The 1153433-nt window shown below is 43.7% G+C and overlaps 3 protein-coding genes across 4 annotated transcripts; 2 read left to right on the top strand and 1 right to left on the bottom strand.

Moving 5' to 3' along the window:
* The first annotated feature begins 25306 nt into the window (after positions 1-25306).
* EMB (embigin) lies at positions 25307-81996 on the top strand. 2 transcript variants are annotated; one of them, XM_040339212.1, is made up of 9 exons: positions 25307-25683; positions 54562-54645; positions 68335-68521; positions 72432-72520; positions 74775-74902; positions 77673-77955; positions 78925-78958; positions 79050-79115; positions 81032-81996. In XM_040339212.1, exons 1-8 carry the CDS (start codon positions 25596-25598, stop codon positions 79105-79107), a joined length of 951 nt encoding a protein of 316 aa, XP_040195146.1. In that variant the 5' UTR covers positions 25307-25595; the 3' UTR covers positions 79108-79115; positions 81032-81996. The 2 variants fall into 2 exon arrangements, with proteins under 2 accessions (XP_040195146.1, XP_040195137.1); XM_040339203.1 differs by having other exon boundaries at positions 25308-25683; positions 81040-81996.
* A 196175-nt stretch (positions 81997-278171) lies between these two features.
* Positions 278172-859644, top strand: HCN1 (hyperpolarization activated cyclic nucleotide gated potassium channel 1). Its single transcript, XM_040339190.1, has 8 exons — positions 278172-278687; positions 451672-452095; positions 625999-626160; positions 694132-694350; positions 775791-775937; positions 818120-818360; positions 821799-821963; positions 858543-859644. Exons 1-8 carry the CDS (start codon positions 278344-278346, stop codon positions 859388-859390), a joined length of 2550 nt encoding a protein of 849 aa, XP_040195124.1. The 5' UTR covers positions 278172-278343; the 3' UTR covers positions 859391-859644.
* Positions 859645-1069602: 209958 nt separating this feature from the next.
* On the bottom strand, positions 1069603-1085219 carry MRPS30 (mitochondrial ribosomal protein S30). The gene is made up of 5 exons (XM_040339179.1): positions 1084635-1085219; positions 1082160-1082305; positions 1076986-1077091; positions 1073858-1074034; positions 1069603-1069962 (listed from the first exon to the last, which is right to left on the bottom strand). The coding sequence occupies exons 1-5, from the start codon at positions 1085164-1085166 to the stop codon at positions 1069700-1069702; spliced, it is 1224 nt and encodes a 407-aa protein (XP_040195113.1). The 5' UTR covers positions 1085167-1085219; the 3' UTR covers positions 1069603-1069699.
* Positions 1085220-1153433: the final 68214 nt, after the last annotated feature.

Raw genomic sequence — 1153433 nt, 5'->3', positions numbered from 1 at the left:
GAGTAGTAGTTTTGCAACAGCTGGAGGTGGACTGGTCTTGAAACCCAGAGTTAAGTAACAAACACGTAGTGTTTTGCAACCATTCTGCCTCCAGCTGTTTTTTTCCTGTTGAAAAGCCTGTGGCGTGCAAAACACAACCCAAAAACTCCACCCGGATGCAGTGAAAAATGTGCACACACCTAAAGAGTGACATCACAAAAAACTGCGACTGGTACATACGTCAGTGGTCCTCCGAAAAAGGTCCCGTCTCTGACCCCCCGGGGCGTTAGGCTCCTGACAGGGAAAAGAGTTAGCAACGCATATCTCCCCTATACGTGTATCCTGTGTTGTTAATAATATATTCATAATTATGCAAATGATAATGGCTGCTATATTTATGCAAAAAAGGTGGCGACCGAAATGGCAGGATATAAAATCTTTCATGTTACCCCTGTCATTGATTAATAAGGCGAGAATGCTTCCAATTGTTGAATAGCATACATTTACGTCATATATCCATAAGGCTGTCAACAGAAGTATTACAATATACTTTGTTCTTCATCTTGCAGAAGTTCCTGGAAACAGGATACGATGAGCTGCGGCGGCAGCCACAGAAAAGGGCTGTGGTCAGCGCCCTAATCGCTGACTTTGGCGGCCAACATGACCACAAGGCCATTGTTAAGAAGTGGTCTGACCTGAAGAGGCGCCAAATGGGTAATGTCAGACGTCTTCGGGCTAAATATCATCCAGGTAAGTTATTGTTGACAGTTATGTTTTTTTTTAAAAAAGTGTATTTTGTGCGTGAACTCGAAAGAGAGAGGAGCCGGCCTGCAGGAGTTGGGAGGCCTCCCCCAGAGGCAATCTGCCACCTTTCTCCATGCCCCGGTTGGCAATGGCGGGTGTGAGGGGGTCCTCCCAACCCAACCTCGCATAGCACACCCACCAGTGGCGGGGCTGAGACCACCAAACTCAATTCACAGGTAGCCGAGAGCGGGATCCGAACCCCTAGCTGCAGAGGTGAATCAGTTGTCAGTGCAGTGGCAATCGCGTGGAGCCACCGCAGCTCCTTTGGTGACAGTTATGTAAGGTCATATGTAATTCATGTAAGGTCAGATGTTGTTAACCAAGATGCCATGTTGTGCTAACATATATCACCACCGGCCAAGGTATTCATAGTACTGTTGAAAAAAGACATGGGGCAGCAGACAGGAACACAGAAGTTATGTGGGAACATAATTTTCCCATTGCTTTGCATGGGACTTTAAAGAAAAACCCCGACCATGGCAAGTGGGGGTGGGTAAGGTTTAAACCACCTATCCTATGTTTGTGGCTGACATATAAGTAACCTGTGTGCCAAGTTTCATATAAATATCTTTAGCCGTTTGTACGTGATGCTGGAACATACATACATACATACATACATACATACATACATTTATGCACACACACACGTTGAGTTTTATATATATAGATTACCACTAAATTCCTGTGTTAGGAGTGGGGTTGTTATAGTAATCCCGTGTGCTCCATCAGGCCCTTTTTTTAACATGAGATGGTCTGAACAAAACAAAGGAGACAAAAACAGCTCATTTTAACATGGTTGCATCCCAGCTCACGCTCAGTCCCCTGTAGTGCCCACAAGACCCTTTAATATAACATTGTCCCATTGGTTAACTGTCTATATAAATCAATTTGTATTCATATACAATACAGCACAGTACACAGAATTTGCATACGTCATTAGAAAACATTTTTATAATATATGAACATTGTGTTATTATAGGAGCTCCAATGCCAGTTGTCCGCGCCAAGCGCAGAAGGCGCCAGGCCGATGAGGAGGAGGAGGAGGATGCGGCAGAGGAGGATGCGGCAGAGGAGGACATGGATGAGGAGGAGCAGCCAGGGCCCTCCCACTCCCCAACCCCAGCTCCTGTTGAGGAGCAAGCTGAGGAGCTTCCCCCCCCACCACCCCAACTTCTCAAGCAGAAGAGCAGGAGGAAGAGAGCGGTCCTGTGAGCCTCATTCAGGAAGGTAAATATGTGCACAATGATTAATAACATTTCAACAACAAAATGTAGATATAAAAATGGACAACATATAAAGCGCACCTGTCAGATTGTAGAACCATAATATGGTATTGATGCTAGAAGTATACAGGTAGTGCATAATTATTAGGCAAGTTGTATTTTTTGAGGATTCATTTTATTATTGAACAACAACCATGTTCTCAATGAACCCCAAAAACTCATTAATATCAAAGCTGAATTTTTTTGGAAGTAGTTTTTAGTTTGTTTTTAGTGTTAGTTATTTTCGGGGGATATCTGTGTGTGCAGGTGACTACTATTACTGTGCAGAATTATTAGGCAACTTAACCAAAAAATAAATAGATAGCCATTTCAATGATTTATTTTTAACAGTGAAACCAATATAACATCTCAACATTCACAAATACACATTTCTGACATTTAAAAACAAAACAAAAACAAATCAGTGACCAATATAGCCACCTTTCTTTGCAAGGACACTCAAAAGCCTGACATCCATGGATTCTGTCAGTGTTTTGATCTGTTCACCATCAACATTGCGTGCAGCAGCAACCACAGCCTGCCAGACACTGTTCAGAGAGGTGTACTGTTTTCCCTCCTTGTAAATCCCACATTTGATGATGGACCACAGGTTCTCAATGGGGTTCAGATCAGGTGAACAAGGAGGCCATGTCATTACTTTTTTTTATTTAATACCCTTTCTTGCCAGCCACGCTGTGGAGTACTTTGACACGTGTGATGGAGCATTGTCCTGCATGAAAATCATGTTTTTCTTGAAGGATGGTGACTTTTTCCTGTACCACTGCTTGAAGAAGGTCTCTTCCATAATCTGGCAGTAGGACTGGGAGTTGAGCTTGACTCCATCCTCAATCCGAAAAGGCCCCACAAGCTCATCTTTGATGATACCAGCCCAAACCAGTACTCCACCACCACCTTGCTGGCGTCTGAGTCGGACTGGAGCTCCCTGCCCTTTACCAATCCAGCCACGGGCTCTTCCATCTGGCCCATCAAGACTCACTCTCATTTCAGCAGTCCATAAAACCTTAGAAAAATCTTTCTTGAGATATTTATTGGCACAGTCTTGACGTTGCAGCTTGTGTGTCTTGTTCAGTGGTCATCGTCTTTCAGCCTTTCTTACCTTGGCCATGTCTCTGGGTATTGCACACCTTGTGCTTTTGGGCACCCCAGTGATGTTGCAGCTCTGAAATATGGCCAATCTTGTGGCAAGTGGCATCTTGGCAGCTGCACGCTTAACTTTTCTCAGTTCATGGGCAGTTATTTTGCACCTTTGTTTTTCCACACGCTTCTTTTGTTTGATGATCACGCTTCAGAAGCTTTGCAACTTTAAGAGTGCTGCATCCCTCTGCTAGATATCTCTCTATTTTGGACTTTTCAGAGTCTGTCAAATCCTTCTTTTGGCCAATTTTGCCAAAGAAAAGGAAATTGACTAATAATTATGCACACCTGATATAGAGTGTTGATGTCATTAGACCACACACCTTCTCATTACAGAGATGTACATTACCTAATATGCCTAATCTGTAGTAGGCTTTCGAGCCTATACAGCTTGGAGTAAGACAACATGCATAAAGAGGATGATGTGGTCCAAATACTCATTTGCCTAATAATTCTGCACTCCCGGGATGTGTTAGACACATAACAAGTGTATACACATGATAATGATTGATTAATAAGCAAAAAAAAATATTTATTTATTTGGTAACGTTATTTGAAATCCAAATGTTTTTTTATTATATCCTAAAAGCATCAAGAGATCTGAAGAGGCAAAATATACTCATTGAAAAGACGCACCAGAAGATCCTTCAGAACCAGCGTAAGATGAGCTACCTCAACCAACAAAATGCTCTGCTAGAGCAGCAGCTATCGGGTCAGATTGCGGAAATGCACCGCATTCAAAAACGGATTGAGAGCTATATTTAAATTTATTTTTGTATTAAAAAAACTTATTTTTTGGAAATGTTTCATTTCTTTTTGAGATAGAGTTGTAGGTTTTTCAACACATCTAACTTCACATCAAACAAATCAACATCAACACATTTAACTTCATAATAAGCAAAAACATTTTATACTATTATTTTATTTAACATTAACCTAGGACAAACTAAAGCACACGACACAGACACGACGAACACAAAATAAACTGTTGAAAAATGAACATAACAAAAGCAACAATATATATATATATATATACAAAGAGAGAGAGAGGGAGAGCAAGAAAGAGAGAGAATGCAGATGAGCTCTTGCAGTCAGCCCAATGGTTGCAGTATAAATGCCGCAAAACAGGGTTTAACATAAGGTTCATTGTTATAGTTACACTTGCTGTTTAGATCCGGTCTGGTAGTCCGGTCTGGTAGCTTTTAGCGGAGGCTGTTGGTGGATCCGCTGTGCCAGAAAGGTCATGAAGCTTTACTCAGCATGGAGGCAGCAGCAGGAGTATTAAAATATAATATAACTAGACAATGCATTTCCTGAGGAAAATGCGAGTGGGAATGCTGAATAGCTTAATTGGTGAGCCCCTTGCCAAAGACATTCACCATAACCACTACACTATCTTTAGGACACACAGCTTCTTTCTCTATCTGCAAAGTATAGAGTATGCTGACTTCCTGGTCGCCCCTCCCCCCTCAATAGGTTTCCCCTCCCCCCCAGGTCAGTGAGGAGGAATATTGCACTGAGGTCAGGAAAGTTATTTATGGAAAGAAATAACATTACAAACGCTTTTAATTCACAGATCTAATACATGATTTAAGCCTCCAAACAAAGCTTAATAAATCCTCAAACGTACATGCAATTGATACAACGACTACACCGTTTGAAATACACGGCCCTTGTAAACGCATCGATATGAAATTTATGTAGATAAACTTAAAAATGTGGCCATTTCTGCGATTTAGAAAAGAGCGTCTTTGTGAGTTCTGCAGCAACATTTTTTAGATAATTTCACATGAGAGTCTATGAGACATAATTTCTGGCTGTTGCTCCAATAATTAAAACTAAAATACGTATCGCAGAATTGGTCACATTGCCATAAACCAGACAAGCATAGCTACGTTTTGATCTAAAAATTGTGTATGAAAAGTAGATCTTGTGGGCGTGAGACCAATTTGTTTCCCCTTTTTGTAAAGATATTTTTAATTACAAAGATCTCCAATGTTAAGGTCACATGACAGACTCTAAATCCCCTCCATAGGATTACATTATAACCTATTGCATTTTTGTGAAAAATTCGCAAAACGTAAATTGCGTTTTCACCAAAAAATTGTAAACGATAACGATCTGAAAAGTCATAGCCGGATAGCTAAATATTTTGTGACCGCTTTAAAGTTTTTTCAGTGTCTGTAAGTGAAAGTATGAAGTAGCTGAAACTTTTGGCATGGCATGTGAATTCAAAGGGGAAAAGGATGTTCTCATTGACTTCAATGTTTAAAAAAAGGGTCTAAAAGCTTAAAATTTATAAAAGTGTAAAAAGTAGAAAAAAACTTGAAGAAGTCCCATCATTAGCTGAACGAGACGAACATTTTTACAGTTGAATGGTCTCAATAGCTGAAAGTATGCCGAAGTTACGCAGAACCAAAAAACTTAAGGAATAATAAGATTACTAAATTTACGGATATCAATACTGGAAATGTTTATTAAAGCATTCACACTAATTAAGATTAATACATTTACGGGTATCCATACTAGGAATGCTTATTAAAGCATTCCCACTAAGTATCACACAGGCATGATTTACAAGCAGTAGTGGTAATAGTAATACATAGCATAAAAACACTTGGGGAATACTTTACAGCATCAGTAGTGGTCATAGTAGTCAATAGTGTACCAAAAAATTGGGACACAGGTGTCTTGACTGAGCTGTAATAGTAGTAGTAGACATTGACAATACAGTGTCAAATCACTCGGGCAAGAGGTGCCATGATGAACAGCAGTCTTAATAAGAGTATATAGGGTGTGAAATAACTGCTGACATAGGTGTCTTGACTGGGCAGCAGAAGCAGCAGTAGTAGTATTAACAGTAGTAGTTGATACAGAGTCATATCACATGGGCAGGAGGTGCCATGATGAACAGCAGTAGGAATAGGAGTATATAGAGTGTCAAATAACTGCTGACATAGGTGTCTTGACTGGGCAGCAGCAGCAGAAGCAGCAGTAGTATTAACAGTAGTAGTTGATACAGAGTCATATCACATGGGCAGGAGGTGCCATCATGAACAGCAGTAGGAATAGGAGTATATAGAGTGTCAAATAACTGCTGACATAGGTGTCTTGACTGGGCAGCAGCAGCAGAAGCAGCAGTAGTATTAACAGTAGTAGTTGATACAGAGTCATATCACATGGGCAGGAGGTGCCATGATGAACAGCAGTAGGAATAGGAGTATATAGAGTGTCAAATAACTGCTGACATAGGTGTCTTGACTGGGCAGCAGCAGCAGAAGCAGCAGTAGTATTAACAGTAGTAGTTGATACAGAGTCATATCACATGGGCAGGAGGTGCCATCATGAACAGCAGTAGGAATAGGAGTATATAGAGTGTCAAATAACTGCTGACATAGGTGTCTTGACTGGGCAGCAGCAGCAGCAGAAGCAGCAGTAGTAGTATTAACAGTAGTAGTTGATACAGAGTCATATCACATGGGCAGGAGTTGCCATGATGTACAGCAGTCTTAATAAGAGTATATAGGGTGTGAAATAACTGCTGACATAATTGTCTTGACTGATCCAAAGGAGTCATGGGAGAAAATCATGTGGTCAGATGAGACTATAATATAATTTTTTGATCATAATTTCACTAACCGTGTTCGGAGGAAGAATAATGATGAGTACCATGCCAAGAACGCCATCCCTAATGTGAAGCATGGGGGTGGTAGCATCATGCTTTGGTGGTGTTTTTCTGCACATGGGACAGGGTGACTGCACTGTATTAAGGAGAGGATGACCGGGGCCATGTATTGCAAGATTTTGGGCAACAACCTCCTTCCCTGAGTTAGAGCTTTGAAGATGGGTCGAGGCTGGGTCTTCCAACATGAGAATGACCCAAAGCACACAGCCAGGATAACCAAGGATTGGCTCTGTAAGGAGCATATCAAGGTTCTGGCGTGGCCTAGCCAGTCTCCAGACCTAAACCCAATAGAGAATCTTTGGAGGGAGCTCAAACTCCGTGTTTCTCAGCGATAGCCCAGAAACATGACTGATGTAGAGAAGATCTGTGTGGAGGAGTGGGCCAAAATCCCTCCTCCAGTGTGTGCAAAGCTGGTGTAAAACTACAAGAAATGTTTGACCGCTGTAATTGCAAAGAAAGCCTACTGTACCAAATATTAACATTGATTTTCTCTGATGTTGAAATAGTTATATTCAGCACTGTAAATACATCAGGTCCGGGGCTTCATCAGGGAATGCATGGCAAGGGACCCTTCAGCGCCCTGAACCGACGACGGGTGCCAGAAAGTCACCGCCGATCCAGGACTCATTCATCTTTATGAATGTGAGTCTGTCCACGGACTCTGTGGACAGACGGGTCCTCTTGTCCGTGACCACCCCACCTGCCGCGCTGAATGTCCGCTCAGATAGTACGCTGGAGGGGGGGCAAGACAATAACTCCAGCGCATACTGAGCGAGCTCGCGGCAGGTGTCCAATCTGGCAACCCAGTACTCCATGGGGTCGTCGGTGCTCATACTGTCAGAAGCACCGACGGACGCCATGTAGTCTGCCACCATGTGGGCCAGCCGCTGGTGGTGACTGCTGCTGCTGCTGCTGGTGGTGGTACTGGGTCGCTCGGTTTGGAAGAACATCCTCATCTCTTCCATTAGGTCCCCTGCTCGGCTGCAGCTGGGTGCAGCCACCTGCTGGGTGAGATGAGGGGGGACAACTGGAGGCCGGGGAGTTGCCTGCTCCAACCGTCTGACAATGGCTGCCTGCAGTTCCTCCATCCGGTGCTGCCTCCGGCTGGCTGGGATGAACTGCTCCAGTTTCCCCTTGCACCTGGGATCCAAAAGGGTGGCCATCCAGAAATCATCCCTCGTCTTGATGGTCTTAACCCGGGGGTCCCTCCTGAGGCATCTGAGCATGTGGGCAGCCATGGGGAAGAGCACAGCCCGCTGTGACTCCTCAATGCTGGCCAGGTGAATGAGGTGCGACTCTTCTTCCCTGAGGCGCTGCTGGTCAAACTCAGACATGCCCAACCCCCGGACTATCGGTGCCCCCAACACCGGCTCTCCCTCCTGACCAGGCCCTGACTCCGGGACGACACCAGCAACCACCTCCTCCTCCTCTTCATCATCATCCTCCTCCTCCTCCTCCTCCTCCTGGTCCTGGCCCTGGTCTCGGTGGAGCATTGCTGACTCCTCCTGCTCCACCAAGGCACTCTCCCCAGCCTCGAGCAGGCGATCTAGTGTCCTCTCCAGCATGAACAGTATTGGCAGCACGCTATTGAGGCCAATTTGCTCACTGCTGACCATCTTGGTCGCCTGCTCGAAGGAGGACAACACTTGGCAGACCTGGTTTATCTGCCCCCACTGCGCACAGGCGATGAAAGGGAGTTGTGGTGAAGCCCTCTGAGTGCCTAGTTCCATCAGGTACTCCCTCACCGCCCTTTGCTGCTCCCACAACCTCTTCAGCATGTGGAGGGTGGAGTTCCACCGCGTCACACTGTCCACAATCAGCCTGTGAAGGGGCAGATTGTACTTCCGCTGCAATTTGGACAGGGACGCGGTAGCGGTTGGGGAGCGCCTGAAGTGGCTGGCAATCCTACGCGCCTTTGCCACAATGTCACTCAACCCTGGATAAGTGCGCAGGAACTTCTGCACCACCAGGTTGAGGACATGTGCCAGACAGGGCACGTGCGTCAGACTGCCAGCATGGAGGGCGGCGAGTAGGTTGCTGCCGTTATCGCAGACAACCATACCTGGCTGGAGCCTTCGGGGTGTCAGCCACTTCTGGACCTGAGCTTGAAGTGCTTTCAGCACTTCTTCTGCAGTGTGTCTCCGGTCCCCTAAACTAACAAGCTGGAGCACGGCCTGACAGCGCACGTGCCCCACACTTGAGTAGCTACGGGGGCGCTTGCTGGGAGGCTCAGCAGCTGCGGAGACAGTGGCTTGAGGGAGACCAGCAGTTCTCCCCTGGACACCCCGGGGCGGCACCACAAGATCGGTTGCCGACGATCCCTCACCGACGCCTCGGAGGGAAACCCAATGGGCCGTGAAGCTGATGTAGCGTCCCTGCCCATGCCTGCTGGTCCAGCCATCCATTGTCAGATGAACCCTGTCGCTGACAGCGTGATCCAGCGACAGGGTTACATTCTGCACAATGTGCTGGTGTAGGGCAGGGACACCAGTCCTGGCAAAGAAATGGCGGCTGGGGACACGCCATTGGGGTTGGGCCTGCTCCAACATCTGCCTGAAGGGGTTGCTGTCAACTATGTTGAAGGGCAGCAGATGTTGGGCAATAACCCTTGCCAGGAGCCCATTGAGGGAACGCACACGTCGGTCTCCAGGGGGGAAGGGAGTGGTGCGGTCAAAGGCGTCTGAAATCGACGCCTGGCGCCGGACGGCAGTGCGGGACACAGACGTGGAGGGTGCTGTGGAAGTAGAGGTCTGGCTGCCGGTACCAGTACCTCTACTAGAGGGAGCGGGGGGGCATGACCTGCTGGAAACAGATGAAGATGTGGCAGGGGCTGCTGTACCCTGCTCACTTGTGGTGGTGGCGCTGCTACCACCACCACGCTTCATCTCCTCATACAACGCCCAGTGGTTTATCCTCAGGTGCTGGTTCAGGGCTGTGGTACCCACCCGAGCCAAACACTTCCCTCTCTTCACCCTCACTTTACAAATCCGGCAGATGGCCACGGTAGGGTTGTCTGCCACCAGGGTAAAGAAATTCCAGACAGGTGACTTCAGCACCGCCCTCCTGTCAGATGGGGTGACGCTTACTTGCACCTGCTGGGATTCGGTGCGCACAGGTGGAGCTGCCTGCTGCTGCTGCTGCTGCTGCTGCTCCTCCTCCTGACACCTCCTGCTGCCATCACCAGTGGAGACCCTGACGATGGTCTCCCTGGTGGTGACCTGGCGCACCGTTTCACCAGGGTGCCTACCTTCCCCGTCGTCACTGACGTAGTGAGCCGACGCGTCAGATGGCAACCATGATGGGTCACCCTCTTCGCCCCCAGAGATGTCAGACCAAGGGCTGAGATGTGTTGGTCTGAGGGAACCACGTGACATGGAGCCTCTAGCCTGGCTCCGCTGTCCCCTCACCCACGCCTGGGTCTGACTAGGTGCTGCTGTTTCCTGCACCAAAACAGCAGCACCAGTTTGAAGGGATGTCTCTGGGATACTGCCAGCAGGTATCCCATCCTCCTCATCCATCCCTTCAAAAAGGTCCTGACCATCAGGACAGAGCTGGAGGTCTGCCTGATGCATGGCCTCCCCCAAGAGATCCCTATCACTGTCGCTGTCGAACAGTAAGATGCTGGACTCTTGGGGGCTGGGGGGGGGTAGTACAGGCAACGGTGTAATGGTGGTACTACTGTGAGTCGGGACCGACGACTCAGTGGCACTGCTGTGCCCCATGTAGTCCACCACTACTTGAGCCTGAGATGGCAATATCGGGCGGCTGCCCGATGGGAAGAACTCCCGGATCAGGCGTACTCCCCTTGCACCCGATCCTCTACCACTAGTAGGGGCACGAGAGGTACCCCGTGCTGGCAGCGATCCAGCACTGGGAGTAACTCCCCTACCCCTACTGCCACGGCCACGGATGCCGCTCATAATTGCTGATATGTGTGTGGGGGGGTTAAACTTTATTGGGGGGGAAAATGTGAACAAAATGTGTTTTTGTGTTTTTTTTACAAGACAGGCACGCAGACAAAGACGTACACAGACAGCTACTAAACTATAAGAAAAGTAGTACACCAGACAAGGACTACAAAATTAAAGAAAAAAAAAAAAAGCACTAAACAAACACTAACTTTTTTTTTTTTTTTTTTTTTTAAACACAAAACACAGACACTAAACACACACTAAGCTAAGCTAGATGAAATAAATGTACACTAACAGTGTGTACACTTACTACACAAAATTTAACTAAACTGAACACAAAACTTAGCTTTTATAAAAGCTCTTTAGGGAAAACTAAACAAAATTTGAACTGAGATGCCTATCAAATATCACTGAACAGCGAACCTGCAAGATCTGACAGTAACACAAGATGAACAAAACTTAGCTTTTAGAAAAGCTCTTTTATAAAGCTCAGCAAAACGTGTTCTGAAATCTCTTGCAAATATAACTGAACAGGGAGGATTGCAGGATCAAACAGTAACACAAATGAAAAAAACAGCACAAAACAGCACAAAACGTAGCTTTGAAAAAAGCTCTTGGGTCTATTGCTTTGAAAAAAGCAGTTGATATACTGGAAAAGATCCACTGGAATCACTAAATAGCAATGCTGGTGATGATCTAAATCAATCAAGAACAAAGACACAGGAAACCAGGAACACAGAAACAGCCTCCACACTCTATAGCCAGCTTCTGAATCTGCAATGAAATGGTGCTGGGAGTGAGCTTATATAATGTCCATGCAGGCAGGTTCCTATTGGTTGCTAACCTGTGACGAGTGTGGAAGGAGAACTCTGATTGGCTCTGATGCAAAAGGGCGGAGCAAATAATCGCGCAATATTCCTATTGCCGAATATTCGCATTGCGATTATTCGGCAATATAAAATGATCGCTTCAGCTACTCGGCCCAATGGCTCTAATCATACCAGCAATGCTTTCAGACGTCTATGGAGATCACTAGGATGTGATCTGTTTTAAAAATGAAACTGTAAAAATCGCTCTGATGCGGAAGATCGGGGCGAGGAAAATAATCGCGCGATATTGCGTTTGCCGAATAATCGCATTGCGATCTTTCTGGAAAATTCAATGAACGCTTCAGCTACTCGGCCCAGGGTCTCTAATGATACCAGCAATGCTTTTAGACGTCGATGGAGATATCTAGGATGTGATCTGATTCAAAAAAAAAATTGTAAAAAATCGAATATTCGGAATTGCGAATATTCACCGCGAATTTCGAAATATAGCGCGATTTCTCGAATATGCTATATTCGAGTCGAATATTCGCAATGCGAATATTCGTGAGCAACACTAATCGGGAGGCGCTTGCGGGTTTGCGGGAGCCGACTGCAGAAATGCGGGAGACTTGAGATGTCTGGTAAAGGTGAACTATACACTTTAAATATGCAAATTCAAAATTGTTTTTTCTGCTGCGATATGACTTTCCGCTAGAGGGTGGCTATGTTCATTCTCCATGGTCCCACTGTATATAGGAATGTAGTCATCCTTACTTGCTCACTCCTGAGATGGACTATGCACTATGGGATGTGTAATGTGCATAGAGCAGTGCTCATGACTGCAACTAACACACACTCCTCCTTCCAAACAAATGGAGATGAGAGGAGAAGTAGAAGTTCAGAGGCTCATGTATGTGACAGACCCAACGGGACAGGGGCTTCTGAAGGGGACTGCAAAAAACAAATGTAACAAATCATTTTTTTTTGTTTAATTCTCCTTTAAGGGGGCGTGGCAGGGGTGTGTCCTATGCCTTCATACTTTTGCTGATAGATGTCCCTTGTTCCCATCTCAAAAAGTTTGGAGGTATGATATACATAGTTACATTTATCAAAACTGGACCAGTGTAACAATGTGAAAATATCTATACCCTGACACAGATTAATGCTGTAGTGTATTTATTAATTCACCCTTAAATGTATTTTTTTTTTAAATGCAATCACCTAAATCCTTGTTGGTATCTGACTTGTACAACAAGGCTCAGATTGGGAGCAAGAGAATCAGCATAAGGAGCAAATCACTGAGACCTCATATAAACTTGGTGGTGTGCCGCTCCAAGCGCCAGGTGCCGTTGCTCAAACATTTCACTATTGAAACGGTCACTAGCCTGGCATGAATGTGTTCATCCAGAAAGCTCTGTAATCAAATAATAAATCAACATCAATCAGCTCCAATTATAAATATATATATATATATATATATATATATATATATATACCGTATTTATCGGCGTATACCGCTCACTTTTTTGCCCTGAAAAAGGGCAAAATCGTGGGTGCGCGGTATACGCCGATACCCGATTTCCCGCGCTGAGTTTTGAATACTGCGCCGACATATACCGAGCGCAGTACACTCGGGTACAGTCGGGCAGTCTCGGCACCTTCCGCGCTCACGTCCTGGACGTACAGGACGTCAGCGCGGGTAGCCAAGCATTGCCGACAATACACGAGTGTACTGCGCTCTGTATATGTTGGCGCAGTATTCAAACTCGGCGCGGGAAACGAGCAGGGAGGACGCCGGACCCGCCGAAGAGGACACCGGACCCGCCGCAGAAGGACACCCGAAGCCGCAGAAGGACACCCGAAGCCGCAGAAGGACGCCGGACCCGCCGAAGGACACCAAAACTGTAAGTACAAAAAAACTTTTTTTCCACAGGATTCGGGTCAACTTTGGGGGTGCGCGGTATACGCGGGAGCGCGTTATACCGCGATAAATACGGTATATATATATATATATATAAGGTAAAGACCTGCATTAGCCTCAGCAACTCCTGGTGACCACGCCCCCTGATGACCACGCCCCTGATGGCCACGCCCCTGATGCATTTTGCCCTGCCCACTGGGGCTTAGTCACTAAGCCCCCAGTGGATGGGGTGAAAGGCTATAAGAGGTGTGGCCATCGGGAGCAAATCAGTTGCACTGCTGTGCAATGGTGAGTATGCTGATAGGAGGAGAAAGCAAGGTGGCTGATAGGCTATTCAATGTGGAGCTTCTCCTGTCTCAGTCCAGTCATAGGCTGGGGGAGGGAGAAAACCTTTAAATGTAACTGAGATGCAGCAAAAGAAATATTTAGGTCTCCCATTTTGCCAGGCAGGGCTGTGCTGTGTGGCAGAACTGTGTAAATCTCAAAACTGGATGGACAGAAATACAATTTCTTTGGCAGGCCAAACAGCTCCCTTGTATGAATTTCAGTTGTGTATTTGTGTGTAGATTTTACATTGGGTTCAGGTTTAAAAAGAGGGAGAATAAGTAAAAACAAGGGAGTTTAGAAAAATGATATGGTTGTTTAGAGGTGTTTAAGCTCGGTGTGCCCAGTTGCGGTGGTTGGCTTTTCATCCTTTGTGTGAGGAGAAGGCTGATGGTGAATTATTTATTGCTTTCCATGAATAATTTCACAGGAAGACCAGTGAGGCAGGCAATATATTGTGCCTGTCTGAGACGTGACAATATGAGTACTAGCGTTCCTTGACGTTTAAATAAATGATATCAAGGTAACACATGGTTGGTTATTAACGACATACATGTTATAGGGATAGAAAAAATCGCTATGCGCTTTTTTCAGTGCACACTATTAATTTATTTTTCTGTTTTCCGCTGTACATTTTTTTTCCCCTGAACATATATTTTATTTACTGAGAAAGCAAATCTTGTCTTTAATTCATAAGGCTCCTTCATTATTGAAACCGTCACTTACAGCCAAAAGAATGGAAGTTTAACCCCTTCCTGTCTGTTGCCTGGGTCTTAAGACGGGGGGGGGGCTTCCTGATCATGTAACCACTGTGATTGGCTGTCACAGTGATCACATGATCCTGTGGCCTGTCCGGGGATGTCCAGAAGAGATGTGACCCTTTTCATCCTAATCAGAAACTTTCCGCTACCCCTAGTAGTGTCTCTAACATATAGGCATGTGCAAAAGGGAAAAATGTGTTTAGTTTCGTTTTAATTCGTTATTTAATTAATTTTGTTAAGTTAGATTCGTTACATGTGTTAAATTCGTTTTCGGAACTCTTTCGTTTTCGACCGAATTTCGAAAAAATCCGGACGGATTCGAAAATATTTCGACCGGATTCGATAATTCGTTCGTTTTCGGACGAATTTTGAAAAATCCGGTCGAATTCGAAAATATTTCGACCGGATTCGATAATATTTCAATCGGATTTGAAAACAAATTCGATTCGAAAAACAAATTCGAATGAAAATTGAAAGCAAATTTGAATCAAAATCTAAAAAATATAAATCGATTTCTAAAAAAGAATTCAATAAAATAGAATATAAAATAATAAAACAATAGAATGAAATCAAAGAATAGTAAAGAACAGAATGGAATTTAATAGAATGTAATCAAATACAATAGACCTGGCTTCTTCTATCTATCTTCTATCTACAGTATCTTCCATTTTCTGAAATTCGAAATTCATATAGAATGAACTCAAATTCGAATAGAAAAATATTAGAAGAGTAGAATAATAAATATATATATATATATATATATATATTTTATTCTACTGTATTCTAATATTTTTCTATTCGAATTTGAGTTCATTCTATATGAATTTCGAATTTCAGAAAATGGAAGATACTGTAGATAGAAGATAGATAGAAGAAGCCAGGTCTATTGTATTTGATTACATTCTATTAAATTCCATTCTGTTCTTTACTATTCTTTGATTTCATTCTATTGTTTTATTATTTTATATTCTATTTTATTGTATTCTTTTTTAGAAATCGATTTATATTTTTTAGATTTTGGTTCAAATTTGCTTTCAATTTTCATTCGAATTTGTTTTTTAATCGAATTGTTTTCAAATTCAATTCGAATAGAATTTTTTTTCGAATTTGATACGAATAGAAGTTGTTTTCGATGTTCGATCGAATTTCGTCCGCGGGTTTTCGATTCGAAAACGTTTGTTCGGATTCGGTAAATTCGTTAACTCGAAATGCACATGCCTACTAACAGATGGGGTACCTTTCCCTGCACTATATACACTTCCAATTCTCATACAATCTATCTCTCTCCCAATTGGATTTAGGTCTGGACTTTGATTGGACCATTCTAACAAATTAATATGCTTTAAACTAAACCATTCCATTGTAGCTCTGGCTGTATGTTGAGGGTTGTTGCCTGTTGGAAGGTGAAACTCCGCCCCAGTCTCGAGTCTTTTGCAGACTCTGATGCCGTGTACACACGACCGTTTTTCAGGATGTAAAAAATTATGTTTCTTTTTTATGTCATTTAAAACGATCGTAAAAAATAGAGCATTTTTCACGATGTAAAAAATGGGCATTAAAAATTTAGAACATGCTCTAAATTTTCATGTTGTTTTTAACGTTGTCGTTTTTAACGTTGTAAAAAATGGTCGTGTGTGGGCTTTAACGATGTGAAAAAAAACGTGCATGCTCAGAAGCCAGTTATGAGATGGAAGCGCTCGTTCTGGTAAAACCCTTCATCTTTCCATCAGAATACATGTGCTCCCACTGTGGAGACTCTCCAAATTTAGAGTTATGGTCTGCAGGATACAGGGTGCGTTGGCGGGGCCTGCAGCTTACGCATGTTTTTGCAAATGTGTGCAACTAAACCCCTGTTTTTAACACATAGTGTTAGACAGGTTTATTCGGTTGGTCGCAGGCTGGTTGGTAAATTGAGCTTGGAAATTCTTTGGTTTTATTTGTCTTATGAATATGTGACCAAGAATATTTCTTTCTCAGTAGAAATTCCAGAAAATATAAGACTACACTTTCAGGGGCAGATCCTCAAAGATCTGCACCGGCGCAGCGTATCTGAGATATGCTACGCTGCCGTAACTTACCTGGCTTTGGTTTGAATCCAGAAAGAATTTGCGCCGTAAGTTACGGCGGCGTAGTGTATTTCTCGTGGCGTAAGGGCGCGGAATTCAAATGCGGCGAGTAGGGGGCGTGTTTCATTTAAATTAAGCGCGTCCCCGCGCCGAACGAACTGCCCATGCCCCGTCCGCTCCCAGGGTGCATTGCTCCAAATGACGTCGCAAGGACGTCATTGTTTTCGTCCAGCCCCATTCACGGACGACTTACGCAAACGACGTAAAATTTTCAAAATTATACGCGGGAACGACGGCCATACATAACATTGAGTACGCCACCAGATAGCAGCTTTACCTATATGCCGGAAAAAGCCGAACGGAAACGACGTAAAAGAATGCGACGGCCACTCGTACGTTCGTGAATCGTCGGAAAATGCTAATTTGCATACTCGACGTGGATTATGACGTGAACGCCACCCAGCAGCCACCGGAAAATTGCATCTTAGAGCCGACGGCGTACTAAGGCGTATGCCTGTCGGATCTAACACAGATGCCGTCGTATTGGTGGATACCAAAACAAAGATACGACACGCAAAATTTGAAATTACGCGGCGTATCAACAGATACACCGGCGTAATTTCTTTGAGGATCTGCCCCTCAGAAGATATACGAGTATCCATGTTGTGGGAATTCAGGAATTGTAACCACAGCATCCACAAAGACCTGTATTCCATCCAAGAAGAGTTGGCTAGATATTTGGTAATATTTTCACAAACTAGCTCCCACAAATAAGATGGACAAGGGGTTCCAGCCGGATCCACTGTTGGTAGAAGGCAGGGATGGACTGGCCATTGGGACTACAGGGAGTTTCCCGGTGGGCCGATGGCTCAGTGGGCCGGCTTCAATGACAGCGGCCTGGGAGTTTCTCACTTCTGCCTAATCTTGTCCCATGAGGAGGGGGGAGCACCAAACTGATTCTTTGCCCCGGGAGAAATAATGTCTAGCTTCCCCACTGGTACTGCCTATAAGAGTACCAGTACCAGCCGTTCTACTCTAATAAAGTAAAATGGCTAGTGGCTAGTGAAGGGGGAGAGGTGGCTTGGGTGGCCGGGGGGGTGCGGGAGTTGTCCGGCCGCTGTGGGAGAGACCTGTCAAAGTGGGCCAGTCTGGATGAAGTCCAAGGCCAAATTTTTGTCCCAGTCCAGCCCTGGTAGAAGGGCAAAAAATCGCTCCATATGTAACCGAGAGAGAGCATCGGCCACTTAATTTACCTTGCCTGGAATATATTTTTCTTTAATCCAGAAGTTTAAGCAAAGGCATTTATATACTAAATAACAAAGAAATGACTGGCTGAGATCTGGATGAAAGACAATTTACAGCAAACAGGATGCCCATATTGTCCGTGCTGAAAAGAAGCCATCTGTTTACAAAAAACTCGCCCCAGATCTGTAGTGAAAAAGCAACTGGAAATAGCTCCAGTACACAATGTTCTTACAGAGACCTCTGCTTGTCCAGGAAGCCGGCCAGGAGTCAGCACACCAATGAGACTTCGAAACTGCTGCAAAACCTACTCAACCTGCCCTGTCTGTGAACAAGCAGAAGTCCCTATCCAAGAAAAATTTGTCCTGCCAAAAGGCTCTGCCATTGAAACGATCCCAAAAATTTACCCAGACCAGCATATCTTCTCTAATATCAGGGTACTTTAAGTCATATATGGCTAAATACAAAATACAGCCTCATAGAAAATATCCTACTTACAGAGAGAATTGTAGTTGAAAAAGCCAAAAGGCCAAGTAAGGACTGCATTTATTTAAGTACATTTTTTTCTACAAACTATAGACAAAAGATGCTTTATTTTGACTATTTTCTCAACCGGGAGTCTAAATTCTTTCTTAACGGTATCAATAGTTATACCTAAAAACGTGATGCAATTGGTGGGCCAAATAGTTTTTTCCTTTGCTAATGGAACCCCAAATTCTTGACAAATGTCAAAGAATATATTCAAAAGAGATATGCATTGATTGGAATCTGCAGAACCCATAAATAAAAAATCATTGAGGTAATGCACTAAAAAGGAAGAACCTGACTTAACGGACACTACTCACTCCAAAAAGGACAAAAACTTTTTAAAATAAAAACAGGAAAGGGAGCAACCCATAGGAAGGTATCTGTCAAAATAAAATAATTCTTGAAACTGAAAACCCAAAGAATTAAAACCAGTAGGGTGAATGGGGAGTAGCCTAAAAGCAGATTTAATGTCTACATTGGCCAGTAAAACATTATCCCCAAGCAGCCTAATCTTCTGAATATCATCTTTAAATGATGAGTATGAAACAGAAGACAGGTTCTCTTCAATTTGGTCATTAAGAGATTCCCCAGAGGGAAAGATACAGTAAGTGCTGAATTAACCTAAATGCCTCGTACACACGACCGGGTTTTTCTGATGGGAAAACTGCGATGAGAGCTTTTGGCCGGGAATCCCAGCTGTGTGTATGCTCCCTCACAGTTTTTCCGATGGGAAAACTGCCAAAAACTGCCTGCAAAAAAAAGAGAACCAGCTCTCTTTTTTCCTGTCGGGATTCCCGACTGACTTTTTCCCGTCGTAAATCCCGGCCGTGTGTACGAGGGCATTAGGCTCTTTTTTAGGAACTACACCTAAAGGGGATACATGAAAGGGGGGGGGTCAATCGGGCCAGAAATCCTGTCTTCTAATTTGGTACTAACTAACTCAGGAAAATCAGATATCAAATTCTTTACCACGTTCCAGCCTGTGCCAGTAAAAGGAGGGAGAAGAAAACCTGAAAAACTTCAAGTAGAAGAGTGGTTTTCACCGATGTGGCTTTTTTGAAAAAATTCCATAATGTGGCTGTTGTGGGTTTGATGCTGATAACTTACGGGAAAAAAAATGGAAACAGGAGGAGAGCGCCACTCGTGCCTATATTTGCACGTAGCCGGCCATCTGCCCTGAAGATCATTGAAAGCATAACAAATGCCTTTCTTATAGGCAACCCTGGCAGGATGATTTGGAACATTACCTGGTTGTCTCGCATAGGTAGACTGATGTGGAAGGAAGGGGTTAAGCCAAAGCCCAACATCTTTTGAACTCCACTTCAAACCTGGATGAACTGCAAATTTTTGACGAAAATACTCATCATACACAAACCAGGAAAAACCTCCAAAATGTGTGTATGCCTCTAATATGATATCTATATGTTGAAAGAGCCCCCGGACTTTTATCCGGATATCTTTCACATAAAACGCTTGAATAGATGCAGAAAGCCTGCAACCAAGATTTTGAGACCTATCCTCTTCAGCCTTATCATCTCTCTTCTCCGATTTGGAAAGAAACTCCTTAACTGATGGTAACAAAAGATAAAAGGTCTAAAAATTCACCTTTATAAATGTTTTCTTTTATGTTTGCAGGAAGATGATAGCCCAATGGAGACATAAAACATGGCAAGGCCTCCTTTAACCACTTAACGACCCGCCCATAGACAAAATACGTCTACAGGGCGGTTCGTTAACTCTGGGAGGGCGTACATTGACGTCTTCCCAGGGGCGCGCACACGGGAATGTCCATGACCGCCGGGTCCAGAGGACCCAGGACATCACGGATCGCGGTAAATTGCCACTGATAGCGGCCGTTTACCACGTGATCGCTACGTCCAATGACGGAGCGATCAAATGTAAACAAACCTCCCTCCTCTCTCTGTACCGATCGGTACAGTGTGAGAGGAGAGAGCGGGTGTCAGCAGCACTGTGGGCTGGATCTGTGACTATTGCAGTCACAAATCCAGCCATCCCTGCTCAGCCATCCCTGCAATACCCTGAGCAATACTCTGCAATACCCCTGCGCAATACTCTGCAATACCCCCTGCGCAATACTCTGCAATACCCCCTGCGCAATACACTGCAATACCCCCTGCGCAATACTCTGCAATACCCCCTGCGAAATACTCTGCAATACCCCTGCGCAATACTCTGCAATACCTGGAAAATACCCTTATTGACCCCTGTCTCACTGTAAAGAGGACCTGTCGTGCTATATTCCTATTACAAGGGATGTTTACATTCCTTGTAATAGGAATAAAAGTGATCAAAACATTTATTTTTGGGGAAAAACGTGTCAAACTAAAATAAAGTAAAATGAACAATAAAAAAATAAAAATAAATTAAAGCGTCCCTGTTTCCGTGTGCTCGTATACAGAAGCGAACGCACACGTAAGTCCCACCCACATATGAAAACGGTGTTCAAACCACACATGTGAGGTATCACTGCGAAACATTAGAGCGAGAGCAATCATTTTGGCCATAGACCTCTTCTCCAACTAAAAAGATGTAACCAGTAAAAATATTTAAAGCGTCACCTATGGGGATTTTTAAGTAGCAAAGTTTGACGCCATTCCACAAGCGTATCTTTAATATTATGCAAAAACATTGGGCTAATTTTAATGTTTTTTTTTTTTTAAAAGCACAAAACAGTTGTATTTCCTGTGCAAATACCGTGCATAGATTTATGATTTTTTTTTACTAGTAATGGCGGCGATCTGCGATTTTTGTTAGGCCTGCGATATTGCGGCGGACATATCGGACACTTTGACACTATTTTGGGACCATTCACATTTATACAGCGAACAGTGCTATAAATATGCACTGATTACTGTATGAATGTGACTGTCAGGGAAGGGGTTAACACTAGGGGGCGAGGAAGGGGTTAAATGTATTTCCTGGGAGTGATTCTTACTGTGGGGGGAGGGGGACTGACTGGGGGAGGTGACCGATCTGTGTCCCTATGTACAAGGGACACAGCATCGGTCTCCTCTCCCTGACAGGAGACACACACAGATCCACATCCTTGCTCTGTCACTACCGATCGTGGGTACCTGGCGGACATCTTGGCCGCCAGGCACGCGCATCGGCATCACGTGACACACCGGCACAGTTTTTCCCAGCGGCGCGCACGGGGAATGTAAATAGCAGGATGTCCAGGGACGTCCACCCGCCACTTGAGAGCCGCGCTGTGGACTTCTTTCGTCTACAGCGCGGGTCTCAAGTGGTAATGGAACCTAATGAATTATTAATAAATAATAATAACAAGTTTTTATTATTATTATTATAATTATTTGTTTGTTACGTTCCAAACGTTTAGATGCGGCATTTGTTATTTTAGATAATTCGTAAGTTCGGATAAATTTGTATTCGTTACATTCACTAACAGCCAAATTTGAAAGTAAATTCCAATAACTATAATTTAATAGTTAGTAATAGTTATTATCATTAGGTAGTTACAGTAGGTATTATTTTGGATTTTTGGGTCTTTTGGGTCTAAGTTTTTGTTCTTATTTTCGGATTTCGTTCTGTTGAATTTTTGGATTTTCACATTTTCGAATTTCAGGATTTTCGGGTTTTCAAATTTACGAATTTTCAAATTTACAATTTTTAAAAAAAATGTATTGAACGGGTTTCCGTTAATTTGAATATTTCCAAAATAACTATTTTGTCGTATTTCATCTAAAAATGTATTCAGAACAAAACAAATTGTACATGTCTAGTCACAAGACTCCTATAAATTGCTGATGACAAAAGATATTTAGCAGTTTATATTTACTAAAATGATTGCATTTCCATGTTCTGTGAACTGTGGGAGACCAGATATAATGAATGCAGGGTCCTTGGTTTAGTAACTTTTTACAACCAGTTTAACCGCTTGCCGATCGTATACTGTACATATACGGCAGCTCCCCTGTAAATGATCCTGCACTTTTGGGTCTGGGGCGCACACGCGCACCACCGGCAACCTGCTCCCGCTGTGCTCGAACACAGCGGGAGCCAATCAGCAGGTCCGGCAGACACAATGTCCACCGGGATCGGTCAATCGTTCGGGAGACAGGCACATGTAAACAAGGCAGATCCCCATTTTGGGACAGGGGGAGGCTGTGATCCTGTATTCCTTATAACCAGGAACACTGATCTCTGCCTTCCCACAGTACAAGCACCCCCCACACAGTTGGCAAGCACTCCCTAGGAACACATTTAACCCTTTGATCCCCCCTGATGTTAACTCCTTACCTGCTAGTGTCATTAGCATACCTCCCAACTTTTTTGGATGGGAATGAGGGACACCTATCAGCAAAAGTATGCAGGCATAGGACACACCGATTACCACGCTAATGGAGAATTGTACAAAAAAAAAAAACAAGATTGGTTAAACCCACTAGTGCTTTTTTTACCACTACTATTCCTTTATATTGGCTTTTGGAATTTACAAATGCAACAATTTAGAAATCAGATGAAAGGTTTAGGGCTGGAAAACACTTTTTGATAATTAAAAAGTGCATTTTAGATACAACTCCATAGATCAGACCAAAATGAGGGGCAAATGAGGAAAAAGAGGGACAGAGGGACATTGCTCGAAATCAGGGACAGTTGGGAGCTATGCATTAGTACAGTGACAGTGCATATTTTTAGCACTAATTACAGTATTGGTGTCACTGGTCCCCAAAAAAGTGTCACTAGGTGTCTGATTTGTCTGCCGCAATATCGCAATCCCACTATAAGTCGCTGATCACTGCCATTACTAGTAAATAAATAAAAAATCCATAAATGTATCCCATAGTTTGTAGGTGCTTTGACTTTTGCGCAAACCAAACAATATATGCTTATTGGAAGAAAAAAATTAACAAAAACATGTTGCAGAATACATATTGGCCTTAATTGATGAAGAAATTTCCATTTTTTTATTGGATGTGTTTTATAGCACAGTAAATATATAGATATTTTTTTTAAATTGTCTGTTTTTTATTTATTTATTTATATTAAAAAAAAAAAACACAGAAGTAATCAAATACCACTAAAAGAAAGCTCTATCTGTGGGAAAAAAAGGACATACGTTTTATTTGGGTACAGCATTGCAATTGCCAGGTAAAGTAGCACAGTGCACAAAAAATGGCCTGGTCATGAAGCAGGGGCGGATCCAGGGGGGGGGGGCAACGGGGAAATTGCCACCCCCGAGAAATTTGTTTTAGTTGGGGAACTTGCGGGCACCTGAGAGTCTGAGCGGGCAAAGTTGAGAATGACAGAGCGGGCGGCTCCACGGGCGGGTGACAGCGTGGGGTGCCGGGGGCCTTGGTGTGGGCGGGTGGCGAGTGAGAGTCAGAGAGGGGGCGGTAAGCTGGGTGGCTCTGTGGGTGAGCGGGCGGCTGGCCAATCAACAAGCTGGTGGCCGGGGGAGCAGAGAGATGACATCATCTCTTGCCGCCCCGCGCCCTGCATCCCTGCAGTAACTTCCACCCTCACTGTGCAGGCAGCAGAGAGATTACATCATCTCTCTGCTGCCTGACTCTGACAAGCAAAACACAACCTTAGCAAGTGACAATCCGCAAGGTGTGGCAGGTGAGATGGCAAGTGACAATCTGCATCTGGTGGCAGGCAAGTGACATTCCGCAACATGTGGCAAGTGACAATCCGCAACGTGTGGCAAGTGACAATCCGCAACATGTGGCAAGTGACAATCCGCAACGTCTGGCAAGTGACAATCCGCAACATGTGGCAGGTGACGTGGCAAGTGACAATCTGCATCTGGTGGCAGGCAAGTGACATTCCGCAACATGTGGCAAGTGACAATCCGCAACATGTGGCAAGTGACAATCCGCAACGTGTGGCAAGTGACAATCTGCAACATGTGGCAGGTGACGTGGCAAGTGACAATCTGCATCTGGTGGCAGGCAAGTGACATTCCGCAACATGTGGCAAGTGACAATCCGCAACATGTGGCAGGTGACGTGGCAAGTGACAATCTGCATCTGGTGCAGGCAAGTGACATTTTGCAACTTGTGGCGAGTGACAATCTGCATCTGGTGGCAGGTGATGTGGCAAATGACAATCTGCAATGTGTGGCAAGTGACAATCCGCAACATGTGCCAGGCGAAGTGGCAAGTGACAATCCGCAAAATGTGGCAGGTGACAAGGCAAGTGACAATCCGCTACGTGTGGCAAGAGACAATGCAACGTGTGGCAAGTGACAATGCAACGTGTGGCAAGAGACAATGCAACGTGTGGCAAGTGACAATGCAACGTGTGGCAAGAGACAATGCAACGTGTGGCAAGAGACAATGCAACGTGTGGCAAGTGACAATGCAACGTGTGGCAAGTGACAATGCAATGTGTGGCAGGCGACGTGGCAAGTGACAAGCTGCATCTGGTGGCAGGTGACGTGGCAAGTGACACACTCTGGGCTCCCACTGATTCTGCATTATGGCGAGTTGAACCATTTCATTTTATATAACAATGTAATAATATAAATAATGCGCTTCAATCATCCTGACACCCCTGTCATGAAGGGGGGTAGACCTTCCTGAGGGCAAGTGGTTAAATAACATGCAACTTATGCATGGGCATTAAAAAAAAAAAAAAAAACTCCATACGCTCCCAGCAACGTCGTTTTTTCTGCCCGTGTGCATGAGCCCCTAGATGTGGGTTTTTCCTGGATAGACATTTAACAGGTAAAACAGCTCCCATTTTATTATGGCATCTCAGCAATGAATTGTTTGTCTGCCTTGAATGCGAGATTTCTTCAGTACTGCGATAACTTCAGGAAGGATGTGAAGAAACCGTGTGCTGATTTACTAATGACTCTCTGGGAAGGTTCACATCACAGGCAGAGCTGGGGGCTGATCTGATGCAACGCACAGCCTTCTTGGTACATCCCTGTCCCAGCAGAGAGAGAGTCTTCATACGTCACAGGAGAGTCTGCATACATCACAAAAGAGTGTTCCTCTAACCAAAGAGAGTCTTCTACAACAAACAAGACTCTTCATATAATAGAGGCGATCCTTCATACAAGAGAAGAGTCTTCATACATCATTGGAGTCTTCATATATCAGAGAAGCCTGCACACTGCAGCATCTGTACCAAGCAGTCTACCCTGTACTGCCAGTATGGGCTTCTTTACCCTCCAACCCACCATGGTGTCCATCATCCTCTCCGGGCTCCTATCTGTGCCGTCCGTCACCCCACATACAGCAGGTAAGTGCCCTCCAGATCAACATCTTATCTTCCCTTAGGCTCAGTTGTCCTTGAAGGACAGAAGGTGACTGATGCTGGAAAGGACGTGAAGCGAGGTAACGTAAGCCTTTCAATTACCATAAACGACACAGGAATGTATATGCTGTGCGACCGGTTATGTCTCATGTATTACATTACATCTATTATACTAGAGGAAACGGGGGTCAATGATGACTTGTGCATAGGTGAATTCTAGATCTCTGTCTAATCTTCTATCTATCTATCTATCTATCTATCTATCTACCTACCTATCTATCCTTGTCTGTCTGTCTATCTATCTATCTATCTATCTACCTACCTATCCTTGTCTATCTATCTATCTATCTATCTATCTATCTATCTATCTATCTATCTATCTATCTATCTATCTATCTATCCTTGTCTGTCTGTCTATCTATCTATCTATCTATCTATCTATCTACCTATCTATCCTTGTCTGTCTGTCTATCTATCTATCTATCTACCTAACCTTGTCTGTCTATCTATCTACCTATCCTTGTCTGTCTATCTATCTATCTATCTACCTACCCTTGTCTGTCTACCTATCTATATACCTACCCTTGTCTATCTATCTATCTATCTACCTATCCTTGTCTGTCTGTCTATCTATCTATCTACCTATCCTCGTCTGTCTGTCTATCTATCTATCTACCTATCCTTGTCTGGCAATCTATCTATCTATCTATATATCTATCTATCTATCTATCTATCTACCTATCCTTGTCTGGCTATCTATCTATCTATCTATCTATCTATCTACCTATCCTTGTCTATCTATCTATCTATCTATCTATCTATCTATCTATCTATCTATCTATCTATCTATCTATCTATCTATCCTTGTCTGTCTATCTATCTATCTATCTATCTATCTATCTATCTATCTATCTATCTATCTATCTATCTACCTATCCTTGTCTGTCTACCTATCTATCTACCTATCCTTGTCTGTCTACCTATCTATATACCTACCCTTGTCTATCTATCTATCTACCTATCCTTGTCTGTCTGTCTATCTATCTATCTACCTATCCTTGTCTGGCAATCTATCTATCTATCTATCTATCTATCTATCTATCTATCTACCTATCCTTGTCTGGCAATCTATCTATCTATCTATCTATCTATCTATCTATCTATCTATCTATCTACCTATCCTTGTCTGGCTATCTATCTATCTATCTATCTATCTACCTACCTATCCTTGTCTATCTATCTATCTATCTATCTATCTATCTATCTATCTATCTACCTATCCTTGTCTGTCTACCTATCTATCTACCTATCCTTGTCTGGCTATCTATCTATCTACCTACCTATCCTTGTCTATCTATCTATCTATCTATCTATCTATCTATCTATCTATCTATCTATCTATCTATCTATCTACCTACCCTTGTCTATCTATCTATCTATCTACCTATCCTTGTCTGTCTATCTATCTATCTACCTATCATTGTCTGGCAATCTATCTATCTATCTATCTATCTATCTATCTACCTATCCTTGTCTGGCAATCTATCTATCTATATATCTACCTATCCTTGTCTGGCTATCTATCTATCTATCTACCTACCTATCCTTGTCTATCTATCTATCTATCTATCTATCTATCTATCTATCTATCTATCTACCTATCCTTGTCTGTCTACCTATCTATCTACCTATCCTTGGCTGGCTATCTATCTACCTACCTATCCTTGTCTATCTATCTATCTAACTATCTATCTATCTATCTATCTATCTATCTACCTATCCTTGTCTGTCTACCTATCTATCTACCTATCCTTGTCTGGCTATCTATCTATCTACCTATCCTTATCTATCTATCTATCTATCTATCTATCTATCTATCTATCTATCTATCTATCTATCTATCTATCTATCTATCTATCTATCCATCCATCTATCCTTGTCTGTCTATCGTTCCGTCACATTGCAGCTGCAGTGCTGTCTACCATTCAGAAGCATACGGCATGTATTCCCAAGGGAATGTAATTATAGATCTACCAGCAGAAGGTTGATTGTCCAGTACACTGGGGGGGGAAGGGAGGATGGCGGAGCGTGTTCTTTATAATAAAGGTACATTCAACCAGCAGACTTGTGTTTGTTCAGGCAGCAAATCAGGTCTAAATGTCAACCCCCACCCAGAATGATATTCTAGTTTTGGGTGGGCACTCGTGTGTTAAGTCACCCATCAGCTTCGTATTTCTTGGGGACCCCAGGGCTAAGATTCCCCTGTGTTAGTTTGTGCGTACTCCCCGACCCCCCCAAGGTCGTACAATGTCAGTCTTTTGCAGCTGTTGTTAGTCTGTTCTTCAAGTATGGGGAATGACCCAGGGAGAGTGACTTCATCATTTAGAGGTTTTCCTTTATTTTCACCTTGTGATCCTGCAGGTGACTCACTTCCTGTCCTAAGGTGACAACATTCGCTCATTGCACTGTATCTATATGATCATTGTCATCCTGGGCTGAATTCTTTATTTACAAACACTCTCACCATCTCCTTAAAGGAGTTGTAAAGGAGTTGTAAAGGCAGAAGTTTTTTTTTTTTTTATCTTAATGCATTCTATGCATTGAGAAAAAAAGCCTTCTGTGTGTAGCAGCCTCCCCAGCAACCCCTAATTACCTACCTGAGCCTCTCTCAAGCAATGTCCATGAGTCTCTAAGCTGTCCGGGACTCTCCTCCTGACTGACTGAGACACAGCAGCAGCACCATTGGCTCCCGCAGCTGTCAATCAAAGTCAAATCAGAGGGGAGAGTGGGCAGGGCCAGGTTGGGGCTCCATGTCTGAATGGATACGCGGAGCTCTGACTTGGCTTGGGTGCCCCCATTGAGAGCTGCTGGCTGAGGGGCACTCAATAGGATGGAGGGACTAGGAGCAGCAAAGAGGGAGGATCTGGGCTGCTCTGTGCAAAACCAACTGCTCAGAGGAGGTAAGTATGACATGTTTGTTTGTTATTTAAAAAAAAAAAAAAAACTTTACAATCACTTTAACCACTTCCCGCCCGGTCAATAGTGAATCGACGTCCGGGAAGTGGTTTCATTATCCTGACTGGACGTCTATTGACGTCCTGCAGGATAACAGCTGCCATGCGCCGGGGGGGCACACATCGCGACGATCGATGATGCGGTGTGTCAGTCTGACACATTGCTACACTGATCTCGGTAAAGAGCCTCCGACGGAGGCTCTTTCCCACGTGATCAGCCGAGTTCATTCATGTCACAATGTAAACAGAAAAAGCCGCTGATAGACGCAAGTAGGGGAGAGCCGATCGGCTGCTCTTCTGACAGGGGGGGTTTGTGCTGATAGTTTATCAGCGCAGCCCCCCCTTGGATCACTGCACAGGACCACCAGCATGCCGCCCAGGACCACCAGGGATGGGCATCCACACTGGACCACCAGGTATGCCCCCTAGACCACCAGGGAATGCCAATTAATGCCAAGGCAGCTGCCAATCAATACCCAGGCAGCGGCCAACCAGTGCCAATTCAAAATCCCTGCCAGTGCTACCAGGGATACCCATCAGTGCTGAATGTCAGTGCCCATTAGTGCCCATCAGTGCCATGTATTGATGCCCATCAGTGCCGCCCATCAGTGCCACCTGTCAGTGCCTATCAGTGCCCAACAGTGCCGCCTATCAATGGCACCCATAAGTACCCACCATTGCAGCCTTTCAGTGTCCATCAGTGTTGCCTATCAGTGCCAATCAGTGCCCACCAGTGCCACCCATGAGTGGCTATCAGTGCCGCCTATCAATGCCTGTCAGTGCTGCATATCAGTGCCACCCAACAGTGCCGCCTACCAGTGCCCATCAGTGTCTCATATCAGTGCCCATTGTCAGTGCCTGTCAGTGCCACCTCATTGGCGCTGCCTTATCAGTGCCGTCAGTGCCGCCTTATCAGTGCCCATCAGTGAAGGAGAAAATTTACTTATTTACAAAATTTTATAACAACAGAAAAAAAAGAAAAACTTGTTTTTTTTTCTAAATTTTTGGTCTTTTTTTATTTGTATAGCAAAAAATAAAAACCCCAGAGGCGATCAAATACCACCAAAAGAAAGCTCTATTTGTGGGAACAAAATGATAAAAATTCTGTTTGGGTACAGTGTAGCATGACCGCGCAATTGTCATTTAAACAGCGATAGCGCAGAAAGCTGAAAATTGGCTTGGGCAGGAAGGGGCGTAAGTGCCTGGTATTGAAGTGGTTAAAGTGGAACTTTAGTCAGAAAAAAGTCCTGCTACATCACGTCCTGCTGGCCCCTTTTGCAGGTATAGCATACAAAATAAGTGTCTATATCAGTGATGGCGAATCTTGGCACCCCAGAGGTTTTGGAACTACACTTCACTGTACAGAGTGCATGGGCATCATGGGAAGTGTAGTTACAAAACCTCTGGGGTGTCAACAGGGGCGGACTGACAACTCATGGGGCCCCCGGGCAATATAAGATTATGGGGCCCCTCTGGCTTACAGATGGCCACCACGCCAGGAGGCAGTGCAGAGGCAGGGCAGCTAAAATCTTGGGATTTTCACATTAAAAGCATGTCAGTTTCGGACATATCAGGGACAGATCTAAAAAAAACTGATTTTTACATACTGTCCCTGGTTTTACTGAGCCTGGCAACCCTGATGGGGCCCCCTAGTGGCATGGGGCCCTCGGGCAGTGCCCGAGTGACTCAATGGTCAGTCCGCCCCTGGGTGTCAAGGTTTCGCTATCACTTTAACTGTTTAAAATGTAGTAATACACTCTCAGGCCCCGTACACACGACCGAATTTCTCGGCAGAATTCAGCCAGAAACTCGATCAGAGCCGTATTCTGCCGAGAAACCCGGTCGTGTGTACACTTTTGGCCGAGGAAACCGACGAGGAACTCGTCGAGCCAAATAGAGAACATGTTCTCTATTTCCTCGTTGGTCAATGAGGAAACTTGGCTCGCCGAGATCCTCGGCAGGTTCACAAGGAACTCGACGAGCAAAACGATGTGTTTTGCTCGTCGAGTTTCTCGGATGTGTGTACAGGGCCTCAGCCTGTTTTGCACATGCTCAGTTGCTTTTCATTTTTGCTATTGTGCTAAACAATCAGAGCCACTAGAGGCCATTCTGCTGCTCAGGGACTCTGGGCTCCAGCAAAATGACAGCCCCCTCGCAATAAGAAACAGGAGCCATGATGGAGGCGATTTACTGCATATACTAATCTTGGTAGCATATTTATCAATCTAGAATGCATGTTCCGTGCTAAGCAACATTTACTTTTTAAGTTGTTATAGGTAAAGTTCCACTGTAAGGCCTTGTACTCACGAGCAGACATGTCCGATGAAACCGGTCCACGGACCGTTTTCATCGGACATGTCTGCCCGGGGACTTCTGTTCGATGGCTGTACACACCATCGAACAGAAGTCCGCGCGTCCCGGGGCGTGTCCGTGCCGATGACGCGGCGATGACGCGGCGACGTGGGCGGGCCTGCCTTTTAAATGCTTCCACGCATGCGTCAAAGTCATTCGACGCATGCGAGGGATGGCGGCTGGCCGGACATGTACGGTAGGTCTGTACAGACGACCGTACATGTCCGGGCGGACAGGTTTCCAGCGGACTGTTTTAAAGCAAGTCCAGGAAACAGTTGTCCGCTGGAAACCTGTCCGATCCGCCCGAAAATGGTCCGCTCGGGCCTACACACGGCCAAACATGTCTGCTGAAACTGGTCTGCGGACCAGTTTCAGCAGACATGTTTGCTCGTGTGTACGGGGCCTAAAGCGGAGTTCCACCCTAAAATGGAACTTGCTCCCACTTCTAGGCATAGATACTGGAGCCACCCACGGTTATCTATGCCCCTCCTAGCACCCCCCCCCCCCCCGTCCCCCGTCTTCTGGGAAACACACAAGATTCCCTTACCGAAGATGGCGGCGGCGTCATCTGACAGCCAGGTGCTGACATCACGGGCACCCAGCAGCTGCAGTATTTGTAGCTGCTGACTTAAAAAAAAAAAAAATCGGCGGGCCTCCGCTTTAACAAAGTGAGAGCTGTTACATAGGAGGTGAGGTTGAAAAAAGACACAAGTACATCAAGTCCAACCAATTTTATTTATACTGGATTTCTGGTAGTAGCAAAAAGTTTTTTTCTGTGGTTGCTGAAAATGTACTTACAAAAAAAAAAAAATACAAATAATAATAATAATAATATAATAATAAAAAAATAATAATAATAATAATTAAAGAATAAATATTATAATTATAAAATAATAATAAAAATAATAATAATAAAAAAAAAGAAGACTAATGTATCCACCGCATCTGAGGACTGGTAAGCTGCAATATTTTTACAATTTTGGGCTTAGATTCAGATATACATTAATGTTCTATTGCTTATATTTATTTTATGATAATCTACCGGTATGTTGGTTACTCCCAATGAGTCAGTGACCTAGGCAGAGATGGATTTGGAAAACAGGTTTGGTTGGATTTGTCAGGTTTGGTTGGAGTTAGGCAGTTCTCAGTTCAGGCACTCTCTCGTGGAATCACTACAGTTTGTCTGAAAAGTAAAACTCTCTACTTGTCATAGGTGTGCTGAGAGTTGGGAAGATTCCCCTGCTCTGGTCTAGGATAGCAGGTAAGACCCCCATGAGATTGAGACAGATCATGTAAGGGAGATGATACATTTAAGTGGTTGTAAAGACTTGCATATACCCAGTGACTTGACTGTCCTGGTGATACACCGAGATGAAACAAATCATCCTACATAAGTTGTACCTGTGTATCTACAGCACTCTATTCTCTACAGCCAGAGTCCAGAATTTATACAGCTTGTCTGAGCATGCAAAAAGAATGGAGTAGGGACCTAAAGTTACACTTTGCAGAGCTCAGTAAGAGCTGATTGGAGGGAAGGAACACCCAGGAACAGAGCTAAGGCTTTCATTCACAGGATGTGTGCTGGCGATCCATTCCCGTCACCCTTTTTCTCTTGGTGTCAAGAGAACTTGTCAGAAGTGTTTAATGCTGATAGCAGCAGACAGAAATTACACTCAGTGGTTTGGATTGAGACAAGTACACAGTATAGAGAGATATGCTTTGTTCATAGTTCATGCCAGAGATTTACAACTACTTTAAGAGTAGATGTCAACTACCCAAAGTTGGTGTACAAATGTATCTAATGCTGAAAATACAATGGTACATAAAGCAAACTATCATATACAGTCCTGAAAGTAATCCTTGGTATGCCAGCCCTCACAAATAGCCAAGCGTGTGTGGTAAATAGGTACCCGATAAAAAATCTGGGGTCAGAATCGAGGGAGCATTATAGTGTACCTGACGCATGGGGCTGAGCCTGGAGATGAACTTAAGAAAAACTTTGCTAAACAATGTTTGCATTCTTTGAAAATGGACATCTTTAGGCCCTTTTTACACAGACGGACCGTTCTGGTCTGCCTGTCAGTTTTTTCGGCGGACCTGAACGGGCGCTCCATGCAAGTCTATGGGGCGACGGATGTCAGCGGTGGGTGACCATGTCTGATGAAAATGGACATGCTGTCCGTTTTCGTCCGATCTCTCCATAGGAATCGGCGGCGCTCGACAAGCCCCGCCCCGCTCAGTGAGCAGAGAGGGACTTGTCATCCGCCGGCTCAGCGGAGATCAATGGAAAGATCTCCCAATGAGCTGGCGGACTCCGCTGCAACGGATCTGCCACGTGTGGAAGGGGCCTTACGCTAAATAGTGTTGTAGATTTACAAAACATTAAAAGTTCAGTTTGAATTTCTATTTCTTTGGCCTTTTCTTCCCCTCAGAATATTACAGGATTATAGAGCTAAACCAGGAAAAAAGTTCCATTGGCCTTAGTATAGAGGGGGGCTTACTTCGCTCCTACATGTACTGCGGTGTCAGTAAAATGTAGTGGAATATAGAGAGGCCCGGAGTTAAAAGAAGAAAGCATGCAAGAAGGGACAGCATTACAGGGCTAATAGGGGTTGGCATAGGAAAAGGACTTCTGGTCAGTGGGAAGCATTCTTTTAAAAGTACTCACGTGATTGGTGGTTGGGGGCTGGATAAGGTGGGGCTGCAGTAAGGGTATCTGTAGGAGGGTCTTGGAAGTCATCAGTTGGATTAGAGAGTGCTTGGGACAACGGCCAACTTTCTGCCCTAATTGAGTTCCATGGCGAGTTGTAAATTGTTGGGGATTACTTTTTTTTGGAGATTTTGTCATGGCAGCTGGCGGGGTACAAGGTCCTGTTATGGGGTTTTTTGAGTATAAGGAATATGTACATTGGTAGGGACCCGTCCTGGATACAGTTTCCATTATTAGGGTTGGTGGTACCTGTGTGTAGTTGTTTGTCTCCAAGTCAGTGTTTGTTGCGGCTGGAGGCCTAAGAATTTTCAGTGGTCACACGGGTACAACTTTTGGCAGAATGTACTGGATGTTCATATGTTTATATATTGATATGTTTATATATTGATATGTTTATAAGTTATTTATAATTTTTTAATAAAAGGCTGCTATGGCCATTGTACTCCATTCTGAGTCTCATGTGGTTATTCTTGGAAAAGGTTAGTGGAAGAGTGGTGGTCAAGCAGTTGGGAGAGGAAAGCATCTTTTATACCCTACTCATGGGATAAAGCAAATCATTTTACACATAGTGTAAAGCAAATAAGGTTATTCTGGTGGCCGCAGGACTGGGACAAGGGGTGGGCAGTAGGGCAAGCTTCCCAGGATGTGTAGCGGTAAAGGGGACACCCACCTCATGTTCTAGATAGGTGGCTGGCAACCAGTGGGCTGTCACAGCATGCACCAACATACCCACATTGTGCATTTGCAATTACCTTTTAGCTGCAAGAAAACAGGTAATTGGCCACACATGTGCAGCACGTGTTCAATACCACCCATAGGCAGCCAGAGCAAGAGGGCAGAGAATAGGTGTAGGGTGGTACATCCATTCTACATCATTCATTAGCCGTAGAGGAGGTGGCACCGTTCCACATTCTTGCCTTGGGTGCTGGACGAACTTGTCCCAGTACTGGGTGGTGGCATCCATGTGCTACATGTTTTTACTGCAGGACCTGTGTACTATTCGCTAACTCAGGGGTCATCAAACTATGGCCGGCGGGCCAGATATGGTTCGCCAGGGTGATTTACCTGACCCGTGGACTGCTCCTTTAAGATCGCAGCACTGACAGGTTCAGACAAAGGGTGGGAACTTTTGAGTTAAGAAGCGGGTGATTGGTTATTAGGCAGCAGGGCGGTCCCAGCAATCAATCACCTGCCTTTCACTTGCAAAGTCTCACCCTTTGTCTGGACCAGCCATGCTTTGCATCTTGTGTGATTAAGGTAGAAGAGGGGAGGGAGGGTGCTGTGATGTTATAGAAGAGGCATCGTAATACCGCTGGAGGGCTCTGTGATGGGGGATCTGTTATGTAGGAATCTGTGATGGGGGGATCTGTGATATAGGGGGATCTGTTATGGAGGGCTCTGTGTTGAGGGAGTCTGTAATGGGGGGATATGTGATGGGGTCTCTGTGTTGGGGAAGTCTGTGAAGGGGGGCTCTGTGATGGGGATCTGTTATGGAGGGCTCTGTGTTGGGGGAGTCTGTGATATGGAGCTCTGTGATGGGGGATCTATGTTGGGGGGATCTGTGATGGGGGAGTCTGGGGAGTCTGTGATGGGGGATCTGTTATTTGGGGCTCTGTGATGGGGGAATCTGTTATTTGGGGCTCTGTGTTGGGGATTCCGTGATGTGGGGATCTGTAATGGAGGGCTCTGTGTTGGGGGAGTCTGTGATGGGGGAATCTGTTATTTGGGACTCTGTGTTGGGGGAGTCTGTAATGGGGGATCTGTGATGGGGAAGTCTGTGATGGAGGGGGATCTATGATGGGGTGGATTTGTTATGGAGGGCTCTGTGATGGGGGGTCTGTTATGGGGGAGTCTGTGATGAGGGGAATATGTGATGGGGCATCGGTGATAGGGGGCTCTGTTATGGGGGGCTCTGTGGGGATCTGTGATGGGAGATCTGTGTTGGGGGATCTGTGATGGAGGGCTCTGTGTCGGGGGAGTCTGTAACGGGGGATCTGTTATGGAGGGTTCTGTGTTGGAGGAGTCTGTAATGGGGGGTTCTATGTTGGAGGAGTCTGTAATGGGGGATCTGTGATGGGGGTTGTGTGTTGGGGGAAGCCTGTTATGGAGAGGAGTCTGTGATGGGAAAGGGGGGTTCTGTGATGAGGTGATTCTGTGAAATACTAATAAGTTTATGTTGATTAAAATTGTTCTTTATTTTAAATATTGTATTGTTTTTTACCTTTTTTTTTTTTTTTTTGCACGACAAATAAGATGTGTGCATAGGAATTTGTTCATATTTTTCTTCAAACAATAGTCCGGCCCCCCAACAGTCTAAGGGACTGTGAACTGGCCCCCTGTTCAAAACGTTTAAGGACCCCTGCACTAACTGAACTGTCAAGTTAAAAAATAAACACTTGGAAAATGCATGGCAGCACGCATGCACCACCCATACCAGCAAGTGTGCATTATGCACACCTTACCATGTCCAATGGTGTGAATGGGCCCTCAAAGGAGCTGTAGCATTATGATTTGTTCTTGGTACCAGAAACCCCAAGCCTACTAGCGCTGGACTTCCATCATGAAGAACGCGTGTCAGGTCCTATTGTATTGATTGTCGTTTTTTCATTCCTTCCGTTTTCAAAGGAAAAAGGTAGGTGCTGTTGCATATAATTATCCAAGCCATTTGTGGCTTTGAATCATTTTAAAGGCTAAGTTAACTGCATGTAAGGGTAGGTAGACGACACGTCCGCCATGCTCCCCTCCTCATTGGGTGCCAAGTGTGGGTCACATAGGAGGCCTACTCTGGGATGGGTTCTTCTGGCCTACGCTAGTGACTTTGGTTAGAGTCACTGCTTCACACATGGGGTACCTTTACTTAACAAACAACAGAACTCTAATAAACTCTCTCAATGTATTATACACCACTACGATCACTTGAGCATTTAGGAGGGACACGCAGAGCCAATGCCTTCTCCATCTGTCTAGCGTATAACCGCACCCTCACTCCTAGTAATAGAATGGGGCCCCAGCCCCGCTATGCACATAACGCTGACTCCATGGGGTTTATTTACCTCTGCAAGGGCAGTTGCTCCAGAGCTTAGTAAATGAGGCAAGGCTTGAGTACCCAAACACGTGCAAGGAAAAAAATAATGAATTTTTGCTTGCACATGATTGGATGACGGAAGTCAGCTGAGTTTCTGCTCATTTACTAAGCTCTGGAACAACTGCACTTGCTGAGTGCATTTGCACTTTGCAAAGTGCGCAGTCTTTTTCCCTTTAGTAAATCAACCCCCATGTGTGCACTTCACTTAACGCTCCCTCTTCTGTACCTGTGTACAGGCTGAGGACCTCTGCGGTCCTGGCATGCTCCTGTTGCTCTGGAAGACAAACCTGCTCATGGAGAGAGTGCTGAGAACAACTCCTCCTGCTAGAAACTGTTCCACCTGTCACATGTACACACTAAGAGCCGGTTCACATAGGCGTGACTCGTCAGGCGACTTAGCCGCCTGACAAGTTGCGCTCCGTTCTGTACAATGGAACCGTTCTAATAGGAGCGACTCAAGTCGCTTTGACTTAGAAAAAGGTTCCTTTACTACTTTCGGAAGACTTCAGGGCGACTTTCATTGACTTCAATACAGAAGTCATTTTGCAAGTTACCTCTGAAGTCTTGGGCAGATGCCTTGCAGAGTCGCTCGGCAAGTCTTGCTGCCCCTGTGTGAACCGTGCTGCCCCAGTGTGAACCGTGCTGCCCCAGTGTGAACCGTGCTGCCCCAGTGTGAACAGTGCTGCCCCAGTGTGAAGAGGCTGCTAAAGAAACCTTTGTTACGCTTGGTAACCACTTGTATCTTCACACTGTATTACCTTTTGTACCATTATCTTCATACCCCAATGTGCTTAGTGACCCAAGCTGTGGACTACTGTATATGTGCCGGTTACTTGCTCAACACTGCTTGAATAACTTCAGACCAGGCAAGGACAAAGTTTCAAAGTGCATGATGACATACAAAGGTAACAGTCCAACATAAAGTGCAGTCTTTGCTTAACATCCCTAGTTCCTAACTTCAGTTTAGTGGCTGCCCTAGCATACCTGCATAGGATTATGCCCCGTACACACGATCGGAATTTCCGATGGAAAAAGTCTGACGGACTTTTTCCATCAGAAATTCTGACCGTGTGTATGCCCCATCATTCCGATGAATTCCATCAGAGTTTACATAGAGAACATGTTCTCTTTTCCTCCAATGAAATTCCATCGGAATTCCGATGTGAATTTGGTCAGACAAAGGTCCGATTGTGTGTACAGGGCTTAAAAATCCATACTTGGCAGAGTCTATAGGAGTTTTTTCAGGTAGGACTGTAAGTCCCACCAATCTCCCCATATAGCGGGCACTCTGATATTAGCATGACGCTGGTGGACTTTGGTGACAAACAATACATTTCCCTTGCCATGAGCCCCCTGGGTGCAAACCCTTGTTCCTTTTTTATCACACAGAACCAATGGGCTGGACCCAGCAAAGCCCACCAATACAAAAACCCAGGACATAACACTACCCTTCCCAAGATGGCCTGCCTACACATGCATGTGATTGTTTGGGATGAGGAACTGTGCCCACTCTCTGAAAACTGTGAATGAGCTTCTTGTTTTTGGGCAGGATGGGCTAACAACCACAGTATGGGCTAGATTCAGGTATGTCGGGGTAATTTTGAGGCAGCGTAACGTATCGCATATACGCTACGCCGTCGTAAGTCAGAGAGGCAAGTGCTGTATTCACAAAGCACTTGCCTCCTAAGTTACGGCGGTGTAGCGTAAATGGGCTGGCCTAAGCACGCCTAATTCAAATGTGGAACAGGGGGGCGTGTTTTATGTAAATGACTCGTGACCCGACGTGATTGACGTTTTTCACGAACGGCGCATGTGCCGTCCGTGGACATTTCCCAGTGTGCATTGCTCCAAAGTACGCCGCAAGGATGTATTGGTTTCGACGTGAACGTAAATTCCGTCCAGCCCCATTCACGGACGACTTACGCAAACGACGTAAAATTTTCAAATTTCGACGCGGGAACGACAGCCATACTTAACATTGGCTAGGCCAGCTATTTGTTCTAATAACTTTACGATGGAAAAAGACTTACGTGAACGACGTAAAAAAATGCGCCGGGCGCACATACGTTTCTGAATCAGCGTATCTAGCTCATTTGCATATTATACGCCAAACTCAATGGAAGCGCCACCTAGCGGCCTGCGTAAATATGCATCCTAAGATACGACGGCGTAGGAGACTTACGCCGCTCGTATCTTAGCCTAATTTAAGCTTATCTGGTTTCCAGAATACGCTTAAATTTACGACGGCGTAGATTCAGAGTTACGACGGCGTATCTACTGATACGCCGGCGTAACTGTACCTGAATCTAGCCCTATGAGTTTTTGGGATGTCCCTCATGGCCTAATGGTAAGATTTTTAAACTAAGGACAATAGCAATACTGCACAACATATTTTTTAGCACACTGGGGCCCCTGCACTGCACTGCGTAGTCTATTTATTTAAAAAGGTGAACTTGTCAAAAACGTCAATTCACAGAGATTTAAAACAGAACAACTCTGCTGACGTAAGAGGAACCACACGCCCTACATGCAGCGCGGTTCTCAGGAAACCTCAGACTTGCCGGGGCCCGCCACATATTTTGGAACAAAAGAATTAGTCAGGAAAGTGGCATGCAAAATTGGAGGTTTATTTGAAAATACACTCATACAGTGGGTATCAGATTAACACACTGAGGCCCAGATTCTCAAAGGGCTTACGACGGCGCAACGCCATGTACGCCGCGTCGTAAGTCCTAATCTGGGCCGTCGTATCTATGCGACTGATTCTTAGAATCAGTTACGCATAGATATCCATTAGATCCAACAGGCGTAAGGCTCTTACGCCGTCGGATCTTAGATGCAATTTTTTTTTGTCCGCTAGGTGTCGCCTCCGTCGTTTTTTCCGAGTATGCAAATTAGCTAGATACGCGAATTCCCAAACGTACGCGCGACGTTATTTGGAGCAATGCACCCTGGGATATTTTATGGACGGCGCATGCGCAGTACGTTCGACGCGGGAACACGCTTAATTTAAATGCTACACGCCCCATACCCGGCTAATTTGAATTAGGTGGGCTTGCGCCGGGTGATTTATGATACGCCGCCGCAACTTTACAGGCAAGTGCTTTGTGAATAAAGCACTTGCCTGAAAAACTTGCGGCGGCGTAACGTAAATGAGATACGTTACGCCCGCCCTAAGTTACGCCATTCTACTAGAATCTGGCCCTGAGACTTTTGAATTTATGTTTAAAGGGAATCTAAACTCAAGAACAAAAAGTGAATATGTATTGCAGCTTACTGGTCCTTATGTTGTGGCTGCATTCATTTTACTATTTTTGCCTTTGATTTCACCTGGTAATCCTGCCTGTAACATACTACCCTTGGATGACAACTCTCAATGTACTGTATCTGTGGAGGAGCAGCGTAGTCATCCTTGAACAGCGGCATCTTCAATTTGTGGGGAGGGTTGTGTTAGATCAGTGTTGCCAACCTACCAGATTGAAATTTACTGACACAGACAAGTTGTTACTGACTTTTCTAAACGTTACAAAATTACAGTTTTAAGTGCAAATTACAAATAACTGCAATATGCAAGGAGCAATGTGATTTAACCACTTCAGCTCCGGAAGGTTTACCCCCCTTTCATGACCAGGCCATTTTTTTGCGATACAGCACTGCGGTATTTTAACTGACAATTGCGTTGTCGTTAAAATAAAAACCGCAGAGGTGATCAAAAGAAAGCGCTATTTGTGGGAAAAAAAGGATGTCAAATTTGTTTTGGTGCAACGTCGCAAGACCGCGCAATTGTCAGTTAAAGCGCCGCAGTGCCGAATTGCAAAAAGTGCTCTGGTCAGGAAGTGGGTAAATTCTTCCGGGGCTGAAGTTTTTAAAGTCAGCAGCTACAAATACTGTAGCTTCTGACTTTTAATATTAGGTCACTTACCTGTCCAGGGATCCCATGATGTTGGCACCCCAGCTGATTTTCGGATTGGCTGTTGGGTGCTGACGCCATTCGTAGTAGGGGAAACTGGCAGTGAAGTGTAGGCTTCCCTACTGTACATAGGCAAAACGCGCTGCACTTTCTAAATGGCCCAGTGGTGGAGGAAGGAGGCCGAACAGCTGAGGGACGTCGCCGCGGTGCAGTCTCCTGAAAGCGAGGATGGCTACCCCCCTTAATCTCCTCTTCTCTTATCAGTTTGGTTGCCCTTCTCTGCACTTTCTCCAGTTCCCAGATATCCTTTTTGAGAACTGGAGCCCAAAACTGAACTGCGTATTCCAGATGAGGTCTTACTAATGATATCTCTCTCTCTGGAGTCCATACCTCTCTTAATACAAGAAAGGACTTTGCTCACTTTGGAAACCACAGCTTGGCATTGCATGCCATTATTGAGATTATGATCTACCAAAACCTTCTCCACTACAGATCCCCCCCAGTTGTACTCCCCCTAGTATGTATGACGCATGCATAGTCTTAGCCCCCAAGTGCATAACTTTACATTTATCAACATTAAATCTCATTTGCTGAAAATTGGCCTGGGCAGGAAGGGGGTAAAAGTGCCCTGTATTAAAGAGCTTAACCGCTTGCCAACCACCGCCTGTACTTATTCATCTGCAGAATGGCACGGCTGCGCAAAGCAACGTACCTGTACATGGCTTTAAAATTGCCGCAAGCGCTGTGACCGTGCCCGCGGGACCCGCGGACTTGATGTCCGCCGGTGTCCCGCAATCGTGTTACAGAGCGGCAGAACAGGGAGATGCCTTTGTAAACAAGGCATTTCCTTGTTCTGCCTAGTGACAGGACAGTGATAAAAATGCCATACAACTATCTCCTATTTTGTAGACGCTATAACTTTTGGGCGACACGCATTGCGCATGCACCGTTTTTCTTCCCCATAGGCGGCTTGACGCCAAACAGAGCTACTTTGTTTTATATTTCCTTGCAAGGATATTTTATTACCTCTCGCTGAACACGAGAGTTTGTATTTTATACCCACAATAAACCCTCTTGATTTTTAAATACCTGCACTATGAAACAATCGTTTTTCGGCATGAAAAAAAACGAAGTTTTTCAGCATGTCCAAAAAACGAAGTTTTTCCAACTTCATCATTAAAAACGATGTTGCCCACACACCATCGTTTTAGAAAAATTATGAACAAAGCGCGGTGACGTACAACACGTACGACGGCACTCTAAAGGGGAAGTTTTATTTGCCTTTGGGCTGCTTTTAGCTGATTCCTTGTTAATAAAAGACGATTCGCGCCTTTTTGTCTGTTACAGCGTGATGAATGTGCTTACTCCATTATGAATGGTAGTTTTACCAGAACGAGCGCTCACGTCTCATAACTTGCTTCTGGGCATGCGCGGGATTAAAACGTTGTTTTAGCCCACACACGATCATTTTTTACAACCCGAAAAACAATTTTTTTTAAAATGATGTTAAAAAATGCAGCATGTTCGAATTTCTTTTTTTACGTTTTTCAGAAGCCGAAAAACGATTAAAACCCACACACAATCATTTTAAATGATGTTTTTTTTTCATGCCGAAAAAACATTGTGTGTACGCGGCATTTTTCTGTTTCTTTTCCATTGCGGCACACCCACCCCCACTTTGAGTGTGTATTCAACACTATACACACACACCTGTGATACCCCTGGAATAGGGTGACCACATTTCCAAACTGCCATTCAGGGACATCCCCCCCCCCCCCCCCCACAAAAAGATGATTTTTGACATATTTTTTGCCGATTTTTGGGGCAGGGGCGTATGAAATCAGCGGGCCCATGTGCAATATTTTGGTGGGACCTTTCTGAGATACAAATGAAATCCTGTGTATCCAGACTACAGTGTAGGTCTGTTTATACTAGAATGCTGTGAGGGAATCCTGCGTTTTGTGTCCCATAGCGATCTGTAGTGGGTGTCAACTTCACACTTTGCCTCCTGGCACACACGATTCAAAAACTCCTGATCGATTGCAGCGATCGCAAGCTTTCACTTAGACGCCGGTAACTGTGAAGGGGGTGCTCAGGGCGTGCGCTCTCGGCACAGCGCTATTGATCGCAATTCATTTAAATATGTGACCTCTCTGTGCCAAGGCCCAGGCACAGAGAAGCCCCATATTTGTGTGTGGCGGGTGCCAAGGGGTTAATGACTACCCAAATGCAGGTAGCAAATGTAGTGTTTGTATGATCAGCAGTACCATGCGATCCAGTTGCTGTGCGTTTTGTAAAGTAGCGCAGGCACAGCTCTTGGTGCAGACCAATGGGTTTCAGCCCATTCAAATGAAAGGGCTGAAATCGCACAGAATCTGGAAGGCATGTGAATCGCAAAGGAACGCAGAGCGTGTTCCTATGTGATTTGTGGTGTGAACCAGTCCTGAGTCTTGGAGCCCATTGCTGAAAAAAGGTCAGGCACTTGGCTTCACTAACTTGCCTGACAGGGGGGCACTGGCACCTGGAGAAATTGCCCTGAATGTCTAGCAAAGTTTCCCCCCTCAATAGCAGACAGCTTGTCTTTGAAGATGGGGAAGGGGGCAAGTTGTCAAAGAAGAATACTGGCAGTGATTTTGGGGATAAGAGCTTGCTGTATGTGCTAGGGGGGCACACTTTGGGAGGGGAGAGAAATCGTGCTGGAAGGGGGGGGGGGGTGAATAAAAAACAATTTCTCTCCCCTCCTAAAGTGCCCCCCTATCACATACAGCATGCTCTTATCTCCCAAAATCACTGCAAGTATTCTTTTTTGACAACTTGCCCCCTGTCTCTGTGTCTCCTTCTCCTGCTAGTGCCAAGCATTAAGATTTTGTGTACTAACCTCAGATCAGCATGTCCCGTCCTGAGTGCTGTGTCTATTCTCCTATCCCTCCTTCCCTCCTGACCAGAGGCGTCTCTAGGGGGGGGCCAGAGGGGGCCCTGACCCCCCCAACATTATGCTGTGCCCCACCATGTCCCCCCCCAAAAAAAAAAATTTTTTTTTTTTTTTTGCTTTTTTTTTTTTTTTTTTTTTTTTTTCGGGCCGCCGCTGGAGTAACAGTCTCTCCTGAGAGGGAGAGTGTCCCCAGTCAGCTCTGCGGGGCATTCCTCCCCCCTCCCTCTGCTCGCTGACACTGCATAATGCGAGCGTTCACACAACCACAGCCGCCCGATCTGCTCCTTCCCCTGCATCCTCATTGGCACGGAGAAGAGCGAGTTGCAGAAAGGACTCCATGAGCACTGTGGGGGAGGGGGGCCCAAGCCTTCATCTCAGTTACTGAAAAAACAGACTGATTTCTCCCGTCCTTAGGACAGGAGAACCAGCCTGTAAATTCCGAGAGTGGTGACTGCAAGCTGAGCCAAGTGTCAGTCTATGACACTATTTTACAGCCCAGCGAGTCTAGCCACCCCCCCCACTCTCCTCACATATGAGCAGGGAGGAATAAAGCTCCTCCTCCTTCTCCTTTCAGTCCCGCCCACACTATCTCGGTGTGCTGTATCTGAAGAGAGGGGATGTGTGTTCAGGAAATATGAAAATCAGCAGCATGTGTGTGAATGATGCCTGAGATTCTAGCCTGGACCGTGGGTATGTGTGTGCACTGCAGACTGCAGTACACTGTAATCACTGAACTGCATTATCTCCATCCCTTCTCTCCCCCATCTGTCTCCCTCCCCCTCTCCTGTTCTTTCAAGACATTCACAATTTACTTTCTGTAACGGTCACCACCGTTTACGATATTCCAATCCATCGCCCCATGACAGGTTATCCGACAGTCCGACAGACATCAGACACGACCCATTTCATTTCCCAGAATAAACGAGACAAAACAAGCTCTGGTACTGGCTCCAAAATGAATGAATGAATCCTTTAATGGTAACTTAGCTTTGTTATATACAGTACAAGCATGTTACAGTTAATCACAGGGACAAAGACACACTCCACCCACACATCACACAATGGGGGGCTTCATACACATTATTTTAGATAATAACATTCCGATGAGTTAATTACTACTTATTACCCAGACGGTCTGGCTCTCCATTTAGAGGGGTTAATTACTACAGCTTGACACATTCACATTCCACATCTTAACAGTGTCATTAGCATACACAATGAACAGGTCTTAGGAGAAGACCTAATTAGCACAATGGACACAAAACAGTATTAGCGTCACACAAAGGAATGTCTAGGAGCAGACTCAATTAACACCTCAAAAGCATGTGTCCCCCCATTGAATGAAAACACTCTATTGACCTGTCGGAGTCAGACTTTAACAACTTTGAATTATCAGTAATGTCCCATCTCATGTAATTTATAATTATCATTTCTCAGTCACCCTATGCCCAAAAGGGCATAGTGACGCTGGCACAGGAGTAAACCCCATCCTTCAAAAGTCTCTGGGTGTCACGGGCCATTCTGTTACACTTTCACTTTCAGTTAGGCAGGTAATATACAATGCAATTTTTTTCCTACATCCACAGATTGCAGGAAAGACACTTGCATGATTCCCCCATCAACACAAACAGTGCTGACGGGAATATCCCTCCTGCCCAGCAATTGTATTCTATACAGCAACCACTGGTGATAATCATAAGAGAATCTGCTCATTAATGGTTCAAATCTCAGCCAGTTCCTGCTGAACCAGCTGAGATTTAAAATGTCTATGGCTGGTCTTAGCTCTTAGGCAGCCCATACATTGATCACTATTTTTCATTCAACTATTAGGTTGAATAATAAAAAAAAAGAAATGATCCAATTCCCCCATCTACACATTATAGGTGGATGGGGGAATCGTCCCAGTGTGGACCAGTGCTGGAACAACCAGAGTTACTGTCCTGTCCCGGCTATTCACAGCGCTGGTCTCTGTCTCCATGGCAGCGGCGGCAGGACATTGGAACCCAGAGCTGGTTACTTTATGGGGCTGATGTACAGGAGGGCCAGCACAATTTGTTGTTAGAGATGGGCTGGGCATGTTCAAAATTCCACATGCCAGAGCCTGCCAGGAAGCCCACACTGCACAGCGCTAATCACAGGCAGTGAGACATTTCTCGGTCCGCAGCTGCACAGATCAGGAAAGGTCTCACTGCCTGTGATTAGCGATGTGGAGTGTCGGCTTCCTGGCGGGATCGGGCATGTGGGATTTCAAACACACCCAAGCCCATCTCTATTGGTTGTAGACAGTTGAGCTCCCTGCAGGTTGCTTAGCAGCAGTGGACCCTTCTCTGACAAGCTGATTGGGATGCAATCCAGGTGATGCTCTTAGTCAAATCCTAGTGTTAAATATCAGAGATTTTATTGATCAAAGCCCACACTTTACAGGCATAGAGCCCACATGGCTGCTGAACATACGGGTGATTATATTTATGTGGTTGTACTCTTGATGCTAATAAATACTGTGTTTATTAGATCTGACTGGGAGCATCACCTGGATCACATGCCGATCAGCATGTCAACAGAGAAGGTTATACAGCATTACTGCTGCTAGGTGACCAGCTGGGGGCTCAGTTCTCTATAACCAATAGTGCCAGCCTTCCCCTGCATGCACCCATAATGTCACCAGCACTAGGACCTAATAGACTGCCGCCGCTGCCAAGGAGACAGACGCCAGACCAGCTCTGTAAATAGCAGGGACAGGACAGCTGGGGAACCCCACAGTGGCAGAACACCAGGGCCCGGTGGCAAGACAACCTTTGCAACCCTGAAAGTTCTCCCACTGCTTTGGACCCTTATATTTTCTTGGTGTGCTGGTGACATATATCTCTTGTTTTCTGCCACCCTGGGGGGGCCCCAGTATAGTAGGAAGGGAGCTCACGACAGAACATGTAAAAGGGCCCGTTGTGGGATCGTAGTAAAGGGCCCCAGGAGATTTTATATATATATACTGTATATATATAAAATTGCATTTTATAGTTGGCCCCCCTACTTTTTTCCCTGTCCCCCCATGTGCCCCCCCTAAATATGAAAGCTGGAGACGCCACTGCTCCTGACATCCGAGCCAAGGAGAAGGGGGGCTTCAGTCTGTGTGTTAGTGTGAGGAGGGCAGGGCAGGAGGGGGGAGGAAGTGAGAGGGAGAGATGTCTCACAGCTGTGGGAACAGAAACACCTCACAGAAGCAGCAAGCCAGTGACTGGAGCGGAGGTGACAGAACCAGCAGTGACTCCCCAGCAGCGCTAGCGCAGAGGAGGAGGAAGAAGTGAAATCCTCCTCTGCTTTCAACGTGGGCAGTGACGTCACTGGTTGCCAGACGCCAAGCGGCTATAGCAACCAGTGATCAGGAGGAAGCAGAGCCAGAGCCGGGACCAGGGACAAATATGTACATTACGGGACGATCCCGGGTAGACCGGGACACGTGGTCACTCTACCCTGGAAGGACCTGTGAGCCGTGGTTGGAGCCATAGAAGGTGTGAGAGATGGAGGATCTTCTCAGCTGCTCTGCAGGATAACTTCATCATATAAGCCTGTTTTGACCCCCCTGAGGCCGCGTACACACGGTCGTTCCAAACCGATGAGAATGGTCCGAAGGGCCATTTCCATCGGTTCACCGCTGAAGTGGCCTGATGGTCAGAACGCGGTGACGTCAAACACAAGACGTGGTGAATAAAACGAAGTTCAATGCTTCCAAGCATGCGTCGACTTGATTCTGAGCATGCGCAGGTTTTGAACCAATGCTTTCTGTACTAACCATCGGTTTGGACCGATAAGGCAGCGGCCCATCGGTTCGATTTTGAAGCATGTTTTTAAATTTTGGACCGAAGGAAAACAGACCGATGGGCTATACACACGGTCGGTTTGGACCGATGAAACTGAACCTCTGTCCATTCTCATCGGTTTTGTCCGACCGTGTGTACGGGGCCTGAGAAGGGCGGTCACAGGCTTTCTGGTAAGCCTTCTATTTTACTATCAGGTGATGGGCTGATTTCACGTTTATCTGGAACTACTCAATACACACTGGATGTTCATAGGTTCCTTTTGAATTTTGAACTTTCCTTTCTGGATTTCCATCTGCTGATTCATTGGACTCATTGGGGCAGATCCACAAAAGAATTACACCGGCGTATCTATTGATACGCCGCGTAATTTTAAAGTTCCTGCGTCGTATCTTTGTTTTGTATCTACAAAACAAGATACAACGGCATCTGGGATCGATCCGACAGGCGTACGTCTTAGTACGCCGTCGGATCTTAGGTGCATTTTTTCCGCCGGCCGCTAGGTGGCGTTTCCGTCGAATTCCGCGTCGAGTATGCAAATGAGCTAGTTACAGGGATCCACGAACGTACGTCTGGCCGGCGCATTTTTTTACGTCGTTTCCGTTATTATGAGGCGTACTCAATGTTAAGTATGGCCATCGTTCCCGCGTCGAATTGTGAATTTTTTACATTGTTTGCGTAAGTCGTTCGCGAATAGGGATTTGCGTAAAATTACGTCACCGTCGGAAGCATTGGCTTGTTCCGGTTTAATTTGGAGCATGAGCACTGGGATACCCCCACGAACGGCGCATGCGCCGTTCAAAAAAAATGTTGTTTACGTCGGGTCACAACGTATTTACATAAAACACACCCCATCACATCCATTTGAATTCCGCGCCCTTACGCCGCCAAAGATACACTACGCCGCCGTAACTTACAGCGCAAATTCTTTAAGGATTCGAAAAAATAAATATAAGTTACGGCGGCGTAGTGTATCTTAGATACGCTACGCCCGGCGGAGAGAAGCGCCGATCTACGTGGATCTGCCCCTTTGTTTTTACTGATCACTCACCATTTGAATATATTATATGTCAATTGCATATATCCTAAGATTTTCACTTCATTGTTTTTTTGAAGGTATTTGAATGTCACGTATTTTTCAATTTTTACGTTTATTGTTTTACTCATTTTGATTTAATTTCCAGCGCTACACCGTTTTTTACATATGTTTTTTTTTTACTTGTTATGAAGGTTTTAGTGTCTAGCTGCAGGATCCCTCAGGGATTATTAATATTACCCTCAGGGACTATTAATATATTTTTCACTTTATTTCACTTATTCTTTACCAAGCGCAAATTTTCCTCTTTCCCTTTTACACGCTATAACTTTTGCGCAAACCAAAAAGGGTATTTATTATAGCAAAAAGTAAAAAATAAAGCTTTTTTTTTTCAAATTGTCGCTCTATTTTTGTTTATAGTGCAAAAAATTAAAACCGCAGAGGTGATCAAATACCAACAAAGCTCTATTTGTGGGGAAAAAAGGACGTCAATTTTGCTTGGGTGCAACATTGCACGACTGCGCAATTGTCAGTTAAAGCGATGCAGTGCCGAATAATGCAAAAAATGACCTGGTCATTGGGCAGCCAAATCCTCTGTGGCAGAAGTGGTTAAAATAACTACAAGGGTATTTATTTCATATGTGTGACTGTAATTTTCAAATGCTGTTAGAGTCGAAAGTGTCACTTTAAAAAAAAAAGATATTTATCCTGGAGTGTTAGCTTTGTGAATTTAATTTAATGTCATGTTCCTTTCCCAGAGATCTCCTTGAATTTTTCTGCAGCTTCATTGTTTAATTCTTACAGCATATAATATGTGCACACACACCCAAACAAACACATCAGCAAGGGTGGCATGGGTGGCATGCTCCCACAATGTCAGCAATATCCTTTCATTTAAAGTAGTGTGGGGAAGCATATTTTGAGAACAGATTGTACCAGCTTCTAGCACAGGAGGTCAGGTTGCAGCAGAATGTTCTATATACCTGTCCATGGTGATTGCAATGTAGCAGACGGCTGCTGACCACCAAGAGTACTGCTGGACACAGATTGAGAATAATCACCAGTAAGCCAGGTACATTCCAGTAGTTATCATTTCTGGTGGTCATCATTATCAAATGTGTTTAAGTTGTTCTTCTCTCTGTAAAATAATAACTCTGTCATCTGTATAGTTTTATTAAAAAATGAGAATTAATTTGAATTTATCATAAGAAGAAAACACTTTTCAACCATTCAAGATGCTAAGCTAGAGCAAAATGAAACCTTATGCCGCAGACACACGATCATTTTTCGGCATGAAAAAAACGCTGTTTTTCAAAAACGTCATTTAAGCACTTCCAGACCTTAGGTGTTTTTCAGATTCGGTGTTTGCAAGACTAAAACAGTTTTTTCTGCTAGAAAATTACTTAAAACCCCCAAACATTATATATTTTTTTTCTAACACCCTAGAGAATAAAATAGTGGTCATTCCAATACTTTTTGTCACACCGTATTTGCGCAGCGGTCTTACAAGCGCACTTTTTTTGGAAAAAATTCACTTTTTTGAATTAAAAAAATAAGACAACAATAAATTTGGCCCAATTTTTTTATATATTGTGAAAGATAATGTTACGCCGAGTAAAATGATGCCCAACATGTCACGCTTAAAAATTGCGCCCGCTCGTGGCATGGCGTCAAACTTTTACCCTTAAAAATCTCGATAGGCGATGTTTAAAATTTTTTAGAGATTGCATTTTTTGAGCTACAGAGTAGCTCTAGGGCTATAATTATTGCTCTCGCTCTAACGATCGCGGCGATACCTCACTTGTGTGATTTGAACACCGTTTTCATATGCGGGCGCTACTCGCGTATGCGTTCGCTTCTGCGCGCGAGCTCGTCGGGACGAGGCGCTTTAAAAAAATTTTTTGGGGGTTTTCTTATTTATTTTTATTTTATTTTTTACACTGAAAAAAAAATAATAATTTGATCACTTTTATTCCTATTACAAGGAATGTAAACATCCCTTGTAATAGAAAAAAGCATGACATATGAGATCTGGGGTCAAAAAGACCTCAGATCTCATATTTGGGCTTAAATGCAAAAAAATAAAAAAAAAATAAAAAATGTAATTTTTTCAAATGACAAAAAAAAAAATTGTCTCTTTAAGAGGCTGGGCGGGACTGACGTTTTGACATCACTTCCGCCCAGCCGAGCTATGGGGACGGGCGAAGGAGATTTTTCCTTCAGTCTCGTCCCCGCTCACCAGCCGACAGCACCCGATCGCCTCCGCCGCTACCGACGGCTCCGGTAAGCGGCGGAGGGCGCGGGAGAGCGGCGGGAGGGGGGGGGCCCTCTCCCGCCACCGATAACGGCGATCTCGCGGTGAATCCGCCGCGGAGACCGCCATTATCGGATTCCAGAACGCGCACACTAAAGATTGATACCTCGATTGTGGCAGCAGCTGCTGCCGTTACCGAGATATCAGTCTTTAAAAATAGGACGTACATCGTCGTGCGCAGGTCTGGAAGTGGTTAAAATGATCGTGTGTGGGCTAAAAATCTTCGAACATGCTACATTTTTTAACGTTGTTTTAAACTATGTCGTTTTTCGGGTTGTAAAAAAATTATCGCGTGTGGGCTAAAACGACGTAAAAAAACAGCGCATGCTCAAAAGCAAGTTATGAGACGGGAGCGCTCGTTCTGGTAAAACTACCGTTCATAATGGAGTAAGCACATTCATCACGCTGTAACAGACAAAAAAGCGCAAATCGTCTTTTACTAACAGGGAATCAGCTAAAGCAGCTCAAAAGCGAATGGAACTTCCCCTTTAGAGTGCCGTCGTACGTGTTGTACGTCACCGCGCTTTGCTAGATCATTTTTTAAAAACGATGGTGTGTAGGCAACGTCGTTTTAATGATGAAGTTGGGAAAACATTGTTTTTTGCACATGCTGAAAAATGATCGTGTGTACGCGCCATTACACACGTTAACCCTGAAGGAGGGGGACCTTTGCAACCCCTGAAACATGTTGTATTCGCTTGGTAAAATGAAATAAATTTGTATGCTGGACTTGACACGTTTCCCCTACCTCGTCTACACGTCTTCAAGAGTCCTAGAAAAATAAAGATGCCAGTAAACTCCCATATAAAAACCATCACTGTATAGGACATATAGATTAAAATGATATTAACCACTTAAGCCCCGGACCATTATGCAGCTAAAGGACCTGGCCCCTTTTTGCGATTTGGCGCTGTGTCGCTTTAACTGACAATTTCGCGGTCATGCGACGTAGCTCCCAAACAAATAGAGCTTTCTTTTGGTGGTATGTGATCGCCTCTGCGGTTTTTATTTTTTGCGCTATAAACAAAAATAGAGCGACAATTTTGAAAAAAAAAATTCAATATTTTTTACTTTTTGCTATAATAAATATCCCCCAAAAAAGATAGATATATATATATATATATATATATATATATATATATATATATATATATATATATATAAAAAAAAAATTCCCTCAGTTTAGACTGATACGTATTCTTCTACATATTTTTGGTAAAAAAAAAATCGCAATAAGCGTTCATTTATTGGTTTGCGCAAAATGTATTTTGTCTACCAAATTGGGGATAGTTTTATTGCATTTTTATTAATAATTTTTTTTTCTAGTAATGGCGGCGATCAGCGATTTTTATCGTGGCTGCGACATTATGGCGGACACATCGGACACTTTTGACACTATTTTGGGACCATTGTCATTTTTACAAAGAACAGTGCTATGAAAATGCACTGGTTACTGTAAAAATGACAATGGCAGTGAAGGGGTTAAGTGAGTGATTCCCTATGATAGGGAACAGACGATCAGTGACAGGCTCACTAGGAAGCACGGGGAGAGGTTTGTTTACACTCGCGGGACACCGGTGGCGATCGGGTCCGCTGTTCCCGCGGGGACAGTCACGCAGAAGAGGACCAGGTCGCGATCACGAATTACCTTAAAGGGGGGCAGGCAACCTTTGAGGTGGAGATTTACCTGAACAACATCAGGGGGGTTCAGCGCCCCTTAAAAAAATAATTAAATGAACTAGCTAGGCCTAACTAAATAGTAAGGATGACACAAGGAAAATGTAGAAAAATATAATAAAACAAATGTCACTCTAAAAATATAAACGTAGCCTACCTTTCAGCAAGCAACTCATTCACAATTTTTTCACATTTGGAGAGTAATTGGTCACCCTCATAAGACTGCTGCAGAAGTCTATCATGAAGGCCTAATTGTAGGACAGTGTACAGAGGTCAGTAATAGGTAAGGAGGTGTATAGAGATCAGTAATAGGTGGGGCGGTGTGCAGGTTGGTGTATGGAGGTCTGTTATAGGTAGAGGGTGTGCGAGTTGTATAGAGGTCAATAATAGGTAAGGCGGTGTATAGAGGTCAGTAATGGGTAGGGCGGTGTATAGAGGTCAGTAATAGGTAGGGCGGTGTATAGAGGTCAGTAATAGGTAGGGCGGTGTATAGAGGTCAGTAATATGTAGGGTGGTGTGTAGAGATCAGTAATAGGTAGGGCGGTGTATAGAGGTCAGTAATATGTAGGACGGTGTATAGAGATCAGTAATAGGTAGGACGGTGTATAGAGGTCAGTAATAGGTAGGGCGGTGTATAGAGGTCAGTAATAGGTAGGACGGTGTATAGAGGTCAGTAATAGGTAGGGCGGTGTATAGAGGTCAGTAATATGTAGGGTGGTGTGTAGAGATCAGTAATAGGTAGGGCAAAGTACAGGAGTCAGCAGTTTATAGGATAGATTATGGGAGTCAGTATGGCAAAGGCAGGGTCAGTAGAACAGGATACAGGGGTCTGTAGAGAAGTGGATGGTGTCAGTAGGGCAGTTGTAAGTGTCAGTCGTTAGGGTGTATTGTCACATTCGGCTCCCCATCACAGATTGCTCTGGAAGTGACGTTCCGTTGCCGCCATCTTGCTACACCCCACACTCCTGCACAGTAATGATAGCGTGTGAAGGGGCAAGCGGACATCTTGTTACACCCACCGGAGTTTTAGATTTCACAGTTATTTTCAACACAAAACTGAGCTTATATGCTTAACCACTTGAGACCCGCGCTGTAGACGAAAGACGTCCACAGCGCGGCTCTCAAGTGTCGGGTGGACGTCCTGCTGTTTACATTCCCTGCTCGCTCCGCAGAGGGCGCGCAGCAAGGAAAAAACTGTGCCCGGCGTGTCACGTGATGCCGATACGCATGCCTGGCGGCCGCGATGTCCGCCAAGTACCCGCGATCGGCAGTGACAGAGCAAGGACGTGGAGCTCTGTGTTTAAACACAGAGCTCCACGTAGTGTCAGAGAGAGAGGAGACTGATGCTGTGTCCCTTGTACATAGGGACACAGATCGGTCACCTCCCCCAGTCAGTCCCCTCCCCCCACAGTAAGAATCACTCCCAGGGAATACATTTAACCCCTTCCTAGCCCCCTAGTGTTAACCCCTTCCCTGCCAGTCACATTTATACAGTAATCAGTGCATATTTATAGCTGTATAAATGTGAATGGTCCCAAAATAGTGTCAAAAGTGTCCGATATGTCCGCCGCAATATCGCAGGCCTGACACAAATTGCAGATCTGCACCATTACTAGTCAAATTTAGGGTAGGTACAGAAGTAGATAAGGAAGTAGGTAATGAGAACCAGAAGAGGGTTGTTTATACAAAGGTACACCAGTATTGTAAAATGTATCTAATCCCAAAAACAAAAATGTGATATATTGCAGGTTACCAGTTCTTAGAGGAAGTAGCTGTATTAGTTTTCTTTTTTCCCAAGCTATTTCCCCTTATTTTCACCATTAATAGTGTGAATAACACTTCCTGTCTCTCCATGTCTATACTCTTTCTACACCGTATCAGCAAAGAAAGTCATGATTGCTTCTCTAGCCACCACATCTAAGGACTGATAAATTACATTTTTGTTATGGGCACTATTATGCTTTGCCTTGGATAGGGGAAGCTCCAAGGTCCAACCTAATGCTGTCTGCTTCTCTCTCCAGGTTCAGATGGGATACCCCAAGCTTCTGTGAAAATTGAGGAAAGTGCTGACAACTCAGTAATATTACATAGCCTGACTATATCAGGTAAAATCTACATTTATGCTATACAGCTTTTAAAAAGTTGAGAGCTAATCCAAACATTAGTGATTTGTTTCTTCAATATACTTCTGAGGTATCAGTAGAAGGTTTGGTTTCCATTGTATGTTTGTTTTTGATGCTGGCATTCTGACGCAAAGCATGGTCAAAATAAGCACCCATGCCTCTCAGGTATACCCTATCCCTATTGCCACCTCTGTACCTCTTCTTCACCATAAAACTTTACCTATTTCCTAACACTGACCACTTTGTTTGCCCATTCTGGTGCCCAGGGCCGCTGATAGGCCAGTACAACTGGCCCTGTTGTACCGGGCCCGGGCAGCAGGGGGGCCCGGCAACCTGATCAGATAAAAAATTAAATCTAAAAAAAAAAGGGGCTGGGCCAGGGGTGGAGCTGAAGGGGGCCCCGTCAGGTAGGCTGTACGGGGCCCCATGAGTTCTATCAGCAGCCCTGCTGGGCCCTCCACCTCTTATCTCACCAGCACTTCCCTGACGCTTCATTCACTCCTCCCACACATGACTGTGTCTAAGATTGTTGACTGGCCCATCTTGCTCAGGCATTGGTCACATGCTCCGTCATACCTAGAAGTCCTGGGTATTTATTTGTGCCCCCACAAAGGAATGGGGCCCCGGAAAAGCTGAGCATCGGTGGTGGTGCTTGCGGTGGTGGTGGGGGGTGTGACAGACTTAGCCGGGACAGAGACTTCTGAATGCTAGCCTCTTGCCTTGCGATTATGGACCCTGGCATTTGGGGGAACGGTGCTCTTTGTGAGCTGTATGCCGGGGAACTCTTGAGGTGATGGTTAGGATGACTTCTTAGAAGTAGAGATTGTCCTTTAATGCCTTGTGTGGTTTAAGATTAGTCGTAATAACCTTTAAACAATCACCAGGACAGAGCGGTGAAGAAAAAACTACAATGCCACAAGGGCCGTACTGCGGGGTACAGAGACGGGAGGTGTCAGGGGGCGCACCTTGGGCATCTCAGCACAACAACAACAATCGCAACCTCCACCGAGTGCACTCCACTTCCGGGAACTGTGCGCCACAGGCGACTTCACCCGAACGTCAACTGTCGTTCTCTACTTCCAAGAAGTCATCCTAACCATTTAGGGTATCCCCACATGTGCATAAGACCATACTAAAGATAGGTGGTCCATATCCAGTGGTGAGGGTACATGTATGTGGGGCACCCAGTCCGAGCACCAATCTGTAGGAGACATCTTTTGAACACTGAGCACCATATGGGATTATCTGATGTCATTATTTTAATGATGCATTTTCATTAATATATTTTTTTGTTTGTCCAATGATTTATCTACTACTTATATCTAACTATTTCTAGCGCAATTTTTTGTTTTCTTATACATGTTATTGCTTTGGTAATACTCAGCAAGTTTATTTTTGCAGCTGAAATTCGTTATTATAGGTACATACTCATATCCATAGGCGCTGTCCAGTCCTTATATTCATCTCCAGCCACCTGTCTGTCTGTTGTCTGCTATAATGTAAATGAGTCTAGTGTGGCTTCTCTTTCACCCATTGTTGGTTGTGCTAATTAACCCTGCAATTGTATGAAGGAGTTCTGTGTTGATATGTATAATAATGTGTTTTGTATTTAGGGAGTCACTTCGGCTGCTGTAAGGGATTAGTTAATTAGCTCATGTTAATTTATGTTTCTGGTTACCTCTTGCCTCTAAACTACTTTAACTAGCAGATGTACATATACCTGTGAACAACACTATTCTTCCCTTTCTTATCTATAACACTCTGATGGACAGTAGACAGTGACAACATAACATATAACCACCAATCAATACAGTTTGATTAAGGGGAGTAAAATAGGTACCCTATTTTCACCTGCCAAAAGGCTTAAGTAAATGACGTAAAAAATGCGCCGGGCGCACGTACGTTTCTGAATCGGCGTATCTAGGTCATTTGCATATTCTACGCGGAAATCTACGGAAGCGCCTCTAGCGGCCAGCGTAAAATTGCACACAATTATACGCCGGCGTATGCAAGTTACGTCGGCGGAGGAAGCCTATTTTTTAAGCGTATCTGCCTTTGAGAATCGGCGTAAGGATACGACGGCGCAGTTTTTAAATTACGGCGGCGTATCTAGAGATAGGCCGCTGTAAATTGTATCTGAATCCGGGCCAATAACTTCTTCTTGTTTCCACTAATATGTCTTATCCTGCAGACCAACTTAATACATCCAAGTGAAAGATGTAACACTAAGGCCCCTTTCACATGTCCGTACCGCTCATCCGTTATTACAAGTCCGTTAACGGACTTGTAATACATCCCTATGGGATCGCGTCCGTTAGCGGATGGAGCATCCGCTAGCGTCCGCGTCCGTCGGGATCTGCTTTTCCGAACGGAAGAAATCCTATTTTTCTTCCGTTCGGCGGAGCAGAACTGATGCAGACGGACAGACGGTCCGTCTGCATCAGGTTCCCCATAGGGGACAGCGGAGCAGAGACAGGGCGGTCCCTGCACTGTGTGCGGGGACCGCCCTATCCGCCGACAGCTGAGCGGTGATCCCCGCTGAGCCGACGGAGACACACGGAGCGGACCCGGAAAAGGTCCGCTCCGTGTGAAAGAGCCCTTACATGTAAAAAAAATGAAAAATTCAAAAACAGAATCACTAATTGGAAAAAGTTCACCCTCCTCCTAAAAGCTCAATCAGGTGTAGCTAATCACCTTCTCAATGGCACACAAAGCCATATGACTTTTAACTTTTGGATTAGCTCTAGATCTCTGGGATAAAGTGGTGGACAGGCACGAGTCAGGAGATGGATACAAAAAAATTCCAAGGCTTTATCAATGACTAGAATCCCCGCTCAGCTGTCGGCGGATAGGGCGGTCCCCGCACACAGTGCAGGGACCGCCCTGTCTCTGCTCTGCTGTCCCCTATGGGGAACCTGATGCAGACGGACCGTCTGTCCGTCTGCATCAGTTCCGCTCCACCGAACGGAATAAAAATAGGGTTTCTTCCGTTCGGAAAAGCGGATCCCGACTGACGCGGACGCTAGCGGATGCTCCATCCGCTAACGGACGCGTTCCCATAGGGATTCATTACAAGTCCGTTAACAGACTTGTAATGAGCGGACGAACGGTCCGCTAGTGTGAAAGGACCCTACGAAGTGGAAAGTATTTGATACAACACAGACCCTCCCTGAATCAGGATGTCGCTCCAGACTGGATGAAAGAGTCAGGAGGAAACTGATCAGAGAGGCCTACAGCAACTCTGAAGTGGTTATTATGTGTACCTGACACCAATATCCACCTTTTCTCCACAAATGTGGCTTGTATGAGAGGGTTGCAAGAAAAAAGCCACTCCTCCAGAAAGGCCACATGCAATCACGACTGAGCTTTGCCAAAACGCACCTTGAAGGTTCTGAGACCACATGGAAAAGGGTGTTATGGTCAGATGATACTAAAGTTGAACTATTTAGCCTCCAAACGATATATCTGACAGAAATCCAATACAGCTACCTATCCAAATAACACTATTCCTACAGTAAAGCATGCAGGTGATAATGTCCTATTATGAGTTGTTTCTCTACAGCAGGGACTGGAGCACTTGTCAGGACTGAAAGGCAAAATACCATCAAATTCTTAAGGAAAATCTGCCCCCCTTCCCAGAAAGTTGTCAATGGGAAGGATTACTTTCCAACATGACAATGAACCAAAGCACACAGCAAAAACTACCACACAGTGGTCAAAGGAGAAAAAGGTGAATGCCCACGCATGGCCTACTCAGAGCCCAGACTTAAACCCCATTGAAAATCTGTGGAATGACTTGAAGACTGCAGTCAACAAACGGTCACCATGAAATTTAACTGAACTTGAGCAGTTCTGCAAAGAAGAGCGAGCAAATATTGCAAAGTCTAGGGGCCAGATTCACGTACGAGCGCGTAAATTTGTGCAGGCGTAGCGTATCCTATTTACCCTACGCCTCTGCAACTTGGACGGGCAAGTGCAGTATTCACAAAGCACTTGCTCCATAAGTTGTGTCGGCGTAGCGTAAATTGGCCGGCGTAAGCCCGCCTAATTCAAAATAGGCTGGTAGGGGGCGTGTTGTATGTAAATGAATCGTGACCCCACGTAAATGACGCGCCTAACGAATGGCGCATGCGCCGCATGCTCAGTATCACGTCGAATTTACTCCAAAAGAAACGCCAGGCCCAATGCCTGTGACATGAACGTAACCTACGCACAGCCCCATTCACGTACGACTTACGTAAACGACGTAAAAAGATACGCTTGCCGACGTCCATACTTTGCATTACCTACGCCTCATATAGCAGGGGTAACTTTACGCCGGACTTAAGCCTTACGTAAACGGCGTAGCGGCCGCAAGTACGTTCGTGAATCGGCGTATCTACATAAATTACATATTCAACGCATAAATCTACGGAAGCGCCCCTTGCGGCCAGCGTAAATATTGCACCCAAGATACGACGGCGTAGGAGACTTACGCCGCTCGTATCTTGGCCAAACCTATGCGTAACTGATTCTAAGAATCAAGCGCATAGATACGACGGCTCACATTCGGACTTACGACGGCGTACGTGGAGATACACCGTCGTAAGTCCACTGTGAATCTGGCCCTAGATGTGCAAAGTTAGTAATGATATATCCCAACAGACTAAAGACTGTTAAAACAAAACAAAACAAAAGTTCAACAAAATATTATTTTTTTTTCTTCCAGAATAGAAGTTTATTAAATCATAAAATATTACAGCAGTATAGTCAATACAACTAGTAAGCAGTTTGTAGTAATCACATAGTATAAACGGTACTACATACAAGTAATAGTGTGGAATATATATCCATGTGTACAGCTTATCATTAATTATGTTATTCAGTGGCATAAAAGAGGGTAATCAAGAATCCACATATGAGACAATATGGTAGCGATCATAGTAGAAGAGTCAGCTGTATCCTGACTGTTATGATAGAGGTCATCGGGACTAACCTATAAATCAACAGAAAGCAGTAACGCCTATAACAACCAGTAGGGTTAATCCCCCACTCAACCCACCCCTAACGGGGGCAAAACTGTGGGCAATGTGGGGGTAAACTTGAAAAGTACACATCAGAGGAAATTTGAGAAAGTTCCTGGTCTGTTTATGTAATAAAATCCAACAGTCTAATTTGTAACCTAAGGGACATATCTCCGTAGGTTGTTTTCAGAGTTATGTAGCGTTAGACCCGCGAGGGGTGGGAGGTAAGGGCAAGGCTTCTCTATGCTATTAAACTAGGGCTTCAATACATCCATTAGGACCTAACAAAAAAGCTCAGGGGCAGTTGGGAAGGGCAAGGGGAGGTAAAGGGGGAAGAAGAGGGGGACCAAAGAGCGACAATATAAAAGGTAAGGAAAGTAGTTACGTAGGGTCAGTCATGGTGGTCAGAGGAAGCTGTCAATAAGTCAGTAGGAAGGGATTCTCTGTAAAATGTCCAACAATTCCAAGTAAGCCCGAATGTCTCAGCTGCATCCCTTGCTTGGTGGATCAGTCTCTCCATCAGCTCAATTTTATTTACTCTGGTATGCCAATCCTGTATGGTTGGAGGGAGAGGGTCCTTCCATCGCAGTGGGACACACTGAGAGGCTGCATTGATCAGATGCATCATTAGAGACTTACGGTATGTCGACTGTGGCAAAGAGGTATGATGTAAAAGATATTGCTCGGGGGTAAAGTCAGGTGTGAGTGATGTTATGCGGGCAATGATTGAGTGGATGGATTTCCAGTACGGTTGGATCTTGTGACAGTTCCACCAGATGTGTAAAAGAGTACCTTCTGCCTCATTGCATCTCCAGCAGGTCACCGGGACATTAGGGTAAAATTTATGTAGTTTATTAGGGGTTCTGTACCAACGTGAGTATATCTTATATCTGTTCTCTTGTGCAGAAACGTTAATCGAACCCTTGTGAATATGTGTCCAAATGGAGTTCCAATCGTCATCAGAAAGGGAGATCTGTAAATCGGTTTCCCATTTGTCGTGAATAGAGACCATTGAGGTAGTTGTGGGTGTGAGCATGGAATATAGCACTGAGATTAAATGCCGTTGTGGAGCAGAGGAAACACATACATTTTCAAGGGGTGTGAGATCTCTGCTCCACAAGGCAGGTGTAGGAGAATTTTGTAGAAAATGCCTGATTTGGAAAAATTTGAAGCGTGGAATTTGAAAGGTAGGAAATTTCGATACCATAGCTGATTGGGATAAAAGTGTGCCTTCATTAAAAAATTGGTGAGCTCGTAGGGAGGGCTCGGTTTGAGTTGCCTGTGGGTCTACAGTATTGATACCCTCTGGGAAACCTGGGTTATGCGTAAGAGGGGTCATGGGACTAGGAAAAGGTGTCAAGCCTGGCTCTTTAAATATTGTCCTGAGACAGGAAAGGGTTGGACCAATCAGAGGGTGTGAAGTGCATTTCCTGGGGATGAGCGGTCGGTCTATCCAGGGAAGGTGAGATATTCGGAAGCCTACAAAGGCTTCTTCTAACTCAACCCAATCTTTATTCTTTCCATGGATGTGCCAATCGACTATGCGTGTGAGAAGACAGGCCCGATGATATCTGGAGAGATCAGGGATCCCAATGCCTCCCTTCGTTTTGGGCAAAGATAATCTGTCCCAACTCAATCTGGCTGGGCGCCCACCCCAGAGAAAGGTCCTACACATTGATTTAAAGGAATTCAGGAATGAGGCTGGGAGTCTAATTGGGATCGCTTGTAATAGGTATAACAGTCTTGGAAGGACGTTCATCTTCAAAACAGCTGCACGTCCAAACCAAGAAAACGTGCCTTTAGTCCAAGACTCTAAATCAGCCTTAATTGATTGTAGTGCAGGAGGGAAATTACGGGTAAAAAGATCAGAGAGTTTTGTAGGGAGCTTAATTCCTAGATATGTTATATCTTTAGAGTCCCATTTAAAAGGAAAAATTTTTTTGCACAGGTCTACAGTCTCCGCCGGCAGTGAAACATTCAAGGCTATTGACTTACCGAAGTTTATACGCAGATTGGAGAGTGTATGAAATAATTTAAAATCTTTAAGAAGGTTGGGCAAAGTGATTAGGGGATTTGTGAGAAACAACAGGACGTCATCCGCATATGCGGCTACTTTATATTGGCGATGCTTGATGTCAATGCCTCGTATATCTGGATTATCTCTTAGACAGTTCAATAGTGGTTCTAGAGTGAGGATGAAAATTAAAGGAGAAAGTGGGCAACCTTGCATGGTTCCATTGCGCACCGGGAAGGCGTCCGACAGTCGACCATTGACTTTAACACGTGCAGAAGGGACAGAATAGAGTGTTAAGACCATTTGCATAAAACGCGAAGGCAAACCTAGCTTGCGAAGAGCAGCTTCCATGTATTCCCAACCTGTCGAACGCCTTCTCGGCATCCAGGGAGAGCAAAAATCCCTTGGTCTTAGATTTTGACAACCAGTGGTGGATATTTATCGCCTTTATGGTGTTGTCCCTGGCCTCTCTGCCAGGGACAAAGCCCACCTGGTCCGTCGAAATTAGAGACGGAAGATGAGTAAGCAATCTATTGGCTAAAATCTTTGCGAATAGCTTTAAGTCAACATTGAGTAATGATATAGGCCTGTAGTTAGGGACTAATGTACTATCTTTCCCAGGTTTCGGCACTAAAGCAATATGAGCCTCCAGGAGGTCCGATCCAGTTGCGGGTAAAAATGGTACGTCATTAAATGCCCTAACAAAATGGGGGATCAATAGAGGGGCAAAGGATTTGTAATACCCCGAGCTTAAGCCATCAGGACCAGGGCTTTTACCTGATTTTGCTTGTTTTAGGGCAGCTAGAGCCTCTTCTATTGATATTGGTGAGTTTAGGTAATCCAAATTAGGCATTGGGGTGGGGGGTAAGCAGTATTTGGAGAGGAAATCGTCAATCAGTTGTTTTCTATGAGCTGGAGTCCCCGAACCTGGTGGTGTAGGTAAATTGTATAACGAAGAGAGGAAGGATGTAAATTGCTTGGCAATTAAATCCGATCTATGCAGGTTTTCACCTGTTGGGGTAGTTATAGAGTGTATTGTATTGAGTTCTTTCTTTTTCTGCAATGCGTGAGCTAGTAGTTTGCTGGATTTGTTGCCAAACTCATAATATAGCTTGTGAGTTAAGGCAAATCTATATTTTAAACGTGCGTGAAGCTCCGCTTGGAGATCCTTCCTAGCTTCTAATAAAGCTTCAAGAGACTGGGCAGCCAGGGAGCGTTTGTGGGCCCTTTCCAGGGTCCTGATTTTGGCAAGAAGTTCTTCAAGTCGAGCCCCACGCAGTTTGCGGCGTTTAGACATAATAGAGATAAGCTTCCCCCGGAGAACACATTTGTGAGCTGCCCATACAGAAGCGGGAGTTATCTCTGGAGATGAATTATCCGAAAAGTAGTGCGTTAGAGATTCTGATAATTCAGCTATGCAACTCTGATCCAAAAGGATAGAATCGTCCATCCGCCATACAGGTCGACCAGGGATCCGACCCCTCCAGGTGAGTGTAATAGCGATTGGGTGGTGATCTGATAACACCATGGGTTCAATGGATGCACTGGTGAGTCGAATAAGGTCCTCCTGGGTGATAAAAAAATAGTCGATACGTGAATACCTGGCGTGCAGGGGTGAAAAATAGGTGTAGTCTTTAGTTGTGGGGTAAAATGAATGCCAGGTATCATGCAGGGTAAGCAGATCTAATTGGGTTTTAACTGCTCGCAATGTACGATAGGTCAGGCAGGAGGAGCCATTCGAAGCATCAAGGAGGGGAGTCAGTGGCACATTAAAGTCCCCACCCATGATCAGCATTCCAGATCTAAAAACCGTGAGACGTTGGGCAATGTCTCGGAAGAAACTAACGTGTTGCGAATTAGGTGCATAGATATTAGCGATTGTGACTGGAGAGTTGAATATTTTGCCCTTAAGGAAGATGAATCTCCCATTAGGATCACTTTCAACATCTTCCACTTTAAGTGGGCAATGTTTGGATAATAGTATGGATACTCCTCTGGTTTTTGAAACATCATAAGTGGCATGAAATACAGTAGGGAAATGGCGACTTCGAAGGACGGGAATACTGTCCGACCTAAAGTGAGTTTCTTGAAGTAATACAATTTGGGGTTTCTCTTTATGTAAAGAAGAGAGCAATAAAGAGCGCTTTTCAGGTGTATTTAATCCTCTGATGTTAATGGAGTACAGCTTAAGATTTAAAAAAGGCACTTCCTGGTCAGCAGGTTGCAAGGATGGGGAAGGCAAGTCAGTCATGGTCATGGGGAAGGAGGGAAACGAAAGTTGAACAGGGATTCCGAGATAGGATAGGTATATGAGGTAGAAAGGAGAATCTAGTCTTGGATACGTAAAGAGGTCTATGAGCCCTCGAAAAGTTGAGAATTTGTAGAATGACGATGGGTATGATGACTACCCTAATAAATAAAAGGGAATGCCGTTAGGCGAGGGGTGCGGTGCACCTCAATTATAGATACCACGACCAGCGGGTATATAGGCTACCAGGCCCTACCGTATGGGGGTTGGTCTGTCCTAGAATGAAGAACAGCTAAGATATAGATGTAGCCGGTAACGTCTGCTCTAAATATTAACAAAAAGTGAAAACAGTGAAAGCATCACACGCCACCCCAGAACACCACACATTATAATGGGCTATTTGCCAGCTATATGTGGATGAACTAATAATGTACAGACATAGAATAAGAACCACTCCCTTGAACAGTTAAGGAGTTACCTATTGTCTGAAGAGACCTATCCTTATAACCCGGAATCTAGACTAAATCTGGAGTAACATTCATTAGCTAATTCCCCATGTTGTGGGGGAACCCTTTCAAACCGTATGGTCCGAGAATGCTAAGCTATCATAACCCTCCTCTAACCTGGGATCCAAAGTCAGCCCAGACCCCAGGGACAGATGAACAACTGGAAAGGGCCTATGTGTAATATCACCGAGAATATATATCACTATATCATAACTCTAAAACATTGTCAACAAATATATTAAGCGTCTGAGAGATAACAACATTCAAAATTAAAATGCTTTAAATTTAAATTTCACAGTGCCCATGTTCGGGTACTGGTGATTATTAACCTGTATGCTAAAGGCTGCAGAGCTGGGGCCATGCATTGTCTGTCGGTGTTTCTGTATTAGAGGTCAACGTTTGACAGATGTATATTGCAGTTTCTTCCTCGCAAAGCCACCAGCTAGAAAGTAGAAAGTTCAAAGCTCCCAATGTCTATAGTGATGAGTCGCAAAAGAGTACAGAAGGAGACTGTTGTCAAGCATTGCTCAGATGCGGTTGTGTGATAATATTTATACCACACATAACAAGGGGTGTGATAGTATCATATTAGAGAACTATCAAAAACATGGTGGAATAAAGGTTACAACATAACATCTCGGGTGTTAAGAAATCTCCATCACATTTGTCAAAGTGATCGAAGTTGGTAAATAGTAAATAAAACAGTTTGCAACATTGAAACAATGGGTATAAGTAGTCCCAAATAACCTGGTTGGGAAATTTCAACAGGGCTTCAGCTAATTGATTTCTCGAAATGCGACAGTGAAGAGGCTGATTTGTGGACATCAGTCGTTAGGTGTTCTTATCCAGTCTCTGTCTATATAGGTATTCAGTAAAGTGACCGGGGTTTTCAAGAAAAAGGGGACTGCTCTTTCTTAAACAAATTTTCCTTGATCTTAGCGGTCTCTCCGGGCTCTCCGGGCTGCTGGCAATAGAGGTTCCTGGTGATCCCCACCGGGGGTTTGCGAGTCTCGCATGTTCCTAGATTCTGATGGAGATCTTCGGCGACGGAAACTAGTGGTTTGTGTTTCCATGGGATCCGTGCGTGGAGATGGCCATCTGTTGACTGACTGGCGATAAATCGCATACCACTCTGGCACCGACACAATGGGGATCCCCAATGTGTCACAGAAGCGTGGCAGGTCTTCTAGGACCTTGAGTAGTGCAGTACGGCCTTGATGAGTAGCGGAAAGGCAAAAGGGGAACTTCCACTTATAGCCTATGTTTTTCCCCCTTAACACCTCCAGCAGGGGCCTGAGTTCACGTCGATGTTTAAGCGTAATACCGGATAGGTCCTGGTAAAGCTGTATCGGTGCACCATCGTGTGATAAACGTTTGCCCCTCGCCTTTCTCAGTATGTCTTCCTTTAATCTAAAATCCGCCAGACAGCATACAATGTCTCTAGGTGGGTCCGACTCTCTACCTTTGGGGCGTAGTGCACGATGAATCCTGACTATGTCAATTGCCGTTTCAGGGGGTCTTTCTAGGATGAAGTTGAAAATGGCCGTTACAGAGCTAGGAATAAGGTCCCCTTCAACTGATTCTGGCATACCTCTAATCTGTAGGTTCTGGCGTCTTCCACGGTTGTCAAGGTCCTCCATGTGGCGATTAATGTCCCTTAATTGGAGGGTGTGATCGTCAACTTTTATTGTTGAGCGTCTCAGAACCGTTTCTTGATCCTCCAGAGCGCTTTCGGTCTGTGCAACCCTGTTTGTGAGGGAGCGGAACTCCAGGCGTAGTTCTGAAATGGCTGCTGCCAAGGTTTCCTTAATATCTAAAGCAACACTTTTGAGGTCATCAATAGTGAGGGTCCGGTGTGAGCCTGCATCATGCGGTTCCGGTAAAGCCCGTCCTCGGGGAGCAGAGGGAGGTGACGGCTCCGGACTTAGTATAATCTCAGTCCCCTCTGAGTGTAAAGGTTGCATCATTTCTGAGGTGATTCTCTGGCGGGACGACGCCATGTTGTTTCTCGGCGCTCTGAATAGCTCCGGTGTGCTTTGTGACCCAGCGCCGGTATTTTCCCTTGGCGAACGGGACCGGGATGCAGAGTTATGTCTAGAGGCTGTACCCATTCCAAAAAGACAAGTGAAATTAGGCTGGGTGATCTGCAAATAGCTCGGGTTGCTCTGAGGTGGCAGGAGCTGAGAGCTTAAGCGTCCATTCTCCTCACGGTCCAGGCCACGCCCCCCTAGTTCAACAAAATATTGACACAAGGGGGTGATCCTTTTTCCAAATCAGTTACTCTGTTTTTGAATAAAAACAAAACAAAAAAAAAACTGACATGTTGGTGGTACATCTTTTAGTTAAATGTTATGTTAAGTTGCAAAACTAAAGAGTAAATACAGTTTGATAAAACAAAAGCTGTGTCTTCATTTAACCACTTCATTACTGGGCACTTAAACCCCCTTCGTGCCCAGACCAATTTTCAGCTTTCAGCGCTGACGCATTTTGAATGACAATTGCGCGGTCATACAACACTGTACCCAAATCATATTTTTATCATTTTTTTTCCCACAAATAGAGCTTTCTTTTGGTGGTATTTGATCATCTCTGCGATTTTTTTTTTTTGCGCTATTAAACATAAAAAGACAGAATTTTTTTAAAAAAGACGTCCACTTGGCACTTGAGAGCCGCGCTGTGGACGTCTTTCGTCCCAGGTGGTTAAGGCTGCAAAGCAACACAATGTGATTATTTTAAAAGGGGTAATTCTTTTCTATAACCACTGTAATGCAGCTATGTAGTCATTAGAACATAATTTGATAAGCTTTGTATTTTGAGCAGTGTAAGTCCCTGAATTTGACTCGACGTGAGCCTCTTGTATTCCCCTGTACAGCAGATCTCAAACAAGGATACAGAAAATGTCAGGAAAGGCTGGCTGGGAACAGTAGTCCCAGTAGTCAGTGCGCGCTTATAGGCTCTTACTTATATTCCATGTACCGTATATACTCGAGTATAAGCCGACCCGAATATAAGCTGAGGCACCTAAATTTACCACAAAAAACTGGGAAAACGTATTGACTCGAGTATAAGCCTAGGGTGTCCATCTGCATGCCTCACTGGGCCTCACATTGCCTCACTGTGCCCATGCCTCACTGTGTCCATGCCTCACTGTGTCCATGTGCATGCCTCACTGTGTCCATACCTCACTGTGCCCATATCTCACTGTGTCCATGCCTCACTGTGTCCATGCCTCACTGTGTCCATGCCTCACTGTGTCCATGCCTCACTGTGTCCATGTGCATGCCTCACTGTGCCCATATCTCACTGTGTCCATGCCTCACTGTGTCCATGCCTCACTGTGTCCATGCCTTACTGTGCCCATGCCTCACTGTGCCCATGCCTCACTGTGCCCATGCCTCACTGTGTCCATGCCTCACTGTGCCTATGCCTCACTATGCCCATGCCTCACTGTGTCCATGACTAGACTGACGTTTAACATGGGAGTCTATAGAAGGGATGCCCAGGTTTGAAAAATCAGGGTTACATGTGTGCCAAGTTTGGGGTCCAGAGGACCTACGGCCGGCCAGTACCGGGTCCCCAAAATCTGGAAGATCAGACGCAAAAAGATGATTTGAGTATAAGTCGAGGGGGGCATTTTCAGCACAAAAAAATGTGCTGAAAACCTTGGCTTATACTCAAGTATATACGGTATTCAGCTGTTTACCTGAAATTCAGCTTTATCAATGGCTACAAAAGGCAAACGATAGCAGCTCATTATATCGATAGTCAAATATATTGCTGTACAAACTTCCATAACGTGTCTGGCCTGGTGCCATTCTGATGTTTCAGCTACATTTCAGCTTCTAAATCATAATGTTTGTTCGATCGTTGTGTAAGCAATCTCTATTTATCTCTCTCCAGGCTTGTCATCCAAGGACACAGAAGAAAACATCATTCTGGACAGCCCTGTGCATCTGAAACTAGAATGTATTCTGAAAGCTGACTCCATGCCGATTTCCAATCTAACATGGATACATGGAGAGGAAGAAATCAACAAAGATCGTTATTCAGAAAATAATACAGCTGGTGAATGGCGCACCACACTGGAGTGAGTATTGTGTGTGTTCATAAGCCGACAAAAATGAACACGCTGACATTTGACAAAGTGTCTCTAGGTATTTAGATTATGTTTGGGTTAAATTTGTCAATCTGAATCGACAGTTAAAATTGCCCATTTGAATCAGCAAACTTTATTGTAACGCAAAATACTCACAGAGTGGTACTGTGTACAGAGGGGTCTGGGCTAATTTGGAGTTGACCTCCAGATAAACATTCAGCCTTTTATTAGGTTATCCTGTCATCAGAGTTGGATTTATGTGTCAAGAATCTGTTGGTGCAGTTACTCTGACACCTTGGGCCAGATTCATGTAGATCAGCGGATCTTTAGATCCGCTAGATCTACGTGTTTTACGATCCGCCGGTGCAATTTAACAAGGCTAGTGCATGATTCATAAAGCACTTACCTCGCAAATTGCACAGTCGGATCCTAACTCCCCCCGGCGGAATGCAAATTCCGCGGCTAGGGGGAGTATACAATTTAAATCAGGCGCGTTCGCATGCTCCAAATGACGTCGCTAGGACGTCATTGTTTTCGGCGGCTAGGTTACTTACGGCCATCCGTATTCCCAACGGACTTACACAAACGACGTAACAAATTTAAAACTCGGCTCGGGAACGTCAGCCATACTTAACATTAGCTACCCCTCATATAGCAGGGGTAGCTATCTGCCGGAAAAAGCCAAACGCAAACGACGTTGAAAAAGAGCGACGGGCGGGCGTACGAACGTGAATCGGCGGTTCTCCTCATTTGAATATGCGACGTGTAAAAAAAAGCGACGACACCTAGCGGCCGGCGGGAGATTACAGCCTAAGATTCGACTGGTGTAAGTCACTTACACCAGTCGGATCTAAGGGAGATCTATGCGGAACTGATTCTTATGAATCAGTCGCATAGCTCCGACCGTGGGATCTCACAGATCCGACCGTCGGCTCTCACAGATACGACGGCGGATCAGGAGATCCGCCGTCGTATCTCTTGATGAATCTGCCCCCTTATATTTAGCTCATACTTTTACCACTGGAAGATTTCACCTCCTTCCTGACCAGGGAATTTTTTGCGATACGACACTTTCTTTAACTGACAATTGCGCTGTACCCAAATAAAATGTATGTCCTTTTTTTCCCCACAAATAGAGCTTTCTTTTGGTGGTATTTGATCACCTCTGCGGTTTTTATTTTTTGCGCTATAAACAAAAAAAATGACAATTTAAAAAAATATATATATATATTTTTTTTTTACTTTCTGCTATAAAACATATCCAATAAACAAATGTAAAAGATCTAATTTCTTTATCAATTTAGGCCAATATATATTTTGCTACAAATTTTGGGTAAAAAAAATCCTGAAAAGCGTATATATTGATTGGTTTACGCAAAAGTAATAGCATCTACAAACTATAGGTTAGATTTATGGACTTTTTTTTGACTATCATCAATTTTTAGCGGGACTGCAACATTGCGGCAGACACATCTGACACTTTTTGAGGACCGGTGACACCAATACAGTGATCAGTGCTAAAACAAATGCGCTGTCACTGTATAAATGATACTGGCTGGACGTGGCGTAGGTCACCGCGATCACCACAGTGATCTTTGCCCAGATGTTTGATAAAATACCTGTATTACATAGGTATCTGCTCCCTCCTCCCCCCCCCCTGAAAGTTGCCAAATGTGACACTGGAGGGGGGAGGATTCCAAAAAGCCGAAGTTCCATTTATAGGCGGAACTCCGCTTAAAATCAGTTCTCGATTTCCCCCGTGTCTATTGCGGGGTACTGTATCAATGACCATAAATTTAAGTTCTGCTACTGTGTGACCCTTCTCTACAAAATGCCTAGTCAGAGCTAGTTTAACCGTACCTCCCAACAATGGGAATGAGGGACACCTACTATCAAACGTATGTAGGGATTGGACACCCCCCCTGCCACACCCCCTTAAAGGAGAATTAACAAAAAAATGGTTAATTAAATCCACAAGGGCTTTTTTTTACCTCTACTTTTCCTTTATATTGGCTTTTAAAATGTACAAAAAGCAAATTATAAATTGGATGAAAGGTTTAGCGCTGGGAAACACTTTTTGAAAGATAACAAGTCCATTTTATATACAACTATATGGATCAGACCAAAATGAGGGACACATGAGGGGGAAGAGGGACATTGCTCCAAATCAGGGACAATTGGGAGCTATGGTTTATCTAGTTTGGTCTCTAATCGAGTATTTTTCTAGCAATGCTGTAATTTATCCTCTGGGTAGTTCCTGGTATATAGTTTCTCTAGCCTGAAACTGTTGCTGACATTAATGTAACAAATTGCATTTCTTTCTTGATCTTCTTTGCATATTTTGCGTGTTTCTTTAATACATTGTGGGCCAGATTCACAAAGAGATACGACGGTGTATCTCCTGATACGCCGTCGTATCTCTGACTTACACTGGTCTTATCTATGCGCCTGATTCATAGAATCAGTTACGCATAGATATGGCTAAGATCCGACAGGTGTAACTGTGTTACACCGTCGGATCTTATTTGTAATTTAAAAATGGGGCAGGGGGCGTTCCTGCTGATTTACGTTGAATAATATGTAAATCAGCGAGATAGCAAATTCACGAACATACGCGGACCCGACGCAGTGTTGTTACGACGTTTCCGTAGTGGCTTTCCCGGTGTATACTTACCCCTGCTTCTATGAGGCGCAGGCAATGTTAAGTATAGCCGTCGTTCCCGCGTCGATTTTGAATTTTTTTACGCTTGCGTAAATCGTTCTGTAATACGGATGGACGTCGTTTACGTAAGCGTCGAAACCACTGACGTCCTAGTGACGTCAGTGGGAGAAATGCACGCCGGGAAAATTCACGGACTGCGCATGCTCATTTAAATTGGCGCGGGGACGCGCCTGATTTAAATAGTACACTCCCCCTAGCCGCGGAATTTGAATTCCGCCGGGGGATTTGCGATACGCCGCTGCAAGTTTGGAGGTAAGTGGTTTGTGAATTACCCACTTGCCTCTCAAACTTGCGGCAGGGTATCTTAAATCAGATAGATCACGCGGATCTAAAGATCCGCTGATCTACCTGAATCTGGCCCTTTAAGTGCAGCAATCCCAGACTTATTTTATGTGTGTGTGTATATATGTAAGTGAGGATTTCTCAGAAGAAATAAGGACATTTAAAAGCAAAATGGAAGGATGAAGTAAGTGAAGGAGGACTGCACTAAGGTAAATGAAGCTATTTAGGAAAAAAAAAATTGTACCTTTATACCACTTTTAAAAGCAAAAAAAAAGTAATTTTAAACTTAAAAAAGGGCCCTTTAAGGCTGTTGGGCGGAAGTGACATCAGACATCGCTCTGGTCCTCCAAGGGCATAGGGTCGAGTGGTGACCATCTTGCGCTCACTCGACTAACTGCCCATCGGTCCAGAAGGTCGGATCGTTTTCGCCGCTACCCACGTCTCCGGTAAGCTGGGAAAATGGCTGAGAAGCGATGGGAGGAGGGGGAGAGGGGCACCTCTCCTGCTGCCCATAAAAGTAATCTCGTGGCAAACTTGCCGCCCACTGTGTAAAACTATACCGGGGTTATGGCATCTAGCTGCTGCCGTAACCCCGGTATTTAACGTCAAAGTAATGACGCATGTATACAGTCGGCGGTCCGGAAGTGGTTAAAGTCTGACTCTTTTCATTACTTTTTTTTTCTTTTGGCTAGATCAGGGAAGGGTTAGAACCTCTGTCAGGGTGTAAGTGATGTCTATATCCCGATAGAAATCTCCCTAGACACTATTACCATTTTTCCTTTTACATTTATGAGTGCCCTTAGCCGTGGCTTCCATGTCAGCAGCTGTTAGATCTTATTCCTCCAAAAAAGTGTTGTTTATCATAAGATTTATTATATATTTTTTTTCTACATACAGAGTGTCTGTAGCAGACGTGAACAGTACAGGAAGTTATGCTTGCATTTTCAGTTCTACTACAGAAGCAAAAGCAACATTTTACATAAAAGGTAAGAAAGACCCCTGTGTGTGTGACACTCTTTATACATTTGTGATTGTTTTATGGTGATTCTAAAAGGCTGCAGTACTAGTTTGACCACTAGAGGGAGAACTGACAAAAAAAGATGTGAGCTGATACATTTAAATAAACCAATTACAGACAATAGCCTGATGAAGTGAGTTGCACAACACTGAATATTGGAAGCAAAAAAAGTAGACTGCCAAGCTATCACAAGATTATTAAAGGTTTACTAAATTCCAATTCATTCATCAAAGAGGGAAATCATTTAACTCTTATTAACTCCATGTTGTAAAACGCTGGGCAAACTGTTGGCGCTATATAAATCCCCGTATAATAATAATAATAATAATAATAATAATAATAATAATAATAATAATAACAACTCATGAAATTCTTCTCAGAATCTGGTTCCATTCACACCTATACAGTTGCGACAAGGGGCCAGATTCAGGTAGAATCGCCCTACGCTGCGGCGGCGTAACGTATTACATATTACATTACGTTACACCGCCGCAAGTTTTCAGCGTAAGTGCTTGATTCACAAAGCACTTGCCTGTAAACTTGCGGCGGCGTAGCGTAAATCCGCCCGGCGCAAGCCCGCCTAATTCAAATAGGGCGGGGACCATTTAAATTAGGCGCGTTCCCGCGCCGAACGTACTGCGCGTGCTCCGTCCCTAAAATTTCCCGACGTGCATTGCGCTAAATGACGTCGCAAGGACGTCATTGGTTTCAATGTTAACGTAAATGGCGCCATTCAGGGACGACTTACGCAAACGACGTGAAATTTAAAATTTCTAATTTCGATGCGGGAACGACGGCCATACTTAACATTGGCTAGATCACCTAGAGGGCAGGTTTAGTTTTACCGCGTATCTCTATGGAAACAACGTAAATTTACAGCGACGGGCAAATCGTACGTTCATGAATCGGCGTAACTAGTCATTTGCATATTCTATGCCGACCGCAATGGAATCGCCACCTAGCGGCCGGTCTAGAATTGCAGCCTAAGATCCGACGGTGTAAGTCACTTACACCTGTCGGATCTTAGGGATATCTATGTGTAACCTGATTCTATGAATCAGGCGCATAGATACGACAATCGTATCTCAGAGATACGACGGCGTATCAGGAGATACGCCATCGTATCTCTTTTATGAATCTGGCCCAAGGTGCCTATGGTTTTGCCTGTATAAGTGTATCACATTTAGGGCAGCCTGTTTATTTCAATGATAGTATATATTTTAACCAGCTGCGCTAGGAAATAAAATACAAACATTCAAAAATATTGAAAGGAATATTATAATAGCTGCTAACACAATATTGCTGGAAGAAAACAATGGCCCGGATTCACAAAGCACTTACGCCGATGTATCTCGATTTACGCCGCGTAAGTGTAACTATGCGCCGTCGTATCTGTGCGCCGTGCCCACAGAACTAGATACGCCTGAAAATAAGCTTCATCCAACCGACTTAACTTTCCTACGCCTTTCCGTCTTATCTTAGGGAGTAGTTTCGACGTGATTCTTGAGCATGCGCACTGGGATACGTCCACGGGACGGCGCTATTGCCGTTCGTTTTAAGTACTTCTATGACGCTTGGCCCATTATTTGCATGGGGTCACGCCTCATTAGCATGGCTCACGCCTACTACCACCTACGCTGGCTTACGCCGAGGAAACCCAGCGTATCTTTAACAGCGAGTGGGAGCGAGTGCTTTGTGAATACTGTGCTTGCCGCTCTGCGCCGGCGTAGCCTAAAAAAGATATGCTACGCCTGCATAAATATGCGCCAATGTATGTGAATCCGGGCCAATATATGTAAACACGTATACTAGAAGCGCAGTGCTAAAATATGGAGTAAATTGTAACCTCCAGTTCTCCACATAAGAGAGTCCAAAAAAGAAGTCCTATACATCAAAGTTGTTTCTAAAGGGCTCCAAAGATGTAATGAGCAAAGATTACAGACGGAGTGCTTTAGAGGAAAGACGCCCACATGACCATCAGGTGCAGACCCCCACAGAGGAAGGTCAAACACGCAATTTGGAACACAATCTAGAAAATAAATCCAATGAAGATGTTTCACCACTCTCCTCTTACCCCCCCCCCCCACTCTGCCGATGCTCTCCAGTAAGGTCTCCCACATGAAAATGCTAAAATTGTGAAGCACCTTTCCAAAATACAAAGTTGTTTTCTCAGTTACCCTCTCTAAAACTTTGTGAACTGATCTACATTTCTGCTGTTCCAGTGCCTGGTGTTCATAGTGGGGGCAAGACCTTAGTGACTTATAATGGAGATTCTACAGTCCTGAAATGCGACAGTTTCAAGTACAAACCTGTGGAGTGGCTCTGGTATAAAGTCAATGAAAATGAGCAGGTAAGTTGTAGTGTAGAATCATTAAGGCCTGTGTTGAAGGGCTTTGGGTTTGTGTCAATGGGCAAAAACAGAAGAAAATGTAGCTTGTATTTGTGTAGCAACATCCTAGATGGATGCTAGATTAGGTAAATTTAGTTGCTGACTCACTGTTGAGCTGCATGCGATTGCTTTGGTCTTTTCTGTGTTTCACTGGCTGCAGGGTTGACTGCTTTTCCTTGTCTGTCTACAAAGCTTCTGGAAGATAGTGGGCTGCGAGAGACAAATCAGCAGCTGAATTTGTATGCAGCCCTGGCTAATCCCTGGGGAGAGATGCCCAGATGATGGCTGGGAGGGAGCATAAATACTCTGAGACTTGGAGCAGAGGGGCACTTGTCCTAGAGGAGGCGATCCCAGCCTGGAGGGCTGCTGCCCACCGGGGCAGGCTTGTCATGGCTGTGGGGCAGGCTAGGCTGGCTGTGGGGCCTATTTTGCTAAACGTTGCTCGAGGGAACTGAGGGACTTTCATCTAAGGATCTAGTCTGGTTTCACTGGCAAGGTCCAATGTAAACAATGTCTTCTCTCTTTGGATCTCCTCGCAGCCAGCCAGTTCACATCACTTCTGTGAATATTTGTCACTTGAGAGGTGTCTGGAAGATATTGGAAGGAGGCGTCCAATTATCCAAGGACATTAGTGAGTAAAGACTGGAGTGAGAGCTCTCTGAGACTGTTTTCTGCTGCTATCCTTCGGATGCTCAAAGGGGCAACAAGTGTAAATTAGCCCCTACTGTCCTTGTTCTGGATTTATTGTCCTGCTGATTTGATAGTTTCTGTTTTGTATTTTGTTGCTTTTCTTTGGAAATATTAAAGCGGAGTTCCACCCAAAAGTGGAACTCCCACTATAAGGCCTCCTCCCTGGCTCCTGTTTGTGAGGAGGGGGGGGGGGTGATCCGGTACCCGCTACCACTTCTGTACCTGCCCTCCCTCCCTAAGTCTTCTGGGACACATGACAGGTCCTAGAACACTTTGGGGCCAGTCACAGACCGCAGCACCACTTGCGCATGTGCAGTGGGCTCCCCATCGTGAAGTCGCAAGCTGTCACAGCCCGGAGCCTATAGTAGAGATGCCGGCGCTGCCGAGGGAGGACACGGGTAGAACACGGCTGCGGTGACTACATTGCTGGACCATGGGACAGGTGAGTGGCTGTTTATTAAAAGTCAGCAGCTACACTTTTTGTAGCTGCTGACTTTTAATAAACAAACAAATGACTGGAACTCCGCTTTAATTATGATGTCATGGTATACAACCTTGCCCCTTTTTTCTGGAGCCTCTATATTCTACATGTTTGGTGCCCTGAGTGTTCACTTATTCCTATTCTCAGGCTGTGGCCGTTAAAATTTTTGTTTTCGGTTGGTTTACAAGATCAGTCTCAGGTTTTAAGGGTTTCTCTTATAAAATGTAAAACTGACCAATGTGGTCTACAGTATGTGGTCTTTTTAAGTTAAAGTATTAGTTATGGAATATATTAACTATTCTTTATAAAGTTCCCTTGCTCCTCCTCCTACTCAGTATAAAAAAGATCTGTGCACTTATTCTTCACCTATTTTTAATCCACCTTGGTCTGGTCACGTGATCCTGCAGCTCTGTGTCAGTGAGCAGCTGCTGCAGGCAAGAGGAGAGATGGGCCATGGGAGCCTATGGGTAGCGTCACAGCTCTGGGAATTCTCAGTCTTTGCCGAGCACTCCCTTCTATAGGGGAGCTAAAGCTGCTGAATCACATGACCAAACCGGATTAAAAAAAGTTACAATATTTTTTATACAAGGTATGCAGGAGATATAGAAAAGAAAATACTGCGCTAGGTAAAACACTAATATGAAGCTGCAACTAAAAAGTGATATACACACCAAACAGTCAATAGAAAAAATGTAGTTGCGCTATGATAAATAAAAAAATAAAAAAACTATATAAACTAGACAAGTGACAAAAAAAATTGAATAAAGCAATGACAGCTGTGTTAATCATGTGTTCAGTGAAGTCCAAAGATAAAACACAATTGAAGTAAATTCTTCAGTGGTTCAAATTATAATTCAGAATGTTAAAAAAATCCACCACCAAAAGTGAAGACACCACAAGAAATACAGGCTTACCAAATGGCAAGCAAATATGGCTTGCGGCTGTAAACCCCAGCCCGGGCCTTTAGTCATGGACTGCAGCACACACCAGTGGAAATGGGTCCTCAAGGCACAGATGTCACCAGATGCATGGGATACCCAAGAAATAATGGGACTCACAATAGTAAAATACCGTAGTATAAATTGTAAAAATTAATGAGATAAAACACTTACAAAAGACTGATCACATAGAAGCATAAAATAAAGCCGGCCGGCTTAAATGACCGCCTGTCCACTCGGACTGTCACGCAAAACGTCAGCACGTCTCCTCTCCTGACGCGCGTTTCGTCACACAAATGACGCCGTCTGGGGCACTGTCTGCAAGAGATAGGAGGAATAGGAAGGAAATGTTTTTAAGAATAGTTAGATGTAGCCTTTAGGAAAACTTTAAAGTGTATGTAAACGCTATAGGTGAGCTCCCTTGTGGTCAGTTAAAAAAAAATCATAGAAAGTGTATCTGTTCCATATGCAAAAATACATTTAGATTTTTCCTGAAATTCAGGCAGAATGATCAATGTTCCCTATAACATAATATACTTTAGCGAATCTTTGTTTTGTGAGTTTAGTTACACTTTAATATACAGTATATGTATTTTACTACATTTTGCACTTTTTTTTTTAGGTACTGTTAACTATCTCTTCAGAATCCTCAAGGTTCAAACAAGACAACAAAACAGCCAATGAGACAAAGCTGCACATATCCGGCCTGACTGAAGGCGATAGCGGCGCGTATGTGTGCAAGGCGGTTTATAAGACTGGAGAAAGTGAAGGACAAGTTGAAGTCAATGTGCTCAGTTTAATGGTGCCATTTAAGGTCTTTCTTGCTATTGTAGCGGAAGTTGCCGTTTTAGTAGGCATTATTTTAGGCTATGAACTGCTAAGCAAGAAGAAACACAGTGAAGAAGGTAAGACATTCTCAGCTTTGTGCTTTAAATGTTTACTTGATTATTATTATTTGATCACCTCTGCGGTCTTTATTTTTTGCGCTATAAACAAAAATAGAGCGACAATTTTGAAAAAAAATCAATATTTTTTACTTTTTGCTATAATAAATATCCCCCAAAAATACGGTATATAAATATATTTTTTCCTCAGTTTAGGCCGATATGTATTCTTCTACATATTTTCGGTAAAAAAAATCACAATAAGCGTTTATTGATTGATTTGCGCAAAAGTTATAGTGTCCTCAAAATAGGGGATAGTTTTATGGCATTTTTATTAATATTTCTTTTTTACTAGTAATGGCGGCGATCAGCGATTTTTATCGTGACTGCGTCATTATGGCGGACACATCGGACACTTTTTACACTATTTTGGGACCATTGTAATTTTTACAACAATCAGTGCTAAAAAAATGTACTGTTACTGTGAAAATTACACTGGCAGTGAAGGGGTTAACCTCTAAGGGGCACTGTAAGGGTTAAGTGTGCCCTAGTGTGTGATTCTTACTGTAGGGGGGCATGGCTGGGCGTGTGACACCACTTATCGTCGTTCCCTATGACAGGGAACAGACGATCAGTGACAGGCTGACTAGGAAGCACAGGGAGAGGTTTGTTTACACTTACCTCTCCCCGTTCTATAGCTCTGTGGCCCGATCGCGGGACACCAGCGGCAATCGGGTCCGCGGGCGCGGTTACGGAGCTCAGGACCGGGTCGCATTACGGTGAAAAAAACTTTTTCAACCCCTTTAAGTGACAATACAAATAAGCGAGGGTCACTTTGACAGACAAGCGTGGGGTGGTCTCTTTCGTACCTGTTTTGTGTTAAGAAAAACGTTGTGCATATTATGTTGCCCTTTATATTTGGGATTACAGTGATTTATAAATGTATTATGCATTCCATGTTTCTAATGATATTTTATTTCTCTTTCACAGAAGTTAAAAGCGAAGATGAACAAATGGCAAACCTGTAAGAACCTGCCCATGTTTCTTCATTACTTAATAGTCTTCTTGTGATTTGTATAATGCTTAATATTTGTACTTAATGTAATTTTTTTTAGGAAATCTGAAGAAAATGGCAAAAGTGAAGAAAGCACCACAAGGCAGAGGAAAGCCTAATATCTAAGGTGATAGAACGTCTTCTGGGGATCTTGTCTTGTTGTCGTTTCGGAATATAGTTTTGAAACATAGGGGTTGATTTACTAAAACTGGAGTGTGCACAATCTGGTTCAGTTCTGCATAGAAACCAATCAGCTTCCAGAAAAAGAGACCGCCGCTCCAGGCAAATGCAATAAACAATCAATGTCCTCCTCAAAGACCGTGGGTGCTGGCAATGCACAAGGCAAAAAATCAATCATCAATCAGCTTCCAGGTTATATTTCTTAAATCATAATTATCCACTTGAAGACCTAGCCCCCTTCTTGTTTTTTTTGGAAAAAAATACACTTTAACGTGGAACTAATGGTTCTTTTTTTTTTTTAAATAACAAACATATCATATTTACCTCCACTGTGCAGTTGGTTTTGCACAGAGTTGCCCCCGATCGTCCTCTTCTGGGGTCCCTCGGTGGCTCTCGCAGGTCCTCCCCGCAAGAGCTAACCCCCTCTGGGAATCTCTCTCCCTAGGGGGTTAGCTTGTGGCCGCGTTCCTGTGCCATACAATCGGCGTCCATAGCTGCCAATTGTATGACTCGGCCCTGCCCCCCGGTTGCAAATTCGGGGCTCAGGTAAGTAAAACGGGGGCTCGGGGGGGCTGGTGACTGCAAGGTGTTTTTTCACCTTAATGCATAGGATGCATTAAGGTGAAAAAACACGAAGGTTTACAACCACTAAAAACACAATATATAACCCAATTCTTAAGTAAAATATAAGGGCAAAATCGTGGGTGCGCGGTATACGCCGATACCCGCTTTCCCGCGCCGAGTTTTGAATACTGCGCCGACATATACCGAGCGCAGTACACTCGGGTATAGCCGGGCAGTCTCGGCTCCTTCCGCGCTCACGTCCTGGACGTACAGGACGTCAGCGCGAGAGTTGCCGAGCATTGCCGACAATACACGAGTGTACTGCGCTCTGTATATGTCGGCGCAGTATTCAAACTCAGCGCGGGAAACGAGCGGGGAGGACGCCGCAGAAGGACGCCGGACCCGACGGAGAGGACACCCGAAGCCGCAGACGGATGTCGGACCCAACGAAGAGGACACCCAAAGCCGCAGAAGGACGCCGGACCCGACGAAGAGGACACCCGAAGCCGCAGGAGGACGCCGGACCCGACGAGGCCGCCGATGGACGCCGCGCAAGACGCCAAAACTGTAAGTACAAAAAAAACTTTTTTTCCACAGGATTCGGGGCAACTTTAGGGGTGCGCGGTATACGCGGGAGCACGTTATACCGCTATAAATACGGTACTTACCTGCTTTGTGCAATATTATTAAAAATCCAAGAAAAGCTACTTATGCCTCGTACACACGACCAGTTTTCCCATCGGGAAAACTGCCATGATAGCTTTTGGCCGGGAAAACTGGCCGTGTGTATGCTCCATGGCAATTTTCCCGACAGAAAAACTGTCGGGAATCCCGATGGGAAAAATTAGAACCTTTTTTTTTTTTTTCCTGCCAGGATTCCCGGCGGTCTTTTTCCCAGCAGTTTTCCTATGGGGAACACTGCAGTGGAGCATACACATGGCCGGGATTCCTGACCAAAGCTCTCATGGCAGTTTTCCTGCCAGGAAAACCGTCCGTGTGTAGGGGAAAAAAGCTTCCAAGCAGGTTCTCTGCTTTCCCCTCGGTTTTCCCGGTGGACTTTTTACCGCCAGGAAAACCGATCGTGTGTACGGGGCAAGAGCTGTTAATAATTCTCTGTCCTGGTTCGTCATAATATCTCACAGAGGGAACCTGAGTAAAGGAACAAGCAAAGACAGTTGCCTGCCTATCTTGCTCCCCCACCATCTTCACTGGGATATGTAGGAATATACTGTAAATGAGGTTGGTGATGAAACGTATTGTCCAATTTGTATACTGATGTATCTTCTTTTCCCTTTGTAGAGATGCAGAACCTCTCCAGAGGACTATGCAGCCAACTTCAACCATCTTCAGTATCAACCAAAGTTGGACCTCAACTTCAACCTATCCCACATTCTTGAATGTTCGTGGCTTCCAAGCAATAATAATATACTGTATGCATACTTTAGTGCATATGCTGCTTACTGACTGAAAAATATATTACTTAATGTTGCCTAGAAAATAATTGCAGGTATGAGTGCTGTGTTAAAACTCAAATAGAGGTCAGAACATCTCCATAGGTTTTCTTACTTTCTGCAAACCTGATTGCGGAGATTTCGCTACACACTAATATTCACTCAATAAGCCCCATAGTTATTCTCCAGTGTTCACTTTGTCCTATTTGGAGTCACCAAGGGCTTCTGGGAACTGTAATATGTAAACTAATTCCAAAAAATGTAGGTGAAGAACGATCCTCGTATGTGTCACTGTTTGTTGTATGAGTTCATGTGAATGAGATGTACGCGTCTGTCTGCTAGTTCAGATAAAAGTTATTTATTAACGCATCAGAAACAACTGTATATACCATTTAACAATACAGATTTATATTTATAAAGTAAGATATATATGAACAGCTTGGAGTGACGCTTTAAGCTAAAGGAGAAAACTCATCCCTTGCTCCTAAGGAAATGGGGTGCCGGTGTCTAAATTTACTCATCCGAAAGTAACTGGTATGTGAATAAAAAGAATGGCCAGTCCATATAGTATAGAAATAAGAAACAGCTTCAGTCTATGCTTCTCCACAAACCATGGCTCCGACGCATTTCGCCCCAACCATCGGGGCTTAGTCATAGAGGTGGGAGCTTGAAGTAGGATGGAAATTCATATGCATCAATAAGATATATGTATTACGTTACCTAAGCCAATACTGTTGAAATGTCGTCTACTTCCAAAGTACCAAATTATTTTACTGTGGGATTTTGACCATTGAAAAAAACAAAGAAACAAAAGCATGTACAGAATCCTTTTGATATTCTTTCTGCTTTTCCTCCTGCGAATTGTCACTACATCATACTGCTTTTTCCTTATTACAGTGGAACCTTGGTTTAAGAGTAACTTGGTTTGAGAGCGTTTTGATTTGCGAGCAACTTTTTTTTTAAATTTCATTTGGTCTGAGGTACCAAATAATCTATATAAGCCGAGCAGAGCCGAAAATAGGCCTGCAGTACCTCATTTGGCCTGAGGTACGGGGGGCGCAGGAGCCGAGAAAAGCCGAACATTGGCATGCAATACCTAATTTGGCCTAAGGTACGGGGGCGCAGGAAACGTGCCGAAGTGTCCTCGGGCATTTTCGTCCGTTTTCGCAGCTCTCTGGCGCCCCCCACCTCTGGCCATATTCGGTATTGCATCCCATTGAAGTCAATGCGGAACAAATTATTTTTGTTTCCATTGACTTCAATAGGAAAACTCGCTTTGATATGCGAGTACTTTGGATTACGAGCATACTCCTGGAACGGAATATGCTCGTAATCCGAGGTTCAACTGTAGTTCTTTAACAAAGAAACAGGTGACAAGCCATACAATACTAGAGAAATAAAAACTGGAGTTATATAGATTATTCCTGAACTCCAGTTGTACAGGCTCATCTCCTGTGCTGAAAATGCTTACTCTGATCTCACTGCACACTGTGAGCTTCTCTTAATGTGCATTAAAATCTGCAGCAAGTTAGAGAAAGCCTGTCTCATTTAGTGGCTGAAGGACGCCCAGCATCACTTAGCTCTTGACTCTCCAGCCTGACTATCCCTGGCGGCTGGCTCACCCCCTTTCATTCATTGGATTTCAGGACTTTAATCATGGAGGCTCAGCTTCATATGTGGGCATCATCTGTATGCAAATATAGCTTTCTAGGATTGGCCACTCCTCCAGACTGACATCCACTCATCAAGGCATTTTGATATTTTTTATAACTCCTTCCAAGAGTTGGCTTGAGAAGCTATACTAAGGCAGGGGCTGTAATGCTTTCAGGAAGCCATGCCCATTAGCCGCGATCTCCTGGATTGCATAGAGAAACAAAGAGATTCATTGATGACATCATTGTGTCTAAAATAAGGTATGCAATGGGAAGGGAAAGGTTTAATTTAAAAATGTCATTAGCATGTTGATGAGGGGGAGGGAAAAACTTGAAAGGCAAATTATAGGCAGATTAAACTCCTGGCCTTAAAGTGATACTAAAAGGTATTGTTATTGTTTTTTAAATAACCAACATGTTATACTTACCTGCGCTGTGTAATGGTTTTGTACAGATAAGCTCTGATCCTCCTCTTCTCCCCCAGGACCCCTGGCCCCTCCTTTTCTATGAGCTGCTTGTGTAGCTGCTGACTTTTAATAAACATGATTGGTTAAATGGACAAGTACTTTTTTTTTTTACTCTAAAATTCCCTTTTATTGCGCTAAACCTCAATATACATAAATAAATTGTCAGTGAATAAACCTAACAGATGACACTGCAAGAAACCCACTGACGTTAGCACGCCGCTCGTTCCTCCCTACGCGTTTCGTGATAGGTCACGTGCCATGAGACGACGTGACCTATCATGAAACGCGTAGGGCGTCATCACCCTCCACTGCTCGATCTCCAAACGGACGGGTTTGCCTGTTTGCGGCCGGCCAGCGCAACAGGCTTAAGGCTCTCCTTTGTTCTACTAAATGTGAGTGTGTTTTTATGCTTTGTTTTGTTTAATAAAACACCAAAAGATTTTACACTATCGAGGCATCCCCCCTCTTTCTTTGCATGCCCATCAATAACTAATGCTGTGAAACGTGCTGACCGATGAGACGCTGAACACAAGGGCTGGTATTCTACTTTTGGGATTTACTACATGTACATGGTTCCTCCGTCATAGGGGACCAAGTTGTTCTGGTAAGCAGATCGACTTATCATATGGTGGTGGATTGCACTTCAGCTGTTATATCACTCAGCGGAGAAGCTGACTAATACTTGGATATCTTCACGGGTGTGGACTTAATGTTGCTACATATGCACCAATTTTGCAATTATGCAGTTTATGAACTTCCAAATTTACTATATGTGGTCACTTTATTAATGGAACACCATCTATGCACTTTATGATTCACCCATCTCTTATCAATATACACTGTTTATATATTATCACTGTTTTTCATATGATTTTTATATATCAATTCACGAGTTTGGATTGAGTTGCACCGGAATTGAAATTTTTTGGCAGTGTTATCTGTCAGGTTTATTCACTGTCAATTTATTTATGTATATTGAGGTTAAGCGCAATTATATTAATTTTTTATTGTTTATTCACTGATCCACGTTTTCAGGTTAGTTGCTGCTTATAACCAGAATTTCAGTCATTTTTTTTTTTTAAAGAATACCTATCCGCCAAATTTCCTAGCGCAGTTTCTTTTCTTTATTTCCTATTCCCTTATATTGGCATTTTAAAATTACAAATTTAGAAATTGGGTGAAATATTTAGCACTATAAAACACTTTTTGATAGAAAAGTATTGCATTTTATATACAACTATATAGATCAGACCCAGGGGCGTAACTAGAAATCACAGGGCCCCATAGCAAAATGTTGTATGGGGGCCCCCCCCCCTCCAAAAAAAAATCAACTAATGCCATTGAACAACACATTACTACACTCATGTGGCACAGTACCCAAGCAACAGCTTATATTAATTTTGAACAGCAAAACAAAAATTTAAATAACCTGTTGGTGTGCCTTGAGGACTGGAGTTGGGAAACACTGCTCTAGACCTCGCTGTTCATAATGTCCATGAGGCCCCATGCTTCCGATGTAGAGGTCCATGGTCTTTACACAATACATGATCCTGGAGGAGGAGGGAGAGGGGGGGGATAGTACAGAGGAAGGGGAGTAGAGGGGAAGGGGAAAGAGGACATAAGGAGGAGAGGGAGAGGTGAGAGAAAAGGAGGGGGCAAGAGGGCAGAAAGAGAACGGGGGAAACCGAGGGAAGGGAGGGAGAGAGGACAGAGAAAGGGATGGGGGAAGAGGACAGAGAGTAGACAGAGGGGGAGAGGAGAGAATGAGGGGGAGAAAAGACAGGGGGCAGAGAGGATATAGAGGGGGGAGGTGAGAGTAAATAGAGGGGGGAGAGGAGAGAGTAGACAGAGGGAGTTTAGTAGAGAGAGGGTGGGGGGATCAGAGCAGACAGAGAGATGTGGGAGAGGATAAAGAGAGGGGGAGAGGATAGAGAGAGGGTGAGGAGAGAGTGGGCAGGGGGAGAGGATAGAGAGGGAGGGAGTGGATAGGGGGAGTATAGCGTGGACAGAGGATAGAAGAGGGGGGAGAGGAGAGAATGGAAAGAGGGAGGGGAGAGAATAGAAAGAGGGGGGTGGAGAGGAGAGAGTGGAAAGAGGGAGGGGAGAGAGGATAGAGAGGGAGGGGAGAGAGGATAGAGAGGGAGGGGAGAGAGGATAGAGAGGGAGGGGGAGAGAATAGAGAGGGAGGGAGTGGATAGGGGGAGCTTAGCGTGGACAGAGGGAAGGGAAGAGGATAGAAGAGGGGGGAGAGGAGAGAGTGGAAAGAGGGAGGGGGAAAGAATAGAAAGAGGGAGGAGGAGAGGATAGAGAGAAGGAGGAGGAGAGGATACAGAGAGGGAGAAGGAGAGGCTAGAAAGAGTGGCTAGGGGAAGGATAGCGTGGACAGAGGGAGGGGGGAGAGAATAGAGAGGGGGCAGAGAATAGAGAGGGAGTGGATAGGGGGAGCATAGCGTGGACAGAGGGAGGGGAAGAGGATAGAAGAGGGGGGAGAGGAGAGAGTGGAAAGAGGGAGGGGGAAAGGATAGCTAGAGGATAGAGAGAGGGATGGGGAGAGGATAGAGAGAGGGAGGGGAGAGGATAGAGAGAGGGATGGGGAGAGGATAGAGAGAGGGATGGGGAGAGGATAGAGGCAGTGGATAGGGGGAGGATAGCTTGGACAGAGGGAGGGGGAGAGGATAGAGAGGGAGGGAGTGGATAGGGGGAGTATAGCGTGGACAGAGGATAGAAGAGGGGGGAGAGGAGAGAATGGAAAGAGGGAGGGGAGAAAATAGAAAGAGGGGGGTGGAGAGGAGAGAGTGGAAAGAGGGAGGGGAGAGAGGATAGAGAGGGAGGGGAGAGAGTGAGGGGAGAGGATACAGAGAGGGAGAAGGAGTGGATAGGGGAGGGATAGCTTGGACAGAGGGAGGGGGAGAGGATAGAGAGGGAGGGAGTGGATAGGGGGAGTATAGCGTGGACAGAGGATGGGAAGAGGATAGAAGAGGGGGGAGAGGAGAGAATGGAAAGAGGGAGGGGAGAGAATAGAAAGAGGGGGGTTGAGAGGAGAGAGTGGAAAGAGGGAGGGGGAAAGGATAGCTAGAGGGAGGGGGAGAGGATAGAGAGAGGGATGGGGGGAGGATAGCCTGGACAGCAGGAGGGGGAGAAGCAAGAGTGAACAGAGAGATGTAGGTAGAGAGGACAGAGGGGGGAAGAGGACAGAGGGAGAGAGGATGGAGCAAGTGAGGAGAGAAGAGAAAGGGGGTGAAGAAAATAATGGGGGAATGGAAGTGGGAGATAAGAGGCTTAGGGGGCAGAGGGAGGGGGGCTGCTGACATGTGGTAATTGGGATATGTGGATACAGTGTTCAGTGGGTATCAGGATGTTCAGGGCTCCTCCTCACACTGCAAAGACACGTTATACTGAGAGTGTTAGTTTGTTTTTCCTTGTTTCACATCATATCCTTCCAGCAGCAACTTCGGACTTTTGTATTCATGATTAATCCATTTTAATATACATTCATTTGGTTTTACATGTTTTTATGTGTTTATATCTCTGCACTTTGTAATTTTGGCGTTGTGTTTGTCATTATACTGAGAGTGAGAGACCCTGGACTGATACACTATACTTCCCCCTCCTGCCTCGCACTAAGTTAGTCCTCCACAGACATGCTGGACATTGTAGTCCCACTCCCACAGACTCCTCTACACAATGGGGCACACGGAGACCACCTTCTGCTCCTCACCTTGGTGACTTGGTCCTCCTCCTCCACGACTAAAGGCAGCAGGACTCTGAGGGAGAAGCAACTTCTATCTCTCCCGCGCTCTCTGCAGTGCAATCTGGGAGTTGTAGTCTCTCTGCAGAGCACAGGCACCAGACGGCCAAGTTGAAGTCTGTGTGCCTGTGCTCTGTGGGAGAACTACAACTCCCGCCATGCACTGGGGCTGCCAGGCAGCCTGCTATTGGACGCAGGCAGCCTGAGCCTGCCCACCATCCACCCCAGGAACGATCGTAGCAATGTCACTTGTTTGCTCTGCTCCTTCAGTCTGCGGCTATGTGCAGCACCCGCCGCCCGCGAGTCCCTGTCTGTCCCGCACAACACCTTGAAGGCAAATTAGGCAATCGCGAGATGGCGATCGCCTAATTAAAGAGCCGACTCTGCTCACCGGGCCCCACTCGGCTGCGGGCCCCATAGCGCCCGCGTGGGTCGCTATGGCGGTAGTTCCGCCACTGAATTCAGACCAAAATGAGGAGGAAGGAGGGACTTTGTCCCAAATGTGGGACAGTTCCTCGAAATCAGGGACAGTTGGGAGCTATATGAATATTGTCTTGGGAGGAATAGAATACATGACCAAACATTGAACGCAAAGGGGTTCTACTTACAGTAGCTGACCTTCTGTCAAAAATGTAAGATTTACAGAGTTTTGAATAGTGGCAGCTGACTTTTTTTTTACGAGGAACTGCAGTCTGCTCACATAATTTGTAATAAAAACATCTAAAGCTTCCCTCCAACCACTTTGCATATTATTTTATAAATTCTGTGATTCTGTACTTGCCAAATATGCTAAGGAAATCTCCTTTTACTGAGTCTAGCTGCAGCCATTTTAACTGCGGGCAGCTGAAGTTGCTGCCTGTTCACTTCCTGGATTTACACAGACACACCTCCAGCTCTGCAGCTCTCATTGGCCCCCTTATGACTCCCCCCCCCTGCATTCCTGGTGAGAGAGAGATGTGCATGACGTCATAAGCCTAGGCTAATGACCAGACAAGAAACAGGAAGTAGGCTGTATAAGATATTTACTGTCTTCAGAATATATTTTTTTACTGTCAAAAATATGTTTTATTTTTCAAAGTTAAAGGGGGAGTTCACCCTAAAAACGACTTTCTCTTATTACACTGGCCCCCCACATTACAATATGATTATGCCTATTAGTTTTTTTTTTTATGCTGTACATACCTTGGTACAGCTAATTCACCCGTGGCTTCCGGGTTGCGAGTCCCGCGGGAGTGGGCGTTCCTAACATGCTGGTGATTGACTTTTTGACAAAAAACTAGCTCTCCCCGTCACGTAAGCTGCGTGACGATTGGCGAAAGGAGCCGAACGGCGAGTCGGCGCTATACTGCGCCTGCGCATCGCCGTTCGGCTCCTTTCGGCAATCGTGACGCGGCTTATGCGACGGGGGGAGCTAGTTTTTTGTCAAAACGTCAATCACAGACATGTTAGGAACGCCCACTCCCGCGGGACTCGCAACCCGGAAGCCACGGGTGAATTAGCTGTACCAAGGTATGTACAGCATAAAAAAAAAAACTAATAGGCATAATCATATTGTAATGTGGGGGGCCAGTGTAATAAGAGAAAGTCGTTTTTAGGGTGAACCTCCCCTTTAAAACAACAAGGGCAGAAGATTTAATGGATGGAAAGTTGAAATAATGACTGAAGGTCCGATATAAGAACAGAAGGTGGCCTCACAATGACAGTCTGAAGCCTCGTACACACGACCGAGGTACTCGACGGGCGAAACACATTGTTTTCCTCGTCGAGTTCCTTGTTAGGCTGTCGAGGAACTCGACAAGGCAAGTTTTTCCATTCCCGTCGAGGAAATAGAGAACTTGCTCTCTTTTTGGCTCGTCGAGTTTCTCGACAGTTTCCTCGACGAAAATGTACACACGACCGGTTTCCTCTGCAAAAAAATATCTCCCAGCAAGTTTCTTGCTGGTTTTTGCCGAGAAACTCGGTTGTGTGTACGAGGCTTAAGACAGGGGTCTCCGAGCTGTGGCCCGAGGGCCGGATGTGGCCCTTTGCTAGCCTTTATCCGGCCCTTGGGGCAGTATTGCTCCCAATGATATGAGGCACTATTCCTCCCAATGATACCAACAATGGTGCTCTATTTCTTCCACTAATAGCAATGATGGAGCACTATTCCTCCTCCTACTGCCCACCAACACTGGGGACATGATGCTCGGCCCTGGGGCATTTTCTACCCCCATTGGTCAGAATCTGGCCCCCCTGAAGTCTCAAAGACAGTAAACTGGCCCTCTGCTTGAAAAGTATGGAGACCCCTGGTCTAAGAGATAAAAAAAAAGCTGAAAACATAAAGAAATAGGTTTGTAAAATGTATATATTACGTATTCTATAAATATTTCTAAAAATTCACTAAGGGGATAAATTCTACTTTAAAATAGGCTCTTCACTAGGTGACAGCCTGCGGGCAAAACCGATATTTCTGAAACTATAGTTATATCAATTCACTGCAAACGGGTGACTCAGCTTTGGCAATTCAGACTTCAGAATCCATAATCTTTTGTGATACGGGAGAAAACTGGGGCACGCTCAGTGAAGTAGTACAACAATCAGTGATGGTACAAAAGGCAATAACTCATAGCAACAAATGATGTTTCCCTTTACTGACACCGCAAGTGAAATACAATTTCTGCTTTGTTGCTGGGGCTTTTTGTAATGTACTCCTTGCTCTGTGCCTTACAGAATCAGCCTGCAGGAAATAATGCCTTCTTGGAAAATACATCCAACAGATCAGTACTGCCACCGAGCCACCATGTACCAGGCAGTACATAGATCCTGTCTTATAGAAGAATATAAATATTAATTACCCAAGAAGTGTTCCGTCAGCGTGTGACTCAAGGGGGCCACCTGCTGGTTTTCTTTATATTCTTGGTTTATATACACTGTGGGCCAGATCCACATAGCGAGAACGCCGGCGTATCTACTGATATCCCGGCTTACTTTCAAATTACCCGCGTCGTATCTTTAGTTTGAATCCTCAAACCAAGATACGACGGCATCTGGGTTCGATCCGACAGGCGTACGGCTTCGTACGCCTTTGGATCGTAGGTGCAATACTTCGGCGCCCGCTGGGTGGAGTTCGCGTCGTTTTCCCCATCGGGTATGCTAATTAGCTTTTTCCGTCGATCCACGAAGGTACGCGCGGCCGTCGTAATCTCTTACGTCGTTGCTAGTCGGCTTTTTCCGGCGTATAGTTAAAGCTGGTATTATCCGGTGTATAGATAGACTTGCCATGTTAAAGTATGGCCGTCGTTCCCGCGTCAAAATTAATTTTTTTTTTTTTTTGGCGTAAGTCGTCTGTGAATAGGGATGGACGTAAGTCACGTCTAAATTAAAAAAATGACGTCGTTGCGACGTCATTTCGCGCAAAGCACGGCGGTAAATTTCGAAACGGAGCATGCGCAGTTTAATCGGCGCGGGGACGCGCTTCATTTAAATGAATCACGCCCCCTACCCGCCGATTTGAATTCCGCCGCCAGAAATACACTACGCCGCCGTAACTTACGGCGCAAAATCTTTGAGGATTTGAAAGTACGCTAGGTAAGGTACGGCGGCGTAGCGTATCTCTGATACGCGGCGCAAGTGCAATTGTATGTGGATCTGGCCGTGTGCCTTTTATTTTAGAGCAAGCATTTCAAACTCAAATGAAACAGCCTGCATTGAGTCATATACATCCTCAAGGAGGCCACATTCTATCTATTGGGGACACATCTATTCATTTGAATAATAATATTATACTGTATCACTTTTCGTAATTCATTTTATAGTAACAACGGTACATTGCAACATTTCAAATTAGAAAGAGGGTTCATAAATCATTTGAAGTATTGAGCTGCAAAAATTCATACACAAATGGAGAAGAGCTGGGTCTTCTTTCAGTTTCATTGGGAGCCACAAAGAAGAAGCACGAGGGATGAATAAAAATACCAGTTTGACATGCCTGCCATAGAGGAAGATAAAGGCAAGAGAGGGGAGAGAAGCGCTAAGCGAGTCCCAGTAGAGCAATATACTGTAAATTTATTTAAGATAAAAATCAAAATAGGATTGCACTCACATAGTGCTCAGTGATTGTGGGCTTGCCAAGTCCAGGGAGAAAACGGAAACCTCCGGAGCTGATGAAGGGGGCGTGGCCGTGCTTCCGATCGGCTGATTCCAGTGGTAGGTGGCACCCAGGTTTACAGTTCTAGATCATCCTCATGCCGAGGCATCCATCCGGCGTCCACCCAAGGTCCCTTGAGGCTCCAGCTTCCCGCTGCCCACCGTTCTCGCAGCTCACCATCCAAGGGCCACACCGGAGGTTTCTGTTTTCTCCCTGGACTTAATAAGCCCGCAACCCCTGAGCACTATGTGAGTGCAATCCTATTTTGTCATTGGTGATTTTTGATTTTTATGTTAAATACATTTATATTGCTGTACTAGGACTCGCCTGGCGCTTCTCTCCTCTCTCTTGCTTTTATCTTCCACAGTTCCTGGGCCCCAAGTCCTTACCTGAAGCAGCCTCACCGCCCACAGCAACAATTATAAAATACTTTTTTTTTAAAAGGGGTTCACCCCTCATTACTTTTCATTGAAATACACACTTTGGGGGTTATTTACTAAGGACAAATCCACTTTGCACTAGAAGTGCAAAGTGCACTTGAAATTGCACATGATTGGATAATAAAAGCAGCAGAGCTTCCCCCTCATTTCAGATCTACCACTCAGATTTACAGCGATTGCTCTTCCAAGTGCACTTTAAGTGCAATTTCAAGTGCACTTTGCACTTGTAGCGCAAAGTGGATTTGCCTTTTGTAAATAACCCCCCAAGTTTCTCACACACTTTTATTTGCATCCTTTCGATGTCTCTCTTTTGTATTAGTATCAATATAAGATATATGAACATTTGCATACTATTGTTGTAACTTCTTGGTTCTTTTTAGCACTGAATTACACACAAGCTGTGTGCGTTTTTTATTTTTAAGTTACTGCCATATAGGAACATTGGGCCAGATTCACATAGAATTCCGGCGGCGTAACGTATTGCATTTACGTTACACCGCCGCAAGTTTTATGGGCAAGTGCTTGATTCACAAAGCACTTGCCTGTAAACTTGCGGTGGTGTAGCGTAAATCCGTCCGGCGCAAGCCCGCCTAATTTAAATGGGGCATGTATCATTTAAATTAGGCGCGTTCCCGCGCCGAACGTACTGCGCATGCTCCGTTTTGAAATTTCCCGCCGTGCTTTGCGCGAAATGAAGTCGCACCGACGTAATTTTTTGAGCGGCCACGTGCGTTATGTCCTTTCCTATTCACGGACGACTGACGCAAACATTTTTTTTTTAAATTCGATGCGGGAACGACGGCCATACTTTAACATGGCAAGTCTAAATATAAGCCAAGAAATAGCAGCCATAACTATACGCCGGGAAAAGCCGACTAGCGACGACGTAAGAGAATGCGACGAACGCGCGTACCTAATTAGCATACCCGACGCGGAAAACGACGCGAACTCCACCCAGCGGGCGCCAAAGTATTACACCTACGATCCGAAGGCGTACAAAGCCGTACGCCTGTCGGATCGAAGCCAGAAGCCATCGTATCTTGGTTTGAGGATTCAAACTAAAGATACGACGCGGCAAATTTGAAAATACGCCGGAGTATCAGTAGATACGCCGGCGTATTTCATCTGTGAATCTGGCCCATTGTGCTTTTTAGAGGTTACATTTAACATACTATACTGTTATACTGTGTGTGTGTATATAAATATATATATATATATATATATATATATATATATATATATATATATATATATATATATATATATATATATACATACACATACATACACTCATTCAAAATAAATATTAACTCGTTTGTTTTGTGATTTTTATTTCTGTGTGTACTGCAATATACATTGAGGTTGATTTACTAAAGGCGAATAGACTGTGCGATTAGCACTATTTTTCCTTAGTAAATGTAATTTGGTGAAGCTTTACTTTGTAAATAGACCCAATCAGAAATAAAAATAAAAAAGTATTTTACTTGCACATGGTTGGATGATGGAAATCAGCAGAGATTTATCACATTTACTAAGCTCTGGGGAAAATCAATGCAACTGCACTTGCAAAGTGCACAGTCTATTTGCCTTTAGTAAATCCACCCCAGTATATGTACAACAAAATCTGTACAGGTCTGTCCATGGAAAACAAATACTACAGTACATGTATTTTTTTTCTGTCTGCTATGGTGCTATGGCACTCTAAATCAAGGGTCTCAAAACTTTCTAAACAAAGGGCCAGTTTACTGTCCTTCAGACTTAAGGGGGGCTGGACTGTGGCCATTGGGAGTAGAAAAGGTCCCAATAATAATGGGGAATAAACAATGCCCCATCTTTGATGTCAGTAGGAGAAATAAAATGTCCTATCATTGTCATTGGGAGGAATTGTGCCCCATCATTGGTGTCTTTGGGCCCCATTGTTGGTGTCATTGGGAGGAATTGTGCCCGATCTTTGGTGTTATTTGAAGGCAGTGGCATCGCTAGGGGTTGGCTTTTGGGGCTACAGCCCCGAATCTGGGGACCATAGCCCATAGTGTGTTAGCGGGTGCAGCCTTTGAGTAAAAAGAAAGGCCACCTAGTAGCGGCGGCAGCCAAGGATGGAATTGTGCCTTTATGTGTGTCAGTCTGGGGAATTATGTCCCATTGTTGGTATAAGTAGATAAAAATAGTGCCCGAGGGCCTAATAAATGGAAGCAAAGGGCCACATCTGGCCCCTAGGCCTCAGTTTGGAGACCAGTGCTCTTAATAAATGGACTGCCGTAATGCTATGAACCAAAGTTGACAGGTGTGAATGTGCAGTAAAAGAGAGAGGCATAATCCTCCACATTGTGACAGTACTAGTATACACAGGCATTTGTGTTTTCTTTATCATACATAACGGGACACAGAGCAGGCTATATACTTAAAGCGGGAGTTCACCCATGTATTAAAAAAAAAAATTTCTCCCCTTAGATTCCTGCTCGTTCGGTCAAGGGGAATCGGCTATTTGTATTAAAATATGAGCAGTACTTACCCGTTTTCGAGCTGCATCTTCTTCCGTCGCTTCCGGGTATGGGTCTTCGGGAGCGGGTGTTCCTTCTTGATTGACAGTCTTCCGAGAGGCTTCCGACGGTCGCATCCATCGCGTCACTCGTAGCCGAAAAAGCCGAACGTCGGTGCGGCTCTATACTGCGCCTGCGCACCGACGTTCGGCTTCTTTCGGAAAATCGTGACGCGATGGATGCGACCGTCGGAAGCCTCTCGGAAGACTGTCAATCAAGAAGGAACGCCCATTCCCGCAGCCCATACCCTGAAGCGACGGAGAGGATGCATCTCGTAAACGGGTAAGTACTGCACATATTTTAAAACAAATAGCCGATTCCCCTAGAGAAAACGAGCAGGAATCTAAGGGGGAAAAAGTGCCCTCTAAGGGTGAACCCCCGCTTTAAAGCGGGGGTTCACCCTATATAAAAAAAAAAAAAAAAAATGTTTCCCTCTAGCATTAAATCCGGCATAGTAGTGCGAGCTACACTATGCCGGTCTTAATTTTTTTTCCCCCGTACTCACTGTTATAGCGTACATAGAAGATTCCGGGGAATGGGCGTTCCTATGGACAGGGAAGGTGATTGACGGCCGGGCGTGGCACGTCACGCTTCTCCGGAAATAGCCGAAATAGGCTCGGCTCTTCACGGCGCCTGCGCATAGCCTGAACGCGCAGGCGCCGTGAAGAGCCGAGACCTACTCCGGCTGTCTTCGGGGAGCGTGACGTGCCAGAGCCGGCCGTCGATCACCCTCCCTCTTGCTAGGAACGCCCATTCCCCGCGGCAGATGGAATCGTCTATGTACGATATAACCGTGAGTACGGGGATGAAAAAATTAAGACCGGCATAGTGTAGCTCGCGCTACTATGCCGGATTTTATGCTGCATTGTTGTTAAGGAGGGTGAACCACCGCTTTAAGTATCTGGGTTATGCGGCACCTATAGGTGAATAGACACTGGCTGACCAAGAAAACAGAGAGGAACTTCCCCTCTATATAACCTCTCCCATACAGGAAGTACCTAGTTTTTTCTCGTGTATCAAAGCTAATGGTCACGGTTGTTAAGCTGTGAGTTTTTTATGGTCCTGGTCCAGTTCTTTGTGAATCAAGGGACAGATTAATCGGATCCACTTTTAAAATGCTTAATGCTAAAATAAATAGTACCACAGCCTCACAAAAGAAGATGGAAGACTCTGTGAAGTTTTGCCTGTGATGCGACATTTTGTGGCGCTGGACCCTGCATTGTCGAATCCTGGGCACTACAGAACTAAGGCAATTCCAGCAGGGTGCTGTACAGGTTTACGGGAGTGGACCCAGAAAATAGAAAAGGTTACCCGGTCCTTAAGAGACAAGACCCACCATGATGGAAGGAGATTGGGCTCCTAATTGTCCAGGGTAAGCTCTGCCACAAGATTGGTATGTAAAGCCCCTTTATTTCCACATATGGGGTTGTAAGTTGACTCCCTTGTTTTCTTATTAAACTTTCAGCTGTTAGCCATAGTAATGGATAAACTGTTAGGCCTGTTGCTCTGTTTAACTACCAGGGGGTATTAGAGAAGAAGCTTTGCTCCATGGCTACAGTATGGCGCTGTGGGGACATAGGAACCTGTAGGCTCCTCCCAGTCTCTCTCTCTCTCCCTGGGTTGTATGCCAGTAAGCCTGGGCTTTCAGGCGGCAGGATCGTGCGTGGGCATGTGCGTCTAGCACGAACAATGCTGCGCATGTTCAATCGTACAATTTTTTCTGGGTGCCCATGTGGCTAGCATGCACCAGGCTTGGCGCATTTGCAGTAAGACCCATAAGCCAAGGGCGCCCATCTTATTTAACAACTTTTTTTAAAGTAGCAAAAAAAAAAAAAAAAATTTAAACCGCCCCCGTCCCCGCGAGCTCGAACAGTAAAGGAAATGCACACGTAAGTTGCGCCCGCATTTGTATTTGCGCCCGCATTTGTAAACGGTGTTTAAATCACACATGTGAGGTACTGTATCGCCGCAATCGTCAGAGCGAGAGAAATAATTCTAGCACTAGACCACCTCTGTAACTCTAACCTGGTAACCATGATTTTTTTTAAAGCGCCGCCTATGGAGATTTTTAGGTACCTTAGTTTGTTGCCATTCTACGAGTGTGCGCAATTTCAAAGCGTGACATGTTGGGTATCTTTTTACTTGGCATAACATCATCTTTCACATTATACAAAAAAATTGGGCTAACTTTACTGTTTGACTTTTTTATAATTCATGAAAGTGTATTTTTTCCTAAAAAATTGCATTTGAAAGACCGCTGCGAAAATACAGTGTGATATAAAATATTGCAACGATCGCCATTTTATTCTCTAGATTCTCTGCTAAAAAATATATATGTATATAATGTTTGGGGGTTCTAAGTAATTTTCTAGCAAAAAATACAGATTTTAACTTTAAAATGGCAGAAATAGGCTTAGTCATGAAAGGGTTAAAGCAGCAGTAAGCAGAAAAATAAAAAATAAACTGCACGCATACAGGCTGTTTATCCATTCTCGGTATACCCCAGTGGCAGAATGAATGAACCCCATGTGCATCAAAGGGGGTTATTCCTTCTAGCCTGACCAGTCAAGATGAATGAAGAACATGAGCCTGGAAAAAAACTGGGCAAACATATATGGGGAAACGTAACACATACGGGGGAGGAGCATACAGACGTTGCTCGCTGCCGTCCTTTTCAGAAACAAACCTGTCGTTTGTTTTATATGCTGCCGATCGTTTGGATTTTTGTGAGTAGTTTTATGCTTACCCAATAAATTTTAGTATTTTGAAACGGAGAGCACTTAGATCTGTTTTTCTTCCATATATGGTGCATTATCTGCTGCGGATTGCTGAGGGACCTGACTTGACATTTGCCATCAGGTGTATCTACATTTAAGATATCTGCTTACATGACTACCTGGTAACACAGGAGTCCATGCCTTAAGGTGAGAGTGGCCAATCCTGTAGTGGTGGAGGGACCAGCCATCACAAAGTCTGAAGGGTCCTTCTTGCATTTGGCAACAATTTCACTAAGGACAACACGCAGTTCAGAACTAAGGGACGATAGAGACAAGGGTTTTGATCCCCCACTTGAACTGGAAGCTGCTTGACTAGTGTATGTAGGACTCCCTCCTGATAGATCTGGATGTATGAAGAAAAGTTCAGTCTGATCAGAAGTTTTCACACTGAGACCCTTGAATTGGTCAGGGATCCCTTTTTTTCATTCACACAAGGCATAAGTGTGTGTTTGTCTTCACATCAATCACCCAGGGCTTTCTATCCGGGGACAGCGCAATCAGAACTGGAGTCAATTTGTCTTCTGTCCAAGCTTCCCCTTTTATCTCAATCACCAGGCAGGCATTAGGAGAGGCATTCTCTTTCTCTCACCACCTGGTGACGGCAGCAGAATCCATTATAATGTTGGCAATGTTGGCAAGGGTTTGTCTAGCGGGAGGTTAACCGCCAAAGCCGTAGAAATCCTGGACGAGCCCCCACGTGTAGCACTACCCCCGAAGGAGCTGCTGGTTTGTTTTGGGTCTACGCGCTGGTTGTCAAATCCTGAGGTTGGCGCAAAACCATTATATAAATTAATGGTTACCTTGAATTGAATGGATCCTGCGATATGACAGATAGACTGTACACAGATTTCAGCTTAACCAAAGTAATACTTTACTGGCAAAGCGAAGAAACAAGGGCAAAACAGTAATAAACTGCTTGCAGAGCCCTGCAGAGTCAGCAACAGTAACAACAACTACTGTAGTTGTAAGTTAAACTACAGTGTCTATAACATACCTGTGCAAGCACACAGCAAGGGGATTCCCTCAATAAGGCATTCGCATTGAAGCACACCCTTGCCAAGCCTCACCCAGCTCTCTCTCTATCAACAATACTGTACAGTACAATAAACCCAGTTACTCAATCAGAGAATATGAAAATGGATATCCGTAATCTACAATAACTAAATAGGCAGTCTTTAAGTGGTATACCTAACTAACGTGGCTTGGTTGATCAGACCAACCCCCGGTTCAAATTATTCCAAGAGTCTTTGCACTGATACATAGGCATGCGTTGGCGCGCAAGGGGTAATTTGTAATCCAATGTGGTAATAAATAAACTGGTAGGAGAGCCCCAAATAATGATATCATGCTGGCAAATGCGGACGATCCACCCTCCAACAACACAGTCTGTAGGTCTTGGGCAGATGCCTGTCTCACCCAACCAGTTCAGTGCTTGTCCTTCCGTGGCGCTCTGTGCGAGATCTCCGATCACAGTCTTGCTAGACGGCAGCCTCCGGTTCTCAGACAGGTCGCATGGATACTGGAAGTCCATCCGATTCTCCGTTAGAGGTTCTGTCTATCTTCCTTAATGGCACTCCGCCCGGGCGTAGGTAGGCCTCAATTCCGGCCTATTCCCGTGGAGGCCCTTCCAAAGGTGTCCTCCTGGGTTGAAGAGGCGGTCCAGAGAGAGCGCGCCAAGTACGTCCTCCCCCTTAAATTACCTCCCCCAGCAGGCTGCATGGAAGGCAAGGCATTCTGGGATTGTACAGTTGCTCTCTGGGTAATGTAGTTTATAACAGGCCAGGGCAAATGGAGTCTCTTTTCTCCCTGTACTCAAACTCCCAACACTCTCTGCGGTACCAGAACAAAAAGTAAACAACAGGTGGCTCTAACTCATCTCGGTCACAGGAGGGAACTGAGATCCTTCTTGATCAGCAGATGGTAGTCTTGTATATCACATGAAAAAGTTGATATCCCGCTACACAAGGAAATTCACAAAGCATCCTATTGTGTGAACCACTAGGAAATGATGCTCAAAATAACCAACAGATGGCACTACACGCCATATAGACTGGCCACATTTTTCCCAGATGCATCCCCCTTATGCTGGAGAAAGTGTGGACAAATTGGATGCCCGAGCATACAGTGGGTGACCGCGATATTGTGTCAATTTCGCTCCCTTTCTCGGCGAGATTGAGCACCTACGAGCCACATCGCTGGAGCCAGCGCCGAGCTGGCTTGCCGCGATGGAGATAAAGCTGTCATAGAAGCGACGGGAGATCCGACTTGGATTCTCGCCAATTCTAGGTGCGGCATTTGGTATGAATTCCTGAGGGAGAACTCAACACCAATTTTTAAATAAAAAACCGACATGGGTCCCCCCCCCAGGAGCATACCAGGCCCTTAGGTCTGGTATGGGTTGTAAGGAGACCCCCCTACGCCGAAAAACCGACGTAGGGGGTCCCCCTACAATCCATACCAGACCTGTATCCAAAGCACGCTACCCGGCCGGCCAGGAAGGGAGTGGGGACGAGCGAGCAGCCCCCCCCCCCCTCCTGAGCCATACCAGGCTGCATGCCTTCAACATGGGGGGTTGGGTGCTCTGGGGCAGGGGAACGCACTTCGGGGCCCCTCCACCCCAGAGCACCCTGTCCCCATGTTGATAAGGACAGGGCCTCTTCCCGACAACCCTGGCCGTTGGTTGGCGGGGGGCTTATCGGAATCTGGGAGCCCCCTCAAATAAGGGGGCCCCCAGATACCGGTCCCCCACCCTAAGTGAATGGATATGGGGTACATCGTACCCCTACCCATTCACCTGGAGGCAAAGTGTTAAAGTTAATAAACACACGACACAGGGTTTTTAAAATAATTTATTAGTCTGCTCCGGGGGCCCCCCTGTCTTCTTTAGCTCTTTTAGCAGGGGGGGCTTCTTCTTCCGCTCTCCGGGGGGGTCTTCTCCGCTCTGGGGGGTCTTCTTCTATCTTCGGCGCTCTTCGCTGTTGACTCGGCGCACCCCGGTTCTTCTTGCGCTGTCCGGTGCCTTCTCCTTCAGCGCTGGCCGCCGCTATCTTCATGTGTTAGCTCAGTTACAGTACTAGCAGGCGGCCAGCACGCTCTTCTGTGACGTCTCCTTCTTCTCTTCTCTTCTTCTCCCTTCTTCCGATGTTGACCCGACGGCTCTTCTCGCTGCAATGACAGGTGCGCGGCTTGCATCCGACTTATATAGGCCTCCCATCATGCTCCGGTACCTACCCACGTGGGTAGGTACCACGTGGGTAGGTACCGGAGCAATAATCTCTCCCTAAATAAAGTGTATCTGGTGGATACTGGAAGGAGGGATCCGGTGATCTTGTGACATTGTGAGCATTGACCTGAACTCAGTGTCCTATTGACTGTGTGCTGTTTTCTTTGGGTGGAAGAGTCAGTGATGGTCCTGACTAGGAGAACACCATTCTGCCATTTTCACTTGTTCCTGGATAGAGAGGGAGGCTTAGCAAAGTGGAGTGTCCTCTGCAAGTATTTAGTAAATCTGGAGTATCCTATTGTACCCTACACCCCAACCAAGTTCTTCAACAATAAAAATCCCAAAAGACATTCCCTAGACTAATTACTGAGCCAAAGTGAATGACTGTTGGTGGGTGCCTGGCTCACCTTAAGATTTAACAAAGTTTAAAATGCACATCTCTATTATACCACGGTCCAACAAGGTGCTTTAGTAATAGAGAAATGGCAACCCTCTAGTCTGCCTAAGCCAGCATGTATTACCATTAAAATACATTACCATGTATTTTACCATCAAGACTCCATTAGGCTCACAAGGAGCAGCTTTAGTAATTATCCACCAAAATTAACCATACAGGGAGATATTCCCAGTGGTATTGCTCAAAGAAACAAAACATTTACGCCGCGTACACACGATCATTTTTCAGCATGAAAGAAAATGTTGTTTTTCAGCATGTCCAAAAAACAAAGTTTTTCCAACTTCATCATTAAAAACGATACACCATCGTTTTTCAAAAATGATGAACAAAGCGCGGTGACGTACAACACGTACAACGGCACTCTCAAGCCTCGAGGATCTCGGCGAGCCAAATTTCTCCATTCCCATCGAGGAAAAAGAAGACATGCTCTCTTTTTGGCTCGACAAGTGTACACACGACCGGTTTCCTCGCCTTTGGGCTGCTTTAGCTGATTCCTTGTAAAAGACAATTTGCGCTTTTTTGTCTGTTACAGCGTGATGAATGTGCTTACTCCTTTATGAACGGTAGTTTTACCAGAACGAGTGCTCCCATCTCATAACTTAGCTTCTGAGCATGCGCAGGTTTAAAACGTCGTTTTAGCCCACACACGATCATTTTTTACAACCTGAAAAACTACATTTTTTAAAATGACCTTATAAAATGCAGCATGTTCGGAAAAAAACATTGACGTTTTTCAGAAACTGAAAAACAACGTTTTTTTCATGCTAAAAAATGATCGTGTGTACGCGGCATTAGAGCCGGTTCACACTGGGGTGACTCGTCAGGCGACTCAGCCGCCTGACAAGTCGCGTCCCATTCTATTCAATAGAACCGTTCTAATAGGAGCGACGCAAGTCGCTACGACTTAGAAAAAGGTTCTTGTACGACTTTGGGGGCGACTTGCATTGACTTCTATACAGAAGTCATTTTGCAAGTCGCCTCTGAAGACGTCTTCGGGACGCCTTGCCGAGTCACCCCCAAAGTGTGAACCGGCTCTTAGCATAATGTTTACTGTAAAACTATTTTATTACAAATTAAAAAAAGTGCACCCCCTTTTTAAAAAGGAGAGGGTGCTTTTGTGAATTACTGACATAAGGTAGAGGAACCTTTGCTGTCCAAGAGAGCCGAGTGCTGTAGTTCTTCCAGCTCACATTCCAGATCGCGGGTAGAATCACCACGATTCCCAAACTGCTGCAAAATGCAGGACGCGCTTGCGACCCTGTTACTTTAAATGGCACCCCAGACGCAGAGCGATTTTGGTGCAATTTTCACCTGACAAATCATTGCAAAATTGTGCAAAAAAAATTGCAGGACACCTGTCGCCCAAGTTCCACTTCTTTGGAGTGACAGGTGTCCTGCAATTTTGTGGAAAGCCTAGATGTGAACGGAGCCGGTGTGAACTGGCTGAATGTGAACTGGAAGGACTACAGCACTCTGCACTCTTGGACAGCAAAGGTCCCATGATTTAGTTTGCACAATTTTGCCATGATTTGTTGGGCAACAATCACAGCAAAATCATGGCGTCATTGAAAGTAATGGTATCGCAAATGTGTCCAACGTTTTTCGGCGATTCAGGAATTCACGGGCAGAATCGCAGCGATTCACCCGTGATCCTTAATGCATAGGTGTGAATGGAGCCTCCAAAATCACTAAACCCTGCAAGAAGGAGGTATCCCCCGTTCACATCAGAGCGATTTGACATGCGATTTGACATGTCAAATCGCAGCCTACTGCTGGCAACTGTACTGTCCCAATTGGTGCAACTTTGCGCCGCCGCACGGATTTCCAAAAGTAGTTCCTGCACTACTTTTGGCGAATTCAGGGGCGATTTCAATAAACATCTGTGCATGAACCCACACAGATGTCTTTCAAATAACCCCCGAACTTGCAATGAAATGCGGTTTGAAATTGTGTGGGTTCAGCTGAACTCGCACAAATTTAAACCCGCCTCCAATGTGAACGTACCCATAGGTCAACTTCATATTAATTCCTATGGTGTTGGAATGGGATTTCCAACATGCTAATATACTGTAGGTGTGGTGGTGAGGTTTCCACACATATTTGATTGTAGCGCTCACCCCCGAAGGAGCCGCTGATTCGTTTGGGATCGGCTTACTGAGTTACCTTCTTGACTTGGTCTAGGGTGATTTCTGTGAGTGTGAATAAAGAGCAGGGGCCTAATCCACAAAAACCCGGCGCAACGTATTTTTTCCCGTTAAAGTTACACCGCCGCAAAATCTCTACCTAAGTGCCCGATCCACAAAGCACTTACCTAGAAATTTTGAGCGGTGTAACTTAAATCCGTCCAGCGCAAGGCGTTCCTAATTTAATGGGGCGAGTCCCATTTAAATTAGGCGCGCTCCCGCGCCGTACTTACTGCGCATGCTCCCGACGTCATTTTCCCGACGTGCTTTGCGCGGTTTTACGTTGCGCCGTGTTTTGAGAATCGCGACGGGCGTAAAAAAAAAAAAACGAGTTGCGGCGGGGAATTTTTTTTTTTTTTTTTTAAATTACAGCGACGCGGGATAGAAGGGTCTACTTTTACAAGGTGTAAACAGTTTAGGCCTTGTAAAAACAGCCCTAATTTTGCGACGGCAAACTAATACTTATGGAGAAAAAACAAAGCGTAAAAGCTTCGTGGAACTCCGTAAGTGCTAATTTGCATACCCGAAGCGGCATTTCAACGAGAAATGCCCCCAGCGGTGGCTGCGGTACTGCATGCTAAGATCTTCTGCCTATCTGTGGTAAACTGATTCTGTGGATCAGTTCCATAGATAGAAACAGGGATACTACGGCGTATCAGTAGATACGCCGGCGTATCCCTTTTGTGGATCAGGCCCCAAGTGTCCAGACATCAATTCAGTTTTCAATGCTTTATTCCAAGGCCCAACACGGCCAACATCAACATGGCACACAACAGAGAAAGGTTGATGAGCGTAGAGAAAACTTTAGTATCAGGCCTTAGATATGAAGAGAGAGCAAGCCTGCTCTCAGCAGTGATATAGCTCAATTCGTCGCCACCCCAATCAGAGTGGGTAAAGTGCCCCCGGACAGGCAGTTATCTCAGGCCTGGCAGCCGGAGCGTCACTTGCGGATCACTGGGAGGAAACAGACCTCTGCCACAGGCCTGACTCAGGGCCTCTGCCACAGGCCGGACCACTTAGGATTTGTGAAATCAGTTGGAGCAAATCCTCCCAGTTAGTTCAATCAGTGTCACCCACTGACAGCTTGAGCATACCTGTCATATGGTGTGGTGACCGGAATCCCTGATGGTTCGTCTAGGCCTCCTGGACAACCTCTAGTTCTAGGTTCCCCCAAGCCGATCCCCCATCGCACAGCCTCCAGCTTAGGATCCTCTCAACAGAAGGTTGGGACCCAGCAAGTCGCTGGGGCCCCTCTCAATGTCAGGATGAGGCTCTGCATGGTGCACAACCTCAGCGAAGCAGGCCACGGTGGCGGGGCCCATGGATGTGCGTACCCTGAAGGTGGGTACCGCACCTGGAACTCGGGCCCCGCATAGAACAACCCGCCAAAAACGGCTGCCCCAGATATATCCCCGTCCCAGCATGCCCAACGAGGGAAGAACTCCTCTGATTGGCTTCTGGGAGAAGGTGGGTCTGTCAGAACCCCTCTAGCGCCAACTGCCGCCCAGGGGTGATAACGTACCCCTGGAGCGCAGACTGACTTACAGGACCGATTCTGAAGTGGGCAGCAGCCTGAGTTTCCATAAATCACGAATGTAAGTAAAACTAACCCTTCCATTCCCCACTAACTTTAGTGAAGCGCCCACACTGAAAGTAAGGGGGGCGCTACATGATCATTTAGTGTTGCATGTTACCTTACTACATTATTTGTACTGTAATTAACTTTTCTGAAATAGAACGACGGTGCATAGCATAGAGACTGTGTAACTACAAGGATCCAGCAGATGGTGCAAGAGTACGTGGAATAGTTTTTTTCACATGAGGAATTGCAGCAATCAGTAAAATGAACTCTGCAAGTGTACCAATTACATATCTATTTCTTTATATTTAAAGAAGAAATGTATCAGCTTTGTGAAAGAACGCTTTAAATGGGTGTGGCTACCCAAATCAAGATTCTGCTTAATCACTCTAACAAACCACATGAACTTTGTAAGCTTGTACTGACCTACAGTCAGGGGCGGACTGACAACTCATGGGGCCCCCAGGCAATAGGAGATTATGGGGCCTCCGGGCAATAGGAGATTATGGGGCCCCCGGGCAATAGGAGATTATGGGGCACCTGGGCAATAGGAGATTATGGGGCCCCCGGGCAATAGGAGATTATAGGGCCTCCGGGCAATAGGAGATTATGGGCCACCCGGGCAATAGGAGATTATGAGGCCCCCCGGGCAATAGGAGATTATGGGGCACCTGGGCAATAGGAGATTATGGGGCCCCCAGGCAATAGACTATGGGGCCACACAGTATACACATACACACACACACATACAGTATACATACACAGTATACACACACACAGACACACAATATACACACACAGTATACATAAACACAGAATACACATACACACACTGAAAAGGTACTGGAGAGGCGGGGCAGCAATAATCTTGGTATTTTTTTAAAAACACAGATTTTTACATACTGTCCCTGGTTTTACTGAGACTGGCAACCCTGATGGGGCCCCCTAGTGGCATGGGGCCCGAATGCCTGAATGGTCAGTCTGCCCCTGCCTACAGTAAATTGTGACTTAATACGAATGTACAGTATTTTTTTTACTTTGTAACATTCAATAATCATGATATGCAGAACCCTCATAGCTTGTAACTGGCTCAAACCATTTTGTCCATCTGTGGTGAAATTTGGGACATGAGCAAAATCCAATTCATGGAATGGATGATCCATGTCGAAGAGAAACCTCTGGAACAATCTCCAATGGTGTGAATGCAAGGGGAATACTTCCGTACCTCACCCATATTCTGATTTCTCATTCTCCTCTCCCACCCCCCTTTGTCTTTCTTTGTCCTGTAGAGTCCTGAGCAAAAGATCCGGTGCTAACCCCATAACCCTAGACTCCAACCCCTCCCAAGACCTCTCTATTTAACCCCCCAACAGTATATTAACACAAACTATGCTATTGCACTATAGTTAAAAAAACAACATTTATAAGGGAACGCCAATAGTAATATACGGTTTAGCCAGAGACAGGATATGTGGGTTAGCAGGTAAGTTTTTTATATAATTATGATATGCAATCCTTTCAGTACAAACTGGGTTCCACCCCACCCAGTATTCTTGCAGATGTCTTAAAGCGGAGTTCCACCCAGGAAAAAAAAAATTATACTCACCCGAAATACCTGTTGCTATGCGGAAGTCCGTAATCTGCCTCTTCGGCACCGCGGAATGTTTTCTTCTTCTTCTTCTCCTAGTGAATGGGGCGCGCTGCTTTCTGGGAACTGTGTGTGTTCTCAGAGAGCAGCCGCCCATTCACAAACCGGCACGAGACTCACACAGGCGTAGTAGGAAATGGGCAGTGAAGCCGTAAAGGCTTCACTGCCTGTTTCCCCTAGTGTGAATGGCGGCGCGGGACCTGCATCAGTCGTGCGATCGGCATCGGGGGGCCATCAGCGCGGGCACGTAGGACAAGGTAAGTGTCCTTATTAAATGTCAGCAGCTACACTGTTAGTAGCTGCTGACTTTAAAAAAAAAAAAACTGCGGGTGGAATCCCGCTTTAAATAATAAATAGTCTAGTCAATACTCCAATTGCACACGTTCCTGGACTCTCGAGACGGCTCATAGAAAAAAGGGGGTGCTGAAACGATCACCAGCTGGGCACTGGAACCATCAAACAAACGAACATACTCGCCAGCACACCATGGATCGTAGATAACGTCCAAAAATGTAATGCAAAAGTAGCATCACAGAAAGTGCAACGTTTCGAGGCCACGCAAGACCTCCTCGTCAGGCACTTGCCATTGACTGTGTCTACTGTCTGATGCAAATCAATTTGCACTAATCGGCCATAACATTTATTATCTCATTACAATGGCACCTGGAAGTGGGTGGGATATATTAGGCAGCTGCTGAACATGTTGCCCCTGAAGTTGATGTGCTTAAAGCAGAAAAATTGGGCAAGTGGAAGGATTTGACAGACTACGACGACAAGGGCCAAATTGTAATGGCTAGATTACATTGTCAGAGCAACTCCAAAACGACAGCTCTTGTGGGATGTTCCCAGTCTGCAGTGGGCGGGATCAACCAAAAGTGGTCCAAGGCGGGAATATCAGTGAACTGGTGACAGGGTCATGTGTGGCCGAAGCTCATTGATGTACATGCAGAGCAAAATCTGGTCTATGTAGTTTGATCCAATAGAAGAGCGACTGTAGCTCAAATTGCTGGAAAAGTTAATGCTGGTTCTTATAGAAAGGTTTCAGAACACACAGTGCATCGCAGTTTGTTGTGTAAGGGGCTGCATAGTCGCAGAAAGGTCAGGGTGCCCATGCTGACCTACAGCCAAAGTGCCCACAATTGGCACGTGAGCATCAGAACTGAACCACAGAGCAATGGAAGAAGGTGGTCTGGTCTAAAGAATTATGGGCCAGATTTACGAACAATTACGGCGGCATAACGTATCCCCTTTACGTTACTCCGCCGCAAGTTTTCATCGTAAGTGCTTGATTCACAAAGCACTTGCGTGCAAACTTGCGGCGGCGTAGCGTAAAGCCGCCCGGCGCAAGCCCGCCTAATTCAAATGGGGCGTGTACCATTTAAATTAGGCACGTTCCCGCGCCGAACGTTCTGCGCATGCTCCGTTAGGAAATTTCCCGCCGTGCTTTGCGCGAAATTACGGCGCCCCAACGTGTTTTTTGAACGGCGACGTGCGTTCCATCCTTTCGTATTCCCGGACGTCTTACGCAAATAAAAAAAAATTGAAATTCGCCGCGGGAACGACGGCCATACTTTAACATGGCTGGTCTAGATCTAAGCCATGAAATAGCAGGCGTAAGTTTGCAATGGGAAAAACCGACTAGCCACGACGTAAGAGAATGCGATGAACGCGCGTACCTTCGTGGATCGCCGTAAACAGCTAATTTGCATACCCAACGTGGAAAACGACGCGAACTTCACCCAGCGGTCGCCGAAGTATTGCATCCTAAGATCCGAAGGCGTACGAAGCCGTACGCCTGTCAGATCTTAGCCAAAAGCCGTCGTATCTTTGTTTGTGAATTACAAATTAAGATACGACACGGCAAATTTGAAAGTACGCCGGAGTATCAGCAGATACTCCGGCGTACTTTTTCTGTGAATCTGGCCCATAGTTTTCTTTTACATCATGTGGATGGCTGGATGCATGTGCGTCACTTGCAAATGATCCTAGAACAAGACAGTACCAGGGATGGTGCAAGGTTTTTTGACACCCTAGGCAAAACCTAATTTTGCCACCCCCCTTGGCTCCACCCCTGACTCCATCCCCCTTTTCCTACCCATGTAAATCACGCCTTTTTAATGAGGCGCCCATCAAATACAGTCTCACCAGTGCCCATCAAATGCAGCCTCACCAGCGCCCATAAAATGAAGCCTACCAGTGCCCATCAATGAATGTTTGCTTGCTTCTATTCATTCGGGAATCAGGACACAGACACAGTCCTCCGTCGCCGCTGCGCCTCTGACACTATGTGCGAATGGAGCGGCGGCTGTCTGATGCTGAGACTTAGTTGCTTGCTGCAGAGAGAAGAGAGTAGGAACATCAGTGGATAGGCGCCCTAGGCAGCAGGGCTGCCTAGTTTGCCTAGTGGTAGCATCGGCCCTGGACAGTACACATATGTGGGTGCAAGACTTGCTCTTTTCTTTATCATGCCTGGCCACCAAACCCACTGCTGGTACCACTTCTGATTCTTAAAAGGAAAAGTCTAGCATTTTCATCATTTTTTTTTTGTTATACAGGTAAAAGACATCATCTGAATTAAATATTTTCTGCAAGTGTTTATAAAAGTCAATGGGGTAGATTCAATAAGATTTGCGCAGTTTTTACGTAGGTGCAGGGCTCCGTTTTTGCCCTGCGCCCCCTCAAATTATCTGCGCTACCCTCGATTCACAGAGCAGTAGCTCCGTAAATTGCGTGGGCGCTCCAGCAAAATGCCCGGCGTAAGCGCGCGCAATTTAAATGATTCCGTAGGGGGCGGGAATCATTTAAATTAGGCGCGTTCCCGCGCCGAGCGTAGGGCGCATGCTCCGTCGGGAAACTTTCCTGACATGCATTGCGGCAAATGACGTCGCAAGGACGTCATTTGCTTCAAAGTGAACGTGAATGGCGTCTAGCGCCATTCACGATTCACTTACGCAAATGACGTAAAATTTAAACTTCGCGACGCGGGAACGACGGGTATACGTAACATTGGCTGCCCCTGCTATTAGAAGGGGCAGCCTTACGCGAAACCCGATGGACGGAAACGACGTAAACTGCGTACGCAGGGCTCGCGTAACGTTGTGAATCGGCGTTAGTATGCAATTTGCATACTATACGCTGACCACAATGGGAATGCCCCCTAGCGGCCAACGTAAGAATGCAGCCTACGATATGACTGGCATAAGAGCCTTATGCTAGTCATATCTTAGGCTGCCGTCGGCGTAACGAGGTTCCTGAATCAAGTAAGCAATTGCGCTGCGTAACTATGGTTACGCAGACGCAATTGCTTCTTGAATCTAGGCCAGTATGTGTTAATATAAAAATAAGGAAAACCTTAAATCGGAGTTCCACCCAAAAATGGAACTTCCGCTTTAAGGGAAGGTGACTCCCTGACATTCCACATTTGGCATGTCATTTTTTTGGGGGGGAGCGGAAACCCTCTTTTTAGAGGGTTCCAGCTCCCACTTCCTCCTGGGGCACCGCGGCGCCGGAAGAAAGTTCACATCTCCCCCCTCCCTCTCGGCAATCATCTGGGACATGTCACAGATCCCAGATGATTGCCCGGCCAATCACGGCACGCAGGGCGGCTCGCACATGCGCAGTGCCTGACTGAGTGTGAAGTCACAGCCGGGCGCCCACAGTCATGATGCCAGCGCCGCAGAGAGGAGGGAGAGATGAGCGGGGCTTCGAACCTGGGACAGGTGAGTGTCCAATTAATAAAAGTCAGCAGCTACACTTTTTGTAGCTGCTGATTTTTATATTGGTGGAACTCCGCTTTAAATATTTTTTATTTACTGTACACATAAAGGCTCTGCTTCATGCTTTGCAGTACTGCACCATAGCTGTGCTTTACTGCACCTTCTCACAATGAAAATCTATTAGTCAGCCAACTTATTGGAAACAGTGCACTGCCCTTGTGTCGGATATATTAACTCTATAGCTGTTAAAATGGTATTAAAGCTTTGTTTTTTTTGTTGTTTTTTTATTAAATAACAAACATGTTAGGCCCCATACTCACGACCAAACATGTCTGCTGAAACTGGTCCGCGGACCAGTTTCAGCGGACATGTTCGTTCGTGTGTAGGCAGTAACGGACAGGATTCCAGCAAACATTCGTCGGCCAGACCGTTTTCCAACGAACAACTGTTTCCTGGTCTTGCTTTAAAACAGTCTGCTGGAATCGTGTCCGTCAGACATGTTCGGTCGTCTGTACACAAAAGCAGCGTACAAAAACCCCGCGCATGCTCAGTCCAAATGAGGAGACGGGAGCGCTCGTTCAGGTAAAACTCGCGTTTGTTTGGGATATGGCACATTCGTCATTAGAAACCTTTTATTCTAGCAAGAGAACAATGTCTTAAAAAGGCGCACTAAACCACATTTTCTTGCCTCGTTTTATTAATTCTTCTCTTGCTAGAATAACCCCGTTCTCTTGCTGATGCAATTTCAATAGAGTTGTCCCATACTGAAATGTCACATTTCTTGCTTGTGATGTAATCCTTTAATAATGTTTTCTATGCCAGACGTGTGTTTTGGTTGGTGGTCCTCCATAATTTATAGTAGTCATTTTTGTAAAGGAATGTGCATCTTTTTTTGTTTTTTGTTGTTTCTAGTTATGTCACCATTTAGTTTATTTTTTTTTAACATGTTTTTTTCTTTTTTTTTTTTTTTTTTTTTTTTTTGTGTTTCATTTGAGAATATTAAACCATGTTGGCACACCAAATGTCCCCCCCCCCCCAAGGAGTGTGTCCTTTGTAAATGACCCATTGTATATTTATTCAAGGTTTGCTGCCTAATAATCCCCACAGTATAACAAACAATAGACATGTTTTCAAATGAAAGCAAAAAGCCTTTTATTCAGGCAAATGTCATCACAAAAAATAAACAGAACGGCAGCACTAGAATAGATAGCAAACTATATGCAAACTTGCATTTCCAACATGGTGAAGGATAAACTTCCAAGCCTCAGGAGCCAAACCCAAAAATATGAAGCAGCAGCACAGAAACAAAGGAACCCAAACTGTGGTAGTCCAAACAAGATGTCCTTTATGTGGAAGGAAATGGAAGGCAGAGAATCAACGTTTCCTCCTCTTTCCAGCCTTCCCTCCAGGCAGCCTTCCAGCGGATCTAACACGGGGTCTTGCAGGTGGGGTCGATGTGGCAGCAGGAGGATGGTGTTCCGCAAGCCGGGCCGGGTCACATAGCCCAGTGTCTGGGGTCAGCAGGCCCTTCTGCATCCACCAAAGGACCTGGTTCATCAGGGCCTTTGCCAGTCTTCTCTGGTCCTCCTCCCCTTCATTCAAATCGTGGGCCAATGAGGCACTGAAGGCCTCTGTGGGGTTGAGGGGGGCCCTCATGATGGCGCTTGCCTCCTGTATCATGCGGAGGCTTGCCTCCTCCACAGGCCTCAACTGCCTCCTTCGGCCTGATGGCCTCACCTGGGGGGGAGAAGACTGGCTGGTGGTGGTTCTCCTGGCCCGGGGGACCTGCTGCAGGCCACTGGGCCCAGCCTCCTCCTGGCTGCCACTGACCCCGGCCTCCTCCTGGCTGCCACTGACCCCGGCCTCCTCCTGGCTGACAGACACCTGAGGATCTGCCACCTCCTGGCTGATCTCTTCTTCCTGTGTGGAAAAAAAAGGACATTTTTTACAATTTCGCTAAATAAAACCACACTCATTTTCATGTTTTTCGTTTACTATTTTCTGTTCATTATTACTTGAATACACTCTACTTCTGACCCCTGCAGTTGTCATCCCTGACACCTATTTGTCTGTACACCTTTTTTTTTGCTTTTTCCCAGCTTGGCTTTGCTTTTACAATATCAAATCATTAATCCACCAAGAATTATTTACGCCAGAAATATAGAGGAAACTACTATACCTCCTCATCGAAGGGTGGCAGATCTGCATCTCTGTCAGCCAGGCCCTCTTCCTCCGACTCTGCAGGGCTGTGGTCATCTGGGTAAGGTCCGCTGGAAGGTAGCATGGAGGAAAGGTTGGAAGAAAGACTCGACATCGTTTTCCTGCCTTCCATTTCGTCCCGCAAAAAAGCCATCTGTTTATAATACCACAGTTTGGGTTCCTTTGCTTGTGTTGCTGCTGCTCCCGATTTTTTGCTTTTATTAGCTTTGTATGCTCTCCTGTATGTGCTTCTGAGGTTGGCAAGTTTATCCTTCACCATGTTGGCAGTGCATCCTGGCACCCATGTTTGCATATAGTTTGCTAGCTCTTCTAGTGCTGCCGCTCGTACATCTTTATTGCAATATAATGCGTGTTTTGAATTCCACAGGATGGGCGTGTCCTGATATTTTTGTAGTAAGGCCTCTATAGCTTCCTTGGTTTGTAGTTGGTCCATTTCACTTTTTGAAAAATGATATTTCTTTTGGAGTCTAGATTCGCAAAACATAAACCAAAGAAAAATAAATATTCAAAAGGATCAGCGTTGACCTTGATATAATATGTGTCTTCAAATTTATTACCTATATCTAATTACAAACACAGTCTCTCTTGTTTAAACAATGATTGGCAGCTCGGCCGCATTGGTTGTACCAAACATTGATTTGCTAGATGCAGAGCCATTGTTAACATTGCAGTAAATATTTTTAATATAGAAAAATAAACAATGCTTACAAATGACAGTATTCATCTAGGCACTCTTTCATGTGTAAATCTCATGCCCCTGACAATGGATGACATAAAAGACACTTCCTAATGACCTCTGTACAACCAACACTTGAACAATACTTTGCCTGATCTGAATACACCATTCAAAAACTTGTCAATGAGGTACAGCATTGTTCACATCTCTATTTTGTGAGGTGTCCAAAAGCATTTGGATACCAAAATAACATTGTGGTACCCCATAGACAGAATAGCTTAAAAAGGGTGCAACCAACAGCCCAAACCCCCATCCCATGTGTCTACATTTTCAAGGCCTCTGCTGATCACATTTTTAATTTCCTTACCTTCCTGTCTCTCGCTCCTCGTTTCTCACGCTCGCCTAATTACCGCGTAAGATGCGTAATCACGGCGTGCACCTTTTAAACACTCCGCGTATTTATTAAACCCCGCCCTCGTCACCTTTGCGAGGCCCCTAATCAATGAGTTTAGGAAATATGGCGTTAACTGTGTATGTTCTGGATGCGCTCGAAGATTCTCCGCGTAACCGACGTAAACACGTTGTTTGCATTCTCTACACTCCGCGTATGTATTAAACGCCGCCCTCTTCTCTGCCCATGGCGTAAGAATTCATCTTTTCCACGCCCATAATCTCTGTGGGAAAGGAAAGATGGCGATGTCACACGAGCGGGCACGATGCTCTCATGCCACAAGTGAAGGGACAGAGGCAGGGACGTCCCGATCAAGGCCAAGAAGATACAAAGCCACTAATATGCGGTTCCAGGAAATGGTGGAGTTAGTTTACATCATGCGAAAGAAGGACTATGATGGTGAATTAGGGCCATACAAGACCCCTAACCGCCGAAAGGCACATATTATGGACAAGGTGGCGAGGAGAATGCAGAGGATGTTTGGGATCACCAGGTCCAAGGAACAGCTGAGGAAACGATGGTCAGACTTAAAATTGAGGGAGCCACATCAGATGAAGAAAATACTTAAAATTCTGCGTAAAAGTAAGTAAATATATATTGGGGTTGGGGGGGGGGGTGGGTGATTGTCTGCAATAATGTGTTGCCATGTATATTTCACCATCTGCCTCCTTGGCCTGCTTGTAATTTTAAAGACATGTTGTCATTTATTTTTTATGACATAAATACCTACATATTTACAAATAGTGTTCTTAGTAAACCACGTAACATCACATAGTTTCTCAGAAAGGCTCGGTTATTCCAGGAACAACACACCTGGACATGGCTCACTGGCCAAAAACTTTGTTTGTAAACATTGTGTAAAAGCTAGTTCAAAAAAATAAAATTAGGAGAATGGGAAAGGCAAACAGGATTCATTCTAAAAACAGTGGTAATAAAGCAGATGTTTTCACATCTGCAATGCAGAGCACCTGTGTCTCCCCAAACCAAAAATGGGTTTTGGTAGGGTCTCCCAGAAATACTGTTTAGGGGGGACATCCATGTGTGTCACTTTGCTAAAAAGGGGCAGGATCAGAGCTTGCCATAGAAGTAATTGCAAAATGTAGGTTTGGTGAAAGATAAAAGTAACTAAATGAAAGCATCTTCTAAGCAATGTGTGCGATTTATGCTCTCCAATATCTGTGTGCTGATGAGTCTACATTTTTTTTTTGTTTATTTCAGGGGAAAGAAGTCGCCAGCATTTGGAGGAGGCAGAGAGGGCCAGACAAGGCCAAAATCTGCCATCTCAACATGTGGAGGAGGAGGAGGATGTGGAAGGAGAAGAGGATGTGGAAGGAGAAGAGGATGTGGAAGGAGAAGAGGATGTGGAAGGAGAGGAGGAAGGAAGAAAGGAGGAAGGAAGAGAGGAGGAAGAAGTAATTTTGGACTTAGAATTTATAGCAGATGAAGGGCAATGACAATTTGGCGAATTGAAAGAAGGTGGATTGATGGATGAAGGAGGAGTCCAAGATGATGGGGAAGTGGTGGAAGAAGGAGGAGTGATAGAAGATGATGGGGAGGTGGTGGAAGAAGGAGGAGTGATAGAAGATGTCGAAGAGGTGGAAAGGAGAAGCCCATCAGGTCAGTGTCACCCTAGCTTGATTAAAAAAAACATATGTAGATAGGCCTCATCGAAAAATAATTTTGTAAATGACCATTTTTTTTTTTTTTTTAGGGGAGGAGGATAGTGTGCCAATATTTTCACGTGCAAGTGCTGCTATAATTATTCAGCAGGTAATGGAGTGCAGCACTGAAATGCACAATATGCGTGAAAGGATGGTTGTCATGGAAGAGAATTTAACAAATGTCCTTTTGGAATGCTGCACGGAAATGGACAATATGCGGCAAAGAATGATGGTCATCGAATCTAATTTTAAAAATATTATTGACATGATGGGCCGTGTCAAAGACTGAAACACCCCCCGCCCATCCCCCGCCCCCACAAACATTTTTACTGTTTTAATAATGAATACGCCAAAATTTGAAGATACACACACAGTGTGCCAACATGTGCTATCTGCCATCACAGAATATCTAGTGTCTGTGCTTTGTGGGTCCAACCCCCTCCTCCATCCTCAAGTAGTTGAGAGGAAGGGTTTGCTCCCACAGAACACAGACATTGATCACCCATGATGTCAGATAGCACATGTGGCAATTTGTCTGTTGAACCAATGACATTTGGCGAGTTTGCACTGAATGTGTGTATCTTCAAATTTTGGCGTGTTCCAGTGTGAAAGCACACCATGACTGACTGCTGTTGTGAGTTTTTATATTTTTATAATTGTATTTTGTTACTTTTTGACCATGTTGAACATTTTTGGATACTATAAAGTTTAGACCATAAAGAATAAACACCGAAAAAAAATTAAAAAGATATATATATAGAATTATAAATCTCTCTAATCACTGAATTTAGTGAAGTCGAGATTTGACTCCTAAATCTCAACAACAAATTTTCTTATTGAAAAACACACCAAAAAAAAACAAAATTGTTAAAAAAATATTGGTTTTTGTGCATAAAAAATATGCAGAAAATAAAAAATACTAAGGCGGTAAACACCCCACCAAAAATATTCTATATATATATATATATGTAAACAATAAATCTAACTATATTTGATAAACAAAAATGTGAACTTGTTAAAAAATGTATAATCTGCATAATATTTTTGGTTGAATTACCTGAAAAAAAAAAAAATATAAAAAATTTTTTTGTAGACTCCTAAGTACAAAAGCAGGGAGTAATGAAAAAAATATAAAATAATTTTTGGGGTCATGAACAAGCAAAAATTAAAAAACTTGACCTCAAAATTTACAAATGGAGTTGCTTCTTATTTCTAGACTCAATACCCTGTTTGTAGATGAGTGAATACTGTGCAAAATGTGGTTATTTACTAAAAGTGGAGAAATCAATTATGCATTAAAATTGAAGAAGTTAGTTAGAGAACCAGGAAGACAGATAAAAAGAGAAAAAGCATTAATGACAAACAACTGTATAAAGTCCAATGGTCTAATTATTTATTATTTGAGAGAATATTCCTTTCTTTGGGGGCCGAATTAGAAAGAAATATGATCTGGCATAGCAATGGCCCCCCGACCCATGAAGTACTCAACATATTTGTCGCGTACCTCACGAGCTGATTGGGGGGCCAAGCCAGCGCGACCAGTGTCCAGCCCGGGAAGGGGATCTGAGGGTAGTCTTGCCTCAGAACCGATGTCGGGTAGGTACGTCTGGGAGTGCCTGCGTAAAAAGTTGTGCAAAATGCAGCAGGCAAATACAACGGTGTCCAATTTATATTCCGCCAGATGTATCGATGTCCTGAACAGGCGGAACCGGTTGGTGAGTATCCCAAAGGCATTCTCGACTACCCTCCGAGCCCTGGCCAACCGAAAATTAAACACACTCCTCTCTGAGGTGAGGGTCCTCTGGGGAAAAGGCCGCATGAGGTAAGGACCAAGCCCGAAAGCCTCGTCCGCTAGGAACACAAACGGAAGTCCTTCCACATTATCTTCATCTGGTGGCAATGCCAGACCACCAGCTTGGAGACGATCATAGAAATCAGTCCGTGCGAACACTCCCCCATCAGACATCCGGCCATTCTTCCCCACGTCCACATATAGAAACTCATACTGTGCCGACACCACCGCCATCAACACAATACTATGATAACCCTTGTAATTATAATAGTAGGACCCCGAGTGGGGTGGGGGCACAATGCGGACGTGTTTCCCATCTATTGCTCCACCGCAGTTAGGAAAATCCCACCGCTCGGCAAATTGGGAAGCCACAGACTGCCATTCCTGTGGTGTGGAGGGTAGCTGTGGGGACAAACAAAAAAAGAGATTTAGTACTTTGTAACAAAAACATCCTACAAGCATCCTTGTGACACTTCAAAGTATTAAAATTGCATTAGAAAAATGTGCATGGAGAATTTGGGAAATGAAATATATAGGGCCACTTCATTAAGAGACTCCACAGCCCTCTGATGTGGACAATAAAAGTTTGAAGGGGGGGGGGGGGGACACAAAAACCAAAAAGTCCTGTTTTAAAAAATGGCAAGGTGGGTTTGTCCCTAGGATAGCATGCTGGACAGGTTAATATTGGGTAAGGGACAAATATGCAGGTAGGCCAAGAAAAAAACATGTAAAGCTGATATCAACATGCATAGGGAGAAAAGGGAACGTTAGTTAAACACACAGCATATCTGGGAAATTAAAAATAAAGTTAGTTAGCAACATTATTACAGCCAGGAAACTTACCTTAATATACTCCTCATGCATAACTTTGATGATGGCAGCACACGTGTCCGGTATGATGACCCCAAGCGCCTGCGGAGAGATGCCTGTTGAGAACTTGAGGTCCTGCAGGCTCCTCCCAGTCGCCAGGTACCGCAACGTGGCAATAAGCCTCTGCTCGGCCGTGATGGCTTGGCGCATCACAGTGTCCTGCCTCGTGATATAGGGGGACAGAAGTTCCAGCAGACTGTTGAATACGGGGTCCGTCATGCGGAGAAAATTCCTAAAGTCATTAGGATTATTCTCCTGGAGTTCCCTAAGCAGAGGCATATGTGAGAACTGGTCACGCTGGCGCAACCAATTCTTGGTCCAGAAACGCCTCCGCCCCCTGTTTCTGGCCAAAGTACTGGAAAAATGAACATATCCAGCAGCCATCCCATAAACAGCACCAACTCGCGAAAATTGACGCTGCTGCTCCATCATGGCTTCAAACCGGCCGGCTGGTCAGTCAAGAACACACTCAAACAGAAAGCACTCGCAAATCCAGCACTACCTGCGACAAACGCGTGACAAACAGATACGAGCGCACAGGATGCAACTGCTAAAGCAGAAACAACCTGCTAGCCTATAGCCGAATGACAACTACGTTACCGCAAGCACACGCACTGAACCCGTGAATACACGCTGTCAAAGCCTGGAGACCGAGAAGCGCGAATCAGCTCTAACCAAACCTTCACTAACACGAGCAAACCCGTAACTAGCAAAAGAGGAACAGAGGGCGGCGCCATTAAGTTTGGTCTTCCCCTTTATAGTGACGTCGTACGTAGTTTACGTGCACGCGTTCCGGTACGACGGTAATTTGGTCCGCTGGTGTGTACAAGCCAGCGGAACCAAACAAAAATCAGCCTTGTACGCCGGAAACTGTCGGGCAGACAGTTTCCAGCGCACAGATCCGGTCGTGAGTACAAGGCCTTATACTTAACTGCTCTGTGCAGTGGTTTTACACAGAGCAGCTCCTCTTCTTATTGTATCCCCTGCTGGTGCTCCTGACTCCTCCCCCTTGTTAAGTGCCCCCAGAGAAAAAACGTTTGCCCTGGGTCACCAATGCGTGCTCGCTCTCGAGCCCCTGCCCTATGCATCCATAAGACACCATATGAAATATAGTTATCCATTGATAAAAACCTGTAGTTGTTAGTCATTTTTTTTCTCTGAATAGCGCAGAATGTGATTAATGCAGACTGGGGTACTTAGTTGTCCAGCACCTCCATCACACTAATTTTTTCTATGCATCATGGAGTATGAGAGGGAGGTTGCACAGCACATACTGTATTTATTGGCGCATAACACTCCCTTTTTTTATTACCCCGAAAATAAAGTGTAAACTGTGACTGCGCGTTATACGCAGGGGGTGTGGAAAGTTTTTTTCCTGAAACTTCCCTCTTCAAGCTAGGGTGCGTGTTATACGCCGAAAAATACCGGAATCATATGAAAAAGACCATAATCATATGGCCAACCAAAGGTGCCAGAATGCCACCTTGCTTGCCACTGTTATCAAGCTGGGTGCTTGTTGCTCCTGTCCCCATTTTTGTTGACTGAATAATGCACTTTGGGCCAGATTTACAAAAGAGATACGACGGCGTATCTCCTGATACGCCGTTGTATCTCTGTGATCCGCCCGTCGTAACTATGCGTCTGATTCATAGAAGCAGGTTACGCATAGATAGCCCTAAGATCCGACAGGTGTAATTGACTTACACCATAGGATCTTAGGCTGCAATTCTAGGCCTGCCGCTAGGTGGCGATTCCATTGCGGTCGGCGTAGAATATGCAAATGACTAGTTACGGCGATTCACGAACGTACGCTTTACCCGTCGCTCTAAATTTACGTTGTTTCCGTCGAGATACGCCGCGTAAAACTAAGGCTGCCCTCTAGGTGGTGTAACCCATGTTAAGTATGGCCGTCGTTTCCGCGTCGAAATTTTAAAATTCACGTAGTTTGCGTAAGTCGTCCGTGAATGGCGCTGGACGCCTTTTACGTTAACGTCGAAACCAATGACATCCTTGCAACGTCATTTAGCGCAATGCACGTCGGGTAATTTGACGGACGGAGCATGCGCAGTACGTTCGGCGCGGGAACGCGCCTAATTTAAATGGTGCCCGCCCCATTTGAATTAGGCGGGCTTGCACCGAGCGGATTTACGTTACACCGCCGCAAGTTTACAGGTAAGAGCTTTGTGAATCAGGCACTTACGCTGTAAACCTGCGGCGGTGTAACGTAAATGGGATACGTTACGGCGCCACAGCGTAACGTATTTGTACCTGAATCTGGTCCTTTGTGCTTAAGGTTCTCCTTCTTTGGGTCAGAGGACCAAGAACTAATGGGCTAAGTCTGTTTCAGCCTATCCACTTTCATAAGTCACTTGTGTGACTGCATTTTCTGATCTTGTTGGCGTGATATTAAGACTACCAAGTTTATAGGAGTAAAAGTGGTTGGGCACAAAATAGTTGTCCCAGGGGGCCAGAAGTAGAAATGTGGCTCTGAGAGTAAGGGACGGGAATTCTATGAGAAGACCTATCATTTTTCCTCCACAGCCTGAACAGTAGGTATTGACAGCTACATAGCTGTCAAGGTTGTTTTAAATAATTGCCGTGGACAACTTGTAGTCTCACCTTAACTATATACTTCCTGTATTGTGTGAAAGGGCCAGTAAGTACTACAATCCTGTCATGACATATTTACTAAATTCAATTATGAACTTCTTTTTTTTCTTCTTAAAGTGGTTGTAAACCCTTTACAACCACTTTTACCTACAGGTAAGCCTAGATTAAGGGTTACCTGTAGGTGCTCGAAATATCTCCTAAACCTCCACGGTTTAGGAGATATTTACAGAAATTACGCCTGCCGATGTCTACGGTGCATGAGCCGTAGACAACAGCGCAGGCACACTTTAGCAAAATTGATCGTGCCGTTCCTAAAGGATCCCATGCTGTGACTTGCGGCTCCCGCGCGCATGGAAGGTGAACCTCCGCCCCAGTCTCAAGTCTTTTGCAGTCTCCAGCAGGTTTTCTTCTAAGATTCCCCTGTGTTTGGCTCCATCCATCTTTCTATCAACTCTAACTTAGTTACATAGTTAGTTAGGTTGAAAAAAGAAACTTAAACTAGTTCAACCAATAAACCCTGACCAGCTTCCCTGTCCCTGATGAAGAAAAGCACAAGCATCCCCACAACATGATGCTGCCACCACCATGTTTCACAGTGGGTGTGTTCAGGGTGATGTGCAGGGTTATTTTTCCACCACACATAGGCCCAGATTCTCGTAGACGCGCCTATCTATAGGCGGGCGTAGTGTATCTCAGATACACTACGCCGCCGTAACTTAGTGAGGCAGGTCCCGTATTCACAAAGAACTTGCGCCCAAAGTTACGGCAGCGTAGTGCAACTGTGCCGGCGTAAGCCTGTGTAATTCAAAGTAGGCTGGTGTGGGCGTGTTTTATGGTAATGAATAGTGACCCGACGTGATTGACGCTTTTAACGAACGGCGCATGCGCCATCCGTGAACGTATCCCATTGCGCATGCTAAAAAATAACACTGCAAATAGTCAATGCTTTCGACGTGAACGTAACTTACGTCCAGCCCCATTCACTGACGACTTACGCAAACGACGTAAAATACGACGCTGTTCGTACGTTTCCGACGTCCATACCTAACATGACTTACCCCCGCTTTGTGAGGGGTAACTTTACGCCAGCGTATGTCTTACGTAAACGACGTATCTTTATATCTTCGTGAATCGGCGTATCTAGCTAATTTACGGAAGCGCCACCTAGCGGCCAGCGTAAATATGCAACTAAGATACGACGGCGTAAGAGACTTATGCCGCTCGTATCTAAGCCGAATTTATGCGTAACTGATTCTAAGAATCAGGCGCATAGATACGACGGCTCTCATTCGGACTTACGACGGCGTAAACTTCTCCACAATTGTATCCCTGACCTGTCTTGTGTGTTCCATGGCCTTCATGATGCTGTTTGTTCACTAAGGTTTTCTAACAAACCTCTGAGGGCTTCATAGAACAGCTGTATTTATACTGAGATTAAATTAAACACAGGTGGAGTTTACTAATTAGGTAAAAAATAAACAATTAAATAATTTTTTAATTTCCCTCCACTTCACAATTATGTACGACTTTGTGTTGGTCTATCACATAAAATCCCAATAAAATCCATTTACGTTTTTGGTTGTAACATGACAAAATTTGGAAAATTTCAAGGGGTATGAATACTTTTTCAAGGCACTGTTAGGTAGATTCACAAAGAGTTAGGCCGGCTTATCAGTAGATAAGCCGACCTAACTCTGAATCTACGCCGGCGTTTGTTTAAGTGTATTCATAAACAGAGATACACTTAAACAAAGCTAAGATAGGCTAGCTTGCGCCGTTCTATCTTAGCTTGCAATATTTCTGTTGTCCGCTAGATGGCGCTTCCATTGCGGCCGGCGTAGATTATGTAAATGAGGGGATACACCGATTCACGAACGTACGCCAGGCCTACACCGTCGCATTACGTCGTTTCCGTAAGGGATAGGCCGCCGAAAGTTATTCCACCTATGAGGTGGAATAACAATGTTAAGTATGGCCGCCGTTCCCGCCGCGAGGTTCGAATTTTTTACGTCGTTTGCGCAAGTTGTCCGCGAATCGGGATTTACGTCGTTTACGTACACGCCGAAATCAATAGGCCCGTACAGCCTACTTAGCCGCAATGCGCACTGGGAAATTTAGTCGCCCGGCGCATGCGCAGTGTCAAAAAACATCAAAAAACGTGAGGTCAAGCCTCATTTCCATACAACACGCCCCCCTCCAAGTCATTTGAATTAGGCGCCCTTACGCCCGCTCGTTTTAGGCTACACCGCCGTAGATTAGCAGGTAAGTGGTTTGTGAATCACTACTAGCCTAACTAATTTACGGCGGTGTAGCCTAAAAAGGCTAGGCTAGGCCGTCCTAAAGATAAGCCTCTCTACGTGAATCTACCTATGTATGTCTTCTACTGCAGTGTATACAAAACAAACGTGTTTCTCCAATGGAAATAATACATCTTCTATTGCCAATGCTCAGTTTGCCACTCTATGTTGAACACAAGTGCCTCTGTGATTCGAGCGCCGACACAACTATCAAGTATCGGACTCATTTGTAATTAACCCAGAAGATCTTTGAAATAGTAGGAAGAATATCAGGTGGCATGAACACACTCATTTGCATAACATAAGATATCCCATCAGGGTTTGAACTCAACGTGACTTGTACGTTATATTACTGTATCTTCTCCCTGCAAAACAACATGTGCTGGTCAGCTGACCACGCAGCCAAACACCCTCCCTGCGGCTATGAAATTGTTTCATGCAGCTGAAAATGCAAATGTACAGTGGATCATCTGAATACTGCACATCAATCCTGTTTATAGAGCAAACATGGCTGCACTGATTGGGCTAGATTTAGATAGATTAGCGGATCTTTAGATCCGTGTAATCTATCTGATTTACGATCCGCCAGCGCAAATTTGAGAGGCTAGTGCAGTATTCAGAAAGCACTTACCTCGAAACTTGCGCCGGCGGATCGTAATTCCCCCGGCGGAATTAAAATTCCGCGGCTAGGGGGAGTGTAGTATTTAAATCAGGCGCGTCCCCGCGCCGATTTAAATGTGCATGCGCCGTCCGCGAATTTTCCCAGCGTGCATTGCTCCCAATGACGTCGCTAGGACGTCATTGGTTTCGGCGTGAACGTAAATTACGTCCATCTGTATTCGCGACTGACTTACGCAAACAACGTAAAAATTCAAAACTCGGCGCGGGAACAACGGCCATACTTAACATAGGATACGCCGCACTTACCCCTGCTATAGCAGGGGTAGCTTTCCGCCGGAAAAAGCCGAACGCAAACGACGTAAAAAAAAAGCGACCGGGGGGCGTTCGTTTCTGAATCGGCGGATCTCCTCATTTGCATATTCGTCGCGTATACAAATGGAAGCGCCACCTAGCAGCCGGCGGGAGATTGCAGCCTAAGATCTGACGGTGTAAGTCACTTACACCTGTCGGATCTAAGGGAGATCTATGCGTAACTGATTCTTATGAATCAGTCGCATAGATCCGACCGTCGGATCTCAGAGATACGACGGCGTATCAGGAGATACGCCGTCGTATCTTGTTTCTGAATCCGGGCCACTGTGTCTTAGGCCTCGTACACACGACCGAGTTTCTCGGCAAAAACCAGCAAGAAATTTGCTGTTTTTTTTTTTGCAGAGGAAACCGGTCGTGTGTACATTTTTCGACGAGGAAACTGTCGAGGAACTCGATGAGCCAAAAAGAGATCATGTTCTCTTTTTCCTCGACGGGAATGGAGAAAATTGGCTAGTCGAGTTCCTCAACAGCCTAACAAGTAACTCGATGAGGAAAACGTCGAGTTCCTCGGTCGTGTGTACGAGGCCTGACAGGAGCTGGTATTGATATAAACAGCCAGTCGGAGAATCCAAATCTTTCCTTGTGCGCCAAACCACAGGCTCAAAGCAGCATAATGGGGCACAGATGTGAGCATTCATATCTACCGTATTTATCGGGGTATTGCACGCTCCATCGTATAGCGCGCACCCCTAATGTGGACCCGCAATTCCTGTAAAAAAAAAACATTTTAGTACTTACAGTTTTGGTGTCTTGCGCTGCGTCCATCAGGTTCGGTGGTGTCCTCCCAGCTTCTCCCGCGTCTCCCTGTCGAATCGCCGCTTCCCGCGCTCAGTTTGAATGCCTCCGCCGACGTATATGGAGTGCAGTACACTCGGCTACATTCGGCCAGGCTTGGCTTCGCTCGTGCTCACGCTCTGTGACGTTTATACATGAGCACGAGCGAAGCCGAGCCTGGCCGAATGTAGCCGAGTGTACTGCACTCGGTACACGTCGGAGCAGGCATTAAAACTGAGCGCGGGAAGCGGGTATCGGCGTATATAACGCACCCACGATTTTCCCCTTATTTTAAGGGGGAAAAAGTGCGCGGTATACTACGTCGATAAATACGGTATGTGCTATCAAAAGGCCAAGCATGGTTAAACACCTCCATTATAATATGAACAAAATACATTTTTTAGCATTTTTACTTTAAAAATTATAAAATAATGTATCAATTCAGCCAATGAAAGCTGAAATATATATCTTTACAATAATGTCCAATCAAGCTTGTGGTGGAGGTTCATATTTGTAAGCTGATAGGTGAAAATGGAAAGTACTTAGGTGGGCTTATAGAGGGGTATACGTCCCCTTCATAAAGTAGTTCTGACCATGGGTTTCTAGGGGGCTTCTTCTGTCCATTATCTTAATTGAATATATACACTATATTACCAAAAGTATTGGGACGCCTGCCTTTACACACACATGAACTTTAATGGCATCCAAACCTTAGTCCGTAGGGTTCAATATTGAGTTGGCCCTCCCTTTGCAGCTATAACAACTTCAACTCTTCTGGGAAGGCTGTCCACAAGGTTTAGGAGTGTCTATGAGAATGTTTGACCATTCTTCCAGAAGCGCATTTGTGAGGTAAGGCACTGATGTTGAACAAGAAGGTCTGGCTCGGAGTCTCCACTCTAATTCATCCCAAAGGTGTTCTCTGGCCTGCATAGAGTCCAGGCCTCAACACCAGTCAAGTTCCTCCACCCCAAACTCTCTCATCCATATATTTATGAGTCTTGCTTTGTGCACTGGTGAGCAGTCATGCTAGAACCAGAAGGGGTTATCCCTAAACTGTTCCCACAAAGTTGGGAGCATGAAATGGTCTAAAATGTCTTGATATGCTGATGCCTTAAGAGTTCCCTTTGCTGGAACTAAGGGGCCAAGCTCAACCACTGAATAATGAAGAGGAAAAAGAAAACAATTGGGACTTTAACAGCAACAACTAACAATGTAATTTTATTCACAAAATATACAAAATATACAACATTACAGTATTAAAAACATGAATGGTGCAATAGGTACGTGAATTCCCTAGAAAGGTCCAAGAAATCCCAACGCGTTTCGGCACACTGTCCGTTCCTTCGTCAGGGGCTAGTATCCGGATAGGATCACACTATACAATATGAATAAAAGCATTTTAGAAAATTATACATTTCAAAATTAATTGTCTGTACAAAAATGGGCAACAAGAACACAATAATCACACAGTGCAGGAATCATACCCAATCACATCATTGTAAAGGCTCATGGTTGGACGGGCGGGCCTCCAGGGGAGGCACCGATGTACCTTCTGCACTGTGTGATTCCTGCACTGTGTGATTATTGTGTTATTGTTGCCCATTTTTGTACAGACATTTAGGGGCAGATCCACGTACCTTTGCGCCGGGCGCAGCGTATCTAAGATACACTACGCCGCCGTAACTTATTTATTTTATTTTAAATCCTGAAAGAATTTGCGCCGTAAGTTACGGCGGTGTAGTGTATCTCTGGCGGCGTAAGGGCACGGAATTCAAATGGATGTAATGGGGGCGTGTTTTATGTAAATACGTAGTGACCCGACGTAAACAACGTTTTTTTTTAACTGCGCATGCGCCGTCCATGGGGGTATTCCAGTGCGCATGCTCAAAATTAAACCGGAACCAGCCAATGCTTACGACGGTGACGTCATTCTACGCAAATTCCTATTCGCGAACGACTTACGCAAACGACGTAAAAAAATCTAAATTGTACGCAGGAACGACGGCCATACTTAACATTGAGTACGCCTCATAAAAGCAGCTTTAACTATACGCCGGAAAAAGCCGAATGCAAACGACGTAAGAAAATGCGCCGGCCGGATGTACGTTCGTGGATCGCCGTAACTAGCTAATTTGCATACTCGACGCGGATTTCGACGTGAATGCCACCTGGTGGCCGCCGAAAAATTACAGCTTAGATCCGACGGCGTACTAAGACGTATGCCTGTCGGATCGAGCCCAGATGCCGTTGTATCTTGTTTTGTGGATACCAAAACAAAGATACGACGAGCAAAATTAGAAATTACGCGGCGTATCAAGAGATATGCCAGCGTAATTTCTTTGAGGATCTGCCCCTTAATGTTGAGATGTATAATTTTCTAAAATGCTTTTATATATACTTTTATATATATTGTATAGTTTGATCCCGTCCAGATACTAGCCCCCGACGAAGGAACGGACAGTGTCCCGAAAGGCTTTGGGTTTTCTTGAACTTTTCTTTTGAATTCACGTACCTATCGCACCATTCGTGTTTTTAATACTGTGATTTTAGATATTTTGTGAATAAAATTACTATTTTTATACATTATTAGTTGTTGCCTTTAAAGTCCCAATTGGGGGGGTTGTCCTCTTTGATTTACTCCAGGGATGTTGGCGGCACATATAGGTCCCATCTTGATGTTCTCTCTGTGAACCACTAAATAACAATCCCACACCATAATCCCCCCTCCACCAAATGATTTAGACCAGTGCACAAAGCAAGATCCATAAAGACATGGATGGGCACGTTTGTGGTGGAGAAACTTGACTGGCCTGCACAGAGTCCTGACCTCAACCCGAAAGAACACCTTTGGGATGAATTATAACAAAGACTGCGAGCCAGGCCTTCTCGCCCAACATCAGTGTCTGACCTCACAAATGAGCTTCTGGAAGAATGGTCAAACATTCCCATAGACACACTCCTAAACCTTGTGAACAGCCTTCCCAGAAGAATTGAAGCTCAATATTGAACCCTACGGACTAAGACTTGGTCGCCATTAAAGTTTATGTGTGTGTAAAGGCAGGCGTCTCAATACTCTTGGTAGAGTTCACATATACTTTAAGGGCCAGATTCAGAAAGATGCGCGCATCTTTCTGCTGGCGTAACGTATCTCCGATACGTTACACCGCTGTAACTTTGGGCGCAAGTTCTGTATTCAGAAAGAACTTGCGCCCTTATTTACGGCGGCGTAACGTATGTGTTGTGGCGTAAGGCCGCGTAATTCAAATGGGGATGTTGGGGGTGTGTTTTATTTATTTTTGGCTTGACCCCGCGTATTTTACGTTTTTTTTAACGCGCCATTCGTGAAAACATCCCAGTGCGCATGCTTGAAAATCCGCCGCAAAACGTCATTGCTTTCGACGTGAACGTAAATTACGTCCAGCCATATTCGCAAACTACTTATGTAAATGACGTAAAATTTTTAAAACTCGACGCAGGAACGACGGCCATACTTAACATAGGATACGCCGCACATACCCCTCATATAGCAGGGGTAACTTTACGCCGGAAAAAGCCGAACGCAAACGACGTAAAAAAAAAATGCCGGGCGGTCGTTCGTTTCTGAATCGACGTAAATAGTAATTTGCATATTCCTCGCGTAAACAAACGGAAGCGCCACCTAGCGGCCAGCCAGAAAATGCAGCCTAAGATACGAAGGTGTAAGACACTTACACCTGGCGGATCTTAGGGATATCTATGCGTAACTGATTCTATGAATCAGGCGCATAGATACGACCGACCCCACTCAGAGATACGACGGCGTATCAGGAGATACGCCGTCGTATCTCTTTTCTGAATCTGGCCCTAAGTATGTAACTTTGACAAACATTCAGCTCTGTTATACTCAAATCACGTTACAATACTCTGTTTTACTTAGTTTACTTTCCACAATCATAACTTTTTTGCAATTTTCCTGCCATTTGCAAGCAGTGGCACTATTGGCTGCTTTCCTATGACTTATGTTCCTTTTTTTCTTTACACCAATAAGTAAACAAGAATTTTTGTCTCACTCTCTGTTGTCAGCATCAAGCAGAAAGTTGGGAAAGGCAAAGTACTATACTGCAAGGGTTCTTTATTTCATCTTTTTGCTTCATTTTAGCACGGTTGTCACTTTCCCTGTGTGCATGCATAAAATAATACATTTCATGTTTCACAGACCACCTACACAGAAATCAGCTTGTATGCTGGATGAACGCAATCTGTCAGAATGTATTGTACTCTATAGGAAATGCTGATATTGAGAGCATTGCACTGGAAAATAACTAGCAGCTCTTTCATGGATTCCTCAAAACTGTATGTTGTATTTTTTAAAGCTGAACTCCAGACACACAGATGAATTGAATATAAAACAGCTGTTTTGCCTGTCAAAGGATTTAAATTCTGTCCATACAGTTCTGAGGCCCCATACACACGGGAGGATTTATCCGCGGATACGGTCCAGCGGACCGTTTCCACGGATAAATCCTCTCGAGGATTCCCGCGGATTTCCATCCGATGGAGTGTACTCACCATCGAATCGAAATCCGCGCCGAAATCCTCTGGCGATGACGTGTCGCGCCGTCGCCGCGATTATGACGCGGCGACGTGCGCGATGCTGTCATATAAGGAATTCCACGCATGCGTCGAATCATTACGACGCATGCGGGGGATCCCTTCGGACGGATGGATCCGGTGAGTCTGTACAGACCAGCGGATCCATCCGTTGGGATGGATTCCAGCGGATAGATTTGATAGCATGTCATCAAATATTTATCCGCTGGAAATCCATCCCAGGGGAGATATATCCGCGGAAACAGATCCCATTCGCTGGGATTTTTCAGCGGATGGATTCTATCGTGTGTATGGGGCCTGAGAGTTATACAGCTCTGTCTCACAGCAGAGCCCTGTCTGGCAGGGGAGGTGACCTGATTTTTCTCTTCTGCAGTTTCACCTTCACTTACAAGTTACCTCCCACCCCTTCCCTGAGACTGGACACAGGGACAAGAGAGACAACACACTGATAAGCACATTTGTTACCCTCTACTCCTATCAGCATGCTCCTTGCACTGCAACACACTTGTTCAGCTTCTTGTGCTGCCTTTTACTCTACCTCTCTGAGCTCTGCTGTACAGTAACAGGAGCCTAACTGGAAGTCAGATTTAGATACACTGGGCTAGATTCAGCATTGATTTACGCCGGCGTATCTATAGATACGCCGCGTAAATTCAAAGCTGCGCCGGCGTATCTTCTTTCTGTATTTAGAAAGCAAGATACGCCGACATTAGCCTAAGATACGACTGGCGTAAGTCTCTTACACTGTTGTATCTTAGGGTGCAGATTTACGCTGGCCGCTAGGTGGCGCTTCCGTCGTTTTTGGCGTAGAATATGCAAATGACCTAGATACGCCGATTCACAAATTTACGTATGCCGGCGCTATTTTTTTACATCGTTTACGTTAGGCTTTTTCGGCGTAAGGTTGCTCCTGCTATTATGAGGCGTACGCAATGTTAAGTATGGACGTCGTTCCCGCGACGAATTTTGAATTTTTTACGTCGTTTGCGTAAGTCGTTCGCGAATAGGGCTGGACGTAATTTACGTTCACATCGAAACCGAAGATGTCCTTGCGGCCTACTTTGGAGCAATGCACACTGGGAAATTCCACGGACGGCGCATGCGCCGTTCGGGAAAATCGTCAATGACGTCGGGTCTCGACCCATTTACATAAAACACGCCCCCCACATACTAATTTGAATTAGGCGCGCTTACGCCGGACCCATTTACGCTACACCGCCGCAACTTACGTAGCAAGTGCTTTGTGAATACTGCACTTGCCCGTGTAAGTTGAGGCGGCGTAGTGTAAATAACATACGCTACGCCCGCACAAACTTACGCCGGGCTACTTAAATCGAGCCCACTGTTTGCAAAAATATTTTTTTAAAGAGGAGTGTGGGATTTAAAAAAAATAAACATATGTAGCTAGGGGCTGGGCTACAGTAATATGGAGATGGAGACATTTCCCTTTATTCTTATCTCCCGCTAGTGAGATATAATGGCTACACTATAATGCAGGGGTGCTCAACCTATGGCCCGCAGGGCTTTCTGATGTGGCCTACAACCTCAAACCAGGGAAGCGCTTGTTCATGCTCTAGGATTGTGGGTCAGCATGCCCAGATCATGATGAACAGGTTGCTGACCTGCCATCCCAGAGCAACAGAGTGCATTGAGCAGCGAAGGAAGCAGGCGGCTGCGGGGAGGGGGGGGAGCAGGAGCGCCAATTCTTCCTCTGTAGCTCCAGCTTCTGTCCCAGAAGGTGATACTAAGTGCACTTCACCTGGGACCTTTCTAGCATCCTGGAGTTGGAGAGCCATGCCAGCCGAAGCTGGAAGAGGAAAAGAAGGTCAGTGTATTAAACATCACATAAACTGCACTTTTGCAATGGTCATATTAGCGCCTATAAAAAGGTTAACAACTATTAAGCTGCTTTCACACTAATCCTCTGGTGCAGCACAGTGCACCTGTGGCTTTTTCACAGATTAGCTGCACTGAGCCATAGACTTCTGTTATATCCTGCGGGTTAGCTGCACTTTGCCATTGACTTCTATTATATCTTACAGGTTTGGTGCACTTTTTAATAGGACACCCGCAAGATATAATAGAATGACAAGTGGAAAGTGCAGCTAGTTTGCAGGAAACCCGCAGATGCACTGAGCTGTACCTGTGGTGTGGGTAAACTGCAGCACATGAGTGTAAAAGCAGTCTTGGGGGGCTCAATACAGTAAGGGCTCATTTATATGAGCCCTTACTACACTACACTATACTTACTACACTATATTTGAGAAATGTTTTTACCACACCCTCAAATCACTGTTGTAGGGTCAGGGAATGCATTGGTGACCCGCCCCATGCTCCAGGGGGCCCATGCGGCCTCTCTGTCACATTCTGTTTTACACTTGGACAGGAGGGGTGGCAGGGGTGGCATATACAAGAACTGATCTTTTCCGTTTTCCTCCTGCAACCTCTGAATTAGACATGGAGTCCTTGTAACAAAGTCAGTGTTCACACCAGTGGCAGCTAGTGATTTTTTTTGGGAGAGGGGTACGGCAAACAACCACCACCATCCAGGTGGCCGGCACTAATCACTGCACCCCCTGGTCACTGTCTGCCGGTCAGTCCGGTACTTACCTCATCTAAGGGCTGCGAATCTGGTGTTCTCTCCATCTCCTCTCTGCTTCTGCGGCTTTGGTGTCCTCCAGCATGGTGGACTGTGGCGGGTGGCAGGCTGTGGCCCCTCTCCGTCTCCTCTCTCCTCCTGCAACTGGGTGGGATTGGGACACAGTGCTCTGTGCCCCAAGTCCACCCTTCTTGAAGCCTATTAGAGCCTCTGGATGAATATCTGGGGGCTGGACACATGGATTGGGGGGGGGGGGCGGCACCAGTGCACCCCTAATGGACGGGCTGCCACTGGTTCACACTAGTATCATCCTCTCTTATTGTGATTGTGATGGAACAGTGGGTAAATATTCAACAGGGATTGGTCCCACGGAAATTGATGATCCTGATTGTCATTTATCTTCATTTTGCTCTTCATTATGCTATTCAAAATAATAAAAAAAAAAAAATCAAAACTAGGGATGAGCCTGCGGTTTGAGTCAAACGGAAGTGTTCGTTTGTCCTAAAATGAACCGAACATATTGGGTATTTGCGGTGAATATTTAGTTGCAGTCAAGTGCTTTATTCACACTACACATATTTTACAGTGCATAGTCCCTAGTCCACCTTAGGAGTGAGAGGGTGGCTATGCTCCTACATACAGTGTGGTCATGGAGAATGAACTAGACACCCTTTTTTAGGAAGCACAGCAGCAGTAACAAAAAAAAAGAAGGAACTTGGAGATTCAGAGTAGGCTGAGTGCAATAGAAGGGACTGTTTTTGATTTAAGAATACTTGCTTAAATAGATTTTAAACCAGAGTTTAGTGCCATAGCATAAAATTCGGCATAGTAGCGCGAGCTACAGTATGCCTGTCTTAATTTTTTTATCCCCGTACTCACTGTGTAGTCGTACATAGACGATTCCGACTGCCCACGGGGAATGGGCGTTCCAATCCAGACGGAAGGTGATTGACGGCCGGCTCTGGTGCGTCACGCTTCTCCGGAAATAGCCGAAATAGGCTTGGCTCTTCACGGCGCCTGCGCATAGCCTGTGCGCAGGCGCCGTGAAGAGCCGAGACCTACTCCGGCTGTCTTCGGGGAGCGTGACGTGCCAGAGCCGGCCGTCAATCACCCTCCCTCTTGCTAGGAACGCCCATTCCCCGCGGCAGACGGAATCGTCTATGTACGATTACACTGTGAGTACGGGGATAAAAAAATTAAGACAGACATACTGTAGCTCGCGCTACTATGCCGAATTTTATGCTGAAATGTTGTTCTGCAGGGTGAACCACCGCTTTAAGTTTATTGGCGTTTGACCAAATCAGACTTCATTGGCACAAATATCAGGTTAAAATCTATGATTATTTTAACGTATTGCATCCACATTTCTTACATGGTTTGGGACACATGTATAGCCTTAAAGTAGAACTATAGGCAAAAAATTTTCTTTAAATTCGGATAGAGTGAGGCCCCGTACACACGACCGAGTTTCTCGGCAGAATTTAGCCAGAAACTCGATCGGAGCTGGATTCTGCCCAGAAACTCGGTCGTGTGTACAGTTTTCACAGAGGAAGCCGACGAGGCCCAAATAGAGAACATGTTCTCTATTTCCTCGTTGTTCAATGAGGAAAGTTGGCCCGCCGAGATCCTCGGCGGCTTCAACACAGAACTCGACGAGGAACTCGATGTGTTTGGCATGTCGAGTTCCTCGGACGTGTGTACGGGGCCTCAGGCCATCTGTGTCTAATTGGGGAGATTTACCTTCACTTCCTGTCCCATAGCCAAAACAGGAAGTGAGAGGAAATCCCTGCAAATTAAGGGAATTCCTTGGGTACCCCCAGGTCAACAGAACTTGTGTCCCCATTGGAAGGTTTCCCTTCTATTACTTTTCTGGGGACAACCCAAAATTTGGGATTTTCTTTTACTTTCAATTTCAATTATAAAAGTAAACAGATTGGGTAAATCTCCCTACTGGGGGCACAGACAGCAATAAAACCTGGCAAGTGTTCTAATCCTTTTCAACTCTAGTTATACTTTAAGGGGTAGATCCACAAAGAAATTGCGCCGGCGTATCTACTGATACGCCGGCGTAATTTCAAAATTCCCGCGTCGTATCTTTGTTTTGAATCCTCAAAACAAGATACAACGGCATCTCGGCTAGATCCGACAGGCGTACGTCTTCGTACGCCATCGGATCTAAGATGCAATTTTTCGGCGTCCGCTATGGGGCGTTCCCGTCGTAATCCGCGTCGAGTATGCAAATGAGCTATTTCCGACGATCCACGAACGTACAACCGGCCGTTGCATTTTTTTACGTAGTTTCCGTTCGGCTTTTTCCGGCGTATAGTTAAAGCTGCTATCTGGTGGCGTACTCAATGTTAAGTATGGCCGTCGTTCTCGCGTATAATTTTGAAAATTTTACGTTGTTTGCGTAAGTTGTCCGTGAATGGGGCTGGACGCCATTTACGTTCACGTCTAAACCAATGATGTCCTTGCGACGTCATTTGGAGCAATGAACCCTGGGAGTTTATACGGACGGCGCATGCGCAGTTCGTTCGGCGCGGGGACGCGCTTCATTTAAATGAAACACGCCCCCTACCCGCCGAATTTGAATTCCGCGCCCTTACGTCGCCGTAACATATGGCATGGATTTGTTGAGGATCCAAACCAACTCAAAGTAAGTTGCAGCGGCGTAGCGTATCTTAGATACGTTGCACCCAGCGCAGATGTATGTGGATCTACCCCTAAGTATTGTGTAATACAAATCCATATGTGTATCTGGAAAAGGCTGCAGTGCATTCAGAGTGGGACTTGAACAAGTGAACACGCCATCCTATGATTAAGATGAAAGTTCATTTAGAAGGCAACAGATTGGCAGCCATTAAAATAAAGTTGTTACAGTTGATGGCATATCTAATAGTAAAGTGAAAGACTACTGAATTCTTTTACTACGTATAACTAGTGCTTGTTTTGGCCCTCAGGGCAAATCTCATTCATAAATACAGATTATACAACTGATTAGCAAATCAGACTCATTGTCAAATAATACATTTTGTTGCTTCTTTTGAATATATGAATGTTAATTTGCACACTCTGCAGAGAATCGTGGATTTCATTAATCACAATTGCCCATATTCCTTCCTTACCTCAAAGACTCTCGTAGATGCACAATTTCAAACTATGAAGATCCTAATCTGAATGATCCTGATTTGATTAATACTAACTATTGAAGAGAATAGCGGTTTGGTGCCTACTTTTCTTATTAATTAAGGCCAGGACTGAAAAAAACTATTTTAGGTTGTATAAACATGAAAAATTGCATGTATTAGGCAGTCATCCCTATCGCCAGTAGATGGAACTCTTGTGCCCTTTAAACATTTTCAGCTTTATTTGCTGTCAGCAATGCTGGAAACACTGTTAACAGAACTCCAAGAAGTCATCACAGCACAGAGCACAGTACATATTTTAAATCAGACAAATGCAACTGGCAAGCAAGTTTGCTTTGCTGTTTCTTTAGCAAATCAATATTTATGTGGCTCAAAAATTATTTCTATTAGGGCTAGTTCACATTAGCTTTGTCCTCTGAAGAATGATCTATGTTTGGAATGCTCATCAGAGAAGCATTAGCCAAGCAGTGAGGAGGTGTTGTTTTGTCTCCTCACCATCTGCTTTAACCCCTTAAACCCCATATTAGCACACCACAGAGCAACTCATTCACCTTGGCAGAATGTTTATACTGAAATATTAAAACAGTATTGTATTTATGAAATTATGCAAATCTTGGTTTTGGGAGATCCACATTTTTCCATAAATATCTACAAGAAATTCAAGTTTGTTTATCTGTGCTATTTTGAAGACAAGTGATACAAATGATATGCTTAAAAATATATATTTATTAACTAAAAATACAGTGCAAATTAATATCAGGTATATTTTGTGATAACACAAAAAAAAAATGATATACTTCTACATACCAAAGATAAATGATGATTCAGATCATTCACATTTTCTATACAAGCTCTATAACAAATTACCACATTTCAATACTTGAATGATACTTGTGCATTTAAGACTTGGTAACTCTTAGCCCCCATTCACACCTAGGCGTTTTGTCACCTGTAGTGTGACGCCGCAGCAGCCCCGAGACGCTGGAGGGATGAAAACACATTGCCCTCTATGGAGATGGTTCACATCTCCACGCCGAACGCCGTACGCCTGCCGCCTGAAAAAAAGTCCCGGACCTTTTTTTCAGGCGGCTTTCGGCGTTCGGCATAGGAGATGTGAACCATCTCCATAGAGGGGGTGAGGCTGCATTCACAATCGCGGCGTTTTGTCGCCGCAAATCGTGGTACAAAACGCCGCAATTTGTCGCCGCAATTCGCGGGACAAAACGCAGCGATTTTGTACGCCTAGGTGTGAATGCAGCCTTAGTGAATAGTTTCCGTGGTTTCACGGACTTGTGTAAACAATTGTTGTTTACCTTAACACTGTGACGCTTTCTCAAAACAAACAGATCTTCTTCTAATGCCGCGTACACACGATCATTTTTCGGCATGAAAAAACGTTTTTAAAAAATGTCATTTAAAATTATCGTGTGTGGGCTTCACATAATTTTTCGGGTTCTGAAAAACAATTTTTTTTTTTTCGAACATTCTGCATTTTTTAACGACGTTTTAAACAATGGCGTTTTTCGGGTTGTAAAAAATGATCACGTGTGGGCTAAAACGGCGTTAAAAACCTGTGCATGTTCGGAAGCAAGTTATGAGAGGGGAGCACTCATTCTGGTAAAACTACCGTTCATAATGGAGTAAGCACATTCATCACGCTGTAACAGACAGAAAAGCGTGAATCGTCTTTTACTAAAACAAAATCAGCTAAAGCAGACCCAAGGGTGGCGTCATCCGCATCGAACTTCCCCTTTATAGTGCCATCGTACGTGTTGTACGTCACCGCGCTTTGCTAGAGCATTTTTTTAAAACGATGGTGTGTGTGGGCAACGTCGTTTTAATGATGAAGTTGGAAAAACATTGTTTTTTCTACATGCCGAAAAACTTTGTTTTTTTCTACATGCCGAAAAACATCGTTTTTTTTTCATGCCGAAAAATTATCGTGTGTATGCGGCATTACACTCTTAAATGCCCAAGCAAACATGTTATATTGTGCACAGCATGATAATACAATCAAGACTTATGTTAAATTTAGGATGAATCAATTTCTAAACATATATCATAATAAAACCATTGTACAAGCTTTAGATTTTTAAAGACAGACAAAACTGTGTATGTCTCTTAATATTTGGAATATAATTATTTCATACTGCAGTTAAAAATAATACAACTCCAATTTTCTTTGCCATATATATTTAAATGGTTTTAGTAATGTGTATGCAAAAACAATTAAATTACCAAAAAGGTATACAGTACATGAAAAGATTAATACTTTACCAGGACTTAAGTGTCTGTCTTTTTGAGAAGTTTCAGTTATGAGTCCCACCGGACTCCTTTCAACCTTCTACATTTCGGCTTTTCAAGATCTCCTCCTTCAGCCCAAGAGATAATGAGAGATCAAAAGATCTTTTTCCTTCAGTCTAGCATCTCTTTCTGCTCTGGGTAGCCTATCTGTAACACCTTTTTATCCCACCCCAAAAGTGGGTTTGTGTCTCATTATTATGTAATTCACAATGTCATATGACGATGGAGTTTATACGTTACCACAACAACCAAGTTTAGCGTCTATCTTGAATAATTACTATTTTAACCTCTAGGGGCAGTTTTGTATAAGAAATTATTTCTAATGTTATTTTTGTTTATGTCTAATACAATTTATGACACCTTTTGACCTTTGGCTTAGTGAAACACCATTAATTGTGTATGGGTTGACATCACGTGTCAACTTCCCCAAACAACCTGATGTCTAGCTTAGATATATGTATTTGAAAAGTTTATACCCCACATAATTAGCTAAGGGTTTGTAAATTCCTTGAAACGGTGACCACCGGAATTCAATTCTGTGCATCATTTCAACACAGCTAGGATCTCACATTTGCAACCCTTATTATGATAATGTATATGTAGTAAACAGGTTTATATAATGTTAACCAATACAAATACACTGTAAACATATTATGAAAGAAACATTATTATTTAACATACTGTACATCATTTAATATATATGACATTATTCGCTTAATTATGTATATAAGCATTTCAATATAATAATACTATATACCTTTGGTTAATATATTACTTGTACTTGAGTAACATTATAATACTTTTCATTTGGTTGTATTTGAATAAGCCCCTTTTTGTTTCGTTGTTTTAATCTGGAAATACTAATTAGGTTTGTAAGCTCACTTGAAATACGATTCTCTAAACAATACACCGTCTGTGAAATCTCCCCTTATCTATAAGTGTCAAAGACAAAAGATATATGAACTAGGATAATGGTACAGACAGACTCCTTGTGAGACAGAAAAACCTCTGGTAATAATGTCTATTCATGAGCTATGAACTTGGTTTCAACTTTAGAGGACAAATGGCTACCCTCATGTTCAATATTTATAAATATCAAAAATATACAATATACGGCTTTATATATATATTCTTTTAACCCCAAATGTTCTGACAACCTAAATGGGTCGCGCTTGGCGGGTAGTACTGGCAGCGCAGGGCATATTGCTGCTGCAGCTGTGACGTATAGCATCGCGGTCATGGCATGTGTACACCCTCGGCTGCCTCTGCAGTTAAAAGAAGCTAGCGGTTGGGGGCCAGTAGAAGGGAAGCTCAACCACCAGTTTTTACCACCCCGAATGAGCTCTGAAGCAAGTAGGTAGTTTTAAGTTCAAATGCAAAATGTTATTTTTTGACCGCAAGGAATCCTACCCCTTTGTAACAGAGCAGTTTTAAAATTGCATACGCATGAACAAAAGGCAGAGAGTTCATAGCAGGTTTGTGAAACAGGTGCACTTTGATAACTTCATATATCAGTTACTTCATTAGCTCATTATTGTTTGGTTCTCTGCTGTGCATGGCATATCGTCAAAGATAATTTTTTATCAAAAACTTCCTAATAAATCAATACCACCCTGGTGCTATCCTGTCACTTGCTGATCCCACCAGAGCCCAGAGAAGGAAAAACTAGAACGTTGACAACTTCCTTTAAAAAATTCCTCCAAATTGTTATCTGTAAGACATGTACACAACACTAATAAAACAGACTTGTGTCACCTTCGAGGGATCTCAAATGGCAGAAACCTTATAAGGGTTGTAAAGCTTCTCTGTGTTCTTCTGTCATCGAGCTACTTGTGTTAATTTACAACAACTCTGTGATTCACTGACACCCTATCAACCAGTGGTACTGTATGTGTAACCATTTGGCAAACTTCTGCCAGGGGCACAACTGGCTCTTAAAGGATGTGTGCAGCCAAAACTGATTTTCCACTTTTTGACAAGTATGGAGAGGAAAGGAAATGTGTATTGAGACAAATATGGCTGTTTTCTACTTATAACCTCCCCCAAACCAGCCACTTTCATTGCATGGCCAAGATGTTTCCCAGGGTAAGTAAAGCTTAATCATACATACAGGGCAGTCTTAATAGCATCATGGGCCCCTGGGCAAAGTAATGCTCTGGGGCCCCTACAATGATGACAGTGCAGGTAAACAGACATCAAGTAGGTAGGAGGCAGACTGCCTCCCCTGTGCATCTATCACTCTCAGTGCCATCATGGTGCCCCAAATGTCGGGCAGCGTGGGCTCAAGGACAAGCTGCTTTGGGGAAAGTGCAGGGCCCCCCCATGCAGCTGGGGCCCCTTGGCAGTGCCCAGGTGTGCCCTCTCATTAAGACAGCCCTGCATACATATACAAAGGACACACCTTTCCCATGCTGTGTTTTTGGTGTGAACCAGCCCTAAGACCGTATTGGTTTGAAATTGCAAACTTGAATTTATGGTTCATGTTAGCCACGTCCATTTTTTATTAAAAAGTGAAACCCCAATAAACAGCCATGGCCATTTGTTATCCACCTCAGTGATGCTTATTGTTTATTATGAGGTTATTTATTGTCGTTTACAAGTCCACCTTTCTGAAATCTTTCATAGTACATGCATATGAGATTGTAACTAGTGTTGCTCACGAATATTCGTATTGCGAATATTCGGCTCGAATATGGCACATTCGAGTATTCGCGAATATATCGAATTTCACGGCCAATATTCGCTATTCCGAATATTCGCATTTTTTCAATTTTATTTTTAAAACAGATCACATCCTAGAGATCTCCATCGACGTCTAAAAGCATTGCTGGTATGATTAGAGACACTGGGCCGAGTAGCTGAAGCGATCATTTTATATTGCCGAATATTCGCAATGCGAATATTCGGCAATAGGAATATTGCGCGATTATTTTCTCCTCCCTTCTTTTGCATCAGAGTTCTCCTACCACAGTTGTTAAAATTTCGCTATTATTTTCGCATCCGCATTAGCGCAATTTCGCAATATTGTTATTTGGATAAAATGTCACGAATATTCGATTTCAGAATATTAGCGAATACTTTCTCCGCCCTTCTTTTGCATCGGAGCCAATCAGAGTTCTCCTACCACAGTTGTCGAAATTCCGCAATCATTTTCGCATTCGCATTTGCGAAATTTCGATAATATATCACGAATATTCGATTTCAGCATGAGCCAATCAGAGTTCTCCTACCGCACTTGTCTAAATTTCGCAATTATTTTCGCATTCGCAATAGCGAAATTTCGCAAAAATTCCATTTAAATAAAATATCACGAATATTCGATTTTAGCGAATATTTCTCGAATATTCGGCTATATATTCGTGATATATCGCAAAATCGAATATGGCATATTCCGCTCAACACTAATTGTAACACGTGAAATATGGTCACAGTCTTCTGCCCCCACCCACAAACTGCCTTTTCTCCCCTCTTACTGAATCTGGGGTATCTTCTCCTTGCAGCTCCTGACACCACCACCTTCATCTTTACCTCAGATATTTTCCAGCACACAATGGAACGACGTGAATAGCATCCAAATGGATGATTTATTGCATGATCACAACACAAGGAGAGTGCAACGTTTCAGAATCACGCAGGACCCCTTCGGCAGGCATGACATACCGCTATTCACGTCGTCCCATGGTGTGCTGGCAAATATCTACATTGTGATTTGAACCAGTTTCCAGCTGGTTGTTGCTGCAGCACCCTAATTTGAGAGTTCTTCCAGGAATGTGTGCGATGGGAATATGAAGTATGTCCATCTTTACCTCCACACCTCTATACCTCCACCTGACAACATGGCAGAGGAACTCATAGATCCCAATAGAGCATATTTTATATCTCTATGGATGTGACTGCACTCATGGAATCTGAATATAGCATTTCATAGAACTCAATTGATGTCACCACACCTACTGAATATAAATGCAGCATCTCATAGATCTTAATGGGTGTTATCTTGAATAGAATCTAAATGGAGCATCTCAAAGATCTCAAAGGCTATCACCATACTTACTGAATATGGGGGTTCGAATGCCATGAATGATTCATAGATCCATTTACAGGGCCTGTAATTGAAATTCCAGCAGAGAGACTTGTAGGTCTTAATGGAACATCCTATAGATTTTCAATGAACTCACCACACTACTGAATCTGAATGGAGCATTACATAGATTTCAAAGGATGTCACCACACTTACTGAATCTGAATGGAATACCTTGTAGATCTCATTGGACACCATCTATTAAGGAATCTGAATAGAGTATCTCGTAGATCACAACAAATGTGGCCACACTTGCTGAATCTGAGGGTTCTTGCCCACATACTGTAGGTCCTTTCATTTTTTTTATTCAGCTTAATCCACATAGCCACCTTGGTCATTCACAGTTTCATTTAAAGTACCGTATTTTCCGGCGTATAAGACAACCTTTTGGGCTTAAAAACTTGCCTCAAAACTCGGGGGTCGTCTTATACGCCGGTACCAGACCTCGGGCATCCAATATTCAAAAGCTGCGCCTCCTCCTTGTGGTGTTCCATGATAGGCGGAACACTTGGTTTCCCAGCAGAGCCTCTGTTTGGTGTTCCGTCTATCACGGATGTCTTCTCATTCTCGAATTCGGATGAGAGGACCTCCGTGATAGGCGGAACACAGGCGCCTATCACGGAACAGCATGAGGAGGAGACGTGGCTTTTGAATAATGGTCGCCCGCAGTTCAGGACTAAAGGTATGGCACAGTGAGGCATTTTGACCGCACAGTGAGGCATGGGGTGGCACAGTGAGGCATGGGGTGGCGCAGTGAGGCATGGGATGGCACAGTGAGGCATGGGATGGCACAGTGAGGCATGTTGATGGCACAGTGAGGCATGTAATGGCACAGTGAGGCATGTAATGGGCACAGTGAGATTTGAAAAAGCTGAATAAAGCCTGTTCCTGTCAGCCTTTTTTCCTGTCAGCGGTTGTTCCGGCTGCCCCTCAGCTTCCAGACAGACTAGTAGGAAGAGGATCGTCTTATATGGCAAGTATATCTCAAAACCGAAATTTTAGTTGGAAAATTAGGGGGTCGACTTATACGCCCAGTCGTCTTATACACCGGCAAATACGGTACATGTAACCAGGTGCTGAACTACACAAACATGGAGAAGGAAACATTTTCCTCCTTTCAACAAGTTTACTTTCACTTTTTGCTGTTGTTTTGTACTATCCCTCCCTTCCAGTCAGCAGAGGGAGAACTATAGCCGTAAAAGCCTATGGACTTGCTGGGGATCATGGAATTTGTAGTCTGAAACAATATTTTACAAAATGGGACTCATGGAGCTTTACAATACAATGTCCATAGGACATTGAGGCGCAAGAGGAGTGATGGAATAACTTTTACCAGATTGCGCTTCAAAACCACTTCCACTTTGCAGTGAGGGACCCGAGGTGTGCACATTAGTCCTGGTGCACACAGATTATCCACAGGGAGAGGGACCAGGGACTGAGACCTTTGGGCGGAAATAGCCAGGGGAGCACAGCACAAGCCACAGTGATCACATCTGCACTGTTGCCTCAGTGAGAACAGAGCATCCTCTCACCCTCTACTTCCCACCGCTGATCATCAGAGGCATTCTGTGGAGAGACCAAGGGGGCCCTCTTACAGAGAGTGGTCACCACAGCATCCTAGATGCTGATAAAAGCGATAGTCACCCATTGTTGATATTGCTAGCAGGGACTGAGCCACTGAGCAGGACCCCAAGTATATCTAATCCATACTGAGCCTGCAGATGGGGTGCAGAGTGTGCGGTGGCAATAATTCACACAGTCGGGTGCAATGTAAAATTTGTATTGGTGTAATTTAGCAACAGATCACAAGAAACCCGGTGGAAAGAATACCCAGCTGGGTGCACTTAAGTTTCTAACAATGCAAAGGAGCAGATTTTAGCTGGATTGACAGCATCTGTTGAGAGGGGCAGAATGAGGCCTAGCTGTCTAATGCCCAATCAGGGAGGTGTCCAGAAGAGATGGGACCCTAAGCCTTCCCTCTTCATCAGGAACCTTTCCCTAGCACTAATACTGTCCCTCACAGGAGGGGTGCCTGTCCCTACTCTACCAACTCACCAAAAGCATGTTAAACCTGGGAGCCAGGGCCTTTCAAAAAGCTATGACTGACCCAAGATGGTCGCCAAAGTCATATGGGGTGGCAGCATCAAATCGGATCATTTCCCCAATGACCGAAGAAAACCATAGAGGAAGCATGTTTCTCCTGACTTCCTCTCCATCTGCAGTGCTGCTGCGGATAGTGCCACCTGCAGGGGAGAAAACAGACTGCACCAACCTACACACCTATACTGCACTCTATACCGAACTTATTCCAAACGTAGACTACACCTATACCAACCCTATACCACATTATACTGAACCTTTACAGCGCCTGAACCACATCTACCTTGCACCCATACTGAGACTATACTGTATCTCTAGTGTACCCTTAGTGCATGCAGGTTAATTGGGGCTGTTGTTAAGTGCACCAATGCTCTAAAAGAGCCCCAATGTTGGCTTGCAGAAGAACATCTCAAAGGAAAGCCCCTCTCGTATTAATTATTAGTATTCTGCAAACCCCTCTTGTTCCCTGCCCCCTCCTCTACCATTCCCCTTCTCTTTTGGACAGTGCATACCCAGTCATTCCAGGACTAGCATCAACGCCATAAATGTTCTCCGGCAGTATAGTTCAAGCACTCGGTAGAATACATTTTACTACTGCTCGCTGCTGCACTTGAGGTGGTCTTCCTATCATTTATGCTTATCTGGATGCCAAATGTCATATTATGCTTAGTACTTACTGTTAATCACTTTATATACTAAATCATGTTATTACAATTTTTAATCCATTTTATACTCACCTAGGCCCAGATTCACAAAGGACTTACGATGGCGCAGCGCCATGTACACCGTCGTAAGTCCTAATCTGGGCTGTCGTATCTATGCGACTGATTCTTAGAATCAGTTACGCATAGATATCCATTAGATCCGACAGGCGTAAGTCTCTTACGCGGTCGGATCTAAACTGCAATTTTTTTTTTGCCCGCTAGGTGGCGCTTCCGTCGATTTCCCAGTCGAGTATGCAAATTAGTTAGATACGCAAATTCCCAAACGTACGCGCGACCGACGCACTAAAGTTACAACGTTTACGTTAGGCTTTTCCCGGCGTAAAGTTGCCCCTGCTATATGAGGCGCAGCCAATGTTAAGTATGGCCATCGTTCCCGCGTCGAAATTTTAAAAAGTTACGTCGTTTGCGTAAGTCGTCCGTGAATGGGGCTGGACGTCATTTACGTTCACGTCAAAACCAATGACGTCCTTGCGACGTCATTTGGAGCAATGCACACTGGGATATTTTAGGGACGGCGCATGCGCAGTTCGTTCGGCGTGGGGACGCGCTTCATTTAAATGTTACACGCCCCCTACCCGCCGAATTTGAGTTCCGCCGGGTGATTTACGCTACGCCGCCGCAACTTTACAGGCAAGTGCTTTGTGAATAAAGCAATTGCCTGAAAAACTTGCGGCGGCATAACGTAAATCGGATACGTTACGCCGCCGCACGGATACGCCCGCTGTACCAGAATCTGGCTCCTAGTTACCAACCATATTGGGTGACAATATATTAAGTTTGCCTTTACTACCTGGTTTGGTGCCTCTTTTTTTTTTTATATATATATAGCACTACTACTGAGTACGAAGTATTACTTCCAGTGATTTCCTGTGCTATTTTTAGAGGGGCTGAAGTTCTTCAAAAAGTCAAAGCAAAGAACCGAGGATCCATTATAATCAGCGGCTCCTACGGGAGTAGTGCTACATATAGGATCTGTAAATGGAGTTCCATCTGCCACCACAGCAGAGGGACTTGTAGATCTGAATGGAGCATCTCAGTGGACATCACCAAACTTGTAGTCCATTGATTACCTCTTCCAGTCCTGTAACCAAAAGGGCATACATTTGGCTGGATCGCAGTTGAACTAATCTCAGTTGAAATGCTTTGCAGGCTCCAATGCCAAAACATATCAAATGCGTATTTATTTTATTTGTGGGTGGGTGCACTTATTATTTTTTGGCAAAAGGTAGAATTACGCCCCGTACACACGGTTGGACTTTTGACCAGCCAAAATCACATCGGAATTCCATCGGAGTAAAAGAGAACGGGGTAGATCCACAAAATGATTACGCCGGCGTATCTATTGATACGCCGGCGTAATTTTAAGATTGCCGCGTTGTATCTTTGTTTTGTATCTACAAAACAAGATACGACGGCATCTCGGAGGGATCCGACAGGCGTACGTCTTAGTATGCCGTCGGATCTTAAGGTACAATATTTCGGCGGCCACTAGGTGGCGTTCCCGTAGAATTACGCGTCGAGTATGCAAATTAGCTATTTACGGCGATCCACGAACGTACGTCCGGCCGGAGCATTTTTTTTACGTCGTTTTCGTTCGGCTTTTTCCGGCGTATTGTTAAAGCTGCTATATGGTGGCGCACTCAATGTTAAGTTTGGCCGTCCTTCCCGCGTAGAAATTTGAAATTTTTACGTTGTTTGCGTAAGTCGTTTTGCGAATAGGGATTTGCGTAGAATGACGTCACCGTCGGAAGCATTGGCTTGTTCTGGGTTAATTTCGAGCATGCGCACTGGGATACCCCCACGGACGGCGCATGCACAGTGCAAAAAAAACGTTGTTTACGTTGGGTCACGACGTATTAACATAAAACACGCCCCCATTACATCCATTTGAATTCCGCGCCCTTACGCCGCCAAAAATACACTACGCCACCGTAACTTACGGCGCAAATTCTTTGTGGATTCGAAAGAAATAAAATAAGTTGCGGCGGCGTAGTGTATCTTAGATACGCTGCGCCCGGCGGATTCTTACGCGCAGGTACGTGGATCCGCCCCAACATGTTCTCTATCTAAACTCCGACGGAATTTCCGATGTAAAAAGTCAGATGGGGCATACACACGGTCGGAATTTCCGATGGAAAAAGTTTGTCTGACTTTTTCCATCAGAAATTCCGATCATGTGTACGGGGCATAAGCCTTTAAGTGGATGAGTGCAATCCTATGGGGTAACAAAGAGACCTTCACTCCCAGAATAACTCATGAGCACATTCGCTATTGCCCATAAAGAGGTGCATGAATTAAAAGGTAGTTTTGACGTTAGCCTGAAGTTCTCTTTCAAACGTCTTTGCGTACAGCATTTATGTGAATTTACCTAAACCACCTTTCCAAATCAGATAACCACATACATTAACTAATAGCTCTTGGCATGGCTTCCTCCTGATTACATCTCCGCCATGTGAGTGAGAAACAGTTTTCAGTTCAGATTTTTTATACTAGGTCGTCCATTAGTAACTCGATTAGTGAAGTATAATCTCATCAGAGCCTGGCATTCTTTGACTATCTGATTGGAAGACTGCTGGAAAGTAATTACTCTCCCACCTTTTACCATGACAACATTTGTGTGGAGCAGAGGCTCATCTGCTATCTGGGCTATGGCAGGTTTCTTCAGTCTGCTGCCTTGCACTTTAATTAGCCATTGTTGCTTTTATTGAATTGTGCCCTAATGTAGTGATCACAGAAAACGAAGAATGCAGTAAAATCTGAATGAGTTATTTTGTATTAATATTTGAATAGTCAGACTTTTTCTGAAGCTCTTTGAAGTTGCTGACCTACTTTTGAAAATGCTACTTGCTAGGCTGTAATGCAGATCCAAAGGAATTAAAGGGTAAGTTCACCTCCTGAACCAAAGCTCTCAACTGTCCCTGATTTGGAGGGACTGTCCCTGATTTGGAGGGTCTGTCCCTGATTTGGAGGGACTGTCCCTGATTTGGAGGGACTGTCCCTGATTTGGAGCAATGTAACTCTGTCCCTCTTTCCTTCTCATGTGTCCCTCATTTTGGTCTGATCTATATTAGCTAGATTCAGGTAGCCCCGCGCAACTTTAAGGCGGCGTAGCGTATCGTATTTACGCTACACCACCTTAAGTCAGAGAGGCAAGTACTGTGGGCCTAATCCTCAAAAAACTGGCGCAACGTAACTTTTTCCATTTAAGTTACACCGCCGCAAAATCTCTAACTAAGCACTTACCTAGAAATTTTGAGCGGTGTAACTTAAATCGGGCCGGCGCAAGGCGTTCCTCTTCTCCAGGGGGCGATTACCATTTAAATGAGGCGCGCTCCCGCGCCGGCCGTACTGCGCATGCTCGTGACGTCATTTTCCCGACGTGCATAGCGCGAAATTACGTTACGTCGGGCTTTGTGGATTGCGAAGGGACAATAAAGTTGCGTCGGGTAAAAAAAAAGATACGGCGCCAAAAAAAAAATTTAAATTTAAAAAAAATCGCGCCGCGAGCAAGAAAGGTCTATTTTTACAAGGTGTAAACAGTTTACACCTTGTAAGAGCAGCCCTAATTTTGCGTTAGCAAAATAAAACTTACGGAGAAAAAACAAAGCTGAAAAGCTTCGTGGATCTCCGTAAGTCCTAATTTGCATACCCGAGGCGGCGTTTCGACGCGAAATGCCCCCAGCGGCGGATGCGGTACTGCATCCTAAGATCCGACAGTGTAATTCAATTACACATGTCGGATCTTCGTCCTAACTATGGGAAACTGATTCTGTGGATCAGTTCCATAGTTAGGACCAGGGATACGACGGAGTAACAGCAGTTACTCCGTCGTATCTCTTTTGAGGATTTGGCCCTGTATTCTCTAAGTATTAGCCTCCTAACTTACGGTGGCGTAGCGTAAATGCGACGGGCGCAAGCGTGCCTAATTCAAAATAGGCTAAGGGGGCGTGTTTTATGATAATATGCTTTGACCTGATGTGATTGACGTTTTTTTGGAACGGCGCATGCGCCGTCCGCCTACATATCCCAGTGTGCATTGCGGCTAAGTACGCCGCACGGTCCTATTGATTTCGACGTGGACGTAAATGTTGTAAATCCCTAATCACGGACGACTTACGCAAACGACGTAAAATTTTTGAATTTCGAAGCGGGAACGGCGGCCATACTTTAACATTGGCTACGCCACCTACTGTAGGGGGCATCTTTATCTTTAGGCGGCCTATCTCTTACGGAAACGGCGTATCTGTACTGCGTCGGCCGGGCGTACGTTCGTGAATAGGCGTATCTAGTGATTTACATATTCTACGCCGACCGCAATGGAAGCGCCACCTAGCGGCCAGCCTAAATATTGCACCCTAAGATAGGATGGCGCAAGCCGTCGTATCTTAGATAGGTTTAGGTGTATCTCTGTTTGAGAATACACTTAAACTTAGGTTTACCTAACTCTACCTGAATCTAGCTACATATGTATAGAAAATGCAATTTTTATTTTTCAAAAAGTGTTTTCCAAAGCTAAATCTTTCTTCTGATTTCTAAATTGCTGCATTTGTAAATTCCAAAAAACAGTATAAAGGAATAGTAATGGTAAAAAAGCACTTTAACCAATGGATTTAACCAATCTTGGTTTTTTTTTTGTACATTTCTCCTTTAAGGGGGTGTGGCAATGGGGTGTGTCCTATGCCTGCATACTTTTGCTGACAGGTGTCCCTCATTCCCATCTCAAAAAGTTGGGAGGTATGCCTGAACTAATTTGAAATATCTTGGTCACCCCTCTGGACCCCACTTGACATAGCAGCCGTGATACTCTGTGCTGCCGGAGTAGATGTACACCACAATACACAGCTCCAGAGTTAGTATCCATCATGATGCTTGCAAAGTGCTCATTGGTCACCACAGCCACCAGTCGCTGACCAATGGGAAGCACATTTTTTCTTCCAGTAAGGTGTCCCAGAATAAAGAAGTGCTTCTTATTGGTCACTGTGGTCATGTCTTCTCACTGACCAATGAGCACTTGCCATTGTTGGCATTAGGATGCATACTCACTCCAGCTAAACCAGCAGCACTGGGCATCATGGCCACTATGTGCAGCGGGGTCTGCAGAGAGCTAGGATCTTTGGAGTTAACTTTTAACGTTTTCGTGAACAGGGGAGCTTACTGAACTCCAGGCTAAAGGCAAAATACACTGTTGTAATACATACAGTATATGGGAGGGGTTTGTATTTCTGTCTGTCCAGTCCTGAGATATACCTAGATCTGCCATGCAGTACAGTCCTACCTGGAAATGGTGGGGACTTGACCTTTCTCTGCTGCACTTTGACATTACACTTTGACCTAGAGTACTCTTCTACAACCCCAGCCTGTGGCTGGACAATGAAAGAAGAAGAAACAGCGCACTCACCAGCTCATTGGTCTGTCACTCTGCTCTCTCCTTCTATAATGCTTCTACCAATTGATGTAATAATGCTTGCAGAGCTGCATTGTTATGTCTGCCTATTATGTCTGCCTGGAGTTCAGCTTTCATATTTGACCCCAAAACAAGTTTAGGAAGGTCAGAGTTCTTACTCATTCCAGGTCTGTAAACCTGAAAGGCCCCGTACACACGACCGAACATGTCTGCTGAAACTGGTCCACGGACCAGTTTCAGCAGACATGTTCGGTCGTGTATACGGCCGATCGGACAGGATTCCAGCGTACATTTGCCCGTCAGACCGTTTTCGAGCGGGCAAATGTTTCTAAACTTGCTTAGAAACAGCCCGCTGGAATCCTGTCCGTCGGACATGTTCGGTTGTCTGTACAGACTTACCGTACATGTCCGAGCGGCCGCCATCCCTCGCATGCGTCAAATTACTTTGACGCATGCGTGGAAGCATTGACCTTTCTGCGTCGCGCACGTCGCCGCGTCGACGGCGTGAACACGTCACCGCGCTGTCTGTCTGCGCGGATTGTCTCTCATTTCTGTATGATGGTGTGTACAGCCATCATACAGAAATCTCCGGGCGGGCATGTCCGCTGAAAACGGAGCTCACCATAAAATCAAGGTGACCCACTCCACTCATACTAATAATTATTCAGGGGTAAATTAATTGTAGATCTAAGCATATTATTGCTTGTTTAAAGTGAGGGTAATGTAGAAGCCAATTTCCTTCTTATGCCGCATACACGCGATGCTTTTCATCAGATATTCCGACCGTGTGTATGCCCCATAGGACTTTTTCCATTGGAATTTCCGACGGACTCAGCTAGAGAGCAAGTTCTCAATTTTTCCGACGGAAAAAAATCCTATTGGAAAATTTTTCGTCTGTATGAAATTCTGACTGGAAAAAAACATGCATGCTCGGAAACAATTTGACGCATGCTTGGAAGCATTGAACTTTCTCGGCTCGTTGTAGTGTTGTACGTCACAGTGTTCTTGACGGTCGGAATTTGGTGTGACCGTGTGTATGCAAGCCAAGCTTGAGCGTAATTTCGTCTGAAAAAACATCCAATTTTTTTTCCAACGGAAAATCCATTCGTGTGTGCGCGTCATTACCCCCTCTCTCTCTTTCTGTACGATTAAAAAAAAACATGTAAATTTACCTTTGAACAGGCAAGCAAGCAGGAAGGCAGGAGCCATTGTTTGAAAATTGGAGCTTGAGCTGCTGAGCTCTGTAAAAACAGGTTCTTTGCACAGAATAAGTAGTCATTCCTCCGGATTTAAAAAAAATAAATTAAAACATTTTGATATAGCAATTAAAAAACACATTTTACTTTGAACATGCAGGTTTTTTGTGGTGGCAAATCTCTTTAGCGTTTTATAGACTCTCTTTGAGCACATTTTAAGTAAGGGCAGTGGAGTCTCTCTCCCATTACTTCTCATATTTTACTCCTGCCCCCCACAATGACATGCAGGTAGATCCTGCTTCTGCACACTCAGTACTCTACCTAGAACTTTTTTATGTTTGAAAAGAAAAATGTAAATTATGGTACATAAAAAGCTCAAAGGTGACACTTTAATAGCCTCTATAGGTTGCCAGTTTAGAGTTATACAGAAGGTCTGGTGCTAAAATGATTGCCTTTGCTTTGACATTCGTGGAGATACTGCACATGTGTAGTGCAATCACTGTTTACATATGCATGCGGGACCTACGTTTGCATTCTCATGTGTGCGTGAGCACAGGGGCACTTTAAACATTATTTTTTTTATGTAGAGCTACCCCTGTGAGGGCCGCTTGCTGAATCTGTACCCCACTGGTTGCCCTGACCATGCAACACCTCAGACAACTCTGACACCCTGGGTTCGGACATTTTTCAATGAGAATCGCAGAGTTAAAGATACACACACAATTTAGGTGAAAAAGTTGAATAATGTTTACTGAAAAGCTTTGAGCATAAATCACTAGTGGTATAAACTTGACCCCTGAGGAAGTTTCACAGTACCAAGAAAAAAAATAGTAGCAATGATATAAAACAGTGACACAGAAGCAATAACTGATTGTAGAATCTGAAGATTTTTCAAGCAACACTCTATTCACCTAAAATTGATGTGAATAGGCAGGAGGAGGGCAGAGGGGTGACCGTTCTACGATTCACTGACTCTGAATCCTGTGAGCTCCTCAAGGCTTTGGCGGTGGTGTCTCCCTCGAGTGTCACCCACGCTTCCCTGCTGGGTCCCTAGCTTGGCACTCCAGATACCTTTCAAGCTTTACCCCTGTTAACTGGCTCTGTCCCTGGCTTGACACACAAGGCTGCTCTGCAAGTGTCACCTCCGCTGGTTGTGTCGCTGACTTGATCACCGCCTGAAGTTTCCCGATTCTCCACTGTGCCGTTCGGTGAGAATACTGCTCTGGTACTTGCTTTAGTTACTCACTGTGGTCCCTGGTAAAGGTAGTCGGTCCCTTAGTGGCAACAGCTTTCCCTCTACCTCCGACCACGACAGGTTCTTCGGCCAGCAAAACGGTCACTGTTGGTTGGACTGCAAGCCACAGTCCCAACCCTGCACTGCCCTCCTACTTCTGGATAGGCCCTCACACAGCCTGGCAGCCAAAAGTCCCCAGTATAGGCCCAATCTCCTGCCTAGCAGCCCAGGGCGTGCGACACACATCCACCCAGACTACGATATGGACCATAGATCACCTGACTACACCCGAATATATAGATCCTCCCAGCAGGCTAAGGGTTTCAAGAAAACCCCTCCCCATTGGCTGAGATATCCCATATATTCATAACTTGACCTTGAAATGTCCTTCCAACATCTAATGCCCAGCTATCTAGTGACAGAGGAGAAAAGTACAACAAGGCCAAACTTTGGAAGAAATCAATGGATCTCTAACAACTATCTACAGCAGCTACTCCTGGAAAGGAATTTGGTGAGGAGCTCCCTGACTAAACCCCAGGGTGCTACACACCTGAAAGGATAAACAAGGTTAAATGGTTATGCTGACACATTTCTAATGGGGAAACTTCTCCCAGCCTATGAACCTTTAACGCTAATGAGAGGTCAGACCTAATGGCAATGATATAAGGATCCTTGGAGAAATAATAATACATATACAAAGTGATCTTACGCAGTAATGTGTTATCACTAAAAACACTAAATGATCCAAATCCCAAAAACTTGAATAAAAATCCAAAAAGTGTTATGTAAAAAAAGAGGTCAAAATATATATAAGTCCAAAAAATGAATATATAAAGCTCTTCAAGAAAAAGTCAAGATCAAATGTTTGAAGATAAATAAAAATATAAGAAAACTAGAATATGATGGTATAAGTCCTTATAGTACGCCACAGAGCAACTGCGATATAAATTCCTTAATATCTAATAGAGATAGTCTCACAGAACTCTTATAAATAAAGCAACCGGCATCAATACTGTAAGTAAAGATAACCCCTCGACCTTCATATAGAGTCATTGCTCAGCATCCTATTGGAACCTCTCAGGCTCTAAAACGGCTGTTGTGGTATCCTGAACTGATCCTCAAACTTCATATTCCATCCACAAAATCACCCTGATACACTCCTGTACAATGTCAATGATGTTTAAGCATCATTTTGCCCGTGGCCCTGGCACAAAGGGCACCCAGTTTTTAGGAAGGTTTACCGTCCAACATTCAGGGTCTTCCAACTCCAAGAGAGGCTGAACATGGAGGGAAAACCTACCCATCAACTCTGACCAGCTATCCTGTCCCTGCTGAAGAAAAGCATCCCCACAACATGATGCAACCACCACCATGTTTCATGGTGGAGGCGGTATGTTCAGGGCGAAGTGTCGTGTAAGTTTTCTGCTACACATACTGTAGCGTTTTGCTTTTAGTACAAAAAAGTTCAAGTTTGGTCTCATCTGACCTCGTCTCACCCTTCTTCCACATGTTTGTTGTGTCCTCCACATGACTTCTTGCAAACTGCAAACGGGACTTCTTATGGCTTTCTTTAAACAGTGGCTTCTTGGCACTCTTCCATAAAGGCCAGATTTGTGGAGCGCACGACTAATAATTGTCCTGTGGACAGATTCCCCCACCTGAGCTGTGGATCTCTGTAGCTCCTCCAGAGTTACCATGGGCCTCTTGGCTGCTTCTCTAATTAATCCTCTCCTTGCCCGGCCTGTCAGTTTAGGTGGACGGCCATGTCTTGGTAGGTTTGCAGTTGTGCCATACTCATTTTCGGATGATGAATCGAACAGTACTCTGTAAGGCCCCGTACACACGGTCGGACAAAACCGATGAGAATGGTCCGACAGACCGTTTTCATCGGTTCACCGCTGAAGTGGCCTGATGGTCTGATGTGTGTACACACCATCAGTTCAAAAACCGATCGGGTCAGAACACGGTGACGTAAAACACACAACGTGCTGAAAAAAACGAAGTTCAATGCTTCCAAGCATGCGTCGACTTGATTCTGACCATGCGCGGGTTTTGAACCGATGCTTTTCTGTACTAACCAACAGGTTGGACCGATCGGGCAGCGGTCCATCGGTTCGGTTTTTAAGCATGTTTTCAAATTTTGGACCGAAGGAAAACAGACCGATGGGCTATACACACAGTCGGTTTGGACCGATGAAACTGAACCTCGGTCCATTCTCATCGGTTTTGTCCAACCGTGTGTACGGGGCCTGAGATGTTCAAAGCTTGGGATATTTGTTCTATAACCTAACCCTGCTTTACACTTCTCCACAACTTTATCCCTGAGCTGTCTGGTGTGTTCCTTGGCCTACCCAGCGGGTTGTACGGTAAAAAAATATAGTAGTGTGTGCAGTCAACCTAGGACAGGAAGCAAGTTGTAGCACACCTCCCTGTACCTTATTTTGTGCCGATTAAAAAAAAAAATGTTTTGGACTATACGTAGGCCAAAGGGGAGCAAATAAAATAAATGTATTGTTAGAGTTTACATACATTTTAACAGACGAAAAAGGAAGCAAACATAGAAGGTTCAATGTTAGGGTTTGCATGCCCTACTTTTTACAAACTCTACCTTTAAAATTTAAAGGTAAGCTAAAGACAATATTAAATCTCTAGGTATACTTGTTGGTAATCCAAGAACACCTGATAGCACATTCAATTAGGCAAAGACTGTTGACTGTCCTCCTTTTTCTATAATACAGAAGTGTTGTTTCATCAGTGAGTCTGACAGACTCAGTGGTGTGGTTAAGGACTGTAACCATAGACTCTCAATCCATTAATTAGTGATACAGTAAGATTGTATTTATAGTTCTGAAAAAGGACCCTAACATCTCTTTCACTGATACTCCTTTTGTATTTATACGTTAAGTATCTTAATTAATATTGTGCTTTTATACAAAAGGAACAGCATAGTGAAAGATCCGGTAACAAAGTGACTCTTTGTTCGTTATTGAGTAATGAAAGGTGGCCAAATCCGAGCACATACATTGATCTTCTCTTCATTTATATCTATATCCACACAAATAGGCTATCTGTGAATTATGGCACCTGGGCACTACCTGTACAGGCCGGGTCTTCTGTTTCCTGACGGGTCAGCTCTCTGCCATTACCAAGATAGATAGATTTCAGCTTGTGTGACTTTACGCATAGGTCACTAATGAACGTTGATACTCCACAATCATAAGACAGATCTCCCTGGATCAGACATAGGAAAAGGATCTCATTGCTGGAATAAGATTATTGTTTTTTCATGATAAAAAATGTTTTGTTTGTTTGTTTTTTTACCTACCATTACACCAATGTAAACTAAAAGGTCAGTCCACCTGAAAGTGGTAGTATAATTAAAAGTGGACTAAATGGTTTCCTATAAATCTTGTGTATTTTATTAATGAGACTCCCTGCCATTATTCCTTATGCCGCATACACACGATTATTTTTTAGCTTGAAAAAAAACGTTGTCTTTCAGCATGTCGAAAAAACGACGTTTTCCCAACTTCATCTTTAAAACGACGTTGCCTACACAACATTGTTTTTAAAAAATTATCGAGCAAAGCACGGTGACGTACAACACGTACGACGGCACTATAAAGGGGAAGTTCCATTTGCCTTTGGGCTGCTTTAGCTGATTCCGTGTTGGTAAAAGACGATTCGCGCTTTTTTGTCTGTTACAGCGTGATGAATGTGCTTACTCCATTATGAACGGTAGTTTTATCAGAACGAGCGCTCCCGTCTCATAACTTACTTCTGAGCATGCGCGGGTTTTTTACGTCGTTTTAGCCCACACACGATCATTTTTTACAACCCGAAAAACGACATTGTTTAAAACGACGTTAAAAAATGCAGCATGTTCGAATTTTTTTTTTTGTCGCTTTTCAGAACCTGAAAAATTATGTGAAGCCCACACACGATCATTTTAAAACGACGTTAAAAAATGCAGCATGTTCGAATTATTTTTTTTTTCGCTTTCAGAACCTGAAAAAGGATGTGAAGCCCACGCACGATCATTTTAAATTACATTTTTGAAAAACAACATTTTTTTCATGCCGAAAAATGATTGTGTGTACGCGGCATCAGTTTTTGTGACCCTGGGAATTCTGGGTAAACTATTTTGCTACCAGAGTCATTTTTGAATTGTTAAAAAAAAAACATTCAGGCCTGAAGGTTAGTTAAAACACCTAATGTTACAGTCTAGCCTGCAGTTTTCTGTTTGTGAAATTTTCACCTCCTTGCTGCAGTGGATCTTCTAGATCTGTAATTCCGTACACATGTGCTGCTGGCTTCTGTGTTCACTTATGGGCCTCACCTGGTATACTGTGAATTTTTTTATCCTTTTCCCTTCTATCACTTGGACCCAATTTGGACATTTTCACATAGAGGTGTACTCACTTTTTTTGCCAGCTGTTTATACATTAATGGCTGTGTGTTGAGTTATTTTGAGGGGACAGCAAATTTACACTGTTATACAAGCTGTACACTCACTACTTTACATTGTAGCAAAGTGTAATTTCGTCAGTGTAGTCACATGAAAAGATATAATAAAATATTTACAAAAATTTGAAAATGTGAGAGGTGTATTTACTTGACATACTGTATATAAACATGCTCAGTGCAGCTCAGATTGCCCGAGCAACTTCTTAGTTCCTGCTCCTGGTTTACTTCGTATTACTTGTATTCTGTGCCTGGCTACCCGCGTACCAACCCCGGCTTTATCTACCATTTTCACTTTGCCTCCTGCCCTTACTTCAGGTCATTCTCTGATCCTCTTTTAACTCCTGCCATGTGTACTTTGCACACATGAGTGGTGTCTGCATTGTCAGTTGGGTGTACCTGTTTGCTGCCATCCATCCAGTCCATCCCCACCATCAGAGCCCTGGTGAAAAAGCAGGCTAGGTCTTAGACTCTGTGCCCTCGAGTTGGCTTTCTACAAAGGCTCACTGCCACAGAAACCTGAAACCTAAAGGGTATATATTTTCTGAAAGCAGTGACCCTGGAGAATAAAATGATGGTACATCCAATTTTTCAAGTCACCTGATGCTAGTGCAAATTTTCAGTAAAAAATACACTAATGTTAGGCACGCAAATGCTATATTTTACCCCATTTTTTAGTAAAGTGTAAAAGATGAACTTACACTTACATAGTTACATAGTTAGTCAGGTTGAAAAAAGACACAAGTCCATCCAGTTCAACCACAAAAAATTAAAAAACAAAATAAAAAACACAGTAAAATCCTATACACCCAACTCCATACCCACAGTTGATCCAGAGCAAGGCAAAAAAAAAACCAGCAGAGCATGATCCAAGTTGCTACAGCAGGGGAAAAAATTCCTTCCTGATCCCCCGAGAGGCAATCGGATTTACCCTGGATCAACTTTACCTATAAATGTCAGTACTCAGTTATATTCTGTACATTTAGGAAAGTTTACACTGAGTAAATAGATACCCAAAAAGACAAGCCTTAAAATTGTGTGTGCCCATGAAACAAAGGCAAAGTTTATTACCCAATCTTCTCCAAAGGAAATGTTTTAAAAACTCTTACAGGTCACTCGTTTCAAGTTAAAGCCTAGGTTTAGGCAAAAAAGACCAAAAAACAGCACAAGGCCATAGATACAATACTACTGGAGAAAGTCCAGATTGGACGCAACGCGTCAGTTAGGCGGGGCCGTGATGTCACCACACTGGGCGTAAAACTTGAAGAAAAAGAACAGATGCCAGTGAGAAGCTAGAGAGATGTGAAGGTTTTTCATACCAGAACGTTATACTGTAAAGCCAATGCTTATCTGTTTTAATTTGAGTGTATTTTATTTGTGCTTCTAATAAATTGTGGAACATACTACACTATTAAATCACTATTCTCATTAAATCTTACTGGTGGACTGAAGGTGGAATATCGCTACTGTGGGGGGAAATTGAAACCTTTGTTTAAAACTATACTAGACCTCTTGTTAAATTTGGGGTCCATCCAAGAAGGCATAAAGCACATCATGGAGTGAAATGGAGTGGACACTGGGGAAAGTTATGATGAGTTCACTTAATGGGGAGCTTTGTCTGGAGATTCACATTGGTGGATGATAAATATTATACACAGAACTTTATCACATTTTAGGGAGCGCCCCTAATTTAAATGGGACTCGCCCCATTCGATTGGGCCCGCCTTGCGCCGGACGGATTTAAGTTACACCGCAGCAAATTTCCAGGTAAGTGCTTTGTGGATCGGGCACTTAGGCAGAAAATTTGCGGCGGTGTAACTTAAATCTGAAAAGTTAAGTTGCGCCCAGGCTACGTGAATCTGGCCCTGAATGTCGTTTTTGATGGTTATAGTACTTAATAAAGTGAGATTTTTGCTGAATTGTTTTTGCACTATATTTATGTTTTTTTTATCTTTACGATTATTTTAGCACGGTATTTTAAGAAAAGTGTTACACTATTGGATTTTTTAGCACAAGGAAAATTAGTTGCTATCAATCCAATGTGTCCTTTGTGTTGCTGGCTCCTCATTTATTCAAACTCCTCCTCCTATGATAACCCCCAACTACCCGGGCCACTGTAATCTTCTGGTGTGGCATGGTTAATAAAGCCAAGAACCTAAAATTTGTACTCCTCATGCATGCTGACTGTGCCTTCCCTGGGTGGATGTCAGTCTGGAGGGGTGGGAGTTCCAACAGATTGCATTCAGACCACCCTAAGATAACATGTGATGCTGAGAGCCCATGACTGAAAGAATCCTATTGGCCTAGGAGGAGGAGGGAGAAGATGCACTGACCAGAGCGGGGGAGAGTGCGGGTGACCCAATCGCTCCAACCGGGGGAGGGGGCTGTGTATTGTTTGCCGCCCCCTAGAAAATAGACCACCAGTCGCCACTGGTAACACTGGATTTCAGCTTTATAACAAACCTGTGTTTTGCCTATTTTAGGCCTTGTCTCCTTCAGTATACACTTACCTTTTCTTTCCTTTTAGCAAGAAAAGGAAATTTCCAGTACTACTTAGTATGAAAGAGTATTTGACCTGAGAAATGCCATGCAGTCATAATTCAAGTTCATGCATATAGACAGGAAGTAGAGGCTTCAGGTAATCAGCATCACTAAAGTGTAACAAAGGATGAAAAAAAGGTTAAAACTGTATTTTATTAAAGAAATGGTAATTGTTTATCTTCTTATTTGTTTAGGTATGGGTTGTGATAAGGATTAGCGACAAAAATCAAAAAGTCACCAACATCCCTGTATATAAAATAGGTGCAGGAAGGTTTTTTGGGGGGGATTTTAAAGGTATCAAAAACATAAAGAAATAAAGAATCTATAAAAATACATCTTTATTTTTACAAAGTTAAAAACGTTTCAAAAATATAAAGGTAGAAATGCAACTTGTCTTTTGGTTGTGTCACATAGAAGAGTTAATTTTTTTTGTTTCATAGAAATGGTGACAATGGAATATCTATTCCGACATGTTTTGCCACTAGGGGCTTCCTCAGGGGATTTTTTTGGGTAGTCACTCTTCAAAAGACAAATTATACAAGACAACAAAGAAATAAACAGTCAGAAACAAATAACAAATAATTGATGTTGTTTAGCCACTCAATGCTTACCCAGATACTGTCTCCCAAAGCCTCTAGATGGGGGCCCAAAAAGGGGTGCTGCATTTGACACAAGGGGCGCCGTGCGGCCACAGAGGATACACAAAGACCAAGCTATAATATATAGTTACGGTAGTTATAATTTACTCAATATCAATAAAATTGAATTAATGTACACCAAACAATGCTGGTGACACATCAAAAAAGTATAAACATTTTGTAAAGTATGTAAAAAAAAAACAAGGCCTAGATGCACGTCTCAGTGCCAAAGAACCAGGGTGTCTCAGAGCTGACTTGTTATCAGTAGAATGGATAAAAGGGCGGGACTATTAAGGCGATCAGGAAACCGGAAGTGACGAGTGCGCTTCACCGGTGGTTTACTCAGACCAGGAAGGAAGATTAGCGCTGTGGCAACAACACGCAAGCTTCTGGGGCCTCAGATAACATTCGGAAATCACTCTCACTGTATATGCTCATCACTTTTATACTGACGGTACGTGCATTTGGAGCGGGGTTTACCTACTGTTAAAGGGGTTCTCTTTTTACTATTAAAAGCAGGATTACACTATGTTGGTGCCTTCTTGTCTTTATATATGTATATGGAGTATTAACCCATGCTGACCCCGGCTGTGCTGACGGATGTTCCAGTGATTGTTACCTCTTAAGGCTCATGTTTATTGGCCTTCTGGTGAGTTTGCACCCTGAAGGGGAGTGTGCCTCACTTGTGGTGAAGATTGGGAGCAGGTGTAGGATCCATCACATACCTACCATTATAAGCACCCATCACTGTAGAAAATCTTTGTTGCATCGTCTTCACGCAAATGCCTTTTATGTAGTTGGGCATTTAACCTACTAAAATCAGCGCTGTTTTATCATTTGGACTTTTGGTTCTAGTTTGATACTTTTTTTTATATTTTTTAAAGTATACTCACAGCAAAAGTTACTGATGAAGAAATAACCAAGGGTGCCAGATTGCAATGCCAATTGTCATAAAACAGTCAAACAAGGGCTGAGAAAGGCTGAAAATATAATGATAAATAACATAAAGAATATATGGTATAAATAGGGCACAGGCGGTCCACAAGTTACAAACATTCGACTTAAAAATGATTCTTACTTAGAAACGGAGGGAGACAACAGGAAGTGAGAGGAAATCTACCCCTTGGAAGGGAAATTCCCTCCTGTAAGGGTTATTATGGGAAAAAGATACCTCCACTGAAGCTTTATCACCAATCCGTGTTTCCACAATAACCCAACATTTTTTAAATCCAATTGTCATTGGGACATAAAGTGAAATCTTCTGAACAGGGGCACAGACAGCAAAACAAACATTTCAGGGGTGTTAACCCTTCCCTATGCTATCCAAAAAAGCTTAAAAATAGTTTTTTGGGCTGGAGCTACCCTTACAAAATGTACCTGTTCTGACTTACAAACACATTAAACTTAAGAACAAACCTACAGACCCAGGGCTAGATTCAAGTAGCCCGCCGTAAGTTTGTGCGGGCGTAGCGTATGTTATTTACGCTACGCCGCCGCAACTTAGACGGGCAAGTGCAGTATTCACAAAGCACTTGCTCCGTAAGTTGCGGCGGCGTAGCGTAAATCAGGCGGCGTAAGCGCGCAAAATTCAAATTTGCAAGAGGTGGGCGTGTTTTATGTAAATAAAACATGACCCCACGTAAATGACGTCTTTAACGAACGGTGCATGCGCCGTTCGTGAAAGAATCCCGGTGCGCATGCTCGAAATTCCTCCGCAAATCGTCAATGCTTTCGATGTGGACGTAATTTACGCAAAGCCCTATTCGCGAACGACTTACGCAAACAACGTAAAATTTTCAAAATTCGACGCGGGAACGACGTCCATACTTAACATTGTGTACGCCTCATAGAAGCAGGAGCAACATTACGCCGGAAAAAGCCTTACGCAAACGACGTAAAAAATTCCGGGCGCACGTACATTTGTGAATCGGCGTATCTAGGTCATTTGCATATTCTACGCCGAAAACGACGGAAGCACCACCTAGCGGCCAGCGTAAATATGCACCCTAAGATACGACGGCGTAAGAGACTTACGCCAGTCGGATCTGAGCCTAGTTTTGGCATATCTTGCTTTCTGAATACAGAAAGAAGATACGCCGGTGCAGCTTTGAATTTACGCGGCGTATCTATAGATATGCCGGTGTAAATCATTGCTGAATCTAGCCCCCAATCTTTTTTGTAACCCGGGGACCGCCTGTATAGGACACACATATAAAACTATGCAAGCCTTCCAAAGATCATTTGTTTAGGGTTTACATCTACTTTGAGTATAGGTCTTCTTTATTCCTATAAATATAATTAAAGTGATTGTAAAGGAAAAAATTGTATTAGAAAAAAAAGAAAGAAACAAACATGCATAGCTCCCAACTGTCCCTGATTTTCAACAAAATCCATCTGTCTCTCATTCCTTCTCATTTGTCCCTTATTTTGGTCTAATCTATAAAGTATATAAAATGCACTATTTATCCTTTAAAAAGTGTTTCCCAGTGCTAAACCTTTCATCCAATTTCTAAACTGCTGCGTTCATTTATTTTTCAAAAGCCAATATAAAGGAATACTTGTGGTAATAAAAAAGGACTAATGATTTTTTTTTTTAGAATACTCCTTTAAGTGGGCGTGACAGGTCATGTGCCCTATGCCTACATACTTTTGCTAATAGGTGTCCCTCATTCCTATCTTAAAAAGTTGGGAGGTGTAAACATGTAATACTTACCTGCCCAGTGCAGTGGTTTTGCAGCAAGCAGAACCCCCGATCCTCCTCTTCTTGGGTCCCCTGATAGCGCTCTTGGCCCCTCCCCCTTGCTAAGTGCCCCTATAGCAAGCCGCTCGCTCCCGGCTGTGATTGACAGAAGTGGGAGTCAATAGCTCCTGCTGCTGCTGCATCTCAGCCAATTAGAAGGGAGAGACCCAGGCGAGCCCTGGAGAGATCTAGTGCACATCGCTGGACATAGGTGTGCGCAATCTATTGCATTAGGGTGTGCACCCCAAAGCTCCAACATATATGCGTTTGACATATTTACCGGCCTCTTCCCTGCTCTCCATCCTAAAACAATGGGAGAAAGGGGGAGCAAGGGAGCACACGGGGGACCAGGTCAACAGAAGGAAGAGGAACAGGGAAAGGAGGGGTGGCATATAATAGTACCGATCCCCTATATTTTCCTCCTGTGGCAGCTGAATGTTGACAAAAGGGAGAGGAGAAGCCTACTTTCAGCTGCTGCAGGAGGAAAATACAGATCGGTTCCACTAAATTCCACCCCCGTTGCCTCTCCTGTAGGTTCTGAAGACCGGCAAGAAAGGATTGTGGTTTACCTGTCACCTGCCCACCATTGACAGGTTGCCACCCCCAGGATTAGGGTGTGCCCAGGCACACCTGGCACACCCCTTGCGCACGCCTATGTCACTGGATGGAGACTGAGTTTAGGTAAGTATTAGGGTGGCTGAGAGGGAAGCTGCACACTGATGTTTTTTTTTACTGTACCTTCATTCATAGAATGTATGAAGTTAAAAAACCTTTAGCCTTCACAACCACTTTAATGTCATTTTGTAGAAAAAAAAATTACCTAAAAAAAGAAAAGATAGGTAAATTACAGGGACACAAATTCTACGAGGAGTAAAAACTATACTATATTTATTTAAACATATATTTGGCGACTACAAAAATAATGGATATTGAAGAACATACCTCTGCAGCATTTCATGTAATGCTGCGGATGTTTCACCAATACAGAGAGCTGGTAGAGGGACCACAGGCATTTATTCTGTGCCTAAGTCAAGTGAGGTAAAGCTCCGGGTATTAGGAGAGTATTTTTAGAGGTCTTTATAAAGGTCCTCCATTATGTTACATTCTGTGTACGAGGTCACACTGACTTGTATCTCCTGTTCTGTAAAGTATGTATACCAAAGTGCTTCCATTGTCTGAAAAAAAAACATGTTTTTATGCTGTAAAGGTCTTCTTTCAAACAGCTAGCAGCTAAACAAACAAAGAAAACTGAAACTGAAAAAGAAGAAGAAGAAAAAGAAGAAAAAAAAAAAACATTAGGAAGCTTTTTTACTTGTCCAAGGATTTGTACTTCTGTCCATCCAGTCCTAAGATTAACACAACTCTGCAACACAGCACAACCCTTTCTAGCAGAGCAGGAGACCTGGGGCCAAATCCTCAAAAGGGATACGCAGGCGGATCTGCTGTTCAGCCTGCGTATCCCTGTGCCTATCTTTGGAACTGATCCTCAGAATCAGGGGGGTAATCCACAAAGATCGTGCCTAACGTAATTTTTTCCATTTAAGTTACACTGCCTTAAAATTTCTACCTAAGTGCCCGATCCACAAAGCACTTACCTAGAAATTTTGGGCTGTGTAACTTAAATTCCGCCGGCGCAAGGCGTTCCTATTTTCATGGGGGCGATTCCCATTTAAATTAGGCGCGCTCCCGCGCCGGCCGTACTGCGCATGCTCGTGACTAGTGTTGAGCAGAATATGCCATATTCGATTTCGCGATATATCTCAAATATATATTCGAATATTCGAGATATATTCGCTAAATTCGAATATTCGTGATATTTTATCGAAATTAAATGATTGCGATTTTTCGCTATTGCGAATGCGAAAATAATTGCGATTTTTTGATAACTGCGGTAGGAGCACTCTGATTGGCTCAGAATATTCGTGATATTTTATCGAAATATCGCAACATGCGAATGCGATATTTATTGCGCAATTTCGAGAAATGCTGGAGGAGCGCTCTGATTGGCTCAGAATATTCGTGATATTTTATCGAAATATCGCAACATGCGAATGCGATATTTATTGCGCAATTTCGACAAATGCTGTAGGAGCACTCTGATTGGCTCAGAATATTCGTGATATTTTACAATACAAAATAATTGCGAATATTCGGCAAATGCGGAAGGAGCACTCTGATTGGCTCAGAATATTCTTGATATTTTACAATACAAAATAATTGCGAATATTCGGCAAATGCGGAAGGAGCACTCTGATTGGCTCAGAATATTCGTGATATTTTACAATAGAAAATAAAAAGTGTTTTGCATTGGTGGTGATTCTTTACTCTATCCATCTGTCACAGCCGTTTGTCAATCAAACACCTTAAAGATTGAACACGTTCATGCTGCATGCTTTGGACTTTTTTTCACTTCACATATCAAAGACATTTTTATGAAAGATTATTTTTCTATTATTGGGACTATATTTCTTTATATATTTGTTTCACTGTGTATTTTACAAGTTATTTGCGCTTGCTTATTTTATAATTTGCCCACATGTCTTGTCACTAGACATATTTTTTATTCTTGTAGAGCGACTCCATTTTCTGTCTTGTATTAATTTATGTTGTATAACATTTTTGAGTTGCTGCTGTATTCTCCCCTTTTTTTAAGGTAGGTATGCGCAATTTTTTCCTTCTTACAAAAAATAATAATATCAAACATACAAATATTCATAACAGAAACATACACAAAGCCCCCCCCTTTTGCATCAGAGGCAATCAGAGTTCTCCTACCACAGTTATCGAAAATTCGCAATCATTTTCGCATTCGCAATAGCGAAAAATCGCTATTTTTTTTTTTTCAATTTGGCAACATAAAAGGATCGCCTCAGCTTAGCTACTCGGCCCAGGGTCTCTAATCATACCAGCAATGCTTTTAGACGTCGATAGGATGTGATCTGTTTTAAAAATCAAATTGAAAAAATGCGAATATTCGGAATTGCGAATATTCACCGCGAAATTCGAAATATAGCGCGATTTCTCGAATATGCTATATTCGAGTCGAATATTCGCAATGCGAATATTCGTGAGCAACACTACTCGTGACGTCATTTTCCCGACGTGCATAGCGCGCGAAATTACGTTACGCCGAGCTTTGTGGATTGCGACGGGTCAATAAAGTTGCGTCGGGAAAAAAAAAAGATACTGCGCGTAAAAAAAAAATTTAAATTAAAAAAAAATTGCGTCGCTGGACAGAAAGGTCTGTTTTTACAAGGTGTAAACAGTTTACACTTTGTAAAAGCAGCCCTAATTTTGCGTATGCAAACTAAAACTTACGGAGAAAAAACGAAGCTGAAAAGCTTTTTGGATCTCCGTAAGTGCTAATTTGCATACCCGAGGCGGCATTTCGACGCAAAATGCCCCCAGCGGCGGATGCGGTACTGCATCCTAAGATCCGGCAGTGTAAGTCCCTTACACATGTCGGATCGTCTGCCTAACTATGGAAAACTGATTCTGTGGATCAGTTCCATAGTTAGGAACAGGGATACGACGGAGTAACAGCAGTTACGCCGTCGTATCCCTTTTGTGGATTTGGCCCAAAGATTCTCCAGTCCCTTTCTCGGCAGCTAGGCAGCAGGAGGCATCTGTGCAGTACAGGGTGATTAGGGTGTGCCTAGGCACACATGACACACCCTGTGTGCATACCTATTGTGGGATTCATTACTATCTTTTATTTTTGTGTGAAGTTTGGCTTTAATTCTAGTATAGAGGGCAGGTCTGTATTTAGACATTGTACTATCCTAGGGTCACCTGAATTATAATACCCTTCTGTACAAGATGTACAAAAGGGTATTTCAGTATTTGTAGATGACACCAAGCTAACCTGAGCAATAACTTCTTCGCAGGATGTGGAAACCTTGCAAGAAGATCTGAACAAATTAATAGGGAGGGCAACTGCATGACAAATGAGGTTTAATGTAGAAAAATGTAAAATAATGCATTTGGGTGACAAAAATGTGAATGAAATCTACTCACTGGGGGGAGGGGGGGGGGGGAGAACCTCTGGGGGAATCTAGGATGGAAAAGGACCTGGGAGTCCTAGTAGATGACAGGCTCAGCAATGACATGCAATGTCAGGCTGCTGTAAGCAAAGCAAACAGAATATCTGCATTAAAAAGGGATTAACTTCAGAGATAAAATGACAATTCTCCCGCTCTACAAGACTCTGGTCCGGCCGCTTCTCGAGTATGCTTTCCAGTTCTGGGCACCAGTCCTCAGGAAGGATGTACTGGAAATGGAGAGAGTCCAGAGAAGGGATACAAAGCTAATAAAGGGTCTGGAGGATATTAGTTATGAGGAAAGGTTGCGAGCACTGAACTTGTTCTCTCTGGAGAAGAGACGCTTGAGAGGGGATAAGATTTCAATGTACAAATACCGTACTGGTGACCCCACAATAAGGATAAGACTTTTCCGTGAAAGAGAATTTAATAAGACACGCGACCATTCACTAAAATTAGAAGAAAAGCGGGTTAACCTTAAACTGCGTAGAGGGTTCTTTACAGTAAGAGCGGTTAGGATGTGAAATTCCCTTCCACAGGCGGTGGTCTCAGTGGGGGGCATCGATAGTTTAAAAAAACTATTGGATAAGAACCTGAACTACCAGAACATACAGGGATATACAATGTAATACTGACATATAATCACACACATAGGTTGGACTTGATGGACTTGTGTCTTTTTTCAACCTCACCTATGTTATTATGCTACCTCTGAAGTTGTGTGATTAAAACTACTGCTAGAATGTAGTGAATGAGACATGCTGTTTGTGTTAAACTTACAGCTACTTTTTAACATGTCCATAAAAAGAAGATATAGCTTTATGTTTCCTGATCTACAGTGAGTGTCCTCCTCTCTACATCCCATACGTCCCTTTTAATTCACTTGCTGAATTTAGTCATGCAAGTCTAAAGGTGACAAGAAGAGGGCAAAAAAAATATCTTTAAAAAGTAATCAATGTTTAAGGTTGAATTTCAGATATGGATATTTTTACATAGTTACATAGTTACACTTTCCAGGGAAACTTCTTCTCTACAGACTTTGTACAGTCCTCAGCTTCCTCCAGCACAACACTTGCTTGAAGCGCTGCAACTCCCAGGACCAACTGGCACACTCTAAGGTGATCTGACAATAGGGCTCAGTCAGATTGGTAACAAATGCCCTTTACAGGCAGCAATCATGGGCCCCTCTGGTAGTGTGCCTAAGTCTTAATGCCCAGCTGTCCTCCTGTGGCTACTGCTCCCATTATCACTTCGTCAGGCACTGCCAGCCCACCTGGCTGCAGCTGTCCCTTTCACTAGCCCTCCTGGCTACTGCTCCACAGTCCTCCCAGACTGACTCTACATTCATACCAGACTGCTCTTACTAGACATGTGTACACTGAAATATTTCGTTTCGGAATTTCGTTTTCGTCCGTATTTTTTTTTTTATTTAGTTACTCCCGAAATTCGTTTTTATTTATTTTGTTTTCGTTAAAAATTGCATTTGTCCAAAAATCCGAATTAATTAAAGCAGTTCTCCACCCTAGAGTGAAGTTCCACTGATCGGAACCCTCCCCCCCTCCGGTGTCACATTTGACACCTTTCAGGGGGAGGGGGGTGCAGATACCTGTCTAAAGACAGGTATTTGCACCCACTTCCGGCCCAGCATTCACGGGCAAAAGACGGGCATTCCGTCACATCCCGTCGCCCCCCCCCCGTTGTGTGCTGGGAACACTCTGCTCCCAGCACACAGCGGGAGCCAATCGGCGGGCGCGGCGCGACTTGCGCATGCGCCGTAGGGAACCGGGCAGTGAAGCCGCAGCGCTTCACTTCCTGGTTCCCTCAGCGTGGATGGCGGGGGGAGCAGCAGAGTGACGAGCGATCGCTCGTGCTCTGCTGCGGACGGCGCTGGACTCCAGGACAGGTAAGTGTCCTTATATTAAAAGTCAGCAGCTGCAGTATTTGTAGCTGCTGGCTTTTAATATTTTTTTGGTGTGGAACATCCGCTTTAAGGTAGAATCTGTCACTGAAGGCTTATGGTGTCTGTCGAATGTTCAAAGAAGATTCGACGGAGCAGCTAAACTGTACGGCGCCGCAATCATACATTTCCCGTTGGATGTTCCGCCTACAAGCTATAGTATAATTCTAATGTTGTATGACACTAGTAATAATTATATTTATTAATTATTATTACTAGTCAACCAACATTAGAATTTTTCTATAGCCTATGGGCCGAACATTTGACCGGAAATGTACGATTGCAGCGTCATACAGTTTAGTTGCTCCGTCGAATCTTCTTAGAACTTTTGACAGACACCATAAGCCTTCAATGACATATTCAACGTTTGTGTGTTTTTCGCTGCTTTGTCGAATCTTCGTCGTTCATGTTGAATTGTCTACCCCAACAGTCAGCCGACTTTCACATTCGTTTCTCCAAGTGCAAACTTCTAGCCATTTTACTGCTCCTCCTCTTTGGTTACAATCAGCCAATAACATTCATCATCATTATTTTTATTTTACTTCCCCCACCCAATTCCAGCAGCGATCTTTTCTCTCTATAATGTTGAATCTTTTCTCTCTATAATGTTGAATCTCTTCTCTCTATAGTGTCGAATCTTTTCTCTCTATAATGTTGAATCTTTTCTCTCTATAATGTCAAATCTTTTCTCTCTATGTAGAATAATCTCAGACTAATAGAGTTAAGGTTAGGCACATTCGACCACAGGTTCGATAGATACAGATTGTTATTGGCGTCATTTCGAATCTCCTATCTATATCGAACTATTGTTGCAATGAAAACGAAGCATTTGTTTATGTCGGATCTTTCGGTTTTCGGATTCTGTGCTTTCGTTATCATTTGTTAAAAAAAAATACCTGAAATTCGGACGAAAATGCATTCGGACAAAAATGAATGCACATATCTAGCTCTTACCCAGTTCTCTCAGGTTGACTCTCAGTCCTCCCGACTGTAACACTCACCAGCCAGCCGTCTTCCTCCCCAGAGATTTGCCCAGAAGTGTTCTTCTCCCGCTGACCGCTGTCCTCACAACTGCTCCTGTGCCACTGGTCAGGACAGCTCTGTGTGTCATGAAGAGGGTCCCTTCCACACCTGAGCTCCCAGACCTGAATTCAACCCCCCCACCCACATACTAGGGGGCTACCCTCAAGGTTCTCCGACAGTCTCTAAGCATTCCATCTCCATCTTCCACCCGAACTCCACTGCCCAGCTGGATTGACCCTGAGTATTTGAGGGGGCCTGCCCCCTGCCAACCCATCTGTTAGGGATTGGTCAGGGGCCTCATGAATACTCCAGGCAGCTCCTCCTGACCTCCACTCCCATTCTTCTAGAATATTCCTCAATTTTCTAGCAGTAGGGGAAGGCATCAGAAGTGCTGCCTGTGAGTCATCCAGCCGTCCCTGAGTCTTTCCCCAGACAAAGAAAAACACAGGCTGAACATTTTACCTACACTAACAAAACCCCAACAATTCCTATTCTAGCACACTAGCGGGTGCTACACAGGGTTTTACATTCATACCTCTTGCAGCAGGTGATTCCACTAGGAGGAGGAAGAGGATAGGAGGGCAGTATTCTTGCGCTAATGACATCCACAACAGGCAGGCAGGACTATGCTGCTACTGCTTACATCATGCAGGCCTTTCAAACATGATGGAGGTAAGTGGGTCACAGGTGCAGGGGGACAGGCCAGGCTTTGTAACTGACAGCCTAATCAGCTGTCAACTACTGTCTATGGCACTGGAACTGTATTTTTAGGGAGCAGCAGGGCACCAGAGGATCACCCGTTCTCCCAACAGGAGAGTCCGATCCTGCACACATACCTTGTGATGAATTTCCAGGTGCCACTGAAAATAACATCACATGCCTGCCCTGGCACTCATGTCTTAGATTGCCTATCCCCATACTAACCCTTTACCACATTCTATAGAACAGGGGTGTCCAATTTTTTTTAAAGAGGGCCAGATTTGATGAAGTAAACATGCGTGAGGGCCGACCATTTTGCTTGACATTCTTTGAACTATCAAAATCCGGTCTAAGTGTGTTAGTCCTAGCACTAATGCACTGCCCAACAAGAATTCTCTTGCCTTTGTGGCTGTGTGTGATGAAGAGAAGAGCTCAGGCATATTATTTTGACATATATATATATATATCTTTTGTGGCCCCAACGAATCCCTGAGCGCCGCTCAGGACTAAGGATGAGCTCAGGCGTGTTATTTAGATATACCGCATTTATCGGCGTATAACACGCACCTTCACTTTAAGAGGAAAGTTTCAGGATTTTTTTATTTTAAATAAAGAACTGTGAAGCAAAATAAGGGTCAGTGCCCAGCAATGCAGCCTAATCATTACCCAGGAATCAAAATAGAGAAAGGGATTTCACCGCATTTCACACTAACAAACAGTGCTTAGTCATAGAGCTATGACTAAGCACTGTTTGTTAGTGTGAAATGAGTCAGCTCTTCTGTCCGTTCTGATCTGTTGCGGCATGTATTTTTTAATCTATTTTTTGAATAAAGGCAAAAACTTTTTGTGGAGTGCGGCTGTCCAGAATTTCTTCCCATTTGCACTAATCAGTACCCAGCTGCAGCTTCCCTATTGACTTGAATGCAACCTCACAAGTGCCATGAATGCAGCCTCACAAGTGCCATCAGTGCAGCCTGATCCGTGCCCATCTGCAGCCTCGGAGGGGACAGGGAGGGGGCGGGACGAGTGCCAACACATTACTTACAGGAGAATCTCCTGTTTACTCGGCGGCCTCTTTAATACAAAGTCCCGCCTCCTATGAAAGACAGAACAGTCGTCCAATGACAGCCCAAGAGACGGGAATTCCTATTACAGACGTTGCAGAGGAAACGGGAGATTCTCCTGTATGTAATCTGATGGTGCTCGTCCCGCCCCTTCCTTGTCCCCTCCAAGGCAGCGCCGAAAAATACGGTATATATCCAAATTACCAGGGGGGCATGGGCGTCCGCTGAAATTTTTTCAGAGGGGGGCGCTTCAGCAGTGGCGATACACAGTCGCATTTTACCCTTTCTTCGACTGCTAGCGGGGGTTAAAAGCGCAACCCCACGTTAAAATGTAAAAATACCCCACTGTGCCCCCTGCATCTTTCAATATCACTTTGTCACTACTGTGTACCCCCTCTCCACAACTGTACCTCTGGACCCCTTTACATTACACAGCACCTCACAGCTCTGGACCCCTTTACATTACACAGCACCCCACAGTTCTGGACCCCTTTACATTACACAACACCCTGCATCACTGGACCCCTTTAAATTACACAGCACCCTGCATCACTGGACCCCTTTACATTACACAGCACCCTGCACCACTGGACCCCTTTACATTACACAGCACCCCTTTCCCTTGACTGAAACACTACACTATATTGACAGTATATTTATTGCAGGTCTAAAAGAGGAACCTTTTGAAATGAGGGACAAATGGGTTTGATTTCAAAAGAGGGACAGGCACTCTAAAGGGACCACTAGAGGAGAGGGGAGCGCTGCAGTCACCGCTTAAATCTGCCTCAGGGCCAGTTCGGCCCTGCTCCTGGCTCCCCCTGGCGATTCCAGGGGGGGCAAAGAACCCCCCTTGCCCTATGGAGCGGACGCCCATGCAGGGGGGCTGCATTAAACTCGAAACGCGGGCCACAATTGTCCCCCGGGCCGGACTTTGGACATGCCTGCTATAGAACTATAAAATAAGTTTTGGCTGGAGTTTACTTTATTTGCCAGTGCACTTATCATCCTATTACGACTCCCCTCAGACATTGTAACAATAATGGAAAGTACAGCAGAAATATTCAAATATGACAATGCTTCTTTTTAGGCAAATTACACAAATGTGATGTCCATAACAGATGTGCATAGACAAGCCATGAAGTGAAATTCTATTACAATATTTCCCATTATAAAAGCTAACAAAGGGGGGATGTAAAACAATAACATTGATTTGAAATTCTTTTCTGTAGAGGGAGTAATAGTCTATTACATGAGCATAATTGCTTCTGAGTTTGCGAAGTGAATTGAAAAAATGCAAATGATAGAAATCGATGGAAGGCATGGATCTGGGTGCATGGCTTTCATCAACAGGGATGTTTTTTGCATTTCTCTAATTACCTGCTTATATCAGCCAAAAGGATGCTATCTATCTACCATTCAATCATATGTGCGTGTCAAAGGAAAATGTCTCAGTTCTGGGAAATACAATTGATCAAAAGGTATGGTGCATGAGACAAGATTTGTTCCCCTCCTGCAATCTCTTATTCTGGTTAGTGTACCCCCTGTGACGCCCTTTGTGTGGCTGCATGACTTCTGATGCCGCGTACACGCGATCATTTTTCGGCATAAAAAAAAACGAAGTTTTTAAAAAAATTTCATTTAAAATGATCGTGTGTGGGCTTCACATCATTTTTCGGGTTCTGAAAAACGTCAATTTTTTTTTCCGAACATGCTGCATTTTTTAACGACGTTTTAAACTATGTTGTTTTTCGGGTTGTAAAAAAATGATCGTGTGTGGGCTAAAACGACGTTAAAAACCTGCGCATGCTCAGAAGCAAGTTATGAGACGGAAGCGCTCGTTCTGGTAAAACTACCATTCATAATGGAGTAAGCACATTTATCACGCTGTAACAGACAGAAAAGCGCAAATCGTCTTTTACTAACACGGAATCAGCTAAAGCAGCCCCAAGGGTGGCGTCATCCGTATGGAACTTCCCCTTTATATCGCCGTCGTACGTGTTGTACGTCACCGCGCTTTGCTAGAGCATTTTTTTTAAACGATAGTGTGTGGGCAACGTCGTTTTAATGATGAAGTTGAAAAAAACAACGTTTTTTCTACATGCCGAAAAACGTCGTTTTTTTCATGCCGAAAAATGAACGTGTGTACGCGGCATGAGGCTATAAAAATCACTCCCAGCCAGTGCATTGATTGGGTATCATTCTGTGAAAGAGAACAATAAAATTGCAGGAAAAAAATTCAATATCTGTTTCCAGGTAATTGGCCAAGCTCTAATCAACTAACTAAAAATTAGGTGATGACCTAAGATTTTTCAGCGCACCTCTTTGTTAAAAAATTAACATAGCATATAAAATTGTTACACAATAAAATATAAATAAGTATTTAACACGTCAACATTTTTCTAGTTAAATATACTTCTAATGGTGCTATTGACATGAATTTGACACCGAGGGCCAGATTCACATACAAATATGTTACGCTGCGTCGGCGTAACGTATCCCATTTACATTACACCACCGCAAGTTTACAGCGTAAGTGCCTGATTCACAAAGCACTTACCTGTAAACTTGCGGCGGCGTAGCGTAAATCCGCTCGGCGCAAGCCCGTCTAATTCAAATGGGGCGGGCACCATTTAAATTAGGCGCGTTCCCGACGTGCATTGCGCTAAATTACGTCGCAAGGATGTCATTGGTTTCGACGTTAACGTAAATGGCATCCAGCGCCATTCACGGACGACTTCCGCAAACGACGTGAAATTTAAAATTTTGATGCGGGAATGACGGCCACACTTAACATTGGTTACACCACCTAGAGGGCATGCTTAGTTTTACGCAAAGCATCTCTACGGAAACAATGTAAATTTAGATCGACGGGCAAAGCGGACGTTCGTGAATCGGCGTAACTAGTCATTTGCATATTCTACGCCGACCGCAATAGAATCGCCACCTAGCGGCTGACCTAGAATTGCAGCCTAAGATCCGACGGTGTAACACAGTTACACCTGTCGGATCTTAGGGCTATCTTTGCGTAACCTGATTCTATGAATCAGGAGCATAGATCCGACAATCGTATCTTACAGATACGATGGCGTATCAGGAGATACGCCGTCGTATCTCTTTTGTGAATCTGGCCCCACATGTCGGTAACAACCCATGCAATCTATATATACAGAGGAACCAAAACAAATAAGTTCAGAAATTAAAGGGGTTGTAAAGGTACAATTTTTTTTCCCTAAATAGCTTCCTTTACCTTAGTGCAGTCCTCCTTCACTTACCTCATCCTTCCATTTTGCTTTTAAATGTCCTTATTTATTCTGAGAAATCCTCACTTCCTGTTCTTCTGTCTGTAACTCCACACAGTAATGTGGGGCTTTCTCCCTGGTGTGGAGTTTCGTGCCCGCCCCCTCCCTTGGACTACTGGAGAGTCAGGACGCCCACTAACACACAGCTCCTTTCTCTATCTGCACTGTAGAGAGCGTCCTGACTCTCCTGTAGTCCAAGGGAGGGGACGAGGACGACACTCCACACCAGGGAGAAAGCCTTGCATTACTGTGTGGAGTTACATACAGAAGAACAGGAAGTGAGGATTTCTCAGAAGAAATAAGGACATTTGAAAGCAAAATCGAAGGATGAGGTAAGTGAAGGAGGAATGCACTAAGGTAACGGAAGCTATTTAGGAAAAAAAATTGTACCTTTACAACCCCTTTAAGTTATGTGTAATTAAAATGGAATGACACAGGGAAAAAATATTGAACAAATGAAGAATAGGAGGTGCATGGAAAGCCAAGACACCAACTGAAATCAGTAATTAGAAAGCAATCATGCCCCTTGTCGGTGCAAATTGATATTTGCTTGTTTAGTCTGAACTGATAAAAAGGTGTGTCATTACGAAGGTGTCACACAAGAAACATTTCATGATGGGTAAAAGCAGAGAGCTCTCTCAAGACCTTTGCAATCTTATGCCTCGTACACACGATCGGTTTTCCCGACGGGAAAACTGCCATGTTTGCATTTGGTCAGGAAAACCGGCCGTGTGTATGCTCCATAGCAGTTTTCGCGACAGGTAAACTGCCAGCAAAAAAATTAGTTGTTCTTTTTTTTCCTGCCGCGATTCTCTGTGTTTTTTGCTCGGCAGTTTTCCTATGGGAAACACTGCGAGGGAGCATACACACGGCCGGTTTTCCCGACCAAAGCTGTCATGGCAGTTTTCATGTCAGGAAAACCGGCCGTGTATACACAGGGAAAATCAACCGAGCAGGTTCTCAGTTTTCCCGGCGGACTTTTGATCGCCGGGAAAACCGATCGTGTGTATGAGGCATTATTGTTGCAAAACATACCAATGGCATTGTGTCAGGTGTGTACTTACCGAGGCCGAGATGCCGAGAGCGGTTCACCCTTGTGACTTGACGCATTCCGCCCCCTGGAGGTGAGACAGGGAAAGGATGGTGCGAAGAGGCACTGGCTACCAGCAGGAAAGGTAGATCTTGCTAGATGATCTGGTAGAGCTGAACCGTTAGAGCAAGGCAGAAGGGAAGTCACCAAGAGCAGGCTGACGGTCAAACACCTGGCTGGTGCGACTCTTTGCGGGACCCCAGCTGAAGACACAAGTCCAGAGCACAGCAGGGGTTAGAGCAAGTAGGCAGCAGACTGAGTCCGGGTGCAGGCTGAGGGTTCGGTGCTGAAGGTGCAGGCTGAGGGTCTAGTACAAGGGACAAGTAACAAGTCCAAGAAGTACAGGCAGCAGGTCAGGGGCTGGAGACAAATAGCAGATCCAGGGTGCAGGCAGAAGGTCAAGGGCTGGAGACAGGTAGCAGATCAGAGTCACAGGCCGGGGGTCAAACACAGGTAGAGGGGCAGATCCGTAAAACAAGCCAAGGTTCAGGTCTAGGAGAGCAGAGTAGTCAAGCCGATCCGGGTCACAACAGAAGTTCAGATACAGGTAAACAGGAAAACAAGGTACAAAGAGGAAGCTGACAACAAACTAGCAACCTGTCAGGGTTCCTGGGCTGCCTTATATAGGCCCGCCAGAGCTCCGATTGGGGCACTAGTAAGGGGGCCCCCAGATCACGGCCCCCCACCCTAGGTGAATGAGTATGGACTACATCGTACCCCTACCCATCCACCTGGAGGAAAATAAATGTAAAAAAAACACACTACATAGGTTTTAAAAGTAATTTATTAGGCAGGGCGGTCTTTTTCCGACTTCGGGGGTCTCTTCTTCTGCTCTCAGGTGCCTTCTTCCTTCTACCGGGCTTCTCCGCTGTCTATTTGCAGCTCTTTTACCATCAGGGGGGGCCCGGTCTTCTGTCGTCTTCTCCCCTCTTCTCCTTCTTCCTTCTGCCAGGCTTCTCTGCTGTCTTCTTACAGCTCTTTTACCAGCGGGGGGGCCCGGTCTCCTGTGGTCTTTTATAGTCGTTTATAGGCAGTTGAGTTTAGAGGCATTTCAAGTGCCAAACGCTTCCAAACGCAGCTAAACTCGTGTTTCGTTTACAGACGTTTTGCATTTTTTGGCTATTTTGAAAAAAATGTAAACGCTTCTGTAGCGCCTGTGTACTTATGAGTAGAGGTGCTATGTTAAATTTAGTAGGATGAGAGACTTATTTGCTCTCGTCTGTGTTTGATTTATCTCATTTCGGCTGTCGCCAGCCCTGAACTGTTCTTGGGTCATTCTGTTCTCCAGAGATGCCGTTTTCATCTCTGGACGGTAGGTGGCGCCAGAGGAGTCCAGGCGGAGCCGCTTCTCCCCAGCAGCCAATTAGAGGAGTTTTCCCTCGCGGAGCATGTTGGGGAGGGGTATTTCTGTGGCGGAGGCCATTGCTCTGGGTTCTTCGCGGGTTCCCGGTTCCAGGTGCGGCACCCACCTTTAGGGTGTGCGCACATTACGGGCCCCGGCGATATGGCCTACCAGGCTGGGGCGCACGTGCTACGCGGAGTTCCTGACTCTGGGCCCTCATGGCCCGGAACATTTGATGCTGTACAGGGGCCCCAGTGACTTACTGGGTCCCCCATCTCTATTGAGAAGATCCCAAGCGAGTTGTGCTGTTCGGTGGGGAGTCGGTCTGAGGTGAACCCGGAGGCAGGTGATCCAACAGGGCTTGAACGAACCATCGGGGATCTGGGTACCGGACACTGACAGGTTGTATGCAGCAAGCTGTCAGTCGGTAGCCCCAAGTGATACACTGGGAGGATTCGCTCTATTATCCAAACTTTCAAGCACTAGGCCTGTGGCAGAGGTCTCATCCTAAAACCTTAATTCTATTAGAGCCAAGTCTGTGGCAGAGACTTGTTCCTTCCCAGAAGATTTAAGTGACACTCTGGCTGCCAGGCCTGTGAGAGAGGTCTGTCCAGGGGCACTTTACCCACTCCGGCTGGAGTGGTGACGAGGAAAGAGTTACTATAGAAAGCAGGACTGCTTTTGCTTATCCATCGCCTGTATCTGCAAAGTTTATTCTTTCGCCAATCTTTCCTATCTACCTTGAGTTGACTGATGGTCGTGTTGGACCAGAAATAAAGCATTGAAAAACGTCAACCAACTGTCTGGACATTCCGTCACTGCTCTCACGATCATCACCCCTAGACACATCAAAGAGATAACTTAAATACGCCAATCCCAAATCTGATCAGCGGCTCCTCCGGGGGTAACACTACACTTCTAAATGGCAAAAGGCAGCAATACGCCCCTAAATGCAGCATATAAATGCAGCAAAGGAGACATTTTAAAACGTGGGTTACTATCTGTCAAGTTAAATCGTTCAGGAGAGGTTGTAAAAACGTCCTGTGTACATGAAGAATTACTAATGCACGGTCTAAAAATATTTAATCAAAAGTGAAAAATTTGTTTAAGGGACTGCAAATAATTTTACATCAAGCTCTGTGCAAACTTCTGGGAAAACGCCAAACACATGAGAAGGAACATGAGCTATCTGAGAACATCTGCACATGGAGGCAAAGAAAATGTTATTTTGTAGTCAGTTTTAAGATCATAGTTGGCTTCAGATTTAAAAAAAATATTGCTATAAAATGTAAAGTTGCATATGTGACGTATGTATCCCAATAAAAGTGAGGTTTTCCATTTAACCACTTAAGCCCCTGACTATTTGGCTGGCCAAAGACCAGGTCACTTTTTGCGATTCGAGACTGCGTCGCTTTAACTGACAACTGCGCGGTCGTGCGATGTGGCTTCAAAACAAAATTGACGTCCTTCTTTTCCCACAAATAGAGCTTTCTTTTGGTGGTATTTGATCAACTCTGCGGTTTTTATTTTTTGTGCTATAAACAAAAATGGAGCGGCAATTTTGAAAAAAGCTATATTTTGTACTTTTTGCTATAATAAATATCCCATTTTCTTTTTAAAAAAAGCGATTTTTTTTCTCAATTTAGGCCGATACATATTCTTCTACATATTTTTGGTAAAAAAAAATCACAATAAGAATTTATTTGTTTAAAGTGAATCTCTCGCGCTACTGTGAGTATATAGATAAATGTGTAGAAGTACAATAAACAACTAAAGCTGCTGAATCTCGTGATGATCACCGAACATAAAATAGAAATGTGTAAATAAATGATTAGCGCTAAAGTACAAACATACATATAAATAATGCTGACACCATGTGTCGTATTGCTGATAGATCTAGCAGGCAATATAATACAAACGTGTAGAGTCAGATATAAATAAATAAATAAATATTAATATAAATAAATAAATATATATAAGTGACATATGTAAAAGTACTCCTGTGTCAAACAGTGACTTAAATCATAAATGTGAACTGTTGCTGAATGCAACGACTCTATAATAAAGTGCAAAACGTGAACTGTTGCTGAAAGCAACTAATCTATAATAAAGTGCAGTCCGTGCCTCCTTAACCATAAATGTCCGTGATGAAAATGGTTCAATAATGCAAAAAGTTAAAATATATACCGTATTTTTGGGGGTATAGCGCTCTCCCGCGTATAGCGCGCGCAAAAAAAGTTTTTTTGTACTTACAGTTTTGGTGTCTTGTCCGTCTGCGGCTTCGGGTGTCCTCTTCTTCGGGTCCGGCGTCCTTCTGCGGCGTCCTCGCGTCCTCCCCGCTCGTTTCCCGCGCCGAGTTTGAATACTGCGCCGACATATACAGAGCGCAGTATTCAAACTCAGCGCGGGAAAGCGGGTATCGGCGTATATCGCGCACCCACGATTTTGCCCTGATTTTCAGGGCAAAAAAGTGCGCGGTAAACGCCGATAAATACGGTAGATAATGCAATTATTCCCATGGATAAGAGGCTCAAAAACCTCCTGACAGTCCAAATTTCATATCCTCCCCTGGTTTAGTTGTAATATTGAACCATGCTGGTGCTCCTCCACCTGTCTCTCAAAACTCTCACCTCCCGGATCTTTTTGTTAGGCATATAGGTTTAATAACTGCCTCCTTGTATTTGTGGAGTGTCCAAACGAACGGTCCACTGTACTCCGTTTGGACACGCCACAGATACAAGGAGGCAGTTATTAAACCTATGTGCCTAACAAGTCACGTGAAGTGTGACTATGTCCCCTGAAGAAGTCACGTGGAGTGTGACGTAACGCCGTAGGGAAATCAAGGCCGACAGCGCAGACCAGGAGGTCACAGTAAGACAGTGTGAATACACTGCAATCATACCCTGCTGAGTACAGTGGACCGTTCGTTTGGACACTCCACAGATACATGGAGGCAGTTATTAAACCTATGTGCCTAACAAAAAGATGCAGGCATCGGCACGGATTTTGCGCGCGCATGGCGCGACATTTAAAGTACCGTAAATATACGTTACTTTGCACAGCCGTGCCATTCTGCTGACGTATATGAACATGGCGCGGTATTAAAGCGGTTAATATGCCATAATAAAATGAAAATTGGACAAGGACTACATACAGCAGAAGCAAAGTACAACTCCATAATAACAAAAATACACAATTGAAAATCAGAAATGTTTTTTTTTTTTAACTATAGTGTATTGTGCCGGAACTCAAGGAACATAAATGTCAAAGAGCAGAGCGCAGTATGAGTTTACCAGTTGGTCAATGCAATCATTCAATTTTTAAGAGTTAAATTGAGTTTGTTTTAATCTGACTCTCCTGCAGACTTCAATTTACTCTATGAAGAGAAGCTCACTTTTTCATGATTGTAAGGCAAGGACTGATGTAGCACAAGAAGATATCAAACTGTAGTTGTTTTATAGCAAATCCAATAAACCGGCCTCCTGTTGCTTTGTAACAAGCTTCTGTTCACATATCTATTTTATGATCAAGCACAGCATACAGCATGGAAGCAAATTAAATATCAATAACTGATAGATCAAGTACAGCTTTCTAGTGTCACATGATAGACAGTTTTGCAAGAACTAAAAGGCTCTACCAAGCATGTATTGGTAAGTCAAAAGCCACAACTGCGACCTTATGTAGCATTTTCTGTTGTTTATGGCTTTACTACCTTTATAGGAAAGATATTCCATTTTCCAAGTTTAGAAATCTCTGTTTGGGGTGGCTTTCCAGTCACATGGGAATCCCTGCTGATTGACAGATAGTGCAAGGAGCTCCTAAGGTGGAGCCGGAGTAGCAAATTGTGTAAGGCCCCGTACACACGACCGAGTTTCTCGGCAGAATTCAGCCAGAAACTCGATCGGAGCTGAATTCTGCAGAGAAACCCGGCGTGTGTACACTTTCGGCCGAGGAAGCCGACGAGTTCCTCGTCAAGCCAAATAGAGAACATGTTCTCTATTTCCTCGTTGTTCAATGAGGAAAGTTGGCTCGCCGAGATTCTCGGCGGCTTCACACAGAACTCGGCGAGCAAAACAATGAGTTTTGCCCGTCGAGTTCCTCGGACGTGTGTACGGGGCCTAAGAGTTGGGATGTGGTTTGTTGTGCTGGCTGTGATCAGTCCATATCAGGGAGGGGATCAGCCTTTGTAGACATACATCAGGGTTGGGTGCTCTATGCAAAGGTATTACTGGGGTCTCTTGAAGGTTTGTTAAGTCAAGTTTCGAAGGGTTGATCTTCCATTCCCCTACCACAACCCACCTTTCCACTCTCTTCCCTCCCCCCCCCCTTTTTCTTTTTTTTTCTCTTCTTTCTTTTTCCCCTCCTCCCCAACCCGGGGACCTCCTTTCACTCACAGATTGATCCCCATTGGGGTGGGTGAGACGGGGGGTGATCTTTTCAGGATCTTGACCTTATCAGCTCCTCGAAACTTCATTTGGGGCAGGGTTGTCTAGTCAGACTTTAAGGGCGTGCATGCCTCTCCCCTTCATTCGATGGCAGCTGTTATTTGTTTATTTGCGCTCGTGTTTTTAATGCACTAGGCTTTGTCTGACTCAGTTGACCCTTCTATGTACCTGCTCCAATGCTTGTCATTATAGCTTACTGGTTGCACCCAGTAATGATACTGTATTGCTATATTTGTATGACAAATTCTCTATAAAAAAAAAAAGTAGCTTACTTTGCTTACCCCTTGTTAATACCCAGCAAGCCTTTAGGGGACTCAAGATTCACCTTGCATTGGCCAGGCAGACATTGGCCCGGATTCACATACATCGGCACATATTTATGTCGCCGTATTGTATCTCTTTTACGCTACGCCGGCGCAGCGCACAGATGCAAGCACAGTATTCACAAGGCACTCGCCCCCAGTCGCTCTCAAATGTGGGTTTCCTCAGCGTAAGTCAGCATAGGTGGAAGTGGGCGTGAGCCATGCTAATGAGGCGTGACCCCATGTAAAAGAAGGACTGAGCGTCAAAAAGTTATGAATATCGTACGGCGCATGCGCCGTCCCGTGGACGCATCCCAGTGCGCATGCTCAGAATCACGTCAAAACAACTGCCTAAGATACGTCGAATCACTGCCTACGACGTGAACGTAACCTACGCCTAGCCCTATTCACGTACTACGTAAACGACGTAAAATACGACGGCTGTGTTCCCTTGTCCATACCTTTGCATGACTTGCGCCTCCTATATGGGGAATAATCCCGTAGGCAATCAAGGGCTGTTGAACCACCAAGGTGCTGGCAATGCTGATGATAGCAAATAGAAGAACGAAAACTGGATAGCCGCACTCCAAAATCACTTAAAAATAAGTTGTCTTTATTTTTCAACCGTACACACAGTCACTGCAACCAACAAAAAACAGTATGGGCGACGCGTTTCGCACTTACATTTAGTCATGACTAAGCACTAAATGTAAGTGCGAAACGCGTCGGTCATACTGTTTTTTGTTGGTTGCAGTGACTGTGTGTACGGTTGAAAAATAAAGACAACTTATTTTTAAGTGATTTTGAAGTGCGGCTATCCAGTTTTCGTTCTTCTATTTGCTATATGGGGAATAACTTTACGCCGGACGTACGACTTACGCAAACCGTGTATATTATGCGCCGGACGCAACTACATTTGTGAATCGGCGTATCTCCCTCATTTGCATATGTGCATAGAAAATCAATGCGCCCAGCGTAAATATGCGCCCACGATACGATGGCGTAGGCAAGTTACGTCGGTCGTAGGAAGCCTATTTTTAGGCGTATCTCAGATTGTGGGCACGGCGCACAGATACGACGGCGCATAGATAGACTTACGCGGCGTATCTTGAGATACGTCGGCGTAAGTGCTTTGTGAATCCGGGCCTTCATGTTTAAAGATAGGAGAAACATTGTAGCACTGGCAAGAGGTGCCTAAGTGCCCTTTCACACAGGCTTTCCAATCATATCTGCCTGCCAGTTTTTCAGGCGGACCTGATCGGACCCTCCATACTCTCCTATGGAGCAGCAGATGTCAGACAGATGGTGGTCCTATTTTCCATCCGTCTGGTGGATTGAATCGGATAAGATTGGATGAAAATGGACTAGCTGTCCGTTTCCGCCTGGTTTTCACATAGGGAAGCAGGACTGTGTCTGTGTCCGCACTGCATAGCGGGATTCAACGGAGCGATCTCCTGCTGGGTCCTAATACTTTGATAAGGGATTCAGGGGCTCTTTGTGTGCTCATGGCTCCTCCTCTGTTTACTATCATGGCACGCCTGTGGGCTCCCACTGCCTCAGCAAAGCCTGTGAGCGGAAAGTGAGTGGAGAGAGCTGCAGCAGATGGGCACATTGCTGGATCGAGTGAGGTAAGTTTTGGAGGGGTTGAGGGGGTGTTGCTTTTACCCAAACATTTTTAACTTCATTGCAAGGAAAACATTACAGTCAAAACATTTTGGGCCAGATTCACATAGATCAGCAGGTCTTTAGATCCTTGTAATCTATCTGATTTAAGATCCGCCACCGCAAGTTTTAGAGACAAGTGGGTAATTCACAAAACACTTACCTCCAAACTTGCGGCGACAGATCGTAATTCCTCCGGCGGAATTCAAATTCAGCGGCTAGGGGGAGTGTGCTATTCAAATCAGGCGCGTCCCCGCGCCGATCGAATAGCGCATGCGCCGTCTGAAATTTTTCCCAGCGTGCATTGCTCCAAATGACGTTGCAACAACGTCATTGGTTTTGACGCTTACGTAAATGACGTCCATCCGTATTCGCGAACGACTTACGCAAACAACGTAAAAAATTCAAATTTTTTTACGGGAACGACGGCCATACTTAACATTGGCTGCGCCTCATAGAAGCAGGGGGTAACTATGCGCCGGGCAAACCCTTACGTAAACGTCGTAAAAACACTGCGTCGGGCCCGCGTACGTTCGTGAATTGGCGTATCTCGCTGATTTATATACTCGCTGCGTAAATCAGCGAGAACGCCCCCAGCGGCCATTTTTAAATTGCAGTTAAGATCCGACGGTGTAACACAGTTACACCTGTCGGATCTTAGGCATATCTATGCGTAACTGATTCTATGAATCAGTCGCATAGATACGACCGGCCTAACTCTGAGATACGACGGTGTATCAGGAGATACACCGTCGTATCTCTCTCTGAATCTGGCCCTTTATGCTTTAGCACACTGATGCACAATTAAATTTCCAGTTGTCTTGATATGCCTTGAGTTGGGTCTGTCTTCTTCTGTGGCTGTGCTAAAGAGTGCCAGGTAATCATGTCAATGAAGCTGAATGCGTCTGTTTGCTGTGCATCCACACTTCAGTTTGTGCTTTGTGTCCTAGGGTGACAACACTGAGATTGCATAAAGGCAGAGTTACCGTAGTTATCACCCTTGGAGTGGAAGTTATTGGCTAATGCTGACCAGATCAATGGATCCCAAAAGATGAAAATAAAGCACATTGCGAATAAGACATATAAAATGGTAAGCTTGAAAATCTTGTACACATTTCAAATGTTGCCGATCTTTGTATCCCTGACATCCTTAAAGACATTAACCCTTTGGCTGTCAGGCCCTTTGCTTCATTTTAATGCTGCGTACACACGATCAGTTTGTCTGATGAAAACGGTCTGATGGACTGTTTTCATCAGACTAACCGATCGTGTGTGGGCCCCATCGGTTATTTATCCATCAGTTAAAAAATTAGGAACTTGTTTTAAAATTATCTGATGGTTAAATAACCGATAGAAAAAAACGATCTTCTGTGGGTACATCCATCGGTTAAAAATCCACGCATGCTCAGAATCAAGTCGACGCATGCTCGGAACCATTGAACTTCATTTTTCTCAGCACGTCGTTGTGTTTTATGTCACCGCGTTCTGAAACTATCGTTTTTTTAACCGATGATGTGTAGGCACGACTGATGAAAGTCAGCTTCATCGGATATCTGATGAAAAAATCCATCAGACAGTTTTCATCGGATGAACCGATCGTGCGTACAGGGCATTACACTCAGGTGGCCAGACCATTTTTGCAATTTTTCTTTTGCTGTTTTATTTTTCATTTATAAAATACCCCCCAAACCATATATTTTCTGAAAGAAAATGACCTCTAGAATAACGAGAAGGTGCAACTGATTTTTTAGACCCCGCGGTATTTGTGCAAATGTTTATCAAAATGATATATTCGTAAAAAATACACCAAAACCATTATTAGCAGATAAAAACACAGCTAATTTTACTAAATTTCTGCTAAATCCCTACTAAATATAAAAGCTTAACCTGTATAGATTTAATAAATAACTAAAAATGTAAATTTTTACATTGCTCCTTTGGTGAATATCGAATGTACGCAAAAATTTTAATATCCACATTTCTCTAAAAATCTGAAGGTTTACATTTTTCCCTTATAGCTTTCAGAATGTGTGAAAGACCCCCCAAACCATATATTTGCTGAAAGCATATGACCTCTAGAATAAAAATAAGGTGCTATTAATTTATTTATGTTTATCAAACCAATATATTTGCTAAAAATACACTGAAACCATTATTAGCAGATAAAAACACACAATTTTAATAAATTCCTGCTAAATATAAAAGCTTAGCCTGTGTTGAGTTACTAAATAACAAATATATGTACGTTTTAAATTGCACTCAAATTTCACATCATTTGTGAAATGATGAAAACTGAAGGTACGCAAAAAACTGTAAATATAAACAAAAAAATCCGGAGATTACCGTTTTTCATTTACAGTTTTCAGAATTTAAAAAGACCCCTTAAATCACATGACCTGTAGAATAGAAAAGGTGCTACTGATTTTTTGGACCCCGCAATAATTGCACAAATGTTCATTATATCTCTATTTTCACTAAAAGTACACTAAAGTCATATATATATATATTTTAAAAGCCCATGGTGTGTTAAACACATTCAAAAACTTCACCTGGTGCCAAAAAAAATGTGCACATACATAAAGTTTTTGGTTTTGGTCCATCTGGCTAAAACCAGATGGACCCCTTTTCGCTGGAGGGTCTGCTGGAACACAACCCTCCCAAGTACTTGGTGGGGCTCCCCTGAAGGGAGACCCATGAGAAAGGGGTGAACCAAGCCAGAAGGTCATGTCCACTCCCTCCCAAGGCTTTCGGGACAGGCTCAAGGACTTACACCCTACCAGTCACACGTGCAAAAAACGTGTACAAACATAAAAATACAAAAAGTGACAAACATAAGGGCTTAAATAAAAGAAAGTGGGGAGAAGGAAGTGGAGAGGAGAGTGAAAAGTGGTTATTCTGTGAAACAATGACCAGGCCATCTGGCCAGGAACTAAAATCATTAATAGTACACATAAACACAACATAACTTACAAAATTCCTGCAAAATCGCTACTAAAACATCATTCACATGTGGCATACTAAAGTGTACACCCATGGAGGGCCATGTTTACCCACACAGGGATGTACAGGTGTTGCATCACCATACAGGAAGTCCCATTTATGTCAATTCTGCGTCGGGACCCTTCGGGGTAAGACAGTGCTATATTAAGATACCTCTCAACTCAACTCAATTGGGATGCAACGGCTGTACAGGCATAGCTGCTGTTCCCAATCTGACATCCATGTGGATGTGGCTACATAGCACCGAACACAGACAAAGTAAGCTCAGGGACGTGCATGCAACCCTTCATGGATGTAAAATTGAGAGGAACGGCCCCTTTCACACAAGCACACTGATCGGGTCTGCCTGTCCTTTTTTCAGGCAGGCCCAATCAGACCACCAATTGTTCTCTATGGAGAGGCTGATGTAAATGGACATGTGTCCGTTTACACTCGCCTGCATCCAATCCAGTCCACTAAAAACAGATGTATGGGGATCCCACTCCCCAACCATCTAGCAGATCGGAATGGATGGTATCGGATGTAAATGGACAGGCAGTCTGTTTCCATCTGTCTGCCCTATAGAGAAAAACAGGCTGTGTCCGTGACCTGTCATCTGCCTGCTCAGTGGGGATCAGCAGACAGATCCTCCACTGAGCAGGCGGATCTGCTTGACAGAGTCCGCTCCATGTGAAAGGGGTCTTACCAGGAGCGGCAAGTCCATTAGGGATGCTGTGGCATCTGAAGCCGCAGTGTACTTCTTCCTGGATTTCGTGCATGCTGGCTACCCAGCATGCACCTGCCGATCTCACGCATGTGCAGTGCGGTGCAATCTTGGTCAGCTTGACATGGCATGGCTACAGTAACATTTAACATTGGTTTCTCTGGGAATCTTGGTCACCTTGACATGGATTTCCCATAGATGCCAATGTTAAAGGTTACTGGAGCTGTGCCTTGTCAAGCTGACCAAGATTTTCCATAGACGCCAATGTTAAATGTTACTGGAGCAGAAATCTTCCAGGAGCCAATGGAAATAACGTACGGCGCCGCGGCACCTAAGGGAGGAAGTGAAAATAGATACAGGCATAAATCAGGTACGTGAACAGAAAAAAATAAAATAAATTGCCAATTAATTTTAAGGATACACATTAGTGCTGCATGGTGAGGAGTGTAAAATGTGGGTGGAACTCCGCTTTAAGGTATAAATGTAAAGAAAGTAAATGCGTTTATCCAAAAAAACAGTGTTAAAACAGTTGCTAGGACAAGACCCAGCCTCGATCTCTGTAAAGAGCTGCGACCACGGCTCTTTAACCATGTGATCGGCTGTGTCCAATCACAGATAGTCAATGAAAAAACGGAGATGCCGGTAATCGGCGCTCCTCGCCTCACACTGACAAAGTGTGTGGTGAGTAGAGCCGATCAGAGGCATCTCCTCGCAGGGGGGCATCTACACATGTAATCAGAGCACTGATCATCAATATAGCGCCAGAAATGCCATCAAACAGTGCCCACCAGTACACCCAGTGCCAGCAATCAGTGCCCACCAGTGCCAGCAATCAGTGCCCACAAGTGCCACCAATCAGTACCCATTAGTGATGCCAGTCAGTGCTGGCTATTAGTGCCACCTATCAGTGCTTCCCATAAATGCCCATCAGTGACACCCATTAATGCCCATCAGTGTCCATCAGTGCCACCTAACAGCGCCCACCAGTGCCACCTATCAGTGCCACCTATCAGTGACCATAAGTGTGGCATCTTTGTGCCTTCTCATCAGTGCCACCAAATCAGTGCCCATAAGTGCCACCTCATTAGTGCCCATCAGTACAGCCTATCAGTGCCCATCAGTGTAGCCTACCAGTGTCCATCAGTGCCGCCTCATCAGCGAAGTAGAAAAAATACTTATTTACAAAATGTACTGACAGAAACGAAGAAAAACTTTTTTTTTCAAAGAAAAAAAAAAAACAGCTGTGATTAAAGAGGTTTTGGCTCTTACCAGATGGATTGACCTTTGCAGGTCTAACATAGCCTTCTTGCAGCTTTTTCAATACAAGCAAAGATCTATGGGGTGACACTTCCTTAGCAAATCCAGGCTGGTTGGAAAAACCAAATCTCATTAACATCAAGCTGTGCTAGTAATCCACACTTCAGCTTGTTGTGTCACACATGAAAAAGGAGGAAACAACTCATTGCGCAGACATTCTTATAAAAACAATTTATTGGTATATTGACAAAAAAGCGTGAACTACGTGCATCATCACAGGTTGATGCTGTGGATACACAAGTAACAGCGTGCCAATGTCCAGGTATTGTTTTGAAGAAATTAGAATAAAGATATGGACTTTGTAGGCACATGTATATATTTGGTAAAAAATTTTAGTTTTTAATTGGATAAAGTTAAAACCATTGTATACAAGCGCAATAAAAACCATAAAGTTAAGTGACCTCAAGGACTCTCATAACACCTCTTAATACATATACATATACCACATATAATGAGAGCAAAGATTTGAAGCATGTAAAATGATATAAATCCAATGGTTGTGTCAGGAAAGGTTCCATCCGCTGGTGATGTTTATTATTATTATTTTTTTAATCGCAGTACTATGTTTCACCAGCAGGTGTCTCCTGGCAGGTGTTATATCACCTTTGGGACGCAGTACTGGTCTCCACCAGCGGATGGATCCTGGTAGTGTGGAGCGTATGGCTCTGGGTGCGCTCAGGTGTGACTTGAACCTAATCACTGACACCTCTACTTATATCCTGCGAGTACAAGATCACCTCACCTTAGTATCTATCTATCTTCCTGACCCTGCAATCCTGACCCTGAGCCTGCTTCTGACCCAACTTGATCCGATCCTTATCCCTAGCCCTTCCTGGACCTGTCCCCTCTATTTCCTGGTTTCCTTTGGATCCCTGCCCGCAGCCTATCCATCCTTGCTCTCCCTGTCCGTCTGGCTCCTTGTCCCCCATCCTGCTGGTATCCCCTGGTGTATGACCTCGGCCTGGCTTGTTACATTTACGGTGTCTCCCCTGCATTTGTGTGTGTATATATATATATATATATATATATATATATATATATATATTTGTTGTGGGTTGTGCACTGGTTGTTTTCACTTGTTTGTCACCTTTTTAATAAATACCTTTTTCTTTCACTTATATGCGTTTCTGGTCTCCTCTATGCAGTCACACAGTCTGGTCTACTAGCTTCCCTGACAGGTTGTTTGGATATGTGGAGAGGTTGAGTCGTATTCGGAGGTTGCTCAGGGAAAATCACTCTACATGTTGCGCGTGTTGATGCGTTTCTTCAGGAGCTAAAACCGCTAACGCAGAAAAAACGCTAACAAACGCTAAAAAAATATATAAAAAAATGTTGAAAAAAAGTTGAAAAACTCACTGCAAAGCTACTGGCGTTTTTATAATGTTATTTTAATGTCCAGTGTGTATGAGGCCTTATAAGGCCTCATGCACACTGGACACTAAAATAACGTTATAACATGTAGATCGATTTTCCCTGAGCAACCTCCTGAATACGACTCAATCTCTCCACTTATCCAAACAACCATTGGATTTATATCATTTTACATGCTTCAAATCTTTGCTCTCATTATATGTGGTATTTCCCAGATACTTTCCTACATGTCTATTAGATACACAAGCTCCTGAAGAAGCGCATCAACACGCGCAACATGTAGAGAGAGAGAGAGACTTGTAAAGCGCAACACAAATGCGAACTGAATCGCCTCTGGGCGCTGTATCCATTTCATGGGTAAGGAACCCCTTGACCTCAGAAGAGATGGGTTTTAATCTTTCTCCTGAAGGCCAAGTGGTCCGACTCCAGTCGGATGGTGGTTGGTAGTGCATTCCACAGGCGGGGTCCTTGGACTGCAAATCTTCGATCCCCTTTGGACTTGTATCTGGCTTTGGGTATCTGGAGGAGGCTTTGATTGGTGGATCGCAGAATGCGATTTGGGTTATGGGCTTTTATTTTTTCGCATAGATATTGGGGGGCGTTGCCTTGAATACACTTATGTATTAGACAGAGTGCCTTGAAAGTGATTCTGTCTTTTACTGGCAACCAATGAAGGGATCTCAGTGAAGGTGAGATTGATTCCCATGGTTTTTTCCCAGTCACTAGTCGAGCGGCCATATTTTGAACGACTTGCAGACGAGTGATTTGGTATTTAGGGAGTCCTAGATAGAGGGCATTTGCGTAGTCGAGTCTGGAATTGATGATTGTTCCCACCACGACTGCAATGTCCTCTTTCGGGATAAAGGGTGTGAGTCTGTGTAGTAGGCGCAGCAGATGGTGGGATCCGCTGACTACTTGTCATGTAGGTATCGAAAATGACTCTGAGACTTTTGACTTTGGTGCTAGGGGTGATAGTTTTACCCAGAATGGGTGGGGGAGTCCATGTTGATGCAGGGTGATTTTTCCGGTTAGCGTGAAACAGGAGAAGTTCTGTTTTCGAACCATTGAGTTTAAGATAACTATTTGTCATCCAGTTATCTATTAGAGTAAGGCATTTCTCTAGTCCAAGAGAATGATCCTTTTTGTTGCAGATGCAGAAATACAGTTGTGTGTCGTCTGCATAGGAGTGGTAAAGTAACTTCTGGTTACTAATGATTTCAAAGAGAGGGCGAAGATAGATATTAAACAATAAGGGCGATAAGGGAGATCCCTGAGGGACTCCGCATGACACCGTACGTTTTCAGAAGTGAAAGACCCCAGTTTCACTATTTGTGATCGGTTTTCCAAGAAGGAGGAGAACCAGGGTAAAACACCTTCAGCGACTCCGGCTACTTCAGCTAGCCTAGCCAGTAGTAGTCAGTGGTCTACAGTGTCAAAAGCCGTGCTTAGGTCCAGCAGTATCAGGAGACAAGATTCTCCTTCGTCTGCGGCCTCTAGAGCGTCATCCCATATTTTGAGCAGCGCCATTTCTGTTCTGTGACCTGGACGGAAGCCTGATTGAAACGGATCGAGTAATTTATGGGTGTCTAAATGCAGTTGCAGCTGTTGTACAACTACTTTCTCCATTACCTTGGAGAAAACATTTAGACCTGTTATGGGCCTCCGGTTGTTTGGATCTTTGGGGTCGAGGGTAGTTTTTTTTAGAATTGGTTTTATTGTACCTTGTTTCAGCAAGGTGAGCACCATGCCCTCCTTGAATGATTGGTTTATGAGCTGCTTGATAGCTGGTGCCAGTATATCGGCACATTCTTTCAGCAGTTTAGTGGGGATGATATCATTGAGTGCTGTGCTATTTTGCAGAGTCCCGATGATATTTTTAGTGGCATCGATGGAAATGGGTTTTAGAGTGAATTTTGGTGATTGTGGCGGATTTATGTGGGTATTAGGTTTGTGATTTGGGGGGGAGTTGGTGACGGTTCCATTTTGCTGAATACTTTCACGGATTTTTTCAATTTTATTAATGAAATAATCTGATAATTCGTCGCAAAATTCTTGTGAATCAGAATTGGGGGCCTCTAAACAAGCAGTATTCATAGTCTGAGTGACCAGCTTGAAGAGTTCTCGGGGGCGGTTAAGGGCATTTGCGATGATGTTGGAGAAATTATTTTTTTGGGCCGTGAAGATTTCTTTGTGATATTTCTTTGTTATTATCTTGTAAATGGTGTGGTTTTTATCTGAAGAGCACCTTTTCCACGCAGCTTCTGCTGTAGATCGATTTTTCCCTGAGCGACCTCCGAATACGACTCAACCTCTTTACGCGCTTCAAATCTTTGTGCTTGTTACATGTATATGTATATGTATTAGAGATGTCATGAGAGTCCTTGAGGTCACTCAACTTTATGGTGTTTAATGTTTGTATACAATGGTTTTAACTTTATCCAATTAAAAACTAAAAATGTGTTACCAAATATATGTGCGTGCCTGCAAAGTCCATATCTTTATTCAAATTTCTTCTATTTATTGGTGTAGACATATACTTACAAGAAAAAATGGTTATTATAGGCAAATCGGTTATACACAGCGTCTGCCGTCCTTACAGATGCTAATACGTCACCACTACCACTAACGCCTGACATACGTTTTGTTCTAATGGACTTTGTCACTGGGGCAAAATGAAGGCATAAATGGGAGAATAAGAAACCGAGAATACAGTTCTCGGTATTGTGTAAAGATAAAACGCAAGGGGGTTTAGTTGTACCAATTTTTTTTAAATATTACAATGCTGTATTGTTAGCACGAATGATGGATGGACAAGAAAGACAAGTGAAAAAAGATAGGTGAAAGCTGAGAACACCATTAGTAATGCATCGCAGAAAAAAAGGAAAGATTTGCACATTTCAGAAATTGAGGCACAAGAGGGAATTAATGGTGATAGATGAATGGCGATATTTTCAGTTAAGGCATTTTGTTACAACACTGCCACAGCCAATAAGATCCTAGGACTTATTTCCATTTGAGCGTCTATGTAATTCACTGGCCAACTCAAAGCATGGTATTTCCCAGATCTACAAGATACTTACAATGATGGCTGAACCTAGAATACCGCCATACATGGGAAAAAGAATTAGGAGCAAATTTGAATGAACAGCAATTAGGACAAATTTTGATAATGCCACATAGCTCAACAGTAAATATAAATACTATAGAAATTAATTATAAATGTTGGCAAGATGGTACATAACACCAGATAAAGCACATAAATACCAATCAGGAAAATACTTTGTTGGCAAGGATGTCAATTGGTGGGAACTATGGCCCATTTATGGTGGGAATGACCAACAATAAAGGAATACTGGAGGGAGGTGTTGCAACAGATACAGAAGATTACAAATAGAGATATCCCTGAAGATCCATGGTTTTGTTTATTTCATGGTACAAAAAGTTAAATAAAACAATATAAGAATACAGTGATACCGCACTTGCAGTAAAAAGGTTGATACCACCACATTGGCAAGAACCAGAGAGCCCTACAATAAGGCATTGGGTTAACCACTTCAGCCCCGGGCCGGACCATTTGGCTGCCAAATGGCCAGGCCACTTTTTGCAATTCAGCCCTGCGTCGCTTTAACTGACATTTGGGTGGCCGTGCGACGTGGCTCCCAAACAAAATTGATGTCCTTTTTTCCCAAAAATAGAGCTTTCTTTTGGAGGTATTTGATCACCTCTGTGTTTTTTATTTTTTGCGCTTTAAACAAAAATAGAGCGTCAATTTTGGAAAAAAAAAGCAATATTTTTTTACTTTTTGCTATAATAAATATCCCCAATTTGTTTTCAAAAAAGCAAATTTTTCCTAAGTTTAGGCCGATATGTATTCTTCGACATATTTTTGGTAAAAAAAATCACAATAAGCGTATATTGATTGGTTTGCGCAAAAGTTATAGCGTCTACAAAATAGGGGATAGATTTATGGCATTTTTATTATAATAAAAATTTTTTACTTGTTATGGCGGCTATCTGCGATTTTTATCGTGACTGCGACATTATGGCGGACACATCGGACACTTTTGGCGCTGTTTTGGGACCATTCACATTCATACAGCGATCAGTGCTATAAAAATGCACTGATTACTGTGTAAATGTTACTGGCAGTGAAGGGGTTAACCAGTAGGGGTGTTGAAAGGGTTAAGTGTGTCCTAGGAAGTGCTTCTGTGACACATCACTAATCGCTGCTCCCGATGAGAGGGAGCAGATGATCAGTGCTGTGTCACTAGGCAGAATAGGGAGATGTCTTGTTTACAAAGACATCCCCCCATTCTGCCGTTCCGTGACCCGATCGCAGGACACTGGTGGAAATCAAGTCCGCGTGTCCCGCGGGAACGGTCACGGAGACCGCGGTAGGCGCGTGCACCCGCTAGGGGGCAGATTCAAAGCAACGGTTAAAAGAGTGGAAAATACATATAAAATGGAACACTTGCATTGTAGTGGGGAAGATGAGATCAAAAAATTTACTTACGCTTGGGAGAGTTTACGGATACAAGGAAATATGCTAAAAGGAAAGAAGGAAGGAAAGGGAACACAATTAAAGCGGAGTTCCGGCCACAATTTCACTTTTTAAATATAAATACCCCTGTAATACACAAGCTTAATGTATTCTAGTAAAGTTTGTCTGTAAACTAAGGTCCGTTTTGTAAGGTTGTTACAGCATTTAGACACTTTATAAAATATAAATTGACTGGGGCCATCTTAAGTGTGGGCATCATGAAGCCAGACTGTATGACTTCCTGGATTTCAGCCTTGCAGATCTCGCACATGCTCAGTGCTGCACAAGCAATGTAATAGTTTTCAGATCAGGTTTCAGCACCTGTACTGTCCAAGTCACATGATTCTTCGAGACTGGGGAGTGCACAGACTCCTGGAAAGTTACACCCACTACATTCCCAGGAGTCTGTGCGGTGAAGCTTAAGCACCTAGGTGCAGGAAGAGGGAAGGTTAACTATTCTGCCTAGCAACAACACTTTGAAGGCATCTAAAAAAAAAGATTTTTTTCTTAAAGGACTAATGACATTTTTTTAAAACTACTGATGTAATGTTATATTTATGGGTGGAACTCCACTTTAAGGAGAGGGAATTGTGAGACAAGTAATTGTAAACATGTTGGTAATATTTGATTTTATGTATTTCGTATACTGGAAAAATGTATAAAGATAATAAAAAAAAAAGAGTGTAAGCTACCATTTATCACTTTTTTTAAATGTAGATTCTACATGCATACATACGTTCCAATTTCATAACAATTTCCTAGTACTGTATGATACAGATTACACACAGTTCCCCAGAATAAGATATCAGGAATCTCTCTACAGCCAGGATGCAGGATGGTAACAAGCCCCTGATAAAAATATTCGTTTCTAACCAACATCTGCAAATGTACCTTGATGAGGGACATCAGTCTATAAATGGGGCACAGTGATGTTTTAGATGGGTTTTTGTTCTGCCGAGAGCAGACTTGCCGGAAACCCCTGCCAAGTCCCTGAGAAAACCTTCCTCCTGATAATTCCACATTCTTTCTCGTGTCTCAGAAATCAAGTGTGAAGCTGGTGGAGTAGGCAAAATGCTATGTAGGCCAATTTAATCTCTGGATCCTTTCCCAGACCCCATGTAGCCAGATGTTGCTGTCACTAGAAAAGCTTTGTGACTGCGCGGACCGCTTAGCAGCTGCATCTCTTAATAGATGTCCGCACTTTGGAAAATGGTCAATTATTCTGGTTTATATGAAGAAGAACAATCAGTTAGCAAACTGCTAAGAATTCTATAAAAACAAAATTTAAAGCATTAGATCTGCTATTCACTAAGCGTTGTACTTCGTCATTGTCACCTCTGTTATCTGTAGTGCTCTGATGATTGGTCCTTGAAGAGATTTGGTGGCAGCCGTCCAGGCTGGTGTGTACAGACCTCATTCTTGTTGCCTAAGTTAAATGTCAAAGGTCAGCAAAGTGATTAAGTGCTTCTCTTGTTTTCTTATCACACTTATCTCTGGCACAAGTGGCTGAGCTGCCATGTTGCTAATGAAGTCAGGGAGGAAGTTGAACCCTTGTTTACAAGCAACAGTAGTGCTAGTTACAAACAGTGTTGCAAATAGAGCTCATTACATTCAAGAGGCCATTATCAGGATGAAGGCGGAAAAGCTACTCGCATACTACCCACTGTTGATCGCTGGCAGTCCGCCTGCTTCAAAAGCCTACTGCTGTTATTAAAGGTTCATTCCAGGCAAATAAAATTGTATTTATTTCAGATACTTATATAGCACCATCAATTTACAGCGCGCGTAAAATATTTATTATATAGTACATTTACATCAGTCCCTGCCCTCAAGGAGCTTACAATCTAAGGTCCCTAACAAACAAATATAACTACACTTACTGGGGCCAATTAACCTACCAGCATGTCTTTGGAGAATGGGAGGAAACGCATGCAGGCACAGGGAGGACATAAAAACTCCTTGAAGGTAACTCAACTCCATAGTTGCGATTTAAACTGTGCTGGCCATAACCAGTTCCCGACCGGCTCACACAGATTTACTGTGGCAGACTGGCTCCCCTGGGCAAAATTCCATATAAGCATGTCCTTCCCTTTAGCGGCCACCAGAGGGCACGCACACGCCGGGGGATGCAATGCGCGTGGCCGACGGGCACGATTGCCGCCAGACACGTGCAATCGCGTGCACGAGTGTCAGCACGGGGATTTGTGTGTGTAAACACACAAATCTTGGTGCTGTCAGGGAAGAGGAGCCATATAGTTTGTTCCTGATAAGTAGGAAAAACAATGGCCCAGATTCACAGAGAGCATGGCGCACATTACGCTGCCGTAGAATAACCAATGTACGCTACGCCAACGCAGCGAGGCGAGGCAAGCATGGAATTCAGCAAGCCAGTGCTCCCAACGCTGTCCCAGTGTGGCGTGGGTTTCGAAGGCGTACTCCGGCGTAGGTGGAAGTGGGCGTGACCCATGCAAATGAGGCGTGACCCCATTCAAATGATGGGCCGAGTGCCAGACAGATACGTATCACGAACTGCGCATGCGCCATGACGTGGACGCATCCCCCTGCGCCTGCTCACAACCACGTCGGAACAACTGCCTAAACTACGCCGGATCACTGCGTACTGCATGAACGTAACCTACACCCAGCCAGACACACGTCCAACGTAAAATACGCCGGCTTGTGTTCCCTGGTGCAGACCTTTGCATGTCTGCTGCTGGGTTGCACCTCCTTTATGGGGAACAACTTTACGCCGGACGTACAACGTACGCGCACCTCGCGACGCCTGCGTCGGGCGCACGTACGTTCATGTTTGAATGGCTAATCAATGCACCATGCTCCCAGCCTAAATGTGCGCCCACTCTACGCTGGCGTAAGCAAGATACGTCTGCGGGGTGTAGCCTGTTTTTAGGCGCATCTTAGTTTGTGGGTCTGGCGCACAGATACGACGGCGTAACTTGTTATACGTCGGTGTAAGTGCTTTGTGAATCTGGGCCAGTATGTCTCCTCTCCTAGGTGTCAAAAGCGTTGTCTAGCTGTAGCTGCTCAGCAAGGTACCCGGAAGCAAATGGAGATCACTGTAGCAGCAGTGATTTCCAGGTTCTGGAGGGATCCCACAGGTATGGTATATGCACAATTACATTGAACCAATAGTTACATTGAACCAATGTAACTACGTACGTTTTAACCCCTTCCCACCTGTGCTATAGCCAAAAGATGCCTAGAGCGTGGTTCCCCAGTTCTGGGAGGGCATCCATGGATGTCCTCCCAGAACTGTGCCTCCCACAGGCCTACTGGGGTGCACATTAGGCACGCTCTGTGTGCTCTTTGGACAGTCTGGCAGGCACGTGTGGACCACAAAGTATATAATATGGACCACATAGCACATATTTACAATTTTTTTGTTAGGTAAGACAGTTAGTTACCTTTCCTTTATTTTATTTTATTTTGAATTCAGTTTTCTGCCTAGACATATGCTTTAAAAGCACTAATATGTATCTCTGAAGTTATTGCTAAGAGCTGTTTAAATTTCTTTGGAAAGTCTTAAAACCAATATAGGTTTGGTGGATTTCCAGGGCTGTGCTATGCCTGCATTACTCACCCATTAATAAAAAGCAATGACTATGTCTAACTCATCATATCCTCATAGTTATTCGCTCAAAGTGCTCAAGGTTGAAGCAGGACCTATTTCTAAAGTATTATTAATGACTGGCTGAAAAATGCACTCTGGGTGATTTCCTGGATTTCCTCAGTTGGCTGGAGTTGTCTAGAGCTTTCCAGGTACAATATGAGAATTTGACCAAGCTATGATCTTGTGAATCGAGGTACTTGAATAACTGTGACCAATAAAGCAAGAAACATGAATTAAATTAATTTTCCAATTTTATTAGGAAAAGGAGATACTGAACAGTCACTTAAATATTGGGTGCTGATGTGAAAAGGGTTCTTAGGAGGGGGAGGCATCAAATGCCTCCCAAATACTGACAGGTCATAAAGGCCACCTGACCACTAATGTAGTGAAGCCTTTTTCCACCAATGTATATGGGACTTTTTGTGGAGCGGGGCGGGGGAAATAAAAGGACACCTAATTTCTTGCAGGGTGGCCAATATGGATTGTATCCTGAGAGTTTTCTCTTGTGTGAGACATGAAGGAAATCATGGGTGTAGGGTCTCAATAGAGGTTGACTGGAAGGAGATTAGAACTACTGGCACATACGGTTCTGTGTGACCTGGGAAAAGTGTGGGCTGCTCAGGCTTGATGGTAAGGGGGTATGTAGACAGTGCATCCGCAGCTGCTGCTAGAGGGCTGTCAGGGGATGGAGCCCATTCTGGCTCCTACAAAGGTTCAAGGAAGGAAGGGTGAACCCATTGAAGTCACACATCTATGTTGTCCTGCTGCAGTGAATGGATGGAGTGGCAACCTCAGCCTGGACTCTGACCAGGCCCACGCCCCCATCACATTTCACTATATTGAGGTTGCCACTCCATCCATTAATCATATGTGCGACTTCTAGGGGTCTTCCTTCCTTCCTTGAACATGCAGTTGTGTACCTGTTTATGCTGCGATTCAGACTACTAAGACTTGTAGTTCCTTAAAGATGTGCGATGCTATCTGGACACCAACACTCCCTTCTTTTTTTTCTCTGTGGACTCTTTGCTGCCTATGCCAGTGTGGGCCCAAAGCTTCAGCCAGTTTGCTGCCTAACTTAAAGTGGAGTTCCACCCATTTTTTTTATGTTTGTCTGTGCTGCATGCTCTAATCTCATAGTGTTCAGAATGGACAATTTTTATTTAATTTGTTGCTTGTAAATACCTTTATTTTGTAGTCCTTCATTACTTCCTCCTCCTTATTTGCCTAGGCTATTTGCAAGGGTTTCTGGGATAGGCATCATGTTTCCCAGTAGTCCTTGCAACCCTAACTGAAACCTATTACATTGCTTGTGCACTGAGCATGTGCGAGATATGCAAAGCTGAAATCCAGGAAGTCATACAGTCTGGCTTCATGATGCCCACACTTAAGATGGCCACGGTCTATTTCTAGATTATAAACTATCTAAATGCTGTAACAACCTAACAAAACAGACCTTAGTTTACAGACTAACTTTACTAGAATACATTAAGCTTGTGTATTACAGGGGTATTTATATTTAAAAAGTGTAATTGTGGGTGGAACTCCCCTTTAACCTCAATCTCTGCATTCTTGCTGCTTGTTAGGCCTAAAGTGGTGACCAGGTCACCTTGGACCTCCATCTCTCCCAGGACCCATCCATCCCACTTTTCAAAGGACTCTGTGGATTATCCTACCTGCCTCTCCCTCTGCCAAGTCAACCCAGCCATCTGCCCAGGACTGTTGGATGCCTACAGTGTGAATTCTTTAATCCTTGTGTCGTGCCCCTTGATTATGCTATAGTGCTGTGCCATGATTCTGTTGCTTGTATTTTTCTGTGCCCGTGATTGATGCTATGTGATTTACTGCCCTAATATTTCTGCCCTGTGTCCTTGTGATCCTGGGCATAATATTTGCTAAACCATAGTGTTGCCTACCCATAGCCATGCTCTGGATTGCTGCCCCAGGACTCTCCTTTGCTGGGCCAGATCGATGCCTGTGACCATGCTGTCTGTCTCTTCCTGTACCCTGAATTGTTACCACTCGACTCACCCTTGTTCCTGCACCCTTTTTTCCTCTAACGCCTGTTGTGTCTTCCTGGCTGTACCATGAGATTATACTGCCCCCTCCTGAGTGCCCCAAATAAACACCCCACACATTGGGCCCTGCATTATTCACTGCTGTGTGCTCTGTCTATGCACTCCTACTTCATCACAGCCCATAAGCCCCAACTCACATGAACATCTGCTAATCAGCACCTTCCTACTTTTAAAAAAGCAAATCCAATGCTGCTGGAGCTCTAAGATCTGCTTGGCTGATTTTGGTGGAGCATCATTTTGGCTTTGAAAGTCCCTTAAAATAGGTACAGTTTTTCAGAGAGATTTCTTAACACACATTTTTAAGAAAAAAGGAATTTAAATAATGAAATCCGATAATGTACGTTTTGAGGACTTGTGTTGGTTAGTCTCTAATTTACACATCCACTTCCTCTATTCCAACAGCATGTTTATATCGTGGGAGAAATAATAGGCTGGGAATAAAAAACCTTTTTGAGAAAACACATAAACAAAGCAATTACAGCTAAGACTGAGTCAAGACATCACTGCAGGAACCCTGCTACTGACTGCTGGAATTGCGGTTATTCCAGGTAATATGGACAAAGACAACATTCTTTTTTAAATATTCAATTTAGTTTTAGTATATGAAATTATAGAACAGGTTAATAGGGAAAGAAAGAAAAAAAGATAGAAGAGAAGGAAACAAAAGGGGGTGAAATAAGTATGAAAAGGAAGGAAGGAAGGAAGGAAGGAATATGAGAGGGGAGGAAGGAAGAAATATGAGAGGGAAGGAATGAAGGAAGAAATATGGGAGGAAAGGAAGGAAGGAGGAAATAAATATGAGAAGGAAGGAAGGAAGGAATAAAGAAATATAGGTAGGAAGGAAGGAAGAAAGAAATATAGGAAAGAAGGAAAGAAATATGGGAAGGCTGGAAGAATGATAGGAAGGAAGGAAGATGGAAAGGAGGAAATAAATTAAAGAAAGAGAAAAGAAAGAAAGATGGGAAGGAGGGAAGAAAGAAAGAAATATGAGAAGGAAGGAAGGAAGAAATATGAGAAGGAAGGAAGAAATATGAGAAGGAAGGAAGATGTAAAGGATGGAAGAAGAATAGGAAGGAAGGAAGATGGGAAGGAAGAAAGAAAGGAAAGAAAGATGGGAAGGAGGGAAGGAAGATGGGAAGGAGGGAAGGAAGAAAGAAAGGAAAGAAAGAGAAAAGAAAGAAAGATGGGAAGGAGGGAAGGAAGGAAGAAACATGGGTAGGAAGGAAGGAAAAAAGAAAGAAATATAGGAAGAAAGGAAAGAAATATGGGAAGGAAGGAAGATGGAAAGGATGGAAGAAGAATAGGAAGGAAGGAAGATGGGAAGGAAGGAAGAAAGAAAGGAAAGAAAGAGAAAAGAAAGAAAGATGGGAAGGAGGGAAGGAAGGAAGAAACATGGGTAGGAAGGAATGCAAAAAGAAAGAAATATAGGAAGAAAGGAAAGGAATATGGGAAGGAAGGAAGATGGGAAGGATAGAAGAAGGATAGGAAGGAAGGAAGATGATAAGGAAGAAAGAAAGGAAATAAAGAGAAAACAAAGAAAGATGGGAAGGAAGAAAGAAAGGAACGAAAGAGAAAAGAAAGAAAGATGGGAAGGAGGGAAGGAAGAAAGAAAGGAAAGAAAGAGAAAAGAAAGAAAGATGGGTAGGAGGGAAGGAAGGAAGAAACATGGGTAGGAAGGAAGGAAAAGAGAAAGAAATATAGGAAGAAAGGAAAGAAATATGGGAAGGAAGGAAGATGGGAAGGATAGAAGAAGGATAGGAAGGAAGTAAGATGATAAGGAAGAAAGAAAGGAAATAAAGAGAAAACAAAGAAAGATGGGAAGGAAGAAAGAAAGGAAAGAAAGAGAAAAGAAAGAAAGATGGGAAGGAGGGAAGGAAGAAAGAAAGGAAAGAAAGAGAAAAGAAAGAAAGATGGGAAGGAGGGAAGGAAGGAAGGAAGAAACATGGGTAGGAAGGAAGGAAAAAAGAAAGAAATATAGGAAGAAAGGAAAGAAATATGGGAAGGAATGAAGATGGAAAGGATGGAAGAAGAATAGGAAGGAAGGAAGATGGGAAGGAAGGAAGAAAGAACGGAAAGAAAGAGAAAAGAAAGAAAGATGGGAAGGAGGGAAGGAAGGAAGAAACATGGGTAGGAAGGAAGGAAAAAAGAAAGAAATATAGGAAGAAAGGAAAGAAATATGGGAAAGAAGGAAGATGGGAAGGATAGAAGAAGGATAGGAAGGAAGGAAGATGATAAGGAAGAAAGAAAGGAAATAAAGAGAAAACAAAGAAAGATGGGAAGGAAGAAAGGAAAGAAAGATGGGAAGGAAGGAAAGAAAGATGGGAAGAAGGGAAGAAAGAAAAGAAAAGGGAGGGAGTTGGGAAGAAGGAAGGAAGGAAGAAAGGAAGGGAGGGAAAGAGGGCAGGAAATAAGGATGCAGGGAAAGAAGAAATAAGGAAAAAAATATGAAGGAAGAAGAGAAAGGAAGAAAAAAGAAAAGAAAAAAGGGAAGGAGGGAGCTAGTGAGAAAGAAGGAAGAAAGGAAGAGAAGAAAAGAGGAAAGGGAAGAAGGATGTAGGGAGGGAAGAAATAAGTGTAGGGAGGAAGAAAGGAAAAAGTAAAGAAGGAAAAAAAGAAGGAAGTAAGAAAAAGGGAAGGATGAAGGAAAGGAAGTAACAGATTACTAGAAGTTCAAGCAAATCGGAGCTCATGGTTTATTCGCTTTGGCTCAGGAGTGCAGGAATTTGGTTTTGGCAATATTGCTAAAACAGATATCCCCTGTAAGGAGCGTAAAAAAAATTAAATAAAAGGATTGATATATTGTTTTTGGCCAGAGCCTTTAAGAAATGGAGGAAGAAAGAAGAAATGGAAGGAGAGTGGAAGATGGAAATAGAAGAAACAAATAAAGAAAGCAAGAAAAAAAAGGAAGAAGGAAAGGGAGGAAGGGAAAGATAAATGAAACAAGGGAAGTAATGTAGGGAATGATAGAAAGAACGAGGGAGAATACATTCAAGTAGCATGGGCAGTTTTCGATATTACAGTTACCATTATTGCCTATTTAGAAAAATCCAACCTACATACAACAAAGGCGGTCGTCTATAGTGTGTCTAGGTATTAGCTTTACCTTATTAAATCAAAATACATGCTGAACATTTTTTCAGCAGGCTGCATATTTAGTGTCTCCTTGCCATGAAAGGTGACTTTCTTCCACACAGAGTCTAGACATGTGCTCATCATATCTTATTTTAGGATATTATGAACATTTGATATTTTCCTGAAAACAGATACCTTCCTAAAAATATTTTCAAGTATGCAAAAATAATCATATTATTTGGCTGTATATAATTTCGCTGACATATTTTGTTCCTCATTTCAAATTGAAACATCATTTTTTTTCAGTTTGCACAATAATCTTCAACATATTTTCATGAAGTCATAGCATAGAAAAGTGATTTGTTTTAAGTGGACCTGTATTTTAGAGCTGACATGAGGCATACAAGAGGAATTTGATTGTTTGTCAACCAAAGTGGATCCATACACAAGTAATAAGAGAGCTGAAACGCCTAATTCAGAAGAAGGAGCAACTCAGCTGGGTGACTGGGTCCATAGAAATTAAGTTCTGACAGTAAAATCACTTTTTTTGATGGACTAAGTTTGTGACTAAAAGTAAATCACACCTCTGACTCATTAGCTGCATGTGTATATTTCAGCTTGAGCTGTTGAGCTCTGTAAACAACACAATTTGCTTTTATTTATTTTAAAGTGATATTATTATTGTTTTTTGTTCATGGTGCAAACAATACTTACTGTACCTGCTCTGTGCAGTGATTATACACAGAGCAGCCCAGATCCTCCTCTTTTCGGGTCCCTTGCCAGCGCTCCTGGCCCCTCCCTCCTGCCAAGTGCCCCCACAGCAAGCAGCTTGTTATGGACACACCTGAGCCGAGCCGCTGTCCTGTGTGTCCATTCAGACACACATTTAAACCCTTGATCGCCCCTAGTGTTAACCCCTTCCCTGCCAATGACATTTATACAGTAATCAGTGGCTATTATTAGCTCTGATCGCTGTATAAATGTCAATGGTCCCAAAAAAGTGTCAAAGGTGTCCGATTTGTCCGCCGAAATGTCACAGTCCCTCTAAAAATCCCTGATCACCTAAAAAATAAATAAAAATAATAATACAAAGAAATGCCATAAATCTATCCCCTATTTTTGCAGACTCTTTATCTTTTGCACAAACCAATCAGTATACGCTTATTGCGATTTTTTTTTACCAAAAATATGTGGAAGAATACATATTGGCCTAAACTGAGGTAGAAATGTATTTTTTATTTAATTTGTTTGGGGGTTATTTACTATAGCAATACATTTTTTTCAAAATTGTCGCTCTTTTTTTGTTTAAAGCCACAAATACCACCAAAAGGAAGCTCTATTTGTGGGAAAAAAGGACATAGATTTTGTTTGGGTACAACGTCGCATGACCACACAATTGTTAAATTGATAAACTTGATAAAGCTTCACAGTGCCGTATCGCAAAAAATGGCCTGGTCATTAAGGGGGAAAATTCGTCCGATCCTTAAAGTGGAGGTTCACCCAAAAATCTTTATTTTTAACATTAGATTGAGGCTAGTTTTGTCAAGGGGAATCGGGTGTTTTTTTTACAATCGAAGCAGTACTTACCGTTTTAGAGATGCATCTTCTCCGCCGCTTCCGGGTATGGGCTGCGGGACTGGGCGTTCCTACTTGATTTACAGGCTTCCGACAGGCTTCCGACGGTCGCATACATCGCGTCACGATTTTCCGCAAGTAGCCGAACGTCGGTGCGCAGGCGCCGTATAGAGCCACACCGACGTTCGGCTTCTTTCGGCTACTCGTGACGCGATGTATGCGACCGTCGGAAGCCTGTCGCAAGCCTGTCAATCAAGAAGGAACGCCCAGTCCCGAAGACCATACCCAGAAGTGGCGGAGAAGATCGCTCTCTAAAACGGTAAGTACAGCTTCAATTTTAAAAAACTACCTGATTCCCCTTCACAAAATGAGCATCAATCTATTGTTAAAAAAATTTTTTCGAGTGAAATCCCGCTTTAAGGCCTCGTACAGACGAGCGGACAGTCCGATGAAAACGGTCCGGCGGACCGTTTTCATCGGACATGTCCGCTCGGAGATTTCGGTCTGATGGCTGTACACACCATCAAACCGAAATCCCCGCGGACAGACATCGCGGTGACATGGCGGTGACGTTGAGTTCGCCACGTCACCAAACCAGGAAGTAAAATACTTCCACGCATGCGTCGAATCCATTCGACGCATGCGGGAGATATCTGTCCGCTGGTTAGGTGTACTAACCAGCGGACATGTCCGGTCGTGTGTACGAGGCCTAAGTGGTTAAATGAAGCTTTAAAGTGGATGTAAACCCTCACATATACTCAGTGAAGTGAACAGCCTCAGATGATACACAGAGATGGAACAGATCTCCCTACATAAGTTTTACTTGGCATACAACCAAGACAGCTGATTGGAGGAAAAGCACACACCCCCTCTCCTCATAGGCAGAGACTTGCAGAGCTGTGCTGGGAATAGACCAGCTCTCTGCTAATATCTATGATGAATATTTTGAAGATATTTAAATGCCCAAAAAAATAAAAAATTCTCAGCCATTGTTAAAAAATAATTAATGGCGGACCATTCAGTTTATTCAGCGGACCTGAACGGTTCCGCCATGCATGTTCGCTGACATCTGATCCGCTAAAATCAGACGGATGGCGATACATCGCCATCCTGGTGTGCCTAATCCTTGGTGTCAGTGGGAGCAATAGTTCCCCATCGTTGGTGTCAGTGGGAGCAATTGTGCCCCATCGTTGGTGTCATTTGGAGGAATTGTGCCCCATCATTGGTATCAGTGGGAGGAATTGTGCCCCATCGTTGGTGTCAGTGGGAGGAATAGTGACCCATCGTTGGTGTCAGTGGGAGGAATTGTGCCCCATCGTTGGTGTCAGTGGGAGGAATTGTGCCCCATCGTTGGTGTCATTGGACCCAGTTGTTGGTGTCTTTCGGAGGAATTATACTCCCTAATTAGTGTAATTGGGAGGAAATGTGCCCCATCATTGATATCAGTGAGAAGAGTTGTGCCCCACCATTGGCATCATTAGGAGGAATTCTGCCCGCTTCACTGGTTTCAGTGGGGGGGTAATTCCCCGTTTTTGGTATCAGTGAAAGGAATAGTTTCCCTCAACTCTAGATAAAAGCAAGCACATTCAGCCCCTGGGCTGCAGTTTGGAGACCACTGGTCTAGAGAAATGCACATGGCCACAACTAACGTGCACTACTCGTTCCAAACAAAAGGAAGCAAGGGGGACAAGGAGAAGTTCAGGAGTTTATAGAGGATGTTACAATGAGACAGAAACCATAGATTATTTTTGTAGAATTAGGATATCATTTAGTGTTACTTTAAGTGCTATAAAACATATTTTTTTTTTTACTGGGAGATCATAGTTCTACTTCAAATATTTATTTTGTTATTTAAAGCTTGGCATATTTGAAAATCGCAGTGTAGGCTGAGAGACCCGATTACTACCTGGAAGCGTTGTACATGAACTCTTGTAAATTGCCACACAATGCCATATGATGAACTCCGCAATGCAGAGTGAGCTGAGGACTGGGCTTATTTCTAGAAATCTAGGGGCAGATCCACAAAAGGATTACGCCTGCGTATCTATTGATACGCCGGCGTAATTTTAAATTTCCTGCGTCGTATCTTTGTTTTGTATCCACAAAACAAGATACGGCAGCACCTGGGATCGGTCCGACAGGCGTACGTCTTAGTACGCCGTTGGATCTTAGATGCAATTTTTCGGCGGCCGCTAGGTGGTGTTTCCGTCGAAATCTGCGCCGAGTATGCAAATTAGCTATTAGCGGCGATCCACGAACGTACGTCCGGCCGGCGCATTTTTTTTACGTCGTTTTTTCGTTTGTCTTTTTCCGGCGTATAGTTAAAGCTGCTATATGGTGGCGTACTCAATGTTAAGTATTGCCGTCGTTCCCGCGTACAATTTTTAATTTTTTACGTCGTTTGCGTAAGTCGTTCGCGAATAGGGATTTGCGTAGAATGATGTCACCGTTGTAAGCATTGGCTGGTTCCGGTTTAATTTGGAGCATGCGCACTGGGATACCCCCACGTACGGCGCATTCGCAGTTAAAAAAAACATTGTTTACGTCGGGTCATGACGTATTAACATAAAACACGCACCCCATTACATCCATTTGAATTCCGCGCCCTTACGCCGCCAGAGATACACTACACCGCCGTAACTTACTGCGCAAATTCTTTGTGGATTCGAAAAAAATAAATAAGTTGCGGCGGCATAGTGTATCTTAGATACGCTGCGCCCGGCGGAGAGATGCGCCCAGGTACGTGGATCTACCCCCTAGATTTATGCGTGTCATCTCAACTGGAGGGATATTCTAGACTGGGCTTCCTGCTGCAAGCTGTGCTGTTTCCGTACAAGTAACTACAATTCTGACTAAATAAAGCTGCATTCCTGCTGTTAGAATTGCTGCACCTAGTGTTCTCTATTGTTCCAGACTTTTGATAAGGATAAACCAGCCTAGTATGTCTATAAATATATAGAGAGATATATTTAGAGAACTGAATCAATAGTATTAGGCCTGAGCAATTATTAAATGTGTTCTTGCTTTTATATTATTCTGCTTTCTTGTTTTAATATTTTTATTGAAAATGTAATATAACAAAATGTAATTACAGTATATGTAGTGCTACCCCCTCAGGGGCTGCTGAGTATTCTGGGTACCCTTTTCACTAAGCCATAAGTAGAGGGTTGCCCCATGCTGACACCACCAAAATACCTCAGCCAGGTGACTCCCTGGCTGTCACAGAAACAATAAACATGTACACACTTATGAGATAAATGTTCACCTTGTACTAGTGTCAGGCCCGTACACACGACCGAGTTTCTCGGCAGAATTCATCCAGAAACTCGATCGGAGCCGTATTCTGCCGAGAAACCCGGCCGTGTGTACACTTTCGGCCGAGGAAACCGACGAGGATCTCGACGGGCCAAATAGAGAACATGTTCTCTATTTCCTCGTTAGTCAGCGGGGAAACTTGGCTCGCCGAGATCCTCGGCGGCTTCACAAGGAACTCGACGAGCAAAACGATGTGTTTTGCTCGTCGAGTTTCTCGGCCGTGTGTACGGGGCCTCACAGAAATGGCAAAACAGGCAAAAGAAAACAATTATCTTCCAAATGGCAAAACACCAACAAGAAAAAGCAAAATAGCACAATACAGTACCACTTTAAGCCACTTGTCCTGCACGACTAAAGATTTAAATCTGAGCTCCGAAACAGGGAAATTTTACTCAAGTGAGCGAAAGAGATGATAAAGAAAGAACAAACACAGGACTATTTCACTTGTGGGCTGAGTCAGGCCTCGTACAAACGACCGAGTTAGGCTGTCGAGGAACTCGACAAGGCAAGTTTCTCCATACCCGTCCGGGAAATAGAGAACTTGCTCTCTTTTTGGCTCGTCGAGTTTCTCGACAGTTTCCTCAACGAAAATGTACACACGACCGGTTTCCTCTGCAAAAAAATATCTCCCAGCAAGTTTCTTGCTGGTTTTTGCCGAGGAAACCGGTCGTGTGTACATTTTAGTCGAGGAAACTGTCGAGAAACTCGACGAGCCAAAAAGAGAGCAAGTTCTCTATTTCCTCGACGGGAATGGAGAAAATTGGCTTGTCGAGCTCCTCGACAGCCTAACAAGGATTTTGACGAGGAAAACGATGTGTTTCGCCCGTCGAGTTCCTTGGTCGTGTGTACGAGGCTTCAGGGTATAATGCCACGTACACACGATCATTTTTCAGCATGAAAAAAACAGTTTTTCAGCATGTCGAAAAAACGAAGTTTTTGCAACTTCATCATTAAAACGACGTTGCCCACACACCATCGTTTTTAAAAAATGATCTAGCAAAGCGCGGTGACGTACAACACGTACAACGGCACTCTAAAGGGGAAGTTCTATTCGCCTTTGTGCTGCTTTAGCTGATTCCTTGTTAGTTAAAGACGATTTGCGTTTTTTTGTCTGTTACAGCGTGATGAATGTGCTTACTCCATTATGAACGGTAGTTTTACCAGAACGAGCGCTCCCATCTCATAACTCGCTTCTGAGCATGCGCAGGTTTTTTACGTCGTTTTAGCCCACACACGATCATTTTTTACAACCCGAAAAACTACATAGTTTAAAACGCTGTTAAAAAATGCAGCATGTTCAAATTTTTTGGGGTCGTTTTTCAGAACCTGAAAAATGATGTGAAGCCCACACACAATCATTTTAAATTAAGTTTTTGAAAAACAATTTTTTTTTCATGCCGAAAAATGATCGTGTGTACGCGGCATTACTCTCAGTAGTTTTGGCAAGTCAATTTTCAGCAGATACCCCAAGCACATGAAGAACTCAGGTAAGTAATTGGGGTGGGGGGGGGCTGGGGATGCTGCTACACACAGAAGGTTTTTTATCTTAATGCATAGAATGCATTACAACTCCTTTAACCCTCTTGGGCATGGAGTTCACCAGAGCTTCACAGGTTGCCACTGGGGTCCTCTTCCACTTCTCCATGACGACATCACAGAGGCAGTGGATGTTAGAGATCTTGTGCTCTTCCACCTTCCATTTGAGGATGCCCCACAGATGCTCAATAGGGTTTAGGTCTGGAGACATGCTTGGCGGGTCCATCACCTTCTTACCTTCTTTAGCAAGGCAGTGGTCATCTTGGAGGTGTGTTTGGGGTCGTTATCTTGTTGGAATACTGCCCTGAAGCCCAGTCTCCGAAGGAAGGGGATCATGTTCTGCTTCAGTATGTCACAGTACATGTTGGCATTCATGGTTCCCTCAATGAATTATAGCTCCCCAGTGCCGGAAGCACTCATGCAGCCTCAAGACACTCCCACCACCATGCTTGACTGTAGGTAAGACACACTTGTCTTTGTACTCCTCACCTGGTTGTCGCCACACATGCTTGAAACCATCTGAATATGTTTATCTTGGTCTCATCAGACCACAGGACATGGTTCCAGTAATCCATGTCCTTAGTCTGTTTGTCTTCAGCAAACTGTTTGCAAGCTTTCTTGTGCATCATCTTTAGAAGAGGCTTCCTTCTGGGACGACAGCCACGCAGACCAATTTGATGCAGTGTGCAGCGTATGGTCTGAGCACTGACAGGCTGACCCCCCCACCCCTTCAATCTCTGCAGCAATGCTGGCAGCACTCATGCGTCTATTTCGCAAAGATAACCTCTGGACAACCCCTGAGCATGTGCACTCAACTTCTTTGGTCGAGCATGGTGAAGTCTGTACTGAGTGGAACTTGTCCTGTTAAACCGCTGTATGGTCTTGACCACCATGCTGCAGCTCAGTTTGAGGGTCTTGGCAATCTTCTTATAGCCTAGGCCATCTTTATGTAGAGCAGCAATTCTTTTTTTCACATCCTCAGAGAGTTCTTTGCCATAAGGTGCCATGTTGAACTTTCAGTGACCAGTATGAGAGTGAGAGTGATAACACCAAATTCAACACACCTGCTCCCTATTCACACCTGAGACCTTGTAACACTAACAAGTCACCTGACACTGGGGAGGAAAAATGGCTAATTGAGCACTATTTGGACATTTTCACTCAGTACTCACTTTTGTTGGCAGCGGTTTAGACATTAATGGCTGTGTGTTGAGCTATTTTGAGGGGACAGCAAATTTACACTGTTATACAAGCTGTACACTCACTACTTTACATTGTAGCAAAGTGTAATTTCTTCAATGTTGTCATATGAAAAGTTATAACAAAATATGTACAAAAATGTGAGGGGTGTACTCACATTTGTGAGATACTGTAATGCCGCGTACACACCATCACTTTATGTGATGAAAAAAAATGACGTTTTTAAAAACGTCACTTTAATTGACTGTGTGTGGGGGAAAACGTCGTTTTATGTCTTGTAAAAAACGACCAAAAAAAATTGAAGCATGCTTCAATTTTATGTGTCGTTTTTCAAAAGTGCACTTTTTACTTCACAGAAATTGACCGTGTGTAGCAAAAAACGTCGTTTTCTAAGACGTTTTTTCATCCACGCATGCCCAGAAGCTACTTATGAAGCAAGCTTCAATGGTAAAACGTGGTGGAACGTAACCTCACTTTGCAAGATCATTGTGAGAAAACGATGGTGTGTAGGCAACTTCGTCTTTGAAAATTGAAGTTTCAAAAACGTCATTTTTTACTTCACAGAAAGTGTCGTTTTTTTTCATCACATAAAGTGATGGTGTGTACGCGGCATAAGGATGAGAAGATGACACAGCCACACATTCTGAGACTACTGCCTATCTACGGCCAACCTAAATTTTCAGGAAATGCTCAGACAGATTTAGGTCTCCTACATGTGACTACATTTACATTTTTGACAAGAAAGATAGGATTCCTTTGTGTTTTGTGAATTTTCTTTTTTTTTCTCTAGGTATTTCCTCCATATTAGGAAAGCCCTGGCATTTATCTCTAATCTAAAATGCATTCCCTGTCAGGTGTTCTTTAACAATTTAAATTTTTAATCTTGTTTATCTAAAGAAAAATTCAATGATCAAACAACAACTAAGAAGCTTCTTTTTCTAAATTCCTTTTGATGCTTAAAGTTTTCCTCAAAGATGTGACACATCTAAGAATAATGGAGATTTTCCTCCTCTTTTATGTGCTATTTTAAGGAGGCATTTTCTTCTTACTATGTATGTATCCATGTATTCTCTTACTGTAAGCATTTATAACCAGTGAGAGAAATATTTCATCTCAGCTTCTGAATACAAACAAAAGTATTGTCTCTAAGAATGAATGTTGGAACCATAAAGTAGAACAGTGACTAGAATATTGACATTTAAAGAGGGGGTTCACCCTATAACATTTTTTTTTTCTAGCATTAAATTAAGCATAGTAGCGCGAGCTACAGTATGCCTTTATTTATTTTTTTTGCCCCGTACTCACTGTTTAATCCTATAGTGAAGATTCCGACTCCCCGCCGGGAATGGGCGTTCCTATCCAGAGGGAAGATGATTGACGGCTGGCTCTGGCGGGTCACGCTTCTCTGGAAATAGCTGAAATAGGACTTCACGGCGCCTGCGCATAGTCTGTGCGCAGGCGCCGTATAGCGCTGTGAAGAGCCGAGACCTACTCCGGCTATCTTCGGGGAGCGTGACGTGCCATAGCCGGCCGTCAATCATTTTCCCTCTGGATAGGAACGCCCATTCCCTGCGGGGAGTCGGAATCTTCACTATAGGATTAAACAGTGAGTACGGGGCAAAATAAATAAATAAAGGCATACTGTAGCTCGCGCTACTATGCTGAATTTAATGCTATAATGTTGTTACTGAGGGTGAACCACCGCTTTAAATATTAATATATTCTTAACAAGCAGTAAATAAGCTTTAAAAAAACATCACTGACCTCTGTGGCTGCAGGCACTGTGGAGTAAGTCATTCTCAAATTTCACAAACAGTGACGTTGCTCAAGTCGGGTCTTGCTACTTCTAATCCTTGATCGATATCAAACCATCAAGACATTTTAAAAATTCCATAAATCCTCTTAAGAGCCATCAAGACATTTTACAAATTCCATAAATCCTCTTAAGAGCCATCAAGGCATTTTAACATTTTCATAAATCCTCTTAAGAGCCAGCTCTCTACTTGCATCAGGTACAGTACCTTGCTGGCCTCTACCACCAACTATAATCTGCTTGCATTACCTAGAGAAGGACAGGCATAATCTCTGGGTCTAAAATTAAGTATGCAATGAAAAAAAAACAATGCAAAATTCCCTTGCGAATTATTCCATTCATTCATTGCTTTAAGCCTTCCTGCACCACTATGCGATACGCACACTTCACATGAACTAAACATTTTAGCATTTTAGCCAGCGCTGTATTCCTCTGCACTATAATGCTTAATAACTATTATTTTCAAAATATCCCATTATAAAATGTATATAGTACATTTTACATAAAACATTAAGCGTAAAATAAAAAACATGGCATATATGCAAGAAAATACAATCCAAACTCTTCTATAAAATATAGTCCTATTAGTGTAACATATACTGTATAATAATAGATACATATATATATATATATATATATATATATATATATATATATATATATATATATATATATATATATATATATATATATATATCCTATATACTGTACGGATATTATTTATCCTATGCCTTGAAAAAGTATTCATACCCCTTGAAATTTTCCACATTTTGTCATGTTACAACCAAAAACATAAATGTACTTTAAGATATCTCCTAAACCTGCACAGTTTAGGGGATATTTACAATATACGCATGTGCCAACGTCATCGTCACATGCACACTTTAGAAAGGGCATGACCGTGACGTTTCTAAAGGGATCATGTCGGGACTGGTGCCTCCTGCGTGCATGAGTAACGTCACGTGACTCTGGGCAGTCACAGAGCCGGAGTCCGCAGCCCCCCAGAAGATGGACGCTTCCACCCAGCAGGGACTGTGATGACATTGCAGTCTTAGTTTTCAGGTAAGTGACGCAAAATGGGCTACTATGCGATGGAAAATGGAAAGTGTATGGCACAGCTGGAAACCTACCAAGACATGGCCGTCCACCTAAACTGACAGGCCGGACAAGGAGAGCATTAATCAGAAAAGCAGCCAAGAGGACCATGGCAACTCCGGAGGAGCTGCAGAGATTCACAGCTCAGGTGGGAGAATCTGTCCACAGGACAACTATTAGTCGTGCACTCCACAAATCTGGCCTTTATGGAAGAGTGGCAAGAAGAAAGCCATTGCTGAAAGGAAGCCATAAGAAGCCCCGTTTGCAGTTTGCGAGAAGCCATGTGGGGAAAACAGCAAACATGTGGAAGTGGGTGCTCTGGTCAGATGGGAGAAAAATTGAACTTTTTGGCCTCAAAGCAAAATGCTGTGTGTGGAAAACTAACACTGCAAATCACCCTGAACACATCATCCCCACCATGAAACATGGTGGTAGCATAATGTTGTGGGGATGCTTTTCTTCAGCAGGGAAGCTGGTCAGAGTTGATGGGAAGATGAATGGATTCAAATACAGGGCAATCATAGAAGAAAACCTCCTTGGGGCGGAGGTTCACCTTCCTGCATGCCAACAACTCTAAACATACAGCAAGAGCTACAATGGAATGGTTTGGATCAAAGCATATTCATGTGTTAGAATTACATAGTCAAAGTCCAGACCTAAGTCCAATTGTGCAGAGTTGTGCAGGCACCAGAGAAGAGAAGATGGGTGACAGTCAGAAAGCATAGAGGGGAAAGTTTCAGGGAGGCTGATCCTGAGCTGGAACATCCCAAATAATATACCCGTTGCGTGACATTGGTGAAACAAGTCAGGGACCAGCATTGCTGTAGCAGAATGACGGCCCAAGCTGCCAGGGAAAGAACTTCTCCAGTGAGAGTGGGGGAAAGCCAAGGTTAAGGAAAGGAAGATTTTGGTGGTAGGGGACTCAATTCTCAGAAGGACAGAGAGGACAATCTATCACAAGGTCCTGAAGCGCCGAAATGTATGTTGTCTTTTAGGAGCTCGGGTTCGGCACATCACGGATCTAGTGGACATATTAATGGGGGGGGGGACTAAGGAATACCCGGCTGTCACTGTGCACGTTGGCACCAATGACAAAGTCAGAGGAATATGGAGTGACGTAAAAAACAATTTTAGGGATTTAGGAGCAAAATTGAGGAATAGGACCTCCAAGGTAGTATTTTCAGAGATACTACCGGTACCTCAAGCCACACCAGAAAGGCAGCGGGAGATTAGGGCAGTAAACCAGTGGCTGAGGAGCTGGTGTAGAAAGGAGGGGTTTGGGTTCCTGGAGAACTGGGCAGACTTTTCAGTCGTTTACCAGCTCATAGAAGGGACGGACTGCTGAGAGTGAAAATAGACGAAAAGTTAGAGGGGCTTTTAAACTAGGTGACGAGGCAGAGGGTTCAGACATAGAGATAGCCAGTGTGGAACAGATTTTAGTGGGTAGTATTGGGGGCATTAGTGGTAGGTTGACACCTAAACCCATGGTAAGTATAGTAACAAGTCCTATTTGCCACTTCAGAACACACAATAAGGAGTAAGTATGCGACCGGACAAAACTACGAGGCATGTTCTTGTTCACTAATGCCAGGAGTCTGGCAGGCAAGATGGGAGAACTAGAGCTGCTACTGTATGAGGAGGAATTTGATTTTGTGGGAATTTCAGAGACCTGGTTCAATAGCTCTCATGATTGGCTGGCAACCATTCAAGGGTATTCCCTATATTGCAGGGACAGGGAGGGTAAAGAAGAGGGAAGGGGTATGCCTATATATCAAAAATGATATACAGGTGAATGTGAGGGGTGACTAAAGGAGCAAGGGAAAAGGTGGAATCCTTATGGGACCTCCACAGTTTGGAATGGTGGCAAGGATGGGAAGTGTCATTATAATGGGGGATTTTTCCAGACATAGACTGGATAGAAGGAACCGTGCATTCATCTAAGGCTCGCCATTTCCTAAATGTCTTACAGGACAATTTCATGGGTCAGATGGTAAATGCACCAACAAGAAACAATGCATTCCTAGACCTACTGATTACTAACAATACAGACTTGATCACGGATGTGGAAATAAGGGGCAACTTAGGAAACAGCGATCACATTAATTAATTTTCAATTAATTTTTGCATAAATCACACAAAAAGGAAACATAAGGGGAATACAAAGACACTGAATTTCAAGAGAGCCAACTTCCAGAAACGACGCTCCTTGCTAGAAGATATTAAATGGGATAAAATCTTAGGAACAAAGAACACGGAGGAAAAATGGGTGTGATTAATATATAAGGGTATTAGTCAGTGCATCCCAAAGGGTAATACATTTAAAAGAGCTAATAAAAGCTAATTTTACTCCAACGTAAAAATTCATATAAAAGCAAAGGAGAAGGCCTTCAAAAAATACAAGGCTGAGGGATCATCATCAGCATTCCAACTGTACAAAGAATGCAATAAGAAATGTAAGGGTGTAATCAGGGCCACAAAGATAGAAAACGAAAGGCACATAGCGAAGGAGAATAAGAAAAATCACAAGAAATTCTTTAAGTACATAAATAGTAAAAGAGGGAGGACAGATCACATTGGCCCCATAAAGAATGATGAAGGGATTCTTGTTACAAAGGATGGTGAGATGGCGAAGGTTTTGAATGTATTCTTCTTCTCAGGGCTTCAGTAACCAAAACTGTAATGTTTATCCTCATGACACGTCACAGGAAGCACCCCTGTGGTTAACAGAGGATAAAATCAGAAATTACTTTTATTTTTTTATGATGAATTTCCCCACAAATCACTATCGCACAATTCTGCAAGTGATTATAATTTATTATCGCTGTTTTCTAGCTGCTCTAAAACCATTTTTGACATAAAGGGACACTTTTGGTTGCTATGGACAATCTACAGTTTGCAGGCAGAAAAAACAGTTTTTATTATATAAAAGTACATGTAGGGCACTGGACAGACCACTAGGGACAAGGGGTGTGTGTATTTTTTACATACAGTACTGTAATCTATAAGATTACAGTATACTGTATGTATTGTGTTTGTTTACCTTTTTGAATTTGGCGCCGTTCTCAGCTCCCGTGCGTCGTAACGTCGCAGGGAACAGAGATCGGCGGCACACAGAGGCACTGTGTAAATCGAGCGAGGTCCCGCTCGCTCACACAGCGCGATGTCATCGCTGGATCCAGGGCGAGGCGAGTCCGAGTCTGACTCGGGGTTACCGATCCTGGTCACAAAATCTCACCCCGAGTCACGCTCGGGAACACCGCTCAGAGGGTTAAGGAACTCAGTCAAGTAATTGCCAGATCGTTGTTCCTAATTTTTACGAACAGTATACTGACTGGTATGGTACTAGCTGATTGAAGAAAAGCCAATATAGCACCAATCTTTTAAGAAGGACCAAGATATATCTCTGGAAACTACAGAGCAGTTAGCCCAACATCAATAGTATACAAGCCCTGCTGCTTCAACTCTGCCCTAAAATCAGCCTTCAGCCAGAGCCATTCACCCGACAGTGTGCTGCTGTGTCAGAGACATGTGTCAGGCAGAAGAGGGGAGAGGAGGGGGGGCATGGGGGACTGGTTCCGATCTAATACTTCTCTTATTCATTACTAAATCCCTGGGGGAGGACAGTGATATCTATCTATCTATCTATCTATCTATCTATCTATCTATATGTCTCTCTAGTTATCTATCTATCTATTTATCTATCTACACGTCTGTCTGTCTATTAAGGATGAGCTCCTGCGTGTTCGCATGGTACACGTGCAGAGCCCGCCAGGAAGTCTGCACGGCACTGCGCTAATCACAGCCAGGGAGACATTGTCCCGATGCTCGGCTGCAGAGATCGGAAATGTCTCCCTGGCTGTGATTAGCAAAGCGCCGTGCTGACTTCATGGCGGGCTCTGCACGTGTACCATACGAACACGCTGGAGCTCATCCTTACTGTCTGTCTATCTATCTATCTATCTATCTATCTATCTATCTATCTATCTATCTACATGTCTGTCTCTCTATCTATCTATTTTTCTATCTACATGTATTTATCTATCTATATGCATGTCTGTTTCTCGATCTACATGTCTGTCTATCCATCTGTCTGTTTATCTATCTATCTATCTGCATTTCTGTCTATCTATTTTTCTATCTACATGTCTGTCTTATCTATTTATATATGTGCATATCTATCTATCTATCTATCTATCTATCTATCTATCTATCTATCTATCTATCTATCTATCTATCTATCTATCTATCTATCTATCTATCTATCTTCATGTCTGTTTATCTATCTACATATCTATCTATCTGCCTGTCTGTCTGTAGGCCCTATTGCGGGCGAGTGATAAAAAATGGAGCACCAGCCGCCACTGTTTAGAAGGAAAATTGAAGGAAAAGGTAAGTGAACCAACAATACACTAGCTTAAAGGAACCTATTTAGAAAATAAAAACCTAACTTTTACAACCAGTTTTAATGAAGCCTTGTAATGTATGATACACATTGAATATATTTGCTGGGGTCGTACCACATGACCAGCATACAAGACAAGATACTGTATACCATAGAATAAATCTTTTAAACAGTCCAGGGATTGCCACTGCCAGTTACCTGGCTGTCATGATAACCCTCTGGCTTCAATACTGATCCATAAGTGAGGAAATTATTGGGTTCTGCATTGAGATGGTATTGGCATAGCTCCCAACTGTCAGGCATTTAACCACTTCCATACCAGGCACTTACGCACCTGTGTGTATGTGTTTTTAATACTTTTAATAAACGTTATCACGCTATTGGTCTTTCTGGCTTTCTTCTCTTGCATAAAATATCCCATGTGGAGCTCCTGGATCTGTCTATTGGTTGTCCATATCCTCATGTGCGCAGGCACAATCCTGCAAAAGCTGGTTTGACCACTTTTTCATTAAACTGGTCAACTAGCTCTGGTAAGAGCAATTTAATATCAAGCACCTTGGATGGAATTGAAGTTATTTAGAGCGGTGGTGGCACTTTCTCTCCTCTTAAGAAAATCACAACGAACAAAGTGGACTGCAACAATTTCCCTTTTTGTGTGGGATTTATATATTCACATTGATCACATTGGAATTTTCACGCTGTGTGTTTTCTGAATGTGCAGCGCTGTCTGCAATATATGGGACTTTATTTTATTTTATTTTATTTTATCATTTTTTATCTAATTATTCACTAGGGAGTGTTAATTAATTGCCAATCATAGTGGATTGGTTCACGGCACTATACATAGTATTTGTACGGGCTTAGCGCCCTCACTTTTCTATTTTCACTTACGCACCTTCCCGCCCAAGCCAATTTTCAGCTTTCAGCACTGTCGCACTTTGAATGACAATTGCGCGGTCATGCTACACTGTACCCAAACAAAATTGGTGTCCTTTTTTCCCCACAAATAGAGCTTTCTTTTGGTGGTATTTGATCACCTCTGCGATTTTTTTTTTGCGCAACAACTAAAAAAAGACTGAAAATTTTGAAAAAAAAATACGTTTTTATTTTTTTCTGTTAACTTTTTTGTAAATAAGTAAGTTTTCTCTTTCAATTAGGGCACTGATATGGCGGCACTGATGGGCACTGATGAGATGGCACTGATGGACATTGATGAGGTAGTACTGACAGGCACAGATGAGGTGGCACTGATTGGCGGCGCTGGTATGCAGCACTGATGGGCACTCATAGGCGGCACTGATGGGCACACATAGGCGGCACTGATGGGCACACATAGGCGGCACTAATGGGCACACATAGGCGGCACTGATGGGCACTCATGGGCGGAACTGATGGGCACTCATGGGCGGAACTGGGCACTCATAGGCGGCACAGATGGGCACTCATGGGCGGCACTTATGGGTGGCACTGATGGATACTTATGGGTGGCACAGATGGGCACTGATAGATGGGCACTGTGGGGTGGCACTGATGGACACTGTGGGGTGGCACTGATGGACACTGTGGAGCAGCACTGATTTACCAATTTTTCCAGTCAGTGCCCATTTGTGGGCACTGATTGGCATCTTTTTATGTTTTTTTTTTCAGACTTTTTATTTATTTATTTTTTGCCCCCTTTTTTTGTTGTTTGCCCTTCCCTGGTGGTCCAGGGTGGGCTTCCCTGGTGGTCCAGTGTGGCGATCCGAGGGGGGGCTGCGCTGATAAACAATCAGCGCGAACCCTCCCTGTCAGGAGAGCCGCTGATCGGCTCTCCTCTACTCGCGTCTGTCAGACGCGAGTGAAGAAGAGCCATCAACGGCTCTTCCTGTGTACATCGTGATCAGCCGTGGTTGAACACGGCTGATCACGTGGTAAAGAGTCTCCGCCAGAGGCTCTTTACCGAGATCGGAGATGCAGGGTGTCAGACTGACACCCCGCATCACCGATCGCCGGGCGCGCGCGGCATGAAAGCCTGCAGGACGTCCATGGACGTCCAGTCAGGATTTCAAAACCACTTCCCGGACGTAAATCGGCTATAGGCCGGGCGGGAAGTGGTTAAAGTAAGGTGACCAGATTTTTAAAATGAAATCAGGGGACATATTTTTTTTATACTAGTAATGGCGGCAATCACATCCTATCAAGTCTTACTCTCTGGGTGGGGCTAGAGGAAGGACACTCCGCCAGGGAAGGCAAGGAGATAAGCAGGCAAGCGGCTAGTCGGGACTTGAGCCAAGGCAGAAGAACATGTGAGCGGAGCTGAATGGGCATGCACCCGAAACTGAAGAAATGTTCCCTCCGCTCCAACCAGCACATGATCATCAGAAAGGGGCACAAACAATGGAAAAAAATACACCCCCCCTTAAGCTAGTAGGTGCGGCAGAGCGGAGGTGTTTAACTCATTCTTTTTTTTATTAATTCTGCACTTACTAGATTTGGAATTGCCCCGGCCCCTGTTTAAATCCAATCCGGGGACAAAACCAGGGACAGACTTGGTCTGGGGACAGTGTCCTCAATCCAGGGGACTGTCCCCTGAAACTGGGGATGTCTGGTCACCCTAATTTAAAGGGACTGTCCTTCTTTTGGGACTAAATCCCTCTGTCCTTTATACAGCCTCAGTTGGCCCTGTGTATAGTCTGATGAATATGTCTCTATCAGGGCCGTTTCTAAGGCAGAGCAAAAGGGGAAGCTGCCCTGGGCCCTGTCAATGGTGTGGGGCCCCAAGCAGCTGCCTCATACTTGCAAACTATCCCAGTTTAAATTCCCTCGTCCCTTGAGGTTTTAGTCCTGTGCTGTGTCCTGATATCCCAGTGTGAAGTTATGTTACTAATGCTGCCCAGCCCTATTGTTGTGTACAAATGACTCACCTACAGACCCTTTGTTTACAGGTAAATACTGGATACTATGTAAATAGCGGCAGACCGACATCAAGAACATTTTTGCCCAGGGTCCAATCAATTTTAACCACTTGGGACGTCCACAGCGTGGCTCTCAAGTGCCGAGTGGACGTCTTTGGACGTCCTGTTGTTGTCATTCCCTGTGTGCGCCGCTGGGGGCGCGCAGCGGGGAAACAACGTGCCCGGCGCATCACTGGGAAGCCGATGCGTGTGCCTGGCGGCCGCGATGTCCGTCAGGTACCCGCGATTGCCGGTGACAGCAGGGACGTGGAGCTCTGTGTGTAAACACAGAGCTCCACGTCCTGTCAGGGAGAGAGGAGACCGATCTGTGACCGATCTGTGTCCCTTCTACATAGGGACACAGCATCGGTCACCTCCCCCAGTCAGTCCCCTCCCCCCACACAGTTAGAACACACCCAGGATACACATTTAACCCCTTCCTCACCCCCTAGTGTTAACCCCTTCCCTGCCAGTCACATTTATACAGTAATCAATGCATTTTTATAGCACTGATCGCTCTATAAATGTGAATGGTCCCAAAATTGTGTCAAAAGTGTCCGATACATCCGTCGCAATATCGCAGGCCTGACAAAAAAAATCGCAGATCGCCGCCAACACTAGTAAAAAAGAAAAAAAATCATAAATCCCCTATTTTGTAGGCGCTATAACTTTTGCGCAAACCAATCAATATACGCTTATTGCGATTTGTTTTAACAAAAATATGTGGAAGAATACGTATCGCCCCAAAACCGAGGGAAATTTTTTATTTTTAAAAAAAAAAATTGGAATATTATTATAACAAAAAGTAAAAAATGTTGTGTTTTTTTTCAAAATTTTCTGTCTTTTTATGTTTATAGCGCAAAAAATAAAAATCGCAGAGATGATCAAATACCACCAAAAGAAAGCTCTATTTGTGGGAAAAAAATGATAAAAATATAATTTGGGTACGGTGTTGTATGACCGCACAATTGTCATTCAAAATGCGTCAGCGCTGAAAGCTGAAAATTGTTCTGGGCACGAAGGGGGTTTAAGTGCCCAGTAATGAAGTGGTTAAAGACGGCCCTGGTCTCTATGCAAAACAGCTACCAAAAGTGTAATACTGCACTGAACTTATCAAACCTCTATGGTACTGCATTTGGTGTTTTGTAAAACCAATATGAAGGAAAACTAGAGGTAAAAAGCACTGTGGTTTAGCCAATTATTTTCTGCATACTAGGTCCCTGTAACCCTTAACAGTGACATGGGCATGAAATTAACCACTTCAGCCCCGGCCAGAGCACTGTTTGTGATTCGGCACTGCGTCGCCCCAACAATCTATGCAAACACATTCCTGGACTATGCAAGAAAAGTCATTGGAAATAACTGTGAAAAGTGCTTTGTTGCTAATGATCTACTCAATCATAACTAAATATGTAAAAATGTATTCAACAAACCTTTATATCAAACCAACTGCTTAAATACATTTAGGGGTCGATTTTCTAAGGCAAATAGACTGAACTTTTGCAAGTGCAATTTCTCCAGAGCTTAGTAAATGAGGAAGAGCTTACTTTCATTATTCAATCCCGTGCAAGCAAAAACATGTTTTTTTTTTTTTTCTTGCATGTGATTGGTTATTCTTTGTAAAGTGAAGCCTAACATAATTTACTAAGCTCAGGAGCAACTGCACTTGCAAAAGTGCATAATCCATTTGCCTTTAGTAAATCAATCCCATAGTGCAACTGCCAAGCTTCAACAAAGTTTCAACAGAGCATCACAGAAGCTTCATCAAAGCATCAAAAACACATCATAAATGCATTTAACCACTTCCATACCAGGCACTTACGCACCTTCCTGCTCAAGCCAATTTTCAGCTTTCAGCGCTGTCGCAATTTGAATGACAATTGCGCGGTCATGCTACACTGTACCCAAATATTTTTTTATCATTTTGTTCCCACAAATAGAGCTTTCTTTTGGTGGTATTTGATCACCTCTGCGATTTTTATTTTTTGCGCAACAACTAAAAAAAGACCAACATTTTTGAAAAAAATTACGTTTTTATTTTTTTCTGTTAATTTTTTTTGTAAATAAGTTTTCTTCTTCAATTATGGGCACTGATATAGCGGCACTGATGGGCACCGATGAGGTGGCACTGATGGACACCGGTGAGGTGGCACTGATGGGCACCGATAGGCGGCACTGATGGGCACCGATAGGCGGCGCTGGTATGCTGCACTAATGGGCATTCATAGGCGGCACTAATAGGCAGCACTGATGGGCACTCATAGGTGGCACTGGGAACTCTTTGGTGGCACTGATGGGCACTCATGCGTGGCACTGATGGGTACTTATGGGTGGCACAGATGGGCACTGATAGGTAGGCACTGGGCATAGATGGGCACTAAGAGGTGGCACTGATGGACACTGGGTGGCACTGATGGTCACTGAGGGGTGGCACTGATGACATTGCTGGGCATCATTTCAGCCAGTGCCCATGTTGCCAGTCAGTGCCCATTTGTGGGCACTGATTGGCATCGAATGTGTTAATTTTTTTAATTGTTTTTTGCTCTATTGAGCACCGGGGTCCAGTGTGGGCATCCGAGGGGGGGGGCTGCGCTGATAAACAATCAGCGCGAACCCCCCCCTGTCAGGAGAGCCGCCGATCGGCTCTCCTCTACTCGCGTCTGTCAACGCGTCTGTCTACACGCGATCAACGCCTCTTCCTGTTTACATCGTGATCAGCCGTGGTTGGACACGGCTGATCACGCGGTAAAGAGCCTCCGCCGGAGGCTCTTTACCGAGATCGGAGATGCAGGGTGTCAGACTGACACCCCGCATCACCGATCAACGGGCTGCGCGCCCCCACGGGCGCGCGCCGGCATGTAATCCTGCAGGACGTCAATAGACGTCCAGTCAGGATTTCGCAACCACTTCCCGGACGTCAATTGACTATTGACCGGGCGGGAAGTGGTTAATGTGTGTTGAAGCCGAAGCAAGTGTAAATGAGCCCTTAGTGTATGATTTATCCGCCGCAATGTCACATCCCCGCTATAAGTCGCTGATCGCTGTCATTACTAGTAAAATAAGTAAATTAATACAAATTCTATAAATATATCCCCTAGTGAGTAGACGCTATAACTTTTGCACAAACCAATCAATATACACTTATTGAGCTTTTTTTAACCAAAAATATGTAGTAAACTATATATTGGCCTAAATTGATGAAGACATTTTTTTTTTACATTGCTTTCTTTTGATATGTTTTATAGCAGAATTTTTTTTTTTTTTTTCAAAATTGCCTCCCTAGGGCACACTTAACACCTACAGCGCCACCTAGTAGTTAACCCTTCACTGCCAGTATCATTTTCACAGTAATCAGTGCATTTTTATAGCACTGATCGCTGTAAAAATGACAATGGTCCCAAAAATGTGTCAAAAGTGTCCTATGTGTCCGCCATAATGTCGCAGTCACGATAAAAATCCCTGATCGCTACCATTACTAGTAAAAAAAAAATATTAATAATAATGCCGAAAACTACCCCCTATTTTGTAGATGCTATAACTTTTGCGCAAACCAATCAATAAACGCTTATTGCGATTTTTACCACCAAAAGAAAGCTCTATTTGTGGGAAAAAAAGGATGTCAATTTTGTTTGGAGCCACATCGCACAGCCACGCAATTGTCAGTTAAAGCCACGCAGTGCCGAATCGCAAAAAGGGGCCTGGTCCTTTAGCAACAAAATGGTCTGGGGCTGAAGTGGTTAAAGGAAATTGAATAGGAAAATTGTATAATGTATGGCCAGCTTAAATCTGCTCCACTGTGCCCTGTGCTTTTTTATCTATGCACACACACATTATTGGGGCTGCACAAAGTTGGTATTGGGATCTACACACCTCCCAACTTTCTGAAATGATAGCGGGACACCTTTTAGCACACGCGGCGTTGAGTTACTAAAGGCAAATAGGCTGTTCACTTTGCAAGGGAAGTTAAACTTTGCAAGAAAATTTTCCGCAGAACTTTGTGAATGTGGTGAAATCTAAGGGCTAGATTCAGGTAGGGTGGCGCATTTGTACGACGGCGTAGCGTATCGTATTTACGCTACGCCGTCGTAAATCAGAGAGGCAAGTGCTGTATTCACAAAGCACCTGCCTCCTAACTTACGGCGGCGTAGCGTAAATGGGGCCGGCGTAAGCGCGCCTAATTCAAATGAGTATGAGGGGAGCGTGTTTTATGTAAATGGGTGGTGATCCAACGTGATTGACGGTTTTTACGAACGGCGCATGCGCCGTCCGTGTACATATCCCAGTGTGCATTGCTCCAAAGTACGCCGCAAGGACGTATTGGTTTTGACGTGAACGTAAATTACGTCCAGCCCTATTCGCGAACGACTTAGGCAAACGACGTAAAAAATTCAAAATTCGACGCGGGAACGACGTCCATACTTAACATTGCGCACGCCTCATAGAAGCAGGAGCAACGTTACGCCGGAAAAACCTTACACAAACGACGTAAAAAATTCCGCCGGGCGCACGTACGTTTGTGAATGGGCGTATCTAGGTAATTTGCATATTCTACGCCAAACTACGGAAGCGCCACCAAGCGGCCAGCGTGAGATTGCACCCTAAGATACGACGGTATAAGAGACTTACGCCAGTCGGATCTTAGCCTAATTCCGGCGTATCTTAAGAAATGCCGGCGTATCTTAAGATACGCCGGCGCAGATTTGAATTTACGCGGCGTATCTATAGATACGCCAGCGTAAATCAATGCTGAATCTAGCCCTAACTTTGCAAATAGTACCCAATTCTGTGCAAGGAGCATTTTGATTGGATGATGGCAGTCAGCAGAGCTGCATCTCATTCACTAATCTCTGGATCAAATTCCCTTGCAAATTGCAACGTTGCAGTATGAACAGCTTATTAAATCAACACCAGTAAATGTAGACAAAGGACACGTTCCTGCCACCGCACCTGTTACACCGAGATCTAATAAGCAGATGATTGGCTATACTACAAAAGTGCATTTGTGATGGCTTTTCAAAATAATAAATGTAGTAATATTGAAGTTGGATAAAAAGGGACGGAAAAAAAAGTGTGACCTAGCACAGCCGCAATGACAAACCTCCATCCCCAATATGTATATGTAAAAAAGAAATAGTGGGACTTTAAATGAGGGATGTCACTGCAATCAGATAATAAATACTGTAGCGTATAAATATGTAATTTATTGGTCAAATACATTGGAACAATTCATAATAAGAGAATACATGATATGTTCTATAGTCATAATAAAACATTTATGCAAAAGATCTGACATACAGACATGTATAAATGTAAATATACACATAAATAACATGGTTCTTGATACATTTTAACCACTTAAGGACAGAAGGTGTTTTTCAGATTTGGTGTTTACAAGACTAAAACATTTTTTTTTGCTAGAAAATTACTTAAAACCCCCAAACATTATATATATTTTTCTTCTAACACCCTAGAGAATAAAATGGCGGTCATTTCAATACTTTTTGTCACACCGTATTTGCGCAGCGGTCTTACAAGCGCACTTTTTTTGGAAAAAATTCACTTTTTTGAATTAAAAAATAAGACAACAATAAATTTGGCCCAATTTTTTATATATTGTGAAAGATAATGTTACGCCGAGTAAAATGTTTTTGTTTTCTTATTTATTTTTATTTATTTTATAATTTTTTACACTGAAATAAAAAAAAATGTATCACTTTTATTCCTATTACAAGGAATGTAAACAAAGCATGACAGGTCCTCTTAAATATGAGATCTGGGGTCAAAAAGACCTCAGATCTCATATTTAGACTTAGATGCAAAAAAAAAAAAAAAAATGGAAATTGTAACGGCTACCCACTGGTGTGAGGGTCTCAGCCGTTGGAGACGTCCTTTTCCCTGGCAAGCTGCGATATGCAAGTACCGCCGGTATATCCCATCGAACACCCTTCCAAGAAACGAGACGTGCTGCGTTTGCAGAGTCAAGCAGACTCACTTTTAATGCCACATTTTTCCTCCTTATATCTGCTTACAACTGTACAGAAACAAATGACACTCCCCCCCCCCCAGGGGGGACCTCAATACACACACTTTGAAACAATGACACTCCCTTGAGCCAATCAGTCGCTAGCCGTTTTGGCTCCTTAACTTGATCAGACAATAGAATTCAATTAACCTTTAAAACAATTATCACTCACACATAATCCCCATCAGCATACACCTCACAGGAGGCTGTTTCCTCCACAAAAGAGATTTGAGGAAAGGACTAATAAGTTGGGCTTTAAGGGCACACAGTACCAATAGATGTAGAAAACTAGAAGTTTATTTAGTATGAAATATCATAAAAGTGGAATGACATAAAATCAAAAGAAAATAGGTCAGCAACTAATACCACAGCTGTGATTACAACACTATACAATCATATCGTATATAGGCTTCATTTAGAGAGCACAGTTACAGGTACAATGTTGAGTTGCATATCCAGTGTAGTATTCCAAAGATTTGGTGAAGAGCTTGCTCTACATGTTACGCGCATTAGCGCTTCCTCAGGAGCATAAGATATTGCATCTACTGAAACATATATACAAGAAAACAATGAGTTCACAAGTATACATATATAAAAAAAGAGGGTTTCTTATATACAGTAAACAATATATACATAATACAGTAAATAAAAGAAAACCAAAAACAGTTTATAAAACTAAAAAGATTATTTATGTCTATCAGTACGAGTGCGGTACAGCAGGGGGGGTAGTAGTGTGTCACCCAAAGCCCATGTAGATAAGAAAAAGAAAGGAGGAAAGGAAAGGAGGGGACAGCGTCATAGAGAGTTTATAAATGAATAAGGAGGGGAAGAGGAAAAAAGAAGAGATATAAATATATTGAATATGTAGCAACAAAACATAACTTACAAAAATAGGTCGCATTGGGGGTAGACAAGCGACAATAGCGTGTTAGCCCCACAGTGGCTGGGCGGACAGGCTATATCAAGCCAGCCAAACGTGGGGAAATAATCTGTAAATAATATAGAATTGGACTTTAAACATAAATAAGTGTATTGTTTATCTGGGACACAGTAGGGGGAGGGGGGGGGGGGGAGGGGGGCCAGAAAAAAGGGGGGGAGAGAAAGAAAAAATTGATAAAGAGCAGCCACCACCGGCATGGATAAACGCTTACTCACCAAAAACACTGATTTGTAAGCATACAAGTGTTCGGATAGTCAAGTGCTGGTGGGCACTAAAAATTCGGATCCAGGGATCTTTAACATGCGGTAATTCAAAATTTCACAGTGCTGGGCTGAACAGGATATATATTAGCATATAATAGGGCAATCCAAAAGATCCTGGGTATATAAACCCAAGGGTATTGTATAGGATTCCCAGAGCTAGTTCCTACAAAGAAACAAATAACACCAGGGTAAGTCCAAGCAAAGAGGAAAATACCATGGGTAAAAAGTAAGTAGTAATATTGCAGCCCTAATATTGAAGTCTGTAACGATTTAGTATACCTGCAGCCTGGTCAGCAAGGTGAATACCGCATGTGTCCCCAGGAAAGCGATGATGCCGATACATTTGTAAAGTGTGCTGTGTCAGTTTTATATCCCCCTACCTGGTTATTGATGAGTTGGATCAGCTGGATCGGCGTAGCCCGTCGCCCCCGTGATGACGTCATCATCGATCGCTCATCACATGACCAGCTCATAGCTTAGAGTGTCTTTCGAGTTGGTGAATGATGGGGGCGGGTGCAACAAGCATCACGCCCAATCAGAGGCCTGGAAAATCGAGTGGGAGGGCAAAGTACTGCCTCGAGATATGGAGATGGATGTGCAACACATGGTTGTCCCCACGTGGGTTACGATGGGGACGCCCAACATGTATATGTAAAAAAGAAATAGTGGGACTTTAAATGAGGGATGTCACTGCAATCAGATAATAAATACTGTAGCGTATAAATATGTAATTTATTGGTCAAATACATTGGAACAATTCATAATAAGAGAATACATGATATGTTCTATAGTCATAATAAAACATTTATGCAAAAGATCTGACATACAGACATGTATAAATGTAAATATACACATAAATAACATGGTTCTTGATACATTTTAACCACTTAAGGACAGAAGGTGTTTTTCAGATTTGGTGTTTACAAGACTAAAACATTTTTTTTTGCTAGAAAATTACTTAAAACCCCCAAACATTATATATATTTTTCTTCTAACACCCTAGAGAATAAAATGGCGGTCATTTCAATACTTTTTGTCACACCGTATTTGCGCAGCGGTCTTACAAGCGCACTTTTTTTGGAAAAAATTCACTTTTTTGAATTAAAAAATAAGACAACAATAAATTTGGCCCAATTTTTTATATATTGTGAAAGATAATGTTACGCCGAGTAAAATGTTTTTGTTTTCTTATTTATTTTTATTTATTTTATAATTTTTTACACTGAAATAAAAAAAAATGTATCACTTTTATTCCTATTACAAGGAATGTAAACAAAGCATGACAGGTCCTCTTAAATATGAGATCTGGGGTCAAAAAGACCTCAGATCTCATATTTAGACTTAGATGCAAAAAAAAAAAAAAAAATGGAAATTGTAACGGCTACCCACTGGTGTGAGGGTCTCAGCCGTTGGAGACGTCCTTTTCCCTGGCAAGCTGCGATATGCAAGTACCGCCGGTATATCCCATCGAACACCCTTCCAAGAAACGAGACGTGCTGCGTTTGCAGAGTCAAGCAGACTCACTTTTAATGCCACATTTTTCCTCCTTATATCTGCTTACAACTGTACAGAAACAAATGACACTCCCCCCCCCCAGGGGGGACCTCAATACACACACTTTGAAACAATGACACTCCCTTGAGCCAATCAGTCGCTAGCCGTTTTGGCTCCTTAACTTGATCAGACAATAGAATTCAATTAACCTTTAAAACAATTATCACTCACACATAATCCCCATCAGCATACACCTCACAGGAGGCTGTTTCCTCCACAAAAGAGATTTGAGGAAAGGACTAATAAGTTGGGCTTTAAGGGCACACAGTACCAATAGATGTAGAAAACTAGAAGTTTATTTAGTATGAAATATCATAAAAGTGGAATGACATAAAATCAAAAGAAAATAGGTCAGCAACTAATACCACAGCTGTGATTACAACACTATACAATCATATCGTATATAGGCTTCATTTAGAGAGCACAGTTACAGGTACAATGTTGAGTTGCATATCCAGTGTAGTATTCCAAAGATTTGGTGAAGAGCTTGCTCTACATGTTACGCGCATTAGCGCTTCCTCAGGAGCATAAGATATTGCATCTACTGAAACATATATACAAGAAAACAATGAGTTCACAAGTATACATATATAAAAAAAGAGGGTTTCTTATATACAGTAAACAATATATACATAATACAGTAAATAAAAGAAAACCAAAAACAGTTTATAAAACTAAAAAGATTATTTATGTCTATCAGTACGAGTGCGGTACAGCAGGGGGGGTAGTAGTGTGTCACCCAAAGCCCATGTAGATAAGAAAAAGAAAGGAGGAAAGGAAAGGAGGGGACAGCGTCATAGAGAGTTTATAAATGAATAAGGAGGGGAAGAGGAAAAAAGAAGAGATATAAATATATTGAATATGTAGCAACAAAACATAACTTACAAAAATAGGTCGCATTGGGGGTAGACAAGCGACAATAGCGTGTTAGCCCCACAGTGGCTGGGCGGACAGGCTATATCAAGCCAGCCAAACGTGGGGAAATAATCTGTAAATAATATAGAATTGGACTTTAAACATAAATAAGTGTATTGTTTATCTGGGACACAGTAGGGGGAGGGGAGGGGGGGAGGGGGGCCAGAAAAAAGGGGGGGAGAGAAAGAAAAAATTGATAAAGAGCAGCCACCACCGGCATGGATAAACGCTTACTCACCAAAAACACTGATTTGTAAGCATACAAGTGTTCGGATAGTCAAGTGCTGGTGGGCACTAAAAATTCGGATCCAGGGATCTTTAACATGCGGTAATTCAAAATTTCACAGTGCTGGGCTGAACAGGATATATATTAGCATATAATAGGGCAATCCAAAAGATCCTGGGTATATAAACCCAAGGGTATTGTATAGGATTCCCAGAGCTAGTTCCTACAAAGAAACAAATAACACCAGGGTAAGTCCAAGCAAAGAGGAAAATACCATGGGTAAAAAGTAAGTAGTAATATTGCAGCCCTAATATTGAAGTCTGTAACGATTTAGTATACCTGCAGCCTGGTCAGCAAGGTGAATACCGCATGTGTCCCCAGGAAAGCGATGATGCCGATACATTTGTAAAGTGTGCTGTGTCAGTTTTATATCCCCCTACCTGGTTATTGATGAGTTGGATCAGCTGGATCGGCGTAGCCCGTCGCCCCCGTGATGACGTCATCATCGATCGCTCATCACATGACCAGCTCATAGCTTAGAGTGTCTTTCGAGTTGGTGAATGATGGGGGCGGGTGCAACAAGCATCACGCCCAATCAGAGGCCTGGAAAATCGAGTGGGAGGGCAAAGTACTGCCTCGAGATATGGAGATGGATGTGCAACACATGGTTGTCCCCACGTGGGTTACGATGGGGACGCCCAACAGCGTCACACAGTACACATCGACGGACCAGCAAGGGATCCGCCCAATAGGGCGGACACGCCGCCAGAGCCCACCAATAAGCAATCCTGCAGAGGAAGAGAAGGGGAGGGGAACTCCATAGCCGACAGGGAACATGCACATGGAATACAGGCTTCCCTAGTCGGCTTAGTGGATCTTTATCTAAATTAGTATTGTGAATAGGAAATAAGGAGAGTTGGCAGAAGGTGACAGTTCAAGTGGGGAATTAGGAGACACAGGTTCAAAGAACCATAACGCAGCCCAATGCTGCACCGCACTGGCCTGGCAGACATTATTACTATGGATACACATAATGCATAATCCCTGATGTCAGGGACACTGCGCTGAATAAAGAATTAAAACATTCATCTCAATCATAAACAAAGAAGAATTAAAAAGTTTCTCATATTTCAAAGATAATAGCTAGAGAATATACATTTTTCAACTTATTTGACACCGGTCAGATATTCATTACACTAACATATCAGACAATTATGTATAAATATGCATACTCTTTTAGACCAATCACTGTTCATTAGTTTATTTTTAAGGGGTCATTCGTGTACACAGATTTATTGGTCGAAGACTCACAGTGTATATGTTTTTTTGGGGGGGGCTGCACAGGGGTGAATAAATGGGGAATAAGAAGGATTTATTGAGACAGATTGTTCATCTATAGTGTATTATGTTATTTGGGTCTAAGTACATACCGTATAGAGATAAGGTGATATTCAGGTGAGAAAAGGAAAATACATTTTGTGAATTAAATAATATAAGTGTAAAAATTGTGTGATAATAAAGGGTCAATATACCTCATAAGGGGTCAATTGTGTGAACATAACACATGGAATGCTTCGTGTGACTAGAAAAAAAAGGGGGGGGGAGGGGAAGGATGGTCACATCAACAGCAATTAATGAAAAATATAAGCAATAAAGAATTAATTTTAAAGTGAGTATATTATTAACAAGATTAGAGGATATTACCCATGTCATCTAGAACATAGGATATCCATAGATTTTTATTATGTTCTATATTAGAACCAGGTGATATCATAGGTGCAAACCAAAATATTAATCAGTGGTCAAAGTGCCCAAATAAAACTACAGGAAGGGTTTGTACGATTGCGTTTCATTTAGTCCAGGGGACTGGATGGCATTGAGCCTCTCGATCCAAATAGTCTCCCTTTGGAGAACGAATCTGTCCCATTCACCTCCTCTTGGGTTCTGGGGAATGACAGCCAGGGCAATGAAACTGATACAGGATGTATCAAAATGGTGGTACAAATCCAGATGTCTGCTAATGGGAGTTAGCATTTTGCCGTTCCCTGAACAGTATACATGATCATTGATTCTTTGACGGAATTGCCTGACTGTCTTCCCCACATAAAAGGCCCCACAATTACATGTCATCAGATATACTAAGCCCTGTGTACGGCAGTTGGCAGAGAATTTTGGTGTCAGAATTTCACCATTGGGGAGCTTAGCAGTTTTACACGGAGCTATCCATTTGCAAAAGGAGCAAGCACCACAGCGAGAAGTCCCCAAAGGAAGGGGAAGACGGTCTATAGTTGGTCTGGTATAATAACTTTTGACTAGTTTATCATGAATAGACGATGCTCGTCTGAATATTATCTGTGGGTGAATACCCACATATTTCATCAGAGTCACATCCTCTCGTAGTAAGTGCCAGTGGGTTTCCAGAATAGACTTGATACTGTCATGCTGGGAACAGAATTTGGTAATAAATTTGACTGTGGTATTTGGTGCTCTAATTTTGTTTGTAAATAGCAGGGCGTTTCTGGTTTGATTAAGTGGTTTGTTGTATGCCTGACATAGCAATTTTTTGCTATATCCCCGAGCCAGTAAGCGGGTCTGGAGCAATTTGGATTGGCTTTGAAAGTCCGATAATAGAGTGCAGTTACGTCTTAAGCGAATGTATTGTGCATAGGGTATGCTGCGTATTAAAGCTGGGGAATATGAGCTAGATGCATGTAACAAAGTGTTACCGGCAGTCTTCTTACGGTATAGGTCAGCTGCTAGGGAATCATCCCCACTACGAAACACGGTTATGTCAAGAAAGTTGGTTTTATTGGTGTTGCATTCAAAAGTAAATTTCAAGTTAAAGGTATTTAAGTTCAACTTCCGGACGAAGTCATCCAGCCTTTCCCTGGTATCTGTCCATACAAAAAAGACGTCATCAATATATCGCATCCAACAAGGGATGCGATCAGTATATTGTGACATGGTATCATCAGAGAAAAGCTCCCTCTCCCACCCCCCCAGATACAAGTTGGCGTAGGCCAGGGCACAGCAGGTGCCCATAGCCACGCCTTGTATCTGGAGGTAGTGGGAGAGGTTGAAGCTAAACCAGTTGTGAGTGAGGATGAATCCCAGCAGACGGATAATAAATTCATTATAGGGCCAATGGTGATGGTCTTCTTCCATCAGGAAGGTGCGTGCCATCCCAACTCCCCCCTCGTGAGGGATGCTAGAGTATAATGCCTCAACATCCAATGTCACGAGGAGGGCGTTGGGAGGGACCACCATACCATCGATTTGCCTGAGAAAGGCCAAAGTATCCTTGGTATAGGAGGGCAATGCTAAAACATGGGGCATTAGTACCGAATCAACCAGCCGGCTAGCATTTTCAGTGAGACATCCGATCCCTGACACAATCGGTCTCCCAGGGGGCAACACAGAATTCTTATGCACTTTGGGGAGTGCATAGAATGTTGCCACCCTGGGAGACCGAGTGTTCAGGTAATCGTAGAGTTCTTGATCAATGAGGCCTTTGGAATAGGCGTCATTAATGATGTCAAGAAACTCATTCTTAAATCTAGTATTCTGACTCGAGGAGATAGGGCGATACCAATCCTTGTTCTGGAGAATTTTGAGGCACATGTCCTCATAAAAGAGTTCATTAGCTATGCGAAGAGTACATTAGAGTACATTAGCATTCAGCAGTGAAAGAGACTCTTTGTCCAGTTAACCCTTTGAGCTCAGAATACAATGCGGTACATCCAATTGTGACAAGCCATGCAGTTCCTTGTAGTCCCCCTGCATGAAGATTATCGATGTCCCGGCAGCAGGTATATGTCCGTTACACTACTCCCCTTTTGTGGAACACTCCGGCAGACCCGGATTGATCCTTTTCGGATCAACTTTGGGATGTCCGGTCTGCTGTTAGGGTAAAAGTTCCGTTTGCCTGGACAGTCCGTCGGCCTTCCCATTGGCTTACCAGGTCGGTAGCTGATGGTGATGGTGAAGAATAGAATTCAATTCTGGAACAGTCACTTGCTTTGCTCTCTCAATGGCTCCCAAAACCTGTTGCTGATGCTCTTGGGACAGATACGGCACCACCTGGATGCAAATCCCATTTAATCTTTTGACAATTTCCGCCTGTTTGTGCATTTCAATGTTCAAGCCACGGGACATCTCATAATACATGACATAGTGTCGTTGCATCTCTGATTTCTCACTGGCCAACTTGTCACATTCCCATTTTAGACTGTGATATTGTGCCGGATCTACAGTACATGTCGGGGAAGGTAGTCTTACCCAGTTCTCAGCAGCAAGCGGGTTGATTCCAGCAACGCGGGTGGTCACGGGACAAGCAGCAGCAGGTGTAGGTAAATAAGCCGAAGTCAGAGGGCCAATATCGTTGCCCAGCACCACCTCGGCAGGTAGGTTGTCCATGATACCAACTGTGGTCTTTCCTGACCCGGCTCCCCAGTCTAAGTGCACCCGGGTGGTGGGTACGCGAAATACAGCACCCCCTGCGACCCGGACGGCAACTGTGCAAGTGGACACGTTCTCTGGCTTTACCAGATGTTTTTGAATCAGAGTGATAGTAGTCCCGGAATCTCTTAGGCCTTGTGCTACTTGTCCATTCACCCGTACCTCCTGACGGTGATGCTGACGGTTATCCGGAGAGGCCGCTTGTATTGGGTCTGCCTCATACCAAATTCCCAGACATTCCTCAGGGCCCCCCTCGGTCTCCAGGCAGTGGGCCGCAGAGGGACGTGATGGAGTGACCTCTGTGTTGGGTGTTGTGCATCTCCAATTGTTATTGGTAGCTCTCAAAGGGCAATAACGAGCAATATGTCCCGTGTCGCTGCAGTGATGGCACGTCACCCTAGGCGAATCCCGGGGGTAGTTGCTAGGCCCCTGAGGATGTGGTGGGACTGGAGCCCGAAACTCTGGGCGTGGGGTGACGGTTGGAGTACGCAGTTCTACCTTATGAGCCAGCCGTGTAGTACCCTGGCTTACTTTCCTTGTTTCCGCGTACTCATCTGCTAGCCGAGCCGCCTCGTTTAAGTTAGCGGGACGGCGATCTCGTACCCAGTCTTGTATGTCTGCGGCCAGGTCTTGGAAGAAATGTTCCATTAGGAACAGCTGCAATACTTCCTCCCCGGTGTTGGCCTTGCACCCTTGGACCCAAAGGGATGCCACCCTTTGTAACTGGTTGGCCCATTCCATGTGGGAGTCCACAGCCATCTTCTTGGACTCCCGGAAGCGCCGGCGGTAGGCTTCTGGCGTTACTGCATATCGGGTTTTAACTTGCTGATATTGTAAAAATCCTCTGGAGCGAGAGCCCGAAAGGCTTCATTGGCTTTGCCCGACAATTTCCCCGACAAAATAGTGACCCATTGGTCTGGTGGTACCTGGTGTAGTGAGCACTGCCTCTCAAAGTCCGCCAAATATCCATCGATTTCCTCCTCACTTTCTACAAAAGCTTTAAATGCAGTGAACGGTATTTTCTTTCCTGTAGCAGCAGGTGGGGGGGTAGGAACTGCAGGTGTAATGGGCTGTCTCGCTCTTACCAGTTCCAGTTCTTGTCCCCTCTTCGTTTGTATCTCTTCCCTTGCTTCCCGAAACAGCTGGTTGATTAGTTCCACGGACGTTTCTGGATACAAGGGTAATCTCCGCTGTACAATCCCAGTAATTACATCTTCTTTGCTGACCGGTGCAAGGGGCTCCGTTCCTTCCATGGATCCATCCATTTCGTCCAGCTCCAGCAGGTCAGCTATCAGCTCCCTCCATGGTCTGTTGCTGGCGCTCCTACCACAACTCTCTAATAAATCTTTCAGTGTGGATCTTTTCAGCCTGGCGTACTGCGACTCCATTCAGCACTTGCTCTTTGGATAAAAGGACCATCCCACCGCTGCCAACCAATGTAACGGCTACCCACTGGTGTGAGGGTCTCAGCTGTTGGAGACGTCCTTTTCCCTGGCAAGCTGCGATATGCAAGTACCGCCGGTATATCCCATCGAACGCCCTTCCAAGAAACGAGACGTGCTACGTTTGCAGAGTCAAGCAGACTCACTTTTAATGCCACATTTTTCCTCCTTATATCTGCTTACAACTGTACAGAAACAAATGACACTCCCCCCCCCAGGGGGGACTTCAATACACACACTTTGAAACAATGACACTCCCTTGAGCCAATCAGTCGCTAGCCGTTTTGGCTCCTTAACTTGATCAGACAATAGAATTCAATTAACCTTTAAAACAATTATCACTCACACATAATCCCCATCAGCATACACCTCACAGGAGGCTGTTTCCTCCACAAAAGAGTTCATTAGCTATGCGAAGATTACATTAGCATTCAGCAGTGAAAGAGACTCTTTGTCCAGTTAACCCTTTGAGCTCAGAATACAATGCGGTACATCCAATTGTGACAAGCCATGCAGTTCCTTGTAGTCCCCCTGCATGAAGATTATCGATGTCCCGGCAACAGGCATATGTCCGTTACAGAAATGTTGTCATTTTTTCAAATGACAACAAAAAAATGTCTCTTTAGGACGCATGGGCGGGACAGGTGGGGGCCATCTTGCCCTCACTTGCATCCCTACACAGCAGGCAGCAGGACCCGATCGCCTCCGCCGCTACGACGGCTCCGGTAAGCGGCGGAGTGCGCTGGAGAGCGGCGGGAGGGGGGGCCCTCTCCCACCACCGATAACGGCGATTTCACGGCGAATTGGCCGTGGAGACCGCCGTTATCATTGACAGGACCGCTCACTGAAAAGATGGATACCTCGGTTGTGGCAGCAGCTGCTGCCGTTACAGAGATATCCATCTTTAAAAACAGGACGTATATTTACAGTGGGCGGTCGTTAAGTGGTTAAATACATGTAAAAAAAATAAAGCATATATATATATATGAACATGGTTCAATTCATTTAGAAAAATAGATGGTCTGCCAGACTTGTCAAGGCACCCTGGGAAACTCTACGCATTTCATGGCTCTTGAACACTCATCAGGAGTTGGGTGCAAGCATAGGCGTGTGCACAGGGTGTGCCGGTTGTGCCTGGGCACACCCTAATCACCCGGTGTGGTGCATATTTCCTCTGTTTAGACCCCCAATATTTCACCAAATGAAAAGCATTTCTTATTTCTTCTCCTAAATAATTGTAAAATAATTATTAAAATACAATTGTAAGAAATAATAAAAAATAAAATAATAAAAATAAAAACTGACACTGTCCGCTGCTCTACTGACACCAATCTCTGCCCTTATGACACTATCCACTGCTCTACAGACACTGTTAGTATATATACACATGCACACACACATGCATATGTGTTTGAGCTTTGGGGTGCACCGTGCACACCCTAATACAATAGGCTGTACACCTATGGGTGCAAGGGTAAAGTATGGAAATAAATGCACAGAGAATGTCTGTTAGTGGAACATACTACCCTAAGAAAGGAGAAAAAGGCACTGAACAAGGGGTCTGTACTCACAAGTCAGCTGTAAACCTATGCCCAGCTGATATTAAGGGAGATGGAGCCTCAGATAATATTGTCCATTTATTGGATAAAAATATTATTGCTGCATAAATCTTTTAGTAGTAAATAAGTACATTTTGTATAGAGATGTACACAATAGACCAAAAAGAGGGACAACTGAGGCTGGGCCAGGGGCAGAGGGAAATTGTCTCAAAATGAGGGATAATTGGGAACTAAGCAGACACATTATTGGAAGCTGCACTGAGTTATTATTGGAAGTCTACACACACACATCATTGGGGGCTGCAATGAGTTGGTATTGGGTGTATACCAGGGATGGAATAAAAATTCGGGCACTCGGGGCAGTGCCTGAGGGCCCCATGCCACTAGGGGGCCCCATCAGGGTTGCCAGCCTCAGTAAAACCAGGGACAGTATGTAAAAATTTTTGTTTTTTTTACATCCTTCCCTGAAATGTCCCTTACCGACATGCTTTTGGTCTAAAAATCCCAAGATTATAGCTGCCCCGCCTCTCCAGTACCTTTTCCGTGTGTGTATGTGTATTCTGTGTTTATGTATACTGTGTATGTATACTGTATGGGCTAGATTCAGATACATTGGTGTATCTATCGGCGGGGCGTAACGTATCCCCGATACGTTACGCCGCCGTAAATTAGGGCGCAAGTTCCGTATTCAGAAAGAACTTGCACCTTAAGTTACGGCGGCGTAACGAATGTTGTCCGGCGTAAGCCCGCCTAATTCAAATGTGGATGATGTGGGCGTGTTTTATTCAAATTAATTGTGACCCCACGTATTTGACGTTTTTTAGGAACGGCGCATGCGCCGTTCGTGAAAGAATCCCCGTGTGCATGCTCGAAATTACGCCACAAATCGTCATTGCTTTCGACGTGAACGTAAATTACGTCCAGCCCTATTCGCGAACGACTTACGCAAACAACGTAATTTTTTTTAAATTCGAGGCGGAAACAACGTCCATACTTAACATATGGCCTCATATAGCAGGGGTAACTTTACGCCGGAAAAAGCCTAACGTAAACAACGTAAAAAATTTGCATATTCCTCGCGGAAATATACGGAAGCGCCACCTAGCGGCCAGCGTAAATATGCAGCCTAAGATACGACGGCGTAAGAGACTTACGCCGGTCGGATCTTAGGGAAACCTATGCGTAACTGATTCTATGAATCAGTTGCATAGATACGACTCTGCAACTCAGAGTTACGACGGCGTATCCGGACATACGCCGTCGTAACCCTGTTGTGAATCTAGCCCTATGTGTGTGTGTGTATACTGTGTGGCCCCATAATTTATTGCCTGAGGGCCCCATAATCTCCTATTGCCTGGGGGCCCCCTAATCTCCTAATAGCCGGGGGCCCCATAATCTCCTAATGCCCGGGGGCCCCATAATCTCCTATTGCCTGGGGGCCTCATGAGTTGTCAGTCCGCCCCTGGTATATACACAAACATTAATGGTGCTGCACTGAGTTGGTGTTTGGATCTACACAAACACATTATTATTGTCTTTACTGAGTTGGTGTCAGGGCCGGTGCTACCACTAGGCAAACTAAGCAGCCGCCTAGGGCGCCACTGGTGTTCCTATTCTCTTCTCTCTGAAAGGACTGAGGCCCCGTACACACGACCGAGTTTCTCGGCAGAATTCAGCCAGAAACTCGATCGGAGCTGGATTCTACCGAGAAACTCGGTCGTGTGTACACTTTTCAGCGAGGAAGCCGACGAGGAACTCGTCGGGCCAAATAGAGAACATGTTCTCTATTTTCTCGTTTGTCAATTGGAAAAGTCGGCCCGCCGAGATCCTCGGCGGCTTCAACACTGAACTTGACGAGGAACTCGATGTGTTTGGCACGTCGAGTTCCTCGGTCGTGTGTACGGGGCCTAAGTCTCAGCATCACCAGACAGAGGACCGTGTCTGTGTCCCGACTTCCGAATGGAAGCAAACATTCATTGGCGGGTACTGGTAGGCTGTATTGGTGGGCACTGGTAGGCTGCATTGGTGGGCACTGATAGGCTGCATTGATGGGCACTGGTAGGCTGCATTTGATGGGCGCTGGTGAGGCTGCATTTGATGGGTGCTGAAGAGGCTGCATTTGATGGGCGCTGGAGAGGCAGCATTTGATGGGCGCTGGAGTGGCAGCATTTGATGGACGCTTCATTAAAAAGGTGGCATGGGCAGGACAAAGAGGTGGAGTTAGGGGTGGAGCCAGGGGGGACAGCAAAATTAGGTTTCGCCTAGGGTGTCAAAAATCCTTGCACAAGCCCTGGTTGGTGTTGGGGGGGGATACAGACATACACAGGCACACGCACATTATTAAGTGCTGCACTGAGGTGTTGTTGGGGTCTGCACACACATTAATGGGTATTGGAATGAGTTTCTATTAGGAGTCTACACACATATTATTGGGTGTTGCACACAGTTGGTATTGGGGTATACACAAACATGTTATTGCATTGTCAGATCCATTTTAGATCCCACATTTCCACCTCAATCAAACATATATCACATCTATAGACTATATGTGCAGTCATGCTTGACAGTGTCTTCATTGGTTTTCTATAGCAAACAATGTATACAGTAATATCATCTGACACCCCAGGCAGATCTGTCGCACACATTTCATAATTTTGTCATAGGGTCAAATTGTCACGTGTCTGCCTATGGCGATTATTGATCGGTACTGAAAGTGAAAATTCAGCATTTTTTATAGAACGTGTCATAATTATAAAGATGCCACACATGACAACTGTCAGGGCCTATCAGCAGCTTTGGAAGGTGACCATCAAATATCTGACCTTATTAGGTCCTGCTGGAACCAAACTACCTAAAGTGCTAAGGACAATAGGTTCTAAATCCATATTTCCTTCTTTTATTCTATGTGATTGTAGGAATAAAAGCTTTGACCATATTTTCCGGCGTATAAGGCGACTAACCAATAAGACGACCCCCTAATTTTCCAGCTAAAATGTTGGTTTTGGGATATACTCGCTGTATAAGACGACCCTCTTCCTACTAGTCTGTCTGGAAGCTGAGGGGCAGCCGGAACAACCGCTGACAGGAATCTCACTGTGCCTCACTGTGCCATTGCATACCTCACTGTGCCATTGCATACCTCACTGTGCTATTACATACCTCACTGTGCCATTGCATACCTCACTGTGCTATTACATACCTCACTGTGCCATTGCATACCTCTCTGTGCCATTGCATACCTCACTGTGCTATTACATACCTCACTGTGCCATTGCATACCTCACTGTGCCATTGCATACCTCACTGTGCCATTGCATACCTCACTGTGCTCATTGCATGCATCACTGTGCCATTACATGCCTCACTGTGCCATTGCATACCTTACTGTGCCATTGCATACCTACCTCACTGTGCTCATTGCATGCATCACTGTGCCATTACATGCCTCACTGTGCCATTGCATACCTTACTGTGCTCATTGCATACCTCACTGTGCCATGGCATACCTCACTGTGCCATTGCATGCCTCACTGTGCTCATTGCATACCTCACTGTGCCATTGCATACCGTGCTGTGCTCATTGCATGCCTCACTGTGCCATTGCATACCTCACTGTGCCATTGCATACCTCACTGTGCTCATTGCATGCCTCACTGTGCCATTACATGCCTCACTGTGCCATTGCATACCTTACTGTGCCATTGCATACCTCACTGTGCCATTGAATACCTCACTGTGCTCATTGCATACCTCACTGTGCCATTGCATACCTCACTGTGCCATTGCATACCTCACTGTGCCATTGCATACCACACTGTGCTCATTACATGCCTCACTGTGCCATCACATGCCTCACTGTGCCATTGCATACCACACTGTGCTCATTGCATGCCTCACTGTGCCATTGCATACCTCACTGTGCTCATTGCATACCTCACTGTGCCATTGCATACCTCACTGTGCTCTGTGCATACCTCACTGTGCCATTGCATACCTCACTGTGCTCATTGCATACCTCACTGTGCTCATTGCATACCTCACTGTGCCATTGCATACCTCACTGTGCCATTGCATACCTCACTGTGCTCATTGCATACCTCACTGTGCCATTGCATACCTCACTGTGCCATTACATGACTGGCAGTGCCTGAAGAGGTGGTGCTGGGATTAGTAACCACAGGGATGTATGCTGGACCTTGAATTTTGCTACACACCTTAAGGGGCCCGGGATCCTGCCTATAACTGGCTCTTGCTTAAAATCTGTCTGCTGTGTCAGATCCAATTATCAGTGTGCCAGCTGGAGTTCTGTAAGAAAGTGTGCTGGAAGAAGTGAGGAGTATTTATAAATTGTATATAGGAGAAGTTGTCCCTGGAATGGTTTGAAGTCAAGTGGGCATCACACAAATTCCTTATCCCCATCCAAGTTCCAATCCATTAACCACTTCTGCCCCAGAAGATTTTCCCCCTTAATGACCAGGTCATTTTTTGCGATACGGCACTGGGTCGCTTTAACTAACAATTGCGTGGTCGTGCAAAGCTGTACCCAAATAAAATTGATGTCCCTTTTTCCAAACCTATAGAGTTTTTATTGGTGGTATTTAATCACCTCTGGTTTTAATTTTTTGCTAAAAAAAAGACTGTTAAAACATAATGTTTTACTTTTTGCTATAATAAATATCCCCCCAAATTTTTTTTAAATACAAATTTCTTCATCAGTTTAGGCCGATATATATTCTTCTACATATTTTTGGTAAAAAAAAAAAAAAAATCGCAATAAATGTATATTATTATTATTTTTTATTTACTAGTAATGGTGGCGATCGGTGATCTTTAGCGGGACTGCGACATTGCAGACAGAACGGACACTTTTGACACTTTTATGAGACCCTTGAAATTTATACAGCGATCAGTGCTAAAAATAGCCACTGATTACTGTATAAATGTCACTGGCAGGGAAGAGGTTAACACTAGGGGGCGATCAAGAGGTTAACTGTGTTCCCTCATGAGTGTTTCTAACTGTGGGGGGATGGGACTGACTGGGGGAGGAGACATATCGCTGTCCCTAATTACTAGGAACAGCAGATCCGTCTCTGCTACCCTGTTCGGGCTCTTGTGCCCATGATAGAGGGTGGCCGGTGGACATCACAGCCGCCGGCCACGCGCATCAGTCCCCCGCCATGCATCGGGTGCGCACCTGCTATGACTCTTAAAGGAGCCGACATACCCATAAGTCGATTTGCGGGAACGAGCCAACTTGCTGACGTAAATGTGCGTAAGCTGGTCAGCAAGTGGTTAATAAAATAATCAAAACAAAGCACTGGGTTGTTTTTTTGTTTAATATATTTTTTTTTATTGATAGAAATAGACAATACAATAAAAGTAAGTCAACTCTCCAAATAGGCATCAATACAGAGTAGTAAATTGGAAAGTATACCAAATGATGCATCATAGAGAACACAAGCATTTCAATTTGTCTATAAATGAAGAAAAAGAAAAAAGAAAAGAGGATAGGAAAAAGATGGAGAAAAAGAGATTAGAGGGATGTAGGATGGGTAAGCAGGGAAGGGTAGGGAAGGGCGGGGAGGGAGAGCTGGGTCACATGGCAATCGTATCAAGCATATCACTAATCGGACTCATTTAGTAAGATATCAAGAGTAATGGGAAACCATGTCAGGGAGTGGGATAAAGGGTCACAATTTGGTGAAAGACCGCCTCATGTGGCTTCAGACCCGTAAGGGGGCGAAGAAATAATATCTAAATAGCACTGTGTAGAGATGAATGAAGACCAGGACGCCCAGATTCGGGAGTGTTGTTCACTGGTGTCTCTTGCAATGTGAGTGAGTTCTTCCATGAGGCTAACCTCAGAAATCTTTTGTAACCATGTTTTAATGGAAGGAGTTTCAGGTTGACCCCAGAGACGAGGGATAATGGCTTTGGCTGTATTAAGAAGGTGTGGAGTGATTGAACGCTTGTATTTGCCAATGGGCCTAGAGGTGGCGTGGAAGAGAACCGTCCACGGTTCAAGGGGGATTTGTACCTCAGTGATCTGAGATATCAAGTTTAAGACTTCTGTCCAGTAAGGGCGAATGAGGGGACAAGACCACCAAATGTGGGCATGGGTGGCAATTTGACCGCAATTCCTCCAACAGAGTGGGGAATTACTAGGGAACATACGGTGAAGCTTGGCAGGAGTGAGGTGCCATCTAGTTAGGAGCTTGAAGTTAGATTCAGTCATGGAAGAAGCCAGGGAAGAGACATGTGTAAGCTTGAGTATCTTATCCTTTTTTTTATCAGTAATAGTAATCTCCAAATCCTTCTCCCATCGGGATATATATTCTGGATACAAAGGGCATTGTAAGTCCAGGAGGGCTTTGTAGAATTGGGAGATAGAACGTGTAGGAGGATCCCTAGGCAGAAGAATCTGTTCTATGCTGTTGAGATCTGAGATACCTCTTAAGGGACGTGGCAATGTATGGAAAAAACTACTCAATTGCTTGTATCTCCACTTGTCCAAGAATGAGGGTGAATTGTGACCCAGAATCTCAGACAAGGGTTTAAGACAATTGGAGGAGGCAACATGGTACAATAAGAGAGGGCCATCCGGTGACCATTTCTGAAAGCCCGAATCAAGGAGACCCGGGGCGAAGTATCTGTGAGACATCAAGGGAGTTAATGGGGAGTTATAAGACCACTTAAATTTCTTATGTAGATCATCCCAGATTTGTAGGGAAGATAAGGTGAGAGGTGAGGTAATAGGGGATAAATTTCTAAAAAAACGTGGGATCCAAGGGGTCACAGAGAGATCAGAGCCACATAAAGAATGTTCCAATTGAACCCATAATTTGGAGGTGGCAGCATATTTCCAATCCGCTATACGTGCTAATATAACTGCTTGATAGTAAGCTTTAAAATTAGGTAAAGCCAGTCCCCCTGAACATTTGGCTCTGTAAAGAGTCTCCCTAGAAACCCTGGGACGCCCATCCCTCCATATAAAGCGAGAGACCATGGTTTGTAAAAGGGTAAAAAAACCTATTGGGATCTTCAAGGGAATCATTTGTAACAAGAAAAGAATACGGGGGAGTATGTTCATCTTTATTATATTGACTTTACCTAGCCAAGAGTGAGAGAGGGAAGACCACTTCCGGAGATCATCCTTAATGGCATTTAGAAGAGGGATATAGTTATGTCTGAAGAGAGAATGGAGGTGGGGAGTCAAATAAATGCCAAGATATTTCATGCGCGATGGAACCCAGCGAAAGGGAAATAGGGGTCTCAGCTGATCAGCCATTCGTTGGGGAACTGTTATATTTAAAATTTCGGATTTTGAAAGATTAATCTTAAAGTTGGAGAGACCTTGGAATGAGGAGAATTCAGACATCAGAATCGGCAGTGAAATACGTGGATGTTGGATAAAGAATAAAACGTCATCCGCATAGGCTGCGTATTTATGTATTCTAGCGCCGACCTGGATACCATGAATTCCCCTGTTATTCCTAACAGAAGCCAAAAAGGGTTCAAGGGAAATAGCAAACAACAAGGGGGATAAAGGGCAACCCTGTCTGGTTCCGTTATGTAGCGTAAATGGATCACTTAAGGAACCATTGATACGTACTTGTGCGGTAGGGTTGGAGTAAAGGGAGAAGATACGAGAGAGCATCTTAGGACCAAGGCCAAAATGACAGAGAGTAGTTTTAAGGTATTCCCAGTCCACCCTATCAAATGCTTTTTCAGCATCGGTGGAGAGGAGAAGGGTGGGCTGGGAACACTTCCGCACATAATGGATCAGTGACAAAGTACGGAGAGAATTGTCTCTCGCCTCTCTATTTGGAATGAAACCGGTTTGACCAGCCGAGACCCACTTAGGTAGAAGGGGAAGCAATCTATTCGCTATTACCTTGGCAAAGAGTTTGGTGTCAACATTTAAAAGGGAGATGGGTCTATAACTGCTACATAGGGTAGGGTCCTTATCAGGTTTAGGGATAACCGTGATGTGGGCGGATAATGATTCAGGTCGAAGGGGGGAATCACGGGAAACAGAATTTGCGTAGGTTACAAGGTGGGGGAATAAGACATCTCTAAAGGTTTTGTAATATAGGAGGGTGAAGCCATCAGGGCCAGGGGCTTTACCGGAAGAGGAGGACTTGAGTGCTAAATTAAATTCTTCCACGGAGAAATCCGCTTCAAGAGCGCTAAGGGCGGACTTTGAAAGCTTAGGGAGATTGGCTTGTCTAAGAAAGGCGAGGATTCGTTTACGTTTTTCGGCAAGAGATAAAGAGGCCAAACCACCTTCCACGTTATATAAGTTAGCATAAAATTCCTTAAAGGCTCGTGATATTTGGGGGGTGGTGTGTACTAAATCTCCTGATGGCAGTTTCACTTTGGGTATAAATGATAACGTTTTCCTGGCTGTAAGTGACCTAGCCAATAATTTCCCCGGTTTGTTACCCCATTCATATACTTTCTGGGAAATGTAGTGAAATTTTCGTCTAGTTTCAAGGGCAAGGAGAGTTTTGAGTTCTTCTCTTTTAAGGGTAAGGGCTTTTAGGTGTGAAACGTGGAGAGAAAGTTTATGTTGTTTATCCAACTCAGCAATCTGATGCAAGACCTGTTTGAGCTGCTGACCATGTTCTCTTTTTTTCCTTGCACCCAATTCGATAAGATTTCCCCTTATTAGCGCCTTATGCGCCTCCCACAAAAGAGATGGAGAGGTGCCTGAGACAGAGTTTTCCTCAAAATATTGGGAAAGTGTTTTGGTTAAGGCGGATATCTCTATCGAATTCGTGATGAGGGAGTCGTTGAGTTTCCAGTTATTAGGGCGGTGAGGTAAATCTGGTATAGTCAGGCATATGGAAACAGGAGCATGATCAGAGAGAGAGGCAGTGCCTATACAGGCTGAGCGGAGGAAGGGAAGGTGGAAATGATCTAAGAAGATATTATCTATTCTAGAATAAGAGTTATGGGGTGCAGAAAAATGGGAATAATCTCTATCCGTAGGATGCATGAGACGCCAAGCATCTATAAGTTGGAGATCAAAGAGTTTTTTCTTTACTTGCGCTAGCCGCTTGAATGGAATACCTGACCGACCCAAGGAAGGATCCATCGTAGGATCTAGAGGCATATTTATGTCTCCTGCGAGAACGATCAAGCCTTCGGCGAATTGTGAGAGCTTTGTGAGAGTTTGTGTAAAAAAAAGGGTTTGATTATGATTAGGGCAATATATATTGGCCAGAGTACATCTAGTGTTACCTATGAATCCCTTGACAAAAAGATAACGACCGTGGTCGTCCATAAGCATGTCTGTAAAACGAAATGATGCATTCCTACTGAAACCAATGGCCACTCCTTTGGCTTTGTTAGTGTCAGATAGGCTATAGTACCAATGCGGGAAGTGTGGTGAATAGAGTTTCACAGATGTAGCGTGGGTCAAATAAGTTTCCTGAAGGAAAGCGATAGAGCAGGCCGAACTTCGTAATTCTCGGAGAACTTGATGTCTCTTGGCGGCCACACTTAGGCCTCGTACATTATAAGAGGAGATTTTTAAAGTAGCCATGGTTCCAGGAAGAAGCAAGTGAACATGTCATACAGCCATGCGGCCCAGCAAAAAAGAGAGGGGAGAGGAGAGGGAAGGGAGAGAGAGGGCAAAAAGAAAGGAGATAAGAGGGGGAATGAAAAAGAAAAGAGGAAAAGTACAAAAGTATCAGGACAACATTTTGTAGAACGATTGGGAGTAAGGTAACAATCACGCAGAAATCTGCGGTGGTCCCAGTGGGGATGAAGGGATCGGGCGGTCAGAAAGAATTTGAAGATAAAAAACATCAGGAGAATGATAAAGACCACCATTTCCCAGCAACCCCAGGAGGAGAAGGGGGAAAAGCAATGTCCCCGGCAAGTGTATCAACGTGGAGCCAGAGGCCCCGCCAGCTGCCGACCTGTAAATAAAGGTAATTATAACTGAAAGAAATTAGCAACGCATAAAACATAAACTTAGCATTCTCCAAACACTAGGTTAGCCTATCAGGTGATGTGATGTACATTCAGCAATGCTCAAAATAGGAAGCAACACGGTTTAAACAAGTCCCAATTTCAAAAATGAACCATCAAGTGTTCAAAGCGGCAAAGGAACTTAAAAAAAAACAATGAAAAAAAATAACAAACTTAAAAACACATCTTTGCCACCGTAAGGAGAATTGCTAATAGGAAAAATGACTGGGTGCCCAGGAGTACCTCACCCATTCTTCTTGGACGAGCTCGGAGTAGAAACCTTCCGTAGCTTAGCAGGGGTCTTCTGCCATTGGGAGGAGCGAAGAGCAGAAAAAGTGGGAATGGGGTTCTGCCAGCCTGGGAGCTCCATGTGTGGCAAATGGAGATCTTGTAGGAAGGTAGGAAGTTCCTCAGGAAAGCGCAGCGTGGTCGATCGACCATTCTTGGTCGCAATTAAGCTTGCTGGGAATCCCCATCTATAGGGTAGTTCCATCACTTCTCAGTCTCTCCAAAAGTGGTTTTTGGGCCCTGCGGCGATCTAGAGTTTCTTTAGATATGTCCGGAAAAATTTGAAGAATAGCTCCATCAAAGTCAATATTAGGGGTGTTCCGCAATTTGATCATGATAGCGTTCTTTTCTTCGAAGTAGTGGAGACGGCAAATCACATCTCTGGGCAGATCAGAAGAGAGGTTACGGGGTCGAAGAGCACGGTGGACTCTGTCAAACCGCAGGGGATCCGTAGGTGGTCTGCCTAAAATGGTGTTGAGGATGCCACGGAGCGAGGGTTCCAGATCATTATCTCCAGTTGCACTGGGCTGTTCTCTAAATTGGTGCGCATGTGAATATTTGGTGTGCCTGGCTGTGCAGGATGGGGGGATCCCAATCTACTTGTGGCTCCTTAGGGGGTGCGCTACATTTCTATTAGATCAGTCATAAATTCTCTCTTTACCACATAGCGACCGCCGCATGCAGATATACGTCTGCCTGTACGTCCCTTTAAATTTGCTGTCAGGCATTCGATAGAGTGGCCTGGGATTACATATCGGCAGTTTTATATAAAATGGGCATGCCACTTCGCCTTGTACGAATGATTCTAATGTTGTACTCGGATCCCACAGCTCGAGTTAGGGTTAATGGCCACCTGTCGAATGCCTTCCCCATAACCAATGGTACGCGTCAGGGTTGTCCCCTCTCCCCCCTTATTTTTATCCTTTCTATGGAACCCCTTCTCAGAAGGTTAAAAGAAAATTCTGCCATCAAAGGTGTCGAGGTCCGGGGAGAACAGTGTAAGATTGCCGCTTATGCGGATGACGTTTTGATGTTTCTTTCGGACCCAATCACCACAATCCCCAACCTTCTTAAAGATTTTAAACTATTTAATAATCTATCCAACCTTCAAAGAAATCAAGAAATCACTAGCATTGAACGTATCTCTCCCATCCAAGGTGGTCGAACTATGTAAACTAAATTTTCCCTTCAAATGGGAATCTGAACATATTACATATTTGGGTATTAAAATCCCGAAAGATCTGAAAAACTTATACACCCTGAATTTCCCTCCAGCCATTCAGGCTATCAAAGCAGATCTGGCTGACTGGAACAAGGGAAGATTTTCATGGTTCGGTAGGGCAGCGATCCTTAAAATGAGTATCCTCCCACGGATTTTATACCTCTTCCAAGCAGTGCCGATTTCCTTGCCACAATCCTTTTTCGCAACATTTAAGAAACATTGCAGGTTATTCCTCTGGGCGGGCCAAACACCTAGATTAAATTGGAACAAACTAGTCCAACCAAAATGTAAGGGAGGTTTGGGTATACCAGACATCGCCCTATACCATAAAGCCTGTCACCTTACGAGGCTTGTCGACTGGCATCTCCATGGTCAGAATAAGGATTGGATTAGAATAGAAAATGCATTCCTTAGCTATCCCTTATCCCACCTACCATGGCTGGAATACCACTCGATTCTTAAGGCTTGCCTAGAACATCCTTTAATTGGCCCCACACTTAAAACATTTAAAACCGCATGCAAAGCCCTCAAACTGGTCCCCTCCCCTGGACCTTTGACGCCTCTGTCCCAAAGTCCAGACTTTAAACCCGGTATCATTTTTAAATACGCGACGACGGACCCCGACCTCAAAACGCTCCGAGCTCATCAATTCTTTCGGAATGGTAATCTGCTTACGTACACAGACCTGAATTCAGTGCTCCCACACATTGATCTGACGGTCTTTAGATACCTACAACTTAAACATTTTTTTGGGTCTACCCTTATGCGACCACGGTGGTGTAGAGATCTTTCCCCTTTGGAAAAGATTTGTGTGACCAAAGAACCCCAAAGACACTTGATTTCCAAAATGTATTCCTTGCTGGTCCCGGATGCGGCCCTTAGCTCTAACATACGCACGGCTTGGGATACTGATCTATCTCTCGCCCTTTCTGACGGGGACTGGGACCGCATCTGGGACTACACTCACAAGGGCTCCATAAACGTCTCAGCACAGGAGAACAGATACAAACTTTGCACCAGATGGTACCGGACACCCGAAAAACTCCATAAAATTTACCCAGCGGTCTCTCCAGATTGCTGGAGATGTGACGGGAAGAAAGGCTCTTTATTACACATCTGGTGGGAATGTCCCTCGTTGGCTCAATTTTGGAAGGAGATACACGATAGTATAGTACAGATCACTACCATGCAGATCGCCTTCTCTCCAGCGCAATTCCTATTGCATCACACTCCTATACCAAAATCACAGTACCGGAATTCATTAACGCTTCATCTTGTGAATGCAGCAACCCAATGCATTCCCTTGCACTGGAAATCTAAAACCCCCCCAACTCTAGAAGAATGGCATTCACGGGTCAACAAAATAGAGGAGATGGAACGGCTAATACACCAAGCTAAGGACACACATGAGAAATATAGAATTACATGGGACAGTTGGCTACATTACAAAGAATCCCTGATGTCAGGTACTACACCTACTTAGCCACTCACCTACTCTTCATTATTCTATCCCTGGCCCTGCACTTCCTTTTCCTCTCCGACCCGTGCTTTACCCCCCTTTCACCGTTTAGGGTAAAAAGTTCCTAAAGATATAGGATGAGTATAGATTTCCCCGGGTTTTACAAGAGGATCCTTAGGGGGGGGGGTTGGATTGTATTGGTTTAAAACTCTGGATGATTACCCTGGGCCATGTTATAGACTCGACTTATTTTCTCCCTCCTATCGTCTCTCATAGAATGTTCCCTTTATGGGGCGTGTGGGGTGGAGTGTACCCTTTAGTATCTTCCCCTCCTCCCTTTTTTTTTTTTTTTTTTTTATATATATACACACTTGAATGTTTTCTCTAAAGAGCTGTATGGGTGCTCAATAAATTTAGCCTTAACTTTTTGTCTATGATAAGACTGTTTATGATTTGGCTGTTCATAACATAACATGGTCTATGTTGTTATTCACATAATCCTGATTTGCTTTTTCTTTATCGAAAATTTATTGCAATGTACTTGTATTACATTTCTGTATTGCCAAAATATTCAATAAAATACTTTGGAAAAAAAAAAAAAATTGCTGTCCAGTGGCCGCATGCCTCGTGCGGCACGCGATTGCGATTGGCAAAGGCAGAACAGGGGGATGCCTTTGTAAACAAGGCACTCCCTTGTTCTGCCTAGTGACATCTCACTGATCAAATGTTCCCTGTGATCAGGAACAGTGATCAGTGACGTGTCACTGGTAGCTCCTCCCCCTAACAGTTAGAATCACTCCCTAGGACACACTTAACCCCTTCAGCGCTAACTAGTGGTTAACCCCTTCCCTGTCAGTGTCATTTTTACAGTAATCAGTACATTTTTATGGCACTGCATATGCATTTTTATAGCACTGATCGCTGTAAAAATGACAATGTTCCCAAAAATGTGTCAAAAGTGTCCTCCATAAAGTCGCAGTCACGATAAAAAACACAGATCACCGCCATTACTAGTAAAAAAATAAATAATAAAACTATCCCCTATTTTGTAGATGCCATAACTTTTGTGTAAACCAATCAATATACGCTTATTGCGTATTTTTTTTTTTACCAAAAATATGTAGAAGAATACATATTGGTCTAAACTGAGTAAAATTGTGTTTTTTTTTTTTAAATTGGGGATATTTATTATAGCAAAAAGTACAAAATATTGCTTTTTTTTTTTTTTTTCAGTTAAAGCGCAGCAGTGCCGAATCGCAAAAAGTGGCACGGTCTTTGGCCAGCCAAATGGTCCGGGGGTTAAGTGGTTAACTACTGTTAGATATTTAAATTTAAATGACATGTAACATTTCCAAGAAATAATATAAAGGAGATGCGAGGGGATGAGTGTGAGATAATTATGACCCTACGCAGGTACCATCTCATATAGAACAAATATTATTCTAAAACAAGTTTGAGTGGGACTTTGCGTGTATCCTGTAGGGTTTAAAGAGGAAGTAAACCCTCTTTTAAAAGAAAAAAAAAACCCTGCAAGACAAAGGCATAATGAGCTAGTATGCATAGCATACTAGCTCATTATGAATTACTTACCTGAGAATGAAGCCCCCGCAGCGGTCTTCGGACACCTCCTCCATCGCCGCAATGATACCCAGAGCAACTTCCGGGTATCGCTGCTCTGGTGCTGTGACTGGCTGAAGCAGCGATGACATCACTCCCACGTATGCGAGCGGGAACAGCCACTAACTGCATGATGCCATTAGTAGCGACACGCTCAGTGCACCTGCGCGCCCTTGTCTACGGCACATGAGCCACAGACATTGGTGCCGTCTTTCTTGGAAATATCTCCTTAACCGTGTAGGTTTAGGAGATATTTCTTGCACCTACAGGTAATCTGGGCTTACCTGTAGGTCAAAGTGGTTTGTAAAGCCGTGTACACACGATCGGTTTGTCCAATGAAAACAGACCGATGGACTGTTTTCACAGACAAACCGATCGTGTGTGGGCCCCATCGGTCTTTTTTCCATCGGTGTAAAAAAATAGAACATGTTTTACATTTTTCCTATGGATAAAAAAACGATAGAAAAATCCGATCGTCTGTGTGAAACTCTATCAGAGAAAAATCCAAGCATGCTCAGAATCAAGTCGACGCATGCTCGGAAGCATTGAACTTCATTTTTTCGGCTCGTCGTATTGTTGTACGTCACCGCGTTTTGACATGGTCGGATTTTTGACTGATGGTGTGTAGGCACGACTGATGATAGTCAGCTTCATCAGATATTCGATAAAAAAAATCATCGGATTTGATTCCATCAGATATCCGATCGTGTGTACAGGGCTTTAGGGTTTTCAACCACTTTAACCCCTTTAACCAATTTAACCCCCTTTAATCAAATACCACCAAAAGAAAGCTCTATTTGTGGGAAAAAAAGGACGAGCGCGCAGTTGTCAGTTAAAGCGACGCAGTGCCGAATCGCAAAAAGTGCTCTGGTATTTGATCAGCAATATGGTCCAGGGATTACCCGGACCATATTGCTGATCAAAGACCAGAGCACTTTTTGCGATTCGGCACTGCGTCGCTTTAACTGACAACTGCGCGCTCGTCCTTTTTTTCCCACAAATGGAGCTTTCTTTTGGTGGTATTTGATCACCTCTGCGGTTTTTAGTTTTTGCGCTATAAACAAAAAGAGAGCGACAATTTTGAAAAAAATGAATATTTTTTACTTTTTACTATAATAAATATCTCCCAAAAATATTTTTTCCTCAGTTTAGGCCGATACGTATTCGTCTACATATTTTTCATAAAAAAAAAAAAAAAAGCAATAAGCGTTTATTGATTGGTTTGCGCAAAAGCTATAGCTTTTACAAAATAGGGGGTATCTTTATGGCATTTTTATTAATATTTTTTTTTTACTAGTAATGGCGGCGATCAGCGTTTTTTTTTTTCGGTACTGTGACATTATGGCGGACACTTCGGACACTTTTGACACATTTTTGGGACCATTGGCATTTTTATAGCGATTAGTGCTATAAAAATGCATTGGATTACTATAAAAATGCCACTGGCAGTGACGGTGTTAACACTAGGGGGTGGGGAAGGGGTTAAGTATGTCCCTGGGTGTGTTCTAACTGTAGGGGGGGTGGCCTCACTAGGGGAAATTACTGATCTTCTGTTCATACATTGTATGAACAGAAAATCAACATTTCCCTCCCAGACAGGACCGGGAGCTGTGTGTTTACACACACAGCTCCCGGTCCCGCTCTGTAACGAGTGATCGCATGTGCCTGGCGACGATCGTGCCTGCCGGGCACACGCACGGGAGTCGGGGGCTAGTGGCCAGCGCGAGAGCCGACATAGAGCTACGGGCTCTCGCACAGGGGAGCCAACCTTCCGCCGTAAAACGACGGTGGCAGGTCGGCAAACAGTTAATGAATACATAAACCATGGGAATGACAGAAAAAGGGGCAATTATAGCCCCCTTTTCCTCATGGGAGAGCGAAGGGGGATAGTATTTGGCTTCTGGGGGGGAGGGGGGGTTTTCTTGCTCCCCCTGTGAAGAAAGTAGATTAGTTAGCCTTTGGGTGACCTTTCCTGGGCCTGAATAGAATGCCCGGGAAAAGTCAGTTTAAACTTGCTCATTTGTCCCCCAGGTGACCTTTCTGGGGGAATTTTTGGCGGGCTCTTTGAACTTTGGGTGACCCTTCCTGGGCTTCTGGACAGAAAGCCCGGGAAGGGTCAGTTCAAACCAGTCAGAACCAGTTGTTTTTAGCCCCTTTTTTGGGCTATTTAAAGCGGGTTCCGTCCAGCCCAGGCTCATTCGCCTCAGAAGACATTGGAGCTGTGGTGTTCTTCCCCCCCCCCCCCCCCTCTTTTCAGAAAATATCTTGTCGCGGTTGTTTCTTATGTGGTAGTGTCACCTTTGCTTTATAAAAAAAAAAAGAGAGAGAAAGAAGAAGGTTTTTTAACAGCAAAGGGGGACTAGCTATGCTCATATTTATTTGATTATTTATTATGTTAAAAATATCTGTTGTGAAGTTGGGTACTAGTGTGCTAGCTGGGTAATTGTGTTGGCAGCCTGAGCCGTAGTGGCTAGGTTAGCTTTAATGCTTTACGTTTATGCTTATTTATTTATATTTTGTTGATAATATTTATTACAATATTTTGAAACCAATATTAAATAACCGCGGCCTTTAACCAGTTCCCGGCCTCCTCATGTACATTTACGTCGGCAGAATGGCACGGACAGGCCCATCCACGTACCTGTACGTCCTCTGCTAGACGTGGGTGGGGGGTTAAATCGGGACCCCCCCCCGGTACATGCGGAGGTCGGATCCGCTCGGGGAGCGATCCGGGACGACGGCGCGGCTATTTGTTTTTAGCCGCTCCGTCGCGATCGCTCCCCGGAGCTGAAGAACGGGGAGAGCCGTGTGTAAACAAGGCTTCCCCGTGCTTCACTGTGGCGGCGCATCGATCGAGTGATCCCTTTTATAGGGAAGACTCGATCGATGGTGTCAGTCCTACAGCCACACCCCCCTACACTAGTAAACACACACTAGGTGATCCCTTAATGTTACAGCGCCCCCTGTGTTTAACTCCCAAACTGCAACTGTCATTTTCACAATAAAGAATGCAATTTAAATGCATTTTTTGCTGTGAAAATGACAATGGTCCCAAAAATGTGTCAAAATTGTCCGAAGTGTCCGCCATAATGTCGCAGTCACGAAAAAAATCACTGATCGCCGCCATTACTAGTAAAAAAAATAAAAATGCAAAAAAACTATCCCCTATTTTGTAAACACTATAAATTTTGCGCAAACCAACCGATAAACGATTATTGTGATTTTTTTTACCAAAAATAGGTAGAAGAATACGTATCGGCCTAAACTGAGGAAACATTTTTTTTTTATATATGTTTTTGGGGGATATTTATTACAGCAAAAAGTAAAAAATATTGCATTTTTTTTTAAATTGTCGCTCTATTTTTGTTTATAGCGCAAAAAATTAAAACTGCAGAGGTGATCAAATACCACCAAAAGAAAGCTCTATTTGTGGGGAAAAAAGGACGCCAATTTTGTTTGGGAGCCACGTCGCACAACCGCGCAATTGTCTGTTAAAGCGACGCAGTCCCGAACTGTAAAAACCCCTTGGGTCTTTAGCCAGCATATTGGTCCGGGGCTTAAGTGGTTAACATCCAACAGTGGTCTGTTGTCTTTTATTTATTTATTTATTTATTAAAGTGTTAAGGGTAATTCCCGTCTGCTATCCCATTAAAAAAATGAGCAAACCTTTATTCTACATACAAAATTTGATTAAAAGAAGTTGAAAATACAACCAGTTCAAATCACATTTCCAGTTAAATTGTCCAGGATGTGCTGGTCCATCCAAAAAAAGAGTGGCCAAGAAAGAGTCTTTTATGAGCTTCCTGAGCTCTGATTGGCCAGCCTGACCCAGCTAGACAGACAAAGATATAAGATGAGAAGTATTTTCTTCTACACTCCTCATGAGATGCAGAGTCAGCCCGCCGAACAGCCGGCAGGGAAGCTCCAGCGTGTTTGTGATCAGGGGGCAGCAGCTGCATGGAAAGGATTTTTCCTCCTCCGAAGCGTGGAGCTGTGTAAAACCCCTTAATCCATTTTTTTCTGTGGCACAGTATTTAAGAGCACCAGCTAATAAACGCGCAGCCAATAGCAATCTGTGTCACAGTGACAGCTGCCCGTCTTAGCATTCGCCCGTCGCGTCCTGTTGCTACAGTACATCAAGGCAAAGACGAGTGAGGACGGCGGTGGCGAGGACACCCTTTGGTCGCCTTGTACCTGCTATGATCTGAGCTTACATTGCATGTTCTGCTTGATCTAGCTGACGTAAAGCCATGTATTAGACAGCAGGGCCCACACCCTGCATACGTTTCCTTATAATTCAGGCAGCGGCTCCCGTTCATTTATTAGTCACACGTCCTGACCTTGCTGCCTAGACCTTTACAAACCTCCAACTCGTCTTGTAAAGCGAGGAAAATGAAGGAAATTGCTGTGTTAATTGAAGCTCTGAGCTGTGCAAGAGACTGGCCCAGTACTATGCCACTGATAGATTCTGCTGTCATACAGTTGGGGGAGGGGAAACACAGGAACCTAAAATGACTCAGACATTCCTCTTATGTGTTGGAGATGACAGGCTGGCTGCATTTGACACCAGCGGCATCTGCATTGCGCCTTGTGGACCTTCTGTGTGAAATCCAGCAAGCCGGTCCAAACAGGCGCGTTTTATAATGTCTGCAGCATTTATATTGTCATTAACTCTTTTCATCATGCCAACAAGCAGCTGAAAGCATGAATCAAGCTTGGCACCATGCAGGGCAATACTAGAAAGACACTAGTTATCCTCCATAGGCCAAGGACACGCTGATGTAGAGCTGGAGAATCAGATGATTTAACCACTTCAGCCCCGACAGAATTTACCCTTTTCCTGACCAGAGCACTTTTTGTGTCGATTTAACTGACAATTGCGCGGTCGTGTGATGTTGCACCCAAACAAAATTTATGTCCCCATAAATAGAGCTTTATTTTGGTGGTATTTGATCACCTCTGCGGTTTTTATTTTTTGAGCTATAAACAAAAAAAGAGCAACAATTAAAAAAAAAAAAAAGCAATATTTGTACTTTTTGCTATAATAAATATCCCCAAAAAAATATATAAAAAAAAAAAGAATTTCTTTCTCAGTCTCAGGCTGATATGTATTCTTCTACATATTTTTGGAGAAAAAAATATCGCAAGAAGCGTATATTGATTGCTTTTCACAAAAGTTATAGGGCAAGATTCACATACCTTTAGGCGGGCGTAGCGTATCTCCTTTGAGAGGCGAGTATGGTATTCTCAAAGATTTTGACGCCGAAGTTACGGCGGCGTAGCGTATTAGGGCCGGCGTAAGCCCGCCTAATTCAAATGTTGAAGCTGTGGGCGTGTTTTATGTATATTAAGTGTGACCCCACGTAAATGACGTTTTCGATCAAACGCCGCATGCGCCGTCCGTGGACGTATCCCAGTGCGCATGCTCCAAATGACGTTGGCAAATCGTCAATGCTTTCGACGTGAACGTAAATTACGGCCAGCCCCATTCACGGACGAGTTGCGCAAACGACGTAAAATTTAAAAAATTTGACGCGGTTCCGACGTCCATACTTAACATTGGCTGTGCCATCTTTTTGGTGGTTTATCTTTACGCCTGAAAACCCCTTACGTAAACGGCGTATTTTTACTGCGACAGCCGGGCATACGTTCGTGAATAGGTGTATCTAGCTGATTTACATATTCTAGGCGTAAATCAGCATACACGCCCCTAGAGGCCAGCGTAAATATGCAGTTAAGATACGCCGGCGTAGGAGACTTACGCCGGCCGTATCTTAGCAACATTTAAGCGTATCTCAGTTTGAGCATACACTTAAAGTTGCAACGGCGCGGATTCGGACTTACGACGGCGTATCTACTGACACGCTCGTCGTAAGTCTACCTGAATCTGGCCCATAGCATCTACAAAATAGGGGATAGATTTATGCCATTTTTTTTATAACTTTATTATTAGTAATGGAGGCAGCCTGCAATTTTTATCGTGACTGCGACATTATTGCGGACACATCGGACACTTTTGACACTATTTTGGGACTACTGACATTTATACAGCGATCAGTGCTATAAAAAAGCGCTGATTACTGTGTAAATGCCACTGGCAGGGAAGGGGTTAAACACTAGGGAGCGATCAAGGGGTTAAGTGTGTCCAAGGTAGTGATTCTACCTGTGGGGGGGCTGGGCTACCACTGACATGAGAGAGATCACTGCTCCTGATAACAGGGAGCAGTAGACCTCTGTCCTGTCACTAGGCAGAACAGGGAAATGCCTTGTTTACATAGGCATCTCCACGTTCTGCCTCTCGGTCTCACGAATGCGGGCCACCAGCCGGCGTGGGCCCACAAGGCGTCAAATTCAAAGGGACGCACCTGTATGCCCATTTGCCTGCCTGTGCCATTGTGATGACGTATATGTGTGTGCGGCGGTCGGCAAGTGGTTAAAGTAGAACTAAAGGCAAAACTTAGCTTTTTTCATTTCAGATGGAGCAATACTGGCCATACATTTCGAGTGAGAATTATTCTTATCCCGGATTTTTTTAGCACCAACAGTTTGCTCAGCGCTTTACAATAAAAAGGGGGACAGCAGTACAATTACAATACAGTTCAATACAGAAAGAATAGGAGGGCCCGGATCATGGAGCTTACAATCTAAAGAATAATTGCACGAAAATCAATTATGTGGTCATCCTATACACCGATATTTCATTATTCGCCTCTGAATACTTATTTGTTCATATATTGTTAAACATTCTCATAATCAGTTATAATGGTTATGTTGCTCCTTACATTTACCTTTTTTATGATCTTTGTTCTTTATATGATGTAATACTGTCTTGCTTACATCTTTGATACAATAAACTGAGACTGAACTATAAAAATTAAAAAAAAAAATCGAATTTCTTCATCAATTTAGGCCAATATGTATTCTGCTACACGTTTTTGGTAAATAAAAAGTTATAGCGTTTACAAACTATGGGATTTTTTTTTAGAATTTTTATTTATTTACTTTTTTACTAGTAATGGCAATCAGTGACTTATAGCCGGACTGAGATATTGCGGCAAAAAATTCTGACACTAAGCCCAGGTTCACACGGGGCTGCAGGAATGAAGCCGTGTGAGTTCTTTCACTCCCGCTTGACAGTCCCGAATTCGGCCGTGATTACAGAGACATCGGCGTCGCACCGATTAGGAGGGTGCCATTGCCAGCAATTTCCAGAAAATGATGCCTCTTTGACATGCAAATCGCATGTCAAAACGCACCAGTGTGAACCAGGGCTTAAAGGAACACTAAAGGCAAACTTTTTTTTTTTTTTAAATAACAAACATGTTATACCTACCTCCACTGTGCAGCTCGTTTTGCACAGAGTGTCCCCGAACCCTGTCTTCTGGGGTCCCTCGGCGGCTGTCTCGGCTCCTCCTCGCAAAAGCTTTCTACCTTCATGCAAGCTCGCATGGTGGAAAGCTTTTGCGAGCGTGCTCCCGTGGTACAGCGGTGGGCATAGCCGCCGACTGTATCACTCGGCCCCGCCCCCCAGCGCGCCGTGTCATCCGCTGTGATTGATAGCAGCGCCAGCCAATGGCTGCGCTGCTATCAATCCGTCCAGCCTAGCCAATTAACGGCCAGGCTGGGAACCGAAGAGGATCACGTGGACGCGTGCTGGACTTTCGAGGGGTCAGGTATGTAAAACGGGGGTTTTGGGGGGGAGGGGGGCGGTACCGTTGGATGTTTTTTTTAAAACTTTTACCTTTACAACCCCTTTAATGACACTTTTGACACTTTTTGGGGACCAGTGAACTAATACAGTGCTCAGTGCTAAAAATATGCACTTTCACTGTACTAATGACACTGGCTGGGAAGGGGTTAAACATCAGGGGCGATCAAAGGGTTAACTGTGTGCCTAGCCAGTGTTTTACTATACTGTGCAAGGTGCTTTCACTAGGGGAAGAGGTGAAATTTTAGCAGGGACACAAACTCCATCCCTTCCTTCCTGTCTTAAAGGCAAACTGCTTTGTTTACATAGGCAGATCGCAGTTCTGTGTCTTTTCCCCACGACCGGCAGGTGCCGGCAGACATCGAGTCCACGGTACCCGCTGATCTATTCCCTACTCATAAGTGTAAGATCCCAAATATATATATACATACATATATCATGTGATCTGGCACACAGGTGCTGCTGCCCTGTGCCACTAAATCTTCTATAGGGTGGACCTGTACTGGTTAAAGAAATGCATCAGAACATACACATATAAAATGATATAAGGACCCAGGTGAAAACATAGAGTTATGGCCATTCAGGCAAGGAATGACCTTACAGTAGCCAAAAATAGGTGTCCTGCAGCAAAAAGAAAAACAACTCAACCTTCAGGCTGTATAGTGGTCAAAGAGTCTACCCATGGATTCCAGATCTTCTTACATTTTTTAGGACAACCTCTAGTTGCGTAAATCAATGTATAAAGGGGAATTACTTGATTGATGAGATTAAACGATTTTTATTGGCTTGCTGGCATTTTTTTTGCATTGAAAAATACTAAGGCCTCGTACACACGACCGTTTTCCTCGACAGAATCCATCAAGAAACTTGGTGGCAGAGCTTTTTTGCCAAGGAAAACGGTCGTGTGTATGTTTTTTATCGAGAAAAATGTCGAGGAACTCTTTTTCCTCGATGGGAGTCTCAATTTCCTCGTCGTGTTCCTCGTCGGGCTGGTTTTCGTTCATGTGTATGCTTAGAAACCCCGCGCATGCTCAGAATAAAGTATGAGACGGGAGCGCACATTCGGTAAAAGTAGCGTTTGTAATGGAAATAGCACATTTATCACGCTGTAACAGTCTGAAAAGTGCAAATCGTCTCTTACCAAACTTTTACTTAACACGCAGTAACATGAGATTAGCAAAAGCAGTCCCAAGGGTTGTGCCAGTGGGATCGAACTTCCCCTGCCGTTGTATGTGTTGTACTTCACCGCGTTTGAGAACGAGGAGATTTGGTCTTGACAGTGTGTACGCAAAGAAAGCTTGTCAAGTTTCTCCACAAGCCTGACAATGAACTCTTCGAGGAAAACAATGTTTCATTTACGACGTGTTCCTCGGTCGTGTGTACGAGGCCAAAGTGTAAGAAGTTTAGTGCATTTAAGGAGACTATCATCATCTATATAACCAAATAGATAACATAAAGATTTTGGGCAATCAGGTGATTGAGCTAATAAAAGCAGTGACCGCAGACCAAAAGGCACATAAAGGTGGGCATCCCAGACCATATGATAAAATGTACCATTAGTAGAGGATTAGCACTTGGAACACAAGGGAGATGGTTGTTTACCCATTTTAAACCGGAGACAGGGAGTGTATTATGAACGATAAAGGAATTTAGTTTGTATAGAACGAAAATCTTTACGAGTTTGGCAACATTAGGGTGGGTTATAACCATGGTCAGTTTTATTTTTGCCATCTGTATTCCTATTTGAGACATTTCACTTCACTTCTTGTCCCAAGGACAAAAATGAGGAGAAATCCCTCCAAAGTGACAATGGATGATTTTGCCCTATTCCTGTTCTGAAATAAAGATACAAGGTCCGCAGTCACCAGTGATACACCTGCATGCCTATATGCATATGCAGAAAAAGAGAGAGTTGCCCTTGGGACTTTAAATGAGGTGGTCACAGTTTGCCACTGAGTAACAAAAATAGTAACAGTATAACTTTTTTATTAAAATAGATGTACATACATGAATAATACAGCATGGTAGCTCAGCTAAATGATTTGCACATAATAAAGGGTAATTAAAATTGATACAAACGTTATACAATACAGTATATACAAATGCACGCATCAGAGAACCCGACGTGCGTTTCGCGAGATCATTGCTCGCTCATCAGGGGTGGATTCGGTTGGAATGTATCTAAAATAAATAAAGAGATGTGTCACAGTGGTAAATGCAAGAACAATGGCAGAATGGGCCAGAACAAACTGGCCCAATACTTACCAATGAACGAAGCCAGTGTCTCCATTGCTGAACCCCCAAATTTGGGATTTTCTTTAGATTTCGCTTTAGCTGATAATGGTAAAGATGACAAGAAGAGAAGGTGAATTTCTCTAACGGGGCAAAGACAGCCATAAAAAACCTGACAGGTGTGTTAGTCCCTCTTCACTCTATCCAAAGCTAAAAAAAAAAAATCAGCCCTCAGTCCATATAGTAATGCTATTAAAGGTAATAACATTAGGGATTGTTGATCATGGAAATATCTCATTTAAAAATGTATTGATGAATAACTGCGGTAGGCCGTAGGGAGCTGTGGGATACTTCATGAACGCTGAACAGTACTCAGAGGACACACCTTACTTTGTCTTATTCTTTAGAACAGTCCCTTAAAAGTAATGGCTCAGAAAATGAACAGCACTGAGACACAATCAGAAATATTCCAGACCAGGCAAGCACTAGTTTTGATGTACAAGGGATAGCAGTAGCAACATTTGCCAGGATCCTGCACTCTGTTCTGTACTCACAATGTCCCTGAATACTTGGGTGCCTCCTTCCACTATCAGCCAGGGGAAGGGGGCGAGCAGGCAAGTCAGGACACTCTCTACTTTGCAGATAGAGAAAGGAGCTGTGTGTTAGTGGGCGTCCTGACACTCCTGCTTGCCCCCTCCCCCCTCAAGAGGCTTTCTCTACTCCAGGGAGAAAGCCTTGCATTACTGTGTGTAGTTACAGACAGAAGAACAGGAAGTGAGGATTTCTCAGAAGAAATAAGGACATTTAAAAGCAAAATGGAAGGATGAGGTAAGTGAAGGAGGACTGCACTAAGGTAAAGGAAGCTATTTAGGGGAAATTTTTTTACCTTTACAACCCCTTTAACTCTTGAGCTTGTGCAAATCCGCTCCCGAAACCATGGGAGACAGACTGCTAGTGGAAGGATTGCCGACAAAATCTCTCTTGCTGCTAAAGGCCATTTCACCAATAACAGGTACACACAACCCATAGGCTGCTTGTCAAACTTCTGCTACCCAAAGTAACCACTTGTGCTTGCATGCTGCTCCAACTCCACACCAATGTCTTCATACCCCAATGTGTTTAAGATCCACTCAGCAGGCTATCAGTACCAGTTACTTGCATTGCACACCTTCAGGCCAAACGGGAACAAGGTTTCAAAACTTTACTTGAAAAGTGTAAAAATAGATATTTCAACGTCCAACATTCAGAGATGTAATTCTTCCCTATATTCCTAACCCAATCTACAAGCTATGTGCTGCCCAAAAGGTAGTGTCTGTAAATTACAGAGTCCATCAAAGGCATTCTTCCAATGGCTGGTGTGTGTTTTGCGAGACTTTATATCCAGGCAGTGATGAGCAGCATCCCACTATTCCTTGTGGGTGTTCTCCAGCTCATCCCTTATGGGCATCAGACTTGATGCGAGACCTTGACCTCGAGGAACTCTCAGCTATCCAATCACATGTTCTCTACTAGGGACCATTCTTGTAGCCTCTTCCCTGGGCTTCTCTCGGGGACTCCTCGTACTGGACCACTTTTCCCATATTTATATCACAGGATTAGTGGACTGGACCCAGAGAAGAACCCGCCAAAAGACCAAAGAACCGAGAAAGGCATTAACTCCTGCCCTCTCATGCAGGACAGCACCTAACTGGCTATTTCAACCTGCTTACAGACAGATACATGTCATCTATCAGATCATCAAGTATAAGGGACAGGAAAGTTATACAGTAGCCAAACAGTTAGAGCGGAGTTCCGGCCACAATTTCACTTTTTAAATATAAATACCCCTGTAATACACAAGCTTAATGTATTCTAGTAAAGTTAGTCTGTAAACTAAGGTCCGTTTTGTTAGGTTGTTACAGCATTTAGACACTTTATAAAATAGAAATTGACAGGGGCCATCTTAAGTGTGGGCATCATGAAGCCAGACTGTATGACTTCCTGGATTTTAGCCTTGCAAATCTCGAACATGCTCAGTGCTGCACAAGCAGTGTCAGATCAGGTTTCAGCACCTGTGCTGTCCAAGTCACATGATTCTTTGAGACTGGGGAATGCACAGACTCCTGGAAAGTTACACCCACCCAGAGGGAAGATGATTGACGGCCGGCTCTGGCACGTCACGCTCCCCGAAGACAGCCGGAGTAGGCCTCGGCTCTTCACGGCGCTATACGGCGCCTGCGCACAGACTATGCGCAGGCGCCGTGAAGATCCAAGTCCTATTTCGGCTATTTCCGGAGAAGCGTGACGTGCCAGAGCCGGCCGTCAATCACCTTCCCTCTGGATAGGAACGCCCATTCCCCGCGGGGAGTCGGAATCTTCAATATACGATTGCACAGTGAGTACCGGGCTAACAAAAATAAATACAGGCATACTGTAGCTCGCGCTACTATGCCGAATTTTATGCTAGAGGAACTTTTTTTTTTTTTTTTTATAGGGTGAACCCCCGCTTTAAGTGATAGACCAACACTAAGTGGCACATAATTGGGCAGTGGAAGGAAAACGATAAATGGTTTGCAGAACTTTTTAGAAATAAATACATGAAAAGTGTGCCATGCATTTGTATTCAGTATACTTTACTCTGATGCCCCTAACTAAAATCTAGTGGAACCAATTGCCTTCAGAAGTCACCTGATTAGTAAATAAAGTCCACCTGTGTGTAATTTAATCTCAGTATAAATACAGCTGTTCTGTGAACAAAGAGCATCATGAAGGCCAATGAACACACCAGACAGGTCAGGGATAAAGTTGTGGAGAAGTTTAAAGCAGGGTTAGGCTATAAAAAAAAAATATCCCAAGCGTTGAACATCTCACAGAGCTCTGTTCAATCCATCATCCTAAAATGGAAAGAGTATGGCACAACTGCAAACCTACCAAGACATGGTCGTCCAACTAAACTGACAGGCCGGGCAAGGTGAGCATTAATCAGAGAAGCAGCCAAGAGGCCCATGGTAACTCTGGAGAAGCTGCAGAGATCCACAGCACAGGTGGGAGAATCTGTCCACAGGACAACTATTAGTTGTGCACTCCACAAATCTGACCTTTATGGAAGATTCGCAAGAAGAAAGTCATTGTTGAAAGAAAGCCATAAGAAGTCCCATTTGCAGTTTGCGAAAAGCCATGTGGGGGACACAGCAAACATATGGAAGAAGGTGCGTCCAAAATTGAACTTTTTGGCCTAAAAGCAAAATGCTATGTGTGGTGGAAAACTAACATAGCACATCGCTCTGAACACACCATCCCTACCATGAAACATGGTGGTGGCAACATCATGTTGTGGGGATGCTTTTCTTCAGCAGGGACAGGGAAGCTGGTCAGAGTTGATGGGAAGATGGATGGAGCCAAATACAGGGCAATCTTAGAAGAAAACCTGTTAGAGTCTGCAAAAGACTTGAGACTGAAGTTGAGGTTAATCTTCCAGCAGGACAACGACCCTAAACATACAGCCAGAGCTACCACGGAATGGTTTCGATCAAAGCATATTCATGTGTTAGAATGGCCCAGTCAAAGTCTAGACCTAAATCCAATTGAGGATCTGTGGCAAGACTTGAAAATTGCTGTCAACAGTTGCTCTTCATCCAATCTGACAGAGCTTGAGCATGTTTGCAAAGAAGAATGGACAAAAATGTCACTCTCTACATGTGCAAAGCTGGTAGAGACATCCCCAAAAAGACTTGCAGCTGTAATTGCACCGAAAGGTGGTTCCACAAAGTACTGACTTAAGGGGGCTGATACAAATACACGCCACACTTTTCACAGATTTAGTTGTAAAAAAAAAATTGAAAACCATCTATCATTTTCCCTTCACTTCACAATTATGTGACACTTTGTGTTGGTCTAACACATAAAATCCCAATAAGATACATTTACGTTTTTGGTTGTAACATGACAAAATGTGGAAAATTTCAAGGGGTATGAATACTTTTTCAAGGCACTGTAGATATGAAGGAAGTGGTTTGAAATGTGCACACGTATAATAACGATATAAAGTTGCACTGGTATACAGATATTCCAACAGATGCCAATTAACCAGCAGGGTTAAATCATAATGTGGTGCGGTAAGCCCCATATGCCTCTGGATAAATATCCCCTCCTTTTAGTGTCGCCGTATAGAAGCGCCAATAAAATGGCCACAACAGAAATGGTCTTAAACTTTTTTGACCAGATGTGTAATGAAGACCCATTCCAAGGGTGCATTCTCATTGTTATGTGATGCAAAATTCTCCAATGCCCCCCCTCCCCCAAATAACTATAGTGGGTAGCTGTGGGTAGTGGGTAGCTGACCTCAATGTCACTCTGAATTCTGAAATGTGGTCCCAAATATGTTGCAACATCCAACTGTCCTCTCAGAATATGAATGCCCCAATTATGAGATACTAACCTGGTGGTACACTGTCTACCTAGAATAGTCCATATGTTATCGGGACACTTCACTGATTGTTTTAGGGGTTGTTCAGAGCCAGGCACCTTTTTCCATACCTGGTGGTCATGACCAGCTGCCCAAACCTAATGCCACGTACACACGGTAGTTTTTCGGCATGAAAAACGTCCAAAAAAAATTCGAACATGCTGCATTTTTTGATGTCGTTTTTTAAAATGTTGTTTTTCGGGTTGTAAAAAATGATCGTGTGTGGGCTAAAACGAAGTTTTAAACCCGCGCATGCCCAGTAGCGAGTTATGAGAGGGGAGCGCTCGTTCAGGTAAAACTACCATTCATAATGGAGTAAGCACATTCATCACGCTGTAACAGAAAAAAAAGCGCAAATCGTCTTTTACTAACACGGAATCAGCTAAAAGCAGCCCAAAGGCGAATAGAACTTCCCCTTCAGAGTGCCGTCGTATGTGTTGTACGTCACCGCGCTTTGTTCATCATTTTTTTAAAACGATGGTGTGTGGGCAACATCGCTTTTAATGATGAAGTTGGAAAAACTTTGTTTTTTGGACATGCCGAAAAACGACCGTGTGTACGCAGCATAATGGAGAGGTGTTGATGCCATGCTTTAAACTTTACTACATGTTCCCAAAGCTATGAATCCTGCCAAGGCACTTCTTAGTTTGAAGCCAGAAGGCTATGGCCCATGTTATGACTCTATAATTTGCTTACTTTGGTGATAGTTAAGTCCAGACTTCATTGGCCATTTACTTATGAAAAACTCTCAGCTGAATTATTACATATTATGGTTACTTTAAAAAAAAAAAAAAATCCTTAAGTCCCAGATAGGTGCTGTTGGTTATTGGATGCCCGTCCGTCCATCTCCTCCCTCCCTTGCTTCACCTTAAAGGGGTTAAAGTGAGAAAACATCTGACTATTACCGACCCCCCAGCCCCCTGTTTTACTTACCTGAGCCCAGGAAAGTGCCGCATTGAGTAAACACTGGATCTTTGCCCGGGGTTCTCTGCTCTTCATTGGATAGATTGATAGCAGCGCAGTCATTGGCTCCTGGTGCTGTCAATCAAATACAATGACGTGGGTGCCGGGGGGGAGGGGCTGAGTCCTGCATTAGGCAGCTATGGATGCTGAATGCAGGACTCAGGAGTGCGCCCGCAAGGTAACCCCTATCTGATGCGGGGAGAAGCCGAGAGAGCCGCCGAGGGACCTCAGAAAATGGCGTTCGGGGCCACACTGTGTATCACCTTAATCTTGTTCTCCCCTTCCTCTTCCCTTTCTTTTTTTCTGAAAATTGTTTCTATATTTGGACAACTTTGCATGGAATTCCAAGTTCTGTGATAGCCCATTTAGATTTTTTTAATGCAGTGGCGCACAAGAAGATGCTGGAGTAAGATCATCAAGTGTTGTAACTCTTCTTTGATACCTGTCATTTTTGAAAACTTTTCCCTAATAAAATAATTGAGCAAACAAGACTTATGCCGCGTACACACGATCGGTCAATCCGATAAGAACGGTCTGATGGACTGTTTTCATCGGACCAAACCGATCGTGTGTGGGCCCCATCGGTTATTTATCCATAGGTTAAAAAAAATCAATCTTGTTTTAAATTTAACCGATGGATACCTAACCGATAGAAATAAAACAATCGTTTGTAGGCACGTCCATCGGTTAAAAATTCACGCATGCTCAGACTAAATTAGGGGACGGGAGCGATCGTTCTGGTAAAACTAGCATTCGTTATGGAGATATCACATTCATCACGCTGTAACAGACAGAAAAGCGCGAATCGTCTTTTACTAACACGAAATCAGCTAAAGCAGCCCCAAGGGTGGCGCCATTGGATTTGAACTTCCCCTTTATAGTGCCGTCGTACGTGGTTTACGTGACCGCGTTCTGACACAATCGTTTTTTTAACCGATGGTATGTAGGCACGACTGACCATCAGTCAGCTTCATTGGTTAACCGATGAAAACGGTCCATCAGACCGTTTTCATCGGATGGACCGATCGTGTGTACAGGGCATAACTCTGATGTACTGTATTACAAACAATGTCCTTCAATGAAACTGTGACAAGACTGAAGTCATGCTTATTGACACCCCCATCAATTATGTAAGGCCAGTCTTGATAGATTATCTATAGATGGCATTGTACTTGAGCTTCAGTCTAAATTGAAAAATCTAGGAGTGATATTTGATGCTAGTTTAACCTTTGATCTATATGTACAGAATGTTGTCAGAATTTTTTTTTTCCACTTGAGAAACATTGCTTGGTTCTTTTCTATACTATCATACACTGTAACTGAAAAGCCGACCCATACATTTGTGTTGTGACTACTACAATGCTTGTGTACCTAAATCCACTATTAATCGACCTCAATATGTTCAAAATTCTGCAACCAGAATCCTGACTAGGTCTCGTACAAGCAGGGGCGGACTGACAACTCATGGGGAACCCGGGCAATAGAAGACTATGGGGCCCCTGGGCTTACAGATTCCCACCGCGCCAGGAGGCAGTGCAGAGGCGGGGTTGCTAAAATCTCAGGATTTTCACATCAGAAGCATGTTGGTTTCAGACATATCAGGGACAGATGTAAAAAAAAACATAGATTTTTACATACTGTCCCTGGTTTTACTGAGCCTGGCAACCCTGATGGGGCCCCCTGGTGACATGGGGCCCTGGGGCAGTGCCCGAGTGACTCAATGATTAGTCCGCCCCTGGGTACAAGTGATCATCTTACCCTTATCGTGGAGTCTATGCACTGGTTACCCATCAGAGTTTGCATAGATTTTAAGATTGTCTTGCTCACCTATAATGCAAACATATTCGCCAGCACACCGAGGATCATTTAAAAAAACGTCCAAAAATTCTTTATTGCATAGAAACGATCAAAAACAGCTGTTTTTGATCGTTTCTATGCAATAAAGAATATTTGGACGTTTTTTTAAATGATCCTCGGTTTGCTGGCGAATATGGCCCCGTACACACGGCCGAGGAACTCGACGTGCCAAACACATCGAGTTCCTTGGCCAGTTCAGCCCTGAAGCCGCCGAGGACCTCGGCGGGCCGAGTTCTCCCATAGAACAACGAGGAAATAGAGAACATGTTCTCTATTTCCTCGCCGAGGTCCTCGTCGGCTTCCTCGGCCGAAAGTGTACACACGGCCGGGTTTCTCGGCAGAATTCAGCCAGAAACTCGGTCGGAAGCTGAATTCTGCCGAGGAAACTGGTCGTGTGTACGGGGCCTATGTTTGCATGATTGCCTTTCCGGTTCCCAACTGGTAATCACTTCAGCACCCTCCTTTCTTATCGGCCATTTTCCAGGAAGGTGTGCAATTGGAATATTTTTGAGATTGCTCACCTATAAGGCTCTTAAAGCGGATGTGCCATGGGAACAAAATATTAAAAGTCAGCAGCTACAAATACTGCAGCTGCTGACTTTTAATAATAGGACACTTACCTGTCCTGGAGTCCAGCGCCGATCGCAGCAGAGCACGAGCGATCGCTCGTCACTCTGCTGCTCCCCCCGCCATCCACGCTGAGGGAACCAGGAAGTGAAGCGCTGCGGCTTCACTGCCCGGTTCCCTACGGCGCATGCGCGAGTCGCGCTGCGCCCGCCGATTGGCTCACACGCTGTGTGCTGGGAGCCGAGTGTTCCCAGCACACAACGGGCGACAGACGGGATGTGACGGAATGCCCGTCTTTCGCCCGTATCGTGTGGCCGGAAGTGGGTGCAAATACCTGTCTTTAGACAGGTGTCTGCACCCCCCTCCCCCCTGAAAGGTGTCAAAAGTGACACCGGAGGGGGGGAGGGTTCCGATCAGCGGGACTCCACTTTAGGGTGGAGGACCGCTTTAATGGCTTGGCACCCCCATTATCTGTCTGAATGTTTATCAACTTACTCCCCCCTCGTAACCTCCACTCCTCAAATTCTGATCTTCTGTATGTCCCCCCTACTCACCTACACTAGATAGGAGACAGAGCCTTCTTCTGTTATGCTCCAATACTCTGAAATTCATTTACAAAGAACATCAGAGGGTCATCTAATGTCATTCAAATCAAGTCTAAAAACGTCTTTCTTTTAGACAAGATTTCTCGTAATTGTCCTTTTTTCCTTTATTTTATTCTGTTTTTTTTCTTGTGTTTTCTTTGTAAAGTGCTTGTATAGCTAGGCGCTATATAAAATAAAGTTTATTATTATTACAGGCTTTCCCCACTTTTAAGTACACAATGGGGTTTATTTACTAAATCTGGAAAGCGCAAAATCAGGCTCACTTCTGCACATAAACCAATGAGCTTCTAACCCCAGCTTGTTCAATTAAAGGGTCACTAAAGGAAAAACATTTTTTGCCTAAAATTAATGTCTGCAAGGTAGACAGACAGAATGGTGTAATGATTCTGTTAAAAAACGAGTAAATACCTATTAAATTCCTTCATCTATATCACCTCCGGCATTCTAGTTTCTGTTCTCTCATTCACTTCCTGGTTTGCGGTGCTCGTTCGTGTAAGAACTACATTTCCCAGTATGAATTGCGACACGCCCAGTAATTCACACCTCCTTGAAGTCTCTAACACGTAGAGAGCGTCCTGCCGCACAGATGTAGTTCCCAGGAGGGGGTCAGCATGTTACTGACCACCGCAGTAAAGCCTCCCATCACGGTGGTCAGTAAAATCAGACAAGCAGGAAGTGAACAGAACAGAGAAGGAATAGAGCAACTTCTGAGCAAAAACGAACAATGAGGAAGTGAAAAGAGGAATGTCCGCAGGTAAAGGATGCTTATTATGGAAAAAAATGTTTTTCCTTTACAACCCCTTTAAGCTTTGGTAATAAAACCTGGAAGCTCATTGGTTCCTATGCAGAAGTGCTGGGGTGAACCCCCGCTTTAAGTAATTATTTGTTTTGTATAATGTTTCTTTAACCCCAGCTTTAAACTCACATTTTTTTTTTTGTTTTAACCACTAGTATTTCTTTATATTGGATTTTGACATTTACAAATGCAGCAATTTAGAAATTGGATGAAAGGTTTAGCACTGGGAAACACTTTTTAAAAGATAAAAATTGTGTTTTATATACAACTATATAGATCAGACCAAGATTGGGGACAAATAAGGAGGAAAGGTTGACTTTGTTCAAAATCAGGGACATTCCCTCAAAATCAGGGACAGTTGGGAGCTATGTAATGATAATGGTAAATAGGACAAATAGGGTGAATCTCCCTAACGGGGACACAGACAGCAATGAAAAATGGACAATCGTTCTAATCCATCTCTACTCTATCCAGACTAAAAAAAAAAAGGTTTTGCCTTTAGTTGTACTTTAAAGCTTGTAGAAGATTTTAGTATTCGGCATTTCCCAAAATCCCTTGTGATGCACAAGCCTCATAAAGTAAACAAAAACGCGTTTACCTTCCCCTCCTTCATTTGCATTTGTGTTCATTTTTTAAAACGTTTCATATTTTTTTTATCCAGACATCCCTGCTGCACAATTTTCTCCAGAAGCCTCTGTATATTCTCTCCATAGCCCCCTGTATATTCTCTCCATAGCCCCCTGTATATTTTATCCATAACGCCTTCTCTCCATAGCTCCCTGTATCTTCTCTCCATAGACCCCTGTATATTTTATCCATAACGCCTTCTCTCCATAGCTCCCTGTATCGTCTCTCCATAGACCCCTGTATATTTTATCCCAAACCCCCTGTATATATTCTCCATAGCCCCCTGTATATTTTATCCATAACGCCTTCTCTCCATAGCCCCCTGTATATTTTATCCCGAACCCCCTGTATATTTTATCCATAGCCCCCTGTATACTTTATCCATAACCCCCTTTTCTCCATAGCCCCCTGTATATTTTATCCATAACCCCCTTCTCTCCATAGCCCCCTGTAAATTCTCTCCATAGCCCCCTGTATATTCTCTCCATGGCCCCTGAATATTTTATCCAGAACCCCCTGTATATTCTCTCCATGGCCCCTTGTATATTTTATCCAGAACCCCCTGTATATTCTATCCATAGCCCCCTGTATGTTTTATGCATTATCCCCTGTATATATTCTCTGTATATTTTATCCATAACTCCTTCTCTCCATAGCCCCCTGTATTTTTCTACATAGCTCCCTGTATCTTCTCTCTATAGCCCCCTGTATATTTTATCCATAGCCCCCTGTATATTTTATCCATAACCCCCTTTTCTCCATAGCCCCCTGTAAATTCTCTCCATAGCCCCCTGTATATTTTATCCATAATGCCTTCTCTCCATAGCTCCCTGTATCTTCTCTCCATAGCCCCCTGTATACTTTATCCATAACCCCCTTTTCTCCATAGCCCCCTGTATATTTTATCCATAACCCCCTTCTCTCCATAGCCCCCTGTAAATTCTCTCCATAGCCCCCTGTATATTCTCTCCATGGCCCCTGAATATTTTATCCAGAACCCCCTGTATATTCTCTCCATGGCCCCCTGTATATTCTCTCCATAGCCCCCTGTATATTCTCTCCATAGCCCCCTGTATATTCTCTCCATAACCCCCTGTATATTCTCTCCATAGCCCCCTGTATATTCTCTCCATAGCCCCCTGTATATTCTCTCCATGGCCCCTGAATATTTTATCCAGAACCCCCTGTATATTCTCTCCATAGCCCCCTGTATATTCTCTCCATAGCCCCCTGTATATTCTCTCCATAGCCCCCTGTATATTCTCTCCATGGCCCCTGAATATTTTATCCAGAACCCCCTGTATATTCTCTCCATAGCCCCCTGTATATTCTCTCCATGGCCCCCCGTATATTCTCTTCATAGCCCCCTGTATATTCTCTCCATGGCCCCCTGTATATTCTCTCCATGGCCCCATGTATATTCTCTTCATAGCCCCCTGTATATTCTCTCCATAGCCCGTAAATATTTTATCCAGAACCCCCTGTATATTCTCTCCATAGCCCCCTGTATATTCTCTCCATAGCCCCCTGTATATTTTATCCATAACCCCCTGTATATTCTCTCCATGGCCCCTGAATATTTTATCCAGAACCCCCTGTATATTCTCTCCATACCCCCCTGTATATTCTCTCCATAGCCCCCTGTATATTCTCTCCATTACCCCCTGTATATTCTCTCCATGCCCCCCTGTATATTCTCTTCATAGCCCCTTGTATATTCTCTCCATAGCCCCTAAATATTTTATCCAGAACCCCCTGTATATTCTCTCCATAGCCCCCTGTATATTCTCTCCATAGCCCCATGTATATTCTCTCCATAGCCCCCTGTATATTCTCTCCATAGCCCCCTGTATATTCTCTCCATGGCCCCCTGTATATTCTCTCCATGGCCCCCTGTATATTCTCTCCATGGCCCCCTGTATATTCTCTCCATGGCCCCTTGTATATTTTATCCAGAACCCCCTGTATATTCTCTTTATAGCCCCCTGTATATTCTCTCCATAGCCCCCTGTATATTCTCTCCATAGCCCCCTGTATCTTTTCTCCAGAACCCCCTTGTATATTTTATCCATGGCCCCCTTCTCTCCATAGCCACCTGTATCTTGTATCCATCACCCCCTGTATATTCTCCCCATAACCCTCTGTTTATTTTATTCATAACCCCCTTCTCTCCATAACCCCCTGTATATTCTCTCCATAACCCCCTGTATATTCTCTCCATAACCCCCTGTATATTCTCTCCATAACCCCCTGTATATTCTCTCCATAACCCCCTGTATATTCTCTCCATAACCCCCTGTATATTCTCTCCATAACCCCCTGTATATTCTCTCCATAGCCCACTGTAAACTTTATCCAGACCCCTCCACCCCCTCACATATTTTATCCAAACACCATCGCCACCACCTATTTCATCCAGACACCCCTACATATTTTATCCACCCCCCTTTGGACATTTTATCCTGACTTCCTGTATCTTTTTTTGAAATCCTTTTGTATATTTTACCCAAACAGCTCTATGTATTTTATCCAGACCCGTCTATATTTTATCCAGACAGCCCTGCACATTTTCTCTAGACCTGTCCCCCCCTATGCATACTTTATCCAGAGTCCCCCTGCATACTTAAAGTGGTGTCCCACCCCCCACCCCCTCCAAAAATTAAAAGTTGTCAGCTACACATACTGTCCTGGAATCCAGCGATGTTTCCATCTGCTGTAGGGTGCTACTGCCGCCATTGCTGGTAAGGGGAACCTGGCATTGAAGCCCTGTGGCTTCACAGATGGGTCCCTACTGTGCATGCACAAAGCACGTTGCTCTCTCTTATTGGCCCAACAGCAGGGGAAGGAGGAGGACAGGGGGGCTGAACATCTGCCGCGGCGAGGTCCTACGGAAGTGGGGACAGGGTACCTGTCAAAAACATGTACCCGCTTCCTTCTCCACCCCGAAATGTACCAAATGTGGCGCCAGGGGAGGAAACAGATCAGCGGAAGTTCCATTTTTGGGAGGAATTCTTAATTCTTAAAGGTGTGCGCAGCCAATTCCATTATGGTGTGCACCCTAAAGCTCAAACACACGTGTGTATGCGTGTGTACATATATATGACCCCGGCACATTGATCTCTCTGCTGGCACAGTGAAAGAGAAGAGTGTAAACATTTCTCTTATGGCAGAGCAGGTAAGAGGGAGATCTTTCCCATGTTCCTGCGCCACACAGAATGGTAATACTAATGTGCATGGGGTAATTAGGGAGTGCCCAGGAACATCCGGCACACCCTGTGCGCACGCCTATCATCCTTCTGTATATTTTATCCAGACTCCCTACCATTGTGTACTTAAACCCTCTGAAAACCCCTGTATATTTCCCAGACTCCCTTGCATATTTTATCTAGATCCTCCTCTAGTGCTGGTTTTACCTAGACCCCCCCCCCTCCTGTATATTTACTCCAGGCATCCCTGCAAATTCAATACAAACCCCCCAACCTAACATATTTTATTCAGTCCCCCGTGCATAATTTATCCTGATCCCATATATATTTGTACTCAGCCCCCCATCTTGTACTCAGACACCACCCCTCATTTTATACCCCCAGCCCCCCTATTTTTGTACCCCCCCCCCACACACACATTCATATACTGTACACAGCCACCCTTTATATATTATGCTCACCCCATGTATTTTTTACCCAGCAACCCTTGTATTTTGTAACCCCCCCATATAATATATTGTAATCCCCCCATACTATTATACACAGTCCCCTGTGTATTGCCCCCTCCCCCTTGCATATTGTAGCCAGCCCCCTTCATATTATAATCAGCCCCCCCCTGTATATTGTAACCCCCCTTACATATTTTACCCAGCCCCCTTCCTCCCTTCAAATTATACTCAGCCCCTTGTATATTGTCCTCCTCCCCCTTGCATATTGTACCCAGCCCCCTGTATATTGTAACCCCCCCTTACATATTTTACCCAGCCCCCTTCCTCCCTTCATATTATACTCAGCCCCTTGTGTATTGTCCTCCTCCCCCTTGCATATTGTAGCCAGCCCCCTTCAAATTATACTCAGCCCCCTTGTATATTGTAACCCCCCCTTACATATTTTAGCCAACCCCCTTCATATTATACTCAGCCAGCCCTGTATATTGTAACCCCCCTACATATTTTACCCAACCCCCTTAATTTTCTACTCAGCCACCTTTGTATATTGTAACACCCCCTCCCCAAATATTTTACCCAGCCCCCTTCATATTGTACTCAGCCACCCCTGTATATTGTAACCCCCCCTTTACATATTTTACCCAACCCCCCTCATAATATACTCAGCCACCCCTGTATATTGTAACCCCCCCTTTACATATTTTACCCAACCCCCCTCATAATATACTCAGCCACCCCTGTATATTGCAACCCCCCCCCCCCCTTTACATATTTTACCCAGGCCCCTTCATTTTCTACTCAGCCACCCCTGTATATTGTAACCCCCCCCCCCCCATTACATATTTTACCCAACCCCCCTCATAATATACTCAGCCACCCCTGTATATTGCAACCCCCCCCCCTTTACATATTTTACCCAGGCCCCTTCATTTTCTACTCAGCCACCCCTGTATATTGTAACCCCCCCCCCCCCCATTACATATTTTACCCAACCCCCCTCATAATATACTCAGCCACCCCTGTATATTGTAACCCCCCCCCCCCTTTACATATTTTACCCAACCCCATTCATATTATACTCAGCCCCCCTGTGCATTGTAGCCCTCTACATATTTTACCCAACCCCCCTCATACTATACTCAGCCCCCCTGTGCATTGTAAACCCCCCACCCCCCTTACATATTTTACCCAGCCCCCTTCCTCCCTTTATATTATACTCAGCCCCTTGTATATTGCCCCCCTCTCCCTTGAATATTGTACCCAGCCCCCTGTATATTGTAACCCCCCCTTACATATTTTACCCAGCCCCCTTCCTCCCTTCATATTATACTCAGCCCCTTGTGTATTGTCCTCCTCCCCCTTGCATATTGTAGCCAGCCCCCTTCAAATTATACTCAGCCCCCTTGTATATTGTAACCCCCCCTTACATATTTTAGCCAACCCCCTTCATATTATACTCAGCCAGCCCTGTATATTGTAACCCCCCTACATATTTTACCCAACCCCCTTAATTTTCTACTCAGCCACCTTTGTATATTGTAACACCCCCTCCCCAAATATTTTACCCAGCCCCCTTCATATTGTACTCAGCCACCCCTGTATATTGTAACCCCCCCTTTACATATTTTACCCAACCCCCCTCATAATATACTCAGCCACCCCTGTATATTGTAACCCCCCCTTTACATATTTTACCCAACCCCCCTCATAATATACTCAGCCACCCCTGTATATTGCACCCCCCCCCCCTTTACATATTTTACCCAGGCCCCTTCATTTTCTACTCAGCCACCCCTGTATATTGTAACCCCCCCCCCCATTACATATTTTACCCAACCCCCCTCATAATATACTCAGCCACCCCTGTATATTGCAACCCCCCCCCCCTTTACATATTTTACCCAGGCCCCTTCATTTTCTACTCAGCCACCCCTGTATATTGTAACCCCCCCCCCCCCCCCATTACATATTTTACCCAACCCCCCTCATAATCTACTCAGCCACCCCTGTATATTGTAACCCCCCCCCCCCCTTTACATATTTTACCCAACCCCATTCATATTATACTCAGCCCCCCTGTGCATTGTAGCCCTCTACATATTTTACCCAACCCCCCTCATACTATACTCAGCCCCCCTGTGCATTGTAAACCCCCCACCCCCCTTACATATTTTACCCAGCCCCCTTCCTCCCTTTATATTATACTCAGCCCCTTGTATATTGCCCCCCTCTCCCTTGAATATTGTAGCCAGGCCCCCCCTGTGTATTGTACCCAGCCCCCCACCCTGCTGAGATTAATGGGGGGGGGGGGGGTTCTCCGGCACACAGCGCCGTTTTTTCAAGGTCTGTTCTCAATGTCACCAGGTATTCACACGCCGGGGAGAGAGAGGACGGCGCGGTGGCGGCTTGGCTCCAGTAGATGGCGGCAGAGAGCAGCCGTCGCAGAGCCGCTAGAGCCGGGGCTCCGCACAGCAGCCGCAGCAGAGGAGAAGGCTGAGCTCCTGAAGGGCATCAGATGAGAGCAGCAGAGGAGAAGAGCTGAGCCCGATCTGCTTCTCTCTCTGCATCTCCCCCCCACTCCTTCCATCCATCCTCCCAGCATGGAGAGCAAACTCAACTCCTCCAGCAACAGCCGGGATGAGGGCAATAACGTCTTCCCGGGAAAAGCGGAGAAAAGTCTGACGGCCAGCAGCGCCAGCGTCAAGGAGCATGGCAACTCGGTGTGCTTCAAGGGGGACGGAGAGGAGCCCGGCGTCGGCTTCGAGGATGCCGAGGGACCCGGCCGGCCGTACGGCTTCATGCAGAGACAGTTCAGCTCTCTGCTCCAGCCCGGGGTCAACAAATTCTCCCTCCGCATGTTCGGGAGCCAGAAGGCGGTGGAGAAGGAGCAGGAGAGGGTCAAGACGGCCGGAGTCTGGATCATACACCCCTATAGTGACTTCAGGTAAACCAACCGGTCTCCTTCTATTGTCGGGTCACCCCCGACCACCCTACTCCAATTGTCGGGTCACCCCCGACCACCCTACTCCAATTGTCGGGTCACCCCCGACCACCCTTCTTCAATTGTTGGGTCACCCCCGAATACCCTTCTCCAATTGTCGGGTCACCCCCGACCACCCTACTCCAATAGTCAGGTCACCCCCGACCACCCTTCTCCAATTGTCGGGTCACCCCCGACCACCCTACTCCAATAGTCAGGTAACCCCCGACCACCCTTCTCCAATTGTCGGGTCACCCCCAACCACCCTTCACCCTTCTTCAATTGTCGGGTCACCCCCAACCACCCTTCTCCAATTGTCGGGTCACCCCCCAACCACCCTTCTCCAATTGTTGGGTCACCCACCACCCACCCTTCTCCAATTGTCGGGTCACCCCCAACCACCCTTAACCCTTCTTCAATTGTCGGGTCACCACCAACCACCCTTCTTCAATTGTCGGGTCACCCCCAACTACACTTCTTCAATTGTCGGGTCACCCCCAACCACCCTTCTAATATTGTCGGGTCACCTCCAACCTCCCTTCTCCAATTGTCGGGTCACCCCCAACCATCCTCTAATTGTCGGGTCACCCTCGACTACCCTTCTCCAATTGTCGGTTCACCCCCAACCAACCTTCTCCAATTGTTGGGTCACCCCCCCCCACCCCCACTACCTTCCTCCAATTATCGGGTCCCTCCAGGGTGGTACATGCCACAAGTAGTGTGCAATCCTGTACCTGCCTGGATGGCATTTGCAGTTTCCACCAGTCTGGATTGTATGCGGATGGATAGGGGCCACTACTATGGACTGTACTTGTGTGGATGGATGGGATCCAACTATTTGGATTGGCTATGTGTAGATAAATGGGGTCTACCTATCTGGATTGTATGTGGATGGGAACGATCAATGTGGATTGTACATGTGTGGAGGGATGGTGCTACCGATTTGGATTGTCTATGTGTGGATGAATGGGAACCACCAATATAGATTGCAGGTGTGTGGCTGGATAGAATTTGCCAATCTAGATTGTATGTGGATGGATGAGAGTCAACAATCTGGTTTGTCTGTGTGGGTAAAGGGAGTCTACCAATCTGTGTGGATGGCTGGTTTGTAAATGTGAGGATTGATGGGCTCCCAACAGTCTGGATTGTATGGGAACCACCAATAGGCATGGTCTTTATGTGGCTGGATGGGTTCATTCCTTCAGTCTTGATTTTCTATGTGTGGATGAATGGGTTCCTCCGGTCTTTTTTTTTCTATGTGTGGATGAATGGGTTCCTCCGGTCTTTTTTTTCTATGTGTGGATAGATGGGTGGGTTCCTCCGGTCTTTTTTTCTATGTGTGGATGAATGGGTTCCTCCGGTCTTTTTTTTCTATGTGTGGATGGATGGGTGGGTTCCACCGGTCTTTTTTTCTATGTGTGGATGGATGGGTGGGTTCCACCGGTCTTTTTTTCTATGTGTAGATGAATGGGTTCCTCCGGTCTTTTTTTCTATGTGTAGATGAATGGGTTCCTCCGGTCTTTTTTTCTATGTGTGGATGGATGGGTGGGTTCCTCCGGTCTTTTTTTCTATGTGTGGATGGATGGGTGGGTTCCACCGGTCTTTTTTTTTTATGTGTAGATCTCCAATTGTCGGGTCACCCCCGACCACCCTACTCCAATAGTCAGGTCACCCCCGACCACCCTTCTCCAATTGTCGGGTCACCCCCGACCACCCTACTCCAATAGTCAGGTCACCCCCGACCACCCTTCTCCAATTGTCGGGTCACCCCCAACCACCCTTCACCCTTCTTCAATTGTCGGGTCACCCCCCAACCACCCTTCTCCAATTGTCGGGTCACCCCCCAACCACCCTTCTCCAATTGTTGGGTCACCCACCACCCACCCTTCTCCAATTGTCGGGTTTTTTTTATATGTGTAGATGAATGGGTTCCTCCGGTCTTTTTTCTATGTGTGGATAGATGGGTGGGTTCCACCAGTCTTGATTGTCTCTGTGGATAGATGGGGTCCACCGGTCTGGATTGTCCTTGTGTGGATTGAGAGGGTCCACCTAAATAATGTCTACCAATCTGTTGTAGGCATGTGAATGTATGAGGTCCAACAATCTGGATTAAGCCTGTGGTGTTGGATAGGGTCTACTAATTTGGGGTTTTCTGGCTGGATGGGGCCCACCAATATGTGAATGAGTGAGGTCTACCAATATGGATTGTACATATATTGATCAATATGGGGGGCACCTATATAGATTGTCAATGCATGGATGGAGGAGATCTACCAAAATGGACTGTACATGTGTGGCTGGACAAGGTCTACTGATATTGATTGTACAGGTGTGGAAGGATGGGGCCACCAATATGGAGTATTTGTGTGGTGATGTATGGGCTCTACTTATCTGAGCTGATTTTGTGGATGGGGTCCACCAGTCTGGATTCTCTGTGTGGTAGATGGTCTCCACCAACCTGGATTGTCCATGTGTGGATTGAGAGGGTCTACTTATTTGGTTTGCACATGTGTGGATGGATGGGGTTCAACGTTCTGAATTGTATGCGTGTCTATGTATGGATGGATTTCTTCTAATCTGGACTGTGTGTGTCTATGGGTTCACTTAATGTAGAAAATCCTGCAACTTTGTGGCCAAATTTGAGAAACCCCCAACATATGTTTGTTAGGTTTCAGTCTTCAGTATTTATTTCACTATTTATTATTTACATTTTAAGCTGTTTCTTGGATCTGGTTGTGTTTTAGAATAGCTGTACTATGTATGGTTTATTTATTACAGGTATTTATGTTTATTACGCAGCACTTTACACACTATACATTCACATCAGTCCCTGCCCTCTAGGAGCTTTCAATCTAAAGTCCCCATCTCCCCTTCATGCATACACATACAAGGGCCAATGTTTTGGAAAGGTGCCAGTTCACATACCAGCATGTCTTTGGATGGTGGGTGGGTGGAGACCTACACAGGGAGAACACGTACTGTAAATGTACATTTAGTGTCCTGTCTGGAATTTAAACCAAAGATCAGTGTTGCAAGGCTAAACCACTACCCAGAGAAAACCAACATGAACACATGGACATGCAGACTCCATGCAGATTGTATCTATGCAGAAATTCAAACTAAGGACTCCAGTACTGCAAACCACTAAGCCACTGTGCCACCCTGTGTGCCCTAACAAAGTGTTAAATATATCAAGACTTGGGTGATACATTGTATGCTGATGCACTTTTTACAAAAGTTTAAAAAAAGAAAACTGTTCCTCAGTCTGTCCCCTAAACTTTTGTAAAAAGTGCATCAGCATACAATGTATCACCCAAGTCTTGATATGTTTAACACTTTGTTAGGGCACACAGGGTGGCACAGTGGCTTAGTGGTTTGCAGTACTGGAGTCCTTAGTTTGAATGTCTGCATGGATACAATCTGCATGGAGTTTGCATGTTCCTGTGTTCACGTTGGTTTTCTCTGGGTAATCCAGTTTGCTCTCACACTGCGTAGACATGCTGGTAGCTTAATTGGCTTTTATTCCGATTGCACTTGGCATATGTGTACAAACTGGCCATGCTAATGTTTAATCACATTCTTCTTCACATGCCAGTCCCAAACCCAAGCAATTAGGGATGGTTGAGAAAAGACCTGGCGACTTACCTCCTAAAAAGAATTGCCAAGAAAATTCGATAGAAAAGGCGCTCTAGTGCGTCAGACATGGTGTCTAGAGGGAAAGAAAGTTACCGCTCCAGGTGGATTGTGTTGGGATGATCAGTATGGTCTCAGAAGATCAAGGGTGCTGGCAATGCACAAGGCAACAAATGGAAAAAGAAAATATGGACAGCCGCACTCCAAAAAACCTTGATGGTTGTTTTTATTAAAAAAAGGAAAAATGCACTACAAGTCACAGCACACAACACGGGAGTAAAACGGCTGACTCGTTTCGCACTATAAATTAGTGCTTAATCATAGCTATGATTAAGCACTAATTTATAGCGCGAAACGCGTAAGCTGTTTTACTCCTGTGTTGTGTGCTGTGACCTGTAGTGCATTTTTCCTTTTTTTAAATAAAGACAACCATCAAGGTTTTTTGGAGTGCGGCTGTCCATATTTTCTTTTTCCACATGGTGTCTAGAGGACTGGCCCAAAGAATCGCTCAGAGTTGGATATGAACTAATATTTACATTTTGTCCAGGATAGACAGTGTGCACCTCTAATTTACAACTGATAATGAGATCTTCCAGCACAGCACAAACAGGGTTAATTACTATAAGCATACCCCCCGCCCCTTCTAAGCATTGCATTGAAGGGGAAAGATAGCTAGGAGTAAAAAAGTAAGCAGCAGTTTTTATTTTATTCTCTGCTATGTGAATGGGAACATGTAACAAATATAAAGTGTTATCCCAGTTTGGCTACAAAGTTATGTGAGGTCAGATGTGGCACTTTAGTGACTCGGGAAGAAGGTGGCACCCTTGTCTGGTTTATACGGCCTTTTGTTTTGGATTATATTGAGGATGTGATGCTCTTGTTTTTGTTTATTATTATTATTGAGTGTTGCTTTTTTCAGTGTTGCAGTTTCTTGAAAAATTGTATTTTGAAACATTCGAATGCTGTAGTCTCCTTTGGTATGTTCAGTGTTTAGACTGTGCGGAGGGTGCAATGCCTTTATTCCAAGTCTCAGCCTCTGGGCATAAAAAAAGTCACTTTCATAAACGACCCATATCTGCTGTGATTTATAGTCTCGCTGTGACCTTGAAACTAGACCATGCTGGTTGTAAGATTCATGTAGAAATGTCATACATATGACTGTATTGTAGATTTTATTTATAGTCCACAAGTGAATAGCAGCAAACACCTGCACATGTGTCGTCCTGAGCTCTGAAATATTAACAATGGGCAAAGTTAAAGTGGAGGTTCACCCGGAAATGTTAATTTTTAACATTAGATTGAGGCTCATTTTGTGAAGGGGAATCGGGTAGTTTTTTTTAAAAACGAAGCAGTACTTACCGTTTTAGAGAGCGATCTTTTCCGCCGCTTCCGGGTATGGGCTGTGGGACTGGGTGTTCCTATTTGATTGACAGGCTTCCGACGGTCGCGTCTATCGCGTCACGATTTTCCGAAAGTAGCCGAACGTCGGTGCGCAGGCGCCGTATAGAGCCGCACCGACGTTCGGCTTCTTTCGGCTAATCGTGACGCGATGTATGCGACCGTCGGAAGACTGTCAATCAAATAGGAACGCCCAGTCCCGAAGACCATACCCGAAAGCGGCGGAGAAGATCGCTCTCTAAAACGGTAAGTACAGCTTCGATTTAAAAAAAACTACCCGATTCCCCTTGACAAAATGATCCTCAATCTAATGTTAACATTTTTTTTTCGGGTGAACTCCCGCTTTAACACATGGTATAGAGTATGTATGTATGTATGTATGTATGTATGTATCTGCATCATCAGGATCTATGTATACATACAGTATGGATCCTCTTTCTCTATCTTTATCCTATATGTATCCACAGGATTTATCAATACAAAATCCATCTTTCATTCTGAATGTCTGTCTCTCTATGTATCCTGCAGAATCTATGGGGGAGATTTACTAAATCTGTACACACAGAATCTAATGCAGATCTGCATAGTAACCAATCGGCTTCCAGGTTTTATAGTGAAAGCCTAATTGAACAAGCTGAAGTTAGAAGCTGATTGGTCACTATGCACAGATGCACCAGATTTAGTAAATCTCCCCTATTATGTACATAGATTTTTATTCTCAATATCTGATACATTTCTAACTCAAGATACATAAGTATACTTCTTTATCATAATACACCTTTTCCACACTGGAAGCAGTAAAGACAGGCTATTAAAGCGGGAGTTCACCCAATTTTTTTTTTTAACATTAGATTGATGCTCATTTTGTCTAGGGGAATCGGGTGTTCTTTTTAAAATCGAAGCATTACTTACCGTTTTAGAGAGCGATCTTCTCCGCCACTTCTGGTATGGTCTTCGGGACTGGGCGTTCCTATTTGATCGACAGGCTTCCGACGGTCGCATACATCGCGTCACGAGTAGCCGAAAGAAGCCGAACGTCGGTGCGGCTCTATACCGCGCCTACGCACAGACGGATGACTACTTTCGGAAAATCGTGACGCGATGTATGCGACCGTCGGAAGCCTGTCAATCAAGTAGGAACGCCCAGTCCTGCAGCCCATACCCGGAAGCAGCGGAAAAGATCTATCTCTAAAACGGTAAGTACTGCTTCGATTGTAAAAAAAAACACCCGATTCCCCTTGACAAAACGAGCATCAATCTAATGTTAAAAATTAACTTTGTGGGTGAACCTCCACTTTAAGCTTTGGTTTTACCACCCCCTGGTCACCTGCCCAGTTCAGTCTGACAGGAACATACACGTGCCAAGCCTGATTTTTAACTTGGGGTGCAGACAGGAGGCACTGCCTGTTAAACTCCTTTTATTGAAGCCATTCTACTGCTATAAAAGTGAACGCTTCGCTTGCCGTTGCGATGGGGTCCCGCAATGTAAAATTGCCGTTCTGGCAATATAAAAAAAAAGTAAAAAAAAACTAAGGAGGAAAAAAAAAGACATTCAGGAGGTGGCAGTAGCGTTGCGCCACAGATGTGAACTGTCCCAATATCTTGTGTGCATCAACAGGGCTATCTGTCTGTATATCTATCAGCTGTGGGTATAGAATTGGGTATATGGGATTGTACGATATTTTTTATTTTATTTTTATGATTGAACTAGATGGACTTGTGTCTTTTTTTCAACCTGACTAACTATGCAACTATGTAACTCTATCTATCTTTGCTTCTGCCTTATCTATCGCAACAGGATCTATGCATACATGTGTGTTACCGCTCTTTATCTGATTATCTGTATTCACATATGTGTGTGTATATATCTATTTTTCTATTGTGTATTACAGTGATGTATGACATATTTATCTATCGTCATATTGTGTAATTCTATACTAAACATTAGCCTATTCCAATTCAGAGCTGGAGCTGATTGCACTGCCTGTGTACAAGGACACTATGGGGTTGATTTACTAAAACTGGAGAGAGCAAAATCTGGTGTAGCTCTGCATAGAAACCAATCAGCTTCCAGTTTTTTTTTTTTTTTTTTGTGAAAGCCTAATTGAACAAGTTGAAGATAGAAGCTGATTGGCTACCATGCACAGCTGCACCAGATTTTGCTCTCTCCAGTTTTAGTAAATCGGCTTCTATGAGAATAGGACATGCCAGTTTTTGGAGTGAGTTGTGGAATGAACCGATCAGAGCGCTCATTACCATGCAGTGCCTCAGGTGTGGTTTGGATGCTGTTGCTGTCCATGGTGCTGATCGGTCTCTGGCATGGGCTCCTGTCTGTACAGATCAGCTGCAGGGTTTATCATGGGGTTTAGAGGAGGAACTGTTCTGAAGGATTGCTTGAGAATTTAACTGTTGTGATACCAGAGAGGCCCATGATGTGTGTGTCAGACTGATGCAGCCACCACATCTAATGATTGGCACCCTGCAATATATTACATTTTTGGTTTTGGGTTAAATACCACTTCAAATTGATTGCTAAGGCACAACTGTGTTTTTTTTGTTTTTTGTTTTGTCTCTAGAAAGTGGCCTGTCTTTTTCTGATTGTTAATTTGCATTTTTATTATTAATATAATAATAATAATAATAATAATAATAATAATAATAATAATAATCAGGATTTATATAAAGCCAACAGTTTTTGCAATGTAAAGTGAGACAATACAGTTATAATACAACAAAATACAAGAGGGTTAGGGGGCCCTTCTCATGAGCACTTACAATCTATTATAATTATTATACAGGTTTTATATAGCGCCAACAGTTTGTGCAGCGCTTAACAAAATAAAGGAAGACATTACAGTTACATTACAATTTGGTACAAGAGGAATTAGAGGGCCCTGCTCATTAGAGCTTACAATCTAAAAAGGGAGGGTCAATTGATACAAAATGTAATAGCTGTGGGGGATGAGCTGATGGAGGAAGTAAAACAGTGTGAGGCCTAGTACACACGAGAGGATTTATCCGCGGATACGGTCCAGCGGACCGTTTCCGCGGATAAATCTTCTGGAGGATTTCAGCGGATTTGGATCCGATGGAGTGTACTCACCATAGGATCGAAATCCGCGCCGAAATCCCCTCGCGATGACGTGTCGCGCCGTCGCCGCGATGATGACGACGCTGACATATAAGGAATTCCACGCATGCGTCGAATCATTACGATGCATGCGGGGGATCCCTTCGGACGGATTGATCCGGTGAGTCTGTACAGACCAGCGGATCAATCCGTTGGGATCAATTCAAGCGGATAGATTTGTAGACATGTCTACAAATCTTTATCTGCTTGAATTGGGAAATTTCCGCGGATAAATATCCGCAGGAATGTACACACCATAGAATCTATCCGCTGAAACCGATCCGCTGAGATTTTTCAGCGGATGGATTCTATGGTGTGTACGGGGCCTGAGAAGTAGGATAGGCTTCTTTTAAAGTAGGGCCGAAAAAACTAATCAATTAATCGACAACTAATCGATTATGAAATGAATCGATTACAATTTTCATAATCGATTAATCGGCCAGTAACATAATGGGGTTAAAAAAACTAAAATGAGCCCTTTATAGTACAAAAAAGCATATCGCTACTGTAATTATTACTTTCACTGTTCCACAGTAAAAAAATTAACCCCTTACAGTAGCGATTATTTGCTTTTTTTTTTTTTTACTTATTTTTGTTTTTTTAACCTCATTATGTTACTAAACATCTCAGGCCGGGTCACACCTCTGTTTTTTGGTGCTTTTTGCAGAAACACACTACAGTTCATTTACATGTTTTCCTATTGGACACGTTCACATTCATGATTTTTTTTCAGCTGCTGCGGATTTGGAAAGGGCAAGGACTTTTTAACGCAAAGCGGTGCTATTGTTTTTTGGTTCAATATACTTCAATGGAGAAGCTGCAGAAAAGTATGTAATGGGTTTTTGTGGCAACTTGTGTTTTTTAATCTGCCCAACAACACATTGGGCCAAAAAAAAAAAAATGCAAATTTTTTTTTAAGGCTATTATCCGATTAATCGATTAATCAAAACAATAATCGGCCAACAAATCGATTATGAAAATAATCGTTAGTTGCAGCCCTACTTTAAAGAGAAGAGTTTTCAGGGATCGTCTAAATATGGATAGGTTAGATTGGGGTAGGGAGTTTCAAAGGATGGGAGAAGCTTTGGAGAAATCCTGGAGGCGAGCATGGGAGGAGGTGACAAGGGAGCTAGAGAGCAGGAGGTTATGGGAGGATCAAAGAGAGCGGCTTGGTTGGTATTTTTGGACTAGGTTAGTGATGTAGTTGGGGGCCGAGTTGTGGATGGCTTTGTAAATTATTGTTAGTACTTTGAATTGTATTCGTTGGGTGAGTGGGAGCCAGTGGAGGGAATGGCAGAGAGGGGTGGAGGACACTGAATGGTTAGTAAGGTAGTGGCATTCATAATGGACTGAAGGGGGGATAGTCTATGTAAAGGTATCCAATGAGGAGGGAGTTGCAGTAGTCGAGGCGAGAGATGAACAGGGAGTGAATTAAAAGCTTGGAGGTGTCATTAGTTGAAAAGGGGCGTATTCTGGAAATGTTGCAGAGGCAAGGCGGCATGATTTGGACAGGGATTGGATGTCGGCCTGAAAGGACAGTTCGGGAGTCTAAGGTTACCCCTATCACCCTGGCATGTGGGGACGGACTGATAGATGTGCCATTGATCTTGATAGAGAAGTCAGGGGAAGAAATAGATTCAGTTTGAGGAAGTGGTTTGACATCCAGGCTGATATGTCTGTTAGTAAATCAGTGATGCGTAAGGAGATTGATTGGGTGAGCTGAGGGGCAGAGAGATAGATTTGGGTGTCATCAGCATACAAATGGTAGTGGAAGCCATGGGAGGATATCAGCTGACCCAGGGAGGATGTGTAGATCGAGAATAGCAGAGGTCCAAGGACAGAACCTTGGGGGACCCCAACGGTAAGAGGAGTTGGAGTGGAGTTGTAAGTAACACTGAAAGTGCGGTGAGATAGGTGTCTAGTATCAACCTAGTATCTGCATTACTGAGTTTGACTCTGTTCATGCTGCATTTAAAAACGCACCTGGTGTAAAAGATTCTTAACCACTTTCCGAACCGCCACCGTAAATATACTGTTGTGCGGCATCCCGCGCAGGCACAGTTGCTTGCATTTACGTGATTGTGCTTGCTCTGGGTTAGGAGCACACAGAGCACCCCTCCTGCGGTCAACACAGCGGATTGCAGTTACTAGTAATCGGGTATCATGTGATCACTATGATTGGTCATGGCGATCACATTAAACCAATGTAAACAATCTGTCATGAATAGCTTTTCATTTATGAACAGCTTGTGATCTAGGATTGGCCCGCAGCAATCACATGGTACCTGGCTACCTGTACCAGGTGATTAGCTGTAGCCAGTTACAGATCACAATCAAAAGCAAGCTGTTCATGAATGGTTAACTCATTCTTAACAGCTAAAACAATTGCTTATACAGTGATCTTCTTCACTAATTAAGCAATTAAAAAAAAAAAATCCCCGGTCACCCCCAGAGTACAGTAAAACGCTTACCAACAAGCTGGGGGTATCCAGTTCCCAGGAGCAAAGAGAAGAGACTGAGGCCCCGTACACACGACCAGTTTGCTCGGCAGAATTCAGCTTCCGACCGAGTTCCTGGCTGAATTCTGCCGAGAAACCCGGCCGTGTGTACACTTTCGGCCGAGGAAGCCGACGAGGAGCTCGGCGAGGAAATAGAGAACATGTTCTCTATTTCCTCGTTGTTCAATGGGAGCTCTCGCCCCGCCGAGCTCCTCGGCGGCTTCAGTGCTGAACTGGCCGAGGAACTCGATGTGTTTGGCACGTCGAGTTCCTCGGCCGTGTGTACGAGGCCTAAGACATCTAAGTAAAAGAGGGGAACAAGCAAGAAGTAAACAGAAATATAAAAAGAAGGGAGGGGAGGGGGGGCAGGACACAAGGAGCCTATCCCTACTCCCTGACTATGGACCGCAGCCTGGGATTAAGGCAGCGTCCTGCTAAGAGCTTGGATGGCCAAGTGTCTATCTGTAGGCTTGTGAAAAAAGCAGTGTTTTCAAGCCTTTACGGAAGGCCATCAAGGAGGAGGATTATCGGAGCTGATGAGGGAGCTGATTCCAAAGAGAATTCCCCAGTGTTTGGAGCCGACGGCCACCCTTTGAAGCTAAGCGACTAGGTTGAATAATCGCTAACAGGGCGTCAGTTGAACAAAGCTCTCTGGGTGGACAGTAGTGTTGTGTCATATTCGATAAGTACATCGGGCCTAGTTGCCAATAGATCCGAAACACCAGACAGAGCCTTGAACTTGACCTGTTTTGCTATCGGGAGCCAGTGTAGATCCTTAAGCACCGGGGAGATGTGATTCCGCCTTGGGCAGTTTGTGACTAGTCTACCTGCATGGTTCTGTGTGATCTGCAACCGTTTTGTCCACTTCTGTGGGAGCCCTAGAAAGAATCAAAAATGATACCCAGATTTTTAACCTTATTAGCTGGAGTATTACTAACCTTAGATCGAAGCCCCCGATGCCGTCCTCGTCTCCCTCTCCAGCCGCAGCCATCTCTCCCAGAGGTTACTTCCGGGTATCGCCGCTCCGACGCTGTGATTGGCTGGAGCGGCGATGACGTCACTCCGTGCATGCACATGGGAGCTGTAAAAAATGACATTATCTGTTCTTAAAAACTGCATTTACAATGCACCTGCGCCGATGTCTACGGACATCGGTGTACACTTTTTGGCAAATATCTCCTAAACCGTGTAGATTTAGGAGATATTGCAAACACCTACAGGTAAGCCTGGAGGGTTTACAACCACTTTAAAGGCACCATTTTTTTTTATAAATCTCTTTATTATTTTTTTCTGAAAATATTCCATACAAAATATAAAACCATACATATACATTTACATATACATTTTCCATTTGCATTTATCTGCTCTCCTCTAGAGCCTCCATACACTTTAAATTCATCCCTTTATCTCACTCAATACCTTTACCTTTCCCTCTCTCCCTTCATTCAATGGTGTGGTTAACCTCCCCTTATTCCCCATTTATCCTGATGCTGTCATGGAATTCTCTATCCAGCTTGCCCATAGTCTCTCATATTTCTCTCCATGTCCTCTATTCCGATATGCCTCTCTATACAATGTCAAATTACTGTTTACCAAGTTTTTCCAGTGTACTACCGAGGGAGCTTCTGTGTTTTTCCAGTTTAGTACTATTGTCTTTCTGGCATAGAACAGTAGTAAACCTATCTGTGTTCTCCTTCCCACCGACATACTGTTTTCCCCTACCAATCCTAACAGGCAGATCTCTGCTTCTTGTTCCAATCTTATTGATATCACTATGGCAATCATTCTCAAGATCTCTCTCCAAAATACCACTATCTTTGGGCATAGCCAAAATATATGCATGAAATCTCCTGGGATGTCTGCACATCTCCAACAATTCTGAGGATTTGTCGGGGAAATCTTATGTAGCTTATATGGTGTATAATGGCTTCTATGTAGAATTTTAAATTGTATTAATTTATTTTGGATTGATACAAGTATCTGTAATGGAAACCTCCACACCTCCTCCCACCTCTCCGTTAAATTCGGGACATCCCTATGGCAGTTTTCCCTTAGTTTATTTGTGTCCGAAGATGTAATCTTCATTAAATACATATAATTTTTTTTCTTTTTTTTGCCATTTGCTCCAAACCTGATTCCATTAATTGCGGGGTCCCGTCTGGAAATTGGGCTAGTAAGGCATGGATAAGCTGCCTATACCTAAATGCATAGCTTTCCGGAATATTCCAAAGTTGTCTTATTTCTATGTATGAGAGAAACTTCTCCCCTTGTAATACTTGGGACAACTTCTTTATCCCATATCTAGTCCACGCCCCTGGATCCTGGATCGAATCCAGATGTGGTAACTCCGGGTTTCTCCATAATGGGGTATTTGGTGATAAGTTTGTTTTTAAATCTCCTTCTTTTCCTATAGTGGCTTTCCATATTTTTACTGTTGTCATCATTGCAGGGGTTAGATCTCGTCTAGTTTTGATCCCTCTATACAATAATCCCTGCAATGCCTCCACTGATTGGACCACTGCTGCTTCTAACATGGTAGCTGAATCATACCCCTCCGGGTTTAACCATCTCCCAGCCGTCACTAATTGTGTAGCCATATAATATTTATAAAAATCTGGAAAGGCCAGCCCTCCCTGTGCTTCCGGTCTCATCAGCGTTGTTCATTTAATTCTGGCTGGTTTATTTGCCCAAATAAATGTGGATAACATTCCATGTAGCTGCACAAAAAAATTCTTTGGCACCCACTGTGGAGAGTTCCTGAATAGATACAGAAACTTAGGTAGAATCTTAATTTTTACCAGATTTACGCGTCCTATTAGTGACAGGGGCAATGTCCCCCATATCTTTCATTTCCTCCCAAGCTCCTGTACCACTGGATCTAAGTTTAACCTTCAAAAATCCTCAACCTGTCTAGATATAATTATACCCAGATATTTAAATTCCGCCACCCATTTCAAGGGTATGTTTGGAGCAGCAGTTTCCTGTGCTCCTTGATCAATGGAGAATAATAGGGACTTGCCCCAATTTACTTTCAGCCCTGTAAATGGTGAGAATGCATTTAACAGCTTTAGAGCTCCCTCCAAAGACGGGCCTGCGTCTCTTAGAAACAGCAGCATATCGTCCGCATATAAGGCTACCCTCTCCTCCAGCCCCCCTACTCGGAGTCCCTTAATGTTTGGTGTGGTCCTTAGAGCCTCTGCCACTGGCTCTATTGCTATTGCAAATAGCGCTGGGGAGAGTGGGCAGCCCTGTCTCGTACCTCTATATAGCTGAAAAAAGGATGATCATTTTACTCCCAACTTAACTGCTGACATGGGTCTCCCGTAAATTATTTTGACCCACTTGATAAATCCTATCCTTCTAAGTATTTCCCACAGAAAAGGCCATTCAACTGTGTCGAAGGCCTTCTCTATGTCTAGGGAGGCCACTGTCCTGGAACCCTCCTGCATATGGTGGGTATGTATATTTGTGTAGAGCCTAAGTTAATATCTGTTGTTCTCTGTGGCATAAATCCTGTCTGGTCAGGGTCTATTATATTTCTGAGCAGGGGTTGTAATCTTAATGTTAGTATCTTCGTCAAGATTTTTAAATCAATGTTTAATAGCGCTATTGGCCTATATGATGAACACAATTTTGGATCTTTTGCTTCCTTGTGTATTAGTGTTATATGTGCTTCTCTCATTGAATCTGGGAGGGCCCCTTTCCTTAAAGCGGAGTTCCGTCCACAATTTCACTTTTTAAATATAAATACCCCATGTAATACACAAGCTTAATGTATTCTAGTAAAGTTAGTCTGTAAACGAAGGTCCGTTTTGTTAGGTTGTTACAGCATTTAGACACTTTATAAAATAGAAATTGACTGGGGCCATCTTAAGTGTGGGCATCATGAATCCAGACTGTATGACTTCCTGGATTTCAGTTTTGCAGATCTCGCACATGCTCAGTGCTGCACAAGCAGTGTAATAGGTTTCAGATCAGGTTTCAGCACCTGTACTGTCCAAGTCACATGATTCTTCGAGACTGGGGAGTGCACAGACTCCTGGAAAGTTACACCCACTACATTCCCAGGAGTCTGTGCGGTGTAGGTTAGGAAGCTTAAGCACCTAGGTGCAGGAAGAGGGAAGATTAACTATTCTGCCTAGCAACAACACTTTGAAGGCATCTAAAAAAAAAAATGTTTCCTTAAAGGACTAATGACATTTTTTTAAAACTACTGATGTAATGTTATATTTATGGGTGGAACTCCACTTTAACCCGCTTGTAAATACTTCTGCTAATTTGGAAGCTATTAATGCACCATATTTTTTATAAAATTCTGCTGGAATTCCGTCTGGCCCTGGTGCTTTTTCCCCCGGGAATGTACGTATAACCTCTATAATCTCCTCGGCCATAATGGGGCAAACCAATGCTCTTCTCTCCCCATCAGACAGCCACCCTAGGGCTATCCGGTCCAATAGGTCCGTCATAGCCGCGGAAGTCAGGCGGCAGGGAAGAAGCATATAGTGTACTATAGTATTCTCTGAAAGCCTCCAATATCTCTTCCGGTTCTTTTACTTTCTGTCCGTTTAAATCCTCAATTTCTGATATAGTTGTAGCCTGATACTCTTGTTGCGCCAATCTTAAAGGCACCAGTTTAAAAAAAAATTATAGAAAGTATTCAAAAACGCCGGTTTTGGCGTTTTGAATACTTTCAAGTTCAAAGGAGGGGTTTGGGGTCTTATAGACCACGATCTCTCCATACAGAGGACCTGTCACTGCCCATTACTGTCACAAGGGATGTTTACTTTTCTTGTGACAGCAATAAAAGTCATCAAAACATTTTTATTCAAATTTAAGGGACAGTGTAAAAAAAGAATATAAAGTAAAATTAATATGATTTTTATTTTTAAAACGTGCCCTATTCCTTTTGTGCTCTCACGCAGGAGCGAATCCATACGTAAGTCGCGCCCGCACCACACCAAATCACCCATATGAGGTATTGCCACGATCATTGTGATAGAGCCATAATTCTAGAACTTCTCTGTAACTCTAAACTGGTAAAAAAAATTAAAATTGCCTATGGAGATTTTTAGATACTGTAGTTTGTCACCATTCCATGAGTGTGCGCAATTTTAAAGCATGACATGTTAGGTATCTATTTACTCAGCGTAACATAATCTTTTACGTTATACAAAAAAAGTTTTTTTTTGTCTTTTTTTTTTTGTTGTTGTTTATTTTTATTTTTTATGAATGAAAGGGTATTTCTTCCAAAAAAAATTGTATTTGAAAGATCGCTGCGCAAATACAGTGTAACATAAAATATTGCAACAACAGCCATTTTATTCTCTAGGGTGCAGTATTCCAGTGTGAAACTTTTCCTGTGCAGGAGCTTCCTGAAATAAAGACCGATCACTGCTGCTCTCTCCTTGTGCATGATGACTGGTCTTGTCTCCGCCCCCTCCTGTCATTTTCTGAAGGCAGGCTGTAGTGGGTGGAGCCTGCTGGGACCCTCCCATGGCTCTGCTCTCTGCATAGTGATGTCACTGCTACTTTTACAAGGTAAAACATTTTTGTGTGCAGAAAATAGGTTTATGACCTTTTTTTTATATTCTTTTTTACTAATGAGAAATATTATAAAAAAAGACCTTGTTCAGAGCTGCTCTGTGTCTTCTGCACACTTATTTTGTTGTCTTAAAGAGCCCTCCTAGCACTTATCTTGGACTACAGAATTATCAGCCCTTACAGGTGATACTCGATAAATTAGAATATCGTGCAAAAGTTCATTTATTTCACTAATGCAACTTAAAAGGTGAAACTAATATATGAGCAAACTCTCCTGACCTGAACCCCATAGAGGATATATGGGCCATTGCCAAGAGAAAGATGAGAGACATGAGACCGAACAATGCAGAAGAGCTGAAGGGCGCTATTGAAGCATCCTGGTCTTCCATATCACCTCAGCAGTGCCACAGGCTGATCGCTTCCATGCCACGCCGCATTGAGGCAGTAATTGCTGCAAACAGGGGCCCAAACCAAGTACTGAGTACATATGCATGCTTCTACTTCATCGGGCAGCCCGCTTTCAGATAAAATTTGGTCTCTGCAGCGAATTCGCCAGGAGATCACTTTTATCGGGGGCAGGAGAGAAGCCCCCCCCACTCTCACCATGCTCCAGTCGTCTCCGACGCTTACTGGAGCCGCCAGTAGCGGCAGAGATGATCGCGTCCGCTCTCCTCTGAGCCTGGATGCCGAGTGAGGGGAAGATGGCCCCAACTCGGCTCCATAGCATTGGAGGGGCAGAAGCGACAGGTGCTCTTTAAATGTTCTTGGTGGTAGTTAAAATCTTTAATATTTGCAAACAAACTAAAGGTTTCCTATTTAGAATGATAAGCTGTCAGGTTAGTAAAACTGATTCAATCATACAGTTTGCAGTGTTCAAAGATTTACAAAACAATGGAATAAAGGAATATTCCTGAACTTTGGTTTATCTCATGGTTAGTGTGAAATTGTGTGAATGCATCAATGCAGTGCATGTTATATGGGCTTGTTATTTAGGCTTGGAGAGCTTGGATTAATTGAATGAGTTTACCAAAAATGTAAATATTGCATAATATACAGCCTCCTGAGTGAACTCAATTATTAATGCATCTTAAATAGAAAACTATCTTTACAAGGATCACTAAAGGATTTTTTTTTTTTTAGCTAAATAGCTTCCTTTACCTTACTGCAGTCCTGGTTTCATGTCCTCATTGTTCGTTTTTGCTTTGAAGTAGCTGTAATTCTGCTGTGATCTCCACACTTCCTGCTTGTCTGGCTCCTTATGAAAAAACTCATGGCAGCTTTTCACTGTGGTCCAAGCTGTGTGTCTAAAACTCCTCAGAACCAATCAGATTCATTTTAAAAACAAAACACTGCCCTGGATTTGTTTGTTTTTGTTCTGTGGGTCTCTTTACTTCACATAAACATGAAACCAGTTTAAAACCGAAAGTGAAACTAGAGGCACATTATATGATAGAATTTAATCTATTTTTAATCATTTTTAAAAGGAATCAGTTAACTTTTATGTCTCTATACCCTGTAAACAGTCATTTCAGCAAAAACATGTTTTTCCTTTAGTGACCCTTTAACTCCAAAAGCTTTTTAATAAAATTGCTAAAAAATAAAAAAATTCTGATTTTAATAAAAAAAAATCGAATTGAAATAAAACTAAAATAAATAAAATAATTGTTTTACATTCACCCTGCCGTGTATACCTGATTTCAGAGCGACGCTCACAACACCAGCCGGCTCTCCCCTTTCCCGATCTGACAGCTAGAGTGGGCAGGGCTGAAAATCACCTGCTGACAGCAGTCGGGAGGAGAGAGGAGAAAGCTGGTCGGTCACGTGAGCGCACTCTGAAATCGGGTAGCATTTCATTTTTATAAAACAGGGACAGGGGCACACAGCATTAGAGGACAAACCAGGATTATTTAAAGTTCTGACAGTTATTTCAGCAGAAGGTAGGGGGGGATGCAGAGCTGACAGGCAAGGAGGGGAGGGGGAGGAGGACGCAGAGAGAAGGGCTGTGGATGACGGAGGCACTTAAACTGACCACGGTATCGGGACTCAGCAGCCATAATATACCATGGTCAGTTTACAGGGGGGAGGGTTTAGCCAGGCAGGATCAGCCAAGTATTTCAGGTGATACAGGGAGACAAATCACACAGCACAAGCACTGTGCTGTATAACATGCTTTAACCCTCCTGTCGGTATCCCCGAGCGTGACTCGGGGTTGATTTTTTAGGCTGAGATCGGTAACCCCGAGTCACGCTCGGGGTAGCTATGCAGAGCCTGCAGCGCGCGCTGGCTTACCTTCTCCTGGATCCAGCGATGTCACCGCGCTGTGTGAGCGAGCGGGACCTCGCTCGATTCACACAGCATCCTCCTGTGCCGTCGATCTCCGTTCCCTGCGACGTTACGACGCACGGGAGCGGAGATCGGCGCCAAATTCAAAAACGTAAATAAACACATTACATACAGTATACTGTAATCTTATAGATTACAGTACTGTATGTAAAAAATACACACCCCCCTTGTCCCTAGTGGTCTGCCCAGTGTCCTACATGTTCTTTTATATAATAAAAACCTTTCTTTCTGCCTGAAAACTGTAGATTGTCCATAGCAACCAAAAGTGTCCCTTTATGTCAAAAATGGTTTTAGATCAGCTAGAAAACAGCGATAATAAATTATAATCACTTGCAGAATTGTGCGATAGCGATTTGTGGGGAAATTCGTCATAAAAAAAAAAATAATAATGACAGCGACAATTCTGCAACTGAGCAAATTTCAGTGATTTTGAGTTGATTACATTATTGAATAATTTTTATTAGAATTATATTATTATTTGTTATAATTATAATTATTTATAATTATTTATTATTTTATCATTTTGTTTTAAAAAAAAATGTCATACCCGGGATGCCTATTAAACTCTGGTTTGGACAGATTTAAGTGAGTTATGCCTAAAAATTACAGGCCTACAGTATAAAACGCCAAATTTCCTTGCAAATAATTGTACCGCTTTCAGCATGTTTTTTCTGAAAGAATCATACCGCCAGGGAGGTTAAAGGAACAGGATCTGTTTTTTTTTTTTTTTTTTTTTGGTAACAAACACTTTAACCTTGAAAATTTTGGGGTACAAACAGTAACCTGAGATTTGGCCTAAAGCGCATTGACTATTATCGGTGATCTTTGCACAGTTTATGGTTTTGATATCATCATGTTTGGCAGCCTAACTGAACACTTGAAAGTCTCGTACTATAATGCCTTAGATCACATACGGTCCAAATCAATGTGATGCAGAAATATTTTTAAACCTTTCAATCACATGCTCAACGTTTTGCAGTGTAACGCGAGTCTGATTGAGCACAATAACATTTTGATTCCCTTTAAGCGAGTATAATTATAAGGCTGGGACAGAACGCTTTCCGGAGCCCTGTGTAGCGCACATTTTACAGGTCAGTTGTGCTGGTTATAAACTCGCTAGTTCCAAATAAATGATTTTGTTTTATTCTCTTTTATTATACTGCTGGGAGGAAACGCTGCGCACAACGTGCATTCAAGTATCTAGAAGGTTTCTGCTAAATCAGGCTGGATGGTCTCCGTATACAATATATAAAACTTCTGATTAGTTCTCTGGCTTTATTTTTTTTTTTTTTTATAGTTTGACCTTTAGCTTTGTGTAAGTCTTATGCCATATAAATCATGTCCTGACTGATGTACACATGCTGTGATAAGCCTGTTCATATTATGTGTATAGAGACGGTAAAATCTTTGTGAGTCTTTTGCCTTGTAATATAAAAGGTTATTATAAAACTTATTTAGAGCCAAAACCCACACAATGCGTTTATGGTAAATGAGACTGTTCATGGTAGAGAAGAAAAATGCTGGCGGTATGATTATTTCAGGTTTTAGGTGCTGAAAGCGGTACCATTATTTTGCAAGGAAATTTGGCGTTTTATATTGTAGGCCTGTAATCCTTATGAATAACTCACTTAAATCTGACCAAACAAGAGTCTAGTAGGCATCCCGGGTATGAGAAAATTTTAAAAACAAAATCCATAAATTAAAATATAATAAATAATTATAACAAATAATAATATATTTATAATAAAAATTATTCAATAATGTAATCAACTCAAAATCACTGAAATTTGCTCAGTTGCAGAATTGTCGCTGTCATTACTTTTATTTTTTTATGACGAATTTCCCCACAAATCGCTATCGCTCAATTCTGCAAGTGATTATAATTTATTATCGCTGTTTTCTAGCTGCTCTAAAACCATTTTTGACATAAAGGGACACTTTTGGTTGCTATGGACAATCTACAGTTTGCAGGCAGAAAGAACAGTTTTTATTATATAAAAGAACATGTAGGGCACTGGGCAGACCACTAGGGACAAAGGGGGGGTGTATTTTTTACATACAGTACTGTAATCTATAAGATTACAGTATACTGTATGTATTGTGTTTATTTACTTTTTTGAATTTAGCGCCGTTCTCCGCCCCCGTGCGTCGTAACGTCGCAGGGAACGGAGATCGGCAGCACACAGGGACACTGTGTGAATCAAACGAGGACGCCGCTCGCTCACACAGCGGGGAGGCATCGCAGGATCCAGGGACAAGGTAAGTAACTTTGTCTGTGGCTGCTGCGAGGCGAGCCCGAGTCTGGCTCAGGGTTACCGCTTTTGGTACAGAAATCTTACCCCGAGCCAGACTCGGGAATACCGCCAGGGGGGTTAAAGCGGAGGTCCGCTGAAAAAAAAAAATTAAAAGCCAGCAGCTTTTAACCACTTAAGACCCGGACCATTATGGAGGTAAAGGACCTGGCCCCTTTTTGCGATTTGGCACTGCGTCGCTTTAACTGACAATTGTGCGGTCGTGCAACGTGTCTCCCAAACAAAATTGGCGTCCTTTTTTCCCCACAAATGGAGCTTTCTTTTGGTGGTATTTGATCACCTATGCGTTTTTTTTTTTCCGCTATAAACAAAAATAGAGCGACAATTTAAAAAAAAAATCAATATTTTTTGCTATAATAAATATCCCCCAAAAATACCGTATTTTCCGGTGTATAAGACAAACTTTTGCATGTAAAATGATGCCCCAAAAGTCAGGGGTCGTCTTATACGGCGGTACCTGACGGCGGCCTTCCATTATTCAAAAGCCGCGCCTCCTCCTCAGACTGTTCCGTGATAGGCGGAACACTCATTTTAAGCCCATCACAGATGCCTTCTCATCCTCGGCCTCGGACGAGAGGACATCCGTGATAGGCGGAACACTGAACAGTGTTCCGCCTATCACAGAACAGCCTGAGGAGGAGGCGCAGCTTTTAAATAATGGATGGCTGCCGTCTGACATACTCTGCAAACAGGAGAAGGTAGGGAGATCGTCGAGGCAGGGAATGGAATGGCACAGTGAGGTTGGCAATGGCACAGTGAGGCATGTAATAATGGCACAGTGAGGCATGTAATAATGGCACAGTGAGGCATGTAATAATGGCACAGTGAGGCATGTAATAATGGCACAGTGAGGCATGTAATAATGGCACAGTGAGGAATTTAATAATGGCACAGTGAGGCATGTAATAATGGCACAGTGAGGCATGTATAATGGCACAGTGAGGCATGTATAATGGCACAATGAGGTAGACAATGGCACCGTAAGGCATAGTTAGTCAGGTTGAAAAGACACAAGTCCATCCAGTTCAACCACAAAAAACAAAATAAAGAAACACAGTAAAATCCTATACACCCAACTTCATACCCACAGTTGATCCAGAGGAAGGCAAAAAACCCCAGCGGAGCATGATCCAATTTGCTACAGCAGGGGAAAAAATTCCTTCCTGATCCCCCGAGAGGCAATCGGATTTACCCTGGATCAACTTTACCTACAAATCTTAGTACTCAGTTATATTCTGTACATTTAGGAAAGAATCCAGACCTTTCTTAAAGCAATCTACTGATCTGGCCAGAACCACCTCTGGAGGGAGTCTGTTCCACATTTTCACAGCTCTTACTGTGAAAAAACCTTTCCGTATTTGGAGGTGAAATCTCTTTTCCTCTAGACGTAAAGAGTGCCCCCTTGTCCTCAGTGATGACCGTAAAGTGAATAACTCAACACCAAGTTCACTGTATGGACCTCTTATATATTTGTACATGTTGATCATATCCCCCCTTATTCTCCTCTTCTCAAGAGTGAATAAATCTAGTTCCTCTAATCTTTCCTCATAGCTGAGCTCCTCCATGCCTCTTATCAATTTGGTTGCTCTTCTCTGCACTTTCTCCAGTTCTCCTATATCCTTTTTGAGAACTGGTGCCCAAAACTGAACTGCATATTCCAGATGAGGTCTTACTAATGATTTGTACAGGGGCAAAATTATATCTCTGTCTCTGGAGTCCATACCTCTCTTAATACAAGAAAGGACTTTGCTCGCTTTGGAAACCGCAGCTTGGCATTGCATGCCATTATTGAGCTTATGATCAACTAAAACCCCCAGATCTTTCTCCACTACAGACCCCCCCAGTTGTACTCCCCCTAGTATGTATGATGCATGCATATTCTTAGCCCCCAAGTGCATAACTTTACATTTATCTACATTAAACCTCATCTGCCACTTAGTCGCCCAATCAGACAGAGCATTGAGGTCGGCTTGTAAATTGGAGACATCCTGTAAGGACGTTATTCCACTGCATAGCTTGGTGTCATCTGCAAAGACAGAAATGTTACTTTTGATCTCAGACCCAATATCATTTATAAATATATTGAAAAGTAAGGGTCCCAGCACTGAACCTTGGGGTACACCACTGATAACATTGGACCATTCAGAGTAAGAATCATTAACCACGACTCTCTGAATTCTGGCTTTCAGCCAGTTTTCTATCCATTTACAAACTGATATATCCAATCCTGTAGACCTTACCTTACACATGAGCTGTGTGTGCGGAACTGTATCGAACGCTTTTGCAAAATCCAAATATATCACGTCCACAGCCACGCCTCTGTCCAGGGTTTTACTTACCTCTTCATAAAAGGAAATCAGGTTTGTCTGACAACTTCTGTCTTTCATGAATCCATGTTGACTGCTGCTTAAATAGTTTTTTTCCAGCAAGAACTCATCCATGTGGTCTTTTATTAAACGTTCCAGTATCTTCCCAACTATAGAAGTTAAACTAACAGGTCTATAGTTTTTTGGTAAAGACTTTGTTCCCTTTTTAAATATGGGCACCACATTGGCCCTGCGCCAATCCAGTGGTACTATTCCTGTCTTTAATGAGTCCCTAAATATTAGATACAGTGGCTTTGAAATGACAGAGCTCAACTCACCTAGGATCCGTGGATGGATGCCATCAGGTCCAGGTGCTTTATCCACCTTTATTCTGTCTAAATATTTCTGGACCATATCACTTTTGAGCCATTGTGGATTTGGGGCTGTGTCACTCCCACCCCCATTTTGGACATGAGCTCCCCCATGCTCCATTGTATACACAGAGCTGAAGAAAACATTTAATAAATTTGCCTTCTCTTTGTCCCCAGTCACCCACTCTAGATTATTTTGTAAGGGGCCTACATGCTCAGACTTCACCTTTTTACTATTAATATATTTAAAGAATTTTTTGGGGTTTGTCCTACTATCTTTTGCAATCTGTCGTTCGTTTTGAATTTTTGCATCCTTGATTTCCTTTTTGCATATCCTGTTATATTCTTTGTAACATTTAAACAACACTAGTGTTCCTTCATTTTTATATTTTTTAAAAGCTACTTTCTTATTGTTTATAGCTTTTTTAACTTTGACCGTGAGCCACATAGGTTTTATTTTTAGCCTTTTAAACTTATTGCCCATGGGAACATACTTTGCAGTGAGGTTCCACACAGTCTTTTTGAAGAATTCCCATTTCTGTTCTGTGTTCATATGTGCCAATAGTCCCTCCCAGTCCAAGTCCTGGAGAGCAGCCCTCATCCTTGGAAAATTTGCTCTCTTAAAATTTAGTGTTTTAATATTTCCTGTATGTATTTCTTGCTTATAGTTAACATTAAATGAAATCATGTTATGATCACTGCTACCCAGGTGTTCCTTTATCTGAACATTAGTAATAAGCTCTGCATGGTTTGAGATTATCAGGTCCAACAGAGCATCATTCCTAGTTGGGGCCTCAATAAACTGCACCATAAAATTGTCCTGCAATAGGTTTTTAAATTTTTGTCCTTTAACTGTCCCAGAAGTGCCATTAATCCAGTCAATTTCTGGGTAGTTAAAATCCCCCATTATTATCACCGTCCCAGACCTTGCAGCCCTTTCCATCTGTGCAAGGAGCTGAGTCTCCACCTCCTCATTAACATTGGGTGGTTTATAACAAACTCCAATGATTAATTTTGAACTACGCACATCTGTATGCAGTTCCACCCATAATGCTTCAGCCTCATCACACGCTCCATCAACCAGGTTCTCTTTCACGCTTGCTTTGAGGTCACTTCTCACATAGAGACAGACCCCTCCACCTTTCCTTTTTACCCTGTCTTTCCGAAAGAGAGCATAGCCAGGAATATTAATAGCCCAGTCATGTGAGGATTGAAGCCAAGTTTCAGCAATACCGATTACATCATAGCTCTCCTCATGCATCAGAGCTTCCAGCTCACCTGTTTTGCTTGGCAGACTTCTGGCATTGGTGAACAAACACTTAAATGTATTGTTACATTTTTCTCTGGTGTTTTTCATATATTTTATAGTAGTACAAATGGCACTATTATTTCCAATGGCTGTTTGCAACATGGGAACTTTCTTGTCACCTGCCATAACCCTCCCCCCATCTATCCCCATTCCACTCTCCATTAATGTCTGACCACTAACTGACCTGTCTGCTCGATGTAATTCTAATTCACCCTCCCCCCTCAATCCTAGTTTAAATACTCCTCCAGCATTCCCATAAACCTCTCCCCCAGCACAGCAGACCCCCTTCCATTCAAGTGCAAACCGTCTTTAGCATATAGGCTGCACCCCAATGAAAAGTCAGCCCAGTGCTCTAGAAACCCAAATCCCTCCTTCCTACACCAGGTCTTTAGCCATGCATTCAGCTCTCTAATCTCCCCCTGCCTTTCCTGTGTTGCGCATGGCACAGGCAATATTTCAGAGAATATCACCTTGGAGGTCCTTCCCTTCATCTTGCAGCCTAGTTCTTTAAATTGATTCTTAAGGAGCCTCCACCTTCCATGTATACTGTCATTGGTTCCAACGTGGACCAAGACAGCTGGGTCATGCCCAGCCCCTCCCAGTAATTTATCCACCCGGTCCACCACATGCCGAACCCTGGCACCAGGGAGACAGCAAACCATTCGGTTGAAGCGATCCTGGCGACAAATTATTCTATCAGTCCTTCTGATTATAGAATCCCCTATTACCACCAACTGTCTAGGCCTACCTGCACTCCCCTCCCCACCTCTACTAGATGGGTTGCTCTCCCGGCTGTTAGGGGTAGCAGTAACATCTAGGGCTGCCACCTCTGTGTTTGCCACCTCCACATCATCACCCAACTTGGCAAATTTGTTTTGATGCACAAATACAGGACTGGCCTTCCCTTTCTTCACGCCCCTTCCACTCCCTCTAACTGCATTAACCCATCTCCCTATCTGATAATCCTGACTTTCCCCTCCACCCTGTAATGTAATGGCACAGTGAGATCTGAAAAAAGCCTGTTTTTTCCTCAGTTTAGGCCGATACGTATTCTTCTACATATTTCACAATAAAAAAAAATCGCAATAAGCGCGTATTGAATGGTTTGCGCAAAAGTTATAGCGTTTACAAAATAGGGGATATTTTTATTAATATTTTTTTTTTTTACTAGTAATGGCGTTGAGTTTTTTTTTTTTCTTGTGACTGCGACATTATGGCAGATACATCAGACACTTTTGACCCATTTTTGGGACCATTGTCATTTTCAGTGAAAAGTGCTATAAAAATGCACTGTGAAAATGCCAATGGCAGTGAAGGGGTTAACCACTAGGGGGCGCTAAAGGGGTTAAGTGTGGCATGGCTGGACGTGTGACGTCACTGATTGTCATTCCCTGACGACAAGTATGCAGTGTTATGCATGCACCAATAGTCTCTTCTGTCTTAAAAATCCTACTTTTTTTTTTTTTTTTAGGTTGAATTCCACTATAAAATGTGTATTTTTGGCTTGGTTTTCATGTACTGTTACTAGTATTCATATATTCTGTCATTATCATAGGAGAGTTGTGACAAGACAGAGGGCTGTGATGATGTATCAGTGTTGTTGCCTTCATTTGTGACAGTATAGCCAATGGTTGATCCCATTACCAAATACCTGGGTGAGGTTGAGGTAGTGTCTGCAAACTCGAATCACGAAGAAAATGTGACTCCTTGTAGTCTGAAATAGACTTTAGTTGAGGGATTTCCAAGCTGTAATGTACAAGCGTGTAACTGTTGCTTTGGCTTCTATGGAGTGCCCATTGATCGGCTTATTCAGCTATCTTTCATTTGCTGGTTTGGGGAAACACTTTTAGACAAAGCTGTGGGTCTTCCGGGTGGCAGGATGCCTTCATATCATCAGAGGTCTGCATTCTTACTTATAGGAACTCTTGGGAATGATTGTGCCAAATCTGTTCATTTCAGTTTCACTTTAAGGCTGGGCTCACATTTATGTGAATTGGATGCAGGTTTCACCGAATCCAATTCGCATGATAGGAGACCAGTGGCATCAGGTGCTCAAATTTTTTGGGGGGGCGCAAACGAAAAAAAAAAAATTGCAGCCTCACTGTGCCCATCAAATTCAGCCACTGTGCCATCAATTGTCACCACTGTGCCATGCCATCAAACGCAGCCACTATGCCATCAATTGTCACCACAGTGCCATGCCATCAAATGCAGTCACTGTGCCATGCCATCAAACGCAGCCACTGTGGCATCAATTGTCACCACTGTGCCATGCCATCAAATGCAGCCACTGTGCCATCAATTGTCACCACTGTGCCATGCCATCAAAAGCAGCCACTGTGCCATCAATTATCACCACTGTGCCATGCCATCAAATGCAGTCACTATGCCATCAAACACAGTCACTGTGCCATGCCATCAAACAGCCACTGTGCCATTAATTGTCACCACTGTGCCATGCCATCAAACGCAGCCACTGTGCCCCTCAATTGTCGCCACTGTGCCAATTGTCACCACTGTGCCCTTTAATTGTCGCCACTGTGCCCATTGTTGCCACTGTGCATGTCACTGTGCCCTTTAATTGTTGCCACTGTGCCCATTGTCACCACTGTGCCCATTGATGCCAGTGTGCATGTCACTGTGCCCTTTCATTGTTGCCACTGTGCCCATTGTCACCACTGTGCATGTCACTGTGCCCTTTAATTGTTGCCACTGTGCCCATTGTCCCCACTGTGCACTTTGTCGCCACGGTGCCCTTTGTCGCCACTGTACCCATTGCTGCCACTGTGCCCTTTGTTGCCTCTGTGCCCATTGTTGCCGCTGTGCCCTGTAAAATACCCCCCCTGCCCGGCACTTACCTTTCTCCTTCCACGTCCCTCGATGTCTTCTCCCGCCCTTGATGACGCTTCAGCCAATCAGGTTACCGATAACCAGAATCGGTGAGCCTGATTGGCTGAGTCGGCCGCCAGTCTTATCCAAGGTATGCACCTCCCGTACGTCCCGAGGATAAGCTTCCGGGAGCCGAGGGCCACAGGCTCTGATGGGCACTTCCGCACAGCCAACCAGCTGTCGTTATTCAGGTAGCCGGCGCCCAAGGTCCGGCCATCTGAATAGACCAGCGGCAGCTGGCAACAATAACATACATTCATGCAATGCATGAATGTATGTTATTTGCGAGAGCCAGAGGGGGCGGCGCTCTCTATAGACGGACCACAGTTAGTATTGTCAGAGAATATCAGTGAGTATTGACTTGATATTACCAAGGATGTCTTCTTGGTACCTCGATTAATAGTGTCTCCAAGTGTTGAGGTCACACAGCACTGGTGATGTACGTTCTTGCTTTGAGAACTACACCACAAGGTTTGATAAATAGATGGGGCCCATAGAATGAGATATTTTGGATCCATAGTTTGCTTAGTTCTGCTCTCTCTACTGCTTGATAGCTATTACTTGACTGGGTATCGTTTCTGTCCATGTCCCGATGTGTTGCAAACATATGGATGGTAATCGGCTCCTTGTTAAACCTGTTTCTAAGCTTTTAATATGCGTATGTTTAAAACATATGTGGAATCCACATAAGGTTCTTAAAGCGGTAGTTCACCCTCCTTCACCCCATTATTCCATTACTTTCGGCATCGTAGCGCGAGCTACGGTATGCCGGTCTTAAATTTTTAATCCCCGTACTCACTGTGCTATTGTTGATTGAAGAATCCGACTCCCGCGGGGAATGGGCGTGCCTATGGAGAGGGAGGATGATTGACGGCCGGCTCTGGCACGTCACGCTCCCCGAAGACAGCCGGAGTAGGTCTCGGCTATTCACAGCGCCTGCGCACAGGCTATGCGCAGGCGCCGTGAATAGCCAAGCCTATTTCGGCTATTTCCGGAGAAGCGTGACGTGCCAGGGCCGGCCGTCAATCACCTTCTCTCACCATAGGAACGCCCATTCCCCGGATTCTTCAATCAACGATAGCACAGTGAGTACGGGGATAAAAAATTTAGGACCGGCATACCGTAGCTCGCGCTACGATGCCGAAAGTAATGGAATAATAAAAAAAAACATTTTTTTTTTTTTTTAACAGGGTGAACCCCCGCTTTAAGAAGACAAACACCACTCTGTGTTGAAACAATATACCAATTTATGGTGAATAATACACCATGGCGAAAGCCGAAAAACGCTCTGTGTCGTAGCAGCATGCCAGTCCTTGTGGAAGCTACACTTCCCTGTAAGTGAAGGGCACACACCACTCTGTATAGAAATTGTACAACACTTTATGGAAACTATAATCCACAGGTGTCAAACACAAGGCCCGCGGGCCGAATCCGACCCTCCAGACCATTTCATGTGGCCCTCGCACCTCTCCTGTAACTGCAGGAGAGCTCCAGCCCTCCTCTGGTCCTCCGCCAGACCCTTACTTTCTGCTTTCAAGCAATGCATACAACTTCCTCCCAGCAGCAACATAAGGAAGGGGGGGGGGGTTACACTGTGATGTAAGGGTGAGTGGGGGCCTCAACTTCTGATGGTGGGGTGGCCTTTGATATCTAATGTAAGGGGATGGGATGCGCTGGACATCTAATCTTACAGATACCACCGGCCCCTTTGAGGGCAATCGTAATGCTGATGCGGCCCACGATAAAATTGAGTTTGACACCCCTGCTATAATCCATATGGAAATCACACCATGTTCTATGTGAAGGTTGTACACTGCTCTATATGGAGATCACCCTCAGTTCTGTGTGAAGGCCTTAGGCCTAGTACACACGAGAGGATTGATCTGCGGATACGGTCCGCCGGACCGTATCCGCGGATAAATCCTCTCGAGGATTTTGATCCGATGGAGTGTACTCACCATCGGATCGAAATCCGCGCCGAAATCCCATCGCGATGACGTGTCGCGCCGTCGCCCCGATGATGACGCGGCGACGTGCGCGACGCTGTCATATAAGGAATTCCACGCATGCGTCGAATCATTACGACGCATGCGGGGGATTCATTCGGACGGATTGATCCGGTGAGTCTGTACAGACCAGCGGATCAATCCGTTGGGATGGATTCCAGCGGATAGATTTTAAAGCATGTCTTCAAATTTTTATCCGCTGGAAATCCATCCCAGGGGATAAAAATCTGCGGAAACGGATCCGCTGGATTGTACACACCAGGGGATCTATCCGCTGGAGCCGGTCCGCGCATCAATTCCAGCGGATGGATCCTCTCGTGTGTACGGGGCCTCAGGCCTTCAAATAGAATGGAGGGTGATTTTTCTTTTTATATGGAGGCATGCAAGGCCGTCATAACGAACAGGGGGTGGTTTACATATGGAGAGGTGCATGGCTTCCATGTAGAGCAGTAAATGGATGCTTCCAAATAAAGCGGGCTGGTTTCTACACCGATGGGTGTATGGCTTCCACATAGAGCAGTGTACAGCCTTCATATAGAACAGGGGGTGGTTTCCAAACAGAGGGGTGTATAGCTTCCACATAGAACATTGTATACACTGGTCCATGTGGAAGCTGTACACCCCTCTGTGTAGAAATTACCTCATGTTCAATGTGGAAGCTATACACCCCTCTGTGTGGAAACCACCTCATGTTCAATGTGGAAGCTATACACCCCTCTGTGTGGAAACCACCTCATGTTCAATGTGGAAGCTATACACCCCTCTGTGTGGAAACCACCTCATGTTCAATGTGGAAGCTATACACCCCTCTGTGTGGAAACCACCTCATGTTCAATGTGGAAGCTGTTCACTGCTATATGTGGAAGCCATAGACTCTTCCATATGTCTACCATGACCTGTTCTATGTGAAGGCTGTACACTGCTCTATTTGGAAGCCATACACTCCTTCATATGGAAACATATGTTGGAGACAACACTTTTTATTAAACAATGTTGACAGGAACAGAGAACATACGTTACAGGCAAACTGTCATTTTAGTCCAGCCTTTTTCATCCAGGGTGTCGTGCGGTTTCTTCAGGGGTGCCTTGGCAAAATGCCTCAAAATTGGACAAAAAATGTATACAAGCGTGGGTGGATCAAGCCTGCCTTTTAGTTATACAGGTTTTTATTGTAAACCATTTCAACCTTCCAGCTACCGGCATCCTAACAACCAGTGATGTCCTCAGTGTTGATAAGAAGGGCGTTAATTACCTGCACAGCATCCTTATTTGACCCTCCCCTGCCCCTCTCCATTAGCACGGGCGTCACATTAGCTGAGTGATGGAGAGAAACTGAGGGAGAGGAGAAACATTGGAATACTAGTCGGTACCAGTGTGCAAAAGTGTATTTGCTTTGGAAGAACAAATTGCCTCTAATGAAAAGGGGGCATTACTTGGTGCCCACAACATGGGGAGAGTAACTGTCTGAATAAATTATATAAAAAAAAATAATAATAAGGTTTTAAGTTTTTCAAAAAAATAAAATAAAAATGGATTCCTGTCAGCATCACTTTAGCTAGGGCTGTCAGGTGTACTTTGGGCGGGTAAAGCTTATCTTTGGGCGGGTAAAACGTGACTTTGGGCGGGATGGTCACGTGTTTCCCGGTTTTTTCAAAGTCACGTTTTTCCGGGCTTAATACACGTGTATGGGGGCTATATAAGCCAGGGTTGACAAATTTTGCTTGGAATCTAGGAGCCAGCTAAAAAAGTTAGGAGCCAGAAAACGCGCCCCGTCCCGACGAGCTTGCGCGCAGAAGCGAACACATACGTGAGCAGCGCCCGCATATGTAAACGGTGTTCAAACCACACATGTGAGGTATCGCCGCGATTGGTAGAGCAAGAGCGATAATTCTAGCCCTAGACCTCCTCTGTGACTCAAAACATGCAACCTGTAGAATTTTTTAAACCAGGCCTATGGAGATTTTAAAGGGTAAAAGTTTGTCGCCATTCCACGAGCGGACGTAATTTTGAAGCGTGACATGTTGGGTATCAATTTACTCGGTGTAACATTGTCTTTCATAATATAAAAAAAAATGGGGATAACTTTACTGTTGTCTTATTTTTTAATTAAAAAAAGTGTAATTTTTTCCCAAAAAAGTGCGCTTGTAAGACCGCTGCGCAAATACGGCGTGACAGAAAGTATTGCAATGATCGCCATTTTATTCTCTAGGGTGTTAGGATAAAAAATATATATAATGTTTGGGGGTTCTAATTAGAGGGAAGAAGATGGCAGTGAAAATAGTGAAAAATTACATTAGAATTGCTGTTTAACTTGTAATGCTTAACTTGTAATACCAACGGCTCACCACCAGATGGCGCCAGCTCACAAAAAAAATTGTTTTGCCCCCCCTTCCAAGCCAAATCGCCAGGACCCTATTTCTAGTCGCCATGGCGACCTGGCGACAGGGATTTGTCGAGCCCTGATATAAGCCCACTACCCTAAGGCCTTAACCAGCTGTAACTTGGAACAGCGTGGTGCGCCCCCCCTTCCCCCCCACCCCTGTCGCCGCACCTATTATGTTGTATGTCACCCTTGAAGATAAGGGGGGACTTTGTATTTATTTATTATTTATGGTATTCGCTGGAGTTCTATGACTGAGTGAGATCTTGAGAGAGAATTTTAAGTTTTGAAAGTTATTTATTAAGAATTTAAATATTGAAAGTTTTATTTATTAAGAATTTAAATAATATTAAATGGATTATTTATTTATTTATTTATTATATTTATATATACCAATAAAGGTGCCGCGGCCATTTCTATTACCATTAAAAAAAAAAAAAAAAAATGTTATCAATAAAATTATTTAAATATATTTTGGTCTTTGTAGGCATTAGTTGAATTTTTTTGGTACAGCCTACATTCCCATGTTTAGTGTCCTTTGTGTGTTAATGCTGCCCCATTATGTAAAACCATTACAATAGTTTTTTACATTTTTATAGAATAGGGTACCTTGACTGTCCATTTTAAAGGGTGCCTTGAGATTGTCCATCATTTTAAAGAGTGCCTTGACTGGAAATTGGTTGAGAGAAACAGTTTTAGTCTACAAAGCCTCTCTACCGTGTTTCCCCGAAAATAAGCCCGGGTCTTATATTAATTTTGGCAACAAAAGACACAGTAGGGCTTATTTTCGGGGTAGGTCTTATCATGTAATGTGCTGTCTTCTCTTCCCCTCTCCCTCCCTGACTGTTAGGAATCCCCAGTGTGAACTTAGTTAAAATGCTTGTAAAATCTTGTAATCCACTCTATTACAGTATTATATAATGTACAATGTGTGTATTTCTGTAATATAATTGTGCCAAATACCTTCATTATAGCGCCGCTCTGCGCTTTTGTGACCTGCCAAAGCTCTCTTCCCTGCATTTATGTTACAGAAACACACACATTGTACATTGTGTACTACTGTAATAGAGTGGGTTATAGGATTTTAAACTAGGGCTTATTTTCGGGGTAGGGCTTATATTGCAGTCCTCCTGGAAAAGTACGCTAGGTCTTATTTTAGGGGTAGGTGTTATTTTCGGGGAAACAGGGTAGTGTGAATTATGTATTTTCTGATTATAGATGGCACTTGGATGAAGCACAGACCCTGATTTTAGTACATGACTACCATATGCAGGAGCAGACACAGCCTGATTTGGTACATAGTGCAAACATGAATACAGCCGTAAGAATGTTACAGCACCTCCTCAGTTGGCAAGAGATATTTATTTTTTATACTCCTTATCCCAGGCCTGTTGCTTCCCCTTTTTTTTGTGTGGGGAGGCTTCTTACTCACACCCCCGCTTATCAGAACCTTCTGGAACCTCAGGAATAATGTGCAGATACCTTGAATGCGCCTGCAGAAACTGTCACAGCTGTAAAGAGTGGAGACAGGCAAAGACTCCCACTGATTACCAGTGATCAAAGGAAAAGCACCGTATACTTTCAGTAATCATATGTTCACTTATTATTGCTGTATTTCCTTAGAGCTGAACTCTGGGAATTAGGCAAAAAATATCCTTGTAGTTGCAACCCCCCCTTTCCCCTGCACTGCAAGTGTTAAATGCTTTTAGGTATACTGGGGATAAAAAGAATGTGTTACTTACCTTCAGGGCAGCCATCAGGAATTATGGGGCCCCTTACACAGCTTCAAGCATGGGCCCCCTGGAGCAGAGAACCGGGGGGGGGGGGGGTCGTGCTGCCACCTGAAATGAGAAGCGGGGGGGGGCCTTTAAAAATATAAAAAATAATATAAAAAAAAGGGGGGTTGCCATCCAGGGCCCTGGGGACCTCTGGACCCTTTAATAAAATAAATAAATATATATAAACAAAAATAAAGAAATAAACATTTATAACAAATAAAAATGGGGGCTACCCACATGGGGCCCTGGGGACCTCTGAGCCCTTTAATAATTTTTTTATATATATATATATATATATATATGTGTGTGTGTGTGTGTGTGTGTGTGTGTGTGTGTGTGTGTATATATATATATATATATATATATATATATATATATATATATATATATATATACACACACAGACACACATATGTGTATATATATATATGTATATATATATATATATAAAAAATTAAATATAAAATTTTCTTTTTTTATTATAAAAAAGAGGGGGGGGGGGTTGTCATCAGGGGCCCTGGGGATCTCCGGCCCCCCGTACCCCTAAAAAAAAAATTGGCCCTTTAATAAAAAATAAAATAAAAATATATTAGAAAAAAATATTTTTTTATAAAAGAAGAAAAAGAAAAGGGGGGGGGCTTCCATCCGGGGCCCTGGGGACCTCTAAAAAAAAAAAAAAATTGGCCCTTTAATAAAAAATAAAATAAAATGATATTAAATTTTTTTTTTTTAAATAGAAATAAAATAAAAAAAAGGGGAGTTTTTTTTGTTTTTTTTTAAAGGGGGTTGCCATCCGGGCCCCTGGGGACCTCTGGGCCCCTTACAGGTGTACTGCCTGTACCCCCCTGATGGCGACCCTGCTTACCTTAACCCTTCTCTGACCGGCTCTGGTTCTGTACCCTTCTCCCAGGCCGTGGGTGGTCTTTTAATGTCCTATCTTACAATGCAGGGCTATGTTGTTTGTGGAGGAGGTAAGAGTGTGACCACTGGCCGCAGGAAGCTTTATAGGGCTGGTCACACCACTGGAAAGACTCTACTGGAGAATGTTGTAAGGTAAGTATTACGTCTTATTCCTTGCACCCCAAGCAATTAACTTAATCGGCAAGTAGGTGACCCACTGCAAGGGTATGTTTTACCCAATTCCTAGAGCTGAGCTTTAAAGGGGTTGTAAAGGTACAATTTTTTTTCCCCTAAATAGCTTCCTTTACCTTAGTGCAGTCCTCCTTCACTTACCTCATCCTTCCATTTTGCTTTTAAATGTCTTTATTTCTTCTGAGAAATCCTCACTTCCTGTTCTTCTGTCTGTAACTCCACACAGTAATGCAAGGCTTTCTCCCTGGTGTGGAGTGTCGTGCTCGCCCCCTCCCTTGAACTACAGGAGAGTCAGGACACTCTCTTCATTGCAGATAGAGAAAGAAGCTGTGTGTTAGTGGGCATCCTGACTCTCCTGTAGTCCAAGGGAAGGGGCAAACACCACACTCCACACCAGGGAGAAAGCCTCACATTACTGTGTGGAGTTACAGACAGATGAACAGGAAGTGAGTATTTCTCAGAAGAAATAAGGACATTTAAAAGCAAAATGGAAGGATGAGGTAAGTGAAGGAGGACTGTACTAAGGTAAAGGAAGCTTTTTAGGAAAAAAAAATTGTACTTTTACAACCCCTTTAACCCCCTGAGCGGTAATCTCGAGTCTGGCTTGGGGTGGAATTTTAGGACCAAAAGCGGTAACCCCGAGCCAGACTCGGGACCGCCTTGCAGTGTCCACAGGCACAAGTTACTAACCTTGTCTCTGGATCCTGCGATGCCTCCACGCTGTGTGATCGAGTGGTGTCCTCCTCGCTCGATTCACAGTGCCTGTGTGCCACCGAGCTCCGTTCCCTGCGACGTTACGACGCACGGGGGCGGAGATTGGCGCCAAGTTTAAAAAAGTAAATAAACACAAAACATACAGTATACTGTAATCTTACAGATCACAGTACTGTATGAAATAAATACACACCCCCTTTGTCCCTAGTTGTCTGCCCAGTGTCCTACATGCACTTTTATATAATAAAAACCGTTCTTTCTGCCTGCAAACTGGAGATTGTCCATAGCAACCAAAAAGTGTCCCTTTCTGTCAAAAGTGGTTTTAGACCAGCTAAAAAACAGCGATAATAAATTTGAATCACTTGCAAAATTGAGGGATAGTGATTTGTGGGAAAATTCGTAATCAAAAAATTAAAAGTAATAATTTTTATTATTATTATTATTATTATTGATATTATATTTGTTATAATTATTTATATGTATTTATTATATTATGATTTTGTGTTTCAAATTTTATTATACCCAGCATGTCTACTAGACTCTTGTTTGGACAGATTTAAGTGAGTTATTCCTAAGAATTACAGGCCTACAATATAAAACGCCAAATTTCCATGCAAAATAATTGTACCGCTTTCAGCACCTAAAATCTGAAATAATCATACCGCCAGGGAGGTTAAAGTAACTTTATCTGTTGCAATCTTTTGATTGATTTTCGGAATAATAACAGTAGTGCCATTACAGGGGCAGTAAAGCGTATCGCAACAACCTGAGACATGTGAGGGTAATGGCCATAGGATGCAGGAACCTATGAAAGCAAACATATCAGAAGCACATGAAGGAAATGCCTTTTTGTGACATTTCAGCAAAGTTGGGGAAAAAACAGCACAATCCATCATTGCAGTTCATCTGCTCTTAACAGCACACAACAGCGGTATATCTGTGATTGGGTGTCTTGTTTTGGAGTAAAATTAAAGGAGTTGTAAACCTTCGTGTTTTTTCACCTTAATGCATCCTATGCAACCCCCCGTTTTACTTGCCTGAGCCCCGAATTTCTGTGGGCGCGATCCCGCCATCGCTCTCTTCACGGGTTCTCAGCTCTTCATTGGATAGATTCAGGGGAGGACTGACCATTGAGGCACTCGGGCACTGATAGCAGCACAGCCATTGGCTCCCGCTGATGTCAATAAAATCCAATGATATCGTGGGCGGTGCCGAGTCCTGCAGTCGGCGGCTACGGACGCCAAATGCTGGACACGGAGCGCGCCCACAAGGTAACGCCCTTGGGAGATCGCCTCCCAGAGGGGGATTATCTGATGTAGGGAGGATACGAGAGGGCTGTCCCTCTGGCACCCGTCATATGACGTCCTTGGCTTTTCCGGCATTGTAGAAGGCGCGTGCACCCGCCACATTACTCGGGACCCAATGCGCATGCCCAGCGGCCGCGATGTCCATCCGGGATCTGCGATTGCTCATCACAATGCAGGAATCACTCCCTAGGGAACACATTTAACCTTTTGATCGCCCCCCTAGTGTTATCCCCCTTCCCTGCCAATGAAATTTACACAGTAATCAGTGCATTTTTATAGCACTGTTCGCTGTATAAATGCCAATGGTCCCAATGTGTCAAACGGGTCCGATGTGTCTACCGCAATGTGGCACTCCTGATAAAAATCCCAGATCACCACTATAACTAGAAAAAAAAATGCCATAAATCAATAACTTATTTTGTAGACGCTATAACTTTTGCGCAATCCAATCTATATACACTTATTGCGATTTTTACCAAAAATATGTAAAATAATACATATTGGCCTGACCTGAGGAACAAGCAAGTTTTTTTTTTTTTAATTGGATATTTATTTTAGCAAAAAGTTAAAAATATTCAGTTTTTTTTTTTATTGTCGCTCTTTTTTTGTTTATAGCGCAAAAAATAAAAACCACAGAGGTGATCAAATACCACCAAAAGAAAGCTCTATTTGTGGGGGGAAAAAATGATCAAAATGTAATTTGGGTACAACATCGCACAACCGCACAATTGTCATTAAAAATGTTACAGCGCTAAAAGCTGAAAATTGGCCTGGGAAGGAAGGGGGTGAAAATGCCCTGTATTGGTTAATTTGCATATTAGCAACCCTTCCACTTTCAGAAGACAGTTGTTAGTAGGATTTTTGCTGTTGTAAGCTATAAAATATTTGTTTTTATTGTTTAGACTGGAGTACCTTTTAATCTTAAAGACAGGTTCAAGGGACTAGTTTAAAAAAAACAAAAAAAAAGTGTTGTGAATCGGCTTAATCACACCTGCAGCATTGAGCAGCTTTGCCCAATTCAGTGCCAACACCAGAAGTAGGCAATTTGCCTTATGCCCTCCGACTTCAGGTCACAGCAAGAGCTGTATTGGTGTGCACTGGAAAGGAATAGGACATGTTCGATTTGCGTGCGGCGCATTCTGATGTGTTATGCACACTGTATGGAGTGCACGAGCCTTTAGGTGCTGCTCTCTTTTATTAAAATAAATTTAAACGTTCTCCCTTTTTAATGAGATTGCCGCTCTTTCGAAGCAATCACAAAGTGTGCGTCTCATTGGTACCCCAGGGTTGTGTAATATCATTTTGACACCACTGTATCATATAATTTAATCTCTAGATAATTGCATACTTCTAGGCTTGCCTGTAATTGAACCATTTCTTTCTTGAAGAATACATTTTGCCGTGTGAACAAATTCACTGCTGCACGTCTGTCTTTCTTTTTTTTTTTCTGTAGCTCTCTGTTTTGTCTTGTTAGGCCTATTTTTTTTTCTAGAACACATTATTCATTAAACTGGATCTGTTATGTAATGATTTGCAAGGTGGTCAGAATTAACTGCTTCTGAGATGTGTATGTACGTACTCTGTATCACCAACAGGGCCGCCATCAGGAATTATGGGGCCCCTTACACAGCTTCAGGCATAGGCCCCCTGGAGCAGAGAAGCAGGGGGGGGTGCTGCCGCCTGAAATTGAGGGGGGGGGGGGGTTGCTGCTGTGAATTGAGAAGCGGGGGGGGGGGGCCCTTTATAAAGAAAAATATAAAAAAGGGGGTAGCCATCCGGGGACCTCTGGGCCCTTTAATAGAAATAAAAAATATATATTTATTTATTTATTTTTAAAAAGAGGGGTTGCCATCTGGGGACCTCTGGGCCCTTTAATACATTTATATATATATATATATATATATATATATATATATATATATATATATATATATATATATATATATATATATATAAAAATGTAGGTATATATATACGGTAAAAATAAATTGCAAAAAAAGGGGGGTTGCCATCCGGGACCTATGGGCCCTTTAATAAAAACAAAAAAAAAGAAACCTCTTTTTTTTAATAAAAATCAATTTAAAAAAATATATACAAAAAAATAAACATTTATATATAGGGGCCTTGAGGACCTCTAAGCCCTTTAATATAAAAAAAAAATATATATATATATATATATATATATATATATATATATATATATATAAAGGGGGGGGGTTGCCATCCAGGGCCCTGGGGACCTCTGGGCCCTTTAATAAACAAAAATATATAAACAAAAATAAAAAAATAAACATTTATAAAAAAGGGGGGTTGCCATCTGGGGCCCTGGGGACCTCTGGGCCCTTTAATAATAATAATAATTAAAAAAAAAAAAAAAAAAATATATATAAAAAAATATTTTTTTTATATAAAAAAAAGAGGGGTTGTCACCTGGGGATCTCTGGGCCCCTGGGGACCTCCGTACCCCTAATTGGCCCTTTAATAAAAAATATATTAAAAAATATATATATTTTTATAAAAAAAAGGGGGGGTTGCTGGAGCCCTGGGGGCCTCCGGACCCCTAAAATAAATACAATTGGCCCTTTAATAAAAAATAAAATAAAAATATATTAAAAAAATATTTTTTTTTTATAAAAAAAAAGGGGGGGGTTGCCATCCGGGCCCCTGGGGGCCTCTGGGCCCCTTACAGGTGTACTGCCTGTACCCCCCTGATGGCGGCCCTGCTCACCTATCAGTCATAGCATTATGACCACTGACAGGTAATGTGAGTACCATTGATTACCTCGTTACAGTCGCACCTAAAAGAGGGTGGGATACATTAGGCAGCAAGTGAATATGTATTTTCTGAAACCAAAAAAAATGGACAAGTTTAAGACCCCATATACTCAATTAGATTTTCTGCAGAATTTTTTTCTACAGATTTACCAAAACTATGTAGTACAAGGGCCTACCTGATTGCATACAAATTGAAACTCTTATGCCGCGTACACACGACCGTTTTTCGGGTTGTAAAAAATTTTAAATTATGTTTTTTTTTTTTATGTCATTAAAAATGATTGTGTGTGGGCTCCAGAGCATTTTTCATGATGTAAAAAATGGGCATTAAAAATTTAGAACATGCTCTAATTTTTAGCGTTGTTTTTAATGTTGTCGTTTTAACATCGTAAAAAGTGGTTGTGTGTGGGCTTTAACGACGTGAAAAAAACGCGTATGCTTAGAAGCAAGTTGTAAAGGCTAAAAGAATGGACAGCCGTACTTCCAAAAAACCCTTAGGTTGTCTTTATTTAAAAAAAATGGCAAATGCACTACAAAGTACAGCAAAACAGTGGAGATAGCAGCCTACGCGTTTCACACTGCGGTCAGTGCTTAATCATGGCATGATCAGAAGCAGGTTATGAGGCGGGAGCGCTCGTTCTGGTAAAACTAGCGTTCGTAATGGAGTAAGCACATTCATTACGCTGTAACAGAGTGAAAAGCGCAAATCGTCTTTTACTAACACGGAATCAGCAAAAGCAGCCCAAAGGGTGGCGCCATCCGAATGGAACTTCCCCTTTATAGTGCCGTCGTACGTGTTGTACGTCACCGCGCTTTGCTAGAGCTTTTTTTTTTCACGATCGTGTGTAGGCAAGGCCGTTTTAACGATCAGGTTGAAAAAAACATTGGGCCAGATCCACAAAAACCTGGCGTAACTTAAAAAATCCCATTTAAGTTACACTGCCTTAAAGTTTCTACCTAAGTGCCTGATCCACAAAGCACTTATCTAGAAATTTCAGGCTGTGTAACTAAAATTCCGCCGGCGCAAGGCGTTCCTATTCAAATGGGGCGAGTCCCATTTAAATGAGGCGCGCTCCCGCGCCGGCCGTACTGCGCATGCGCGAAGTTACGTTACGCCGAGTTTTGAGGATCGCGACGGCTTAAAAAAGTTGCGTCGGGAAAAAAAAAAAAACATGACAGCGTCGCTCGGCATGCATTCCTGAGAGGGAGAACTCCATGCCAATTTTCAAAGAAAAAACCGGCATGGGTTCACCCCCCAGGAGCATACCAGGCCCTTAGGTCTGGTATGGGTTGTAAGGAGACCCCCCTACACCGAAAAATCGACGTAGGGGGTCCCCCTACAATCCATACCAGACCCGTATCCAAAGCACGCTACCCGGCCGGTCAGGAATGGGAGTGGGGTCGAGCGAGCGCCCCCCCTCCTGAGCCGTGCCAGGCCGCATGCCCTCAACATGGGGGGGTTGGGTGCTCTGGGGCAGGGGGGCGCACTGCGGGCCCCCCCACCTCAGAGCACCCTGTCCCCATGTTGATGAGGACAGGACCTCTTCCCGACAACCCTTGCCATTGGTTGTCGGGGTCTGCGGGCGGGGGCTTATCGGAATCTGGGAGTCCCCTTTAATAAGGGGGTCCCCAGATACCGGCCCCCCACCCTAAGTGAATGGATATGGGGTACATCGTACCCCTATCCATTCACCTGTAGACAAAAAGTAAAAGTTATTAAACACACAACACAAGGGTTTTTAAAATAATTTATTATTCTGCTCCGGAGGCCCCCCTGTCTTCGTTATTAGCTCAATTACCAGGGGGGGCTTCTTCTTCCGCTCTCCGGGGGTCTTCTCCGCTCTCCGGGGGGGGGTTTCTTCTTCCGCTCTCCGGGGGGGGCTTCTCCGGACTCCGGGGGGCTTCTTCCATCTTCTCCCCTCTTCCGCTGTTGACTCGGCGAACCCCGGTTCTTCTGCAGATGTCCGGTGCCTTCTTCTTCAGCGCTGGCTGCCTGCTATCTTTGTGTGTTAGCTCAATTTCAAACAGGCAGCCGGCGCGGTCTTCTGTGACGTCAGGGTCTTCTCTTCTGTTCTTCTCCCCTCTTCCGATGTTGCCTCGTCGCCTGTTGTCGCTGTAATGATGGAAGCGCGCCTTGCTTCTTATTTATATAGGCATCACCGTCCCATCATGCTCCGGTAGGTACCCACGTGGTGGGTGCACGTGGGTGACGTCACAGAAGACCGCGCCGGCTGCCTGTTAGAAATTGAGCTAACACACAAAGATAGCAGGCAGCCAGCGCTGAAGAAGAAGGCACCGGACATCTGCAGAAGAACCGGGGTTCGCCGAGTCAACAGCGGAAGAGGGGAGAAGATGGAAGAACACCCCCGGAGTCCGGAGAAGCCCCCCCCCCGGAGAGCGGAAGAAGAAACCCCCCCCGGAGAGCGGAGAAGACCCCCGGAGAGTGGAAGAAGAAGCCCCCCCTGGTAATTGAGCTAATAACGAAGACAGGGGGGGCCTCCGGAGCAGAATAATAAATTATTTTAAAAAGCCTTGTGTTGTGTGTTTACTAACTAACTTTTTGCCTCCAGGTGAATGGATAGGGGTACGATGTACCCCATATCCATTCACTTAGGGTGGGGGGCCGGTATCTGGGGGCCCCCTTATTTGAGGGGACTCCCAGATTCCGATAAGCCCCCGCCCGCAGACCCCGACAACCAATGGCAAGGGTTGTCGGGAAGAGGTCCTGTCCTCATCAACATGGGGACAGGGTGCTCTGAGGTGGGGGGGCCCGCAGTGCGCCCCCCTGCCCCAGAGCACCCAACCCCCCCCATGTTGAGGGCATGCAGCCTGGCACGGCTCAGGAGGGGGGGGGGGCGCTCGCTCGTCCCCACTCCCATTCCTGACCGGCCGGGTAGCGTGCTTTGGATACGGGTCTGGTATGGATTGTAGGGGGACCCCCTACGTCGATTTTTCGGCGTAGGGGGGGTCCCCTTACAACCCATACCAGACCTAAGGGCCTGGTATGCTCCTGGGGGGGAACCCATGCCGGTTTTGTTTTTACAAATTGCCGTGGAGTTCTCCCTCGGGAATGCATACCAAATGCCGTCGCTGGAATGGGCTTTTACAAGGTGTGACTAGTTTACACTTTGTAGAACCAGCCCTAATTTTACACTTGCAAAATAACACTTACGGCGAAAAAACGAAGCTGGAAAGCTTTGTGGATCGCCTTAAGTGCTAATTTGCATACTAGAAACGGCATTTCGACTCGAAATGCCCCCAGCGGCGGATGCGGTACTGCATCCTAAGATTCGGCAGTGTAATTCAATTACACATGCCGGATCTTCTGCCTAACTTTGGAAAAAGCCTTTTGAGAATCGTTTCCAAAGTTACACACAGACTGAACAGCAGTTAAGTCGGCGTATCTCTTTTGTGGATCTGGCCCATTGTTTTTTCTAGACCATTACAAATGTCATTTTTTTTATAACCCGAAAAACGGTCGTGTGTACGCGGCATTAAGGTTTAACCTCATATTATATGGTTTGTTAAATCTGAAGACAAAAATCTAATGGTGTGTATGGGGTCTAAGGATTCAAGTGACTTTAACCAGGGCCAAATTGTAATGGATAGATGACTGGGTCAGGGCAACTCCAAAACTGCAGCTCTTGTGAGATGTTCCAGGTTGCAGTGATCCGAATCTACCAACGGTGATCCAAGGAAGGAGAACTGTTGAATGGGTTGTGGGCAACCAGGGTTCATCGGTGCAGGCAGCACTCATGCAGCCCCAGACCATAACATTCCCACCACCATGATTGACTGTAGGCAAGACACACTTGTCTTTATACTCCTCACCTGGTTGCCGCCACACACGCTTTACACCATCTGAGCCAAATAAGTTAATATTGGTCTCATCAGATTTCATGTCCTTAGTCTGCTTGTCTTCAGTAAACTGTCTGCAGGCTTTCTTGTACATCATCTTTAGAAGAGGTTTCCATCTGAAACGACAGCCATGCAGACCAATTCGATGCAGTGTGCGACGTATGGTCTGAGCACTGACAGGCTGACCCCCCACCCCTTCAACCTCTACAGCAATGCTGGCAGCACCCACATGTGCTCATGGTACTTTTGTGTTTGTTTACATCTAAAAAATTGCTGTTAGGCCCCTTTCACACAGGGCTGATCAGTAATGATCCGCCTCTGTATGCTCAGCGGGGATCGTTCCGTTGATCCCCGCTGAGCTGGCGGATGACAGGGCGGTCCCCGCACACTGTGCAGGGACCGCCCTGTCATTTCTCCCCTCTCCCCTATGGGGGGATCGGATGAACATGGACCGTATGTCCATGTTCATCTGATCCGATCCGCAGACGGAAGGAAAAATAGGGTTTTCTTCCGTCTGCAAAATCGGATCTTTGGGGAGGTGGACGAGATCGGGTGTCAGCGGATGTTCAAATCCAAAAAAAAAATGGCTCCTAGATTCAAAGCAAATTTGTCAAGCACTGCTTTAAGGGTTTGCTTTTTCAGGTATGGAGTGTGAGCTTCTGTGGCTACTGTCTGAGTGGTGTTCCCCCATTTACAAACACTGAGCCTGATTGAGCGTAATAAAACCGAGCAGAAGTGTAGCCGCTGCCCCCAGTAATCGGTCAGATTCCATTTTTCCTATTCCCACTGAATTAAACCTGACTGACTGTTATGGGCTTCTCTTTTGTTCTGTTTGTTTTGCTTCATTTTAGTAGGTCAGTCCCTCTGTGGTTAGCTGTCCACAAAATGATTTTCTCCAGTTTGAAGTGAACGGTGTTACTGCAGTAAGCCACTGTCACCTGTACTACAAGTAAAAGATTAAAGTGTATCGAAACCCAAAAACAAACATGTCATACATCACAGCTTACCAGGCCTCCTGCACATGGGCGTCTGAGTTTGTGCAACATAAATTCTGTCGTATTTTTTCCTCGCTGGAAACCCAGGTGCTGTGCACAGTTTCCCATAGATATGAATGACTACACGCTACTGTACTTCGGTATGCTGGTGCTGGCTTTTTTACCTGGTGATCCTAGGGCAACCTTTCTCAGCCTGCTCAACACTGAGGAACCCTTAAAATCGTTTTCAAATCACAGAGAACCCCATCTAAAAATGACTATATCTACAACTCATGATACATTAACGTGATGGTCAGTGGGAAAAATGCTTCTTACATTTGTGGTCATTGGGAAGAATTTCCTTCTTACAGATAGCTAAAAAAAAAACTATGGTGTCAGTAGAAACTTATCAGAGAGGCAGAAATGGCTCAAGGAACTCCTTGCAACCTCTGGAGGAACCCTAGAGTTCTGTGGAAGCCTGGTTGAGATACCTTGCCCTAAGGGGGCAACATTCTCTCGCTGCACCATGGAGCAGTCTTGCCACCCGAAGTTGCTCTCCCTGCTTTGAACCACCAACACCTCTCCCTTCTCATCTCCATTACAAATGGAGAAGTTTTTCTATAGTTGTCAGAAGATAGATAGAAAGGCTGATAAAAAAAAAAAAATACCAGCAGCCAACACATTTAGGCTAGGTTCACACCTTGTGCATTTCAGAAACATGCCCAAACCAAAATCGAATTTTTGTGCATTTCCAACATGCACAGACTCCTTGTCTGCTTATCTCTCTCTCTCTATCTATCTATCTATCTATCTATCTATCTATCTATCTATCTATATATATATATATATATATATATATATATATATATATATATATATATATATATAATGTGTCATCAAGTCTATAATCAAATCTGAAAAAGCTGACCCCCCTGGTCTTTTAATGTAACGGGGGACGTTATTAACCAAGAGGTGGTGTCAGACGGCAATATTGGGTGGTACCAACCTTGGTTTTATTGGAGCACATCAAAGGAGAAGTAGGGCCAAAGCTCTTTTGGTACAAACAAATGTAAACCACCCCAACCGATAACTGGCCTTTGTAGCAAGGAGCACATGGAAGGGTGACGCATGTCAAAAAACAACAAACACAAATTAACTGTTCACTTACCTGCCAGCCTGCAACAAACCAAATTCTTTTGGCCCTACTTTTCTTGTAGGGCCCTGGAGTGATCTTGGCTCTTCACTCCTGTGACTCATGTTCAGCCAGCAGTGGGCTAAAGTCCCCTGATGGCTGGCGTCACTCAGCCGGTCCAGGTTTTGGAGAGATCCCAAGTTTAATGTCAGGATCCACCCAGATGCCTGACCATCAGAGAGCCAGAGCCAGCCGCTCCCACTCATTGCACAGGCTGGTGCTCCAGTGAGCGCTGGAGAGACAGAGCGGTGACTCGCAATCCTCGCTCTCTGTACACAGAAGACCAAGAACTGAGTGATCAGCTGGCTTTGAAAGCTCAGTTCTCGGTCTAGAAGTTGGCGGGAACCAATGCCGCATCCACCTAGGTGAGTATGTATAATAAAGCCTCGTACACACGATCGCACATCAAACAAACTTTCCCTTGGATTTTTGTCCGAAGGGAGTTGTCCGGTCACATTCATAGCATACACATGCTCAGACTTTTTTGGCAACAAACGCGAACGTAGTGACGTTTCAACGTACCGACGAGAGTTTAAAAGAGGAAGTTCAATTCTCCGGCATCACCCTTTGGGCTCCTTCTGCTAATCGAGAGTTAGTAGAGGTTTCGTCTGTGTACATTCGCGATTTTCAGTTTCGTGCAATTTTGTTCGTTTCTGAACGTCCGTTCGTCAAGCAGACATGTTGCGCAATGGGGTTGTGCTAACTTGACCCACAAAAAAATATAGAAATATGTTTGATTCATATAACCAAAATACACCAATCCAAAGTAAAGACATTTGTTTTTACTCCGTCAGTATCACCAGCAAAGCAGCTTTTAGTATTATCACATTATAAAGAAGAAGAGAATGTGCGCTGCTTTTCTTGATTTCAGAACTTGCCGCGCCACAATTGTGCTCTTTCAAATACGAACGCTAGTTTTACCAGACAGAACACTTTTGGCTGGTCTTTGCTTCTGAGCATGCGCGTTTGTACTTTGTACAAAAGTCCAATTGCTTGCTGTCAGGCCCGGACTGGGACAAAAAATAGGCCCTGGCATTTTAGACTGAGCAGCCCGGGGGGTGGGGGGGGGGTGGTTGGGGCGCGGCGGGGTTAATGATGGGATGTGGGTGAGATAAAGAAATATAGATAGAGAGAGAGAGAGAGAAAGAAAGAAAAAAAGATACAAAGAAAGATAGATATAGATAGAAAGATAAAGATAGAAAGAAAGGAAGGTGGATAGATAGATAGATAGATAGATAGATAGATAGATAGATAGATAGATAGATACAGATAGATAGATAGATACAGATAGAAAGAAAGAAGGATAGATACAGATAGAAAGAAAGAAGGATGGATAGATAGAAAGAATGATAGATACAGATAGATAGATAGAGAAAGAAGAGATAGATAGATAGATAGATAGATAGATAGATAGATAGATAGATAGATAGAGAAAGAAGGGAAGAGATAGATAGATACAGAAAGAAAGATAGATAAAGAAAGAAAGAAAGATAGATAGATAGATAGATAAAGATAGAAAGAAAGAAAGATAGATAAAGATAGAAAGAAGGGAAGGAAGATAGATAAAGATAGATAGATAGATAGATAGGTAGGTAGGTAGGTAGGTAGGTAGATAGATAGATAGATAGATACAGAAAGAAAGATAGATACAGAAAGAAAGATAAAGATAGAAAGAAAGAAGGGAAGGAAGATAGATATAGATAGATAGATACAGAAAGAAAGATAGATAAAGAAAGAAAGAAAGATAAAGATAAAAAGAAAGATAAGATAGAAAGAAGGGAAGGAAGGAAGATAGATAAAGATAGATAGATAGATAGATAGATCGTGCGGGCAGCAGGGGGAGGGGAGAAATGTCAGAGCTGGCTGTGATACGCCCAGCTCATCTCTCTCTGGGGGATCTCTGCTATTAGGTAAACTGGGCGTCCCCTCTCGGCCTGCAACCCCTTGGTACACCCCTGGGGAGACGTGACATGCGGCCCACCGAGGGCCGTTCGCGGGCCGCAACGGCCCACCGGGCATATGCCCGGTTTGCCCTATGGCCAGTCTGGGCCTGCTTGCTGTACACACGGTCGGACTAGGCACCATCAGACTCTTGTTAACGTAAAGTTTGTCCGTTTGCAGACCAAACTTTTGTCCGATGAAACCCGAAAAAGTTTGTTCCGATGGAACGTACACACGATCGGACTAATTTGAAAACTTGCTCATTTTGAAGTTTGTTGACAAAAAGTCAGACCGTGTGTATGGGCCTTAACTTTAACTTTCTGTATCGCTACTGATGATGATTTTCCCAGTTTTCATGGAAGCCAACCTGCATGTGCAGTTTCTCATCATATGCTGAGTTTGCATTGCCCAGATTTAAGGCTCCATTTAGCCTTCCTGGCTGCAAGATGTCTTCATTAAAGGATTATCTTCAAACTACAGTTCCAGTGTGTCCTCTTACTCTAGCTGACCGTAATGTACATACTCCCTGGAGGCTCAAAACCTGTAGTGATTTGCTAAATTAAAGAAAAGTCTTTATTAAAAGCCCGGAACATGATGAGTGTGCAGAGATGACCGCCATCTGTATCCTTACTGGATGAAAACATGAATTCCTACGTCAGAATGCATTGTTCATAAAGAGATCATTTTAAGTCTTCCCCCTTGGGAAATCTGGAAAGGAACTCTTTTATACATCATTTATCAGAATTTTACAGAAACTGCTAAATGACTCCAAGAGTTGTATGTGTACAGTTACTTATGTTAAATGTTGTCAGTTCCGTTGTGTATAAGTGAACCATAGTTTAACCACTTAAGACCCAGACCAAAATGCAGGTAAAGGACCTGGCCAGTTTTTGCGATTCGACACTGCGTCGATTTAACTGACAATTGCGCGGTCGTGCGGCGTGGCTCCCAAACAAAATTGGCGTCCTTTTTTTTCCCACAAATAGAGCTTTCTTTTGGTGGTATTTGATTTTTTGCGCTATAAACCAAAATAGAGCGACAATTTTGAAAAAAATTCAATATTTTTTCCTTTTTGCTATAATAAATATCCCCCAAAAATATATAAAAAAACGTTTTTTTCCTCAGTTTTGGCCGATACGTATTCTTCTACCTATTTTTGGTAAAAAAAAAACGCAATAAGCGTTTATCAATTTGTTTTGCGCAGAATTTATAGTGTTTACAAAATAGGGGATAGTTTTATTGCATTTTTATTAATATTTATTTTTTTACTACTAATGGTGGCGATCAGTGATTTTTTTCGTGACTGCAACATTATGGTCGGACACATCGGACAGTTTTGATACATTTTTGGGACAATTGTCATTTTCACAGCAAAAAATGCTATAAAAATGCATTGTTTACTGTAAAAATGACAATTGCAGTTTGGGAGTTAATCACTAGGGGGCGCTGAAGGGGTTAAGTGTGACCTCATATGTGTTTCTAACTGTAGGGGGACGGGGCTGGACGTGTGACGTCATTGATCGTGCTTCCCTATATCAGGGAACACGATCAATGACAGCGCCACAGTGAAGAACAGGGAGCTGTGTTTACACACACCTCTCCTCGTTCTTCAGCTCCGGGGACCGATCGCGGGACTCCAGCGGCGATCGGGTCCGCGGGTCCCGCCGGCCGCAGTCACGGAGCTTCGGACCGGGTCTCTAGTGACCTAGTGAACTGCACAGCTGCATTTTGGAAATAGGGTTGTCACCATCCTGGCTATACATTTTTTGGCAAGATTGGTAAAATCGTTTACAGATATGCAGTCTCTTTCAGTTATTTAGTTGGCTAGAGTTATACTTTGAATTTAATAGATCTACACAAATGTTAGAATATTGACCACTTTAATACCGGCACTTTCACCTCCTTGCTGCCCAGGCCAATTTTCAGCTTTCAGAGCCGCCGCACTTTGAATGACAATTGCGCAGTTATACAACACTGTACCCAAATGCCATTTTTATAATTTTGTTCACTCAAATAGAGATTTCTTTTGGTGGTATTTAATCATCACTGGATTTTATTTTTATTTTTTTGCTAAATAAACAAAAAAGACAGGACATTTCTGTTATACAGTTTTGCAAATGAAAAAGTCTTTATAAATTTAGGCCAAAATGTATTCTTCTGCATTTCTCTGGTGAAAATAACCCAAATCAATGTATATTTAGTCTTTAGAATAGTTATAAAGCCTACAAACAATGGTATATATCTAAAAATCGATCAGTCCTAATGTACTGACGGCCTATCATTTCTTGAGGCCCAAAAATATCAGAACAGTACTAATACCCACAAATTACAACTTTTTGGAATGCAGACAGTCCAAGGTATTTAGAAATTTTCAAGTTGTCTTTTTTTTTTGGTATTTTTTGAAAAATGTAATTCTTTTTAAATGTTATTTTACATACTGTAACTTTTTGTTTTGTTTACATACATTGACCAGAGAAATTTAATGTTAACATAGTAACATTGTACTACTCTGGGGAAGTGATCAGTATTTTTTTTTTTTTACAGTGTTTTTATATAGCTATGCGTAACCATTTTACTGAATGAAAGTGATTTATTCAGTTTGTTTTGTTGTGATTGACCACAGCTGATCAAATGGTGCAGATGGGCTGTGATTGGCCCGGTCTGTACCATGTGATCACTGTGACCGATCACAGCTAGCAATACAATTGTACACAATGAGTGTCTTGAAAGGAAGCCATCTATTGTTTACAACTGCCATGTGACCTGCTGTGATTTGTTACAGTGGTCACATGGTACCGGCAGCGGGCTGGTACAGTGATCTGTCATCGGCTGTGTCCGGTGGACACAGCCACTCACAGATCTTGCTGCAGCGCGTTCTGGGAGGACGTCATATGACATGGACCCGGATTGACAAGAGGAGTTCACTTTACTATAGGTTGGGCAGGAAGAGGTTAATAAATAAGGCCCCTTTCATACTGGGGCAGTATGTGCTGTGGCAGTACAGCGCCGTCGGAATTGCCCTGGTATTCGGCCGCTAGCGGTGCAGTATTAACCCCTGCTAGCGGCCGAAAAAGGGTCAATACCGCCGGTGGTATTACTGCGGTGTCCCATTGTTTTCAATGGGAAGGAGCAGTATACACACCGCTCCTCTCACCGCTCCAAAGATGCTGCTCGCAGGCAGGGGTGGACTGACCATTGGGACTTTAGGGCACTGCCCGAGGGCCCCATGCCACTAGGGGGCACCATCAGGGTTGCCAGGCTCAATAAAACCAGGGACAGTATGTAAAAATCTGTGTTTTTTTTACATCTGTCCCTGCTATGTCTTAAACCGACATGCTTTTGATGTGAAAATCCTGAGATTTTAGCTGCCCTGCCTCTGCACTGCCTCCTGGCGTTGTGGCCATCTGTAAGCCCAGGGGCCCCATAATATTCTATTGCCCAGGGGCCCCATGGGTTGTCAGTCCACCCCTGCTCGCAGGAGATTTTTTTTCTCCTGCCAGCGCATCGCCTCAGTGTGAAAGCCCTTGGACTTTCACATTGAGAATGCTGGGGCAGTAGTATTTCAGGCGTTATTTATGTGCTATTTTTAGCTAGTTTTTGTATTTTTTGCGCTAAAACGCCTGAAATACACCTCAGTGTGAAAGGGGCCTAAAGGGACCAAAATGAAGCTGATGTAGTTGAGTAATATTTTTGAACACATGCTTTCATCGTATCTGGAAGTTCCATGAAAAAAAAAAAAACGACAAAAGCTGCTAAAATGTGTGGCTTTTTATGACTGCTTCTACTGACATTTTAGTGCATGGAAGTTTGCTGCAGAGATCAGGAGTCACTCACTATACATGGCTAGATCCTGCGGACTGAGCTGATATCCAGCCAAGGTGAAGTGTCCTGCAGCCTTATCTGCTATTATATAGGCAATTTGACTTTTAGTATATAATATTACGTTTCTTGTCCTGATAAATTTCAAGAAAACAAAAAGCAGATTTGTTCTACAATGCGATCCATCTGAAGCTGAGCCTGTTGTTAAAGTGGAGCTCCACCCTAAAGTGGAACTCCGGCTGATCGGAAACCCTCCCCCCCTCCGGTGTCACATTTGACACCTTTCAGGGGGAGGGGGGTGCAGATACCTGTCTAAAGACAGGTATTTGCACCCACTTCCGGCCACACAGTCTCGGGCAGACTGCGGGCATGACGTCACCTCCCGTCCCCCCCTGTTGTGTTCTGGGAACACTCGGCTCCCAGTACACAACGGGAGCCAATTGGCAGGCGTAGCGCAACTCGCGCATGCACCGTTGGGAACCGGGCAGTGAAGCCGGAGCGCTTCACTTCCTGGTTCCCTCACCGAGGATGGCGGGGAGCAGAGTGACGAGCGATCGCTCGTCCTCTGCTGCGGACGGCGCTGGACTCCAGGACAGGTAAGTGTCCTAATATTAAAAGTCAGCAGCTGCAGTATTTGTAGCTGCTGGCTTTTAATAATTTTTTTTCAGCGGAGCTCCGCTTTAACCCCCCTGGCGGTATTCCGGAGTCGGACTCGGGGTGAGATTTTCATACCAAAAGCGGTAACCCCGAGTCAGACTCGGGCTCGCCTCGCTGCAGCAGCAGACAAAGTTGCTTACCTTGTCCCTGGATCCAGCGATGCCACCGCGCTGTGTGAGCGAGCGGGACCTCGTTTGATTCACACAGTGTCCTCCTGTGCCGCCGATCTCCGTTCCCTGCGACGTTACGACGCACGGGAGCGGAGAACGGCACCAAATTAAAAAACGTAAACAAACACATTACATACAGTATACTGTAATCTTATAGATTACAGTACTGTATGTAAAAAATACACACCCCCTTGTCCCTAGTGGTCTGCCCAGTGCCCTACATGTACTTTTATATAATAAAAACGGTTCTTTCTCCCTGCAAACTGTAGATTGTCCATAGCAACCAAAAGTGTCCCTTTATGTCAAAAATGGTTTTGAGCAGCTAGAAAACAGCGATAATAAATTATAATCACTTGCAGAATTGAGCGATAGCGATTTGTGGGGAAATTCGTCATAAAAAAGTAAAAGTAATGACAGCGACGATTCTGCAACTGAGCAAATTTCAGTGATTTTGAGTTGATTACATTATTGAATAATTTTTATTATAATTATATTATTATTTGTTATAATTATTTATAGTTATTTATTATATTATAATTTATAATTTTGTTTTTAAAAACATGTCATACCCGGGATGCCTACTAGACTCTTGTTTGGTCAGATTTAAGTGAGTTATTCCTAAAAATTACAGGCCTACAGTATAAAACGCCAAATTTCCTTGCAAATAATTGTACCGCTTTCAGCATCTTTTTTTCTGAAAGAATTATACCGCCAGGGAGGTTAAGTGTTGATATTTAACAATAAATATCCCATTGGCTATAAATTCACTATACTCGCCTATGCTGGCAGAGAGACTAAAGCTTGGTATTCCCAGTGTCCCTGTGGGTCGAACACCATTACTTTATACATTGCACATAGCGAACACAGAGACAAAAAATGACCTTGCGGAGCCTGCGTTTTGCATTCAGCTATTTATATTACAATTGCAGCAATGCAGAGCAGGAGACTGATGTATGTATTGGTAGGACTGAATAATCTTGTTTTGGGTCCGAAGTAGTAGAGAAGTGATTGTATTACTGCATTATGCTAACGCTACTGTGAAATATAAGACATTTGACATGTTCAGCGTCATTTATGACAGAACAGTACAATAGGACAAGTAATGGGATGGTGTCTCCATAGTAATGCATTTTCAGCCCTAAAAGGTTCTAAAGAGTATGTAGGATAATTATGGATATATACCCGTATTCTGTATTGAATAGCACTGACCTATTGCATCACATGGTTAAGGGTACACAGAGAGACTGACATCAACCCTGCCTTGGAGGATCTTGTAATACAAGATCTCTTCCACAATCATACTTGCATACACACTCAGTTTGATGAGAGATGTCAGTTACTCGAATGCTATATTTTGTACTGTGGAAGGAGATCGAGGCCAACATGTGATGAACATTCAGACTCCAGGACACCAGTGCTTTGGAGTACCAATTCTAAGCACGTTCCTCTATGCTGCTCATATGAATTATATTGTGCATATCAAACATGCAGCAACCTTTCATTTGACATGTTGAAGGTTACCCTTGAAGGTCATGGGAGTGGCTGTCTTACAACAGCTCGGCAGGCAGATGCTGGGAACAAGTCTTAAAGGGTTTGTAAAGGAATTTTTTTTATTTATCTTAATTACTTCCTTTACTTTAATGCAGTGCTGTATTCATGTCCTCATTGTTTGTTTTTGCTCTCAAGTTGCTGTAATTCTTCTCTGATCTCCACACTTCCTGGTTGTCTGTTTCCAGATAACCACAGTGCTGGGAGCTTTCTCTCTGTGGTCACTAATCAAGGAGGTGTGATTACTGTGTGTCTAAAACCCCTTAGCACCAATCCAGTTTCGTTTTCCAAACCATTACTGCCCTGTATTGACTCTGTACAGCAGAGGCAGGAAACAATATGCAAAAACGAAACTAGAAACTACAGGTACATTATATGATTGATTTTTATCTATTTTTAATCATTTTTAAAAGGAATCAGTTAACTATTATGGGCCAGATTCACAGAGCAAGTACGCCGGCGTATCTACTGATACACCGGCATACTTTCAAATTTGCCGCATCGTATCTTTAGTTTGAATCCTCAAACCAAGATACGACGGCTTCTGGTTTCGATCCGACAGGTGTACGGCTTCGTACGCCTTCGGATTGTAGGTGCAATACTTCGGCGCCCGCTGGGTGGAGTTTGCGTCGTTTTCCGCGTCGGGTATGCTAATTAGCTTTTTCCGTCGATCCACGAAGGTATGTGCGGCCGTCGCATTCTCTTACGTCGTCGCTAGTCGGCTTTTCCTGGCGTATAGTTAAAGCTGCTATTTTGCGGCGTATAGATAGACTTGCCATGTTAAAGTATGACCGTCGTTCCCGCATTTTTTTTTTTTTGCGTAAGTCGTCCGTGAATAGGAAAGGACGTAACTCATGTCTAAGTTCAAAAAATGACGTCGGTGCGACGTCATTTTGCGCAAAGCACGGCGGGAAATTTCAAAACGGAGCATGCGCAGTTCAATCGGCGCGGGGACACGCTTCATTTAAATAAATCATGCCCCCTACCTGCCCAATTTGAAATACGCGCCGAGAGATACACTACGCCGCCGTAACTTGCGGCGCGAAATCTTCCTGGATTCGACTTAGAGCCAGGTAAAATACGGCGGCGTAGCGTATCTCTGATACGCTGCGCCTGGGCAATTCTATGTGAATCTGGCCCTAAGTCTCTATACCCTGTAAACAGTCATTTCAGCAAAAAAAAAAAAAGTTTTTGTTTACAACTCCTTTAACCTAAAAAGAATCTCTATTGAGGTGGATTGTGGGCAGAAGTTGCTAGAGCAGTCACCAGAGTAAAGCTGCCCATACATGTTACATTTTCTTGTACAATTTTCCTTTAGGTTTACCTTAAACTATATACTGCAAGGGCCTGCCTAATTGGATACAATTGAAAGTTGTCTAGTTTTGACCTCATACTATATAGTTTTTGGTAAAGCTAAAGGGAAATTGGACAAGACAATTGAACATGTATGGCCAGCCTTAGGCAAAGAGGTGTCTCTTCTGAAGGTAATAGGTAGGCTGGGAGACTTTAGAGTACAAGTTCAGTCAAAACCTCACAAAGCTTAAATCTACTCCCACCTCCATTCTAAGCCTATTCTATCAATTACAGGCACTTATATACAGTGGAACCTTGGAGTACGAGCAAACCGAGTCAGGATTTAAAAAAAAAAGTGCTCGTATTGCGAAACGCTCGTTAACCGCTTTACGCGCAATCCGAGGTTTCACTGTAGTGCCGTCAATTTACGCAGTTCTTTACATACAGTGGGTAAAATAAGTATTAAACACGTCACCATTTTTCTAGGTAAATTTATATCTAAAGGTGCTATTGACATGAACTTTTCCCCACATGTCGGTAACAACCCATGTAATCCATACATACAAAAAAACAAAACAAATACGTTCAGAAATGTAAGTTATGTGTAATAAAATGGAATGACACAGGGAAAAGGTATTGAACACATGAAGAAAGGGGGGTGCAAAATATCAAAGAAAGTCAAGACACCAGCTGCAATCTATCAGTAATTAGAAAGCAATCCCGCTTCTTGTCAGTGCAAATTAGTATCAGCTGGTTCAGTCTCAAGTGATGGCCTATAAAAAGGTGTCTCATTACCAAGGTGTCACACAAGAAACATCTCATGATGGGTAAAAGCAAAGAACTCTCTCAAGACATTTGTAACCTTTATTGTTGCAAAACATATTGATGTCATTGGTTACAAAACGATTTAGAAACTTCTGAATGTTCCAGTGAGCATTGTTGGGACCATAATCCGAAAGTGGAAATAACATAATTTCACCATAAACTGGCCAGGACCAGGTGCTCCTCGCAAGATTTCTGAAAAAAATGATCAGAAGAGTTGTCCAATAGCCAAGGACCACTTGTGGAGAGCTTCAGAAAGACCTGAAATTAGCACAATGTACAATTGTTTCAAAGAAAACAATAAGTAATGCACTCAATCGCCATGTCCTGTATACACTCTCACCACGCAAGACTCCATTGCTGAAGAAAAAGCAAGTTGAAGCTCGTTTAAAGTTTGCTGGACAACATTTAGACAAGCCTGTGAAATACTGGGAGAATATAGTCTGGTCAGATGAGACCAAAATTGAACTCTTTGGATGCCATAATTCACACCATGTGTGTAGGTCAAATGACACTGCACATTAGAGATGGCCTGGCGGTTCGCCCGGTGGTCGTTTTGCGGCCAACTTTGCTCGTTCGCGGTCCGCCAAACCGGTGGACATCTGGTGATGTTCGCGGCGGTCCGCCATTTTGCATGGAGAAGAACATTAACCTATGACACATCCATCAGGTGGTGCAGGACAGCCAATTGAGACATTTCTGCACATAGACATACCCCCTACCTTATAAATAGACCTGATCTGGCGGCCATCTTACATTCTGCTTTTTGTCAGTGTAGGGAGAGGTTGGTGTTTGGAGCAGGGACAGGCTGTATTCAATCAAATAGCTATCTAAAAGGTCCACAAAAGTCCTTTTAAGGACTGGTATAGGTGTGCTACTTGCTGTGCAGTACATAGGTGTGTAATACATTCATATACTTTTTCTTAGTGTAGGGAGAGGTTGGCGTTTCCAGCAGGGACAGACTTTAGCGACACAAATCCTTACCTAACAGGTCCACAAAAGTCCTTTCAAGCACTGGTATATGTGTGCTACTTGCTCTGCAGTATATAGGTGTAATATACACCTATAATATACTTTCGAACATAGAAAGCATATTATAGTGGATTTGTATTGTGACTGGCGGTGTATTTGGTTACTGCTGAATTTTTGCCTCTTTCGCTGCGTTACCTCTGCTACACACATTTCCTGAAAAAAATGTTTCATAACTGGTGCGGTTAAACCAATGGCCCCCCAAAACGACAGATTGAAGCGGGGTGTTATCTAAAAATATACTTTCATAATAGTGTATTTGGGTACTGCAGAATTGTTGACGCTAGTGCTAAGCAGTGGTGCTAACCACTTAGCCACTGTGATGTAAAAAGGAAAGATGTCTATATTTGCCTAGGCTGAAGTCACTCTTGTCACATGATCTCCCCAGCCTCAGTGTATAGGAGAAAAATCGCTGTGGCGATGATGTCACCCATAGGCTTGCTATGGAGTATCCATTGTCGGCTGTCCCTCCTCTCCACTGAAGCCGGCATTGGAATTAGGGTGACCACGTGTCCTGGATTGCCCGGGACAGTCCCGCATTTTGCAGGTATGTCTCGGATACCTTCATTCCAGGACAATACAGTGTCCCGGAATGAAACTGACACAGCCAACCCCCGGGCCAATCTGATGCCCCCAAAAATGGCCGTCACATCCCCGCTTTACTCACTGACAGTACTTGTCCTGGCTGGGAAATGCCTGGAGGAGCACAATCCCGCCCCCTACTTGTGATTGGCAAAATCATAAATCCTGCCTCTTGTGTCCAATCAGTGTGCTGTGATTCGTTACAGCACAAGCTGATTTTTGGGAAGGGAGGTGTCCCTGAATAGTAGTTTGGAAATGTGGTCACCCTAATTGGAACCCAACTATGTGGCTGGACCGGAGTGACTTGAGAATAGGTAAGTATAGGCATCTTTCCTTTTACATAAGTTTAGGGGTGGGAGTAGATTTAATCTAGTTAGGTTTTGACTTGCCTTCCACTTTAATAATAGCATTCTATAATTGTATTCCTTTGTCTGTAATAACTCTTTAAATGTTTTTTTTTTATTGTTTTACATAAGTTTGCAAATTACCATCAAATACCTGGTGATCCTACCAGTCTCCTTACCCCCGTTTGGCATTCTGACTACACCAAGCGTTTAAGCTGATCTTTTTTGTCACGGTCAGTTTGCGTCCCTCAGCTCCTAATTGCACAACGTGCCTGTAGTCAGGCTGACGGGACCCCTGCCCAGCTATGCTGGTTTTGATTGACAGAGGCTTCTAGCAGGATCCTCTCTTTCAGACCTGAGGCTCACATTGAGAATCAGAGGAGCAGAAGCAATGAGTGAGGCATGGAACGTACTGCTGCTTGTCCTTAGTAAATAATGCCACAAAAAATGGTTGGAAGGCAAGTCTGTGCACATGACCGCAGACTAGAGGTACAATTTACTGGAAATATCGCCATTATTTTTAGCAATCAAACTTTCTGTAACATGCGTTTAAAATGGTCTGCCCGGATTTAGTGAGCAATTTTAGACCCTTTCATCTAAAGAGATCTATTCACCTCTGTATCTGTAGCCATCATGGTAGAGAGAGAATTTTCAAAGTTCACAACAAAGGCACAGTGGTCTGTGGATGATGAAGGCATTGCTGCCTGGCCCCTTTCACACAACTGCGACTTTTCCCACGATTTGGGACTGCAAAGTAACACAAGTAGTTTCCCATGATTTCCAATGACTACCATTCATATTAGACAAGTCTTGCCGACTTCAAAGTAGTCCCTGCACTATTTTGGTCCGACTTTAAGTGGAGTTCCACCCATAAATATAACATTACATCAGTAGTTTTAAAAAAATGTCACTAGTCCTTTACAATTTTTTTTTTTTTTTAGATGCCTTCAAAGTGTTGTTGCTAGGCAGAATAGTTAATCTTCCCTCTTCCTGCACCTAGGTGCTTAATGCTTCCTAACCTACACCGCACAGACTCCTGGGAATGTAGTGGGTGTAACTTTCCAGGGGTCTGTGCACTCCCCAGTCTCAAAGAATCATGTGACTTGGACAGCACAGGTGCTGAAACCTGATCTGACACTGCTTGTGCAGCACTGAGCATGTGCGAGATCTGCAAGGCTGAAATCCAGGAAGTCATACAGTCTGGCTTCATGATGCCCACACTTAAGATGGCCCCAGTCAATTTCTATTTTATAAAGTGTCTAAATGCTGTAACAACCTAACAAAACGGACCTTAGTTTGCAGACTAACTTTACTAGAATACATTAAGCTTGTGTATTACAGGGGTATTTATATTTAAAAAGTGAAATTGTGGCCGGAACTCCGCTTTAATGCAAGTTCAGGTTCATAGACCTCAAGTCTCCATGAAACCGTGGCAAAATCGCACGACTTTGAAGTTGCAGTAGTGTTAACCACTTAAGAATGAATATCTCTGTAACGGCAGCAGCTGATGCCACAACCGAGATATCCATCTTTAACGTGGCCGGTTCTGTAAACAATAACGGTGGTCTCCGCGTCAGATTCGCAGCGAGATCATCGTTATCGGTGGCGGGAGAGGAGCCCGCTGCTCACCCGTGCCCTCCACCGCTTACCAGAGCCGTCGGCAGCGGCTGAGGCGATCGGGTCCTTCACGCTGCTTTGCAAGATGGCCCCCACCCGTCTCCATAGCATAGCAGGGCGGAAGCGACATCAAAACGTCACTTCCGCCCATGCACATTTTTCTGTTGTCATTTTTTCAAATGACAAATTTAGTTTTTTATTGCATTTTAGTCTAAATATGAGATCTGAGGTCTTTTTGACCCAAGAGCCCATATTTAAGAGGACCTGTCATGCTTTTTTCTATTACAAGGGATGTTTACATTCCTTGTAATAGGAATAAAAGTGACCCATTTTTTTTTTAAAACAGTGTAAAAATTAATCAAATCAATTAAAATAAGAAAACAACATATTTTTTTTTTTAAAGGGCCCTGTCCCGACGAGCTCGCGCGCAGAGGCGAACGCATACGTGAGTAGCGCCCGCATATGAAAATGGTGTTCAAACCACACAAGTGAGGTATCGCCGCAATCGTTAGAGCGGAAGCAATAGTTCTCATCCTAGACCTCCTCTGTAACTCAAAACATGCAACCTATAGAATTTTTTTTAACGTCGCCTATGGAGATTTTTAAGGGTAAAAGTTTGACAACATTCCACGAGCGGGCGCAATTTTGAAGCGTGACATGTTAGGTATCATTTTACTCAGGGTAACATTATCTTTCACAATAAAAAAAAATTGGGCTAACTTTACTGTTGTCTTATTTTTTAATTCAAAAAAGTTTTTTTTTTCCCAAAAAAGTGCGCTTGTAAGACCACTGCGCAAATACGGTGTGACAACAAGTATTGTAATGATCGCCATTTTATTCTCTAGGGTGTTAGAAAAAATATGCATATAATGTTTGGGGGTTTTAAGTAATTTTCCGGCAAAAAAAAAGTTTTAAACTTGTAAACACCAAGGGGTAGATTCAGGTAGAAAGGCTTATTTTTGTGCGGGCGTAGCGTAGCTCAGATACGCTACGCCGCCGTAACTTAGTGAGGCAGGGTCTGTATTCACCAAGAACCTTCGCCCTAAGTTACGGCGGCATAGCGTAAATCTGCCGGCGTAAGCGCGCCTAATTTAAATTGTGAAGAGGTGGGCGTGTTTTATGTAAATAAAACATGACCCCACGTAAATGACGTTTTTGACTAACGGTGCATGCGCCATCCGTGAAAGTAACCCAGTGCGCATGCTCCAAATTAACCCGCAAAAAGACAATGCTTTCGACGTGAACGTAACTTACGCACAGCCCCATTCACGGATGACTTACGCAAATGACGTAAAATTTTCAAAATTTGACGCGGGAACGACGTCTATACTTAACATAGGATACGCCTCATATAGCAGGGGTAACTTTACGCCGGAAAAAGCCTAACGTAAACGACGTAAAAAAATGCGCCGGGCGGACTTACGTTTCTGAATCGGCGTATCTACCTAATTTGAATATTCCTTGCGTAAATATACGGAAGCGCCACCTAGCGGCCAGCGTAAAATTGCAACTAAGATAGGACGGCGTACGAGACTTACGCCAGTCGGATCTTAGTCAAATCTATGCGTAACTGATTCTAAGAATCAGGCGCATAGATACGACGCCGCACACTCAGAGATACAATGGCGTATCTGGAGATACGCCGTCGTATCTCATACCTGAATCTGACCCCAAGTCTGAAAAGGCAAGGTCCTTAAGTGGGCCTTACTGGCATCAAAGTCGGACCAAAGTAGTGCAGGGACTACTTTGAGGTCGGAATGACTTGAAGTTGTTCTAATATGAATGGTTGTCATTGGAAATCATGGGGAACGACTTTCATGCTACTTTGCAGTCCCAAATATTGGGACAAGTTGTACAAGTGTGAGGCCTCGTACACACGACAGAGTTTCTCGGCAGAATTCGGCGAGAAACTCGGTCAGAGCCTGATTCTGCCGAGAAACTCTGTCGTGTGTACACTTTCGGCCCGATGGAGCCGCCGAGGAACTCGTCGAGAAAATAGAGAACATGTTCTCTATTTTCTCGTTGTTCTATGGGAGCTCTCGGCCTGCCGAGCTCCTCGGCGGCTTCAGGGCTGAACTGGCCGAGGAACTCGATGTGTTTGGCATGTCGAGTTCCTCGGCCGTGTGTACGGGGCCTGAAAGGGGCCTAGACTTGTCTGATTTATATTTGGTATATTTCTTATGCCACGTACACACAATCGGAAATTCGGACAAAACCGTGGATTTTTTTTACGACGGAACTCTGGCTCAAACTTGTGTTGCATGCACAGGGTCACACAAAATTCAGATGGTCAAGATCGCGATGACGTACAACTCTACAACGAGCCGAGAAAAATGAAGTTCAATGATTCCGAGCATGCGTGTTGTTTTGCGAGTTGGAATTGCATACACACGGTCGGAATTTCCAACAAGAACAAGCTCTCAAATTTTTGCTGTTGGAAATTCTGACAGAATAAGTCTGATGGAGCCTACACACGGTCGGAATTTCCGACCAAAAGCTCACATCAAACTTTTCTTGTCGGAATTTCCGATCATGTGTACGTGGCATAACACTGTCCATGCACTTATGCTGCTGGTTTAGTTTTCATTAAAAAAAATATATGAAAGACACAGGGTTCCATTCCATTCCAAGGTTTCTCTAATTTTCTGAAATTGTTATATTTTGAGAGAGAAGAAGAGAATGAGTTTTAATGAAGTGATCTTCTATTTGTTCAAGAGGACACTGGTAGTGTTTTGCTAATCAGTCTTATTAAGCTTATTTTTAATCAGTTGGAAATTAATTGATGTAGTGCCCTGAGATCTTCTAATGATGTTCTGGCTGCCAGAAAAATAAAATAGATAATTTTCATTCAAGAGGAGATGTCTGTAATGTGCTTTGTAGGTAATCTGTGCCTTCATATAGCTGGATTCAGGTAGATGGGCGCATCTTTCAGGCAGCGTAGCGTATCGTATTTACGCTACGCAGCTTTAAGTCAGAGAGGCAAGTGCTGTATTCACAAAGCACTTGCCTCCTAAGTTACGGCGGCGTAGCGTAAATGGGGGCGGCCTAAGCGCGCCTAATTCAAATGAGGATGAGGGGGCGTGTTTTATGTAAATGATTGGTGACCCGACGTGATTGCTCCGTCCGTGTACATATCATCAGTGTGCATTGCTCCAAAGTACGCCGCAAGGACGTATTGGTTTCGACGCGAACATAAATTACCTCCAGCCCTATTCACGGACGACTTACGCAAACAACGTAAATTTTTCAAATTTCGACGCGGGAACGACGGCCATACTTAACATTGACTAGTCCAGCTATTTGTTCGACTAACTTTACGCCGGGAATCGCCTTACATAAACGGCGTATCTTTACTGCGACGGGCTCACGTACGTTCGTGAATGGGCGTATCTAGTCATTTGCATATTCTACGCCAAACTCAACGGAAGCGCCACCTAGCTGCCAGCGTAAATATGCACCCTAAGATACGACGGCGTAGGAGACTTACGCCTCTCGTATCTTGGCCTAATTTAAGCGTATCTGGTTTCCAGAATACGCTTAAATTTACGACGGCGTAGATTCAGAGTTACGGCGGCGTATCTACTGATACGCCGGCATAACCCTACGTGAATCTTTGTCCTCTCTCCACAGGGTCCCGGCTCTTGATTGGATATGTTGATAGCAGCACAGCCATTGGCTCTCCACTGCTGTCAATCAAATCCAATGACGCAGGAACCGGGGGGCGGGGCTGAGTCTGGCATTCCCGTCTATAGATGTAAATGCTGGACTCAGGAGCGCGCCCACAAGGTAACCCCCCCCCCCCCCCCCCCGGAGAGCGTTTTTCCTAAGGGGGTTATCTGATGTGGTGAGGAGCCACGAGAGCAGGGCAGCCAACCGCCAGTAAATTTACTGACAGTTTGTAAAAATCTGTGATTTTTTTTACAACTGCCAGTAAATATCAGGGGCTGATAATTTCATGCTGTGTTGACTGTTTAAGTGTAAATCAAGCAAATTACTTTGTTATAGGTTTTGTCAGTGTTTCCATTTCAAGTTTATACTGTTCAAATATTCACTGTTTGTTTTCAATAGGAGTTCTGTAATTTCTCAGGTTGCCATAAAAAATGTGTTCCGCCAGTAAATATTCTGGGCCAGATTCACAGTGAGAGTACGCCGGCGTATCTACTGATACGCCGGCGTACTTTCAAATTTGCCGCGTCGTATCTTTATTTTGAATTCTCAAACAAAGATACGACGGCATTTGGCTAAGATCCGACAGGCGTACGGCTTCGTACGCCTTCGGATCTTAGGATGCAATACTTCAGCGCCCGCTGGGTGGAGTTTGCGCAGTTTTCCGCGTCGGGTATGCTAATTAGCTGTTTATGGTGATCCACGAAGGTACGCGCGGTCGTCGCATTCTCTTACGTTGTCGCTAGTCGGCTTTTCCCGTCGTAAAGTTGCGAGTGCTATTTCAATGGCTTATATTTAGACTAGCCATGTTAAAGTATGGCCGTTGTTCCCGCTTCGAATTTGAATTATTTATTTTTTTTTGCATAAGTCGTTCGTGAATAGGAAAGGACGTAATGCACGTCGCCGTTCAAAAAATTACGTCGGTGCGACGTCATTTCGCGCAAAGCACGGCGGGAAATTTCAAAACGGAGCATGCGCAGTACGTTCGGCGCGGGAACACGCCTAATTTAAATGATACACGCCCCATTTGAATTAGGCGGGCTTGTGCCGGACGGCTTTACGCTACGCCACCGCAAGTTTACAGGCAAGTGCTTTGTGAATCAAGCACTTGCGCTGAAAACTTGCGGCGGTGTGACGTAAATGTAATACGTTACGCCGCCGCAGATGTACCTGAATCTGGCCCTCTATGTTTTGTCAGTAAAAAATGCTGCGGGAGGTTGGCAACCCTGCACAAGAGCCCCAGAGGAAGAGGATGTTCGGGCCCACTCTGTGCAAAACGAGAAGCACCGTGGAGATAAGTATGACATGTTTGTTATTTAAAAAAAAAAAAAATCCTTACAATCACTTTATTCTTTGCTGCAGTTAAGCAGCATAGTCAAGTCACCACTCTGGCCCCAGCATGTGATTGGACAGTGAAGAAGTAGAAACAGACTGATGACGAGATCAATTCTTTGCTCTCAGCTTTTCTCAACATGTTCCTTGTCAGTTCATGTGATTTCAGTACACCTGCTTGGCTCTTAGGGCCAGATTCACAGTTATCTGCGGCGGCGTAACGTATCCCCTTTACGTTACACCGCCGCAAGTTTTCAGCGCAAGTGCCTGATTCACCAAGCACTTGCGTGTAAACTTACAGCGGTGTAATGTAAAGCCGTCCGGCGCAAGCCCGCGTAATTCAAATGGGGCGTGTACCATTTAAATTAGGCGCGTTCCCGCGCCGAACGTTCTGCGCATGCTCCGTTAGGAAATTTCCCGATGTGCTTTGCGCGAAATTACGGCGCCCCGACGTATTGTTTGAACGGCGACGTGCGTTACATCGTTTCGTATTCCCGGACGTCTTACGCAAAAAAAAATTGAAATTCGACGCGGGAACGACGGCCATACTTTAACATGGCTGTTCTAAATATAAGCCTTGAAAAACAGGCCTAAGTTTGCGACGGGAAAAACCGACTAGCGACGACGTAAGAGATTGCGACGAACGCGCGTATCTTCGTGGATCGCCGTAATCAGCTAATTTGCATACCCGACGCTGGAAAACGACGCGAACTCCACCCAGCGGCCACCGGAAAATTACACCTAGGATCCGAAGGCGTACGAAGCCGTACGCCTGTCGGATCTTAGCCAAAAGCCGTCATATCTTTTTTGTGAATTACAAATAAAGATACGACGCGGCAAATTTGAAAATACGCCGGAGTATCAGATACTCCGGCGTATTTCCTCTGTGAATCTGGCCCTTAGTGCTGTACATCCTTCTCCCAATCTGAGTGTTGCTGCACATGAGACTATGAGGGGCTGAGATCATTACAAATTCAGATACGTATACCAGTTGCATTTAAAATACAGATAATGTTTTTTTTTTTTTTTTTTAAATAAATATGTAATTGCATCTGTAGCGAGGTCCCAGGCCTCCTTTGGTCTAATGAGAACCTCCAGGGCCAGAGATAGCTGACACCCTTCTGTATATGGTGGGTTGCATGGCATAGTGGGTGTAATGCAATGTAGATTGATTGGGCGCCAGACACTTCTTGGATGCAAAAGAGATTTTCTTTTATTTACTCAATAGGAGGACAGCCATGCAGGGAAAGGCATCTAGCAAGACACCATATCTGCATGTATAGGAATGCTGTCTCCTATGGCAACAGTCTTTAACAGTTCCTAACACAGTGTAACAGTTCCTTCGCTTATACTACAATCACTTCTCGTAGTTCTTCAGCCCACTGAGCTCCCAGTCTCTCTCTCACTAGATTAGATGATTCACTGCCACTGAATCCCTTAAGCTCCTCCAATCTTCACGTAGTATCTTCCTCAAACATCACCCCCGCCTCTCTGCTGGGCCCCTAGCTTGGCACTCAAGATACCTCTGAAGCGTCACCCACTGGCCTACTCGGTCCCTGGTTTGACACACAAGGCTGCTCTGCAAGTGTCACCTCTGCTGGCTGGGTCCCTGGTTTGATACCTGCTGAAGTTTCCTGATTCTTCATCGTCCCCGTTTGGTGAGGATACTGCTCCGGTACTTCAGCTACTCGCTGTGGTCCATGGTAATAAGGTGGATGGACCCTTAGTGGCGACAGCTTCCTTAACCTCCGACCACGACAGGTTCTCCGGCCATCACTTCTGGTTGAACTGCAAGCAATCCCAACCCTGCACTGCTCTCTTGCTTCTGGAAAGGCCCTTAGACAGCGTAGCAGCCAGATGTGCCAGGGATAGGCCCATACTCCGGCCTAGCAGTCCTGGCAATACAACACACGTCCACTCAGACAGCCATCCAGGTGGCACAGAACGTAGATCATTTGACTCCACCCAAATATATAGGATCTCCCGGGAGGCCAAGATATTTAAGAAAACCCCTGCCCATTGGCTGGGATACCCCATATACCGTATTTATCTTCCTATACCGCAACCCGGCGTATAGCGCGCACCCCCAACCTAGAAGAAAAATTCCTGGAAAAAAAGAAATACTTACAGTTTGGATGCCCCTCGTCGGTGTCTTGCCCGGCATCCATCGCGTCCATCGGTGGCCTTGTCTGGTCCGGCGTTCTTCTGCGGCCATCGTGGTGTTCTCCCCGCTGTGTTCTTCAGCCGATCCCTGCTTCCCGCGCTGTGTTTGAACCACTGCGCCGACATATACCGAGCGCAGTACACTCGGGCAGGCTCGGCTCCTCTCGCGTAAAGGACGTACAGGACGTGACCGCGAGAGGAGCTGAGCCTGCCCGAGTATACCCGAGTGTACTGCGCTCCGTATATGTCGGCGTAGTGGTTCAAACACGGCGCGGGTATCGGCGTATATCGCGCACCCACGATTTTGCCCTGATTTTAAGGGCAAAAAAGTGCGCGGTATATGCCGATAAATACGATACCCATAATCCGACCTTGCATTGCCCTTCTCATATCTAGTACCCGGCCACCTAGTGGCAAAAGAGAGAAGTGCAGCAATTACAGATTTAAGCCTCGTGCACACGATCAGATTTTTAGACGGGAATTGTGTGTTCACAGACTGTTGGCCGAAAATCTGACCATTTTGTACGCTCCATCGGACAATTGTTGCTGGATTTTCCGTGGACAAATGTTGGATGGCAGGCTTTAAAAAATTTCGCGGACAGCGGTCTGTTGTCAGATTCTCCAATCGTGTATACACAAGTCCGTCAGACAAAAGTCCAAAATACAAACACGCATGCTCGGAATCAATGCTCACCAAACACAACATTAGCAGAAGGTACCCAAAGGGTGGCACTAAAGAGCTGAAAACCCACGTAGTAAGTCACTACGTTTATGTTTGTTGGCCGACAATTGTGTGCCGTTTGTATGCAAGACAAAATCCAGGCACACGCCCTTCGGACAAAAATCTGACACTTTGTGGAAAATCTGATCGTGTGTACGAGGCTTTAGAGTGAAATCAATTGACCCTCAACAATTAGCCAAGGGGGCAGATCCACAGAGCGAGTACGCCCGCGTATCTACTGATACGCCGGCGTACTTTCAAATTTCCCGCTTCGTATCTTTAGTTTGAATCCTCTAACCAAGATACGACGGCATCTGAGTTAGATCCGACAGGCGTACGCCTTTGGATCTTAGATGCAATACTTCGGCGTCCGCTGGGTGGAGTTCTCGACGTTTTCCGCGTCGGGTATGCTAATTAGCTATTTCCGACGATCCACGAACGTACGCGCGGCCGTCACATTCTCTTACGTCGTCTCTAGTCGGCTTTTTCCGGCGTATAGTTAAAGCTGGTGTTTTGCGGCGTATAGTTAGACTTGCCATGTTAAGTATGGCCGTTGTTCCCGCGTTTCATTTGAATTTTTTGTTTTTTTTGCGTAAGTCGTCTGTGAATCGGGATGGACGTAACTCACGTCTATGTTAAAAAAAAATGACGTCCTAGCGACGTCATTTAGCGCAATGCACGGCGAGAAATTTCGGGACAACGCATGAGCAGTTCATTCGGCGCAGGAACGCGCTTCATTTAAATGAAACACGCCCCCTAATCGCCGATTTGAATTCCACGCCGTTAGGCCGCTTGAGATACACTACGCCGCCGTAACTTACGGCGCAAATTCTTTGGGGATTCGAACCGGCCTAATGTAAGTTACAGCGGCGTAGCGTATCTCGCATACGCTGCGCCGATCTAATTGTATGTGGATCTACCCCAAGGCATTTAAATTTAGGAGAGACCCTGCCTAAAATAGTTTTTTTGCTGTCATCTGCATTTCAGTAGGGCTCATTCACACCATGTCCATCGAGCTACTACGTCGATCTGCACAATCGTTTTCTAGAAGTCCTGTTCCCGGCACCTACTGTGATGTACTGTGGTGCATAAAGTTGAATAAAGTGTCATTTTGTGCCTCTTTAATACATTTAAAAAGCCACTTGACAGTTTTAGTGTGTTGGCTGGTGAGAACGAGTCCATTAAAATATGAGTTTAATAACTAAAGTAAAATATGTATAGTACAGAACATGAATCGTCAAAAATATAATCCAACATGGAAAAATGTAAAGCAAACATAATAATTATTGGTAAATCGTATTGATTTATAAAATAATAATCCTGCATCCTTCTTATATAGATTGATGGTGACTGTAAGAGTTTAATTACATTACATTTATATACAGAGACTTGGATTTGGAAAGCTTTGAATTTATTTTTGTTGCTGTGCTGTGTAATAATCCTAATCTTTTCATGCCTATTGATGCAGCTTCTTGTCATATTGTTGAGGTTTATTGGAGGAGTTGTATCAAGTGGAATAGACAGCTTTAATGGGTCGCTAAACATAAATTACTAGTGGCATTACTTTCATGTTTAACTTTCATAACTCTCACAGGTAGGGATGAGCCGAACACCCCCCCGCGTTCGGTTCGCACCAGAACCTTCGAACGGACCGAACGTTCGCGCGAACATTTAGAACCCCTTTGACGTCTATGGGACTCGAACGTTCAAATTCAAAAGTGCTCATTTTAAAGTCTAATATGCAAGTTATTATAGTAAAACGTCTTTGAGAACCCGGGTCTTGCCCCAGGGAACATGTATCAATGGAAAAAGTTTTAAAAACCGTCGTTTTTTCTGGAGCAGTGATTTTAATGATGCTTAAAGAGGGGGTTCACCCTAAAAAAAAAAAAATTTCCTAGCATTAAATCAAGCATAGTAGCGCGAGCTACAGTATGCCTTTATTTTATTTTTTTGGCCCCGTACTTACAGTTTAATCCTGTAGTGAAGTTTCAGACTTCACTCGGGGAATGGACGTTCCTATGCATAGGGAAGATGATTGACGGCCGGCTATGGCGCGTCACGCTTCTCCGGAAATAGCCGAAATAGGACTTGGCTCTTCACGGCGCCTGCGCCTAGTCTATGCGCAGGCGCCGTGAAGAGCCGAGACCTACTCCGGCTATTTTCGTGAAGCGTGACGCGCCATAGCCGGCCGTCAATCATCTTCCCTCTCCATAGGAACGCCCATTCCCCGAGGGGAGTCTGAAACTTCACTATGCCATTAAACTGTGAGTACGGGGCCAAAAAAATAAATAAAGGCATACTGTAGCTCGCGCTACTATGCTTGATTTAACCACTTAAGCCCCAGACCAAAATGCTGCCTAAAGACCCAAGGGGTTTTTACAGTTCGGGACTGCGTCGCTTTAACAGACAATTGCGCGGTCGTGCGACGTGGCTGCCAAACAAAATTGGCGTCTTTTTTTCCCCACAAATAGAGCTTTCTTTTGGTGGTATTTGATCACCTCTGCGGTTTTTTGCGCTATAAACAAAAATAGAGCGTCAATTTTGAAAAAAATGCAATATTTTTTACTTTTTGCTATAATAAATATCCCCCAAAAACATATATAACATTTTTTTTTCCTCAGTTTAGGCCGATACGTATTCTTCTACCTATTTTTGGTAAAAAAAATCGCAATAATCGTTTATCGGTTGGTTTGCGCAAAATTTATAGTGTTTACAAAATAGGGGATAGTTTTTTTTTACTAGTAATGGCGGCGATCAGCGATTTTTTTCGTGACTTCGACATTATGGGGGACACTTCGGACAATTTTGACACATTTTTGGGACAAGCGTCATTTTCACAGCAAAAAATGCATTTAAATTGCATTCTTTATTGTGAAAATGACAGTTGCAGTTTGGGAGTTAAACACAGGGGGCGCTGTAACATTTAGGGATCACTGTGTATGTGTTTACTAGTGTAGGGGGGTGTGGCTGTAGGAATGACGTCATCGATCGTGTCTTCCCTATAAATAGGATGACGCGATCGATGCGCCGACACAGTGAAGCACGGGGAAGCCGTGTTTACACACGGCTCTCCTCGTTCTTCAGCTCCGGGGAGCGATCGCGACGGAGCGGCTATAAACGAATAGCCGCGCCGTCGTCCCGGATCGCTCCTGAAGCCACGGGGACCGCCGCATGTACCGGGGGGGGGGGGTTCCGATCGGACCCCCGACCATGTCAAGCAGGGCACGTATATATACGTTGATGTGCCTGCCTGTGTCATTCTGCTGACGTATATGTACATGAGGCGGTCCTTAAGTGGTTAATGGTAGAATGTTGTTGTTGAGGGTGAACCACCGCTTTAAAAAAAAAAAAAAATCCTTTAAATATCGTACCTGCTGTGTGTCTATAGTATGCCTGTGAAGTGGCACGTGTTTAGAACTGTCCCTGTACAAAATGAGATTACTATAAGAAAAAAGTAATTTAAAACTGCTTGCGGCTTTAATGTAATGTCTGGTCCCTGCAATATGGATGAAAATCATTGAGAAAAATAGCACAGACACAGACAGTACACACACCACGTAGCTTTAGGTGCACACTGCAGAGGACACGGGCAGTACACACCAAGTAGCTTTAGGTACAGCAGTGGTCATTGTATTCTGATGGCAGGGAAACACCCCCCCCCCCCACTGTCAGAATACAATAGCGCAGCAGAAGGGAGTCCACATGAACTGTTGATGGTGAATTTAAAGGGGTTGTAAAGGTTAATTTTTTATTTTCTAAATAGGTTCCTTTAAGCTAGTGCATTGTTGGTTCACTTACCTTTTCCTTCAATTTCTCTTCTAAATGTTTTTTTCTTTGTTTTCTTTGTTTTCTTTGTCTGAATTTCTCACTTCCTGTTCCTCTTCAATAAGCTGTTCTAAATGACTTTCCACCACTCAGATGATGGTGGAAAGCTTACTGAGGAGAAACAGGAAGTGAGAAATTCAGAGAAAGAAAAAAAACATTTAGAAGAGAAATCGAAGGAAAAGGTAAGTGAACCAACAATGCACTAGCTTAAAGGAACCTATTTAGAAAATAAAAGACGAACCTTTACAACCCCTTTAAACAATTTTTGCCTGTGGTTAAAGGAAAGCAAATTGCTTAACTAGTAGCCGACCGCGCACCGTCATTATACGGCGGCAGGTCGGCTCTCCTGGGCGAGAGCCCGTAGCTATACGTCCTATCGTATAGCCGCCACTAGGGGGCGCGTGCGCGCCGCCGGAGGCGCGCGCGCGCGCTCCCCGCTCGCCCCCGACTCCCGTGCGTGTGCCCGGCGGGCGCGATCGCCGCCGGGCACACGCGATCGCTCGGTACAGAGCGGGGAACGGGAGCTGTGTGTGTAAACACACAGCTCTCGTTCCTGTCAGCAGGGGAAATGCTGATTTTCTGTTCATACAATGTATGAACAGAAAATCAGTGTTTCCCCTAGTGAGGCCACCCCCCCCCCCCCCACAGTAAGAACACACCCAGGCATACTTAACCCCTTCCCCGCCCCCTAGTGTTAACCCCTTCACTGCCAGTGGCATTTTTATAGTAATCTAATGCATTTTTATAGCACTGATCGCTATAAAAATGCCAATGGTCCCAAAAATGTGTCAAAAATGTCCGAAGTGTCCGCCATAATGTCGCAATACCGAAAAAAAAATCGCTGATCGCCGCCATTACTAGTAAAAAAAATATTAATAAAAATGCCATAAAAATACCCCCTATTTTGTAAACGCTATAACTTTTGCGCAAACCAATCAATAAACGCTTATTGCGATTTTTTTTACGAAAAATATGTAGAAGAATACGTATCGGCCTAAACTGAGGAAAAAAAATGTTTTTTTATATATTTTTGGGGGATATTTATTACAGCAAAAAGTAAAAAATATTCATTTTTTTCAAAATTGTCGCTCTATTTTTGTTTATAGCGCAAAAAATAAAAAACGCAGAGGTGATCAAATACCACCAAAAGAAAGCTCTATTTGTGGGAAAAAAAGGACGCCAATTTTGTTTGGGAGCCACGTCGCACGACCGCGCAATTGTCTGTTAAAGCGACGCAGTCCCGAATCGCAAAAAGTACTCTGGTCTTTAGGCAGCAATATGTTCCGGGGGGTAAGTGGTTAATGTATGGCCAGCCTTATAGCCTGGTCTCTGCTGCTAGGAAGAGCTGTAGTGTAGATCAATGGCTACAAAAGAAATGGAATAAGAACACAGCTTTTGGCTTCAATCATTTAACCTTCAATCCATAGCTGTACTTCTTTCCCACCACTAGATGTCCCCTGTCTGATGGCCAGCATCATTCAACTCATGTTATATATTTTTTATATAATATTGTATGATATTATATATGTTTTGGTTTCTAAATGTCCTTTTTGATGTGTTTTTTTTTTTATGTTCATAATTATATTTCATATATAGATTTGCAGTTTCACACTAGTGATTGTCTGTATATTTAGGCCCAGATTCTCAAAGACTTACGACGGCGTATCTCCAGATACGCAGTCGTAAGTCCGAATGGGCGCCGTCGTATCTATGCGCCTGATTCATAGAATCAGTTACGCATAAATTCTGCCAAGATATGAGCGGCGTAAGTCTCCTACGCCGTCGTAACTTAGGGTGCATATTTATGCTGGCCGCTAGGTGGCGCTTCTGTTGATTTCCGCGTTGAATATGTAAATGAGCAAGATACGCCGATTTACGAACGTACGTACGCCCGTCGCAATTAGTTACGCCGTTTACGTAAGACATACGCCGGCGTAAAGATAAAGCTGGTCTCTAGGTGCAAGGTATGGACGTCGGAACAAGCTTATCTTTTTACGTCGTTTACGTAAGTCGTACGTGAATGGGGCTGTGCGTAGGTTACGTTCACGTCACAGGCATTGAGCCGGCGTATCTTTGGGCGTAAATACGACGTGATACTGAGCATGCGCGCGCATGCGCCGTTCGTTCGGCCATGCATCTACATGGGGTCAAGCTTAACTTAACTACAACACACCCACGACCTGCCTACTTTGAAATACGCGCGCTTACGCCGGCCCATTTACGCTACGCCGCCGTAACTTAGAACGCAAGTGCTTTGTGAATACAGCACTTGCCTCTCTAAGTTGCGGCGGCGTAGCGTAAATAAGATACACTACGCTCGCACATAGTTACGCCGCCCTATGTGAATCTAGGCCTTAGTGTAGTTGGCATCCATGTGCAACAACTGCTGAAATTCTAGGATAAGCTGCATATAAGGAATTTACTGATTTTATAAATATCTTCAGCTCAGTGGAGTTGCTTTAGTTGCAGTTTTGCTGTATGCCGAAGCCTAAACATTATGGAGGAAAGACCTAATGTGAGGGTTTCCTAAGTGGGAAGCACATCATGTATATTTAAAGAACAACTAGGACTGAGCATTTAGACGCCTGTTTACAAATTATATATAGAAGCAAGGATTTTAAAACGTTAACACTAGGGATAAGCAGACCACTGAGTGGATTAGTGACCTTCCGATCTGCCTACCAACCTGTTTTGTAAGCTGCCCATGTAGAGGAATACTTCCTAGTCTTTAACCACTTCCTTACTGGGCACTTAAACCCCCTTCCTGACCAGAGGACTTTTTGCAATTCGGCACTGCGTTGCTTTAACTGTCAATTGCGCGGTCGTGCGACGTGGCTCCCAAACAAAATTGACGTCTTTTTTCCCCCCACAAATAGAGCTTTATTTTGGTGGTATTTGATCGCCTCTGCGGTTTTTTATTTTTTGCGCTATAAACAAAAATAGAGCGACAATTTTGAAAAGAAAAATAATATTTTTTACTTGTTGCTAAAAAATAAATAGCTCGATTTATTTATTTTTTCTCAGTCTAGGCCGATACGTATTTTACATATTTTTGGTAAAAAAAAAAAAAAATCGCAATAAGCGAATGGTTTGCGCAAAAGTTATAGCGCCTACAAAATAGGGGACATAATTATTATTATAATTTTTTTTTACTAGTAATGGCGGCGATCTGCGATTTTTATCGGTACTGCGACATTATGGTAGACACATCGGACACTTTTGACACATTTTTGGCACCATTCACATTTATACAGCGATCAGTGCTATAAATATGCACTAATTACTGTATAAATGTGACTGGCATTGAAGGGGTTAACACTAGGGGGTGAGGGAGGGGTTAAATGTGTATCTTAGTGCGTGTTACTAACTGTGGGGGAAGGGGAGTGACTGGGGGAGGTGACCGATCTGTGTCCCTATGTACAAGAGACACAGATCGGTCTCCTCTCTCCCCTGACAGGACATGGATCTGTGTGTTACAGATCCACATCCTTGTCTCTGTAACCGCCGATCGCGGGAGCCTGGCGGACATCGCGGCCACCAGGCACGCGCAGCGGCATCCCAGTGATGCGACGGGAGCGCGCCGCTCGCGCGCCCCCCAGTGGCCAGGAGGAGCGGAGGCCGTATAAAGACGGCCTCCCAGAGAAGTAGAACCACCCTGCGGCCGTACAAAGTCGTACGGCCGTCGGGAAGTGGTTAATAAGCATGAAGGGTACGCTCTGTTCAGAACTGGAAGATTAGCATAGAGGTGCATGAAGGTGACACAGCAGTCTGGTGATCTGAGAACCCCTGTTTGTGATACAGGAGAACTATTCCCGAAATTCCCATTTCTTATGGTGACTTGGAGTGGTGATCAACACAGGCAGATCACAAAACAGGGCGTGTTTCTCATGTGCCCCGCAGTTCGCTCATACTTAGGATTTTGAACATAATGCCCTGTACACACGATCGGTTCACCCGATGAAAACGGACCGATGGATTTTTTCATCAGATATCCGATGAAGCGGACTTTCATCAGTCTTGCCTACACACCATCGGTTAAAAATCCGATCGTGTCCAATGCGGTGACGTAAAACACAAGAATTTGCAGAGAAAAATGAAGTTCAATGCTTCCGAGCATGCGTGACCGATGGATTTCCCCGCAGACGATTGTTTTTTTCTATCGTTTTTTTAACCATAAGAACATTTTAATGCAGGTTCTATTTTTTTTCACCGATGGGGAAAAAAAACTATGGGGCCCACACACGATCGGTTCGTCCGATGAAAACGGTCCTTCGTATGTACAGTGCATAAGAGATGCATCCTAAAAAAATTCAACAACGTTTTTAGGTTTATGTTACTTACATCCAACTCCACTCTCCCTACCACTGATCTTCCTACCTTCCCCCACCACTACTACTGGCAATGGCAAATACTGGGGGCCAGATTCAGGTAGACTTACGACGGGCGTATCAGTAGATACGCCGTCGTAAGTTCGAATCCCCGCCGTCGTATATTTAAGCGTATGCTCAAACTGAGATACGCTTAAAGTGGAGGTTCACCCGGAAATACGATTTTTTAACCTTAGATTCCTGCTCATTTTGTCTATGGGAATCGGCTATTTTTTTTTTAAATCAAAGCTGTACTTACTGTTTTAGAGATGCATCTTCTCCGCCGCTTCCGGGTATGGGCTGCGGGACTGGGCGTTCCTATTTTGATTGACAGGCTTCCGACGGTCGCATCTATCGCATCACGATTTTCCGAAAGTAGCCGAACGTCGGTGCACATGCTCAGTATAGAGCCGCACCGACGTTCGGCTTCTTTCGGCTACTCGTGACGCGATGGATGCGACCGTCGGAAGCCTGTCGGAAGACTGTCAATCAAAATAGGAACGCCCAGTCCCGAAGACCATACCCAGAAGCGGCGGAGAAGATCGCTCTCTAAAACGGTAAGTACTGCTTCGATTTTAGCCGATTCCCCTAGACAAAACGAGCATCAATCTAAGGGTAAAAACATTTTTATGGGTGAACTCCCGCTTTAAATATTGCTAAGATACGACCGGCGTAAGTCTCCTACGCCGTTGTATCTTAACTGCATATTTACGCTGGCCGCTAGGGGCGTGTACGCTGATTTACGCCTAGAATATGTAAATCAGCTAGATACGCCTATTCACGAACGTACGCCCGGCCGTCGCAGTAAAGATACGTCGTTTACGTACGGGGTTTTCAGGCGTAAAGATAAACCACCAAAAAGATGGCGCAGCCAATGTTAAGTATGGACGTCAGAACAGCGCCAAATTTTTCAAGTTTTACGTCGTTTGGGTAACTCGTCCGTGAATGGTGAATATCTTACAAACAACTTGTGTGTAAAAAAAAATATATATATATATATATAATGTGTAGGTCTGTATGTGTATACAGTATATATATATATATATATATATATATATATATATATATATATATATATATATATATATATATATATATATATATATCTTTTAATCTGTAGTTCATCTTTAGTCTTTAGATCTGAGTACGTCTCTTCCTCCTCCTCCTCCTAATCTGTATGTTCAGGTTCTTCCTCAGTCTGCCCACAATATGTGACATTATAGCTCAGCAAGAAGCAGATGCTTTATTTTCTGGCATGGAGACATTGGAGGAGGAAACAAGAGTAAAGGCTTCCAACTTCCCTTCCACTGTAGGCTACAGGAATCCCCTTACTGGAAGAGCTCCTATATCCTCTTCTTTTCTGGCCATCTGATCCTTCCTCCATACATACACTTAGAGTAGATCGAAATACTGTGATTTTTCACAACCTGTGGTGATCGTATTACACTCACCACAGTGTCCATTGGAAAAGTGTGTAATAATCACTAAATTAAATGGCCAATTCAGCTTGTTCATGAAAATATGTTCGTGCACGCTGATTTTAATCAAAATGTAATACACAAAAACTATACAATTATTCAAGCCATTAAAATACTGTATAATGTTTACCATTCTTTTGTATTTATTTTTTATACAATATATATATATATATATATATGCCATGTTTGATCCTAAGCTCCACTCCATAGAAACCATGCTTTCTGTACACGGCACTGATGATGGCCAAAAAGCCTGAAAACAGCTGTATGCAGTTTGGAATATATGGCTCTATAATATTGCACTATTATACGCTATTTTGGATTTTAATCTGGCTAGTGGGATGAGCTACATGGCTGTGTTCACTGGACTGAAATGCATGCCTCTCAACTTTCTGAGAAGGGAATGAGGGACATCTATTAGCAAAAGCCATAGGGGTGCGCACAGGGTGTGCCAGGTGTGCCTGGGCACACCCTAATCACCCGGTGCTGTGCAGTTTCCCCATGCTGCTTGGCTACAGAGGAAGGGACTGGGGAATCTCTGTCTTCAGTTCCTTTCTCTGTCTCAAAAGTGGGACATCAGGGGTCTGTTTGAAGAAAAACTATTGTAAAAAATAATAAAATTGTAAAATATCTACAAATTATAAAAATAAACTATTTACACCAACCTCTGCCCTACATACACCATCCAGTGCTCTACTGACACCAACCTCTGCCCTACTTACACCATCCAGTGCTCTACTGACACCAACCTCTGCCCTACTTACACCATCCAGTCCTCCACTGACACCAACATCTGCCCTACTTACACCATCCAGTGCTCCACTGACACCAACATCTGCCCTACTTACTCCATTCAGTGCTCTACTGACACCAACCTCTGCCCTACTTATACCATCCAATGCTCTACTGACACCAACATCTGCCCTACTTACACCATTCAGTGCTCTACTGACACCAACCTCTGCCCTACTTATACCATCCAATGCTCTACTGACACCAACCTCTGCCCTACTTACACCATCCAGTGCTCTACTGACACCAACATCTGCCCTACTTACACCATCCAGTGCTCTACTGACACCAACCTCTGCCCTACTTACACCATCCAGTGCTCTACTGACCCCAACCTCTGCCCTACTGACACTGTCCATTGCCCTACTGCTATATATTTATTTATATATGCACATATATATAATGTACACACGCGCATTCAAGTTTGATTCTTTGGGGTGCACATCCTAATGCAATAGGCTGCGCACACCTATGGCAAAAGTATGTTGGCATAGGACACACACCCTGCCATGCCCACCCCTTAAAGAAGAATTGTACAACAAAATAAAATTGATTTAAGTGCTTTTTTGCCACTCCTATTCCTTTTCGTATTGGCTTTTGGAATTCACAAACGCTACAAGTTAGAAATTGGATAAAAGGTTTAGCTCTAGAAAACATCTTTTGATAAGTAGCGCATTTTATATAGAACTATATAATTGGGACCAAAATGAGGGACAAATGAGGAAAGAGGGACTTTGTTCCGAATGAGGGACAGTCCCTCAAAAGCAGGGACAGTTGGGAGATATGGAAATGAGGAATAACCCTCCTAATAAGGCACATGATAAGGTACATATGATGCTCCCACGGGGAGGATTGAAGGGGTTGTAAAGGTAATTATTTTTTTCCCCTAAATAACTTCCTTTACCTTAGTGCAGTTCTCCTTCACTTACCTCATCCTTCCATTTTGCTTTTAAATGTCCTTATTTCTTCTGAGAAATCCTCACTTCCTGTTCTTCTGTCTGTAACTACACACCATAATGCAAGGCTTTCTCCCTGGTGTGGAGAAAGACTCTTGAGGATGGAGGGGGTGAGCAGGAGTGTCAGGACACTCTCTACTTTGCAGATAGAGAAAGGAGCTGTGTGTTAGTGGGCGTCCTGACACTCCTGCTCGCCCCCACCCCCTCAAGAGTCTTTCTCCACACCAGGGAGAAAGCCTCGCATTACTGTGTGCAGTTACAGACAGAAGAACAGGAAGTGAGGATTTCTCAGAAGAAATAAGGACATTTAAAAGCAAAATGGAAGGATGGGTAAGTGAAGGAGGACTGCACTAAGGTAAAGGAAGCTATTTATGGATTTTTTTTTTTTACCTTTACAACCCCTTTAAGTCAGAGGTTGGTGGGTTATATGGTTAGTTCACCTTTTCTTTTTACACATGCACATCATGTCTCTGTGCAATATCACCAGACATATCAGAATTTTTTCACCTTTGCCTATTATGTTTGGAGGATGCTCCTGGGGTGTGTCGGTGCGCTTGCTTCCTCCTTGCTTCATTCCCTCAGCTCCCTCAGGTAGACTTGCCTCGTAGATCCTGACTTGCAACACTGCTTATTTAGAAATATTTATACACACGCTTCGCGTTTGCTCCTGATGAGTGGCAACTGCCCACGAAATGCGTCAAGCCTATCAATGTCATCATGTTCCCAACACATAACTTGACCTCAACTGTAATTCATTTGCATTCTATAACCCATTTGTATCCATTACGCAATAAGCATTTGGCTTTTTATACTAGTTAATTTCATGGGATACTATGCAATTCCAGATGCTTGAATGTACGTACATGAATTCTTCCTTTTTGGATGCCATGGCCTTGTATTTAGATAAAAATATTCATGTTAAACGTTTTGTTTATATGCCAATTAAACAATTTTACAATTTCTCCTACCACGTGTCTTGTGCCACACTCAAAGTCCCAAAAACCCCTTTCTTATTTTTGATATAGGGATGGAGGTGAATGTTATCATGCACCTCATTTAAAGTCCCACAACCCCCTTGCTTTCTACCTATGCAGATAATCCCTGATCAAATGCTGGTTTTCAAGCATGTCCCTTCAACAAAAACCGATCCTTGGAACAGCTTCTGTCGGAAAGACAGCTGTCCATACTGACCTAAATTATGGCTGGTCTCTGAACTGGCCGACATTCAGGCCGGGTGTACCCACCTTGGTTTACAGTTAACATAAAGCGGTTGTTCTGTAAATCGCTGATGTCCCAAAAAAAAAAAAAACACCCGCAAGGCAATGGCATAATGTACTAATATGCACCGCATACTAGCACATTATGAAATACTTGGCTTGGAACAAAGCCCTCCGGCACTGTAAAGTCACCGCTGAGAAGGCTGACATGTTCCCCATCTGTCTTCCGAGTTTGCGAGCTTCGGCTATGTGATTGCGCGCGGGAGCTGCCATTTTCAACACTGTAAGCTGCATCGGCTGCATGCACTCGGAATATCGCCTAAATTGTGCACGTTTCGAAGATATTCACAGTACCTACAGGTAAGCCTTACTATAGCCCTACCTGTAGGTATAAGTGGTAGTACAGAGTTTACTACCACTTTTAAGAGATGCATCTATTTGTCTGGGTTGGTTTAAGTGTTGGGTTTGGATTCAAAGAACTTTAACGTAATACTAAACGCACACTGTTTAATTTACATTTACATTACATTTTTATTAAAAAAGCCCATCTAAGTACCTTTTTCCTAATTGCTATACAGCTGTCACATGACCCAGATCTTAAGCAGGAGGAGCTTCTAGTCCTCTGCTACTGGTCACATGACATCACAGGAAAAAAAGCCTGTAAAAATAAATAATTAATATCAATAAACTGTTTTAACCACTTCCATACCAGGCACTTACGCACCTTCCTGCCCAAGCTAATTTTCAGCTTTTTAGCGCTGTCGCAATTTGAATGACAATTGCGCGGTCATGCTACACTGTACCCAAATGAAAAAAAGACAAAATGTAGAAAAAAAATACGTTTTAATTTTTTTCTGTAAATTCTTTTGTGAATAAGTTTTCTCCTTCAATTACGGGCACTGATATGGCGGCACTTATGGGCACTGATGAGGTGGCACTGATGGGCACCGATGAGGTGGCACTGATGGGCATTGATAGGCGGCGCTGGTATGCGGCACTGATGGGCACTCATAGGCGGCACTGATGGGCACTCATAGGCGGCACTGATGGGCACTCGTAGGCGGCACTGATGGGCAATCATAGGCGGCACTGATGGGCACTCACAGGCGGCACTGATGCACACTCATAGGCGGCACTGGGCACTCTTTGGCGGCACTGATGGGCACTCATGGGCGGCACTTATGGGTGGCACTGATGGGTACTTATGGGTGGAACATATGGGCACTGATAGGTGGGCACTGGGCATAGATGGGCACTGAGTTGGCACTGATGGACACTGAGGGGGTGGCACTGATGGACAATGAGGGGTGGCACTGATGGCATTGCTGGGCATCACTTCAGTCAGTGCACATGCTGGCAGTCAGTGCCCATTTGTGGGCAGTGATTGGCATCGATTGTGCTTGATTTTTTTTTATTGATTTTTTTTTATTGATTTTTTTGCCCATTATTTCTATTGGGCACCGGGGGGGCCTCCCTGGTGGTCCAGTGTGGGCATCTGAGGGGGGGCTGTGCTGATAAACAATCAGCGCGAACCCCCCCTGTCAGGAGAGCCGACGATCAGCTCTCCTCTACTCGCGTCTGTCAGACGCGAGTGAGGAAGAGCCGATCAACGACTCTTCCTGTTTATATCGTGATCAGCTGTGATTGGACATGGCTGATCACATGGTATAGAGCCTCCGCGGGAGGCTCTTTACCGAGATTGGAGATGCAGGGTGTCAGCCTGACACCCCGCATCACCGATCGCCGCGCTGCGCGCGCCGGCATGTAATCCTGCAGGACGTCAATAGACGTCCAGTCAGGATTACAGAACCACTTCCCGGACGTCAATTTACTATTGACCAGACAGGAAGTGGTTATATATATATTGAAATTAAATCTTTATTCTTTTTGGCAATAACATGGTGTGCATGGATTTTTGCCAGTCATAGGCTGTGTCACGCCCCTCCAGCCTGTGTCTTAAAATAAGAGGGAGGTGAAGCCTCCATTTAACTACATGTAAAATCCCACCCCTATTGTGTTTAGCTGGTTGGTGGGCATGGAAGAGAATGGACTGTTATTTACCACTGTGTAAACGTCCACATGTATGACTATGTCACATGGGCTGCTCAGATGTGATCGGGAGGAAATGCTCAGCATAGAAACTCACTAAAATCTGAGCATGTACAGAGTTGCCACCACAGCTGCAAAATCCCTTGCGGAATTGGGGGACATGGACAGACGGTGGAGATAGAGAGCAGCAGGATCAACCAGTTTTTTTGCAAAATACAGAAAACAGACCTCAAAGTGACGGAGTATGAAAAACATATTTTGATGGGTTATTTTTTTTATGATGTGAGTTTAGTGACACTTTAAGTGTTGGGATCAAGGCTACAGCTCAGAGATAACAAAACACTTCTTTAAACACATTTTTCACGTCTAGGTCCCATACCATGCACTGCCACTTTGCACCAAAAACTGTTTATATTATGTTACCCAAATCTGGCTTTAACTTGCTCCGCGTTTCTTTAAAAACAGCAGGTCCTACTGAGACCTGTTCAAATTGTAGGCAAAGCTGGGCAAATACATGCCTGCAAAGTTATAATTTGTTGTTTATTTGTTCTCTAGTGATCTCCTGTTGCTCCTTAACCACTTGAGATCCGCGCTATAGACAAAAGACGTCCACAGCGCGGCTCTCAAGTGCCGAGTGGACGTCTTTGGATGTCTTTTTCTGTGCATTACCCACGTGCGCTGCTGGGGGGCGCGCAGCGGGTAAACACTGTGCCGGCGCATCGCTGGAAAGCCGATGCGTGTACCTGGCGGCCGCGATGTCTGCCGGGTACACGCGATTGGCGGTGACAGCAGGGACGTGGAGGTCTGTGTGTAAACACAGAGCTCCACGTCCTGTCAGGGAGAGAGGAGACCGATCTGTGTCTCTTGTACATAGGGACACAGATCGGTCACCTCCCCCAGTTAGTCCCCTCCCCCCACACAGTTAGAACACACCCAGGGAATACATTTAACCCCTTCCTCACCCCCTAGTGTTAACCCCTTTCCTGCCAGTCACATTTATACAGTAATTAGTGCATTTTTATAGCATTGATCGCTGTGAATGGTCCCAAAATTGTGTCAAAAGTGTCCGATATGTCCGCCGCAATATCGCAGGCCTGACAAAAAAATCGCTGATCGCCGCCATTACTAGTACAAAAAAAAAATCATAAATCTATCCCCTATTTTGTAGACGCTATAACTTTTGCGCAAACCAATCAATATACGCTTATTGCGTTTTTTTTTTTTTTTTTTAACAAAAATATGTAAAATAATACGTATCGGCCTAAACTGAGGCAAATCTTTTTTTTTTTGTTTTTTTTTTTAAATGAGATATTATTATAACTAAAAGTAAAAAATATTGTGTTTTTTTTCAAAATTTTCTCTCTTTTTTTGTTTATAGCGCAAAAAATAAGAGATGATCAAATACCACCAAAAAGCTCTATTTGTGGGAAAAAAATTATAAAAATATAATTTGGGTACAGTGTTGTATGACCGCGCAATTGTCATTCAAAATGCGTCAGCGCTGAAAGCTGAAGATTGGTCTGGGCACGAAGGGGGTTTAAGTGCCCAGTAATGAAGTGGTTAAACCTTGAAACCTTACTTCTTCTGTGGCTCCATGTTTTATATGAATACAAGAGCTGCATGAGCCACTCAACCAAAGGTCTGCCAAGGAGGCTGCAGTTGGGTTTTATATCTGCATACATATAGTAGGGCAAGTCTGTTAACCTACCAGCATGTATTTGGAATGTGGGAGGAAACCCATGCAATCAGTGATAACATGCATACTCTATGCAGATGTCTATTAAATGAAATGGAAATCTGCAGGATTACATGTAAAGTGTGCTTAGAAATCACATCAACACCTTTCTGCACTAGCGGAAAGAAATGTAATATTGCCAGACAGGGCTATTAGACGAAAAAACATTAGCACTTATCTGATTATCTACTTTGTGTCAGTGTAGGCTTTTAGCCCTTCTATGGTGCCAAGAAGGAATTGTTAAGATTTTGCTCATTACACCATTTATTTTATTTTTTCGCCACTCAGAATTTGTACCTGTTTGCCAGACTAAATAATTAGGGGGGGGTCCTAAATCTGCTGCATATTCAAACTGCCCCCTCTGCTCTATAGTATCTCTTATGTGACCACTCCTGTGCCTCCATTGTAGCCATTGAATGTGATAGGTGCTCTCAATGATCGATATAGAGGGGTATATAAAATATTTTTATAAAGACCAGACTTTGACATTGAAGAATTAAACATTTTTGGTTTATCACCAGAAAAGTAAAAAAGGGGAAATCTTACATTGGGGACACTGGTAATTTTCTAGCAAAAAAACGATGATTTTTACATGTAGGAGAGGAGTGCAGAATAGGCCCGGTATGGAAGTGGTTAAGGGTTAATCTTCCATTGGCAAAAAGTAAACAATCAGCAAGTCTTCAACCCACTGCTTTAGACCCCTTTCACACTGAGGAGTTTTTCAGGCGGTACATCGGTAAAAATAGCGCTGCTATCCCGCCTGAAAAACTCCTGCCCAGCAACCTCAATGTGAAAGCCTGAGGGCTTTCACATTGAGGCGATGCGCTGGCGGGAGACAAAAAAAATCTCCTGTCAGCAGCATCTTTGGAGCGGTGAGAGGATCGGCGTGTATACCGCTCCTTCACCGCTCCTTCCCATTCAAAACAATGGGAACCGCGGCAATACCGCCCGCAATGCGCCTCTGCAGAGGCGCATTGCAGGTGGTATTAACCTGCCTGGCGGTATCCCCGAGCGTGACTCTGGGTGTTTTTTTCATGCTGGGATCGGTATCCCCGAGTCACGCTCGGGGTAGCTGTGCAGAGTGTGCAGCGGCGCGGCTTACCTTCGCAGCAGCCACAGACAAGTTACTCACCTTGTCCCTGGATCCTGCGATGCATCCCCGCTGTGTGAGCGAGCGGGTCCTCGCTCGATTCACAGTGTCCCCGTGTGCCGCCGATCTCCGTTCCCTGCGACGTTACGACGCACGGGGGCGGAGAATGGCGCCAAATTCAAAAAGGTAAACAAACACAATACATACAGTATACTGTAATCTTATAGATTACAGTACTGTATGTAAAAAATACACACCCCCCTTGTCCCTAGTGGTCTGCCCAGTGCCCTACATGTACTTTTATATAATAAAAACTATTATTTCTGCCTGAAAACTGTAGATTGTCCAAAAGTGTCCCTTTATGTCAAAAATGGTTTTAGAGCAGCTAAAAAACAGCGATAATAAATTATAATCACTTGCAGAATTGTGCGATAGTGATTTGTGGGGAAATTTGTCATAAAAAAATAAAAGTAATGACAGCGACAATTCTGCAACTGAGCAAATTTCAGTGATTTTGATTTGATTACATTATTGAATACTTTTTATTATAATTATATTATTATTTGTTATAATTATTTATAATTATTTATTATATTATAATTTATAATTTTGTTTTTAAAAAAAATGCCTACAAGACTCTTGTTTGGTCAGATTTAAGTGAGTAAGGCCCCATACACACGATAGAATCCATCCGCAGATAAATCCCATCAAATGGGTTTCTGCGGATAGATCCTATGGTGTGTACACGCCAGCGGATCTGTTTCCGCGGAGAAATCTCCTCTGGGATGGATTCCAGCAGATCGAATATTTGCTGTGCTGCACAACAAATCCATCTGCTGGAATCCATTCCAACGGATGGATCCGCTCGTCTGTACAGACTTACCGGATCCATCCGTCCAAAGGGATTCCCCGCACGCGTCGTAATGATTTGACGCATGCGTGGAATTCCTTATATGACAGCGTCGCGCCGTCGCCGCGTCATAATAGCGGCGACGGCGCGACACGTCATCGCCAGAGGATTTCAGTGCGGATTTCAATGCGATGGTGTGTACACGCCATCGCATAGAAATCTTCTGAAATCCTCGAGAGGATTTATCCGCGGATACGGTCCGCTGGACCGTATCTGCGGATAAATCCTCTCGTGTGTATGGGGCCTTATTCCTAAGAATTACAGGCCTACAGTATAAAACGCCAAATTTCCTTGCAAAATAATTGTACCGCTTTTGGTACGTAATTCCAGACAGAATCATACCGCCAGGGAGGTTAACCCTTTATCAGGGTTAATACCGCACCGCTAGCGGCCGATTCCCGCGGCAATCCCGGTGGTATAACAGTATTTATTGCAGCGTTATACCGCCAATACGGCTCCCGCCCCAGTCTGAAAGGGGCATTATTGTTACACCTCTTGGAGAGACCGTCACTTGTGTTTCTGTATACGTCCTCAAGCATTTCCTGATGGTGTCTTCCACTTATAACTAGATTCCTCCTTTATATTGGAGCATCCATTGGGGGTGAGTGATACCATCACTTTGTGCTTTAGTTTGGAAGAACATGATGACTCTGGTGAAAAATGTCATGTGTCAGGATTCCTAGAGAGGAACTACTAGCCAGCCCATTCCCGGAACCATTCAAACTCATTATATCTATTGGAGGTTGAGTTGGCCTTTATAACCACAAGGGAAATAAGTAACTTACGTAGCATTTGACTATATTATAAACCTAAATAGGAAAACCACATACCACTTTGTACATAATTACTGCCATGTAGTTGGGTAGCAGTGCTATAAATACTCTTGGATGTTGATTGTTCTGTGTTTTTTCCATGCATGAGGTCATCAATGCGAAACATTCTAGCGGGTTATTGTCTGTCGCTCAGATTCCTTTCACGCGTTTTCTGCCAGCAGTTATCTCTCTGGTAACACGGACAAAAGCATACAGGCTGCACGTCTTCTGCTATTTAATGACGTGTCTTCCAAGAAAGATTACAGGCTGGAATATACTAAATGAATGAATAATTGTTCTGTCTACTTTACTATGATCATCTCTTGTATCGTTGTTTCCCCAGATTTCAAAGTATGGTTTATCGGGAATGGTGATGGGATTTTCTAGTTTGCACTCTCCTAAAGTATGGAAGGGGATTATTCCATAGGAGAGATTAAAGTGATACTATAGGTTTGATTTAAAAAAAAAAAAAAAAAACATTTCATATGTGCCTCCACTGTGCCGTTTGTTTTTTGGCCCTGAACATCCTCTTCTGGGGTCCCACGGCAGCTCTCTCGGCTCCTTCCCGCATCAGTAGCCCCCTCTAGGAAGCGCTCTCCAGAGGGGGGGGTTAGCTTGCGGGCGCGCTCCCGTTTCCAGCATTCGGCGTCCGTAGCTGCGAAATGCAGGACTCGGCACCACCCTTCGTCGCCCGCGCCATTGGATTTGATTGACAGCAGCTGGAGCCAATGGCTGTGCTGCTATCAATCTATCTAATGAACCTGCAGAGAGAGCAATGGCGCGATAGTGCCCACCGAAATTTGCTCAGGTACTTCAACCAGATAGAACATCTTTGGGATGAATTGGGGCAGAGACTGCGAGCCAGACCTCTGAGTCCACACCAGTGCCTGACCTCACAAATGGACTTCTGGAGGAATGGACAAACATTCCCATAGACACACTCCTAAACCTTGTGGGTAGCCTTCCCAGAAGAGTTTAAGTTTTTATAGCTGCAAAGGGTAGGCCAGTAAAGTTCCTCCACCCCAAACTCGCTCATCCATGTCTTTAATGGACCTAGTTTATGCACTGGTGCGCAGTCATGTTGAAGCAGGAAGGGCCATCCCCAAATTGTTCCCACAAAGTTGGGTGCATTAAATTGTCCATAATGTCTTGGTATGCTGATGCCTTAGGAGTTCCATTCACTGAAACTAAGGGGCCAAGCCCAACCACTGGAAAACAACCCCACACCATAATCGCCCCTCCACCACTGATTTAGTCCAGTGCACAAAGCAAGGTCAAACATTCCCATAGACACACTCCTAAACCTTGTGGACAGCCTTCCCAGAAGAGTTGAAGCTGTTATAGCTGCAAAGGGTGGGTCAACTCAATATTGAACCCTACGGACTAAGACTGGGGTGCCATTAAAGTTCATGTGCGTGTAAAAGCAGGTGTCCCAATACTTTTGGTAATATAATGTATCTATCTCTTGTAGAATGTTGGCATAAAAACTGGGCTCCTTTCTGCCCTTCAATAATCATTCAAATATGCTAAAGAGCTGGAGTCCAGCTGTGTGATTCTTATTAAAAGTTTGAGTTTGAAAGCCAAAGGCATCCAACATCAATGAGAATAACAATTTATAGATATACCACCTCAATCTAAGCTCATGATCATTGCTATTAGCTAAAGCTAAAAAAAATTAGCGTTCTTGTTGATGTTGGATCCCCCTGGCTGTTAAACTGATAAACCTTTGGTGAGGATCACAGTCGGACTCCAGCTGTTTTGCATATACAGGTAAGTATGATGCCGCGTACACACGATCATTTTTCGGCATGAAAAAAACATCGTTTTTCAAAAACGTCATTTAAAATCATCGTGTGTGGGCTTCACATCATTTTTCAGGTTCTGAAAAACGACAAAAAAAAAAATTCGAACATGCTGCATTTTTTAACGTCGTTTTAAACTATGTCGTTTTTCGGGTTGTAAAAAAGGATCGTGTGTGGGCAAAAACAACGTTTAAAACCCGCGCATGCTCAGAAGCAAGTTATGAGACGGGAGCACTCGTTCTGGTAAAACTACTATTCATAATGGAGTAAGCACATTCATCACGCTGTAACAGACAAAAAGCGCAAACCGTCTTTTACTAACACAGAATCAGTTAAAGCAGCCCAAAGGCGAATGGAACTTCCCCTTTAAAGTGTCATTGTACGTGTTGTACGTCACCGCGCTTTGCTAGAGCATTTTTTTAAAAACGATGGTGTGTGGGCAACGTCGTTTTAATGATGAAGTTGGAAAAACGTTGTTTTTTAAACATGCTGAAAAATGATGGTGTGTACGTGGCATAAGACTGCCGGAGGGGGGTTGAGGTCAAGAAAAGATACAATATATATGTAACTGCATTAAAGGTCTAGTTGGACTTGAAATTTTCCCTTCCCCGTTTGACCCTAAATGCATTTAGCCATGAGGTCAACATTTTGCAGAAATAAATGCTGTAAGGGCACATCATGCCACATGCGTGTTTTGCAGTGCATTGCTTTTTTTGCAACGCGTTGTGCATTGCCATGCATTTTACATACTATGGGCTAGATTCAGGTATGTTGGCGTAATTTTGTGGCGCCGTAGCGTATCGCATATATACGCTACGCCGCCGTAAGTCAGAGAGGCAAGTGCTGTATTCACAAAGCATTTGCCTCCTAAGTTACAGCGGCGTAGTGTAAATGGGCCGGCCTAAGCGCGCCTAATTCAAATGTGGAACATGGGGGCGTGTTTTATGTAAATTATTTGTGACCTGACGTGATTGACTTTTTTACGAACGGCACATGCGCCGTCCGTGGACATATTCCAGTGTGCATTGCTCCAAAGTACGCTGCAAGGACGTATTGGTTTCGACGTGAACGTAAATTACGTCCAGTCCCATTCACGGACGACTTACGCAAACAACGTAAAATCTTCAAATTTCGATGCAGGAACGACGGCCATACTTAACATTGACTAGGCCAGCTATTTGTTCCACTAACTTTACGCCGGAAAAAGCCTTACGTAAACGACGGGAAAAAATGCGCCGGGCGCACGTACGTTTCTGAATCGGCGTATCTAGTCATTTGCATATTCTACGCCGAACTCAACGGAAGCGCCACCTAGCGGCCAGCGTAAATATGCATCCTAAGATACGACGGCGTAGGAGACTTACACCGCTCGTATCTTAGCCTAATTTAAGTGTATCTGGTTTCCAGAATACGCTTAAATTTACGACGGCGTAGATTCAGAGTTACAACGGCGTATCTACTGATACACCGGCGTAACAATACCTGAATCTAGCCCCATGTGTTTGAGTTTTTTCTCCTCCTTTTTTGCCTTGCAATGCATTTGGGGTATGATAGGGTGACCAGACATACCCAGTTTCAGGGGGATGTCTGACACTGTCCCCGGACCAAGTCTGTCCCTGGTTTTGTCCCCAGATTGGATTTAATATGGAGCAGGGGCAATTTCAAAGTCAGTGCAGAATAAAAATAAAAACATTTGAATTTACACCCCCCCCGCTCCGCCATGCCTACTAGCATAGGGGGTTGTATTTTTCCCATTATCTGTGCCCCTCTCTGATGATCATGTGCTGGTCGGAGCGGAGGGAATATTTCTTCAGTTTCGGGCGCATGCCCATTCAGCTCCGCTCACATGTTCTTCTGCCTTGGCTCAAATCCTGGCCAGCCACCTTCCTATCTCCTTGCCTTCCCTGGCGGAGTGATCTTCCTCCGCTCCCCATCCAGTAGTTCCGGGGCCCAGAGAATGAGACTTAAGAGGCTATGAGGTAGGCAGCGACGGGCAGAGAGTGAGACTTGACAGGCTGTGAGGCGGACAGCGACGGGCAGAGAGTAGCTGATTGTTGCCATTACTAGTAAAGAAAAAATATGTCCCCGGATTTCATTTTAAAAATCTGATCACCTTATATGACCACTTGTGCACGTTTGCGTGGATTTGAACGCCTTCTGCATGCCATACTTTTTTTAGTGCTGGGCAACACCATGCGCTGATGTGAACTGTATTCATAGGATAACTATTATTTTTTGGTTGTCATCATGAGTCACAAACGCACCCCAGTGCAGACCTATATGGTCTGTGATGTCAGAGTAGTCACCATATACTACACACACAGCACAGCAGCCAACAATCGCTGCTGCTCACGTGTTACTTATCTTGACACAAAGGGGTTGATTTACTAAAACTGAACATCCTCTTCTGGGGTCCCACGGCAGCTCTCTCAGCTGCTCCTTCCCGCATCAGATAGCCCCCTCTGGGAAGCGCTCTCCCAAGGGGGGGGGGTTAGCTTGCGGGCACGCTCCCGTTTACAGCATTCGGCGTCCGTAGCTGTGGAATGCAGGACTCGGCACCACCCCCCGTCGCCCGCGCCATTGAATTTGATTGACAGCAGCTGGAGCCAATGGCTGTGCTGCTATCAATCTATCCAATGAACCTGCAGAGAGAGCAATGGTGCGATCGTGCCCACCGACATTTGGGGCTCAGGTAAGTAAAACGGAGGGGGGGGGGGCTGGGGTGCCGGACACTGCAAGGTGTTTTTTCACCTTAATGCATAGGATGCATTAAAGCGGGAGTTCACCCATTTATTTAATTTTTCCTCTTTTCCCCTTATATTCCTGCTCGTTTTGTCTAGGGGAATCGGCTATTTGTTTTAAAATATGAGCCGTACTTACCCGTTTTCGAGATGCATCTTCTTCCGTCGCTTCCGGGTATGGGTCTTCGGGAGCGGGCGTTCCTTCTTGATTGACAGTCTTCCGAGAGGCTTCCGACGGTCGCATCCATCGCGTCACTCGTAGCCGAAAGAAGCTGAACGTCGGTGCGGCTCTATACTGCGCCTGGGCACCAACGTTCGGCTTCTTTCGGAAAATGGTGACGCGATAGATGCGACCGTCGGAAGCCTCTCGGAAGACTGTCAATCAAGAAGGAACGCCCATTCCCGGAAGCGGCGGAGAAGATGCATCTCGTAAACGGTAAGTACGGATCATATTTTAAAACAACTAGCCGATTCCCCTAGACAAAACGAGCATCCATCTAAGGGGAAAAAGTGCTCTCTAAGGGTGAACCTCCGCTTTAAGGTGAAGAAAACTAAAGGTTTACAACCCTTTTAAAGTGAATAAAGTTCAACCAAGTGTAACATTCTAGTTGTTAAAATACGGTATATCTAAACCCAAATTACTAAAATCTCATGTAAGTTTCAACATGTTAAAAGTTGTCAGTTTTAAAAAAAGTGCTGCTTTTATTATTTTACTACCCAGTGATCCTGCCACGAATGTCTTTGTTGAAGCAATCTAAGGGGTGATGGCGTTGTGCTCCTTTCCACCAGTTGTGTTTCTGTGTTGTCTTCCTGTCATATGCTCCCCCAAAGGAGACTACATGTGTCTGGGCCTACACACATTACACAGACATGGTCCAATTTTGTCCTCCTCAGGAAAGCCGCTATGGGAAATTAAGTTTAGCAGTTCATATGCAAAGAAACTGTATTTACAATTGTGTACGATGCATTGTACTTTCATTAAATCTAATTCAGTTAGGGTATATACACTATATTACCAAAAGTATTGGGCTGCCTGCCTTTACATGCACATTCATTTTAATTTCGTCTTAGTCCGTAGGGTTCAATACTGTATGGAGTTGAGCCACCATTTGCAGCTATAACAGCTTCAACTCTTCTGAGAAGGCCGTCCACAAGGTTTAGGAGTGTATCTATGGGAATGTTTGACCATTCTTCTAGAAGTGCATTTTTGAGGACAATAAGGCCTGGATTGCAGTCTTCACTCTAATTCATCCCAAAGGTGTTCTATCGGTTTGAGGTCAGGACTCTGTTCAGGCCAGTCAAGGTCCTCCATCCCAAACTCATGACATGAAATTGTCCAAAATGTTTGGTATGCTGGCGCATTAAGAGTTCTCTTCATTGGAACTAGGGGACCAAGCCGAACCCATGAAAAACAACAGGTTCTGAAAAACGACCCAAATTTTTTTTTGAACATTCTGCATTTTTTAACGTCGTGGGCAAAAACAACGTTTAAAACCCGCGCATGCTCAGAAGCAAGTTATGAGATGAGAGCGCTCGTTCTGGTAAAACTACCATTCATAATGGAGTAAGCACATTCATCACGCTGTAACAGACAAAAAAGCAAAACGTCTTTTACTAACACGGAATCAGCTAAAGCAGCCCAAAGGCAAATAGAACTTCCCCTTTAAAGTGCCGTCATATGTGTTGTACGTCACCGCGCTTTGCTAGAGCATTTTTTTAAAACCAATAGTGTGTGGGCAATGTCAGAAATATAAAGAAACTTGCTTCAAGTGTCCTCAGATACCTAATGGTGAAGCTCCCCTGTCTTGCATAGTAGCTGATACATTGCTCATATTGTCAGTTATCCAATCATGCGCAGACAAAAAAAGAAGGAATATGCTTTCCACATGATTGCAGTGAATATTTTACATATTTTTTTTTTGAAGTCTCAATTGCTTTAATAAATCTTTCTCTGTGTCTTCTTTTTTGGAACCAGATCCCTCTGTCCATATTTCCTTCTCAGTTGTGCTTCCTTTTGGTCTGTATAGACCACTATAGAAAATTGTATTTAATCAAACTGAACTATTTATCCAAGTTTTAAAGCGGTTGTATACTCAAAAAAACATTAAAAAAAAACTACAAGACAAAGGCATAATGAGGTAGTATGACTAGCATACTAGCTTATTATGAATTACTTACCTTAGATCGAAGCCCCCACAGCGACCCTTGTTCCTCTCTGTCGCTGCCATGATACCCGGAGCTCCGTGACTGGCCCGGAGCGGCGATGACGTCACTCCTGCGCATGCGCACAGAACGGCAAGATCGCCGCAAATGCACGCATTTCTGGCACTTTCCCATTGAAGCCCCAGCACACTCAGTGCGCCTGCACCATTGTCTATGGCGCGCCGTAGACATCGGTGCCCAATTTTCTGCAAATATCTCCTCAACCATGTAGGTTAAGTAGATATTGAAAGCACCTACAGGTAATAGCAATAGCCGCCGACTGTATCACTCGGCCCCGCCCCCTGGCGCCCCGCGTCATTGGATGTGATTGACAGAAGCGTGAGCCAATGGCTGCTCTGCTTTCAATCAACCAATAAATGAGCCGGGAAGACGGCCAAGAAGCCTGCGCATTCACGGTGCAGGACTTTCGAGGGGTCAGGTAAGTTCTTTCCCATTGAAGCCCCAGCGCACTCAGTGTGCCTGCACCGTTGTCTATGGTCCATGTAGGTTAAATAGATATTAAAAGCACCTACAGGTAAGCCTTAATGTAGGCTTACCTGTAGGTGTAAGTAGTATCAGAGGGTATACAACCGCTTTAAGTTATTTATTTTGTTGTTTTGAAAGGCCAATAAAGGAAAAGAATGTTGGAAAAACACACTTGTGGGCTTAAAGCGGAGCTCCACTTGTTCATAATCTCCCCCACTCCACTGACGCATTTGGCACTTTTTGAAAGTGAGCGGGTTCCTGGTTTTGACAAGTACCTGCTCCCACTTCCAGGTAAAATCGCAGTGGCAATCTGAGTATGTCATGCCCCTCCCCCCCGCTGCCTTCTGGGATGCACACAGATCCCAAAAGAAGGCGGGACTGTTCAGAGAGCGCAGCGCGACTGACATGCACAATAGGAGAACGACTGTGAAGCCTGAAGGTTTCACTGCCGGCTTCCCTTAGTGAAGATGCCGGAGTCTGTACCTGAAGAAGATTGAAGTATCGGCTTCGGTGCCAATTGAAGAATCGGATTCGGTGCCAATATTTTGGGATTGCTGGACAGGTATGTGTCCTAATATTCATCACTTCCATACCGGGCCTATTCTGGTACTCCTCTCCTACATGTAAAAATTATCTCTTTTTTTTGCTAGAAAATTACTCAGAACCCCCAAACATATATGTTTTGTTAGCAGAGACCCTACAGAATAAAATGGTGGTCATTGCAACTTTTTATGTCACATGGTATTTGTGCAGCAATTTTAAAATTTCATTAATTGAAAAAAAAAAAAAAAAACCCACTAAAGTTAGCCCGATTTTTTTTTTGTTTTTGTATATTGTGAAAGACGATGTTACAACAAGTAAATAGACACCTAACATCTCACACTTTAAAATTGTGCACAAACTTTGGTTTTAAAAAATCTCCACAGGTGACGCTTTAATTTTTATTTATTTTTTACAGGTTACCTGTTTAGAGTGAGAGCAATAATTCTAGCCCAAGCCCTCCTCTGCAACTCGAAATTTCAGAGCAATACCTCACATGTGTAGTTTGAATGCCTTTCACATATGCGGGTGCGACGTACATATACATTTGCTTCTGTTCGCGAGCACGCGGGGATGGGTGCACTTTCAATTATTAAAAAAAAAAAAAATTACTTTATTACATTTTTTTACACTTTCCCTTTTTACATTTATTATTTATTTCTTTTTGATCACTTTTATTCCTATTACAAGGAATGTAAACATCCCTCGTAATTAGAATAGGGCGTGAGTCTTCTTTACAGTGAGATCTGGGGACTTCTAGAACTCTAGGCTGAAAAGCCTGAAATAAAAATAAATAAATAATTTTGGCTTTCCAGCTGAGGAAACGTCTGTATTTACATCTGCCGAGGCCGGACGTGACGTCATAATGTCGCGCCCTACCTCTGAAGGTCATAGAGACTGCCAGGGACCATCTGGTCCCCGATATTCTCTATGATAAATGGCCACCACCGGCCGATTCATTCTCCGGCTTGACGAAGCATCGGAAGGGGGGGCATCCCCTCCCCGCCACCTGTCAAAACAATTAAGCGGCTGAACAGCCCTTGTGATTTGTTTTTCTATGACAGGAATTCGCTGGCATGATTCAGATTTTAACCACTTAAACTCCAGGATGTCTTATGACCTCTACCTAAGAAGTGGTTAAAAGTCTACAGCTACAGTATTTGTAGTTTTTGACTTTTTTTTTGGGGGGGGGGGGGGGGCTGGAGCTCCTCTTTAACCCGTAATTTTTTTTTTTTTGGTGTGTAATAATTATTTGTGATATCCAAACATGGCAGGGCTGTGCCCTTTGCCTACTTACTTTCTTTCAACAGGTTGCCCTCTTTCCTATTTGAGAAAGTTGGGAAGTTTGACTAATATTGCCCTTTAAAATCAGAACCCGAAGGATTGAATATCCTATTCTAGCTGCCATTTATTTCATAAGCCTTTCACACTTTACCAAGGCTCTTGAGAACATTGATATGGCTTACTGTGACTGCAGGAGCGTTTCCTATTTCCCAGCTCCCTTTGATGGTCGGCAGTTCTACTAGTCTGAGCCCCAGAGGGTAAGTCGGCCATTTGTAGCTGTTAGGAAATTGATGACGCCGCAGAGCCAGTAAAGCATCAAGCTCATATCATTTGTTACCTCTGATAGGCAATATAGTGTTTCTAAGTAATGATTCTTGCTGCCTCTGTTGTATGAAAGACTATTATAAAGCCTCTGATGAATAAAGTGTATGTAAACCCCAACAACGGACTACTCTTTTGCTCCCTTTTAATCTGTTTAATATACAATTGTTTGTCTTTTGTTTGTCTGTTGAATGAGAGCAAAATTGTGTTGACTTAGAATTTCAGAGCGGTCTTGTGTCATCTTTATACTCCCTGGGCTAGATTCACAAAGAGATACGACGGTGTATCTCCTGATATGCCGTCGTATCTCTGACTTCGGCCTTTCGTATCTATGCGACTGATTCATAGAATCAGTTACGCATAGATATGCCTAAGATCCGACAGGTGTTACACCGTCGGATCTTAACTGCAATTTAAAAATGGCCGCTGGGGGGCGTTCTCGCTGATTTACGTTGAGAAATATGTAAATCAGCGAGATACGCCAATTCACGAACGTACGCGGGCCCGACGCAGTGTTGTTACGACGTTTACGTAGCGGTTTTCCCGGCGTATACTTACCCCTGCTTCTATGAGGCGCAGCCAATGTTAAGTATAGCCGTCGTTCCCGCGTCAAATTAGATTTTTTTATACGTCGTTTGCGTACGCTGATTCTCGAACCCGCTTGTCGCAAGTTGCACTCACGCCGAAACCACTGACGTCCTAGCGACGTCAGTGGGAGCAATGCACGCCGGGAAAAATCGTGGACGGCGCATGCGCATTTAAATCGGTGTGGGGACACGCCTGATTTAAATGCTACACTCCCCCTAGCCGCGGAATTTGAATTCCGCCGGGGGATTTACGATCCGCCGCCGCAAGTTTGGAGGTAAGTGGTTTGTGAATTACCCACTTGCCTCTCAAACTTGCGGCAGCGGATCTTAAATCACATAGATCACGCGGATCTAAAGATCCGCTGATCTATGTGAATCTAGCCCCCTGTGTTCTCTCATAGTTCTTTTTGTGGTCGACAGTACGATTAGTGTGTATGTTGTAGTGATCTAAGAGACACTGGGCAGGGCTGACACCACAGAAATGTCCACAGACGATCACTCTCTACTTCCCTCTCTGTGGCGCAATCGTAGGTAGCCGGCGGACATTGCAGGCGCCAGCCACATGCATAAGCTCCCCCTGCCATTCAGCGGGCGCACGCGCGGCTGCTAGAGCTGTGAAATGACCGACGTACAGTTACACCAATTTGCGCAGTATGACAGTGGCTGGTTGGCAAGTGTTTAAACTTCTCCACAACTTTTATCCCTGACCTGTCTTGTGTGTTCCTTGGTCTTCATGATGCTGTCTGTTCACTAAGGTTCTCTAAGAAACCTCTGAGGGCTTCACAGAACAGCTGTATTTATACTGAGATTAAATTACACACAGGTGGACTCTACTAATTAGGTGATTTCTGAAGGCAATTGGTTCCACTAGATTTAGTTACCGTATTTATCGGCGTATACCGTGCACTTTTTTCTCCTTAAAATAAGGTTAAAATCGTGGGTTCGCAAGATACGCCGATACCCGCTTCCCGCGCTGAGTTTGAACTGCGCCGCCGACATATACCGAGCGCTGTACACTCGGGTACATTCAGCCAGGCTCGGCTTCGCTCGCGGTCATGCTCTGTGACGCCTCCTAGCCTTTATGCGTAAGAAGCCGAGCGTGGCCGAGAGTGCCCGAGTGTACTGCGCTCGGTATATGTCGGAGGCGGCGTTCAAACACAGCGCGGTGATTCGACTCAGAGACAGCGTGGGAGGACACCATTGAGGCCGCAGACGGACGCCAGACCGGACAAGGCCACCGATAGACGCCGGGCAAGACACCGACGAGGGCCGTTCAAACTGTAAGTATTTTTATTTTTTTTCTGAAATTTCTCTTCCAGGTTGGGGGTGCGCGCTATACGCGGGTGCGCGCAATACCCCGATAAATACGGTAGTTGGCGGTGTTAGAGTAAAGGGGCTGCATACAAATGCACGCTACACATTTTAGATATTTTATTTATTATTTCTAAAAAATTAAAACCATTTATCATTTTCCTTCCACTTCACAATTATGCGCGACTTTGTGTTGGTCGGATGCATGAAATCCCAATAAATGACATTTACGTTTTTGGTTGTAGCATGACAAAATGTGGAAAATGGGTATAAATACTTATTTAGGGCACTGTAACATACCCATACCCATAGCTCTTGGGCTAAATATATATTCCCACAATGATAAATACTATCATAGAAAAAATAGCGGCTATCACAAAATCCATTTTAAATATTTATGGTATATAGATGTCAGACTATTAGTGCCAAAAGCTTTTAAATTGATTCTAAACAGTATCCTGAAAAAGGACCTTTTTTGTCTTTAACTCCTTCTGAAAAATAGCAATGCGTTTCCTAGTATATCGGGCTGGCTAGGCATTCCTGTACCTAAATCTTCATAGCTGTGTATCTGCAGTGTGAGAGCTCAGGCACTGCTGCCTCTGACTTCTAGTCGCAGGAGGTCTAGGGCAGTGTTTCTCAACTCCAGTCCTCAAGGCGCCCCAACAGGTCTTTTTCAGGATTTCCATTATTTTGCACAGGTGATTTGATCAGTTTCACTGCCTTAGTAGTTACCACAGCCGTTTCATCTGAGGGAAATCCTGAAAACATGACCTGTTGGGGCGCCTTGAGGGCTGGAGTTGAGAAACACTGGTATAGGGTGTGATTTTGTGATGTCACTACTGTGCTGCTCACTGTTCTCCTCCTTGCTGGAGTCTGTGACTTGGCTTAACTTGTACCAAGATGGCCATATCTACAGAGGGATCCATTGCATAAAAAGGCAAGATAAGTCAGGAATATGGATTAGATCAGCTCCGCAGGGAAACCTAGATATACGGCAGCAGGGCGACTCGGCTGCACCAGATCATGGACCTAGTACACATCTGGGTAGGGGGCACGCATTCAGCAGGTGACCTGGCCATGCTGTGAGTAAACACAGCAGATGTCGATCACCTGGCGATCGTCATGAATTTATACAGGACAGGGTCCTGTCCTGTCAGTGGGGAAGTAATAGATTTTCTTTCCCTGCAAAGGGAATAAAATCGATTCCTTCCCCTAGTAAAAGCAGCTAACACAGTACACCGGCTAGGCATACATTTAACTCTTTGATGTTAACCCCTTCCCTGCCAAAGTCATTAGTACAGTAACAGATCACTGTATTAGTGTCACTGGTTCCCCAAACGTGTCAGTTTTTTTTTTTAAAGTGTATTTTTGTGCGTGTACTCGAGAGAGGAGCCGGACTGCAGGAGTTGGGAGTAGGCAGGCCTCCCCCAGAGGCAATCTGCCACCTTTCTCCATGCCCCGGGTGGCAATGGCGGGTGTGTGAGGGGGTCCTCCCACACAGCCCGCCCTACCTGCTCCGCTTTGAAGCCCAATTGGGCAGAGGGACTCCCTATAAGGGAGTAAGAGGATCTAGCCCGCTCAACCAGCCCTGTTAGTCCTTCGCCTCTTGAGACCGCGTGGTCAAAGTGCGTGCATGTTAACCCAATTTCGAGTGCGTGTAAGTGTGGTGGTTTTTGTGGGAGGGGGGTGGGCGTACTAAGCGCAGGCTTACCTCGCATAGCACACCCACCGGGAGCCGGGCCGAGACCACCAAACTCAATTCACATGTAGACGAGACCGGGATCCGAACCCCTAGCTGCAAAGGTGAATGGCTTGTCAGCGCAGTGCCAATCGCGTTGAGCCACCGCAGCTCCCTCAAACGTGTCAGTTAAGGTCCGATTGTTCGACGCAATATCGCAGTCCCACTATGTCACTGATCGTCGACATTACTAGTAAAAAAAATATATAATAAAAATTTGAGTATTTATCCCATACTTTGTAGATGCTATAACTGGGCTCCTTTTAAACAGCAACTTCCCTTTAACCACCTCCTGCCCGCCGTATTGTCAATGAGTCGGCAGCAGCTCTCTCGTTTTGGGACAACATCATAGGACATCGTCCCACTCTCGCCATGCTTGCACACCCTTGGGGGCTCTTTACCCATGTGATCAGCTGTGTCCATTCATAGCTGATCGCATATAAACAAGGAAATGCCAGTTATGAGCATTCCTGTCCTCACACTGACATTGTGTGAGGAGAGGAGATCAGCAGCATTTCCTCACTGGGGAGACCTGCACAAATAATCAGGGCACTGGTTATCAGTGCATCCCCAACAGTGCCCAGCAGTGATGACAATCAGTGCTACGTTTCACTGCCGCTCATCCGTGCCCTTCAGTGCAAAGTCATCAGTGCTGCCTTATCCGTGCCCTTCAGTGTTGCATATCAGTGCCCTTTAGTGCAAAGTCATTACTGCTGCCTCATCTGTGCCCTTCAGTGCAAAGTCATCAGTGCTGCCTCATCCGTGCCCATCAGTGCCCTTCAGTGCAAAGTCATCAGTGCTGCCTCATTAGGGCCCATCAGTCCAGCCTACCGGTGCCCATCAGTATAGCCAGTGTAGAAACTAAGAGAAACTTTTATTTATTTTTTCCAATTTTTTTTTTTTTAAATACCACCAAAAGAAAGCTCTATCTGTCTCAAAAATATTTAGTTTGAGTACATCATTGTATGAGCGCGCAATAGTCGTTCAAAATGTGAAACTGAGCGCACAATAGTCGTTCAAAATGTGAAACCTAAAAATATTCGTGGGCAAGAAGGTTGTAAAAGTGTCCAGTAGTTAAACCAACAGAAGTGAAAACAATGTATTTTATGTCCCAGTTTTTGCTGCATTTGGGTATCCAGTTTACATCCATGTCTGTCTGCTTAGTATTCACTTTGTATGCGAGTCACTTTTTTTCATTAAGTAACCTTTCAGTGCAGTTTTAATTGGCCTTAAACGTTCTGTGGTTGCTGATTGCTCGTCACAATTTGATCTTAACTGGTGGCAGACCCTTTATTAGCACCGATAACTCAACAGAACATGATGTTCTCCCAACATTTCCCTTGTTCCCGGTGATTAGCTGGTTTTAAAATGCATCAGCAAAATTTTCAAATCTTGGCACGTAGCTAACACACAAATTTCTATCTCTTTGTGTCTAATGATTCTTCCAAATCACACCTGGCAGATTCTGCAATTCTTCTGTAGTTATGGATCTTCATTGTCAATTTTTTGTTTGGTGGCATCCTCACTTCCAGTATACCAGTTTTCCTAATACTATTATCAGCATTAAAAAGGTGGAATGGGGTTGGGATTTTGAATGAGGCATATGATAGACACTACCACAGGCCTCCATCCCTGTAAATGTATAAAAAGGGGGGAGAGTTGGGACTTTGAATGAGATGCGTTTTTAGCAGTATGCGATTAAGTGTATATATATATGGAATATAAAAAATGTTTCCATAATAGCCAGGCTTAAAGTTACCAACCAAAAAAGCACTAAACCAAATTAATCTGTCTAACTGTATGTAATTAAAAACAGAGGTTTAGTTGTATGTATTTGCAAATACCTGGGTAAGCTGCAGGCCAACGTCAAGGCACTCCGTGTACTGCAGTCCTAGCTATGATTTGTAAAGCCTCCTAAAGAGGAGCACAGGCGTGCTAATCAATAGATAGGGGGCAGGTGATAACCTAAACCCGCCCGTACCTATAGTTAGTCTGGCAAAAAAGAGCACTGGAAAAACAAAAGAAATGCAGGAGTGGAACCAAACATGCCTACCAAACCAAAATACCACCAGACTAGGTGCGGACCACATCAACCTGGGCATGGGCATCCGCTGAAATTTTTTCAGAGGAGGGCGCTTCGGCAGCGGAGATACACAGTCGCATTTTACACTTTTTTCGACCGCTAGCGGGGGTTAAAAGCGCCCCCCACGTTAAAATGTAAAAACACCCCACTGTGCCCCCTGCATCTTTCAATATCTATTTGTCACTACTGTGTACCCCCTCTCCACAACTGCACCTCTGGCCCCCTTTACATTACACAGCACCCCACAGCTCTGGACCCCTTTACATTACACAGCACCCCACAGCTCTGGACCCCTTTACATTACACAGCACCCCACAGCTCTGGACCCTTTTACATTACACAGCACCCTGCATCACTGGACCCCTTTACATTACACAGCACCCCACAGCTCTGGCCCCCTTTACATTACACGGCACCCTGCATCACTGGACCCCTTCACATTACATAGCACCTCTTTCCCTTGACTGAAACACTACACTATATTGACAGTATATTTATTTCAGGTCTAAAAGAGGAACCTTTCGGAATGAGGGACAAATGGATTTAATTCCAGAAGAGGAACAGGCACTCTTAATTAGAGGGGAGGGGAGCGCTGCAGTCACCGCTTAAATCGTTCCCAGGGCCATTTTGACCCTGCTCCTGGCTCTCCCTGGCAATTTCAGGGGGGGGGGGGGCAAACGACCCTCCTTGCCCTATGGAGCGGACGCCCATGAACCTGGGTCAGCGAGTCAAAAAATGACAATGCGTAAGTTAACTGTTGGTGGTAGATCGGTGGAGGCACTCTATTCCACTCCTGAAAACGCATCTCCATCCCTGAATAGTATTAAAAAGGTGGAATGGGGTTGGGACTTTGTATGAGGCATATGATAGACACTACCACAGGCCTCCATCCCTGTAAATGTATAAAAAGGGGGAAGAGTTGGGACTTTGAATGAGATGCGTTTTGAGCAGTATGTATATTTAGTATATATATGGAATATAAAAAATGTTTCCATAATAGCCAGGCTCAAAGTTACCAACCAAAAAAGCACTAAACCAAATTAATCTGTCTAACTGTATGTAATTAAAATTATTATGAGCATACTCTGGCTGTGAACAATGACATTATAGCGGTTTTTCTCTTTTGTAACTCTTTATGATATTTTTCTGTTGAAAAAATGATATTAAACCCACTTTTTCATCTTTTACCTACGGGGAAGTCTGTAATGAGGCATACCTGTAGGTACTGTGAATATCTCCTAAACTTGCACTATTTAGGAGATATTCAGAGTTCATGCACCCGGTGACATCACCGCATACCATGCCGGACCTCAGGATCCCGTGCAGACTGTGGTTGGTTGAATGGAGTTTCACTAAGCTAAAGAAAAGTTCCTTGCAAAATATACAGCCTATTTGCTTTTACTAAATCAGACACACTATGCCTGTTCTGCAATAAAATAAAAAAATTCTTGCAAATTTAAAATTTTACACACTTTGAAGTAGAAACTGAAAATCTGCCTTATATATTCTGAAAAATTCCCTTTAATTCGTTTTTTAATCCTAGGTTTAACTTATTTTTAATATGTGAACCCTTTATGTCAGTGGTTGTCAGCTTATGAGCTGAAGAAGGCCTCAAATGCGACCCCTGACATCACCAAAGGGCTGCAGGTTGGGCACCAGGGCTGTATGTACTGTCCCTGGCCCACCCCTTTCATTCATTAGTTTTAAGAAGTTCATGAAGGCTCAGTATCACATGGGCGTCTTACTAAGGGCAGTCAAGCTGTAATGTAGTGGCGGCTGGTGGTAATTTTTTTGGGGGGAGGGCAAACCGTGCATCCGCAGCCACCATGGTAAGGTCGGTCAGTGCACTTACCCCATCCATGGTGGGCAATAACTGGCAGCTTCTACTGCTCTCTTCTACAGGCATTATGGCAGCAGGTATCATGAGAAGCTTCTCCTTTCACTGTTCAGCGGGTTCCATCAGAACGCTTCTCCTTTCGGCCAACTGGGAAACGGGTCTCAGACCCGCTTCCTGATTTGTAGGGTTGTCCCGGTACCACTTTTTTAAGACCGAGTACAAGTACTGATACTTTTTTTCCCAAGTACTCGCCAATACCGATTAACGATACTTTTTTTAATGTCAGGTGACAGTTTTAAAGCACAATACAGATTAGGTGGCACTGATATGCAGCACTGATAGGTAGCACTGATTAAGCAGCACTGATATGATTAGGTGGCACTGATATGCAGCACTGATGAGTACTAACAGGAGGCACTGATGGCTGGCACTGACAGGGGGCACTGATGGCTGGCACTGACAGGTGGCTGGCACTGACAGGGGGCACTGACAGGTGGCTGGCACTGACAGGGGGCTCGACAGGTGGCTGGCACTGATAGATGGCAGTGATAGATGGTACTGACAGGTGACTGGCACTAATAGGTGACACTGATTAAGCAGCACTAATGAGCACTGACAGATAAACACGAGAGGATTTATTTTTCTATGATGCCTCTGCGACGCCCATCTTAGTACACCCTGCACTCGGCCTCAATAAAGCAGCAGCAGACATCTTGTTACTCCCAGCCCGAACTACATGGGCTAGGTGTAACAAGATGTCCGCTGCTGCTTTGAGTCCGAGTGCAGGGTGTACCAAGATGGGCACGGACAGTGTAACGGCAACACGGAGTGTCACTTCCTTTACCAAATGTGACGGCTCCGGTCATCAATGGATCGGATCATGATGCGGCTGCAAGCTTGCCCGAGGACTCTCCACCCTCTGCTTAGCCCCTCCCGCCCACCGCTTGCCGTCTCTGCCCGCTGACATCCCAGGTATCGGCAAAGGCATCGGGAGCATTTGCGCGAGTACAAGTACTCGCGCAAATGCTCGGTATCAGTCCCGATACCGATACTAGACAACCCTAATGCCGCGTACACACAACCGTTTTTCAGGTTCTAAAAAATGAAGTTTTTTTTAATGTACTTAAAAACGATCCTGTGTGGGCTTCAGAGCATTTTTCGGGTTCTAAAAAATGGCCAAATAGTTTTTCGAACATGATCAATTTTTTTGACGTTTTCAACGCTGTCGTTTTTAAGGTTGTAAAAAATGGTCGTGTGTGGGCTTTAACGACGTGGAAAAAACGCGCATGCGCAGAAGCAAGTTATGAGACAGGAGCGCTCGTTCTGGTAAAACTACCGTTCGTAATGGAGTAAGCACATTCATCACGCTGTAACAGACAGAAAAGCGCGAATCGTCTTTTACTAACACAAAATCAGCTAAAGCAGCCCAAAGGGTGGCGTCTTCCGAATGGAACTTCCCCTTTATAGTGCCGTCGTACGTGTTGTACGTCACCGCGCTTTGCTAGAGCATTTTTTTTTACGATCGTGTGTAGGCAAGGCCTTTTAATGATCGGGTTGAAAAAAACGTTGTTTTTCTAGACCCTTAAAAACTTCATTTTTTAGAACCTGAAAAACGGTTGTGTGTACGCGGCATACTGATTTGTTTAAGCCCAGGTTCACACTGGGTACGATTTCCTTCGATTTGAGATGCGATTTCACATGTGAAATCGCATCTCAAATCGGCGGCATTTGCCGCCAATTGTTGGCAATGACACCGTCCTAATCGGTGCGACGCCGCATCTGCGGCGCTGTACCGATTTCAAAAAGTAGTTCCTGTACTACTTTTTGCGATTTCAGGCCGCAATTTACATTGACATCTGTGCAGAAACCTGCACAAATGTCTCTTAAATCGCGGCCGAAATCGGGACTGCCGGCGAGAGTGAAATCGTGCAAGTTCAGCTGAACTCGCACGGCTTCACTCCCGCAGCCCAGTGTGAACCAGGGCTTACGGAGATTCAGTGTGAGAATAGTGAATATTAATTTGCTATTCTCACACACCTGGGGAGGCTGTGAGTGCATTCTCTGCGCCCCGAGTCCACCCTATTTTGAAGCCTATTAGAGCCTGGCATTGTGAAAGGGGCCAGACGCATGGATGGGGGGGCGGCGCCTGTGCGCCCTTAATATGCGGGCCGCCCCTGAATGCAGGCACATAATTTCACTTGGCACTGACAGGTGCCTCTTAGCAGTGTACTGCAAATTGCTGATTTATTTAGTGGTTACCAACCATTATTCACTTCCACTGATCTGCCAGTGGGTAGGTTGGAAGCTACAGCACCTCATCAGTGTTGATTTCAGGCCTTCATACCATTCCTCTCAGGTATTTATTGTAGAGTTGGATGCTAGGGTACCTATAGGAGCCACTGTCCAGCGTCCCTGTAATGCACTGATAGAGTGCGTATGTAAGGGTGACCACGCTATTACAGAATTGGCTTGTGAATTTAGCATTGTCAACCTCAAACATAGTCCCAGAATATGTAGATGCCCGTTACATTGAACAGAAAGCAAGGAAGCGATTTATAGATAATCTGCATGTTGATTTCCATACACATTCACTATCCATTTGTTAAGGGCATTTCAAATGGGGGCAGTTTGATTTTTTCCATCTTATCCCTCTTCATTTTGAATACAAACATGATACATATCAAGGTAATCCAATAAGTATTGGAACAATCATTGGGGAGAGGGAAAATGAGCACAAAGGATTCTTTAAAAAGGTATCAAAATGACATAATGAAAGCTAAAAGTAACAAAAGTCTTGTCATGGTGATACCTTTAATGGGCCACTGGAAATAAATACATGGAGAGCTTTAGTGGCTTGCAATCCCTTAGTGGCAAGATTCGTGTTACTGGTTTACAATAACTTGTGGCTATTAAAAGATCATTGCTATTCTGTTAGCCTACGTGGTGCATGTGTATTAAACAAACAGATCAATAAATAATGACGAAAAACAAGGAAAATTGCACTGGAAAAGAGTATTTCCTACGCTGTGGGCAAGCTGAAATATAAATATTACAAAAATAATAACATTGTACCCCGTGCTGTAATACCAAGTCATGACTAGGTATATGCAAGCAACTGAATATTTAGCACAGGCTAGAAAATTGCTTGGAACCCCCAAACATTAGATTTTTTTTTTAGCACAGAATCTAGAGAATAAAATGGCGACTATTGCAATATTTTATATCACACTGTATTTGCGCAGCAGTCTTTCAAATGCATTTTTTAGGAGAAAGGACACTTTCATGAAAAAAAAAAAAAACAGTACAGTTAGCCCAATTTTGTATAATGTGAAAGATGATGTTACGCAGAGTGAATAGATACCCAACATGTCATGCTTCGAAATTGGGCACGCTCGTGGAATGGCGACAAACTACGATACCTTAAAATCTCCACAAAACAAATAACGGTTACCAGTTTAGAGTTACAGAGGAGATCTAGTGCTAGAATTATTGCTTTTGCTCTAACGATCGTGGTGATACCTCGCATGTGTGATTTGAACACCATTTACATATGTGGGCGTGACTTGCGTGTGCTTAATTTTTTTTCTAATATTGTTACTTAAAAAAAAAAAATGATCACTTTTATTGCTGTCACAGGAATGTAAACATCCCTTGTGACAGTAATAGGAGGTGACAGGTACTCTTTATGGAGAGATCGGGGTCTAAAAGACCCCAAATCCCTCCTTTGCACATCATGGTATTCGGATCGCGCAGCCGAGTAAACCGGAAGTGGCGTCATGACTTTGCTTCCGTTTTTACAGAAAAAAGACTGGAACAAAGCCGTTTCCGGCTTCGTTACAGTCTTGCTCTAGCCATTGGCTCCCACCACTGTCAATCACACCTGGTGCGGAAACAGAGCCGGCTCAGGAGCAAGCCCGCATGAGTGCCCCCATAGTAAGCATCTTGCTATGGGGGCACTTGGTGGGGCAGAGGAGCCAGGAGCTCCGACGGGGGCCCCGAGCAGAGGAGGATCAGGGCTGCTCTGAACAAAAGCAGAGTCAATCGGGGTAGTTCCTGATTAAGTTATTCTAATCACCTGTGCTTTGTTTATAAACAAATCCGTTGTCTGAATTTGATACTACTTTCCCTGTAGTTACTCTGCAAAAACAGTGAGGCAATGACCGCTGCAGCCAGGTGAATAAAGCTGTCATTGCATAACAGAGTGTGGTTGGGGGGGGGGGGGGGGGCTGGGGAGTTGAGGTTTACAAAAATATAATATAATATATTTCAGAAGCCGAAAAACGATGTGAAGCCCACACGCGATCATTTTAAATGACGTTTTTTCTAAAAATTACATTTTTTTTCTTGCCGAAAAAATACCGTGTGTACGCGGCATAAGAGTCAAACTGATTAAAGCAGAACTATGGGCATAATAAAAAAAACAAAAATCTATGATGCAGTCTGCCTATAGCAATTACTTCAGAAATTGTTGTTTTTCTGATTGCCCCCTGTAACATAGTTTTATTACCCGTTGATTCGGAGAGTAAGTCATATATTTTTCACCTTTCTTTAATCGATCAACCTAAGCAGAAAAGGGTTGCATAGGTTGAAAAAATCCAGTTTGTTCAACCAATAGTAAAAAAACAAATAGAAAACCTCCACATACACAATCCAACAGCCACAGTTGATCCGGAGGCAGGCAAAAAAAAAAACATGAAGCGTGGTCCAGTTTGCTCCAACAAGAGAAAAAGAAGCTATCCTTATTCCTCAGGAGGCAATCAGATATTCCCTGGATCAACATTCTTTGGTGTACCTGGTATTACCTGTACACGTTAAGCACTTGCCAACCATATAACGTACATATATGGCAGCAAGGCGGCTCTTCAGCACTGGATCACATACTAGGTACGGGTAGGGGGCACACTGCCAATGTCCCGGCCATGCTGTGATTAGACACAGCAGATAGCGATCAATGGGTGCCGGCCAATGGATGACCGCTGGCACCCGCCGATCATCCGGAAAACGCACAGGACAGTGTCCTGTCAGTGGGGAAGTGATGGATTTTCTTTCCCTGTAAAGCTGAAAAGAACTGGGGAATGTCTGTCCTCAGTGCCTTTCTCTGTCTAACATTTGAGAGACCCACACTCTTAGGCCTCGTACACACGATAGGTTAACCAGAGGACAACGTTCTGATGGACCGTTTTCATCGGTCAAAACCGATCGCGTGTGGGCTCCATAGGTTATTTAACCATCGGTTAAAAAAAAAGCCAACTTGCTTTAAATTTAACCGATGGATTCCTAAAACGATCGTTAGTAGGCACAACCATCGGTTAAAAATCCACGCATGCTCAGAATCAAGTCGACGCATGCTTGGAAGCATTGAACTTTTTTTCAGCACGTCGTTGTGTTTTACGTCACCGCGTTCTGACATGATCGTTTTTTTAATCGATAGTGTGTAGGCGCGACGGACCATCAGTCAGCTTCATCGGTGTGTACAAGGCTTAAGACCACTGATATTTCATAAAGCCCCACAATAGAGCAGTTTTAGAAAAAATTAAAAATAAATAAAAAAAGTGAAAAAATACAATTCTAAAAAAGTTTACTCCTTTTTTTTTAACAAATTCTAAAAATGAATTAGAAAAAAATGTAAGAATGTGTTCAATTGTGCTTAACTCACTGATGAAAAGTCAGCATTTAGATTGCTCTTCATAGAGCATTTGGAAGGTAGTAAGGAGGCTTATTGCCTCCCCACCCCCTGCTTTAATTCCACATTAGCGCACCGTAACTTTGCATGCAGTTGCGGGACACTTGCACAGCAGTACTATTCACCTGGGTCTTGTTCAATGGTAATATAATTTCTGCTATGATTGTGAAGCATAGCATTGAGGCCAGGGCGTTTTAGCGAAAATCTTATTTGATATTTTCAGATGGGGGGGGGGGGCCCTGTCAGGTAGGCTGTAAGGAGCCCCATGTTCTCTAACATTAGCCTTGCTCATATGATAAACAAGAGCTCAGACCTTCTCCCAATCTCTTCCCTCCTTTAAAGCTAAGGTGACCACATTTTAAAACTGCCGTTCAGGGACACCCTCCCTTCCCAAAAATCAGCTTGTGCTGTAACGAATCACAGCACAGTGATTGGGCACAAGAGGCGGGATTTATGATTTCTCCAATCACAAGCAGAGGGCAGGATTGTGCTCCTCCAGGCATTCCCGGCCAGGACAAGTACTGTCAGTGAGTAAAGCGGTGATGTTGCACCCTTTTTTGGGGGCATCAGATTGGCCAGGGGGTGGCTGTGTCAGTTTCATTCCGGGACACTGTATTGCCCTGGAATGAATGTGCCCGGGACAGACCTGCAAAATGCGACAGACCTGCAATTCGGGACACGTGGTCACCCTATTTAAAGCCCCTTTGCTTCCTTTTCCCTCCCTTTTTGTTTTTTTCTGAACGGCTCCATTTTAATGACCTATTTGTATGTAAAAAATGTTTACAAGTATATCGAGATGTTTAAAGAATCTTATACAATTTATGTGACTGTTGATGTGATTATGGAACAACTTTTGAAAAAGTTCAGTTAATATTGTAAACAAATATATAATATATATATAAACGCTTTCATATGTAATCTTGCACAGCTATAATATCTTTAGATATAATATTGAAATGATGCATTGCATAGACGCGGTCATGGCATGTTCCAATACCTCCCAACCGTCCCTGATTCACCGGGACTGTCCCAGAAATGTATCTTTGTCCCGGCAAACCAGAATGTACGTGGCTTGTGCGAAACATTTTGGTTCAGGCACGCCGCAAGCTACACTCTGCATGGTCTTTCCCCACCATTGCCTGCTCCGCAAACCAACCTCACCACCACTTCTCCCATTCTCCGGGGCCTTGCTCTACCCCTCCCTGTCACCAGCGGCTGACCTACCTGCAGTGTCACGGCTCTGTTCTACTTTATGGGCAGGAGCTCTGCAGCATCGCCAAGAATCGGTGTAGCTGCATCGAGTCCTGAAGAGAATCATGGAGTGCGAGCAGCAGTGCAAAGAGGCCGGCCTCTGGGGCTATCTATGTGGGGAGAGCACCGTCATGAGCAAGCAGTGTGATGTCCCACCCTGTGATTTCTGCCGCCTCCGCTGTCATCCGCCCTGGTAACCAACCGCTGGCCAAAGAACGCCTGCCCAGGAGACCCGGAGAAAGGGTGAGGGGGGAGCTGCACAAGGTGGAGGGAAGAGAGGGGGACAAGGTGGGGGCCACCGTCGAAGGCACAAGGTGGGGATTTTGAAGTTCAAAAATTGGGAGGTAGGTGTTCCTTTCACGTAAGTTTACTTAGGACTTTATTTACTGGAATGGACTTCTGTGTAAATTGTATTGGTTGTAGACCTCTTATTATCAGTAAGGTCTTCGAAAATTTGTCAGTTGAGGTAGAGCTGCCGCAAACTAGGTAGTAGCGACTGTTGCTTGATTTTTTTTTTGGGGGGGGGGCAAACAATGGGGTAGATTCAGGTACCGCTGTGCCTACGCAAATTATCTGCGCTACGCTTCATTCATGAAGCAGTAGCTACGTAATTTGCGTGGGCGCTCCTTAAAACTGCCCGGCGTAAGGGCGCGTAATTTAAATGATCCCGTAGGGGGCGTGGATCAGTAAGGACGTCATTTGCTTCAAAGTGAACGTAAATGGCATCCAGCGCCATTCACGATTCACTTACGCAAACGACGTTAAATTTTAAATTCGCGACGCGGGAACGACGGGTATACATAGCATTGGCTGCCTCTGTTAATAGCAGGAGCAGCCTTACGCGGAACCCGATGAACGGAAACGACGTAAACTGCGTACGCAGGGCTCGCGTTGGGTTGTGAATCGGTGTTAGTATGCGATTTGCATACTATACACTGACCACTACGGGAACGCCCCCTAGAATGCAGCCTACGATACGACGGCATAAGGAGCCTTATGCCAGTCATATGTTAGGCTGCAGTCGGCGTAACGAGGTTCCTGAATCAGGAGCATTCGAAACGCTGGCGCAAGTAATCAATTGCGCTGCGTAACTATGGTTACGCAGACGCAATTGCTACCTGAATCCACCCCAATGTTTGCATACAAATGCCTTGTTCTCATTGCATGTGGTAGAGCAGTCATGTGGGAATGAACAGGTTTGACACGGTTGCCAGATGGATTAATTATCTTTCGGGTCATCAGCAGTTGCAGTGGAAGTTAAATGTACGCTGGATATTTGTATTCACATTATTCATAAATTTATCTTAAATGTCTTAATTTCCTGCAGAAACGGGCTCGATTAGCAAACCATCTGCAAGCAATGTAGTGCAGATGTGTACTGATTTTTACGGCAGTCTTCTGGCCTAATAAAAAAAAATATTTAAAAATGAGGGGGGCAGATACGTCACTTTCTACTTAACTTACAAAGGAGGAGCAGCAAAAAGAAAGCTCCTCCATATCCAACATCCTCACCAACGCACACTTTGCCCACCTCCACTGCACCATTGAAATCACAGGAATCGCCAAAAATGTAATTGAATGTTCTTGGCTCCACACTCACTATTGGCTGTAATTGGCTGGATTAGTAGTGGAATCTTGTAAAATAAACGTCCTTAGATAGTATATACTATATGAACATACTGCAGCACTGGCAACCTGAGTAGTCAAGCCTCTGATGTTTTTGCTGCTATTCCCTCTTTGCTGGTGGCACCGCCATGGCTAGGTTGCAATTGATATAAGGAAAGACGGGATGGACAGCCGCACTCCAAGAAAAACCATAAGGTTGTCTTTATTGTAAAAAATGGATAAAAAATGCACTACAAAGCAAGCAGAACACAGGGAAAATAGCCTACGCGTTTCACACTCCAATTAATGCTTAGTCATGCACTCGATCTTTGCCTTAAGAATATTTGGATCCTTCCAGTATAATTCAGATGCTCAAATGCGGACTACGTTCTCTTGCTTTAACAATGGTTACCTTTTGGAACATGCTACAAGTTCCACCCATTTTTAGGATGGAATCTGTTCCAATTCTGCAGCCGCTCCATGCTGCCCTCTCTTCCTGTGACCCGTACTAACTGTCACTTTTTGAGAAGAGTTCTGTGAATGAACGAACTACAAGTACTGATATCATTTGTGGATGTCGGCTTGTAGTTGTCAATGAACTACCACAGTACTATTGAGAGCTGTGGTAGTTCATTGAGTCTTCCCTGAAGTTTGAAACTGCCTGTCCATACGATGTACAGGCACACAGCTCATACTGACCAGAGTCTGCAAGACATCTGCATGGCATCAGCATTCTGCTGATCGCTGGTGCAATGCATTTCAGGCTCCTAAAAAAAAAAAAGTACATTTTTATATATTTTTTCATATAAGATAATATACTGCGCAAACCAAAAATAAACTAGTGTAAGCAGCCGACACTACAATCAGACAGAATTGTAAATAAGCATGAGAATATAAATGCTTATTTACAAGTTCTGGTGGAGATTTACTCTCAGGCCCTGTACACACGATCAGTCCAAACTGATGAAAACGGACTGAAGGACCGTTCTCATCGGTTAACCGATGAAGCTGACTGATGGTCCGTCGCGGCTACACACCATCAGTTCAAAAACCGATCGAGTCCAACGCGGTGACGTAAAACACAACAACGTGCTGAAAAAAACGAAGTTCAATGCTTCCAAGCATGCGTCGACTTGATTCTGAGCATGCGTGGATTTTTAACCAATGGTCGTGCCTACTAACGATCGGTTTTGACCTATCGGTTAGGAATCCATCTGTTAAATTTAAAGCAAGTTGGCTTTTTTTTAACCGATGGTTAAATAACCTATGGGGCCCACACACGATCGGTTTTGACCGATGAAAACGGTCCATCAGACCGTTGTCCTCTGTTTAACCTATCGTGTGTACGAGGCCTTAGTGTTGCTTTCCTTTGTTGGATGTCTTGGCTCTTGCTTTTGAGACTTGTTGCTCTTCAGCTGCGAGTTCTGAAACTGCCACCACACTCCAGGTTGCCCTCCTGGGTCCACACAGGGCCGCCATCAGGGGGGTACAGGCAGTACACCTGTAAGGGGCCCGGATGGCAACCCCCCTTTTCTTATTTTATTTTTTTTGTTTTTATTAAAGAGCCCGGAGGTCCCCAGGTGACAACCCCCCCCCCCCCTTTTTTTTATAAAAAACATATATATTTGTTTATATATATTTTATTTATTTATTTATTTTCCCCAGGGTCCCGGATGGCTACCCCCCCTTTTTTTTATAATTTATTTATTTCTTTTTTTGTAAGGGGCCCAGAGGTCCCCAGGGCAACTCTCCCAATTCGTAACACCCCCTGCTTCTCAATTAGCGGCAGCCCCCCCGCTTCTCAATTTGAGGCGGCAGCAGCCCCCCCACCACGATTCTCTGCCCCAGGGGGCCCATGCCTAAAGCTGTGTAAGGGGCCCCATAATTCCTGATGGCGGCCCTGGGTCCACACATGTGCACCAGCATGTTTGTTATCTTTGTTGTGGCCGAGTACATCCATATGTATTTTGTATGCCATACTGTAGGTATTTGTAAGTGGCCCAAATGAATGGGATTCCGGGTTAAAGGCAACTTGTCTTACACTCATCTCATGTTGTCTGTGTGTACAGGGTGGGCCATTTATATGGATACACCTTAATAAAATGGGAATGGTTGGTGATATTAACTTCCTGTTTGTGGCACATTAGTATATGTGAGGGGGGAAACTTTTCAAGATGGGTGGTGACCATGGCGACCATTTTGAAGTCGGCCATTTTGAATCCAACTTTTGTTTTTTCAATAGGAAGAGGGTCATGTGACACATCAAACTTATTGGGAATTCCACAAGAAAAACAATGGTGTGCTTAGTTTTAACGTAACTTTATTCTTTCATGAGTTATTTACAAGTTTCTGACCACTTATAAAATGTGTTCAATGTGCTCTCCAGTGACATGCGGCGAGTGCTACGCTGTGGGCTCTTGCTGAATGAAGCTAGGACAGCCACTGATGTTTCTTCATTGGACCCCTTTTACACTGCATACGCCTATAGCGGAGCGTTAAAATCGCGGTTAATATCACCAACCAATCCCATTTTATTAAGGTGTATCCATGTAGATCCTGTAGAATGTGTTGGCTTGTAGGTGCGATTCCTTGCAGCTACTTGGAATCAATTCCCGTTGCTGACCTTGCTTGTCCCTTCCCGTCTTATACTCTACCTTCCCTTAGCGTATGGGGGGAATAGTGGTATAGAATATCCAAGTCCAGAGATTGAAGTCTAAACAGTGCTCTCTTCAGAAGATAGCAGGAGGGTTCCTGGTTTTTAGAGGCTGCACTGCGCTTTCTAGCCTTTTATTTTATAGAATTATCCACAAAACAATCCAACAACGGCCGTGCAGATCAACACATGCATTCTCTTTATTCAAATTGAGTTTTGACATTTTTCAAATCAGTTTGTGTTAAAGGATTTTTTGAATGTGTAATTCTCTTTATAATGCTATCTTGTGGTTTTACAAGTTCATTCTTGTTTTTAATTTTTTTTTTTCATAGCTGAATCATTAGCACCACATTCATAAGATGCTGATTCCCTGGCTGAGTGATCCTAATGAAGTATCGTATACAGTTTTGCGTCACTGTAGATACAGGCAGGAACATTCAGTTCAAATTAATGATGAAAATGACACATTCTTTTCAATCTTGCTAACCTTTTGTACCTGTTTATTGTAATACCATACATCAAACTGGATGTGCGTACTTGTATATTATATACAGCGGATTGAAAAAGAATTCATACCCTTGACATTTTCCACGTTTTGTCATGTTACAACCAAAAACATAATTGTATTTTGTTGGGATTTTACGTGATAGACCAACACAAAGTGGCACATAATTGTGAAATAGAAGGAAGATGTTAAATGTTTTTCAAAATTGTTTACAAATAAATATCTGAAAAGTGCGGCGTGCATTTCTAACACCTTCAAATTTATAGTCTTGTCTCATCTTTTCTGTTACTGAGATTTGTGCAGGGTGTCTAAAGGCTCATACACACGGTAGGACATCCAACAAAATTTCCCTTGGATTTTTGTCTTAATTGATTTGTCCGATCACACCCATAGCATACACACGCTCGGACTTTTCTGCAAACTTTTCTAACACTTTCCCAACATCACGTGGTTTTACTTGCTCTTTACCGCCACCCTTTGGTTAACTTCTGCTATTGTTGGTTGAGTTTAACATTGGTTCTGAGCATGCGCATTTGTACTTTGTCCAAAAGTCCGATGGTTTTCTGTACACACGGTCGCACTTTGCACAATCGGACTTTTCGGAACAGAAAGTTGGTCCGTTCACAGACCCAACTTTTTGTCCGATTGAAGCCAAAAAAGTTGGTCCGATGGAACGTACACACGGTCGGACAAATACGAAAAGTGCCGGATTTTGAAGTTGGTTGGGCAAAAGTCCGACCGTGTGTACGGGGCTTTAGAATGATTTTGTAGTCTAATGGGCACAAAAGTTACACTATATTAGGAGAAGTATTGGGATGCCTGCCTTTACACTCACATGTAGCTGGATTCAGAGAGACTGGCTTAACTGTGAGCCGGCGTAGCGTATCGCATATACGCTACGCCGCCGTAAGTCAGAGAGGCAAGTGCTGTATTCACAAAGCCCTTGCCTCCTAAGTTACGGCGGCGTAGTGTAAATGGGCCGGCCTAAGCGCGCCTAATTTAAATGAGGATCAGGGGGCGTGTTTTATGTAAATGACTGGTGACCCGACGTGATTGACTTTTTTTACGAACGGCGCATGCGTCGTTCGTGAAAGAATCCCAGTGCGCATGCGTCGGATAGAATGCCTAAGATACGTCGAACACTGCCTACGACGTGACGTAACTTACGCACAGCCCTATTCACGTACGACCTGTTCCGACGTCCATACCTTGCATGGGCTGCGCCACCTAGGGAGCAGCTTTATCTTAACTGCGTAACTCTTACGTAAACGGCGTAAACTAATTGCGACGGGCGCACGTACGTTTGTGAATCGGTGTATCTTGCTCATTTGCATATTCAACGCGGAAAACAACGGAAGCGCCACCTAGCGGCCAGCGTAAATATGCACCCTAAGATACGACGGCGTAGGAGACTTATGCCGCTCGTATCTTAGCCTAATTTAAGCGTATCTGGTTTCCAGAATACGCTTAAATTTGCGACGGCGTAGATTCAGAGTTACGACGGCGTATCTACTGATACGCCGCCGTAACTCTCTCTGAATCTAGCTAATGAACTTTAATGGCTACCCAGTCTTAAGCCTCGTACACACGGGCAAGAATCTCGTCAGGAAAAAAACATTGTTTTTCCTGACGAGATTTTTGGCAAGAATCTCTTGCCACCCGAGTGTACACACACTCATTTCAAAAGAACCATGGTTCTTTTGAAAGGCAAGAACGAGTTGACGTCATCGCATACGACGAGCATGCGCTCGTCACATTCGATGTCGTCGTCACCATCTTGCCTCACCCTACCTATGCCGTGGAAGCTACCTTGCATGCGTCAAAGTAATTTCGAGCATGCGCGAGTTTCCACAGCGACAGGTAAGTATACACACGCTCAGGTTTCTCGTCGGGAAACAGGCCGACAAGAATCTCGTCGAGAAAATAGAGAGCAGGATCTCAATTTTTCTTGTCGAGATTCTGGCCAGATTTCCAGACGAGAAACCTGAAAGCCTCGTACACACGGTCGGTTTACTCGGCAAGAAAGCTCAGCCAGAAGTTTTCTTGCTGGTTCTTGCCGAGAAAACCGAGCGTGTGTACGAAGCTTTAGTCTGTAGGGTTCAATATTGATTAACGTGGTTGTAAACCCTCCTAAAGCACTTTCACCTACAGGTAAGCCTACCTTTTTTTTTAAAGGGGGTTGCCATCCGGGCCCCTGGGGACCTCCGGGCCCCTTACAGGTGTACTGCCTGTACCCCCCTGATGGCGGCCCTGCATATGACAGAATAAAATTCAGTGATGTAATATGTTGTAGTGTATTGTATTTTTGAATGGCAAAAATCATACGATCTGTTATCGTACGAGAATTGTCGTGATTGGTGCTCGAAAGCTGCGTGCCAATGAACTAGGCCGAAACAACTAATCGATTAATCGACAACTAATCGATCAGTTCTGACATTGCTCAGATGCTGTAAAAATCAGCATTTTTTTTGCTAGAAAATTATGAAGAACCCCAAAATAATATATATTTTTTTTCTTAAAGCAAAGTCCTTTGAGAATAAAATGGTGGGTGTTGCAGTCTTTTATTGAACATGATCTTTGCGTAGTGGTTTATCAAACACAAATTTTCAGGAAGAAATACACTTTAATTAATCTTAGTGCACACAAACACAATAGAATAATGTTACACCCAGTAAATAGATACCCAACATGTCACACTTTAAAATTGTGTACGACTGTGGAACGACAAACTACGATACCTAAAAAATTAATCTTCATAGGTGACACTTTAAATGTCTTTGAAGGTTATTAATTGAGAGTTTCATAGGAGGTCTGGTGCTAGAATTATTGCTCTCACGCTGACGTTTGCAGCAATCTATTAGACCCCAGATCTCATCCCTGGCCTCAAACAGCTGTTCCCACACAGATCACTGTGGTTTAGCTACTTTTCAAGCTGGTAATGGCTAATAAACAAACAAACCAAATTAGAAAGTGGCCAGATCCTCGTCGCTTCTGATTTCTGATGTTACAGAAGAGGGGAAGGAATTTCCATTCCTTTTACTCTTCACGTTGCATTCGATGCGACCAGTCTCATCGGTTCCAGGCTCCCCGGTGGTGCTTCCCCTGTATATGCGGCGGCAGCAAGGAGGAGCCTCCCTCTGCCACTTGTAAAAGTTGTATAGCCACTCGATCACTTTTACAGGAAAGAGAATCTTTTAATTTGAATCTAGTTAATGGCTGCAGCCATGGCTCGGGTATGACCACCACTTCCCGAGACCGTATATATATTGTGTTTCCCCAAAAATAAGACCTAGCGTTATTTTCCAGGAGGGCTGCAATATAAGCCCTACCCTGAAAACAAGCCCTAGTTTAAAATGTTTGTAACATCCTATAATCCACTCTATTACAGTAGTATATAATGTACAATGAGTGTGTTTCTGTAATATAATTGCGGGGAAGGGAGCTCCGGGGGGGTCACAGAAGTGCAGAACGGCGCTATTTCGAAGGTATTTGGCACAATTACAGAACCACACACGTTATCTACTACTGTAATAGAGTGGATTATAGGATTTTACAATGGGGATTCCATCCTGATAGGCAGGGGGAGCGAAGAAAGCACATTACATGGAAACACCTACCCCGAAAATAAGCCCTACTGTGTCTATTGTTGCCAAAATTAATATAAGACCCGGGCTTATTTTCGTGAAAACACAGTAGGTACTCTGTTGGCCAGAAAGTGGTTAAAGGCCAGTGAAGAAAAGAAGAGAATGAATTAGCCCAAAAAAATTAAAATATATGAATTGTAATAGGAAAATAGGAAACAAATTGCTAAATGTTATGTACAGTTCTCTCTCCGGGTACTTTCCGTAGAGAGAAGACTGCGGGAAAACTCTAAAAATTGGTAATTTTCACCTTTTGGTGGCATTGCAATAAAATGTGCAATTTCAATCCTAAAATCTTAAACTAGGCATACACAAATGAATGCACTTCTGTAAACAAGAACACTTCAAATAACTAATTATCAGACTTAGGCCCCTTTCACATTGAGGCGTTATTCGAGCGGTACAACGAAAAAAATAGCGCTGCTATACCGCATGAATAAATATTGCCCTGCAGGCTTCAATGTGAAAGCCCGTAGAAGGACCGCTCCAAAAGTCCTGCTAGCCGCATCTTTGGAGCGGTATAGGAGCGGGGTGTTTACCGCTCCAATACCGCGCCTTCCCATTGAAATGGCGCATTGCGGGCGGTATTAACCCTTTTTCGTCCGCTAGCGGGGGTTAAAACCTCACCGCTACCGCCCGAATATCGCGGTAAATACGACGGTATAGCGGCGCTAAAAATAGCGCGGCTATACCGTCACCGCACCTCCGCTGCCCAATGTGAAAGCAGCCTAAGTACATGATTCTGACTTGGTATCAGCCTTTTGACAACGGCAGAGCTCAGGCTGGGAGAGGAAGAAGCAATCAGGAACCAATTATTTCCTGTGTTGACTAAGGGCGCGTGAATAGGAGGATGCAAAGTGATGGAGAGTGAGTGAATAACTTGTATAGCGCTACAAATGCGAACTGATTTGCCTCAAGGCGCTTATTTCCATCCAGTGTCGTCCTAATTCTTCAGAAGAGATGAGTCTTACGTTTTTTTCGGAAGGCCCGATGGTTTTCTTCCATGCGGATGTTTGTGGGCAGAGCGTTCCATAGCCGTGGTCCTTGGACTGCAAATCTTCTTTCTCCCTTTGATTTGTAGCGAGACTTGGGGATGTGGAAGAAATTTTGGTTAGTTGATCGGAGAAGGCGATTGGGGGTGTAATGCTTTATTTTCTCTCACAAGTATTGAGGCGCGTTTCCTTGTGTGCACTTGTGGGAAAGACAGAGGGTCTTGAATGTGACCCTATCCTTTACGGTTAGCCAATGAAGGATCCTCAGTGAAGGGGTGATGGATTCCCAGTGTTTTTTCCCCGTTATCAGTCTGGCTGCCGTGTGCCGTGTGCCGTGAACACTGTGCTGCTTCTCCTTCATGCCGCGTACACACGATCAGTCAAACCGATGAGAACGGTCTGATGGTCCGTTTTCAACGGTCCAAACCGATCGTTTGTGGGCCCCATCGGTTATTTAACCATAGGTTAAAAAAAAGCAATCTTGTTTTAAATTTAACCGATGGATACCTAACCGATAGAAAAAAAACGATTGTTTGTTTGTAGGCACGTCCATCGGTTAAAAATCCACGCATTCTCAGAATCAAGTCGACGCATGCTTGGAAGCATTGAACTTCGTTTTTTTCAGCACGTTGTTGTGTTTTACGTCACCGCGTTCTGACATGATCGTTTTTTTAACCGATGGTGTGTAGGCACGACTGACCATCAGTCAGCTTCATCGGTTAACCATCAGACCGTTTTCATCAGATGGACCGATCGTTTGTACAGGGCTTTACTGTCCAAAGGTTGGGGGGCAGGTTCATAGCCTGGTTTAATGATGCTGGAAAACTGAGGTCATCTAGTGGTCGGAAAGTAGTACGGTGGGGGACATCTCCGGATTGAAGGTATTTATTTTTGTGTTTTTTAATCTACTTCTATATTAAAGCGGTGTTTCACCCTAAAAACAACTTTCTAGCATGTCATTCAGCATAGTAGCGCGAGCTACAGTATGCCTTCATATTAAATTTTTTTTGGCGCCGTACTCACTGTTTAATCGCGTAGTAAAGTTTCAGACTCCCCGTGGGGAATGGGCGTTCCTATGCAGAGGGCTCGTGATTGACGGCCGGCTATGGCGCGTCACGCTTCACGAAAATAGCCGGAGTAGGTCTCGGCTCTTCACGGCGCTATACGGCGCCTGCGCACAGACATCGGAGCTGACTGTGCAGGGGCCGTGAAGAGCAAACTCCTATTTCGGCTATTTCCATCAAGCGTGACGCGCCATAGCCGGCCGTCAATCACGAGCCCTCTGCATAGGAACGCCCATTCCCCTGAAACTTTACTACGCGATTAAACAGTGAGTACGGCGCCCAAAAAAATATAAAGGCATACTGTAGCTCATGCTACTATGCTGAATGACCTGCTAGAAAAAAAAAAAATTTAAGGGAGAACCCCGGCTTTAATATTTCTCTGGCTGTAGTTCTGCTTAAAGTGGAGTTCCACCCATTTTTTTATGTTTGTCTGTGCTGCATGCTCTAATCTCATAGTGTTCAGAATGGACAATTTTTATTTAATTTGTTGCTTGTAAATACCTTTATTTTGTAGTCCTTCATTACTTCCTCCTCCTTATTTGCCTAGGCTATTTGCAAGGGTTTCTGGGATAGGCATCATGTTTCCCAGTAGTCCTTGCAAACCTGACTGAAACCTGACTGAAACCTATTACATTGCTTGTGCACTGAGCATGTGCGAGATATGCAAAGCTGAAATCCAGGAAGTCATACAGTCTGGCTTCATGATGCCCACACTTAAGATGGCCACGGTCTATTTCTAGATTATAAACTATTTAAATGCTGTAACAACCTAACAAAACGGACCTTAGTTTACAGACTAACTTTACTAGAATACATTAAGCTTGTGTATTACAGGGGTATTTATATTTAAAAAGTGAAATTGTGGGTGGAACTCCCCTTTATGGGCCAATGACAGGGAACACAGTTGCGGACCCTGACAACTGACTTTTTAGTACTGCATACAAATGCCGGCGATATATAAATTATTGAAGATGATAGCCTGCACAGCAGCCAGGAAACTTCTGTCTTTATCTTATGTTGGCATAAAGCTGCGTCTGTTCCAGCGGGTTTTCTTAGTGTTGGGTTTGTTGTGAGTGGCGTTTCTTGCCATCCTGGTGTCAGTTCCTAACTCAGGCTGCAGCTGCTCGCCATTCCTCTAAGAATGAGGTCAGTGGCAAAGCTTCTGTAACACTTGTGTGCGCTGAGCTTCCCAGATTAATTAAATGACCTGTACTCTGATAGTGGCAGTGGTCTAATTAATCCTTTTACTGTTCATCAAACAGATGAGATGATAAAATATATCACATCTACAACAGAGGAAACACGACAGTATTAGTGATGGGGGGGAAGAATCCGCGCCATACACATTTACATAACTGTGCTACTGAACGCTAGAAGCGGTCGGCGAATCCGCAGTTTGGATTGCTTCTCTTTCTCTCTAGTTTTTCATGTATTTTCAGAGTTCAGTGAAATGTTTGGAGGACATTGCAATGTAACACTGAAAGCGGTTCGGGGAACATGATATCCTTTCATCTATTGCGCTCGCCCTGCTTTGTCTGCTTTTCACTTCAAAACTGTTTATTGTTGGCTGGATTCTGTTTCATTTTCCTCAACTATAGACGTTATTCTTTTTTTCTCATGTTTCCCATGTGGGCTGTAAAACCTGAGGCCATTTTTTTTTGTACTCTTTCTATTCGTTAAACCACTTCAATAGCGGGCACTTTCACCGCCTTCCTGCCCAGGCCAAGTTTCAGCCTTTAGCGCTGTTGCACTTTGAATGGTAATTGCGTGGCCATGCAACGCAGTACCCAAACTATTTTTTTACAATTTTTTTTAAACGGACCAGTGGCGTAATTATCATAGTCGCACCAGTCGCACTTGCGACCGGGAGATAGTACATTAGTCATTCAAAGGCTGCCCCACAGTCCCTGCCCGCTCTGTCGATCTCAGACTACGCCTGCACAAACTGGTACTCGCAGGCCCTTTCCATCCTCTCTGCTCGCCCAAGGAAGACCTAGCAAGGAGGGGGAACCAAGAGATCTGCAAGTGAGTGGCACCCATCCCTCTAAATCAACAATGCCACTGATTTCCCCCCCTACATCACCACCACTACTGCCACTGATGCCCACCCCACCACCACTACTACCACTGATGCCCACCCCACCACCACTACTGCCACTGAACCCCCCCACATCACCATCACTACTGCCACTGATGCCCACCCCACCACCACTACTACTGCCACTGATACCCCCACATCACTGCCACTGATCCCCCCACATCACTACCACTACTGCCACTGACCACCACTACTGCCTCTGATCCCCCCCCCACATCACCACCACTACTGCCTCTGACCCCCCCACATCATCACCACTACTACCACTGATGCCCCCCACATCACCACCACTACTGCCACTGATGCCCACCCCACCACCACTGCTGCCACTGATCCCACCCAACCACCACTGCTGCCACTGATCCCACCCCCCCACTGCTGTCACTCATCTTATCCCCCACCACCAATGCCACTGATCCTATCCCTCCTCAACCACCACTGATCCCATTCCCCACCACCACCGCTGCCACTGATCCCAGGGGCGCAACTACAGGGGTCACAATTGCAATAGCGCACATGTTGCCCCTAAACACCTGGATGGGGGGCATTTAGAGGAACAAATCCACTCCATTTTTCTCCTGCCGCCACCAAAAGTCTGCTTCTCCTCCTCTCCCTCCTATAGACATTCAGTGGCAGCAGGAGGAAAATAAAGAGGATTTGTTCCCCCTCCTATCTAGGTCCTGCTGCTTCCAGGATTAGTTGGAAGGGCCCTGGCCGGAGGTCAGGGGGGCCCTCCATGGTTACTTGCACCGGGGCCCTGAAGGTTCTAGTTACGCCTCTGAAACAGACAGTTTTATTTTGGTGGTATTTAACCACTTCAATACCAGGCACTTGCACACCTTCCTGCCCAAGCCTATTTTTAGCTTTCAGCGCTGTCGCATTTTGAATGACAATTGCGTGGTCATGCTACACTGTGCCCAAACATTTTTTTTAGCATTTTGTTCCCACAAATAGAGCTTTATTTGGTGGTATTTGATCACCCCTGCGATTTAATTTTTTTGCGCAACAACTAAAAAAAGATTGAAAATTGTGAAAAAAAATTAAGTTTTTATTTATTTTTTGTAAATTTTTATTGTAAAAAAGGAAAGTTTTCTTCTTCAATTACGGGCACTGATAAGGCGGCACTGATGGGCACTGAAAAGGTGGCACTGATGGGCACCGATGAGGTGGCACTGATGGGCACTGATTATGGGCACTCATTAGCGGCACTGATGGGCACTCATTAGCGGCACTGATGAGCACTCATTAGCGGCACTGATGGGCACTCATTAGCGGCACTGATGGGCACTCATAAGCAGCACTGATGGGCACTCATGGGCGGCACTGATGGGTACCTTTGGGTGGAACTGATAGGTGGCACAGATGGGCACTGGTGGACACTGGGCATGGATGGGCACTGAGAGGTGGCACTGATGGACACTGAGGGGTGGCACTGATGGCATTTCTGGGCATCATTTGTTTTATATTTTTTCCAGTCAGTGCCCATGTTGCCAGTCAGTGCCCATTTGTGGGCACTGATTGGCATCTATTGTGATGCCAAGCGTATACCCCCCCTGTCAGGAGAGCCGCCGATCGGCTCTCCTCTACTCGCGTATTCGCTTATTGTTTGCTAAACAAATGTAAAACAACTGAAGTTTTGGGAATTTTTTTTTCTTTGTTCCTGTTATAAAATTTTGTAAATTGATGTTTTCTCCTTCACAGATGAAGCTGCACTAATGGGCAATGATGAGGTGGCACTGATAAATGCCACTGATGAGGTGGCATTGATGGGCAGGAATAACTATCAGGAATGCCTCTCGGGGGATCAGGAAGGAATTTTTTCCCCTGCTGTAGCAAATTGGATCTCATGCTCTGCTGGGGTTTTTTTGCCTTCCTCTGGATCAACTGTGGGTATGGAGTTGGGTGTATGGGATTGTACTGTGTTTTTTATTTTGTTTTTTTATTTTTTGTGGTTGAACTGGATGGACTTGTGTCTTTTTTCAACCTGACTAACTATGTAACTGACACTGATGGGTGGCACTGATGGGCAGCCTTTATAGGCACTGATAGCTGGCAATGGGTATTGATGGGGGGCACTGATGGGCTTCACTGAAGGGCGACACTGGGCAGTCTTTATAGGCATTGATAGGCGGCACTGGTGGGCATCACTGGGCACTGGTGATGTTCCGTGCAGATTCCCCCTGTCAGGAGAGCTGCTTATCGGCTCTCCTCTACTCACGGGCTGTCAGAGTGAACAGAGGAATGCTGATAACCGGCACTTCATGGTTACACTGCTATCAGCTGTGATTGGACACAACTGATCACATGATAAAGAGCCTATGTCATAGGGCATAGGCTCTTTACCGTGATTGGAGATGCAGTGTTTCTGAGCGACACACCGCACTACCAAACGCCACGTGTGAGCGGCTTGATCTGAAGGATGTCATACAGGGGCGGACTGGCCCAGGTGGAAAAGAGGAGATTTCCCCCCAGGCCGCTCACATTATATTTAAAAAGGGCCGCGGTCCGCAGCGCTGTTTTTTTTTTTTTTTTGCTAAAAATCGTCAGCGGCGGCCGCCGATTGGCTGGCTGGCTGCTGCCGCGCTGCATTGTGGGAGTTGTAGGAAAGCTGCCTAGGGCCCCGCCTCCCGCCTCCCCCTCATTTTTTTCTTTAAACCTGAAACAATGACCGCCAGCCGTTGCCTCCGCTGGCCGCCGACTACGCCCACTGAATCATGACGCGCTACTGTCAGGTGACATGACGTCGCGTGAGTCCGTGACGGACGCCGCCGCGGTTGTTTATGGGAGTTGTAGTCCGCGGCGGCGTGGTCAAGCTCCATGCTCCCGGGGGGTGGAGACGTCAGTCTCATTCTGAAGAGAAGAGCGCAGCAGAGCCAGCCTACGTGCTACAACTCAGTGCCATCGCCGTGGTCGGATATTTTGCCTGCCTCTGCCACAGGAAAAAACGGTAGGTGAATCGAGAAATAAAGGAGTTTTACTCGGCAAATAGTAATATAAACCTGATACTTGACATTTCTGTTCTTCTGTCCAGTAATGCAGCCTCCAGGATCCTTGAATATTAGTGCACTTTTCTCCTTCCTGGTCACAGCAGCCTCCTTCTCCATCCCAATCCCCACTATTGGTTTATTTAATAAAGTACAGTTGGATTACAAAAATGTATGGAGCATCCTATCCAAGTAATATATTCCTTTGATAGGATGCTCCACATTTTTGCAATTCGACTGTACTGTTTTTATACAAGTTTAGATTGATCAAAACTATGTAATTATGAGGGCCTACGTAAATGAACCAATCTGTATCCAATCAAACATGCCCTATATAGATCTATATAGTTGTTAGAAGGTCTAAAGTAGATTGTGCTCAGATTATAGTTTGTATGGTTATTCTGGTCCTGCCATCCTGGGGAACTGTTTTTTTTATTATTTCACAGGTCCTAGGGTACCTTTTTTTTTTTATTACCTTTGGCAGGTCATTTACCTTCTGTATTTCCCAGGGGGTACTTTTTATTTTTTTTATTTTTTTTCACCTTCTACCTTTTTTTTAACCTTCTACCAGTCTTGGGATACTGTGTTTTATTACCTTCCATAAGTCCTGGGGTACGTGACGTGGCTGGGCTGGGCGCACCGCTGCCAGGAGGACCCAAATGTATGTTCGGCTCCCAGCAGGTCCCATAGGCTATTGTCTACTCCCAGCAGGACCCATAGGTCAGTGGCCAGCAGGACCCACAGGTCAGTGTACAGCAGGACCCACTGGTTAGTGGCCATCTCCCAGCAGGACCCACACATCAGTGGCCAGCAGGACCCACACGTCTGCAGCTTGTTGGTCCTGCTGGGATCTGGCCACTGACCTGTGAGTCCTGCTGGCCACTGACCTGTGAGTCCTGCTGGCCACTGACCTGTGAGTCCTGCTGGCCACTGACCTGTGAGTCCTGCTGGCCACTGACCTGTGGGTCCTGCTGGCCACTGACCTGTGGGTCCTGCTGGCCACTGACCTGTGGGTCCTGCTGGCCACTGACCTGTGGGTCCTGCTGGCCACTAGCCTAGCCATAGCGCACGGCATCACGGATCAGGTAAAGGGCCCCTTAGCAGAATTTTGCTTAGGGCCCCAGGGAGGTCAGGATCGGCACTGAAGTTAGGTCATGTGGCACGTCAGGGGAGGGTCAGGGCACGAGCGCCGTGCACCATCCGAATCGATGCAACGTTGCATCGATTCCATTTGTGGTGTTGCACCGATTCCCAAAAGTAGTTTCTGTACTACTTTTGGCAACTTCGGGGTGCGATTTCAATAGAAATTTGTACAGGAACCCGCACAGATGTCTCTGAAATCGCACCCCAAAGTCGGGACTGAAATGCGAGTATGAAATCGTTCAATTGTTCAGCTGAACTCATACGATTTAATTCCCGATGTCAGTGTGAACCTGGGCTCTGAATGACAATTGCGCAGTCAAGCAACACTGTACCATATTACATTGTTCTTTTTTTTTTCCACACAAATGGAGTTTTCGTTTTGGTGGTATTTAATAACAATTGGGTTTTTTATTTTTTGCTAAAACATGAAAAAATACAAAATTTTTTATGTTTTTTTTTTTTTTTTTTGTAAATACAGTGCCTTGAAAAAGTATTCATAAGATCCCAATAAAATACATTTACTTTTCTGGTTGTAACATGACAAAATGTGGGAAATTTCAAGGGGTATAAATACTTTTTCAGGGCACTGTAAGTAATTTTTCTCCTTCACTGAAGTTCACTGATGGGGGGCACAGATAGGCAGTACTGTTGGACACTGATGGGTAGCAATGATGGGCATTAATGGGTGGCACTAAAAAGCAGAACAGATTGGTGTCATTTGCTGGGCACTGTTGGGGCTGCACTGTAATCAGTGCCCTAATTATTTGTACAGTGTCCCCTGTGAGGAGATGCCCCTAATCGGCTCTCCTCACAGGCTGTCATTTACATGTGATTGGCTGTTATTGGACACAGCCAATCACATGGGTAAAGAGCAGCGTCATCGGCTATTTACCAAGATCAGGGTCATGCTGTCATTGCTGTGTCATATTTGTCTTGCTTCATAACATCAATATCCGTTATAAAACCCGGAGGGCATGGATGGTGAGATGATTCGGTGGCACAATGGGCCACCCGACTCGACTTGCCCCCTAGGCTTAAGGCTGCCAGCCCTCCCCTGATGTCATATAGCGTATAGTCAGAACGGGAGAGCCACCGGCTATCATTTTGGTATTAGTGGGGTGATAAGTGGTTAAAGGGGTTGTAAAGTAAATTTTTTCCCCCCTAAATAGCTTCCTTTACCTTAGTGCAGTCCTCCTTCACTTACCCATCCTTCCATTTTGCTTTTAAATGTCCTTATTTCTTATGAGAAATCCTCACTTCCTGTTCTTCTGTCTGTAACTCCACACTGTAATGCAAGGCTTTCTCCCTGGTGTGGAGTGTCGTGCTCGCCCCCTCCCTTGTACTACAGGAGAGTCAGGACACTCTCTACGTTGCAGATAGAGAAAGGAGCTGTGTGTTAGTGGGCCTCCTAACTCTCCTGCCGATAACAAACCTAAAACCTCATAAAATGTGTGTCGCACAATGTCCACAGTCAAAATGATCTAGCATTTTGGAGGAGAAGTCTGTTTATCACACAATGTTTTATGCTGATTTATGAAACGCTGATAACAATGTTGGAATTATTACTTTGAAAGCACATCTTTTCTGCACAGGATTGGGACTTTTATTTTAGAATGCGGTATAATCCGTTGTGAGGATTTGGATTGTGCACATTGTATGACACACATTTTATGAGGTTTTATATTTCGGATTTGCTATGGTAATATTCGATTCTTTTTGTGCACATATACAGTATGTAACACATATATTTTTGTGGTAGGGCTACACTAGTTTATCAAGTGTTGTGAGTGGAGCGAGATCAGTTTTTGGTGTCAGCTAGCAACCTATAATTGGTTAAGGAGTAAAAGTGGGGGCACAGATGTATTTCTGTTAACCACTTAAGCCCCGGACCTTTGGCAGCTAAATGCCCAGGACAGGTTTTGCGATTCGGCACTGCGTCGCTTTAACAGACAATTGCGCGGTCGTGCGACGTGGCTCCCAAACAAAATTGGCGTCCTTTTTTCCCCACAAATAGAGCTTTCTTTTGGTGGTATTTGATCACCTGCGGTTTTTATTTTTTGCGCTATAAACAAAAATAGAGCGACAATTTTGAAAAAAAATGCAATAAATTTATTTTTTTCCTCAGTTTAGGCTGATACGTATTCTTCTACCTATTTTTGGTAAAAAAAATCGCAATAAGCGTTTATCGATTGGTTTGCGCAAAATTTATAGCGTTTACAAAATAAGGGATAGTTTTATTGCATTTTTATTAATTATTTTTTTTTTTACTACTATTGGCGGCGATCAGCGATTTTTTTCGTGACTGCGACATTATGGCGGACACTTTGGACAATTTTGACACATTTTTGGGACCATTGTCATTTTCACAGCAAAAAATGCATTTAAATTGCATTGTTTATTGTGAAAATGACAGTTGCAGTTTGGGAGTTAACCACAAGGGGCGCTGTAGGATTTAGTGTTCACTTAGTTTGTGTTTACAACTGTAGGGGGGTGTGGCTGTAGGACTGACGTCTTTGATCGAGTCTCCCTATAAAAGGGATCACTCGATCGATGCGGCGCCATAGTGAAGCACGGAAAGCCGTGTTTACATTCGGCTCTCCCCGTTCTTCGGCTCCGGGGAGCGATCGCGACGGAGCGGCTATAAACGAATAGCCGCGCCGTCGTCCCGGATCGCTCCCCGAGGGAATCCGACCGCCGCATGTAGCGGGGGGGTCCCGATCGGACCCCCGACCCGCGGAAAGGCGGGGACGTACCTGTACTCCCATCTGCCTGTACGTGCCATTCTGTGGACATACATATACATGCGGCGGTCGGGAAGTGGTTAATAATCTGTTACTCAGTACGCACTTTACTGACATTAAAGCATTATGGAAGTCTTGTTTTCTACTTAAAAAAGAAAATACAAACATGCTATACTTGCTTGCTCTGTGTAATGGTTTGGCACAGAGCAGCCCAGAACCCCCTCTTGGTTCCCTTGCTGGCACTCCTGGCCTCTCTCTTCTGCCAGGTGTCCCCACAGCAAGCAGCTTGCTATGGGGGCACCCGAGCCGCGGCTCTGTGTGTCCATGCACACATGGAGCCAAGGCTTGGCCCTGCCCCCTCCGTCTCCTAATTGGCTCACTGGCTGTGATGCAATGGCTCTCACTGATGCCAAAAAACAATCAGGCGTGCGTGTCCCCGGAGAGGCAAGGCTCTCCTAGACATTGTTGGATGGAGAGGGGGCTCAGGTAAGTATTAGTGGGGTTGCTGCACACATAAGTTTTTTTTACCGGCATGCATGTAAAAAAAAACTTCTGCCTTTACAACCACTTTAAGGATCCTGCAAACTTAAACATGCGTTAAACCTAAATCTAAAAATGTAATATATTTCAGCTTACCAATCATTTAGATGAGATGGCTGCATTGGTTTTCTTTTCTGGCTTTTGGCTTTTCCCCTCTGTTTTTACCTGGTGATCTGGCCAGTTAGGCCCCTTTTGCGCAGGCATTCCATCTGTCTGTTCTTTATCCGTCTATTGATAGATGAAAAACAAACAGCAATTAATTTCTATGGACAGGATGCAAATGTAAGCCGAAAGAAGCCGAACGTCGGTGCGCAGGCGCCGTATAGAGCCGCACCGACGTTCGGTTTCTTTCGGCAACTCGTGACGCTCAGTATGCGCCGGTCGGAAGCACGTGATTAGGAACGCCCACTCCCGAGGGGAAGCCGGGGGTAAAAATAGCCCTAAAATGGTATGTACGCAAAAAAAAAAAAAAAAAAAACAGCATACTGTTGGTATCATAGTTCGGCGAATTTTTTTTTTAGGGTGAACCCCCGCTTTAAAGTGTACATCTGAAAGCTTTTCTGCCTGTAAAATGGAGAAAAAAAAAACATAAACAGTTGAAATGAAAACCATTTACAAAGCCTTTTAAAAGACATTTTAGTTATCTGTTCTGAGCGGCCCAGTCAGATAAATCTCCGAAACAGCAAATGAATTATTAAGACCATTTGTAAGCGCTTAATGTGCATGGAAATATTTGGATGGCTGTTATTCCCAATACTCTGGCTATTTATTTTGCCCAAAGAGTTTGCAAAGGACAGCTTTCGAGCTTTGTCAGATGGGTTCCCTTCTATAAGACATTAAAAGCCGCTGAAGCAGTTTTATGATAGCAAACTTATTTCATGTGAAACAGAGTTTAATACACATTGGCAATGTTGTAGAGCCGACTAATAGAATGTTTTGTCTTTTCCATTTTCAGATTTATGTGGCTGTGCTAAATCTGGACTTCAGATAGATACAAAAGATGCAATTGAATGCAGCGAATAAATATGAATTTTTTTTTTTTTTGTTTATGTGACTAGTACTTGAGTTTGACTTGATATCAGCCTTTTGCAGATTTCTGTACCAGAGGCATTGCTAGGGGGGTGCGGGGGGTGCGGTCCACACCGGGTGACACCCGCTAGAGGGGTGACACCATCCCGTTTTTTTTTTTTTTTTTTTTTTTAGCTGACATGCCCAGCCTGCCCTGTGCAATCCCAGCCTGCCCTGTGCCACCCCAGCCTGCTCTGTGCCACCCCAGCCTGCCCTGTACCACCCCAGCCTGCCCTGTACCACCCCAGCCTGCCCCTTACCACCCCATACAGCCCTATACCACCCCAGCCTGCCCTGTACGACCCCAGCCTGCCCTGTACCACCCAGCCTGCCATGTGCCACCACAGCCTGCCCTGTACCACCCCAGCCTGCCCTGTACCACCCAAACTTTCCCATGGCACCCCAATTTGCCCTGTGCCACCCTAACTTGCCCTGTACCACCCCAATCTTCCCTATGCCACCATAACTTGCCCTATACCACCCCAACATGCCCAATGCCACCCTAACTTGCCCTGTACCACCCCAACCTTTCCCATGCCATCCCAACTTGCCCTATGCCACCCTAACTTGAACTATACCACCCCAACCTGCCCTGTACCACCCTAACTTGCCCTATACCACCCCAACCTGCCCTATGCAACCCTAACTTGCCCTATACCACCCCAAACTACCCTATATCACCCCAACATGCCCTATACCACCTTAACCTGTCCTATACCACCCCACAACACCAACCTGCCACTATACCACTCTATACTACCCTAACCTGCCACTATACTGCCCTATACTATCATTTACAGGGGCTGGTTTGGGGTGCGCCCCGTGCCCGAGCGCTGCCTGCTTGGTGCTGGGCAGCCTAGACAGAGGGGGGGTGACACCATGTTTTACGCACCGGGTGACACCAACCCTAGTGACGCCACTGTTTGGTACTTCAGCACTGAGACCAGAGAGGGAGGGGCAGCACTTGGGGCAACCGGGTACTCTGCATGCAAATGTGCTGAAAAAGAATATTCATAGAACCAGAACGGACTGAGGGAGGAGAAGATGATGCCGCTGTCTTAATCCTACAGTCTAAAGCCTAGTACACACCACATTTTTTTTTGGGTTGAACGAAAAAAATAAAACTGACCGCTTTGATCAGAGCAGCTGCACTTACAATCTACCATTGGCTGAGAATGCTGATTGAGAGCCGGTCAGCTGCTGGTTTTCCAGCATGCTCGTCTGACAGAAGCTGGCCAAAATATCGGCTTCTGTATCGGCTGCCATACATACGGGCAAAATGTGTTTTATCGAACCAGCCGATGTCGCCCAACATTCCGCCCTTGTGTACTAGGTTTAAAGCAGCAATTCTCAACAAGGCCTCCTGGATGGAGAGAAAAGAACCCTCAAGGGTTTATGCAGCAGAGGCACCCTTGGTAGTGGTGGTCATGGAAGGATCAAAGTCCTCAGAAGTATTGAGTGCACATCTACTGGCAGGGCCACCATCAGGAATTATGGGGCCCCTTACACAGCTTCAGGCATGGGCCCCCTGGAGCAGAGAACCGGGGGGGGGGGGGAGTGCTGCCGCCTGAAGTTGAGAAGCAGGGGGGGGCCATTTACAAAAAAAAAGAAGAAATAAAGAAAAATATACAGTATATAAAAGAGGGGGGGTAGCCATCCGGGGCCCTGGGGACCTCTGGGCCCTTTAATAATAAATATATATATATATATATATATATATATATATATATATATATATATATATATATATATATATATATATATATATATATATATATATATATAAAATTAAACATTTATAAAAAAAAAGAGGGGTTGACATCCAGGGCCCTGGGGACCTCTGGGTCCTTTAAGCAAAAAAATATATATATAAACAAAAAAAATAAAATAAACATTTATAAAAAAAAAAGGGTGTTTGCCACATGGGGCCCTGGGGACCTCTGAGTCCTTTAATATATATATATATATATATATATATATATATATATATATATATATATATATATATATATATATATATATATATATATATATAAATATATATATATATATATATATATATATATATATATATAAATATAAAAGAAATAAAAAAAAAAAGAAATAAAATAATATAAAAAAAATTATAAAAAAAGGGGGGTTGCCATCCGGGGCCCTGGGGACCTCTGGATCCTTTAATAATAATTATATATATATATATGAAATAAGAAAAAATATAAAAACAATATTATTTTTTTATAAAAAAACGGGGGATTGTCATCCAGGCCCTGGGGATCTCCGGGCCCATGGGGACCCCCGTACCCCTAAAAAAAAACATATTGGCCCTTTAGTAAAAAATAAAATAAAGAAATATTAGAAAAAATATTTTTTTTATAAAAAATAAAATAAAAAAAAAGGGGGGTTGCCATCCGGGCCCCTGGGGACCTCCGGACCTCTAAAAAAAAATTGCCCCTAATAAAAAATAAAATAAAAATATATTAAAAAAATATTTTTTTTTGTATAAAAAAAAAAAGGGGGAGTTGCCATCTACAGGTGTACTGCCTGTACCCCCCTGATGGCGGCCCTGTCTACTGGTAACACCAAAGACACGTTTATCAGTTTATACAATGTTTTACAGAGGTTCAATGCTTCCCCGGTGTCTGTGTCACTGGGTTTTACTCTTAAGCCACATGCCAAGCTGGAAGCTTGTGTTTCCCATTCATTTTGGTTGCTTACAAGATGTATGTACGTTTCATCTTTTTCAAATCTTCACTTCTAAAACTCTGTATGTTTACTACATTATAATGGTTCTCCCGTCTCTCCTCTTGTTTTCAATTTTTTCCTGGCGAACGTTTTTTTTTTCTTGTCACAGCCCCTACAGAGGACTGCTACCCTACAGATATCATTCTCAACCAGAGTCCCTACAGAGGTTGCTAGGGTTTTTTTTTTAGCTGTGACGAATTTCCATTTGATGGTGCCTTCAATAGTTACAGGGCCAGCATAATTTGGCAAAGCCAGTAGCATGACAGCAATTATCATTTAAGCCAGGGATGCCCAACCTTTTGAAGAGCGAGGGCCACTTAAGCGAATTGGTAACTGGTCACAGGCCACAATGAGCAGAGCGGGAGGATGACAGCGGGAGGGTCCATGGACACAGCCCACTCTACTCTATGGGCCCTCTGGTCCAATACGATTCGCCTAGATGGAAGGGGGCAGATCCCTTTCAATTTTTTTTTTTAGGTAGGTGGGTGTAAAAACACAAGTCTGTTTACATCTGCTGCTCCATAGAGGTGAATATTAAGTCCGTTTGGGTCAGACCGATCATGTGAAAGGAGCCTAAGGCTGCTTTTACACTGATGCACTGCAATTTGCCCAAATGGCAGGTGCAGTGCGCCTGTGGATTTTCTGCGGATTAGCTGCACTTTGCCGTAAACTTCTATTATCTACTGCAGGTGTGGCACACTTTCTGAGAGCGCAACAAACCCGCAGGTAATAACAGGGTCGGTAACTTGTGATCTGAGCTTGCCAACCGGCCATCCTAGGGCAGGAGGTCGAGGGCCACATCAGAGGGCTCCGCAGGCCACATGTGGCTGCCGGGCTACTGGTTGGGCACCCTTGATTTAAGCTGTCCTTAAAGCGGGGGTTCACCCTAAAAAAACATTTTTTTTTTCTAGCATGCCATCAAGCATACTAGCGCGATCTACAGTACGCCTTTATTTTATTTTTTGGCGCCGTACTCACTGTTTACTGCCGTAATGAAGTTTCAGACTCCCCGCGGGGAATGGGCGTTCCTATGCACAGGGAAGATGATTGACGGCCGGCTATGGCGCGTCATGCTTCCCGAAGATAGCCGAAATAGGACTTGCCTCTTCACGGCGCCTGCGCAGTCAGCTCCGATGTCTGTGCGCAGGCGCCGTATAGCGCCGTGAAGAGGCAAGTCCTATTTCGACTATCTTCGGGAAGCATGACGCGCCATAGCCGGCCGTCAATCATCTTCCCTGTGCATAGGAACGCCCATTCCCCACGGGGAGTCTGAAACTTCATTACGGCAGTAAACTGTGAGTACGGCGGAAAAAAAACGAAAGAAAGGCATACTGTAGCTCGCGCTAGTATGCTTGATGTTATCATAGAAACTTGTTTTTTAGGGTGAAACACTGCTTTAAAGGCTGGTATACACTGGCCAAATATTGGCTGGTTCAACCGAAACTGGCCGACATTTGGCCAGTATGTACAGCAGCCGGTTGGACAGAAGCCAGCCTAACCAGCAGCTGATTGGCATGCAATCAGCGCTCACAGCCAATGGCCCCCTGTCAAAATACAATAGCCCAATGGGGAGATCGCTGTAGTAACATTGCTTAGTACAGCGAGTCCCTCGCAAGCCCAAAAACACTACCTGTGTGTGCCAGGCTTAATTAAAAGAAATATATGAGATTTTTTTATTTCTTTTTTCACATTCATTCTTACCTAGGTGGATACAACATCGGTCCGATGCTGCATCAGTCTCCAGTCGGTTCTAACACTGAGAACCAAGCAATTAAACACCCTGCTAATCGCTCGGTTCTCAGAGATACCTGAGCACAGAGCTAGTGACTGTTAGTCATGGCTCTCTGCTCTGCCCCCTACTCACTCACTGGAGCGCTGGGCTGTGGAGGGGGCAGGAGTGGCCAGCTCAGGCTCTCGGTGGCTCTCTGAGAGGCTGGTCCTGTTGCCGGACCAGGCATGTGGGCAGATCCCAGCTTCATTGTCGCAATTCAGCCCACTGCACACAATTCTTTGGGTATTCTACCACCACCAAGAAAAAAAGGCTAATAGAAACAACGGGCTAGATTCAGAGAGAGTTACGCCGGCGTATCAGTAGATACGCCGTCGTAACTCTGAATCTACGCCGTTGTAAATGTAAGCGTATTCTGGAAACCAGATACGCTTAAATTAGGCTAAGATTCGAGCGGCGTAAGTCTCTTACGCGTCATATCTTAGTTGCATATTTACGCTGGGCGCTAGGTGGCGTTTCCGTCATTTTCGGCGTATAATATGCAAATGACCTAGATACGCCGATTCACAAACGTACGTGCGCCCGGCGGAATTTTTTTTACGTCGTTTGCGTAAGGCTTTTCCGGCGTAACGTTGCTCCTGCTTCTATGAGGCGTACGCAATGTTAAGTATGGACGTCGTTCCCGCTTCGAATTTTTTACGTTGTTTGCGTAAGTCGTTCGCGAATAGGGCTGGATGTAATTTACGTTCACGTCGAAAGCAATGACGTCCTTGCGGCGCACTTTGGAGCAATGCACACTGGGAAAATCCACGGACGGCGCATGCGCCGTTTGGGAAAAACGTCAATCACGTCGGGTCACCAATAATTAACATAAAACACGCCCCCTCATCCTCATTTGAATTATGCGCGCTTACGCCGGCCCCATTTACGCTACGCCGCCGTAACTTAGGAGGCAAGTGCTTTGTGAATACAGCACTTGCCTCACTGACTTACGGCGGCGTAGCGTAAATACGATACGCTGCGCCGCCGTAAAAATGCGCGGATGTATCTGAATCCAGCCCAACATTTTTATTTCTGTGCTTCAAATGTGTAACATGTCCTTCCACTTCTTATACACATAGACACATTAAATATTCTGCACTGGTATTCTGTTTCAAGGGGGCGGGACGCAATCTGAATATTTAGAGTCTGAAAATTTGAGATAAGGGGAAACGCTTCCTTGAGATTTCTCTTATGGAAATACGTTGTAGAATGTAAAGATCTACATTAGGTTTGGTTTACCACTACAGTACACTATCGACCATGTCAATAGCCTGAAATGTAATCTGGATACAAGGTGATGGAAGATGTGATATCATTTACTTGGACAATAGGTTCACCTTTTTCGGTCTTCTTACAATGGAATGGGGAATCTTGAACCGTTAAGAGTTCCACAGGGACAAGCTATTTAAAAAGCAATAACAGGCAGTGAGTAAAAGGTATTAATTGCAATAATGGTGAAGCACAGGAGAAGTAGGACTATCAAGTGACAATTCTCTGGTCTGTGAATTGCTTGGAAAAACCGAATTAACCCATAGAACATTCTCACGGTTTGTTAAAATAGATTGAAAGCACATCTCAAATCAAAAAGTCCCTCCAATAAAAACTCCCCATTCTGCTCTAATAAGAGCCCCCATGTATTTAAAGTATAAGCAAACCTATAAAAATATATGTATAATATACTAGTCCTTGGATGTGGTGGCTGTATTGGTTTTGTTTTTAAAGGCTTTCCCCCCCTTTATTTCTACCTAGTGATCCTGCCAGTAACCTATTTCCTGTCCTTGGGTTACAACGCACGCTCACTGTACTGTACAGAGGAGCATTGGCTGCCACCCTGGGCTGCTTTTCTGATTTGTACTACAAACTCCTCCTCTTTTCTCATCTCTGTTACTTAGAGGAAGGTGTTTGGAAGTCCATTGTCTTACCAAATTGGTCACCTTGTTTTCCAAGACATGCTGAGGTCTTCTATTTTCTTTTTTTTTTATAAATTCTTTATTTGTTTCAAGAATTACTTTACAGGATAGTACACTTCATCTCATCTACTTAATTGAACTATATCAGAGAGAGCGATGGGAAAAAAAAAAAAACACCGTCCCCCCCTCCTCCATCCTCCGTCCTGGTTTCGCAATACTTCTCGTTTTCCTCTTTCTTTCTAACTCTTATTTCTCTTGGTCTTCTATTTTCTCTTATTTCTCTTAGGTCTTTTATTTTCATTATATTATTCAGTGTTGTGATCCACTGACCTACCGCGGGGGCACTTGTGGCTTTCAATTTAGCTGATATGCAGGCAGGGCCGGCCTTTGGGGTGTGGGCAACAGGGGCGCCATCACAGCGGCCATCACAGCTTGCAGAATGTGAGTCGCAGTCAGTTACTCACATGATCATCACAGTAGTCCGACTCCTATGAGTCACAGCAGCAGGCGCTGCCAGGTCTCCCAGCGCGTTGCCAGGTCCCCCTGCCCTGGGACTGGGTGAAGAGCAATGCATCGTTTGGGGCACCTGAAAAAAATGGCTGCTGCCGGCCCTGACAGTCACACTCCGCATGCGCCGCTGCTGCACGGGAAAGCCAGAAAACGCTTGGCTATTCTCAGGCAGATGGCGCATGCGCGGTGGCGTCTAAGCGCCGGGCTGCGCCATTTTTAAATGCAAAGCCGCACCGTCCACCGAAAGGTAAGTCAGTTTAGGTGACCAGGGGGCGAGGGGTGAAGATGGGGGGCGCCACAGGATTAGCTCGCACAGGGCGCCTGAACACCTAAGGCCGGCCCTGTATGCAGGTCCTTGATTTTTATGATTTTTCTTTTTTTTATGCATATTTCATGTGATCCTCTTCCAATTTGAAGTCTCCAAAAGTTATAGGTGGCTCCAAAAGAAGCAGCTACACATTTTTCCAAGACGCACGGAAGGGTGTTGTATAGTTCTGAATAGATCTCATACTACACTTGCATTTCTCTTGTTGTGCATTGCCTTGCAATTGCAAAGGTGTGAATTGGGAAGGTGAGCTTTCTCCTCTGTTTCCCCTCTACTGAAACAAGCAAATATAAAATAAATAAAAGTTTGCCTAAGGTCCAGTTTCAAATGATGAATTGTAAATTGTGAGGGACGCCTGCCAATCAAATCGGGGCTTCATTTATGAGTCGTTAAGAGCGGCTCACCTGCTATGTGTAATCAGAGGCTGAGTAATCCAAATCCCCATCACTTTTCACCCTGTGGACCTGGCTTGCCTGCCTCTGGTTTCAGTCCTCCATCTGTTGTACAAGGCATTCTATTGCAGTGTCCGTGTATGTTTCCAGTTTATGTGTACACTGTGATACATTGTGGAATCCAATCTATATATGTACTTGTGTCTAATTATGTTTTACTGGTGTCCGAAGTATCAGTAGTTCTTAATTGTAATAGATCCTAATAAGGCTCAGCAAAGGCCAGTGTACATGACTTCAGAGCCGCCATGTGACTACACATAAACCTTTCTTGGAAACAAGATTGACAAATGCATACTACTGCTACTATTCATTTTTAGCCATATAATATTTTATAAAAATCTTTGTGAGTGACCACAAAAAGTATAAAAGCATTTTTCTTTCAATGGCGGACACATTGGACACTTTTGGTGCTATTTTGGGACCATTCACATTTATACAGCGATCAGTGCTATAAAAATGCACTGATTACTGTGTAAATGTGACTGGCAGTGAAGGGGTTAACCAGTAGGGGTGCTGAAGGGGTTAAGTGTGTCCTAGGGATGTGTTCTAACTGTGTGGGAGCTGGGCTACATGTGACATGACACTGATCTCTGCTCTTGATTACAGGGAGCAGTGATCAGTGTCCTGTCACTATGCAGAATGGGGAAATGCTCGATTACATCAGCATTTACTCGTTCTTCCTCGCCGTGAGATGATCGCGGGACTCACGGTGGACATCGAGTCCGCGGGACTCGCGGTCACAGTCACGGACTCGCGGCGGTCTGCCAGCACAGTCTCAAGAGCATGGAGGAGATTCCAGGAGACAGGCAGTTACTCTAGGAGAGCTGGACAGAGCCGTAGAAGGTCCTTAACCCATCAGCAGGATCGGTATCTGCTCCTTTGTGCAAAAAGGAACAGGATGAGCACTGCCAGAGCCCTACAAAATGACCCCCAGCAGGCCACTGGTGTGAATGTCTCTGACCAAACAATCAGAAACAGACTTCATGGGGGTGGCCTGAGGGCCTGATGTCCTCTAGTGTGCTCTTTGCTCAGTGCCGGAAACTGTGGAGCTCGATTGGCATTTTCCATTGAACACCAGAATTGTCAGGTCTGCCACTGGTGCACGACAATGCCCGGCCTCATGTGGCGAGAGCATGCAGCCAGTTCCTGGAGGATGAAGAAATTGATACCATTGAATGGCGCCCACGCTCACCTGACCTAAATCCAAAAGAACACCTCTAGGACATTATGTTTTGGTCCATCCGGTGCCGCCAGGTTGCACCTCAGTCTGTTCAGGAGCTCAGTGATGCTCTGCTCCAGATCTGGGAGGAAATAGACCAAGGACACCATCCGTCGTCTCATTAGGAGCATGCCCTGATGTTGTCGGGCATACATACAAGCACTTGGGGGCCATACAAACTACTGAGGACCATTTTGAGTTGTTGCAATGAAATTTCAGCAAAATGGACTAGCTTGCTGCATCATTTTTTCACTTTGATTTTCAGGGTGTCTTTGAATTCAGCCCTCTGTAGGTGAATACTTTTAATTTCCATTAAATGATGTGCCATCCTTTAATTCCTAACACATTACCCAGTCCATATCAGTATAGATATCCAGCATGAGATTTTTGCCCGTTGAGATCTGATATGTTTTCAAACTGTTCCCAGGCCTGGATTTACTCCCTTTGCCACCCCAAGGCCGGGTCATTCAATGCCCCCCCCCCCCCCCTGTCAAAAAAAACCCCGAAAGTCCCCCAACCCGTGCCCATCTTTGCCGCCTCACCATCATAGCAGCCTTACCGTGCCCTCATTGCAGCCTCACCATCACTGCCGCCTTACTGTTCCCTCATTGTAGCCTCCCTCAGCATCATTGCAGCCCCCTCACCATCGTTGCTGCCTTACTGTGCCCTCATTGCAGCCCCCCTCACCATCATTGCAGCCCCCTCACCATCATTGCAGCCTCCCTCACCATCATTGCTGCCTTACTGTGCCCTCATTACAGCCCCCCCTCACCATCATTGCAGCCTTACTGTGCCAAACAATGTAGCCTCACCAGTCGGTGTGTGCATTACGCACATCTCCTGCTCCTGCTGTGTCATGGAGCTCACTGTGAAAAGTTTGGGCGCGCTGTGATAAAAGTCCCGCCCTCCTCCTAGACCAGCTCGTGTGATAGACAGAACACTGCCTCTATCACACAAGCTGGTCTAGGAAGAGGGCGGGACTTTAATCACAGTGCGCCCAAACTTTTCACAGTGAGCTCTGTGACATGGCAGTCTCCCGCTGTGTGTTACAACCAGCGCCGCCCTGCACCCACTGCCGCCCCGAGGCCTGGACTTGGTGGCTTTGTCGGAAATCCGGCTCTAAGTGTTCCTTTCATTTTTTTGAGCAGTGTATATAAAGTCACAGAAAACTTGGAGATCAGCTTTTATGTTTTTTTTTTTTTTTTTAATGCTTGTTCTTTGTTGCTATTTCATTGGAGAGGTACTTTAGTCAGAAAATTAATTCCTGCTAGATAATTTCATGCTGGCCCCTTTTGCAGGTATAGCATGAAAAACAAAAGTGGTTATACTGTTTAAAATCCATCGAACCACTGGCCCAGATTCAGTAAGCAATTGCGCCTGAGTAACCATAGTTACGCAGCGCAATTGCTGACTTGCGCCGGCGTAACGAGTTCTCCTGATTCAGAGAACTCGTTACGCCGACTGCAGCCTAAAATCTGCGTGGCATAAGGCTCTTATGCCACGCAGATTTTAGGCTGCATTCTTGCGTTGACCGCTAGGGGGCGCTCCCATTGTGGTCAGCGTATAGTATGCAAATTGCATACTTACGCCGATTCACAATGTTGCGCGGGCCCTGCGTACGCAAGTTAAGGAGTTTCCGTACGGCGTCTTTAGCGTAAGGCTGCCCCTTCTAATAGTAGGGGCAGCCATTGCTAAAGTATACCCTCCGTTCCCGCGTCGTGAAATTTGAATTTCACGCCGTTTGCGTAAGTGATACGTGAATGGCGCTGGACGCCATTCACGTTCACTTTGAAGCAAATGACGTCCTTGCGACGTCATTTGCCGCAATGCACGTCAGGAAAGTTTCCCGACGGCGCATTCGCTTTACGATCGGCGCGGGAACGCACCTAATTTAAATGATTCCCGCCCCCGGCGGGATCATTTACATTGCGCGCGCTTACGCCGGGCAATTTTGCCGGCGCGCCCTCGCAATTTACGGAGCTACTGCTCAGTGAATCGAGGGCAGCGCAAAATATTTCTGGGGGCGCAGGGCAAAATCGTTGCCCTGCGCCTCCGCAAATAGAGCGCAGATCTCTTTGAATCCGGGCCACTGTTGACTCTTCAGAGAGCAGCGATGGTGTAATCTAGCCCTAACACTGCCTGCGGAGAGGGAGCCTTGCTTTGCAAGCAGCATTAGATGGATGTTTAATGCACATGGCCAACTAGGAATGTAAGCGCTGAACATCTGCTAGGTAGGTTCAGGTATTGCAGTCGCTCTGTGTACTCCAATTATGTGATCCCGCAGTGCTTTTGTACCGTAGCATTTTTTTATCGTTCTTTTTATTCATTTGCTTTCGTGAAAGGCCCATAGACTTTTAGACTTGCATTGTAAGGAGCAGTGAGGCATTCATAGTGTGGCTTTGCAAACTGCTGATTGTATAATGTCTTTAAAAAAAAATGAAATGGATACATATTACGTTTTTATAGATGCAGTATTCATTCAAAAAACTACCAGACTCCTAACAGGTTGATTTATTTTTATTTCTTCATTTTACAAGAAACTTTTTTTTTCTTGCTCATATAATGCTGCTCATTAATATACTGCAGGATCATTTTCTCATGCTATTAATATACCATCTGAAGCCCTGAGGGGAACACTTATATTGGCATATGTACATATTCTGAATACTTTATTGCTTAATACATTATTCACATTCACTCTTCTTTCAAGTAGAAGTGTTTATTAATTTGCTGCCTACTTACCGTATGTTTTTTTTTTTTTTTTTTTTTTTTTTACCAATTAAAATGATAGATTTGGAATATGTTTTATTTTTTATTTATTTTTTATTTTAACATTTTTTTGAGTTATTATTAAAAGAAGTATATCTTTCTTTACTATACTTAAAATGATTCAAGTGAATTTTGCTATTATCTCCAGCATTCAAGTACCCCAAACAGGTCATGTTTTTAATGATTTCTTTCATGTAGCATAAGCGGCATTCATTATAAGCTTAGTAATTACATGTGTAGTTTAATATCTCTCTATGTAATGCCTCGTACACACGACCGGTCAAACCGATGAGAACGGTCTGATGGACCGTTTTCATCGGACCAAACCGATCGTGTGTGGGCCCCATCGGTTATTTATCCATAGGTTAAAAAAAAGCAATCTTGTTTTAAATTTAACCGATGGATACCTAACCCATAGAACAAAACCGATCGTTAGTAGGCACGTCTATCGGTTAAAAATCCAGGCATGCTCAGAATCAAGTCGACGCATGCTTGGAAGCATTGAACTTCGTTTTTTTCAGCACGTCGTTGTGTTTTACGTCACCGCGTTCTGACACGATCGTTTTTTTAACTGATGGTGTGTAGGCGTGACGGACCATCAGTCAGCTTCATCGGTTAACCGATGAAAACGGTCCATCAGACCTTTCTCATCGGTTTGACCAATCGTGTGTACGCGGCATAAGTTCTCTCTAATGGCTCCAACACATATACAATATACATGTTATTTTCCCAGTCTTTTTATAGTAGGGGGTAAAAGTTCAAAATCATCCTCACTGGCCCTTTTAAGCCTGATGGTCAAGTTTCAAAAGCCCATACATTGCATTATGGTTGAAAACCAATTTGAACGGACAAATTCTGAACGTAAATTTCCTAGGAATGCAAATATCCAACCTTCCTACTTCCTAAGCTCGTCCCTGATTTTACAACCACTGTTTCATCTGAGAATGGTCTCAAAACATATCACTATTTCAGTTTGTAAAAAGACTTACGTTTGGTGTAGGTCCATTTGCAGTACTGAGTGCAGTAATACCTACAGGCTGCAAGATGATTGCTAAAAACTCTTCTAATTACTGATAATACCTTAGAAGTCAATGGTGGGTGAAATCAAGGGGCGGACTGACCATTCGGGCACTGCCCGAGGGCCCCATGCCACTAGGGGGCCCCATCAGGGTTGCCAGCCTCAGTAAAGGGACAGTATGTAAAAATAGGTGTTAAAAAAAAATGCCAAGATTATAGCTGCCCGCCTCTCCAGTACCTTTTCAGTGCTTGTATGTGTATTCTGTGTGTGTGTATATTGTGTGCCTGTGTGTGTATACTGTGGGGCCCCATAATCTATTGTCTGGGGGCCCCATAATTTCCTATTGCCCAGGGGCCCCATGAGTTGTCAGTCCGCCCCTGGTGGAATCACAAACAAAGGAAGCCTCCCACTAACTAATTATGATAAAGATGAATGAATCTCAACACAAGTCTTGATATCTATTGTAGGCTGTTGGCTAATTACAAAGGTTTTACCCCTTTCATGACCAGGGCATCTTTTTGCTATTTAGCATTATGCTACTTTAACTCGGTCATGCAACACTGTACCCAAATAAAATTGTTATCGTTTTCTTCAAATAGAGCTTTCTTTTGGTGCTATTCGATTACCACTGAGCTTTTTTTTTTTTTTTTGCAATATAAACTAAAAAATAAAAATTTGGGAAAAAAATATAAAACCTGTTTTTTCTTGGCTTCTGTTATAAAATTTTGCAAACAAATAATGTTTCTTCATAGACTTAGGCCAACATTTAGCTTTATATATTTCTTTGGTTAAAAATAACCAAAATTAGTGTATAGTATTTGTTTGAGAGTTAATCTACAAACTATGGTGTGTGTGTATATATAATATATATATATATATATATATATATATATATATATATATATATATATATATATATATAATTTGAAAATCGATCAGTACTGATGGCCTCTCACTCTTTGAGGTCCTAAAATGACAGGACAGTACAAATACCCCAAATGTCCCATTTGGGACAGTCCAATGTGTTTAGTAGGAGGCATCGCAAGATTTTTTTAATATACAGGGCCAGATTCACAGTAGAAATACGCCGGCGTATCTACTGATACTCAGGCGTATTTTCAAATTTGCCGCGTCGTATCTTTAGTTTGAATTCTCAAACCAAGATACGACGGCTTTAGGCTTCGATCCGACAGGCGTACGGCTTCGTACGACTTCGGATCGTAGGTGTAATACTTCGGCGCCTGATGGGTGGAGTTTGCGTCGTTTTCCGCGTCGGCTAATTAGCTGTTTACGGCGATCCACGAAGGTACGCGCGTTCGTCGCATTCCTGTTAAAGTATGGTCGTCGTTCCCACGTCGAATTAAATTTTTTATTTTTTTTTGCGTAAGTCGTCCGGGATTAGGAATGGACGTAACGCACGTCGCCGTTCAAAAGATTACGTCGGTGCGACGTAATTTCGCGCAAAGCACGGCGGGAAATTTCAAAACGGAGCATGCGCAGTACGTTCGGCGTGGGAACGCGCCTAATTTAAATGATACGCGCCCCATTTGAATTAGGCGGGCTTGCGCCAGACGCATTTACGCTACGCCGCCGCAAGTTTACAGGCAAGTGCTTTTTTGTCACAATTTGTAAAATTAAGCCATTAAATATAATGTGTTTTTACATTTTTTCCCCCACAAACTGTCAACAGTGCAGTACAGCATTGTCATATGACTGCTTATTTTTTTCTCAAAAAATATGTTCAGGTATTCCCCCCCCCCCCCTTTTCCGAGTCACTCCTTGACTCTACACCAGTGGTCTCAAAGTACCGGCCCGCGGGCCATTTGCATTTTTTTTTTTTTTTTGTGAGCTGGTGCCATCTGGTGGTGAGCCGTTGGTATTACAAGTTATTACCACCAGATGTGAGCTGGCGCCATCTGGTGGTGGCCGTTGGTATTACAAGTTAAGCATTACAAGTTAAACAGCAATTCTAATGTCATTTTACACTATTTTCACTGCCATCTTCTTCCTTCTAATTAGAGCCCCCAAACATTATATATATTTTTTATCCTAACATCCTAGAGAATAAAATGGCGATCGTTGCAATACTTTCTGTTACGCCTTATTTGCGCAGCGGTCTTACAAGCGCACTTCTTTGGGAAAAAATTACACTTTTTTTTAATTACAAAATAAGACAACAGTAAAGTTATCCCCATTTTTTTTTTATATTATGAAAGATAATGTTACGCCAAGTAAATTCATACCCAACATGTCACGCTTCAAAATTGCGTCCACTTGTGGAATGTCGACAAACTTTTTTACCCTTTAAAATCTTCATAGGTGACGTTTAAAAAAATCTACAGGTTGCATGTTTTAAGTTACAGAGGAGGTCTAGTGCTAGAATTATTGCTCTTGCTCTACCAATCGCAGCGATACCTCACATGTGTGGTTTGAACACCGTTTACATATGCGGGCGCTGCTCACGTATGTGTTCGCTTCTGCGCGCAAGCTCGTCGGGACGGGGCGCGTTTTCTGGCTCCTAACTTTTTTAGCTGGCTCCTAGATTCCAAGCAAATTTGTCAAACCCTGCCTTACACCAGTGCTGGTGGTAATAATGCGCTCGCTGACACCAGTGCTGGGGGTTAATAATGTGTTCGCTGACACCAGTACTGTTGTTTTTTAAGTTTGAAAGTTTGCATGCGGCCCCCCATGGCATATGAAAACTTGTCTTGTGGCCCTCAGGTAATTTGAGTTTGAGACCCCTGCTCTACACCCTACCCATTTCCGAGCACCATCCCTTGGTTCCACCCCCTAGCCACCTCCCAGTACTGTCCCTTTTAGAGAAAACAGAACCAAGTATAATTTTTTGTGCATGCAGAGTAATTTTGTACAGAATTTATTAATGATAAAAAAGCAGTAAAATACAAACCTTGCAGCCAGCAAAAATAGCCCCCCCCCCCAGCAACAAAAGACCCCATCAGCAAAAGTAGATCTCCCAACAGTCAGCAACAATTGATCCCTCTTTCAATAGTAGATCCCTCCCAGCAACATAAGACCCATTTAGCAACAATAGACCCTTCCCTCAACAACAGATACCCCCAGGGACAATAAATCCCCCAGCAACCAGCATCAATAGACCCTCCAACACACCTCAACCCCCCTTGGCATTACATTAATTCAATGCTGAAGGTGCCGGAACTGTGTTCCCATCCTAAAAAATGCCCTGCGTATATGTGTCCCATCTGTGTATTTATCTGTTTGGCTAGAGTTCAGATTTAAGGTGTCGGAGTTAGCCATGTGGCGATCAACGCTGGGGTATGTTGTGGACACTCTTTAGAAATGAACAAAGCTACTTGGATGAGTGGCAAGAATTCATCGACGTCACAGAACAAGTCGAGTTGAATGTGATTAATTACAGCTAACTATACCATGACCTGGATAATTCCAAAGCCTTCGCATACATCAGTGTCAGTCCCTTCTTTTCCACTACAGATTCACTTTATTTTTTTATCTTTTAAGAATGGAACAACGACATGAAAAAATCCAGTGTTGGTGAAGGTTCACCTAAAAGTCAGGTTATGGGAGTGTAAAACCGCAACACTCTTTGCAGTTTAAACAGGCCGTTCAAAAATAGCAACACAAATGTGTTTTTAAAGATAACTCCTGCAGACATGGCACCAGTTCAAAAGTTCTGCTGAATAGCTTGCCTATCTGCCCGAAGACATAGTAATCTAGAAAGCTTTGCTCGCAGTCACCATGAGCAGCACACAGTTCCTATATTCCTAGAGGCACTTAACACTTGGCTAAATTCCCTAATCGCATATGAATCACATGAAATGCATACATTGGATTAAGTGGGCTTGTTTACTGGGAAGCCCAGTGCAGCCAAGAGTGGGGGGGGGGGGATTGCAATTGCTGCACACAGGGATATACAGTGCATACAAGCAGAACACTCAGTGCTAGAACAAGAAACACTGGTTTGCTGGCATGAGTGTTTTTTTAGGAGCAGTGGTTCTCAACCACCATGTCGTGGTACACTGCTGGCCCATAGCCTCCCTCCTCCTGTGCCGTCAGCTACCTGCAAATCCTATAACATCTCATAGTGTAAAGTGACCAGATTTTTTAAATGAAATCCGGGGACATATTTTTTTTACTAGTATTGGCGACAATCAGCGACTCTCTGCCCCGCCTGACAGCCTGTTTAGTCTTAGGCCCCTTTCAGACGTCCGCTCCGCCTGTCCGTTATTGTAATACATCCCTATGGGATCACGTCCGTTAGCGGATGGAGCATCCGCTAACGTCCGCGTCCGTCGGGATCCGGTTTTCGGACGGAAGAAAACCCTACTTTTCTTCCGTCCGACGGAACGGATGCAGACGGACAGACGGTCCGTCTGCATCCGGTTCCCCATAGGGCAGAGCGGAGCTGAGACAGGGCGGTCCCTGCACTGTGTGCGGGGACCGCCCTATCCGCCGACAGCTCAGCGGGGATCCCCGCTGAGCCGACGGAGACACACGGAGCGGACCCAGAAATGGTCCGCTCCGTGTGAAAGAGCCCTTAGGCCCCGTACACACGACCGAACATGTCTGCTGAAACTGGTCCGCGGACCAGTTTCAGCAGACATGTTCGGTCGTGTGTACGGCCGATCGGACAGGATTCCAGCGTACATTTGCCCGCCAGACCGTTTGAGCGGACAAATGTTTCTAAACTTGCTTAGAAACATGCCCGCTGGAATCCTGTCCGTCGGACATGTTCGGTCGTCTGTACAGACTTAACGTACATGTCCGAGCGGCCGCCATCCCTCGCATGCGTCGAATGACTTCGACGCATGCGTGGAAGCATTGACCTTTCAGCGTTGCGCACGTCGCCGCGTCATCGTCGCGGCGACGGCGCGAACACATCACCGCGCTGTCTGTCTGCGTGGATTGTCTCTCATTTCTGTATGATGGTGTGTACAGCTATCATACAGAAATCTCCGGGCGGGCATGTCCGCTGAAAACGGTACGGCGGACCATTTTCAGCGGACATGTTTGCCCGTGTGTACAAGGCCTTACTCTCCGGGCCCCGGCTACTATTGGGTAGGGAGCGGAGGAATATCACTCCACCAGGGAAGGCAAGTAGATAGGCAAGCGGAGCTGCATGGGCATGCATCCGAAACTGAAGAAATATTCCCTCTGCTCCGACCAGCACATGATCATCAGAAAGGGGCACAGATAATGGAAAAAATACACCCTCCTAAGCTAGTAGGAGCGGGGAGGGGGGGGGGGTGTAATTCACAAGCAGTGGTTTCAACAGGGAGCATCGATAATTTCAAAAAACTATTAGATAAGCACCTAAACTACCACAACATACAGAGAAGTGCACACAGACAAGATGGACTTGTGTCTTTTTTCAACCTTACCAACTATGTAACATTATGAAAGACTTGCATCGCATGCTAGCACATTATGAAAGACTTGCCTCTAAGGCCTCGTACACACGAGGGGACATGTCCGATGAAAACGGTCCGCGGACCGTTTTCATCGCACATGTCCGCTCTGAGATTTCGGTCTGATGGTTGTACACACCATCAAACCGAAATCCCAGCGGACAGGATACGCGGTGATGTGGCCGCGCCGTCGCCGCGACGATGACGTGGCGACGTGCGCGACCCCGGAAGGTCAATGCTTCCACGCATGCGTCAAATAACTTCGACGCATGCGAGGGTTTTCGGCCGAGCGGACATGTCCGGTAAGTCGTACAGACGACCGAACATGTCCGACGGACAGGCTTCCAGCGGACATGTTTCTTAGCATGCTAAGAAACATTTGTCCGCTGGAAACCTGTCCTATCCGCCGAAAAATTGTCCGGTCGGCCGTACACATGACCGAACATGTGCGCGGAAACTGGTCGAAGATTCATACCAAATGCAGTGCTTGGTATTGGCAGGGATCCAAGTCGGATCCCCGTTCAATATCGTGCCGCGGCTAAACGCACTGTACAAATGCAGCTGACCGCTGTGCCTGCAGTCTTGAATTCCAGCAAAACATAAACATGCTTTTAGCTGCGGTAAAACAGCCGTTCTTCTGAAAGGGGCCTAATAGCGCTATTTTTAACGCTAAAATGCTGTAAAAACGCTTCGGTGTGAAAGGGGTCTAACTTCTGATGAGAAAAGGTATTTAGCAATTTATTTACTAAAATAATTTCTTCTTCCTTCTCCCTTCCTTCTTGCTTCTTTATCCAATTGCAGGTTATTGATTAAATATCTTTCACACAGCGGATTGTTACTTTTTTTTTATTTTCCATTTTTTTATAAGTCACAAGATTATGAACTGCTTAGTCATCTTTCTAGGAAAAAAACAGAATCATATGGATGAATAATTTAATTTCATTTAGAGCCGACTTTCACGTTTTTCTTTTTTTAGGACAATTGGCAGTTAATTAGTCACATGACCCCTTCTGTTCCTCTCTTCTCTACACCTCCCAGCTGCTTCAAGATGACAGTTAACAAGGGGTACATATGGCCAAGTATTGCATAACTCCTTCATCAAAGGGTGTTTATTCCATTCCGGCATTTTCATCTTGTCAGTCTGACGGCTGAGTCCAAGTTTATTATGCAACAAGTCTGTAGTATTAATGGTAACACTGAAGCTTCTGAATCAATGGCAGTCCTTTAAACAGCATTATAAAAGAGGTTTCACGATTAGATGGATCTACAAATTACAGATGAATTACATTCATTAGGTGCTAAATATTTTCTCATTAAAGACATATTGAGTAATTGTTGGTAACAGTGCAGACGGCATTCATTAGTCTAGCTTCCATATTAACAGTTACCTAATTGACTGCTAAGGATTATGGCACAATGACAGACATTTGTTGGCTGTATATAACACCTTCCAGTTTATTTGATGAACAGTGCAAACTTCAGAAATGCACAAAATCTGTAGAAAATGTGGTTTTGGCAGCATTAACTTTGCCACTAGTGTAAGGCCAACATCGTTGTCAGCATGGCCTTGTAAACAGACTCCTGACCACTACAGCAGTTTGGAGCAGGGGCCTACCTAGAGCATTTGGCACCTGGGGTGGATCCTATATCTGGCACCCCCCCACCTTAAAATGTAAAAACGCCCCACTGTGCCCTCTTCATCCTTCAATATTTCTGTCACTACTGTGTACCCACAACTGCACCTCTTTACATTACACAGCACCGCACCTCTGGACCCATTTACATTACACAGCACCCTGCACCTCTGGACCCCTTTAAATTACACAGCACCCTGCACCTCTGGACCCCTTTACATTACACAGCACCCTGCACCTCTGGACCTCTGTACATTACACAGCCTCCCACAGCTCTGGACGCCTGTATGTTACGCAGACCCCCCTACAGTACAGACCCCCCTTCAGACCCATAATGTACCTCAGTCAGATGATCAGTGCGAGACATGCACATCACTGGTCAGTTGACGGGTCCCCTCCCCCTGTGTAGACATAAAGGAGGAGCGGGAGGCGGCTTCACCCTGCTTGGCTATGTGAGACAGCCGAGACTGATCAGAGCTGTAGCGTGGCCACGAGAGAAGGCCGGGGATCATTGCGGGTCCCGGGTGTCACACGGGTGCGGCTCGCACCCCCCTCCTTGCAAAGCCACTACAGGCTCTCCGTCACCATGTGTGTTCTTCCTGTCACCGCCGATGTGGCGCTGCTTCCCGCCCGCTGTCTCCACTTTAGTCACGGAGGGGGGGCATCGGCCTGACACCCCCCATTGTGTGGCACCCGGGGCGGGCCACCCCCCACTTACTACGCCACTGGTTGGGAGATTGTTTAAATTCTCAGTTCCTTTGTGATCACAATAAAGTATAAGAAAAAATGTAAAAGTTAAAGTTTAAAGTTTAAAAAACAATCAATAAAAACAACCAACACATTTTTAAAGATCTGCTCTCAGATTGTAAAGAGGTACATACACTATATGCCACCTCTCCAAATGATGAGTTAAGATGGTTATGAAAGCCAGGTCTATAAAGATGAGTATGGTATGGAGGAACTTTAGTTGCCTATACAGAGCCATGAAGAGTGAAGGCTATTAAATTGTAAAGGGGGCCCAACTCAATATTATTATTCAGCAAACTCCTATAAAGTGGTTGTGCGGGTGTAAAAAAAACGTTTAGCCAAATAATGTATGATTTCAGTAGGTCCTAAACATACTTCAAATTATACTAAATTCATCACTGAGAAAAAATACAGTGGATATAAAAAGTCTACACACCCTTGTTAAAATGTCAGGTTTCTGTGAAAAAATTAGACCAAGATGAATCGTTTCAGAACTTTTTCTACCTTTAATGTAACCTATAAACTACAACTCAATTGAAAAACAAACTGAAATATTTTAGGGGGGGGGGAGTAAAAACAAAAAAATAATGTGGTTGCATAAGGGTGCACACCCTCTTATAACTGGGGATGTAGCTGTGTTCAAAATTAAGCAAACACATTCAAACTCATGTTAAATAGGAGTCAGTACACACCTACCATCATTAAAGTGCCTCTGATTAACCGCATATAAAGTTGAGCTGTTCTAGTAGGTCTTTCCTTGGGTATTTTTCTTAGTCACATCCTACAGCAAAAGCCATGGTCCGCAGAGAGCTTCCAAAGCATCAGAGGGATCTCACTGTTAAAAAGGTATCAGTCAGGCGAAGGGTACAAAAGAATTTCCAAGGCCTTAGATATACCATGGAACACAGTGAAGACAGTCCTCATCAATAGTGTTGAGCGGAATACGCCATATTCGATTTCGCGATATATCACGAATATATAGCCGAATATTCGTGAAATATTCGCTAAAATCGAATATTCGTGATATTTAAAAAAAAATTGCGAAATTTCGCTAATGCAAATTTATTGCGAACATTTTGCGAATTTGTATTCTAGTATTCTCGAATATTCGGAAATCGAATATTCGGAATATTTTATCAAAAAAAAAATGTTGTGAAATATTTTGACAACTGTGGTAGGAGAACTCTGATTGGCTCTGATGCAAAAGAAGGGTGGAGAAAGTATTTGCGAATATTCGGAAATCGAATATTCGCGAATACTTTCTCCACCCTTTTTTTGCATCAGAGCCAATCAGAGTTGTCAAAATCTCGCAATCAATTTCGCATTCGCATTAGCGAAATTTCGATAAAATATCACCAATATTCGATTTCCGAATATTCGCAAATACTTTCTCCGCCCTTTTGCATCAGAGCCAATCAGAAAAAAAAAAAAAATTCGCATTAGCGAAATTTCGCAATTTTTTTTTAATATTCGGAATAGCGAATATTGGCCGCGAAATTCGAGATATTCGCGAATACTCGAATATGCCATATTCGAGCCGAATATTCGTGAGCAACACTACTCATCAAGTACAGAAAATATGGCACAACAGTGACATTACCAAGAACTAGACTTCCCTCCACAGTTGATAAAAAGAAGAAAGAAAACTGGTCGGGGAGGCTGCCAAGAGGCATACAGAAACATTTAAAGGAGCTGCAGGAATATCTGGCCAGTACTGGCTTCTGTGGTACGTGTGGTAACAATCTCCCGTATTCGTCATATAGGGTAGAGTGGCAAGATGGAAGCCTTTTCCTATGAAGAAAACATCCAAACCCAGCTAAATTGCAAAAACACATCTGAAGTCTCCCCAAAGCATGTGGGAAAATGTGTTATGGTCTGATGAAACCAACATTGAACTTTTTGGTCAGAATTCCAAAAGATATGCAAAAACAACAATGCACATCACCAAAAGAACCCCATACCCACTGTGAAGCATGGAGGTGGCAGCATCATGCTTTGGGGCTGTTTTTCTTCAGTTGGAACAGGGGCCTTAGTCAAGGTAGAGGAAATTATGAACCGTTCAAAAAAAGTCAATATTGACACAAAACCACGAAAGTCATCTTTCAGCATGAGAACGACCCAAAGCATACATCCAAATCAACAAAGGAATGGCTTTACCAGATGAAGATTAAAGTTTTGGAATTGTCCAGCCAGAGCCCAGACCTGAATCTGATTTGAAAATCTGTGGGGTGATCTGAAGAGGGCTTTGCACAGGAAATGCCCTCACAATCTGACAGATTTGGATTGTTTTTGCAAATAAGAGTGGGCAGATATTGCCAAGTCAAGATGTGCCATGCTGATAGACTCATACCCAAAAAGACTGAGGGCTGTAATAAAATCAAAAGGTGCTTCAACAAAGTATTAGTTTAAGGGTGTGCACACCTATGCAACCATATTATTTTATTTTTTTATTTTTACTTCCCTCCACCTCAAACACAGGTGTCACACACAAGGCCCGCGGGCCGAATCAGGCCCTCCAGGCCATTGCGTGTGGCCCTCGCACCTCTCCTGCAGATGCAGGAGAGCTCCAGCCCTCCTCTGGTCCTCTTACAGACCCTTATGCAATGCACCAAGCTTCTTCCCAGCAGCATAAGGAAATGGGGGTGCACTGTGATGTAAGGGAGAGTGGGGGACTCAACTCCTGGTGGTGGGGTGGCTCTTGACATCTAAGATATGGGGAGGGAATGCGCTGGACATCTAATCTTACATATACAACCGGCCCTTTTGAGGGCAATCATAATGCTGATGCGGCCCATGCTGAAATTGAGTTTGACACCCCTGACCTAAAAGATTTCAGTTTTTTGTTGAACTGAGTTGTGCAGTTTATAGTTCACATTAAAGGTAGAAAACATTCTGAAAGGATTTATATTTGTCATTTTTTTTTTTTTTTACATCACAGAAACCTGACATTTTTATGCTGTGTTTTACAATATAAAAGGGAGACATTACAGTTACAATATAATAAAATACAAGAGAGTTATAAGGGCCTTGCTCAAAAGAGCTTACATTCTCTTTCTTGCACAAATGTCCCTCTGAAAAATAGAACTTTATAAATAAATGTTGTGTTTCGATACTACGTTGATTTTACTCTTAAAATGGATGTTTTTTTTTTGTCTTTTCTTGCATTAGTAAGCAAGTCAACATAACACCAATTATCTTTTCAGTATGTTTGGCTGCCATAAGCCTCGTACACACGACCGAGAAACTTGACAGGCGAAACACATCGTTTTGCTCGTCGAGTTCCTTGTTAGGCTGTCGAGGATCTCGGCGAGCCAAATTTCCCCATTCCCGTCGAGGAAAAAGAAGACATGCTCTCTTTTTGGCTCGACATGATCCTCGACAGTTTCCTCGTCGAAAAGTACACACGACCGGTTTCCTCGGCAAAAAAAAAAAAAAACAGCAAGTTTCTTGCTGGTTTTTGCAGAGAAACTCGGTCATATGTACGAGGCCATAGACGATTTCAGTCTCCTGCTAAACAGGCCAATATTCTGTGTATGGGCAGGCTGAATGTAGAAAGTTGATCAATTGATCAACTTGGGTACAACCAGCTTGCCTGATTTACCTTTGATTATTGCTAGCGGCTGCCATAGCCGCTAACTAATTTTACGTGTCTTTTGCCTGTTGGGACGTCTTCCCCCACCGGGAGAATACAATGGGGGGCTTTTTACGAAAGGCAAATCCACTTTGCACTACAAGTGCAAACTACAAGTGCAAAGTTTACTTGGAAGTTCAGTATCTGTAGATCCGAGGGAGACATGCAAGGAAAATAAAAAACATTGATTGGAGGATAAAATCAGCAGAGCTTCCCCTCATTTCAGATCTACCCCTCAGATTTACAGCGTTTGCACTTCCGGTGCAATTTCAAGTGCACTTTGCACTTTTAGTTTGCACTTGTAGTTCAAAGTGGATATGCCTTTCGTAAATAACTCCCAATGTCTTGGCAGGATGGATTCCCCTGTCAGCACTGTCTGTGTTGATGCGGGAATAGTGGAAATTTCTTTCCTGCAACCTGTGGTTGCAGGAAATAAATCTGCAAAATCTATAGCCTGCCTAATGTTTGCAATGTTCCTACTGATAGCCAATGTAAAATGACCCCAAATTGTATTGGTCTTGTAATGGCTCCTGAGACATGCAAATTATTTATTTTAGAAGTTTCTCTGGGGTAAAAAGATTGCGAGAGACTGGTATAGCTAGATTCATTTCCAATTTAACCTCCCTGGCGGTATGATTATTTCAGAAAAAAGGGTGCTGAAAGCGGTACCATTATTTGCAAGGAAATTTGGCGTTTTATACTGTAGGCCTGTAATTCTTAGGAATAACTTACTTAAATCTATCCAAACAAGAGTCTAGTAGGTACCGGGTATGACATTTTTTTTTAAAAACAAAATTATAAATTATAATATAATAAATAATTATAAATAATTATAACAAATAATAGAATTATAATAAAAAATATTCAATAATGTAATCAACTCAAAATCACTGAAATTTGCTCATTTGCAGAATTGTCGCTGTCATTACTTATTTTTTTATGAAGAATTTCCCCAAAAATCACTATCGCACAATTCTGCAAGTGATTATAATTTATTATCTCTGTTTTCTAGTTGTGGATTCAACGAGGCGAGCCCGAGTCTGACTCGGGGTTACCGATCGCAGCACAGAAATGTAACCCCGAGTCAGACTCGGGAATACCGCCAGGGGGGTTAATAAAGAATTGGCAAAATGATGATTTACTTCTATAGTCCATTTAACAAGAAATGTGACACAGTTGGATGGAAAACTGAAATAGGGCATAGCAGTGACCACCAGCCAGGGACCGCAGAATCTGATCACTTTAAGGAGTCAGGGGAGTCAATTGATATGAATGGCTAAATGGAATTACAAATCCTTTGGCAGGTAAACCCATTTACACACATGTATTTCAGCTGTGTATTTAGCTTTGCCTAGAGCTCCACTTTTAGTACGGTGGAATGAAGATATGTTTTGTTCGCACACAAGGGACAGGGCTGTTGTAGACTTTGTCAATAATAGCTATTTCTGTATAAAGATTCACATAGCTGCCAGTAGCCCCCAGGATTTGAACGTAAGGATGTATGTTCACTAATTGGGTGGTCAGGGAACCGTAAAGTAACAGGTACTGAAATCTCAGTCAACAGGACGAGATCATTCAGAAAAAAATAATGCCATCCAAGACCAAATCCACAAGTTACACAATGGATAGGAGCAAGCAAGGAACAGAGCTGTAATCCAGGGGGAGAAAGAGGAGTCAAATTCTAAGGGTGAGGGCAACATAAACATGATATGATTCAACGAGGGGGCAATGTGTCATGGTACCACATCTGCAAAAGTCCTTATGAGAAAAGGGTTAGATTTCCATGGTTAACAAATACACTCAAATTGCTAAAATCATTATTTATTGGTTATCAAGTCTTAAAAATATTTTATTGCATATGGTCTTATACAATTTTATCAAAATGTTTTTAACATATAGTTACATAGTAAGGTTGAATAAAGCCAACAGTCCATCCAGTCCAACCTGTGTAGGTGTACGTGTATCAGTTTCTATCATTATTTTCCATATCCCTGTATGTTGTGTTCTTTAAGATACATGTCCAAGAGTCTTTTAAAAATATCAATACTCTCAGCCGACACCACCACTTGTGGAAGATAGTTCCACATTCTTACTGCCCTGACAGTGAAAAACCCCCTGCGCTGCTTAAGGTTAAACCGCTTCTCCAATCTCATTGTTTGACCCTGTGTCCTCTTACCCCCTCTGAAATTGAATAGCTTTTTTCCTATGCTGGGGTCACCATTGAGGTATTTGTAAATCGCCATCATGTCCCCCCCCCCCCCCAAGAGTCTTTTCTCCAGTGAGAATACATTTAGTGCTTGTAGTTGCTCCTTGTATTTGAGGTCCTCCACCCACCTTATTCATTTAGTTGCCTTTCTTTGGACTCTCTCCAGCTCTAGCACATCCCTTCTGATGACTGGTGACCAGAACTGGATGGAATACTCCAGATGCGGCTGGACCAGAGTTGTGTGATTGTGGAAGGATTCTAGTTTAATCTCTGGAGTGCATCCCCTCTTTTATACAATAATCTACCGGCTTTGGTAGATGCAGCTTGACATTGCATTCTATTGCACAGTCTATCTTCCACTAGGACCCCCAGATCTTTCTCCAATCTTGATTCCCCCAGAGGTTCTCCCCCTAGTGAGTAGTTTTTGTTTCGTTTTTTAGCCCCCCAACTCCATTACTTTTGTTCAGGTCTTTTTGTAAAATGTCTATATCCTGATGTGAAATTATTGCTCTGCTTATTTTTGTGTCGTTCGGAAAAACTGAGCTTGAGCTATTTATCCCATCCTCTATATCATTTATACATGTTTAAATTAAACAGAATTGGTCCCAGGACAAAGCCTTGGGGTACCCCACTTACCACTCCAAACCAGTCTGAGTACATGTTATTTATCACCACCCATTGGACGTGCCCCTTTAACCAATTTTCTATCCAAGAACAAACCTTATGGTCCATGCCTACAGACCTAGGCTTGTAGATTAAGTGTCTGTGGGGGACTGTATTGAAGGCTTTTGCAAAAATTCAGGTACACCACATCAACAGGCCTCCCCCTGTCTAGATGGTAGCTCACTTCCTCGTAGAATGTTAACAGATTGGTCTGGCAAGAAAGACACTTTAGAAGAGGAGATGGCGGCTCCAGGTGGAGACCTTGATGATAATCCAGGTGCAGACAATGCAATCAGCAAGGCAGGAATAACAAGGATGTATTTCTGGACAGCTGCACTCTCGAACAAAAGTTGCCTAGCTGCTATGACTAAACACTAGATACAGTGTGAAACGCGTCAGCTGTCTGGGGTTCGATTGCTGTGACTTGTAGTGCTGTTCCTATTTTTAAATACAGGTAACTTTTGTTTGAGAGTGCGGCTGTCCAGAAATACATCCTTGTTATTCCTGCCTTCAAGAAGGACACTTTGTAAACCCATGCTGATTACTTCTGATACTATTTTCATCAGCAAATGTTTACTTGTGGGTTGCTTAACCACTAGCCGACCAGCCGCTGCAGTTATACGGCGGCAGGTCGGCTCGGCTGTGTGAAATCGCGTAGCTCTACGTCACTTCGCATTGCAGCCATTAGGGGCGCGCCCCTGGTGCCAATGCGCATGCCCGGCGGCCGCGATCACCGCCGGGCACCCGCGATCGCTCGTTACAGAGCGAGAATCGGGAGCTGTGTGTGTAAACACACAGCTCCCGGTCCTGTCTGGGGGTGAAATGACCGTTCGTCTGTTCATACAACGTATGAACAGCGATCTGTAATTTCCCCAAGTCAGTCCCACCCCCCCTTCAGTTAGAACACACATTCCTTGACCCCTAGCACATTGCTGTATTTTTGTTAACAGCACAAAAAATAAAAACCACAGAGGTGATCAACTACCACCAAAAGAAAGCTCTATTTGTGGGGAAAAAAAGGACGCCAATTTTGTTTGGGAGCCACGTCGTACGACCGCACAATTGTCAATTAAAGCGACGCAGTGCCAAATCGCAAAAAGTGGCCCGGTCATTGACCAGCAAAATGGTCCGGGGCTGAAGTGGTTAAAACGTCATCTATATTACCCTATATATCGCTGAGCAGCTGTATACATATACACAACTGGATCTGTTGTAAACACAACTGTGTTGCACAATAGTAAATGTTTTTTTTAAATGCTACCGTATGTCTCCCTTTTTTATAAATAGTTTCTGGCATAGAAAAAGCAGCTTTTATAAAAAAAAAAATGCATGTGAGTAGTTGATCTATACTTTTACTAGCTAAGAGGCATCATATTTAGTTATCGTGTTTGGTTTATGAAGAATGGATCTCCTCCTACCTGTAAACGCTGAGTTTTTCAGCTATACGAAACTTCTATTTTATTATAAATTTTACTTTTTATTGTTGCCTGAGTATGGTGGTTAGAAACTCAGTATTATGTGGGTTGAGAATGTGGAATGGAGTACAACTTTCGTGCTTTTTCTGGAGCGTTTTTGTCCTTTGTATTTTTGATTGTTTTTTCTGTATCAAAATTATAAAAAATGTCATTAATAAAAAAAAAAAAGTTTTTATTATAAACAGTATTTAACGCTTTACCTATTACTTTCCCCTATTACTAATTTTGGGTAGTGCAGTTTTGAAACTTGACATGTTTGGGGACACGTGTTTCATCAACAGTCTAATGCCGCGTACACACGATCATTTTTTGGCATTTAAAAAACAATGTTTTTAAAAAATGTCATTTAAAACGATCGTGTGTGGGCTTCACATAATTTTTCGGGTTCTGAAAAACGACAAAAAAAAATTCGAACATTTCCCACATTTTTTAACAACGTTTTAAACTATGTCGTTTTTCGGGTTGTAAAAAATGGTCGTGTGTGGGCTTAAACGATGTGAAAAATCTGTGCATGCTCAGAAGTAAGTTATGAGACGGGAGCGCTCGTTCTGGTAAAACTACCGTTGGTAATGGAGTAAGCACATTCATCACGCTGTTACAGACAGAAAAGCACGAATTGTCTTTTACTAACACGGAATCAGCTAAAGCAGCCCAAAGGGTGGCGCCATCTGAATGGAACTTCCCCTTTATAGTGCCGTCGTTTTTTTTTTAACGATCGTGTGTGGGCAACGTCGTTTTAATGATGAATTTGAAAAAAACTTTGGCCCGGATTCGGGTAGATTTGCCCCTTATTTGCAGAGGCGCAGGGCAGCGTTTTTGCCCTGCGCCCCCGCAAATTGACTGCGCTCCCCGTGATTCACGGAGCAGTAGCTCCGTAAATTGCGTGTGCGCTGTGTAAACTTGCCCTGCGTAAGGGCGCCTAATGTAAATGATCCCGTAGGGGGCGGGAATCATTTAAATTAGGCGCGCTCCCGCGCCGAGCGTAGAGCGCATGCTCCGTTGGGAAACTTTCCCGACGTGCATTGCGGCAAATGACGTCGCAAGGACGTCATTTGCTTCAAAGTGAACGTGAATGGCGTCCAGCGCCATTCACGAATCACTTACGCAAATTACGTAAAATTCGAACGTCGCGACGCGGGAACGACGGGTATACTTTAGCATTGGCTGCCCCTGCTATTAGAAGGGGCAGCCTTACGCTAAACACGCCGTACGGAAACAACGTAAATTGCGTACGCAGGGCTCGCGCAACATTGTGAATCGGTGTTAGTATGCAATTTGCATACTATACACTGAGCACAATGGGAGCGCCCCCTAGCGGTCATCGCTAGAATGCAGCCTAAGATATGCGTGGCATAAGAGCCTTATGCCACGCAGATTTTAGGCTGCAGTCGGCGTTACGATGTTCCTGAATCAGGAGCATTCGTAACGCTGGGGCAAGTAAGCAATTGCGCTGTGTAACCTATGGTTACACAGGCGCAATTGCTACTTGAATCCGGGCCTTTGTTTTTTTCTAGAGGCTGAAAAACGTTTTTTTTACAAGCCGAAAATTGATCGTGTGTACGCAGCATCCGATGGGCTTTCTTCTTATTATGAAAATTTTTTTGGGGGGCGCCAACAATCCGAAAAAAACCCATCAAAGCAGCCACTGTGCCCAACAAACGCAGCCACTGTGCCCATCAAATACTGCCAGTGTGCATCCCCTGCCCGCCCGGCACTTACCTGTCTCGGTGGAGCAGCGGGTCACGGCGGCGGTGTCCTCCACACACCTCGATGTCTTCTCCCGTCCTCTGTTCCCGTCCTCTGCTATGATTGAATGCCTGATAGGTGTCCAATCACAGCATCTGTCGTTTCAGCCAATCAGGTGACAGGTAACAGACCCGAGCACCTGATTGGCGGAGAGGCGGTTTTGTTTTAGGAAAGCGAATATTAATTTGCTTTCCTAACACAACGCTGAGTCAACAGCGAGCGCCCAGCATGGCGCCCGCTTTCACCTTTTTGGACACCTATTAGAGCCTATGGGGCAGATCCACATACATATTCTGCGCCCGGCGCAGATGTAAGATACGCTACGCCGCTGTAACTTACTTGGCTTTTGTTTGAATCCTTAATGAATTTACGCCGTAAGTTACGGCTGTGTAGTGTATCTCTCGCGGCGTAATTCAAATTGGGCGGGTAGGGGGCGTGTTTCATTTAAATGAAGCGCGTCCCCGCGCCGAACGAACTGCGCATGCGCCGTCCGTAAAAACTCCCAGGGTGCATTGCTCCATATGACGTTGCAAGGACGTCATTGTTTTCAACGTGAATGTAAATGGCGTCCAGCCCCATTCATGGACGACTTACGCAAACGCAAAATTAGACACGGGAACGACGGCTATACTTAACATTGAGTACGCCACCATATAGCAGCTTTAACTGCTATATGGAACGGAAACGACGTAAACAAAATGCGATGGCTGGTCGTACGTTCGTGGATCATCGGAAATAGCTCATTTGCATACTCAACGCGGATTACGACAGGAACGCCACCTAGCAGACGCCGAAAAATTGCATCTAAGATCCGACGGCGTACGAAGACGTACGCCTGTCGGATCTAACACAGATGCCGTCGTATCTTGTTTTGTGGATACCAAAACAAAGATACGACTCACAAAATTTTAAATTACGCGGCGTATCAAGAGATACGCCGCGTAATTTCTTTGAGGATCTGCCCCTATGGCTCTAATCAGGCGCTTCCAAAAAATACCATACTGACCATAGATAGATTTATGCATATGGTGATAGAGGGGGTGGCAGGAGAGAGGGGGTGATGCCCGTGTGCCCTTTACGGACGCACCACCACTGCTCCTGCGCCAAAAACAAATGGCAAATTTCAGAAGCCAAAAACAAATACTATTTCTCTCTTGCAGATGTAAAATGTTTTAAAATGAACATCTGTGTATCTCAACGTGTATTCAGAAAACTGCCCCACTCTCAGCATAATGTATTGCATTTGAAGTGTGCATCCTGCAGCATCTGACGCATGCTAAGCAGGATTATAGACGCAATCAAATGTTTCAAAGGCGACTAAAATCACTTTACACTCGCAGAGAAGCCTTGTCTACCAATGATAATTGCCACTCTATATTTTCTTGAAAGCATTTTAATTACTAGCAGTGTCACAGTTAGGCAATTGAAAATAAATTTCCTACAGGATGACCTCGTCAATCAACAGCTCCCGTCCTCAACCTCCTACATTCTAAGAAATGCTGGAATTTCTATTCTCTGCTTTGTGGCACAGAAATATTGCAATTATGTATATTTTTTAAAAAAATACCGTACATTAGGTGAGAACCGTCTTCAGGAAAATTTGAAAATTCCTTGTCTGTCTAAGACAGTCTGTGACCACATGCAGTCAACCTTAACCACTTCAGCTCTGGAAGATATACCCCCCTTCATGACCAGGCCATTTTTTGCAATACAGCACTGCATTACTTTAACTGTCAATTGCGTGGTCGTGCGACAATGTACCCAAATAAAATTAAAAAAAAATCCCACGATTTGAGCTTTGTTTTGGTGGTATTTGATCACCTCTACGGTCTTTATTTTTTCTGTTATAAACAAAAAAAAATACTGACAGATTTGAATTAAAAAATATATTTTTAAATATACAAAAACAAATTCCTTCATCAATTTAGGCCAATATATATATTCTGCTACATATTTTTGGGGAAAAAAATCCCAATAAGCGTATATTGATTGGTTTGCACAAAAGTTATAGGGGTAGATTCACATAGAAATACATCGGCGCAGCGTATCAGAGATACTCTACGCCGCTGTAACTTACTTTTGGCTGGTTCGAATCCTGGAAGAATTTGCGCCAGCGATTAGGGGGGGTGTTTCATTTAAATGAAGCGCGTCCCCGCGCCGAATGAACTGCGCATGCTCCGTTTCTAAATTTCCTGCCGTGCATTGTGCGAAATGACGTCGCAAGGACGTCATTTTTTAAACTTAGACATGACTTGCGTCCATCCCGATTCACGGACGACTTACGCAAAAAAAAAAAAAAAAAAAAATTTTGACGAGGGAACGACGGCCATACTTAACATGGCAAATCTAACTATACGCCGCAAAAAAAGCAGCTTTAACTATATGCCGAAAAAAAGCCAACTACAGACGCCGTAAAAAAATGCGCCGGCCACTCGTACGTTCGTGGATCGTCGTAAATATCTAATTTGCATACCCGACGTGGAAAACGACGTGAACGCCACCCAGCGGACGACCGAAATATTGTATCTTAGATCCGAAGGCGTACGAAGACGTACACCTGTCGGATCTAACTCAGAAGCCGTCGTATCTTGTTTTGAGGATTCAAAACAACGATACGACGCAGGAAATTTGAAAGTAAGCCGGCGTATCAGTAGATACACCGTCGTACTCGCTCTGTGGATCTGCCCCATAGCGTCTACAAATTCTGGGATATTTTTTAATTTTTTATAATTTTTTACTAGTAATGGCAGCGATCAGCGACTAATAGCAGGACTGCGATATTGCAGTGGACAAATAGGACTCTAACACTTTTGACACTTTTTGGGGGCCAGTGACACTAATACAGCGATTATTGCAAAAAATATGCACTGTTACTGTACTAATAACACTGACAGGGAAGAGGTTAACATCAGGGGCAATCAAAGGGTTAAATGTGTTCCCTGGGAGTGCTTTCTGTGTGGGCAGTGCTTTAACTGTGGAAAGACGGAGATTACTGCCTTCCCTTGTCACTGAATGGTGGTCTGCCTTGTTTACATAGGACGACCGCCATTCTGCCTGTCTCCCAAATGATTGGCGGGTCCTGGTGAACATTGCGTCCAGTCACAGTGTGAGCATGTCGCCGGCGGCATGCGTGTGTGCCCGAGACTCGGAAGTGCCAGAACACGTACCCAGTATGTGATCTGGCACAGAGTGTCAGCCCTGCCGCAGTAATATATGCGTGGAGCAGTTGAGAAGAGGTTAAAGTATATGTAAACCCTCACCGAGTAAAACAACCCATTTCAGTTTAACCACTTGGGATCCGCGCTATGGACGAAAGAAGTCCACAGCGCGGCTCTCAAGTGCCGAGTGGACGTCTTTGGACGTCCTCTTGTTTACATTCCCTGCGCGCGCCGCTGGGGGCGTGCAGCGGAGAAACAACGCGCCCGATGCGTGTGCCTGGTGGCCGCGATGTCCGCCAGGTACCCACGATTGCCGGTGACAGCAGGGACGTGGAGCTCTGTGTGTAAACACAGAGCTCCACGTCCTGTCAGGGAGAGAGGAGACCGATCTGTGTCCCTTGTACATAGGGACACAGCATCGGTCACCTCCCCCAGCCAGTCCCCTCCCCCCACACAGTTAGAACACACCCAGGATACACATGTAACCCCTTCCTCACCCCCTAGTGTTAACCCCTTCACTCCCAGTCACATTTATACAGTAATTAGTGCATTGTTATAGCACTGATCGCTGTATAAATGTGAATGGTCCCAAAATTGTGTCAAAAGTGTCCGATACGTCCGCCGCAAAATCGCAGGCCTGACAAAAAAATTGCAGAACGTCGCCATTACTAGTAAAAAAAATAAATAAATCCTAAATATATCCCCTATTTTGTAGGTGCTATAACTTTTGCGCAAACCTATCAATATACGCTTATTGCGATTTTTTTTAACAAAAATATGTAGAAGAATACGTATCGGCCTAAACCGAGGGAAATTTAATTTTTTTAAAAAAAAAAATTGTGATATTATAACAAAAAGTAAAAAATATTGTGGTTATTTTCAAAATTTTCTGTCTTTTTATGTTTATAGCGCAAAAAATAAAAATCGCAGGGATGATCAAATACCACCAAAAAAATGATAAAAATATAATTTGGGTACAGTGTTGTATGACCGCGCAATTGTCATTCAAAATGCGCCAGCGATGAAAGCTGAAAATTGGTCTGGGCACGAAGGGGGTTTAAGTGCCCAGTAATGAAGTGGTTAAAATGCGTAGACATGAAAGGCAAAACATTTATAAATACAATCTATTTTTATTTTATTATAAGTAATCACATACCCTCTGTTCTCATCTGCATAAGGAGCTAAGAGAGCTGGGGAATGAGAAACAGTACACTGGTCTTCCCTGTGAATGGCTGTGCAGAAGGGGGGACAAGACAAGTTTGATATTTGGAGGAGAGAGAGAATTCCCTGCACAGCTAGAGAACTGACCATGCTGTGCTCTTGTGCCTAGTGTGGCCATTTTTAATAGGAAATCAGAGGGACTGGCAGGAACACCAGGGATTTCACACAAGGGAAGCAATACAACAAGAATGGGATTCCTTTTCATTCAAGTACATGGTACAGCAGGTACATATCAGGAATATGAAATGCTGAGTTTACATTTTCTTTAAAATGCACCTGTGCCTAGACTATGGGCATTAAACCTTTTACATATTACTAATCACTTGGGGCTGCCTGCGGGTAGCTCTTTAAGTGAGATTCACTGATTGGCTGTCACAGCGGTCACATGATCAGGAGCCTGTCCTAATGACACCCCATCACAGATGGAAACCAGGAGCTTAGAGTGACAGCATGGTCAGTCTGCTGGGAGTTCACTGTGAGCGCGGTCTTAGCACTAGAGGTGCACTGAAATGGAAATTTCAGAACCGAAACGAAACCGAAATTAAAAAAAATGTCAGGCCAAAACCGAAACCGAAAATGACTTTTTTTTTATATAATTGTATGTTAAAACACCACCCCCACAATCAGCTCCTGCCCCCACCACCCCCTGCCACCATCACCTCCTGCCAGCTCTTGCCGCCATCACCTCCTGCCCCTACCACCTCCTGCCAGCTCTTGCCACCATCACCTCCTGCCAGCTCTTGCCGCCATCACCTCCTGCCCCACTACCTCACCCACCTCCTGCCATGGTGCCACCATTACCTTTTCCACCATCACCTCATGCAACCACCACCTCCTGCCAGCATTACCTTCTGCCACCATCACCTCACCCACCCCCTGCCACAGTGCCAGCATAACCTTCTTTCACCATCACCTCATGCCCCCACCACCTCCTGCCACCATCACCTACTGCCACCACCAGCTTCTTTATTACATTAAAGCTGGACATGGCTGTGCTGGGCTGTGCTGTGCTGGGCTCAGGGCTGTGCTGGACAGGACTGGGCTGTCACGGCTCCGTCCTCTGCCTATGGCGAGTGCACTGCATGAGCCAACGAGTGTCACTGCCAAAGTGTCCCTCCTGAGTCCTCCTGACTCGATTGGCTATTCAAAAATGGTGCCGGGTGGCACCATTACATATCTGCGCATTCGCCGCCTGGCCGAGCGGATACAAGCTTTCCCGAGCCCGGCCGGCTTCGGGCTCGGGAAAGCTCGTATCCGCTATGCCGGGCGGCGAATGCGCAGTTACGTATGACATCATTTGCATAGGCCAGAAATCAGAAAGTAACTGGAAAAATTTAAAAAAAAAAAAGTTTAAAACAAGGGAATATGATATACTTTTCTATCTATTTACTAATGCTAAAATAGATATACAATTGATATAATAAATGTTGATTGAGAGGGTGTATGCTCCCTGCTGCAGCATATATGCATTATAACAGCAAGAGGTAAATAAGCACTAAACTAGCTGTATTCTATTCTCATGTAAAAAAGTATTGCATGGATTGTGAATTTTAAAGATTAATTTCTTCACAATGCGTATAGATACAACCTTCAATAAGGTCTTTTTTTTTTTTTTTACAGTGCTTTTACTGCTTGTTTCGAATATGTAAATACTTTAGTGTGCATGAAGTGGGCACGGGTTTACTCTAAAGTCAATGTGAAACTTCAAGTTTAAATCAATGTAATACGTTGAATGAAAACCAAAGTCCTATGGTTTACTCTCTTTAGAAAGTAGCCATATAATAGAGAAGGTCATTTACTGTCAACATTCTGCACAGAAGAACCCTTGATCTTTGTGTGGATGCAGGGGTATCTCTGCCAAGATCTGACCCCAAAATCTCCCACCACCCCCTCGTTTAGTCAGACTGTAGCTCTGCAATAGACAAAGCTCATGCTCCCTTTTGATTGGAGCGTTCAAGCTTGAACTCAGCAGGGGTGTGCCAAAGCTCTGCAGAGAGACCGTTGTTTCCACACAGAAATGTGAGTGTAACCAGTCATTTTTTTTAAATGATTCTTAATGGATTGTGCAATTGTGTCCTCTACATACTATGTGCATGAAATTGCATTCCTCTCTCATCTCAAAAAGTCAATGGGCCAGATTCAGAAAGAAGTTACGCTGGCGTATCTATTGAATATGCAAATTAGGTAGATACGCCGATTCAGAAACGTATGTGCGCCCGGCGCATTTTTTTACGTCGTTTGCGTAAGGCTTTTTCCGGCGTAAAGTTACCCCTGCTATATGAGGCGTATCCTATGCTAAGTATGGACGTCAGGCCAGCGTCAAATTTTCCGTCGATTACGTCGTTTGCGTAAGTCGTTCGCGAATAGGGCTGTACGTAAGTTACGTTCACGTCGAAAGCATTGACGATTTGCGGCGTAATTTGGAGCATGCGCACTGGGATACGTTCAAGGACGGTGCATGCGCCGTTAGTCAAAAACATAATTTACGTGGGGTCAGCCTTCATTACCATACAACACGCCCACTGCATGGATAATTTGAATTCCGCGGGCTTACGCCGGACCACATACGCTACGCCGCCTTAACTTAGGGCGCAGGTTCTTTCTGAATACAGAACCTGCCTCACTAAGTTACGGCGGTGTAGCGTATCTGAGATACGCTACGCCCGCACAAATTTACGCCAGGCTTTTTGAATCCGGCCCACTAAGTTAAAATGAGTTAAAATAGTTGTCATTTATCTTCAGAAATTGTTCTGATGAATGATTCTATAGATCTTTCTATGACAACCTATGTCTTTTGTGCTAACGAGAAGGGGGGTGTGAAGTATTTTTTTTACCTCTTTCATACAATCCTTTTCTCACTATAAATATATTAAATGGTTTTAGGAAAATACTACTTGCACAGGGTAGAAGGAGTTATAGGTGGTAGGCTAATGCCCTGTACACACGATCGGTTCGTCTGATGAAAACAGGACCGATGGATTTTTTTCATCAGATATCCGATGAAGCTGACTTTTTATTAGTCTTGCCTACACACCATCGGTTAAAAATCCGATCGTGTCCAACACGGTGACTTAAAACACGACGTGCAGAGAAAAATTAAGTTCAATGCTTCTGAGCATGCGTCGACTTGATTCTGAGCATGCGTGGATTTTTGACCAATGGATTTTCCCAGAGACGATCGTTTTTTTCTATCGTTTTTTTAACCATAAGAAAAATTTAAATCAGGTTCTATTTTTTTTCACTGATGGGGGGGGAAAAACGATGGGGCCCATACACGATCGGTTCGTCCGATGAAAGCGGTCCATCGGTCCGTCTTCATCAGACGAACCGATCGTGTGTACAGAGCATAAATAGATACTGTGGAAGGTGTTGGAAGCATACTCCAACCGATCACTTATTTCAATGGACTGTCCCTCATTTGGAGAAAGTCTACCTTTTGCAATCAAATTGCTCTGTCCCTCCAAAAAACTACTATTTGACTACCAGAAGTGTTTTACTGCACTTTAGTAATGTCAAATGAGGGAAGGGGTGTTGTTGGCAGGGGTATGTCTTTTTACCTGTAGTGGGTATAGAAAAGAATCACCTTTACCATGCTTTACTGTTGGAATGGTGTTATTTGGATGAGGAGCTGTACTGGATTTCCGTGATACATATAGTTTGGTGTTGAGGCCAAATAATTCAATTTTAGTCTCATCTGAAGGCACTTTGAAGATTGAGGCCACATGGAAAAAGGTGCTATGATCAGATAAGACTAAAATAGAATTATTTGGCCTCAACGCCAAACAATGGGCCAGATCCACAGAGAAATAGATGGGCGCAGCATATCAGAGATACGCTACGTCGCCGTACCTTACCTGGCGGAATTTCGAATCCTCAACGATTTCGCGCCGTAAGTTACGGCGGCGTAGTGTATTTCTGGCAGCGGAATTCAAATCGGCGATTAGGGGGCGGGTTCCATTTAAATGAAGGGCGGCCCCGCGCCGAATGAACTGCGCATGCGTCGTCACGAAATTTCCCGCCGTGCATTGCGCTAAATGACGTCATTTTTTTAACTTAGACGTGAGTTACGTTCATCCCGATTCACGGACGACTTACGCAAAAAATAAAAAAAATTAAAATTTCGACGCGGGAACGACGGCCATACTTAACATGGCAATTCTAACTATACACCGCAAAACACCAGCTTTAACTATACGCCGGAAAAAGCCGACTAGAGACGACGTAACAGAATGCGACGGCCGCGCGTACGTTCGTGGATCGTCGTAAATCGCTAATTTGCATACCCGACGCGGAAAACGACGCAAACTCCACCCAGCGGACGCCGAAGTATTGCATCTGAGATCCGAAGGCGTACGAAGCCGTACGCCTGTCGGATCTAACCCAGATGCCGTCGTATCTTGGTTTGAGGATTCAAACTAAAGATACGACGCGGGAAATTTGAAAGTACGCAGGCGTATCAGTAGATACGCCGGCGTACTCTGTCTGTGGATCTGCCCCAATATGTCTGGTGGAAATCTAATACAGTTCACCATCCAAATAACACCATTCCTACAGTAAAGCATGGAGGTTGTAATATCCTGTTATGGGAGTGTTTCTCTGCAGCAGGGACTGGAGCACTTGTCAGGATAGAAGGAGAAATGGATGGGCAAAATCTGAGGAAAATCTGCTGCCCTCTGCCAGAAAGTTGTGAATGGGAAGAAGGTTTACTTTCCAACATGTCAATGACCCAAAGCACGCAGCAATAATTACCACACAGTGGTTGAAGGAGAACTAGGTGAATGTCCTTGCATGGCCTAGTCAGAGCCCAGACTTAAACCCCATTGAAAATCTGTGGAATGACTTAAAAACTGCAGTCCACAAACAGTCGCCATCAAATTTAACTGAACTTGAGCAGTTCTTCAAAGAAGAGTGGGTAATTTTTGCAAAGGCGAGATGTGCAAAGTTAGTAGAGACAAATCACAACAGACTAAAGGCTGGAATTAAAGCAAAAGGGGGTTCCACAAAATACTGACACAATGGCCGGGGGGGGGGGGTTTGATCCTTTTTTCAATTCAGTGATTCTGTTTTTGATTTTTTTCTGACCTGCTGGTGTTAGATATTCCACGTGGATGTTATGAAAATAGTAAATACTGCAGGATAAAACAAAAACTGTCTGTCTTCATTTCAGGCGGCAAAGCGACAAATATTGATTATTTTCTGTACCAACTGTTACATACTTTTCTACAGGTTGTTCCACTTTATCGTCTCTGAAATTTGTGAGGCATTGTTGGAAGTCATAAAGGTGGAGTTGTTGGGCCCCTTTTGACAGGGCTGTCTTAATGAGAGGGCACACCTGGGCACTGTCCAGGAACCCCAGCTGCATGGGGGGCCCTGCACTTTCCCCAAAGCAGCTGGTCCTTGAGCCCACGCTGCCCCGAAATTGGGGGCCCCATGCAGAGGCGTATGTAGTGAAAATAGCGCCTATGGCAAGCACTGAAACTGCGCCCCCTGTCAAAACATTTGAAACCCATCTTTCAGATAACCTTAACAAAAAAAAAAACAGCTAACAAAACTAGTGATATTTATCATCCCTTGTGATACCTCGGGTAGTGACATATCCTCTTTATGGAGAAATCTGGGGGTTATTAGACCCCTGATCCCTCCTCTGCCCTCCAAGGCCAGGTAAATGCAGAACCAATACTGGAAGTGATGAAGTCTTCGTTACTTAAGGCCTCAGTTTTCACAGAGGAGAGGGAGAAATTGATGTTCCTCCTTCTGCTTTGTGCGCTGCCAATCCAACCAGATGGCATGGGAGAACAGGGGAGGGCTGTGGCTGAACGCAGCAGGGATAGCGCTGCCATTATCCATTAGCAAGGGTGCTGAAAAGGAGATCCTGCCTATGCTCGGGAGGAGGGAAGAAGAGATCCTCAGACCCTGGTAAGTGCCTTGCTGCCCAGCCACTCAACAGCGCCCCCTTCATATGGCGCTAGGGTTGCCACCTCATCCCTTTAAAACCGAACACATATGAATTACACAGGTTCTGAGGCTAATTTAATGCAGGTAAGGCACCAAATGAGTTTAATTACCACCTTAATTAGCCTCAGAACCTGTGTAATTCATATGTGTTCGGTTTTAAAGGGATGAGGTGGCAACCCTATATGGCGCCCATGGCACTTTCCATGGTTGCCATACCCTAGATACGCCACTGGCCCCATGATGGCACTGAGAGTGATACACAGGGGAGGCAGTCTGCCTCCTACCTACTTGATGTTGGTTTACCTGCAATGTCATCGTTGTAGGGGCCCCAGAGCATTTCTTTGCCCAGGGGCCTGTGATGCTATTAAGATGGCCCTCCCTATTGATTGGGGGTGTGGACAGGGCCTTTGGATTATCTCTTGCTTGAGGGCCCTGAAGCTTCAAGCTGTTGTTGCACAAGAGAGATAAAGAGCTGAAAATCTACAAACACATTATCAAAGTATTTTCTCTTTAGTTTAATGAGACATCGAGCCGAAGCAAAATCCACTAATTTTGTGTATTCACAAAGACCTGGTAAATGTTGAAGAATGAGCTGGGGGATTCTGATTGCTTGTGAAAATGATTCATTATAATGCATTCATGCAGAATACATTGCTTGTTCTCCTTATTATCATGCAAATGAAATGAGGAAGTACATGATGTGAGCTCTTCTTTCTAATTATTTGCTATTTTGTTTTTGTTTTTTTTCAGGTTTTACTGGGACCTGATAATGCTGATTATGATGGTGGGGAACCTTGTCATTATACCGGTCGGAATAACCTTCTTCACAGAGCAGACGACCACACCGTGGATTATATTCAACGTGGCGTCCGACACTGTTTTTTTATTTGACTTGTTCATGAATTTTAGAACTGGGATTGTCATTGAAGACAATTCGGAGATCATACTAGACCCAAAAGTCATAAAGATGAGTTATTTAAAGAGCTGGTTTGTTGTTGACTTCATCTCATCCATCCCAGTGGATTATATCTTTCTCATTGTCGAGAAAGGCATGGATTCGGAAGTGTACAAGACTGCCAGAGCTCTCCGCATTGTGAGATTTACAAAAATCCTCAGTTTGTTGCGCCTACTGCGATTATCAAGGTTAATCCGATACATTCATCAGTGGGAAGAGGTAAATGAACCAATCAGTTGTTTTCTATTTAAAGGGGTTTCCTGTTTTATCTATACATCAGGGGGGATAATATTGGACAGCTAAAATTGAACATAGGGGGTTGATTTACTAAAAACAGTGAGTGCAAAATCTGGTGCAGCTGTGCATGGTAGCCAATCAGCTTCTAACTTCAGCTTGTCCAATTAAGCTTTGACAATAAAACCTGGAAGCTGATTGGTTACACCCGATTTTGCATGCTCCAGCTTTAGTAAATCACCAGCACAGTGTCTCTTTGCCTAGGTTCACACTGCTGCGAATTCAAAATCGCGGTAAAATGCGTGATTTCACCGCGATTTCGCGGCTGCGATTTTGCCGCGATTTCGGCCGCAATTTAATGTAAATCGCGGCCCGAAATCGCAAAAAGTAGTACAGGAACTACTTTTTGAAATCGCAGATGCAGCATCGCACTGATTAGGACAGTGCCATTGCCGACAATTGCCGCCGATTTGAGATGTGATTTGACATGTCAAATCGCATCTCAAATCGTTCCAAATCGTACCCAATGTGAACCAGGGCTTTGTGTTCCCTTTCCGGAGTTTAATAGTAGAAACTCATGCATGACCGTGATGTTATTTCGAACACCCCAAAAGATATTGATATTTTGTGTGATAAAATGTTTTTACAGCTTTTAAGTTAATGTTCTGTGGAATAAGATATGGCAGCTTTGAGGCTGAAAATTAATCTTTGGAAATTGTCTGCTTCTGCCTCTTTCCCCCTCTTCACTCGAAACTCGATTCTACGCCCAATTCTGGGGAACCCCCGGTTTGAACCGGGCATGACAGACAGGGTATTTTGTGGCTTACGAGAGGCGGGATTGTTTCAGACATCCCATTTTGGGTCTGCGGATGGGTGGAAGACAAGTGCGGAGCTGTCGGACCCAAGTGGACAGTTTAGACTGGACTTCATGAGGGCCTTCCAGCTTAGGCATTTCCATCGCCAGTCTCCCGCCCTCCGCTACTACCAATCAGACACTTACGCCTCTTGAGGAGCTCTGCACAGGGATGGAGGCGCTACCTCACACACTCTTTCACAATATGGTCTCAAAGGTGACCATTGCACCACTTAAAGACACTGGGGGAGATTCAGATAGAGATACGACGCCGTATCTCCTGATACGCCGTCGTATCTCTGAGATCCGACGGTCGGATCTATGCGACTGATTCATAAGAATCAGTTACGCATAGATCTCCCTTAGATCTGACAGGTGTAAGTGACTTACACCGTCAGATCTTAGGCTGCAATCTCCCGCTGGCCGCTAGGTGGCGCTTCCATTTGTATACGCGACGAATATGCAAAGGAGTAGATCCGCCGATTCAGAAACGAACGCCCGCCCGTCGTTTTTTTTTTACGTCGCTTGCGTTCAGCTTTTTCCGGCGTATACTTACCCCTGCTATGTGAGGCGTATCCTATGTTAAGTATGGCCGTCGTTCCCGCGCCGAGTTTTGAATTTTTACATTGTTTGCGTAAGTCGATTCAGAATACGGCCGGTTGCAAGTTACGCTCACGCCGAAACCCTAGCGACGTCATTGGGAGCAATGCACGCCGGGAAAATTCACGGACAGCGCCTGATTTAAATACTACACTCCCCCTAGCCGCGGAATTTGAATTCCGCCGGGGGATTTACGATCCGCCGGCGCAAGTTTCGAGGTAAGTGCTTTCTGAATACAGCACTAGCCTCTCAAAATTGCGCCGGCCGGTCGTAAATCAGATAGATTAGCGGATCTTTAGATCCGCGTAATCTATCTGAATCTACCCCAGTGTCACCTTCAGTGCCTCTTGATAGCCCGTCAAACCAAAGTATACTCACCGATCCATGTTTCCTCACCAACTTGTGCAGCTTGTGCAGGCGTTTCCTCTCCCCTGTTCCCCTATGCACACATACATGCCAGTGTTCAGACCTGAAGATTGAATCGTCATGTACTCCCCTATACCTGAAAACCTCATTTGGTTTCAGGAACGAGTGAGGGGTCCAAGGATAGCAACAAAGCGCATATCGGTGAATATATTTTGGGGTGGAAGGGTTTCTTGCATACCTCCCAACTGTCCTTGATTTCGAGGGACTATGCCTGATTTGGAGCAATGTCCCTCTATTTCTCATTGCTCCTCATTTGTCCCTCATTTTGGCCTGATCTTTATAGATATATATACAATGCCTTTTTTATCTATCAAAAAGTGTTTTCCAGTGCTAAACTTTTCATCTGATTTCTAAATTTCTGCATTTGTAAAGTCCAAGAGCCAATATAAAGGAATAGTAGTGGTAAAAAAGCACTTGTGGGTTTAACCAATCTTCTTTTTTTGCACAATTCTCCTTTAAGGGGGTGGGGCAAGGGGTGTGTCCTATGCCTGCATACTTTTTCTGATAGGTGTCCCTCATTCTCATCTCAGAAAGTTGGGAGGTATGTTTCTTGGTGTACCTTCACATTGCCCATATCTCCTCCTTCCTGAAAAATAAGATGGTGCATGCTCCCTGTCTCTATTTGATAGGCCATTCGGCCACTGCATTCTCAGCAGATCCAGGGCATTGCCATTTGAAATTTGTTGGGAGGAAGGAAAGTATACAAATGGAAGCTTTGAGAAGATTGCCGTTTTTATAGTCCTTTCAGGTCAGGGTTGTAGTGGATAGTGTAGGAGGGGATAATATCTGCATTACTAAGTTTGTCTTTATGTCTTTTAAAGTATAACTAAAGGCAAAACTTTTTTTTAAGTTTTGGATAGAGTTCAGATGGATTAGAACCCCTTGTCAGTTGTTATTGCTGTCCGTGTCCCATCAAGTAGATTCACCCTCTCTTTGTCCTGTTTACCATTATCATTGAAAGTGAAAGTAAAAAAATCCCCAATTTAGGGTTGTCCCCAGAAAAGTAATAGAGGGGAAATCTTCCAATAAGGAATACATTTCCCTAATTTGGAGGGACTTCCTCTCATTTCCTGTTTGGCTATGGAACAGGAAGTAAAGGGAAATCTCCACAATGGGACACAGATGGTGAAAACAAATCTGACAGGGGTAATAACCCTCTCTTGCTCTATCCAAAATGAAAAAAAAAAAAAAAAAAGTTTTGCCCATAGTTCTACTTTAAGGTTGAATTTGGGTCTGAATGCTAAGATTGTTGCATATGCTGTCACTAGTTTATTTCAAGTCCCCTTTAGTCTCAGTCATTTTATTTAACTGAAGAAAGCTTTTTTTTCTTTAAAGCGAATTACATTTTATCCTGGGACCTCAGAGGCTGTGACAGAAGCAATTTTAGGGCATCTGCAATCCTGGCGCCATTGTAAAGTTTCATTACACTGATATTGCCTGTATCTTATCAATTAGAACTCTCTTGTGCTTCCCCTGTCACATAGCACCACTCATTACTGTTGGTACTTGGGGACTGTGCTAACAATGATGTGTCTGCAATAATTAACATTGGGATCATCTCCAAACCTAAACAGAAGGCAGTGGATTGCAGTGATGAATATTGTTTATATAAATTTATAGAGTTGAAGTATGCCTCATTATTTACAGTTTTTTCTTCCATCAAAGTACTCTTGTAGTTTTTGATGCATTGGGTATAATGTGAAGGAGATGTATAGATTAATTTTAAAGTATAAATTGTATAGGGTATTTTAAAAAGGTAGCTATGAAGTCCCTCCCAAAGTTAATAAGCCATCCATTAGGTGCGCCCTGGCGCCACCACCTTTCTCCTCACCACCCTCTATGTGCAGTGGCATAGCATGAATCTATCCGCGGCTGCCCCCTATTCATGTGTCCGGACACTTTCAGGGCAACGGGCACATTAATTACAACGGGCAGTTTTTTTTTTTTAAACACCTGATTACAGCCAGAGGCCTCTGAGGCTCCGTACACACGAGGAGACATATCCGATGAAAACGGTCCACGGACCGTTTTTATCAGACATGTCTCCTGGGAGCTTTTGGTCTGATGTGTGTACACACCATCAGACCAAAATCCCGGCGGACAGAGAACGCGGTGACGTAGAAGACACCGACGTTCTCAAACACGGAAGTGCAATGCTTCCACGCATGCGTCAAATCAATTAGACGCATGCGCGGGATTTCGGGACGCTGGTTACACGTCATAACCAGCGGACATGTCCGATTAGGTGTACTAACCATCGGACATGTCCGACGGACGTGTTTCCAGCGGACAAGTTTCTTAGCTTGTCCGTACACACGGTCTGACATGTCCGCGGAAACTGGTCCGCGGACCAGTTTCAGCGGACATGTTCGACCGTGTGTACGCGGCCTAATAGGCCTCAAAACAGGATGGGCTTGGGTCGCAGAGCATGCGACTGGAGCCCACCCAGGTTTGTTGCAACAGTGAATGAATATTTGCTGTTGCAACACTGATCCTCCGCCCGGCCAATCAGGAAGCATGAATGAAACCCGTGTACCGATTGGCCAAAACGTTAGGCAATATTATTGGACGCCTAGCGCTGGGAGGAGCAGAGAGAAGACACACCGGAGCAGCTTTCCCCTGAGCCCGTCACATTTAAGGACAGGGCTGGAAGATGGCTGCATCAGCTCTGACCGCTGCTCTCATCGCCCGTATCCAGTGTAAGGACAGCAGGTGGTGTGGGGGATTTGCTGGGGGTGTTAGTGTGGTGCCGTGGGGGGGGGGTCGTTTGCCCCCCCACAAAAAAACACCAGCCGCCATTGGCCTACGCTAATATTAGTTGAAGGTTCTGAATTGTAAAAGCTCTGCTTTAAAAAGGTAAGCAGAGGGCAAAGTCCTAGTCACCTATATTGACCGTAGTCTGCTCATAACTTATTGTTTCACCTATTACTAACTTGTTACAACCATGACTTGTTTCACACTGTGGGCTCAATTCATTAAAGAATATCTCATTGGCTAATTAAATCACATGACATGTATTTTCAATTCTCTCATGCGATGCTGAAAATGTCAGTTCACTATCACCTTATGAGATATTTACCTCAAAAAGCAAAAACACTTGATAAATACCTCATAAAACAGCATCAAAGTCCATTTACTAAAGGAAATATTTTAATTAAATAAGTAGTGGTCCAGGCATGAGGTATTTAATGAATGTAAAAATAACCAATTTGGAGGAGTCTCTACCTTTTTTATGGATCAGTTTCTCAACAGTAATGTATAGAAAGCTAAATATGAAAAAACACAATTGGGGTTAATTTACTTAAAGTAAAAGTAAAGACAACACTTTTTTAGTTTTGGACAAAGGGGAGAGGGATTCAAGCCCCTATCAATTTTCATTGCTTTCTGTGCCCCTGTTAGGGAGATTCACCCTCTCTATTTGTACTGTTTATCATTGAAAGTGAAAGAAAATCACAAATTTTGGGTTGTTCCCAGAAAAGTAATAGAGGGAAAATCTTCCAATGGGGACACTAGTTCTGGTGACCTGGGGGGCCCCAAGGGTTTTGTTTAATTTGTAGGGATTTCCTCTCACTTCATGTCGTGGTTATGGGACAGATGGTGAAGGGAAATCTCCCCAATGATGACGATCTTGAAGGTTATTTACAGTATATATTGTGTGTGATGTTTTATTCTATTTTCATGAAATATTTTAAATGTATAAAGATATTGTTTTATTTACTTGTTTTTGATACACCACGTGTGTCCTGTGAAAGAAGCTTCCCCTTACATATGCTGCAGGGACCGCACTAACTTAGCGTGTTGGCATATTGCTACGGTTTTAAGATATTTTACCTCTTTATTAGCAATAAAAACTGACAGGGGTTCTAATCTTTCACTGTATTCATTCCACTGAATATCACGTCATGAGATAATACACGGAATGGTTTCATTACATAAATACCTCACATTTCAATTAAATATCTCATGCCTTCTTTTAGATTTGAATTTCGCTGAATAGTATATTACCTCAGATTTTAAAGCGGAAAATCCCACTTTGTGAATTGAGCCCTGTGTCGCTTTGTGGAGGTGGCCATCTTGGTAGAGTGTTTTCTCATGTTAGAGCGGTTCCCCTGATAAATGTTGGAGTAATGTTCCAGAAGTGGTAAAGACGTAAGAAGTAGATCTAAAGAATGAATGAAGCAGAGAGTTTCCTCCATTTCATTTTCATTCAGGTATAGCTTCCTCTCCAGCAAGGAGAGCAGCAGGCAGCACAGTAGTGGCCATGCCAAATCTCAGGCCTCGTACACACGACCGAGAAACTCGACGGGCGAAACACATCGTTTTGCTCGTCGAGTTCCTTGTAAAGCCGTCGAGACTCGACAAGCCAATTTTCTCCATTCCCGTCAAGGAAATAGAGAACATGCTCTCTTTTTGGCTCGTCGAGTTTCTCGACAATTTCCTCGACGAAAATGTAAACACGACCGGTTTCCTCGGCAAAAAAATATCTCCCATATTTCTTGCTGTTTTTTGCTGAGAAACTCGGTTGTGTGTAAGAGGCCTTACTCTAGATCTCCTGAGACTAGCGGTCAGAGGCAGGGGCGCCCTAGATGATCTCAATTTGCATTAAAATAGGTCCTGTTTTCAGGGTATTGTGTAGTCACAGTTAACATTTCCAGATGTATGGGACCGTATGCAGAACAATTACAATTATATAATAATAATCAATAATAAACCAATACAATAATATTTTAAATTTTTATTTAAAACTTTTTCAATGTATTTGAATGGCCAGGGCCCTTATTATTGGTATTATATTTATTTACCAATTTATAATAGACATGTCCAATTTATATTACACAAAACTCATGAGAAAAGGGCCAAACCACATAACAAGGGCCTCAACGATGGGAGGGAAAGATGTTCCTTCTCTGTTGATCCGCCGCTGTCTGCTTCTCCTATGCAGTTTTAAATCCTTATGTAAGGGCTAGCTCATGCCATATTAACATGTGACTAGCCTTTAGCCAATAATATTTTAAAAAAATGTTTTCAAAACTTTTATACATATCTGTCATTTAACCTGTAGTCTCCCCCGGCCCCATAGGTGGGCGGAGAAAATTATTTTGCTCCTCTTTTCCTTCCTGGAATTTTTACTTTTTTTTTTTATAAATACATGTTTATTAGTTTAAGAATTTAGGGGAAAAGAAAATACAAATGACAAAATACATGAAGTTATAAAGATATACATATCAATAATGACTAGGGTAGGTCCTATACATAAATTTGTCGATAAAATAAAGGAGAAATGAATCAGAACAATAAGTTATAAACTTTTTGGGGTAGATTCACGTAGAATGGTGTATGTTTGTGCAGGCGTAACGTATCCTATTTACGTTACGCCTCCGCAACTTTTACAGGCAAGTGCCGGATCCTCAAAAAAAAGTTGCGGCGGCGTAGCATAAATAGGCCGGCGTAAGCCCGCCTAATTCAAATTGTGAAGAGGTGGGCATGTGTTATGTAAATTAACCCTGACCCGACGTGATTGACGTTTTTCACGAACGGCGCATTCGCCGCCCGTGGAATTTCCCAGTGTGCATTGCTCCAAAGTACGCCGCAAGGACGTCATTGGTTTCGACGTGAACGTAAATGACGTCCAGCCCCATTCACGGACGACTTACGCAAACGACGTCAATTTTTCAAATTTCGTCGCGGGAACGACAGTCCTACTTAACATTGGTACGCCGCATATTCGCCTCATATAGCAGGGGTAACTTTACGCTGGGAAAAACATAACGTAAATGGCGTAACTGTACTGCGTTGGCCGGGCGTACGTTCGTGAATTTGCGTATCTAGCTGATTTACATATTTTAGGCGTAAATCAGTGTACACGCCCCTAGCGGCCAGCGTAAATATGCAGTTAAGATCCGACGGCGTAAGAGACTTACGCAGGTCGGATCTAATAGAAATCTATGCGTAACTGATTCTATGAATCAGGCGCATAGATACGACGGCTCAGAATCAGAGATACGACGGCGTATCTGGAGATACGCCGTCCTATCTCCTTTGTGAATCTACCCCTATATGTAAAGAAATGGGAAGAAGGAGCAGCAGATAAATTTAAAGATACGGGTCACTAATATGGGTCACCTAAAAAATAAAAATAATAAAAATAATGGGTATTTCATAAGTAAAGGAGGGATCGTTCAAAGTTTGGTGGAAGAAAAGATAAAATCCAAGGGGGCCATATTTTTTCATATTTGTGGGAAATGTCAGAGGATTGCAGCAAATCTTCCATTAGACATATATCACTTCATTTTGTTTCTATCCGATGTTGAGTTTGGAAAGGAGGACCACCAGGCTTTTGCTAAAGTTTGTTTGGTAGCAGTGAATAAAAATGTTAGAAAGTGGAATTGATTATTGGTAATCCCTTTTGGTTTTGGATTTAGTAAAGCCTCTTTTCGATTTTTGCTTAGTCTTTTTCCAGAAAGGTTAAAAATCATTTTATATGTCAAAACGGCTTGATTTTGGGACATTCCCACCATATATGAAGGAAGGTACTGACATTTGAACAGTTCCCAAAGACATTTATCAGAGATTGTAGGTTTGATTTTAGCTAAACATTGGGGAACCATATACAGTACCATATACCATATAGTTTAGAATTTGATTCAATTGAGCAGAATTGACGAAACAATGGGCTGTGGTGTGCCAGACCCAACACCAATCTTTTTCTTCTTTGGGTGTACCAATATAATTTTTCCCATTTAGTCATATATGAATGTGGGAGAGGTGCCCATTTCTCAAGTATAGGTGTATAAAGCATTGTGATAAGCCCTTTGGTATTAGGGTCATGTTTACAAGAGCGTTCAAAATCTTTACTTTTTGAATCCAGGCCCACTTTCATTCCAATCCCTGAAACAATAATTTATTCCTTCTAAGTTCATACAAGGGTAATATTGTGGACTAATTTTGTGCTGTTTTGAAAGCTTTGCTTGTTAACTCTTCTGCAAGTCAACTTGCTAATGTTTGGAGAAGTTCACGATCAGAGAGTTTTTTTAACCTTTTGGAGTCGATCATGTTGAAAGATTTGAGATATGTAAATGTATTATGCGCACTAGTTGGCAGAGAAGGTACTGTGCCCATCTCCAAGTGGCTGAACTAGAGATGGAATTACTTCTAATTTGTAGGTCCTATCCTCATCTTCATACAGAAGTTAAAGCAGAGTTTCACCCAAAAGTAGAACTTATTCGTCGTTGTCGTCCCCCACCGATGCCACATTTGGCACCTTTCAGGGGGAGGGGGGAACGGGGACCTGTTTTTGACAGGTCCCCTTCCCCATCTCCGGGAGACCAAGCTGCGATGCAGTACGTCAGCAGCTCGGGTCCCTTTCTGCAGGGCCAGTAAGGGAGCGCAGCGCACTTTGTGCATGGGACCTGGCCGGAAAGCCGAAAGGCTGCACTGCCGGGTTCTCTTACCAGTAATGACGATGTAAACATCTTCTGTGGTGCCGGCATCGCTGGACTCCAGGACAGGCAAGTGTCCTAATGTTAAAGGTCACCAGCTACAGTATGTGTAGCTGTTGACATTTAATGTTTAAAGGGGTGGACGGAACTCAGCTCTAAGATAATTAGGAGGTAAAATATAAATCTTTCATAGAAAATAATATAATATATATAATATAATTAATAACAGAATAATCAGATTCGATACAGGATGACACCCATCTTTAGGTTACAAAATGCAATAAATAAGAGACATATAAATGACAGGTTAGTCTAAAATAAAAATACTCACACATTAACTACTGTAGGTGTATAGCGTTTTAGAACTTTAGACTTTTACCAGTTTTTATTGTGGTTTGTGTCCCCTTTAGGGATATTCTGTCTTTTGATTGTCCTGATCCATGAGTGTCAACAGGAATTAAAATAAAGGTAGATCCAAAATTCTTAGTTGCCACCAGAAATGGAGTAGAGGGGAAATCTTGTTCCGATGTCAACTGTGGGGATATTTCTCAGAAACAAGAAGTAAAGAGAAATCTCCCTAATGAGACACAGATGGCAAAAAGACAGAAGTATTAGCCTCTCCCTACTCTATCCAAAATGTGGGGAAGAAAAGTTTTTGGCTCTTTACGCTTTAATTTCTTTTTTTTCCCAAATGACCAATTTTTTTTTTTCCCCATGCAGGACCACAGTGACAAAAGCGATAAAACAATCTATGAACACCACCAAGAGAAATTGAGCAGTTCTAACAACTTTAAATTAATAAAATATGATATCTTACTGGTTACTGCAGGTTCTTGTACATCATTGGTCTTTACACTTACTTAATAAGATAAAATCTAAATCATAACGCATGCAATTTAATAAGATTAGTTGTCTTAAGATACTAGAGGGCTTATGTTTGAGAAATATGGTATCAAGAAAACGCCTTCTTTCCCCCTCTGCGCTCAGAATGCTTGATTGGTCGCTATGGGTAACAAGACATGATCTTATTAGTTTACTTTTAAATATATGAAAATACAAGTTAAAAAAAAATGTATTTATTTTTTATACATCCACTCTTGTAATCTTTTATATGCTATCACAAAAAGAAAAAAAAAATGAAAATACATATTAATTTACACAAGAGACCCTATTGTAGTAGGCTTTAATTTTTCTCTTCTGTGCATTCGCAAACCAGGAAAATACATTCACCAAAAAAAAAAAAAATCTGCCAACTGAGAAATAAATAAAATTGTAACGCACTAAGCAGAAATGCTAAATTTAACCTTGGGTATTGAATAAAATATTAAAACATATTTAATATCCTTTTTAATTTTTCAAACCCAGCTGGCAATACATATTTTTAATATGACATACATGAAGAATCACCCGACCCGGCTTGACCTTGATATATTTATCGCCATAGGGGAAATTCTGTCAATCGAGGATTGCATGAGGACGTGGAATAGTTAATTATGTTTGTTGCGGAGTCTGGCTTTATTTTGCCCTCAAACTATTTCTTGGAGTAAATTTCATACTGTTTAATATAAATATATAAGGTGGCATTTTAGCTTCTATGTGACGCATTTTCTGAATTAATATAACGTTTTTTTTTTCTTTTGTTTGTTTTTTCTAGGATTCTGCATTTTTGCTTTATCTGATTTTTTTATTTTTTTTATTTGCAAAGCTGGAAACGGGCCCATTTTTTTTAGTTACAATATATATATATTTTGGAATAAATTAGTTGATGTTGTATAGTATATGTGTTTTGGGAAGCAGGAAATCTAAGTACAGCCCCACTATTGTTTCAAGCAGAAGGAATGGTATTTGTAGGTGATGTCATTGTAGGTGGAGGGACAAGGTTAGAGATACCAAATGTGTAGGTATGCTTCTGTAAAAAGCACATATAGTATGTTCTTTCAGCATAGCACACAAACTCAAAATCCCTGTTGAGCATCTAATTGTTGACATAAACATAACAAATAAAAATTCACTTGATTGTGGCAGAAAAAGCATGCATTCCATTGCGTAGGAAGCAGACCCCCATCCAACCCTGGTCCTGTCGTGTTTAAAAGTCCAGTAAGGCCTTGTACACACGGTCGGACCAAACCGATGAGAATGAACCGAAGTTCAGTTTCATCGGTCCAAACCGACTGTGTGTATAGGCCATCGGTCTGTTTTCCTTCGGTCCAAAATTTTAAAACATGCTTCAAAACCGAACCGATGGACCGCTGCCCCATCAGACCAAACCGATGGTTAGTACAGAAAAGCATTGGTTCAAAACCCGCGCATGCTCAGAATCAAGTCGACGCATGCTTGGAAGCATTGAACTTCGTTTTATTCAGCACGTTGTGTGTTTGACGTCACCGCGTTCTGACCCGATCGGATTTTGGACTGACGGTGTGTACACATATCAGGCCGTACGGCCACTTCAGAGGTGAACCGATGAAAACGGTCCGACGGACTAGTCACATCGGTTTGGTCCGACCGTGTGTACAAGACCTTAGTATACACTATGGAAGACCTATCCTCTACATTCAAACATTAGGGAGAAAAGTTTAGGAAAACATGGTTCTATTGGAAAGACTTCACCTACTCCCAAGAAGATAAATCTCTCCTCTTCACAAGCCCTCCTTCACTACTATAGTGGCCTGCTTGATGATTTGTTCCAAAAAAGAGTAGTAGTCTTAGGCAACTGTAGAATGACCCCCAACCAATCTCCCATCCCAACTCCCTCTAAGCCGCACCTCCCCTCTGCCCATTCCACTCCCTACCCTATCCAACTATACCTACCAACTTATTTTACACCCTTACCCTACAACAAATGAAAAAATGGGAATAATGCAGATCCTACATTGAGCTGCATAGTGACTATAGAAACCACACTTCCCCCTGCTGGAACTAGCCTGTACCTTCCAGATATATTCCAAGGGCGATCTGGGATTTTGTTACATGGATATGTCAATATTGTACTTTTATATAAATGCTCTTCGTATGACTTGCCTAAACTATAATTTAACTTTTTAAGAAATAATTTATATAACACAAAATCCCTGTTGATTCGAACATCTCCTGATAATCTTGAAGATGGCAGAAGGGAGCCAACTCTTAAGTACGTACATTGTCAGCTATTGTTTCACTTTGGTCATATTGACTCCAGTGTTATACCTTTTGAAGTGGGGAATTAGGAACACATTCTGTATTAAGCCCTTTAATGCCTCCACGGTAGGCTGTGATCTCCATAATTCTCCGTCCGCTCAATATCCAAACTCATCATTCTTTGAATGTAATCGCTTTGATTCAGGTTTTCTTTGGGTGACTAGTAAAAGGTTTACCTTTTTTTATAGTTGCATTTTTCATTTTATTATTGTGGAACAATGCACATTTGAAAAAGAGGCAACCTATTTAATGCTGGTTGTTATTGTGAGGATTGTCTATTAGTGTTGGTTGTATACCTTCAGGGATATTACAAATAAAAACCAACACATATGCCTTAAACCTAGAAATACATTTGTTTTACTGGATCTGGATGTCCTTTCTAGGAAATATCTGTCTTTATTGCTATGCACCTTTTGCAGCAATACTCCTCTTTTACCTGTAGCTATGCCACAGTACTCCTTATTTTAATTGCAAAATGTCCTAAGTCTTCCTGGTTGAATGGCCAGCAGTGTCCTTGAACCCCATTTCCTGTGAACCTAGGCTCCTCCTGGGTTCACTGTTTCATAACACAGCTTGAGCATCCAGTGCTTCTGAACTGAGCAGTGTGCATATACAGTAAATGCCCCAGTTGAAGTGCCATAGCACGAAACATGTCGGGTACATGACCTGTCCAGCCTATTTCACCACGCTCTTTTTTTTCTTGCAATTGCTCCACACGCATCTTATAAGCTGCCTGTATCATTTTAGGTGATTTTAGGTCAATAAATGATTTTACTCTTTTTACCCCGGATTCATCTGCACCATGTGGAAGCTTTGGGCCAGATTCAGGTAACGTATCTGATTTACGTTACACCGCCGCAAGTTTACAGCGTAAGTGCCTGATTCACAAAGCTCTTACCTGTAAACTTGCGGCGGAACGTAAATCCGCTCGGCGCAAGCCCGCCTAATTCAAATGGGGCGGGCACCATTTAAATTAGGCGCGTTCCCGCGCCGAACGTACTGCGCATGCTCCGTCTGGAAAATTACCCGACGTGCATTGCGCTAAATGACGTAATTTGTTTAGACGTTAACGTAAATGGCGTCCAGCGCCATTCACGGACGACTTACGCAAACGACGTGATTTTTTAAATTTCGACGCGGAAACGACGGCCATACTTAACATTGGTTAGTCCACCTAGAGGGCATCCCTAGTTTTACGCGGCGTATCTCGACGGAAACAACGTAAAGTTAGAGCGACGGGTAACGCGGACGTTCGTGAATCGCCGTAACTAGTCATTTGCATATTCTACGCCGACCGCTATGGAATCGCCACCTAGCGCCGGCCTAGACTTGCATCCTAAGATCCGACGGTGTAATTCAATTACACCTGTCGGATCTTAGGGCTATCTATGCGGAACTGATTCTATGAATCAGCCGCATAGATACGTATCTCAGAGATACGACGGCGTATCAGGAGATACGCCGTTGTATCTCTGCTCTGAATCTGGCCCATAGTTTCTTGTTCCTTTAATGATTTTTTTTCAGATTTTTGGATGCTATACACCCCGGCCTGCTGAAATCTATGTTACCGCAAGCCTGCATTTTACATCTGCAAGTGATGTCCTTCAATCAGGATGGTAATCGCAGTGACGTGTAGCGTTCCCTTCAGGAGACCACTCTCCAGAGGCGAAGTCCATGAGAGCTCGTACATGCCTGTATGACACACTGTTGCTTACCATTCATGGTAAGAGTATATATCTCTCAACCCTGTTCCGAGATTTTGGATTTATACCGGTAAGGGGCCTGGACGTTACACATTTTGTGTCACAACATCACCACTGCTTTTCCAACAGAGACTTTCATCACCTTACTCAGGAGATCTTATTGTCTGATCAATTTATGAACTTATGACATAGATGGTCACTTGTTTTTACTTTTTCGATTGCTGGTCACCCGAGTTCACCATTTATGGTCTTTTAAGATCAATTCATGTGTTCACTGGCTTCATTCCTTTATCTTTTCACATAGCACTTGTTCACTAATGGCTTACTTTTGGCCATATTGATTTATGATTCACACAGGCGCTATCAGTACTTATTAGTGTCTGATGTGACCTCTCAGGCCCCGTACACACGACAGAGGAACTCGACGTGCTTGGCACGTCGAGTTCCTCGTCGAGTTTTGGGATGAAGCCGCCGAGGAGCTCGGCGGGCCGGCTTCTCCCATAGAAGAACGAGGACAACGAGAAAATAGAGAACATGTTCTCTATTTTCTCGTCGAGTTCCTCGGCGGCTCCATCGAGCCAAAACTGTACAGACGACAGAGATTCTCGGCAGAATCCGGGTTTTGACCGAGTTTCTCGGTGAATTCTGCCGAGAATCTCTGTCGTGTGTACGAGGCCTCACTGTTCACTTATCCCTGCCAAGGGATATAAACATTTATATCACCTTATTCACTTGAGATTGGATATTTTCACTCTAGCGCTTCATTTTTGTTTTTTATATACAGTAAAACCTTGGTTTGCGAGCATAATTCGTTCCAGAAACAAGCTTGTAATCCAAAGCACTTGTATATCAAAGCATTTTTTTTTTGTATATCAAACCATTTTTTTTTACAGGGTATAAAAGAGAAGAGAGACACCTTTAAGTGTAGCAATAAGTTGCTAAATGTTGTACCTTCATTAACCACTTGCTTACTGTGCACATATACCCCCTTCCTGCCCAGGCAAAATTTCAGCTTCCGGCACTGCGTCGCTTTAACTGACAATTGCGCGTGGCTCACAAAAAAAATTTACGTCCTTTTTTTCCCACAAATAGAGCTTTCTTTTGGTGGTATTTGATCGCCTGTGCGTTTTTTATTTTTTGTGCTATAAACAAAAAAAGAGCATACATTTTGAAAAAAACACAATATTTTTTACTTTTTGCTATAATAAATATCCCATTAAAAAAAAAAATATGTTTTTCTTAGATTAGGCCGATACGTATTCTTCTACATATTTTTAGTAAAAAAATAAATAAAAAAAATCGCAACAAGCGTATAGTGACTGGTTGGGGACTAAGGGCCAGATTCACAAATGAGATACGACGGCGTATCTCCTGATACGCCGTCGTATCTCTGTTTCTATCTATGCGACTGATTCATAGAATCAGTTACGCATAGAAAGCCATAAGATCCGACAGGTGTAATTGTTTTACACTGTCGGATCTTAAGATGCAATACCGCGGCCGCCGCTGGGGGGAGTTTGCGTCGTAAACCAGCGTCGGGTATGCAAATTAGGAGTTACGGCGATCCCGACGGTTTTTCGCGTTCGCTACATCGCCGCTAGTCTAGTTTCCCGTCGCAAAATTAGTCGTTGTTTGCGTAAGCCATCCGGGAATATGGAATTACGCTACGCGCGTTGCCGTTCAAAAAAATGACGTCACTTCGTGCAAAGCACGGCGGGAGTTCGGAAACGGAGCATGCGCGGTAGGTCCGGTGCGGGAGCGCATCTAATTTAAATGGCACACGCCCATTTGAATTGGCCCGCCTTGCGCCGGAGGCCGCCGGCGTAGGTTTTCATCGCAAGTGCTTGGTGAATCAGGCACTTGCGATGAAAAATTGCGGCGGTGTAACGTATCTAGGATACGTTACGCCGCCGCGATTCTACGTGAATCTGGCCCATAATTATGATTTTTTACTAGGAATGGTGGCGATCTGCAATTTTTATTGGGACTGTGACATTATAGCGGACACGTCGGACACTTTTGACACATTTTTGGGACCATTCGCATTTATACAGAGAACAGTGCTATAAATATGCACTGATTACTGTATACATGTGACTGGCAGGCAAAGGGGTTAACAATAGGGGGCGAGGAAGGGGTTAAATGTGTAGCCTAGTGAGTGATTCTAAGTGTAGGGGGAGGGGACTGACTGGGGAGGTGACCGATCTGTGTCCCTATGTACAAAGGAACACAGCATCGGTCTCCTCTCCCTGACAGGACGTATATCTCTGTGTTTACACACAGAGATCCACGGTCCTGCTCAGTTACTGGGCAATCTCGGGTGCCCGGCGGTCATCCTTGGCTGCCGGGCATGCGCATCGTGTTCTCAGTAATGCGGCGTGCGCGCACCCTAGCGGCTTTAAAAGATGAGGACGTCATATGACGAACAATTTGAACATGCTGCATTTTTAACAACGTTTTAAACTATGTCGTTTTTTGGGTTGTAAAAAATGGCCGTGTGTGGGCTAAAACGATGTTAAAAACCTGCGCATGCTCAGAAGCAAGTTATGAGACGGGAGCGCTCGTTCTGGTAAAAATACCGTTCATAATGGAGTAAGCACATTCATCATGCTGTTACAGACAGAAAATCGCAAATCGTCTTCTACAAACACGGAATCAGCTAAAGCAGCCCTAACGGTGGCGTCATCCGCATGGAACTTCCCCTTAATAGTGCCGTCACCGCGCTTTGCTAGAGCATTTTTAAAAAACCATGGTGTGTGGGCAACGTCGTTTTAATGACAAAAGAATAAGTACAAGAACTGCCTGTTTGTTTTGAGGAAACAATTAAGGGGAAAGAATGGACTTAAAGCGGAGTTCCACCCAAAAATGGAACTTCCGCTTTTTGAAAATTTCCACTCCAGTCTGGCCCCTCTAAAGTGTGAAGGACAGTAAGCTGGCCATTTGTTTGGAGACCCCTGTTCTAGAGGAAGGCAAAAAAAAAAACCTATAGTCCAATTTGCTCCAGCAGGGGAAAATGACATTTCTTCCTAATCCCAGAAGGCAATCTTCTATTTCTGGGTCAACAATCTCTGATGTTATTACCTATAAATATTAATATCCAATTATAGTTTGTGCATTTAGAAAAGCATCTAACAAATCTGCTAAACTGACCAGAACTAGTTCCTGAGGGAGTATTCGTATTGTAGTAGACTAAAAAAGGGTGCCACTTACCGTATTTATCGCGGTATAACGCGCTCCCACGTATACCGCGCACCCCTAAAGTTGCCCCCGAAATTCCTGTAAAAAAAAAGTTATATGATTTTATTACTTACAGTTTTGGGGCCAGATTCACAAAGAGATACGGCGGTGTATCTACAGATACACCATCGTATCTCTGACTTACACTGGTCCTATCTATGCGCCTGATTCATAGAATCAGATACGCATAGATAGGACTAAGATCTGACAGTGTTACACTGTGTTACACTGTCGGATCTTTTTTTCAATTTAAAAATGGCGCCGGGGGCGTTCCCGCTGATTTACGATAAATAATATGTAAATCAGCGAGATACGCAAATTCACGAACGTACGCGGACCCGTCGCAGTGTTCTTACGTCATTTCCGTAGCGTTTTTTCCGTCGTATACTTACCCCTGCTTTCATCAGGCGCAGCCAATGTTAAGTATAGCTGCCGTTCCCGCGTCGAATTTGAATTTTCCAACACCGTTTGCGTACGCCGATTCATGAACACGCGCGTCGCAAGTCCCGCTCACGTCGAAACCACTGACGTCCTAGTGACGTCAGTGGGAGCAATGCACGCCAGGAAATTTACAATGCACGCGGGAACGCGCCTGATTTAAATAGTACACTCCCCTAGCCGCGGAATTTGAATTCCGCCGGGGGATTTAGGATCCGCCGTCGCAAGTTTGGAGGTAAGTGGTTTGTGAATTAGCCACTTGCCTCCTAAACTTGCGGGAGCGGATCTTAATTCACGTAGATCGAGCGGATCTATAGATCCGCTGAGCTACGTGAATCTGGCCCTTGGTGTCTTCCCAGCGTCCATCGTCCGGTCCGGCGTCCGGCTGAAGCCTCGATGGTGTCCTCCCGGCTTCTCCAGCGCGCGCCTCAAGTCGAGTCCCCGCTTCCCGCGCTCAGTTCGAACGCCACCGCCGACATATACCGAGTGCAGTACACTCGGGTACATTCCGCAAGGCTCGGCGTCGCTCGTGCTCTGTGACGTTTATGCGTGAGCACGAGCGAAGCCGAGACTAGCCGAATGTACCCGAGTGTACTGCACTCGGTATATGTCGGCGCAGGATTTCAAACTGAGCGCGGGAAGCGGCTATCGGCGTATATCGCGCACCCACGATTTTCCCCTTATTTTAAGGGGAAAATAGTGCGCGATATACGCCGATAAATACGGTAACTCTGGCTACCCCCAAAAAACATTAAAAATAATAACTTTCAACTGTTAATTTTTCTATTTATTCTTTAGCGTGAGCATATTTTTGACAGTCCTTGTAAATTATAAAGGAAAAAAGCAACAATGTTTTTTTAACTGATCCTTTTAGTAACGTCACTGAGATGTTAGCAATGGAACCCAGCGAAGATAAACCCAAATAAACATTCGGATCCTGCAGAGAATCTGGATAAACATGAAAAATGTTGAGGGAAGTCAGGTTCTTGTGTGGGTGTTGCTTTTCTGCAGGGAGGATGCTGCCAGCCTGGTACTGATGGCAGTTTGAGAAGCTGCACCTGCTGGAAATCATCCAGGCACGGCATGGCATCTGATGCTGCAGGCTGGTTTATTCCTCTTAATTGATTTTAACACCACGATATAAAAGTTTTCCCATTAAAACTTTATTTTGTGTTCAATATATTCAGCACTGATTACAATAGTGCACTGACTCCTAGACAATATGCCAGGCACAGCATTTGTTCAGATGTTCCTTAGTAGAAGGCGTTGACTAGCTTGAAGTTTTTCAGTTACTGTATCTTTAATGTAGTAGGCCTAATGCTGGGTACACACGGTCGCAATTTCCGACAACAAATGTTCGATTTGAGCTTTTGGTCGGATATTCCGTCCGTGTGTATGCTCCATCGGACATTTGCTTCTCGGAATTTCTGACAACAAATGTTTGAGAGCTGGTCCTCAATTTTTCCGACAACAAAAGTTCTTGTCGGAAATTTCCGATTGTCTGTATGCAATTCCGACGCACAAAAATCCTACGCATTCTTGGAATCCGACGCATGCTCGGAATCATTGAACTTCATTTTTCTCGGCTCGGCATAGTGTTGTACGTGACCGCGTTCTTGACGTTCGGAATTTCCGACAACATTCGCGTGACCATGTGTATGCAAGACAAGTTTCAGTGAACAATCATCTGGAAAAAGTCCACGGTTTTGTTGTCGAAATGTCCGATTGATTGTGTGTACGGCATTAGGCTCCTTAAGCTATAACGTTGGCAGATCCAGCCATGACCCAATATGTGGGAGCTGTTCAGCCCTAAACTATCCAAGGGTAGTAAGCCAAGTTCTTGGTAATCCTAAACTTGTATCAATATACACTTAATTGGTCAATGTGGGCCTTCATCTTGGTGTATGTACATACATGCAGCATTAGGAAGTACTAGGGTGACCACCTGTCCCGGATTGCCCAAGACAATCCCGCATTTTGCAGGTCTGTCCCGGGTGCCTTTATGCCTGTACAGTGTAACGATACGCCAAATTAGATTTAGGTCTATGAATCGCAACTGCGGAGACTTCTCAGGTTCGAACCCAGGTTTCACTCTTAACTCAGTTAAGAGTTTGGGTTCTATCATCACAGCCTCAGTGAAGTGTATGGCGCTTATTCCAGCATAAGCAACAATAAAGTAAATCTTGGTATTAATGGTATAGAACAAGTATAAGGATAGGAATAGCCGCAGTACTGAGACTGCACACTAGGGGTCATCTGACCAGTGAGAGTGTGCTCAGTGGTTCTGGTATTGTACAGACTGGACTGGGTTCCTTATGCACAGAGTAGTCTTTGGAAGCAAACGACTAGCATGGAGAGCAGTGCATGGTAATTAGTGTCTATAGCAATGAACTTTAACATGAGAGCTGTAGCTGAGACTTTAGGAACACTCCATAGCACTTGATAGCATTGTAGTGAACATAGACTTGGAAGCAGAGCGACAAGCATGGGGAGCAGTGCACAGTAATTGGTGTCTATAGCAATAATCTTTAGCATGAGAGCTGTAGTTGAGACTTTAGGAGGACTCCATAACACTTGATATGAATAGTAATAAACTCAGGCATGAAAGCAACACGACAGGTATGCAGAGCAGTGCAAAGTAAGTAGTTTCTATAGCAGAGTACTTGCGGTTACAGATAGCTGGGCATGGATGTGCGTCCTGGGAGCCTGGATCTGGTTGATGTGAGCGGTAGCGCTGTGCAAGGAGTTCTGATGATCCAGTACAGGAAGCTGGGAGCTGAAAGCAGGTGAGCCTGGAAGCCCAGCTGACAGTGGCATTCTGTCAGCAATAGAGGAACGCCATACTGTCAGTGCTGGGGGTTTAAATAGGCCGCACTAGAGCTGACCAGGAAGTACCACTAGGTGGCGCACCTCCGCAACCACCGTGGAGTGCAAGGCTGCAGGAAGTGAGAGGAACTTCAGAAAGACGGATGTTAGTTGTAAGGAAAATAACCAGCTATAGTTGAACTTAGTGCAGAGTTATTAGGGAGGCGTTACATACAGTACAGTGTCCCGGAAATTAAACTGACACAGCCACCCCCCGGGCCGGTCTGATGCCCCCAAAAAAGGCCGCCACATCACCACTTTATTCACTGAAAGTACTTGTCCTGACTTGGAATGTCTGGAGGAGCACAATCACTGCTCCCTGCTTGTGATTGGAGAAATGCAGACGGACAGACGGTCCGTCTGCATCCGATTCCCCATAGGGGAAGAGAGACAGGGCGGTCTCTGCACTGTGTGCGGGGACCGCCCTATCCGCCGACAGCTCAGCGGGTATCCCCGCTGAGCCGACGGACACACACGGAGCGGACACAAAAACGGTCCGCTCCGTGTGAAAGAGGCCTAAGTTCTAATACAATCGTGTCAGAAAGAAACTAGTAAATGAAAGACTCAAATGTACCAATTTCTTTCTGATACCACTGACCCTAGACAGAGCTGAGGAGGCAGGAGGAGCATATTACATGTATTGTAAATATTGTCAATTTGCTACCTGAATAGTGTAACAGCTGTTGCCTATAAATTGTATTTAGTTGCTCATTTGGGGGCCATTATAAGGATAGCCATTTTTTTGCTGTCATTGCTGTGTACAATTCTATTACTATAATTAAGGTCCTTGTAGGCCTGTCACCATCAATAAATGCCACTATTAACTGCTTTCCCCCCACCCACCGACGGCGAAGCGGTGCAGCTCTCATTCTGAAATGATGTCATATGACGGCTTTCCAGAACGGCCGCTCTTGCGCGCCCGCTAGGACACGGCGCGGCCTTGATCTCTGTAAAGAGCCATGTCCGCGGCTCTTTTACCATGTGATCGGCTGTGTCCAATCACAACCGATCACATGGTAATCGGTAATCGGCTCTCCTGGCTTTACACTGCCAGAGTGTGAGGAGAGGAGAGCCAATCAGCGGCATCTCCTCACAGGGGGACATGTAGGAATGTAATCAGGGCATTGATCATCAATGCCCTGATTACAGTATATCAATTTAAATGTCCCTCCACCATTGCCCATCAGTGCCCACCAGTGGCACCAATCAGTGCCCATTAACAATGCCAGTCAGTGCTGGCTATCAGTGACGCCTATCAGTGCTGTCCATCAATGCCCAGCACTGCTGTTAATCAGTGCCCATCAGTGTGGCCCATCAGTACCGCTTATCCATGCCACCTAGTGACACCTATTAGTGCCCACCAGTGCCATCTATAAGTGCCCACCAGTGCCGCCTAACAGTTCCCATCAGTGCTGCCTATCAGTGCTCATCAATGCCACATATCAGTGCCCATAAATGCGGCATATTAGTGTCCCCTCATCAGTGCCCATAAGTGCCACCTCATCAGTGCCCATAAGTGCCACCTAATCAATGCCCACCAGCTCAGCCTATTGGTGCTCATCAGTGCCGCCTCATCAGCGCACATCAGTGAAGGCACAAAATTACTGAGCTACAAAATTTACTGAAAGAAACTAAGTAAACAATTTTGGTCTTTTTTTAATTTTTTTATAAAAAACCCAGCAGTGATTAAATACCAGCAAAATAAAGCTCTATGTGTGTGAAGAAAATGATAAAAAAATGTGTGTACAGTGTTACATGACTGTGCAATTGTCATTCAAAGTGCAACAGCGATGAAAGTTGAAAAATGGCCTGGGCAGGAAGGGGGTGTAAGTGCCTTGTTTTGTCGTGGGGTACTACATGTGCCACTTTTAAACCCTTGAAATGTATTTTACTTAGCACACCTTTAATTTTGTTATGGTGTGCCGTGGAAAACTTTGGGTGTCCCTTTAACTGTTAAAGTGTTACTAAACCCAGGCCCCTACATTCACTATATCTGCTCTCCCACAGTACACAGAACATGGAAATGCAATAGTTTTAGTAAATAACTGCTAAATACCTTTTCTCATCAGCAGTATATTGCAATCTTGTGATTTCTATCAGTGTCTGGTTAAAACTTGTAAGAGGAGTTTTTTTCTCCTATGAGGCTGCAGGGCCCTTGACCATGGACAGTGCTGTTTGGCCCTGTGCTGATCACATGCTCTAGCCCAAAAAGCAAAAAAAAAAACCTCTAGCAATACACACCAAACTGAGCATGTGCAGAGTGCCCCCAAGGCTCTGTCTTATCAGCAGATAGATTGGGGACTGTGGAAAGAGGAGAGGATCAGAGAAGACAGGATCTGTAACGGTCACCACCGTTTATGATATTCCCATTCCATCGCCCACGTCAGCTTATCCGACACTCCACAATCCGACAGACACAATCCATCCCATTTCCCAAAATAACCGAGACACAAGCTCTAGCTCTGGTTTCAAAATGTATGAACGCTTTTAATAGTATCTTTGCTTTCTTATATACAGTACAAGCATGTTAAAGTTAATCACAGGGACAAAGAAACTCTCCACCCCCAATATCACACGATGGGGCTTCAGTACACATTCAGATGGGCTAATTACTAATCATCCCACAGACGTCCCGTCTCCGCATTAGAGGGGTTAATTACTACAGCTTGACAAGTTTCCCTCACCTGTTACACAAAACACATTCCTTTACTAAACATAATTGACATGCTAATTCCCTACCCCTGAAAGGAGACATCTGACCCTTCAGACTTAGTTAGCATCACACAATGGACAATGGAATGTCTTTCAGGAGTCTACACAATTAACACCTCAAAAGCATGTGTCCCCCCCATTGAATGAAAACACTCCATTTGTGGAGTCAGACTTTAGCAACCTGTAAAATTCCAAGATATCCTGCAAAACATGAATTATCAGTAATGTCCCATCTCATGTAATTTATAAGTAATATTTCTCAGTCACCCTATGCCCAAAAGGGGCACAGGATGACTCTAGACCCCAGAGTCATTAGTGACGCTGGCACAGGAGTACCCCTCATCCTTCAAAAGTCTCTGGGTGTCATGGGTCATTCTGTTACAGGATCAAACAGCCTTTTTACACAATGCAGAGTATAGTGCGTATAATAAGCATGCTTTACATGTTTTTCTGCATTTACAGACTGATTTTACTGTTGTGGGTTTAGTAACACTTAAACTATGTATGTTTCAGCTACCTATACAGTTGTGCTTACATTTTAGTTGGTCTACTTGACCGTGGTTTGGTTTCAACAGAACCCCTCACTTTTAATCAGGGTCATTTAGGTAGTTTCTGTTGCCAATATGATTTAAAAAGAGTAAACACAGCTGATTGATAATAAATGAGTGAAATTTTTTGTGTTATCATTCATATTCTCTGAAAAATGGCCAAGAAATCATAAATTCTGCCAGGGTATGTAAACTTATGAGGACAACTGTGTATTCATATGCAGGTTGCATAAAGCTGGCTCCTAAGTTTCTAAAGCTGACTTCTAGTTCTGGGGGAGATTTGTACATGTCTGGAATACGCTAAAGGAGAGATTTCACTTGTCTTTTTAATAGTATTCTGTTCCCGATGAGACAAAGTGCATGTAGTACTTTGTCTCATCTTTCTGAGTGCCCCATGACACTAGCTGTGATGTAAGACAGGGTGTCCTAGAACAAGGAAGCACCCTGATGTGTCTTGCCTCCCTCTGCATTCCTCTTGCCGGAGCTGGGGTCAGGTGCTCTCTAACAAAGCAGCCATCAATTTGCTAGCTACGGTGTCAAGCGGCCTTGAGCTAAAGGGGGCGCCCTTTCCAACACCACAGGACACCTAAGAAGAAAATGAGACAAAGTACTATGTGTACTTAGTTTTATCAGGAATAAATACTCTTGATATTGGACAAGGATGCCCAACAAGTGATGGCGATGCTGAAGAGGATTATTCCATCGGAGTAAAATAGAAAATGTTCTCTATCTAAACTGGAATTCATCAGAATTTCCGATGGAATTACTCCGATGGGGCATACACACGGTCGGAATTTCTGATGGAAAAGGACAGTCGGACTTTTTCCATCGGAAATTCCGATCGTGTATACGGGGCTTTAGCTGTATGTAAGGCAGGCCACTCCATTTTTTGCAAAAAAAGCCCCTTTAACATCAGGATTTTCTTTCCCAAGAAATGTGACTCAGCTTTCATTCGGCAGCAGTAATGTCTGCCAGCCTTTCCACAAATGCGTTTTGGCTTTGCATTTTTATTGACATGTTTACTCACTGAACTGAAATGTAAAAATGACTTGACAGCTTCCTATGATTTCCCGAGACATAATCCTGACGAGCAGAACACACAAATGATATCTGCAATACGCAACGTATTGTTCTTCTATTAGCTAATTAACATGATTAACCTAAATCCAAAAAAGCAGTAGAGTTTTTAGACATGTACTTTATAAGTGTGACAGATGAAATAGAACCCAATTTTTTGCCTTTATACAGTAATTGGCACTCATTTTTGAATTGCCTGGAAAGCCAATTTAATTTCATTTCCAAGGCAGAAAATATTTTTACTGACTACCCTGAATAATCACTAGAAGTGACAGCTGGAAATAAACTAAGGGATAATGACTAGGCATTCTGTGTCGGCATTCTAAGAGTTTACTAAATGCCGGGGTGCCTGCAGCTGATTCCTGATTTTAGAAATGGCAGCCCAGAGAATTTCAAAAACAGCAACTTTTCAAGTCCATGTTTGCATGTTTTTAGGGCTTGTGGGACTTAGTACTGCAATACAAGTACAGCGTATTGGTCAGAATGTTGCAGTGCCTAGACTGTAGTCTATCATAGTAGCAGGCCCTCATGCCCCGTACACACCATCACTTTATGTGATGAAAAAAAACGACATTTTCTGTGAAGTAAAAAATGACGTTTTTGAAACTTCAATTTTCAAAGACGAAGTTGCCTACACACCATCGTTTTTCTCACAATGTTCTAGCAAAGCGAGGTTACGTTCACCACGTTTTTCCATTGAAGCTCGCTTCATAAGTAGCTTCTGGGCATGCGCGGGTGAAAAAACGTCGTTTTAAACAACGTTTTTTGCTACACACGGTCAATTTCTGTGAAGTAAAAGTTGACGTTTTGAAAAACGACACATAAAATTGAAGCATGCTTCAATTTTTTTTGGTCGTTTTTTAGAAGACATAAAACAAAGTTTTCCCCCACACACGGTCAATTAAAGTGACGTTTTTAAAAACGTCATTTTTTTTCATCACATAAAGTGATGGTGTGTACGGGGCATCAGGGTCACCATACACGTTACAATTGTGATCACCTCTGGAATGTTCAGACTAGGACTGCACAAAGCCTGCCAGAAAGCTGTCACCTGTGCAAGCCAATAATGTGCAACCAGGGCAATCCCCACCCCGCAGCTGCACATATACAAGAGGCATCCACAGATGATTGGCCCATATGGATGACAGCATCCAGGCAGGGGTCGCACATGTGGATTCTGATCCTAGTCCAGTTATGCCAAAGCTCATCACTGATTTGGGGTGATGTTTAGCTCTATTTCTGTTGGGGTTGTCCCGATACCACTTTTTTACAAGTACCGATACTTTTTTCAAGTACTCGCCAATACCGATTACTGATACTTTTTTTAATGTCATGTGACAGTGGCACATGTGTCAGCATTGTTTTTATTTTTTTTACAATTTTTTTTTTTAATTATTTTTTACATTTTTTTTTACAATGCTTTCTCTTTTTTTGGGGGGGGGGTGGGGGGGGTGGATGGTGTCTGTGTGGATCGGGCGTCCCCAGCAGAGTGCCTCCTTAGATCGGGCGTCCCCAGCAGAGTGCCTCCTTAGATTGGGCGTCCCCAGCAGAGTGCCTCCTTAGATCGGGCATCCCCAGCAGAGTGCCTCCTTAGAGTCCCCTGGGCGGTAGAGTCCCTTGTTGTCCCCTGGGCGGTAGAGTCCCTTGTTGTCCCCTGGGCGGTAGAGTCCCTTGTCGTCCCCTGGGCGGTAGAGTCCCTTGTCGTCCCCAGGACAGTAGAGTCCCTTGGCGTCCCCAGGACAGTAGAGTCCGTTGGCGTCCCCAGGGCAGTAGAGTCCCTTAGCGTCCCCAGGGCAGTAGAGTCCCTTGGCGTCCCCAGGGCAGTAGAGTCCCTTGGCGTCCCCAGGGCAGTAGAGTCCCTTGGCGTCCCCAGGGCAGTAGAGTCCCTTGGCGTCCCCAGGGCAGTAGAGTCCCTTGGCGTCCCCAGGGCAGTAGAGTCTCTTGGCACTGCCTCTCACAGACCAGTGTTGTGACAAAATCATTCACACTCTTTTTTTCCTGTTCCTTTTTATCCAACTTCAATATTACTACATTTATTATTTTGAAAAGCCATCACAAATGCAATTTTGTAGTATAGCCAATCATCTGCTTATTAGATCTCGGTGTAACAGGTGCGGTGGCAGGAACGTGTCCTTTGTCTACATTTACTGGTGTTGATTTAATTAGCTGTTCATACTGCAACGTTGCAATTTGCAAGGGAATTTGATCCAGAGATTAGTGAATGAGATGCAGCTCTGCTGACTGCCATCATCCAATCAAAATGCTCCTTGCACAGAATTGGGTACTATTTGCAAAGTTAGGGCTAGATTCAGCATTGATTTACACTGGCGTATCTATAGATACGCCGCGTAAATTCAAATCTGCGCCGGCGTATCTTAAGATACGCCGGAATTAGGCTAAGATCCGACTGGCGTAAGTCTCTTACACCGTCGTATCTTAGGGTGCAATCTCACGCTGGCCGCTTGGTGGCGCTTCCGTAGTTTTCGGCGTAGAATATGCAAATTACCTAGATACGCCCATTCACAAACGTACGTGCGCCCGGCGGAATTTTTTACGTCGTTTGTGTAAGGTTTTTCCGGCGTAACGTTTGCAGAGTGCCTCCTTAGATCGGGCGTCCCCAGCAGAGTGCCTCCTTAGATCAGGCATCCCCAGAAGAGTGCCTCTTTAGATCGGGCGTCCCCAGCAGAGTGCCTCCTTAGATCGGGCGTCCCCAGCAGAGTGCCTCCTTAGATCGGGCGTCCCCAGCAGAGTGCCTCCTTAGATCGGGCGTCCCCAGCAGAGTGCCTCCTTAGATCGGGCGTCCCCAGCAGAGTGCCTCCTTAGATCGGGCGTCCCCAGCAGAGTGCCTCCTTAGATCGGGCGTCCCCAGCAGAGTGCCTCCTTAGATCGGGCGTCCCCAGCAGAGTGCCTCCTTAGATCGGGCGTCCCCAGCAGAGTGCCTCCTTAGATCGGGCGTCCCCAGCAGAGTGCCTCCTTAGATCGGGCGTCCCCAGCAGAGTGCCTCCTTAGATCGGGCGTCCCCAGCAGAGTGCCTCCTTAGAGTCCCCAGAGCGGTAGAGTCCCTTGTCGTCCCCTGGGCGGTAGAGTCCCTTGTCGTCCCCTGGGCGGTAGAGTCCCTTGTCGTCCCCTGGGCGGTAGAGTCCCTTGGCGTCCTCAGGGCGGTAGAGTCCCTTGGCGTCCCCAGGGCAGTAGAGTCCCTTGGCGTCCCCAGGGCAGTAGAGTCCCTTGGCGTCCCCAGGGCAGTAGAGTCCCTTGGCGTCCCCAGGGCATTAGAGTCCCTTGGCGTCCCCAGGGCAGTAGAGTCCCTTGGCGTCCCCAGGGCAGTAGAGTCCCTTGGCGTCCCCAGGGCAGTAGAGTCCCTTGGCGTCCCCAGGGCAGTAGAGTCCCTTGGCGTCCCCAGGGCAGTAGAGTCTCTTGGCACTGCCTCTCACAGACCAGTGTTGTGACAAAATCATTTTCCCCAGAAAGTCTGTTTCCCCTGGCTCTTGGCTGGCTCTCGGCTGAGATCGGAACGCCACCCCTCCAGCCTACTGCACTCCAGTTCCTCCTAATCTCTGCCCCTCCAGCCCTTTGCACTGCAGCTCCTCCTACTCTCCCTCACCATGTTATTTCGGCCGTCTACCACCCACGCCCCCTGTTTTTATGGTGGAAAACTGTCTCACTGTGTGCTGGAGGGGCGGATTTTGGAGCTCAGAGCCAGGGGGAAACGGGAAAGAGATCTTGCAGCGGTGGCGGCCATATTTTTGGAGTCAGAAGCAGCTCCAGTACCAACAGTAGTCCTGATTTCCCAGGACAAAAGCAAAATCCCAGGGTTTTTAATCTGGGTGGCCTCCGATCGTGACGAGGGTCCCAAAATCAGGATTGTCCTGGGAAAATCAGGACTGTTGGCAAGTATATGGTTTTGGTAACTATAAAGGAATTGTACAAAAAATTGTATATTGTATGGCCAGCTTTAGAAACGGTGGGGGACAGATGCAGCATCGGATTGATCCACCTAGTTAAGTATGAATAAAAAATAAATAAATACAATGCTGCTCTTTTAAGCCAGCACTTTACCAAATAATTTTCTTTAAAAAAACAGGAAATAGATTCCTGTGTTGATGCCGCTTTTAAAAAAAAAAAAAAAGATTTTCAGCATAAGAGTGCGGTCATCCTTCAAGATTTATATAGCTCCTTAATATCATTTACCATACACACATTGATGCATCCCACAATATAACAAATGACACAAAGGTCTCTTTTATCCAATATACACATGATAAAACCATCACTCTTACCATGATGGGAAAAAGATGAGCTTTGTTCAGTCACAGTCAGAGTTCAGTCCCCCGTACTCCCTGCTATCTTTGCAACCTAAATGTAGGGGACAGTGGCGGCTGGTGCTCAAAATTTTTAGGGGAGCGCAAACAAACTTTGAAAAAAAACATCAATTGCAGCCTCGCTTTTCCCCCTTAATTGCAGCCTCGCTTTTCCCCCTTAATTGCAGCCTCGCTTTTCCCCCTTAATTGCAGCCTCGCTTTTCCCCTTCAATTACAGCCTCTGTGTCCATTGAATGCCGTCTCTGTGTTAATCGAATTGCGCCTCTATGTTAATCGAATGCCGCCTCTGTGTCCTTCGAATGCCGCCTCTGTCTCCTTCGAATGCCGCCTCTGTGTCCTTCGAATGCCGCCTCTGTGCCCATCGATTGCCGCCACTGTGCCCATCGATTGCCGCCACTGTGCCCATCGATTGCCGCCACTGTGCCCATCGATTGCCGCCACTGTGCCCATTGATTGCTGCCACTGTGCCCATTGATTGCTGCCACTGTGCCCATTGATTGCTGCCACTGTGCCCATTGATTGCTGCCACTGTGCCCATTGATTGCTGCCACTGTGCCCATTGATTGCTGCCACTGTGCCCATTGATTGCTGCCACTGTGCCCATTGATTGCTGCCACTGTGCCCATCGATTGCCGCCACTGTGCCCATTGATTGCTGCCACTGTGCTCATCGATTGCAATGTGTCCAATCACAGCGCCTGTCGTTTTTAGCCAATCAGGTGATGGGTAACACACCTGCGCTTCCTGATTGGCAGAGAGGCGGTTCAGTGTTAGAACAGTGAATATTCATTCGCTATACTAGCACACCTGGATGAACTGCGCGTGCAATTATCTGTGCTCACAGTCCACCCTATTTTGATGCCTTTTGGAGCCTAAGGGTCTAATCAGGTGCTTTAAAAATACACCCCCACTGCTGTAATTCAGGTGCCCGGCATCCGAAAAGGGTCTGGACGCCTGAATAGGGGGTGGCGCACGACGGCCATGGATAGATTCATGCAATGCATGAATCTATCCATTATTCATATAGGGGGTGGCTGGAGAGAGGGGGCAGCGCCCGTGCGCCCCTTAATGCATGGGTCGCCACTGGTAGGTGATTCCTACACCTCCCGAAGCCTGGCTGAATAACTCAGAGATAGCATCAGATTTATTACAGGTATTTATACAGGTGCCCACACTGTACATGGTGCTTTACATATTGTACATTCCCATCAGTCCTTGCTCTCAAGGAGCTTACAATCTAAGGTCCCTAACCAGCATGCATTTATACACATACAAGGGCCATTTTAAACAGCAGCCAGGGAATCACAGAAGAGCATGCAAACTCCATGCAAGTAGTATGCTAATTGACATTTGAGCCAGGCACCCTAGCTAGTTACAAGGAAGAAGTGTTAACCATTAAGCCTTGATTCACACAATGAACCACACAAGAAATGCACCACATTCCTATTCAATTCACATGCAGTCCAGTGCGGTGTGATTTGAGCCCGTTCACTTTGAAGGTCATGTATGCACCAAATTTGGAACTGCACTGCAACTGGAACCGGATTGCATGGTTGTTTTGTGCCATGCATTCTGATGCAGGCAAATGCACTAAATTTGGGGTGTCATTAAGATTGCACTTACACCCACTGCAGATCGCTAGGGCAGTGCGATTTGAATGCGTTGCGTAAAACGTGCACAGATCACAGGTTTCTTGCACCGCATTCTGTGGTGAACCTAGTGTAAGGCACTGTGCTCTTACAAAAGATGGCGGAAATTGTTAACATTCATATTATACTGTAACAGAAGAACATTGGGGTAGATTCAGTAAGATATGCGCATTTTTTACGTAGGCGCAGGGCACAGTTTTTGCCCTGCGCCCCCGCAAATTTTCTGCGCTACCCTCAATTCACGGAGCAGTAGCTCCGTAAATTGCGAGGGTGCTCCGGCAAAATGCCCGGCGTAAGCGCGCGCAATTTAAATGATCCCGTAGGGGGCGGGAATCATTTAAATTGGTGTTCCCGCGCCGAGCGTAGTGCGCATGCTCCGTCGAGTAAATGACGGCGCAAGGACGTCATTTGCTTCATATCTTAGGCTGCAGTCGGCGTAACGAGCTCTCTGAATCAGGAGAAGTCGTTACGCCGGGGCAAGTAAGCAATTGCGCTGCGTAACTATGGTTACGCAGGCGCAATTGCTCTTTGAATCTGGGCCATTGTCTGCCAGCCCTGTTGGTAATGTTTTCATCTGTCACCTGTTGGGAGCGCATCCAACATATGAACCAATGTACCCATAAATGTTTTATGTCCTCCTTATTTTCACACAGAGCCCCAAATCTGCCTTGGCAGGAAAAGGAGAATGTTTGTTTATATGTGCTTTGGTCATCATAATAAGAAGATGCTGCTGACACCGGGAAGACATAACCACTAACATTAAGCATCAATTATCTGCATGTATAGGGAAAACACAGTTGGGTTCCCCCAGCAGCAGGCCTGCCAGTCCTTTGTGCTCTCGGAGAAAGAGACACAACATTCCGAATGTCACTGTTGTACTACAAGATGTTTATTGAAGTTACCATGAAAGATACAATTCTCAGCTTGGTTATTTAAGGCAGCCTCATAGAGGCTAGGCATGACATTTTTACTGTGGCTTAACCACTTAAGACCCGGACCTTTATGCAGGTAAAGGACCAGGCCAGTTTTTGCGATTCGGCACTGCGTCTCTTTAACTGACAATTGCGCATTCGTGCGATGTGGCTCCCAAACAAAATTGGCGTCCTTTTTTTCCCACAAATAGAGCTTTCTTTTGGTGGTATTTGATCATCTCTGCGGTTTTTATTTTTTGCGCTATAAACAAAAATAGAACGACAATTTTGAAAAAAAAAAAGATTTTTTACTTTTTGCTATAATAAATATCCCCAAAAAAGATATGAAAATATATTTTTTTTTAGGGAGCTGCGGTGGCTCAACGCGATTGGCACTGCGCTGACAAGCCATTCACCTCTGCAGCTAGGGGTTCGGTTCCCGGTCTCGGCTACATGTGAATTGAGTTTTGTGGTCTCAGCCCGGCTCCCGGTGGGTGTGCTATGCGAGGTAAGCCTGCGCTTAGTACGCCCACCCCCCTCCCACAAAAACCACCATACCTACACACGCACTCGAAATTGGGTTAACACACACGCACTTTGACCACGCGGTCTCTAAAAGAGAGGCGAAGGACTAACAGGGCTGGTTGAGCGGGCTAATCCTCTCACTCCCTTATAGGGAGTCCCTCTGCCCCGTTGGGCTTTAAAGCGGAGCAGGTAGGGCAGGCTGTGTGGGAGGACCCCCTCACACACCCGCCATTGCCACCCGGGGCATGGAGAAAGGTGGCAGATTGCCTCTGGGGGAGGCCTGCCTACTCCCAACTCCTGCAGTCCGGCTCCTCTCTCGAGTACACGCACAAAGTACACTTAAAAAAAAAAAGAAAAAAATATATATATATTTTTTCTCAGTTTAGGCCGATACGTATTCTTCTGCCGATTTTTGGTAAAAAAAATCGCAATAAGCATTTATCGATTGGTTTGCGCAAAATTTATAGCGTTTACAAAATAGGAGATAGTTTTATTGCATTTTTATTACTATTTTTTTTTTTTACTACTAATGGCGGCGATCAGTGATTTTTTTTTCATGACCGCGACATTATGGCGGACACATCGGACAATTTTGACACATTTTTGGGACCATTGTCATTTTCACAGCAAAAAATGCTAAAAAAATGCATTGTTTACTGTGAAAATGACAATTGCAGTTTGGGAGTTAACCACTAGGGGGCGCTGAAGGGGTTAAGTGTGACCTCATGTGTGTTTCTAACTGTAGGGGGCGGGGCTGGACATGTGACATCATTGATCGTGTTTTCCTATATCAGGGAACACACGATCAATGACACTGCCACAACGAAGAACAGGGAAGGTGTGAAGGGGTCCTTAAAGGGGCTGTAAATCAACTGAATTTACCACAGGTGGACTCCAACCAAGTTGTAGAAACATCTCAAGGATGATCAGTGGAAACGTGATGTAGGCCAGTGGCGGTGCGTCCATAGTGGGCGCAGGAGCGCCGCCCCCTCTCTCCCCTGCACCCGTCACTCAAGTCAACAATACATAGATTTATGCATTGCATGAATTTATGTATTGTCGCTGGCGCCGCTGCCGCCCACTATTCAGATGACCGGCCCCCTGATGAGCGCCGGCCATCTGAATAACAACAGTTGGTTGGTTTTGGAAGTGTCTGATAGGCTTCCCAGTTACAGCCTGTGGGCTCTAATCGGCTTCCAAATAGTTAACCAGGAGACGCACAGGGTGTGCGTTCCCTGGTTAACACTGACACACGTCTCAGCCAATCAGGTTCACCGGGTCTGGTTACAGGTAGCTTGATTGGCTGAAGCGACATCGAGGGCGGGAGAAGACATTGAGGGAGCGTGGAGGGAGGATGGCTGACCCGAGAAAGGTAAGTGCCCGGCGGGGGGGGGGGCAATCTGGTGGTATTTGAGGGGGCAATCTGGCGACATTTTATGGGGCAAACTGGTGGGTTTTGAGAGGGCAAACTGGCGGCAATTGATGGGCACAGTGGCGACAATTAATGGCACATGACTAAGCACTGAACCAGTGTGAAACGTGTCGGCTGCTTATTTTCCCAATTCTTTGGCTGTATCCTGTGATGCATTTCTATTTATTTTATCAATAAAGACAACTTAAGTTCTTTTCGAGTGCGGCTGTCCATCCCTGCTGAAATTTTCACAATTTGCCTAGTGAATTGCCAGCACCCTTGGTTTCCTGAGAGGTTCCTGATTGCTTGTTGGACCCACCTGGAGCGGTGACTCCCTTCCCTTAATTAATTGCACAGTGGCGACAATTGATGTCATGGCACAGTGGTGACATTGATGGGCACAGTGGCGACGATTGATGGGCACAGTAGTGACAATTGAAGGCATAGTGGCTGCATTTGATGGCATGGCACAATGGCGACAATTGATGGGCACAGTGGCGACAATTGATGGGCACAGTGGCTGCATTTGATGGCATGGCACAGTGGCGACAATTGATGGGCACAGTGGCGACAATTGATGGCACAGTGGCTGCGTTTGATGGCATGGCACAGTGGCGACAATAGATGGGTACAGTGGCTGCATTTGATGGCATGGCACAGTGGCCACAATTGATGGCACAGTGGTGACAATTGATGGCAAAGTGGCTGCGTTTGATGGTATGGCATAGTGGTTGTGTTTGATGGCACGGTGACAATTGATGGGCACAGTAGCTGCGTTTGATGGGCACAGTGAGGCTACAATTGATGTTTTTTTTTTTTCGTTTGTTTGCACCCCCCCACAAATTTTGAGCACCAGCCGCCACTGATGTAAGCCAAACTAATTTTCATTAAAAAATCATACATTTTTCCGCATTTTGTGATCTGATGGTGCCACCATTGATTTCAAAATTCTACCAACCAAGCCTTCAATTTCACCTAATGTTGCTACAGAAAAAAAAAATTGTAACCGGGAATCTTCTTTCCTTTCCAGGTCACTGCTCATTTGTTTTTTTTTTGTTTTTTATTTCTTGAAAATTCTCCCATAATTGAATAGAAACTTGTTCGTTTTTCAAAAAAGATAATTTTTTTTGCATTAAAAAAGTCGTCCTTGGGGGAAAAAAAGAAAATGCAATTGCATTATAAAGTACAATATCATCAAATGAAAGCTTTATTTTATTTTCATCTTGTAACCCTGCCAGTAACATACTACTTGGAATAAGATGACAACGCTCACCTACTGTACTGTATCTGTGGAGGAGTAGTGTTGTCGCTTTAGGACGGGACTACAGACAACACCCCCCCCCCCCCCCATCCTCTACTCTACAATATGGATAGAACAGGATGTTGTAGTTCTCAGTGAAAGCAATGTAACCAATGATGCAGCACAGGAAGTTATCTGTTGACAAGACTTTTGGCTGGATCAACATTTTTTTTCCTTGGAACATTTCAGACAGACATAACCTAGGGCTCAGTTATTAAAGTGGAGGTTCACCCAAAAAATCGATTTTTAATATTAGATTGAGGCTAATTTTAATAAGCAGAATCAGGTGTTTTTTTTTAAATGAATGCAGTACATACCGTTTTAGAGATAGATGTTCTCCCGCCGCTTCCGGGTATGGGCTACGGGACTGGGCGTTCCTATTCCGACGGTCGCATACAGTGCATCACGAGTTCCCGAAAGTAGCCGAACGTCGGTGCGCAGGCGCCGTATAGAGCTGCACCGACGTTCGGCTTCAATCGGCAACTGGTGACGCGCTGTATGCGACCGTCGGAAGGCTGTCAATCAAATAGGAACGCCCAGTCCCGAAGATCATACCCGGAAGCCACGGAGAACATCTATCTCTAAAACGGTTTGTACTGCATTCATTTAAAAAAAAACACGCAATTCTGCTTAGTAAAATTAGCCTCAATCTAATGTTAAAAAAAAAATAAAATTCGGGTGAACTCCCGCTTTAAAAACATGTAGAAGAATACGTATTGGCCTAAATTGATAAAGAAATGACAAATTTTACATTTTTTTTATTGCATATGTATTTTGCAGAAAGTTTAATCTTTTTTTTTTCTTTCAATTGTCGTTTTTATTGTTTATAGCGCAAAAAAATAAAAAACCTTAGTGGCGATCAAATACCACCAAAAGAAAGCACCAATTTCATTTATGTACAGTGTTGCATGACACGCAGTTGTCAGTTAAAGTAACATGGTGCCATATAGCTAAAAATGGCCTGGTCAACAGGGTTGGGGTAAATTTTCTGGAGGTCAAGGGGCAGATGCACATACATACATACATACATGGGAAATACGCTACGCCGCTGTAACTTACTTTGCTATTCTTCGAATCCTGAAAGAATTTGCGCCGTAAGTTACGGCGGTGTAGGGTATCTCTTGCGGCGTAAGGGCGCAGAATTCAAATGCGGCGAGTAGGGGGCGTGTTTCATTTAAATGAAGCGCGTCCCCGCGCCGAACGAACTACGCATGCCCCGTCCGTCAAAACTCCCAGGGTGCATTGCTCCAAATGACGTCGCAAGGACGTCATTGTTTTCGACGTGAACGTAAATGGCGTCCAGCCCCATTCACGGACGACTTACGCAAACGACGTCAAATTTTACAAATTATACGCGGGAACGACGGCCATACTCAACATTGAGTATGCCACCAGATAGCAGCTTTAACTATACACCGGAAAAAGCCAAACGAAAAAGACGTAAAAGAATGCGACGGCCGCTCGTACGTTTGTGGATCGTCGGAAATAGCTAATTTGCATACTCGACACGGATTATGGCGGGAACGCCACCTAGCGGACGTTGAAAAATTGCATCTAAGATCCGAAGGCGTACGAAGACGTACGCCTGTCGGATCTAACCCAGATGCCGTCGTATCTTGTTTTGAGGATTCAAAACAGATACGACGCAGGAATTTTGAAATTACGCCGGCGTATCACTAGATACGCCGGCGTACTTTCTTTGTGGATCTACCCCTAAGTGGTTAAACTTGTGCTTGAGGCTGAGTTACTTTTTCTTGAAGCGGAGTTCCAGCCACAATTTCACTTTTTAAATATAAATACCCCTGTAATACACAAGCTTAATGTATTCTAGTAAAGTTAGTCTGTAAACTAAGGTCCGTTTTGTTAGGTTGTTACAGCATTTAGACACTTTATAAAATAGAAATTGACTGGGGCCATCTTAAGTGTGGGCATCATGAAGCTAGACTGTATGACTTCCTGGATTTCAGCCTTGCAGATCTCGCACATGCTCAGTGCTGCACAAGCAGTGTCAGATCAGGTTTCAGCACCTGTGCTGTCCAAGTCGCATGATTCTTTGAGACTGGGGAGTGCACAGACTCCTAAAAAGTTACACCCACTACATTCCCAGGAGTCTGTGGTGTAGGTTAGGAAGCATTAAGCACCTAGGTGCAGGAAGAGGGAAGATTAACTATTCTGCCTAGCAACAACACTTTGAAGGCATCTAAAAAAAAAAAAAAAAAAAGTAAAGGACTAATGACATTTTTTTAAAACTACTGATGTAATGTTATATTTATGGGTGGAACTCCACTTTAACTTTCTCTCTTTTCTTATACCTAATCTGCTTTTTTCCTATTTTTTTTTTATACTGGCTTCCCCATCTAACCTTTGTTCGACCAAAATCACATCGGAATTCTGCAGGAATTCCATCGGAGTGAAAGAGAACATGTTCTCTATCTAAACTCCGACGGAATTCCTTGAAATTTCTGATGGAAATAATCCGATGGGGCATACACACGGTCGGAATTTCCATTGGAAAGTTGCATCGGAAATTCCGATCGTGTGTACAGCGAATTAGCTGTCAAACCTCCGATCACTTGCATTAGTTTGCTGATGTGAAAACGTATTTATTTTCCAGAAACATTACGTAAAATCCATCCATACTCTTTGGGGAAATTCCGTTTTCTGTAACCTTTGGCATAGACCTTCTATCACATTTTTCTTCTCTTTGCAGTAACAATATTTTCCATTTTGTATCGGTGGTCCGGCATGTCAGGAGAACAAGCCAAGGGTGTATTTAGTTCAATAGAAGCAGCGTGGATGTTCTCTGAGTGCGCCGCTCCTCTTTTCTAAAGGCGAAGACAGCGGCATTATTCACAGGTCACTGAGTACATTTTCAGCTCCAGAACGTCTCTGGTAACAGTGGGGGCTGCTGCTCGGCATGCCGGGTAATTTAGCAAACCGAAAAGAAACTCAGCCATTACTTGTGTACTTTAAAACTGTAAAAATGCAGCCGCGTGGACCGTGCGGCTCATTTGAATTTTCCTGAAATGCCAGCACCAGGGCCTGTTTGTAACCAGAAGCGAAATGCTTGCTGTTCATTTTGCCGCAACTGCTCAGCTAGTTTTCCTCCAGTGTAAAGAAAACACATGGGGGGCATGTTAATTAAAACAGAGGTGGAATTCAGCATGTTTGCATGCTTGGTTTTGATTGTGTCCCTTGGCATTCGCCCTTCTTTTACGTGCAAGTTATGTTGTTTTCTGGTGGCGACAAATGCTGCCATACACAAGTGAGGATTTGAGGCTAAAATCTTTGTACAGTAATGACAACAATTATGACAGATCTACATTTGGTAACATTGCTGATATCTGAAATGTTTAACCACTTAAGGACCTTTTCTGGCACTTTGTTTTCAAGTTTAAAATAGTATTTTTTCTTCCTAGAAAATTACTTATTAACTCCAAACATTATATTATATATATGGGTAAAATACGTATTGAACTCGTCACCATTTTTCAAGGGTAAATTTCTAAAGGTGCTATTGACATCAAATTTTCACCACGGTAACAACCCATGCAATCCATACATACAAAGGGCCACATTCACAGAAAAAGTACGCCGGAGTATCTGCTGATACTCCGGCGTACTTTCAAATTTGCCGCGTTGTATCTTTATTTGTAATTCACAAACAAAGATACGACGGCTTTTGGCTAAGGCTTCTTTCACACTATGGATTGTATGTCCGTTTTATAATATCCGTATTACACCTATTAACGGACGTTTATTAACGGATTTAATAACGGATACATACGGATAAATATTTTACCATTCTTCCTTTATTGAAAACGGATAATGTTTATCCGTATATATCCGTATACATCCGTTATATCATTCCTTTCTAACGTCCGTTAATAAAAAACATTTCACCCTTTCTTGAAGTCCAGCTCCAGAAGTCGCATGGATATTCAGGGGAACCCCGCCGTCAATTTATAACAAAAATGACGTGCGGTTCCCGGTAAATATCCATAACCAGACCCTTCAGGTCTGGTATGGATATTCAGGGGAACCCCGCCGTCAATTTAAAACAAAAGTGACGTGCGGTTCCCGGTAAATATCCATAACCAGACCCTTCAGGTCTGGTATGGATATTCAGGGGAACCCCGCCGTCAATTTAAAACAAAAATGACGTGCGGTTCCCCCTAAATATCCATAACCAGACCCATTATCCGAGCACGTTGACCTGGCCGGCCGCAGAAAAGAGGGGGGGACAGAGTGCGGCCCCCCCTCTCTCCTGAACCGCACCAGGCCACATGCCCTCAACATGGGGAGGATGTCCCCATGTTGATGGGGACAAGGGTCTCATCCCCACAACCCTTGCCCGGTGGTTGTGGGGGTCTGCGGGCGGGAGGTTTATCAGAATCTGGAAGACCCCTTTAACAAAGGGGACCCCCAGATCCTGACCCCCCCCCCCCCCCTGTGTGAAATGGTAATGGGGTACACTGTACCTCTACCATTTCACAAAGGAAGTAAAAAGTATTGTAAAAAAACACACTGACACAAAAGAATAAACTCCAGCGCTGAAAAATCCACTCGTTCCCGGCTTCCAGCGTTGTCCTGATCCTGCGACGGGTGCGGGTGATCTCCCGCGATGAGAAGATCCAGCGTCGGGTGATCTCCGCTCCAGCGATGTGAAGATCCATCCATCCGGCGCAGCAGCATCCCGGACCTCCTCTCACCGCTGGGCACAGCCCAGCGAATGAGCGGCTGAAGCTGTGACATTTCTTATATAGAGGAGGCAGAGCCACCCGTCACGTGACCCTGCCCCCTCTGACGTACCTCTGCTACGTCACTGGGGAAGACCAAGAAGAGGGAAGACCTTTCCTCTTCTTGGTCTTCCCCAGTGATGTAGCAGAGGTACGTCAGAGGGGGCGGGGTCACGTGACGGGTGGCTCTGCCTCCTCTATATAAGAAATGTCACTGCTTCAGCCGCTCATTCGCTGGGCTGTGCCCAGCGGTGAGAGGAGGTCCGGGATGCTGCTGCGCCGGATGGATGGATCTTCACATCGCTGGAGCGGAGATCACCCGACGCTGGATCTTCTCATCGCGGGAGATCACCCGCACCCGTCGCAGGATCAGGACAACGCAGGAAGCCGGGAACGAGTGGATTTTTCAGCGCTGGAGTTTTTTTTATTTTTTTTTTAATAAAGGACTTTATTCTTTTGTGTCAGTGTGTTTTTTTACAATACTTTTTACTTCCTTCGTGAAATGGTAGAGGTACAGTGTACCCCATTACCATTTCACACAGGGGGGGGGGGGTCAGGATCTGGGGGTCCCCTTTGTTAAAGGGGTCTTCCAGATTCTGATAAACCTCCCGCCCGCATACCCCCACAACCACCGGGCAAGGGTTGTGGGGATGAGACCCTTGTCCCCATCAACATGGGGACATCCTCCCCATGTTGAGGGCATGTGGCCTGGTGCGGTTCAGGAGAGAGGGGGGGCCGCACTCTGTCCCCCCCTCTTTTCTGCGGCCGGCCAGGTCAACGTGCTCGGATAATGGGTCTGGTTATGGATATTTAGGGGGAACCGCACGTCATTTTTGTTTTAAATTGACGGCGGGGTTCCCCTGAATATCCATACCAGACCTGAAGGGTCTGGTTATGGATATTTACCGGGAACCGCACGTCACTTTTGTTTTAAATTGACGGCGGGGTTCCCCTGAATATCCATGCTCAGTAAAATTAACGTCTGTTAACATAACGGACATTTATGGAGACATTTACTAACGTCCATGTGCCATAGACTTCAATGTTAAAATATAACGGACGTTAATATATCCGTTACTTGCAACGGATAAAAAATTTACAAAAAATAGTGCAAGACCTGTCACATATTCCGTTATAACTAACGTCCGTATGTTATAACGGACTATTACGGATCTTTACGGAACATAAAAAAATCCCATAGACTTTAATGATATTTTATAAAGGACGTATAACTTCCGTTTTTTAACATTATCTGACGGATTTTAAAACGGATTTATTTTGTAGTGTGAAAAGGGCCTTAGATCCGACAGGCGTGCGGCTTCGTACGCCTTCGGATCTTAGGATGCAATACTTCGGCGACCGCTGGGTGGAGTTTGCGTTGTTTTCCGTGTTGGGTATGCAAATTAGCTGTTTACGGCGATCCGCGAAGGTACGCGCGTTCGCCGCATTCTCTTACGTCGTCGCTAGTCGGCTTTTCGCAACGCAAAGTTACGGCTGCTATTTAGGTGGTGTAACAATAGACAGCCCATGTTAAAGTATGGCCGTCGTTCCCGCGTCGAATTCCAAATTATTATTTTTTTGCGTAAGGCGTCTGGGAATTCGAAAGGACGTAACGCACGTCGCTGTTCAAAAAACACGTCGGGGCGCCCTAATTTCACGCAAAGCACGGCGGGAAATTTCCTAACGGAGCATGCGCAGAACGTTCGGCGCGTGAACGCGCCTAATTTAAATGGTACACACCCCATTTGAATTAGGCGGGCTTGCGCCGGACGGCTTTACGCTACGCCGCCGCAAGTTTACACACAAGTGCTTTGTGAATCAAGCACTTATGACGAAAACTTGCGGCGGAGTAACGTAAAGGGGATACGTTACATCGCCGTAATTGTTCGTGAATCTGGCCCAAAGAAACTAAAACAAATAATTTCAGAAATGAAGTTATGTGTACGGCATTTGCGCAGCAGTTTTTCAAACACAATTTATTGGGAAAAATTCTCTTTGACGAACTAAAAAAAAAATTAATTAATATATATATATATATATATATATATATATATATATATATATATATATATATATACCAATCTTTTGTAAAGATGATGTTACGTCAACTAAATGGATACCTAACATGTCATGCTTTAAATTTGCGTGTGCTTGTGGAATGGCGACAAAGTTTGGTACTTCAAAATCTCCATAGGCAACACTTTAAATTTTATTACAGGTTACCTGTTTAGAGTTACAGAGGAGATCTAGTGCTAGAATTATTGCTCTCGCTCTAACGTTCGTGGCGATTCGTCACATGTATGATGCAAACACCATTTACATATGCGTGCGTATTCGGTCGCTTCTGCGCACAGGCACGGAGGGATGGGGATGCTTTTATATATTTTTTCTTATTAATTTTTCACTGTCCCTATAATTTTTTCTTTCTTTTTAGTGCTGTTACTGATTAAAATTTTCATGTTCGATTAATCATTTTTTTTTAATCGACTAATTTCAATTAATTATAAAGCACATACATTTTTCGGAAGACCACCATATATAGTCCCCACTGTAATATCCAAAGACATCTCCCCACTGTAATATCCACAGACATCTCCCCACTGTAATATCCACAGACATCTCCCCACTGTAATAGCCACAGACATCTCCCCACTGTAATATCCACAGACATCTCCCCCACTGTAATATCCATAGACATCTCCCCCACTGTAATATCCACAGAAATCTCCCCCACTGTAATATCTGCATACATCTCCCCCACTGTAATATCCACAGACATCTCCCCCACTGTAATATCCATAGACATCTCCCCCACTGTAATATCCACAGAAATCTCCCCCACTGTAATATCTGCATACATCTCCCCCACTGTAATATCCACAGACATCTCCCCCACTGTAATATCCACAGACATCTCCCCCACTGTAATATCCACAGACATGTCCCCCACTGTAATATCCACAGACATGTCCCCCACTGTAATATCCACAGACATGTCCCCCACTGTAATATCCACAGACATGTCCCCCACTGTAATATCCACAGACATGTCCCCCACTGTAATATCCACAGACATGTCCCCCACTGTAATATCCACAGACATGTCCCCCACTGTAATATCCACAGACATGTCCCCCACTGTAATATCCACAGACATCTCCCCCCACTGTAATATCCACAGACATCTCCCCCCCACTGTAATATCCACAGACATCTCCCCCACTGTAATATCCACGGGCATCTCCCCCACTGTAATATCCACGGGCATCTCCCCCACTGTAATATCCACGGGCATCTCCCCCACTGTAATATCCACGGGCATCTCCCCCACTGTAATATCCACAGACATCTCCCCACTGTAATATGGTCCACATCTCCCCCACTGTATAGGAAGATTAGTGCTTTCTTAGTCTTACCAGAGAAGCCGGCCGAACACGAGCAGTTGAGGCCGGGTGATGACATCAGCGCGCCGCTCTAGGTTCACCTTGGCCGCCGCACCGGGAGCTAGGCCGAAGCCGCAGCCTTTCCTATGGCCGAGGCAGCAGCGGAGCTCCGCGGATCACGTGGTGTGCTGATCCGCATATGGTGACCTGTTTGTATCACGCATCATTTACGATCCATTGCACCACTAGTACCGATCAAAAGAATTTTGATCAATCAAAAAAATTTACGATTAATCGAGGAATTAATCTTTAATTTCTACAGCCCTATTTCTTTTGATCACTTTTATTCCTATTACAAGGAATGTAAACATCTCTTGTAAAAGAAATAAGGATTACAGGTCAGACCCCAAATCTCTTTGAATAAAAAAACTTTTGCTTTAAAAAAGAAAAAAAATGCTTACTTCCACACTGGCCTGGAAGTGACATCATGACATTGCTCCGGTCCTCCAAGGCCATAGAGGCAAGCAAAGACTCTCTGGTCTTTGTTCACCTTTCTGACCAGCCAGCTGCATGGTCGGATTGTTTCTTGGTCCCACAGGTGAAAATGGTAAGCCCGAGAAACCACGGGGGATGTACCCACCTGCCGCTTAAAAAAGCAATCCAGTGGCTAATGAGCCGCTCAAATCCCTTTCCTGAAATATCCAGCAGCCTGTTGAAAAACAAAAAGATACTGTGGTTATGGCTTACCACTTCAACCAAAACCCTGGTAAACTCCTTGCAAACCACAACGTGTATATTCGTATTGCAGTTGGCAAGTGGTTAGGCCCATTTAGATCTGTGTGCGTCCGTAGAAGTGAATTTTCCTTGTCAGGCAAGTGCATTGCCAAGTGTTAATGTGTTTCTTTGTGCACTGACATGCCGTGACCACAACTATTGCCAAGGCATTAGAATACGATCCAAGTATTTTGATGTGTTTCCATTGACTTCTAGGGGCTTCTCAATGCAGTATAATGCAGAAAAAAGGAACTAGCATTTTACTTAGTGCATTGCAATGTGTACATTAAAACGTATCTGTTTAAATGGGCCCTTAACCACTTAACGACCGCCGCACACCTATATACGTCCGCACAATGGCACGGACAGGCACAAGGGCGTATATATACGCCCTTGCCTTCTAGCGGGTGGGGGGTCCGATCGGGACCCCCTCCGCTGCGTGCGGCGGTCGGGTTCCCTCGGGGAGCGATCCGGGACGACGGCGCGGCTATTCGTTTATAGCCGCCCCGTCGCGATCGCTCCCCGGAGCTGAAGAACGGGGAGAGCCGTATGTAAACACGGCTTCCCCGTGCTTCACTGTGGCGGCGCATCGATCGCGTCATTCCCTTTATAGGGAAGACACGATCGATGACGTCATTCCTACAGCCACACCCCCCTACAGTTGTAAACACACACTAGGTGAACCCTAACTCCTACAGCGCCCCCTGTGTTTAACTCCCAAACTGCAACTGTCATTTTCACAACAAACAATGCAATTTAAATGCATTTTTTGCTGTGAAAATGACAATGGTCCCAAAAATGCGTCAAAATTGTCCGAAGTGTCCGCCATAATGTCGCAGTCATGAAAAAAATCACTGATCGCCGCCAATAGTAGTAAAAAAAAAATAATTAATAAAAATGCAATAAAACTATCCCCTATTTTGTAAACACTATAAATCTTGCGCAAACCAATCAATAAACGCTTATTGCGATTTTTTTTACCAAAAATAGGTAGAAGAATATGTATCGGCCTAAACTGAGGAAAAAAAAAATGTTTATATATGTTTTTGGGGGATTTTTATTATAGCAAAAAGTAAAAAATATTGACTTTTTTTCAAAATTGTCGCTCTATTTTTGTTTATAGCGCAAAAAATAAAAACCGCAGAGGTGATCAAATACCACCAAAAGAAAGCTCTATTTGTGGGGAAAAAAGGACGCCAATTTTGTTTGGGAGCCACGTCGCACGACCGCGCAATTGTCTGTTAAAGCGACGCAGTCCCGAATCGCAAAACCTGGCCTGGGCATTTAGCTGCAAAATGGTCCGGGGCTTAAGCGGTTAAAGCTGACCTTCACCCTCAGAACCCACTCATCTTTCAGGGAACAGCTCATATTTTCTTGCGATCATGAGAAAGTGTAGTGTGTGCTTGCAGCCACCTGGGATACCCACGTCACCCACATCACTTGGGGATAGCAAGGTTTAATTCCACTTTAATGCTGTCAGCTGATCGGCCTCTGCAAATTCGGCATTGTCTAAAAATGGAAAGAAACTGAGCATGTGCAGAGCAGGGTGAGCATTGTAAAACTCTGACATTCACAGACATGACTAGGCATGGTGGGAATTGTAGTTCCTGAACAACTGGAGGGCCATAGTTTGAGGACCCCTGGTATAGGCACTTATTTTTAATGCTATACCTGCAAAAGGGGCCAGTCTGAAGTGATCTAACAAGACTTAATTTTATGACTAAAGATCCACTTTAATTACCTTTCCTGTCTGAAGGAAGGAGGCAATGGAAACTACCAGATTTGTTTCAATAAAAGTGTATCCTATATTTAGCTGTCTGTTGTTCCATCAGATTGAGCGACCCATCAAAACTTGTAACGTAACAGACGTTCCATTACGGCCATCTTGGTACACCCCGCACTCAGCCGCAGTAAACCTGCAGTCTGAAGTCGCCAAGTGCACACCCACCGAAGTCTTGCATTTCACTCTTAGTTTTACCACTAAACTGAGCTTATATGGTGAAATACAGTATTTAGAAGTCTGTGACACTGTTTTGATGTTGAATTTTAAAAGCAGCAGTCTTCTGCCACAAAAATGTGAGATCAGCAGGCTTGCCACTGCTTTTAAAATTCAACATCCAAACTGTGTGTCACAGACTTCTAAATACTCTATTTGATGATATAAGCTCAGTTTAGTGGTAAAAATAAGTGTGAAATGCAAGATTTCAGTGGGTGTAAAAAGATGTCCGCTTGGCGACTTCAGACTGTAGGCTTAGTTTGGGCGAGTGCAGGGTGTACGAAGATGGCTGTGACGGAACGTCGCTTTCACTACAAAATCTTAGCGGTCACCTAATCTGACGGAACACCTGCAATATTTTCTGGTTGCTTCCGTTCAGTGAGCCGTCATTTAACCACTTCCGGACCACCCACACAACTACATACGTCAGCATTTTGAAGAGGGATATCTCTGTTATGGCAGCAGCTAGTTGCCATAACCCAGGTATCGTCGTCTTCAGCCAGTGGTGCGGTTTCCAATAATGGTGGTCTCTGCGGCAGATTCACCACAAGATCACAGTTATTTACAGTGGGAGAGGGCCCCCCCTCCCACCGCTCTCTTGTCCCCTCTGCCGCTTACGGGAGCCGTCAGCAGTGGCGGAGGCGATCGGTTCCTTCCTGTGGATGGGTATGGAGATGAGGGAAGGTAAGATGGCCCATCACCTGTCTCCATACCATAGCAGGGCGGAAGCGACATCAAAAGGTCACTTTCGTCCATAGCTCTTAAAAGGTCTTTTTTTTTTTTTTTAATGACAACATTTTTTTTTTTTATTATTATTATTATTATTGCATTCTAGTGTAAATATGAGATCCGAGGTCTTTTTGACCCCAGTGCTCATATTTAAGAGGACCCTTCATGCTTTTTTTTTCTATTACAAGGGATGTTTACATTCCTTGTGATAGGAATAAAAGTGATACAATTTGTATTTTTTTAAAAGAACGGTGTAAAAATTAAAAGGTAAAATAAATAAGAAAACGCGCCCCGTCCCGTCGAGCTCGCGTGCAGAAGTGAACGCAAATGTGAGCAGCACCCGCATATGAAAACCTCCTTTGTAACTCAAAATATGCAACCTGTAGAATTGTTTTAAATGTCACCTATGGAGATTTTTAGGGCTAAAAGTTTGTCGCCATTCCACATACAATTTTGAAGCGTGACATGTTGGGTATCAATTTACTCGGCCTAACATTATCTTTCACAATATAAAAAAAATTGGGCTAACTTTACTGTTGTCTTATTTTTTAATTAAAAAAAGTAGATTTTTTTCCCAAAAAAGTGCGCTTGTAAGACCGCTGTGCAAATACGGTGTGACATAAAGTATTGCAACGACCGCCATTTTATTCTCAAGTTTTTAACTTGTAAACAACAAATTTCAAAAAGAGGCTCGGTCCTTAAGTGGTTAAACTTATTGTGAGCATTGCCGGGTGATTTAGAGTTGTTTTTTTTTGCGCATTTGTTGCGACTTATGTTACAAGAGTACAATTCTGTATTTTTGGCCCCATTAACTTTTTTTAAAAGGGGAGTGCCTTAAAAACAAGCTGATTTCCAGACACTATCAATTGGGTGTTTAAAGAGGAAGTAAACCCTGATGGGATTTACATACTAGCCCATTACTTAACCTGCAAAAGAATCCAGCGATGTCCCCTGTGTAGGCAGCGTCTGTCTTCTGGCCCCTCTTCCTTCTGGGCCAGGGACTCCGGCTCTGTGATTCGCTGGAGCCGCGTGACGTCACTCCCGTGACTCCCGTCACTCCCGTGCAATGCGCATGGGAGCTGCCATTAACGGCACAAGCTAGGGAAGAAACGGCACTTAGTTTCGTTTCTTCCCCACGCATGCACCGTTGGAATTTCCGGCGTGCTACAAGTGAAATATCTCCTAAACTGCGCACGTTTAGGAGATATTTCTACTACCTATAGGTAAGCCTTATTCTAGGCTTACCTATAGGTAAAAGTCCATACAAAGGGTTTACAACCACTTTATGTAGCAAAGGTAATCCGCGCTAACCCCTCAGCAACGTGCACTAGTGCAACAATTATCAAACCAAAAAGAATGATAAAAATAAAAATGGGTGCAAAATATATGACAGGTGCTGCACCTAAAACAAAAAGCCTAATACTGGGCTTAAACAACATAGAAAACAAAGTGAAAAAAGTGCGCTACCATGGAAACAATTATGAAATGAAAAAAAAAAAACGAAATTGCATGAATGTCCTTATTTCTGTATCACAGAAGGATGTAATATGAAAGAATGAGTCCTAATTGATAACATTTAAAACGTTGGCTCAAATGGGATCTCAATCTTCAATGAGATGACTGTTGACATGCAGACAGCTTATGACCAGCAAAACTCCATACATCAATAAGTAAATAGATAGATGGCCGCTTACCAGATTTGTCAGACCCCCCAAAGGGATCAGAAAAGCTCATAAACTGGGATATCCTCGACTGGATCCAACCAGATGTATCGCCGTCCTCTCCTCTGATTAGGAAACCGGGACCAAATCTGCCGTGATATCCGAACGATTCTTCCACTGTGCAGGCGGTCTCACTAAGTGGTATAGGAACGTGTAGGTTTAAAGGTAGCAAAAATACTTCATGGTGCAGTATGTCATAAAAAGGAGTTTCTCTTCCATAAATAGATTCAATAAAAATTGGCATCTGAAACTGCACTGATACAAAGTATCAAGGTAAACTTGAAAACATGTGCTGACAAAAACAAACACAGCCTCAGCTCAGACCGATCAGCTATGGGCGTGGTGACGTCAGCGACTCTGGCTCCACCCGACGCTGCGTTTCTCCCGAATGGGCATCGACAGGCAAAGGAGACGTCTCCTTTCCCTACTTCCTATTAACTAGGAAGTGACATCAAACGCCATAGTGACGTCCTGGGTAATGTACTCCAATTACAATCAGCACGGTTGTTTTCTATGAATGCAGCTGGAAACAAAATTGCAAAATTTTAACCCTTGAAGCCCTGAAAGATTGTGTGTGTTTTCATGCAGGCACTGGGAACATTTTTTTGCGTTGTGCTGTATACATTTGTTTATCTTTTCTACATAAAGAACTGGTTCTTCCGAACAAACTGAGATCTACTGAATGTTATTCCTCACAAACATTATGTGGAATTAGAATGGTAAACCTTTATGAGCGCAGAATTCCTTTTTGTTGTAACTGTATTTTGGTGGTGCTTCTAGGTACCTGGATTTCTGCAGCACGGATCGTTTACAGCCCATACGAGGGTCTTAAATATTATATTGGACTATAGTGTTAACCCATAGAGCGCCAGTGAATCTTTTTTGTATCATCTTGAATATAGCTTGTCTGAGCCAAGGCTGTGTTTGTTTTTAACCACTTTAACTGCACTATTGTGAAAAATGGGATTCCTCATCTTGAATATAGCTTGGCTTTGGGAATCCCATGACAAAATGCTTTGAATGTGGTCTTTGCAAAATCATCAGTAATTATTAGTGCTGCCTGAGTCCCTTTTTTTGCAAACCTGTTACTGTTAACAAGCAGGCCCTTCCACTTGGCACTCACTTTTGCGACATTCCAGTGTCTAGTACAAACCAACGGCAGGTTAGGATCTACAATAATAACTTAAAATCCTTGCCATTTGCAGCAAACCTGGAGGAGACTTTTTTTTTTCCTCAGCAAAACAGGAATTTCCCCTTAATTTATCATTTGTTCTTTTTGTATAATCCACCACATAGAGATTACTCCTTATCTTTTCTATATGCTTTTAGCGGTTCCATTCCCTCCAAGGCTGCAAAGATTACTCCAACTTATTTTAGGACTGGAGCAGAGACTCGCGGATTTCCATCCCTGACCCGGGTACTTGTTAGAATGCTTCCTTATCTACTCCTTTGATTAGAGGGGCTGGATGTCAAGCTTTGACTTGTGTGAAGCGCACAGCGCGTCTGGAGAAAAGACGTGATCTCCCTGGGATTGTAGTGGGGTGTTCTGCTTTTCTGCCTGGCTTCAAATAATTACAGCGAATACTTTAAACGCGCTGAAGAATGCGGCTTCTGACTCCAAATCCTCTTCTCAGAGGAAGAGAGGAGACTTTGAATGACTAATTCTAAACACCGGAACCTTTAGAATGGTAAAATCTACACTTCAAACTACAATTTTATTCTTTTCGGAAAATGAATGTCCTTTCATATGGCTTTACATGATCAGTAGGTGAATACGCTCTCCTGCTCTCTGGCGTAATTATCATTATTGCAGGCCAATAAAGCTGACTAACTGGGTGTTTCAGGAGTCGTAGCTGTACAGCCTATATTTTTATTATATGATCCTTCTCGATGAAATATAAAAATATAAAAAGGCATGGTACTTCAGTTTGAGATAAATTGTCAGTAGTATTAAATTAATATTAAAGTTGTTGTAAACCCTGTACAACCACTTTTGCCTAAAGGTAAACTATAAGGCCTGTAGGTACCATGAATTTCTCCTAATTTTTAAGTTTAGGAGATATTCACTGTATACTCATGTGGCGACGTCATCGGCACATGCGCACTGAAGAAACGGCTCTTACGTGCCGTTTCCCGTTTCTTCAGTTGCTGTGTCGTTACCGCCGGAGCCCGCGAACCCGGAAAGTAACATTCTGGAGACACGTCGCCCATCACAGCAGTGTACAGGGAATGCTGCAGCAGCTTCTTTCTAAGGTAAGTATTTCATAATGATGCATACTAGCTCATTATGCCTTTGCCTTGCAGTTTTTTTTTTTCCTAGGGTTTACAACCACTTTAAAGTGTAGATTAATTGGAAGTTAAAACCGGTTTCTGTGGGAGACCAAACTAATAAAAGCAAATTAAAGGTGGACAAGATTTATATTTTTTGCATTGGGCCAGCTTGGCTCCGTATATACACTGATCAGCTATAATATGACCACCCACTATTATACCATGGGGGCATGGACTCCACTAGACCTCTGAAGCAGTGTTGCCAGCCGTCAGTATTTTTACTGGCAGCCAGTAAAAAACAGTCAATTTTATCCTGCCAGTAAAAGGAAAAGGTTTCCAGTAAATAATTATGCTGTGACGTTCGGCTTGGTCCGGAGCTGGCTGAGACCATCCGAGTGCCTGCTACAGTGTGATCAGGTGGCTCTGGCAGAGGCAGTGCCTAAGCATGTCATGTGATGTCATGGTGCAATGAAGCCAAGCCATAGCGGACAGAACTTTGTGTGCGGGTCTGCGGTATGGGAGCAAGGCAGGCTGGGACCGGGACCATCAGTGCTGTTTAGACTGGAGGGACCACTTGGCTTGGAGAGAGGCTGTCACGTGTTGTCTGTGAGGTCTCATCATCATCTGTGGTGCTGCACACTGCTGTCAGTGTCACTGTGAGAATCAATTTTATGTGTATGTGCCACCCATTCTAAATTCTTGCCCTCCTATCTCCTTTCCCTGAACTATTTGCATACTATATCGAAAATAAAATAAGAAATACGTTTTTTGCCTTATTATCTACCTCAATTCATATTGCTTACTGCATATTGTATTTGTTTGTAGCCTAAATACTGTAATTTGCACCTAAAACTATAATTTTGGAAATGCCAGTAAAAACTTGGTTGTGCCAGTAAATTCTGGATGTTGTGTCAGTACAGTGTTCTTACGTCGTTTCCGTAGCGGCTTTCCCGGCGTATACTTACCCCTGCTTCTATGACGCGCAGCCAATGTTAAGTATAGCCGGCGTTCCCGCGTCAAATTTAAATTTTTTAACGTCGTTTGCGTAAGTCGTTCTGGAATACGGATGGACGTCGTTTACGTAAGCGTCGAAACCACTGACGTCCTAGCGACGTCAGTGGGGGCAATGCACGCTGGGAAATTCCGCGGACGGCGCATGCGCATTTAAATCGGCGCGGGAACGCGCCTGATTTAAATAGTACACTCCCCCTAGCCGCGGAATTTGAATTCCGCCGGGGGTTTTACGATCCGCCGCAGCAAGTTTGGAGGTAAGTGGTTTGTGAATAACCCACTTGCCTTGCAAACTTGCGGGAGCGGATCTTAAATCAGGTAGATCAAGCGGATCTAAAGATCCGCTGATCTACGTGAATCTGGCCCTCTATCTATGCTGTTTCATATACAAGTGTCCACTAGAGGGGGCATTACACCTCTACATATGGCATATATTCATAAAAAGCTATCACGGCACACATGTACAAATTTGAACATTCTTGCCTAAAGTGGATGTAAACCCTCTCCTATACCCAGTGAAGTGAACAGCCTCAGATGACACAAATAGATGAAACAAATCCTCCTACATATTTTTATTATATTTATATGCTTTCTTCAGCTTTATATACTGTTTAGAAAGTGCACGTTCTGTTAAAAGTTTCTCTCCCTGATTCACCTGTGGGTGTGGATTTTTGCCATACACTGTGAGACAGCTGATTGGAGGAAAGGCACACCCCCCCCCCCTCTCCACATAGGCAGAAAAAGAAAGAAACTTTGCAGAGCTGTGCTGTAAATAGACCAGCTCTCTGCTAATCTATTTTTAGCACAGATACTGACACAAAATTCAGCCTAGTTTTATCACAGTTGATGGAGAACTTGTTAGAAGTTATGCTAATAACAGAGGAACAGAACGCTGCGAGACATAAAGCTTTGAAGAGGGAAAACAAAAAACAGCAGATACATTTGCCCAGCTCAAATTTCATGAATAGGGTTTACATCCACTTGTTTGCTTTTTAATTATACCAATGAGCATGCATTGACAAGATTGCAGTTTTGTTTTTAGTCGGTTTTATGCTGCTTCTACAAGGACCCTAAATCTTTCAACTTGATGCATGAAAAGCGTGTTGCGTTTCTTGTTGCCCCTAGCAAACAACCCGCTTCCAAATGTCTTTTTATACTACCATTATAAAGTGTGTGTGTGTTGCCAAAACTTGATTTTTAGTTTAGGATAACATGGCAAATTGTTTCTGACTCCAATAAAGAAATAGTAGGGCAAGGCTAGCACCTCCTTTTTTCCCCTCTGTAGCAGGTTTTTCCTCACTTCCTGTCTGGTGAAACTATTGTCGCAATGTTGCATGAAACCATTTTTCTGTTTTGCATGAAAACGTGTGAATAAACGCACAAAAGAATAACTCAATATTACCTGGCTACGCTCATGCTAAGTGTGAATGGGGGGCTAGGGAAATCTCTGTAATGGAGCCCCAGAAAGCATAGAAAAATACTCGATGGGGGGGTTTTACTTTTCCCCCCACTTGATCCAAACAAAAATAGCAGGATTTCGGGGTTGGGGTATCAGACTTTTCCCTTTCAACATGAGGCAACAGTGTTTACCAGAGTCCTTGATTGGTTTCACCATTCTTCACCCTAATTGTGTGTTCAGCTGAAAGGACATGAACCCTGTAGACCACTGCACCCTTCCTTGGACCCCACCTGTTCTTCGTAATGGCCTGTTGCTCCCATCCCTGACTACGGCTTCCTTGCCCGCTGTGCCCATGCACAGTCCTACACAGTGGCTATAGAAGCAACAGGTCTTATCATACATCCGAACATACACTATATGGTTAAACATTCACATAGACACACTCCTAAACCTTGTGGACAGCCTTCCCAGAAGAGTTAAAGCCGTTCTAGCTGCAAAGGATGGGCCAACTCAATATTGAACCCTACGGACTAAAATTGGGATGGCAATAAAGTTCACATGCGTGTAAAAGCAGGCGTCCCAATACTTTTGAAAATATAGTGTACTTGCTAAACTGACCGCTTTTGAATATCTTAACACATCAACACACGTGGTCTCTCATTTCTTTTCTATTCTTCTGGATACTGCTTGTCATAAAAAGCCATAAAAAGCCTTGCCATAAAAAGGGTTTAAACTTTTAACAAGATGGTGTATGTGTTTTTTGATTCTCCCATCACTTTAATCACATGGTATCTGATACATGCTGGTGGTGCCAAGCCTCTAAGGGCGCTATGTTTCACATCTGGTGACCCTGCACCCCCATATGACTGTTCTGGAAAAAAAATCTTTGACCTATATTGCAAGCTTACATTCACCCTCTATCCAGGCGTCCCCCGTGATAGCCCTCCTGTCAACAATTCCTGGACCCTTTAAATCTGCAAAAAATATATGTTATTAGATAATTTCTTGCTGCAACCTCTATACCCTCCCTTGGGGAATGGGCAAGTGAATTAGACTCCATTAGGGACCTGGAACAGATGTTGGTACAGGAAAAGAGGAACAATTCTCCTACAGCTGGACCGATTTGTCTGTTTTCCGTTACTCGTCCGAATATCTAGTTTGGACCAAAAAGGACTCTACCTCCACCTCTCCTCAGCCTTATCCTTTACCTTTCCCTTGGTTTCTTAATCCTTGTTTCTGCAACTTAGCTGTGTCCTTTTCTCTCTACCAGTCTCCTTTAGGTGACCTCCACCTTTTCTTTGTAAAATTTTTGCTACTCAGCAGGCAGACATGTTTGTTCACAATGCACCCATTGACTATATTAATGTTCGAAATCTATCATCCTTCATACCGTCTACTGTCATTAGTATCTATACTACATATCCACCAGTCTTGTGTTGTGTAACTTATGTCCATTTTTGATGGACATTGTACTATTTCTCACAACTGTTTTTCTACGAAGTTCTCAAGCATACTAGATTTCCTGTTTCTGTTATTGTATGACATAAAAGTTCAATAAAACCAGATTCAACAAAAAATAGCTGGGTTTACGCCTAAGTTAATCGTAAACTACAAATCCTAGATCAACACGTGCTCAACACTAGTGACCGGGTGATTTATATGTGTTGAGCTGGTGGTGTTCAATGCAGATCAAGGAAGCTCAATCGTCATGGTATGAAAAAGTCCCAACAGTTTAAACAGGAAATACAGAGACAGGTGGGTACCCACTATCCAACAAATACAGTTTCTAAGTAAGGATTGGTAAATGGAACATTAGAACACTCACTGCAAGGTGACGTTTATTGCAGTACTGCACCTTGTCTCCAAACATATGGATGCATTGACCTGCTAAGCTGATCCTGAATGACGAAACATGGAAGATTCCGAACATCACTGTACCACTACCTATATTATGTAATAGCTAGTTATTTTTACCACAGTGCTGTGTCCTCTGCATTAAAGTTGTATCCTATATTGTTTGTATGTTAGAACATTGGTTGTTTACATTTCCGCAATACTTTTATATATATCTGTGGTATTCACCACCTCTTTTAAATGCATTTCTTAATTGTCTATTGGGGGAGACAAGAATTGTGCATAATCTTAGACAGTTGGGTTATACTAAAAAGTGCAACACCGGGCCTAGATGCACATCTCAGCGCCACAGAGCTAGGGTGTCTCTGGAAAAGGTTAATTTAGCAGTAGAAAATTAAACACAATATAATAACCATAAACACTTTTTACAAGAATATTGAAAAATTAGCAGCTATTTAAAGTCCAAAAAAGTCAGAGACTAATAGAACACAAAGATATTAAAAATATCAAACTAGAACTGAAAGTCCAAATGATAAACAGCGCTGGTAAAGCCGGTTAAATGCCCAACTGCATAAAGGCATTCATATAATGATGGTGTAACAGAAAGTTCATACAGTGATGGGTGCTTCTAATAGTAAGTTTGTGATGAATTCTACACCAGTTCCAAATCTTCACCACAAGTGAGGCACACTCCCCTTCGGGGTACAAACTCACCAGAGGGCCGATATAAATAGGCCTTAAGCGGTATCTTTCACTGGGACATCCGTCAAAATGCTGGGGTCAGCGTAGGTTAGTACTCCATAAACATACAAAGACAAGAAGGCACCGACATAGTGTAATCCCGTTTTTTTAATGGTAAAAAGAGTACCCCTTTAACATAATAGATACAACCCCCGCTCCAAATGCACGTACCGTTAAAAATAAGGTGATGAGCATAAACTGAGAGTGACTTCTGAATGGTGTCTGAGACCCCAGAGGTTTGCGTGCGGTTGTCACAACGCTGGTCTTCCTTCGTCACCATTCAGAAGTCACTCTCAGTTTATGGTCATCACCTTATTTTTAACGGTACGTGCATTTGGAGCGGGGGTTGTATCTATTATGTTAAAGGGGTACTCTTTTTACTATTAAAAAACGGGATTACACTATGTCGGTACCTTCTTATCTTTGTATAATTATGGAGTACTAACCTACGCTGACCCCAGCATTTTTGACGGATGTCCCAGTAAAAGATACCGCTTAAGGCCTATTTATATCGGCCCTCTGGTGAGTTTGTACCCCGAAGGGGAGTGTGCCTCACTTGTGGTGAAGATTGGGAACTGGTGTGGGATTCATCACAAACTTACTATTAGAAGCACCCATCACTGTATGAACTTTCTGTTACACCGTCATTATATGAATACCTTTATGCAGTTGGGCATTTAACCAGCTTTACCAGCGCTGTTTATCATTTGGACTTTCAGTTCTAGTTTGATACTTTTAATATAGTTGGTTATACTGCTGCACATAGGAGGTGGGGACACTGGAAATAAGAATTTGTTAGGTAAACCCACAGGCCACCCCCCACCAAACCCCTGGTATAACCCCACCTCTAACCAACATGCCTCTTTTTTTGTTAGTGTCATAGAAGTTTGAACGCCCTTATCTCAGCTCTGGTAAGAAAAACTCTATCAAGTCCAACCTATGTGTGTGATTATATGTCAGTATTACCTTGTATATCCCTGTATGTTGTGGTCGTTTAGATGCGTATCTAATAGTTTCTTGAAACCACCGATGCCCCCCGCTCAGACCACTGCCTGTGGAAGAACCCTCTACATAGTTTAAGGTTAAACCTCTTTTCTTCTAATTTTAATGAGTGACCACGTGTCTTGTTAAACTCCCTTCTGCAAAAAAGTTTTATCCCTATTGTGGGGTCACCAGTATGGTATTTATAAATTGAAATCATATCCCCTCTCAAGGGTCTCTTCTCCAGGGAGAATAAATTCAGTGCTCACAACCTTTCCTCGTGAATAATATCCTCCAGACCCTTTATTAGCTTTGTTGTAATTCTTTGTACTCTCTCCATTTCCAGTACATCCCTCCTGAGGACTGGTGTCCAGAACTGGACAGCATACTTTAGGTGTGGCCGGACCAGAGAGGAAGAATTATCGTTTCATCTCTGGAGTTAATCCCCCTTTTTAAGCATGCCAATATTCTGTTTGCTTTGTTAGCAGCAGCATTGCTGAGCCTATCATCTACTAGGACCCCCTGGTCCTTTCCATCCTAGATTCTCCCCCAGTGTATAGATTGCATTCGTATTTTTGCCACCCAAATGCATTATTTGAAATGTTTCTACATCGAACCTTATTTGCCATGTAGTTGCCCACACCATTAATTTGTTCAGACCTTTTTGCAAGGTTTCCACATCCTGCGGAGAAGTTATTGCCCTGTTTAGCTTAATATCGTCTGCAAATACAGAGGTTGCACTGCTTCCCCCATCCTCCAGGTCGTTTATGAACAAATTAAACAGGATTGGTCCCAGCACAGAACCCTGGGGGACCCCACTACCCACCCCTGACCATTCCGAGTACTCCCCATTTATCGCCACCCTCTGAACTCGCCCTTGTAGCTAGATTTCAATCCATGTACTCACCCTATGGTCCATTCTAAAGGACCGTATTTTGTACAGTAAACGTTTATGGGCAACTGTGTCAAATGATTTTGCAAAATCCAGATACACCACGTCTACGGATCTTCCTTTATCTAGATGGCAACTCACCTCCTCATAGAATGTTAATAGATAGGTTTGGCAAAAACGATTCTTCATGAATCCATGCTGATTACTGCTAATTATACCGTTCTCATTACTAAAATCCAAGAGCTTACATACTATTGATGTTAGGCTAACTGGTCTGTAATTCCCAGGGATGTATTTTAGGCCCTATTGGTGCTACATTGGCTTTTCTCCAATCAGCTCATACCATTCCAGTCAGTAGACTGTCAGTAAAAATTAGGAACAATGGTCTGGCGATTACTTGACAGAGTTCCCTAAGTACCCTCGGGTGCAAGCCATCTGGTCCCGGGGATTCATTAATGTTAATTTTCCCAAGTCTGTTTTTAATTTTAATTCTGTCCTCTGTTAACCATAGAGGTGCTTTCTGTGATGTGTCATTGGAATAGACACTGCAGTTTTAGTTAGTGAAGCCCCCCAATTCCCTCATGAAGACTAAATAGAATAAGAGTAAATTCAATACCTTCACCATCTCCCCATCGTTTGTAACCAGATGTCCTTCCTCATGGTCTGTACTCCCTTTTTTTTACTGTTTATATACTCAATGAATTTCTTGGGATTTGTTTTGCTCTCCTCCGCTATGTGTCTTTCATGTTCTATCTTAGCTGCCCTAATTGCACCCTTAGATTTTTTGTTGCATTCTTTATAAAGTCTGAATGTTGATGAGGATTCCTCAACCTTGTATTTTTTGAAGGCCTTCTCCTTTACTTTTATATGCATTTTTACTTTAGAGTTAAGCCACCCAGGACTTTTGTTTGCTCTTTTAAATGTATTACCCAATGGGATGCATTGGCTAACGCCCTTTGTTTAATATGCTCTTAAAGCAAACCCATCTCTTCTCCATGTTCTTTGTTCTTAAGATTTTATCCCAATTTATGGCTTCTAACAAGGTTCGTAGTTTAGGGAAGTTTTGCTCTTTTGAAATTCAGTGTCTTTGTATTCCCCTTATGTTTCTTATTTGTGTGATTTATACTGAAGCCAATTGACCTGTGATCGGTGTTACCTAAATTGCCCTGTATTTCCACATCCGTGATCAGGTCTGTATTGTTGGTAATCAGTAGATCCAGTAATGCTTTATTTCTAGTTGGTGCATCTACCATCTGACCCATAAAATTGTCCTGCAAGACATTTAGGAACTGGCGAGCCTTAGATAAATGCGTGGTTCCCTCTGCCCAGTCTTTGTCTGGATAAATAAAATCCCCCATTATGATAACACTTCCCATCCTTGCTGCTAATCCAAATTGTGATAAGAGATCTGTCTCCCCTCCTCCCTCAGGTTAGGGAGCCTATAGCATACTCCCAGTATTATTTTTCTCCTTAGCTTCATCCCTTTGGAGCTCTACCCATAAGGATTCCACCTCCTCCCTAGCTCCCTTAATAATGTCATCTCTCACAATCACTTGTACATTATTCTTAATATTTAGGCATACCCCTCCCACTTTATTACCCTTTCTATGCTTGCGATAAAGGGTATACCCTTGAATGGTTGCCTGCCAATCATGAGAGCTGTTGAACTGGGTCTCTGAAATTTCCACAAAATCCAAATCCTCCTTGTACAACAGTATCTCTAGTTCTAGTTATCACCCATCTTGTCTATAATTTTATTCTTCTTTGGATTTTTCAGTGGTTATTGCTCACCCCTTAGTTGAACTGCTTTTGGACATCTCAATTGTCTAAGATTATATACAATTCCTGTTCACAAGGACAATAAAGAAAAGATGATTTTTGTACTTACTGTAAAATCTTTTTCTTGGAGTCAATTGAGAGATACACATTGGCCTCATGTACTGCATACTCACAAAGGGGGGCATAATATTTGGAAACAAGGCTATACAGGGGCTAGCTTAAAGGGGCTGTAAAGTTTTATATTTTTAAATAACAAACATATTATACTTACCTCCTCTGTGCAAGGGTTTTGCACAGAACGGCCCTGATCCTTCTCTTCTGGGATCCCCAGCAGCGATCCTGGCTCCTCCTCTTCACGAGTGCCCCCACGGAGAGCCGCATTCCATGGGGGCAGTCGTGCAGGCGCGCTCCCGAGTCCTGCTGCTGCTTCCATTGACACAGACAACAGGAATTGGCCCCGCAACCCATACCCATGTCATTGGATTTGATTGAGAGCAGCAGGAGCCAAGTTCTTTGTTTGCCAGTGTCCCAACCTCCTGTAGGTGGCAGTATAATTCAGTTGTCTAAGATTATGTACAACTGTTGTGTTCCTCAGTGGATTAAAAGAAAACATTTTACAGTAAGTACAAAAATCTTATTTTTCATTTACTGGAAATTATGATTACATATATGCATACATTATGGCATCATACTTCTGACGCCATAAAAAAAGAAAATGTACATGAGGTTAAAAACTCATAAAACTCTGGCAAGAAACAACAACAAAAAAGCCCTCTTATGCCCTGTACACACCATCGGTTCGTCTGATGAAAACAAACTGATGGATTTTTTCAACAGATATCCGATGAAGCTGACTTTCATCAGTTTTGCCTACACACCATCGGTTAAAAATCTGATTGTGTCCAACACGGTGACGTAAAACACAACGCGGTGCAGAGAAAAATGAAGTTCAATGCTTCCGAGCATGCGTCGACTTGATTCTGAGCATGCAGGGATTTTTGACCGATGGATTTCCCCACAGACGATCGTTTTTTTCTATCGGTTTTTTTACCATATGAAAAAATTAAAACAGGTTCTATTTTTTTTCACCGATGGGAAAAAAACTGATGGGGCCCACAGACGATCGGTTCGTCTGATAAAAACGCTCCATCGGTCCAATTTCATCAGACGAACCGATCGTGTGTACAGGGCATTAGCAAGCTGTGGCTTTCATTTTCTGGTGCAGAATTAATGCCCAAAATCAAAACATTATTGTACTGTTCTTGGTAACTGTGATTGTTGCATCATCCAAACATTTGACTTCTGGTTTTTGAGTTTGCCGTTACTCCATCGTGAGGTAAGGAATATTAAAGTTTGCCTTCTTCCTATATAAATAGTAAAATCTAATTTCCTCTATACTTGGTTTTGTAGAGTCCTTGGGATGAAAAATGAACGTGACACATTTTTATTTAGACATTATGGATATATTAACCTGCCTGGCGGTCTTCCCGTGTGTGACTCGGGGTGAGATTTTCAGGCTGCGAATGGTCACCCCGAGTCACACACGGGCTTGCCTCGCTCGATGCAGAAAAAAGGTTTTCTTACCTTTTCTCCGCGATCCAGCGTTGAATCCTCGCAGTGCACGGCGGGCGGATGTCCGCTCGATGCTGTGTGTTCCCCTGATTCCCTTCCCTGCGAGCGTCGCGACGCAGGGGGCGGAAGGAGGGGGGGGCGGCGGGAAATTCAAACGTATAAAAAGTAAAACAAAGTAAAACACAGTAAAAACACACTGATATCATTGGATTAAATTTTAAAAAAATACAGTGACCTTTGATTGCCCCCCCCAGTGCTTTCCAGTGCCCTGTCTGCAGAATTACTGTATCAGTGTCTGTATATTGCACAGCAATAATGGCAAAGCGCGCCTCTGCATCAAACTTATTATGCGACTTGCTGCCAAACAGCGACAGCGATGCTGAATCCATTGCGGAGGAGCTGAGCGACAGCGACGCGTGGGAAAGTTCATCGTCGGATGCAGAAAGTGATGTGGTTGACGATCCCGCACCTGTGCCCAGCGACGTGCGGACCTGGTGCGCAATTGATTGCGCTACGGAGCACGTAGCGCCCCCTAGGTTTCCGTTTACAGGATCACCTGGAATAAAAGTGGACATAGAGGATGACAATCCCTTAGAATACCTCCAACTATTTTTGACCGATGAGGTGATCGACAAAATTGTTTTGGAGACCAATCGGTATGAAGAACAGCAATCTGCTACCCAGCAGTTATTTTCAAGACGCAGAAAATGGGAGCCTGTGACCAGCGAGGATATATGGAAATTCCTTGGCCTCCTAATTTTGCAGGGAGTGGTGGGAAAACCACTCCAAAAGTGGTACTGGACCACAAATAAATTATTGGCCACACCTTTTTTTGGAACAGTAATGTCCGAATATCGGTTTTCACTAATAATGAAATATTTGCACTTTGCAAATAATGAGGAATTTGACGAACGGTCTCATCCAGCTCCAAAGCTTAAAAAAATTTGGGATATTTACCAAATGGTCCTGCAGAATTTCCAGCGGACCTACATACCGGAGAGGGACATTTCAATAGACGAAAGTCTCATGGCCTACAAAGGTCGCCTAAGCTGGATTCAATTCATTGCGTCTAAGCGCGCTCGCTTTGGGATAAAATCCTTTATGTTATGTGAGTCCAGCTCGGGATATATTTGGAACTCAGTACTTTATACTGGCAAAGGGACCAAATTCTCCCCGAGATTCAGTGATTTTGGGATGGCAACCGCGTCAGTGCTTTCATTGATAGAGCCCTTGCTCAACCAGGGCTACTGTATCACTACGGACAATTTCTATACGTCCCCAGAACTATACGAGTTCCTACTTCTGAATAGGACAGACGCTTATGGGACTGTGAGGCCTAACCGGCGTGACATGCCGTCAGGATTTCCAAACAAAAAGCTCGGGAAAGGACAAGTAGCTGCATGGCAAAAGGGGAAAATGTTGGCTCTGAAGTGGCGGGACAAAAAGGACGTTTCCCTTTTGAGCACGGTCCACAACACCTCGACCGCCATGGTCCATACCAAAGGTGGGAAAGACGTTCTAAAGCCACAGGTGGTGTTGGACTACAACCACACGATGGGAGGTGTGGACAGGGCTGACCAGGCCATGACTTTTTACCCTGCAATGAGAAAGCAGCAAAAAAAATATTATAAAAAGATTTTCCGACATCTTTTGGAGCAATGTCTTTGGAACTCTTTCATCCTGCTCAAAAAAAAAAATGTCAGGTCTATCGTCCATGCGGACTTTATGTGGAAGGTGGCTGAACAAATTTTCCTCAAAAACCAAAAACCAACGGTGGTAAACCGTTCTGGACGACGGGCTTCTGGGGTTGTAAATCCAGAGCGACTAACTGGTCGACATTTTTTGGAATATGCACCACCCACTCCAAAAAAAGCAGCACCCACACGGATGTGTGTGGTTTGCTGCTCCAAGCGCGACGCCAGCGGAAGGAAAATTCGCAAAGAAACGCGCTACTGTTGTCTCGACTGTGATGTTGGACTTTGCGCCATACCGTGCTTTAAGGATTTCCACACCCGAGACATTTATTGAATTATCATTTTGCACCCCTGTTTGACCCCCCAAAAAATCAGAGTATCTGAATATATTATTTGTTAAAATTTATTGAATAAAAACTATTGTTATTATTAAATTATTATTTGTTATTATTTATTATATTATAATTTATGATTTTGTGTTTCAAACTTTGTCATAGTCTATTAGAGACTCTGGTTTGGACAGATTTAGGTGAGTTATTCCTAAGAATTGCAGGCCTGCAATCTAAAACGCCAAATTTCCATGCAAAATAATGGTACCGCTTTCAGCACCTTTTTTCAGAAAGAATCATACCGCCAGGGAGGTTAATACTTAATAATTACCTCTAAGCTGTCTTTTTCCCAAACTAAAGAAGCCCAATATTTGTAGTCTTTTGTTAAAAGTGAAATCTTCAGTTTCTGCCTTTGAACTCTCTCTGGTGTCTTCCTCACAGCCCTAAACACTAACCCATAGATCAGTGGACTCCCAACTGTGGTCCACAGGCCCAACGTGGCCCCTTGCTTGCGTTTATCCAGCCCTTGCGATGCATATCACATTGTGCTATTGTCTTGCAGGTTTTTTTTTTTTTTTTCAGCGGCTTACTACCGCTTTAAAACGGGCAATTCCATGTAGCTCACCAAAAAGAATAAAAAATAGTGTAGTATGTTTAAAAAGATTAGTACGCCAATAAAGCTTCCAGTAATCTACTCACATTTATTGGGTAAAAACGAGCATAAATAGCCTATAAGGCATTACACATGTAATCAGGCAGCTTCTGGCAACAAACTCCAATCCAACACTTACGTCGCTTGGCTCTGCCTCCACGCATTACCCCATTACTTCCTTGTTTACTTCCCGATGACATTTGTTTTTGAAAGGTGAACTTCTCCTTTAACCACTTAACCCCCGGACCATATTGCTGCCCAAAGACCAGAGCACTTTTTGCGATTCGGGACTGCGTCGCTTTAACTGACAATTGCGCGGTCGTGCGATGTGGCTCCCAAACAAAATTGGCGTCCTTTTTTCCCCATAAATAGAGCTTTCTTTTGGTGGTATTTGATTACCTCTGCAGTTTTTATTTTTTGCTGTATAAACAAAAATAGAGCGACAATTTTGAAAAAAATGAATATTTTTTACTTTTTGCTGTAATAAATATCCCCCAAAAATATATCAAAACATTTTTTTTCCTCAGTTTAGGCTGATACATATTTTTCGTAAAAAAAAATTGCAATAAGCGTTTATTGGTTTGCGCAAAAGTTCTAGCGTTTACAAAATAGGGGGTATTTTTATGGCATTTTATTAATATATATTTTTTACTAGTAATGGCGGCGATCAGCAATTTTTTTTTCAGTACTGCGACATTATGGCGGACACTTCGGACACTTTTGACACATTTTTGGGACCATTGGCATTTTTATAGCGATCAGTGCTATAAAAATGCATTGGATTACTATAAAAATGCCACTGGCAGTGAAGGGGTTAACACTAGGGGGCGGGGAAGGGGTTAAGTATGTTCCCTGGGTGTGTTCTTACTGTGGGGGGGGTGGCCTCACTAGGGGAAATCACTGATCTTCTGTTCATACATTGTATGAACAGAGGATCAGCATTTCCCCCCCTGACAGGACCGGGAGCTGTGTGTTTACACACACAGCTCCCGGTCCCCGCTCTGTAACGAGCAATCGCGGGTGCCCGTCGGCGATCGCGCCTGCCGGGCACGGGACTCGGGGGCGAGTGGGGGGCGCGCCCCTAGTATCCTGCGAGAGAGCCGACATAGAGCTACGGGCTCTCGCGCAGGAGAGCCAACCTGCCGCCGTAAAATGACGGCGGCAGGTCGGCAAGTAGTTAATCTATTCAATTGATCGTTTGATGCTAATGATTTAGAGTGATTGTTCCAAAGAGGAATAGTTCCTAAATGACTGTGAAAAGAGATGTTATTTTTATGTTCATTGGTAGTTGGGCCAAATATCACTGTTTCGGTTCATGCCGAACATCACAAGAATTCAGACCTGAACTGCAAATCCTTCAGCTCCCGAAGGTTTAACCTCTTCTGACCAGGCCATTTTTTGCAATACAACACTGCGTTGCTTTAACTGATAATTGCGCTGTCGTGCGACACTGTACCCAAATAAAACTGATGTCCTTTTTTCTTTTGGTGGTATTTAATCACCTCTGCAGGTTTTTATTTTTTGCGCGATAGAACAGAAAAGTCAGACCATTTTGAAAAAAAAAATATATATTTTTTACTTTCTGCTATAAAACATGTCCAATAAAAAAAAATTCTTCATCAATTTAGACCAATATGTATTCTGCTACATTTTTGGTAAAAAAAAATCCCATGCAGCTTATATTAATTGGTTTGTGCAAAAGTTATATAGGTAGATTCACAAAGAGTTAGGCCGGCTTATCTACAGATAAGCCAACCTAACTCTGAATCTAAGGCCCCGTACACACAAGAGGATCGATCCGCTGAAATTTATCCGCGGACCTGTTTCAGCGGATAGATCCCCTGGTGTGTACGATCCAGCGGATATTTTTCCACAGATTTTTTCCCCCGGGGATGGATTTCCAGCGGATCAAGATTTCTTAGCATGCTAAGAAATCTATCCGCTGGAATCCAGTCCAGCGGATTGATCCGCTGGTCTGTACAGACTCAGCGGATCAATCCGTCCAATTGCATCCCTCGCATGCGTCGTAATGATTCGACGCATGCGTGGAATTCCTTATATGACAGCGTCGCGCACGTCGCCGCGTCATCATCGCGGCGACGGCGCGACACGTCACCGCGGAGGGAATTCCGCTGGGATTTTGATCTCATGGTTAGTACAACCATGAGATCAAAATCCGCCAGAGGATTTATCCGCGGAAACGGTCCCCCGGACCGTTTCCGCGGATCGATCCTCTCGTGTGTACTAGGCCTAAGTCGACCTATGTTTAAGTGTATTCTCAAACAGAGATACACTTAAACATATCTAAGATAGGACGGCTTGCGTCGTCCAATCTTAGATTGCAATGTTTTGGCTGACCGCTAGGTGGCGCTTCCATTGCGGCCGGCGTAGATTATGTAAATGAGGGGATATGCCGATTCACGAACGTACGCCAGGCCTACGTCGTCGAATTACGTAGTTTCCATAAGGGATAGGCCGCCTAAAGTTAGAGCTATGCTCTAGTGGCCTAGCCAATGTTAAGTATGGCTGCCATTCCCACCGCGAAATTCGAAATTTTAACGTCGTTTGCGTAAGTCGTCCGCGAATCGGGATTCACGTCGTTTACGTCCACGTCGAAATCAATAGGCCCGTACGGCGTACTTAGCCGCAATGCGCACTGGGAAATGTAGTCGCCCGGCGCATGCGCAGTGTCAAAAAACGTCAAAAAACATGAGGTCAAGCCTCATTTCCATACAACACGCCCCCCTCCAACCAATTTGAATTAGGCGCCCTTACGCCCGCTCGTTTGAGGCTACACCGCCGTAAATTAGCAGGTAAGTAGATTGTGAATCACTACTAGCCTAGTTAATTTACGGCGGTGTAGCCTAAACAGGCTAGGCTGCGCCGTCCTAAATTTAATCCCATCTCTCTGAATCTACCTGATAGTGTCTACAAACTATGGGATAGATTTCAGAGAAGAACATAAAGGATTACTCAAAAAAGTATAACCAATGGTCGGAATTTAAAGGCAAGACAACAGCAGAAATAGAAAAAATAATATATTTATTGCAAAAAATACCAACAACTAGACACAATGGCCCAGATTCAGTAAGAATCTGCGCCTTTCTTACGCAGGCACAGGGCAGCGTTTTTGCCCTGCGCCCGCGCAAATTTTCTGCGCTGGCCGCGATTCACGGAGCAGAAGCTCCGTAAATTGCGGGGGCGCTGTGTTAACTTGCCTGGCGTAAGGGCGCCTAATGTAAATGATCCCGCCGGGGGCGGGAATCATTTAAATTAGGCGCGCTCCCGCGCCGAGCGTAGAGCGCATGCTCCGTCGGGAAACTTTCCCTACGTGCATTGCGGCAAATGACGTCGCAAGGACGTCATTTGCTTCAAAGTGAACGTAAATGGCGTCCAGCGCCATTCACGATCCACTTACGCAAACGATGTAAAATTTGAATGTCGCGACGCGGGAACGTGGCCATCCTATAGCATTGGCTGCGCCTGCTATTAGGATGTGTAACGTTACGCGAAACCCGACGTACGCAAATTACGTAATTTGCGTACACAGGGCCGCGCAAGTTTGTGAATCGGTGTTAGTATGCAATTTGCATACTATACACAGATCACAATGGGAGCGCCCCCTAGCGTTATGCCGCGCAGATTTTAGGCTGCAGTCGGCGTAGCGATGTTCCTGAATCAGGAGCATTCGCTACGCCGGAGCAAGTAAGCAATTGCGCCGTGTAACCTATGGTTACATGGGCGCAATTGCTTCTTGAATCTGGCCGCATGTTCAAAAGTAAAAAAAACATACAAGATATTGAAATGTATGAATTGTATCCCTTGTGTGTCTACGTGTTTCGCCGTGAGGCTTCTTCAGGACGAACAATGATTGAGAACAAATCTCACTATCTTGGGATGGATACAATTTGATATATAAATATCCGAATATCGGAGACACTACATATACAGCGTGAATGCTGTCTCCCGGGGGCTACATTACACACATCCTCCTTTCATATCCTGCTGGTAGGTGATTTTTACTTTCCCACATCAGCTTGGTGTACTTGATAAGATCCCGGATGCTATACTCAGACAGTATGTGGATTCTATAAGTCATAAGTCTTATCTACTATTTTTTTGGATGTTTGCTCTCGTCAAGCAAGACTTTTGCCTTTGATCAAAACCGCGGACCCTATATTCATGGGTGGCATTTCCTGTATTGGATATTCCCCGTAGAGGGAGTTTGTTGCCTTACAATTTTCTTCATTTTATTTGTCTATGGAGCTTTTGGATATACTCACATATATCACTACCACTATTTTTCCATGGAACATCTTCTGTATATGTAGCGTCTCCGATATTCGGATATTTATATATCAGATCTTATCCATCCCAAGATAGTGATATTTGTTCTCTATCATTGTCCCGTCTTGTTGTTCGTCCTGAAGAAGCCTAACGACGAAACGCGTAGAAGCGCAAGGGATACAATTCATACATTTCAATATCTTGTATGTTTCTATTTACTTTTGAACATTGTGTCTAGTTGTTGGTATTTTTTGTAATAAATATATTATTTTTGCTATTTCTGCTGTTTTCTTGCCTTTAAAGTCCGACCATTGGTTACCCTTTTTTGAGTAATCCTTTATGTTCTTCTCTCAGTTATACGGCATTGTGAGTGCTTCCCTCTCCTTTCCTTATTATTCTTTATGGGATAGATTTATTTAGGTGACACTTTTTGGGGACCAGTGACACCAATATAGCGATCGGCGCACTGTCACTGTACTAATGACACTGGCAGGGAAGGGGTTAACATCAGGGGCGCGCAAAGGGTTAACTGTGTTCCCTGAGAGTGCTTTCTTACTGTGTGGGATGGCTTAACTGAATAATCACAGAGACATGTGTTCCTGCTTAGCAGAAACACAATATCTCTATCTTCTTACTAGCAGAATGGCGATCTGCTTTGTTTACATACTCAGTCAGACTGCTGTTTTGCCTCTCTTCAAACAATCGCAGGGTTTCCAACGGACAGGGCAGCCATCAGAAATTGTGGGGCCCCTTAGACAGCTTGAGGCCTGGGCCCACCAGGCCTGACCAACATTTCCCAGGGCCCGCCCACTGGCCACCCCACCAAATCCACCCACTAGCTATCCCGCCAAGTCCTTCAGTGCACACACTTATTTTAACACTCATAAAACGTCATATATGAAAATGCACAGTGTATTATAAGTCATTAGTGCTTTAAAGGTTTAACAGTAGGAAATTATATTTTGCCCAAAAGAGACATCCCAATCCAGCAGCTGCATGCTCTCAGCCCCCCTCACACATGCACACACTCAGCCCACCCTCACACATGTATGCACTCAGCCCACCCTCACACATATATGCACTCAGCCCACCCTCACACATGTATGCACTCAGCCCACCCTCACAAATGTATGCACTCAGCCCACCCTCACACATATATGCACTCAGCCCACCCTCACACATGCACACACTCAGCCCACCCTCACACATGTATGCACTCAGCCCACCCTCACACATATATGCACTCAGCCCACCCTCACACATATATGCACTCAGCCCACCCTCACACATGTATGCACTCAGCCCACCCTCACAAATGTATGCACTCAGCCCACCCTCACACATATATGCACTCAGCCCACCCTCACACATGCACACACTCAGCCCACCCTCACACATGTATGCACTCAGCCCACCCTCACACATATATGCACTCAGCCCACCCTCACACATATATGCACTCAGCCCACCCTCACACATGCACGCACTCAGCCCACCCTCACACATACACACACTCAGCCCACCCTTACACATGCACACACTCAGCCCACCCTCACACATGCACACACTCAGCCCACCCTCACACATGCACACACTCAGCCCACCCTCACACATGCACACACTCAGCCCACCCTCACACATGCACACACTCAGCCCACCCTCACACATGCACACACTCAGCCCACCCTCACACATGCACACACTCAGCCCACCCTCATACATGTACGCATTCAGCCCACCCTCACACATGTACGCATTCAGCCCACCCTCACACATGTATGCACTGAGCCCACCCTCACACATGTACGCACTCAGCCCACCCTCACACATGTACGCACTCAGCCCACCCTCACACATGTCTGCACTCAGCCCACCCTCACACATGTATGCACTCAGCCCACCCTCACACATATACGCACTCAGCCCACCCTCACACATGTAAGGTAGGAACAGGTTAACTTTTGTAAGTTTTGGGGTTTTATGTGTTAGAAGTGTTACGTTGTCTTAGGCCGGGTACACACGGACAAACATGTATGGTGAAAGCGGTCCGTCGGACCGTTTTCACCATACATGTCTGCCAGAGGGCTTCTGTACGATGGTTGTACACACCATCGTACAGAAGTCCGCGCGTAAACAATACGCGGGGCGTGTCCGCGGTGTCGCCGCGTCGATGACGCGGTGTCGCCGCGACAATGACGCGGCGACGTGGGCGGCCCGCCTTTAAAATGCTTCCACGCATGCGTCGAAGTCATTCGACGCATGCGAGGGACGGCGGGCGCCTGGACATGTACGGTAGGTCTGTACTGACGACCGTACATGTCCGAGCGGGCTGAATTCCAGCGGGCTGTTTTAAAACAAGTCCAGGAATATTTGCCCGCTGGGAAAAGGCCCGGCGGGCAAATGTTTGCTGGAATTCGGCCCGCTCGCGCCCACACACGACCAAACATGTCTGCTGAAACTGGCCTGCGGGCCAGTTTCAGCAGACATGTTTGCTCGTGAGTATGGGGCCTAAGCCTAAATAATTGGCTTCAGATTCAAACCAACCTTGAGCAACTCTGGATTGTGTAATCCTAAAAAGGCTAGGATTAGATGGCATCCTAGGATGACATCAACCATCATGCAACGTGACTTTGTTCTCTAACTATAAAAAGAGTATTTTATTTGGAGGATAATTGAAGTATCCTGCTGTACTGTACCTTTCAGTTCAGCCTCTGTTAAGTAACTGTCTTGATAATGTTTCTTATTACAGGGAGGCAGCTGCATCACAACCAATTGATTTGTACTTTTAAAGTCTCCTTCAAATTCCCATCTGCAGACAGCACATTTGCCATACCCGAATCTCTGTTATGTGGTGCAGCATGGGATGTGGTTGTGGAGTGACTGTTGGCAACATTTGAGGCACCATGTTCAACTGTGTTTTTTAATGTCATACAAAGAGGCCCATTCCTGAGTTTCAATATAGGAGTGGCTCTACCTAAATAAAAATAGCTAAGTATGAGGACTACTCGTTTAGAATAATACAGTAAAACCTTGGATTGCGAGCATAATTTGTTCCAGAAACTCTAATGCCGCGTACACACGATCGGTTCGTCTGATGAAAATGGTCTGATGGACCGTTTTCATCAGACAAACCGATCGTGTGTGGACCCCATCGTTTTTTTATCCATCGGTGAAAAAACTAGGAACTTGTTTTAAAATTATCTGATGGTTAAAAAACCAATAGAAAAAAACGATCGTCTGTGGGTACGTCCATCGGTTAAAAATCCATGCATGCTCAGAATCAAGTAGACGCATGCTTGGAAACATTGAACTTCATTTTTCTCAGCATGTCATTGTGTTTTACGTCACCGCGTTCTGAAACGATCGTTTTTTTAACCGATGGTGTGTAGGCGCGACTGATGAAAGTCAGCTTCATCAGATATCTGATGAAAAAATCCATCAGACCGTTTTCATCGGATGAACCGATCGTATGTACAGGGCATAAGTGTAGCAATATGTTGCTAAATGTTGTACCTTCATTAAATGTAACCACATTGCTACACTTAGAGGCACCTATCTTCTCTTTTATACTCGGTTGTCTCATGAAGCTACTGTTATATCAAGACATCGCTTGTATATCAAGACATCGCTTGAGCGCATCGAGGCCTGCCGGTAATGACTGCGCTCCCAATAAGCATTTTAAATAAATAAATAATAAATAATATCAAGTAAAATTTATAAAAACAATTTTGCTTGTCTTGCAAAACCAAGTTACTCTCAAACCAAGGTTTTACTGTACCAGCCTATTTCACATCACAATGACAGCATGTTGCAAGTTTCTTACTAGGGGAGAACCCCTGGGGAAATCCATTATGGAAAACGTGCTGGGGGTCCTAGTAGGTGACAAACTCAGCAATAGCATGCTGCAGGAACCAAGGCCAACAGAATATTGAGGGGATGTAAAAAGATATTTACTCAAGAGAAAACTCAAATTCGAAGGCCCCATAAACACTATTAGATTTTCTGCAGATTTTTATTTTCAGAATCACCAAAACCATGTAGTGCAAGGGCCTGCCTGGTTGCATACAAATTGAAACTCTAAGGCCTAGTACACACGAGAGGATTTATCCGCGGATACGGTCCACCGGACCGTTTCCGCGGATAAATCCTCTCGAGGATTTGCGAGGATTTTGATCCGATGGAGTGTACTCACCATCGGATCGAAATCCGCGCCGAAATCCCATCGCAATGACGTGTCGTGTCATCATCGCGGCGACGTGCGCGACGCTGTCATATAAGGAATTCCACGCATGCGTCGAATCATTACGACGCATGTGGGGGATTCATTCGGACGGATTGATCCGGTGAGTCTGTACAGACCAGCGGATCAATCCGTTGGGATGGATTCAAGCGGATAGATTTTAAAGCATGTCTTCAAATTTTTATCCGCTTGAAATCCATCCCAGGGGATAAAAATCTGCGGAAACAGATCCGCTGGATTGTACACACCAGGGGATCTATCCGCTGGAGCCGGTCCGCGGATCAATTCCAGCGGATGGATCCTCTCGTGTGTACGGGGCCTTAGGCCACGTACACACGACCGGTTCATCCGATGAGAATGGTCCGACGGACTGTTTTTCATCGGTTCACCGCTGAAGTGGCCTGATGGTCTGATGTGCGTACACACCATCAGTTCAAAATCCAATTGGGTCAGAACGCGGTGATGTAAAACACACAACGTGCTGAAAAAAACGCAGTTCTGTTTGCGGTCCATCGGTTCGATTTTAAAGCAAGTTTTAACATTTTGGTCTGAAGGACCAAAGACCGATGGGCCGTACACACGGTCGGTTTGGACCGATGAAACTGAACTTCGGTCCATTCTCATCGGTTTTGACCGACCGTGCGGCCTCAAGGTTTGACCTCATATTATATGGTTTTGGTAAATCTGAAGACAAAAATCTACAGAAAATCTAATAGTATGTATGGGGTCTAACCAGATCTTGCGTATGCTCTCCAGTTTTGGTCATGAGTCCTCAGGAAGGATGTCCTTGAACTAGAGGGAGTTTAGAGAAGGGCAAGAAAGTTAGTACGGGGGCTAGAGGACCTCAGTTATGAGGAGCGACTATCTTCAAGGCGGTAACACCACTAAAAATATATAAAGCAGCTGGCACAATTTGCTGACCACAAATTAAAAACGATTTAGCATAAATAAGTGCAGTGCTAATTCATATAAAAAGATGAAAATAGACCATGCATAAATTAATCTCAGCACAAATTAGTGAAATTTCAACATACAGTAATATAAATAGAAAAATTTGTCCATTCAAAAAGTTCCAATAGAAACTATGGTATTGCAAGAACCAAACTTCAAAACAGAAGAAAGTTATCTTCTGTGCAAAGAAATCTCCCAAAATCCAAACTGCTTACCAGATGGAGTTGACCCTCAAAGACAACCATCACTGGGGCCTCTCATGGTAAACATCTAGCATGTATCAGAAATGCTCAAACTTTCCTCAGTGTACCTTCTATAGGCAGTTCCAATAATTGCTCCCCACATAGAAGGTATAGTGTCAGTAAAAGAATTGTGTTTAAAGGGGTTGTAAAGGTTTGTGTTTTTTCACCTTAATGCATCCTATGCATTAAGGTGAAAAAAACACCTTGCACTCTCCGGCCCCCCCGAGCCCCCCGTTTTACTTACCTGAGCCCCGAACTTCCGTGGGTGCAATCGCTTGTCGGCTCTTCATTGGTTAGATTGATAGCAGCGCAGCCATTGTCTCCTGCTGCTGTCAATCAAATCAATGATGTGGTGCGCCGGGGGCGGGGCCGATGGCTATGGCCCCCGAGTGTATCACACAGGAGCGTGCCCGCAAGGTAACCCCCTCGGGAGAGAGTTTGCCAGAGGGGGTTAGGGGGGTTAGCTCTTGCGGGGAGAACCATCGTGGGACCCCAGAAGAGGACGATGGGGGCCACTCTGTGCAAAAAGAACTGCACAGTGGAGGTAAGTATAACATGTTTTTTTTTTTAAAGTGGACCTTTAGTACCCCTTTAATTATAAAGTGCAAACAAAGTTTAAACTTACATTTTAAGTTTAAAACAAACAGCTCCTGTAATGGACAACAGGATACAAAGGCTTCCTCTGTGCAGCAGTGTCACCTGACTCACCCTACGCGTGTCATCACAGTCACATGACTTCCTCAGGGTTATACAGCCACCCATCACAAGACAAGCCATATATATATCATTACCTATAAGGTAGCGCGGGACTGTTACCAACAGTATTGAATAGTCTACAACATTGCCTAGGTCACACAAACCCGAGGTTAGAAGCAGTTCATGCGGTGTAATTCATTTTTTCCTGTTTTTAATTTTTTTTTATTAATGCTTTTATAGATTTTTACGCATTACCTAGTTATTGTTTAAGAAGATAGCAATTACGTTTCATTTTAATATTTTTCTGGAATTTACACAGACTTGTCTTGGATTCATAGATATCATAGTAGTAGTCTGTATATTTCCTCACCTGGTATCCACATAATATTACGTAGATGGTTTTATATAATAAATGTGTTGCGCTCCTAAAAAAAATATTTTGTGATGGTTCCTACAACCACAACAGTTATTTTTACAGCCCAAGTAAAGAGATTTGTTTAATCTGGCCTATTTTTAAAGCGATAGTGCCATGTGACTTAGGGAATTAGATAAACACATTACAGTAATTAACCTTCTTGGGAAAACACAGCTTCTGAAATTTACTAAAAGGTATTTCCGGTAATCTTAATCCCGTCAAACTAAAGGAGAACCTGGTAATTGTAAAAGTGTTGTCATAGATTATATTTCAAATGTTGAGAACTTAATTGATACTTTTTTATCAGATTTTGCTGTAGTTTGAAATGTGGAACATTTATATTGTAGTGCTCTCTATGTAGATAAAGTACAGGTATACCTATTATTATGCTAATTTAGAAATTTAATTTTGCTTTGTTTTTTCATTATTATACATTATATTTACACAGTGATTCACATAGTCAGGTTGAAAAAAGACACAAGTCCATCCAGTTCAACCATAAAAAATAAAATAATAATATCATACAATCCCATATACCAAATTCTATACCCACAGTTGATCCAGAGGAAGGCAAAAAACCCCAGAAAAGCATGATCCAATTTGCTACAGCAGGGGAAAAAATTCCTTCCTGATCCCCCGAGAGGCAATCGGATATTCCCCAGATCAACTTTACCTATAAATGTTAGTACCTAGTTATATTGGGCCATATTCTTAAACAAGTTACGTAGGCGTATCAACAGATACGCCTACGTAAGTCCGTTTCCTATGTTTAAGTGTATTCTCAAACGCCCCCTGCCAGGATCATTTGAATTAGGATGGCTTACGCGGGTGGACTTTACGCGCCGCCGCCGCAAGTTTACAGGTAAGTGGTTTGGGAATCCGGCACTTGCCACTTAAACTTGCGGCGGCGTAACGTAAAGTACATACGTTCCGCCGCCTTAGATGTATAAGAATATGGCCCATTATGTACATTTAGGAAAGTATCCAGGCCTTTCTTTAAGCAATCTATTGAGCTGGCCAGAACCACCTCTGTATTTGGAGGTAAAATCTCTTTTCCTCTAGACGTAAAGAGTGCCCCCTTGTCCTTAGTGTTGACCGTAAACTAAATTGAATCTATTTTTCACATTTGGTGAGAATGCCTTTTCATTGCCCTATTTTGAAGGAGCATGTACACCCTCATTCAAGATGTTACCAATGTCTCTAATATGCTAACCCCACAGATGGCTCTCTTGGGACTAGGACTCGATCTGGCTCTCGAAATTTCATCCCATAGGTCCTATCTTAACCACCTGTTGCCCAAGTTCAGGATATCTGATAAATTCCTACAAGGCTTTAATGCTTTATATCATTCCCCCCAGACCCTTATTAGAATCCCCGGCAATAATTCTGAGTTCTTCCCAGAATTCAGAGGAATTAGGCAGGGCTGTCCCCTGTCCCCACTTCTATTTGCATTAGCAATAGAACCATTGGCCCAAAAGATTAGGAACTGCGTGAACATAAAAGGCTACAACAAAGGTGACAGTGAAAACAAACTCAGCCTCTATGTAGATCAGGGGTGGCCAACCAGTGGCCCGGGGCCACATGTGGCCCGCGGAGCCCTCTGATGTGGCCCGCAACCTCCTGCTCTGGAATGGTGGGTTGGCAAGCCCAGATCGCAGGTTGCGACCCGCCATACCACAGCATCAGTGTTGTAAATGAAGCTGGTGGTAGAGGAAGAAAGCGGCTGCGGAGCAGAGCCCCATAAGCCGATGCTTCCTCTACAGCGTCGGCTTTTGCCACAGGCGGAGTCTATGGCAAAGTTCAGCTAACCCGCAGGATAGACACAGGTGCACTACGTTGCACCCGTGGTGTGGGTAAACCGCAGCACATCAGTGTGAAAGCAGCCTTAGGCCCTTTTTCACATGACCAGCCCAACCAAATGGGACCCTCAATTCACCTCTACAGAGCGACAGATGTCCGTTTAAACAGCCTACCTCCAATCTGAAAAACAGAAGGGAATTCATCCCCTTCCATCTGGGCGGATCGGAGGGCCTATAGAGTATCTGTGATCTGTCACCTGCCCGCTCCGCTCATTGTGGCCCTCGACTGGTTACCAAGTTGCTTAAGTGGCCCTCGCTCTTCAAAAGGTTGGGCACCCCTGATGTAGATGATGCTCTTGTATTTCTTACAAACCCTCTCACCTCCATTCCGTCCCTTCTCAAAGAACTTAACACCTTTCATGATATTTCAGGCCTTAAAATTAACTTAAATAAATGTTCTGCTCTGCCCATTAACTACACCCAACATATGCAGGCCCTTTTACAGAAAAATTTCCCTTTTATGTGGTGTGCTCAATCATTCAAATACCTATCACATTGTCCTCATCCCATACCCTATTATGCAAAACCAATTACCCTCCTCTCTTAACCCATATCACTTCTCAAATCTTGGTCATCCTTCCACATTTCTTTCCTAGGTAGAATTTGTGCAATAAAAATGACTATTCTCCCTAAACTGCTGTATTATTTCCGCACCCTCCCTATCAATGTATCAAAATCTAAACTGGCCTCTCTTCAAAGGGTACTTAATAAATTCATATGGGCAGAGAAAAAACCCAGATGCAGCTATGCACTTATGCACAGACCACAATCTAAGGGTGGGATGGGCCTTCCCAATCTCTGGCACTATTACCTTGCTGCTAGACTGCTAGACTGACGCAACTGTTCCAGTGGTTTTATCCGAGTCAGGACATTTCATGGAAAAAATTTGAGTACACCTCTATCTCCCCACTATACTTACAAGGTCTTCTATGGTCTAATTCTACATCCTATAGTAAACTTATTAAATATAACATAATTATATCACATTTTTATGAATTATGGCTTAACATACGACCATGTTGAAATCATTACAGACAAAATGGGAATTCTCTTCTTTCTCAACATTACAAACCAAATACAATCTCCCTTCTACCGAGATCCAACATTACCTCCCAATTAAAGCTTTTTATACAGAATATTTCTCTCTACTCACCATCCTTATACTACCTTCGAACAAATATGCATTTCTTCATCTAGAGACAAGGACCTCAATTCACGATAATACAGCTACCTCAATAACTTTGATACACCATATAAATCATGTCCTATGCTCAGTTGGAAACTGGATCTCGATTGCTACTTTACAACAGATATGTGGCATTCTATGTCAGACAACCTTCGCAAAAGTAACAGAGCCATCTCCTTCAGACAAACCCCAATTAAACTCTCCTCCAGATAGTACCTGACCCCTTCTAAACTTCACACATACTACCCCTCAATCTCCCCAAACTGCTTCAGGGGATGCCCTGAGCCTGGCACAATCGTGCATATATTTTGGAGTTGCAAACACCTAAGCCATATCTGGCACAAAGCAATAGAAATAATTTAAATCTCCTCCGAACAAAAAATCACACCCACTCCACAGATATGTCTCCTGTACACTAATATACCTAATATTCCTTTACCATGCATGCAGCTTTTCCACACATTATGTAGCTCCATCCAATGGATGATCGCTTTCAATTGGAAATCCAATAACCTACCATGGCCCCAAGTACTTGCCTGAATGGATATGACTAAGCTTTCAGAGAGGGTCTACCACACCCTTAACGATTCCATCCATATCTATGAAAAAAATTGTCCTATTGGAACACAATCTAACCTATGCCCTTTGTATCTAAACTGATTTACCTGTACTGTATACCTCCTCTCTCTAATTCTACCCAGTATGTCACTTTATGACCATCACTTGAATTTGTTTTTGTATCTTGTACCTTTTTTCTAAAAAATTCTGTATGTAACCATGTGTTACCTGTTTCAGACATAGATGTTATTGTAAATTATCATTATTAACACCGTTCTATTATTGTACACTTGAACTTCCAAATAAACTTTTGTAAACCAAAAAATAAATTTCATACCATAATCACACACATACTTGTTGTTGCTTGCCTCTCTATTATCTGGCTCTTGAAGCAACTTCACCCACCCACCTACAAACGATCATTGACATACTAAATGGCCATTCATGCATGGAATGCCTTTTCATCAAAACCCATCTGAAAACTGACAAATTCTATGACCATTGGCAGCACTGGCTGTCGGATCCAAGAGCCACTCCCTGTTTTTAACCCCCACTTAGACTATTGTGGTCTCGCACCCTCAGCATCGGGAGTAACCTACATATTCTTCCCTTCTGAACCGAATAGAGCCATCTAGGAAGTATTGTCTCCTACTATGTTGTACCCCCCTCACCACCTTTCTACTTCCCATTCTTCTTTCTTTCCCTCCACATTGTACCCCCCACCACCTGGGGAATATGCTGATAACCATCACCAAAAGATTTTCCACAAACCATATATCACCATCAACTACGTAGTTTGTGTCCACTTCAGCCATACTGACTTGAAGTATAACTAAAAGAAAAACTTTATTAGTTTTAGATAGAAATGAACAGGGATTATAACGACTTTCCTCTCTCAGATTTTTATTGCTGTCTGTGTTCCCATTAGTAAGATTTACTCTATTTTGTCTTGGTGACCATTCTCACTGAAAATAGAATGTGTGTGTGGGGGGTGGGGGTGGGGTCTTCCAATGGGGACACCAGTTTTGGTGGTCGTGATGAACCTCAGGGATTTCCTCTCACTTCCTGTTTTGGCTTTGGAACAGGGTTAGTCCCAGTGGGACATCAATTTCAGAATAGAAACTGACAGGGGTTATAACCCTCCCTTACTCTATACAAAATAAAAGGAAAAAAAAAGTATTGTCTTTTATTTTTTATTTAATTTGTAAAAATTCAGTGTTTCTTTGATCAAAGCTACATGACTTTTACCACCTCCTAGAGATAAGTATCTATGAAAGGTGTGATAATTCTCTGCAATAAGGAGCTTCAGAAATAAACAACGGGGGATGTAACGGAATGACCCGTGACACCCAGAGACTTTTGAAGGATGGGGGGTATTCCTGTGCCAGCGTCACTAATGACTTTTGGGTCTAGGGTCACCCTGTGCCCCTTTTAGGCATAGGGTGATTGATAAATGATAATTCATGTTTTGCAGGATATCTTGGAATATTACAAGTTTTTAAAGTCTGACTCCAAATGGAGTGTTTTCATTCAATGGGGGGACACATGCTTTTGAGGTGTTAATTGCGTCTGCTCCTAGACATTCCATTGTGTGATGCTAATACCATTCTGTGTCCATGAAAGGTCAGATGTCTCCTTTCAGGAGTAGGGAATTAGCATGTCAATTATGTTTAGTAAAGGAATGTGTTTTGTGTAACAGGTGAGGGGAACTTGTTGCGGAGACAGGCTGTCTGGATAATGACTAATAATTAACTCAACTGAATGTCATTGTCTAAGAGAAGGTGTATTGAAGCCCCCCCATTGTGTGATGTGTGGGTGGAGTGTGTCTTTGTCCCTGTGATTAACTGTAACATGCTTGTACTGTATATAAGAAAGCTAAGATACCATTAAAAGTATTCATTCATTCATTTTGGAAACAGTAACAGAGCGTGTGTCTCGTCTGTCTGGGGAATTGATATGGATCGTGTCTGCTGGCTTGTCGGACTGTCGGATAAGCTGTCTTGGGTTGGTATACCTCCTCTAATGGAAGATCGCAAACAGTGTTAACCCCTGACCGTTACAGGGGATATAAGTGGGAGTTGGGTATGATGTCATTTGTGGTGGTGGCCTATTGTTCACTAGCTGTGGTTAGTATGGAGGACAAAAGCCTTGGATAGGGATAAGCTCAGGTGTGTTCAGATCCTAGTCCAAACCCATCTGACCAATCCCACCAGGAAGCTGTTACTTCACTTGGCCAATCATAAGCATCTGAGGCATTCCTTATCCCACAGCCACATGTATACACACCCCTTGTATACGTGCAGTTGCATGATGGAGAATGCTGCGAACACCATGATTGGAACAGTAATGGATGGGATCTGAACATGCCTTGGCCCCTAGTCTAGACCAGACATAACAAATAGAGTGAGGTAAAGTAAAACTATTCTCAAAGTATACAGTGCCTTGAAAAAGTATTAATTTCCACATTTTGTCATGTTACAACCAAAAACGTAAATTTATTTTATTGGGATTTTATATGATAGATCAACGCAAAGTAGAAAGAAAGTGATAAATGGTTTTCAAAATGTTATACAAATATGTGAAAAGTGTGGCGTGTATTTGTATGTATAACCGCTTTTCGCTACAATTACAGCTGCAAGTCTTTTTGGGGATGTCTCTACTAGATTTGCACATCTAGAGAGTGAAATTTTTGCCCATTCTTCTTTGCAAAATGGCTCAAGCTCTGTCAGATTGGATGGATAGTGTCTGTGAACAGCAATTTTCATGTTTTGCCACAGATTCTTTTTGGATTTAGGTCTGGACTTTGGGCCATTCTAACACACAAATATGCTTTGATCTAAACCATTCCATTGTAGCTCTGGCTGTATGTTTAGGGGTGGTTGTCCTGCTGGAAGGTGAACCTCTGCCCCAGTCTCGAGTCTTTTGCAAACTCTAACCGGTTTTCTAACCGGTTTTCTTCTAAGGCCTCGTACACACGACAGAGATTCTCGGCAGAATTCGCCGAGAAACTCAGTCAAAACCCGATTCTGCCGAGAATCTCTGTCGTCTGTACAGTTTTGGCTCGATGGAGCCGCCGAGGAACTCGACGAGAAAATAGAGAACATGTTCTCTATTTTCTCGTTGTCCTCGTTCTTCTATGGGAGAAGCCGGCCCGCCGAGCTCCTCGGCGGCTTCATCCCAAAACTCGACGAGGAACTCGACGTGCCAAGCACGTCGAGTTCCTCTGTCGTGTGTACGGGGCCTAAGATTGCCCTGTATTTGGCTCCATCCATTTTCCCATCAACTCTGACCAGCTTCCTTGTCCCTGCTGAGGAAAAAAAGCATCCCTACCACATGATGCTGCCACCACCATGTTTCACAGTGGGGATGGTGTGTTCAGGGTCATGTGCAGTGTTAAGCCTCGTACACACGATCAGTCCATCTGATGAGAACGGTCTGAAGGACCGTTGTCATCGGTTAACCGATGAAGCTGACTGATGGTCCGTCGCACCTACACACCATTGGTTAAAAAAACGATCGTATCAGAACACGGTGACGTAAAACACAACATTGTGCTGAAAAAAAGGAAGTTCAATGCTTCCAAGCATGCGTCGACTTGATTCTGAGCATGCGTGGATTTTTATCCGATGGTTGTGCCTACTAACGATCGGTTTTGACCTATCGGTTAGGAATCCATCGGTTAAATTTAAAGCAAGTTGGCTTTTTCTTAACCGATGGTTAAATAACCTATGGGGCCCACACACGATCGGTTTTGACCGATGAAAACGGTCCATCAGACCGTTATCCTCTGGTTAACCTATCGTGTGTACAAGGCCTTAGTTTTCCGCCACAAATAGCGTTTTGCTTTTAGGCTAAAAAGTTAAATTTTGGTCTCACCAGAGCACCTTCTTCCACATGTTTGCCGTGCCCCCCACATGGCTTCTCACAAACTGCAAATGGGACTTCTTATGGCTTTCTTCTTGCCACTCTTCCATATAGGCCAGATTTGTGGAGAGCACGACTAATAGTTGTCCTTTGGACAGATTCTCCCACCTGAACTGTAGATGTCTGCAGCTCCTCAAGAGTTACCATGGGCCCCTTGGCTGCTTCTTTGATTAATGCTCTCCTTGCCCGGCCTGTCAGTTTAGCTGTGCCATACTCTTTCCATTTTCGAAAAAATGGATTGAACAGTGCTCTGTGAGATGTTCAGAGCTTGGGGTATTTTATTTTGTAACCTAAACCTGCTTTAAACTTTTCCACAACTTTATCCCTGACCTGTTTGGTGTGTCCCTTGATCTTCATGATGCTGTTTGTTCACTAAGGCTCTCTAATAAACCTCTGAGGGCTTCACAAAACAGCTGTATTTAAACTGAGATTAAATTACACACAGGTGGACTCTATTTACTAATTAGTTGACTTCTGAAGACAATTGGTTCCACTAGATTTTAGTTGGGGGTATCAGAGTAAAGGGGGCTGAATACAAATGCACGCCACACTTTTCCGATATGTATTTGTAAAACAATTTGAAAACCATTTATCATTTTCCTTCCACTTCACAATTATGTGCCACTTTGTGTTGGTCTATCACATAAAATCCCAATAAATACATTTACATTTTTGGTTGTAACATGACAAAATGTGGAATATCAAGGGGTATGAATACTTTTTTAATGCACTGTAATTTTTTTGGCCACCAACAATAAAAGGTATTTCCTTCAGATTAAAGCGGTGGTTCACCCTAAAAACTACATTTTTTTATTCCACTGCCCCCCCACATTACAATTCGATTAAGGCTCTTATTATTTTTTCCATGCTGTACATACCTTAGTACAGCATATTCACCCGTGCATCCGGGTTGCGTGTCCCGCGGGAGTGGGCGTTCCTCACATGTGTTTGATTGACATTTTGCCCAAAAACGAGCTCCCCCCGTCGCGTAAGCCGCGTCACGGTTGGCGAAAGGAGCCGAACAGCGAGTCGGCGCTATACTGCGCATGCGCATCGCGGTTCGGCTCCTTTCGCCAATCGTGACGCGGCTTACGCGACGGGGGGGGAGCTCGTTTTTGGGCAAAATGTCAATCAAACACATGTGAGGAACCTGAGGAAGCCTTAATCGAATTGTAATGTGGGGGGGCAGTAGAATAAGAAAATGTAGTTTTTAGGGTGAACCACCGCTTTAACATTCAACTAAAAACCTCAAAAGGCCTTTCACCAGCCAAACTTTGAGGTCTAGTTGCACACAGTCTAATTACCCTCTTTACTTTCTTGTGTAACTTGAGGTCTCTCTCACCTCTTATCCATGAATAGAGTCAATACCTGTGGATGAAAGCAGGTCAGCTTTACATGCCTGATGGGTTTTGAAATGTTCACCTAATCTAATTGTAGTGCTCTTCTCATTGTCCTCCTGTGTGCTCTGACCCTAAACCTGAGGCATCCTATTGTTTTAAGCATTTCAATGATTGTGGCTGAGCAGCTCTGCAATTGTTATACAGTCATGCAGAGAGTCTATTTTTATGTAAGAAGAGTCCTGAGCTCAGCGTCTTGGAAAGGTTATTGGCTTATGTACATCAGTTTGAGAGAACCCGATGGCAGGAATGAAGAGTAGTTATATAATACCCAGTGTGGAATTAAAGTAGTATTTAACCCTCTGCTCTTTTTTTTTGCTTAACACATTGAGCGGAATAAACATTCCCTAGTAAACTATTCATACCCAGGGACTGATGACTCCTGCTTTTTCAGTACTTTTCCCCTGAACTGCCAGTCTTCACAAGAAGAAGTTAAAGCGGGAGTTCACCCAATGATCTTTTTTTTTTATCTTTTCCCCTTAGATGGATGCTCGTTTTGTCTAGGGGAATCGGCTAGTTGTTTTAAAATATGAGCCGTACTTACCGTTTTCGAGATGCATCTTCTCCGTCGCTTCGGGGTATGGGTCTTCGGGAGCGGGCGTTCCTTCTTGATTGACAGTCTTCCGAGAGGCTTCCGACGGTCGCATCCATCGCGTCACTAGTAGCCGAAAGAAGCCGAACGTCGGTGCGGCTCTATACTGTGCCTGCGCACCGACGTTCGGCTTCTTTCGGAAAATCGTGACGCGATGGATGCGACCGTCGGAAGCCACTCGGAAGACTGTCAATCAAAATAGGAACGCCCAGTCCCGCAGCCCATACCCGGAAGCGGCGGAGAAGATGCATCTCGTAAACGGTAAGTACAGCTCATATTTTAAAACAACTAGCCGATTCCCCTAGACAAAACGAGCATCCATCTAAGGGGAAAATGTGTCATGTACGGGTGAACCCCAGCTTTAAAAACTCTTTTGACCATACCCATATTCAGCCGAGAGTGGGCTAAAGTCACAGAAATGGTCAAGGTTTTGCAGGGATCCCCACAATTTCGAGATCCACCCAGATGCCTGACCAGCAGCTGGCTCAGCTTCTCAGCGTTCACATAGAAAGTGAAGGTCACGTTTTTGGAACTACAATTAAACTTCGGATTGCGAGTAACGCGGGTAACGAGTGTGTTTCGCAATATGAGCTCTTTTTTTTTTTTAAATCCTGACTCGGTTTGCGAGACAAAACGAGCAGGCTTCAAACCACAGCAGTGTGCAGTACCGCGTTTTGCCTGAGGTTGGGGAGGCGCTGGAGCCGAGCAGAGCCGTTCTAAGCCATTCGGAAATACTTGCAAAAACTCTGAAAATACTCAATTCCCGAGCCTTTACAAGGATTTCCGAGTTCAGCCGAGCTGTCCGCTGGCCTTTCCGAGTGTTTCCAAGGCTCTCCGGTGCCCGCCCACCTCTGACCACATGCAGTATTACATGCCATAGAAGTCAATGCAGAACAAATTATTTTCGTTTCCATTGACTTCTATGGGCAAACTCGGACTTGGATATGCAAGTGCTTTAGATTACGAGCATTCTCCTGGAACAGATTATGCTTGTAATCCAAGGTTCCACTGTACAGTAAAAAAAAAAGAAATACAGGTGGTACTCACTTAACAGGCAGGTTCCGTTCCAACAATCAGGTCGTTAAACGCCGATATACGTTGGCAAAGTGGCACAGGTGCGCAAAACCATGTACCCATACATCACTCCGACATCGGCAACGAGCATGCATGGCGCTCGCCGTGGGAGCGTGCCCACGGGTCCCGTGGACTCGATGCCCGCGAAGAGGCAGAATGGGGAGATGCCTATGTAAAAAGGCATTTCCCTGTTCTGCCTAGCAACATGACAGGGATCTACTGCTCCCAGTGATCGGGAGCAGTGATCTATGTCATGTTCTAGTGAGCCCATCCCCCCTACAGTTAGACATTGAAGGAACACACTTAGGCCCGGATTCACGTAGAATGGCGTATCTTTGTGCGGGCGTAACGTATCAACTTTTACAGGCAAGTGCCGTATTCTCAAACGAAAGTTGCGGCGGCATAGCGTAAATAGGCCGGCGTAAGCCCGCCTAATTCAAATGTGGTAGATGTGGGCGTGTGTTATGTTAATTTTATGTGACCCCACGTAAATGACACTTTTTTTTAACGGCGCATGCGCCGTCCGTGAAAGTATGCTCCAAATTAACCCGCAAGAAGCCAATGCTTTCGACGTGAACGTAAATGACGCCCAGCCCTATTCGCGAACGACTTACGCAAACAACGTAACATTTTGAAATTCAACGCGGGAACGACGTCCATTCTTAACATTGGTACGCCGCATGTACGCCTCATATAGCAGGGGTAACTTTACGCCGGGAAAAGCCTAACGTAAACGGTGTATCTGTACTGCGTCGGCCGGGCGTGCGTTCGTGTATTCGCGTATCTAGCTAAATAAACATATTTCTAGACATAAATCAGCGTACACGCCCCTAGCGGCCAATGTAAATATGCAGTTAAGATCCGACGGCGTAAGAGACTTACGCCGGTCGGATCTAATACAAATCTATGCGTAACTGATTCTAAGAATCAGGCGCATTGATATCTGGAGATACGCCATCATATCTCCTTTGAGAATCTGGGCCTTAGTCCTTGATCGCCCCCTAGTGTTTAACCCCTTCCCTGCCAGTGACATTTACACAGTAATCTGTGCATTTTATAGCACTGATCGCTGTATAAATGTCAATGGTCCCAAAATAGTGTCAACAGTGTCCGATCTGTCCGCCATAATGTCGCAGTCATGATAAAAATCATAGATCACCGCGATTACTAATAAAAAATTAAAAAGCCATAAATCTATCCCCTATTTTGTAGACGTGATAACTTTTGCGCAAACCACTCAATATACGCTTATTTCAATATTTTTTTTTTTTTTTACCAAAATTATGTAGAATAATACATATTGACCTAAACTGAGGAAGAAATTCGTTTTTTTTATATATATATATTAGTGCTGTCAGTTAAACGCGCTATTAACGGCGTTAACGCAAACCCACGTTAACGCCGTAAATTTTTTTATCGCGCGATTAACGAGGCGGCGTTCGGGGGTTATACCGGGATGATGCCTGCAGCCGCAGGCATCATCCCGGTACCGTTGTTTAGAGCGGGCGATCGGCTATCCAAACATAACAACCGATGCGGCTAAAAGCCGCTCGGTTGTTATGCCGGAGGAGCGGGAGGGGACATCCCCCCCTCCCGCCGCCTTTCGCCGCTCTGACCGGGCCTCCCGTCCCACCGGGAGACCCGATCCTCCATCCGGCGCCTTCTGTGTCCAGGCGGAGACTGACACTAAGCCGTAAGCGGCTTTGATTCAGTCTCCGCATTGAAACCACGGAAGCGACGTCATGACGTCACGTCCGGGTTTCTCGGCTGCCAATGGCGCCGGATTTAAAAAAGTACACAGTATTCAGAATCGCCGTTTTCGGCGATCTGAATACTTTGAAGTGCAAAGGAGGGCTCGGAGGTCTTTTAGACCCCCGATCCCTCCATAAAGAGTACCTGTCACCACCTATTGCTGTCACAAGGGATGTTTACATTCCTTGTGACAGCAATAAAAGTGATCAAAATGTAAAAAATTTTAAAAAACACAATTTAATATTATAAAAAAATAAAAAATAAATAAGAAAACAAAAATTTTTTTTTTTAAAGGGGAACCTCCTTAATGGCGCGATTAATCGTGAGTTAACTATGACATTTATGCGATTAATCGCGATTAAAAATTTTAATCGCTTGACAGCACTAATATATATATTTTTGGGGGATGTTTATTATAGCAAAAAGTAAAAAATATTGCTTTTCTTTCAAAATGTTCGCTCTCTTATTGTTTATAGCGTAAAAAATAAAAACCGCAGAGGTGATCAAATACCCCCAAAAAAAAGCTCTATTTGTGGGAAAAAAGGGACGTCAATTTTGTTTGGGTACAACATCGCTCGACCGCGCAGTTGTCAGTTAAAGTGATGCAGTGCTGTATCACAATAAATGGCTTGGTCAGGGGCTGAAGTGGATAAACGAGGAGCCACAAGTACCGTATTTATCGGGGTATAGCGCGCTCCCGCATATACCGCGCACCCCTAAAGTTGCCCCGAAACCTGTGGAAAAAAAGTTTTTTTTGTACTTACAGTTTTGGTGTCTTGCGCGGCGCCCTCGTCGGGTCTGGCGTCCGTCTGCGGCTTCGGGTGTCCTCTTCGTCGGGTCCGGCGTCCTTCTGCGGCGTCCTCGCGTCCTCCCCGCTCGTTTCCCGCGCCGAGTTTGAATACTGCGCCGACATATACAGAGCGCAGTACATTGTATATTGTCGGCAATGCTCGGCTACTCTCGCGCTGACGTCCTGGATATGTCCAGGACGTCAGCGCGGGAGGAGCCGAGACTGCCCGACAATACACGAGTGTACTGCGCTCGGTATATGTCGGCGCAGTATTCAAACTCGGCGCGGGTATCGGCGTATACCGCGCACCCACGATTTTGCCCTGATTTTCAGGGCAAAAAAGTGTGCGGTATACGCCGATAAATACAGTAATCAATATTTTAAGCATTCCTAACTATTGTAAAAAAAGGTCTAAACACAAAACTCCAGCTCAATAGCGTTGTTTTAATTTGCATAAGTACAGAACACAAATGAAAATTCTGTACTGTACAATACAATGATTTATAGCGTGTTGTTTGGGTGGGGAGAGCTGGTCGTAAGTCCGAATGGTCGCTAAAAACAGGTAAGTCGTTAAACGAGGAGTATCTCTATACATGTATTGAAATGACAAAAATAAAAGGCCTTTTTTCAGCATGAAGTGATCTCCCGGCTGGTCGTCCCCCAGCTTGCTATTTACTGGCTCGTTTATCAACATCAACGTGCCACACTTTGTCCCAGCGCTATTTATTATCCGCAGACAAAGCAATCACAGCTCTTATCAGGCCTGTCATGGCAGAGACAGAGCATCCAAAACGATCATTATTGTTAGGATATGATAACTGTTTTAATTGTAATTGCACTGCGGAAATAGCCTGGGGGCACCCTCCACATAGTTTCTACGTCCTTATTACTTAATTCAAAGTCTTCCCTGACTTGCGATAATTTATACATGCTGCAGTCAATTATGCCCCCCCTGCTGGGGCTGCAGTATTTGTTGGATGAAATGCATTCATTTTAATATATTTTAAAGCTTGGTATATGTACCAGTCCGGCACTGTGTGCCAACATCGTGCTGAACTCTAAAAGCACACATGGAAATGCTTTTAAATGCATTTAGAGGACATGTTCTACTTTCTGAGCGGCTCTACATCTCTCCTGCAGCTGGCTTCCCTACTAAATCCCTACAACTGTCTGTCGCCTTGTTTTATGAAGGACATAGGCTTGCTATGTACAGGATCATTTGGGGGATATTCAATGAAGGTGACTCTGATTTCAATTATATTACTGTTCTTCATTAATTTACATTTTTTTTTTTCTTTGTGCAATACCAGGGAAAAAGGATGTACTGTATTTTCCAATCATTTGCATTTTAAATAGTAACATAAATATGTAAGATATATGAATGTTCTTGCTCTGGATATCAAATGCATACTTTATAAAGAATAACCGCCCCCTACTGGCTGTTGTAGTAAAGCAGCAACTAGGAGTAGAAGTTATTACTATACAGGATTTATATAGTGCCGACAGTTTACTCAGCACTTTACAACATAAGGGCAGACAGTACAATTACAATACAATTTAAAGTGATTGTAAAGGCAGAAGGTTTTTTTATCTTAAAGCAGAGTTCCAGCTGTTTTTTTTTTTTTTAAAAACACCGATGTGATGGTTGCACTTACAAATATATTAATCCACTAGGGTGACCACATTTCGAAACTGTCATTCAGGGACACCCCCCCCCCCCCCCCCCCAAAAAAAAAGATGATTTTTTACATTTTTATTCTGGATTTTTGGGGAGGGGCGTATGAAATCAGCGGGCCCGTGTGCAAGTGGAGTGTATGACGGGGGGGGGGGGGGGGTAATATGTACAGGAGAGGAGTGCGGAGTGTATGGAGGGGGCTAATATGTTACAGGAGAGGAGTGCAGAGTGTATGGCCCGAGGTATTTCGTTGAGAGAGCAGGAAGAGGATGGACAGGGGGGCCGTGGTATGGATAGAGGCACAATGGGATGGACAGGGGGACAGTGGGATGGATAGAGGAACAGGGGGACTGCACACTTGCATATAAGGACTTGTCTCCCCGACCTCTCGGTTCTCACTTCTTCCTAGTAGGCTGTTCCCTGAAGCCTGCGCTCTCCCTGCCGGACTCTTCTTCCTCCTCCTCGCTGTCCTGGGTCCCACCTCATGTCTGCCATATCAGTGAGAAGAGAATCCACGGGGCTGCGCTGGAAACTACATTTCCCAGCATGTAGTGCGGCACACGGAGCCCTCCATAGAAATTAATGGGGGAGGCGGCTTGTGTAGCTTGTTTGAGCGGAGGGGACATACTCCCCGCTGGAGCAGAGTGGACCTGCCCAAGCTGAGGCGACCTGGCCCCGGCCCGAGCCAAGCAGATCCGCCCCCCGTCCGAGCCGTTTATTAGTGTAGCTGTGTGTCCGTTTTTCATTCCGGGACACCATCGTATTGTTTACATTGGAGAAGCCTACCCCTTCCTCTGATAATGGGGGAAGAAAGTTTGAACAATTTAATCTAGTCATTAAAGTTATACTAAATACAAACTGATTAATTTACAGTGCAGTGTCCCTTCCATTTCTGTATGTGGATGATGGTACTGTAATTATAATTTTAAAAAAATTACATCATGCAACATGATGACATCATCACGCTCACATGCGCTGCAATGGCATGACGTTCTCGCATGCAAGATACAAAAGAACAGGCCTTTTGCCTAATTTTTGTGACAATTTACAATGATGCACGTAAGTGATGTCACGGCGCATACATCATCATGCTGCATAAGTGGCAGCCATTTTGATCAGCCATGTTATATATAGAGTAACCTATCAATATTTAGCCGTATTTTCAATGTGGTTGATTTTATTTTGTTTGGCGCACAGTTAGTATTTTGATTTAAACATGTTGAATTAGTTTATGCATCTTTTGATTTATTTTCCTTTTTTGGGGGGTGGGGTACAAATGGTTTTCGTAGAAAGGTGACCAAATACCCCAGTTGCCCTATGGACTAGTGGCGAAACCATTTGAGGATTCAGCCTTTTTTTACCTCTTTGGCCTTTATTATATTTTTTTTTTGGGGGGGGGAGGTGTGACTGGTAGGGATGGGCCGACCTGACCCCTATTGGGTGGTTCGCACCCAAACCTTCGAACACTGAAAGTTCGAACCCGAATAACGAACCCAATTAAAGTAAATGGGACCCGAAGGTCAAATATCAAAAGTGCCCATATTAAAGGCTTAAATGCAAGTAATTGAGCATACAATGATTATAGGAGTCCGGGTCCTGCCCTGGGGGACAGGGACTATGGGGGAAAGTTTGTGAAACATTTCATTTTTAAATGAGCAGTGACTTTTTTTGATTTTTAAAGTGAAAGCCTAAAAATGAAAAATCCCTTTCAATATAGTGCTTGATGGTCCTCTTAGTCTAACCGTAAAGTGGCAGATCTGTACCATGTCTAGAATTTACACGAATGCCAATTTGTGTACCAGGGTTCCTCCCTCTCTCTAGGCTCATGTTCCTATCATCCTCAACCTCAGAACCAACATCTGAATCCAGTAATGGCTGGGCATCATCAAGGTGCAAGTGGCTGACACTGTGGTCAAATAACTCAGCTGACTCCTCAATGGCTGATGTTGGAGCTATGGCAGGAATAGATGTGGACAAGGAGGCAGGTTTATCCACTCTGGTAATTGCAGGGGACTGCACATTTGTCTCTGCTTGTGTGACAAAGGATGAGGAAGGTTTAGTAAGCCAGTCCACCACCTTATCTGCATGCTGTGGCTGGATAGCATGGGCAAACTCGCTAAACAGAGGAAATGATGCCCTGCCTGAGGACAGACCACCAGGGGTCAAGTCCTGGGGAAAAAAGTGTGGGAACTCCCACCCAAGATCCACTCCCCCACCAAAAAAAAAAAATGATACGCTCATATGCATATATATTTCACAGAAAATACAGTGCAACATTTATTGTAAAGTGCCAGTTTACAAAAAAAAAATATGGTGTCACCCCCCCCCCAGGTCACTGAGCATTAGCATAGCTCTCCCCCCTAGCCTGCCGCAATGCTCTGTCCTGCCACTGCGGAGTGATAGCAGGAACATAACAGAGCAGTAGACACTGGGCAGGCTAGTGCATTGGGCTCTCTTCTGTCTAGCCTGCCACAGTGCTCTGCAGGGCGCTGGGCAGGCTAGTTTCAGGGTGGCAGCACACGATCACGATGCACACCCCAAACCGGCCCTGTAAATGTTGTGGTTTATGCCAGTGCACCAATCCATGCACTGTCACGGATTGGGGGTGACACCATCACTGTCGGATATCATTTTTTTCTTAATAGTGTCACCCAGGCCTGGACTGGGACAAAAAATAGACCCATGAGTTTTAGACTGAGCAGTCCAGTGTAAATCCCCCCCCCCCCAGTAAATTCCCCCAGTTTTATCTCCCATAGTGTAAATTCCCCCCGTTGTAAATCCCTACAGTGTATTCATTCCCTGTGTAAATACCCTCAAATCCCCCTGATGTAACTCCCCCTGATGTAACCCCCCCTGATGTAACCCCCCCTGATGTAATCCCCCTAATGTAACCCCCCCTGATGTAATCCCCCTAATGTAACCCCCCCTGATGTAATCCCCCTAATGTAACCCCCCCTGATGTAACTCCCCCTGATGTAATCCCCCTAATGTAACCCCCCCTGATGTAATCCCCCTAATGTAACCCCCCCTGATGTAATCCCCCTAATGTAACCCCCCCTGATGTAACTCCCCCTGATGTAATCCCCCTAATGTAACCCCCCCTGATGTAATCCCCCTAATGTAACCCCCCCTGATGTAATCCCCCTAATGTAACCCCCCCTGATGTAACCCCCCCCCTGATGTAATCCCCCTAATGTAACCCCCCCTGATGTAATCCCCCTAATGTAACCCCCCCTGATGTAATCCCCCTAATGTAACCCCCCCTGATGTAACCCCCCCCTGATGTAATCCCCCTAATGTAACCCCCCCTGATGTAATCCCCCTAATGTAACCCCCCCTGATGTAATCCCTCTAATGTAACCCCCCCTGATGTAATTTCCCCTGTGTAATCCCCCTAATGTAACTCCCCCTGTGTAGTCCCCCTAATGTAACCCCCCGTGGAATCCCCCTAATGTAATCCCCCTAATGTAACCCCCCGTGGAATCCCCCCTAATGTAACCCCCCTGTGTAATCCCCCTAATGTAACCCCCCCTGTGTAATCCCCCTAATGTAACCCCCCGTGGAATCCCCCTAATGTAACCCCCCGTGGAATCCCCCCTAATGTAACCCCCCTGTGTAATCCCCCTAATGTAACCCCCCTGTGTAATCCCCCTAATGTAACCCCCCCTGATGTAATCCCCCTAATGTAACCCCCCATGTGTACTCCCCCTGTGTAGTCCCCCTAATGTAACCCCCCGTGGAATCCCCCCTAATGTAATCCCCCTAATGTAACCCCCCCTGTGTAATGTATATCTGCCCATTGTGACAATATAGTGTATAATATATCTCTCTCCTCTCCCCACATTTACAGACCTTAGAATAGCGCGGCTTTCTCCACATGGATGTCCCTCCTCCTAGGCTCCTCCTCCTGTTGTGGATGCACTGTCAGTGTAGAGGAGGAGCCTAGACTCTGTCGGCAGTGACGGCTGTGACGAGGGTAATTGTGATAGGCAGCCGGCACCTCTCCCCGCCTGCCTGTCACAATAATAGGGGATTGCAGTTCCCGGAAAACTTGCGGGCGCCGAGCACTGAGCTTTCTCCTCCTCCCTTCAAAGCAAAGTTACTGGAGTGCACAGGGGAAGGAGGAGGAGAAAGCTGCGGCGCCTCGCTCAATCCAGCACTGTGCCGGGCGTCACCCGGGGACGGAGCGCCCCCTCCCCCGCTCCCGCCTTGCAAACACCGCTGCCCAGGAGACAAAGATCGGCATGGGCGGCTCGAGTCCTGCAATGGGAACGACGTTCCCACAGTGAAAAAAGTGGAGGGACGTCGTTCCCATGCGTTCCCGCAGGACTCGAGCCCTGCAGACCACCACGTCCACCTTTGCCTGTGGACACATTTGTTGCTGGCACCCTTACAGTACCAAGGGAACGTCTGCCTCTCCTTGTTGTCCTCCCTGACATTATTGGGAGGGAGGGGGCGGTGCTTATAAGCAAATGTAAAGGAGAAGTTGAAATCTGTCAGTAGATGCACTTTAATCAATGTAAAGAGGTGTTTGGTGCCCGTTAATTTGAATACTCACATTACACAAACACACTCCACGGATACAATTTAACCACTTAAGGACCGCCTAACGCAGATATAAGTTGGCAGAATGGCATGGCTGGGCACAGGCACGTACAGGTACGTCACCTTTAAGAGCCCAGCCGTGGGTCGCGCCCGCGTTCCGGTCCGAAGCTCCGTGACCGCTGGACCCATGGACCCGATCGCCGCCGGTGTTCTGCGATCGGGTCACAGAGGCTGAAGAACGGGGAGAGGCTTGTGTAAACACACCTTCCCCGTTCTTCAGTGTGGCAGTGTCACTGATCGTCTGTTCCCTGATATAGGGAACGACGATCAGTGACGTCACACCTACAGCCACGCCCCCCTACAGTAAGAATCACTCCCTTAGGGCAAACTTAACCCCTTAGCGCCCCTAGTGGTTAACCCCCTTTACTGCCATTGTCATTTTAACAGTAATCAGTGCATTTTTATAGCACTTTTCGCTGTGAAAATGACAATGGTCCCAAAAAATGTGTCAAAAGTGTTCGATGTGTCCGCCATAATGTCGCAGTCACGAAAAAAAAAATTGCTAATCGCCGCCATTACTAGTAAAAAAAAAAATATTAATAAAAATGCCATAAAACTATCCCCTATTTTGTAAACGCTATAACTTTTGCGCAAACCAATCAATAAATGCTTATTGTGTGTAGAAGAATACGTATCGACCTAAACTGAGGGAAAAAATAAATTATATTTTTTTTGGTGGATATTTATTATAGCAAAAAGTAAAAAATATTGATTTATTTTCAAAATTGTCGCTCTACTTTTGTTTATAGCGCAAAAAACGCAGAGGTGATCAAATACCACCAAAAGAAAGCTCTATTTGTGTGAAAAAAAGGACGCCAATTTTGTTTGGGAGCCACGTCGTACGACTGCGCAATTGTCAGTTAAAGCCACAAAGTGCCGAATCGCAAAAACTGGAAAGGGCCTTTACCTGCATAATGGTCAGGCCCTTAAGTGGTTAATATACGTCAATATAATGCGCCAAACATACAGTGACGCCCAGAACTATATGGCGTTAAACTGGCAGTAACGCAGAAAGAAGTAAATGGCCTGGTACTGGCAGTAACGCACAAAACGATATGGTGTTAAACTGACAGTAACGCACGCAAAACTATATGGTGTTAAACTGGCAGTAATGCAGTCAAGTAGACCGTGTTCAACCGTCACTACACTGACACTTTCTGAACTGTTCCTCCTCTAGCTATACACTAATGTCAAGATTACTGACACGGTCTCACTACACTACACTGAAACTATCTGAGCTGTCCCTACTCTACACTAATGTATGTAACAGTTACACGGTCTCATTGCACTACAGTAAATCTATCTGAGATGTCCCTACTCACACTATGCAAAGCTGAATGATGGTCCTCCTCACTATACTCACAGTATCCCTTAAATTGATACTAAACTAATATTCTACGCTGACAATTAAAGAAAAATAACACAGTATAGCATACTAACTAACTAAACAGAGCCATATTCCATCAGGAATGAGCTGTTATTGGATAAAGTCATGATGACAGTGTCCAATTATGACTCTGACAGTGCTCTGTGCCCTGATTGGCTGAAGCTTTCACTGCTTCAACCAATCAGGACTTGCAATGCCTGGCAGAGGTGAAATATTTGATGCATACTGACCACCTCAACAGTTCTTTGTTCATTGGCACCTCTCCTGCGGTGCTGAATGTATTTATTAGAACTGGTCAATACGATGGCAATGTTTATGTAGTTACAGTATAGTCACAGTCACCAGGAAACCCAAGTTGTATCGGACTGAAAACGGACTGAAGTTCAGTTTCATCGGTCCAAACCGACTGTGTGTGATCCCCATCAGTCAGTTATCCTTCGGTACAAACATTTAGAACTTGCTTTAGAATTCAACCGATGGACGCCAAACCGATAGGTCAAAACCGATGGTTAGTACGCAAAAGCATTGGTTCCAAACCCGCGCATGCTCAGAATCAAGTCGACGCATGCTTGGAAGCACTGAACTTCATTTTTCTCTGCACGTCGTTGTGTTTTACGTCACCGCGTTGGACTCGATCGGTTTTTGAACTGATGGTGTGTAGGCACATCAGACCATCAGTCTCATTGGATGGACCGACCGCGTGTACGCGGCCTCAAATGACTGCACAGGAGTTGCTGGACTATTTTGGAATATACTGTATAGCCAAAAGTTTTTTTCATGAGATGCCCTGGTTTTATTATATGAGAGATACTTGCGTCTATTATAATGCAGGACTATCGTTTTTTTTATTCTGGTCTTTAATATCATTGAACCTCTCTTTTATGGCTCCACAACTTTTGGTTGGAAGCGATTGATACACAGTACATTCTTTAATCGCCCAACTAGTTTTGGTAGATATGTGGAGTTTTGAGTCTCCATTCTAAAAGTATTGGATTCCAATTTTTTTATTTTTATTATTATTATTTTATTTTACCAAAGGCTGGAAAACTCATGTTTTTTTATTTATTTTTTATGTAAAAGTGGAGTTGTGGTTTAAATATCTCCAAAGTGATCATCTTCAGGGAATGACTTTCTGACAAATTGAAAAATAACCTTCTACACATTGTAGAATTTCTCATTTTATCTGTTGTCAGTGATGGATTATGTATCTAAAAAATTGCAAGATAGGAAACATTCACATTAAACACGCAGAAATGCATGTGACTGCAGGCCAACAGAAGATTATTATTTTTTCTTTTATCTTTTTTTTATGTGTCATAGTGTCAATGGGTACTAACAGAGGGTCTAATTATTCACTTATTCACTATTCTATCTAAAACTTAAGAGAAAAAAAAAGAATATTTACACGAACTCCAAGGAGAACGCGTTGTGTCATCAGTAGAGTTGAGCGGACACCTGGATGTTCGGGTTCGACGGGTTCGGCCGAACTTCAGAAAAAAGTCTGGGTTCGGGACATGAACTTGACCCGAACTTGATCCCGAACCTGAACCCCATTGAAGTCAATGGGGACCCAAACTTTTCAGTACTAACATGTCTCTAAAAAACGAATGGAAAAGGCTAGAGGGCTGCAAATGGCAGCAAAATGTTGGTAAGAGCATGGCAATTACTCAGCAAATAAATGTGGATAGGGAAATAACTTAAAATAAAAAAACACTGCAAAATATATTTTTTTTGCCCTAAATGGGTGTTTTTTGAATAGCAAAAAAGAAGAACAGTATCTAAAGTGTTTATCTCACACGTACAGATATGGATGAAACACTGCAAACACTGGAGGAATCACTGCAAAATATATATGTTTGCCCTAAATGGGTGTTTTTTGAATAGAACAATAGAAGAACACTAGCTAAAGTGTTTATCTCACACCTACAGATATGGAGGAAACACTGCAAACTAGGGTTGTCCAGATACCGATACCAGTATCGGTATCGGGACCGATACCGAGTATTTGCACTAGTACTCGTACTCGCGCAAATACTCCCGATACCAAAATAGAATACTTTTTTTTTTTTTTTTGTGACATCGAACACAAATTGGATGGCACCATTGGATGGCACTGATAGGTGGCACTGGCATTGATTGAATGGCACTCATAAATGGATGGCACTGATAGGTGGCACTGGCATTGATTGGGTGGCACTGATGAGATGCACTAATAAGCTGCCTCCCTGCACTGATGCACTAATGGGCACTGATCTGCACTGATAGGTGGCACTGGCTAGCTGCACTTTTGGGCACTGGCACCGATGAGCTGCACTGACAGTGATCACTCCTTCAATGATATGTAGTTTTCCAGTACCGTATGCTAAAAAAACAGCCCCACACCATGATGTACCAGTTCTTCATAATTCTAAAGAAAATATCTTTGGTCTATATTGTGGTTTGAAAACGGTCACATGACATTAAAAAAAAGTATCGGTATTCGGTATCGGCGACTACTTGAAAAAAAGTATCGGTACTTGTACTCGGTCCTAAAAAAGTGGTATCGGGACAACCCTACTGCAAACACTGGAGGAAACACTGCAAAATATATATTTTTGCCCTAAATGGGTGTTTTTTTGAATAGAACAATAGAAGAAAAGTATCTAAAGGGTGTATCTCACACGTACAGATATGGTGGAAACACTGCAAATTATTTTTTTGTCCTAAATTGGATGTTTTCTGAATAGCACAATAGAAGAAAAGTATGTAAAGGGTGTATCTCACAGTAACATATGCAGTGCTGGTGTAATATGATTTCTGAAGCAGGACTGCTTCTCTCCCTATAAGCAAAATCAGGAACCTTTCCCTAAAGTATCTAATGCAGAGTATCTCACAGGAACATATGCAGTGCTGGTGTAATTTGATTTCTGAAGCAGGACTGACTCCTATATATTTCTCTTCCTATAAGCACAATCAGGAACCTTTCCCTAAAGTATCTAATGCAGAGTATCTCACAGGAACATATGCAGTGCTGGTGTAATTTGATTTCTGAAGCAGGACAGTCTGACTCCTATCTAATTCTCTCCCCTTTCCCTACCCTATCTAAAGCAGAGTGACGAGCTGTGCTATGTGCCCCTAGCTTATATAGAGGCTTTGTCACATGCTGGGTCACATGCTACACTGGCCAATCACAGCCATGCCATTAGTAGGCATGGCTGTGATGGCTTCTAGGTCACACAAGTAAAACAAATGGTGATTGGCTGCCCTGCAGCGCGCCATTACATTGCCGAACACCAAACTTACAGCAAATTGTTCGGGTTCGGGTCCGGGTACCAAAAACCCAAAAGTCCGGTACGAACCCGAATTTTGCAGTTCGGGTTCGCTCAACCCTAGTCATCGGTTTAGTCAAATCACATGTATGCTTTAAAAGAATTAGAGGAACGCCCCCCCCCCCCCCATTCTGTTTTCCCCCTATACACTTATTACCTGCTAATACTCGCCTGCCCAGCAAATCCAGCCATGTTATGCTGTAATCTGCTCAGCCGCTGTCAAACCCGGATCCACACTGCAATCCTTTCCTCTGATGTCATTCGCACCCCTATCTTCCTTTTTGAGGCAGTCAACCCTCCCTCCCATTGATGATCATAGCTCCGCCATTCATCTCCTTTGTATCTTTGCTCCTAGAATGGCCTGAGATATGTGACATGGATATCCCTGGAGGCCGAGCAAGGATACATCATTCTATTTTGAACATGCATGCAAGGTAGTGCATCCATTTGCAGCTTTTATTAGATTTTTTTATCCTTTATTTTTATTTTCCATTTTTTTTTTTTCATTTTTAACTTATTCAGTTCTATGTTACATGTTATAAGAGGGGAGCCTTTTCTAGGCAATCTTTCTTGCTTTCAAATGAAAGCAGCTTTGTTTGAGCTATGACCTCGGGTCAACATGGTTCACAATTCACTTCCCGGGCGCTTTAAATGCTGTTGATAAATGTCCCAGCCCCACTCTCCAATCCCAGATGTAGCCTTATACAGGCAAACGAGTTGGAAGAAGATAGGAGCTGAGAAGCTAGTGTGCTCCGTACTAGGCGGTGTCAGCTGCAGTCGGAACCCTCTCTCTACTGCATAAATTTTATTTAAAAAAAAATGGTACTGTATGATGAGTCTTCCTTCTTGTTATATATACAACATGGCCCAATACTAAGAATAACTTGTTAAAAGCTCACAATGAGATCTGGTGTAGAGCTTGAGGCATCTATGGTTGAACATATGATCCACTTCCACACAGTAGTGATCTACAGCTCTACCTGGGAGGTGCAAGGAAGCTCTGCAATTCACGTTGCAATTAGATGTCATTATTAAGGAAAACTGAGAACAGTACACCTTTAGGGCCCTTTCACACGTCCGGATCGTATGTCCGCATTTTCATCCGTCCGTTTGCGGATGAAAACGGGACATACATGGGTCCCTATGTGATTACGGGTGTCAGCGGATGAACATCCGCTGACACCCATAATTTGTCTGCCTCCGCAAAGATCCGCATTTGCGGACAGAAGAAATCCTATTTTTCTTCCGTCTGCCGGATCGGATGAACACGGTCATACGGTCCGTATTCATCCGATCCCCCATAGGGGAGAGCGGAGGAAAGACAGGGCGGTCCCTGCACAGTGTGCGGGGACCGCCCTGTCAGCTGCCAGCTCAGCGGGGATTTTACGGAGGATCCCCGCTGAGCTTTGCGGACACACAGAGCGGATCATTACTGATCCGCCCCGTGTGAAAGGGCCCTTACGCATCTGTTTCTTTTTTGAAAAATTGTTTGGACACAATTTTTTTATTGTTTTTTGGACATTTATATATCACATTGATGTCTTTGAGACACATTGCACAGTAGACTTTGAATAATGAACAATATGGACACTAAGGCCTTGTACACACAATAGGTTAACCAGAGGACAACGGTCTGAAGGACCGTTTTCATCGGTCAAAACCGATCGTGTGTGGGCCCCATAGGTTATTTAACCATAGGTTAAAAAAAAGCCAACTTGCTTTTAAATTAACCTATGGATTCCTAACCAATAGGTCAAAACCGATCGTTAGTAGGCACGACCATCGGTTAAAAATCAGCGCATGCTCAGAATCAAGTCGATGCATGCTTCATCGTTGTGTTTTACGTCACCGCGTTCTGACACGATCGGTTATTTAACCTATGGTGTGTAAGCGTGACGGACCATCAGTCAACTTCATCGCTTAACCCAGGGCTCAAAATTTCAAGTCCTGAGCAAGAGTTACTCGCCACCAGTTGCCCCACCTAATTCATACACTGCCCTGATTATTATTAGATTATCTCATGGAATGACAATGTTTTATGCAGAATCAAGTTACAAAATTAAATATTACCAACAACAACTTTTCACAAAATGGGACAGGGCACTGGGGGCAGATCAGAGGGACAGGGCACTGGGGGCAGATCAGAGGGACAGGGCACTGGGGGCAGACCAGAGGGACAGGGCACTAGAACTGGGTCTCTTCCCCATTCTCTTGCTGTCTCCTCTGCAACTCCCATCCATCCTCTCTCTTTCTCCCATTCATCTCATCATCAGGAGCCTGTGTGTGCGGCTCCACACTTGCATGTCCCCACTTCCCCCTTTTATTCAGGCTGGCAGAGAGGAGAGGAGCTGCAGCACAGCGGGAGGGAGTACAATGCAGCGCCGAGATCCACACAACTGCACAGCCATTGACACCATAGCACAGCGCACACTGACAGCGCACAGCACACATTGAGACCAGTCTGTTCACAGTGCTCAGGCTGAACTGTTGGACACTTACATGAGCACAAGGAGAAGAAAACTCCACAAACTAGAAGGCTGCCGCTCTCATGTCAGGGCAACTTTCAGTGAGCGCTGCACCGGAGTGGTAATTTTTGCAATCCTCCACCTCACTCATTACTTTCTGCTCTCCAGCTACATTGGTCGGGGCCCGGGGGAGGGGGGCAGGCTCAGAGAGGTCATACTGTTAGGTTCCATGGCTTAATGAGAATTGTAAGGAGAGCACCTGTGTACTGCTCTGCCTGTGCGCGGCTCACCAGACTACTTTTCCCGAGCATGCACCTTTCCTCTTCGGCCGCCAATCTCATCTGGACTCTAAGTGTAGGCACAGATTGGAGGGAGATTGGTCATGCAGCCCTGTCATCACTCGCCCCCAGCTTAAATCCACTCGCCAAATGCTAGTAGGCGAGTGGAAATTTTGAGGGCTGGCTTAACCTATGACAACGGTCCTTCAGACCGTTGTCCTCTGCTAAACTATCGTGTGTACGAGGCTTAAGGGGGTTATTTACGAAAGACAAATCCACTTTGCGCTACAAGCGCCACCTAGCGGCCAGCCTAAATATTGCACCCTAAGATACGACGGCGCAAGCCGTCGTATCTTAGATAGGTTTAAGTGTATCTCAGTTTGAGAATACACTTAAACTTAGGTCGGCGCAGATTCCGAGTTAGGTCGGCGTATCAGTAGATACGCCGACCTAACTCTATCTGAATCTATTTATAAGTGTACACCGACACCACAGGACAAATCATGTACACAGACAAATACAAACCTGACATGGGTTCTAACCCATCAGGACCCAATCCAAAATGAAAAAAAAAAAAAAGTTTTGGCACTGTACCTTGTGAATACTGCTGACATCTAACTTGGACACACAATATTTGCTTATTAGAAAATGTAGAAACCGTTCCATGAATAAATCATGCATTTTTCCTCTCGCGTACCTCTAACTAGCATGTATATATGCAGGATGTTCCTTCTTTATGTAGGTGGACACTCCTCCTCCTCAACATGTCAGATTTGTGACAGGAAGTAAGAAAAGATGAATCTTTTATGGTGCTGGTGGAAGGTTTGTGCAGTTCGGAGCTGTGTGCGCCGTGCTGGCTGTCAGTATGACGGTGTGAAGCCGGTGAGCCCAGACATTGCACACTATATTGGAAAGTGTCACATCCTGGTTGGCATATTAGCTGTTTTCTCTTTGTTAGAAAAGGAAGTGCATGTGCTAATTGGTTGTATTTAGTGATTTCAACAGCTTCTCAGCCCTCTGTTTTAAAACAATGTCCTGCGTTAAATTAGATAGGAATTCTTTGTAAATTGTTTTGGAAAAGTAGCAGTGGATAAAATGGGGAAAACCGCTCAATGCATTCCTTCCTCTAATATATTTTCCACCTGAAAATCCACAGTTGATTATTACTTTAAATTAGGGGACTGCAATTTAGCAGCGTGTTACCTATAGCAATGCTTGTTTAAAAATTCATTGTCAAATCATCACTTTCTCCGTTGATACTGCAAGCAGCCATTCTCACACATATTGGCCAGACAAGGTCCACTGTTGTCACCCTCAGGAACCTCCTCCCTGGAGAAATGCCATGCAGCCTTCACTGGGGTAGATATAAACAGGAAGTGGCTGCAAGAAGCTGCTGGAGTAAGGTGACCAGATTTTTTAAATGAAATCCGGGGACACATTTTTCTTTTACTAGCAATGGTGGCAATTAGCGACTTAAAGTGGGACTGTGATATTGCGGCAGGAATATCAGACACCAAGTGATACCTTTGACGCTTTTTGGGGTCCAATGAAACTAATACAGGGATCAGTGCTAAAAATATGCACCATCACTGTACTAATGACACTGGCTGGTTAACAGCAGGGGCTATAAAAATGTTAAAGCGGTGGTTCACCCTAATTTGACACTTTCTGTCAATGCAACTGCTAGGCATTGACAGTAAACAAACCATTTTTTTTTTAATCGCTCCTTACCCCCTCTTCAGCAGCCGTTCCTGGGCTGTCAATCATGGGCGTGTAAGTCCATTCTCCCCCGTCCTGTCAATCCATCTCCTGACACTCCCCAGGAGACGCGCTCTGCTCTAATCGCGCGACAACGGGGCGTGAGCTTGTTACGCCACCGCTGTTATGGCAACTATGTAGTGTTGACGGCGACGCTCGCCGTCAACACTACACATGCGCGGGATCGAGCGGTGAATGCTGGGAGGCCAGCATTCACTGTATCCCGGAAGAAGACCCTGTCGGCTTCAAAGTGCCCACAGGTAAGATGGAAACGTCCATCGCATCAGAATATAAAATATCCTTTCCACGATTACACCGATTACGCGGGCTAAAGGAGTGGGACACCCGGGCAGTGCATTAGTACAGGTAAGCCCTGACAATTGATGCAAAAAAAAAAAAAGGATATCCTGTGGAACCCCCGCTTTAAATGTGTGCCTAACCAGTGTTTTCTCACTGCGTGGGAGGTGCTTTTACCAAGGGAAGGCATAGATACCTGTCCCTGCTTTGCAGGAACACAGGATCAGTGTCTTTCATACGAAAGAACGAATATCTGCCTTATTTACAGCTGCAGACTGCTGTTCTGCCTGTGTACAGAACAATCAGTGGGTACCGGCGTACGAGTGCCAGAAATGCAGGATCACACACACACACGATCCTGCGTGGCGCGCCAGCCCTGTAGCAGTAAATCGGCTATGGGGCGGTCGGCAACTGGTTAAGATCATCGGCATTATGATAACACACAGGCAGCAGGCACTTTATCATGTGACTAGGGAACAGTGTGTCACATGACATGGCTGCTGGGTGTCATGTGACACACTGACAGAGCACTGCCAGCCAGAGCCATGATAGAGTGCCTGCTGCCTGTGAGTTATGAGTCCAGAGAGACAGGCACAGTGCAATGTAGTCTATTCACAATTACACTCCCAAAGCACACCTGTGTTGAAGCCTTGAAGGCACTGGCAGCCCCACGATCAGATCCAGTTCCCTTCTGTTTCTGCTGCTGGACACTGTTGGCTGAGATGTCTGTCGCCACCACCGCCCACCTGAGCCGCCTGACAGCCTCTCAAGTCTCACTCTCCAGCTCTGTTGGTATTTATGTCCCTTTGATATCCCAGTCTATTTATATTTTTCTAATAAAATAATATTTTTTATATAATACTCGCGTCCGTTCATGCCATAGTAGCCCTCTTTGTTGTCCTCAGTGGTACCTTCTTAACCCCTCTGTTGGACAACACCCTCCTGTTTTGTATGCATTGTATTGGCTACGGCAGTGACTCCTCTAATGGTGGAAGTGACTAATTGAGTACATATGTGATATCAATAGAGGTAGTGGGTGGGTACATGCTCAAACCCTTTTTTTCTCACTCTCCAGCCCCCACTACTACTGGGTGGGGAGTGGAGGAAGATCTCTGCCAGGGAAGGCAAGGAGATAAGCAGGCAGGCGGCTGGCCAGGACATAAGCCAAGGCAGAAGAACATGTGAGCGGAATGGGCAAAAGTGAAGAAATAGTTCCTCCACTCTGACCAGCACAGGATTATCAGAGAGGTCACAGATAACTGATAAAAATAACCCCCCCCCCCCAAGCGAGTAGGAGCAGCAGAGCAGTGGGGTGTAATTCCGTTTTTTTCTATTCTGCACTGACTGTCTTTCAAATTGCCCGGGCCCCTGTTCAAATCCAATCCGGGGACAAAACCGAAAACAGATTTGGTCCGGGGCCTGACCCCCGAACCTAAAATGTTGGTCGCCCTATGCTGGAGATCAAGTCATTTCGAATCCGCAGTTTGTTGTTAAATTAATTTGGGTAGAAATTAGTTCAGAAAACACCCAAGTTCACTTCTACCCATAATGGTGTTTGTGCCTGGTGATTGGTATGTCTTATGAGGTCACTTGCTCCCGGAATGTGCTGATGGACTGTTTATGAACCAATGACGTCATTGGGTGTAACTAAAACGCAGGCTTGATCCACCCACTGTCTTGTATACAGTTTTGGGCTATCTCTAGGCATTTTGCCAAGGTACCCCTGAAGAAACATGAAGGCCTCCCAGAGTGCCTGGGCATCCTGGTTGAAAAAGGCTGGCCTACAGTCCTAATACCTACCTATGAGGCAGTGAGGTAAAATCTGCATTTTCTAGGTGCAGCTAACTGGGGTGTAAGGTAGTGCTCCTCCCCTGTTTGGGATTGCAATTCCTCCCATCAACCCCTATGTCAATACTGTGCCCTGTAAGTTGGTTCTACCTTCATCCTCCTTATGCGCCGATCTGCTCTCTTTATGCTCCTGTATAGGTAGTGATTTATTTGAATATTTACTACATATTAGTTATTGCTAATGTAGCGCTACCCCCGCAGGAGCCGCTGTTTGATTCATGATCGGCTTTCTAGGTTACCTTCTTGACTTGGTCTAGGGGTGACTTCTGTGAGTGTGAATAAAGAGCAAGTGTCCAGACATCAATTCAGTTTCAAAGCTTTATTTCAAGGCCCAAACTGGCCAACATCAACAGGGCACAAGACAGGAAAAAGGCTGATGAGCGTAGAGGAACTTTAGTATCAGGCCTTTGAATGTTAGGAGAGAGCAAGCCTGCTCTCAGCAATAATGCAGATAAATTCCTCGCCACCAAATCAGGACGGGTATAGTGCCCCCGGACAGGCAGTTATCTCAGGCCTGGCAGCTGGAGCGTCACTTGCAAACAAAATCACTGGGAGGATACAGGCCTGCCTCAGAGCCTCTGCCACAGGCTGGACAATTTAGGATTTAGAAAAGTCAGTTTGAGTAGATCCTCCCAGTTAGTTCAATCAATGTCACCCACTGACAGCTTGAGCATACCTGTCGTACGGTGCGGCGACTGGATCCCCGGGGGTTCGTCTAGGCCTTCCGGACAACCTCTGGTTCTAGGTTCTCCCAAGCCAATTACCACCGCACAGCTCCTAGCTTGGGATCCTTTCAGCATTAGTTTGGGACCCAGCAAGCCGCTGGGGTCCCTCTCTAATTAAGGTGCATGATGCATGACCTCGGCATGGCAGGACGCGGTGGCGGGGCCCATGGATGCGCGTACCCTGAAGGTGGATACCGCACCTGGAACTCGGGCCCCGCAAGAACAACCCGCCAAAAGCGTCCGCCACAGATATTTCCCCCCTCCCAGCATGCCCAACATGGGAAAAAAAAACCCTGATTGGCTGAGTTGAAGAGGTGGATCCCCCAGAACCCCTCTAGCGCCAACTGCCATCCAGGGGTGTCAACGCACCCCTGGCGCGCAGACTGACCTACAGGACAGATTCTGGAATTGGCAGCAGCCTAAATTTCCATAATTCGTAAATGGGAGTGGTTAAGCCTCCCATTCCCCACTAATTTTAGTGTAGCGCCCGTACTGAAGGTAGGGGGGCGCTACACTAAATATAGATACGACTTCCAATTTTCTTTGTTCTAGATGATAAAAATTAGACCCAGAGGCTTTCTTTTTTAGTCAACACTAAGAAACCAGTCAAAGCTTGCTAAATATACTTAAACTACTCTGAAACTGTTATATAACCCAGTTACCTTCGTCATATTACCAAATATAGCAGAGGTAAGAAAACATTCAGTGGAGATCCTGGACAAGTCTAAATCTTGTCGTTTTCTCCAGCCCCAGCCTTCTTAAAATGCACTTTGAAAACTTGCCAACCGTGACCTCTCTGTCCTCTTGTCAGATCAATTTATATGCTAGCCTGATCCGGAATCCCCATGCCAGCTACTCACACACTATATTTTAATCTGTCTCCCCACCTACACATTGATCAATTATGTATTGTGTCTGTTTTCCTGAGTCACAGTGATGGGTAAAACCTTTCGTCATTGAGGGCAAATGTGTCATGTTACTTAAATATTCTCTGCCACAGGAGTAGATGTTAATGTTACAGAATATCACTTTACATCCATATCTAATGCCTCTTAACCCCCCCCCCCTTAAATTTCTAGTTCAAAAATATGAATTACAAGGATTTTTTTTAGCACTTGATTGCTGATTCTTTGAATTGGAGCTCCAGGGAAAACAACAATTCTCCATTGCACTTGGGCTGGCCCAGCCCTTCAAGGGCTAAATGCATATTTACATCTAAGATACTGGAAAAAAAAAGTACTTTTTGTTACCTGAGGGCACCCTTCACTGCTAGATTGGTTTCCTCAGCCTCTTCCCCTCTACGCTTCAGTAGCTGCATGCCCTCTGATGTCTTTAGCACAATGCAGCGCCCATAGGCCACAGTCTACAATCCAGAATGTAGAGGAGTAGAAGCGACTTGCAGATGATGGGGATTAGGTAAGTAAAATAGCTTTTTGCAGTATCCTACAAATAAACCAGCAAAAAAAAGTATCCATGCTAAAAAAGCGTCAGTGCTTACCACTTCAGCCAACACTGCCAAATTTATTGTCTTCAAAGAGTCTGGGCATGTGACCCCTGATGACGTCAGATGTTGCTGATGAAACGTGTTGGGAAGGACTTCCGGGACACGTTAGTTACGGTCTTTGGAGCACAAACCTGTGTTTCCAGTTTCCATTTCCGTGGTCATACATGCCTGGGTATTTTTATATTGATGTAAGTGCAATTATATATATTTAGACACAATTGAGTACTATTCGTAATACTTTTTTTTTATTTGCACTAACATACAATTTTTCAGGACAAGCTTTCGGAGTATGTCCCCTTCAAGGTACTGCTGGGACCTTAAAGAAGGGGACATACCCCGAAAGCTTGTCCTGAAAAATTGTATGTTCGTGCAATTAACAAAAGTATCATGGGCAGTACTCAATTGTCTCTGTCCCAAGTGCACTAATATGGCTACAATCAACTTAATTATATATAGTGTTTGTGTGTGTGTGTATGTGTATATATATATATATATATATATATATATATATATATATATATTGTATGTATACACAGTTGTGCTCATAAGTTTACATACCCTAGCAGAATTTATTGAGACTTGGGCATTTTTCAAAGTATATGAATGATAACACAAAAATGTTTCTTTCACTCATGATTAGTGTATTGCTGAAGCCATTTATTATCAATCAACTTTTCTGTTTATTCTTTTTAAATCATAATGACAACAGAAACTACCCAAATGGTCCTGATCAAAAGTTTACACAGTTCCTAATATAGTGTATACATCAATGACAGCTTGAAGTCGTTTGTGGTATTTGTGGATGAGGCTCTTTATCCTCTCAGATGGTAAAGCTGCCCATTCCTCTTGGCAAAATACCTCCAGTTCCTGTAAATTATCCTGTAAACTGCACATTTGAGATCTCCCCAGAGTACATAGATTAATGATATTGAGGTCAGGAGACTGAGATGGTCACTCCAAGTACGTCCCATGCACAGCTTCCTGGCTGATAGATCCAAATGTTCCTCCAGTATTTTTTGATAACATACATCATTCACCTTGCCAACAATTTTGACCAAATTTCCTGTGCCTTTGTACTGTAGCTCACACATCTCCAAAACATCAGAAATCCACCTCTGTACCTTTCATCATAGGCCTTGTTGACTCCTCTCCAAATGTAGTGTTTATTGTTGTGGCCAAAAAGCTACATTTTGGTCTCATCGCTCCAAATGACTTTGTTCCAGAAGGTTTGTGCTGTTTGGTGTATTGTAAGCGGGATACTTTGTGGCATTTGCGTAGTAATGTCTTTCTTCTGGTGACTCGACCATGCATCCCATTTTTCTTCAAGTGCCTCCTTATTATGCATCTTGAAACAGCCACACCACATGTTTTCAGAGAGTCCTGTATTTCATCTGAAGTTATTTATGGGGTTTTCTTTGCATCCCAAACTATTTTTCTGGCAGTTGTGGCTGCAATTTTAGTTGGTCTACCTGACCTTGGTTTGGTTTCAACAGAATCCCTCATTTTCCACTTCTTGATTGGCATTCTCAATTCCTTGGATATCTTTTTATATCCCTTTCCTGATTTATAGAGTTCAACTACCTTTTCCCGCAGATCCTTTGACAATTATTTTGCTTTCCCCATGACTCAGAATCCAGAAACGTCAGTGCAGCACTGGATGAAAGATGCAAGGGTCTGTCAGGAGTCCAGAAGCTCATTGACCTTTTATGCACACACACTAATTACAAGAAAACAGATCACAGGTGAGGATGGTTACCTTTAATAGCCATTCCAACCGCTTTGTGTCAACTTGTGTCATGTTATGAGCCAAAGTCACCAGGGTATGTAAACTTTTGATCAGGGCAATTTAAGTAGTTTGTTGCCATTATGATTTAAAAAGAATAAACACAGTTGATTTATAATAAATTACTTCAGCCACACACTAACCATGAGTGAAAGAAATGTTTTGTGTTATCATTCATATTCTCTGAAAAATTGCCAAGAAATTATTAATTCTGCCAGGGTATGTAAACTTACGAGCACAACTGTATATATCTGCATAATACTAAACTATAAGAGGTTCATTTTACCTTTTGCGAGTAAGGTTTGCACCAGTGGCGGCTGGTGCTCAAAATTTTTGGGGGGGCGCAAACGGAAAACAAAATTGCAGCCTCACTGTGCCCATCAAATGCAGCCACTGTGCCATCAATTGTCACCACTATGCCATGCCATCAAACGCAGCCACTGTGCCATCAATTCGCACCACTGTGCCATGCCATCAAATGCAATCACTATGCCATGCCATCAAACGCAGCCACTGTGCCATCAATTCGCACCACTGTTCCATGCCATCAAATGCAGTCACTATGCCATGCCATCAAACGCAGCCACTGTGCCATCAATTCGCACCACTGTGCCATGCCATTAAATGCAACCACTGTGCCATGCCATCAAATGCAGCAACTGTGCCATCAATTGTCACCACTGTGCCATGCCATCAAACGCAGCCACTGTGCCATGCCATCAAACACAGCCACTGTGCCATCAATTGTCGCCACTGTGCCAATTGTCACCACTGTGCCCTTTAATTGTCGCCACTGTGCCCATTGATGTCACTGTGCCCTTTAATTGTTGCCACTGTGCCCATTCATGCCACTGTGCCAATTGTCGCCACGGTGCCCATTGTCGCCACTGTGCTCATTGATGTCACTGTGCCCTTTAATTGTAACCACTGTGCCCATTCATGCCGCTGTGCCAATTGTCCCCACTGTGCCCATTGTCCCCACTGTGCCTATTGTCGTCACTGTGCCCTTTAATTGTCGCCACTGTGCCCATTCGTGCCGCTGTGCCAATTGTCACCATTGTCCCCACTGTGCCTATTGTCGCCACTGTGCCCATTGATATCACTGTGCCCTTCGTCACCGCTTTGCCCCTTTCCCCCCCGCCCGGCACTTACCTTTACTGGAGTCAGCCATCCACGTCCTCGACGTCTTCTCCCGCCCTCGATGACGCTTCAGCCAATCAGGTTACCGGTAGCCAGAACCGGCCAACCTGATTGGCTGAGACGCCTGTCAGTCTTATCCAAGGAACGCACACCCCATGCGTTCCGAGAATAAGCTTCTGGGGACCCGAGGGCTGTAATCGGAAAGCCTATCAGAGTCGCTGGCTCTGATAAGCACTTCCGTACAGCCAACCAGCTGTTGTTATTCAGATGGTCGGCGCCTCATGTCCGGCCATCTGAATAGAACAGCGCAGTGGTGACAATAATATAGATTTGTGCAATGCATGAATCTATGTTATTAGACTCAGTGGCGGTGAGAGCCAGAGGGGACTGCGCTCCAGCGCCCTCTATGGACGAACCGCCACTGGTTTGCACAGTCTCTCTTAAAGGTGTAGCAGCAGTATTAAGTATATGGTGACATCCAGTTGTCCATGTGTACAGGATACCGCACCCCTTGGGGATAGCACATGCAAGTTTTGACCTTCTTTGAGAAAATAGGCCATATGTTTCCAGTGCAGTGTGCTTCTGCTGGTAAAAGAGGAAGAGCACTACTTTCCTGGGTGTCACCTTTTTTTATCACATTTGGATGTATTCATTTGCAGTGAGCACTTTAGTTTGACTGTTTTATTATAGACTTTTTGTTTTGCACATTTGTTTATTGGATATTACTTGCAATCATAGGAGCGCAATCTAGTTTCTAATCCCTTTTCACATTTATACTCAGTTCTCACACTGATGCTGCAGCTGTCCCACATTGGCTCTAAGCCAATGGCTGATCAATCAGTTCTCGATCTCCTCAGAGCAGAAAGCAGTGACTGTCAGTCACCACTCCCTCCGCTTTGCCCCTCCAAAGCCAATTAGAACACCAGGCCGGAGAGGGGGCAAGTGCAGCTGACTCTGGCTCTCAGGCACGTGCTGAGAGGTGGAGCTAACTGTCAGTAAGGCAGCTGTACGGATCCCCACAATATTGTCTGGAACCCTTCCAGAGCCTGGTGCAGGTCTGCCATGTTAGGTGATACCCGGCAGTAGCCCACTACCCGCTGATTCTGGTTTACAAGAGAGCTAATGTAAGTGCTCTCTTGTTATCCACAGGAGAAGGATGGATGAAAAAGCTTTGGCCATACTTCTCTTTTAAAAACCTTCAGCACCCAACACTTTAGGTCTTGGGTGCCCAACCAGTGGCCCGGGGGCCATATGTGGCCCGCGGAGCCCTCTGATATGGCCCTCGACCTCCTGCTCTGGGATAGCAGGTTGGCAAGCCCAGATCATGAGTTGCCGACCATCATCCCAGAGCAGCAGTTTTGTGAATAAAGCCGCTGGTAGAGGAATCAAGCACTGAGCCATAGACTTCTGTTATTACCTGCGGGTTTGTTGCGCTTTCAGAAAGTGCGTCACACCTGCAGGACATAATAGAAGTTTACGGCAAAGTGCAGCTAACCCACAAAAAATCCACAGGTGCACTGCGCTGCACCAGCGGTTTGGGCAAATCGCAGTGCATCAGTATGAAAGCAGCTTTAGGCCCCTTTCACATGATCGGTCCAACCTAATCAGACTTAATATTCACCTCTATGGAGCAGCAGATGTAAGCAGACTTGTGTCTGTTTAAAACCGCCTATCTAAAAAAAAAAAAAAATAGAAAGGGATCTGCCTCCTTCCGTCTGGGCGAATCAGATTGGATCAGAGGGCCCATAGAGTAGAGTGGGCTGTGTCCATGGACATGGACCTGTCATCCTCCCGCTCCACTCATTGTGGCCCGCGACCAGTTACCAATTCGCTTAAAGTGGAGTTCCACCCATTTTTTTATGTTTGTCTGCGCTGCATGCTCTAATCTCATAGTGTTCAGAATGGACAATTTTTATTTAATTTGTTGCTTGTAAATACCTTTATTTTGTAGTCCTTCATTACTTCCTCCTCCTTATTTGCCTAGGCTATTTGCAAGGGTTTCTGGGATAGGCATCATGTTTCCCAGTAGTCCTTGCAAACCTGACTGAAACCTATTACATTGCTTGTGCACTGAGCATGTGCGAGATATGCAAAGCTGAAATCCAGGAAGTCATACAGTCTGGCTTCATGATGCCCACACTTAAGATGGCCACGGTCTATTTCTAGACTAGATTATAAACTAATCTAAATGCTGTAACAACCTAACAAAACGGACCTTAGTTTACAGACTAACTTTACTAGAATACATTAAGCTTGTGTATTACAGGGGTATTTATATTTAAAAAGTGAAATTGTGGGTGAAACTCCCCTTTAAGTGGCCCTCGCTCTTCAAAAGGTTGGGCACCCCTGCTTTAGGTAGTATTGGATGTCTGGTCCCCCTCTACACTCTGCAGTTCTTTCCACTGGCCCCCACATCAGTACAAGACACTATAGAGATGTAAAAGCAACTTCAGTTAAAACAGGTCTCATTCAACTGATTCCCACCCACCCCCCAATTCTGTGCATGTTACCAGTTTTGGAAAACACATAAGGTGAGGGGGAGCACATTTCCATTTCTCTGCATCAGTTTGCATATTGCCGCCTTAAATTGGTCCTTTGACTGTGTTTGTTTTTATTGCATTTTCAGTATCATTGCAATTCTGTAATGAAATGTTATTAGTTCCACTTTAAAATCCATTCACTAGAACAACAAGAACATGCAATTAAGAACATATTATTTAAGCACTTATTCCCCATTACAATCACATACATTACACATCCAATTACTTTGTTTCCAACAAGCTGCACGGTGTCATGTACATAGTTACCAGCCGTCAAATACGTTTTTTAGGGATGTCTCACTGAAAGGTAAATGTAGCTAAGGCACACGGGGGATCGATAATAGACAATAGATGTGACCTGCTGCACACATTAAAGGGAAACTGAGGAGTTGTCATTGAACATATCAGCTTTTTCAAACATGTGGATCATGTGCTGTTACCACTTGATATAACTATACCTGTAAACATGGGACATTAAGTTCTATGGTCCAGTTAAAGCATAGGAGGGATAAAAGATGGTAATAAACACTTTTATCGTATTTTTTATTTATTTTTCTCTTATTGCCGTTGAGAAGAAAAATTCCCTGTGAAACCAGGAAATGTATTGGGGGAGTAGTTGTCACCATGACGGGAAAGCACAGACAACAATGAAAACATTATCAAACGTTCTAAACCTTCCTTCCTTTCAAAAATGTAATTTTATTTGTGTCACCTCCGTCAAAGCACAAAGGGCCAGATTCACGTAGAATTCCGGCAGCGTAACGTATTGCATTTACGTTACACCGCCGCAAATTTTATGGGCAAGTGCTTGATTCACAAAGCACTTGCATGTAAACTTGCGGCGGCGTAGCGTAAATCCGTCCGGCGCAAGCCCGCCTAATTCAAATGGGGCGTGTATCATTTAAATTAGGCGCGTTCCCGCGCCGAACGTACTGCGCATGCTCCGTTTTGATATTTCCCGCCGTGCTTTGCGCGAAATGACGTCGCACCGACGTCATTTTTTGAACACCGACGTGAGTTACGTCCTTTCCTATTCACGGACGACTTACGCAAAAAAAAAAACAATTTAAATTCGACGTGGGAACGACGGCCATACTTTAACATGGCAAGTCTAAAGATAGGCCACGAAATACCAGCTTTAACTATACACCGGGAAAAGCCGACTAGCGACGACGTAAGAGAATGCGATGGCCGCACGTACCTTCGTGAATCGCCGTAAACAGCTAATTAGCATACCCGATGCGGAAAACGACGCAAACTCCACCCAGCGGGCGCCAAAGTATTACACCTACGATCCGAAGCCGTACACCTGTCGGATCGAAGCCAGAAGCCGTCGTATCTTGGTTTGAGGATTCAAACTAAAGATACGACGCAGCAAATTTGAACGTACGCTGGAGTATCAGCAGATACTCCGGCGTACTTCTTCTCTGAATCTGGCCCATGATTTTGGCTAATGACGGGCTTTTATGGAAGCAATTGTGGAAGTTGCACGTGCTGCACCCATTTTGTTTATGTTCATGTTTTCATATTCTTATCAATCTAATATGAGCATGTGGCCATATTAGGTTAAAGGAACACTAAAGTAAAAAAAAAATTTGGGGAAAATAACAAACATGTTATACTTACCTCCACTGTGCAGTTTTGGACAGTGTCCCCGAAGCTGGTCTTCTGGGGTCCCTCGGCGGCTGTCTCGGCTCCTCCTCGCAAGAGCTTTCCATCTTCATGCGAGCGAGCTTGCATTGTGGAAAGCTTTTGCGGGCGCGCTGCTGTGATACAGCGGCGGGCATAGCCACCGACTGTATCACTCGGCCCGGCCCCCGGCGTGCCGCGTCATCTGATGTGATTGACAGCAGCGCCAGCCAATGACTGCGCTGCTATCAATCTGTCCAGCCTAGCCAATCAACGGCCAGGCTGGGAACCAAAGAGGATCACGGGGACGTGCGCAGGACTTTCGAGGGCACGGGGACGTGCGCAGGACTTTCGAGGGGTGAGGTAAGTAAAACGGGGGTTCGTGGGGGGGGGGGGGGCGGTACCGTCGGATGTTTTTTCACCTTAATGCATAGGATGCATTAAGGTGAAAAAACATTTACCTTTACAACCCCTTTAATGATATAAGTAGAGATCAGCTTGGATGCCCTCTGAATTTCTTTTCCGAACTTGAAACTCTCCTTCATTTGCACTCCAGTGAGCTGGAGGTCATTCCTCGCAAGCTAATTGGAGTACAAAAGAAACCCCCGGGGATTCAATGTTTTGGTTAGGGATGAGTTTGGAGGACGCACAAGCTCATCTGTAATCATGAACATACCCCCCTCCCCCTTTGTGTACATGCATCTACAGGGTGAGGAAATTAGAAGAAATACCTCCAAAGTGAACGGAATTCCCATTTTGGAATTGTCATGGGAATAGATGTCCTAATTGATGACCACTTTAAAATTTTGGATTTCTTACCAGTTTCAGTGGTAAAAGATCACCATGACAAATAGAGAAGGGTGAATTTCCCCAGAAGGAAAAGGATAGCAATGCAAACTTGACAATGGGGGTCTATCCCTTTCTCATCCTATTAAAAAATAAAAAAAACACAAAAAAATAAAACATCAAATCGCCTTATATACACCTGATCTGATCAATAGTTTCAATAATGTAAATGAACATTTTAAAAGGTTTTAATCTTAATTGCTGAAACAACCTTAAAGTGATATTAAAGTCTTGTTTGTTTAAAAAAAAAAAAATGTTATACTTACCTGCTCTGTGCAGTGGTTTTGCACAGAGAAGGCCAGATCCTCCTTGCCTTGGGCTACTCGCCAGCGCTCTTGGTCCCTCCCTCCTGCTAAGTGCCCCTACAGCAAGCAGCTTGCTATGGGGGCACCCAACTGAGCTGCTGCTATGTGTGTCCCTGACCCCTCTCTCGCCTCACTGACTTTGATTGACAGCATCGGGAGCCAGTGGCGCCCGCTGATGTGTCTCAGCCAATTAGGATAAGCTGAGTCTCTCTTCTGCCTTTAGAACCACTTTAACCATTTAACATAGAACTAAAGTATTTTTTTTTTTTTAAAACATTGAGGGCCGGCAGGCTTTTATTGCAGAATAGACTCTGTATGTCTCACTTCCTGCCAGCCATGTTTTTTCAAAATGTAAACGGAACCACACATGTGCAGCTTAGTGTACATTCTTGCAGGAGACTTAAAGCAGAACTTCATCCAAAAGGGGAAGTTTCGCTGTTCTGCCACATCACAGGTCCCAGAAGGCTGTGGGAAAATTCACAAAGCACAGTGGGAACCCGGCTGTGAAGCCACAAGGAGTCACAGCTGTCTTTCCACAGTAAAGATGCGCTGTTCAAGGACATCGCTGCACTCTTGGACAGGTGAGTGTCCTTTTATCAAAAGTCAGCAGCTACAGTATTTGTAGCTACTTACTTTTATTTTTTTGTTCCCTGAGTGAAGATCCTCTTTAACTCCCGTGTGCATTGGTAATGTTATTCTGAGCGGTGGAGAGTCAAGAGGACTAAAGATGCCTTTGCAGTCCTGGAGGGGTAAACGTGTTGAGACCAAACCATTTAACACTGACAAGTGGTCAAATTTCATTAATTTACTGTATGTAAAACCTTCATCCCCAAAAAAGTTGCTGTAACTGTTAAAGAGTTATCTAGAGGCCGACTTCAATTTGTTAGTCAAGTCCATCTAAATCTGCTAGTGCAGTGATGGCGATTCTTGGCATTCCAGATGTTTTGGAACTACATTTCCCATGACGCTCAACTACAATGCAGAGAGCATGAGCCGCATGGGAAATGTAGTTCCAAAACCTCTGGGGTGCCAAGGTTTGCCATCACTGTGCTAGTGCATCTAAAACTACCCTATTCCCAGATGGACAAGGCTGTTGTCAGAGGTGTGGCTCTGTTGCTCCTTCATAGGTTGGAGACACACAGGAAGTGCATTGCTTTGTAATTGAAACATTTTTTTTATTTAAACTGGAGCGGCAGTTCTCCCCAAGAAAACCTTGAAGGGCTCTCTAGCTGGCAGGGGTGGAGGGCTACACTGGCCGGTCAGGGGGTTAGATCTGGAACAAAAAGCCTATGGTGCATGTGCTCCTGGAGCGGCAGTCCAGGGGTATCTGAGAATCACTGTGAGTGAGGGTCAATTTGATTTAAAGATACCACGGTCACTGCACCAGATACACGCTTTTTTTAGCACCTGCCTCCTGGAGGAATTTTTTATTCCTGGCCGGAGGGCCTGGTCATTGTACTCCACAATGACCACTTCTTTCACTCTCGTCTTCACTATCCCTTTTCCCCCACTTTATTTAATTTATTGCCTATGTTTGTCAAGTTTTTGTCTTTTTTTGTTGGTGCACGTTTTGTTCACTGTGTGACTATTAGGGTGCCGTTCCTCGGGCCAGCCCTGAACGTCTTGGGAGTGGGTGGATATGGCCTTCTGGCTTAGTTCACCTGCTCTCATGGGGTCTCCCTTCGGGGGAGCCCCACCTAGTACTGAGAGGGTTCTGTTTCGGCAGTCCCTCCAAGGAAGTTGGGTCCGTGTCGGCTTCGGTTGCTCGGACCACAGTACCTCAGTCCCCGTCTGGAGCCTAACGCCCCGGGGGATCAGGGTTTTTGGGTCCCTTCTTCACAGGAGGACCACTTGACAATGCACCCATCTGCACGTTTTTGTGAACACTCTTTGTGTGTGTGCACATTTTTTCTGCACCGGGTGGAGTTTTTTGGGTGTGTTTTGGGCTTTTTAAAAAAAATATATTTTTATTTAAAAAAATAAACAGTACAAATTTAGGGGGAAAAAATAGCACTTTATATCAACACTTGGTTTAAAATGTATACAGTACTGGTCAGTAATGAGGAAAGTGGACTATTTTTTTATTTTGTCTTTTTTAAAATATATAAAAAATTTAAGAAATCTTGGGGAAAAATACAAAAGAAAGCACTATTTTATTTAAAAATGTACTTACGGTATATGCTGTATACCACAAGGTATTACTGAACTAATTTTACTGAGTAATATAGGTAAATAGTGAAAATTCCTCCATACTGTATACTCACATGGAGTATGACTAGATTAAAAGGAAATGTATTTTTGGAATTAAATAGAGCTCATAATTATATAATCTTTTGTAAAGTGCTGCGCAGACTGCTGGTGCTATATACTGTAAATCAGGCATGTCCAAAGTCCGGTCCGCGGGCCAATTGTGGCCTGCAATCCGGTTTTGAACGGCCCGCCTGGTTATCTAAACATATATATCTTTTGTGGCCCCCGACGATCTCCCAGCACCAGGGCCACAAAAGATGTATATGCTGGCTTCCTTGGAGGGGACAAGGAGCTGGTGGGATGAGTGCCGTGAATACTGGAGGAGAATTTCCTGTTTACGGGCGGCCTCTGTAGGAGGAAGTCCCGTCTGCCATTAGAAGACTGTTCTGTCCATCAAAGGAGGCGGGACTTTCTATTAAAGAGGCAGCCGTGTAAACAGGAGATTCTCTTGTAGGTAATCTTTGGCGCTTGTCCTGCCCCCTCCCTGACCCTGTACCTTCCAAGGCTGCAGATGGATGGGTATCAATCAGGCTGCACGGATGGCAAAGGTGGGTGCTGCATTCCTGGCAATGGTGAGTATATTCCTGGCAATGGTGGGTGCTGCATTCCTAGCAATTGGGGGTCTTCAGATGGGCACTGACCATTATTTTGCTTCACAGTCCTTTATTTAAAAATGTTTTTTCCCTGAAGCTTAACAGGGAAAAATTTCTAAAACTTGGGCCATCCCATTTTTATAGTGTGGATGATGATGGTACATGAATGAGTAAAATGACCCATTGCTAACACTGATCAGAAAAGCAGTCATAGTTGACATTTACTGTGCAAGAATCTTGGCGTATTCTTAGCTTTACCGAGAACAACAGATCTTACCTAAATGACTGACAGTTCTTCCGTAGCCCAAGGGAGCCGATGGTGCTGTACTTTTCCTGCCACAGTCACATTATGACCATTTATTCTGGCTGGGGAGTAGACATTGATGTAAGTGATACAGTAGATAATAACTGTAGAAATACTTGGATCTTTTCCCATGACAGTATGTGATCAACGCAACACCGCTTGTATCATTAGTCAATGTTTTGACTCACGGATGTCTAACAGGTCACCATTTGACGTACTTCCAGGTAGTTTCACAGGTGATTTAGGTAGTAATAGATAAAGAACTACATCTCTTAAAGGAAAAGTTCTCTTTAAGTGAAAGAGCAGAAGCACATATTGTGTAAAATGCATTAAAGGAGTTCTATGGCTGCAGCATAAACTTTAATTTTATAGAATCAGCATTGTAATAACAATATTGTTATTACAATGCTGATGCTATAAAATTAAAGTTTATGCTGCACCTTAGACCTCCTTTATACATATGCCAGTGGTATGGTGACTTTATGTACCTTCAATTGCACGTAGTGTCAGTCACGTTCCTCCACCCCACGATCACCCATGTCTTTGTGCTTCGGGCACTGGTCCAAGTCGTTTGTTGGAGGGGGGATTGTGGTGTGGGGTTGTCTTTCATGGGTTGGGCTTGACCCCTTAGTTCTAGTAGTGAAGGGAAGTCTTAAGGCGTCAGCATACCAAGGCATTTTAGACAATTTCATGCTCTTAACTTTGTTGGAACAGTGCGTACATATTATTGTATACAACTGAAGACACACCTTGGTTGTCTTTAGGGGTGTCTCTCATGGAGTAGCTGCTGGAGGTTGGGTTTTAGTTTATACATTGGCCATTTTTTTTTATCTTGTGTGGTTTTCTTTGTTTTTTTGTTTTTGTTTTTTTATATAATAAATTTATCAATGTATGCATGTTGTGTCAAGTTGTCCTTCAAGTCCCTCTAAACTTGGATTACCGTATTTGCCGGCGTATAAGACGACCCCCTAATTTTCCAGCCAAAATGTTGGTTTTGGGATATACTCACCGTATAAGACTACCCCTTTCCTACTAGTCATGCCTCGCCTCACGGTGCCACCATTACATGCCAGACTGTGCCACTACATGCCAGACTGTGCCCCATTACATGCCAGACTGTACCCCATTACATGCCAGACTGTGCCCCATTACATTACATTACCCCTCCATTGTGCTGTTCTCCCCGTCTGCGCTCCGCTCCGTGTCCCCCCTCGCTGTGCCCTTACCTTATCCACATGCAGAATCGCGGCCGTACTGTAATTTTTTTTAAAAGCCGCGCCTCCTACGTCTTCTGTTCCGTGATAGGCGGAACAGTCAGCTTCCCAGGAGGCACTGTGTTCAGTGTTCGCCTATAACGGAGGCCCTCTCGTCCGAGGACGAGAGGGCCTCTGTGATAGGCGGACACTAAACACAGGACGAGAGGGCCTCCGTGATAGGCGGACACTGAACAAAGTGCCCCCTGGGAAGCTGAGTGTTCCGCCTATCACGGAACAGAAGACATAGGAGGCGCGGCTTTTGAAAAAACATACAGCCGCGATTCTGCATGTCTTTAGGATAAGGTAAGGTTAGGTTACCGGCGTATAAGACGACCCCTGACTTTCAAGAAGATTTTAAGGGGTTAGAAAGTCGTCTTATACGCCGGAAAATACGGTATGTTATAGAATTTGTATACAAAGTTGTTAGTTTGGTTTCTATTCTTTCTAGTTTTCATAATTGTTTCACCCTGATGGCTCCCTCTTGTTGACTAGTCTATTCCCTTCTCCCTCTGGTGGGTGTTTTGCTGATATTGTAATAATATAAACAGCAGTTAGTTTTGACAATACACTATAAGATTAGCTAATAAAATCTCTCATGTTGTGAGATTTTCCTGTCTGCTGGCCATATACTTCCACAACATCCTGGATTCCCTGCATGCTTCACAGTTTCTCCTCTGCTGTTTACTTTTGATTTTTTAAGGACTATATATCCCATGGTACCTTGCTGCCTGCAAGCAGTGATTCCTATACTGACTCCGCCTCCTGAAACTCCTCCTCTCAACACCTCCGTAGTTTTAGAAGGCAGGTTCTGAAAAATGTGTGACACAGCAGTGCCTACTCATAGGGTATAATGAATACCTGTCACAGCGTTCAAGGAACTAAATGTGTGGAGATCTAAACACAGCAAGTTTACAAACATTAGGATTGTTAAAAAAAAAGGAGAAGTAGGGCCAAAGCTTTTTTGGCCCTACTTCTTCTATGGATCACAGGAGTGCAGTTAATTTTGCACTCCTGTGACCCAGTTTCAGCCTACAGGTGGCTAAAGCTCGCTGTCGGCTGCTGTCACTCAGCCGGTCCAGGCTGAGGAAAGATCCAGACTTTACAGTTGGGATCCACCCAAATGCCTGGACCGAAAGCTGACTCAGCCTTTTAGCTGCTCTACTGGGAGACTGAGCCAGCTGCTCCCTCCCCAGCCCAGGGCTCCAGTGAGCGCCCAAGGGGCAGATCAGAAAGCTGCTGACTGCCAGTCACAGCTCTCTGCTCAGAGTAGAGGGGAGAACTGAGTGATCAGCTGCGTTTTGATCTCTGTTCTCAGTGCAGAGGCATCGGGGGACAGATGCAGCGTCAGATCAATGATTACAGTCTAAACAGCTTAGTCTGTTTAGACCTAGGTGTGTATAAACTTTTTTTTTATACCCAATACTTCTCTTTTCTTAGTAGGCTAGACAGGGTGAAGATTTGTTGTACAGAGGGGTGGGTGTGATTGTGAAAGGGGCTGAAATATGATTTAAAAAAACTCCATACCTTGAATCTGATGCTTGTCTTCATTAAATCCAGTCCCTTTATTCACAAATTCTTCTTCCTTTGTTAAGTAAAGATAGGGCTGGCACTTCTTTGTAAACACTATCAGTGTTTACATTTGAAACTGTTGTGATTGGCCATCACAGCAATCATATGGCACAAAGACCACATGATCCCAGGCAATTAGTGTGTGCCAGGCATGTGCACAAAGTAGTAAACAGAGCCATCTTGAAATGGTGCATGTGTTCCATGCTGTACAAATATTGTTTATATATGTGTTTCTGGGACATTTCTTTCACTGTGACCAGTGTATGAAACTAGAAAATTGTCCAATCTACCATGCACCATACCCATACACAACGTTGGGACGTTTGGCTTACGATGACACCATGTTAAAGCTCATTTTTCAGAAATAGCCAGCACGCCAAGGGTCTGTCACCTTGCTATCACCTTGTGAATTGAGTCTCGTGGTCTAGAAATGTCGGTGGATGTTATGTGCCTTTCTATCTTTTTCTTGTCTCATCGAAATTCAGGTAATTTCACTAAAGCAGAACAAATCCTGAATTACTTTTTTATAAGTTGCTCATTTATATTTTGAAACATATACACTATAAACTGTATATATTACAAAATTTTATTCTAAATTCTTAAATCCTAAAATACTTGGTGAGCCTGCCATGAAGGTCCATATTCAGGCACCACTTCTTATTTCTTGCCAACATTATGTTCTTGTTCTCCAATTGTGCTCCTACTGTACATTGTTACTTATTGTCTATTGGAGGCTGTATTGGCCATGCTGACATACATTTCGCACCTATGTTCTGATGTTACACCCATCGCTATCGTTGAGGCGGTTAAATAATAATTTCACAAAAAAATTATGTTTGCCCATCAAAAGTTTTAGGAGGGTAATATAAAGAATTTCCATACCGAGTTCCTGCGTCTTGGTAGATGGGCCTTATGGTGTCCTGTGAGCAATTTTGCAGGTACATTGGACTAGCCAAGAGCATTGGGTTTCATTATTGGCGCACACAGGTACACAGAAGCAGTTGTAGCTGCACTTCAGACTAAGCTGTTTAGACTGTAATCATTCAATATATGCAAGACAAAGAAATCAGAGACTGGGCTACAGCAAAAAAGGATATCATTAGCATGTAACAAGAGCAATGGAGATTTAATAACGACATTAACTGTACAAACACTGTTGTATCAGGTGAAGGAATTTAAGTGAGACTGTTCCCTTGGGCTGGCAAGGTGCCCACCTTATAGGGAGATTTGCCAGCTTTACTGCTTTGCCGGGTTAAATCTGTATGAAGGTTATGTGAGCCTCTGCTGCAAGATGAACTTGTAACCTTTACTAATGAATGCTGAATGATGTTTACTTGTAGACCCACCAACCTAACACTTCTCTACTTACACTGTCCAAACCCTTCTCTACATACACCCACCAAATACTTCTCCACATACACCCACCAAACCCTTCTCTACTCACACCCACCAAATACTTTTCCACATACACCCACCAAACCGTTCTCTACTCATACCGACTAGACACTTCTCTACATACACCCACCAAATACTTCTCCACATACACCGAGTAAACCCTTCTCTACTCACACCGACCAAATCCTTTTCTACTCACACCGACCAAATACTTCTCCACATACACCCACCAAACGGTTCTCTACTCACACCGACTAGACACTTCTCTACATACACCCACCAAATACTTCTCCACATACACAGAGCAAACCCTTCTCTACTCATACCGACCAAACCCTTCTCTACATACACCCACCAAATACTTCTCCACATACACCCACCAAACCGTTGTCTACTCACACCGACCAACCCGTTCTCTACTCACATTGACCAAACCGTTCTCTACTCACACCGACTAGACACTTCTCTGCATACATCGAGCAAACCCTTCTCTGCATACACCCACCAAACCCTCCTCTGCATACACCCACCAAACCCTCCTCTGCATACACCCACCAAACACTTCTCTGCATACACCCACCAAACCCTTCTCTGCATACACCCACCACCATGTGACATGGTGAATTATCCTGCTGCAAGTAGCCATCAGAAGATGGGTACACTGTAGTCATAAAGGGATGGTCATGGTCAGCAACAATACTTGGGTGGGCCATGGTAAATAAATGATGCTCATTTAGTAGTAAGGGGCCCAAAGTGTGTCAAGAAAATATCCCCCACACCATTACAATACCACCACCAGTCTAAATCGTAGCTACAGGGCAGGATGGATCTATGCTTTCTTGTTTATAACAAATTCTGACCCTACCATCTGAATGTCGCAGCTGAAATTGAGACTCACCAGACCAGGCAATATTTTTTTTAATTTCTTCTATTATCCAATTTTGGTGAGCCTGTCCAAATTGTAGACTCTGTTTCCTGTTCTTAGCTGATAGGCACCCGGTGTGGTCTTCTTCTGCTGTAGCCCATCTGCTTCAAGGTTTAATGTGTTGTGCGTTCAGAGATGATATTCTGCATACATTGGTTGTAACGAGTGGTTATTTGAGTTACCGTTGTCTTTCGATCATCTTGAACCAGTCTGCCCATTTTCCTCTGACATCAACAAGGCGTTTTCGTCCACACAACTGCCCCTGAATATTTTCTCTTTTTCAGGGCATTCTCGGTAAACCCTAGAGATGGTTGTGTGTGAAAATGCCAATAGATCAGCAGTTTTTAAAATACTCAGACCAGCCCATCTGGTGCCAACAACCATGCCACGTTCAAAGTCGTCTAAATCCCCCTTCTTCCCCATTCTGATGCTCGGTTTGAACTTCAGTTGCTGCCGTATGATTGGCCGATTAGCAATTTGTGTTACCAAGCAATTGAACAGGTGTACCTGATAAAGTGGTCGTGGGTTTTATGTAGGATGGCCACAGAACATAACCTCTGTGGGGCAGATTCTCGTATCTCCGTGCAATTTTGGGCAGGCGTAACGTATCTGATTTACGTTACGCCTCCGCAACTTACACGGGCAAGTGCTGTATTCTCAAAGCACTTGCTCCATAAGTTGCGGCGGCGTAGCGTAAATCGTAAGCCCGCCTAATTCAAATTTGGATCAGGGGGGGCGTGTTTTATGTAAATCTACTGTGACCCGACGTGATTGACGTTTTTCCACAACGGCACATGTGCCGTCTGTGGAATTTCCCAGTGTGCATTGCTCCAAAGTACGCCGCAAGGACGTCATTGGTTTCGACGTGAACGTAAATGACGTCCAGCCCCATTCACGGACGACTTACACAAACGACGTAACTTTTTCAAATTTAGACGCGGGAACGACGGGCATACTTAACATTGATGCTACGCACTTATGCCACCATATAGCAGGGGCAACTATATGCCGGGAAAAGCCTAATGTAAACGTCGTAACTTTACTGCGTCGGCCGCGCGTACGTTAGCGAATTCGCGTATCTAGCTAATTTGCATACTCGACGCAAAATTTGACGGAAGCGCCACCTAGCGGTAAAAAAAAAATGCAGTTTAGATCCGACGGCGTAAGAGACTTACGCCTGTCGGATCTAATGGATATCTATGCGTAACTGATTCTAAGAATCAGTCGCATAGATACGACGGGCCAGATTAGGACTTACGACGGCGTACATGGCGCTGCGCCATCGTAAGTCCTTTGAAAATCTGGGCCTGTGTGTTTTTTTTTAATTAACAGTAACACCTTTCTGTAAATTACAATTCTGTCACATGTGGAAATATTCATAAAACCCGAAGCTCTGTGTCCAAGCCTTTTCCTCATTATATCATTGGGGTAGATTCAGGAACGATTTACGCCGGCGTATCCATAGATACGCTACGTAAGTTCAAAGCTACGCCGGCGTATCTATTTTCTGTATTCAGAAAGCTAGATACGCCGACATTAGCCTAAGGCCCCATACACACGAGAGGATTTATCCGCAGATACGGTCCAGCGGACCGTTTCCACGGATAAATCCTCTCAAAGATTTCCGCTGATTTAGATGGGATGGAGTGTACACACCATCGCATTGAAATCCGCGCGGAAATCCTCTGCCGATGACGTGTCGCGCCGTCGCCGCGATTATGACGCGGCGACGGGCGCGACGCTGTCATATAAGGAATTCCACGCATGCGTCAAATCATTACGACGCGTGCGGGGAATCCCTTTGGACGAATGGATCCGGTAAGTCTGTACAGACGAGCGGATCCATCCGTTGGAATGGATTCCAGCAGATGGATATGTTGTGCAGCACAGCAAATATCCGATCTGCTGGAATCCATCCCAGAGGAGATTTCTCCGCGGAAACAGATCCGCTGGCGTGTACACACCATAGGATCTATCCGCAGAAACCCATTTGCTGGGATTTATCTGCGGATGGATTCTATCGTGTGTACGGGGCCTAAGATACGACTGGCATAAGTCTCTTACGCCGTCGTATCCTAGGGTGCATTCTCACGCTGGCCGCTAGGTGGCGCTTCCGTAGTTGTCAGCGTAGAGTATGCAAATTACCTACTAACGCCGATTCACAAACGTATGTGTGGACGTATGGACGTCGTTCCCGCGTCGCGTTTTGAAAATGTTATGTCGTTTGCGTAAGTCGTCCGTGAATGGCGCTGGATGCCATTTACGTTCACGTCGAAACCAATGACGTCCTTGCGACGTCATTTACTGCAATGCACGTCGGGAACTTTTAGGGACGGCGCATGCGCAGTACGTTCGGCGCGGGAACGCACCTAATTTAAATGATCCACGCCCCCTACCAGATCATTTGAATTACGCGTGCTTACGCCGGACCCTTTTACGCTACGCCGCCGCAAATTACGGAGCAAGTGCTTCGTGAATACAGCACTTGCTCCTGTAATTTACAGTGGCGTAGCGTAAAGACGATACGCTGCACCGCCGTATCAGTGCGCGCCCCTACCTGAATCGACCCCATTGTTTTTAAATAGTTTTTAAATAGGGAAAGACCAAGAACTTGCAAAGACGATAAATTATTCTGGATGTCTGCGTTACAAGGTTAGCTAATTTGAATGTTATAAAGATCTAAACAGTTGATCAAATAGAAGCATAGAAAAGGTTTTCCTGCAGCTCGGGTTCTTTAAAATGAGACAGTGAATTTTTTCTTGATCCAGCCCTCCTCCCCTCCCTGTGTCTGTGCCTGGCTTAAGCGATGTTGTCACAGCGTCTCTACAGCTAATCCGTTTTTGTGTTCAGTCACGTTTCTGTCCACCGATGGACAGAAGGGCTAAGTACCAGCTTCGGAGCAGACATATGTTGCGGGGATCTCTGGCATATTGCTTTCTCTGGGGTTAGCTTCATTGCAGCGTCATCGCGATTAGATACATTTTAACATTTGTGACCCAACCTGCTTGCAACAACATTATTTAGCCAATTATTACTACATTTTAATGATTGTGTCAAGTCATAAAAAACAACGAATGAACTTTGCAGGCGCATTAGCTGAGCATGTTGTGACCTAGATTGATGAAGGGGTGTTACAAGTCACACCACAAATTGCCTGGGTCCAATCATCGCAATGTTTAATGCTGCGGCTGAATTACGGAGTAAGTCCACTTCACAATCCTCCTCCTCCCCGGTCTCTGCACCAAGATTCTTTATTGAGCACTTTACCTGTCTGCCGCAGAAATATTCCTGTGCACAGAGCAGCGTTTGCCAGCGCCGGTGCTACAGATGGACTGAAGAGCGGTCCAAGACATATAGCCAGATTCAGAAAGAGTTAAGCCGGCGTATCAGTAGATACGCCGGCGTAACTCTGAATCTAAGCCATCGTATCTTTAATTGTATTCTCAAACTGAGATACACTTAAATCTAGCTAAGATACGACGGTCTGCACCGTCGTATCTTAGCTTTCTACTTAGGCCGTCCGCTAGGGGCGTATACGCTGATTTACGCCTAGAATGCGTAAATCAGCGAGATACGCCTATTCACGAACGTACGCTTGCCCGTTGCAGTAAAGATATGCCGTTTACGTAAGGCGTTTTCAGGCGTAAAGTTAGTCCAACAAAAAGCTGGCCTAGCCAATGTTAAGTATGGACGTCGGTCCCGCGTCGAATTTTGAAATTTTTACATCGTTTGCGTAAGTCGTCCGTGAATGGGGCTGGGCGTAATTTACGTTCACGTCGAAACCAATAAGTCTTTGCGGCGTAATTTGGAGAATGCGCACTGGGATATGTCCACGGACGGCGAATGCGCCGTTTGTAAAAACCGTCAATCACGTCGGGTCACTAATCATTTGCATAAAACACGCCCACCCACTCACAATTTGAATTAGCTGCGCTTAGGCTGGCACATTTTTGCTACGCCGCCGTAACTTAGGACGCAAGTGCTTTGTGAATACAGCACTTGCCTCTATAACTTATGGCGGCGTAGCGTAAATACGCTACGCTACGCCGGCTAAAAGATAGGCCGCCCTACCTGAATCCGGCTAATAGAGAATAATGGCCCAGTCTGCCCAGTGCACATGCCAAAGGTGGGAAATAGACCAAAAGGCCATTATTTTTTATGATTAGTCTTTTTTTTTTTTTTTTTTTAATAACTAACATGTCATAATTACCTCCACTGTGCAGCTAGTTTTGCACAGAGTGGCCCCGAACATCCTCCTCTGGGGTCCTACGGCAGCTCTCTTGGCTCCTCCCTGCATTAGTTAACCCCCTTGGAGAAGAGCTCTCCGAAGGGGGTTACCTTGGGGGGCGCTCCCGAGTCATGCACTCGGTGTCCATAGACGCAGAGTGCCCGAATCTTTGGATTTGATTGACAGCAGCGGCAGCCAATGGTTGCGCTGCTATCAATCTATCCAATCAACACCAGGGGGTAGATCCACAAAGAAATTTCAAAAATCCCGTCCTCAAAACAAGATACGACGGCATCTCGGCTTGATCTGACAGGCGTACGTCTTCGTACGCCTTCGGATCTAAGATGCAATTTTTCGGCGGCCGCTAGGTGGCGTTTCCGCCGAAATCCACGTCGAGTATGCAAAATAGCTGGTTACGGCGATCCACGAACGTACGTCCGGCCGGCACATTTTTTTCCGTCGTTTGCATTCAGCTTTTTCCGGCGTATAGTTAAAGCTGCTATACTGAGGCGTACTCAATGTTAAGTATGGCCGTCCTTCCCACGTACAATTTTGAATTTTTTACGTCGTTTGCGTAAGTCGTTCGCAAATAGGAATTTGCGTAGAATGGCGTCACTGTCGTAAGCATTGGCGGGTTCCGGTTTAATTTCCAGCAATCGCAGTTCCAAAAAAACGTCGTTTACGTCGGGTCACAACGTATTAACATAAAACACGCCCCCATTAGATCCATTTGAATTCCGCGCCCTTACGCCGCGATAGATACACTACGCCGCCGTAACTTATGGCGCGGATTCGTTGTGGATTCCATTTAAAAAAGATAAGTTACGGCAGCGTAGCGAGTAAAACGGGGGGGGGGGGGCAGTGATTGCCAGGTGTTTTTTCACCTTAATGCATAGGATGCATTAAGGTGAAAAAACACAAACCTTTACAACCCCTTTAAGCCTTGTACACACTAATTCGTTTTTTTTTTTTTGTTTGTTTTTTCATTCAACCCAGCAGACTGAAAAAAAAAAACCTGAAAAGCTCGGGAGGAGAAGCTGTACTAACTACGCGATTGTAGTACATCGATACCCTCCACTAAACTATTTTGTTTTGAACACCCCCCCCTGCCAGAACACACCGGTCAAAGCTCCCGCATTGGCTGAGAACGCTAATTGGATGCTGATCGGCAGACCTTTTTCGGTCATGCCCCTTTGACTGTCGGACCGGCTGCTGTACAGAGGCCGAATTCTATTGGATGATGCCACCCAACATTCAACCCGTGTATGGCTCTTTAGGTTGGCTCATGGGAGTAGGGACCTCCACTACGCTGGACCCAGGCAGTGAATTTGAGGATTTATTTTTAAGGTGGAGGTCAAGGATTCTGCAGGGGCTCGAGGGCAGGAGGTTTTTTTTTGTTTTTGTTTTTAGCTCAAGCCATAGTTTTGCAATTTGGGCGATTTTGTGTTCCTCCAGGAATTATTTCCTTTTATTTTTCAATTTCATGCCAACAGTCATTGTCATTGATCTCTCTAAGGCCCCGTACACACGGCCGAGGAACTCGACGTGCCAAACACGTCGAGTTCCTCGTCGAGTTCAGGGATGAAGCCGCCGAGGAGCTCGGCGGGCCGCCTTCTCCCATAGAACAACGAGAAAATAGAGAACATGTTCTCTATTTTCTCGACGAGTTCCTCGGCGGCTCCATCGGGCCAAAAGTGTACAGACGACAGAGTTTCTCGGCAGAATCCGGGTTTGACCGAGTTTCTCGGTGAATTCTGCCGAGAAACTCTGTCGTGTGTACGAGGCCTAACAGGAACACCATTTTAATTAAATATGTTCTTGACATTTTTCATACACATTTTCATATACCAGGGTTGATGAATTGCAAAGTGGCCTTGTCCCACAATGTGGGAAGCCCGTATAAGAAGCAGATTAATTCTAATCTTTCCAGCATACAGAAAATCAGGTTTGTTTACATCAAAAGATATGCGCACCTCGACTATATGACACTTTTCGGTGTGTCACATGACATGTCCCTTGCTGGCAAGAGGAAGGGCTGGTGAACCTGAATCTCTTTGATCTTAAGCCTATAAACAGTAAGCTGGGGCACATTATTTATTTTTTATAAATCTTTTTATTTATATCAGGACAGGTACCCACGCGGGCAGCCTCAATACAAGAAAATAAAACAGTGAACAGAGTAGGGAAAACACATTGGCATACATACAATGTCATGATACAACATATGCTCCCCTCATTTCGGAAACATTATCATGCTTAACCCGTCCAGCGGTTGGAGGTCCCTAATGGTCTCCTGAAGATGAGGTCAGGTCTGTATTACCCTGATGGTGTTACATATATCTGCCATTACGTGGGCGCCGCCTCTATTTTCCGTTTTCTCTGAAGGAAAAGGGGGTACCAGGCAAGTGTACCTGGTAGCAGGAAAGTGAAGCGGGGGGAGAAAGATAAGGTTAAACTAAGCTTAGATAGGTGAAGAGGGGGGGGGGGGGAAGAAATCAGGGGGAAAGAGGTGCAAGGAGTTAAGGGCAAAGTATATAACTGCACCCGCAGGCATGAAACAAACAGGCATCGGAACCAAAGTGGTTACCAGGATGTTAGGTCTAGTTCAGGGTCTTGAATACGGACCAATCTTGGGGCACATTATTAATTGACGTGGGTGGAAAAGTGGCAAGGAATTCGAACACGAAAATTTTAATCAGTAACAGCCCTAATAAATATATATATATACACACACACATACATACAGTTGTGCTCCTAAGTTTTTCAGGAGGTATTTTTGCCCCAAAGCGCCCAAAAAATGCCTCCAGTGTGAAGGGGTCTTAGGGGTGTACTCTCTTTTGTTGCCAGCAGTTTAGACATTAATGGCTGTGTGTTGAGTTATTTTGAGAGGACAGCAAATTTACACTGTTATACAAGCTGTACACTCACTACTTTACATTGTAGCAAAGTGTCATTTCTTCAGTGCTGTCACATGAAAAGATATAATAAAATATTTACAAAAATGTGAGGTGTGTACTCACTTTTGTGAGATAGGGTTTGTGTGTGTGTATGTATGTATGTATGTATGTATGTATGTATGTATGTGTATATATATATATATATATATATATATATATATATATATATACTGTATATGTGTGTGTGTGTATATATATATATATACTGTATATGTGTGTGTGTGTGTATATATATATATATATATATATATATATATATATATATATATATATATAATGTCGGAACTTGCATCTAACAGTCCACACTTAGATGGCGGCACTTCCCATACCTCTTTCTTTTTACAGAGGACTGAGCTGTCCTGACTCTTTAAGAGCAAAGACAGCACTTTTATTAGGCAAATTAGGCAGCCACAAGGCCTAATTAAAGAGCCATCTCTGCCTGGGGTTGACGCCACCCCCCTGAAAAATGCCAGCCAAGGAAATGCCTTGTTTGCCTCGCGGTAGATACGCCCCTGGCTGACCCCGTCCTATGTCCCGCTGACCACATACTGTCTGTGGCACTTGGACGAATCATGTCTCAGAGTCTGATGAGGAAGCTGCAGCTGTTAACTGTGAGATAAGAATGGTATACCACGGCTGGGGTGGGACAAATTGTGATGGGGAGGGGGTGCGCGATTTTAGTCTTGCCTAGAGCAACACAAAACCAATAAATACACCAATGGGTTAACCTAAGCCAATGATGGGAGTGTGAAAGGGTTATGCTGCTCGCCCGCCCCTTTTGCCCACCTCCTCCATTCATATAACTTGTGCTGTGAATTCTATGGGGTAGATTCACAAAGGGCGTCCTAACTTTTGCGGCGGCGTAGCGTATCGTGTTTACACTACGCCGCCGTAAGTTAACGAGGCAAGTACATGATTCACAAAGTACATGCCTGCTAAGTTATGGCGGCATAGCCTAAAGCGGGCGGGGGTAAGGGCGCCTAATTCATATTCAAATAGGCTGAGGGGGCGTGTTTAATGTTAATTTGGTTTGACCTGACGTGATTGACGTTTTTTTGGAACGGCGCATGCGCCGTCCGCCTACATATCCCAGTGTGCATTGCGGCAATGTACGTCGCACGGGCCTATTGGTTTAGACGTGGACGTAAATGACGTAAATCCCTATTCACGGACAACTTACGCAAACAACGTAAAATTTTCGAATTTCGGCGCGGGAACGGCGGCCATACTTTAACATTACTATTACAGCTATTTGATGGAATATCTTTAGGCCTGATAATGCGTTGCGTAAACGGCGTATCTGTACTGTGTCGGCCAGGCGTACATTCGTGAATAGGCGTATCTAGTGATTTACATATTGTACGCCGACCGCAATGGAAGCGCCACCTAGCAGCCAGCCTAAATATTGCACCCTAAGATAGGACGGCGCAAGCCATCGTATCTTAGATAGGTTTAAGTGTATCTCTGTTTGAGAATACACTAAGGCCGGGTACACACGGACAAACATGTATGGTGAAAGCGGTCCGTCGGACCGTTTTCACCATACATGTCTGCCAGAGGGCTTCTGTACGATGGTTGTACACACCATCGTACAGAAGTCCGCGCGTAAACAATACGCGGGCCGTGTCCGCGGTGTCGCCGCGTCGATGACGCGGTGTCGCCGCGACAATGACGCGGCGACGTGGGCGGCCCGCCTTTAAAATGCTTCCACGCATGCGTCGAAGTCATTCGACGCATGCGAGGGACGGCGGGCGCCTGGACATGTACGGTAGGTCTGTACTGACGACCGTACATGTCCGAGCGGGCAGAATTCCAGCGGACTGTTTTAAAACAAGTCCAGGAATATTTGTCTGCTGGGAAAAGGCCCGGCGGGCAAATGTTTGCTGGAATTCGGCCCGCTCGCGCCCACACACGACCAAACATGTCTGCTGAAACTGGCCTGCGGGCCAGTTTCAGCAGACATGTTTGGTCGTGAGTATGGGGCCTTAAACTTAGGTCGGTGTAGATTCCGAGTTAGGTCGGCGTATCTACTGATACGCCGGCCTAGCTCTTACTGAATCTAGCTATATGAATGGAAGATGCGGATAGGTGGAACGACATTCAGGAGAAGAATTCTACGCTATGCAGCAGCCAGCAGGACTAGGGACACCATTACAGTTATGTTATGTCTCTAGTGTGATATAGCCCCCAAACAAACTAAACTTCAGCTTTAAATTCTCCCACATGTATACATGCTTCCCACCTTTCACCTTTATTTTTTTTAACAAAGGGCAATCCCTTAGCAAACTGGCGTTTACATTGTCATTATTTCCAATGGCCCTGCTGTACTGTTGTGTGATTTATACTTTTGCTGTGCGTGTTTTTTCCTGACATGTGCTCACTCTTTTATGGAACGATCGGCCTAATAGTAGCGCGGTGCGCTGTCTGCCTTCTCTACAAAGTAGAGGGATTCATTCTTCTGAACTCACCGGCTCCATGTTTCGCAGGCTGGCCTATCAATTATTTAGAAGACACACTTGGCATTTTGCTGTGATGCTATAAGTTTCTTTCAGAGCTGTTTGTGGATGAATTTGGGATACAGATAGAGAATCGCAAGAGTGGTGACACAAGCAATCATTCTTGTAGAGCGTATGATTAAAGCACGCTGTACTAAAGCTTTGTCTCTGAGATCTGTACTCAGTGGCTGGAAAATAGATTTGTGATAGTGAATAAAATGGATATTGTAAATACAGTATTTATAATGAAAGTCCTTTTTTTGTGTTTATATTGAAATATTATTTTTACTTTCAGTAAGTTTATATTGCATTTTTACAAGTTCACTGTATTTACGCTGTGTTGTGACCTGAGTTAATCTGGCGAATCAACACAGGCTTACTGTAGAAACACATAGAAAACAATTGTTTTCTATGTGTTGTGTTCCATCCATCATGCTAAAATGAGCTAAACAAATGTTTTCTATGTTATCTGTTCACACCACACATGTTTTGTGGTGTGCACAACGTCAATTGCTAAACCAAATACCGTGCCTTGCAAAACTATTCACCCCCTTGGCTTTTTATCTATTTTGTTACATTACAGCCTTTAGTCCAATGTTATTTTTTTTTTATATGAATTTATATGAATTCTATGTGATGGACCAGAACACAATAGTCTTACATACACACGAGAGAATTTATCCGCGAATACGGTCCAGCGGATAAATCCTCTCGAGGATTTCGGCGGATTTTCATGCGATGGAGTGTACACACCATCGCATTGAAATCCGCGCCGAAATCCCCTGTCGATGACGTGTCGCGCCGTCGCCGCGATTATGACGCGGCGACGTGCGCGACGCTGTCATATAAGGAATTCCACGCATGGGTCTAATCATTACGACGCATGCGGGGGATCCCTTCGGACGGATGGATCCGGTGAGTCTATACAGACCAGCGGATCCATCCGTTGGGATGGATTCCAGCAGATGGATTTGTTTGGCATGTCAGCAAATATTCGATCTGCTGGAATCCATCCCAGGGGATAAATATCCGCGGAAACAGATCCGCTGGAGTGTACACACCATAGGATCTGTCCGCTGAAACCCATTTGCTGGGATTTTTCAGCGGATGGATTCTATCGTGTGTATGGGGCCTTAGGCCCCGTACACACGATAGAATCCATCCGCAGATAAATCCCAGCAAATGGGTTTCTGCGGATAGATCCTATGGTGTGTACACGCCAGCGGATCTGTTTCCGCGGAGAAATCTCCTCTGGGATGGATTCCAGCAGATCGGATATTTGCTGTGATGCTCAACAAATCCATCTGCTGGAATCCATTCCAACGGATGGATCCGCTCGTCTGTACAGACTTACCGGATCCATTCGTCCAAAGGGATTCCCCGCACGCGTCGTAATGATTTGACGCATGCGTGGAATTCCTTATATGACAGCGTCGCGCCCGTCGCCGCGTCATAATCGCGGCGACGGCGCGACACGTCATCGGCAGAGGATTTCCGCGCGGATTTCAATGCGATGGTGTGTACACTCCATCGCATCGAAATCTGAGGAAATCTTTGAGAGGATTTATCCGTGGAAACGGTCCGCTGGACCGTATCTGCGGATAAATCCTCTCGTGTGTATGGGGCCTAAGGCCTCGTACAGATGAGAGGATATCCGTTGGAAACGGTCTGCCGGACCGTTTCCAGCGGACATATTTTGATCTGATGGGCTGTACACACCATCAGATCAAAATCCCTGCGGAAAACATACGCGGTGACATGCTGCGCCGTCGCCGCGACAATGACGCGGCAACATGCGCGACCCTGGAAGGTGAATACTTCCACGCATGCGTCGAATCACTTCGACGCATGCAAGGGATGGGGATCGCTTGGACTTATCCGGTGAGTCTGTACAGACGACCGGATCAGTCCAACGGACAGGTTTCCAGCGGATAGATTTCTTAGCATGCTAAGAAATTTTTATCCGCTTGAAAACCGTCGGCTGGGGAATTCTCTAGCCGAAAAATGTCCGCTAGGCCCTACACACGACCGGATCTATCTGCTGGAACTGATCCGCGGATAAATCCCAGCGGACAGATCCGGTTGTGTGTACGGGGCCTTAGTTGTTGAAGTAAAATTTGAAAAATATATACATAAAACTATTTCTCAGAAATAAAAAACTGATAATTGCCATGTGCGTATGTATTCATCCCCTTTGTTATGAAGCCCATAAAAAGCTCTGGTGCAACCAATTACCTTCAGAAGTCACATAATTTTGTGAAATGATGTCCACTTGTGTGCAATCTAAGTGTCACATGATCTGTCATTACATATAAACACCTTTTTGAAAGGCCCCGGCCCAGAGGCTGCAACACCAAAGCTAGAAGCACCACTAACCAAACACTGCCATGAAGACCAAGGAACTCTCCAAACAAGTAAGGGACAATGTTGTTGGGAAGTACAAGTCAGGGTTAGGTTCTAAAAAAAAAAAATATCCAAATCTTTGATGAACCCTAGGAGCACCATCAAATCTATCATATCCAAATGAAAGAACATGGCACAACAGCAAACCTGCCAAGAGACGGCTGCACACCAAAACTCACGGACCGGGCAAGGAGGGCATTAATCAAAAAGGCAGCACAGAGGCCTAAGGTAACTCTGGAGTAGCTGCAGCGTTTCACAGCAGAGACTGGAGTGTCTGTACATAGGACGACAATAAGCCGTACGTTCCATAGAGTTGGGCTTTATGGCAGAGTGGCCAGAAGAAAGACATTACTTTCAGCAAAAAACTAAATGGCACGTTTTGACTTTGCGAAAACGGCATGTGGGAGACTCCCAAAATGTATTCTTGAAGGTGCTCTGGTCTGATGAGACTAAAATTGAACTTTTTGGCCATCAAAGAAAACGCTATGTCTGACGCAAACCCATCAACACATCACATCACCCAAAGAACACCATCCCCACAGTGAAACATGGTGGTGGCATCATCATGCTGTGGGGATGTTTTTCAGCAGTCAGGACTGGGAAACTGGTCAGAGTTGAGGGAAAGATGGATGTTACTAAATACAGGAATATCTTGAGCAAAACTGTGTGTGATTTGAGGCTAGGACGGAGATTCACCTTCCAGCAGGACAATGACCCCAAACACACTGCTAAAGCAACACTTGAGAGGTTTAAGGGGAAACATGTAAATGTGTTGGAATGGCCTAGTCAAAGCCCAGACCTCAATCCAATAGAAAATATGTGGTCAAAGACTTAAAGATTGCTATTCACAAGTGCAAACCATCCAACTTGAAGGAACTGGAACAGTTTTGCAAGGAGGAATGGGCAAAAATCCCAGTGGTAGGATGTGGAAAGCTCATAGAGACTTATCCAAAGCGACTTGGAGCTCTGATAGCCACAAAAGTTGGCTCTACAAAGTATTGCCTTTAGGGGGGGTGAATAGTTATGCACATTGACCTTTTCTGTTATTTTGTCCTATTTGTTGTTTGCTTCAAAATAAAAAAAAAAACATCTTCAAAGTTGTGGGCATGTTCTGTAAATTAAATGATGCAAATCCTCAAACAATCCATATTAATTCCAGGTTGTGAGGCAACAAAAAAACAAAAAATGCCAAGGGGGTGAATACTTTTGCAAGGCACTGTAAGTTATCTTGGTCTCATCAGACCACAGGACATGGTTCCAGTAATCCATATACTAAGTCTGCTTGTCTTAAGCAAACTGTTTGCAGGCTTTCTTGTGCATCATCTTTAGAAGAGGCTTCCTTCTGGGACGAAAGTCATGCAGACCAATTTGATGCAGTGTGCGGCGTATGATCTGAGCGCTGACAGGCTGACCCCCCCACCCCTTCAACCTCTGCAGAAATGCTGGCAGCACTCATACGTCAATTTCCCCAAAACAACCTCTGGATATTAGGCTGAGCATGTGCACTCAGCTTCTTTGGTCGACCATGGCGAGGCCTGTTCTGAGTGGAGCCTGTCCTGTTAAACCACTGTATGGTCTTGAACACCATGCTGCAGCTCATTTTTTGTTACACGCTAGGAGACGAACCTCTGGGCAATCAAGGATCGAAAAAGAACCGGGTGGTCCTAGTTAATGATAAATTTGGCAATAGCATGCAATGCCAAACTGCAGCAAGCAAGGCCAGCAGAATGTTGTCATGCATTAAAACATGTATTTACTCAAGAGATAAAACTATAATTCTGCCACTTTACAAAACTCTGGTAAGGCCACATGTTGAGTATGCCATCCAGTTCCGGTAACCGATCCTTAGAAAGGACGTATTAGAACAAAAAACAGTCAAGAGAAAGGCAACAAAGCTAATAAGAGCTAAACATTTTTTATAAAGCTAATAGGCGAGGACTGGAGGATCTCCGTTACAAGGAAAGACTACAAGCATTAAACGTATTCTCCCTGGAGAAGAGAAGGTAAAGAGAGGATATGATAGTGATATACAAATATCCAGCATTGGGAGGAAACTATTCAGTCTCAGGTCACTCGTGAAGACACGTGACGAAGTTGAACGAGAAAAGGTTCAACCTTAAACTGTATAAAGGTTTGAAACTTTCACAATTGGTTGCAGAAAGAAAATGTAGCCAATTTAAAAAAAAATCCTTAGATGGACATCTTCACAAAATTCAGGGATATGGGAAATAGTAGGGATCTCAGAGATGTAGCAGAGACTTGGGCCTCGTACACACAGGCAACAATATCGTCAGGAAAAAAACGTTGTTTTTCCCGACGAGATTCTTAGCAAGAATCTCTTGCCGCCCGAGTATACACACAGACCTTTCAAAAGAACCGCGGTACTCTTGAAAGACAAGAACGCGGTGATGTCATCGCATACGACGAGCATGCGCTCGTCACATTCGATGCCGTCGCCGCCATCTTGCTTCACCCTACCTATGCCGTGGAAGCTACCGCGCATGCGTCAAAGTCATTTCCACGGCGACAGGTAAGTATATACACTCTCAGGTTTCTCGTCGGGAAACAGGCCAACAAGAATCTCAACAAGAAAATAGAGAGCAGGATCTCTATTGTTCTCGTTGAGATTCTGGCCAGATTTCCAGACGAGAAACCTGAAAGCCTCGTACACACGCTCGGTTTACTCGGCAGCAGTTTTATTGCTGGTTCTTGTCGAGAAAACCGAGCATGTGTAGGAGGCTTATAAGGAAAACAGTTTCAACTGACAAGGTTTTTTGGTTTCACAATGTTTGGCCTTGTCTTCCTTTTATATACCAAACAAACACAGTGGTGATTAACGTTGGTTTGAGAAAGTGGATGTACGGGGGTGAGCACTGCCTCTATCACATGAGCTGGTCTAAGAAGAGGGCGGGACTTTTATCACAGCGAACCCAAACTTTTCACATTGAGCTCTGTGACACAGCAGTCTGTGTGTTACAACCGGCGCCCCCCCTGCACCCACTGCCGCCCCGAGGCCTGGCCTTGTGGCCTTGTCGGGAATCTGGCCCTGCCAGCATCCGAAAAATGCTGGTATAAAGAGTTAATAGCGCCCACAAATCGCTGCCGTCAAGGCGCTTTGTATGCCCTTTGTAGGCGCTTCTCATTGATTTCAATAGGAAGGAGTGCTTTAGGAGCAGTGCATTCACCGCTCCTAAAGTGCTGAAAGAAGCCGCTTGCAGGACTTTTTTTGAAGCCCTGCCAGCGCAGCGCCTCAGTGTGAAAGCACTCGGGCTTTTACACTGGGATTGCAGATGAGAATTCTTTCAGGCACTATTTTTAGCGCTAAAGCGTCTGAAAAACGCCCCAGTGTGAAAGGGATCTTAGGATGAAGATTGCTGCGCTTGAGATTTGGTTTTAAACCCGGGGTGGAATTTTTAAAAACAAAATCCTAAAATAAATAAATTGATTGATTCTATGTGCTTTAGCAGATTAAATGTCATCCAATTTGATTTTACATCTACTTTAACATTAGACTTTTTATATTACTTCCACTATGGCTCATGTGACGTCTTTCATACTTTCCTTCCATGCGATTGATTGATTCCGTTTTTAGTGCAGGCCTTATTGATTGTTTCATTGCTCAAAAGTACTGCTCAAAAACCATTACCAAGCTTTTAAGGCACTGGCTGGTAAATATATATATATATATATATATATATATATATATATATATATATATATATATATATATATATATATATATATATATACCTATGGCCAGTATTTTTCCGGGAGCAGAGTATTCCTTGTGTGATTCTGAACTGCAAATGAAAATCAATTGTACTTCCGAAAGTGACGCTGAATATCCAGGCGTAGCTTCTGAAGGCGTTTGGTCTAAAGAGAAGCTCCATCATTTCTAGGGTCAGTCTATAAAGAGGGGATAAAAGTATGTAAAGCAAATCAAGGCAAAAATAAAACATACACATTTAATTCTGCTTAGTATTCCTCTGCCAATTACATGTTTTTTTAATTTGCAACTAGTATAAGTAGTGTACCTGAATTTGACCTGTTCTTAGAATCTATCTATGGTGATTAGAGTGGTGACAGGAGAGGGGGGTGGGGGGTTTGGCAACGCTCCTGCGCCATTTATGGATGCACTGCCACTGTCAGAACCTTTTCGCAAGGAGAGTGTTGGGAGCTCATGGGATGTTGTAAGGAGGTAGAAAATGGTTTCAAGAAAAATTGATTACAGCAAATTAAAGGCAGAAGTTTTTTTTATTTTTTTTTATCTTAATGCATTCTATGCTTTAAGATAAAAAACCTTCTGTGTGCAGCAGCCCCCTAATACTTACCTGAGCCCCATCTCTCTCCAGTGATGTTGCAGGAATGCCTCGTTTGCCCGGCACTCCCCTTCTCATTGGCTGAGATCATTGGCTCCAGCTGCTGTCAATAAAAGTCAGTCAGCCAATAAGAAGAGAAAGGGGGTGGCCACAGCTCCATGTCTGAATGGACACAAGAAGCAGTAGCTCGGCTCAGGTGCCCCCATAGCAAGCTGATTGCTGTGGGCACACTCAACAGGAGGGAGGGTCCAGGAGCAGAGAGGAGGCACCCAAGAAAAGGAGGATCCAGGCTGCTCTGTGCATAACCATTACACAGAGCAGGTAAGTATAACTTGTTTGTTATTTTTAACTAAACAAAAACGAGGCTTTAGTATCACTTTAACCACTTAACAACCGGCCCATAGCCAAAGTACGGTTACAGGGCGGTTGCTTAACTCTGGGAGGCCGTTTATTAATGGCCTTCCAGAATCGCACTCCCACACGCCCCTGGGGCGCGCACGCGGCGAGGACCCGGCGCACCATGGATCACGGTAAATCATGTCCCCCTCAGATCTACAGCGACTGCACTTGAAAATGCACTTTCAGGTGCACTTGTAGTGCAAAGTGGATTTTCCTTTCATAAATAACCCCCAATAAGTTGCAACACCCACCATTGTATTCCTTAGGGTGCCGGCTAAAACAATATATATAAAATGGTGATTTTTACATTTAGGATAGAAGTGTCAGAATCGGCCTGGGTGGTAAGGGGTTAATTAGAAGTAAGTAATATACAAATACATATTATATATTGTTTTTAAGGTAATTTACTATATTTTCTAAATCTGTACTCAAGCAGGTGGCTTAACAGACAAATTACTGAAGTCTGAAGTTATAACTTCAAACCAGTAATTTCACAGTAAATAGATAAATAATACATTATTATTTTATAACATATAGCATAATAATATATGATTTAGATTGTACCTTTTCAGCGGCAGAAGATTCTCATTCTCCCTCTTAACTGTGAGAAAAACATGGGATTATGGGTACATTTTATAGTGCTGGACTGGAGGGAGTACAGTTGAACCTCGGATTACGAGCATAGTCCGTTCCAGGAGTATGCTTGTAATCCAAAGTACTCGCATATCAAAGCAAGTTTTCCCACTGAAGTCAATGGAAACAAAAATAATTTGTTCTGCATTGACTTCAATGGGATGCAACATCGAATGCGGCCAGAGGTGGGGGGGTGCCAGAGAGCGTTGAAAATGGCCAAAAAGGCTTGAGGAGACTTTGGCTCGTTTCCAGCGCCAAATGAGGTACTGCAGGCCAGTGTTTGGCTTTTCTCAGCTCCTGCACCCCCATACCTCAAATGAGGTACTGCAAGCCTATTTTCGTCTCTGCTCGGCCTCTGCGCCCCCGTACCTCAGGCCAAATGAGGTACTGCAGGCCTATTTAGCTTGACAAGAAGTGAGGAGAGGCACTGTGAGCTCATCCTCTGTCTGCTGCAAACAGTGTGTGCCAGCTTTTATTTAAGCTGACCACTCTGTATGTAGCTTCTGACAGGCTACACAAGGAGCCCTGTATCTCCGGAACCATAGGTCCTAGAAGCCCCAAATTTTGACCAGCTCCCTCCTCTTTTTAGTTTGTTTTTATGTTCATGACCTCCCCTGACTGCATGTCCCTGGTAAATACTGGTCCGAAATGTTTTTGTCTTCAGGCAAATCCACCATATTTGTACAAAGGATCTCTCTGTATGACAACCCTGAAAGCAATATGTTGGGTATTTGGGGATGGAATGACAAAGGAACTAGGTATTAACAAAGGAGGACTTTACGGTTTGCCAGCAGTTGGCACACTATTGGATATGAAGTGGTAATATCATATAAACCCAAACTCAAGTGCAGTGCTCATAAAACAAATCGAATACCAGTGCATTATGTGTGTCTATAGTAGAATGTCCATGCAGACAAGGAAACTCCACCATAAATTGAAAATTAAATATTCATAGAGTGTAAAACACTCCTCCAGGTGAAAAGAACAACGCCCCCGCCACGTCACAGGGAATCGGATGCGTGTACCCGGCAGCCGCAATGTCCACCGGGCACCCGAGATTGCCCAGTAACTGAGCAGGACCGTGGATCTCTGTGTGTGTGTGTGTAAACACAGAGATCCATGTCCTGTCAGGGAGAGGAGACCGATAGTGTGTCCCTTGTACATAGGGACACCGATCGGTCACCTACCCCTGTCAGTCTCCTCCCCCTACAGTTAGAATCACTCCCTAGGGTACACATTTAACCCCTTGATCGCCTACTAGTGTTAACCCCTTCCCTGCCAGTCACATTTACACAGAAAGCAGTGCATATTTATAGCTGTATAAAAACTGAGGAAAAAATGTGTTTTTTTTTTTATATATTTTTGGTGGATATTTATTATAGCTAAAAGTAAAAAATATTGTTTTTTTTTCAAAATTGTCGCTCTTCTTTTGTTTATAGTGCAAAAAATAAAAACCGCAGAGGTGATCAAATACCACCAAAAGAAAGCTCTATTTGTGGGGAAAAAATGAATTTTATTTGGGTACAGTGTTGCATGACCGCGCAATTGCCATTCAAAGTGTGACAGCGCTGAAAGCTGAAAAATGGCCTGGGCAGGAAGGGGGGAAGTGCCCTGTATTGAGGTGGTTAAGCAGTAGAAACAGTTTTTTGGGGGGTTTTATGTTAAATTCATGGCCCAGCGACCTGTCTTTTGGCAATAGCTACTCTTTCACCCCTTGGATAATCAATAAATTGACTAACCTGAAGTCCCTACAATCAAAGTGGGAATGCATCTCTTTCTCTGATCTACAATCTAGACACAATCTCCCCTCCTGTGAGCTACATCAATACAACCAAATTAAAGCCTTTTACGCTAAATACTATTCATTGTCCACTCACCCATCTATCACGCCTTTTGAACGTATCTGTACCTCCTCATCTAACAATAAAGGTATTATCTCGCAAATATACTGCCACCTCAATGAGTTTGATCTCCCGGACAAATTGGGACCAATGCTCCACTGGGAGCTTGATATGGATTGCTCCCTCACAGTGGACGCTTGGCATGATATGTCAGTTAATCTATGCAAAAGCAATAAAGCCATCTCCTTTAGGGAAACCCCTATAAAACTCTTCTCCAGATGGTACCTCACTCCCTCCAAACTCCATAACTTTTATCCTTCCTTGTCACCTAACTGTTTCAGGGGCTGTTCAGCTCCTGGCACAATCCTGCACTTATTTTGCATTCATGTACATATATGGTGCAATGCAATAGATAGACTAGAATGCTCATCAAATCAAAAGATTACTATCACCCCCCAGATTTGTCTATTGTACGCTAACATACCAGATATCCCTACTCCTTGAATGAGAATGTTTCACTCCCTATGCAGCTCCATCCAATGGATGATTCAACTGGAAATCTGATGTTCTTCTCTGGCCACAGGTGTTAGCTAGAATGGAGACATAAGGGGCAGATCCACAAAAGAATTACGCCTGCGTATCTATTGATATGCCGCGTAATTTTAAAGTTCCCGCGTCGTATCTTTGTTTTGTATCTACAAAACAAGATACGACTGCATCTGGGATCGATCCGACAGGCGTACGTCTTAGTACGCCGTCGGATCTTAGATGCATTTTTTCGGCGGCCGCTAGGTGGCGTCTCCGTCGAATTCCGCGTCGAGTATGCATATTAGCTAGATACGGCGATCCACGAACGTACGTCCGGCCGGCGCATTTTTTTACGTCGTTTGCGTTCGGCTTTTTCAGGCGTATAGTTACCCCTGCTATTATGAGGCGTACTCAATGTTAAGTATGGCCGTTGTTCCCGCGTTGAATTTTGAATTTTTTACGTCGTTTGCGTAAGTCGTTCGCGAATATTGATTTGCGTAGAATGACGTCACCATCGTAAGCATTGGCTTGTTCCGTTTAATTTCGAGCATGCGCACTGGGATACCCCCACAGATGGCGCATGCGCCGTTTAAAAAAAAACGTTTACGTCCGGTCACAACGTATTTACATAAAACACGCCCCCATCACATTGATTTGAATTGCGCGCCCTTACGCCGCCAAAGATACACTACGCTGCCGGCGCAAATTCTTTGAGGATTCGAAAAAAAAAAGTAAGTTGCCGCGTAGTGTATCTTAGATACGCTACGCCCAACGCAAATATGTGGATCACAGATGCCTTCTCATCCTCGGACGAGAGGACGTTCGTGATAGGCGGAACACAGAACAGAGGCGCTGCTGGGAAAATTTGTGTTCCGCCTATCACAGGACAGTCTGAAAAGAAGGCGCGGCTTTTAAATCATGGACGCTCGCAGCACGGAGACTGTCATCGGCTTGTCAGAATCAACAAAACGTGAGTGATGGCACTGTTGGCACAGTGGGGGGAAAGTGATGGCACAGTGGGGGAACGTGATGGCACAGTGGGAGCAAGTGATGGCACAGTGGGGGCAAGTCATGGCACAGTGGAGGCAAGTGATGGCACAGTGGGGGCAAGTGATGGCACAGTGGGGGCATGTAATGTGATGGCACAGTGGGGGCATGTAATGTGATGGCACAGTGGGGGCATGTAATGTAATGGCACAGTGGGGGCATGTAATGTAATGGCACAGTGAGATTTGAAAAAAGCCTGTTTCTGTCAGCGGTTCTGGCTACCCCTCAGCTTCCAGAAAGACTAGAAGGAAGGGGGTAGTCTTATATGGCGAGTATATCCCAAAACCAACATTTTTCCTGGAAAATTAGGGGGTCGTCTTATACGCCCAGTCGTCTTTTACGCCGGAAAATACGGTACCCTCTTTTTTGAAAAATATAAAATAAAATTGACCCCAAACCATTACATATTTCCTTTAACCACTTCCCGACCGCCGCATGTATATGTACGTCCACAGAATGGCACGTACAGGCAAATGGGCGTACAGGTAGGTCCTTGCCTTCTAGCGGGTGGGGGTCCGATCGGGACCCACCCCCCCCGCTACATTCTGCGGTCGGATTCCCGCGGGGAGCGATCCGGGACGACGGCGTGGCTATTCATTTATAGCCGCTCCGTCGCGATCGCTCCCCAGAGCTGAAGAACGGGGAGAGCCGTATGTAAACACGGCTTCCCCGTGCTTCACTATGGCGCTGCATCGATCAAGTGATCCCTTATATAGGGGAGACTCGATCGATGACGTCAGTCTTACAGCCACACCCCCCTACAGTTGTAAACACACACTAAGTGAACACTAAATCCTACAGCGCCCCCTGTGGTTAACTCCCAAACTGCAACTGTCATTTTTACAATAAACAATGCAATTTAAATGCATTTTTTGCTGTGAAAATGACAATGGTCCCAAAAATGTGTCAAAATTGTCTGAAGTGTCCGCCATAATGTCGCAGTCACGAAAAAAATCGCTGATCGCGCCATTAGTAGTAAAAAAAAAAAATTATAAAAATGCAATAAAACTATCCCCTATTTTGTAAACGCTATAAATTTTGCGCAAACCAATCGATAAACGCCTATTGCGATTTTTTTTTTACCAAAAATAGGTAGAAGAATACGTATCGGCCTAAACTGAGGAAATTTTTTTTTATATATATGTTTTTGGGGGATATATATTATAGCAAATAGTAAAAAATATTGAATTTTTTTTAAAATTGTCGCTCTATTTTTGTTTATAGCGCAAAAAATAAAAACCGCAGAGGGGATCTAATACCACCAAAAGAAAGCTCTATTTGTGGGGAAAAAAGGACGCCAATTTTGTTTGGGAGCCACGTCGCACGACCGCGCAATTGTCTGTTAAAGCGACGCAGTGCCGAATCGCAAAACCTGGCCTGGGCATTTAGCTGCCTAAAGGTCCGGGTCTTAAGTGGTTAATGTGTGGGTCGCTGACAGCAATAAAGTGGCTTCATTTTATGATGCTATACTAGGCAACATTATACTTCATATAGAGAAGCAGCCCACTTTTACAAGTAGTTAAATGCAAATAATGTAAGAAGTAACTTGTGTAAGTATATTTGAAGGTTGAAACGATTAAATAAATCTAATTAGGAAACATCCAGCCCCATGCCCAGTGTAATGTACTGTATATAACAGCCTAATGAAGCTTGGATTGCATTACAGCGTTTACTACTGTGGAATACCCACAATGTCTGTACTTATTCCCCGCTGAGTCTGCTAGATGTGAACTGTCAGCCAACACAGCGCAGAAATGAAAAGAAAACCTTTTATTTACTAGCAGTGTAACTGTACCTAGAAATTATGGGAAGAGGGGGTGCAAACCTGTATTGTTCATTCAATACATTTGTTACAGATCCATGCTGCATACTGTTTAGACACTCAACTCTCATTAAACCAGAATATAATCACAGCTATGTTAGTGGCAAAAAATGTGAAAAGGGTGTTTTCCCTAGGGCTCATGGAGGCTTAGGGTGCTATAAAAAAAAATATTTAGTGGAAAATAACTTTTCAGCCAGCTTCCTAATGCACTAAAAAGAGGGCCACCAATCAGAAGAACTGATAGTTTAACCACTTCCATACAGGGCACTTATACACCTTCCCGCCCAGACCAATTTTTAGCTTTCAGCGCTATTGCAATTTGAATGACAATTGCGCGGTCATGCTACACTGTACCCAAACTACATTTTTATCATTTTGTTCCCACAAATAGAGCTTTCTTTTGGTGGTATTTGATCACCTCTGGGATATTTATTTTCTGCAAATAAAATAAAAAAATTACCGAAAATTTAGAAAAAAATTGTTTTTTTTGTTTCTGTTATAAAACATTGTAAATAAGTACGTTTTCTCCTTCACTGATGGGCACTGATGGTACTGCACTGACGGGCACTGATAAAGTGGCACTGATGGGCACCAATGAGGTGGCACTGATGTGGTGGCATTGATGGGCACTAATATGCGGCACGGATGGGCACTGATAGGCGGCACGGATAGGCAGCATGGATGGGCTTGGATAGGCGGCACGGATGGGCACGGATAGGTGGCACAGATGGGTGGCACGGCTGGGCACGGATAGGTGGCAAGGCTGGGCACGGATAGGCTGGGCACGGATAGGCTGGGCACGGATAGGCGGCACGGATGGGCACGGATAGGCGGCACGGATGGGCACTGATAGGCGGCATGGATGGGCATTGATAGGTGGCACAGATGGGCATAGATGGGCACTATCGTATGTGTTGTACTAATGGATGCCAATCAGTGCCAAACAATGCCTGTCAATCAGTGATGCCCATTGTGGGCACTGATTGGCATCCATTTCGGCACTGATTGGCATCTATTTTTTGTGTCCTCCTCATCCCTGGTGGTCTAGGGTGGCAAACTTATTTTTTTTTAATCCCTGGTGGTCCAGTGGGCATCCCTGGTGGTCCAGTGGGCATCCTCGGGGGGGCTGTGCTGATAATTGATCAGCACAAACCCCCCCTGTCACAGGAGCAGCCGATCGACTCTCCTCTACTCGCGTCTGACAGACGCGAGTGAGGAAAAGCTGATTACCGGCTTTTCCTGTTTACATCGTGATCAGCCGTGATTGGACACTTCTGATCACGTGGTAAAGAGTTTCCGTGAGAGACTCTTTCCCTTGATCGGTGTTGCGGGGTGTCAGACTGACACCCTGCAACAACGATCGCCGCGATGCGCGCAGCGGCTCAGAATCCTGAAGATGTCATATGATGTCCAGTCAGGATTCTACAACCACTTTGCCGACGTCAATCTGTCATTGGCGGGCGGCAAGTGGTTAAAATTACCCTGTCAGTTAAAATGTAAAATTATGCTGCTAGGTGGTATAAAGTGCAGGCACCTAGACATTCACATATCTGCAACAGCCTACGTTACCCCAACTACGCTCAATTGCTGGGCCATTCTATAAAGACACAGCTCCAGTACTATCTGGAAGTGTTGGCTCTTTGCCTATTGTCCACAACCTGATACAAGCAATCTTCAGGCTACAAACATCCGACTTACATATGACTCGTACTTAAAGTGGATGTAAACCCCAAATTTTTTTTTGATGTCACAATGTAGAGTATAAGATTTCCTATCATCTGTGCCCAGTCTTGCCACACAGAGTTAATCCAGCTCTGAGCAATCCTCTTTTATTGTTCAGTGAAAATTAACAGCCTTCCAGATAAAAACCTGTCTAAATAAAAAGTCCTTTCCTCTCTCCTTGCTTTGAGTGACATGTTATTTACATATCTAGCTTTTACATGTTTATCACATGTTATGTTATGTTTATCATAATATGAGGTGATCCACAGTATAAAAAGTGAGAAATCCACCCCTCTCCCACATAACACATCCTAGTAATATACAATGAACTGTGAATCACCTCATATTATGATAAACATAACATATGATAAACATGTCCAAGCTAGATATGTAAATAGCCTGCCACTCAAAGCAAGGAGAGAGGCTTTCGGACTTTTAATTTAGACAGGGTTTTATCTGGAAGTCTGTTAATTTTCACTGAACAATAAAAGAGGATTGCTCAGAGCTGGATTAACTCTGTGTGGCAAGACTGGGCACAGATGATAGGAAATCTTATACTCTACATTGTGACATAAAAAAAATAAAAAAATGGGGTTTACATCCTCTTTAAAGGGGTTGTAAAGGTAAAAAAAAAAAAATCCCTAAATAGCTTCCTTTACCTTAGTGCAGTCCTCCTTCACTTACCTCATCCTTCCATTTTGCTTTTTAATATCCTTATTTCTTCTGAGAAATTCTCACTACCTGTTCTTCTGTCTGTAACTACACACAGTAATGCAAGGCTTTCTCCCTGGTGTGGAGAAAGCCTCTTGAGAGGGCGAGCAGGAGTGTCAGGACGCCCACTAACACACAGCTCCTTTCTCTATCTGCAAAGTAGAGAGTGTCCTGACTTGCCTGCTTGCCCCCTCCCCCCTCAAGAGGCTTTCTCCACACCAGGGAGAAAGCCTTGCATTACTGTGTGGGGTTACAGACAGAAGAACAGGAAGTGAGGATTTCTCAGAAGAAATAAGGAAATTTAAAAGCAAAATCGAAGAATGAGGTAAGTGAAGGAGGACTGCACTAAGGTAAAGGAAGCTATTTGGGGGGGAAAACATTTTTTACCTTTACAAACCCTTTAAGAACGGAGGCAGCGCGATGTCATGATAGTCCTGGAAATCATTGAGCGACCATCTTGCTGCTCACTGCATGCTGCTACCTACTATCCAGCAGACCATTGGTTATCACACTGGGAAATGACACAGAGCATGAATGGATGAGTTAGGTGACTATAAATATGTCTTCACAAAATAAGTATTTTTGTAATAACTATAGAATAGGTGGAAGAAGTGTAGGCAGGTGCAGTCTTCCTTCTCTTCAGGTGGTGCTCAACTGCAGCGACATTGCAGGGGGAGAGGAAATCAGGAGGAACTTGGAACAGTGGTGCAGTGAGTAGCACTTTCGCCTAGCAGCAAAAAGGTTCGCTGGTTCGAATCCCGACCACGACACCATCTGCCTGGAGTTTGCATGTTCTCCCTGTGTCTGCGTGGGTTTCCTCTGGGTACTCTGGTTTCCTCCCACACTCCAAAAACATGCTGGTAGGTAAATTGGATCTCGTCCAAAATTGGCCCAGTATATATGTATATATGTGTGTATGACTGTGTGTCCCTCATTCATTCACTTACTGGGTTTTCCAATCGGATGCTGGTGCCCCATGTGACTTGTGGCCATCTTAGGTCAGGCAGAGTCTACTGAAGATCCTGGCTCTCGGGCTTGGCATGCATTTTGTGTTTAGAGTAGTGGCGGGTCACCCACCTGGCAGGGAAAGTGCTTAGCATCAGGAAAATTTGTAAAAAAAAGTGCAGGGACACACCATGCTTTCTGGAAGCCTCCCCACTTGGGTACAGACTGGCTAGGATGCATTCTACCCCACGAGACAGGCTCTGTTGGCACACCCAAGGCCTACTTCAACCGACACATTTTTGCTTCATGCTACGAGTGCTCCTTCGGGTTGCCTTACCGCCAGGCCTGTTCTGTATTGCAAACTTCAGTTACAATAGATTTGTTTTTGCCGCACTTGGACTCTAAATGTTTTTTCTGTCACCGCACCAATACAGGCATGGAAGGTGGCAAAATTATACTTTTCTGGGTCAGTTTTATTTTCTTGTTTGTTTTTTTGCAGGTTTTTTATAAACTTTTTATACATGAAACAGTATTCCAGGAGCTCTATGGATAAAGGGCCAGATTCACATAGAATTACGCCGGCGTATCAGCAGATACTTTGACGTAAGTCCGAATCTAAGGCCGTCCTATGTTTAAGTGTATTCTCAAACTGAGATACACTTAAACATGCCTAAGATACGACGGCTTGCGCCGTTGTATCTTAGGGTGCAATATCTACGCGGACCGCTAGGTGGCGCTTTCATTGCGGTCGGCGTAGTATATGCAAATGACTAGTTACGCCGATTCACGAACGTATGCTTACCCGTCGTAGTGATTTTACGTTGTTTCCGTAAGAGATACGCGGCGTAAAGATAAACATGCCCCCTAGGTGGCATACTCAATGTTAAGTATGGCCGTCGTTCCCATGTCGCAATTTGAAAAGTTTACGTTGTTTGCGTAAGTCGTCCGTGAATGGCGCTGGACGCCATTTAAGTTAACGTTGAAACCAATGACGTACTTGCGACGTAATTTCGCGCAATGCACGGCGGGAAAATTCGAGACGGAGCATGCACAGTACGATCGGCGCGGGAACGCGCCTAATTTAAATGATCCACGCCCCCTACATGGATCATTTGAATTAGACAGGCTTGCGCCGGTGGACTTTACGCTACACCACTGCAAGTTTACAGGCAAGTGCTTTGTGAATCAAGCACTTGCCCGTAAAACTTGCGGCGGTGTAACGTAAAGGAGATACGTTACGCCGCCGCATTTCTACAAGAATCTGGCCCAAAGAGAGTACAGCAAAAGTAGCACCCTTTCAGGCAAGATTTTTCTCATTGAATCTGCGTCTGATTAGAGGATCAGAGATCAGTTACTCCTCTTACTCATTCACTTATGTGTCCATATTTCACTTATTTGAGCTCTGTAAACCATGAATATTTTCAGCAGATAGAAAAAGGAGATGAAAGCACATGAAAAGAAGGCAAGAGTGCCACCTGCAGGCTGGAAAAATAATTACATAGTATCCAGTTTTAATTTTTCATATTTACCTGACCACAAAAAATACTGTTTTACTGCTTATTTTTTAGTCCTGAACAGTGGCGGCCGCTCCATATGGGGCGCAGGGGTGCCACCCTCCTATCCATGCATCCGGCCCCCTAATCTACATGGGGGGAGCCGGTCACATGGAATCCAATGTTTTTTTTTTTTTTTTAAATGCACAATATTAGAGCCTGTCTTCCTGATTCTCCTCCCGGCCAGTTAGGAAGCAGGAGAAGCACAATTGGCCAAGAGGAGAAGAGATTGAATTGGCAGGTACCCAGATGAGGAGGATGTACGGAGATCTGTAAGATTGTCACCGTCATTGGCTCTGCATCATTACCAAGAGCTCGCACGAGTACCACCCACCGGGGGGGCTGGGTTGGGTGGTCTGTTTGCCAACCCCCCCCCGGGGCTGCCACTGGTCCTTAACATAAAAAAAAAAATGATGCTATGTTCAGACCACAATATATTTTTATATATTATATATATTTTATATCTTTTTTTTCCTACTTTTGTAGGAGATGATGACTATGGATGGAGAGGGATGACGTTTCCTTTACTGCACTGACATGGATATACGTTTAATATCAATAAGGATTGTGATTGCTTCTGTGGTGGGGCAAAGGTGATAAAACAAGAGGGGGGAATCATGGTAGTTTTACATTAAGCCCAAGAATGCTGATTTTTCACTCTATTATATCATCTACTATGTTTCCCTATGAATTCCATGACATACATCATACACCAGTCCTTCTAATGAGAAGCATCTTCTGCCTTCTAAAGATCAGTGATATTTCCATTTGATTTAAGCTTGAATTTATGCTGAAATCAGCGTGATCCGCAGAGGGTCACAAATCACGTGCCTCGCTCACAGTCCTCTATTGAAAAGGTGAATAAAGTATTCGCTTTCTAAAAATACATTTGTTTTCATTAGACGTAGTGAGGCGTTGAGCGCACAAAGTAATAGCAACATCACATTTTGTGTGACTCACTGCTAATATTGAAGGAAATTTGTTATTACCAACCTTCCAGAGAGCACAGCTTTCAATGTGTTGTCGCTGTTCTGTAGTTTTTTTTTACAGTTTGTTTTATTTGCTGTTAATGGTGCCCACCCATCCAACCCCCTACAGAAAGGCGCAGAATTGTGTATGTGTGTTGTAAAGTAGATTACTACTTACAGTAAATGTCATTCAAACGTATCAGGTTATATTTAGACAACATGATGCTCTAGATACATAAAATGATGACATCATAGTTATAATATAATATTCTGGCCAATAGAATGCATTTATGCTCCACACTATACATGCTTCAGCTCACATACATGCTTAAGCTCACATACATACCCAACTGAAGAAGCATTTTTTCTCCCAAGTTCTGGCAGAACAACATTCTGAATTTTTGGGGCATAAATCCATATGTCTGTGTGAATAAGTCCAAAGTCAGAACATTTTGAGGTAATACTGGACTCTATCTTGGCTTAGTATTCTACTGATGATAGAAGAATGTGTGGACAATAATTATTTGCTGAAACGCTTTCTCATTGTGTCTTTTGCCCATAGGCTTGGGTCTATTCTGCCGAACTATAACTCCAGCACTGACCATAGGCTTTCTGTGTCCCTGGTAGTGGTAGATGGCTCTGAATGAGGTGGGGTGGTGTCTGGTCTTCACCGGGAAAAACGTAAATGGACGTGTCAGTGTTTTATAGTAGAACTCCCCCAGGGTGCTCCCTTTTGCCGTGTACACACGATCGGAAAATCCCATAAGAAAACCGTGGATTTTCTTTCGACGGAATGTTGGCTCAAACTTGTGTTGCATACACACGGTCACACAAATTTTTTCAGAAATTCTGACCGTCAAGAACGTGGTGACGTACAAGACATACGACGAGCCGAGATCAATTAAGTTCAATAGGCAGTTCGGCTCTTCTGCTGTGTTTTTTTGCCTTTTACAGACTTAGGCCGCGTACACACGATCGGTCAAAACCGATGAAAACGGACTGAAGGACCGTTTCATCGGTCCAAACCGATCATGTGTGGGCCCCATCGGTCAGTTATCCTTCGGTCAAAAAAAAGAGAACTTGCTTTAAAATTTAACCGATGGACGCCTAACCGATAGGTCAAAACTGATCGTTAGTATGCAAAAGCATCGGTCAAAAAGCCACGCATGCTCAGAATCAAGTCGACGCATGCTTGGAAGCATTGAACTTCGTTTTTTTCAGCACGTCGTGTGTTTTACGTCACCGCGTTCTGACACAATCGTTTTTTTAACCGATGGTGTGTAGGCACATCAGACCATCAGTCAGCTTCATCAGTTAACCGATAAACGGTCCTTCAGACCGATCTCATCGGATGGACTGATCGTGTGTACGCGGCCTTAGATTTTCCAATAGAAACTTTTTCCATCGGAAAAATAGAGAACCTGCTCTTAATCTTTTGTTGGCGGAAATTACGACAGAAAAAGTCAGATGGAGCATACACACGGTCAGAATTTCCGACAAAAAGCTCACATCGGACTTTCTTGTCGGAATATCTGATCGTGTGTACGCGGTATTTTGGTTCTTATTAGTTTCAGCTGACAGGGTGGAAAGGTTTATGGAACAAGCAAGAGATTTTCAAGCAACATAACATGACACACAAGGCTGCTGTTAATCTGTGTTGGATAATCGGGTTATGTTTGGGACACACAGCAGCTAGATTAAGAGCAGGGTCCAAAAGACAGGACAGGCTCAATCAGAAATAACTGATAAACAGTTGAGCACCAAATACCAGAAGGAACCCTTTTGTTGGGTCACCATCCCAGTACAAATAAATTGTTTCCATCAATGTGCGACTCGAAACTCGAAAAATTGTAATATCATGCAAAAGTTAATTTATTTCACGAATGCAACTTAAGAGGTGAAACTAATATATGAGAGAGATTCATTACATGCAAAGCAAGATAGATCAAGCTGTGATTTGTCATAATTGTGATGATTATGGCTTACAACTCATGAAAACCCCAAATCCACAATCTCAGAAAATTAGAATATTACATGAAATCAATAAAACAAGGATTGTACATAGAACAATATGGAACCTGTGAAAAGTAGAAGCATGCATATGTACTTAGTACTTGGTTTGGGCCCCTCAGTACTTGGTGTGGGCCCCTCAATGGGGCATGGCATGGAAGATATCAGCCTGCGGCACTGCTGAGGTGTTATGGAAGACCAGGATGCTTCAATAGCGGCCTTCAGCTCTTCTGCATTGTTTGGTCTCATGTCTCTCATCTTTCTCTTGACAATGCCCCATAGATTCTCTATGGGGTTCAGGTCTGGCAAGTTTGCTGGCCAATAAAGCACAGTAATCCCACGGTCATATGACCAGGTTTTGGTGCTTTTGGCAGTGTGGGAGGTGCCAAGTCCTGCTGGAAAATGAAGTCAGCATCCCCATAGAGCTTGTCTGCGGAAGGAAGCATGAAGTGCTCCAAAATCTCCTGGTAGACGGCTGCGGTGACCCTGGACTTAATGAAGCACAGTAGACCAACACCAGCAGATGACACGGCTTCCCAAATCATCACAGATTGTGAAAACTTCACACTGGACTTCAAGCATCTTGCAGTGTGTGCCTCTCCATTCTTCCTCCATACTCCGGCTCCTTAGTTTCCAAATGAGTTGCAAAATTTGCTCTCATCAGAAAAGAGGACTTTGGACCACTGAGCACCAGACCAGGTGTGTTTTTCTTTAGCCCAGGTAAGAGCTTCTGACGTTGTTTGTTGGTCAGGAGCGGCTTGACAAGAGGAATACGACATTTGAAGCCCATGTCCAGGATCCGTCTGTGTGTGGTGGCTCTTGATGCACTGACTCCAGCCTCAGTCCACTCCTTGTGAAAGTCCCCAACACTTTTGAATGGCCTTTTCCTGACAATGCTCTCCAGGCTGCGGTCATCCCTGCTGCTTGTGCACCTTTTTCTTCCACACTTTTTTCTCTTCCACATAACTTTCTATTAATGTGTTTTGATACAGCACTTTGGGAACATCCAACTTCTTTTGCAATTACCTTTTTGAGGCTTTCCCTCCTTATGGAGGGTGTCAATGATGGTTTTCTGCACAACTGTCAGGTCAGCATTCTTTCCCATAATTGTGATTCCTACTGAACCAGACTGAGAGACCATTTAAAGGCTCAGGAACCCTTTTCAGGTGTTATGGCTCTGATTAGAGTGGGACACTTTGAGGCTAGAATATTGCACCTTTTCACAATATTCAAATTTTCTGAGATTGCTGATTTGGGATTTTCATGAGCTGTAAGCCATAATCATCACAATTATGACAAATCACGGCTTGAACTATCTTGCTTTGCATGTAATGAGTCTATCTCATATATTAGTTTCACCTTTTAAGTTGCATTAGTGAAATAAATGTACTTTTGCACGATATTCAAATTTTTTGAGTTTCACCTGTATTATGTTGGCAGTGGCACCTGAAATATGACCGGAGAAAAAATAAACATAGACCACTATGTGGCCAGCTCAGCTTATTGAGGACTGGAGGTTCTTTGCAGATAATTTTAATGTTGAGCTCCTTATGCAGCAACCATGCTTGATGATTATTAAAGCCAATAATAAAGCCAGTTCCTGTTTTGATAGGCAGCATGATGCTGTTTTATGTGCTGAGTTCCTAGCATACTGTATAGGAAAATGCAGAGACATAGCTGTATTCTGCATGATCTATATTAGGGCTCTCCAAACTTCTAAACCTTAAAGCGGAGGTTCACCCTCAAAATGAACTTTCCAGCATCCTTAAAGCGGAAGTAAACCCATCAATTTAACAGTTTGAAAAAGCAGTTACATTCCTGGCATGCCGGAAATGCTAACTGTCACATTGGTTGTGCTCTCAACCAAACTGTCAAACCATCCAATGGCTGGTGTCATAACTGATCACATGTGCAGCATCATGGCAGTTGTAGATTAAACAGAGGCCAAGACGCACCTTAGCAGCCGTCAATCAACTCCTCTTCGCTTAGAAATGCCCATTCCCCGCAGGATTCCCCGCTCGGAGCCGGAAAACAAGGGCTCATATAACGATAAGTACAAGTAAAAAAAAAAAAAAAAACAGCATACTGCAGATGTTAGCAGAATGCTACAGCTAATGTCAAAAAGTGGATTTTTGGGTGAACCTCCGCTTTAAACCAAGTGCCAGTTTACTGTCCTTCATACTTTTGGGGGGCCAGTCTGTGACCAATGGGAGTAGAAAATGTTCTGGTGTCAGTGAGTGTTAACAATGCCCATCATTGGTATTAGAAGGAGGAATATTGCCCATCATTGGTATCAATGGGAGAAATAGTACCCCATCATTAGTTTTTGTGGGGGGAATAGTGCTCCATCACTGGTGTCAGTGGGAGGAATTGTGCCCCATCACTGTTGTTAGTGGGAGCAATAGTGGGTGTCAGTGGAAGGAAGAGTGCCCCATCATTAGTATTAGTGGGAGGAATAGTTTTCCTTCATTGATATTAGTGGGAGGAATAGTGCCCCATCACTGATGTCAGTGGGAGGAATAGTGCCCCATCACTGATGTCAGTGGGAGGAATAGTGCCCCATCACTGTTGTCAGTTGGAGGAATAGTGCCCTACCACTGGTGTCAGTGGCAGGAATAGTGCTCCATCATTGGTATAAATGGGAGGAATAGTGCCCCATCATTGCTGTCAGTTGGAAAAATAGTGCCACATCACTTGTGTTAGTGAGATGAATCGTGCATCATCATTGTTGTTGGTGGAAAGAATACTATAGTGTGCCTTAATTGGTATCAATATGAGGAAAATTGTCCCTTTGCTGGTGTCAGTGAGAGGAATAGTCCCACGTTGGTGTGAGTGGCAGGAACTGTGGCCCTCTGTTGCTGACAGTGGGGGGGATAATGGATAAGGGACGGATAAAAGCAAGAAAAGGGACACATGCGGACCCGGAGGGGCGGATTGGGAGACCACTGATCTACATGATATACAGAGAGCCTTGTGACTCCTCCTTGCTGGCTCTGTACTGGCTGGTACCCGTCAGACAAAGAAAAAACTTGCATTGACTTTACTACTTCTGCTTACACGATGTACACTATGACCTAGATTTCACTTGGTTTGGTCAAAGTAGAAGACCTTGTAGTGTCTACATCTAAGGCCTCGTACACACGACAGAGTTTCTCGGCAGAATTCGGCGAGAAACTCGGTCAGAGCCTGATTCTGCCGAGAAACTCTGTCGTGTGTACACTTTCGGCCCGATGGAGCCGCCAAGGAACTCGTCGAGAAAATAGAGAACATGTTCTCTATTTTCTCGTTGTTCTATGGGAGCTCTCGGCCCGCCGAGCTCCTCGGCGGCTTCAGGGCTGAACTCGCCGAGGAACTCGACGTGTTTGGCACGTCGAGTTCCTCGGCCGTGTGTACGAGGCCTAAGGGAGAAATATCACTGAGCTAAATTACCTTAACAGCTTTGTAGGTTTATCTTGCCAGCTGCCAACATTTTTTAAAAAAATAAAGCTTTAACCAGCATGTGCTGAGATGGATATAGATATATACAGTGTGTATGTGTATGTGTGTGTATATATATATGTATGTAGATACACTATATTGTCAAAAGTATTAGTACACCTGCCTTTACACTCACATGAACTTTAACGGCATCCCAGTCTTGGTCCGTAGGGTTCAACATTGAGTTGGCCCATCCTTTGAAGCTATAACAGCTTTAACTCTTCTGGGAAGGCTGTCCACAAGGTTTAGGAGTGTGTCTATGTGAATGTTTGACCGTTCTTCCAGAGGCCCATTTGTGAAGTCAGGCACTGATGTGAACGAGAAGTCCTGGCTCGCAGTCTCTGCTCTGATTCATCCCAAAGATGTTCTGTCAGGTTAAGGTCAGGACTCTGTGAAGGCCAGTCAAGTTCCTCCACCCCAAAGTTGCTCATCCATGTCTTCATGGACTTCGCTTTGTGCACTGGAGCGCAGTCATGTTGGAACAGGAAGGGGCCATCACAAAACTGTTCCCACAAAGTTGAAAGCATGAAACTGGCAAAAATGTCTTGGTATGCTGATGCCTTAAGAGTTCCCTTCACTGGAACTAAGGGGCCAAGCCCAACCCCTGAAAAACAACCCCACACCATAATCCCCCCTCCACCTAATGATTTGTGAAAAAGTGATTCATCAGACCAGGTCACCTTCTTCCATCGCTTTGTGGTCCAGTTCTGGTGCTCACATGCCCATTATAGGCACCTTTGACTAAGGAACATGGGTCAGCATGGGCACCCTGACCGGTCTGTGGCTATGCAGCTCCATACACCACAAGCTGTCCATTTTCTCTGCTTTCAACACATCCACTTCAGGGACAGCATGTTTACTTGCTGCCTAATCTATCCAACATACTTTCAGAAGCCATTGTAACGAGTTATTCAACGGTATTCACTTAACCTGTCAGTGGTCACAAAGTTATGGCTGATTGGTGTATCTACACATTTCTGTGACACTTGTTCCCGAGTGTATTTATAAAGCCATAAACACACTTCATTACAAGTGTCACAGAAATGTGTAGATACAAATAAAAACAGTTATTTGTGAATGGTCCCTCTCACATAGGTATTTTATTAACTCTATATTAGGAGTAATATACTCAAACTAGACCCCAGGGTCCCCTAAGCTTGGAGTTCTGTGTTAGAAAACCATTGAGATAAAATCTCAGCCACCTGGGTAGTGCGTGGTTTTCAATGAGCAATGATGCACAACTGTGTAAGGCACTGCAAAGTAGAAAGCATGGCGTGTGTGTAATAAGCAGGTATGTCAGTCTAAATATAAAATGACCAACTATATATAGAAACAAGGGGCTTTAAAAGATGAACACACGTTGATAAGATTATGAATGCATCAAGAAAAGATTAAGATTATGAATGCATCAAGTACATCTCTCTTGCATGTATAGCTGATAAATCATTAAATACACTGTACATTCCCTATACATTAGTCCACTGAGTGTTCAAAAAGCAGCAGGAGTCCTCTAGTTTTTTTTGAGCTGTTCATTTTTAATTAAGACACAATTTACTAAAGCAACACATTAAAATGTAATTCTCCAGGGACACTGGTACCACTCCTGCATAGTCAAATAGTCCAAAAGGGATTCCCCAAAGATAGTTAACGTGTTGAGTATAACAACAATCAGCCTTAGAACCAAGACAATGGCGATGTATTGTACACTATGTAGCATACTTTTCTATTGTAATTAGAGGTGTGCCGAAAGGTAATTTTGGTGCCCAAACCGAAAATGCAGAATGGCAGCAGTGAGGTCAGGGTCGTGTGGATGCTTCTCTTCGGCAGCCAATCAGAAGGGTTGATCACCTCGCTGTGCATGCTGTGCATTCTGGGGAGAGGTATTTAAAGGGCAGACGCCATTGGTTTTCATCGTCGTCCCGCCGCCGCCATCCGCCTGGGGAGTCATCGCAGGACTGTTTCCAGTAACCAGTTAACCCTGAATCCGCCATCTTCCATTTCTTCTATTCCCTTCACCTACAACTACTTTTACTATTTTACCCCGTTGGGTAATAAAGCACAGAAAAGACATCGACAGTGTGGACATTAACTTTATTACAGCTCTCATCCGGTACCCTAGACGGCGGAGATATAGAGGTAACGTGCCACCCAAATAAAACCAGCAGCTCCTTCGAGGGTAGTGCTACACCCCCTATAAGGTATATTCTTAGCAGACAATGCTGGATAGTAGGCACGTACAATAGCTGGATTGTAATTTTCATATCTCCCCCGGGACACTGGTCATTAGAGCAGCCAGCTGCAGACAGGCGGGGCGGGGCGGGTCATTTGCTAAAATAACTCGTTCACATGGAAGGCAAAAAAGAAATGGTCAATAGCGTAATCCCGTTTTAAACTATTTTATTTTTTATATACAAATAGGTCCCTGAATCTTAGGCCTCGCACACACGACCAAGTTTCTCGGCAAAAACCAGCAAGAAACTTGCTGGTTTTCTTTTTTTTGCCGAGGAAACCGGTCGTGTGTACATTTTTCGACGAGGAAACTGCCGAGGAACTCGACGAGCCAAAAAGAGAGCATGTTCTCTTTTTCCTCGACGGGAATGGAGAAACTTTGGCACGTCGAGTTCCTCGACAGCCTAACAAGGAACTCGACGAGCAAAACGATGTGTTTCACCCGTCGAGATCCTCGGTCATGTGTACGAGGCCTGACTCATCGGGACACCTGGAATCTCCTGCTCATAGGTAGATAGAACCATAGGCGTGTACTGGGTGTGCCTGGGCACACCCTAATCATCCTATGCACATTACCGCTCTGTGTGGAAGCAGGAAGATGGGAAAGATTGCCATCTTACCCAGGGAAAATGGGCCCCTGGGAAAAGTAATGCACTGGGGCTCCTACCAGCTTGCCCCAATTTACAAACCTACTTTCAAGAAATAAATTATAAATAGTTGATTAACCTCCCTGGCGGTATGATTATTTCAGAAAAAAGGTGCTGAAAGCGGTACCATTATTTGCAAGGAGATTTGGCATTTTACATTGTAGGCCTGTAATTTTTAGGAATAACTCACTTAAATCTGACCAAACAAGAGTCTATTAGGCATCCCGGGTATGATTTTTTTAAAAAAACGAAATTATAAATTATAATATAATAAATAATTATAAATAATTATAACAAATAATAATATAATTATAATAAAAATTATTCAATAATGTAATCAACTCAAAATCACTGAAATTTGCTCAGTTGCAGAATTGTCGCTGTCATTACTTTTATTTTTTTATGACGAATTTCCCCACAAATCGGTATCGCACAATTCTGCAAGTGATTATAATTTATTATCACTGTTTTCTAGCTGATCTAAAACCATTTTTGACATAAAGGGACACTTTTGGTTGCTATGGACAATCTACAGTTTGCAGGCAGAAAGAACAGTTTTTATTATATAAAAGAACATGTAGGGCACTGGGCAGACCACTAGGGACAAGGGGTGTGTGTATTTTTTACATACAGTACTGTAATCTATAAGATTACAGTATACTGTATGTAAGGTGCTTGTTTACCTTTTTGAATTTGGCGCCGTTCTCCGCTCCTGTGCGTCGTAACGTCGCAGGGAACGGAGATCGGCGGCACACAGAGGCACTGTGTGAATCGAGCGAGGTCCCGCTCGCTCACACAGCGTGGTGGCATCGCTGGATCCAGGGACAAGGTAAGTAAACCAAGCCTGTGGATTCTGCGAAGCGAGCCCGAGTCTGACTCAGGGTTACCGATCGCAGCAGAAAAATTTAACCCCGAGTCAGACTCGGGAATACCGCCAGGGGGGTTAAACATGTATGCATTAGTACTTTCAATAAAAATCGATTTTACAAAAGGAAAGCATTCCATAGATCAAAGACTAGTCAATACAAAGGGCACAATTCGCGCTTTTCAGTCTTCGTGCTTTTAGATCGTTTTCTGCGGTTCAGTTTGTGCTTGTGGGTTTGTATCTTGTCTTTCAGGGCGTGTGGTCAGGTCGTATTTGTTTCACTGTGCGTTCCTGTCCGCTCGTTTCTGGTTTTCGGGTCGTTCTTTGTAGGACTTGCTGTTCTTCAGTGCTGCCTTGTATTTATTGTATTTATATTCTTTACCAGAATAAATGGTCATTTTGTTTTACAGTTCATACTTGCCTATGTGTTTTTAATCAACCCAAAAATGTAGCTTGTGAGTAGGCAGGTTAACTTTGAAAACAACTACAAAAGGTCTAATTATAAAGGGACAGATCAGATAAGACCAAACACTAATGTTACAATGGTGGTAACTTGACACACAAAATTAAAAAATAAATCATGGAGATGACTAGAAATTAAATAATAATTAAGAATTATAATCTGTATTTGAAAAAAAAAAAATTTCTGGCTATATAAATTATTCAAAAATATTCATGAGATCAGCATGAAAAATGTTACAAAAAGTTAGTCAGAACTCTGTGTGAATATCAGCAGCAAGAGAAGATCATTATTGTTCGTTTTTGGAACATTCTAAAGATGATTTAAATGCGCAGCATTTAAACGATGCCATCATTTTTACAGCGTGACGAATGTGCTATCTCCATTATTAACGCTAGTTTTACCGAAGGTGCGCTCCCGTCTCATACTTTATTCTGAGCATGCACGGGTTTCTAAGCATACACACAAACGTGTTTCTCGTCGTAAACCAGCCCGACGAGAAACACGAGGAAATTGAGACTTCCGCCGAGGAAAAAGAGAACTTGTTCTCTTTTTTTCTCGTTAAGCTCTACGACAGTTTTCTCGACGAAAAGCATACACACGACCGTTTTCCTCGGCAGAAAAGCTCTGCCAGCAAGTTTCTTGATGGATTTTGTCGAGGAAAACGGTCGTGTGTACGAGGCCTGCCGACAGTTTCCATATGTATTTTAAAGGTGTATTATGCTGTTTGCATGGAGCACAGCTTTAAAGTGAAATTTGTGAAAACCATGCTTGGCTGTTTGTAATGGAAAAGCCAGTATATTTGCTGACACAGCTTTATCCCATGGCACAAGTGAGCATCATGATGATATTACTTTGTTCCGGTACGGCTGAAGAACACTGATCATTTCTGAGCCTGGTTCTCCAGCTGTTGTATATATTTACCTAGTGCCCTATATTTCTTTGTCGAGATTCATTTAGCCTTTTTAATGTGCCAGTCTCATTAAAAAAAAGTAAGGGGATATATTATCATCCATTATTTCAGCTTGTTGGAATATAAGCCCTCTTTGTTGATTATGTGCATAACTAATGCAAAAAATAGGGGGGATTAATCATATGAAATAATATCTTGGTAGTATCTGTAAAATTGCACTGCAACACATACAAAGCCTATAGCAGGCCTATTAAAGGTTCCCTGCTGGGGTTTTGTATAGCACTTGCATGCAGGTTCTCCTTCTTCAAACCTGGCGTATCCTTGTGGTCTCTTTCATAATTGCAGGCTTTGTGAAAATGCTAATTGTTACTCCCTAACCAGGCTGATTTAACCGGTTCCCGACTGGCTCACGCAGATATACTACGGCAGAATGGCTGTCCTGGGCGAAATCTTATACATATACGGCTTTGCCCAGAAGAGCCACCAGAGGGCGCGTGAGTGTTGCCGAAGACGCGCGTGTCCGCGCGTGTCCGCTGCACAGCAGGGGGGCCCGATGCACGTGGCTCGACAGGTGCGATCGCCACCGGCCACGCATGATCGTGTGCACGAGCAGCAGCAGCACGGGGGTTTGTGTGTGTGTGTAAACACACAAATCCCTGTGCCGTTAGAGGAGAGAAGACAGATCATGTGTTTCTACAAAGTAGAAACGGCAATCCATTATCTCACCTAGTCAGTCCCATCCCCCCACAGTTAGAACACACAATAGGGACCACAGTTAACCCCTTGATTGCCCCCTAGTGTTAACCCCTTCCCTGCCAGTGACATTTACATATAAATCAGTGCATATTTATAGCACTGATCGCTCTGTAAATGTCAATGGTCCCAAAAATGTGTCAAAAGTGTCCAACCTGTCCGCCGCAATGTCGCAATACAGCTAGAAATCGCAGATCACTGCCATTACTAATAAAAAAAATAAAATAAAAATGCCATATAAATGCCAAAAAAATCTTTCCCATAGTTTGTAGACAGATTCATAAACGATGTACGCCGGCGTATCTCCATATACGCCGTCGCATCTTTACGCCGATTCACAAGGTGAGATACGTCCAAAAACATGGCTTCAGCCGTCCGACGTAACTTGCCTACGCCGGCCTATCGTGGAAGCATAATTACGCTGGAAGCATTCGGCGTTCCCATTATAAATATGCAAATGAGCTAGATACGCCGATTCACGAACCTACTTGCGCCCGGCGTATTAATATACGCTGTTTACGTAAGGCGTATGACCGGCGTAACTTTACCCCTCATAAGGCAGAGGTAAGTCATGTTAAGGTATGGACGTCGGAAACGACAGAACAGCGTCGTATTTTACGTCGTTTGCATAAGTCGTACGTGAATGGGGATGGGCGTAGGTTACGTTCACGTCGACAAAGCATTGAGCCGACGTAACTTAGGGAGAAAATTTGACGTGATACTGAGCATGCGCGCGCATGCGCCGTTGGTTAGGCGCGCCATTTACGTGGGGGCACGATTCATTTCCATACAACACGCCCCCTACCAGCCTACTTTGAATTAGGCGGGCTTACGCCGGCCAATTTACGATACGCCGCCGCAACTTACGGAGCAAGTGCTTTGTGAATACTGCACTTGCCTGTCTAAGTTGCGGCGGCGTAGCGTAAATAGGATACGCTACGCCCGCACAAAGATGCGCCCAGATACGTGAATCTGGCCCAATAACTTTTGCGCAAACCAATCAATATACGCTTATTGTGATTTATTTTATTTTTTACCAAAAATATGTACACGAATAGATATCGGCCTAAACTGAGGAAAAAAATGTTTTTGTTTTTTAAAAATTGGGATATTTACTATAGCAAAAAATAAAAGATATTGGGGGTTAATTACAAAAGGCAAATTCCACTTTGCACTAAAGTGCACTGCAAACTTGGAAGTGTAGTCACTGTAGATCTGAGGGGGACATGCAAGGAAAATAAAAAACAGCATTTTAGCTTGCACATGATTGGATGATAAAATCAGCAGAGCTTCCTCTCATTTCAGAGCTCCCCCTCAGATCTACAGCGATTGCACTTCCAAGTGTATTTGCAGTGCACTTGTAGTGCAAAGTGGATTTGCCTTTCGTAAATAACCCTTATTGTGTTTTTTTTTTCAAAATTGTCACTTTTGTTTATAACGCAAAAAATTAAAACTGCAGAGGTGATCAAATACCACCAAAAGAAAGCTCCGTGGGAAAAAAAGGACATCAAATTTTGTTTGGGTACAACAATATCGCACGACCGCGCAATTGTCAGTGAAAGTGACGCAGTGCCATATGGCAAAAATTGGCCTGGTCATTGAGCAGCCAAATCTTCTGTGGCTGAAGTGGTTAAAGGGCTGTGGTGAGCCTCCACATATCGGAGACCACACAGTGACCAATAGGAGATATTATCTGGTAGCTTCAGGCACAACCAAGGGGTTCTAGCCTTTCCCTGTTTTACTAAAAAATGTGGTTTTGTATGACATACACTTTAAGCAGTACTTGGCAGGAAAACAAATGTTAGCAAATCCTTTTTTGCATGTATAGACCTGCTAGCTGCAATCAGAATAACACCCCTTCTCCTGTGAACTACCTGTTCACACAGTGTTGGTCTGCAAATACGGATTTGACTATGTGACCAGGTGAGAGACAGACAGTGGGCCAGATTCAGATAGGTCAGCGGATCTTTAGATCCGCGTAACCTATCTGATTTACGTTACGCCGCCACAAGTTTTTGAGGCAAGTGCTTTATTCAGAAAGCACTTGCCTCTAAAGTTGCGGCGGCGTATCGTAAATTCTCCCGGCGGAATTCAAATTCCGCGGCTAGGGGGCGTGTAACATTTAAATCAGGCGCGTCCCCACGCCGAACGAACTGCGCATGTGCCGTCCGTCATATTTCCCAGCGTGCATTGCTCTAAATGACGTCGCTAGGACATCATTGGTATCGACGTGAACGTAAATTACGTCCATCCGTATTCGCGAACGACTTACGCAAACAACGTAAAAAGTTCAAAACTCGGCGCGGGAACGATGGCCATACTTAACATAGGCTACCCCTCACATAGCAGGGGTAACTATACGCCGGAAAAAGCCGAACGCAAACGACGTAAAAAAATGCGCCGGGTGGTCGTTCGTTTCTGAATCGGCTGAAATCCTCATTTGCATATTCGTCGCGTAAAAAAAACGAAACGCCACCTAGCGGCCGGCCTGGAATTGCAGCCTAAGATCTGACGGTGTAAGTCACTTACACCTGTCGGATCTTAGGGAGATCTATGCGGAACCTGATTCTATGAATCAGGCGCATAGATCCGACCGACGGAACTCAGAGATAAGACGGCGTATAAGGAGATACGCCGTCGTATCTCTATCTGAATCTCCCCCAGTGTTGTTACCCTATAACAGGAACTACATGGCTGGATCACATTTGATTGAATTATTTTAATAAAAGCTGCAGATTTAAAAATGCTGAAAATTACTTTTGAAATTACGTTAACATGTTAACGCTTACATGGAATTTTAGCAATTGGGTTTGCATATACTTTAAATGCTGCATATAAATCATTCTACTATAAGATAACAATGACATTCATTTTATATGTATATGTATATATACATATATATATATATATATATATACAGTGTATGTATATATATATATATATATATATATATATATATATATATATATATCTTTTTTTTTTTTTTTCTGATAGCACAGTCACTTGATGTCAAAATATATATTTTTTTCATTGCAGGTCATGTGGCAGCACATTGCAATGAGTAATCAGTGATGGTTATTTGGTGGAGCATTTCCTAAATATTTGATCCTGCAGGGCTGTACTCAAATATTCCTGACAATTATACAAAACATATTTTACTTCAATAATGCCTGTATAGAAATATAGCATTCTATCATGTCCAAAGTAAATTTACTCAAATTAAAGGGTCACTAAAGGAATTTTTTTTTTTAGCTGAAATGACTGTTTACATGGTATAGAGACATAATAGTTAACTGATTCCTTTTAAAAATGATTAAAAATAGATAAAAAAAAACAATCATATAATGTGCCTGCAGTGTAGTTTCGTTTTTGCTGTTGTTTCCTGGTTCTCTGATGTACAGAGAGCCACTAGAGGGCAGTGATACTTTGTCTAAAACTCCTCAGCACCAATCCAGTTTCGTTTTACACACAGTAATCACACCTCCTTGATTAGTCACCACAGTGAGAAATCTCCCAGTACTGTGGTGATCAGGAAACAGGCAACCAGGAAGTGTCCAGAACAGAGAGGATTTACAGCAACATCAAAGAAAAAACGAACAATGAGGACATAGAACCAGTACTGCAGTAAGGTAAAGGAAGCTATTTAGCTAAAAAAAAAAAATCCTTTAGTGACCCTTTAAGCTAAAGTACAAAACACAATAATAAAGTTAAAAAACATACGTCCGAATTCACAAAGCACTTGCGCCGACGTATCTCCAGATACGCCGCGTAAGTGCAAATATGCGCTGTCGTATCTGTGCGCCGGACCCACATACTAAGATATGCCTAAAAACAGGCTTCATCCCATTCAACTTGCCTACACCGGCGTAGAGTGGGCGCATATTTACGCTGGACGCATTTAGCGCTCCCATTGATTTTCTATTCAAATATACAAATGAGGGAGATACGGCGATTCACGAACGTACGTGCGCCCGACGCAGTGCACGTAAAGTTCTACGTCCGGCGTAAAATGTTATGCCCTATAAAGGAGGTGTAATTCAGCAGCCTCCATGCAAAGGTGCTGCACCAGGGAACACAAGCCGACGTATTTTACGTAGTTTACGTGAATATGACTAGGCGTAGGTTACGTTCACGCCGTAGGCAGTGATCCGACGTATCTTAGGGAGTAGTTCTGACGTGATTCTGAGCATGCGCACTGGGAAGCATCCACGGGACGGCGAATGCGCCGTTCGTTATACATATCTGTCTGGCGCTCGGCCCATCATTTGCATGGGGTCACGCCTCATTTGCATGGCTCACGCCCACTTCCACCTACGCCAGCTTATGCCTAGGAAACCCAGCGCAGTTTTGGGAGCAAGTCCTTTGTGAATTCCATGCTTGCCTCTCTGCGCTGCGACGGCGTAGCGTACAGGAGATACGCTACGGCGGCATAAATGTGCGCCGCTATCTGTGAATCCGGGCCATAATGCTTTTACCCCCCAAATTGTCTTTGGCCTGTCTGGACACCAACTTTGAGTCTTAATTACTTTCGGTGTCCTTAGGAATTTTTTTAATTTGATGCAGACCGATTGTAATGAAAAAGAGAACTACCTGAGACTGATGTGCATATCTGTTACCAAAACGGTCTCAAGGCTTTAATGTATTTGGCACAGGACAATTTAAAGGGACTTCAGTGTCAAAAAAGTGTCATAAATACTTTATTGAATTCTCCCAATGTCTTTATGGAACTGGCTTTGTACACAAGGGGATAGTCATGCTGGGAAAAGAAAATGGACTTCTCCAAACGGTTGTTAAAAGGATGTAAACACGTGTAGCACTACCCCCGTAGGGGTTGTAGATGACATGGTTCCCCACTCCTGTCCAGCCAGGCAAGTAATTCCACACTTTCTCCAGACACAAGGAACAGTCTTTGATATTGGTTTATATAAGGGGATAATAACTTGCATGGGGAATAGGACTTATGGGATGCCCAACTTGATGGCAACAGAACCAGGGACAACTCCCTCCCTATGTACAACTTTGATTGATTTTTCTCCTTTTACTCTCTACAGCTCTAATTGATTCCTCTTCTTTAGTCTGCACACTCAGCTGCCAAGAGAGGAATCAAACAATAGAAAAGCAAAAGCCCTTAAGGACTAGAAACTCTGTTATTTGAAAAGTAGCACAAAGTGTTGTCAATGGCATCCTGGAGTACCTCCAACTCCCTTGTAGACACCGATCCCAGTTCGACCAACTGCAGAAAATGCTAGCCCACTTGGCTACTCCTTCACCAGTCTACCCAATTGACTTTCTTCACCAGTTTACCTGACTACATGCCCTAGAGATCTCCCAGGGCAAGGTTAAAGAAGATTTACGTACACAGTGCCATCTTCCAGGGACCGGCTACGTGTGGCAGTCTCTCCCTATGTAGGTCCCTGAACCGGGGTATAGTACTCACACTGTTATCTTTGCTCCTGCTGCCTCTCGGGAAAGACACATTCCAAGGCCTCCCAGGCCAGCACCCAAGCCCCGGCCTGAGGTAGAACACCGCTCCCCCATACTAGTGCCCTCAGCACCCCATCTCTATCTTCTACCTGACTGCCCTGTCAGCATGACTCAGACTTCTTTCACACTGGGGTGTTTTTCAGGTGCTTTAGCGCTAAAAATAGTGCCTGAAAGAAGCCTCATCCGCAATCCCAATGTGAAATCCCAAGAGCTTTCAGACTGGGGCGCTGGGCTGGCAGGGCGTCAAAAAAAGTCCTGCAAACAGCTTCTTTGCAGCGCTTTAGGAGGGGTGAATACACTGCTCCTAAAGCTCCCCTTCCCATTGAAATCAATGGGAAGTGCTTGCAAAGCGCCTTGGCAGTGGTGCTTTGTGGGCACTTTTAACCCTTTATTCGGCCACTAGCGGGGGTTAAAAGCATTCGAAACACGCCAGTGAAGCACCGCTAGTATTAGCGCTGCTTTACCAGCGTTTTTCAGGGGGCTGGCAGTGTGAAAGGGCTCTCAATCATAGTCCAAGGAAAGTACAACACCGCTCAGGCTACAAGTAATGAACAAGTCCTTTCTGGTGCCCGTCCCGGCTCACCACTGTCAGTAATCAATAAAAAAAAGGATGGCCGCACAACACAGAGAGATGGAAAATTGGACGAATGTTCTTTATGGTCACCATACCAAAAGATAACACAGGGGCATTTGTTGACATGCTTCACATGAGCAGTTAGTGCTTGTTCACAACACAAATGTGGCCCCAAACCAGGGTTATTTAAATGCTCCACCCCCAAGGGAGTGTATATAGCAATTAGACACACCAGATAAAATCATTGAATCATCTTAGATACATATAGCTAATATTTGGACAGAAAACCATTATTACCAGGGGATCTTTATCACTCAGGTTATTATAAGGGTTCCTTCGTATTAAAAAGATTGGGAAACACTGCGTTAGGCTGATCACCATCATATTTATATCTGAAGAGATGTAACTTGACCCTAGTTTAATTTGAAGGTGGAGTTATGGCGGTTGATTTTTACTGAAAAAGTCAATTCTTTGTAGCTCTGTGATTTTATTCTCTGTAAAATTGCTTTTTGATTCAATAACCTTGGACTCAGACTCTTGCAAGTGTAGCAGATAAAATTATGCCATTAGTTGCTTTTTATGTGGCCATAATTTACATTCATGAATACATTTACAAATGGTCCATAAAGATCCAGCCACTGGAAATAAAGAGCACCGTAGAGGAAATTTTGTAATGTCGGCAAGCTGAGGAATGTCTTTCTCTTAGCAGGGACGAAGGTTATTTATCAACATAAAAACACATTTTCAGTGCAAGCTCCAGGTCAGGCTGCCGACCAGATGCGTGCCTGTGTATGCGTAATGAAGAAGAAAGATTTCTGAGATGTAATGTTTTAAAAATAAAAAGGGCTCCATGGGACTAAAGCTATGTCCAAAAGGTCAGATTTCTCTGCGTGGAAAAAAAAATTGAGTAAATCTGCTAAGATTCTACGGGGAAGTGTGCTGTCATCTAGACTAGAAAGGAAGGCCTGTGGACGTGATATATCTGGATTTTGCAAAAGCAAACATAATCTCTTAATTTACAAACTGACATATGTAGGCATGGATCACAAGGTACCTGAATAGAAAACTGGTTACAGGGGGCGTGTCCAAAGGGTGGTCATAAATAGCTAGTCTGGAGTGGTAAGCGGAGTACCCCAAGGCTCTGTCCTGAGACCAATTCTGTTTAATTTTTTCATAAATGATAAAGAGGTTGGTATAAATAGCTTAATATCAGTGTTTGCTGGTGATACAAAGATATGTAGGGCAATAACTTCACTGCAGTCAATTGAAACTTGACAACAATAAAATAATGGGGTGGGTAACTACATAGCAAATGAGGTTTATTGTTGAAAAATGTAAAGTAATGCACTTGGGGCTAAGAATATGAACACAAGTACCTCAATAGGGGGAGAACCTCTGGGAAAATCCAGGATGGAAAGAGATCTGGGGATCTTAGTGTAGCACTACCCCCGAAGGAGCTGCTGGTTTGTTTTGGGTGGCACATTACCTCGTGGCTCTTCCACCGTCCTAGGGGTGTATGGTGCATATAGCAGTAACGGAATGTCCACAAGGGGTGTCTTTTTCTGTGCTCTTTATTACCCAGCTGGGTAAAAACATTAAAACTTGTGATGAAGAGTAGAGGTGAAGTAAAAGGGGAAGTAGCAGAATCAGGCGCAACAAAAGGGAAACAGTCCTGCTCCCAACAATGCTTTGTATTCTTCGCCACTCTAGCCAGAGTGGGTATAGCGTACGTGGACAAGCCCACTCTCACTGACCTGGCAGCCAGGGTATCGCTCGAACTTGAAGGAAAATTCTCTGCCACAGACCCTCTTGAAATGGACTCAGGGAAACGCCTCTGCCACAGGCTCTCCATGTGTTTGTGATTATGGAGATGATCCTCCTTGGTAGAATTGCATCTGGATCTTCTTCAGATAGTTTTCAGGTGACCAGCCTCTATGTGTCTGGCTATCTTGATCCCCGGTGGTTTGTCGAGACCCTATTGGATCGCCAGCCTCTCATTGGCTTTCCTCAGATGGACTCCCCACCGAACAGCTATCTCGCTTGGGATCTTCAGGATTGGGAACCCAGTCGACTACTGGGCTCCCTGCCACAGCTCAAATGTTCCGGACCAACATGGTCCCTGAACCATTACCGTAATGGCCTGGAAGGCCATTACGCCGGGGCGCCGTGATGCAGGGGACTATAAAGGGGAAGTTCCATTCAAACTGCGCTACCCTTTGGGCTACTTTTACTGATCCTTGTGTTAGTAAATGTTTGGTGAGAGACGATTCGCGCTTTTCAGTCTTCGTGCTTTTCAGTACATTACAGCGTGACGAATGTGCTATCTCCATTCCGAATGCTAGTTTTACCAGAACGAGCGCTCCCGTCTCATACTTGATTCTGAGCATGCACGTTTTTTTCCCCTCGGAAAAGTATACACACGCCTTGCCAACTATGTAACTATGGGTTTTATAGCCTACGGTTACCTACAAAAATTCCCTTTCAGTCCAGCTGCTTCATCTATGAATTGAGGGGATGGACCTTTTAATCATTTGTCTGTTCCTCCGTTCATAGATTCTGTTCAAGTCACAGAAGCTCTAGTAATGGATTCTATGTATAAAGCCTGTGACAGCTCCTCAGTTTTTTAACCCCCTAAGATTATGGCGGTGGGGAGGACAGGAGATTTTGACTGAACTAGAAGACAGAAGCACAAGGGTCTCATCACACCTAGGGCACATAATGTCCCTTGTGCTTATTTTTTATTTTTTTTTGGAGGTAAACTTGAGCTTTTATTCTTCATGCCTAAAAAGTACATAATAAAAACCTCTCAGGCCTCGTACACATGACCGAGTTTCTCGGCAAAAACCAGCAAGAAACTTGCTGGGATTTTTTTTTTGCCGAGGAAACCGGTCGTGTGTACATTTTTCGACGAGGAAACTGTCGAGGATCCCATCGAGCCAAAAAGAGAGCATGTCTTCTTTTTCCTCTACGGGAATGGAGAAACTTGCCTTGTCGAGTTCCTCGACAGCCTAACAAGGAACTCGACGAGGAAAACGATGTGTTTCGCCCGTCGAGTTCCTAGGTCGTGTGTACAAGGCTTCAGATGTTCTAACCTTTCCCCTCTCCTCTTTTTGGGGGATTTCACAAAACTTTCCATGCTTCTTTCACATTGTCAGCAAACTACAGTATAAGCAACATTGATGTCACAATGTAGAGTATAAGATTTCCCATCTGTGCCTAGTCTTGCCACACAGAGTTAATCCAGCTCTGAGCAATCCTCTATTATTGTTCAGTAAAATAAAACGACGTACAGAGAAAAAACCTTAGTCCGACCCGCCCCCTTGCTGTGAGTGACAGGTTATTTACATATCTCATGCACTAGCCTGGAGACGGGCATTATTTTTTAATTCCCACCCCCACTCCTTTTCTGAAGTCATGTTGTTACTTTTCTGGATTTTGACTGGATGTTCGTGATCATAGCAGAATTTAGTGTAAGGAATACATAGGAAAAAATGCATGTTGACAAGGGGAGTGTAGAGGAGGGCAGGGAGTCTACTGACATCACGACTCCACCCACCGAGCTCCAGACAACAGACCCAGCCACAGAATCTGCAGTTTTTAAGTTATTTTAACAGACAGAGGGGAAACATTTGACAGTTAAGGATACATGTTAAGGAGGCATGTATATCCTTATAGATCAGCACTATGGCAGTAGTTTAGAAAGGATGAGAGTGGGTTTACATCCACTTTAATTATTTAAATGTAATATAATTGTAAAAAAAAATATGCTAATGGCATTGATATTTAAATTGTGTTCTTCATAATAAGTATGGTATTCTAATACTAAATGACATCTTGTTTCTGTCTTGCAGATTTTCCACATGACCTATGACCTTGCCAGTGCTGTGGTTAGAATATTTAACCTCATAGGAATGATGCTTCTCCTCTGCCACTGGGACGGCTGCCTGCAATTCCTGGTACCATTGCTTCAGGAGTTTCCTAGTGATTGTTGGGTATCCTTAAATAATATGGTTGTAAGTATTGAGCTCATCAATGAATTCTTTATATTGTAATCCTTGTTATATGGCTAAGATTAAACTCTGCCTCCATGGATCTTGTAGATTAATCATGAGAAAATCCGATCATCAGATTTCACATCCAATGTTTTTTTTCAGTTAGTAATTGATGATAAAAAAATACTGTGTGCCAAAACAATATTTTCAGCAGACTAAAAAGGATAATAGGCAAAGTCCATACGAAACCAAGCCTTGTGCTGGGTGAATGTCATTGGAGTCCCGGTTGATGGGACAGTCAGAGCTTTGTATGGAAGGGCCCATTCACATCATATGCGGCTGAGCTTCGTGTTGGATTTTAAGAGTTAAAGTAAGAATTCATTTTAAAGGTTGGGTTAGGGCTGAAACACACCTTTGCCTGCCACAATGCAAGTTAAGGGACATAACCTGTGCTAGCACATTGTGGTGCTATTCATTTTAAATGGCATCCGAAAGCACTAAGGCATGATGGTTCCAAAATCCGTGCAATGCAGCACACTGCAATGGGTTACCATGCGTTGTGTACACTGTTTTTATGCAATGCATGATACAACATGTGTTAATGCAGTGCAGAGGATTGGAGAACTGTGAATGGGCCTCAAGGGTTTAGGGTAAATCAGGTTAGCTTAAAGCGGGGGTTCATCCCAAATTTTTTTTTTAACATTACATCCAGCATACTAAGGACATTTACTGTATGCAGGTCATTTTTTTTTCCGTACATACAGTTATATTGTCATTTTGTCCAGGGCTTCCGGGTTCTGATGACTGCAGGACTGGGTGTTCCTATCCTTGGATTAGATGATTGACGGCTTGTGAAACTTCCGGAAATAGCCGAGCAGCGAGACGGCACTATACGGCGCCTGCGCCCGCCGTGTAGAGCTGACTGCGCAGGCGCCGTATAGTGCCAACTCGCAGCTCGGCTATTTCCAGAAATCTGGTGACACGCGTTGTGCGACAGGGGAACTGTTAAACAAGCCGTCAATCATGTAATCCAAGGATAGGAACGCCCAGTCCCGCAGTCATCAGAACCCGGAAGCCCTGAACAAAATCAGAATATAAAGGTATGTACGGAGAAAAAAAAAAAAAACCTGCATACAGTAAATGTCCTTAGTATGCTGGCTCTAGTGTTAGACATTTGTTTTTAGGGTGAACCCCCGCTTTAAGTTAAGGCAGGTTAAGAAGAAGTTTAATAGCTGACCCTATAAGAGCTGATTAAAGAAGTCGCACTAAACTTTTTTGTAGCAATATGCCACTCTTTTCTAAGTGATAGTGATGCCAAGCTAGTGTTGTTGACAGTGAGCCCCACTATCCCCACACTGCTGTTTGACCACATAACTAAATAGAGACGAATAGGTAAGGTTGCTGATTGTCTCAGGCACCAGTGTGAGGGGGATTTCAGCTACTCGCATCGCACCTAGAAAATTATTTCATTATTGGGGCTTTAACTCATGTTAAAGCGGTGGTTCACCCTGAATTTTGACTTTGGCTGTATTAAACCACCAGCCATCGACAATAACTGATCCGTTTTTTTTTTTTTTAATCGCGATCCTTACCTTTGTAATGCAGCATTTTGGGTCCTGTCAATCACTTTTCCCCGCGGGAGTGGGCGTGTATTACAATTTCCCCCGACCAGCGCTGTCTCCTGGGAATGAGTTATGAGAATCCCAGGAGACGCGCTGTGCTGTAATCCCGCGATATCTCGCGGGTCACGTGACTCAGCAAGCGGGTCATGTGACGTGGGTGGCGACGAGAATTCTCCATTTTTTTCCCCCGTATCCCGGAAGGACAAGCTGCTGGGCCTCACAGTGCCCACAGTAAAGATGGAAACGTCCATCTCGGGATTTTAAAACATATCGTTTTCGGGAGAAATGCAATGCAGCGGGCTGAAAGACTGGGAGACACGAGTGCTTATTTGAACAAGGTAAGTGCGGCAGAAGCACCCAAAAAAAAAAAAAACGAAAACCCGCGGAACCCCCGCTTTAATTTTTTTTTCGGTGTAAATACATTTTTAAAGCATTTGTTACCCCAACACTCCATATTCCTGATATGTGCCTGCTGTACGTGTATGAGAAAGTGTCCTGTTCTTTTTGTATTGGTTCCTTTATGTGAAATCCCTGGTGTTTCTGCCAGTCCCTCTGCTTTCCTATTAAAAATGGACCATACTAAGCAGGAGAGCACAGTGTGGTCAGTTCTAGCTATGCTGGGAACTCAGTGGACTCTCTTCCAATGATCAGAATTGTCCTGACACGCCCCTGGTGCCATTCACTGGGAAGCTCAGTGTGCTGCTGCTACTCCTCCCCCAGCTCTTATGCAGCTGAAAACAGAAGGAATGTGATCACTTATAAAAAGGGAAAACAGGTATTTATAATGTGTGTTTTTTTTTTTTTAATACAGAAATGTTTTGACTTTCATTTCTATTTTAAACTGATTAGGTTGTTTTACAAGGTGATCGGTTATAATCACTTTGTGTCATTGTTATTTTAGGTACAGCGTTGTATATGGTTGTCTTTAAATGATAAGTATAGCATTGATGGCAGGCTGTTTGTACTTAGTAATATTTCATAGTGTGTTTTTCACAGTACATTAGATATGATTTAATTTTGCTAATATAATTACTAATATCTTACAATAATGGCTGCTGAATTTTCATGTTGTGCAGTACCATTTTTTGGGGGGGGGGAAACATAAATAATAATATACTGTAAATGGGAAAAAACGATTTAAATGTAAATTACTGGGATCTTGCTGGTGTTCAGGAAAATGGATATTTAAACTGTTTAGTCAGTGGAATTCATTAATGGGCCCAGTACTTTTAAAATCCCAATGCATTGTGGCAGTGCTTTGTAAATTGTGCATTTTAAAGCACAATACTAATGTGTGCATCTTATGCGTTGCCATTCATTTAGAATGTGTGTTGTGGTGCACTGCATTACAAAAAAGGAGCATACGTTACTTTTTAAACGGTAAGGTGCATTAGTAGTTCATTCCAAATAAATGGGTTCCCTTAAAGCAGAACTTCAGTCCACTCTGGACAGGCTTCACATACACAGCCCCCCTCCAGCGCTGTCAATTTTCTGCGCAGCTGCTGTAGGCAGGTACAGTCTACTTTCTCCACTGCAGTTGGTGCTCATCAAAGCTGACCTGTAGCTGTAGAGTATGTCAAGAGAAACACAGTTCCTCTATGGTTTCCTGGCTCATTGGGGAAGCAATCCAGTTGGATGTTGCCACCCCATGTGTCTCTGGCTCTGGCGGCACCTAGTTTAAGGCCCCGACTCTCTAGAGCAGGGGTCTACAAACTGCGGCCCGAGATGTGGCCTTTTGCTAGCCTTTATCCGGCCCTTTGGGCACAATTCCTCCCACTGACATGAGGCACTATTCCTCCCATTGACACCAACAATGGGGCACTATATTATCCACTGATACCAATGATAGGATACTATTCCTCCTACTAATAGGGGGAATCTTCTCTTCCTATTGACCACCAGCTCTGATGCCATATATGTTCTCACTGATGCCGGGCCTGTGACTTTTTCTTTCCTTGCTGGACCCAATCCGGCCCTCCTAAAGTCTGAAGGGAAATAAAGTGGCCCTTTGTTTGAAAAGTTTGAAGACCCCTACTCTAGATTAGTAGCAGGTACCCTGCCTGACAAGTAGGGATAGCATAGGGTTGCAACTCCTTAAACCCCATCCTACTTGAGCACAAGATGGCCAAGTCGCATTTCTGCTCTTTTAACAGAAGTGGTCAGTCTGTCAATTAAAATCTCTCTTCACATGAGTGGAAACCCTGGATGTGTTGTGGTCTCTTGCTGTGCTGTTTCAATACGTGTTTTCCATTGCACCTAAGTGCAGTGTTTGAATTATTGCCACCGCACGCCACACCCATGGGGATCTGCCCAGCCTAAGGGTCATGGTGGTGCATTTGCACATAGGCAGTGCCAGGGAAGGTTTCGGACTTTGGCATTTGCACATGCTTTGGACTTGAGCCCTGTGGCACATTTATGCATGTGCAGAAGGGGAGGAGGGGGGGGGGGTGTCGTCAAGGTGTGAAAATCAGAGGTGCTATACAAATAAAGTATGTTGTAAAAAAAAAATGGTGTTCATTGGTAATAGAGGGAATGGAAGGAGGTAAGGCAGCTCATGATATTGAAGGGTAGGTCAGCCTTAATGTGATGCAAAATAATGCGTGAAGTGATGCACACAACTGCATGCTTGATCTGGAGGGGCCTTTACCCTACCTTGATCCTACTTTTTAAAATTATCCAAGTACAACTTTTCTTTCACTGTATTAAACTGAAATCTGCACATCTTGGTAAGATAAAAGAACTATTCCATTATATTTTGTTAGTTCCCATTCAGTGAAAGAACATTTCGCTATAGAAGTAAAAACTTTCAAATGGGAATATGTTGGCATTATTTGATATGACTGAGCGTTCTGTCATGTATTTAATGGCATTCAATAGGATTGTTACAGCTTAGCTTTGCGTTGGAGTTTGATTGGTTTGAGATACAGATCAGGATCTCAGGTACTGTAGAGAATACTGCCAGACTGGAAATACATCTGACAAAATTCACTTTCTGAAAGATTCCATTGTGCCGGGAAGATACGTTTTGTTCCCGGACAGACTATTCAAAAGCTGACACTTGACAGTTAATTAGGCGTTTTTCTGTGGTGTCTGTCACTTCCATTTGTTGCAGTAACACATTTTCCCCATTTTTCGAAGTTGTATTTTAGGCTGAGCTTTAAAACCTCTTAGCCAAAATCGAGGTAGTAGATGAAGTATCAGATCAATGAGACTGCATCAATGAGACTGCAAGTAGAAGACTGATGTGATATAGAAGGTTCTACAGAGCTCCTTGTCTGCTATGGCTTAGGGCACAGCTATTACTCTAAGGTAACTTAGATTAATTCTATCCACTTTATTGTTCCACATCAAGATGCTGAAGCATGATAATAGCTGTGGAATCCTTTTTCAGGAAGACGACGTGACTTTTCCAAGCATTACAAACCCCTCTGACAACTCTTGAAACACTATTTCTATCTAAAATATCTTCTCGACACAACCCCAATCCTTTGTCTGAAACCTCAGTCATATGTAAGCCTATTGGATGAATGCTGTAAATCAACCGTTGTTCGTTCTGTTCTGGTACTGATCTTAAAAAATTTCAAATTTGTCTCTGCCCCTACAAGAAAACGTGCAAAACTTTCATTAGAAAGGTCGCTAGAGAACCCTTCCAGTCTCACCTACTCCACCGACACATTTCACCCAAGAAATAGTCATAGACTAAGCCCAATTACCAGGCAAAACACATCATAGATCTCTTCATTAGAAACTGTAGCAAGCTGTGCTGCCACTATCAGCATGAGCATAAAGCTTTGAGCTACTTTGAACTACCATCAATATCAATAAGTCAATGTGAAACAAGTAAAAAAACTTGGGTGTTCGTTATAAGGCAGCAGCCAGCACTAAATGTCTTGAAAATGACCCAACATACAATCAGAAAATCTAATAAGTGCATTGCTAAAATCAATTTGTGTCAAGTCTCTGTTGTAAGGTCGGATTGCTGAGAGGGCGGCCCTTGCGGCTAAGTGCACTGAACCCCTGAGAATGAGACAGGGAGTGCAGGGCCCAAAGGTGCACGGATTGCCGGTACTGCTGCTGACTGGATGGATGCAGGCAGAAGGTAGCTTGGGTGCGCTGGAAGAGCAGGATCAGTAGCCGTGCAAGAAGGATTTTGGTGAGGAACAGTAGGTAAACCAGGAACAGAGTCAGTAGCCAGGCCGGGGGTCAAACACAGGAATCAGTCCAAGAGGCTTACAGGAACAAGCTGGGTCATACACGGGAGCAGAAGATAATAGAATAGTCAGCCAAGCCGGGGTTAGATGCAAGGAGATGAGCAGGGTCACAGTTCCAGACGTAAGCCAAAGGTTAAACCAGAGATTCAGGATACACAAGATACAGGAGACACAGGAACTTGTATGTGCCAGTGACGGGTTTAAATAGGCCCGGGGAATGCGCCCACACAGTCACAACGTGCATGTGTGCGTCTGTGCGCACCGTCTGCGTGCGCGCATGTGCCTGGGGGTTTGTCTGGCGTGGCCATGATAAACACTGGAAGGATTGCCAATAACTCAGCTATTTCCCTAAAAATTTAGTTACATTTACATGCAATCCACAGTGAAAAATTATAAAAATAAAAATACGAATCATAACAAACAATGTGCGACTAGATGCATTAATGACAAATATTGTGTCCATCTCCATTAGAAAATGTCAGAAAGTAATGTGAGTCCATTCATAGTGCCAAAAGGATGAATATAACTGTCCACCTTGACAAGTAGGTCTCAGTGCCACTGAAGTGAATACTTTTTTCTCCTTAAAAATACATGAAATAGTGAGACTTCACCCAAACACCACTCATGAGAGTAGGTTCACCTTACCAGATAATGTAATCGCCTATAATGAATGGCTCATGATATGGTCCTTGCTGTAACGGAGTCACTGCATCTCCACATAAGCTTCCATGATAGTATTCAAATGATATCGACCAGAAAGGGTCAGAAATAGAAAACTCTTAAAGTGTAGTATTATCGATAAAACAGTTGGAAAGCCACATTTATAATTTGCCACATGTTCATTGAGACACATCTGTAGGGCACGAATAGTACGGCTCACATATTGCATGCCACACGGGCACCTGATAAGATAAACAACGTCTTTTGTGGAGCATGTTATAAATTATAATAATGTTTAACAGTAATAAATGATTCAAATAAATCTTTTTCTTATTTACAAAACTGTTCAACTGGCACTATTTCTACAAGGATAAAAGCCCACCAGAGACCCCAAAAAAGTGGGCCTCTTTGCACAAGTCACTTTGGATTGGCATCACTTATATGGGCGCATTAACTTTTTTTTATATATTTATTGGTTGATTTTATTTATATTATTGATTGATTATATCTATGAAATTGGTTCCACATATATGGATAATTTTGCACTTTAAGCACAATGAGGACTTTTTTTTTATTCTGAGTTTCATACAATTTTTTTTTGGATTGCTATCACGCATTATGGACTTACAGATTCTTTGTGATATATTTATATTTAGTCTCCATATATAAATTTGGCTTCACACACACGTTTTTTACACGTTAGCACTTAATTTTAAAACATTTTTTAGGAATTATATTTTCATTCAGTTGAGCGCGTCTAACACATTAAGGACATGTTTGAGGAGATTTAACCATCTAGCACTCATATCACATCATTTAAAGATCACTTTAAATGTTAAGTGCAGGGGTATCTTTTAAGTATGGATTTGAGCCATGAGGAGTGATGGCAGCTAGACAACGTTATAAATGAGTTCCTATCCGTTTCCTTGAAGAGAGTAGTGGTGACAGAATGTCCATCCACTATTTTGAAATTTAAATCCAAAAAGGGGATCTCATCAACACTAGCTTAGAGACCCAATGAGATACCCCTGCACTTAACATTTAAAGTGATTGTAAATTCTTGTGTTGTTTTCTATAAAAATAACAAACATGCTATACTTACCTGCTCTGTTGCAGTGGATTTGCACAGAGCAGCCCATATTTCTCCTCTTCTCGGGTCCCTCTTCGATGCTCCTGGCCCCTCTCTCCTGTTGAGTGCACCCACAGCAAGCAGCTTACTATGGGGGCACCCAAGCCGAGCTGCAGCTCTGTGTGTCCATTCAGACACAGAGCTGTGGTTCGGCCCTGCCCCCTCTGTCTCCTGTTTGGCTAACTGACTGACCACAGCAGGAGCCTATGGGGTCAATTCTGTGTCTCAGCCAATCAGGAGATAGAATCCTAGACAGCTGAGACACTCGTGGACATCGCTGGACAGAGATGGGGCTCCGATAAGTATTAGGGGGGCCGAGGGGGGTGCTGCACACAGAAAGCTTTTAGTCTTAATGCATAAAATTCATTAAGATAAGAAAAACTTCTGATTTTATAGTCTCTTTAACTCATCAATAAATGACTGGAGAGAACAGAGAACACATGTCACCATCCCAAATGAGCAGGACGTCATCTATGTACCTTCTCCAGAGCAGCAATTGGGGCACCTTGTTGGCCCAGATGTCCTTCCCTCACTTTGCCATAAATAAGTTTGCCATACTAGGGGCAAATTTTGCCCTCATGGTTAACCCTGCCACTGTACATAATATCATCCTCCAAACCAGAAATAGTTAAGTGTCAAGGTCAAAAGGTCCAAGTTAAACTATTTTTAAATGTCCGGTATCTCACTATAAACCCACAAATAATATTCCACTGCAGAATATCCATGCTCATGTGAGATTATGGTGTATAGCAAGGCAACATCCACTGTTGCCATGATGTACACCTCCTTCCACATGAGATCCCCAAGTAAATTAAATACATTGGAGGTATTTTTAAGATATGACGGAGAATGAACGAACCACCAAGGGTAGCAGGAATTCTACATATTTGCCTATATGCGATGTAATGGAATTAATGGCACTAATGATAGGGCGTCCAGTGGGATCAAACTTTTATGCAAATATATAAAAATAAAAATACAGTACCTTGCACCAGGGCTTCTGATCCTTTTTATCCTTGGTGAGGGTGATGTCACTGGGCCCTCCAGTGGAATCCTGAGAGAGCTGAGGATCCTCAATCCTGTGAGAATGCAGTATAGGATTTGGAATCCTTCTTTCCCAAGATTCCACTAGAAGGCCAAAGGATGTTGCCCTTACCCAATCAAACATGCTGAAATTTAAGTGTAAGAAGAATTATTTTCTTCTCCCAGTCTTTTTTTTTTTATTGGCTTTATTCGGGGTGGGATGTAGGAAATGAGCAGGCTTTGTATTTTCATGTAACACCGGATTTAATATGTAGTGAACTTGCGTTCCCAGAATTCAGAAAGAGCAGAACCCATATATGTGAGGGTGGGGGGGGGGTGTGTTATCTCACCACCGTCATTAAGTCTAAGTCACCCCTGAATAGAAGCCATAATGTGATGCAATGAAGGGCTTTCCTACAGTATTGTTCAGTTCATTCTTCCTTGAAAATGATTCTCTTTTTAAATCATGATCCTGAACGTATGGAAATTGCTACTTTGCAGGCCTCCTTTCCTCTCCCTGTGTGAATTAATCCCCAACGTTTTAATTTCACTAACAGAAATTCTCTTCTGATCAGATGCATAATCAAGGAACCAGAATCAGAATTATGTGCGGAGTGCTGACTCATTAATGAATGCTGAGGCAGGAATAGGAAAAGATCCAGCCGAGATGCTGTTTACTGAGAATTCACTGAATTGATTAGAGCGTGTATGAATGGGGAATGCAGATGCTGCAAGCTGTAGAGTAATGGATGCAGACTACAGATTGTTTATGGTATAATATGGCATCAGGATCCTATAAATATGCTCCTAGATTGTGAGGAATAATACAAAAAATAAATCTTTCTTTGAATTGTACAGTCATTTGAAAAAAAAGCATTTAAAAAAAGTATTTACAATGTTTGCATGCTGGTTTAATAGCTTGAGATGAAAAAAAAAAAAAAACATGGTTAATTATGCCCTACTCCCTTTCACATATTTCTGTCTAAGAACATAGCTGCAGTCATTGAAGGCCTTTCAAATTGCTATAAGACCCTGCATCACAGGAGGTCCACTGCAGTCTAGCCATGCATCCAGACAGAAATAGCATTTTTGTCTGGACCATATGGTCCTATAATATTGCTCTGAATGTTAAGGGTCCATAATAATTTATTACTTCAATAGAAGTTCACCATGTACCAAGTATCACAGTGATCCAAGCTTGCCAACCTAAAAAGTGGACAACTTCTCAGGCATTAATGGGAAATATAACATGACTAAACTGCCTTCTTCTGGCTAAACTCCAAGGCCCCATACACACGAGGAGACATGTCCGATGAAAGCGGTCCGCGGACCGTTTTCATCGGACATGTCTCCTGGGAGCTTTTGGTCTGATGTGTGTACACACCATCAGACCAAAATCCCCGCGGACAGAACGCGGTGACGTAGAAGACACCGACGTTCTCAAACACGGAAGTGCAATGCTTCCACGCATGCGTCAAATCAATTCGACGCATGCACGGGATTTTGGGACGCTGGTTACACGTCATAACCAGTGGACATGTCCGATGAGTCATACTAACCATCGGACATGTCCGACGGACATGTTTCCAGCGGACAAGTTTCTTAGCTTGCTAAGAAACTTTTGTCCGCTGGAAACCTGTCCGCTAGGCCATACACACGGTCGGACATGTCCCCGGAAACTGGTCCGCGGGCCAGTTTCAGCGGACATGTTCGACCGTGTGTACGCGGCCCAAGTCCTGAGATTATCACAGCCCTACCACTCAGCATAACCAGTCTGGTAACCCTATGTTTGTCTGCTGCCCGACTGCAGGCAGTTTTGTCTTATTTTGCATACAATTGGGCCCCATCAGTCAGGCCTCAATATAAAAAACTGGGCCCCAAAATAAAAAATCTCAGGCTGCAATACTTCAACTCACCTTCAATTCACCTTCAATTCACCTTCAATCAAAGCTTTTCCCCACAGTACTTTTTCTTTGCCACAAGATGTCACTGTAATTGGAAGACTGAGGACTCTATTGTGAATGCAGGGCATCGGGGGCTGTACCCTTCATTCATTGTATAATGATGGAAATTGCACGTCGGCACCACTCTCTGCATTACTGAGTACTGGGCGAGGAGACTGACATAAACCAGTATCTCTCAATGCACAATTGGTCCAGGGGTAAAAAGAAATACAAATTGCTTATTTTGGGAAGGGGGGGATTTAAAGCGGGGGTTCATCCAAAAAAAAAAAATTCTAACATTACATTGAGCCGAGTTGTGAGAATTACATTAGGCTGTTTTTTTTTATTTCCTTGCCGTACATACCGTTTTATGTAAATTTTCACCGCGGCTTCCGGGTATGTAATCTGCGGGACTGGGCGTTCCTATTCACATGTTAATTGATTGACATTCTTCCGACCGGCGCATACAGCGTGTCACGAGTTGTCGAAAGAAGCCGAACGTCGTATAGAGCCGACTCGCAGTCCGGTTTCTTTCGGCAACTCGTGACGCACTGTATGCCTAATGTCATTTTCACAACTCGGCTCAATGTAATGTTAGAAATTATTTTTTGGGTGAACCCCCGCTTTAAGTGAGATCCCTTGTTTTTTTTGTTTTTTTTTGCAAAGTGCACTTGAAATTGCACTGAAAGTGCACTTGGAAGTGCAGTTGCTGTAGATCCGAGGAAGACACGCAAGGAAAATAAAAAAAACTAAATTTTAGCTTGCAAATGATTGGATGATAAAATCAGCAGAGCTTCCCCTCATTTCAGATCTAGCCCTCAGATCTACAGCACTTCCAAGTGCACTTTCAGTGCAATTTCAAGTGCACTTTGCACTTGTAGTGCAAAGTGGATTTGCCTTTTTCGTAAATAGCACCCCTTATGTTTTAGAAAGGCTCTACGATGCTTCATAATGGTTTATTAAAGGATATTTCATTTTTTTCCTTTTACCCCACCTTCAGGAATATAGAGAGAGCATCCAGTATCTCTAGAATATAATTGGACAATAAGTAATAGTAGAGACAAAATATCATTAGAGCTCATTTACACTTGCTTCGGCTTCAACACACATTAAAGGGTCACTAAAGGATTTTTTTTTTTTAGCTAAATAGCTTCCTTTACCTTACTGCAGTCCTGGTTTCATGTCCTCTTTGTTCGTTTTTTCTTTGATGTTGCTGTAATTCCTCTCTGTTTTGGACACTTCCTGGTTGTCTGTTTCCTGATCACCACAGTGCTGGGAGATTTCTCACTGTGGTGACTAATCAAGGGGGTGTGATTACTGTGTGTCTAAAAGTTTAGTTTTGCAAAACCTTATTGGCTCTCTGGCTCTGTACATCAAAGAACCAGGAAACAACAGCAAAAACAAAACTGTAGGTACATTATATGATTGGTTTTTATCTATTTTTATTCAGTTTTAAAAGGAATCAGTTAACTATTATGGGCCAGATCCACAAATCGCGGCGCTTCTATCAGTCTTCTATCTAGAAGACTAAAGCACGTTCTAATGTCCACTGTGGGTCCTCTAACAAGATGAACTGTAATGAAAAGCATTTCGCCAAGATCTGAGTCTGTGACCTGGAGCTTAGTAGAAACAGAGGCCACAACCTAAGGCTGATGTGTTGAAAAGGGATTCCATACTCTCATTAGGATAGAACAATAGAGATTGAGACTTCCTTGAGGTATTGCAACTTTGGATTAAAAAATACAGTGTTCTGAACTCTAAATTACATTTACCCCAATTGATGCCAAAACATTCTAAAAATTGCATCTGTGCTCCGAGTTCTGAGAAACTTCCAGCACTTTTGTGAGGCCTGACTTTCAATGGCGCCCATTTACATGAGTGCAACTCAGCATGGCGCGATTTTGGAAAAGGTTCCTGTGCTACTTTGATGCGATTTCTGCACAATTTTGGACACTTAGAATATGCAAACCACTTCTGGGTAGCATCAGAGTTGCACTATATCATTTCACTAAAAGTTGGATCGCAGCAGTGTAAATCTATCATTATGGGGAAGGGGGGTAATCAGCTGTAGGGAGACCACAGGAAATTGTGGCGAGTCGTCTTTTACCATCTTCTTGACAATTTTGAGCACACATGAGCTGCGGGGAGGGGAATGACCATCCTGTAGCTCATTAAAGTAAAACAAGTCAGAGTTTGGGTTAGAGAAGAGTTTGAAGGACGCTTAAGCTCTTCTCTACTTCCAATCAGGGCAGTGGTCTTGGATGAATATGTACAGTGTATGGTCAAAAGGCCCATCCTCCCTATCATAGCACATATGCGTTTCATAGTTGACAGAATACATATGTAATGGAAGACATTTTTGAAAAAAAAAAAAAAATTGTCCTGAGGTTTATGTGTGTCTGTAAAATTTCTAGTTTAGGCTCAGTAATTACAGAATAATTTGTAGCTAAAAGGACTGCGTAAAATCTGTGCAGTGCATTCTGTATGTAAATTCAGACTCTGTTTACCTACACCCCTTTAAACCACGCTCAATATTTAGTCTCATGTAGCCATACCCACTTTTTTGCATGCTGCACGAACCACTTAATCACTTGTTTAGGCTGTGCGCAGCACAGTGATGATGACACTGCTAATTTTACAAGGTAATACCTGGGTTTACAAAGGCAATTAGTGCACATAAAGTGGATTTATACATTTTATGGCCATTGAGATCTATATTCAAATAAGTTATTGCACCCAGCTTTAAATTCATCAGCTGAAAAGTTTAACCTGTCATAAGTGATCAGATAAGGCCAGATCTCCCCACTAGGGATGAGCTTTATGTTGACTCGAACATTGGCTGTTCGCCCGTTTGCCGAACAGCGAACAATTTGGGTTGTTTGTGGCAAATTCGAAAAGCCGCGAAACACCCTTTAAAAGTCTATGGGAGAAATCAAAAGTGATAATTTTTGCAAGGTTAATATGCAAGTTATTGTCATAAGTGTTTGGGGACCTGGGTCCTGCCCCAGGGGTCATGTATCAATGCAAAAAAAAGTTTTAAAAACTGCAGTTTTTTCGGGAGCAGTAATTTTAATAATGCTTAAAGTGAATCAATAAAAGTAAAATATTCCTTAAAATTTCGTACCTGGGGGTTGTCTATAGTATGCCTGTAATATAGCGCATGTTTCCCGTGTTTATAACAGTCTCTGCACAAAAAATAGCATGGGTTCCCCCCTTAGTCCATTACCAGGCCCTTTGGGTATGAATATTAAGGGGAACCCCCAAAAACCAAAATTAAAAAAAAATGTGTGTGGGTCCCCCCAAATTCCATATCAGGCCCTTCAGGTCTGGTATGGATATTAAGGGGAACCCTGCGCTTTTTTTTTTAAATGGCGTGGGGTTCCCCCCAAAAATCCAAACCAGACCCTTCAGGTCTGGTATGGATTTTAAGGGGAACCCCACACCAAAATAAAAAAAAATGGCGTAGGGTTCCCCCAAAGATCCATACCAAACCCTTATCCGAGCACGCAACCTGGTAGGCCATAGGAAGGGGACGAGAGAGCGCCCCCCCCCTGAACCGTACCAGGCCACATACCCGCAACATGGGGTGATGTCCCCATGTTGATGGGGACAAGGGCCTCATGCCCGCAACCCTTGCCCGGTGATTGTGGGGGTCTGCGGGCGGCGGGCTTATCGGAATCTGGAAGCCCCCTTTAACAAAGGGGAACTCCAGATCCCGCACCCCCCTATGTGAATTTGTAACAGGGTACATTGTACCCCTACCATTTTTATAAAAAAAGTGTCAAAATGTTAAAAACCACAGGAGACAGTTTGGGACAAGTTCTTTATTAAAAAATAAAAAACTTAAAAATAAAAAAAAGGTTCCAACGATGTAATCCAGTCTCGTGCGATACGAAAAAAAAAAACTTTGCTACGAACGATACCGCCTCCATAGGAGGCACCTGGCCGAATGATGCTCTCCCGGTGTGACAGCTTTTTTATAGCTGAGGGCAGGGCCACACATCACGTGCGTGGGTGACCCCGCCCCCTCTCTGACGCTAGGAAAAATCCTGGGGTTACCCAATGACATGTACGAGTGACCCAGCCCCCTCTGGTGCAACGCGGGTTTCCCATGACGCGTCAGAGGGGGCAGGGTCACCCCTACACGTCAAAGGGTAACCCCGGGATTTCTCCTTGCGTCAGAGAGGGGGTGGGGTAATCCGGCAATGTTGAGGGCATGTGGTCTGGTACGGTTCCCCTCTTTTCCTGCGGCCTGCCAGGATAAGGGTCTGGTATGGATTTTTGGGGGAAAAGCCACGCCATTTATTTTTTTGGTGCATGTTCCCCTTAAAATCCATACCAGACCTGAAGGGCCTGATATGGAATTTGGGGGGGACCCCCACACATTTTTTTTTTACATTTTGGTTCGGGGTTCCCCTTAATATTCATACCAGACCCATGCTGTTTTTTTTTTTCAATGACTTGTATCTGTATTGCCAGGACCCGACAATTCATTATAGCTGCGAGTAGTTTTAAATGACTTTTTTTCCTTTTAGAAATGTCATTTTGTGCAGGGACTTTTCTAAGCAAGGGAAACATGCGCTACTTTACAGGCATACTATAGACACCCCCCAGGTACGAAATTTAAACAAACATTTCACTTTTATTGTTTCACTTTATACATTATTAAAATCACTGCTTCCGAAAAAACTGCCTTTTTTAAAACTTTTTTTTGCATTGATACATGTCCCCTGGGGCAGGACCCGGGTCCCCAAACACTTTTTATGACAATAACTTGCATATTAGCCTTTAAAATTAGCACTTTTGATTTTTCATGTTTGTGTCCCATAAACTTTAACAGTGTTCGCGTGTTCGAACAAATGTTTTGCCTGTTCGCATGTTCTGAACCAGGGTTTTTTGGCTCATCCCTACTCTCAACCAATTTCCCGGACAGCACTAAACCAGTGGGGATCAAATACTGTCCAACTCTATTCAAAATGTAAAGGTCAGTTTTCAACTTAGAAAATTACATATTCTCTTTCAGAGATTTGGGGAAAAAAAACTCTGGCATCTCTTTGGTGTATTTTGCTCCTTTCTCTTTGTGCACAGGCCAAGGGAGTGAGAGCCAGACAGGGACTGATGTCGCTGGAGGCTGCAACAGATGGGGCAGGAAATTGCACTGAATGGAACTGAAATATGCTTGATCTTTATATTTCCAGTGAATTAGCATGTTAACAGTCAAAGTCTTATTCTGTTTTGCCGTCTGCACTCTACTTGAAATCTTTAGTAATTTTCTAGTTATATTTTCCTGGTTCTAAGTATGTAAACCATATATACTGTATGTTCTGTATATGATTTAAAAGAGAAGTATGTTTCTTTATTTGTATTAAATAATCATACTTGCCTAGGTGGATGCAGCATCGGTCTGATGCTGCATCTGACCCCCGGTTCTGAGAACTGTGCGATCTAGCACCACAGATCGCTCAGTTCTCTGAGCTCCCCAAGCAGAGAGCTGCCAGTCAGCAGTTCTTTGCTCTGCACCAACTGGAGTGCTGGTCTGTGGAGGGGCAGGAGCGGCCGACACAGGCTCTCAGCGGCATGCTCAGAGGCTGCACCTATGTGCCGTTGCTTCAGTCCGTATGCCGTTATCGGCGGCTCCAGTGCGCATGCACGGGAGTGACGTCATCGCGGCTCTGGCCAATCACAGCGCCGGAGCTGCGATACCCAGAAGTAACCCTCAGGAGAGATGTCGCCGCCAGAGGGGGGGACGAGGACCGTTGCGCTGGCTTTGATCTAAGGTAAGTAATTGCTATGCATACTAGATCATTATGTATTTGTCTTGCAGGGTTTTTTTTTTTTCTGAGGGTTTACAACCACTTTAAAGCTACTAACACTGTGGCACACTGGTGCTTTTAATGAGTCGTCACAATGTAATGTATGGATTTCCTACTTAACCACTTCAATACATGGCATTTTCACCCCCTTCCTGCCCAGACCAATTTTTAGTTTTCAGCGCTGTCGCACTTTGAATGACAATTGCACGGTCATGCAACACTGTACCCAAATGAAGTCTTTGTGGTTTTTTTTCCACACAAATAGAGCTTTCGTTTAGTGGTATTTGATCACCTATGCGCTTTTAATTTTTTTGCGCTATAAACAAAAAAAGAGCGACAATTTAGAAAAAAACACAATAATTTTTAACTTTTTTATTTAATAAAAATCACAATTTGTTTAAAAAAAAAAAAAAAATGTTTCACTGTTGGTGGACTTTTATGGGTTTGGTTTTTATTGGACTCCTTTTCTGGTGAACTGAGATCATATATTTGAACTGTGTGGGCACTAGCTATGAGGCCCCGTACACACGACTGGATCTATCCGCTGGGATTGATCCGTGGATCAGTTCCAGCAGATAGATCCGGTCGTGTGTACGTCCGAGCGGACATTTTCAGGCGGATAAAAATCCAGCCGACAGATTCCCAGCGGATAAAAATTTCTTAGCATGCTAAGAAATCTATCCGCTGGAATCCAGTCCAGCGGACTGATCCGGTCGTCTGTACAGACTCACCGGATCAGTCCGTCCGCTCCCATCCCTCGCATGCGTCGTAATGATTCGACGCATGCGTGGAAGTATTTACCTTCCAGGGTCGCGCACGTCGCCACTTCATTGTCGCGGCGACGGCGTGGCCACGTCACCGCGGATGAATTCCGCGGGGATTTCGATCTGATGGTGTGTACAGCCATCAGATCCAAATCCGCCAGAGGATTTATCCACTGGAAACGGTCCGGCGGACCGTTTCCAGCGGATATCCTCTCGTCTGTACGAGGCCTAACAGTGCAACACTATTTTTGAGATAATTGCATTCAGATATTTGATGTGTGAATATCAGTCACATAATTTTCATTTTTTATTTCAATATTTAATGTGGTTATTGAATATATTTTCCTACCGTAGGTCACACTTGGTATTTGAATTATAGCCCTCCTATTTAGTGCTTGCATATTTGGGCCTTCAAATAAGAAGATTGTGAAATGTATATTTTCAGTGGACATGGTTAATTTCAGTAAAAAAAACGAAATATTGAAGCAAATTTAAGTCCTTGTGGCCATCTCATGGTGTGAATTCTGCATGTATAATTCAGGGATGAGAAGTGTGTGCCGCACACTTTGAGTGAAATATTACATGTGCTAATCTGCACTTGGCAAGGACAGCGATAGTGGGGCAATCGAGGACGGACGTGATTTGAGTAGACGTGTCATGATCAGTGAAGAGGAAAGAAAAGCGAACAATGCTTTTTTGGAACATTCACAATTTACGGAGTCCAACGGAAAGCTCTTATTTGTTTTACTATAACTGTAAATCCTTGTGAGAGCACAAAGCATCTAGAACATATTGCTGTCATACCTTGAACTCCAGAAAATAATGAGAGCTGGATAAAATTTATATTCCAATTTTTTTGGGGGGATTCCATTTTTTATTTCAATTTACGCACCATCAATTTAGGCAGCGCTTTACACATATATTGTACATTCACATCCATCCCTGCTTTTGAGGAGCTTACAATCTCAGGTTCCTAACTCACATTCATACATACACATAGTGGGGCCAATTTAGACAGGAGCCTATTGACCTACCAGCATGTCTTTGGAGTGTGGGAGGAAACCCACAAAGGCACAGGGAGAACATGCAAACTCCAGGCTGGTTGTACTGTGGTTTGGATTTGAACCGAAGACCCTAGTGCTGCTAGGTGGAAGTGCCAACCACTTGGCCTCCGTGCTGCCCATTTTTTAATTGTTCAGAATAATAGAATGTATTGAAATAAAGTGGACCTCCCCCTCCACTCGTTGGCAGTGTTTTCTGCTATATAGCAGCATAGTCTTAGGCCCCATACACACGATAGAATCCATCCGCAGATAAATCCCAGCAAATGGGTTTCTGCGGATAGATCCTATGGTGTGTACACGCCAGCGGATCTTTTTCCGCGGAGAAATCTCCTCTGGGATGGATTTCAGCAGATCGAATATTTGCTGTGCTGCACAACAAATCCATCTGCTGGAATCCATTCCAACGGATGGATCCGCTCGTCTGTACAGACTTACCGGATCCATTCGTCCAAAGGGATTCCCCGCACGCGTCGTAATGATTTGACGCATGCGTGGAATTCCTTATATGACAGCGTCGCGCCCGTCGCCGCGTCATAATCGCGGCGACGGCGCGACACGTCATCGGCAGAGGATTTCCGCGGGGATTTCAATGCGATGGTGTGTACACTCCATCGCATAGAAATCTGCGGAAATCTTTGAGAGGATTTATCCGTGGAAACGGTCCGCTGGACCGTATCTGCGGATAAATCCTCTCGTGTGTATGGGGCCTTAGTTACTTGCCCATACCTGGTTATTCAAGATTCTGAGCTTTGCCCACTCCATCTGCCCCAATTTTAAATACTTAAATTATCGATGGTTGGCCTTTACTTTCTTAATGTCTGGGCCACCACACCGATGATGGCTGCACCAGACCTTACACCTTAGATCTAATATGGCTTGTGAATGTTGTCAATAACCAATGTCTGTGCAGGGAATAAAACAAAATTAATAATATTTGAGATATTACTTGCATGGATATGCTGCCCTCTTCTGTCTGTATTTGAAATAATGCTGCTCTTAAAGGGGTTGTAAAGGTAAATGTTTGTTAACCTTAATGCATCCCATGCATTAAGGTGAAAAAACATCCAACGATACCACCCCCCCCCCCCCCGAACCCCCGTTTTACTTACCTCACCCCTCGAAAGTCCCGCGCGCGTCCCTGTGATTCTCTTCGGTTCCCAGCCTAGCCGTTGATTGGCTAGGCTGGATAGATTGATAGCACCGCAGCCATTGGCTGGCGCTGCTGTCAATCACATCCGACGGAGCGGCGTGCCGGGGCCGAGTGATACAGTTGGCGGCTATGCCCGGCGCTGTATAATGGGAGCGTTCCACCATGCGAGCTCGCTCGCATGAAGGTGGAATACTCTTACGAGGAGGAGCCAAGACAGCCACTGAGGGACCCCAGAAGACAGGGTTCGGGGACACTCTGTGCAAAACGAGCTGCACAGTGGAGGTAAGTATAACATGTTTGTTATTTTACAAAAAAAATAAAATTTTACTTTAGTGTTCCTTTAACCCCCCTGGCGGTATTCTAGAGTCTGGCTCGGGGTAAGATTTCTTTACCAAAAGCGGTATTCCCGAGCCAGACTCGGGATCGCCTCGCAGCAGCCACAGACAAAGTTACTTACCTTGTTCCTGGATCCTGCAATGCCTCCCCGCTGTGTGAGCGAGCGGCGTCCTCGCTCGATTTACACAGTGTCCCTGTGTACCGTCGATCTCTGTTCCCTGCGATGTTACGACGCACGGGGACAAAGAATGGCGCCAAATTCAAAAAAGTAAATAAACACATTACATACAGTATACTGTAATCTTACAGATCACAGTACTGTATGTAAAAAATACACACCCCCTTGTCCCTAGTGGTCTGCCCAGTGCCCTACATGTACTTTTATAAAATAAAAACTGTTCTTTCTGCCTGCAAACTGTAGATTGTCCATTTCAACCAAAAGTGTCCCTTTATGTCAAAAGTGGTTTTAGAGCAGCTAGAAAACAGCGATAATAAATTATAATCATTCACAGAATTGAGTGATAGCGATTTGTGGGGAAATTCGTCATAAAAAAATAAAAGTAATGACAGCGACAATTCTGCAACTGAGCAAATTTCAGTGATTTTGATTTGATTACATTATTATTTGTTATAATTATTTATAGTTATTTATTATATTATAATTTATGATTTTGTTTTTCAAACTTTATCATACCGGAGATGTCTACTAGACTCTTGTTTGGACAGATTTAAGTGAGTTATTCGTAAGAATTACAGGCCTACAATGTAAAACGCCAAATTTCCATGCAAAATAATGGTACCGCTTTCAGCACCTAAAATCTGAAGCAATCATTCCGCCAGGGAGGTTAAGGTAGAACTGTAGACAAAACTTTTATTTATTTATTTTCATTTTGGGAAGGTTATTAACCCTGTGGCTTTATTTTTTGCCATTTGTGCCCCATTAGGGAGATTAAACTTCACTTCCCGTCCCATTGCTAAAGCAAGGCGTAAGAAAAAATTCCTTCAATTTAAGGGAAACCTTGGGGACCTCAGGTCACAAGAACTTGTGTCCCCATTGGACGATTTCCCCTCCATTAACACTTTTCTGGGGACAGCCCAAAATTTTTGATTTTCTGTTGCTTTTACTTTCACTTCCAATGATAGTTGATGGTAAACAGGACAAATCGAGAGGGTGAATCTCCCTAACGTGGGCACAGATAGCAATAACAACTGACAAGTGTTCTAATCCCTCTCCACATTATCCAAAGTTAAAGAAAAGGTTTTGCCTTTAGTTAAACTATAATATGACAAAAGTCATTTAAAGGGGTTGTAAAGGTAATGTTTTTCCCCCTAAATAGCTTCCTTTACCTTAGTGCAGTCCTCCTTCACTTACCTCATCCTTCGATTTTGCTTTTAAATGTCTTTATTTCCCTTAAATTGAAGGAATTTTTTCTTACGCCTTGCTTTTAAATGTCCTTATTTCTTCTGAGAAATCCTCACTTCCTGTTCTTCTGTCTGTAACTCCACACAGTAATGCAAGGCTTTCTCCCTGGTGTGGAGAAAGCCTCTTGAGGGGGGAGGGGGCAAGCAGGAGTGTCAGGATGCCCACTAACACACAGCTCCTTTCTCTATCTGCAAAGTAGAGAAGAGAAGCCAAAAGAGAAGCCTCTAAGTGTAGCAATATGTTGCTAAATGTTGTACATTCATTAAATGTAACCATATTCGTACACTTAGAGGTGCCTTTCTTCTCTTTTATAGTCAGTTGTGACATGACGCTGCTTGTATATAAAGACATTGGCCCATATTCTCTCTAAATATCCGCCTGCTGCGCTTAAGGCACTTACACTCCGCTGTCCCAACTTACTGGAGCAGGTGTTGTATTCCCCAAACACTTGCTCCATAAGTTGGGACAGCGGAGTGTAAGTGTCCCGGCGTAGCCTGGCGGATCTCCAAGGGGGCGGCTTCTATTCAAATGAAGCGCGCCCCCGATGCGAAAGAACTGGGCATGCGCCGGGCTTCAAAAAGCCCAGTGCGCATGCTCCAGTTCTCGGCGGAAAACGTCAATGACGCCGACGTGTGCGTCATTGACGTAAAGTCGTATTCAAGAACGAATTACGTAAACGACGTACCCGACGAAAAAACACGACGGGGACCCGACGCCATCCGTAACATGGCCTACGCGAGACTTGCGGAAACTTACCCCTCATATAGCAGGAGTAAGTTTCCGCTTACGCAAACGACGTTAGCGACGGTTACGCGACGCAAACTCGTTCGGGAATCGGCGTAGAAGGATCATTTGCATACGCAAATGAGTCCTTCACGTAAATGCCATCTAGCGGCGGCCGGCGTCATTGCATTTAAGATCCGCCAGTGTAAGTGACTTACAGATGGCGGATCTTAAGTGTATCTATGCAAAAATGATTCTAAGAATCAGGAGCATAGATACACTGGCCAAAAAAGGGAGTTACGATGGAGTATCCTGAGTTACTCCATCGTAACTTCACTGAGAATATGGGCCCCTGCATGTATATGAAGTCAAAATGTGTTAAAAAATGTAGCTTGTCTTGCAAAACGCTCTCAAACCAAGTTACTCTCAAGCCAAGGTTTTACTGTATATCAAATGCTAAAACTTTTTTTTCATTTGGATTTACCGTAACTTTCTTTTGGGACTGTAGGCCACACATATTCCCCCAAAAAACCTTACTCCAGGTATAATTAAATAAATATACTGACCCAAGCTTGGCAAATAATGGCCGCTGCATTTTTTATTGGTTTTAAAACATGAAATGAAATCAACCATATAAACTTTTATTATTCAACATCAAACATCATACTTTAATGAAACCAACCAACTGTGCAACTGCTTCGTTTTCAGAATTCAAGCAGCATTACCTCATTATATCATGAAATAACATGTCCCCCCTAGACATCCAGGGTGACACCGACCACATATAAATGCACGCGACTGGGGAGGGAGGGAGTTCTTCCACCGGTGCTTGCTGACAGGAAAAGGGGAGATTCCCAGCCCAGCCAATCCTTATAAAGCCTTCCTGGCTTCCATTACCTTCCTCTGCATCCCATTGGCTGGCTGCTGATCCCACATTTAAAGCGACAGTACCCAAAATTCAAATAATCCTGTAAATCTACTGCATACTTACAAACTTTACATGTATCCCTTAAAACACCTTTACGCAAGTGGTGGCCACAATCCCACTTAAAGGGTCACTAAAGGAATTTTTTTTTAGCTAAATAGCTTCCTTTACCTTACTGCAGTCCTGGTTTCATGTCCTCATTGTTAGTTTTTGCTTTGATGTTGCTGTAAATCCTCTCTGTTCTGGACACTTCCTGGTTGTCTGTTTCCTGATCACCACAGTACTGGGAGATTTCTCTCTGTGGTGACTAATCAAGGAGGTGTGATTACTGTGTGTAAAACGAAACTGGATTGGTGCTGAGGAGTTTTAGACAAATTATCACTGCCCTCTATTGGCTCACTGCCCTCTATTGGCTCTCTGTACATCAGAGAACCAGGAAACAACAGCAAAAACGAAACTAAACTGCAGGCACATTATATGATTGGTTTTTATCTATTTGTAATCATTTTTAAAAGGAATCAGTTAACTATTATGTCTCTATACCCTGTAAACAGTCATTTCAGCTAAAAAGAAAATTTCCTTTAGTGACCCTTTAAGTGGGCTCCTATTGTGCCCCCTTTTTTATGGGACTGTAGGCCACACATTTTCCCCCAAAAAACCTTACTCCAGGTATAATCAAATAAATATACTGACCCAAGTTTGGCAAATAATGGCCGCTACATTTTTTATTGATTTTAACACATTAAATAAAATCAACCATATAAACTTTTATTATTCATCAAACATCATACTTTAATGAAACCAACCAACTGTGCAACTGCTTAGTTTTAGGAACTCAAGCAGCATTACCTCATTATATCATGAAATAACACGCCCCACAAGCCGGGCTTGAGTATCATGCCTGGCCCCACCCCAATACCGCGGCCTGCTCAATTCCATACTGTAATCCCAAGATGAAAATTTTGAGGCCCACCTCTGAGAGGTGGACACCATACTGCTTGTATAACCCAGGAAAACCACCTTCTAGATCCACATGTCAGCAGCCATCCCATTGGCTGACTGCTGATCCCACATTTAAAGCGACAGTACCCAAAATTCAAATAATCCTATAAATCTACTGCATACTTACATACTTTACATTTAACCCTTAAAACACCTTTACGCAAGTGGTGGCCACAATCCCACAATCCCACTTAAGTGGGCTTCTATTGTGCCCCCTTTTTTTCTTCTATGAAATTGGTGATCAGGACAATTGGCGTCATTAACATTATTGGGGATAATTTCACTGGGTTTTTGTTTTTGGGTCAAATCAAGGCGTTTAGTCCCACTTTAACCACTTGCTGACAGCGCTATATGAATGATGGCTAGTTCTGGGAGGGTATCTATTGACGTCCTCCCCAAAGCTCACACCTGCTGTTGCGTGCTCTGTGTCCTGTGGACACAGCTGATCACAGAACCGGTTAAAGAGCCAATCACATCAGCTGTGTCCAATGACCGCTGATCACAATGTAAACACACTTGCCGGTTATCAGCATTCCTTTCCCCACGCTGTCGCAGCTATAAGGAGGGAGCCAGTAACCAGTAGGTGTGAAAGTGATCATCCATGCCCTGATCATCCGTACAGCCTATGGTGACCACGTGTCCCGGATTGCCTGGGACAGTCCCGCATTTTGCAGGTCTGTCCCGGGCACATTCATTCCAGGACAATACAATGTCCCAGATCGAAACTGACACAGCCACCCCCGGGCCAATCTGATGCCCCCAAAAAAGGCTGCCACTTCACCACTTTACTCACTGACAGTACTTGTCCTGGCTGTGAATGCCTGGAGGAGCGCAATCCCGTCCCCTACTTGTGATTGGAGAAATCATAAATCCCGGCTCTTGTGTCCAATCACTGTGCTGTGATTCGTTACAGTGCAAGCTGATTTTTGGGAAGGGAGGGTGTCCCTGAATGGTAGTTTAGAAATGTGATCACCCTAGTACAGCCCAATCAGTGCTGCCTATTAGATCCATGCCCTGATCATCCATGCAGCCCCATCAGTGCTGTCTATTAGTGCCCATCAGTGAGTGCAGCCTCATCAGTGGCCACCAGTTCTGCCTATTAGTGCCCATCAGTGCAGCCTCATCAAAAAAACAGTGGTGATTATTACCACCAAAGAAAAGCTTTATTTGTGTAAAAAAAAATGGTAAAAATGTTGTATTGGTACAGTGTTACATGACTGAATAATTGTCATTCAAAGTGTGATTGAAGTCATTGAAAGTTGAAAATTGGCCTGGGCAGGAAGGGGGTGAAAATACCCAGTAGACAAGTGGCTAAAGTGAAACTTAAGTTCTGCTGTTACAAACTGCGAGCAGAGAGGCGCTTTATTATCTAAAGAAACATACAATGTCTCTTCTGCAATAGCATGCACTTACCTGCCTGCTTGCAGCGTTCTCTGGCATGTAAATTGTTCAGGCGCAGTTCAGATTACAGCACCGTCGCGGCCCCTGTGTCCCAGGATGATCTGACTGGCACCGGCACCCAGAAGAAGATACCAGCAAGGGACAGGGACTTTTGAAGGAAAGGTGAGTTTAGCTCCACTTTAAGCTTTGGAAATGAAAGCTAGAAGCTGGTTGGATACCATGCACAGCTGTTTCAGTTTTGATAAATTCCCCTCCATATGTCCTTGTCACCTCAGCTACACATCCTCCTATTTTTTCTGGGGACAAGTCCACTCGGATCTATATGGAATGGCAGCCCAGAAGAATGATTTACAGATGTAACAAAGTATGGCCAACCCTGAAAAGCATGGGCTTGACAAATGATCTGTCATAGAGGGCGGGAGTCATACACCGCATTGGCTTACTGATGAAGAGAGAAATAATTGGTTTACTTGAAAGTAATTAATTCAGAAAAGGATATGTAGGTTGGCAGGATTGGAGTACAACCTTTTCCCTATATTCTCCCGGGATATCCAAGCTGACATTGCTTCAAATTGGAATTCTTAGGTGGATGAATGGACGAGGCATGTGATGGAACATAAATGATTATGCTGTTAAAGTGGTTACAATCACAGGAGGTCACATCACTGGAAATCAACGCCCAAAGCCAAGATCTTATGTCAGCATTCTCTAATAATGTGAATAAAGAAACAAAAATCTGTTCTTAACCAGTTAAAGCGGGGGTTCACCCGAAATTTTTTTTTTAACATTAGATTGAGGCTAATTACGGGAAGCACAATCGGGTGTTTTTTTTTTAAACCAATGCAGTACTTACCGTTTTAGAGATAGATGTTCTCCGCGGCTTCCGGGTATGGTCTTTGGGACTGGGCGTTCCTATTTGATTGACAGCCTTCCGACGGTCGCATACAGCGCGTCACGAGTTGCCGAAAGAAGCCGAACGTCGGTGCGGCTCTATACCGCGCCTGCGCACAGACGTTCGGCTACTTTCGGCAACTCGTGACGCGCTGTATGCGACAGTCGGAAGCCTGTCAATCAAATAGGAACGCCCAGTCCCGCAGACCATACCCGGAAGGCGCGGAGAACATCTATCTCTAAAACGGTAAGTACTGCATTGATTTAAAAAAAAAAAAACACCCGATTGTGCTTCCCACAATTAGCCTCAATCTAATGATAAAAATGTGTTTTTCGGGTGAACCCCCTGCTTTAAGGACCAGAAGATTTTCCCCTGTAATGACCAGGCCATTTTTTGCGATACGGCACTGCGTAATTTTAACTGCCAATTGCGCTGTCGTGCGATGTTTTACAAAAACCAAATGTACGTCCTTTTTTCCCCACAAATAGAGCTTTCTTTTGGTGGTATTTGATTATTATTTTTTGCGCTATAAACAAAAAAAGTGACAATTTTGAAAAAACATGTTTTTACTATAACAAATATCCCAAAAATAAAAATGTCTTCCTCAGTTTAGGCCAATTTGTATTCTTCTACATATTTTTGGTAAACAAAAAAAAATCGCATGAAGCGTATATTGATTGGTTTGCGCAAAAATTATAGCGTCTACAAAATAGAGGATAGATTTTTGCCATTTTTTATACTAGTAATGAAGGCGATCAATGATTTTTAGCGGGACTGCGACATTGCGGCGAACAGATCGGACATCTAACAGACATTTTTGACACTTTTTGGGGAAACAGTGACATTATTACAGTGACCAGTGCTAAAAATATGCACTGACATTGTACTAAAGACACTGGCAGGGAAGGGGTTAACACTAGTGGCGATCAAGGGGTTAAATGTATTCCCTCAGTGTGTTTACTAACTGTATGGAGGACTGTGTGACTGGGGAAATACACAGATCCATTTTCCTGCATAGCAGAAAGACAGGATATGTGTGATCCCGTCAGAACGGAGATTTGCATTGTTTACACAGGCAAATCCCTATTCTGTCACTGTGGGGAACGATCACGGGTGGCCAGCTGACATCAAGTCCGCCCCACCCGCTGATTGGCTTTCCCACTGGCTAGTGGGCACAAGCGCGCCCACAAATCGTCATGTACGAACCAGCGTACAAAGACGCCAAGTTGCGGGAACCAGGCACATTGCCGCAGTACAACTGCAGGAGCTGTCCCTTAAGCGGTTAAAGGATATGTGCCGTTTTACTTAAAACAGTCACCAATTTATCCCCTCTGAGCCTCAACAACAATTAACAAAATAAAAATCCATTCCTTAAAATGGTTGTAAACTGCTGACATTAAAAATGTACAAAGCATATCCTGTACTTGCCTCAATCCAAAGCACTGTGATTTCTGACCGCTATCTGCATTAGTAATTTCGAATAGGCTTTGTGGTTTTCAAGCAATTTGTGGTTTTCAAGCAATCACGGGCTCCTGCACACAGCTTGTGATTGACAGCCTCAGCTGTGCATATTTTTCTGAGATGGTGTAGAGGGGGCATGTCCATTCCTTCCACTTAGGTCTCAGATTACACCCAGCTTGACTCTTTCACTGTGAAGTTAGACATGAGATCCTCGCCCCCTGCCTCTGGGGGGTAATGCTAGTACGTGTTAATTGTTACACCCTAAATTTGGGTGAAAATGTTCTAAAGGTGAACTTATCCTTAAAAGCATTAGAGGTGGCAAGTAAGAGCTGGGTTATTGTTTTGTTTTTAGATGCACTACATGGCCAGGAAGGTAATATTCAATATCTGTGTGACCTACTAATCACTTCCTGTCAAGCAACGTAGGAGACAACCCCTCCTCCTGCCACTTTCCACGGCTCTCTCAGGCTCTCCTGTCTCCCGGCTGGCTGGATAACCAAGCAAAGCCAGGATTGGTTTTGATCGGCTATTCGTAATAGTAATCCCGAAGCAATGACATCACTTTTGGCTTACTCAAAAATCATCGGCGTAATTAAAAAAAAATCAAAAGCATTCAAAAACACAGACATTGGTGTTTGAATGCTTTTAAGTGCAAAGGATGGATTTTTGGTCTTATAAACCCCATAAACTCTCCATAAATAGTGCCTGACACGTGCCTATTGCCGTCAAAAGGATGTTTGTGACAGAAAAAAATAAAATAAAGTAAGCAACAGGGGGAAGAAAAATTGCCCCATCCTATCATGGTCTCACGCGCTCCATTTAAAAAAAATTCTGGCATTAAAATGTTATTTTTTCCCAAAATATTGCATTTGAAAAACCACTGCGCAAATACCATGTGACACAGAGGCGTTGCTAGGGGGTGCGGGGGGTGCGGTCCGCACCGGGTGATTGGTTATAGAACCTTTTTAACTAGGTGTGATAATGTGCCCCTCCAGACCCGCAAACCATCCTGTCCTGCCGCAATGTCACCCGGAGAAATCTCATGCGTCCCAATACCTGAACGTAGAAGGTCATTCAATATCACTCTGAGAGATAAATGGAGCAGTACAGGAGTGAAAGGGAAAATTAGTATATTTAGCAGCTGAGCAAAGCACAGATTAATTTTAACCCTTTCACGGCCAGGTCTGTATGCCATACAGACCTGACAGTGGGGGGGGGGGGGGGGGGGGGGGGTTCGCACACAGGTGGCTTCAGCCCCCAGGATTGTGTGTAAAACCGACAGGCAGACTCCTGCCTATCAGGTGGATGCATTCAGGCAGGTATGCTGCCGAAAAGCTGATTTCAGCCAAGATCATCGTCTGCCAAGCTCATGCTGTGTCCAATCACAACACAGGCTGGTACCAGCGTGTCTCTTAGACCCTGGATGTCATCTAAAAATCATCACATAAGGGACTTTCTTGTCGCCTATGTGAGGAAAAATAAGAGGTTAAGCAATAAAAAAAAAGAGTTTTTTTGGCACATAAAATCCACCGTCCCCAATTTTTTTTGAGACCCCCCTCACCCACATATATACGCACGCAAGTAACATAAATGCATGCATCGGGGGACTTAAGAGTGAAAACGCCAAATACACCATACACGTTACATATTGCTATGCACGACGGAGTAAAAGCAATCATTCTGATGGAATATCGGGGGCTTTTGAAGTACCCTATAGAAAATATAGGGTACTGAAGTATTTTGCCATTTCATGGACGCACGCACATTTAAGGTTTGACATGTTGGGTATCTATTTACTCTGTGCAACCTCGTCTTTTTACTGCAGGGTATTGTGGGTATTGTATTGCGTTTGTTTGCCCTAAAATTATCTTTAGTGAGTTTTTTACAGAAATGTTGCATTCCTAGACTTTTACGGTAATATCAAGTGACATAAAAAATAAGGATGTGGAATTCCCTTCCACAGGTGGTGATTTCTGCGGGGAGAGGGGGGGGGGGGCATCGATACAACATACAGGGATATAAAATGTAATATATAATCACACACATAGGTTGGACTTAATGGACTTGTGTCTTTTTTCAACCTCACCTACTATGTAGCTATGTACATTAAGGAAATTACAGAACAGATTCCCGGCTAAGCACTAGGGGAAAACTGTGACAGATGTTGGCAGTGTCCCCTGACACCACAGGCAATTTAGCCAGCTCCTGACTACACATACGTATAATTAGAAATTTAAATAGGTGTTTGAGTGGACACTTCTCAAGCAAATGCTGTTGGAAATGTTTATACAAGCTATCCTCTAAAAACAAGGAGAACCTAGATACTATTGTTTACTCTGTGCAACCTCGTCTTTTTACTGCGGGGTATTGTGGGTATTGTATTGCGTTTGTTTGCCCTAAAATTCTCTTTAGTGAGTTTTTTACTGAAATTTTGCATTCCTAGACTTTTACGGTAATATCAAGTGACATAAAAAAAATTGAACTACCACTATTTTATTCTGTTTTCAGAAAATATATGTTTGGGGGTTCTATGTAACCTTCGGGGCTAAAATATATTTTTTTTAAACGTGTGCAAAAATGCTAAAAGGTAATAATCAGTATCACTTTGGCTTTTTTTTTTTTTAACCAAGTGATAAAGGTACTGTACCTTTGATGGATAAGTGTTGTAACCCTAATCTAAGGGAATATAAGTTTGTAAAAATGTGTGAGTTTTACAATAATAAGGAAGTACTGGATGTTGGTTCCATGCTTAAAGTGGTTGTAAACCCTTGCAACACACTTTATCTTTGCTGTAAACAGTTTCAGTGAAGATGGATCAGACCAGAAAATTATAGCTGTATATAAGAAAGGGAGGGGACACACCATACTGGCCCAATATAGAATGAGGAAGGACATCTGGTTACAAAGGATGGGGAGATGGAGAATGTATTGAATTTATTCTTCTCCTCAGTCTTAACGAGGGAATCAGGAAGCGTCAGTAACCAAAACTGCAGTGTTTGTCCTCATGACACATCACAGGAAGCACCCTCAAAGCTAACAGAGGACAGAAATAGGAATAGATTTTGTAAACTTAACATTAAAAAAATCACTGGGACCAGATGGCTTGCACCCGAGGGTACTTATGGAACTCACTCAAGTAATTGCCAGACCATTGTTCCTAATTTTTACTGACAGTCTACTGACTGGAATGGTACCAGCTGATTGGAGAAAAGTCAATGTAGCACCAATATTAAAAAAATGGCCAAAATACATCCCTGGGAATTACAGACCAGTTAGCCTGACATCAATAGTATGCAATCTCTTGGAGGGGATGATAAGGGACTATATACAAGATCTTAGCAATTAAAACCGTATCATTAGAAGTAATCGGCATGGATTCATGAATAATCGTTCTTGCCAAACCAATCTATTAACATTCTATGAGGAGGTGAGTTGCCATCTAGATAAAGGAAGGCTCGTAGACGTGGTGTATCTGGATTTAGCAAAAGCATTTGTCACAGTTCCTCATGATTGTTTACTGTACAAAATAAGGTCTGTTGGCATGGACCATAGGGTGAGTACATGGATTGAAAACTGGCGACAAGGGCGAGTTCAGAGGGTGGTGATAAATGGGTAGTACTCGGAATGGTCAGGAGTGGAAAGTGGGGTCTCCCAAGGTTCTGTGCTGGGACCAATTCTATTAATTTAAACTACCTGGAGGATGGGGTAAACAGCTCAATTTCTGTATTCGCGGACGACACTAAGCTAAGCAGGGCAATAACGTCTCTGCAGGATGTGAAAACCTTGCAATAATGAGGTGGGCAACTACATGGCAAATGAGGTTTCATAATGGATAAGGGTAAGTGTAGTTTCCAATGGAACGGCTGGATCAAGAAGTAACAAGGTCCAGACCTCAAAAGCGATTAAAGTGAGGAGTAGGCTGGTGGATGAATCGAACAGGGCCAAAAGAACGATCCAGCTGTTCCATTGGAAACTACACTTACCCTTATCCATTACCGTGGATGGTAGGTTTACTGTTGCCCTTAACCACCTAGTCTCTGCTGTCTTCACACATAGATCTATCCACCTCCTTTTGGTGTCTAGGGGAGTTGTTCTGACCTCTACTCCTGTCCTCACTATCATTGTTACCTTGCTCTCTTATTACTCTTTGGCACCCTCAGTAGTTGGCGAATATGTCCACACTGGTGAGGTTAGGTCCCTGTATGGACCGACTTTTCTTACTACTACTGGTATGTGGTATGTCCCTGCACCTCCCACACTTGGTCCCTTTTTGTGCTGTCCCCTTGGTGGCGTTGTGGCAACCTGAGTCATTGATGCATGCTCTATTATAGTGCTTTACTGCACAATGGATACAAATTGTTGGTACCTATATACATGTAACGTTAAACCAAAAAGTGAAACCAATAATAGTCTATGTTTTCCTTTTTAGAAAGTCTATAGCTCCTGAAGAAGCATTCAACTGCGAAACATGTAGAGCTCATGTACAAATACGCCTACCAAAACTTACGTTTGTTCATCAACCTCCGTTGGTGTCCTTAGTGGACTCATTGTGGTTTTAGCACAACTCTATTGAGTTGTACAGTATTACAGAACTATTCTGTGACTACTTATGTTTTTAATGTAATCTTTTATCATTTGTACTGTAAATGTTGGTTCAATCACCCATGTGTTTGGGATTGCATCAATAAATATTTATTCTGTGTTAACCATTGGTGCCTAGAAAGTCCATTATTCCTTCAAACAATAAATTCCTCTAGATACCATTGTTGTATGCTAGGCTAATGGCAGTTGGTAGTTAAATGCTTCTGTTGTTTTACATTACTTCTGTAACCAAAGTCAACAATTCAGGTAACCAAATGGGTCAACAATAGCTTAAACGTTTGACATATATGACCTATGGCATACTACAACAGTGCTATCTAGAGGTTGAGTTTGAAAATGCTCACCCATACAAAAGTAGTGAGTAATGATACACCCATGTGGGATTGTCTACCTAAACTTTCTAAATAAAAGGACCAGCAGCGCTTAAGCTGACAGTAGGGTTCCATAATGAGATAACAACAAGGAAGATCTATGTCAGAGGAAACTTTACAGGACCAAAAGAAGAATAAACAACTCCCGGGGTTGCCGCTATCGCTCAATTTCTTGCAATTTTATTTTAGTCATAGTCTTGACTAAAATGCCATTTCGGTTTTAGTCATATTTTAGTCATCTGAATTGTTTGTCTTATTTTTTAGTCAACTAACATAGGGGACACTTCTAGAAAGCAGCATTGTTAGTCTGTGGGGAGGGGAGTGTTAGACTTACTAGCAAAATTAAATAAATTAGCAAATTAAAGTCAAACTTCAGGGAATACTTTACCCACTTGACCTCCGGACGGTTTATCCCCCCCCCTTTTCATGACCAGGCCATGGCCATACAATGCTGTAATAAATAAATAAAATGTATGTCCTTTTTTCCCCACAAATAGAAATGTATTTTGGTGGTATTTAATCACCTCTGCATTTTTATTTTATGCTCTAAAACATGTCCAATAAAAAAATTGCAAAAAAAACAAACAACTTTCTTCATAAATTTAAGCCAATGTGTATTTTTTGGTAAAAATCCCAATAAGAGTTTACACGAGCGTTATAGCGTCTAGAAACTATGGGATATATACTGGGATTTTTTTTATTATTCCTGTTAGTAATGGCGCCGATCAGGATTGTAGCAGGACTGCAATATTGCGTCGAACAATTGGACACTGATGCTGCGTACACACGATCGGTCAAACCGATGAGAACGGAGTGATGGACCGTTTTCATTGGACCAAACCAATCGTGTGTGGGCCCCATCAGTTATGTATCCATAGGTAAATAAAAGCAATCTTGTTTTAAATTTAACCGATGGATACCTAACCGATAGAAAAAAAACTATTGTTTGTAGGCACGTCCATCAGTTAAAAATCCACGCATGCTCAGAATCAAGTTGACGCATGCTTGGAAGCATTGAACTTCATTTTTTTCAGCACGTCGTTTTGTTTTACGTCACCACGTTCTGACACGATCGTTCTTTTAACTGATGGTGCGTAGTCATCAGACCGTTTTCATCGGATGGACCGATCGTGTGTACAGGGCATTACACTTTTGACACTTTTTTGGGAGCCAGTGACACTAATACAGTGATCGGTGCTAAAAATATGCACTGTCACTGTACTAATGACACTGTCTGAGAAGGGCTTAGGCCTCTTTCACACGGAGCAGACCGTTTTTGTGTCCGCTCCGTGTGTCCGCAAAAGCTCAGCGGGGAGCATCCGTAATCCCCGCTGAGCTGTCGGCGGATAGGGCGGTCCCCGCACACAGTGCAGAGACCGCCCTGTCTCTGCTCCGCTCTCCCCTATGGGGAATCGGATGAAGACGGACCGCCTGTCCGTCTTCATCCGATCCGTTCCGCCGGAAATGGTCCATCAGACCGTTCTCATCGGTTCGACCGATCGTGTGTACGCGGCATCCGGACGGACCCGCGGACCCGATCGCCGCTGGGGTCCCACGATTGGTCCCCAGAGCTGAAGAACGGGGAGAGCCGCGTGTAAACACGGCTTCCCCATGCTTCACTGTGGAGGCTGCATCGATCGTGTCATCCCCTTTATAGGGAGAAACAATCGATGATGTCACTCCTACAGCCACACCCCCTACAGTTGTAAACACACACTAGGTGACTCCCAAACTGCAACTGTAATTTCCACAATAAAGAATGCATTTTAAATGCATTTTTTGCTGTGAAATGACAATGGTCCCAAAAATGTGTCAAAATTGTGCGAAGTGCATAATGTCGCAGTCACGAAAAAAATCGCTGATCGCCGCCATTAGTAGTAAAGAAAAATTATTAATAAAAATGCAATAAAACTATCCCCTATTTTGTAAACACTATAAATTTTGCGCAAACCAACCGATAAACGCTTATTGCGATTTTTTTTACCAAAAATATGTAGAAGAATACGTATCGGCCTAAACTGAGGGAAAAAAATGTTTTTATATATTTTTGGGGGATATTTATAATAGCAAAAAGTTTAAAAAATTTAATTTTTTTCAAAATTGTCGCTCTATTTTTGTTTATAGCGCAAAAAATTCAAACCGCAGAGGTGATCAAATACCACCAAAAGAAAGCTCTATTTGTGGGGAAAAAAGGACGCTAATTTTGTTTGCTAGTCACGTCGCACGACAGCGCAATTGTCAGTTAAAGCTACGCAGTCCCGAATCGCAAAAAGGGGCCTGGTCCTTTACCTGCATTTTGGTCCGGGGCTTAAGTGGTTAAAGAAACAGCAAGGTTTTACATAAATAAGCACATAAATGTTGATCATTGTAAACACCCCAGTCAGTGGTAAATGGTTTGTCCCATCACTGTAACTGATACATTTGCAAAAGAGTTTGTTCTTTTGAAAATCTGGATCACCAGATGAATATAGAATTAAAGCCTTTAAAAAAAAAATTGAATGCCATTACATCTGAGAATTTGTAATTTGCAATAAAATAAATGTTTGCTTTTGGGTTTAATACAAATTTAAAAGTTTTCAGGTTTTACACCTTTCTGGCTAGACTGATACCGTAAGCCAGGACAACAAAATAATCAATTTGGTAAATAACTGTTATAATCTCTTTTTGTTCTTTTATGCCTGTAAAAGGTTTTACATTTAGAGAAAGTGGAATACCAAGTTAAATTGTACTTCTATAACTAAATGAGCACAGGAGTTCAATGCACAAGCCCTTGTGATAATAATGATCAGACAGTAGCCACTTCAAAAAGTTCAATTAATCAGTGTGGTATTAAAAAAAAAAAAAAAAAAAAATCCTGCAAGGCACAGGGAGGAGAATATCCTCCACCGCTTGAGGATATAGAATCACTTGGTGTGAAGTACATCGCTTTCATAAAGAGAAAAGCTTTCTTACAAGAACTCCATTACGTACGTCCTTCACTTTTATATGTAAAAGACACCATGCACCATTTAGCTATCCATAACCTGCGAAGGTCTGGGTTTAGAAGATGAATTGGCTAATTAATAATGGTGCATATCGTGATGTCCTCAAGAGACCCAAGAAAATCCTTACCACTATGCTTTCAACTTTATCTGCAAGCAGGTTAAATATAAACAAGGCCTGGCCATATTTTTATTTTTTTCCCACATCAGCATTATGGTTACCCTCAAAGGTATCTCATAAAAGTGAGGTACACCCCTCACATTTTTGTAAATATTGTATTATATCTTTTCATGTGACAACACTGAAGAAATGACACCTTCCTACAATGTAAAGTAGTGAGTGTACAGCTTGTATATGAGTGTAAATTTGCTGTCCCCTCAAAATATCACACAGCCATTAATGTCTAAACCTCTGGCAACAAAAGTGAGTACACCCCTAAGTGAAAATGTCCAAATTGGGCCCAAAGTGTCAATATTTTGTGTGGCTACCATTATTTTACAACACTGTCTTAACCCTCTTGGTAATTGAGTTCACCAGAGCTTCACAGGTTGCAACTGGAGTCCTCTTCCTCTCCTCCATGATGACATCACGGAGCTGGTGGATGTTGGAGACCTTGCGCTCCTCCACTTTCCGTTTGAGGATGCCCCACAGATGCTCAATAGGGTTTAGGTCTGGAGACATGCTTGGCCAGTCCATCGCCTTTACTCTCAGCTTCTTTAGCAAGGCAGTGGTCGTCTTGGAGGTTTGTTTGGGGTCATTATGTTGGAATGCTTCCCTGCGGCCCAGTCTCTGAAGGGTTAATGCTCTGCTTTAGTATGTCACAGTACATGTTGGCATTCAGGGTTCCCTCAATGAACTGTAGCTCCCCAGTGCCGTCGGCACTCATGCAGTCACAGACCATGACACTCCCACCACCACGCTTGACTGTAGGCAAGACACACTTGTCTTTATACTCCTCACCTGGTTGCCGCCACACATGCTTGACACCATCTGAACCAAGTAAGTTTATCTTGGTCTCATCAGACCACGAGACATGGTTCCAGTAATCCATGTCCTTAGTCTGCTTGTCTTCAGCAAACTGTTTGCAGGTTTTCTTGTGCATCATCTTTAGAAGAGGCTTCCTTCTGAGATGACAGCCATGCAGACCAGTTTGATGCAGTGTGCAGCATATGGTCTGAGCACTGACAGGCTGACCCCTTACCCCTTCAACCTCTGCAGCACTCACGTGTCTATTTCCCAAAGACAACCTCTGGATATAAAGCTGAGAACGTTCACTCAACTTCTTTGGTTGACCATGGCGAGGCCTGTTCTGAGTGGAACCTGTCCTGTTACACAGCTGTATGGTCTTGACAACCATGCTGCAGCTCATCATCAGGCCATCTTTATGTAGAGCAACAATTTTTTTTTCAGATCCTCAGACAGTTCTTAGCCATGAGGTTCCATGTTGAACTTCCAGTGACCAGTATGAGAAAGTGAGTGCGATAACACCAAATTTAACACACCTGCTGCCCATTCACACCTGAGACCTTGTAACATGAGCGAGTCACATGACACCGGGGAGGGAAAATGGCTAATTGGGCCCAATTTGGACATTTTCACGTAGGGGTGTACTCACTTTTGTTGCCATTGGTTTAGACATTAATGGCTGTGTGTTGCGTTATTTTGAGGGGGCAGAAAATGTGCACTGTTTTACTCACTATTTCTTCAGTGTTGAACCATGAAAAGATAATACATTTTTTACAAAAATGTGATGGATGCACTCACTTTTGTGAGATACTGCATCTGTAAGACTATGTCAATTCATCCAGGGCTTTTTTCCCCTCCAGAGAATAGGTGCAAGAACTGAACCACACACTCCTCATTGAAAAGCATTAAAACAGTGGGAGGATCCTAAAGGAGTAATAAATACCAGGAGTGCGTTATGTGCAGATTTTAGAGATGCAATGTGTAGAGTGTGCAGGGTTGAGGAGTGTGCTACATTCAGTGTGGAGGGTTGAGGAGTGTGCTACATTAAGTCTGCAGGGTTGAGGAGTGTGCTACATACAGAGTGCAGGGTTGAGGAGTGTGCTACATACAGAGTGCAGGGTTGAGGAGTGTGCTACATACAGAGTGCAGGGTTGAGGAGTGTGCTACATACAGAGTGCAGGGTTGAGGAGTATGCTACATACAGAGTGCAGGGTTGAGGAGTGTGCACATACAGAGTGCAGGGTTTAAGAGTGCACTACATTTAGTGTGCACACAGGCTGTCCACATCTCCATATCTCACTTCCCCCCTCCTTGGCCTCGACATCCGCACTACTCTCCCCCATTCCTCAACCCTGCACACATCTCCCTCCACAACCCTTCTCGCCCCCGCCCAATAGCTTGCTTGCATCTCACCTACCTGGTCTGGCTCTAGTACCTCCCAGAAGTGCAGGCGGCTCCACACCTCTCTCACTTGCAGGGAGATAATTTGTCAGTATCTGTGCACCTTGTCCCGCTGTGAATGCAGGGCAGGCAGGAATCTGTTAGAGCCACCAGGAGGAAAGCGGCCCTTGTAAATACATAAGGCTTTTGTGTTTTCACAGTGGTGAGTGGGGATTTGAGGGCGAGAGCCAAAGGTGGCATAATGAAGTTTCAATAAAAAATGGGTGTACTTGTGCACTGCTACGTTGTGCTACTGAGTGTTATAAGATGCCAAAACGTACTAAGTGGATCGCTCACACCTATACATGCTCTCTAAATGTGTATTAATGTGCAAAATGATATATGTATATCCCCTGAGGAAGCCACGTGACCCTGTGGCATAACGGGGATGGGCCAATCTGTTGTCACTCTGAGGCATGCATTTTAAGCATTCCATTGTAATACTGTCTGATTGTCTTATACCCGCACTGTGAAGACTGCATGTTTTTTACAGTTTGATGCACTCTAAGAACCAGGAAAATGTGAGTGTTTTTATACTTCGTGTTTAATAAACCGGTTGACTTAACCACTTGACCACTGGGCACTTAAACCCCCTTCCTAACCAGACCAATTTTCAGCTTTCGGTGCTCTCACAATTTGAATGACAATAACTCAGTCATACAACATTGTGCCCATCTGAAATTTCTGTCCTTTTTTTCCCACGTATAGAGCTTTCTTTTGGTGGTATTTGATCACCTCTGGGTTTTTTATTTTTTGCGCTATAAAAGAAAAAACACTGAAAATTCTGTTAAAAAAAAAAAAAAAAAAAATCTTGTTTCTGTCATATTAGCAGGTATTGCAGAGTATTGGGGGTCTTGCAGAGTATTGGGGGTCTTGCAGAGTATTGGGGGTATTGCAGAGTATTGGTGTTATTGCAGAGTATTGCACAGGGAGGGATGGATGGCTGGATCTGTGACTGCATTTGTCACAGATCCAGCCCACAGCAGCTGCTGCTGCTTCCGTTCTCCCCCCTCTCCTCTCACACTGTACCGATAGGTACAGAGAGGAGAGGGAGGAACCGGCATCATCACATGACGCCGGTTTGTTTACAAGTGATCGCTCCGTCATTTGACGGAGCGATCACTTGTAAACGGCCGCTATCAGCGGCAATTTACCGCGATCTGTGATGCGCCGGGTCTTCTAGACTTGCGCCGGGTCTTCTAGAATCCCAGAACAACTCGACCGCGCTGTAGACGTCTCTTGTCTATGGCGCTTTTTCACTTTATTATTTGGAGTTAAGGAGAAAAGTGTAAGAGAAGGAGGATTTTAATCTCGCCAGCAAAGGAGTGAAACAGCATAAAACCGATCCCCAGAGAGGGACAAAAGCACATATAGACCATTGGTTGGACTTATCTCCCATGTGAGGGCACATCGGATGAGGGGATTATCACTAATGCATGTGGATGACTGAAGCACATAGTGAACACTAATTAAGGAAGCTGTAGTTTGGATATGTGAACACAAGCCTGCTTCTTATGAAAGATTGAGCAAATGCAAGCAAATTCATAGCAAAGGACACTTTATGCCGGACTGATGCATTGTTTGTTTTGTTATTGTTATATATGGTTTAATATGATATGCTGAGGTAAAATTACTATTCAAACAGATTTAAAGGGACACTAGCACATTAGCATTTAGGAGCGCGGCACCACTTTTGAATATAAGAATGCCACATTTCAACTGAAAAATAGCTCTCATTGTGAGGGCCAAATGATATGGCCAGGCGGGCCGGATTTGGCCCCTCGGCCTTGTGTTTGACACAGGGGTCAAGTCCTGGGGAAATAAGTGTGGGAACTCCCACCCAAGATCCACTCCCCAACCAAAAAAAATAAAAAATGATACGCTCATATGCATAATTACTAAATTTTTTGATCCACTGTACCTTAGTAATACTTTATGTTACTGGCCGCTGTGTGCTGGTGTGCGGGTATTCTGTCACTTCCTCGATGCCGCAATGTCTCCTGGGAGCTTTTGTCATTGTTCCCAGGAGACATTGCGGAGGTTTGCCGCGAGTTATCACGGGAAGCAAGTTCTTTCTAAATCCCGCGATAACTTGCGGCAGACCCCCGCAATGTCTCCTGGGAACAATGACAAAAGCTCCCAGTAGACATTGCGGCATCGAGGAAGTGACGGAATACCCGCACACTACCTGATGAATCCATAAAAGATTACTAAGGTTCGCCTGCCCCTGACAGTGACTCGAGCTGGGCATCGCCGCTTAGTGAAGGATTGACTCAGCCGGCTCGGCTGCTCTCGGCTGCTCTAGTCCTGCAAAGGGAACTGAGTTCCTGCTGTGAAAAAAGTGCAGGAACTCCATTCCCACACGTTCCCGCAGGACTTGAGCTCTGGTTTTGGTTTTCTCTAGATTCACAATGCAATCATTTCCAAAATCGCAAGCACTATAATATATGTGCGGTCCAACCTCCCATAAATAGATAAAAACAAAGATTCACCACAATATGTCAACATGGAACTCACTGAACTCGATATGGAATCACTTCACTTGGCTACCTACTCAAAAACAGGTTCTTCCCACAATATCGATATCTCGGGAGCTCACAGTGCTTTCATAGTAAAATATTGCTTACTTAAACCCAATCAGGTTAAAAACGACAAAACTTAATTATACTGAGTGTTGTTATCATTTTAGAGTGTGTGATGCATGGCGTCTCTCAGTCTACCATGCACAGCTGCCACGCTGTATTACCGTCTGAGTCTTTGGCATGCATGGTGTCTCTCTAAGCCACGTCCAACAGGTTTTTCCATCAAGACTTTGTCCTAATTCTTATTCATTTTAAATCTTTACTACAGCACCTCTCCTTTACATGCCTCTCTTAAATAGCAGTCTACAGACCTACTACATGCCTCCTAGCAAACCCTATGCTGATCTTTGGTATAGCTATGCATGGAGTGTTTAATGCGGTCGTAAACTCAAAAAAACAAACAAAAAAAAAAACCTGCAAGACAAAGGTATAATGATCTAATACTACGTACCTTAGATCAAAGCTGTTGCAGTGGTCCCCACATACCACTGTGACCGACGACATGTCTCCTGGAGTTATTTCCACTGTAATTGGCTGGAGTTGCAATGACGTCACTCCCGCATATGCACACAGGAGCTACCGGTCACAGTACGGCTACTGAAGAACCTGCACGAGTGAGGATAGAGTGAATATCTGGTGCAAGTTTAGGAGATATTCACAGTACCTATAAGTAAGCCTTATTATAGGCTTACCAGTAGTGAAATGTAAAAAAAACCTGCAAGACAAAGGCATAATGAGCTAATTTTGTATTAACTTTCTTGAAGGTCTCCGTCCTCACCGAGCTTAGGCCCAAGGTCACCCCCCCAGACTGGGGAGCTCTCTCAAAGGCCCTCACAGCCTAGCATTCCATCTCCAAGCTTTGAACAACTCCAACTTCTCCCCAGCTGGACGAACCCTGGGTATTTAAGGAGGCCTGCCTCCTGCCAATCCAAGTTGGGGATTGGTCAGGGCTCCTTAAAATACCCCAGACAGCTCCACCTCTCCTCTTCTCCTCTCTTTCCAGTACTTCCCAGAAAGCTCTAGAAAGGAGTACCCAGTGAAGCTGCCTGTGAGTCACCAGCTGCTAACCTGAGCCACTCCCAGGCTAGATGAAAACAAACATTCCTGGCTGCTAGCAGGCCTGCCTAAATTTGCCTACCTTGCAGAAGAAAATCCTACTCTAGCGCCTACCTACCTAGAGGGTGCTACAGTTCTATTTGGAAGGGCTGCAGTTAGCAAAATGCAAGTTGTGTTTTTGCTAGAAGACTTTATTTGTCAGTTAGCCAAGCTTGTGTTGGGCTACATTCAGATGTGGAATTTATAGATGTTAATCAGCATGTGAAGTAATTAACAAGTCTTTGTTTATTTAATCAATATATCGAGCAACTAAAACCACAGCCAGAACCTGTAATTTAAGAACGTGATATATATATATATATATATAATTAAATGCTCCTTATGTCTAAAACAGATAAAATAAATCATGTATATCACCCCTTAAAATTAACCATAGCTTTTCCAATGCAGGACAAAGCTACAGGTTAAGATTATCCCCACTTTTTCATTTCAGTCCCGATCAAATTATTTCCCTCTTTCCTTGGCACTGTTCAACTGCTCTGAGCAGAAGTGTAAGTTATGAGCTACTCAAGACGTAGCTTGCACAGGGCAACAGTGCAGGTAGTTGGTGATTAACCAGTGTTGTCATGTGCTCCTCCATTCCCACAACTACCAGGTATTTTCTTTGCTCCCTGAGGCTGAACAGAGTGTTGGAATAGCGAACTGCTGAGAAGGATTAAATCAAATCTCTACTGGCAAGTTCAAAGTTTGAATTAATGCTTGTTGCCACTGCTATTAAAGCGGAACTACACTGCATCTGAACACCACAAACCAAAAACGCAATTTAATTCATTTTTAACATTTAAAGCAAACTCACCCATCCATCCATGTCTCCATGCTTTAGTTTGCTGAGAATCGCTTTGAAAAACACTGTCTAGCATTTCTGGCCGTGGCCATCTTGAGTAAGAGCAGATGATTGATGTAGCATTTACTCTGTGGAATCCATCTTAGCATAGGCATGCAGACAGGAGGGTGTGTTTAGCTGATAAAGCCCCCTCTCCCCTCTTTAAGACTCCTGGGATGTATGACAACATTTGACTAGGCCTGGAAATCAAGAAGTAACTGAAGAAATGTAAAAAAATAAAATGAAATAATTAAAACAAGTAAATATATGTTCCTATCCATTTACCAATGCTTGAAGTAGAAGAATTAAAAATAGTCAGTGTTGATTGTCAAAGTGAAGTTCCACTTTAAAGTGGTTGTAAACCCTCACATATACCCAGTGAAGTAAATAGCCACAGGGGATACACAAAGTTGAAACAAATTCTCTTACATACGTTTTACATGTATATCTTTCTTCCTCTTACAGCAGTGAGAGAGAAGTCTGGGCTTACACTGTGTGAGAGGTGATTGGAGGAAAGGCACCCCCCCCCCTCCACAATGAGCATGCAGAGCTGTAGTATGAATAGACAATGTCCCTCTAAGTTTCCTCCCCAACACAAATTTTCAGCTATTGTTATCTCATGTGTTGGAGAACTTGTTAAAAGTAATTAATGCTGATAACAGAGGAATGGAGTACAAGAGAAAAACAGAACTTCAAGCTTTGGAGAGAGATAAGTAAACACTACAAATATATGTGCTTGGGTCAGATTTCATGAATGGGGTTTACAGGTTGATGTTGGCTCCTGGAGACCACATAAATCGTTTTTCTTCAGAAGAATCAATATTCTATATGGATCTTTAACGTGGTATTAAACCCAAAACCAAAAATGTTATATATTGCAGCTTACCAATCCTTAACCACTTAAGGACCGCCTCCTGCACATATACGTCGGCAGAATGGCACGGCTGGGCACATCAATGTATATGTACGTTGATCTTTAAGCCCAGCCGTGGGTCGCGGGCGCGCGCCCGCGACCCGGTCCGAAGCTCCAGGACCGCGGGACCAGCGGACCCGATCGCCGAGGGAGTCCCGCGATCGGTCCCCGGAGCTGAAGAACGGGGAGAGCCGTGTGTAAACACGGCTTCCCCGTTCTTCTCTGTGGCGGTGTCATCGATCGTGTGATCTCTTTTACCTATAAAATCCCTAGATCCACAATCGATGACATCACACCTACAGCCACACCCCCCTACAGTTGTAAACACACATTAGGTGACACATAACCCCTTCAGTGCCCCCTGTGGTTAACTCCCAAACTGCAACTATCATTTCCACAGTAAACAATGCATTTCAAATGCATTTTTTGCTGTGAAAATGACAATGATCCTAAAAATGTATCAAAATTGTCCGAAGTGTCCGCCATAATGTTGCAGTCACGAAAAAAATCGCTGATCGCCACCATTAGTAGTAAAAAAAAAAAACTAATAAAAAAATGCAATAAAACTATCCCCTATTTTGTAAACGCTATAAATTTTGCGCAAACCAACCGATAAACGCTTATTGCGATTTTTTTTACCAAAAATAGGTAGAAGAATACGTATCGACCTAAACTGAGGAAAAAAAAAAGTTTTTTTATATATTTTTGGGGGATATTTATTATAGCAAAAAGTTAAAAATTTTGATTTTTTTTCAAAATTGTCGCTCTATTTTTGTTTATAGCGCAAAAAATAAAAATCGCAGAGGTGATCAAATACCACCAAAAGAAAACTCTATTTGTGGGCAAAAAAGGACGTCAATTTTGTTTGGGAGCCACGTCGCACGACCGCGCAATTGTCTGTTAAAGCGACGCAGTCTCGAATCGCAAAACCTGGCCTGGTCCTTTATCTGCATTTTGGTCCGGGTCTTAAGTGGTTAAAGCAGTTGTATAAAAACACCTGTAGGGTAAAGGCATAATGAGCTATAATATCCCAAATTTAAAAAAATAAATATATTTGACTCAGTTTAGGCCAGTGTTTCTCAATTCCAGTCCTCAGGCCCCCCCAACAGGTCAGGTTTTCAGGATTTCCCTCAGATGAAAAGGCTGTGGTGATTACTAAGGCAGTGAAACTGATCAAATCACCTGTGCAAAATAATGGAAATCCTGAAAACCTGACCTGTTGGGGGGGCCTGAGGACTGGAATTGAGAAACACTGGTTTAGGCCAATATGTATTCTTCTACATATTTTTGGTAAAAGTTATAGCGTCTACAAAATAGGGGATAGATTTATGGCATTTTTTTTTACTAGTTATGGCGGTGATCAGCGATTTTTATCGGGACTACGATATTGCAGACAAATTGGATACTTTTGACACCTTTTTTGGAACTAGTGACAAGCACCGATTACTGTATAAATGTCACTGGCAGGGAAGAGGTTAACACTAGGGAGTGATCAAGGTATTAACTGTGTTCCCTCGTGTGTGTTCCAACTGTGGGGGGGGGGGGGGGGGGCTGACTAGGAGAGAGAGATTGGTGTTTATACTTGGTATGAACACATGATCAGTTTCCTCTCCCCTGAGAGAACCGAGTTCTCTCAGGGTTTACACACACAGATCCCGATTCTCGCTCTGTCACGAGCGGCCGCGTGTGCCCGGCGGCCACTAGTGGTCAGAAGGGGGACGGACGTACAGTTACGTTGGTTCACCCAGGGAAGCCAACCTGCTACAGTACAACTACAGCGGCTGGTTGGAACGGGCTTAAAATCGCTTAAGTGCGTTGCTTCTCCCCTGCATGCATGTCTGCAAAGGTTTTCATTTATCCAGGCCATGGTATATATTACCTTTTTGCTTTTAATACCGGTTAAAGGGGGACATATATGAGGGTATGAAATGTAACCCCTTGTCTATTAAGGTACATTTATAACCAGCATGGTAAAGCAAGCTTACAGCTGTTGTTGTAATAGAGGGAAAATGCTTACACCATGCTGTTCGGTCCAACACGTTTTTGGAAAATAGTAAGGGACTTAATTTTCAGGTTTCTCCTGCATTGGAAGCCCATTTGAAACAAATAAACTGCCCTACACGTGATGTGCTTGAAAGGGGATCGCGCTCGATCACACCTGTGTAATGTGAACCAAGCCTGAAATGAATGGGCTGCCCCTACAAGCTACGTTTGAAAACACGTCCATGCTCGGTTGCACCTGTATGGCGTGAACCAAGCCTGAAGCCTCGTACACACGACCGGTTTTCCCAGCAGGAAAACTGCCAGGAGAGCATTTGGCCGGGAATCCCGGCCATGTGTATGCTCCCTAGCAAAAATTTCCCCCAGGAAAAATAGAGAACCTGCTCTCTATTATCCCGTGGGGATTCCCGGCAGAGTGTTTCCTGCCGAGAAAACTGGTCGTCCGTATGCTTACCTGTCCGAGGTAAACCCGCGCATGCTCGATAAGACTTCAACGCATGCGCGGTAGCATACATGCTTAGTGTGGGGTGTAGCAAGATGGCAGCGGCGGCATCGAATGTGACGAGCACCGGCCCGTCGTAGTCGATGACGTCACCGCATTCTTGCCATTCAACAGAACGGCGGTTCTTTTGAGTGGCCGTCTGTATGCATGGCTTTGCAAGGCAAGCTTGCCAGGAATCCTGTCAGGAAAACCAAAGTTTTTTTCCTGACGGGATTCCCGGCCCTGTGTACAGGGCTTCACTCTTCATCCAAAATGGAAAACAAGTGCTTTTAGTTCTATTTTGAGCAAGGTGTGCGAGACTTAGGCCCCATACACACGATAGAATCCATCCGCAGATAAATCCCAGCAAATGGGTTTCAGCGGATAGATCCTATGGTGTGTACACGCCAGCGGATCTGTTTCCGCGGATATATCTCCCCTGGGATGGATTCCAGCAGATCGAATATTTGCTGACATGCCAAACAAATCCATCTGCTGGAATCCATCCCAACGGATGGATCCGCTGGTCTGTATAGACTCACCGGATCCATCCGTCCGAAGGGATCCCCCGCATGCGTCGTAATGATTTGACGCATGCGTGGAATTCCTTATATGACAGCGTCGCGCACGTCGCGGCGACCGCGCGACACGTCATCGCCAGAGGATTTCGGCGCGGATTTCAATGTGATGGTGAGTACACTCCATCGCATAGAAATCCGCGGAAATCCTCGAGAGGATTTATCCATGGAAACGGTCCGCTGGACCGTATCCGCGGATAAATCCTCCCGTGTGTATGGGGCCTTAAAGACTAGCTTATACTAGAAATTACGTTTTCCATTTTGGGTGGTTGCTGGCGTGTTGAATAACCCCCTGATGCCTCACATTTCTCAAAAACTGAAGTAGTGAGATCTCCCAGCTGGAGTTCATGGTAGGAAGTCGCAGTTGTCTAGACAGATGTAAATATTCATGAGTATTAATAGACTGCCCATTAATTGGCACGCTGACAGTACCTCTGAGAAACTGCTGAGCTCTACAGGCTCTGAACAGTTGAGGTGTCAAAGTAATTGTTGTAGCATGATACATATAATGTACTGCAATGGATGGCAGAAATTTGGCATGAAAATGGTAGGACTAAACAGTGACTAGAGAGTTTACCTGAGTTTGTGCTTATGCTGTTGTTTTTAGTTTTGTGCATGTATATTGTCATGGGGGGGGGGGGGGGTCTTCTAATTTTGATTGTACAGCAGTCTATGCTAATGATTTGATCTAAAAGCTGTTTAGAATTACATAATGTCAGGCTACGATTAACCACTTTAGCCCTGGAAAATTTGGCTACCCAATGACGGGCCATTTTTCACGATTCGGCATTGCGTCGCTTTAACTGACAATTGTGCGGTCGCGCAACGATGTACCCAAACAAAATGGACGTCCTTTTTTTCCTCACAAATAGAGCTTTCTTATGGTGGTATTTTTGCGCTATAAACAAAAAAAGAGCGTACATTTTGAAAAAAACACTATTTTGTACTTTTTGCTATAATAAATATCACCAATTTATTTTTTTAGAAAGTAAATTTTTTTTCAGTTTAGGTCGAGATGTATTCTTCTACATGTTTTTGGTAATAAAAATCGCAAAGCGCGTATATTGATTGGTTTGCGCAAAAGTTACAGCGTCTACAAAATAGGGGATATATTTTTAGCATTTTTATTATTTTTTTTTTTACTAGTAATGGCGCCGATCTGCGATTTGTATTCGGACTGCAACATTATGGTGGACACATCGGACACTTTTGGCACATTTTTGGGACCATTGGCATTTATACTGCGATCAGTGCTATAAAAATGCAAATGCTGTAAAAATGTCACTGGCAGGGAAGGGGTTAACACTAGAGGGGTTAATTGTGTTCCCTAATGCGTGTTCTAACTGAAGGGGGATGGGACTAGCTACCATAACCCCGGTATCCTCTTCAAGAGCTGCAGTTCTGATTTCAGATAAAAGTGGTCTCTGCGGCAGATCACTTTTATCAGCGCCTGGAGAGGGATCCTCCCGCCGCTCTCCGGTGCCTTCTGTCGCTTACTGGAGCTGTTGGAGCGGTGGAGGTGATCGGGCCTGTTTCCTGGGCTGACATGGAGACGAGTGAGGGGAAGATGTTACTCGGTGTAACATTATCTTTCACAATATAAAAAATAATTGAGCTAACTTTACTGTTGTCTTATGTTTTTAATTAAAGTTATTTTTTTTCCAAAAAAAGTGCGCTTGTAAGGACGCTGAGCAAATACGGTGTGACAAAGTATTGCAACGGCCATTTTATTCTCTAAAGCCTCGTACACACGACCGAGGAACTCGACGGGCGAAACACATCGTTTTCCTCGTCAAGTTCCTTGTTAGACTGTTGAGGAACTCGACAAGGCAAGTTTCTCCATTCCCGTCGAGGAAAAAGAAGACATGCTCTCTTTTTGGCTCGACGGGATCCTCAACAGTTTCCTCGTCGAAAAATGTACACACGACCAGTTTCCTCTGCAAAAAAAATCTCAGCAAGTTTCGGTGACTGGACAGTGAAAGGAGAAGCAGTGATATCTCTGTGTCACTCCTATCAGCATGCTTCATGTTAGTACATCAACTGATTGGCTCCTTTTGCTGTTTCCTTCTCTCACACTCCAGCTCTGCTATATAGGAACTGCAAAATGTTGATACCAAGTCAAATCCAGTTACTTATAGTGCTGTATTAAAAAAAAAATGCTATTATTGATGCATTAATGGTTACAGAGCTGCAATAATTTGTGTCTTTTATATCTGCCTGGAATTCAGCTTTAAATTTAGGGCTTGGCGTTCCATATAAATTCAAAACCGATCCCTTTAGAACTGATAATAGTTTTAATTTTCTGGTATAAAACAAATTCCTGTGTGAGAGATGGTTATATGAGGATTTTTTTCTGTAATCCTCAATATGTACGTTATCTCATGATTCAGCTTTACGCCTATAAAAATGATTTGCCTAATCCTGCCATTAAATATTTGTCCAACTGCCATGGCAATCTCTAATTCCATTACAATATGAAAGAGACTTCTCTTCCTCCAGAGACATACAAGTCATTTATGAAATTCCCATAGGTTGATATTTATCAGCGGGCAGAAGTTTCCATTGTATCATCGATCCATTCTAATATTAGTTAATTGGACGTGGCATTTCATGTCTGAGCACAGATTTCTGGCCGGGCTCTTGATGTTGATGCCTGTAAACTTTTTTTTTTTTTTAGAATGGTTTTTCACATTCAGCAGAAAAGAAACTTGAAACTTGACATGGTAGCCTTTAGATCTTCCGGGTGTATAAACAGGTATCATTATATGAGCCAAGAGATACACTTAGCGCTGACCTCATTTTGGGGGATCTATAGAGTTGGTCTGGAAAATCAGACTTTGCCAATTGATTCTTTAACCAGTTAACCACCGCCCTATAGACGAAATACGTCTACAAGGCGGTTGCTTAACTCTGGGAGGACGTCAATGGACATCCTCCCAGAATCGCGCTCCCGCGCGCCCTCTGGGGCGCGCACACGGGAATGTCCATGACCGCCTGGTCCTCCGGACCCGGCGGATCACGGTAAATCGCCGCTGATAGAGGCGGTTTACCACGTGACCGCTCCGTCCGACGGAGCGATCAGTTGTAAACAAACCGGCGTCATGTGATGACGCCAGTTCCTCCCTCCCCTCTCTATACCGAACGGTACAGTGTGAGAGAGGAGAGGGGAGAGAGCGGATGCAGCAGCAGCTGCTGTGGGCTGGATCTGTGACAAATGCAGTCACAGATCCAGCCATCCATCCCTGCCCCAACTCTGCAATACCCCACAATACTCTGCAATACCCCATAATACTCTGCAATACCCCACATTACTCTGCAATACCCCACACTACCCTGCAAAGTCGCCTATGGGGATTTTTAAGTAGCGAAGTTTGGCGCCATTCCACGAGCGACAGGGTGACATGTTGGGTATCTATTTACTCGGCGTAACTTCATCTTTCACATTTATGCAAAAGAATGAAGAAAAAATACTAAATTTGCTAAATTTTATAACAGAAACAAAGAAAAATTCATTTTTTTTACAGAATTTTCAGTCTTTTTTCTCTTATAGCGCAAAAAATAAAAAACCCAACGGTGATTAAATACCACCAAAAGAAAGCTCGATTTGTGTGAAAAAAAGGACGAAAATTTAATTTGGGTACAATGTTGTATGACTGAGTAATTGTCATTCAAATTGTTAGAGCACCGAAAGCTGAAAATTGGTCTGGTTATTAAGTGGGTTTACGTGCCCAGTGGTCAAGTGGTTAAAGAAGAACTTTCATTTTTCTACTCCTCTGTTTCTTATGGAGCAAACTACACATAGCATTTTGTCTTATGTTTTGAAGTGCTTTCTAAGTGTAGTTATGAGGTCCAATCTGCCCCCCTCCCCTCCAGTAGCAACCAATCTGACAACAACTATGAAATGGACGGCTGATTCATAAAGGCAGCTTATCTTGGCTGTAAGCACTTTCCTGAGACAAGCAATGACAAGAGGAATGCAGAGGGAGGGGGAAAGTGTCAGCCTTTGCATTCCTCTTGCCATTGCTTGTCTGTGGAAGGTGCTCAGAGGTAAAATAAGCTTCCATTATGAAGCATCCATTTATTTTCTTGTTGTTGGATTGGTTGTTGTAGGAAGGGAGGGAGCAGATCAGACCTGATATCTAGACTTTGAAAGCAACCAGCAACATGGGACAAAATAATTCACGTACTTCATCCAATGGGAGACAGAAGAGTACATACAAATGTAATGAACTTTAATTCATTACACTGGCCAATAAGACATCAGGTAACAGCGCTGATCCTAGGGTCACAGATGCCTGGGTGCAGAAATATTTCTGGTGCCCCCACATGAGTGTGGTCATCTTACTAACCCCTCCCTTTCGCAAATTTTCATATGGCAACGAGTTCCGCAGTAAGTCTCTGATCACCGCCACTAATAGTAAAAAAAGTAAAATAATATCCCATAGTTTGTAGATGCGGTAACTTTTGCACAAACCAATCAATATATGCTTATTGGACTTATCTTCCACTAGTTTGGGGTGGGGATGAGTGACTCATCCTCAGCTCTGAGAGGTCAATGCTGGGACTTGCAGTCATTCACTTTTGGGAGGGTCACATGCCCCAAAAGCGACAGACTACAAGTCCTAGCATGAACCCCTCAGAGCTGAGGATGTGACACCACCCCACCACCAAAAAGTGCCAGCATGAACCCCTGAGATCTAAGGATGTGACCTCTGCCCGCCTCAATACAGTACAGCCCTACTGTCTTCCAGTTGCCCGCATCTTCTTGTCAAATGTTGCAGGCTATGGAAGAGGGGGTGGGTTACAGTAGAGCTCCAATGCTGATTGGCTGAGAGGCAGCAGGGGGGTGGAGCAATTGTCGCATCTGCAGAGGCTCGGATTGAGTGGTCTTGGGTGGCTGGCTTTTGGCCATCTCCAGAACTGAGCCTGTTACAGGGTGGTTGGCAACACTGTTCAGCTCGTGATGCCTGGGCGCGGTGCACCCTATGAACCCACCCAGGATCAGCCCCTGAAAAGGGGAGTAGCGCTCCAGGTGGGAACCCAGATGAATATCCTCCGTGGCAAAGCAGGAACAAAAATTGTCTCTGGACAGCCGCACTCTGAACAAATTGTAGCCTTTATTAAAAGAAGGACAGCACTACAAGTCACAGCAAAATAAAATAAAAACCAGACTGCTGACACGTTTTGCACTGAAACTAGTGCTTAGTCATAGCTTCAGGAGCAGCCCCTGTCAGTTAATGCATATATGTGTTCAATATAAAATAATTACATGCATTTTTAGAAGTATTTAGTGCAAATACCTGAATTTGAGTTGGTATCAGTCTTTTACTGTTAGCTGTGTAGAAGAGCTTGAACTGGGAGAGGAAGCAGCATGGCATAGAACCAATAAGGGTCACTGCTGTGATCATGTGCTGGGAACATGCTGATAGGAGGAGAGAGCAGTGCGACATAGATAAACTCATCAGTGGGCTGCTTCTCCCTCATGTCCAGTAGAGCTGCACGATTAATCGACATGAATCGTTATCGCAACTTTTTTCCGTTGCAATCTTGATACAGGGTTTCACTATCTTTGGTATGCAAAGAATTTCCTCTCTGCTCTCAGCCAAAAGTCAAAGTCTGGGCAGTCTGCCAAGTTTTAAAAACAGTCTTTATCAGTGGAATGTTAAGTCTAAACATTGTATCAATTTGACTTTTACATCATGCTCTGCTGGGGTTTTTTGCCTTCCTCTGGATCAACTGTGGGTATGGAGTTGGGTGTATGGAATTGTATTGTGTTTTTTATTTTGTTTGTTTATTTTTTGTGGTTGAACTGGATGGACTTGTGTCTTTTTTTCAACCTGACTAACTATGGGCCAGATTTACGAACAAAAGCGCCAGTGTAACGTAGGCCGTTTACGTTACACCGCCACAAGTTTTCAGTTTTAGTGCCCGATCCACAAAGCACTTACCTGGAAACTTGCGGCTGTGTATCGTAAAGACGTCCGGCGCAAGGCGGGCCAATTCAAATGGGCGTGTGCCATTTAAATTAGGCACGCTCCCGCGCCGGACCTACTGCGCATGCTCCATTTCGCAATTCCCGTCGGGCTTTGCGCGCAGTGACGTCAATTTTTCGAACGGCGACGCGCGTAGCGTAATTCCGTATTCCCGGACGGCTTACGCAAACGACGTTCATTTTTAAATTTCGACGCGGGAACGACGGCCATACTTTATACAGCAATACGATTGCTGTGTAAAGTTAAGGCAGTTCAAATAACGACTAACTTTGCGACGGGAAACTAGACTAGCGGCGACGTAGCGAACGCGAAAATCCGTCGGGAATCGCCGTAACTCCTAATTTGCATACCCGACGCTGGTTTACGACGCGACCTCCCCCCAGCAGCGGCCGCGGTACTGCATCCTAAGATCCAACAGTGTAAAACAATTACACCTGTCGGATCTTATGGATATCTATGCGTAGCTGATTCTATGAATCAGTCGCATAGATAGAAACAGAGATACGACGGAGTATCAGGAGATAGAAAATTACTTAGAACCCCCAAACATTATTTATATATATATATATATATATATATATATATATATATATATATATATATATATATATATATATATATATATATATATATATATATATAATATATTTAGTAGAGACCCTAGAGAATAAAATGGCGGTTGTTTTATGTTGCACTGCATTTGCGCAGCGGTCTTTCAAATGCAATATTTTGGGAAAAAATTACTTTAATGAATTAAAAAAAAAAATAGCCAGTAAAGTTAGCCCATATTTTTTTTTGTATAAAAGTAAAAGATTTTACGCCATGAGAATCGTGATCTTCATTCTAAGCAAAAAAATAGTGATTCTCATTTTGGCCAGAATCGTGCAGCTCTAATGTCCAGTGACAGACTGTGGGTGGGGACAAGACCTAATTGTAATATGCAACTGCAGTATAAAAAATTCAGGTCTCCAGGCTGTGAACCAGCACTCAAAGAGCTGCTAAGAAATTTCCTATTAAACAGATATAAATCATTTTATCCAAAAACATTTCTATGAAGTCTTGATTTGTATGGTATGTTGCGTTTTCAAAGGAAGTCTTGTTTCAGCTGAATAGGCAGCATTATCAAGGCAGATGGAATATATTTAGTAAGATAAATTACCAGGTGACACTGAGCTCGGGATGTTCTCCATTCTGACCCGGCTTCCATGTGTATGCTATTTGTATGTTGTCTCCATGCTGGAGATTGCTCATTTTTCTTGCGTAGCTGTGTGTTGCAGCACTATTTTTTTTCACTGCTTTAAGTATCACCTGTATTTTTGGATTTTACCATTTGTAGTAGCCAGGGTTGCTCATAGTCATTGCGTCTAATTAGTGTACATTTCTAAACACAGTATGAACACAGTAAAATCACATATACAGGAAAATGTATTTCAATAAGCCTTGTTTACACCATTGCAGTGATTTAATGTGCATTTAAAAAAGTACAACATGTTTTATTTTTCCACAATGCAAATGTGCATAAACACAACTTAGAAAAGCAAATAAAAAATGCACTAAAAATGCGCTGCAAATGAATATAAACACACTAAAAACTCAAGCACACAAGTATGTAGAAAAGCACAGTGAACACAGAAATTGTGGTGTGAATGAATATTCAGGGCCGGTTCACACTTGAATCCACAGGAATGCGGACCGTGTTCCTGCGTGATTCAGTGGGATATGATTTTCAGCCCATTCATTTGAATAGGCTGAAATCGCACTGGATCACACAAAAAGTAGTGCATGTGCTACTTTTAAAAACACACCGTAACAAATACTGTGGTATCGTGTGATCTGTTGCAGGCAAATGCACCGTGTTTTTAATTAGCACTTGGGGTGTGAATATGCCTGATGAAAGGGTCCTGCATGGCTCCGAGACGTCGCTTTTCTTTTTTGATACTATGCGATTAATGTTTTGGATCCAATTTTGTAGATCCTGGTGTGCTAGTGACATTTCCTTCTCATGATTGCTGTCGGTTCCAGCCATTGGTCATTTCAGCAGTCAGCACCCAATCTAAGATACAGCCGTTTTTGCAGGAATGTGTGCGTTGGGAGCATTGCATTGGAGTTTAAGAATATATTGATACCCTCAGCTGAGCACCCAGGCAGTCTATTTTGAGAATGGTGAACGAAACGTGCACGAAACATGCCTTTTCGGCACTGTATTTTGATGTAAACGGGCCATTAGGCCTCATTCCCATATATATAAAAAAAAAACATATATACAACCTTCTTCCATTTACGGATTGCAAAGGTTGTTTTCAATGGAGACATTCATATAGGTGTGTAAACAGGCACTGCATTCGGATTCATAACATAAAATCCAAAAATATGTGTCTGAGAACATGTGTATAGTATACATGTATGCCATTGAAAAGAAGAACAAGACAATTTAGAAAATGGATCTACAGTATTTACTAATCATTTACACAAGAAACGTTTGTTTCTTGCATAACGCTCAGTAAAATTTTACAGGCGTGTTACAGCCATCATGTGAAAGAGGGGTAAACAACTGCAAAATGCAAATCAACTTGCTCCCTACGTGCCATTACACCTTATAAATATGCGTGGCATAATTTCTCCCATTAATAAAAAGAAGCTACACGCTAGACATCGGAGGGGGGGGGGGGGGTTTCATATACTAGCTTTGTTGTGTCCTCTAATATTCTCATGTCCTACAATACAGGTCTGCTGTTATGTTATATGAGCAATACGTTAATCCATGAATTGCAAAATTAGGTCTCGTTCACATGGGACATACACGTACACCTTTAAATTGCCATATTGACCTGTGTATATTCATGTACAGACAGTCAAATTGCTGTCAGTTGGGACACAGCGGCTGCTGGACACAGCAGCTTCTCCCAGTATGACATCTGTGTGGGTGTGCACAGCCCTGAGCGCGTCCAGGATGCGTTTTGGGGGCGTGCACCTGCACAGATATCAAATTGGGAGCAGCCGATGTGTCAGAATTGACAGCACTAATACTTCCTCCACAAGGATGCACAGAACACTTGTGCGTCCCCATCTAGGTAAACACAGCCCTCCAAGGGTGTACTTTTATGTATGCACAGCGTGAACAAGGCCTTACAATCTAGGATACCCTGAATTCGCTCTCTACTGAACAGGATCTAATTCCTGCTAAAAAAATTCGGAGACCTTTAGGCCTCGTACACACGATAGGTTAAACAGAGGATAACGGTCTGATGGACCGTTTTCATCGGTCAAAACCGATCGTGTCTGGGCCCCATAGGTTATTTAACCATAGGTTAAAAAAAAGCCAACTTGCTTTAAATTTAATTGATGTAGTCCTAACCGATGGGAAAAAAACGATCGTTAGTAGGCACAACCATCGGTTAAAAATCCATGCATGCTCAGAATCAAGTTGACGCATGCTTGGAAGCATTGAACTTCGTTTTTTTCAGCACATCGTTGTGTTTTACGTCACCGCGTTCTGACACGATCGTTTTTGTAACCGATGGTGTGTAGGTGCGACGGACCATCAGTCAGCTTCATCGGTTAACCGGATAGACTGATCGTGTGTACGCGGAATTACAGAGTCTATGTTCAAATTTCTGCTTTGCTACCTCTCCTTCTCTGTTTTTATTTTTATTTTTTATTACAGTGTAGCATATAGCATGTGTTCAAGTCTTTACAACCTTGCATATACTAATAGTATATTCTCTGTATTGTTTATTAACCAATGAATTTTATTCATGCCTACATAGGTCCATCTGTATTGCACTCAATGTCAAAAGGCTGTTGTGCATGCCTCTTTATGCGTTGACTAAATGATTTATGAATCGAAAATATACTTTGAACAGGAAAAAAAATACAAGCCAGGAAATACACAAGTTGACAATAAAACAACACATTGCAAATATTTCTGTCTTGAAGATGGAATACTCCAATTGTAAATCCCCAATTGGCTTATTCTGTTTATGCAGAGAGAAGATGCAATGTTTTTATTCCCATCCTCGCCCTCATTTTACTTCTCGGTGCTAGAGCGATCTCTCCACTGTATAAATACATAATAACTGTATTATATTTATGGAAATAAGCTTTTCCTGTCTAGTCATTATGGCTCAAGTATGAAATTTGAGCTACTATTTATACTTCAGTTTATCCACGTGTCTACTACGTGTTTACTTTCAGAGTTTAGAATAGGTGAGCTACCATTATATGTGTCAAAGTTTACTTATGAAATCTTTATATTTGGCACCTTCTTTAACTCTTCAAGCCTGGAGAAGAGAGTTGCATGGCTTCCTGTGCTCTCATAGTCATCTCCCTGTTAACACCAACCCAACCTCATAGATTCCCAGGGTGCATGATCATATAAAATAACATGTCTCATGACTCTTGAGTGTGCATAACAGTATTAGGCTCCATTCACACATATGCAAATTAGATGCAGGTTTCTCTGAATCCAATTCACATGACAGGAGAGTGTGACTGGCTCTCAATGATACTAATTTACACAGCTCCAGGGCGGCCGATGCTCTCTAGCTGGCAGGGGTGGAGGGCTGCACTGGCCAGTCGGGGGGTTGGATTTGGAACGAAAAGCCTATGGTGCATGTGCCCCTGGAGTGGCAGTCCAGGGGTATCTGAGGATCACTGTGTGTGAGGGACACATTGATTTAAGATACCACGTTCACTGCACCAGAAACACACTTTTTTTTAGCACCTGCCTCCTGGGCCGGGCCTTTTGGCTAGGACCGGAGGAATTTTTTATTCCTGGCCGGAGGGCCTGGTCATTGTATTCCACAATGACCACTTCTTCACTCTCCTCTCCACTATCCCTTTCCCCCACTTTATTTTATTTATGCCTATGTTTGTCACCTTTTTGTCTTTTTTTGTTTGCACGTTTTTTCTTGCTGTGTGACTATTAGGGTGCCGGTCCTCGGGCCAGCCCTGAACATCTTGGGAGTGGGTGGACATGGCCTTCTGGCTTAGTCCACCTGCTCTCATGGGGTCTCCATTCGGGGGAGCCCCACCTAGTACTGGGAGGGTTCTGTTTCGGCAGTCCCTCCAAGGAAGTTGGGTCCGTGTCGGCTTCGGTTGCTCGGACCACAGTACCTCAGTCCCCCCCTGGAGCCTAATTCCCCAGGGGATCAGGGTTTTTGGGTCCCTTCTTCACAGGAGGACCACTTTTGGACTGAATTCACACCTGAATCGGTGAACAGGGATTCACCGGACAATTTGTTATAAAGGGACTACTATTATTTTGGAAAAATGGATCAATATTACGCTAATGCCCTGTTCGTATGATGAAAACAAACCGATGCAAAATAGCTCAAGCTCTGTCAGATTGGATGGAGAGTGTCTGTGAACAGTGATTTTCAAGTATTGCCACAGATTCTCAATTGGATTTAAGTCTGGACTTTGACTGGGCCCCACCGGACCACAGCCATACCATTCTCAGGCCTCGTGCACACGACCGAGTTTCTCGGCAAAAAACAGCAAGAAACTTGCTGGGAGATATTTTTTTGCCGAGGAAACCGGTCGTGTGTACATTTTCGTCGAGGAAACTGTCGAGAAACTCGACGAGCCAAAAAGAGAGCATGTTCTCTATTTCCTTGACGGGAATAGAGAAAATTGGCTTGTCGAGTTCCTCGACAGCCTAACAAGGAACTCCACGAGGAAAACGATGTGTTTCGCCCGTCGAGTTTCTCGGTCGTGTGTACGAGGCTTCAGTTTGATGAGATGTTTTGGAGGCCAGAGGTGAGATATGGGTGGAAAGATCTCTACAAAAAGAGAACCTGTCACAGCCCATCACACGGGATATTGTTCATTCTTTGTGATAGCAAATAAGTTGACCCCCCCCCCCAAAAATAAAATAAAAAAGTACAATTTAAAATATATATATATATTTTAAAGTGCCCTGTCCCCTGGTGCTCACGAGCAGATATAAATGTACACATAGGTATGTAAACAGGAATCGCACCACACTTGAGGTATCACCATGAACGTCAGAGCGAAAGCAACAATTCTAGCACCAGTGTAACTCTAAACTGGTAATCTGTAAATGCTTTTAAAGCATCACGAATGGGAATGTTTAGGGTACAGCAATGTGGAGCCAGGCGTATGCAATTTTAAAGCATGACATGTTGGGTGTGTATTTACATCATCTTTTATATTTTACCAAACAATTGGGTAATATATTGTCTTTTGTGTGCTTTAAAATTCATTAATGTGTATTTTTTCCAAACACATTTGCATTTAGAAAACCGCTGCGCAAGTATTGTGTGACATAAAAATATGTAACACAAATTTATTTTCTAGGGCCTCTTCTTTAAAGCGGTTGAATACACAGAAAAAAAAAATTATCAATTACTTACCTTAGATCGAAGAACCCGCACCGACCCTCGTTCCTCTCCTCCGCCGCCGCCATGATACCCGGTGTGACTTCCGGGTATCACTGCTCCGGCGCTGTGACTGCCCGGCCCTGTGACTGCGGCGATGACGTCGCTCCGGCGTATGCGTGCAGAACGGCACAATCCCTGCGCATGCACACATTCCCGGCACTTTCCAGCAGGCTCCTACTCAGTGTGCCTGTGCCGTCGTCACCGGTGCCCCATTTTCTGCAAATATCTCCTTAACCATGTAGGTTAAGGAGATATTGCAAGCACCTACAGGTAAGCCTTAAAGTAGGCTTACCTGTAGGTGCAAGTGATCAGAGAGGGCATACAACCACTTTAAAAAAAAGGGGGGGGGTTCTAAGTCGTTTTCTAGCGGAAACAAAATTTCATGTAGCACAGGAGAGTCAGAATTGGCCCGGAGTGGAACTGTTTATATATACTGTACTTTTTATTTTTATTTTTTCATCACAAGAATGTATGGACTATTCGATTTAAACATCTCATCAATAAAATATATTTTTGTAAGTTAATAAAATACCAAAAATATCACATTTTAGCACAGTGACATGTAGCTGGGCTTGTTTTGCTTCTGGGTGGAGCTTTGCAAGCCAAGATAATTTTGGTTTCTCAGTTTAATCAGCATAATGCCAGAAAATGCTGTTTGTGTAGAAAGTACCATATGTACTTCATTGAGAGGTGTAATCAGCAAATTAATTAAAGATTGAACAAAAAACGTTTAGTTTTCTCGTTTGTCCTATTTACCAACATAAATATATGCAGATATACGCTTCATAATTTAGGTAATTAGAATTAACAGGATGCTAATTTATGGTAATGTGCCGTGAATAGAAACAGATGTTTATTTTAAATTAATTTGCACCATAGGAGGCCACAGTTCAGGTGTATTTAGAGTGTTGCACCAGTTCAAAATGCAACTATTTACAGTGCAGTACAGCATGTAGTTCAAATAATGCTCTTTAGATCATTGGGTCTTAGTTAATGACAGAATCCATTCACCTGAACTGGGATTCACAGTGGGTGGGCAGATTTGTACACAATGATAGGCTGTTTACTTTTTCTTAACCCATTTGACAGGTCTTTTGAACCACCTTCCTGGTCATTTGCAAGTTCTGAAAAGCTGCCCATCTACCCCAAGTGTCCATTATCTTAGAGGTTCACAGAAATTTTCCATGGTGGCCTTAAAGTAGAACTAAAGATAAAGCTTTTTTTTTTTAAATTGGATAGAATAAGGGACGGTTATAACCTCCTATCAGGTTTTTTGTTGGTTATGTGTGTACCTTTTACGGATATTTCTCTTCACTTCCTGTCCCATAACCAAAACAGGAAGTGAAAGGAAATCTCTCCTAAGCGATGGAATCCCAGGTTGTAACCAGGGTCCGCAGAACTATTCTCCCCCTCTCTATAGCCTCGTACACACGATCAGTCCATCCGATGAGAATGGTCTGAAGGACCGTTGTCATCGGTTAAATAAAAATAAAAACAGAGAAGGAGAGGTAGCAAAGCAGAAATTTGAACATAGACCCTGTAATTCCGCGTACACACGATCAGTCTATCCGGTTAACCGATGAAGCTGACTGATGGTCCGTCGCACCTACACACCATCGGTTAAAAAAACGATCGTGTCAGAGCGCGGTGACGTAAAACACAACGACGTGCTGAAAAAAACGAAGTTCAATGCTTCCAAGCATGCGTCAACTTGATTCTGAGCATGCATGGATTTTTAACCAATGGTTTTGCATACTAACGATCGTTTTTTTCCCATCGGTTAGGAATCCATCGGTTAAATTTAAAGCAAGTTGGCTTTTTTTTAACCTATGGGGCCCACACACGTTCGGTTTTGACCGATGAAAACGGTCCATCAGACCGTTGTCCTCTGTTTAACCTATCGTGTGTACGAGGCCTAAAGGTCTCCGAATTTTTTAGCAGTAGGTGAAGTTTTTTTTTACATTTCATTTTTCAAGCCCACTATAGGTATGCAAAAAAACAACACATCCAGTGAACAAGGATGGACATGTGAAATACACACAAAACTGAACTTGCTGTGTCCCTGGACCCCTCCCAAAGAAGGAGCCTTCCCGGACACCTGCGGTGGGCACGGTGGTCCCCTCTCCTCTTTGCCAGCCAAAGCTGACCACGGATTACTAAATGAGGGATCTCCAGAAAAAAAGATCCCAAGACAAAAGGAGGAAACCTAATGGCCATTAGTTGAAAAAAAATTATAACAAGCACAACCTATGGGGCCCACACACGATCGGTTTTGACCGATGAAAACGGTCCATCAGACCGTTGTTCTCTGGTTAACCTATCGTGTGTACGAGGCCTATAGATCTGGTGACAGCCCAAAATTTGGGATTTTCTTTCCCTTCCACTCTTCATTATGGAAAACAGGAAAAAAGAGAGGGTACATCTCCCTAATGCACAGACAGCAATAAATACCCAAAATGTATGTACATGAATCCAAAATCGTGCGCTCCACTCCTTAAAGTTGTATGTGCCAGGTGCTGCAGCACTCTAATATCGGAATACTAGATACATAAATTTAGATACAAAATAGTGTGCTGTCCCTTTTATGTGCTTTAATTTAAAGCAACATTTATTGAATCTAATGCATAGTAAATTGCATATGACAAAGTGCATAAGGGTAAACCAAAGAAGTAAACAAATACATTAACAAATGAATGTGTAAAAAATATTGCCAGGAAATGTCCCCTGGGAAAAGAAACGCGTTGGGAGAGCCTATATGTGATGCCATCACACAGGTTGATTTTGATGTGGCGATACGAGTTTTGATTGTGTAATATTTTGAGTACCTTTAAGGGAATAATACATTGTATTTTATGACAGAATTACATGATGTGGTTTGCTTTGTGGGAACAGTTTGGGGAAGGCCCCTTCCTGTTCCAACATGACTGCGCACCAGTGCACAAATAAGGTCCATGAAGACATGGATGAGTGAGTTTGGGGTGGAGCAACTTGACTGGCCTGCACAGAGTCCTCAACCCAATAGAACACCTTTGGGGTGAATTAGAGTGGAGACTGCGAGCCAGGTCTTCTCGTCCATATGCCTGACCTCACAAGTGCCCTTCTGGAAGAATGGTCAAACATTCCCATAGACACACTCCTAAACCTTTTGGATAGCCTTCTCAGAAGTGTTGAAGCTGTTATAGCTGCAAAGGGTGGACCAACTCAATATTGAACCCCACGGACTAAGACTGGGATGCTATTAAAGTTCATGTGCGTGTAAAGGCAGGTGTCCAATACTTTTGACAATATAGTATATTCATTCTTTTAAAGATTTCATAAATTAACGTTGCCAAATACAGTGGTAGCACACCTATTCTGCTCTATGGAAACTCTGAAAACAAAGTAGTAGTAGACACATGGAGAACCATAACATGTGTTATGAATGTATGAATAAAAATTCCCGTTGTGTACTACATCTGGGCCAATTTGGAGATGCTGCTTTCCTCCAAGAGTGTAATTTCCGTAAAGTGTAATGCACTCTATGAACAAGAGGGTGAATATCCCTAACAGAGACATAGACGGCAATATCAGGTGTTCTATCCCCTCTCCACTCTATCCAAAACGTTTTGCCTTTAGTTATACTTTAAAGACTTGGGGGCAGATTCACAGAGCAAGTACGCCGGCGTATCTACTGATACGCCGGCGTACTTTCAAATTTCCTGCATCGTATCTTTAGTTTGAATCCTCAAACCAAGATACGACCGCTTCTGGGTAAGATCCGACAGGCGTACGGCTTCGTACGCCTTCGGATCGCAGATGCAATACTTTGGCGTCCGCTTTGTGGAGTTCGCGCCGTTTTCCGCGTCGGGTATGCAAATGAGCTTTTTCCGACGATCCACCAACATACGCGCGGTCGTCGCATTCTCTTACGTCGTCTGTAGTCGGCTTTTTCCGGCATATAGTTAAAGCTGCTATTTTGTGGCATATAGATAGACTTGCCATGTTAAAGTATGGCGGTCGTTCCCGCGTCTAAAATTTTTTTTTGCGTAAGTCGTCCGTGAATAGGGATGGACGTAAGTCACGTCTAAGTTAAAAAAATGACGTTGTTGCGACATCATTTAGCCCAATGCACGGCGGGAAATTTAGGAACGACGCATGCGCATTTCATTCTGCGCATGGAAGCGCTTCATTTAAATGAAACCCGCCCCCAACCCACCCAATTTAAAATACGCCGCCAGAAAAACACTACGCCGCCGTAACTTACGGCGCAAATTCTTCCTGGATTCGAATTTCCGACAGGCAAGATACGGCGGCGTAGCGTATCTCTGATACGCTGCGCCTGTCCAATTGTATGTGAATCTGCCCCTTGGATCTTCCATCACTGACAATGGTCATCAAGACAAACAAAAAGGGTGTTGGCCTGCATCTTTATGCATTGAGTGATTTATGAATCTAAAATATACTTTGAACAGGAAAAAAAAAAGATACAAGCCAGGAAATACACAAGTTGACAATAAAACAACACAATTCAAATATTTCTGTCCTGAAGATGGAATACTCCAATTGGAAATCCACAAATGGCACATTCTGTTTATGCAGAGAGAAGATACAATGTATTTATTCCCATCCTCGTCCTCATTTTACTCCTCGGTGCTAAAGCGATCTCTCCACTGTATAAATAACTGTATTATATTTATGGAAAGACGCTTTTCCTGTCTAGTCATTATGGCTCAAGTATGAAATTTGAGCTACCATTTATACTGCGGTTCTCCACGTGCCTACTACTTGTTTGTTTTCAGAGTTTCGATAGAGCAGAATATGTGAGCTACCGTTATAGGCCCGGATTCACATACCTTGGCGCATAGTTATACCGGCGTAACGTATCGAATATACGCTACGCCGACGTAGCGCAGAGCGGCAAACACAGTATTCACAAAGCACTTGCTCCCTAATCTACGCTGGGTTCCCTTGGCGTAACTCGTCGTAAGTGGCAGTGGGCATGAGCCATGCTAATGAGGCGTGACCCCATGTAAATGATGGGCCGAGCGCCATCACGATACGAATAACGAATGACGCATGCGCCGTCCCATAGACGTTCCTTGTGCGCATGTGCAGAATCACGTCGAAACAACTGCCTAATTTACGTCGAATAACTGCCTACGACTTGAACGTAACCTACAACTAGCTCTATTCACGTACTACGTAAACAACGACGGCTGTGTTCCCTGGTGCAGCCATTTGCATTGATGCTGCTGACTTACACCTGCTTTATGAGGCTCAACTTCACGCCGGACGTACGTAAACCGCATATATTAATGCGCCGGCGCAAGTACGTTCGTGAATCGGCGTATCTCACTCATTTGCATATTCGAATCATAAATCAATGGGAGCGCCCCTGGCGGCCAGCGTAAATATGCGCCCACGATACGACGACGTAGAAAATTTACGTCGGTCGGATGAAGCCTATTTTCAGGCGTATCTTGCTTTCAGAGTCGGGCACATAGATACGATGGCGCATATGTGCACTTACGAGGCGTATCTCGAGATACATCGGCGTAAGTGCTACGTGAATCCGGGCCATAGTTGGCAACGCTTCCAAGTCTGCTTTACAGTACTAAATGACAACATGTCTCATGGCTTTTTAAGTGTGCATAACAGTACTAAAGCCTAAGTTAAGTTACAGTATATAAAAAAAACAGCACAAGACACAGTACTTAAATTGAATGAGAAGCATCTCTCTACCTAAGTGCCCGATCCACAAAGCACTTACCTAGAAATTTTGAGCGGTGTAACTTAAATCCGTCCGGCGCAAGGCGTTCCTAATCTAATGGGGCGAGTCCCATTTAAATTAGGCGCGCTCCCACGCCGGACGTACTGCGCATGCTCCCAACGCGATTTTCCCGACGTGCATTGCGCGAAATTACGTTACGCCGAGTTTTGTGAATCGCGCCGGGTAAAAAAAGTTGCATCGGGAAAAAAAAGAGATGCGGCGGGAAAAAAAATTTGACAGCGTCGCGGGAAAGAAGGGTCTACTTTTACATGGTGTACTAACTTTACACTATGTAAAAGCAGCCCTAATTTTGCGTTTGCAAACTAACAACTTACGGAGACTTCACAAAGGGAAACTGCTTCGTGGATCTCCGTAAGTGCTTATTTGCATACCCGACGCGGCATTTCGACGAGAAATGCCCCCAGCGGCGGCCGAGGTACTGTATCCTAAGATCCGACAGTGTAAGTCCCTTACACGTGTCGGATCTTCTGCCTATCTATGAGAAACTGATTCTGTGGATCAGTTCCATAGATAGAAACAGGGATACGACGGCGTATCAGTAGATACGCCGGCGTATCCCTTTTGTGGATCTGGCCCTTAGTATCTAATGTCTAAGGGAGCCTTTGATGTAAACTAAAAAGTCCCTATTTCTAATGATTAAATGGGCAAATTAAATCTCAGTTTAAACCAGTTAAAGTGTTTGTAAACCCACTCTGACAACTTGCACCTACAGGTAAGCCAAGATTAAGGCTTACCTGTAGGTGCAAGAAATATCTCCTTAACCACTTAAGCCCCGGACCATATTGCTGGTCAAAGACCAGGCCACTTTTTGCGATTCGGCACTGCGTCGCTTTAACTGACAAGTGCGCGGTCGTGCGGCGTGGCTCCCAAACAAAATTGGCGTCCTTTTTCCCCCACAAATAGAGCTTTCTTTTGGTGGTATTTGATCACCTCTGCGGTTTTTAGTTTTTGCGCTATAAACAAAAATAGAGCGCCAATTTTGAAAGAAAATAATATTTTTTACTTTTTGCTATAATAAATATCCGCCAAAAATATATAAAAAAAACTATTTTTTTCCTCAGTTTAGGCCGATATGTATTCGTCTACATATTTTTCGTAAAAAAAAATTGCAATAAACGTTTATTGATTGGTTTGCGCAAAAGTTATAGCGTTTACAAAATAGGAGAACGTTTTGTGGCATTTTTCTTAATATTTTTGTTTTACTAGTAATGGCGGCGATCAGTGATTTTTATCGGTACTGCGACATTATGGCGGACACTTCGGACACTTTTGACACATTTTTGGGACCATTGGCATTTTTATAGCGACCAGTGCTATAAAAATGCATTGATTACTATAAAAATGCCACTGGCAGTGAAAGGGTTAACACTAGGGGGCAAGGAAGGGGTTAATCATGTTCCCTGGGTGTGTTCTAACTGAAGGGGGTGGGGTGGACATGGGGAAATGACAAATCGCTGTTCATACATTGTATGAACAGAGCGAGAACCTTTTTAGTAAAGGACTTTTTTCCACGGTGTGTGTGTGTGTTGTTTACAACTACTACTACTTACAACTACTTACACTTCCTTCGTGAAATGGTAGGGGTACAATGTACCCCATTACCAATTCACAAGGGGTCTTCCAGATTCTGATAAGCCCCCCGCCCGCAGACCCCCACAAGGCCGCTGGCTGGTTAGGTAAGCAGTAGTAGAGAAGGTGTACTTTAAACAGAACCTGTCACTTTGTCTCAAATGTGCTAAGTGCCAGGTTTACTTTAATGTTTTTAGGTATATAAAATGTATGTTTTAATTATCAACAGTCTGGGTCACTAATTAGGACAATTATGTATTTTCTAGGAAAGAGCTCTTACTTTGGTATATCCATTTGCTGCATGCAAGTGCAATATGACATATTTCCGTGTAATATATCATACTTACCTGATGCTAGGGGGACTGGGTATGATGTACTAAAGGCAAATAGATTGTTCAAATAAGTGTTTTTTTTTTTTTTTACTTTTTCCCTGCATGTGATTGGGTGATATTTGCAAGTGAATTTCCACCACATTAAAGGGGTGGTTCCCCCTAAAACAAATTTCTAACAATACATTCGGAAGACTGCTTACACTGCGGGTAGGCTGGCTTTTTTTTTTTTTTCGTACATACCTCGATATCGCCGTTTCATCCCTCGCCTTCCGGGTATGAGTCTTGCTGGACCTAATTGATTGACGTTCCTCCGACCGGCGCATACTGCGCGTCACGACTTTCCGACAGAAGCCGAACGTCATTGCACAGGCGCCGTATAGAGTCGGCTCTATACGGCGCCTGCGCAGCGACGTTCGGCTTCTTTCGGAAAGTCGTGGCGTCAAGTATGCGTCGGTCGGAGGAACGTCAATCAACTAGGAATGCCCACCGCCACAAGACTCATACCCGGAAGTCGAGGGATGGAAAGGCGATATCGAGGTATGTACGAAAAAAAAAAAAAAAGCCAGCCTACCCGCAGTGTAAGCAGTCTTCCAAATGTATTGTTAGAAATGTGTTTTTAGGGGGAACCACCCCTTTAAGCTAAAGGCCCGTACACATGATAGGATATTCCGACAACAATTGTCCGACGAACGTGTTTTGTCGGATAATCCGACCGCCTGTATGCTCCATCAGACAATTTTTGTTTGAATTTCCGACAACAAATGTTGGGTGCTCAAGCTCTCAAATTGTCCGACGACAAATGTGTTCCGTCGGGTTATCCGATCGTGTGTAAACAAATCAGTCAGACTAAAATCCAAAGATGACAACAGACTAAAATGCAAAGTACAAACACACATGCTAACCATAAGACGACATTAGCAGAAGTTGCCCAAATGGTGCTAAAAAGCAGAAAAAAACATGTCGTTTTGTGAATGTTGGCTGAAAAAGTTCTGCCGTATGTATGCAGAACAAGTTCATGGGCCAATGCCCTTCGGACAAAAATCTGTGGATTTGTCTGATACAAATCTGATCATGTGTATGAGGCTTTAGAGAAAATTCTCTTCTCATTTGCCAAATCCACCCCAGTGTATCTCCAAAAGAAGGCAAGTTGGCACCTTTAAGCATTCTAGGCCTTTATTTCACATTTCATGCCTACTGTGCCTATCTTTAATAGAGTACCAGCCCAGTAATCCTCCGTATTTAGTTTTAAGGAATGTTATTTCCCTTCAGCAAAATGCAATTGATGTACAAGCATGAGTAGATACACGAGAGAGTTAGGAAAACTATCTAATCATCTTAGTTTATTGTGATAAGCAGCATTGGACAGGCTCTCCAAGGCATAGCCTGGCAGTGCAGGTGGAATGCATACATTTGACATGCATGAGAGGGTTTGCACGACAGCTCTGCTCTTACTGAAGCTAGAAATGTATTCATAAAAGACAAATAGTTTCCACTAATAATTTTCTTTTTCTTCACTTTTTTTTTCAGAATGATTCCTGGGGAAAACAATATTCATATGCACTCTTCAAAGCTATGAGTCATATGCTATGCATTGGTTATGGGGCGCGGGCTCCAGTTAGCATGTCGGACCTCTGGATAACTATGCTCAGTATGATTGTTGGCGCTACATGCTATGCTATGTTTGTTGGCCACGCAACAGCCTTAATTCAGTCTTTAGATTCTTCACGTCGACAGTATCAAGAAAAGGTAACTGTTTTACATCCAGTCAAAAAAATAACAAAATTAACTAATCACAACTGTTTAAAAAAAAAAAAAAAAAAGCGTATTATTTTTCTTTTGGTACGGATATATTGTGCAGTTTGTTGAAATTGTATTCTTCAGTTCACCTGACCCGCTGCTTTGCAGCTATATTAAAGTGTATGTATAGCCAAAACGTTTTCTTTGGATAGTATAGGAAAGGGTTAAGAGCCCTGTCAAGTTATTTTTTGCTGTTTGCATACTGTAGGAGAGATTCCCATTACTCCCTGTCCCTAAAGTGGTTGTAATGCTTTTTTTGTTATTAAAATAACAAACATGTCTATACTTGCCTGCCCTGTGCAATGCTTTTGCACAGAGCAGCCCCGATCCTCTTATCCTAGGGTCCCCCGCCGCTCCTCCTCTTCATCAGATGCCCCCAGAAACCCATGCAGGCTCGCTCCCGAGTACCGCTGCTGTATTCATTGACAGACAGCGGAATTCGGCTACTCCCCCGTTCCACAGGATTTAATAGACAGCAGTGGGAGTCATCTGTCCAAGGAGGAGAGACAGCGGCCAGAGCCGCTACATTTGTGCACATTGCTGGATCGGGCTCAGGAACGAAAAAGGAGAGGACCGAGGTGGGGGGGGGGGGGGGGGGTTTGCAGCACAGAAGGGTTTTCAACTTGATGAGCCAATCGAGGGGGGAATACTGCTATGCAAGATCTCAGCTAGTTTTTTTCTGGAAGCCCAGATCCTGGATCTAGAAAACAAGGAACTTGGACATTACCCAGCAGGTGCTGGCAGGGGCCAGTGAAGAGGAGATTGGAGACATGGGGCACGGGAGCCAGAGGTAGGTAGCTGGGTGACAGCTAGAAGGAGTTGTTGCAGCCCAACAAATATGCAAAGTTGCATGATGCTGGGGAAATAAGCTTAGGGATGGCAGTGCTGGAGCAGACGCCCTTCCCTAGCTCCCAGGGAAGGGACGGCTTTGGTAAGGAAGGGGGCAAAGTTGCAGGGAAGGTTAGACAGGTACTGGTAGTAGGGGACTCGGTTATTAGGAGGACAGAGAGAACACTCTGCCATAAAAACCGTGGTTGCCGAACAGTGTGTTTACCGGGCGCTGGGGTTCGGCACATCGTGGAGTGAGTGAACAGACTATTGAGTGGGGCTGGGGAAGACCCAGCTGTCATGGTACACGTTGGCACCAATGACAAAGTGAGAGGAAGATGACAAAATTTTATGCTATGCATGAATCCATCCACTGCATATAGGGGGTGGAGAGGAGAAAGGGGGCGGCACCCGAGTGCCCCTAATGGACAGGCCGCCACTGAATGCAAGTCAGATTTTTGTCTTCCCCTGAAACACAAATGTCATTTTTGATGAGATACACCCAATAGGAAATTGCATGTAAAGGAATGCAGACCCTACAATTTTACTCATTGGAGCCCTGCAGGTGCAGAAGCTGATTGATAATTATGAAACCACTCCCATTAGATTCAATTACGACGTGGACACAGACAAAAACACAGTGATTTCTTCAGAATAACAAAAGGTAGGAATCTGCAACAGAGTTTCCCCATTGAAGTCAATGGAAACGAAAATAATTTGTTCCGCATTGACTTCATTGGCATCCAATACCAAGGTCAGCCGAGCTGTCCTCGGGCCTTACCGTGCATTTACCAACGGCGCCGAACGGCTCCGCTCAGCTTCGGCGCACCCCACCTCAGGCCGAATGCGGTACTGCACACCGCTTTGGCCTGAATCCTGCTCATTTTGTGAGACAACACTCGCAAACCGAGTTAGGATTTTTATTTAAATACAGTGCTGGTATTGCGAAACGCTCGTTAACCGCGTTACTCGCAATCCAAGGTTCCACTGTACTTATTTGCAAGGTGCCCGACATCCAAAGTTTGCAAATGTTATGGGTTCATGTCTCATTTTGTAAAACTGAGCAAAAAAAAAAGAAACAACCATGTGGCATATATTTTAGAGGAAAAATTCATAAACCAGATTGGAAATAGTTAGAATTTTTTTTATGTTTTTCAAATATTGGTGTAAATCTGCTTTTACTGTACATTATGTACATACTACATATCATTTTAAGAAAAGAGATGATCTAGAATTCAAATCTTATCAAACATCTATGCACAATCATACAGGCTTAAAGGGGTTGTAAACCCTCCTGTTTTTTCACCTTTTTCCCACGGCGAGTCTCTCTGCCAGTGGTTCTTGGCTCTTCATTGGATAGATTGATAGCATTGCAGCCATTGGCTCCCACTGCTGTCAATCAAATCCAATGACGTGGGCACCAGGGGGCGGGGCCGAGTCCTGTATTCTGTGGCAATGGACGCGGGAGCATGCCTGCAAGGTAACGCCTGGGAGAGTGCTTCTCATAGGGGGTTATCTGATGCGGGGAGGAGCTGCAAGAGCTGCTGGGGGACCCCAGAAGACGACGTTCGGGCCACTCTGTGCAAAACAAACTGCACATTGGAGGTAAGTATGACATGTTTGTTATTTAAAATTTGTTTTTAAATAATGGACCTTTAATATCACTTTAAGTGTGAAACCCTTGGTGCTTGGTTGTACATGTGTTCAACATTACCATTATTTTTACTATACCATCTTGAACCTCAGAGGATTCCACACTTTATGATTTTTACTTCCTCTAAGTCTCCTGCGGTGGTTTAATTTTCCTTACATGATGTTGCAGGGGACGTTGTGGAGGGAAGCCTCATGTCTTTATTCCTATTGTTAAAGGAGTTCTCCAAGCTAAAACTTTTAACCCCCGATGTGCCCGGGCTGTAAAACTATACAAAATAAACTTTCACTTACCTGCCTACGATCCCCCGTTGTTCCGATATCGCCGTCCCGTTCTCTGGTCCCGGTCTGTTCCACCTCCTGCGGGTCGCTGACTCACAGTGCGCTCAGCCTATCAGCGGCCGCGACGGGACATTGCTGTGGCCGCTGATAGGCTGAGCGCACTGTGAGTCACCGACCCACCGGTTAGTTATCCTGCGGTCCAAAAAAATAGAACTTGCTTTAAAATTGAACTGATGGACGCCTAGCCGATAGGTCAAAACCGACGGTTAGTATGCAAAAGCATCGGTTAAAAACCCGCGCATGCTCAGAATCAAGTCGACGCATACTTGGAAGCATTGAACTTCATTTTTCTCAGCACGTCGTGTTTTACGTCACTGCGTTGGACTCGATCGTTTTTTTGGTGTGTAGGCACATCAGACAATCAGTCAGCTTCATCGGTTAACCGATGAAACGGTCCTTCAGTCCGTTCTCATCGGATGGACTGATCGTGTGTACAGGACTTTAGTCCACTGGGCTCCATCATAATTACTAGAATATCCCCTTTGGGTAGAGTGACCTTTTAAACATAATTTGCTGAACATGAATAGCTGGAATTCCTCTTGTTATCTTAAATTTATAATTTGCTTTCTAAATATTAATAGGATTGAAATTATTTTTTCTATTTATTATACTTCCAAAGGAACATATAGTTTAATCATTAGCAGCTACTATACTTTTCTTTAGGGAACCAATAGATAAGGAAATATATCACAGTTCTTGTGTCCCTAATACAGAAGACCTCTGTCTTTGACTTGTATTAGCGTAGAATAGGTTTACTGCCAGTCCCAAAAACTCTAAAGCCCTGTACACATATCTAATGGAATCTAATCCGATAATTTTTTGTTATCAGGTATCCGATGAAGCTGACTTTCATCAGTCTTGCCTACACACGATTAAAAATCCAACGTGGTGACGTAAAACACTACGACGTGCTGAGAAAAATTAAGTTCAATGCTCCCGAGCATGCATCGACTTGATTCTGAGCATGCGTGGATTTTTGACCGATGGACTTCCCCACAGACGATCGTTTTTTTTCTATCGTTTTTTTAACCATAGGAAACATTTAAAACTGGTTCTATTTTTTTTCACTGATGGAAAAAAAAACAATGGGGCCCCCACACGATCGGTTCGTCTGATGAAAACAGTCCATCGGTCCGTCTTCATCAGACAAACTGATCGTGTGTACAGGGCTTGAGGTCCAGCCCAACATATGTGTTTTTTTTTTTTAGGTCAAGCCTTATTAGGGACACAGAAAGCTAGAATGTAAATGAAGTCTAGAATAAAAAGAGGAAGGTGTTTTGCTTGCAATATGCTGTAGATTATTCACATGGCCAATTAGGGCTGTACATTGTCAATAATCAGCTTATTTCTATGGCAGGGATCACAGATGTTTGCATACATGTGATTAGCAACTGATGAGAATTTGTGTCCAGGGTTGCTCATCAGTCCCTAACCTCATGTACCCGCTCGATGTGCGGTTACAGACAAACAGCCGTGGTGCTTGACAGCCTGTCATTGATTTATTTCAGAAATGCGCTTGATTATTGGTAGTGTATGGCCCTAATCAACCATGTCAATTATGCCTTATTATTTTGATACTCAGTATTTTGCAAGTGGAGACAATTGAACTATCCAAACATTCGCCAGTCCATCACCTTTACCCTCAGTTTCTTTAGCAAGGCAGTGGTCATCTTGGAGGTGTGTTTGGGGTTGTTATCATGTTGGAATACTGCCCTGCGGCCCAGTCTCCGAAGGGAGTGGATGATGCTCTGCTTCAGTATGTCACAGTACATGATGACCAGTCTCCTCAGCAGGAAATTGCAAACTTCAGCTACTCTAAAGACATTCTTTTAGTTAACATTGATAGATATTAGCCGGCAACTTGCTGGACTTAAACATTGAAAATCTTTACTAGCTACACAAGTACATCCAGTAAAACAATGCTAACGTGTTTCACCACTATGAGTTGCCGGCTTATATCGATCAGTCTTAGAAGTACTGAAGAACTGCACATCCTAGCCACGAGCACTGGTTTTCAGCCTTGGATAGCATCACCAGCAGTAGAGCTTGGGTATTGTAAGGGCTTACCTTGAGTGGAGTCCATTTTGCAGATTTGTAAGCTCACCCTTGCAAGTACACACAGCCCACGGTAATAAGGTAAGACACTACCTGGGCACGGGGGCTAGATAGGGATTAGCCAAGGATAGTCGATGTGTAGCCGTGGTCCAGGATTCCAGAGAGAGTCAGGTAACTACTGACGGAAAGTTCAGGGTTTGCAGACAGGAACCAAAGATAAGTCCGGGGCACAAGCCGTGGGTCAAGGGCTGGAGAAGGCAGGGAAAATCCGTAAGTACAGGCCGGGGTCAAAGGGCAGGAGACAGCAGCATTCCAGGGTACATAAGCCAAAAAGTCAGAAGCCGGGGTCAGTCTTGTAGCTGAAGACAACCAGAGGAACACAGGAACCGTTGCCACAGACGGGACCATCAGAGAACAATGAACTGACACCTGACTCATAGTGAGGCAGGGCTTTATACCCTGGTTGATTAGGAAACCTGCCTCAGCTGGACCAGGATAAACAGGTGCAGATTGCAGGGAGAGTCAAAGACAGGCAATCAGCACATAGTTCAGAACCAGACAGCAAGCAGAATACCAACTGAGGAGTGGCTCAGAGGCAAAGAACTGGAGCAGCACCGGAGAGGTCCTGGGTTCAATTCCACCCAGAGCCACTTGGGGCGTGACCACGCCTCGCTGTCTGTTTGGCACGGTAGCGATCGTGACAGGTATTGTATTCAGTGATTCTTTTATTTAGGTTAAAAAGAGATTAGGGGATGGCCTACTGTAAAAGGAAGTGCATTTATGATAAAGTCAACGTGCTGCTCCAATTATAAATCTCATATTACATACTGGAGGTTCTGCTTTAAGAATTTTGGTGGAGGATGCAAGTGTGTTTCTCCTGCCCCATGCATGTTTTGTTCTTCTTAGGATTACAGTGGTTGACAAAGATTCTTTTGTTTCTGAACCCATATTTCTCTAGAAATGATTTGATTACAGAGTTTTAGAGCTGTACAAAGTAGTACCCAGAAGAGAACATTTAGAGCAATAAAAATCAATGCAGTTGAATTGAGCAAATGAAACATAAGATTGAACACTCTGAGGCTTGTACTTGAATCAAATGACATTGATCAATGAAAATTACTCTTCTAGTTTGTGTTCCGACTTCTTTAAAACAAAAAAAAAAAACGAAATTTCATGTCCTTGGGCTTCACATATGCCATGAAAGCACTTTGTTAGACTGTCATTGTAATTGGGTTATGGGTAGCTAATGATGACAACATTTAAAATATTGATTTATCGCACAACATGGTGGTGCCCGTATTTTCTATGTAGCCTCAGAGCAGCTGGTAGCAGCAAGAGTCCTCAGATAAGTCATATTCACAGTGCTTTTACTCGATGAACCTACTACTATTTTTATAACCTAATGCTTTCATTCTGTACCCTGATCAATCTTATTTTTGCTGTGTGAGCTGTAAAAATGGCAGAGCCTTATGTTCAGCTTTTTTACATAAAAAAAAATATATATTTACAGGAGGCAATAATCTTCTTTTCCATGACTGCTAAGGATGAGCCGAACACCCCCCTGTTCGGTTCGCACCAGAACCTGCAAACACACCAAATGTTCGTGTGAACTTTAGAACCCCGTTAAAGTCTATGGGACTCGAACATTTGAAATCTAAAGTGCTAATTTTAAAGGCTAATATGCAAGTTATTCTCCTAAAAAGTGTTTGGGGACCCGGGTCCTGCACCAGGTGACATGTATCAATGCCAAACAGGCGAACAGGCAATGTTCGAGTCAAACATGAGTTCGACTCGAAGCTCATCCCTAATGACTGCTGTGTTTTCAAAGAGTCACAGGCACAAGTAGACATGGTCTATCAAACAGATGTAAAGTTAGTGTGTTAAAGCATAGCAAAAGATACTATGTTTCTGATTCTTTCCTACCAACTAAATAAATCCAGGATCAGTTCAGGGGTGAGAACAAGTAAGGAAAGGTCTGAGCTGTGGACCAGGAGAGCATATGTGCCCCTAGGGTGAGTTATTTTATGATATGTAGAGCTGGTGGCCCAGAGTGGAGAAACTTCAGACATCAATCAGTGCTAAAGATGCTGAGGGAAAAGGTGATGGACTGCCCAAGGATGTCTCCAGGTCTAAACCCTATTGAGCATCTGTGGGGCATCGTCAAATGGAAGGTGGAGTAGCGCAAGGTCTCTAATATCCACCAGCTCTATGATGTCATCATGGAGGAGTGGAAGAGGACTCCAGTGGCAACCTGTGAAGCTCTGGTGAACTCCATGCCCAAGAGGGTTAAGGTAGTGCTGGAAAATAATGGCGGCCACACAAAATATTGACACTTTGGGCCCAATTTGGATATTTTCACTTAAGTGTCATTTCTTCAGTGTTGTCACATGAAAAGATATAATAAAATATTTACAAAAATGTGAGTGGTGTCCTCACTATTGTGAGATACTGTATATACATACGAAAAAAAATACACATACCATATACTACACTTCTGGGCCTCTTAACCCTCGACTCTCTTGCCCTAACTACAACCTCCCCTTACTCCTTTAAATTCTTTTCACACCCAGCATGGCAGACTACCATATCTCTTTTAGTCATTGTACTCATGTTGCAATCTTCTCACGCTGTGCCTAAATGTCAGGGCATGCCCATGAGTGGGAACCCCCAACTTGTCCTCTCAGTTTCCTGACTCTTTGCACCCCTTACTAACTTTTTTCTAGTGCCCTGGCAGTGTGCCTGCCGCCCTGCCCTCAGGCAACCCTATATATTGCATCTAAACACCATATACTTGTTCTTGGAATCCTTTCTCTTCATGCCACTTCTATTGTCCCTGTTGCCTTCCAGACCTGTTCCAATCCCCCCTTAGAGTGCATGCACCTTACTTTTCCCTCACCTGAAGCTACAGTCCAACACATCGACTAGGAGACATGTTCATGATGTGAGAACTGAAGTAGAGAGAATTCAGAGCACAACATACTTGATTGTAGCTGGAGTTTTCTGTTTGTGGTGAACAATTTTTATCTCCACTGTGAAGTCTCATTGATTTTCTGCCAGCATTCTAGAGTTGGGGAACTAAGTCCTACAGAGAAGCTTTGAGCTATACAAATTCCTGCTGGTACCAACAATTTTACCCTTTTCTTCTCTCATGCAGACTTAGTAACTGACAGTCTTTGAAGAGGAAAGTATGATTTTTATATTAGATGCTTAAGGTTTCTTGTGTCCTCATTCTGACATTGCTGAGAAGAGAAGACTCGAAATTCTACTTTCTTTCCATACTTTGTCAAAATTGTCCCTTCATTCCTGCAAGCAACTTCAGTATTGGATATAGAGTCATTGTGACTGGCATACTTTGAGCAATTTATAGTTTAATGTGGATCTTTGTTTTTTAGAGCCCTATGAGATATTATCCAGACCTGGCACAGTCTTTTATATTTGTTTTCTTGCATATGTCTTCAACATCAAGGAGTAAAATAAATTTCCCCTCCTACAGACACCTGCAAAAAACTGAGACATAATTTTTCATCTAGAACTTGTTTTATACATTCACTGGTTGACCTAGATAGCTCATGCCTCCCAACGTTTTAAAGCAGAAATCATCTTATCATAATAATCACTCCTGAACGTTCAAATGCCTACAAGAAACTACTCCTGCATGGACTAAGCCAGGCCTGGACAAATCTCACACAGAATAGCAGCCAGCTTTAAAAATCTAGGAGGCAGCACTATGCAGCTTACATGTGACTATATAGGCAGCTGAACGACGGATACATAGAGCAAAAGTTTTCCTGTCAACTGTTCTTTCTAAGCAGATGTACGTGTAAACAGTAGTGTATTTAGGTTTTGTGCTGCCCTAGGCCTGAGTAAACTTGTGCAACCCCTAATTTAAATATTATCCACCCCTTCCTGTCAAGGTCACACCCCTTCCTGTTTAAGACCTGCCCTGAAATTTTCCAGTGGGGACACTAGTTCTGAGGACCTTGGGGGAGGGGGGGTGTTCCCCTTTTCTGCAGAGATTTCCTCTCACTTCCTGTTTGGCTATGGGGTAGGAAATTAAGGGAAACTAATATATGGCAAAAAATAATTAACAACCATACCTTACTCTATCCAAAATGGAAAAAAAGTGTTGCCTATAGTTCTACTTTAAGCACAAATGTCTGCTAATTTTTTTTGAGGACTAAGAGGATATAAACATGCCAGTGGTGCAGCAAAAAAAAATGTAGCACCATGTGATGAATGTATGTGGTCCAGGCATTGAGCAAAGGAAGGATTGGGGCAGGAACAAATAAATCCATCTGTTTATTTTTCTCATCAGCAATCAACAGAAATACAATTAAGATTCCTTAATATGTACAACTGACACAAGCTAAGGATTGCAAGACAGTCCTACTACCTACCTGCCAGGTATAGGTGACCATGTCATTGTCCCTTGTGTCTTCGCCAGCAGTGCGGCCACTTTATGAGGGGGCCAGACCGATTTGTCTTGCGGCCCAGTCCACCTCATAAGGCTAGCACTACACTAAATGTGTAGTGCAAGCCGGTGGGGACTCTTTTCATGCTGCCCCCCTGCAAAGTGCTCCATGAGTGCTCAACCTGTGGCCCTCCAGCTGTTGCAAAACTACACGTCCCATGAGGCATTGCAAGGCTGAACTGTTACAAGCATGACTCCCAAAGGCAAAGGCATTATAGGACTTGTAGTTCTGCAGCTGGAGGGTCACAGGTTGAGCACCCATGGCCTAGACCAAGATACAGCGTTGCGTGTGAATGAAAATATATCTGATAATACATAAAACGTGAATATGCTAAATATATCTACAATGTTTGCAGAAAGCGTTGGATTTCCATTGATTGTGAAAGACGTCCCAAGCCTCCATTCCAATAAGAGGGAGTCTGGAAAACCTTTAAACTCGACTCCTACTAGGCACCTCTGGGCATGAATTTATTTTTAGACCAATCATTTTAAATGATCTGTTTTAATCACTGAACTGTAACAGCTACGGTATTGTGAATAAACAGAATTAATAAAAAATGGATTTAAGGTTGCAGCTGATCAATGATAAAACAGTGAGGATTTGAGAGACAAAAAGTGGCAGACAAGTCTGCAAACCCTGGGGATGTCCCTGGAAATAAGGGAATTGATGGTCACTATTCTAGGGACATCTCTCATGCCGCGTACACACAATCATTTTTCTGCATTTAAAAATTGAGGTTTTTAAAAAAAAATCATTTAAAACGATCGTGTGTGGGCTTCACATCATTTTTCGGGTTCTGAAAAACGACAAAAAAAATTAACCAACACAAAATCAGCTAAAGCAACCCAAAGGGTGGCGTCATCCGAATGGAACTTCCCCTTTATAGTGCCGTTGTATGTGTTGTACGTCACTGCGCTTTGTACGTCACACGATCGTGTGTGGGCAACGTCGTTTTATTGATGATGTTGGAAAAAACGTTGTTTTTTATAGAGGCTGAAAAACATTGTTTTTTACAAGCTGAAAAATTATCGTGTGTACGCGGCATCAGGCCCTATTCACACTTCAGCGTTTTATAGCTTAACTGCTTGCTGACTGCCTCACGTAGATATACGTCGGCAGAATGGCACAGGCAGGCAAAGCAACTTATATATACGTTGCTTTAAACCTGCCCCCTAGCGAGTGGGCTAGCGCCGCTGGCGGGGGCGTGCCCGCCTCGGTCTCCGTAAAACCATGCCTGCGAGACCCGCGGACTCTATATCTGCTGGTGTCCCGCGATCGGGTCACAGAATGGGGAAGGCGTTGTAAACAAGGCATCTCCCTGTTCTGCCTGGTGACATGTCACTGATCGTCTGCTCCCTCCTCATCGGGAGCAGCGATCGGTGACGTGTCACAGTAAGCCACGCCCCCTAACAGAATTGGTTTTGGACGTGGACGTAAATTACGTCCAGCCCCATTCACGGACGAGTTACGCAAACGACGTAACTTTTTAACATTTTGAAGCGGGAACGACGGCCATACCTAACATTGGCTGCGCCTCATATAGCAGGGGCAACTATACGCCGGGAAAAAAGCCTAACGTAAACGTCGTAACTTCACTGCGTCGGCCGCACGTACGTTCAGCAATTCGCGTATCTAGCTAATTTGCATACTCTACGCGGATTTCGACGGAAGCGCCACCTAGCGGGCCAAAAAAAATGCAGTTAAGATCCGACGGCGTAAGAGACTTACGCCTGTTGGATCTAATGGATATCTATGCGTAACTGATTCTAAGAATCAGGCGCATAGATATGACGGCTCAACTCAGAGATACGCCGTCGTATCTCTTTTGTGAATCTGGGCCTATAACTTTTGCGCAAACCAATCAATATTCGCTTATTGAGATTTTTTTACCAAAAATATGTAGAAGAATACGTATCGGTCTAAACTGAGAAAAAATCAGCTTTTAAAAAAAAAAAATGGGGATATTTATTATAGCAAAAAGTACAAAACTTTGCTTTTTTTTTAAATTGTCGCTCTATTATTGTTTATAGCGCAAAAAATAAAAACTGCAGAGGTGATAAAATACCACCAAAAGAAAGTTCTGTTTGTGGGAAAAAAAGGACGTCAATTTTGTTTGGGAGCCACATTGTTGGTTAAAGCGACGCAGTGCCGAATCGCAAAAAGTGCTCTGGTCTTTGGCCAGCCAAATGATTAAGGGCTGAAGTGGTTAAAGTTCGAAGCTCCAAAATGGTGGAGGAGAAAAAAATCTATTATTCTCAATGGACTTGGTTCACATCTCCACTTTGAGTCCCCTATAGCTCAAAAAAGAATTCTGGAGCTTCTTTCGTGCCTCAAATTGGGCAGATTTGCGTGTTTTTGTCGCGTTTTCTTTCCCATAGAAATAAATGAAAATGTGGCATTTGCACGCGTTTTTGCAAAATGTTTTGCCTAAATTAAAAGGTGTAAAAAAAAATTGTGATAATATAGGAATAAATAAATGTAAAATATACTGTATACACAAATAACTAAAATCCATCATAAATAATAAATAAATGAATATGTAATACGTAAATAAAAAATAAAGTATTATTATTAATAACAGTAGTAATACAATAATAATCATCCAAACTGAACAAAAACATTTTTTAATAATTTATTTTCATTACTACTACTACTACTAGTAATAACAAGAATAAGATTTTTTTTTTGTTTTAGGGTGTTTAGTTAGTCATTATTATAATTTTATTTTTAAGGATTGGAGGTTAAAGTTAGGGGTTAATTATTTATTATTACATAATTAATATTTATTTATGATTAGTTGTATTTGTGCATTCATTTTACATGTATTTACCATATATTGATTGGTATTGATTGCCATGTGCACACCATACAGGTGCGTTGATGTGTGTTAAAACATACTGAGTACTTTAATATACGTACAGTATCGCACACCCACTGGTGTAAATGGGCCCTTTAATTAATGAACTTCCACAGCCCTTCCTGGGGAAGTTTTCCTGGAGTTGCATGAGTGTATGACTGAAACAGGCAAAGGCCAAAACTTCCATGTTTCTACTTGAGCATTATTAGTTGAGTTATTATAATCAAAGCGAAACAATCCACATGACTGAAGCTAAACTTACTGGACCAATGCCTTTAATTAATTTGTGAAATGAAATTGAAATGAAAATTCTTCTCTCTGTGCGAATGACCTTTGGTTTGCAGTGATAAGAAATGCCTTGTGGAAGAATATTAAACATTTTTGCATTTTGCCGGCTGTGGAAACCTTTTATGAGTTCAGGTGTGCCCGGGCAATGTTTCATAATTTCTATGAAAGTCTATTTTAATTTACGTCAGATCTTTTTTCTTAACATTTTTAAGCATAATTGTAAGCATACTTTTTATCTTTATTATATTTGATTATAGAAAAAATCATTTCATAATACACTTTCTTTTAAACTCAGTCATGTAATTGAAAGTTACCCGCTAAGATGGCCTTATGCCTCATACACACGTGCAGGATTTCTGATGGGGAAAGCCGAGAACCTGCTTGGTAAGTCTTTCCCCCTACACACGGCCGGTTTTCCCGACAGGAAAACTGCGATGCAGCTTTGGTCGGGAATCCCAGGCCGTGTGTATGCTCCATGGCAGTTTTTCCCATAGGAAAACTGCCAAAAACCGCCAGGCAAAAGTCCCCTGGTTTTCCCGGTGGATTTTGGGCAGTTTTCCCGTCGGAAAAACCCACGAGGAGTATACACACGGCCGGGATTCCCGGCCAAAAGCTCTCCTTGCAGTTTTCCCGTTAGGAAAACCGGCCCCGTGTACGAGGCATTAGGTGTTATGGCACTGTGCATAGAACTGTACATTTGGTATACCCCTTTCTGCCCCTATTACCACTGTACACCATCCTATTAAACTCTGTTGACAAAACAGTGTAGTGTTAATTACGAAAGACCACTGGCACCAGAATTTTTTTTTTTAGGATTCTAAGGCCCAGATTCACATAGAATCGCGGCGGCGTAACGTATCGTAGATAAGTTACACTGCCGCAAGTTTTCATCGCAAGTGCCTGATTCTCAAAGCACTTGCATGAAAACTTACGCTGGCGGCCTCCGGCGTAAGCCCGCGTAATTCAAAGGGGCGTGTGCCATTTAAATTAGGCGCGCTCCCGCGCCGGACCTACTGCTCATGCTCCATTTTGAAATTCCCGCCGTGCTTTGCGCGAAGTGACGTCATTTTTTCGAACAGCAACGTGCGTAGCGTACTTTCGTATTCCCGGACGTCTTACGCAAGAACAAAAAATGTTCAAATTTCGACGCGGGAACGACAACCATACTTTATACAGCACATACGTGTGCTGTGTAAAGTTAGGGCACCAAAAACGACGACTAACTTTGCGACGGGAAACTAGACTAGCAGCGACGTAGCGAACGCGAAAAACCGCTGTGGATCGCCGTAACTACTAATTTGCATACCCGACGCTGGTTTACGACGCAAACTCCCCCCAGCGGCGGCCGAGGTATTGCATCCTAAGATCCGACAGTGTAATTCAATTACACCTGTCGGATCTAAGGGCTATCAATGCGTAACTGATTCTATGAATCAGTCGCATAGTTAGGAAGACCCTAAAACAGAGATACAACGGCGTATCAGGAGATACACCGTCATATCTCTTTTGTGAATCTGGGCCTAAGATCTTTAGGCTGATTTACTAAGTTGAGTTGAGAATCTGTACTCAAATTCACTTCAATTATCCATTAATGTGAAAAGCATTTGCACATGATTGGGTACTCAAAGTGAACAGAAATGTGCTTTTCATGCTGTTGTATAATTTAAGTGAATAATCACACAATTATTTGACTGAAGATTGTTAACTACTTTAGTAGGTCTAGGTCTACACTAGTGATTTGAATCTCTTGCTTCTATTTGCTTGCAGTCACCTAAATACATTGGGGGAAAAATAATATTTGATCCCCTGCTGATTTTGTAAATTTGCCCACTTAGAAAGAAATGAAGGGTCTATAATTGTTATCATATGTGTATTTTAAATGATAGTTACAGAATATCATCCAAAAATCCAGAAAAGAAAAACACATGATACAAATGTTATAAATTGAGTAGCAGTTAAGCGAGTAAAATAAGTATTAGATCCCCAAGCAAAATAAGATTTAGTACTTGGTGGAGAAACCCTTGTTGGCAAGCAGAAAGGTAAGACATTTCTTGTAGTTGGTGACCAGCTTTGCACACATCTCAGGAGGGATTTTGGTCCACTCTTTTTTACAGACCTTCTCTAAATCCTTAATTTTTTTAAGGCTATCTTTTGGCAACTCAAAGTTTCAGCTCCCTCCATACATTTTCTATGGCATTAAGATCTGGAGAATGACTAGACCACTCCATGACCTTAATGTGCTTCTTCTTGAGCCACTCCTTTGTTGCCTTGGTGGTATGCTTTGGGTCATTGTCATGTTTTGGCTGAGGGGAGAAGATTCTCATCTAAAATTTTACAATACTTGGCCTCCCAATGTGGCAAAGTAAGTCTGTACCTTTAGTAGGGAAAAAGCCCCAAACATATTGTTTGTACTCCGTGCTTGACTGTAGGGATGGTGTTCTTAGGATCATAGTCAGGATTTTTCTTCCTCCAAGCACAGCGAGTCCCCCTCCTCAAGAAGGCACATGTACAGTCATGCCAATGAACATCTAAATGATTCAGAGAGGGATTGGGAGAAAGTGCTGTGTTCAGATGAAACCAAAATTAAGTTCTTTGACATTAACTCTACTGTGTTTGGAGGAAGAAAAATGCTGACTATGACCCTAATGCCGCGTACACACGATAATTTTTCGGCTTGTAAAAAACAAAGTTTTATAAAAATGTAATTTAAAACAATCGTGTGTGGGCTTCAGAGCATTTTTCGGGTTCTGAAAAACGTCAAATAATTTTTTTTTGAACATGCTCTATTTTTTTCACAACGTTTTAAACAATGTTGTTTTTCGGGTTGTAAAAAGTTATCGTGTGTGGGCTTTAACGACGTGAAAAACCCGCGCATGCTCAGAAACAAGTTATGAGACGGGAGCGCGAGTTCTGGTAAAACTACCGTTTGTAATGAAGAGCACATTCATCACGCTGTAACAGACAGAAAAACGCGAATCGTCTTTTACTAACAAGTAACCAGCTAAAGCAGCCCAAAGGGTGGCGTCATCCGAATGGAACTTCCCCTTTATAGTGGCGTCGTACGTGTTGTACGTCACCGCGCTTTGCTAGAGCATTTTTTTTTTTACGATCGTGTGTGGGCAACGTCGTTTCAATGATGAAGTTGGAACGTAGTTTTTTCTAGAGGATGAAAACGTTTTTTACAAGCCGAAAAATGATCGTGTGTACGCGGCATAAGAACACCATCCCTACAGTCAAGCATGGGGGTGGAAACATTATGCTTTGGGGCTGTTTTTCTGATAAAGGTACATACTGACTTTGCTGCATTGAGGGGCTAACATATTGTAAAATGAGAGCCTGGGTCAGTCGCTCCTGCACCCTCCACAGCCCAGCTATCCAGTAAGCTGACAGTCACCAGTAGGGTGTTTGCCTGAGTTTTTATTTTTTTTTCACAAATCCCCTACTTATCTTTTTAAGGTAAAAATGTTTATTATCCCCTGAATACTTACCATTGCACAGAAGAGGTAAGTATAACAAGTTTGTTATTTAAAAAAATAAATAAAATCTGAGCCTTTACAACAACTTTCATTCAGTAACAATTTAAAGACCAAGGGGCAGATCCACAAAGAGAGTACGCCGACGTACTTTCAAATTTCCCGCGTCGTATCTTTGTTTTGAATCCTCAAAACAAGATATGACGGCATCTGGGTTAGATCCGACAGGTGTATGTCTTCGTACGCCTTCGGATCTAAGATGCAATTCTTCTGCGTCTGCTGGGTGGCGTTCCTGTAGTTTTCTGCGTCGAGTATGCAAATTGGCTATTTCCGACGATCCACGAACGTACGAGCGGCCGTCGCATTCTTTTACGTCGTCTCTAGTTGGCGTATAGTTAAAGCTGCTGTTTGGTGGCGTACTCAATGTTAAGTATGGCTGTCGTTCCCGCGTATAATTAAAAAAAAATTAATTTGTTTGCGTAAGTCGTCCGTGAATTGGGCTGGATGTCAAAACAATGACGTCCTTGCGACGTCATTTAGCGCAATGCACGGCGGGAAATTTAGGGACGGCGCATGCGCAGTTCGTTCGGCGCGGGGACGTGCTTCATTTAAATGAAACACGCCCCCCTATTTGCCGATTTGAATTAGGCGTCGTTAGGCCGCGAGAGATGCACTATGCCGCCGTAACTTAAGTAAGTTACGGCGGGGTAGCGTATCTCAGATACGCTGCGCCGGGGCAGATCTTTGTGGATCTGCCCCCAACTCTTAAATCATTGTATCCCTTGCAGTTGGACTGAGCATATAGCACAACATAAGGGTTAATTGCTTGTTTAGGTCCAGGGGTCAAAGGATGATTTACTTAGCACAAGACCCGGAAGCAATTGGAGATCATTAGAATAGCAGTGTCTCTTTCAGTGATTTTAAGCTTCTGGGGGATAAGCCTAGTATATAATATGCATAGTTACATTGGTGTTGGCCGTGAACTTGTTTTGCATACAAACGGCAGGACATTTTCAGCCAACTTACACCAAATCATGTGTTTTTTAAGCTCTTTACCGCCACCCTTTGGGCAACTTCTGCTATTGTCTGATATTTAGCATTGTTTAGAATTGTTCTGAGCATGTGTGTTTGTACTTTGGACTTTAGTCCGATGGACTTGTGTACACACGATCGGATTAGCCTCCATCGGACATTTGTTGCCCAAAAGTTTGAGAGCATTCACAGCGAACATTTGTCCGATGAAAAAGCAAAAACAATTGTCCGATGGAGCATACACACCGTCCGATCAAACAGGTCCGTCGGACAATTGTTGTCTAAAAGTCTGATTGTCTGTATGGGCCTTAACAAGTATGATAATACTAGGTAGTTGACTCTAAAATATATAAAAAAAAAAAAAAACAGACCAGGGCCTTTTCAGAAACCCACGTCTGAGCATCACCTTTTGCATGTAGGCAAATTGGCACTGCAAGGAAGCAAATAAACAGAAAAAGTATTAAATGGAAAAAAAAAAGTGAGAATGGTAAAAGCTTGTAAGAACCATAACCCAGAAACTCAGGCTTACAGATCTACAACATGAAAGCAATCACAAATCCCACTGGTAGGAGAAAAATGCAATGTTTTTTAAAAAAAAATACCACTGTCAGCAAATTATTGTTGCAGGTGTAGGCTCAAAATAGCTTGCCTGTCCAAACTGAACCTGTTCTGCAGGAGCCGCTCAGGCAATTGCTTCTACATTTAGGTCAGTATATTCAGCTTCTCCACCGCAGACTCATAGCGAGTATAGATAGATTCATAGCTCTGTCATGTATGGGGGAAGGTCAATGGGGAAGAAAACATGAATGAAAATGTGTGTCATAAATACAGGCTGAGATACCATTTGTCTCTGTCTAGAATGGGCTACATAACGTATAGATAAACATCTGGCTCTATTTAACTTGAATGAAAAATTATTAATTACTTAGTCCATATAATAACAATATTGCACAGATACTACAGTATTTGCATATCAGTGTACAGCTAAGTGGGCTACTAAAAATCTGCTTTTTACAAGCATGCAAGTCCAGATGATCCTTGTTGATCTAAGACTGTAAGGCCTCGTACACACGATCGGTTAAACAGAGGACAACAGACCATTTTCATTGGTCAAAACTGATCATGTGTGGGCCCCATAGGTTATTTAACCATCGGTTAAAAAAATCCAACTCGCTTTAAATTTAACCGATGGATTCCTAACCGATGGGGAAAAAAACGATCGTTAGTAGGCACAACCATCGGTTAAAAATCCATGCATGCTCAGAATCAAGTTGACGCATGCTTGGAAGCATTGAACTTCATTTTTTTCAGTACGTCGTTGTGTTTTACGTCACTGCGTTTTGACACGATCGGTTATTTGACCAATGGTGTGTAGGCGCGACGGACCATCAGTCAGCTTCATCGGTCCGTTCTCATCGGATGGACTGATATTGTGTACACGGCATAAGAATTATTCTACATTGCCTCCATTATTTATGGACTGCCTTCTTATGGACTTTGCCCTCTGGTGAAGGGATGGGCGTGCTATCTTACAGCTTTGCTACTGACGTGAATCGATCATATGTCCAGCTATATATGGTTTTAAAATTTCTAATGTAGATTAACAGCTTCACAAGACTCAGAGCTTTATGTATATATCCTTTTGAGGATATTGATCAGTCTGCCAGGACGTATTTTATGTGTAATGTATATAGGTGTCTAGAACTGTGTAAGGCCATTGATTTTCGGATATGGACTGCCAACAATCTCAGCTTGCCTATGGTTTACTAAGCTGCATTATAGCTTTATATCCAGCATCTTGCTAATCCAGCTTCCATGCTACATGTGTTTCTATTGTGGATTTCTGAGTTCCAGCTTAATGTTGGAGTATCTGCTACAACCTTTTTTTGCTGCTTGCTAACTTTATGAACTTTTGCTGGGCTTCTGCTTTATTATGTCTTGCTAAACTTTTTTTTTGTTTCCATTCGGAGACTAATGCAGCGTACAATGATTTAAATATAAGCTGCTTAATATAAACAATAGAAAAAGAATAAAAGTACGATCATCCTAGGAATCAATTTGAAATGGAGTAAGGACTAAGGGGACCCCAAAGGCCCAAAAGGCCAAAAAGGGAAAGGGGGGCAGGGGGACTATCTCGGTACTAAGTAAGAAGAAAGTAAAATAGAAAAGTAGTGGAGATAAAAGATATATATCAGTTTATTTAGCATGGTATCAAAAAACAAAAGACATACATAACTATAAAATACATCAAAAAACAGCAATGTAAAGCGATGGACATATTGCACGACCGACCATAGAGGTCACCGAGATGGAATAGACCCCTGAGCACAGGGTGGCTGTGAGAAGAGGGGGGTCATACAATGCAGGATCTCAACTAGTTTCGCAGCAGGGTTGCTTAGTCAGGAGAATTCTATACAGAGAACAACCACTCGCTAGGGAGCCAGCAGCCAACCGCGGAGAAGACTCTCTTGCGGCGAACCAGGGGGGGCAACTGCGGAAGTGGACCTGTTATGGCTGCGTATTATTAAAATGTTAAGATAAAGGGGCCCTAGGACCCAGGTGGAAATGAACAGCAGGTAATTATCAGAAGCCGCACAATAAAATTGTGTGTTAGAGATTCAGATGTGCCATCAACAATAGGTTCATTTGTAGATGTACAGCTTTTGTTGGATGGAACAAAGGCGTGTCCTAGGGCCAGGTGTGTACCGCGTACACACAATCATTTTTCGGGTTGTAAAAAACTATGTTTTTCAGGCTCTTGAAAAAACAAAGTTTTTTTCAACTTCATCATTAAAACGGCCTTGCCTACACACAATCGTTAAAAAATGCTCTAGCAAAGCGCGGTGATGTACAACACGTACAACGGCATTATAAAGAGGAAGTTCTATTCGGATGACGCCACCCTTTGGGCTGCTTTAGCTGATTTTGTGTTAGTAAAAGACGATTCGCGCTGTTCTGTCTGTTACAGCGTGATGAATGTGCTTACTCCATTACGAACGGTAGTTTTACCAGAACAAGCGCTCATAACTTGCTTCTGAGCATGCGCAGGTTTTTCACGTCGTTAAAGCCCACACACGATCATTTTTTACAAGCCGAAAAACGACATTGTTTAAAACGTCGTGAAAAAATAGAGCATGTTCGAAAAAAAATGAGCCCGTTTTTCAGAACCCGAAAAATGCTCTAAAGCCCACACACGATCATTTTAAATGACATTTTTAAAAAACGTTGTTTTTTACAACCCCGAAAAATTATCGCGTGTACGCGGCATAAGGGGCTTGGCTAATCTATTTAAAACAGCTTTAATGTGACTATTGACCTTTTGACTTTACACTTACTCACTAGTTGAGCGACAGACAAAAAAAAAGAGAAAAACGTAAGAGCTTTTTAGGTGTCGTAAGAACCCTCAGGAAATGGACGCCGCACGACTATTTACGTCCGCAAAATGGCACGGACAGGCAGATGGGTGTATATATAAGTCCTTGCCTTTCCGCGTGTCGGGGGTCCGATCGGGACCCCCTCCGCTGCGTGCGGCGGGCGGCTTACCTCGGGGAGCGATACGGGACGACTGCGCGGCTATTCGTTTATAGCCACTCCGTCGCGATCGCTCCCCGGAGCTGAAGAACGGGGAGAGCCGTATGTAAACACGGCTTCCCCGTGCTTCACTGTGGCGGCGCATCAATCGTTTCATCCTCTTTATAGGGGAGACACAATCGATGACATCAGACCTACAGCCACACCCCCTACTGTTGTAAACACACACTAGGTGAAGCCTAACGCGTTCAGAGCCCCCTGTGGTTAACTCCCAAACTGCAACTGTCATTTTCACAATAAAGAATGCAATTTAAATGCATTTTTTGCTGTGAAAATGACAATGGTCCCAAAAATTTGTCAAAATTGTCCGATGTGTCCGCCATAATGTCGCAGTCACGAAAAAAATCGCTGATCGCCGCCATTAGTAGTAAAAAATAAATAATTAATAAAAATGCAATAAAAATATCCCCTATTTTGTAAACGCTATAAATTTTGCGCAAACCAATCGATAAACGCTTATTGCGATTTTTTTTACCAAAAATAGGTAGAAGAATACGTATCGGCCTAAACTGAGGAAAAAAAAAATTATATATGTTTTTGGGGGATTTTTATTACAGCAAAAAGTAAAAAATATTGCATTTTTTTCAAAATTGTCGCTTTATTTTTGTTTATAGCGCAAAAAATAAAAACCGCAGAGGTGATCAAATACCACCAAAAGAAAGCTCTATTTGTGGGGGAAAAAGGACGCCAATTTTGTTTGGGAGCCACGTCGCACGACAGCGCAATTGTCTGTTAAAGCGACGCAGTGCCGAATCGCAAAACCTGGCCTGGGCATTTAGCTGCCTAAAGGTCCGGGGCTTAAGTGGTTAAAAAATAAAATTTTATTGAATGCCCATCAATAACACATCATAGGGTGTAGGACAATGACATCCCCTAGGTACATTTGCTAACCCCTGCTAACAGAGCAGACCTGCTATCACTAATGTACCATTGTCACAGTGTGTACGGTAAAATGTAAATTTAGCAAATACAAAGAATCCTTGAGCTATACACCTGTTTACATATGAGAACTACAGGCTGTCGGTTTACACAATGAGAGCCATAGCAATTAGAGATCCAATATATGAGTTATGAAATTAGATCTAGTCAATTCCTATCCAGTGAGTCCCCCATTTATTTTCAAGGTGTTTTGTTTAACTTACAAAACCTAGTCAGGTCTAGCAGACAAAAGATTTGATATTTGATATAGACTTTGCATCTATTACAAGAACTTTAATGGATAGATTGGACTATGGAACCCATTTATAGTACTTATTCTATCTACAAATTATAAAAGTGAAGTGCTTTCTACGTGTCCTTACAAAATGAAGAGATTAGGACATTCCAACAAAAGCCAGTATATTACGTTACATGGTTTGTGTGTAGTATTAAATGTATAGGCATACTTTATGTTCAATCATGATGAGGCTGCTTATGCTTATTTTGGTTTAGTTCAGTAGTTCTATTATGCTTTTTACAGGTTTCTAGATTTTTTAAATAAAAATATTCTTTACTTTTCATTAGTGTGACCCATATGTTCTATGGGGGTCTATGGTACAAATTGTTCTTTTTATCATTTATCCCCTTTGTTTTTTGGTTTTCCTTTGTTAACCTCCCTGGCGGTATGATTCTTTCAGAAAAAAGATGCTGAAAGCGGTACCATTATTTGCAAGGAAATTTGGCGTTTTATACTGTAGGCCTGTAATTCTTAAAGTGGAGGTTCACCTAAAAATAAACTTTTAACATTGCATTTATGAGATTAATGACAATTAGAATCGGCTGTTTTTTTTTAAAAAATAAGTCCGTACATACCGTTTTCTATATGTGTTCTCACCGCCGCTTCCGGGTATGATGGTCGGGCTGGGCATTCCTAATTGATTGACAGGCATCCGACTGACGCATACAGATGAAGCCAAAAGAAGCCGAACGTCGGTGCGGCTCTATACGGCGCCTGCGCACCGACGTTCGGCTTCTTTCGGCATCTCGTGACGTGATGTATGCGTCGGTCGGATGCCTGTCAATCAATTAGGATCGCCCAGCCCCGACCATCATACCCGGAAGCGGCGGTGAGAACACATATAGGAAACGGTATGTACGGACGTATTTTTTTTAAAAAAACACCTGATTCTAATTGTCATTAATCTCATAAATGCAATGTTAAAAGTTTATTTTTAGGTGAACTTCCACTTTAAGAATAACTCACTTAAATCTGACCAAACCAGAGTATAATAGGCATCCCGGGTATGACATTATAAATTATAATATAATAAATAATTATAAATAATTATAACAAATAATAATATAATTCTAATAAAAATTATTCAATAATGTAATCAACTCAAAATCACTGAAATTTGCTCAGTTGCAGAATTGTCGCTGTCATTACTTTTATTTTTTTATGACGAATTTCCCCACAAATCGCTATCGCACAATTCTGCAAGTGATTATAATTTATAATAACACTGTTTTCTAGCTGCTCTAAAACCATTTTTGACATAAAGGGACACTTTTGGTTGCTATGGACAATATACAGTTTGCAGGGAGAAAGAACAGTTGTTATTATATAAAATGACATGTAGGACACTGGGCAGACCACTAGGGACAAGGGGGGTGTGTTTTTTTTATATACAGTACTGTAATCTATAAGATTACAGTATACTGTGTGTATAGTGTTTGTTTACATTTTTTTATTTGGCGCCGATCTCCGCTCCCGTGCGTTGTAATGTCGCAGGGAACGGAGATCGGCGGCACAGGAGGACGCTGTGTGAATCAAGCGAGGTCCCGCTCGCTCACACAGCGCGGTGGCATCGCTCAATCCAGGGACAAGGTAAGTAACTTTGTCTGCTGCTGCAGCGAGGCAAGCCCGAGTCTGACTCTGGGTTACCTCTTTTGGTATGAAAATCTCAGCCCGAGTCAGACTCTGGAATACCGCTAGGAGGGTTAAGGTTACTTTATTGTATCAATATATATTTAGATTGCAGCTTTGAAAACGTTTTATAAAAGCTTAACTGCCAATAAAAAATGTTTTATATACAGTATAGAAGAGTAAGAAACCTAGGTGGTTGCACACTGGACATAGGCGGGAGACAAACCAACACCCCCCCCCCCCCGATGGGAGACAAAAATCGGGAACTACAAGCCACCCCCCCACGCGGGTGACGATCACCATAGACAAACCCGACAACATCAAACACCATATACAACCCCCCCCCCAACCACGGAAAATGGATGGCCTCCTTACCTATGTCCTGCCCATTCCCTTCTCGAGTCGGGGAGTGCTGGATGGCTGAGCCGGATGGTGAACCACCCCATGAGTGGTGGCTGGTGGGTCCATCGGTCTTCTTTTGCTTTTTCCCTGGCTGTGTGTCTCCTCCCTCCTCCTCCCCCTTAGCCAATAACAAAGCTCCTCCTTTTGGCCAATCAGGAAACCACCTCCTGATTGGCTGGGAGGAGAATCACTGTGTCATTTGCTATTATCACACAGCTGGGTAAGATCGGGGTGCAGTGCTCTGCGCCCCAGGCCCACTGACTCTAATCACGTGCTTCAAAAAAACAAGCCCCCCCCCATTGGAATCCATAGTCCGGCACCCTGTATGTAGATTAACGCCCGTGCGCCCCTAATGGATGGGCTGACACTTTTGTAGGATAGATTTTACTTCAATGAATGTCCCAGTGATACTTTGTTACACCCTTGCCTTTTCTACTTACATATATGAATTATGGTTTATATCTTCGAGATGTCCCTTCACTAGGACAGGAAATTAAGAAAAATTGCTCCAAATAAATCATAAACATCAATAATAATTGAAGCAAGTTTTGGCTAGAGTGGTTCTTTAATGAATATTTTAAGACATTTTTAAAAATTAAATACGGCCTGCTGACAGATCTAGATCAGTGATGGGGAACCTTTGCACCCTAGGGGGCAGATCCACAAAGATCTGCCCCGGCGCATCGTATCCGAGATACGCTATGCCACCGTACCTTACCTGACTTTAAATCGAATCCATAAAGAATTTGCGCTGTAAGTTACGGCGGCGTAGTGTATCTCAAGTGGAGTCACGGTGCGGAATTCAAATCGATTAGGGGGCGTGTTTCATTTAAATCGCAATGACGTCATATTTTTTAACATAGACGTGAATTACGTCCATCCCGATTCACGGACGACTTGCGCAAAAAAAAAAAATTCTAAATAAACGCGGAAACGATGGCCATACTTAACATGGCAAGTCTAACTATACGCCGCAAAACAGCAGCTTTAACTATACGCCGGAAAAAGCCGACTAGAGACAACGTAAGAGAATGCGACGGTCGCGCGTACGTTCGTGGATCGTCGGAAATAGCTAATTTGCATACTCAATGCGGAAAACGACGAGAACTCCACCCAGCGGACGCCAAAGTATTGCATCTAAGATCCGAAGGCGTACAAAGCCATACGCCTGTCGGATCTAACCCAGATGCCGTCGTATCTTGGTTTGAGGATTCAAACCAAAGATACAACGCGGGAAATTTGAAAGTACGCCGGCGTACTCTCTTTGTGGATCTGCCCCAATATGTTTTGGAACTACATTTCCCATGATGCTCATGCACACTGCAGTGTAGTTGAGGATCATGGGAAATGTAGTTCCAAAACATCTGGGGTGCCAAGGTTTGCCATCACTGCTCTAGATAATTATATGTGTTTGTATTGGGGGGGGGGGGGGCTGCTGGCTTTTAAATGTACTTTAAGCAGTTGGCTAGTGTTTTATAAATTGTGTGACCACCTTTAAGGACATACCACAGAAGCAATTATTCTGCTGGCTGCTCCACTTACCTACTTCTATGGCATCGCTCCCTCTCTGTGACTAGTAAATGAAGATGTCGCGTTATTGCCCATTAGAGTAGTACTTTGGGAATTCAGACTAAGTTGAGATCATTGGATGGTGTATTGATTAAAATGAATCTGTGCCCAGATATTGCACATTAAAGAGTCTTTTTATCCTTTATTTTCTGTGTTTGGCAGAACCTTGACAGCCCGCTAGACTTCTAATGTAAACACACATCAGATGTTTCTATATTTTTAGAAATGGACTGAAACCTGATTTCAGAGTCTCTTGTTTAGATCTTGAAGCATCTTTAAGGATCAATTACTTTACAGTATATGCAGCTAGAAAGGATGCCTTTTGCAACCTGACTCCTTGAATGACAAAATTACGAAAAAAAATAACTTTGTAGTGGTGCGCCCCCCCACATGCACTACAATGGGTTAAACGTTTAACATGTGACTAGGGGATAAAAAAAAGGTTTAATACTTAATTCCTCACTTTGACAGGGTGCCTCCATCTGCAGCCTCTTCTATAAGACCCCTTTTACACTGGAGCAGTTTGCAGGCGCTATTGCGCTAAATATAGTGCCTGCAAACTGACCCTAAACAGGCGCTGCTAGAATTAGTTACGCATAGATATCCATTAGATCCGACAGGCGTAAGTCTCTTACGCCGTCGGATCTAAACTGCATTTTTTTTTTTACCGCTAGGTGGCGCTTCCGTTGAATTCCGCGTTGAGTATGCAAATTAGCTAGATGCGCGAATTCCCGAACGTACGCGCGGCTGACGCAGTAAAGTTATGACGTTTACATTAGGCTTTTCCCCGTGTAAAGTTGCCCCTGCTATATGAGGCGCATCCAATGTTAAGTATGGCCGTCGTTCCCGCGTCTTAATTTTTTAAAAGTTACGTCGTTTGCGTAAGTCGTCCGTGAATGGGGCTGGACGTCATTTACGTTCACGTCGAAACCAATGACGTCCTTGTGATTTAAATGATATACGCCCCCTACCTGCCGAATTTGAATTCCTCCGGGTGATTTACGATACGCCGCCGCAACTTACGGAGCAAGTGCTTTGAGAATACAGCACTTGCCTGTGTAAGTTGCGGAGGCGTAACGTAAATCAGATACGTTACGCCCGCACAATTTTGCGCGGCTGTACGTGAATCCAAAGAATGTTAATGACAAATAGAAAGAAATTTGTACTTGCAAATCTAGTAAATGCCATGCAATAGAAAAAAAATTCTATCTTGTACATTAAATATAATTATAAATAAAAACAAATCACTCTTTTGTTAAAATGTAATGTTTTGCAGGGTTTCTCCACTAATTTATTAAGGAATAAGAGAAATGGTGAAGGAATTATTGTAATTTGCATAGCTGCATTTTATTTTATTTTTTTCATCTAGGACAAGTGAATTACTCAGTGGCCGATATAGAAATAGCTGATTCATCGCATCATTCCTTTCAATTACCATTAGGACTTGTTCACCTGCTTGTGACTGCTGAGGCGTTATACTGGGAGCTTAACAAAATCCATACATTGCTGTCATCTCTAGGTTGGCATATAATGCAATTAATCTGCATTTTGTTTTCAAAGTGTAACATTTGTTGACCTGTGAACCAAACCAAAGTCTCCTGTGGGAATGTCTTATCAACCCGCATATCAAGAGATGCGTAGGTTTTTATATCGCTTTGGCAATGTTTGTCCTCTTCCTTGTCCCAGTAGACACTTGTATATTTGAAATGGCTTCTAACAAGCAGCACAAAGCCCTTGACAACGTCATCTGTTGCTGCAGTGTCATCAATGCCCTTACTACAGTCATGGCAGAGCATACAATAGCTATGGGAGTAACGGCACAAGAAGATCACTACAGCGAAATTGACAAATTATTTATTCAGACTGCAAAAGCATGCATGGAAATCTTAACCACTTCAGCCCCGGAAGAATTTACCCCCTTCCTGACCAGAGCACTTTTTGCGAATTCAGCACTGCGTCGCTTTAACTGACAATTGCGCAGTTCCACCAAAACAAAATTGACATCTCTTTTTTACCACAAATAGAGCTTTCTTTTGGTGGTATTTGATCACCTCTGTGGTTTTTATTTATTTGTGCTATTAAAGCGGTAGTTCACCCTCTCGTACTTGATGTTACCATCGAGACAGGCATTGTAGCGCGAGCTACAGTATGCCTGTCCCGATTTTTTTAACCCCGTACTCACCTCGTAGTCGTCCATCGTAGATTCCGGCTCCCGCGGGGAATGGGCGTGCCTATGGAGAGGGAGGATGATTGACGGCCGGCCCTGGCACGTCACTCTCCCCGAAGACAGCCGGAGTAGGTCTCGGCTCTTCACGGCGCGTGCGCACAGGCTATGCGCACGCGTCGTGAAGACCAAGCCTATTTCGGCTATTTCCGGAGAAGCGTGACGCGCCAGAGCCGGCCGTCAATCATCCTCCGTCTCCAGAGGCACGCCCATTCCCCGGTATCTTCGATGGACGACTACAAGGTGAGTATGGGGGGAAAAAATTCGGGACAGGCATACTGTAGCTCGCGCTACAATGCCTGATTTAAAGGTAAAAGGAAAAAAAAAATTTTTTTTCCCGTCGATAGGGTGAACCCCCGCTTTAACAAAAACAAAAAACTATTTTGAAAAAAAAGCTATAGGGCCAGATTCACAGAGATCTGCGGCGGCGTAACGTATCGTCTTTACATTACACTGCCGCAAGTTTTCAGCGCAAGTACTTGCGTGTAAACTTACGGCGGTGTAACATAAAGCCGTCCGGCGCAAGCCCGCCTAATTCAAATGGGGCGTGTACCATTTAAATTAGGCGCGCTCCCGCGCCGAACGTTCTGCGCATGCTCCGTGTGAAAATTTCCCGCCGTGCTTTGCGCGAAATTACAGCGCCCCAACGTATTTTTTGAACGGCGATGTGCGTTACGTCGTTTCGTATTCCCGGATGTCTTCCGCAAAAAAAAATTTAATTCGACGCGGGAACGACGGCCATACTTTAACATGGCTGTTCTAAATGTAAGCCATGAAAAAGCAGGCTTATGTTTGCGACGGGAAAAACCGACTAGCGATGACGTAAGAGAATGCGACGAACGCGCATACCTTCGTGGATCGACGTAAACAGCTAATTTGCATACCCGACGCTGGAAAACGATGCGAACTCCACCCAGCAGCCGCCGGAAAATTACACCTAAGATCCGAAGGCGTACGAAGCCGTACGCCTGTCGGATCTTGGCCAAAAGCCGTCGTATCTTTGTTTGTGAATTACAAATAAAGATACGACGCGGCAAATTTGAAAGTACGCTAGAGTATCAGCAGATACTCCGGCGTACTTTTTCTGTGAATCTGGCCCATATTTTCTACTTTTTGCTATAATAAATATCCCCAAAAAATATATAAAAAAAACTAATTTCTTTCTCAGTTTAGGCCGATATATATTCTTCTACATATTTTTGGTTTAAAAAAAATGCAATAAGCGTATATTGATCGGTTTGCGCAAAAGTTATAGCTTCTACAAAATAGGGGATAGTTTTATGGCATTTTTTATTATATATATATCTTTTTTTATTAGTAATGGCATGATCAGCAATTTTTATCGTGAGTGCGACATTATGGCGGACACTTTTGACACTATTTTGGGACCATTGTCATTTATACAGCGATCAGTGCTATAAAAATGCACTGATTACTGTGTAAATGACACTGACAAGGAAGCGGTTAAACACTAGGGGGCGATGAAGGGGTTAAATGTGTCCTAGGAATAGACTCTAAGGCCGCGTACACACGGTCGGTCCAAACTGATGAAAACGGACTGAAGGACCTTTTTTATCGGTCCAAACCGATCATGTGTGGGCCCCATCGGTCAGTTATCCTTTGGTCCAAAATTTTAGAACTTGCTTTAAAATTGAACCGATGGACGCCTAACCGATAGGTCAAAACCGATGGTTAGTATGCAAAAGCATCGGTTAAAAACCCGCGCATGCTCAGAATCAAAACGACGCATGCTTGGAAGCATTGAACTTCATTTTTCTCTGCACGTCGTCTTTTGGACCGTTCTCATAGGATGGACCGACTGTGTGTACGCGGCCTAACTGTTGGGGGCTGGGCTACAAGTGACACGACAGTGATCACTGCTCCCGATGGAGCGTGCGGTGCGCAACGTATATCGTCGTCAGGCGGTCGGCAAGTGGTTAAAGGATACCAGCTTATGATCGTATATCGGCTTGCAAGAATCTTCGTATTCGTTATTGCATTATAATAGCTGTCCTGTCTAATGCGTTTTGTACATTACAGTGATTTTGACCGGGGGGTCCTTTAAAGTTTTATAATTACAGACCCCCCAGAAGATGGCCAATGAGCCCAATTAACCCTTTAGCAGACTGTTGAAATCGTCATCACCAGTCCTATTTAGTACAAGTATGACTTCAAAAGTTGCTGATAGCTTGGTTTTCCTTTACATATTGGGAACAGAATAGCTGAAAGTAAATCATAATACAGTACTGTATATATTTATATAAAACTGGCAAATTACAAACACACATACAGTTGTGCTCATAAGTTTACATACCCCGGCAGAATTTATGATTTCTTGGCCATTTTTCAGACAATATGAATGATAGCACAAACATTTTTCTTTCACTCATGATTAGTGTTTGGCTGAACACATTTATTAACAATCAACTGTGTTTACTGTTTTTAAATCAGAATAACAACAGAAACTACCCAAATGACCCTGATCAAAAGTTTACATACCCCAGTTCTTAATACCGTGTATTGCCCCCTTTTACATCAATGACAGCATGAAGTCTTTTGTGGAATTTGTGGATGAGGCTCTTTATCGTCTCAGATGGTAAAGCTGCCCATTCCTCTTGGCAAAAAGTCTTGCATGAACTGCAGGTTTGAGATCTCCCCAGAGTGGCTCAATGATATTGAGGTCAGGAGACTGAGATGGCAACTCCAGAACCTTCACTTTATTCTGCTGTAGCCAATGACAGGTCGACTTGGCCTTGTGTTTTGGATCATTGTCATGTTGGAATGTCCAAGTACGTCCCATGCGCAGCTTCCTGGCTGAAGAATGCAAATGTTCCTCCAGTATTTTTTGACAACATACTGCATTAATCTTGCCATCAATTTTGACCAAATTTCCTGTGCCTTTGTAGCTCACACATCCCCAAAACATCAGCCATCCACCTCCATGTTTCACAGTAGGGATGGTGTACCTTTCATTATAGGCCTTGTTGACTCCTCTCCAAATGTAGTGTTTATGGTTGTAACCAAAAAGCTAAATTTTGGTCTCATCATTCCAAATGACTTTGTGCCAAAAGGTTTGAGGCTTGTCTCTTTGCTGTTTGGTGTATTGTAAGCTGGATACTTTGTGGCATTTGCGTAGTAATGGCTTTCTTCTGGCGACTCGACCATGCAGCCCATCTTAGTTATTTGGGGTTTTTTCTTTGCATCCCAAACTATTTTCCTGGCAGTTGTGGCTGGAATTTTAGTTGGTCTACCTGACCTTAGTTTGGTTTCAACAGAGCCCCTAATTGTCCTGTTTGTTGTTCTATCAGCAGTCAGCCTTTTCACCCAGCAGTAGGTTCTCGCAGCAGAGAGAGAGTCCTGAGCATCTATTAGCTCACATGTATAAAGGTCTGTAGACAGCTGAGACTAATAATGTCTGGTTAACAGGTAGGATTTGGCATAGAGGCATTATCCCACCCAAAGCTCTAGAAAGCCTCTGGGCTTCATTACTCAAGACATAACTAAGTGTTACTAAACCCTTAACAGTAAAATCAGTCTGTATACACAGTAAAGCATGCTTGTTATACTCACTGTGGAACCTAAGGGGTTAATCCAAAAAAGGCCTGTTGATCCTCTCTTCTCTGATCATCCCCTTCTTTTACTGTCCCCCATTCATCTCCTGATAGAACAGAGCCTTGGGAGCACTCTGCACATACTCAGTTTGGTGTGTATTGCTAGAGAGCTATTTTTATTTTTTGGGGAGGGTGCATGTGATCAGCACAGGGCCAATCGCCACGGTCCAGGCAGAGGGGTCCTGCATCCTCATAGGACAATCGGAGAAGAATGAAAACTCCTCCTACAAGCTTTAACCAGTTCTCAGCTAGACACTGATAGAAGTCACAAGACTGCTATAACCTACTGATGAGAAAAGGTATTTAGCAGTTTATATTTACTAAACTTATTGCTGTTCTGTTCTCACTACACGTTTGCCCCTGGTGTATATGTAGCTCAACATACAGCTTAAACTAGAGGTCGACCGATATGGGTTTTTCTCTGGCCGATGCCGATGCCGATATTTAGAAATCGGGGCAGCCGATGGCCGATATATGAGGCCGATTTTTGCGGCCGATATTTTGGGCCGATTTTTGGATTGGGATGCATTGTGGAGGAGGATGGATGGTGCTGGGCGTGGGTGGGAGATGCGTTGTGGAGGGGGAAAGATGGTGCTGGCTGTGCCTGGGGGATGCATTGTGGAGGGGGGTGGATGAATGGTGCTGGGCGTGGGTGGGGGATGCGTTGTGGAGGGGGATGGATGGTGCTGGGCGTGGGTGGGAGATGCGTTGTGGAGGGGGAAAGATGGTGCTGGCTGTGCGTGGGGGATGCATTGTGGAGGGGGATGGATGAATGGTGCTGGGTGTGGGTGGGGGATGTGTTGTGGAGGGGGATAGATGGATGGTGCTGGCGGTGGATGTGTTGTGAAGGGGGATGGATGGATGCAGCTGGCCGTGGGTGGGGGATGCATTGTGAAGGGGGATGGATGGATGCAGCTGGCCGTGGGTGGGGGATGCATTGTGAAGGGGGATGGATGGATGCAGCTGGCCGTGGGTGGGGGATGCATTGTGAAGGGGGATGGATGGTGCTGGGCGTGGGTGGGAGATGCGTTGTGGAGGGGGAAAGATGGTGCTGGCTGTGCGTGGGGGATGCATTGTGGAGGGGGATGGATGAATGGTGCTGGGTGTGGGTGGGGGATGTGTTGTGGAGGGGGATAGATGGATGGTGCTGGCGGTGGATGTGTTGTGAAGGGGGATGGATGGATGCAGCTGGCCGTGGGTGGGGGATGCATTGTGAAGGGGGATGGATGGATGCAGCTGGCCGTGGGTGGGGCATGTATTGTGAAGGGGGATGGATGGATGCAGCTGGCCGTGGGTGGGGGATGCATTGTGAAGGGGGATGGATGGATGGATGGAGCTGGCCGTGGGTGGGGGATGTATTGTGAAGGGGGATGGATGGATGCAGCTGGCCGTGGGTGGGGGATGTATTGTGAAGGGGGATGGATGGATGAAGCTGGCCGTGGGTGGGGGATGCATTGTGAAGGGGGATGGATGGATGCAGCTGGCCGTGGGTGGGGGATGCATTGTGAAGGGGGATGGATGGATGCAGCTGGCCGTGGGATGCATTGTGAAGGGGGATGGATGGATGCAGCTGGCCGTGGGTGGGGGATGTATTGTGAAGGGGGATGGATGGATGCAGTTGGCCGTGGGTGGGGGAGGCATTGTGAAGGGGGATGGATGGATGGATGGAGCTGGCCGTGGGTGGGGGATGTATTGTGAAGGGGGATGGATGGATGAAGCTGGCCGTGGGTGGGGGATGCATTGTGAAGGGGGATGGATGCAGCTGGCCGTGGGTGGGGGATGCATTGTGAAGGGGGATGGATGGATGGAGCTGGCCGTGGGTGGGGGATGCATTGTGAAGGGGGATGGATGGATGGAGCTGGCCGTGGGTGGGGGATGCATTGTGAAGGGGGATGGATGGATGGATGGAGCTGGCCGTGGGTGGGGGATGCATTGTGAAGGGGGATGGATGGATGCAGCTGGCCGTGGGATGCATTGTGAAGGGGGATGGATGGATGGAGCTGGCCGTGGGTGGGGGATGTATTGTGAAGGGGGATGGATGGATGAAGCTGGCCGTGGGTGGTGGATGCATTGTGAAGGGGGATGGATGGATGCAGCTGGCCGTGGGTGGGGGATGTATTGTGAAGGGGGATGGATGGATGGATGGAGCTGGCCGTGGGTGGGGGATGCATTGTGGAGGGGGGTGGATGGATGGAGCTGGCCGTGGGTGGGGGATGCATTGTGGAGGGGGGTGGATGGATGGAGCTGGCCGTGGGTGGGGGATGCATTGTGAAGGGGGATGGATGGATGGAGCTGGCCGTGGGTGGGGGATGCATTGTGAAGGGGGATGGATGGATGGAGCTGGCCGTGGGTGGGAGATGCTTTGTAGAGGGGGGTGGATGGATGCAGCTGGCCGTGGGTGGGGATGGATATATATAAAATTAGTGTGTATACAGGAGAGGGGTGTGCTCTAACATGTACACACTGTTCCCTCCAGCACTGTCCATTGGATGACACCTGTGAGCTCCCACGTGAGTTGGAGTACTATGTACAATCACTAGAGAGCCGAGGCACCTATCAGAGATGATAGGAATACTGTACATTACCCCAGTCTCCAGCAGCACGAGAAATGAATCCTTCAGCCACGCTGCTGGTAGCCTGCGCGCCGGCCCCTCCCCCCCTTACCTCGGCGGGCTGTAGCAGAAAGCAAACTTGTCACAAGCCTGAGCAGCTTGCAGTAGTTGTCTGCGCGAAGAGATCACAAAAGCTTCCTGCATGCTGGGACGGTGGCGGGATTACTGAACATGGGCTCTAGGCTACGGCTCCAGCCGTAGCCTAGAGCCCATGTTCAGTAATCCCGCCAACGTCCCAGCATGCAGGAAGCTTTTGTGATCTCTTTGCGCAGACAACTTGTACTGCAGCTGCTCGGGCTTGTGACAAGTTTGCTTTCTGCTACAGCCCGCCGAGGTAAGGGGGGGCGGGGCCGGCGCGCAGGCTACCAGCAGCGTGGCTGAAGGATTCATTTCTCGTGCTGCTGTAGGTGGAGCGAGGTTTTAGCGCGTCAGCCGAAAATCGGCCGATTTTTTTACAATAATCGGCCGATGCCGATTTCTTAAAAACGGCCAAATATCGGCCGATATATCGGCCGACCGATATATCGGTCGACCTCTAGCTTAAACCTTGCATCCTAAATAACCATACTGTCTGTAACTTTGGATCTTTATTACGATGAACAGATGGTGGCCATATAAGATGTGTATGCATAATGGTGAAACTAGTGATAAACAAATGAACATATAAGAATTATATGAACACAAACAAATGTCTACTAGGCATATAAACAGTCTTTATCATACCAGCGATGCTGTCCCAGGAGGATCAAGACCTAGGAAACATGTGGGGCAGACTTAGCTGACTCCATGTGGACTTTTCAGTGGAAAAGAGATGAAAGAGTGGTGATAGGAAGTTGAGACAGTTTTCAGTAACAAGACAGGAAATGTATATTACCATAGAACTTGCCCATCAACAGTCCTTTGTTAAGAGTGACATCTAGTGGACAATATTTGAATTACAAGTCCAGAAGATATTAGTATTTCCTTGTAGGCCAAAGGCATGACAATTGCATTTCAATGTTCTGTGTACTGTTGGGGACCAGATATAGTGTAAACAGAGTCCTGGGTTTAGTAACACTTTAAGATTCTGGGAAAAGTTTGTTTTTTCTATAACGAACATTAACCCTGGAGCTCCTCACCATGTGAGATACTTGGGTGACACATACATATCATTCACAACCCTGCCAGCCAGTGCCTCGCAGTGTTTAAAAATACATGTTTTAACACGTTAACATGCATCGATCGTGTGAATCGGGCCTCAATGTTCACTAAATAAAATCTTTTTTTTTTTACTGCAATTTCCTGATTTGTAATTCATTACAGCTTTAAAAGAAAATTGTTCCATTAGCCCCCATGCGACTATTGCTTGATGATCAACCTCTTATTAAGTTTGCTTCTGCAAATACCAGTAATTAGAAGCTAAAGAATAACTAAAAACCTATTAGCCTGCATTTGAGCACTCCACAGCACATTCCTAATAAAGAGATTTGAAGAGTAATACCAATCTGACCGGGAAATGTACAGATGGCCACACTGCCGCATTTAGATTCTCCTGCCGAGTGCTTCATATTCTGAGCACACAATTTATTTGTTCCTGGTAGGGAGCTCAAATTTAATTTGGTTTGGGCACTTGGAGAAAATAAAAAAAGAAACCGCTTTCCATCCATCTCTCTGAAATTCCAGTGAAATGTATGAATTGGATGTTTAGAAAGTTTTTGACAGCAGCCACAGTTAGAAAATCTGTGCCAATAGGAGTTGATATAAAGTTTGTAAAGGTGAATTGAATTTATTTTTATCTTGTCAAATTTGATATTTAAAATGAATGTAAACTCTAAAAGTCTTAGTATGTTTGGCATCATGTCTTGCTTTATACAGCTTTTTTGGGCAAATCGAAAAAGTCCATTTAAGTTTCCAACCTATAAGTAACCGCACTTCCTGATGCAGCCTTCTGTGCAAGTGCCTCCAGTTGGCCGTTTAGATCGACTATTTAATACAGTGGTCCCCATCCTTTTGGTGGCAGGGATCGGGATCGTGTGGCCAATTTTTCCAGGAGAGGAGGTGGGGGGGTTGTGGTTGGTGGCGATGAGGCCTGGGTGACAATGTTGCCGCTCACTGATGGGGTTTAACAGGAATCTCTGTGTCGTCAAACCACATCTGTATTTGCAGATCATTAGCAGAGAATTTTGACTGTGGAAACATCAGTGAGTGGATCACTGCACAGAGCTCACCAAGCACCTCAGATCACCAAGCTTCTGCATCCATGCATCTCTCCTCACCTTGCATCTGGGAGAATGGTGGGTTTTTTCCAAGTCCTGTATATGTTTGTTGTCCCCCGGAGCGTCAAAAGGAGGAGAGCAGCTGCCACTTGTTGACAGGGGGTGAAGCTTCACTCACCCACCACTAACTGTGCGGCTACAAAGCAGGGCTATTATATTCAATTGCCACACAGCAGGGGGTGGGCGAGTGTCAAGTGGTGGCTGCTCACCTCCTTCAGATGCCCTGTGGCACAACAAACACATACAGGTCCCCTGCTGCCGACTAACCAGAGTCAGAGCCCGGGCAGCAATACAAGCATCACCAATAAAGATCGAGCTGCCACCAACCCCCTGCTGCGTGGCCTGGCCCCCAACAGTTCACGGACTGGCACCGGTCCCGGGGTTGTGACTCCTGATCTAATAGACATAATTGCTAGCCTAACAGCCAACTGAAGAAGCTCACACAGCAAGCTGCCAACGCTGCTGTTAATTGTGATGTAGTGTTCAACCTGCAAAAGAAAGTGTGGTTAGGTCAAGATCTTCAGGTAAAAAATCACCAAAAAGTATTTACATAACCAATTCAATACTGGACACTTTTACCCGCTTCATGCCCAGGCCAATTTTCAGCTTTCAGCACTGCTGCATTTTGAATGGCAATTGCGCAGTCATGCGTCAATGTACCCATATGACATTTTTCATCTTTTTCCCCCCACAAATAGAGCTTTCTTTTGGTGGTATTTTATTACCACTGGCTTGTTTATTTTTTGTGCTACAAATTAAAAAAAAAAGAAAATTTTGAAAAAAAATGTTTCTTTATGTTATAAAATGTTGTAAACAAGTTACTATCCTCCTAATATGCAGCACTGATAGGTGGCACTGATGGGCACTGATAGGTGGCACTGATGAGCGACAATGATGGGCACTGATTGGAGGCACTGGTAGGCAGCACTGATAAGAAGGCACTGATAGGCATTACTGATGGGCACTGACTGGCATTACTAATGGGCACTGCTTGACATCCCTTATGGGCACTGATTGGCATCACATGTGGGGCACTGGTGGGCATTGCTGATGGGTCTGCACTGATAATGCGCTGCATTGATAATTATCAGCACAGACCCCCCCACCCCCATTAGGTGAGCTGCTGATCGGCTCGCCTCTACCCGCACCTTGTCGGTGCAAATGGAGGAAAGCTGATAAACGGCACTTCGTGATTGGACACAGCTGATCAGGTGGTAAAGAGCCTATGTCATAGGCTCTTTACCCAAATCGGCGATGCGTTGTTTTGGATCGACTTTTTTTTTCTGCAGTTTAGTAGATGCCCTCTACTTATTTGTATGTGGTAGTGCAGTGTTCATTTTGACATCAAATTTCAATTTAGTTTTATGCAGTCTTTTCACTAAAATTACATTTTGGTTTTAGTTGTATTTTAGTCATCTGAATTGATTTAGTTGTATTTTAGTCAACTAAAGTAGCGTTAACTTCGTAGACGAAAATATTTTCATCAACAGAATTAACACTGGTGCACTGTCCGCTGTTAACGCTTTCCTGCGAATACCAGACATTCAAGAAAGCAGCACTGAGAGATCAGGAGCCAGCAGCACTGAAAGTTGTAAATTGCAAGTGATGGGATAAGAGTTTTAACAAATAGTTTACTGGGGAAATGTTATTTTAACCCCAGTCAATTTACCAAAAGGTGTTCAGTAGGGTTGAGACCAGGACCCTGTGAAGGACACTTGAAGGCCAAACTTGTCAATCCATGTCTTTATGGATCTGGCTTTGTGCACAGGGGCAGTTGTGCTTGAACAGAAAAGTGCCTTCCCGGAACCGTTGCTAAGAATGTTGGGCGTGCACAGTTGTCTAAATTTTTGTTTTTTAATTGTTTATTTTTGTTAGGAAAGAGGCCGTCATGGGCCGCAATGGTAACAAACAAGGCATAACAAGAAAAATACGGGCACTTAAACACAAACATGACACTGCTATTAAATCAGGGATAGTACAATCAGCGTAGTAATACAGCCAGGCATGTATAAACAATATACAACATAATGCATTCCCACTTTGCCTCCGGTGTATCCTATATCTGGTCATGGTCCAGTGCCCTGTGGTGTGGTTAGGAACAAATGTTGTTCTCCCCTCTTGAGGTGTGATAGTGCAGTCCCATGGGTTACGTCCTATCTTTCTCTCTGTTCTATATGCCTCCCCAGCATGGGAGCCAGCGAAAAGGAGGAAGAGAAGAAAAAGAAAAGAGAAAAAAGGAAGAGAGAAGAAGAAAGAAAAAAAAAAGGGGGGGAAGAGATAGTCTAGAAGTGTAGAGACGGGAGAAATCAGGTGGAGCGGGAGGGATGCGGGTGCATGTACCCACAAGCATGACGTACCTAAATTTCTTGCTCGGAATAGAGTCGTCTAAATTTTTTTTGTATGATGAAGTGTTAACAGTACCTTTACCTGGATACTCCTTAGCTGAATCATTTTGAAACTGTACATCAGGCCTAAAAGAAACACATTTTGGATGGACAGTGCCTCCCTTTTTATGTCTCTTGCAGTTTTTTCCTGTTTTTCCCAATGTCTTCTCCTTTAGCTTTTTAAGCAACTTGTTCACCTTTTTACATGTTCACAAGAGCTTTCATTACATGTTATACAACATCGATGTGAAATTTTCATGAAACGCACAAAGTTACTGAACTGGTATCATACACACTCACCGGCCACTTTATTACGGTAGGTACACCTGGTTAATTGCTTGGTAACACACATTGCCTACTTGAGTATTGTTGCTGACCATGTCCATACCTTTATGACTACAGTGTACCCATCTTCTGATGGCTCCTTCCAGCAGGATAATGCACCATGTCACAAAACTCAAATAATCTCACCATTGGTTTCTTGAACATGACATGGAGGTCACTGTACTCCAATGGTCTCCACAGTCACCAGATCTCATCCAATAGACCACCTTTGGGATGTAGTGAAATGGGAGATTCACATCATGGATGTGCAGGCAACAAATCTGCAGCAACTGCGTGATACCATCATGTCAATATGGGCCAAAATCTCTGACAAATGTTTCCAATATCTTGCTAAATCTATGCCATGAAGAATTAAGGCAGTTCTGAAGGCACACGGGGGTCCAACCTTGTACTAGCAAGGTGTACCTAATAAAGTAACCAGTGAGTCTAGTTTATTATATGACATTGGTAGTTAGTTAGATGGTATGAGTTTTTATGTCATAGAATATACATCAACAAAATACCTAATATCTATTTTCCTTCTATTGCCGGTCTGTTCAGGTATGTGTGTAACTGTAAATGCTTGATGCCGATTTCTAAATGGCATATATTGCATGTTTTATTGGTTTGTGAAGTATGCATTGTGTCCTCAGCAGCTGTCTTTCTGACACAGTGCTCTTTCAAGGTTGTTAAAGCTTGGTGAAAGTACACAAAACTGTGGCAAACATCCAAAACGTCAGATAAGATGGATAACATGACTGTTAGATGTGAGGCCAATGGGATACTTAATTTTAGAAGCAGATGGTTTATTATAAGCTGAAAGAGCACAGGAAATTCAAACTTGGCATGCCATATTAAAAACGGGAAACCAGAGTATTCAGTTTTTTACATGTGAACATGATCAGCTTATTGTAAACAGTGTTCACAATGCAATAGAGTTTGAAATCTTGTGTGTAAGGCCTGGTTAAAAAAAATAGGTGGTTGAGCCGCTGTTTTAGTTCCCCCTGACCATCCAGACACAAAAGCTTTAGGCCCCTTTCACTCTTGCAAATGAGTTTGTTACCAGTTACATGCAGGAGACACAACAAGGGGTTCCTAGTGGTTAGCTGTGAGCAGCAGCCCCATTCAAAGCAGTAGGAGAGCTAACCGCTCCTGAAGCCAATCGTGGCCACTAGCATTTAATCATTAATGGAACTTACCTGTGATAATTGGCCCTGGACAGAGAGTGATTAACAATTTTCTTCTACACAGCGTGGATGGATGAATCTCCCACTGTGGCTATTGTCTTTTTTAAAACAGTCCTAACAGCTGTCAAGATAACCAGATAGTGGCTGCATCTGATTGTACACAGGAGATATTTGGATGACAATTTTTCATCTGACTCGGGAAGTTGGCACGCAAAGTTGGGTGGGAGACGGCCTACCAGGCTCTGAATTGTGGCCAGCTCATAAAGAACTGCCTAAAATTTGTTTCATGTATGGGCAGCTTAAAGTGGATGTAAATCCTCACATATACCCAGTATAGTGAACAGCCTCAGATGATACACAGAGATAAAACTCTCCCTAAATAAGTTTTACATATATAAACGCTGTCTTCATCTTGCTATATTCTTTAGAATTCTTACATCAGGTTTCAAATTTTGATGAGTGCATTCTTGACTTACACTGGGAGACAGCTGATTGGAGGAAAGCCCCCCCCCCACATAGGTAGAAGAACGAAGATACTTCCAGAGCTGTGCTGTGACAAGACAAGCTCTCTGTTTATCTATTTATAGCAACCTCCCATGGCATGTTCAGGCTGCTTTTATCTTCTATCTTGGAGAACTTGTCAGAAGTTATCAAGCTGATAACAGATGAACGAAACAGCAGAATTACACTGGACATAGGGCTTTGGAGAGAGATAAGAAAACACTACAGATATATGTGCCTAGGTTAAGTTTCATGAATCGGGTTTACATCCACTTTAAGTATAATTACTTAAATTACTTTAAGTAAAAAATTACTTTTATACATTCCTGGGAAAGCAGCAACATTGCTTATTACTTGTGCAGGTTCTGCTTCCTAAATTGTAGTACTGTCAGTGGTTGGGTCTCGCTGTTAGGACTTCTCAATGTAAATATATAATTTAAGACCGTGATCTTTTTTAATTTTTTTTTAATGCATTTGTTAAAACTCAGTTGAAACTTTGGGGTCAATTCACTGAGCTTTACTCCATGCAGTAAGGGTATTATATTACTCATTTGCATAAATTATCCAATTCCAACTCATTTAAAAAAACAAACATTTTGCGGTAAACAACGAAAAATATGTTGGTAGATATAGCAACAAATCATGTGGTAATCTGTTAAGTCCAACTCGCAAACTAAACCATAACTAAGAAAAGGAGCCAGTAGAGGGAACCCAGTGCAGTACCAGAAAGAGGGGCCTATTCCACCCACTGAGATCAACCCAGAGAAGACCCACAGAAAGAAGCCTAATTCCACCCACAGGAATGGGTACTATTCCACCCACCGAGAGCCTAATTCAACCCAGGGAAGACCCATAGAAAGAAGCCTAATTCCACCCACAGGAATGGGTACTATTCCACTCACCGAGAGTCTAATTCAACCCAGGGAAGACCCATAGAAAGAAGCCTAATTCCACCCACAGGAATGGGTACTATTCCACCCACCAAGAGCCTAATTCAACCCAGAGAAGACCCACAGAAAAGGGCCTAATTCCACCCACAGGAATGGGTACTATTCCACCCACCAAAAGGGGTGCAATACTACCCTCATAGAGGAGTCTCATTCCACCCACAGAGGAACCACAGAAAGTTGACACTATTTCACCAACAGTGGATACACAAACATGTGGCATCCTGAGTACACAAGTTTTTTTTATTATTATTAAATCAAAAAGGCATGACATGCAGTGCAAATTAAATACAAACATCGGCTGAAATTTAACATCAAGAACTTAAGAAACATTTTTTTTTTTTTACAAAAGTGCTACAATGGAGTATGTCAACTATGCCAATTACTCCAGCTAGAAGTGACCTCTTGAAATGGCCACTGTAATACTTTTGGTTATCTACACCTTTACAACAAGTTAAACTTACGTAGGAATATGAAAAACAAATAAAAATGTTAAAAAAAAAAAAAGTCAAGTTTTCTTTAGTTTCCACAATATAAAAACATAGGCAGCAGCACAAAATTGGGCCAAAAACATAGAACAGTATAGTAAACAACAACTCTAGTAGGCCATACATTTACAAAAATATATATTTTTTTTATGAATGTATGGCATATTGAATTTACATTTAGTAAAGTAGAGCAACACAGCTTAACAACTATTTTCAGGCAACAGATCCACATGAACAAGACACAGCTTGGATTACCAAGCATCAGGAGACATACATTTGAGAAGGTATTCCAAATTTAATGCCTCAAAATACTGTAAAAAATGTTTTAGAGTAAAACATATTTTTTTGCAAAAGAAAAATAACAAACCTGTTATAATGTAAAATGTTTTAAAGAAATGTAAAAAATACCCCATTCTTTATTTAATGCTAAATTCTTAGTGAATTGAACATTTGCAACTGATTTACCGCATGTGGTATTTTACCGCATTTTATTTGGCGATATTTATCTCTTAGTGAATTGACTTTTTTGTCTTTTTTATTACCGTAATGCAGTCGGGGCTACATAAACTTCTATTTTTATTTTTTTACTGTACTATTGCGTCATAGTTCCTTGTGCTGGCAGCATTTTTGGAAATCTGATCCATTACTCAACATAAAGTATACAGGTCTCGGTCACCAGTAATCCCCCCTGCAGCCTGCACAGTGCGCAAGGAATGTGGGCGCTGTTGATTGGAGCATTGTACAGGTGGTGTTGGGGACCTGGATGCCGCATTTTGTGTTGAGCAGTGGTCGAGGTATTACAGGGCATTTTAAGCCTAGCTGCAGCACAATAAAATTAAAATTAAAATAAAAGATGCTCATTATTGCATTACAGTATTAAAATATATACAGATATACAGAAAAGAATAATACAACAGAGAGAAAACAATCCCCTGACTAAACAACCAGTATAAAGCAATAAAATGATTTTGCCCCAGATTTCATAAATAACAAAATATCGCCATTCTGATGCAATGTTTAATTGTAATTACACTAACCTTGTGAGAAATCGATAAAACGAAGCACAATCAGTAAAGAAGGTCCTTGACAGGCCCACTCGATGATCTACTCTGTTGATAACCCGCACCATCCATCAGCCACTCATAGCAAACTCGGTGGTTACACGTCAATCACTTAACACCAACAAATTCATCACCTTACAGTGGTCTTTTATGCTATTTTCTTCCTAAATTCCATGTATGCCTAAACATATTTGTGACCAACAATATGTTAAAAACCTCATAGACACATCACTGTGGAATGGATGGCAAACTGGGCCTACAGAACATTAAAGTGCTTTAAATGTATTTATTAGACATGGGCAGGACGAAAAAAAATGTTTCGTTTTCAATTTGTTATTTACATAAATTTAGTTAAATTTGTTTAATTCGTTTTCGGAATTAGTTTTGTTTAGATTACATTTTTTCAAATTTCATTTCAATTCAAATAGAATTCCATTTGAATTCCATTCTAAATTAAATTTATTCTATTCTAAATTCGATTTTTGGAAGATGGTTATATTCTTTCCATTCTATTCTATTCTTATTATCTATTCCATTCTTTTCTTTCCTAGTATATTCTTTTCTATTCTATTCAAATTAAATGTATTCTATTCGAAATTTGAATTTCAGTAACTGGTTATATTGTATTCTTTTTATTCTATTATTTTCTATTGTTCTATTAAATTTTTTATATTCAATTTAAATTTCTATTCTATTTAAATTATTTTCGAAATGCGAATTTCATAAGTTATATATTCCTTTTATTTTATTCAATTTTTTATTCCATTCTATTCTTTTCAATCTCTTTTTTTGTCCATTCTGTTTTTTTCTATTTGTTTTTTATTTTGTATTCTGTTTGCATTCGATATTCATGCAGGACAGCACCAGCAGACTTGTTTTAGAGGCTATATAGTAACTTAGGGCCAGATTCGCGTAGAAGTGCGTGGCGTAACGTATCGTAGATACGTTACACCGCCGCAAGTTTTCAGCGCAAGTGCCTGATTCACCAAGCACTTGCGTGAAAACTTACGCCGGCGGCCTCCGGCGTAAGCCCGCGTAATTCAAAGGGGCGTGTGCCATTTAAAATTAGGCGCGCTCCCGCGCCGGACCTACTGCGCATGCTCCCTTTTGAATTTCCCGCCGTGCTTTGCGCGAAGTGACGTCATTTAATCGAACGGCGACGTGCGTAGCGTACTTCCGTATTCCCGGACGTCTTACGCAAGAAGGAAAAATTTTGAAATTTCGACGCGGGAACGACGGCCATACTTTATACAGCACAAACGACGACTAACTTTGTGACGGGAAACTAGACTAGCAGCGACGTAGCGAACGCGAAAAACCGTTGTGGATCGCCGTAACTACTAATTTGCATACCCGACGCTGGTTTACGATGCACACTCCCCCCAGCGGCGGCCGCGGTATTGCATCCTAAGATCCGACAGTGTAAAACAATTACACCTGTCGGATCTAAGGGATATCTATGCGTAACTGATTCTATGAATCAGTCGCATAGATACTCTGAGAGATACGACGGAGTATCTGAGATACTCCGTCGTATCTCGGCTGTGAATCTGGCCCTTAATCTCAATAGCAGAAATGTGTCTCCTCCTCCTTTTGTAAGCCTTTCACCAACCAAACATCTGAAAACTACACAAGCTAAAGCCTGTTTCTAGTGCTATACAGACACATTTCTGACATTGGTAAAAGGAAAGCATACAAAAGGAGGAGACACATTTCTGATATTAAGATAAAGTTACTATATAGCCTCTGATACAAGTCTGCTGGTGTTGTCCTGCATGAATATACACATATGGGAGATCTTAATCCCTGAGATATGAACATCATTTAGGTCATGCAGTCCTGTATGGAACTTAATATCTTTATACTTGAAGTTATCACTTAGTCTGGGCCTTAGACTATCTAGTTATATATTCCTGTATGACTTAACTGCATCACATATTAAGCCACTTTTGAAAGACATATGGCACACCATTCTTTCCTCTTTATCTACTGGTTCATCTTAGACGTATGCCACCTCGATTTTGTGGTCAAGAAGACATTGAGGTCCTGAAGAGGCAATTTTTACGAAATGCGTTGACCTCTTGACACAGTAACAATAGAGTCAATATTATAGTATTTGATTGGCCTATAATATCTAGAACCAATGCTTTTGTGGTTTTATTAATAATATGTTATGTATAGATTTAAATGTAATAAAGACAATACTATATAAACAAATGGTTATCGTTCCTCTCTGGGACCATTATAGTCCGTTCAGCTGTTCTCCACAAATTTTCTAATTCTAATTTTTTCCGAAATTATAATTCATTATTTCAGATTAGTTTAAATTTGTTACTATTGTAATTTGGATACATTTGAATTTCCGAATTTTAACTGGGAACAAAATGAACCACACGTGTCTAGTATTTACACAAATTTTAAAGCCCTATACACATGGTCTGACTTTTTGACAACAAACTTCGAAATGAGCAGGTTTTCAAAAAAATCAGACCGTGTGTACGCTCCATCAGAGTATCAGACAAACTTTCTCAGTTTTCATCAGACATAAGTTCGCTCTGCAAACGGACAAACTTTTCGACAACAAAATTCCAACGGTCCTATTGTGTGTACAGAAGTCCATCGGACTTTTGTCCAAAGTACAAACATGTATGCTCAGAACCAATGTTAAAATCAACCAACAATAGCAGAAGTTGACCAAAGGGTGGCGGTAAAGAGCAGAAAAACCATGTGATGTTGGGAAAGTTTGCTGAAAAAGTCCTGCCGTGTGTATACATACCAAGTTCACGGCCAACGCCCTTCAAACAAAAATCCACGATAAAGTGTGTTTGAAGTCCGATTGTGTGTATGAGGCTTTACTGTGCCCCTGCCCTCATAAAGCGTACAATCTTAGAATGCAAAGAAGCAAATTAAACACGCTGGGATGAATGTGCTTTCATGCCTGACATGGTTAATTTGAAATGCAGGTAGACTGGCAGGATCAACAGTAGTTTCATGCAAATTAATTCAAAGAGCATACCATACATGTACAAGTCGTACATGGTAACAAGGACAGATATCAGAAATATGAAATGTTGGGGTAACATAACACTTTAAGTTTAATATAGCTAAATACATCCCAAGTGCATCAAAACAAAAGTGTTCAGTGCTTTAGGGCTTATGCACACAGGCTTACAATACACTGCGTCGGATTCAGAAAGAGATACAACGGCGTAGCTCCTGATACACCGTCGTATCTCTGAGTTCCGACGGTCGTATCTATGCGACTGATTCAGAGAATCAGTTACGCATAGATATCCCTAAGTGTAAGTGTTTTACACCGTCGGATCTTAGGCTGCAATTCCAGGCTGGCCGCTAGGTGGCGCTTCCGTATTTTTACGCGAGGAATATGCAAATGAGGATTTACGCCGATTCAGAAACGAACGACCGCCCGGCGCTTTTTTTTTACGTGGTTTGCGTTTGTTTTTTTTCGGCGTATAGTTACCCCTGCTATATGAGGGGTAGCTAATGTTAAGTATGGCCGTCGTTCCCGCGCCGACTTTTGAAATTTTACGTCGTTTGCGTAAGTCGTTTGCGAATACGGCTGGACGTAATTTACGTTCACGTCGAAATCAATGACATCCTTGCGACGTCATTTAGAGCAATGCACACTGGGATATGTACACGGACGGCGCATGCGCGGTTCGTAAAAAACGTCAATCACATAAGGTCATCACACATTAACATAAAACACGCCCCCCCTTCCACATTTGAATTACGCGGCCTTACGCCGCAACACATACGTTACGCCGCCGTAACTAAGGGCGCAAGTTCTTTCTGAATAAAGAACTTGCGCCCAAAGTTAGAGCGGCGTAACGTATGTGTTGCGGCGTAAGGCCGCGTAATTCAAATGTGGAAGATCGGAGATACGTTACGCGGGCCGGACAGATACGCCATTGTATCTGAATCCGTCCCTCTGTGTTTTAATCCATAATGCATACTTTTTTTATGAATCTCAATAAAGCTGTATGTTATACTATGGTACTTATAAACAATATTCCAACACAAAAATAAATATTCTTATATTAACCACTTGCCGACCAGTTGCCGTCATTGTACTGCGGCAGGTCGGCACAATCCCGCAAGCTGTCGTAGCTGTACATCAATTAGCTTCTTTAGCGGGATAGCAGGCACGCGCTTGCTGCAATGCAGGGGTGCCGATGCGCGTGGCCGGCGGTCGCGACCGCAGGCCGCACGCTTTTGCGGGCACGAGAGGCAGAACAGGGACATGTGTGTGTAACACACACCTCCCTGTTCTGTGAGGAGAGGAGAGGCAGATCAAGAGTTCCAACTAGCTGGGAACCACGATCTGTCATTTCCTCGAGTGTCTCCCATCCGCCCACAGTTAGAACACACACTAGGGAACACATTTAACCCCTTTATCGCCCCCTCATGTTAACTCCTTCCCTGCCAGTGACATTTACACAGTAATCAGTGCATGTTTATAGCACTGATCGCTGTATAATTGTCAGTGGTCCAAAAAATGTGTCATAAGTGTTCGATCTGTCTGCCATAATGTCACAGTCCTTAATAAAAATCGCAGATCGCCAACATTACTAGTAAAATAAATAATAATAAAAATTCTATAAATCTTCCCCCCTGTGTTGTAGTCACTATAACTTTTGCGCAAACCAATTAATATACGCTTATTTGTATTACCAAAAATTTGTAGAAGAATACAAATCGGCCTAAACTGAGAAAAAAAAATAGCTTTTTTAAAAAAAAAATGGGGATATTTATTATAGCAAAAAGTACAAAATATTGCGTGTTTCAAAATTGTCGTTTTTGTTTATAGCGCAAAAAATAAAAAATGCAGAGGTGATCAAATACCACCAAAAGAAAGCTCTATTTGTGGGGAAAAAAGGATGTAAATTTTGTTTGGGTACAGTGTCGCACACTTGCGCAATTGTCAGTTAAATCAATGCAGTGCCATATCGCAAAAAAGGGCCTGGTCATTGAACAGCCAAAGTCATTGTTAGCCTGCATTCACACCTGAGCGTAGCGTTTTTGGTTGTTTTTTCCGACATTTTGTCACGCGTATTCACACGTATTCGCGCGTTTGCATATACAACGTTGTCCAACGTTTTTGAATTTCAACGTTTTTTGTTTTAGCCAATAGGATAAATGATCATCTCTTTCATCACTTGCTATTGCTATTTTTGTAGATTTTTTTATCTTCTGCCTGGGTGAAATATTCTATTTCACAGAACAGATTAAAGCGACAAAACGCCCCTTGGAGACGCTCATTGTCACGCTAGATGCTTAAATCCAGCGTTTCTATTACTTTCTATGGGAATACAAACGTTCTAAAACGCCCAAACCCGCCCAATTTGCACCATGGGTCGACAAAAATGGGTACGGAACTTGTTTGAGCTTCAGGCATTCGGCTTCAGGCGTTTTGGAGTGGAGATGTGAACCATCTCCATAGAGAATAATGTATTTTTCCCCCTCTAGCGTTTTGGAGCTTCATGCTTCAGGCGACAAAACGCTCAGGTGTGAATGCGGCCTAAGGGTCCTTTCACACAGGTGGTCCACTCAGCGGACTGGGCTTTGCTCAGCAGGGGATCGCTCCACTGATCCCCACTGAGCAGGCGGATGACAGGTCCGTGTCTGCTCATTGTGCAGTAGATCTATGGGAGATCGGATGAAAACGGACCACCTGTCTGTCTTTCATTCAATCTGATCCACCAGAAGGATGGAAAATAGTGTCACCATCTGTCTGGATTTTACGGACAGGATTGGATAGCAGCGGGTGTCAGTGGACATGTCCCCGCTGGCATTCACAGCTCCATATGAGTGAATGGAGTGTCCGATCAAGTCCACCTGAAAAACTGGCAGGTGTTCCTGATCGGAAAGCCTGTGTTAAAGGGGCCTTATATTCTTTATAAGTATCAAACAGAATATCGGCAGATACATTTTTGTTTCTTGGCGCAGACATAATAGTTGAATCTTATGTGCCCATGCCCACAGCTGTAGCTCCATAATAGGCTTTAAATTTTTTTTTTGAAAAATCTGCATATATTGTTCTTTGTATGGACTGTATTGAATGTTGCATACAGGTAAACAAATGTGCTAATGTTTATGTGTTTTACAGCTTTTAGCATAAATGTACTCTATTGGCTCTGGATAACCAGGATGTTAGGTGACAGGGTCTGCCTGCATCCTGGCAATCCAGGACACTAGAGTCAGGAACTGCCTACTTCTTAGCAGCCTAGGAAACTAGGCAGCAGGGTCCATCTGTGTCCTAGCAACCTAAGATGCTAGGCAAGCAGGAACCACCTATGTCTTCGCAACCTAGGATGCTAGCTGGCAGAAGCTACCTACATCCTAGCCCACCTAGTTTGCTAGGTATTCGAAACCAACTACGTCCTAGCAACCTAGGTCACTGGGCAGCAGGAACCATCTACTTCCCAGCAACCTAGCAGGGGCCGCCTGTGTTCTAGCGACCAGGAACCATAGGCAGCAGGTCCCCCTGCGTTCTAACAACTTAAGACGCTGGGGCAGCATAAGCCTGCCTGCATCATAAGAAACTAGGTGGCAAGAGCCTCTGACATTTTGTCAATATATAATACAAGCTGGCAAGAGCTGCCTGCATCCACATATAACCTGTATGCATGTAAATGTTAGCACAAATGTTACAAGCATACAGTGTACTTACTGCCAGAAAGAATATATGTAAAACCATACTTGGTGAACCCCTACTTTTTTTTTTGTAAAGCAGCATTGGCCAGTGGACAATATCTAACCTTTTAGCACCAGCCAGTTGGCAACAGCCTATTAGCTTTTATCACCAAACCCTATCACCTTTCAGCACTGGACAGTAGACAAACTCCTGTCACATTTCAATTGCTTGTGTGCAATTGAAGGAACAACTTTGACGTGTAATGTAAAAATGCAAATTTAGAAGTCGTTCTACAGCTGTGCATTTTGTGCTATGTCTAGTACAAAATTAGGCTTATTGTGTTATAGTATATGAATGACAAGTCCTCTTCCCTTTGTCTCTGCAACAAAAAGGACCATTATCTCGGACTAGAGAAATGCCTTTCTTTGATAGAAAATTGGATGACTAAAAGTTATCTTAAACTCAATGGCTCAAAAACAGAACTTCTTCTGTTTTAGGCCAATCGGAAGATTCATCCAGCAACAACATGGACGCCCCCGCCCATTCTGGGTCAAACCATCACCCCCAGCACCAAAGTCAAAAGTCTCGGAGTCATCTTCGACACCTACATGACTCACCCCCTTTATACCAAAAAAAGACATAGCAGTCGTGGTGGGAACAATTATCAACTCCAGACTTGACTATGCAAATGCCCTCTATCTTGGACTCCCAAAGTACCAAATCACTCGCCTGCAAGTCGTTCAAACTACGGCCGCTAGACTTGTGACTGGCAAAAAAACATGGGAATCAATCTCACCTTCATTGAGATTCCTTCATTGGTTGCCTGTAAAAGACAGAATCACTTTCAAGGCACTCTGTCTAACGCATAAGTGTATTCTGGGAAATGCCCCCCAATATCTATGCGAAAAAATAAAAGCTCACAGCACCAATCGCATTCTGCGATCCACCAATCAAAATCTACTCCAGATACCCAAAACCAGATACAAGTCCAAAGGAGAACGAAGATTTGCGGTCCAAGGACCCAGACTAGGGAACACTCTACCAACCAGCATCCGGTTGGAGGTAAACCACCTGGCCTTCAGGAGAAAGATTAAGACCCATCACTTCTGAGGGCCCGGGAACAGATATCAAACAGGCGGCACCCGGTGAGAGGTAGGGGTAAGTGCCTACTTACCAGACCATGACCCTTCAAAAAGGATCAGGTGGAGCTTTAGTACAGTTGGTGGCCTAAGGTCTGTACTGGTACCTGGATGGGACTGACCAGGAATGGACTCCAACAGAAGAAATTACCATGGATAAAATGAAGAAAAATGGGCCATAGTGAAGTTCCGTGATTTATTGTAAAACAGATTAAAAACAAAAGCCAAATGGCCGCTTACTTGTGCAAGTGCCAAGACCTTGGCACTATGGAATCAAGCGTGTTACAGCTAGATGTGACGTGGAGCACCGGCCGCACTTTTTCTCACTCTCTTGGGTAGGTGTAGCGCGCGTTCCACCGCCTCTCTGTGCCAAATACGGAAGTGACTGAACGTCACCAGGAACGCCTCGACGTACGCTTCCTGACGACATCAATAGATGAAACGTACTGTACGTCGAGGCTTTTGTACACATGTAGCCCCAGTTCTCCTCTACAAGTGTGCAAAGTTTGCTATTTGGGGGACCTACGGCCGGGGAGCATCAATTTTTCAAAGCTGGGCACCCCTTCTATATACTCCCATGTTAAATATAAGTCTAGTCATGGGCACAGTGAGGCATGGGCACAGTGAGGAATGGACACAGTGAGGCACAGTGAGGCATGGGCACATTGAGGCATGCACATGGACCGAGTGAGGCAAAGTGAGGCACAGTGAGGCATGCAGATTGAGACTCTAGGCTTATACTCGAGTCAATAAGTTTTCCCAGTTACTTGTGGTAAAATTAGGTGCCTCGGCTTATATTTGGGTCGGCTTATACTCGAGTATATACAGTAACTGCTTAGTTTATTCTATTATAATTAAGCTTATTGGCTACAATGTCACAGGCAAAAAGATGTATTCAAAATCAATAACTGTGTCTCATAGCAAATCCGGGATGTAAATCCATCTTGACCACTTCTGGATCAAGCCTATTTTTGACACGTGTTGCTTACAAGTTAAAATCATTTTTTTTTGCTAGAAAATTACTTAAAACTCACAAATATTATACATCATTTCTTTAGCAAAGACCCTAGAGAATAACATGGCAGCCATTGCAATATTTTTGTCACACGGTATTTGCGCAGCGGTCTTTCACACATAGTTTTTTTGGGAAAAAATACAGGTGTTTTGTAGTCCACAGAGAGAGCTGGGAACAGCAGTCAGCAGAGACAAGGAGTATGGGAAGCTCACTAGTTTTTTGGCAGGATCAACAGGTAAAGGGCTTCTTAGTCCTCTGCCACCCCCCACTCCCACATTTATTCTCAGTTTCCTTTTATTAGTAAATCAGTTTGCCCTAGTACTGACAATTTATTGCTCTTTTTGTAAGTTTTAGCACCCATAACTTACAGTTTAACGCAAGTTTAATTCTCACTGACACAAATTATATAGTGTATCCTATGGCCAGCCTTAGGCTTTAGATACCTGTAAGCTATCTTCGTAACTTATCCAGCTAGGAACTTTAAGGTGATATAAAGGCTTGTGTTTCTTTTAAATAACAAACATGCTATACTCACCTGCTCCTGCTGGTGCTCCAGGCCTCTCCCTCCTGCCAAGTGCCCCCCACAGCACGCAGCTTGCTGTGTTCGCTAATGCATTTTTTACAATCAATTCCCCTCTCCCCCCAAAAAATAAACATTTTTAAGTAAGTTTATAGGGAACAGGTAGGATGGCGCAAAGATCAATCAAGCACAGTCTATATAGATCGAGTCCAATATAATATATAGGGCAGGTTGCACAGTCTATAGGGGTATGCACTGGCGGCAGCTACCTTAAAAACAGACGCAAGCTCTGGAAGATACAATAAAGAAAATCAAGGAGCGCCAGACTAAGTGCAGTATTAGAGTTTTATTAACAATGACAATACAAACAGCCAAATGGCTACTCACAGGACGAAGGCATAAATAGCCATGTAAGCAAGTAATGGTCCATAGTCAAGGTCCTCCATAAAGGTGTGGAGCGCAGCGTGAACCGGGCGTGTCACGTCCGGTTCACGCTGCGCTCCACGTCGAGGCGCACTTCCGGTTCCCGTCCTGGTTTTCCGGAGGTAGCTGTAACTACACGGCGCGCTTGCTTGTGAAGCCTCAGGACTCTCCTGCAGACACTTCATCGCTGCTAGGTTCCTCTGGAACACAGCCATCCATCCATCTCACGGACCTCAGAGTGACTACGGACCATTAGTTGCTTACATGCCTATTTATGCCTTCACGTGGTGAGTAGCCTCGTGGCTGTTTGTATTGTCATAAATTAAACTCTAATACTGCACTTAGTCTGGCGCTCCTTGTTTTTCTTTATTCTACTATGTTTATGCCAAAGGTCTTCTATCGGGTTGAGGTCAGTGCAGGCACAGAAAGACAAGGTGGGGAAGTACCCTAACTAAAAGATTGCTAAAGACAATGCAGCATAAGATAAGGTTATGTGCAGAAACTTCAAGTTCCTCCTTCCCAAACTCACTCATCCATGTCTTTATGGACGACCTTGCTTTGTGCACTGGTCCAAATCATTTGGTGGAGGGGGATTATGGTGTAGGGTTGTTTTTGCTTGGCCCCTTAGTTCCAGTGAAGGAAAATCTTAAGGTGTCAGCATACCAAGACATTTTGGACAATTTCATGCTCCCAACTTTGTGGGAACAGTTTGGGGATTGGCCCCTTCCTGTTCCAACATGGCTGTGCATTAATGCACAAAACAAGGTTCATAAAGACATGAATGAGCGCGTTTGGGGTGGAGGAATTTGACTGGCCTGTACAGAGTCCTGACCTCAACCCAAAAGAACACCTTTGGGATGATTTAGAGCGCAAACTGCAATTCAGGCCTTCTCGTCCAACGTCCGTGCCTGACTTCACAAATGCACAATTCTGGAACAATGGTCAAACATTCCCATAGACACACTCTTAAACCCTGTGGACAGCCTTCCCAGAAGAGTTGAAGCTGTTATAGCTGCAAATGATGGGCCAACTCCATATTCAACCCACCAGATTAAGCCTGGAATGCCATTAAAGTTCATGTGTGTGTAAAGGCAGGTGTCCCAATACTTTTGGCAATATAGTGTATCACTGATTAAGTAGTTTTAGGTTATTGATATGTTGGCATTGGTGTCAACATATCGACATTTACTGTAAGGCCCCGTACACACGGCCAAGAAACTCGACAAGCAAAACACATCGTTTTGCTCGTCGAGTTCCTTGTGAAGCCGCCGAGGATCTCAGCGAGCCAAGTTTCCCCGTTGACTAACGAGGAAATAGAGAACATGTTCTCTATTTGGCCCGACGAGATCCTCGTCGGTTTCCTCAGCCAAAAGTGTACACACAGCCGGGTTTCTCGGCAGAATACAGCTCCGATCGTGTTTCTGGCTGAATTCTGCCGAGAAACTCGGTCGTGTGTACGATATTTTTCTTGCTAAATATTTCCTTTACCATTTCTTCAGATTGTCTCACTGTGTGTTGCTCTCTACATTTACAGACACTGACAGCTGAAAGAACAGTCTTGAGTTCAAGTGACAGCCCGGCTCTGCTTATTTCCCTTGATAGGTAGTTGTCTGTGATCATCAGGTATTTCACGTTACACTTCCACTCTTGTAAGCCACTTGTGTACGTGAAATGCCGCCTTATCGGGCTACTACAGAACTTGGAATATACACTTTAAAGGCTTTTTTTCTGTTTGTATTTCGGGATCTTTTCTTTAAAACATCTACATCAAAAAATGTACCCAAACCACCTATGTTTTATCTAGATTCTGTTAAAGGGTTTGTAAAGGATTTTTTTTTATCTTAATAGCTTCCTTTACCTTAATGCAGTGCTGTTTTCATGTCCTCATTGTTCGTTTTTTGCTCTCAAGTTGCTGTAATTCTTCTCTGATCTCCACACTTCCTGGTTGTCTGTTTCCTGATAACCACAGTGCTGGGAGCTTTCTCTCTGTGGTCACTAATCAAGGAGGTGTGATTACTGTGTGTCTAAAACCCCTCAGCACCAATCAGTTTTGTTTTCCAAACCATCACTGCCCTGTATTGGCTCTGTACATCACAGAGGCAGGAAACAACATGCAAAAATGAAACTAGAAACTGCAGGTACATTATATGATTGATTTTTATCTATGTTTAATCATTTTTAAAAGGAATCAGTTAACTATTATGTCTCTATACCCTGTAAACAGTCATTTCAGCAAAAAAACTTTTTTTATTTACAACTCCTTTAAGGTGTAAGGTGTAAAGATATTTGGAAACCACGTCAGATGCTAGCTAAGGTTTAATAGGGTAATAAGAGTTTTGTGTTACAATACTTGCCAAATCAGAGTGTACCTAGATTTACGTATTCCTTCATTGGGCTCATTTACTTGGCTAATTGTTATTAACTTTGGGCCAAATTCACAAAGAAATTACACCGGCGTATCTATTGATACGCCACGTAATTTCAAAATTCCCGCGTCGTATCTTTGTTTTGAATCCTCAATACTTCGGCGTCCGCTGAAGTTAAAGCTGGTATTTTGCGGCGTATACATAGAATTGCCATGTTAAGTATGGGCGTCGTTCCCGCGTTGAAATTAGAATTTTTTTTTTTTTGCGTAAGTCGTCCGTGAATAGGGATGGACGTAACTCACGTCTAAGTTAAAAAAATGACGTCCTAGCGACGTCATTTAGCGCAATGCTCGGCGGGAAATTTCGGGACGACGCATGCGCAGTTCATTCGGCGCGGGGACGCGCTTCATTTAAATGAAACCCGCCCCCAACCCGCCCAATTTCAAATCCGCAGCCAGAAATACACTACGCCGCCGTAACTTACGGCGCGAAATGGCTGAGGATTCGAAAATGCGCCAGGTAAGGTACGGTGGTGTAGTGTATCTCTGATACGCTGCGCCGTTCTACATGTATGTGGATCTGGCCCAATATCTTTATCCACAGGAGTGGAGAGAAAAGATAAGTTACGTTGGCAACTTTTATTTTCACTATAAACAGCAGCACAAAGATTTTTAGAAAACAAGTCTATTTTTTGTACATGATGCCCAGTTTTCCTCCATGAATGGAGCTATATTTCTGTTATACTCATGTATGTGATACAACCATAAACTGTCTTGTTAATGCTCCAGAACATAATATAAAGTACCTTTAAAAAATAAAGTATGCCCTTGAAGGTTTTCATGTTTTATGATCAACATTGAATCACATCTAGACTATGTCAGGTTGCATGGGGATCATAAATGAACAGCCTTTTTTAACCACTTGACGAAAGCTTCACGCACTTATACGTCGGCAGAACCCATACGTCGATTAGAATTTTTCACCGTGCGGGTGCCAGCCGCAAGCTCCGTGACTGTGCCCACAGGACCTGTGGACTCGATGTCTGTCGGTGTCCCGCGATCATGTCACGGAGCAGCAGAACAGGGGAATGCCTGTGTAAACAAAGCATTTCCTTGGTCTGCCTAGTGACAGAACAGAGATCTACTGCTCCCTGTGACCTGTCATCAGCTCCCCCCCCACAGTGAGAATCACTCCCTAGGACACACTTAACCCCTTCCTCCCCCCTAGTGGTTAACAAAGCCCATTGTGTGGGTGGCACAATCTAAAAAAGACCAGTAAGCCAGCTCTCCCCTAGAAGTGGAGCTCTTTCATAGCTCCTAACTGTCCCTGATTTTGAGGGAATGTCCCTGATTTGGAGCAATGTCCCTCTCTACCTCATTCCTCCTCATTTGTCCCTCATTTTGGTCTGATCTATATAGATGTACAGGCCCGTCGGAACAAGACAGGCAAAACAAGCAACTGCTTGGGGCTCCAAGCTGGCCTGGGGCCCCAGCAGGGCTGCAGCCTGTAGCATGGCCGAGCTCCTCTTCCTAGTTCCTCACGCAGTCCTGCCGGGTACCGTAACAGCGCAGTACAAGAGATTCAGTTTTCTGTTTCCGGCCGGACTGACAGGAAGTGCACACACTCAGTGCTCGCTTCCTTTCAGTGTGGCTAGAAACAGCAAACTGAATCTCCTGCTGCGCGGTATGCGGTAGGGAGGGGGGGTACAAAGAACATGGGGGGGTAAGGGGGGGAGGCAGTCAAAAGTACTACCCAACGCTTCTCAGAAAAAGTACTTAACCTTTGCGGCTCTTTGCTATCAAATAAATTAGCCCTTGAAGAGGACAGTTTAAACTTTGACAATGCAGATACACATGTCCTACTTGACAGCATTATGCTTTAGGGTAGAAACATTATTCTTCAACTCAACTTCCATTGCATTGGATGAGAGGCAAGGGTTAGGGCAGGTTCACAGGCTGCAACTGCAGACAGATATACCCCCTAGGGCAGTGGTTCTCAACTCATGTCCTCGGGACCCACTAACAGGCCAGGTTTGCAAGATAATTTCAATACATCATAGGTGCTATAATTTGCTGCTCAGTGATTGCAGTATTCTAGTCTGTATCTCCCCTAGGTAATACTTAAAATTTGGCCTGTTAGTGGGTTCTGAGGACAGGAGTAAAGAACCACTTCCCCCGGAGGAGGATCAACACATAGTTTCCACCAGAACACACCAAGGACACACCCACTCATCACGGTCCATAGAATATCTAAAGGTCTACATCCAGTTGTGGCTGGAGCTCCCCCTCAAAACTCATGGTTGCAAAGTTGCCTTATTTTTGAATTACCCTGTTCTTAAACCTGTGTAAATGTAGCCCAGGTTTTGTCTAGTTTCTCAGAAAAGCACTTTTTATTTTATTCAGGAAACATCTAAAGAAAATTATTGTTTGACCAGAGGCCCCAGTTGAGCCTAAAAACATGGAAAAACACTTGCCTGGTTGTTAGTAACATTTATGAAGCGCTAACTACCTTTCTGCCCTTAATCTGTTTATTATTGTTCCCCAGCACAAATGGAGGAGCCAGCCTTTCGAGAGCCATAATCCTCATACACACGCTCAGTTTTCTCTGCAAGAACCAGCAAGAAAACTGCTGGCAGAGCTTTCTTGCCGAGTAAACCGAGGCTTTCAGGTTTCTCGTCTGGAAATCTGCCCAGAATCTCGATAAGAAAAATAGACATCCTGCTCTCTATTTTCTCGTTGAGATTCTTGTCGGCCTGTATACTTACCTGTCGCCGTGGAAACCCGCGCATGCTTGAAATGACTTTGATGCATGCGCGGTAGCGTCCTAGGTATAGGTAGGGTGCAGCAAGATGGCGGCGACGGCATTGAATGTGACGAGCGCATACTCGTCATACGCGATGACGAAACTGCGTTCTTGCCTTTTAAGAGAACCGCGGTTCTTTTGAAAGGAGAGTCTGTACATTCCGGCGGCAAGAGATTCTTCCCAAGAATCTCGTCAGGAAAAACAATTTTTTTTTCCTGGCAAGATTCTGGCCCGTGTGTACGAGGCTAGAGACTAATAGGTAGATTCACAAAGAGTTAAGCCGGCTTATCTACAGATAAGCCGACCTAACTCTGAATCTAAGCCGGCCTATGTTTAAGTGTATTCTCAAACAGAGATACACTTAAACATATCTAAGATAGGCTGGCTTGCGCCATTCTATCTTAGGTTGCAATGTTTCTTTTGGCCGCTAGATGGCGCTTCCATTGCGGCCGGCCTAGATTATGTAAATGAGGGGATACGCCGATTCCCGACGATTTACGAGCGTACGCCGGGCCTACACCGTTGAGTTACGTCGTTTCCGTACGCGATAGGCCGCCTAAAGTTATTCCACCTATGAGGTGGAATAACAATGTTAAGTATGGCCGCCGTTCCCGACGCGAGGTTCGAATTTTTTACGTCGTTTGCGCAAGTCGTCCGCGAATCGGGATTTACGTCGTTTACGTACGCGTCGAAATCAATAGGCCCGTACGGCCTACTTAGCCGCAATGCGCACTGGGAAATGTAGTCGTCCGGCGCATGCGCAGTGTATAAAACGTCAAAAAACATGAGGTCAAGCCTCATTTCAAAACTACACGCCCCCCTCCCAGTCATTTGAATTAGGCGCGCTTACGCCCGCTCGTTTTAGGCTACGCCGAAAATTTGAAGGTAAGTGGTTTGAGAATCACTAATAGCCTAAATAATTTTCGGCGGTGTAGCCTAAAAAGACTAGGCTAGGCCGTCCTAAATTTAGGCCAACCTATGTGAATCTACCCATATGTCTTTGGCACAGCTGCTGGCTCTCAATCGGCACTGATTGTGAACCAGTCAGAGTGGTTCCAGATCATGTGAAGAATGTTAGCTATGACATAGTGATTACATGCAAGCTGGAGGTTTCATTGACAAAATAAGCCTTCAGCCTGCAGCCATCTATTTATTAGTGTCATTGTCGGTTACAATTGCATTTTTATAAACCAGTGGCCTCCAAACTGCGGCCTGAGGGCTGGATGCTGCTTTTTGCTTGCCTTTATTCAGCCCTTGGGGAACTATTCCTCCCAATAACATTAACAATGGGGCATAATTCCTGTCACTGACACTAACAATGGGGAATGCATCCTGTCACTGACACCGACAATGGTGCATACTTCCTGCCACTGACACCAACAATGGGGCATAATTCCTGCCACTGACACGAACAAGGGGGCATAATTCCTGCCACTGACACAAACAATGGGGCATGCATCCTGTCACTGACACCAACAATGGTGCATACTTACTGCCACTGACACCAACATTGGGGCATAATTCATGCCACTGACACCAAAAGTGGGACACCATTCCTCCCACTGATACCACTGATGAGGTACTGTTCCCTCCCACTGATACCACTAATGAGGCACTGTTCCCTCCCACTGGCATTGGACATCCTATGATATCATCACCCTATGATTAAAGTGATTGTAAAGTCTCTTTTTTTTTTTTAATAACATGTTATACTTACCTCCTCTGTGCAGTTGCTTTTGCACAGAGCAGCCCAGTTCCTCTTTATTGGATCCCTCTTTGCTGCTTCTGGCCTCTCCCTCCTATCGAGTGACTTCACAGTCAGCAGTTTCCTATGTCACAGCTCCGTGTGTCCGTTCAGACACAGAGCCCCAACCAGGGGCCCACCCCCTCTCACCCCTGATTGGCTGATTGACAGCCACAGGAGCCAATGGCACTGCTGCTGTGTCTCAACCAGTCAGGAGGAGTGTCCCAAATGGCTTAGACATTCGCTGGACAGAGACAGGGAATTATTTAGGGGGGTGCTGGGGAGGCTGCTACACACACAAGGTTTTTTTCTTCGGACGCCCCCAAGAAAATTGAGCACCAGCTGCCGCTGGTATCACCAATCATTTTTTACTGCCCCTTTAAATTACTTTCAGTGAATTAGGCTTCCCAAGTGTGCTTTTTGCTGGTAATAAACTGATTGAACAGCTTACCATTTTCCTCTTTAGAACTAAACGGCATCTATCCACTTATTTTTATGAAGAAATAAAAAAATGACATTACAGATTTGCTGCAGTGAAATGATGAGATAGAATCGCAGTGATCTCGAAACTCCCAGCCCCATAATCCACGTATGAAGAAGCAGACTTTGATTTCTCACCAGGGCTCATAATTATGGCTGACAATCCGCTTTCTCTATGTAAACTCAGCAGTAGCACCAGAAACCAAAGCAACAGAGACGAGTGACAACAAGCCCAGGACTAAATATGTGCCAGACAACAATCAAGTGCAACGCATCAAAAGAGAAGTCCGAGACTCACCAAAAATGAAAAGGCATCTGTAATAAACATTAGCAGTAATAAGAATCTGTTTGACTGTCCATTTTCAGAATGTTACTTAGTGAAGTATCCAGGGCTGTTTTTAAGGCTGGGCAAAAGGGGAAGCTGCCCTGGGCCCTGTCATTGTTGTGGGGCCCAAAGCAGCTGCTTCATACTTGCCAACTATCCCAGTTTAAATTCCCTTGTCCCTTGAGGTTTTAGTCCTGTGCTGTGTCCTAATATCTCAATGTAAAGTGCTGCTACTAATGCTGCCCAGCTCTGCCCTATTGATGTGTACAGATGACTCACCTGCAGACCCTGTGTTTACATGCAAATAGCCGCCATTCATATGTAAATAACGGGAGCATTCATGTGTAAATAACGGGAGCATTCATATGTAAATAGTGGCTGCCGGCGGCATTCATATGTAAATAAAGGCAGCATTCATATTTAAATAAAGGCAGCATTCTTATGTATATCCTGCCCCTCTGCAGTGAGGAGATGATGTGCTGTAACCTCTAGCAACCAATCAGTGAGCAGTATTTCTGTATAGTAATCTCTAACAACCAATCAACAAGCAGAAATCATGTGCTGTAGCCTCTAGCAACTAATCAGTGAGCTGTAACCTCTAGCAACCATTCAGTAAGTGGTAATGATATGCTGTAGCCTCTGGCAACCAATCACAATCGCTGCCTGATCTGATACAGTAAACATTTTAAGTCTAGCTGATATTCATTGTACGTCTCAGCCCTGGTTCACACTGATGCTACTTTGAAATCGTGCTACTTTACTTGAAGTAGCGTGATTTCAAAGTAGCAAGGTCATCGCGATTTCAGGTGCTACTTGATAGACATTTGTGTGGCTTCATACACAGATGTCTATAGAAATCGCACCTGAAAATCGGCAAAAGTAGTGCAGGAACTACTTTTGCAAATCGGTGCGGCGCCGCAAAATCGGTGTCGCACCGATTAGAACAGTGCCATTGCCGCCAATAGGCTGCGACTTGTCATGCGATTTGATCTCTCAAATCGCATGACAAATCGCTCCAATGTGAACCTAGGCTCAGAGCAGGTGGAGAGCAAAATTGCATGGAGGGGCCCCAAGAAATGTTTCGCCCGGGGACAATCAACATTAAAGACGGCCCTGGAAGTATCTTATAGGACCCCTTTCACACTGGCGCTTTTCTGGCATTTTCAAGCTAAAGATAGCACCTGAATAGCTCACGAAAACCTTTTTCCATTAAATCAATGAATGCTTTCACACTGGGGCAGTGCGCTGGCAGGGAGGTGAAAAAAATGTCCCTCTCTATTGAAATGAATGGAAAGCTCTTCGAAAAAGCTCAGTGTTTTACTGGCAGTTTAGAAGCGCCTCAGTGTGAAAGCGTCCAAAGAGTTTATTAGTCTGTAGGATTTTCTAAAGCATTCCTAAACTTTTTTTCTTAGTTAACCACTTCCCTACCTCCCCATTGTCCTATGATGGCGGCAGGAACTCTCTGTCCCCCCGGGCCGCCGTCATATGACGTCTTTGGCTTCCGGAGCCTCTAGGGCAGGGCTCAAAATTTCAAGCCCTGAGCTTCTAGCCAGGCCTCAAGTGTTACTCGCCACCAGTTGCCTCACCTAACCCATACACTGCCCCGTCCCTAATTCCGCCCCTAAAAACGCCCTTGTAGATTATCTCTTGGAATGACACTGGTAAATGTTTTATGCCGAATCAAGTTACACAATTAAATATTACCAACAACAACTTTAACAAAATGGGACAGGGCACTGAGGCAGACCAGAGGGACAGGGCACTGGGGCAAACCAGAGGGACAGGGCACTGGGGAAAACCAGAGGGACAGGGCACTGGGGCAAACCAGAGGGACATGGTACTGGGGCAAACCAAAGGGACATGGCACTGGGGCAAACCAGAGGGACATGGCACTGAGGCAAACCAGAGGGACATGGCACTGGGGCAAACCAGAGGGACATGGCACTGGGGCAAACCAGAGGGATATGGCACTGGGGCAAACCAGAGGGATATGGCACTGGGGCAAACCAGAGGGTTATGGCACTGGGGAAAACCAGAGGGACATGGACTTTTTTACTTCTGCAAAGATTGCTCTCCCTCTTCTTATGTACAAGACTCCCTCCTCCTCTGCCTTTTCTCTAGAACCAGGTCTTTCCCCCCATTCTCTTGCTGTCTCCTCTGCAACCCCCATCCATCCTCCTCTCTCTCTCCCTCTCCTATTCTACCCACTCTCATAATCAGGAGCCCCGGTGTGCGGCTCCACACTTGCATGTCCCCACTTCCCCCTTTCATTGTCGGGCAGTGAGGAGAGGAGCTGCAGCACAGCGGGAGGGAGTACAATCCAGCACCGAGATTCACACACCTGCATAGCCATTGACACCACAACACAGCGCACAGACACCGCACAGCATACTGCCGCTCTCTTGTCAGGGCAAACTTTTGGTGAGCGCTGTGCTGCACTGCCTACCTGGGACACCCAGAGTGGTGATTATCGCAGTCCTCCAGCTCACTTGTTCCTTCCTGCTCTCTGCTCTCCAGCTACATTGGTCAGGTTGGGAAGCCAGGCTCAGAGAGGTCATACTATCAGGTCCCATGGCTTAACGAGAATTGTAAGGAGAACACCTGTGTACTGCTCTGCATGTGTGCGGCTCACCCGACTACTTTTCCTGGGCACGCACCTTTCCTCTTCGGCCGCCAATGGCAGCGTGGCTCTAAGTGTAGGCACAGATTGGATTGTTGGTCATGCAGAACTGTTATCACTCGCCCCCAGCTTAAATCCACTCGCCAAATGCTAGCAGGCGAGTGGAAATTTTGAGGGCTGCTCTAGGGGGAGCACTGCAGGCAGCTTGACCACACCCCCGCCGTCGTATCTCCTCTAAGAATCTGGCCCATTGTTTTTTTTTCAAAATTGTCTGCATTTTTTTGTTTATAGCGCAATTGTCATTCAAAATGTTACAGCAGTGAAAGCTGAAAATTGGTCTGGGCAGGAAGGGGGTGAAAATGCCCTGTATTGAAGTGGTTAAAAGGCAAATGTGCCATTTCTGCGATGGTCACCTTAAGTGATCCACCTTTTTCTTTTCACGTTTCTCTTGCCAGTGATGCCTGGGCACATTGATTGATCATGCACAGAAATTGATTAGCCCTACTTTGCTTTCCTAGAACTTTGTGAGCTGTATGTTATCTGTGTTGAAGAGCTGGTTAATCAATGTATTCGTGCCGCAGGGAGGTTTTTATAGCATTAGAACATTGGCTGCAAGATGCAGGAGGTCATGTTGGCGAGATGGAGACTTGTGATGTTTATAGCCATCCTTGTTCCCAGCCTTGGCTGGACACTAAATGTCAATGGTTTCTGATTCATTATAATTAAAGAAAATTTTGTAGCTACCAATTCGATTTCCCCTTCTGATTGGTGGAAAATATGTATTCTGATTCATTGTCATGGGCAACATCTCCAATTTTAAGGTCATTTTTATTTTCTCCAGTCTTAATAAATTAGCACCATTGATATCTAACCCCCCCCCTCATATACAGAACCCCCCCTATACAGAACACCCCCTCATATACAGTACCCCCCTATACAGAACACCCCCCCTTACAATAGTGCAGAGTGACACTCCCCCTTCAGACCCGTAATGCTGCTGATGTAATGTGATGATCAGCACGCCGCGTGTTAGAGCACTTGTACGGAGGAGGGGGAGGCGGCCGCAGCTTCACGCTGCTCGGGTCGGCTGTGTGACTGTCAGACAGTCACAGCCGATAGTATCAGAGCCGCGGCGCTGCGCTGCCACGGAGAAGGGGGATCATTGCGGCCGGGTCCCGGGCGGCGGGTATCACTCCCGGGTACGGCTCGCACGGCACCCCCCCCCCCGAATAGCCAGGCTGTGTGTCACGGACGGTTACCTAGTCTGCTGTCCGTCAATCATGCTGTCACCGTGCCGTGCCTCAGTCACGGAGGGGGGCGTCGGCCTGACACCCCCCAAGTGTGTGGCACCCGGTGCAGCCCGCCCCCACCGCCCCCGTGCTTAATCCGCCATTGGTTGCCCCCCTCACATGATACTACGGTGCCCAAGCCAGTCACCCCCTTTCCCCGGCCCTGCCAGCCTCCAGCAAGAAAAAAGGGCAATGGAGGCAATTTGCAGCACATAATAATTTTAGTAGTATGATTATTAATGTGAAATGTAGGTTCTTTTGTTAATTGCTATCAAACTGTTAGACGTGATCTGGCCATGCCCAATGCTCGCCCTCCACAGAATTTCTTCCTTCAGTGTGCTCCAGATATTTCACAAGCCCAGCAATTCCCCTGCCTTACTGATAAAAATAAGGTGCTACCGCTGTTGCATTGTTTTTAAAATTAGCAGCCTCATTTTCCTTGCAGTTATTAACCTAGAACAAGTTTATGGACAGCACCATGAGCATCAGCTACCTAATGCCAGCTCTTGCAAGATAATGGCAGAAAGAATGTTATTTAGATTAGCAAATCATTCATTGATGCTGATCCAGTGGTAGGTTGTTGGATGCAAACATGTGGTGAGGAATCCTCATCAATCATTATTTCATGTTCTGGTTCCAACAGCATCCGTTACAAAATGGTTAAATCCTGCTGCGCAGCATCGGTACACATTGTGACTAATGGGTAATTATATGATTGAGGTGTACGCCATATGCCATAATTATTAATAAAGCTTAAGAGCAACAGAAGGTAACAAGGGGACTCAGTGATCAAATGGACATTTCTATTAATGTACACTGTGTTTTGTATATGCTTTATTACCGGTAGTTTATTTATAATGGTCAGGGCTAAAAAAAAGATTTTATTCAATCCAGCCAAGTGTAAAATATTCAAATAAGCAAAAAATAGGTGTGCTATCTTTTTAAGCAAAATAAAGCTTTACAACTACCCAAAATGACAATAAATCAGACATTGAATTGATGCAAATAAATTATGACATATACAGTTGTGCTCATAAGTTTACATTGAATTCTATGATTTCTTGGCCATTTTTTTAGAGAATATGAATGATAACACACAACGTTTCTTTCACTCATGGTTAGTGTTTGGCTGAAACTATTTATTATCAATCAACTATGTTTACTCTTTTTAAATCATAATCGCAACAGAAACTACCCTGATCAAAAGTTTAAATACCCTGGTGATTTTGGCCTGAAAACATGCACACAAGTTGACACAAAGGGAAATGGCTATTAAAGGTAACCATCATCACCTGTGATCTGTTTGCTTGTAATCAGTGTGTGTGTATAAAAGGTCAACGAGTTTCTGGACTCCTGTCAGACCCTTGCATCTTTCATCCAGTGCTGCACTGACGTTTCTGGATTCTGAATCATGGGAAAAGCAAAAGAATTGTCAAAGGATCTGTGGGAAAAGGTAGTTGAACTGTAAAAAACAGGAAAGGGATATAAAAAGATATCGAAGGAATTGAGAATGCCAATCTTGCAGTGTTCAAATTCTAATCAAGAAGTAGAAAATGAGGGGTTCTGTTAAAACCAAACCACGGTCAGGTAGACCAACTAAAATTTCAGCCACAATTGCCAGGAAAATGTTTCGGGATGCAAAGAAAAACCCACAAATAACTTCAGGGGAAACACAGGGAATCCATTGTTGTGGTATATAGAGCCAAAAAGACTTGCATTGTGTCGATATCCCAATATTTATGGACCTGACTGTATTATCCTTAGAAAATATGCTGATCAAATGTTTTATATTAATGTTTTATAACTGGGGAAAAAAAAAACTTTCAATAAAGAAGTGATGAGACCAAAATTGAGCTTTTGGGCTACAACCATAAATGCTACATTTGGAGAGTCAACAAGGTCTATGATGAAAAGTACTCCATTCCTACTGTGAAACACGGAGGTGGATCGCTGATGTTTTGGGGATGTGTGAGCTACAAAGGCACAGGAAATTTGATCAAAATTGATGGCAAGATGAATGCAGTATGTTATCAAAAATTACCGGAGGAACATTTGCATTCATCAGCCAGGAAGCTGCGCATGGGACGTACTTGGACTTTCCAACATGACAATGATCCAAAACACAAGGCCAAGTTGACTTGTCATTGGCTACAGCAGAATAAAGTGAAGCTTCTGGAGTGGCCATCTCAGTCTCCTGACCTCAATATCATTAAGCCACTCTGGGGAGATCTCAAACGTGCAGTTCATGCAAGACAGCCCAAGAATTTAGAGGAACTGGAGGCTTGTAAACTTTTGATCAGGGTCATTTGGGTCGTTTCTGTTGCCAATATGATTTAAAAAGAGTAAACACAGTTGGCTGATAATAAATAGCTTCAGACAAACACTAACCATGAGTGAAAGCAAAGTTTTTGTGTTGTCATTCATATTCTCTGAAAAATGGCCAAGAAATCATAATTTCTGCCAGGGTACGTAAACGTATGAGTACAACTGTACATCATATCCATAAGTGCAACCGTAGATGCAAACAATTGAAAGTGCAAATTCCAATTAAAAGGTGAAACAAATCTTGCAATCAAATCTTGAGAAAATAATATTGTGCCCACAACAAAATACAGAAAACAAATGTGTACTCCATGGTGTCCCACCAGTGCTCGGAGGCTCCGTACCATATTTTTTTTAACTCAAAACAAAGGGATCAATTGCCTGAGGAGCCTACTGTAGAGACAAAATGCATTGGGCGGGATTTGGTTTGTGATGTCATCACGCCCGCCGATGGACTTGCAGCATGGCTGTAATCTGTGTATTTGCCAGTCTTTTGTCTCTCTGTGTGAGTGGTATTTTTAAATAATCCCCCCCAAAAAAGTTTAAAACAAGTAAATATAATATGCCTTCCTATGTATTTACTAATGATAGCAGCATAAGGATTAAAAATAGTTATTGATGATTAAGACAGTTTAGTTCTGCCTTAAGGCAGTGTTTGAATCCTTTGTATTGTTTCTGAACATTTGTCCATCCATAGCCATTATAAAGGAAATGTTTGACTTCAATTAAGACTGTGCTCATTTATATGCATGCTCATGTGTTCCTATGCATCTACCCACAGAAAAAATAAATAAAGATTGGCAGTTTTATTTTTTACTCCCCTCCAATTGTATGACAATGGCTATTGCTATCATAGCTATGCCATTAAATTTTCTCTAGCTTTTTTCCCTCACTACTAATGCAGGGAAGCCATAATTAATTTTTTTTCACACCTTTTAAAAGATAATTAAAGTTGTAAGATGGCTATAATGGCTTGTGTATCTTGGGTGACAGCTCCAGAACCCTTGTTGGCATCTCTACCAGATTGTATTAATGTTTGGGTCACATCCAGTTATAGAACCACTTTTAATAGGCTGCCAACAGTCTGCCAAGTTTTGTAGCGTTCAGCACTAAACATGTAGACGGGTTAATAAAACAAATGGCACCTCAACGCGACACAAAATAATGCATCAACCTGCCGCTACTTCACATAAATGACTGAGATTATCTGTATGAATTCCTGCATCTAAACTTTAGTATTGTCTATAGCAGGGGTAGGTGACCTTTGAGTGGTGGAGATCTACCTGAACAACATGGGAGAAATCAAAGATTTCAATGTACTATTTTTGGGAGCTAACCTAGCAAGGCCATTAAAAAGTAACGCAGTTTTGAAGAAAACGTATGGCCAATTCACTCTGGGATTATGCGGTAATGCGGAAACTCCTGAGCATTCCCAAGTTTTTCCTGTGTGGTGCTTTTTGACAGAAAACTATATATAAGATATACTGCGCTGTGCAATAAGTGAACACAAAAATTAGCTGCCAACACAGCTGTGACAAAGCAAAAACTGGTTAATATGAAAAAAGTGTAGCGCTAATTTTTGTGCCTGTCAGTTGACAACACAAGTCAAATGTTGCAAACATACATATACATGAAATCTTCAGTGACACCAAGTGACTAAGTGTGATCCATGAAATTTTTTTTTGTAACAAATAAATCCGAACAAAGCAGTCCTCTATTGTGACCAAACACAAATAACAGTCCAAAAGTGTAGAACAAACTGCAAGGTTGAAATTAAGAATTCCACATGGATATGACCCACTTTGTGAAAGGATAGAGACACCACCACCGATATATGGAGGAGGCTTACCAGATGGTGTTAACTTGGTGAGGTATATACCACCCAAGTCAAAACAGGCTTGTATAATCAGTCAGCAAGATGTATCCAGCTGGTCCTGAATTCACATATCAGTTGGCACCGCAAATTCCAATAAACACCAGGAAATGTAAAATACATGTAGTCTTGTTGGAGCCAGAGATACAGTAACAACATAACATGCGTAATGGGAAAAAACTCACATATTTTACACTTCCTGGTGTTTATTGGAATTTGCGGTGCCAACTGATATGTGGATTCAGGACCAGCTGGATACATCTTGCTGACTGATTAGACAAGCCTGTTTTGACTTGGATGGTATATACCTGTATATGCCTCCTCCATATATCAGTGGTGGTGTATCTATCCTTTCACAAAGTGGGTCATATCCATGTGGAATTATTCATTTCAACCTTGCATTTTTTTCTACACTTTTGGACTGTTATTTGTGTTTGGTCACATTAGAGTACTGCTTTGTTCTGATTTATTAGTCACTTTGTGTCACTGACCTCTGAAAAGTAGAAGCATGCATATGTACTCAATACTTGGTTTGGGCCCCTTTTGCAGCAATTACTGACTCAATGTGGCGTGGCATGGAAGCGATCAGCCTGTGGTACTGCTGAAGTATTATGGAAGACCAGGATGCTTCAATAGCGACCTTCAGCTCCTCTGCATTGTTCGGTCTCATGTCTCTCATCTTTCTCTTGGCAATGCCCCATAGATTCTCTATGGGGTTCAGGTCAGGCGGGTTTGCTGGCCAATCAAGCACAGTAATCCCATGATCATTGAACCAGGTTTTGGTACTGTTGGCAGTGTAGGCAGGTGCCAAGTCCTGATGGAAAATGAAGTCAGCATCCCCATAGAGCTTGTCTGCAGAAGAAAGCATGAAGTGCTCCAAAATCTCCTGGTAGATCGCTGCATGGACCCTGGACTTAATGAAGCACAGTGGACCAGAACATAGATCACTTGACTCCCAAATATATAGGTGCTTCCAGCAGGCCATGGGATTCAAAGAAACCCTTCCCCATTGGCTGAGATACCCACATACCCATAACTTGACCTTGTGTTGACTTTCTCATATCTAGCACCACCAAGTACCCAGCCACCTAGTGGTAGTAGAGACAAGTGCAACCATGCCAAACTTAGGGAGGGATCAATATATCTCTAACAATCAACCAGGAAAACGTCTACTGGCAAGTAAATTTGAGAGGAGCATCCCTGCCTAAACTCCAGGGTGCTACATAAGGAAACATATTTTTTTTTAATCAAGAAAAATATTTTATTGAGACAAAATAAACATACAATTCCATAATAGTAGGATATTAATCAAAGATCAAGGATACAAGCAGAAATTACGCACTTTATCTAGGCAAACTTGGGTATGTTTACGTGTCTTTAGAACATTATGACTAAGAAAAGAGAACTCCCGCTTAACTCTAAACACACGGTCTAACCAAATATTACAGTTGTCTTTCTTATGCGCCCATACGCCTTTAGTGTAAATCCTGTCATACTGTTAACACAACGTACTATAAACCTGGACCCCCATCCATAGTACAACTTATTGTATACCTCTCAGTTGATTTTTGTCCTACCTCATTTCTCAGTACTACCTGTTAGCCCTGTAAAAGTCTATCCATAACCAACTCCGCCGGACCCAGCCCAGGGGTGTCTAGCCAAGGCTGCCATAAGGAATAGAACTTCTTTGATGCATTTCTATGCTGATATGTAATTTTCTCCCTTATCAACATGCTGTTTACCATCTTCACCCAAAGTCCTTCTGTAGGTACCCTGGGAGTGATCCAGAATCTAGCAATGGCCTTCCGGGCCACATAAAGCAGCCGAAGTACGGCCGTGTGACCATGTGGGGAGAGAGAGGGCACTTCCAGTGCTCCAAGGAGACATACCACTGGATCATGCGGTGCCGGAAAGCCATATGCCTGTGATATAGTGTTTGTGATGTATTGCCAATATCTAAAAAGTTTCGGACATTTCCACATCATATGTAGCAAGTCCCCCTCCTGCGCGTTACATTTTGGGCATAGTGGAGAGTCTCTCAGACCCCACTTAAATAGACGAGTAGGTGTCCTATACACCCTATGGAGCAGAAATAAGTGTGACAGTCTGTGTTGTGCTGATACCGATACCAAAGGGGCGGAGGTCAAGCATAGTTCCCATGTATCCCCGTCTATGGGTCCCAAATCTTTTTCCCACTCCTTTCTGCATGGCAATGTCGTAGCGTCATGGGTGATACCAATCAGTCTGGAGTAAACCTGCGAGATCATACCCTTCTTGTCTCTATTCGCTAAAACGTCAGTATGGAGGGGGTGTTTCACTAACAAGAGGGGGGAGAGCCTACTCTCACTCTGGATAGCGTGTCTTAGCTGTAGGTATTTGTAGAACTGTGTTCTAGCTAATGGGAACTCATCTCCCAGGTCCGTGAAGGACTTTAGAACTGATCCTGCGTACAGCTGGGCGATGTAGTGAATTCCCGCCTCGGTCCATTGCCTGAAACCCCCTAACTTAGAAAGTTCCCGAAAGTTGGAGTTCTTCCAAATGGGAGTAAAGGGGCACACTCCTTTAATATTAAAAGCGGCCCTTATATATTTCCATAGGGTATTCAGCAAGGTGACAGTGGGTAGCGATTGGTCCAAGTGCGATAGCCCTGCTTCTAGATGTGATACCGCCGGGAGAACAGATCCCTTGGGTATTAGTGGTGTCCGTACAGGGTCCCCCTCATCTATCTCTCCCCAATGTCCCAAATGTTGTATCTGTGATGCTACAAAGTAGTACCTAGCGTGCGGAACCGCCATGCCCCCTTGATCCTTAGCAAGCTGCAGTGTTTTGAGGCTAATTCTAGCAACCTTTCCGCCCCAGATCAGATCCCTGAACTGGGCATCAATCTGTGCGAACCATTTATGCGGGATCCAGACTGGAGAATTGTGGAAGACATACAGGAGCTGCGGGGCCCACACCATCTTAATAAGATTAGCTCTACCCGTAACCGACAGGGGGAGTTTTTTCCAAACCGCGCATTTCTGTCTGAACCGCGTCAATAGTGGGGTCAGATTCATTTGAAGGAACTGCGTGGGGTCGGGAGTGACCTGTATCCCCAGATACTTAAATTCTTTCACCACCAATACATCCTTAGCACATTCAGGGAGAGGGCTCACTATCGGGTCTAAAGGCATGAGAACTGATTTATTCCAATTGATGCTGAACCCGGACAGGCCCCCAAAGTCCGCAATTAACGACATCGCGTTCTTCAGTGACTCGCCCGTGTCTCCTAGATAAATCAAGGTGTCGTCCGCAAACAAGGATATGACGTCTCGCCCGGCACCCCTGGAAAAACCAGTTATGCCTGGCGAGGCACGCATATGAATCGCCAGAGGTTCCAGTGCCAAGGCGAACAGCAGGGGAGAGAGTGGGCACCCCTGCCGAGTCCCCCTGAACAACCGAAAAGATTCTGAAACTTCACCATTGATTCTCATTCTAGCCCTCGGGGAGCTATACAACAATTGGACCCACTTCAGGAAGGAAGGACCCACACCAAATCTATCTAGCACTTCCCATAAGTATGGCCACTCCACACTGTCAAATGCATTGGCGGCGTCTAGGGAGAAGATGGCCCTATTACCCGGGTTATCCACTGGTATTTGTAAGTTAAGGAACAGCCTGCGTAAGTTCTGTGCGGTTGATCTAGTAGGGATGAATCCAGATTGATCCCTATGCACCACTAGGTGGATACACTTAGATAACCTAGTAGCTAACACCCTAGCCAATAGTTTCACGTCAAATGTCAATAGGGATATTGGCCTATATGAGTCCGGGGAAAGAGGGTCCTTCCCCGGCTTCAGCAGGACCACTATAAGAGCCTCATCCATGGAGGGTGGGAGCCGTCCAGTTTCAAGAGCAGTGTTGTAGACCTTCAGTAAAATTGGAATGAGTTGTTCCGAGTACTTACTGTAGATTTCAGACGGAAGCCCGTCAGCCCCAGGTGCCTTCCCTTTGTGTGCTAGTGCCAGTGCTTCCAGCAGCTCTTCCCTGGTAAGAGGGGCGTTAAGCAAGGCCATCTCCGCAGTTGGGAGACACGGCATCTGGTATTTATCCAGAAATGCGTGTATCTGGGCTACAGTGGGGCTAACCTTCGATGTATAAACATCCTGAAAAAAGCTTTTAAAGCATTCAATGATGGATTGTGTGGAGTGGCACGCCTCCCCCCTGGTATTTCTAACCTCAATTATCTGTGAAGGCGGTTGCTGTGACTTAGCCAAAACCGCCAGCAAGTGGCCGGTGTTTTCCCCTTCCTCAAAATGTCTCTGCTGCAGAAAAAACCTTTTATTTTCGGCGAGCTGCAGTGAGAGGTTCTTGAGCATGGTCTGTGCTGCTAGCCAGCTCCTCCTGTTATTATCAGAGGGGTCCGCTATATAGTCTGCTTCCGAGCGTTGGGCATCTGCCAAGACTCGAGTCTCCCATTCCTTAGTATTAGACTTAATCTCATTAATGGCTCTGATAAGCTGGCCCCGCATATATGCCTTAGCAGAGTCCCACACAACTTGTAGAGTAGTGGAGCCTATGTTATCCTTAAAAAAGTTAGTTAGTAGTAATGGGAGTGGGTCAGATTCTGACATAAGAGACAGCCAGAACGGGTTGAGCTTCCATAGGCTATTCCCCCTTTCCAACCCCAGGCCTAAATCCACCGTGAACGGAGAGTGATCGGAAGTGTGTCTCGGGTGATAGTGGGATGACTTGACCATGGGCAACATCGGGCCATTCCCCAGGCCCAGGTCAATTCTGGATAGCCCCCCCACCGAGGCTGACTGGCAGGAGAATACCTTTGCATCAGGGTTGTGCATTCTCCATACATCTGTTAATCCCAGTTCAGTGACCAACCGAGCGAAAGGGGTAGGTCCCCTCCTCCCATGTACATCCCCCCCCCCTGTACACCCTCGCCTATCCTTCTCAAAATCTAGGATATTATTAAAGTCCCCGAGGACCAGCACAGGAATACCAGGGAGACAGGATATAAATTCAGCCAGCAGTTTTATAACGTAGGATGAGAACGGTGGCGGGATATACACCCCCGCCAACACGCACTTCATCCCATAAAGGGAGCAATATAGGAAGACGTATCTACCCTCGGGGTCAATCTTGGCATCAATATACGTGTATTGTGTGCCTTGCCTAATCATTATGCTCACTCCGCGTGAGTACACGGTATGGGTGGAGTGGTACTGATGGCAAAACTGCCTTGGTGCTAATTTTAGTGTGGACCCCACTGGGAGATGAGTCTCCTGTAAACAGATCACTTCCGCGCCCAACCTCTTGATGGTACGCATCACCTCCAGGCGTTTAATCGGGGCACCTAGGCCACGAACATTCCACGATAAGCATCTCATTACCCTTGACATTGCATACCATACAACATATTAGCAGGATCATAACATAGTAACATGTATAAGCGACAATTATGATACAAGCAAAGGCAATTGGCAACCCAAAGGGCAAGAAGTATGTCCGGGGGGCTCGAGATATTGGGAGAACTAGGCAGGCACATATCACGGTTTGGGCATAGTAGAACAGTAGTCATATGGACCAGGATCAGATAGCACAAAAAGTTAACTTGGATACATAAGGGGGCATCCATGGGGGCTGCCGTGGTAGAATCCACTTTCAATTGGGTCAAATGCATTTCGGCCAACAGGGCCCGGATAACTTCAGTCAACGGATCTAGGTAGGGCCTAACAAAGCCCTCCAGGGGGCAACAGTGGAAGTGCACTTTATAGCGTCTTAAAACTTCTCAACAGCCAACTTCTAGCCCACAGCAACCAAAGTGAACAGTAGCCGCCTTGCGACGAGTAACGTGGAAAGTATAACACGGGTTCGTCTTGTAAGAGTAGTTCTCCTCTTCAGTCTGCGGGGCGTCTACCCCTAGCCTCCCTGATCGACTGTTCCTCTCGGTCTATCCATTGTACAGCAGCATTTGGGGACTCAAAAAATTGCACAGTGCCAAACACCTCCACTCGCAGTTTGGCCGGGTACAGCATAGCATATTTCAATTCAAGGCCTCTCAAACGACGTTTAACATCCATAAACTTGCCCCTCTTTTTCTGCAATTCAGCTGAGAAATCCGGGAACAAGGACACTTTGGTATTGTCCATTTTTAGGGCAGCCGGATTAATTCTAGCATTATATAAAATGGCATCTCTGTCCCGATAGTGCAGGAGCTTAAACAGAAAGGGTCTAGGTGGAGCACCGGGCTGCAATGGTCTGGACGGCACCCTGTGAGCCCGTTCAACAGAGAACATGGGGGAGAATGCTTCCCTCCCGAACGCAGCGATCAGCCATTTCTCAATGAATTCCACAGGGTTCTTCCCTTCCAGCTTTTCAGGGAGGCCTATAGCCCTCACATTATTTCTCCTCATCCTGTTCTCTAATTCTTCTAAACGAGAGGAATGCTGATCAATGATATGGTTGTTATAGGAGAGATCCCTCTGCATAGGCCCCAAGTCATCCTCAATGGTGCTCACCCTCTCCTCCAGAGCGGAGGCCCTCTCCCTCAGCTTCTGAGCGTCCTGTCTGAGAAAGGAGATCTCAGACTTCATCCCCTTGATTTCCGTGGTAAGGGCCGTGATAGACATATTGCAGGATGTTACAGCGGCAAATATGTCCCTCAGGGTGGGCTCTCCCTCTGTAGCAGGGCTCACTGGGGTTTGGGGCCTAGTGGATTCCGGGTTAGGAGTACTCACTGTGTCCCATATCAAGCCGGCCTGTACCGAGTCCTCCAAGGGCACTGTATCGTCCGCTTCGGATCCTCCACCCGGCGAGTCCTCTGGAGAGCTGGAGGAGGCCACCTGATCTTTCGGTGGTGGTTTGGAGAACAACTTCTCCGCCGCCTCGCGGTGCTTCTCCTTGGCCGTGCGGGCTGTGTACGCGCCATTTTGGGACATGTGCTCTGCGGATCTGTTCACCAGCTGCTTCTTGCTGGACGACATCGTGGGACCGGAGCGCCGGAAAAGGTATGGGTGTGATCCAGGTAACGTGAGGGGCACAACCGTGTGCCTTGGGTCGATGTGCGGTGACTTCCCCAGGAGTTTATCCAGGATTCTCGGCGGAGCTCACTTCAGCTGCGTCCGGCTACATACGCTGCCTGGCCACGCCCCAAGGAAACATATTTAGCAACTAATGTAGCTAGGTAAAGAATATAAGGGATGCCCAGTAGTAGTAAGTCACCCCGCTTGCACTTTTTCTGTATTGTTGAAGAACTTTGGCTACTCATTCAGATAGCTTCCCCATCTCTTATGAGTGTCAGGAGCATTTATAGCCACACTGGTAATTCTGATGTATGTCCATGCCATTATATAGAGTTTAGGAAGCTACATGGATGAGCAACAAAATGTCTTCAACTTTACAGAGCAAGTCCAGTTATACAAAGACCTGAATAAATGAGAAAACTATTCAGCAGTTATGCTGTGTCATATGATTCATATTTTCATGTTTCTTTTTTTTTTATCTTGTATAGCTGGGGTATACTTAAAAAATACTTCTTTATAATCATTTTTAAACCATGTATCTGGAATAAGTGATTATTTGTAGGATTTCACCAAAAGAAGATTGGTAAATACCTGGTCATGTAATCTTTATTTTTATATAAAATATAAGAATTCAGTGTAGTGTGTAGCCTGGTATTTTCTAGCCTGATTACAGTGTGGTAGGCAGCTATCCATGTGTGATAATATAGGTGTTTCAATCACTCTCAGCATGACTGGCAGCTCTTCGATATTTTGGGGTGACAGTAGGAATTTAATTTGCTGCATAGAGCTTGTACTTTGTGACTGCAGTCTAAATAAATTGCTTTATGTCAGCTTTGATAAAATATACTATTTGTTGTATTCTTTTATTTTGGTGGTTTGTATGATAGTTACAGAATAAGAATGTGTTAAGGTTATATCACTGTAAATTACATACAATATTTAATTTAAAAACCATGCATCACTACTATAGAAGGGTTATTCATTCCTCTAGATCAGCCATTCTCAACCAGGGTTCCTCAAGAGGTTGCAAAGGGTTCCTTTACTGACCACAAATGTGACCACTAATGCACAGAACACTCTTCTTCCAACTGTCCACCAATGTGAGGGCCGTTGTCACTCTAAGACATGTAAGCGGCTTTTTTCTGCAGACCACCAATGCAAAAGAGGTCCTTCACAAAGAAAGTTGTAAGAGGTAGGGAAAAAGCACATTTAAATTGAGCATTTATGGGGCTTCTCCACTGATCACTAATCATTAATGTAAAGGAAATCCTTCATGTAACTGGCCTTCAATGTATGGTGTCCCTTATCCCACTGACTAGAAGGGTAAATGGCAGTTCTGTTGACCACCAGTGTAAGGAGGCCCTTCTCCACTAACCATCAATGCAAGGGGGGAATGTATTCTTCCTCCAACTGTCTACCAATGTGAGGCATCACTTACTCCACTAACCATAAACATCAGAGTCCTTCTCTGCTAACGATTAATGTAAGGGAACCCTTCTCTTTTGACCATTAATGGAACTTTCCCACTGATCACCAATGTAAGGGTGAATTGCTTCACTGACCATAATTGTGGGGGAACTTTTTGACAGACCACCATGCTTTTTCTGGCCAATATTATTTAATTAAAATTCAATGAAAAATCATGAAAAGAGCATGATTTTTTTGATTGCATCTACAACTTTTTAATCCCACTAAAGTACCAATTAACTGGGGGTCAATGAGAAACATTCCCCCCTTTCAGTTGTGGTCAGAATGCCACCCTTAGTTAATAAGATCATTGGTGTCATGCCATTTATTTCTTCCAAGTGGAGTTGGCCCTGGAACTATGCAGGCACCATCAAATTGGAGGTTAATTAGACACAACCTAAGGAACCATTGGCAACCTGTGGAGAAACCCTGGTTGAGAATGGCTGATCTAGGCTGTGAAACAAGGCAGGTTTGCCATTTTAAGGACCTTCATTTGAAATGGTTACCCTCTCCTGTACGTAATGTCCTGAACGTGCATGTTAACATTAATGTTCTGAGATTAATGTTCTGAGGTAGGATGAGATATGACTGAAATGGTAGGCGCAGGAAAGAACATCTTTAGGTCAAGTAGGGTTTGGATTTTAGGCCCTGGAAAGGAATGTAACCTATATGTTTCTGTATCATTCTTTAAAGGTTTTTATAACACTGAGGAGTTAGTCACTAAGATTTTGGGTATACAACTAAGCCTAATGTTACTTTGGCTGTGCAGAATTTCCATGCACTGTATGTTGTATGGAACCCTATTAGAAATAATTTGTTCATAAAAGCAGCTTGGTGGATGTACCTGATCTCAGATATGGAATCCTGAAAGTGTAACTGCCTTTTGGAATCTTTATTTGGTACTTTGGAGGCTTTTTAATCTGAAACTGGAGCACAAAACTTGGCCATGGAGTGCCAAGGGGCCACACAGCCGAGAACTCGCTGGATCATGGACAGGTGATGTCGGACATGTCCGCTCGGAGATTTCGGTCTGATGGTTGTACACACCATCAAACCTAAATCCGCGCAGACAGGATACGCGGTGACGTGGCCGCGCCGTCGCCACGACGATGACGCGGCGACGTTCGCGACCCTGGAAGGTCAATGCTTCCACGCATGCGTCGAATCACTTCGACGCATGCGAGGGCATTCGGCCGAGCGGACATGTCAGGTAAGTCGTACAGACGACCGAACATGTCCGACGGACAGGCTTCCAGCGGACATGTTTCTTAGCATGCTAAGAAACATTCGTCCGCTGGAAACCTATCCGATCCACCGGAAAATTGTCCGGTCTTCCGTACACACGACCGAACATGTCTGCTGAAACTGGTCCGCGGACCAGTTTCAGCAGACATGTTCGGTCGTGTGTACGAGGCCTAACCAACCAGCCAGCAACCAACCAAATTGACCTGTCTAATGCCTCGTGCACATGGCCGGTTTTCCCGACGTGAAAACTATGAGGGGAGCTTTTGGCCGGGTATCCCGGCTGTGTGTATGCTCAGACGGGAAAACTGCCCATAAACTGCCAGACAAAAAAAGAGAACCAGCCGGTGGACTTTTGCCCGGCGTTTTTTGGCAGTTTTCCTATGGGAAAAACCGTGATGGAGCATACACACGGCCGGGTTTCCCGACCATCGCAGTTTTCCTGTCGAGAAAACCAGCCGAGTGTAGTGGGGAAAGACTGACCGAGCAGGTTCTCGTGCATGTTAACATTAATGTTCTGAGATTAATGTTCTGAGGTAGGATGAGATATGACTGAAATGGTAGGCGCAGGAAAGAACATCTTTAGGTCAAGTAGGGTTTGGATTTTAGGCCCTGGAAAGGAATGTAACCTATATGTTTCTGTATCATTCTTTAAAGGTTTTTATAACACGGAGGAGTTAGTCACTAAGATTTTGGGTATACAACTAAGCCTAATGTTACTTTGGCTGTGCAGAATTTCCATGCACTGTATGTTGTATGGAACCCTATTAGAAATCATTTGTTCATAAAAGCAGCTTGGTGGATGTACCTGATCTCAGATATGGAATCCTGAAAGTGTAACTGCCTTTTGGAATCTTTATTTGGTACTTTGGAGGCTTTTTAATCTGAAACTGGAGCACAAAACTTGGCCATGGAGTGCCAAGGGGCCACACAGCCGAGAACTCGCTGGATCATGGACAGGTGAGTATATAATACTGAAAAGAACTTAAGGCAGGGCGTATAGAATGAAGTTCAACCCTGAAGCTGGACCACTGAAAGAGGCATACGTGGCGCACAGCTGGAGAATGGATAGATTTAGTATTTGCTTTGAAAACATTTCTGTTTTTACAGGAGGGAGTGGCAATAAGAAAAATCAAACGTATGCTGGAACTGGGCTACAATACAGATTTTTCAATACAGTTCTAAGGCTTGTTGCAGTGTTAATTTTGGCAGCAAATTTTGGTTTAGTTTTAGTCTTAAGACTAAAATGGTTTTAGTCCCATTTTAGTCTTCTGCAATTGTTTTTGTTTTAGTCATATTTAGTCTACTAAATCTCCAGGACATTTTAGTTGACTAAAATGTCCTCCTTTTTAATCTCCAGTACATTTTAGTAGACTAAAATCATTTTAGTCAACTAAAACTCATTTTAGTCATCTAGAATCGAATGGGTATAGTTAAATTGTAATGCATTATTTAAGCATTTCTCTACAATTTCCAAACTCATTATATACTGCTGGAGTGTAAAATCGAATATTTTATTATTCATGGAATTGAGATATGAACATGCACTACAGACCACTGTTAATTTTGACGTCAGATTTCAATTTGTTTTAGTCTTATTTTTTTGACTAAAATGGCATTTTAGTTTTAGGCCTCGTACACATGATAGGTTAAACAGAGGACAACGGTCTAATGGACCATTTTCATCGGTCAAAACCGATCGCGTGTGGGCCCCATAGGTTATTTAACCATCTGTAAAAAAAAAAGCCAACTTGCTTTAAATTTTAACCGATGGATTCCTAACCGACAGGTCAAAACCGATCGTTAGTAGGCACGACCACCGGTTAAAAATCCACGCATGCTCAGAATCAAGTCGACGCATGCTTGGAAGCATTGAACTTGAACATTTTTTTCAGCACGTCATGGTGTTTTACGTCACCGCGTTCTGACACGATCGGTTATTTAACCGATGGTGTGTGGGCGCGACGGACCATCGGTCAGCTTCATCGGTTAACCTATGACAATGGTCCTTCAGACCATTCTCATCGGATGGACTGATCGTGTGTACGAGGCTTAAGGCCCCGTACTCACGACCAAACATGTCTGCTGAAACTGGTCCGCAGACCAGTTTCAGCAGACATGTTTGGCCGTGTGTTGGCCCGAGCGGACCATTTTGGGACGGATCGGACAGGTTTCCAGCGGACAACTGTTTCCCGGACTTGTTTTAAAACAGTCCGCTGGAATCCTGTCCGCCCGGACATGTACGGTCGTCTGTACAGATCTACCGTACATGTCCTGCCGCCCGCATCCCTCGCATGCGTCGAATGACTTCGACGCATGCGTGGAAGCATATTTAAGGCGGCCCGCCCACGTCGCCGCGTCATTGTCGCGGCGACACCGCGTCATCGACGCGGCGACACCGCGGACACGCCCCGCGTAATGTTTACGCGCGGGCTTCTGTTCGATGGTGTGTATAGCCATCGAACAGAAGTCCCCGGGCAGTCCCCGGCCAGACATGTCCGATGGAAACGGTCTGCAGACCGTTTTCATCGGACATGTCCTGCCGTGAGTACAAGGCCTAAGTCGTATTTTAGTCATCTAAATTGTTTTTTTTTTAGTCGACTAAAATGGTATTACATTGGTCAACTAAAATGTCTTAATCAACAAAATTAACACTGGCTTGTTGCACTTGTGCAACCTGATCTTTAGGGACACCTCTCAACACCCCATGAATATGGTCCACATTGTAAATTGTGTACTGATCCATGCTGTATGTGTGCCCTTTCAATGTAAAAGCCAGCTATGTTCACACCATAATAAAGTTCAGCATCAGGCCACTCAGTGTGTGAAAACGTATCCACTCATAGCAAAGATCCGGAATGTTATTAAAAATAAATAATGGAACCTCTAAATGATTGGCAAATCTCTTCAGTGAGATTTCTAGAAGCATATACATATTTGGAATTCATATTTTGTTATCTAGATTACATACAGTATAACAATGTGTGTGTTTGGAACAGCACAATTATCATACTCTTCTGTTTCTCTGAGAAATGTGCCTTTTCCTGGAAAATAATTAATTTCTGAACAAGTCTTTTTCTTATTTCACAGTACAAACAAGTGGAGCAGTACATGTCATTTCACAAATTGCCTTCCGATATGCGGCAGAAGATACATGATTATTACGAGCACAGGTACCAAGGAAAGATCTTTGATGAGGACAATATTCTGAGTGAGCTCAATGATCCACTGAGGGAGGTGAGACACATACAAATGTATTTCCTGTGGTTTGCACAGTCAGCTGGACTTAAACAGCTGGCTTCATGTTTATTATGGCAAATTCTGAGTCCTATGTTTTTCAGCCTATGTATGATAATGTTCAGGGCTTGAATACTACTCAGGTGCGGGGAATTTATCAAGATGAAATGCATGTTGTTACACATTCTATAGAATCAATTTTTGTAGTGATTGCTTTGTGAGTACAGAATGTTTTGCAATATTAAAATGAAATTTTATGTACCGGTAATCTAATTTTCCAGTATGTTTGTCATCGCATCCCTCTGTATGACGTTTTCTTCAAGTTGTTTTTTTTTCAGAAATCTGTTATAAAGTTTAATATCCTGCTAGTAAGGACTCATTTACACTTGCTCGTTGGGTTGCAGTAAAAACAGGCTGTTGAACCGTATTTTTTAACATGGCACCCTCTAAGGCCCCGTACAGACGATCGAACATGTCTGCTGAAACTGGTCCGCGGACCAGTTTCAGCAGACATGCTCGGTCGTGTGTAGGCCCGAGCGGGCAGGATTCCAGCAAACATTTGCCCGCCGGGCCTTTTCCCAGCGGGCAAATATTTCTGGACTTGTTTTAAAACAGTCCGCTGGAATCCTGCCCGCTCGGACATGTTCGGTCGTCTGTACAGACCTACCGTACATGTCCGAGCGCCCGCCATCCCTCGCATGCGTCGAATGACTTCGACGCATGCGTGGAAGCATTTAACTGGCAGGGCCGCCCACGTCGCCGCGTCGACGGCGCGGACACGCCCCGCGTATAGTTTACGCGCGGATTTCTGTATGATGGTGAGTACAGCCACCATACAGAAATCCCCGGGCATACATGTACGGTGAAAGCGGTCCGGCGGACCGGTTTCATCGTACATGTATGCTCGTCTGTACGCGGCCTCAGCTGCAAAGGCAGCAAGATAGGTGAACATGTGGTGCAGACATGATGCTCCGTTGTATTAGGCGGGCAGTATTGGCATTGAATGTGACCTGTTCAAGTGAATGGGGCTGCGCCACAACTGCTCTGCAACCGTGTGTAGGGCACATGGGTTGTGGCACGGTGGTGCTGCATTTTCTGTGTTAAGACAGGTGGCGAGAAGGTGTCGTGTCACCTCCTTATCACTTCTCAAATGCCTTTGACCATGGTTACTTTTCAACTGTGCAGCAAATATTAGAAGCACATCTACACATACAAAAAGATTTTCAAGCTCAGACTTACCAACCAGCCAGCAACCAACCAAATTGACCTGTCTAATGCCTCGTACACATGGCCGGTTTTCCCGACGTGAAAACTGTGAGGAGAGCTTTTGGCCGGGTATGCTCAGACGGGAAAACTGCCCAAAAACTGCCGGACAAAAAAAGAGAACCAGCCGGTGGACTTTTGCCCGGCATTTTTTGGCAGTTTTCCTATGGGAAAAACTGCGATGGAGCATACACACGGCTGGGATTCCCAACCATTTCCTGTCGGGAAAACCAGCCATGTGTAGGGGGAAAGACTGACCGAGCAGGTTCTCGGCTTTCCCCTCAGGATTTCCGATGAGAACTTTTCTCGTCGGAAATCCCACACGTGTGTACGGGGCATGACAATATGCGTTTAGAACAGGGGTTTAGTCTGCACACATTTGCAAATACATGTGTAGGCTACAAGCCCTGTCAAGGTACCCCTATATTTCTGCCGTCCCTAAATCTAACTTCTGAGTCTCTACTAGGGTTACCACCTCATCCCTTTAAAACTGAACACATTAAAGCGGAGGTCCACCCTTAAAAAAAAAAAAATGACCTAAAAATTTGAAAAAAAAAAAATTACTTACCAGAAATAGCTGTTGCTAGGCAGTCTTCCTAATCTGCCACTTGCTATACCGCGGATATCTTCTTTCTTGTCCTCCTTGCGTTGGCTTCTGGGGAATGGGGAGCGTCCCAGAAGACAGCTGGCCCCATTCACAAAGCACTGTGTGACTCGCCCATGCGCAGTAGGAAACAGGCAGTGAAGCCGCAAGGCTCCACTGCCTGTTTCCCTTAGTTCAAATGGCGGCACCGGCACCCGATCCGATAGATGGATCGGCCTCAGGGGGCCGACATCGTGGGCACCCTGGAAAGGTAAGTGTGCTTATTAAAAGTCAGCAGCTACAGTGTTTGTAGCTGCTGACTTTTAAAAAAAAATTCCACCTGAAACACAGCTTTAACTGCACAGGTTCTGTGGCTGATTAAGGTGGTAATTAAATTTACTTGGTGCCTTATCTTCATTAAATTAGCCTCAGAACCTGTATAATTAATACGTGTTTGGGTTTAAAGGGAAGAGGTGGCAACTAGGACCGAAACAACTAATCAACTAATCAATTAATCAATCAATATAAGACAGAAAGTGAAGGTAAATCTTTGCAATGGGAGGGCAGAAAAAAAAAAAACATTCTGACAGAGGTTACAGCCCTCTGTTGCTCTATCCTAAATAAAACAAACACGTTTTCCTATAGTTCTACTTTAAGTTATAAAAAAGGATTTTGTTTTTTTAAAACATAAACACAAAATTATGTGTTTATTATACTTATATTTTTATTTTATGTTATGAAAACCACAAGGTCCATTATGTAATGTGGATGTATTTACTAACCTAAATCCTTCTATTGCATAGTTTTGTGAGCATGAAATGTCTCTTGTCATGGTAAAATTAATTTGAGTTTGTATTAAAAACTGTATTTAAGAAGCAATTCTAGAAACTTGATTGCAATTTTAAGCCACGATTAGCAGTTTTGCGATATCTGCAAGTATAATTGCTTATAAGGATTATCAAATTTGAGAAATATTCAGTGTGGCATATGCACTTTGTTAGAACTGGCTGATTTGGATTGAAGGGTCGATGGATGAAAACCTTTTCATTAGGTACAAAAGCTGAAAGTCATAGAGCTTTGTGTCATTCAAGGTAAGTTTCCTTCTCATATGTCATACAAAATCTGTTGTGGTATAGAAAATGAAAGTAAGTGAAAATAAATACCGCTTTTCTGTGCTAAGAATGTAATGTGAGCTTTTGGATCCTAAATAAATGTGAGGAGCTGCAATCAGTGCCCCCCCCCCCATATTACACACTAAACTGCACTGTTGTATTGCACTCCTCCACATGACTGCTTGGGCCCCTAACTGTTCTGTGCATGCCTCCTGCAGATAGCGAGGCAGTGTTGTAGCGCCATCAGCCTGAAACAGGAAGTGCTGTTACTGGTAGGATCTCCAGGTAATAAAAACTTTACCACAGATTCAGTTAAAAAATAAATAAATAAATATATATATATATATATATATATATATATATATATATATATATATATATATATATATATATATATATATATATATATATATTGTAAATTTGCTTCAGAAAAGTGTATGCAGTAAGGTAAGGTATAATTACAGAATTGCATATATTTTAAAGGTTAATATTAAAGGATTAGTTTACCTTTACCAAAACACTGCAGATAAGAGGCACCTGTAGATAAAAACAAACTGTGCAGCTTTAACTAAAGTTGAATAATGTACTTGCTATAGTAAGAGAGGCCATGTCACTACTGCTCACCTCCACCATCATAAGAGCGAGTGCTGAGCTCAGAGCTCTTGCATCAGGAGAGAGGAAGAGCATGTGAGGGGGTTGAATCGGAGAAAGAGCTCACTCCTGTGATGTGGAAGTGAGCAGTGATGACTAGGCCTCTCTTAGCAATGTCCTAGCAACATTCTGGGCTTATTCCAGTCGGGCATCATGAGGTACATAAATGGCCTAAACCTATAGCAAGGGCATTATTCAACTTTAGTCAGAGCTACACAGTTTGTTGTCCAGTGAGCTTAGTGGACTGCTTTAAGTGTTGCTAAGAGAGGCCTAGTCACTACTGCCCACCTCCACCGTCATTGGAGTGAGTGTGCAAAAACAATAAGGATATGGACAGCCGCACTCCAGTAGCTATGATGGCTATGATTAAGCATTGACACTCAATGCGAAACGCGTCAGCTGTTTATCCCACTGTGTGCTGATACCTGTAGTGCATTTTTTCCTGTACCCAATAAAGGGCACGTATTTTTTCAAGTTACTGGAGTGCGGCTGTCCATATCCTTATTGTTTTTGCACATCCTGTGCATTGCCAGCACCCATCTGCTTCTGAGTGGACATCAATTACCTTAGTGAGCTCACCTGGAGCGGCAGCTCTCTTACCTGTTTGTCATTGGAGTGAGTGCTGAAGCACTGAGCTCAGAGCTCCTTCATCAGGAGAGAGGAAGAGCATGTGAGAGGTTTGAATCAGAGAAAGAGCTCTCTCTTGTAATGGTGGAGGTGAGCATTGATGACTAGGCCTCTCTTAGCAATGTCCTAGCAACATCCTGGGCTTATTTTAGTCAGGTACATAAATGGCCTACACCTATAGTAAGGGTATTATTCAACTTTAGTCAGAGCTACACGGTTTGTTGTCCAGTGGACTGCTTTAAGTGTAAGCTCAGGGGATCAATATACTATGTTATGGGAAACCTGCTGTAAGTATGAATAGCAAACCGGTCCTGCATGAGCCTTCCAAACCCTCCAGTTATGGCTGACTACCATTCTACAGGACAACAGAACATCTTTCTTTAACAGGAAAAGCTCCAACACTTTGAGGTATGGTTGGCACTTGCTGTTAACCTTTGAATGCAGAATTCTAATGTACTAAGCCAGGGGTCTCCAAACATTCTAAACAAAGGGCCGGTTTATTGTCCTTCAGACTCTTGGAGGGCCGGACTTTGGCCAGCGGGGATGGGAAATTTTCCTGCCATCATTGTTAGTAAACATCTGGTATTAGGGGGAGGAATAGTGCCGCATTGCTGGTATCATAGGAAGGAATAGTGCTCTATTAGTTGTGTCAGTGGGAGAAATGGTTCTCTATTGTCAATGTCAGATGGCAGAATAGTGTCTTGTATCAGTGGGAGGGATAGTGCCCCAAGGGCCAGATAAAGGCAAGCAAAAGGCCGCAGTTTGGAGACCACTGTACTAAGCCATGGGCCCAGCATCTTCATGCATGCTCATTTTTTTTCTCGGCATTGGAGAGAGATAATCATTACAGATATACTGCTCATGTGATGTCACCAATATCTGTCAAGAACACATGAAATAAGGAAGTGAGCCCTGTCCATGCTGTCTATGGATATCCAAATATTTCAAGTTCAAAGTACAACGTATACAGGGCCATGGTCTAGACCCCTGGTTCCCCAACCTGTAGCTCTCGGGTCGCATGAGTCCCTTTGACACTTTTTATGCGGCCCTTGGTGCTCCTGCAGACACTAGTTTGTCTTTTCCTATTGCCCTGTTACAGCAGTGTTTTTTAGTCTCATGCAATATGTCTCCAGTTAATGACTGTCATCTGAAGTAAGTCCCCAATCTCTGACCATCTTTTGCATCATGTCTGCAGTCGTTGACCATCTCATGTATCATATATACATAGTCTGGTTGAAAAAAGACAAACAAATAAGAGAAGTCCATCTAGTTCAACCAATAAAAAGGAAAATATACTATAAAATCCTATATACACAATCCTATACCCACAGTTAATCCAGAGGAATGCAAAAATAAAACACCAGCAAAGCATGATCCAAATTGCTTCAGCAGGGGAATACATTCCTTCCTGATCCCCCAAGAGGCAATTGGATACTCCCTGGATCAACTTTACCTAAAAATTATTCATGTCTGCAATCTCTGACCATATCTTGTATTATTTCTGCAGTCTCTGACCATCTTCTGTATTAAGTCTGCAGTCTTCTGTGTCATGCCCATGGTCTTTGACTATATTCTGCTGCGAGTCTGCTGTCTCTGACACTGAATATGTGCTGAATAGATATGTGCATTCCCGTTCGTACGAATGTTATTTTCGTACGAAAATGTTCATTTTCGTACCCGCAGAATAATGTGTACATACGAAAAAAAATAAAGCACCAAAGTACGAAAACGACAGGATTACGAATGAGCTGCATAACGAACAACCGCAAATACGAACGAACGATCTGACAAAAATACGACAAAACGAAAACGGCAAAATAACAAAAATTACATCTATAACAAAAGATTTGCATTCTGTATCCTGTTTGAATCCCTTCTCTGTTCGCACCCTCAGTCGTATGCTCACACGACATCCACAACAAAAGATTTGCATTCTGTATCCTGTTTGAATCCCTTCTCTGTTCGCACCCTCAGCCGTATGTTCACACGACATCCACAACAAAAGATTTGCACTCTGTATCCTGTTTGAATCCCTTCTCTGTTCGCACCCTCAGTCGTATGCTCATATGACATCCACAACAAAAGACCCGCACCCTGTATTTTGAATTCCTTTTTTCTGTTTGTATTTTGGATTCAACAGAATGCAAATCTTTTGCCACAGATGTCACACGAACACACGACCGAAAACACCAAAAGAAAAAGGACCCAAAATACAGAATAGAAATCTTTTATTATAGATGTAATTTTCATTTTTTTGAATGGGCAGTGAGTGTAGTTAGTGAAGCAGCTTCTCTTTTGTGCTGAGTAGTACAGTAAAGCCAAATAAACTTTTCTGTGGATTTTCATCTGAAGGGAGATCAGTTGGCCAGACTTTTGAACCCAAAAATGGTTTTCTGATGGAGTTTAAAAACGAACAAATTTTCTGAGAACGAACGGAAAACGATCGTTTTTATGTTTGTTGTTAAAAAAGTCTGACCAAGTGTATGGGGCTTAACAATCGTTAATATGGATGAGCCGCGTGTTGAAAGTGCCGCGAATCCCCGCAATATATTTACGAAAGTACAAAATGACGAAAATCCTTTTTCTGTTCGTATCTTCAGTCGCATGCCCACATGACATCCACAACAAATTGTCATAGATGTCACACGAACACACTACCGAAAACACGAACAGAAAAAGGAATCCAAAACACAGAATGCAAATCATTGACGAAAATTCACGAAAATTATTGTCAACAAGTAACGAACATGAATTAAACAGAATAACGAACCATCCCGCATGTACGAAAATAAAACGGTAACGAAAATACGAAACGATCGGAATACGAAAAAATCTTGTCGTACGAAAAACGAACGGGAACGAACAGGAAAACGGGCGTCTTACGAAAAACGAACGGAAACGAACCTACGGAACGATACGAAACAGAACAAAAAAAAAGATTTTTTTTTCTGTGCACATGTCTAACACGCTAAATTTTATGTGAGGCCTTTTTGCAATGTTGAGTGCCGCATGTGAAGCCCTCCACATCAAGAAAGTTGACCAAACCGGTCTAGACCAGTGGTCTTCAAACTATGGCCTGTGGGCAGGATGTGGCCCTTTGCTTACTTTTCCTCCCACTGACACGAACAGCAAGGCAAAAATTCCTGCACTGGCTCAAACAACGGGATACTATTGCTTCATTTACACCAATGATGGGGCACTATTCCTTCTACTGACACCAACAATGGGGCACTATTCTTCCCTGTAATACCAAAGAGGGGACGCGGCTTACTCCCACTGACGCCAGGACATTTTCTACTCCCACTGGCCACAGTCAGACCCCTCTAAAGTCCGAACAATAATAAACCAGCTTGTTGTTTAGATAGTTTGGAGAGCCCTGGTCTTGACAATGGCACCAACATTGTTTATATGCAGCTATATTAATCTGTTGTGGACCTGCAGACATCCAAAAGAAAAACGTTATCGGAATGCAAAGGGTAAATGTACATACCTCCCAACTTTTTGAGGAACAAAGGACACTTATAAGCAAAAGTATGTAGGCATAGAGTACACCCCCTGCCACACCCCCTTAAAGGAGAATTATACAAAAAATATGATTGGTTTAACCCACAAATGCTTTTTCACTAATATTCCTTTATACTGGCTTTTGAAATTTACAAATACAGCAATTTAAAATTTGGATGAAAGGTTTAGCACTGGGGCAACACTTTTTGAAAGTTAAAAAGTGCATTTCAAATAAAACTATATGGATCAAACCAAAATGAGGGACTAAAGCCTCGTACACACGATAGGTTAACCAGAGGACAACGGTCTGAAGGACTGTTGTCATAGGTTAACCGATGAAGCTGACTGATGGTCCGTCAGGCCTACACATTATAGGTTAAATAACCGATCGTGTCAGAACGCGGTGACGTAAAACATAACGACGTGCTGAAAAAGAAAGAAGTTCAATGCTTCCAAGCATGTGTCGACTTGATTCTGAGCATGTATGAATTTTTAACCGATGGTTGTGCCTACTAACAATCGGTTTTGACCTATCGGTTAGGAATCCATAGGTTAATTTTAAAGCAAGTTGGCTTTTTTTTAACCTATGGTTAAATAACCTATGGGCCCCACACACGATCGGTTTTGACTGATGAAAACGGTCCTTCAGACCGTTGTCCTCTGGTTAACCGATCGTGTGTACGAGGCCTAATGAGTATGACAGAGGGACTTTGTTCAAAGTCAAGGACAGCCCCTCAAAATCAGAGACAGTTGAGAGCTATGAATGTAGCTATGAATGTAGAACATCCTGTGCTTCTGCCCCACTGTCAGAAACTTATAGTTATAGTGAAGTTTAAATAGTTAATTTGGACCCAGTAGGTGCAAACAAACTATTTCCTTCACAAACACATATACCGTATTTTCCGGCGTATAAGACGACTGGGCGTATAAGACGACCCCCTAATTTTCCAGCCAAAATGTTGGTTTTGGGATATACTCGCCGTATAAGACTACCCCCTTCCTACTAGTCATGCCTCGCCTCACGGTGCCACCATTACATGCCAGACTGTGTCACTACATGCCAGACTGTGCCCCATTACATGCCAGACTGTGCCCCATTACATGCCAGACTGTGCCCCATTACATGCCAGACTGTGCCCCATTACATGCCAGACTGTGCCCCATTACATACCAGACTGTGCCCCATTACATGCCAGACTGTGCCCTTACCTTATCCCAAGACATGCAGAATCGCGGCCGTACGATTTTTCAAAAGCCGCGCCTTCTACGTCTTCTGTTCCGTGATAGGTGGAAACACTCAGCTTCCCAGGAGGCACTGTGTTCAGTGTTCGCCTATCACGGAGGCCCTCTCGTCCGAGGACGAGAGGGCCTCCGTGATAGGGGGACACTAAACACAGGACGAGAGGGCCTCCGTGATAGGCGGACACTGAACACAGTGCCTCCTGGGAAGCTGAGTGTTTCCGCCTATCACGGAACAGAAGACGTAGGAGGCGCGGCTTTTGATAAATCGTACGGCCGCGATTCTGGGATAAGGTAAGGTTAGGTTACCGGCGTATAAGACGACCCCCGACTTTTAAGAAGATTTTAAGGGGTTAGAAAGTCGTCTTATATGCCAGAAAATACGGTATACTGCGCTGTGTGTCGGCAGCAGTCAGGGACTACCCATCCTGCTCCAGGAACAAAATCAAGTTAGGTTGAGTGCTGCTCAGCCATTCACAGGAAGCCTTGTATTTTCTGAATGAATACAAACCTACCTTTGATTGGCTGTCCACCTCTCCACCTTAGCAAATTTAGAGGAAGCTCTAATTCACAGAGTACAAGGATTCCCGTGAATGGCAGTCTGGTTGTACTGAAGTCGATCCATCCTGTGTCGAATCTGTGGTTGAAGGAAAGAAAATTGCATAATGTATGGCCTATCTTAGATTTTAAGCTTTGAAAATAAAGGATAGAAGTTGTGACGGTATCGGTATGATATCCCCGTTAAGCATTCCCTCCTCTCCATACAAGAACATCACAGGATTCCCCACACATGAGTCAAGACTGGATGCTGGAACCAAGACTGATTTATTGACACAAAAACTCAGCTTATATGTGGTTACAGCCTGTTAGGAACGCCCCCCTCACACAGTGGGGTTTCCCATACAGATTATAGGAGACAAGTCGGAGCCGACCCTGCAGACACGTTTCTTTAGATAAAGACATCACTGGAGTTAATTACTACACTGAAGCAATCAGAATAATTAACATACTACTTCTCTAATCATTTAGCCTGATGATACAATACACATCTTTTAAGGGTAAACACAGATCTTCTTTACACAACACAATAGATCAATTAACGTTTAGAATAGTGAGGGGACATTAGCACGTCAATAACCTGTCAGAGGAATGAATCACACATGAAATTCCTTTCTACCTCTACCCATGGCTAGCAGGGAGCAGTACACTGAGACATATAGGCAAATGTATCACAGAAGTGAATTGGTTCCCAGTTAATTGAGATTCTGGCTGCTCCAGTTTTGATGAATTTCCCTCTAATTACTTTTGTAACTACTCTGATTCATTCATCTGCAAGTCAAATGGAAGAGCCTTGATCTTACTATGTCTGTTAAAGCAACCTAACAATTAAATTTTTTTGTTTATTAATGTGTACCTATTAACCACGTAAGGACCGCCTCCTGCACATTTACGTTGGCAGAATGTCACGGCTGGGCACAGGCACGTACCTGTACGTCCCCCAGACATGGGTCGCGTGCCGCGGGAGTGCGCCCGCGACCCGGTCTGAAGCTCCGTGACTGTGGCCGTGGACCCGATCGCCGCCGGTGTCCCGCGATCGGCCACAGGAGCTGAAGAACGGGGAGAGGTGTGTGTAAACACACCTTCCCCGTTCTTCACAGTGGCAATGTCACTGATCGTCTGTTCCCTGATATAGGGAAAGGTGATCAGTGACGTCACATGTCCTGCCCTGCCCCCCTACAGTTAGAAACACACATGAGGTCACACATAACCCCTTCAGCGACCCCTAGTGATTAACTCCTAAACTGCAATTGTCATTTTCACAGTAAACAATGCATTTTTATAGCACTTTTTGCTGTGAAAATGACAATGGTCCCAAAAATGTGTCAAAATTGTCCGATGTGTCCACAGTCACGAAAAAAAATCGCTGATCGCTGCCATTAGTTGTAAAAAAAAATATATTAATAAAAATGCCAAAACTATCCCCTATTTTGTAAACGCTATAAATTTCGCGCAAACCAATCGTTAAATGCTTATTGCGATTTTTTTTTTACCAAAAATATGTAGAAGAATACGTATCGGCCTAAACTGAGAAAAAAAACGTTTTTTAATATCTTTTTTGGGGATATTTACTATAGTAAAAAGTAAAAAATATAGATTTTTTTTCAAAATTGTCGCTCTATTTTTGTTTATAGCGCAAAAAAATTAAAACCGCAGAGGTGATCAAATAGAAAGCTCTATTTGTGGGAAAAAAAGGACGCCAATTTTGTTTGGGAGCCACATCGCAGGACCGCGCAATTGTCAGTTAAAGCGACGCACTGCCGAATTCGCAAAAACTGGCCAGGTCCTTTACCTGCATAATGGTCCGGGTCTTAAGTGGTTAAACCCCTTCTATCAATCCTTAGTGTACCCTAGGCAATCCTTATCAATTATTTCTTCCCCTTCTTCCCTTGAAGTATAACAAAAGATTCTTGATAGGGTAGTTAGGAGTAAGAACCACTGTCAGTTTTTTTTTGCTGTCTACCATTAAGGAGATTCACTGGGGCAGATTCATCAAGAGATACGACGGCGGATCTCCTGATCCGCCGTCGTATGTGTGAGAGCAGACGGTCGGATCTGTGAGATCCCACGGTCGGAGCTATGCGACTGATTCATAAGAATCAGTTCCGCATAGATCTCCCTTAGATCCGACTGGTGTAAGTGACTTACACCAGTCGAATCTTAGGCTGTAATCTCCCGCCGGCCGCTAGGTGTCGTCGCTTTTTTTTACACGTCGCATATACAAATGAGGAGAACCGCCGATTCACGTCCGTACGCCCGCCCGTCGCTCTTTTTCAACGTCATTTGCGTTTGGCTTTTTCCGGCGGATAGCTACCCCTGCTAATATGAGGGGTAGCTAATGTTAAGTATGGCCGACGTTCCCGCGCCGAGTTTTAAATTTGTTACGTCGTTTACGTAAGTACGTCGGGAATACGGATGGCCGTAAGTAACCTAGCCGCCGAAAACAATGACGTCCTAGCGACGTCATTTGGAGCATGCGCACTGGGCTTTTTCGCCGGCGGCGCATGCGCAGTTAAATCGGCGCGGGAACGCGCCTGATTTAAATTGTACACTCCCCCTAGCCGCAGAATTTGCATTCCGCCGGGGGGAGTTAGGATCCGACGGTGCAATTTGCGAGGTAAGTGCTTTATGAATCATGCACTAGCCTCGCTAAATTGCACCGGCGGTTTGTAAAACACGTAGATCTGGCGGATCTAAAGATCCGCTGAGCTACATGAATCTGGCCCACTGTCTCTAATTGTCCTGATCATCAATGTCACTAGGACTGAAAAAACCTGAAAATTTGTGTTGCCACCAGAACACAGAGGAAATGGGGATGCTTGACAATGCTCTAGAAGGGGAGCGCCCTCTCATCGGAGAGGTATCCTCTGACTTCTTCTTGGGTCTACAGCAGGAGTCTCCAAACTGCGGCCCGAGGGCCAGATGTGGCCCTTTGCTATTCTTTATCCGGCCCTTGGGGCACTATTCCTCCCACTGACACCAACAATGGGGCACTATTTCTTTCACGATACCAATGATAGGATACTATTCCTCTTACTAATAGGGACACTACTCCTACTCCTATTGACCACCAACCCTAAGGCCATATTTATTCTCACTCATGCCAGGCCCGTGACATTTCCCCACAATCTGGCCCTCCTCAAGTCTGAAGGACAATAAACTGGTTCTTTGTTTGAAAAGTTTGAAGACCCCCTGGTCTACAGGACAAAGTAAAGGGAAATAGCTCCCCCATATTCTATGAAAAATAAAAACAAGTTTTGGATTTAGATTTACTTTATTAATTTCCTTTTTTTTTTTTAGTTTATTTCTGTTTTTCTGACCATTAATATATTTTTTTGTTTTCTATCATTTGATTTCATTACATGTTTTTAGCGTCAAGTTGAGAAAAAAAATCCCTTTTATTTAATTTGTAACTATTTTGAAATGGGACAAAATATAGAATAGATTGTATACTTTTTATCAGCAATAACAATACTTTTTTAAACAATTTAACCCCCCTGACGGTAAACCCGAGCGTGACTCGGGGTTGGTTATTCAATGCTAAAATCGGTATCCCCGAGTCACGCTCGGGGTGGACGTGCAGCGGCGCGGCTTACCTTTTGCTGGATCCACGGGCAAATTACTCACCTTGTCCCTGGATCCAGCGATGCCATCCCGCTGTGTGAGCGAGCGGGACCTCCTCGCTCGATTCACAGTCCCCGTGTGCCGCCGATCTCCGTTTCCTGCGACGTTACGACGCACGGGGACGGAGAACGGCGCCAAATTCAAAAAAGTAAACAAACACTTTACATACAGTATACTGTAATCTTATAGATTACAGTACTGTATGTAAAAAATACACCCCCCCCTTGTCCCTAGTGGTCTGCCCAGTGCCCTGCATGTACTTTTATAAAATAAAAAATGTCATTTCTGCCTAAAAACTGTAGATTGTCCAAAAGTGTCCCTTTATGTCAAAAATGGTTTTAGATCAGCTAGAAAACAGCGACAATAAATTATAATCACTTGCAGAAATGTGCGATAGCGATTTGTGGGGAAATTCGTCATAAAAAAAAAAAATAATGACAGCGACAATTCTGCAACTGAGCAAATTTCAGTGATTTTGAGTTGATTACATTATTGAATAATTTTTATTATAATTATATTATTATTTGTTATAATTATTTATTATATTATAATTTATAATTTTGTTTTAAAAAAAAAAATCATACCCGGGATGCCTACAAGACTCTTGCTTGGTCAGATTTAAGTGAGTTATTTCTAAAAATTACAGGCCTACAGTATAAAACGCCAATTTTCTTGCAAAATAAATGTACCGCTTTTGGTACGTAATTCCAGACCGAATCATACCGCCAGGGAGGTTAAAGAAAGCTTTTTTATAGTTATGCTTTTGTCTCTTTGGATCGCATAAAAAATGTAATCACTTTTTGCAAGACAATATTATGAAGAGATGGGCTTTTTTTTCCCCCAAAAATGTTATTACAGGTGCATCTTATAAAATTAGAATATCATCAAAAAGTTCATTCATTACAGTAATTCAATTCATTCAATGTGGACAATAAGGACTGGCTTGCATTCTCCGCTCTATTTCATCCCCAAAGTGTTCTATCAGGTTGAGATCCGGAGGGGGGTATTATGGTGTGGGGTTGTTCTTCAGGGGTTGGGCTTGTCCCCTGGTTCCAGTGAAGGGAATTCTTAAGGTGTCAGCACACTGAGACATTTTGGACAATTTTATGCTCCCAAATTTGTGGGAACAGTTTGGGGATGGCCCCTTCCTGTTCCGACGTGACTGCGCACCAGTGCACAAAGCAAGGTCCATAAAGACATGGATGAGCAATTTTGGGTGGAGGGACTTGACTGGCCTGCACATAGTCCTGACCTAAACCTGATAGAACACCTTTTGGGATGAATTAGAGTGGGTCTATTGACATAGACAGCGGGACAGTGGAACTCGGGCCGCTTCGTCGTCACTGGCTTTGATTGACAGCACTGGGAGCCAACGGCTCCCCGTGCCCCAGCAAAGCCAGCAAGACCTGGAAGTGAGGGGAAAAGTGATCTGCTGAGGTGCATGGATCGAAAGGGGTCTCGGGTAAGTAGAGTGGGGCTGAGGGTGGCGATGCTGACATCTAAACTTTTTTTTTAAATGTTTAGATTTTACAACCTCATTAACTGAATTTGGCTTTAATTTGTTAGTGTATCTAAATCTGCTAGTACATGTTACACTCCTCCCCCCCCCCCCAGAATCACAATGCTGCTGTCCAAAGATATCTCTGCTGCATCTTCATCCAAAGTGGGGGCACTCTACTACAGGAGGTGTGTTACTGGACATATCACCAGGTGAAAACAGAGGGAAAAGCCTAAAAAAAAAAAAAAAATGAATGCAGCCACCATTGATTGCATTGGTGATCCAGAGGAAGACGAAAACCCCCAGCAAAGCATGCTCCAACTTGCTACAGCAGGGGAAAAAATTCCTTCCTGACCCCCCAAGAGGCAATCGGATTTTTACTGGATCAACTTTACCTATAAATGTCAGGACCAGTTATATTCTGTACATTTAATGAATCTTTCTTAGGCCTCGTACAGACGAGCGGACCTGTCCGATGAAAATGGTCCGCGGACCGTTTTCATCGGACATGTCCGCTGGGATCATTTGGTCTGATGGCTGTACACACCATCAGACCAAATTCCCCGTGGACAGACGACGCAGTGACGATGCGGTGACGATGACGCGGCGACGTGCGCAAACCCGGAAGTTCAATGCTTCCACGAATGCGTCGAATCACTTCGACGCCATGCGCGGGTTCTCAGGCCAGCGGACATGTCCGATGAGTCGTACTGACCATCGGACATGTCCGACGGACAGGCTTCCAGCGGACATGTTTCTTAGCATGCTAAGAAACATTTGTCCGCTGGAAACCTGTCCGCTAGGCCGGAAAACTGTCCGGTCGGCCCTACACACGGTCGGACATGTTCGGTCGTGTGTACGAGGCCTTAAAGCAATCTACTGAGCTGGCCAGAACCACCTTTGGAGGGAGTCTATTCCACCTTTTCACAGCTCTTACTGTGAAGAAACCTTTCTGTATTTGGAGATAAAATCTCTTTTCCACTAGACGTGAAGAGTGCCCCCTTGTCCTCTATGTTGACCGTAAAGTGAATAACTCAACACCAAGTTCACTATATGAACCACCTTATATATTTGTACATGTTGATCATATCCCCCCTTATTCTTCTCTTCTCAAGAGTGAATAAATTGAGTTCCTCTAATCTTTCCTCATAGCTGAGCTCCTCCATGCCTCTTATCAGTTTGGTTGCCCTTTCTCCAGTACCATAATAAATGTTTGCGTTTGTTTTTATTGCCGCTTTAAAAGAACAGACATGCATTCCACAAATTTTGGTCTTCCAGAAAGCCTGTATGATAAACAATGAGGGATTCGGCCAAGTCCATCCAACATTTAACTTAAACACACCGATGGGAGCCAAGAAGCAGCATGATGTAGAGTGCACTGTATAGATCGGGAGCTTTTCAGGCTAATGCTGTCTGGGGCATACTCTACTTTATCTTTCACATTAAGCAGGCTGTAAAATGTTGTGGTGGCTGCACCACGTGAAATATCACCTCTCACCAAGGATAATGGCCTTTCCAATTTAGCAAACCCCAGAACTAATCAAGGTGGATACCAAGAGGATTATGACAGGCTAGTTTCTGTGTGCTAAATGTGAGGGATTTCCAACCTCCGGCCGCTGTGTCTTCTACTCTCTACGCTAATCAGTTCTCTAATAGGCTCCATTGTGGCCTGAGCTCTCTTGTTGTCGTATCTTTTCTTTCCCTAATATCAGCCTTTCTGCACTATCTGGAAAGTGTGATTGGGCATTTGGTTCATTTTTCACTGGACTATAATAGGAAACCTGAAATGAAATCCTTCTTATGCAGAACATTTATTACAATTTTTACTGTAGAAAATGAAAAACCGATGTATCTACATTTTATAGGTGCCACCCACTGGTGCCCCTATATCTTTCTGTCTCCCAGATGGGGCTGACAAGCTTTTCGTTCATAGTTCTATCGAACCTCCCCGGAGTTACTGGGAAACAGAGGAGCTATCAAGAAAGTGTTTTCTGGTTAACCCTTTAAAATTTTGAGTTGCCACCAAAACATGAATAATGGAAAAACTTTTGGTGGGTCACTTCCAGTGACAACTGTTAGAGAAGTGATTTTTCTTCACTTGTTATGGTGGTGTGTCTACAGGACAGAAATGAAAGGGAAAGCTCTTTAACAGGACACACATGGCAAAAAAAATCGCCAAGAGATTTAAACATCCCCTACCTTACCCAACATGTAAAAAACAGGCAAGCACAGGTACACACCACCAAACATCACAATACAATCTAGATACCTTTTAATTGGTTGTAGAAACACCCACAAGAGTTGTAGCAGAGTAACTTTGAAGCTTGCAGCCACTGTCATTGGATTGTGATTATTAAACAATTATATTCATTACAAACATAGGTTTGCGTTAAGCTAGCCCACACTGATGAATAAGCAGAATAAGTTCCGTAAGTTTATGTATGCAGTGTGTAAAAGGATATGCCAAGTTGCATTATGGAAACACTGTACCAAACAGTATTGCACTTTTGAGGACTGATTGACTTGGTTATTCAACTCTGGATGGAGAGAGCCTTCATATGTTCAGTTATGTATAATACATCACGTTTAGAGAAGAAATGGAAGAAGGATATGCTCTATGACAGGTCTCTACAGCATGATTTGTGTTGTTAGTTTCTTTCAAGCAACCTTTGTTGATGCAATTATGGTACTGCTTACATTTTCTCTGTTCTTACATGCAAATCATTCACAGAGCTCACTGCTGTATTGAAAGCTGGGAGACTGTAATGCCGCGTACACACGATCGGTACATCTAAAGAAAACGCTCCGATGGGCCGTTTTCATCGGACGAACCGATCGTGTGTGGGCCCCATCGTTTTTTTTCCCATCGGTGAAAAAACTTAGAACCTGTTTTAAAATTATCTAATGGTTAAAAAAACGATAGAAAAAACGATCGTCTGTGGGCAAGTCCATCGGTTAAAAATCCATGCATTCTCAGAATCAAGTCTACGCATGCTCGGAATCAAGTCTACGCATGCTTGGAAGCATTGAACTTCATTTTTCTCAGCACGTCGTTGTGTTTTACGTCACCGCCTTCTGACACAAATGGATTTTTAACTGATGGTGTGTAGGCAAGACTGATGAAAGTCAGCTTCATCGGATATCTGATAAAAAAATCCATCGGTCCGTTTTCATCGGATGAACCGATCGTGTGTACGTGGCATTACTGTATATAAAATCCAGACCATAAATATAAGAAGTTTGCAATCAGTGGTCATCTTTTGAGAGTTCTGGCATTACGGGGCACTTCCTACAATATAGTTGAGGTGAATTACTGTGTATACTGTTCTATAACACAGTGGACCATAGGTGTGGGCAAATGTGAGTGTGGATTATGTGGGTGAGATGAAATACTGCCTGAGCTTTAAGCTTGTTTCCCCATTACATATGATGATAGGTGGTTAATCTCAGACTGAGTTTTGTGTGTGGCCAGGGGAAGAGCGGCGACACCAGTGCTGGTGTTGGTGGGGGGGGGGGGGAAATCTACAGTGGGAGCTGTACTGCCTGGAGCAAATAAAAGCCCACATTTTAAGCTGTAAGAATACAAAGCTTAAATTACACACCACAAAGGAAATGGCTACAAACCCTTCTAAAGATATTCCAATAATGATGCCCATAAATCAGCTGTAAGGCTGGATGTGGGTGCCTCATTGCAGCAATAGTGATGTTTTAGGACAGTGGTACTCAACCTCAGTCTTCAAGTACCCCCAACGGGCAAAGTTTTGGGAACTTCCCTTAGTACAGTTAGGTACAGGGTGCAGGTACATACAGTTAGGTACAGGAGGATTCAGTTAGGTACAGGAGGGTGCAGGTAGGTACAATATGGTGCAGGTAGGTACAGGGTGCAGTTAGGAACAGGAGGGTGCAGTTTGGTTCAGGGTGCAGGTAGGTACAGGGAACAGTTAGGTACAGGAGGGTGCAGTTAGGTACAGGAGGGTGCAGGTAGGTACAGGGTGCAGTTAGGAACAGGAGGGCGCAGTTAGGTGCAGGTAGGTAAAATAGCAAATTGAAAGCAGACAATGTTTTCATCAAAGTGTAATTACTGCAGCAGTATAGAAGCTTTACAGAAGGTCAAACTTGAAAGTCCCTTTAAAACTTCTGATATGTCACCAAAGGCATCCTGCCCAACAGTTAAATCTTGTGATCATCACAGTTGTATAAAGCATTGAATAACAATTCATGGGTCAGTCCACTTAAAATGTAATGCTGCAAGTCTGGTGGTTCCACTCCCCTTGGATTTTTACATATCTTGGGCTTGCCAATTGAACTTTGTGCTGTAGTTCCTGGCTGTCTTCCTGCCCACCTATGGTTATTACTACCCTTCCTGTTGCAGTTGCCATTATATAAAGTGCAATACAATATATTCCTCAAGAGTTGAAAGAATCTGTGTAGCATTCACCAAAAACCAAACTCTGCTATGGGTGTAACTGTCCTTCTGGGTTCTCCACAACTGTCAGGTTCCTAAGGCTCACCTCCACCTTCCTGCTGTGCCCTGTAATGCATGGGTTGGTAAGAGGAACCGGTGAGAGATGTGGAGGACCCAGAAGATTGACACTTCTGGAAGGTATGTATGTATGTATGTACAATTTTTAACAAATCTGACTTTATTAAAAAAAAAAATTATATTAACAGAAATGCTTTAAGTTAAGCCTAATATTTAAGATTTGCTGTTTTACATTTCTTGGCAAGCTTCAGATTGGTCTTCTTCAGCAAATGTTTTGTAGATTTCTTTGATGTCAGAGTTCTGGGAATCGACAAGCAGCATGATAATGTATTGTAGGCAAGTGACAGGGAGGCGACCTTGAGATAAGTGAATGTGCTTCTGTCAGACCTGCTAATCTTTCACTTGGCTGCAGTATTTATTTATGCTACTTGTCCATTCATAGAACCTCAGCATGGAGGAGATTGGAAAATAGTAATACACACACACACACACCTCTACTATTAAGCTACGTCTGTTTTAAGGCACACTTGCATATAATAAAAATGAAGGGTACAGTTACATAGTGGGTACCATATGTCATATCCTGCTTGACAGTTTGTCAGCACAACTTCCCTCCAGTCTCCAAAGTTCCTATGCAAATACAAGCCCGCGAAAGGTCTGTATTTGCATAGGAACTTTACACACATCAGAGCGATGCTCGGGTCCCAAAATAGATTACTAAAGCTGAATTGTGGAATGAGGAAGGGAGCCTGATTTTTCCTTCTGTTTTGTGGAAGTTTATGTAGCCATGCCCTCGTAGGGGTTGCTGAATGTAGTGGTTCATCTGTCACCCTGCCCAGCCAGATATCCATTTCTCAGTCACTCAAAGACATAGAACAGTCCATAGCTTTGTTTTGTTTTTTTTATTATTTGAGGGGATTAAACTTGGATGGGAAATTGGGAATTATGGGATGCCCAGAAATATTCAGTGCAAACTTGCTTGGGACTTCTATATACACTCCAGTATATACACTCCAATCTTCTCTCCAGCACAAATGCTTGCTGCACACCGTTTCTCCTCCAGCATTTCACCTGTAGACTATTACTCTTCCAGCACTTCACTTACTGCAGACTGTTACTCCCATGGACTAGCTAGCACCGCATGGGAAGGCCTGATCCTGCTTCAGCCAGGCCTCAATGATCTACCTTTTGTGGGCAGGGACCCCGGGCCCCTGTGGTGTAGAATAGTTCAAATGCTAGCTATCTATTCAGCTATCACTCCCAGATAGCTCTCTTCAGGTCCTGCCAGCCAGCCTGGCTGCAATGACCTCTCACCACTGCCCTTTCCACAATCCTCTCTTCTGGTTCTACACTGATCTCAAACTGCATTCTTCCAGTTCTCTCAGGTGTGCCTCCCCAAACCTCCCGACTGTGCTCACTCACCAGCCCTCCCGGCTATGAACCAGTTGTCCTCCCTGGAGACACTTAGAAGTGTTCTTCCCCGCTGTCATCTACTTGTTCTCTCATGTGCCTCTCCTTCTAGGATTTCGTCACTCCCCCGGGATGCACCCAAGCCCCAGCCCATGGTCACCCCCCTCCCAGACTGGGGTAGCTCCCTGTGGGCCCTGACAGCCTCCACACCCTCTCACTCCAGCTCTTCCACCTGACAACACCTCCCCAGCTGGGCTGATGCCAGGTATTCAAGGAGGCTTGTCCCCTGCCAATCCAGATTGGGGATTTGTCAGAACTCCCTAAAACACCCCAGGCAGCTCCACCTCACCTCTCCTACTCTCCTTCCAGATATTTCTAGCATGCTCTAGAAAGAAAAGGGAGGTGTCAATGATGCTGCCTGTGAGTCACCAGCTGCTACCCTGAGCCACTCCCAGCCAGAATGAAAACAGACAGACTTGGCAACCGGCTAGGCCTGCCTAAATGTATCTAATATGCCAGAAAATCCTCACTAGAGGGTGCTACATTTAGATTTTAGGCTATTACCCTACAAGTATGTTTTTACCCTTATTTTGGGTAATTTCCCAGTTATTAGCAGGAACTTACAGCACACTTCTAGTACCAGAGAAATGTGTCCTTCACAAATAAAATACTGTCTCTAAAGAAATCTTTAGAGACAGTGGTAGGTCTCCTTTCTTCAGACCATATCTTCTAATGGTGGCCATTAAAAGCTCATTTACAGTAAGATAGAAGCAAATGCCAAAGCTAGAACAGAATTTATCTTCATTAAGGCCTCATGTACACTGCTGCTGCCAAACGGACATTCAGAGACAGTTGGACACTTTTTTCAACTGCCCTTGAACTCATTCAATGTTATCACATGTGTACATGTACACGGGTTCGTATACTGTCGTTTTTAGGCAGTTGCCTTTATATGCCTTTTTTTAAAGTAAAAAAAATGAGTCCAGACGCCAAGCACTTCTAAACGCGGCTAAACGCAGTAACTCACGTTTAGCCGTGTTTAGTTTATAGCCATTTTTCGTTTCCCATTCTCAATTCCCATGTCCCCTATATTCTGCTTAGAAACATGGAAAAGTGACAGAAGAAATAGACAGAGTAGTCAATTAGGTCTGCCCATTTATTTTAATTTTTTTCCGTTAACTTTTTTGTCTGTGTATAGATCGATGTGTGTTCCAAGCATGTTTGAAGCCATTACTGTTTACTGTCTCATTACCTCTGCTGGTAGTTTATTCCAAGCATCAACCACTGTTTCAGTAAAATAATACTTTCTAAAATGAGTTTTGAACTTTCCTCCAGTTAGTTTGAGGTCATGTCCCAGTGTTCTTGATTTTGGCTTCATATTGAAAAAACTGCCCTCCCAAACCTTATTCACCCCCTTGACGTATTTAAAGGTTTCAATCCGATCTCCCCTTTCCCTTCACACTGTAAATTTTAAGTTCTTGAAGTCGCTCTCGATGTGTTTTATCCCCCAAACCTTTCACAATTTTTGTTACCCGTCTCTGGACTCGTTCTATGTTATCAATATCTTTCTGTAAGTGAGGTCTCTAGAACTGGACATAGTATTCTAAATGAGGTCTCACTAAAGATCTATATAGAGGAATCGGAACCTCCTTCCTCCTGCTGGCGATCCCTCTCGTGATGCATCCTAGTATTCTATTTGCTTTTCCAATTTTTGCTCATTTTGCAATCATCTTAAAATAGTACCCCAATATCATTTTCCTATGTAGTGCTGGCTAACACTGTTCCCCCAATGTTCTACTCTCTTAGGCGATTGCCTACACACCATCAGTTAAAAAAACAATTGTGTCAGAACGCGGTGACGTAAAACACAACGACGTGCTGAGAAAAATGAAGTTCAATGCTTCCAAGCATGCGTCGACTTGATTCTGAGCATGCGTGGATTTTTAACCAATTGACGTGCCCACAGACAATCGTTTTTTTCTATCGGTTAGTTAACCATCAGATAATTTTAAAACAAGTTCCTAGTTTTTTAACCAATGGATAAATAACCGATGGGGCCCACACACGATCAGTTAGTCTGATGAAAACGGTCCATTAGACCGTTTTTATCAGACAAACCGATCGTGTGTACGCGGCATAAGATAGGGCTGTCCAACCTGCAGCCCAAGACAGCTATAAATGCGGCCCAACACTTATGCCGCATACACACGACCGTTTTTCATGAAGAGAAAAATGCAATTTTTTAAATTGGTCATTAAAAACGATCATCTGTAGGCTCCAGAGCATTTTTCATGACGTGAAAAATGGGCATTAAAATTTAAGGACATGCTCTAATTTTTTGCGTAGTTTTTCACGTTGTGAAAAACGGTCGTGTGTAGGCTATAACGACGGGGAAAAACATGCATGCTCAGCAGCAAGTTATGAGACGGGAACACTAATTCTGGTAAAACTAGTGTTTGCAATGGAGATAGCACATTCGTCACGCTGTAACAGACTGAAAAGCACGAAGACTGAAAAGCGCAAATCGTCTCTCACTAAACTTTTACTAACATGAAATCAGCAAAAGCAGCTCAAAGGGTGGTGCCATCCGAATGGAACTTCCCCTTTATAGTGCCGTAGTACGTGTTGTACGTCACCGCGCTTTGCTCGAGCATTTTTTTTTCATGATCGTGTGTGTGCAAGGCAGGCTTGACAAGAATCACGTCGAGAAAAGCGTTGTTTTTTCCATGACATTAAAAACGGTCATTAACTCACTTACAATGGGAAATTTTTTGTAAAAATACACTTAGGGAACACACGTGGCTGAAGAAAAATTTCACAGTGTCTCTTTACTGGACTTTTATACGTTTTATCTTCCCAAAGAAAAACCTCCCACTCACAATAACGCCTTAATCAGGTCATCAGTTTTCAACAGCACCTATATTTGTGAGCAACTATTTTCAGGAATGAAGCCCACGAAGTGCAAAAATAGAATCAAAGTGGTTAGGAGAAAGATAATATAAACATAAAATAATAATTTTATCAACTCCATCACAGTACAGTGTGTTATCTAATACATAGTAGTATTAGTTGCAGCCCAAAGATATTTGACATTTTTTAAATCATTTTTCTCTATACAGTATATACTTTTCCTTTCATTTTTATAATTTGTTTGCAAACCACTATTTTTCTCACCTAATATGCCTAAACATATTATCCAGCCCTATTTTATGATCAATATCTCACAGGAATATACTATTCACATTTTCATTCATTCCTGGAACTATGTTTAAATACCTATTTACTCTCTAATTTGAGTAATTCAGAATTTGTACCAACTTCCCTTCCTTTTACAGTATGTATTGACTGTGGATGAAGCAGAATTTGTACTTTCCAATTGTTTTGCTGTCCCACCATGTTGTAAACTAAAACAATATTGTCAAAGGGTGGTTTGCAAATTACCCGTCATTATGTAATATTGATGTTCATAAATTTGCTTCCTGACAGCTCCTATTGTCTTTCCTGCATCACAGTTTTTATTTCCCAAATAATAAACAACCTGTGGAGCAATTATTATTTTTCTTTGTATTTTCACCAGTGAGAAAGAACTTCTATTTTTTTTCAATTCACACTGGTCACCAAATACACTTGAAGGCTCCTCTTTTGGTGCATGGTTCTTTTATCCTTCAGTAACAGCGTTTCTATATCATCTTTAGCTATCTTGTTTTCTTAATTGTAATTATAGTTCTGTCCTCAACAATTTTTTCCAATTTCCCATCCCTTCACAAGACATTTCAGTGCGTCATTTAGAGGTCTTATTTCCTCTGATTGGTTACAAAAGGTCATTCTCAATCTAATATTTTGAGTTTCTTGTAAACCTTTCTTTCTATTCCTCCACTTGAATAGGTTATCCCTATTATTATCTTTTGCCTATAAGCATTTTAAAGTGACCTTTTTTATATATAATTTCCCTTAATCAAAACAATACCATTGCTTACTCATAAACTTCACTTCTTCTGAACTAACAGGCCTCCAGCAGGCCTTCCATAATATATTTGGCATATTGGCCAACTTCTGATGTACAGTGGAACCTCGGATTGCAAGAAACGCAGTTAACGAGCGTTTCGCAATACGAGCACTGTATTTTTAAAAATCCTGACTCGGTTTGCGAGTGTTGTCTCGCAATACGAGCAGGATTTAAGCCAAAGCGGTGTGCAATACCGCATTGGGCCCGGGGTGGGGGGCCTGGGGGCGGGTGCCGAGCAGAGCCGAGCCGAACAAAATGCTTGGAAAATCTCGGAAATACTCCGTTCCAGAGCCTTTCCAAGGTTTTCAGAGTTCACTGGAGGTGTCCTCAGCCCTTTCCGGTTTTCTCGGAGGCTCTCTGGTGCCCCCCACCTCTGGCCACATGCGGTATTGCATGCCATTGAAGTCAGTGCAAAACAAATTATTTGCGTTTCCATTGACTTCAATGGGGAAACTCGCTTTGATATGCGAGTACTTTGGATTACGACCATTCTCCTGGAACAGATTATGCTCGTAATCCAAGGTTCCACTGTATTTTATTTATCATTCTTCTATCTCTTCAGAATTTAGTTTAAAAACACATGATTCTCCTTATTGAAGTTATAAGTGTTACAAAGTCCGTTTGATTCACCTTACACACAAACATATTTAATTCTTGCTCTCTTCTATTCCATAAGTACAAGACCTCAATTAAACAATGGCAATACTTTTAATATATGCCATTACAGGATAACTGTACTTACCAATATCATTTAAATGACCACTTTTCACCCCCTTACCCCCTTATGCCACGTACACACGACCGTTTTTTCAGGTTCTAAAAAATTACGTTTTTAAGAGTCTAGAAAAAACAATGTTTTTTTCGACCCGATCATTAAAACGGCCTTGCCTACACTCGATTGTGAAAAAAAAAATGCTCTAGCAAAGCGTGGTGACAGACAACACGTACAACGGCACTATAACGGGGAAGTTCCATTGGGATGACGCCACCCTTTGGACTGCTTTAGCTGATTTTTGTGTTAGTAAAAGATGATTCGCGCTTTTATGTCTGTTACAGCGTGATGAATGTGCTTACTCCATTACGAATGGTAGTTTTACCAGAACGAGCGCTCCCGTCTCAAAACTTGCTTTTCACGTCGTTAAAGCTCACACACGACAATTTTTTACAACCTTAAAAACAACAACGTTAAAAACGTTGTGAAAAATTAGAGCCTGTTCGGAGAAAAAAAAAATTGCCCATTTTTTAGAACCCGAAAAATGCTCCGAAGCCCACAATTTTTAATTGTGTCAAAAAAAAAACTTAATTTTTTAGAACCAGAAAAACGGTTGTGTGTACGCGGCATTGTAGTCCCTGGGACATTGACACTGCGGCCCATAGGAAATGGCACAGCCACCCTTTGACACTTTCCCAGCCAGTCCTAAAATCTTGTGCACATTTAATCCCACCTTTCACTGTGTAGAGGCTGTTTCACTGTCTATGGCCAACCATAGATAACCTCTGTAGCTCCAACACCCCCTCCCCCATAGGGGTTGCAGATGACAGGGTTCACCACTCCTTCACAGCCAGGTGCTTGAGAACATCGAGTACCCTACACCTGCAGGTCGGCTTCTACTGTGAATTGCAGGTACACTGTGCATCACACCCCCTGCAGGTGGAAGTCTAGAATCACACACACACACACATATATATATGATCCTGTGCATAGCTGCCACTCTATGCGTGAGAAACAACTGGTTAAAGTAACAACGTTGTGGGAAAAAAAATAATTTGATTTATTTAATTTTTCAAAAAATGTTGGCAAAAAGTTACAAATTAAACAAATAACAGGGCCTCTTACAAAATATGTTGAAGTATCTACTTTCCAAAAAGGGGTCAGTTTGGGGGAGGGGGGGGTTGTCCTAGAATTGAAGGCCTTGTGAGAGTCAGAACATTAAGGTTGGTACATCTTAACCACTTACCCCCCGGACCATATTGCTGGTCAAAGACCAGAGCACTTTTTGCGATTCGGGACTGCGTCGCTTTAACTGACAATTGCGCGGTCGTGCGACGTGGCTCCCAAACAAAATTGGTGTCCTTTTTTTCCCACAAATAGAGCTTTCTTTTGGTGGTATTTGATCACCTCTGCGGTTTTTATTTTTTGCACTATAAACAAAAATAGAGCGACAATTTTAAAAAAAATGAATATTTTTTACTTTTTGCTGTAATAAATATCCCCCAAAAATATATAAAAAAACATTTTTTTTCCTCAGTTTAGGCCGAGACGTATTCTTCTACGTATTTTTCTAAAAAAAAAATCGCAATAAGCGTTTATTGATTGGTTTGCGCAAAAGTTATAGCGTTTACAAAATAGGGGGTATTTTTATGTCATTTTTATTAATATATTTTTTTTACCAGTAATGGCGACGATCAGCGATTTTTTTTCGGTACTGCGACATTATGGCGGACACTTCGGACACTTTTGACACATTTTTGGGACCAGTGGCATTTTTATAGCGATCAGTGCTATAAAAATGCATTGGATTACTATAAAAATGACACTGGCAGTGAAGGGGTTAACACTAGGGGGCGGGGAAGGGGTTAAGTATGTCCCTGGGTGTGTTCTTACTGTGGGGGGGGGGGTGGCCTCACTAGGGGAAACACTGATCCTCTGTTCATACATTGTATGAACAGAAGATCAGCATTTCCCCCGCTGACAGGACCGAGAGCTGTGTGTTTACACACACAGCTCCCGGTCCCCGCTCTGTAACGAGCGATCGCGTGTGCCCGGCGGCGATCGCGCCCGCCGGGCACACGCACGGGAGTCGGGGGCGAGCGGGGGCGCGCACGCGCCCCTAGTGGCCGCTCTAAGAGCGGATGTTATACTACGTGCTCTCGCCCAGGAGAGCCGACCTGCCGCCGTAGAATGACGGCGGCTGGTCGGCAAGTAGTTAAATATTCTGCATACAGTATACCATCGTTTGTAGACTCTTTCACACAGTTTTTTTTTTTAAACCAAAGAAATGTAGCTGAATACATCTTGGATGCAATTTATGAAGAACGTTGTAAATGGAACAGGAGGAAAATTAGTGTGTTTTTTTTCAACATTTCTGTCCTTTTTTCCTTTTACATAGTAAAAAAAAAACAGTAGTGATTACCAGCAAAATAAAGCTCTAGTTGGCTAAAAAAAAATGTTATAACATTTATTTGGGTACAGGCTTGCATGAACAAGTAATTATCAAAGTATCCCAGTGATTAAAACTAAACTGACCTTGACGGGTTGGGGGTTTACTATGTTGGTCTTTGGGTGGTAAACAGGATGTGTGAAATCGAAGTCCATACCTGAAATCAGCCTTGCTATGAGTAACCGGCTGTTGCATTAAAACTGTACAGAGAGAAATATACTGATATCTCGCCATTGCCGACCTCCTTCTGAAAATACTAGCTGCTTGACCCCCATACTGATCCAGTGTCTTCAGGACTGTTTGAATTGCCGACACTCAAGTATGCAGTGAGAGTCAAAACACTTGTTTTACCTGCCAAGTGCTTTAGAAACTACTGAAGCCATTGGAACAGCATGACATTTTCAAAAGAAGGCATCGGCAGTGGCATTCACTATATTTCTCTCACTACTGGTATCTCTTTAAGGGAGGTGCTGTTTTTCAAATAAAAATCTGAGTATCTATGGTCATGCTTTTTGTTGTCACCAGACAATCTTAGCAAGGGTTATTTCAGGCAAGAGGTTAGAGTAAAAAATACATTATATGAAAAACTCACTGATGAAAGTGAACTGAAATTGAGCAATTTCACATTTGGGTATACATGTAAAGAAGCTATTGATCATTTTTCTATGGGATTTCAAGAAGGGAAGTGAGCTGTGGAAAATATAGAATTTTATTGAAAAATAACCATCAATATGGTCTGCCTTGATATTCTTCTGACCCTTTTACATTTTAAGTATTTATACATAAAGTCTCTTTTGCCTCTTTTTCGAAAATTAATTTGTTTATGATGGTCTCTCAATGAGCATTGGTTCTCCTGTGACTGCCTGCACAGCGACCACAAAGAATGCCATGCGGTTTGAACTGCATCTTGTGTCAGAAGCCTCCTGTTACTGGCTTTAGGATTGAAAAGGAGGTGAAGCTTTGAGGTAGTTTTATTTGAAGGTTGTTTTTTCCTTAACCCTAACCGTAGTTTTGTTAACTTGTATTATGTGAATTGAATTGTTTTTGTTAGTTTAACCTCTTGACCACTGGGCACTTAAACCCCCTTCCTAACCAGACCAATTTTCAGCTTTCGGTGCTCTCACAATTTGAATGACAATAACTCAGTCATACAACATTGTGCCCATCTGAAATTTTTTTCCCACAAATAGAGCTTTCTCTTGGTGGTATTTGATCACCTCTGGGTTGTTGTTTTTTTTGCGCTATAAAAGAAAAGACACTGAAAATTCTGTAAAAACAAATTTTCGTTTCTGTCATATTAGCAGGTATTGCGGAGTATGGGGGGTATTGCAGAGTATGGGGGGTATTGCAGAGTATGGGGGGTATTGCAGAGTATGGGGGGTATTGCAGAGTATGGGTGGTATTGCAGAGTATGGGTGGTATTGCAGAGTATGGGTGGTATTGCAGAGTATGGGTGGTATTGCAGAGTATGGGTGGTATTGCAGAGTATGGGTGGTATTGCAGAGTATGGGTGGTATTGCAGAGTATGGGTGGTATTGCAGAGTATGGGTGGTATTGCAGAGTATGGGTGGTATTGCAGAGTATGGGTGGTATTGCAGAGTATGGGGGGTATTGCAGAGTATTGGTGTTATTGCAGAGTATTGCGCAGGGAGGGATGGCTGGATCTGTGACTGCATTTGTCACAGATCCAGCCCACAGCAGCTGCTGCTGCTTCCGCTCTCCCCCCTCTCCTCTCACACTGTACCGATCGGTACAGAGAGGAGAGGGAGGAACCGGCGTCATGACATGACGCCAGTTTGTTTACAAGTGATCGCTCCGTCATTTGACGGAGCGATCATGTGGTAAACAGCCGCTATCAGCGGCAAATTTACCGCGATCTGTGATGCGCCGGGTCTTCTAGACCCGGCGCTCACAGATGGTTCCGGGCGCGCCCCAGGGGGCGCGCGAGTGAAGGATTCTGGGAGGACGTCCCAGGGACATCCTCCCAGAATAACTCCACCACGCTGTAGACGTCTTTTGTCTATGGCGCGGTGGGGAAGTGGTTAACAGGTGGAGGTGGAGCTTTTTTTTTATTTAATATTAAAATAAATATTGGCAAACAAAAACTTAAATTTGACTGCATGAGTAATGACAATGGAGCAGATTTTTAAAGAGAACCTGACCAAAAAATAAAAACATAAGCCAAAGGACTAGTCATCAGTATGGCCTGTAGGCTCCCTCATCTTTTCCCCATTTCTGACTGACCATGCCTTGGTCAACCCAGTGTCTCTGTTTGCAGGCAGCTATATCGGTAGAGGCAGGGTTTTTCTTCCTCATGTCAAAGCTGTTCCCACTTCACAACCGGTTTGACTGGTTATCTAATGACCGGAGAAATAATAAGTTACTTATAGTGGGGATCGAAAGTTTGAGCACCCCAGGTAAAAATTTGTATTATTGTGCATAACAAAGCCAAGGAAAGGTGGAAAAATCTCAAAAAGGCATGAAATTACAGATTAGACATTCTTATAATATGTCCAAAAAAGTTAGATTTTATTTCCATCATTTACACTTCCAAAATTACAGAAAACAAAAAAATTGCGTCTGCAAAAGTTTGGGCACCCTGCAGAACTTATAGCATGCACTGCCCCCTTTGCAAAGCTGAGACCTGCCAGTGTCATGGATTGTTCTCAATCATCGTCTGGGAAGACCAGGTGATGTCAATCTCAAAGGTTTTAAATGCCCAGACTCATCTGACCTTGCCCCAACAATCGGCACCATGGGTTCTTCTAAGCAGTTGTCTAGAAAACTGAAACTGAAAATAGTTGACGCTCACAAAGCTGGAGAAGGCTATAAGAAAATAGCAAAGCGTTTTCAGATGTCAATATCCTCTGTTCGGAATGTAATTAAGAAATGGCAGTCATCAGGAACAGTGGAAGTTAAAGCAAGATCTGGAAGACCAAGAAAAGTATCAGACAGAACAGCTCGCAGGATTGTGAGAAAAGCAATTCAAAACCCACGTTTGACTGCATGATCCCTCCAGAAAGATCTGGCAGACACTGGAGTTGTGGTACACTATTCCACTATAAAGAGATGCTTGTACAAATATGGTCTTCATGGAAGAGTCATCAGAAGAAAACCTCTTCTACGTCCTCATCACAAAAATCAGCGTTTGAACTTTGCAAATGAACATCTAGACAAGCCTGATGCATTTTGGAAACAAGTTCTGTGGACCGATGAGGTTAAAATATAACTTTTTGGCTGGAATGAGCAAAGGTACGTTTGGAGAAGAAAGGGCACAGAATTGAATGAAAAGAACCTCTGTCCAACTGTTAAGCATGGGGGTGGATCAATCATGCTTTGGGGTTGTATTTCAGCCAGTGGCACAGGGAACATTTCACGAGTAGAAGGAAAAATGTATTCAATAAAATTTCAGCAAATTTTGGATGGTAACTTGGTGCCATCTGTGAAAAAGCTGAAGTTAGAGAGGATGGCTTCTACAAATGGATAATGATTCTAAACACACCTCAAAATCCACGGGGGATTACATCAAGAGGCGTAAACTGAAGGTTTTGCCATGGGCTTCACAATCTCCTGACCTCAACATAATTGAAAATCTATGGATAGACCTTTAAAAGAGACAGCCCAGGAATCTCAAAGAACTGGAAGACTTTGCTAAGGAAGAATGGGCAAAGATACCTCAAACAAGAATTGAAAGACTCTTGGCTGGCTACAAAAAGCGTTTACAAGCTGTGATACTTGCCAAAGGGGGCAGTACAAGATATTAACTCTGCAGGGTGCCAAAACTTTTGCAGATGACTTTTTTTTGTTTTCTGTAATTTTGAAAGTGTAAATGATGGAATAAAATCTAACTTTTTTTGACATATTATAAGAATGTCTAATCTGTAATTTGATGCCTTTTGGAGATTTTTCCATCTTTCTTTGGCTTTGGTATGCACATTAATACAATTTTTTACCTGGGGTGCCCAAACGTTTGATCCCCACTGTATATAGCGCCATCAATTTACACAGCGCTTTACATATACATTCTACATTCACATCAGTCCCTACCCTCAAGGAGCTTACAATCAGTCCCTAACTCGCATTCATATACTGGGGCCAATTTAGGCAGGGGCCAATTAACCTAACAGCATGTCTTTGGAGTGTGGAAGAAACCGGAAGACCCGGAGGAAACCCACGCAGGGGAGGTATAGAATGCACAGTTCCACAGAATCTTTGAAGAAAAACTGGAAGATCCTTGCCTTGCAGCTTTCTTTCTAGCAAAGAGAACAGTGACAGTCATAGGTGTGCACAGCCTATTGCATCAGGGTGTGCACCCCAAAGCTCAATCACAAAGCAACAGAGGCAGTGGATAGGGGTGTACACATGCCATGTATGTGATGCTATGCTTCGCAGCCATGGCAGAAATTGGAGTGCAAAGCACATATGAGCGAGTTATTTTTTTTATTTAATATGAATTTTTTTTACTTTTTGTCTTTCAATGTATTTTTTACATTTTTAACTCCCCCTTTTGGAAGGCTTTGGTGAAATATCAAGGTTTTAAACATAACCCCAATGTCTTACATTAAAGACTAAGAAAGGCACAGAGGACAGGATGGGGGTGCAGATGCTAGAACTGTTCCCTCTGCAGTGCAGCCAGAGGGAGAGGAATAGAAGCCGGAGGCACTGCAGGGGAAGGAACAAGAGGATCGGTATCTGGCAGTGCAGCTGGTCCTCTTGCTCGGCAGGTGTCTGGGCCTCCCTTTTGAATAAATATGACATGGGCCCAGCCCGGTACAGTACAGGAGGGCAGGCTGTACTGCCTTATCATCTCTGGTGCACAGGGTGATTAGGGTGTGCCCAGGCGCACGCCTGTGGTAACAATGACATCGCTAAATATGGCTCCAAATCTGGTGAGACTAGCAGTCAGAGGCAATAGTACCTTAGATGGTGTCAAAATTTCAGATATACAGCTATGATGCTGGATACACTAGGTAATGGAAGTGCACTACTATTTTTCAGAAGGAAATTGAGGCAAGAGTTTTTTTAGGACAATGTTTAAGCACAATTAACATTTTTAGATGCTTCTTATAACATTGCAAATCTTTGTTTTTTTAATTCAGATCCACTTTGAATGTTTTGTTATCTCTTGCAACTCCCCATAGCAGCCAAGAAGATTTTTTTATTACCAGATTTGACTTCACTAAATTTAAAGTAGAGCCATAGGCAAAACTTTTTTTTTTTTTTTGGATAGAGTAAGGGAGGGTTATAGCCCCTGTCAGTTTATTTTTTTTCCATCCCTGTCCCATTGGGGAGATTTACCTTCTCTTCCTATCCCATGACCAAAACAGGAAGTGAGAGGAAATTCCTGCAAATTATGGCAATCCCCTGAGGACCCCCCAGGTCCAACTACTGTGTCTACATTGGAAGATTTTCCCTACTTTTCCCTACTTTTTTAGTGGACAACTCAAAATGTGGGTTTTCCTTTACTTTTGCTTTCAGTAATTAGGTTAAGCATGGAGAGGTTTAATCTCCCTAAAGGGGGCACAGCCAGTTGTAAAAACATGCAGTGCTTCCATTCCCTCTCCACTCGTTTTAGCGGCGCTTTTGCAACGCTTTTTGGTCATCATTAGCAGGGAGCTTTAAATCCCAAAGATGGGGTTAAAAACTCCCATGTTGTGGCGCTTCGGAAGCGCTTTTCAGGCGCTTCAGAAGTGCTGCTCATTCATTGCAATGGGCAGGGGCGTTTTGGGAGCGCTGTATACAGCGAGCGTTCCCAACCTGCCCCAAAGATGCTGCTTGCAGGACTTTTCCAAACACCCCGCAAGTGCACAGCCCAGGTGTGAAAGCACCCATTGCAGAGAATGGGTGGCAGTTTTCAGGCGCTTTACAGGCGCTATTTCTAGCGCTAAAATGCCTGAAAACTGCCTCAGTGTGAAAGGGGCCTTGGTTATACTTTAACATTGATCATGATCTTTGCCCATTACATCACTTTAAGCCTGAAAATGCATTTTACACTATGTAATGGGTCCTCAAGCCCCTCTATTGCTATGTAATAATATATACTGATGTGTACACAAAACCCTAGTTTTTCCTAGCATATTCTTAAATATCCACTACCATGGCAATGACTAGGTCTCAGTAGTGCTCTTTCAAAAATTACAAAGGAGAGATCTTCATTTAATCCTTGTTGTTGCCTCTAAACATAAAGCAGCTTCAATTATTCTGAAAAGACTCCTCTTATTGTTTGAGGCAAACTCACTCATTACATTTGATAATTGTTACCACATCAATACAACCTGTCTCCTTTTGGAGACATTCCCCCAATGTCTGAATCACAGACAAGCTTCTGATCAGTCATGAAGGCCCATAATGAAACAGACAGGATTCAGAGCATCTCTATTTTATTTTACTGTGCTTCAGTATCACCTTGTTTGTTCAGGCTGCAGCACTTTGCAGTACAACACATCCACCTGCAGTCTTTATGTGGATCATCTATTCACTTACAAAGCTGTTTGTTTATCAGGTTCGTCCTGTATAATGTGTTCAGTTTGATTCAATATGAATATTCATGTATGAACAATCGTTAAAAGCCCCACTGGTATCTGTATCTACAGGCAGTGGCAGCTGGTGCTCCAAACTTTTTGGGGGGCACAAACAAAGTGAAAAAAACAAAAACATCAATTGAAGCCACTGTGCCAAATGCAGCTGCTATGCCATCAAACACAGCCACTGTACCCATAAATTGCCACCACTGTGCCATCAAACGCAGCCACTGTACCCATCAATTGCTGACACTGTGCCCATCAAATGCTTCCAGCATGCCGATCAATTGTCGCTACTGTACCCCATCAAATGCTGCCAGTGTGCCCATCAATTGTCGCTACTGTGCCCCATCAAATGCTGCCAGTGTGGCGATCTATTGCCGCTACTGTGCCCCATCAAATGCTGCCAGTGTGCCAATCAATTGCCGTTACTGTGCCCCATCAGATGCTGCCAGTGTGCCCATTAATTGCAGCTACTGTGCCCCATCAGATGCTGCCAGTGTGCCCACCAATTGCCACTACTTTGTCCCATCAGATGCTGCCAGTGTGTCCATCAATTGCCACTACTATGCCCCATCTCTCAGCCGGCAACCTGATTGGCTGAGAGGCAGATTCAATGTTAGCAAAGTGAATTTCTTCACTTTGCTAACACACAGCTGAGTGAACAGCGAATGCCCAGCATGGAGCCCGCTGTTCACATTTTTGGGCACCTATTAGAGCCTATGGCTCTAAACAGGTGCTTCCATAAAACACCCCCGCCAGTGTAATTCAGGTGCCCTGTGCCCGAAAAAGGGCCGAACACCTGAATAGGCTGTGTCAGCGGCTACATGAATCTATCTATGGTAATTAGAGCGGTGCCAGGAGAGGGGGGCCCTTTATGTGTGTGCCACCACTGGCTACAGGCAATGTGGAGCAATTCATTGTTCACAGCAGCGCAACTCGCTCTACTCCTCCCCCCTAGAATTTCTGCTCTGTCTTTTCTTTATAGATTGGAAGGCTGCCAAGCCACTGCTGGGAGAATGAATTGTTCCAAAATGTCTTCAGCTACAGAGGTCACTGAGGGCATATTTTAAAGCCCCATGCACATGGACAATTTGTTGTTAATTCCCCATCCAGTGAGCTGCAGGAAGTGCGTACAGAATGAATGGCAGTATGTGGCTATGTTCTCCCTGTGCCTGTGTGGGTTCACTCTGGGTACTCCAGTTTCCTCCCATGCTCTAAAGACTTTCTGGTAGGTTAATTGGCTTCTGTGTAAATTGGCCCTAGTATGTGTAGGGTTAAATGTGTTAGGGACCATAGATTGTAAGCTCCTTGAGATCAGGGGCTGATGTGAATGTACAATATATATGCAAAGTGATGCATACACTAACGGCGCTCTATAAGTACCTGGGAAAAAAAATACTTGGATGAACACTGATTCTTTTGTGCATTAGCATAAACACGTGCATGCATGTATGATGTAGTCAGGCCAGGATTCTACGATCAAGGATATTTTCAGCCTCAAACTGTCCATGTGCATGAGACCATAATCTAATTTTCTGCTTAATAATAAACATAATAAGTAAATGTTTGAATGTCCATAGCTTGGCCAGAGGTCCACTTTAAAGTTCAAATGTACCCCAGTTCTAAAAAGGCTAATTTTGTAAAGCAGGGACATAAAATTATTCTGTTCTAGAGGCTTGTTATGTAAATGACCCTTTCAAATTTTGCAGGAATCTTATCATGCAGAGGCAAGATAATAATACAGCCAAAGCAGACTGCACACCTGCTTATGGGGCCTTGTTACATAATGATATATTGAGGCTGCATATAAGATTATTGTCCGTGTGTATATTGTGTGTAGGGATAGGCTTGATTGTTCGTCAATCATGGCTCAGGGGCTAAGTTCATGCCCCACACTATATAAGGCTGCTGCTTACACGGCGGCCGTATAAAGTGAATGATTGGAGATTAGGAGATTAGGCAGGTAGCGTAGTGTGCAGTCAGTCAGTGTAGTATATTTTATACAGTTCAGAGTATATAGTGCAGTTAGTGTAGTATATGTAGTACAGTGCAGAGTATATTGAGAGGTCAATGTAGTATATATAATGCAGTTTAGAGTATATAGTGCAGTCCGTGTAGTGTATATATAATGCAGTTCAGAGTATATAGTGTAGTGTATATATATAATACAGTTCAGAGTATATAGTGTAGTGTGTATATATATAATACAGTTCAGAGTATATAGTGCAGTCAATGTAGTGTATATAACATAGTTCAGAGTATATAGTGCAGTCAGTGTAGTATATACAGTATCTTACAAAATTGAGTACGGCCCGCACATTTTTGTAAATATTTTATCGTATTTTCCAGGGTAAAAGACGACGTTTTTAAAAAAAATGCCAAAATATCAGGGGTCGTCTTATATGCCGGGTTTAAAACGCAAAACATATGATTTCAGCCCGGGTGTGCAGGAGCGGGGGGGGCACAGGTGAGCAGAGGCTGCAATGGTCGGTGGTGAATATGTGGTGGAATCCATGTTCCATGTCTTATAGGGCGAGTATAGACCCTCCCCCTGCTCCAAGCACCCAACCCCCCATTTTGAGGGCATGTGGCCTGGTATGGTTCAGGAGGGGAGGGGGCGGCTCGCTCATCCCCACTATCCTGACCTCCAGGCTGCATGCTCGGATAAGGGTCCAATTTTTCTTTATTTTGGACTGGGGGACCCCACGTTGTTGTTTTTTAATGGATTTTTCATCTATATTGCCAGGAGCTGGCAATTCATTACAGCCTCAAGCAAGTTTAAATTAAATGTTTTATTTTAGAAATGTCAGTATTGCTGCAACACTGTTCTACACATCGCACAGATACGCCACTTTACAGGCAGGCTAAGGGGACCCCCCCCCCCCCCCCGGCACGATATTTAATGTAATATTTCATTTTTATTGTTTCACTTTAGGCATTATTAAAATCACTGCTCCTGTTTTTTTGCATTGATAGGGCAGTACCCGGGCCCCCATACACTATTTTTGGCAATAACATGCAAATGAGCCTTTAAGATGAGGACTTTTGATTTCTCATGTTTGTGTCCCATAGGCCCCGTACACACGACCGAGTTTCTCGGCAGAATTCAGCCAGAAACTCGGTCGGAGCTGGATTCTGCCGAGAAACTCGGTCGTGTGTACACTTTTCAGCGAGGAACCCGTCGAGGAACTCATCGGGCCGAAAAGAGAACATGTTCTCTATTTCCTCGTTGTTCAATGAGGAAAGTCGGCCCGCCGAGCTCCTCGGCGGCTTCCACACTGAACTCGCCGAGGAACTCGATGTGTTTGGCAGGTCGAGTTCCTCGGTCGTGTGTACGGGGCCATAGGCTTTAATAGGGTTCCCATGTTTGCTAGAACTTTTTGCCTGTTCGAGGTGTTCTGGGGCGAACCGAGCTCTAGAAACCCAATATAGCATAGAGTTAGTATTCCAGATTGGGAATATATTAGAGGTCTCCATTCAACTGATTTTTATTTTATTTTTTAATAAACCAGAAGCATTTATTAATCTACTGTAGTAGACCACAAAAGCATAAATGTTTCATGCATACAGGCCAAAAATTCAAGTCTAGTCACTTCACCCTCTGCTTCCTAAAAGGTTGTATTTCATTTTCTGCTAAATATATTTTCGCTTATAAAAAAGCATCTCTGACTGAGCTAAAAATAACAAAATTGAGCTGTTGCATTATTAAATACTGTATTTAGCTTCGCTTAATGAGCAATAACTTGCTTGGGGTGACATTCAAATAACAGACTTCCCTCATGAATATTGCCTGCAAAGTGAAAGGAAGGTTTTCATCATCTTTTCATATCCCTTTCTCTATTTACGGTGTTCTCTGGGCTACCATCCGGAACAAGGTGACCTTCAAGAGTTTAGGAATTTACAGGCATTCTCTTGGCTTAGCCCATCTTTTTTTTATTGATGTCACCTAACCCTATCGATTTCATTTTTGGCTACAAATTAGTAAATTGAATAAATTGTCATCATTTGTCCCTGGAGAACAGCAAAGTGATTTGTGCACATTATTTTCCAAGTCCATGTGATGATACCAGGGGTACAGCTCTAGATATCTATGACCTCACTATTCTAAGCCATATTAAATATTATAGTAATAAAAGTATACCTATAAAGACACATCTCCCTTACAGATTTTGGGACTACTTACATGTGTGTGTTGTGTTTAACCAATGTTAAAGGGGTTTTCCACCCATTTTTTAAGCTTATTAAAAGTCAGCAGCTACAAAAAGTGTAGCTGCTGGCTTTTAATAAACTGACACTTACCTGCTCCACGGCTCCAGCGACGCGCTGGCCGGGGCTCCGCTCCTCGCCCCCCCTCGCCGGCCGGCGTCTTCATTTCTAGTGTGGGCACCCGGCAGTGACAGCTTTCGGCTTCATGGCCGGGCACCCACTGCGCATGCGCGAGCCGCACTGCACATGCGCGAGCGGCGCGGCGCCGTCCGATTGGGAATGCGCGAGCAGCGCGGCGCCGTCCGATTGGACAGGCGCTCGCCTACAGGGAGGGGCTGTGAAAAGGCGATTAAGCTAATCGCCTTTCCAGCCCCTCGGCGGAAGGAGGAAGTGGGACAGGAAGTCCCCTTCTCCTGAAGCCCCCACTCCCCCCCAAAAAAAATTACATGCCAAATGTGGCATGTAAGGGGGCGAGGAGTGGGTTAAGAGGAAGTTCCATTTTTAGGTGGAACTCCTCTTTGATGTGCTTTTGGATTAAGGCAGTCTTTTCGAATGGGCTGCCTAATGCATAAAGCATGAAAAACACTTTTTTTTTGTAATTCAGTGCACCACAAACTATGTATTTACATTACATTACCCTGTGTTGTGGTGCACTGAAACAGTTATTGTAATGCAGCAGGTTGAATCTGGCCTTTATGAGATTAAAAAAAAATTATATAGTGTAGAGGTTGGCCACCGCAAATGCAAATATTGGCAATAATAGAGTGCAGTCCATAAAAAATGGTGTGAAATATTGAAACAGGCATCAGGTGTACTCAATGGGACTTACAACAGGGGGGGATTTTGGATTTAGTTTTAATAAATGTCAAAGCTTTGGTGGGGCACAGAAAATATGAATTGTGGGAATCCTATTAGGGTAGCTTTCAACATCAACTTTTGTAAAAGTTTAAAGCTACAATTGTTTGGGCTAAAATTTCAGTAGCTTCAGCAGGAATCTGCCAAAATTCAAGAAGTGGGTGGTCCTAAAAGAACCATCTGGCTCAACACAAATCAACTGAGCAAGATGGAAAATTATCATCTGTATAGCAGTTTTTCTCTTCTACAGTAAAGAGCCTGCCGTTTAGCACATTTTCCACTTTAAAGAGGGACAAAGGGCAACAATGCTCACCTTCCAAACCTCCGACGCCCGCAAAGTCCCTCACCGACTCCGTCACTTCCTCCCTGACTTCTTCTGGCTTCCGGTCTTCAGCCACCTTGATTGGCTCTAGCAGAATGACCTCACTTCAACACATGGACAGGACTTTAGTCATCCTGGCACACAAGCAGTGTGCCACAATGTAAACTGAGCTTTGCATGTGCAGTTCAGTGTACATTCTAAAGAAAATTGCGAATCATTTCTTCTGCAATAAAGACCATTTTGTTTGCATTTTTTTTATGCTGCGTACACACGCCCGTTTTTCGGGTTGTAAAAAATATATATATATTTTTTTATGTCATTAAAAACGATCGTGTGTGGGCTCCAAAGCATTTTTCACGATGTAAAAAATAGCCATTAAAAATTTCGAACATGCTCTAATTTTTCACTTCGTTTTTAACGTTGTCGTTTTTTACGTTGTAAAAAATGGTCGTGTGTGGGCTTTAACGGCGTGAAAAAAACGCACATGCTCAGAAACAAGTTATGAGACGGGAGCGCTCGTTCTGATAAAACTACAGTTCGTAATGGAGTAAGCACATTCATCACGCTCTAACAGACTGAAAAGCGCGAATCGTCTTTTACTAACACAAAATCAGCTAAAGCAGCCCAAAGGGTGGCGTCATCCGAATGGAACTTCCTCTTTATAGTGCCGTCGTACGTGTTGTATGTCACCGCGCTTTGCTAGAGTTTTTTTTTTTTTGCGATCGTGTGTAGGCAAGGCCGTTTTAATGATCGGGTTGAAAAAAACGTAGTTTTTTCTAGACCCTTAAAGTCATTTTTTACAACCCGAAAAACAGTTGTGTGTACGCGGCATTACTTTATCTCTACTTTGAACCTTGATGATGACAGGAAAAGGAAATTTAAAGTGAATTCCAACTAGTTTTTTTTTAAATTGCACTCAGGTGGCTGAATTAGGGAACCCCATCCTTGTGTTAAAGCTAAACTTTGGGGGGGCTAAATTATTTGTTATATAACCCACATAAACTTACAGTTCCAGCTGTAGTACAGCTCTGATAGCTAGTCTCCACCTTACCGGTTTATAAATGTCTTGTGTTCTTTTGAGTGGCAGGCATCAATAGAGGTAGTTTCTATGTACATAGCAAATGGATTTTTTTTTCCTTTTGTTTTACCTGGAGTTCAGCTTTAAAGCTTTGTGAATTGACTCTGCTGTGTCTTAATGACTAGCAGCATGTGTTCACCAATCATCCAGCAAATATGGTATAGTAGGAATGAATTCTAAGACCCATGTCAATCAGTTGTGAAGAGGGTTTTTCTAACTAATGGTCCTTTCACACAGAGTGGACTCCACCAGCGATCCCCTTGCTCAGCATGGAATCTGTCCACTGATCCCTAGTGAGCAGGCAGATGACAGGTCCATGCCTGCTCCCCTTATGCAGACAGACACGGACACAGCCTGCTCTCCTCTATGGACAGTCGGATGTAAACAGTCCAGCTGTCCGTTTGCACCCGAGTTTCTCCAATCTGATCCAACCAGACAGATGGAATGACCCCCCCCCCCCCCCCCGTCCATTTGTTTTCAGGCGAATCGAATTAAAGATGGGCAGATGTAAATGGACACATGCCTGTTTAGACCCGAAGCTCCATAGAGGTTAATGGAGGCTCTCATCGGAATGCTTGTGTGAAAGGGGTCTAAATAAAGAGAATATGACCTGGCTCATTGAATTCTAGTTTGATTAACAGAGAGTGAAAATGTGTCTGTGGAGGTTCTTATTTATGCAGGTCATGGTGGAGGTAGTCATTACATTCAACTAGGCTTCTCCTATATTGTTAAAAACATTTCAGCACTCATCCAAATGGCTTCCTCATTTATAATGAATGTCAGGAATATACCACAGCATTTATACTGGAGCTACATGAGAAATTCTGTTACCTTAATCCAATCACCATGGTGTCATGAAATGTGTTAATGCAGATATTGACTGGCCAATGACAGAAGTTGTGAACATTTGGTAAACCTACCCTATGGTGCTATGAAGTTTGGAACATGTGTTTATTGTCTCTGTCATATGGCTCAAAGTGTCAGGCCCCGTACACACGTCCGAGGAACTCGACGGGCAAAATTCATCGTTTTGCTCGTCGAGTTCTGTGTGAAGCCGCCGAGGATCTCGGCGAGCCAACTTTCCCCATTGAACAATGAGGAAATAGAGAACATGTTCTCTATTTGGCTCGACAAGGAACTCGTCGGCTTCCTCGTCCGAAAGTGTACACACGGCCGGGTTTCTCGGCAGAATTCAGCTCCGATCGATTTCTGGCTGAATTCTGCCGAGAAACTCGGTCGTGTGTACGGGGCCTGACTTGTTGTTAAATCGCCATGATAAAATGTAAAGTGTAGCATTTCATAAATTATAGTTGAATTGCCATCCCACCAATTGGATGTTATGAATTTTGGTCTGTATACAGTACATACAGTATAAGAATGCATGTTTGCAATTGCTGAAGATACTCTTGTTTATATTGTTCAGTTTGCCCTTTCATGATGTTGTATAATAAAAAAATGTATTTTTTTTTTATTTCTAGGAAATAGTGAATTTTAACTGTCGGAAACTGGTGGCCACAATGCCTCTGTTTGCTAATGCGGACCCGAATTTTGTCACCGCCATGCTGAGCAAACTAAAGTTTGAGGTTTTTCAGCCTGGAGATTATATCATCCGTGAAGGGGCTGTTGGGAAGAAAATGTATTTTATTCAACATGGTGTAGCAGGCGTCATTACCAGATCCAGTCGAGAGATGAAACTGACAGATGGCTCTTATTTTGGAGGTTAGTATAATACATTTGGTGGAAAAAAAAATTCTTAAGCCCTGTACACACGCTCGTTTTCACGGCGGTAAAAAGTCTGCTGTGTTTTTACTGTCAAAAAAGAAAATCCGCTGTGAAAATCAAGGGGAAAGCCGAGGACCTGGCAGGAAAACTGCCATGGAGCTTTGGCTGGGAATCCCAGCCGTGTGTATGCTCCATGGGCACTGCCTCGCAGTGTTTCCCATAGAGTATTAGTAAATCTGGCAGCAAAAAAGCTGCCAGGAATCCAGACGGGAAAATAGAGAGCAGGTTCTCTATTTTCCAGTCGGGATTTCCGTCTGTTTTCCTGACGGGAGAACTTCTAGGAAGCATACACATGTCCGGTTTTCCTGGACAAAAGCTTTCTTGGCAGTTTTCCTGGCAGGAAAACCGGTCGTGTGTACAGGGCTTAACGTGTTAGGTAATAAGGAAAGACTAGACTGACATTAATAATGATAATGTACGGTCTTTAAAAGAGATTCCTACAGCTTTACTTACATGGCAATTTATACCTGTCATTTAATTTTCTTTTATTGGTTTATAAAAAAAAACACAGTTGGTTTAAAGTATATCTTAAAAGAGAGGTATGGGAATGTTGTTTTTTTGGAATTATGCTTGCCTAGGCAGATGCAGCATCGGTTTGATGCTGCAACTGCCCCCTGCTGGCTCTAAGAGTGAGAATTGAGCAATCAAACACCATTGATCACTCGGTTCTCAAACCTCCCTGAACTGAGAGCTGGTGACGATCAGTCACCACTGTCTGTTCTGCACCCTGCACTGTCTGGGCTGTGAAGGGGGCGGGAGTGGATGGCTCAGGCTCTCAGCAGTTCACTGAGAGGCTGAGCCAGGTTCAGGCATGTGAGCGGATCCTGTTCATATGGTCACAAGCTTTCTCAAGCTCTGTGACGTCAGCCGGCAGTGGGCTTTAGCTGGAAATGGGTCACAGGAGTGCAGAACGAACTGAACTTTGACTGTACTGCCCCTTTAAGCCATTTTTTGGGGTTTGTATAGAATAGGGAATGGTTAAAAAAAAATTGGGGTGATCTCCCCTCACTTCCTGACCCAGACACAAAACAGGAAGTGAGGAGAAATATCTTCTTATACAGTTTTTACTGTAACAGCTGCATGAAGATTTTCAACTCTGTCAGAGATATCTGTGAAGTTTCAGATTTCAGTTACAGTGGTCACCAGTACACAGACAGATGGCAGGGGAGGGAAATATCTTCAATGGATATGCAAAATAGGAAGTACACATTAGCCTGAGCCCTTCATAGGTGAGTTGGAAGAGGTTGGAAAGCCAATGGTGTAGGACAGCACTGGACTGTGAAGGGAATAAGAAATGCTTTTTTAAACATTTTGGGACGGATTCAGAGAGAAGTTACGCTGGCGTATCTATTGATATGTCGCGTAACTTCTACTATGCTCCGGCATATTTTTTTTCTGTATTCAGAAAACAAGATACGCCGGAATTTAGCTAAGATCCGACTGGCGAAAGTGTCTTACACCGTCGTATCTTAGGCTGCATATTTACGCTGGCCGCTAGGTGGCGCTCCCGTATATTTATGCAAGGAATATGCTAATTAGGTAGATACGTGGATTCAGAAACGTACGTCCGCCCGGCGCTTTTTTTAACGTAGTTTACGTTCGGCTTTTTCCGGCATAAGTTACCCCTGCTATATGAGGGGTATCCAATGTTAAGTATGGACATCGTTCCCGCGTCGAGTTTTGTAAATTTTACGTTGTTTGTGTAAGTCGTTCGCGAATAGGGCTGTACGTAAGTTACGTTCACGTCTAAAGCAATGACGATTTGCGGGGTAATTTCGAGCATGCGCACTGGGATTTCGAGCATGCGCCATTCGTAAAAAACATAAAATACGCGGGGTCACACTTCATTTAAATAAAACACGCCCACATCATCCCCATTTGAATTAGGCGGGCTTACGCCGGCCCACATACATTACGCCGCCGTAACTTAGGGCGCAATTTCTTTCTGAATACAGAACTTGCGCCCTAATTTACGGCGGCGTAACGTATCTGAGATACATTACGCCCGCAGAAAGATACGCTTATCTTTCTGAATCCGGGCCTTCGTTTACATAGTAGGGGACGTGCAGATGCTTTTAACATTATAAAAATAACTTGAGCTTACAATATTTTATACCTAAGAAAAGGTTCAATACACATTCCAGAAATATTGAGCTACAAAATAATGTAAGGAATTATATAGTCTTAATCAGCTGGGAAACAGATCGGGGCCTCAATGTATCCCCTAAACTGCCTGAGGGCTGCAAAGAAGGCATGAAAGAAATAGTTGGGGCTCCAAAAACACAATTTTGAAGTGCTTGCTATAAGGTGACCTCAAGAAAATGCTGCCCTACCTCCTTTTTTAACTGGATTTACAAGAGTGTAATCTTTTTCCTGTCATATGATGATGGGTGATAGAGTTAAAGTTGCCACACTAGTTCTGCTATGACTAATTCATATTTTTTCAATCATTTGTAGGCAACATTGGAAAAACCTTAATACACATTTCCCTACTTTTGGAAAAGCCATTTATTTGTTCGGCGGGAATACCTAGTGCAGTACTGGAAAAAATACGCTATATGGCCACAGTGTGCGGACTTCCCTCCAAAATATTGAGTTCAGGAGTTTCCAGTGAAGGGTACTGGTACTGCTACAGCATACAAAGTCATCCCACACCATTGTGCTCTTCTAGCCCAGTGGCAATATTTTAGGGAAGGCCCTTGTGCACAAAGCCATGTCAGCCATAAAGATATGGTTTGATGTGTTTTGTGTGGAGGAACTTAAGTGACCCGCATAGAGCCTAGACCTAAACCCCACTGAAAACCTTTGGGATGAATTGAAAAACCAGTTGCGAACCAGGTCTTCACAGCCAACAGCAATATCTGATCTCAAAAGCTGTTTTCACCACTAAACACTCCAAAATATTGTAGACAGCATTTCAAGAAGGCTGTTATAATCGCAAGGGGGGTTGTGTTGCCCCTTGGTTTTCGATAGGGAGGTGACCTATATGCCCAACACAAAGAGGACACAAAGAGGACACAGATTCCCTCTGTCAGTTTCCCAAAGGCAGGGCTAGCACAAGAAAATACTACCAATCAACCACTGGGCAAAGAGTGTAGCGCAAAAAGCCAGTTTACTGCTTGCACCATGTAAGCATCCCTTGAGAACCATGTGGGCTGATATAAAATGTGATCTTTTTGTTATGAGGAAACCAGTCCATATGTCTGCTGTGCTTTACTGACATCTTTCTAGGAGAGGGGTCCATTGCTATGTGTATTTGTAGTATTAGCTACTGTACAGTGCAACATCAGTTTGATATTATTATTTTAATAGGGGTTTATTGTAAATGTATGCCTTTACAAGTTACAATATGCAATGTATTTCTTTTTGTTCCAGAAATATGCCTTTTGACAAAGGGTCGTCGAACAGCTAGTGTACGAGCTGAGACTTATTGCCGCCTCTACTCCCTTTCCGTGGAGAATTTTAATGAAGTTCTAGAAGAATATCCAATGATGAGAAGAGCCTTTGAAACTGTTGCCATTGACAGACTAGACAGGATAGGTATTATTGCTTAATTTTGTGTCTATTCATGAGCAATAGTTTGCATTTATTTGTTAATAGACATTACAGTATATACAGTTTTTCACCATCTTAATAATTGCTTCTTTTGCATGAGTATGCTGGGCATTTGGTTGTTGTATGTTTATATTTATTGACGCTTATAGACAGCAAGTGGGCAGCCTTGTCCAGAATTCTCACATGAGCTAGAAATAATGTATACAAATATGAACAGAAGGCATACAACTGCACCTTCTAGTACAAGGTCCAGTTATGGTACTGAAACAGCTATTTTATGTCAGACAAATTTACGGATAGAACCCTAGAAGTAATTAATCCTTATTTTGTAAAGGCAGATCCTTGCTGATCAATATCAGCATCTTCTTAGAATGGAGTTCCACCCCCCCTCTAAAATTCAAAGTTTAGCAACTACAAATACTGTAGCTGCTGACTTTTACTATAAGGGAACTTACCTGTCCAGGCATCCAGTGTCCTGACCTGAGCCGTTTCTTAAATCGGCTCTCGGGTGCTGGCGCCGCCATTTTGGCTAAAGGAAACCGGCAGTGAAGTCTTGCGGCTTCACAGACAGTTTCCTACTGTGCACGCACGAATCCTGCTGCGGGGGGGGGCGAACAATCCATCTCACTTTGTTGCGGTGAAGTGAGGCGGAATTAGGAGCAGATACCTGTCAAAACCAGGTAGCCCCCCCTTCCCAAAAAGTGTGGAGGGGGAAGGAGGCAGACAACCGGAGATACCTGTGAAAACCAGGTAGCCACCCCCTTCCCAAAAAGTGAAGAGGAGAGAGGAGGCAGACAATCGGAGCCTGCTTTTTTGGGCAGAGCTCCACTTTTAAGGAAAAACTTGCAAACTGCAATCCAGTTTATGGGTTCTGCCTCCTCATAGAGAAAGCAAAGTTTGAGTTTGGGTATGTTGCTGGCTAACTGCAATTTCTAGCACATTGTCAGCCACAGCAAGCATGGTGCCTAAATCCACCATGTGTCTTTATGTTATCTGAAAAGTGTTACTGGTCTGTTAACACAGCTTTGACACTGCTCTTTTAATAAATGTGGCTGCTGTTTTTGTTTCAGGCTAGCCGAGGACCATAATCTGTAATAATACATCAAAAATTTACCATCCAGTTAAATGGTGGCCTGCAGCTCTCCTTGGCATATACATGCTTTCTACATAATGGACAAATAAAAACTTCAGTTTTCTCTCCATCTGAATATTCCAACACAGTACTGGTAGACATTTTCCTTTATTCTGCTGAGGCAGAGCTTATTCGCTGATATATATTCGCTGATATATATTCACAAAGTATATTTTCTAGCGAGCCTCAGCTCAATTTTATATAGACTTTAGCAGGCCTTTAATTTTAGCAGGCCTGTAATTTTGCAAAATGATAATTCACAAAATAGTAAAAACAAAATCAACTGTAATTTGTGTTGTATACAGACATAACAGTATAGCAAACCCCCAGAAAAAATTAAACATTTCATTTATGTCACGTTTATTTTGGAGGTACAAAAGCTAACACTCCCTCTGTGTTTACCATAGCCATTGGACTTTACCATACGTTTCTGCTGTTTTTTTAAGTTTCATATTAACATGAAACAGAATTTTAAGGGTTTCCATTCCCTTTAGTCTGAGGAGCATATTGCACATTTCAGAAGAATATTCTAGCAAAATTGTCTTTAGTATGTTTTCAAACTTGAACACTATTAGTGTGGAAGTAGACTAGGAAGAAAATTATTGCGTTAAAGGTTGTTATTGTCTTTTCAAATTTCATGAGGTTATATTTTGGGATGCCGTTATTTACAAACATGATTATATGATCATATGTTAAATACTTCATTTATATTTTATAGCTTAAATATTTGATTTAGTATTTGATTTTATACAGTAGTTTGTTTCTATTTTCTATCTACACAACAGGATATACATATTTTTCTCTTCTCTTGTTTTGAATATGCAAAAAAACTTTTTGTAAATTAACTGATTCGAAATTTCAATTTTTTTAACAGCGTGTATTTTTCTGCTTTGAAGGTATATTGTGCACATCTATGACCCTCAGGTTTTACAACATGTAGCTATATCAATGTGTTTATAAATACTGTATAATATACTGTGTATCTCCATTATTTTCCTACAATGTACATGTATATTTTACATTTTCTGAATGGTCCCAGATATGTTAAATTAAGCCAAGAGTTAATGGCATAATGCCCGGCACACATCAATTTGCCGGCAATCTTTACCACTTTTAACCAGCTGATAAAAATGACCAATTGCAATGGCCAATGGCAATTTACAAAAATAAAATGTGTATTATGTCATGCTTTTTATGAAAATCTTCGGTTGCTTTGATCTTTTCTGGTTTTTCATTTTTTGTTTTTTTTCCCCTAATCGAAAGCCAGTGGTTTCTGTTTCAACTGCCTTGAAATTGCCACAATTATGACCAGCGCTTAGATAATACCAAATTAAAGTTTGATGCATTGGTTCTCAAAATCTATTGACTGCTAATTACCGTATGTTTTACTAAAATTAATACAGCAATATATTTAAAAGACAAAATATAAATTGTAAATGTCAGGGATAAACTTTGTGTTTCCTCTTGTATTTTTCAGAACGACACCTTTGTGTTTTGTTGACAAATACATTTGCAGCTTAAAGCATATCTATCCCCAAAAGTTTTCATGTTTTTAAGATAATGGGGGGCTATTAAAACCCTTGTCTGGTTTAACTGCTATTCAGAGGTCTGCTAGAGAGATTTTCAACCAGTTTTTGTTCTGAGTACAACCTTTTCAGCAGACATGAGGTGAAGGAATCTCTCCAGCTGAACCTCTGATGATGACCTGACCTAGCCTAAAAGTGCCTAAAAAGGTAACACAGTGCTGATATAAAGGTACCTTGTGATTGCATGTATGAGGCCTCGTACACACGACAGAGTTTCTCGGCAGAATTCGGCGAGAAACTCGGTCAGAGCCTGATTCTGCCGAGAAACTCTGTCGTGTGTACACTTTCGGCCCGATGGAGCCGCCGAGGAACTCGTCGAGAAAATAGAGAACATGTTCTCTATTTTCTCGTTGTTCTATGGGAGCTCTCGGCCCGCCGAGCTCCTCGGCAGCTTCAGGGCTGAACTGGCCGAGGAACTCGATGTGTTTGGCACGTCGAGTTCCTCGGCCGTGTGTACGAGGCCTGAGTTTTAATCTTTAAATTGATCCCTGTGTTTCTGTGAATTCATTGTGGCACTGCCATCCCTGGAGACTGTGACGCCTTTTGGTGGCCTTACCTATAGCCCTCTGCATGGATCTCATATTTTACACAAAAAAGGTACCTCTTTCCCTGGTCCTAACTGATCAGAAGAGGTTCATGCAGTAACCAGCAATTGTTGTTCTTATACTGCTGCTATTTTGAGGAATGGGCACGGACCCCAAAACATGTCAATAGCAGCAGGCAGGGCTTTTTTTCTCAAACAATAGGTGCTGGAACTCAACCATGACCCACCAAACCCCTCTACCCATATACACCCTTCAAATCACATTAAATAGTGGGTGTGGTCAGTCAAATTTTACAAACAGTAGGAGAGTCTTAAAGGGGCATTAAATACCAGGATTGCATTACATACAGAGTGCAGAGTTTTGGGGGGGTTATACACAGAGTGCAGATCTGTCACTTGTAAACACAGAAACCAGACTTCTGTGTTTACAAGTGATTGTGGTGAACAGCCCCCCCCCCCTCAAGGGTCTGAGCCAGAGGTGGTGGAACTGAGTCCCACCAAGTTCCCCCTGGAAAAAAAAGCCCTGGCAGCAGGAGATATGCGAACAGCCCTACTTGTAGATTCATCAACAGATAATGTTAGACATGGAGTTGTGTTTATTCGAAAGCAACAAGGCTGGCCAGAAAAGAATAAAGGGCTTCTGCAGCATTAGACTCCTGCCTGTTCCTAAGTTGGCATCTAGGTACTATCTGGTGTACCTTTTGTATATGCTTGTCTTTCTGGTCCTAACCTGACTTAGAATATTGTGCAAATTACCTTATACAAAAACATTTGGAAAATGGTCTCCATTGGAAAAAAAATGTATGACGAATACAAATAATCTGCTTCTTTCCCTCAGCAACCTCCTTACATTTGCCTATTGTTCTTAATAGTAACACTGACCCTGCAAGGATTCTAAGCATAGTGTGTATAAATAGTGAAAAATAAGCCCTGACTTGTGTTTAGCTGGAAAATGCTAAATCCTCTGTTGTCCTCCGTGGCTCTTCCACTTAACACTTTAATGAACCGTATGTCCGCATTTTCATCCATCCGTTTGTGGATGAAAACGGGACATACATTGGTCCCTATGTGATGAATATCCGCTGTCACCCGTAATCACCCGCCTCAGCAAAGATCCGATTTTGCGGACGGAAGAAAATCCTATCTGCGGATCGGATGAACACGGACACGCGGTCTGTGTTCATCCGATCCCCCCATAGGGGAGAGCGGAGAAAAGACAGGGCGGTCCCTGCACAGTGTGCGGGGACCACCCTGTCAGCCGGCGGCTCAGCAGGGATTTTACGGAGCGATCCCCGCTGAGCTGACGGACACACGGAGGCGGATCATTACTGATCCGCCCCGTGTGAAAGGGCCCTTACATAGATACTTGCAGGCAAGACAATGAGCCTGCATTTGAGCACTGTTGTTACTCAAGGCACTGTATTGGACTGTGTCATCTTCAATTTATCACTGTTCTTCCAAATGGCCAGTGACAAAAGAGCAAATATAAATGTTAAAAAAGTGTCTCCTGATTGGAGTTTCCAGTATATCTGCAATACGTATTTTGCCGCAGTCTGTCACTTAGTCTCTGATTTTAGCTCACTCTATCAGTCGTTTCACATTCCACCAGATTCAATTTTTTTGACTTGTGTTTTCCTGTCTTGGTGGCTGAAGTCTGTTTCCAACCCTTTAAAGGTGATTGTGGTGAGAAATGTTTGTTGCCTCATACCATATTGGTGTGTTTCATTTATCTGGGTGTAAACTTTGTCTGACATTTTTCTTTCCATTTGTCTCAGTGACTGGTCTTTGCATTTGATCCTCTGCTTGTGTGATACATCAATGCAGCTTTTGGTGCATGATCTATGTGCATTGTGTTTGTTCATCTGGATGTGGTCAGTCCTCCAATATTACCTTCAGTCTTAGACATATTATTATGTTTGACACCATCCATCTTCTCTGTATTTTTGCCAAATTCTTCTGTTTGACAACATCAGTCTTCCCAATAATTATGCTTCGTGTCTTCTCTCATTACTGAGTAACATGTGTTCGGTGTCTCATACCTTGTTTTTGAAAGCATATGTAAAGTCAAACTATATTTCTTATTTTTGGATAGAGTACAAGAGGTTAAGACCCATTTGTATATACAGTATCTCACAAAAGTGAGTACACCCCTCACATTTTTGTAAATATTTTATTATACATTTCATGTGACAACACTAAAGAAATTACACATTGCTACAATGTAAAGTAGTGAGTGTACAGCTTGTATAACAGTGTACATTTGCTGTCAACAAAGGTGAGTACACCCCTAAGTGAAAATGTCCAAATTGGTCCCAATTAGCCATTTTCCCTCCTCTGTGACATGTGACTCATTAGTGTTACAAGGTCTCAGGTGTGAATAGAGGGCAGGTGTGTGAAATTATCTGTTATCGCTCCTACTCTCTTAGACTGGTCACTGAAAGTTCATCATGGCACCTCATTGCAAAGATCTCTCTGAGGATCTGAAAAAAAAGATATTGTTGCTCTACATAAAGATGGCCTAGGCTATAAAAATATTGCCAAGACCCTGAAACTGAGCTGCAGCACAGTGGCCAAGACCATACAGTGGTTTAACAGGACAAGTGTGCCATATCCAGAGTTTGTCTTTAAGAAATAGATGTATGAGTGCTGCCAGCATTGCTGCAGAAGTTGAAGGGGTGGGGGTCAGCCTATCAGTGCTAAGACCATACTCCACACATTGAATCAAATTGGTCTGCATGGCTGTCATCCCAGAAGGAAGCCTCTTCTAAAGATGATGCGCAAGAAAGCTTGCAAACAGTTTGCGGAAGACCAGCAGACTAAGGATATGGATTAATGTAACCATGTCCTGTCGTCTGATGAGACCAAGATAACCTTATTTGGTTAAGATGGTGTCAAGCATGTGTGGCATCAACCAGGTGAGGAGTACACAGACAAGTGTGTCTTGCCTACAGTCAAGCATGTTGGTGGGAGTGTCATGGTCTGGGACTGCATTAGTGCTGCCAGCACTGGGGAGCTACAGTTCATTGAGGGAACTATAAATGCCAATATGTACTGTGACATACTGAAGCAGAGCATGATCCCCCTTCCTCCGGAGACTGGGCCGCAGGGCAGTATTCCAACATGATAATGACCCCAAACACACCTCCAAGATGACCACTGCCTTGCTAAAGAAGATGAGGGTAGAGGTGATGGACTGGCCAAGCATGTCTCCAGACCTAAACCCTATTGAGCATCTGTGGGGCATCCTCATTCAGAAGGTGGAGGAGTGCAAGGTATCTAACATCCACCAGCCCTGTAATGTCATCATAGAGAAGTGGAAGAGGACTCCAGTGGCAACCTGTGAAGCTCTGGTGAACTCCATGCCCAAGAGGGTTAAGGCAGTGCTGGAAAATAATGGTGGCCACGCAAAATATTGACACTTTGGGCCCAATTTGGAAATTTTCACTTGGGTGTACTTACTTTTGTTGCTAGCGCTTTAGACATTAATGGCTGTGTGTGGAGTTATTTTGAGGGGACATTCAATTTACAAGCTGTACACTCACTACTTTACATTGTAGCAAAGTGTAATTTTGTCAGTGTTAAATGAAAATATAAAATAAAACATTTAAAAATTGAGGGTGTACTCACTTTTGTGAGATACTGTATGTTTTTTATGTTTTTTTGCTGTCTTTGTCCTTTAAGTATGATTTCTCTTCACATCTATCCCTAGACACACAACAGGAACTATAAAAATCTTCCCAATGTGAAGAGAAATATTTTTTATGGAATATTTACCTTCATCTCCTGTTCCTGTGGCAACTTTAGAATTAAGCCTCGTACACACGTCGTGTGTACATTTTCGTCGAGGAAACTGTCGAGAAACTCGACAAGCCAAAAAGAGAGCAAGTTCTCTATTTCCTCAACGGGAATGGAGAAACTTGCCTTGTCGAGTTCCTTGACAGCCTAACAAGGAACTCGACGAGGAAAACGATGTGTTTCGCCCGTTGAGTTCCTCGGTCGTGTGTACGAGGCTTTACAGATTTTCCATCATTGGTGACTTGGTCAACCGCACACAGGAAGAGCGAGGGCATAGAAAGCAGGGTTCTAACCCTTCCACTCTCTATGCAAAACATAAAAAAAATGTTTACATGTACTTTACATATACTTTAAGGTTTTCAAAAGGCTTTTAATCAGCTGTGTCAGAATCTTTAGCCTTTCCCCTTTTCACCCAGCATAAAAAAAAATATTTTTAAGCTTGCCATAAACATTACAATTGGATTGTATAATCTCAATACAATCTTTTTAGATTGTATTAAGATTTTTAGATTTATGAAACCGTTAACATGAGGACCTACCTAAACCATTCAATTTGTATTCAATTAGTCAAGTCTCCTTAATACAAGTGTGTATAGTCCGACTGTAACGTGGTAAGCTTTAATTTATGTCAAACATCTTTAAACATGTGAACAGTTGCATGACGTTGCTCTCTGCTACTGTATAGAGATAAGTGTGTTAATCAACAATTTTTCATTTTACACAAATTCTGTTCTAAAGCTTGAAACTTAGTTTTTTAAACTTGTTTCCGCTCGACGATTTTCTAAATTTTTTGCATGTGATTGTGTGAAAGTCAATGGTATATCAGTAGCTGGGATACCCTGTTCCAACTAGAGATTCCAATACATCCTTATTTGTCAACATTTTTTTTTTCATGAATTAGTCATTATATTACATTGACTTAGGTAGATATGCCTTTTACTAACAATCATAGTAATCATTACTAACCGAAATAAGCATTGGGAAACAATGGCCTTCTTGGTATTTATTAATTAAATTATATGATCAACTAATTTGCACTTTTTGAATGTAGATATTAACTGTTGGTTCTTATCAGATGACCAGTTTAAGAAAATGAATCTGTGCCAGGCAAAAAGGCAATCTGGATCTTGGAAACTGCTTAGTTGTACAATAAGTTGAATAAGTCCAACAACTCTAATGTTGTTACATGGTCAATCCACACTTCAAAATAAACAGAAAATGAACTGAATGTCTAATGACACAATGGTTTCACATTTAGTTAGGCTTAAATGGCATTGTGTGATATTGTTTGATATAGGATTTTTTTATTAGATATAGTTTACAGCTGAATGCACTATATTCTCACATACTCCAGAAGTTTGTCTATATGTGTTTTTTTATTATCATTATGTAGACCCAAATAGCTACCCAAGTTTAAATACTTCTGCTACTTGGTTCATCACATTTTGCACATTTTTATTTGCAGCAAACCACAATAAATAATGGATCTGTACCGGTCCATTATTAAGATCTTTTGTGCAACTATAACAAACATGAAATGCTTTAGAGTTAGATTTCCTTAAAAGTTTTAAAATACGTTTTAGAGAACTGGCAATTCTGTCACGAGCAGACCCCTTTTTTTTCTAATTTATATTGCAACTGAAGTGTCTCCCTTTATTTTTAAAAAGCACAGTGCAAACTGTTGGTGCTTTATAAAAGCTGTAAAGTATTAATAATAATAATTCTTCTGATTTAGTTATCACTAATAACAAGCACTTTCCTGCTAAATTCACATGGCAGGCTATGTGCTGGCTAGATGGTCACGTGTGTGGACACATACATACAGTTGTGCTCATAAGTTTACATACCCTGGCAGAATTTATGATTTCTTAGCCATTTTTCAGAGAATATGAATGATAACACAAAAATCTTTCTTTCACTCATGGTTAGTGTTTGGCTGAAGCCATTTATTATCAATCAACTGTGTTTACTCTTTTTAAATCATAATGGCAACGGAAACTACCCAAATGACCATGATGAACAGTTTACTTACCCCAGTTCTTAATACCGTATATTGCCCCCTTTAACATCAATGACAGCTTGAAGTATTTTGTGGTATTTGTGGATGAGGCTCAGATGGTAATGCTCTAGTTCCTGTAAATTCTTGGGCTGTCTTGCATGAACTGCACGTTTCAGATCTCTCCAGAGTGACTCAATGATATTGAGATCAGGAGACTGAGATGGCCACTCCAGAACCTTCACTTTATTCTGCTGTAGCCAAGGACAGGTCGAGTTGGCCTTGTGTTTTGGATCATTGTCATATTGGAATGTTCAAGTACGTCCCATGCGCAGCTTCCTGGCTGATGAATGCAAATGTTCCTCCAGTATTTTGCACTCATCTTGCCATCTATACTGCATTCATCTTGCCATCAATTTTGACCAAATTTCCTGTGCCTTTTGTAGCTCACACATCCCCAAAACATCAGCAATCCACCTCTGTGTTTCACAGTAGGAATAGTGTACCTTTGTTTTCAAATGTTTTATTAGTTTTATCAGAAAAAGAAAAAGAAAAACAAAACAATAGTACAGCATTGATGCACATAGCTCAAATTGTAAATCGATATACAACAGAAGCAAAAACAGAAGAAAACATACCTGCATAAGCTTGTTTTTAGTAGAAGGGACCGTGCATCCTACTGCTAAATGTGGATGCTCCAATCCCTATAATAGGTACAATGCAGGAAAAATACTTTTTAGTCTCTAGAAAGGATATCAATAAATGATCCTAGACTCTGGAAACACATCAGTGTTACATAAATTAACAGAACAGTGTACCATTTTCTAACAAAATAAAGAAAAGTAAAACCACAGTAAGTAAAGAAAATAAAGAATAAAATAAAACAAAAGTGACATAGTTGTATCGAGGCAGGGTAGTGGTCTCTAGATCAATATCAAACAATAGTACCATAAGGAAGGTCAGACTGGATTGGGAGAACTAAACTGTATTGCAAAATCTGGATGTCCACGGAGCCCATTGGCTATTGAAGAAAAGTACTGAACTAGATTGAATAGCAAAGGGTTTTTCATAAGAGTGTTGCACGTTAACCCTTTGAATTACTTCAGTGATATTAGGAACTAAGGTAGATTTCCATTTAGAAGTAATTGTTAGGCTGGCGGCAATTAATATATGGTTTACCATGCTTCTAAATTGCTATGGAATATTTTTAATAGTTAGGGTGAGGAGGGCCAATTGAGGAGTCGGCTTCACAAAGAAGCCAGTAATAGATGAAATGAATTTGAAGACCGCATACCAGAAACCGCAAATACTTTTGCAGTCCCACAGTATGTGGTATATAGGAAAAAGAAAATATCGCGCCAATCTATAAAAATTATTCAGACCTATGTGACAACACAATTAGTGTAGTGAATAAATGTCCAAAAAAGAAAAAGAAATAATGTCCCTGTAGCATGTGAAATATACCACACTAGCATGTGTGGGAAGCATTCAAATCCTTATTGGAATAACCATAGTAGTGAGTTATATTAAAAGTCCAAATAGCTGTGAAGTTTCTTGGGACAAACAACACCCGGTGCACAAATGTTTAAGTGAGCCACCACCACATGGACTGGGGCTTACCAGAACACATATAAATAACAGCGTTATTTAAAGATAACAGCAGGGGTCTCCAAGGGGTCTGGTCACAACACAGGATCAATGGATGTACAGCATATATCTTTCACTGGTATCTCCACGGAGGGATAAGATAAACTCGTACTGACAGACTCTCGGACCGTAGCAGGAAACAATGGCATGTCATGCAGAGAGAAAGCCGCAAATAGCGTAATACGTCCAAAAAATACTTTTATTAAAAGTGTAAAAACCTACTTACATCAATTCAATGAAATATAGGCACATAAAAACAGTTAGCCGGCCGGCATAGATGGGAGCCCTTCCTCCTTGTATAAACGCGGTGACGTCACTGCACGCCTACGACCCAGACGCGTTTCGTTATAGGTTAACGTTTTCAATGGTATATGTGGTATATGTTGCCCCCAATGGTTAGTGCAGTGAGAGTATTTATAACAGGTTTTTATTGCATCTTTCCATTCCTTCAGAGAATGGGTGAATCCCAGATCTTTTTCCCAATTTGTCATGCTAGAGGTTTTAGTGAAGGTGTCATAATGTTGTAGTAGAGTATAAAACCACGACAGGCCTTTGGGCCTATTATAGTTAGACAGCAAATGACTCCACGCACCGCAGTGCAAGTTATAGGAACTAGTCAGCTGGTTGGATTGAAAATGCTGTATCTGGGCCCTAGCGTAAGCATGAGAGGTGGGATTTTTAAGAAGTAAGTCACCACAGGAATGAATACCCTCTTTTAGCCATAAGGTTCGGAATCAAGTACTCATAAATTCTAAGATTTGTTATTTCTTGACTCATTTTAGATTCAGGAAACGTAATCAAATGAATCTTTTCCCAGGCAGAGAGTGTCGCCACAATGGAAGGTAGTGGAGGAGAGATAAAGGGTATATTGGTCAATTTAGCTAGTAATAATGAAGGAAGATCTCTGTTTTGTAAAATGGACTTTTCTATTTGAACCCATAGTTTAGGGGAGTCTGGGTCGAACCAGGCCTTCATTTGATCTAGGATAGCAGCTCTGTAATAGTTACGTATATTTGGAAATCCCCTCCCCCCATTGGATCTATGCTTTTGAATAGTTGAGTAGGGAATTCTAGACATTTTACCTTTCCAAATAAACTGTCTGAACATCTTATCGATCAACTTAAAAAAGGATTCTGGCAAACATATTGTCCTAAAGTAATATATTAGTTTAGGCAGGAGGGTCATTTTCAGAGCAGCTATCCTGCCCAACCAGGAGAGCTCATAAGAGGCAATATGATGTAAGTCTGCTTTAACAGTGTCAATCAAGGCAGGAAAGTTGGCTGTAAACATGGCTGAAGTCGACGAGGACAATTTAATGCCCAGATAGGGAATAGTTTTGGTCATCCATTGAAATGGGTACCTATCCTTTAGGAAAGATATTTGTCTTCTGGTTAAGTTGATGGGCAACAAGCAAGATTTCGTAACATTCAGTTTATAATAAGACACCTCACCATAAATTTTCAAAACTGTGCTAATTTTAGCCATGGAAAAAGCCAGATTGGAGAGTGTTAGCACCACATCATCAGCAAAAAGACCAATCTTATGAGTATGATTCGCAACTTTGATTCCCGTAATGTCGACGTCTGACCTAATTGCCTCCGCCAGGGGGTCTATCATTAAAGTAAAAATTATGGGAGACAGTGGACAACCCTGGCAGGTGCCATTGGTGATGTAAAATGTATCTGAAAGGGCATTGGACGAAAAGACTCTGGCCGAGGGCATAGAATATAAGGTTAAAACTGCTGATAGGATCATCCCCTGAAGACCAAACTTTTGTAGAGTCGCTCTAAGGTATCCCCAATGGACCCTGTCAAAAGCCTTTTCTGCATCCAACGCAAGGATTGCCGTAGGTATTTTTTGGGTTTCTACAATATGTAGTAGATTAAGTAACCTCCTCGTACCATCTGGGGCTTGTCTGCCCTTGTCAAAGCCCACCTGATCCGCTTTTACTAAAGTAGGGGTCATTTTGGCTAACCTATTGGCTAGAATTTTGGCATAGATTTTTAGATCCATGTTCAATAGAGATGGGTCTAAAATTCTGTGGGGAATCCGGCTTCTTACCTGGCTTTGGCAAAGTGACAATTGTAGCTTGTAACATTTCCTCAGGGAAAGATGCTGAGGAGGCGGCGCTGTTGAACAAGATACTCAAGTATGGGACTAGGGTCTGCGAAAATGCTCTGTAATATTCTGATGAAAATCCATCAGAACCTGGTGACTTATTTTTTGGCAGTGCATGTATGGTGTCTAGAATTGGGGCATTAAGTGCAGCTAGGTCCTCTTCCGTTATGGACGGAAGGGACACCAAGTCTAGAAAGGTAGAGATGGTTTGTGCCGTGGGTTGTGGTGTGGTGCTGTCTAACTGCAAGTTGTACAAATCTCTATAGTACTTCATAAAAGCATTAGCTATCCTGACTGGGTGATGTTCCAATTCACCTGTGTGTGGGTCCCTAATGGAAGTGAGATTAGATTTTTTGTTGCCTTCTGGAAGTATAGTTAGTCAGCAATTTACCAGCTTTGTTGCCTTGAGCATAAGGCCGGGTACACACGGACAAACATGTATGGTGAAAGCGGTCCGTCGGACCGTTTCCACCATACATGTCTGCCAGAGGGCTTCTGTACGATGGTTGTACACACCATCGTACAGAAGTCCGCGCGTAAACAATACGCGGGGCGTGTCCGCGGTGTCGCCGCGTCGATGACGCGGTGTCGCCGCGACAATGACGCGGCGACGTGGGCGGCCCGCCTTTAAAATGCTTCCACGCATGCGTCGAAGTCATTCGACGCATGCGAGGGACGGCGGGCGCCTGGACATGTACGGTAGGTCTGTACTGACGACCGTACATGTCCGAGCGGGCTGAATTCCAGCGGACTGTTTTAAAACAAGTCCAGGAATATTTGTCTGCTGGGAAAAGGCCCGGCGGGCAAATGTTTGCTGGAATTCGGCCCGCTCGCGCCCACACACGACCAAACATGTCTGCTGAAACTGGCCTGCGGGCCAGTTTCAGCAGACATGTTTGCTCGTGAGTATGGGGCCTTACATTTAGCTTTTGTGCGTCTTAGAAATTTTTAGTGATTAGAGAGAAGTGTTAAACGTACCCTCTGCCTGCAGTTAAATAGATCAGTTTCTACCTTAGGGGAGGGATTTTGTTTATGTAAATTTTCCAATTTTTAAGGTCATTGAGCAAAGTGTTCAACAGTTCCCCCCCTCTGTTTTTTTCTTGTGCTGCTGCTTGGATAATGGTGCGCCTTGTGGGCGCACCATAGAGTTGTTATGCTAGTTTCACCCGTGTCATTCAATTAAAAAAATTCCCAAAAGTTGTTGGTCCATCTTCGAAGTAAGGGTTGGATTAGCTAGAATCCCAATGTTATTCCTCCACAAGTAAGTCGGAGGAGCAGAGCCCTGCTCCTTCAGGACTATGGAGACCAGAGCGTGATCCGACCATGTGATTGAATGGATCCTGGCCCCCCCCCTATGTGAATTGAAGGAAGTGTAAATAGTTGTAAAAAAAACACACACCGTGGAAAAAAGTCCTTTATTAAAAAAAAGAAAATACAGCGGTGGTAATCCACTCTAGTTCCCCACTCCCCGCTCCAACGTTGTCGGTATCCAGCGACGGGTGATCTCCTCTCCGGTCCAGGGATGACAAGATCATCCGGGATCCAGAGCGCAGCATCGCCGGCCGCCTGTCTCCACCGGAAGCAGCCCGGCGAATGACGCTGCTGGAGCTAGTGACATTTCTTATATAGTTGAGGCGGGGCCATCCATCACGTGATCCCGCCCCCTCTGACGCAAGGGGGAAGCCTGGGCTACCCCAGTGACGTAGCAGTGGGTGTGCGTCAGAGGGGGACGGGGTCACGTGACGGGTGGCCCCGCCTCACCTATATAAGAAATGTCACTAGCTCCAGCAGCGTCATTCGCCGGGCTGTCTCTGGTGGAGACAGGCGGCCAGCGATGCTGCGCTCTGGATCCCGGACAATCTTCTCATCGCTAGACCGGAGGGGAGATCACCCGTCACTGGATACCGACAACGTTGGAGCGGGGAGCCGGGACTGAGAGTGAATTACCACCGCTGTTTTTTTTTTTTTTTAAAAAGGACTTTTTTCCACGGTGTGTGTTTTCTTACAACTATTTACACTTCCTTAGTGAAATGGTAGGGGTACAATGTACCCCATTACCAATACACATGGAGGGGCCAGGATCTGGGGGTCCCCTTTGTTAAAGGGGTCTTCCAGATTCTGATAAGCCCTCCGCCTGCAGACCCCCACAACCACCGGGCAAGGGTTGTGGGGATGAGGCCCTTTTCCCCATCAACATCATCCCCATGTTGAGGGCATGTGGCCTGGTACAGTTCAGGAGGGGGGGCGGCCAGGTTGCGTGCTCGGATAAGGGGTCTGGAATGGATATTTGGGGGGAACCCCACGTAATTTTTTTGTAAAATTGACAGCGGGGTTCCCCTTAATATCCATACCAAACCTGAAGGGCCTGGTAATTGAATTTGGGGGGGGCCCCACGCTTTATTTTTTATGAATGAATTTCCCGTGAATTGCCAGGAGCCGACAATTCATTATAGCTGCGAGACAGTTTTAAATGACTTTTTTTCCTTCAGAAATGACACTTTGTGCAGAGACAGTTCCAAGTACAGGAAACATGCGCTATTTCACATGCTTACTTTACACACCCCCCCCCCAGGTACGAGATTTAAAGGAATATTTCAGTTTTATTGTTTCACTTTAACCACTTACCCCCCGGACCATATTGCTGCCCAAAGACCAGAGTACTTTTTGCGATTCGGGACTGCGTCGCTTTAACAGACAATTGCGCGGTCGTGCGACATGGCTCCCAAACAAAATTGGCGTCCTTTTTTTCCCACAAATAGAGCTTTCTTTTGGTGGTATTTGATCACCTCTGCGTTTTTTATTTTTTGCGCTATAAACAAAAATAGAACGACAATTTTGAAAAAAATGAATATTTTTTACTTTTTGCTGTAATAAATATCCCCCAAAAATATATAAAAAAACATTTTTTTTCCTCAGTTTAGGCCGATACGTATTCTTCTACATATTTTTCGTAAAAAAAAATCGCAATAAGCGTTTATTGATTGGTTTGCGCAAAAGTTATAGCGTTTACAAAATAGGTGGTATTTTTATGGCATTTTTATTAATATTTTTTTTACTAGTAATGGCGGCGATCAGCGATTTTTTTTTCGGTATTGCGACATTATGGCGGACACTTCGGACATTTTTGACACATTTTTGGGACCATTGGCATTTTTATAGCGATCAGTGCTATAAAAATGCATTAGATTACTATAAAAATGCCACTGGCAGTGAAGGGGTTAACACTAGGGGGCGGGGAAGGGGTTAAGTATGCCTGGGTGTGTTCTTACTGTGGGGGGGGGGGTGGCCTCACTAGGGGAAACACTGATCTTCTGTTCATACATTGTATGAACAGAAAATCAGCATTTCCCCTGCTGACAGGAACGAGAGCTGTGTGTTTACACACACAGCTCCTGTTCCCCGCTCTGTACCGAGCGATCGCGTGTGCCCGGCGGCGATCGCGCACGGGAGTCGGGGGCGAGCGGGGGGCGCGCGCGTGCGCCCCTAGTGGCGGCTAAAAGGCAGGACGTCATAATACGTGATCTCGCCTAGGAGAGCCACCTTGTGGACGTATTATGACGGTGCGGCGACGGCAAGTGGTTAAGCATTATTAAATTCACTGCTCCCGAGAAATTGATACATGTCCCCTGGTGCAGGACCCGGGTCCCCAAACACTTTTTAGGACAATAACTTGCATATTAGCCTTTAAAATTAGCAGGGTGTTCCGCGGCTTTTCAAATTTGCCGCAAACACCCCAAATTGTTCGTTGTTCGGTGAACAGGCAACATGAGTTCGACTCAAACTCGAAGCTCATCCTTACTCTGGGGAGATCTCAAACGCGAAGTTCATGCAAGACAGCCCAAGAATTTACAGGAACTGGAGGCTTTTTACTAAGAGGAATAGGCAGCTTTACCATCGGACAAAATAAAGAGCCTCATTCGCAAATACTGGTTAAGGAAACTTTTGATCAGGGTAATTTGGGTAGTTTCTGTTGCCATTATGATTTAAAAAGAATAAACACAGTTGATTGATAATAAATGGCTTCAGCCAAACACTAACCATGAGTGAAAGAAAACGTTTTGTGTTATCGTTCATATTCTCTGAAAAATGGCCAAGAAATCATGAATTCTGTCAGGGTGTGTAAACTTATGAGCACAACTGTATGTGCAAGTATGACTCCAATAGAGCCATAGAAGAGTTGCCAGCATTCATATAAGTTCAGTAAAAATATTATTGACTGAAATAATTGGAAAAAGCCATTTGCTTTACTTAGGCCCCGTACAGACGACCGAACATCTCTGCTGAAACTGGTCCGCGGACCAGTTTCAGCATACATGTTCGGTCGTGTGTAGGCCCGAGCGGGCAGGATTCCAGCAAACATTTGCCCGCCGGGCCTTTTCCCAGCGGGCAAATATTTCCGGGCTTGTTTTAAAACAGCCCGCTGGAATCCTGTCCCCTCGGACATGTTCGGTCGTCTGTACAGACCTACCATACATGTCCGAGCGCCCGCCATCCCTCGCATGCGTCGAATGACTTTGACGCATGCGTGGAAGCATTTAACTGGCAGGCCCGCCCACATCGCCGCGTCATCGTCGCAGCGACGGTGCGGACACGCCCCGCGTATTGTTTACGCGCGGATTTCTGTATGATGGTGGGTACAGCCACCATACAGAAATCCCCGGGCAGACATGTACGGTGATGTACTGATGGACCGGTTTCATCGTACATGTTTGCTCGTCAGTACCCGCCATAAATGTCTTCAGGACATCATCCAGTACCTTCAAGCTTATATTATAAAATTATAAATGATGTCAGGATCCCTTGTCAAGGCTCAGGGTCAAGGCTTTTGTTAATAACAAACATCTACTTTGAAGAGTTGAATATGAGATATTTTCTAAAAAATTACATGCTAAACTTACTGGACCTAATGGGCAATTCGAAATTCTATTTACATATCTAAATGGTTGCATTATAAAATCAGTGGTTGTTTTTCTATTTTTTTTCCCCAATAAAGTGGGATATTCTGAACAAATAATGCAAAATATGAGACTTTAAAGGTACCAAAATAAAAAAATGATCTGAACAAGATAAACTGTTTAAAGGACACACATTTATTTTTGTTCACGTTAAATGTTTTACTATCTCAAATCAATCAATTCAAAGATTAGTGCAATTCCATATTTTAGATTTTACATCTGTATGTAAGACAACATAACCTTGAATTATCTTATAACCTCATATGTGATCAATACAACTGTATCAAGTTGTTAATATCATGTGAGTGAATTATCAATAAATTTCCCAGCTGATACTTGCGGAGGAAGGAGACCACTTCTCAACACTTTTACCAGATATTAAAAACTTCCTCTTGGGTAGAAAAGCAAACAAAGTCATATTGACACAGCTTACATTGTGTGTATGGCTTAAAATTGTTTTATAATTCAGTCCATAATATGCACTTAAAATTATTGCTTGGGCATTTAGCCAGTCAAGCACACAGTCCAGTTGCACCCAGCATTTTGGATGTATGGCTAGTTGTGTATGATTCTATGGAATCTTAAACTGTGCCAAACCAATGTCCCCATATTTACATTACATTTTATGGATATGCCGTATGAAGACACTGTACTACAGATGGCAGCTTGCTTGTTAAAATCTCTCCATGTGTAGCACACAATTGGTTTTCATACTTCGAATCCAAAATATAGGGTTAGGGTTTGGAGTACATTATTCTGTGTCAGCCTCAGAGGTTGCATTAAGGCACTGGTGGAGTCGAGAGGCAAGATTCGGGGCAAGAAGGGAAGGAAAAGGGGAAGCACCACCTAAGTGCAGCACCACAATGAAAGATTTATTGCCAAAGGTTAAAAGCACTTACAGGAATCATAAAAACGCTTACCGCGTTAGTGGGGTGTCTGCCATTGTCCTCTGTCCTGCAGGCACTGCCAGGGTCTGGTCTACTGTAGATAAATGAAGAAGGAAAAGGCCTTCTAAAGGAGCAAAGAGCTCTGTGCACAAAGCCTGAACTGTCCAGCCTCTCCTTTCTTTTCCTGGTGATGTTGGGCGAAGTGTCCGACCCTGGTGGCACCTGCAGGACAGAGGACAATGGCGGACATCCCACTAATGCAATAAGCGGTTTTATGATTTTTATCCTGTGTTTTTAACCGTTGGCAATGAATATTTCATTGTTATGCTGCACTTAGTTGGCGCTTCCCCCTTTTCTTCCCTTCTTGTCGTCTTCGCAGAGCTGGCTTAACTCTCCGTACAGCAGCCTCCAGTATCTCACATACAGTCCCTATTATCATACTGCCTGCACAAAAAGGCCACAAAGACTATTACAGCTCCATTCCTGTATATTTACCAGAACTGTTGTTTGCATGCACTCCTTGCGCCTGAATAATTTGACTTTAAGACAATGGGGAATAATGGGGCTAATTTTTTCCGAAGTTGTAATGTATACAGTGGCCCAGGGAATGTATTTTACTTAAAATTCCAAATCAAGAGAACAGTTTATAAAAATTAAAAAAAAAGCTAATTGCTCTGCATATGGTGGGCTGGTATAAATGAGAACACTTTCCATTGGCAGGTATAAAAAATTCTATGAATTTGATAATTTCGCTATATTTCCTTTATCTAGATATTCCATTTCATATGTAGATCATGCAAGACCTCATCACTTGACTAAAATAGTTTAACTATGCTATGGCAGGGACTAAAACAGGGGTAGGCAACCTCAGCCCTCCAGCTGTTTTGAAATTACAAGTCGCCTGAGACATTGCAAATCCCTGACAATCACAGGCATGATTCCTAGAGGCAGAGGCATGATGGGATTTGTAGTTTCACCACAGCTGGAGGGCCGAGGTTGCCTAACCCTGAACTATGAGATGCTTTTACTATATTTCTGTAATTTTCAGATTACTAGTTTGATATGATCTTTATGAACAACAGAATATATAGAAGTTAGGCCTAATTAATGCCTTATTTTTTGTTAACTTATTACCATCAAGGTTAAAATGCCCTATGGTGGCAGCACATTGGAATTCTGGACTAATAATCAACAAAGCAGCAATTTGAGTCTCCAGCAGTTGGACACACCACCTGCACAGTTTTCCTATCAAGAGGCCTCATACTCCGAGAGTAGCACTCTTTGAGTGTCTGGATCTCCACATGACATTTATAGGCTAGGTACAGCGAAAATTAGGGGCCTGATTGCATTACACTGAAAAATAAACAAGGCTAAAATTATGCATTGTTTGTGCCTTCTAATTATTGTAAAATAAATTTTTTAACTCTTAACAGAAAATGGATGTTCCCATTTGCCACATAGCAAAAAAAAAAATTAGCTTTGAAAGCCCAAAGAGAAAAAAGCTAAAACAGTTGTTGGTTTACTAAAGACAAATGGACTGTGCACTTTGCAAGTACAGTTGTGCTGTGCAACTGAAGTTGCTCCAGAGCTTAGTAAATGAGGGGAAGCTCTGCTGACTTTCATCATCCAACCATGTCGGCAAAACGGCTGTTTTTTTATTTTCCTTGCATATGATTGGGTATTCTTTGTAAGGTGAAGCTCTATTTCACTTACTAGCTCTGGAGCAATTGCACTTGCAAAGCGTACAGTCTGATTTAGAAAAATTACCCTCATATATTTTGAGCCTCTAGCTGGTCATATTTTAACATTAATAACAAGGGCACTTATTTGAACCTGCAAGGATGTTATGAACACTGCAATCTGTTATCTCAACAATCAATTGTAAAACATAACTGAAAAAAAAAGCAGAATGTTTTAATTGGTATTTAGTAAAAGTAAAATTCCACCCCCTTCTTATAATGTATAAGATAATACAGTGGTATATTGTACCAGTAATTAATTAAATCCACAATCATTTATAAATTATTGTATTTTTTTTTTGGCCATTTTTCCAAATAATTATGTATTTTTTAATACATTCTTTACCCCCAGAAAAAAATAACAAAAAATAAATAAAAAACTATAATGAGGTGATGAGAGACACCGCACACCACTAGCTCAAAAGGGGAAGAGAAATGTAAATGGCCTAGGACAAAAAAAACTAAGGGTACAATTTTTTTTTTTTAAGTAGTGTATGTCTAGGTAAAACAAAATGAATTCCACTAATAAGACACACTATTATTATTATTATTATTATTATTATTATTATTATTATACAGGATTTATATAGCGCCAACAGTTTGCGCATCGCTTTACATCAGGGAAGACAGTACAGTCACAATACAAATCCATACAGGAGGGATCAGAGGGCCCTGCTCGTTGTAGCTTACAATCTAGAAGGGAGGGTCAAGTGGAACAAAGGGTAGTTAGCTGTGGGGGATGATCAGATGGACTCAAATGAAAATACAGTTGTTAGGTGTGGGTAGGGTAGGCTTCTCTGAGGAGGAGGGTTCTAAAAGCTAATAGAGAAGGAGATAGACGGAGAGATTGGGGTAAGGAGTTCCATAGGCTTGGAGAGGCTCTGGAAAAGTCCTGGAGATAAGCATGGGAGCAGGTGATGAGGGTGCTAGAGAGTAGGAGGTCTTGAGAAGAACGAAGAGAACGATTAGGTTGGTATTTAGAGACTAGATCATTGATGTAGCTGGGGGCAGAGTTGTGGATGGCTTTGTAGGTAATTCAAATGTGGAAGATGTGGGCGTGTGTTATGTTAATTTAATGTGACCCCACGTAAATGACGCTTGCTCCCAGTGCGCATGCTCCAAATTAACCCGCAAGAAGCCAATGCTTTCGACGTGAACGTAAATGACGCCCAGCCCCCTTTTCGCGAACGACTTACGCAAACGACGTATAACATGAAAAATTTTACGCCGTTCCGACGTCCATACTTAACATTGGTACACCTCATCTACGCCTCATATAGCAGGGGTAACTTTACGCCCGGGAAAAGCCTAACGTAAACGGCGTATCTGTAATGCGACGGCTGGGCGTACGTTCGTGAATTGGCGTATCTAGCTGATTTACATATTTCTAGGCGTAAATCAGCGTACACGCCCCTAGCGGCCAGCGTAAATATGCAGTTAAGATACGACGGCGTAGGAGACTTAAGCTGGTCGTATCTTATACAAATTCTGGCGTATCTGATTCTTTGAATCAGGCGCCAAGATACGACGGCTCAGAGTCAGAGATACGACGGCGTATCTGGAGATACGCCGTTGTATCTCCTACGAGAATCTGGGCCTTGATGTTCAAGGAGTTTGGATAAAAATGGGAGCAAGGCGGCAAGGCGCAGACACCACACACCACTTGCTCAAAAGAGGAAGAGAAATGTGAACAGCCTAAGCCCAAAAAAACTATAATGGTAGGTTACGTCTAGGTAAAACAAAATTAATTCCACTATTAAGATACACCAAGTGCTTGATTATTCATTTGCAATTATTTGGAAGATCAGTTGACATTTATACTTCCTTTTGGTTAGATATTTTAGGTTGTATACTGGAAAACAAATCTTGAATTAAGAAGCAATACAGGAAAAAAAACTCAGGTTAAGGTTATTACACAAAACATATAAGGATAAACAAAAATAGGTACAATTTTAAAACCTAGAATTCAAAGCTTATATAGTGATACAATAATATACATCAAGATCCATTTTACTTATCATGTCACCCTTTTCCATTACCTTTTCTCTTCTTTTTCCTTGGTAAATATTCATATATAGACTACACATATGGATATAGAACTATTTTGAACTCCTGAAATAAAACACATCAATAACAATATTTGTAATGTTTTATTTTTATTGTAATTTATATTCAGGCTTCAAAGAGGACCTGGAAAAGAAATTCAGGTTTGTTTTTGTTTTCCTCGGCAATAGCCCAAAGCATTAGTTTATTTTCTCTTGCTTTTATGACATAAATGTTCTCTTTACTCTCCTCTTAGCTGAATGCTTCTCTTAGACGTAATGTTCTTTCTAGAACAGAACTGCATATAACTGTGTTTCTCTCTCAAAACCTGAATGCACAGTAGGTTTCATTAGGCTGTATGTCAAATAAATAAAGTGAAAACGCATGGACGTGTGTAAGTGTGGCTAGATATTTTTGTTCACGGTCTATTGGTGAAACTTTGCCCTTTCACTTAGTAAACCACCACTGCTATTCCCCATTTTGTCCTGTGGTGCATATTTTTATTTTATTTTTTGCAATTTTCACCTGTCTACTTTCACAGTACAATTTTATGTGCTCCTATGGTTTTAGTGAATGAACTGCATATTAATAAAATTAACTATCCACCAACCCATTGTGGACACAATTCTCTATGCTACGTTTTCAAAAAAAATTAGGATGTGGCTGCATTTTACTTTGCATGCAGTTTTCTTTAAGTGCAGTAAAATTATCTCAAGTATTTCAGGTCATATGAAATTATATTTGTGAAAGCATATTCTTTTTTTTTTTTTTTCATAATAATTCATTGACATAAAAAAGAACCTAAAGTGCACCTGTGACCAGACTGAGAATAAAGTTAAGAATACCTATTCTTAAAAAGCTGTAAAGATGGAAAATAATATTTGAACCCCTGTGGATTGTGTACATTTGCCCACTGACAAAGAAATGATTAGGCTATATTTTAAACAATGAGATACATAACAACAATATCCAGAAAAACGCATTTCAAAAAAGTTATAAATTGATTTGCATTTTAATAAGAGAAATAAAGCGTTTATAAAATCAGCAATAACTGATGCGGTGAAGTTGTCCTGTCCCCTTAGCAGAAAAACACCCCAAAGCATAATGTTTCCACCTCCATGTATGATGGTGGGGATGGTGTTCTTGGGGTCATAGGCAGAATTCCTCCTCCAAACATGGTGAGTTGAGTTGATGCATAAGAGCTTGATTTTGGTCTCATCTGACCACAACACTTTCACCCAGTTCTCCTCTAAATCATTCAGATGTTCATTAGCAAACTTCAGATGGGCCTGTACATGTGCTTTCAGGGGAATTGCAGGTAGTGCAGGATTTCAGTCCTTCATGGCTTAATTTGTTACCAATTGTTTTCATGGTGACTATGGTCCCAGCTGTCTTAAGATCATTGACGAGATTTTTCTGTATAGTTCTGGGTTGATTCCTCACCTTTCTGATCATTGAAACTCCATGAGGTGAGATCTTGCATGGAGCCCCAGACCAAGGGAGATTGACAGTTATTTTGTGTTGTTTCCATTTGCAAATAATTGCACCAACTGTTGTGACCCTCTCACCAAGCTGCTTGGCGATGGTCTTGTAGCCCATTCCAGCTCTTTGGTCTTGGCCATGGTGGAGAGATTGGAAACTGATTGATTGCTTTTGTGGACAGGTATCTTATAGGGTAACAAGCTGAGATTAGGAGCACTCCCTTTAAGAGAGTGCTCCTAATCTTGGCTTTTTACCTTTATAGAAGACACATGGGAGCCTGGAATCTTGCTGATTGATAGGGGTTGAAATACTTATTTCACTCAATGCGATTACATGAAATGCATTTTTCTAGATATTTTTGTTGTGTCTCTTACTGTTAAACCTACCATTAAAAGTGTAGACTGATCATTTTTTTGATAGTGGGCAAACATACAAAATAAGCAGGGGATCAGATACGTTTTTTCCCTCACTGTATGTACTATGAAGTTATTCATTCTCAAAGATCCTCAAAAACAGACTATTAGATTCTGCTTCCATAGAAAGTAAAAGAGGTACTCCAGTGATACAACGATAATCCTTCCACTTTATAAAACAATGGTTCAGTCACATCTGGAGTATTCCGTTCAGTTCTGGTCACCAACCCTCAGGAAGGATGTGCTGGAACTGGATAGAGTTCAGAGAAGGGCAACAAAATTAATAAGGGAACTGGAGGACCTCAATTATGAGGAACAACTATAAGTGCTAAAATTACTTTCTCTGGAGAAGAGACGATTGAGAGGAGATATGATAGCAATATACAAATACCTCAATGGTGAACCCAGCATAGGAAGGAAACTTTTCAGTCTCAAGGAGTGTAGGAGGACACGGGGCCACACAATGAGATTGGAGGAGAAGCTGTAACCTATAGCTGCATAGGTTTTTTTTTTACTATCAGGGCGATAAGGATGTGGAACTCTCTTCCACAAGTGGTGGTGGCAGCAAGGAGTATTAATAGTTTTAAAAGACTTTTGGACGTGCATCTTAGCACTCACAATATATAGGGATATAGGAAATGATTATCGACACAAACACACACCCACACAGGTTGAACTGGATAGACTTGTGTCTTTATTCAACTTTACCAACTGTAATGTAACTATAGAAGCTGTAATTTCAGTGCTTTTCAGAATATTTAAATATTGTAATAGTCATGGTCTGGTCACAGGTTCACTTTACAAAAAGCACACACAGAGATGAATATCTCACACTGTCGTTACCCTGCCCCCCCGTGCAGTTTTACAGCTTCTGATTTATAAGGAGTCTTTTATGAAAACAATATCGTTAAGAAGTTAGCAACCATAAAGTAGGTAGCAAGGATAGTAAATTGGTTCTTAGCTGAAGAAAATTAATATATTCACATTAACAACCCATGAGTTTTGATGGCAGGTTTACAATGTTAAAGCGGAACCTAAACTTTATATCCTCCTTCCCCCCTGCTTATCTAGTTTTGGTAGGTACTTGCTCCCACTTTCGATCAGATTGCCTAGGCGATTCCACTGGATGTTTGACCTTTCCCCCCGTCCGCAACCTCATGGGACATGTGACAGTTCCCAGGTGGCTGCGGGACCATTCACGCAGTGCGGCTTGCGCATTCATAGTAGGAAGCCAGCTGTGAAGCCGCAATGAGTCACAGCCAGCTTCCCAGACTAAACATGTTAATGCCAGGGACACGAAGACCAGCAAAGAACTGGCCTGGGTGAGGGTGGCACTGGATCCTTGGACGGATAATTGTCCTTTTATTAAAAGTCAGCAGCTACAGTATTTGTAGCTGCTGACTTTTAATTGTTTTCAAACAAGTTGAAGATCCTATTTAATTATATTTATTTCAAGACCTGCAGCTGCAACCATGATCCTGGTATCGTTTTTAAGAGGCAGTAATCTGCTTTCCAGTAAAAGTGATCCAAGTGGCTTTACAGTCAATTTTACATGGAAGGGGAGCCTCTGCTGTTTCAGGGCTCTCCTGTTCAATCGGGGAGCCCAGGACCACTGTCAGTTGGACTGCACATAGAGGAGAAGGAGTAACATCCATTGTTCCCTGTTCTCTGTGATAAATAATGCCAGGAGTGATGAGGATTTTTTCATTTCTGGTTTCAGCATGGTGTTTGCCTGGTAGTTACTGCCTTGGAGGGCAGCTGATCTCTCAGTAAAAAGTACCTGTGTGTGCCCAAGCTATCACCTCTTGAGGTAGCAGTAAAGTTAAATGGAAAGTGTAAAAGAATCAAAAATAAAAAAACAAAAGCACCCCAGTGCTCACGGCAAGCACGCTAAAATGCAGACATGCACATAGCTCCCGCATGCTTATGTAAACAGTGATTGCACCACATGTTAGGTTTCACCGTGAATATCAGCAAAATTTATAATTCTAGTGCCAGATGTCACATTTAAAGTGCTTGTAAACTCTGGGGAAAAAAATGCAAGGCAAAGACATAATGAGCTAGTATGCATCACATACTAGCTCATTATGAAATACTTACCTTAGATCGATGCTGTTGCAGCAGTCCCCGTACACCACTGTGACCGGCGACACGTTTCTGGGTGTTATCTTCTAGTTCGCAGGCTTCGGCTCTGTGATTGGCTGGAGCCGTGATGACGTCACTCCCATGCATGAAAGCGGAGCCACCGGTCACGACACAGCCCCCCTTAGAAAATACACGATTGAGCCGTTCTTCAGTGTGCATGCGCCGATGATGGCGGCACAAGCGTATATGGTAAATATCTCCTAAATCGTGCAGGTTTAGGAGACATTTACAGCACCTACAGGTAAGCCTTATTATAGGCTTACCTGTAGGTACAAGTGGTGTGACTAGGTTTACAACCACTTTAAATTTAAACTGGTAACCTGTAAAGGCTTTTGCGTTGCCTATGGATAGTTTTAGGTACCATAGTTTGTCACTCTTTCACAGGTTTGCAATTTTAAAACTTGACATGTTTGCTATATATTTGCTCGAGATCATCTATTTTGTTTTTTTGTACACAAAATATATTTAAGTGTCTTTGTTCCTGAAAAATTGCATTTAATAAATAGCTGCGCAAATATCGGGCGACATTAAACAAATTGCAGCAACCACCATTTTATTTTACAGGGTTTTTGCTTCCAGAAAATATGTAATGATTGGTGGGTTTGGTGAAAAAATAAAATGCTTTTAACATATAGAGTTGTTTCATGGCCATTTTTCAGAGAATATGAATGATGGCTCTATTGGAGTCAAACTTTCACATACAGTTGTGCTCATAAGTTTACACACCCTGACAGAATTTATGATTTCTTGGCCATTTTTCAGAGAATATGAATGATAACACAAAACGTTTTCTTTCACTCATGGTTAGTGTTTGGCTGAAGCCATTTATTATCAATCACCTGTGTTTACTCTTTTAAAAACATAATCACAACAAAAACTACCCAAATGACCCTGATCAAAAGTTTACATACCCTGGTGATTTTGGCCTGATAACATGCACACAAGTTGACACAAAGGGGTTTGAATGGCTATTAAAAGTAATCATCCTCACCTGTGATCTGTTTGCTTGTAATTAGTGTGTGTGTATAAAAGATCAATGGGTTTCTGGACTCCTGCCAGACCCTTGCATCTTTCATCCAGTGCTGCACTGATGTTTCTGGATTCTGAGTCATTCTAGGAAAAGGTAGTTGAACTATCTAAAACAGAAAATGAATGTAAAAAAGTTGTCCAAGGAATTGAGAATACCAATCAGCAGTGTTCAAACTCTAATCAAGAAGTGGGAAATGAGGGGTTCTGTTGAAACCAAACCACGGTCAGGTAGACCAACTAAAATTTCAGCCACAACTGCCAAGAAAAAGACACAAATAACTTCAGGAGAAATACAGAACTCTCTGAAAACATGTGGTGTTGCTGTTTCAAGATGCACAATAAGGAGGCACATGAACGGTGGGCTGCATGGTCGAGTTGCCAGAAGAAAGCCATTACTACGCAAATTCCACAAAGTATCCCGCTTACAATATGCCAAACAGCACAGAGACAATCCTCAAACCTTCTGGCACAAAGTTATTTGGAGTGATGAGACCAAAATGCAGAAAAATTGGCCACAACCATAAACGCTTCATTTGGAGAGGAGTCAACAAGGCCTATGATGTAATATACACCATTCCAACTGTGAAACACGGAGGTGGATCGCTGATGTTTTGGGGATGTGTGAGCTACAAAGGAACAGGAAATGTTTTCAAAATTGATGGCAAGATGAATGCAGTATGTTATCAAAAAACACTGGAGGAACATTTACATTCACCAGCCAGGAAGCTGCACATGAGACGTACTTGGACATTCCAACATGACAATGATCCAAAACACAAGGCCTGTCATTGGCTACAGCAGAATAAAGAGAAGGTTCTGGAGTGGCCATCTCAGTCTCCTAACTTGAATCTCAAACCTGAAGTTCATGCAAGACAGCCCAAGAATTTACAGGAACTGGAGGCTTTTTGACAAGAGGAATGGGCAGCTTTACCATCTGAGAAGATAAAGAGCCTCATCCACAAATACCACAAAAGACTTTTAAGCTGTCATTGATGTTAAAGGGGGAAATACACGATATTAAGGACTGGGGTATGTAAACTTTTGATCAGGGTCATTTGGGTAGTTTATGTTGCCATTATTATTTAAAGAGTAAACAAAGTTGATTTATAATAAATGGCTTTCAGCCAAACACTAACCATGAGTGAAAAACGTTTTTGTTTTATTCATAGTGTCTGAAAAATGGCCAAGAAATCATAAATGCTTCCAGGGTATGTAAACTTGTGAACACAACTGTATGTGAACATTTTTAACATTGACCTGGTCAGCAAGTGTTTAATAAGCCCCTACAATCAGGGCTGTCTTAATGAGAGGGCATACCTGGGCACTGCCTAGGGGCCCCAGCTGCATGGAGGGCCCCTGCACTTTCCCCAAAGCAGCTGGTCCTTGAGCCCACACTGCCCCAAAATTGGGGGCCCCATGGTGGCACTGAGAGTGATAGATATACAGGGGAGGCAGTCTGCCTCCTACCTACTTGATGTCCGTTTACCTGCACTGTCATCGTTGTAGGGGCCCCAGAGCATTTCTTTGCCCAGGGGCCCATGATGCTATTAAGATGGCCCTGCCTACAATAGCAAATATACTTTGAGTGTTTTGTTAGACTGGAAGGCACTTGGACCTACCAGGGTAAGATGGACAAAAACAATGTATGTACATAAATCATCATCAATACAGGGCAATGCAGAATTATAAATGTAAAAAAACATGAATAGATGGCTCCCCTCATAACTTGGTCCTTCCAGCAATTGGTGTCAAAGTCAAATCTGATGCAATACATACACCGTTTACTTTAAAGTGATATTAAGACTTTTTTTTTCTTTTTTAACTAGAATGGCAAACATGTCATACTAATTTCTGTGCAATGGTTTTGCACAGAGCTACCCGATCCTCCTCCTCCTTCGAGTCCCCCTGCTGGCGATCCTGGCTCCTCTTCTTCGACAAGTGCCCCCATAAGAAGCCGCTTTCTATGTGGACACTCATGTGGGCTCATTCAGCCCCACCCCCCTTCTTTCTCATCACAGGATTCGATTGACAGCAGTTGGAGCCAAGGGCTCCCACTGTTGTCTATCTGCCCAATGAGGAGGAAGAAAGCCAATAAAGCTGCTGCTCTCATGCACATTGGTGGATAAGAAATTGGATTTAGGCTTTAGAACCACAGTAACCCAGATGGAGAACGTACAATATGTCATTAGGCATAGCTCTCTTATTAAATTTACTAAATGGTAGTTATTATGATTTACACAACTTTCACCCAAAATTCACACATCTTTCCATTTAATCAAATTAGAAAAATTTGTAAATTGTGGGTGAAAACATTTATAAATCAACCCCATATAGTCTCTGTCCCGTGGATTGACAATTTGCAGCATTATTGTGCTGTACATTAACCACTTGAGGACCGCCTAACGCCGATATACGTCGGCAGAATGGTACGGCTGGGCACAAGCACATACAGGTACGTTGCCCTTTAAGTGCCCAGCCGTGGGTCGCGCGCTCGCGACCCGGTCCCAAGCCCCATGACCGCGCCTGCAGGACCCGTGGACCTGATCACCACCGGTGTCCCACGATCAGGTCACAGGAGCTGAATAACGGGGAGAGGTGAGTGTAAACAAACCTTCCCCGTTCTTCTCTGTGGCTTGTCACTGATCGTCTGTTCCCTGTCATAGGGAACGACAATCAGTGACGTCACACGTCCAGCCACGCCCCCCTACAGTAAGAAATAAAAATCGGGACACACTTAACCCCTTTAGCGCCCCCTAGTGGTTAACCCCTTCACTGCCATTGTCATTTTCACAGTAATCAGTGCATTTTTATAGCACTTTTCGCTGTGAAAATGACAATGTTCCCAAAAATGTGTCAACAGTGTCCGATGTGTCCGCCATAATGGCGGACACATGGCAGACTGAAACATTGGGATGTTTCAGTCTCTGATAGGACAAAGAGAGAAGGGGGTGTGTACCTCCTTTGAGTCATACAAGTCTAAGGCCTCGTACACACGACCGTTTTCCTCAACAAAATTCATCAAGAAACATCAAATGGGTTTCTGCGGATAGATTCTATGGTGTGTACACTCCGTCGGATATTTATCCGCGGATAAATCTCCCCTGGGATGGATTTCCAGCAGATGGATATTTGCTGACATGCTCAACAAATCCATCTGCTGGAATCCATTCCAACGGATGGATCCGCTCGTCTGTACAGACTTACCGGATCCATCCGTCCAAAGGGATTCCCCGCACGCGTCCTAATGATTTGACGCATGCGTGGAATTCCTTATATGACAGCGTCGCGCCCGTCGCCGCGTCATAATAGCGGCGACGGCGCGACACGTCATCGGCAGAGGATTTCAGCGCGGATTTCAATGCGATGGTGTGTACACGCCATCGCATAGAAATCTTCTGAAATCCTCGAGAGGATTTATCCGCGGATACGGTCCGCTGGACCGTATCTGCGGATAAATCCTCTCGTGTGTATGGGGCCTTATGCCTCGTACAAACGATCAGTCAAACCGATGAGACCGGTCTGATGGACCGTTTTCATCAGACCAAACCGATCGTGTGGGGGCCCCATCGGTTAATTATCCATAGGTTAAAAAAAAGCAGTCTTGTTAAAAATCCACGCATGCTCAGAATCAAGTCGACGCATGCTTGGAAGCATTGAACTTCGTTTTTTTCAGCACGTCGTTGTGTTTTACGTCACCGCTTTCTGACACAATAGTTTTTTTAACGGATGGTGTGTGGAGGCATGACAGACCATCAGTCAGCTTTTAGTTAACCTATGACAACAGTCCATCAGACCGTTTTCATCGGATGGACCGATCGTGTGTACAGGGCTTTACCATTGAACTTCTAAAGTCTCTTTTGTCAGTATTTTGTCTAAGTTAATAATTGACTAATTAGGTTGTCTATACTCTCTAAATACATGGTTAGCTAGAATAAATAAAACTGCCTGTTCTCCAAAAGTTAAAATATATGTTATAGTGTATTTTTGGCATACATACATTTATTTTTTATTTATTTTTTATAATTTATCTGACAGTAATTTGTGATGTCAGTTCACATTTTTACATGTTTTGTTATTCCATGTTTCGATTACTTTTTCATATGGGGATTTTTAAATGTTCTAGCAGATATTTGTATTTTCATGAAATGTGATCAACCCCCTTAAACAATGGTTGGCCTTAAAGAAAACATGTGGCTTGTCCATGGAGATCAAAATAGGATCACGTTAATGCCCCTTGCCCAGTAGTACAGTATGTACAGTACTTAATTTTCATTTACTCCCCCACTACTCTGTTCAGCCAACACGTGTGGGGAAAGGTAGCCCTGTGTAAGCTTTGAGGCACTCTAGTCAAAGCTTACAAAGGGTTGCTGAGAAAAATGGGAGCTATTAAATTAAACTTATTGTTTTACCCTACATAGGTTTTCCATAATATGTTGAGTTCTTGGTATAACCTGCTTGTCCTAGCCCCTGGTTTCAAACTTCACTGTTAATTATCAGACCATTTGTGTACTGCAAGAGGGCATTGAGGAGTTCTCATAGTTGCATGAAGAGATTGCCTAACTTATTGTAAAACTATTCCTTCTATTCTGTTCACTGGCAAAAAGACTTAAATGTAAAAGGACTATTTGGACAAGCATCACAATGCATGCCGCCTCACCTACCAGTCACGTGGGCTATCCCAGCTTTTTTTCTTTCATCCCAACCTGCCAGTCACGTGGGAATGGATGAATATATCTCTGCCTATAAATTTCATGCAGATATTTGAACCATCTATGGCTAGATCTTGACTTCTACGATTAACCCCATGCAAGTGTGAAATGTATCCAATGAGTTCTCGTCAGGTGAAGCCATCTCTTTTGCATCTCATTCACATTTATGCAACAGGTAGTCAGTGTCTATGTACAGATGACCACCATTTTGTTGTAGATCTTGGCAACTTGCAAATAAAACTACGGAGAAGGAAGCAGCGACTGCATTTATAATAAACATATATGGCTGCCCCTATGAGCATTTATATAGTTTCAAATTATAAACTTGAATTAAGAAATATATATATAGCTATATTTGAAGTGGTCCAGGGCTTTTTTGTTCTGAATTTAACTTTCTTGCCAAAAGCCTCTAGCAGTTAAATGTTACAGAGGGTACAGGAACAGCATAACCTTATGAGTAACTGTTCTGACGATGTTAGAAAATGCGACGGCCGCGTGTACGTTCGTGGATCGTCGTAAATCGCTAATTTGCATACCCGACGCAGAAAACGCCACCCAGCGGACGCCGAAGTATTGCATCTTAGATCCGAAGGCGTACGAAGACGTACACCTGTCGGATCTAACCCAGAAGCCGCGGTATCTTGTTTTGAGGATTTAAAACAACGATACGACGCGGGAAATTTGAAAGTACGCCGGCGCATCAGTAGATACGCCGGCGTACTTCGTCTGTGGATCTGGCCCTATATATCCAAAACAACGGTTTGCTTGTTTAGCACTAAAACCTTTACATAAAATGAATCAAACATATAAACAACAATCCGTGCATCTCCACACCTAAACAATGAATAACCATAAAGTGCATTAGTGAAAAAAGTCCAATGGTGATTTGAAAGTCCAAATCTCTGATGATTATAAGATGAGTGGGTGACCCTCTCACTCAAAAACAATAAAATTCAATCCGTACCAAAAGTAAAAAATAACGTTTAAAATTATATAAAAAAAATGAATGAAGTGTGCACTCACCATTTTCACATCTTGTAATCATTGCAAGTACAGTCTCCAAAATAGCTCCTTGTCTTCTCACCGTTAATTCCTAGTGTGCGCGACACCCTAAGTGCCGTCACCGGCTCCCCTGACGCGTTGCATCACTTGTCACGTGACTTCAAGGGATAGAAGAAGTCATGTGACTAGTGGATCCGGTGACGTCACTCCCGGTGTCTCGCACACTCAGAATTTGTGGTGAGTAGGCGAAGAGCTCGTATTTTGAAGATCGTACTTGTAATAATTACAAGATGTGTAAAATGTGAGTGCACACTTCATTCATGTTTTAATAAAATTTTAAACAGTATTGCGCAATGAAATCTTTCTTTATATCTTGAGCATTATCAAGAATCAATCTTCATATGAGGTGTATGTTTCTAACTACTTGAGGTGGTGTTCCTGATAATTGAAGATCTTCCTATATCTATACATAGGGCTTGAATAGACCCTAATGGTCTCCTCTTAAGGCAGGCATGTCCAAAGTCCGGCCCGTGGGCTAATTGCCTGACGGTTTTCGATTTCAAATGGCCCCACTGGTAACTTGGCTATATATATCTTTTGTGGCATCCAATGAATCCCACAAAAGATATATACCCGCATATATATATATATATATATATATATATATATATATATATATATATATATATATATATATACATATATATATGTGCCTCGGAGGGGACAGGGAGGGGGTGTGAATACATACAGTGAGAATTTCCTACTTACACAGTAGCGTCTGTAACAGGAAGTCTCCTGGGCTGATATTGGATGACTGTTCTGTCTATCATAGGAGGCAGGACTTTGTATTAAAGAGGCCGCTGAGAAAACAGGAGATTCTCCTGTATTTAATCTGTGGCACTCGTCCCATCCCCCTCCCTGTCCCCTCCAAGGCTGCACTGATGGCAATGGTGAGGCTGCATTAATGTCAATGGTGAGGCTGCATTCATGGCACTTGTGAGGCTGCAGATGAGCACTGATTAACCCCCCTGGCAGTATTCCCGAGTCTGGCTCGGGGTGGAATTTCAGAATCAAATGCGGTAACCCTGAGCCAGAATCGAGCGCTGTCTCCTCGCTCGATTCACACAGTGCCTGTGTCCCTGCAACGTTACGACGCACAGGGGTGGAGATCGGCGCCAAATTCAAAAAAGTAAATAACCACAGTACATACAGTATACTGTAATCTTATAGATTACAGTACTGTATGAAAAAAATACACACCCCCTTTGTCCCTAGTGGTCTGCCCAGTGTCATGCATGCACTTTTATATAATAAAAACTGTTCTTTCTGCCTGGAAACTGGAGATTGTCCATAGCAACCAAACAGTGTCCCTTTATGTCAAAAGTGGTTTTAGACCAGCTAAAAAACAGCGATAATAAATTGGAATCAATTGCATAATTGAACGATAGTGATTTGTGGGGAAATTCGTCATCAAAAAATTTAAAGTAATAATTTTTATTATTATTATATTATTTGTTATAATTATTTATATTTATTTATTATATTATAATTTATGATTTTGTGTTTCAAACTTTATCATACCCGGGATGTCTACTAGACTCTTGTTTGGACAGATTTGAGTGAGGTATTCCTAAGAATTGCAGGCCTACAATATAAAACGCCAAATTTCCATGCAAAATAATGGTCCCGCTTTCAGCACCTAAAATCTAAAAAAATCATACCACCAGAGAGGTTAAGCTGCATTGACCTTTAATTTGTTTCACAGTTCATTATTTAATTTTTTTTTTCCTGAAACTTCCCTCTTAAAGTGAAGGTGCGTGTTATAAGCTGGTCTAATTACTAGTCACCAGACAAAATTAAAGTCTAGAGGAAATTCCAAATTAAGTAGGATTTTGGGAACAGCATTGAGTTTTTACAGTTTCTCCAACCTATATTTATAGCCGCTTGTATATTCTTCTTATTTAAAGTGAACCTTTCAAGTTCTTAAAACTGGAACTTTTAAAATACTGCTAAAGTGCTGGCACTTGGAGGTACTTGTGATTATTTTAGGTTACCTTCAGATCTGATTCTGTGCTTTTATGGAGCCCTTATATTCTGTCTATTTTGCCGGTACTAATGCTAAGCCTGCTTCTAACCAATCAACAGTTCCATGCTAGAATTTATGCTGGCCAATGTGTGGCGATGGTCTGTTGAATTGCGGGGAGAGGGGGAGGGGGAGATTTAGTGCAAATCTGGAGTTAAGTTGAAAAACAGAAAATGGATTTGAAGATTTGGAAATACATGTTCTTAGGCCCCGTACACACGACCGAGTTTCTCGGCAGAATTCAGCCAGAAACTCGATGGGAGACGTATTCTGCAGAGAAAACGGGTCGTGTGTACACTTTTCGCAGAGGAAACCGTCGAGGATCTCGTCGGGCCAAAAAGAGAACATGTTCTCTATTTCCTCGTTAGTCAATGGGAAAAGTTGGCTCACCGAGATCCCCGGCGGCTTCACAAGGAACTCGACGAGCAAAACGATGTGTTTTGCCCGTCGGGTTTCTCGGACGTGTGTACGGGGTCTTAATGTTTCATAGAGTAAAGTGAGCCTGCTACTTAGACCAGTAATGGCAGATCACAGTTTTACTTTCATCGTATACCTTATAAGGCAATCACAGTAAAGACAGATTCTTGATAATAGCCCCAAAACCTTTTAATTATTGCCTTACTTCATATTCAGTTTATTATTTTATCATATCAAAATCAATAAAATTTTGGTAAAGTTTAAAAATGTTCTAATATTTCCACATTTATTGGCATTGGCGTTTACTAAGTCTATATCTTAATCTGAGTACCTCTATCCATCTTCTCATTCTGTATCTTTTTTTTTTTTTTGTCAGACAAAAAAAAATGTTTTGTCTCCCCTATTGCTTTATCTCTTACAAGCAATGCGTGGTTTGTACTTGAAAGAATACCATCTTTTTTTTTGTGAACCAACGATTCAAACCTTACAAAGCAATAATACAGCGTATATAGATGCCAGTAACTAGCAAATGTTGTGTTTTCCTGTTGATTACTGCAGTTACCGAATTTTACTATACCTTAGTGAAATTTGGAAAGGTTTGCACCCAGCTACCTTCTACCTTTTTAGTGTGTTTGCATCTAGCAAATATTCATGCTTACACCTGACATATTTGCTGATTAAACATTCCAAGTGTAGTAATGATCATATGGGCAACTATAGATCATTATGGAATGGCAAGTTTCCTGAAGTAGTAAATAGCGGCTTAAAAATGTTGTATTTCCAGAGTGGTCATTTTTTTCAGTTAAGCCAAGTAATTAAAATCTAATGTTGTATTCCAACAGGGAAGAAGAACTCTATTCTCCAGCAACGGTTTCAAAAGGACCTCAACACAGGAGTATTCAACAACCAGGAGAGCGAGATACTGAATCAGATCGTGAAACAAGACAGGGAGATGATAGAGGGAGCTCCCTCAGTTAGCTACCAGCAACATCCAGCTTTGAATTCTAGTACCAGCTCATCACTGAGAATGAGGACCCAATCTCCCCCTGTTTATACTGCTAACAGTCTGTCTCATGGGAATCTACAATCTCCCACACCAAGTCCGCAGACACCACAACAAGCGGCTATGTTTTCACCATCTTTCTCAACGGCTGCCTGTAGTCCTTCAGTACAAAGTCCACTGGCAGGCCGAACATTTCAATACAGTTCCCCCACCGCTTCACAACTTTCATTAATACAGCATCAGCAGCAGCAACAACAACACCAACAGCATCAGCGGCAATCAATATCCGGTTCAACATCTGTCAATGAAGCTCACAAGAGCACTCAAGCTCTACCAAACTCTAACCTAACAAGAGAAGTGAGGCCTCTCTCCGCTTCGCAGCCTTCTTTGCCCCATGAGATCTCTCCTCTAGTGACTAAGCCACACCAAACCGTAGGGGAGTCATTAGCTTCTCTACCACAACCAGTCTCAAATGTGCAGCCTTCAGGTGCTCAGTCTGGGAGCCGGAGCAATGTCCCTCCCCGGGTGGCCCTGTTTCGACAGATGTCTTCAGGAGCTTTACCTCCTGCGAGGGCTGGGGCACCAGCCCAACCATCCACATCAGCCCCAGCTCCCAGCAAGGATTCTACCACAGGACCAACCACAGATACAGACACAGACAAACCACGTTATGCTTCAAATTTATGATGCCTCTTATCTGTACATAAAGACAACTCTGAATTAAACTGAAAACATCCCAAAAAAAACAGTTTTAATCTCTAGAATTCTAATATCTATTATGAAGAAATAATTTAGATGGCTCAACCGTACATAAAGAATGTAAAGAAAAAAAAAGAAAAAAATATATATAAACTGATTAGCACTAAAACTACTATGAATATACATTCATATACATATATGTGTCTTCCTTTATTTTAAACATTAAAAACATTTTTTTGTAACTTTTTTTTTCTCTTTGAGTAGACATTTTCAATTCATTCTTCTTAATTTTCCTAATTACCAGAAGGGAATTACATTTACATACAACTAGCAATTATTATCATTCAAATTGACTGGTATTTTTTTTTCTCATCTTGTACATTTTAATGTCACAGAAAAAATGAATGCATAATATAACATCGTAGATCAGTGCCTGTCTAATCTTTAATATAGCACATGTGTTCCTGCTAGATTAGGTTTAATAATTACCATCTGCTCCATGTTATCATTAAACCTAAATAGTGCATATTTGCCTACAGATCATAAATTGAAACCCAAATGGCTTGACTTCTGATCTCTCCAGCTCTCCACTTGAATACCATATTCTTGCTCAGACCGGACACATAGTAATAGTTAATGACAAATCCAAGCAACCACCAGGCAGAGGTCAGGACAATGCTGAGAAATGAAGGACTGTTGGCAAGTATGTAGATATTTTGGTAGATCCATTTATAGTCATTAGGGGTCATATAAGAAAAAGCAAGACACCCAGAATCCCACGCTGAAAAGAAACGCACCAATCTTTACATGTGGGTTCCTATGTTTCCAAGTCCAGAAATACCCATCTTCATGCAAGGGTAGATGATTGGGAGACACTTCAAATGTCAGATAAAGATAAGTTGGTATTATATGTTCCTCCTTCAATTTGGTGTTCATGATTCAGTATTCAACCCTCTCTACACAGGTAGAAAAACATTATCATATTTTGGTGCAGGGTGGGAACACCGTATCTGGAAGGTGCTGGGCAGCCACGTATGGGATTTGTTAAGTTTAGATTCTTAAAATCTTATGTTCAAAAGTTATAACAGGCCATTTAAGCTGAGCTCCAAGGAAACCACTAAATCCACAGATATATGTGACTTGTTTTACCTGCCAAAGGATTTGTATTTCTGTGGATCTAGGCCTGAGCTATGCACAGCTTTGCACACATCACAGCCCTGTCTGGCAGGACAGGAGACCTAATTGTTCCCTGTTGACTTTAAGTAACACCTAGAGGTCTTGTCCCTGGCCCTATCCAGTGACTGGATGGTGAAAAGAAAAGCAGCAGACTGATGAGCATATCCTTCTGTCCCTCCTATCTATACTTGTATCAACATAATTCTCGTTAGCACATGAGCAATGCAACACAGCAGATTGGCTTTTTACATTGCTTCTTTTCCCAGTCTGACCTCTGCAGTACAGGGGATTACAGGTCAAATTAAGGTGTGTACACTGTTTCCTTTTAAGATGATACATTTATTAATGTAATAACTAATATGGAGCTGCAATAATTTGTCTTTTATATCTGCCTGGATTTCAGCTTTATATGAATATAGATTAAGCCTAGACTTAAAGGCTAAGTTCACCTTTATAAAAAAATGTAAACATATTTTTGGAGAAATAAATGTGCTTTTGTTTTTTTGCCCTGGAGCCTGCAAAGCAGGGAATTGATGGTGCAGTCAGGCTCCTGAAAACTCTTCCTTCAGCCACCTGCCCAAACCACCGTACATGCTTTCAGTTACTGAGCTGGAGTAAGTTTCAATAGACTACGAGTGTGGTGATCACCCTATTTGTATTCTATAGAACTACAGGTCTGTCTGCCACAGTGACAGATGGAACTTGTAGTTCATTCATTCACAGATCTGTTGGCACAGACTCTAACGGGCTTATATTGATTGTGTATCATAATTTTTGTTAATGTAAAGAATATGCAGCCAAGATATAATTTGCAATGAAGGACAGAGGACACAATTTTTCATCAGTAAGGCCCAGTTCAGAAATCACGTTGCAAGTGTCGTGCATAGGGCAGCCAATTCACTTCAATAAGCTGCCTTATGCACATTTGTTGCCCAAATGAAGTGCCTGCTTCTTTTTGGGTAACAAGCTTAGTGCACTTTTTAAATGCATGTTTTGCTGCCATTGCAGCATTATTCTGTTTTGTAACAAAAGCAGCAGAATCGCGCCATGTTTGGGATGTCAGTAAGAATAATGGCACCCTAACATACATCGTACAGTGCTTCTGCCCGTTATTCCAAATTGCCAAATGTGAAGGGGGCCTATTATTACTGTTACTTTTACTGTTATTACTGTTACTTTTAACCTGATTTCGGTTTAAGTTAGGCTAAACTTCAGGCAGATATTAAAATACATTAGCGAAAGCAGTTAAAAATGTAAAAAAAAAAATACATTAACCACTAGCCGACCAGCTGCCGCAGTTATATGGCAAATAGCTCCCATATACAGTAATGGCTAAACATATTGGCACTCCTGAATTTCTGTCAGATACATTTTTCGAATTACAAATGTTTAGGCATTCTCGTGTTTATTTATTTTGTTTTGTATTGGTATGACAGAAAAAAGTGAAAAAAGCCAAACCTGACACATTCCACGCATAACTTCTAAAATTGACTAGACAAAATTATTGGCACCATCAATTTAATATTCGGTAGCACGACCCTTTGAAGAATCAACTGAAATCTATCGCTTCCTATAACCATCAATGAGTTTCTTACACTTCTCTGCTGGAATTTCAGACCACTCTTCTTTCGCCAACTGCTCCAGGTCTCTCAGACTGCTGTTTCAGATCTCTCCACAGGTACTCTATGAGATTTAGATCTGGACTCATTGCTGGCCAGTTCAGTACTCTCCAGTGCTTTGTCTTAAACCATTTCTGTGTACTTTTTGAAGTGTGCTTTGAGTCATTGTCCTGCTGTAAGACCCATGACCTCTGACAGAGACCCAACTTTCTGACACTGGGCCCTACATCGCACCCCAGAATTCTTTGGTAGTCTTCGGATTCCATAATGCCATGCCACACAGTCAAGACATCCAATGTCTGAAGCAGCAAAGCAACCCAAAAACATCAGTGAACCTCCACCATGTTTGACTATAGAGACTGTATTATTTTTCTGAAATGGTAGAATAACGGGCTTTATCAAAAGCTGTAATTTTGTTTGATCTGCAGTGTTGTGTAACTAACGGCGTTTAAATAAACGCCATTAGGTAACGATGGGCCTCCTGAGGGTAACGAGTAATCTATCAGATTACTTTAGCCCTCTCGGCAACGCCGTTCCCATTACTGGGCGGCATTACCGAAATTACTTAGAGACTCTGCCTCCTCCCGTGACGCTGCTTGTGAGTGGCTCACCATCCGACGGTCCGACCAGCTGACGCGGCCACATCGAAACGTCACTCCGTACACTTCCAGCCACCCGATACAGTATCGGGTGGCTGGGAGTGTAAGGAGTGACGTTTCGACGCGGCCGCGTCAGCTGGTCAGGTGGTCGGACGGTGAGTCACAACAAGCAGCGTCACGGGAGGAGGCAGAGACTGCCCGGCGAATGGCGATACTTTAAGTTGACGGTGAGAAGGGAGTGGGACCCCGGACCTGATAATTAATTATACACAGTATTGCTCCACCGGACCACTCCACATGCACAGGCAGACCCAGCAAATGCAATACTGTGTACAATTATTAATATCATCATTATCACACTCCACTTGCCCAGGCACTGGCAGCAATACTGTACAATATAGATTTAGTGTGCAGTGTGAGTGACACTGCCGCAGTGCACACTGAATCTATATTGTACAGTATTGCTGCCTGGGCAGGTGGAGTGTGATGATGATGATATTAATAATTGTACACAGTATTGCATTTGCTGGGCCTGCCATATACTGTACTGTACTATACTGTATAACTGCACTACAAAATTCCTTTACAAATAATGCAAATATTAAAATGTTATTACTAATAAGTTATTAGTAACAACATTTTAAAATATGCATTATTTGTAAAGGAATTTTGTAGTGCAGTTATACAGTATAGTACAGTACAGTATATGGCAGGCCCAGCAAATACAATACTGTGTACAATTATTAATATCATCATCACACTCCACCTGCCCAGGCAGCAATACTGTACAATATAGATTCAGTGTGCACTGCAGCAGTGTCACACTGCACACTGAATCTATATTGTACAGTATTGCTGGGCAGGTGGAGTGTGATGATGATATTAATAATTGTACACAGTACGAAATGTTCTAAAATACTGTATATAGTGTTTTTATTCTTCAATCAGTTAATATAAACATCTTTGATATTAAAGATGTTATAGAACGTAATTGCAGAATATAAAAAAAAATCTCAGTTACTTTGCCGAGTAACTAGTTACTTTGCCAATAAAGTAACTGAGTCACTAACTCAATTACTTTTTCGGACAAGTAACTTGTAATTGTAACTAATTCCTTTTTTAAAGGAAGATGAACAACACTGTTGATCTGTCCACAACGCATTCTCCCCAAAGAATTTTGGCTTCCTCAGGTAAGTTTTGGCAAACTCTTTGATCAATTTTTCTCTTTTGTCAACCTCCATAGAGATCAGCTACAGTGCCATGGGCTGTAATCTTCTTGACAATGTTGCACACAGTGGACACAAACACTTGTAACCTCGAGATTGTCCATGCTTTTCTACAATTTTTGTTCTCAAATCCTCAGACAATTCTCTTTTCCATCCTCTGTGTGGCACACAGAGACCACAACAGAAAGGTTGAGTACATTTTTCACCATTTTTCCTGGTTTTCTGTGTGATTTCTATATTGTCAGCACCTGTTAATTGATGCATGTGAGTTTAATTACAAATTACAGGAGCATCACAAACTTGGAGTGCAACTATTTCTTACAATTTTGAGAAGGTTCCAATAATTTTGTTGAGTCCATTTTTGGAGTTTTCCGTGGAATGTGTCAGATTTGGCTTTTTGTTTCTTCACTTTTTTGTGTCATACCAATACAAACAAAAGAAAAAAACATGAGAATGCCTAAACATTTGTAATTGCAACAATTTTCTGGGCGAAGTGGTGCATTATCTGACAGAAATGCAGGATTGCCAATATTTTTGGCCATGACTGTATGTGCTTCAGCTAAAAGGTTGCTCCTTTTTCTGTGGGGGAAAAAATAAAATGAGCCTTCAGCAATCTGAGAGATGCTCCAAAGTCTTTGGAAGTCCTGACCACTTCAACATTGGTGATAAAGGGCTCCATGACAGTGGCAGGGTGTTGCAAATCAAGTGTGTATGGTCCCTTTAGTCTCAAACATTTTACTGCAGGATTTTCTCCACAAGTCATCAACAATTGAATAAGTACATCCTTTTTGAATGGAATTTCCAACACCCAAGGTTCCATTTATTTTTGAGGAACTCCTAAATGGGCGATTCAGAGTAGAGAAATATTTAGTGTTGATTTTTTTTTCCGGTTAAGACATGACCCCTATTGTCTATAATTCTAACAAACAAAATAACAAATTACTAACATTAGCCTGTGTGCTTGAAAACAGCTCCCCTCGTTGTAAAGACTTAAACTGCATGCCCTTTGTATATACAATATGTCCACTACAAAAATGTAAACCAGATCTTCTGACTGTTTTTACTAACCTCACTGCTTTGCTTTTTGATTTTCTCATAAATACCATAGATCTCTACTGCATGGCTCCTACTAAAGCAAAATCTTATTGAATCCAGCGTATGGATCACAATGAAAAAATTAATCTTCTAGCTCAAAATTTTGAGAATGTAATGAAACACTATTGTTTGCTTGAACAAAATTCTAAAACACTGGTTGTTTGTCTACCATTTGTGTGTTTCTTGTGATATACACTTTGAGACATCCATATGTCGTGTCTTTAGATGTTCCATGACCATTTCAGAAATATAACTTCACTATGCTGTTGAGATTCACACGGTTTGCTTTCTGTGTATGATGTAAAGGATCAGTATATCTTAAGGCATGTAGTATAAAAGCTTAGCCAATAGTTATCAATTTATTAGGTGTCTTTTTAAACAATGGGGGTGGGCAGTAAGGAAAGGAAAAAAAAACAGTGGGATCAACTGTTTTGTGAATGCCAAATTCAATGTCTAAACCTTAAACTAGTCTTGTGATTTAGGTGACTTCTTTGTTCTGAAGTTCTTTAGCTATCATTTGTGCCTAAAATCGTCTAGCTATATATATATATATATTCAAGTGGGTCATCACAACAACATTTGTACCGAATAGTATGAACTAATTGTACATATCTACATTTCTGCAATACAGACCTGTGTGATTAGATCACAATTGCCATAGAACCTTTTTTTAAAGCTGTAAATAATATGCTTTATGTATAGATAAAAATCAAGCAATGGAGACAAAGCTTTACTGACGACCATGTGCAATGTTTTAAATGAGAGATTCTGATACTACACTCCTATGCCTTTTTTTGAGATTATGTAAAGAAATCACATTTTTAAGTACAAGACTGTAATATACTGTAGTGAAATAGCAAAGCCAGTATTGACAATAGGAAGAATGGTGCATTGTATATAATGTGATTAGTTGTAAAAAAATTGATTTTGTTTTTATCTCTGTGGTTTCATTCTCAGGCCTCGTACACATGACCGAGTTTCTCGGCAAAAACCAGCAAGAAACTTGCTGGGAGATATTTTTTTGCCGAGGAAACCGGTCGCGTGTACAGCAAGTTCTCTATTTCCTCGACGGGAATTGAGAAACTTGCCTTGTCGAGTTCCTCGACAGCCTGACAAGGAACTCGACAAGGAAAACGATGTGTTTCGCCCGTCGAGTTCCTCGGTCATGTGTACGAGGCTTCAGAGTTGAGTTTAGACCACAGTTTAGATCAAAACATGCAATGATAAGAAAAGGGGCCAAGGACACATTTTTACAAATTAAAAGCATATTCTTGTGTGGGTACTTTTGTCATGGGTATATGAAATAAATGAATATTCAGAAATTAATATTTTACTAATATCGATCAAGGTTTATGTGGCCAATACCCAGCTTGCCCTAGGCACCTAGGGCCATCTTAAAAGGTCAGTTGAGCATGCAGTGTTCCTCCAAGGGGCCTGCTCATAGAGATGGTTAAATATTTATCACTCTTCTCTTTTATGTTGCTGAAGTTTCAAAATGTTACTTTTCATAACATTTTGGCATATATGTTTAAAAAGCAGTTTTGAATAATGGTGAAAGTAGAAAACATGCCAAATGTGTCTGAGAATTTTTTTTATCACCTTGAGAAAAAAAACATTCCGTTGTCTATAACCTAGATTATGTTAGGTTTGGGTGCTGTTATCAGTAACATCCAAAGTGGATATTTTATTTAGGTGGGTTAAATCGGCTGCTTTTTATTTTATCTCTGTGACATCAGTGGTGAGATCTCTGTGCTTGAGTTTCCAGGTATGCACAACTGCATTGATCACATTCATGCTTTTGCTTTTCATTTAGTTCATACTATGGAGAATGCAGTAGGAGTCATAGGACCCCAAAGCCCCTCCCCCGTCCCCTCAGAAGTTTACTGCAAATATCAAATGATGGCAGTAGAGCCAGGAATTATGTCAGGAGGATCTCACTTTTGATGTCCCCACCAGAAATAAGCCAGCCCTTTAGACCATTATAAAGTAAAATGCCTTTGCAAACAAGCATAAATGGAGTCTTCAATTTCCTTGAGCTAAATAATTCTTCAGGTGGCAAAATCACTCGGAAATTAAAAGATTTTACTACATTGCCCCAAAACAAGTATGTGCAGTAGATTGGGAGTCAGGAAATAATGGCTTCAGATTGAAGATCTGTTTAATGGAGGACTTAACAAATACTTGACAGCAAGTTTGGATCTGGCAACCTTCAGTATAGTTTGGACCTGGCAACCTTATGTGTCTAGTGGTGACTTGTATGCATACTCCAGAGCTTCACCTTTATCTTCACATGATGGGTTACATTACACAGCTCTGAAAAAGATCAGGCAATAACAAAGTAGGCTGGGGACTTACCATTACTTGCAAGCCAAAGCTACATAATATGACCCAGAATGATAATACAGTAAGAGGAAAGCAGTGGGAGAAGCTATAGTAAGTAGTCAAGTATCTTACCTTCAGACACAATAATTGATCACCACTGACTCAGGGGCCACCATTAGACATGTGACTTTTGGATGTAGGGGCTAGAATTAGCAAAACTGAGAGACCACAATTACATACAAGGCCGATAACAGGGGCCAGTATTGGACATAAGGACCACCAGATGACACATGGCCACTCTGTTACTGGACACATAAATCATGACTGGAGTCAGTCTAAACACAGCTAGACACACAAACCGATCACCATTGCACATGACAGGGAAGAGACTAGCACCATGGATACAAGGATACTGACCATTATAATGGATATACAGGCAGACAACACTGGAAAAGGGAAATAACAATTGGTATACACCACTTCTAGAAGTAACAAAGGGAACTAAGTACTATACCACCACAAGGACCAGTGACCTTCCCCAGGCATAGAGTGACCACAACTACAGCCAGGGAATAAACACTACTAGGTCCAGGGACTAAGGAAGCACACCACAACAACGTATTGACCCACAGACTAAAACTACTACATTAAATAAATAATAACCACTTTACTGTATCAGAGGGCATAGGGAATAACCTCTTTTGTACCAAGACTATACCCAAGATCTGAACATCTGGAAAATGATCACTAGATGTATTGATCACTGCTGCAGCCAAGACCTGTCTAATAATAGTGGCATTGGTGACCATAATAAGCCATGGAGTGACAATTTAGAGGATGAATATTGCTACAGTCAGGGAGCTAGCACAAAAGGGTATTTTGCAGCCATTGTATTGGGAGTGTTTTGAAGGAATCCCACCAGCCATGCCTTTGAATTCGATTACATAACAAAAACCAATGCCACCCCATCTCAACATAAAACTAAACTAAACTCCAGGTACTATTGTAAAAGGTCTCCAAAATTATTGTAAGTAGCTCAATTATTTAACCCAAATTTTGTTTTAGATTTATTGACACTGTAAATTTTACATTAGCCTGAAAAGCCACAGGTCAGTGAGAAACTGTGTAACGTAAGATTTTGTATTCTGCCCATACATATGTACTTAACCTCCCTGGCGGTATGATTCTGTCTGGAATTACGTACCAAAAGCGGTACAATTATTTTGCAAGGAAATTTGGCGTTTTATACTGTAGGCCTGTAATTTTTAGAAATAACTCACTTAAATCTGACCAAGCAAGAGTCTTGTAGGCATCCCGGGTATGATTTTTTTTTTAAAACAAAATTATAAATTATAATATAATAAATAATTATAAATAATTATAACAAATAATAATATAATTATAATAACAATTATTCAATAATGTAATCAACTCAAAATCACTGAAATTTGCTCAGTTGCAGAATTGTCGCTGTCATTATTTATTTTTTTTATGACGAATTTCCCCACAAATCGCTATCGCACATTTTTGCAAGTGATTATAATTTATTATCGCTGTTTTCTAGCTGATCTAAAACCATTTTTGACATAAAGGGACACTTTTGGACAATCTACAGTTTTTAGGCAGAAATGACATTTTTTATTTTATATAAGTACATGCAGGGCACTGGGCAGACCACTAGGGACAAGGGGTGTGTGTATTTTTTACATACAGTACTGTAATCTATAAGATTACAGTATACTGTATGTAAAGTGTTTGTTTACTTTTTTGAATTTGGCGCCGTTCTCCGCTCCCGTGCGTCGTAACGTCGCAGGGAACGGAGATCGGCGGCACACAGGGACACTGTGAATCGAGCGAGGAGGACCCGCTCGCTCACACAGCGGGGAGGCATCGCTGGATCCAGGGACAAGGTAAGTAACTTGCCTGTGGATCCAGCGAAAGGTAAGCCGCGCCGCTGCACACTCTGCACGTCCACCCCGAGCGTGACTCGGGGATACCGATCCTAACATTGGAAACCTACCCCGAGTCACGCTCGGGTTTACCGCTAAGGGGGTTAATACCTTAGTTATTCGCTGGGGCTTTTTTGAATGATTCTTTTGGTTTCACATTTTGCAATAGTTCAGATGCTTTAATCTAGTTTATAGAGTTTGAAATAACTGTCCAAACTGCTCCTATTTAAGAGAGCTTTGCCACCCCAATGGTCTAATGCCCTGAATGGCTTTGGAATGGTGTTATCATTCCAATCTTATGAAGTTTTACTTGTTTGATTTAATTTTAGTAAAGACTGAAACCATCAATGCTTTGGCACACCCATACAGCTTTGATCTGTGGTAATAGGCTGTAAATATTCCTAACTCTTCATTGACTACGGAGTTGTATAATTGGTAAAAACCCAGTTGTAGCTCTGATGAATTAGGATAAACAATGTAAAATTGATTAGCTTTATTCAAATACTCTAACATATTAAAGGTTGGCACTGACATTTGGACTACAGTCTCTGAATAACGAGCAATAGTGAACTTTCAATCATAGTTAAAGCTCAACTCCACCAATCCCCATTACGTTGTTTCTTCGCTTTATTGTACGATTCTAATCGTATAATGAGTCTCTTCCTATGTACCTAGGTACACTTAATTAGTAAATCAATCCCAATGGAGAGGGAATGCCAGCACAAAAATATAACAAATATTGTCTGTTAAGGATATCTGATAAATGATCACCAGTGTATCTATTTGGTTGACCTTAATAAAGATTCCAATAGCCATAGAGAATTCACCTTATTTGCATTGCTACTGGCATGAATCATTGCGTCAGACACCTACCTACAAGCACATCCTTCTTTGTGAAGGGATAGACTGGTGCTAACCCATAGTGCTCCAAAAACCCTTTGTCATGTAGTCATGTTTATTTGTAAACAACAGTTGTACATAGATAATAAACAGCAGTCTAAAGATCTATAAGCATAAAAAAAGCTAAATAACTGACCCAAAACCATTATACGTTCTCTTTTAGTAAAAAAGGTGGAAAAAAAGCAAAGGTGGACATTGCATAAGAGTACGTTTAAGCATAGAGTTAAAAAATAAGATACATGTTTTTTTTCTTCCTCATTGCTTGTTTTATTCTTTAGCACTGCTAAATAAAATACAAAGCAAATATACAATATATATATATTTTTTTACAGTTTCTCTTTATTCTTTAGCACCAGGATATCAAAGAGAAATATAATATAAAATAATTGTTAAACTGGCACCTGTTTCATTCTATGGGCATTGGATTTTAGGAACGTTGGTGAACCAGATAAAGATAATTGAAATAATAACAATAATAATGATTGGTCTTCTTATTAGTGGTTGTTGTGGCATGTTTCATCTGTTTCTTGTTATTGCCTTTAATTCTGAATGAGCCCATGTAGCTCACTAGTAAACAAACCCTTATTATTTTATATTTTAGCAGCAGCTGCTTCTTAATACATATTTCATGCTGTTTTTCTCACACTTACTATAGAAGGCCATTTCTAAGAGTGCTGACTCAGAACATCTAATACAAAGGAGTGAGAATTAATAGACCTATAATCATAGTGTCCTATTTCTGTCAACATTTCTGAATTTTAAGTATGCCTCTTCTGAAAACAATACAGCATCGCAAAGATAGCCTGGTGGAAATAAAAAAAGAAAAGTAATTAGCTATTGTATGAAAATGTACAAAACTGGTAGGTGGCAATGGTATGGTACATAATAATCCCTTAAAATGTGGCTTATTGTATGTAAATACAATGCAGTATATTTAGTGTATTTATTTTCATTTATTAAGATTTGAACTGTGAAGCTAGACCAAGATATTCCCTTTATCTGAATAAACTAAAATAAACTAAAACTTCTATAATTCCAATGGAGAATTGTGTCTATACCTTGTAATACAGCTGTTAGTTTTCAACCTCTTTCTAAAATTTACATTGCCATTCGTTTGATGCTGAAGATTGAATCTCTAGGGTTTGGGTCACGCAGCCAGTCACTTATTTTGAGATGTTTAGTGTACTGGTGACTACTTTTTATCTCACACACTCAACCCTTAGCAGATGTGTACAGGTGCATACATGTCTGATCCAATGTGTATATTATCCACGGGGCATGACTTTAAATGCTTCCTTAAAGTAGAACTGAGACCAGGCTATGGAAATTCAAATATTTATGTATTCTTAAAAAGCAGTAAAGATGCTTTCAATTACCCCTTTCTGATTTTGCAGTAATGGGGGAGTAATGGAGTAATGCATGTAATGGGGGGTAGTGTTGTGGGATAGTTGTCACGTCCTCCATGTTTCCCACCTCATTGGGCACCAAGTAAGGGTCACATGAGAGGCCTACCCTGGAGTGGGTCCTTCTGGACTATGCTAGGCTCTTTTTGTACTGGGTTACTGCCATACACATGGGATACCTTTACTTGAGCCACGCTCATGACCCAGTAGATGACAAACATGAATGAACTCTGCTAAACTCCCTTGATGTAATGTACTTCACCACAGTTACTTGTGCATTTAGGAGGGACATGTACAGCCATTGCCCTCTCCACCTGTCCAGCGTATCACTGCTACCTCATTCCCAGTAGGGGTATGGGGTCCCGCTGTGCACCTTGCTCAGACTCCATGCGTGCAGTTCACCTAACTCTTTCTCTTCCGTACCTGTGTACAGGATGATGGCCCTGGAATTGCAGATCTGTTCTGTTGATTTGAGAGACAGATCGTGGCCGAAGGAGTGCCGACAACATCTCCCTCACTGCAAGAGGCTTTCTCACCTGCCATATATACACACTTAACAGGCTGCTAGAGAAACCTTTGTTACCCCTGGTAACCACTTGTATCTTCACACTGATGTCTTCATACCCCTATGTGTTTAGTGACCCGAGCTGTAAGAATATGTGCCAGTTACTTACACTGCCCGAGCTCTTTAGTAACTTCAGAGTAGTCAAAGTTTCAAAAGCTTTACTTAAAGAATAAATTAACATGATGACATTCACAGGTAAAAGTTTGGAATAAAATGCAGACATTTCCCTAACATCCCTAGTCCCTAACTCAGGCTTGTCCCTGCCTCAGCATACCTGCATAGGCATGAGTCCATATTTGGCAGAATCCAGGAATTGGCATCTTCAGGAAGGACTGTAAGCTCCAGCAGTCCTTTACATATTGATGGCTTTATGTGTTATTTCTCTCCTGCCTTCTCAACCACCCACTGATTTTTGCCCCCTGCCCCTTTTATAGCACACAGAACCAGAGGTCTGGACCCAAGAAAACCTGGGAGGTCAGTTACTCAATAACTTCCCACTGGGGCAGCAGTACCCTCTGCATGCCTACACACATTCTTATAGTTCATAATGGAAGCAGTAAAGTTGTTTATATTGGGCATTAGAACTCTGCTCTCCCTGTCCATATGCTCTGGATTTGTATTAGGTATATTAGGTATTGGAAGGGTGGTAGTCTTCCAAGTTACAGTTATGAGGAAGAAGTTGACCTGCTAAAATAAAATTCAAAGTACTTGCTGCTATAAACTGTGTGGGTGAATAACTCCACAGTGCATATAGCTACAGAGATCAGCGAGGACCTGTTTTGAAGCCTGTTATTGCTAGTTCAGAATTGTAAATATTTGAATTCCCTATTTTATTAAAATCAATTGACTGCAGAAGAAAAATAGGCCGTATTTAATATTTATTTTATGAAATTATTTATAGCAATTTCATATACTAGATCAATTATGTAAAGAAAGTGCAGTTTTCCTTATAAGGATCTGTGATATCAGATCTAAGCTGGACTTTAGAAGTAAAAGGAGATTTCCATACAACTTCAGCTGTCTGTATGTTTGGATCTACTAATAGTATTGTTCATGATGCTTTAATGGCCATCAATGTCTGTTTTTGCATTTATTTCTCGTAAGTTAAGATTTGTGACAAGTTAACTTTATATATATTTTTTTTAGTTTAGCAGGTATCTAAAGACCAGTTATACTATTTTTTAGTATAAAGAAAATAATGTAAAGAAGACTTTTATTGTTATGGGGAACAAAACAGCTGCTTTTTAGGTATTCTTATAAATATGATGTTGTATCGCCTATTTGTATACATTTTACAGTACTTATCTGAAGTGTTAGGACTGCTTCCTAAAGAGACTTTGTCACATTCTCTATTCTTACTATAACCGTATCAGTTGACAAATTAACATATGTACTACAATAGGAGAGGGAAATGGGGAAAGCCCTATATCTGGAGGGCTCAAGTGAAAATGTGACCTATATGTCCAAGAGTTTTACTCTTTGAAGTATAGGTCAAATATTTTAGCATCTAAAAACTTGTATAGTATGTCAGTTGTACCTTATTACACCTACATGAATTGCTAAATATGTCCTGTCCTATACCCAGTTATGCTTTTGGGGAGTGCAGGACAAGATACAATGTACCATTTATAGTGAGCTTGCTCCAGGGTGCAATGATCATGGATAAGGGTCCTTTACCGAACTAGAACCATACTACACCAGAATTTTCATAAATGTCCATGAGAAGCTCTACTGCATAAAACCCATCACTGTCTTAACCAAACCTAAACAAAAAATATTATACTAATTTTTATATGTGGCAGCCAAACAGACTATTGCAAGGGCAATGTAATGATCCACCCTTAACTATCAAGAAGTACCACAAAAAATAATGGACGCTATGATTACTGAAAGAATGTCGATATGGACATCTTATTAAAAAAAGAGTTGATCTCCCTGCTGTTAAGACCCATTTCACAACAACTGCTCATCTGATCCTCCACAAAGCTGATGCCGGTACTGATTTTAAAGATCATAAACACTGCGGTTGGCAACATAAAAATCGCCATATGAAATATTTCATATCAACTCGATTCCAAAAAAAAGGTGGAAATATTATATTTTAAATATAAACCTGTACATAATAAATAGAGCACATAAATACAAAACACATTCCTGTTGTTAATACCCTGATGACTGCTTTATTTGGAGAATGCTGTGTTTTATATTAATACCTGTGTATAGAATATAAAAAACATGATATGCAGATGTAAATCAATTAGGATAATGTATACTTAATATTTGCATTCACAGTATGGTTAGAGCGTTCATTAAAAAAAATGCCAAAGCTTTTTGCAAACATGCATTTTTAGGGGGAGAAAATTAATGACAAATGCATTTTGTTTAGTTCAAGCTATTTGTCAAACCAGATAGCACAAACTGATAAAAAGAGATATTTATCATAAATATATTTTGCACGCTCAGGCTTTTTGTTTTGTAAGACTCGGAAAGGAAATGTTATTTGGAAGCTTTTGCACTGACACAGATAAAATAACTTCACTCCACTTCTGCTCCTATCTTCATGCCAAGTCTTTGGTAGTACTGTCCATGTATGAATGAAGTTCATAAAGCACATTTGATATTTTCTTTCTAAAATTAAAGTCCAAGCATTATGGTGGCAGAAAAGGTATGTCGCAGATCTACATTTTTTATTATCATAGAACAATTTTAATCTCTTAAGTTTTATGAAATAATGCAGTCTGTTGATGGTGAAAGCTTTCAGATATTCAAAATATTAAAGTAACAGGAAGGAAGCTGAAATCTATGTCAGGAGCATTATAAAGTACATTACATAATATTGGTAATAAATGTTGTCAACTTTTAAGTAAAAAAAATATGAACAGGAACATAACACAGAGTATACATGTTGTGCCCAAATATATTTAGTACTGATTTAGACCAACTGACAATAACTGAGATTTTACAATGTATTCATCTCAATTGAAAAAAAAAACTTGCCTGCACACTGCTGTGTGTGGTGAAGAGTTTAAGAATGAGCTTGGGTGTGTTATTTGGATATATATATATTTTGTGGCCCCAACAAATCCCCACACCCCACACAGGACTAAGGATAAGTTTGGGTGTGTGCACAACTCTATGTGCCCGAACCCGCCGGGAAGCTGACAGCGCGCAGTGCCAATCACAAGCACGATCTCTGCAGCTGCAGGCTGGGAAATGTCTTAGTGCCTGTGATTAGTGCTGTCAGCTTCCTGGCGGGCTCGGGCACGTGGAGTTGTGAACACACCCAAACTTATCCTTAGTCCTAAGTGGCCTTTAGGGATTTGTTGGGGGCCACAAAAGATATATGTATCAAAATTACCAGTGGGGCTGTATTAAAACGGAACACAGGCTGCTATTGGCCCACGGATGAGACTTTGGACATGCCTGGCTTTGGGAATAAAGAGACGTTATGTTCACTTCAATCATCCAATCACCTGCAAGGTACAATCCTGTATTTTAACTTCTCTTGCAAATAATTTGTCATTGAACCTGAACATGGCTTTGCAGTATTCACTAAGCTAAATGGAAATTGTCTGCTGCTTGAGGTTGATTTACTAAAAAGGTAGATCTGCTTCTTGCAAACTGAAAGTTCACATATCTTAGTGAATAAGGTAAAGCTGTATTTACTTAAATCATCTTATTACGTAAAAGCAAAATATTTTTTTTATATATTTCCCAATCACTAGGTGAACTAAAAACCCACTTTGCAAAGTACACCACCTGTGCTCCTTTAGTAACAGTAACCCTGAAGGTTTGATGGCATGCTTGTGTAACAGATTCATACATTCTATATTGGCCTATTGATATAATAAATGTATTATTAAGTATAGTAAAAAGATGTATTTTATTATTTTACTTTAACCTCCCTGGTGGTAATCCAGAATCTGGCTCGGGGTGGAAATCCAGTACCATTAGCGGTATCCAGGCAGAGTTTACTTACCTTGTCCCTGGATCCTGCGATGTCTCCCCGCTGTGTGATCGAGCTGTCTCCTCGCTCGATTCACACAGTGCCCATGTGCCGCCGAGCACCGTTCCCTGCAACGTTATGACGGGGCAGAGATCGGCGCCAAATTCAAAAAAATAAAAACACAGTACACATACAGTATACTGTAATCTTACAGATTACAGTACTCTATAAAGTAAATACACCCCCCCCCTTGTCCCTTGTGGTCTGCCCAGTGACCTGCATGCACTTTTATATAATAAAGACTGTTCTTTCTGCCTGGAAACTGTAGATTGTCCATAGCAACCAAAAAGTGTCCCTGTATGTCAAAAGTGGTTTTAGACCAGCTAGAAAATAGCAATAATAAATTAGAATCACTTGCAGAATTGAGTGATAGTGATTTGTGGGGAAATTCGTCATCAAACACTGAAAGTAATAATTTTTTTATTATTATTTGTTATAAATTATTTATAGTTATTTATTATATTATAATTTATGCTTTTGTTTTTAAACTTTTTCATACCCGGGATGTCTACTAGACTCTTGTTTGGACAGATTTAAGTGAGTTATTCCTAAGAATTACAGGCCTACAATATAAAACGCCAAATTTCCAAGCAAAACAATTGTACCGCTTTTAGCACCAAAAATCTGAAAGAATCATACCGCCAAGGAGGTTAAGAAATTTAAATCTTACATTTTTTTTGATAATCTACAAATATATTTAATATATTTCTTCCTCTTAGCAATTTTAGATTAACCTGCCTGGCGGTCTTCCCGAGTCTGACACGGGGTTAGATTTTCCTGCTGCGAGCGGAAACCCCGAGTCAGACTCGGGCTTGCCTCGCTAGATCCACAGGCACAAGTTACTTACCTTGTCCCTGGATCCAGCGATGCCACCGCGCTGTGTGAGCGAGCGGGACCTCGCTCGATTCACACAGTGCCTCCGTGTGACGCCGATCTCCGTTCCCTGCGACGTTACGACGCACGGGGACGGAGAACGGCGCCAAATTCAAAAAAGTAAACAAACACCTTACATACAGTATACTGTAATCTTATAGATTACAGTACTGTATGTAAAAAAAACACACCCCCCTTGTCCCTAGTGGTCTGCCCAGTGTCCTACATGTCATTTTATATAATAAAAACGTTTCTTTCTCCCTGCAAACTGTAGATTGTCCATAGCAACCAAAAGTGTCCCTTTATGTCAAAAATAGTTTTAGATCAGCTAAAAAACAGCGATAATAAATTATAATCACTTGCAGAATTGTGCGATAGCGATTTGTGGGGAAATTCGTCATAAAAAAAAAAAAAATAATGACAGCAACAATTCTGCAACTGAGCAAATTTCAGTGATTTTGATTTGATTACATTATTGAATAATTTTTATTATAATTATATTATTATTTGTTATAATTATTTATAATTATTTATTATATTATAATTTATAATTTTGTTTTTAAAAAAATGTCATACCCGGGATGCCTATTAGAAGCTTGTTTGGTCAGATTTAAGTGAGTTATTTCTAAAAATTACAGACCTACAATATAAAACGCCAAATTTCCTTGCAAATAATGGTACCGCTTTTAGCATGTTTTTTCTGACAGAATCATACCGCCAGGGAGGTTAAAGCTTTGACAAGACATTGTTTAAATTGGATAGTTCTTCTATAATGAATCATAACTGACTACCAATAGATAATTGAATCTCAAAGACTGACCACTTGGAGCAACTGTATCTACCTATATAAACATGCATGCATGAGATTTTATAGATGGGCAACTCCTATCCTCATATTGATTAGTTATCCAAATTATTACCTACCGCAGTAGGGAACAGACACAAAAGATACACTATGCGTCTTTCCACATAACTGTTTAATTTGACACCATTGAAGGTTCTTATACACATGATTACGTAGGTAACAAGGGGCGTAACATAGGCAGGCTAATTCTAATCAGGACTCGAAAGAATAAAAACATTTAATGAAAACATTAGTGCCGTGTGCACAGTGAGAACAGTGTGCAAAACATACAAAATAGTAAATATACAGAACTTACAAATTTTCTTTACACATGAGCATAAATGTAATACAAGTAAGCACCGTTTTTTAAGGAAGCTGTAAACACGGCCTACTGTTCGCATTATTGGCTTAACTTTAGTAAATCAGACCTCTGATTCTTCAAAAGCATCTCTATACCATTTCTCTACGAAGAAATGTAGTTGTTCCCAAAAGCGGCACCATTTTTTTCCTCAGCACCCTGTGGCAGAGGTGTCCAAGAAGCATACAATATGCTGTTTCATGCAATACATGTATACACATACATGGATGTGTGGCTAATGGTTGGATCAGCTCAGAAAATGAAGTATTATTTGTGGTAATTTTAAAGTGGCTGAATAAATATTTTCCTAATATTAATAAAGGCCTGTATACCAGCCTTTCTCCAGCCACCATGCAACCATAGGGGGTTCTGTGAGCAGTTGTGAACTGATCTTCCACTTACACTGAAGGCAATTTTCCATTAACCACCAATATAAAGGGTCAAATCCACACTTGCCACTATAATATAAGGACTTTTTTCATTTTAAAATGCAAATTATTTTGTTGTTTACAGCTAGAGGATGGAAAATAAATATCTGCTTTGGATGGTAAAAATGCTACGTAAGCCACGTTATTTATTTGAATTAAAACTTTCAATAACTTTCTGGCCAAACAAATTTTTAACAGGGGTTTTCTGTGACCTGACATTTTATTTTAAATTTCTCCAAAGTAAAAAGATTGCAAAAGGCTGCTTTGTAACTTTATACAACAATTTATAAGGGGTGCATTTTTGGCAAGGTCAGCAAATATTAAAAAGTTGTTATATATTTCTAAATTTAGGGTGGCCATTAACTCAGGTTCCAGAATTTCACAAAAATAATTTATGCTTTATAAATTATCTTGTTGCCAGAGTTTGAGAGGATGGATGTCAGTTTTTTTTCAGCTACTTGGGAGTGTCACTAAAATTGTTCTATAGCTCACAAAATGTGTATTTCCATTTTTTATTTTATTTGTATGAAGGATGTAGTAAAGTATGATAGTTTTAGTACACAAAATAAATTGCTAAATATTTTGTAGTTTTTAAGTTTATATTCTTTTAAATTAACATTTAAATGAGTTAACCAGTGGATTTTGGCATTTGGTTTGGTTCCTTTAATGAAAATTTTAGAATATTTATTTACCAGCAATGCCACAAAACAGAACAAAATATGCCTCTAAAAATATATAACGTTTATATACACAAAACAGATAATGTGTAATGAGTGTATTAGACTTAGAACAAAACTACACTGGTATACAAATAAGATATACAACAATAGACTTAAGAGCTAGTCAAGTTAGATACATTGAAAGATTACCTAAATGGTAAATAAAAACATAAACCTAAATCATAAAAAAAAACAATTTTAGTGTTGGGTTCATAGAATAACACTTAAAACCGACAATTCATATATTCTGTTTAACACATGTTATAATTAAATATATACCAAAGTAATAACGTCGTCTTTATTTTTATTTTTTTCACTATAATTGAAAAGATCAATAAGATACTCAATCCTGAGAAAAAAAAAACATGATTCTAAATTGAAATAGACAAAGAAAAGAGACAACAGTTTAATTAGGAAAAAGCACCTTGGTCCAGAAATCATTTTTTTTTTTTTTATATATATATATTATTTTACGCTATATGCTGTAGAATTTTGCCTTAGATAAAATTTATTCAAAATACATATGATTTTTTATATTTATATCAAAAAATTTGTGGCAAAATATATTTTAGCAAGGTGGTATTATTCACATATTTTTATTTTCGATCATGAAAATTGTAATAGAACGACTGTCAGCTTGTAAAAATATGCTACATATTTAAGACTTCACTAAAATGGAGTATGCTGGGTTACCTTTTTTAACCATTTCATAATATGCAATGTTTCTGTTGAAAAGGGGGGATTGAAGAACCAGTTTTAGCCCTCTCAGCGAATGATAAACACAAATAATTATTATACATTCTTTGAAATATTGACATGTATTCTGATTTATTGTACTAATATAATACAAGTATTGCATCATTTTTGTATTTCATGCAAGTATAGATGATTTTAGTTTTTTTTCAGTACTATCAGACATCTTTGAAAAACACAACTGTATTTTTTAATTTTAAGATATAGTTAAGTTTCTAATTAGATCTATATTATTATGCTCCATTGGTATTATATATCAATTTATGTATTTTATGTAAATGTTAGTATACATTTTTTTACTGGTAGAATTGAAACTGGCTAGAAAAAGGTCACTTTGATACAGTTGGTCAATTCGGGCATCTATATGGTACCAAGAAACCCTGTTTTTAATGCAAAGTTTATTAAAAGTGTATTTGTGTAGGCACTGTGCGGATCAATAATTTAGGGTAACAGTTCTATTTTACCAAACTGAGGGAAAATGGTATGTAATACTATATTATTATTATAATTATTATTATTTTTAACACTTATCTGTGTCAGGGTCCAATATCCACTGAGGGTAGAATAATATATAAGTTATGCATCATTTTAATTCATTTTTGCACAAACAGCATACTTTTCTGCACAAGGAACACAAATATACCATTCCTGGTGGTGATGTCTGCTGCTTTATAAATAACGTTATTTGTGATATTTTACTACCACTCTCTCTCATATATATATATATATATATATATATATATATATATATATATATATATATATATATATATATATATATATATATATATATATATACACACATTTTTAGCAAGTGTTGTTAAAAACATATAATATGATTTTGCTTGTTTTTTAAGAAGCACATCTGTATCCCCAGCGTGATGAAACGTCCAATAATTAATTTAACATCAAGTTTGTTTTTAAACTGTACATTTTTAGAGTGTTATTGCTATTAATAAATCATTTTCATTTTAAGAAAATGTTAATACAAAACTGGATCAGTAGGTAAAGCCAATGTTGCAAAAGGAGTGTTTTAGGAATGAAACAGGATGTGTTAAACTTCATCTGTCAAACCAAATGAAATTATATTGGCAATGCTGTTTCCCTGTTAATGTTTCAATTATACATAAATATATATAATATATACATATATATAAATGTATATATGACTTGGATGAAAAAACTGTTAACACTCATGTAATATAAAGGTCTATTGTTGCAGACAAGCTGGCCTGTAATCTCTGTATGTATGTACATATATATGGAATTTCACATCTGTACAGGACGAAGTGTATTTTGTAAAGACTGGATATAAATGCTGCTGGAAAAAAAAATGAAATTATAGATAAACTGATTCCTACAGATTGACTGTACGATCAGGACGAATTTTATTTTATTTTGTCTTTGCTCAAAGCCATAAAAACATCTAAAACTTAATTAAAAAATAAAGCCTCTACATATTGTATTATATCATTTTCAATGTGCTGTCATGTTTCTTATTTTAAGAAAGTAATTAAAGAGTAGTGATAAGGAAATTAGTTTGGCTGAACAAGGATGTGACAACTGAAGGTTCAATAACACTATAAACAGCCAGTTCCCCCTTGCTCTTGATATCCTTGTCAGTCACTAAACCATTATTTGGTTAATCCAAATTGTCCATGACTTCTCAGTTATCGAGCCATTCATCAATTGCAGCACATAAAATAAAAAGTTAGACAAGCTGCTGCTTATCTTGCCAGTTCGACTCTCCAGAAAATGAAAAACAGAGTCTTAAGCCTCGTACACACGACCGAGGAACTCGACGGGCGAAACACATCGTTTTCTCCGTCGAGTTCCTTGTTAGGCTGTCGAAGAACTCGACAAGGCAAGTTTCTCTATTCCCGTCGAGGAAAAAGAAGACATGCTCGGGATCCTCGGCAGTTTCCTTGTCGAAAAATGTACACACGACCGGTTTCCTCGGCAAAAAAAAAAATCCCAGCAAGTTTCTTGCTGGTTTTTGCCGAGAAACTCGGTCGTGTGTACGAGGCCTTACAATGCGTTGCATCCAATCCATACTCCAAATCATAGTGTGGCATCATTCAACCTTGGAAAGGACTTTTGCTGGGCTTTGGGGGTGGTCATTCTGTGAGGGGCAGTGCCATAGATAGGGTGAGTTCTGCAGCAAGAGCTTTTTTTATTTAAAAAAAGTAAAGTTTGTGTGGCTTTAGTGGTTGTAAAGTCACGTAACACAACTACTTGTATCCTCTCTGTTTTAGCAAGATATAAAGTGCAGTGCGTGTGTGTTTTTTTTTTTAAGTACAATCCTAAATACCTTTTTGCACAGCTCCATGTGTGGTCACGTGATCTTCCTATGCTCTCCTTCCCTGATCTAAGGAAAGCAGCAGTAGGGGCTGAGATTCACCTCTGACGTCAGGGGATAGGGGGTCACATGACTGCACAACAGTGTTGTGCAAGAAGATATTTAGAATTATAATAATTAAAAAATAACGACACACTGTACTGAATATCTTGCTAGAACAGAGGATACAAGTATTTGTGTTATGTATTACATTAGAATAAGGAGAGTGGCGGGGAGAAAATCATCTCTCACACTCAGACTATGGAAATGACAGGCAGGGAGGGGGGAGGGGAGAGACTGTGTATCTGTGATTATCTTGGTCCACACACACACATAGAGGGACATAGGAACAGGCAGGATTAAACAGGTATTTTAGGGGGGCGTGGCCAAGACCGGCATGTGAGAAGACGTGTTTCTCACAGCTCCTCCGCAGCACCTGGCATTGATCCTCTCCCAGCAGCGATCCGACGGATTTAAACAGCTGTTCAGCTGGCTACTCACCCGGTCACCCTCCCGGTCCACCCGCCGGCTCTCTGCACCCGCGGAATGGCAAAAAAAAAGGATGATTGGCCGGCGCTCGAGATCCAAGATGGCGCCGCCGCGGCCCAGGCTCTCCGCACTCCACGAGGCGCTGACAGGCCCAAGGGGGAGACCAGCAAAAAAACAGCAAAGGCACAGGGTAAGGACTACCCGAGAGACATGACTTTCTTTACACAAAAGCTGGGGGGTCCCTTGGAGCAGGAAGGAAGGGGGGAAGCTGATCGGGCCCAGGACTCGGGACAGGCCTTACAGGGGCAGGCAGATGGAGGGGCCTGGAGATGTGTAGAACGGGGGAATGCAGTGGAACAGCCACCCTCCATACCCGCAGATACGGAGGCTGAGATGGGGGATACAGAGCAACCGACCCTGGCTGAAATATTGAGAGCGGTACATGTGTGCACTGCTTCTGTAAATACACTCAAGGAACAGTTTGGGGGCCTCAGAGAAGATGTGTCTCTGTTGCGGCAGGACATGCAAAAGATACGGGAGCGAACGACGGCTGTGGAAAGCAGGGTGAGTGAAGTGGAAGACAGGCTGCCCCCAGTTGCTCGAGAGGCCCATACAGCTATACAGATGGCCAGAGACATTAATAACAGGGCTGACGACATTGAGAACCGTTTACGCCGCAACAATGTGCGCATAGTGGGGCTACCGGAGAAGACGGAAGGCCGGGACCCCACCACATTTGTCGAGGGCTGGCTGATAGAAGTATTTGGAAAGGAGGCCTTCTCTCCGTTTTTCACAGTTGAAAGAGCACACCGCACACCGGGTCGCCCACCACAGCCTGGGGCCCCCCCTAGGCCTATCCTGGCCAGAATGCTTCATTACAGGGACAGGGAAGCAGTGCTGAGACATGCTAGAGAGAAGGCCAACGTCCAGGTTAATGGGGTCCGGGTGTCATTCTACCCGGACTTCTCTGCTGAGGTGCAACGCCGCCGGGCAAAATTTTTGGATGTGAAGAGGCGCCTGAGGGCACTACAATTGCCATATGCTATGCTTTACCCCGCCAAGCTGAGAGTTACCGCTAACCGACAAGCCCAATTCTTTGAATCAGCCCAGGATGCGGCAATGTGGCTGGATCGCAACGAGCAGGCCCTGAGACACCGGGAGAGAGAGGAGGAAGGAGAATGACCCTACGGAAGCTGGAGCAGGTTATTATGTTTTAAGTTCTAGTTCTGCTTTTTGGTGCAATACGTGCACTCTTTGACACGGAGGGGTTGATTTTGGTCCCCTCTTCCCCCTTCCCTGGACTGTGGAAGATGATCTGCTGCTATTAATCATTGATCTTTGCACAGAGGACCCCTTTCAATTTCAATTTCAATTTTGCTTCACTTCCTTTACCTGAGTGACTAAAGTTTCTCTTTTTTACTATGTTCTGCTGGGAGACATTATATTAGGATGTGAACTCTGAGTCATCTTGTAAAGTTGCAAGGAAAATGCGGTTACTCCACAATCTACGTGGAGCAAAAGTGCCTTATTACAGTTTGCTCCCCGTTGGAGCCAAGGGGCCAGCTCTGTTGGCGGCCTGGACTTGTTTTCTTTCTTTTCTTACACTGCAGTGTTGTTTTTGGAGCACAGGCCATGAATACGGGCACGTTCTGTTGACGGCCCAGGCCTATTACTTTTATTTTTTGCACCTTTACCACCTACATCGAGAACTTTGCGAACGAACGGCCACATCGAGATACCAGGTCCGTTCTGTCCTGGCCGCACCCGGGACCCTAGGTACCAACTGGAGGCTGATGTTTTTATTTATATCGCATTTACCCTTTCATTTATGCATGCTATATCCCAATGGCTGAGCTGCCAGTGGTATCGTGGAATGTGAGGGGCCTAGGCTCCCCACTGAAGCGTATGATGGTATCCACCTGTCTGAAAAAATATCATCCAATGATTTTATGTATGCAAGAAACGCACCTAACCACTGAAACGCAATGCTGTCTTAAATATGCATGGGTGGGTAGGGCCTATCATTCCACTCACACGTCGTACTCTAGAGGTGTGAGCGTAATGATACACGCTGCTATTGATTTTCAGGAGATGGATGTGTGTATTGATACGGAGGGACGGTTTATTTTTCTACATTGCCGGGTGGGAAAACTGAACTGTATATTGGCATGTGTTTATATACCCCCGCCGTTTACGGTGGCAGTGCTCCGGTTACTGCTATCCTACTTGGAGGGTAGGCCGGACCTCCCGCTGCTGATAGTGGGGGACTTTAATTGTTGGTTGAGCCCCTCGATGGACCGACACCCCGCATCTGGGGTTTCGCCCCCTCTGAGGGACTCTCCATTGCTAAGATTGCTCACCGAGGTAGGGTGGATAGATGTATGGAGGTCTAGAAACCCAGTGGAGAGGCAGTTTTCCTGCTTTTCCAAGACCCACGGGACATTGTCTAGGATAGACCTGGTAGTGTGTAACCCCGCCATGCTCCCATCCATTTCAGATGTGACGTACAAACCCCGTAGCGTCTCAGATCATTCACATTTGGTAACCAACTTAATTACTTCCCCACCCTCTACACTTCCCAGATCCCCATGGAAATTTAATGCCTTTTGGTTGGAACTCTTTCTGTCGCACGAGGAGGTGGAGCGGAGCATGCGGGAGTTCTTGAATAGAGAGTGCTTTGTTGAATTCCCGGCTGAACAGTGGGACGCCTTTAAAGCCTATGTGAGGGGGTTACTTATCCGGGAAATTACCAGGGTGAAGAGGGATTCTTCGGGGCTCACTGAGGACCTTGAAAAACAGGTAACGGCCCTGGAGGAAGCCTTCGTGCAAACCCCAACGGAGGCTGCTAAGGAGGCATGGCAGTCGGCTCAATCAGCATATGAGCGGCTGCTGTCCTCTAAGGCAGAAAAAAAACTATTTTTCTCTAGGTTGGCTTTCTTTGAGGAGGGTGAAAGTACAGGGCGTATGCTTGCCAGGATCGCTAATTCCCAGCAGAGGTCTCCCAGTATTGGGGCAATCAGAAATAGAGAGGGCAAAATAGTGAATTCCCCGGACGTGGTCCTGGCAGAACTGGCTAGATTTTACGAGACATTGTACCTCCCGACGGAGCTATTCACCCGGACAGAACTGTTGACCTACATGCAGGACATTGACTTCCCCCGACTGAGTCAGGCGCAGCGGAGGACCTTGGACGCCCCCTTCACGTTAGAGGAGCTGCAAATAGCGCTAGCCGCGTTTCCAAACTGTAAGGCGCCGGGGGCAGACGGACTGCCCATTGAGGTGTATAAACAATACGCGGGTATACTCCTACCGAAACTCCTGGCGGTGTTTAATGCGGCCAGGGAACGACAGACTTTGCCCACTTCCATGACTACTGCTAATATTGTACTGATTCTAAAACCTGGTAAGGATCCGTTGGATCCGGGCTCCTATAGGCCGATATCGCTGCTACAGAGTGACATTAAGCTGCTGGCTAAAATGCTAGCGATCAGACTGAACGGGGTCATCACTAGCCTGGTCCATCCGGACCAGGCAGGATTTATGCCTGACAAGTCGACGGCTGTCAACTTGCGTAGGCTATACCTTAATATGCAATCCTCAGCAGACAATGTGGGACAAAGGGCCCTGCTCTCACTGGACGCTATGAAGGCGTTTGATAGCGTTGAGTGGGAGTATTTATGGGAGGTTCTAGAGAGGTTCGGCTTCGGGGAATCTTTTGTTTCCTGGGTCCGGCTATTATACTATGACCCAAAAGCGGCCATTCGGTCCTCAGGGGCGGTTTCACGCACCTTCACTTTGGGGAGAGGCACGCGACAGGGATGCCCACTGTCGCCTCTACTATTCGCCTTGGCGATAGAACCTCTTGCAATTAAAATCAGAGCCAGCTCAGAGGTAGTGGGATTCCGATACGGAGACAGACAGGAAAAAATAATGCTATATGCAGATGATACCATGATCTTGTTGGGGGATGTGGGGAGCTCACTGACGGGGGCCATGACTGTAATACAGGAGTTCGGCAAGTTCTCGGGACTACAGATAAACTGGACTAAGTCCTCATTAATGCTTATTGACGAAGGGGGGGCTCCCCCGACGTCATCTACGGTCCCCCTGACTACCTCATTTAGATATCTGGGAATCCAGGTGACACCCAAGATATGCGAGTATGGCAGACTGAATATATCCCCGCTGCTGCAGAAATTTCGTGACCGTATTAAAACATGGAATTCCCTGTCCTTGTCAGTGGCTGGTAGGGTGAACTTGATTAAAATGATTCTAATGCCCCAGTTGCTTTATGTACTTCATAATGCCCCCACAGTAGTGACCCTGAAGATATTTAGGATTGTTAACTCCCTGTTCCGCTCACTCATTTGGAAAAACCGTACCCCCAGGATAAAGTTAGAACATCTTCAGTGCCCGAAGGATGAGGGGGGGCTTGCCCTCCCTAATCCCTGGTTATACTACATAGCAGCTCAGCTGCAACAGCTGGTGGGGGTTGTTAACACAGGGGAGAGGAGGGAGGGGGAGGGAAGGGGCTCCTCGGAGATGGTGATGCTCCATACAGTTGGGAGGGAGTCGGTAGCACCTGCCCTTGAGGCACTCGCCTTCGGGAAGCCGAACAAGCAGTACCCCACTTATAACCTTATACAAAAAGTATGGAACAAAGCTAGGTACCTGCAGGGAGTGACAGGATACACGGACTATAGCCCCATCTGGTCAAATGACTCATACCCTGAATTGGCCAAGTTACAACATGGGGCACTCTGGAGGAGGTATGGGATAGTTCATCTGAAACAGATATTTCGCAACGGGAAACTTCTCCCGTTTGCAGATCTGCGGGATCTTTTTAAGTTACCACAATCCATGCAGTTCTATTATATGCAACTCAGTCATGCGGTGAAGGCCCAGGGGGAAGCCTTGGACTGGCTACCCTCTCCTACTCCTTTGTTTAATCTGATAGCGGGGGCAGTCTCTACCAAGGGGTTCATATCGCAGTGTTACAATATGCTGTTACACAGCTTCATGTCCAAGCATCCGCTGAGAGTGAAGACCAAGTGGGAGGGCGATGTGGGCCCAATGGATAGTGAGCAGTGGGATGAAGCCTTACAGGCAGTACCACTCTGCTCCTTGAATGTGTCCCAGAAGGTGTCGCAATTATACCTATTACTGAGGGTGTATTACACCCCCCATAGGCTTTTTGCTATGGGGCTCAGGCCCACCCCGCTATGCACTAGGTGTAAGAGAGATCATGGCGACCTGATCCACCTACTATGGAGATGCCCGAAGCTCCACCCCTACTGGGTGGGAATAGTGGACACCATTAATAGGGTGTTCCAAGTCCTGCTCCCTACTGACCCTAAACGATGTTTGCTCCTTATATTAGATGAGCTGGAGTGGGAGGAAGGTACCAAGATAGCGGTTGCTCGATCCCTATTCCAAGCTCGCAAACTCATAATGTCGCACTGGATAGAGGAGGAACCTCCCAGCCTGAAAGAGTGGACCAACATTATGGGGGAGATGCTCCGAAAGGAAAAGGTGATATACCAACACAGAGGGTGCTCCCAGAAATTTGAGAAGCTGTGGGGCAGGTGGCTGGATGTACCGGGCTTGGCCCCGGTGGACCTGGTCACGGGTAGGATACTCGGCCTGAGCAATTCAACCTGATCTGTGAAATGTAAATGAGATGGGATGGAGGGGTGTGGAAATGCCATTGTTCTTGGTCTTTTTTCTTTTCATAATTTTTCTTTTCAATTTACTATGGGAGGGGGCCGGGAGGGGGTCAGGGACGGATCGGATTTTGACATATACGTGGATAGTGGAGTGATAAGATGTACCACTGTTGATAAATGTTATGGAATGTAGCCTATTGTTTTATACCTGAATGCATTCTCGATGTATGTAAATTTATATGTGTGCTTCAATAAACTTGTTTTCTGGATAAAAAAAAAACAGGTATTTTAGAACATAGCAAGGAACCAATGACACTGCAACAGCACTATGCTATTGATCATGCTTTAAAGGAACAGGTGCAGTTTTTTTTATTTTATTTTTGGGTTACAACTACTTTAACTTCCTATTGGGTAACGGAAAATATTTACGTTGTCATAAGGGTATGTATACTACATGCCTACCTACACAATGATAGTGTGGGAACCATCCCATTACTGAATAGATATTCTACTTATTGAGTAATTGCCATAATGGACTGATGGAAAATAATAAACTGGTAAGGGGAAATTACCAATTTACCCATTCACTATAAGGAGAACAATTTAAAAAAATGCAAAATAGGATATACAAGATAACAAAGCCGATAGAAGAGATGGTAGATCAGTGGATTGTCGAGGAGATTTATACAAATTGGCTCATCTGTAATAAGAATTACATCTACCCATTAAGTTTTTTGGCATGCACAAGTGGGTTGGGTCATCCATTAAAAAAGGTAGAAACAGTTCACTTTGCAAAGGGAATATTCCTTAAGCTTATTAGAGAAAAGGTAAAGCTGCGTTCACTTCAGTCACCCAATCATGTGTATGAAAACATCTTAATCCTTTCACATTGCTGGGCACTCAATGTAAACACAGATTTGGCTTTTTTTTTTTTTTTTTAATTACTTCGCGCAGTGAACATTTATTTAGCTAAGAACGTTTGTGAGGCACAGAAGGTCAAATCTAGACACCACATCCCATGAAAATATAGTAAAAGGAAATGAGAAGGGTAACAAACCCTGGGATTTTAAAGGTGTCAAAATCTAACACAATAAATCAAATAGATATGATAAAAAACAAATTTATTGTTTGACATATATAAATTTTAAAAAGATTGAACAAACATGATGTGATCCCAAAGGACATGAAAGGCTCAACAGAGAGACAAAAAGAAACCTGTATCACAGACGCCCAACATGTTTCTCTCTGAATCGAGCTTCATCAGGAGCCATACAGGTTATGCTAGAAATAGAAAAACGCTTCATGAGGAATAGAGTATTGAAACAATAAATCACTACATATTCATTGGAATAAATTGATTATTTTCTGAGAAAATACATTTACATAATTATATTAAAGAGATAGTGATAACAATAAAGGATACGGATACAAAACAGATGTGTCAACATCAAGTATTTGATATTGAACAACCAACTCACCAATCTAAGCCTTGTTCAATCCACATATATTGAATACGACACAATGATTTAATGGAAATTTTACTGAATCCATAAACTGCCACTGCTCGCCCCAACAGGCCATGCTATTCCGGTCCATCCAAAACATAAATCCAGGCTATAGTAAATAAAAACTAAATCAATATATAAAAGGAATCACTAAATTGGCTGCTGCCATAAAGCAAGCAAACCAATACATCCAAGATAGGGCAAAACAACCATGAGTGCAAGTACATAGTAAAAAAGGGGTACCTTGGTCCTTAATTAAGCGGTGGCTTATGATGAAGCTCGATTCAGAGCGAAACATGATGGGCGTCTGTGATATAGGTTTCTTTTTGGCTCTCTGTTGAGCCTTTCATGTCCTTTGGGATCACATCATGTTTGTTCAATCTTTTTAAAATTTATATATGTCAAACAATAAATTTATTTTTTATCATATCTATTTGATTTATTGTGTTAGATTTTGACACCTTTAAAATGGGTTTGTTACCCTTCCCATTTCCTTTTAATTTATTTAGCTAAGTGAACATTCTTTTTAAGTTAAAATGTGTTACTTTACTCCTTTAGTAAATCAATCCCATAATCTTTTTATGTCACCAACCATTTGTTTATAATCGCAATGTAAGCTACCTGTGGTCCTTTGACCTGTGTGTCCATAAAACCTGACAATGCTTTCAATTCTAAAGAAGATCTACTGTGTTGCACACTGGTTAAAGGAATAGCTTTTTGGTTGCTTATGATCCACCTCACCCTAACCTGTTGGGTTATACTTTCTTGTTGGTCCTCACCCCAACTCCATAGAGACCATAGTATTCATGCACTACACTGACTCAGCTCTCCCTTCTTCTTCTTTCTAGCAGGTTTCCAAGTCACTGCTGAGAAGGAGGAGGCACGTTGAACTAAACTGCTGAGATTAAATTGAAAATACTTTCTGCTATGTAATTTGAGGATTCATTACTCCACAGTACGTGCAGCTTCAGAGTCCAACAAGGTTTCGTTTTAAAGCCTATTTATGGCTTGTTTAGACATCGAAAATGTCTGTCTATACTCTGAGTATAAAATGTAAATGTACCTGGTAATTTCAATATTTTCAAGGGACTTCTCACACAACATTTCCTCCATCTCTTCTCCTGCTGCAGTGATATAATCTCCATTACATATCATTTGTAGCTAGCTCTTTGATGTGCTGCAGTATTCTCCTAAATCTAAAATGAAAAGTTCCAGCTGTAAGGGTGAGCAAACACACCTTTAAAAGCTGTGACAGATGGAACTAGCTAGAAAAAATGATTTTGCTACTTTACAAAACTGAATTTATAAAGACTAACATATGGGTTTAATGTACACTGACACTTTAATCGCTTGCTGACCACCTCCTGCACATGTACGTTGGCAGAATGGCACGTCTGCGCAAAGCAACGTACAGGTACGTTGGTTTGAATGTGCCGCCGTTGCTCCCCTGCCACAAGCTCCGTGACCATGCCCACGGGACCCGCGGGCTCTATGTCCACCGGGGTCCCGCAAACGTGTCACGGAACTGCAGAACAGGGAGATGCTTATGTAAACAATGCATTTCCCTGTTGTGACAGGACACTGATCTACTGCACCCTGTCATCGGGAGCAGTGATCAATGTTGTGTCACTGGTAGCCCAGCCCCCACACAGTTAGAATCACTCCCTAGGACACACTTAACCCCTTCCTTGCCCCCTAGTTGTTAACCCCCTTCCCTGCCAGTGTCATTTACACAGTAATCAGTGCATTTTTATAGCACTGATCGCTGTATAAATGACAATGGTCCCAAAATAGCGTCAAAAGTGTCCGATGTATCCGCCATAATGTCGCAGTCATGATAAAAATCGCAAATTGCCGCCGCCATTGCTAGTAAAAAAAAATATTAATAAAAATGCCATAAATCTATCCCCTATTTTGTAGACACTATAACCAATCAATATACGCTTATTGCGATTTTTTTTACCAAAAATATGTAGAAGAATGCATATCAGCCTAAACTGAGAAAGAAATTAGTTTTGGGGGATATTTATTATGGCAAAAAGTAAAACATATTGCTTTTTTTTTTAATTGTTCATTTTTCGTTTATAGCACACAAATTTAAAACCGCAGAGGTGATCAAATACGATCAAAAGAAAGCTCTATTTGTGTGAAAAAAAGGACATACATTTTGTTTTGGAGCAATGTCGCACGACCGCGCAATTGCCAGTTAAAACGACGCAGTGCCGAATCGCAAAAAATGGCCCGGTCATTGGGCAGCCAAGCCAAATCCTCTGGGGCTGAAGTGGTTAAAGGGTGCATTCACAACACTCATTTGCTAAAGGATGGTGGGCTTTCTTTTAGGAAAGCCCAGCCCTATTTGCTTTAGAACTTGCTTGTAGATGTAATTTAGGAGACAATGGGGGTTATTTACTAAAGGCAACTCCACTTTGCACTACAAGTGCAAACTATAAGTGCAAAGTGCACTTAAAATTGCACCGAAAGTGCAGTCGCTGTAGATCCGAGGGGGACATGCAAGGAAAATAAAAAACATAATTTTAGCTTGCACATGATTGGATGATAAATTCAACAGAGCTTTCCCTCATTTCAGATCTTCCCCTCAGATTTACAGCGAATGCACTTCCAAGTGCACTTTCAGTGCCATTTCAAATGCACTTTGTACTTGTAGTGCAAAGTGGATTTGCCTTTCATAAATAACTCCTAGTGTGTCTCCACCAGTCAGTCACCTTGCGTAATCTGCTATATTCAACCTATTTTAGCACACAACCTACACATCAGTATACTTACCGTATTTATCGGCGTATATCGCGCACTTTTTCCCCCTTAAAATAAGGGGAAAATCGTTGGTGCGCGATATACGCCGATAGCCGCTTCCCGCGCTCAGTTTGAATTCCTGCACCGACATATACCGAGTGTAGTACACTCAGGTACATTCGGCTAGGCTCGGCTTCGCTCGTGCTCACGCATAAACGTCACAGAGCGTGAGCACGAGCAAAGCCGAGCCTTGCCGAATGTGCCCCAGTGTACTGCACTCGGTATATGTTGGCGGAGGCGTTCGAACTAAGCGCGGGAAGCGGGGACTCGACTTGAGGCGCGCGCTGGAGAAGCCGGGAGGACACCACCGAGGCCGCAGACGGACGCCGGACCGGACGATGGACGCTGGGCAAGACACCAAAACTGTAAGTAATAAAATCTTATAACATTTTTTTTTACAAGAATTTCGGGGCAACTTTAGGGGTGCGCGCTATACGCGGGAGCGCGCTATACCCCAATAAATACGGTATATATAAAGTCCCAATAAAACTTCAGATGAATGCAGGGCTTATAAACAGTTTCGTATTTAGTCTATACAACTGCCTGAAGTTAAAAACACAACTTGATCTCCACTCAATCTCAAGTGGGTAACTTAACAGATGGTTGGACCTCACAAATAAAAATGTTAAATGCTTTTTTTTTTACGTTTATGGAAACCAGAAAACACACTTGAACGCATCTGATCATCTGCTCTCCCAGACTCCCTCCAGACTGCTAGATCAGTCCCTGCAGCCTCTTCTCTCCTACGCTCTGGCCCATCAAATGCCACCATTTGCCCCATCAAATGCCACCAGTTTGCCCCCTCAAATGCTGCCAGTTTGCCCCCTCAAATACCGCCAATTTGCCCCTCAAATGCAGCAAAAGCCCCCCCTGGCACTTACCTTTCTCGGGTCAGCCGTCCTCCTGTCATCTCGATGTCATCTCTGCTCGCCTGTCGCTTCAGCCAGTCAGGTGACCGGGAACCAGACTCGGTGCACCTGATTGGCTGAGAGGTCGGTCAGTGTTAGGGAAGTGATTCCCTAACACAGCACTGTTTAAACAGGGAATGCACAGCCCAAATGCTCTAATCAGGAAGCCTATTAGAGCCTCTGATTCTAATCAGGCACTTCCAAAACACACCCACCGCTGTTATTCAGATGGCTGGTGCTCAACAGGGGGCCGGACACCTGAATAGTGGGCGGCAGTGGCAACAATACTCACTGTAGATTCATGCAATGCATGAATCTATGTATAGTTGATTGAGGGGTTGGAGAGAGGGGGGCGACACTCCTATGCCCACTATGGAGGCACCGCCACTGTCCTCTGATCTAGTCCTCATCAAGTACATTTCAGGGTCCATAGCCATGCTTTGGCTGTGAGGACTCCAAGGCACAGTTCACCACCAGATTGTAGAGGAGAGTGCTGGTTCCTTGGGAGGTTAAGATAAGGTAACTGAAATTTACTTTTTTTTTTGCTAACCTAGAATTAAACAAGCATTTAACCTTTGCAGCCCCCTTGCAAGGGAGGAGTTTTATTTTACATGGAAATAGCTTTTTTTAATAAAGCCTAACAACAATACCACACTAGACTGCACCTAGTGAATACAGCTCTTCATACTCATGATTGTGTGATAATATTCATCGTTAGGTCATCAAACGGTTGACTCTAATGCCGCATGCACACGGTCGTTTTTCGGCATGAAAAAAAACGAAATTTTTTAAAACGTCATTTCAAATGATCGTGTGTGGGCTTCACATAGTTTTTCGGCTTCTGAAAGACGACAGAAAAAAATTTTGAACATGCTGCATTTTTTCATGGCGTTTTTCAAAATGTCATGTTGTAAAAAAATGATCATGTGTGGGCAAAAACGATGTTTTATACCCGCGCATGCCCAGAAGCAAGTTATAAGACGGGAGCGCTCGTTCTGGTAAAACTACCATTCATAATGGAGTAAGCACATTCATCACGCTGTAACAGACAAAAAAGCACAAATCTTCTTTTACTAACAAGGAATCGGCTAAAAGCAGCCCAAAGGCGAATAGAACTACGTGTTGTACGTCACCGCGCTTTGTTCATCATTTTTTTTAAACAATGGTGTGTGGGCAACGTCGTTTTTAATGATGAAGTTGGAAAAACTTCGTTTTTTGGACATGCTAAAAAATGACTTTTTTTTTTCATGCCGAAAAACGACTGTGTGTACGCGGCATTAGCTGTAAAGCGATGGTTTGGTCATAGAAACAAATGTGTGACAAGGATGGCAGATCCTGCCCTATGTGTTAGATGTTTCCCCATTGTAAGGAATGAAGATTAGTGTTAATCAGTTGTATTTAGCTCCTAATTTAAAAAAATATTCTGTTCTCTATTAGACCAGAGTATTTCTTTTAGGTCTGTAACCTTGGATGCTCACTCTGGAAGTTGTAGAACAAATTAACATTGATCTGGCATCTGCTGCCTCCTTGTAAACCTCTCTAAATGAAGCAGCTAGATTAGAAGGTATTTTACTGAATGTGTTCAAAATACATTACAAATTGTAAATCAAATGGGGAAATAATGTGTGTGGAATTAATAAGCTACCCGTATCACAATACAAATAAAGGTAATTCAAGGCTGACTTCGCTAGATTTTTGAGTGTAAAGAATAAATGTTCATTAGAAAAGCAAATGTGTATTCAATATAAAAAGCTCAACTCCAGGTTGGGTGCCCCCGGTCAAGCTATCCCCTACTGCATAAAAAAAAGCATACACACACTATATTACCAAAAGTATTGAGACATCTGCCTTTACACGCACATGAACTTTAATGGCATCCCAGTCTTAGTCCGTAGGGTTTAATATTGACTTGGCCCACCCTTTGCAGCTATAACAGCTTCAACTCTTCTTGGAAGGCTGTCCACAAAGTTTAGGAGTGTGTCTATAGGAATGTTTGACCATTCTTCCAGAAGCTCATTTGTGAGGTCAGGCACTGATGTTGGACAAGAAGGCCTGGCTCACAGTCTACTCGAATTCATCCTAAAAGTGTTCTATCGGGTTGAGGTCAGAACTCTGTGCAGGCCAGTCAAGTGCTTCCACCCCAAAATTGCTCATCCATCTCTTTATGGACCTTGATTTGTGCACTTTTGTGCATTTGGTGGAGGGGGGATTATGGTGTGTGTTTTTTTCAGGGTTTGGGCTTGGCCCCTTAGTTCCAGTGAAGGGAACTCTTAAGGCATCAGCATAAAGACAGGGATAAGCGAGTTTGGGGTGGAGGAACATGACTGGCCTGCACAGAGTAATGACCACAACCCAATAGAACACCTTTGAGATGCATTAGAGCGGAGACTGCAAGCCAGGCTTTATCGTCCACATCAGTGCCTGACCTCCCAAATGAGCTTCTGGAAGAGTGGTTAAACATTCCCATAGACTGGGCCAACTTAATATTGAACCCTACGAACTAAGATTGGGATGTCATTAAAGTTCATGTGCGTGTAAAGGCACTTCCCTCAGGATGATCACTGTGCTTCACTCAGGCTTGTGTGCAGGATGAGGGAACACGGAAAGAAGGCTCATTGCATAGTATGTAAAAACGGGGTTTATTTAAGCTAAAATTTGCACTTCCAACAGAGATAATATTATTAGACAGTATAGAGAGGATGATCCAGCATTGAGATCACCAACAAATCTGAATGCTCATTATGTCACAGCTCCAGTCTCCTTCCAACGTTTTTCCATTTAACTACGTCTGGGAAAGTCTCTATTCCCAGACATAGGGGAAACATGTTGGAAGGAGATGGGAGCGGTGACCTGATGAGCATCCAGATTTGTTGGTGATCTCTATGCTGGATCATCCTCTCTATAATGTCTAATATTATTCTCTCTGTTGTAAGTGCAAATTTTAGCTTAAATAAACCCCCTGTTTTTACATACTATGCAATGAGCCTTCTTTCTGTGTTCCCTTATCCTGCACACAAACCTGAGTGAAGCACAGCGATCATCCTGAATGAGGAAAGCTGTGCTGGGAAGCTGTGGAGTACAATTTCAGTGTGGAGTCAGAGACCAGAGTGAGTGGTGTGGAGACTCTAAGCTAGGAGCTGTCAGATCCATCCATCTTGGAGGTCGAGAGAGATACAGAGGATGTGTCCAGGCATCAAGCATTTACTTTGTGCGTTTGATGATCTCTTATACTCTAGAGATCATCGGGAGTTGGTAAGAGGCCAGTTTTTTTCTCATTTGGATTGTTATACTTTATTATCAATGGGAATAGCACATGCAGTTGGTGGAATACCAATGGAATAATTTTTGATACACATGGACAAAAAGCTATAAACAAAAAGAAAGCAGCTTTTAAAAAATATAAAAATGAAGGAACACTAGTGTTGTTTAAATGTTACAAAGAATATAACAGGATATGCAAAAAGGAAATCAAGGAAGCAAAAATTCAAAACGAACGACAGATTGCAAAAGATAGCAGGACAAACCCCAAAAAATTCTTTAAATATATTAATAGTAAAAAGGTGAAGTCTGAGCATGTAGGCCCCTTACAAAATAATCTAGAGTGGGTGACTGGGGACAAAGAGAAGGCAAATTTATTAAATGTTTTCTTCAGCTCTGTGTATACAATGGAGCATGGGGGAGCTCATGTCCAAAATGGGGGTGGGAGTGACACAGCCTCAAATCCACAATGGCTCAAAAGTGATATGGTCCAGAAATATTTAGACAGAATAAAGGTGGATAAAGCACCTGGACCTGATGGCATCCATCCACGGATCCTAGGTGAGTTGAGCTCTGTCATTTCAAAGCCACTGTATCTAATATTTAGGGACTCATTAAAGACAGGAATAGTACCACTGGATTGGCGCAGGGCCAATGTGGTGCCCATATTTAAAAAGGGAACAAAGTCTTTACCAAGTAACTATAGACCTGTTAGTCTAACTTCTATAGTTGGGAAGATACTGGAACGTTTAATAAAAGACCACATGGATGAGTTCTTGCAGGAAAAAAACTATTTAAGCAGCAGACAACATGGATTCATGAAAGACAGAAGTTGTCAGACAAACCTGATTTCCTTTTATGAAGAGGTAAGTAAAACCCTGGACAGAGGCGTGGCTGTGGACGTGATATATTTGGATTTTGCAAAAGCGTTCGATACAGTTCCGCACACACGGCTCATGTGTAAGGTAAGGTCTACAGGATTGGATATATCAGTTTGTAAATGGATAGAAAATTGGCTGAAAGACAGAATTCAGAGAGTCGTGGTTAATGATTCTTACTCTGAATGGTCCAATGTTATCAGTGGTGTACCCCAAGGTTCAGTGCTGGGACCCTTACTTTTCAATATATTTATAAATGATATTGGGTCTGAGATCAAAAGTAACATTTCTGTCTTTGCAGATGACACCAAGCTATGCAGTGGAATAACGTCCTTGCAGGATGTCTCCAATTTACAAGCCGACCTCAATGTTCTGTCTAATTGGGCGACTAAGTGGCAGATGAGGTTTAATGTAGATAAATGTAAAGTTATGCACTTGGGGGCTAAGAATATGCATGCATCATACATACTAGGGGGAGTACAACTGGGGGGATCTGTAGTGGAGAAGGATCTGGGGGTTTTAGTTGATCATAAGCTCAATAATGGCATGCAATGCCAAGCTGCGGTTTCCAAAGCGAGCAAAGTCCTTTCTTGTATTAAGAGAGGTATGGACTCCAGAGACAGAGATATAATTTTGCCCCTGTACAAATCATTAGTAAGACCTCATCTGGAATATGCAGTTCAGTTTTGGGCACCAGTTCTCAAAAAGGACATCGGAGAACTGGAGAAAGTGCAGAGAAGGGCAACCAAACTGATAAGAGGCATGGAGGAGCTCAGCTATGAGGAAAGATTAGAGGAACTGAATTTATTCACTCTTGAGAAGAGGAGAATAAGGGGGGATATGATCAACATGTACAAATATATAAGAGGTCCATACAGTGAACTTGGTGTTGAGTTATTCACTTTACGGTCAACACTGAGGACAAGGGGGCACTCTTTACGTCTAGAGGAAAAGAGATTTCACCTCCAAATACGGAAAGGTTTCTTCACAGTAAGAGCTGTGAAAATGTGGAACAGACTCCCTCCAGAGGTGGTTCTGGCCAGCTCAGTAGATTGCTTTAAGAAAGGCCTGGATTCTTTCCTAAATGTACAGAATATAACTTGAGTATTAAGATTTGTAGGTAAAGTTGATCCAGGGTAAATCCGATTGCCTCTCGGGGGATCAGGAAGGAATTTTTTCCCCTGCTGTAGCAAATTGGATCATGCTCTGCTGGGGTTTTTTGCCTTCCTCTGGATCAACTGTGGGAATGGAGTTGGGTGTATAGGATTTTACTGTGTTTTTTATTTTTGTTTTTTTGTTTTTTGTGGTTGAACTGGATGGACTTGTGTCTTTTTTCAACCTGACTAACTATGTAACTATGTAACTTGTTTATTGAACTCTTTATTTATCACCAGTTGACACACTGTGTTTGTTATAATTTTTTCATAAGAGTTTTCTTTTGTTTATGAGACAGCGCATCCTTATATATTTTCAAGTTTTTTTTATTACCTCCTTGTATCCAAGGAGTCGTAAAGTTGCAGCAGTCTACACCTATAATTAGGGCAATATTTTCACACATATTCATAGTATGGACATCCATCCTCCAAACAGGTGCTCAGTAGAAAGTAATAATAGAAGTTTTGAAGCTCTTTCGGTTCCCCCCACCTACGCTTATTATGTATAGCGCGATTTTTATCTGAGACTTTGTAATAGATTTTTAAATTTAATACATTTTAAAATACTGCACTCTTTCCTTTCATTTGGTGGATATGAGCTTTCAAAGAAGCAGCAGGTTGAGGATATAGAAAGATAAGAGTGAAGAATTGTGACACCCCTTTTGCCAGATATAAGCAAGTCTGACCCCAATACTGAAAAGCTCATGGTCCATTTCTTCTGGTGAGTAGAAATACAAGAGGGAATTGTGTCTCACTTCACATTGTGTTTACTTGGAGCACTTCAGCACTTTTACTATGACTTTCTACTGAGCACCTTTTTGGAGGATGGAAATCCATACTATGGATCACTTTTGCAATAGACAGTTCATAGTCTAATGCTGCCAGCATAGTACAGACTACACATTGGAATGAATGGAGGTTATAGATTTTTGTGAAAGATGTGTAGTTTCAATTAGGACACAAAGCAAAGACTTAATCAAGCTGAGGAAAGGTAAGTGCAGCTTGTGAGATAGGGGAGAGCATCAGAACCCACTAAATGTCACTCAAATAAAACAGGCGTTATACTTAAAACATTGAATGGATTCTTGCTTTAAAAATAACGCAATAGCACATATCTGGGACCCAACAGCACATTCTCTATTTTTCTGAGATGGAAAAGTGGGACACCTTCCAGCACAAAGGCTATAGGCAAATAATACACCCCTGACACATTCCCATTATTCAGACCTGGAAGAATTAATAAGCAAGACATGATTAATTGAAACCACAAGTGTTTTTTTTTTTTTCACAAATGTTCCCTTAAATTGGATTCTATGGCTTATTCACATCATGTCCATTGAAAGCTTAACTCCCCTGGTTTACTTTCACTTAGTTCAGGCCAAGCTGGTCCAAACAAACTATTTCCTTTTCTAATAGATGTACCTACTGTCAGTGCTGTATAAACCATGGGTAGCATTACAGTCTACAGTGCTGTGGTCCGGCAGTTGGACAAGAACTTCCTGTCTGCTGTTGAACCAAAAGTCAAGCTAAGTACTACTCTGCCATTAACAGGAAGCCTTGTATTTTAACAATGAATGCAAAGCGTCTTCTGATTGGTTGAGGTAGAGATCGTGACTTTATCTGCCCGCCTCCCCACCAATCGGCCTTATATATCACATAAAAAAATATGTTTTGAAATTCTTTGAATTAGGTACCGTATTTGCCGGCGTATAAGATGACTGGGCGTATAAGACGACCTCCTAATTTTCCAGGAAAAATTTTGGTTTTGGGATATACTTGCCATATAAAACTACCCCCTTCCTACTAGTCTTTCTGGAAGCTGAGGTGTAGCCGGAACCGCTGACAGAAACAGGCTTTTTTCAAATCTCACTGTGCCATTACATTACATGCCTCACTGTGCCATTACATTACATGCCCCCACTGTGCCATCACTTGCCCCCACTGTGCCATTACATGCCCCCACTGTGCCATCACTTGCCCACACTGTGCCATCACTTGCCCCCACTGTGCCATCACTTGCCCCCACTGTGCCATCACTTGTCCCCACTGTGCCATCACTTTTCCCCCACTGTGCCATCACTTTCCCCCACTGTGCCAACAGTGCCATCACTCACGTTTTGCTGATTTGTTTCCAGGCCAGTAACGCGCCTTCTTCTCAGCGTGTCCTGTGATAGGCGGAACACAAATTTTCCCAGCAGCGCCTCTGTTCTGTGTTCCGCCTATCACAGACGTCCTCTCATCCGAGGATGAGAAGGCATCTGTGATAGGAGGAACACAGAACAGAGGCGCTGCTGGGAAGATTTGTGTTCCGCCTATCACAGGACACGCTGAGAAGAAGGAGCAGCTTTTACATCATGTACGCTCGCAGCACGGAGACTGTCACCGGCGTATAAGACGACCCCCGACTTTGGATGCATTTTTTTGCATCCAAAAAGTCGTCTTAAAATACAGTACTTTAGTTCAGAGTTCTTCCTTAAATTAAAAGAAAAAAAGTAGAATTCCGTTTGGGATATAATTTAAAAAATTATATTGCCTGATGAAATAAGAAAATGTTTTATGTCGAAACAGCAAAGCAGAGATGGGATGAGTTATGGGAATTACTATTGCCTAATATAGCGTTTCTATTTTTATCTCTCTCTAACCAATGTTGCCATCACATTGATTATGCATGAACTTCAACATGCACTGAAGACTTCTCTGTGTTCCCTGCTGGATATTTAAAATTTTTTAAATATTATTTCAGCACTCCAGCTTCAGGATGGTTTTACAGATTGTTGAGCCACTCAAGAATATTGCAATGTTGATGCTAAATATTTTATATACCATGTATGCTGGAAACAGTATTTGTATTATTACACCTGTTAAAAATTTGTTGAAACAGGCGTGATTTTCTGGATAGCAAAAAATGCTGACATTTTTTGTTAAAAAAACCTCCAACAATAAAGAACAAACTGGTATGTTTTTAACATTGAAATGTAACTTAATTTGTATACATGAAATTGTGGTGATTACAATTGGAAGACCTATTGGAGCTTCACTGATCTGCATTGTGTCTGGAAGACATACTAATTATCTGAAGCCCTGATAACAATTCCTGACCCCATTTTTATGGTAGGATATCATAGGATGTCTTAGCATTAGCTACAGTAAATGACTGGGATTTATTCATCTATTAAAACCTAGCAATGCTCTCCAACAGACACCGTAAAGCTGGAGCTTTATGTTATAATGGTTAGAGAGTGATGTTTCAATCTGTACAAATTCATTCACCCCAATCTGTGCAGATTTAAGGCCTCGTACACACGATAGGTTAACCACTTGGGATCCGCGCTATGGACGAAAGACATCCACAGCGCAGCTCTCAAGTGCCGAGTGGACGTCTTTGGACGTCCTATTGTTGTCATTCCCTGTGCACACCGATGGGGGCAGCGGGGAAACAACGTGCCCGGCGCATCACTCGGGAGCCGATGCGTGTGCCTGGCGGCCGTGATGTCCGCCAGACACCCGCGATCGTCAATGACAGCAGGGACGTGTAAACACAGAGCTCCACGTCCTGTCAGGGAGAGAGGAGACCGATCTGTGTCAATTGTACATAGGGACACAGCATCGATCACCTCCCCCAGTCAGTCCCCTCCCCCACACAGTAAGAACACACCCAGGGAATACATTTAACCCCTTCCTCACCCCCTAGTGTTAACCCTTTCACTGCCAGTCACATTTATACAGTATTAGTGCATTTTTATAGCACTGATCGCTGTATAAATGTGAATGGTCCCAAAATTGTGTCAAAAGTGTCCGATACGTCCGCCGCAATATCGCAGGCCTGACAAAAAAATCGCAAATCGCCGCCATTACTAGTAAAAAAAAAAAAAAATCATAAATCTATCCCCTATTTTGTAGGCGCTATAACTTTTGCGCAAACCAATCAATATACCCTTATTGCGATTTTTTTTAACAAAAATATGTAGAAGAATACGTATCGGCCTAAACCGAGGGAAATTTTTATTTTTTTTAAAAAAAATTGGGATATTAATTTAACAAAAAGTAAAAAATATTGTGTTTTTTTTCAAAATTTGCTGTTTTTTTATGTTAATAGCTCAAAAATGATAAAAATATAATTTGGGTACAGTGTTGTATGACCGTCTGATGGACCGTTTTAATCGGTCAAAACCGATGGTGTGTGGGCCCCATAGGTTATTTAACCATCGGTTAAAAAAAGGCAACTTGCTTTAAATTTTAACCGATGAAAGCGGTCCATCGGTCCGTTCTCATCGGATGGACTGATCGTGTGTACGCGGCATAAAGTGTAATCGTTTAAACAAATTTACTTCCATAACAGCCACAGGAGCAATGTTTTTTAAAGGGTCAGGCTACCCAATTTTTTACTTACATAGGGTGAGGCTGGTGAGCTGAAACAGCCATGGATTTTATATTTCTTGGATTCAACAACAAGATCTCCCAGCCATAAATCCTGACTGTTTCCTGTCCACATTTCTATGCCCTGTACACACGATCGGAATTTCCGATGGGATAAAATCAGATGGAATTTTTCTGTCGGAATTCCGTTCAAGCTGTACACACTGTCAGACCAAATTCCGACTGTCCAAAACGCGGTGACGTAAAACACTACGACGAGCTGTGAAAAATTAAGTTCAAGGCATCCGAGCATGCGTCGACTTGATTCTGAGCATACGTGTTTTTTTCTACGTCGGAGTTCGACACAGACGATCGAAATTTACGATCAGATAAAATCAGATGGAATTTTTCTGTCGGAAATCCGTTCAAGCTGTACACACTGTCAGACCAAATTCCGACTGTCCAAAACGCGGTGACGTAAAGCACTACGACGAGCCGTGAAAAATTAAGTTCAATGCATCCGAGCATGCATCGACTTGATTCTGAGCATACGTGTTTTTTTCTACGTCGGAGTTCCACACAGACGATCGGAATTTCCATCGGAAAAAAATAAAACATGTTCTATTTCTAAACTCTGGTGGAAACAAGTCCGTCTGACTTTTTTCATCGCAAATTCAGATCGTGTGTACAAGGCATTAGGTGTTCCTGGTTGTTTTTGAGTATTCCATCATCTCCTGTTACAGGCTTCAGAATAAAAAGGGACAATGGGACCAAAATGGACACAACAGGTGTACAGACCAAAGAGCACAAGGAAAGAAGTCTCACCAACAGAGTCAATGGGAACTTAAGGCTGGCCATACGTTATACAATTTTCTTGTACAGTTTTCCTTTAGATTTACCAAAACCATCTATTATTAGGTTAAACTGAAACACGTTCAATGTGTATGTAATAAGGCAGGCCCTTGCACTACATAGTTGAAGGTAAATCTAAAGGAAATTGAATAAAAAAATGATATAGTGTGTGACCAGCTTAAGAGACAGTCATGTGTTTTAACTCTCTAGTGTCTACTGGTCACTGAAATATCAGTTTTGGGTGAAAAGACATTTTGTTAAAAAAAATATGCAAATTAAGAATATTTTTAGAAATAGAAGTGTTAATAGTATATTTGTATTAATTAATAAAATGGAAAGTAAATGAGAAGAGGAGAAATCCAAATCAAATCAATATTTGGTGTGACCACCCTTTGCCTTTAAAACAGCATCAATTATTCTGGGTACACTTGCACACACTTTTTGAAGGAACTCTGCAAATAGTTTGTTCCAAACATCTTGGAGAACTAACCACAGATCTTCTGAGGATGTAGTCTGTCTCACATCTTCTGTCTCCTTATGTAATCCCCGACAGACTCAATGATCAGGGCTCTGTGGGGGGCCAAAGCATCACTTTCAGGACTCCTTCTTTATCCTGCCCCTGTACAAATCATTAGTAAGACCTCAACTGGAATATGCAGTTCAGTTTTGGGCACCAGTTCTCAAAAAGGATATCAGGGAACTGGAGAAAGTGCAGAGAAGGGCAACCAAACTGATAAGAGGCATGGAGGAGCTCAGCTATGTGGAAAGATTAGAGGAACTGAATGTATTCACTCTTGAGAAGAGGAGAATTAGGGGGGATATGATCAACATGTATAAATATATAAGAGGTCCATACAGTGGACTTGGTGTTGAGTTATTCACTTTACGGTCAACACTGAGGACAAGAGGGCACTCTTTACGTCTAGAGGAAAAGAGATTTCACCTCCAAATACGGAAAGGTTTTTTCACAGTAAGAGCTGTGAAAATGTGGAACAGACTCCCTCCAGAGGTGGTTCTGGCCAGCTCAGTAGATTGCTTTAAGAAAGGCCTGGATACTTTCCTAAATGTACATAAAATAACTGAGTACTAAGATTTGTAGGTAAAGTTGATCCAGGGTAAATCCGATTGCCTCTCGGGGATCAGGAAGGAATTTTTTCCCCTGCTGTAGCAAATTGGATCATGCTCTGCTGTTTTTTTTTTGCCTTCCTCTGGATCAACTGTGGGTATGGAGTTGGGTGTATGGGATTGTACTGTGTTTTTTATTTTGTTTGTTTATTTTTTGTGGTTTAACTGGATGGACTTGTGTCTTTTTTCAGCCTGACTAACTATGTAACTATGTAACTATGTAACTATCCTGAAGATGGTTCTTAATGACATTGGCTGTATTTTTGGGTTAGTTGTCCTACTGCAGAATACATTTGGGGTCAATCACATGCCTCCCTGATGGTATGGCATGATGGGTAAGTATCTGCCTGTATTTCTCAGCATCGAGGACACCATTGATTCTGGCCAAATCTCCAACTCTGATTACAGAAATGCAGCCCCAAACTTGCAAGGAACCTCCGTCATGCTTCACTGTTGCCTGTAGACATTCATTATTTTACCGCTCTCCAGCCCTTGACAAAAAAACTACCTCATTAGTCAAGTTCACAGAATTTGGGAGGAATTTCGTCGGAAAAACCATCCAACTTATTTCCTATGGGAAAACCGATTGTGTCTACAGGGCATTAGTTTTCTTGGCTGACCAATGTATCTATGGTCGTCAATGGTTTCCTTTTCTTGGTGCTTCATCCAAAGAGCTTGAAAAGCACATACCCAGTACCCCAGTCTGCTTTGAAATCTTTTCCTTGGAGAGACCTTGCTGATGGAGTAAAACTATCTTGCATCTGGTTGCTGTGCTCAGTCTTGCCCTGGTATATGACCTGTGACATGAAACTGTCTTCCACAACCTCACCATAGTAGCAGAGTTTGGCATTTCCTCACCCAGTTTAAATTATCCTACACAGCTGTTATGTTTCAGTTAATAACTTTATTTCAACCTACATATGAAATGATCATTAGCAACTGATTGGTAGAATTGGTTAATCATACAGATGGCTCTAATCCTACAAAATCCCTGACTTTGTGCAAGTGTAAGAACTGATCCTGGTTTGAAGACAAAAGGAAGTCACACCAAATATTAATTTGTCTACTGCAGCCAGTGTCATCAGCAGTATACTCTTGTGCCACATACTCACATTCCTAATGCTGGGTATACACAGAAATATCAGTGCAGCACTGGATGAAAGATGCAAAGGTCTGTCAGGAGTCCAGAAACTCATTGACATTTTATACACACACTAATTACAAGCAAACAGATCACAGGTGAGGATGGTTACCTTTAATAGCCATTCAAACCCCTTTGTGTCAACTTATGTGCATGTTATCAGGCTAAAATCTTAAACTGTAAACTTTTGATCGGGGTCATTCTCTGAAAAATGGCCAAGAAATCATAAATTCTGCCAAAGTATGTCAACTTATGAGCACAACTGTATATATAATGTTCAGAGGTTAAAATTTCTTTCAAACTGTCATCACTGAATATGTCACCACAAATATTTTCAATGAACACAAGATATTTCCTGATTGGACAAGATGGAGAGGAGGGGTGGTGACATCACAATCTCCATCTTGACCAATCGGAGAATGTTTTTTTTATTAATTGAAAAAATATGCAAGTCTTTCAGGTATGAGATATGCATACTTACAATGGTCCAGTGTAAGCCTGCTTTCACACAGGTGGCCAGGAGGTGGCCAAGAGGTGGTAAATTGGTTGATCTGCAGTTTTTGTTGTGTACCTGCTTTCTCTGCATCCAAAATTCCCAATCATGTTCAGACTTTCAAGGTGGGATTGAATCCTATTGGTGGATAGGAAAAACTTTTTTGTACTGACGCCGCTTTTTCAAGGGTTTTTCTGTATTATGGGGAACAACAAGGAGCCTGCAGTGTGGCTCTTTAGAATTCTTCTCTTTCAACAAAAGTAGAGAGTTACCAGATCAACAACAAGAGATTGGGAAGGATATAAGCACTAAAAAAATGCCCAGATGAAAAACTGGAGTACTGAATATGTAGGATGTGTTCTCTGTGTGCATTTGAAAGTTGTGTTGGCAGCCTGATAAATATTGTGCAGAAATGTTCTGTTATTAATATCATGAGCAACAATGTGCAGCCAACACCAAAAGGAGCACATGTAGACAGGAAGTGGCTAAAAGAGGTCTGGAGCAAATCAGCTCTCAGGCCTCGTACACACGACCGAGGAACTCGTCGTAAATGAAACATCGTTTTCCTCGACGAGTTCCTTGTCAGGCTTGTGGAGAAACTTGACAAGCTTTCTTTGCGTACACACTGTCAAGACAAAATCTCCTCATTCTCAAACGCGGTGACGTACAACACATACAACGGCAGGGGAAGTTTGATTACACTGGTACAACCCATGGGGCTGCTTTTGCTAATCTCATGTTACTGCGTGTTAAGTAAAAGTTTGGTAAGAGACAATTTGCACTTTTCAGACTGTTACAGCGTGACAAATGTGCTATCTCCATTACAAACGCTACTTTTACCGAAGGTGCGCTCCCGTCTCATACTTTATTCTGAGCATGCGCTGGTTTCTTAGCATACACACGAATGTGTTTCTCGTCGAAAACCAGACCGATGAGGAACACAACAAGGAAATTGAGACTCCCGTCGAGGAAAAAGAGAACTTGTTCTGTTTTTTTCTCGTCGAGATCCTTGACAGTTTCCTCGATGAAAAACATACACACGACCGTTTTCCTCTGCAAATAAGCTCTGCCACCAAGCTTCTTGATGGATTCTGTCGAGGAAAACGGCTGTGTGTACGAGAGGCCTTAGATGTAAAAATGTATGAAAACGTGCCACAAATAAAACTGATGACAATTGTTTATAATAAATCCCATTATAGAAAACTAAATGGCATCTAGCACTAAAGAAAGATGTGTTTTACATGGGCTGCAGAAGCCCATGTAGAGAAAAAAAGCACTACAGTTCAAACCACATATGTGTGTTTACAAAGATGTGAACCATTATTGAAGATCAATGCTGCAAAGCATCACTCAAAGCTCCAATAAATCAGTCTGCAGTCTGTCAAGTGCTGGGTTTCAGAACTTTGACGTGGCTCCACGCTACACAGAAAGCTTGCAAAGAGAAGCTGTACACTAAAAGTCTCAGGCCCCGTACACACGTCCGAGGAACTCGACGTGCCAAACACATCGAGTTCCTCGTCGATTTCATTGTGGAAGCCGCCGAGGAGCTCGGCGGGCCGACTTTCCTCATTGAACAACGAGGAAATAGAGAACATGTTCACTTTTCGGCCCGACGAGTTCCTCGTCGGCTTCCTCGCTGAAAAGTGTACACACGACCGAGTTTCTCGGCAGAATTCTGCCGAGAAACTCGGTCGTGTGTATGGGGCCTCATTGCATACATGTTTATTACACTTGACTGTCCAGATAACAGTCCCCGTCTATAGCCACGTCTCTCTAACACATTTAACATTGATGGGCTTAATTGTAGATCTTACAACCTTTACGTATACCTCTAATCTTTAGGTGATAGAAAAAAACATCAGTTGGTGACTTGTACCTACCGGTAAGCTGTAGTATAAGCTTTCCGGTAGGTACAAGTAATAGCTCCTAAGAGCCGGTTCACACAGGGGCAACATGACTTTCAGCGCGACTTTGGGAGGCAACTTGAAGTATGAATCACAGTATGAGTATGAATCACAACGCGACTTGGGGCGACTTCAGCGTGACTTACAATGCGACTAGAAGTTGCCTCCAGGAGGGGGAACTCGACGCCAAATTTTAAATAAAAAAACAGCATGGGTTCCCCCTCCAGGAGCTTACCAGGCCCTTAGGTCTGGTATGGATTTCAAGGGGAACCCCCTACGCCGAAAAAAACGGCATGGGGGTCCCCCCCAAATTCATACCAGACCCTTATCCGAGAACGCAGACCAGCCGGTCAGGAAAGGGGGTGGGGACGAGCGAGCGCCCCCCCTCCTGAACCGTACCAGGCGGCATGCCCTCAACATGGGGGGGTGGGTGCTTTGGGCAGGGGGCGCCCTGTGGCCCCCACCCCAAAGCACCTTGTCCCTATGTTGATGGGGACAAGGACCTCTTCCCGACAACCCTGGCCGTTGGTTGTCGGGGTCTGCAGGCGGGGGGCTTATCAGAATCTGGGAGCCCCCTTTAATAAGGGGGCCCCCAGATCCCGGCCCCCCACCCTATGTGAATGAGTATGGGATTTTGTACCCCTACCCATTCACCTGGTGGAAGAAAAATTTCAATAAAAAAACACTACACAGGTTTTTAAAGTAGTTTATTAGGCAGCTTCAGGGGTCTTCCTACCGGTCTTCTGCGTCGCCTTCTTCTCTTCTTCAAAGTTGACTTGACGCTCTCTCCCGATGTAATGCCGGGTGTGCGGTGCGCAACGATTTATATAGGCCTCTTATGACGTCACAGTCCCAGCATGCTCTGGGTGGTGACGACATAAGGGGGCGGGTTAATTATGTCATCACCACCCGGAGCATGCTGGGACTGTGATGTTATAAGAGGCCAATATAAACCGGCCGGTCTGCGTGCTGGGATAAGGGTCTGGTATGGATTTGGGGGGAACCCCACGCTGTTTTTTCAGCATAGGGGGTTCCCCTTGAAATCCATACCAGACCTAAGAGCCTGGTATGCCTTTGGAGGGGGAACCCATGCCGGTTTTTTATTTAAAATTTTGCGTGGAGTTCCCCTGTGGGAGGAAGGGGCTTGTCTTAGAACAGGTTCACACTGGGGCGACTTCCTGTAAAGTTGCCTCACTGTGAACGGGGATCCGACTTGGAGGCGACTTCCATTGAAATCAATGGGTACAAGTCGCCTACAAGTGGGATTGAAGTAGTACAGGAACCCTTTTTCAAGTCGGAGCGACTGCAGTAGTGTACATTAAGACGGCTCCATTCACTTACATTCATTTCTTCATGCAGCGCGACTTGAGGCAACTAGGGGCGACCTGGGGGAACCTGAAGTCGGATCCCAGGTCGCCCATGTGTGAACCGGCTCTAAATGTGCACCAATTAGGAGATACTGAACATATCTGAGTATGCTATCCATTCAGAGCACTGTGCTACAGTTGTGCCTCCCATGCACATGTGCAGGGGCGCCGTCATCGTGGCTCAGCCATTCAAAGCCTGCAAACCTGAAGGGAAGGACCGGATAAAGATGGAAATCCTGTCAATATCTGACCACCCCCCGCTAGCTCTAGCTATCTCCCCTCCCAAAGTGCCTCCCCCTTGCTAGCTCTAGCTCTCTCCCCTCCCAAAGCAGCACATATCTGACCCCCCAGCTTTAGGACTCTCCACTCCCAAAGTGTCCCCCCAGCACACATCCAACCCCCCCTGCAAGCACATATCTGACTCTCCCCAACACTAGCCCTCTTCCCTCCCAAAGAGTCCCCCCAACCCATATCTAACCACCCCACCCCCTGCTAGCACTAACCCTCTCCCCAGCACATATCTGACCCCCGCATTCCATGCAGAACACTCTCACAATTTGGCCACAAGCAGTGTTCACCATTGCACGCTATGTGTGCCGCATTACTACTCTGAGGCCTCGTACACACGACCGAGAAACTGGTCGTAAAAGAAACATCGTTTTCCTCGACGAGTTCCTTGTCAGGCTTGTCGAGAATCTTGTCAAGCTTTCTTTGCGTACACACTGTCAAGACAAAATCTCGCCGTTCTCAAACGTGGTGAGGTACAACACGTACGACGGCACTATAAAGGGCTGCTTTTGCTAATCTCATGTTACTGCATGTTAAGTAAAAGTTTGGTAAGAGACGATTCGCGCTTTTCAGTCTGTTACAGCGTGACGAATGTGCTATCTCCATTACAAAGACACTACTTTTACCAAAGGTGTGCTCCTGTCTCATACTTTATTCTGAGCATGCGTGGGTTTCTAAGCATACACACGAACGTGTTTGTCATTGTAAACCAGCCCGACGAGAAACACAACGAGGAAATTGAGACTCCCGACGAGAAAAAAGAGAACTTGTTCTCTTTTTTTCTCGTCGAGAACCACAACAGTTTTCTCGACGAAAAACATACACACGACCGTTTTCCTCGGCAAAAAAGCTCTGCCAGCATTTTTCTTGATGGATTTTGTCGAGGAAAGTGGTCGTGTGTACGAGGCCTAAAGCCACCAAAAGTGCCCCAGGTATTTTACAATCTTATAGTGTATACTCCAAAAAAAAAAGCCGCCGCTAAAGTGTTTGGGTTTGGCTTGAAGAAAAGGTGGCAACCCTATTTGTTTACAAAATGTGAACTATGTTAAAGGCATAATGATTGACATCATATTAAGCCCTCGTCCTGCATTTATAGAAGCTATACTTTAGCTTCCATTCTAAAAACCTTTCTATGAATGGAGGATGAGTGGCTGAATGAAAGGTCTGCCTCTTCCATTCATAGACTGTATTTCATTTATGGAAACCATAGTACAACTTCAAGGACTGTAATATTGGTTAGAAACGGTGCATATAGTCCGAACTTTTGACGAGAGTCCTAAATATGGTATTAACCCCTAGGACACCGGAAGATTTCCGCTGTAGGGGTTGGACAAAACAGGCTCTGTGTACTGAAGATTCAGTCAGCAGCACAAGGGACACTACCAGGGGTGGACTGACAACAAATAGGAGAATATGGGGCCCCGAGGCAATAGAAGATTATGGGGCCCCCAGGCAATAGGAGATTATGGGGCCCCCAGGCAATAGATTATGGGGCCACACAGTATACACACACTCATACGGTATACATACACAGTATACACACACAGACACACAATATACACACACAGTATACATACACACAGAATACACATACACACACTGAAAAGGTACTAGAGAGGCGGGGCAGCTATAATCATGGGATTTCTTTTAAGAAAAATTATTTTTACATACTGTCCCTGTTTTTACTGAGGCTGGCAACCCTGATGGGGACCCCTAGTGGCATGGGGCCCTCGGGCAGTGCCCAAATGGTCAGTCCGCCCCTGGACACTACTCATTGAATGTAAGTACCACCCCTTGTGCTGATTTGAAAAAAAAAAAAACTCTTGCCTTAACTAAGGCTTTAAGCTAAACTTAGGGAAAAACAAATATTGTCTAAATGCCAGCACCATATGTATTTTTGCTTGAATCTTTGTGTGCAATAATCCAGTGTAAAACGTTGCCTCTGTGCTGGAGCTTTCTGTAACACAGACCGCTCACTGCTGCTCTCTCTCCTTGTACAGGGTGACTGGTCTTGTATCTGATCTCTTCTATAGTTTTATACAGGCAGCCTGTAGTGGGTGGAGCCAGCTTGTCCCTCCCACAGCTCTGCTCTCTGCCTAGGCTATGTACAACACAGTGATGATGTCACTGCTACCATAGGTGTGCGCAGCCTATTGCATTAGGGTGTGCACCCTAAAGCTCAAACACACATGCATGTGTGTGTGTGTGTGTGTGTCTACATATATATGACCCCGGCACATTGATCTCCCTGCCGACACAGTGAGAGAGCAGAGCATAGACACTTCTCTTATGGCAGAGCAGGTAAGAGGTAGATCTTTCACATGTACCTGCTGCTACAAAGAGCGATAATACTAATAATAATACTGATTAGGGTGTGCCTGAGCACACCCAGCACACCCTGTGCGCACGCCTATGACTGCTACTTTTAAAGTAATAACCGTTTTTGCAAGGGCATTTGGTGCTCACAAAGTAGATCTATATGCACAATTCCATGGTGGCTATTGAATATATTTAAATTAATGTTTTCAAAGTTCAGCTTCCAGTAAAATCAGCAACCCTGTTTGACTTCTATTAGCCATATCTCTCAACGTTAAAAACGCCAATCTAATGTAGCCCCCACCATTGTCATTGGACATGCAGTTTATATTACCAGCCTCTCTGTACCTGCAGTGAGCACAAACCTGCACATGTTGTAACAAAGGACAAGACACATCTGGGACAGGGTGCACCAAACTATCAATCTCTGTGTAATAGCAAGGCCAGCAGAACCAATGTACGGAAATAGTAGTTAATCTCCAGAGAACAAACTATTCCAAAAATAGTTCCCGAGTCGGGAAATATAACCTTTTTTTCTGCTAAATGTGCAATTTATGAGCCATTTTCCTTCAGTTCTTCTCTACAATGGATTGGTGTGAAAATGTGACAGAGTACAGATAGATGATTGCTAATTGCTGATTTTTGTGTGCTTGTTCAGACTTCTTTGTGCTAACCGCATGATATTTAATCAGGTTTGTGATTTTAATCAGTGGTGGGCATAGGCTGCAGAGGGTCTCTGTGCTAAAAAAAACAAGGTATGCAAGCTATAATAGCTGCTCAGTTTGTTTAATCTGTACTTCAGGATTATATATATATATATATATATATATATATATATATATATATATATATATATATATATACTGCCTTGGGTATCAAACATTACTCACCTAGACTTCATCTTTAACTGCCACACCTTACCGATGTTTACCCTTGTGTGTCAGAGACTTTCCTTTGTTTATCAAGCTACGTTGTCAGAAATGGTCAACATTGCAGTCTCCTGTTCTTGCTACCCTGTCCTTCTGGTGCTCTTTGGTCTGCTTCCTGGTTCTCTCCCTTGGCCCTGCTGCTTTGAAGAAAGGCCCTATGGCTCATTCTGTACTCCATATTGCCAGTGCCGACCCAAGACATTGTGCTGCCTGGTACCAAGAATTAAATGCTGCCCCCCCCCAAAAAAAAAAATTACGCCCACCAAAATGCCCAAACATCCATTATTTTATATCATGATAATTAAAGTGGACCTATCATGGCTCTATATATGTATATATGAGTATAAAAATGACCTGTTATGGCTCTATTCCTGCAATTACCCCACAGTGGAGCGGAGAGCGGAACGGGAGGAGAGGTCGGGCGGCAATTAGCCCCACAGTGGAGTGGAAAGCGAAGCTGGTGGAATTGGATAGCGTGCGGGCGGCAATTTGCTGCCCCCCTGAAAGTGCTGCCTGGTACAACGGTACCATCAGGTCCCATGGTAGGGCCGGCCCTGCATATTGCCCTTTTGCATGAGCAAGCTTGCACCAGTATTCCTTTTATGCCCTCAATAGTGCTGTCCACCTACTGCACATGGGAGTAGACAAGCATGATGCTAATTCATCAGCGGTCCTCAGTGAACATTCTGAATGGTTGGGATTGATTTCAGGCTGTCTCTCTCTAATTGAAAATCTGTAGAAAGCAGAAGGAGGGTTGGGTTTCTTCATTCACTATGTGTAATTTTTTTTTAGATAATCAATCACAATTAGCATGGTAAATGTATGCAATATTTAATATTTACCTGATTTTAAAAAAACTCTAATTTTTTTTCAGTCCAGTTCATAATACAAAGTATATGGTAAAAAAAACATTACACTTTTCCTTTAAAAAAGACAATTAGCTTCATTTAAATAAATGAAGTATAAGGCTATACAAGATTAATTTCACACTGGAGACCCATTTATAATATCTGCTGATTGGGAAACAGACCTGGCTGTTAGCATATAAATATGTCCTACATGACCTTCTCTATCTCTAGTATATTATTACAGTGTATTTCCATGAATTTTCCAGCATAGTTGAAATGCACGGATAGTCTAATCAAATTCTTATTTCTAATGGGGAAATATCACACCAGTGTTGTAAGTTGAAAAAAATCCCACATGCTGCATTGTGGTGTAGAGACCTACATTTTGCCTTGTAAGGCACTAAAATGGGGGTCAAAAAAATGCAACATGTCTAGAATTCATGTTACCTTAACCCATCCTCCGCACATTTTATCAAATTTCTGTGGTGTCTCTCTATTAGTATAGGTTGCATTCTACAAGGTGAGCACTCTATTAACCAGAGCCTACCAGGCTGACCCTTTTTTCCAGGAAAGAATAATACATTACCGGGAATAATTCAGTAAAAGTGTTAGGAGCATAAGTATAACTCTAGTGGGGGTCAACCCATCCACTAAGCTCTGAAGGCATGTTCTGACTGAGGGTCTAAGGCAGGGGTAATGAATTAAAATTCACTGAGGTCCGGTCAGCAAAATTTTCTTTCAGCAGAGGTCCGAACATCATGTCGTTACCGTGGAGCCTTTTTGCATGTGCCAAACCGTATGTTGCTGCTGCACTATTAATATTCACATGTCCCCCACTGTTATGTCCACATCTCCCCACTGTTATGTCCACATCTCCCCACTGTAATGTCCACATCTTTCCCACTGTAATATCCACATCTCCCCACTGTAATGTCCACATATCCCCACATATCCCCACTGTAATATTCACATCTCCCCCACTATAATATCCACATCTCCCCCACTGTAATGTCCACATCTCCCCCACTGTAATATCCACATCTCCCCTACTGTAATGTCCATGTTTCCCCCACTGTAATGTCCACATCTCCCCCCACCTTCCCCACTGTAATATCCACATCTCCCCCACTGTAATATCCACATCTTCCCCACTGTAATGTCCACATCTTCCCCACTGTAATATCCACATCTCCCCACTGTAATGTCCACATCTCCCCCACTGTAATGTCCACATCTCAGACTCCCCCATACTTTACAGTTCGCTCACCCCCCCCCTCCCCTCATTGTCCTCAGCCCACAACATCGCAGCCTTTAATAACTCCTCAGCGAGTCAGCACACACTGTCCTCCGTTCCAGACTAGTGTCCTCACGTACCTTGCACAGACCGAAGATCAGGGGAGGCACGACATTTCTCGGATGGAGGGCAGGTGTTGCAAGATGGTGATTGGTTGCTAAACCCACCCTTCATCCTAGCAGCCAATCACCTGCTGGTTTACCTCCGGCAGCTCCACCCTCCATCCAGAACTGTCGCGCCTCCCTCTGTCGGCACTGTGTGAGGATTACAGAGACGGCAGGGGGAAGAAAAGGCTGCTAAATGGCGGTACCGCGGCAGGCCGCACAGGAGAGTGAGGCGGTCCGCATTTGGCCTGCGGAGGTCCGCCATTTAGTGATGCCCGGTCTAAGGGGTATAGTAGTGACGGATTGGATGCACTGAAGCACATTCCTGCATACCTGTATCCACCTGTACGTGTGAACATCCCAGAAGATGTGCATAAAGTCTAATACAGAGAGGAGATAAGGGCGCTCTGGTGGAGGTGGATAGCTGGTCAGAGGGATGATAGTGATGAGATTGCACTTCTGGCAGCACTTTGGTTAGAAGGGAAGCAACTCTGAAGATATAGAAAAGGAAAAGAACGGCGCCTCTAAGTGCAGCATGCAAAATGTAATAAAGTGCACAAAGGGTTGAAAGCACTTACAAGATCGTTAAGTGTTAAATGACATGATAAAATTAGGAGTCCTCATCTGTGGCATGTGTCCATCCTCAGCATGGTCTGACAAAGGAGCTGCACATGCTCCGAAACGCATTACCGCCCCCTTCTCCCCACTGACACCATCAGCCTTGTGTGTCCCCTGCGGCCTCCTCTCTCCAACACGTATGAGAATGCTTTACAGCTGCTGGACGGCTCTACACTGCTCTCTACCACTGTGCCGAGGATGGACACATGCCACAGATGAGGACTCCTGATTTTATCATGTCTTTTAACACTCAAGCATTCTCATACGTGTTGGAGAGAGGAGGCCGCAGGGAAGCCTGTATTCTGGGTTTACTGCGGGACACACAAGGCTGATGGTGTCAGTGGGGAGAAGGGGGCGGTAATGCGTTTCAGAGCATGTGCAGCTCCTTTGTCAGACCATGCTGAGGATGGACACATGCCACAGATGAGGACTCCTGATTTTATCATGTCATTTAACACTCAACGATCTTGTAAGTGCTTTTAACCCTTTGTGCACGTCATTAAATTTAGCATACTGCACTTAGAGGCGCCTTTCTTTTCCTTTTCTATATGTGCATTGTGATGCAATTGCCTATATATGCTTCAGTTTAATTCTCCCTGCTAATTTAATGCTGTGGGTTAGAGGTAACAGGTGTTTTCATGTGTGACATCTATCTCTGTAAAGACTGTTCATATGTTAAATAAGGCTAGCTTTTGAAAGGCCTTTAATTGTGTGACAACGCTGTCTACAGCCTAGTGATGCTCAGAGGTGTTAATAGGTGTCAAACTGGATGCAGACGAAACGTCTGCCTAAGAAACTCAAGGGTGTGAAGGTGGTTTGTTGTTATGCTGTTTAAGGAATGTGCATTGATTAGACATGATAATTGTCGGTCGGTGCCGACCTGTCTAGAATGTTTTAGTGATTAGCCTTAGTGTGTGATTAGGGGGGGGGTGGAGATTTCATTGTTGCTTGAATGTCTTGGACTGTATAAAAAGCTGAGAAGAAAACCATTAAAGTGTGTGTTGTTCCAGCAGTAAGCTTGGCATGTGTGGCTTATTGGGTGATCCCAGGAATATCCCTCCTCGTGGAATATTGGGGTGATTATCTTTATGGGAAGAAGGGAAGACTTTGACGGGGATATCATTCTAATACCGTCACAATTGGTTGGCAGCAGTGGGATTTTCCCTTCTATTCCCCTTTACACCCGGATTCCAAGCAGACACTGGAAGAACTACTGGAAGTTCATGGAAGGATTGCTAGCAACAAAACCAAGCGGGTCATCATAGCAGAATTAATGGAGATAGACCAGGAGGACGGGATTGCAGCAATGCCAGCAGTACAAGAGATGGAGACACCAGTGATTCAGGAAGAGGAATCACCAGCCAACAAGCTAATGAGAGAGAAGCTAGCATGGTTCGGTCCGAACCCAACAGCGGATGTGGTGCTGAAAGTGATGGACCTGTTAGCGGAGGAGGCTAAACAAATAAGAGACGCAGAACTACAGGAGGCTAAACAAATAAGAGACGCAGAACTACAGTTAAAACTGGCAGCAGTCCGACAAGCAGCCGCACATTCTCCAAACAGTGAGTACAGCACAGCAGACACAAGGAAGATTCCGTTTAGCGCTTTTAAAGCTTTTGATGAAAAAGACTGTGAAATTGATAACTACCTGGCAGACTTTGAGCGACAATGTAACCTGCACCGAAAAGCTAGAGGAGAGTGGGTTGCAATATTGTCAGGCAAACTGTCAGGCAAAGCTTCTGATGCTTTCCGGACCGTGCCAGATCAAGATATCCATAGCTACGCCCGGGTTAAAGAAGTGCTCCTGGCTCGTTATGCAGTAACCCCAGAGTCCCACCGACAGAAGTTCAGGGACTCACGCAAAACCACGAAAGACTCTTACGTGGAATGGGCATGCCAGTTATCCCTGTCGGCCTCTAACTGGGTTAACAGCAGCCAGGCCACCACCGCAGAGGACATTTTGCAACTAATGCTCCTGGAGAAATTTTACAATCACATCCAGACGGACGTCAAAGACTGGGTGAGAGATCGCAGGCCCATGACTCTACCAGAGGCCGCTAAGTTGGCGGATGAATATGCGGATACTCGCAAGACGAACCAGGTCACACCACAGGTACAACCTTCACGACCAACGGCGCCCTCACACCCACCAGCCGCTAGATACCAACTTCCTAACAGACCGGTGACATCTAGCCCTCGCTATCCACGCCAGGAGGACAACGAACAGCGCTGCTTCCGGTGCAAACAGCTGGGTCCCTTCAAGCAGAATTGCCCCATGAATGACAACACCAGGTCAAATTGGTCTCAACCTGGGTACCGCCCACCAGCAGCAGCCCATTGTGTAGACTCGGCTTGGGATCTCCAGGAGCTGGGTCAGGAGGAACCATTGGACACCCTTTATGAAGTCCTCACGGTACAATCTGTTATTATGGACAACAGGGAACACCATTGTCAGCCGGTCATGGGCGACAGCCATGAGCCGGAGGGGCCTTGGAGGGAGCTGGGCAGAAAGAGGCACCGCCGGCTACCCCCCAAGAAGAAGAGGTCCTGGAAGCCGTATAACAAGCTGACCTGGGAGGAGAAGAAGCGAATGGGGGAGAGGGAGTCGGAGCGGGCGTCCCAGATGCGGGCCGAGATGTTCGCCAAGAGCCCACCGGTGGCCCCTTACACCACCACCCAGTTCCTGATGATGAAGGACCACGTGGAGAGCCTGCAGGACATGAGCAAGCAGGATCTGCTACGTGAGTACATAGAGCTGGAGGAGTGCATAAGCCGCATGGAGGAGGAGAACAACCACCTGAGGTCACAGCGGGCTGACCCCCCCAGGCTCCATGAACTGGAGATGGAGCTGGAGAAGCTCAAAGAGGAGAACCGGCGGCTGCGGAGGGAGCAGAGGGTGGCTGACCCTATGGGGCACTGATCCCCCCCCCCCGGACTCTGAGCACCAGTGCTACAGCATTTCAACAAATATAACTTTTTCTTTTTATGATTCTCCTGTGATTGTCACTTCAGAGCCATAACCTGCCCCTCCCATAGCGGGACACCTAGACGGCAGCGCATAGACCCATTCGCCGTCTTCACACTGACTTCTGGTGACTCTGCAGATCGCACAAAGACTTGGGGACTGACCGGCGTGTGATCTGACGACCCGGTGGCATACCTGAGTCGGGAGCAGTTGCCAAGGGAGGTCAGTTATGCCAAACGGAGTTAACCTCGGACTAAAAGCTCTGAACCCGTCAACCCTACTGGACCAGGGAAGGTCCAACCGGGTTTGCCGGAGCAGGGAGAAAAAGGGGGGCCATTGTGATGCAATTGCCTATATATGCTTCAGTTTAATTCTCCCTGCTAATTTAATGCTGTGGGTTAGAGGTAACAGGTGTTTTCATGTGTGACATCTATCTCTGTAAAGACTGTTCATATGTTAAATAAGGCTAGCTTTTGAAAGGCCTTTAATTGTGTGACAACGCTGTCTACAGCCTAGTGATGCTCAGAGGTGTTAATAGGTGTCAAACTGGATGCAGACGAAACGTCTGCCTAAGAAACTCAAGGGTGTGAAGGTGGTTTGTTGTTATGCTGTTTAAGGAATGTGCAGTGATTAGACATGATAATTGTCGGTCGGTGCCGACCTGTCTAGAATGTTTTAGTAATTAGCCTTAGTGTGTGATTAGGGGGGGGGTGGAGATTTCATTGTTGCTTGAATGTCTTGGACTGTATAAAAAGCTGAGAAGAAAACCATTAAAGTGTGCGGTGTTCCAGCAGTAAGCTTGGCATGTGTGGCTTATTGGGTGATCCCAGGAATATCCCTCCTCGTGGAATATTGGAGTGATTATCTTTATGGGAAGAAGGGAAGACTTTGACGGGGTGTCAGGGCGCAGACCTTCCACAGTCTCTTTCCCCAGTTGGTCCTGGGTGGAATCGAACCCAGGATCTCTCCATTGAAGGTCCAGCTCTTTTGTCTCTGAGCCACTGCTCAGTGCTATTCTGTGTGCTGTCCGTTGGAACCTGGTCCTGAACCTGTACTCCTGTGGACCAATCAGTGGCTGTACTCCTGTGGACCAATCAGTGGCTGTACTCCTGTGGACCAATCAGTGGCCAGTGCGGCCTATTTAAGCCAGCCCCTTCCCTTTTGCTGGTTGCTGGTTTGTCATCAGTTCCTGTATGTGCTTTATCCCTTGAACTAACCTCTTGACCTGGATTACCTGATTGCTTGACTACATACCCGACCTCGGCTTGTTTATCGGATTGCTGCCTTCTCTTACCCCTGACCCCGGCTCTGGACTTTGGACTCGCTTCTCTCTGTGAACCCTGATCCTGGCTTGAATCTCAGACTTGCTGCTGTCTCCATTCCCTGAACCTGGCTTGCTTCTTGGACTTCCTTATTCCTGCTCCTGATTGACTTCGCATTGGCTTCCGGCTTCTAACGTATCCTGTGGATTCCGGATCCCACACTTGTGATCTTCACCTCGGCTACTACCCAGCTACCCTCCGGTGCCGGTGCCTTCTGGTGCTTCCCTCTCTCTGTTTCCACCCTCAGAGGAAGGTTAGCGCCAGTCCGCAAAGGTGAGCCGTCCGCAGCATCTCGGTCTCGGTAAGTACGTGTCCTGATAGTACAAACCAGCCAGATGTCTGAGACCGACCGGGCGCGCTCACCTTTTGAGACCTTGTGCCAGCAGGTCTCCGCCTTGACGGACGCTGTGCAAAAACTTCAAGAAGGCTATCTCCAGATGGATGGCCGCCTACAACAACTTGCCATCCCACCTGGGCCATCTGCTGTACCTGCAGCCCCTCTTACTGGACTTCCCGCTCCTCAGGCCGCATTAACCCCAGCAGTTATGACCACGAACCCGGAACCCCGAGTACCCATTCCTGAACGCTTCTCGGGTGACCGTAGGAAGTTCAGAGCGTTCAAAAACGCCTGCACCCTTTATTTTGGTTTACAGCCCAGGACTTTTTGCTCTGAGGCGGTGAAAGTGGGATTTGTTATCTCCCTCCTCTCGGATGAACCCCAGGCCTGGGCCCATGGTCTAATGGAGCAGAGGAGTCCCGCTTTGGACACTATTGACGAGTTTTTTATTCACATGGCCAAGCTCTATGACGATCCCCTGCATTCATCCACTGCTGAATCCACCCTCCATAATCTGAACCAGGGTAGACGCCCAGTGGAGGATTACACCGCCGAGTTCAGGAAGTGGTCGGCCGATACTGGGTGGAACGAGTTGGCCCTAAAGTACCAATATCGCCAGGGTCTCTCCGAAGCCCTAAAAGATGAACTGGCACGTTCTGAAACCCCTGCTACGCTGGAGGGTCTGATCCAGTCCGCCACCCAGTTGGACCGACGCCTACGAGAGAGGCGTTCTGAACGTTTCCAGTCCAACCGTCTCAGCTGGGCTCCGCCACGTCTGCCTTCGGTGCCCACACCTCCTTCGGTTTCACCAACTTCTTCATTACCTGATCCAGAGCCTATGCAGCTTGGCTTAGTACGTCCGCCCCTCACTCCGGAAGAAAGACTACGCAGGCGTCGAGCCAACCTTTGCCTTTATTGCGGTGGGGACGGCCACTTTTTGCGCACCTGTCCGGTGAGACCCTGTAAGTTGAAACCTGCACCAACCCTCAATTACCATGTCTCGCATCTATCACAGACTTACGTTGTGCTTTTCCTTTCCCTGCAGCTTCCGGAAGGGGCAACCCGCCTACCGGCGATCATTGACTCGGGAGCATGCAGCAGCTTCCTGGACTTGGCCCTGGCCCAAAAGCTGCGCATCCCTCACCGCACTAAAGATACTCACCTTCAAGTCCACCTAGCGGATGGGTCACTTCCCCGTTCTGGATTGGTTACACATGAAACACTTCCCCTGCACGTCATCTCTGATCTTGGCCATCAAGAACATCTTCGGTTGGACCTCATCCCATCTCCCATGTTCCCCATCATCCTGGGACTCCCTTGGCTTCAGCTCCATCAACCATGTATCAATTGGCTCACCAGAGACATCAGTTTCACGTCTTCTTTTTGCCTTCAGCATTGCCTGCTACCTCCTCCTGATTCTTGCTCCACCCTCATTAGCCCACCGGAAAACCTTCTACACGTCCCTCCTGCCTACTTGGGGTACAAAGACGTTTTTGATAAACAACAAGCAGATTGTTTACCCCCACATCGGCCGTATGACTGCCCTATCGATCTCCTGCCAGGCTCTGAGATTCCCTTCGGCCGTATTTTTCCCCTTTCAGAAACTGAATTAAAGGCCCTCAAGGCCTACATCGATGAGAATTTAGAGAAAAAATTTATTCGCCCCTCCTCTTCTCCCGCTGGGGCTGGGATTTTCTTCGTCGAGAAGAAGGATGGCTCACTCCGACCTTGTATAGACTATAGGGAGCTCAATAAGGTCACCATTAAAAACCGGTATCCCTTACCACTCATCCCAGAGCTGTTCCAGCGTTTCCGCTCGGCCCGCATCTTCTCAAAACTCGACCTCAGAGGAGCTTACAATCTTGTCCGGATCAGGGAAGGGGACGAGTGGAAGACAGCGTTCAGATCTAGATTCGGACATTTCGAATACTTAGTGATGCCTTTCGGGCTTTGTAACGCCCCGGCCACTTTCCAACATTTAGTCAATGACATCTTTCGTCAGTACCTGGACGACTTCCTTGTTGTCTACCTAGATGACATCTTAATCTTTTCAGCTACGCTAGAATTACACCGGAACCACGTTAAAAAAGTACTTATGATCCTCAGACAACACAAATTATATCTCAAAGCAGAGAAATGTGAGTTCGAGAAGACTTCAATACAATTCCTAGGTTTCCTTATATCCACTGATGGGGTTGCCATGGACCCCCAAAAGGTCAAGGCAATTCAGGAATGGCCGGCTCCTACAGATAGAAAAGGTGTCCAACGTTTTATTGGCTTCGCCAATTTCTATAGAAGGTTCATTGTGGGGTTCTCCTCCATTGTCTCCCCCATCACCAAGCTTACAGGTCAAGGGAATCGGTTCCATTGGTCACGGGAAGCTCAGGAAGCCTTCATTAAACTTAAGTCAGTATTCTCTTCGGCACCCGTTTTACATCACCCAGATCCAACACTCCCATTCATCCTGGAAGTTGACGCTTCAGAGTCCGCCACTGGTGCTGTTTTATCTCAGAGACAGGGGCCAAAATCCCTCTTGCACCCAGTTGCTTACGCCTCCCGGAAACTTACTCCGCCGGAAAAGAACTATGATGTTGGGGATAGGGAGTTGCTTGCTATCAAATTCGCATTGGAGGAATGGCGGTACTTACTGGAAGGAGCTACTCACCCTATCATAATTTTTACAGACCACAAAAACTTAGAGTATTTGCGTTCCGCTAAGCGTCTAAGACCCAGGCAGGCTCGCTGGGCCCTCTTTTTCACGCGGTTTAACTTCCACATAACCTATAGACCCGGTTCAAAGAACGGTAAAGCCGATGCTCTTTCAAGAATGTTCCCGGAAACACCTAATACTTCAGAACCCAGCACTATCCTGAACCCTCAAAACTTTTTTCTGATCGCTCAATCAGACTTCCTCAATTCTCTTAAATTGGCATCTCGCCAATGTACAGATCCGGAAACCTCTTCACTTGTAAAACGGGAAGATTTGTGGTGGTCTCGAGATAAGATCTTCGTGCCAAGGGAAGTAAGACAGCTACTCCTGGGTACCTTCCATGACCTCAAGATGGCAGGCCATTTTGGAACACGTAAGACCTCCGAACTAATTGCTCGATCCTTCTGGTGGCCTAAGTGGCGGCGTGACTGCAAAACGTATGTGGCCTCCTGTGTCCGTTGCCAACGCAACAAGGGTCCTAACACCAGGGCCTGGGGTCTTCTCAAGCCACTGCCCATTCCGGAACGTCCATGGGCAGACATCTCAATGGACTTTATCGTTGACCTACCACCCTCTGAAGGGTTCACCACGATTCTAGTCGTGGTTGACCGGTTGTCAAAAATGGCACATTTTTTGCCCATGGTTGGCACGCCCTCAGCTTCCGATACGGCAAACATTTTTTTTAAAGAGGTCGTTAGACTTCACGGAGTCCCCAAGAGTATCGTATCCGATAGGGGTACACAGTTCACATCCAAGTTCTGGAGGGAACTGTGTAAGTCCCTGGAAGTGAAGATTTGTCTGTCCTCGGCCTATCATCCGCAAAGCAACGGCCAAACGGAAAGAACTAACCAGACCTTGGAGCAGTACCTCCGTTGTTTCTGCTCAGTCTCCCAGAATGACTGGCGTTCACTATTAGTATCTGCAGAATTTGCATATAACAACTCCATTCATGCCTCCACAAATCAAACACCGTTTTGGGCAAATTATGGCTTCCATCCTCCCTTCTTACCGGACTCCATTCCCGAAGCTTCTGTCCCAGCCGTCCAAGAACGGTTAGTATCCATTCAACAGAATTTCTCAAACTTACAAGAGGTGATGCAGCGGGCTCAGGAGGACTTTAAGAAATTTTATGACAAAGGTAGAAGGGACTGTCCCACTTTTGGGGTGGGAGAGAAAGTCTGGCTGTCCGCCTCTAATCTAAAATTACCTGTTCCTTCACAAAAATTGGGCCCGAAATTCATTGGTCCTTTCGAGATTAAACGCAAGATTAATCCTGTAGCCTTTGAACTGGCCTTACCTGATTCTTACCGGATTCACCCCGTATTTCATGCCTCACTTCTTAAACCCCTGGTCCCGGATCCTTTCCAAGGGAGAGCGGAGCCTCCACCTCCACCAATAGAGGTTGAAGGAGAAAGAGAGTTTGAAGTGGAAGCTATCCTTAACTGCAGGAAAAGAGGGAGACAACTCCAATACTTAATTAAATGGAAGGGCTATCCCCCGGAGGACAGTTCATGGGAGCCTTCCAGAAACATTCATGCCCCTCGGTTGATTCGGTCCTTTCAACGCGAACATCCTGAGTTAATGGACAGTTTGGGCGTCCAGAGTCCGCCCCTAGGGGGGGGCACTGTCAGGGCGCAGACCTTCCACAGTCTCTTTCCCCAGTTGGTCCTGGGTGGAATCGAACCCAGGATCTCTCCATTGAAGGTCCAGCTCTTTTGTCTCTGAGCCACTGCTCAGTGCTATTCTGTGTGCTGTCCGTTGGAACCTGGTCCTGAACTTGTACTCCTGTGGACCAATCAGTGGCTGTACTCCTGTGGACCAATCAGTGGCTGTACTCCTGTGGACCAATCAGTGGCCAGTGCGGCCTATTTAAGCCAGCCCCTTCCCCTTTGCTGGTTGCTGGTTTGTCATCAGTTCCTGTATGTGCTTTATCCCTTGAACTAACCTCTTGACCTGGATTACCTGATTGCTTGACTACATACCTGACCTCGGCTTGTTTATCGGATTGCTGCCTTCTCTTACCCCTGACCCCGGCTCTGGACTTTGGACTCGCTTCTCTCTGTGAACCCTGATCCCGGCTTGAATCTCAGACTTGCTGCTGTCTCCATTCCCTGAACCTGGCTTGCTTCTTGGACTTCCTTATTCCTGCTCCTGATTGACTTCGCATTGGCTTCCGACTTCTAACGTATCCTGTGGATTCCGGATCCCACACTTGTGATCTTCACCTCGGCTACTACCCAGCTACCCTCCGGTGCCGGTGCCTTCTGGTGCTTCCCTCTCTCTGTTTCCACCCTCAGAGGAAGGTTAGCGCCAGTCCGCAAAGGTGAGCCGTCCGCAGCATCTCGGTCTCGGTAAGTACGTGTCCTGATACGGGGATATCATTCTAATACCGTCACATGCATAAAGTCTGTTCCTGGTTAGGAACAAGGCCTGCATGAGAAGGAATTATCCCTAAACATTTTATCAAGCTTATCTAGGTATACGTACACTCTGTGAATAAATCTATAGTGTATTAAGCGATCCCTTGCAGATACTAGTCTACATACAGCCTCCCAATCCTCATCATTAAAAATTGGGCAATTCAGCTGTCCATAGCATGCTGCAGGGTTTGGTTGTTTGGTAGTTTTGGTGAACAGATATTTATAAATAGTAGACCAGGGCTTAGAAAGGTCTTCATCCCACAACATAGATTCCAGCTCAGAGGGGCGGAAGGTGGCCTGTGCAGGGCCAAATTGAGCGTAATAGGAATGCCTCAGCTGTATGTAACCCACATTTTTTTAGTCCACACCACAGGGTTCTCATATGCATAAAAGTGAGAGAGGTTGGAATTCTTCTATAAAGGTGTGCAAGGTGGCATGGTCCTCCAAACTCTATTCCATGGGTCACCCTCCAGGCCCATATAACAGATTTCATAGATCAGGTGTGGGGTGACTGGGGACCAATGTTGTATCTTGCCTAGGCCTAGGGTGGCACTTTGCAGGGGCGGGGCGGCAGGAAAAGAGTCCCCCCCGGCTTGCACTACACTTTTAGTGTAGTGTCAGTATTATAGGGCAAACTGGGCCGGGAGGCAAAACGGTCTGGTGCCCCCTTAAAGAGGCTGCACTGTTGCCGATATGATAATACCGGCAGGGCCACCATGGGGGGGACAGCACATACATATGTAGGGGGCCCGGATGGCGTACCCTAACCAATGAGTTGTTGTGCAGGTGGCCGGCGTTCCCCAACTCTTGGGGGGGGGGCGCTACTTATAGTTTTGACTGTTTTATCATCACAGTGGACCTCTGAGACAGATGCCATGTCGGGAGGCTGAAAATGTCTGGAAGAGAAAGTCAGCTGATGGGCGTGGGCCAGTAGAGTGAAGGGGGAGGAGCTCTCTACTGTGTGAGGAGACCCCATGCTGGGAGAGGCAAACAGTAAGTGAGAGGAAATCTCTGCAAATTAAGGGAATCAATTGCCCCCACTGGAAAGTTTTGGGGCGGGTCTTAAACAGTAAGAGGTATGGACTTCTCAGAAAGCGGTGGGTCATATTTAAATTAGGGGGTGCATTAGTTTAGACAGGCCTAGGGAAGAAGAAAACCCAAATACACCACTGCTGGGGACCTCTATGTACTAGATGGGACAATGCTTCATATGACCCTTCTACAGCTGCTTCCAAAGTCACCATGGCATCATCATCAGGGCTTGACAGCCACCTGTGTGCAGACACCAATTGTCCAGCAAGAAAATACCTGTACAAATTTTTGACCGCCAGATCCCCCTCCCTCCAAGGCTTGGCATTGCATGCCATTGCTGAGCCTATCATCTACTAAGACTCCCAGGTCCTTTTCCATTCTAGATTCTCCCAGAGGTTCCCCCCCCCCTAGAGATTAAATTTAGCACCCAAATGCATTACTTTATATAAACCCCATTTACCATGTGGTTGCCCACCCCATTATTTTATTTAGGTCTTCTTGTAAGGTTTCCACATCCTACGCAGAAGTTATTACCCTGTATAGCTTTATATTATCCACAAATTCGGAGATTGAGCTGTATATCCCATCCTCTCTACCATTTATGAATACATTAACCACTTAAGCCCCAGAAAGTTTACCCCCCCCCCCCCTTCATGACCAGGCCATTTTTTGGGATACGGCACTGTGCTTTTTTAACTGACAATTGCGAGGTCTTGTGACACTGTACCCAAATATATATATTTGTCTTTTTATTTCCCACAAATAGAGCTTTCTTTTGGTGGCATTTTATCACCTCTGCGTTTTTTATTTTTTGTGCTATAAACAAAAAAAGACTGACAAAAAACATTCCCAATAAAAAAATGTAAGAAATCTAATTTATTCATAAATTTAGGACAATATGTATTATGCTACATATTTTTTGTAAAAAAATCCCAATAAGTGTATATTGATTGGTTTGAGAAAAAGTTATTGCGTCTACAAACTATGGGATAGATTTGTTGATTATTAGCGGGGCTGCAATATTGCGGCGGAAACATTGGACACTAAGTGACACTTTTTGGGGACAGTAATACAGTGATCAGTGCTAAAAAAAAATGCACTCTCACTGTACTAATGACACTAGCAGTGAAGGGGTTAACACCAGGGGCGATCAAAGGATTATGTGTGCTCCTAGGGAGTGCTTTCTAACTGTGTGGGGGATGGCTTAACTGGAGGAAAGCAAAGATCTGTGTTTTGTTTAGCAGAAACACAAGGGGCCAGATTCAGATACAAATGTGTATCTTTAGGCGGGCGTAGCGTATCTCCTATACGCTACGCCGCCGTAACTTTGTGACGCGAGTATGGTATTCAGAAAGATTATGCGCCCGAAGTTACGGCGGCGTAGCGTATAAGGGCTGGCGTAAGCTTAGGCGTAAGCCCACCTAATTCAAAATTAGAAGATGTGGGCGTGTTTTATGTTAATTCAGTGTGACCCCACGTAAATGTCGTTTTTAACGAACGACGCATGCGCCGTCCGTGAACGTATCCCAGTGCGCATGCTCCAAATTACGTCAATGCTTTCGACGTGAACGTAACTTACGCAAAACCCTATTTGCGAAAGACTTACGCAAATGACGTAAAACGTAAAAAATTTGACGCTGGCCCGACGTCCATACTTAACATTGCGTACGCCGCATAGAGCAGGGGTAACTATACGCCGGAAAAAGCCTCACGCAAACGACGTAAAAAAATGCGCCGGGAGCACGTACGTTTCTGAATCCGCGTATCTACCTAATTTGCATATTCAATGTGTAAATCTCCGGAAGCGCCACCTAGCGGCCAGCGTAAATATGCAACTAAGATACGACGGTGTAAGAGACTTACGCCGGCCGTATCTTAGTAAAATTCTGGCGTATCTGGCGTATCTTGCTTTCTGAAGACGTAAATTCTATCTGAATCTGGCCCAAGATCTCCATCTTCCTCTCTGACAGAATGGTGGTCTGCCTTGTTTACATAGGAAGACCGCCGTTCGGCCTCTCCTGTGAACAATTGGTGGGTCCCGGTGGACATTGCGTCCGCTGGACCTGCTGATTGGCTCCCTCTGTGTCCAGTCACAGTGGGAGTGGGTCGCAGGCGGTGTGCGGCCCAGACCCTGTGCACAAAATCACCTATAGGCATGTGATTTTACACAGGAGGGACAGTATATCTGTGTGGGCGGTCTTTAAGTTTTTAAACAGAATTGGCCCCAGGACAGATCCCTGGTGGACCCCGCTTACCACACCAGACCATTCTGAGTACTCCCCAATTATCACCACCCTTTGGACCCACCCATGTAGCCAGTTTTTAATCCAGGTACTCACCCTATGGTCCATGCCGACAGACCTCCATTTGTAAAGTGAATGTTTGTGGGAAACTGTAACAAATGCCTTTGCATAAGTCCAAATACACCACATCCACAGGCCTTCCTTTATCTAGATGGCAGCTCCCTTTTTCATAGAACATTAATAGATTGGTCTGGCAAGAACCTCCATCCCAGTCTTAGTCCATAGGGTTCAATATTGAGTTAAATTAAATATTTTCCCCTAAAATGATAATCGGTTACTAAAATGGTACCATCATGTATTATGGGTATGCACTATAGTGGTATAGAAATATTGATACAAAAATCTAGCTAGGATGGGATTAAATTTAGGCTTATTTATTTATCTAATTTTGATGAGCACTGCAAGGAGAATGCAATATTTGATGAGTATTACAATTCATAAATCTATAAATTAATTATGGAGTTGAGGTCAGGACTGAAGGCCAGTCAAGTTCCTCCACCCCAAACTTGCTCATCCATGTCTTTATGGACCTTGCTTTGTGCACTGGTGTGCAGTCATGTTGGAACAGGAAGGGGCCATCTCCCACAAAGTTGGGAGCATGAAATTGTCCAAAATGTCTTGGTATGCTGATGCCTTAAGAGTTCCCTTCACTGGAACTAAGGGGACAAGCCCAAACCCTTAAAAACAACCCCACACCATAATCCCCCTTCCACCAAATGTTTTGGACCAGTGCATAAAGCAAGACTTTTGGGTGGAGGAGTTTGTCCTGCACAGAGTTCTGGCATCAACCTGATAGAACACCTTTGGGATGAATTTGAGTGGCGACTGTAAGCCAGGCCTGCTCATCCAACATCAGTGCCTGACCTCACAAATGCGCTTCTGGAAGAATGGTCAAACATTCCAATAGACACACTCTTACCTTGTGGACAGCCTTCCCAGAAGTAGGGATGAGCTTTATGTTCAAGTCGAACATGAGTTCGACTCGAACATTGGCTGTTCGCCCGTTTCGGCAAACAGCGAACAATTTGAGGTGTTTGTGGCAAATTTGGAAGGCCACGGAACACCCTTTAAAAGTCTATGGGAGAAATCAAAAGTGCTAATTTTAAAGGTTAATATGCAAGTTATTGTCATAAAAAGTGTTTGGGGACCTGGGTCCTGCCCCAGGGGATGCAAATGCAAAAACAAGTTTTAAAAACTGAAGTTTTTTTGGGAGCAGTGATTTTAATAATGCTTAAAGTGAAACAATAAAAGTGAAATAGTCCTTTAAATTTCGTACCTAGGGGGTGTGCATAGTATGCCTGTAAAGTAGCGCATGTTTCCCGTATTTAGAACTGTCCCTGCACAAAATGTCATTTCTAAAGGAAAAAAAGTCATTTAAAACTAGTCGCAGCTATAATGAATTGTCGGGTCCCGGCAATCCGGCAATACAGATCAAAGTCATTGAAAAAAATGCCAGGGGTCCCCCAGTCCATTAACAGGCCCTTTAAAAAAAAGGGGGTCTCCCCCAAATTCCATATTAGGCCCTTCAGGTCTGGTATGGATTTTAAGGAGAACCCTGCACCCAGATGAAAAAAAAATGGCGTGGGGTCCCCCCAAAAATCCATACCAGACCCTTATCCGAGAACGCAACCTGACAGGCCACAGGAAAAGAGGGGGAGGCGAGACAGCCGTTAACGTACCAGGCCACATGTCCTCAACTTGATGGGGACAAGGGCCTTATCCCCACAACCCTTGCCCGGTGGTTGTGGGGGTCTGCGGGCGGCAGGCTTATCGGAATCTGGAAGCCCCCTTTAACAAAGGGGACCCCAAGATTCTGCCCCCCATGTGAATTGGTAATGGGGTACCAATTGTACCATTGTACCCCTACCATTTCACAAAAGAAAGTGTCAACATTTTTAAAAACCACACAGACACGGTTGGCATAAGTCCTTTATTACAAATAAAAAAAATCAAAGATCAAAAAACCATTCCAGCAATGTAATTCAGTCTGTCCAGCGTTGTTCTCGATGTCCCGCGGTGATCTGATGTCCAGCAATGCTCCAGTCTCCACTCCACACGAAACCCCCATGACGCGTAAGAGGGGGCAGGGTCACACATCCACAATATTGGGTAAGCCCTGGCCTTCTCCGGCAAGCGGGGTCACCCGTCCACATCTTTGGGTAACCCCCAGCACCCTAAACTGGCCATACATGATACAATTTTCTAATACAATTCGTTGATTGATCCGAGAGAGCCAAAATACTAAGATTATTATTATACACAATTTATATAGCACCAACAGTTTATGCAGCGCTTTACAATGTAGAGGGGTGACAGCACAATTACAGTGCAATTCAATACAGAAGGTACAGGAGGCCCTGCTTGTAGAGCTAACATTCTAAAGGGAGGGGTTGGTGGTACAAAAGATAAAAGCTGCAGAGAATGATTTGATGACTCGGGGACAGTTGTTAGGTGGGTGTGGGATAGGCTTCCTTGAAAAAATGAGTTTTCAGGGATCTCCTAAAGGTGGAGGGTAGGGGCTGATCGGATATACCAGGGCAGGGAGTTCCAGAGGATGGGAGAGGCTCTGGAGAAGTCCTGAAGGGGAGCATGGGAGGAGGTAACAAGGGAGCTAGAGAGCAGGAGGTCCTGGGAGATCTAGCAAAGAAAAATGTATTTGGGTTTTGGCTGGTTAGCAACTTTCCAAGTTCTTGGTAAGAAAGGCATTTTTTTCTAGATAATGTCGCATGCTGGATCAAGCTCTCTGCTCAGCACCATGCAAAGAATCACAAAAAATAATGGGGAATGCCTAATGCAAGATTCATCATAACCTGAATCCAGAAGGATGTTCACTGTTATTTCTAACTGTCAACGGTCTATGGATTAGTGTCTATGGATGTTTAATGCCGGAAAACACTTTTGGGGCAGATCCACAGAGCAAGCATCTACTGATACGCTGGCATACTTTCAAATTTCCCGCGTCGTATCTTTGGTTTGAATCCTCAAACCAAGATACGACGGCATCTGGGTTAGATCCGACAGGCGTATGGCTTCGTACGCCTTCGGATCTTAGATGCAATACTTCGGAGTCCGCTGGGTGGAGTTTGCGTCGTTTTCCGCGTCGAGTATGCAAATTAGCTATTTCCGACGATCCACTAACGTACGCGCGGCCGTTGCATTCTCTTACGTCGTCTCTAGTCGGCTTTTTCCGGCGTATAGTTAGACTTGCCATGTTAAGTATGGCCGGCGTTTCATTTGAAATTTTTTTTTTTTTGCGTAAGTCGTCCGTGAATCGGGATGGACGTAATTCACGTCTATGATAAAAAAAATGACGTCCTTGCATCGTCATTTAGCGCAATGCACGGCGGGAAATTTCGGGATGGCGCATGCGCAGTTCATTTGGCGCGGGGACGCGCTTCATTTAAATGAAACATGCCCCCTAATCACCGATTTTAATTCCGCCACCAGAGATAGACTATGCCGCCGTAACTTACGGCGCAAAATCTTTAAGGATTCGAACTAAAGCCAGGTAAGGTACGACGGCGTAGCGTATCTCTGATACGCTGCACGGGTGTAGATCTCTGTGGATCTGCCCCTTTGTCAAGTAATCCAAAAATAGGCCTTATTTGATCATTGTAACACACCATGGTAAGTATAGTTTGAAAGCCACGTTCTATGCAATGGAAAGACTTGGTGCTTAATATAGAACCTGCTGAGAGTATGGGAAAATGATGATCAAAATAGAAAAATCCCAGCACAAACTAGCATAAAACAAAATTGTGAGATCAGTGAAAGTGCTGACTCAGCAATACACGTCATGTTCCATAACCTTTCAGGTATTGCAATGTTTGCAAATGGGCTGTATTGTATTTTCTGCATGTATTGTAGAACATTTTGATAATTATATATTTTCTAGAACAAAAAGGGAAAAAAATATGAAAAGCATGTATTTTGACATAGCTGTTTTCATAAAAAATGTGTTCATTCCATCTTGAATTGTGAAATTGTGTTAAGGCATATACAGCGAGTAAAAGAAGTATTGAACGCATTACCATTTTTCTAGGTAATTATATTTCTAAAGGTGCTTTTGACAAGACATTTTCACCACGTTGGTAACAATCCATGCAATCCATACATACAAAGAAACCAAAACTGTATATACTCGAGTATAAGCCGACCCGAAAATAAGCCGAGGCACCAAATTTTACCACAAAAAACTGGGAAAACGTATTGACTCGAATATAAGCCTAGGGTGTCCATCTGCATGCCTCACTGTGTCCATGTGCATGCCTCACTGTGTCCATGCCTCACTGTGTCCATGCCTCACTGTGTCCATGCCTCACCGGGTCCATGCCTCACTGGGTCCATGCCTCATTGGGTCCATGCTTTACTGTGACCATGCCTCACTGTGCCCATGCCTCACTATGCCCATGCCTCACTGTGTCCATGACTAGACTGATGTTTAACATGGGAGTCTATGGAAGGGGTGCCTGGATTTGAAAAATCGGTGCTCCCTAGCTGTAGGTCCCCCAGACAACAAACTTTACACACTTGTAGAGGAGAAATGGGGCTATATGTGAGCCAAGTTTCAGGTCCAGGGGACCTACTACCAGCCAGTACCGGGTCCGCAAATTCACCAGAGAAATTACTGTTTAACATTGGAGTCTGTGGAAGGGGTTTTGAAAAATCGGTGCTCCCCGGCCGTAGGTTCCCCAGACAACAAACTTTGCACACTTGTAGAGGAAGAGTGGAGCTATATGTCCAGGGGACCTACGGCTGGTCAAGACTGGGTCCCCAAAATCCGGGAGATCAGGCGCAAAGAGGTGGCTCGAGTATAAGCCGAGGGGGGCATTTTCAGCACAAAAAAATGTGCTGAAAAACTTGGCTTATACTTGAGTATATACGGTAAGTTTAGATTTGAAATTATGTGTAATAAAATTGAATGACACCGGGAAAAAGTATTGAACACGCTAACTGAAATGTATTTAATACTTCGTACAAAATCCTTTGATGGCAATAATGATGGCTTCAAGACACCTCCTGTATGGAGAAACGTTGCATGCATTTCTGAGGTGTGATTTTGGTCCATTCTTCCACACAGTCTTCAACTCTTGAAGGTTCCGTGGACCTCTTCCATGAACTCTGATCTTTAGTTCTTTCCATAGATTTTCTATTGAATTCAAGTCAGGTGATTGGCTGGGCCATTCTAGCAGCTTTGTTTTCTTTCTTTGAAACCAATTGAGAATTTCCTTGGCTTTGTGATGATTGTCTTGATGAAATGTCCACATTTCATCTTCATAATCCTGATAGACGGCAGCAGATTTGTATCAATAATGGTAAATGTTTCCATTCATCCTTCCTTCAATGATATGAAGTTTGCAAGTACCATATGCTGAAACAGCCCCACATCACGATGTTCCCACCTCCAAACATCACTGTTGGTATGGGGGTGTTTTTGGGGTGATGTGCAGTGCCATTTGACCTCCACACATGGTGTGTATTATGGCATCCAAAGAGTTCAATTTTGGTCTCATATGACCAGACTATTTTCTCCCAGTATTTCACAGGCTTGTCTAAATGTTGTGCAGCAAACTGGAAACGAGCTTCAACATGCTTTTTCTTCAGCAGTGGAGTCTTGCATGGTGGGCGTGCATACAGGCCGTGGCGGTTGAGTGCATTACTTATTGGTTTCTTTGAAACAATTGTACCTGCTAATTTCAGGTCTTTCTGAAGCTCTCCACAAGTGTTCCTTGGCTATTGGATAATTCTTATGATAATTATTTTGATATCTCATTTCGATGACCGCCGGCCACTTTCACTCTGATGACCGCCGGCCACGAGCGATCACGGGCACGAGAGGCAGAACAGGGATGTGTGTGTAAACACACACATCCCTGTTCTGAGAGGAGATGCAGATCGTGAGTTCCTATAAGCTGAGAACCACGATCCATCATCTCCTATAGTGAGTCCCCTACAGTTAGAACACGCAGTCAGGGAACTAACAAATTAACCCCTTGATCGCCCCCTAGTGTTAACCCCTTCCCTGCCAGTCACATTTACACAGTAATCAGTGCATTTTATAGCGTTAATCGCTGTATAAATGCCAATGGTCCCAAAAATTTGTCAATAGTGTCCAATGTGTCCACCATAATGTCGCATTACCAATAAAAAACGCAGATCGCTGCCATTACTAGTAAAAAAATTATAATAATAATAAAAATGTCATAAATCTTTCCCCTATTTTGTAGACGCTATGGGCCAAATTCACAGAAAAAGTATGCCGGAGTATCTGCTGATACTCCGGCGTACTTTCAAATTTGCAGCGTCGTACCTTTATTTGTAATTCACAAACAAAGATACGACGGCTTTTGGCTAAGATCCGACAGGCGTACGGCTTCGTATGCCTTCGGATCTTAGGATGCAATACTTTGGCGACCGCTGGGTGGAGTTCGTGTAAGACGTCCGGGAATACGAAAGGACGTAACGCACGTCACCGTTCAAAAAACACGTCGGGGCGCCGTAATTTCGCGCAAAGCACGGCGGGAAATTTCCTGACGGAGCATGCGCAGAACGTTCGGCGCGGGAACGCGCCTAATTTAAATGGTACACGCCCCATTTGAGTTAGGCGGGCTTGCGCCGGACAGCTTTACGCTACGCCGCCGCAAGTTTACACGCAAGTGCTTTATGAATCAAGCACTTACGATGAAAACTTGCGGCGGAGTAACGTAAAGGGGATACGTTACGCCGCCGTAATTGTTCGTGAGTCTGGCCCTATAACTTTTGCGCAAACCAATAAATATACGCTTATTGCGATTTTTATTACCAAATAATATGTAGAAGAATACATATCAGCCTAAACTGAGGAAAAATTCGCTTTTTTGAAAAAAAATTGGGGATATTTTTTATAGCAAAAAAGTACAAAATGTTGTGTTTTTTTCAAAATAGTCACTTTTTTTGTTTACAGCGCAAAAAATAAAAACCACAGAGATGATCAAATACCACCAAAAGAAAGTTCTATTTGTGGGAAAAAAAGGACGTCAATTTTGTTTGGGTACAACGTCGCACGGCCGCACAATTGTCAGTTAAAACGCTGCATTGCCGTATCACAAAAAAGGCCTGGTCATTGAGCAGCCAATTCTTCTGGGGCTGAAGTGGTTAACTGCAACCTAGCCCCTCCCACTATTATTGCAATTTGGAAACACCCACAATACGACCCAACTTTCCTTTAACCACTTGCCAACCGAGGACGTCATATGATGTCCTCGACTTTGTGCGGTGATATCTGAATGATGCCTGCAGCTACAGGCATCATTCAGATATCACCGTCTTCTGCCGGCGATTCTGTGCACGATAAGAATGATCATAGCGGCAGTTCCTGCGCTTGATCGTTCTTATAGGCAGCGGGAGGCGATGTACCCCCCTCCCGCCGCCATCCGGTGCTTCTCCGGGCTCTCCCGTGCCATCGGGGGCCCGGAGAACGAATCGGCCGGCGCCGGCTCACGACGATAGAGATATGACTGCTGGAGGCCCGGGCGCGACGTTGTAATGTCACGCTCGGGTACCCGGAAGTAAACAAAGCCTCAATCGCGGCTGTCGGCATGAGATTGATGATTTTTTCTTCACGATTTTCATGCTTTCAAGCCTGGAGGAAAGATGTGGGGTCTTATTGACCCCACATCTCTCCATAAAGAGGACCTGTCACAGTGATTCCTATTACAAGGGATGTTTACATTCCTTCTATTGGGAATAAAAGTAATAAAAAATAATGTAAAAAAAAGTGTAAAAAAAAATATTTTTTTTTAAAACGCCCCTGTCGGTAGCTCGCGCTCAGAAGCGAAAACGCATGTTAGTCCCGCCCACATATGTAAACGCCATTAAAACCCCACATGTGAGGTATCGTCACGTGCGTTAGAATGTGTGCAACAATTCTAGCACTAGACCTCCTCTAACTCGAAAATAGTAACCTGTAAAAAAAATGAAAGCGTTGCCTATGGAGATTTTTAAGTACCGAACTTTGGTGCCATTCAATGAGTGTGCGCAATTTTAAAGTGTGACATGTTAGGTATCTATTTACTTGGAGTAACATCATCTTTCACATTATACAAAAAAATTGTGCTAACTTTACTGTCTTGTTACTTTATAATTCATGAAACCGTATTTTTTTTCCCAAAAAAAAGCATTTAAAAAATTATTGCGCAAATACTGTGCGAGAATTTTTTTTGCAATGACCGTCATTTTATTCCCTAGGGTGTCTGCTAAAAAAAATATATAATGTTTGGGGGTTCTGATTAATTTTTTATCAAAAAAAAATAGATTTTTACATGAAGGAGAGAAGTGCCAGAATAGGTTCGGTGGACAAGTGGTTAAAGAGGTTAACTTGAGACTTCAATGAGAAGTGACTGCCATGTTTGAAAATAATTCTCACTCTTAATGCCGCGTACACATGGACGGAATTTCCGACAACCAATATTTGATGTGAGCTTTTGGTCAGATATTCCGACCGTGTGTATGCTCCATCGGACATTTGCTGTTGGAATTTCCGACAACAAATGTTTGAGAGCTGGTTCTCAATTTTTGGGACAACAAAAGTTATTTTCGGAAACTCCGATCGTGTATGTATTTCCGAAGCACAAAAATCCAACGCATACTTGTAATCAATTTGACACATGCTTGGAATCATTGAACTTAATTTTAGGGAGCTGTGGTGGCTCAATGCGATTGGCACTGCACTGACAAGCCATTCATCTCTGCAGCTAGGGGTTCGGATCCCGGTCTCGGCTACATGTGAATTGAGTTTGGTGGTCTCAGCCCGGCTCCCGGTGGGTGCGCTATGTGAGGTAAGCCTGCGCTTAGTACGCCCACCCCCCTCCCAAAAAAAACCCACCACACTTACACGCACTCGAAATTGGGTTAACATGCACGCACTTTGACCACGCGGTCTCTAAAAAGAGAGGCAAAGGACTAATGGGGCTGGTTGAGCGGGCTAGATCATCTCACTCCCTTATAGGGAGTTCCTCTGCCCCGTTGGGCTTCAAAGCGGAGCAGGTAGGGCGGGCTGTGTGGGAGGACCCCCTCACACACCGCCATTGCCACCCGGGGCATGGAGAAAGGTGGCAGATTGCCTCTGGGGGAGGCCTGCCTACTCCCAACTCCTGCAGTCCGGCTCCTCTCTCGAGTACACGCACAAAATACACTTAAAAAAAAAAAAGAACTTAATTTTTCTTGGCTCATCGTAGTGTTGTACGTCACCGCGTTCTTGACGTTCGGAATTTCCGACAACATTTGTGTGACCGTGTGTATGCCATACAAGTTTGAGCAAACAATCCGTCGGAAAAAAATCCACGGTTTTGTTGTCGGAATGTCTGATCGTGTGTGCGCAGCATTAGTGTTCAAGCTTTAAAACAAGACAAAAAAGAGCAAAACTGGCTTCACGGAAAATGAATAAAGACGACTTTTTATTTGGTCTGGGGGCGTTTTTTTTCTCTTTGTGGCAGTGGATACATTTTTGAAAACTCCCTTAAAAGATATTCAACATACTATTCTATATTACAGAAAATTGCGTTAACTGTTGGTACAGTATGTAATTATCTAAAATATATATGACTAGTACAAAGAGATCTTTTTTTTTTAAATAATGTGCCTGAAACTTTGAAAACTAAGGTAATCAAAACATTCTGCCCGTTATAGACAAAAACGTGTTCATCAGTAGAACATCACATTATATTCCCACTTGAGACTTTACTTCCATGGCAACCACAGACTGTTGAAAAGCACTTATCTATAAACCATCATCAATGTAATCTCTGGAGATACACTATTTCACTGGCACACTCTTATTTAATGATTATGGCATTTTGAGTTTTTATCCAGTTGAATGTAGCTTTGATAAACTCAGCCTGGCTGATTAGAGCAAACCAGTTACACTGAATATATCTTGTGTGGTTAGCCAACGTTTTCCGAATATTCCTTGAGAACACCGACGTTCTTTTCTCTGCAAAGCTTCCTTGTTTTAAAGGGTCATTCCACCGAAAAGAGATGCTGGTGAGGTGAAATACCTACAGCTCCTTTTATCGCTCAGAGATTCCAGTGCTGTCATCTCCCCAGGCAGTCATAGTCAACAGGGAATCCCCATGTGCAGAAATGATTTGAGCCTCCACCAATGGGCTGGCTCAAAGGAGATATAAACGGAATTGCCGTGCTGTAACATGCCATTACTCACGCAATACTGAATTATCAGTTTTAATCAGCCTCAATAGGAGTAACCATTATGATTACGATTTCTTCCTACTATAACTACTGTATTTAACATGATTCTTGTTTACTTTTTTGTATAGTAATTCATTTTCATTATAACAGGAATATACACTATGGGGCAGATTCACAAGCAATTGCATGGGCGCAGCGTATGTGAGATACGCTACGCCGCTGTAACTTACTGTTCCCAGCTTCGAATCCACAAAGAATTTGCGCCATAAGTTACGGCGGCGTAGTGTATCTCTTGCAGCATTAATGGCGCGCAATTCAAATGCGGCGAGTAGGGGGCGTGTTTCATTTAAATGAAGTGCGTCCCTGCGCCGAAACGAACTGCGCATACGCCGTCCCTAAATTTCCAGCCGTGCATTGCGCTAAATTACGTCGCAAGGACGTCATTGTTTTGACGTGGACGTAAATTACGTCCAGCCTATTCACGGACGACTTACGCAAACAAACTAAAAAAATTTTAATTATACGCGGGAACGACGGCCATACTTAACATTGAGTACGCCACCATATAGCAGCTTTAACTATACGCCGGAAAAAGCTGACTAGAGACAATGTAAAAGAATGCGACGGCCGCTCGTACGTTCGTGGATCGTCGGAAATAGGTCATTTGCATACTCGACGTGCATAACGATGGGAACGCCACCCAGCGGACGCCGAAGAATTGCATCTAAGATCCGAAGGCGTACGAAGACGTACGCCTGTCGGATCTAACCCAGATGCCATCGTATCTTGTTTTGAGGATTCAAAACAAAGATACGACGAGGGAAATTTGAAAGTAAGCCGGCGTATCAGTAGATACGCCGGCGTACTCTCTTTGTGGATCTGCCCCTATATTGTCAAAAGTATTGGGATGCCTGCCCTCACCTGAACTTTAATGGCATCCCAGTCTTAAAGTGGTTGTAAACCCTTACAGACTACTTTGACCTACAGGTAAGCCTAGATTAAGGTTTACCTGTAGGTGCAAGAAATTTCTCCTTAACCTACACGGTTAAGGAGATATTTCCAAGAAAGACGGCACCAATGGGGACAAGGTGCTTTGGGGTGCGGGGGTGTCGAGGGCATGTGGCCTGGTGCAGTTCAGGAGGGGGGCGCTCGCTCGTCCCCACCCCCTTTCTGACCGGCCGGGCAGCGTGCTCCGATAAGTGTCTGGTATGGATTTTGGGGGGAGTCGCATGCCAAAGTCGGATCATGCAAGACGGCGATCTGACTTTGATCCGACTTAAGTGATATTCAATGGGCTGAAGTAGGATCAAATTCGAACCAAAGTAGTGCAGGGAGCATTTTCAAAGTCGGACCAGTTAAGACAGATCCCATAGGGATACATTGATTTTCACACGTCGGCGTAGGGGGTTCCCCTTAAAAACCCATGTCAGACAGAAGGTCCTCCTATGCTCTTGGAGGGGGAACCCATGCCGTTTTTTTTTTATTTGGCGTGGAGTTCCGCTAAAGATTCATACCAGACATAATGGTATTGTCGGGGATCGAAGTAGGATCCCTGTTTATTGAAGTCGGACACATGCCGGACTTCAAGTCGCAGAGCTAAGTCGGATCCAAAGTAGTACGACTGTTGTGTCATACCAGTGTGAACACAGCCTCAGAGAGTGAGAGCGATAACATCAAATTTAACATACCTTATCCCCATTCACACCTGAGACCTTGTAACAGTGTCATATGACACTGGGAGGGAAAATTGCTAATTGGGCCCAATTTGGACATTTTCACTTAGGGGTGTACTCTTTTGTTGCCAGCGGGTTAGACATTGACGGCTGTGTGTTGAGTTATTTTGAGGATACAGCAAATATACACTGTTATACAAGCTGTACAGTCAGGCCCAGATTCTCGTAGAATCGCCTATCTTTAGGCGGGCGTAGCGCATCTGAGATACACTATGCCGCCGTAACTTAGAGCGGCATGTCCCGTATTCTCAAAGAACTTGCGCTTTAAGTTACGCTGGCGTAGTGTAACTGGGCCAGCGTAAGCCCGCCTAATTCAAATGTGGAAGTGGTGGGCGACTGGGCGTGTTTTATGGAAATTAATCGCGACCCCACGTATTTGACGCTTTTTTCGAATGGCGCATGCGCGCGCATGCTCAGTATCACGTCGAATTTTCAAATTATATTGCAAATGCTCAATGCCTAGTCGACGTGAACGTAACTTACGTCCAGCCCCATTCACGGACGACTTACGCAAACGACGTAAAACGTGAAAAATGTTACGCTGTTCCTACGTCCATACCTAACATTGGTACACCTCATCTACGCCTCATAGAGCAGGGGTAACTTTACGCCCAAAAAAGCCTAACGTAAACGACGTAAAAAAATGCGCCGGCCGCACGTACGTTTTGAGAATCGGCGTATCTAGCTCATTACCATATTCGACGCGTAAATCGACGGAAGCGCCACCTAGCGGCCAGCGTAAATATGCAACTTGGATACGACGGCGTAAGAGACTTACGCCGGTCGGAACTAAGACAAATTTATGCGTAACTGATTCTAAGAATCAGGCGCATAGATACCACGCCTCAAACTCAGAGTTATGACGGCGTATCTGGAGATACGCCGGCGTAACTCCTACGAGAATCTGGGCCTCACTACTTTACATTGCAGCAAAGTGTAATTTCTTCAGAAAGATATAATAAAATATTTACAAAAATGCGGGGGGTGTACTCACTTTTGTGAGATACTGTATGTCTTCTGTATGCTGTAAATTGTTATTTGTAAAAACAAACAAAATGCAATATAACAAATCATAACTATCAAAATTACATCTAAATGCCCCAAATCAAAATCTCAGTAGTCCATTGCTTTACTTAAAGAAAGACTAATGCCTCGTACACACGATTGGGTTTCCCGGCGGACTTTTTACCGAGAATCGGCTCTACAGCTTTTTCCCTCTACACACGACCGGATTTCCTGGCAGGAAAACTGCCACGAGAGCTTTGGCCGGGAAACCCGGCCATGTGTATGCTCCCCCGCAGGCTTTACCAATAGGAAAAAAGGAAACATGTTCTAATTTTTCCCGCCGGGATTTCCGGCAGTTTTCCTGTCGGGAAAACTGCCATGGAGCATACACACGGCCAGTTTTCCCGCCAAAAAGCTGTCACGGCAGTTTTCCCGTCTTGTGTACGAGGCATCAGTTTTATATGTAAATTGCATGTTAGAGATAAATGCCATACCATAACTTTGCATCTCCCCACCATTTTTCTTCATGAAGTAACCATTCTTTATGCATGAGCAATTTTGTACCTGGATGACAATGGTAACATTTGGTTATAATATAAATTGTTTTGTCAGTATAGATTATTTATTGTCAGGAGAATGCCATAAATTCTATCTGAATAGCTTAGATTTTCCAACCTTTGGTTCTTAAGTCAAGCAGTTACTTCCCTCCATGGACTCTGGATGACAGTGTAAAGTGCAGGTTCCATCAGGTACAGGCAAGCCTCTCACGTTCCCCCTCACATATGTCCTCCTATCCAGGGACATCTGGGCAATGTCAAAAAAATTCAAAGGCAGCCTGGGACTATTCAGAGACTTTGAGTACAGCTGTAGGGCAGTCCTCAAATACAAGTGGTGAACAAAATCTCCTTGGGTTGTCCTCAAGGAAGGACTTATCAACCCCCTTAGAGACTTCAGAGCTAAATCTAGATATGGCAGGAGGTAACCTTGAGTCCTATTCCCCCTCTGGAGAAAGCTGCCTTGCACTCTTCAGAAGGGTATATATCCAGACCCTGACACTGCTCACCCATAGAGAGCCAACACTGGAGTCCAAGCATCCAAAACGATTTTTTTTTTAACAAGGTCTTAAAGGGACACTAAAGCTTTGAGTTTTATAAAACAAAATACAAACATGCCATACTTACCTCCACTATGCAGCTCATTTTGCAGAGAGTGGCCCCGATCCTGGTTTTCTGGGGTCCCTATGCGGCTGTCTCAGCTCCTCCCTGCATCAGCTAACCTTCATGGGAAGCTCTCTCCCAGAGGGGTTAGCTTGTGGGCGCACTCCTGTGATACAGCAGGCGGGTATAGCCACCGACTGTATTACTCGGCCCTTGCCCCCCCAGCGTGCCCCGTCATTCGTTTGATTGACAGCAGCGGGAGCCAATGGCTGTGCTGCTATCAATCAAACAATGAATGAGCCGAGAAGCCAGTGCATTCACGGCGTGGGACTGTCGAGGGGTCAGGTAAGTAAATGGGGGGGCCGCTAATCCTCATTTTTTTTTTTCACCTTGATGCATTCTATGTACCTTTACAACCCCTTTAACCGCTTGCTGAACGTCGCACGCCGATGTACGTCGGCAGAATGGCACGGCTGCGCATATTGGCGTACAGGTACGTCCCCTTCAATATGCGCAGCCGTGGGTCGCGCACTCCATGACCGCGCCCGCAGGAGTCGCGGACCCGGCGCCGCCGATGTCCCGCGATTGGGTCACAGAGCTGAAGAACGGGGAGTTGTAAGCAAACCTCTCCCCATGCTTCCTAGTCAGACTGTCACTGATCGTCTGTTTCCTGTCATAGGGAACGACGATCAGTGACGTCACGTGCCAAGCCACGCCGCCACACAGTAAGAATCACTCCCTAGGACTTACTTAACCCATTCAGCGCCCCTACAGGTTAACCCCTTCACTGCAAGTGTCATTTTTACAGTAATCAGTGCATTTTTATTGCACTGATCGCTGTAAAAATTACAATGGTCCCAAAATAGTGTCAAAAGTGTCCGCCATAATGTTGCAGTCATGATAAAAATCGCTGATCGCCGCCATTACTAGTAAAAAAATTATTATTAATAAAAATGCCATAAAACTTTAGCAACAAAATGGTCTGGGGCTTAAGTGGTTAAAAGACACCCTAGGATTTATCATAACTAATCCTCTCTTTTCTGCAGGTAAGTAACTCCCCTTTCTTCCAGATGAAAGAAAAGTGTTAGGAGTCTAGCAGAGAATAATTTTGGCAAAAGAAAAACAATGGAGATAATGGAGGAGAAATGTGGGGACCAAATAAGTGTTCGGTATTGTGAACCTTTCTCTGTAGGTCTGCTTGTAATTCTTCCTTCACTAAACCTTTGTGTTTCCATCCAATTTCTCCTCCCAATTTAGCCTAGAATTATCTTCCCTTAAAGTGATTCTAAAGCCGTACGGGTTGTCACCTTAATGCATTCTCTGATCCATTGCAACCCAATGACGATGTCCATACCAGACATCAGAGGAGATCAGCACCACACTGCCTTCAGGAAGTCCAGAATCAGGCTGCACAGTATCACATCTCTTGTTCTGTATGTTGGGTGCAATTGTCAGTGTCTGTTCTTTTTCAGTATGTATGGGGGCTTGTAAGTGAGGCTAACTGTGTGAAAGTGTGTTTGAAGACAACAGGCATGACAACATCTTTTTTTTAAATGTAATGAATAGTCAGAAACAACAGCAAAGTGTTACGCCAGCCAGCCAATGAAGATGCCCAAAGACGAGCATCCAGAATGAGTTGTGGAGAAGATGCTGGTGCCGGAGAGGGACTCTTTCTGGACTTCGGACCCTTAGAGAGGAGGTAAGTATAGTGACTTCAGTTCCACTTTAGGCAAAGCAATTTAAACAATTTAGTGTGTACTACTTCCTTATACCCTTATAATCGGTTCCCATAAATTGACATGTGTGGAGCTGTAGGTGAACTCATAATTCTGGGGTTGTCAGGATTTAAATCTGTAGTCTAGGAGTGAGGCAAAACGTACCCTTGCAGTGGGAACCTTCTGCATTGCAAGGGTTAAAACGGATTTAGTCTAGTGGTGCAGGGGTAAGGTTTATCACTTACCTTATTCCTGGCTCTGGTAGGCTCAAGAGCTGTCCTCAAGCTCTGGGCTGTGGGCAAACCCCAAAACTGCTTGGAAAGGATGCTGTGGTGGACCAGTTGCGTGGATTGAGGCCAGAAATAAGGTAAATAATACCTTATCCCTGCACCCCTAGACTAAATGAGTATCTAACCCTTGTTGTGTGAGGGTGCCACTGTCAGGGTACATTTTGTCTCATTCAGCTTTACATAGCAGAGGACCATGGGTGGTGAGGATTTGATCACTAGGCTAGGTTCTACGCGCCTGCATTTTTGTGCATGTTACATGCACTTCTATTGAAGTTATAGGGCAAAAAATGTGCATTGTCACACCAAAAAAAACAGCACAGGTATTTTTTTCACACAGAATAAATCTCACAGGTGTGAACGGGTCCCACAGTAATCAATGGTAACCCTTTTGTCGTGCATTGTTGCACTTCGACCAACATGCCAAAAATTGCACAGGTGTAAACGGGCACTAAGAAGAGGTATTAAAGTGGTTGTAAACTCAGGACAACCACTTTTACCTACTGGTAAGCCTATATTAAGGCTTACCTGTAGGTGCTGGAAATATCTCCTAAAACCTGCACGGTTTCGGAGATATTTACAATGTACGAGTGTGCCAATCGAATCCGCGCATGAGCACTTTAGAAAGGGCATGATTGTGCTGTTTCTAAAGGAATCATGCTGTGACTGGCGGCTCCCCCGCACATGCGCAGGAGTGACATCACACGACTCCGGCCAGTCACAGAGCTGGAGTTTGCGGTCACCGGAAGGAAGAGGGATGAAGAGGACACTTTGTGCCAGAGGGGACAGCAGTAACATTGCAGGCTTCAGTTTCAGGTAAGTGACACATAATGGGCTACTATGCGATGCACAGGATCCCATTATGCTTTATCTTTTAACCACTTGCTTACTGGGCACATATACCCCCCTCCTGCACAGGTGAAATTTCAGCTTCCGGCACTGCGTCGCTTTAACTGACAATTGCGCGGTCGTGCGACGTGGCTCCCAAACAAAATTGACGTCCTTTTTTGCCCACAAGTAGAGCTTTCTTTTGGTGGTATTTGATCGCCTGTGCGGTATTTATTTTTTGCGCTATAAACAAAAAAAAGCGACAATTTTGAAAAAAATAAAATATTTTTTACTTGTTGCTATAATAAATATGCCAATTTAAAAAAAAAAAAAAAAAAAATTTCTCAGTTTAGGCCGATACGTATTCTTCTACATATTTTTGGTAAAAAAAATAAAAATCATAATAAGCGCAAAAGTTATAGCTCGTACAAAATAGGGGACAGAATTATTATTTTTTATTATTTTATTTTTTACTAGAAATGGCGGCGATCTGCGATTTTTATTGGGACTGCAACGTTATGGCGGACACTTTTGACACATTTTTGGCGCCATTCACATTTATACTGCAATCAGTGCTATAAATATGCACTAATTACTGTATAAATGTGACTGGCATTGAAGGTGTTAACACTAGGGGGTGAGGAAGGGGTTAAATGTATTCCCTGCATTGTGTTCTAACTGTAGGTGGAGGGGGGGGGGGTGACTGGGGGAGGGGGTGACTGATCTATGTCCCTATGTACAAGGGACACAGATCGGTCTCCTCTCCAGAGACAGGACGCTGTCTCTGTGTGAGCCGGCAATGAGAGATGATCTCATATGTTTACATATGAGATCATCTCTCATTGGCCACACAGATCGCATCGCAAACGGCCTCTCTGATTTGCCCTTCGCGGCGATCTGTAATTGGCTGTGTCCAAGGGACACGGCCAACACAGAGTTTCCCCGCTGCGCGCTCTGGAGCGCGCGCGGGGAACGCCCAAAGGGGCGGACGTCAATTGACGTCCAGTTGGATATTCAGATCCGCGCTGTAGCCGTCATTCGGCTATAGCGCGGGTCTGAAGAAGTTAAGGAAAATGAAGAGGAAGTAAAACCCATCAGGGTTTACTTCCTCTTTAAGATCTGTTTCCTGTATGGATTTTTGCCATGTTTTATTTCTGTACCCTAACCTTATTTCTATAACATTTCCTGAAGTTTTGCTCCCGATGATCTTTTTCTTTGGGACTTTTGTAAGTAGCAAAAAAAAATCAATTCTGACTGCAGTTCATTCTTGTTCTAGTTTTATAAAAATAAACACACGAGGGCATCATCATCCACGTGAGTCTCAGCGTGACGTCTAAATACAGTCCTGATAACTCGCAGTTGTTACTATATAGTATTGTGCTTCGTCCAATTACAATCGGTCTGATAAATCTTAATTGCCGATTAAGATGTCAACAGAAAACAGATGATTACCAAGAAGTGATGTAAGAAATCCTTGATTCTTTTCATAGAGGGTGAGCAATGAGTGATTAAACTTCAGCACATGCACTGTAATAGAATTAACTACCTAATTTCATGTCAGGCTGAGGACAGAGCGGGAGCAGCTTTACTAACCTGCTAATCCGCTTTACGGGAGGAAAAAAAACTTCAAGGTCAGAAGCTTGGCACAGTGGCGGGAGGATGTATGGGTAATACATGCTAGCTCAATAAATGTCACTTTGAACCTGACAATCAATGCTATCTATCACACAAAGGTTTTTTTTTCCGTCTTAATGGTCAATAAATAATAACGAGACAGGTGACCTTTAGGGGCTGACTTCTATGTTTCTGAAAATACAGATTTAAGGTGAACTCTAGCAAAAATACAAAATTCTGAAAAAAAATTATTAAGTCAAGAGCTTATTTAGGGCTTGATTAGTGCAGTCAGAGGTATTGATTATAAGGCTGACTGTACACGATACAATCTGATTGTACAATCTCCTTTAGATCTACCATCAACTATGTGGTGCAAGGATCTGTCTAATTTAATACTAATTGTGACTCATCCTGGATTGTCTCTGTACGCACTAATCCAATTCTCGCTAATATGAGGACAAACCTAAATAATCAATTGGTTGTTTAGGTTTGTCTTCATACTAGCAAGAAATGGACTACTGCATACAGAGACTTTTCAGGATGCCTCACTTGCCAGGATGCTTCACAATTAGGTCACGTATACACTATGGCCCGGATTCACATACATTGGCGCATATTTATGCCAGCGTAGCATATCTCTTTTACGCTACGCCGGCGCAGCGCACAGAGGCAAGCACTGGATTCACAAAGCACTCGCTCCCACGCACTGTTAAAGATACGCTGGGTTTCCTCGACGTAAGCCAGCGTAGGTGGTAGTGGGCGTGAGCCATGCTAATGACGCGTGACCCCATGCAAATGATGGGCCAAGCGTCATAGAAGTACGTAAAACGAACGGCGCATGCGCCGTTCTGTGGATGTATCCCAGTGCGCATGCTCATGCATCACGTCGAAACTACTCCCTAAGATACGACGGATCACTGCCTGCGACGTGAACGTAACCTACGCCCAGCCCTATTCACGTACTACGTAAACAACATAAAATACGACGGCTCTGTTCCCTGGTCCATACGTTTGCATGAGTTGCGCCTCATATATGGGGAATAACTTTACGCCGGGCGTACGACTTACGTAAACCGCATATATTATGCGCCGGGCGCATGTACGTTCGTGAATCGACTTATCTCCCTCGTTAGAGTATGTGAATAGGAAATCAATGGGAGCGCCACTTGCGGCCAGCGTAAATATGCGCCCAAGATACGCCGGCGTAGGAAAGTTACGTCGGTCGGATGAAGCCTATTTTCAGGCGTATCTTGGTTTCAGAGTGCGGCGCATAGATACGACGGCTCATATTTACACTTACGCGGCGTATCTCGAGATACGCCGGCGTAAGTGCTTTGTGAATCCGGGCCTATATTCTCTGACACCTTTTCTCCTACAGGAATGTAACAGCATAAAAACACAGTAAAAAGTTGAATTTTTGCATGTGCTTTTATGCTCTTTAATGCGTCTGGCGTAATTGAATCTATTAGAATGTCTTGACACGAAAATGCATATAAACGTGCCTACATTTAATGGGAGTTTATGCGTATATAGGTGTTTTTGAGCATTTTTTTACGCATTTTTTTACGTTCAAACGCTCCTCTTCTGAATGTGACTTTAGTGGGTTTCTGTTTCTGCTTCTGATCCCTGTCTCCTGTAAATGGCTATAGTGTACTTGAACACATAGGTTTATATGGAGGGGCATTTAAAGGCAGAGAAAAAAGTTAAAATGCCTGTAAAAGCAGCATTTTTTTTTAAGCATGAGCCCTTAAACCGACACTCAACTGCCATTTTTTTCCCCTCTTTTAGTGCTACATTTTCATTAAAACACATACTGACCCACATAGCAAATCCAGTGTTGCCTCAATGTAATTTGCTGTTCAGGCGGCATACCCTGGGTCCAGCGCCAATTTTTTCTCTTCAGCTGGTTGCCTATTTTGGGTGCAGGCAGCCAGCCCTGATGACACGCCATGCCTGGTGCCCCTGTGTGCCTGGTCCTGCAGCCTTCTGGGAGATGTGATGCAAGTAGGCTGCGGGACCTGGGACAAGTCATTTTGGCCTAGGCTAGAAGAACAGCAGGGCCAAAGAAAATGCAATTCTACTTGGGGGGGGGGGGGAGTAAATGGGACTAACTCCCTTATTTTGAGTTAAAGCGATACTAAACATGACTCTGTGTTACCCCGGAGATCAGTGTAGTGTCCCCACTGTTATTGGTGGTCAGTAAATTGCCCGTTCATGTAGTGAACCACTTTAAATTGATGGTCAGTGGTTTTGGGGCTATTCTTCAAACTGGTGGTTAGTGTAGTTGGTGGTCAATGTAGTTCTATCCGTTAATTTGGTGGTATATGTGGGTCTCCTTTTTAGTTTGTGGTCAGTGTAGGCAGGGCCGATCCGCCCTATAGGCTCACTATGCAAGCCGCTTAGGGCCCCACAAAGCTTTGAAGGGCCCCCCAAATTACTAGAAGTCACAACTCGCTGGCTGCATGGGAGAAGAGGTAAGATGCCAGCACCCCCCACTTTTCACTTTAATGTAAGATGTAATTTCCGGCAGCCCCCCCCCCCCTCGCTTCTTAACTTTAATGTAACATGTCATGTTGCTTAGGGCCCCAGGGAGGTCAGGATCGCCACTAAGTGTAGGGCCGTATTTAGCTGGTTGCGAGAGCAGTGCCATCCTTTAAGTTGGTGAATAATGTGGGGGCTTCCTCTTTGTTGTTCGTCAGTGTAGTGCCCTCTTACAGTAGGTGGTCCGTGTAAGTTGTATCCCACTTCTATTTGATGGTAGGTAAAGTGCCCTATTTAGTTGGTAGTCAGGGATTTTGGTGCCCCATTACAGTGACCTGGCAGTCAGCGTGAACTAAAAAGTCATTGATGTCAGTGGATTACTTACCTAGGACATTTTTAAATAGTGATTTTAGGGATAATACGACTAATTTGTTTATGCCTTCTATTATTACTATGAGGATGAAGGGGGTGCATGGAATAAAGGTGATAGTGTGAGGTGATTTTGATGCACACTCTTAGTTTTATGTATTATTGTTTTCTTTAAAAATATGCAACAACATGTTGCAAGCAAAAGGTAGTTGCCAGATTGCCAACAAAAATGATTCTACGCTTTGAGCACCCCAAACTTAAAAGCAGGCCTTATCAGGACTTCAAAATAAAGAAGCTCCCAAAAGAAGCAAAAACCCCAAAATACAACCACTTCTAAAACAAAGGGCCATTTTTGAAAATCAAAACCTTGCTGTAAAAATAGCAGTTTAAAACCGGTTACCGGCCGGCTCACGCAGATATACCTGCGACAGAATGGCTCTCCTGGGCGAAATTCTGTACACATACGGCTTTGACCAGGAGAGCCGCCAGGGGCATGCGCTCGCTGCACAGCAGGGGACACAATGCACGTGGCCGGCCAGCGTGATCGCCGCCAGCCACGTGCTATCACGTGCACGAGAGCCAGCACAGGGATTTGTGCGTGTAAACACTAGACATGTGCATTCGGACGAATGCATTTTCGTCCGAATTTCAGGTATTTTCGTTATTTTTTGTAACAAACGAAAACGAGTGAACAAACGAAAAAAAGTTCAATGCTTCCGAGCATGCGTCGACTTGATTCTAAGCATGTGTGGATTTTTGACCGATGTTTTTTTTTTCTATCGTTTTTTTATCCATAGGAAAAATTTAAAACATGTTCTATTTTTTTTCACTGATGGAAAACAAACCGATTGGGCCCACACTCGATCGATTTGTCTGATGAAAACTGTCCATCGGTCTTTTTTTATCGGACAAACCGATCCTGTGTACAGGGCTTAAGGGTCACAGATGATGCATTACCACTCCAAAATCTATGTGGGACTTGATAAGGCTACAACTAATGCCATGATGAAAAAATAATGGTAATTTAAGTATTAATTCAACATTCAATATTAAAACATTCAGCCTCCCTAATTTGGTGCCATCTCATGCAGTTATTAAGATTAATAGTTTCCTCTTTTATTTCAGTATTCCTGCAAGCTTAAATATAGTGCAACCTTTGGAAAAAGTCACTTAGAGGGGCAGTATCCTGAAATCTGAAGTTAAATAGATGTGTAAATGTTGAGACATTTAAAGCGATGTCCTCATATAATAACCAGAGACAACGGACAGATATTTGTGGATTTCTACAGATTAGCCCAGCAAGTCATAATCAAATTGCATGTGTGCCCTTAACTTTGTTACTTTAGAGCAGCCTTTCTCAATCAGGGTTCCTCCAATGGTTTCTAGGGATTCCTTGAGCAATGAGCAACTTCTGCCACAGATAAATAACTGCGTACACACGATCGGAAATTCCGACAAGAAAATCGTGGATTTTTTCTGACGGATGTTGGCTCAAACTTGTGTTGCATACACACGGTCACACAAATCTTGTCGGAAATTCCAACTGTCAAGAACGCGGTGATGTACAAGACGTACGACGAGCCAAGATCAATGAAGTTCAATAGGCAGTTCGGCTCTTCTGCTTGATTCTGAGCATGCGTGGTTTTTTTGCGTGTTGGAATTGCATACAGACGAGCGGATTTTCCGATAGGAATTTTTTCCGTTGGAAAAATAGAGAGCCCGCTCTCAATCTTTTGTTGGCGGAAATTCCAACAGCAAAAGTCCGATGGATCATACACATGGTCGGAATTTCCGACCAAAAGATCACATTGGACTTTTCTTGTTGGAATTTCCGATCGTGTGTACGCGGTTTTACCTGTAAAGCCTCGTACACGCGCACGGTTTTCTTAGCAAAAAAAGCTGCCGGGAGAGCTTTTTGCCTAGAAAACCGTGCGTGTGTATGGTTTCTCATCGAGAAAACTGTCTGGAATCTCGACGAGAAAAATAGAGAACCTACTCTCTATTTTCTCGTTGTGATTCTCGGCAGTGTTTTCCTGACGAGAAACCCGAGGCGTCTGTATTCTTACCTGCCTCCATGGAAACCTGCGCATGCTCGATGAGACTTCGGCGCATACGCGGTAGCTTCTAAGGCATAGTGTAGGGTGTAGCAAGAAGGCGGCGACGGCATCGAATGTGACGAGCGCATGCTCGTCGTAGTTCGATGACATCACCGCGTTCTTGCCATTCAAAAGAACAACGATTCTTTTGAATGGCCCTTGTGTTAACTTGGCAAGCAAGAAAGCTTGCCAGGAATCTCGTCAGGAAAAACAATGTTTTTTTCCTGACGAGATTCCCTGCCGTGTGTACAGGGCTTTAGAGGGAGATTCTTCCCAATGACCACATATGTTATGAATATTCTTCCAAAGACCAGCACACAAATTGACTGTGAGCTGTAGATGCAGCTATTATTAGAAGGGGTTCCCTAAGCCCGGAAAGTTATTTAAAGGCTTCTTCAATGTTAAGGATTGAGAAAGACAACCCTTCATATTAGTACGACTTCAAGTCGTTCCAACGTCAATGTAGTCCCCGCACTACTTTGGTCTGATTTTGATGCCACTTACACAGGCATTCCCTGAAATCGCAGCAAAATCGTGGCCGCGTATCGCGGCAAAATCGCGGTAAAATTGAGTGTGAAAAGGGCCTTAGGGTGTTTACTCATAGATCCCCATGATAGCTGGCATCTTCCAGCTTCTTCTGAGCATGATCCAGTGAGCGAGACATTCCTTCTCCAAACCAGATCTCTTGTGGTGAGTGTGACAGACCCTTGGCACCCTGTTTGGGTGCTTCTGCCAAACAGTACCTCCAGGTCTCTAAACCTTCTAGCAGACTGAGAGCGAATACCAGCCCTTTTACCCCAAGCTTTGTACTCAGACCAGATGTTGAGGTAAAACCGAGGAATGACTGTTTATTGAAGAGAAATACAGTTTTTTCTACACTTCAAAGGTAGGTGACCACATGAGCAAAAAAAAAATATATATGTTGTAAACCCTTGAAAACAACTTACCTGTAGCTACCCAGGATATCTCCTAAACCTTCAGTCACAGCGCTGGAGCCACGATACCCGGAAAAAAGCCCCGGGCGACATGTCAGCGGCCCGAGGGGGAGACAAGGGCTGGGTGGGGCTTTGATGTGAGATAAGTAATTGACAATTAGCTAGTATGCTATGCATACTAGCTCATTATGCCTTTGTCTTGCAGGGTTTTTTTTTCTTTGGGTTTACTCTTTAACCCAGGACTTGCATTCAGGTTATAAGCAGATCCATCCAGGTCCCCAACCCTGACACTACCAGGGCTTTTAGAACAGCTTTACAGTCCATGGGCTGCCTGAGTGCAGCAGCCCCTCAGGCTTTGGAACCCTCCTGGGGAGAAAAAAGCAGTTCTCCAGTGCCTCAGACTATTTATCACCCTTCCAGTCCCCTTCTGGACATTCCTCCTCTCCAGGGATTGGCCCAAGCATGATAAATATTTGCATCCCCCTCTAAGAGCTATGGAAGATTCTTCCAGAGGCAGAGGCCAGGGGGAAGCAATCAAACTCCTAGCATATAAAACCCTGAACTAGGGTTGTCCCGATACCGATACTAGTATCGGTATCGGGACCGATACCAAGCATTTGCCCGAGTACTTGTACTCGGGCAAATGCTCCCGATGCTTCACCCGATACTTGTACTGTCGGCGGTGATCAGTGCGTGGGGAAGTTACAAGCACCGATCACTGCTGATTTTAAAGCAGCTGAAAGCCGCCGTGTATGCCGCCATGTGTATCCCGTATATGCCGCCGTGTGTATCCCGTGTATGCCGCCGTGTGTATCCCGTGTATCCCGCGTGTTTCTCTCCCCTTCGGTGCTCCTCCACCACCCCCTGGAAATGTCAGGATGGAGAGCGGGGTAGGAGGCGGTAAATCCGGCTCCTTACTGCTCCGAATGGACAGTCAGTGATCACTGACTGTCCATTCACATAACTGAAACATTGTAACCTGTGTTTACAAATGTTTCAGTTTATGAATGAAGAGAAGACGCTGTCTTCACTCCATTAATTTTTTGCATAGCGGATGCTGCTGAGAAAGGGACAGGGGAACGTGTGCCTAGTGCCTTCCCTGTCTCAAAGGGAAGATGTCAGAGGTCTGTTAAGACCCCTGATATCTCACCAAAGCCCCCCCAACAGGGCTGAAAAAATAAATAAAAAAATAAAGAATAAAAAAACAAAAGAATAAAAAAAAGATTGTAGAAAATAAAAAAATGAAAGAAAAAACACACTGACACAGTCCACCCCCCCTTAAAAAAAAGAAAGCATTATAAATAAAAAAAAAAATTAAAAATTAAAAACAAATTGTTAAAGAAAAAAAAAACATACTGACACATGTGCCGCTGTCACATGAGATTAAAAAAAGTATCGGTATTCGGTATCGGCGAGTACTTGAAAAAAAGTATCGGTACTTGTACTCGGTCTTAAAAAAGTGGTATCGGGACAACCCTACCCTGAACAGACCAGGACAAATAATTACTGCTCCCCTGATTGCAGAAGGAGACAAAAACTAATTTTCCTAGCATCCTATGGAGGGTGCTACACTTTTGCTACTGATAATTTCCTGGACATCATACTGACTTTATGATTTTAATTCTGACTTTTGTTATCTGCATCCTTGTTATGGGTCGGTGGTTCAGAAAGCACAGAAGCTAGAGGATCAACATTTCCATAAGAAGGTTATCACTAAGGCCCCATACACACGTCCAAGTAACTCGACGGGCAAAACACATCGTTTTGCTCGTCAAGTTCCTTGTGAAGCCGCCGAGGATCTCGGCGAGCCAACTTTTCCCATTGACTAACGAGGAAATAGAGAACATGTTCTCTTTTTGGCCCGACGAGATCCTCGTCGGTTTCCTTGGCGAAAAGTGTACACACGACCGGGTTTCTCGGCAGAATACGTCTCCCATCGAGTTTCTGGCTGAATTCTGCCGAGAAACTCGGTCGTGTGTACGGGGCCTGACAGCTGTGTTTGTTTCCGGAAAGATTCACTTTAAAAAGGTGTTTCTTCAAAAGAAACTTGGAGAGAAAGAATTTAAAGGCTTCCATTAATTAGTGTTTCTATAAAAATTCCGGTTGCCTGGCTGTACAATATTCTTCAAGTGGCTTCAGTATTATTAAGTCACTGATCTGGTACACGAAAAGAGATCAAATATGCATTTGCTGAGTCAGAAAGTATTGAAGCCGCAGTTAGCCAGATAATTAGCATTTCTGAAAGGAATTAAGCATTGGCAGCCCCTGTATTTGCCACGCTATACCTTTCTTTTAAAATTTTCTATGAAATCTTCACTTTTAGTATGATATTGCTTCGGTTCCAGTCTGTGTCATCATGTTCCAACTCTCTCTGAATTCCTGTTATGTCACTTGTTTCAGGCTCTTGTCACTTGGATCATAACAAGCCCCACTCTTCAGTTTCCTCTGATAGATTTCTTACAGCAGCTGTCAAGTGGCCTGATAGTAAATCTGCTCAATTTCTGAACTCATTTGCTGGGCACATAGCACAGATGGAATCTCTAGAGAAAGGATAAGGTGAGCAGAAGATGCAACAGTGTATGGCTGGGGGGTAATAAAATCACCTTGTTCTAATTAACCTCAGTAGTTTTCTGTCTTTGTATCCCCTCCAGGTCTATCGCCATTGGTTGCATTTTTTCTGTCCTTCACCTCTGGCGGGTCCACACTGCGCAGTTTATAGACCAATGGCAGTGAGACAACTATTAAGAGGTCAGCAGGACTTACTTTACCTTCCCATTCAATAATCCATCCATCTGTCCATCCATCAATCATCTGTTCATCCATCCATCCACCTATTCATCCATCTGTCAAACCAATACCCCCACCCACTCATCCATACATCTATCCATTCATCTGTTCATCCATCCACCTATTTATCCATCTGTCAAACCCATGTGGCAACCCCCCTTTTTTTTATTTTTTTTATTTATTTATTTTTATTTATTTTTTATTAAAGGGCCCAGAGGTCCCCAGGGCCCCGGATGGCAACCCCTCTTTCTTTATAGAAAAAAAAAAAAATTATAATTTTTTTTATTCCTTTTTCCTTTTATTTATTTTTTTTTTCAATTTTTTTTATATATGTATTTTTTTTATTAAAGGGCCCAGAGGTCCCAGGGCCCCGTATGGCAACCACCCCTTTTTTTTATTTATTTTTTAAAAATTTAATTTTTTTTCTTTTTTTTATATATTTTTTTTATTTATTTTTTATTAAAAAAAAATCAATATTTCTCTTCCTCTCTCTCTTTCCTTCCATCTCCCTTCCCCCTCCCTTTTTTTTAAAGCTCCGCGTCCCGACGAGCTCAAGCGCAGAAGCAAACGCACACATGAGCAGCGCCCGCATATGAAAACGGTGATCACCGCGATCGTTAGAGTGAGAGCAATTAATCTAGCACTAGACCCCCTCTGTAACTCAAAACATGCAACCTGTATAATTTTTGAAACGTCGCCTATGGAGATTTTTAAGGGTAAATGTTTGACACCATTCCACGAGCGAGCGCAAATTTTGAAGCGTGACATGTTGGGTATCAATTTACTTGGTGAAACATTATCTTTGACAATATAAAAAAAACTGGGCTAACTTTACTGTTGTCTTATTTTTTAATTAAAAAAATAAAAATGTTTCCCAAAAAAGTGCGCTTGTAAGACTGCTGCGCAAATACGGTGTGACAAAAAGTATTGCAATGACCGCCATTTTATTCTCTAAGGCCCCGTACACACGATAGAATCCATCCGCAGATAAATCCCAGCAAATGGGTTTCTGCGGATAGATCCTATGGTGTGTACACGCCAGCGGATCTGTTTCCGCGGAGAAATCTCCTCTGGGATGGATTCCAGCAGATCGGATATTTGCTGTGATGCACAACAAATCCATCTGCTGGAATCCATTCCAACGGATGGATCCGCTCGTCTGTACAGACTTACCGGATCCATCCGTCCAAAGGGATTCCCCGCACGCGTCGTAAAGATTTGACGCATGCGTGGAATTCCTTATATGACAGCGTCGCGCCCGTCGCCGCGTCATAATAGCGGCGACGGCGCGACACGTCATCGGCAGAGGATTTCAGCGGGGATTTCAATGCGATGGTGTGTACACGCCATCGCATAGAAATCTTCTGAAATCCTCGAGAGGATTTATCCGCGGATACGGTCCGCTGGACCGTATCTGCGGATAAATCCTCTCGTGTGTATGGGGCCAAAGGGTGTTAGAAAAAAATGTATAATGTTTGGGGGTTCTAAGAAATTTTCTAGCAAAAAAATTAGTTTTTAACTTGTAAACACTGGGCCAGATTCAGATAGAATTTACATCGGCGTATCTATTGATACACCGCGTAAGTTCTAGGAAGCGCCGGCGTATCTTCTTTCTGTATTCAGAAAGCAAGATACGCCAGAATTTTACTAAGATACGGCCGGCGTAAGTCTCTTACACCGTCGTATCTTAGTTGCATATTTACGCTGGCCGCTAGGTGGCGCTTCCGGAGATTTACGCATCGAATATGCAAATTAGGTAGATACGCTGATTCAGAAAAGTACGTGCGACCGGCACATTTTTTTACTTTATTTGCGTAAGGCTTTTTCCGGCGTCTATTTACCCCTGCTCTATGAGGCGTACGCAATGTTAAGTATGGACGTCGGGCCAGCGTCACATTTTTTACGTTTTACGTCGTTTGTGTAAGTCGTTCGCGAATAGGGTTTTGCGTAAGTTAAGTTCACGTTGAAAGCATTGACTATTTGCGGCATAATTTGGAGCATGCGCACTGAGATACTTTCATGGACGGCGCATGCGCCGTTTTTTTTTTAAAACGTCAAAGACGTGGGGTCACGATTAGTTAGCATACAACACGCCCCCTACCAGACAGTTTTGAATAAGGCGGGCTTACGCCGGCCCGTATACGCTACGCCGCCGTAACTTCGGGCGTAAATTGTTTCTGAATACGGGACTTGGGCCAGATTCAGATACCTTTATGCGGGCGTAGCGTATCTCCTATACGCTACGCCGCCGTAACTTTGACAGGCAAGTCCCGTATTCAGATAAAAAATTTACGCTCGAAGTTACGGCGGCGTAGCGTATACGGGCCGGCGTAAGCCCACCTTATTCAAAACTGTCTGGTAGGGGGCGTGTTGTATGCTAACTAATCGTGACCCCACGTCTTTGACGTTTTTAACGAACGGCGCATGCTCCAAATTACGCCGCAAATAGTCAATGCTTTTGACGTGAACGTAACTTACGCAAAACCCTATTCGCGAACGACTTACGCAAACGACGTAAAACTTAAAAAATTTGACGCTGGCCCGACGTCCATACTTAACATTGCGTACGCCTCATAGAGCAGGGGTAACTATACGCCGGAAAAAGCCTTACGCAAACGATGTAAAAAAATGCGCCGGGCGCACGTACGTTTCTGAATCGGCGTATCTACCTAATTTGCATATTCGACGCATAAATCTCCGGAAGCGCCACCTAGCGGCCAGCGTAAATATGCATCTAAGATACGACGCTGTAAGAGACTTACGATGGCCGTATCTTAGTAAAATTCTGGCGTATCTTGCTTTCTGAATACAGAAAGAAGATACACCGGCGCTTCGTAGAACTTACGCGGCGTATCAATAGATACGCCGACGTAAATTCTATCTGAATCTGGCCCACTGCCTGTCAAAGTTACGGCGGCGTAGCGTATAGGAGATACGCTACGCCCGCCTAAAGGTATCTGAATCTGGCCCAGTGAGTATGAAAAAACAGGCTCATTACTGTAAATGTATCTACTGAACTAGAAACTGGAACCCTTTCAGTAAAAATGTCATGGAAAGAGTAGACTTACAGTTTTAATAAATTATTGTGAGTGAAAAAGGGTTTATGTTCTGTGTACTGTCGATGACTTTTAGACTGCTGCTACACTCATGAAAACTGGGTGACTAGCAATGAAAAGAACATCTGGCTTATCAATAAAATTGTTTATAAAACACCTGCCCTTAATTTGATTTACCGAGCATTTCAATGTGATTAATTTGCAGATACATTTTATGTTCTTTGGCTAGAAACTCATTACCAGGGATTTTTATTTACGTACAGAACTTTATGAGAACACTGCAAGACTTCAAGCATGAAGAATGTGGTTTGTGAGACTCCATCGTAATGAAGAAAACACTTCCTAGAGATGACATTTGAAACTTGAGGAACATTATGTCATGTTAAATTGTTCATATTGCCATCTGTTCAATAATGTCATCATGGCTTCACCTTATAAAAACAATCTAAAATGTAATATTAAGTGCCAAGAACATTTTTCTCACTGTTATGCCCTGTACACATGATCGGTTCGTCTGATGAAAACGGTATGATGGATTTTTTCATCAGATATCCGATGAAGCTGACTTTCATCATTCTTGCCTACACACCATCGGTTAAAAATCCGATCGTGTCCAGCGCGGTGACGTAAAACACAACGACGTGCAGAGAAAAAAGAAGTTCAATGCTTCCGAGCATGCGTCGACTTGATTCTGAGCATGCGTGGATTTTTGACCGATGGATTTCCCCACAGACGATCATTTTTTAACCATAAGAAACATTTTAAACAGGTTCTATTTTTTTTTCACCGATGGGAAAAAAATCTGATAAGGCCCACACACGATCGGTTCGTCCGATGAAAACGGTCCGTTTTCATCAGACGAACCGATCGTGTGTACAGGGCATTAGAAGTGCAACTTTTTCTTTTACTGAGATTTCAGAGATAAAAATATGTCTACATTGAATTTTCTGTCTCTTACATATTATGCCACTTGTCACCTATTACCTTTAAAAACGAATTTTAGTTTGTGTTTATGTTTTTTTTTTTTAACTAAAATTGTTGACATAACAGTTGTAGCACTACCCCCGCAGGAGCTGCTGCTTTGTTTTGGGTGGCATGTTACCTCTGTATCTCCACCGTCTAGGGTACATGATGAGAGTTGTAGTAAAAGGAATGTCCACATGACAGGTGTCTTTTCTGTGCTTTTATTACCCAGCCGGGTAAAAACGATTAAACTGTAGAAAGGTGAAGGGATAGCAAATAGGAGACAGCAGATTCAGGTGTAACTGTATACTGGAAACAGTCCTGCTTCCAACAATACTTTACTTCGCCACTCCAGACGGAGTGGGTATAGCTCACCTGGACAGGCCTCTCTCACAAGCCTGGCAGCCAGAGTGTCACTCGAACTTAGGATCAAGACTCTGCCACAGACCCTTCTAAAAGGTTGGAGACAATTATGGTCCAGAATCCTCTCTCAGTAGATTCAGCACCCGGATCTCCTTCAGGTAGTTTTGCAAAATTAGCGATTGACAGGTGACCAACATCCAGCCTGTCAGATACCAGGTAGTCACCCGATGAATGGACAGGCCCAGTGCCGGCCCCAAGACATTGTGCTGCCTGGGACCAAGAATGAAATGCTGACCCTCCCCTCCCCCAAGTAATTACATTGTACCGGAGACACGGACAGGGCAGTATTAGGATCATAAGAATTTGTGGGTAGAGTAGGAGGGAGCGGCAATGCAGAGGGCTGGAGAGGCAGAGTTCCAATCGGAGCCGAGAGCTAGGGGGAACAGATTCCGATGGGCAACCATTCTCGGCACAACAGGTTCCTCAGTGAGCGGCGCCTGCCTTTCTCACTCGCAGACTGCTCCCCTCCGGCTGTGAGTGTCCTCACAGGCAGCGGAGTGGGCTGTCTGGCGGGCGGCAGAATGCTGTCTGGTGGGCGGCAGAATGCTGCCCCCCTAAAAGTGCTGCCTGGTACCCATGGTACCACCCGGGCCCATCATAGGACCGGCCCTGGACAGGCCCCTCCTGGAACACCAGCCTTGTGCTCTGTATCATTTGGACAAACTCCTCATTGGTCAGCTTCCTCCAATTGGACAGACAGCTCGGGAGCCCCTCCAGATTGGGGACCCAGTCGATCACTGTGACCACATAGCAGATCAATTGCTCTGGGCCAACGTGGTCCCAGAACCAGGAACACTGCTACCCACGCACACCCCGGCCAGGAGGGCCATATGCGGGGGTGTCGTGGAATGGCTACCCCAATGGTGGGCGCCACACGAGGAAGAACCTCGAGGCAATGGCGTCTATCCCCTTTATACCCCTCCCCAGCATGCACAGCAAGGCGGCCTACCCCTGACTGGCTGCTAAGGAGTGGTACTCAGACTCACTTGACCCCATTGCTGACACCTGCCATCCGGGGGTGAAGGGAGTCCCCGAACAAAAGGCCAGCCCACAGCACAGCCGAGCAGAGACCCAAATTTAAACAGTCAAACTAATTCAGAGCCAACTATTTCTCTGAATTCTCCCCTAAATTTAACATAGCACCGGCTCTGAAAGTAGCCAGGCACTACACAATGAAATGTCATCATACTGGTAAAATGCATTAGAGTTATTGAGCAAGGTGGAATTACAGTTTTTCTCTATTGTTTTGGCTCATTTCTTGAAACAGAAATGACATTCTCAAAACTCTAAGATCATTTGGCAAAACAGTCTTACAGTTTAGCACAACACTATAACTCAGGTGCAAAAGCTCATATCTCTCCCAAAACTGTTCACTCTTGCTTCAAAACCGTATTCATTTCCCATATAAAGAGTCAGTGCCCTCAAAATGGCAAATATTTTTCTCAATTGCTTTGGCTCATTTCTTGATACAGACCGGACGTTCTCAGCTCTCTTGGTACTTTTGCCAAAATAACCTGGATGGTTCGGCACAACACCATGGTTCACCTTCAGAAGTTCATATCTTTCCCAAAACAGTTCACTCATGTGTCAAAACTAAATTTCTTTCTCATTCAAATAGTCAGTGCCCCCAAAATGCTTCATCCCCTTGGCATTGTGTAAGCACCGCAAGTCAAAATGTTTAGATGTTTTGTCTCTATGACAGAGGACCATTGAAATATCCCTCATGTCCACCTTTCAGTCTTAGCCCAGTCCTTCATTCACAATGGTTACTGTACAGTTTTTGTCTAGCTAATTGAATACAATTGTGTATAAAACTGAAAAAAAAGAAAAGATTTTAGGGTAAGAGTCGCCTCCAAGGTTTGACATCACACACTGCACTCATACTGCCATGGAAAAATTACTTTACAGTATTGTAACCATTATCATTCACACACAAAGTACCATATTTATCGGCGTATACCGCGCACTATTTTGCCCTGAAAATCAGGGCAAAATCGTGGGTGCGCGGTATACGCCGATACCCGCTTTCCCGCCACGAGTTTGAATACTGCGCTGGCATATACCAAGCGCAGTACACTCGTGTATCTTCGGGCAGTCTCGGCGCCTCTCGCGCTGACGTCCAGGACGTCAGCGCGAGAGTTGCCGAGCCTGCTCGACAATACACGAGTGTACTGCGCTCGGTATATGTCGGCGCAGTATTCAAACTCGGCGCGGGAAACAAGCGGGGAGGACGCGAGGATGCCGCAGAAGGACGCCGGACCCGACGAAGAGGACACCCGAAGCCGCAGACGGACGCCGGACCCGACGAGGCCGCCGATGGACGCCGCGCAAGACACCAAAACTGTAAGTAAAAAAAAATACTTTTTTTCCACAGGATTCGCGGCAACTTTAGGGGTGCGCGGTATACGCGGGAGCACGTTATACCGCGATAAATACGGTAACTTCGATACTTCAGAGTAAAAAGAAAATGTATACAGCATAATATATACGGAAATATAAAAACACAAACATGAAACAAGGAAAATTAAATTTAGCCTACAATACTGTAAATAATGCTGGAGTTTTACAACTACTGTAACATCTCTTCACTGGTCGCTGTCCTCACCCTCCCTCTCCTGCCCACCGTCCTCACCCTCCTGCCCACCGTCCTCACCCTCCCTCTCCTGGCCACTGTCCTCACCCTCCCTCTCCTGTCCACCGTCCTCACCCTCCTGCCCATCCACACGCTGCTGTCTGTCTGGCCACAGATTTTCGTCAACATCACAGCGTATATTCTCCCTTGCGATGCAACGAGGGAAGAAACGGCGTGCATGTTGCAACCATCCCCTACACTGATCTCCTGTAATATCCTCACAGGCAGCGTCCATTGCATGGAGCAGGGACCTCTGATCTTGAGCCTGATGCTCATACACTCTCCACCTCCAAGCGGAGAAAAACTCCTCAATAGTATTGAAGAAAGGAGAGTAAGGCCCCATACACACCATAGAATCCATCCGCAGATAAATCCCAGCAAATGGGTTTCAGCGGATAGATCCTATGGTGTGTACACGCCAGCGGATCTGTTTCCGCGGAGAAATCTCCCCATGGATGGATTTCCAGCAGATGAATATTTGCTGACATGCACAACATATCCATCTGCTGGAGTCCATCCCAACGGATGGATCCGCTGGTCTGTACAGACTCACCGAATCCATCTGTCCGAAGGGATCCCCCGCATGCGTCGTAATGATTCAACGCATGCGTGGAATTCCTTATATGACAGCGTCGCGCACGTCGCCGCGTCATAATCGCGGCGACGGCGCGACACGTCATCGCCAGAGGATTTCGGCGCGGATTTCAATGCGATGGTGAGTACACTCCATCGCATCAAAATCTGCTGAAATCCTCGAGCTGGACCGTATCCGCGGATAAATCCTCCCGTGTGTATGGGGCCTAAGGTGGTAGGAACACCATATCCATTCTTGGATGAGCAGTGAACCAGGCCCTGATAAGCGGGCCATGGTGAAAATTCACATTGCCCCATACAATTATATTTTGTGGTAGGTGAGGCCCTATGAGACCTCTCTCATTTTCAGGGATCAAATCCAAATGAAGGTGGTCCAAGAAATTGAGGAGCTTCTGTGTATTGTATGGGCCAAGACTGGGGATGTGAGTGGCCACACCATTCTCAGAAATGGCAGCACACATAGTTATATTGCCCCCTCGCTGGCATGGGACATCCACCGTGGCCCTGTGGCCAATAAAATTATGGCCACGTCTTTGGCCCTTGTCCAGGTTGAAGCCAGCCTCATCCACATACACGGGTATGTGAGAGGTCTCGTTTCCTTCCAGTGACATTATTCTCTACAATAGAGTAAAAAAATAAAACATCAAATCAGTCATACAGAAGAGTCATACACTAGAGTTACAGACAGCTACATAGGAATGTTCTATGTTCCACAAGTTCAATATACTACTGGCCAGTATTCCAGTGGTTCCAAACCTGGGGTACATGTTCTTCTCAGAATTGGGGACCCAGTCGAATACTGGGGCCCCGCCACAGCTTTAAATGTTCCGGGCCAACATGGTCCCGGAACCAGGAACACTGCGTGGCACGCGCACCCCTGTCTGGTAGGCCATCTCGCCTGGGGGCCGTGATGTGTGGTCACCCTAAAGGTGGGTGCCACCTCAGGAAAAGAACCCCGCCTCAATGGCGTCTGCTCCAGAAGTACCCTCCCCCAGCATGCCCCGCGAGAGAAACTCCCTCCCGATTGGCTGCTGGCAAGAGGCACCCCAGCCTGGACTCCACTGTCGCCCCGGGGTGGTATGACACCCCAGCAACCACAGAATGGACCCGCAGCACAGCCCAGCTGAAACAGAGACCCTTTGTAAAATTGCAATCAGAATCAGAGTCAACTACACTCTGATTATCCCTTAACTTTTACAGTAATAGCACCGGTACTTGGAAGTATCGCTACATCTACAATATTTTTCTTGTCATTGTTAGTATCATACGTAACATCCCACTGAGGTAAGATACTGTTATACTGTAGGCCTATCACACACACTAAATGAATATGTAAATGAAAAAACATATTTGTTGCTCTATGCACAGTGTCCTGTCCTATACATTATATAATTCCATCATTGATTGTGAGGCCATGGTTGATGACATGGTCTATAATTGTGGCCCAAATTTCATCAGGGACAGCATGGTGTCTTCGTGCTCCTCGGCCTCTTCCCCTTATTCCACCACCACGCACCCTTACTCCTCCTCTTCTTCTTCCTCGAGCAGACAGTTGCCATTGTTCATTTACTTGGCCAGGTGACTCCATGTTCAGAAATTGTACTGGTCCTGCATGGTCAAGCTCTATATATACATGTTTGGCAGCATTCACAATCATGGACAGCACCTGTCAGGTACAGTAACTAAACATACTGTTTGATTGGTCATCTGAGACCAACTCCAACTCCTCCTTCGTTAGTCAAGTTCTAGTTGCACCCGACTGTCAATTGCTGTAATCATTTTATCAAATGTTCCAAGAGATTCATATATGGTATTCATGGTATTATGTTCCTGAATAATTTTGACAATTGAACAGACTATTGTGCATGTGATGACTTAAACAATGAAATGACGCTGACCTGTTTTGGAGAGAACGACCATTAGACTGAAGAAATGACAATCAGTTTAGATCAACAAGATTTATTCAATTGGAAATTGTGCTAAATGTAGGCTACTTGTACTAAATCATTTGAAAGATGTACTGAGACATTGAGACATGTACTGAGACATTTGCAATTTGATGAAATGAATGAGAAATGCCATTCAGTTGTGAACAATTGCGAAGTGGTTTGGAGATTTGTCCATGTTGTTTTGAGAATGTCATTTCTGTTTCAAGAAATGAGCCAAAACAATGGAGAAAAACTGTAAAGCTGTCCTTAAGGGTGAAGGGGACTTTAAAGCCCTGTACACACGATCGGTTTGTCCGATGAAAACAGACGGATGGACTGTTTTCATCGGACAAGCCGATCGTGTGTGGGCCCCATCGGTTTGTTTTAAGTTTTTCCTATGGATAAAAAAAAAAAGAATAGAAAAAAACGATCGTCTGTGTGGAAGTCCATCGGTTAAAAATCCATGCATGCTCAGAATCAAGTCGACGCATGCTCGGAAGCATTAAATTTCATTTTTTTTCAGCACGTCGTAGTGTTTTACATCACTGCATTTTGACTGATGGTGTGTAGGCAAGATTGATGAAAGTCAGCTTCATCGGATATCCGACGGAAAAATCCATCGGACTAGATTCCATCAGATATCCGATCGTGTGTACGAGGCTTAACTGGTAGCTGAGGGTTATTTTTGAAAGTTTTTGTGTGTTTTGTTATTTTTCTAACATTATTTAGTTATTTTGTTAAAATATAGGAAAGAAGGAAATTCCCCTTTTTTTCCTCTTCTTTGCACAATTTGAAGAAGGACAGTAATGGGGATAGAGAGATGGGAATCTCCCCCCCCCCCCTCGAAAGTAAAGATAAATATACACGGGTAAGAGGGGATTTAGATTTAGGGTCCCACCCCCTTTTTCTTTCCTCAGGGGTGGGGATAAGGGAATGCATGTTAGTGTTTGTGTACCTATATATATATTTCTATGTATTTATGTGTACTTTGAGAATGTTTTGTATTTTTATGAATGACATGCAAATTGTTTTGCAAAGTATGTAAGATTTTTTATCTGTAAAAACTTAATAACAACTATTAATAAAAAATAATTTTAGTTTGTGTTCATGTTTTTTTTTTTTAAACTAAAATTGTGGGCATAACAGTAAAATGTCATCATACTGGTAAAATGCATTTGAGTTATTGAGCAAGGTGGAATTAAAGCTGTCCTTAAGGGCAAAGGGCACTTTAACTGGTAGCTGAGGGTTATTTTTGAAAGTTTTTGTGTGTTTTGTTATTTTTCTTTTGTGAAAAAAGATAGCAAATAAAAAAAGAGAGTGCCTTGAAAATGTATTCATGCCCCTTGAAATTTTCCACATTTTGTCATGTTACAACCAAAAAACGTAAATGTATTTTATTGAGATTTTTTGAGATACACCAACACAAATTGGCACATAATTGTGAAGTGGAAGGAAAATGATAAATGATTTTCATTTTTTTTTACAAATAAATATGTGAGAAGTGTGGTGTGCATTTGTATTCAGCCCCCCTGAGTCAATACTTTGTAGAATCACTTTTGCTGCAATTACAGCTGCAAGTCTTTTTGGGGATGTCTCTACCAGCTTTGCACATCTAGAGAGGGATATTTTTGCCCATTCTTCTATGCAAAATAGCTCAAGCTCTGTCAGATTGGATGGAGAGCGTCTGTGAACAGCACTTTGACTGGACCGTTCTAACACATTCTAACACATGAATATGCTTTGCTCTAAACCATTCCATTGTAGCTCTGGCTGTATGTTGAGGGTCGTTGTCCTGCTGGAATGTGAACCTTCGCCCCAGTCTCAAGTCTTTTACAGACTCTTAACAGATTTTCTTTTAAGATTGCCTGTATTTGGCTCCATCCATCTTCCCATTAACTCTGACCAGCTTCCCTTTCCCCGCTGAAGAAAATATCCCACAACATGATGCTGCCACCACCATGTTTCACGGTGGGGATGGTTTTATTCAAGGTGATGTGCAGTGTTAGTTTTCCGCCACACATAGCGTTTTGCTTTTAGGCCAAAAAGTTCAATTTTGGTCTCATCTGACCAGAGCGCCTTCCTCCACATGTTTGCCGTGTCCCCCACATGGCTTCTCACGAACTGCAAACGGGACTTCTTATGGCTTTCTTTCAACAATGGCTTTCTACTTGCCACTCTTCCATTAAGGCCAGATTTGTGGAGTGCACCACTAATAGTTGTCCTGTGGACAGATTCTCCCACCTGAGCTGTGGATCTCTGCAGCTTCTCCAGAGTTACCATGGGCCTCTTGGCTGCTTCTCTGATTAATGTTCTCCTTGCCCGGCCTGTCAGTTTAGGTGGACGGCCATGTCTTGGTAGGTTTGCAGTTGTGCCATACTCTTTCCATTTTCGGATGATGGATTGAACAGTGCTCTGTGAGATGTTCAAAGCTTGGGATATTTTTATAACCTAACCCTGATTTAAACTTCTCCACAACTTTATCCCTGACCTGTATGGCGTGTTCCTTGGCCTTCTTGATGCTGTTTGTTCACTAAGGTTCTCTAACAAACCTCTGAGGGCCTTACAGAACAACTGTATTTATACTGAGATTAAATTACACACAGTTGGACTCTATTTACTAATTAGATGACTTCTGAAGGCAATTGGTTCCACTAGATTTTAGTTAAAGGTATCTGAGTAAAGGGGGCTGAATACAAATGCACGCCACACTTTCAGATATTTATTTATAAAAAAAATTGAAAACCATTTATCATTTTCCTTCCACTTCACAATTATGTGCAACTTTGTGTTGGACTTTTACCTAAAATCTCAATAAAATATGTTTATGTTTTTGGTTTTAACATGACAAAAGGTGGAAAATTTTAAGGGGTAAGAATACTTTTTTCAAGGCACTGTAGCAGAAATTCTCGTCCCGATACGTCACAGGTCCCAGAAGACTGCGGGAGCATTCACAATGCGAATCGTGGCTTACACATGCGCAATGGGCACCCGGCTATGAAGCCGCAAGCTTGGTTCCTACAGTTGAGATGCTGAGGACAGAACACTGATAGAAGGAACGGCTTGGGTGAGCACATTGCTGGATCCTGGGTCAGGTGAGTGTCTGTTTATTAACCACTTCAGCCCAGGAAGAATTGGCTGCTCAATGACCAGGCCATTTTTTGCAATATGGCATTGCGTCGCTTTAACTGACAATTGCGCAGTACCCAAACAACATTTTTTCCCACAAATAGAGCTTTCTTTCGGTGATATTTGATCATTTCTGCGGCTTTTATTTTTTTCACTATCAACAAAAAAAGAGCGACAATTTTGAAAAAAACACAATACTTTGTACTTTTTGCTGTAATAAATAGCCCCATTTTTTTTTCAAATATCTATTTTTTTCCGCAGTTTAGCCCGATATGTATTGTTCTAAATATTTTTAGTAATAAAAAAATCGCAAAAAGCGTATATTGATTGGTTTGTGCAAAAGTTATAGGGCCAGATTCACAGACGAGATACGCCGGAGTATCTACTGATACTCCGGCGCATTTTCAAATTTGCCGCGTCGTATCTTAATTTGTGATTCACAAACAAGATACGACAGCTTTTGGCTAAGATCCGACAGGCTTACGGCTTCATACGTCTTCGGATCTTAGGCTGCAATACTTCGGCCGCCGCTGGGTGGAGTTTGCGTCGTTTTCCAGCGTCGGGTATGCAAATGAGCTTTTACGGCGATCCACAACGGTTTTCGCGTTCGTTACGTCGCTAGTAATTTTTTCACGTCGCAAAGTTAAGCCTGTTTTTACATGGCATAACTTTAGACGAGCCATGTTAAAGTATGGCCGTCGTTCCCGGGTCAAATTTCAAAATTTTTTTTTTTTGCGTAAGACGTCCGGGAATACGAAAGTACGTTACGCACGTCGCCGTTCAAAAAAATGACGTCACTTCGCGCAAAGCACGGCGGGAATTTCAAAACGCAGCATGCGCAGTACGTCCGGCGCGGGAGCGCGCCTAATTTAAATGGTACACGCCCCATTTGAATTAGGCGGGCTTGCACCGGACGCCTTTACGTTACACCACAGTAAGTTTACAGGCAAGTGCTTTGTGAATCAAGCACTTACGCTGAAAACTTGCGGCGGTGTAACGTAAACGGGATACGTTACGCCGCCGGAAATATTTGTGAATCTGGCCCATAGCGTCTACAAAATAGGGGATATATTTATGACATTTTTATTATTATAATTTGTTTTACTAGTAATGGTGGATGACTGTGACATTATGGCAGACATATTGGACACTTTTGACACATTTTTGGCACCGTTGGCATTTATAGAGCGATCAGTGCTAAAAAATGCACTGATTAGTGTATAAATGTCACTGGCAGGGAAGGGGTTAACACTAGGGGCGATCAAGGGGTTAACTGTGTTCCCTATGTGTGTTCTAACTGTGGGGGATGGGACTGACTATAGGAGATGAGAGATCGTTGTTCCCAGATTCTAGTCATGCCCACATATGTAAATGGCATTCAAATCACATAATTGTGGTATTGCCACATGCGTTAGAGCAGGGGTCTCCAAACTTTCTAAACAAAGGGCCTGTTTATGGTCCTTCAGACTTTAGGGGGGCCAGACTACCGCCATTGGGAGTAAAAAATGTCCAGGTGTCCAGTGGGAGTAAATAATACCATATCTTTGGTGACATTGGAAGGACGAGTGCCCCATTGTTGGTGTTAATGGAAAGAATTGATGGTGTCAGTTGGAGGAATAGTGCCCCATTGGTGTCGGCAACAAGAATTATGCCCCATTTACATTGGATGAAATAATGCCCCAGGGGCCGCATAAAGGCAAGCAAAGGGCCACACCCGGCCCCAGGGCCGCAGTTTGGAGACCCCTGCGTTAGAGCATAAGCAACAATTATAGCCCAAGACCTCCTGTGTAACTTTAAACAGGTAACCTGTGGAGATTAAGTACCAAAGTTTTGCGCCATTCCACGAGTGTGCGCAGTTTTAAAGCATGGTCTACTTATAGTATCTAAGGTATCTACTTACTTGGCAAAACACCATCTTTCACATTATACAAAAAAATTGGGATAACTCTACTGTTTTGTTTTTTTAATTCATGAAACAGTTTTTGTTTTTTTTAAACGCGTTAATCGCTTCACAAATTCCGTGTGACATGACATAAAATGTTGCAATGACCGCCATTTTATTCCCTAGGGTCTCTGCTAAAAAAAAATACATATATAATGTTTGGGGGTTCTAAAAAAAATGATGGGGCAGATCCACGTAGCGCGGCGCATATATCCGCCGGGCGTAGCGTATCTAAGATACACTACGGCGCCGTAATTTTTTTTTTTCAAATCCTCAAAGAATTTGTGCCGTAAGTTACGGTGGCGTAGTGTATCTTTGGCGGCGTAAGGGCGCACAATTCAAATCAATGTGGTGGGGGCGTGTTTTATGTAAATACGTTGTGACCCGACGTAAACAACGTTTTTTTTAAATGCTCGAAATTAAACCGGAACAAGCCAATGCTTACGACGGTGACGTCATTCTACGCAAATCCCTATTCGCGAACGACTTACACAAACGACGTAAAAAAATTCAAAATTCGACGCGGGAACGACGGCCATACTTAACCACTTAAGGACCAGCCCATGTACATATACGTCCACAATATGGCACGTACAGGCACATGGGCGTATGGGTACGTCCTCCCCTATTAGCGGGTGGGGGGTCCGATCGGGACCCCCCCCGCTACATGCGGAGGTCGGGTCCGCTCGGGGAGCGATCCGGGACCACGGCGCGGCTATTTGTTTATAGCCGCTCCGTCGCGATCGCTCCCCGGAGCTGAAGAACGAGGAGAGCCGTGTGTAAACACGGCTTCCCCGTCCTTCACTATGGCGGCGCATCGATCGCGTCATTCCCTTTATAGGGAAGACACGATCGATGACGTCATTCCTACAGCCACACCCCCAAACAGTTGTAAACACATACACAGTGATCCCTAACTCCTACAGCGCCGCCTGTGGTTAACTCCCAAACTGCAACTGTCATTTTCACAATAAAGAATGCAATTTAAATGCATTTTTTGCTGTGAAAATGACAATGGTCCCAAAAATGTGTCAAAATTGTCCGAAGTGTCCGCCATAATGTCGCAGTCACGAAAAAAATTGCTGATCGCCGCCATTAGTAGTAAAAAAATAAAAAAAAATAAAAATGCAATAAAACTATCCCCTATTTTGTAAACACTATAAATTTTGCGCAAACCAATCGATAAACGCTTATTGCGATTTTTTTTACTAAAAATAGGTAGAAGAATACGTATCGGCCTAAACTGAGGAAAAAAAATGTTTTTATATATGTTTTTGGGGGATATTTATTACAGCAAAAAGTAAAAAATATTGCTTTTTTTTCAAAATTGTTGCTCTATTTTTGTTTATAGCGCAAAAACTAAAAACCGCAGATGTGATCAAATACCACCAAAAGAAAGCTCTATTTGTGGGGAAAAAAGGACGCCAATTTTGTTTGGGAGCCACGTCGCACGACCGCGCAATTGTCTGTTAAAGCGACGCAGTCCCGAACTGTAAAAACCCCTTGGGTCTTTAGGCTGCATATTGGTCCGGGGCTTAAGTGGTTAACATTGAGTACGCCTCATAATAGCAGCTTTAACTATACGCCGGAAAAAGCCAAACGAAAACGACGTAAAAAAATGCGCGGGCCGGACGTACGTTCGTGGATCGCCGTAACTAGCTAATTTGCATACTCAACGCGGAATTCAAAGGAAACGCCACCTAGCGGCCGGCGGAAAAAATGCATCTATGATCCGACGGTGTACTAAGACGTACGCCTGTGCAGCCTAAACCGAGGAAATTATTTTTTTATAGATTTTTTGGGGATATTTATTATAGCAAAAAAGTAAAAAATATATATATTTTTTTCAAAATTATCGCTCTTCTTTTGTTTATAGTGCAAAAAATAAAAACTGCAGAGGTGATCAAATCCCACCAAAAGAAAGCTCTATTTGTGGGGAAAAAAAAGGACATCAATTTTGTGTGCAACGGCGAACTACTGCGCAATTGTCAGTTAAAGCGGCGCAGTGCCGAATCGCAAAAAGTGCTCTGGTCAGGAAGGGGGTAAATTCTTCTGGGGCTGAAGTGGTTAATTATGGTAAGAATTTACTCCCCAGCCCTCTTGAATTTTGCATAGCAGGGGTAACTTCAGGTTTGGCCTTTAAAGTGGATGTAAAGCCACTCTCATCCTTTCTAAACTACTGCCATAGTGCTGATCTATAAGGATATACATGCCTTCTGCATGTATCCTCACCTGTCAAATATTTCCCCTCTGTCCCAGATTCTGTGGGTGGGTCTGTTGTCTGGAGCTCGGTGGGTGGAGTTTTGATGTCAGTAGACTCCCCGCCCTCCTCTACACTCCCCTTGTCAACATGCATTTTCTCTTGTGTATTCTTTACACTAAATTCTGCTATGATCACTAACATCCAGTCAAAATCCAGAAAAGTAACCGCATGACTTCAGAAAAGGAGTGGGGATGGGAATAAAAAAATGCCTGTCTCCAGGCTAGTGCATGAGATATGTAAATAACCTATCACTCACAGCAAGGGGGCGGAACGGACTAAGGTTTTTCTCTGTAAGTTCGTTTTATTTCACTGAACAATAAAAGAGGATTTCTCAGAGCTGGATTAACTCTGTGTGGCAAGACTGGGTACAAATCATAGGAAATCTTATACTGTACATTGTGACATAAAAAATAAATAAAACAAGGACCGCCTCCTGCACATATACGTCGGCAGAATGGCACGGCTGGGCACAAGCACGTACCTGTATGTCCTCTTTAAGTGCCCAGCCGCAGGTCGCGTGTGCCCGCGGCGCACGCCCGTGACCCGGTCCGAAGCTCCATGACCGCAGCCGCAGGACCCGAGGACCCGATCGCCGCTGGAGTCCCGCAATCGGTCCCCAGAGCTGAAGAACGAGGACAGCTGTGTATAAACACAGCTTCCCCATTCTTCAATGTGGCGCTGTCATTGATCGTGTGTTCCCTGATATAGGGAAACACGATCAATGATGTCACACGTCCAGCCCCGCCCCCCTACAGTTAGAAACACATATGAGGTCACACTTAACCCCTTTAACTCCCAAACTGCAATTGTAATTTTTACAGTAAACAATGCATTTTTATAGCATTTTTTGCTGTGAAAATGACAATTGTCCCAAAAATGTGTCAATAATGTCGCGGTCACGAAAAAAATTGCTGATCGCCGCCATTAGTAGTAAAAAAATAAAATATTAATAAAAATGCAATAAAACTATCCCCTATTTTGTAAACACTATGGGGGTAATCCACAAAGATCCGGCGTAACTTAATTTTTTCCATTTAAGTTACACTGCCTTAAAATTTCTACCTAAGTGCCCGATCCACAAAGCACTTACCTCGAAATTTTGGGCTGTGTAACTTAAATTCCGCCGGCGCAAGGCGTTCCTATTTTCATGGGGCGAGTCCCATTTAAATTAGGCGCGCTCCCACGCCGGCCGTACTGCGCATGCTCGTGACGTCATTTTCCCGACGTGCATAGCGCGAAATTACGTTACGCCGAGCTTTGTGGATTGCGACGGGTCAATAAAGTTGCATCGGAAAAAAAACAGATACGGCGCGAAAAAAAAAAAAATCAAATAAAAAAAAAAAACGCGTCGCTGGACAGAAGGGTCTGTTTTTACAAGGTGTTAACAGTTTACACTTTGTAAAAGCAGCCCTAATTTTGCGTATGCAAACTAAAACTTACGGAGAAAAAACGAAGCTGATAAGCTTCGTGGATCTCCGTAAGTGCTAATTTGCATACCCGAGGCGGCATTTCGACACGAAATGCCCCCAGCGGCGGCTGCGGTACTGCATCCTAAGATCCGGCAGTGTAAGTCCCTTACACATGTCGGATCTTCTGCCTAACTATGGAAAACTGATTCTGTGGATCAGTTCCATAGATAGAAACAGGGATACGACGGCGTAACAGCAGTTACTCCGTCGTATCCCTTTTGTGGATTTGGCCCTATACATTTTGCGCAAACCAATCGATAAACGCTTATTGTGATTTTTTTTTACCAAAAATAGGTAGAAGAATACGTATTGGCCTAAACTGAGGGGGAAAAAAACGTTTTTTTATAAAGTTTTGGGGGATATTTATTATAGCAAAAAGGAAAAAATATTGAATTTTTTTTCAAAATTGTCGCTCTATTTTTGTTTATAGCGCAAAAAATAAAAAACGCAGAGGTGATCAAATACCACCAAAATAAAGCTCTATTTGTAGGAAAAAAAGGACGTCAATTTTGTTTGGGAGCCATGTCGCACGACCGCGCAATTGTCAGTTAAAGCGACGCAGTGCTGAATCGCAAAAACTCTCCGGGTCCTTTACCTGCATTTTGGTCCGGGTCTTAAGTAGTTAAGCAACGATTTTTTTTTTAATTTTTTTTTTATTATGCTATGTAAATGGGAACATGCAACATATAAAACAGGTGTTATCCCAATATGGCTGCAGAAGTGGAGTTACACTTTAACCACTTGCCGCCCGCCAATGACACATTGACGTCGACAAAGTGGTTGTAGAATCCTGAGTGGACGTCATATGACGCACATCGCGGCGATCGTTGTTGCAGGGTGTCAGTCTGACACCCCGCAACACCGATCAAGGTAAAGAGTCTCTCACGGAGACTCTTTACCACGTGATCAGCCGTGTCCAATCACGGCTGATCACGATGTAAACAGGAAAAGCCGGTAATCGGCTTTTCTTCAGCTGCGTCTGTCAGACGCGAGTAGAGGAGAGCCGATCGGCTGCTCCTGTGACAGGGGGGGTTTGTGCTGATCGATTATCAGCACAGCCCCCCCGAGGATGCCCACTGGACCACCAGGGATGCCCACTGGACCACCAGGGATTAAAAAAATGAAAATAAAAGGTATGCCACCCTAGACCACCAGGGATGAGGACACAAAAAATGGATGCCAATCAGTGCCGCAATGGATGCCAATCAGTGCCCACAATGGGCATCACTGATTGGCAGGCATTGTTTGGCACTGATTGGCATCCATTAGTAAAACACATACAATAGTGCCCATCTATGCCCATCCTTGCCACCTATCAGTGCCCATCTGTGCCGCCTATCAGTGCCCATCCGTGCTGCCTATCAGTGCCCATCCATGCCGCCTATCCATGCCTATCCATGCCCATCCGTGCCGCATATCCGTGCCCAGCCGTGCCGCCTATCTGTGCCCATCTGTGCCACCTATCCGTTCCCATCCGTGCCGCCTATCCAAGCCCATCCATGCCGCCTATCCGTGCCTATCCATCAGTGCCGCATATTAGTGCCCATCAATGCCACCACATCAGTGCCACCTCATCGGTGCCCATCAGTGCCGCCTTATCAGTGCCCGTCAGTGCAGTACCATCAGTGCCCATCAGTGAAGGAGAAAACATACTTATTTACAATGTTTTATAATAGAAACAAAAAAAATATTTTTCTAAATTTTCGGTCATTTTTTATTTATTTTTTGCAGAAAATAAATATCCCAGAGGTGATCAAATGCCACCAAAAGAAAGCTCTATTTGTGGGTACAAAATGATACAAATTTAGTTTGGGTACACTGTAGCATGACTGTGCAATTGTCATTCAAAGTGCAACAGCGCTGAAAGCTAAAAATTGGTCTGGGCGGGAAGGTGCGTAAGTGCCCTGTATGGAAGTGGTTAAAGTGTTTTTCAGCCTTTCACACTATTTGTACCCACAGGAAAGCTGAGGGTTGTTTGAAATCCTTATCAGAGATGAGTTGTGTTTGGAAAGAAGTTGCTGGAGAACTGAGTCGGTATCTATAGCAAGGGAGTGCCTCGGGCAAGTCGTTTTAGTGCATGATATAAGCAGCCCCTATCAAACAGGAACATTTTATAATGAGCAGAAATGAAAGCAATATATAACGTCTGACTATCATGTATTTTTCATTTCCCAGACACTTGATGGCAGAGATCTGCAGCTGCTTCCTCCCCGATCATGATATCTCAAGAACTCTCCACATGAATCGCTGTCATGAGCTTTCTCCAGGGTAATATTTTATTCCACATATATGCTTAAAATATCCCCTCTCATAAAACGCGTAACAAGAGCGTCTGGGTTATTATTGTATAATTTGTTGATTTCATATGCAGCTGGGGGAATGCTTCAATAGAGAGAAAACAAAAATATTGAGTTCTAGGTCATTCAGTGCCACTTTCCTAATACACTGATTTTATTCCTCTTCAAAGAAACGATCCCAGTTCTGCTACAACAATCTGCGGGTTAAAGTGAACCTGTCTTGTCATAAAGATTATATTTAACATTACAACCTCATAGATAGAAGTGTTACCTTATGAGTTTATGTGAAATCTCCATTAACCACTTCCAGCCCCGGAGGATTTGGCTGCCCAATGACCAGGTCATTTTTTTGCGTTGCTTTAACCACTTAAAGCGGGAGTTCACCCATTTGTAAAAAAAAAAATGTTCTCCCCTTAGCTTCCTGCTCGTTCGGTCTAGGGGAATCGGCTATTTGTATTAAAATATGAGCAGTACTTACCCGTTTTCGAGATGCATCTTCTTCCGTCGCTTCCGGGTATGGGTCTTCGGGAGCGGGCGTTCCTTCTTGATTGACAGCCTTCCGAGAGGCTTCCGACGGTCGCATCCATCGCGTCACTCGTAGCCGAAAGAAGCCGAACGTCGGTGCGGCTCTATACTGCGCCTGCGCACCGACGTTCGGCTTCTTTCGGAAAATCGTGACGCGATGGATGCGACCGTCGGAAGCCTCTCGGAAGCCTGTCAATCAAGAAGGAACGCCCATTCCTGAAGCCCATACCCGGAAGCGACGGAGAGGATGCATCTCGTAAACGGGTAAGTACTGCACATATTTTAAAATAAATAGCCGATTCCCCTAGTAAAAACGAGCAGGAATCTAAGGGGAAAAGTGCCCTCTAAGGGTGAACCCCCGCTTTAAGACCCGGACCTTTAGGCAGCTAAAGGACCTGGCTGGTTTTTGCGATTCGGCACTGCGTCGCTTTAAGTGACAATTGCGCAGTCGTGGGGCGGGGCTCCCAAACAAAATTGGCGTCATTTTTTTCCCACAAATAGAGCTTTCGTTTGGTGGTATTTGATCACCTCTGCGGTTTTTATTTTTTACGCTACAAGCAAAAGAAGAGCAAAAAAAAACACAATATCTGTTACTTTTTTTTCTTTTTCTAGGCGTTTTCTTTTTAAAGCGGAGGTTCACCCTAAAAACATGTATTTAAAGCGGATCTCCACTCTAAAGTGGAGTCCCGCTGATCGGAACCCTCCCCCCCTCCGGTGTCACATTTGACACCTTTCAGGGGGGAGGGGGGTGCAGATACCTGTCTACAGACAGGTATCTGCACCCACTTCCGGCCCTACGATACGGGCAAAGGACGGGTTTTTCCTCCGCTTCCCGTCGCCCCCCCCCGTTGTATGCTGGGAACACTCGGCTCCCAGCACACAGCGGGAGCCAATCGGCGGGCGCAGCGCGACTCGCGCATGCGCCGTAGGGAACCGGGCAGTGAAGCCGGAGCGCTTCACTTCCTGGTTCCCTCACCGTGGATGGAGGGGGGAGCAGCAGGGTGACGAGCGATCGGCTCGTCATCTGCTGCGATCACCGCTGGACTCCAGGACAGGTAAGTGTCCTTATATTAAAAGTCAGCAGCTGCAGTATTTGTAGCTGCTTGCTTTTAATATAGTTTTTTAGTGGCACATCCGCTTTAACATTACATTCAGCATAATTCCAACATTTACACTATTCCGTTTTTTTTTATTTATTTTTTTTGCTATACATACCATCTTATTGTTATCTTCCACCTGGCTTTCGGGTTCTCACTCCCGTGGGAATAGGCGTTCCTATGCAGAGGCTAGATGATTGACGCCTTGTGAAAAACTTTCCCCCGAAGCATAAGGCGCATCACCAGTTTTCCGAAAGTAGCCGGCTCTATACGGCGCCTGCACAGTCAGCTCTACACGGCAGGCACCCTATAGAACCGACTAGCAGTTCGGCTACTTTCGGAAAACTGGTGACGCGCCTTATGCGCCGGGGGGAAGTTTTTCACAAGGCGTCAATCATCTAGCCTCTGCATGGGAACGCCTACTCCCGCGGGAGTGAGAACCCGGAAGCCGGGTGGAAAATAACAATAAGACGGTATGTACAGCAAAAAAAAAAACGGCATAGTGTAAATGTTGGAATTATGCTGAATGGAATGTTAAATACATGTTTTTTGGGTGAACCTCCGCTTTAAACAAATAAAAGATTTCCCAGCACACTTACCAGTAAAACACATGTGACCACCTATCACATAACAGTGATAGAAAATAAGGAATAGTGAAAAATTTAAATCCACAACAGTCCTAATGATCTAATATGAATCCGAGATAAGTTATAGAAATCAAAGGTACAATGACAACTTCCAATAAAACGATGTTCTGTGTCCAGATCTCCACCCATTGTTGATCACACAATTCTTACCAGATAATATTGACTATTCACTACAGATAGTCAATATGGGCATGTAGTGTGACAATATGCTTCAGGTCCTCAATGATGGTAAACCGGCATGGGCAATATCACTGCATACCCCGGTAACTGGATGCTCCGCAATGCATGTATTAGAAACAGAGAGACCCCACATAGCGTAACTCTGTATAAAGGTGATTTATTGAATAAAAAGTAATAGCACTCACATATCCTCCAAGTAAAAAGTGTTTTTTCCAGCTAGCCTGTAAAAAAAAAAAAAAATAGCCCGTCTAACAATTCACGTTAAATACACGTGCAAATATGTGTGGAAGCTACCGTGCCTCACCAAGACTCCTCTGTATACTGTGGTCTTAACTCTGAATTTGACAGTCATATAGTAGTAAAAAATTAAGGGCAGGTTTGTCTGGAGGGGGTCCTCTTTAACAAGTTCCAGATCAGGCCAATTGTGACATTCCTGGAAAGGATAAAATACTCCCAGGGGTCTATGCGCAGCTTCCAAGTAATAAAATACTTTTTTATATATTTTTTTATTTAAAATTTATTAAAAAAAAAAAACCTCATCGAATGAAGAACAATATCTAGACATGTGCACAACAAAAAAAAAATTGTAATTTTGTAAGACACAAGTTTTCCTATTTGGACCCGTTTGTAATTTCATAACACGCAAGTTTTCCTATTCGGACACGTTCATATTTTCGTAACAGTTTTATTTTCGTTGATACTGAATGATTCGAAATTCTGTCTAATTTATTTTCGTTGATTCGAAATTCGTAATTTTGTTACATAATAATTTTTGTTTAATGGATTCGTAATTTTGTACTTTCGTGAATACATTGCGGTGCGGTCATTCGCAAACTCGTATTTTAGTTTCATTTTCAACACGCGGCTAATCCATATTAACCCTCTTGGCGGTATTCCCGAGTCTGGCTCGGGGTGAGATTTTTATACCAAGAGCGGTATCCCCGAGCCTGACTCGGGCTCGCCTCGCTGCAGCCAGAGACAAAGTTACTTACCTTGTCCCTGGATCCAGCGATGCCTCCCCGCTGTGTGAGCGAGTGGGACTTCGCTTCATTCACACAGTGTCCTCCTGTGCCGCCGATCTCCGTTCCCTGCGACGTTACGACGCACGGGAGCGGAGAACGGCGCCAAATTCAAAAAAGTAAACAAACACTATACATACAGTATACTGTAATCTTATAGATTACAGTACTGTATGTAAAAAATACACACCCCCCTTGTCCCTAGTGGTCTGCCCAGTGCCCTACATGTACTTTTATATAATAAAAACGTTTCTTTCTCCCTGCAAACTGTAGATTGTCCATAGCAACCAAAAGTGTCCCTTTATGTAAAAAATGGTTTTAGAACAGCTAGAAAACAGCGATAATAAATTATAATCACTTGCAGAATTGTGCGATAGCGATTTGTGGGGAAATTCGTCATAAAAAAATAAAAGTAATGACAGCGACAATTCTGCAACTGAGTAAATTTCAGTGATTTTGAGTTAATTACATTATTGAATGATTTTTATTATAATTATATTATTACTTATTTATTATATTATAATTTATAATTTTGTTTTTTAAAAAAATTCATACCCGGGATGCCTACTAGACTCTTGTTTGGTCAGATTTAAGTGAGTTATTCCTAAGAATTACAGGCCTACAGTATAAAACGCCAAATTTCCTTGCAAATAATGGTACCGCTTTCAGCACCTTTTTTCTGAAAGAATCATACCGCCAGGGAGGTTAAGATAGACTTTCTCTTAAGCCCCGTGCACACGGTCGGACTTTTTACTAACAAACTTCAAAATGAGCACGTTTTCCAGAAAATCCGACCGTGTGTATGCTCCATCGACAAACTTTTTCGGTTTTCATCGGACAAAAGTTCGCTCTGCAAACGGACAAACTTTTCGGCAACAAAAGTCAGATGGTGCAAAGTCCGACCGTGTGTATGCTCTGGGTGTGCCCGGCCAAATCCCTTCGGACAAAAATCCACGGAAAAGTTTGTTTGTCCAATTGTCTGTACGGGGCTTTACACTGTCCAATGTGACTCAGCACAAAAGAGATAAGCTGATTATCTAAGATATTAAGTACGATACATCACTCACTAACTACACTGCCCAGTGCCCATTCGAAAAAACAATTTGAGTACACAAATTTACAAACAGACAAAGAAACGGATTTACAAAACACACAAATGAAATTACGAACATACGAATGAAAATACGAATATACGAAATTACGAACAGACAAAGGATTTAAAATACAGAATGCAAATCGTTTGTTATAGTATTAATTTTCGTTCTTTTGCTGTTTCAGTGTTTCGTATTTTAGGAAGTTTGTCCAATCGTACGTTCGTATTTTCGCTTGTTCATTATTTTGCTTATTCATAATTCCGTAATTTTCATATTTTCTTATTGCACATGTCTAGCAATATCAAATAGCAAAAGAAGAAGTGAAGATATATAAACAAAAAAGGACAATAACAAGAGCTCTGGTGTACATACATGGGTCATGGGACAGGTGGATGTATGTTTATTAAAAGTCAGCAGCTCCAAAAATATGAATGGTGCTGTGTGCCACACTCCCCACTCACCAAAAAACATGGACCCTCAGCTTTGCAGTCTGGGGGTCACAAGCGCAGTAATCCAAAATTATCTGGTGAGTGACGGATAGATTTTCAAAAAGCCTCTCCACCAGTTGTTCTTAAGGGCATTCAGAGCGGGTCATCCATGTTCAAACGGGAGAACAGGGAAAGGACTGATAGTGAAGTACTGTTGGGATAGTAAAGTTTGCGCAATCTGTGCGCTACTTACAAAATAGCTGAATCAACAGGCTTCAGTACAAATATGCAGGTGCGCCGCTGGTCAGCTTGCGTTTCGCGGAGGGCAGAAGTTGCGTCAGTGGTTTGCGAAACCAGAAGTACATCAACCACTTGACATACTTCTGGTTTCGTAAACCACTGACACAACTTCCGCCCTCCGTGGAACGTGCGCTGACCAGCAGCGCTCCCGGAAGTATAGGGTACTGAAGTTTGATGCCATTTCACAGAGCGCACACAATTGTAAGGTTTGGCATGTTGTGTATCTATTTACTTGGTGCAACCTCGTCTTTTATATTTTTCCAAAAATGTGGGTAATTTATTGCGTTTGTTTGTTTCACGTTTTTTTATTATTATTATTATTATTATTATACATGATTTCTATAGCGCCAACAGTTTATGCAGTGCTTTACAATGTAGGGGGGACAGCGCAATTACAGTACAGTTCAATACAGAAGGGCCCTGCTTGTAGAGCTTATATTCTAATGGGAGGGGGATGGTGGTACAAAAGGTAATAGCTGACACGTTAATTTGTTTTTTACTGACATTTTGCGTTTCCTAGACCTTTGCGGTAATGTCGTGTGACATAAAAAATTGTCACTACCACTATTTTATTTTCTAGGGTGTCTTCTTTCAGAAAATATATAATAGTTGTGGGTTATGTGTAATCTTCAGGCCTTAAATTATTTTTTAAACAATGTGAGCCAAAAACAAATATGCAAAAACGGCTCTGGCAGCGAAAGGGTTAACATTCATGTACATGTAAGGGCAGGTGTCCCAATACTTTTGGTAATTTAGTGTGTATATACATCTAAATATATATATATATATATATATATATATATATATATATATATATATATACATACACTGGGCCAGATTTAGGTAGGAGATACGACGGCGTATCTCCAGATACGCCGTAGTATCTCTGAGCGTGCGGCGTCGTATCTATGCGCCTGATTCTTAGAATCAGTTACGCATAGATTTGACTAAGATACGACCGGCGCAAGTCTCTTACGCCGTCGTATCTTAGTTGCATATTTATGCTGTGCGCTAGGTGGCGCTTCCGTCAATTTACGCAAGGAATATGCAAATTAGGTAGATATGCCGATTCAGAAACATACGTCCGCCCGGCGAATTTTTTTACATCGTTTACGTTAGGCTTTTTCCAGCGTAAAGTTACCCCTGCTATATGAGGCGTATCCTATGTTAAGTATGGACGTCGTTCCCACGTCAAATTTTTAAATTTTTACGTCGTTTGCGTAAGTCGTCCGTGAATGTGGCTGTGCGTAATTTACGTTCACGTCGAAAGCATTGGCTTTTTGCGGGTTAATTTGGAGCATGCGCACTGGGTTACTTTCACGGACGGCGCATGCGCCGTTAGTCAAAAACGTCATTTACGTTGGGTCATGTTTTATTTACATAAAACACGCCCACCTCTTCACAATTTGAATTAGGCGCGCTTACGCTGGCATATTTACGCTACGCCGCTGCAACTTAGGGCGCAGGTTCTTGGTGAATACAGAACCTGCCTCACTAAGTTACGGCGGCGTACGCCCACAGAAAAATAAGCCATTCTACCTGAATCTACCCCAGTGTATATAGATATAGATATTATCTATCTATCTATCTATATATATATATATTTATTTATTTTGTAATCATTATTATTATTTTGCTTTGACATACTCTATAATAACCCATGATCTAGACATATTAAACCCCTGCAGGCTATATAATTGCACTGAGCAGAAATATGTCTATTTTTTTTTTTTTTAGAGCTCATACTGTTCATTTTCAGGGTAGACTATAACTTTCTAAACACCCATAAATTATTTAATATACAAAATAAATCAAAGAATATTGCAATACTATGGAATAAAAAAACACTATTAAATAGCACATATTAAAAAAAGCATTGTAGATATTAGTTCATACAAATAAGAAAATCCTTGTATGCAGTTTCAGACCAGGTTCCTGATGTTATCTTGAACAGTCACATGTACAGTTTTATCCAAACTTTGGTTTTAATGTGTGAATTAAACATATAGAAGAGTATTCGACAGTCTTTCTCTTAATATTACAGCTATAGCAGCTATATTTCTCATGTTCCAAACTTTTGTCATCATCATTATGCCCCATATCAGGCAACATTATACAAACAGTGCCAGGAGGTGGACTAATGAGGCCTAAAGCATAGACTAGATGTCACACCAGGGAACCAATCAGCTCCATCACGATATGCTATTAGCACAGACCGCGATAACATGGACCCGACGAACCTTACCTAATTGTCTTTTGCTCCTTTCTGTTGTATTCTGCATCTGATTCCTGTACTGGGAGAGTTTCTATATACCCCAAAATGATTTTCAGTTGTTGTACTTTACAAACCAACCTAGCCGGTGTGAATGGAACTTATTAAAACTTATTAAAACTTAAAAAGAAATCATTTTCTTTTTTTCGAATCCTGAAAGAATTTGCGCCGTATGTTACGGCGGCGTAGTGTATCTTTGGCGGCGTAAGGGCGCGGGATTCAAATGGATGTAATGGGGGCGTGTTTTATGTAAATACGTTGTGACCCGACGTAAACAACGTTTTTTTTTAACTGTGCATGCGCCGTCCGTGGGGGTATCCCAGTGCGCATGCTCGAAATGAACCCGGAACAAGTCAATGCTCACGACGGTGACGTCATTCTACGCAAATCCCTATTCGCGAACGACTTACGCAAACGACGTAAAAAATTCAAAATTGTACGCGGGAACGACGACCATACTTAACATTGAGTACGCCTCATAATAGCAGCTTTAACTATACGCCGGAAAAAGCCAAACGCAAACGACGTAAAAACAATGCGCCGGACGTACGTTCGTGGATCGCCATAACTAGCTAATTTGCATACTCGACGCGGAATTTGACGTAAACGCCACCCAGCGGCCGCCGAAAAATTGCAGCTTAGATCCAACGGGGTACTAAGACGTATGCCTGTCGGATCTAGTCGAGATGCCGTTGTATCTTGTTTTGTGGATACAAAACAAAGATACGACGCGCAAAATTTGAAATTACGCGGCGTATCAAGAGATAGGCCGGCGTAATACCTTTGTGGATCTGCCCCTATATCTTTACATCATGTGTTGGTGGAATGGTGCCCCGCAACTTTACCATCCTTACATGAATTGGAGATCTCTGGTCATTATCTTTGAGTGGGAACCCTTGCAGTAACCCCTGCAATAGCTACATTAAATGCTTCTTGCATAGCTCCCATCTGTCCCTGATTTCGAGGGACTGTACCTGATTTGGAACAAAGTCCCTCTGTCCCTTCTTCCTCCTTATTTGTCCCTCAGTTTGGTTTATAACTGTCTTCTGATCTATATTGTTGTATATAAAATGCACGTTTTATCTTTCAAAAAGTGTTTCGAAGTACTAAACATGATCTCCAATTTCTAAATTTCAGCATTTGTAAATTCAAGAAGCCAATATAACAGAATGTTGGTTTAAATAATATATTTTTTGTATAATTCTCCTTTAAGTAGAGTGACAGGGGGTGTGTCCTATGCCTACATACAAGTTTTACATGTATATCTGCTGTCTCCAGCTTTATATGCAGTTTAGAAAGTGCACATCGTATTAGGATTTTCACCTCCTCATTCAGCAGTAGCAGCATAGTATTTTTATTACTTGGGAGACAGCTGATTGGAGGAAAGGCACACACTTCTCTACATAGGCAGAGGCTCTGAGAGCTGTCCTGTGAGTAGAGCAGCTTTCTGCTAATCTATTTATAGCATCCTCCCTGACACAAATTTCAATTGTGTCGGAGTATTTGTCAGAAGTTATCATGCTGGACATAGAGGGCCAGATTCAAAAAGACTTACGACGGGCGTACCAGTAGATACGCCGTCGTAAGTCCGAATCCGCGCCGTCGCAACTTTAAGCGTATGCTCAAACTGAGATACACTTAAATGTTGCTAACATGTGACCGGCGTAAGTCTCCTACGCCGTCGTATCTTAACTGCATATTTACGCTGGCTGCTAGGGGCGTGTAGACTGATTTACACCTAGAATATGTAAATCAGCTAGATACGCCTATTCACGAACGTACGCCCAGCCGTCGCAGTAAAGATACGCCGTTTACGTAAGGGGTTTTCAGGCATAAAGATAAACCACCAAAAAGATGGCGCAGCCAATGTTAAGTATGGACGTCGGAACCGCGTCAAATTTTTCAAATTTTACGTCGTTTGCGTAACTCGTCCGTGAATGGGGCAGGCCGTAGATACGTAAATACGTTCACGTCTAAAGCATTGACGATTTGCCGACGTCATTTGGAGCATGCGCACTGGGATACGTCCACGGACGGCGCATGTCAAATACGTGGGGTCACTAGTATTTTGCATTGGAACACGCCCCCAACCAGCCTATTTTGAATTAGGCGGGCTTACGCCAGCCCAGTTACACTGCGCCGCCGTAAGTTACAGCGCAACTTCTTTGTGAATACAGGACCTGCTGCTCTACCTTATGGTGGCGTAGTGTATCTGAGATACGCTACGCCCGCCGAAATCTATCTGAATCTAGCCCAGAGAACAGAGCAGGAGAAAGCCACGGGACTTAGTGCTTTGAAGAGAGACAGGAAAACACTACTATATGTGCCCAGCTCACATTTTATTAATCGGGTTTACATCCACTTTAAATATTAAGAAAACAAAATAAGAAAAGCCTTTTTCCTATTTTTTTTTCCTTTCAGCAGCTTAGTAGATCCCCCTACGTATTGTTACAGTATGTGGTAGTGTAGTGTTAATTTTGCCATCAAATGTCAATTTAGTTTTAGTCATAGTCTTGACTAAAATGCCAATTTTAGTCGAATTTTAGTCATCTGAATTATTTTCGTTTTAGTCGTATTTTAGTGTTCATTTAGTCGACAAAATAAACACTGACCCCTTTATGACCAGGTAATATTTTGCTATTCAGCACTGTGCTACTTTACCTGGGAATTGTGCGGTCATGCAACACTATGCAAATACATTTTTTATAATTTTTTTCACATAAATAGTGCTTTTGTTTCATTCCATTTGATCACCACTGGGTGTTATGCCTCATACACACGACCGGTTTTCCTGTCAGGAAAAAAAACTACGTTTTTCCCAACATGATTCCTCTCCAGCCTACCTTGCAAACAGACCTTCATGCCAAATCCCGCCCGAACGCAGTAACGTACAATACATACGACGGGACAATAAAGGGGAAGTTCCATTCAAATGGTGCCACCCTTGGGGCTGCTTTTGCTGATCCTTGTGTTAGTAAAAGTTTGGTATGAGAGGATTCGTGCTTTTCATGCGCTGCATCAAACGATGCAATAATTTACAGCGTGATGAATGTGCTATCTCCATTACGAACGCTAGTTTTACCAGAACAAGCACTCCCGTCTCATGCTTGATTCTGAGCATGCGTTTTTTTTTTCCCCTCGGAAAAGCATACACACAAGCGTTTTTTGCGATGGGAAAAATACCACCGGGAATCACGACGGGAAAAAAGAGAGCTGGTTCTAATTTTTTTGTGGGCAGTTTTCTCATTGGGAAAACTGCTATGGAGCATACACATGGCCGGTTTTCCCAACAAAAAGCAAACATGGCAGTTTTCCCGGAAAAACCGGTCAAGTGTACGCGGCATAAGGCTCACTTTTAACTAAAACCACTAGTCCTGATTATTATCTTATTATGATTAGCTCATTGTCGGCCGATTCCGTTGTAGTCCAGCCTGACGCGTTTTGTTCAATAGAACATTGTGTTCTATTGAACTAAATGCGTCGGCATGGACTACTGATGCCACTGTTATTGCTGATTTTATAAGCACTTTTTATATCACCTCAAATGTGAGTGTTAGTCTTTTTTAATAAAAAGCTGTGAGTTATCTTGCAGAATTACGCCATGTGCTCTCCTGTCCTCCTCTTTTTTCATATACATACTATGCATCTGTTTGGGCATTATAACCTATAAAACAATATTGGAAGTTCCACCGCTGAATTCCTGGAATCTGTGTCTGTTGAGACATCCCTTCTTTGTTCTATTGACCATACAAGTCTGATTGGCCTAGTGAGTGTATGCTTATCTAGGTTCAATCTTTTTGGTAAGCCTTATGACATACGGTGGTGGATCTTCAATCAATTTGATCTATTAGTCACAAATAGACTGTGTTCATTCACTCACTATTTTGAACGTTGATTTTTATTATCATCATTAGAATTTATAATAATTTTTCATCAATGGACTATTATATTTAAAAAACATTAATGTGAACATGTCTTCACAATTCACTACGTTGCATATATGTGGTGGTTTTGTTTACGTTTTTTGGTTTAATTGAATGTATCAGTCATCTGATACCATGTCAATCTTTAGCGCTGCACTTTTACTTTTTATGATTTTCACAAAAGCAAACCTGCCAAGAGACAGCCGGACACCAAAACTCACGGACCGGGCAAGGAGAGCATTAATCAGAGAGGCAGCACAGAGACCTAAGGTAACCCTGGAGGAGCTTCAGAGTTCCACAGCAGAGTCTGGAGTGTCTGTACATAGGACGACAATAAGCCGTATGCTCCATAGAGTTGGGCCTTATGGCAGAGTGGCCAGAAGAAAGACATTACTTTCAGCAAAAAACAAAACTGCACGTTTTGAGTTTGCGAAAACGCATGTGGGAGACTCCCAAAATGTATGGAGGAAGGTGCTCTGCTCTGATGAGACTGAAATTTAACTTTTTGGCCATCAAAGAAAACGCTATGTCTGGCGCAAACCCAACACATCACATCACCCAAAGAACACCTGCCATGGTGTTGGCATCACCATGTATGATGGTGGCAGCATCATGCTGTGGGGATGTTTTTCAGCAGTCAGGACTGGGAAACTGGTCAGAGTTGAGGGAAAGATGGATGGTGCTAAATACAGGGATATTCTTGAGCAAAACCTGTACCACTCTGTGTGTGATTTGAGGCTAGGACGGAGGTTCACCTTCCAGCAGGACAATGACTTCAAACACACTGCTAAAGCAACACTTAAGTGGTTTAAGGGGAAACATGTAAATGTGTTGGAATGGCCTAGTGAAAGCCCAGACCTCAATCCAATAGAAAATCTGTGGTCAGACTTAAAGATTGCTGTTCATAAGCACAAACCATCCAACTTGAACAAGCTGGAGCAGTTTTGCAAGGAGGAATGGGCAAAATCCCAATGGTAAGATGTGGCAAGCTCATTGAGACTTATCCAAAGTGACTTGGAGCTGTGATAACCGCAAAAGGTGGCTCTACAAAGTATTATAGGAAAAAAGTGGTATAAATTGCGCTAATCTACATAAACATAAATTGAATCAGAAGTGCATGTGAAAATGCAAGGTAATACAAGCAAATGAAGCTGCGGTTAAACTGTGTCATATAAACAAAGTAACAATGTATGGAAAAAGAAAATAAACCGCGCTAATGATCGGTGAATAATAAAATTGTGACAAAATAAGTATGTGTTTAGATGACAGGGGCTTCTTGTGTCTAAGGACATTCATTAAGTGTTTTCTTTCACTCACTGTGGATTGTGTTTTCACTAACTATTAGATTTTTGTATGTTACACATACTTATTTTGTCACAATTTTATTATTCACCGATCATTAGCACGGTTTATTTTCTTTTTCCTTTCTCTACAAAGTATTGACTTTAGGGGGTTGAATAGTTATGCACATCCTCAAACAATCCATGTTAATTGTGTAAGAAAAATAGTGATCAGCGCTTACATAAAATAAAAACAACTAAATCATATGTATCAGTGCAAACCTGTCGTGAAATAAGTGCTAAACTTATATGATTGGCTGCAGCAACTGGTCACCCTAAGGTGATATGCCAATCAACTGTCAGACCAAATGGAACAGGACAGTGACCTCTAACTAAAAAAGAAGAAAAAAAACACAGTGAATAAATTAAATGGGAAAAGGAATAATCAATATTAAACAGATACTGGTGTACAGTATATGGCTGTAGGAGTCACTGAGCTAGTGTGGTATCACTCATAGATAAAGATGGGGGATGGGTCTTCTATATCTGGTGAATATATCCAGCAGTAGTCTCACAGTGCCCTTACCTTCATTTAGTAGTAAAATCGCATAAAGGGCAGATGCTGTCTTCCCCTGTGGATTCACCGTCGCCAGTCCCCTGTTCTTCCAAAGCTCCACTGTTATCCTGATCAGACGGAAGGTCCTCGAGTGTGGTGTCCTCCGGTCCGTCCGTATGTGCAACAAAGGTAGAGCCCGGTGTGAAGGGAGAGGTACCAAAAAATGGTGAAGTACGTCCAGGCGAAGGGTAAAACTTTTATTCAAAATAAATGCGATACAGTGCGGTTTGAATTCGCCGCCCAGCGCAGAGCTCGGCGTCAGACTAGCCTACTACAGTCTGCTGGCCTCCGGGCCACAGGACAAGGAACCACGTGACACAGGCAACCAACCGGAGGCCAGCAGACTGTAGTAGGCTAGTCTGACGCCGAGCTCTGCGCTGGGCGGCGAATTCAAACCGCACTGTATCGCATTTATTTTGAATAAAAGTTTTACCCTTCGCCTGGACGTACTTCACCATTTTTTGGTACCTCTCCCTTCACACCGGGCTCTACCTTTGTTGCACATACGGACGGACCGGAGGACACCACACTCGAGGACCTTCCGTCTGATCAGGATAACAGTGGAGCTTTGGAAGAACAGGGGACTGGCGACGGTGAATCCACAGGGGAAGACAGCATCTGCCCTTTATGCGATTTTACTACTAAATGAAGGTAAGGGCACTGTGAGACTACTGCTGGATATATTCACCAGATATAGAAGACCCATCCCCCATCTTTATCTATGAGTGATACCACACTAGCTCAGTGACTCCTACAGCCATATACTGTACACCAGTATCTGTTTAATATTGATTATTCCTTTTCCCATTTAATTTATTCACTGTGTTTTTTTTCTTCTTTTTTAGTTAGAGGTCACTGTCCTGTTCCATTTGGTCTGACAGTTGATTGGCATATCACCTTAGGGTGACCAGTTGCTGCAGCCAATCATATAAGTTTAGCACTTATTTCACGACAGGTTTGCACTGATACATATGATTTAGTTGTTTTTATTTTATGTAAGCGCTGATCACTATTTTTCTTACACACTTTATTCACGGTTTGGTGCACTCCAAGATACAGCAGCTGCATATTTTTACACGAGTTCTTTTAACGTTCCAACACTCGCAGTAGCGCAATAGACTCTCTTACATACTTCACAAATCCATGTTAATTCCAGGTTTTGAGGCAACAAAACACGAAAAATGCCAAGGGGGGTGAATATTTTTGCAAGGCACTGTAGATGCTTTACTGGTTTTGGTGGTGATCAACGACTTATAGTGGGGCTTTGATAGTGTGGCGGAAATTCTGGTGCTAGCTGACGCTGGCTGGGAGGCACACTAACTAACTGACACTGACATCAATAGTGACACTAACGCGCATACGCTCGCTGAACCCGGAAGAAAGGACGTGACGCACAGGTACATCGCCCAGCTTAGAGCTGCTGCCAACTCACAGTACAACTACTGTGGACTGGCTGCAAATGGTTTAAGTGTATCTATAACCAAGACTGTATTGTAATTTTGGCTAGACTAGGGAAGGGTTTCAGGCCTCGTGCACACGATAGAAGGTCTGAAGGACCGTTGTCATAGGTTAACCGATGAAGCTGACTGATGGTCCGTCATGCCTACACATCATCAGTTAAAAAAACGATCATGTCAGAACGTGTGACGTGCTGAAAAAAACAAAGTTCAATGCTTCCAAGCATGCGTCGACTTGATTCTGAGCATGCGTGGATTTTTAACCGATGGTCGTGCCTAATAACGATCCTTTTTTTCCCATCGGTTAGGAATTCATAGGTTAATTTTAAAGGAAGTTGGCTTTTTTTAACCTAAAGTTAAATAACCTATGGGGACTACACACGATCGGTTTGGACCGATGAAAACGGTCCATCAGACCGGTGTCCTCTGGTTAACCTATCGTGTGTACGAGGCCTACGTTTTTGCTAGATATACACTTTTAGGGTACATGATGTTCTGCCACCTGGTGTTTTTTCTGTTGGTAGGCAGGTGGCTCTCTAAAGCCCACCAGGAGATTTCTTTAAGCCCACCAGAGTTCACACTTCCATTCACTTTCCAGACCACTACAAAGCCAAAATATGCTATTGCAGTGATTTTTGTATCTCTAGATTCTATTTTTTATCATAGAGACTGTTGTAGGTCTCTGTAAATAAATGAATATGAAAAGGATAACCGAAAGTGTCGTTTTGGAAGTGTGTGTGTGTGAGGATATAAAATTGCTGCTCTGCGTATGGAACATAAATTTCAGAACAGTAAATGCTAAGAGGAAAGCAGGCACACATCTGCATCAAGTACCACTTCTTATTTAAAGCTGGGTGTTCTGTAAGCAGTTTTCTGTCTGTGATTTATTAGCGCTTTCCAATACTGGCAAAACATAGTAAAATGGAAATCTGAAAAACAGGATGCTTTAACTGAACTTTGAAACAAAGTGCTGCTTTTAGTTAAATGTATAATACAATGAAAGGGGATATACTGTAATTTCTGTTTGCTCATATGAAGGCAATAAATACCATTTCATAACACTGTTGAAAACTTGAAAAATGAACTTACATTGGCCACCTGCATACATCCACCCATCTTGGAATAATGAGTCTTGAGCGAGTGATCTTCTTGACAAGGGTATTTCAAAGGGTGGCTGCCCCTACTACTCATAGGTTCAAAGGGTGGCTGCCCCTACTACTCATAGGTTCAAAGGGTGGCTGCCCCTACTACTCATAGGTTCAAAGGGTGGCTGCCCCTACTACTCATATGTTCAAAAGGTGGCTGCCCCTACTACTCATAGGTTCAAAGGGTGGCTGTCCCTACTACTCATAGGCCATATTCAGACCTTACCACCTTTACTAGATCACAAAAAAAAAAGAGAGTTAATTGCCATAGCAGCCTCTTATTACAAAATCCAGTTCAATAAATAACAAAAAGGATAAGTTGGTGGTCCTTGAAGACACCAGTAAGAAATATCCGAACAAAGACAAATTTAACAACTAGGTAGGCCCCCAGCTGCACTATACTGCCTCGGAGACAAGTACAGCAACATACTAAAGAATACCCATATGTAGGTCAATCGTGTGTTTTAACAACTAAACCACAATAAAACAGGATGTGATGCCTTCAAAGACCCTCAAACTGCACATTAGCTGCCATGATAGTTTAAAACAAAGAGTAAAAGCCAGCAGTAAACAAATTGCATAGCGGGAGAGTGGGAAGCTCTTTGGCCGCTGGTAAAACTGAGAATGCCACTGCCCTGTTCTTAAGTGGATGTAAACCCCATTGCTGTCACAATGTAGAGTATAAGATTTCCTATCATTTGTACCCAGTCTTGCCACACAGAGTTAATCCAGCTCTGAGCAATCCTCTTTTATTGTTCAGTGAAATAAAACAGACTAAGGCCTCGTACACATGACCGAGAATCTCGTCGTAAAAGAAACATTGTTTTCCTCGACGAGGTTCTTGTCAGGCTTGTCGAGAATCTTGACAAGCTTTCTTTGCATACACACTGTCAAGACAAAATCTGCCGATGGGCACACCAATGATGGGGACTCCGCTGATGGGGACACCGCTGATGGGGACACCGGTGTCCCCATCAGCGGTGTCCCCATCAGCGGTGTCCTCATCAGTAATGATGGGGACACTGCTGATGGGGACACCGGTGTCCCCATCAGCGTTGTCCCCATCAGCGGAGTCCCCATCATTGGTGTGCCCATCAGCGGTGTCCCCAGCAATGGGGACACCGCTGATGGGGATGGGGACGCCGCTGATGGGGACACTGCTGATGGGGAGACCGCTGATGGGGACACCGCTGATGGGGACATGGGGTCACTGCTGATAGAGACACCGGTGTCCCCATCAGCGGTGTCCATATCATGATGTCCCCATCAGCAATAATGGGGACACTGCTGATGGGGACACCGGTGTCCCCATCAGCGTTGTCCCCATCAGCGGAGTCCCCATCATTGGTGTGCCCATCAGCAATGATGGAGACACCGCTGATGGGGACGCTGCTGATGGGGACACTGCTGATGGGGACATGGGGTCACTGCTGATGGGGACACCGCTGATGAGGACACCGCTGATATTTTATACATAACTGATTTATTTATTTTTTGGCCCCCGAATACTTGTAAAATCTACAATGTGGCCCTTGTGTTGAAAAGTTTGGAAACCCCTGCTCTAGAGCAACTGCATTTTGCAAAGGCCACAGGGGGTTATTTACTAAAGGCAAATCCACTTTGCACTGCAAGTGCACATGGAAGTGCAGTCACTGTAGATCCGAGAGGGACATGCAAGGAAACAAAAACAGCATTTTATCTTGCATATGATTGGATTATAAAATCAGCAGAGCCTCCCCTCATTTCAGATCTACCCCTCAGATCTACAGATCTTCCAAGTGCACTTGTAGTGCAGAGTGGATTTGCCTTACAGCCTTTTTGCCTTTAGTAAATCAACCCCAATGTGTCAATGAACACACAGGGGATGATTTACTAAAACCAGTGAGTGCAAAATCTGGTGCAGCTGTGCATGGTAGCCAATCAGCTTCTAACTTCAGCTTGTTCAAATAAGTAAAAAAAATAACTGGAAGTGGATTGGTTTCTATGCAGAGCTGCACTAGTTTTTACACTTTCAAGGTTTGTTAAATCAACCCTATGGGCTTTTAGCAGAGTTTGGGAGCTGCTGCGGTTAGATGGGGTTCAACCTCCCTCTCCTGAACGTGAAAGAATCCGGATAGGAGCGTTTTGACCGCCGGCCGTGGGCAATCGCAAATTGTGCAGTGTTTTGCGTTTTCCCACAGCTCCGGTAAATGTAGGCAGCGTGTACATGAAGCCTTAATTTCCTGTGTACACCGCCGGTTTTCCCGATGGGAAAACTGCGAGGAGAGCTTTTGGCCGGAAATCCCGGCCGTGTGTATGCTCTTCGCAGTTTTTGCAGCGTGAAAACTGCCCAAAAACCGCCAGACAAAAAATGAGAACCAGCTCTTTTTTTCCGCCTGGAAACCGGAGGACTTTTGCCCAGCGTTTTATGGCAGTTTTCCTATGGGAAAAACTGTGATGGAGCATACATACGGCCAGGATTCCCGACCAAAGCGTCATCACAGTTTTCCTGTTAGGAAAACCGGCCGTGTGTAGGGGGAAAGACTGATAGAGCAGGATCTCGGCTTTCCCCTCCGGATTTCCGACTGGAACTTTTCCCTTCGAAAATCCTGCACGTGTGTATAACACATCACATACAGTATGTCATTTTTTATTTTGCCCATAGTTTCATCTTAAACATAGGTAGAAATAGGGGTTTGGGCCTGAGGTTTTGCACAGGAGGTGGATCTGTCAACTTATGGTCAGCTAACTTTATTTATTGAAAGTTCAAATCCTCCAAACGTGTATTTCTTTATAAAAAAAGTAAAGAAAAAGAAAAGAAACCCTCCAGGACTGATACAGTCGCAGGGGAGTAGATAAAACGTGAAGATGGAGCATATGAATGACTCATGAAGAGGTGAAAGTTTCAGCTTTTCTGACAGACACCGGGTGAACAATGTAGGTAGAGAAGCTGTGCAATCCCCCCACACAGACAGCTGTCACCAGATAATAAACCGCACACAGGAGCGCCATCATCAGTATAATTATCCCTTTCAGCCACCATTACTTCAGGTAAATGGCCCCACAAATGGCCCCGGTCACTGGTAATTGCAATGAAATTTAAGCAGGTTGCAGTTCAACAGGAGAAGAGAAAGAAAAGCAGCAAATGTGCAGCCGAGCCGAACGCTTCAACATATTAGAGAAGGCAGATAGCTCAGAGAAGGAAGCAGCAGCTCTGTCTTCAAATGTATTTTCCCTAGAATCACTATTATTATCATAAATGTGCATTATACAGTAAAATCTGCAATATATATATATATATATATATATATATATATATATATATATATATATATATATATTATCAAATGTGCAAAAAATAGAGGACAATACCGCGCTGTCTCTAAGTGAAAGGAATGCAGCAGCTAGCACAGCAAAATAGATCGAAAATTGCAACAAAGAAACATAGAAAAAAGTGCAGCGCTAAATATATGACAAATATCTATTAACAAATATCAAAAATTATAATGAGTGGTTGTAGTCATCACCACATGTAACCACCGTAGTGAAAAGACTAGTGAAAAATGTATAAACCAAGTCCATAAATAGTCCAATTTTTAAGTGAATGAACACATTCTAATAGTGACTAATTAAAGTGGAGTTCCACCCATAAATATAACATTACATCAGTAGTTTTAAAAAAATGTCATTAGTCCTTTACAAATTTTTTTTTTTTTTTTTAGATGCCTTCAAAGTGTTGTTGCTAGGCAGAATAGTTAATCTTCCCACTTCCTGCACCTAGGTGCTTAATGCTTCCTAACCTACACCGCACAGACTCCTGGGAATGTAGTGGGTGTAACTTTCTAGGAGTCTGTGCACTCCCCAGTCTCAAAGAATCATGTGACTTGGACAGCACAGGTGCTGAAACCTGATCTGACACTGCTTGTGCAGCACTGAGCATGTGCGAGATCAGCAAGGCTGAAATCCAGGAAGTCATACAGTCTGGCTTCATGATGCCCACACTTAAGATGGCCCCAGTCAATTTCTATTTTATAAAGTGTCTAAATGCTGTAACAACCTAACAAAACGGACCTTAGTTTACAGACTAACTTTACTAGAATACATTAAGCTTGTGTATTACAGGGGTATTTATATTTAAAAAGTGAAATTGTGTCCGGAACTCTGCTTTAAGGAAAGTTGATAGAAGATCCACCACCATATGTTATAAGGCTTACCAGAGGGATTGAACCCAGATGAGCATATACCCACTAGGTCAATCAAGCTTGTAAAGGTCGATACACCACAGGAGGGATGTCACAGGCGGTTCAGAACAATCTCGATGAGACCTCAGGCTTGTAGATCTAAGAAACCCAGACACAAACTCAAGCCAGTACAAATATCGGGGACACAGCGATGAGGCTCCAGATGATATGTCATGTATCATAACATCCAACTGATAGAGATATATAAAAAAAGAAGAGCTGGGGCGCACATAGCGTAACTCTGCAAGATATCTCTCAGCATTTATTAAAAAAAGAAAAACACTCACATTTGCAGTGATGTAAAAAAACGCTTGTAAAATCAGAGTAACAGTGGCATCAGTAATCCTTCCCAACGCGTTTCGTTCTAAGGAACATCATCCTTAAAACGAAACGCGTCGGGAAGCATTTAATAATTGTTTTAAACAACTTTCACCCAAGATTTACACATTTTTCTAGCTGGGTTTATTTAGAAATATGTGTGAATCCTGGGTGACATCTATGTAAATCTTTTGTGAAAACATTTAGAAATAGACCTCTTGGTTTGGATTTATCTCTCATGTCAGCCATATATCAGGGATAAGGGATGTTGCTAAGTTGTCTGAAATACAGATGACTGCTACAGGGAGAATCTACAAGTCTGCATATCTCTAATACAAACATAAAAATATGCAAGTGTGTCAAATGTGAGATTTGAAATTTATAAAAATGACATTCAGGTAAACGTTATAGTAAGCTGAGTGGCTGCCCTGTGACATTCTAAACGCAAGAGGTCGACCACTCAGCATGTAGGCAGGTTGAAAATATGTGTAGTTAAGCTAGCTAGCCACTGGCCCAGGCCAGGGAAAGGGTTAAAGTGGTTGTAAACCTCAGACACATGAACATAAATATGAACAAAGCATATCCCTCTATAGTGTGTACATGTCTCGATTAAAAGCAATAATGCCCTGTACACACGATCGGTCAATAAGATGAGAACGACCTGATGGATTTTTCCATCAGTTAACCGATGAAGCTGACTGATGGTCAGTCGTGCCTACACACCATCGGTTAAAAAAACGATCGTGTCAGAACGCGGTCACGTAAACCACTTACGACGGCACTATAAAGGGGAAATTCAAATCCAATGGCGCCACCCTTGGGGCTGCTTTAGCTGATTTTGTTAGTAAAAGACGATTTGCGCTTTTCTGTCTGTTACAGCGTGATGAATGTGTTAGCTCCATAACGAACGCTAGTTTTACCAGAACGAGCGCTCCCGTCCCCTAATTTAGTCTGAGCATGCATGGATTTTTAACCGATGGACGTGCCTACAAACGATCATTTTTTTCTATCGGTTAGGTATCCATCGGTTAATTTTAAAACAAGTTTCACATTTTTTAACCGATGGATAAATAACTGATGGGGCCCACACACGATCGGTTTGATCTGATGAAAACGGACCATCAGACTGTTCTCATCGGATTGACCGATCGTGTGTACGCGGCATAAGTGTCATATCTGTCTTCTGCCTCATTTCTCTGCTATCAGCACCACTTATGACAAGTTTTCCTGACACCAAGAAAAAAAAATGGTGACAGGGAAAGGTGCTTCAGCTGATTGATAGCCTCAGCTCTGTTCCTGCAAGCTGTGTGGAGAGGGGTGTGCCCCTTCCCTCCAATCAGCTTTTAGAGCTCTCCTCACTGAGCTTTGCAGTGTGTTATTTCAGCTCTCTGCCCCCTTTTTAGTGAATGCTTGGCAAAGCATTGTCTGATTGGACAAGGGGTTGAGCATGATGTTACCGCCCTGGTGCTCCACCTTATTCAATCAGAGAACGTTTGCATTCATTCACAAAATGCAAAGCATTGTGTGAATGGTGCCCATGCCAAGCAGCCAACCTCCTATGCTCAGAATGTAGTAGGGCAGCCACTCGGCACATGACCTAGAAGCAAGTGGAGATGACTGGAATAGTGGTGTCCAGCAATTTCCAGCTTCCATACCTGTAATTCTTCTTTAAAAGCAACAGCAACCACTAAAACTACAGTATTTCATTGTTTCAGACAATTGTGTCCTCTTTTAAGCCTTTCCCTTCACATCCAAAAATAAAAGTTTTAGCCTTAGATACACTTTCAATTGGTAAAAAAAAGAGTCCCTTTTAGGCCCCGTACACACGACCGAACATGTCTGCTGAAACTGGTCCGCGGACCAGTTTCAGCAGACATGTTCGGTCGTGTGTAGGCCCGAGCGGACAGGATTCCAGCGTACATTTGCCCGCCGGGCCTTTTTCCAGCGGGCAAATATTTCTGAACATGTTTTAAAACATGCCCGCTGGAATCCTGCCCGTCGGACATGTTCGGTCGTCTGTACAGACCTACCGTACATGTCCGAGCGGCCGCCATCCCTCGCATGCGTCGAATGACTTCGACGCATGCGTGGAAGCATTGAACTGCCAGGGCCGCGCACGTCGCCGCGTCATCGTCACGGCGACGGCGCGGCCTCGTCGCCGCGTATCGAGTACGCGCGGATTCCTGTATGATGGTGTGTACAGCCATCATACAGAAATCCCCGGGCAGACATGTACGCTGAAAACGGTCCGGCGGACCGTTTTCATCGTACATGTTTGCCCGTCTGTACAAGGCCTAACATGTATTTTTATGTTCCAAAAAGTTTGCCTTTAAATGGAAGCCTGTTCAAAACGTTAAAGTGATTTGTAAAGGCTAATTTAAAAATAAATAACAAAAATGTTATACTTACCTCCTCTGTGTAGTTGGTTTTGCACAAAGCAGCCCTGGGTCTCCTCTTCTCGGGTCCCTCTTTGCTGCTCCTGGCCCCTCCCTCTTTTGAGTGCCCCCTCAGCCAGTAGTCTGCTACAGGGGGCAAGCCGAGTCAGAGCTCTGTGTATCCATTCAGAGCCCGACCTGGCCCCGCCCATACTCTCCCCCGATTGCCTGACTTTGATTGACAGCTGCGGGAGCCAATGGCGCTGCTGCTCTGTCTCAGCCAATATGGAGGAGTGTTCTGGATGGCTGAGGGGATTGTGGACATCGCTGGAGAGAGATGGGGCTTACGTAGGTAATTGGGAGGGGGGGAGGCTGCTACACACAGAAGTTTTTTTTATCTTATTGCATAGAATGCATTAAGATAAAAAAAAAAACCTAATGCCTTTACAACTCCTTTAATCAAAGAATTGTGAACTAATTTGCTGAAAATAAAAATGTATTATACTCCTTACAAATGAACCAGCAAAAATACCAATACTTCCCTCCTTTAGAAAACGGTCTTCTGTGATGCCACTGATGCTTTTATTCTCCTGAACATAATATGAAGATGGCGGAAATGCTGATAGATGGCAGCCAAGGCGATCATTGTAGTCCAAGGAGACAAATCTTTTGTTTGCCATTAGTGTTGTGCTAAATTCTGTAGCTGCCTAATTATTTTCTTTTTTAGGCAGTGCTGACTGTTCACTTGTACCGCAGGTGCACAAGAAAAATGGCCAGTGGCAGCACGGAATAATAATTAATCTCATCACACAGCAAATGTTAGATTTATGTCACTGCACAAATCTTGTGACCTTCTCCATTTATTGCGTGCAAAGAAGTACTGTCGTCATATACAAAGATGTCAGAGCAGTTGTACTTTACATTTGCCTGAAAAAAAATGAATATATAAGTAATATAAAAAGAAAACATATGCAAGAAATTTGCATTACACTTCAGGCAACTAAAAAATAACCCTTGCATTGGGCCTGTGCCTGCACTGCAAGAGATAATTGCTTGTTTTGGTCTAGGGCAAGGGTGCCCAACCAGTAGCCCGGGGGCCACATGTGGCCCGCGGAGCTCTATGATGTGGCCTGCGACCTCCTGCTCTGGAATGGAATGGAATAGAAAACTGTTATTAAAGGTCAGCTTATTACTAAAATCACAGTGTATGTATGGGCATAAGGCCTCGTACAGACGAGCGTACCTGTCCGATGAAAACGGTCCGTGGACCGTTTTCATCGGACATATCTGCTAGCAGATTTTGGTCTGATGGTTGTACACACCATCAAACCAAAATCCCCGCAGACAGAATACGCGGTGATGTGACGGTGACGTGACGGCGACGATGACGCAGCGACGTGCGCGAACCCGGAAGTTCAATGCTTCCACGCATGCGTCGAATCACTTCGACGTCATACGCGGGTTCTTGGGCCAGCGGACATGTCCGATGAGTCGTACTGACCATCGGACATGTCCGGCGGACAGGCTTCCAGCGGACATGTTTCTTAGCATGCTAAGAAACATTTGTCCGATGGAAACCTGTCCGGTCGGCCGGAAAATTGTCCGGTCGGCCGAAAAATTGTCCGGTCGGCCCTACACACGACCGAACATGTCTGCTGAAACTGGTCCGACGGACCAGTTTCAGCGGACATGTTCGGTCGTGTGTACGTGGCCTATGTGTTCTGCAGTGATTACTGGGCTGCTTTCAACTGATCCGCAGGTGCAGAGCAGTGCATCTGGGGTTACCTGCACATAGGCCTCATACACACGACCGGTTTTCCCGTCTGAAAACCTGCAATGAGAGCTTTTGGCCAGGAATCCCGTCCGTGTGTATGCTCCATCGCAGTTTTTCCGACGGGAAAACTGCCGGACAAAGAAAGAGAGCAGGATCTCTTTTTTCCCGTCAGGAAAAATACATTTGTCTGTATTCTTTTCCATTGGGGAAAAAAAATGTGCATACTCGGAAACAATTCGGCGTGGCAGATGTAAATCTGTGTCCATTTACAAATGCCTACCTCCAATCCGTTCCGCTAAATAAAAAAATAAAAAAGAGTTCAGTGGGCTCTATAGAGTGGGCTGCCATCCACCCGCTCCGCTCATTGTGGCCTGTGACTAGTTACCAAGTCGCTTAAGTGGCCCCCGCTCTTCTAAAGGTTGGGCACCCCTGGTCTAGGGGAACAAAAAGAGAAGATTTCCTTACGTAAGCCTCCACTCCTCCCTGCAGCTAGACTGATTCCTGCAACTTCTTCTACCCCATGCTCTAGTGGTATAAGGTCCTGGTCTATAGCCCCTATAGGCCAAGGGATAGTCTACTGCTGGAACATGAGGGAGCACCATCTCCCCGGAAAGCGGAGGATCATGTAAGTAAAATGGTTTCTCCTCTCCTCCATTAGACAAAACAAGCTATTAAACCCGGCAGTACTGCAAGGGGTCATTTAAAATGTTCCTAGAGTTGGGCTTTAAAACCCAACTCCAGGTTGGGCCCCATCCTTCCCCCATATTTATTTTTGAGTGTTACTTATTTTTATAGAAGGGCTTGCTGAAATGTAAGTATGCATAGGCAAAGTAACTATGTAACATAATGCATCTACATATCAAAATGTACATGTTCAGGGACGGCTTATCATAAGGTCAAGAACAAAGACTATAAAAGCTGAATTTGAGAGGTAGTGTCATGGATGGACTGGCCATTGGGACTACAGGGAGTTTCCCGGTGGGCCGATGGCTCAGTGGGCTGGCTTCAGGAGCCTCTGCTCCTCTGTCTCTCCCTCCCCGCAGCGCTCACCTGGGGGGAACAAAGAAGCAGGGGGAGGACCAGAGGAGCAGGGGGGACGGCAGAGGGGCATTGGGGACGACAGAGGTGCATGGGGAGGGTCAGACAGCTGACTCAACAGCTATGGCCTGGGAGTTTCTCACGTCTGCCTATTCTTGTCCCGTAAGGGGGGCACCGAACTGATTCTTTGCCCCAGGTAAAAAAATGTCTAGCTTCCCCACTGGTACTGCCTATAAGAGTACCAGTACCAGCCGTTCTACTGTAATAAAGTAGAACGGCTAGTGGCTAGTGAAGGGGGAGAGGGGGCTTGGGTGGCCGGGGGGGTGCGGGAGTTGTCCGGCCACCATGGGAGAAACCTGTCAAAGTGGGCCAGTCTGGATGAAGTCCAGGGTCAAATTTCTGTCCCAGTCCAGCCCTGGGTAGTGTACAACATCTCTGGAGAACATTAATCAGGGGAAGACTATCAGTAAAGAGCACCAATCATTCAGTTATACAACTGAACAGAAAGATATTTGACTTTGTAGTCCTACATCAGATAATCAGGGGCACAGTAAGGACTACCAACCAACGGGCAGATTCTCGTAGAATAGCGTAACTTAGGGCGGGCGTAACGTATTTACGTTACGCCGCCGCAAGTTTTTCAGGCAAGTGCTTTATTCACAAAGAACTTGCCTGTAAAGTTGCGGCGGCGTAGCGTAAATCACCTGGCGCAAGTCCGCCTAATTCAAATTAGGCGGGTAGGGGGCGTGTAGCATTTAAATTAAGCGCGTTCCCGCGCCGAACGTACTGCGCATGCGCCGTCCGTAAAATATCCCAGGGTCGCAAGGACGTCATTGGTTTCGACGTGAACGTAAATGGCGTCCAGCCCCATTCTCGGACGACTTACGCAAACGATGTAAATTTATAAATTTCTACGCGGGAACGACGGCCATACTTAACATTGGTTGCCCCTCATATAGCAGGGGCAACTTTACGCCGGAAAAACCTAATGTAAACGTCGTAACTTTACTGCGTCGGCCGCGCGTAGCTAATTTGCATACTGAACGGGGAAAACAACGGAAGCGCCACCTAGCGGGCAAAAAAAAAAAAATTGCAGTCGGATCTAATGGATATCTATGCGTAACTAATTCTAAGAATCAGTCGCATAGATACGACGGCCCAGATTAGGACTTACGACGGCGTACATGGCGTTGCGCCGTCGTAAGCCCTTTGAGAATCTGGGCCCCAAGTAGCCAAATGTCATATAGGTAAAGACAGAGGCAAAACAAGTTAAAGGAAAGGGATAGAGTATTGGGCAGGGGATGGTGAAGGGAAAATGAAATAAAAAAGGGGGGGGGGTCTCAGGATTGGGGGTCTAGGAGTGGGTGGACAAAACTCCCTGGACTAACAGAAAGTGTGCTGAAGTGTCATTGAACCTGGAAGAGTTCCACTAGGTAGAGGATGGAACTGAGAGTCTTTGGTTTTCAGTATCAGGGAGGAATTCAGAATTGTAGTAAAAGCTGCATTTTGTAAATCAAAGTTATGATCTAAAGTTATCAATAGGTATAAAGTTGATTCATCATAATTGTTTTTTTAGGTAGACTATTTTACTTCACAGTGCAGTGGAACCTCGGATTACAAGTATAATCCGTTCCAGGAGAATGTTCGTAATCCAAAGTACTTGCATATCAAAGCAAGTTTCCCCATTGAAGTCAACGGAAACTAAAATAATTTGTTTTCCGCATTGACTTCAATGGCATGCAATACCGCATGCGGCCAGAGGTGGGGGGCGCCGGAGAGCCTCGGGAACACACGAAAAGACCAGAGGACAGCTCGGCTGACCTTGGCAAACATCGGAAAGGCTCGGGAACTACGTATTTCCGAGTCTTTCTGATAATTTCTGAACTGCTCCGAATGACGCCGATCGGCTCCCACGCCCCCCTCCACCTCAGGCCAAACGCGGTACTGCACACCGCTTTGGCTTGAATTCTGCTTGTTTTGCGAGACATTTAAAAACAATACAGTGCTCGTATTGCGAAACACTCGTTAACTGCGTTACTCGCAATCCGAGGTTCCACTGAACTGGTAAACGTAAGGAGATGGTACAGAGATTATAAAATCAGTTTATAATGTGTAGAGCCAGCTACAGACCATGTGATCTAGATTTGTGGGTGATCGACCCTTTGTACGAAAAAGTGTTACATAGACAATAACAATTTCCTGACTAAAAAATGTCACCCGAAAGTATTTGTCAGTAGCAAGTAATATTGAAGACAGTAGGCCTGTGCATTGTATGTGATTACAGATTGCAGGACGTCTGTTGTTTTCAGTCAGGCAGATCCTGTACATGGAAAAATAGACATGCACACAGATTATACCTTCAAAGGAAAATGATCAAAGCAAAACAGGTTTTATGGATACAGTTTATTGTTGATATTTGTATTGGAAAAATCAATCATATCAAATTATTTTTAATGGGTGTATAGCCATTTAACATCTAATGGGAAAAAAAACCTCTCTTATCCACTTGAGTATCAACATGTATAAACCCCTTCACTACCAGGCCATTTTTCAGTTTTCAGTGCTATGATAGTTAGAGAGTTACTTGGTGATGCAACACTGTACACACATTAATATTATTTATGTTTTTGGACACAGATAGAGCTTTCTTTTTGTGCTATTTATTTTTGCTATATAAAGGAAAAAAGACAGAGAAAAAAAAAAAACCCTAACCTTGTACTTATTTATTTATTTATTTAATGTTAGGGTTATGGGTTAGGATTAGGCATTTCAATAAAAAATAAAGCACATATATTAATTGCATGCAAAGTTGTGAATAATATTATTTCTGGGGAGGGGGTCCATAACTTTCATCCAATTCTTAACCACTTCCTTACTGGGCACATATACCCCTTCCTGACCAGGTGAAATTTCAGCTTGTGGCACTGCAACACTTTAACTGACAATTGCGCGGTCGTGCGACGTGGCTCCCAAACAAAATTGACGTCCTTTTTTCCCCACAAATAGAGCTTTCTTTTGGTGGTATTTGATCGCCTCTGCGGTTTTTATTTTTTGCGCTATAAACAAAAATAGAGCGACAATTTTGAAAAAAAAACAATATTTTTTACTTGTTGCTGTAATAAATAGCCCGATTTTTTAAAAAAAATAATTTTTTCTCAGTCTAGGCGATACGTATTCTTCTACATATTTTTGGTAAAAAAATTTAATAAAAAAAATCGCAAGAAGCGTCTGGTTTGCGCAAAAGTTATTGCGCTTACAAAATAGGGGACAGAATTATTATTATTTTTTATTATTTTTTTTTACTACTAATGGCGGCGATCAGCATTTTTTTCTTGACTGCGACATTATGGCGGACACATCGGACACTTTTGACACATTTTTGGCGCCATTCACATTTATACAGCGATCAGTGCTATAAATATGCACTGATTACTGTATAAATGTGACTGGCATTGAAGGGGTTAACACTAGGGGGTGAGGAAGGGGTTAAATGTGTACCCTGAATTGTGTTCTAACTGTGTGTGCAGGGGGGTGACTGGGGGAGGTGACCGATCTGTGTCCCTATGTACAATGGACACAGATCGGTCTCCTCTCTCCCCTGACAGGACGTGGAGCTCTGTGTTTACACACAGAGCTCCACGTCTTGTCCCTGTAGCCGCCGATCCCGAGTGCCTGGCGGACATCACAGCCGCCAGGCACTCGCATCGGCATCTCAGCGATGAGGCTGCGCGCGCAGGCTGTAAAAACACGGCCAGTTAGAGATTTAGAACCACCCTGCGGCCGTATAAAGTCGTACGGCCGTCGGGTAGTGGTTAAAAGGATGCGTGACTCAAAAAAGAATATGAGGAAAAGGGGATTAGGCTGTTTCAAGGCTCCCCTTTTCCTTATGGGATTCATGGCAGGGGACAGTTTTAAGGTTTCCCTGGGTTATTTAGGCGGGAACTGCTTTGATTGGGTGAACTCATCCAGTTGCTAGGGGTAATTTTGAGGTTGGGATAGGTCAATAGGGCAGTTAGGCGGTAAAGATAAGGATTGGTGCAGTTATTTCAGTTACTGGGGAGATTATTGGGGTCTCCGGGGTACAGGATAGGTCAGCTAAGGTCATCTGACCTTCTAGAACTTTCCAGTTCTGTGAAAATCCCTATTTAAAGAGCTGGTTCCGGTGGATCGGGGCCAGCCGTTCCAGGGGAGGACCAACAGCGGATCTCTCCACCCTCCCTTCCCTTGTCGCGGCTAAAGCTATGTGGTAAGTCCATTTTGCAGGTTGGCAAAAGGGGATAGTTTATTGAATATTTTAAGGCAATTTCATTCAGCTCGAGTCTAATGCCGCGTACACACGGTCGTTTTTTGTGATGAAATAAAACAACGTTTTTAAAAACGTCATTTAAAATGATCGTGTGTGGGCTTCACATCGTTTTTTGTCTTCTAAAAAACTACCAAAAAAAAATTCGAACATGCTTCAATTTTTTATGTCGTTTTTCAAAATGTCGTTTTTTGTGTCATAAAAATTGATCGTGTGTGGGCTAAAACGGCGTTTTAAACAACGTTTTAAACCCGCGCATGCTCAGAAGCAAGTTATGAGACGGGAGCTTGAATGGAACAGAGTGCCGTCGTACGTGTTGTACGTAACCGTGCTTTGCTAGAGCATTTTTAGAAAACGATGGTGTGTGGGCAACGTCGTTTTTTTATGATGAAGTTAGAAAAACTTCGTTTTTTTTTCATGATAAAAAACTTTGTTTTATTTCATCACAAAAAACGACCGTGTGTACGCGGCATTAGTGGCTGAGCTGTAATTTTTTTGGTACAGTTGATTGAGTAATGTGAAATATGTGATGTTGATATTTTGATGATTATTTATTAAATAAAGCCAATAGTTATGCCGCGGCCATATTTTATCCAAAATAAATAAATAATAATAATAATGTATTGTTAAATAGAATAAAGATGAGTTTTATCTATAATTAATAAATTAAGTTATTTAAAATTTTAAAGTTGTGTGTGGTCTCAAGTTATTGGTGTGTCCAGGCATCCTGCCTATAATCCCATAAGAACCACTGATTATTTTAAAAAAAAGTAACTTTTTTTTCTTTTACTTACAATTATTGTTTTTCCAATTTCTGAATCCTGGTTGAATGAGGCTCTGGTGATGTAACCAGGGCCTCGCAGATTTGCCCTGGGAGGCCACATCACTAGTGCCTTCCCTTCAGATGATGTGCACATCTGCCCTTAATAAAAATGGCCACCGTGAAAAGAATGGGGGGGGGGGGGGGGGAAATTAGGTATGCAAAGAATCAAAAGCCTGCAATTAACTATACGTGCCTTTTTATAGCTTGCCAATACTAAACATCAAAAACAAAAAATAATAATCGGACTGTACAGGCCAGACAAGAAGGTCTTAATATAAAATGTAACATTTTTTTTTTTACACAATTAAAATGCAAGAAAATTCATAAAAAAATTATTATAGGATGCTAGATTGATTAATTGTACATAGAACATTGATATTGCTCTTGCTTGATACAACCAATAAAGAAAAATTCTCATGTGTCAACGCATTTCGCCAAAATTATGCTTCATCAGGACGCATGAGTAATCCTCTAAGAAAGAATAACAACATATAAGATAAAAAAAATTAAATTATACATGTACATTATATTACAACAACATTATTTAACTTGCTGTGTGGGACATACCTTAGCATTGCATATGGCGCATATAATCTCATAATCTAACATTACTAAACATTTCTAAAGGTGCCTTTGGAAGCAGGTTTTGCATTTCCATTCTGTAAACTTGTATAGGAACAAAAAACCTCATTGTGAACAAAAGCCTGTTGACATGGGCCTTTACACAGGTTATATCCACTGTTCACAAGCTGTTGCTTCAAGGGTTGTAAAAGAATTGGGGCTCATTTACCCCATGTCCGTTGAGCTATGTTAAAGTGGAACTAAAAAGTGAACAAATTACATTTTTGAGCAGACTCTTAATTGCAGAAATCACATGCTACATCTCCTCTGTAATAAAACAAACTGTCATGTACTTGGAGATGGAGCCTGACATGTATCTGGTCTGGTACCCCTGATAAATTAAACAGGAGGCACAGAAGTCTGGAGTGGCATGAGTGCCTAGCAGTTAAGATGGTGATGGCTGTAGATGAGAGGTCTGTACGCACATGGATACAGACTGAATTGTGACGCAGGGCAGCAAAGAATTGGCAAGCTGGCAGGTGGCAAACAGCAGGTACTTGGCAGGCTGGCAGGTCACATGCAGCAGGTGCTTGGCAGACTGGCAGGTGGCAGACAGCAGGTACTTTGCTGGCTGGCAGGTCACAGGCAGCAGGTGCTTGACAGACTGGCAGGTAGCAGACAGCAGGCACTTGGCAGGCTGGCAAGTCACAGGCAGCAGGTGCTGGGCAGACTGGCAGGTAGCAAACAGCAGGTACTTGGCAGGCTGGTAGGTAGCAGACAACAGGTACTTGGCAGGCTGGAAGTTAGCAGCGAGCAGATATAAGGATATCTGGACACAGAGCAGGGTCAGGCAAGCCTGGTCGGTCACTAGTAGGCATGTCAGGAACTTAGCAGTAGACAAGAGAGTAGCCAGGTTCCGGCTGGATTTGGCAACCACAAACAGGCAGACAGAGGGATGAAGCAGAGACATGGTCAAAGAGCAAGCCAGGGGTCAGCTCAGGTAGAATACAAGCGTGGTCAGGCGGATTAGAGCGGCAACAGGAGATCAAACACAAGTAACAGGTAGCAGGTCGTAGAACACTGTAGACCGTTTATATAGTCCACTTGGCGCCACTCTAGTGGTGGAAGTGCGCACCGGCGCGCACACACGTTCGCATATGCGTATGCGTGTGGCAAACTGAGATTTTCTGTGCATAGTTTTGGCTAATAATATTTCTCCATCTATGGATTTGGCTAGCAGGATTTCTCCGTCTATGGATTTGGCAAACTTACCTGCTTGTTCACAATCTCTTTGGAACATACACTGAGCTGCCCATGCATAGCCAAGCATATATTCTTAGCAAACCGTGGTGCTGTTGTCTAGTTAGTTACCGTATTTGTCGGCGTATAACGCGCACCCCAATTTTAGGAGGGAATTTTCTGGAAAAACTACAGTTATTTATAATCACTATTTAACATTAGACACAAAAGGCCAGATTCATGTACAATTCCGGCGGCGTAACGTATCCCATTTACGTTACACCGCCGCAAGTTTTCAGCGCAAGTGCTTGATTCACAAAGCACTTGCCTGTAAACTTGCGGCGGCGTAGCGTAAACCCGTCCGGCGCAAGCCCGCCTAATTCAAATGGGGCGTGTATCATTTAAATTAGGCGCGTTCCCGCGCCGAAAAGTACTGCGCATGCTCCGTTTTGTAATTTTCCGCCGTGCTTTGCGCGAAATGACGTCGCACCGACGTAATTTTTTGAACGGCGACGTGCGTTACGTCCATTCCTATTCCCGGACGACTTACACAAAAAAAAAAATCTAAATTCGACGCGGCAACAACGGCCATACTTTAACATGGCTAGTCTAAATATAAGCCATTGAAATAGCATCCGTAACTTTACGACGGGAAAAGCCGATGTAAGAGAATGCGAGGAGCGCGCGTAGCTTCGTGGATCGCCGTAAACAGCTAATTAGCATACCCGACGCGGAAAACGACGCAAACTCCACCCAGCGGGCGCCGAAGTATGGCATTCTAAGATCCGAAGGCGTACGAAGCCGTACGCCTGTCGGATCTTACCCAAATGCCATCGTATCTTGGTTTGAGGATTCAAACTAAAGATACTACGTGGGAAATTTGAAAATACGCCGGCGTATTTCATCTGTGAATCTGGCCCAAACTTTTTATGAATTCTTAAAATTACTTCTTATTCTCCCATCTAGACTTTCATGATGTCACAAAAAATAAGCAGAATTTCTTTTACCTGACACCTGTAGCGCAGCTTGGGTCTTCAGCATTCTCATTCTGTGGTGAAGGGGAGGTTGAGGAAACCTAAATGCGGGCAGAGCGGCAGCGCTGGCCGAGACTGTAGCGCTGGCCGAGACTGTAGCGCGTAAATCACCGCCGGAAATCACAGAGCCGTCATCTCCACTCGGCTCTCACTCGGCTGTCACGTCACACACATACAGTCCCGCCTCCGCCATCGACATTGGACCATCTCCTGTGACAGACAGAACACTGGTCGAATGCTGGTGGCGGAGGCTGGACTGTGCATGTGTGACATGACAGCTGAGTGAGGGCCGAGAGGAGATGACAGCTCTGTGATTTCTGGCGGGCGCTCGCCCCCCTCCTTCCCCTCTGAGGTTTGCTATCGGCGTATAGCGCGCACCAGTGATTTTCCCCCTATTTTCAGGGGGAAAAGTGCGCGTTATACGGCGATAAATACGGTAGTTAGATTTAGTGCTGACTCACTGCGGTCAGTGGAGCTGTATTTTTGTTTGTTAGGTAAATTTAGCTTGTCTCACTGTAACCAGTAATTGTTGTGTTTGGTAAATTTGGTTGTGCTCACTGTAATCAGTGCAGCTGCATGTGATTATTTACTGTAGGTCTGCTCAGTGTTTCAGCTGCGGCTAGTTTTTATTGTCCTCTGCTTTCTAGAAACTCTATGGAACATGTTGTGAAAAAATTTAAATAGCAGCATTTATATAGCCCTGGCCAATCCCTTGGGAGGATGGCCCTGGAGACTGCTAGGAGTCTGTATAAATACTTTTAGGAACAGAGCTTTTGGGTCTTTGCCGGTAGAGGAAAGGTTAAGCCTAGTGGGCATGCTGTCCTCCAGGGCTACGCTGACATGTGCTTTCCTCAGGTAGGCGACCTGAGGGTCTGGAGCAGAAAGCTACAGAGAACTGGCTGAGGTGCTGTCCGCTGAAGATCTAGTCCGGTATCACTGGAGAAAGGTGTCACTTGTGCCACATACACACGATTGGAAATTCCGACAAAAAAAATGTGGATTTTTTCTGACGGAATGTTGGCTCAAACTTGTGTTGCATACACACGGTCACACAAATCTTGTCTGAAATTCTGACTGTCAAGAATGCAGTGACGTACAACACGTACGACGAGCCGAGATCAATGAAGTTCAATAGGCAGTTCGGCTCTTCTGCTTGATTCTGAGCATGCGTGTTTTTTTGCACGTCGGCATTGCAGACGAGTGGATTTTCCGATAGGAACTTTTTCCGTTGGAAAAATAGAGAACCTGCTCTCAATCTTTTGTTGGCGGAAGTTCCGACACACGGTCGGAATTTCCAACCAAAAGCTCACATTGGACTTTTCTTGTCTGAATTTCTGATCGTGTGTACGCGGCATAGGAAGTTGGAAGGAGGCAACCAACTGTCCCTGGACATTTTGTGAGCACATTTTGTAAGAGATATTTCTTTTTTCAAGCTGCTGCCACCCCTCTTGTGCTAGCGAGTCAGCTGTGTTTGTTTGACCAAAGGGGACATCGGCTGGTGTCCTGAAGAGCTTAGTCTATCCAGTTCTTTGTGAAGGTACTATGCTCTTGGTGCTCTATAGAAATACGCTTGCTTTTCACTGCTTTTTCTACAAGCCAAGTCCAAAGTTTGCTATTGCAAGGACTTCTGCTTCAGCTTTTCAGAAAGGAGTTTACTGTTCTCGACATGTACATAGTTCTCATTTTTGGAGTATACCACTCAATTCCTTCAACCCTATCCCAGTTACTGAAAAAATAAAGACAATAAAAAGAACACACCTGGACTTGTAATTGAGCCTAAGGCCCTGTACACGCGACCGGTTCATCCGATGAGAATGGTCCGACGGACCGTTTTCATCGGTCCACCGCTGAAGTGGCCTGATGGTCTGATGTGCGTACACACCATTAGTTCAAAAACCGATTGGGTCAGAACGCGGTGACGTAAAACACACGACGTGCTGAAAAAAAAGAAGTTCTATGCTTCCAAGCATGCGTCGACTTGATTTTGAGCATGCGCGGGTTTTGAACCGATGCTTTTGTGTACTAACCATCGGTTTGGCCCGATCGGTCAGCGGCCCATCGGTTCGATTTTAAAGCATGTTTTAAAATTTTGGACCGAAGGACAACGGACCGATGGTCTATACACACGGTCGGTTTGGACCGATGAAACTGAACCTCGTTCTATTCTCATTGGTTTTGTCCGACCGTGTGTACGCGGCCTAAGAGTGACTGTGAATGTGCGCCTTGCTGCAGGGCAATCCACTGGGAATAGAACCTGGACAGATAGATAGACAACTCTTATTCTACTACTTAACAGAGATTTCAAATTAATAATAACTACTGCAATGGGGAAAAGACACAAAAAGAAACACCCAGCATCTTTCAAATAACAGTTTTGTTTATTCAGCACATTAGAGTTTTTTGGTAACCATGATTATGTAGGTATCACATTAATACTACAATTGTAAGTACATACTGTAGGTGGAATATTTTCTTATCGAGATCTTAAGAATGTGAGTACTTGGCAGAAGAGTTAGTATAATGCCAGGGATGTTGGCTGCCGTAGACAAAGCATACAAAATAAAATACAAGTATACAATATACAGCGCTGGTCGGCACGCTCTGTAATCGCTGTGTCCTCTGCTGATCACAGATTAAAGTTAAGAGTCAATCAACGGTTCTTTACCAATTACCACATGATCAGTTGTGTCCAGTCACAGCTGATCACGATGTAAACATAAGCGGGTTAACTGGCTTGTGTAAAAGGGACATGTACACTGATTATCAGTGTCCTGATTATCAGTGCAGTCCCACTAGTGCTGCCAATAAGTATCCATCAGTGCCACCTACCAGTGCCCATCAGTGCAGCCTCATCAGCGCACATCAGTGAAGTAGAAAAGTTACCTGTTTGCAAAATTTTATAACAAACTATGAAAACGTTTTTATTTATTTTTTCCAAATTTTTCATTTTTATTTTCGTCTATTTAGCAAAAAGAAAACAAAGTGTTGCATGACCGAGCAATTGTCATTCGAAGTGTGACAGCGCTGAAATCTCAAAATAAGCCTGGGCAGGAAGGGGGTAAAAGTGCCCAGTAGTAAAGTGGTTTAAATTCCTTTCCCACTAGAATGAATTGCTAATGCCTAGGCAGGGCAGCCATCACAAATTTTGGGGCCCCTTACACAGCTATAGGCAGGGTCCCCCTGGAGCAAAGAGCCCGGGGGGGTGCAGACAAAATAAATAAGTGTAATCTCTTCTCTCCTGACGCGAGATAATAATGGGGGGGGGGGGCTGGGGACAATCGGCCCCTTACAGGTGTAATGCAAAAAAAATGGGAGGGAAGTCGGCCGGGCCTGTAAGGGGCCCTGGGGGCCATTGGGCCCCTTACAGGTGTAATGCAAAAAAATAAATAAAAGATAAAAACGGGAGGGGGGCCAGCTGGGCGTCTGGGGACCAGCGGGCCCCCTACAGGTGTAATGCCTGTACCCTCCTGATGGCGGTCGTGTGCCTAGGAGCTACATAATTCCCTCCCTGACCAACAAGGGCCCTGTTTACTCCATACAGGTTTGTTGCCTAAAAACACAGCATATCAGTATTTTTTTGAAGCGCAGCACACTTCAATGAATTACAGCTCACTGAGGTGCAAATAATTGAATAAAAACAAGAGATAGAAACAAAAAGATAACCAGTGTAATATGTTATGACAACACATCACACACCCATCACAGCACACACGAATGTCATACGGAGAATACCACACATGGGCTGATGTAAACGAGTGCTACATGATATACGAAATTTAGTTCCAGGATTCTTTCTGTAAAAAATTCAATGATAGAAAACATTTTAATTTTTTTTTACTGAAAGAATGTTTATGCTTTGGTTTGAATTTCTCTTTTGGGGATAGTTTAGTAATAAGCTGATACATTTTATACATTTAGTATGGCAGCTAGAATGCACATTTCTGGTAAATGGAAAACAGGGGAATTTCCACTTATGAAAAAATAAACACTTTGATTAGGAAACAGATTGATGCAAACCATTACGGCACTCCCGAGATCTTGAAAAATATGGATTCAAGAAAGCCTGGACATTCTTCCAAATACATGGGGGTTGATTTACTAATAGAGCAGATAATAGCTTATTAAAGGGAATAAAGGGTAGCTGTGTTCATTCCACTGACCCAATCACGTCTGAAGAAATATCATTTTTTTGTTGATAATAAACAAAGCTTTACTGTATTTATGAAGCTATGTGAACCCTCATTTTGTAAAGTGAACATTCTTTACTCCTTTGGTAAATTAACCTCTTTGGATATATGACTGAAATATATTTATTGCCATTATTCAGATTAAGGGCTGGCTTGCAACAGAATGCAGTGCAGGAAAGGCGCGTTCTGCGTGCGTTTTCTGCATCGTTCTCACAAAGCACTGCCTTTGTGATCTGCTGCTGGTGCCAATGTAATATTAATGCAGATCGCATGGTACTGCAGTACTATGCGATTTGGTGCTGCACATTTTTGAAAAGTAGTGCATATGCTATTTTCTCAGTATTCCTGTGTGATTTACAGCCAATTCAAAAGAATGAGCATGCAGGAATCAGGTTTGATTCGGCCTAATACATTTCCCCACATCTCATTGCTCAAAGATATAGGGCCAAATCCACAAAGCAGATGCGCCGACTTAACTCGAGATTTCTAATTTTACTCCGCGCGTATCTTTGCGCCCGATCCTCAAAACGAGTTACGCATTAAAATCCGGATTTTACGTCCTACCTAAAATGATTACACCGGCGCATCCTCGGACGCAAATTACGCTAGTCACGCCGCTGTTTTTGATAGGCAAAGATGCAAATGAGGGAGATAGGGCGATCCACATAATTAATTGTGTGCGCCGTAGATTACGCCCTGTGCGCACCTGTTAGTTTCCCTGCGCAAATTTACACATTATAAAAGCAGCCCTAATTTTACACATGCTGTGTAAAGGTCTGCTGAAGCAACAGCATTGAGGAAAAGCTGAGCACACATTTTTGCTGGACTTCAAACTGTCTGCCAACATGCCCGGGCCATCCATGATCCTAACGGCACTCGCTAATTTAGAGGCACAAAGAAGGAGGAGGGCACAGAGGAGGAGGAGGAGGGCACAGGAGAGGGTATACCGCCCACGCCGAGATCTCTTTGGCATGCCTGCTTCTGAGGTCTATGGCAACTTCCGTTTTAACCGGGAAGCCATCCTGGAATTAACCAGAATCCTGCAGGATGATCTCACCACCCCAACCCAACGATCCCATGCCCTGCCACCTCTCATCAAAGTAATGGCAACACTCCATTTCCTTGCCACTGGGTCTTTCCAACACACATGTGGAGGTCTGTCTGGGATGGCACAATCCTCCATGAGCAGGTGTGTCCATCAAGTAGTTCCTGCAATACTGAGACGCATGGCCAATCAATTTCAAAAACCCACCCAGGAGGACCAGCGATTGCAAACCATGACGGACTTTTACAACATTGCCAGATTCCCATGGACCATCGGGGCCATGGATTGTACCCATGTTGCACTACAGCCCCCCCATGAGACAGAGCACCTGTTCCGGAATCGGAAGCACTGGCATTCCATAAATGTCCAGGTGATCGTAGATGCCCATGGCCTCATCTGGCATGTCTGTGCAAAATTCCCGGGATCCTGCCATGACAGCTATATATTCCGGCAGACCAAAATCTCCAGAGATTTGGAACTGAACCTGTATGGAGACAGCTGGCTGATTGGTGAGTGACATGGGTGTCAGGTATGACTGTCCCCCCCCATGATGCAGACATCACGAGGGGCACATGCATGACTAACATCCTCCTGTCTTTTCCCTTACAGGTGACTCTGGATATGCCCTGGGACCACATATGATGACCCCATTCAGGAACCCCCAAACCCCAGGAGAGCAACGCTACAACGCGGCTCACATTCGCACCCGGGCAGTTGTGGAGCGCACATTTGGGCTGCTGAAGTCCCGCTTCAGATGCCTGGATAAGTCTGGGGGTACATTGTTGTATTCCCCAGACTTTGTGTGCCAGATCATCGGTGCATGTTGCGTGCTGCACAACTTTGCCATGAGAAGGGGACTGGAGATTGACATACGTGCTGACCTGACCCCCCACCCAGGCAATCCCCCCCTAACCCACTCTACCCGGTCTGCTGAGGGCACAGCAGCCAGGAGACGCCTCGCAGAAGGCATTTTTTCACAGTAAATGCACATGAATAATGTCACAATGAGAATGTTTCTTTTCACAGTAAACGCACATTAATTATGTCACAATAAGAATGTTTCTTTTCACAGTAAACGCACATGAATAATGTCACAATGAGAATTTTTTTTTCATAGTAAACGCTGATTAATTATGTCACAATGAGAATGCATGAATGCACACCACTGTGGTCCCTAGCACAGACACATTACATGCACATCGAATTGGATTAGATCCAAGTACCCCCCCCCCCTTTGGTACTTGGGAGCAGTAACGCCACGCCACGGCTCCAATTATGTCACTGTGCATTCATACACCATTCAGGAACCTGGGATCACTTCTCCCTGGTCCTGGGGACCCCTTCTCCACCAAAACTGAGGGTGACACCCTTATTTTATCATGAATGCCACCCCCCCCCCACATTCACACATCATTCACACACATAAACCAAATCATAAGTACAGTATAATAAACAAAATCATAAAAAAAAATCCTTAATGATTCAGCATTGGATGGGGCAATTACTCTTTCACATAGGGCCAGGCAGGTTTGAACAGCTTGTTTACATTAATAAATGAAATAATAATTTAAAAACTGCATATTGGATTTACTCGGGTTATCTTTGTGTTATCTTTGTGTAATATTAAAATTTGTTTGTGGACCTGAATTATTTAAGTGTGAGAAATATGCCCAAAAATAAATAAAAATCATGAAGAGGGAAAATACTTTCATATATATATATATATATATATATATATATATATATATATATATATATATATATATATATATATATATATATATATATATATATATTAGGGCTGGGGAAATTAAAGATTAATTCCTCGATTCATCTTAAATTTTTTGATCGATCAAAATTCTTGACGTCAGCGGACAGCCTGGACAGTGAGACTTACCCTGCTAGATGCGAGCAAACTGCACCCATTGGATTGAGGTACCTTTTGCATCTGTGGAGCAGGAGGATGCCTCAGGCTCCATCAGGGGAAGGGGGCAAAAAAACCCATTGTTTTCCTGTCCTAAGCAGTTTTGTGCAGACAATTCTTTGTGTATCTGCAACATCTGTTCCGTGCGAAAGACTGTTCAGTTCTTCAGGGTATATTGTCAATAAAATGCGATCATGTCTGCTTCCAGAAAATGTAAACAATCTGGTAGGTCTGCCTGACTAACTAAAGTGATGCCTACTTGCCTACTATAAAGTGACTGACAGTCAATATACTAGATATGTTTTATAATTAAAGTTAAACTAACTTGCTATGTTTTTCCTGAAGTTTAATAAGAAAAAATTACTTATGTCAGTGCTACAGTTTGAATTTCAAAACGTATTTGTGTGAACTGTGACGTTAAGTCATGGATTGTGGAAACTAACTAGTGTCAGGTGATTGTATAGAGTGTATACCACATTTACCACTGACTAATGCAGAGTTGCAATGCAAGGAGATCAGCTAAAAGTAGTTGGATCTGTATGTGCGTTATAATTAATTGAAATTAGTCGATTAATCGATTAAAAAAAAATCGATTAATCGAACACGAAAATTGTAATCAGTAACAGCCGTAATATATATATATATATATATATACACACACACACACAGTGTAGTCATTGTAGAATATATATATAGTGCAGGCAATGTTTTAATATTTATATATTTACAGTGCGTTCAGTGTAGACTATATATACAGTGCAGTCAGTACAGAGTAAATAACACAGTGCATTGAAAAGGTTAGGGGGAACCCTATGACAGAAGAAGTTCCATGGAGTCCCCCCCAAAATCCATACCAGGCCCTTTGGGTCTAGCATAGATTTTAAGGGGAACTCCACGCCAAAATAAAAATAAAAAATTGGTATGGTTTCCCTCCAAAATCCTTACCAGACCCTTATCTGAGCAAGCAGCCTGGCAGGCCAGGAAAGGGTGGGGTGACGAGCGAGCAGCCCTCCTCCTGAACCATACCAGGCCACTTGCCCTCAACATGTGGCGGGTGCTTTGGCGTACCCAAAGCACCCTGTCCCCATGTTGATGGGGACAAGGACCTCTTCCCGGCAACCCTGTGTCAGAACCTGTACTCACCGAGGCCGAGATGCTGAGGACGGCTCACCTTTGCGACCCTGCGCAGTCCGCTCCCTGGAGTTGAGACAGAGGAGGGAAGGCACAAGGAGGCACCGGTGCCGGAAACTGGTAGGTAGACTTGGTGCAGCTGACAGAAGCAGGGCAGGTGCTGAAGACTGGAGACAACTGTAGGTCAGGCAGGAACTGGCAGGAAGTCCAGAGGGATCAGGCAGGAAACAAAGGCAAATCCGGGTCACAGGCTGTGGGTCAGGAGTTGGAGAGATCAGAGAAAGTCCGCAAGTGCAAGCCAAGGTCAAAGGGCAGGAGACAACCGCAATCCAGGTAACGTCAGCCAAAGGTTTAAAGGTTCCAGGTGAGAGGAGAGTCGTGCGGAAGTCCGGGTCAAAACAGGCAGGTATGGCAACGGGTAAACACATGGAAGCTGAAGACAAACCAGCAACCTGTTCAGGGGAAGAGGCTGGTTTAAATAGGACTGTCCGTCCTCTGATTGGCCACAGGGCTGTCACGTGCGCGCCCGTGCGCGTGTCCACGCACACGGCGTGCCGTCGTACCGCGCATGCGGGCGCGCACATTGCGCCTGGGCATGCGCCGGAGCCCCATTGCCCCGCGCATGCGCGGGAGCTCAACAGAGACGGGAATGGTGCCCTGACACCCTGGCCATTGGTTGTCGAGTCTGCGGACAAGGGGCTTGTCAGAATCTGGAAGCCCCCTTTAACAAGGCGGACCCCAGATCCCGACCATCCTCATGTAAATGGGTATCGGGTACATTGTACCCCTACCCATTCACCAAAAAAGTGTCAAAAAGTAAAAACCACAATAAACAGTTTTTGACAATTCCTTTATTTAAAAAGATGTCCATCCATCTTTAATCACACCGCCTGACAGAACTAAAAAACAAAGCTCTGCCTCGATGGGAGGCCTCCTGGCGACTGCTGTCTCTTAGTGATTGAAGATGGATGGACATTGTGGGACACTTTTTTTTTTGTTAAATAAAGGAATTGTCAAAAACTGTCTATTGTAGTTTTTACTTTTTCACACTTTTTTGGGTGATTGGGTAGGGCCAGGATCTGGGGGCCCTCCCAGATCCTGGAAGGGGGCTTCCATATTTTGATATGTCCACCACCCGCAGACCCCAACAACCAATGGCCAGGGTTTCGGGAAGAGACCCCAAAGCCCCCATGTTGAGGGAAAGTGGCCTGGTATGGTTCAGGAGGGAGGGCGATCTCTCGTCCCCCCCTTTTCTAGCCTGCTTGGCGTGGAGTTCCCCTTAATCTATGCCAGACCCAAAGGGCTTGGTATGGACTGGGGGGGGGGATGCACGCCAATTTTTTTCTTGATTTTTCGTCTATATTTGGAGTTCAAAATACATTACAGCCGCAAGCAAGTTTAAATTAAATTTTTTCCTTTTAGAAAATGTATTTTGCTGTGGTACTGTTCTACACATCAGACAGATGTGCCACTTTACAGGCAGACTAAGGGGACCCCACAGGCATGATATTTAAAGGAATCTTTGATTTTTATTGTTTTACGTTAAGCATTATTAAAATCATTGTTTCTGAAAAAACTTTTGTTTTAAAAACTTTTTTTGCATTGATACATTGATACCCCTAGGGCAGTATCCGGGTCCCCATAGACTTTTTATGGCAATAACTTGCATATAAGCCTTTAAAATTAGCACTTTCGATTTTTCATGTTCGTGTCCCATAGACTTTAACAGGGTTCGAATGTTCGCTCAAACTTTGTGCCTGTTTGCATGTTCTGGTGCAAACCAAACCGGGGAAGGGGGGGTGGTCGACCCATCCCTAGTCTTGTTTTGATTTAAAGAAAAAAAAATGCTTTATTGCAGACAAGAAATAGCATTGCAGACAAGCCTGCCGGTTCACATATTTAGAATTTTTATTTTAAGCATGAACATCTGTCTGGCATATTCCTTTTATTTTTATTTACTTTTTTTTTGTCTCCATCTTTTCACTACGTATAAACCAGGTCATATAACCGAAGAGTCCTAACAGAATGTAATTTTTAAAGCTGTCCTCAGTTTACCTCACTAATTTTCGAACGGCATTGAGACACCATAGCAAAGTGTTACAATTCAGTAGACAGAACCATTTATTAGATGTCTTCTGCAATACGCTGCCACAGGCAAGTTTAAAGCAGTCCCGTACTCTGAAGTTAACTTAAAGCAGTGGCGGCTGGTGCTCAAATTTTTTTTTGGGGGGGCGCAAACAAATGAAAAAAAAAAACATCAAGTGCAGCCTCACTGTACCCATCAATTGCCGCCACTGTGCCCATCAAACGTGGCCACTGTGCCATAAAATTGTCACCACTGTGCCATAAAATTGCCGCCACTGTGCCATGCTATCAAACGCAGTCAGTGTGCCATGCCATCAAACGCAGCCACTGTGCCTATCAATTGTCGCCACTGTGCCATGCCATCAAACGCAGCCACTGTGCCATCAATTGTCGCCACTGTGCCATGCCAAACGCAGCCACTGTGCCATCAATTGTCGCCACTGTGCCATGCCATTGTCGCCACTGTGCCCATCAATTGTCGCCACTATGCCATGCCAAACGCAGCCACTGTGCCATCAATTGTCGCCACTGTGCCATGCCAAATGCAGCCACTGAGCCATGCCATCGTCGCCACTGTGCCCATCAATTGTCGCCACTGTGCCATGCTATCAAACGCAGCCACTGTGCCATGCCATCAAACGCAGCCACTGTGCCATACCATGAAACGCAGCCACTGTGCCCATCAATTGTCGCCACTGTGCCATGCCATCAAACGCAGCCACTGTGCCATCAATTGTTGCCCCTGTGCCATGCCAAACGCAGCCACTGTGCCATGCCATTGTCGCCACTGTGCCCATCAATTGTCGCCACTGTGCCCATTAATTGTCGCCACTGTGCTATGTCATTGTCGCCACTGTGCCATGCCATTGTGCCCCCTCAAAAACCGCCAGATTGTTTCCCCCCTGCACCTTTCTCGGGTCAGCCATCCTCCCACCACGCTCCCTCGATGTCTTCTCCCTAGTCCCACCCTCGATGTCGCTTCAGCCAATCAGGTTACCGGTAACCAGAACCGGTGAACCTGATTGGCTGAGACGCCTGATAGTCTTATCTAAGGAACGCACCACCCGTACGTCCCATAGATAAGTTTCCGGGAGCCGGAGGGCTGTACTCGGAAAGCCTATCAGAGCTGCTGGCTCTGATAGGCACTTCCGCACAGCCAACCAGCTGCCGATATTCAGGTGTCCGGTGCTTGTCGTCTGGCCATCTGAATAGTCGGCGGCAGCCGGCAACAATAACATAGATTCATGCAATGCATGAATCTTTGTTATTATCAGTGGCGGTGCGAGAGCCAGAGGGGGCGGCGCTCCAGCGCCCCCTATAGACGCACCGCCACTGAATTAAAGTATATCTAAATCCAAGAAAAAATGCACTGTAATCTATTCCAGCTTACCAGTCCTTATTTGTGATGGGTACATTAGTGTTATTATTATTTAAGGCTTTTTCTTTTATCGACATGTAACACACTTAGGCTAGGTTCATACTATTGCGAATTGGATGTGGGTTTCACCCAATCCAGTTCGCATCACAGGAGATTGTGACTGGCTCTCTATTGAGCCTGTTCACACATCTCCGCGGCAGCTCCGATGTGAATTGCACAGGGGTCCTGTGTGCCTTTTGGTCTTTTTCAGGGCCGAATTCAGCCAACAATTGGGGCTGAAATCAGACCTGAAACGGTGAATGGAGACTCACCGGACTCCTGCTGTGAGCCGCTGCATTCTCCAGTGTGAACCCAGCCTTAATGTCCTAGGGTGAAAACACTCACTCACTGTACTGTATTTAGAGAGAAGCAGTGTTGTCACCCTAGCCTAGGACATCAAGAGTGCTAGGACAGGAAAAAAACACCTCCTCCTATTCTCATTTCCATATCATGGAGAGGAAGTGTTTTATAGTCCATGGAGAGAGTTGGGAATAATACTATCTGGTAAAAGTCAGTCTGGATTTCTGTCAGGATCAACTGGTATTTTTGCACTTGCTGAATGCATATCAAGCAATGCGTACAATGATACATTTGTAGTGCTGCCCCCTAGAGCAGGGGTCTTCAATCTATGGCCCTCAAGTTGTTCAGGAACTACAATTCCCATCATGCCTAGTCATGTCTGTGAATGTCACTGTTTTACAATGCCTCATGGGAAGTGTAGTTCCGCAACAGCTGGAGGGCCCTGACCTAGAGGGCCGCTAGGTTTTGGGTCCCCCTAATCCTGTACAGCTAGGCAACACACATTTTCCATCTTGCATTCTCAGTCAATAACCAGTCCCTAGCCTTGTTTTATGTTTTATTGAGGGAATATGAACTTGGATGGGGATAAGGGGGTTTGGGATGCCCAAACTGAGTTCAGCAACAACTTGGAAGAAAATTTATGTTTGTACAATTTGCAGCAAAATAGATCCTGTACTCCCTCTGGAATAATGTCAGTCCATATTGGGTCAGTAGCAAATGTAGCGGGACCCCCGTAGGGGCTTCTGAAAGTTGTGGTCCACCTGTCACCCTGCCCAGCCTGGCATTCACTTCCCAATCACCTTGAAGGAAATGAACAGTCTATGTACTTGTTTTTGTATTTTAAAGAGGAATTTGAACTTGGATAGGGATGGGAATATATGGGATGCCCAATAGAACGAACAATTGGTTGATTGTATCTCAATCAGTTGGGGCAATTATTTACACTTTACCACTCCAGTCTCCTCCAGCACAACACCTGCGTGCAGGCTGTTTCTCTCTCTCTCTCTCTCTCTCTCTCTCTCTCTCTCTCTCTCTCTCTCTCTCCCTCCCTCCCCCCCCTCCACAACAATTCACTTCCAGGTACAGCTAGCACATGGTTAGGCCCAACACTGACTCAGGCCCTAGAAACTGCCATTTGTAGGCAGAGACCGCAGGTCCCTTTTAGTGTAGCAAAAATAGAATAGAAAGTCTTTAGTGTTAGCTGTCCTATGGTGGACTACTGCTCCCAGTAAGCCCTCTTCAGACCCTGCTAGCCCTCCCGACTGCAGCTGCCTGACTACACTGCCCGTGACATCACAGTCCTTACTGCTGGCTCTGAATCCATCCCAGATTGCAGACTCCCAGTCTTCTCTGGCGTGCCTCCCCAGTCCTCCTGACTGTGCCTGTCACTCACCGATCCTCCTGGCCACACAGCCACCAGTGATTCCCTCCTGAAAACTTGCCTGTCAGTACTAGCTCCTGCTGTCCTTTCTGACTCCTCTCTGTGCCTCCTGTCCAGATCCTTCATGCGTTCTTGAAGGAATCCTTCCGAGTCCCAGGCCCAAGGTCACCTCTCCCCCATGCCCTCAAAGGCCCAGACAGCCTAGCACTCCATCCTCAGTTCTTCCACCCGACAACAACTCCTCCAGCTGGGCTGACCCTGGGTATATCAAGGAGGCCTGCCCCCTGTCAATCCTAGATGAGGATTGGTCAGGGCTCCCTAAGACACCTCAGACAGCTCCACCTCTCTTCCCCTCCTCTCTTCTAGAATCCTCTAGAAGTTAGAGGGAGGTAACCGAGAAGTGATGCTATCTGTGAGTCACCAGATTAGTCTGAGCCACTCCCAGTCCACACAGATCAAAAACAAACAGGTCTAGCTTCCAGCTAGGCCTGCCTAAATTTGCATGTACTCACCAAAAATCTACCTCTAGCACATACCTAAGTAGAGGGTGGGGTGCTACACAAATACCCCATCTGCTTTTAGGAGCTCTATGTCCTCTTAGTAGAAAACAGCAAAGTCCCAACTGTATGCAGGCCCTCTATGTCCTCTTAATGGAAAATAGAAAAAGCCTCAAATGTATGAAGAAGCTATGTGTCCCCTTAGTAGAAAATAGCAAAATGCCAGTGCACCTGGCTTCATGGAATAGATCTTAGATTAGGGGTTAAGGTAAGCTGTGGCACTGTCCCTCTTAAATGCTAGCTAAATATTGCATCTGGCTGCCTTCTCCCTTTGTTGGCTCTGGGGGTGGTAGGTAGAGATAGTCACACTGTCCCCTGAAATCCTGCTGCTTGGGAAAGACTGCTGTTCAGGCATCCTGCTGTACAGGTCCTCCCTTGCAATGCAGGCTGTCTCCTAGATGAGACTGAAGGGTGGTGAATATCCCTCTGGTCAAACTGCTTCTTTCCTCAGCTCCTGCGTGAGGCAGAGCCCTCAGATTTGGGGTCTCCTCCAGGCCTCACAATCCTTGACTCAGCACCCCATACTCCAACCATCAACATCCCCCAACTAGCCAGGTTCTTCAATATTTATGGGCACATCTTACCACCCTGCCAGGCCTCCTGCCTTGGGATTGGTCAGACTCACATAAACATTTAGACCCCTGCCCTTGTACCTCCACCCACTACCTTCTAGAAGTTTCTGGAAACTTCCAGAACCAGGGGGAGGTGACAGAGGTCTGACCTACAGAGCCCTCCAGCCTGATCTGAGCATGAACCCCACAGACATGCTCATTTTAGCTACTTGTGAGCCAAACTAAATGTACCTACGCTACTTAAACCTAACCTATTCACACTGTGTACACCAGGGGGTTCTGCACATTTAACAGCCACAGCAAATTAAAGTTCATTGTTTGGGTTTACATGCTTTAAAAAAAAAAAATTAATGTCAGAAAAAAAACCAGACTGGTGTTTATTCGTCACCTAAGTTTCTCACCTGCACATTGTGAGGGGCTCCAGGATTTGTGTCTGTTATGGAGTAAACAAGCGTTTTGTTTTTGCAGCTCTTCATAACTCCTGTTCTTGGCCCTGGAGCCAGGAGGCTTTGTAAAGGAATACGCCTCTATCTCTGTATCTACAGCTCACCTGGTATACAAACCTCATTATTAGTCTCAGCTGTCTATAGGCCTTTATATAGTATAATATATATGAGCCCACTGATGCTCAGAGGTCCCTCTCTCACTCTTTAAGAGCCTGCTGCTGGATGAAAAGGCTGACTGCGAGAAGAACACTAAAAAGATGTATGTGCTACCTGTTCTGGAGAACCCATTGGGGGTCACACAGTTACTCAGGGCTAACAGGGTGACCCCTAGTTGTTTTTTCAAAACAGGTAGCAGAATTACTTTCTAAGGTTAGCTAGTTACCCAGGGGAGCATATTGACTTTGCTGAATAAATGTTCAGGACAAACCTGCTTAGGCTGTTCCTGGGTGACCCTTAGGCTCCATTCACACTAGTGCTTTTTTTGATGCATTTTGCATTTTGCAGAAATGCAGGGACATTTTTTAACATGGTTTCCTATGGAACATGTTCACATCAATGCTTTTTTGTGCCTCTGCGTTTTTTGGAGAGGGTCAGGGACTTTTTTTCCTGCAAAAAGCAGCGTTTTGCATGTAATAAAATTCAATGGAATCGCATCCAAAACGCAAGTACCGCGTTTTAACAGCGATTTTGCCGCGATTTGCGTTATTTTTTTTTTACCTGTTTATAGCTGGTTGTTAAAGGAAATGTAAAAAAATTAAAATTGATGGGTCAAAAAAACACCCACAAATCACGGTAAAATCGCGGTAAAAACGCATGTCAAAAAACGCAGCAAGCACCGCAAAAAGCACTGGAAAAACGCTCAAAAGCAACATGCATAGGTGTGAATCGAGCCTTATTCATGGGTAGTTTACAGTTGCCACTACTATTTGAGCCTTTTCCCCCCTTTACTATAGGGCAGTGTTTCTCAATTCCAGTCCTCAGGCCCCCCCAACAGGTCAGGTTTTCAGGATTTCCATTATTTTGCACAGGTGATTTGATCAGTTTCACTGCCTTAGTAATCACCACAGCCTTTTCATCTGAGGGAAATCCTGAAAACCTGACCTGTTGGGGGGGCCTGAGGACTGGAATTGAGAAACACTGCTATAGGGTGACCAGACATCCCCAGTTTCAGGACACTGTCCCCGGACCAAGTCTGTCCCTGGTTTTGTCCCCAGATTGGATTTAATAGGGGGCAGGGGCAATTTCAAAGACAATCAGTGCAGAATTAAAATACAAAAAATTGAATTACACACCCCCGCTCCGCCTTGCCTACTAGCATAGGGGGGTTGTATTTTTCCAATTATCTGTGCCCCTTTCTGATGATCATGTGCTGGTCGGAGCGGAGGGAATATTTCTTCAGTTTCGGGCGCATGCCCATTCAGCTTTGCTTGCATGTTCTTCTGCCTTGGCTCAAATCCTGGCCAGTCACCTGCCTATCTCCTTGCCTTCCCTGGCGGAGTGATCTTCCTTCGCTCCCCATCCAGTAGTAGCCGGGGCCCGAAGAGTAAGACTTGAGAGGCTTTGAGGCGGCGGCGACGGGCAGAGAGTCGCTGATTGTTGCCATTACTAGTAAAGAAAAAATATGTCCCCGGATTTCATTTTAAAAATCTGGTCACCTTACTTTACTACCTATACCTAAATCCAGGGTGAGGGGACATTCCAGTCCCACAAATTCTTTCTTCTACCAAGCACTTTAGGAGGGTCTTTCTTCCATCGCCTGTGTGATGTGGGCACTTTCTATTGACTATCCAGCAGCATGGTCTTTTCAGGATCCAGAATAGAGACTGGAGGTGATGAGGATGTCAACTCGAGTAGACTGGCTGGCATTGGCACATCTGCAGTGCTGGATTACCAGTTTCCCAGTAGAGCCATCTTAGAAGGTAAGATGGGTCCACAGGCATGGTTAAAGTACTGACCTTGAGTCAATGTGCAGCCAGTTATGTCAGATAGAAGCCAGAACTCCAGGCCTGAATACTCAGCCTTGTCAGAAAGCAATAAACCTAGAGGATCAGGAGAATAGCCAGGCAAAAGGAGGAGGGGTGCTACACAAGACAGTGGGATCATATGACCTGATCTTAGCATATGATTTTATTGTACTTTAAACATTTCTAAGTGAAGGTTTGTTTTGTTCTGTTTTTTCCTTTATCACTGCATTTGCTGATATTCTCATGCCTATAACTCCAGGTAATGAATGTGGTGACTGGAGCTCTCCATAGTGCTGATACTTTGTGGCTAATGCAATTTACATGGACTTTGCTTTTGTGAGTAAAAGCAAATTTTTTATCGGCAAAATGTTTTTCATGTGAAAAGAAAGCTAATAAAGCATATGTGGACCCAACAATGAATGTTTCCTTTTTGCTTCCTTTTGGTATGTTGAATATACCATCAAAAATGTTTTGTTATACGTGTTTATAACCTGAAAGCCAGAAATCCATTGAGATAATAACAACCTGTGTTTTTTGACTGAGCTGCACTGAAATCCCAAGCAATGTTATTAGCCCTTCCCATTGTTCCTCTGAGACCTACAGAACACCTCCCCCTTATGTTAAAAGGAGGAGTGGGGGCGTTCTGTTCAATTGCGCGGTCAGGCTGTACCCAAACAAAATTGACGTCCCTTTTTCCCCAAAAATAGAGCTTTCTTTTGGTGGTATTTGATCACCTCTGCAGTTTTTATTGTTTGCGTTATAAACAAAAAAAGAGCAACAATTTTGAAAAAAAAAACAATATTTTTTTACTATAATAAATATTCCCCAATTTAAAATAAATAAATAAAAATGTCTTCCTCAGTTTAGGCCAATATGTATTCTTCTACATATTTTTGGTAACAAAAAACTGCAATAAGTGTATATTGATTGGTTTGCGCAAAAGTTATAGGACCAGATTCACAACGGAGTTACGACGGCGTATCTCCGGATACGCCGTCGTAACTCTGAGTTGTGGGGTCGTATCTATGCGCCTGATTCATCGTATCTTAGGCTGCATATTTATGCTGGCCGCTAAGTGGCTCTTCCGTATATTTCCGCAAGGAATATGTAAATTAGGTAGTTACGCCAATTCAGAAACGTACGTTCGCCCGGCGCAATTTTTTACGTAGTTTACGTTAGGCTTTTTCCGGCGTAAAGTTACCCCTGTTATATGAGGCGTATCCTATGTTAAGTTTGGACGTCGTTCCCGCGTCAAATCGCGAATAGGGCTGGACGTAATTTACGTTCACGTCAAAAGCAATGACGATTTGCGGCGGAATTTCGAGCATGCGCACTGGGATTTTTTCACGAACGGCGCATGCGCCGTTCGTAAAATACGTCAAATACGTGGGGTCACAGTAAATTTAAATAAAACACGCCCACATCATCCACATTTGAATTACGCCAGATCACATACGTTACGCCGCCGTAACATAGGGCGCAAGTTCTTTCTGAATACGGAACTTGCGCCCTAAATTACGGCGGCGTAACGTATCTGAGATACGTTACGCCGCACGGAGAGATACACCAATGTATCTGAATCCGGCCCATAGTGTCTACAAAATAGGTGATAGATTTATGGCATTTTTTTTTATAATGTTTTTTTTTTTTTACTAGTAATGGCAGTGATCTGTGATTTTTATGGGGACTACGACATTGCGGCGGACAGATCAGACACTTTTGACACTTTTTTTAGACCAGTGACATTTATACAGTGATCAGTGCTAAAAATAGCCACTGATTATTGTATAAATGTTACTGGCAGGGAAGAGGTTAACACTAGGGGGAGATCAAGGGGTTAAATGTGTGTCCTCGGAAGTGTTTCTAACTGTGGGGGGATAGGACTGCTTGCGGTAGGAGACCGATTGCTGTTGCTAGGCAGTAGGAACAACAGATCAGTCTCTTCAACCCTGACAGAACAGAGATATGTCTGTTTACATTGACAAACCTCTGTTCTGTCTCTCTCAGGAGCGATCGCAGGTGCCTGGCGGACATCATGACTGCAGGGCATGTGCATCGGCTCCGTTGTCACGCGCGCCCCCCTAGTGCTCTTAAAGCAGCCGACGTGCAGCTACAACGGCTCGAACAGGGGAGCCAACCTGCTGCAGTATAACTGCAGTGGCTGGTCCTCAAGTGGATAAAATGGATTAACAATGGTAATAGCACAATTTAGCATACAAAGTGATTAACAGTAAGAACTAGGCATAAGATGACATTTGGCGCCCAGATCAGCATAAACAGTATTCAAAAACCACAGTGTACAAACACAGATAAGATCAGTTGATGCATTTCAGCCTTCGAGGCCTTAGTCATAACTCATAACTATCCTGCCAGTTCCTTTTGTCCTCTATGACTTATTAGGGAAATTTCCCTTTTACTTCCTGTCCTACAGACTCTACAAAAAAGTTGGAGATTATAGATGCCATTGTGAAGAAAAATTCCTCTTAGGCAGTTATCACAAGAACAAGTGTTCCCATTAGAAGATATCCTTTGTATTCCTGTTCTGGGGGCAACTCAAAATGTTGAATTTACCCTCACCTTTACTTCTGGTTACTATGGTCTTTAGGTCAGGTAGAGAGGGTGAACCATGCAGAGAGATGATCCGCACAGCAGTTCTTGCTATTAAAAAATGTTAATTTTTATTCAAAAACCACAGTGTACAAATGCAGATAAGATCAGTTGACGCATTTCAGCCTATGAGGCCTTAGTCATAACTCAAAAACTCTGCCAGTTCCTTTTGTCCTCTATGACTTATTAGGGAAATTTTGCTTTTACTTCCTGTCCTACAGACTCTAAAAAAAGTTGGAGATTATAAATGCCATTGTGAAGACAAATTCCTCTTAGGCAGTTATCACAAGAACAAGTGTTCCCATTAGAAGATATCCTTTGTATTCCTGTTCTGGGGGCAACTCGATTTTTTTAATTTACTCTCCCCTTTAATTCTGGCGACTATGGTCATCAGGTCAGGTAGAGAGGGTGAACCCCCCCCCCCTAACAGGGACACAGACAGCAATACAAACTTGTTCCAACCCATCACCACTCTATCCAAACCTAAAAAGAAGTTTTGCCTCCCGTTATACTTGAATCACCTGCAGAATAAGCTCACTGACCTCTATACAGGATTGATAAGGGGCAGTAGGAGAGTGTTTCCTCTGCTGCATAACTTCCTATCTCTCTGCTTTTTCTATCTCTAGTACCATTAAACTTCCAAAGCAGGTTTAAATCTTATAAGTGGCTGTTAAAAGCCTATTAGAACTTGTCTGTTTTTTAAATCAGGAGTAAGTGTGGCGGCATCACCAGCATGTGTGTTCCAGGATCCCCAGATTACAGACCAAAGAGTTAGGGGTGGACTTGTTGCGCCCCATTGTACATTGTCACTGCTCATGTTTTCTAACCTCCTGCCTTGTAAGTGAATGCAGTTACATTCACAGCTAAATAGATACTATAAAGACATTTTACTGATGTCCGTGACCTCTTGGCTTCTTTGCCGATTAATCCTGTTGTGAACATTGTGTCAAACTGGTTCATCACACATGCAGTTCTGTAAATCTGATTAATCACACAATGGCCATCTGTTAGTAATGCTCGGACTGTGCGCTTAAATTATGGTGAGCTTTAAAGACACTTTGGAAAGCATTCCACGGCACTAGAAGCTTTTTCTCTCTAAAAAAAATGTTTATTTTCCATATTCACTAAACCCTTTTATTGGGGGATTATTGTCTAAAGACAAGGTTTCCCAACCCCTTTCTAAACATTGGAGTCATTGCAACGGAAAAGGGAACAACTGTTACAGGCACAGGAAACATGCAGTATATAATAGGTAATGTTTAAATATTTTCTGTTCACCCCTATCATAAATCAAAATTAAAACCAAGTTACATATGATTTTTTTTTAAATATTAAAGTGTCATAATTCCTGTCAGGATTTAAATACTATATATTGGAAAAAACACCCACCTACAGTGGATATAAAAAGTCTACACACCCCTCTTAAAATGTCAGAGACAAAGATAAATCATTTTAGAACTTTTTCCACCTTTAGTGCTGGTTCACACAGAGGCAACCCGACTTACAGTGCGACTTTGCAAGGCGACTTACAGTGCGACTTTGCAAGGCGACTTCAGCGCGACTTGGAGCAACTTACAACGCAACTTAACCACTTGCCGACCGCCGCATGTATATGTACGTCCACAGAATGGCACATACAGGCAAATGGGCGTACAGGTACGTCCTTGCCTTTCCGCGGGTCGGGGGTCCGATCGGGACCCCCCCCGCTACATGCGGCGGTCGGATTCCTGCGGGGAGCGATCCGGGACGACGGCGCGGCTATTCGTTTATAGCCGCTCCGTCGCGATCGCTCCCCGGAGCTGAAGAACAGGGAGAGCCGTATGTAAACACGGCTTCCCCGTGCTTCACTGTGGCGGCTGCATCGATCGAGTCATCCCTTTTATAGGGAGACTCGATCGATGATGTCAGTCCTACAGCCACACTCCCCTACAGTTGTAAACACACACTAGGTGAACCCTAACTCCTACAGCGCCCCCTGTGGTTAACTCCCAAACTGCAACTGTCATTTTCACAATAAACAATGCAATTTAAATGCATTTTTTGCTGTGAAAATGACAATGGTCCCAAAAATGTGTCAAAATTGTCCAAAGGGTCCGCCATAATGTCGCAGTCACAAAAAAAAACGCTGATCGCCGCCATTAGTAGTAAAACAAAATTAATTAATAAAAATGCAATAAAACTATCCCCTATTTTGTAAACGCTATAAATTTTGCGCAAACCAATCGATAAACACTTATTGCGATTTTTTTTACCAAAAATATGTAGAAGAATATGTATCGGCCTAAACTGAGGAATATCAGCGTAAAATAATATATATATATAAAATAAAATGATTTCAGGACCAAGGTGCTTTTTCCTAAATTTATATATGTTTTTGGGGGATATTTATTATAGCAAAAAGTAAAACAATATTGCATTTTTTTCAAAATTGACGCTCTATTTTTGTTTATAGCGCAAAAAATAAAAAACGCAGAGGTGATCAAATACCACCAAAAGAAAGCTCAATTTGTGGGGAAAAAAGGACGCCAATTTTGTTTGGGAGCCACGTCGCACGACCGCGCAATTGTCTGTTAAAGCGACGCAGTGCCGAATCGCAAAACCTGGCCTGGGCATTTAGCAACAAAATGGTCCGGGGCTTAAGTGGTTAAAGTTGCCTCCAGGACAGGAGGGAGAGGAAGTAAAAATAAATAAAATATTGGAATATGTCAGGAGACTATTCCATATAGTATTCATAAGGCCAAAGATTCTTGGCCCTTCTTCTCCTGGGGATCACAGTGCATTCCTGTGACCTGTATTCAGCCAACAACAGGCTAAATTCTGCTGTCAGCTAAATTCTGCTGTCAGCTGACATCATTAAGCCGGTCCAGGCTCTGGAGAGATCCCAACTTTAATGTCAGGATCCACCCAGATGCCTGGCCTGGCAGCTGGCATTGCCTCTCAGTGCCCTGCTGAGAGCCTGAACCAGCTGCTCCCGCTTCCTCCACAGCCCAGCAATCTAGTGAGCATTGAAGGGCAGAGCGGAGAGACACTGAGGGGTTAATTTACCAAAACTGGAGAGTGCAAAATCTGGCGCAGCTGTGTATGCTAGCCAATCAGCTTCTCACTTCAGTTTGTTCAATTAAGCTTTGGCCATAAAACCTTGAAGTTGACTGGTTTCTATGCAGAGCTGCACCAGATTTTGCACTCTCCAGTTTTAGTAAATCAACCCCTGAGTGTCAGTTAGCGGCTCTCTGCTCACTAAAGTCTGAGAACTGAACGATCAGCGGTCTTTGATCGCTCAGTTCTCAGTCTTAGAGACGGTGGGGGACAGATGCAGCAAAAGATCGATGCTGCATCTACCTAGGTGAGTATGAGTTTTTTCTAATCTAACACTTAGCTTGTAATATTTCAAAAGACTGGTTGTGTATCATATATTGCATGTTTTTAGCTTGTTTTTTGCATGTTTTTGCATGTTTTTAGCTTGTTTTTTTTTTTTAAGTAGATCACTAATGGTAGCCCATTTATTTTACCTATGATCACAGAGATGCATTCATTTCTGCTTTTTATATCTGTCTGGAGTTCGGCAAGTCTAAATTTTACCAGTCACGCTTCTCTGTGGACATAAAGTAAATATAGAAGTTACAAATTGGGAATAAATACAGAACCTGTTAGAACTATACTAAGAGATTGCTTTGTGTGAATAAACATTTCTCTCACAGCTCGTGCAAAATTGTGAAAAGTGCTTATGTAATGTTATTTCACATTTTATTACGGTTTGCATCCTATGTTACTGAGAGATTACTTGTTGCCGTAGCAACTGACGACCGGGAGTCCTGCCAACTACCGCTGGTTGTAACAAGTTTGATAAATTCTGCTGTGTATACTAGCAGGAGCAAAAAGAACACGTTCACTCAGCCGTCACTGATGCATCACAAATTAGTAACACTTAAAGGGTAAGTTCATCTTTATATACACTTTATCCATTTGAGTTGCTTATGACCCCACTGCTGTTATCTTTTACAAAATGACTAGGTGCGGCTTTCATAAAGCTTTTACAAAAGTGTACTTAGTGAAAACATTTTTCTTATTTATTAAGAAAAAAAAAAAAAAAGACCATATGTTTTCTCTGGACAGTAGTGTTGCCAGATTGGATGGTTTGCAGTCATTTAATATTAATTAATTGCACATTTATAAATAGAAATAAATATGTAACTGATTTTAAAAGATGCTATCAATGCAATTGAAACAGGCACAGTTAAAGATTAGGGACGGTAAAAAAAAAAGAAAAATGTTATTAACCACTTGCTTACTGGGCACTTAAACCCCCTCCTGCCCAGACCAATTTTCAGCTTTCAGCGCTGATGCATTTTGAATGACAACTGCGTGGTCATACAACACTGTACCCAAATTACATTTTTATCACTTTTTTTCCCACAAATAGAGCTTTCTTTTGGTGGTATTTGATCACCTCTGCGGTTTTTATTTTTTGTTGAAAATAATTAAAAAGACCGATTAAAAATAAATAAATACATATATATATATATATATATATATATATATATATAATTTGTATTTTGTTATAACATTTTGCAAACAGGTAATTTTTCTCCCTCATTGGTGTATGCTGATGAGGCTGCACTGATGGGCACCGATAGCCAACACTGATTGGCACTGATGGGCTGCACTGATGGGCCCAGATGGGCTGCATTGATGGCCACCGATAAGGCGGCAAGGGTGGGCACTGATAGGTGGCACTGGTAGGTGACACTGAAGGGCATTGATAGGTGGCACTAATGGGTGGCACTGATAGCTGGCAGTGATGGGCACTGATAGGTGGCAGTAATGGGCACTAATGGGTGGCAATGATGGGCACTGGTAGGTTACACTGATAGGCAGCACTGCTAGGTGGCACTGATGAGGCACCGAATGGCACCACTGGTGGGCATCGATAGGTGACACTCATGGGCATTGGTAGGTGGCACTTGTGGGCATTGTGGGCACTGGCAGGTGGCACAGATGAGGCAGATGTGCCTCCTTCCTCTTCGGGACCGATGTCCCTTGCACATAAGCAAGCAAAAAAACGATTACCGAGCTTTTGTTTACATCACATGATCAGCTGTCATTGGCTGACAGCTGATCACGTGGTAAGGGGCCGGAGTCGGCCCCTTACTCAGATCTGAGATCACCCGAGTCTCAGTGATTCGGGGATCACAGCGCTCGCCGTGCATGCTCTGCAGGGGGCGCGGGTCTAACGAGAAAAGGGGAGGACGTCTATTGACGGCCTCCCGGAAATTCAGGTCCGCTCTGTAGCGAACTAAAGCTCGAACGCCAAGTGGTTAAAGAAGACAGTCATAATAATAATGTTCTACACTGTACTTTCAAAGTGATTTCTAAGGGGCCTTTTGAAATTTTAAGGGGTCTTTTATCAATGACTTCACACGATTTACAGAACTTTCACTCAGGATTCACACATTTTTCTAGATGAATCCTATTTGGAAATACATTTTCAGCATAAGTACGCCATAAGTACGCCCCTTTTAAAAAGTAAAATTTTAATCAATAAACTACTACATCTAGTATTTTGTATGACCTCCATGATTTGTAAGGACAGCGTCCAGCCTTCTAGGCATAGACTGAACAAGCTGGAAACATATTGCAACCTCTTTTTCCATTCTTCTAGAACGACCTCTTTTAGAGCCTGGATGCTGGATGAAGAGTGAAGCTCAACTTGTCTCTTCAGAATTCCCCATAGGTGTTCCCCGATTGGTTTCAGATCAGGAGACATACTTGGCCATGGAATCACTTTCACCCTGTTCTTCTTCAGAAATGCAACAGTGGCCTTAGATTTGTGTTTTGGTTCATTGTCATGTTGGAAATGCACGATGACCAAGGGCTCGGAGTGATGATAGCATCTTCTCTTTCAATATAGAGCAGTACATCTGTGAATTCATAATACCATCAATGAGATGAGGCTCCCCAACACCAGCAGAACTCATGCAGCCCCAAAGAAGGACACTGCCACCACCATGTTTCACTGTAGGCACCATGCATTTTTCTTTGTACTCCTCCCCTTTATAAAGCCATACAGTTTTGAAGCTGTCAGTTCTAAAAACATTTATCATGGTCTCATCACGTCAGAGTACAGAGTACAGAATCCCAGTAGTTTTCTTCTTTTTCAGCATGGGCCCTGGCAAATTCTAGGTAGGCTTTTTTGTGCATGACCTTTAGGACAGGCTTCCATGCATGCCAATGCTCTGCAGTATACGCCGTATTGTGTCACATGAAACAATCACCCCAGTTTGACTTTCTACTTCTTTAACTAACTGCAGTGAACATGCATGGCGATTTGCTTCAACCCTTCTGATCAGAAGATGCTCCTGGCAATGTTTTAACTTCTGTAGACGGCCTGAAAGTCTCTGTGAGATGGTTGCAGACGCCCCCCCTCCCGCCGCCATCCGGTGCTTCTCCGGGCTCTCCTTTGCCATCGGAGACCCGGAGAAACGATCCGCCGGCGTCCGATGGAAACCATAGAGTAGACTGGTGACCAGATGGTCACCAGTCATCTCAATGATCGTCGGAGGCCCGGGCGCGATGTTATGACGTCACGCCCGGGTTCTGGAATGTAAACACAGCCGCAATCGCGGCTGAAAGCATTAGATCGGTGAATTTTTTTTCACGATCTAATGCTTTCCAGCCTGGAGGAGAGATGTGGGGTCTTATTGACCCTGCATCTCTCCATAAAGAGTACCTGTCACAAACCATTCCTATTACAAGGGATGTTTACATTCCTTGTAATAGGAATAAAAGTGATCAAAAAAAAATAAAATGACAAAAAAAGTGTAAAAATAAAAGAAATTGAGTAAAATAAAAAATAAAATAATAAAAAAATAAAATTTAAACGCCCCTATCCCCGGTAGCTTGCGTTTAGAAGTGAACACACACGTAAACATATGTAAACGCCGTTCAAACCACACATGTGAGGTATCGCCGCGTGCGTTAGAGCGCCAGCAACAATTCTAGCACTAGACCTACTCTAAATTTGTAACTTGTAAAAAAAAAAATAATCAACGCCTATGGAGATTTTTAAGTACTGACGTTTGGCGCCATTCCATGAGTGTGCGCAATTTTAAAGCGTGACATGTTAGGTATTTATTTACTCGGCGTAACTTCATCTTTCACATTTATACAAAAAATTGGGCTAACTTTACTGTTTTGTTATTTTTTCCCCAAAAAAAGGCGTTTGAAAAATGATTGCGCAAATACTGTGCGAGATAAAAAGTTGCAATGGCCGGCATTTTATTCCCTAGGGTGTCTGCTAAAAAAAACATATATATAGTGTTTGGGGATTCTGAGTAATTTTCTAACAAAAAAAATATGATTTATGCATGTAGGAGAGAAGTGCCAAAATAGGCCTGGTATGGAAGTGGTTAATTAGAATTTTGTTGTCTTAAATTTTGCAAATCAACAAATTTTGGTTGCATTTGTGGGAGTATTTTGTAGTATAGTGTTCCATAGAAAATGTGGATTCTGAAAGGAAAGTAAAGGTTTTCTGACAAATCTGTTGGGGTGTACTCATTTATGCTGAGCAATGTATGTGACTCTTGGGTGAAATGTGGGTAAATCTTGGATGAAATTAAAAAAGAAAGATAAATAAGCCCATAAGGGCCCTTTCACATAGGATTCCTGATCGGACGTGCCTTTCCCCTTTTCAAGTAAACCTCGGCCGTTCCGGGTCCCAATTGTTAGAACGGGACCTGGGGCTTTCGGTGAGTGTGCGGAACACTCCCAGCACAAAGGGAGATACGCAAATATGCAGCCCCAGGGAAAAAAGCTCAGTCCAGTGGGGGCCGCATACTTGTGTACAGTCAGCGTGAATGGGATTAAGCCACCATTGTAGTGCATAGTGCTTTGACTCATCAGACTAATCAGATCCTAAAAAGATCTACAATTGCCTGGCACTGTTCATCTTTAAGTGGAATTAAAGGTACATCTTTTTTTCCCATTTTGGATAGAGTAAGGGACGGTTATAACCCCTGTCAGCTTTTTTGTTATCTGGATCTCATAGGGGAGATTTTCCTTCACTTCCCGTCCCATATCCATTAACATGCGCTGCGTATATATAGCGCCTTGCTCCTGATGATCAGGCACTATGTTTAAATTTAGTGGGTGTCTGAGCTGGTAGTTGGCTCAGACTCTGATGATTAAGGCTAAATCAGCCTCTGTTCTGGCTTTGGCTGTGCCTGAGGGTTTTACCATTGTTTGCCTGTAGGTGGCGTTACCACCACAGGCCAATGCTGGAACACAGGCAGGCTGGTATCTCGGGAGAGGTCTGGTAACTTTATTGGAGGATGCACCGTATTCTATGATGCCTTACAGTGTTGCCGGGTTGGCTTAAAGGCTCTAAACTGTACGGATTGAAATCCGGGTACTAAATTCTGTGGCAGAGGATTCTGGAACAGTTTATTTATACTTTCAAAGAAAGGTCTGTGGCAGAGACTGTATTATTTTTGTCCGTGCATCTTCCCGGCTGCTAGGCCAGTGAGAGAGGCCTATCTGGGTGAGCAATACCCACTCTGAGGAAAGTGGTGAGTGTGACTTTTGAAACTTAGAAGTTCCCCAGTGATCTGCATCGTGTGCCTGAACCTTCCCCTGACCCTCTGTCCCTCTACCTATACAAGTTTGTGTGAAATAAAACCTGACAGAAAAGAGAAGAGCGAGGTAACGTGCAAGGCCCAAAACTAAACCAGCAGCTCCTACGGGGGTAGTGCTACATATAGATGAATAAAATAAATAAAAAAAATACAGAACTCTGAGTTGCCTATCAGTATTTTGCAGTATTTTGTATTTTGCACGCTGTTTGATGTAGTTGGATTGTTTTTATTTTGTTCCCTAATGTAGTTTTGAAGAGTTCCGAGTGGAGCTTCTTCTGAGATCTAGTCCAGTGTGTTGTCACCTGTTTTACCGTTTTTTTTGAGGGGGCGTTTATGTTGATTGTGAATTTAATGGCATGGTGATCAGTCCATGGTTGCGGCTCATTTTCCAGACTATTGATTTCCAGATCATGTCTGAAAATGAGATTGAGCGTGTGACCTGAAGCATGTGTGGGCCCACATATCAGTTGCTGCAGACCTTATCCTTCCAAGTGGTCAATGCAGGCGTCGACGACGGTGTCCTGTGAGGAGTTGGCCCAGAGGTTAAAATCCCAGAGCAGCAGGAGATGTTTGGTGTTTAGGGTATAGGTGGAGATGAACTCTGTCAATGACATGAGCAGGTGCGTTTTTGGACCCGGTGGTCTATAGCACAGGAGTATGTGAACAGTGTCCTGGGGATTTGTTTGCAGTTGCAGAGTGAGGGTTTCCATAAATGGAAGTGAGTACTGAAGGCCTGGTTTAGTGATCGAGAGGTGAGTCTTGTGGATCACGGTCAGGCCTCTTCCTCTTTGCCCCACTCTGTTTTCTGTTAGAATGCGATAATTCTCTGGCACCAATTCTCCTAGAATGGTGTTACAGTCGGCTGTGAGCCAGCTTTCTGTGATAAAAAAGCAGTCTAAATCGTTTTGTAGAATGAAATCATGGATTTCTTGTCGGTGTTTTACTGCCGACCTTGTATTGACCAAAGCGCATGATATGTGCTTAGGTTGGGGTAAATGCGTGCAATTTTTGACTGTCGATCGTCGATTGATTCTTAACAGTTGCTCATTCCTTAGAGCTTTTTTGGTGACGGCTGGTAATATTGAGGCGAATGGCTTTAGACCCCAAATGATTTCTGTAGAGTATCTCAGATTAGACATAATCGCAGAAAAACGCCGGGGGAAAGTGATAATTGGTCGGGGAAGTATTCAATGATGATGGGAAGGGTTATTTCCAAGTGGGTTCTCCACTCGGCAAATCTTCCTCCCCGTTTGATCCAGAGGAAGGCAAAAAAACCCTGGCCGTGCTATGCCAATCTGCCGTGACCGGGGGAAAAAAAATTCCTTCCTGATCCCACAAGGGCAATCGGGGGAGCCCTGGATCAAACACGAAGTGGTGGCGGACCCTGGAATTGGAGCTGTTGGACCTGAGGATGTGGGGGTGGGAGCCAAATCCCAGCTTTAGGGCTGGGGAAGGGGAGTGGGGCTATGTCCCAGCAATATCACAGTTGCTGGGGTGTAGCAAGATGGCCGCCGACCGGGACTAGGCCCGAGCAGGGGGCTGTGCAGCTGGGTGAGGCCCGGTTGTAGGGAGGAGGGGGCTCTGGGGCACCAAGGGGCGATGGTAGAGATCCTCCAGGGGCAGGGGTGGTTTAGTGAAGTTTGAGGGGGTTTGTGAGGAGCAAGCGTGGCGCACCGCTAGGCCGCGGTTGAAGCCGCAGACTTTCCTAAATGCGGTCGCCGCGAGCTTGCCGTGGAATTATTTAGGCCGAGGTGGGATTGAGGAATGGAGGCAGCAGGGATGCCCTGATCGCGGCTGGGAGTGTGGGGGATGGAAGATCTATCCGTTATCCCCTTTGTTGGGGAGCCGCGCCTTATCCTGAAAAGGACGGTCGCGAATTAGCCCAAGGGGAGGTGGATAGGCCTGAACGAAAAAAAGGCCTTACCTTGATGATGTTGGGGAGGAAAGAGGGAGGCCAAAGGTGGAGGAAGAGTAGCTGTCCTGGATCCTGGCTGAGGAGACCCCTGCCTGTCTGACCCTAGGAGTGAGAGTTAGGAGTCAGCACTGGGGGTGCAGAGTCCTGTTGGATGTCCGGCTGGATGTAGGAGGCTGGAATATCGCTGGCTGGACTACCTAACCTTCCTCTGGCAGCAGGTGCTTCAAACCTCACTGCAAGCAGAACAGAGGGCAAATGACAATTGATTCCTCCTGGTGATCCTACGAGTGAGAGCAGACTCATGCAGTAGTGGGTGTTCCTTCCTGCTACTTCCTGTTGCTTCTAGCTTGTGCATGAGATATGTAAATCACCTGTCACTCACAGCAAGGGGGAAGAACTGACTTCTATTTCTCTGTCAGTTTTTATTTTACTGAAAAAAGATAAGAGGATTGCTCAGAGCTGGATGAACTCTTCATGGCAAGATTGGGCACAGATGACATGGAATCCTATACTCCACAAGGTACAAGTCTTAATTACATTTTTTTTTTTTTTTTCGGGTTTACATCCACTTTAAGGTTTGCTGGCAAGAGGTGTTAGGCTGTGATTCAAATGTGAATGGGCCTTAAAGTTATACTAGACTCAAGATTAAAAAATCTATTTACATACGTTTTTATAACTGAAAAAAAAAAAACTTCTGTTGCCCTCAGCTTCCTCCAAAATCCCAAATTCCTTTTTGTGTTGTGATTTGTGTTGTGATTGCTGTAAGAGGGTGACTACATTTATTTTCCATGGTCCTACTGTATATGTAGGGGTGTAGCTATCCTGTCCTCCTCACTCCTGAGGTGAGCTGTGGACTAAGGGATTTGTAGGTTTGGGGATAAAAGGTTTGGGAGCTCATGGAGGACGTTTCAAGGTGACCAAAAAACACAGTCAGATACTTCATGGAAAATAGATTATGTAGCGGGATTAAGTAGTGGATGTGTATGGATTATTTGTGGGGAATAAGGATATTGTTTGGTATCACTTTAAATGTAACGACTAAAAAACATCTAAAAAAAATAAAAAAAATCACAAATGGCTCCACGGCCAACATGTTATTGGTTGCTAATTTTTAAGGTATCATCAGGTTCAAAAACTTCCTGCAACTAATGGACAGACAATTATTTTCACTATCCTAAAGCATAATTAATAAAATAAATATGTCTTTATTCATTACAATAAGAAACCTCATTTACTTCACACATAGAAGTCTCATATTAGACAAGTGAAAGCACAGTGCAGGGATCAGAGAATAATGATGGATGTGTTACATCCTATGTCTTCATTTCCAATTTTAAAAGAGCTGTAAAAAAAGGAATTTTAATTAAAACAGCGCAGCCCAATACATTTTATTACCATAATCACTTTTGTTGTTGCTTGCTGTCAATTTTCTGGTAGAGTTACAAATTAATTAGTTATAAATATTTGCAGCTTCAAACCACAATCTGAGGGATTTGTATTTTTATTACAATGCTGAAGTTATAAATGTAAAGTTTATTTCTGTGACTGTATATATGTATACAGTATACAGACGCGAGCAATCAATCAGATTCCAATCTCTCCACGGCCAAGACCAAAGAGTTGTCCAAGGATGTCAGAGACATGATTGTAGACCTACACAAGGCTGGAATGGGCAACAAGACCATCGCCAAGCAGCTTGGTGAGAGGGTGACAACAGGGGTTATAACCCTCCCTCACTCCAGGGCCGATCCTAGGCAGGGTGCACAGGGTGAATTGCACCCAGGCGCCTGCAGAGGTGGGGGCGCCGAACATCTAACAGACTCTCTAACAGAAGCCCTCTCTGTGTCCATCAGAGAGGCCCCTCTCCAGGTCCCAATAAAGTACTCTGCCTCTCTTCCTGTATTTTGTTTATTAGGAGATCATGTAAGGATCCCAGGGTAATGAAGACTTCATGGGGGAGCATCTCTGTGGTTGAGTCATTGCCATAGAAACATTTGTAAAGGGGAGGAGTTAGTAAAATGACGACGCCCATGTGCGGGAGCCAGAAATATTTCTGCACCCAGGCACCTGTGACCCTAGGATCGGCCCTGCCTCACTCTATCCGAACACAGCTCTGTGAATGTAAAAAGCACAGATCTGCGTTCAGTAAGAGGGGATCTTGTTGTTTGTTCATTCCCTACTAAGCAGGGAATGAGAACAACTAAATCCCCAGTAAAAGCAGCACACACATAAACACTGGTTAGGCACATATTTAACGCTTTGATCACTCCTGGTGTTAACCCCTTCCTGCCTAGTGTCATTAGTACAGTGACAGTGTATAGTATTAGCACTGAACACTGCAATTATGTCACAGGTGATATCAGTTAGTTTGTTTCCCCCAGCGTCAGTTAGTGTCAGATTTTCCGGCGCACTATCGCACTCCCGTTATAAGTTGCTGATCGCCGCCATTACTACTATAAAAAAAATTACAGTATATATCCCATAGTTTGTAGGCGCTAAAACCTTCACACAAATACATGTTGGCCAATATTTATTAAGAGATTTATTTTTGTTTACATTTTATTTTTTATGGGATATGTTTTATAGGCGAAAGCAAAACATATTGGCCCGGATTCACATACATCGGCGCATATTTATGCCGGCGTAGCGTATCTAATATACGCTACGCCGACGCCGCGCAGAGAGGCAAGCACCGAATTCACAAAGCACTTGCCTCCCAAACTGCGCTGGGTTCCCTCGGCGTAAGTCGTCATAAGTGGAAGTGGGCGTGAGCCATGCTAATGAGGCGTGACCCCATGCAAATGATGGGTCGAGTGCCTTACAAGTACTTAAAACGAACGGCGCATGCGCCGTCCCGTGGACATATCCCAGTGCGCTTGCTCAGAATCACGTCGAAACTACTCCCTAAGAAACGACGGATCACTGCCTACGATGTAAACGTAACCTACGCCCAGCCATATTCACGTACAACGTAAACTATGTAAAATACGACGGCTGTGTTCCCTGGTCCATACGTTTGCATGAGTTGCACCTCAAATATGGGGAATAACTTTACGCCGGGCGTACGACTTACGTAAACCGCCTATATTATGCGCCGAGCGCAAGTACGTTTGTGATTCGACGCATCTCCCTCATTAGCATATGTGAATAGGAAATCAATGGGGAGATCTACCTCGGGTGACTGGGGCCAAGATAGGTCTACGAACCATATCAGACCATGCACCTACGTCCTTAACGGTGGTGGAATCCGCCCCCACGACCCATTCAGCCTCCTGGAGACTAAACGCATCGCTCCTGACGGATCCAACACTGCTACCTCAAATAACTGATAGCTTAGTGAATTTCTTCAAGCAGAATGAGTCTGAGGAAGCTGACCCCATGATGGTCTGGGGTGCCCATAAATGTACACTCAGAGGTGACTTGATGCGTATGGGGGCCAGGCGTAAGAGACTACAGGAGGCTGAAGTCACCACACTCTTGAGCACAATCTCCCGGCTGGAGACCAAACACAAACAGTCCTTGTCTGTACAGACAGCTGCGGACCTTCTGGAAGCCAGGAAGCAGCTACAAAATGCCCTTGCTACCAAGACAAAACGTTTCCTATTCTTTAGGAAAAAAATATATTATGAGGCGGGAGACAAATCGGGTAAGCTGTTGGCGAGGGCCCTACGCGACCCCCACTCCTCCACCCACATTTCTGGGATCAGAAATGAATCAGGCTTACTGGACGTTAAAACGGAAGACATTGCGGCACATTTTCATAAATACTACTCTACACTTTACAACCTACCGTTGCAACACAAACCGCCTGGGCTGGAGGGATCTAGGACTCAGGCCATCCTGGACTATCTGAGTCAGAGTGGCCTACCCAAACTGCCGGCTGAGGCCACCTCCGCCCTAGACGAACAGATTTCACCACAGGAAATTCAGTGTGCCATTAAGGCCTTGAAACCCGGAAAAAGTCCGGGGCCGGATGGCTTCAGTTCAATTTACTACAAGACATTTAGTGACATACTGACAGGTCCCTTGCAGAAAGCCTTCAACTCACTGACGAACCCTAGGCCCCTCCCGCGGGACTTTCACGCTGCACACATCACGGTTATCCCGAAAGCAGATAAAGACCCCGAAACCTGTGCGAGTTATAGGCCTATCTCCCTCCTGAATATAGACCTGAAGCTGTTGGCGAAAATATTGGCCAACAGGTTGAGGCCACTTTTGACTGAGGTGATTGGTCCGGAGCAGGCGGGTTTCGTACCAGGGAGAGAGGCAAAGGACAATATCATTAAAGCCCTCTTACTCATGCAGGCAGCGCGTACCCAACAGGTCGAAAGCCTTCTCCTGTCCACAGACGCGGAGAAGGCTTTCGACAGAGTATCGTGGGACTTTATGTTCGCAACTTGCACTCACATAGGTCTTAGCTCACGTATGATGGCGTGGATCACTTCGCTTTACCACCACCCCTCTGCTAGGGTCAAAATTAACGGGTCGCTGTCCGACGTAATAGAAATTCAAAACGGGACACGCCAGGGGTGCCCCCTCTCCCCTCTACTGTTTATCCTTTCTCTAGAACCGTTCATTCGTACGATTAATAAAGACAACTCGATTCAGGGGATCTCGGTTCGCGGTAGGATGTACAAAACGGCGGCATACGCGGATGACCTCTTATTTTTTGTGACAGGCCCGCATGTTACTATCCCAAATCTTCTGAAGGCATTCAGCCACTATGGCTACCTCACAAACCTCAAGATAAACCTAACCAAATCATTAGCAATGAATCTCACACTGCCTGCCCCGACCCTCACCAGGACACAATCTAAGTGCCCGTTTAGATGGGAAAGTAAGGCCATGAAGTACCTGGGAATTTGGTTGACCCCGTCCCTGACGTCACTCTATGATGCTAACTTCACGCCATTACTGCGTAGAATTGAGGACAATCTGAAACTCTGGAATGCAGGATATTTCTCCTGGTTCGGGAGAGCTGCCATCATCAAGATGGTGATGCTGCCCAGACTCCTGTATCTGTTGAGAGCCATACCTATAGTCATGCCTAATAAATTTTTCAAAAAGCTCCAAACCGTGCTTCTGGCTTTTCTCTGGTCTCACAAGCGGGCAAGGATTAAATTTGCTCTCTTGACCAGACCAAAGGAAGATGGGGGAATGGGGCTCCCTGACTTCAGGAGATACTATATAGCAGCACATGTAACGAGGGTAGTAGATTGGCATTGCCACAGAGAGGTGAAGGACTGGGTGACCCTGGAGGAGGACCTAGGTCCCTTCCCACTCCTTTTCTCCCCCTGGAACCCAGGCCTGAGGAAACCGCACTCTCTGCTTCATCAACCCCTACAGGCAAATACCCTGAAAGTTTTTGCCTTGGGGACCAAATGTTCCACTATCTCCACAGTGATAGGCCCTCTAACGCCGCTTTCAAATAACCCTGACTTCCAGCCGGGAATCGGAACACGGACACTAAGTCACTCATCCTCCAATAAGACACTCACTACCGGAGAATGCTTTCGAGGGGGAACATTTGTGGAATATAGGACGCTTAAACAAGTCCTGGACCGCCCCTCCCTGCAGTTCTGGACGTACCTACAAGTACGTAGCTACACAGGTGACAAAGTGAACAAACAACACTACACCAGACAGCTGACTGATCTAGAAGAGGTCTGTAACAAGGGTGAGCTCCTGCAGAGAACGACATCTGTCATTTATAAGTGGCTACAAGTATCTTCTACCTCAACAGAAGATAGGTTCCAAAAGGGCTGGTCCAAAGCTCTTGGGAAGACCATCTCAGAGAGACAATGGCGGAGCGCCTGTGTTTTGGCACACAAGTGCTCTATTAGCACAAAAATACAGGAAACGTCATATAAGTTACTTACAAATTGGTATATCACACCAGCTAAACTGAGCTCCTGGTATGCACAGACGTCTGATAAATGTTGGAGGTGTGGAGAGGAGGTAGGCACATTGTTACACATTTGGTGGCAATGTCCTCGCCTGGCCAGCTTCTGGCAACAGGTCAAGGACCTAATTAAACAAATCACGGAGACCAGCTTGACGCTGGACGCCGCGTGCTGCCTGCTCCACATCTCCTCCTTCTCGTTAAAGAGATATAAGAACTCCCTGACGAAGCACATGTTAAACGCAGCAAAGGCCCTGATCCCAATCTACTGGAAGACCACCAGGGTACCCACGGTCACACAATGGCTGGAAAAGATCTCTGAGATCCGCGAGATGGAAGATACTCTTGCACAGGCCTCAGACAGAGTAGATAAGTTCCACGAGACATGGTCACCCTGGTTTGAGTTCCGCTTTTCTGAAGCCTACGAGACACTCGTGGGCACTGGCTGAATAATTGATATATCACTGACCAACTATTAAGGGTTGGTACTGAGATAATACACTGGTTTTGCCAATTTTTGCACTACACCCTTCCTCTTTCCCCTACCTCTTCTTTCATCTCTGACCCACTCTCCCCCCCCCCCCCCCCCTCCTCCCCCTGTCCTGCCTTTTCTAATTGGCAGGAATGTTTAGCTTCTTTCTATGGTATGATAGTGAAAAGTACACCCAAAAGCGTTAGACGATTCTGCAGAAATACTGTATAATGTCAGATGAACCCGCGTAGAAAAGGTTCCACCTCTGGTTTACACAAGACGTTATATGATCACAATTACAGTAGAGCAGACTCTATATTGAGACTATTTCAGTTTAGCCCTAAGTTGTGCCACGTAACGTGAGCCTTATTACTACTCGCTGTAATAGTTTTGGTTGTCTACCTTGGATGTATAAGACCTCTGTATATGATTGTCATTATCATGCTGTACTGTTTTGTTTGCACCTTATATATTTTGTTCCTGACGTGAACATTAATAAACTTTGGAAAGTAAAAAAGGAAATCAATGGGAGTGCCACCTACGTCCAGCGTAAATATGCGCCCACGATACGCCGGCATAGGAAAGTTACATTGGTCGGATGAAGCCTATTTTCAGGCGTGTCTTGGTTTCAGAGTCTGGCGCACAGATACGACGGCGCATATTTACACTTACGCGGCGTATCTCGAGATACGTCGGCGTAAGTGCTTTGTGAATCCGGGCCATTGGGAAAAAATTATATAAATGTCATTTGGCGTTGCATGACCGCACACTTGTCAGTTAAAGTAACGCAGTGCCACATAGCAAAAAATGGCCTGGTTATGAAGGGGGGTAAAACCTTCTTCAACTGAAGTGGTTAAAAAAATTACTTTGCAGTAATCTGAAATGTACCTTTTCATCTAAAACCGTAAAAAAAAAATTATAATAATAATATCTCACTTTCTTTTATCCATGTCAATGCCGAGGACAATCTGTATATTTTGTGCAGACCCAATCCCAACTGCTGGGATAGATGCCTATCCTCTGTTTTTATTTTATTACAACTCTGGGATTGATCATGTCATATGAACTGGCAGACCCTCTCACTTAGCACATAGGAAGGAAGAATGAACTGGAATGCAGGATTCTATTACCACAGATAGATAGCCAGTGGGACAGGATGACAGCCAGGCAGATAGCATTTTTTTTTGGAACAGGTCAGCAAATGTTGCCCACATGTTCTATTCGGTGTTTTTTTTCTTTAAAGCCCTGTACACACGATCGGTTTGAATGATGGACTGTGGGCCCCATCGGTTTGTTTTCTATCAGTAAAAAAAATAGAACATGTTTAAAATTGTTCCTATGGATAAAAAAACGATCGGAAAAAAATAATGGTCTGTGTGTAAGTCCATTGGTCAAAAATCCATGCATGCTCAGAATCAAGTCAACGCATGCTCAGAAGCATTGAACTTAATTTTTCTCAGCACGTCGTAGTGTTTTACTTCACCGCGTTTGAACACGGTCAGATTTTTGACCGATGGTGTGTAGGCAAGACTGATGAAAGTCAGATGTAATCGGATATCCAACGAAAAAATCCATCGGATTAGATTCCATCAGATATCCGATCGTGTGTACAGGGCATTAGTCTCTTCCCAGGGATCTGTCTGATTCTATTCAACATGATGTAACCATTGTCAGTGTGCAGCATCTTAGGAAATATGTATGAATACCCAGTGCGCCCTCTAGAGGCCAAACTTGCAGCACAACTATACTGCATAACCTATCCCTATAATATAAATCACACTGCAGGCTGCAACCTTTATATTAAGATCAACAGTCATTTTCTAGCGTTCGTTAGTTTCTGCAATTTGTTTTCTAAAACTACTCTAATTAGGCTCCATTCACACCTAGGCGTTTTCACGCCCGACGCCCGCCGCTATTGCAGCCTGCAATACGCTGGAGGGGTGATTTAACATTGCCGGCTATGGAGATGGTTCACATCTCCACGCCGAACGCCGAAATGCCTGAAGCTCAAAACAAGTCCCTGACCCTTTTTTTCAGGCGTCTTCGGCGTTCGGCCATATTACACAATGTGTAATCACCCCTCCAGCGAAAATCGCGGTAAAAAACGATGCGTTTTGTCGCGGCAAATCGTGGTAAAAAACGCTGCAAATCGCCTACGCCTAGGTGTGAATGCAGCCTTAGGCTCCATGCATACTGGATGTTAAAATAATGTTATAAAAACGCCAGTAGCTTTGCAGTGAGTCTTTCAATGTTTTTTTAAATGTTTTTGCAATAGTGTTTATTAGTGTTTTTCCGCGTTAGCGCTTTTTAACGTTTTTCTTTCAATGGATCAAAAATGTGGCGAGCCACATTTTTGAGCGTTTATCAACGTTTATGAGCGTTTGCTATTTTTAGTGGTCAGAAAAATGACTTCTCAACGCGATTTTAGGGCGTTCAGAAAACAGTCCATAAACTCCACTGCTGATAAATGTCCAAAAACTCTGACACTTAGGCCCAGATTCTCAAAAGAGATACGACGGCGCATCTCCAGATACGCCGTCGTATCTCTACGTAGTGCCGTCGTATCTATGCGCCTGATTCTTAGAATCAGTTACGCATAGATATCCATTAGATCCGACAGGCGTAAGTCTCTTACGCCGTCGGATCTTAACTGCATTTTTTTTTTACCACTAGGTGGCGCTTCCGTCGAATTCCGCGTTGAGTATGCAAATTAACTAGATACGCAAATTCCCGAACGTACGCGCAGCCGACGCAGTAAAGTCACGACGTTTACGTTAGGCTTTTCCCGGCGTAAAGTTGCCCCTGGGTCTATGAGGCGCAGCCAATGTTAAGTATGGCCGTCGTTCCCGCGTCGAAAATGTAAAAATTTACGTTGTTTGCGTAAGTCTTCCATGAATGGGGCTGGACGTCATTTACGTTCACGTCGAAACCAATGACATCCTTGCGACGTCATTTGGAGCAATGCACACTGGGATATTTTACAGACGCCGCATGTGCAGTTAGTTAGGCGCGGGGACGCGCTTCATTTAAATGATACACGCCCCCTACCCGCCGAATTTGAATTCCGCCGGGTCATTTACGCTACGCCGCCGCAACTTTACAGGAAAGTGCTTTGTGAATAAAGCACTTGCCTGAAAAACTTGCGGCAGCGTAACGTAAATCAGATACGTTATGCCCGCACAAATTTGCGGCGATCTACGTGAATCTGCCACATAGGATAACATTGGGAGTTTATGGGCTGTTTAAAAAAAAACTCCCAAAACGGCCGTTTATGAGCTTCAGTGTGCATGGAACCTAATTAATTTATTTCCCCCGAAGTCTTCAAACACATGGGAATTGAAAATTCTTTATTCAGATTTGTACAGCTCTGTCATGCAGCACAACCAGGTGGATGACACTAGTTACTGTGAAGCCCTGTACACACGATCGGATATCTGATGGAATCTAATCCGATGGATTTTTTGGTCGGATATCCGATGAAGCTGACTTTCATCAGTCTTGCCCACACACCATCAGTCAAAAATCAGACCGTACCAAAACGCAGTGATGTAAAACACTACGACGCGCTGAGAAAAATTAAGTTTAATGCTTCCGAGCATGCGTCGACTTGATTCTGAGAATGCGTGGATTTTTGACCGATGGACTTCCACACAGACGATCATTTTTTTCGTTTTTTTATCCATAGGAAATATTTAAAACGTGTTCTATTTTTTTTCACCGATGGAAAACAAACTGATGGGGCCCACACACAATCGGTTTGTCCGATGAAAACGGTCCATTTTCATCGGACAAACCGATCGAGTGTACACGGCTTTACAGTTATGTAGCCAGATCCAGAAAGACTGGCTTAACTTTGTGCGGGTGTAGCGTATCTCAGAAACACTACGCCACCGTAACTTAGAAGGCAGGTACTGTATTCGCAAAGAACTTGCGTCCTAAGTTACGGCAGCGTAGTGTAAATGGGCCGGTGTAAGCCCGCTTAATTCAAAGTACGCTGGTAGTGGGCGTGTTGTATGGTAATGAATCATGACTCCACGTAAATGACGCGCCTAACGAACGGCGCATGCGCCGTCCGTGGACGTATCCCAGTGTGCATGCTCAAAATCACGTCGCAAATAGTCAATGCTTTCAATGTGAACGTAACCTACGCCCTGCCCCATTCACGTACGACTTACGCAAACGACGTAAACAAAATGAAATTCGACGGCTGTTCCGACGTCCATACTTAACATTGACTGCGCCATCATTTAGGTGGTTTATCTTTACGCCTGAAAAACGCCTTACGTAAACGCGTAGCTTACTGCGACGGGCGTACGTACGTTCGTGAATAGGCGTATCTTGATGATTTACATATTCTAGGCGTAAATCAACGTACACGCACCTAGCGGCCAGCGTAAATAGGCAGCTAAGATACGACGGCGTAGGAGACTTACGCCGGTCGTATCTTAGCAACTGAGAAGCGTATCTCATTTTGAGAATACACTTAAAGATACGCCGTTGTAACTTTCTGAATCCGGCTAATAGAGTGTAGAAGGGATACAGCCAGGGGTGGACTGACCATTGAGTCACTCGGGCACTGCCCGAGGGCCCCATGCCACTAGGGGGCCCCATCAGCGTTGCCAGGCTCAGTAAAACCAGGGACAGTATGTAAAAATCTATGTTTTTTTTACATATGTCCCTGATATGTCTGAAACCAACATGCTTTTGATGTGAAAATCCCAAGATTTTAGCCTCCTGGCCCGGTGGCCATCTGTAAGCCCAGGGGCCCCATAATCTTCTATTGCCCGGGGGCCCCATGAGTTGTCAGTGCGCCCCTGGATACAGCTGTATTATTTCTCCACCCCCAAACCTGCTGAATTAAAAGTGGGGACTAGCAGAGGACTGATTAGGTCATCCCCCTGCTCTTTCTATTCGGTATGAAAATATACTGGTTACTGTATTATGTGCATTACATAGTTAGGTTGAAAAAGACACAAGTCCATCTAGTTCAACCAATGAAACAGTGTTAGTGCACTGTGGTGCCATTCATTTATTGTTTTGTACTTTGTTGCTAAAAATTTAAGGCAAAAATACAATATATTCCAATTTACACCCTTCCTAACACTTAGGTAACCCTAATCAGTCCAAATGAATGTCTTCAAAATATTCCCATTGTGGAGACCTAGAAGTCAGGATAAAGCCTCAAACACGCGCCCTTCGGACAAAGCGTAGGACTTTTGTGCGAAGGGCGTTGGCCATGAACTTGTGTTGCATACAAATGGCAAAGAATTTTCGGCCAACAAACACGAAACTACGTGGTTTTTCAGTTCTTTAGCGCTATCCTTTGGGCAACTTGCTTCTGAGCACGCGTGTTTGTACTTTGGAGTTTTGTCCGAAGGACTTCTGTACACAGATCGGATAATCCGACAACATACATTTGTTGTTGGAAAATTGTAAAGCATGCTATCCAACATCTGTTGTCGGAAAATCTGACAACAAAAAATGGTTGGATTTTCCGACAAAAACTTGCCATCACACAATTGCCGTTGGAAAATCCGATTGTGTGTACGGCCCTTTAGGGATTACAGAAAACAGGGTGCCTTGACAGATGCACCTGTAGGCAAGCTTTACCTATAGGTAAAATTCATGCATGGGAGTTTACTCCCACTTTAAATAGTTTGTTCAGGCCAAGCTGTCCTAAACTAACATTCCCTCACTAACATGTATATAGTGATGCTGTGCTGTATAAACTATATGTAGCCTCAGCTACATACAGAATACATCACTGTGTTCCAGGTGCGGAAGGAGACCTTCCTGTCTCACATCTGGAAAAAAAAAGCATCGGTCTGAGCAGCACTCAGCCATTCATAGGCAGCTTTGTATTCAATCAATACAAAGCTTCCTCTGATTGGCTGAGTCAGAGAGGCAGACCGATGATGTCACAATCTCTGACTTGAGCTGTGGTTTTATCACCCTCCCTGGCCTCCCACCCAAAAACAAAAATGTAGACACTCAGGGCCGTACACAAACAGCTGCAAAAAAACGCATTTGGACCACCATCCATTCAAGTGAATAGAGCCATGCCACATGCAGCTGCACCACAGTGGAATGTCAGAAACATTTGTGCAAGATGAAAGATTTTATGTCTTTGATTATATTAATTTCTGTTTCATCAGCGCCATCTGGTGGCCAAAATGTGGTACAGATTTCTAAAATACCTCAATGAGAAAAAATATCACATTTTGGCAACTGGATGGGACTAATCTATGTAAAAATATATCAGCACATTTCTTCCGCATGCACAAGTGTTTCTTAAATTTATACAACAAATGCTTTATAAACATCCCCCGTACATTTCTCTTTTGAAAGGTAATGTGCATGCTCTAAGCTCGACGAGGCCCCCTGCCACAGCGCACGTGTCCTAAGGGCCATTGCAACAGGACAAGCAAACCAAGAAATTGCTTGGGGCCCCTAGGAGGACCTAAGAAGCCATTTCGGTGGCCGAATCCCCCCTCCCTCCGCTTCTGAACTTGAAAAGACTCGGATGTCACTTTCGACAGCAGCACCCCCCCCGCTTCTCAACTTGAATGTACCCCCCTCTTCTCAACTAGAAAAAACTCAGCAACACCCCGCCCTGTCGTTGTCCATTTTGCTTGGGGCCCCCAAATTCCTGCAAATGGCCCTGCGTGTCCTAAGTAAGGCACACAAGCAGGAACAGATTAGGAAAAGCCCAGGCAGGAGCGTGCACATCAGGGTGGCTCCAGGGAGTTCTGTTATGCAATGGAGCCATCCTTATAGGCAGAACATGTTTACCATCCACAAAACCTAATTATGCTGCAAACACTGGAATAATGGAAAAAAGAGAATGAAAAGAAACATCAATTTATGGCAGTGGCGGGCGGTGGAATTGTTTGTTGGGGGGGGGGGGGGCGGCAAACAGTATGCCTCCCCCCAGTCGGTGGCACTTACCCCATCACCGGCGGCGACCTCCTGTTTTCCTGCTCTCCACGGGTCTTCAAAGCAGCAGTGCATTCCATTTTCTCCCTCCTCCTCAGCGGCCAATCGGGAGTCTTCGCTTTTTGGCCAGTCGGAAAAAGGGTCTCACACTGGCGTCTGATGATGTGACAGATTGAGGATCAGTGTTTCAAAAGCGAATATTAATTTGCTGTTGTAAAACACCGGGGTGGGATCAGAGCACATTCTCTGCGAGCCCACCTGATTTTGAAGGCTATTAGAACATCTGACTCTAATCAGGTGGTTAAAAAAAAACAAAAAAAACGGGCCACTGAAATTCATGTGCCCAGTGTCCTGAAAGGGGCCGGACGCATTAATGGGGCGTGGCCACGGCAGCAGCCATAGATAGATTCATGCGATGTATGAATCTACATTATGCATATAGGTGGTAGCGTGGAGAGAAGGGGCGGCGCCAAGGCACCCCTAATGGACGCCCCTCTATTGATTTATGGTATGCTGCTACGTTTTTAACCCTTTCACTGCCACTAAGGATGAGCTCTGGCGTGTTCGCATGCTACACGTGCAGAGCCCGCCAGGAAGTGGGACGCGCTTCATTTAAATGATACATGCCCCCTACCCGCCGAATTTGAATTCCGCCGGGTGATTTACGCTACACCGCCGCAACTTTACAGGCAAGTGCTTTGTGAATAAAGCACTTGCCTGAAAAACTTGCGGCGGCGTAACGTAAATAAGATATGTTACGCCCGCACAAATTTGCGGCGATCTACGTGAATCTCCCCCATAGGATAACATTGGGAGTTTATGGGCTGTTTAAAAAAAACAAAAACAAAACGGCCGTTTATGAGCTTCAGTGTGCATGGAACCTAATTAATTTATTTCCCCCGAAGTCTTCAAACACATGGGAATTGAAAATTCTTTATTCAGATTTGTACAGCTCTGTCATGCAGCACAACCATATGGATGACACTAGTTACTGTGAAGCCCTGTACACACGATCGGATATCTGATGGAATCTAATCCGATTGATTTTTTGGTCGGATATCCCATGAAGCTGACTTTCATCAGTCTTGTCTACACACCATCAGTTAAAAATCCAACTGTGTCCAAATGCGGTGACGTAAAACACAACGACGTGCTGAGAAAAATGAAGTTCAATGATTCCGAGCATGCCGCGACTTGATTATGAGCATGCATGGATTTTTGACCGATGGACTTCCACACAGACGATCGTTTTTTTCTATTGTTTTTTTATCCATAGGAAAAATTTGAAACATGTTCTATTTTTTTTCACCGATGGAAAACAAACCGATGGGGCCCACACACGATCGGTTTGTCCGATGAAAACAGTCCATTTTCATCGGACAAACCGATCATGTGTACAGGGCTTTACAGTTATGTAGCCAGATTCAGAAAGACTGGCTTAACTTTGTGCGGGCGTAGCGTATCTCAGATACACTACGCCGCCGTAACTTAGAAGGCAGGTACCGTATTCACAAAGAACTTGCGTCCTAAGTTACGGCGGCGTAGTGGAAATGGGCCGGCGTAAGCCCGCGTAATTCAAAGTAGGCTGGTAGTGGGCGTGTTGTATGGTAATGAATCGTGACCCCACGTAAATGACGCGCCTAACGAACAGCGCATGTGCCGTCTGTGGACGTATCCCAGTGTGCATGCTCAAAATCACGTCGCAAATAGTCAATGCTTTCGACGTGAACGTAACCTACGCCCAGCTCCATTCACGTACGACTTACGCAAACGACGTAAACAAAATGAAATTTGACGGCTGTTCCGACGTCCATACTTAACATTGGCTGCGCCATCTTTTAGGTGGTTTATCTTTACGCCCGAAAAACGCCTTACATAAACGGCGTACGTACGTTCGTGAATAGGCGTATCTTGCTGATTTACATATTCTAGGCGTAAATCAACGTACACGCCCCTAGCGGCCTGCGTAAATAGGCAGCTAAGATACGACGGCGTAGGAGACTTACGCCGGTCGTATCTTAGCAACTGAGAAGCATATCTCATTTTGAGAATACACTTAAAGATATGACAGTGCGGATTCGGACTTACGACGGCGTATCTACTGATACGCCGTCGTAAGTCTTTCTGAATCTGGCTAATAGAGTGTAGAAGGGATACAGCCAGGGGCGGACTGACCATTGAGTCACCCGGGCACTGCCCGAGGGCCCCATGCCGCTAGGGGGCTCCATCAGGGTTGCCAGGCTCAGTAAAACCAGGGACAGTATGTAAAAATCTATGTTTTTTTTACATCTGTCCCTGATATGTCTGAAACCAACATGCTTTTGATGTGAAAATCCCAAGATTTTAGCTGCCCCGCCTCTGCACTGCCTCCTGGCGTGGTGGCCATCTGTAAGCCCAGGGGCCCCATAATCTTCTATTGCCCGGGGGCCCCATGAGTTGTCAGTCTGCCCCTGGATACAGCTGTATTATTTCTCCACCCCCAAACCTGCTAAATTAAAAGTGGGGACCAGCAGAGGACTGATTAGGTCATCCCCCTGCTCTTTCTATTCTGTATGAAAATATACTTGTTACTGTATTATGTGCATTACATAGTTAGGTTGAAAAAAGACACAAGTCCATCTAGTTCAACCAATGAAACAGTGTTAGTGCACTGTGGTGCCCTTCATTTATTGTTTTGTACTTTGTTGCTAAAAATTTAAGGCAAAAATACAATATATTCAATTTACACCCTTCCTAACACTTAGGTAACCCTAATCAAAATATTCCCATTGTGGAGACCTAGAAGTCAGGATAAAGCCTCAAACACGCGCCCTTCAGACAAAGCGTAGGACTTTTGTGCGAAGGGCGTTGGCCATGAACTTGTGTTGCATACAAATGGCAAAGAATTTTCGGCCAACAAACACGAAACTACGTGGTTTTTCAGTTCTTTAGCGCTATCCTTTGGGCAACTTGCTTCTGAGCACGCGTGTTTGTACTTTGGAGTTTTGTCCGAAGGACTTCTGTACACAGATCGGATAATCCGACAACATACATTTGTTGTTGGAAAATTGTAAAGCATGCTATCCAACATCTGTTGTCGGAAAATCTGACAACAAAAAATGGTTGGATTTTCCGACAAAAGCTTGCCATCACACAATTGCCATTGGAAAATCCGATTGTGTGTACGGCCCTTTAGGGATTACAGAAAACAGGGTGCCTGTAGGCAAGCTTTACCTATAGGTAAAATTCATGCATGGGAGTTTACTCCCACTTTAAATAGTTTGTTCAGGCCAAGCTGGCCTAAACTAACATGTATATAGTGATGATGTGCTGTATAAACTATATGTAGCATCAGCTACATACAGTATACAGCACTGTGTTCCAGGTGCGGAAGGAGACCTTCCTGTCTCACATCTGGAAATAAAAAGCATCGGTCTGAGCAGCACTTAGCCATTCATAGGCAGCTTTGTATTCAATCAATACAAAGCTTCCTCTGATTGGCTGAGTCAGAGAGGCAGACCGATGATGTCACAATCTCTGACTTGAGCTGTGGTTTTATCACCCTCCCTGGCCTCCCACCCAAAAACAAAAATGTAGACACTCAGGGCCGTACACAAACAGCTGCAAAAAAACGCATTTGGACCACCATCCATTCAAGTGAATAGAGCCATGCCACATGCAGCTGCACCACAGTGGAATGTCAGAAACATTTGTGCAAGATGAAAGATTTTATGTCTTTGATTATATTAATTTCTGTTTCATCAGCGCCATCTGGTGGCCAAAATGTGGTACAGATTTCTAAAATACCTCAATGAGAAAAAATATCACATTTTGGCAACTGGATGGGACTAATCTATGTAAAAATATATCAGCACATTTCTTCCGCATGCACAAGTGTTTCTTAAATTTATACAACAAATGCTTTATAAACATCCCCCGTACATTTCTCTTTTGAAAGGTAATGTGCATGCTCTAAGCTCGACGAGGCCCCCTGCCACAGCGCACGTGTCCTAAGGGCCATTGCAACAGGACAAGCAAACCAAGAAATTGCTTGGGGCCCCTAGGAGGAGGAACTAAGAAGCCATTTCGGTGGCCGAATCCCCCCACCCTCCGCTTCTGAACTTGAAAAGACTCGGATGTCACTTTCGACAGCAGCACCCCCCCCCGCTTCTCAACTTGAATGTACCCCCCTCTTCTCAACTAGAAAAAACTCAGCAACACCCCGCCCTGTCGTTGTCCATTTTGCTTGGGGCCCCCAAATTCCTGCAAATGGCCCTGCGTGTCCTAAGTAAGGCACACAAGCAGGAACAGATTAGGAAAAGCCCAGGCAGGAGCGTGCACATCAGGGTGGCTCCAGGGAGTTCTGTTATGCAATGGAGCCATCCTTATAGGCAGAACATGTTTACCATCCACAAAACCTAATTATGCTGCAAACACTGGAATAATGGAAAAAAGAGAATGAAAAGAAACATCAATTTATGGCAGTGGCGGGCGGTGGAATTGTTTGTTGGGGGGGGGGGGGGGCGGCAAACAGTATGCCTCCCCCCAGTCGGTGGCACTTACCCCATCACCGGCGGCGACCTCCTGTTTTCCTGCTCTCCACGGGTCTTCAAAGCAGCAGTGCATTCCATTTTCTCCCTCCTCCTCAGCGGCCAATCGGGAGTCTTCGCTTTTTGGCCAGTCGGAAAAAGGGTCTCACACTGGCGTCTGATGATGTGACAGATTGAGGATCAGTGTTTCAAAAGCGAATATTAATTTGCTGTTGTAAAACACCGGGGTGGGATCAGAGCACATTCTCTGCGAGCCCACCTGATTTTGAAGGCTATTAGAACATCTGACTCTAATCAGGTGGTTAAAAAAAAACAAAAAAAACGGGCCACTGAAATTCATGTGCCCAGTGTCCTGAAAGGGGCCGGACGCATTAATGGGGCGTGGCCACGGCAGCAGCCATAGATAGATTCATGCGATGTATGAATCTACATTATGCATATAGGTGGTAGCGTGGAGAGAAGGGGCGGCGCCAAGGCACCCCTAATGGACGCCCCTCTATTGATTTATGGTATGCTGCTACGTTTTTAACCCTTTCACTGCCACTAAGGATGAGCTCTGGCGTGTTCGCATGCTACACGTGCAGAGCCCGCCAGGAAGTGTGCACGGCGCTGCGCTAATCACAGCCAGGGAGACATTTCCCGATCTCTGCAGCCGAGCATCGAGACAATGTCTCCCTGGCTGTGATTAGCGCAGAGCCGTGCACACTTCCTGGCGGGCTCTGCACGTGTAACATGCGAACACGCCAGAGCTCATCCTTAACTGCCACTGATGTATGTGATACATCAGCAGCAGCGGAAGTGTGTGTGTGTGTGTGTGTGGGGAGGGGGGGAGGGGGCTGCAAGGTTTTATACACAGGGGGAGATTTGCTAAAACTGGAGCACTCAGAATCTGGTGCGGCTGTGCTTGGTAGTCAATCAGCTTCTAACTTCAGCTTATTAAATTAAGCTTTGGCAATAAAACCTGGAAGCTGATTAGTTACTATGCAGAGCTGCGCCAGATTTTGCACTTTCCAGATTAAGACCCCTTTCACACTGAGGAGTTTTCCAGTCGTTACTTCGCTAAAAATAGCGCTGCTATACCGCCTGAAAAACTCCTGCACAGCAACCTCAATGTGAAAGCCGGAGGGCTTTCACACTGAGGCGATGCGCTGACAGGAGAGAAAAAAATCTCCTGTCAGCAACATCTTTGGGGCGGTGAGAGGAGCGGTGTGTATACCGCTCCTTCCCATTTAAAACAATGGGAAACCGCGGCAATACCGCCCGCAATGCGCCTCTGCAGAGGCGCATTGCCGGCGGTATTAACCCTTTATCGGCCGATAGCGGGGGTTAATACCGCACCGCTAGCGGCCGATTCCCGCAGGTATAGAGCTATTTTTAGCGGCGCTATACCGCCACTGCGGCTTCCGCTCAAATGTGAAATGGGCCTTAGTAAATAACCCCCACACACTTCCAGCTGCTGTAGCGTGTAAATCTGACAAGCCTGTTGGCTTTGTCAGGCGGAAGCTGTACAACTTCTAAATTGCTTCTAGTGCGACCTCTCCCACCATATTTTCTAGGCTTTGCTGTCCCATCTGCAGGCCTGAGGACCCAATGGAAGGTGTTGCTGGGTAGAATGGAGAGAGAAATCTGATCTCACCTAGCTAGGATGAACACGGATGCAATATGCATTATGTCACTGCTAGGTTCAGATGTCACTTTCCCTGACTGCTGTGGACGGGGAAGACGCTAAATAAGCACAATCTGCATAGAAGTGGAAGCAAACCAATCCAAACAATTCTGTCACATAAGGGACTTTTTCTGCCCTGTGTAATAAACATTAAGGTCAGTGAAAAGGTGGGAAAAAACAGTAGTAAAAACTTAAATTTACTTCCCATTGGAAGCAATAATTCTAGGCTCATTATTCATGGTTAGAGGAGAAGTTCATAATGGTATTGGCATTGTATCACTGAACAGGTGTGTGGGGAGTACTTTGATGGAATTTGTTTGGTATCATATAATTTGAAGTCGCATATTTGTAATTTTTTTATCGTAGAATATAAAGTCGCATATTCACTGCTGAATTAGAGATGCTTAATACACGGTATAGTTAGCGCAGTTATCACTTTCTTTCTTTATAGAGAATAGGTTTGGTTTAAAAAAAAAAGGAAACAAATGTACAATTATTATTTTTTGTTGCTGGAGCCTGTAAAGCATTGCACCAGCCATCAGATCACTGATGCCATGCAGGTCTCCTGCAGAGTTTTCGTATGATGAAGCCGATACATTCTGACAGGAAGAATCAGTGAACTACCACTGCCAGGGCCGGCCCTACCATGGGACCCGATGGTACCATTGTACCAGGCGGCACTTTCAAATTGCCGCCGGCCCGCCATCCCATTCCGCCAGCTCCGCTCTCCGCTCCACTGTGGGGCTAATTGCATGAATAGAGCCATAACAGGTCCTTTTTATACTCCTATACATGTATAGAGCCATGATAGGTCCACTTTAGTTATCATGATATAAAATAATGGATGTGGGGCGTCATTTTTTTTTTTGGGGGGGGGGGGGGGCGGCAGCATTTCATTCTTGGTACCAGGCAGCACAATGTTTTGGGCTGACACTGACCACAGCGCTCACAGCGCCATTGTTCTTCATTGAAAACTACAAGCCGACGGCTGCAAAGACTGCCGGTCCTAGTAGTTTTCAATTCACAGGATACTAAGAATGAGCAGCGCATTTTTTGTTTTTAGCTGTGACAGCTAGCGAGAGATCTCCACTAGCTGTCAGATCAGGGAGGGGGGGGGGGGGTTGGTGCGGGGGCTGGTCCATTTGTAACGTGTTACCCTGAATATGGGTGTAACTTGTCACATGCTACAAAAATGGAGCTTATCCTGTAGGGCAGGGATATGCAATTAGCGGACATCCAGCTGTTGCAGAACTACAAGTCCCATGAGGCAAAGCAAGACTCTGATAGCCACAAGCATGACACCCAGAGACAGAGGCATGATGGGACTTGTAGTTTTGCAACAGCTGGAGGTCCGTTAATTGCATATCCTTGCTGTAGGGGCTAAAAGCATACATTTCTCATCACTCTCCAGTTTTAGTGACTCTCCCCTATTGAGTATCTTTTTACTCAGTGCAACCTTATCTTTTATACTTTACCAAAAGATTGGGTAATATATTTCAGTTGCTTCCGGAACCACAGGGACATTTATGCTACTGCAGGACGACAGCTTTAGATACAAGTATCCTGCTGTGCAGAGTCTGTGTCCCTGGGTATTGAGTTCATTGTAAAACAGATTTCTGGTCCTTGAATGCTCCTTATGGTCACCTATAACTCTTGGTCTCCTTGACGTTGGCAGACATCTTGACCCATATAGTTGCTTGATCATAGTATACAATATTCCAAGAGATCTGGAAGGCCTGTACCTGAAATGGACTTTGTTCCCTGAAGAAGTTTGGAATATGGGTGAAACATGTTGGGAACTCCATTCAAAAGTTCTGTATCCATAAAAAATGTCTTACGTACTTGCCATAATTGTTTTTAGAAAAAAGTATTATTCTGCCTTTAAATAAAACTTTTTTACATTATATCGAGATCACTGCACCTCATTTTGCACCTTAAAAATCCCATAAAATTCCCCTATATATATATTCAGTTAAGGGATGTGGTGCTAATAATAGTGGTTTGCCCGTGGTAATAAAATAAATTTCCCAATATATTTCAGTTATTAACATAAATGTGTGCTCGATAAACCATTGTGTTAATATCATGTGACATGAAAATTTAGCACTACCATCATTTCACCCTCCAAGGTCTCTGCTTTCAGAAAATATGGAACCCCCAAACATTATATATATTTTTTTTTAGTTTCCGGCTTCGTGCCACTCTGTCTATAGCTGCCCGAAGTGGTGTATCGAGGATCAGGTCTCCCGGTGGGACGGGAGGCCCGTTAAGAGCGGCGGGAGGGGGGGAGGATGTCCTCTACCCAGGGCTCAAGTCCTGCGGGAACGCGTGGGAACGGAGTTCCTGCACTTTTTTCACAGCAGGAACTCAGTTCCCTTTGCAGGACTAGAGCACCCGAGCCAATCCTTCACTAAGCGGCGATGCCCAGCTCAAGTCACTGTCAGGGGCAGGCGAACCTTAGTAATCCTTTATGTTACTGGCCGCTTCCTGTATGTGGATTCATCGGGTAGTGTGCTGGTATTCCGTCACTTCCTCGATGCCGCAATGCCTCCTGGGAGCTTTTGTCATTGTTCCCAGGAGACATTGCGTAGGTCTGCCGCAAGTTATCACGGGATTTAGAAAGAACTTTTATTTCTAAATCCCGCGATACCTTGCGGCAGACCTCCGCAATGTCTCCTGGTAACAATGACAAAAGCTCCCAGGAGACATTGCGGCATCGAGAAAGTGACGGAATACCCGCACACTACCCGATGAATCCATATACAGGAAGCGGCCAGTAACATAAAGGATTACTAAGGTACAGTGGATCGGGAAAAAAAAAATATATGCTGTTTAGTAATTATGTATATGAGCGTATCATTTTTTTTTTTTTGGTGGGGGAGTGGATCTTGGGTGGGAGTTCCCACACTTTTTTCCGCAGGACTTGACCCCTGCCCCTACCGCTCCTCCGGGATAACAACTGAGCGGCTTTTAGCCACATTGGTTGTTATCCCTGGAAAGACGACTGCTGGCTCTAAAAAACGGGCAGCTGCAGGTATTATTCCGGTAAAACCCCTTAATGCCGAGGCCGCATACTGTATATGCGTACGCTCGGCGGGAAGGGGTTAAATTACTTTTTACTCCGCCTTCTTGGAGAAATTGTACTCTGTGCAGAACAAGACCTGGCTGGAAAAATGGAGGGAGAGGGATAACTACAGAATACCAGTGAAGGAAAGAAGTTGTAGGGCAAAAGTGACACATAAATTGATGGTTATTAGTGATAAATGAAAGGTGGAAGGAGGGCACTAATGACCACACCACACTGGTCAGCTTTTCATGCGCTTTTGTTAGGATGTGAAGCGTTCCATTTAAAAAGGGATTCATTTTTTCTTCTGCTTTTTTAACTGAACAAAAACTGATGAGTGTGAAAGCAGCGTCACTGTCCGATAAATCAGAAACAATTGTATACCGACAGGGAGAAAGATGTGTGTTGGAGGGGAAATGTTTCATATACAGAGGTGCCCTTCTCTGCAATTTATCAGCAGGCAGGTCCAGAGAAACAGGAGGTCGTCAGCGGCATGTCTCTGCGACTTAGAAAATACAATACAGAATGAACCTTTGAATATTATAGTGCCATTGGGAAGATATGCTGCTGCCGACCTCTTTCTCAGAGTCGGCCTACTGATGGATTACAGAGCACACCCGAGTATATTATAGTGCAGACAGCCTGCCAGCCTTGTGCTGCTTCGGCTCTGCCCATCAGTGGCGGGGAAGGAGTCCAACAATCTCTGTGTAATACAGTTGGTGCCCTCATGCTGCGCTAACAGGAAACATAGGGCTAGATTCAGATACAATGGCGTATCTTTAGTTGGGCGTAGCGTATCCTATTTACGCTACGCCACCGCAACTTAGACAGGCAAGTGCAGTATTCACAAAGCACTTGCTCTGTAAGTTGCGGCGGCGTAGCGTAAATAGGCCGGCGTAATTCAAAGTAGGCTGGTAGGGGGCGTGTTGTATGGAAATGAATCGTGACCCCACGTAAATGACGCGCCTAACGAACGGCGCATGCTCAGGATCACGTCGAATTTTCTCCGTAAATTACGCCGGCTCAATGCTTAGTCGACGTGAACGTAACCTACGCTCATCCCCATTAACGTACGACTTACGCAAACAACGTAAAATACGACGCTGTTCCGACGTTCATACCTTAACATGACTTACCCCTGCTTTATGAGAGGTAAAGTTACGCCGGTCGTACGCCTTACGTAAACAGTGTATTTTAATACGCCAGGCGCAAGTACGTTCGTGAATCGGCGTATCTAGCTCATTTGCATATTCGAAGCAGAAATATACGGAAGCGCCCCTAGTGGCCAGCGGAAATATGCACCCCAAGATACGACGGCGTAGGAGACTTACGCCGCTCGTATCTTGGCAACAGTGAGGCGTATCTGATTCTATTAATCAGTCGCAAAGATACGACGGCACACATTCGAACTTATGACGGCGCAAGTCCTTTGTGAATCTGGCCCATAGGAAGCCACAGCCTATAGGAGGAAATCTGCGGCTCGGTGATTGAAAACCACTCACAGTGTAAACAACATCTGATAATAGCAGAAAACGTCACAATATAGAGTGAAGTGCATCACATTGTAACATTAATCTGACCAGTCACATCAGAATAGTGCCACCTTATAGGAGTGGTAAAACTTTATTAAAGCAGAGTTCCACCCAAAAAAAAAATCCGCTTTAAGGGAAGGTGACCCCCTGACATGCCACATTTTTCATGTAATTTTTTTTTTGGGGGGGGGGGGGGGGGGAACGCTCTCTCCCCCCCCTCCCTCTCGCCAATCATCTGGGACACGTCACAGATTCCAGATGATTGCTCGACCAGTCACAGTGCATGCCAGGCTGCGAAGCCACAGCCAGGCGCCCACAGCGACAGTGATGACGCTGCTGAGACGAGCGGGGCTTCCCCCACATCGCTGGACCCTGGGACAGGCTCAGCAGCTGCAGTATTTGTAGCTGCTGACTTTTAATTTTTTTTTTTATTAGAAACTCTGCTTTAAAGAAATAGGTGCCCCCTGCAGGTTAAAGTCGGTAAGCGCCACACACCAGCATTTTATGAGACTTATCTTTCAAACTAGGCCCTCAAGTAGCACGCCGTCACCACTCCTGACACTTCTATCTTTTCCCGGTTTCCTTTGTGGTCTGCACGCTCCAGCCGTTTAAATAGTCGAGTCGTGACGAAATCACCAATGCAAGGGAATCACGATTGTGGCATGGCGCTCTGAATTAACGGCACGCTCAGTGTGCCTTCAATGCAGAACGCAATGTGAATTCGCGCCAGTGACATCACTAGCTGTGACAACCATCCATGCAAGTGCAAGGGAATCACGATTGTGGCATGGCGCTCTGAATTAACGACACGCTCAGTGTGCCTTCAAATCTCAAATCTGTGAAAATCTCCTAAAGAGCGCACGGTTAGGAAATATTCACTGCACATACAGGTAAGCCTTATTATAAATTTTGAGTTTACTAACACTTTACCCCTTTCGTAACCAGAAGTCAATAATGCCTAGATGCCAGGGCCAAACAAAGCAGCATTAAACACATGTCCGTTAAAGTGGAGGTTCACCCACAAAATCTATTTTTAACATTACAATCAGCCGAGTTGTCCTAATGACAATCGGCTGTTTTTTTCCCGTACTAACCGACTTTCACCGCCGCTTCTGGGTATGTCTTGTGCGGGACTAGGCGTTCCTATCTGATTGACAGGCTTCCGACCGTCGCATACAACGCGTCACGAGTTACCGAAAGAGGCCGAACGTCGGTGCGCAGGCGCCGTATAGAGCCGCACCGACGTTCGGCTTCTTTCGGCAACCCGTGACGCGCTGTATGCGACGGTCGGAAGCCTGTCAATCAGATAGGAACGCCCAGTCCCGAAGACGACATACCCGGAAGCGGCGGTGAAAGTCGGTATGTACGGGGAAAAAAAACAGCCGATTGTCATTAGGACAACTCGGCTGAATGTAATGTTAAAAATAAATTTTTGGGTGAACTCCCGCTTTAACGATAATGCTATAACTAGTTTTTACATTTTGGATATGCAAAGGACACTACTGCTGAATTGACACTTTCACGTAGCGAGAACAAGCATTCCAGCTTGTGATTTTGGTCAAGCGATTTCCAATTGTGTGTCGCATAGAGCCAGCTTATTCACTTCAAATATGCGCTTTGTTGCCTGTAAAGCAGCTCCTGCTCCTTTTTTGGGTAACAAGCTTCAGCCAATTTTTTTTTTAAAAGGTGTGGTTTGCAGCAATTGCTGTGCCATCCTGTTGCAGCAGAATGGCATTGCGTTTGGGGTGCCATTAAAGGGTAATGGCACCCAAACGCATGCTGTGCAGGGATTGCCACGCAATTTGGATTGGTAGGCAAAATCACAGCGATTCTGCTTGCGATTCCAAGTTATGAAATGTGAATGGAGCCTACAGAATGCAAAAGTTGGCCGGGGTGGGGGGGGCCATGTATAGTGTTCACCCAAAGGGGTCAAATGCCTGTAACAGCTGGGGAGCAATGAAGTGGCAGCATTTTAGGACATGGGGTACACAAAAAGGTTTATTTTAAATATGCCCAAAAAGCAGGAATACAAAAAATAATGGCAGCTTAGACCAAAGGTAAAAAGCTGCAGCAACTGGCAGAACTATGGGTTATTTAACCGGTTCATGTCTATTTACAGGGGCAGAATGGCATCCATGAAACCCTGCACAGGGTTTCCTTTAAAAGTCGCCAGAGGGCATCCACGCGCTGCACGGCTGGGGGGGCCCGATGCACGTGGCCTGCGATCGCCGCTGGCCAATGCGCGATTGGGTGCATGAGCGCCAGCACAGGGATTTGTGTGCGTAAACACACAAATCCCTGTGCTGTCAGAGAGGAGACATGTTGTTTGTTCCTAGTAAGTAGGAACAGCAATATGTCTCCTCTACTACTCAGTACTATCCCCATAAAGTTAGAACACACATTTAACCCCTTGATTGCCCCCTAGTGTTAACCCCTGCCAGTGACATTTACACAGCAATCAGTGCATTTTTATAGCACCAATCACTGTATAAAATGCCAATGGTCCCAAAAATGTGTCTGATCTGTCCACCGAAATGTTGCAATAACGTTTAAAATCGCAGATCACTGCCATTACTAGTATAAAAAAAAAAAAAAAATCTTTCCCATAGTTTGTAGATGCTATAACTTTTGCGCAAACCAATCAATACAGTTGCAAGAAAAAAGTATGTGAACCCCTTTGCACAAATTGGTCATAAAATGTGATCTGATCTTCATCTTAGTCACAACAATAGACAACCACATTTAATTCTTTGTGCGTTTGTATATTAAAGGGGTTGTAAAAGGAAAAACATGTATTTTTCATAATAAGCATCCTTTACCTGCAGACATTCCTCTTTTCACTTTCTCATTGTTCGTTTTTGCTCAGAAGTTGCTCCATTTCTTCTCTGTTCTGTTCACTTCCTGCTTGTCTGATTTTACTGACCACCGTGATGGAAGGCTTTACTGCAGTGGTCAGTGACGTGCTCACCCCCTCCTGGGAACTACATCTGTGTGGCAGAACGCTCTCTACGTGTTAGAGACTTTAAGGAGGTGTGAATTACTGGGCGTGCTGCAATTCATACTGGGAAATGTAGTTCTTACATGAACAAGCGCCGCAAACTAGGAAGTGAATGAGAGAACAGAAACTAGAATGCCGGCGGTGATATAGATGAAGGAATTGAATAGGTAGTTACTTGTTTTTTAACAGAATCATTACACTATTCTGTCTGTCTACCTTGCAGACATTCATTTTAGGCAAAAAAAATTTTTCCTTTATAGTGACCCTTTAAGCAGACTGTAATTGTCTATTGTTGTGACTTAGATGAAGATCAGATCACATTTTATGAGCAGTTTGTGCAGAAATCCATATCATTTCAAAAGGGTTCACATACTTATTACCAAAAAATATGTAGTATATTATATATAAAATCGTCAAAATACCACCAAAAAAAGCTCTATTTGGGAGAGAAAAAAAAAAAGGACATTGTTTGGGTACAGCATTGCATGACCGCGCAATTACCAGTTAAAGTGACAGTGCCAAATTGTAAAAAGTGCTTTGGTCAGGAAGAGGGTAAAACCTTCTGGGGCTGAAGTGGTTAAATTGATTGTTATTTTTATAGAAAAATAACAGACTGTACAAACTGGTTATACTTACCTGCTCTGTGTAGTGGTTTTGCACAGGGCAGCCCAGATCCTCCTCTTCTTGGATCCCCCGTTGGCTCTCCTGGTTCCTCCCTCCTGTTGAGTGCCCCAGAGCAAGTGGCTTGCTATGGGGGAACCCGAGCCAAACTGCAGTCCCCACCCCCCCCTCACCAAAAAAAAAAAAAAACACACCAAATAGACATTGCTTTTAGAAACAAAGCCGCTGACACTTTATTTGAACAATAATTGCCAAGTGCATTCCGAGATCTGTAAATATATACATAATATATAACGGCTATTCTGGACGGTTCTGAAAGAAGGCAACAAGCTGCCTAAAAACGTCCTCGTTAAACCCTTTAATGTCCCCTTCTTCCACAGCCTCATAGAGAGGAGCGCTCTCTGTTCCCCAACAAATGTTCTTGCGGTTGGGATCCTTATCAGAGTCCACTGCCAGAGCGATTGTATTGAGCTGGTAGCAAAAAAATGAAAAATACTTCCCATCGGAAATAACTGCTTGCGAGACGAATGCCCGCGTCACATCTGCCTGACTCCAGAAACCTGCAAAACAAAACAACACCGTTTACCTTAAAAGCATCCAATAATAATTTTTATTTCAAGTTTAAAAAAAGTGGGGGGTTTACTAAAACTGAAGAGTGCAAAATCTGGTGCAACTGCATAAAAACAAATCAGCTTCCAGACTTTTAACTGCTTGCCGACCAGCCGCCGCAGTTATACGGTGGCAGCTCGGCTCCCCTGCGCGAGAGCCCGTAGCTATATGTCGGCTCTCGTGCAGGCCACTAGGGGTGCGCGCACGCCCCCGACTCCCGTGCCCGGCGGGCACACACGATCGCTAGTTACAGAGCGGGAACCGGGAGCTGTGTGTGTGTAAGCCAGTCCTGTCAGGGAGAGAAATGCTGATCTTCTGTTCATACAATGTATGAACAGAAGATCAGTCATTTCCCCTAGTGAGGCCACCACCCCCTACAGTAAGAACACACCCAGGGAACATACTTAACCCCTTCCCCGCCCCCTAGTGTTAACCCCTTCACTGCCAGTGGCATTTTTATAGTAATCCAATGCATTTTTATAGCACTGATCGTTATATAAATGGCAATGGTCCCAAAAATGTGTCAAAAGTGTCCGAAGTGTCCGCCATAATGTCACAGTACCGAAAAAAAAAAAAAATAATCAAAACGCTGATCGCCGCCATTACTAGTAAAAAAAAAATTTTTTTTATGCCATAAAAATACCCCCTATTTTGTAAACGCTATAACTTTTGCACAAACCAAACGCTTATTGCGATTTTTTTTTACGAAAAATATGTAGAAGAATAAGTATCGGCCTAAACTGAGGGAAAAAAAATCCTTATATATTTTTGGGGGATATTTATTATAGCAAAAAGTAAAAAAATATATACATTTTTTTCAAAATTGTCGCTCTATTTTTGTTTATAGCGCAAAAACTAAAAACCGCACAGGTGATCAAATGCCACCAAAAGAAAGCTCTATTTGTGGGGAAAAAGGGACGCCAATTTTGTTTGGGAGCCACGTCGCACGACCGCGCAATTGTCAGTTAAAGCAACGCAGTGCCGAATCGCAAAAAGTGCTCTGGTCTTTGACCAGCAATATGGTCCGGGGGTTAAGTGGTTAACTGAACAAGCTACAGTTAGAAGCCAATTGGCCATCATGCCCAGCGGCACCCAGGGCCTGGGACAAGGAGTGGATGGCTGCCCTGGGCACTGTGGTATAATAAAAGGGGGGGGGGCACAAAAAGATTGGAGGGCAGTAGGGGGTGAGTATTGTTCTAGAAGGGGTGATTTAGGAGAATTTGTGTTGGGAGGGGGAGGGAAGATGTGTAACCAGGAGTAGAAATTGTAGGGGTAAAGCATTTGTGCTAGGAGGGGTAAGTTTTTTTTTTGGGGGGGGGGGGGGCCCCCATTTCAGCAATTTGTATTGGGAGGACATAATGAAACATTAGAAGTACCCTGTACCAGCTGTCACTTTTTGAAAATAGCACAGACAATGCGGGGCTCTGCCGACACGGCCGCCCCATTCATACACAGGGCTCTGTGTATGAATGAACTAAAAGTTCTCACATCCCTTGCAGCTGCCGGCTTGTAGTTTTCAATGAACTACCGGGGTGCTGCGGTAGACCATTGATTCTTCCAGTCAGGATGTAATTGGCTTCCTTATAAGAGGTACAGGTAAACGGATACACTGACAGATCTGCAAGAGACCTGCATGGCATCTGTAATCTGGTGTGGTGCTTTACAGGCTCCAGCAACAAAAAATTAAAAGCACTTTATCTGCAAAAGAATGTGCATTTAGTTTTTTTTTTTTTTTAAAGTGAACTTATCTTTTAAAGACATAGTAAAGGTTCCGGTCTACACCTTGTGTTTTTCAACTGCCTTAAGTCTGGTACACACGATCGCATTTTCTGTAGACTTTTTCTGAAGGGTGTCGTCCAACAAGCGCTAAAAAAAAGTGTTTTTTCAGCCCCTTAGCGCCACCCTTTGGGCAATTTCTGCCAAGGTGTTATGGTTAGCATTGTTTCTGAGCATGCGTGTTTTTACTTTGGAGTTTTGTTAGAAAAACTTGTGTACACACGATCGGATAATCCGACAACACACATTTGTTGTCAGAAAATTTTAAAGCATGCTATCCCGCATTTGTTGGCGGAAAATCCGACAAATGTCCGATGGAGCGTACAAAACGGTCGGATTTTCAGACAACATCCTGCCATTACACAATTCCCGTCGGAAAATTCAATCGTGTGCATGGGCCTCAAGATGTGCATTGATCATGGTGTCATTCATTGCCCTGCTGTGCACAAAGTCTTCATATTCCTGTGTCCGCAGATTTGGTTTGTGTTGAAACATGCGGTATGGCACTGCACGGATTAGAGAAGTAGAATTCCTGCCTAACCTGTGAAGGAAAAAAAAAAAAAGTGTATACTTGCCTATTTTTAGCCCACTCTGGTCATGTGATCTGCAGCTCCAGCTCCCCCCTGTGTCAGTAAACAGCTGCTGCAGGGGAGAGAAGGGAGCACGACAACAGCTGGGACATGGGTGACGTTGCCGCTCATGGAATTCCTAGCTGTTGTCAATCTCCCTCTCAACTCCACTGTGTGACCAGACTGAAGCTTAAAGGGGTTGTAAAGGAAACATTTTATTTTTCTTAATAAGCATCCTTTACCGGCAGACATTCCTCTTTTCACTTCCTCATCGTTTGTTTTTACTCAGAAGTTGCTCTATTTCTTCTCTGTTCTGTTCACTTCCTGCTTGTCTGATTTTACTGACCACCATGAAGGGAGGCTTTACTGCGGTGGTCAGTGACGTGCTCGCCCCCTCCTGGGAACTACATCTGTGTGGCAGGACGCTCTCTACGTGTTACAGACTTCAAGGAGGTGTGAATTACTGGGCGTGCCGCAATTCATACTGGGAAATGTAGATCTTACATGAACGAGCGATGCAAACCAGGAAGTGAATGAGAGAACAGAAACTAGAATGCCGGAGATGATATAGATGAAGGAATTTAATAGGTATTTACTAGTTTTTTAACAGAATCATTACACTATTCTGTCTGTCTACCTTGCAGACATTAATTTTAGGCAAAATGTTTTTTTTCCTTTAGTGACCCTTTAATAAAAAAAATATCTATGCTTGCCTATCTTTAACAGAGAATTCACAGGACAGGTAGCAAGTGGGGGGGGGGGGGGGAGAAGAGAGATTACATTTTAAACAGTGTTATGGTGCGTACACACGATCGGAATTTCCGCTGAAAAAAAGTCTATAGGCCCCCATCAGACTTTTTTTCTCGTCGGCGTTTAGAAATAACTTTTTTCTTTTTTTTTCGATGGGAAAAAAAAACCGATAGGAAATTTCTACCGTCTGTGTGCGACTCCGACAGAAAAAAAACCCATGCATGTTCAGAATCAAGTTGACGCATGCTCGGAAGCATTGAACTTCATTTTCCTCAGCTCCTCGTAGTGTTTTACGTCCCTGCGTTTTGGACGGACGGAATTTGGTCTGACAGTGTGTATGCCAGACAGCTTGAACGGAATTCGACAAAAAATTCCATCGGATTTTAGGCCATCGGAAATTCCGACCGTGTGTACGAGGCATCAGGCTGGAATTCTTTACACTTCTGAATAGTGTTCCAAATATGTCAGGAGCTCAGTTTTACAGCCTACACTTGGAACTGATGGCAGGAGCAAAAGCAAGAGTAACAAGGTTTGCTACATACACCCTTAGTACTTCTGCTTCACTTTTAGGTCCTACCTAGCACACTCAGAAACCTGCAGGAGGTTATGCAAATTATTATTTTTCTCTCAAACAGCGGGCATTTGTCAGACGAAGCATCAACACTCCACACGTCTCAATATGTTTACTTGGTGTGCAAATGCGACAAGGACAAAACACAGGGGGGGGGGGGGGGGGTATAGGTAGTGTTACCTTGATACATAGCTTGTGCTCCAGTCCAAGCAAAAAGACTTGCGATAGCATTGGCACGTAGAAACGCTTCAATCTGGTCTGCAAGTTTCAACCTCTGCATCCGATTCCTCTGGAAACGCTCGGGCACCAGATGAAACTGTGTATGGCCAAAGCTACAGGGACTGTTTACTTTGGCACCTAGGTGGAAGATGGCAACTGATTAGGCCAAGATCAGGAAAAAAAACAGAACAATACAATGATTCAAAAGCCATCAGCGAAGAAGAAGGCGGAGGAGGAGGAGGAGAGATTGATATATATATTTTTTTTTAAAACAAAGTAAATATGATATACCTTTCCCATTATCTAATGCTAGCAGGATGAGGATTAAAATTAAAGCACAACTCCAGGTATGGTCTGTATTGCACGCATTGGTCCAGCTTGGCACAAGTATGCATCTCTCACACCTGAAGGGCTGCAGTGGAAGCCGACAACCTTTGCAGTCAGCACTACTAAAAAGTGACAGCTGCAGTCTTCCAGGTCCTGCTTAGATTCTGTTTGAGCGGCTTTCCCTCTGTACTCTCACCACAAGGGTGTGCTTTGTTAGCACTGCTGCCATTTATAAAAATACCTTGTATTTATTTATTTTTTTAACTACTTGCCAACTAGGCACTTTCACCCCCTTCCTGCCCAGGCCAGTTTTCAGCGCTGTTACACTTTGAATGACAATTGCGCGGTCATACAACGCTGCGCAAACTGTTGGAGCTATATAAATCCTGTATAATAATAATACCCAAATTAAATTGTTATATTTTTTCCCACACAAATAGAGCTTTCTTTTGGTGGTATTCATTCATCACTGGGTTTTTTATTTTTTGTTAAAAGGAAAAAAAAAGGCCAAATTTTTGTTGAATGTTATAACATTTTGCAAACATTTACGTTTCCTCCTTCACTGATGTGTGCTGATGAGGCTACACAAATTTTTAGTGGCCCGATCAGCGTAAATGTCTCCTTTTACACTTGCCAGTTAGCGGCTCTCCTCACGCTGTCACAGCGCTAGGAAAGGAATGACGATAAGCGGCAATTGTGTTTACATCGTGATCAGTAGGGTTGTCCTGATACCGATACTAGTATCGGTACCGATATTGAGCATTTGCGTGAGTACTTGTGCTCGCGCAAATGCTCCCGATGCCTGACCCGATACTTTATTTTTATTTTTTTTCTCTGAGTGTGGGCGGAGAGCGGTCGGAGAGGAGCCTGAGGGGCAGAGAGGAAGGCGGAAAGGAGGCGGACAGCAGAGCAGTCCTCGGGTATGTAAAACATACCACTGGAGGAGAGCTGCTGCCACTGCCGCCGTCTAGTTGTTTGGCGCTCGGGGAACATAACAGCTTTCATTTGAATAGCTGTGTGTTCCCCGCCGCGCCTCGTCATATATAGCCCCTCCCCCTTGTCAGGGCACATTGATAGACAGATCACTCGTCCCAGGATTGGACGGGTGATCTGTCCATCAAAGTGCCCGGACAAGTGGGAGAGGCTATATATGACGACGCGGGGAACACACAGCTATTCAAATGAAAGCTGTTATGTTCCCCGATCGCCGAACAACTACCAGGCTGGGGGCCTATACAAGGCTGCATTTTGGGGGGAGAGACGCAAGGCTGCATTTAAAAAAAAGTATCGGTACTTGTGCTCAATCCTAAAAAAGTGGTATCGGGACAACCCTAGTGATCAGCTTTGATTGGACACAGCTGATCACGTGGTAAAGAGCTATTGTGATTGTCCTAAGACATAGCGATCACAGAGCATGCTAGATGTGGTTCTGGGATGATGTCAATAGACGCCCTCCCAGAAGTGGACTGCGCTGTATCCATCATTCAGCTATAGTGCAGTCGACAAGTGGTTAATGAATACAGGACTTTCTCCGATTGTGTTCACTGAAAAAATATAAGGTTTTCTGTGAATGGCAGCAGTGCTAAGCAAGGGACCCCCAGCAGTCAGTGTGCTGAAGGGAAGCCAGTCGGCACAGACCTCAGAAATTCATGGCAATCACCATAGTACAGCGACTCATCTTCCCCAACATTCCCACAGGTATGAAATATAAATAAATACTCATTGTGTCACGCTGGATGGACGAATGTGAGTATACAATACAAATCACACCTGGCGATAAGATTTAAAAGTAGAAAAAGTATTGGCAACCCCCCCACCCCATTTTGGATACAGCAAGGGAAGGTTATAACCCGTCAGACTTTTTTAAACCAACTCTGTCCCATTGCAGAGATTTCCCTTCATTTACTGCCCCATAGACAAAGCAAGAAGCGAGAGGAAATCCCTGCAAATTAGGGGGAATTCCTTGGGGACCCCCAGAACCAGTGTCCCCATTGGAAGATTTCCCCTCTATTACTTTTCTGGGGAGAACCCAAAATTTGGGCTTTTCTTTTACTTTTAATGATAATAACAAACAGGACATATAGAGGCTGAATCTCCCTAATGGGGCTATATCCCTCTCCACAATCCCTCTCCACTCTATCCAAAAAATAAATAAAAAGGGCTGGCGACCGTTGACTGGCGACCATTGACTGGCAAGTCCACTGTAAAAAAAATAAAAAATAAATAATGTTTTTTACTTACCAGAAAATCCGGTTGCTATGCGGATATTCCTAATTCCCTTTCCTAGTCTGCGTCAGGTCTTCTTACTCGTCGTCCTCGCGTCTTCTGGTCAATGGGGCGCGCTGCCTTCTGGGAACTGTGTGTATCCCAAAAAAGCAGCCACCCATTCACAAAGTGCCGTGAGACTCTCGCATGCGCAGTAGGAAACAGGCAGTGGAGGCGCAAGGCTCCACTGCCTGTTTTCCTTAGTAAGGGTGGCGGAGTAGGGACCTGCCGCGATCGAGGGATCAGCCTCAGGGGGGGGGTGGGCGCTGACATCGCGGGTGCCTAGGACAGGTAAGTGTCCTTATTAAAAGTCAGCAGCTACAGTGTTTGTAACTGCCGACTTTAAAAAAAAAAATAATAATTGCGGGTGGGACGTGCGGGTGGAACGCCGCTTTAATGCACAGGATGCCTTGAGGTGAAAAAACAGTAAGGTTTACAAGCCCTTTAACTCCATCTACTGCTGACTGTAATGCATGCCGACTACAAAATGAATTTACCAATGAATATGTTGTTCTCATATTGTCTTGTAAAGAGAGGTAATTTGCTTGGCTCATACGGGATGAACGGAACCTCTTCAGGTACAACATGATCCAGAGGAACAAGCTGAAAATAGACAAAGAGCTCATTATGTATACAGTTCTAAAATGAACACAAATTATGAAATTATAGCACCTAAGAATATAAAAAAAAAGTTAAAAGGGGCTTTAAATTACTGTATGCAGATAGATATTTATTTTTCCCAGTAACACACATGCAATCTAATCACAGGCAGCCCTTGTTAAAGGTTCTGACTGAATTCCCACATCTACACAAGACTCCTTGCAACCTTTAAAGCTGAACTCCAGATATGGATTTTATAGCATAGTTACATTGCTCCATCTTGGAGCAAAGTACGCACAGCGAGGAAAAAAAGTATTTGATCCCCTGCTGATTTGCCCACTGACGAAGAAATGACCAGTCTATCATTTTAACGCTAGGAGTATTTTACCAGTGAGAGACAGAATGACAAAAAAAAAAAATAAAAAAAACGCATAAAAAAAAAAAAAAAAAAAAGTTATAAAATCGATTTGCATTTTAATGAGTGAAATGTTCATTAGCAAACTTCAGACGGGCCTGTATATGGGGGACCTTGTGGGCACTGCAGGATTTCAGTACTTCACAGCGTAGTGTGTTACCAATTGTTTTCTTGGGGACTATGGTGCCAGTTGCCTTGAGATCATTGACAAGATTCTCCCGTGTAGTTCTGGGCTCATTCCTCACCTTCCTGATCATTGAAACTCCACGAGGTAAGATCTTGTATGGAGCCCCAGACCAAGGGAGATTGACAGTTATTTTGTGTATTTCTTCCATTTGCGAATAATCGCACCAACCGTTGTCACCCTCTCACCAAGCTGCTTGGCGATGGTCTTGTAGTCCATTCCACACTTGTGTAGGTCTACAATCTTCTCCCTGACATCCTTGGGCAGCTCTTTGGTCTTGACCATGGTGGAGAGATTGGAATCTGATTGATTGCTTCTGTGAACAGGTGTCTATTATACAGGTAACAAGCCGAGATTAGGAGCACTCCCTTTAAGGGCCCTTTCACACGTACGGACCGTATGTCCGCATTTTCATCCGTCCGTTTGCGGATGAAAACGGGACATACATGGGTCCCTATGTGATTACGGGTGTCAGCGGTTGAACATCCGCTGACACCCGTAATTTGTCCGCCTCCGCAAAGATCCGCATTTGCGGATGGAAGAAATCCTATTTTTCTTCTGTCTGCCGGATCGGATAAGATGAACACGGACATACGGTCCGTGTTAGTCCGATCCCCCATAGGGGAGAGCGGAGGAAACAGGACGGTCCCTGCACAGGGACCGCCCTGTCAGCTGCCAGCTCAGCGGGGATTTTACGGAGGATCCCCGATGAGCTTTGCGGACACACGGAGCAGATCATTACTGATCCGCTCCGTGTGAAAGGGCCCTTAGAGAGTGCTACTAATCTGAGCTCGTTGCCTGTATAGAAGACACCTGGGAGCCAGAAATCTTGCCAACTGATAGGGGATCAAATACTTAGTTCACGCATTAAAATGCAAAATCAATTTAGAACTTTTTTGAAATGCGTTTTTTTCTGGATATTTCTGTTATTCTGTCTCCCACTGTTAAAATAAACCTACCAATAAAATTATAGACTGATCATTTCTTTGTCAGTGGGCAAACGTACAAATACTTTTTTCCCCCCTCACTGTATGTGGCATACCTGTTGAATGCGGAGAACACCTTGCATTGTTTCTCAATGAATGCAAAGTGTTCTGTGATTGGATGAGATGGACACGGAGGGTGGTGATGTCATGATTTCTATTTCATCCAATTAGAGAATGCTTTGCATTCATTGAGGAAAAAAAAATAAAAAAGGAAAATCGCGTTACAGGAAAAACAAAAAACAAACAAAACACACACAGTATAATGGTATCATAAACACAAATACTTGTAAGTTGTAACTAGGAACTGCAAATTGTTTTATAGGAAACCACAACTGAAATGCGTAGGTGCCTTCGCCAACCTCCTCTGGAAACTAATTGTCTAGCTAAATGTCGAAGCAATGCCTACAATATTTTGGGTCACCTTGCCAGCAAGGTGCAAGTGAAACCTGCGATGACAAACAGCCATTGCCGATTTGACTTTTAAAAGTGTAGATTGTAGAACGGTCATTATGATTCGGCCTTCACAAACAAATGTCTTAGCAGGGACAACCATTGAGGATGCACTTCTCACCAGGCAGAGCAGACAGGACAAGGCTGACCACCCCAGGTATAGACATGGCTGCTGAAAGAGGATGGACCACCAGTCCTCCTGTAGGGGGTCCAGACAGCAGGAGGATCAGTGGAGCAGAGAACGAAGGATGACAGAACAATGCCCTGTGCGGCTCTCTGCAGCAACTGAAAGCCGGTTTCTCCCCATCTCCCTTCTGCTTTCAGCTTCTGGGTGAGACAGACATGGCCAGATTTAGGGGGTGCTGGGGTGGGTTGTGCCCAAGCAGATTTCAGTTCTGCTCCCCAGACCAGCCCTACCTTGGATGTTGTGCCTGGCCATCCGGCCACCGCCGAGCTCCTTCCCCCACCCACATTTAGGACCGGGACAAAGACAGCAACCTGGAGGCTGGAGCACTGAAAAATAGGTCAGAAAGGAAAGAGCCAGGAGGAAGTGCGCTGTATTGTGCCCTCACGTTGTGACAGAAGAGCGTTTATCTAGCACATGAGACCCAATCACCCCTACTGTAGAGCACATTGCACTGTACACACATACAGTTTGATTACCTTAGGGCGCTTTCACAAGGGGCAGATCAGTAATGATCCACCTCCGTGTGTCCGTAAGCTCAGCGGGGATCGCTCCATATATCACCGCTGAGCTGGCGGCTAACAGGGCGGTCCCTGCACACTGTGCAGGGACCGCCCTGTCTTTTCTCCGCTTTCCCCTATGGGGGGGATCGGATGAACACGAACCGTGTGTCCGTGTTCATCCGATCCGATGACGGAAGAAAAAAAAATAGGACATTCTTCCGTCCGCAAAATCGGATCTTTGCGGAGGCGGGTGATTACGGGTGTCAGCGGATGTTTATCCGCTGACACCCGCAATCACATTAGGGACCAATGTATGTCCCGTTTTCATCCGCAAACGGATGGATGAAAAAGCGGACATACGCACGTCTGAAAGGGCCCTAACCCTCCTTTCCACATTTCCTGCTGCCGGGAGATGAGCAACCCTTGGAGGAGATAGGGGGCAGTGCGTTTGTACAGTGCAATGCGATCTACAGTAAGAGCGATCGGACACAGAGCGAGAGCATAGCGCACCTGCTCTTGTAGCTATTTTACCCTGTAAGTTGGGGGGGCCATCTGTGCTGGGAAGTGTAAGGGGGATACGTGCTGGAAGGAAGAATGGGGGGGGGGGGGTTGTGCTAGGAGGGGTTGGGGAATTTAGTCAAGGTGTAAACATTTGTGCTGGGAAGGGTAATTTAGAGGGGGGTTGTTAGAGGGAGTAAGATCTCTGTGTAATGTATTCGCTTATCTCTCTCTTTACTTTTCCCTAACTTTCTTCTATCTCAAGATATTGCCTAAGAATAATCTTACTTCTCTTTCTTTTCTGTAACTTTTCCTATCCTATAATTTGTCCTGATATACGGATAGCTCTTGTATGTCCATTATAACGATATTCATATTTGTATTATTTTGTATCATTATCTTTGTTTTAAGATTGTATCATTTATGTTATAGTTGCCAATACAAGTTTTCTTTCTGTATAAATAAATGTAATTGTTTTCTCTTTTCGCACCGTTGTCGATCGTTATAAAATTCTTATATAGACAGAAGGTTTAAATCACTTATTTTATGCATCATTAACCACTTCCATACAGGGCTTTTATACACACCTCCATACCAGGCCTATTCTGGCACTACTCTCCTACATGTACAAATCATAATTTTTTTCCAGAAAATATATGTTTTTTTAGCAGACACCCTAGGGAATAAAACAACGGTCATTGAAACGTTTTATCTTGCACGGTATTTGCGCAATAATTTTTCAAACGCCTTTTTTTGGGAAAAAAATTGTTTCATGAATTAAAAAAATAACAAAACAGTAAAGTTAGCCCAATTTTTTTGTAAAATATGAAAGGTGATGTTACACCGAGTAAATAGATACCTAACATTTCACGCTTTAAAATTGCGCACACTCATGGAATGGAGCCAAACTTCGGTACTTAAAAATCTCCATCGGCAATGCTTTGAAATTTTTTACAGGTTACCAGTTTAGATTTACAGAGGAGGCGTTAAAAAAAATGTATTTCTTTTTTTTTTTTTACATTTATTAATTTTTTTACACTTTTTTTTTTTTTATTATCACTTTTATTCCTATTACAAGGAATGTAAACATCCCTTGTAATAGGAATGTGTGCGACAGGTACTCTTTATGGAGAGATGCGGGGTCAATAAGACCACACATCTCTCCTCCAGGCTGGAAAGCATGAAATCGGTGAAAAGAAAAAAAATCACCGATCTCATGCTTACGGTTGCTTAGCAGCCGCAATTGCGGCTTTGTTTACTTACGGGGACCTGGGCGTGACGTCATCACATCGCGCCCGGGTCCTCCGATGGTCATAGAGATGACTGGTGACCATCTGGTCACCAGTCATCTCTATGCTTCCTGCCAGTGCGGGACGATTCGTTCTCCGGGCCCCCGATGGCACGGGAGAGCCTGGAGAAGCACCGGATGGCGGCGGGAGGGGGGGATGTCCCCTCCCGCCGCCTGTAAGAACAATCTAGCGGCGGAACCGCCGCTATGATCATTCTTACGTTGTGCAGAATCGCCGGCAGAAGAGAAGGATATCTGAATGATGCCTCTGGTTGCAGGCATCATTCAGATATCCCCCCCACAAAGCCCAGGACGTCATATGACGTCCACCCGGAACGGTAGAGGTCCTTTGTGGACGTCATTTTACAATGGGCCGGTATTGAAGTGGTTAAGCTTGCAAGTGAGGTAGGTATTAAGATTTCTTTTTTAGAATCCACAAATCTGTTACGCTCAAGATTTTCCCCGTAGATGTGACAATAGAAGAGTTGCCCAGCAGCAGATTTCCCACCATGTATGCATGTTAATGGACTCACAGGTTAACCAATATCTGTGCTCGAACTTACCTCTGGAAGTGGTTTGGCCACCCTGAGCTGGACTAGGGGACTATCATCAATCTGAAAGCGGACAGGATCAATACATCCCTTCCTTCGGCCCTGAATAACCCTGGTCTCTCCACGCAACCAATAGAAATTGACCTGAGGATTCACATCTACAAAAAACACAAACTGAAGATTAATATCCAAATTTTGAGCGGTTTAAAAACTTCTATAGTCATTCATTCCTAAAGATCAATGCGCCATCCCCAGACAATTCATCGCCTTCATGGCCTGTGACATGATGAACCTATGAGGCAGAGAAAAGTGCAACAAAATACACTTGTCTGTTCTCAGTCCCCTACAGAATATACACTGAGCTGTACATGCCAGCTCCGTTTACATTCTAGCACAATGCCAAAATGCCACGATGACTGCACTCCTGCACATGCATGGGATTGAAGCAATCTTGAACCAGCCAATGAAAACAGCCGAAGACTGGCACCCAGTAGAACCCGGCTCTCTTTGTGAGTGCCGGACCATTACAGGACATGTGACTTTAGTTCTGCTTTATTAAAATGACCATATTTTATGTGGGTAGTTATTACATTTTCACAAAAAGTGTACTATACCCGTAATTTCCCACCCATACTAAACACCAAGGAAACCTTCCAAAGATTCTGACACACTTTTATGCCCCCCCCTATGAAGTCCACACAGCAACCTACTTCATGCCCAACACTCTAATAAAGCTGGCTGTACACGGATAGAAGTCCAGCTGATCCAGCGGGATCTTTCAAGTGTGAGGCCTCCACCGATTGGCTGAAGTTGATTGTTTAACCTGTTGTTCTCCAGCTAATGTGTGATGGAAAGGAAGGTGGACTTTACTGTCCATGGTCAACAAGTTTCTGCACTGAAAGCGCACTCAGAATAGAAACCAGAACTCCGGGGCTCTAGGAATGATCAGGAGCTGGTGAAACCGACTACTGATCATGTGACCACCGTGACAGCCAATCACAGTCCAACGCACATATCTATCTATATATATATATATAGATAGATAGATAGATAGTAATCAATATGTCCTCCCCCTCCCACAAAAGCGATCAGAAGATCCTCACCCCTTCCTATATAGTGATCAGTAGGTCCTCCCCCAATAGTGATTAGAAGACAGACCCCCTCCCTCTATAGTAATCCGTAGATCACCCCTCCCTATATAGTGATCAGTAAGTCCTCCCCCCTCAATAGTGATCTATAGATCCTCACCCCCCTCCCAGTCGATTCTTCTATCCCCAATAGTGATTAGATGATCATCACATATTCTCCCTATATAGTGATCAGTAGATCCTCCCCAATAGTGGTCCATAGATCCTCACCTATTCCCTATATAGTGATCAGTAGATCCTCCCCCCAATAGTGGTCCATAGATCCTCACCTATTCCCTATATAGTGATCAGTAGATCCTCCCCCTCTCCCCAATAGTGGTCCATAGATCCTCACCTATTCCCTATATAGTGATCAGTAGATCCTCCCCCTATCCCCAATAGTGATCCATAGATCCTCACCCCCTCCCAGTCGATTCTTCTACCCCCAATAGTGATTAGATGATCATCACATATCCTCCCTATATAGTAATCAGTAGATCCTCCCCCTCTCCCCAATAGTGGTCCATAGATCCTCACCTATTCCCTATATAGTGATCAGTAGATCCTCCCCCTCTCCCCAATAGTGGTCCATAGATCCTCACCTATTCCCTATATAGTGATCAGTAGATCCTCCCCCTATCCCCAATAGTGATCCATAGATCCTCACCCCCTCCCAGTCAATTCTTCTACCCCCAATAGTGATTAGATGATCATCACATATCCTCCCTATATAGTGATCAGTAGATCCTCCCCCTCTCCCCAATAGTGGTCCATAGATCCTCACCTATTCCCTATATAGTGATCATTAGATCCTCCCCGCTCAATAGTGATCCATTAATATCCCCCCTTCCCATAATAATGAAAAGATCTCCCCCGTAGTAATGAGTAGATCTCCCCCTCCCCCATAGTAATGAATAGATCCCCCTCCCCCCATAGTAATGAATAGATCTCCCCCTCCCCCCATAGTAATGAGTAGATCTCCCCCTATAGTAATGAATAGATCCCCCTCCCCCCATAGTGATGAATAGATCTCCCCCTCCCCCCATAGTAATGAGTAGATCTCCCCCTCCCCCCATAGTAATGAGTAGATCTCCCCCTCCCCCCATAGTAATGAGTAGATCTCCCCCTCCCCCCATAGTAATGAGTACATCTCCCCCTCCCCCCCATAGTAATGAGTACATCTCCCCCTCCCCCCATAGTAATGAGTACATCTCCCCCTCCCCCCATAGTAATGAGTACATCTCCCCCTCCCCCCATAGTAATGAGTAGATCTCCCCCCACAGTAATGAGTAGATCTCCCCCCATAGTAATGAGTAGATCTCCCCCCTCCCCCATAGTAATGAGTAGATCTCCTCCATACCCAGCTCCCCGGGTGTCGGGTGGTTGCAGTGGGCGGTGAGGAGGGAGGTGAGGTCGGTGATGAAGGGGGCGGAGGAAGTGAGGTGTTCCTTGTACAGGATACTCCGCCCTCTCCGGGTGTAATAATAATGATGTAGTAGGAGATCACAGAGCAGAGACCGGATCCGGTCTAGCTCCTCCCCCTCCTCCGGTCCTCTCCCGGTCGCCGGTAGCCCCGGTCTGTAGGCGGTCTTGGTGAAGTGCTGGTACCAGCGGTCAGAGTTGAGGGCGAAGCTCTGCGGGTACACCACGTACTTCAGCCGCTGGTGTCCGGTGATCAGCTGCAGCTTACTGCCGATGTCGGTCTGAGCGTGTACCCGGCTGTAGTGTCCTTCTATCCGTCGCCGCCGGGACGCCTTACTCTTGGCGGTCATAGAGGCCACCACCGGCGGGTAGAGGGAGGTGCGGGGGGCAACGGGCTCCGGGGGGAGGCGCAGGGCGGCCGGTAAATCGACATTGTGCTGCAGCCTGCCGAAGATCCTGCGCCCCGCCATCTTGTGACCCCGGCAACCAAGGACGCGACCTTTCCCGGAGAGCTCTGATTGGATGCGTAGAAGTCAGCTGTCAGAAGAGTGGCCAATTGGGACGGACTGCCGTCTAGCTGAAAGTCACGCCCCCCGTCCGTGTAAAGCACGTGTAGGAGGAGAGGTCACATGACAAGAGGGGGCGGGGCTGACTGAAAGTCTGTCACTTCAGTTTAGAGTTGATGGGTCATACTTCAGGGAATGGGAATGAGGGACACCTACTATCAAACGTATGTAGGCATAGGACACGCCTCCTGCCACACCCCCTTAAAGGAGAATTAACCAAAAAAAGGCTAATTAAACCCACAAGTGCTTTTTTTTTACCACTACTGTTCCTTCATATTGACTTTTAAGATTTACATATGCAGCAATTTAGAAATCAGATGAAAGGTTTAGCACTGGAAATACGTTTTTAAAGATAAAAAGTGCATTTTATATACAACTATATATATATCAGACTAAAATGAGGCATACATGAGGAGTAATGAGGGAGAGAGGGACATTGTTCCAAATCAGGGACAGTCCCTCGAAATCAGGGACAGTTGGGAGCTATGCAGGTAGAACTAGAGCAGGGGTGGCAAACTCAAATTCATCGGGGCCGCATTAGCAGTATGGTTGACCTCAAAGGGCCGGTTGTATCTGTAAGACTGGTTTTATGGAGCGCAGGGTTCAGGAGTTTGCTGCGTGCGAAATGCAGGATACAGGAGTATGCTATGGACCGTGTGCAATATCTGACCTCTGTACCCTCCACTCTCCTTCCATCCACCCTGAGATGGGATGGGGTAGGATGGGATGGGGCGGGATGAGATGGGGTGGGGTAGGATGGGGGTGGATGGGGTGGGGGGGCCGTAGGATGGGATGGGGACGAGATGGGGTGGTATACAATGGCATGGGGTGGGGGTGGAGTGGGATGGGGTAGGATGAGATGGGGTAGGGTGGAATGAGATGGGATGGGGTATGGTGGGATAGGATGAGATGGGCTACCTGACATACATGACCTACCTGACATACACAATGACTTCACCAACCTGACATACACTGACCTCACCTACCTGACATACACTGACCTCACCTACCTGACATACACTGACTTCACCTACCTGCAGGGCAGGACTTAGGGTGGTGGGGGCCCCTGGGCTTGAGTGTTGAAGGGGCCCCCTGGAGCCGAGAATTGGGGGGGATCGAAGTTGTTGAGCGGGGGGGGGGGCGAATTGAAGTTGTTGAGCGGGGGGGAGCGCATTAAAGTTGTTGAGCGGGGGGGATTTTGCAGTTGTTGAGGGGGGAGTGCCTCTCACCTGTGCCAACAGCCGGGGCCACAGACTGTCATTAGCCCGGCTCTCGGCTTTCTTCCCTTCAGCAGCCACAGTCCTCCACACACCACTCCGGTTCCTCCTGCTTCCGTGCTGCCTCCTCTTGCAGTGCGGGAAAATTAACCCTTTTGCGGGACTGCGGGAAGAAGCTGTCTGTGCGGGAAAGTCCCACAGAATCCGTGCGTGTTGGGAGGTATGCGCAGGGCCGCCATCAGGAATTTTGGGGCCCCTTGCACAGCTTAAGGCATGGGCCCCCTGAAGCAGAGAACCTAGGGGGGGTGGGGGTGCTGCCGCCTGAAATTGAGAAGCGTGGGGGCTGCCGCAAATTGAGAAGTGGGGGGGCCTTTACAAAAAAAAGAAGAAATAAAGAAGAAAACAAATATATATAAATATATGTAGCCATCCGGGGCCCTGGGGACCTCTGGGCCTTTTAATAAAAAGAAAAAATAAACCTCTGGGCCCTTTAATAATAAAAAAAAAAACATTTATAAAGACCTCTGGGCCCCTGGGAACCTCTGGGCCTTTTAATAAAAAATAAAAAAATAAACAAAAATAAAAAAATAAACATTTATAAAAAAAATAAAAAAGGGGGGGTTGCCACATGGGGCCCTGGGGACCTCTGAGCCCTTTAATAAAAAAAAATATATATATATATATATAAAAAAAAATGTAATTTTTTTTATAAAAAAATAAAAAAGGTGGGTTGCCATCCGGGGGCCCTGGAGACCCCTGGGCCCTTTAATAATAATAATAAAATATATATATATATATATATATATATATATACATATATATATATTATATATATAAAAATAAAAAATATATAAAAAAAACATTTTTTACAAAAAATAAATAAAAAAAGGTGGGTTGCCATCCGGGGCCCTGGAGACCCCTGGGCCCTTTAATAATAATAATAAAATATATATATATATATATATATATTATATAAATAACATTTTTTTTTTTTTTTTTTTTTAAAGGGGGCCCCCTATTGGGTGGGGCCTCTGGGCTTGAGCCCAGTCAAGGCCAATGGTAAGTCCGGCCCTGCCTACCTGACATACATGGACCTACCTGACATACATGACCTACCTGACATACATTGACCTCACCTACCTGACATACATGGACCTACCTGACATACACAATGACTTCACCTACATGACATACATGTAACATGGACCTACCTGACATACACCCATCATTTGTCACGCCAGCCAGCCAGAAAGGAGGGGAGGAGAGCCATCCGCCCGAGCCGGGATCTTTACAGTGCAATGTGCATGCTGTGGAGGAGGCTTGTAATTGCCGACCTTCTGGAGTCTGCGGCGCCTATGATGGACATCACACGTCCCGCGGTCCCGGGATTGGATCTCCGAGACGTCCATCATAGGAGCCGGGTGTACTAAGATGGTCGACCGCTCCGGAGCTAGGCCGAAGCCGCGGCCTTTCCTAAGGCCGAGGCAGCGGTGCGCTCCGCGGATCACGGATCGGTCACGATCCGTTGCACTACTAGTGGCAACGGATGGACCGTTGCGCGGGCCTTATGGCAAGGTCTGGCGGGCCGTATTCGGCCCGCGGGCCTTGTGTTTGCCACCCCTGAACTAGAGGCAAAACTTATTGTAGCACCTGTGAACTTTATGGTACCGGTGCTAGTTAAATTTAAGGGTAGATCAGAGTGTAGTTAGACTCTGATCCAGATTGTTAAGTGCAAAACAGGGTGTCTGTCTCAGCTGGGCTATGCTGTGGGCTATTCTGTTAGGCTGGGGTGTTCTTCCAACCCCGGTGCTGCAGATGGCAGCAGTGGAGTCAAGGTTTGGGTGCTCTTTCCCAGCAGCCAATCAGGAGGGTTTGACCTTGCTGTGCATGCTGGGGAGGGGTGTTTATGAGACAGACGCCATTGGTTCTGGGTCTTTTTCTTCGAGTGTGTCAGCCACCTTTAGGGTGACCACATCACGGCGGCCCGGCTTTATGGCCTAACTGGCCGGGGCGTGCGTGCGACACAGTGTTCCTGGTTCCGGGACCATGTTGGCCCGGAGCATCTGAACAGTGACGGGGACCCAGTGAGCGACTGGGTTCCCACCTTTGAGGATCCCAAGCTGTACTGCTGTTCGGTGGGGAGTCCGTCTGAGGAGCGCCATTGAGAGGCTGGTGATCCAAAAGGGCCTTGACAAACCACCGGGGATCGAGGTAGCCGGACACTGAGGGATTGATCACCTGTCAGTCGGTACATGGGCGACAAGTTGAAGGAGACCCAGGCATAATTCATCTAAGGAGGGATATCTCTGTGATTACAACCCAGAGAAGGCCTGTGGCAGAGGTATCATTCTGAGATTCACCAAGGAGGGTCTGTGGCAGAGACTTTATGCTACAATTGTCCGAATGATACTCCGGCTGCCAGGTCAGTGAGAGAGGCCTGTCCGGGTACACTAAACCTACTCAAGCAGGAGTGGCGCAAAGAAGTTTTTACGCTTGGGAGCAGGACTGTTTCCCTATCATCACGAGCTGAATCTGCTGTTCTCTCTTCTTCAACTTTACTTTCCTCACCACAAGTTTGTTTTTACCCGGCTGGGTAATAAAGAGCACAGCAAAGAACACCTGTTGCGGACATTCCTTTACTTCTACCAGGAATCTGGGGGAGCCATGAAGTAAATGTGCCACCCAAAACAACCAGTAGCTCCTCCGGGGGTAATGCTACATTATTTTTTATTTATTTTTTGGATAGAGTAAGGGAGGGTTATAACCCCTGTCAGATTTTTTGTTTGCTCTCTGTGTACCATTGCAGAGTTTCCCTTCACTTCCTGTCCCATAGCCAAACAGGAAGTGAGAGGAAATCCCTGCAAATGAGGGAAATTCCTTGGGGATCCCCAGGTCACCACAACTAGTGTCCCCATTGGAAGATTTATTACTTTTCTGGGGTCAACTTTCAATGATAATGGTAAACAGGAAAAATAGAGAAGGAAACTCCCTAACGGGGACAAAGACAACAGTAATAACTGACAGGGGTTCTAATCCATCTCTCTGCTATCTAAATCCGATGCTTAATCCGATACCTGTTGTATCGGACCAGGCGTCCTCAAACTCAGCAAAGGGGGAGGGTAGCCTCACAGATGATCAGTGCGGCAGTTAAAAGCACTGATCTCCCTTTATAGCAGTGGTTCTCAACCTGGGGGTCAAATGATGATTTGCCAGGGGTCACCAAATCCTGGGCTGTTCCTGAAGCCCGCATCACTCTCCCAGCCTTTCTGCAGCTGCCCAGCAGGGCTGTCTCTGGAGCCTGTGGCCACCCAGCTGGGCTGTTTCTGGAGCCCACGGCCGCCCACTCAGTCTCTTCGCAGCCGCCCATTCAGTTCACAGCATGGCTGGGGGGCAGAGACTAGAAGTCCGGTGACTGGTGAGGATTGTGAGGTGAGAGGGGCTGGAGGACACTCTATCTCCTGATTTTAGCATAGGTGTCACTGCTACGAGATGGCACCAAGTCAGAGACACAGTGAGTAACACAAGCTGCAATTATAGTTGCCATTAAAAGTCCCCACTACAGTTCTCAGATCACCAGATGACCTTAATCAAGAGCACCTAAGTTGGCTGATCAGAACTCCCCCCAGCATTGCCACTTATGCCACCCCCCCCCCCCACCAAGGAGTAAGAGAAGGAATAAAAATAGAGAATACATGGAAGGGAGAGGAAAAGAGGGGGAGGAAGAAAAAGAGAAAAATCAAGAAAGACAGCTAGAGAGAGGGATGGGGAAAAAACAAGAAATTAGGATAGCGAGAGATAAAAGGGAAAGAAAGGAGAACAAAGAGAAAGAGTGGTACATCCTAAAATGTACCATATGAGGTTTTAATACTGTACGAGTGGAGAAGACTCAGGGAGCGCTAAATTTCTGTGGGTTAGGGGCGCAAATTACTTTTCTTGCATTGGGTGCTAGCAACGCACGCTGCGAAAATTTTACTGTTAGGGGTCCCCACAACTTGGGAAATTGTTTCAAGGGGTCACGGCACTAAAAGGTTGAGAACCACTGCTTTATAGCTTTTCTGACAGCCGCTTCTTCTCTCCCTCCTGTGGCTATCAGGTGCTTTATTAAAAGTTCTACAGGGAGATTGGTGCTTGTAACTCCCCCCACCGATCACCCCCAACTGTCTCCTGTGTCCTCCTCCCTCTCAGCAGTGTCCTTCTCCCTCTCAGCGGTGTCCTTCTCCGTCTCTCCCGGTCCTCATCCCTGTCTCCGATGTTCTCCCTCTCCCTGGGTCCTCCTCTCTGTCTCTGGTGTTTTCCTCCCTCTCCCTGGATCCTCCTCTCTGTCTCAGCAGGTAGCAGCACTGTAAACCATATGTGGATCGCAAAAAAAATGCAAATTATTGACCAGCAGAGACTCTGACCGACAGGACTGTTGTGAATAGGGCTTTTTGTTTGCATCTTGTAGGACTGCGTTGTCTCCGGAGAGTATAGAATCAAGACAAGTTAAAGGAGTTCAGTGTAAAAAATAATCTGGATTCTTGAAATAAAATAACCCCCCCCCCCCCACTTTGGGACATTTGAAAGGATATGAGGATCATGGCAGGGAAGGAAGTAGACCTAGTAAGGGACACATAGCATATTCACATATGGTGAAGTTTCTCTGGCCCTCTAGCTGTTGAAGAACTACAAGTCCCATGAGGCATTGCAAGGCTGTTAATTAAACAAGCATGACTCCGTAAGGCAGAAGTATGATGGGACTTGTAGTTCCGCAACAGTTGGGGGGCCGCAGGTTGAGCACCCGTGGCTTAGAGGGACTAGGCATAATCCAGGATGCGATTCAACAGCACATGTTATCTTTAAAGCATCAAATTGAAAAAGATGGCGGCAGTATAATGCTACAGGCAATATTCAGGTGGAAAACTCACATTACACTGAGTTGTTCAGCCACTTTTAAAAAAGAGCACCAGGTCATCACCTTTACCTCGGAGGCGTGCAGGGAGCAACATTGAGTATTTGAGATATTGGATTCTCAGGCGTCATTTGGCTTCTGTGAAACTCCGGCGACAACGTTGTACCTCTGATGAGAAATCTGGAAAGATGGCCACCTTGATGTTTCCGAGTGGAATATTACCTTTCTCCCTTGTGTTTTGAAGTGCTTTGTCGCAGTTTTTATAGTTGCAACGCTTGCCTATAAAGGTGCGGGTAGGAACCCCCTGCGACTAAGGCATAGCAGGCATGCGGTGAGCTCTCTCTACCGTCAGGGTGGGAGAGAAGGGCCCCCGGGCATAAGTAATTATGAGTAGCTGCTCGAGGAACATTGTCAGATCCTTGCCTTCAGCACCCTCAGGAAGCCTGATAATGCAGAGATTACATCTCCGGAGTCTATTCTCCATGTCTTCTTGTTTTGTCATCAGTTGGCTAATCTGAAGTTGCATGCTGTCGAAAACTGTCTGTAACCAGATCCACCCCCCCATACATCAGGGTCCCCACTTTCATTATGGTCCCCCAATTCCCCCCCTTACATCAGAGTACCCAGTGTCACCCCCTTATACGAGGGCCTCCAGAGTCCCCCCCCACATCAGGGTCCCCCTCTGTCTTACATAAAGGTCCCAAGCACCCCCCTTTACATTAGAGTCCCTACCCCTTACATCAAAATCACACATTTCATTAGGATCCTCCTCCTAAAGAGTCCCCCTTCTTTAAATCAGGGTCCCCAGAGTTCCGTATTTACATCAGAGGCACCCCTTTCTCTAGGGTCCCCAAAACTCACATTCCCCTCTTACACCAGGGCCCTCAGAGTCCCCCCTAAATACGGTTCCCCCATTCACCCCCTTACATCAGGGTCCCCAGAATTCCTGCCTTACATCAAAATCCCCCTTATATTAGGGTCCCTAAAGCTCCAAAGACCTCCCCCCTACATCAGGGTCCCCAGTGTTGCCATGCCATCCCTTACATCAGGGTTCTCAGAGTCTCCTCTGCTTAAATCAGGGTACCCAGAGTCCCCCCATATCAGTGTTACCAGATCTACCCCCCTTTACATCAGGGTTCCCCCTTTCATTGGGGTCCCCAAAGTTACCTTCCCTTTACATCAGGGTCCTAAGTGTTTCCTCCTTACATCAGAGTCCCAACTTAAATTTGGGTCCCCCTTACATCAGGGTACCCAGTGTCACCCCCTTACAGGAGGGCCTCCAGAGTCCTCCCTCACATCAGGGTCCCCAAAGACCTCCCCCCTTACATCAGGGTCCCCAGTGTCACCATCCCCTACATCGGGTTCTCAGATTCTCCTCTCCTTAAATTAGGATCCCCAGAGTCCCCCCATATCAGAGTTACCCGATCCACCCCCTTACATCAGGGTCCCACCTTTCATTAGGGTCCGCAAAGTTACCTCCCCTTTACATCAGGGTTCTAAGGGTTCCCTCCTTACATCAGAGTTCCAACTTAAATTTGGGTCCCCAAAGTCCCCCCTTACATCAGGGCACCCAGTGTCACCCCCTTACATCAGGGCCTTAAGAGTCCCCCCATATCAGAGTCCCCTCTTACATCAGAGTCCCCCTCTGTCTTACATAAGGGTCCCAATTATCCCCCCTTACATCAGGGTCCTTAGGGTCCCTCCCCCTTACATCAGAGTCCCACCTTTCATTAGGATCCTCCTCCTAAAAAGTCCCCCCTCTTTAAATCAGGGTTCCCAGAGTTCTCTGTTTACATCAGAGTCCCCTCCTTTCTCTAGGGTCCCCAAAATCCCCCCTTCTCTTATATCAGGGCCCTCAGAGTCCCCCAATGTTCCACCCTTATGTCAGGGTCCCCAGATTCCCCACCTCACATCAGGTTCCCCAGAGTACCCCATCTTTACACCAGGGTCCCCAGAGTACCCTCTCCTTACATCAAGGTCCACAGAGTCCTCCTTCTTTGCATCAGGGTCCCCAGAGTCTCCCCTCCTTACATCAGGGTCCCCAGAGTCCTCCCTTCTTACATAAGGGTCCTCAAAGTCCCCCCTTATATCAGGATCCCCAGAGCTCCCCCTTAGATCGGTTATGGTCTGCAGAGATCCCACTTACATCAGTGCAGCAGGCAGCCACAGGACAGACAGGTGGAAGCTGGGGCACTGGGACCCAGTAGGTCTGGAGGAGGAAGTTCCATTCACCTTCTCCTCTGAATTTCAGAGCCTGGGGTGGGGCAAGCATGTGGGATACTGGTGGTCCTAGCAACCAACCACTAGTAATGACAGGTAGTAAACAGTGGCATTTGTGCATGACGCTACCTACTAGCCATTATCTACGTCTCTGGTAGCAGAAGCAGAGTCAGGGCACTGCATGAGTTTCTAATGCCGCGTACACACGGTCGGAATTTCCGATGGAAAAAGTCAGACAGATTTTTTCATTGGATATTCCAACCATGTGTACTGTATGCCCCATCTGACGTTTTCCGTCAGAAATTCCGACAGACTTAGAAAGAGAACATGTTCTCTTTTTTTCTGACAGAAAAAACAATTTGACGCACGCTTGGAAGCATTGAACTTTATTATTCTAGGCTCGTCGTAGTGTTGTACTTCACCGTGTTTACATTGTACGTCGGAATTTGGTGTGTCCGTGTGTATGCAAGACAGCTTGAGCGGAATTCCGTTGGAAAAACCCATCTGAGTTTATTCCGACGGGAAATCTGATCGCGTGTACGGGGCATTGCATGTAAATGCAGCTGGAAATCTGCCACCCCCCTCCAACCTCAAAAAACTGCACCCAGGGCAAGTGTCCCTCTCGACTCGCCTTGTCCTGTCCCTGCCCCTATGTACCCAGTATTTCAACCAACCCCTAGTAACAAAGGAAGCAGCAGAGTAGTAAAAAGAACAGTAAGGCCCGGATTCACGTAGAAGCGTGCATCTTTGTGCGGGCGTAACGTATCCTATTTACGTTACGCCTCCGCAACTTTGACAGGCAAGTGCCGTATTCTCAAACCAAAGTTGCGGCGGCGTAGCGTAAATAGGCTGGCGTAAGCCCGCCTAATTCAAATGTGGAAGATGTGGGCGTGTGTTATGTAAATTTAATGTGACCCCACGTAAATGACGCTTATTACGAACGGCGCATGCGCCGTCCGTGAAAGTATCCCAGTACGCATGCTCCAAATTAACCCGCAAGAAGCCAATGCTTTCGACATGAACGTAAATGACGCCCAGCCCTATTCGCGAACGACTTACGCAAACGACGTAAAACGTGAAAAATTTGACGCTGGCCCGACGTCCATACTTAACATTGGTACGCCTCATCTACGCCTCATATAGCAGGAGTAACTTTACGCCGTGAAATGCCCAATGTAAACGGCGTATCTGTAATGCGACGGCCGGGCGTACGTTCGTGAATTGGCGTATCTAGCTGATTTACATATTTCTAGGCGTAAATCAGCGTACACGCCCCTAGCGGCCAGCGTAAATATGCAGTTAAGATGCGACGGCATAAGAGACTTACGCTGGTCGTATCTTAGTGAAATTTTGGCGTATCTGATTCTTTGAATCAGGCGCCAAGATACGACGGCTTAGACTCAGAGATACGACAGCGTATCTGGAGATACGCCGTCGTATCTCCTACGAGAATCTGGGCCTAAGTATTTTCTAGGGCAGTATGGGGGGGTTAAAGCAAACCTGTTGCTTTGCACTGAAAAATCTCATTGTTCTGTATCCTGTGTGGCTTTTAGAGTGCAAATGAAAGACAGAGCTTCAATTATCCCAAAAAAGATTGTTATAGTTTATAATTAGTCCCTCACCGCAATGTTTGAGCTATGCTAACTACAAAATGTCATTAATAATTAAAGTCTGTTGGTGCTCAGCAGATGCTGTGATCTTGTTAATGTTCCTTCTTGTAATTGAAAAATGTGACATTTACTGTATAACTAATAAGATGTGGTAATATGAAATGGATACTTTCCGTCAATAAGGGGTAATGATCCACAGAGAGCATTTACAAACTAAAAGGATAATAACTAGCAATTGTGAAAAATTAATTTAGTTTGGGATCCTGTAAATATGCTAATGTCAGCTAAGGAGGTTAGGCGAGGAAGGATAGTTCATGCTTACTTGTATAAAATATTACATATTTAATTTTGTTTTCAATCGCTTGAGTCCCAGATGCCCTTATAAAATGATGAATAGTTATCAGTTGTCACTCTCAACACCTTTTAAAATTGCATCTGATTTAGGGACTGAAGTACCAAGCATGGAAATGTTATTAGTGATAGCTGGGGTCCAGGGCAAAGACAGGAAGGACTTAATAATAAAAAGTAACTCTAATGCCGCGTACACGCGACCGTTTCTTGGGTTAAAAAAATGACGTTTTTTTTTATGTCATTAAAAACGATTGTGTGTGGGCTTCAGAGCATTTTTCGGGTTCTGAAAAACTACCAATTTCTTTTTTCGAACGTGCTCTATTTTTTCACGACATTTTTAACATTGTCGTTTTTCGGGTTGTAAAAAATGGTCGTGTATGGGCTTTAACGACGTGAAAAATCTGTGCATGCTCAGAAGCAAGTTATGAGACGGGAGCGCTCGTTCTGGTAAAACTACCGTTCGTAATGGAGTAAGCACATTCATCACGCTGTAATAGAAAACCGCGAATCGTCTTTTACTAACACAAAATCAGCTAAAGCAGCCCAAAGGGTGGCATCATCTGAATGGAACTTCCCCTTTATTGTGCCGTCGTACGTGTTGTACGTCACCGCGCTTTGCTAGAGCATTTTTTTTTCACGATCGTGTGTAGGCAACGTCGTTTTAATGATCAAGTTGAAAAAAACTTTGTTTTTTCTAGAGCCTGAAAAACGTTGTTTTTTACAACCCGAAAAATGATCGTGTGTACGCAGCATAATGCCCTGTACACACGATCGGTTCGCCTGATGAAAACAGACCGATGGATTTTTTCATCAGATATCCGATGAAGCTGACTTTCATCAGTCTTGCCTACACACCATCAGTTAAAAATCCGATCGTGTCCAACGCAGTGAAGTAAAACACAACGACGTGCTGAGAAAAATTAAGTTCAATGCTTCCGAGCATGCGTCGACTTGATTCTGAGCATGCGTGGATTTTTGACCGATGAATTTCCCCACAGACGATCGTTTTTTTCTATCGTTTTTTTAACCATAAGAAAAATTTAAAACAGGTTCTATTGTTTTTCACCAATGGAAAACAAACCGATGGGGCCCACACACGATCGGTTCGTCCGATGAAAACGGTCCATCCGAAGAACCGATCATGTGTACAGGGCATGATGCTTCAACATTTCCTGTAATGACATCTCCTCGAAGGTCCAGCAGTTTTCTTGTAGCAGAGAAGAACTGATCCAGCCCTGTCCTTATTTCCCCTACATCAGTTGTATGAGTCTTCTATTTTCAGTAATCTGTTAATGTAGAGATGCTGGATTAGGTGCCTCCTAACCAGGACAGCACCCCTATGAGAAAAAAAGGTCTTTAAAGATATAAAGCAGAGATTAGGCTTGTCCATGGGGGAGGTGGCCTCTGCACATGGAACACCTGTATATTCCTGTGCAGCTGCTGTGTCCCAATTAACATCAACAGGATTGCCTGCATGGGATGCATTGAAAACCCTTGCATCCCTGTGAAGCTAAACATGGCCTTGCTGTAGTACACTCCGTGTGAACAAGGCCTTTAGTCTTGTTTAGACTTGCATTTGGGGGTGGCAAAAATGCGCAGTTAAGCTCAGTTTTTGCTGCCTGACAAATGCCCCCTGCCCCTAAAGAGGATTTTGTCTTATGGGATACTTATGAGAAAAGTGAGGACTCAGCTCATAACTACACGGGAGGAGCTTTTGAATGATCTCAAGGCAGTTGGGACCACAGTCACCAAACAAACCATTGGTAACAAGTCCCCTCCTCAAGAAGGCACATGTACTGGCCGATGAAGTTTGCCAATGAACATCTTAATGATTTAGAGAAGGTTTGGAAGAAAGCTCTTTGGCATTAACTTGACTTGCCGTGTTTGGAGGGAAAAGAATGCTGACTATGACCCTAAGAACACCATCCCTACAGTCACGCACAGAAGTGGAAACATTATGCTTTGGGGCTGTCTCTCTGCTATAGGTTCAGGCCGACTTTGCCGCATTGAGGGGCCAATGGACTTTGCCGCATTGAGGGGCCATGTAATGTAAAATCTTGGATGAGAACCTTCTTTCCTCAGCCAGAACACTGAAGATGGGTCGTGGATGAGTCTTCCAGCAAGACAATGACCCAAAACATACTGCCAAAGCAACAAAGGAGTGGCTCAAGAAGAAGCACATTAAGGTCATGGAGTGGCCTAGCCAGTCTCTAGACCTTAATCCTAGAAAACTTATGGAGGGAGCTAAAACTTTGAATTGTCAAGAGACAGCCAAGAAAACTTTTAGACAAGGATTTAGAAAAGATCTGTAAAGAAGAGTGGAACAAAATCCCTCCTGAGATGTGTGCAAAGCTGGTCACCAACTAGAAGAAACAGCTTACCTCTGTGCTTGCCAACAAGGGTTTCCCTGCCAAGTACTAAGTCATGTTTTGCTTGGGGATCAAATACTTATTTTACTCACTGAACTGCAACTTAATTTATAGCATTTGTTTTATGTGTATGTGTGTGTGTGTGTGTGTGTGTGTGGGGGGGGGGGGGGTTCTGGATTTTTGGTTGATATTCTGTCTCTATCATTTTAAATACACCTATGATAACAATTATAGACCCTTCATTTCTTTGTAAGTGGGCAAACTAACAAAATCTGCAGGGGATCAAATAATTGTTTTCCCAACTGTATGATTTGACTGTGCTTTTCTACATTTCAGACAATTCTTTATAGGATGACAATTTATTTATTCCTACAAGTCTAGCACTGGGGTAAGGGGTTTGTTTTTGTCTATTTATTTTTTATTCCGCCTTACTTTTTTTGTTGTTGCATCCACATAAAAATGCTCGTACCCCCAGCAAATCCAAGTAGCAATCCATAGTCATTTTTTCTTGAAACTTTTGTTCCTCTCTTTTCCTACATTTAGAGTAAGCTGGCAGACAGTGGGCGGGTATGAGGAGCATAAAAGAAAAAACGCAGGTCACAGCCACCTCAGGGCTTCCATGTTTTCCACTCATTGGACTGAAGACGTACAGAACAAACATATACATGAAATAACTTTTCAAACCACAAAAAGTGTTCTGATGCAGAGAAAAGCCCACATCAGCAAAGTGATCAGAAAAAGACACGGAGGCTGCGGCTTTTCTTATAAGAACACAGATTGCGTTCCTAATTCGCAGACAGTTTTAGAGTCAGTTGGTAAATAGAGATGATGGGTGAATGAATTTGTTACTAGTCTTTCCCAAACAACATTTCAACAAAGTGGCGTTTCCAGGGTTCATGCAAACCAGTTTATCTTCTCTGAAAAACAGATCAAGTCTAGGTAATAAAATATTAGGGAAACAGTTTGAGGAGTAATACCCTACTTTGACCACTAGATGCCACCAACATTCTCCTGGTGGTAAAAGAGAAAAAAAAATCACAGGAATGTAATAGGCTTACAGTGGTACATAAAAGCAAAATGTAATATTGCAGCTTACCAAGTAATAGATGTGGCTGCATTAGTTTTTTTTTTTTTTTAAGCTTTTTCCCCCCTTATATTTACCTGGTGATCCTGCCAAGAAGTTCTTTTTTTTTAACTCCCTAAAAGCCTAATTCTGGGCAACTAGAAAAAATGATCCCTTGCAGTGGGGATGCCAATGTTGTCTTAAGGAACGGAAGGCAAAACCCTGCAAGAAGGTGCACAACAGCCCAAGCCTGGACTTCAACCAAGCTATGCCCCCAACGTATTTCTCTCCGCCCACAGAGCTTAGTTATGGGGATAAGGATCCCATGCAAAGGGGGAAATAAATACATCATCGGCTGCCATTTAAGAAAAATATGAATAGGATCCTTATCCCCATGACTAAGCTCCACGGGCGGAGTTATGCACATTGGGGGTGTGGCCTGGTATGAGCCCAGGCTGAGGCTGTCGTTCACCTTCTTGCAGAGTTTTGAGATGTGCAACTTCAAGGGCTTTTCCATGAACTGACCATTTTCTTGCTTGACAGTTCAGTTCAGAGTACGAGCAACCATACCAGTTATTAACAGCATGCCTTGAATGGGACTGTTTTGGAAAACAGTGAATTTGATGGGTTTAGTTCCATTTTAAAAAGAGCAGTACAGCCAAAGCTCATTTGGCTATACTTCTTCTGTGGATCACAGGAGTGGAGAATGTTCTAAACTGCTGTGACCCGTTTTCAGCTTTTCAGGCAGAAGCCCGATGTCGGCTGACGTCAGAGCTGGTCCAATATCGCAAACATATGATCCGCCCACATGCCTGGACGGGAACCTGGCTCAGTGTCAGAAACCATAAATCAGATAAAAGTAAATAGAACAAACGCAGTCAAAACATAGCCAAAGTTCAGTAACCAGAACGGATATTCAGACAAGCCAGAAAGTCAGGAAGCCAGGGATCAGCGTAGTGGAACAGCAAGTGGGATCTGGAGCCAGAAGAATGTCAGACAAGCAAGTCTTTAACAGGAACACAGGAGATCTCTAGTCTCCTGCGTCTGTGTGATGTTGACCAAAGCATTTATCTGGGCTTAAATTTTTGCTTTCAGTCCAGACAGCTCACCAGGTAAAATAGATGAACTGGGGCATTTTTTTTTCACAGTTGACCTATATTTTACAAATACCTTGACAATTAGTGAATAAACCCCATTTGTGACAATGTAAGGCAGTGGTCTCCAAACTGCAGCCTGGGGGCCAGATGTTTCCCTTTGCTTGCCTTTATCTGGCCCTTGGGGCACTTCTCCTCCCACTGATAGAAGACTATTCTGCCAACTGACAACAATGGAAAACCATTTCTCCCACTGGCACCAATAATGGGAAACCATTTCTTCCACTGGCACCACCAATGGGAAACCATTTCTCCCACTGGCACCACCAATGGGAAACCATTTTTCCCACTGGCACCAACACTGGGGCACTATTCCTCCCCCTAATACCAAAAGTGGCGATGTTTACTCTCACTGATGCCAGGAAATATTCCAATCCCGCTGGCCACAGTCAGGCCTCACTAAAGTCTGAAGGATAATAAACTGGCCCTTTGTTTAGAAAATTTGGAGTCCCCTGATCTACAGGCTAGGCAGGTAAAAAAGGTGAGATGTTGCTGCCTTCCACACTTCTCTTATAAGCAGAGTTGCTCAGTGGGAGATCTTTCCCATCTCCCTGCCACCACAAAGAGCGATAATATTAATGCACACAAATTTTGCCCAGGCACATTTGGAACATCCAGTGCAAACTCCTATGATTCTCATACATGTGTAGTGCTCACCCCCGAAGGAGCCGCTTATTGATTTGGGATCGGCAAATTAAGTTACCCTGACATGGCTCCAGGAGTGCAGTGGTAGAACAAATAGTGAGCGAAATTCCAGACAGTAATTGAAGGGTTTTCAATGCTTTATTTCCAGGCCAACACGGCCAACATCAACATCAGTTTGGAAGGACAAGGTTGATGAAAGGATAGGAGGAGAAAACCTTGCGGTATCAGGCCTGGATAACAATGGAGCAGTCAGTACTACTCTGTATAGTACCAACTTCTGCAACTCCTCGCCACTCTACTCGGAGTGGGTAAAGTGCCCCCGGACAGACCCCTATTATAGGCCTGGCAGCCGAAGTGTCACTCTGAACCGTCTGGGAGGAACGGGTCTGTCTCACAGACCCGGCTCTAGGGCCTTGGTCACATGCCAATTTCAATAAAGGACTTAGGTGAATAAAGAGCAACTCCTCCCAGTAGAATTTTTCCTAAACAGGCCCCCGGATGACAGCAAGCATACCTGTCAGTGATCCGAACACCCGATCCCAGACTGAGATTCTTTCAATAGGTCTTGGAATCCAGCGAAACACTGAAGTCCACCTTTTCCTCCCGATGAGGTTTAAGGCAGTATTGAGCCTTGGCCAGGTGGGCCGCGCTGGCGGGGTCCATGGATGCGTGTACCCTGAAGGTGGGTACCGCACCTGGAACGGGGACCCCGCGAAAGTTTTAGAACACATGACCCCTGTCACAGATATACTCTCCCCCAGCATGCCTTGTGAGGGAAAACTACTCTAATTGGCTGCTGGGAAAGCTTGCTCTGCCAGAACCCCTCTAGCGCCAACTGCTGGCCAGGGATGGCACTGCATCCCTGGACCACAGACTGACCCAGTGGACAATTCTGGAATAACAGAAGTCCGGAATTTGAACAAATCTTGAATGGGAGCAAAGGAACTCTCCCATTCCCCACTAACTTTAGCGTAGTGCCCATGCTAAAAGCAAAGGGGCGCTACACATGTCTATGGGAATGCAGAACCATCTTGAAGCAGATCATCTGCAGATCCAATGCACGAATATTCTGGATGATCACAGAAGCATCTCGAACTGATGTCAATCCAATACCACTGAAACAAGCCCAGAGCCCTTCAACACAGGTCCTTAATTTGTCTCAGGCTGGCTCTCAGGGGTGAGAATCATCATAGTTAATAAAAGAGCAAATTAACTTTGACTTCTCCCTACAAACATGGGGCCAATCTCCTGACCGGGGTATCATGTCGGGGAAGGATTTTAGGATTAATGATGTGATCTTCCTACTGACTGTGATCCATATTTTGATTTGTATCTCTTGAAACTGAATAAACATCATTGAAAGAAGATAATACATGACTTAAAGATTTAAAAAGTCCATATAGTCCATACTAACAAATATTTTCTTTGTTTTCTGTATCAGAAATGAACCTGTCAAGGCCGATAAGCCGGCCACTACACCGAAGCCACGACCAGCCAGCCACAACAGCAGCTGAGTGAAGAGCTGGTTTCCCGTTTTTCCGAAGCTACGAGAATGTACCCAAAATGGGCCAAATGTTAACTTTTTTTTTTCCATATTTACAATTGAAAGCATAGTCATAAAAACAAAAAAACCCTCAGAGACAGATAACCTTGTGACAGGATCACTAAATAAAATGAGGCTCGGTTCATAAAGTTTTATCACCAGGATAAGTATACATCTTTTCAAAATTGCCCTGTCCACACAATAGGAATTAAAATCTGATGGAATTATTTGTCAGAATTCCGTTCAGACTGAATTTCGACCGTCCAAAACGCGGTGACGTAAAACACTACGATTAGCCGAGAAAATTTAAGTTGAATGCTTCTGAGCATGCTTCGACTTGATTCTGAGCATGCATGGTTTTTTCCTCCGTCGGAGTTCCACACAGAAGATCGGAATTTCCCATAGGATTTTTTTTCCATCAGAAAAAAATAAAACATGTTCTAATTCCAAACTCCGAAGGAAAAAAATCCTATGGGGCCCCCACACGGTAGGAATTTCTGATGAAAAAATTCCATCAGACATTTTTCATCATAAATTCCTATCGTGTGTGCAAGGCATAAGGCCAAAGGGGTTTGAACATTACAGTCATATGGCTGAAAAAAAAAGACCCTTGTTCAGATGTTAAAGCTTTGTGAATTGTCAGACAAGAAAAGTTCTTGTTGGAAATTCCGATTGTCTGTATGCAATTCTGACGCACAAAATGCTACGCATGCTCTGAATCAAGCTGAAGAGTTGTACTGCCTATTTTTCGCGGCTTGTCGTATGTGTTGTACGTCACCGCGTTCTTGACGGTTGGAATTTTGTGTGTATGCAACACAAGTTTGAGCCAACATTCCGTAGGAAAAAAATCCACGGTTTTCTTATCGGAATTTCCGATCGTGTGTATGCGGCATAACACTTCCTCAGTCTACACAAAACCACAAGAGATTTTGGCCCAGATTCTTAAAGGACTTACGACGGCGCAGCGCCATGTACGCCGTCGTAAGTCCTAATCTGACCCGTCGTATCTATGCGCCTGATTCTTAGAATCAGTTACGCATAGATATCCATTAGATCCGACAGGCGTAAGTCTCTTACGCCGTCGGATCTAAACTGCAATTTTTTTTTTGCCCGCTAGGTGGCGCTTCCGTCGAATTCCGTGTTGAGTATGCAAATTAGCTAGATACGTGAATTCCCGAACGTACGTGCGGCCGACGCAGTAAAGTTACGACGTTTACGTTAGGCTTTTCTCGGCGTAAAGTTGCCCCTGCTATATGAGGCGCAGCCAATGTTAAGTATGGCCGTCTTTCCCGCGTCGAAATTTTAAAAAGTTACGTCATTTGCGTAAGTCGTCCGTGAATGGGGCTGGATGTCATTTACGTTCACGTCGAAACCAATGACGTCCTTGCGACGTCATTTGGAGCAATGCACACTGGGATATTTTACGGACGGCGCATGCGCAGTTCGTTCGGCGCGGGGACGCGCTTCATTTAAATGATACACGCCCCCTACCCGCCAAATTTGAATTCCGCCGGGTGATTTACGCTACGCCGCCGCAACTTTACAGGCAAGTGCTTTGTGAATAAAGCACTTGCCTGAAAAACTTGCGGCGGCGTAACGTAAATCGGAGATACGCCCAGTATACAAGAATCTGGGCCTTTGTCTGTAGATCCTCTTGAGGTATGTAAACCTTTAAACCCATGTTTAGAACTAATAGTAAATTCCAATCAGTTTGCGTTTTAACTTGTTTCTGTTTAAAGATTTGTAGTATATAAATAATATACCGTATGTAACAGCGTCTAAAACTGTCTGTTGGTAGAAATTTGAATTCTAAGGTAACATAATAACATTTTTTTTTTTTTTTTTTAATGTTTCTCTTTTGCTCTAAGCTTTCCATGGATACATCACACAGGATGGTTTATGTCCTAATAAGAAATGTTTTTCTTCCTAGATGTTGTCTGCCATCTATTGGGGAGCATGCCAAGACCAGCCGGTTTTACAATGTTCCCATGTAGTCTGGTTTCAGACATTCTTGGCAAAGCTGGCAGTCTACTATTTTCTGGTAGCCTGGATTTGCACATTACTGGAACCCTGTGTACAAAAACTAATTTTTGTTTGCTTTTTGCTTTATACTGGAGTCATTTAGAGCCCAGCTTAGTGACAATTGCATGCTACACTTACCCCAGAGTTTTCTGATAAAATGTCAAATAAGCTGTCAAACACTGAAAATACTGGTATCCCCTTAGGCCTCGTACACACGACCGGATCTATCCGCTGGAATTGATCCCCGGATCAGTTCCAGCGGACAAATCCGGTCGTCTGTACGGCCTAGCGGATATTTATCCGCAGAGATTCCTCGGGTCGGACCATTTCAAGCGGATATAAATTACTTAGCATGCTAAGAAATCTATCCGCTTGAATCGGGTCCGGCGGATTGATCCGGTGGTCTGTACAGACTCACCGGATCAATCCGTCCGCTCCCCTCCCTCGCATGCGTCGTAATGATTCGACGCATGCGTGGAAGTACTTACCTTCCAGCGTCGCGCACGTCGCCGCGTCATCACCGCGGCGACGGCGCGACACGTCACCGCGGATGAATTCCGTGCGGATTTTGATCCGATGGTGAGTACAAGCCATTGGATCCAAATCCGGAGGAGGAATCTCCGCTGGAAACAGTCCGGCGGACCTTTTCCAGCAGAGATCCCCTCGTGTGTACGGGGCCTTAGGCCGCGTACACACCATCGGTCCAAACCGATGAAAACGGACTGAAGTTCAGTTTCATCGGTCCAAACCGATGGTGTGTGGGCCCCATCGGTCCGTTATCCTTCGGTCCAAAAAAAGAGAACTTGCTTTAAAATCGAACCGATGGACGGCTGACCGATAGCTCAAAACCGATGGTTAGTATACAAAAGCATCGGTTCAAAACCCGCGCACGCTCAGAATCAAGTCAACGCATGCTTGGAAGCATTGAACTTCGTTTTTTTCAGCACGTCGTGTGTTTTACGTCACCGCGTTCTGACCCGATCGTTTTTTGATCTGATGATGTGTACGCACATCAGACCATCAGTCCGTCGGACCATTCTCATCGGATGGACTGACCGTGTGTACGCGGCCTAAGAGTTGTGTTTGTCCCAAATGTGCATCTAGATTGCCAAGCCTGGATGATACAAGGTGAGATCACTTCCATTAAGAGCTAGTTCACACCATGAATCGCACAGGAACGCTATATATATTCCTGTGCAATTCACATTCGATCCGGGTGCAGTGCAATTTCAGCCTATTTATCAAAAATGCACAAAATGCAGAACAACCATATTGTATGGTACTTCTGTACCATGTGGATCCAGTGAAGGCAAACGTGCTGCATTTGCGACCTGTGTAAAGCCTCGTACACACAATAGGTTAATCAGAGGACAACGGTCTGAAGGACCGTTGTCCTAGGTTAACCGATGAAGCTGACTGATGGTCCGTCACGCCTACACACCATAGGTTAAATAACCGATCGTGTCAGAACGCGGTGACGTAAAACACAACGACGTGCTGAAAAAAAACTAAGTTCAATGCTTCCAAGCATGCGTCGACTTTAATTTTTAACCGATGGTTGTGCCTATTAACGATCGGTTTTGACCTATCGGTTGGAATCCATAGGTTCATTTTAAAGCAAGTTGGCTTTTTTTTAACCGAAGGTTAAATAACCTATGGGGCCTACACACGATCGGTTTTGACCGATGAAAACGGTCCTTCAGACCGTTGTCCTCTGGTTACCCTATCGTGTGTACGAGGCCTTAGGGGTCTACTTAGCATTCCAATGACATCTTCTGCAGATTGCAAGTGCAGTGTGTTTTGAATTTGGTGCAGTAAACACGCATGGAACACAGGTTTTCTGGTGCAGGTTCTGGTGTGAACTGGCCCTAACAGATTTTTTTCATATTAGGAAATGTGTGCCCACTCACAAACTGGTTAATTTAGGCAGAATGTTTTTTGGTCTCTGATAAATGATATTGTTCAATGTAATTTTAAGTGTACTTTTAGTAGCTGCAAGTACTGTGGGGTAATACATCCTTAAAGATCATGTAACATTGCCTCCGCGGGGATTGCTGTGTGTAGACTTCCCTGGGCCTCCCCCTGATTTTCTTGCTGACAATTGCTAGGTGTTTTTACACGACCAACCATACTCTCACCCGCTCCTTATCCAATAATCAATCCAGGTGTTTTTGTTTTTTTGTTTTTGGTATTTATTGTTGGAACTTGGATGGGAGAAGGGATTAGTGGGATATTCATACTGGAACTATTTACAGATGAGGGCAACTCTCACTTGGCCTCTCCAGGTTGAATGTGGTAACAGACTCTCTGCTATACCATACTACATTTGTTTGGAATGAATAAGTCCTTTGCTTGCTCTAGCAGCAAACTGGATGAAACTGTTTTATCTTCAGGACACTCACTAGCATCCCCTATAACTGACACCCATCCACTGACAGTACTAGCTGAAGGGATGGCCCTCACAGGACAGGCCCCATGACACAGATCTGTACTCCCTGCAGGCAGAAACAGAACCTTTCTGACGTCTCCCTTCCTGTGAGCTTTGCAGGACAAATGTATTGCAGCTTTACTCGGGTTCAGGCCCTCAGGTTGACCACCTGAGGCCGCATGGCAGCCAGTGCAGAGGGGGGCAGCCGCCCCGTCCATCTGGGTCCCCCTCTCCAGCCGAAGACCCCGAACACATGTGCCCGGGGCATATATACAGTCACCCAGCATGCACTGAGACACTTTCCTCTGCCAATTGCCAGGGCTGTAACTATTCCTATGCTCTCAGGTTTTCTCCCACTGTCCAATATGCCCCATCCTATTGGACCAGTGTGAAACATTCAGACAACATGAGCAGCACCTGAACTTCATGAGCAGACCCTATTAATGGATCCCTGCTTCCTGGTAGGCAGAGAGCATCTAAATTTACCTGACAACCTTCCTGGTAAGCAAAAAAATCCCCAAATTATACTCTCTTCCAGCACCTACATAGAAGGGTGCTACACTTACAACAGAGACTATGGAGTTTGGTTAACCACTTGCAGACTGCCTGCCATCGTTATGTGTCTTATGTGTCAGCAGTTTGAAGAGGAATATCATTGTTATGGCAGTAGATAGCTGCCATAACCCACCAGGTTATAACCCTCTTCTTCAGCGGGCAATCCGCTTTCAGATAAAAGTAGTCTCAGCTAGTTGTAGATTCTATGAATTAAGGTGAAAAACCTCCTGTGCTGCAGAACCCCCCCCCCCCTTTTTTTCTTACCTGAACCCGATCCTTCCAGCGATGGGGACAAGCAAAGCAGCTCCAGCCACTGTCTCGGGCCTTTTGGATAGATTGCTAGCAGTGCTCCCGCTGCTATCAATCAAATCCAGAGACAAGGGAGACGGAGGTGGGTCCAAGTCCCGCTTTCTGTGTCAATGGATGCAGCAGCAGGACTCAGGAGCACGCCAGCACCAGTGCCCCTATGGAAAGCGGCTCTCCGTGGGGGCACTCGAGAAATGGAGGAGCCAGGAGTGCCATGGGGGGACCCCATAAAAGGATGATCGAGGCCACTCTGTGCAAAACCCTTGCACAGAGGAAGAAGGTTAAAATGTATTAATATAACAAAACAAAGCTTTACAATCACTTTAAGAAGCATGAGACGCCTGTATGCAAGATTTGTATCTGCCTGTGTATGTATGCCCAGCCAGCTAAATTTTGGGTAAGTCCCTCCTGTGGCTGTCAGAGGTATTGCAGTCTCCTCCTCCACTAAACAAGTTCATTGCTCCTTAAAGAACCAAGGGCCATATTCTGAGTATAGGTACGATGGAGTATCTCAGGATACTCCATCGTATCTCTCTTTTTTGGCCCGCATATCTATGCGAGTGATTCTTAGAATCATTTTCGCATAGATACGCTTAAGATCCGACATGTGTAAGTCGCTTACACTGTCGGATCTTAAATGTAATTACCCAGCCGGCCGCTAGGTGGCGTTTACGTTCAGGTCTCATTTGTTTATGCAAATGAGCCTGATACGCCGATTCCCGAACGAATTCGCGTCGCGTAACCGTCGCTAACGTTGTTTGCGTAAGCGTAAGGTTACCCCTGCTATATGAGGGGTAACCTTACGCCAGTCCCACGTACGCCATGTTAAGTATGGCGTCGGGTCCGCATCGTCTTTTCCCATCGGGTACGTCATTTCCCTAAGTCGTTCTTGAATACGACTTTACGTCAATGACGCACACGTCGGCGTCATTGACGTTTTCCTCCGAGAACTGGAGCATGCGCACTGGGCTATTTTAAGCCCGACGCATGCGCAGTTCGTTCGAATCGGGGGCGCGCTTAAGTTAAATACAAGCCGCCCCCTTGGAGTTACGCGGGGATACGCCGGGCCAATTACACTACGCCGCCCCAAACAACGGAGCAAGTGTTTGGGGAATACAGCACTTGCTCCTGTAGGTTGGGGCGGAGGAGTGTAAATGGCTTACGCGACGCCCGCCCGAAATCTACGGGAATATGGCCCCAAATGACTACTTTTGTTATATATCTGAAAAATCCAATAAAAAACATTTGAACTAAAAAAGAAGCAAATGCTGTCAGCGTAAATAGCTAAATAAAGCCTGAGTATAAAGGACGCGTACAAACTTTGCACAATCATTTGACAAAATATAACTTTTTCCCATTAAATATGCTTTTTTAGCCTGGTGTACAGAAGAACTTAATGAATCAGTCAGTGATAACATAGAAACCTAAGCATCAGGAACTCCCATTCACATCAGACTCTTTTTTACATCAGAAACCCCTGTTTGCTTCAGGAGCCCCCTTTTACAACAAAATTGCCCCTTCACATCAATAGTTCTCCTTGTTCCCCCTTACATACTATAAGAAGTCCACCCTTACATAAGAGTTCCCCCTTCATACAGCAGTGCTGCCTTTACAACAGGAGCCCCCTTACATTAGTGTCCCCCTGTTACTGTATATCAGTGCTCCCTCTTACATCAGTGTTCTCCCTTTGCATTAGTGCCCCCTTTACATCAAAGTCCCTCTTTACATTAGAGTCCCCTCTTACATCAAATTCCCCCTTAAATCAGTGTCCCCTCTTACATCAAAGTCCTCTCTTACATCAGTGTCCTCTGTTACATCAATGCCCCCCTTTACTTGAGTGTCTCCTTTTACTCCCTTACTTCAGTGTCCCATCTTACATCAGTGTTCCCCCCGACATCAGTGCCCCCCTTACATCAGAGTCCCCCCTTACAGCAGTTACATCAGAGTACCCCTAATATCAGTGTCCCCCTTCATATTAATGTCCCCCTTCATATCAATGTGCCCCCTACATCAGTGTCCTCCTCTACATCAGAGTACCCCCTAACATCTGTGCTCCTCTTTGCATCAATGTGCCACCCTTAATTCAGAGTCCTCCTTTACATTAGTGTCCCCACTACATTTTCATAACATATTAATGTATATAATAGTGCATTTATTTGTATCTTTTATAGCTACCAGCTTTAATTTTAGGGATCCTGTAATGTTGCCTTACTAGAAATCATTTTGCAAATGCTTGTATAATTAGTCTGAACAATGCAAAGTTATGTAGCCCTTTTTGGGGGGTTTATGAGAAATGGCCCTCCCCAAATGCGATATTGTGCTAAACCGGTAGGTAAATAAGTTAGAAGTGCCTCTGCCCAGGACAGAGCCTTTGTGAACAAAGAGGATTCCCTTCCTGGGAAATTAACCAGTAATCCAATAAAAGTAATTGGGAGCAGAGGAATTACCTCAACCAGCATAAGTATATAGACAGGGGCGGACTGACCATTGGGACTCTCGGGCACTGCCTGAGGGCCCCATTCCACTAGGGGGCCCCATCAGGGTTGCCAGGCTCAATAAAACCAGGGATGTATGTAAAAATCTGTGTTTTTTCTTTTACATCTGTCCCTGATATGTCTGAAACCGACATGCTTTTGATGTGAAAATCTTGAGATTTTAGCTGCCCTGCCCCTGCACTGCCTCCTGGCATGATGGCCACCTGTAAGCCCGGGGGCCCCATAATCTTCTATTGCCCGGGGGCCCCATGAGTTGTCAGTCCACCCCTGTATATAGATGCACACCTGTATAGAAATAATACAAGCTTTATATAAGAAGAGATTATTAACAGTACATACATTCAATGTACAAACAGGTATTATCAGCAAAAAGATCCAATAGAAGTCCTGGTAAAATTCTGCACATATACCCTGCTATATACAGAGATACCTATAGATAAATGTTGCAGTAAAGTCCAGTTTCAGGGACCCCTGAGGATTATGCTGTGTCTGTCTTTGTGTTGGAGACTGAAGACAGGATCTGCGGTCACGGGAGAGATCCTCCATCTGTTATCCAACCAGTCTGGAATGGAACGTCTCACCAGCAGTGTGGCACTGGAACTCAGAGTCAGCCTATCTACTCTGCGCTTGTTTATAATAGTCCCTTCTGGCTTGGTGCATGGATAGGACATGTGGCTGAGACTTTTCCTTTCTCTCCACTTCCTCCTTCCAGGATTTTAAAGCCAACAACTCAGGGGCAGGCAGTACATGCATATTATGTTTACAGGCATTTACAAATTCAGACAGTAGAGGGCACCAGATCCCTACAGTTATTATTATTATTATCATGTAGGATTTATATAGTGCCAACAGTTTGCGCAGCACTTTACAATATAAAGGGAGACAATACAGCAACAGTACAATTCAATACACAAGTGTTAGGAGGGCCCTGCTCCTGGGAGCTAACAATCTAAGAGGGAGGGGCAAAAGGTAATAACTCTGAGGGATAAACCAATGGGAGAAATAGAAGATCCAGTTACTAGCTAAAGGCAGGATAGGCCTCCCTGAAAAGATGAGTTTTCAGAGATCACCTAAAAGTGTACAGAGTAGGAGATAGCCAGACAGATTGGGGTAGTGAGTTCCAGAGAATGAGAGAGGCTCTGGAGAAGTAAGCATTTACCCTTTGAAAAAGCAGAGAAGACACGATGAGCGTGACAGGTGATTTGTTCAACTGCTAAACACTCCTGCAGAAAAAACACTCATGCAGAAAGAAATGCCCTGACCGTGCCTATGCCCACTATGCAAGCACTGAACTTATTCTCTCTGGAGAAGAGACACTTGAGAGGGGATATGATTTCAATTTACAAATACCATACTGGTGACCCCACAATAGGGATAAAACTTTTTAGTGGAAAGGAGTTTAACAAGATACGTGGCCACTCATTAAAATTAGAAGAAAAGAGGCTTAACCTTAAACTACGTAGAGGGTTCTTTACTGTAAGATTGGCAAGGATGTGAAATTCCCTTCCACAGGCGGTGGTCTCAGCGGGGGGCATCTATGGTTTCAAGAAATTATTAGATAAGCACCTGAACGACCACAACATACAGGGATATACAATGTAATACTGGCATATAATCACACACATAGGTTGGACTTGATGGACTTACCGTATTTATCGGCGTATACCGCGCACTTTTATGCCCTGAAAATCAGGGCAAAATCGTGGGTGCGCGGTATACGCCGATACCCGCTTTCCCACGCCGAGTTTTGAATACTGCGCCGACATATACCGAGCGCAGTACACTCGGGTATAGTCGGGCAGTCTCGGCTCCTTCTGCGCTCATGTCCTGGACGTACAGGACGTCAGCGCGAGAGTTGCCGAGCATTGCCGACAATACACGAGTGTACTGCGCTCTGTATATGTCGGAGCAGTATTCAAACTCGGTGCAGGAAACGAGCGGGGAGGACGCGAGGACGCGGCAGAAGGACGCCGGACCCGACGAAGAGGACACCCGAAGCCGCAGAAGGACGCCGGACCCGACGAAGAGGACACCCGAAGCCGCAGAAGGACGCCGGACCCGACGAAGAGGACACCCGAAGCCGCAGACGAACGCCGGACCCGACAAGGCCGCCGATGGACGCCGCGCAAGATACCAAAACTGTAAGTACAAAAAAAACTTTTTTTCCACAGGATTGGGGGCAACTTTAGGGGTGCGCGGTATACGCGGGAGCGCGTTATACCGCAATAAATACGGTATGTCTTTTTTCAACCTCACCTACTGTGTAACTATGTACTGTTATATTTTTTGTTCGCCAAATGTACATTTGTGTTTCTTTACATTTGCCTAATTACTGTTAATAAAATTATAGTTACAGTAAAAAGAGCACAACATCTTCGCTGTAATAGTAGATCATAGTAAGTTTATTTAACATAATCCCATACATACATTTATTTTCATTAAATGGGAATTTTTTCTAGGTTAAAGGTTTATCATCAGTTTTAGTTATTGCTTGAAAATAATCCCTTACATTATGCATGATTTATAACATAAAAAAATCCCTAAAAATGTACTGTACAGAATCAAGAGTCAAGCAGAAACAAATGTACATGTTCTCCGTACAATAATGTATAGCTTTTTTGTCCCATGGAAATTCTTTTTTATTTTCTTGCATGTTCCAAAAATAACCTGCCAAAAGAGCTTTTTAAATTTGTATCCGAGCCAAACTGTTACTTTCAGGTCCCCCGAGTGTCCCCCGGCTGCTCTTATACATGCTTATATACACTTACCAGACATTCCTTGGACCCCAGGCTTTAAATTCTTGTGGGATTATTGTAAAATCTGAGGCTGCAAAAATTGCCTGCAAAATGTCCCAGCAGCACCTGTAACCAGACTATGAAAATGGACGGATCAAGTGGAGCAAAAGGCAATTACACTTATTATTATTTGTATTTATTTTTTACCGGTAGAATAGTATGCAGGCAACTTTTTTTCTATTTTATCAAGTTAAAGGACCAAGAATGAGAAGCAATTTACAATTACATAAAAGAGGATTAATAGGGAAAGTAGAGTGGTTTTGCACATATTTTTTTAATTATGTTATGGTAAGACTAAAAAGAGGGTGATTGTTTATGTGGCCAGATTAGTTGCTCTGTAAATCATTTGTCAAATAATAAAATAAATTAAAATAAAGATTTGTATATGTATGAAAGTAAAAAAAAGTTAAATTAAACCTATAAAAAAATAAAATAAAGTAGGTTCAGATCATTATAGTTTCTCTAGATTCAAAAAAATTATCAGATTATCAAAACAAAAATAATATTTAATATGAAGGTGGAAAAAATAAAAAATCATTATTTGTAAGCAACCAGCTGATATGTTCTATAGCAGTGGTTCTCAACCTGGGGGTTGGGACCCTCTCGGGGGTCGAATGATGATTTGCCAGGGGTCACCAAATCCTGGGCTGTTTCCAGCTTTTTCGCAGCTGCCCAGCTGAACTGTTCCTGAAGCCCGCGGCCGACTGCTCAGCCCCTTTGCAGCCGCCCATTCAGTTCACGGTATGGCTGGGGGGCAGAGACTAGAGGTCAGCTGACTGGTGAGGAATGTGAAGTAGGAGGGGCTGGAGGAGACCTGATTTCGGCATAGGTGTCACTGCTACGAGACACCACAAAGTAGGAGACACTGTAAGTAACACTACATGTGATTATAGTTGCCATTAAAAGTCCCCACTACAGTTCTCATATCAGCAGATGACCTTGATCAAGAGCACCCAAGTTGGCTGATCAGAACCCCCCCACCAGCACTGTCACTCATACCATTCCCCCCACCCCCCTACCAAGGAGTAAGAGAAGGAATAAAAACAGAGAATACATGTGTAGCGCCTGGTTACTTCTAAGTACCGGTGCTAGTTAAATTTAGAGGGGGATCAGAGTGTTAACTGACTCTGATCCAGTTAATATGTTTAAATCTGGGTCTCTGTCTCAGCTTGGCTGTGCTGTGGGCTCATTCTGTTGCTTCTGGGGTGCTATACCCACCCCAGGACAATAGGTGGCAGCAGTGGAGTCGAGGTTTGGGTGCTCTTCCCTAGAAGCCAATCAGGAGGGAGTTTCCTCGCTGTGCATGCTGGGGGAGGGTTTTTATGGGACAGACGCCATTGGGTCGGGGTCTTCTTCTTCGAGTGCGGCACCCACCTTTAGGGTGAGCATCACGGCGCCCCGGCGTAATAGCCTTCCAGGCCGGGGTGCGCTTGTCACGCAGTGTTTCTGGTTCCGGGACCATGTTGGTCCGGAACATTTGAGCTGTGGCAGGAAGCCCAGTAGTTGACTGGGTTCCCAATCCTGAAGATCCCAAGCGAGATAGCTGTTCGGTGGGGAGTCCATCTGAGGAGAGCCAATGAGAGGCTGGCGATCCAATAGGGTCTCGACAAACCACCGGGGATTAAGGTAGCCGGACACTGAGAGGCTGGTCACTTGTCAGTCGGTACCTGAAAACTATCTGAAGGAGATCCTGGCTAAATTCTATCGAGGAGGATCATCTCCGTAATCAAGTTCATTCCAGGAGGGTCTGTGGCAGAGACTTCTCCCTAAAGGTTTGAGTGATACTCTGGCTGCCAGATCAGTGAGAGAGGCCTGTCCAGGTACACTAAGTCCACTCAGGCAGGAGTGGCGCAAGAAGTGTTACACGTGGGAGCAGGACTGTTTCCCTATTACTACTCCTGAATCTGCTGTTCTCCTTCTCCCTTCAACTCTACCTTCTTCACCACAAGTTTACTGTTTTCACCCGGCTGGGTAATAAAGAGCACAGAAAAGACACCTGTCGTGGACATTCCGTTACTGCTACATTCACCATACACCCCTTGACGGCGGAGGAGCCATGAGGTAACATGCCACCCAAAACAAACCAGCAGCTCCTCCGGGGGTAATGCTACACATGAAAGGGAAAGGAAAAGAGGGGGAGGAACAAAGAAAAAGGGAGAGAAGAATAACAGAAAGAACAAGAAAGACAGCTAAAGAGAGGGATGGGGGGAAAAGGGATGGAGGGGGGACAATAAATTAGGATAGAGGGAGATGAAACGAAAATAAAGGGGAACAAAGAGTGGTACATCCTAAAATGTACCATAAAGGGTTTTAATACTGTGCGAGTGGAGGGGACTCTGGGAGCGCTAAATGTCCATGGGTTAGGGGCGCAAATTACTTGTCTTGCCTTGGGTCCAGACAACCCACGCTACAAAAATTATTTTACTGTTAGGGGTCCCCACAACTTTTTTTATCAAGGGGTCCCGACACTAGAAAGGTTGAGAACCACTGTTCTATAGTCTCTCAAGGTACTACAGACTTCTTATCCAAATGTTTGGTATTGTGATAGTTTTTACAATTAAACATCAAAAAAAATTGTTTTGTTTCATTTCATTTAGATTTAGTAATCTAGTTATTTAGTTTAATTGAATTTAGTGAAACTAAATAACGTTGTTTATTCTCAACAACAGTGGAGTTACGCTTTAAGGAAATCTTCATAAGAATATACATAGAGAGAGAAAACACAGAAAGAGAAAGCCGTAAGGCATTGTAATGCATAGAGCAGGGGGGTCACAGATTACAATACAGATCCAGTAGATGATCAAAGTCTGCCTCTATACCCCCCCCCCCCCCCCCCCAAATAAAAGAAGAAAAACAAAAGAAACGTTTTGCTAGAGCTCTACTTAATAAGTAAAATTGCAGAGCTGTGTAGACAGTGATTTAATTCATTTATAAAGTCATTAAGTGTTGGGTTTGTGAAGCTGTGTCAAATTTCAAGCTTAAGATTCAATGGAATTACAAAAATGTTGCTCCAGTACACAATGCACAATTTTCTCTTTCATATTTAATGAAATGTTCTATCAGATTTTTATGGGCTGAATGATATTTAACAGAACTAGTTACTTAATACGCCAGCGGGCTTTGTGACCCACGATGACAAAACAGCCAGTATCACATTGTCAGACGGTATAATATTAGAAGTATATGCTTCATAGATTTGTATTCTACAAGAAATACCATTCTTCGCCCTAACCGTGATATCATTTTAACTGCAGTTCTTTCCCAGTGACTTGAATAATGATGACTCCCTTTGATGTACTTTTGGCAATCTTTATATGTGTACCGAGTTGAGCTGAGATCAATGAATTTGTGACCTTGGGTCAATAGCTTGGTGCAAAGCTCTCATTTAACCACTTCAGACCCGTAGGACGTCCTGGGACGTCCTGGACTTTGAGTGGTGATATCTGAATGATGCCTGCAGCTGTCGGCATGTAATCGGTGAAATGTTTTTCACCGATTTCATGCTTGTAAGCCTGTAGGAGAGATGTGGGGTCTTATTGACCCCACATCTCTCCATAAAGAGGACCTGTCACAGTGATTCCTATTACAAGGGATGTGTACATTCCTTGTAATAGGAATAAAAGTGATCAAAAAAAAAAAAATTTAAAAAAAGTGTAAAAATAAAAAAATGAAGTAAAAAAATAAAATAAAATAATAAAAAAAAAATTTAAAACGCCCCTGTCCCGGTCGCTCGCGTGCAGAAGCGAACGCGCATACAAGTCCCGCCCACATATGTAAACACCGTTCAAACCCCACATGTGAGGTATCATCGCGTGCGTTAGAGCGTGTGCAACAATTCTATCACTAGAGCTACTCTGTAACTCAAAAATAGTAACCTGTAAAAAAATTTAAAGCGTCGCCTATGGAGATTTTTAAGTACCGAAGTTTGGCGCCATTCCATGAGTGTGCGCAATTTTAAAGCATGACATGTTAGGTATCTATTTACTCGGCGTAACATCGTCTTTCACATTATACAAAAAAATTGGGCTAACTTTACTGTTTTGTTATTTTTTAATTCATGAAACAGTTTTTTCCCTAAAAAAGGCGTTTGAAAAATTATTGCGCAAATAAAGTTGCAATGACCGCCATTTTATTCCCTAGGGTGTCTGCTAAAAAAAATATATAATGTTTCGGGGTTCTGATTAATTTTCTAGCAAAAAAATTGTGATTTTTACATAAAGGAGAACAGTGCCAAAATAGGCCCGGTAACGAAGTGGTTAAAACGTATATCTTCGATTTTTTTTCTCCTTATATATATAGTGACATTATATTACATATTCTAATATGAATTGTGAGAATCCTAGTATTAGAGGCTGGTATAGTAAAATAACTGCATTTTCTGAATTGAAGGAAATGTTTCAGATGGGCTATTGTAGCTGATCTGCACCTAAAAATGGCCTGGCTGTTTCTTGATTCAGTATTTTTGGAGTCACTGAAAAAGTATGCTGGAGGTGAAGTTAGTGAGACATCAAAACTCCTTTGGTGGAAATATCAAAAAGTGGTGCAAAAGAGCAGGGCAGGTGGTGGCTACCGATGACCAAGAGGTAGACAAAGTTTCCTGCCTCTAGTTGTTGCTGACTCCCAGCACTTCTGTATACAGTCAGTGCAATGCATGTATGCATCATACATACTAGGGGGAGTACAACTGGGGGAATCCTTAGTGGAGAAGGATCTGGGGGTTTTGTAGATCATAAGCTCAATAATGGCATGAAATGCCAAGCTGCGGTTTCCAAAGCGAGCAAAGTCCTTTCTTGTATTAAGAGAGATATGGACTCCAGAGAGAGATATCATTTTGCCCCTGTACAAATCATTATTAAGACCTCATCTGGAATATGCAGTTCAGTTTTGGGCACCAGTTCTCAAAAAGGATATCAGGGAACTGGAGAAAGTGCAGAGAAGGGCAACCAAACTGATAAGAGGCATGGAGGAGCTCAGCTATGAGAAAAGATTAGAGGAACTGAATATATTGAGAAGAGGAGAATAAGGGGGGATATGATCAATATGTACAAATATATAAGGGGTCCATACAGTGAACTTGGTGTTGAGTTATTCACTTTACGGTCAACACAAAGGACTCTTTACGCCTAGAGGAAAAGAGATTTCATCTCCAAATACAGAAAGGTTTCTTCACAGTAAGAGCTGTGAAAATGTAGAACAGTCTCCCTCCAGAGGCGGTCCTGGCGGTCCAGATCAGTAGATTGCTTTAAAGGGTCACTAAAGGATTTTTTTTTTAGCTAAATAGCTTCCTTTACCTTACTGCAGTACTGGTTTCATGTCCTCATTGTTCGTTTTTGCTTTGAAGTAGCTGTAATTCTGCTGTGATCTCCACACTTCCTGCTTGTCTGGCTCCTTATAACCACAGTACTGGGAGCTTTTCACGGTGGTCTAAGCTATCATTACTGTGTGTCTAAAACTTAACAGAACCAATCAGATTCATTTTAAAAACAAAACACTGCCCTAGATTTGTTTGTTTTTGTTCTGTGGGTCTCTTTACTTCACAGAAACATGAAACCAGTTTAAAACCGAAAGTGAAACTAGAGGCACATTATATGATTTAATTTAATCTATTTTTAATCATTTTAAAAGGAATCAGTTAACTTTTATGTCTCTATACCCTGTAAACAGTCATTTCAGCAAAAAATGTTTTTTTCTTTAGTGACCCTTTAAGAAAGGCCTGGAGCCTTTCCTAATGCACACACTATAACTGGGTACTAACATTTATAGGTAAAGTTGATCCAGGGAATATCCGATTGCCTCTCAGGGGATCAGGAAGGAGTTTTTTCCCCTGCTGTGGTTTTTCGCCTTCCTCTGGATCAACTTTGGGTAAAGGATTGGGTATATGGGATTGCTTGATTTTTTTAATTAATTTTTTATATGGTTGAACTAGATGGATTTGTGTCTTTTTTCAACCGACTAACTATGTTATTATGTTACTATGTAATGTAACCATCTTCCGATGGAATAGAATAGAATAGAATACATTTGAACAGAAAAGAATAGAATAGAAAATAAAATAATAGAAGAGAAAATAATAGAATAAAAAAACAATACAATAAAAAAGAATAGAAAGAATATACCGTATTTATCGCGGTATAACGCACTCCCGCGTATACCGCGCACCCCTAAAGTGGCCCCCAATCCTGTGGAAAAAAAGTTTTTTTTGTACTTACAGTTTTGGTGTCTTGCGTGGCGGCCTCGTCGGGTCCGGCGTCCGTCTGCGGCTTCGGGTGATCTCTTCGTCGGGTCCGGCATCCTTCTGCGGCTTCGGGTGTCCTCTTCATCGGGTCCGGGGTCCATCTGCGGGCTTCGGGTGTCCTCTTCTTCGGGTCCGGTCCAGTCTGCGGCGTCCTCGCGTCCTCCCCGCTCGTTTCCCGCGCCGAGTTTTGAATACTGCGCCGACATATACAGAGTGCAGTACACTTGTGTATTGTCGGGCAGGCTCGGCAACACTCGCGCTCACGTCCTGTACGTCCAGGACGTGAGCGCGGAAGCCGAGACTGGCCGACTATACCCGAGTGTACTGCGCTCGGTATATGTCGGCGCAGTATTCAAAACTTGGCGTGGGAAAGCGGGTATACCGCGCACCCACGATTTTTCCCTGATTTTCAGGGCAAAAAAGTGCGCGGTATATGCCGATAAATACGGTAACCATTTTATAAAATTCAAATAGAATCTATTTGAATTTGAATAGAATAAAATAGATTTGAATAGGAAGATGGTTATATTTATTCTTTTCTATTCTAATTTTTTTATTCTATTCCTTTATTTTCTATTTTATTTTATTATTCTTGAAAATCTTTTCGAATTCTAAAACTTTTTGAATTTAAAAACGATTCCAAATTGATTTGAAAGCGTTTCAAATCAATCCAAATTCTAATTTGAAAATTCAAATTGATTTGAATATGAATAAACAAAATGAATTCCGAAAACGGATTAAACGGATTAAACAAATTTAACTAAATTAATTTATGTAAATAACTAATCATGTCGCCATCCCATACGAGAAAGACGTCATCTCTATATCTCCCCCAAAAGACCAATTCAGGCCTTCTCCTAGTATAGACAACATCCTCCTGCCAATTGGCCATGAATAGATTTGACATGCTGGGGGGAAACTTAGCACCCATGGCGACTCCACGGTTTTGGAGATAAAAAGAACCTCCAAACCAAAAATAATTATGGGTCATCGCAAAACTCACCAATTTCAACACAAAATCCCTCTGGGAGGTAAATAAGCTATTATCCCTTCTCAAGAAAGTCTCAACCACATCATGACCATGTTGATGTTATATAATGGTATGGAGAGAAGCAACATCTGCAATTGCCATTAACCATATACGTCGGCAGAATGGCACGGCTGGGCACATCCACGTGGCCCTTTAAGCCCAGCCAGGGGGTCGCGCGCGCTGCCGGCGCATGCACGCGACCTGGTCCAAAGCTCCGTGACCGCTCCCGCGGGACCCGCGGACCCGATCGCTGCCGGTGTCCCGCGATCAGTCCTCCGGAGCTGAAGAACGGGGAGAGGTGTGTATAAACACACCTTCCCTTTTCTTCGTTGTGGCAGTGTCATTAAACCCTTCCCATTTGAGACAGAATTTTCGGAACCAAAAAGTGTTACTAGAAAAATTACTTTCTCAGGAGCTGAATAAACTATATGGCCCAGATTCACAAAGCACTTGCGCCAACATATCTCAAGATACGCTGCGTAAGTGCAAATATGCGCCGTCGTATCTGTGCGCCGTGCCCTCAAAAGTAGATACGCCTGAAAATAGGCTTCATCCGACCGTCGTAACTTGCCTACGCCGGCGTATCGTGGGCGCATATTTACGCTGGACGCATGTGGCGCTCCCATTGATTTTCTATACAAATAAGCAAATGAGGGAGATACGCCGATTCACGATCGTACTTGCGCCCGGCGCAGGCTACGACTGGTGCGCGTAAGTTGTAGCTACGGCATAAAGTTATGCCCCATAAAGGAGGTGTAACTCAGCAGCATCCATGCAAAGGGAACACAAGCCGGCGTATTTTACGTAGTTTACGTTGTACGTGAATAGGGCTGGGCCTAGTTTACGTTCACGCCGTAGGCAGTGATCCGGCGTATCTTAGGCAGTTGTTCCGACGTGATTGTGAGCATGCGCACTGAGACACGCCCACGGGACGGCGCATGCGCAGTTGGCAATACGTATCTGTCTGGCGCTCGGCCCATCATTTGCATGGGGTCACGCCTCATTAGCATGGCTCACGCCCACTTCCACTTACGCCGACTTACACATGAAAAAAAAACAGCGCAGATTTGGGAGCAAGTGCTTTGTGAATTCAGTGCTTGCCTCTCTGCGCTGCGTCGGTGTAGCGTAAAGAAGATACGCAATGGCGGCATAAATATGCGCCGATGTCTGTGAATCCGGGCCTATATTTATAAAATATTCACAAAGATTCACCCATCAAAACTGCATGTAAATTAATTCTGTGCAAATGCTGCAAAATAGTACTTCCAGGCTCTTCTCTTGCATACGGAAAATACAGAATAAAGGCCAATAGATGGAGCTGAAGAGCATACTCATTTCCCATGTCAGTCTGTGCTATCTAGTTGCCAATGTGGTATTTTACCCATAGGCACATTCTGGATCTGCAGAGAAAATAACCTCCGAACATTTGATTTTGTCCTTTTTGTACAAAACAAACAGCTATGAAATGTTTTTTCATAAATACATTCCAAAGTGTTGACTTGGGGGCTACTAATGCACTTTAGGTACACATTTAAATGAAAATACAGGCACCCCAATGCATATACAGTGCCTTGAAAAAAGTATTCATACCCCTTGAAATTTTCTACATTTTGTCATGTTACAACCAAACATGTAAATTTATTTTATTGGGATTGTATTTGATAAACCAACACAAAGTGGCACATAATTGTGAAGTGGAAGGAAAATGATAAATGGTTCTCTTTTTTTTTCACAAATAAATATCTGAAAAGTGAGGGGTGTATTTGTATTCAGTCCTCCTGTGTCAATATTTTGTAGATCCACCATTCACTGCAATTACAGCTGCAAGTCTTTTTGGGGACGTCTCTACCAGGTTTGCACATCTAGAGATTGACATTTTTCTTTGTAAAATTATATTGTCAGATTGGATGGAGAGCGTCTGTGAACAACAATTTTCAAGTCTTGCCACAGATTCTCAATTGGATTTAAGTCTGGACTTTGACTGGACCATTCTTAAGCCTCATACACACGATCGGACTTCCATCAGACTTTTCCGTGGATTTTTGTCTGAGTGGGCGTTGGCCGTGAACTTGTTCTGCATACACACGGAAGAACATTTTCAGCCAACTTTCACCAAATCACGTGGTTTTTCAGCTCTTTACCGCCACCCTTTGGGCAACTTCTGCTATTGCTGGCTGATGTTTAGCATTGGTTCTGAGAATGCGTGTTTGTACTATGGATTCTCCTCCATCGGACATTTGTCACGTAAGATGAGTGAGACCTCGGAGAGGTGATGGGTTACAAGACTGGTGGAGACTGGTGCAAGCTCTGCGGCACCGGCACAGAAATGCTGCACAAAAGAGAGAAGTGATTTATAACTGTAATGAGCGACTATTGTCCAGAATATACAATGTACAGGGTCACAGACGTTGGGCCACGGATTACAAGGAGGTAATTATGTGGAGAAATTTTGCTTTTAAGATGGAGTGCTGCCTTAACCTCCAGACTTGCATTAGGTATCAGCCTCAGCCTACCTCTGGGAGCACTAGCAAGCACTTGCTTCCCATCTCCATGTGGACCTGTCCACAATGGAGGCCCTTAAAATGGATAAAACACACAGATTTTAGAGGTCAGGGGGCTTTAATCCACTGGCTGCACAAGTCAAAAGTAAGTCTAACTGGGCGACTATGTGGAAGAGGAGGTTTAACCACTTCCAAACCAGGCACTTACGCACCTTCCCGCCCAAGCCAATTTTCAGCTTTCAGCACTGTCGCACTTTGAATGACAATTGCGCGGTCATGCTACACTGTACCCAAACAAAATTGGCGTCCTTTTTTCCCCACAAATAGAACTTTCTTTTGGTGGTATTTGATCACCTCTGCGATTTTTATTTTTTGCGCAACTTCCTATACATGCTCAGTGTAAGGGTTATTCTTCCCACCCACCACCAATGTAAGGAAGCTTTCTTTGTGCCACTCTCTGCCAAGGTAGAGTCCTCCCACTACCACAAATATTAGGGGATACTCTTTCTACCAGCCTCCAATGTAATGAAGCACTTCTTTTCTGACCACCACTATAAAAGAGAACTAAATTGACGTCTCTGCAGTCACATATATTACCTCTATGTGCCTACTTAATGGAGCCAACGCTTTTCCCAGCCAAAGACCCCTTTTATTGCATCTGTCTCCCTTTATACAGAGTATTACATATCCACAAATGATTGGCAACATTTTATTCCAACAGCATTCACATCAACAACTCTACAGGAGACCTCCAAGTGTGTCATCGCTCCATGAATGAGGTATGACATCATAGCTGAAGAAGTTCATCCCCATGAATGACATCCCAGCGGAGTCATGCTATTTTCCCACTGTATAGTCACTCTTTGGCTACAGTGGCCTTTAATATGAAAGTGCATGCTTCAGGAACAATCATGGAAAGTAACGGTGAGGTCCAGCTGGAGACCAAGGCCCAAATTCATTAAAGAGATACGACGGCGTATCTCCTGATACGCCGTTGTATCTCCTGATACGCCGTTGTATCTCTGTTTTAGGGTCTTCTTAACTATGCGACTGATTCATAGAATCAGTTACGCATAGATATCCCTAAGATCCGACAGGTGTAATTGTTTTACACTGTCGGATCTTAGGATGCAATACCGCGGCCGCCGCTGGGGGGGAGTTTGCGTCGTAAACCAGCGTCAGGTATGCAAATTAGGAGTTACGGCGATCCACGACGGTTTTTCGCGTTCGCTACGTCGCTGCTAGTCTAGTTTCCCGTCGCAAAGTTAGTCGTCATTTTTGGTGCCCTAACTTTACACAGCACACGTATGTGCTGTATAAAGTATGGCCGTCGTTCCCGCGTCGAAATTTGAACATTTTTCCTTCTTGCGTAAGACGTCCGGGAATACGGAAGTACGCTACGCACGTCGCCGTTCGAAAAATGACGTCAATTTGCTCAAAGCACGGCGGGAAATTCAAAAGGAAGCATGCGCAGTAGGTCCGGCTCGGGAGCGCGCCTGATTTAAATGGCACACGCCCCTTTGAATTACGCGGGCTTACGCCGGAGGCCGCCGGCGGAAGTTTTCTCGCAAGTGCTTTGTGAATCAGGCACTTGCGATGAAAACTTGCGGCGGTGTAACGTATCTACGATACGTTACGCCGCCATGATTTTATGTAAATCTGGGCCCAAATGCCCAATATTCTCAGTCCTTGATCATTTTTTCACAATTTTACTGAGATCTCCAGGAAATAATTGCATTTAACGTAAAAACCCATCTGGAAAAAGCAGTATCATTGAACTGCCATAGATTAATGAGGCATTAGATTCTACATCCAAAAGCTCCTTGGTAAACATGTTCACTTTGAGCAAATAAAGCAGCCTTGATCTTTCTAATTGTACATGGTTCCTTTAAGTGTATGTACAGTAAACCCTAACAATGAACTCTTATTTTCTCTATTTTGGTCTGTTAAATAAATATACTAGTGAAAGCATATTTTTATATCCGTTCGATGCAAAAATAAATAACAACATTATTAATTAAAGTTTCTGTTGGTCCTGCCAGAAAGCTTGTGAGCTGATATATTTCTGTGCTCTTCACCTGTGCTAACTGTTATCAGTTCCATTCTTTTCAATCTATCAATTCAGATTACAGAACAGCCCCCAGAAGAGGAGGGAGGAATATGTTTGTAATCCTGTCCCATGGTGATATCTCCTTTAGTGAGTACAGTGCAGTACAGAGAGTGAGCACTATCATCCTACAGCAGGAAGTTTGTTACTGGCAGAATGGCGACAAAGAAAAAAATGGCGAAAAAAAAGAATAACAAATGCAGTCACCACATCTAATGCCGCGTACACACGATCATTTTTTGGCATTGAAAAAAAAACGAAGTTTTTCGGCATGTAGAAAAAACGAAATTTTCCCAACTTCATCATTAAAACGACGTTGCCCACACACCATCGTTTTAAAAAAATGCTCTAGCAAAGCGCGGTGACGTACAACATATACAACGGCACTATAAAGGGGAAGTTCCATGCGGATGACACCACCCTTTGGGCTGCTTTAGCTGATTCCGTGTTAGTAAAAGACGATTCGTGCTTTTTTGTCTGTTACAGCGTGAAGAATGTGCTTACTCCATTATGAACGGTAGTTTTACCAGAACGAGCGCTCCCGTCTCATAACTTGCTTCTGAGCATGCATGGGTTTTTAACGTCGTTTTAGCCCACACACGATCATTTTTTACAACCCGAAAAACTTTTTTGACGTTTTTTTGCCATTTTTTTACAACAACGTATTTTTCATGCCGAAAAATGATCGTGTGTACGCGGCATAAGAACTTTTCAGCTTTAACACACACCATGTTTTATTTTATTTTTGCTTTGGATATGCTTCTAACATTTTGCAATTGTGCAATTCTTATGATATCTGCTAGATGGCGCAAAGAGGCAACATATAAAAATACAAGTTTTAACAACCCTATGTTGGCGGTAATGTCAAGTGTTTCCAAAAAGAAAGTGCGTGTGTATGTATATACAGATATATATATATATATATATATATATATATATATATATATATATATATATATATATATATATATATATATATATATATACTATTAGTAGATATAGATATGAGTAATATTTGTTATCTTCTCTGCTGGTGCTACTACTACTGCATAGTTATTTTTATATATATGTGGTTGCAGTGATTTTTTTTTTAATTAATCTAAGGCCTCGTACACACGATAGGATCGCCAGAGGACAACGGCCTGAAGGACCGTTTTCATCAGTCCAAACCGATCATGTGTAGGCCCCATAGGTTATTTAACCTTCGGTCAAAAAAATGAGAACTTGCTTTAAAATTTAACCGATGGATGCCTAACCGATAGGTCAAAACCGAACGTTAGTATGCAAAAGCATCGGTTAAAAACCTGCGCATGCTCAGAATCAAGTCGACGCATGCTTGGAAGCATTGAACTTTGTTTTTTTCAGCACGTCGTTGTGTTTTACGTCACCGCGTTCTGACACGATAATTTTTTTACCCGATGGTGTGTAGGCACGACGGACCATCAGTCAGCTTCGGACCGTTGTCATCGGATGGACTGATCGTGTGTACGAGGCTTAAGGCCTCGTACACACAGTTTGATTGTTGTACGACCGAGCGTCTGATTTTTGTCAAAAGCGCGTGTGTAGGATTTTGTCTAGCATACCAACCATCCGCAAATTGTCGTTTGACAAACACGAACGTAGTGACGTACTATGAGAGTATAAAGAGGAAGTTTATTTCTTAAGCGCCACCCTTGGTAATTTCGTGTTAGTAGAAGTTTGGTGAGCGTTGATTCGCAATTTTCAGACCGTGCAAAACAAATGCCTTTTAACCACTTACCCCCCGGAACATATTGCTGCCTAAAGACCAGAGTACTTTTTGCGATTCGGGACTGCGTCGCTTTAACAGACAATTGCGCGGTCGTGCGACGTGGCTCCCAAACAAAATTGGCGTCCTTTTTTTCCCACAAATAGAGCTTTCTTTTGGTGGTATTTGATCACCTCTGCGTTTTTTATTTTTTGCGCTATAAACAAAAATAGAGCGACAATTTAGAAAAAAATGAATATTTTTTACTTTTTGCTGTAATAAATATCCCCCAAAAATATATAAAAAAACATTTTTTTTCCTCAGTTTAGGCCGATACGTATTCTTCTACATATTTTTCGTAAAAAAAATCGCAATAAGCGTTTATTGATTGGTTTGCGCAAAAGTTATAGCGTTTACAAAATAGGGGGTATTTTTATGGCATTTTTATTAATATTTTTTTTACTAGTAATGGCGGCGATCAGCGATTTTTTTTTCGGTATTGCGACATTATGGCGGACACTTCGGACATTTTTGACACATTTTTGGGACCATTGGCATTTTTATAGCGATCAGTGCTATAAAAATGCATTAGATTACTATAAAAATGCCACTGGCAGTGAAGGGGTTAACACTAGGGGGTGGGGAAGGGGTTAAGTATGCCTGGGTGTGTTCTTACTGTGGGGGGGGGGGGTGGCCTCACTAGGGGAAACACTGATTTTCTGTTCATACATTGTATGAACAGAAAATCAGCATTTCCCCTGCTGACAGGAACGAGAGCTGTGTGTTTACACACACAGCTCCCGTTCCCCGCTCTGTACCGAGCGATCGCGTGTGCCCGGCGGCGATCGCGCCCGCCGGGCACACGCACGGGAGTCGGGGGCGAGCGGGGAGCGCGCGCGCGCGCCTCCGGCGGCGCGCACGCGCCCCCTAGTGGCGGCTATACGATAGGACGTATAGCTACGGGCTCTCGCCCAGGAGAGCCGACCTGCCGCCGTATAATGACGGTGGCTGGTCGGCTACTAGTTAAAATACGTTCGGCATAACTACATCAGTATCACAAGCAAAGCAGCTTCATTATTATCCCATTAAAGAAGATGAGAATGTGCGCTGCATGTGCGCTGCAACACGCAAAATTGAATTGTCTAAAAATACCTTTAAAGCCTAAATGCAATCAAATATTTTGTCGCTTTCAAGAGAGTTGAGAAAGGTTTAAAACTCCTGTCAAGTTTTAAAGGCTCAGAGCACAAACCTACAGAAGGAGTGCCAGGCCAAATCACAAAGAAGTCCAAAACAGTTTAACCAGTTGCCGCCCGCCCACCATCAAATGACGGAGGGGTGGTGCGGCTCTTGTTCTGGGACAACGTCATACGTCGTCATCCCATTCAAACAGGGATTGCGTGTGATCGGTTGCGCACATCCCTGCACTGTCGGTGGCGGTGTGTCATCTGTGCTGACCATTTTCCTTGCTTCCTCAAATAACCATACCACTTCCTTCCACATGAACGGACCCTTGTTTTATTGACTATGCTTTTGCCTACCACTTGGACTGATCTGTTGCCCTGTGACTGTAGTACACAGGGGTCTCACATATGGGCTCCCCAATTGTTTTTTTGGATGGAGAAAATTTTTGTTTTGTTTTCTCCGGGTTTCGTAATTTTCGGATTAGAGTCTGGAGTCCGAAGGCTTCATAGAGATTTGGATGGGTGAGGGCTTTACCCCTGTGCCCCTGTGCACAGGTCTTACCTGATTGCGGTCCTCAGCCTACTGCTGACTTACTGCCATCAGGCCTCTGCCTGCCGCATGTACTGATCACACCTCTACCTGCTACCTGGACTATGGAAATAATTAGCTGTAGCAAGAGGCAGTATGTTTATGAAGGGCTGGGGAGCTGTACAATAATGAGTGTCTGCAGGTAACAGTGTACCAGGACCAATATTATGGCTGTGCTGGCTGTCTCTGCCTGGACAATTTCTATGGACAAATGCTTTTGGCTGTGCTGACAATATCCTTGTGCTGACTATAAACAATATTCCTGTCTGCTGCCTGGATAATTACTGTTGTTGGCACTAAGCACATCCCTGCCTGTTGCCTGGACCAAATCTCTCCTCTAAAACCACAGGTAATACTTGTTTTTTTACCCTTTCCTCAATAGAATTAATTTATTAGTGTAATTCTTGGTATGTACATGCTATGTGTTAGAAATATGAAGGGCCTTCAAAAATGATAGATTGCCAGGAAATTATATGTGTAATTTATGCTCCTAGAACGCCTGACGGTGCTACTTGGATGCTGGGCCTCTGTATGTGGTCAGGCTGTGTAAAAGTCTCACACATGTGGTATCACCATACTCCAGAGGAGTAGCAGAATGTATTTTTGGTGTGTCATTTTTGCTATGTGCAGGCTATGTGTTGGAAATATCTTATAAATTGACAACTTTGTGTAAAATAAATGCATTTTCATTTTTTTTTCAAAAACTTCTGGGAAAAAATTAACCATTCAAAAGACTCATTATGCCTCATAGATTATATGTTTGCTTTCCTAAAGGGAGTAATTTTATGGGCACTTCCATTGTCCTGGTGCTCCAGGGCCTTCAAAAGTGTAATAGGTTGTTGAGAAATGAGATGACTAATTTATGCTTGTAGAACGCCTGAAGGTGCTACTTTAATGTTGGGCCTTTGTATGTGGTCAGGCTGTGTAAAAGTCTCATACATGTGGTATCGCCATACTTAGGATTAGCAGAATGTATTTTGGGGTGTAATTTTTGCTATGTACATCTGTTGGAGTGGAAATATCTTATAAATGGCCAACTTTGTGTAAAAAAAATGTGTTTTCATCGAGCCGGATCACACAGGTCCAGGGCAGCCGCGAAGTGGATTGCAAAAGGGTCACTTCCATGTTTGGGTCCAGTTTAGGAGAAAATTCAGGTAAATATTCGGACCTGATTTGCACATAAATGGGTGAACAGACACGCACCAGACCCCAGGCACGAACCCAACATATGTGTGTTGTAATTAATTTAGATGTGTAGGTATTTAAAATATTGTGGTATATGTAAGGCACAGTATATATAGTGTCGTATTATTGTTTTATAGGTCTAAAATTGATCAGGCCGGATTTCGAACCTGTAATTCAAAGAGACAGGACGAAGTCTAGTTTACACATCAGACCTGTAATTACATGTTACACATCAAAAGAGGTTTGTCAATTGTCAAATAGGCAAAGACAGGATGGGTCAGTTTTTACACATCAAACCAATCAAACAATTACCCAGATCACATGCAATCTAATTACTTATTTGAGGGGGCTTATTAGTATGCAAGAATGTATACCAATTAGTGACTCTGGCTGGAGTCATTTACCTGCCACTCTAAAAGACAGGATGTATTTCCTGTCTTTCAGATCAAAGATGACCAATCAAATTGCTCAGCTATTCAATGAACAAGCAATATAATGTTGGGAGTTCTGGTTAACAAATAGAGAATATGTCCCCGGTATATTCTCTATACGGACATGAAGGCACAGATCTAGAAGTGGAGAGAATATATATATATATATATATATATATATATATATATATATATATATATATATATATATATATATATATATATATATATATTCTCTAAGATGAGACTTTGAATTACTTTGTTGGACTCTTGTATCATCTGTGGAATTTGGACTTTGTATGTTATTGGAAGTTAATTAAATTTGCGTTCTCTGGAGAACCTGTGTTGCTGCGAAACAACTTAATTTAAAGTCATCATACTAACATCTAAGATATCAATTATCTAACCGGAGTACTGGGAAATATACATCTATATCACTACAATGTGAACCCAGCCGGAAGGTGGCTCCCATTTGCTGTCTAGTAATAGACAATAGGCACACTTATAGAATTGAGCAGACTGTTCACGAGAAGTCTCCACCCAATACACTCAAAGATTACAATGGTGGTCACATGACTACTTAACACATTTAAAAAAAATAAGATATTTTGGGGAGTTTATTTATTAATAAGGATTGTATTAAAAGGCTTATTTTATTTAGGTATTGTGCAGTCTAACCTGGTCCCAAACATGCTCATGTCCCTGGGTCTATGATGTGTACAAGGCCACATGCATTGCAGTTTGTGATGTTACAGAGGAACGGTTTGACTGGAGCTTTTCTCTCTACTTTGGGGCATGCAGGAGGACAATCATACATTCTAGAGGCCTTCAGAAGGCTTATTTAAAGTTCAAGTTGACACTTGGCTCCTAGCCCTTCCCAGGCATATCACAAGGAAGTGGGCCAGGTAAAAGCTTTGTTTCTCAGATACAAACCATGGGTAGGTCACTAGGTCTTCAACATTTTAATGATTACACTGGCTGTCTTTAGCCTACACAAGGATCTTATCATTTTTGGCAATTGTGCCAGTTTAGCAAAACTAAAGTGGCGCCAATTTCACATCGAAATATATCTACAGCCAAAACTTATATTTTAGTTGGATGAAGTAGGAAATAGAATCTTTATTAGATTTTTCATGCTATCTGTGCCGATACTGGGGAGACTAGTCCTCTCTCTTTTTTTTTTTTTTTTTTACAGTGACCACTGCAAAAAGGACAGAAGGACATGGGAAATCCCATTTTTTTAAGGTTAAATTAGAAGTTCAGACAAAATCTCTAAATCTGCTGGCAGCCACATTCTAAAATGAATCTATCTAACCCTGTAAAGAAGATATCACTATACAAACCTTTTCTGAATCCGATAAGGTCCGGTCGCACGCTGAGCTGTCAGCGGTGGCTTCAGTGGGTAGGCATGTGCAGAAGAAGCAATTGACATTAGAAGCCCCATAGTAACCTTGATGGGTGATGTCACTTCTCAGGCATTTCCTAGCCATTGTCAGTCTCCTGCACACAACACTCGTCACTACTGAAGACCTAGGCCGGATCGACTTCAGAATAGGTATGTATAGCGATATAGGGGTAGATAGATTTGTTTTAGAATGTGGCTGCGAGTAGATTTAGAGTTAATTCGTTTTTGGCTGCACTTCTACTTTAAGAGAAAATATTCCAATGAGAACAGCTGGAAATGAGGTAGGAGCAGTTGTGTCTTCCAATGGTCCACACAGTGTGGTTTTAAAGGAGGGTGGACAGGGAGGTATAACTGTTTGGGGGTAGGGAAATGCTGGGGGTAACAACGTTTTGTTGAAAAAACACAATCTCCTCAAGTTGATCTACATTCTGGTTTTGGCAAACTTTGTTGCCAATTCCTACCATTTGTGCTCTAAATATTGAGAACATCTGCAGTGTGCATTCCATTAGAAGAGGAAGTGAGTAACTAGCAAAAAATAAAATTCCTCTTGCATCAAATGCCAAAAGGTGACTTGTATCATTGCAGACTTTGGAGAAAACCAGTGCCTGAAACAAGCACATTAAGAACAAGTCTAAAATATGTACTGCATGCATATACCAAATTACTTCATAAGCAGAATAAATAATAATTAATTGTGCTATAATTAGCTAATAATATGATACAATAGTTTAGTTTCCTAATATATAAATAAACCAATAACTAATCAATCAGTGGTATTTGTGTAAAAATAGGAAAACACTGCTTAAAACTGCTATGCATGGGTTTATACCCCTGGTAGCATTGTCAGTCATGCGCTGTTAATCCTTCAAAAGAAATATCAGAATGGCACGTGTAGCACTGCCCCCTTTGGGGGTTGCTTGAAATTGCATGTTTCTCTGTGCAGCATTGACCCTGTGAACTGTCCAGCCCTCCTGACACTCTAGGTTCAGACATGTAAATTACTTTAGCTCGCTCAAATTTACTTGATCAAGACCTATAAGAAATCGGTGGTACGGCACCTACTGGATGCTGCTAAGGCCTGCATCCCCTTGTGCTGGAAGTCCCCGTGCCCCCCGTCGGTGGCTCAGTGGCTCAGGAAGGTGGACGAAATTGGCAGAATGGGGGACTTGATCCTCACTAGCCAGCATAGACAGGAGACATACAAAGAGACCTGGCAACTTTGGAATATGTTTAGATACTCTGAGGAGGGATGGAGCCTTAGGGGAGAAGCACAGGGCGTTGACCTGGTCAGCCCACGCGCAAATGCACCGGCCTCTGGAAGCTAGAACCCAGGGGCGGAATCAAAGCCCATTGGGCCCTGAGTGACCTGTTGCGGAGACCCACGATTCGCACCCACTCCCCCCCTTCCCCTTCCCCCCCCCCCACCTTCGGGATTTTCACCTTTTTTCTTTCCTATCTACTGGGCCGGGAGCAGTTCCCAGCCCTCTTTCCATCTGGACTTTCCAACCTTCACTCTGTCTTTCTTTCTCTCTCTGTTTTTAATCTTAGAAAACGCGGGGTCGGCCGGCCCCTGCGGGCCCGGACACAGGACTGGCCGAATAAAATGGGTGAGCCTAGGTTGCACGGTCGTACGATCACTCACGCCCACCATGCTTGGCCCCCCTGGGGGCATTTGACAATGTCATATCTGACTCTGAGCTAAGATGGCGTGATATGCAACCCTGTAGGTATATCTGTTTATATATATATATTGTCACCTATTTTCCCATTTATGTGTTATTATCATATGTTGTTGGGGTCCATGTGGACCGGTTTTTCCTCTGCTTTGAATAAATAAAAAAAATAAAAAATGTACTTGATCAACCGAAGAGACTGAAAAGGTATTGGTCAGTCAGAAATAACAGTCAAATGATATCAATGCACACAATAACAGACTGAATAAAAAGATTCCTCAAAAAGAAGAGCTATTAGAGGCTGCAGATATCACTACTACTAATGGGGAACCCCAGGCAGGCCTATAATGCACTTAATCCTAATGAGAGATGACATGACGTGTCCCCTTTAAGAGCAATAGGGCAGCAATGTTCAGAATGCAAAACCTTGCAATGATCTTCACTGGCAGATGAAACTCAAAGAGTAATGCGCGTACACACGACCGTTTTTCATGACGAGAAAAATGCCATTTTTTAAATTGGTCGTGAAAAACGGTTGTGTATAGGCTCCAGAGCATTTTTCTCCACGAGAAAAATGCCTGATTTTTTTTTAGAACCTGCTCTATTTTGTCTCGTTGTTTTTCACGTCGTTCTTTTCTTACATCATGAAAAACGGTTGTGTTTACGCTTTAACGAGGGAAAAAAAAACGCGCATGCTCAGAAGCAAGTTATGAGACGGGGAAATTAGCAAAGGCAGCCCAAAGGGTGGCGCCATTCGAATGGAACTTCCCCTTTAAAGTGCCGTCGTACGTGTTGTACGTCACTGCTCTTTGCTCAAGCATTTTTTTTTTCAGGAACTTGTGTATGCAAGGCAGGCTTGAGAGGAATCACAACAAATCACGTTGAGAAAAATGTTTTTTTGCATGACATGAATAACGGACATGTGTACGCGGTATAAGGATTCCAAATGTGGCACAGTGATGAACAGTGAAGGCAAGCGATTGGTTCTGACTAATATCAAGACTTTCCGCAATCCTGGTATAGGGTGTCTGTATACACTGTTCAGGGGTGGACTGACCATTGAGTCACTCGGGCACTGCCCGAGGGCCCCATGCCATTAGGGGGCCCCATCAGGGTTGCCAGGCTCAGTAAAACCAGGGACAGTATGTAAAAATCTATGTTTTTTTTACATCTGTCCCTGATATATCCGAAACTGACATGCTTTTGATGTTAAAAATACAGAGATTTTAGCTGCCCCGCCTCTGCACTGCCTCCTGGCGTGGTGGCCATCTGTAAGCCCAGGGGGCCTCATAATCTTCTATTGCCCGGGGGCCCCATGAGTTGTCAGTCCGCCCCTGACACTGTTACATACTGTTACAAGTGATATGATAGTGGCTGGTGGTTGGATGTTGGGCAGGTTCCCTCTTACCGGTTAATCATGGTAACTAGAGGGTCCAGATTCGCTTGGGAAGCCTCTGAAGGAGACAGGGTAATAATGATTCCCAAATATTTAAATGAGGTCACTACCTTAAGAGGGCATGGAGGATCACTACATGGAAGGGCCTGCAAGGAAAAGGGCATCAGGGCTGACTTCTGCCAGTTAATTTTAAGGCCCGAATATAAGCCAAATTTGCCTATGATTTGCATTGCTACTCCTAATGAGGCAGCGGTATCCTGCATATATAAAATGATGTCATCTGTGTATAGTCCTATAGGTCTATTCTCTCACCCATATATAAAATGATGTCATCTGTGTATAGTCCTATAGGTCTATTTTAAAAAAAAAAGTAATGACAGCGACGAATTCTGCAACTGAGCAAATTTCAGTGATTTTGAGTTGATTACATTATTGAATCATTTTTATTATAATTATATTATTATTTGTTATAATTATTTATAATTATTTATTATATTATAATTTATAATTGTTTTTTTTAAAAAAATGTCATACCCGGGATGCCTACAAGACTCTTGTTTGGTCAGATTTAAGTGAGTTATTCCTAAAAATTACAGGCCTACAGTATAAAACGCCAAATTTCCTTGCAAATAATGGTACCGCTTTCAGCACCTTTTTTCTAAAAGAATCATACCGCCAGGGAGGTTAAACTGCATAGAGGGTTCTTTACTGTAAGAGCGGTAAGGATGTGGAATTCTCTTTCACAAGCAGTGGTATCAGCAGGGAGCATCGATAATTTCAAAAACCTATTAGATGGGTACCTCAAAACTTGGACTTTCCTCTATGTGACTTCTCTCATGCAGGTAAACTGGAGCAGCCTCAGTTAAGTTCTGTGTTTCTGGAAAAAGACATTACTGCATGATATACTTGTCCTGCCAAAAGCTCAATAAAGTTGTTTCTACTGCTCAAGGCTTGGTATGAAGTTACTCAAGGGGTGCATGTGGGGTCCTGATGTCTTTCTAATGAACCAAGGTCTAAAATTAATTTTGTCAATAGTTAATCAATTTAAAAGTGTCTTTTTTTAAAAGAGACTGGAGTTTTCCTTTAGAAATTCATACCGCGAGTCTTAGATAGATGTGCGCCTTTCTTATCTTAGAGAAAATATCTAATCATCATCTGGAGACAAATGTGAAATTTTGCCCTCAGTGAGAAAGGATATCATAAGGAATGTCTGGAACTGAACTTTGAGAAAAACAAAATTCTCTTCATTTGGTGTTTTCATTCAGAGCAAATTCAATCAAACTTCATCCAGATGAATTGTATTATATATTTGGAGTTTAATATGCTCGTGAATTACTAGAAGTGACGTACAGTTATGCACCCTGTTCTCCATTAAAGTATATCCAATCTCAAGAACAAATATGTGATATATTGCAGCTTAACGATTTTTAGAGTTGGTGGCTGCATTTGTTTTCTTTTTTTTCAGGATAAGAATATTTTAATAAAAAAATACCCGTTGGTCCAGCCAGAAATTCAGGGCCAGATCCACATACATTTCGATCGGAGCAGCGTATCAGAGATATACTACGCCGCCGTACCTTACCTGGCGTATATTCGAATCCTCAGCGAGTTCGCGCCGTAAGTTACGGCGGCGTAGTGTATTTCTGGCGGCGGATTTCAAATTGGGCGGGTTGGGGGCGGGTTTCATTTAAATGAAGCGTGTCCCCGCGCCGAATGAACTGCGCATGCGTTGTCCCGAAATTTCCCTCCGTGCATTGCGCTAAATTACGTCACTAGGACGTAATTTTTTTAACTTAGACGTGGGTTACGTCCATCCCTATTCACGGACAACTTACGCAAAAAATAAAATTTCGACGCGGGAACGACGGCCATACTTAACATGGCACGTCTATCTATACGCCGCAAAATACCAGCTTAAACTATACGCCGGAAAAAGCCGACTACAGACGACGTTACAGATTGCGACGGCCGCGCGTACGTTCGTGGATTGCCGTAAATCGCTAATTTGCATACCCGACGCGGAAAACAACGCAAACTCCACCCAGCGGACGCCGAAGAATTGCATCTAAGATCCGAAGGCGTACGAAGCCGTACGCCTGTCGGATCTTACCCAGATGCCATCATATTTTGGTTTGAGGATTCAAACTAAAGATACGACGCGGGTAATTTGAAAGTACGCCGGCGTATCAGTAGATACGCCGGCGTACTTCGTCTGTGGATCTGCCCCTCAGTGTCCCTGTCAATTCCTGTATAAAACTGATATCTTACATAATGTCAAGAGTATTTCCAGCGATCTTCTGTAAACTATAAAAACACTCCCCCTTTATGTTATGAGATGAGGAGGGAGATGCTTGTAGCCCAAACCATGAACAAACAGCCTAGATCTACTTCTTCATTGAAATAACCCAGAGAGTTGTCACCCTAGAACAAGAAGCGCGGTACTGGCAGGATCAACAAATGCAGCTATCATGTCCAAGGACTGGTAAGCTGCAATTTATACATTTTTATTAATGGGTTTAGATAACTTTATATTTTGTATATATTTTCAGGCATTAATGTGGCCAGGATTATGAAATAGCATTTTTAAAATGATTTCCCCTCAATTTTAAACAGGAAAATATTAAACATTGCATATTAATATTTTGTATTATATTAGGGGAGGATGTCGTTGGTTACTCAAAGCTGGTTATTACTATTTGACTTTGGAGTGTGGAATATTAATGCTCTATTGGCACTGTTATTTCTGTTTTCAGCCACTAGGTGGGGCTATATGTTCTCTTTAGTGAGCTCTATGCAGTTGGAAGCTGTAATTGCCTGTTTGTTTTTTTTTTTTTTGTTTTATACATTATTATTACAACATTGCATTCTTTTGTCAGTGTTTATGGAACATCTATGCTTGAATGTGCTCAACTAAAACTGTCCTCTGATTTTAAGAAAATGTATATATGTATATTGTATGATACATTTTCAACCAACAGGTGGCGCTCTAGTCTTCTTTTCTTTTTCCAGTCCTTGCTTATTTGCTTTTCTAAAGAGGCTTGTTTACAGAGCTCAATAGCTAACGCTTGGATGTAAAATACCACAACAGGAGAGACCCATTCCCTTTCCCTCCCTCCTGTAAGAAGTTTCCATAAGTGAGAAACACCCGGAAATAAAAGAACCAATGATGTGCTCCATCTCCAGGACAGGAAGTGATGGAAAATCTCCACAAACTGCATAGATAAAACAAGGTGTTGGGTATACAAGTGAATTGAAGTGACTTATAGCTAGATTCAGGTGGGGCGGCGCATCTTTCAGGCGGCGTAGCGGATCGTATTTACGCTATGCCGCCGTAAGTCAGAGAGGCAAGTGATGTATTCACAAAGCACTTGCCTCCTAAGTTACGGCGGCGTAGCGTAAATGGGGCCAGCGTAAGCACGCCTAATTCAAATGAGGATGAGGGGGGCATGTTTTATGTAAATGATTAGTGACCCGACGTGATTGACGTTTTTTACGAACGGCGCATGCGCCGTCCGTGTACATATCCCAGTGTGCATTGCTCCAAAGTACGCCGCAAGGACATATTGGTTTCGACGTGAACGTAAATTACATCCAGCCCCATTCACGGACGACTTACGCAAACAACGTAAACATTTCAAATTTCAACGCGGGAACGACGGCCATACTTAACATTGACTAGGCCAGCTATTTGTTCGACTAACTTTACGCCGGAAAAAGCCGTAGGTAAACTACGTAAAAAAAATGCGCCGGGCGCACGTACGTTTCTGAATCGGCGTATCTAGTCATTTGCATATTCTACGCCAAACTCAACGGAAGCGCCACCTGGCGGCCAGCGTAAATATTGCACCCTAAGATACGACGGCGTAGGAGACTTACGCCGCTCGTATCTTAGCCTTTAAGCGTATCTGGTTTCCATAATACGCTTAAATTTAGGACGGCGTAGATTCACAGTTACGTCGGCGTATCTACTGATACGCCGTCATAAAGCTATCTGAATCCAGCTATATAAGTGTATTTCCACTTTTGCAGCCCAATTGAGAACTGTTTTTTGTTTTTTTTTGCCATTCACATAGCATAACTTAAAAAATATTTAAAAACGGCTGCTTCCGTTTTTTTTAATACTCGCTCTTTTCTGAAAACTCGAAACTCATATGTAATGTAAGGAGGTTGTGGTTTACATAATTACCTCCTACTGACCATGTAACACATATACGTGGTGGCAAAAAGGGTGGACTTTAACTCCCACATGGCACACATATGCGTCCATGGTCGTCTCAACTTATGGTGCTGAGTGGCCCCCCAACTTCAAGAGCTTCTTCCTAAAGCTAAAATATACTATAACTACTTTTCTCAGTATATGCAAATATAAATCTGAAAAATCGAAACACATTATAGTTCCCACAACATGTGAATCCTTCTTCAAATCCTATATCTTCCTTTTTGTTTCTGTGGCCGCCAGTGTGAATAAACTCTCACCAGATATTCTGACCCTTATGTATCAATGGGTAGAATCAGGTTCATGCAATTATGCTTCTCGCCTCCAGAGGTCTCCCTCCTTCCTATATTCCATTGTTCTTATGGTACTCTCAGCATCTCATGCAAAAACCACAAATTACCACATCTATACTGTAGCATATCATATCAACCAGTATAATACAAAAACGTTATGCTTACATTACTTGTAAGCACAGTGATCCGAAATTAGATTTGGCCATAATTAGCCCTGTAAGTACCGTGCTGGCAGATCTTATTATACGTTATATACTAGATTTGAACACTCTCTTTCCAAAAGGGTTAAATGAGACGTATGTTTTTATTTTTATTTTAAGAATCATACTTACCTAGCTGGATGCTGCATCGGTCCGATGCTGCAACTGTTCTCCGCCAGCTCTAAAACTGAGAACCGAGCGATCAGACTCCCCGATCGTTCGGTTCTCAAAGCTCCCTGAGCAAAGAGCTGGTGGCTGTCAGTCACTGCTGTCTGCTCTGCCCCCCCCCCCCACTAACTGGAGCGCTGGGCTGTGGAGGAGGAGGGAGCAGCAGGTTCAGGCTCTCAGCAGCTTACTGAGAATCTGAGCCCGGTACCGGTCCAGGCATGTGGGCGGATCCCATCAAACTTTACTTCCGCCCAATGGTCTTAACCACTTCCTGCCGGCCGTACGACTATATACAGCCACAGTGTGGTTGCCAATTGCCGGGAGGCCGTCTATATACGGCCTCCCGCGATCGGCGGTTACACAGACAAGGACGTGGATCTGTGTGTGTAAACACACAGATCCACGTCCTGTCAGGGAGAGAGGAGACCGATCTGTGTCCCTTGTACATAGGGACACAGATCGGTCACCTCCCCCAGTCAGTCCCCTTCCCCCACAGTTAGAAACACTATGCAGGGTACACATTTAACCCCTTCCTCGCCCCCTAGTGTTAACCCCTTCCCTGCCAGTCACATTTATACAGTAATTAGTGCATTTTTATAGCACTGATCGCAGTATAAATGTGAATGGTGCCAAAAATGTGTCAAAAGTGTCCGATGTGTCCGCCATAATGTCGCAGTCCCAATAAAAATCGCAGATCGCCGCCATTACTAGTAAAAAAAAAAAGAATAATAATAATTCTGTCCCCTATTTTGTAGGCGCTATAACTTTTGCTCAAACCAGTCGCTTATTGCGATTTTTTTTTTTTAACCTAAAATATGTAGAAGAATACGTATCGGCCTAAACTGAGGAAATTAAAAAAAATTGGGCTATTTATTATAGCAACAAGTAAAAAATATTATTATTTTTTTCAAAATTGTCGCTCTTTTTTTTTTGATAGAGCAAAACATAAAAACCGCAGAGGTGATCAAATACCACCAAAAGAAAGCTCTACTTGTGGGGAAAAAAGGACATAAATTTTGTTTGGGAGCCACGTCGCACGACCGCGCAATTGTCAGTTAAAGCGACACAGTGCCGGAAGCTGAAATTTCACCTGGACAGGAGGGGGATATATGTGCCCAGTAAGCAAGTGGTTAAAGGAGATTTTTTGTTATTTTGTTTGCAAAAAAATAATAATTTTGTTTTATTTAATTTTTTTATTTCGTTTAAGTGTGAATGTGAGATCTGAGGTCTTTTTGACCCCAGATCTTACAATAAAGAGGTCCTTGCCTTTTTTCTATTACAAGGGATGTTTGCATTACTTATAATAGGAATAAAAGTGACCCAAAAATGTTTTTTAAAAGGACAGTGTAAAAATAAAAAGTAAAATAAATACGATTTTTTTTTTTAAACGGCGCCGAGCGAGAGCAATAATTCTACCACTAGACCTCCTCTGTAACTCAAAACTAGTAATCTGTAGACATTTTTAAACGTCGCCTATGGTTGTTGCCATTCCAAGAGCAAATTTTAAAGCATGACATGTTTAGTATCAATGTACTCGGCGTAACTTTATCTTTCACAATATAGAAAAAAAACATTGGGCTAACTTTACTGTTGTCTTTGCAGTGCTCAGGATAGATGGGTGCCGAATGCTGAGGAACCAATCGAATTTAAGTTTTTTTTTCCAAGTGACCCCGAGTGCACTATATATGGTTAATAAGAGGCTACATTGAGGCTTTGGATAGCATCACTCTACAACCTTTGAAAAAACTGTATTCTACAATTTCCTCCCTGCACTTCGCATATTACTTTGTTCTGTGACCACCCAGCATATGGAGGTTCCCCATCTGAGAATTACTTGACTCCGTCAGTGTCGGTAGGCTCCCATTGACGTCACTTTCGGCACTGCTCCATCAATTTCCATCTGTTTGCATAGTAGAACATACCTTTTGACAAATCTATGACTACCCATGTGGGCTTGAACCAAAAACGCATCGGGTACCGGAGATATTATTCAATAATCGGAGAGTATTCATAATACTATTCCATGCTTGCTATGTAATTTTGTCATGTTGTTTGTCTATCTTTTTGTCTTTTGACATGACATGTTTTTAACCACTTAAGACCCGGACCAATATGCAGGTAAAGGACCTGGCCCCTTTTTTGCAATTCGGCACTGCGTCGCTTTAACTGACAATTGCGCGGTTGTGCGACGTCGCTCCCACACAAATTGGTGTCCCTTTTTTTCCCCACAAATAGAGCTTTCTTTTGGTAGTATTTGATCACCTCTGCGTTTTTTTTTTTTTTTTTTGCCCAATAAACAAAAATAGCGCGGCAATTTAAAAAAAAATTAAATATTTTTAAAATTTTGCTATAATAAATATCCCCATAAAATATAAATAAAAAAAACGTTTTTTTCCTCAGTTTAGGCCGATACGTATTCTTCTACATATTTTTGGTAAAAAAATCGCAATAAGCGTTTAATGATTGGTTTGCGCAAAATTTATAGCGTTTACAAAATAGGGGATAGTTTTATGGCATTTTTATTAATATTTTTTTTATTACTACTGATGGCGGCGATCAGCAATTTTTTTTGTGATTGCAACATTATGGTGGACACATCGGACACTTTTGACACATTTTTGGGATCATTGTCATTTTCACAGACAAAAGTGCTATAAAAATGCACTGATTACTGTGAAAATGACACTGGCAGTGAAGGGGTTAACCAGGAGGGGGAGCTGTAGGGGTTAAGTGTGTTCTAAGGGAGTGTTCTTACTGTGGGGGGCGTGGCTGTGAGTGTGACATCACTGATCGTCGTTCCCTAACACAGGGAACAGACGATCACTGACAGCCACCTCTCCCCGTTCTTCCTCTCTGTGATCCGATCGCGGGACACCGGCGGTGATCGTGTCCGCGGTTCCGCGGGCGCGGTCACGAAGGACAGGACCAGGTCACGAGCTCAGGACCCACGGCTGGGCATCTTAAAGGGGACGTACCTGTACGTCAATGTGCCCAGCCGTGCCATTCTGCCGACGTAAATACCGTGCGGTGGTCCTTAAGCAATCATAACATGTTTGGATGATCAAATTTTATGTACAGCAATACATATATTTCCTACTTTACCTTTGTGTGGTTGTTGCGTATAAAGTCCCAAACAAAGCGGATCCTCTTTTTTCCTATATATCAGGGATGTGGCAACAACACACTAATCTCTGACATGGTGAAATCCTATCTTTATGTAGCGCCCCCTTACTTTCAAAGAAACCTATATAGAAAATAAAAAACGAACCTTTACAACCCCTTTAAAGCGGTGGTTCACCCTCCATAACAAAATTTTAGCATAAAATGAGGCATAGTAGCGCGAGCTACAGTATGCCTGTATTTATTTTTTTTGCCCCGTACTCACTGTTATATTGTATATTGAAGATTCCGACTCCCCGCGGGGAATGGGTGTTCCTATCCAGAAGGAAGGTGATTGACGGCCGGCTCTGGCACGTCACGCTCCCCGAAGACAGCCGCAGTAGGTCTCGGCTCTTCACGGCGCTATACGGCGCCTGCGCACAGACTATGCGCAGGCGCCGTGAAGAGCCAAGTCCTATTTCGGCTATTTCCGGAGAAGCGTGACGTGCCAGAGCCGGCCGTCAATCACCTTCCCTCTGGATAAGAACGCCCATTCCCCGCGGGGTGTCGGAATCTTCAATGTACGATTGCACAGTGAGTACGGGGCTAAAAAAATAAATACAGGCATACTGTAGCTCGCGCTACTATGCCTAATTTTATGCTAGAGGAAATTTTTTTTTTTTTTTTTTTTTTTATAGGGTGAACCCCCGCTTTAAGTAGTTAAAACAGGTGGTGAGTAGGCGATACAACACCTTCTCACCGCCTGTCAAATGCTCTCTGAAAAGCAAACCAAACATGGACCGCTCTTCAGAGAGCACAGCTAGTGCAAACAGGGCCATATAGTGAGATGTTCTTAAATTTGACAGTAAAAGTGGAAATAGACTTTAAGCAGAGCTGTAGTGTTTCCTGGATTAGCATCGTACTGATAGGTTTTACATTGTGCATGAAGCTGCTGATTAAACAGCCATTGGATTGTGGATTTGTCAGCGGTCAGATAAAGCTCTCTTCACGTGATCTCGCAGACAGCTGAACGCAGCCATGGTAACAAATATTAATGCAACATGTGTGAGCGGAGCAGATTTTTGGCGAGGGTCATGTAAGGTATAGGCGATGCTGTTTTCTGAATCTCTGCCAGGCTTCCTGCTGAAATCTTCAAGTTGCGCCGGGGATAATGGAATATCTTCACAAATCAGGAGGCAGCCTATAGGCAAATCGATACGATGCCTGAAATACACATCCCAGTCTTCTTTTTGGAATCAGTTTAAAGAAACTTAATATCAGACAGAAAAGACACAATATGATATTAATCAAAGGCATGCCGGAGGAGTCTGTAGCAGATTCAAGGTGACATTTCAGAATGGGGCCTCAGAGAGAGAGTGTGAGAAATAAAAACAGATTTCATCACAACGCGGCCCCGCGAGGCTGCTGGATAAGCGGACGGAAAATAACAGATAATGCGAAAAGACAGAAAAACAGAATACTTGTTCTTGATGGACAATTCCACAAAGACCTTGGGGTTTAACAGGTTACAGTAGTTCTTTAAAGGATAACTGTAAATATGCATTAAAGTGTATGGAAGCCCTAAAAAGTGATTGGTAGCTGGCCTAGTGCCCAAAAACCTGCATGGCAAATTCTATCTATGCTGCAAAAACAAGTTCACCGGTCAAGTGGAATATTTTTAGTGAGGGGACAACACTCCATGCCCTGCTCTGAATAAAGCGGTGGGGTTGTCACCCCATATCGGAGCACTACCGCACCAGACTGACGTGGTGACGCCTAAACTGCCGCTCCTCTGAAAAGTGATCATTGCTATTTAGAAGCGTTTAACCACTTAAGGACCCAGCCTTTTTTTGTGACATTTGTTGTTTACAATTACTTAGAACCCCCACACTTTATATATTTTTTTCAGCAGAGACCCTAGAAAATAAAATGGTGGTTGTTGCAATTTTTTTTTTTGCAGAGCAGTTTTTCAAACGTATTTTTTTGTGAATTTTTTTTTTTTATAAATAAAGAAACAAAACATAGTGGCCCAGATTCTCGTCCAGCGGCGTAATTTTGTGCGGGCGTAACGTATCCGCTTTACGTTACGCCTCCGCAACTTACACGGGCAAGTGCTGTATTCTTAAAGCACTTGCTCCGTAAGTTGCGGCGGCGTGGTGTAAATCGGCCGGCGTAAGCCCGCCTAATTCAAATTTGGATCAGGGGGCGTGTTTTATGTAAAACTACTGTGACCCGACGTGATTGATGTCTTTGCGGCCGTCCGTGGAATTTCCCAGTGTGCATTGCTCCAAAGTACGCCGCAAGGACGTCATTGGTTTCGACGTGAACATAAATGACATCCAGCCCCATTCACGGACGACTTACGCAAACGATGTAACTTTTTCAAATTTAGACGCGGGAACGACGGCCATACTTAACATTGGCTTCGCCTCATATAGCAGGGGCAACTTTACGCTGGGAAAAGCCTAACGTAAACGTCGTAACTTTACTGCGTCGGCCGCGCGTACGTTCGGGAATTCGTGTATCTAGCTAATTTGCATACTCAACGCGGAATTCGACAGAAGCGCCACCTAGCGGTCAAAAAAAAATGCAGTTAAGATCCGACGGCGTAAGAGACTTACGCCTGTCGGATCTAATGGATATCTATGCGTAACTGATTCTAAGAATCAGACGCATAGATACGACGGGTCGGATTAGGACTTACGTCGTAAGTCCTTTCAGAATCTGGGCCAATATACACCTCTTTTTTTTATATAATATAAAAGATGATGTTACGCCGAGTAAATAGATACCTAACATGTCATGCTTTAAAATAGCACATGCTCGTGGAATTGCGCCAAACTACAGTAAAAATCTCCATAGGCGTCAATTTCTACAGGTTACCAATTTAGAGTTACAGAGGTCTTGTGCTACAATTATTGCTTTTGCTCAGAAGTTCGTGGCGATACCTCACATGTATGGTGCAAACCTCTTTTACATATATGAGCGTGACCTACGTATGCATTCACTACTGCACGTCAGTATGCAGGGATGGGGGCACTTTAACCACTTAAGACCCGGACCAAAATGCAGGTAAAGGAAGGCCACTTTTTGCGATTCGGCACTGCTTCGCTTTAACTGACAATTGCGCGGTCGTGCGACGTGGCTCCCAAACAAAATTGGCGTCCTTTTTTTCCCACAAATAGAGCTTTCGGTGGTATTTGATCACCTCTGCAGTTTTTATTTTTTGCACTATAAACAAAAATAGAGCGACAATTTTGAAAAAAATTCAATATTTTTTACATTTTGCTATAATAAATATCCCCCAAAAATCTTAAAAAAAAAAGATTTTTTTCCTTAGTTTTGGCCGATACGTATTCTTCTACCTATTTTTGGTAAAAAAAAAAATGCATAAAAGCGTTTATCAATTGGTTTGCGCAAAATTTATAGCGTTTACAAAATAGGAGATAGTTTTATTGCATTTTTATAAAAAAAAAAATTGTTACTACTAATGGCGGCGATCAGCGTTTTTTTTCGTGACTGCGACATTATGGCGGACACATCAGACAATTTTGACACATTTTTGGGACCATTGTCATTTTCACAGCAAAAAAATGCTATAAAAATGCATTGTTTACTGTGAAAATGACAATTGCAGTTTGGGAGTTAACCACTGGTGGGCAATGAAGGGGTTAAGTGTGACCTCATATGTGTTTCTAACTGTAGGGGGGCGGGGCTGGACGTGTGACGTCATTGATCGTGTTTCCCTATATCAGGGAACAGACGATCAGTGACATTGCCACTGTGAAGAACGGGGAAGGTGTGTTTACACATAGCTCTCCCCGTTCTTCAGCTTCTTGTAGAGAAGTACAACTTTAGCCCCACTCCTTTCCCACCCCTCATTTTTACAGCACTAATTGTTAAATACCTAATCTGCACCCTGCTTTGTTCTTATTTGAATTTTTTGCCTTTAACATCTGCTGTAGCTTTTTGAATATCCAGGGATGCCACTGAACATTGCAGATATAAACTGCTATCTCCGGTCTTTCTGTCCCTAGTCTTTAAAGCGGAGGTCCACACAAATTAATAACTTCATCTTAATGCCATCATAGCATTGACCAGATGTTTAAATGAAAAAAAAAAATGTTGTTGTTTGTTTACCTTGCTAGCAGTCTTTATAGGGGTACTTCCTGTCTCTGACCCCCGCGGGAGTAGGCGTGTAACCTATTCATCCCCGGCGGCACACTGGGGTAGATTCAGGTACAGCTGCGTGCTCCTTACGAAGGCGCAGTGTACCCTTTTTACCCTGCGCCTACGCAAATTATTTGCGCTACGCTTCATTCATGAAGCAGTAGCCACGTAATTTGCGTGGGCGCTCTTCAAAAATGCCCTGCGTAAGGGCGCCTAATGTAAATGATCCCGTAGGGGGCGAGAATCATTTAAATTAGGCGCGTTTCCGCGCCGAGCGTAGAGCGCATGCTCCGTCGGGAAACTTTCCCGACGTGCATTGCGGTAAATGACGTCGCATGGACGTCATTTGCTTCAAAGTGAACGTGAATGGCGTCCAGCGCCATTCACGATTCACTTACGCAAACTACGTAAAATTCAAACCTCGCGACGCGGGAACGACGGGTATCCTTAGCATTGGCTGCCCCTGCTTTTAGCATGTGCAGCCTTACGCGAAACCCGACGTACGCAAACGACGTAAACTGCGTACGCAGGGCTCGCGTAACGTTGTGAATCGGCGTTAGTATGCCATTTGCATACTATACGCTGACCACAATGGGAACGCCACCTAGCGGCCAACGTAAGAATGCAGCCTAAGATATGAGGGAATAAGAGCCTTATGCCACGCATATCTTAGGCTGTAGTCGGCGTAACGAGCTCTCTGAATCAGGAGAACTCGTTACGCCGGGGCAAGTAAGCAATTGCGCTGTGTAACTATGGTTACGCAGACGCAATTGCTACCTGAATCTACCCCACTGTCTCCTGGGAGCTAAGCATTCCCAGGAGTCTGTACGGGTCGCCGCCGTGAAATCACAAGACTTTTCAAAACCGGACGTGATGCGTGACGCCGATCACATGATGAGGGCGTATCGAAAATAGGCATGTTTGTTGTGTATATTTTCTGTTGCCATCACAACGGGGCGGGAAATTCCGACGACGCCACTAGTTGTTTTGGCAACCTGGAAGTTTGCCAAAACTGAGCGTGCGCGGGTACAAGCAGTGAATGTTGGTAGCTTAGCATTCACTGCATCCCGGAAGTTAATGCTTGTGGGCTTCACATGCCCACAAGCAAGATGAAACTGGCCAGCCACAATTTTTATAACATAGTTTTTATAAGGAAACCGGACATCGGGGGAGAGAATTCAGCAAAACAGTGAGTGTAACATTGTGATCGTGTAATTGTATGAATCGTTGAACAAAAAAAAAAAAGACCAGTCGGTGGACCTCCGCTTCAAGGGTTGCCCTCACAGGCCCTGACCAAGGCAAGTACTTTTTTTTCTTTACATTTAGCTTGTCTGTAACTGCAAACAGAGACTAAGAACAAGGACGGCATCTGCTCCACAGTCCACATAACTCTTCATCTGATTCAATCCCTGGAATTCATAAAGAGCGTGGTTGACACTCATTAGAAATCTGTCTACCGTCCGTGCAACAAATGGCACAATGTGGAACAGATTCAGGTTTGTGTTGGTAAGATGTATATTAATCTGTTGCAGAATTGTCACAATCCCTACTCCACATTGGAAGAGGTTTTTTTTGCCTACACTTTACTTATCACTGACATAGAAATATTTCTTTATGAATTTTTTACAGCTTTAGCAGCAGAAAAGTAAGAGTGTTGCACAAAAGAAATACCTACATTTATTGCACGTATTAGGAATAGCCAAAAACTGTTGCATGCCTTTCCTGAATTTTTTCAGACCTTTCTAATCATATTATTGTAGCGCCTGTGTACTTTCAAGTACCGGTGCTATTCTAAATTTAAGGGGGGTGAGAGAGTTAGTTAGCTCTCATCCAGTTGATTTGTTCAAATTGGGTCTCTGCTTTAGCTGGGCTGTACTGTGGGCTCATTCTGTTGTTGCTGGGGTGTTATACCACCCCGGAGCGACAGGTGGCGCCAGTGGAGTTCAGGCTAGGGTGCCTCTTGCCAGCAGCCAATAGGGAGGGAGTTTCCCTCGCGGGGCATGCTGGGGGAGGGTACTTCTGGGGCAGACGCCAGGAGGCGGGGTCTTGTTCCTGGTGTGGCACCCACCTTCAGGGTGACCACACATCATGGCTCCCCGGCGAGATGGCCTACCAGGCCGGGGTGCGCGTGCCACAAGGTGTTTCTGGTTCCGGGACCATGTAGGCCCGGAACATTTAAAGCTGTGGTGGGGCCCCAGTGTTCGACTGGGTCCCCCAATTCTGAGAAGATCCCAAGCGAGATTGCTGTTCGTGGGGAGTCCGCCTGAGGAGAGCCAAGAGAGGCTGGAGATCCAATAGGGCCTAGACAATCCATCGGGGATCAAGGTAACTGGACACTGAGAGGTTGGATGTCAGCAACCTGTCAGTCGGTAACCTGAGTGAAAATACTACCTGAAGGCGATTCTAACAAAAATTCTACCAAGGAGGATTGTCTCCATGATCTAAGTTCTAGGGAGGGTCTGTGGCAGAGATCTTTTCCCTCAAAGTTCCGAGTGATACTCTGGCTGCCAGGTCGGTGTGAGAGGCCTGTCCAGGTACACTATACCCACTCCGGCTGGAGTGGTGACAAAAGTAAAGTATCGTTGGAAGCAGGACCTTAAGCCTGAATCTGCTATTTCTTCTCCTCACCCATCTTTGCTATCTACCTCAAGTTTTACTGTTTACCATGTTGGGTAAAATAAAAGCACAAGAAAAGACATCTGCTGTGTGGACATTCCATTTGCTAAGGCTCTCATCGTCTACCCTAGACAATCACAGAGGTAACACGCCATCCCAATCTATAACCAGCGGCTCCTTCGGGGGTGAGCGCTACATTATTATTATTATTCACGATTTATATAGCACCAACACTTTACGCAGTGCTTTACAACGTAGAGGGAGGACATATGGCCAAAACATATAATATGGCCAAAACACCAGAAAACTGTTAAAAACACTTTATTGTACCGCCTCTATGGCCAGAAACCATAAATGATTATTTCTATGCTGCTCTGCGTTCGCGCAGTCATTGGAGATCACAAACTGCTAGAAGCAGACAACCTATGCTAGAGTAAAGAGTGCTCATGCCTCCAGACTATGACTGTTCAGAAGCATAGGCATAGGGACAACAGATTTCTCAAGGAAAAGTCTTGCCCAAATAATGACAACAAAATAACATATGTTTTAGAAGGGCACAACAAGGTTTTTATTGGTTAAAACAGCATCTGGATTTTAACATCTAAACACATCCGCAAACTGGACTCATGATACATTAAAGTGGAGGTTCACCCAAAAACTCAATTTTTAACATTAGATTGAGGCTCATTTTGTCTAGGGGAATCGGGTGTTTTTTTTTTTATCGAAGCAGTACTTACCGTTTTAGAGATACATCTTCTCCGCCGCTTCCGGGTATGGGCTGCGGGACTGGGCGTTCCTAATTGACTGACAGGCTTCCGACGGTCGCATACAGCGCGTCACGATTTTCCGAAAGTAGCCGAACGTCGGTGCGCAGGCGCCGTATAGAGCCGCACCGACGTTCGGCTTCTTTCGGGCTACCCGTGACGCGATGTATGCGACCGTCGGAAGCCTGTCAATCAAATAGGAACGCCCAGTCCCGAAGACCTTACCCGGAAGCGGCGGAGAAGATCTATCTCTAAAACGGTAAGTACTGCTTCGATTTAAAAAAAAAAAAACACCCGATTCCCCTAGACAAAATGAGCAGGAATCTAATGTCAAAAAATTGTTTTTCGGGTGAACTCCTGCTTTAAGTTGTGAGCTGCCTATTAGCAGAACAAAGCTTAAATGTCAGTCTAAACCAGAAGTTCCATAAATCTAACCAAAACCCACAGAAAGGCATAAAACAGGGACTACTAAAATACTAGAAAGGATGTTTCCTCCAATAAAGACGTCACACCAAGCAAAACAGGGAGGGAAGGTGGGGACAATTAGGATGTCTTTTAAAATATAAACTTTTTTTGCTGAGGTGCTACATGATCCATGAATACACCACTGCAATGTAATGGGCTTTTCTTCTGGATTGCTCCACTAGGCTCTGCTGAGAACATCATTATCATTATTTAAAGCGGAGGTTCACCCAAAAATCAACTTTCTGCCATCAGATCCAGCATACTGCTGATATCTGCAGTATGCTGGTTTTTTTTTTTTTTTGTACTTATTGTTTTATCAGCCGTTGTTTTCCGGCTCCGAGCGGGGATTCCTTCCGGGTATAGGCGTTCCTAAGCCAAGCGGAGTTGATTGACGGGCTGCTAAAGCGCGTCACGCCTTCCGAAAATACCCGAAGTGACACTCGGGTGTTTACGGCGCCTGCGCAGTCAGCTCTACACGGCAGGCGAAGGCGCCGTATAGCGCCGTAAACACCCGAGTGTCACTTCGGGTATTTTCGGAAGGCGTGACGCGCTTTAGCAGCCTGTCAATCAAATCCGCTTGGCTTAGGAACGCCTATTCCCCGCAGAAATCCCCGCTCGGAGCCGGATAACAACGGCTGATAAAACGATAAGTACAAAAAAAAAAAAAAAACAGCATACTGCAGATGTCAGCAGTATGCTGGATCTAATGGCAGAAAGTTGATTTTTGGGTGAACCTCCGCTTTAATCAATGTAGCTTTGCTCAATGATGAAAAAAGTTTAAATTGGGAAATGTAAGGCCACAGCTTTATTTAGGCAGTTCACAAATCTTCCATCATTCCAAATGTGCCAAAAACTGTGAGGACATTTTAATCAGAAACTTATTGGCTAAATGCCAGTCCTTACCATGAGCACAATACAGACATTCAACTACTCCAGATAACCCACTTAAAGTGGAGTTCCAACCAAAAATGGAACTTCCACTTTTTGGAACCCTCACCCCCCTCTGGTGTAACATTTGGCACCTTTCAGGGGGGAGGCGGGAGCAGATACCTGTGTAATACAAATATTTGCTCCCACTCCCCACGGTGATCGCGGTGACCTACGCCACTTCCTGTGCATACACTGTTTCCCCCCGCTGTCTTCTGGGAGACACACAGGTCCCAGAAGACAGCAAGGACCAGTGAGGACACGCAGCGCGACTCGCGCATGTGCAGTAGGGAACCAGGAAGTGAACCTGCCAGGCTTCACTTCCTGATTCCCTCACCGAGGAAGGCAGCAGGGGCAGCCGAGGGCTGAGCGATTGATCGGCTTCGGGTGTCGACATCGCGAGCACCCTGCACGGGTAGGTGTCCATTTATTAAAAGTCAGCAGCTGCAGTATTTGTAGCTGATGGCTTTTAATATTTTTTTTAGGCGGAACTCTGATTTTAAAGTGGGATACTAATGTCACTCACCCATCTAAGGAGGCTTTTGGTCAATACCCTTTGCACTGTGCATGTGCCATGCAATCTCTTCCCTACTGTTGTACATCATCAGAGAGCTGACAAAAGAAAGTCAGCCTCCTAATGAAATCAGAAGAGGTATGGTGGTGCATGACCTGGAATGCTCATACCTGGAGCGTTTTCTGACACCAAACAACTCTAGATTTGCTGGGCTGGTGAGTATGTCTTTTTGGGACAACTCATCTGTCAAAAAAAATAAAACAATTAAAAGGGGGAATTGAAGTTCCCCTTTAAAGGCTTAAACAGTAAAAACAACCAAGAGTTGGTAAAACCGCCAATGAAGCCGTGACAACCTGCCTTGGGGGAGGGAGAGCAAGAATCTTGGTCAGTTTCAGTATCATCAACGTCAGTGGCTTTAACCCCCAACACCACACTACATAATTATCCCAAGTCCACTTAACTCAACCAGGTGACAGTTAACATTAAACAACTTTAAAATGAAGAGGAACCTGCGCACCTGCCATACTCCTAGAAGTCACATCTCACAGAAACCAAACTACCATTGAGGGCCCAGTTCTGTGGAAAAACCCTTGAAACCCAGAGGCTGTCCTTGGAAATTATGGACAATTGCTCCAGTCTGAGTTGTATTTGAAGGACCCCTTCAACAGGCATGTGGTGACATAGGGGTCCTGCGCAGTTCCGAAGCGTTTCATTTTATCCTTTGTGATGTTATCATTCTTCAATAAAAAAAATCGAAAACATTTGATGATCCATGGCGTGCTGGGAAATATGGAGATTGCCCTTTGAGGTTACTAATGTCACCTATCTAAGTGCATCATCAGGGGGCTGACTCTAATGACGTCAGAAGTGAAGATAGTGGTGCAGGACCTGAAGTGCAGAGATGGAGCGTCGACTGACACCAAACAACTCTGGATTTGCTGGGCTGGTGAGTACGTATTAAGGGACAACTCAGCTGTCAAAGTATGAGAGCCAAAAAAAGAACTATAAAAGGGGGAATTGAAGTTCCTCTTTAAAGACTTAAACAGTAAAAACCAACCAAGAGCTGGCAAAACTGCCAATAAAGCTGTGACAACCTGCCTTGGGGGAGGGAGGGCAAGGATTTTGTTCAGTTTGTGGAATCATCAACATCAGTGGCTTTAACCCCCGAATGCCACATAATTATCCCAAGCCCACTCCCTTACACCACAGCTCAATCAGGTGACAGTTAACATTGAACAAGGAACCTGCACACCTGATATGTTCCTAGCAGTCACATCTCACAGTAACCAAATGTCCATTGATGGCCCAATTCCATGGAAAAACTTTCGAAACCCCGAAGGCAGTCCTTGGAAATCATGGACAACTGCTCCAGTCTGAGGTTGTATATGTTTTTCTTATTCAGCAGAGTCATGCAGCAGTGACACATGTTTACTGCATTAACACGAGACTGCTAGTCTGTTTCCCATAACACAGCGGGCGTCAAAGCCTACTGTTTCCTTTAAAAACACTGACTTTTAGTTCCCCCCAAGCTGATGTTACCTCTTAGGCCTTGTCACTCAGCACGCGATGACAGACATGATGTCACCTCGGTTTATTTAACCAAGTCTGGCTTTTTACAA

This window comes from Rana temporaria, chromosome 1, assembly GCF_905171775.1.
Source record: "Rana temporaria chromosome 1, aRanTem1.1, whole genome shotgun sequence".
Taxonomy (NCBI): domain Eukaryota; kingdom Metazoa; phylum Chordata; class Amphibia; order Anura; family Ranidae; genus Rana; species Rana temporaria.
This window is presented reverse-complemented; position numbering and strand designations above follow the sequence as displayed.

Excerpts from the sequence above, each read along its gene's own strand:
- HCN1 (XM_040339190.1), top strand. The coding sequence starts at position 278,344 with ATGGAGAGCAAACTCAACTCCTCCAGCAACAGCCGGGATGAGGGCAAT. Across the intron at positions 278,688-451,671 it reads CACCCCTATAGTGACTTCAG|GTTTTACTGGGACCTGATAA; the intron begins GTAAACCAACCG and ends GTTTTTTTTCAG. Across the intron at positions 694,351-775,790 it reads GTCGACAGTATCAAGAAAAG|TACAAACAAGTGGAGCAGTA; the intron begins GTAACTGTTTTA and ends CTTATTTCACAG.
- MRPS30 (XM_040339179.1), bottom strand. The coding sequence starts at position 1,085,166 with ATGGCGGGGCGCAGGATCTTCGGCAGGCTGCAGCACAATGTCGATTTA. Across the intron at positions 1,082,306-1,084,634 it reads CCCGACACCCGGGGAGCTGG|ATGTGAATCCTCAGGTCAAT; the intron begins GTATGGAGGAGA and ends TGTTTTTTGTAG. Across the intron at positions 1,069,963-1,073,857 it reads AGCACAAGCTATGTATCAAG|GTTTCTGGAGTCAGGCAGAT; the intron begins GTAACACTACCT and ends TTTGTTTTGCAG.
- EMB (XM_040339212.1), top strand. The coding sequence starts at position 25,596 with ATGGGCTTCTTTACCCTCCAACCCACCATGGTGTCCATCATCCTCTCC. Across the intron at positions 25,684-54,561 it reads CGTCACCCCACATACAGCAG|GTTCAGATGGGATACCCCAA; the intron begins GTAAGTGCCCTC and ends TTCTCTCTCCAG. Across the intron at positions 78,959-79,049 it reads GATGAACAAATGGCAAACCT|GAAATCTGAAGAAAATGGCA; the intron begins GTAAGAACCTGC and ends AATTTTTTTTAG.